The sequence below is a fragment of the Stegodyphus dumicola genome, chromosome 2 (assembly GCF_044657685.1).
Source record: "Stegodyphus dumicola isolate Sdum_Otavi_A_Nest chromosome 2, ASM4465768v1".
NCBI classification, from domain to species: domain Eukaryota; kingdom Metazoa; phylum Arthropoda; class Arachnida; order Araneae; family Eresidae; genus Stegodyphus; species Stegodyphus dumicola.
In genome coordinates, this window is record NC_140769.1 from 150471710 (window position 1) to 151625142 (window position 1153433).

The 1153433-nt window shown below is 34.0% G+C and overlaps 4 protein-coding genes across 15 annotated transcripts; 2 read left to right on the plus strand and 2 right to left on the minus strand.

Moving 5' to 3' along the window:
- The first annotated feature begins 102914 nt into the window (after positions 1 to 102914).
- On the plus strand, positions 102915 to 205488 carry LOC118198912 (DDB1- and CUL4-associated factor 8-like). 2 transcript variants are annotated; one of them, XM_035370701.2, is made up of 12 exons: positions 102915 to 103170; positions 122555 to 123525; positions 141363 to 141503; positions 146439 to 146533; positions 163333 to 163440; positions 166949 to 167012; positions 178241 to 178298; positions 178375 to 178482; positions 187064 to 187194; positions 193584 to 193703; positions 198073 to 198195; positions 204942 to 205488. In XM_035370701.2, the coding sequence occupies exons 2-12, from the start codon at positions 122608 to 122610 to the stop codon at positions 205059 to 205061; spliced, it is 1986 nt and encodes a 661-aa protein (XP_035226592.2). In that variant the 5' UTR covers positions 102915 to 103170; positions 122555 to 122607; the 3' UTR covers positions 205062 to 205488. The 2 variants fall into 2 exon arrangements, with proteins under 2 accessions (XP_035226592.2, XP_035226591.2); XM_035370700.2 differs by lacking the exon at positions 102915 to 103170 and adding an exon at positions 103451 to 103575.
- A 66350-nt stretch (positions 205489 to 271838) lies between these two features.
- LOC146998608 (uncharacterized) lies at positions 271839 to 272894 on the plus strand. Its single transcript, XM_085810320.1, has one exon. It carries the CDS (start codon positions 271886 to 271888, stop codon positions 272807 to 272809), a length of 924 nt encoding a protein of 307 aa, XP_085666446.1. The 5' UTR covers positions 271839 to 271885; the 3' UTR covers positions 272810 to 272894.
- A 31227-nt stretch (positions 272895 to 304121) lies between these two features.
- Positions 304122 to 893630, minus strand: LOC118205930 (uncharacterized). Of its 10 annotated transcripts, none has more exons than XR_015039606.1 (11): positions 893499 to 893630; positions 463569 to 463802; positions 357437 to 357656; positions 351364 to 351592; positions 349924 to 350039; positions 347776 to 348802; positions 346061 to 346363; positions 344002 to 344100; positions 331596 to 334447; positions 308487 to 308629; positions 305388 to 305526 (listed from the first exon to the last, which is right to left on the minus strand). XR_015039606.1 is itself a non-coding variant. In XM_085811268.1 (10 exons), exons 1-10 carry the CDS (start codon positions 841093 to 841095, stop codon positions 305461 to 305463), a joined length of 5226 nt encoding a protein of 1741 aa, XP_085667394.1. In that variant the 5' UTR covers positions 841096 to 841144; the 3' UTR covers positions 304122 to 305460. The 10 variants fall into 10 exon arrangements, 2 of the variants coding, with proteins under 2 accessions (XP_085667394.1, XP_085667393.1); XR_015039604.1 differs by lacking the exon at positions 893499 to 893630 and adding an exon at positions 841016 to 841146 and having other exon boundaries at positions 351364 to 351589; XR_015039603.1 differs by lacking the exon at positions 893499 to 893630 and adding an exon at positions 841016 to 841146.
- Positions 893631 to 1097942: 204312 nt separating this feature from the next.
- LOC118204607 (zinc finger CCCH domain-containing protein 10-like) lies at positions 1097943 to 1141076 on the minus strand. Of its 2 annotated transcripts, none has more exons than XM_085811270.1 (3): positions 1139863 to 1141076; positions 1119946 to 1120755; positions 1097943 to 1109353 (listed from the first exon to the last, which is right to left on the minus strand). In XM_085811270.1, the coding sequence occupies exons 2-3, from the start codon at positions 1120686 to 1120688 to the stop codon at positions 1109344 to 1109346; spliced, it is 753 nt and encodes a 250-aa protein (XP_085667396.1). In that variant the 5' UTR covers positions 1120689 to 1120755; positions 1139863 to 1141076; the 3' UTR covers positions 1097943 to 1109343. The 2 variants fall into 2 exon arrangements, with proteins under 2 accessions (XP_085667396.1, XP_085667395.1); XM_085811269.1 differs by having other exon boundaries at positions 1119905 to 1120755; positions 1139863 to 1141075.
- Between the last annotated feature and the right edge of the window lie 12357 nt (positions 1141077 to 1153433).

The following is a 1153433-nucleotide window of genomic DNA, read 5'->3' on the forward strand; positions in this document are numbered from 1 at the left end:
GGCTGATAGTCCTTGACCACTCGTCGTTTGTAAATTGACGGCTCGAATACCATGACTATAGCCTCCAAAGACCTTCGAGATCATTTGAAAGAATTTACTTTTTCCATTGCGCGTGTTGCCTTTCAAAATAAAAAATTTGCGACCGTAATTGGTCGCAATGAGAAGACTGGCCAGGACATCTAAAAGGTACATGAACAGATCGTATTCGAAACACGTATATTTACACATGTGCACATAAAAATGAAGCATGCTTTGAATGAGCGGGTTGGTTTCTAGTTTGTCATGAAACTCGCGCACTTTTTCCCGCAGCGTATCCAGTAAATCGTCCGTGAGGTCGAGAAAACAGCTTTTCAGGTATTGTCGAAAAAATTTCCGGTCGGTTAATAAACGATAGATGGCTATCAAATCCGGATCGTGACGAAATTGCATCAACTCGTGTCGACTAAAATTGATGCCCAGACGTCGATCCGATAGGTAAAATTCCGGAACCGTCCCTCCTACATGACCCGTCAAGAGATTCAGAACCCCATCGTGGGTTCGAATATGCCATTTATGTCGATCCATTTGAATGATTTTACGATCAATGTTGGTTCGACTCAGAATGGACGAGACCACATAATTAATGTTGACCTGTTTCATAATGTCTGTGAAAGGACACATGTTTTTAGTTTTATCGGCAAACTGATTCCGAGCATAGGCCTGAATGGAGGACCAGATGGCATTCATCAGGTTTAGAATTTCTATCTGGTGGGGCACTTCTTGCCAGTACTCGTGGATATTATTCCACATATAGCGTTGAGGTTTCTTACAGGAATTGTGCATGGTAATGACGAGAATCGGAAAATATCGCTCTTGAATTCGATGAATTTGTTCCACGAGCTGATCTCCAGACACAGAATATAAAATAACGCCTTTCATGGTTTTGATAATAGCTTCCAGTTTATCTTTAAATTTGTAAATTTTAGGATTGAGATTAGAACCACAAAAGAGGATCGTGTCGAGAGTAAAATCTTGGGAAATGATATCTATAATTTTACTGTTGATTTTTCCCACAGAATCTATGAGTTCGTGAGATTCTAATATCGTACGCAAATGGGATGCGAGTGTATGGGAGGACATTCGTAAATGTTGACACAAGGCACAAAAGACAGGTAAGAAATAGTAACCTTGATTGTACTGCATAATCGTACGAAGGGGATTGGGATCGGAATGCAAACTAGGATTGTCTAACTTGAGAGCTTGATTCACCGCCTGGAATACATCGTTTTCGATGACGATAGAATTTTGACTTTCCCGGTACCATCGTTTTAGAGCCCGGTTATTCGATTCAAAGTCTGAAATCACAAACCCGTTAAACTTGATAAAGTAAAACGTTTTTAACCAATGATGACCTTCGGTTCCAAAATCCTTCCCTTTGTAAATATACATCGGGGTTTTTAGTTTATACACAAATGTAGCCACTTTTTCATCGTCGGGTCCAGCTTCCTCATCTTTGCTAATAAGCGTGGGATACGATACTCGATACAAAGGATCGTACAGTGTCACCACAGGCATCATATATTTATAAAGTTGTTTTTGAATATCCATTGGCTGGAGGTGGAGCAGTTTACGAAAAAAGGAATTGGTATTATCCTTGCGACGTTTAAATTTTGATTGAATGCCTAACAATCGCATGCTGAAAGCATTGGGATTGGTCAAATCTAAACGCCAGGTGGTTTGTTCGTCTACATAAATAATCAGCATGGGTTCGTATTTATTCGTATAGGGCTTGGAGGAATTCACAAGCGTCGCATTCGCTAAAACGTCCAACTGGAAAATAAATTCAGATGTTTCGTGATAGAACCGGGGTTGAAGTTGGCTGCAGAATTGAATATAATCATCATGAGCGATCGAGATTTCCGGCAAATGGACATGAATACCACCTCCTGGACGAACAGCCACAATAAAAGTAAAATGCTTAAGGGATAAAAAGTAAAATTTTAAGGTTGAGAGAATAACAGAATCTACATAATCGTAGAGCATAGATGAAGGAAGGGATGCATCGCATTCGGTTTTAATATCAATATCTAGGATAAGGGAATGATGGGTGGTCGAGCAAAGATCCATCGTTAAAAAAAGATTTTCGGCAGACGTTCGAGTATAAAATCGAGAAAATTGTGCGTAGTCTTTTCGGTTACAGTAAAAAATTCCTCCCGACATCTGGTAGAAAATGTAAGCATCGTTGGGCGCATCTCCAACCGAATTAATCCTTGTTAAATAATGGAGGCTCTGCAACATGATTATATATCTTTAACTTGATTAATATTTCTTAAAAAAAATACAAGCAATGCTTTGTAAGTAAATATCCTATAAAATCTCCACGTGCTCCTCTAAAGAATAAATAAACTGAGCACTTTTACCTTCATAAAGTCTGTTCCTATATACTGTTGAATTCACGGCACAGAATGATTTAAAGTGAAATTCGTTTCGCACGTCTTAAATAGATAAACCAGAGTTCTTTCTAGCCAGAGCTCAGAAAAAATTCTAAAGTAGATATTAAAAAAAAAAAAAAAAAAAAAAAAAAAAAAAAAAAAAAACTTTTTGTTAATTTTTATCATGTCTTTAGACATGATAAAAATTAACTACCTTCCCCTTTTGTCTGGGAATGTTGTCTCACACTTTCGGAAAATAGAACATGACTCATCCTTTCTAAAAATAGAACTCCAATAAAAGAATGGGTCAAGACCTATTTTTTTTTGAGAGTGAGACATCCTTCCCTGACAAAAAGAGGGGACAGTTAATTTTTATCATGTCTAGAAGACATGATAAAAATTAACAAAAAGGTTTTTTTTTTTTTTTTTTTTTTTTTTTTTTTATTTATACATTTCAGATTATCTGAGAAATTTTTCCCAGCCAGCTTTTACTTTTCTAGACATAAACGTTCTTGTTTATGTCCTTGAATGACGTCATCTCTCCTGTATATATAAAGCGTGTAAGTTGGCTCTGTAGACTTATTCCTTTCGAGGAAGAAGGCGAGATAAAGTAAGCTCTGTCATGGATAATGAAAAGTATTACAATGTTTCGGATTATGTGGAAGCGTATGGAAATGTTTATAGACAATATATTTTATGGCTGTTCGTTTCAAACTACCCATCTTCCATGTCGATACTTTGAAGCATTTTAGCCCGGGTCTCGTTCGAGCACCTTGTATTCTCGTGGTCAGTGAAAATCGACTCATTTTCCAAGGAGAAAATTTAGACAAAGACTATCCGTTTCCTCGTGGGTCTTTAGTCTTTTGCGTGCATGGAACAAAAGAGGATCCTCGTTGGATTAACGTCTCCAGAGATACGACCGATCAGTTTTTACAAAGTTTATTTCCCTCTCGAGATTTTATCAAGGTCTACTATGAAAATAATACCTTATTTATTTGTTCGACCATCAATCCGTTTTCCTTGTTCTGGAAAGTACTTCCTCGCAATATGGCTTTTCGCGCCTTAAGCGATCTGACGATGACCTACATAAAAAGAGAACCTTTCCAGTTAGAGCATTGCATGCGCCTCCGATTTTTCAAACGAAATACGCACGTCTGGGAATCGTGGTCCAACTGGTATCACTATTTACATCCCATGCTCATCCTCCCCTTCATACATTTAACGGGACAAGCTGCGAGTGCTCAATTGGCTGCCAAACTTCATAAATTGTGGAAACGCTCCCTTCCACCTTACCTGCATACGGATTCTATTCCATCGGACTTTTATACTTGTGAAATTACTTTTGATGACACGAAATTAACCGGTGTTTGGTTTGTCGTTTTGAATATGTCTTTAGTGATGTATGTTTCGCCCATGATTGCGTCATTCCATCATGAAACGTTCCTCGACGTGAATCGTGAACAATGTAATTATTGGCTACCGTTTTACCGAAATAATGAATTATGGACCCGAGAAGGATTTAAAATATACGTTTCCCACTTTAGAAAGAATCGTCTCTACTTGAAAGAAGTCATGATTTGGTTATCGTCCCGCTCCGAAGAAAAATATCAATATATGTTGCTCGATTTGAACAAAGTAGCCTACCTTTTAATGATTTAAAAAAAGCAAAAAGAAAAGAATGTTACGAGAACTGGTTCGATGTCTTATTCAATACCAGTCCGACCCCACTTTTATATCTTTAAATGTTGTCGATGGTCTCAAACAAAATCTTCGAGACGACGTGATCGATGCTTTTCTCCTGAGTCGACCTTTACTCCATCTCTATCCTCAACTGTATAAAAAGAGTTCGAGCATCATCGATTTCTTGTTTCGCATTTCGGGCTTGCATTTGGAAGAGATTGTTCCGATGGAATCGCAGGACCTGGAAAACAAAATCGCTTCTTTGGAAACTCAATTGGAGGCAGATCGGAAAGCTTTCGAGAAACAAATCGAGACGCTCCAACAAGAGCACCGGAACGAAATGCGTTATTTTCTAGCGGAAAAAGAACAATATGTGAATACCGCTAGATTCGGAAAAGAGCATTCAGTCGTGGATTTGCAACGACAATTGGAACGCATTACATGGGAGAAAGAAACCCTGCAGACTGAGTTGGAGCAGCTGAAACGGAATCACGAAACCTTACAAACTCAGTGGGAGCAATTGAAACGAGATCACGAAACCTTACAGACACAAATTCGAACGCACGAGTCTGAAAAAATACAATGGCAGAGGCAAATAGTAGAACAACAACAACAACAACAATTGAATAATAATAATATCGAGTTTCCAAACCGTTTGATGAACGAATGGCAAATGCTCCACCAACGCTACGAAACGGGACATGAAGAATGGATGCAACGAACGGAAAGTTTAATCCGCCCTTTGCAAATGGCTTTACAAGAAACGATCGAGCAACTGAAACTTCCTCCTTCTTCTACGACTACGGTCATTGAAACTTTACCGCTCGAATCGCCTCCTTCTCAGCAGCTCATGATCGAGTCGTCGCGATCTAAATTAGAGCAATTACAAGAAACCCTCGACCAGTTTTTAACATCGTATCAATCGGAACAAAAACAGCACGTCCAGCAATTGAACGAGGAACTGAAAGGACAATTGACCCTTTTTCAAAACGAAAAACGGATATTGGAAAAGCAATTGGAGCAGGGTCAGAAAGAACGAACCGACCTCCTGCAAAAATGGAAAATCGAGTCCGAAACACATTTCCAGGAAGGTATTCAACGCGTCCTTGACACGCTGCAAAAGAAAAATCCTCATATCGAGACGATTCTTCGAGACGAAATGGCTAAACAAATGAAGGAGTTCCACGAAACGCAGTTTATGATGTTTTTACAGACGATCCTTCCCCCCTCATTTTGGAAACCTTTAGGTGCGAACCAAGATTGGAAAACGTTTTTCTTCCACCAAATTCAAACGTATATCCAGTATTTACAAAATTGGCAAACCCAGCTTTTGAACCAATTAACACTTCTCGGGAATGCTTTAAATCAATCGCTAACGCCCGACAATTTAGCTCATACCATTCTTCACTCTCTTGCAACGATTGCACGATCTTCAACAATCGATTGAGAACCAGAACGAAGCGAAGGAGGTCCTACAACAAATCCAAGCTCAACTCCATCGGGATCGTAGCCAAGAACATAAAAAATTACAGCAGAGTCTAGAACATGAAAAACGGCAACGCGTCGCTTTGGAAAAGAAACTGGAGGTCCTGAAAACGAATTTGGTAACTCCGATACGGACTAAATGGAATGCGTATTTTGGGGCCACGGATTACGATCAGATTCTCTCGGAACTCGAAAAAGTATTCCATTTCAAAGAAAATCTAGAGAGGACCCTCGAAACGCAATTGGCGCAACTGAAAGGTCACTTTCCCGAAATACCGGTCGTTCAATTCGATAATTTGGCGTCGAGCATGATCGAATGGGCTCGACAGGTCGAGAATCACAACGATTGTGAAGTCGAGCTCCGTAAAACCAAAGAACAACTTTTCGAATTGAAACAGAAACTCGATCAAGTCGAAAGTAATTATACGAATGTAATGAGTACCTCCTCTACGCCAAAACGAAATTGACCACGTTCCCAAAAACGATCCTTCAGAATGACCCTAGTGATCAGAGGGAAGATTGGCCGCAAGCCGTTGTCCATCAACTCCAAAACGTGATTCACGAGCATCGACAATTTCAAGATCTCGTTTATAAACAAATTGTCACGCTTCGAGCCCAGTTTCTGAACATACCGGATCCCATTGAAGAAGTGGCGAATTCGGTGATTTTATATTTCGAGCAGGAACGAGACCTATACCGACGGCAGTTGGAGGAACGTCCTCACATTACCGAAGTGAAAGAACCCACTACTGTACCGGTCATTACGTATCCTACGGATCAAGTGGAGGAATTACAGCGGGAAGTGAAAGATTTACAAAACCAACTGGAAGTGTCTCGGTCTCGAAACCAAACTTTAGAAAACCAACTGGCTAAAGCTCTCGTAGCTCCGCAGGATGTAGAAATGTCCGATACTTCGAAATATAAACGAAAGCACGTATCGACGGTCGACGAAGACTATGTAAGAGGTCTGTCATTGGATTTACAAGAGGCCAAACACGCTTTAGATCGATGTCTGGACGAAAAAGCCCACTTGCAAAAGGAATTGGAACACATTAAAACCGAACCAACCCCTTCTCCCTCCGTATCGTCCGATTTCAAAATGCTCAGCGACCTGTTTTATCAATTATACGTGTCCTATTTTCGATTACGATTTGATGTCGTGTACGGAAAAACCGTTTTTTCGTCGGAGGAATATATTAGATCCGTGCTGAATAAATTGGATTTCGTGAATCGAAGCATTCGATCCAATATGACTGTGAAAGAATGGACCGATGTTTTATTGCAATACATCAAGTGGGACGTACAAACTCTGACAGGAGGGTTAGATTGGCAGGGGTCGCATACAGCCTACATTAAAGATGAATTCTTAACCTATTGCATGAATCAAACGATTGAAATCATTGACCGGTACGCGAAAGAATTGAGGAAACAGACCGAGATGTTTAGAAGTCCATAAAATAATAATAAAGGGGAACTATGGAATATTCAGAGTTAATCGATCGTATTCTTGCGCACCCGATTTTAAAAGCGGGGATTGACGAAATCGTTGAAAATAACCCGAGAACGTTAAACCTCGTGAGCCGGGAATGGAAAAATATATTAGCCAACAATCCTCAGTTTCAAGATTTTCAAGCTAAAGCGATCCCGTTCCAGCATCCCGTAGAAAAAGGTTATATTCAGATTGAAAATATTAAAGATTTCAATCATCATTATAATATTCTCGTAGCGGGGTATTGGGTTCTCTGCGCTACTAATTATAAGAGGAATCTGAATGCCCATTCTTTCATATGTAAACTCTGTTCTCCTCTGGTGGACATTACCAAAGCCGTGGCCGCCGATCATTCCCAAATGCTGATTTCAGAACAATGTCGGTTCTTCATTGAAAAATGTAGACCTTCTCTCTGTAAAGCGTGTCGGCAAATGAGTCAACGAAATGATCTGAATTCTCAGATGTCTCAAAATCAATGGTGTTTATGCAAAACCAAAGTGTTTGGTGGAACGACCCTTTTAAACGTGTTTCAAGAAACCCTGGACCAAGAATTTGTGAATAACGATATGTTTATTGGTATTTTAAATATTAAAATTAATTCGCGGTACTTTTACGAAACGGACGCTTTGTATTGTAGAGTAGGAGGCATTTGTAGAGATATGATTCTCTTTCAAGAAGATGCTCTGAATATGATTGAAAAACCCGTGTTTCAGTTAAATATTTTAGAACCTTCTTCGAGAAATATTATTAACGAAACCATTTCCACTACCTTCGATAAAGAGAAAATCAAAACTGAAAAGGTGGATCCAGACCAGGTTCCCATCAAAAGCAAGATCAATCCAGATCTGTGCAAACCATTCAAGAAAGAGAATTCTAAGAAGGAGGCTGAGGATGTAAAAGGCAATGAGGATCCAGTCTATTTAGGTGAGGTTTCTGCCAGTTCTATGAAGAACAAGTTTAGTAAATTTGCGTATAAACCGTACGCTCTCAGGTCTCGTCGTAATATAGATTTAAAAAAAAAAAAAAAAAAAAAAAACTTTTTGTTAATTTTTATCATGTCTTTAGACATGATAAAAATTAACTACCCTCCCCTTTTTGTCTGGGAATGTTGTCTCACTCTTTCGAAAAACAAACCGTGACTCATTCTTGGAATGATTGCCATTAGAAAGGATGAGTTATAGTCTATTTTTAGAAAGTGTGAGACAACATTCCCAAACAAAAAGGGAAGGGGGTTGTTAATTTTTATCATGTCTTTAGACATGACACGTTTTACAAAAAACGGCTCTCTGTAAAGCGTGTCGGCAAATGAGTCAACGAAATGATCTGAATTCTCAGATGTCTCAAAATCAATGGTGTTTATGCAAAACCAAAGTGTTTGATGGAACGACCCTTTTAAACGTGTTTCAAGAAACCCTGGACCAAGAATTTGTGAATAACGATATGTTTATTGGTATTTTAAATATTAAAATTAATTCGCGGTACTTTTACGAAACGGACGCTTTGTATTGTAGAGTAGGAGGCATTTGTAGAGATATGATTCTCTTTCAAGAAGATGCTCTGAATATGATTGAAAAACCCGTGTTTCAGTTAAATATTTTAGAACCTTCTTCGAGAAATATTATTAACGAAACCATTTCCACTACCTTCGATAAAGAGAAAATCAAAACTGAAAAACGTTGCCGACACGTTTTACAAAAAAAACTTTTTGTTAATTTTTATCATGTCTTTAGACATGATAAAAATTAACAAAAAGTTTTTTTTTTTATTATTTTTTTTTATTTTTTTTTAAAAGATTTAAAAAATTTTTTCCAGCCGACTCGATCAACAAGACCATCATTTTTTTTCAAGAATGTGTTCTCACTTATCTATTTAAGCCATTCGAGTTTCATTTCAGATCGTTTGATGCTATGGCCTGTGTACAAGCTTCTACATGATGAAAACAGATTCTGTGTCAAGGTATATTACCATTTTGTTTTTTTTTCCTTTTTACATAATAGAAATTTTTCTGTACTGACTTTTTAACCCCCAACCAAATCAATTTTTTTCTCCAAACCTTTTCGCATTTAGCAAGTTAGGAACCGCGTATCAGAAAACTGCATGGCATTTTTCATAATGAGATTATCGGGCAAATCCTTTCTCGTCAATTGTTTATTTAAAGCCGTTTCTTTGGGATACGTGATGCATTTGGATTGATAGAGATACGAAGATCCTGTTTCTTCTCCCATCACAACAATCGGTTCAGGGTAACAAATATCTTCTAACGTATAAAACCCAACCCCTTTCTTGTACGCGACATTCGAAATGACGGTTTCGGGAACGAGGTCTAAATTGGGTAGTTTATGAAAATCGAATAAACAATGCGCCAGCAGGAAATTGTAAAAAGGAGAGAATTCCGTTTTAGGGTCGACAAAGAGACCTCCATTCGCCATGTCGCATACCTTTATCTTGTCGAAGAGCGTCGCTACATTTGAATTATTAATATAGTGATATAAACCGCAAAGACGTTGCTGAAGCGTGCTCTTGAAATGCACCATCATTTCTTCTTGCATCTTCGTGGTATTGTTCACGCCTAAACCAATTTCGATCGTGTTGCCAACACTTAAATTCCGTAGCAGTTCGTAATGGAAACGCCGATCAAACACATCCATGGCGTTATTGCGTTTCAAGTCGGTCGGGTCTTGAGAATACAGGTGGTTGATATAGTGCTCGATGCACGGGTTGAGTTTAAACGTGAGATCGTCCAACTGGACGTCGTGTAAATCGGGTCGGAAATGTTTATCCAGGAACTCGCGTGTCGGTAAAATGACAGTATTTTTCGGAAACGAGAAATTTTCCTTCACAATCAGGAAAGGTCCAACGACCTTGGTATGCGATTCCGATTCCATTCGATGATAATAAATTTGCAATCCATAAGGATTTCGAAGATGGTTCAGGCAGAGAATATTCCGAAACGCCGAAATATTGTCCGACCCACAAGGAATTTTTCGATTACTAAAAATACAATTGGATTCGTTCATTGTCTTGGTTTCTGAAAATCCGGCAAGGGTCAAGAGACATGCGATTTTTTAACAAGTCTGGAGGCAAAGTCGCTAAACAATTTAAACGATTCGACATTCCTGTCAAACGAGCAGGGGAGGTCGCTAAAGTCGTCGCAAAGAATAAACCCCTTCAAAAAGCTTTTGATAAAGTGTTTAGTAAGAAAGCTCTTCTGACCGCAGGAGGGGTGACGGCCGTTGCGCTCGGTTCTGAATATGTCAACCAATACATTCGGGACAATTCGGGCTGTTTTCTCTACAACGGAGGGGACATGGTTTGTAAACTTAAAGAATTGAGTTGTTGTCAACCCGAACCTGTTCACGGGATCGAATCGTGCACGGGATTTCCTATTCAGCAATGGAATGCGTGTGAAGGGTACGACAACGAGAAAGAGGATGCGTGTTGTCGATTATGTGATTGTCAATATCACGATTGTACACCGACGCAAGAATTGAAATGCCGTCGACCCACGATCGGAGAAGCTTTAACGCATTTCAGTCAAGACGTGACGGGTTCCATCACGAGTGGTATTTTGGATGTTTTGGGTAATATACCGTACCTAAAACCAATCTTGTTGGGAATCGTTCTTGTCATCATCGGCCTTATTATTTGGAAATTCGTATAAGAAAAGATGGATATCGTTACACTTCAATCCTTAAAGACTCCTATCGATCACCTTCTTCATCATAAATATCGTCCTCGACTGAATACCGTGGTACCTCAATATATCAAATTTCATAAATTTCCGCCCTTCACGAGCCTCGTCACGCTCGAACTGGTGCGCGATCCAGAAGTACGGGAAGCGGTGCGAGACTATATTCAAACGCTGTTTCGAGAAAAAGAGAAATACGGCTATTTGTATTTTTTGAGTGAACAAAACCTCGTACTTCCATTTACAATTCAATGGAATACAGAATTGGTCGTGGATCCATTGAACTTTTTTACTATCATTACGGAAATAGATCAGATAGCCGACCAGTTCGCTCAACGGGGAGATATGACGTACGAAATAACTCGCGTTGAAATACTCTATTTTTTAGTGTTGATTGTGAATATTCAACTCAATTGGATCACGGTCGATTATTTGCTACGATGTAATCAGATGTATGATTACTTGATTGCTGCTCCTAATCGAATCTTGACCAATTCCGAAATGGAAAAGAATACAATATGATCTCCAAGTTACGAAATGCTTCTTCTTCAACCCTCCTGAGCGATCTGAAATAAAACTTGAAATGTTTAAATAGATAAGCGAGAGTCCATTCTAGAAAGAATTTTGAGATGTCTTGCCAATCGAGTCGGCTAGGAAAAATTTCTGAGAGCCCAGAAAAATTTCTGTAGATGAAAAAAAAAAAAAAAAAAAAACTTTTTGTTAATTTTTATCATGTCTTAAGACATGATAAAAATTAACTCTCTCTTTTTGTCTGGGAAGGATGTCTCACCGTTTGAAAAAAACAAATCATAACTCATCCTTTCTCATGGCAATCATTGCAAGAATGAGTCACGGTTTGTTTTTCGAAACGGTGAGACATCCTTCCCAGCCAAAAAGAAGAGAGAGTTAATTTTTATCATGCCTTAAAGACATGATAAAAATTAACAAAAAGTGTGTGGTTTTTTTTTTTTTTTTTTTTTTTTTTTTTTTTAATAGCTCTCAGAAATTTTTTCCAGCCGACTCGATTCACAAGACATTTCAAGATGACGTCATCGTTTCAAGAATTGTGTATATCAGTGGATAACTTTCGCACTTCTTGTGAGTTGAGTTCCTAGCTGAGCTAAGGGAATCACCATTTCTCAATCTACAGATATTTGTTTCGTTTTTTTTTCTCTTTACAACAGAACACATGGAGAGGAAACTGGTCGTTCCATAAATTCAATTCTTAACCGGACAATATCGAGAAATTTTCGAGCTTCCCGACTTAGGCGAATGACGATCGGGGACGATGAATTTCTTGGTGCAATGATACCTTCTTCTTCTTCGGTTTCCACCGTTTCGGCCGAAAAGCATATTTTATGTCGAGCCAAAGTTAGAGCCAATTGAAAGAGTTTCAGATTGCCGTACCTGATTTCTGGATCCGTGGAACGATTCTGATGATAAAACTCCAGCCATGATTGAACCAGGTAAGGTAGATGAGCATATGGTTTAGCAAGTGGAACTGGTTTTTCTTCTTCGATTTTGGTCAGACACCATAAATCATGAGGAATGGAAGCATATCGAACTCGGTGAAGCGCATGCTGACAATCGTATTCGTAACTCTCGAGAAACGTCAATTCGCTCACATCTGTGACGGGATGGAACAGACACGCCGTGTTTCTATTAGCAGGTTGTTTCGGATGAGATTCGAGCTTGACATAACTTAAACATAAGAAAGCCTTTTTGTATTCAAACCCGATGACCGTCGAACAGAGTACGACCGGTTGGAGTGGATACGTGGTTTCTGGTTCGTAAAGAATAGGAATCCAGTGCACGGTCGTGGGGATGGCTTGATATTCCATGTACCGCTGATACGGTGATCGAACATATAAAATCGTTTCCGGTTCAGAACCGTTGACGACGAGTCCAATGCATTTCCCGTTAGGATTCGATCGAGTAGCATTTTCGAACCCGATTTGAAACGGGTATTCGATCAAGAGTCCGACCTTCTCAAGCGAATTTCTCTGATCGTACGTATTCAAAATATCTTGGACAATATATTGAGGATGGTGCTGATACGTCCATTGTTTTTGAATAAGCGCCGTACTCTTATTGTACTCAATGGGAAACGGGATGGGTTTCTCAGGATTCACGGACGGTAAAAATTCAATAAAGGAAGACGGAAAAGCCGTTCGCGTTTTCAGAGGATCGTAATAAACGTCCGGTCGATCTTTCCATTCGTTGATGAAATTATGGACGAGGTCATTCTCGTGATGGACCTGGTTGGACAAAAAACAAAGACGATACCTTTTCCCTCCGTCATCTTCTGGTAAATGTAATCTGGGCCCGTTATCATCATCAAAGTAATGTCCTCCTGGATACGGTATATCCCATTCGTCTAAATATAGAATTGTATGATTATTTTGGGAGCGGTACACGTTTTCGAACACGGGATTTTGTAAATACCGTTCGATCGTTTTAGGATCTTTCACAAAAAATGGTGTGGCGAAAAGTTTGAAAAGATTGTGGGAGGATTCCGATGAATTCGGGATCGTGGGGAAAATGACCCGTTCGTTTTCTAAAAGAAGGATCCATGACGCATTGCGTTGAAGAAAAACGGTACACGATAAGTCCGACATTTTACAATAGGCGGCTAGGACGAGAACGAGTGGTTTCTGACTCGGGACGACTTTATCGAAATGAACGAGTTTTCGAATCACAGAAGGTTGAAGCCGCATATGGGCTAAGGGAAAAAAAATCGTATCTTGAATCACATTGAATCCTCCTAAATGCAAGCCATGAAATTGGCTGTAAAGTGTAGCGTATTTATGAATATTCATTATCCTTTGTTTTTGAGAGGGTCGGATTAAAAAAAGAAGAAAATAGACATCTGAGAAAGTATCCGCAAGTGGAAAAGCTTACGATGAGCCGATTTTATAGTTGGCGTAGTATCCGAACTGACATTCGCTAAGGGGTCTAATAAAATCTAAAATCCATGGCTAGAGAATAGATGGGAAAGTCTTTTATGCTTCTGATAAAAACCGCTCGTTGTAAATCCAGAATCCATTGGTTAGAACAGATGCGGGAAATGTATTTGGAATTCTAATAAACAGACCAAACTGCCTCGAGTATCTGCAAGTAAAAAATCTTACGATGAGTCAATTTTATAGTTGAAGTAGAATCTTGGATCCATTAAGGATATTGATAGAACTTGTATGTAAATAGAGAGAAAGGAATGAACAAGATAAAATGAGTTATGAATCATTTCTCCGATCCGTTTTGGGATCTAATTATAAGACATTTATGCCTTTTATTCATACTATTCAGCTTTACTGTTTATTTGTCATTACATTAGTGATTTGTCTGACCATCTACATGATTTATAAAACACAGCAAGATAAACATTAGGAAAACTATGTTCCCCCTTCATGGTATTTGTTTTTCAGACATATATATTATGGATTAAGTTATTTCTTTATCAATAGCGTCAGATCCTGGCACCCATTCAAAAAATCATTAATAATAATTTAATATCAATAATAAAATTTTGAAACCTTCTAGTATAAAACTTTTCCTTAAATTTTTGTAAAATAACAAAAATAACTAAAGTTCTAACCCTTCTATCATAACCCCATTACTTGATCAAGGTGCCTTGTTCGAGAAATGGGGTAATAATAGAGGGGTTAGAACTTTATTATGCTTTGTATTTTACGGTTAAAGGATATTTAAAAGGTTTATAGAACCCCTATATTTTTTTAATCAATTTAATTTTTAGATACCAAAAAAGGATTAGATTAAAAAAATATAAGACGGAATCAAAAATAACATATATAATAATTAATATGAAGGGATTGAATCAAGATGAATAATGAGGAATCTACAATTTTATCTGAAAGGAAAAGGAAGAAAAAGGCCTATATGAAACATTATTGGTCATTGGAAAGAGTAAAAGAAGCAAATCGATGGAGATTACGAGAGAGGAGAAGAGATCCAAACGTTCGATTCAAAGAGAGGGAATACCAACGAATGAGACGATGGAAATGTTGGGAAAACTCTCTTCCTAAACATAGACACAAGCATGACAATACAGTATTCATACCATGTCCGTCAATGGAGGAATGTCAAAATATTATTAAACGGATGAATATTTCGGAAGCAACACGAACTAATTATGAATTTTATTTTAATGAATTCTATGACTGGTATCGAAAACATGGTGATGGTATAAAATATCATTATAAGAGAGCACTACAGAAATATGAAGAGTATCTGACTGAGGAAAAAAAGAAATCGCGTAATCAAGTGAAGAATAAACTATGGTTTTTATATCGTTTATTAAGTGTTAAATGGGAGCGTCCGAAGCAAACTAATATTAAAAGGTGTCGAGGCCCTCTTCTTACATTAGATGACCTAAACAAACTGAAAGAAATAGTTATAAAGTGCTATGAATATGAAAAAATGGCATTATTTATTCTCATCATTCTTGAAACTGATTTAAAAGCAAAAGAAATTTTAAAAATTCTGAACGAAACAGATCTTCGACGGCATTATGCACAAAAAAAAAATTGGTATCGTCCAATATATGGGATCAACGTAATCGGTTTTTGTATGAATTTCTGGCTTGGGTTATTGCCGGCCCACTTTTCCCTCGAAGATTAGATAGTTGTTCAAGAAAGTTAAAACGATTCTTTCGAAAATATTTTCCGTATCGACCTTTTAATCCTTCCTATACTATCATTAAACGTTCCATGAAAATTGTAGGTTATCGTAAACATATGCTAGAAGAAGCAAAAAAAGAGATGGAATCAAAAACGTAACAGCTTATTTTTTAAAAAATATAGTAACTGTTAACGTTTATAGATTGAGTCGAAATGCTTAGATAGAGTTAAAAAAATGGGAGTGAAGAAATATGTCAGAGAATCAGAGTTATGAAAGAATATTCCATGAAAGGAGTTGGTCAGAGAAAATTTCTTTCAAACAAAATGAAAAATAGGTAAAAAGCAAAAGATTTCCTACCTTTACTGAAGTCTTTGTCATAATGCATATGTAAGCCAATTTGGAAGATGTTACCTCCTTCAACAGCACAGGCGATTTTGAAGCGAAAGTCAGATTACTTAAATAGATAAGAGAGAGTTTATTCTAGAAAGAATTTTGAAATGTTTTGTTGAATGAATAAACTAAAAAAATTGTCTGGGAATAATGTCTCACCTTTTCTAAAAATAGATTTGTGAGAAAAGATTGATTATACCTTTCTTGGAAATCTGTTCTTGAAACATGTTGAGACCTGATCCAAACAAAAAAGGGGAGGTAGAGTTAATTTTTATCATGTCTAAAGACATGATAAAAATTAACCAAAAGTTTTTTTTTTTCTCACCCAACTTAATTGACTTGATCCTAACAGTTCATTATGGTTCCCTATAAAACCGAGCTATATTCCTATGTACACATTGAGGTTTTCCTTGAATTATAGCCTTTACTTGTGGAAATTGACACATGCATTCGTGCTGATTGAACCCCCTATAGATAAATGTACCATTTTGACAAACATCTTTCGCCAATTCTCCACAATCTGGTCCATTGTAAAAAGCTGGATCCGTGCAGTAACACGACCACTGATAAAATCCATTTTTTTCCGTAAGAATAATCATTCCCCCCTTTTCAGTTTGACACGGGTAAGGGTTCAGTTTGGGCATACAGAGTCCTCGAACACATTGCATTTCTTCCCCGTTTGTGCAAAGAAAATCACATGTATCCACACACCAGACTTTTTCTCGTCGGCAATCTTTAAGCGGTATCGATTCGTTCATGGGGATGGAATCCGATTCCATAACAGAAGTAGGAAAGAAAAATAGAAAGAGACCAAACATCATCAAGAATATATATATTTCAGCCATCTTTTTTCTTTGGACAAAAAACAAAGGATAAGGATATGGAAAGACGAGTTGATCAACACGAAGAACGTCGATCTTGTCGTCGAACGGCTCTTCAGTCTAAAATTAATACTTGGCGAGATGCTTTTACGGCATGCTTTAAAATCATGGATGATTGGGCCACGATCTATTTTAAAAAATTCCATTTCATATTTGAACGATGGGTCTCGATTCTAAATCGTATCTTGGAAAATCCAATTCGTCGATTGGACCGTTACGAAATGTTCATGTATTATTGTGAAGAGCCAGGAGGACCCAAAGAGATTATTCAGTTATATATTAATGAAACCGAAACCGAGGAAGGAAAAATTCCCGTCTACGTTATTTTTAATCTTTTCGAGTTTATTAAAATTCATCGCAATTACTGCTTAAACTATTCCACTTCGAACAAGATGCTGGTAGATCAAAACAGGGGTACGATCAATATGAACACCTATTATGCTAATCAGGTCAATGTAGATCAAACTCGATTTTATCGTAATGAAACGACATGGCAATTATTATTCATTTTTACTTTACATGCCTTGGCTCATTTAGATGTGTTTGATTTATACGATCACGCTTACTATGATACACACCAGCACGTTCGAGATTCAGTTTTCTTCCGATTATATTTCTATGGACAAGTCATTTGGGGAATATAAAGCAAAAAAAAAATGTCTTATCCTTCCAAAGTTCCTATTGAGTATGTTCAAAAAGTGTTAGAAGAGGAATTAAATCGAAACGTGCGTCGTTCGGAATTAACAGGGACATGTTCGTTGGGGCACGTTTTATTCGACTTGTCTCATTTACAAAAATTTTTTCCCCGCTATAGTCCAGAAGAGTTTATAAAGTTTCGAGACGATAAATTTATAATCATTCCGGGAAATTACTGGTATGACGCTATGAGTGAAGAACCTCGTGTCCAAGACTAAGTAAAACGTTTCTTAAACCGTAATAAAGTAGAAATAAATCCAAGTATGCGGCGTCGATCTCAACGTCAACGTTCTAGAAGTCGATCGAGAAGTCGATCGAGAAGTCCAACGAGAGTCCGAACACGATCTCAAAGTCCAACAAGAGTCCGAAATCGATCCCGAAGTCGCTCTTCGAGTATAGATATACCCATTCGGCATTACTTGGCTCCTCTACCCAAAAAAAGAGGGAGAAAGAGAAAGTCCAAACTCAAAGCTCGTGTTGGCTACGATCAAAAGTTTATAAAAGCCCTTGAGACAAACGAATCAGGTCTGATTCTAAAACCGACTCGAGGAATGGATCGAGATTTAAATTTGCCGGGATCTATTTGTCGGGGTATTCGCCAAGTCTGTCGCTACAAGGATCCTCAAACGAAACGTTACATCAATTTTGTTCGTGACGGGAGTGAAGACGATGAGTATGTGCTGCAACTGGAATATTAATGAATGATGGGATTTTCTAACGGGTTAAAGGCCAGCGGGACAAGAGCTTTCCAGTGATCCGAATAATGTAAATTATAAGGATCGTAATCGTATATATAAGACGGTAAAATGGCTTTATTGGTATGATTCTTCCAAGCATAATCATCTCGAAGAGACAATAATACTGATTTAGAAGTGCATGGTGATAATAAACCTTGAATCATGCGTGTTTCCAGTAAAAGAGATGAACGCGGTCCAAAATATTCGGGATCCATAGCTTGATGAGTGATCTTGGCCGTTTCATAGTTATACACCCACAGTCGTATGGACTGAGGTAAATATCGAGTACTTTCGTCGTGAGTTAAGTTCAAAAATTCTCGAATGGCAGGAATATTACTATTCAGGTACATTATGAAATTATAAATTTGTTCTTCGAACATCTTGTATTTAAACATATCAAATTCAGCAAGATGGTGGCTGGACAGTTTAACACGAAAACATTTTTCCGGATATTGATTTATAATAAAATGTTTAGGATCGATTTGTCGTCGAATAACCAATTTACTACTATCATCCGAAGTGATAAATTCCAGTTTATACGGATTGGGTTCTTCTAAATATCTTTGATTCAGCTCGAAACATGGAGAGTCGAACCGTTTTACTTTCCCGTCTGATTTATAAACCATTTTATAATAAATATCCATAACTACATAATCCACTAAAATGGGATATTTTTTCTGTTTCAATAAATCGAGGACGAGTTGTTTATAATCCATCTTCTTGTTTATCTCACAGAAAGCCACGTTCGAATGAGTTGACGAATAGGCTCATGGGGCATGAGTTCTTGAAAAGTATCTAAAACCTCGGCCAGACTGCGTTGTCGACTTTTACAAATCAGTTGATGCGTAATATCGTTGAAGACGACTTTCTCGGAGAGAATGCATTGACCACGACATTTCTTCTTAAAATAATCCGGATGCATGAGTTTCACGTACCGAATAATGTCTCGAGTCGTTCGTCGTTTCAAGAACCGATGCCATTTCTTCTCGTTTAAAAATTCTCGATGACCGATGCGTTCACTCTTTTCCACATTCAGAGCTCCAATATCCACGAGCACGGGATGATGGTCCGTGTACACAAAAGAACATAATTTTAAAACGGGAGCCGTTCCTCCGAGTCGATAACAAATACTACACAAGAAAACAATGAACGTGTAAAACGTTTCTGCTAAATATTCCGGTTGAAGAATGCGAGCACTATAAAGTCCAGGATTCATTTCAAAGAGACCTATTGTATATCCCGAACGTTCTCGGAAATGCGTCGCAAAAGGCAACACATACTCCGAACTCAATTGTCGATGAAGAAGGATCAAATCGAAAAAATGTTCGGGCAAGTCACAAGAGCTGCTGGCACTGTAAGATCTCCATTGCATCGAGTGGGAAGTAAACAGGCAGTGGAATCGTCTTTGATTGAAATTATTTAAAATGAGGAAACAGGTATAATCAAAATGCCAAGGACATTTGGAAGGAGCATAATAAACAATTTCTTTCACGTGTTCAATAATAGTATGAGTGGTGGATCGACTCATCTTCTTCTTTCTTTAAAAAAGAAAGATGGTGGTGGTCTGTGTCTTAGATATGGATGAGACGCTTGGATACTTTGAAGGAGAAACATTTCAAATTCGACCCAAAACCAATTTCCTGATCCAGTTTTTACGTCTTTGCAATATCGATATCATTTTGTGGAGTAAAGGTTCGGATGATTATGTCGAGCGAGTGATCAACAGTTCATTGCACGATATTGCACGATATGCGTATCGGATATTTGGCCGCACGCAATGTGAAAAGTCGTGCCGAAAATATAATATTTCAAAATGTTCGGAACATATCAGAGTCTTGTACGATTACGACATTCTTTTAATTGGGGTCGATGATAACGTCAATGAAAATATGGATGAGCGCTATGATTTAAGAATTCACGTGAAGCCGTACAAGCAGATAGATCCCCGTGATCAAGAACTGTATAAAGTCGTGGAAAAAATTACCCAATTTTGTATAGATCATCAACGAGAGTTGTAGATGAAGCGAGATAGGGTTTCTGCTATGTCAGCTGGGAACCCCATTCCGTATAGAGAAGTGAGTACGAGAAAGTTATGTGTATATAGTTCTTGAAGGAATGACGTCATTTTTAAACAAACCAATAGCGAGCCAGTTTTAAAAAATGATGATTGGGAAAAGGTCGGTTCAAAATCTGGCTGGAAAAAAATCTGTCAGGAAAATTTACAACTATTGAAAAAAAAAAAAAAAAAAAAAACTTTTTGTTAATTTTTATTATGTCTTCTAGACATGATAAAAATTAATGACCCCCTTTTTTGTTTTCAATGATGTCTCAACACCATGTTTCTAAAATACACCATGACTCACCATTTCTAAAAATAAAATTCCAAGAAAAGAATGAGTCATAGTTTATTTTTAGAAATGGTAAGACATCATTCAGAGACAAAAGGGTGGTAGTGTTAATTTTTATCATGTCTTAAGACATGATAAAAATTAACAAAAAGGTGGTTTTTTTTTTTTTTTTTTTTTTTTTTTTTTTTTTTTTTTTTTTACCCTCCAGATATTTTTCTTCCAGCTCTCACAAAATTTTTTCCACTCGACTTCATCAACCAAACAAGACTCCAAAATTCTTTCTAGAATGAATTCTCGCTTATCTATTTAAGTCATCCCATTTTCGCTTCAAATCAGTTTTTGCTGCTGAAGAGGTAACATCTCCTAAGGCCAGTAGTCTAATAACCAAGATACTACATTCTACTTTGTTCGAAAAAAAGAAATCTATTGAGTAAGAATGGATTATTCGTTGATTATCAAGAATATTCTTTCTTCTCGCATCCTTGAGAAAGCTATCGACGAATTAAAAGAACGTCAAGGTGCTCTCAACTTAATATGTCCCGACTGGGAAGATGTTTTAAATCACGATCCGCTGTACGAGACACATTGTCAACAAAAAGTTCAATTTTCCAAAGGAACTCGAAAAGATACTGTTCACATCCGAAACAATATTGGTTTACAAAATTGCTATAATGTTCTCGTGGCTGGTTATTGGTATTTGAAACCGGGGGAGAACAATAAAACAGGAACTTCGTTCATGACTCGACTGTGTGCTCCTTTAACTAAAATTGGCGAAATGAAAGAGAATCCGCAACACAAATTTGCGGAGAATTGTCGTTTTTTCATGGACCGGTGCGATCCCGCGTTTTGCTCTGCTTGTAAAGGAGCCCAAGATAAATTTCAAATTCATAGAAATATGTGGTGTATACGAAAGAGTCGGATCTTTAATGGAGAGGGTTTAAAAAATACTTTTCAGTGTTCGATTGAAAATATGTTTGGTACGACGACTTCTTTTCTAGGTATTCTAAACCTTCAAATTTCTAACCGGTACACGTTCGGAGAAAATTCGTACAAGATAGGAGGTTTAGTTCGCGAATTTATCTTATTTAAAGAATCTGTTCTGTTCTCGACCGATCTGGATATCGAAACTCCTCTTTCCCTCCCTGTAGTCGAAGAGATGGAAGAAGGGGAAGAGAAGTGTCCCGAAATTATCGGCATTCCCAATTACTTCAAACCCGTTACTCATTTTTAAATAAGAAGAAAGCATTTAGAAATGGATTTATGGAAAATCCATCGTCGACATTTATTATCCAAACGACGTTACCGATTTTTTGCCAAGATGGCTCAAAAAGAAATGGATCAACTTCCCTATCTCACCCCTCATAATATGTTTATTCATCGAGGTTTATCGGAATCGCTGTTGAGTAACAGTTTTGTGATTACCGATCATATGCTTTCCAGCATTATACACCGAAAAGATAATATTGATCCTCAGTACAGTCAATATTTGAACAAAATCGTTCCTTGCCGCAATTTTAATCAACCTCTCCTCCTTCAGTTAATAGCCACCTCGATCGCGGAAAAGGTGAAAATGGAACAGAAAGAATTACCGATGGACACAAGAGGACTTCCTAAAGACGCATTAGAGGATCCAAATGCTAGAAAAGTAAGTGTTATTAAGGGGGGTCCAGGAACCTCCACGGAGGATGCACTGAATCAAATGTTTGGCGTAAACAAGTAATTTAAAAAATAATGGACGACCCTGTCAAAATGGTGAAGGTGCAACGAAACGATATGGTCTACAGTGTTCGAAAATATTTATTATCGATCCAGAATCTACAAACCAAATATAAACTTTTGCAATATTTTGAACAAATAGGGGCCCAACGAGATAATGCCGGTCTGGTGCATGAAGATCGAGGCGATAAAATAAAAGTTGTGAACCTCTATTGAAAAAAAGAAGATGACGCTTTGGATATTTCTTCTCGTCTTTTATCTTTACCTGATCATGATCTACCTGTTTCGAAACGAGTCCCAAACGACTACAACCCCTCCTTGGCAATCCATTTCCTACCACCCTCCTCAGCGGACGACGCTTTATTCGACTTGCATTCACGCAACCGATTGTGACGACGATCAAATATGTTTTCGGGGTGAATGTCTTCCCAAACTCCTTCCCCATGCCACTTGTTCTTCAGCTACGGGAGAGTGGGTTCTGGTGAATCAAAAAGGATTGAAATTCGCGACCTGTTTTTGTAAATACCCTCATCTCGTCACGCAAAAAGAACGCGGGGGGAATTGTGACGTAGACATTGCTTGCGGACCTCACGGCCGATTAGAAAGTTTAGACAAAGATCCTTTGAAAGAAGGTAAATGTGTTTGCGATTTTGGATACAAGCCGCTTTTGCAAGGTTTCGGGTGTGAAGAAATGACCGCTCACGAACGATTAGCGTTTTCGAAGGAAGAAGAAAAAAACAACGTATGGGATCCAACCGTATTTTCCGAAAAGTATCTCGCGTCTTTCCAAAAACCCGGTTACTTCCAGCAGCCCTGTTCCTTCGATGCTTTTACAGGTCAGCCTTTAAAACATACTTTTTATCATGCAGAATTTGGAAGTTGTGTGTGTGATCCGAGGTATGGGAATATCGGGGTGCGACTCGATCATCCCTATTATTTGAAAAATAACGATAAGGGCTATAATGCTTGCGCGAATATTTTTAAAAGCGAACCCGATTCCCCGATCCATCATGTGAAACTGTTTGCCTATTTCTACATGTGTGATTATTCGCTGGTCGCGTTCGTCGAATTTGAGAATTTAGACCCGACTCAATTATCCTATCCTTTCAATTATTACGTGGTCCAATCCAAGAAACACCATCTACAAATCGAAGAAACGTGGCCTTTTGACTACATGCAATATGTTTTTAAGTACCTTCCCTTTACGGTGCACACGCGTCACTGCCACGAAGATCCTATTTTTCATGTCAAAACGTGCTACGAAACCATTATTCGACAAAACCAGCTCACGCGTTGCCAGTTGATCGAGCAAGAACTGGATGGAAAATTAAGTCAACACGTGAACGCCTACACGCTCCTGTATCGGTATCCCGTATGTCTTTTTTCAGAGGAGGATCGACGCGTTCCCGAAATTTATCAAGGCCATGTCGTTCTCAATCATTTCCATTTACTGTTGAAAGCCCTCCCAAACCTTCTTCGATCGAACGGTATTCAGATGAAACCGAATGAGGAAGGCATGTGGCATGTCACGTTTGCTCGAGCTCCTTATGTAGAAACATATGCGGCGACGTTAGATCCAGCCGTCTTTCCGGATATTAAAGGAGAACCCACGAAAGCGTTGGAAAAAAATCATATCTTTTAAAGAGAAAGAGAGAGAAAATCAAAAAAAAAAAGAAAGGGAGACATATAATCAAAATAAAAATGAAACGCGCTCATGAAGAATCCGAAAAGGAAATGGACCATGGAGAGGGGGAGAAGGAGGAAGAAGAACCTACCCATAAACGAATTAAAGAGTCGGACGTGTCTCTATTATTAGAGCTTCAAAATAAACACACGGATCCCGGTCAGCAAATGAATCGAGAATTGGAAACGGCTCGCGAAAAATATCTCGTTTCTTATCTACGGAAAGTCATTGAAAAACTGCCCATGAGTAAACACGTTCTAGATTCAACGACCGAAATTGCAGAAGGCTACGAAGGATTTTTAAAAATGTACAGTATCGCTAAAACATGCGTCCATTCGGAAATTCAGTTAAAAAAATTGATGGCGTTTAATTCCATCTTTGACATGTTGAATGGCGTGATCGGGAAAGTCATTCACGATAAATATATCGCTCCATATTTAACGAAACTCGTCACCGATCATGATTTGAATCGGGCTTTTGCCGTATTCCAAGAAACTCTGCAAGCAGACGATACGAACGTATCCACGGAACTCCATTGCGTTTCGTTTTTGATTCAAGACGAATTGTCAAAGAAGGAACCTCTCAAAGTCCCCAATCCTTTGTATAATCGTTTCACGCAGCAAATGTATGCCGTCAGTAAATACGTGACAAGTATATTAATGGCGATCGCAGCGAATCATGCAACTGCATCTACGCCTGACTTTGAAATGATCGGAACACCTAGAAAAGGAGAAAAATAACCAATGAAAAAAAAGCTTAGGAATACGAAAGTCCATTAGTAACAAAACATGACAATGTCAGTTGAAAAAAAAAAAAAAAAAAAAAAAAAACTTTTTGTTAATTTTTATTATGTCTTTAGACATAATAAAAATTAACTCTACCCCCCCTTTTTTCTTTTTGTTGTGAATGATGTCTCACCCTTTCTAAAACTAGATTTCTAAACAAAAGAATGAGTCATATCGTTCTTGGAAATTTATTTTAGAAACATGTTGACACCTGATTCAAACCAAAATAGGGGTGAGGGGTGGTAAAGATATTTTTTTTTTTTAGTTGGTTCGATGTGGACAAGAAGTTACCCTTTTTTAACCAGAATAAACTTTCACTTAACTATTTAAATCGTCAGTCAGTGCTGTGGCCTGTATCCAAGCTTATACTCCATCATAGGAAAAACCTTATTTGGGTCCATATTCTTAAAAGAATTTCTTTTTTTGAATGTCTATTCTCCATTCGATAAACCACGCAACCAACACCAGAAACACGATCCATCGAAACTGAAATATATAGAAGAGTTTAGGAAAGAAATGAAATCCATGGAATATAGTTTCGGCCGCTTCATGGTACCGTAAACGCCGATCAAGGTTGACGAGCTGTTTAACCGGTTCAGGAGCGATTAATAATTGTCTGTCTTGATTCACCAGAATCACGGAATGAGCCCAATCCACCTCATTTAAAGAATCCACGTTGAATTTTTCTGCCGAGGGGTAATTGGGATAAACATGTTCCGTTACATATCGTAAATGCGCGTCTAAGAGTTGAGCTGTAAAAATAATATTTTTGGGATACGTCAATAACAATTGACTTCTTAGAAATTCTTCCTGATAAGGAATCCAAGCTGATGAACGATCAAGAATCGTTTCCATCATGATATTATTTCATCTACTCTGTTTTTTTCTTCTTTACCTATTCCAATGTTTCATGTACCGAAATTTACTCGTCTATTATTCGGGACAATCGATCCCTTTACATTTCAATCTTCTTCAATGGTATCGACAAGTCCATCAAGAAATCACATAATAAAGGAATCATTAGTGGATAAAATAATGTTTGGTTTTAATCTTCGTTCGACTCTCGCCATAACCATTTTAATATGTCTGGTGACAACACTGGTCATCATGGCCCTCATCATATATCGTCTCTCCTACGGCAGTGTGGCTTTCGTTTACGATGCTGCCGATCCGAATAAAGTCACGACCAAAGGAACGACAGCGAGCGATTTCTGGGCCAACAATAAAATGTTGCTCATTGCTCCAACGGGTGTCAATGTGATCAATATACTAATGGTCGGTTTATTACTTTACGTGTAACCGAAAAGAGAATAAAGACTAGATTCAAAAATACATCACGATGGATACAAAGGCTATCATGGTAATTATCTTATTAGGAATTGTATTTGTCTCGTTACTCAATTTCGGCTACCTGGCAACAGCTATTTACAGTGATGCGACACCCAAAACAGGAGCCGAACATTTTAATCAACGCAACTGGATGTTTTACGGAAATATAATGCTACATATTATTGCTCTGATGCTAAGTGGAGGCATTTTTATGAAAAGTAATGATTTAATTAAAAAAAATATGACAAGACCTACCCAAGATGAATCCAAAATCTTTCAGAGAAATACTTTCATAGATAACGATGAGTCACTCGTATTCATAAACACATTCAAGGTAATGGACGGGCGTAACTTCAATCCAAGAAGAAATATACCAACAACTGCTTTTATTGACATCTTGCCCACTCAAGAAGGAAGAACAAGAATGATCAGAGTCAGCTAGAAAAATTTCCCAAGAGCTGAAAAAAAAAAAAACTTTTTATTAATTTTTATCATGTCTTCTAGACATGATAAAAATTCACTCTACCCTCCTTTTCATTTTGAATGATGTCAACATGTTTCTAAAAATAGATCTCTAAGAATGAATCATGTTGACATCATTCAAAACGAAAAGGAGGGTAGAGTTAATTTTTATCATGTCTAAAGACATGATAAAAATTAACAAAAAGTTTTTTTTTTTTTTTTTTTTTTTTTTTTTACTACTAGAGAATATTTTTCTCAGCTCTCAGAAATTTTCCCAGCCAACTCGATTGACCAGACATCACCATTTTCTTACAATAATGAACTTTCACTTATTTATTTAAACCATCCCAGTTTCACTTCAAAAAATCAGTCTATGCTATGACCTGAATACAAGCTTCTGTTCAGGTATGTTAATAATATATTTTTTGTTTCTTTGGCTTTTCGCGTTTAGTTTATGTGATTCGTCTTTCGCTATAGAGATCCAATATTTTATAATGGCAATTTTGATTTAAGATGGTCACCATTTTCGCCATTTTCCGTAGCGCTTGATCTGCTCGAGTGTCCATGTTGCGTCTATCTTCATAAGACATATCTAAATACAGCTCATTGGCGTTCGGTTCAATATTTAGGTGATACACTTCATGATTGCGTTCTTTGTCCATGAGAAACTTGAACACATCAAATTCATTTGGCCGGCGATCTGATTTGAACGGTTTCAGGACTCTCGGACTGTAAAGTCGTTTCCCCTTCGGATCAAAGACGAAACCCGGACAAGGTCCACCTTTTTGAGAACGAACTTCCACCTCGTCCGGTTCGACATCTTCTTCGACCTGTCGGCCATTGTCGGAACGATACTGTAATTTAAACCGTCGCCAATTGTCAATAAACGCGTCGAGAGTATCCTCCGATTCTGGAAAATATTGTCGGTAAAGCGTTTCGGCTTGAGTTTGTTCTTCGGGTAATAAATTGGCATACTCCACATATTCAGTGAACAATTTCCGGAAAATAGGATCTTTCTCACTTAAATAAGTGGCCATTTCATCCAACGTCATTTCGTATAACTGTTCGACAAAATTCATGATGGAAGTGCTTTTTTCTTCTTATTATTATTATTGAATTTTCAAAGCGGACATTATATCTTCCATTCTCTCACATTGATAGCGGTATTTTAAATATTTGAAAGATGTGATGGCCATGAGCGCTAGAAAAATGACGAGCGTTAAGACCGTGAAATGAAATTTAAAGTGAGTTTCTTCCTCATGCACAATCAACACGCAAATGGAATAGAGTAATCCGCCCGCTAAAGCAAAGATACCGAACGGTTCTAGCTTCGAAATATTCATGGGGATCCTAAAAGCGACTGGGCAACTCTCAAGTTAGTAAATACTTTATTCCAAAATTCTTCGTGAATAGCGAGCGAATTTTCTAAAGAGGCCTGGAACGTTTCGTACTGAGGCAGAGTTTGAGCAAACGATAAAATACAGTCTTTGGGATTCTGCATCGGCGTATGAACTAACCATTCGCGTAACCGGTTCCACGTCTCGGGCCAACATTGAATTTCTTGGTTGAACCGATCGGCAATCGAGGGACCGAACGTTTCATTCAAAAACCAAGAAATGCAAGCTACAGTTTGTTTCATAATCGTTTCTGAATTCATGGTTCCTTATTTTTAAATATTTTTTTTCATTTATTTCAGAAAAAGAAAAAGAAGAGCAAAGAATGAATCATTTAGACGAATTGTTTCAGTACCTTCTCCAACACAAGAAAACATTTGTGTTTGGGAACCTGAGTCGATTACCCTATGTGATCAACGATTACATTTCCAAACATTTATTCCACCTCACCATTTTTGTCATTTGTCCCTTTTATACGTACCCGTCTTCCCCTCATGTGCGTGTGATTAAAACGGAAGAATTGAGCACGAACACGTGCGATTTATTATTCTACATTGAACCTTTTCCGCATGCCGTTTTACACCACGACATTAAAACGGCTCAACACCTCGTCATTTTAACGAGCCACATGATTTTTATCGATCGATACCATACGTGTTCCTATTTATCCTATTTTCATTTCCCGGGAAGTTTAGAAAGGTATATGGAAAAAACCAAACAGCTGATAGATTTGGAACAGACGTTCCTTTACAAAACGGATCTACCCGAAGTTAAAGAGTCCAAGAAAGCTCTTTCGATCGGTCCTAGTCCTACCCTGGATCGATGGATCAGTCCCGAGAATCCCGATCCGACTCCCTTAGAAAACACGTCATGGATTTTAATCGATCTCACGTCCTTCCGGAATACGTCGTCACTGTTATTTCATTTTTGGACAGCTTTTGATTACATGCTGAATCATATCGATCGCATTGAAGGCTGGCAATTGTATTTTAAAACGTCCGCGGAAGCTCGTGCTTATAAGAAACTCGTTCAGAAATGGATCGATTATCTCTGTTGTAGGGAATTCCAGCACGGGAACGTGTTACAATTGAATGAAATTCTCTCCCTCACGCCTTTTTATCGAGCAGGGACGGTCGATCTTCCCATTATTTTAGAAAAGAAACGATTCGGACCTTTGGAATATATTCTTTGCACATCGGTTCAAGATGCGTATCGAGCTTCTATGCGATATAGCTTAGATCCTGTCGTCGGATCCGTGTTTCGATTGAAATAAAGTCAGAATGAATGATCCTAACGAGGATGATGTTTCGAAGGAAATTCCACCTCTTGGAACACCCGAAGTTATTTATTATGACGATATTCTACCTTCACAAATTCAAAACCAAGTCGACCTTCCCGACGATTTCGAACTTCAATTTCCTCTCCACACGTATGCCAAATCCGAAGTAACCACTAGCCCTTACATTATTCGACCGTCCGTTTCTCCTTCTTCTCGAAGTTCGAGTCCAAGGAGAAGTCCAAGAAAACGCAGTCCAAGTCCAAGAAGGAGCAGGAGTCCAAGTCTAAGCAGGAGCAGGAGTCCAAGTCCAAGAAGAAGAAAAAGTCGAAGAAATCGTAGTCGTAGTTTAGAAATACGTCATACTAGAAGAAGAAGTCCTGTAAGAAGAAGTCGTTCGGCTTCCTTTTCATCGTCTGCATCTTCTTCTTCCTCTCCTTCCAATATGAATCGTAGAGGAACACAAAGACCCATTCGTAGAAGACCTATGAGAAAACGTCGAGGATACGTTCTTGGATCTCGAACCGTTCGTGTGGGTCCTAATCGATTGCTTCATAAATATGGTAACCATTCCATTACGTTTGTGACCGAAGGTGGGGCCCACATACGAAATAAGAAAATTCCCAATAAAGCTTGTCGATATCTATTAAGTCATTGCTCACGACGGCATCCAACAGCTCGAGATCGATTGCCACGACAAGCTCGTATTGTTTTGAGAAAGAAAAGAGCTTAAATACAACGAGTTGAAAAAGAAACAATATCCAAGCAATTCAACAAAATAATAAAGTTCACTTACCAAAATGTGTATATAATAGACTTTAACTGAAGCTCTTTCGAGGCTGGTATCCAAAGCACAGACTGATCTGAAACCAAAACTCGAGTAATTTAAATAGTTAAGTGGAAATCCTTTTTCTGGTTTTATCGATCGAACCAACTGGGAAAAATTTGCAGAGCTGTATTAAAAAAAAAAAAAAAAAAAAAAAAAAAAACCTTTTTGTTAATTTTAATCATGTCTTCAGACATGATTAAAATTAACTATCCCCCCTTTTGTTCAAATGATGTTAATCTGTTGTCTCGATATGTTTCTAAAAATAGAACATGACTCATTTCTATCTTGGAAATTTATTTTTAGAAATACGTTCGAAAGGATGAGACATCATTCCCAGACAAAAAGAAGAGAGAGTTAATTTTTATCATGTCTAAATACATGATAAAAATTAACAAAAAGTTTTTTTTTTTTTTACTACCCAACTTTTGCTTCTCCTTTCTACCTCCCTCCCTTTCATTTCACAGTATATAAACAGCTGGAGCTGAGACGATTTTCTCATTTCATACTGAGGACAAGATGGATCAGGAAAACACTGTAACCCTGGAGCCTTTGACATTACCCTTGAAGGATCGTCTCAAGTACGTGTTGGATGAAGTCGTGCTGGAAGAATTTAGTCAATCTAATTTGTTTACGACTAAAACCACCGTTCAGTTGAGAGTTTTAAAAAGAATAGCTAATATGATGATGTTTCCGTGGACCTTGATTCAAGATTTGAAACCTCTTGTACCCGTCCATCGATACTGTTTAAATACCATTTGGCGTTTATGGATGGATGTGCAACAGCAGTTGGTACAAAATAAAACCATCTCCACGCCAGATGAATGGAATATGATCGAGAAAGTTTTATCTAAAGACTATTCTAGATCGACCGATCTAATAAGACTTTCCAACATCTTATTGAAACGACAGAAAATACCTAAGATAGAAGTGTATAAATTATTTGCCGTAGACGGATTGCTGGGCGAGGATCTGCAAAAGTATGTTTTTAATCTACAGTACGGAGGAGATGAAAAAACACCTTTAAACGAACAAGAAGCTCTAGATTTTAAAGCAGTTCATGCTCTAATCGTCCGTTGTTTATATCACGAAGTTTCCAAACGATCGGAATCTCTTCTCTACGTGGATGTAATTCGACGTACTATAGAAGAAATAATAAACACTACACCTTCTACCAGTGATGAAGTAAGCGAATGGGGTGCATTATATTTAAAGTATCTTGGAGAGGATCTATTTTTAAATATATTTTACGAAATTAAAGTCTGGAAGACGAAAGAATTGGAACAATACCAGGCGAAAAAGAATCAACAAGAAAATAATTCTCAAAAGAGAAAGAATTTGAGAGAGGATCCTAGAATCAAGAAGAAAAACAGAAATAATATGTCGGACCCTACTTTAGCTTCGAGTGATTATTTCGACCCTTCGATTGTCGATTTGCAACCTGTTCGTTATCCTTCTCCCAAGAGTCCACCTCCATCGGAAAAGGGGGAAGAAGATCCTATTTCTCCCGAGAGTCCACCTCCATCGGAAAGGGGAGGAGAAGATCCTGTAGAAGCTTCCTTCGAAAGACTAGAGTGTGAAGACGAAAATGTAGAAACTACAAGTAGTGAACAAGGCAAAATGAACCCCTAGAGACTCGGAACATTTTTTCCATGGCTCTTTAATGGAATATAAAGAGTGGAAACTCCAATAATACATTGAAGGTATGTGGGAGACTATATATATATATATATTTTGGAATAGATTTGAATACTTTAGATGCACAAATATTAGACGAAATGAACTTATTTTTGTCCTTTACAAGAAGAACTACTAACCATGATAAAATGTTTTTCGAATAGCATCCTTTCCAAAATATTTTTTCATCAGGTTCCATCTTCAACTGTAAAAACTGATTTTGACAAGATTTTATAGATAAGATAGTTCATCAAAAAAATTTTTTTGACAACTGGTTTTTATCGCTATTCCATACGCAACTGTAAAAACTAAAATTTATAGGATTTTATAGTTGAGACAATTTATTTTTTAATTAAAAAATTTTTTTTTTTTGGAACTGGTTTTTGTATATGTTCCATACGCAACTGTAAATACAGAATTGAATCTCATTTTATACTTGTTACTATATAAAAAATGAATCCTTTTATTTTTGTTGTTAAAAAAAAGCAACAACATCGAACATTTTTTCGATATATAGGAACAAAGCCCTCCTTCAAGATGAAATGGGATTCGTTTCAAAATAGAAATGAATATACTGTCACTTCTTACGATCTCGATCACGCTATTCGGTAAGCTCAAGAAGCGACTCAACTCTATATTTACGAACAAGCTCTTCAAAGTCGGTACGCTTTTATTTTTAAACATACCACCTTCCAAATAAGAAAAGCCGACTCCAAACGGGATTACTACATACCTAAAACCCTCGATCCGGAACAAAGTCACGTCGTCGAAAAATTTGTTTTTACGCAAACGGGATGTGAAATGATTGCCTGTTTCCCTTTTCAAGAAAATTTAGAATCGTGTTTCCCCGAAGATGAACCGCGATGGATTCGACTCGGAACGGGTTTCAGTTTAGCTTGCCAACCCGCCTGCGATCGTTTATATTCCAACACGCAGCAGAGTATGGACACGGAATATCGAAATGGAAAATGTGTAGCCGTAAATCTCGCCAAGAAATTATTAGCTCTCTTGCCCGAACAAGTTTTCTTTCAATCGAATCATCCTTCTCTTCCTCGTCATCATGCCGGCCTCAATCTCGTCGAGGGTCATTTACGACTTATTGTGAAGCCTTATTGTCCTTATTGTGAAGCCTTATTGTGAAGCGTACGGTCTTGTTTTCAACGGGTCTGATTGTGTGACGACGACGGGGCAAGATATTGGCGAATTTTTCTTGGGAAGCAGTATCTATCGATCTATTTCCACTCTGCAAAAAAATCATACATATCCTCCTCATCTTCCCGACTTTGTACAAAACTGGCCCAAGAAACATGTGAAACGGTCCTTGGTTCATGAATTGGCGATTGATGTAGGGATCGATATCGGATTAGAAGCCGCGCAAAAAATCCTTGAAAAACGGATGCCTAAACTCTTAACCAAATTGAGTATGCAGTCTCTTCCCATTCAATCGGCCATCCTTCAAGCCGTCGTTCGGACCCAATTAAGTACGCTCGCAACACTTTCCAGAATCGCCGCGACAGGATTCTCGGTTACTTCCAATGTGCTAACGGGTATAAGTATTCTGTCCGCCGTACTCGATATATTGGATCCGTTTCATTTCAATAAAGTGCTGACCTCTCGAACTCTTTACGATATCGACTGGCGATTAGACGTTCAGTTTTATCAATCGGAAACGGACCATGTTCTAGAAATCACACCCGATCTTCTATGGGACGTGTTAGAAGAAGATGCGAGCGATCGATACCTCTTCTTTGCCGAGAAAGTGCAAGAATATTTAGATGCTATCCATAAAGTGCCCATGACCGATCGACCCCAAACGCGAATGTCATTTCTCCAAAAATCACGAACAGACGAAAGAGAACCGAAAAATTGGATTTATTTCACGATAATTGTTTATTTGTTAACAGGATTCACCTTCCTATTTCAACCCTACATGCATTACTTATGCGTGACCATCTTTTTCCTATTTGTGTTTTATTTTTATCGTCATTCTAAATGAAAGCTGAAGATTTTTGGAGGGAAAAAAACGAATGACTTGGAGGGGGAGTAACTAACCAGTGAATAAACTAAAAATCAGTTAGCACTTACAAATTACAAGAAGATGTTTCTTCTTTCACAGCACAGAGTGATCTGAAGTGAAACTTGGAGTTTAAATAGATAAGCAAGAGTCTCTTCCAGAAACAATTTTAACATGTCTGGTTTTCTGGATCAAGTCGGCTGGGAAAAAAACTCTAAGAGCTGAGAAAAATTTTTAGATAAAAAAAAAAAAAAAAAAAAAAAAAAAAAAAAAAAAAGGTTAATTTTTATCATGTTTTTAGACATGATAAAAATTAACTACCTCCCCCTTTTGTCTGGGAATGTTGTCTCATACTTTCTAAAAATAGACCATCACTCATCCTTTCTAAAGAATAGAATTCCAAGAATGGGTTCTGGTCTATTTTTAGAAACAGTGAGACAACATTCCCAGACAAAAGGGGGAACTAGTTAATTTTTATCATGTCTAGAAGACATGATAAAAATTAACCAAAAGGTTTTTTTTTTTTTTTTTTTTTTTTTTTTTTTTTTTTTTTTTCCAGCTTTAAAAAATTTTGAGAAATTTTTTCCCAGCCGACTCGATGGACAAGATACCATTTTTTAAGAATGAACTCTCGTTTACCTATTTAAGCTTTCCAAGTTTCGTTTCAAATGAGTCCATGCTGCGGATACTGTTTTCCTGAAGATCTTTCAATAATACCACTTTCTCGGATAAAATTCATCACCATTCGCTTTTTTAGCATAACTTAGATAGATATAGAGAAATTCCTCGTTTTTATGATCTTTCGGGTAATACTCATTTCCATTTTCGTCTCGTGCATATCGGATGTAATTCGTCTCTGGCTTTTCCCGAATTCTATCCTGTATATAATATTCTTTTCCAATGCTGGATTTAGGATAAATCTCTCCTCCCCTCGCATTGACAGCATACGTTTTCACATTTACATCCAATGAATTTAACGGGTATTCTCCTCCATTGTTTAATTTAGGATAAAACTCGTCTCCGGAATTGGATTTGGCGTACCGACGAGGAAGCGCTATATATTCATGACCCCGATATTCCACAGCGTAATATTCATTTCCATGCTCGTCTTTGGCAAAAATAGGTCGATTGTCATTATCGAAATAATACAGCTCCTGTTTAGGTTTTTTAGGATCTTTTGGATATCGTTCTTTTCCAAATTCATCTATGGTGTAAACCGAAACCATGTTTTTTTCCTTTACCGATCTTGATATTTACATGAGTCACTTCCCTAAAAAACGATTATCCAGTTATCTTTTGATACATCTTTCGAATCCAGTCTTCAATCGATTGGCCCGTCGTTTTGAGATGTTCGGAATTATGAACGGTCAAATAAGCCATGTAAGCGGCTAGACCAAACGTGAGGACTAATAAAAATAAAAAGATGAGCCGGTTCGTTAAGAGGGTGACTGCGACTAGGATGATGCTGATATAAACCGTAGAGTAAAACAATATGCCTTGACCTAAATAACGATCCATTTTTTTTCTACTTTATTCCATTTGAATCAATGAGTCGGCCGAGACCGGATAGTCATCGGTCGTGACGGGCTTTTCGGTCATTTCGCCCGTGTACAACAACGTCATGTCAGGATCGGGAAGGGCTTTTAATTTTCGGTCTTCCCAGTAAGCTGAACGAGGATGCGTGACGAGAATTCTAAAAAACAATTTCATGTCGCGCTCGGTCCAAATTTCATAGACTGAGGTGAGGAGGGGGATACCTTCGGGATGCTGCGTCGCATCAAAAACAGTTTCTCGTCCATCTATTTTATATCGCGCTCCATGTTCCGGTATAATACGACTCAGCTCTTGAACTTCAAGTCGAAGGGTTAATCCAGCCGGTAAAATCCCTTCATAGGCTTCTTCTTTGGGTACGCATACGTGATACCCGTACGGAGTGGCTCGAATTCCTTCTGTGGAGGGCCCACCAGCGGCCGAGCGGTAAAGTCGCTGAACACTGGTAGTTCGGTCCGAGGTTCGAATCCCGCGAACGGGCTGGCTGCATGGGCGTTTTCGTGGTTTTCCCCATGTGTAACGTGTATACGAGCCAGTTTCCCTTAGAAAGTCCTCCACGAAAGGCATCCCTCCTCTTAGGTAGATAGCCCTAGTGTGCTTTGCCATAATTAAATACACCACCTTCTGTGGAGGAAGAAGGACAAAAGACAAAAGGTTGACGCCAATTACAAGTGGCGTATAATACGGAATCAGGAATAAATCGTCCCGATCGTATGCGATGGCCTTCACGACACGTTTCGGGAACGCTATAAGTCGAAGCCTGTTTCACGAATCGCTGCGACCAAAATTTCAAACCTTGCCGTCGAACGCGTTTCTTTCGAATTTTTCCCTTTTCGAAAAGACACATGTGAGGAGAAGTGGGTAAATAAATAGCCGTTTTCAATTGTTTGAGGAATGGGTACGACGTGCAGTCGGGATGAGAACAAATATTATAGCCGGGAATATAAACTTCTTCGTTGGTTTCGTCACAAGAGGCACGAGGTTCATGATCAAGAGTCGTCCAGGGCCGAATCCAATTCGCAACGATCGATAAATGATCGAATTTAAACACATCGAGATGCCGATACTGAAACGCCCCGGGGATGCGCGGTCGACATTCATTTCCGTCAAAAAATGTTTGAGGAGGACACGTTTGAATTTCCCTCCGAGCGCAATCAAAATATCGATCGCTGGTATCGCCTATCGCGAGTTTTGACGACGACGACGACTTATCCTCACAAGCCCATTCAACCGTATATTGATCCGACACTCGATAGCCTGGTTCTAGAACCGTACGTTTTCGGGCTGGATCACACGTGAAAGCTACAGCTCGATCCAAGGAAGTTGAAAATTGATAGGACGGAAGATGTTTCGTATACTCGTGAGCGGGAACGACAGTTTCTTTTGAGCTCGGTTGAACATTTTCACAGAAAAGAGGCGGTTGGCATGTTTGGGACGTTTCGTCGTACACCATCGGTAAATGGAATAAGGCATCGCCGGTCCATGTGTCCCAGGAAAGAGGACAGGATACAGTGTCGCGAACCATTCCATTTTCACAAATCGCGTAACCCGGAGAGTACAGAAAAGATCCTTTTTGGACGATGGGGAGAGGTCGTTGCGTATTATCCGGAAATCCGTCGCAGAGATCAGACACGCATCGCCGATAATGTGTCGAATATTTTTCTCCGGGCGGACATCGAATCATTTTCGGTCGATGGCCACGACACTCGATATACGTCACCTCGTCAATCGGAAAATGTTGACCGTCTTCACAGTAAGATACGAAATGTTTTCGCGAAGTGCAAGCGTCGTAGTAGAAAAATGTCTTGGGCGGACAGGTGATTCGAATCGGTTGTTCGTTCTGGCATTCGTAATAAAAACGTCGATTGGTTGGATCGGGTAAAACCGATCCGTCATGCTGATCGATGCAGGGATTGACAGGAATGCAGGTAGAAGGAGAATGGTCTTCTTGACACATGAGCACGTCTAGAACACGACCGTGCCGACATCGATAATAATAATACATCATGGACTTTTCGCGGGGTACAAAACTCTGCGATCGTAATAAAAACAGGTAGAGGTTTTTCCCCGTTGCGGGGAGCTGAGTATCATCGGGCTGTCCAAAACATTCATCCTTTTCCCAAATCCGTCCTTCCGCGAAATAATATTCGAGTGGGAGAGGAAACGTCCATGTTTTTCCCGTGGAGGTGTGAAACGAAACCTCGTTGTCGTTTGAGGTCTCGATCTGATATTGGAAACGCGTCGTTGTCGGAGGAGAAGAAGGAACTTTCGGGGACGGGACCGAAAAATTATAGAAATACAAGTAGCAGTAGTATAAACCCAAAACGAATAAAAGTATGGCGAGCATCCAGCCTTTATTCATGAACGAGATGGGCCAATTATGGAAAGAGCAAAGAATTCCGAAAAAGGACGCAGCAGCGTTTTGTTCCCAACCGAATTATCGACATTTTTTAAAACAAGATCGCGCGTTGGATGAAATGCCGGCTCTGTATCGTGAATGTTTATCCTGTCAACAAAAAAGAAAGATCTTGGCGCGATAAAAAAGTAAGTCAGAATGGATTCGTATCGTCTAACCCGACGTTATTTTCGTCAATTGCAACGGCTTCACTTCCTCTCGCAAATGCGGCAACGCGATTGGTATCATCATATCGTCATCCAATACGTGATGGATCCCCAAAAAGGATGCCATTTCACACTCTTTCATCCGGCTATGGATACCCATACAGAAGAGTCGCTGGTTTTCTTTGGAAAACGTCGCTTGTTTCTTACGTTTATGTTGAAACGGATCGTTCACCAAGGTTTGAATGCCGAACAACGGTTACAACCGAACGTGTTATTGCCTCTCAAATCGCTCGACGATCCCGTCTATGAAACACAACGCAAGGCTATTCAAAATATTTGGGAGGTCGATGCTCATTGGTATACTACGGAGAATAAAAACAATATTGCCGTGAAGAATACGGCTCCTTTCATCAAAACCGAACCTCAAGCTCTGTAATTTAAAATATCCATCGGATGGGTGAGATGATTCGGATACGACACGATTTCAATCGTATGAGGCCATTTTAGCATGTATTTATAATGTAAAAGATCGTGCTGCCTCAGCGTATCGAGCCGGATAGCTGAAATATAGGTTTTTTCTTCGTTGGTTTTCTCGTACAAATAACAAATACCTTGATCGACGAACACGTAAACGTCTTGAGGAAACAGTTGCAGAAGCGACTTGTCCTTGGAAAAGTGTCGAATCACAGTATAATGAGAACTCGTAGGGATCGGAACCGGTTCTAATTTATAAAGGAGGAAAGAAAGAAAAATGATACACCCGAGCGCGATCATTCTATGCATTGTATTTCTAGTGACTCTCTTGAATCTTTTTTATAAACCCGATCTCCGGATGCCTTCTATTCCTCCCTCATCATTAGCCTTACCAGAAATTTCAACCGAGACGTATTGCCCCTTCCAAATCTTTCAGTGTCCCGATAGCCATTGCGATTGTTCTCAGCTCTGTGAAACAAATCCCACGTTTTACGAAAAACTCACTCTTTCTGATAAAACATGGAATCATCTCGAACCGGGTACTTATTGTATTCCCCAAGGAATCCGGACCGCTTGTCTTTCTTCCTCGGAAATTCCCATTTTTTCGGCCTCGGGATGGCTCTGTGCTCCTCGTTCCTCTTTCACCCATCCCTGTCAACATCCAGAAGCCCGTGATCCTTCTCTCAATGTTTTAATAGATCGTCGAACCCAACAACCCGCTCAAGAAGTAGCCGATTATTACGAAACGTTAGAAGATGGATCGTTCCGATACCAGTGTCAATGCCATTCTTTAGATCGACGAGGTAATCGAATGATTCAAACATCTCCGTGGGTCTGTTCTGTCGATTACTGCGTTCGAGATTTGTGGAACGTGGCCGGACTAGGATGGGATGCCGAACGACACGTCTGTGAATGTGGACCCTACGTGCATCGAGTCCTGGGCGATCTATCTTCCCCCTGTGTTTTGGAATATACACACATAGACGAAAAGCATAGGTTAACGGGAAAACGAGAATGTATGACCGACCAATCTGTTGAATTCCGACCGATTTATTGTCCAGAGAATCAGTCGGTGTTACGGTTCACAAAACGGGTCTTGCGAGGCAACATAGCGTACGATTATGTCATTGTACATGGAACAAGTGTTCCTAAAATTTCGAGAGGTCAAGAATGACATCTCATTTCAAACGAATCGAGAAAAACTTTCAAACGGACCAAGAATTGAGTCGGTTTGAAAGAAGACGAAAGCCCCAAAGAGGAAGGATGGTCAAAGAGACAAACGTTCGCCATTCATTTACTACTGGTAACGGCAGGTCCTACGATTCTTTTCGCTTTACTGGGCAACGTATTGAAAATTCGTTATTATGTCGTCTGTTTAATTCTATTATTTTACTTTGGAGCTCTGGCCTACTTGATACGATACCGATTTCAGTGGCTATTGCAAGCTTTTAAAGAAAGCCAGAAATATATTCGTTGAATATGGGACTTGAAGAGTGGATTATATAAAAAAAACTTTGAAAAAATGAAGAGGGAGAAGAGTAATAAAAAAGGAAGAAGCAATAATTTAACCATGGCGATGGATCCTGTACTTATTCATCTATCTCCCAAAAATTCTGAAGGTAAAGAGTTAGATTTGGAAATATGGATAAACCCCGATGATACGGATGACAAGATTATAGAAATACATCGTCATGATCGCAAAGACAAAACGAAAGAATTTGAACCCTGTTGTCAAAATCCTTTTTTAACTCCCGTTATCCTCCAACGTAGAGAAAATGAAAAGAATAAGACGATAGATAAAACATTAGAATTGACCAAAGAAGCCATCCACATGTTGAAAGAAGTCTTTTCGGGAAATGGAGAATTCAGTACAATGGAATTTGATGCATCGTCCGCTGAGGTAAGAGCTGATTTTAGACAGCCGACCAAAGAACCTGAAGTTGAGAAAGCAACAAGTTGTCAAGGTCGTAAACATAAGAAAAGAGTTAATAAAAAGAAATAATACATTTAAAAAGACCTCCCCATCTTTCCATGAATTTCTTGAACAATGAACTGTTTTCACGAGACTCAATCCACATCTTTGCTGGATCTAAAGAGAATCTTGAGAGAAGACATGGCTTAAACTGTTTCCAGGAGAGTTGAAGTGCAGGCTTTTTCAACAGCACAGAGGGATCTGAAGCAACAGTTGAAATGCTGAAATATATAGAACAGAAATTCCATTCTTAAAAAAAACTGGGATGTCTTGTCAATCGAATCGGGTGGAAAAAATTCTTGGCTGAAAAAAAAAAAAAAAAAAAAAAGCCTTTTTGCTAATTTTTATCATGTCTTTAGACATGATAAAAATTAACTCTACCCTCCTTTTTGTTTTGAATGATGTCTCACCTTTCCTAAAAATAGATTTCTAAGAATGATCATGTTTTTCTTGGAAGTCTATTGTTTACAAACATGTCTAGACAACATGTTGACATCATTCAAAACGAAAAGGAGGGTAGAGTTAATTTTTATCATGTCTAAAAGACATAATAAAAATTAACAAAAAGTTTTTTTTTTTTTTTTTTTTTTTTTTTTTTTTTTTTTTTTACTGAAGAATTTTTTCTCCTAGTTCTTAAAAATATTTTTCAACGATATCTCGATACCTCTACCTATTTTATTCCCCCCTCTCTTAGTATATAAATGGTTGAAAAAGAAATCGGGGTTCATTCTGTTTCGTAAAAAGATAGCGAACACATGGCAACGGATAACTTAGTCATTTCATGTGAAGAAGATCCCTTTGAGGATATTCCAGATACGGAACCCACTTTTTATGGACCATTTTCACCCGTTTTTAGAGTACCGAAAAGTCTTCTCCTTCTCCAACTCATTCTTTGGAAATACTGTCTTCTCCTCCCCCGTTATCCACTCATCAGCGCTCTAGAAAGAAGAAGTCCTCACAGACCAAGCTTCACCAAAAAATTGTTGGTGTGTTGGCTGTCACCTCTGATGGATATACTCTTACGAACTGCGTCCGGTTTATAGCCAGAGACCTGAAAACACATACGAAGGAATTTATTCGGCAATTGAATGCGGATCTGGAACGACTTCATATTGAAAAACTCTACGTGGCGAATGAACCCACTCGAGAAAAAATTCATCAAAAGGTACCTCTCAAGTTTTTATGGACTGTTATTTACAAACCTCAACATCGTCAGCCACAGCAATGTCCATCTTGTCGATCGAAATCTTGTCATCGATTTATGGCCATGCTAGCGCTCCAACAATTAGTGAAATTTGCTGTTCATAAATGTATTCATTGAGTGGATAGGTAATCAAGGAATTTTTCTCTCTTTTTCCTTTTTTCAGATGATCCAGAGAAACAAATACTCTACTTCATATGGTTTAGTGGTAAAGACCTCATCAGGACAGGTGGTGATGATTCATCGAAAAATGCCATACTGTTTTCAAAATTATTTAATTCAGCTTTTAAAAAATAAACGTATCGAACCACCCTTCGATTTGGAAAAAATATCGGTGCTTCAAGATGAATTTGAAAACCATATTTATCCGACTCTCCATCCCAATTTACAAGACGATTATGATCGGTACAAGGCTAAATTAGCTTATGAAGATGAATGGAATTTCCCGCATGGACAAATGGATAAAAGACGCTTCAAGAAAGACGACGACCCTCGATTCAAATGGTTCAGAGTCGCGTATCAGGAATTTGAAGAAGAGTCCGGCTACCGATTCGCCTACCAACCCTCGGAGGTGGCTCAGTATCCCTTAATCAAACTAGAATTTAGGGGATTAGATCAATGCATTTATACACAATATTTTTTTATAGTCGAACATCCTAAACATTTACGCCGTAATACCTACTTTGATAATTATTCTCCTTTCCAATCTCAAGCAGCTCGAACGCAATATCGGGCTCTCGAACGCAATATCGGGAGTATTGATGATCGGATGGTCTATCGGGGTTACTTAATTAAAATCGAAGAGGCTCTAAAGTATCTAACACGTCAACAGGAAATGAAAAAGGACGGGAAGGAAAACGTGTTGCTATATTTTTTAGACGGAGATAAATGGAATCCACCCGATTCTATTTGTTATTTAGAAAAGTAAAAAAATGGAATAAGATCCCTTAACCACCCCGCATTTCCCACTTGAAGAATCCATCCTATCTATTCTCTTTTTAAATGTCTAGGGATGTCATCCGACGCATTCTCTCCGCCAAAAAAAAAGTTCCTCCCACCTACCCCAAAAAGAAGAAGAAGAAGAAGAAAAAGAAGAGGAAATTTCCCATGAGTCTTTTCGAGAACCCTCCCCCTCTCTCTTCCTATATATAAAAGAAACCGAGAGAAAAGTTGTCTTTTCTTTTTTTTCCATCTCGTCCTCGGGAGAGAGAGAGAGAGAAAACCAAATGCCATGGAGTGGTTACGGCGAGAGTCTTTTTCCCTCGCGATTCGTTTCCGGTTCGCCAAGACAATTCCCCTCACGTTTTACTTGGGGTCGGGTACGCTCTATTTTCGAGGATCGGAACTCGTGACTTGCCTTTCCCAGCAAGGGACTTGGATGAGTCCGAAAGGTCAACGGACCCTTCAGCAATGGATCTCTCGAGCCCCTTTTCGCCCTTACCGATCCTTAACGACGGATCTCTGGATCGATACGTCGGACCGCCCCGGCCGGATTCTCCGCCATACCCCTGCCATGCTTGTTTAATCCTTCGAACCGAAGAAGAAAAAAAAATTAAATTAAATTGAAAAAAAAAATGAATCATTCAACCTTTCTTCCATGGCGAATCACCGAACGGTTCAATCGACAAATAGGTCCCTCCTTTCGATATATTGTTCTTATTTCCCATACTGCCACGTTTGATTTGGAAAGAGATTTAAAATCGACCTTGGGTCTTCAATCTTGGTCCTTAATACAATTTCTACAAAAGTTTCGTCAACATCGAGTGGGTATAGAATATATAACTCTGTTCACTCGCAAGCATAAGATACGTCTAGGACCTATTGCAGTACAAGTATCAGAGCGGATTTGTTTCCAATTAAAGAAAAAATATGGAACTCAATCCATCCACTTAGTTGGAGCCACCTATCTAAAAGGCAAATTGAGAGATTTTCATGTGATAACCGTAGAGGATTTTAGATTCAATGTTCTCCTGAAACAAGATGACCGATAAAAATAAAACATGGAATCCTATATCGTTCTCAATTTCGAAGGTTTCGAATCGAATGGTGATCCTCTCGCCAAAGAACTCAATCTTTCTTATAATGATGACTTTTCCGACTATATTATTAAAGAAGTGGCTTATATCACCCATGATCGTTCCCAAGGCATTATCTACGTGGAACCACCCATACCGTGGTCTGAATTATCCTATTCCGCCAAACAAAGTGTATCGAGTGTTCATTTACCGTTAGCGGATATAACGCATGGCTTTTCATGGAATGAGGGTCATTTGCCGTACGATCAATTAAAACCGTTTCTCGTAGCTCTAACGGCAGGATATAAAAACATTTACTGCCCTCATTATTGGAAAATTAATGTTTTGTACCAGATACTGGCCCGTCCTATTTATTTCAATTTCGTCTCCAAGAACAAGGAGGCGTTTAATACCGCGCCCATACCAATGAACTATGAATATTCATCGTTTTGTCCGAAACATATAGGTCGGACCAAATATTGTGCTTTCCAAGAAGCTTTGTTTTATTTTCATCGCCTTCAAGAGTACAAGAAAGAAACCTTTCCGTTTGTCATTCATAAATCTTTAGAAAAAAATGAAAAAGAAAGAGATTTACCTCCAACATAATCCAACACGTTATAGAATACTTTTTTTTCCTTCCCCATGAATGAGTCAACTAGGATCTAGGTGGGTCCCTCTTCAACAGCACGTACACATTTGAAGCGAAACTCGAAATGCTTAAATAGATCAGAAAGAGTTCATTCCTAAAAAAAATGGTGATGACTTGTGAATCCAGTCGGCTGGAAAAAATTTCTCAGAGCTATTTAAAAAAAAAAAAAAAAAAAAAAAAAAAACTTTTTGTTAATTTTTATCATGTCTTCTAGACATGATAAAAATTAACTATCCCCTTTTGTTTTCAATGATGTCTCACCATGTTTCTAAAAATACACCATGACTCGTTTATTTCTTGGAATTTTATTTTTAGAAAGGGTGAGTCATGGTCTAATTTTCGAAAGGGTGAGACATCATTCCTAGACAAAAAGAGTAGATAGTTAATTTTTATCATGTCTAGAAGACATGATAAAAATTACCAAAAAGTTTTTTTTTTTTTTTTTTTTTTTTTTTTTTTTTCCAGCTCTGAAAATTTTTTTCCAACCGACTGGATTGACAAGACATCCCAATCTTTTAAAGAATGGATTGTTTCAGATATTTTTCTTTCTCTCACGACTTTAGTTTTTAAACAGTATATTAATGCAGATTAGGAACGCAAGTATGGCCAAGATACCTATCATAGAAAGAATGATTTTAGTCCAGTTGGTGGTGGATTGATGATTATTTTCGTCAGACTGTATCGGGTTGGCATATATTTTCTTCTATCTTTTCTTCTTTTTCTCTTCCTCTTCCACTGGATCTTCCTGTCCTGGAAGACCGCTTTCCACTTTCTCGACCACTTTACCCTCCGAGTTATTATATATAACTTTATAGGGTTGGTACCCGTGTCGAGAAGCGCGTTTAGATCTCAAATTGGTCAAATAATCCATCGGTTTCGAATGCGATCGGTACAAGTAGCCTATCAAATTTTCGGGTTCAATTCTAGGGTCTCGTATAAACGCAGGCGTCCAGGGCTTGTCATTTAAATTGGGAACAATGATGATTTGATCACACGTGATGGGGTATCCACTCGCAAAGATTTGTTCCTCACTCACTTTCTTGAACTGGACAATGTACTCGTTATTGTATCGATCGACCGGGTAGTAATATTCACCCAATTTATTTTGAGCGTACCGGTTTCCTAAAGGTTTTTGGGTAATGCGCTTATCGGCATGAATAATTTCCGGATAGATTTCATTATTGTCTGCATCTTTGGCGTATCGTTTCACGGCCGGATCTTTCATCAATTGATCGTACGATCCTTTGTCCGTCACTAAATATCGTTCGTTGCCGTGTTGATCGACCGGGTAAATAATGACCCCGTTCTTATCATGAGCATAAAAGAATTCTTTCAGCCTCGTCATGGCGAATTGACCGCTGTCCGGGTAAATTTCGCCTCCATCCGCTTTCCGCGCATACACTTGGTTCTGATCGGTATCTCTTCCAAAGATGACTTGCTGAGTGAAAGGGTGAAGGATTTGATAAAATTCATCGCCTGTAGCATTTTTAGGATAGATGGGTTTACCCTGAGAATTGATAGGATAGAACGGAATACCGTTTTTATCGAGGGCGTAAGACACTGTATTCGGGCTTGTGTTCCGTATCGTCGGCGAACAAGGGATATTTTTCATTTCCTGTCTCATCTTTAGCATAATAATACCGCCCGTCGGCATCTCGAGCAATCATGTCGTTCCCAAACAAATCTTTGGGATACATCTCGGCCCCGGAATGCTCTTTGGCATAAATTTCTCGACCCTGGTACTTTAGAAAGACGGGCAAGTTATTGATTTTTCCATAATACTCCTCAAATTTTTTTTCTCCACCGATATACACGGGTTTTTTAGCATAATGGGGAACTTTATATTTTTCTAGGGCATACAGTAGACTGGGATCGTCAGTGGTAATATATGTTTCAAATTCCCTTCGATCCTTTCTATATCGTTGATTTCCAAGATTGTCGACTGCATAATACTCATCTTTTGCCATCGAAGATCCTTTAGTAATCGTTTTGCTTTATTCGTCATTGTCGTCATGGTAAATTCTCGGATAATATTCGTCCAAGTTTTCATCTTTCGCATAAATGCCTCCTCCTAAAGCATGTAAGGCAGGTTCGTCCCTATTTCCAATTCGAATATACGTTTCGAGACCGTTGAGTTGCTTGGGATAGTATTCGTCCCCACTAGCTCTCTTAGCGTAATAAGGGGTTCCATCGATGTTCCTAGCCGGCATTTCATTGTGCAAACGATCTCGAGCGTAAATTTCATCATTGAATTCGTTGACGGGATAATATTCGCCTAGCGTATTGTTTCGGAAATACATTTCGTCCTGATCCGGAGAGAGTTCAAACAGCGGTCGTTTTGTGACGACATTAAACGGGTATTGGAATTTATTGTTCTCTAAGGGAATATAGATCCGTTGACCGTTGGAATCGAGAGGGGCATATTCGATAGGGAATTGATTGACATCGAGTTTTCGAGCATAGTAAGGCTTTTGATGCTCGTCTTTGGCAAAATAGGGTCGATGGTGCTCGTCTAAAGCATAGATTTGTTCTTTGGTCTGAGGATTTTCCGGATACCATTCTTTTCCTCCGTAGAACAGATACACCATTTTTCCGTTTTCTATGGGAAACATGGGTTCCCCATCACTATCAAATCCATACACGGGACGGTTTTGGGCGTCGACGGGTAAAATAGAACGGTTCAGATGATCGACGGCATAGACAGGGGTTATTTTACCGGTGACGGGAGAGATTTGTTTTGCAAACACAATATTTCCATCGGGATCCAGCATATAAAATTCATCTCCTTGTCGATTCTTAGCATAAATCTCATTTCCGTCAGCCAATTTGGCATAGCGCTTATCTGATTTCATTCGATCGGGGTAGTATTCTTCGTAATTCAGGAGATCTCGCCTATGCCGACGAATTATTTCCTCATCCACGTCCATGGGAATATTGCCTACATTATCATTATTAGGAGGATTGTCATGGATTGGAGGAGGATGGTTAGATGGATTGCTTGGAGGTTGATTGTTAAGGGGGTTGTCAACGACTGGGTCTCCTACATGATTAGGAGGAGCTGCTTCCATTCGAAGCAATTTTCGTTCCGCTTTATCAGATTTGGATTTATCCCTTCGAACCATTTTTTTAATTAATATGAGTTACTTTATTATTATCTCTTCTCTTCTGACTCAGAACAAAGAAAACAAAAATATGGTATCGATCCTCTTATGGATTTTATTATTTCTCTTTATCCACCATCCCGTTTATAATGCTTACCAGAATATTACGTATCGGACCCTTTATTACGAGACATTAGGTCAAGAATAGAGAAGAAGAAAAAAAAACAAATGGATTCCTTAACATTAGGAACGCTTTTAGTCGCTGGAGCGTATACGTCCTTCGTGATCCTGTTTTGTCTCATTTTAACACAAAGCTGGTTCTTTCTCCTTTTCCTCCTCATCAACGGACTCATTTTTCTCTTTCTGGCTTTTGGATACATTCGCAAGCTGACGATTTTTACAACCTTCGGCGAATTGCTCGGCAGTTTGGTGCAAAATAAAGACGTGGGAGATTGGTATTGCCGTTTTCGTCAATGGTGGTTTAAGTAAAGAGAATGGATGCTCAAACCTTTAAACGTTTAAAACGAACTTATTTAGAAGATGAACCGATCGTTTCGAACGAACTCCAAGAAAGCCAGGCTCGTGTTTCACCGTTCGTGGCTCATAAAATTCATGAACTTTTACACTTCAAAACCCCTTCTTCTCCACCTCCTCCTCCGGGTATCGATGTCACCCACTTTACGACCGCTTTCCGAGAAGAAGAGCCCCAACAACGATTAGATGAAGTCGTCGTCACCTATTTATTATTCATGGCCAATTTAATGAACCAAGATAAATGGGGACGGACGTTTCTACGACCTGGAGCTTGGGTAGGCGAATACAGTTGGATTCAACTCTTTAAATTGACCACGTACTGCGTCTTAACGCTCCTGTACCGTATTCGATGGAAGAGCGAATACTTTTTCTTTTTAGACGAAGCGGTGATTGAATTACTCCAGGGGAAAAGTCAGGCGATTCGAGACTTGATGACCCGGATCGGCCTTTCCGTATCCCCACAACCTTTTTCAGCCGAAGATTATTTTCATCACATCAATTACCACAACACGTTGGTCTTTGGTCCTTATTACTGGCGGCTTTTACATTGGATGGCCGAAGCGTTTTCAGTTCAGGACGAGCAGGACGAGGATATTCGTCTCGCGAAAACTCTTTGGAGAGACTTTGTGACAGAATCTTTATATCGAACTCTCCGATGCGGGATTTGTGTGTATCATTACTTATCCAAACTCAAAACGTATAAAGAACGGTTTTTAGGCGAACACTTTGCCCACGTCTGGTTTCAATTTCATAATGAAGTGAATGCCAGTCTTCAAAAGCCACCTTATCCTGAATCGGAATTCCAGAAAGATCAAGAATATATGCGAGCTGCGTTAAAAAAATAAAGAATAAGAAGCATGGGATCTTTTCTGACTCGTCTCGGGAATCAAGTATGCGGAACAACCACCATGGGTTCCATTCAAGATCTTTTCAAGAAATGTCAAGACGCACCCGTGACCGTTGTATTAGGTAATTTAGGAAGGCATCCTTCCCTCTTATCCTATCATTTGGAAACCCTTTTTGTTCGACATCATAAAATGGTTCATATTCTTCTCGACGATTCCAACGATTGGTTCGTCAGCGGGTTAGATCCGTCTTACGAATGCGACGGCACGCATTGCGATCTTCTCATCTGGATCGAACCGAATTTTGGAGACTCGGTGGTCAAACCAGCCTATGCCGATCGTCTCATTGTTTTCAAGAGCCATCTTCATCTCAATTTATCTAATTGTCAGTTACTGAATTATCATTTAGGCGATCCCTACGACCTTCCTTCCAGTACCATGAAACCGTGGATCGAAGATGAGGCTGAAATATATCCACACAATGAAGTGCTGTACCCAAGGAAATATCAAACTGGGAGATGGTGGAAGCAAGTCGAGAATGAAATGGATGTTGTCTTTCATTTGAAACTGTGTCGTACAGCTCAAGAATGCTATCTCAGCATGTTAAACGCTCTCGAGATTATTGGAAAGTATCGTCCCAAAGCCTGGCGATTCCTTCTTTCCGAATATATGAAAAAGTCATTGGCTTTAAATCTTTGGATGGGATTAAAGAAATGGGATGAATATCAGTCCCAATCCATTCCATCGGTTCGAGTCCGATCCCTACATCCGTCATCGGCTAATTTACTTAAACCCATCTATGGTCTCGATTCCTTTTTTCCAGTCTGCCCACCAGCGGCCGAGCGGTAAAGACGCTGAACACTGGTAGTTCGGTCTGAGGTTCGAATCCCGCGAACGGGCTGGCTGCATGGGCGTTTTCGTGGTTTTCCCCATGTGTAACGTGTATACGAACCAGTTTCCCTTAGAAAGTCCTCCACGAAAGGCATCCCTCCCTTTAGGCAGATAGCCCTCGTGTGCTTTGCCATAATTAAATACACACACCTTTTTCCAGTCTCAATTAGTTTCCTCACTCTGGTTTTCTTCCTCAGGTTCGGTTGATTCTGTTTCCTCCTCCTCTTCCTCCTCAGAAGTTTCCCAAGGTCCCAATAATTCATACATGAGTAAATCATCTAAATCAGCCTCATCCTCATCGTCTGAAAACCTGATGCGGTTTTCATAATCGTAAATTACATCATATAAAAAAGAACGTCGAAAAGGGAGAAACATAGAAATTAATTTCTGCAGGGCATCTTCAAACGGTTCTCGGCAGACAGGACACGTCAATGCTTTTTCTCTCCAAATGTCAATACATTTCGTGTGGAACTGATGTTGACACGTTAAAGTAGAAATGGTTTCTACATCTTCGGCAATGAGTTCGTCTAAGCAAATTGGACAACATTCGGCCATTTTGATTTTACTGTTTCTTCTTCTTATTATAAATATTTTTTTTGATTCAAAAACCTATTAAAAAAATTATAAATAAGTAAGAGTTCTTCATTATACCAAAAATAAAAGAAGCATCATGTCTCCCTCAAAAACTAGTAAATTAGTCTACTCTATTTATGAAAATCAATATGAAACTTGGTGTTTACAAATGCATAAAGATCTAAATCATACCGAAACACTTCAAGAATATCACCAATATCTTATCGATCAAAAACAACGTTCCGCGAAATATATTTCAAACGCTTTAAATGCTATTCGACGAAAATGGTTCTTACCTTCTGCAGATGAGGTGGTAGTCAAGAAACCTCGTCGTCGAAAACACCAACGTTTTACAGCAGAGCAGATGAATCAAATCCGTAATCACTGTCTCTCCAATTATGAAACAGATGAACTGTCGCTGATAGTCTTATTACTTTTAGAAACGGAATTGAGGATGATTCACATCTTGGGCTATCTAAACGATGATCCAGAGAAACGAAAAGCGTTTGCGTCTAAATCTTTAGAAGTCTATAAGGATCCAAATCAGATAAAGTTATTCCAGTTTCTATTCAATGCTCCTCCATCCAAACTATTTGGAAAAAATCATTACCAGTATTTATTTAATCTAAAGCGACGATTGAAGAAACAGTATAACATCAAAGGGGCTTCCTTCGAAATGCTGAAGCGGTCTCGATATCTCGTGAAAGCAAAGGCGAAAACGAATGAATCAAAACCCAGTGAGTGAAACTTATATATCGACTTATATATCGTTATCAACATCTCCAAAAAAAGAAAGTAAAACCGACCGACTGGTGGAAAATATTTCTCAAAAAAATCTAACGTGATATTAAAAAAAAAAAAAAAAAAAAAAAAAAAAAAAAAAAAAACCTTTTTGTTAATTTTTATTATGTCTTAGACATGATAAAAATTAACTCTATCCTCCTTTTTGTTTGGAATGATGTCAACATGTTGTCTAGACATGTTTCTAAGTATAAATTTCCAAGAAAAGCATGATTCATTCTTAGAAATCTATTTTTAGAAAAGGTGACATCATTCAAAATAAAAAAGAAGGTACAGTTAATTTTTATCATGTCTAAAAGACATGATAAAAATTAACAAAAAAAATTTTTTTTTTTTTTTTACTATCAAATTTTTTTGAGAAATATTTTTCAACAGTCGGTCGGTTTTACTTTTTCATTTGGAAATAGATCTGTTGATATAACGATGTATAGGAGATGGATCTGTTGATAACGAAAAAGACGAAAAAGACGAAAAAAACGAAAAGACCAGTCGTGAGTCTTACTTTTCCATTTTTGCGTACTGTATTTATTTTTATTTTAAGAATCATCTAATTCCTTCTACTTCGTCTTTGTCGTCTCATTTCTCTCCAAAATGCATTCGGTCGACCAAAATAAGGATTGACTTCCCGTTCTTCATCATCTGAGGTAGGTGAACTTTGTCTAGGTGTATCCATATAAACATAATCTCCCACTAAATCTTCTCTTCTCTGTCTTCTGGGTCTCGTCTGACTGGTACTAGGCCCTGAAAAAATGAGACCATGGCCTCCCAGATCGACTAATTCTTCTTCGGGTCTTCGTCTTCGTCGTTGCCTTGGCGGTTCTTCCACCTCTGGTTCCTCCTCCTCCTCCTCTTCATCCGAATCTATTCTTAAATGTTCCATTTGCAATGTTCCGCTGGTGAAATAGAGCATATCATCCTGGCTGATACGAGTCCGACAGGTTGGGCATTTCTTTTTACCATACTCTCGAATCCATTTCTTTATACATTTAATATGAAAGGAATGCTCACAATCGAGATTGTAGACTTTATAGCGTTTCGTTTCTTTGAAGGCCTTCAGGCAAATTCCACAGATTTCTTCCTCTGCGTCTGCCATTTTTCCCAATGATTTACTTGATTATGACATATCCATCTCTTCGCCGTCTTCGTTTCTTCTTCCTCCTCCTCCTTGACATATTTCTTGACGAGAGGGAACTTGAGATTCCTTCGTCGCTACATTGAGTAACATTCTCAATTCTTTTTCCATATACCCGTCGGAACATAAGAACAGTTTCACCATTTCCATCGTCCAGAAAATTTCTTCGTCGGATTTTTCAAATTCGCGTATTTTCAAGGCCACTTTCTGTACAAGACGGTAAAATTTCTTACCCGTCGCGATCGAACCTTTCACTAATCCTTTACCTTTGAGCTTGGAAATAATAAACCCGGTCCCGAAAAGATATCCGAGGTACTCATCAATTTGGGTGGCTTTTTTCGTCGTCTCTTCGTCTTCTTTCGGAACAAACAAAACGTAGGGGAAATTTTGTTTGAACGCAAACTGCTTTATTCGATCATCCGCTTTTCCTAGGAACACTTTCGCTAAAAAGGTTTCGATTCGACTCATTTTTTCAATAAATTCTAGTGATAAGGCATCGCACGTGCCGCCTTGTTGAATCTCTCGAAGGAGGTAGTAGAATTCTGTATTCCGATGGTACGTAATTTGAGAAGTGACCAGTTTTCGCAATTGCTGGGTCAAGAACGATTCTTTGAAGAAGAAGGGGCGACGACAAATGCGAACTCCAAACTCAAACACGAAATTCGCCACCACGTTGAGTTCGTTCCGGCATAAATTGCAATAAATCATGACGTGCACAAGATCAAATAGGGTCGTGTAAGGAGAATAACGAGCCCGAATTTGATTCGAGGCTTTCATTTCCAAACATAATTGATAAGCGGGATCCTTTTCAACATCCTTGGAAGTAGGAGGTAGAAGGAACGAAGCATCGTCGCCGTCACATATTTTTACGTAGGGAGCTAGGACTTTGTGATAATAACTTAAGAAATTGAAAGGTTGGTCCTCGTCTTGATGGACATTTTCCATGAGCGATTTCATGTTGGTGAAAAGAGCGTGCAGAGCCGCTTTATCGACTTGGGAGTGATTCTCTTCGTTGGCGATTTTTTCAATATGCTGGGCGTATTCGTCCATGTATTCGATCATGAACCGTTCGAGCGATTCATACGATTCAAAAGGTTCGGCCTGGGATCGAAAAGGAGCATTCACGCATTGTAATAATCGAATCCCGTTTAATAAAATACGTAACGTGACGGAAACATTACGGATCGGTAAAATACCAGGAATCCCTATGAGAGGAAATGTGCAGGGTACGTTCAAATCTCCCGTCCAATTCGCATATTCTCGAGCTAGACGAGCTGATAAGAACGGATCACTGTCATCAGGAAAGGACGCTCGTAAAATAAAAGCATACGCATCTTGAATTTGATCACATTCCGTGCACTGCAATTGACCATTGACACCTGCTACGATTTTATCGGGACCGTGACACGTTGAAATGAAATCAAGGAACATGGTAACCAAGATCCTACTTGTATTATTCTTATTCTTATCATGCCGTATACACCTATTGAAATAAGACGGGAAATTCGTCGTTCGTATTATGAACGAGGGCAAACGGTTCGTCAAATTGCTCGACACTTGAATGTCGCTCCTTCCACAGTTCAATATTGGATCTCCCGCTCCTCGGAAAATGAGAAGAACTATCAAACCAAACACAAATCCGGCCGACCTCGAGCCACGACCCAAGAAATGGATCAACGTATTTTTGAAATGTCGACGGGTGATCCCTTTTTACCCGCGACGGATATTGGTCGTCGATTACAAGTGCCTTGCACCGCTCAAACGGTTCGTCGACGATTAAAAGAAAAAGGATTAGTGTCGCGCATCCCCGTCCGAAAAGATTATTTGCGGGAGATTCATCGTCAACGACGCTACGAATTTGCTTCTCAGCGTGCGGAATGGACGGTCGACGATTGGACCCGGATTATATTTTCCGACGAGAAAGTATTCAGTTCGATCGGGTACGGTCCTATTCGCGTATGGCGGCCTCGACAGGTCCTGCGTTATCAAGACGAACGTTATTTTTCTTCTGCGTTAGAAGGCCGTCAACGTTCCGGTCGTTTTAATCTCAGTGTCTGGATGTGCATGAGCGGAAAATTTCCCAACCAAATCCGTCGAATCGGGATCCAGCATTTAAATGCCGACTATTACCTCTCTAATATTTTAGAGCCGGTGCTTCTCGATCATAGTCAACCTCCCGATGTTTCTTTAAACCCTTTGATCACCGAACACCATCTCTTGTTCATGCACGATCTCTCTCCGATCCATACGAGTTTACGCGTCACACAATGGATTCGAGAACATGAAATTCCTATGGTCGAAGACTGGCCTCCTAAAGGAGCTGATTTGAATCCCGTCGAAAATGTTTGGGCGGAATTAGAACGTCGATTAGCGAATCGGGTAGCTCGAAACCGATTGGAATTATGGGACTTGGTCCGCGATGCTTTTTATAGTTTGGAAGAAACTTATTTTGAAACATTAATCGCGTCCATGCCTCGACGAATTGCATCTGTCATAGAACACAGAGGAGGTTGGACAAAATACTAATCATCATCTATAAAAAAAGACACTTCATTTGGTTCTTCAATGAATATATTTATTGACACCATATTTCACTATTTGTTGCAGCCATAAATCATAGCCATAAATCGATCATAGCCATAAATCGATGACAATATTTCGTTCCACAATACTCACATTGCTGTGGACGACGAGAAGGTTTATAGCTTACTGTCCATACAGATTCAACACGGAGCAATTGATAAATTTTTTTTCGACAATGTTCATTCGCGACATACAGTCTTTGAATATGAAGTTTTCGCAGATCCTCATTCAATTGCTGAATCCATTTGGTATGCGGTCGATACGTTTTCATGTCTCTAGAGGCAAACCGGACACTGTTTGTCAGAGTGTATCCATCAGACGTGATGGCCAGCACACCTATGACATTCGGATGAATTTCAGTTCGATATTTCTTTTTTTTAGTAGAAGAAGTAGAATGAGATGGGGAGGGAAGATCTTCTTCGATTGTAGAACGCATGCGTGGTGGAGAGGATTGGTCCATTATTTCTGAATAATGAGAGGAAGAAGACGAAATGGGCGATAACGGCGGATTGAAATTCAGAGAAGGAGTATCACGAATTGGATTAGGTTTCTTCTTTTTGATCCTACGGCGGACACGTGGAGGAGAAGGAGTTGGCGATATATCAGACCACGACGTCATATACTCATTCTCCGAAGAAACACATTCATATAAAGGCGAAGAAGGTTGCAAGTCCAAACAGGGTTCATCATCATCTTCACACGTCATGATTAAGTCTCCCGTAGCCATCTGTTCTCGACCTATCTGCTCAAGAAAATGAGCCGCGATTCCTTCTGCAATCGTTTATATAGAGAAAAAGTGAGAGGGGGGAACGAAAGTAGGTAGGAGTAAAAAAGATAAGTCGTTGGGGAAAATATTTCTCTCAGAAAAATTTTCAAACTTTAAAAAAAAAAAAAAAAAAAAACTTTTTGTTAATTTTTATCATGTCTTTAGACATGATAAAAATTAAATTAACTATACCCTCTTTTTCAAATGATGTTAACCTGTTGTCTCGATATGCTTCTAAAAATAGAACATGACTCATTTCTTTCTTGGAAATTTATTTTTAGAAACATATTCGAAAGGATGAGACATCATTCTCAGACAAAAAGGGAGTAATTAATTTTTATCATGTCTAGAAGACATGATAAAAATTAACCAAAAGTTTTTTTTATTTTATTTTATTTTTTTTTTCCAAGGTTTAGAAATTTTTTTCTTGGCTTTCAGAAATTTTTCCCAGCCAACTCGATGGACAAAACCATCCAATTTTTTAAGAACGGACTATCGCTCATCTATTTAAGCATTCCGAGTTTCGCTTTAGTTCAATCCGTGTTTCCTTTTAGAATGAGTGTGTGCTCTCCAACATGGTTCTACCCTCTCTTCTCAAGAACCCCGTCCAGTGAAGAATTTAAGGATATCTCCTACCTATCTATCAAAGAAGCTACGCGTAAATTTAATAGAGTTGAATTCAATATGAGTTTTTCTAACAGTTTTCATCAATGGATATTCACAAAATTAATAATAAACGCGAAACCACCCGTTTTTTATGAACACAGAGGCACGAAAAGAAATGCTTTACATTTCGCTATTTTGTTCCCCATGGATGATATCGTTCGGCAACTGATTCTTCTTGGATGCGACATGAACAAACATGATATTTTTGATTTTACCCCTTTACACTATGCCTGTCAATTACGATGCAAACTCATCGTGGATATGTTGTTGCTTGCTGGTGCAAATGTCCGGTGTTGCGATCCCAAAACAGTTTTAGAACACTGGCGAAAAAATGGAAAATTGGAAGAGGAAAATATGCGGTTACTCAATTATGCTGTTGAACCACGTATTTTTAGCCTGGAAAATTTATGTTACATAACTATTAGAAAACATATGAGGCATGTCAAAAGGAATGCTCATCATCTCGGATTACCTGACGTAATGGTAAGACGTCTCACCCTCGAAGAATGGTAATAATATTCTTTAAAATAAGATCCTTTAGCCACCCCGCATTTTCCACTTGAAGAACCCATCCTATCTATTCTTTTTTTAAATGTCTCGGGATATCATCCGACGCATTCTCTCCGCCCAAAAAAAAAAACCAGTTCCTCCCACCTACCCCAAAAAGAAGAAGAAGAAGAAGAAATTTCCCATGAGTCTTTTGGAGAACCCTCCCCCCTCTCTCTTCCTATATATAAAAGAAGCCAAGAGAAAAGTTGTCTTTTCTTTTTTTCCATCTCGTCCTCAAGAGAGAGAGAGAGAGAAAACCAAACGCCATGGAGTGGTTACGGCGAGAGTCTTTTTCCCTCGCGATTCGTTTCCGGTTCGCCAAGACAATTCCCCTCACGTTTTACTTGGGGTCGGGTACGCTCTATTTTCGAGGATCGGAACTCGTGACTTGCCTTTCCCAGCAAGGGACTTGGATGAGTCCGAAAGGTCAACGGACCCTTCAGCAATGGATCTCTCGAGCCCCTTTTCGCCCTTACCGATCCTTAACGACGGATCTCTGGATCGATACGTCGGACCGCCCCGGCCGGATTCTCCGCCATACCCCTTTTATCACCTTCGATTCCCTGGAAAGACTGCTCAACGATTTGGGTCCAGACGCTCTCCTCTTTTCGACCTGGCTTCAGAGTGTGATGGGAGAACCTCTTCAAATCCAAGAAGATTCTCAGACGGGGAAACTTATTTTAGTCCCGTGGAGAACAAGGTGATGGACTTTCAGTTTCAAAATTTATCGGAACTGTTTCAATGTGCTTTATGTTTTTATTCTTCTTAAAGAGTGGGGGGAAAGAAAAACTAAAAATTGTAGAATAATCATAAAAAATAATTTTGTTTTTCTTTACAAAAAATATTGAGATAGTCCAATCTTGGGGAGGAGGTGGAAAATTCAAAACTATTATCTAAAACAGATGTGGCGGTCAGTCCATTTCGATCCACGGAGGAGGATATGTGTGAGATTCTCTGATCCATAGAGAGTTTCAGAAAAAATACTGCGAAAGTTTCCCCCCTATCTCCAAAAAATGGGTATCCAGGTTGAATGCACAGTACAGACTGATGGGAAGCCGAAACTCGAGTTCCTTAAATAGAAAAAAATAAGAGCTCCTTCTAGAAACAATTTTAGATGTCTTGTCTCGATGAGTGAGTCGACTGGGAAAATTTCTCAGCGCTCTGGAAAAAAAATTTTGAGTTAAAAAAAAAAAAAACTTTTGGTTAATTTTTTATCATGTCTTATAGACATGATAAAAATTAACTCTCTCTTCTTTTTGTCTGGGAATGATGTCTCACCGTTTCGAAAAATAGAACATATCCCATTCTTGAAATTCTATTATTTTAGAAAGGATGATGAGTGATGGTCTATTTTTCGAAACGGTGAGACATCATTCCCAGACAAAAAGAAGAGAGAGTTAATTTTTATCATGTCTATAAGACATGATAAAAATTAACAAAAAGTTTTTTTTTTTTTTCAATTCAGAAATTTTTCTTCGAGCTTTGCCAATTTTTTTCCCAGCCAGCTCCATCCATAAAACAACACCTCTCAAAATCTTTTCTCACTTATCTATTTAAACCACTCGAATTTTGCTTCCAATGAGTCCACGCATCTTGGCCTTTCTTCCACTCTGCTCTGAGAAAGATAGGATAGATTGTTTTGGGTGGACCGTCCTGTTGACGCTTCCGATTTATATAGAGAGCTATATATAGATAGGGTCCCTCCTAACTCCCTCTATTATGACTATTAGTCTTTTCTTTTTTTTCCAAGAAATATACAAAGAATGATCCACTGTTTTTTTCCGTTAATGAAAAAAAAATGCTTCTACCTTCCGACTTCTTTTTAGTACCTCTTTAAGTGTCTCCTCCTTCTGGATCTTTTCCTTCTCCTCTCTTCCTCGCGAGCAGGGAATTGGAAATGCTGTTCAGGATGCAACGCTCGTAAAGGCTCCATTTTCTTCCTGGAGAGGGCGTCTACGGCAAACACCGTCTTGTCATGAAATTGGAGTTGGTAGTAAAGAGGTCCGTGAATAATGTACACGGAGCGAGCTCGCAGTCGATAGGGAATCATACGATACCCGTCGGCTTCTGATTCCATTTCCCATCCATAAAGACGGATAGAAGCTTCTCCGGTTTGAAGAATATGAACCCACTCGGGTGAAACGTAAAACAGTTTTAAAAAGGTTCCAGCATCGACGGCGATCACATTTTCCCATCGCAGATAAGCGTGTAAGCGAAAGGTTCCTGCCTCCATCATCGATTGGAAAGCAAAGTGCTTGAAAGCTTCGATGGACGAAAAATAATGCAGGATTTTTCCATCGTAACAGGATAAATAGCACATGGTTTCTTGGACGATTTGTTCCATACGCTCCGGGTCCCGAAACCATTCTTCGAAACGGGAGAGAGGTTCCCATTGATGAGCTCGTTCGAGATGACAGACGGGCGTGATTTCCACCAGGGTAGGTAGAACTGCAACGGCATCGGTCGACATTTTAGTTTTGCTTGGTTGGGAAGGAAGAACGAGAATGAACCCTGTAGGCAGAAAAACTCGGATCTATATAAATACTAGTGGAAAAAAGGCGGGGGGAAGGGAAGTTCTTCCTTCCTCCCAAAGAAAGAAAAGTAGGTGGAAAGAAAAAAATCATTTCACTCTCAGAAAAAAAAAATTTTTTTCTTGTCAACATGTTGTCTAGACATGTTTCTAAAAATAGATTTCCAACAAAGGTTCATTCTTTTCTTAGAAATCTATTTTTAGAAAAAACTGACATATCCTTCACAACTAATTTCTTTTTTTTTCCTCCCTCCAGTCAACCGGATGGGCAAGCGTTTCGGGTCAGATCAGTCTGTGCTGACATTATTTTTTTTAAATACAATGGAATTAGTATAGGAATGTACTAGAAACTGAACCAAGGTTGAAAAAAATTATCAAAATCAATACTCACTTCTTGACGATTTCTTTTTCCAAAAACCTGTCGAAGAATTCTTGACGGGTTATCCAATCTCTAGACCTGTCTGAAGGGAATCCAATCTAAGGAGAGCGCTCATTTACCTGACGCGAAACTCGGAATATCTGCATAAATAACAAAACGTCCATTCTTAAAAACTCATCGTCTAGTCCATTGAGTTGGTTGGGGAAGAAAAAAATTCTCAGAGCTCTGAAAAAATTTCTGAGTAAAAAAAAAAAAAAAAAAAAAAAAAAAAAAAAAAAAAAAAACTTTTTGTTAATTTTTATCATGTCTTATAGACATGATAAAAAATTAACTGTCCCCTCTTTTTGTCAAGGAAGGATGTCTCACCGTTTCGAAAACGAAACCATAACTCATCCTTCTCATGGCAATTATTCCAAGAATGAGTCACGGTTTGTTTTTCGAAACGGTGAGACATCCTTCCCAGACAAAAAGAAGAGAGAGTTAATTTTTATCATGTCTAGAAGACATGATAAAAATTAACAGAAAGTTTTTTTTTTTTTTTCATCACTCAGAAATTTTTTCCTCCCAGCCGACTCGATGATCCAAACAAGACAGATCCAAATTGTTTCTAGAAGGAACTCTCCCTTCTCTATTTAAACCACTCGTGTTTCCAACTTCAGTTCAGTCTGTGCTGTGAATTCGACCTGGATACACACTTCTTCCTCCTGGAAAGAGTTTCTATGAAGGTATGCGAACATTTTTCTCAGCTCTTAGAAAATTTTACCAGCTGACTTGATCGACGAGAGACATCGAACATTCTGTTATCTGCGGAAGCCGTTTCATTTTCGTGCAGTCCATGCTGTGGACTCACCTGAATATCCATTGCTCCCTCCCCTTCTGGAAAGGGTCGTAGCTTTTTTAGATCCTCGTCGCTCTTTTTACGTTTCGTTGGATATCTAGGACGAACTTTTTTACCTTATTCCTTTCAAACTCTAATATTGCGGTTGGAGAGCCGTCATGGAAAATCAGCCATGATCCTGACGAATCTAAACCGACTCCTTGAAAGCAGAGCTATGTCATGTTTTTTTGATGACAGATTTCCAAGCTCCGAGTGATGAGAAATTTAGAAATTTTGCAGTGTTAACGGAAAGGAGGAGACAGAAACCTGGAGAATGGAAATGAAGCTGAGAAAAAATGCTAAGAGCTCAGAAAAAAAAAGGCTCTTTCCAGGAGGGAGGAGAAGCGCGTATCTAGGTTGAGTGCACAGCACACACGGATTTGAAGTTGGAAACGCGAGGGGTTTAAATAGAGAAGCGAGAGTTTCTTCTAGAAACAATTTTGGATGTCTTGTTGTTTGGATCATCGAGTCAACTGGGAAAAAAATTCTCAGAGCTCTGGAAAAAATTTTCTGAGTGATGAAAAAAAAAAAAAAAAAAAACTTTTGGTTAATTTTTATCATGTCTTCTAGACATGATAAAAATTAACTGTCCCTCCTTTTTGTCTAGGAAGGTTGTCTCACCATTTCTAAAAATAGATCATGACTCATTCTTGGAATAATTGCCTTGAGAAAGGGTGAGTGATGGTCTATTTTTAGAAAGGGTGAGACATCCTTCCCAGACAAAAAGAAGAGAGAGTTAATTTTTATCATGTCTGTAAGACATGATAAAAATTAACCAAAAGTTTTTTTTTTTCAGTCTAATTTAGAGAATTTTTTCTAGCCGACTCGATCGATAAGACATGACATGACCATTGTTTTTTTTTTAATAATGGACTTTCACCTATCCCTTTCAACCCTCCGAATTTGGCTTTGGATCCGTGTCCTTGCTTCCACATTCAGAGCTCTTTTCTTCAACATTTCGATGCAGGGGAAGAATCAATTCTTTCACGACATTTAGATATTCTTTCAGAATGCTAGAAAACTCATTCAAAGAAGAAGTATCTAAGGGTGGAGTTGCCGGTTGAGGAAAATTCACGAGTCTTGGAACCGGATTATGCGAATCCGTCTGTATGCCAAACTGTAAAGGTGAACCACCCGCTTTAGGACAGCAGATAATAGTAATATCCATCTTTTTTCAATTTTTGATTTGAATATACTTGTTTCTTCTTACTCGGAACATTTTCCTTTTTCTTCCTCCTCATCCAGGAACTGAATTCCAGGTGGAACGGAAGCATTTGTAATAAACTGTTGTTTCTTGGTTCCACACGCCTGACATTTTCCCGTGACCATCGGTCGTCGATTTTTCGACATGCGATAGTGGACGGTCGACCGTATCGGTCTTGGCTCGGCATTTCACACACCAAATGGAATAAGAAATAGGTTCCGCGTCAGAATGCTCCATTGCAGTAACACACTCTTTATTATTTTCTTCTCTTTCGATAGAGAGAGAGATCTTAACCAGAAGTGTAGATATAAAATTTAGGATACGTTTCGGATCCGTCGGCTCTTTTCGCATACCCCACTTCTTCACAGAGGTATTCCGTTTGCTGATCCGCTCTTCGAGGATAAAACTCGTTTCCCCAAGCATCGCGAGCATAACGAATTCGATCGCCGGCCGTTAAACAATATTCGACTCCATCCGCCTTTTTAGGATACATTTCATGCCCCGATTCGTCTTTGGCATAAGGGAATAAAACAGACGTATAAAGCGAATACTCGTCCCCATTTTGAAATTTCGGGTAGTATTCTCGTCCAAAAGACGTTCGGGCATACCGTCGAGGAGCTAAAATGTATTGGTTTCCGTTTAAATCTACCGCGTAATACTCATGACCGTTTTCGTCTCGAGCCAAGATAGGATTTCCTTCAGGATCCGTAACGTATAATTCGTAATGAGGATGTTGGGGGTCGGTCGGGTATCGTTCTTTCCCCGATGCGTCTACTCGATAAGCAGACATGCTTAGTTCTCGTCGCCTGCTCCTTCCTCCTCCCACTCGAGACCCGTTGAGATGAGGGTATGAGGTTGATATCTATAAAATGGGTTGACCCTTTCAAACCATTGTTTAAAGACGGGTGGGTTAGGAAAAAAAATATTAATAAAAGCAAATATCTGAACGGTTCAACACAACGGGTGAATGGAAAAAGGAATAGTTCTCTCTATCCAGTCACAGGATGGTTTCTTCTTCTTGAACGGCTCACACTCAACTGAAGCGAAACTCGGAACTCGAAATGTTTAAATAGATCATAGAGTCCATTCCAGAAAGAATCCGGAGATGTCTTGTCCAGCCAAGTCGACTAGAAAAAAAATTCTCAGAGCTCTGAAAAAAATTTCTGAGTTAAAAAAAAAAAAAACTTTTGGTTAATTTTTATCATGTCTTATAGACATGATAAAAATTAACTGTCCCCTCTTTTTGTCTGGGAAGGATGTCTCACCCATTCGAAAAAAACAAACCATGACTCATTCTTGGAATTGTTGCTATTAGAAAGGGTGAGTGATGGTCTATTTTTAGAAAGAGTGAGACATCCTTCCCAGACAAAAAGGGGGTTCATTAATTTTTATCATGTCTAGAAGACATAATAAAAATTAACCAAAAGTTTTTTTTTTCAGAGTAACAGAAATTTTTTCCAGCCGACTCGATCGACAAGACGTCCCCATTTTTTATTTAAGAATGGATTCTTGTTTATTTGTGTAAGCATTCCGAGTTTCGTTTTAGATGAGTCTATGTTGTTGAAGAGGAAACATGGGCACCCTCATTTTTTTTCCTATCTGATTTCTAAGATGAATTCAGTGAGTTCACCTTGACCTTTTCAAATTTCGTTTGTTTACTTTTACCCCAGAGGTCGCCGCATAAATCATTCTGATTTTTTATATATTTTTTGTGTCCCTCTCTCTCTAAGAAACCTATCTCTTTCCAAGTCTTCTCGAAGTGCTATTGGTTCGTTTCGAGACGAGGTCATTTCACACACACCCCCCTCCTCCTCCTCAAAAAGTATATATATAAATTAAAGGAAGTGATTTTCATACACACACTTCACCTTTTTGAGTGGTGTCACGATGAGCCTATCCAGTAGAGAACGTCTTAGGGAAAGAATGCGTGAACAGAAACGACGCTGGCGAAGCAATTTAGCTAATCGAGAGCGAGAACGAATACTTCAAAGGGAACGTTATGCTGTTCTTAAAAAGAACTCCCGACCGCGAAAGAAACATCTTCCTCCCAAGCAGTGGGAAAGCTATACGAATTTGCAGTATAAGGATATGTGGTCCGAAGAAGCCTATCAAAAATGTATTCGACAATGTAATAAAAAGCAATACAATTTCCTGATCTACGTTCTCGTCCATTTGTACACCTATTACGCGTTACCTGAATCGAAACGTCCCCCTCCTCTGGATATTATTGTGCAAGGATCTGCCGGAACGGGTAAATCTTTCCTGATCCAAGCTTTATACCAAACTCTGATTCGAACGCCTCTTTTTAGCGAGGCGTGCTCGGTTCTCAAACTCGCACTCAGTGCTCAAGGAGCGGTCTACATTACGGGAGATACTTTGCATCATGCCCTGCGTCTTCAAATGAACGGGACTTTTGTTCGACCTCTGACCCAAGAGACTTTAGACTATTACAGACCCCTGTATGCTCCTTTACGGATGGTGATTTTGGATGACGTTTCCACGATCGGATCCAATTTATTTTCGCGCCTCGACCAGCAACTTCGACAATTGTGTCATGTGCCGGATAAGCCGTTTGGGAATGTGCATATGATTAAATTCGGAGATTTGCAGCAGCTCCAACCGATTCGCGACACGCCCATTTTTTATTCTGAAGGGTGGTGGACGCCTCAATCCACGCTCTACTATGAACTAGTCGAATGTATGCGATTCTCTCTGGATTACGAGGAGAGACTCGATCGTTTAACGAGAAATCACTTTTTAGAACCGGACGATGTAGCATTTTTCCAGTCCCGCGTTCGCAGTTTCTACGAAATTCCTCGCGAAGCTATTATTCTCTGTTTTTCGAGCAAGGATGCAGAGAAATATAATATGAAACGTCTCCAATCCCGAGGGACGTACTGTTCGTGTCTGGCTCGAGACGTGATTTATTCCGAGAGCGAAAAATTGCGGAAGAGGATGATGAAACGGAGTCGACATTTACATCGATCTCAGATGGCGAATCTCGAATCCGTCCTCCATTTACAAAGAGGAGCGCGATATCAATTGACTAAAACGCTCGACAGATCCAAAGGATGGATGAATGGAGCGATTGGAACACTACACCAAATAGACCAGGACGAAGACGGAGTTGTGACGCGTGTCTGGCTGCAATTTTCCAATAGTCTAGCTCCTATCGATCGCGTCTCCATTCGTATTGACACCTGTTCGACGAAAAGACTCGCATTTTATCGCGAACAGTTTCCTTTGATGTTAGCCGAAGCGATTACGGCTCATAAAGCCCAAGGAGCCACCTTTCCGTCGATCGCAATTTACATGCACCGACCTTTTAAGGTATCTGCCTACGTTAAAAAAACGATTTCGGCGAAAAAATTCGATTTTTTTTATTGCCCAATTTGAAAGGTCAATTTTGTAGGATTCCGAAAATGGTTCATTTTTACGTTTGTGATAATTAGAAGAGAAGGTATAGCCAATTAACTGCACTGGAAATGAAAGCAGAAAGACCGGAAGTGCTATTTAAAAGGCTCAACTTAAAGGTAAACTATGTTGTTATCCGTGTATTTTTTTTTAACTGTTTGTGTGTAAAATTGTGCTAAAACATTTCATTTTAATTCTGGGTACTTTTTTTTTGTTTCTGGCAATAATTATTTGCCTTAATTCTTTGAACCGGGACTGGCAACATTGCGGTTTTTTAACTGGGTTTGACAACATTGCGATTAGGTATAAAGACTATGTTGCTGGGTGCATATATAGCTGTTTTAATTTTTAATTCAGGGTATCTTGGATTACTTCCTGTGTTTGAACATTTAGGCATATCAATTGAACAAGAAATGATTAAAAATTACTTTGGAATTGATAACGAAAGAATAAAGAACTCGAAAATTCATTCGTCGCTCATTTCGAAAATAGCCAGAAAAAAATTAAAATCAAATAGGAAATCAAAATTACTTAAGTATAAAGATATGGAGGGTGCGATGTACAAATGGGGAGAATTTTAAGTGTGTAAATACAACAGAACAGTTTTTCTGTTAATGTGAAATCTTTAAATGCGTTTTCTGAAAAACTAATTTTTCTAGTGTTTTTACATACAAGAAATGAAATTACTCAAAATGTTCTAAAGATATCTCTATTAAATTTCACTAAAATGTTTTCTATATTATTTATTAGGTTTTAAGCTACAATCTAAGTAATATTTATTAATTTGATTGTTTTATAAGTATTGTTATATAAAACGATAAGAAATATTTTACAAAAAACTGTGTTTTTTCATGTAATTACACATATTTTAGTAAATTTTAGAAATATCATATACATTTTAGTTCATAACACAGATAAGTGTTGTAGTAGTATACAGTATAAAAAAAATTGAAATATATGCTGTGAGAAAAAATATACGGCATTTAACGTAAGTGTTAAATTCTCCTAAAAATTTGCATAAAATTGCATATATTTCAAAAATTTATAAAAATATTCCTAAAAATTTACCTATTTTCATAATTTGATATCATATTTTGACTAAATAAATATATATTTCATCAGAATTCTATGTTTTTAAAAAAAAGTGCTCCGAACGTAGGCAGATACCTTAATCGATTTCAGCAATATGTCGCTTTTTCTCGAGTGACTCAACCCCAGGGATTGTATATTCTGGACCAGTTTCGTCCCCGCATGAAATTGGCGAGCAAGCAAAAATACGAGGAGGAACTGGAGCGATTGCAAAACATGTCCCGGATTCCGTATGATATATCGGCTCGAAAAGAGAACCAAGATCCGTACGAGTTTCTCATGAACCTTCTTCAATGTGGGAATCGTCTTTCCTTCCATCTTTCCAATAGAAACATCTCCCAAGAAAGAGAAGTCATCAAACTAGAAGAAAAACCTTCTTTCCATGTAAAACCTGTTATAAAATGTCACTCTTAAATCTTTTTTTAAAAATTCAATAAAAAGAAATATTCTCCATCAAAACCCCTCCATTCTTTCAAAGCTTCACAAAACGCTCAACAATGTCCACACAATGGGAAGAGAAAAATCTATCTCAACGGTCCACACAACATGTTGACTCCTCAAAATATGTCTCTCCCAAGTGACAGGATGCTTCTTCTTCAACGGCTGACACTCATCTAAAGCCAAACTGGGAATGCTTAAATAGATAAGCGAGAGTTTATTCTTAAAAAAAATGGCGCTGTCTTGTCAATGGAGAATCGAGTCGGCTGGGAAAAAATTTTGAGAGCCGGGAAAAAAAAATTCTCTAACTCTAAAAAAAAAAAAAAAAAAAAAAAAAAAAAAAAAAAAAAACTTTTGGTTAATTTTTATCATGTCTTCTAGACATGATAAAAATTAACTCTACCCTCCTTTTGTCTGGGAATGTTGTCTCTCCGTTTCTAAAAATAGACCAGAACCCATTCTTGGAATTTTATTCTTTTTAGAAAGGATGAGTGATGGTCTATTTTTAGAAACGGTGAGACAACATTCCCAGACAAAAGGGGAAGGTAGTTAATTTTTATCATGTCTAAAGACATGATAAAAATTAACAAAAAGTTTTTTTTTTTTTTTTTTTTTTTTTTTTTTTTTTTTTTTTTAAATTAGAAAATTTTTTTCCTGGCTCTCAAAATATTTTCCCAGCCGACTCGATTCTCCAATTGACGACACAGCGTCATTTTTTTAAGAATGGACTCTCGTTTATCTATTTAAACATTTCGAGTGTCACTTCAGATGAATGTTAGCCGTTTAGGAAGAAAAACGCAGATTCCCATTTTCTCATTTCCTTCAGAGAGAGAGGCCTAGATTTTCGAGACTCGATGACTTTTCAAGCATTTTTTGTTTAAGCTATTCGACTTCATATTTGTCTGACGTTCAAGAGTATGATCTCTCGTGGATGGATCTCTTCCACCTCATTCTCTTTCCAGTCGATTTAAAAGGGGAAAGGGAGATTTTTTTCCCTCATGGAGGATGTCTCCTGAATACCGTTCAAAGAGTCTATGGAGAAATTATATGGTCAGAGTCACGGATTTCCAGGGTAATCTGCTTCTCAGCTAAAAAAAAGGATCTCTCTTTCCCAATCTGTCTTCGATTGCCTCGTTAACTGTGAAACCCATCGCTTTTCCGATTTTATGGTTCTCCCAGTATAATCAGACAGTCGGTCACAAAAGTATTCGAACACCGGTACCCTATCAGAAAATGACAAGGCGTTTTTTTTTTCTCTTTCTCTCTGTGTGTCGTGTTACTCCATCCTAGGTTTTCTTCTCCCCCCCCCATCTTGGAAAAAACTGGAAAAAATTGGTTACGATCTCTTTTAGAATGGGGAGATGCCATTTTGAGAAAAAGCTGACGACCCTATCTTGGAGAATGAACATGACAGCTCTACACATCCTTTCACTCTCTCTCTCTCTCTCTCTCTTTGAATTGGGAAGCCATTTTGGAAAAAAGCAGACGACCCTATCTTGGAGAATGGAAATTAAGGCCTCTCCCTCTATCTTTGAAATGGAAAGCCATTTTGGGACCCTCTATTCTTTGGGAGGGAGAAAACTGAAGTCTGCACTTCGCTGTCTCTGAATGCGGAAAGCCCTTTTGGGAAAAGCGGACCCTCTTCTTCTGATCTTGGAGAACTGGAAATGAACGCTCTACACGATCTCTCTTTGAATTCAGAAGGTATTTTGGAACCTTCTAATGTTGGAAAACTGAAATGAACGCTCTACGCATTTTCTCTCTCTCTCTCTCTTTGACATGAGTAGCCATTTTGGAGGATTCTCCACCACCATCCTAACCTTGGAAAACTGAAATGAACGCTCTACACCTTCTCTCTCTCTCTCTCTTTCTCTGAAATGGGTAGTCATTTGAAAACTCCCTAACTTTGGAAAAAACAGAAATAAACGCTCTACACCATCTCTCTTTGAAAATGGGGGGTGTCATTTTGAGACTCCCTCCCCTAAACTTGAAAAAAAAAACTGAAATGAACGCTCTACACTTTCTCTCTTTGGACATGGGTAGCCCTTTGGGGACCCTCTCCTCTTGGTAGAAAAAAAAGAACTGAAGTGAAGGCTCTACACATTCTCTCTTGGAATGGGATCCATATTTCGGGAAACGTTGATCACCTCATGCTGGAAAACTGAAGTGAACCACCAAGATTGGACTCTATATAATATTTTTTTTAATTGACATCATGACCCTCCTCCAATTTGTTATTAAAATAAATTGTTTTTTTTTGTTTTGGTTTTTATCCCATTTCCGATGTGATTTCAGAAATGCAATTCCATAACAGTTCAATTTCATTCGAGGTTAAATGATCTAAACAGTCTTTGACCCACCCATCCGTATGATTATTTTCTTCTTCCTGTTGCATCAAATTTTGTAAGTCCATATAATCATTCCATACGGGAAGGGCTGGATCCTCACAAGGCTGTCTTGAAACACTTGGAGTCTCTTTGGGATGAGTGGAGGGATCTAGGATGTCTGGACCCGGCTGTGATTCTACCTCCATGATTTCTGGACCCGTTGGAACTTGTGAACCCGGCTGTGATTCTGCCTCCATGATTTCTGGACCCGTTAGAACTTGTGGACCCGACTGACATTCTACCTCTACGATGTCGGGACTTTTTGAAGCTTGTGGACCCGTCTGACATTCTACCTCTACGATGTCGGGACAGGTTGGAGGAGAAGAAGAAGAAGAAGAAGAAGAGGATACTGGAAGAGGTTCTGTCTGTGAGGAGTCCGAAAGAGGCTGCCTGTTTGAACAAGTCGGGGAAGAAGAAGAAGAAGCTTCTGGATTCTGAAGCGGATCTTGCACGCCAGGTAGGTTCCGGTAAGTCGACCGTTTTTTAAGAGGTAATTTTTTTTCTTCCTCCTCATCTTCAATCGTGATGACTTCAATTTCATTCCGTTGCCGGGTCGATTTTGTTTCGGGCCATGACGGTTTGGTCCAGCTCCTCTTATCATCTAAGGAAGGGATGGGTAAAGGTGGCGGGGGGTTCTCTTCTTCTTGAAACACCATCGGCGATTGGAAAGAAATCTCCTTTTGAATTGTTTCCAAAGCGAGTACGAGCACCGATCGACGAGAAAGAGACTCTTCTGGGTCGTGACGATGAGATATTGCGTTTTCGGGGGAACGACATAGTTTTGAAAAGGTCTTAGAATATATTTCTTATATTTCATCCTGTCGCTGACTTTAAAACTTCTTTCCTTCAGATTGGGGGACGATGATTCGTAATAGGCGAGAGGAGCGGCTGTGGTCTGAACAATATGAACTTCGTCCTCAGCCGTCGTTCTCACTCCAAACGTAAAATATCGTTTCGTGAGAAAAATGTTCTTCCACCGAAAACTCGTGCGCGGATCCGTATATCGCCGGTCTGTTTGAATGGGCCGTCTCAAAGCTCGATCCATCCGATTCCAAGAGAAGGGAGATTCCTCTTTCGTTTGTTGCGATTCGAATAAATTTCTGTATATATTCTGAACGAGCAGGTTGGAGGATTCGACATCTTGGTTGAAAGAAACGATCGCTTGATGAGGTGGTAAATGCGGAATAAATGTCGCACAATGACACGCCAAAAAGATTTTCAAGTTGGAGATTTGCTTTAGCGTCTTCAAATCCTCCCCGTTCGAAATCCGTTGAGTTGGAAAAACGTCTAATAGCGACATGGCTCCCAATGGAAAAGAAATGATCTCGCCCAGTACTCACGTCTTTTTATATACACACAGACACACATAGAGGCTCTATGAAGGCCGTTTTATTTGTTTTTTTTTTTGTTTCTCTCTCTCTCTCTCTCTTCTTTCCAAGAAATCTTATCTCCATGACCTCTTTTTCTTTTCTTAAAAGATGAATGTGTGTGGGAATGAGGAAGTGAAAGTAATAATTTAATAAACAAAAAATTATCCAACCATGACCTTCTTTTTTTTTCAAAGTCAACCTTTCCAATCCAAGGACGTCCAGAGATAGAGGAAGCAGGGAGAGGAGGAGAGAAGGGAAGGTCACACTCTCTTTCTCTCTATAAATAAAAGGGGAGAGCCCCAAAGTCGTATTTTTGTCCAAGTGGATCATGAGGAGGCATCCCCAGCTCACAACGTGTATTCCTTTCAAATATAAATATGTTGATCTTTCCTTTTATATCATCCAAGGAGTCGTTTACCTGAAAGCCTCCGATTTTTCAAAATGTGCGGGTTATCATACCGTGGGGAGTTGTCAAAAGATGCGGGACGAATTTTTGTCCGACGAAAACGTGTTGATGGCTCGTGACATTCCACCTTTGGATGCACAAATTTTGTTAATGAAACGAGCCAAATATTTTTACACGTCCCACTTTCTAACCGTCTCGCAAATGAATAGGATTATGGATCGTCTTGAGAAGACAAAAGGGATTCTCGTTCATTTTAGTGAATGGTTGCACAAATGTCTGCACGAACCTCTCTCGATCGAGAAAACTGGGAAGAATACCTATTATATTCTTCTCGAGGACTCTCCTTCTTCGTCTCATCTTAAGGAGGCCACGACTTTTGAAAAAATCCTCGAGCAAGAAAAATAGAATGGTGGAACAACTACCCCATCCCTCTCCCCGAGCATCAAGAGGAGCCTGTTCAGAAGAAAAAGAAAAAACCTTTCCAAAAGCCTATCCTCATCCTCCTCGATAATGATGGGGATGAGGAGAAGCCTGTTCAGATTCCTCTCCGTTTGTCAAAACCCGTCGAGGATGAAAAACCTCTCCCTTTCTCAAGACCCCTTGAGGAAGAGAGACCCCTCGAGAAGGAGAGATCTCTTCCATTGTCAAACCTCCTCGAAGATGAAAAACCTCTCCCTTTCTCAAGACCCCTCGAGAAGGAGGGACCTCTTCCTTTATCAAACCTCCTCGAAGATGAAAAACCTCTCCATTTATCAAGACCCCTCAAAAATGAGGGACCTCTCGATTTGTCAAAACCCCTCGAGGATAAGGGAACCAAAACTTCTCTCTCTTTCTCAAGACTCCTCGAAGAGCAGAGATCTCTCCCTTTCGAAGAGGAGGGACCTCTCAATTTGTCAAGACCTCGCGAGAATAAGGGAACCGAAACTCCTCTCCCTTTCTCAAGACTTCTCGAGGAGGAGGAGGAGGAGAGACCGCTCCATGTCTCAAGACAGGACCCTCCTCTATCTCTTGAGGATCCGAGGGAAATGATTCCTATTGAAAAACCATCTATCGACGATCCTCAGAAAAGGTCTTCGGAGGAGACTAGACTTCCATGTAGAAAACGAATCTGCCACAATCATCATAATAATAATAATAATATACCCCCCTCTCAACAACAGAATCCTACAACATTTGCAGATAAATGCATTCAAACCAATCCCTTTATAGTAACCCTTTTGATTGGAGAACCCGTGCATTAGCCTCGAAAAAAAATGAGATTCTAGACTGTTTCTATGACCAGAATGTTAAGCCAATAGATAGGTCTAGCTCAGAATTTTTCTTTTTAAAAGAAAATAAATAAATAAATAACCCAAGGACTATTCGTAAATATAAATGGTAAAGTCTTGAGTCGGCTGGAAAAAAATTTTCAGAGCTGAGAAAAATTCTCCAACTCAGGGAAAAAAAAAAAAATTTTGTTAATTTTTATCATGTCTTAGACATGATAAGAATTAACGACCCCCTTCCCTTTTCGTCTGGGAATGTTGTCTCACTCTTTTGAAAAACAAATCGTGATTCATTCATGGAATGATTGCCATTAGCGAAAAGATGAGTCATGGTCTATTTTTAGAAAGGGTGAGACATCCTTCCCAGACAAAAAGGGAGGGTCATTAATTTTTATCATGTCTTAGACATGATAAAAATTAAACAAAAGTTTTTTTTTTTCATTAGAGAATTTTATCTCAGCTCTGAGAAATTTTTTTCTCCCAGCCAATTCGAGACTTTACCATTTTTTTTTAAGAATGATTTCTCTCTGATCTATTATTTCAAAATTCCAAGTTTCGCTTCAGAACCATCTTTGCTGTTGAAGAAGTAACGTGATATATGTATTTTTTTAATGAGTTCTGTCAAGATTGAATTGTGCAGGATCGACCTTGCGAATTTCTTCTCTGTGTCTTTAAATAATAATGATACCGAACCGCTTTTTGTAGAGCGCAATGGAAAAAACCTTTTGTATGGTTAGGACAATTCATGTGTTCGATCCCATTGTATTTGAGAATCTCTTGCGTCGATCCCGAAATGCAATAAATGTATATTTGCAACCATTTCTCTAAAAACTGCCGTTTCATTTCTCCTCGCACCCAAATCATGGAAAAGGGTTCCGTCAACATCGTTAACACCCATGGAAAATAACTGTATGGAATTTCTCCTTCGTACCACGACAAGCCGTGATAATAATCACTCGCCCACACAGCGGTTCGTTTTTCTTTTTCGGTGAGCATTTTCCATGGAAACGGGGGTTTAAAAACAAATACCCCTCGAGAAGTACCGTCCAATGTGACGTAAGCCAATTCTTTCACAATAAAGGCTCCTTGAGAATCGTAGAAACCTTCAAAGTCGAGCACGAGTTCCATGTTTTTTATTTCTTTTTCTTTCCAAGGTGACCTTTATTATTATTATGATGGATGTGTATTGAGATACGCACGATATTATTCAAAAAACAAATATATATACGAATGTGACCTTTCCCAGAATTCATACGACCTGTCACGTGCAACCTTCTCTCTCTCTCTCTATAAAAGAGGAGACGGCGAGAGAACGCTATCCATTTTTTCCTTCAGGACACACAGCGAGAGAGAGAGAGAGAATTTTGTTTTCTTTTTTTCTCAATTGAAGAAGATGGACATTTTGAGTGCCAAACCTCTCAAAGATTCCTACATTGTTCTGGACATGGAATACTTTCACTGTTATGATCCAAAGACGGGAGATATATGTTTCATATTGAAAGAACTGGGCTACATCACTTGCGATTTAACCTTATGCGGATCCATGATTTTTCTCCCTCCTGTCAATTACGATGACTTATCGTCCCGCAATCAAGCTGTGGTCAACCAGACTACAAATAACCGACACGGCCTGCAATGGACCGAGGGTCGTCTTTCCTACGAGCATCTTCCTACGATCCTGAAAATGCTGACCGAAAATGTGGAGGCGATCTACGTCAATGGATACGATAAAGCCGAATTTTTCAGCAAGCTCTGCCAGCGATCCGTTTACGAGTTTTACATCCCAGGGAAAACCGAGTGGCGGAACAAGTCGAAATGCACGCGACACCAATATTTCCAAAAGATGATTCATTGTGCCGAGAACAAGGTGAGAAATTTTCGATACCATTTGATGGAGGGTAGTTACGTTTTCCGGAAATTACATTGTTACCCCTCCGAGAGCAAAGCTGTCGAAGACGAAGAGGAGGCGGAAGAATCTCCCCAGGAGAACTCGTGCGACGATGAGGAGGAGGAGGATGAACTTTCTAATAATAATAAATGTCTAAGTTGGGATGCTTTAGAGACCCAAGAATATTGGTCTCAACCCTTATCTCACCTAGACCTGAAAGAGGATCCTCAAGTGTACTCTTTGTGGTCCTCTTCTAAAATTTGGTCTTGGAGAGAACCCTTGAATGTTCATGAATGAAATGGTATGTAAATCCCTAGAGAAAAAAATAAAAAAAAGTTCCTTTTTTTTGTAATATGTTGATTTCTTTCCAATCCCATTTCTTTTCCATAACTCCACCCCAATCGACGAGAAGAAGAAGAATTTTCCACGTTACACAAGACGCATCTTCCAAGTTACACAAGACGTAGAAAGATTTCACAAGGATTTATAAATCACACGCTTCCACATGATATATGTATAGAGAGAAAAAGACCCTCTGTTCTCTAGCCAATACGTCAAGACTTCCCTAAACTAAGAGAGATCATGAGTACCGAGGAAACCTTAGCAGAGCAAGTGGAAAGACTTTCAAAGAGATTAGAAGAGTTAAGACGGGATAGATTTACAGTTCCGCCGACTAAAGAGGAAATTATCATCGATTTCAACAAACCGCTGTACTTTCATCCCCTACCCCAAAGAATGAGACGAGTGGACTCGCCGTTGAACAGTTCCAATGAGAAACAAAATGTCACTTATTTGAATAGCCAATTTCAACACATGAATATTTCATAAGTAATTTTTTGTTTTTTTTTCCCTAAAGCGTAGGGAGATCGGATCAGTAGTTTTTCCCTTTCCATCGTCGAAAAAGATTGGGACGAAAAATCTTTCTGATCTCTTTCAGAAAAATATTTCAGCCTTAAAAAAAAAACATATCATTTTATCATGTCTTAGACATGATAAAAATTAACTCTACCCCCCTTTTGTCTGGGAATGTTGTCTCACACTTTCTAAAAATAGACCATCACTCCTCCTTTCCTAAAGAATAGAATTCCAAGAATGGGATCTGGTCTATTTTTAGAAACGGTGAGACCCTATTCCCAGACAAAAGGCGGGTAGAGTTAATTTTTATCATGTCTAAAGTTCAGGGTCCATCCATCTTCTTATGTGAAACGGTGACCCTGACGAGATCGAGATAAACAAGTCCTGTGAGTTGTTTTGTAATCTTGACGCGATCCAAGAAAGACTTTTTATTCTTTTTTTTTTTGAAATAGGCGGGGGGTGGGGAGAGAAAATGTTCTCACGACCCTCAGATATCTTTTCATAAATATATTTTTTATCAAAGTGTTTCTTTCATCCCGATCCTTTTAAGAGGTTGGAATGACCCTGACATTTAGATGGGGTCGCAATCCCGACAGATGTCGCGCGAGTATAAAAGTGTGTGTCCTCCGCGAGATTTCTTCAAAGAACAGAAGAAGACGTGAACTGAGCTGGTAAGTCCCTTTGGTCCTATGAATATGGTTATCTATAAAATCGATTCGATTCTTTGTTTTTTTAATAATCATAATAATCATAACTTCATTTAAAAAGACCTTTGAAACTTTGAAACTTCTTAACCCTTTGAAAAGAAAAATGTCTCTTTCAAGACGACGACTCTAAAACGTTTTATTTTTTTTTCCCTTTCTAGATCTTCCCTGTTATACATATATACCTTTTCGACTCTTTTTTTGCTCCTGTTTGTGGAAGACATCACCGTATTCATCGCCATGGCGTGTTCAGAAAACTTTATCGTGCTCGATCTAGAGGGTTTCCAGTCCTACAACCACAAGAAGGGTGAATTTACCTACGTTTTAAAAGAATTGGGCTATGCGACAAAAGATTTTTTGACCGTGGGATCGTTGACGTTTGCTCCTCCTCAACCCTTCCACCAACTGAGTGACAAACACCAAAAGACGAATGCCTGGCTGACGAGAAACGGGCACGGACTTTGTTGGAACGAGGGTCATATTCCCTACAACCATTTAGAACGCATTCTCCAATCGCTCACTCACAGCTTCTCCACGATTTATGTGGTGGGATGCCAGAAAGCTAAATTCTTTGCTAAAGCCTTGGATTATCAAAAACCCGTGACGGAAATTTATGTGCCAGATGGAATCATTTGGAAGTATCGGGAAAAATGTGCCCGACATCATCAAAGGAGGAAATATTTCCATTGTGCCGAAAACAAAGTGCGCAACTATCGATGGCATATTACGGAAGGAGATTTTCATATCAATCACGTCTATCCAGACGGAACGGAGAAAGAGGAGAGGATTCAGGAGGAAGCAGACAATCCTCTGCAAGCTTTTGATAAGGCCTACGATCAGTTAGAGAAGGATCCGTCCCCGAAAGCGTACGATGACCTCATCCAGAAATGGGATAATCTGTCCTGTTTCCAAGTGATGGAACATCCGGATGAGCATACGCCTTTCCACTTGATGGGCTCTTCTTCTTTGTCGTCAACTTCCTCCAATAACTCGAGGAAGACGGAGGGTTGGGGAGACATACCTGAAAATGTTCCCCATTACGATCCAGCAGCCTGTTGGGACGAACCTTCCAAAGAATCTCATGAGACCCCCAAAATATCTTCAGAGGATCCAAAGTCAAAATCCACTGAGTGTTGGGACAATGAACGGACGACTCATGCTCCAAAATCTACTGAGACTATGTCCACTGAATGTTGGGACAATGAACTGACGACCCATGCTCCAAAATCTACTGAGACTATGTCCACTGAGTGTTGGGACGATGAAACCGAAAAGACGACAGAGAATTGGGATGACCGTTCTCAAAAGTATTTGAATTGATATATACATAAACTCAGGAGAAAGAAAAAGAAAAGATTTTTAGAAATAAGTAGGGAAAGGTTCTCCGCTTTCCCTATATTTATGGAAATGGACTGAGATGAGAGAGAGACGAATCAGGAGACCAAAAAAATGGGTCTTGGAAGGAATGAGTGCAAATGCATTCTATTCGTTCCGAGACCCATTTTTTTGGGTCCCTCTCTCATCCAATCTTGGAAAAGAACTTTGTCCTATTTTTCTAGGTCCATTCAAAAAGAAATGAATCTATCCATAAATTTTCTTAAAAGAAAAAAACAAAAAGATCCTTTACCTCTTGACGGTCCAAAGTCGAGAATCTTGGAAAAAGTCATCCACTCTCCATCCAGTCAAGCTTCTCTGTAGAAAATCTAGTAGGTGCATCTTCATTCTTGAACACCCGGCAGTTATTATTGGACGCAAAACGTCGAATGCTGAAATAGTTAACAGTGAGCCCATTCTTAAAGAAACGGGGATGTTTTATTCATCCAGTCGAGTGCGGGCAAATTTCTCAGAGCCGGAGAAGAATTTCTCTGGTTGAAAAAAAAAAAAAAAAAAAAAAAAAAAAAAAAAAACCCTTTTAGTCTGAAAATTGATGTCTTGAATTTTTCAAAAATTGAAGACATCAATTTTCAAATATTCAGACTAAAAAGGGGGGTAATTTATTTTTCTAATTGCATCCAATGTAAGATCCAAGTCACGGTTTGTGTTTTCAAAAAATTGAAGACATCAATTTTTAGACTAAAAGGTTGGGGGGTATTTTTTTTTTCTTTTCTCATATCTAACTCTGAGCCACAGAAATTTTTTCCGGCTCTCAGAAACTTTTCCCAGCCGACTCGATGTGAATAAAACTTTACTGTTTTTTAAGAATGTTATTTAATGGATCGATTTCAACCTATCGAGTTTCGCTTGAGTTCCGGCAGTGCTGTGGGCCCACCTGGATACAAGTTTTCCCCTTTTGGAATAGAATAAAACTTTACTCTTTTTTAAGAATGTTATTTAATGGATCGATTTCAACCTATCGAGTTTCGCTTGAGTTTTAGATGTGAATAAAACTTTACTGTTTTTTAAGAATGTTATTTAATGGATCGATTTCAACCTATCGAGTTTCGCTTGAGTTCCGGCCGTGCTGTGGGCCCACCTGGATACAAGTTTTCCCCTTTTGGAATAGAATTTCCGTCAAGGTCTCTTTTTGCATTTTTCATGTCATTTCATTTGTATTACAATATACTGAATACGGGCGTTCGAACTGATTTCTAGGCTATTTCTATACAAATTGAGCTCGATCCAAGAAAGAAATTATGTCTTTTTCTTTATTTTGTGGACTGCCAATTTGTATTGGAATATACTGAAAACGGGTGTTTGAGTCGGTTTTCGCTATATTTCAATACAAATAGAGCTCGATCCAAGAAAGAAATGATGTCTTTTTTTATTTTGTGGACTGCCAGTTTGTATTGGAATATACTGAAAACGGGTGTTTGAGTCGGTTTTCAGTATATTTCAATACAAATAGAGCTCGATCCAAGAAAGAAATGATGTCTTTTTTTTATTTTGTGGACTGCCAATTTGTATTGGAATATACTGAAAACGGGTGTTTGAGTCGGTTTTCAGTATATTCCAATACAAGTGGAGCTCGATCCAAGAAAAAAATGATGTCTTTTTTTTATTTTGTGGACTGCCAATTTGTATTGGAATATACTGAAAACGGGTGTTTGAGTCGGTTTTCAGTATATTCCAATACAAGTGGAGCTCGATCCAAGAAAAAAATGATGTCTTTTTTTTATTTTGTGGATTGCCAATTTTGTATTGGAATATACTGAAAACGGGTGTTCACGTCGGTTTTCAGAATATTCCAATACAAGTGGAGCTCGATCCAAGAAAAAAATGATGTCTTTTTTTTTATTTTGTGGATTGCCAATTTTGTATTGGAATATACTGAAAACGGGTGTTCACGTCGGTTTTCAGTATATTCCAATACAAGTGGAGCTCGATCCAAGAAAAAAAATGATGTCTTTTTTTTTATTTTGTGGACAGCCAATTTTGTATTGGAATATACTGAAAACGGGCGTTCACGTCGGTTTTCAGTATATTCCAATACAAGTGGAGCTCGATCCATGAAAAAAATGATATCTTTTTTTTATTTTGTGGACAGCCAATTTTGTATTGGAATATACTGAAAACGGGCGTTCACGTTGGTTTTCAGTATATTCTAATACAAATGGAGCTCCATCCAAGAAAAAAATGATGTCTTTTTTTTATGTTGTGGACTGCCCTATTTTTATGGGAATATACTGAAAACGGGCGTTCGAGTCGGTTTTCAGTATATTCAAATACAAATGGAGCTCCATCCAAGAAAAAAATTATATCTTTTTTTATGTTGTGGACAATCAATTTTGTATTGGAATCCCCGGACAATTTTATACCGAATTTGTATAGAAATATACTTAAAATGGGCTTGGAGGGGGGGGGCGCTTTCTAGTATATTCCTATATACATTCGGTTGCATTCAGAAACAAAAAGAATGTCTTTTTGAATGGACAGGATGACTATGGAAACCGTATCTCTCTCTCTCTCCCAAGATTGGATGAGAGAGTGATTGAAGGCATCAATTTCAGACGAAAAGGGTTTTTTATTAATTAGTAACACTGAAACATCAATTTTTAAACAACTCTTTTACTATTCTGTATCTTTTTCGTTTGTCTGCCCATCCTTATCTTTATCTATTATTACAAACTCGGGAATTTCTGATTTATATTCTTGTACACGATGAAAATAAACCAAAGCTTCCTGAAAAGCACAATATTTTGTTCGGCCTAAATGTTTAGAACAAAACGATGTGTATGTATCTGTACAAGATACACTCGTTAAATCGCATAAATTTTCCTTTGAATCAGATAAATTTTCCCATTCTGATCGAAAATTCACTATAACTGGACGAGCGAGAATCTCAGATAAAAGATTAATCTTCCAATAATCGGGACAATAAATGGTTTTATATCCTTTAGTTAATGAAATATGGAATGCTTGTATTTCATCATATGGTAAATGTCCTTCGTTCCACGAAAAGCCATGCGTGCTGTCAGCTAAAAGTAAGTAAATGGAAGTGAAACATTTTTGAGTAGAAGAAGATAATTGTGTCCATGGTATAGGTGGTTCTACATAAATGATTCCTTTCGACTGGTCACTTGTTATATAAGCCAGTTCTTTTATTATGTATTTGGGAAGCTCATTGCTGCAAGACATGTGCAACTCTTTGAGAGTTTTTTCATTTTCAATTTCAAAACCTTCGTAATTAAGAATAATATACGATTTCATATTTTTGTTATATATATCTTGATTAATAAAGTCATTGCCCCTCAGTTCGCTTTTTATGGGGGTTGGGGATATATTCAAAAGTTTTTGTGTAGGAAATTTGAATTCTTAAAGATTTAGCTATCTATATATAACATCATGTTTTCTTTTCAAAAACAAAATCCAGTCTTGATCGAAATGGACTTTACGCACAATTTATTGTGTCCCCCCCCTTTCCAAGATTGGCTTGAAGAAGTGATCAAAAAAAATGGGTCTGGAAGGAAAAGAGTGCATTTCGAGAAAAAAACAAGAGGACCCTCTTTTTCTCGCAATGCACCCGTTTCCTTCCAGACCCATTTCTTTTGCCTCCTCAGAACTCTCTTTCTTTTCTCCTCCCTCTCTCTCTTAAGAGGGATTGAAAGAAAGAGGCTAGATGGAAAAGTTTTTTTTTTTTCTTTCGAGAAGATAAAAAAAAATTTGGAGGAGGAGCAAATTTTTTTTTGGGTGGTGGTGGTTGTTTTTTTTTAGAAGGTGATGACTTTAGTGACATTTTAAGAGACCACCAGAGGATCCGTTTGAGTCTCGACGACCTTTTCTTGACGGGGGTCTGTCTGGCAATAAGCGCTGGCATATTGTTTAGGGTAAGTAGAAGAGTCCGTCATGCCTGGATGAGGCGGTATGTAGCGCACTCCCAGATTAAAGAGGGTGATGAAGGGAAATCTCTCCCCCGGATAGAGCAGTCGGTAAACGGGTTGATTGGGTACAACTCGAACCAGCGGCTGAGTTAAAATGCTATACACCCAGGCCAGAAGCTGATTATTTTTAGGATTCGTTTCGGCCAGATGTAACATTTCTTCGCTGGAGAGGACATATCCCTCTTGAGAACTGCCGAGACTCTCGAGATCTTTTATTTTCCTGAAGACGTGGTGTTCGTCGAAAAACACGGAGAGAATGTCCCAGGTTCTTTTGCTGGAAGTATGAATCAGAGGCAAAATGTCCGTAGCGTTCCAAAACAATCTTCCGTCATCCACATAACAGCGAATGCTCACAAACTCATTATATAAGACGCGGATCATCATCTTGAGTAGAAATACAGCTACGCACAGCAGTCTCTCTCTCAGGGAAATAGAGTCTGTCTTCCACTCGCCTCTCTATATATATACGAGAAGACCACGTGATGGGCGACGTGACGGTTGACTTCTAGAAAAAAAAATCAACTTTGTCTACCTCTCTCTCTCTCTATGACCTTCTATTTTTTTTCCTAAAGGACACCCCGTCACCCTTTCAAAAGTCATGGGATTGAGAGGAACGAAAGAAAAAAACAACCATCCTTTGTATACTACCTATGACCTTCTCCTAGAGACCCCTGTCATTTTCTTCTCGAGAGCTACGTGATGACAGCTTTTTTTTTTTTTTTTTTATTCTAGAGTTTATCAACTTTGTAGACACATGACCCCGTCACCTTCTCAAAGGCTATGTCGTATGGAATGGGACCCTTTTGGTTTTTTCTTTTGAGGAAATAAAAAATAAAACAACTTTATAATCATCTCTCTATGACCTTCACAAACACTCATGTTTTATCATTTTTTTTATTTTAGAATTCATCAACCTTGTTCCTCCCCCCCTCTCCCTCTCTCTCTCTGAGGAGTATATATAAACGGATCGCCAGCGAGCTCTTGTTCATATCAGACGAGTGTTTCGCCTTGAGAACGGAAAAAAAACAAAAGCCATGCTGCTCAAACTGGAATATAACGATGACTATTACGTGCACGCGTATATCGATCTAGAATTCCTGTACTGGAATGCCAAAGATATCTTGACTCTCTTGCCTACGAACGTCTCGCATACGACGAGTGTTCTCCAAGTCTTTTTTCCTAATCGACACCATTTTCTTCGACTAGGCGATTTGGACAACTACTCCAAAGAATGGGGTAATCCGAACCAGATTGTCCTCACTTCGAATGAAGCGGCCTTCGTCGCTTCGAAATCCCTGCATAACAAGTCGCTCTTCCCTTGGATTTGTAAAATATTCATGAGACCTCTGACGAAAATTGAGGAGGACGGGGAAACGTATATCACCCTCCGAGAGACTGTGCAAGACGAACAAGAAAGGAAAAAGAGTCCTCTCTTTTTCATCACTCAATTCGGGATCCATCATCTCCCCAAAATCATCCAGAGACATCAAGCCTTCGTTGAAAAGTATGAGAAAGAGGATGATGGTGATGATGATGATGCGCTATGGTCTCCAGTCGCTTAAGGAAGGGGAAACGTTCTCCGCTTTCCCTATACCATAGACTGGAGAGTTGAATCAGGAGACCAAAAAAATGGGTCTTGGAAGGAATGAGTGCATTTCAAGATGCATTCGATTCCTTCCGAGACCCATTTTTTGGGCCACTCTCTCCTCCAATATTGGGAGAAAGAGAAAAGAAATTTATCATCTCCTGTCCACCCAAAAAGAAATTATGTATTTTTGTTTTTCTGGATGCGGCCGAATTTGTAGATGAATCGTCCAGAAACCGGCCCTCAAGCCCATTTTCAGACTATTTCTATACATATTCGGTCATCAAGATGGTCCGGGGACGACTTTGTTTGGACATCATTTCTATATAGATGGTGAAATTTGTATAGGAAAAGTCTAGAAACCGACTCGAACGCCTGTTTTCAGTATATTGCAATACAAATAGGGCTGTCACCACAATAAAAAAGACATCATTTTTTTCGTAAATAGAGCTCCATTTTTATAGAAATAGTCTAGAAACTGACTCGAAAGCCCGTTTTCAGTATATTGCAATACAAATAGGGGCCGCTCTCTCATCCAATCTTGGGAGAGAGAGAGAGATCCGGTTTCTGTAGTCATCCTGTCCATTCAAAAAGACATTCTTTTTGTTTCTGAATGCACCGAATATATATAGGAATATACTAGAAAGCGCCCCCCCTCCAAGCCCATTTTAAGTATATTTCTATACAAATTCGGTATAAAATTGTCCGGGGACAACTTTGTCCGGAGACGACTCTGTCCGGGGACGACTCTGTTTGGACTCAACGATGACGTCATTTTAATATAGTGGAATGTGTATAGAAATAGTCGGAAAAAGGACTCGAACGCCCGTTTTCAGTATATTCCAATACAAAATTGATTGTCCACAACATAAAAAAAGACATCATTTTTTCTTGGATGGAGCTCCATTTGTATTTGAATATACTGAAAACCGACTCGAACGCCCGTTTTCAGTATACTCCAATACAAAATTGGCTGTCCACAACATAAAAAAAAGACATCATTTTTTTCTTGGATGGAGCTCCATTTGTATTGAAATATACTGAAAACCAACGTGAACGCCCGTTTTCAGTATATTCCAATACAAAATTGGCTGTCCACAAAATAAAAAAAAAGACATCATTTTTTTCTTGGATCGAGCTCCACTTGTATTGGAATATACTGAAAACCGACGTGAACGCCCGTTTTCAGTATATTCCAATACAAAATTGGCTGTCCACAAAATAAAAAAAAGACATCATTTTTTTCTTGGATCGAGCTCCACTTGTATTGGAATATACTGAAAACCGACTCAAACACCCGTTTTCAGTATATTCCAATACAAATTGGCAGTCCACAAAATAAAAAAAAGACATCATTTCTTTCTTGGATCGAGCTCTATTTGTATTGAAATATACTGAAAACCGACTCAAACACCCGTTTTCAGTATATTCCAATACAAATTGGCAGTCCACAAAATAAAAAAAAGACATCATTTCTTTCTTGGATCGAGCTCTATTTGTATTGAAATATACTGAAAACCGACTCAAACACCCGTTTTCAGTATATTCCAATACAAATTGGCAGTCCACAAAATAAAAAAAGACATCATTTCTTTCTTGGATCGAGCTCTATTTGTATTGAAATATAGCGAAAACCGACTCAAACACCCGTTTTCAGTATATTCCAATACAAATTGGCAGTCCACAAAATAAAAAAAAGACATAATTTCTTTCTTGGATCGAGCTCAATTTGTATAGAAATAGCCTAGAAATCAGTTCGAACGCCCGTATTCAGTATATTGTAATACCAATGAAATGACATGAAAAATGCAAAAAGAGGAAAAGTAGCTTACCTTGACGGAAATTCTATTCCAAAAGGGGAAACCTTGTATCCAGGTGGGCCCACAGCACGGCCGGAACTCAAGCGAAACTCGATAGGTTGAAATCGATCCATTAAATAACATTCTTAAAAAACAGTAAAGTTTTATTCACATCTAAATCTCAAGCGAAACTCGATAGGTTGAAATCGATCCATTAAATAACATTCTTTAAAAACAGTAAAGTTTTATTCTATTCCAAAAGGGGAAAACTTGTATCCAGGTGGGCCCACAGCACGGACGGAACTCAAGCGAAACTAGATATGTTGAAATCGATCCATTAAATTATGAGAAATTAAAATTATTCTTAAAGAATAAAAATTAAAATCCATTCTTAAAGAAACGGGGATGTTTTATTCATCCAGTCGAGTGCGGAAAAATTTCTGAGAGCCGGAGAAAAATTTTTTTTTCAACCAGAGAAATTTTTCTCCGGCTCTCAGAAATTTTTCCGCACTCGACTGGATGAATAAAACATCCCCGTTTCTTTAAGAATGGGCTCACTGTTAACTATTTCAGCATTCGACGTTTCGCGTCCAATAATAACTGCCGGGTGTTCAAGAATGAAGATGCACCTACTAGATTTTCTACAGAGAAGCTTGACTGGATGGAGAGTGGATGACGTTTTCCAAGATTCTCGACTTTGGACCGTCAAGAGGTAAAGGATCTTTTTGTTTTTTTCTTTTAAGAAAATTTATGGATAGATTCATTTCTTTTTGAATGGACCTAGAAAAATAGGACAAAGTTCTTTTCCAAGATTGGATGAGAGAGGGACCCAAAAAAATGGGTCTCGGGAGAAATCGAATGCATTTGCTCTCATTGCTTCCAAGACCCATTTTTTTGGTCTCCTGATTCGTCTCTCTCTCTTCTCAGTCCATTTCCATAAATATAGGGAAAGCGGAGAACCTTTCCCTACTTATTTCTAAAAATCTTTTCTTTTTTTTTTCTCCTAAGTTTATGTATATATCAATTCAAATACTTTTGAGAACGGTCATCCCAATTCTCTGTCGTCTTTTCGGTTTCATCGTCCCAACACTCAGTGGACATAGTCTCAGTAGATTTTGGAGCATGGGTCGTCAGTTCATTGTCCCAACATTCAGTGGACATAGTCTCAGTAGATTTTGGAGCATGAGTCGTCCGTTCATTGTCCCAACACTCAGTGGACATAGTCTTAGTGGATTTTGGAGCATGAGTCGTCCGTTCATCATCCCAACACTCAGTGGATTTTGTCTTTGGATCCTCTGAAGATATATTGGGGGTCTCATGAGATTCTTTGGAAGGTTCGTCCCAACAGGCTGCTGGATCGTAATGGGGAGTATTTTCAGGTATGTCTCCCCAACCCTCCGTCTTCCTCGAGTTATTGGAGGAAGTTGACGACAAAGAAGAAGAGCCCATCAAGTGGAAAGGCGTATGCTCATCCGGATGTTCCATCACTTGGAAACAGGACAGATTATCCCATTTCTGGATGAGGTCATCGTACGCTTTCGGGGACGGATCCTTCTCTAACTGATCGTAGGCCTTATCAAAAGCTTGCAGAGGATTGTCTGCTTCCTCCTGAATCCTCTCCTCTTTCTCCGTTCCGTCTGGATAGACGTGATTGATATGAAAATCTCCTTTCGTAATATGCCATCGATAGTTGCGCACTTTGTTTTCGGCACAATGGAAATATTTCCTCCTTTGATGATGTCGGGCACATTTTTCACGATACTTCCAAATGATTCCATCTGGCACATAAATTTCCGTCACGGGTTTTTGATAATCCAAGGCTTTAGCAAAGAATTTAGCTTTCTGGCATCCCACCACATAAATCGTGGAGAAGCTGTGAGTGAGCGATTGGAGAATGCGTCCTAAATGGTTGTAGGGAATATGACCCTCGTTCCAACGAAGTCCGTGCCGGTTTCTCGTCAGCCAGGCAATCGTCTTTTGGTTTTTGTCACTCAGTTGGTGGAAGGGTTGAGGAGAAGCAAACGTCAACGATCCCACGGTCAAAAAATCTTTTGTCGCATAGCCCAATTCTTTTAAAACGTAGGTAAATTCACCCTTCTTGTGGTTGTAGGACTGGAAACCCTCTAGATCGAGCACGATAAAGTTTTCTGAACACGCCATGGCGATGAATACGGTGATGTCTTCCACAAACAGGAGCAAAAAAAGAGTCGAAAAGGTATATATGTATAACAGGGAAGATCTAGAAAGGGAAAAAAAACAATAAAACGTTTTAGAGTCGTCGCCTTGAAAGAGACATTTTTCTTTTCAAAGGGTTAAGAAGTTTCAAAGTTTCAAAGGTCTTTTTAAATGAAGTTATGATTATTATGATTATTAAAAAAAACAAAGAATCAAATCGATTTTAAAGATAACCATATTCATAGGACCAAAGGGACTTACCAGCTCAGTTCACGTCTTCTTCTGTTCTCTGAAGAAATCTCGCGGAGGACACACACTTTTATACTCGCGCGACATCTGTCGGGATCGCGACCCCATCTAAATGTCAGGGTCATTGCAACCTCTTAAAATGGATCGGGATGAAAAAACATTTTGATAAAAAATATATTTATGAAAAGATATCTGAGGGTCGTGAGAACATTTTCTCTCCCCAACCCCCGCCTATTTCAAAAAAAAATAAAAAGTGTTTCTTGGATCGCGTCAAGATTACAAAACAAGTCACAGGACTTATTTATCTCGATCTCGTCAGGGTCACCGTTTCACATAAGAAGATGGATGGACCCTGAACTTTAGACATGATAAAAATTAACTCTACCCGCCTTTTGTCTGGGAATAGGGTCTCACCGTTTCTAAAAATAGACCAGATCCCATTCTTGGAATTCTATTCTTTAGGAAAGGAGGAGTGATGGTCTATTTTTAGAAAGTGTGAGACAACATTCCCAGACAAAAGGGGAGTAGAGTTAATTTTTATCATGTCTAAGACATGATAAAATGATATGATTTTTTTTTAAGGCTGAAATATTTTTCTGAAAGAGATCAGAAAGATTTTTCGTCCCAATCTTTTTCGACGATGGAAAGGGAAAAACTACTGATCCGATCTCCCTACGCTTTAGGGAAGAAAAACAAAAAAATACTTATGAAATATTCATGTGTTGAAATTGGCTATTCAAATAAGTGACATTTTGTTTCTCATTGGAACTGTTCAACGGCGAGTCCACTCGTCTCATTCTTTGGGGTAGGGGATGAAAGTACAGCGGTTTGTTGAAATCGAAGATAATTTCCTCTTTAGGTGGCGGAACTGTAAATCTATCCCGTCTTAACTCTTCTAATCTCATTGAAAGTCTTTCCACTTGCTCTGCTAAGGTTTCCTCGGTACTCATGATCTCTCTTAGTTTAGGGAAGTCTTGACGTATTGGCTAGAAAACAGAGGGTCTTTTTCTCTCTATACATATATCATGTGGGAGCGTGTGATTTATAAATCCTTGTGAAATCTTTCTACGTCTTGTGTAACTTGGAAGATTCGTCTTGTGTAACTTGGAAAATTCTTCTTCTTCTCGTCGATTGGGGTGGAGTTATGGAAAAGAAATGGGATTGGAAAGAAATCAACATATTACAAAAAAAGGAACTTTTTTTTTATTTTTTTCTCTAGGGATTTACATACCATTTCATTCATGAACATTCAAGGGTTCTCTCCAAGACCAAATTTTAGAAGAGGACCACAAAGAGTACACTTGAGGATCCTCTTTCAGGTCTAGGTGAGATAAGGGTTGAGACCAATATTCTTGGGTCTCTAAAGCATCCCAACTTAGACATTTATTATTATTAGAAAGTTCATCCTCCTCCTCCTCATCGTCGCATGAGTTCTCCTGGGGAGATTCTTCCGCCTCCTCTTCGTCTTCGACAGCTTTGCTCTCGGAGGGGTAACAAGGTAATTTCCGGAAAACGTAACTACCCTCCATCAAATGGTATCGAAAATTTCTCACCTTGTTCTCGGCACAATGAATCATCTTTTGGAAATATTGGTGTCGCGTGCATTTCGACTTGTTCCGCCACTCGGTTTTCCCTGGGATGTAAAACTCGTAAACGGATCGCTGGCAGAGCTTGCTGAAAAATTCGGCTTTATCGTATCCATTGACGTAGATCGCCTCCACATTTTCGGTCAGCATTTTCAGGATCGTAGGAAGATGCTCGTAGGAAAGACGACCCTCGGTCCATTGCAGGCCGTGTCGGTTATTTGTAGTCTGGTTGACCACAGCTTGATTGCGGGACGATAAGTCATCGTAATTGACAGGAGGGAGAAAAATCATGGATCCGCATAAGGTCAAATCGCAAGTGATGTAGCCCAGTTCTTTCAAGATGAAACATATATCTCCCGTCTTTGGATCATAACAGTGAAAGTATTCCATGTCCAGAACAATGTAGGAATCTTTCAGAGGTTTGGCACTCAAAATGTCCATCTTCTTCAATTGAGAAAAAAAGAAAACAAAATTCTCTCTCTCTCTCTCTCTCTCGCTGTGTGTCCTCAAGGAAAAATGGGTAGCGTTCCCTCGCCGTCTCCTCTTTTATAGAGAGAGAGAGAAGGTTGCACGTGACAGGTCGTATGAATTCTGGGAAATTCGTATATATATTTGTTTTTTGAATAATATCGTGCGTATCTCAATACACATCCATCATAATAATAATAAAGGTCACCTTGGAAAGAAAAAGAAATAAAAAACATGGAACTCGTGCTCGAATTTGAAGGTTTCTACGATTCTCAAGGAGCCTTTATTGTGAAAGAATTGGCTTACGTCACATTGGACGGTACTTCTCGAGGGGTATTTGTTTTTAAACCCCCGTTTCCATGGAAAATGCTCACCGAAAAAGAAAAACGAACCGCTGTGTGGGCGAGTGATTATTATCACGGCTTGTCGTGGTATGAAGGAGAAATTCCATACAGTTATTTTCCATGGGTGTTAACGATGTTGACGGAACCCTTTTCCATGATTTGGGTGCGAGGAGAAATGAAACGGCAGTTTTTAGAGAAATGGTTGCAAATATCCATTTATTGCATTTCGGGATCGACGCAAGAGATTCTCAAATACAATGGGATCGAACACATGAATTGTCCTAACCATACAAAAGGTTTTTTCCATTGCGCTCTACAAAAAGCGGTTCGGTATCATTATTATTTAAAGACACAGAGAAGAAATTCGCAAGGTCGATCCTGCACAATTCAATCTTGACAGAACTCATTAAAAAAAATACATATATCACGTTACTTCTTCAACAGCACAGATGGTTCTGAAGCGAAACTTGGAATTTTGAAATAATAGATCAGAGAGAAATCATTCTTAAAAAAAATGGTAAAGTCTCGAATTGGCTGGGAGAAAAAAATTTCTCAGAGCTGAGATAAAATTATCTAATGAAAAAAAAAAAACTTTTGGTTAATTTTTATCATGTCTTAGACATGATAAAAATTAATGACCCTCCCTTTTTGTCTGGGAAGGATGTCTCACCCTTTCTAAAAATAGACCATGACTCATCCTTTCGCTAATGGCAATCATTCCATGAATGAATCACGATTTGTTTTTCAAAAGAGTGAGACAACATTCCCAGACGAAAAGGGAAGGGGGTCGTTAATTCTTATCATGTCTAAGACATGATAAAAATTAACAAATTTTTTTTTTTTCCCTGAGTTGGAGAATTTTTCTCAGCTCTGAAAATTTTTTTCCAGCCGACTCAAGACTTTACCATTTATATTTACGAATAGTCCTTGGGTTATTTATTTATTTATTTTCTTTTAAAAAGAAAAATTCTGAGCTAGACCTATCTATTGGCTTAACATTCTGGTCATAGAAACAGTCTAGTTTTTCGAGGCTAATGCACGGGTTCTCCAATCAAAAGGGTTACTATAAAGGGATTGGTTTGAATGCATTTATCTGCAAATGTTGTAGGATTCTGTTGTTGAGAGGGGGGTATATTATTATTATTATTATTATTATTGTGGCAGATTCGTTTTCTACATGGAAGTCTAGTCTCCTCCGAAGACCTTTTCTGAGGATCGTCGATAGATGGTTTTTCAATAGGAATCATTTCCCTCGGATCCTCAAGAGATAGAGGAGGGTCCTGTCTTGAGACATGGAGCGGTCTCTCCTCCTCCTCCTCCTCGAGAAGTCTTGAGAAAGGGAGAGGAGTTTCGGTTCCCTTATTCTCGCGAGGTCTTGACAAATTGAGAGGTCCCTCCTCTTCGAAAGGGAGAGATCTCTGCTCTTCGAGGAGTCTTGAGAAAGAGAGAGAAGTTTTGGTTCCCTTATCCTCGAGAGGTTTTGACAAATCGAGAGGTCCCTCATTTTCGAGGCGTCTTGATAAATGGAGAGGTTTTTCATCTTCGAGGAGGTTTGATAAAGGAAGAGGTCCCTCCTTCTCGAGGGGTCTTGAGAAAGGGAGAGGTTTTTCATCTTCGAGGAGGTTTGACAATGGAAGAGATCTCTCCTTCTCGAGGGGTCTCTCTTCCTCAAGGGGTCTTGAGAAAGGGAGAGGTTTTTCATCCTCGACGGGTTTTGACAAACGGAGAGGAATCTGAACAGGCTTCTCCTCATCCCCATCATTATCGAGGAGGATGAGGATAGGCTTTTGGAAAGGTTTTTTCTTTTTCTTCTGAACAGGCTCCTCTTGATGCTCGGGGAGAGGGATGGGGTAGTTGTTCCACCATTCTATTTTTTCTTGCTCGAGGATTTTTTCAAAAGTCGTGGCCTCCTTAAGATGAGACGAAGGAGGAGAGTCCTCGAGAAGAATATAATAGGTATTCTTCCCAGTCTTCTCGATCGAGAGAGGTTCGTGCAGACATTTGTGCAACCATTCACTAAAATGAACGAGAATCCCTTTTGTCTTCTCAAGACGATCCATAATCCTATTCATTTGCGAGACGGTTAGAAAGTGGGACGTGTAAAAATATTTGGCTCGTTTCATTAACAAAATTTGTGCATCCAAAGGTGGAATGTCACAAGCCATCAACACGTTTTCGTCGGACAAAAATTCGTCCCACATCTTTTGACAACTCCCCACGGTATGATAACCCGCACATTTTCAAAAATCGGAGGCTTTCAGGTAAACGACTCCTTGGATGATATAAAAGGAAAGATCAACATATTTATATTTGAAAGGAATACACGTAGTGAGCTGGGGATGCCTCCTCATGATCCACTTGGACAAAAATACGACTTTGGGGCTCTCCCCTTTTATTTATAGAGAGAAAGAGAGTGTGACCTTCCCTTCTCTCCTCCTCTCCCTGCTTCCTCTATCTCTGGACGTCCTTGGATTGGAAAGGATGACTTTGAAAAAAAAAGAAAGTCATGGTTGGATAATTTTTTGTTTATTAAATTATTACTTTCACTTCCTCATTCCCACACACATTCATCTTTTAAGAAAAGAAAAAGAGGTCATGGAGATAAGATTTCTTAAAAAGAAGAGAGAGAGAGAGAAACAAAAAAAAACATATAAAACGGCCGTCATAGAGCCTCTATGTGTGTCTGTGTGTGTCTATATATATAAAAAGACGAGAGTACTGGGCGAGATCATTTCTTTTCCATTGGGAGCCATGTCGCTATTAGACGTTTTTCCAACTCAACGGATTTCGAACGGGGAGGATTTGAAGACGCTAAAGCAAATCTCCAACTTGAAAATCTTTTTGGCGTGTCATTGTGCGACATTTATTCCGCATTTACCACCTCATCAAGCGATCGTTTCTTTCAACCAAGATGTCGAATCCTCCAACCTGCTCGTTCAGAATATATACAGAAATTTATTCGAATCGCAACAAACGAAAGAGGAATCTCCCTTCTCTTGGAATCGGATGGATCGAGCTTTGAGACGGCCCATTCAAACAGACCGGCGATATACGGATCCGCGCACGAGTTTTCGGTGGAAGAATATTTTTCTCACGAAACGATATTTTACGTTTGGAGTGAGAACGACGGCTGAGGACGAAGTTCATATTGTTCAGACCACAGCCGCCCCTCTCGCCTATTACGAATCATCGTCCCCCAATCTGAAGGAAAGAAGTTTTAAAGTCAGCGACAGGATGAAATATAAGAAATATATTCTAAGACCTTTTCAAAACTATGTCGTTCCCCCGAAAACGCAATATCTCATCGTCACGACACAGACGAGTCTCTTTCTCGTCGATCGGTGCTCGTACTCGCTTTGGAAACAATTGAAAAAGGAGATTTCTTTCCAATCGCCGATGGTGTTTCAAGAAGAAGAGAACCCCCCCGCCATCTTTACCCATCCCTTCCTTAGATGATAAGAGGAGCTGGACCAAACCGTCATGGCCCGAAACAAAATCGACCCGGCAACGGAATGAAATTGAAGTCATCACGATTGAAGATGAGGAGGAAGAAAAAAAATTACCTCTTAAAAAACGGTCGACTTACCGGAACCTACCTGGCGTGCAAGATCCGCTTCAGAATCCAGAAGCTTCTTCTTCTTCTTCCCCGACTTGTTCAAACAGGCAGCCTCTTTCGGACTCCTCACAGACAGAACCTCTTCCAGTATCCTCTTCTTCTTCTTCTCCTCCAACCTGTCCCGACATCGTAGAGGTAGAATGTGAGACGGGTCCACAAGCTTCAAAAAGTCCCGACATCGTAGAGGTAGAATGTCAGCCGGGTCCACAAGTTCCAACGGGTCCAAAAATCATGGAGGCAGAATCACAGCCGGGTCCAGACATCCTAGATCCGTCCACTCATCCCAAAGAGACTCCAAGTGTTTCAAGACAGCCTTGTGAGGATCCAGCCCTTCCCGTATGGAATGATTATATGGACTTACAAAATTTGATGCAACAGGAAGAAGAAAATAATCATACGGATGGGTGGGTCAAAGACTGTTTAGATCATTTAACCTCGAATGAAATTGAACTGTTATGGAATTGCATTTCTGAAATCACATCGGAAATGGGATAAAAACCAAAACAAAAAAAAACAATTTTTTTTAATAACAAATTGGAGGAGGGTCATGATGTCAATTAAAAAAAATATTATATAGAGTCCAATCTTGGTGGTTCACTTCAGTTTCCCAGCATGAGGTGATCCACGTTTCCCGAAATATGGATCCCGTTCCAAGAGAGATTGTGTAGAGCCTTCACTTCAGTTCTTTTTTTTCTACCAAGAGGAGAGGGTCTCCAAAGGGCTACCCATGTCCAAAGAGAGAAAGTGTAGAGCGTTCATTTCAGTTTTTTTTTTCAAGTTTAGGGGAGGGAGTCTCAAAATGACACCCCCCATTTTCAAAGAGAGATTGTGTAGAGCGTTCATTTCTGTTTTTTCCAAAGTAAGGGAGTTTTCAAATGACTACCCATTTCAGAGAAAGAGAGAGAAAGAGAGAAGGTGTAGAGCGTTCATTTCAGTTTTCCAAGGTTAGGATGGTGGTGGAGAATCCTCCAAAATGGCTACTCATGTCAAAGAGAGAGAGAGAGAGAAAATGCGTAGAGCGTTCTTTTCAGTTTTCCAACATTAGAAGGTTCCAAAATACCTTCTGAATTCAAAGAGAGATCGTGTAGAGCGTTCATTTCCAGTTCTCCAAGATCAGAAGAAGAGGGTCCGCTTTTCCCAAAAGGGCTTTCCGCATTCAGAGACAGCGAAGTGCAGACTTCAGTTTTCTCCCTCCCCAAGAATAGAGGGTCCCAAATCGGCTTTCCATTTCAAAGAGAGAGGGAGAGGCGTTCATTTCTATTCTCCAAGATAGGGTCGTCTGCTTTTTCCCAAAATGGCTTCCCAATTCAAAGAGAGAGAGAGAGAGTGAAAGGGTGTGTAGAGCGGTCATGTTCATTCTCCAAGATAGGGTCGTTAGCTTTTTCTCAAAATGGCATCTCCCCATTCTAAAAGAGATCGTAACCAATTTTTTCCAGTTTTTTCTAAGATGGGGGGGGGAGAAGAAAACCTAGGATGGAATAACACGACACACAGAGAGAAAGAGAAAAAAAACGCCATCTTGTCATTTTCTGATAGGGTTCCGGTGTTCGAATACTTTTGTGACCGACTGTACTCCCAAAACTGATTTGCTAATATTAATTCGGAGACCATATTTATCTAAACGCTGGAAAATTGTTTTAAGATGTAAACGATGTTCTTCCTCGCAAGAAGAGGCAATCAACACATCATCCAAATATGGAAACACAAAGTCTAGGCCATAAAAAACTTCATTGATGAACCTCTGAAAGGTCGCGGGGGCATTTTTGAGACCAAAACTCATGACATTGAATTGGTAAAGACCAAAAGGTGTGTTAATAGCAGTTTTTTCTTTATCTTCGTCCGCTACTGGAATGTGAAAATACGCTTTAAAGAGATCAGTTTTAGAAAATATAGTTTTATGAGTTAAAATATGTTGAAAATCTTGAATTCGAGGAATGGGATAACGATCAGGTACAGTTAAATCATTCAGTCTTCTGTAATCTCCACATGGGCGGAAAGAACCGTCTTTCTTTGTCACTATGTGTAAGGGACTTGCCCATTCTGAACTGGACGGACTAATGATGTTATTGTCCAGCATATATTTGAATTCTCTTTTAGCTATTTCCAACCGTTTAGAGTCTAATGGTCTTGCTTTACAACTTACAGGTTGTCCTATAGTTATAATATGATGTTTCACATTATGCTTTACAGTAGAAATAAGAAAATTTGGTTTTGTTATACTAGGATACATAGCAAATAAATCAGAATATTTACATAAGCTGCCCGTTGTATTTACAGTTTCATGAATAGAGATAGGTGCGATGTCACCATAAACTGCAAGGTTCGTCACACCATCAATTAGCCTTTTATGCTTTATATCAATCAATAAATTGAAATTATTTAAAAAATCTGCACCTAATGTGGGTTTACTAATTTTTGCTACAATAAATGGGAATTGAAATTCTCGGCGTAAACCAAGATCAAGAATTAAAACTTCTGTACCAAAAGTATCAATTTCTGTATTATTTGCAGCATATAATTTATAGTCACTAATAAGTTTGTGTTTAGAAGTACGAGGAATAAGACTTACCTCTGCTCCACTGTCAACCAGAAAATGTAAACCTGTTTTTTTGTCCGCGATAAATAAGCGGAATTTACGGCAATATTCTTTATTTACAGCAGCAGAGTCTGCTGCTAATTCTACTGCTTATTTTCGTTTTCCGGGGAGCTGTTTTTCCATGCACAGGGGGGTTTGCATCTATCAGGAAAACACTTTTCTCGAAAACGAAAGTGGAAATAACAGTACTTGCCATTAGGGTTATAACGGCTCCGAGATTTACTTCGATTATTAGATGATCGACTGCTATTTCTTGAGCGAGAACGAGAATTTCTTGTGACGGTTAGTTTTTCGAATTTATTATCCAAAGCTGCAATTTGTTGTCGTAATTCAGCAATAGCATCTGTTCCTGGAGAAACAATACTGCTGGCACAGTATAGTTCTTGTTTTGGTTGCATTTCGATGATACGATCCGCCATCAGAGCTAGTTTTTCGATATCTTCATCACTAACGATTAAAATATTGCGCACAGTATCTGGCATTTTCTGCAGAAATAGTGTTTTAAGAACTTTATCCGAAATGCCATCGGTAGCAAGATTTCGCATTTTTTGTAAAAGTTGACTAGGTTTACTGTTTCCCAAGTCTATGCCTGTTAGCAGTCTCTGTAAACGTTTATTTTCACTTTCTTTAAAAGTGTTCAAGAGACGTTCTTTAGCAGCAGTATATTTGGTTTTGCTATTGTCACTTATATCCCATAAACTTTCAACAAATTTTGCTTCCAATTGCGATACTAAGTAGTTGAATTTAGTTTCCTCGGCAGTTATTCCACAAATAGAAAACTGTGCTTCTACTTGATAAAACCATATCTCTGACTTTTCAGCTCAAAAGGGAGGTATTTTAACACTTACCCCTGCTATTTCTTCTTTAATCGCCGATTCTTCACTTTCTCACATCTTTATCAATAATTCCGAGGTCACCAAGTATGTGGTTGCTTGCTAAGTTCTTTTTATAATAATTTAAATATCAAAAATCAAAAAGCAAGAATCAATATTTTCCATATATAACATCTTTATTATTCTTTTTAGCCCTCACTAACTCCTTACTGATTTTATGGCATGACAACCTTCTGAAACTAAACTGAAACTAAAGGTGAAGTGAAAGTAGTAGTCATTATCTAGTAGAAGTAGTTGTAGTTATTATGACCAATAATAATTGTTGCCCACACCCTGTGCCTGCAAGACAAAAAGTTGCCATTGCCACGTCTGCTCTAAGAGGACAGGCCTCACTATGGTGGAAGAATATAGGTAAATTTTTATTAGGCGAATTCGGAGGCCAAACATATACCTTTGAAAATTTCAAAAGATCATTGTTAAAGGCCTTCTCCATAGTAAAAGACCGAGCAAAGCTAGAAGCCGAGCTATATAGTTTTTATCAACGAAATATAGAAGAGTTGACGGACTTTATTCTGCGAAAAATTAATCTGACGGATATGCTGTATGGGAAGAAACCCGACGCGGAGATTATTGAAATAATCTTACCAAGATTGCTACCTGCTGTCCAAGATTACTTCGAAATTCGAAACCCAAGCACCTTGCAGGAACTCTTCGAGTTGGCGGTCAAGTTCCACAATCGCAGAATAGCGGAAAAAGCTAGAGGGGCATCGTATTCTCAAGGTCTCCGAAGGCAATTCTCAAATGAACAGACCAGAAACACAAATCGCTCTTATGGGGGAAAGAGCTATCAAGCTAACTCATCGAAGCTCGAAGGTCAAGGCCCAAAAAGGAAATTTAAAAACAACCGTCCGCGTACTCAGAAGGCAGAAGTTGAAAGGAAAGCTTTAAATGAGTAGAGGGGCCTGTAAAAGCGAGGGTCCAGACCCCGGAAGTTTCGAAAAAACCCTCAAGAAGATACCTAAATACGGTAGTGGTAAAGAACTCACAATTACCGATTATACAAGTCCTGGTTGGCGATGTACCAGTAGAAGCCCTCATCGATACAGGGGCAGAAGGTAATTTTATGAGTGATACATTTTTTAAGAAGAATTTTAATAGGTTACGATTATTTAAAAATAAAAACACAGAAATCATAGCAGCGCAAGGAAAAACTTGTCAATGTATTGGGAAATTATCATTACAAATGCAGGTAAAAGATGAAAGCCTTAAAGTATTAATTTTTGTGGTAAAAAATTTGCAAAGTCCAGTTATTTTAGGCATGGAGTTTTTAAAGGCCGCAAAGGCCAAACTGAATTTTCAGGAAAATTCTATTATGCTGGAAATGGATCGGAGGGTGGTGGAGCCAGTGGAACAACCGCAAGTCGACCTTAGCCATTTGAATGACCATGAAAGCCAAGCCCTCCAGCAAGTGGTGAGTACTTTTTCGAACTTGTTTTCAGAACGGCCTGGTAATTGTCAAATTGTTACGCATGATATACAATTAACTGCCGACAAACCCTGTAGGACTAAACCTTACCGGTATGATAAACAGAAAGAACAAATTATCAAAGAACACATTCAGGAAATGTTGAAGAACCAGATAATAACGCCCATAAATAGTGAGTACGCGAGTCCAGTCCTACTATGTAGGAAAAAGAATGAGTTCCCTCCCTCGGACAAAAGGGCTTCGAGGTTTGCTATCGATTACAGAAAGCTTAACAGTGTTGCTAAATTCCCAGTTTACCCTTTGCCGGTTATAGAGGAAATTATTAGAAAGATTAAGTCTACGAGATACATGACTACGTTGGACTTGACGTCTGGCTACTATCAAGTAGCTATGAGACCCGAAGACATACATAAAACCGGGTTTATCACAAAATCGGGCACTTATGCATTTTTACGCATGCCCTTTGGGTTGTGTGCGGCCCCCGTCAACATTCCAGAGAGCTATGGACATTATTCTAAAGCCTGTCCTAGGAAAATCGACTTTAATCTATCTAGATGATAAAATTATAACGAGTAGTACGTTGGAACAACATATTAAAGATTTAGAAGACGTTTTTAAATTATTAAAAGAGGCCGGTCTTACAATTAACGCATCAAAATGCAAGTTCGCGACTAAAGAACTTAAATATCTGGGGTATAAAATTTCGCAAAAGGGTATAGAAACTCAGGATTCAAAAATAAAAGCCATCAAGAATTTCCCACCTCCCAACACCGCTAAGAAACTTTCTTCTTTCCTTGGCTTATGTTCTTATTATCGGTCGTTCATAAAAGATTTTGCGAACATTGTTGAACCGTTGTTAGTAATTAAAAGAAAGAAAAGTAAATTTACGTGGACAGCAGAGGCAAATACTGCATTTGAAAGGTTAAAAGAAGCACTCATCAATGCTCCTGTTTTGAAATTCCCCGAAGGGGAACCATGTGCAAGGGGCTTGCCCAAGGACTTTTTAAAGGCTGAATGATGCCTTTTGATAGGAGGAAATCAAACTCTTGACGTGCAGCTTGAAGTAATTCTGGAGATAATCTTCTAGGTTTGGAGAAAATAGGAGGTCCTTTAGTTTCAATGTCATGGAAAATCGTTGACATTGGTGGCCTCTCAAAAGTTTGCGAAGGATTCGTCAAGCTAGGGTAATCGGCAAGAATTTTGTCAAATTTTGAGTTACCCATCCAAATATGAATGCTAGTACTGAGCGGGTTCACATTAGGAAGTCTATCGCAAGAATAGATTTTTGTTTGTCCATCAATTAAACGGTTGTTTTTAACGTCTGAGTAAGTTGAACTTTGTGAGAAAGTCAACACCTATGATGGGTTGATTGACGTCTGCCAGGATAAAAGGCCAAGTAAATGAGCGACGTAAGTTTAAATTGATGGTCAAAAGTTTGGTGCCATACGTTGCAATTTTAGTGCCGTTAGGGGCAAAGAGTTCCAATGCAGCTGGTATTTTGGCATGCTGACTGTAACTCTTGGAAATGACAGATAAATCGGCTCCGGTGTCAATTAAAAAAAGTCAGCTTTGAGGATGAATCGGCCAAAAGAATTCGATTGATGTGGCGGTCGCAACGTTGGCCGGCAAGCGATCGCCGATCTAATTTTCCGACTGCTGGAAATTGCACGCAGAAACACATTTTCGTGCCTTGGAACCAAAATTAGTATGGTAGAAACAGATGTTGTTGCACGGTTCTTTATACTGTCGATAGCGTCCACTAGATCTATTACGTCTACTGTTGCGTTTGGAATAGTCTCCTCGTTCACAGGAACGCTCATGGCTGTTTTTGAGGGCTAGCGAAAGTTCATTTACCTGCTTTGTCAGCCCTGCAACTTGCTGTTCAGTAGGAGAGGTAGATGCCGTAGCAGCACTATTTATGTGCGGGAGAGTTGTGAGATCTGTAATTTTATCAGCTACAACTGCTAGTTTTGGAAGATCATCACTTAATGCAGCAAGAATACTTTATGTATTTTGCGGGAGACGAGATATCCATAGGGATTTCAACAAAGGTTCTCCAACGGTCTCCCCAGCGAGGTTTCGCATACGGCAAAGTAATTGTGATGGGCGTCGATCGCCAAGCTCTAGCCCTTGAAGAAGTGTACGTATCTTTGACTCCTCACTTTCAGAATGTAATTCAATTAAGCGTGTTTTTAGTGTATCATATTTGGCAGTCACGGGTGGGTGTAAAACGATATCACAAACGCTATTGAGAATATCAGATTCGATTGCAGATATCACATGATTCAATTTCGTGGAGTCAACAGTGATTCCGGCGATATCAAACTGGACCTCTGGTTGTGCAAACCACAAAGTAGGGTTGACCTTCCAAAATGGGGGAGGTTTGACGGAAACACGTGAAATATTAAGATCGTCTCCGATGGGTTGTGGTGGAGCCATGATTCACAAAAACAAATATATATTGCCAATATGACACAAATAAATACACAATAATCAGTCACTAATAAGTTCACATACGACACTAGTGCAAAATAAATAATGTAAACATTAACTTGAGAGAAACACTTTTGCAGGTAAGCTATCCGAATATAAGCATAAGTAATACTAAGAATTTGCGTGGTTTACCTCCGAATTATACGAGAAATATTTGCTCAGTCAGCAGCAGATTCAGCACAACACAATTCACTTATAGAAAAAATATTCCGAAAAAAACTTATCCTATGTTATGTAACCACGTTGTACGATTTATATGGAGATCACTTCAAAGCACTTTGACGATTTGCATGAGACACATGATAATTCACAAGCACGTTGTTAAGCAGGCACAACTGTTTTTCACACTATATTGCTGATGACAAGTAAATAATGATGGATTACGCTAGTAGTTTGCATGAACAGAAATAATTTTCACTTCATAGCACATTATAATCACAGAACTTGAGGATGAAAGCAGGTTACAAGAGGCACGTGTTCACTAACTTGACGAGTCACCATTTATGGCTGTTCTTGATGGATGCCATTTTTGATTGCACGTTGAATGTTAACAAAATCTGACTCGGTAATATTAACATTTATATTTAATTCTAGGATTATATATATTTTAACATATATTCACTTATACACAATCACATTGCATGTAGTTACAAGATGAGCATTTTTCAGTTCGCAAGTCCGCATGAGTAAAAATCAAGAAAGTCATATCACAGCTACGATAACATCACGGAGGGAAAGAGAGGTGAGTGCGTGCTTCACCGACGGCAGCCAGGAACCAGTTCGAATTTTTCTCCAGAGAGGAAGAGGGAGAAAGCTGCTATCGCCCTCTCTCGGGGCAGCGGACAAATAATAATGAAGAGTTCTCCACAATATATATAATACTATAAAGATGTCGAAATGTTTAATGCAAATTACTCTTTCCATTACATAATGCATGTAACTAAATATGTGTTTAAATACTACAAAATATGTATCCTTCTAGCCAGTTTAATGAAATTTTTATATTTATACTGCAGTTAAAAAATGAAATACAATACCATTGCATTTTGTCGAATTTTGAACAATTAAGACTTGAGAGCATTACCATGTCTAACAGCACACAAATTTATCGCATACATATTTCTAAAAAGTTATTATTTTTAATTCGTACAATAAATACTAAAAATATTAAATGTGCTATAAACTAAATATCAGACTGAGGCTACAAATATCCCAGAACAAATATACTGCAAACATGTTTAGTCTGAGAACTTAGGTCTGTTTAAGCCAGATATTTCTAACAACTGTGAAGTAAAACTGCCACTCTATAGGCAAATTTAAAGTTCCTCTGAATTAAGATTACTGTACATAACTATGAATATGATATCAAAGCACACATTGACTTATTTTATTGCACTACGATATGAAAGCACACATTACAAGAAAGAAAGTACAAGAAAATGTTTATAGATTACTTGCAATCAATGCACATAAAATAAATACTAAAAAGCTATATAATGAACCATGTTTGAGCATCGATGAGTACAGGGAAGCATAACAAAGCAAATGAAAATAGAAAATTTAAATTAAATAAACATTTACAGGTGCAAGACACTTATTTTTACATATATTATCAATATTTTATATTTTATTCAATTATGTGTTATTTCTAATTTAATACTCTTTGCTCAAGCAAACAGCAAACATTATAATATTTTCCGAATACATATCCCGATCTGCTGCTACGGATAATCCCTTAGCAGGGAAAAAGTATCACGCTGTCCTCCTAGAAGTACGTCATCGGATAACAACCATAAGGTGGACTAGAAGAGAAACACGCTAATGTGACAATCAAAATCGTAACAAACAACCTTATATTTAGCGTAGGTATAATGAAACACTCAATCGATTTCGAGGGCAGCTAAAGGTCCCTCCTCATCAGGAGAAAGAAATACATAGAAAGAAGAAAATAGGAATCACAGAAACACGTGGTGCTTATCAGCACTGCACGTGGTTATAACTAGATTTTTAATCAGAGTTGCACTGGCCGCCTACTTTTACTGAGCCAGGCTGTCTGATCAAGCATAAAGAAATATTAGCGAAGTTAAAATAGGGAGCGAGGGGCAAATGCACATCAAATAAAAAAAAAAAAAATTATTTTATTTGAAGTTCAGATTTTGAGCGTAATGTGCATTTGCCCCTCGCTCCCTATTTTAACTTCGCTAATATTTCTTTATGCTTGATCAGACAGCCTGGCTCAGTAAAAGTAGGCGGCCAGTGCAACTCTGATTAAAAATCTAGTTATAACCACGTGCAGTGCTGATAAGCACCACGTGTTTCTGTGATTCCTATTTTCTTCTTTCTATGTATTTCTTTCTCCTGATGAGGAGGGACCTTTAGCTGCCCTCGAAATCGATTGAGTGTTTCATTATACCTACGCTAAATATAAGGTTGTTTGTTACGATTTTGATTAACCATAAGGTGGTCTACCATAATAAGCTGTTTCTCCCCGTTTTGGCGTTAAGGCTGTTCTCCGAACCTTATCCCATAAAATGCCCTAGATAGGCGGCAATAAAAATCACAAAGATCCTCTATTCTTAACTCTTTACGAATTTGGCTATTCCGAATGTACCAGGGGGCATTACATATCATACGCAATATCCCGTTTTGGGCAGCTTGTAACTGCCTTCTCAAACTTTTGCACGAGTATGCCCAAACGAGGCATGCATAACTAAGAATTGGACGCAACATCGTTTTGTAAATGAGCAACTTATTATCAATAGATAGAACACTGTTTCCAGCAATTAAGGGGAAGAGTGAAGCTTTACTAGCTCGAAACTTCCTGAAAATATGTGTAAAGTGTGGGTTCCATGTAAGAGATTTACTGAGGATCTCCCCAAGATAAGAGACCTGCTGTTAAGTAGATCCTATCGCATTTGTATCCCTACATTTTCATAAGTTGAGAGGAGCAAGAAAAGATCACGTGGCCATTCAACTGGAATACTAATCCATTGAATCTCGACTGGAGAGCTGGTATGCCTAGCTTTTTTGTAATCAAAAAGTTAAAAGGTTGCTACTGGCATTGTATTACTAACCAGTTTGCCGAACGATTCACACTGTTTTCTACTCAAGCTCAAATATCAGCTCATTTAACATAATTTTTAATTTTTGACAATTAAGTACTATTTTCGTTACCGTAAGAAAATAAGCCAGTTGGCAACAGAGTGAAAATATTTAGTAAGAAAACATAACATTGTATCGAAAATCTTGTTTAGGGTTCTATTAGGTAGGAAATTATATTTAGGTAGGAAATGAAGATTGGAATTAGTGTCTATATTACGCGTTTGGCCTTTTTCAGCTGATCTGGTATGCAATTTAAATAAATTACGTCATTGTTTTATGTAAAGATTCATCTATTATATATGAACAATAGGGTGTTTATATTTCTTGAATTTAAGTACTTGTATTTCAGTCATTTTAGTTTTGCGCATGAAAAATTATGCGATTTGAATTGTGAATAGCTGGAAACGTATTGAATAATTTTCGTCATTTGAAGTATGAATTGATATCTTTAAATCACTCGCAGATGTTTATATTTCAGGAGCGTATTAAAATGTGCGTGTTAAAAGATCATCTGTTCTCTGACGCAATCCCATTGTGCTGAAGATAGCCTTGTATTTAAGCAGCTTTCGTGCCTAGTATTTAATCAGCAATCGTTATTAATGCGTATTATATTTATATTAGTACTGAAGTATCATTTTCTTGTTTGGGGTACGAATGCAACAGAATTAAACATTTCGAATGATTGTATATAAAATTTAAAGATTTTTATTTGCTAATTTATATTAGTTATTTTATTTGCATTAAGTGTTTTGTAACAAAACTGGAAACCTTTCTTGTTTTGACGTTGAGTTTTTTTTTTAACCAGACAAGCATGATTTTGATTTGTTAAAATATAATTTATTTATGAAGAAAATATAGCTTAGTTTTGTTATAAAGTTTTTATTCGAGATTTATAAATTGGTTCATTTTTCTGAGCTTAGCTGTTGATATGGCTCAGTAGGGAGAGATTTTCTTTTTAAGTAAAATTTTTCTGGGGGCATAACTTTCAGTATTTAGTTGGCAGTTTTGTAATCACTGTCATAATAAGTAATTAAATGTGTAAAAATCGTGTGATTTCAAATTGCATGTATACTATGATTGGCTAATATTTACAATATGGTAACAGGTAGTTTGGCGACATTTTGGTAAGGCGATAAAGGTTACTAGCTAGGACTTTAGCAGTGTACATGGATAAAGTCAAGAGTGTGCGCAATGCCATTTTTGTGCAATTCTGGGATGTTTTTTAAGTGAAAATAGGTCGACATGTACATGGATACTATGTATGTGCAATTCTTAAAAACACGGCAGGCAGTGGGCGATTCTGCACTTTCTTCCAATTTCGCACCTAATCTTTATCATGATTAAGCACTTTTGTTCCATAAAAGTTTTAGCATAAGCGTAATTCGGCTAGCAGATTGTTGGAAAAAAATGTTGAGTAAAAAAAAAAAAAAAATGCCTTTACTTCGTAAAAACAAAATGGCGTCCAAAACAAAACTAGCAGGTTGCTGTAGCAGGGTTGGTCGCCAAGTTACCATAATCCAAAGATTAACACTACGATTTTATTTTAAAAACGAGTTCTGGAAAAACAACGGGAAATATAACTCATTCCAAACATTTTTCAGTGAATATGCAAAACATAGATTGTAATTTAAAATGGTATATTTTTGATATTTCAGTTGAAGTAAATTAATTAAATTTCAAAATTAGATTGAAAATTCAGTTTTCTTCCTATTGCCTAATCATTAAAGCAGACTGAAATATAACCAATATTTTTATTTTGCTCCTAATATCAGGCATGTATTAGGCTATGCATAAGATTTTTTATGATTTTAGTTTAATTTCACAATGAAACTTTAGCATTAATTTTTCATTTTTAAAATGCTAAAGCACAGTTCACTTCTATCAGAATTAAAAAAAAGTAACACCTAAATTGTATGTTTCTCCCTCCTCCCAGTAGAACAAAAGATGTGTAATGATTTCTTCTGGTGACATTAATTACTTAGTATGTTTGGAGGATCTTGTCCAGATCTTAATTGTAAAAGAATGTGAATGTTATTGCAGAATCACTGAAAATGTATTAATAAGCTCTGTATCATATTATTGCAGTATTTTGTTTTGATTGCTGCTTTTGATATTGCAGAGTTGGAACATTTGGTAGGTTCTTGTCTCTGATCTTATCTCTGCATTAGTGTGCCAATTTTCCGTACATTGTCAATGCAGTGGGGCACCAGTACACCCCAATACATAAATAAGCATAAAATGTAAGAAATTAAATGATTTTTTTCCTCCCTCTCTTTTGTACTTGGACAGTGAATCTATGTCAGTTAGTATGAAATACTAAGCTTTACTTTCCCAATCCCCCCCCCCAAGAGAAGGATTTGACATCCTTTCTGTGGTTTCTCTCTATTTCTAATGCCAATCCTCTCAGAAAGTGATATCAGCTTTGTATTTTCAAAAATTTTTTATCTGTAATTATAGAAACATTTAATTACAGTTATTTTCAGCTCTGCAAAAATATCATAACTGGCCATCTATTTCTAAATACATCATATAAGGAGCACATCTGATCAACTGTTGAAATTTGTACTATTATAAAAATTATAATTTCTATCTTTAGAGAATTGTTGTCACTTACCATATCATAAGGCTTGGTTTTAAACAGTATGACAATTTTATCTCAAAGAACAGTTTAAATATAGAAGGAATCTAGTAAAATAAATCACATTTATTCTAAATTACTCAGTTAGTGTAGTGAAGTTCCGCAGCACCTCAGAACAATAAAATTTCTCTTGTAAGTCAAGAACTCTATAGAACAATGACTAGGTATTGGAATTTTGTTAACCATTATATTGCTAGAAAATACATAAGCATTTCCTCAAGAATGTGGTGTTTTCAAGTGAATACAATACAAAAAGTTACGTTGGGGGTACTAAAATATCCTGCCTTACTAATGCAGCATTAATTTCAATACAAATGTAAATTTGTAAATCTTGCAGAATCACATAAAAATATTTTAGTTAGATGCAGTATTATATTGTTATGAAATTCGTATAGTACACTGTTCCTTAAAAGTACACTGCCCTCCAAAAGTTAAGGAATAGCATGCTTTTTGTGTCTAACAAGAAATTTACAACACATGTTCCTCAAACAGTTCTTTAATGACTGTGACATTGAATGTTTCTGAAGTTTAACACAAACATGAATGACAACAAAAAATTGCCCTCTTGGCAGAGAAATTCAGTCTTGGAGAAACAGTATATTGCACTTTTTTTAGGAAAAATAGGGTGGTAACATTACAAAAAGAGGTTCTAAAAAGGAATGTGTCCACTCCTAGCTGCAATACATTGGTGGCAGCATTGTTCCATGCTGTCAATTAAGTTGTCCATCAGTGAAATGGGAAGCAACGACCAGACGCAGAATAATCTGTTCAAGTTCATCTAATAACCTTGGAGGAGGACTTGAAGCAGCAACCTGTGTCTCAAAGTAGTCCTAAAGATGCTCTATCGGATTCAGGTATGGGGATTGAGCTGGCCATTCCATCCGCTCCGTACCGTGACCCTCGAGATATTTTGCTGCAACCGGAGCTCAGTGTGGTCACACATTGTCATCCATCAGAAGAAATCCAGGACCAATAGCAGTGGCATATGGACGGACATATTGATCAACGATCTCGTCTTGATGTCCCACACTGGTCAAAGTTCCTGGATGGAACACATGCAGGTCAGTGAACTCTGTAACTGTGTCCCTCCCTAATGTGGGATTGGTTGTATATGGTGCGTTGTTCCCTTCAGATCAGCTAAAGAACTGAAACACTCTCCAGTGTGAACCTGGACTCGTCTGCGAAGAGAACAGATGCCCATTGTTGACTGGTTCAGGAGACATGTTCTCTTGCTCAACATAAACATAAAGAGCTAAATAAATAATGGTTTCTCGGTAAAAGTATAGTTTAGAGTACCCCTTGGCGAAACTTGGTGATTTTTGGTGGTACATGGATACCGATTTTGGTTTAATCCTAGTATCCGGTGCACATGGGATTTGGCAACTTTATGATGAGCAATAAAAACGGGACATATACGATGAGTAGTAAACGGGTCATTCAAAGAATATATATAATTAAATATATATTATGTATATACACACATATATTATATATTATGTATATACACACAGAGTATATAGTATATAGACGTTCTTTGGATCATTTTTGGTGTTGGCGATAATTTTCAAAATCGCCCCAAGGCTGCACCGTATACTAGGATTTTACCCCGATTTTGTGCAGTTCTTTGACTCGTTATTTGGCTTGCGAAGTGGTGATTTTTGTGCCAAAAATCGCCGCTACACAAAGCCAAAATAACAAGACAAACCATTGCACAAACTCGGTATCCGTATACACATCGACTTATTTTCACTTAAAAAAAAAACCCTGAATTGCACAAAAATGGCATTGCGCACTCTTTTAACTTTATCCATGTACACGTCGACCTATCTTCACTTAAAAAAAAAAATCCCACAATTGCACAAACTTGCATTGCCCTTTACTTTGTCCATGTACACATCTATATATTTTCATTTTAAAAGTCAAAGGAGCACCAAATTCCACAATATAGGTAAACAAAAAATACATAGTCTCAATAAAATAACATAAAAAAGGGAAAACATGTTATGCATTTAAGCACTACCAAAAGCAAATATTCACTTAACATGATTTTCAAGTTAGCTTCGTACACCCAGAGCCACGTAAAAATCAAAATATCAATCATACTCAAATGACTTTTCAAACCAGGTACTCTTTCTGACTGAACGCTTCACATAGTGACCATCTGAACCTTTCTTCCTACAAACCCATTCAAATCCATATAAACGGTTTTTATGTTCGACTAGACACATATCCTTCCTACATACAGGACACATAATGGCTACTAAGTAAACCTTCACTTACATACCAGTCAGTTAAAGCTCTTTTGCCCTTTCGCTCCAAATTGCACAGAAACTTCAAATTAATCTTACTACATTTGGCCATCCTACCGTCTAAAGAATAAAACCAACACACACCACAAAAATGCTTACAAAACATCCCATGATTCAAAATTTCCTGTAATCATGTACCTGATTACGTCACAATATGGTTTCCATAACATTCAACTTCTCAGGCTACCACAAATGAAACAACAACTTGGCAATAAATCAAATAACAACACCATAATACAAGGGGTACCTTAAATACTACTCTACCCGGTTTCTCGTAGGTGTTGTAACTCTAGATCTGCCTGATCATGTCTTCTAGACACAGAATCTTCAGATTTAAACTGATTCCATAGTCGATGGACAACACTACAAGAGACACTGAGACGTCTAGTAGCATCAGCTTGCGACATCTCCACTTCCATCCATCCGATCACCCATCACTTTAAAGAATCTGACAAACAACTTCTGGACATTAATAGAATCTCCTGGATATTGTTCACAAAACTGTTATAACAACTGAAGATCAGTACTCGTGAGCAGATATTACAATTTTTTCATTTTTTTCTCCAATTCCTATATAAGTATCCATTTCTATAAAATAAAATCGGTAGCTATTGTTTTTGCATATATTTTCTTAACCTTCGTTACTATCATGCATATGAACTGTGAATTTAAACGTTACTGATATTTTTGTAATAGTGAGCTTTGAAAAATGTGCTGTTCCTTAACTTTTAGAGGACAGTGTACTGTAGATTCATTCTTACTTCTAATATAAAGGTTTTATACCCGAGTTTCTGAGCACAAGCCCTACCTCAGTCAAAACATAAACATTTCAAAGTTGTTTTTTTTTTTTTTTTTTTTTTTTTTTTTTTTTGTAGTCCAAAGGGTGTTAGCCGAGAAGGGCTATTAATTTCATTTTAGCATTTTGCATTGAAAACTTTAAACAAATTGTTGCTTCCAAATAATATAAACTAAACTCAGTATAGCAACAGCCCTAGTGGGCCATGGCCTGCAGTGCCCTTCTGCTTTCTTGACCTTTGGGCCCTGGAGTGCATTAGCATATGCCCTGGGCAAGTGGTCAGCCTGTCGCAGGACGCCCCCCTTCCCTCCGGTGTTTAGTCCCCAGCGAACTTGATATTCCTTTAATCGACTCATTTAAGGGATGAAAGGCTGAGTTAGCCTTGCCCAACCCGGGGATCGAAACCCGGACCTTCGGTGCAGCTGCACGAAGCGTTAGCCACTTCACCACCAGGCGGTTACCAAATATTTTAGCCCTGCATTATATTTAAAGAAATTAAATAATGAAGAATCTGCGTAAGTGAATGTATGTTTCTCGCATTGTGATAAAACAATAGTACCTAGGGCCATCAAATTTTGAATAATGTAATCTTCACCGAATATGTTCATCTGGAAGCCTGAATTTGGAAATTGTTTTATTATATAGTTCATATTTTGTAAAACTTTAATGACTTTTTGATTATGAAACTCAATGATTTCAAAGCAAGCAATGACAACACTGTACGAAAAACAAAACATTTTTTATCTCCAGTGTGTGTGACTGTATATCAGAAATTCTAAAGATACGCTTATTTTAAAATTATTTTGCGATATTGCTGTTGAGCTGAATGTTATGATTTAAGTTTGAAGAACATGATATTTAATAAATAAAGGTAACACACAAAACATTAAGAAAAAGTCCTTTTGAGCGTAATCTAAAGTATGAAAGCTTTCAGTTTTTTTTCCCCCTCCAAATGGAAAGTTTATAAAATATTACATTAGAAAGCACCTCTTCCTTTTTTGCATTTGAATTCTTGTGTCTTAGGACTAAATTTGGCGACTTACCAAGATTTGGACGATTTTTAAGATCAATTTGTATTTAAATTTTTGAATTGGAAATATGCTATTTTTTCCCGTGTTTTTTTTTTTTTTTTTTTTTAAACATGATAATAGTGATAAATACTGTTAAGAAATATATGTTAAAATTATATTTAAAAAATAACATTAAAATAATACACTTTATTTTTCCCTGGTCATATTTTTAGGTGAGATTAATTTCTATTTTGGCAAGTTAACAATATTTTGATTTTGAAAAATAAACAAAGCGAAGTTAAATTTAAAAAAAAAAAAAAAGCACAATTTCTCAAATGCTTCTGGACAACAACACTAAAGAGCTGCAGGAATTATTTTAAAATTTTCTTTTATCTTTAATATATTTTTGTGATAAGAGCTTTTCCGCTTGTAATTGTTTCAGAATATAAATTGTAATTCAAATGTGTGTCAGTTTCTCCATAAAATTCATTTTGCACTTTTTTTTTCCCCCCGTCATCTGGCTTTCTGCTCAGAGTAGGTAGGAATAATTTTCCTTTCAGATTTAAAATCTTGTACTTTAGAAGGATTTAAAGATAAGATTTACGAGCCTACCATTCCATAAAAATATGACAAAATGAAAAGTGTCTTCATGGTATTAGTGCATAATATATGTGTTTTATTGGAAATTTTTGATAATTTCTTATTTTTTGGAGGAACAGGGAAACAAACTTTTCTTTCTACTTTCAATCCTTGAGGTCTTTCTTTTCCTTTTATTTTCTCTTCTTCACACTGGACACAAGCATAGGAAATTGCAGAATAGTTTTGATTTTGTCACATGGAGTGGCAACTGTAAAAAAGAATTTTCCTATTTATAAAGAAATTAAAAATTGGCAATTTAAGAGAATTATCTAATGTTTCAGTGCACAATATACAAAGCCAATTCAAGGCATTTTGCTACCTAATACAGTCTCTCTATGTTCTAAAGTCTGCTGCTCAGTGTGTTCCTAAATTCTGAAATTTTTGCTGTCCCTAAATTCTGCTTAAATCTGAAAATTCTAAAATGAAGAGGTCTCTTAATGAGAAGAAAATTATTCTTCAAAGATATATTGTTGAAACATTAACAAATTAGGAGATGAAGCAGAAATTACAATTGAACATTGATTTGTGTATGGAGACAAATTTAGAAAAGATGAGGAAAGAAGGAAATTGCTAATAAATTAGCTAAAATATTTGAAAAATTTCCAAATTTAAAAAGTGCATATATGTGTTGTGTGTTATTGCCGTGTTTTGTGACTTTTAATGTATAACTATCCTAATACCATTTTAGAATCTATTCCGTAAATTAAATGTGTTTATTTAAAATAAATATTCTTAGAATGTGATTGTAATAGTGCTTTTTAACAACAATTTTCTTAAAAATAAAAACATTTTTTAATAATGACCATGTAAATCGATAAGGAATAAGGTTATCTAGCTACCTAATTTAATTATTTGTGACTAACGACTCACCCTTAGAAGCTGTTCCTGTATGTTAAGGCGAGTTATCGACTTGCCTTAATCTTTACTCTGCATGCAAGATACAACACAAAAATGTAAAAATTAACTTAAAACTTTATTACTTACAACTATTGAGACTTAATACAAAAGTATTTATCATCTTCAATGCATGATTTACGTATAAACTACACAAGCTATAGTTTAGGGCCCCCACCCTAATAAAGGTCTTTAATGTTTTTCATAGATGATTCCTAAAGACCTTTGAAAGTCTTTAATTTCCATATGCAGGTTTGTATATAAATCCTGTATAAGGTGTGTAGATGTGAAATAGTTGATGCTGTTTGGTTAAACCTACATTTCTTCTATTCTTCTTATTTTTATACATGTGCTACATTTTTATACATACTTATGTTATATATTTATTCTGTTCATATTCGAACATGTTTTGTCAAAATACTGTGTATTTGGTATTGAAATTGAGTAAAATAACCTAATAAAAGAATTAAATCAAGTGGGCTTTGGGGTTCATATATTTTTCTCTTTCAGAATATATAAACATTCTGTTAAACAGAAATGTTTAATATTTCACTGATCCATCCAGAGCCACATTTACTTAAGGGAAAATTGGACATGTGGCCTCTGCCTCGACTTTCAGAAAGTCTTTTGATCTTTTTTTAATGTTAAAGAATTTAAATATTTATTTATTCTTTGTATTTTAGATTTTAAAAATGTAAATTTAGAAGAAGGCACAAAATAAAAAAATTTTGTATTTTAGTTTTTTGATGCCTTTCTTTAAAAGTCAGATCGTTTGCGATTGATATTGTTTAGAGAAACCTAAATACTAATTTGTATATCTAATCTCTATCTTTATGTGACTGGTGCTTTTGAAATTCGTAATGTCATGATTATAAGCATCTTTTGATTATCATAGACATGGTCGTATAATTGACCATTAAACTTCTAAATAATTTAGTTGTATTAGTCTGGTTTTATCTTTGTACTTTAATTAAATAAGATCTGTAATAAAATCACTAAGGATTCTTTAGGTTCTTTTCTAATTAGACCTAATACAAACTTATCTTTTCGCATATAAATTGAAATCATAATAAAACATATAAGAAGGTGAAATGTACATTTTAAGTAACTTTAAATGAGAAAATAGTAACAAAATACTTAATGTAGTTCGCATCACTGATATGTATTACTATATTGAAAAGAATTAGATGAGAAGCTTCTATGAGATGTAATTTTATAAATTGGTCCAGTAGCATTTAAAAATGCTTTTTAGAATTGAGAATAGTATGATTTTTAAGGCTTCAATTTCATTATTCAGTGTTCTGTGAGTTAGGTCAAATGTATGTGTATTAATATACATGTTAATAGATTTCTGTATAATTAGAGATTAGTTTCAAAATAATTCTTCATATTAAAAATACGAAAATTTATTCCTAATAATAATCATATAAAAAGCTGAAAAACTGTTTTATCAAAATTGATATACTTAAATAGTCTTTGTGTTCTAATTTTAATAGGTTTTTCATCAGTTAATACTTAATGTATGTACAGCAAGATGGGGAAAAACCTGCTGATACATTAAGACTATGTCTGAACTAATATGTAACTTTAAAATAAATCATCTTGCAATCTTACAATTAGTTTAATTGATTTTTATTATCATTATTATTTTTTTAAATTTTTAATTTAATTCTTCCCCCTCCTCCGAAGTCATTTTAAGATTAGGTTCAGTCATTTTGATGAATTTAATATTATGAACACGTGAGAGAAAAATCTTGAGTCATTATTCTAATTCCTATAAAGTTATATTTTAAATAGTATAACCATTTCATTTGCATATTGCATTTTCACTGCAGGATATGAAACCTATACTATTCTCAGGGATGAACATAATCAGATTTTTTGCATAATATTCTGATATTGAATTTAACCATACAAAGATTAGGTTTTGGTGTAAATTAATTGAAAGATGTATTATATTTTTGTTGCTGAAAAAAATTGACCCTCTGTTAGTGTAAAGTAAAAGATCAGCTGAGTGATGAATCTTTAGTGCAAAAGGCATTAGTTGTAATTGATGTGTAGTGTAAAAATGGATGTCTTCCCTAATGATCAGTTTTTGTATTATTTTAATTATTTATAATTCAGCCTTAGACTAATGTCGATTTTATGGATAATCTCTGTTAATTTTAATTAAGTCCAACAACAAGGTCCTCCTCTTTCAAAGAGCAAAAGTATTCTTTCAGTACTTCACAAAATACTTTTGCCTTATGAAAAAGAGTTTGTTCCTTGTATCCCTCAAAATTGATAGGTTTAAATGTAACCAGAACTAACTTAAGGTCGGGTTTTGTTTAATTTCATATTTGATATTAGCATGTGTCTGTTCTCTATGTCATAATTTCTTTTGTCTATAATTTCTTAATTTAATCATAGGATTCACATATCTTCTGCAAATCATTTTAAAAATTGATTTAATGTTTTAAAGTTAAGATTAAGCTTTAGATAAAGGTAAGAATTACACAAAATCAAAATGCAAATAAGCTTAAATATTTCTATATATTACAAAAAATATGATACAGTTTTGGATCAGAGAAAATTACAGATGCAGATGAGATTACTTTTCAGTACTTCAAAACCACAAATGTTGTAGGTTTTCATATGAAATGAACTGAACTGTTGACTGACTGAACCATTGTTTAGTTAAGGGTGCCTGGGCTAGACCCTGACCCAGAGTAATATCAGGAAGATTTTCAAACAGTTGACAGCAACCAACACTGAATGATAAATACAATTAATTCACAACCACAAAGTTTACTGTGCAGATCTGGACATAACAGTGACATAGTCATATCTCATTTATGTAACCGCTGATATAACAATTTGTCCATATAAAATGATTCATAAGAAAATCTTCCATTATTGTAGTGTGATTTTTTTTGTAGTATAATGATCCACTGATTGATTAAAATTATGTTGAATACCTGAATGAGTAATCTGCGTTAGATAAATGAGGCAAAGTGTGAGCCTCTTCTATAATTAGTTCTTTTTTTATGTTAATAGTTCTGTAGCATCTTTTCTTTGTAGAAGATTATAAACAATCGCTTTAAATATTGTAGCACTCGTTCACCTTCCAGCATGTTTATATTTAGTTACAAATTCCCCCTTATCAGGCAATGAAATATAATTCTTTACATTCATTAATAAAAATGTGTAGGATATAGGTCATAAATATAATTTAAATATAATTCTTTATAAGATATAGTTTTTCAGGTGCAAAAGTGTTTTGTTTATAATATGATAATCAAATTCAAGTGATTTTTGAACTGTACTGAACTTTAATCTTCTTTTAACCCTCTGAATATTACGGTTTTGCCTTAAAATTTCAAAGTTCCTCGAAATGTCATGAATAAATGGTATTTCCTTGATTATAATTAAAAAATGGGAACTACTCTTATAATCGCCTTTTGGCGAGAAACTCCACAGTGCCATATTACTATCTAAATTTTTTGTCTACATTTCGAACTTTAAGCCTAAAATGTCTCCAAAAACGCGAACCACGTTTTGAACACACAATTTAAGCTAAAACTCCGAAACATAAACAAAAAATTTAATTAAACATAAAGTTTCTTACCAAAAATATTTGACAAGAATCCATGTACACAGTGATATATTTTAACTTTAAAAAAATCTATCATCGAATTGCACAATCCAGGCAGCGAAAGAATCTACGAACTACGCACACCTCGCTTTAATAAATTAACATAAGAATAAATTTCAAAGAATACCATGTACACAGCTTTCTGTTTCAACTTTAAAAACATCTACGAATTGCACAATCTAGGCACTACGCACTAATCAACAAAATAAACTAAAAAAACTAAATTTCAAACAATTCAAAAAAAAAAAAAAAAAAGCAATAATGACAGAAATTCATACTAAAAAACAATGAACATAACATTCTACAAAATAAGAAACAAGAATAAAATAAAATGCACTTACCATGAATGAATGATTTTTCGAACAGCAGAAATACCAATTTCATGCAGCCTTTAAAATGCCGCCACGTAATCACTAATATTTATATGACAGCCAGACACACTATCAAACAAAAATTCATACTATGGTTCACAAATAAATGTTCAAAACCTTCTTTTCCTAAATCCTTGTAAGATTTCCAACCATCCGAAAAAATAGTTGTACAAGACTCAATCCACTCTTTAATACAGCGTTTCCTTACTTCTATCATGCACAGCCACTAAAAATAATCTTCCAGACCCTCTTGCAACCATGTCTCTCATTGCAACATAGTCCATTTCAAAACATGCACAACACAAACCAACGAGGAATTAAAACACTCCAGCAAAAGTGTATCCAACGTCAAAAGGATTACCATACAACACGCAATCGCGCCAAAAACAGCGCAGAACACATAGCGGCACATTTGGTGATCTTAGGGCACATATAAGAGTAGAGCCAAAAAATGACTCTTTCACTTTATACTTTGATTCCTTTTCTTCCAATATATGTCCAACCTGAAATTGGATACATTAAAAGCTGGCAGAAATTTTTATGTGTAATGATTTTGGAATCCACCCTTCAATACAGAATTTTTCCGGTCGTAACACTGAGAGGGTTAAGATAAATATAAGCAGAAATGTTTTAGTAAAGCTTTTTTTTTTGGGGGGGGGCTGCTTTCCTGATTAGAATATTGAATTACCAGCCAATTTCTAATCATTTTATGGTTTATTTATTAAAACTACTACTAGGGAAATAAATTTTACTGATTGTTTAATTCTTTGGTCATTTAAAGTTCAGTGGAATAACACACTGATAAACTTTTTTTAATCGACTTTTATGCAGCTTTTCATAAATGACAATTTAACCTTTTCGCAGCGGCGCACCTTTGTTTAAGACACTCTTGCAGGATGAAAGGGAATTGAAGGTAGTAGCCTAATTTTATAAAAAAATCGGGCAGAGGGAGTTTCACCTCTAGCATCATAATTTTTGGTATCAATTTAGATTATTACTTGAGCTCTTATGTATGTTAAAATTAGCACTTAATAACTTATTATTATTTTTTTTTCTTATTTTACATGAAAATATACTTAAAAATTTCCATATCTTGAAAATAATTTTCAGAAGCGCTATTCAAATTATTCCAAAGTTTTAATTGATAAAATCTATCAATAAAGTTTAAAATTAATAAAACAACACAAAACTATTTACAGTAAGAAGTAACAAAATTAAAAATGAAGACAGTGTGTGGTAAATGTTGAAGCACGGAGAAGTATCCCTTTCTAACTAGTAGAAAAAGTATAAGATTTTAACTCTTTAGAAAAAGAATCATCACTCTCATCTGTGTTAGTAAATGGTTCATTAACCATATGAGGGTATTCTTTAAAAGATCCTATATAGTAGAGAAAAAATAAAATTAAAAAAAAAAGGAATTGGATATAAATCAGACGCGCGAGTTTAAAGAGCTCACCTCTGTTTATGCTTTCCCTTCCCCCCTTGCAACAGTTGATGGAGTAAAATACCAAAGCCAGACAGAGTATATCAAACTCAAGGTCAGGAACTTAAAACTGCGTTCATTTCAAAAGTAATGGACATAGGATGCCATCTAGTGGCCTTTAGAAAAATGTTCCAGCTTAAAATGCGTATACGCATCGCCCATCCTCTGAATGCAATCTCTAGTGATGCGTGGATGGGACACCCGGCTGAAAGATACGTTCTTAGGAAAGTCGTATGTGGGACGCCCATCCTAAAAGGGTTAATATAGCTTTTTTTTTATCCATCCCTAGAGCAGCGTTTCTCTCTATTGTCCTCATAGATTTTTAAAGTTGGCAAAACATAAAATTCAAGTTTATGCCCTACAATACAATATATGCCATACAATAGCTGAAAATCTCAGAGTTTGGAAACTTCACATGGCAAATCATCTGTCACTTTTTCTCCTGAAACTGACATATTATAACATTTATTAACCTACAGACTTCTCATTCTAATCTTAGCAATAAAAGAAGAACTTAAGCACTATTACTGGTAGTAGCATATTCTAAAAAAAACTGCTTTCAAAGGAAACATGAGTAAGGTGTTTTGCAAAATATTCTAATTTATAAAAATGGTACCCATTTGAAAAGATTTTGAGAAACATTGTCCTATGTCAGGCATCAGCAGCCTTTTTGCACTGTAGGTCAAAAGTTCTCCAAAATGGGTGTATGAGGAAGATGTTTTGAGTGATTGGTAATTTCATCTTTAAACTTTAAAAAATTAAAATTGTAATAATTATAGTATTATTAGTATTATAAAAACAAGCGTAACTGAATGAATTTTTTGTCTCTTTGATATCAATGGCTTCTCTGATTGAGAACTTGTGACATCAGTTTAATCAAGTCTGGCATATTGTTCAAGTCAGTTGACTTTGGACGAATAAAAGCATCTGAATTTTTGGTAGTTGAGCTGCTCCTGTTCTTATTTAAAGTAAATTTTATGCATGAAAATATTTGCCACTCAATTACCCACTGGTCATAGGTTGCTGAAGCCTGCCCTAGAGGGTAATAATGTTGATCAGAAAATGCTTGGAGGGAAAAAAAAAAAAAAAAATATTTGAAAGAGAAAAATGTTATTCATAATGTTTTTTCCCAAGATATATTTCTTTTAATGTTAAATATGGATTTTCTGTTTAAAAATTCCATGTATAAAGATATAAATTTGAATTTATGTGATAAAATTATAAACTTCATTTCTATATTTAATCTCTACTCTTCCAATGTAAGGTTACTGAGATTTCTTAAAATTGAAAAAGAACTTGTTATGATGCTTCATTCATCATCAGACTATCATGCAGTAATCACACATTAATGAAAATATGGTTTTATATATCTATCGTTCTTTTAGGTCATAAATTTTCTAATTGGCATAGTTGAAATATGCATGCTTAGCACAGTATCTCCTATTTTTTTAGTATTAATGTCATTTTTGTCTTCTGTTACCATATTTCATTGTGTATCCTCCCCTAGCTTTTTAGTGCCAGATTCTGAAAATTAAAAAAATCTTTGTTTAATTTTCCCCTTCCTCAGTGCCTTCAGAGAACAAACTCCTTTAAATTTTAAAATGCATTCATTCATCCACATAGTGATTGCCAACAAAGACAAATCCTCCCAAACTACCTGCAAAGTTCACTCTGAATCATTCTTTTCTAACGTTTGAACTTTATGCTAGCCTAATGCAAGAACCGACCAATCAACAAAACAAATTATGAACTAACCCTTCAGTGTATGATTTCATACAATCAGCTGCACTATTTACCTTCCCTAGTTATTTAGAGATGATTTAAGTCTCAAGGTATACCAAAGGCAATAGTAATAACAGGTGAGATTCAAGTTACATGGACATAGAAATTAAGATACCTAATTAGATATTATAAAGTTAATATTGCTATGTATTCTCATTAGAATATAGGTATTTTTTAAAGAAATAATATTTTGATAATTAGCTAATTTATTCAAGACTACTTTTCATTTGTTATGTTTTTAAACCACATCCTTTGGAAATTAAATTAGTTGCAGTTTTCAATTTTTGAATGATGAAATAACCAAAAAGGGGGGATATGGTATATCATCTCATTATCCAAAACTGCCGTGGCTGTTTCATAGTAATATGTTACTTTCACACTTGTATTGTCTTTTGTATAAAAAAATCTTAACCTACTGGGCACAGCAATTTGTATTAAATTTGATCATGAAATCTTCCTGGTTTAAATCTGTAATATTATTATATATGTATATTAATAATTTTCTGCAAATATTTTTTAAGAAATTTAAAACAATAAAAATTGAAATTAAAAACATTGAGACTAAACTGTGCTATATGCTGCAAGATTAAAAAATAAATAAATAAATAAAAATCGGAACGAAAAAGAAGTTTTTCATTACAATTTTTTTAAATTTTATTTTAATATTTTTTTAAGATAATAGCTATAAAAATCTAAAAAATTTTTCTCTTTAGAAGGACGTCATGGCTGATTCTTATAGGCACATTGTATTTCAACATAATTATGCATAGACACCTCTATAAAACTGAAAATGTGTTTTTTAATTTTTATGTAGCACTGGTTTTCAGCAGAACCTTAATTTCTTTTCTCATTGGCATTATATGTCATTTCTCTCCCCTCTACCTCTCTCTCTCTCTCTCTTTCTTTTTTTAAACTATAGTTTTAGCATTCTCTATTCACATAACAAGGCCAATATAGACCTATTCGGCACACAGTCAAGTTTCAGTGTGTATGTACTTAATTCTTGGTTGTTTTCCCATATTTGTTCTTTTCCTTTTAGCATTCCCTTCAAGGTAAGAAGACATTTTCTGTCTTCTTACCGTGTATTATTTCAGTATTTCATGATCATAATTATGATTTCCTTATGTAATCTTTTACTTTGCTAAATAATTAATGTTTGAGTATTGTTTTTCATTTCATAGATTCTAGATTATGTCAAGGTATTAAAATGCTATATTTCTCAGATGCAAGTACTTTGACTCTTTATTAAATAGCTTAGTTTTTTGTTTTTGGTTAGTCTTTTGTTTCCTTGGTTTCAGTTTTGTATAAATTTATTAAAAAATGCATATTTACCATTTATATGTTTATTTGAAAATTTATTGATGGTTATGTATTGTATTACAAATTGGGAGGGGGAAGCTGAAATGTTGGCAATCATAGAAAAGTATAACCTTATTAATTTTTTTGTCATTTCCTAAAAATAATAAAAAAGACATTTTAATTTCATTAATTTGATATGCTCTAGCAAATATATGAGATTCAGACATGAGAATCTGTGGTTTTCATGGTGTTAAGGTAAAATACTCCTGAAATGTCCATTAATTTCAATTATAATTTTAGAATCATTCATAATTTTGCAACCAAGTGAACAACTACAACCAAGTGAAATCAATGCAAAAATTTCATGCAAGATGTGCTATTTAAGCTCTTGTATCAAGCTCAGCATACACTTCGAGAGGCCAACAGATGAAACTATGCAACCTAAATGTTATAATTCTGGTTTAAATGTTTTATTGGTTAAAATTTACTCTACAGTACCCCTTAGCAAATCATCTCGTTTTTGATGCCAAGAAGGATTGGCACCAATTTCAAGATGATGTTGATCCTTCCGCCCGTTACACAAAACTAAAACAAGAAGTCAAAGACTTACACAAATTCGGTGTTCATGTACACATCGACCTGTTTTAACTTTAAAAAAAATCAGAGAATTGCACAAACTAGGCATTGTGCATGCCCTAACTTTGTCCATGTACACATCGACCTATTTTAACTTAAGGAGAAAAAAAAAAGAAAAAAAAAACAGAATTGTGAAAACTAAGCATTGAGCACTGTCTTAACTATGTCTATGTACCCATCGATCTATTTTCACTTAAACAAAATCAGGAGGCTAAAACAAAGTTGAAACTATCATGTTAACCAGAAAGAATTCTCCGCTGTCCTAACACACAGAGACTAACCAATAACCAAAAATACACAGAGAGTAATAAATAACCAAAAATACATATTTCCTAACATAAAAACATAAAACAACGAATCTGTTAACAAAAATTAACACATAGAGATCAATAAATAAATGAAAACGTCAATCTTTTAACATACTTTTTTTTATGCGCATGTTCACACTTCCCACCACCATCTCCTCCATCCTCCTACGTAAGCAGTTCATTAAATTTTTGGTCGCTTCGACTCATCCATTGTTAATCAACATTTTTTTTGCTTACCCACCTCAGACATACTCAAATGATGGTAACAACAGCAAAATAATAGCAAGTTCAAAATCCAAGATGCACATGCAAGCAAACAGCGACAGGAACTGAAAACCAAACCTGGATCCACACAAAGGGGTTACTATTACAAAAAATAGCCAAAATCTGAATTTATTACAACATGTTTGGTGATATTCGCTGAAATAACACCTTTTTACTGACAAAAATTAAAAAAGAAACACAATTTTTCCTAAGGCTAGTTTTGCCAACATTATCAACATTTACAGTTACCAAAAAACCTATTTCACGCAGCAGGTTTCCAGATTTCACGAACAACCACTACTGCATGGCTATTTTTTCAGACAGAAACCAAGGGGTAACGTACAGTAAAGATCAGCCATTTTGTTTGCTAAATTTCAACCCATTTTGTCTGTGATTCTAAAAAACCATTTTTAACTTTATAGAATTGTCATCAAGAATTTTATATGTATAATGATATTATCAAAATATGAATAAATGTCAGGGAAAAACTCAAAAAACTGTCTGTTGGCTGTTTAACACACTTCACCTTGCATAGCTGAGGCCAAAAAGCATTGCCAAGGAAGTAATATCTTTGAAAAGAAGTCATAAATGTACCCAAATCAGCACCTTCACCATCTAGTTGAATGTGGTAGAATGTATTTTTTGCATCAGTTAAGGAGATATATTTAGACCCCCTTAAGCTTTGACAACAGCTGATTGGGGAGGGAGTTAACATATGCTTTGAATATGATGTACCCCTATAGGGATCTGTGGTCATTAGACTGTTGATTGCCCCATATTATGAAATCAAGCAAACAAGGATGCCCTTTAAAAACATTCTGTTTATTTTTACAATGCTTGATGTAACACTATCCTGCTGAAATCAAAGATTGGCATCATCTGTGGAATATCATTGAAAGAAATTGTCAAACACTGCATCAGTAACAAAGTGGATTGTTCAAAAATAGAACTAATCTAACCAACAGTAGACCGTGCTGTTACTCTCACTTGCGAATGAAATTTTGTGCAGCTGCAGTAGTTTTTGTGTCAGTCCAATAATAGAAGTTTTATTTATTGGTGAATCATAAGATGTGAAAATGTGACTTTTTGGATATGGTGAAATTTCCCACTATTTTTCAAAACTTCATAGAATTATCTGCAAAAATTAATGTATTATGCTTAACATTCTGTAAGTTCAAAACTAACTTGCATTATATATTATTATTCCCTTTTGAAATGTTTTTATGGAAAGGAATCCTACTGTATTAAAATACAGCAAGCTTATGTAAAAAATCTGTATAGTTGATTTCATTTAAAAATAAATCCTTGTTGTAGATATGTGAATACGAATAATTTTCATACCTCACATTATACATTGACCTCTGCTGATTTTGCTTTGAGGCAAAGTGTTGTTTAATAGCTAAAAAATGTTAAATAGATAATTTATCATTCAGTTGATTATAGAATATTCTAGCACCCATTGTTTTGTATGCACATATTTACATGCTATATTAACATGCATTTTTAATAACTTTTAAATGGATATGATTAACATCTAAATTGGCAATTTTTTTTTCATTTTAAGGTTTGATTGTAGCCTTCCTTCTGGTTGCAAAATTCTTGAGGAATATTAAGAAAATGGAACCTAGTTCAAGTTCTTCCAATAAATCTAAAAGACCTACAAAGCTAGAAGCATCTACTGAATGCTGTGATGGTGCTAACAGTGCTGAAGGTGGATTTTCTACAAAAGGTCCTTCAAGAGGAAAGCGTATGAAAAAAGAAGACAGTGGAATAAATGTGATACCGGAAAGTGATAGTTCAGATGATAGTACTGACTGTGATCCCAAAACTAGTCATATGAATGGTGAATGTGATGCTTTAAAGACAGACTGTAATCAGTCTGAACTGAGCAGTCCTGATTCTGGTAATTTAGAAACCTGTAGCCTTCCTGAGCTAGAGCATAAAACTGAAAGCAAAGAAGAAGTACTTAACAAAATGCAAAAATGTTCCCAAAAAACGGGAAATGCATCAAAAAGTGCAGACCGTGTAGAGGATATGGAAAGTGAAACAACAGATACTAATGTAAATATTCAATTAAACAATTTAAAAATGAGATATAAAAAGCGACAATCAACACCAGGGTCAGATGATGATCATGATTTTGAAGAGATAGATTTAGAGGATGATGGTGAAAAAGATTCATCTAAGAATGATGAGGAAGATAAATTGAAATATGATCCTACACCCAATACTCCTCGACCCAAATATTGTTGGTCAGCTCCTAAATGTGTTGTATCTCGGCAATATGGATATTCTTCAAAGTATTATCCTGATCTTTTTAGATACAATTGTTATGGTAGTCTTCATATGGTAGAAAGATTGGAACTAATGTATAAAATGAAACAGCATGATGGTTGTGTAAATGCATTAAACTTTAATACAACTGGTACAAAACTTGCTTCAGGGTCAGATGATTTAGGTATAATTATTTGGGATTGGACAATTTCTAAACCGTTGTTAGAATACAGTAGTGGTCATCGAAGCAATGTTTTTCAGGTGAGTGTAAATTTAATTTTCTGAATTAATATAAAATAAGTTAAATTATTTCTTTCTAGCACTTTTCTAGGAATAGAAAGTAATAAAATATAAAGAGTGTGTTAATAATTATAACTAATGATTTTATGTTCTTTTTACTTGATTTGTTATTAAAATTTTTTTTTTCCTTTGTTAATATTGATCTCTTTCTCTTTTTTGGCTGTTATGTGTATATACATTTACCTACATAGCAGTATTTGAAAAGATACCTTCTAACTAAAACAAAAAAATGTTTTAAATAATATGTTGCAGAAACAGAAGTGTAGTTGCCAGGAAAATATTATTCTCTAACAAAGGTTTGTCTTTATCTCATAGCAGAATGTGATGCTTTTCCGTTTCGCTGAAGCAAATCTTGCCAAGCAGACTTTATTGGCAACAACACACAGTATACACATAAAAAAATGTTAACAAATGTTAGTTCTAAGAAATTTTTTATTTTGAAGGCATAAACATTTTAATATCGTTTAAAATTTTGTAAAAAGACAATAAAGTGCAAGGAACTTACATAGACATTGGGTCATCTGGAAAGTTCTGCTGTTAAATTTAAAACAATAAATTCCTAAAAATAAATAAATAAATTCCTGACAATAAATTCCTAAGAAGACGTTAATTTAAGAATTTACTATGCTTTCATGGTACAACTTCTTGATTCGCCGTTTCATATCGCATGACCCCAAGTGATCACATCTCACATAAATTATGCTACAAAAATCTATTTCTCTCAGTAATTACCTACATTAATTTCAAGTTAAATCTTAATTTGGAATACAAGTTTAAATGCAAGAATTATTTCAGTTTGTACGAATAGCTTACTCAGAAATTATGTAAAACCACAGTGCTGTATTTCGCTAGTGCATTCTCATTAGAATTGAGGAATTTAACCCTTGACTTTGCTTTTTCTATATTTTTGCCTTCGGGTGAGTGGTGTGATTGCATTTTAATTGACTTAATTACCACAACAATTGACTTAGACCATAAAATTTAACATCCTAATTGACTTAAGGCCATCCCAGGGTAACATCCTAATTGACTTAGGGCATAAAACTGAACTATTTGGTAAAAAATTCTATGTAATTGTGTGCCAGTATTGAAAAAAACAATCAATCTGATAAGAAATGGCAGTGACTTGTTTTGAAAATGAGGCATAAAAGGTTACCAGCAAGAATATTCCGTTTGGCATTGGTTGTACCATTTTTGGTGACTTTTATTGCTTGCGCCTGCAAAATGGAAAAGTATCCAGAATTTTTAAATTAATATCTATCATCATAGTATAGAATTATTTTTATAAATAATGAAAAAAAAAAACTTGTATAAAATATGCTTAACAAATCAAGTTGATCACAAATTAAAAAACTGTAATTTGTTGTGCAGGGTGAAAGTAAAAATTATTATGTTGCATTGTAAAATTCTAAAATTCTGTCAAAATAGTAAGGATGTTTTTAATTCAAAATGAATCAGCCAGTCGTGCAGTTACCAACTTAAAATATATATTATAAAAATTAATGAATTCAGCTAATTTCACAGGTATAACTAATGATGAATAATAATATTAGAGATAAAGAACTGTGTGAATATATGCTGTCCAGAGAGTTTGCTAATCAGTAGTGAACATTAAATGTGAAAGAAAAATATATTATGTTAAACCAAAAGTCAACACACTAATAAAAAAATATTTTATTTCTAGCGGTGCAATAAACTAAGCGATTAAAAAGAAATGTCTTTTGTTCATTAAGTTTGAAAGACAAATATCTTATGCTTTGCTGAGTGGCAACATATTTCCTTTAAATTGTTGAGTTTTCTGATGAAATTCAAAAGGCTTTGTTGAATGGCAACACATTGCTTTTAAATCGCTGAGTTTGTTAATCAGAATTTTATTAAATGTGCATAAAATGTAAATAATGAAGAAATTATTGAAAATTTGAATTTCAAAGTGTACATGTTCAGGGAAAAGGATATGTGTTTTCAAAATTATTCGCTGTAGGTATTGCTGTTTTTCGGCAGTGCAAGGAACTTACATAGACATTGGGTCATCTGGAAAGTTCTGCTGTTAAATTTCTTCTGCTGTTAAGTGTGTTTTATTCTAATTATTTTGTTTCTGTTAATAAGAAGTGAACTACAAGGAGCAAATATTTAAACACAATGTTGGATATCAGTTTAAATAGAGTCACAGTGTATAATTTTGCATGTATTGTGGCTTAATTTGTATTTCAGTGTAGTGCTAAGAATGGGGAATCCAAAAGTTTGTTTTTGACCTCGAAAATTTAATGCAGCTATTTTAGAAAAGAAAGAGGTAGTTTAAAACTTTATTGCTGTGTTCAGATTGTCAGATTTTTATAGTACAGTCAAAAGTCGTTAATCCGGACTCGTCGGGACTTCGGCGATTCCGGATTATAGATCATCAGTTTAAATCTCGTAAGATGGCATTCAGAAATTACAAAATTAAAAATATGAAACCGTAATTTATTAAATAAAGAACAATTATGATCTAAAGGGTATCAAAATTTACAAAAAGAAAAAGCTTAATATTTATTTGTTTACCTTATTAAACATTTCCTTCAACGTAAGTTGCTTCGTTTCATGTGATAATACTTTCTCTTTAATTCTATTAAACAGACATAATTTCTTGTTTAGTTACAAAGTTCCGCTGTTCAAGTCCTATAATTGCTGTTGTTGAGAATACCGACTAATTTGTCAATCGAAATGTTTTCGTTTTCAATAACCTCTGGGTCACTTTCTTCACTATCGGAAGCGAATTATAATGACGAGGAACTTGATTTAAATCATATCAAAGACGGAGTATATCGAGATGAAATACTACACTTAGTACGGAATTATAAACCAAATAAAATAAACATCTGCCCTGAAGATAAGGATAGTGCTGACAGATCAACTTCCAATCCGCGGCGCGAAATTGATAAACAGATTTCGGATTTCAAAACATACTTTCGCTTTGTAGATACAAATTACATATTAGTAAATATATATCGGAAATTCTATTTGACATAATCTTTCTAATCTATCATAATCTAATAATGACGTTTCTGCCCCCTCCTCTGCTGCAAAGCAGCGTGAAATTGATAAACAGATTTCGGATTTTCAAAACATACTTTCGCTTTGTAGTAAATATATATCGGAAATTCTATTTGACATAATCGAAAGTTCAAGCTTACTTTTATAAAATTGCTCTAACAGTCTGCAAAAAATAATAAGCCGGATCCAATTCGAAGATTAAAGAACAACGCAATCAGCAACATTAACTGAATTAGATAACTTTAGCTTAGCGTATAACTCCGTTACACATTAAATGCGCATGCGCACAAACATATTCGCAGCCGTAAGGGTCTTACGCACTCTCGTAAACGCCTGTGCGCATGCGTGAACGCGACGCATGCGCAGAAAGTTTGCAGCTTTGAGGTCCGAATTATAGATCATTCCGGATTATGGGTGTCCGAATTAACGACTTTTGACTGTATTAGCTCAAAATAAAATCTGACTACTGTTGTGACAGTATCTTTTAAAACTTCAAAACTTATCAGGTAGTATTTCAAGTTTTCTGAAGCTGATTTGTCATTATCTTTTGATTTTTGAGAACTAGGAACTGTGGCAAGTCATTCTGAGCTGAATTCTTTGTTGAGAGTTCAATTTTTGTGTTCACCAAGAATGCTGTATTTAATACAAAAGGACATCGATTCCTATCTGAACTAATTTTTAATTAAAAATAATCACTTATCGATGGGGGGGGCAGCTTATTCTTCATCAGTGTTTTATTTGACACATGTACTCATGTCTGCCTTATATTATTATTTTTAGAACAAGAAAGCATGAAAAAAAACTGCTTTCTAGCTAGGTCTCAAATAGGAAAGTTCCATGTGTAAGCTGGGTGTGCTAATCACATACTTCTGCCACAAGCGCTTGCATGAGAGAATGTTTTAATTTTATGTAGCCTATCTCGTATTGGGAATTCTTTGTATTAGTATATTGTATTCAAGTGTTTGAGTATAAGATGTTCCAATTAATTAAGAATACTCATCGAGTATTTTAAAAGGAGAACATTCACAATTAGGTGTATAAATTCCTTTCAGGTGTTAAGTGATTCAGTAGTGATTTTCATAAAGTGGGCAGGTCAGTAAGAAGATCCTCTGCAACTTAACGTTATATTATTTTGGAAAAAGCAGTTCTACAGAAAGACATTCGAGTGCCTTTTAGCAACAGACATATTACATTTTTATTGAAGTTTTATATAGAAAAATACAAGTACTTTGATTATAATAATAGCCACGCTTTGTATCATTATGATGTATAATTGATCATATAACTGGAAACAGGATATTGGAGCAGAATGTTGTCTTATCATTTTAACTGTATATTTTCTATTTCTTCTGGTGTTTCAATGTGCTTTGTGAATTGAGTGTTTTCATTGAACCGTTTTGGGTTCACAGTCTTTTCTTCTCATGATCAGCAGATGCAATTATATTTAATGCTGTATTAACACTGGAACATAACTTTATGTTATGGTTATTTGAATGAAGCTCTTCACTGTGGATAATTCTTTTTTCTTGAAAGAATTTAATTGCAGACTCTCATTTAGATTTTTTTATTTAAAATCTTGATACAAACATTTTGAATCCAGATATTTGGTACAGTTTTGCAGTTTAAAGTAGTTATTTTTAGTGTGCTTGTACACATTTTGGCTGTTGCCACATTGCTGGAAGTGTATTAAGATTTTAGCTCTCACAGTTCTTGTCCATTTAGAAGACTATATTGATATTGAGTTAATGAGTACAAGTTTAGCAACTTTGATTAGTGACAGTTTTAAAAGTTAATGTCCAACAGACTATAGCAGTATGCTTCAGTAATGATGAATAAACAAGTTGCCAGTAATGTCCAAAAATCACTAACCTCAGAAAGTCCTCCACGAAGGCATCTCTCCTCTCAGGCAGATAGCCCTCGAGGCTTTGCCATAATTGAATAACCTAACCTAACCTAAATATAAACTGCTGGGTTTCACTGCTGATACCTGAGATTCTGCATTCAGGGATTGGTGAATTTTAGGTTTCAACTGTATTACCTTGAATATATATGCAAAATATTAGAATTCTCTGTTGGAGAATATTATTTAATTTCCTAGTAAGATATATCTTGTTTATAAATAAATTAAATGGTTAGTTGTTCATATGCTGCAAAATGTATGCTAAATCGTAATATTTGAGCTCTGTTATGAGCCTTATATTGTAAACTTCCCAGTTTTTGTGACGTGCTGCTGTTTTGTATGCACCTATTTAATATGTTTCGTAGGTACACTGTGAAAAAAATGAGACAGTTCTATATCTCCCGTTCTACTGGGCTGATTGATGAAATTCAAACTGCATTTTTCATGTCTCGAAAGTGCAATGTAGGATATGTATTAGATTTATATATAGGATTGTTCTAATATAGGTATTTTGACACTAAATCGGACTTTTCCTGAAATATGCCAATTTTTTCCGTATTTGAAATCCGTCAATCGTCCCAGTAGAGCAAAAGATAGAACTGCCCCCCCCCTTTTTTTTTTTTTTTTTTGTTTGTTTGTTTTGCCGCAGTGTACCTATAATTTTTCTGTAATATACTGGAATACAAAATTGTAGACTGATTTTTAGCCATATATAAACAAATTATATGAATTCCAGTTCTGTTTCATCCAGTAATTTTCAGTATCATTTAAACTTAGGGATCATTATATCATGTAATTTGTACATCTTTTTTTGAAAAAAACTATCTCTTATATTTAGTTTCTACTGTTTTGTCTCTTTATTTATTTCTTATTCAGCTGTTGGCCTAAATAGCTATTGATGACAAAGTAATTTAAGCTACAGAATACGTATAATTTGTTTAACAGTTTGATTCCTGATACAGTAGATTGGTAGATACATTTATGGATTTTATGTATGTAATATAAAGAGTAGCCTTAAAAGACGGCTGTTCAAGACATGGTCCCCCAGACTGTATTCTGCAGCCTAAAGGCCTATCATTATGATTGGATTTGATTTTGTTTTTGAACATTTAAAAAGTTTTAAGGCAACACCAATAGCTGATAAGCTAAAACTCTTTCGTGCAACTTTTTATGGAAACAGATTCCATGCTGCAATTGTTTGACATTGGAGTCTTGAAGAAAAAAGAGTGGATTTCTAAATATTCTGTATATATGTTTAGAATATCATGGAGAAACTCAATTCAAGATTGATAGTCCTGAATAAATTGATAGTATTTGATAAAATAAATGGAAAATTAGCTGTTTAATAATCTACTTAGAACTTACGCTGAAGAGTAACCAATGAATGTACAGCTGGAATCCCATGACTTTCAGAATCATGTGTTTCTGTCAAGCATAAATCACAAAAGGACCGGACTACTCCATTTTTCTATTTAATAAACATTATCATAACCTATCTGCTTTTTGGTTAGAAAATATCAGTTTTTAAAAACCTTTATTTGTTTTAAAATGCATTCTTCCAATATCCATTTTTTTTTTAAGAATCGATGAAGAAGTTGCCTCTTGGATAATTCAGTGTACATCTTCTGCAACTCACAGACACAGAATTTAATATGGACATCTTGACCTTTGTAAATAATACTGATTGTGCTCATCTGTCACATTAAATAAATATGTTATTTGTAAAATACATAATTATTGATTTCCTGTAATAATAAAATGATTTTTAAGAATAATTATTTATGATATCCATTTGGGGATGGCCTTCATTTTCAAGTATTGACTCTTAGTTTCATCATAATTGGATATCTCAGCCTTAGCAAGTTTTTCATGAAGGCATTCATCCGTAAGTAAATAGCTTTGTAGTAGTTTATCATAAGTAATGTAACAGGGGTGTTTAAAGTAATGGAAACAGTAATGCTTAAAATGGTTAAATTTGTTTCTTATGATAACATTGTAATACATAAAAGTAATCATCATTTTTTTTTTTTTTGTGAGTGTGATTATTTTAATCATCTTCTCAAAGTTGAATGAAAGCTGCAAATTTGCCTATGGTTTGTTTAATTTATTTTACCATGAAGATAAATGAGTGATTTAACTAAGTTTCAAAGAGGTTGTATTGTTAGTTTGGCTTGTTGGAGCAATTGTAGCGTTATAAAATAATTGGAGATATCGAGATATATTGTGCATGAAATCCTGACAACATGCAACATTCTTAGGAAAACATCATTTGAAAGACACACTTGTTGGAAAACAGAGTGTGTACTCAACAGATTCAGAAGAATGTTAAAGAATATTGCTGCATCAATAGAAAAATTTCTGTAAAAAAGGCAACTGCTGAGCTTAATACGTATCAACGGAACCCAATTTAGACATATACGATGCGAAGGGAATGGCGTAATTTTTGCTGGAGCTACAGCTACTACTTTAGAAACTCTTGTTTGACAAATAAATGCAAAACAGACTGCATTGGTGCCAGGTATATAAAACATGAAATATTTATCAGTGGAAATGGTCAGCTTCAAAGGTTTCCTCACCTTATGGCAAGTTTATGTGTAAAACATCACAGTCGAGTTTATGTGTACAGTCGAGATTGTCTGCTTCCTACATGGTGAATACATGTTCTTGTTGGATAGTAATAGTATCATGGTTTGCAGAAGATCCATTTATCACCATTTAAGAAAGAACGAAGATTGTTAAACAATTAACCATTTTAAGTGTATACATTGTCTGTAGCAGGTAACTGCCATCATTCATGCCCCTGTTTACTGAAGTCAGATTGTTCAGTTGTAGTTTGAAGAGCATGAAGTTACACATCTTTCTTGGTTTGCATAATCTCTATATTTAAATATTATTGAATCACTGTGGTCTGTGCTGAATGAGATCCTGTATTTATCTCCTAGCATCCCTAAAAAAATTAAAGCTGTTTCTGTTATAAAAATGGCATAATATTTCAAACTGCCCTGTTCTATTCGGGGGGGGGGACCATTCAGAACATACATGCCTCCATTCTAAAAAGATTCTGAGCAGATGCCAAAGCTGCTGCATACCATATTAGATATACAATCCTTCACATTTTTAGATGTTTTTGTTACATAGATCTACCTTCTTATTATAATGTGTATTTATTCAGATAAGGAGAAGAGTAATATGCACAGACTAAGAAACAGGTAAAACATAAAAGGGCTATTAGCTTCAAGAGGAGATTCATTTCGTGAGTGAATTTTCTAATGTAGTCATTTATTATCCTAATTAGCATATGCAGACAGGTAGAGGTGATTGCAATACCAGAATTTCACCATTAATTGTACAGGTATAATTTCACCTCTCTAATTGGGCAGTTCTACTCAATTTTGATGGAGAGTACCCTGGGAGTCCAAGATTCAAAAAGTGAAAAATGAAAAACATCATCAACAGCTGTCTTTTAGTATTGCGAAAGGTTGATCTAATTCTAAATGAAGGCAAATACTAAATCTACAAAAATCATCATTTTATTTACAAAGCAACCGGAATTGCATCGATGGTTCACTTCACAAACTGAAAAACTAACATTCTTTTTCAGAAGAGAAGCGTCCTCTAATGGCAATACATAAATCATTTTGGGGGGTTTTCCACACTCCCCACCTGATAATTTTTATTATCGCTACAAAAATTATCACTATTTCAGCATACAAATAATAAAAATGTAAGAAAGCAACTTACATATCAAGTACATTCAACTGATGTAAATATAAACTGCAAAAGGAAATTCTATAAAATAAACAACTATAGTTAACTGCATCAATTCAAATGTTATTCAATACGTGAATATTAATTCGAATTACAAACAGTAAATTATTAATAATAACTAAACTAATTATCTAAAATTAATGTTAGTGAACATGAAATATAAGAAATAAAATTAGAAGGTTACAAAATTAGTTCATTTTCAGTCTGATAGTTCAAGGGGGTATATCAATTGCACAGGTCTTTTAAAGTCCCCTTTTTTAGTTTTTACCACACATGATCATGCAAATCCATCACGTCCTTTAAAGACTTGAATTACTCCACCTAAACCCCAGAGGAACTTAAATTTAGTTGTTCCTTCAAGTTAAACTATATCACCAATTTTAAGATTTTTCTTAGCTTCTGGTGTACCGAAGAAGTGGTCATTTCTTAACTCAAGAAGATACTGATTTTTCCGTTTTTTCCAAAACTGTTTTATAAGTGTTGTCTGATATTCTTTTCATTTTATTAGACTCTTTCTTGTTGGAGATTTATTCAGGATCTCAGCAAAGTTGTATGGATATTCATCCTTATGTCCGACAGGTTTCTTAGCGGTCCTTATAAGTGCTTATAAGTCCTTATATTTGAAAATAAAATATAAAGGCCCTTATAAGTGCTTACTTTTTCTTTAAAGCCCTTATTTTTTTGTTTTTAGTGCTTATTTTTTGCTTTTAGTGCTTTTTTTTTTTTAATGAACGCGCTATTTTTCGCCGTACCAAAGCCGAAACTAAATAAACAACTTTTCTTCCTAATATGGAATGTCAGATGGTGAATCATACTCCCGGAAATAGCTTTCCCCCCTTTCTCTGATTAACATAACCTTTGGTCTGCCAAAGAGTACAGACAGGTGCCCGTCGTTCTATTGGTCAAAGAATTGCGAAAGCAGTAGAAAATTTCGGTACATTCGGCATTCTTTTCCTCCCACCCAAATACTACACTCGTTTGAATTTCTCTCCAGATCTTAATAATTTGCATTCTCGTTCCGCTTGGTCAGTTCATATTTGTGTTTATTATGATCATTATGCTTATATTATGAGTACAGTCAAAAGTCGTTAATTCGGACACCCATAATCCGGAATGATTTATAATTCGGACCTCAAAGCTGCAAACTTTCTGCGCATGCGTCGCGTTCACGCATGCGCACAGGCGTTTACGAAAGCGCGTAAGACCCTTACGGCTGCGAATATGTTTGTGCGCATGTGCGTTTAATATGTAACAGAGTTATACGCTAAGCTAAAGTTATCTAATTCAGTTAATGTTGCTGATTGCGTTGTTCCTTAATCTTCGAATTGGATCCGGCTTATTATTTTTTGCAGACTGTTAGAGCAATTTTATAAAAGTAAGCTTGAACTTTCGATTATGTCAAATAGAATTTCTGATATATATTTACTACAAAGCGAAAGTATGTTTCGAAGTCCATTAAACAAAAAGTGGAATTGCTGCAAAAAATGGATAAAGGCATATTCTTTGTTTATCTAAACTTTAACGTTTGTTTATGTAAACTTTGTTTATCTTTAACGCCACGGCGGCGCGCAATGAATTGGAAGTTGATCTGTCAGCACTATCCTTATCTTCAGGGGAGATGTTTTTATTTTATTTGGCTTATAATTCCTTACTAAATGTAGCATTTCATCTTGATGTACTCTGTCTTTGATATGATTTAAATCAAATTCCTCGTCATTATAATTCGCTTCTGATAGCGAAGAAAGTGACAGAGGTTATTGAAAACGAAAAAATTTCGATTGACAAATTAGTCGGTATTCTCGACACAGCAATTATAGGACTTGAACAGTGGAACTTTGTAACTGAACAAGAAATTATGTCTGTTTATAGAAAGAATTAAAAAGAATGTATTATCACATGAAAAACGAAGCAACTTAAACAACTTACATTTGAAAGAAATGTTTAATAAAGTAAACAAATAAATATTAAGCTTTTTTTTTTGTAAATTTTGATACCCTTTAGATCATAATTGTTCTTTATTTCATAAATTATGGTTTCATATTTTTAATTTTATAATTTCTGCATTCCATCTTACCAGATTTAAACTGATGATCTATAATCCGGAATCGCAGAAGTCCCGACGAGTCCAGATTAACGACTTTTAACTGTATTAAGATTAGGATCGCTAAAATTTTCTAGTTTTGCTCTAACAACATTAAAGGTTTTTTCTAACGCAATTTTATCTCCAAAAGAATAAACAGAAAGTGATTTTTTTTCTAACAATCGGAAGCTCCATTTTATTAGATACATCTTTAGTTATGAAAGATCTCATTGAGCCATTATCAAAAAGAATTCTGACATTTTCAGATTTATCATTATTTCGGATCAATGCAGAAGCCATTTGTAATAATATTTTATTAGATCTATTTTCATCGGATTTATATGACGAAACAGCGGAAATAACGCTCGAATCCGACGTTTTCTTTTCAGGTTTTTCATTATTTTTTTTCTGATGGAATGAATAACAAATGGCTTTCGAGTGTTTATTAAAGCAGAAGGCACAGTTTTTTTTTTGTTTACAGTTTTAGATCTGATGAAATCGACCCAGGCATTAAAAACACCACGCTTCCCGTTTCAAAATCTCTTTTTTCTTTTCTACACTTAAAATTTTGCAATCCGCAGATTTATGATTTATGTTCCCGCAGAACAGACACTGCGATTCGGCTGACACAGTGTAGACGGCTTGCTTGTTATGGCTGGAGAATGTTTAGGTTTGAAGGGCAGATGCTTTTCCAATCGCTGATATTTCTCTCTAGAGTTATAATTAACAGAAGCCACGCATTCTCTACTGAATACTTCGTTCCTCAAAAAGGCTAACAGATCTTTTAAATCCCAATTTTCGGCTATAATCAAGAACAAATTCATTAGGAAGTAATTTCAAAATTAAAGGTGTTAACAGATTTCCGTAGGTATCCGAGTTTATTTTTAATGCTTCAAGATTTCTTATCTGTACTTCGGCATGATCAAGAAGTTTTCTTAATCCGTTTGTATCATTAGGATTTTTAACATGTGAAGTACTTAAGAGTTGTCCTAAATGTGAATTGATTAAGATGTTCATTTGACCAAATCTGGAATGTAACAGTTCAAGAGCAGCTTTGTAATTATTTTCGATGAGAGCGAAACCAGAAATAGCTTTGGCGGCTGAGCCACCAAGAAAGCTTTTCAAGTAAATTAATTTTTCTGTTTTTGATAATTTCGGATTTTTATCAATTGCATTTTCGAACTGACCTATAAATTCTAACCAATCCAAAGGATCACCATAAAATTACGGTATATCAAAATAGAAAATACAGGCTTACCTTGGCTGTCTTTGCATAAAATGATATCCAAAGTAATAAATTAAATATAGTTGGTAATTGTTTTTTTCCATCATAGTAAAACAATTACAGTCAAAAGTCGTTAATCCGGACTCGGGGACTTCGGCGATTCCGGATTATCGATTTTTCCGGATTATAGATCATCAGTTTAAATATGGTAAAATGGCATGCAGAAATTATAAAATTAAAAATATAAAACCGTAATTTATGAAATAAAGAACAATTATGATCTAAAGGGTATCAAAATTTACAAAAAAAAGCTTAATATTTATTTGTTTACTTTATTAAACATTTCTTTCAATGTAAGTTGTTTAAGTTGATTCGTTTTTTATGTGATAATACATTCTCTTTAATTCTATAAACAGACATAATTTCTTGTTCAGTTACAAAGTTCCGCTGTTCACGTCCTATAATTGCTGTGTCGAGAATACCGACTAATTTGTCAATCGAAAATTTTTCGTTTTCAATAACCTCTGTCACTTTCTTCGCTATCAGAAGCGAATTATAATGACGAGGAATTTGATTTAAATCATATCAAAGACAGAGTACATCAAGATGAAATGCTACATTTAGTAAGGAATTATAAGCCAAATAAAATAAAAACATCTGCCCTTAAGATAAGGATAGTGAATTCATTGCCCACCGCTGCGTTAAAGATAAACAAAGTTTAGATAAACAAAATATATGCCTTTATCCATTTTTTGCAGCAATTCCACTTTTTGTGTAATGGGCTCCGAAAGATACTTTCGCTTTGTATATCCTTTACATATTAGTAAATATATATCGAAAATTCTATTTGACATAATCGAAAGTTCAAGCTTACTTTTATAAAATTGCTCTAACAGTCTGCAAAAAATAATAATCCGGATCCAATTCGAAGATTAAGGAACAACGCAATCTGCAACATTAACTGAAATAGATAATTAGATAATTTTAGCTTAGCTTATCCCGTCCGTTATACATTAAATGCGCATTCATAAACGTATTTTGTGCACGCGCACACGCAAATTAGCAGCGGTAAAGGTCTTACGCGCATGCGTCAACGCGACGCATGCGCAGAAAGGTTGTAGCTTTGAGGTCCGGATTATAGATCATTCCGGATTATGGGTGTCCGAATTAACGACTTTTGACTGTATATAATTACTTAAGTGTATGTACTATTATTGTAATTGTTATCATCGTCATCAAATGTTTTTGACCAATGTTTTTGAAAAAAATTTTCTTCCAGATTTCTACAAAAGGAGGTTTTGCCTGCAAATTATAAAATGCATAATGAAGCAATAAAGACTGATTAAATATTAACTCAACACACTGTATGTGCCTAAATTGTCCCAAAAGTAGCTGATATGTGGCGACCAAGAGGTCACTGGTGAGTTATGGCTCTCAGCTGTTCAGTGTTTTCGGTGTTATATTGGTGTCTTGCACATGGCAACATGTATGTGTCAAATCAGAAATGCAGTGTGAGAGGCCATGTTGGCTTCAGGAACAGAACTTGAGTCCTTGACATGGGAGGGCATCCTCTACCACTAGGACAGATGGATTTTTGTACACTAGATTCAAGAATTCCGACTCTCAAATTCATGTGTGTTGAGTGGCTCCATGGATGCCATAGACCCCCTATCAGTATCCATATGCTAACAGCTGCTCCATTTTGGTCTGTAGCTACATAGATAAAATGAGTTAACGAGTTAGTTAACGAGTACTTCACATGTTAACTACATAGTTAACGAGCTCTGCTTTCATGTAGCAATGTGTACCACTAGAAATTCACATAAAGATTCAGCTCACGAATATTGCATTAAAACCTCTTCTTTGTTTCATCTTTTATATATTTGCCAGATATTTTTTTAATGTTCTTCTTTGTATCATTGGCTGTTAGCACTCGAATTTTTCAACCTTTGGTGTGATATAAATATTTCCTATGACTAATACAGCAATATCTTTCATAATCCGCATAATCATTTCTACCGGTATCCTGAACTGTTTGAAACTGATTAATCGAGCAACTATGTATATACAAAAAATTATTATTGGTTCCTAAAGACATTTGTCCATTTTTCAATAAATAAAGCATGATTAATAAATTTAAATGCCTTTATTAGAACGTTTTACGAAAAGTGCATATTTTTCGCAACTAACTTCTTTTACTCTAAAAATTGCAGTATCAATGTCGGAACATTTTTCTCTTCAGACATTTCTTTATAGCAACAAATTGCATTTTTATCATTTGATTAATTGTAAGACTACATTAAATATTGAGATCAGTGTGCAAAATATCATTTAACAAGACTTCATCCCATTAATTTTTGTTAGTTTCTGAGCTGCAAGTGCTTTAAATCTAGTGGTTGTCTGAGTTGTCCCCCCATGCTTTAAAAGCCCGTTGTTCTTCTATATTAATAAGGTTTCATTATCTGATTCATTAAAGGTTAATATGATGATGCACTCACGTTAATGGAAACTAATTCATTGAAACAAAGTTAGTGCCCAGTTTCCACATTTATTGGTAACTTCAGCAAAATGAGTTTCAAAAACCCATGAAATTATTTGCTTGATGTGGTGTGATATGTTTCCAATCTGGTTTCATATTGCTTGCTGTTAATTCATGCCATGCTTTGCTTATATATAACATAAATATTGGTCATGTTGTAGTTCCAGTAAATTCCATATGAAGAAGTGCAGCAAAAAACTGAAATAGGTACCTGTCTCATAACTTTAAAACTGTCTAAAATTAAAATGCAGAAAAAGAGAGATATTTTTTGTGCTATCGAGATATATTTATGTATTAAAAATAATTTCATGTGTAGTATTTATGTATTAAAAATAATTTCACGTATAATATTTATGCATTAAAAAATAATTTCATATATGAAGTGAAAAGTTTTTAAATTTTTTCCCACAATTAATTCCCACACTTTTGAAATTTTCAAACCAAACTATAATGAATCTGGACTGATTGAAGTGAGATTATGTGAAAAATATTCTAAGCTTTATAATCAAGAAATATGAAAGGCTACAATATGTGGACAACAATTTTAATGCTCATGAAAGAGTTCCATAAAGCAGCAAATGTGTTTTGCCAGGATATTCTGCTATTCTCCAGTACTGTAGCTCAAAATATTAGCATTGAATCTCAAATACCAAGGACTGTATTGAGTGCAACATCCTTCAAATGCTTCAGCGTCTATGATTGACGAATTGTAGAAAAGACCTGTAATAATTTCTTACCTGGATTCTTTAATAATACCAGTGGGGAGAAAGATAGTCCAGCTACAATTTATCGGCAGTTCCTTTTCTGAATCTATGATTATATTAAAGATGCCGGGTGAACAATTTAGAAAAAAGTGCATTTTCTTCTTGATTTTTATGGTTTGAAAATTTTGATAGTGAGAACTCTGTCACAGTTTTTGATGAGAGAAAAGAAAGCAAAGATCATCAACATGAATGGGTTTTGGAAGGTTTGGTAAAAGAACGGACAGTCCCTCCCCCACACACAAACAGAACATGTTCTTCTTATTTCTTTATGTCAAGCATGTACTACAAATACTATTAAGTTTTCATTTAATGCTTTATAAAGAGAAAATTTGGTTTGAGCTCAACAGTGACAGAGGATTGCTTGAATTGTGCATATGTGTTAGATATACATAGAAAGTTGGTTCAGGGAAAAAGAATTGAGATAGGTATCATGTTCTAAAAAAGTGCAGACAGAACAAAACTTATCAAGTCAGTTTAAAGAATTAGGAGTTCTTACTTCCCAAATTTCAATAATCTGCCTTAATATATTTAAGTGTATGGTTTATTTCTTTATTCAGTTATGGTAAAGCTTGTAAGATCTATCTGCCTAAAGGAGCACGTGGCTTCATGAAGGATTTTCTTAGGGAAATCATCTCATATTCACATTACATATGGGAGACACCAGTATGCTTATGTAGCTGGTCAGTTCACTTGGATTCAGTCTTAAACCAAACTACTAGTGCTGAGCTGTCTTTTTTCTCTCCAGTAGTTGGCATCTCGAAATCCAATCCTAATTTAATTTTCTCTTTCTAAAATAGTTTGCATCTTGGCTCAGACCCTGGCTATACCCACGAGTGACAAAGAAGTTGCTGAGAACAAAAAAAAAAAAAAAAAAAAAAATGTCAATAGACAATTCAGTGGAAATTCTTAATGCAGTAATTACAAAATTTGAACTTTGTTAACTGGACAAGGTCTATCTATGAAATTAATAATAAAGTGTTAACACAAAAAAATTACAGATTGTACTTTCAATTAGATACAGATATAAGCTGTATTTATTAATAATGTAAATTTCATTTTAAAAACAGTGCAAATAACAGAATTATTAAGAAAAATTACATGATAGTCAGTTTTATTTTTGATCTATTAAAATATTTATCAAACTTGTTCAAGAAATTTTTTTGTGAGATTTTTTGGGTTTGGAACTCAGCCTAATAAAAAGCCTGAAAATAGATTTTGCAGTCTTGAAAGGTTTTCACTGTCTCAAACTTTTAGTCAACGTCTGTCTCTACACCTGGTCTCCCAATGGTAGATTATAGAATCTTAGATTTTTAATTTAGCAACAATTAATAAAACCAAAATTGTTTAAATTCCATTCCTGCACCCCTATTTTTCTGATTTTCTATATTCCCTCTATTGATGTTCACCATATTTTTCTGATTAAATTTTATTTGATTTTAGTTATCTCAAATTACTGTAAATATTTGTAGAACTTTTTATGAATATTCAATCAGTATTTAATAAGTTAATATCTATATTTAATTTTGTTTTCCTTTAATGTACGACATAGTACTTTGTTTGTCCATACAACAGTCTGTACGTTAATTGTTAGTTTTTTTCTCATCACATTTAAAAGTACTTTGATAACTAAAGGCTTCTCAACTCAATGTTTTCTCAGTATAAAAAAAAAAAAAAAAAAAGTGTAATAAAATAAAATTAGCCAAACAACACAAAATTTACAATATCTAATTAATCATTAATATAATTTATATCAGAAACATAATGTAGATAGTTCAGTAACCCTAATCATGCATTATTATAGGTGAATTTTAGCCAACTTGAAGTTTTCTTAAATGTCTTTGCTATGCAGCATGAATACTTTGCAGAAACTGCTGGTTTTTCATATTTCAAGAATGGCAGCCATGCATTTTTTACCGACATGTAAATCCTTCTCTTCATTCTTCACTTCAAATTTCCTTTCACAATATTTCTTCATACATGTGGACTCATCAGATTGTAATGAAATAGCCACCAGGACTCATTATACCAATGAAAAAATAGTTATACACAGAAAATAAGAATAAATCTGTAAGTCTGTTTTTCTTTTCTTAAGGACATATGAAAAGTAGAAAATTTGGAATAAATTTGAAACACTGGGATATTTTATCAAAAAACAGAACTGTGCTAGGAAGAATGAAAATCCTATACTAACTTTGTGTTCAATTCAATTGATTTATGCTTTTGTGATATTTTTAATATTCAAAAATCAGACTGTTCAGATTTGTTGAATTGCCATGTTTAACAAGTGATGACAAAAGTGCTTTAATGAGGTAACACCTTCCAATGCATTTACTATTAGCGGTAAAAGATAAAAGTATGCATCAAGCAGTTTTAGTTAATTAAGGGTTTATAACATAAAAATACAGCTTAAAAGCATTTTTTTTTAATATTATAGACACAAAAATTTTAAGTTTGTGTTTTTTGTAATATTTATCTTATGTTATATTCTACAGGCAAAGTTTATGCCATTGAGTAGTGACTGCTATATTGTTAGTTGTGCCAGGGATGGTCAAGTACGTATTGGTGAATTGTCTTCTGAAGGAGTTTGTAAAGGTACACGAAAAATTGCCCAGCATAAAGGAGCAGCTCATAAGGTATGCAACAGTAATACGCATAATACATAAAAATGAAATTTATTTTATGTAAATAAAATTATTCTGTAATATTGTACAATTATATCTCTTTATTTCCACTGTAAAGTGAGTATATAGTATATAAATGAGCAACACATATGAAATTTTATACCCCTTTGTACATTGTAGATGCATTATATGTCCAACTATGACTGATAATGAGGTGAATAATGTAGTTTATGAAAATTAATATTAATTTTACCATTAATTCTTATACAATTTATAAAATAGTAAATTATTTGTAGTGAGTTATCTAGTCTATGACAAATGCTGAAAAAAATAACCATAATTTAATAATAATAAGAATTTTAAGCCTTGTAAATTTATGTAAAATGTTAACCTTAATTTTTGTGGATGTTTGACTTTTTGTCTCCTTGCTGTTCTGTAGATGTGAAAATATAATAATGATATACAAGGTGCACCCATAATGTAACCGGACACTTTCTTATAAATAAGAAAAAGATTACTGACCTTCAAATAAATTTATTGCCTTCAAAATAATCACTAGAGTAATTTATGCAATTTTTCCATTGTTTCTTCAGATCATCGAAACACTGTTTATAGGCATTGGAACTAATTGTTCATGAAATTATTTTGTAATCAAAAATTCAATCATCAGCATCATCATCTTAGTCTTTGATTTGCTTCATCTTAAATGCTTTCATATCCACATTTAAAGGAGTTGTACCACTTATACACTTGTGGTGTTCTGATAATGATGCATAACTATGTACTGTTTAAATCATCTCAAATGTTTGAGGAGCAGATTTACTTAATTTGTAACCAAATGTAACATTATAACATTATTCCATCTCAAAGGAAATTTTTTTTTGTACATTATCTTCACAATAAATAAAAATAACTTTACAATTTTGTTAAGCAAACAACAAAATAACCGGTTTAAACTATTTTTAACAAGAGGTGAGATGTCACTCTTTCTAAATATGCATTTATTCTAATTCAGAAGTCAAACAACAAAAATCAGCGTTATATTTTAAAATTTTCACAGGACTAGTTTCGATGGTGGTTCGGTAAAACCATCAAAACTAGTCTTGTGAAAATTTTAAAATATAACGCTGATTTTTGTTGTTTGACTTCTGAATTAGTATTTGTTCGGCTTGTTATTGTGTTTTTATCATGCATTTATTCTTTCACTTTTTTATTTTATGGTTTGATTTGTTAGCTTGCTCAGTTATTTTGTGGTTGCACCTTATGTATGTGTATATATATAAATCATCCTACTTGTTACCAAACGTACCATTTTATTGGTAATGGTGATATTGCAATAAAGTTTGAAAAGAGCATGTTTGTTTTGTGATGTTTATTAGGCATAAAAATGTTGTAATGTGAAGTAGGCAGTTTTTCTCTTGCCTGACTCCTTTTGCTAGTCATTTTGTTTGTTATTGGCTGAGACTACCTGTACAGTATAGTTGCTGTGAGCACTTGTCTTTGCAGAATAGTTGAAAGCATATTTGTATTCTCTGGAGCAGGAAATGTATATTTTTCATGTTTTTCGAGAACAGAATCGGTAAAGTCATTCGAACTGCTCCTGGGGAAGTTTGGTAACAAATGTCCACGGAGTAAGCTCTAGCAGCAAATCAGAAGAGGTTATAAGAAATGGTCATAAAGGTATTGGGGAGGGAATGGTACGACGTTGTGAAGAATGAATTGCTAGCATCTCCCAAGAAATCACTCCTACAGCTTTCATGGGAACTGAGCTTGTCTAGAACATGAAGGAAGGAATAGAAAGAGGTGCCTTCCTTTGAGCATGGCTAACACTGTGCTACCACACTTTGGCTAATACTGTGCTACCACACTTTGATAGTCTAAGGGGGTGTTTGACTTTTGTTTACATTCAGCACATGTTACCTTGGCAGGAGCAGGAGCATTTATTGCTGAATGGGTAATAGCATTTTGCATAGTTAAGTAGCACTTTTGTTCAAAATCACTTCCTGGTTATCTTTTTATAAGTTGGACAGTAATTTTGATTATCAGTTAAAAACATGTATTTTCTTCTAATGAAATATTAATCTTCTAATGAAATTATACTAATTCAGTTATTTAGAAATGTCAAGATCATAATGAAATTTTAAATGAAGGAGTTATTCATTTCTCCTGTGAACGTGATGAAATCTTGTTATATCATATAATGACCTTAATTGTAAACTTAAATAACCATAAATTTAAATTTAACTAGTTGTAAACATAAATTAAAATTCTTTTGACAGATATAAATTATTTAAGTAACAAGTATCTGCATTAGAAAACAGTCTATTAAAAGATGCTGGAAAGCACATTATATGAGATGTATATTTAAAGAAGTAGTAAAGCAGGATTTTTAGAATATGTATTGTTGAATACAAGGGTCAGAAATCATCCGTAATATTTAACACATTTAACTATTAAAATAAAAGGTGCTGTAATCTGAAATAAACTAAATAGAGTGTTAATTATAGAGTGACTGTGATTTTTTATTTAACCGCTTGCCTGATTATCCTGAGTTATCTCGGGTTCGTATATATTGCAGTTAATTATTATCCCGAGAAAACTTGGGCGAAGCAGAATTTGTTAGTACGATTTCTTTTATCACGGTTTTACTCGGTCTGGAGGAAATGAAAGGAAATATTTAGCTTTGATTGGCAGTTTGCCAAATTTTGTTGGTTGCGTGGTTCTTTTGGAGGGACTGGTCGTGTGTTTCCCTATTGTATAGTATACGTTGGCTTGTGGATTAGTAATGTATAAAGAAAGATGCATGCGTTGGAAAAAAATAAAATAATGGAGATGATGGAAGATAGCGAAAGCGATGATTTTTCAAATAGTGATTATGAAAAGGTTGGGGAAAAAATCAAATCCAACGAGACAGTGCACTTTGTGCTCCCGTGAAAGAGATTCCAGCAATAAGCCGGTAAGAAAAGAGACCAGATACAAGTGTAGAACGTCAGGTACCACTCTGTGCTGTCCCTTGTTTCAAAAACTATCATACAAAGATTAATATTTAACTTTTTTTCGTTTGCCCGAGATAACTTGGGATAGTAAACTAATATTAAAAATAAATGCTTTTACACCTTCAAAAAATTAAAAATTCAACTTAAAACCTACATATTTTGATTTGTTTCGTTTTGTTGTATTTAATAATAAAATAAAAAAAATAAGATGATTTTTTGCAATTTTTTTCAAAAAAATTTGTAAGGAAAGCGGTTAAAAGTTACTCCAGAAAGCTGAAAATCACATCATACGAGGCGTATTCGGAAACTAAGTACCGTTTTGGAAAAGAAAAAAAAAATAGTAAAACAATTTTTTCAAATCCAATTTTATTTTTACATGAAAATACATGTCTTAAATTATTTTTCAACATAGTTTCCGCCAATGATCAAACACTTGTCATAGCAGGTGACCAGTTTTTGTACACCATCGTCAAAGAAACTTCCCGCCAGTTTCGATAACCACGACTCCACAGCATTTTTCGTGTCATTGTCAGATCCAAAGCGCTTGCCACCAAGCTTGCGCTTCATGTGCAGGAACAAGTGATAGTCGGACGGCGCCAAGTCTGGGCTGTACGGTGGGTGATCGAACTGCTCCCAATGAAACTGTCGAATTAACATTGAGTGACACCAGCAGTAAGGGGCCAAGCATTGTCATGGAGCAACACAATTCCTTTACTGAGCATTCCTCTTCGTTTATTTTGAATGGCACGCCTTAGTTTTGTTAAAGTCTCACAATATTGTGCCGCATTAATGGTTTCACCTCTGGGAAGAAATTCAGTAAGCAAAACGCTTTTCCTATCCCAGAAGACAGTACACATGATTTTTTTGTGATGACATTGTCACTTTGAACTTTTGTTTTTTCAGAGACTGAGTGTGTCTCCACTCCATCGATTGTTGTCTCGATTCTGGTGTGAAATGACACACCCAAGTTTCATCACCTGTCATAATTTGGTTTAAAAAGTTTTCTCCCTCATCACTGTACCACGTGAGAAATGTCAGGGCACTACCAAGTCGCTTTGTTTTGTGAACATCAGTGAGCATTTTTGGAACCCATCGGGAATACAGTTTGCGATAATTCAAGCAGTCAGACACAATTTCGAACAAAACAGTACGTGAAATTTGTGGAAATGCCTCTGAAAGAGTTGTCATTGTGAAGCGTCTGTTCTCATGAATTGCTTCAACTTTCCTTACCAAATCATCGGTGACAACAGAAGGCCGACCACTCTGAGCCTCGGCATAGACATTTGTTTGACCTGCATTAAACATTCTTACCCACTTTCTCACCATTCCATTACTTATCGCGCATTCACTGTAAACTTGTGTAACTTGACGATAAATTTTGGCCGGTTTAACATTCCTCGCGTTCAGAAATTTAATCATGGCACGAATCTCGCAGTCAGCGGGAGAATTAATTGTCTTAAACATTTTGAATGTGCACAGCAAACTGAAAACACAACATAGAGCAACCAAAATGGCGACAATTGAAAGTCAGTGAACAAGAAAGACTAGTGCGCATGCGCGGGACCCCTACCACAGCGCTGCGACGGCGCTAGAATGAAACGGTACTGAGTTTCCGAATACGCTACGTGTTTAAGAAAGTATTTCAAAAAGAGACTGTAAAAAATGCATTGTTTTAATATCATAATACAATAAACTTTGATTTTAGTTTTTGTAATTACCTTATAAATTTGCTAATTACTTTATTAATTTTCGCTAATTACCTTATAAAGAACATTTCATTCAAATTAATTCAAGAACAATGCATTTCATTAAAAATGTTGATATTCTTCATGTGTTTTAAATAATTTTATATACTTTGTATGCTATCTCAGTAATAAAGACAAGAAACAGTGTTTTTGGTTTGTGCAAAGTTTTCTGAAGTTTTTGTAACTGTTCTGTATTCTCATTACAGCTTGCTGTAACAATGGATTCTCCTCATACATTTTATAGTTGTGGTGAAGATGCGGTAGTATTTGGAATTGACATACGTAAAGAAAAACCAGATAAGTGAGTAAATTTGTTTTAATTGTTATAGCCACAGCACTGAAATTACAAATTGACATTTTAGTATTTTTGTAATTATAAATTGAATTATCCATAAAAAATTTTCAAATGTTATCCATCAACATAGTACAGAGTGTGATGATAGGTGAATTCTTTTGTCAACTATATACACTGGTGAAATAAATTAAGAGAATTTACATATTTTATCGAATCGCATGGAAAGAATTGAACTGAAGGGAAAACCACTGCTTCCAGATAAAAATGCAAATCCAGTATGACAAATACGTAAGCGTGCACATGTTTGTAGGCAGAGCCAGCAGAAAAACAGGCTTTATAAACGTATTGAGGGTAAGACGAATTGCGTTCACTAGCGCACCTCGGCGAATTTCTAGGTGTTATCTTGCAGCAATCGGTTAAATTCACATCGGAACAGTAAAAATGAGTAACCACCAATGTTTAGATGATGGAATGAGGTGGCAAATTGTGGGGAGGCTAGAGGCAGGCCAATCGCAAATCCAGATATGTAGAGAGTTTAATTTTTAACGTCCAGCGCCGTGTGTAACCTATGGAAACTGTTCCAGAATACTGGATCCATCGAGAGAAAGCCTAGGTGAAGTTGTCCAAGAGCCACGGCGGCCAGAGAAAATTGCTATTTGTCCATTTTAGCAAGGCGTAACAGAGGAACTACAGCTTCTCAGCTCTCTCGGGACCTGTATGCAGCCACAGGAACTCATGTAACAAGGGTGACTATTTCCAAAAGACTGAATGAGAGAGGGTTGTTTGACAGAAAACCGGCTGTTTATGTCCCACTCACGTCTATGGACAGGAGAGTCCAATTAGCATGGTGCAGACACATAGTGATTGGAGTACAGAGCCATGGGCGACCGTTCTATTCACTGATGAGTCCTGTTTTAGCCTAAACACTGATTCTCGCCGTACTTTCATATGGAGAGAGAGCCAGGGACCCCCTACCTATCCTCCAGTGTCCACGAAATCAACAATTACGGTGGTGGCGGTGTAATAGTCTGGGCGGTCATCATGTTGGATGGCCGCTTACCTCTCCATGTCTTTGACAGAGGCTCTGTGACTGGTGTGAGGTATAGGAATGAGGTCTTGGAGCCCTATGTTCACCTTTTCCGGGCTGCAGTGGGCTCCGAGTTCATGTTACAGGACGAAAACGCAAGGCCATATAGTCGACGAATTTCTTGAGGGTGAGGATATTATTCGCCGGATGGATTGGCCAGCCAGGACTCCAGACCTCAACCCTATAGAGCATGTTTGGGATGCTCTGGGGAGGGCAATTGCAACTCACAACCCCCTCCAAGAACCATCCAGGAACTGAAAACAGCATTGCTGAATGAGTGGGACCAATTGCCACAGGCACTGATAAACTGCCTTATTTCCAGTATAACATCACGCTGCGAGGCCTGTATGGCTGTAAGAGGGGACCATACCCCCTATTAACCCATTTCTTTTATGTCTTCTGCAACCGCTGTTTCAGAACTTCAGACTCCCATGTTACACACACGTGTGTCTATTATAATTGCTGAATGTATATTTTGTTTGTATTATATTGACCTATGTTCGCACCAAATTTTATTAAAATCTGTCCATTAGTTCTGGAGATCGTTGATCAAATATGAAAATTCTCTTAATTTATTTCACCAGTGTAGAATAAAAAAATATTGGACAGTCATTAATGATTCGTACAAGGAAATGTTCTAAATGTAGCAAGGAACTACCCTCTCCAATGTGCCCTTATGAGGTAGTACAGTTAGTATTGAATATTGTCTATGGTTCGATGCCTATTGAATGTGCAGATGATTTTTCTCATTTCTTGCTCTGAAAAGCAAAACAGTATCTGGAATGAAACTTGAACTAAAATGTGTTCGATGGTAATTTGTCATATTTAAAATTTGGTCAACTAATCTTGTTCTCTTGCTAGTCACGTCTTAAGTAGGGATGGGAATGTAAGAAATTAAGGTGCTCCTTAAGTGTGCACTATAGTGCAGTAATTAGCACAGTCATCTAGCAACTGGAGAATCTGTGATTCAATTTCCAATGAGGATGCAATTGATTTTTAATGTTTTCAGCAATCAAAAAACCAAAACGTCTGTATAATGTATAATGTATAATATGCTTTCATTAGGATAAGATATCTGTAACATTTTATTAAAATAGGTAACATTTCCATTTATTTAAACAAGTAAACTTATTTCTGTTCATTTCATATTGAGATGAAATTTCATCTTCCTGCACTTTATTTCATTGAAGTGGAAATTTAGTTCTTGTCAGTAAAAAGGCCATATTTGATAATATTAATAAATTTTATTTAGACTTTTGAAACACAAACATATAATTTCTCCAGCTGAATAAGAACTACAAATGCAAATTTTATATCAGATCTTTAGAACATCTGATGTTGCTATTCCAGCAAAGCATAACTCTGTTTCTTTTATTTATAATTCACGATCTTTATAAAACTCAAGGCTTTTTTTTTTTTCAAGGGACATGTCAATTAAAAAAGTTAAAATTAACCCTGTTTACTATATTGCACTTCAGATAAGATATTATTTCATATAACTGTACATTAACTAACATACATTCTATTTTTTTTAAAAAATTGAAGAGCCCAACTCCACACTTTTAAATTTTTGGAAAATTTAAGAAAATGTTTCAAAAATTCATTTTTTAATTGATATTCTAAACATTTGTTCTCATTAAAAGTATTAGAAAAAATGATTTTTTGCGGCTACTCCAATGGCTTTTTACTCCAATGCAAAAAAAAAAAAAAAAAAAAGCTTTTTATTTTTTTTATTTTTTTTTTTTTTTTACACAAAAGACCCATGAACCCAAAGTCTACCAAAGTGGAGCTGGGCCCTTCTTGCTGCAAGCCCTTCAATTATTAATCAAAAATTGATCACATAAACTGAACATTAGAAATTCTGTATTTTTCAAATATTTGGTGTTTGGGTATGTAACTCAGCATTATTAAAATACACTCTTTTGTAAAAAAAATCGAAGCACCTTGAAGAAAGTGGTTGTTTTTGATGAAATTGAATATATGTACAGCTCATACACAGGTAATAAAAGGATTAAAAAGTCATGGTCGTAGTATCTGTTCATGGCTCATAATCGCCCATTGAGTGTTCAAATTAGTAGTTGGTCGAACCGCCCTTGGCAGTAATGCATGCTTGAATTCGTCGATGCAAGGAGTGCTAGAGGTTTCTGATGTCATCCTGCGACACATTTGCCAGGAATTCATCAGTTGTTGCTCCAGATCTGCGATATTTTGTGGTGCCTGAATCTGGCAGCCTACTATGTCCCAGACATGCTCGATTGGTGAAAGGTCTGGTGACCTTGCTGGCCAAGTAAGATTATCAACTGCATGGAGACAGTCCAGAGATATGCGAGCAGTATGTGGCCTGGCATTATCTTGTTAGAAAATGGCTCCAGGATGACGTGTCATGAAGGGTAATGCAACCAGCTGCAGCATGTTATCAACATATCATTGAGCTGCTAAAGATGTACGAAGGATGACTAAAGATGACCTGCTGTCATAACAAATAGCACCCTACATCATCAAGCCAAGGTTATGGCTGTATGCCTTTGTAACACAAAGGCTGATTGAGACTGCTGGCCCCGTCCTCTCCAGACACGTACACGTTGGTCATCTGCTTTAAGAGTGAAGCGGGATTTATCGCTGAAAACTGTACGATGCCAGTCTGATGGCAACCATGATGATCGGCTGCGACGCTACTCCAGATGACTCCGTCGATGTTGTGGGGTCAAAGGCAAATGTCTTAAAGGCCTTTGTGAGCATAACCCCACCTCAGACAAGTGCCATGAGATGCTGGACAGTACCACGGGAGGTAAAGACGTGGCTCTAATGTGTTGAGTTATCGACAATGATACCGTTGGGTGGTTCGGGCCTGGTGAACAATCATCTCATCTTGCCTCGAATTTGTACTCCTTGGCCTTCCAGAGCCTTCATTTTTTCTTCAATTTCCTTGTAGCAACCATTGCTGCCAACATCTTTGCACAGCAGTGTCTGTGCGCTGCAGGTGGTGGCCTATTGCTCGGTATGACCACCCAGCTTCACGCAACCCTACAATGCAACCACATTTAAAGTCGTTTAGTTGTCTGTCTTCGATATTGCAACAATGGCATCTTTAGTTGCTTCTTTACAGAATTACAATGGCAGCAACAGAAAAAGATAAAATTTCCATCTCTGTTACTGGTTTTATACTTTGTGAATTGCGCACTAGAAGTGTGCGCTATGATCACAATTCCTATTCATTTGCCTTGAAACTTTGATCATATTCATGTTCGATCAAGATGTTTTTGCATACCAAATTTAGTCACAATCGCAAAAGTCTTTCTTGGTTTTTCGATTTTTTTTGCAAAAGAGTGTAGAATTTTGTGGTGATATAGCTTTCAGTATTTGAATTTTAAACCTTTTCTTGTGGTGAGGGGGTCATTTATTAATGAAAGAACTTCTATAGCTGCATTTATCTTGGCAGTATAAACAAAAAACTAGCAAAGCATTTCAAATTGTCAACATGTATGTTATCCAGCTGTATAGAACAAGTGAATATTTGTTCCATTTTAATAGAATGTGTAACTTTCTTAATACACTTTTCCTAGTGATAGGACTCTTTTTCTTTTCAAATTAATCTAATCATTAGATTGATAACTTTAGGAAAGACATTCATCGCTAAAACCTCTGCATTGCTTTCGATAACTTAGGTATAGCTTAAATATTGCAAAAACTGGAAGTATATGCTATAGATGTTGCTGATTTGATTTTTCACGTTAGCTTCAGTTTTGTAGAAATATGAGTGGCGCATGGACATCTCTAAGTTTTATCGAAATTCATAATAGGAAGGAATAGGTTAATAAATCAAAACAAATTCCTTTTGGAGTAAATTTAAATGATTTATACGATTAAAGTTGGGGCATTGGCAGAGCTAAGATGCATAAAAGAGGTAACACAGGAGAAAAACATTTATTTAATTTAAATTAATTTGCATTTTATGGTCCTTGCTTAATTTTCTTTGAATTTAGTAGCATAGGATGCTGGTTCATGTAATATATTGTAAAATTCTTTATTGGTACGAATGTTTTATTTTTAGGGGGCGATCAACAGATAGGTATGACATTTTGATAAAATTTTTGCTATCTTTAACAAAGTACTAACTGAGCAACCCTTAGATGAACAATAAATTCTATAAATATATATGGCAACACAATAACAGAACAAAAAAAGGTAGAGATATTTAACTAAAAGGTTTGCCGCTTGTTGATGGCTCCTAGAGATCTTCCAAACTGTCCTTTTCGGGGCAAACAGCGTTTAGTGATTGTCCAGTGGAATGCGGGTGGTTTTTCCCAAGGAAAGAAAACACAGCTTATGACTGAATTAAATGATCAACAAATAAATTATTTCTTATTTTTGAGGCAAATTTATCTAGGGACGATATGAAATACTATTCTTTTGATAACTACTATCTGCAGCTGTTGCCTAAATCAAGAAGAATCGCTAGTAGAATCTTGGTTGGTATTAAAAAGAACTTGACGTTCAAATTCAATATTATCAGTGACTAATCCTCTCATATTATTGCTGAGGTGGTCCAAATCGACGTTTTGAAACAAAAAACACATTTCACTATTTATGCTTGTTATAGCCCACCGAACGATAATTAATTAAGTTTCCAGGGTCTTTCCTTCCATAATAAAACTATCCTTTGTGGAGATTTTAATGCTCATATCTCCCGCTGGAATTATAACGATTCTAACCATTCCGGCAGGATAATGGAGGACCTAATTAACTCAACCAGACTTGAACTAATCAACCAGAACATAGATATTCCTTCTTATATTCATTATAATGGAAATGTTACAAATTCCGATCTGATTTTAGCTACTGCTGATTTAACTGGGGATGCAAGAAGGGAAGTCGTTTGTGATCCTGGTTCTGGACATCATATGATCACGGCCAGTTTTGGATTACAAACCTCTTACCCTTTAGGAAATAGTGAGAAACAGGTGGAATTTTAAGAAGGCGAAGTGGGAAAACTTTTGCTGGGAACTTGAGACTCCTTTTCCAGCCACTTAAGTTTTTAAATCCTGAGATGAGCATCGACAAGGCATTCTCTTATTTTTCTGAATTAGTTTTGACAACCGCAAAGAAGTGGCTACTAAGAGGTAAACAACTAAGGGTCAAGGCTTTCTGGACTTATAGATTGACTGAATCAAAGGGTATATCCATTGAATCCCAAAATATTGCTGAACAAACAAAAAAAATCCTAAGGATGTCCAAAGATGGAGAAGAAGTGTAGCCATCCTTATAAAAGAAATTATTGCGGCAAAGAAAAATGCTTTAATGATTTCATTACTAATATAGATTATAGAAAGGACGGAAAAAAGGTTTATAATTTTGTGAATGGAGTGAAAAAGGAAGAGAGTGTTCAGGGAAGAGAACCCATGAAAGTAGGTTAAAAAGTACTGATGGATGATCTGGTCATTACGGATGCTTTTAACTCATTTTATTTGCAAAAGACAGCATTTAAAAAACAATCTAAGGGAAAGCCAAAAGATCCTTAGAAAAACAATTATCGAGAAATTTTCTTCTAGCTCTCACGGACCTTCGGTTTTTAATAGAGATTTTACTATTTCTGAATTGCGGGGAGCTATTGGGCAAATGAAATGTAAAAAACGTCAGGCCCAGACAATATCCATATTGAATTTTTAAGGAATTTTGGCAAAAACACCCTGAATGTCCTCCTGAAGCTCTATAATAAGAGTTGGAACTCGACTGTTCCTGCCATCTTGATCCCAATACTTAAAAAAGAACAAACGACAGCAGGATTTGGACAGCTATAAACCAATTGCTTTAACTAGTGTGTTATCAAAGATAATGGAGAGAATGATTGTTTCCCGTCTTAAGTGGTACTTGGAAACCAATGGTTTAATATCTTCCAAACAAGCGGGATTTAGAAATTACCATTCAACAAGTTGTATTCTTAAGCCAGTCAATTAAAGATGCACTTGATGAACGAAATTCGGTACTGGCTGTTTACGTAGATTTCCAAGCAGCTTATGAAAATGTTTGGAGGTTAAAGGCTGTTCAAAAACTTCAGACATTCGATGTTGGCGGAAAAATGCTCCTTTGGTTAAAACATTTCTTGACCAAACGTTTTTGTGCTAGTCGTTATGGCACCAGCACTTCAAAATATGAACAAGTTAAAACAGGTTTGCCTCAGGGCACAGTTATTAGGCCTATTTTCTTTAACATTTTTATTAATGACCTACCAGACATCTTAGGATCAGATGGAATCGTGAACACTGCTCTTTTTTGCCGATGATCTTGTCGTATGGGCCAGAGCTAAAAAAAAAAAGAGATCAAGATGGTTTAAACCGAATCTTAAACTCTGCGCTCCAGAGACTTGAGGAGTGGTGTTCTGCTAATAATATGAGAGTTAATCAGGGAAAGACTACTTGTCAGTTTTTCTAGCTCAACAGACAACACTTTACTCCTAGTCTAATGTATGAGAAGTCGATTTTGCAGGAGACGGATGGTGCCACCTATCTTGGCTGTATTTTTGACAAGCGCCTAACCTGGACAAAGCATGCAGAGCATGTAGTTGCTAAGGCGGAGTGTAGATTACCTATCCTTAAACACTTAGCTGGTGTTAAATGGGGTTGTGGTAGAGAGACTGTCAACTCGACGTATAAAATGTATATTCGACCAATACTGCATACTGTGCGATATTGATCTCGGCTACGCGAGATGCGATACAACGTGTGGGGGTCTTCCAAAATCAGGCACTGCGCATTATAACCACTGCTGTTAAAACGACTTCCATTCTGGCAATGCAGTTGATATCGGCAAACCAACTAGTGACAAACCTGATTCAGAAAAATGCTTTCATCCTTTTCCAGAGACTTATTCATCTACCAAGTAACCCACATTGGAGGGATTATGATTATAATAAAAAACGAAATCTGAAGACACAAAATGGCTTTCTGCAGTGTGTGTCTCGCCTAGAACAATACAATCATTTCAGAACACTGTAACCGGCACTGCTGTTTTTGCTAAATCCGTTGGATTATAGCTTCCTTGATGTGCGGTTGGACCTAGAAATGAAAGTTATGGCATTATGAAGCCAGTTTTCAAAATTTTACAATCTATAAGGATAGTTACATGAAGGTAAAATAAATCAGCTCCAAAGAAGTCTCAGCCTTCAAGAATTCATACATAGAATTTTTTTTCAGATGGCGGATCGCTGCTGGTACACAACTACACAGAGTTTTTAGCAGCATCTTTGGTTTATACCCTAGAGACAATTATGGTGGTATGAAGTAAGGTGCATTGCACCATCTCCCAAAGGCGAAAAGTCCATCTGAAAATGTCATGAAATGAAATGCTTGATGCAAATTATATTGTCAGTTAGATTTTGGTAAAAAGAATAAAATAATTCTGTCCTGAAGAAATGGTAAACGAGTGTTTATGCTTAGTGGCAGATGTTGCTTTTATGGGTAGAAAAGATGTAATCACAAAAATAAAAAGAACTGATGATCTTTCGAACAAAATGAAAATAGGCTAAGTCTGCAGTGTGTCTCTCGCCTAGAACAATACAATCATTTCAGAACACTGTAACCTGCGCTGCTGTTTTTGCTAAATCCGTTGGATTATAGCTTCCTTGATGTGCGGTTGGAGCTGGAAATGAAAGTTGATCATGATGCTAAAGCAAAGTTTAAAGTTTAAAGAAATTAAACATTTAGCAGTAGTAGCAATAAAAGCTCCCTGAGATATGTTGTGCAGACATTGAAGACAATAAAAGATTTTGAACTTAACCAATTTATTAACAATATAATAAAGAATAAAAACACAGAAAATAAATGTCAACAATATCAGAGTCTTAGGAAAAATATAATATAATCATCATTCATCAAACAATATTTTTACCTAGTCTCCAAAACACTGGCATTCTATACAAACAAAAAGTCCTAAACAGTAATTATGCGGCCTAAAATTGAAGCTGGCTACACATTCAATAAGTCCATAATCAATGGTCAAGAAAAACACCTGAAATTTTAAATCAAGTTCTTGAAAACACTTAAAACCGGCCTAACTCCGTTTGCACAAGGAATCGCCGCTCACGTATTTTTAATTGCCGCCTTTATTGAAGAACATGGATGCCGCCCACGGCAGTCACTCACATGGTAGCCTCTGGAACCAAGGAACTTTATTCTGAAACAGCTATCCCGCAAACCGGAACCAACCAAGGAACTTTATTCTGGAACAGCCATCCCGCAAACCGGAACCAACCAAAGAACTTTATTCTGGAACAGCCATCCCGCAAACCGGAACCAAGGCACTTTATTCACTGGACTGCATGCATCCTTCTGAAGGGGCTGGAAACCGCTCACTCAAGTGCCAGGAAAGCAGGAACTAGAAGGGTTGAGCCAGAGCGACGCGAGATACTTATAGCAGAAGTAGGAATGACGTCATCTCACGGCAACCAATCAGCTATCAGCACGAATCGGCTTTTCAGATGACGTAACATCATGTTTCGTTTTTGCATCTCAATTAGGTTGAAACAGTCCGTTCTCAATGCAAACAGTGGCAGCAAGAAAAAGAAGTAGAAGTAACTATCTACTATATTACATTAAAATAAGGACTAAACTAAATAAACATTTCAAGGAGGAGAGATGATGCAGTAAAAGGTTTAAAAATAAGCTATGTTTTCCAACAAATGCCCCCCACATCATCATCTCCGACCTGAAATAAAAACCGAATGCCAGTATCTTTACAAAATTCAAAACAAGAATAAATAAATATCACAATTTCATTCAGAAATTTTTAAGAAAATTTTTCTTTGGGAAAATCTTATCCCATTATTCAAAAAATTTTACCGTAGCAAGAAAGTCCAACATGTTACAGAACAATACAAAGACATATATATGATCACACACTCAATACTTTTACACAGGGCCCTGGTCACTCATACAACATTCTACACTATACAGTTTTTCATTTACCTAATATCCATCACATATGACATATAGCATATTTTCAAATTAACAAAACTCTTAATTTAAATACACACAAAAACAAATTTCATAGGAAAATTGTTCCACAAAATCTTATCAGGTTATGCTTAGTCAGCGGTTTTGTCATGGGATCAGCCAGATTATCTTTACTTGGAACATATTTTAAATCAAAAATTTCCCTGTTCAATAGATCACGAATGAAAAATAGTTTCACATCTATATGTTTTGTCCTTGAGTTTTCAATGGGTGATTTTGTAAAACATATAGCAGCCATGTTATCAGCAAACAATATTGGCCTCGAAACATAGTTACTTGCAATTTTAAACTGAATGCATTCATCCAAATTGTTTTTAAACCAAACTAATTTTTTTGCTGATTCAGTCATGGAAATAAATTCAGCCTCCATAGTAGACAAACTCACTCCCCTTTCTTTAAATATACGCCAAGATACAGGTGATTCTCCCAACAAAGCTATTTGTCCACCAATAGACACCATATCATCCCTGCTTGAAGCAAAATCCGAATCTGAATATATATTGAGCTTCAGTTCCTTGCATACCAGTTTAAGTTTGTGCTGTCTGGTATTGGAAACGTACCCTAAAAGTTTAAGTAATCCTTCCCAGTGAAACTTACCAGGATTGCTTTGGAACTGAGAAAATATATTAACAGCATAAGCTATATCCGGACGAGTATGATTGCAAAGAAACGAGAGACATCCCAAAACATTTCTATAAGGATAATTCATCATTTCAGTCGTTTCTTTTTGTGTACTGGGACTTTGAGACTTTGAGTATTTCACACCTTTAACTATTGGAAGGGAAGTAATTTGTATTTTAAAAGACTTAAATCGATCAACTATGTCTTCTATATATAATTGCTGATGAATTAAAACACTATTTTTCTCATATTCAAACTCCACACCCAGAAGCTTTCTTGTTTTACCTAAAATTTTCAAATCAAAATGTGAACTCAGGACTTTTAATATCCTTTTGGCCTGAACTTCACTTTTCCCAAACACAACTGTATCATCAACATAAACCAACAGAATGACAAAATCTTTAAACGATAGACACAATTACACCACTCAAACTTGATAAACCCTAGGTTACATAGTGTTCCATCCAACTCGTAGTACCATAATCGCCCACTCTGATGCAAACCATACAAGGCTCTATCTCTAAGCGACACACAAAAGTTCCTTTATCTCGCTCCACAAAACCCTGAGGTTGGGACATGTAAATTTCCTCTGATAAAGGAGCGTAGAGATAGGTACTTTTCACGTCACATTGTATATTTGCCCATCCAAGGTGTGCAACTAAAAGGGAGTAAAAGAGCCTTATTACTGAAAAGTTGACTACTGAAGAGTAGGTTTCATCATAGGTATCGTATTTAATTTGCCGATAACCCTGAGCCACTAAACAAGCTTTAAAATGAACAATGTTTCCAAATTCGTCACGTTTAATGTTGAAAATCCACCTGCAACCTAGTGGAGTTTTGTCTTTAGGAAGTGGAACAAGATGCCATACCTTATGCTTTCGCATGTTGGCCATTTCCTCTTCCATTGCCTCTATCCATTTAAGCTTTTCTGCAGATTTCATTGCCTGGTTATAAGTGTTTGGAATTGAAACCTCTAGTCAGCTATCTCGGGTATACGACGTTGAAGGAGTACCAGTTGGGTCGATTTCACCACTATAAGTATTGCTTCCCTTGAAATCAAACAAGGTAGGATCATACTGAATATTATGTTCAGTGCGATACCTTTCTACATCATTTGGTGATCGTAGTCTTTGATTAGACCCCCTCTCAAAATAATACACATCCGTACGAGTGCCGTCTGGCCTTGGAACAGGTTTACGAAGCCAAGTTACTTGTCTCAATGTAGATTGAGTATCAGTGCCAATAATAGAAGAAGGTACATTGGTATCGGTTCTTTCCTCTATTTCAGGAAAATAGCCAACTGATGTATCATTAGATTGGAACTCTACCCTTTCTTCAGATTCCAAATCAGGAAGGGTGCCCAGGGCAGCTCCACTGCCACTTTTCTGCATTCCAATTGACTCTTTAAAAGTAGCATTTAGGGTTTCTACTACCTTTTGCTCATTTTCCAACCAAATCTTGTACCCTTTTGTTCGTACACTGTACCCAATCAATCGGCCCTTCGTTGCCTTTGGATCAAGTTTAGAATTTCTTTTAGCCTTTGGAATTCCCACATAGGCAATTGTTCCAAATGCCTTAAGATGACGTACTGATGGTTTCCGCTTAGTGTATAATTCAAATGGGGTTCTATCTTGGCCCTTATGACAAATTCTATTAAATGAATATGCAAAATACATTACTGCATCTGACCAAAATTCGGAACTCATTCCACTATCGTGTAAGATTGCACATACATTATTGAGAGCTGTCTGATTAAATCTCTCACAAACTCCATTCTGTTCTGGAGTGTAGACATCTGTAAATTCGTGCTTTACACCATTTTTATTACAATATGACCTGAATTGATCATTATCATATTCTCGCCCATTGTCAGTTCTAAAGTATTTCAATCTAAGGTTCAAAGATCTTTCCGCACGGGCTATATGCCTTTCAAATACTTCAAACACCTGACTTTTCTCCACAATGGGGTACACTACCACGTAACGAGAATATTCGTCAATAAAGGAAACGAAATAACATTCACCATTCCTACCTGGAATGTTAATAGGTCCCCATACATCAGAGAAAACCCTTTCAAGCGGTCTCTTTACTTGAATACCTCCTAAGGGTCTATAGGAGATTCGTCTTTGCTTATTGATTTGGCAATGTTCACAAAACAAATTAGGTGACTGCTTTAACACAGGAAGACCTTGAACTGAATGTCTCTTACTAGTCCTGACAATAGTATCATAATTTATATGACCAAACCGACCATGCCATAATTCACTATTATTATGCTGAATTGTGGATGCCTCAAATTTTACAGATTTGCCCCCCTTTTTGATTATTTTCGGGAACACGTGATAGTTACTTCCTATCAACTTAGCCTGGTACAAAGTTGAATTTTCATCATGAGTAACTTTAATTTGCCCATTTTTACCATAAAATCTCGCTCCATTGATATCCACCCTAGGTCCAGATATTAAATTTCGTCTCAGTTCAGGTGAATATAACACATCTTTAAGCAAAATAACCGTATCTCCAAATTTCATTTTAACAGTACCCTTCCCATGAATTGGAAAAGTTACCCCATCAATAGCTGCTAGCATATTCTCATTTTTCACAGGAGAAAAGGTATCAAACAATTCACGATTTTTACAAAAATGATGAGATGCAGCTGTATCAAAAATCCAACTATCATCATTTTCTTCCAAATTGTTAACATTAGCTTGAGCTATAAAATGGGACTGGGCATGGGAATTATTTTTACTTTTACTCAACTTGGGTTTATTCTTACACTTAGGAGATGCTTTATTACTACTAGATACAGCTGAGGAAACAGAAGAAGCAGGTGAGGGTGATCTGGAAAAGTTACCTCTCATTCTACAGTATTTTTGAATATGACCTGGACGGCCACATTTATAACACTTGAGCCCTTTAATCTGCTTAAATTTGGGTTCACAGTGAGTACTTTGAACTTCTATAGTCTTATTGGAGTTTTCCCTATCTATCTCTCTTAAATTAAGACGCGTTTCCTCTGCTAGAATTTCAAGTTCAACATTTTTAAAAATGAACTTTTCATCTGGCCACCTCAAAATATTCTGAACTACTTAATCAAATTTATCTGGAAGGAACCTAAGAAACTGGAAACATATATATACGTCTCTTACAGCCTGATTAATATCAGCTAACTGTTCAGTTACGTGTTTTAATCTAGAAGAAAAGAAACTAATACTTTCATTTGGCTTAATTTTGCAATTTAAGAATTCTGAAAACATTGACATATGTCTTGACTGATAATCTGGCTGGAAGTATTTGGCAAGCGTATTCCATGCCACTACCGGGTCATCAATTTCACATATCAAATTTCTATATTCAGGGCTTACATTCATATAAATTAACGATAATGCCAATCGACTTCTATTTTGATAGTCGGCAATAATTTCTTTTGCAATACCCTTAACATCATTTAAATCAGGACATTTTTCAATACCCTTAACCAAAAGCCATGCATTTTTTTCATTCAAGACAAACTTCATATCTTTGGACCATGTAAAATAATTACATGCATCAAGTTTAGCAATATTATGCATGACACTAACAGTAGCCATATTTGAATTTTAACCAAAACCGCCCCCCCCAATCTCTTAAGTCCTAAATTAACTTTAAACTTCAAAAGTCTGCACTAAAAATAACTCAGAAGCTGGTGGCCCATAACCAAAATGATGCTAAAGCAAAGTTTAAAGTTTAAAGAAATTAAACATTTAGCAGTAGTAGCAACAAAAGCTCCCTGAGATATGTTGTGCAGACATTGAAGACAATAAAAGATTTTGAACTTAACCAATTTATTAACAATATAATAAAGAATAAAAACACAGAAAATAAATGTCAACAATATCAGAGTCTTAGGAAAAATATAATATAATCATCATTCATCAAACAATATTTTTACCTGGTCTCCAAAATACTGGCATTCTATACAAACAAAAAGTCCTAAACAGTAATTTATGCGGCCTAAAATTGAAGCTGGCTACACATTCAATAAGTCCATAATCAATGGTCAAGAAAAACACCTGAAATTTTAAATCAAGTTCTTGAAAACACTTAAAACCGGCCTAACTCCGTTTGCACAAGGAATCGCCGCTCACGTATTTTTAATTGCCGCCTTTATTGAAGAACATGGATGCCGCCCATGGTAGCCTCTGAAACCAAGGAACTTTATTCTGGAACAGCCATCCCGCAAACCGGAACCAACCAAGGAACTTTATTCTGGAACAGCCATCCCACAAACAGGAACCGAGGCACTTTATTCACTGGACTGCATGCATCCTTCTGAAGGGGCTGGAAACCGCTCACTCAAGTGCCAGGTAAGCAGGAACTAGAAGGGTTGAGCCAGAGCGACGCGAGATACTTATAGCAGAAGTAGGAATGACGTCATCTCACGGCAACCAATCAGCTATCGGCACGAATCAGCTTTTCAGATGACATAACATCATGTTTCGTTTTTGCATCTCAATTAGGTTGAAACAGTCCGTTCTCAATGCAAACAGTGGCAGCAAGAAAAAGAAGTAGAAGTAACTACTATATTACATTAAAATAAGGACTAAACTAAATAAACATTTCAAGGAGAAGAGATGATGCAGTAAAAGGTTTAAAAATAAGCTATGTTTTCCAACAGATCATAATGCTAAATGGCATTATGAAGCCAGTTTTCAAGAGTGGATTTTGTGAAAATAGTGGTTTTAACAATGCAACACAACTTACTATCATCTTTTAATATTATTAAAAAGTTAACATCCTTAGCACTGTTAATGAAGTCAGGACTGAAAAGTGGTCAATTAAATATTACTTATCTATATTACTCATAATCAAAATAGCAACATATGGAACACGAATATCGATTGGTCTGCCGAGACTACGGGCTGCATGGAAGTTTTCATAGCTTTCCCCAAGTACTTTGTAATGTTTATCCCACGTTTTTAATAGTTAAAGCTACTTTCTTGTCCCTCCTAATTTCAGCTTGCAGTTTCCTACCAGAATGTGTTTTTAGAATCGTGTTTAATGCAAATGAGTAAAAGCGGTATTTAAGTTCCACTGATTTTGTTAGAGAGCCTGAGTTTCTGACTAGTGCGCATTCCCCTTTTGGCTACACTCTCTCTCTCTGAGCTATTTCTATGCTCGGCCGTATTTCAGGCCCTTGATAGCTTTGCCAGCTTACTTCATATTTACCCGCTAACTACTTAGAAATCTCAATAGCTTCTGGTATATCTTTTTTAGTTAAGCATTAGTTAAGTTTAATTTCTAATTACTTTGAGTTCAAGACCAAGTGGAGCCTTTATTGTACACTCTGAGAAAGGAGCCGACTGTGAAGCTCTTATTTTGAGAAATAAAGGGTAATTAACCCTTCTTGAGTTTTATGTTTCTGTTTCTGTATGATTATTCGTTCTGTAAGATTATTCGCTTACTTATTCACAAGGCTCCTACACACTTAGTTGTTAGATAAAAGGTTGGAACCCCACACTTAGTTGTTAAATGGGTTGTCCTACACACTTAGTTGTTAAATGGGGTTGTGGTAGAGAGACTGTCAACTCGACGTATAAAATGTATATTCGACCAATACTACATACTGTGCGATATTGATCTCGGCTACGCGAGCAATACATACTTCTATAAAAATCCTTCACTAAAGGCATGAATTTTGATTAGTCTGCCGAGACTACTGGCTGCATGAGAGTTTTCATAGCTTTCCCCAAGTGTAACATAAATACATACGTTTAGAAAAATCCTTCCCTAAGGCGTGCTGGATTTATTCTGAATAGTGTGAGTTGCCTTTTGGAAGAATGTCAGAGGGCAAACTTAAGTATAGACTTTTCCAGCCTCCAAAAGTATGATATATTTGTATTTGAGCACTAGAGTTACTATTAATGTATGCCTATTGTGAGGAGGAATCCTATTATTCATCATTTGACAGAATATTATTTCTAATATTAATGCTCCTAACTGTCAATGATAAATGAAAAACCAATTATTCAGGACTCAGTATTGATCTATAACTTTTTTTGAAGAAGAAGTACTGGTATCTTAAACATAATATTTTTTTTTTCCCTTAGGTTTTTAACATGTAAAGAAAATGATAAAAAGATTCCTTTATATTCTTTGCATATTAATCCTCAGAAACCACATGAATGTGTTTTAGGAGGAAGAAGTCAGTATGTCAAGTAAGTATATAATATAAATGTCTAAAATTTATTCTAACTTTTAAATCATACATATATATTTATAGTTGATTTGGAAGTATATAAAGCTTATGTGTGTGTGTGTATATATACACACATAAGCTTTCAGAGTTCTAGGAGTTCAATTCCTAGCACTTATGTCAACCAGAGACAAGTCTCGACATCCATGCAGTAGTGTGGGGGATGTCATAACCGTAACTGTTTTTTTTTTTTTTTTTTTTTTTTTTTTTTTTTTTTTGAAGTATTATTAACTTTCTACTTTTAATAATGTGCAGTTAAATAAATAGTTTTGCTTAACTGTCTATTTAACTGCATTATTTATAAACCTAAAATTGTAGTTTTTACTATTAAAAAACTGTTATTATATGACTGTATCTGTATCTCAGTGAGTAATATAGTCTTACAAGTGCTAGCATTCAGAGTATGCTTTTTGTAACTTGTTTTTGTTAAGCATAAAAGTTGTTCGTTGTGAAAATAACTAGTGATGTAATTAGTTAATGAATTAGTTTCTTCCAGTATAACAATGTGTGTAATGACCTAGTACACATAGTGGTGTACCTGATATACTACTGTGATGACTCATAAGAGAAAAATCAAACATCCATGAACATTTACATGCATCTAGAGGCTGTGTCATCTATTTGTTAATTACAAATGTAAAATCGACAATAGCAATATAGAAAAGATAAAAGCCATAGATATTTTCAAATATTTTTATGATTTCTATGGCTGAAACCATATGTGTGTGTATGGGGCCGAGTGTGTGACATATTATTTTAAATGCACTTGTAGTCTATGAGTGCTTTAAATGGGCATTTAATTTGCATGTATTCCTAAACATTGTGTGCCTGAGCTGTCTGAGTTTCTACAGTCAAAAGTCGTTAATTCGGACACCCATAATCCGGAATGATCTATAATCCGGACCTCAAAGCTAAAAACTTTCTGGGCATGCGCATAGGCGTTTACGCGTGCACGTAAGACCTTTATGGCTGTGAATATATGTGTGCGCATGCGTATAATACGTTTACGCATGTGCGTTTAATGTATAACGGACAGTCTAAGCTAAGCTAAAATTATCTAATTCAGCTAGTGTTGCAGATTGCGTTGTTCCTTAATCTTCGAATTAGATCCGACTTATTATTTTTTGCAGACTGTTACTGCAATTTTATAAAAGTAAGCTTGAACTTTCGATTATGTCAAATAGAATTTTCGATATATATTTACTAATGTGTAAAGGATCTACAAAGTGAAAGTATGTTTCGAAGTCCATTAAACAAAAATTGGAATTGCTGCAAAAAATGGATAAAGGGATATCCTTTGTTTATCTAACCATTCCGAAATCTGGTTATCAATTTCACGCTGCTTTGCGGCGAGGGGAGGGAGGCCGCGACGTGCAATGAATTGGAAGTTGATCTGTCAGCACTATCTTTATCTTCAGGGCAGATGTTTTTATTTTATTTGGCTTATAATTCCTTACTAAATGTAGTATTTCATCTCGATGCACTCCGTCTTTGATATGATTTAAATCAAATTCCTCATCATTATAATTCGCTTCCGATAGCGAAGAAAGTGACTCAGAGGTTATTGAAAACGAAAAAATCATTTCATTTCATCATGGTCCATATAACATGTACACCAAGTTTCAACAAACTAAATCTGCCAGAATGGGCTCTGTGTAAGGTTTAAATGGAGTAACTTTGATTATAACCACACTGCATATAATAAAATTCAAATTATTTGATTATTTTTCATTTAGAGTGGTTTTTTACAATATTTGTGTTATTTCTTTTTTCAGACCAAATTGAGTGTGATTGAATTTGCTTTGAATTTAGTTATATACACTGAAGTGACAAAAGTCATGGGATAGCAATATGCAAATATACAGATGGCAGTAGTATCGCGTAGAAAATGTATAAATGTGAAGTGCTTTGGCAGGGCTTTCATTTGTGTTCAAGTTATTCATGTGAAGAGGCTTTGACGTGATTATGGCCGCTCGACGAGAATTAACAGACTTTGAACGCAGAATGGTAGTTGGAGCTAGACGCATGGGTCATTCCATTTTGGATATCGTTAGGAAATTCAACATTCCGAGATCCACAGTGTCAAGAGTGTGCCGAGAGTATCTAATTTCAGGCATAACATCCCACCATGGACAGCGAAGTGGCCAACCACCTGCACTTAACGACTGAGACCAGCGACGTCTGCGTAGAGTTGTCAGTGTTCACAAACAAGCAACACTGCGTCAAATAACCGCAGAAATCAATGTGGGACGTATGAGGGACGTGTCTGATAGGACAGTGCGGCGAAATTTCTCTTCCTTGGGCTATGCCAGCAGAAGACCGACTCAAGTGCCTTTACTGACAGCACAACATCGCCTGCAGTGACTCTCGTGGGCTCGTGAGCATATCATTTGGTCCCTAAACGAATGAGAAACTGTGGCTTGGTCAGATGAGTCACGATTTCAGTTGGTAAGAGCTGATGGTAGGGTTCGAGTGTGGCGCAGACCCCATGAAGCCATGAACCCAAGTTGTCAACAAGGCACTGTTCAAGCTGGTGGTGGTTCCATAGTGGTCTGGGCTGTTTTTAAATGGCATGGACTCGGTCCTCTGGTGCAACTGAACCAATCATTGACTGGAAATGGATACCTTCAGCTACTTGGAGATCACTTACAGCCATTCATGGACTTCACGTACTCAAACAACAATGGGATTTTTATGGATGACAATGCGCCATGTCACCGGGCCACAATTGTTCGCAATTGGTTAGAAGAACATTCTGGACAATTCCAGCGAATGATCTGGCCACCTAGATCGCCCGACATGAATCCCATCGAACATTTATGGGACATCATCGAGAGGTCAGTTCGTGCCCAAAACCTGCAATGTCAACACTTTCACAATTATGGACGTCTATAGAGGCAGCATGGCTCAATATTCCTGCAGGGGACTTCCAACGACTTGTTGAGTCCATGCCACGTTGAGTTGCTGCACTTCGCCGGGCAAAAGGAGGACCGACAAAATATTAGGAGGTATCCCATGACTTTTGTCACTTCAGTGTATATGTATTCACAGACACGTAAGCTTACTTTTCTTAAGAAAATAGAATTTGTAAAAAGTGTTTTATTTTCAAATCTATATTATTGTATTGGAATATTTAACTACTGAATAACTATGATTTTGTAGAAATTATTTTCTCATGTACCGAAGCCATTTATTTTATTTTAATATTTATCATCAAATGTATGGACTTTTGTAATTTTTTTAATTTATTATATTTAAGTATAGATTATGTATTTCTATTCTTTAATTTTTTATTATGTTCTCAAATTTTTTATTGTATAGAAGTACACAATGTCTTAGAATATATTTTGTAACAGATATTCTTATCTAATCCATTACACAGTAAAATAGTTATAACAAGCATGTTGTGAAAAAATTTTTCACTCGACTCTAACACCACAAAAATCAAAACAGACTTTAAAATTTTTCAGAGTTTATGATACTCGTTATTGGAGTCAGAATGGGTTTGTGAAAAACTACTGTCCTGAACATCTGGTAAGTTATATGATTATTAATATTTTAAGTGTTGAACATTTTTCTGTTTAAATGTCGTAAAATGTTAGCAAATAGTACACCTGAAAAATTATACGTATTTTAGCTGTGGGTCATGAAATGAGAAAAAAGCAACATCTTGACACATTTGTGTGAGGATATTAATTATATGGAAAGATAAGAAATTTACCCTATAAGAGTTGTTGAAGCTGTAACAAGAAATTTTTCTTAATAAATTGAATGCTTAAAAAAATGAAGTCTGTATGACGCATTATTTTCTGATTTTAATAAGGAAATTGGATAAAAACAACCAAATGTTAAAATATTTTAATTTTCAGACTGAAAATTTTCTTGTTATTGTTGTTATATGCATTATGTGCTAAAAAGTAAAAAACATTTTAACCTAAATGTAATAAGTGTTATTATTCATGAAAATTAGTGAGGATGGCAGTAGTATCGCGTTTAATTTTTTTTTATCATCTATTTATTAAGCAAGTTCAGTTAGAAGAAGAATTGAAGCTGATACGATGGCTGTAAATTTTATAACAAAACGTGTGATACATGTTATCAGAATAATTTTTTATCATCATCCTCTGCCCTTGGTAGAAAGGCAATTCCTTATCAAGATAGTCTCTCTTATCCCAAAATGTCTTTACTGTCAGTTTTGCAGAATAAATTATATATATATATATATATATATATATATATATACAAAATAAAGTAATATATATATATATTCAAAATAAAGTAATTTATAAGAAAACTTTCCATATACCACCTCCAAGAAACACAAATTCAATTTAAAACCATGAATGAAAAAAAAAAAAAAAAAAATCTTAGTTAAAATTTAAATTAGTATTTAATTAGTAATTTCAACTTTTAAAAATCTGCTAAGAAAAGAATAAGTTTAAAAATTTGCCAAGAAAAATTTTAAAAAATCTGCTAAGAAAAATTTTAAATCACAAAAATACCAAAACCAAAAGTAAATTTTAAATATTGAAAAAGTAGTTATTGTCATTGATCCCAGATTAATCGACTTATCAACTGGATAAACCAATCTACCATCAATTAACAACTAAATTAAGAGAGTGTTTCATCCTACACTTTCAAGTAAGCATCAAATTATTTGCTAGATTCAAACCATAAGTCAAAATTAATACTCAATTCAAATAAAGACATTAGTCCAAATGTTAGCATTTAATTAGTTTATTAAAAACACGTTCCGTCAAACATTAATTGTTAAATACTTGCTTTATTCAGAAACATTACCGTCAGCATAACTGCTCAAAAAACATTATCGTTCAAATTATTATGGTTCTGAAAAAAACTGTTGTTGCCAATCGGGAAAATACATTTTAAATAAAATTAATACATTGCGTTTACATTCGGGCATCCTGACTTAGTTACTACCTCGGAACATTAAGAACTTATATTTAAAAAAATTAAATCTGTAATATTAATGTTTATAGTTCGAAAGTCTTTAGCTGTCATATAGATTCAGCATCGTTTTCTATTCTTTTTCCGTGTACTAGTTTTAGTAATATGCGGCATGTTGTTATCGTTATCCCCAGTAACACTAATGCCATCACCATCATCATCGTCTTCTTCTGATTCAGCTTGACACTGCCATGACTTTAATTGGCTCACATGAGCTGTCGTACTAAAGAAATGTCCTTTCACCTTCTCTTCTAATTGAGTCACTCTATAGGTATCACTTGGTAAAACTTCTGTAACTACCAAAGGTCCTTGATACTTTTGTTGTGTTTTGGTTGATTCTCCAGTTGATTTAGGTACTCTTCTCATAACTACTATTTCTCCTCGTTCGAATGTTAAAGAATTGCTTTTCTTCTTGTCATAATTTGCTTTCATTTTCATCTACATATCTTCAGTTCTCTTTCTAGCTTCATTCTGTAAGATTACTGGATTCTCCCATTCATCTGCGTCTTCATCTGTAATCATCCTCATCAATCCGTCGTTAAATTTTGGTGAATAACCGTGAAGCATTTCGAAAGGAGTTTTATTTGTAGTCTTATTTATCATATTGTTTAGATTTCTTTCGCATTCCTTAATCTTTTTGTCCCAGTCTCTCTGATTCGGATTTTCCATACTCGTTTTAATCGTAGCCAAAATTGTTCGATTTGCTCTTTCCACAATTACCACTTGGATGCTGAGTTCAATTGAGTGTATGACTGATTCCATTATTTTGACAGTACTCTCGAAATTCCTTCGCTGTGAAATATGTTCCTCTATCGCTGATAATTTTTTCTGGTAACCCAAAATCATCTACAAAACTCTTCAATGCAACTAACACATACTTGGTTGCAGTACTTTTCATAGGATATAAGCGTGTAAATCTCATAAAATTATCAATTATTACAAATAATTCTGTATTTCCTCTTGAACGTTTTACGAATGGTCCTAAATGATCTATATGTATAATTGCAAAAGGTCTTCTACCAGGTCTAATTGGATGCAGTACTCCGTGTTTCTTAACACTTGGCATTTTATTTACTAGGCATTCGAAACACATCGAAATGTGACGTATAACATATCGTTTCATTCCTTTAAACCAGTATGATTCCTTGATTTTGGCAACAGTTCTGTCTGCTAAAAAATGTCCCAAAAGATCGTGAAATTTTACTACAATACCTTTTCTCATCGATTTAGGTATGACATATAACAATTTCTCCTTTTCCTGATCTTTCACTTTACGAAACAATCGATTATTCTTCAAGACGTAATTTTCAGTTACATATTTCTGTGCATTCGTTCTATCATTTATCTTTTTCTTTAAAATGTCTATTAATTTGCGTAATTCTGGATCTGAATGCTGAATCATAAGAATTTGTTCATCTATCGTTAGCGTTAAACAAACTTCCAAGTTGTTTTCAATTATAGAGTCTAAAGTTTCTTCTGGCTGATCAACTGGCGATCGGCTCAATGCATCTATGTGACTCATTCTTTTGCCTTGCCTGTGCTTTATTTCAAGATTGTATTCCTGGATCAGATTACTCCACCTTGCTATCTGAGGATTTGAAGTTTTCTTCGTGTTTAAATAAACTAAAGCTTGGCAGTCTGTAATTACCGTAAATCAGATTCCAATTAAAAATTGTCGAAGTCGTGCCAAAGTCCAAACTATAGCCATTAATTCTAATTTGCTTGAATGATAATTCTTTTCTGTTTTTGTTGTTCCTTTACTTACACAATAAACTAAATGCCACTTTCTATCTTCACCTTTTTGCAACAGCATTCCTGTCAATCCTTTGTTGCTCGCGTCTGTGTGCACTTCAGTCTCTGCTTCGGGATTATATAATGCTAGTATTGGTTCATTAGTTAAATGATCCTTTAAAGTACTGAATGCTTCTTGCTGATCTTCGTTCCAACGAAATGTTTCATCCTTCCTCGTCAGTCTCGTTAGCGGCTTAGCTTTCTCTGCATATTTCGGTACAAACCTTCTAAAGAAACTTGTAAGACCTAAAAATTGTTTAACTTCATGTTCATTGGTTGGTTTAGGAAAGTTTAATATGGCTCGTACTTTTCTTGGTCCAGGTTGCATACTATTTGATTTTATTAGAAATCCCAAATACTCAACTTCATCTTTTCCAAATTCGCATTTTGTCAGTTTCAATGTCAGCATTGCTTCTCTCAATCTATCAAACACTTTCCTAAGTTTTTCCATCATTTCTTCCCAAGATTTAGCCGGAATTAATATGTCGTCCAAATAGCACAATACTTCTTTATTAAGCAACGGACCTAAAACTTGATTCATAAGTCTCTGAAATTCTGCAGGTGCATTAGCTAACCCAAAGATCATACGTTCAAATTGACCAGTATCATCTGGAGTGATGAAAGCTGTTTTCAGTTTCGCTTCTTCAGTTAAAGGAATCTGCAAATATCCATGAGCTAAGTCCAATGTAGTGAAAACTTTACACTCACTAAGACATTCAAGAAGATCATCTATCCTAGGGAGTGGAAATTTATCTTTAACAGTTTGCGAATTCAACTTTCTATAATCTATCACTAATCGTAATTCACCTGTTTTTTTCTTTACGAGTAAAACTGGACTAGCATACGGAGATCTTGTTTCAGTAACAATTCCATATTTCTTCCATTCATTTATTATCTTCTTTATAGAAGCACGCTCTTCGGTATTGGTTTTATACGACTTCATGCAAATAGGCTTACTCCCTTCAATTTCTTTAATATCCATTTTTGTTAAGTTTGTACACCCTAATTCCTCCATATTTAATGCAAAACAATCTCGATAGTCATTTATCAAATGTAAAACTTCCTGTTTTCTCTCTGGCGTAATATTGTTATTAACTTTAATTTCTTCTAAAGTAATCGGTCTCCTAAACTTCTTAATTTCATTTATTATCAGTATTTCCTTTTGACTTGAATTTTCAGTTTTCTGATCTGAACTTGGTTCAACTAATTCTGCTACTTCCGCTCTACCGATACATTGATTCTCTTTCAAAATTAATTTTCGATCGCTGTAGTTAGTGACTGGTATCACTGTTTCTCCCTGTATTACTTTCAATAATGAGCCTAACTCATCTTCCGATCCACTTATTAAAACATAACTGTTATTTATTTCATCAGTTTTAACTTTCACGAAATTAACCGTATTACTTTCGATTTGAGTTTCTTGGGAAGCCTTCAGTTTAATTCGCGGAGTGTTGCTATCATTTTGCAACTGTGAAAATGGGCAGTCATTAGCATAGCGTATGTGCAAGGTATTACCTATCTTGGTGTATGCAATATGCGGTAAATCAATCCATGTTCGACCAACTAATAAGTCGCATGGTTGCGTTTCATCTCCTACAATTAGAACTGTAATGTCCTTTCCTTCCACATTATCAATCTCTAAGTTAACAGTTACTTTTCTCAATGTTCTAGCGGCTGGTTTATTCTGGTTCCCAAAGCCAAACAATTCTTCCACATCAGGTTTTACAATAAGATTCAGTCTCTTAGCCGCAGACTGTTTCAATAAACACGAACTAGAACCTGTATCTATGATTGCAATAATTTCTTCTCCATTATTGATGCGAGCATACTTTAAATATACAGCTGGTGAAACACCTGAATTCTGGTCCACGGATAAATTATTTTTAACATTTGTCAAGTCTGGATTCTTAGACGTACACCTTTTAAAAGTATGACCCTTTTCATTACATTTCCTGCAAATAATTTCTTTTTTAGGCTGAGGACAATCCGTCGCTATATGTCCATAATCATTACAATTGAAGCATTTCGGCTCACCCTTTTCATTGCGGATACCAGAATTATATTCCCTTTTCCTTTCGTCTGCTTTATAAAATTTATCTCTCAGATTGTATTTATTATCAAAACTCTTTTTAAAACCCACTTTGAAATTACCATCTGTCTGCATGGAATCTTTAACATTTCTTTGTCTTGAATACTGATTATAGGATCCTTCATAAAATTTAGAACCAGATTTGGGCTTTGAATTATGCCTAAAAGTTTTATTTTCTACTTGAAGTACTTTTATCCCTGCCCGAATATTTTCATATTCATCTAGTTTTTCAGCCAACTCTTCAGGATTAATGAATTTAGACCAATCATCAATGAAATGGTCTCAGATAGCAGTGGGGACCCTTTTCTTTAATTGATCAGTAATAATAAGTTGTTTTAAAGATTCAAAATCTGTTACATTTAATCCAGCAAGCCACTCTTCAAAATAATTTTTTTAATTCTTGAAGTCCTTCCACGTATTACGCAATGTTTTAATATGATCAACGAACTTTTGCCGAAACTGTTCAGGGCTTAACTTAAATTTTCTCAGTAGCAGTTGCTTAACGTGTTTATAGTCGTTAGCTTTTTCTTCTGATTCACGGGCAATTAATTGAGTTATTTCATAAGGCAATAGACCCAACAGCTGAGAAACCCAGTTTTGTTCTTCTAACCCAATACGTTGTGCCTGTCTCTCAAATAAAACTAGATAAAACTTATATCACCTTCATTCAAATCATACTTATGCATTAATTTACTCATATCACAAATATTACTTCTACCAACATTAGAAGGAACAGAATCATTCACATTACTACTTCTCATTTCCGCTTCTATTTTCAATTTTTCAAGTTCAAATGCTCTTTGCTTATCTTTTTCTTTTTCTAAAATTTCTAACTTTTCCCTGTCTAAACGATCATTTATAATTCTATCTAGCATTTGTTTAGTAAAGTCTTCGTTATAATTCTTACTATTCAAAATCATATCTCTTAAGCCTACAATTTTAATATCAGAAGGGACATCTACATCAAGTTCCAAAGCAAGTTCTTTTAAATCACATTTTTTGCCTCTTGCCAAATAAGCCATCTTAGATTTCAATTTTCAAATACTAATAAAATAATTATACTTAAGTTCTTTCCATTTAATACTTAGACATAACATAAACAGTTTATAAATTCACGTACCTTTCTACTTTCAGTTTTGGCGAGCTTCCGCATTCAGTTTAGGCTTAGCGTACGTTAAGGCAATACGTTGTTAAATCTAGATAATAATTCGAGTTTATCCCACTTCTGAAATGTTAGCATTTAATTAGTTTATTAAAAACACATTCCGTCAAACATTAATTGTTAAATACTTGCTTTATTCAGAAACATTACCGTCAGCATAACTGCTCAAAAAACATTATCGTTCAAATTATTATGGTTCTGAAAAAAACTGTTGTTGCCAATCGAGAAAATACATTTTAAATAAAATTAATACATTGCGTTTACACATTTAAGCCAAGAATCTTGTTAAACAAAATAGCTAATAATCTTTAAATTAAAGTTTCTGTTAAAAACATTATTAATCTAAATGAGATGCTTACTTTAGAAGACATATCCCCTACACTCTCATTTCAATTTCAAAAACAAAAGTAAACATATTAAAAGTTAATTCAGAATCAAAAATGACACAACCTCAAAATTAAAAGTTTAAAACATGAAGTTAATTAGAAATTTTAAAGATCAAACTAGTAAGTTAAAAATTAACAAACTTGCCTTCAAAATTTTAAGACCACATGGCTGGAAATTCAAGTATTAAGTGATGGAAGTAAAAGGTTTGTTGTAAAGTGCATTTTTCTGTTTAAGAAAGTTTAGCCTAAATTGGCTAGAAAATTGGAATTCATCTTGGAGATAATACATAGAGAGTAGGCTGTTATTAAAAGAGCACTAAAAGCTGCTATTAGTAAGAATATAAATTCAAAATAAAGTAATCAAAAGTAAATTAAAAAGTGTATGACTTGTGCTAAAGCTGCAAAGTAATAAACTAATAATTCATAATAATTTATAATAAGAAAATTTTTCATATATCTCCTCCAAGGAACACAAATCAATTTAAAACCATGAATGAAAAACAAATACCATATATATACAAAATATTTTTTGCTATTTTTTAATATTGGTGAAATGTTGAAGTATTTAACATAGGCATAAAATTCTGAACATTATTTTGAATTTTTAATGTTAGTGGCATTCTTAAATGATATGCAGTTAAAAATTGATAACTTCATAATTAAGGTAGTAAGAATAAAATGGATGATAAAAACATTCAACTAAGTTGAAACAGGATATGTTGGGAATGGTACAAATTTCCGTCTTGAATCGCTTTCTCCTGAAAAATTTCCAAAATCTTGTGGTTATTATATTATTTGAATTATTTGAATTCATGTATTTCAAGTACAGTTTCAGAAAGAGTATGGATCACTGAATGTTGAAAGTAAAAGAAACACTGTGAAGAAAATTTTAATTAGAAGTTCTTAAAAAATGTTAATGTCATCTTTTAATAAAACTTAAAATCATGTGAATTCCATTTTTTTCTTGAATGATGTTTAGCATATTGTTTTATTAATTTTTATTTGATCTGATTTGTTTAAATCTGTTATAGGATTTTATAAAGTACTTAATGAAGATTTAACTAAATTTTAATAGCTAAATATTAATATTGTTATGTTATTTTGTTCCTCTACGTTCATTACGTATGGGTTTGTGTGGATATCAACAGCATTCATTGAAGTATTGAAACACACTTTATTTAGCCAATATTAATCAGGACAGCTCCAAAGTTACGTTTTACAGTCGTTGAAGATCTACTATACACTTGCTGGAACAATCAGTGATATAGCCTTCAGGTTATCAGGCTATAATGGTGGAGACAGCTTCACTGCAAAGCACCTGAGTACAGCTCCTGACTCTGCTTGGGTCGTTCTCAGAACTCTCCACGCTATAACTCGCAATGCACTCGACGACACACAGAGCACAGCTTCTGACTCTTCGGTTCAGTTGTTCCCGAAGCTCAACACACTCTTTCGACGATGCACCAACCGCGATACACTAAGAGACTCTTTTGATGCACTCAGCACGCGTTGCTCGGCTGTCAACTCAATCAACTCCGTACGGACTGACTAACTCGAGACACTAACCCGATGCTGACTATTAGCTCGCTAGACGAGGCACACACACAAGGACTGACTGCGAACCAGCAGGCCTTATATAGCTTTCGGCTTGTGTTCCAGAACATTCTGGGCTAAACCGGTAAGAATTTGTTCCAGAAGGTTTTCCATCCGTCCATGGCATATCGCCAAATGGACAATTTTTCGTCAAATGTGCCAATTCTGCCTTCCTTTGCCATTTTATGGCAACCTTAAACCTGCTTTGCAAAGATGCTATCTCACCGTAGCTCTACATTTCGTAACAATATTTATTTTTTCTTTAAATGGTATACAGTACAAAGTCTGAAATCTGGACTCGTTGGTTTTTGAGCGATTCCGCATTTGGGATTTTTCCAGATATTAGATCATCAATTTAAATCTAGTAAAATGGCATGTAGAAATTATAAAATTTAACATATGAAATCGTGATTTATGAAATAATGAAGTATTTATGATCTAAAAAGTATCAAAATTTACAAAAAAAGCTTAATATTTATTTCTTTACCTTATTAAACATTTCGTTTAATGTAAGTTGTTTAAGTTGCTCCATTTTTTGTGCTAATACTTTCTCGTTAATTCTGTAGACTGACATAATATCTTGTTTAGTTACATTGTTGAAGTCCTGTAACTGCAGTTTTGAGAATTCCGACTAACTTGTCAATCGAAATTTTCTCGTTTTCAGTAACTTCTCTGTCACTTTCTGCACTGTCGGTATGCACTATGTATTTTCTGAATCTATAACCATACTACAGATTTCGCCATTCATTAATCGATTGATGATTGAGAAGCATTGTCATCACAACGAAAAACTTCTTTTATATCATCTTCATTTATTACCGCTTCTCCACATTTCTTTAGAAAATTTGTTAATTGGAAAATTTCACCTTTGTTTTGCAATATCCAAAAACCTTTAAAATTAGTGGCTAATTGAATTTAGCTATCCTTCACTATACATATTTGACTATGCATCATGAGCTTGGTGACTAATGACAAGTTGTTCCATTAAATTTTATCTTGCTTCTATTGTGTACTGAGACAAATTGTATTAGTTTAGTTATTTATTATATTTATGTCTATTTCTTGCACATGCTTAAGGCTTGAGTTCTGAATAAATAAATTCCCACAAGCTTTATTGAGAGCTAGCGCTAGATATCTTACCGCCTAATGCTGTCTTTGTGGGTCCTAAATTCTGCGACTCGGCGCAGCCATATGAGCTCTAGCGCTTATGTGAATCTGTTATTCTTAATTCAAATAGCCCTAAATGTAATCTTTGGGTCTATTATTAACAAAATCTATTTTTGGCATATGGAAAGAAATTTTTGGTAAACTTTTCCTTGTCAGCATTTTTTAGCACATTTGACTTAAATCTGTAACCATCACCAAGCATAATGTCAACATTAAAGGTTACCATACTCCTTTATTATTCAATTACTAACATAAAAAAATTGTTTGGGCATTGTTACATGAGTCATTACTCAAGTTGTCATGTTTTGGTAAACATGTGGGGATGAAATGAAAATGGCGTCAGATCAATGATGTATCTATGTTTCGTTTTGAGATGTGTGCAGAAACTCAGCAACGGAGCCAAATTACTGATCGTACAAATTTATGCTAAAATGTGTCTTCAAAAACAAGGTATTTTATTAAGTGTTACATCTGTTAGACGCGTCAGCCGTTCAACTAACTACTTTTAGTCTCTTTCGCCAGAGGGCGTTCGTGGAAGTAAAGTTCTAGTAAGCAAACGCGACAATTAAGTGTCGAAGTGAAATTAAGAATTGGGAGTCTCCAGATGTTTGATTATGCGCGGAGGGGGGCAATCAAATGCGCATGCATAAAGCCTAGGAGAAAAACGTTGTTGGTGGTTTTGAGGTCCAGATTTTAGAACATTCCGGATAATAAACATCCAGATTTCGGACTTTGTATTAGTAAGTTTACGGATATCAAACTTAATTATGGATGTTGGTAAGTTTATTTATTTAATGCACATAATCATAATTGGTGTTCTTCATCAGTACCTTGCCATTCGTGATACTGCTTTTAATGTTTCCGTTGAAAAAGAATTGCATTCACTTATCAGGTTTTTATATTTCATAGGTATAACAGATGTTGTGGTCTGTCAAAGAATAGCACCACAGTACAGAAATAATATTTGTGATATTTGCTGTAGCTGCAAAAAGATAGAAAATTTTAAAAAATGGGTACACAAATGTTACATATTGAAGATGGATTGAAACTTGACTATACATGTATGATATGATTCTGATGGAAAGACAAGTTACTGAGTTTCATATATTCTGCACAAGATGGGCCTCAAAACAACTCGAACCTTTTGCTTAAATGAAGGAATTCACTTAAACATCTACCAAGAATATTTTGATTGATATGAACAATGAATTGGACACCAAGTAATAATAATCACAGATGACAAAACTTGGACCCTACATTTTTCCTTGATCTATGTTTAAGCACTGTCCACTAAATGATTATATGATGTCTGAATCCACTTTGAAAACAGAATGGAAAATGTTAAACAAGCACATTGCTTGTTTGTGATATGCTCAATCATTTCAGAAAAATTTACTTCAAGTGTTGGGATATCATTTTAGTCTAGTATTAAGTTATTTTAAATTAAGATACCAATGTTTATTTTTTAATTTGTGTAACTTTTAATATAATCTGGATATCCATAATTTTCTTAAGAGAAAAGCATAAGACTAATATTTCATGATATTACTTAATAAGTAGCTCTTTGTTTTAGTTAAATTATCTATTGACATTTTTGCCTCCGTAGGTAGACAATGAAATAAGACCTAATGTGACTTGTGTAGTTTACAACTACAATGGGCAAGGTTAGTAATCAAATTTTTTTCTAAAAAAAGTTCATACCTCTTAACAATTTTATGAATTTTTAATTTATTTTTTCAGAAATTCTGGCATCATACAATGATGAAGATATATATACATTTGATTCAAAAGAAACAGATCCTAATAAATATTTGCATCGGTATAGAGGACATAGAAATAGTCAAACTAGTAAGTAATGTTTTTAATATATTTTGGAAATGCAAGGAATTTTATTTTGTATGAGAGTTTAAGTACATATGTGGATATACAAGTATACATAGCTACCAACTGTTCTGGTTTTAATTGAAGAATTCAGGTTTTTTGTCGAATTTGTTGGTCTCCCAATAGATCTGTGAATCTCCCACTAATAAATGAAATTTGTTGAACTTAATCATGCTATTTTTTCCCCCACATCCTTTAGTGATTTTCAATATATTTTTTCCTTATTACATTTAATTTATCAGAATTGTCTTAATTTACATAAACATTAGTAGAATTTTATGAGAAGATTCAAACAATGTTTAATTTTTTTTACATCAGTACAGTGCTAGTTTTATCCATGCAACATATTCTGAAAGTAGCATGTGCTCAATGTTTCATGCTTTCATGGTAGACATTTTTTCATAATAAAGTATGTGGAGGGTTCTGCTTTTTAAATTCACTTTGGCACTAATTAGAGCACCTCCATGTTGAAGAAACATAATCTTCTGTCATTATAAATCTGTATGATCAAACATTTGGCTCCATAATCACACTATTTGCTTGCTATACATTTCAAACCAAAGAGTAATTCATTTGTTGTTTTGAGAAGCCTTGTTGGCTATTGGCCATCACCTGCCATAAGATGGGCTTCTGTTTGTCATCTACAAACTATTCTTATTAGAAATTGTTTATGATTAAAAATGTATGGCAGGTGCATAATATACCTTAAGTATATGTGTGAATATATTTTATCAGGACTTGGACAAGCCTTAAACTAATGTGTAAAATAATTGTATGTACAATAAATAACAAAATTAACATAATTTGGGTTTATTTTACTCTAGGAGGAAGGTAAGTTTTAGGCAAACAACATATCTTCAGTAGCCAGTCTCGTGATACATCACCAGTAGTGTATAGTGGACTAAGCTTTATGATGATAGCTGCAAATTCGAAGGTGTTTGAATATTGCAAACAAAAAGTGAATGTTTTTAATTAATGGAATATGTAGAGAAGTGGTTTTAAATGAAGATAATATAGCAGAAATAGTGTATTGAGATGGCAACACTCCAATATTCTATCTACTAGCAGACAGCAAAATCTGTAGTATGGTTACAAATCCTTAAAATTTTACTACCAATATTAACACTAGAAGCACGAGACTTACGATATACCTATAACTGCAGGGCGAGTCAATTTGACCCTAGATAGAAAGCATCTAGAAATATGCACAAGTGATTACTTTAGTTAACTAAACCATTTTATTATGTAACAATTAATATTTCTCAATTTACGTTAAATATTTCATATAAATCAATGAAAATTATCTAAAATTTTAGAAAATTGTATTATTTAAAATTTTATTTCAATAACATGTCTTTTAAACAAAATAAAACATAAATTTTCTAATTTTGGTAGAAAAACAGAATACAGTCAAAAGTCATTAATTCGGACACCCATAATCCAGAATGATCTATAATTCGGACCTCAAAGCTACAAACTTTCTGCGCATGCGTCGTGTTGACGCATGCGCATAGGCATTTACGCCCAGAATGATCTATAATCCGGACCTCAAAGCTACAAACTTTCTGCGCATGCGTCGTGTTGATGCATGCGCATAGGCATTTACGCATGCGCATAAGACCTTTACGGCTGCGAATATGCGTGTGTGCATAATACGTTTACGCATGCACGTTTAATGTATAACGGACGGTATAAGCTAAGCTAAAATTATCTAATTCAGTTAATGTTGCAGATTGTGTTCCTTAATCTTCGAATTGGATCCGGCTTATTATTTTTTGCAGACTGTTACAGCAATTTTATAAAAGTAAGCTTAAACTTTCGATTACGTCAAATAGGATTTCCGATATATATTTTCTAATATGTAAAGGATCTAAAAGTGGAAGTATGTTTCGAAGTCCATTAAACGAAAAGTGGAACTGCTGCAAAAAAGGGGTAAAGGCATATCTTTTGTTTCTCTAACCATTCCGAAATCTGTTTATCAATTTAGCGCTGCTCTGCGGCGGCCAAGGCGGGGGGGGGGGAAACGTCGCAGTGCGCAATGAATTGGAAATTGATCTGTCAGCACTATCCTTATCTTCAGGGCAGATGTTTTTATTTTATTTGGCTTACAATTTCTTATTAAATGTAGTATTTCATCTCGATGTACTCCGTCTTTGATATGATTTAAATCAAATTCCTCATCATTATAATTCGCTTCCGATAGTGAAGAAAGTGACACAGAGGTTATTGAAAACGAAAAAATTTCGATTGACAAATTAGTCGGTATTCTCGACACAGCAATTATAGGAATTTGAACAGCGGAACTTTGTAACTGAACAAGAAATTATGTCTGTTTATAGAATTAAAGAGAAAGTATTATCGCATAAAACGAAGCAAGTTAAACAATTTACATTGAGAGAAATGTTTAATAAAGTAAACAAATAAATATTAAGCTTTTTTTTTGTAAATTTTGATACCCTTTAGATCATAATTGTTCTTTATTTCATAAATTACGGTTTCATTTTTTAAATTTTATAATTTCTGCATGCCATCTTACCAGATTTAAACTGATGATCTATAATCCGGAATCACCGAAGTCCTGACGAGTCCGGATTAATGACTCTTGACTGTATATCATTACATAAGTTTAGACATAATTTTAGAGAAAAATAAAACTTGTACCATTTACTTACTAATTTTACAGATTTTCAAAAATCTTATATATTGTATGCATTGTGTACAAAAATTTAGTAATACGTTTTGTACATTTACCACAAATTGGTGCTTTGCCCATTTTGAACAAATATCTTGGGTTTTGGAATTTGGCACTGTACTTGTTTATGCTTAGCTTGTGGTTGTCCGCCATTGTCAGTGGTTGCTATATAGCCATATGTCACCTTTTTTTGCCGGGAGAGAACGAACTTTTCTCTCAGTTCTTCAACTAAATCTTAAATGAATTGCTGTCTACTAATAGATTTTTCAGCTACGGTTTTGTATAAAACCCAGGCATTGATAGCAGTAAGGTCCAAAACCTGCACTAGCCACCTACGTGAAGCAGAATTGACAGTATTCTTACTTGCCACCACCCACTCCGAATTTAGCTGTGTTGTAGTAAGCAGTTGTATCAAGTAATTTTGAGGGTCTGTCTATAATTTCGACAGTTGGATCAAGGCCAACTTATACTCAAAGCTTGCCAGACTGAACGAAATTCTGGTTCCCAGTTTTCAGTGGCTTTCGCAAAATTCATCAGTAGGTGACGCTCGCATTCTTCTACACTTTTGCTATACGTTCTCTATTTGTAATGTGGCTCCTTATTGACAAAAAGGTACTTTAATAAAACGTGCCGCTGTAACTAATAGTAATGTAGGATGGTATATTGTTACGTGCTATACTGCAAAGTTTTCTTCCTTTAAAAAAAAATGTTTACGGTTATATTTAAATAATTATTCGCAACATATAAGTGTAGGACGGATAGCATTTCCATCAGTTTCATGTAACACAGATTTAATACAAATACATAATACACAATTTCTTAAACAAAGACCATCGTCAAGTGAAATTTGAAAGCTTTAAAATTCTTTTGATATGTTTCTTTCGCTCAGCTTTTTTATGTAAACAAGCTTCTTAATATGTGTTTTCAGCTTTATGTTATGTGTTCGTCTTCCTCAAATAAAAATATCAAATTTTTTTTTATCATTCTGGAGATAATCTCTGTTTTCTGCATAAATGATATTTTAACCTTTCATATATATATATATATGAAAGGTAATACATATATATATATATATATATATTAATTTAATGCAATTAAAATTTAAGAATGCATCCACGTATATACCTTATTTTGTTATCTTTGATCCAGAAACATTTGAATGCTGTCTGTACTAGCTTCAAAATTTTAAAGCGCATATCCCATTTTAATTAGTGTGATGCTGTGCATGAATTTCTGTCTACCTGGTTGAGTGTTTTGTGGTTGCACTTGAAGTAATAGAGATTCATGTCGAATCCATAGATATATGTAATTAATAGAGGTAATATTTTTTGTTTTAGGGAATATGGTTTTATTTTTTAAAATATGCTGTCAATGATATTGAAATTAGCAGTCTCAAAATTGTTTTTCTCCCTTCGTCCCAAACTAGTTGCTACACTTCGATCGAAAGTTTTGTCTCAAATTAGGTGCTACATTTCAAGTAGTCGAAGTCATAAAAAAATTTTGATGCAGTTTAGTAGATGGACATTAGTAAAACTATAAGGTGTACTACAAGGAATGTAACGCTTGCATACTAGGTTTTCATTCTCAATTTTTACTGAGAATGTAACACTTATTTTGGGACAATTTTATCCATGCAAATTTAGAAGATTCGCTTGCTCTTAAGCCACGCCACATTTTATAAGGACTATACTGCCCATATTTCAGAAAGATTGTGTTTATGTGATTAAGGGAAAGCCTTGAGAGCTGTCTGCCTGAGGTGAGGGATGCCATCGTGGAAGAAATTCTAAGGCGAACTGGCTCGTATAGACAAGACAGATAATTGAATTTACAGTTAATTAGCCTGAAGATTTTAAGCAATTACCGATGGAAGAGTCCTTTCAAAATCAGGCGGAATTTAAGGGTGTGCCAAAGCTGTATTTTTGAAACTAATTTGGTACTGATTTAAGGAGGGAATGCTTGGTAAGTAAAAGTTGTTGTTGATTGATAACATAGCACCTTGAAATTTCTGGAAAATGTGCAAACAAAATCATAAAATCTTCTGTATCAATAATCAGTACTCAAATGTAGCAATTAATTTGGGACAGAGGGAGTATATGATTCATTGTGATTAATGTCCTACATGTTATTATTATATGCTGTAGGTGATACTGAAATACTTTTTATTCATCACTAACAGGCTTAAATTTTTATATAAGATTCATTGTGATTAATGTCATGTATGTCATTTTTATATACTGACGGTGATATTGAAATGCTTGGTATTATTTCGAATATCTGTAGTGTTGCGTTTACTCTTCAGAGCTCTGAATCTGTTTTATTTAAAATTTTATTTCTTAATATTTCCTAAAAAGTACTTTATATTAATTAAAAAAGAGAAAAAATTTTCAATACCTAAAACCAAATTTCTTTTAGAAATACTTTTTCTCTTATGTATTAACAAATTTACTTTCATTTCTTAATTACATATTTAATAGTGGCTCCATATTATTTTGTTGCACAGCACAGCTAATATTAATACCATGAAAAATTTGTGCTGAAATAGTTTATGTTCTGAAGCTACCTGCTAACTTCATACTCTATAAATAATTTGCTCTAAACTTAACTAATAACTAAAAAATGTGCTCTAAATTACCCTTAAATTAGAATAGGTAACTGTAATAAGTACAATTAAAAATAGCGTATATCTAGATGCAAGCAGGAATTAAAATCAGAATCAAGTATCCGACAGTATATGAAAAAAGAAAAATGGGATAACTGGAAATTGCATGCTTTCTTTCTAAATAAAAATATTTTTAATAAAAAGAAATGTATAATTTCTGACTACTACAGATTAATTGTTTTTAAATTTTGCATATAACAAGACAATTATTTGTCTCGGTTACCATTCTGCTCATTGTTAACGTCGCAAAGCGTAGTGGAATAGTAGCGCCATCTTGCGGTCAGTAGAATTTTCACGGAGGCCACCTAAAACACAAAAGAATATTTTCACACTGGCAGGCCTTGAGTATAAGATGGGCTTGGTTGGATGAAGATTACCTAGCAACAAAATGTTTTCATCCTATTCCCCTTGATAAACAGACTGATGTCTTTATGTGTTAGTACCGAAGATGCATAAAATGCGGATTTTGATATTTTTACAGACTAATATTTCTCTTCTTGAGTTCCTACAAGTACATCTTTGGATTTCAGTGCCCTTGCAAGCTGCAGTGTTGTGAAAAAGTTATCTGTAGTGACATTTTTACCTTTGTTTTCACATAGACTTAATAGTTGCAGTACCACATGTTCAGAAGCAGAAATGCTGGATGAATTTTGGTTATCTTTTCCAAGACATGGAATCCATTTATTATATATTTTGAGTTGACATCTGCAGCTAACCAGAACTTTATTCCAAATTTATCTGGCTTCTTTGGCATGTATTAAGCAAACCTATACCTAACTTTTGTAGGAAATCACTGTTCATCTACAGTTCCGTCAGGACCTGGTGTATAGTTAATGTAGACAATTTGATCTCGTTGATTTTATATTGAAGAGTAAAAATCTCATTATTTCGTGAAATTTGTCTCTTGACTGTATTTTGGAAAAACAATGGTCCTCAGTTCATTAACCACAAGCTATGCATTTCAAGTCCTTTTGCACAATGTATACCACGTGCATATAAAATTGCTATAAAAACATCCATTTGATCTACTTTTATATTCCATTCATTTTCATGAATCTGTCGATAAGCTTCATCTTCAGTGCATTTCTTTATATGCTTCAATAACCATTCATCTATGAAAAGTCTCCAGGCACTTGATGGACTGTTGTCTATAACATTGCATTTAGCATGTGGTGTTGAGCTCCCGACTTCCTTTAAAACATTTTGCTTTAATTTTCTTTTTTGTAATTTTTCCGTAATTGTAGGACATTCCAAACTGTCCCAACTTTGCCAACTTCATTATTTCCAACTTTGAGTATTATTGCTGATTTCTTTTTCAGATTTTCTTGAGTGCATGCGTCTTTTCTTAGAATTTTTTATTTTTCTTTTTTATCTGGTAAATTATCATTATTGCGATGATAAGGTATAGTGATTGTTACGGCACTGCCAGAGTCATCATCACTTTCATTTTCTTCATCTGAATTCAAATTTTTTTCATTAGCAGGCAGGTATTCATCCTTGCTACTCAAAATCGAAAGATTGTCATCATTATCATCATCTTCTGAATCATTTTCAGATAATTGTTGTAAATATTCTAAAGCTATCTGAACAGTGTTGAACAGTCCTGAACGACATTGTGACATTTTATCTATCCTTATACTAAATATAGAATAAAAGCAACTTCAAAAAGTCTTTCAAAATATTAGTTGTAATTTTCCACCGCATAAGAAACAAACATGACCTTGACTGAAAACCTACACTATTCCCTATCCTAGTGCAGTCCATTTGAGGAATTTTAATGTGAGGTAGATATACTTTACAGTTACTTCCGAGAAAATGCATCTGTTTTTCGTCATTTAGGCATAAACATTTCTTAAGGGTCAAACTGACCCGCTTCTCAGTTATAGTTATAAGTGTTTAAAATCAGAAATTTATTTATGTTACACATTTTCAAATTTGATAAGTTGTTTATCTTAAATTATTAAAAGTCATAAAGGAATTTCTTTTCCAATCAATACTTTTCGCGTGGTGACAAATTAAACATCTGTTTGGGTCAAATTGACTCGCTCCGCAGTTCTAGTGTTAAAGAAAGTGACAGAGAGGTTGTTGAGAAGAACAAAAAAAAAAAATCAATTGCCAGTTTATTCGAATTCTCGACACAGTAAGTACAGGACTTGAACTTTGTAACTGACCAAGAAATTATGTCTGTATATAAAATTAAAAAGAAAGTATTAGCACAAAAATTAAAACAAATGAATGTTCATTAAATGAAATTTTTAATAAATAAATAAATATTGAGATTTGGGGGGGATTTAGATTTCCTTAAGGTCATAAATGCTTCATTATTTCGTAAACAGCTATTTCAGATTTTTAATAATTTTTATATGACATTTTACTAGATTTAAACTAATGATCTAAGATTCAGAAAATTCCCAAATTGCTGAAGTCCCAAGGATTCAAATTCTGAGCAGATGAGAAAGGCCTTGCTATGTATAGGCTATGCTTTTAACCATAGCTCATTAATTTTTTATCATTACACTATTAACCCTCTAAGCGATGTGACCAGCTTTATCTGATCTTGAGATTTTTTGTTACTGAAATAAATTTAGCTGATAAATTCTGCATAAATACAGGTCTTTGTGACAGCTCCAAAAACCTGTGATGCTCAGAGGGTTAATTAGTTATAAAGTTCTTCTCTTAAAGTTAATACTTTTCATAGCTTAAGAAGTAATTATAGGATTTGTCTTTGATTAAAAGAGATTAAAAGAATTTTTAAAGCATTTATGGAATTTAAGGGAAGAGAAAGGAAGTACGTTTTTTGCTAATGTATCTTAGAAGTGTGTCTAAATACATTTTTAAGTCATATTAATAAACTGCATTGTTTAAGTTAAAATAGTGGGTTATATTTATATTTTAGGGAATGTATTTTAATTTTCTTTGCTAATTCAGAAGGATTTAGCATTAAAGTGCAGTCTATTAAGAATTTTGATTTATTCTTCATAAATATAAGAAATTATTTGGAGAAGGACAGTATTTACTTTTACATCTCTTTAATATACTTTAAATACCACAACTGAATACAGCAAAAAAGCTTTTGAGAACTGGTAAGTTGTGGTAAGTTTTAGGCTCAAGTCATCAGAATTAATTCATAAAATGGAATTTATAATGTTTTAAAATTTCATTCATTTTAATGGTGATAATTCAATCTCTTATTTCAGTAAAGGGAGTTAGTTACTTTGGTGCTAAGAGTGAATTTATAGTGAGTGGTAGTGACTGTGGATTCATCTTCTTTTGGGAGAAAGAATCTGAACATATTGTAAGATATATGTATGGTGATGAAGGAGGAGTGGTAAGAATTTCTGATAAGTTTAATCTACTTAAAAATTTAGTGTGCAGTTATCTGATTAAGCATGGATAATTAATCAAACATTATTACTGTACAAAGTATTATTTTGAGTTCTGTCTTCCTTTACTTCATGTATATTAATCTTTTTATTTGTTAACATTATTTAATTTCCATTTGTTTTCTATCATAATATCATATCTTGATGTTGTAATAGAAGCGTTGTAAAATTTTGCATAATTTTACTTCATTATTTGACTATTATCAAAGAATTAGGATGTGGAGAACGTCATTGGTAAATCTGATTTAGGCTAAAGACACCCTGAGTTAATACTTTTATTAGTATAAAAATATTCTTAAATTGATTGCAGAAATAACTTCCACTGCTTTCTACAAAAAAGAGAAATATTCAGGATTCTTTTACATTTATTTGTATTGGGTCATCTGAGAATTCCCCCCCCCCCAGATCACAACATATTTTTGTTTGTTTATCTTGTTGCTGCTGGTAAGGGATAGAAGCTGGATGAAAACAGATGTTTAACTGTAGTCTCTGCTCATGTTGCATAATTCTAATGTGTAAGTTTTTTTTTTTTTTTTCGGTGCAGTGCTAAGAATGGGGAACTCAAAAGTTCATTTTATCCAAACTATGCTTTGTTTTAAGAAGGAAAAAAAGGCTAATTAGATTGCCAATAAATTTTGTGTTCTATATGGACATTATGATGAGGTAGTTTGAAGATGGTTTGAGACATTTAAGTATGGAAGTTTAAGTCTCAAGAATGATTCCTGCTTTGGACAAACATCCTCTGTAAACAGAAATCTGTTAAAAGAAGCAGTCTCTGAAATTCCATATTGTACATTTCAGGAAGTATCAGAGAAACTGAGTATTCCAAAAAATACAGTATATGATAATTTTAAGAAGCTTGGACATGTAGGTTTTCGTGATGTATGAGTAACCCATACTTTAACAGAGCAGAATTGTTTTAAGTTTCAGCATGTGATTCATGGGGTAAGCCAAAAGAATCTTGTTTAGTAGCATCGAGAGGGTGGCTGCATCCAGGAAAGAGTGGGATTACAAAGGAATTATGAAATATAAATTGTTGCCTTGAAATTGGGTAAAGAATTCAAAAAACCCAAATTGCAGCTTTAAAAGCAGAAATTGAAATGAAGCACCCAGAATTGTTGCCATACATCATGACAACAGTGCTTTGCTGCACATTTTGATGAATCTCAGACAAAGACTATTTGAGTGTGGGTGGGATGTTTTGCATCCCTTCCCATATTCACCAAATCTTGCCTTCTTGGATTTTCATCTTCTCAGATCACTTCAGAATTCTCTTAGCAGCCTGGAATGCACTTATTTGGAGACTGTCAAGCAGTAGTTCTGAACCTTTTTTTATGAATAAACCTAATGATTTTTTTAAAAAAGGAATTTTTCAGTTCCCAGAATTATGGCTAAAAGTCATGTACCAAAAGGGTGCTTATGTGATTCAATGAAATTAATTTTTTTTATATTGCTATTGTTTATCATCGAAAACCTGCAAAACTTTTTGGATGGTCCAAAGAAGAAAGTAGTTTTATAGTTGGTCTCGTTATTAAAATATTTGTCTAAATGAGCTTTTTTGAAGTAGTTTAAAAGTATCTTGCACGTTTATATAAAGGAGCAAGACATTTGTATTTAATTATGGAAAATAAAAAGATTTTTTTTCATTAAATAAAAGTTATCTGTTAAAATTTCAAAAGAATGAAAATGTAATTTTGTAATTGTTTCCCACTTAAATGCAAAATCCATTTTAATACACATATTAAATTAATATTTACTGCAATAAATACATTTCAACCTGTTAATAATAAAGACAATTTTTAAATACATTTAAAAAACTCTTGAATAGTAATTTGTATTTTTTTCGAAGATAAACTATCTCCAATATTATATAAAATGCTTCAAAACTATTTCTTTGCCATCTGAAATTTTTAAAAATTAAAAGTACAATGTGCAAAGTTTTTTTTTTTTTTTTTTGTCTGTGTGTGTCTGTGTGAATCAGAATGTATAAAGTTTGTTCTGAACTTTCTTCCTTAGAGGATTTAAACATTGTATAGTCTGGATTTTGCTTCTGCATTCATTTTCTAAATTAATACTATTAGCCATTTTATCTTCTTAAAAAAGTGCAGGATAAAGATCTTGTTGAGAGGGAAATGAATTTATATTGACCTAAGCAAGTATCTGTTTTACTGTGTTAGGTTAGATGGGTTTCTCTCTTTGTCAAAATACTTTAGACCAAACATATTTTTAAGAGCCATCCTGTTCAACAAGGGTAGGAGAGTTGGCTGCCACAGTGATGATGGGTTTGAATTTCAGCAGGAGGTATAAATATATATAGTTGTATAGCCTCTCTTCTTCCAGCTATAGAATTGATCATCTTATAAAGTACATTTCGGACAATGTTTCTGGTAATGAGATGGCTAAATGGCTGATGGACTTCACTTTTACCAATGAATACTTTAATAGCAAATGTCTGACCATTAGCTTAGTTAATAATCGAAGACATGCTGTCTTATTTTTGAGACAGTACAATGATAGAAATAAACAGAGTTATAACTATGCAAAAGGGACCAGACATCATGTGTGAGGTAGTTCCCCCATTTCAGTGCAGTTTCATGCTTCAAAGTATGTCGATTGAACTATCTTACATTCTGTGAATATTCCCAGATTTTATACTGGTGTAAATTTTTAGTGCTGCCTTGTGCAATCATGAAAATACTTTTGTGGAATCAGATATGTAATCATTAATTAAATAATCATTCTTTATATTTTAGAAAATTTAACAGTTTCAGAAAAACTGATCTCTGGAAGAATTTCTGGATTTCTTTTTCAGCCACATTTCATATTTGAAAAATTAACACTGAAATTAAACTGTCTAAAGAATTTTAAATTGATCACCTTTTAAAAGAGCCATAAAATGTACAAAAACGTAATTTCCAAAAGAAAATATTTTGATGAAGGATAATTATCTGATAGTAGGTTATTCAGTGTAAAATTATGTTTAAAATTATATGAAATACCTGTAATATTCAAATAAAATGTAAAACTGACATTGAGCAAAAAAGAGCAAGATTTTTCCCATAATCAGAACAATCATATATATTTCAAATGTGTAGCATAATAAATCTGCTTATTGGGAAACAATACAGCAAAAGTATGTGATTTGATAATAAAATCTGTGGACCCAATCATAATGACCTCCTTTAAATGAACAGGGAACTACTGGTTTCATTATTTCAAGCATCTCTGAGAACATAAATAAACATTGGTATTGAATGTTGCAATAATCATATTCACTAAGAAAACCACCTTCTCAGAATTAATTTTATCTCAGAATTGATTTTCGATTTTGATCTTCTGAGTTTCGAACTGTGTATCTGTCTGGATGACTTTAGTTTAATGTGAGCAGTTAGAAAAATATAACTAAGCATGTAATTGTATGAAATAATAAGATTTTATTTCAAGCATCCTCCAACCCCACTGATTGGATTGTTTTACCGTGCATCGGCTTTGGAAAAGCGTGGTCATTATAAGCAATGCTAATATGTCATTTTGGCTTACGTTGGCAGTAGTTTTCTGGACAGTTGTTGTTCTAATGAGATATTTGCTGTATGCAGAATTATTAATATCAGGAAATGTACTTTTTATATCCTTTAAGAGAATGTTTTCAGTATTTATTTATGTTTGTTTAAGAAACTTCAGACTTGAACGATTCAAAATTACTGTAGAAATTTTATAGTTGAGGTCATTTGGAAAGAAAATGTTTTCCTTATATCATCAACCTCTTGAGGACCTTGATAAATTAAAGATGCAAAATACTAAAATTGTAACTATTAGCATGAAACGAAATACTATAATGAAAACAAAATTACAAATACAAAATGTAAAAGAAAATTTAGCAATTATTATCTGTATGTAATTAAATTCCAATTTAATAATTCTGCTTCTAAAATGAGACTCGACATACAAGACAATGATTACTTTTTTCACCGAGCAAGTAAGATGCATCACACATTGAAAAAGCTGGTATCTTTCTACTTCTGGAATAATACTATTAAAGTTACTTTTTAATTAACCAAGAAAGTCTATGTTAAGGTTTAAAATAAATGTAAAAAAAGGACAACTGGTCTGAGTTTTTCCATCACTGGAGTCAGGCAACATTACACCTGCTATAGTCAGCACTAGATGTGTTTTCCCAGATTATCCTTAAAAAAAAAAAAGAAAAGAAAAGAAAAGAAAAAAAAAGAAAAAGAAAAAGAAAAAAACATTGAGCTGGATTCATTTCCCTAAATTCTAATAACGAAAAACCCAAAGAATAAAAATGAAAACAACAACAAAAAAAAAAAAAAAAAAAAAAAATTCTAATGAAATAAACCAACACGTCAGTGTCTCTTTAATTTAAAGAGCTATGATTCCCAGTTTGTGTACACCAATAAATATATCAAAACCAGAAGCACAGAACAGAAACTGATGCTCATACATGAAGGTCAAAAACCACATGACTTAACTGATGTAAATGATGTGAAAAAGTTATCGTTTAACACCATCTACTGGTATTTAAAAATTCAAAAAAAAAAAAAAATTCTATTTTTTAAGCTACATGTACATGATGCAGGACTAAAGAGATGGATTGGAGCTCATTGTATATGCGACATTGGGCTGGTAAGAGTGGAATCATTGCATTGCACATATGTGACGCTGGTCTTGAACTGGTTAAGCCAGCAAATTCCACGATTTCTGTAGGTTGTCAGATTTGTTCTGTGCTGTGGGACATGTTAAAATTAATTTGCTTTAGAGTCCAATTCATGACACATATGTTGAAAAGCAGTCACTAAATTTAATGAATTGAGTAAACAGACTTATGATTAAATTGGTATTTTAATCACTGACTCTAAGCATATCTTATAGTTACTCTTTGTTTGATAGATAATAAATCCATAAAATAAATATAAAATCATAGCAAATTTTATTTCTACCACTCGTTTTTGCCATTTTGTACATTTTTGGAGCATTTGAGTTGAACAGCTCAATTTAAATATAAGTTTTTTATGTTCATTAATTTCTGTGGGATGTAATTCTTTAAACTAGTGGATGTGACCGTTTACCCTAAAATTGTTTGAGGTATGAAACTGAAATCTGCATGCTGAAAATCAGATGGCAGTAAACCCAATAATTTTTTTATTTTTATCTATTTACTAGCGACCCGCTCCGGCTTTGAACGGGTATAAAATATTAATGGATATTTTAACAATGAATCGCAGTTCATAACCTTTTTCTGAACTTACATACCTCACCTTAAATTACGATTTTTGAAAATAATTTCCCTAATATTAAATTGATTTAACTCTAAATTTTAAGCAAGATCTTAATAGAAAATTCCAATCCATAAATTATGGTTTTATTTAATCTAATCTTATCTAACCGTATGTACTTATAATTACTATAAGTGCGATTTAAAAATTAACCTTAGAATAGAATATCATTTATATTTTAAAACTACTATCATACAATTATTTATCGTAACTTACTTATAATTACTGATACGTTGTCGCGCTGAAAGCTAGAGAGCTCCAATAATAAACGCGTCTGATCGCTGCTAAATTCAAAGTGCTATAAGGAGAACCGCGGCCTCCGATGCGCTATTTATAGGCACGCTCCCGCCGCCCTGGCTGGCCAGTACCACCGCAAATGCTATGTCAGGCAATTTTTAAATCTGTAGATCTTTTCAATGTGTACAATACTTAGTACATTATTTTGATAAATCTCGTAGGGTTCAGCCTGCGTTTGTAATGTAAGCGGAAAAAATGTAATTATTTACGACATCACATTAGAAATCTCAAAAATAACAGTATTTCTCCACTATTTAATGGATGTTATTATACATATAAACCTTCCTCTTCAATCACTCTATCTATTAAAAAAAAAACTGCATCAAAATCCGTTGCGTAGTTTTAAAGATTTAAGCATACATAGGGATGAATATAGGGACAGAGAAAGCGACTTTGTTTTATACTATGTAGTGATTTAACATTTTGAAATTAGCTGTAAATTTCTTTAGATGTTCTATTATAATCTGAAACTTTCAGGCTGCTTAAAAGAGAGAGAGAAGGAAAGGGGAAGTTGCAAAATTTATATACAAAACCCAGGAGCATAGAAAAGCATGATTGATATGATTTGCTGACTCTTGTTTTGTATAAAAATATTTAATATCAAAATTATTCAAGTTACAAGGATTCCTTTTTTATAGCATTGGTATTATTATGCAATCTCCTTTCACATTATTGCTGTTTTTGTTAATGTGGATGCATTTTCCCTATTGGAATTATATACTATGTGTTGTGTTTTATGTTTTTAGGTGAATTGCTTAGAACCAAATCCCAATATGCCAGTACTGGCTTCAAGTGGTTTAGATGATGATATAAAAATATGGGTTCCTTCCTGTGAAGAAATGCCAGATATGAAAGGTTTAAGGAATGTAAGATTTTTAAAATCATTGAAAATTTAAATTTCTGATACTAATATTTATCTTTTATTAAAAATATTAAATAAATATTCAGTTTAAAAAAATTGTTTATTTATTGTATTACATTTCACTTTCTGTAGCATATTTTTGCACTAAGATTTTATTTCATGAGGTGCAAATTAAATGCCTATGAAAGAGGACCTAATTGGTTTAAATTCAGTGAATGGAAAAGAGTTCACTTAGTCATTAAATTCCTGTTGAATTAAAGCATCTTTATTTAAATATGTAGTATGTAATTAAAACAGTATATGGTAAATTTTAAAAAGGAAGATTTAAGTGATATGTGATATGTTAAAAATTATGTGTTTTGTTATTTTTGGGAATAAAATTTCTGAAGAATTACATTATAGCTAGTGTTAAACTTAAGCTTTGTTAATTAGAATACTTAAGGATGCATTCATATATAACACTTATTGATAGTTCTTAATGTATTTCATTATCTTAAATCTCACTACAGGATTTCTGTGTTTTGATTATTTATGTGAAATGTAGTTGTTAATAAGGAATTGTTTTTTGCTTGTACTGCTTATGTTTATTTATCTCCTTTCTTGGTATTAATGAACTGCATTATAAAACATATTTTGTGAAATATGTATTATTTTACTTATCTATTGAGTATATGATAGCTTAGCGAGATTTTTTTTAAATTTAAAAATAAATGTATGGGATTTCGATGCCATAATATTTTATTAGTTATGATATGGTTTATGTTTTATCTTTGGAAAAACTTGTGTGAATAATGCTTTATAAAGGAACCTAATATATTTAGTTGTTCAGCTTAAAATTCTGAGATTTTTTCACTATGTTTAAAATATTCGAAATAAAATAAAATTTTCATAACCTAATAATTATATAATTGAAATCAGGTGTATTTTAATCTGATATTTTACTAGTATAAAATAGAATAACAAAAAGCTATTCTAACAATCAAACGAGCAACAGAAGTCAGACAATTTTTGTTGTTTGACATCTGAATTAGTATTTATTTGGCATGTTATTGTGTCTTAACTATAGAAGCCCCAAACAGGCTTATTTTTTGCTTTCTTTTTTCCACGTGGTTTTCATCGTATTGCGTTTGTATGTATTTCGGAGCCGAAAACGGCTTATTTTTTGCTTCCTTTTTGCACGTGATGTGCCCACCATTTTGTGATTGTAAGGGTTTCGGTAAGTACATATTTGTATTTTTGAAGTTCTGTTTATGTTATGTTTTGTATATTTGGATATTGTGCTTTGCTTGTCTGATTTCATCCATTTTGGTATGCAAACGTTTTGATTTTTATTCATTTCAGTGAGGGATTTTTCTGCTGTTTTGTGTGTGCTTATATTATTGCTTAGTTAATTTAGTTGGATTTTCTGCATTGTTTATCATGCCTTTATCCGTTAATCGTTTCACTAAATTACGTCTGAAACGACAAAAATTCCTGAATCATCTTGACTTTTTACTTAAATATAAATGTAAAAAATTTATCCCCAATTTTATTCAAATCAAATCTAATCAAAAACCTTCCAGTCGCGTTTCAAGAATTCTGTTAAATTGCAAGTTTGCCTTACTTCAGTCCATCATAAGGAATACACGTCAACATATTCCTTATGATGTCCAAAATTGAACATGATTGAACATTGTCCAAAATTGAACATGAACTCTATAAGCTTCATCTGGAACTCGCTAATTCATATCCAAAATTCGCTGCCCTTGAACAAAAGTCTTGGTCTAGAACGGAGAATGCAGTTAATCGTCATAAAAACACTCTTGCAGTTTAATTCAAAAAACTTCATTTAAAGTCTTTCAGTTCAAGTAGTTCAAAAAATCTTCCCATTGTAAACATCAAGCCTATAGTTAATGTTTCTAATGTTAGTCTTTCAGAAGAACAAGAGAGAATTCTAAAGTATAATTTTAACTTCTCACAAACCTGTAAACTCTCAATTCCAAAGATTTTGGCTTGTATCGAAAAAGCTTTCAAGTGCAGTAAAGTTTCAGATTCACAGAAGGAAATGATTAGGCATCTTGTCGCTCATAATGTGAAATTGAATAATAAACCTTTGAAACCAAATCTAACTGCGAGAGAAAGAAAGAGCTACAATGTGTGAAATTCATTCTAACCCGGATATTATCATTTCAAAGGCCGACAAAGGTGGCCAGATAGTCATCATGGATAAAAACACTTAACATTGATGGTGTCGCTAAACTCTTAAACGAAGGACCATACAATCCGATCCCTAAAGATCCTTCACCTTCGGACTTGTCAAAAATAAAAAAACTGTGATCAAATCTTTGCAAATTATTTCAAGCAACTTAAAACATTCACTTATCCCATCTGTTGCGAATTGTGCCAGATTATATGCTCTTCCCAAAATTCATAAAAATGGTATTCCTTTACGCCCTATTGTATCAAATTTAGGTACAGCCTCGTATCCATTAGCTAAATATTTAGTTTCTAGATTTTCAACTCTATTAGACAATAACATTTACACCATAAAAAATTCAATAGAGTTTGTAAAAAAGGTTAAAAACATTTCTCCTAGAAATTTATTCATGGTTTCTTTTGATGTAAAATCATTATTAACCATTGTTCCAGTTGAGGGTGCATTAAGATGTCTAGAAACCAGACTTCGCGAATTTCATTCCTCTTGCATCGAAATTGATGAGCTAATTTCTCTCACTCAACTCTGTTTGAAACAAACACATTTTGTTTTCCAAAATAAATATTACGAGCTAACTGAGGGATTAGCCATGGGAAGCCCCCTCACTCCCATCTTGGCTGATATCTACATGCATTATTATGAATCAAAATTGTTTAAAACTTTAAACTTCCTGACATGGTTCCGCTACGTAGACGATACTTTTACCCTGTTTGAAGGTAATAAAGATGATTTAAATAAAGTTCTTTCAACAATGAATTCTATTGATCCTGCTATTCAGTTCACTTTTGAACTTGAGACTTGCTATTCTCTTCCGTTTCTCGACATTCTGGTCACACGTAACACATCCAACTTCAGTACTTCGGTTTACCGTAAACCTTCATGGGTTTGCCTTCCACCACACTTTAAATCATGTCATCCGAATAAACAAAAGTTAGCTTCATTTTATTTCTATTGTTACAAATTTGGTATTTAAAAAGCTAATGTTAGTTCAATTATAAATTAAATGGTTTTATTTCTCGCGCAGTGCAGCGCGTGACAAATATTAAAAGAAAGCTAAGTCGGAAAATTGAAAATACAAGAGCGCGTGCATTAAATAAATAAATATCTCTTTTTGATTTCGAGAAAGTACTGGAAAATTCTAGCGCGTGATTTTAAAATCTTATAAAAGGAGGAAAACATCTCAGTTTGGAGGAGTTGCTTAGTTTGTTGTTGTTAAGAAAACTGCTGTTGTTGATTATAGCGAATTCGCAGATTAGCGTTCTTTAGCTGTTTTGAATTACGTTCTATTGTACATTTGAGTAGTTAAAAGATAACTACTGTGAGATATTGTAATACTGCATGATAATTTGAGAAAGTTTAAGCATTTTTGTTGTGATAATAATAAATTTTTGTTCATTTTTCATCGGACTTGTGCATTCATTTCATAACGAACCCGTACACACGCAACACTATGTTTTCCGTGCTCTTCAAATTTGCTCCTCCAAACTAGCCCTTGATGAAGAACTAAATTATTTAAAAGCAATAGCTATTGACAGGGGCTTTTCACTGAACATTATTAATTAAGCAGTTAATGAGGCATATGTTAGAAAAAAGGAAACACTGAAGTCTTCTCTCTTGCTCAACATTGTTGGTCCAAAAATCAGACTTTCAATTTTTCTGCTGCCAAAATTATTCAAAAAACATCTTCCATTGGAGAATTGGATTCTCTAGAGGCATTTCACATTCAAAAAAATCTTTCTGTTTTAGTTAACGATCCTAATTCCAATCCGTCTTTGCCTTCGGCCTCTAAAGAAATTATGTTTTAGTTCTGGTTTCATTAACAAATGGCGCCACTTGCTTATTCCTGTCCAGGCTTTCTTATCTTATCTAGTCATTATTTCCTATCTTGTTCATTTGTGGTTATGCAGCTGAGGATGGTGGTTTGGTAAAACCATCAAAACTAGTCCTGCAGAAATTTTGAAAATATAACGCTGATTTTTGTTGTTAGGCTTCTGAATTAATAAGTTAAATATTTAAAAAGTGGGGAGAAAATAGATTATTGTTTTCTCTTTCTTACAATATTTTCTGTGCGAAATTTACTAAGATGAAGTTCTTTATATGTATTAAAAAATATGCTTATTTCAAAGATCTTAAATGTTGATTTATTGAATTAATTTTTTTTTCTTCTAAAAAATACTAGCACATCATTTCAAATATGAAAGAGCGAGATGAAGATCGGAAAAGGGAATGCCCAGATGCATTTGTGGATCAGACTATTTGGTTTTTAATGCAGCACCTTGCTCGAGCTCGTTCTCGTAGAAGGGTAATATTCTCTTACTTATTCATCTATTTTTAAGAAATGTATTACTTAGATTATACTTACAGCCCTTCTAGGCATATTTGATTGGAAGACAATTTAATGTATCACTAACCAGGATAATTATGTTGCTCTTCCCCTAACGTCAAGAATTTGAAATAAGTGTTTTAATTTAAGATATTTAGAATTTAATGCTTATTTCAAATGTCTTATGTAACTATAATTATTAAGATATAAAGAAGGAATTAAATGAATTGATATTTAAACCTTTAGTTACTTAATCTAATTTTCATTAAATCTCCATAGAACAAAAACAGTACTTTCCCATTATGGCTATTCAAAGCCATAATGGGAAAGTATTTCAAAATATGTGATAGGTGAAAAATCTTGATAGTTAAGGATATATGTGAATACTGTAAGTAAAAAAGGTATATATGCTGTTTTAGATTATTTCTAGGAGAGTCAAAGGCTTTGTTTAATATATTGGCCATTATATTTGACCAAAACCCAGCAATGCTTTCTGCTACAGAATAGACAATAGCTGGTGTTTTTCTCATACATTCAGTATGATTCTGATGCTTTCTACTGCAGACTATAATTGATGTGTTGATATTTCATACATGCTACATGATTTTATCCTTCCAAGTTAATTAAACTGCTAGGAATATTTTCACACATTATGCTCTTTTATCGTCATGCAACATAAAATATTACCTTAGTAATTGCTGAACTCCACCTCCAATGCAGAGAGGAGCTCCGTCTTTCATGAAAAGTAACTTGTTAAGACAAATATTTTTCAAAATTATGGAGCAATGAAATTTTGAAATATTTATGTAACATTCAAGCTTTGAAGACCATAAAGTAATTTTATGAAATGAACTGAAATTCTGTCTTTTTATAATTGGATAGCGTTTTTTCACATCCCCCATTAGTAAAGTGTTGATTTTTTTGTGGAAGGTGGGGAGATTTTTTCTCTATTTATTGAAATATATGTGCACAAAAGTTAACATCATTTGACTCAGTTTTATTTGATTGCCTGAACTTTAGTTAAACAAACACTTGAACATTTAGTTAATATAGTTGTGCATCTTTATGAGAACTATGTCAATCAGGGCCGGGTTTCTTCTGAAAGATATGAACAGAGATGCATCCATGGCCCTGCTAAAAGAGTAAATTTATTAATAATGGCTTAAGTTATTTTAAACTAAATGATTTATCATTTTTGCAGTAAAATACAAATTATTTTTTCTCCAAAAATCCAGTGTGGTAAAATTTTCATTCATTTATTGATTTAACAATTTCATTGAATTTTTGCCTCCTCAATCATGTTTGATCCAATTAAAAAAAATGTCATTACAATTCGTGGGTTTATAAATATTTTTAAAATTTAATATTTAAATATTAGTTTTTAGGAATAATACATTGTTTTAAGATTTGTATAGTACTTTAATTATTTTCTTGTCCATATGTGCAATGCAAATACTTAAGTTGGTTAGTATTATAGTAATGTTATATATGAATAAAATACAAGTATATAATATGAAGTAAAAAATCAGTTTATTCCATCTGACTTTCTCCTCTGTGAAGACTGAAGTTCAGTTGCATTAAAACAATTTTTCTCTTCTTTGAAATTCATCCATTCAAGACAAAAAATTGGTCATTGTGTGCAGTAGCAAAAAATGCTGTTTTTACTTTTATTTATTTTTATTATGCAACCAATTTTTTCAGTTTTGTACAGAGAATGTTTACACATTTTTAGAATGATTTCAGGGCCATTTATTTGATGTTTAAAATGTAAAGAGTGTTTTTTTATGTGTTCGACCTGATAGCCTGTTTTCTGGACTGTCAGTCTGCATCGTGATTTCCATGCTAGAAGGGCTTTTCATAAAATTTCCATTCCTCTTCCATTGCTTTTCAGAGTCCAACAATTGTGATTCGTTTATACTTAGAAAGAACTCTTTTTCAATAGACAACAAATTAAACACATCAAGGGACTTCGCAGAAATCAATGAAAAGGTATATGTGCAAAACCTGTATCTGTCTTCATTTTTTCAAGGAATGTAGAGGTTTTTTTCAAAGTGTCTCTCTCTCTCTCTCTTTTTTTTTTTTTTTTTAAATGAAGTTTCGCTCTTTGAAACTAATTGGGATAAAAAAATGGAATTTTTTCTGTAAATATCAGAAGAGAAAATTTTACTTCCAACATAAGTAAAACTTTCTCTTGGTAGTTACGTTGAGTTGATTTTAATGTTTTTTTCCACTCTTCTTATTTTTAATTTCCTATTGTAAGAGGATTTTGTGACTATCATAAACTAGAACTTTCTTTGCATTGATGCAACCGCTTTTGTACGTTTTTTTCCTCTTCGTTTTCCACAAAATAAATAGACTTTTCTTTGATTTAGATAAACCCATGTTTCATCAAGGATCACAGTGTATTTTCATTTATCTTCTGCTAAATAGTTTTCATTCAGGGTTCCACAAATTGTTCTGCATTGAGCTGCCTGATAAAATATGGTGAACATTATATTTTTTAACCCTCTTAAAGTTGTAAATTTTGGCTTATTATTTTATTTATTTATTGCTAAAAATGTATTAAAAACCTTGCAGTTGATTTTTGGTTAAATTATGGAACGGGAATGTTCCTCTTTGGAAAGTGCAAAAACATATCCTTCTGTCCACAGCTTCATTGCATTTGCTTTTTTAAAATTATTTATCAGAATTGCTTAAAAAATGTGTATATTTACATTTTTAAACATCTGCAGGTTCTCTCCCCAATTCTGTTTCGGTATCTTTCCTTTGCAGATAATTATTTTGCAGTTCCTGTTATTGACATAAAATGAAATTCAGTTTCAGAATCTTATCTAAACCAAAGTGAAAGCAGATCTCATAGTATGCAGGCATATATATAACTATATATGTATGCAAATATAATCAAGAAAAGGTTATTATCTAAGCAAACTACTGAGACTAATTAAATTGTATAAACAATGAAAATGTTTAAATTGGTAATATAACAGTGTTACATATGAATAAAATAAGCTCAAAAATTTATTTCTTCTGGTCAGTATTTTCCCAGTGTGGAAGAAACTTGCCAACTCTGATTGATATCAGTCAACTCTTTGTGCATGTTAATACAAGCTGTGTGTATTTAAGATTCATATTTTATTACAAATACATATACAAAGTATAGATTACAAACATTTGCTCTAAAAATTGTATATCTGCATATTACCAATATCCCGTACATGGAAGGAGCACAGTGTTTCAGTTTACACAGATTTCTACTAGCTGAATGTACATAGTTCAGTGCATAGTATGTGTTCAATGTTCATTCATAAAGAAATCTTTAATTATAAACATGTAAGAAATCATCAACTGTATGTTTCTGAATTTTGTGAGAAGTTTAAATGAACAGTTCAGGGTAATAAATAGATATTTCGAAATTTCAGTGTGTATTTAGATGAGTTTCTACCAAACTTACCGAGTTTAAAAATTTTTTTAAGGAATGCTAGAGTAAATCTGGGTTTTTAGTTTTAATAATATTAGGAATATTAGATAAATGAAATGAACACTTATTCCAATTTTATATCATACCTGTGAAAGAAATATTTTTTTAATTTTATGAATAATAACACATAAAACTTGTGATGTCTACTTTTTTAGTTTTAGGTATGATAACTGAAGTATATGCAGGAACCAGATAGGAAAAGGGTGAAGAGAACCCTGTATTAAAACTCTTTTAAATTTACAATGCGTTGACTTGACGCTAACACTCTGCATCTCACTCAGGCGGTAACTCAACAAACAAGAACTGAAAAAATTTAGTGATATTAACAAGCAGTAGAATTATTCTACAGGGCTCGGATAATCCTGTTACCTAAAACCGCGCCGAGTCAAGTGGCAGCAAAGTAATAGCTGTTATGCCACTATAACCAGCAATAAATGCAGAACCAGTAGCTCATGCTACAAAGGTACAGTGCTTGCCCACACTCTCTCTAACTTCCCTTCTCAGTATTTAAACGTTTTCTCCAAAAAGTAGAATTTGCATTACTTCATGCGCGCTACCAAATTTAAATATTTTGGTGTTGACAATTTGGGGAATCAAGGTTTATAGGAAAGCTTAACTTGTTAGTGAAAATAAATATAAATCCCTACAAACTAATGAAAGGAAATAAATAATGTAAAAACTAAAATACTTAGTTTTCATTGGTTTTGTTGTACAATCGATTACAAATTCTTTTAATGTCGGGCACAGTGTTAGAAACCTGAATTCATTTATCATATGCAACATGAAGTCAGTGTGTATATTTTGTTATAATGTAAAAAATCTGACTTTTGCAAATATGTTGTCAGAAAAGGAAGTAAAATACAAGCAGCTTGCTTTAGTAAGTTCAGGTATTCTTCTGACAAACTTATCCAAATTTCATTTAATGTTAGCCCTTAGCACTCCACACATTTTTGTACCACTGCCTACCAGTAAGTCCGGCACATTTTTGCAGCAGAATGAGTGAAAAGAAGTCTTATTTTAAGTGAGAAGAATTACACGTGCTTCTGAATGTATTTAATTTTTATTTATTTTATACATATGCACTTTCTTCTTGCAAATGAAAGATGAATTTTAAATTTGTAATTCACCATAGTGTGATGATATCTTTGAAAACAATTTCCCATGCGCATCCTGTCTTTACTTGAGGGCAAGTGTCACATTGAGTCTTCCTGCGAGTCTTCATCTTCACTTTCAATAATTCTCATGCGTTGTCTCTTTGGTAGTATGATTTCAGAGCCACTACTTGAAGTGTCAGAATTGTAATCAACATTGTCTTTCACAATAGCCATAAACACTTGAAAATCAAACACGTCTTCACTACCACTCAGTTGTAAATTCTCATCATAAAAATTATTTTTCTCCATGTTCCTAACCATAAAAAAGGTCAGAAAATGGTTTAATCATAACAGTACAGAGACTTAGCATGTTTTAACTACAGATAGCAATCGCCAACGCCGATGATACTGCAGCATCTTAAGTGTAATCATGCTAAAAACATTTGGCTCTGCAGCACAACCTAAGGAGCTGTGGAACAAATGGAGCCAGCCGAGCGCTAAGGGTTAGTTCATTAAACTTTCATTTTATTCAAAAACCATCTGTTGAATTGATTAATGTCAGTTTCATAACTTATCTTGGAACACTCAGTGTCACACTCTGTATCTTCTCGTTCACTTTACTATGGAGTATAAATACGACAGTTACTCCCACTGCTTTCCAGTCCTTCAGATTTCTTTACTTCTGACTATGAGGGACCTGTATCTGTTTGCCCTCAAAATCAATTGAGATCTTGACATAAATCTACACCAAACTGCAAACTCAAGATTGTTTTGTTACTAATTTTATATAATGGCATGTTTCTCTTCTGTTTTAAATAGTATAGATCTTAAAGGAATAATTAACAAAAATTAGATGTGACTATGATTTATAAGAATTAAAGTGTATTCAAATATGCTGTAGCATTAGCTTTTTGAAATTATATCTACCATTTCCTTGTCTGCCTTTTCTAAGACAAACATAATTGTATATAAAGAAGTGGTTAAATAAGACTTCAAATGTTTATTTGCTGTTGGCAAATTACTTAAAATGTTCTGGGGGGGAACATTTTACTCTTTTTTTTTTTTTTTTTTTAATTATAAATGTATCTGCAAACTTAATTTATATTTTAAAGAAACTTTTGGTACTTTCTGATTATCTGCCCAACCCTGAAAAGAATTCACCAGGCAATGTGCTATGTTGCCAAAATATCATTTTTATGTGCCAACCAAGGTATGCATGCATGCACAAAAAACAATGTCCAGGACAATGGTGTTTGTGTTCATAGCATTGGGTCTCTCTCTCGTATAAGGATTTGTAATGGAGGTATAGAGTTGTTGGCTGATGAAAGAGAAAGCATTGCATTTCTTCAGAAATATGGCGTTATGCCTAATAGCAAAAATTTGGATTCCATTTAGTTGTATTTTGTAAAAACTGAATTTTGTGGAACAAAATTTGTGCACCAATGCCAAATTTCTGTAGGTCTGATTCTTTTTAAGCAAACACAGAAGATTGCTCTATTCTTGGAAAAACAACAGCATATGTAATGCCAAATTTGTGCAGTCCTTTGATGTTTTTTAAAGTGTGCAATTATCTGATATTTTTTGAAGCTAAAACAAGTTGTTGTGTATGTGGGGAGATCAGCACCAACAAAAAAGGGGGTTATTATGGATGTTTCTTGTGTTTTTCAATTTTGTTAATTTGTTGCTGTTTTATGTAATTCTTAATGCAGTGTCATATTTGAAAATGGCTGTTATATTTCACTTCTTAGGTAAAAAATTAGTCGCCAATAAATGATGACTTTTCAGGAGGATTGGACAAATAATCAGAAGATGCTTTTATATATATATGTATAATACGTATTCTATGAGAGGCATTCATTTGCAAGTTAATTTAATTCACGAATACTTAACATTATGGTGAGCCGAGTCTTGTATTTGTGCCATTGTCATAGTGAAACCTTGAAGGAATTAGGCATTGAATAATCCCAAACACAACTTGTATATCATGGCTAAAAATTTATCTGTTATGTGAAGTTTATTCTACAATATATTTCATTTAGCAGTCATTTAGCCTTTTTAAAGTTTTTCAATAAAAAATTCTTGATGTTCCCACCCTTTCCTAAATTAAGTGATTCTTAATAAATAGAAAATAAATATATGTATTGCTTTTATAGCCCGTCCTGTGGAGTGAAATGAATGGTGATGCTGCTAGCAGCAACTCAAGTTCCTCTGATTCTGATAATCAGGATGAAGAATCAGAATTTTCACAAGCCATTCAGTGCAACCAGTCTTAAATGAGGCCTTTTCTTCAAATATGGGGGGGAAAGGCAGTTTCTTGGATCCTTTTTTTCTTTTTGCTCAGTTTTTTAAGAGAGAGAACTATTGGAATGTTATACTTTAAATATATCATGATAAATACTTTTGTTTATCCCTTACTCAAATGCAGTTTGTACATGTAGTATTTATATTTCAAACATTATATTTCAGTTATAAAATAGTTAGATTATGCTGCTAATGTGTATATATTTCAAATATGAAAGCATTATTGTTTTCATGAACAGATGTTGGAGCATTGTGATATTCGAATTCGTCAATGTTTGAGATTAAAGTGTTTGCATTATTGTAAAAGTGAACTGATGATGAAATATCTCATTCATATATATGTACAATATTTATTTAAAAATTATTGTAAACCTTGAAATAAAATTAATTTTATACGAAGTTTTTGTGGTGTAATTTATTCCTTTAAAGTTTCACAGTATTAAGTGTACCATACTATGTTAGCTGCTTATTTTACATTTATTTAAACATGCTTTAACTCTACGAGTGGCATAGCTTTTTGGATCTGCCCATGAAAACCTATTTTTTAAATTTTTGATTATGTAAAGTTTCAAAACAACTTATTTTAGTTTCTGTTTTTATAAACTTCCATTCATTAAGACGCTATTTACATCATTAAAGTTAGAAAGCAAAATATTTAAATTATAATCCAATATATACCAAATCATAAAAAATCTCGTGACCAGATAAAAGCAGTCTTGCCACTCAGTGGATAAGGTAAAATTTTTAAGGCTGTATACATTTTCATTTATTATTATGTATGTTAAAGAAATGTTTTTAATTTTCATAATGCACGTCATCATTGATTGTTTGAGGTTTTTTAAAGTTGGTAATAATTTTAGAAAGTTAATGCATGGCATCATGTATTTATTCTCTTTTTTACTGAAAAGTTCCAAATGAATGTTAAAATGTGTGATTTGTTAGCATAAAACTGAAAATTATTTCAGATGATTGCGTAAGCAGTGGCTGTGAATGTTCGTACTTAAAATTGCAAAGGTAACTAATATTTAATGTATTTTATAGATGGATTGGAAGGAAATCTAACTTTGCTTGGAGAAACAATTCTGAAAGATTTAATAAATATTTATTATTAATTATTATTAATAAAATTATAATTATTTATTATTATTATTATTTATTGTTTGTTAATTTATTTTTAATAAAAATAGTGCAAGAAAGTCTGAAATTGCTTTAAACCCCTTTTTTTCATGGCATATTTTTAAAATTCTTGATCATTTCGGGAGTATATGCTAAAGGAAATGAAGTCTGTTTAAGAATGCAAATCATTTTATCTGAATAGTAAACTTTTGAGGCTAAGTTTTTAATGTAGAAAATTCTGATGAATCATGATATTTATTCTTTGAAATTTTCTACTTTTTTTCTCCTCCTCTTCTGTGTGTATGGATTAGAAAACACATATCACAAAAATGCAATATATACATATATAATTTATGACATATATCAAGCAAGGTAGTTAGTACAATACTGTATGACCAATTTGGTCTAGAAAACATTTTGCGCAATATGCTGCAAAATAAGCATATTGCGCATTTATGACATTATTTATGACATATATATATATATATGTAATAAAAACAGTCAGAAGTAACTGAAGAGCAGGAGGAGAAATTTTCATGGTGTAAAAGTGGTGATCCATAATGACTAAAAAATTGGAGGCGAAGGCAGATTAAATCTTCAGTTTTATTTTCAGTAACATGTTGCGGCTACACACAAGTTGGCACATTCAATGTGCCTGTTCCAAAAGGCTTACATTTTTGACAGATTTGCAGCAAAAAAGAAGGAGCAGACAAACTACAGTCCAGTTTAAGACAAAGCATAGAAAGTGCATAATGTTCAGGATGAAATCTTAAGTCAAACGAGTTAGTTTTGGTTCTGAAAGCATTTTGATTGGATGGTTAATATTGCTCTAAAATTACTATTGGCTGTATTAGTTTCATTTACATCATCAGACTTATGTAAGAGTCATATGACATAGATTTTTCTCAAAATGACGCAGTTCAATTAGAGGTTACTATTTTTAGAATACAAAAGGGAATTAATTTACGCTGCTAATATAGTATTTTACATATACTTTATTTTTCTGACATATTACCCCCTCCCTTCAAGAAGGAAAAGGCGTAGCCTTTTTAAAGAGAAAGCATTAAAGCACTAGCAAATGAAAAAATAATAATAATAAATCATAAAATTTGGAAGCCTGTAAAGTATAATTTATAAATATCAATTTTTTTTAATAAATTTTTAATTTTTGGAGTCCTATTGAATTTTTCAGCATTTCAGTCCAAAAGTCTTTTTGTTTCAGAGTTCACATAATCATAATTCTTCGGGTAAGGTTCTTGTTATCACAGAATGTCACAAAATAAAACTTTTAAATAATCATTACTTATAATTCTATGCAACGCACATAAATATTTATGATACTAATTTCCTTACTGAAAAATTATATTTTAACACCATAAATATAATAGGAGTAACAGTTTCAGAAATTATGGTTTCACCGTTATTATCTTTCATTTACAATTCCTGATTTTACCAAACTGAAAGGCCTTGCAATACTTCTAAACAAACATATCCATCAATAGGGTTGTCCTCTTGAGCTAACCAGTGTGTTTGTTCTCTGCCCTTCTGTGCTAAACTATGGTCAGAGGATCATGGCTGGTATAGAAAATATGCGAAAACCCAAGCCAGTTTCTTGACCATAGTTGACTCTCCTAGCAAAAATAAAATTTTGAGGGTGTGTTAGGAGTATTACCTAGGGGCCATCGGGTGTGTGCTGTTACTTCCTACTTGCATCTAAAGAGAGGACGCAAGAAGTAATACACATAGTGTGATATGTCGTGTCGAAAACAGTATAGCAGACATTCGTTTTTATTGAGAATCGGGGGTGGCTCAGGGTGCCTAGGCAGTCACTTGAAAAGGCCTCCCATTTCTAGCATAAGGTAACTGGCCTTTGAGAACTGCACTAATATATTCCACGATAAAAAAAGGTATAATTTAATTTAAGGTATAATATTTAAAAAATTTAAACACATAAAAATGAGAGCCTCCAACATTATCTTATATGAAGAGGGTAAAAGGAACAACTGTACAGAGGTAATTATAGGCCTCTGTTTAGAAACCAGTACACCCTCATGATACTCTATACTTAACACACAACCACCCATACATTTTAACATGCATTTACCATAATTTCATATTACTTATCTATACTGATTTCACTTATTTTTTGCATCTACTTCATTTTTAGAATAATTATAAAATTTGTATTCAAAATTTTAAAAATATAAAAACTTATATCAATAGCTGTCTCTAAAAATAATTAAAAATCTAAGAATTCTTTACTTACTTTACTAAATTATTATAATTCGAATTTCTAATATCATTAAATTATATTTTTTCATATCATAGTATTAATTTTTAATGTCCAATTTATTAAGGGGAAAAAATATCAGTTCCCAATGTAGATTCAGTTACGCAGAAGCGAAAGTAATTTTATGGCACTTTTTTTAAATGCAAATTGAATCCTATAACTGCGAAAGAAGCACTAGATTTCATTTTTAAGCACTTAAAGCAAATCTCTGATTCGATATATTGAAGATACAGAAGATACATATATTGAAGATACAGGCATTAACTAACTAATTCGCTTTCACAATCGTAGCCACAATTTCAGTGATACCACTTTTGTGAAGCACAGGTACACTTTGATGATTTAAAACACTTTTTTTTTTTAAATATGTAAGTGATAGTCGTACACTTCATTTTCACTGACGTTAGCACTTTTGGACTTGCAGATACTCGATATCCATTATGAATTTCCATTACACATGGAAGTTTGAAGAGATGATTGGTTATCGAAGACACTGCGATGACATTTCTACTGGAATTCCAATGCACAGGACATGTGTCCTGTCGACTATATGTTTATTATTTATAAATCATTGTAAAATTATATAATTCAAATTTTTTATAATTATACGAGAAAGATCATGATTTATGATAGGGCATAGTTAAAGCCTGTAAGCTATGTTCTGGATGTCTTTTTCTCATGCTTCTTGCTTCACTAATCTACTGATGCTTTGCTCACCCAATCTCTTGTTTTGAGGGGGGAGATGTAAAATATAAAAAATAAGATGGCTTTGTTCTGTGTGAATAAGCAACCTCTAATTAACTTTCCGCAATTTCAGGATCTTCCCCCTAGACCAGTACTTTCAAGAACATCAATTGTAATAAAAGCAAAGTCGGAAGTAACTGAAGTGCAGGAGGAGGAATTTTGATGGCATAGAAGTGTTGATCCTTAATGACTAGAAAATTAGAGGCAAAAGGCAGATTAAACCTTCAGTTTTATTTTCAGGAACATGTTGCGACCCTACCCCCTCAAAAAAAAAAAGAACATGCAAAAATAATATTATTATACGTAAAAACAAAATCATATATAAATTTTTTACACTAATATTTGAAAAGCAAAACTAATGCAAATTTTGAAAACATACAATGCTAGTTAAAAAAAATATAGCATAAATCATAAACAAGCAGTAAAGCTTAAAAATCTAATATTAATTTACAGTTTGAGTGGGATTATGTTTTAAACTGCTTTTTGCTTTGTATTACTTTGCATTTATTCATATATATGTACATATATGTATATTATTGCCTTTTTTGCACTTTTGATTTCATTCAGCCCCGAGTGTGATATGTTACTAATTTGTATCTTGTTTATATTGTCTTATTTTTATTTAATATTTTACATTTAAGAAATTTAAATATGCAACAATATGTGAACTACATAAACAGATTTTAAGCGATCATTTTTAGAAAGATCCTACAGCAACAAATGCTTTAACAAGTATATTCTGTCATCCATACTGTAGCTTAAAAATGTGTCTCTGAATTGCAAATATCGAAATGGAAGAGTGCACTAATAAATATCATTCAAATTGTTCAAAATCTAGAATTCGGGAATTTTACAAAGGATATTTAATATTTTTTCTGCATTCTTTCGTATTATCAATGTAGGGGAAAATTTTCCAACGATAATTTATTTCGTTTATTGTTTGTTATTGAAACTTGTGGCTGTGATAGAGATGCCAGAGGAAGAGTTTAGCAGAAAAGTGTAAAACTCGGTAAAAGGAGCGAAGACCTACCCCCCCCCCTCTCCACAAACGAAATGTCCGTTTCTTATTTTCGTTTAAACCATGCAATGTGAGTACTCTTTCTTGAGCATTCATTTAGTACCTTGTGCAGAGTAAACAGTTGGTTGTATTCAAAAGTGACGTCACTTGAACAGGTTATATACACTGAATATGCACTAAAAGTTAGTTCAGGAAAGAAAGTCGAAATACATTAGGAAGCTGTAGAAAAATCTACCATGGGTAGAAGAAAATTTATTGTCATATGAGATAGCGATTAAATTTTAAAGAAAATTCAGGAATCTTGATTCCTATTCATCAAACTTCAGACTGCTTTTTACTCATGTGTTTGAGTGTACACTTACTTCGCTTGTCTGACAGTAATCTCTACATAATAAAACAAAGAGTCTGTCTGTGTGTGTGTGTCTTTCGTTTGCGCTGCACGTAAGCTAATAGACCCACGGCTACGAAATTTGGTACATAGGTGCATCTAGACAAGAGCAAGTGCACCTCGAAGCGATTTTTTTCGAATTTTTTTTATTTTATGTTTTGTGATGAAATCACGTCATTTTGAGACATAATGGGCTATAGGAAAGCGAGATTTTACTCTACACACATCATTTTCACATCGTCATGAAACATAGGCACTTAGCTATTTTACAAACTTAAAATAAATTTCGTGTTTCAATAAATCGATTAAATACGAATTTATTTAACAAAGGGAGCTTAATACCTTTTCAACAGGATTTTTTCTAAAAAAGTTTATTTTTAAAAATGTACAGTTTATTTTTCTTTGATTTTTGGACACGTTAAACTTTTATCCTTGCAATTGCTTTTACAAAACGAATTTTGGAAAAATAATAATATTTTGTATTTTTAAAAATTTTTTTAAATGAAGCTTCCGAGTACGCTTCTCACATCTCATGTCTTTAAAAATGTGATTTTGGCAAAATTTTCCTTTCTTATTGTTGTTGATAGAGTTTTGATGAAATCGCATCATTTTGAATAGTTTCATTCTTTTAGAAATATCTGTTTGGCAATAATTTTTCATCGTATTTCTTATGCCACTGTTTTTAAGAGATTGGCATATTTCATTGTCATTTTTGTATATACATATTATAATGCATTTTTATTGGATTTTTTTTTTTTTTTTTTTTTTTTTTTTTTTTTTTTTTTGATGAAGTTAGAGTAAAATGTGCGCGGAATTTTTTGTTTTTTTTAGTTTCATGTTATTTTTTGCTTATTTCACTGTTTGTAACATAGTGAAAAGTTTTGCATTATTTTTTTTTTCAACGGAAAGTTGGTTAATTTTTTTTATTAGGATAATTAATTTTTGTATTAAGGGATATAGCTTATTTCATTGTAATTTTTTTCTCTTGAAAATAAAAGATAAAATATCATTAATTATACTTTGCTTTTCAGAACTTTTTGTTTTTTGTATTCTTTTATGTTATTTATTGCTCATTTCACTGTTTTTAAGATATTGAAAAGTTTTGACTGATGTTTTTAGGAAACAAAGTTCTTAACCTCCTTTATACCATTTGAGTTCTTAAGATTTTGCAAAGGGAAGTTGGTTAATTTATTTATTAGGATAATTAATATTTGTATTAAGGGATATTGCTTATTTCATTGTAATTTTTTTATACGTTATAACTTTTTTTATGAAGTTTTTCTGCAGAGTAAAATTCTACGCAGTTTTTAAATTTAACGTTTGGTGTTCCCTTCAGCCATTTTTTCGGTACATTTAAAAGCCAGACGAAGGCTGGCAGCGAAGCTGCTAGTGTCTGAATAAGTCTACAGATTTTATTGCAGCTAGGAGCGAAGGATTGCGTTTATCGTTGACATAGGCGTTAGACACCTTATGATTTTGCCTTGCTGCGTCCCAGTTTCAAAGGATAATCCCCTGGGTTACTAGTCGAAGGGTCTTCCCCAACTCCAAACTTCTCAAGACTTTTGATTCCTGTGTATTTGCTTCGATACCACAAAGACACTATACGCTTGCAAATTCCACAAACATCCATGCCTTCTAAGGGATTTCCAGTCCGGGCACAATCATACGGCAGCCATCAAGGGTAACTAATATATTGATCGGGGCAGGATGAGATAATTCTCTGTTTAGTTATAATTACGTCATGTTTTTCCGAAAATACGGCCTTGTCTTGCATTAATTTTTGTTGTAGAAGACGCTTTAGGGTTTACTTTTCTGGGGATATCTTAATTTTCATGCATAACAATTAACATGTCATGCATTCGATAATCCACATTTATTCAGATACAAAAATTTACACTTATTTCAATACAGTCATAGGATCTTCTAGAACATCGCCATAAAAATCCATACCTCGAATTCCAACTGAATTTTTCCACATTCCACTTCTCTTCGCAGAGTATAATAAGATTTTGCTCCCGGAATTCCTCCATCATTCCTTTCTTTGACGGAATGGCCTTTTTAAAATTTTATTCACCTTGGATCGGCGCTAGGCGTTTTGCTGCTGGTTGCAATCTCTGCGGATCCTATACTTTGCTGTGAAGTATGTCCTGAATTCTAAAAATTTTCCGCCCCTAAATTTTGCTGCCTAGTGCTTGTCTTAAATTTTTAAAATTTTGTTAGTTTATGCTTCAATAAATTCTTAAAATTCTGATGCCCAGTCCTCTGGAACCAGCCCTGTACTCATCCTGTTTAGAGATCGCAGTTTTATTCCTTTTAAATCTATTATTAAATCAAGTGTTAACTGAAGACTTGCGATATATAATGGGCAAAAAAAAAAATTTGAAAAATACACTTCATAAAAGCAACAACAAATTGCAAGACGCAGAATATACATTTCAGAAAATATAAAAACGTATATTCAGAATATACGTTTTTATTTCACACGAATATATTGGAGCTAGACCATTCGTTAATGTACGCGCGTGTGTTGAATTTGCACACTGATTTTTCTTAATCAGTATTTTCCATTTTTGGATCCAGGCCTCCAGTGCATGTATGTGTATTTGTACTGCGAGTGTGACTTGGTCTAAAGATGTGTTTTTTGCTAGAATCGCTGTATCCTCGGCGTACATGACAAGTGTAGTGTAGGGTGTCTGAGGTATGTCGTTCGTATTAACGTTGAGAAATCTGAAGCCATACTCTTCCCTAGGAAGAGGACAGTTACCCAAAAAGTTACTATGTATGGCACTGATATCCCGTGGGCCAGGACTGTTAAATACCTTGGTATAACATTAGATAAAAGATTAGCATGGAACCCTCACATTACACAATTTCCAAATTCTGAGCTGATAAATCAAAACTCTTCCTCTTAATTTCTCGGGATTCAATTTTGTCTATAGATAATAAGTTACTCATGTATCAAGTCATGTTACGTTCCATAATAACTTACGCCTGTCCGTTAAGAGGCTTTGCCAGCCAAACGCATATATTTAAAAAAAATTGTAAGTTCTACAAAATGTAACTTTACGGCAAATTACTAGATGCCGCTGGTTTATCAGAAACAGTGCAATCCATGAGGAGTTCAAAATCTCTCAACTTAAATGGTATATGGCTAAAATTGCTAAGAAATTCTTCAAGAAAATTAGTAGTGTGGAAAGAAAACCCAAGTATTCCACTAATTAATTATGATTTTAACGACAGAAATAACACCAGGAGACCTGGTGCACTACTTCGTGCCTTGAGTTAAATCTTAATCTCAACTATCCTGTAATTAGTTTAATTTTTCACTTCTGACCTGAATTATTTTTAACTTTAATACTGTTATTAAATAAATCCCTTGGATGTTGTGCCTTTACTTTAGAAATAAATGCTTAGATAAATTTCTAATACTTTAGCTCCTCCCTGCTTTTTCGGCTCATCCTATTCCAAATTATGTATGGCTCAGAAAATCCTCCATTAGCTCCTCCCTCCACCATTGCCTGCCCATAGTTATTACTGGATCAGGATCAAGGAAGTTCGTGTTACCGAGTTCTTAGGCATAAACGCCTTTACCTCCACATCATCTGAAGAATAAAATGTCATCATCAAAAGAGTGAATTTTCTAATATGGTAAAAAATTTGTTAAGCCGAAAAAAGCTTTTAAGAATAAGTGCCTTCACACTGAGAACAAATATAAAAAACTCAGAAGGTCTAATTTTGCGCCAAAATAAGAGCCAGAATAAATTAGATAGGGGCAGTCATCTTAGACAAAAATTTTTGCTAAAGACTAGAAAATAAAAGCAGGTGTTTCCTTGATACTTGATCTTTCTTTGCGAACATCAACTTCGCGGAGGAGAAGGGAGGGGGGGACGCACTTACGCGTCGAAAAAGTTGCTGTGTCAGTTGGTCAGCTGACGGAGGGAGCAGTTTCGTTTCCTCCCGCTATTCAATGCGGTCTTTAAGGCCAAATGATTGACACCTCTTGAGGGGATGCTAAAAGCAAGTAAAAGGCCCTTTTAGAAGGGTTGAAAGAGCTATTTTAAAGTAGAGAAATAGTCAATTGACTTTAGATTTAAAAGTTAAGTTCAGTAGCCTGCGACTGTAAAGAAGCTTCTTAAAGAAGCAGGAGGTGTTCCTCCTGTGAGAGGCGCTGCGATCACCGAGGCAAGCGGCTGCACGTTCGCAGCGCTCCGTAAAAAAGTGAAAAAAATTCCTTTCCCCTTGGTGATTATCAATTAAATTACTTTGAAATAGTGTTTTTTCTACAAAACCTATATCTTGAGAAAAGAATTTCCGCTCCGATGTTGACAAGAATAAAACAGCGGACAATGTGAGGTCTGGACTACGAAAGCCTGGAATTTTAAGATAAGTACTTTTCTTTCATCTAAACTAAATCAAATTTCTATAAATAAGTGCCTTTAAATCAATAAATTTTAATTTTTATCAGTTTTTAGCATTAAAAAATACTTGAAATTGCTCATTGCTTGTGGCTCCCTTTGTGAATCAATTCCAAAGAGACGCCCACGTTATCAGTTCACGTCTGTCACCACCTACAAAGGCCCCGAGGAACCTCGTGAGAGGGAAAATTTGGGGACTCGGGGCATCGCGCTACTTCCCTCTCGGATATTCTGATTTCTCTTTTTTTTTTAGATTGCTTTAATATATTTTCGCCTTTAAAAAATATTATACCTCACCGATTTTTTTCTCACACTGTTCCTTGCTATCTGTTAAATGTCCACATGTAAGGGATGGATTATTCTTCATTGCCTTAAATAAATTCTTAGAATTATGAGCTTATATAAATTACAATGTGCCTCATTGTGTTATACTAGCATTAATTAACTAGTAATAAATTATGATAGTAAAATAATTAATCTTGTAATAAATTATGATAGTTAAATTAATAAATACTATGTTTAATTTGTGTTTTAAAATACATATACTCTGTAATTTACATACACACACACATATATTATTATTATTATTATTATTATTATTTGTTTTTGTGTGTGTGTGCGGTTGTGGTCTTGTATTGTATGTGGTTCTATGTTGTTTATCTGCTGTTGTTTTTTGAAAAATGTTGGGAACGAAAATAGCATAAGTGACTTTAGTTAAATTAATATATATACCTTTTGTTATGTCGTGGAGCAAAAACAATTTTACTTTACACCTGACTGCCACTGGCTCCGACATAGCAATGTGAATACTCTACATCTAAAATTTTAAAACACCATTCCAGAATTTTAAATGCTTATTTAATAGAATTCTATTTATATATTTGCATGTTATACACTATAAACACAATAACAAAATTTGAACTTATCTGCACCAGCGTGAATAAGCCTGGCATAATATTCTGAACTCGACGCAACTTTGGGAGGAAAATTACCGCAAATTCAAACACAAGGTTTCATCCTTTCTAACGCAGCTAATTTTCTAAATATATTTTACTAATATCTGCAGCGGGACAGCGGATTCATTTCATTCACCCAAAACTCAAATGTTTTAACGCAATAGTATCGCAAAAGAAACATCGACTCAAAAATCAAAATATTAAAATCTATAGAATATCATCCGCTGTTGCCATTCCAGCACTGCGAAGTTTTTCTTCTTGCAGCTGTTGCCAGACTTATCCTCGCTGTATGATGAGAGGTACAACACCTTTGTTTGATGACTTTTGTTGATATCTTAGGATGCAAGCATACATATTACTTTATATTCCATGCTAAATACCTTGATACGAAGCATTTTAACACCGTCAATATTTTTTTTCCAGTAACACATCTATTCACCATTACCAAACACGCTCACTACACACACACACCTGTGAGACACTATTTATCGTAAATGAAGACAGATTATTCTCCCTTTAACTACACTCATGGACACAATCGTATTTTAGGATATTTTTTTACTTCTTTTTCTTTTCTTTCTATAGGCCCCTTTTTTTCCCCTCTATAATTTTTGAGCCATTTATTTTAAATTTTATTTTGTCCCATCTTTTCTTCCTGGCCTTTTGAACTCGTACAAAATGTACGAAGTTCCTTTTTACTCTCCTCAAATACGAAATTGCCCCCCTTTCTATATACCTTTCCTTCGCACCTATGCTTGATTTTTCGCCCATCTGTGCAGAAAGACTTAGCGGGTGCAAATCAAGACATCCGTCTACTTTGTCTGTCTGTGTCTGTCTGTCGGTCAATAACTTAGTCATTCAAGACTCGAGAGGCGGGAAGGGAAAGGAACGAGAAGTAATTATTCACATGCATGTCAGTGTGAGCATAGCTTGCCCGTTTAACCTTTTAACTGTCATGCCCGAGATAATCTCGGGTACAGCACTGGTGTTCGAAAATGTCACGCCCGAGTATTACTCGGGTAAATTTTTTTTTTTTTTTTTTTTTTTTTTTGAGTGCATCGTATTGTTATACCCGAATATATATCGGGAGACGTTTATTTCGGCTTCATCTCTTTGTCAAAGCTGTCTGTATCTCGGGAAAAGTTAATGTGCGCTCAGTTCAATAGATGACAGCACTTTACTGAAGATTTCAAAGGTTAGAGGTTATTTGGTTTAAAGTGCATGGGGTCTTTTTGTTGTAAAATAGCCTCCAGTTCTTTGAAACGTTATATAGATGATTTAGATTCTTCAACCGAAGGTGAAGGATGCGTGTTTGATGAGCAGTATTCATGATACTTCCATGGTCAGCCTCAAAAATAAAAAATGGAGATATACTCAAGCCGAAGATTGTTTCTAATTACGGTCTAACTATGGGTGGTGTAGATCGCTGTGATCAGGAAATATCCTTTCATCCAACAATCCGAAAACGTCAGAAAAAATATTATAAAAAGATATTTTTACATTTACTAGACAAGGTACTCTGGAACTCATATTTACTCTATAAAAATGTAGTTGGGAAACGTATTACATTTTTAGAATTTCGAATCCAAGTTGTAGAAGAGCTTTTACATAAATATGATGATGCAGCTTCTGAACAAAAGAATGTTGGCAGACCACCTACAATAGATAACCCTGCCCGTCTTACTGAACGACATTTTATATCCCATTTTCCTCTTACTCCTGCGAAACGTGAGCCTACAAGACAGTGCAAAGTGTGTTGTTCGAAAAAGGATAAAAATGGGGAAAAGATAAGGAAGGAATCACGATTCTGGTGTAGTGATTGTGGAGTTGGTTTGTGCTTGGAAAAGTGTTTCCAGTTGTACCACACAAGACTGAATTACTGAACTACTAATAGGTATTCACTTATATTTATTTATGTTTTAGAAAATAATTAATTTTTTTTCATTTTTAGAAAATAATGCTCCACTAGAAGCGAACTTTGCAACTGCCATGTTGAGTGGCAGCTGCCTCAAAGCAAATATGCAGTGGCTACAAAACTTTAAAAATTTTACCCATGTACGTCAAAATATCAATTTTTAACTACTTAAGTATATTTTATTTTGTACTAAACATTTGGTTTTTGCAATAAAAAAATTTGACAATTTGTGTACCCAAATCATCAAAATAACTTGACAGTTAAAGGGTTAAATGGGTTTGCAGCATAATCCGGTTTGAGAACCGGTCTCGGTCTCTTCCTAGATGAGGCGACTGCAGGATCATATACAGGTAGCATATGCAGCACAGGATTTGCAACATGTTGAATATTTTTGAAAAAGTTTTCCGAAAGTCGCTGTATAAAGCGATTAATGGGTGTCACATTCCCGCCACGTGGCGGGCATCTCTTCCTTGACTTTTGCTGTAATTAAGTTCCGAGAACCAGTCGAGATTGGAATCGCTCTGAGGAGCGTAAAGACTCAGAATTAAAAATATACTGTCTTAAAATAATTATCACCTACCTTGTAAATAGTGTATATTAGCTTTTTATTTCAATAAATAATTAAAAGACAAGATGGCTTGTTAGCAGTAATAGAAACTCTTACTGAAAACATGATTATTAGAAGCCTGGCGTCGTGAACACTGAAGATGCAGCAGGTAAGGAATTTTACATTAATTTTATTGTAAATAGAAGAACCTGATGCAACAATGGGTATAATTTTAAGATCATTATGAATCTCTTCGTTCCTTATATACCACGGAGCTTTGTGTATTTGCCGAAGAAATTTAGATTGAAAAGTTTGGACATGTTTTCTGTTAGTCAGTGCTGATGGGCCCCAAATGGGGCATCATCATCCATATTGCCAGGATGTTGCTGTTTTGACGCAACGTTTCCGGCTCTTGACACTTTGGCCCGGAGGGCACATGACGGTGGGTGGCGATGACAAGTGAAAGGAGGCTTGGTAGTGGGAAGAGGGGGTGACTGCAAGACGTCACAAGTGTAGAGAATCAAACAGACGCAGCCGAAGACCAGGAGAGGCGGAGGCAGGGTGAAAATCTGACATGTTCAGTTGTTCGTGATAAGTGGGTGATATAATAAAGAGTTACACATAATACATTCCAATTTATTAGATTAGAACAAATACATGAGATTATACATCGAATATGAATACAAAAAATTACATATAAATAAATAAAGTCTATGTACATATATACAGCGACGTTGCACTCGTGATATAGTTACGTTGGAAAATTTGAATCTCCGGTCAGGAAGGCCGCGAGTGGTCTGATGCGCGAGTAATCTGCGAAAATGTGACAGTCAAACTCTTTAAAATGCTGCATATGAGAACATTTTCTTGCCTTTTCAAAAAACTTTTTATTAGCCTTGTGAAGGAATTCTTCAACTCTCGATACGTAAGTCTCTGTGAAGGGTCTCATTTGATACAAAGAAGTGCGCATTTGTAATAATTCTAAGTAGCTTGTTCTGCGTGACTTGTAATTTTTTCATGTCGCTCTGAGTGTAGGTAGCCCAGGCGGGAGAAGCGTAACGAAAAAGTGGTCTGATTATTGCCGTATAAATATGTCTCTTTCTTCTTAGATTTAATCTGGAAGTTTTACCAATTAGTGGAAGGAGATTTTTGATGGTATATGAGGTTTTGCATTTAATAGTGTGGATACGATCTTTCCAGGTGAATCTGTGCTTTAAACCACCCCAAGGTAAGTAGCTTTCTTAACTAAATTTCCTCGTCAAAGATTTTAATTTTCTTGTCAATGGGGATTCTTGAGTGTTTTTTGCCAATGATAATCAGCTGTGATTTTTTAACGTTAATTGCGATTCTCCATTTTATACACCATTCCTCAATGGCTGGAATTTTTTCTTGAAGTTTCACTAATGCATGCTCCTGGCTATGAGACTTCACGGCAAGGGCCGTGTCGTCTGCATAACATCCGAGGTAAGTATTGAGATCTGTACCAGTGTTGGGACAGTCTGAAACGTAAAACAGATATAAGATTGGGCCAAGAATAAAACCTTGTGCTACTCCTGCTTTAAGGTATTTTGTCTCGGAGTGTTCATTGCCAAAATTTACAAAGAACTTGCGGTTTCGTATGAAGGAGTTGATCAATAAAATTAAATCTCTACTGAAGTCAAGCGTAATGAGCTTGAGAATAAGCCCCTCATGCCAGACGCGGTCGAAGGCTTTCGCCACGTCTAGCATGAGTAAGGCAACACTTTGATGCCTGAACAGAGCAGATCCAATGAAAAATGGGGCATGCATAAGTCAGAACAGACCTTATGATAGTTATTACTGCACCATGCCTTTCTCTCCTCCAATAGCTTTAGCTCCTGCAGTCACCTGACAGTCCTACCTTCGCTACGCCGTGAGCTGCAGTCAAAGCTGTATGTAAGTTTATAAAGTTTTCAAGATTAAAACATGGTCGATTTTGTTATGAATCCAATGATTCTGACATGTTTTAAATATACTTCTGCCACACGGATAAAGGCGGAATTATCATTGTCCTGCTTACAACAGATACATCATGTCAATGTAGAATCTGAAGGAAAGTTTAGGTTATAAGGCAAAGAATACCGGCTATCGACCTGAAGAAAGATGCCTTTCTGAACAACTTTCTAAGGGAAACTGGCTTGTATTTGCATTACATATGAGGAAAACTAGAAAAATCAACCATGCAGCCAGCCCTTTAACCATGATATGAAACCAGATCAAACTACCAGTATTCAATGGTCTTAATCAGTTGTAGGAAAAGTCTAAATAAAATGCTTACAACATCATTTAATCAGAAATTAACTTTGTGTTGCATAGCAGGATTACTTTTTCAAGTGTCGAGGTCGAGAATACTTTTTTTTTTGTGTGTGTGTGTGTTCGCCTAGGATGTAAATCGAGGACGGAAATATGTATACACACCTTCTGACCGAGGACTTTCGAAGAACCGAGGACATCCTCGGTTGACAAGAATGCCAGAATCGCAATCAGGGACCTCGGATCCATGTAGAAACAAATTATGAGCCAAATCCGAGCTATGTCCTCGGTATGAATATAAGTAGTTTATTTCTGTGTAAAACTGTGTAAGGGCTGTGCATCTTTGTGCAAAATTTGGGGCCACGCTTCCATGCCAGAAACAGCTAGTTCCCCTTACTGCTATTCGAAGTGAACATGTGCATTCCAAATATGGTCAGAATACTATCTAGTCCTCGTTAATGCGGTGTCGGATTAAGGACGAGTGTGTTTTTGATTAACCTTATTTGGTCATGTCACTATAGTCCTCGGTTCTGCGGTATCGAGGCAAGGTTTGTGTGTTTCCATTTCCTCCATATATGGTTATAATACAATGTATTACACACGCGCTTTCTGGGAGTTTTATTTACGATAACACCGAGGACTGCTAAAAGAAATTTAAATGATAATTATTATAACTTTCATGGTTACGGAAAAGGAATAAAGACTTGGTGGATCTTCATTTCTTAGGAAATTTACAACACACTGTATCCAAAACGTGTGAAGAATCGTTTTCGTAGATTTGATTTTCAGTTTGTAGGAATGGAAATTGTGATAACTTACCTTTAAACTTCTATTTTTACTTAAATGAGGATAAAAATAACGTTAAAGTACTAATAATGTTTCCTTTTCTCTCAGATATATATCAAATAATGTGAATTTACATCAAAGATAAGAATACTGTGAAAATGTTTCGAAGTATTGAAGAAATAGCAATAATTCCATTTGAGAGTCACCAATATTTTTAAAAGTACATTATAATTGCTGGATGATTGATTGATAATAATGAATCAATATTAATAATCAAACATCATTTCTTTAAGAAAACTAATTCTGCAGAATTTAAAAATCATCTGGAACCATGGGTGGTTTTTCTAAACGAAGTTAATCGCATTCTCTAAACTGGAGAGTTTTTCCTCTCTAAAATACAGATCTAGACAAACTGGAAGATAAAAATACCAATGTAATAAAGATAAGGGTGGAAGATAAAATACCAATGTGAAATTTAAAATTCGGTAAAACAGCAGCATTAGTCTGGCGTGTGTTTTCAATAAAACCCTATCGATTTGGAGAAGGATCAGAAACAGGGCTGTCTTCTTCAGGAAACGCATTTTTTTTCTCCTCACAAAAAGGGACTTGAGACCGATAGAGTTCTGTTGGAAATCTATTCCAAACTATGGTTGTTGCTTTGCCTAATTTCAAATCGAGTAAAATTTCAATTGTTATCCGAACATGCTGTCGTAACACTAACATATTTCGAGTAGAAGTGGTACAAAAACGACGTTGTTTATATAACTTCAATAATGGAAAAAATAATATGGTGCAATTATAAGATGAATTTGGTACCAGCTGAGAACGTCCAAGCCTCTAGCAATAAAAGGGTCAATAAGCGGGATGCAGATCGCCGTTTAGATAATTTTATAAAGAACTACCGTATTTTGCTCAGTAAATTTACCCTTCTTCTTTAATAATTACTTTATACTAAATGCGATAGAATGTTTCATCATCAAATTATTCTATGAATCTCAGTTTTCTAGCAGCGAGATTCAAAATTAAACTCTCGACCATCACTTTACTGAATGACAGTTATGTTATTAAATTCTGCACAAAAAGGTAATCTAAAATTTTTATTTCCCTAACAGGACAAAATTCTAGCCATGCTTCGTGTTACAGTTATAAACTAACTTCTACTGTGTCACTAATTGCTATTGTAATCTAATTTACAAGTATTATTTAATTTGCTATTTTTTAACTCATTAAGCTGAATATGCCTCATAGTGTAGAGACATTAGGATATTTGGAAGCAGGAGGCGGGAAGCATAAGTAATGCCCTCACCGGGACTCGAACCTAGGACCTCTCGAATACGCACCGAATGTGCTGACCATTACACCACGAAGGCATGGTAAGAAGGCGAAAGAAATACCTTAGATATCCCCCCTTTAAAAGGAAAGCAAGGAAATTGAAGAAATGAGCAATGCTTTCGCTGGGACTCGAAACTCTGCCTTCTTCAATACGCGCCGAGCGTGATGACCATTACAGCACGAAGGCATGTTGGAAGGCGGGAGAAATACATTATACAGAAACAGGTTATTTTCTTTACTTAACTTCCTTATTTCTAATCCATATTGAGACAACTTACTTTCATCACATAGTAGAGACATTAGGTATTTTTGAAGCAAGGAGAGATGAAAAATGGTCAACGCATTCGCCGGGACTCTAACCACGGGCCTCTGGAATACGCGCCGAGCGTGCTGACCACTAAACTAGGAAGGCATGCTAAGAAGGCGTGAGAAATGCCTTATAACATTTTAACGTCTGTTAAATTTTTTCAATGTTAATTTTAACCATTACGGTAAAGGGATGGTGCACACGTCCCCCGTCAACTATCAATTATCAACTATCAATGTTAATTTTATAATTTGATATAAAAAAGCGAAGCATTTTTTACTTTCTTTGGTATTTTTTAATAATGCATACTATTATTATATAAACAGAGTCTTTCTTCATGCCGTGCTTTGTTTCCCTGGAATACAAAAGGCTAAATATTAATATTTACATTATTAGTAGGTACATTTTGTTTATAACGTTCTATTCAGTACATTTTTTTCATTTCTTATATTTGTGGGCGAAAGCTACATTTCAATAAAATTTTAATAGGTGAAAAGATAACATACACTAGTATTTGCGTAAATCAATATTAAATTTTGATCGGGGATGTATTTTCATTTGAATTGTTCCCGGCAGAAAAAATATTTTCTTAAATTTTTAAATATGTATGTCTTTTGAAATTTTTATAATATTTATTAGCTATTTATTAAATCTGCTGCTCAAGTATTTTTCAAGCTATGCTTCTCTAACAGTATTTCTGCTGTCTCCGAGTTATCGCCGTGGTTACAATAAGCATGCGGACCAAAGTCATAAATTAAAAGTTCACTCCTGCTTGGTTGCAAATAAAGCTTTTGTCTCCACAATAATATTAGCATATAAGTGTCCTGTCTTATACTATTACATTTCTCTTAAACAAAACACTTTGTTGTGTTCTTCAAATAGTCGTGATGAAGTCCCTTATCGTCATTGAAAAGCAAATGGCCTAGGAGTTGCTGTGGCCTATGACAGAAACAAGCAGCAATAGTGAGCATCTTTTACTACAATAGAAGTTATAAACTTAATCTAGCAATCGGATCGAGAAACGTGAAAATCTAGCTACAGGATTTGAAACACAAGCTTACTTATATGTTAGCTGAACGTACTATCTGTTATACAAGGTCACAAAGTGAGGAAGTCGATAATAAATTGCAAGTTCATCTTTTAATACCCTACGTTATTTTTATCCCTTAGGTCATTGTACCGAAAGCTTTAGTTCCAAAATATTCCCCCATTATCAATTTTTATTTTTCATTATTAATCTAGAGCTTTATATTATATCGAAAATGTGCTTGATTAAACTAGTGCAAATTATATGACTATTTTTTAACCATCAGTATTGAATTTTTTCGAAAATTAATATTCCTAATTTCAGTTTAAGCAATACAGCAAAATACTTGACCCGTTTTTATAGAATTTAGAATTTATATTGAATAACGAATTGAAAGCGCCTTCGCGAATGATCTTGGAGAACTTTAGCACCCACGTTCCCTTTCCCGCTGTTTGAGTTCAAATTTCTGACTGCGTTTCGAGCGGTGCAATGTCTCTTATTTTATTTATCTCTAGAATATGAACTGAGCTTCCATATTAAGAATCAGACGATATTTTCATTCGCATATATGTGAATGCTGCAACTTTTGAACTTTGAATGAAAGCATTTCGTGTCGAACTGTTTATATTAAAAGCGAAGTATTAATTACACATACACTACATGCTACTGCTTTAAAAACTGCTTATTTAAGCGACTTTTTTTATCGAAATAACTGGTAGTGTTTGCGTTATCCATTTGTCGGGATCTGAGAGAAACTAATATGGATTGTGAAATTGTGAAGCTCCAGAAAACGATGCGAGACAAGAAAATTGTCTCTCGTTTTGAGTTCGAGATGAGTTTCAAGTTTAGCTTATAAGGTTATAAGGTATTTCTCCCACTTTCGTGGTGTAGTGGTTCTGCACGCTGGGCCGGTATTTCAGAGGTCCTTGGTTCGAATCCCGGCGAGGCGTTGCTAATTTTTCATCTTGCCTACTTAAAAAATAATAATAATAATAATAATAATAATAATAATAATAAAACTAATGACTCTACAGTGACGTCCGAACTAGGTTTCTCCACACCCAAGATTTGGCGAATGGGTCCCCTGAAAAAAAACCAGTCGCCCTTTAAAAAGGGGAGTATATAAGGTATTTCTCCCACTTTCCTAGCGTCCCTTCGTAGTGTAGTGGTTCTGCACGCTGGGCCGGTATTCCAGAGGTCCGTGGTTCGATTCCCGGCGAAGGCGTTGCTAAGTTTTGATCTTGCCTACTTCCAAAAATACCTAATGTCTCTACAAGGTTATTTCTTAAGGAGAAAAATATTTTCCTCTTTGGCATACGATATTACGATATGCGTTTAATATCACACAGTATGTTTTATCTACTCAAAAGTAGGGATTAATTCATATTAGTTTCCTTTATTTCAAATTTTATTTCTGAATAAGTGTGCAGATAGAATATGGTTGTTGATAGAGCTGGATATTTAACGTTAAAAGCGATCAAAATCACTTTTCTGATCCTTTTCAACAATTATATTCTGTAAGGACTAATTCAATTCTATTTTATTTGTCTTAAATATAGATATTTCATGAAATAATTTTAATTGGTAATTTCTAAGAAACAGATTTTATTAAAATATTCATTAGTTACAATTCTGGTTTCCTAAGCAAATTCCTTCTTTAATTTTCCTCTGTTGAAAGGCAAAACTCTCAAAATGTCCAAACTCAGATTTGATTCAAAGCGACTAAAAACGCAAGATATAAATCGCTAACTGCATGCATATTTAACATGAATAATTTTATTATTTTGATTGTCTCATTGGAATAATGAAGGTGTTATTTACTGATCTATATCGTTAGGACTTCTGACAAACTTTGAAGGCGTCAATAAAAGTGCTTGCTCATTTACTTCGTAAAATGGTTTCGGTTAAGCTGATTATGAAAACGTCCACTAGAGCTATATACCAAACAAAAGAGATGATTTCGTGGAGGACTTTCGAACGGAAATGACTCGTATACACGTTACATGTGGGGAAAACCATAAAAACACCCACGCAGCCATTTAAAAAAAGGTGGTGTCTAATCGAAAATTTCAAATTAAATCTGAGGTATTAATTTATTCAATAGCTATCTTTTTTTTTTAATTGTGCTCTTATTTAAATGTTCTAAGTTAGAGGGCAAAATGATCTCTCAGAGGTATACATGAAGCAATATTCCAGCAAAATGATTTCGAAATTTATTTTTTTTTAAAATAATATTTATCAGTTATATCTCTATGGGATAATGCTTACAGAAAATTGTCTAAATTGACTATTTAAGAAAATAAAATACCGTTTTATAGCAATTACTTCAGCAGAAGATTGTTAACAAATATATTATAAAATCACAATAACCAGTAAACAATTTGTAATAAGTCTTGAAATAATTTGTGAAAAAATTACTTTGTTTCTAGAAAGGGAACAATAATTCATTTCACTAATAGTCGCAATGCAATTCCGACTACTGAGATTCAAAAGAGTCGAATGACGAAAAAAAGTGAGAAATTTCGAGTTAACGAATCTCGAATATTTTTCAAGCCTGGCAGGATTAGATTGTTTTACCTTCTAAGGTATTTCTCCCGTTTTCTTGGCATGCCTTCCTGGTGTGGTGGTCTTCACGTTCAGCGCCTAATTAAGAGGTACGTGGTTCGATTCCCGGTGAAGGCGTTGCATATTTTTCAGCTTAATCTGCTTCCAAAAAATACCTAATATCTCTACAGTGGCACCAGAATTAAAAAGGGTGGTAGATGATGAACCTCCCCACCCAGGATTCGGCGATTGGGTCCCCTAAAAACCCCAGTCGCCCTTTAAAAGGGGGAGTATATAAGGTATTTCTCCCGCCTTCTTGGCATGTTTTAGTGGTGTGGTGGTCTGCATGTTTTGCGCGTAATTGAGAGGTCCATGGTTCGATTCCCGATGAAGGTGTTATGTCTTGCTTGCTTCAAAAAAAAAAAAAAAAAAAAAAAAAAATACCTAATGTCTCTACAAACTTATAAACAATTTTAGCAAAATATATTGTAGGATTGTCAGTGGTTAGTAATTATAAAATTACGAATAATGATTGAGCTATTTTTAAGCGTAATTTCGCTTGTATAGGAAACGTTATTTTCTATACATCAAGAGAGAAGTACGAATAATGTATTATGTCCAGATCTATGTGAATCACTTATTTCTCTTCTTACTACTTTTCTCTACATCATAATGTACAAGCCTTTCTGATATCATATGTTAGATGTAAAATGTGTTTCTCTCAAAACACTGTGCAATATTTACTTATAGGGCCATAAACAGATGATAGCTCCAACTATTTTGCATAAAAACTAGTTAAGTGCATTGCTAGTGTAAAAAATTATATACAAGAAATAATTATATTTTGAGTTCAATTGTATGCCCTAATGCTTCGATAAATAATTCTAGATATCACTGCAATTTTTTATTCATGCTATACTTTAAGGCTAGGTAGTTAGCCTTTATAAACATTAAATTTCATATTAATTAATATCTAAAGTAGTTAGGTCTATTTCGAAAAATAAAGCTGATACGGAAAAAATCGATGTCACTTTTGAAATGCAGTGTATATTCAAAAATAAATTTCATTTCTAAAACACTAAAAAAAAAAAAAGTTTCTTTTTCGACCAGCAAGAAACAAGAATTACCATAAATAAAATTTATTTCAAATCATAACGAATTAAGTTCTTTCTGGGTCAACATTTAACGTTTGCACGACTCCTTTACACTTCGAACATAACAATTACGGAAATATCTAACAAAAGCTTTGGATTATTTTTCAAGGTGCTCGGTTTTAAAGCAATGATTATAGTAATATTTGTTTCCATATAATTTTAAAGGCCTTTTTGGCTACTATATTATTTCACGTTAAAAAATCGATGAAAATAAGTTTATTTAACATTTTAGAGAAAACTTAAAATAATTCAATAAATTTATTCATTCTTAGTGAAGTGAACAAAATAAATCCAATTCCGAACAATAGAAGAAAAATGTATTTTATTATTACTTACTAATTTCTAGTCTCGATTATTTACTAATTCCTAGTCAATTAAATAATGCTAATTTCAAAACGATTAACTTATTATAAGAAATGATGAATTTGAAAATTCCTATTTAAAAGAGGAACCGAAGGATACTGTAATTTGTGCTAATTCACCATTAATTCCACTTTCAATATGAAGGAGATACTGTCATTTTTGCAATTTCTTTTGAGAATAAAAAGTGAGCAAAATCGAATTTGATATGATGACAAACTTTAACAACGTTTCTTGCAATACATAAATGTAATGTCGCGATGAAATGGGATTTGTTTTTCAAAATCAATTTCTTTATCGGGGATACATAAAAAATAATTCTGATATCGTTGAAATTTCATATCTCAGTCCTTTTGCATTAGTCTCCTTTGCACTAGAACAGGGGTCGGCACCGTGCGGCTCGCGAGCCACATGCGGCTCTTTGGATGTGAAGCTGCGGCTCTTTAGTTCCATACGCAACTATTATTTATTTTATCCCCCCCCAAAAAAAAAAGAAAAACTGAAGAAGAGCATCGAGAATTCAATCGGGATTGGACGCAGCCGTTCGCTTTCATATGCAACTCAGATAGCCTTCCGACTTGTCTCATTTGCCACGAAAAACTCGCACATAATAAGAAATCAAATTTAGAGAGACACTTCACTAAAAAACATACTCAATTTGCTAGTAAATATCCAGCCGAAAAAAAAAAAAAAAAAGAAAAAAAAAAAAAGCTGACGACGAGCTCCAAAAGCAAAACCATCAATCAAGTTCCACGTTAAGTAACTGGATGCAATCCACGAGTAATGTTAATCTGGCAAGCTTCGCGGTATCATTAGAAATTGCAAAAAAAGGCAAACCATTCACAGATGGTGAGTACGTCAAAGATTGCTTCATACGTGCATCTGAAGAACTGTTTTGTGATTTCAAAAACAAACCAGAAATCTTGAAAAAAATCAAAGATTTGCCACTATCCGCTAAAACAGTGCAAGATATAATAGCTAAAATGTATTCAAACGTAACATATTTGCAGGTGGAAGACATTCAACTTTCTTCTGCCTTATCACTTGCTATAGATGAGTCTTGCGACATCGCACAAGTTGCCCTTTTTGTCAGGTATATGTCTTCCCAAGACCCAAAAGAAGAACTTATAGGATTGCTACTGCTCTCGAGACAAAATAGAGGAGAAGATATAGCGAATGCCGTTGAAAATGCCTTGAAGATAATAAGATCGATTTAAATAAAATCGTTTCAATAGCAACTGATGGAGCCAGAAGTATGACAGGAAAAAATAAAAGGGGAACAACGATGCTTCAGAGCAAAATAAACCACGAAATTCTTACGTTTCACAGCATAATACACCAAGAAGCGCTTTGTGCCAATACATTTCCGGCCGAAATAGTTGAGAAGTCATGAATTTGGTAATCAAGATTGTTAACAGCATCTTGTCAAAAGCACTCTACCATTGTGAGTTTAAAGAATTCTTAAACGAAATGGAGACTCAGTATTCCGACCTCCTTCTTCACAATAAAGTGCGATGACTTTCCAAAGGAAAGGTGTTGAAACGTTCTGCTTTGTGCTTGAATGAAATAAATACATTCCTAAAAGAAAAAGGCATTAATCACCCTGAATTAGAGAACGACAAATGATTGCAAAAATTTTACTTTATGGTGGATGTCACAGCGAAATTAAATGAGCTGAATCTAAAACTGCAAGGAAACGGAAACCCAGCCTATGTTTTGGTAGAAGAATTGGTTTGTTTTGAAGGAAAATTAATTCTTTTTGCAGAAGATATTCAGAGCGGTAAATTACTTCATTTTCAGTTTCTAAAGCAATATCGCGATAAAACCAGTGCAACTGTTGACACGAATGACATCAGCCCAGTTATAAAAAAAAAAAATTAAAGATGAATTTGCTGACAGTTTTGAGCAATTCAAAACCAACATAATCACTCTAGCATTCATAGTAAATCGTCTCAACACAAATAGTAACGAAATCCACATTGAGCCATTTGGAATTGATACTGGATCTCTAGAAATGCAACTGATCGATTTAAAAATAAAGCTTTGCGGAGTGGAAAACTTACAGAGATGAAAAGCGAGCTGGAAGAGTTATAGGTCCAGAAATATATGTACGTAACGCAACAAAAGTGGACAGCTTTAAAAGAAATGCCTCGAATTGAGGCACTTACATTCGACGCATGGAATAGTCTTCCAGATTGCTACAGTGAGGTGATGAAGTTGGCATTTGGAGTGCTGACTATATTCGGATCGACATATTCCTGCGAGCAAGCATTTTCTTGCATGAATATAATTAAAAGTACAGTAAGAAGACAACTAACAAATAAAACTTTAGAGCCGTGTTTGAAACTTAAAACGAGTTATGAGCCAAATTTATCCAAACTTTCTGAAACCATGCGAAGTTAACGCTCCCATTAAATTTGTTTGCTCAAATGTATGTTATTGTTTTTTTTTTTTTTTTTTTTTTTTTTTTTTTAAGTATAAGTTACATTGTTTAGTAAAGTTTAAATTTTCTACTTAAATAACCATGCAAAGCCATCGCTGCCATTGAATTTGTTTGCTCAATTGTTTGTTATTGAAATGCAAGTTTGTGTTGTAAATAAATGTTTGTTTTAATTTTTTACTTAAATAACAATTATCTAATAATGCCCTATATATATTATGTAATTTGTTGTGAAAAGCACTATTTATACATTACCTTAAACCTTAACTGGAGGGTAATGAAGGATATAAAAGAGAAGAGAAATTATTGTAAATTTTTATTGTAAATATTTTGTAAATATGTATATTTAATCAATACTGGATTCTTTCCTTTTACTAATAAAGGGCCAACTCTTTTCAAAAGTCTCAATTATAGCCCAAATTGAGTGAAGATTTTAATCTTCTTCTTCTAATTTTCCATACTTTAGCCAGTATTTAGTTAAGTTTTGATATACCAATTAAATCAAGTTCATTAAACTTTTAATATTTTCTTTCATCAAATTTAAGTTTTATTTAACTTCCTAAAGGAATTTTTGAGAAATTTCTGGGAATTTTTAGAGGTTTTTTTAAGGACTTCATTTCAAAAAATTTTGGGAAATTTTACTTTAAGACTTTAATATTAAAACATTTCAGTTTTTCTTAATTACTTTAATTTTTTGCAATTTTCACACAAAATATCTTTCACTTTATTTTTTTAACAATTTTCACAATTTTTCAACAGAACATACATTTCAAATAACAAACAGTTTACATTTTTTTCACATACCACTTCACTTTAATTTCCTTCAAGCAAACATACATCTCTTGATTGGCTCAGTTATTTAACTCCTTAAATAATTGATATTACTACCTTTAGGATTTTTAATTTAATTTAATTAATATTAATCTTTACAAAAAAATTTTTTACTATAACAAAGATAGCAGCTTGACACTCAACTTTACCTACATAAGCGCCATCTATGTAATTTGAAGAACACACTTACTTCTCTTTCACAACACTTTTGCAGACCCCAACACTCATATAGTAGGTAAGTTAGAATTAAAACTTACTATTTACTTGCTTTAAGTATTTTTTTAAAAAAATTTTTATGTAGTATCTAAGTATTTTCTAAATATGAAATTATATTTTTAAATATATATTTATTTTAAAAATTGTGAATTAGTTCTTTTTGTTTCTTTTTGTTTCTTATTGGTTTATATGGATTATGTATAGTTCTTTTATAGTTTCTTTTTATTGACATCAATATTCGTGTAGGGGAAGTTTCTGTAGACAAGGATTTCTAAAATACATTGGTTTCTACATTTTTTTTTATTATTTTATAAAAAATTAATTTTTAAAAAAATTTAATTTTTTAAGAAAAAGTTTAATTCTTGACTTTACTTGCGTGTTTCTCAAAAGACTTAATTACTATTTTCCTTTTTGAACTTTAATTCTTAAATGTTAATACTTAAATGTTAATTTCTAAGGGTACCACTTTATTGGAATTACTTTTGGTTTTGACTTTTACCCTTGCCTGCATGAATGACGAAACACGAATTGAATGATTGGAGAGTTAGGTTTGGAGACAACTTCCCCTTGATAAGTCTGTCTCCTGCCTACTCTACGATCATTCACATATGCATTTTTTAAAAAAATTGTTTAATTTAATTTTAATTTATTAAATTAGTAGATTTATTTTCATGGATAGATTTTGCACTTGATTTGCTTATGCTTCTGAATTTAAATGATATTGTAGATTAGTTCGAGAATTAAATCTTTTACATGTTTGCATATTTTAAAATTATTTAAAATTATTTGAGCTTTTTTCCTTTTTTTAGAATTTAAATTTGCTTTTTTACTTTTATACGTATTTGTTAAGAATTTAAATTTGTTTAAATTTAAATTTCATTCCTTACAGCAATGGCGCAAAGAATATTTAATTAAATATGTATTTAAATTTAATTTTTTATTAAACTCAATTTATTCTTATAAAACAATATATGAATAAATAGATATTTTTATGAATAAATATATATTTTGTTCTTATGAATAAATAGATTAGGTTTTTTTATCAAAAAAATTTATTTTTGGCAATAAAAAATTTTGTGGCTCTTTAAAAACGTTTTAATTTTGTAAATTGTAATTTTTGACTCTTCCGACTCAAAAGGTTGCCGACCCCTGCACTAGAACAATATTAACAGCTTTCCTTAAAATCGTATTTAGCCTAATCGAAACCACAAACAATTCAAAATTTTATTTCAGTGCTGGATAGCCATAATTCTTATATTGTCATAGTTCATAGGTAAATTATTATTCTGTATATTTGATAAAAGAGTAGAAAGCAAAGCTCATGAATAAATATGCAGAAACGTTTACAGCCTAGCAATTAATTTCAGGCTGCTCTTTTCAAACGCTGTACATTCACTTCGACTACTCGAAAGGTTAGCTTTTCTGTCGCATTATTTAAAACTTGCGAAGAATACAGTGATTTAATAAAAATAAATTTATTTGTATCTATGAATTACCAACCAATTAGTTTTTCATTAATTATTTCAGAATAACTTTTAATACATAATTTAATATTGCAATATTGGTTACATTATTTTACGATATAGTGTTTATACCTCCCTCCTAATTTACGAAAGGATTTCTGCCGCAAAAGTGGAAGACAATGAAGCTATCTTAATTTATATGAAAATTTATTTCATGTTTCCCAGCTTTTCAAATTATCCATGAAATGTTTCCAATTAATACATTATTATAAAGTATTAACAAAATAAATAGTGCTATGATAAATGCGTAGACCATATGGATAACATCGTTTGGAAATCGAATTTCCGGGGTTGGAATCTCAGAGTAACAAATACCGAAATACAAGAAAGCATAGCTGGTTTTTGTTTTTCCTGATAAAAATAAATATCTAATAGCTCTACAAACTTCGCCTTCTGTGTCCAGAATCATAAGACATATGTCTCCCATTAACGGACATCAGAATTCTCAACAATTATCCAACAATTTTACATGTACGACTTAATTTCGCCTTCTAAATTTGCTAGCAGAAAGAGCGCACTGTAAAGCATAATTATGATGGTGCGTTGAGAATTCTGATGTCCGTTAATGGGAGACATATGTCTTATGATTCTGGACACAGAAGGCGAAGTTTGTAGAGCTATTAGATATTTATTTTGACCAGGAAAAACAAAAACCAACTATGGTTTCTTGTATTTCGGTATTTGTTATTCTGAGATTCCAACCCCGGAAATTCGATTTCCAAACGATGAGGCTACTAGCTACACCACGAGATCATGCAGTGGGGAAGACGGAAATTCTTATACACTTCTCCACTTAAATAGCGACTGGGAGAATGGAAAAGTCCCGATCTTCGAAATCCATGTGGTGAAAAATTATTACCATTAACACATTTTGTCTGGTGTCACTGCAGAGATATTATGTTTTTCAGAGCAAGAAGCGTGGATAATCAGCTATAACCTCGTCGGGATTCGAAACGAATTATCCAACTCAGCTGAACATGCTTATCAATTTCACAGTACACAATACAATACGGAGGGGGGGGGGGAAATTCGTTATGCGTTCATTTTTAATATCTAATCATCATTTTACGTTTCTCTGTTTTAAAATGCGTAAAAAATTATTTGAAGCTTCTTAATGCTTGCTTTTTGCCTTTCGGAATACTTGTTACAGAATACGATATTCTTCAAGGGCTAGATTACGAAGATATTATTGAACAAAATTTTTGACAGGAAGGGGGATTGCTAAGCTCGGCAAGAGGTTTCACGCCGTAAGCAATGCGATTTGATTTACTATGTTTTTTCATATCATACTAATGAGGGAATTATCTGAAGGAGAGTTCTGTAATATTATGAATTAGTAATCTTAATTAATTATTCTTAAGCATTTATCATCTAAAAAGCTTGAAAGGTATAATCTTTATGATTTTTCATAACAGTTATTAAAAAATAATAACATACAAATACAGTTTTTACTTCCTTGTACGAAGTAAAAAGGAAGTATTGTAATCGCGAAAAGTTTCAGGCAGCATATTTCAACGAAAATATCCATTTTGACCGCTATCGAATGCAATTTAACGATGTTTTTGCGTGATATCTCTACGTAAGGACAGAATAAAATACTCTTTTCCTTCAAAAAAATTATAAAACCGTATTAAAATTAATTCTGAAGACAATTTTTCGTGGCTTCTGTACGAACGTATGTACGTACGTGCGTATCTCGCATAACTCAAAAACGAGTAGCCTCAGAACGTTGAAATTTTGTATATAGGACTTCTATAACATGTAGATGTGCACCTCGTATTTTGGTTGCAATCGGCCGCACCAAATGTATATAAATATATTTATATATATATCCACTCTGTTACCCGGCTCAGTAATCTCAGTTTCTTTACTCTTATATGTTGGTAAATTGTACATTTTTTGCTTTAAAAATGATTGAATTATGTTGTTTTTATCTTCCGGTTAAGGATTTTATGCCTTTAGTAAATTTGTGTGCAATATTTTTAGAATTATCAGCAATTTCAAAGTTGTTTAATTGCGGCTAAGCCTTTTTTAATGGCGGCCATTGATGTTTACATTTGAAACAGGAGACTAGTTGCCAATCTAGAGAAACTTAGCTTCGCAACAACAAAGATAACGCCTTCATTTATTATTTAAATCATGCTTAATCCTTTCTGGAATTTTTTCGAGGAAATAAGCGTTTAAGATTTACTTCGTAATTTTTAATATAGATATTTTGAGTTTTTATGTATTTTTGCTTTCTCGCGAAGAGAGAACTGAATTAATTCAATGAGAAATACTCAATCGTCTGTGAAAATCTGTTTCTTTTTTGTTTTGTTTGCTTAATTTCTCTTATGCATCATTCTAGCTTTATTATAGTACTTGAATAGAACATGTGGCAACGATTAGATAATTCTATTCTTTATTATAATATATATAATTTTATACATGAAATCATTTTGATTAATTTTTCATTCAATTTAATAATTTTGCATCCAGTACAACTTGATCAATCTATTCCTAGAGTCTGAATAAAATTACGACGCAGTCAAATGGAATGACAGCTGCTTTGAGTAAAGCTTAAAAATTCAGAGTTTAAGCTCAGTGTTCATTGAGTCAAAGCCATTTTGAATGGCAAATTAAACTCCGGTTTAGAAGACGGTTTGGAACTGAGAGGCGTTGGCCGTTGAAACGCATACCATGTTACCTCTCGCACTTCCCCCACTTTTATTAAATTTTTCGTCCTGAAATCGAGAGCGGAAAATAATGTGAATATTTTAATTTCTGAAGGGCACGGTTACAGAAAAAACATAATAAATAAAAGTATTTATTGGATAAACAACAGGTAACAATCACAATATTATATTTTAAAAGAAATCTACATTTCATCAAGAATGCATAGTAATATTAACATTAGATTGTTTAATAGGATATCTTCATTTCTATTTTTTTTGTAACATGAATCTCGTCCATTCTTATTGTTGTCTCTGCTACTCGTTGTGCCTCAGAACGTTCATAAAGGATTAGAGAAGGTGAATATGCAGCTGATTGAGCGAAGTAGTAGATTGAATGTCTGTTAGTGTTTGCTTCGCTCTAACTGGACGGTTCTTGTATTAGCCTAGCATAAGTTTAAACAGTTAGAAAGGAAATTTTGGGCATGACCTTCGCAGTTATTTTGCGAGGATTTGTTAGTAAGACGAAGACTGTCAATAAATGGATGAACTCATTTTAAAATTTAGGGAAGCTTGAGTAAGGCAAAAATGATGCGAATATTTTTTTAATTTTCTGAACCTGGCACTTAAGAAGTTGGAGAAAAATACGCGAGGAGGGAGTGGAATTACGCGGGGAAATACGGTAAATGCATGGAAGACGTAAGAAAAAATAGTGTTATAAGTTGAATGTATTTTATACAGGTAATCTTATCACACTGAAAATAATTTAAAACGAATTAAAAAAAAATTTAAATGTTTATAATCTTTGTCCTGTGGATGCAGTTTAAAATAAGAATGTCAAACCTTTAGAAGTTTCTACATGTCAAGCTGCCTCGGTCCCGCTAAAACTGTGTGCTAAAGGCCTATTACATCGACAAATATAGTATACCAAGGAGCTGCATATTGTAGTTAATATTCTACTAGCCATTAAAATTGCTGTACACCGACGGAAGCTCACAATAAATTTGTTAACCTGGAATTGCAACCGGTTGGGACTGCTGATTATCGTACTGCGCACTTGCTGGTCCAGAATAAATGACTGTTATTAGTATTAGCAGTTAATAGATTCATAAGGGCCACATAGTATACCTACGTATGAAATCAGAACGCTTCCTACTTTCCTAGGCCGGAAACGTTAGATGTCTTGTCCGTATAACTTATTAGAAACTGCACAACGAAAGTGCTGAGGCTTAGAAAACTGTTTGTGCTGCACAGCATCAAATATCCCCGTGTGTGGTACTACAGCATCTCAAACGTCGCGGATTCTTTGCTTCAGCTTTTCTTAACATTTTAGCACATGAATCAGAGTCTACAGTGGCTCTTTGATCAACAACGCACATAGACGCATCAATAGCCGAGCCGGATGAATCTTCCTTATGCTTACAGGTGCATGTAAAAAGTAAAGGCTTAATTAATTAATGCGGTTTCAATTCTGATCGAACTGAAGCCGCATTAATTGGATTCATCTCCATGCCCAGCAATATATAAAAACTGCTATTATTGCCAGAGAAGATTATTGGGACTTCTACATGTTTTTTAACCTCAAAATTACCGTAAATCGTTGTCGTTCCAACTTTCTTTAACATTGAATTTATAAAATAAACATGATTTTACTAGCTGCTTACCTTCATGGCGCAGTACGCTTTACGGCCAGCGGGATATTATAAGACGATGTAACAAGCTAGAATGATTCATCCCATATTTGGTCTTGTTAGAGCTTAGAGAAACTCGTTGCGTCTAATTAGTGTTAATCTATATAGCAATAATCAGTTCGTATATTAAATTTAAAAATATCTCTTGTTTAAAATGTTTCAAGCAATGTGCAGTTAAAAGACATACATAAACTTTCATATTCTCAGTATTAAAGCGAACATTTCATTCGGAAGCAAAGCTAAAATAATGTCATTTTTAATAATGTCTAGATAGATGTAGTTTACACCTATAATTATATTGATTGGTTATTATTCAGTATTCAGCAATGCGTTTTCGTTTTGATACTTATTTGAACAATTTTTTTCCACGCTGGGAAAGCTTTTCATATGATCATTGAGAAGATTGCATTCTTATTCCATTAGAAAAGCCGTAAACTTGCATCTCATAACCATCTTTTTATGAAATTTTCATACCCATTTAGACGATGAATCATTTCTGGCAAACTACAAAGCAAATTTCTTCTAATCATTCAGCATATGTGAGATAAATTTTGCAATATTTCAATTCATTTTTAATTTCGCAGTTACAATGTTATACTATCCAGCTAAAATATTTCAATTATCGAAACCTTCCAGTACAACCAGTCGCCGACTTCGAGGTCTGATTTCGGGAACGAAATGCGTTTCATCAGATGAGATCGACGGGCGCTTGGAACGGAAATGATCATTTTTTGATTCTCGGCATTTTTTGTACCACTAAAGTCATTCGTAGCATTGCAAACGACTTATTGAGTGATTAAAATAAATTATTAGATTAAGTGTAACTGTAATTCGACTAAAAACTATGTTTGTTAGAAGCATATTTATATGGAAATTTGATACAATTTTTAACTCATTGATGATGAGTTCAAAACTACGCAAATCTTATGGCATGGTCTCATCGCTGCATTTAAATATCCCGTATTTATCTCCGTTTCAGTGTTTCCTCACAAGCTATTAACAGTACACCTTCTTCAGATATATGTCATACTTGAGGAATAAGTTTATCACATAATCTTAAAAAAAGCATTAACATTGACTTTCAAATTTAAAGGGATGTTCGTGCCCCCGAATTTTAAATTTAAGTTTAAATTCCAAATTACATCCGATAACGACAACTTATATCAATTAGGAATTTTGCGAATATATGCAAAAAATTATTTAGAAAGCGTTTATAGTTATTTAATGATATAACAGCTATGTAAAGCAACGTCTTTTACATTTTTTAAAGCAAGAACCAAAGTGAATATGGTGTTTTTCAGTTGAATTAGTTCTAAAACTTATGGGCATTTCCTTCAAAGTTCACACATCGATGCATAAAAAGGGAGCAGTTACTCATGGTTATAATGTGGATAATTAATTGGTTAGATAGGACTTGTTACATTGGACAGTAAAAATATAAAATAAATGTGTATAGATTTAAATCTTTAGATTATTAGGCCATTACATAATTTTATTGATAGTCGGTTGAGATATTAAGTATTTTTTCGGAAGAAGGAGAGATAAAAAATAATAATGCCTTCACCGGGAATCGAACCACGGACCGCTCAATTACGCGTTGAGCGTGCAGACCACCAAACCACGAAGGCATGCCAAGAAGGAGGGCTTATATTTTTTATTTCCTAGGCCTAAATTGAGGATTTACATTTAAACCTTTAAAAGAGCCATTATTTTATTTTAATATTTCTGATAATTGGTTCTCGTTATAATAGATTTTACTGTGTTTTTTAACATTAAGAAATAGCCTTTCTGAAAAAACTAAAAATATTGCGAACTGTCAGTAAATGAGATTCGTTGTATGGTTGAGAAAACACTTTTGACGAAGTATCTTAAGAAGATTATACGATAAATGGTTTCATTATTAGAATTCTTTCTTTAGAGTTTAAACAAATACGCATAAAATGTGAATGATTTTTCAGAGTTCCATAGCTTAGCATTAATATCTAAATATCGCAGATAACATAGCAAATAATACATATTGTATACATTATTATGTAATTACTATTGATATTTTGTACACACTTAATAGATATTAAAAATGTACAGATAATGAAAATGCGCAGTACGCATACTTATTGATAATAATAACTTAATAATATGTTTTCTACGTAATTATGATGTACGTACATTTTTATGATGTACGTATGATTTTTATGATGTACGTACATTTTAATTATGATGTACGTATTTTACGTAATTATGAAGTAAAGATTATTAATAATAATAACGTGTAATATGTTTTACTATGTAAACGTTAAGGAAATCTTTGACAGAAGCGGCTTTCTGTGAATCTTTCAGTAAGCTGAGTTACATTGTAAGGATCTTAAGTTTTACTAACGTTTATTTTATTTTAAATCTTTACTATCACTTCTTATTTTCTTCTTCCGGCCAGAATTATAAGCGTTAAAGTATTTATGCAAAGTTTGTCTGGCGAACGCCAAGTATTTAAGTTGTGGCTTTTTGCCAAGCGAGAGAGAGGAAGCAGTGAGTCGAAGCAGGCCGCTTACCTTAGAAGTTTTACTCAGTTGCTGGTTGCCGTCCAGGCCAGAGGTTTTAATCCTCTTGATAAATTTTAAACGTATTGTAGTGTTCACAGTTCTCTGTACTACATACGCTTCCTGTTAATATAAGGCCAATCTTCCACGTTTATTATTTTAAAGTTAACTTAGAGTTTAGTTCTATTTTTATATTTTTACGTTAGACCCCAAGTAGCGGGTCTGTGTATTCCGAAGTACGGAAGTTATTGTAAATAGAGAAAAATAAAGGGTTTTGTATACCCTTCTTGTGTATCCTGTTTACTTCCCACAGTTTTGAACATAGCTTTAGTAAGCTCTCTGTTCCGAGTCAGGTCCTTGCATGTTCCCGAAGAAGGTAAGAAGGAACATTGAACCTGATAGTGGCGCCCAGCGAAGAAGAATAACCATGGCCGAGTTTCAAGAAGAACCTGTGCTGCCTGCAGAAGCGGCTCAGAATCCAGAAATGCCAGCTGCCGCCATGGAAGGATTTGGTTACATCGTCCAGACCATGCGCGCTTCGATGAAACCAGAAGCAACATTTAATGGAAACTCACCGGTAACCAGTTTTTTGGAAAAATTGGATGACCACTTCATGCTCTACCCCGTGCACGAATTTCAAAAAGTTACCTTAGCTACCAGCGCTTTGAGGGGCCAAGCGCTTAACTGGTTCAAATTTATAGGCAGAAGTCTCTTGGGTCAAGCAGGAAGTCCCACCTATACTTACGAGAATTTCAAAAAGTTACCTTAGCTACCAGCGCTTTGAGGGGCCAAGCGCTTAACTGGTTCAAATGTATAGGCAGAAGTCTCTTGGGTCAAGCAGGAAGTCCCACCTATACTTACGAGAATTTCAAGACTGTCCTACTAAAAGCCTTCCCTGTTGTAAGGGATCGTGCGAAATTAGAAACGGAACTTTTTAGTATATATCAACAAAGAATCGAAAACCTCTCAAGCTTTATTTTAGGAAAAATTCACGTCTTCAAACTCTTGTATGGAAACCTTCCGGATCCTGAGATAATTCAAGTGATTTTGCCGAGGTTACTGCCCCAAGTGCAAGACTTTATTGAATTAAGAAATCCGACTACACTGGAAAAGTTATTTGAGCTAGCAATCCAGTTTGAAAGTAGAAGAACGGCGGGCGTTGAAAGAAAACGCCAATATCAACAGCGAAACCAATTTGGTGCGCCAAGACTACAGCAAACTCAAGCACACGGCTACGGAAGCAAAGCGAATCAGTGGGCAAGGAAACCCGAGCATTCAAAAACAGCCGGCGAACGTCGACAGTTCAATAGCAATCCAGGAAAAAAGTCTCAAGGCCAGTGGAAAAAGAAGGAAAACACGGAAATGAAAAATAATTTAAACTAAAACGGATTTCTGCTGACGAGAGGGTGCGGAAATCCGAAGGCCACGAAAACCCCTCTTCCTTCAAGTTAAATACAGTAATGGTGAAAAATTTGACTCTTCCGAAGATTGAAGTGTTGTTGAATAATATCCCAGACACCGCACTCCTGGATACAGGCGCGCAGTGTTCCTGTGTGGCAGAAGATTTTTTTAGGAAGTATTTTCGGAAATACCGCATATATAATTCGGATAATACGACAGTGTTAGCGGTGCAAGGAGAACTATGTAAGTGTATAGGTAAAGTACCGCTATATGTCCGTATCAAGGACGAACAAGTAAAGGTGATGTTTTTTATAGTAAAGAATCTGCAAGCACATATAATCTTAGGAATAGATTTTCTTTCAGACGCACAAGCAACGCTGGATTTTAATGAAGCGTCCCTTAAGCTGACAATGAAACCAGTTCGTGCAGAAAAGGCTGAACCGCCGATGTTAAATCTTGACCACCTGCCTAATGACGAGCAAGGAAGAATCCGACAAGTGGTAAGTGAATTTGCTTCGTTATTTAGTGATATTCCAGGATTTACTCAGGTTACTAACCATAGTATTGACACCGGAGATTCAATGCCAGTTCGCCAAAAAGCATACCGGTATGATAAGAATAAGGAAAAAATTATAGAATGGCATATCACCGATATGCTACGTAAAAAGATCATAACGCCCATCTCAAGTAGTTATGCTAGCCCGGTGGTTTTATGTAAGAAAAATAATGACTATCCTTTGACACATCCAAAAAGGTGGAGATTCGCGATTGATTACCGTAAATTAAACTCCATAGCTAAATATCCGGTATATCCGTTACCTATTATTGAGGAGATTCTAAGGAACATAACATCCATCAAATATATGACGACTTTAGACTTGACGACTGGTTATTTTCAAATAGGGGTTAGGCCTGAGGACGTGCCTAAGACTGCTTTTATAACCAAGTCTGGCACTTACGCATTTTTGCGTATGCCGTTTGGGCTTTCAGGGGCCCCGGCAACATTTCAGCGATGCATGGACATTGTGTTAAGACCTGTTCTTGGAAAGTCCACATTTATCTATTTAGACGATATCATTATTACTAGTGATAATCTCAACCAACATGTACAGGATTTAAGACAGGTGTTTTCTTTATTAAATGAGGCCGGTCTAAAAGTTAATGTCGAAAAGTGCAAATTTGCAGCCCCTGAATTAAAATATTTAGGTTACAAAATATCTCAGAAAGGAATAGAGACAGACGAATCAAAAATAATTGCTGTACAAAAGTATCCGACTCCAAACACGGCGAAGAAGCTCTCTTCTTTTCTAGGACTTTGTTCATATTATAGGTCCTTTATAAAAGATTTTGCAGCTATCGCTGAGCCATTGTTAAAATTAAAAAGGAAAAAGGCAAGATTCTCGTGGACGGCCGAAGCCAATAGTGCTTTCGAAAAATTAAAACAAGCATTAACGCAAGCCCCTGTGTTGAAATTTCCTGAAAAGGATGAGAATTTAGAAATTTCAGCGGATGCTTCGGATTATGCGGTAGAAGCGGTACTTTCGCAAAATCAGCAGCCCATGGCATTTTTTAGCCGAACTTTAAATCAAACACAAAGAAACTATTCCGCGACCGAGAGAGAGGCACTTGCAGTTCTGTTAGCAGTGCAAAAGTTCCGAGTCTATTTTGGAAAGGCGCCAATAACAGTGTACTCTGATCATGCGGCGGTAACTAGATTGTACTCAGGGAAAAACTTATCCCCAAGGTTAATAAGATGGGCACTCAAGCTACAAGAATATAATCTGGTAATCAAGCATACCCCCGGAAAGGAAAATATCGTAGCAGATGCCCTATCAAGAATTAAAATAGATGAACAAGGTAATACTGTAAAGGTGGCAATGCTCACAGCATGTACAATAAATTCCCGAGAAACTGTAATAACCGAACTGGGTAAAGATCCTGAGTTTGGAAGCATTTATGAGTATTTAAAGGATCCTGAAAATTTTAGCCACCAAGATATTGTGGCGATAAGAAATAGGGCGGCCCATTACGAACTAATAGATGGTCTATTATTCTATACAAAAACTACGAATTCCAACAACGAATTTCGACCTGTTATCCCAGCTAGTCTTAGATTAAATATCCTGCAGGAGCTGCATGACAGCCCTTTAGCTTCTCATGCTGGTATTCGAAAAACTATCCAACGCGTACGTAGTAGTCTATTTTCCTGAACTGCAAAAGTTAACTAGGGCGTATGTCCAGTCCTGCCCAACATGTCAAGGAGTTAATTATATTAATTTCCGCCCGGCCGGGTTTCTAAATAGTATTAAATCCGAATTTCCAAATGAAATAATTGGCATCGATTTATTGAGCCCTTTCCCAAAAAGTCAGTTAAATAAAAGTCGCTATCTCCTTGTTATGGTTGATCATTTTAGTAAATGGACCGAAATTGTTCCCTTAAAACGAGCCTCCGCGAAATTAGTTACTGATTCTATTTTAAATAAATATATTTTAAAATACGGGGCGCCCCTAAAAGTTATATCGGATAATGGTCCTCAATTTGTAAGTAATATATTTGAAGACATGTGCCAAAAACTGGGCATACGTCATTTAAAAATGGTCCCGTATCGGCCGCAATCAAATATAGCGGAACGGGTCAATAGAAATATAGTGAAAATTATCCGTAGTTATGTTAAAAATTTGCATAAAAGCTGGGATAACTATGTCAATGAATTTGCTTTCGCCCTTAGGACCGCAAAACATGATACAACGGGCAAAACTCCTGCTGAGTTATTTCTAGGCAGAAAAATTATAACGCCGTTAGATAAATTATTTTATGTGCAACAAAGAGCGCCAGAATTTAAAATGGGTGATATAGAAAAACTAATTAAGGAAGCAAAGAAGAATACTGAAGTAGCACAGAGAAAACAAAAATTATATTATGACTTGAAACGACGGGGAGTAACTTATAAAGTAGGGGATGAAGTTTTAAAAATTAAGCATTCACTTTCTTCAGCATCAGAAGATAAAACTGCCAAATTTTGTCCACGATTTGAAGGACCATATGTTATAGAAAAAATAACTCACGCTGTAGTAGTGTTAAAAGCCAGAAATGGTGAAACCTGCTCCGCAAACATTGATCAAATCAAACCCTACTATGATCGTAATAAAATGCAAATATTTTCAGATCTTTTGCAGGATCCGGCACGGCAGACACCGCAGGCACAAGCTCCAGAGGTGGAAAAACGACAAGTACAAGGGCAAGCCATTAAGAGGCAGGAGCAGGTGAAAAGAAAGTTTCCCCGCGGAAAAATTGAAGGTGGCAAGAAAAAGAAGCCGTTCCACCGTCCAGAAAAGAGAGCTCGCGAACACCCCCAGAATGAAGAAGGGAGAAGGACGACGTATGCAAAGAGAACCAGAAGAAATGACGGCAACTATAACCCGGCTCTAAAACGGAAGATCTACTCATCCGACAGGACTCTCCGCAGCAAATGTCGCCGAACTGCAGAAGGGCCATCAGCGGCGGAGGAAAAGTTACAAGGAAAATTTGAACGGCCAGCAACGAGGTCCAAGCAGGAACACGAAAGAAGTTTCCCGGTTCCGCCAAGACCAGCTGCCATCAAACGGCCAAGACCACAAGCAGAGGAGAAAAAGAAGGTATTCAAGGGTGGCCGAACTGGTGAAAAAAGGAAGCTTCCAGAGGAAAGCACTGAAGGGCGAGCCCGTACAAGAAGGAGGATAAATCAAACAACTATCTGCACTACCTTTACGGACTGGGCCCAGAAAAGAATGTCCGAATATCACAAAGATAAGTAAAATTTTATGTTACTTTGCAAACTTAAGTTAATCTTTCATTCTTACTGCAAGTGGCAGATTTCAAGAAGTTTTACCTCATGCGAGGTCTACCTTTATCGCCAAAAGGGCGAGAAATGAGTTGTTACCGATTTTGGTATTATGTTTTTCAATTTCTCGCGCGTAAAACTAAAGTTGATGTATAATAGCGTTGTGTAAAGACTTAAATATTGTAAAAAGTTATTGTATAAATATTATTTAAAACATTCTGGCAAGAAAGAAGTTTTAGTCTGAAAGACTTTTTGAAATGTATTATTTCAATGTAGAAAGAATTGGCACTTGCTTTGAAAAGAATAGAAGTTAACAATGTACTACTAATGTATGTTTTCAAATGTGTAAAATTAACGGCATGTTAATATGTTCTTATATACCAATGTGAACTGTTATTTTAAATGTTAAGAAATACCGTGATATGGTAAAAGTGAAAGTAATGTTAAAAATTTTTTTTATTCGTGTGACTGTAAAAAGACTAAATCATGGTGAATATGTGTTAAAGGTTGAATGATGTAGTTAGGCTCTCTGACGCTACACTTCAGAGTTAGCCACTTTCAGAATAGTACCTCAGGGTTTAGAGTTGAAATTAGGGTGTGTTACGAGGTCTTGGTATGTTGAATTTTAACACGTTAGTGTTTTGATTGTAGGAGGAAGTGTTGAACACATAGACATAAACACATTCGTGTTTGGTGTTCTTTTACAACACATGTCAGAGAGCACGGGGAGAGATAATTAAAATAGTCATGAATGAAATAAGAATGTTAAGAGAAATATAATTATACATGTTACTTGCCATTTCATTGTGTAACATTTCATTAAACTAGTTTTCCTTCCAGATCTCTGGAAGGAACCAGATTTGAATAAAAGCTCCTGTTTAGATGCAGTACAGATGAAAAAAATTGTGTCCTGGGAGCTGCTATTGTAAAAACAAATTTCTTTCTTTTAAATTTCTAGTTTCTAGCGAAAAATGTTTATAAAAGATTGGCCTCGCGTTAGATTCTAGAGCTAAAAGTTTTCAACAAGGTCGTTTTAGACCTCAGTTTCAAACTAATTAACTCTGGCGGGAAGTATGTAAGGATCTTAAGTTTTACTAACGTTTATTTTATTTTAAATCTTTACTATCACTTCTTATTTTCTACTTCCGGCCAGAATTATAAGCATTAAAGTATTTATGCAAAGTTTGTCTGGCGAACGCCAAGTATTATTTAAGTTGTGGCTTTTTGCCAAGCGAGAGAGAGGAAGCAGTGAGTCGAAGCAGGCCGCTTACCTTAGAAGTTTTACTCAGTTGCTGGTTGCCGTCCAGGCCAGAGGTTTTAATCCTCTTGATAAATTTTAAACGTATTGTAGTGTTCACAGTTCTCTGTACTACATACGCTTCCTGTTAATATAAGGCCAATCTTCCACGTTTATTATTTTAAAGTTAACTTAGAGTTTAGTTCTATTTTTACATTTTTACGTTAGACCCCAAGTAGCGGGTCTGTGTATTCCGAAGTACGGAAGTTATTGTAAATAGAGAAAAATAAAGGGTTTTGTATACCCTTCTTGTGTATCCTGTTTACTTCCCACAGTTTTGAACATAGCTTTAGTAAGCTCTCTGTTCCGAGTCAGGTCCTTGCATGTTCCCGAAGAAGGTAAGAAGGAACATTGAACCTGATAACATCCATGTCATGGCAAAACCTTTTCCTCTCATTTCCCGCTAAATGGATCGGCGAAAATAAGCGAGCTATTTTAACAGACACTTTGTTTTAAATAATCTTTACTTCAAAACAAATGTAATGGACATTCCACTGCTTACTAAAAACAGGTCGAAAAGGTAAATGCATGTAGTTGTAATCAATGTTCCGCAAGATTATGGATATGGAGGTGGGTGCGTATTTCATTTCTACATCCTAATATTAATTTTAAGCATTATTTACTAACCATAACCAGTGCTGTTTACCCAATATTGAACCCAAAAACTTCAGTACGAGAGCAATCTCCAATTTCTCCCTAAATCTGAAATGAAATGCATTCAGAATTATAGACTCTGAAACAACTTCTTCATGCCCGAATTTCTTCATGAAGAAGATTGGAAAAAAAAAGAGTTTAACTCAGGAAAATGAACTTTCCACCAACGAGAAATTTTGTTTACGGAGACACAAAGTTGAATTTTAAATAAAATATTTTGTAAATATAATATATTATTGTTTTACGACTAAAGCTGAAATTTTCTTTCAGAAAATTTTATGCCTTACGTTTAAAAAAATTAATTTGAAGTTTATGTTCCACAGTTAAATTTTTAAAAACCTGTATCAATTTTTATCCGAATTTATGTTCTGAAAAATACGGATGCAGAATATTGTGTATGTGTACATACCGTTGCAGTGCTCATTCATAACATAAAATATATATTTAAACTTCATTATATTAAATAATTAATTAAGAATTGTCAGAAACCTAATACTGCTATACATTCTTCCCCAAAGTACTCAGATATATCAACGAAAAAATATTAGCCTTATGCTAAGAGCTGGAAGACTTAGTGCAATGAAACAGTATCAAAAATAGAAAACTGTTTTAAAAATCTTAATTCCCATTGATCATTTTAGACATTCTTATGTAAAGTTATATCCGAAGTTATATTACTTCAGTCGAACTTCTAGACCAAGCAGATTTATTACATGATTTGATGCATTTCTGGTATTTTTTCCGAAAATAGAAGTGGTATTTTTTCCGAAAATAGATGGTAAGCTTCAAATATGGAACTTGAAGTAGTTTTGTGCAGTAAAACATGGTAAGTAATATGGTTTTAAATTGTCATTAATTCGTTGTAATAGTTTGCGTATGAAAATTATAAACTTCTATTTTCGGAAAAAATACCAGAAATGTATCAAATCATGTAATAAATCTGCTTGGTCTAGAAGTTCGACCGAAGTAATATAACTTCGGATATAACTTTACATAAGAATGTCTAAAATGATCAATGAGAATTAAGATTTTTAAAACAGTTTTCTATTTTTGATACTGTTTCATTGCACTGTCTTCCAGCTCTTATGAGATATAATTGTTATTCACAAATTTTTATGAAAGATGAAAAATGCTTGATTTTTTCCATGAAATGTTTAGTGTCATCCAGTAAGCAACTGCAATTAAATTCTTATGGCACTCTCTAATTAATGTGAAACGATATATATTCTTTGAAAAACATTGGGCTATGCTCTTAGAATCTACGAAGTAGTGAAATGTTTGGTATGAAACTATAAAAATCTTGCATGAAGTTCGGTATATGGTCACTCTCATTATTGAAGATCTCTTCCTAAATTCTGAAATAGTAATGTTTTTACTCTTATTATTTTGAAAATTTGGTACTTCATGAATTAAATAACTGTACAGATGTACTAAACTTTATTGAAAATTCAAATATTTTATTAATTGTTTGGTTTTATTTAAATGGTTTAGAAGTAAATGAGCGGTATGTTAGGTAGTTTCTTTCAAAAATATATCCGTGTTTGAAAACTCTGTAGATAATTTGCCTTACTGAAATTGTACTAAATTTTTTAAAATATATGGGTGATATGATGCTATGTTATCATCTAGAGTGTATTTTCTCTTTGCAAATAGTGTATAGAGTTACAATAGGAATTGAATCTTCTTTCTACAGCAGAATTTATTAGTATTTCTAGAAGAGGAATTAGAAAAAAATTTCCTGTTTTCGTAAAAAATATTGAAGTATCTGGTTGTCATTATGGTGGAAAGTGTTATTCAAAAGTTTCAGAGTGGTAAAATATGATTCTGAAATGGCGTTTTCGGAAAATAATCAGTGTATTTGTCAATATTATAAATTAAAATAGTCAAAACTAGAAGTCTATGTGAACACTACACAATGTGAGTATGAAAGTCATTGAAAAATCTGTTGCAGTCGTATAAAATTTAACTCGAAGCTGAAAATTGTTGCTTCCAGGATTAAACAATATCAAAATTTGGTTTGAAACTAAATCACTGAGTGCTACATATAGATGTGATCGCGATTTTTTCAAGGTCTTTTAGTAGAAGATAACCTGTTTTTTAAGTAAAATTATTTTCCTTTACCTATGAAAGTAAGTCTAAAGCTAAATCTTTGGAAAAGTGAGATAATCTGGATTTTCATCTGTTAGGAGAAATGCGCATGCTACATAAAAATAAAATAGGGGTATCACTGAATTTTCTTCTTACTACAAAAGGGTAGATTTGGAAAATAAAAGAGCATTTCTAAAAAGTTGGTTCATTACCTTACTCTTACTTCTTAAAAGTTGATAAGTTATAAGAAAATTCCTTTTAACCGTATACTGCTTATAAGAAATGATTTGTTACTCAGGTTTTATATTAATGCATTACACGATTTTACATTTCGTTTAAGTATTGGTAAGGTTTTACTGTTCCTAACGAGTGGAATTTTCTTAATGTGTACGTGAATATTTAATTGCATTTTCCTTAACAACGCATGGGAGTAATTTAATAATGCATCGCATAAATATTCTTTTCTTTTAAAAATCCTAGTTGAAAGTTAATTAAAATTATTTACATTAATATTAAATGTATGTAAAGGGATAATTGTACTACAGAAAGGTTCATGACTTTTCTGTGTATACTGACGAGGGTATATAAAGTGAACTTCAGCTTTTTCCCACTGATAGTAAATCTGGAACCAATAAAAATGTATTAAGACTCCTTTTTAGGTAAATATATTGCTTTCTATCGCACACTTTCTAAGCATTTGTTGGGAATTCTGGGTAAATAACTTAAATTCAGTAAAGATTATATCCTGATTTGGGTAAAACCTTAAATATTCTACAGTGAAAAATGTTTATTTCATATTTAGTTCTTAATATTAAGAAAATAGTTCTAAGATAGTTATTGTGTACTGTGGGAATACTGCAGGAAAAGATGAATGATTTAGATGGTCTTTGGAGTTTTTTACTCAGGAAAAGGTAATATTTAGCAAATTACAGTTCTCGAAAATTCATAGAAAGTTCCTGTAACGCAAACATATATGTACAATTATAAGAAAACGTAATACTTATTTGGGTGTAATTTGTTTTATTGAAAATGAGTTATTCCTTATTAAATGTGTATTAGTAAGGAATATTTAACTGCTATGATGAGTATTCTACGAAGAAATTTCTGTATTTGTGTGAAGAAGGTTAAAATATTCGAAATTGTAGTGGAGATTTGGGTAAAACGTCTCTTACTCTTTGGTTCCTTCTGTAAATATAGGTATATTGGTAATGATATATGTTGTGTAAAGTACTTCAAAAGATTTCGTTCATAAGAAAATAAATTGGTAAATAAATTAATGCAAACTGACATTTGCGAAAAGAACATTTTAGTCTAAGAAATTGAAAAATATTCTATATATGAAATTGTCTAGTGAATTAAGTTGAACTGGGCTAAGTTAAAAAAATGTATTAACACTATGCGTTAGAAATAAATTCATATCAATAAAACAAACTTTCAAGAGATGAAATGGTAACCAATGGGTAAAATCGATGGTCATTCATCTCTTATTCAATACTGGAAATGTTTATCTTAGAAATTTCTTTTATACATGTAACGTCAAATTTCGTCCATTTCACATGAAAGTCGTTCATGAAGGCAGAAATATCCGTACTTAGTGTAGAGAAAGGTAATGAAGTGAAAATTTACATAGTCGAGACATTTAAAGTGATGTAGAATGCATTCAATTAGTACAAATTACTGAATTAAAAGGTACTGAGCGTTCAAAATAATAAGAAAGAATTTTGTATGAGTACATGAAAGAATGAATATGGGTCTAAAATTATGGATGAAAGTTGAGATTTCATTCTAAAAATTCGGAATCTATCAAACTAGCTTAATGAGAATCAAGATTCAAAACTGAACATTGGTAACACTGAAGAGCTTAAAAACATATATTCAGATACAAAGGGTATTAAGAATTAAAAGGAAATGCCAGAATATGCAGGAAATGTTAAAGTTTGAAAATGCGAATGAAGTTAATAATGAAGTAAAGTAGTAGGATAAGTCATGGTAAGAGTACTACAGAATGATAAATTGTAGAATTGGCAAATTAAAATAGTACTATAAAATATGGACTAAGTATGGACTATTCAACGAATTGGGTATGAATAACAGTTAAAGGTTGTAAAATAAAATGCTTAATTGAAATCGATCTCTATTTTTAAGAAATTTAAGCGTGTTAATTTAGCTGAAATAGTAAAATCACAAGCGCAATTACAATCAAAAATTATAAAACAGAGTTAAACTTTGTATGTATGTATGAGTATGTTGGAAACTAGAAAGAAACCCAGTGCCAGAAAAGTATGAAAATTACATCTAAAATTAACTAAAGTTCATGCGTATGGTAGGAAAATGTAATAAACATGTTCAAAATTAGAGTACTTTAAAAATTACGAAGGTATAAAATGTACGAAACATGTTAAAAATAATATCTAAAATTGAATAAAGCTCATATACATGGCAAGAAAATAGAGTAATTAAGCTAAAATTAAGAGCCTGTTTGAAATTAGAAGTGTTAAAACGTATGAAAGTCCTTACAAATTAAATGAAAGTCATGTGAAAATATAAGAAATTAGTTAAAATTCTTAGTATGTTGGAAACTAAAAACAATAAAAAAACAGAAAAGGAGTTAAAATTTACATCTAGAATTAAATAAGTTAGGTATATGGTAGAAAAATGTAATAAGCAAGTTCAAAATTAGAGTACTTTAAAAATTACGAAGGTTTAAAATGTACGAAACAAGTTAAAAATTACATCTAAAATTAAACAAAATCCATATATATGGTCAGAAATATAGGAATTAAACTAAAATGTAAAGTATATTTGAAATTACAAAGTTTAAAACATATGAAAGTAGCTATAAATTAAATGAAAATCATGAACATAGTGTAAAAATATAGCAAATTAGTTAAAATTCAGAGTATGTTGGAAACTGAAAACGTTAAAATATAGAAAAGAAGTTAAAATTTACACCGAAAATTAAATAAAAGTCAGGTATATGATGTGAAAATATAGCAATTATGTTAAAATTAGGACTATATTGGAAATTATGAAGGTTAAAATGTATGAGAGAAATGAAGTAAAAGTCATGTACGTAGTGTGAAAATATAGCAAATTAGTTAAAACTCAGAGTATGTTGGAAACTAAAAACGCTAAAAAATAGAAAATAAGTTAAAATTTACACATAAAATTAAATAAACGTCAGGTATATGATATGAAAATGCAGGAATTATGTTAAAATTAGGACTCCATGAAAATCATGGAGGTTAAAATGTATGAGAGAAATCAAGTAAAAGTCATGTATATAGTGCGAAAATATAAAGTGGTTAAAAATTTGAGTATATTAAATAGTGTGGAGGTTAAAATGTACAAAACAAGCTAGAAATGTTACATCTAAAATTAAATACAAGTCATCTATATGATTAGAAAATGTATGAAATAAGTTAAAATACAGAATATGTTGAAGATCGCTAACGTTGAAAAGAACGAAAAAAGTTAAAAATTACATCTAACATTGAATAATATAATACACGAAAATGCGTGTTTTAGTAATTACACTCATAAAATATAACGAATAAGTTAAAAGTATTGCCTAACAAGTCTGAAAAATCTCTGGGTAAAATGAATTTAAGAATAAAAATGAGTAATGTAATGAAGATTACGGAAAGTATATGTGGTATTATGAACAGAAGATTTAAGAAATAAGGTAAAATTCTGAGTGTATAGGATCACTCAATCATTAAATTCGAAAAGAATCCTCGTTCAGGGTAACTAGGAGATAATCATCATATACGTAGTAAAACAGTTGGAATACGAAGAAAAAACACAAAGGCTAAAAATTTATTAACGAAGGGAAATCACCTCCGATAAATCAGTAAAATATAATCTTTTATTAAATTGTGATGACATGTAGCAGTTTTGCAGATATTCAGTCATAGGATAAATAAAAGGAAGAAAATAATTATCTTCGGAAGAGGTTATACTGTGAAGGAAACATTTTATTATATGCTAATATCTGTTTCAAGATAATAACTGTATCAGTCACTTAAAACACCTACTTGATGTACGTTTTTAAGAACTCAATATAAATAAGCAAGTTTACACATTATCATATAACTACTAAATGCCTAAATCACCAAATTAAAAAAAAACCAAAGCACACGTCCTTTTTCTGTGACGTAGCAACTACCCTACTCGATAAGGCTTCCATTTTCAGATAAGCCTCCCTTCCACGGCTCAGTCTTCCTTCTCGGGATCTCCCTCTCAGCTCCAGATCCCTAAGATCCCGGTCCAGAACTGTCATTGTCCTCTACTTACGTCGCCCACTACAAACGCCTGTATCACTTTGCATATTGTTGCCACGAAATGTTATGGCCCTGTCGTATTTTTAAAGAAATTAAAAATCCTCAAATAAATCTTCGGAAACAATGGCGCCCAAAAAAGCATTAGTCTAAACTGCTTTGTCCTTTTTTAAGTTAGTACAACTTTAAAATGTAGCACAAAATTCAGTAACGTATTCAAAAGCAGCACTTGTTCCCTAAATTCAGTGCCATACTTTTTAAATTAAGTAGAGTTTAACAGATAAATCTTTGTTTGAGTCCTGAGAATAACCATGCATTTTGAAATGGTACGGATTAATTTAATAATTACGAAAAATAATTTTATTCATGACACAACTCGAATTCTTTTCTGAAAAAGCCGTTCGGAAAATATGTGTATCACTTCAAAAAAAAAAAAAAAAAAAAAAAAAAAAAAAGTACTTAGAAATGTCAGTCACTTCGAACTTTATTTCGTAAGACAGTCCTTCGCATTAAAAACCTAAAGTAAAGCATACCGAAGGCAACTGCATTTAGTTCACGATTAACATTTTCAAGGTCATCAGAAAGTGCATTATATCTGTAATAAAGTAGAAATTAATCAATAGAAAATCCTTATAACTACATAAAATTACTACTTGAAGACAGTAAGTTACATGTTACAATAAGACGCAATCTTGCGTATGAAGTTAGACCTCCATTTACACTCTCTGGAACCAGTACTGCCTATAGTCTGACAATCAATAATGCACTGCCCTCCAAACGTTAAGGAATAGCATGTTTTTCAAAGCTCACCACTACAGAGATGTCAGTAATTTTAAAATTCACAATTCATATGCATGACAGTAACGAAGTTTAAGAAAATATATGCAAAACCAATATAGCTACAACTTTTATTTTATAGAAATGAATTTATATAGGAGTTGGAGAAAAATGCGAAGATTGTAATTTTTGTTCACGAGTGTTGATCTTCAGTTGTTATTACAGTTTCGTGGACAATATCCAGGAGAGTCTATGATGTGGTGGTCGATCGGACGGATGCAAATGGGGATGTCACAAGCTCATGCTGCTAGACGTCTCAATGTCTCTCGTAGTATAGTCCACCAACTATGGAATCAGTTTGAATCCGAGGAGTGTCTCTAGAAGACATGTTCCAGGCAGACCTAGAGTTATAGCTCCTGCGGGAGACCGTTATTTAATTCATTTGTCCCAAACGAAGAGCAACGTTAGTGTGCCTGAGCTAATGGTAGATCATTTGGTAGCAACAGGAACAAGAATCGCAGCTACTACAGCGCGCAGACGCTTGCATAATACAGGTCTGTATGCAAGACGACCAGTTGCTTGTTTTCCCTCCTTGACCCGAGGACACAGAGGTGCCCTTTTATGTTGGTCAAGAGAACACGTCTCCAGTCAACAATGGGCGACTCTTCACAGACGAGTCCAGGTTCACATAGAACATTTATTCAGGTCGTCAGCTGATCTGGAGCAAACAACGCACCAGATACAACTAATCACACATTGTAGAAAGACCTAGTTACAGAGATGATGAAATAATGGTTTGGGCTGGGATCTCTCTCGGTGGTCACACTGACTTGCATGTGTTCCATGGAGAAACGTTGACCCGTGTGAGATATCGAGACGAGATCTTTGATCAATATGGCCTACCATATGCCGCTGCTATTGGTCCTGGATTTCTTTTGATGAATGACAGTGTGCGACCGCACCAAGCTCGGGTTGCTGAACATTATCTTGAGGGTGGTATGGAGCGGATGGAATGGCCATCTCAGTCCGATAGAGCATCTTTGGGACTACCTTGGGAGACAAGTTGCTGCTTTAAGTCCTCCTCCAAGATCGTTAGATGAGCTTGAACATGGATTACTCAGCGTCTGATCGTTGCTTACCATTTCACTGTCCGACAGCTTAATTGACAGCATGGAACGTCGCTGCCGCCAATGTTTTGCAGTTAGGGGTGGATACATTCCTTATTAGAACCCATTTTTGCAATGTTGCCACCCCATTTTTCCTCAAAACTCTGTGATGTACTGTTTCTCCAAGACTTTATTTCTCTGCAAAGAGTGCAATTGTTTGTTGTAATTCATGTTTGTGTTGAATTTTAACACATTGTAGAGTCATTAGGATTTTTGGAAGCCGTAGAGATGAAAAATTAACAACCGCCTTCGCCGGGAATCGAACCACGGACCTCTGGAATACCGGCCCAGCGTGCTACCGTTACACCACGAAGGCACGTTAGGGAAGTGGGAGAAATACCTTATAACATTTTATGTCGCATTCATTGAAGAACTGTTTAGTGATCCTGTCCTGTAAATTGCTTAATTCTCAAATTAGACTTAAAAACATGCTGTTCCTTAACTTTTGAAGGGCAGTGTAATTTGGAGCATTCATTATTACTATTTTTGTTTAAATGGAACTAAAATTTTAAGAATAAAAATTAAAACATACTGGTACTTTTGTATTTGAAGCTTCGAACTTTGAATATATATATATTATTTTAAAAACAGTAATTTTTACTGCAGTCAAACGGACGTTCCAAATTTTTATATTTGTCACATAGATTTTTTTTTTTTTTATTTTGACTGATATTTTCAGCATACTCTATTTTTAGAACAAATATTAATCACATAGAAATTAATCTTCGTATATACATATTTCATGAATTATATTGATTATCATTTGTGTTAAATAATTGGTTAATCAAGTTTGATCTAAAATGAATTATTAATTTGGAAAAATGCTTAAAACTACTTTGTATACTTTCATACAAAAACGAAAAAAGAGATCTGAATATTTAAACATTAAATACATTATGGACATATTATCACTCTCCATAATTACCTTAAGTATTAAAGATAAAGTGTTTCATAAAAATAATTGTTATTATTTAGTAAACAATTCAAAGACTAACGCTCTAAACGCAGTATTTTTTTTTTTTTTTTTTTAATTTCGTTGCACAGATAATGAATAGTAGAGAACTGTACTCCAAAAATAATGTATATAATGGTAAAAAGAATAGTCCATATGATATCAGAACCCAATGCAGATTCTATAAATTCAAGAAATATTTTGTAAACGCTAATAATTACACAGATTCTTGATGACTGCCGTATAACATTTACAGTGTTAGCATTTTTCGAATTTTTTATATTTTCTTCCATCTCACACGTTCCAGTTTACCAAATGCACTTAGACTAATAGTTTCTCCTAACTCGAATAATGTACTGTATATAATGTATAAGACTACTACTAACCAAAAATGTACAAACTAGTTTATAATCAATATTTAAACAAAAATACGAAAAAATTTTACAAACTAGACATAACGCAAGAAGACGAGAATTATTTGATTTTCGATGCAAAAAAAGGATATAAGAAATACGTAATTTAAGAATTTTTTCTTTTGAGTTTGTGGAAAGAAATTCATCATCTTCCTTAACTTCTTGCAAGTATCATGTTCTCTACAGAGATAATTGAATAGTCATAGAAACTGCAATCTTTCTTCAAAAAAAAAAACTTTTACTTCTCTTAACTAGGTTAGTTTTAGAGACATTAGGTTTTTTTCGAAGCAGAATAGATGAAAAATGAGCAATGCCCTCGCCGGGAATCGAACCACGGATCTCTCGAATAGCGTCGAGCGTGCTACGAAGACATGCAAAGAAGGCGGGAGCAATACCTTACATACTCCCCCTTTTAACGGAAGACTGGAGTTTTAGGGGACCCAATCGCCAAATCCTGGGTGTGGAAAATCATCATCCCTTTAATTCGGCCGCCACTGTAGAGACATTTGGACTTTTTTGGAAGCATTAGACCGTAAAAAATGAGCAAAGCCTTCGCCGGGAATCGAACCATGGACCTCTTGAATCGTGCTCCCGAGCGTGCAGACCACTATCCTACGAAGGCCCGTAAGAAGGCGGGAGAAATACCTTATATAGCCTGAAAATGAGCATTCATTACGTATTATTGAAATAAAAGTGTCAACGACATTGTTAAATGTATACAAGTGCTCTAGAAATACGTACTTTTTGCATGTGTCACAATGCTTTTAATGGTTATTAGCTGTCACTATCTGATGTAATTTAGAATTTGTACTCCAGTTGTTTTAATTTAATATCAAGAGAATCTTAATATCAAGAGATGCATTAAAATATCAGTTCTCACAACTTTTTAATTTGAGGACTCATTTCACGTAATGGGCATTGAGCTTGATCACAAGTAATTCATTTACAAGATATTTTAGAGCATTATTCATTTACAAGATATTACTCGTAACAAATTTAACTACATAATATTAGTTTGAGAAATCTCTTGTGGAAACCGGCTATTAACTTTCGGAGTTTGGTTTCCTTTAGTTGGTCACACATGATAGTGGAACCACAGAGACTTCATAGCTTCAAATTATTTCTGCCTTCTGTGTAGGTCATCACCTTAGACAATATGTCAGTTGAAGATGTTAAAAGACGAGAAATAATGATGATATTTGTCGTTAGAGATTTCGGTGTGTTTCACTACAATACTCATTAATGAAATACACGCTATGCTTTTGCAAATTTTTTGTATCAGCGGAGTTCGGTTACAAATTTGAAGAGTGTTTTGACTATAAGAAAACTTTCTCTTTTTTTATTTCTGAGGAATTCTTTAACATTTTGAATGTTTTGAAAAAAAAAGGAATGTGTCATTAGATGAATACGTTTCGTCGAATATTTAACTTCCGAAAGTTATTAGAACTCCAGACTCTTCCAAGTTTTTATATTTTCCAGTATTTAAAGTAAGTATTCAACTGAAACTACTTCAATTATTTAATTTAATTGTTCATTTTCGAAGTATAAAACGCAGTTTAAATAGAAAATCACAATTTGTTTTCATAAAAAATTCATTTATTTTTTTTAACATCGAGTTTTCTAACATCGAAAATGTACAATTATTTGATCATTGACTATATTTCTTATCCTACAAAAGCATCGAATATATACAGCAGCAACAGCAAAATCGTATCAACTCTATTTACAAAATCTGGTAATGTTTACACACTATGGATATTTACTAGGACATATCTCGAAATGAGATATTGCATTGAAATGCACGGCAGTCTTATGCAATCCGAAGATGTCTGATCATTTTATCCATAACTAAAATCACCTGAAATGAGCCCGTTCAGAGAGAACCGAATGTAGGGCTAGCTACCAGCATTCGACAGTGTTACTCACTTGGCTACATAAGAATATGAATACAATAATAGAGAAAGGCTTTGTTTAGTTGTTAAAAAAGTGTTCAAAATTGAAATATCTCCAGAAAGTTTATTTTAATGTTTAAAAGTATATAAGTACTATCTATTTGAGAAGAATGATTTCGTGAAGAACTTTCTAAGGAAGTTCTCATAAGGAGCCTTTTATATAGGACATCCTAAACAAAATTCCCTTTTTCATAAAGACATCTACGAAAACACCCATACACAAGCCCTTTCGCAGATAAGTATTTTTAAAATCTGGTTTGTGTTGAAGTAACAGTATTCGGCAATCTCATTCATTTGGTTGCTGGCAAGCAGGATAAGTAATTACTTAATTATCCTAGGAGAAAAGAATAATTTGTTGACTTACGTTAAAGGAGAGCATTGCGATATTAGGAATCCATTTATTCATTTATATAATTCGACGTAACGACGGAAATATACTTGGATAATTATGTAGAGCCAAAGAGTTTCAGCCTTAAATCATATTCACTTGCATCAGGTTTATGAGTTACGTAGTGTAATGCATGGTGTAAATTAAAGAAAAGTTAAAGACCGCCATAAAGTAAACAGACAGTCACAGAAAAGTAAAAGATTCTGAGATTAATTGTGGCGGCAGATTATTGCAAACATATGCAGTGAAACCGGAGCTACAGTTTATATGAGCGAGAAAAACAAATGTATCCTTTAAACTTATCTAAATAATTCTCAAAAGAAACTCTTATGTATAGTCAGATTGGAATATGATCTGGTGGCACGATATTCTGTAAAATGCTTTTGGTACAAACAAAATAAACATATCCGAAGAAGAGAAGCAAGCTTTGCTTGACCTAAGCCCTTATAATCCAAATGATTAAATGTACTGATTTCAATCTATTGACTGTATTCAATATTCTATAGACCGCATTTTAATCTATAGACACCGTATTCTAATTTGAAACGTATATGAAATTATTTGAAAAGGTGCTAAGATGCCCAGATTAGAAATCTACAATGCTTCGAATCTATGAATTGCTGTGAGGCACGTAATTTTCTGTAATTATCGTGAACATCACTTTTCTGTACGATTATAATTTAAGTCTCTGTTCTAGAATATTGGATTCTAGACAGATAAATTACGTGAGCTAAACAATTCTACCCATTTTTGAAAATGCAGATTACAAGTGGATTTAAAGACGTGCATGACATTATGATGAGTGGAATGGCTGGTTAATAAACGTGTGTGTAACCAAAAAATAAAAATAAGACAAGTCTCTCTGATATTTAGCAATTACATAATAAATATTAGACAGACTGTGCTGGTTTGATGGAAGCAGTTCTACAGCCCTAGCAAACCAAAATTTTCATCAAGTAAAACGCCGGTAGTTTACGATAACAGATGCCGTCGCTAATTTTGAAAATATAGGGACAGAGATAGAAGCTATAAAATCAAAATCCAGCCACATTTCGGATGCCAGCCACAAACTGTCTGTCGATAGTTTCTCAGTAGATTCAGGAAAAATCCAGATCAAATGCCTAACGTCCAGCTGTTGAGGAATCAGTAGAAAAGCTATTTATATAAAGTGCTATCAAGCTGGTTGGGACTGCATGTCATGTCGCAGAATTTGCTCCATCTTTCTCCCCAAAAAGATTGCATCCCAGAAAGATTTTTTTTAAACTGGGTAGATTAATGCTGGTTGACATGCTGGATAGAATATGGTACTCGTGTTACGTAAGTGGCCAACACTTTCCAATCACAAAGCCTTCATTTTTCAACATCACGCCAGATCTCATGCTGATTTACCATAGTGAAATGTAAATGGTATCAGTTGGTAAATGCTGCTTTACCATACTGAAGTGTCAGCAGTATGGAAATGCTTTACCATACTGCTGACACTGATTTGGACGTTTTACCACACACAGTGTGCTCATCGGACCTTGCTCATACGGACTATCATTTTTTCGATTATTACAGAGTTACTTGGTTCTTTATGTGAAAACTTCATTACAAATTTTTTAACTATAAATCAGAAGAGTTTCATCAGCGAGGGATTGATTTACTGCAAAGCAAATGCCAAGAGCTACTAAACTACGGAAATTACATTAATGCATAGTATTCTAATTTTTCTATTTAAAAACGGGTAAAACTTTTGTTCTCATCTAATATGTATGCAATTTTCTAGTAAATCTGCTTCATAATATAATATCAGTTTCTTTACTAAATCTCATTTGATTATTAATTGTATTCTCTACTAAAATTAGAACAAAAGCGATTCATTTAGTGTTTTTACGGAACAAAATTATGAAAAGCAACGATTTTACTTTCCTTCCGTGTAACACATTTTACGAAGCATCACTTGAAATATTCTTGAAATCGAGTGGTAAAATCGCTGAACACTGATAGTTCGGTCCCAGTTTCGAATTCCGACGAACGGGCTGCACGGGCATTTTCATGATTTTGCCAGCATATAACATGTATACGAGACTGTTTCCCTTAGATACGCTCCACGAAGGCGTCATTTCCTCACGCAGATAGTCCTAGTCTGCTTTGCCATAATAAAGTAAAACCGAAGCCCTTATGCTGTCTGCTAGAGCATTTTCGATGATGAAAGTAGTTTTCGTAAGTGTTTTTATATAATTAGAAGTATCTTTCCTGAAACAATTGAGAAATATCTGAATTATCAAATAAACGAAGAAAGAAATAAACTGACAATATTCTATTTCCAAAACATCGAAATGCGATTACAAGATCAATGTTTTCCAGAATTTTGTAGAGACAGAGCAAATCTGAATCAATTGTAAACTTAGTAACATTAACATCTAAATGTTTAAAACATCATTACAAATTAGTAAGATCTGCAAATATTAGCGTATTATTATTATATTGTATTTAATTTAATTTAGACTAACAGACATTATAATGAATATTAATAAACAACATACGCTTCATAACCAATAATAACGGAATTACATTTTAGGGTAAAAGATGTAAATTTTGTTACATTAGCTTTAAATGCTCTTTCTCTTGAGATTCGGATGGCAAAGATACTAATGCAGCGACTCTCTCAGCGTGAAAACGTTTGTTATCTCGACTTTACTACATGAATCATCGAAGCAAAATTTATTCCAGAAAAAAACGTGAGCTATTTTAATTGAAAATGTGCTTAGGAAAGCAGTTTAATGGCTTAGGCAGCGGGATTTGTTACATTTATGCTCTTTACGAGTGTTAGACATAACAGTCTGAAAGCGATGTTATATGTGGTTGACTCTTCATTCTAGAAGTGGGGATTTGGATAATGAATGATTTCGTGTTCTGTTCCAAATCATCAAATGCTAGAAAACTAGAAATCATAAATATAACTTCTCAGATTTCTTTGATAGTTGATTATTACTATATGTATCATTTTTAAGTAGATTGATATTTTTATTATCTAGTGGAAAATTAATTTTAAAAATAAAAATCTCATGTGGACACCACATAACTTCCTTGTACGGCCTATTAAATTATGGACATTTTTTGCTGCTCTTTATTTAAACTTATTATTTCCTAGAATTTCATTAGAGATAATATTTCGCATTCAATCGATAAAGTTCTCACTTCGCGGCAAAGCAAAAATAAATAAATTCAAAACATCGTAATTAAAAACAGTAAAATACAGAAAAACCAAAAATACAAAATACAGTTAAAAACCGTTTTAAAAATAATTTTTGCAATTAAAATTAAAGTTTTTCACAAAATTAATCAATTCATCTAGCGTGCAGAAGGACAACATTTTCGATGCACAAAAATTTAAAGTAAACTTTTGGTCCCAAAAGCCATTGAAGTTGTAGCACCAGCTGGCTGAAATCACTATACTACTAAGAGTTTCAAATGTAAACAAATAGGCGACACATTAGACCTACCCGCCACTCTTACTCTTTTAGTTTTTTAATAATTCTACAACTATCGCATGCGGATTAACTAAAAGCATATAAAAACCTTAACCGGAATATTAGAACAACCTAATTCAATCTCTTTCAAACAAAAAATGCGCAAATTTACCAACATATGGAATAAAAAATTGAGCTCATCCGAGCCGCGTAACACGCTTGGTGCGGCCGATTACAACAAAAAATGAGGTGCATAACTGGATGTTACAGCAGTCCCGTATACAAAATTTCAACGTTCTACGGCTAATCGTTTTTGAGTTGGGCAAGAGAGATACCTACATATATACGTAGTGACGTTACGAAAAAATTCCTTCTGGATTCATTTAGAATCTATTTAAAATCCATATCGGAAAACAAAATAGTGCTTTATTCTGTCGATATGTACCTATGTCATACAAAAAAATTCATTCATATGAGTTCAAAAGAGGTCAAAATTGATATTTCCGTCGAAATAAGATACCCAAAATTATTCTCCATTGCAATACTCCCTTTACTTCGTACACGAAAAAAATTATAACATAAAGAATAACCTTGAAACTCTTAATACAATGTTTCCATTTAGGATTGCATCCGAAAGTTGCTGCATATTTTTCTGGATTTGGGAAAATGTAGACATGAATTCGCTTTCGTATAATTACGTAACTGTTTTCTGAAATCACAATAGAAATAAATTCAATAATCAAATAATTTTTCGTTCTGTGCATACGCGTAAATGAATGTCTATGAAGGGAAATGTTTATAAAAGTATGATGAGGTTACATTTCTCTTTATGCGTGGTAGCTGTCTCCATTGAAGTTAAGTAACGAGAAGTACGACTATGGCATAGAATTCAATCAAATTACTTAAGTTCTGAACACGTTATGTCTAGAAACCACGATTGCTTGATTTTTAGTAGATATTTCAAAATCTCACAAAAACATCAGTATGACCATTTGGTGACCATACGAAATTTGTGTCAATTACATTTGAAAATTCAAAATATTCGCAAAATGCCTGAATATTTTATAAATACATTTTCTGAGGCATCCGAAATCGGAGCTCTGCAATGCAGGAATTGTTCCTAAAACTCAAGAAAGTCTTGTCACTTGGCTCTGTTCGTGTTATGCTTTTCTCTTTGTAACTCCGAAAGATTGGAAAACTATTCTACCGGTAGGGATTTATTCAATAGGAGAGATTAGTATGGGAAAAAAGTTTGTCCTCAAATTACTTTCTAAAAGTGCAAAATATGTTCTAATTATTGTGAAATCTTCTCTAAAATCTTGTTACTTCTTTGCGGTTTAATATGATTTTTAACGTCATATGAAACTATAATTGGAACTAATGATTAAGCCTTTTAATATATTTTAGTATTACTCACATTTATCACTAAGGACTAGTCTTTATTTATTAACTGATGAATTTCGAAGAATTAAATGACCGATGATTCTCACAATCGCTATTATAAATTACTCCTTTCATTACATTAATCAGTAAATCATGCATCTCAAAATAATTTAAAAGAATGCGATATAAAGATTTTAAAAATGTTATATTTTGTATTTATTCTTCCAATAAAAAAGAACTGTTAATGATAGTTATGTTTATATATACAGTCAAAAGAGGACATAAGAATACACACATTCGTTTTTATTCATACAATCAAAAGAGGACAATCACACAGCTGTGTTTATTTATGCAACCAAAAGAGGATGTGTGCATATAGCGTCCTCACCTTCCTTGCAAATTGTGGACTTTTTAAATAAAAGAAATTTTAAAATTTTACGAGTTGTATCATCATTCTGTGAAGCTAATTGAAGAATTTTGGTGCAAAAAGATTTTCAAAATTCCAATTCCTTCATAGGGTTCTCGGTTTGGTGGTGTGGCAACATATGTCTCGTTTTCCACCATAGCCCAACCATGGTGTGTGTGTGTGTTTCTTTTTCTTTATATAGGTATTTGGCCATGGTATTCATTACATATATTCTCTGTCATTCATACAGAATACTAATTATTTTAGTAAAAAGTGTCTTTTTCATTAAGTGCTTTGCTTGTCGATATTCTCAAAATTATGTTTAATAATTAGTGCTACTGTACATATAATATATTAATGGATTCATTACCAAATAATACATTCAAAACATTCATTTTACACAAGCAATTTAAGTTGTTTTTTGAATTTACTTACTGATAGCTTAAAATATTTTATTTTGAAACAACTGTCTTTTTCATAATAAATTTGACAATGCCAAGAATCTTCAATGATATTCAAATCCTTTTAAGAAGCATTGTAAATAAAACTAGAATAAACATTATACATCTTGTTATGTATAAGTTGCTCATTTTATTTGTATATAACTGAAAAATAATCACTTGGGGTTTATACATTTTACTTATTTGGGACGATTAAAAAACAAAGTAACCACCAAAGATACAATCATCATCAAAATTAATAAATGTACACAACAGATATACCAATAAGTTAACTTTTCCTTCATTCGTAACCACACATTAGTGTAAAATTATGTACAGTTTTACAAAAATGCGTGGAACAGAAGATGGATACATTTGCGAATTCCGCGGGAATACCATGTGCAGTCAATATGATGTGAACGTGCCACATCATCAAGACAGCTTATTAAGAATTTGAAAATGGGGTAATTAACAGAGGTGAAAATATTTGTGTATCCTTGCCAAAGGAGGTAGGATTATGAATGGCCCTCTTATTGATTCCAGATTGTTAATTTTTTCCCAAGCAAGTCTTCTTTTCTCGGAAATTCGAAGTTCATGCTTGCTTTTTAATGTACGTAAGTCTCATTTCATAGACAAAGAATGGCTAACGGGAGCATAATTACAATATTTGCTCTCAGTATCGTAACTAAAAAGTGGCAAAACTTTCGATTCTCAATTAACTCTCTCCTGGATTAAACATTTCTCTGAGAAATTGAGAAACAGTAACAGCAAAGGTATTGAGTGCTCTGCCAAAATATATTTTCTAGAATATTTGAGTTTGATGATAAATGTATTCTAAAACGTGTTTCAAGTCAAAAGTGTGAAACTTGATGGCTAACCGTAAATATAAAATTATGTATGTTAAAATATTTGTAATTAGGCACATAAGGTTAAGTTTTTATTAAATAGAGTAAGGCAGGCAAGGGTTATCTGCCTAAAGGGAGAGATGCCATCGCGAAGGAATTTCGAAGAAAAACTTACCTTTGAGTGGGTATTAAAAATAATGCATGTAATTTTCATTCAAATTATATTTATACATATTTCTTATGTAAAAATGTTGGGTGTATGCTAAATTATTATAAATTACTTTACTCAAAAAGGATTGTAAATGCACAGAAATTAAAGATTTGCACATGCCGAAAATGTGAAATATGTATGGGTATTTATGTTTGTATTTGCAAAAAGTATGTATCTGCCTTTAACAAAATACGTAAATATCTATTAAATTATTTATAAATGTATTTGAAATAGAAAAAAACTCCCGTGAAAATTACTGTGAAGAAATCTAATTATTAAATGTATCTAAATGTATAATAATTATAAATATTATCTAAATATATAATAACCTTAACATTAAATTGTAAACATAAATTGTAATTCTGCTAACAAATACATTATAAAACTATTTAAGCATGAATTGTTTGTACTGCTGCAAAGCAAATTCTATGAGATGCGTACTTAAGGAAGTAATAAAGAAGAGTTTTAGGATATGTATTGTTGAAATTAAGGATAAAAAAATCTGATAAATATAATTAAAATAATTATTCCCTTACATTTTGTAATAACGCAGGTACAAGTTTTATATAATATTTAAAAATATCCTTTTTTATTCCCTTTTTAACGTAGTATTTCACTATTAAAATAAAAGGAGAGCTAATTTGAAATGGACCGAATAGAGCATTAATTAGAAATTGACTTGGATTTTTTTTCATTTAAAAGATGTATCAGAAGCTAAAAAAAATTATGTCATATTTGAGAAAGTATTTTAGGCAGAAGCTCTATAAGTAGAGAAGAAATAATGCATAATTTTAATGTTAATAACACAATAAACTTTGTTTAAAATGTATTCTTTTCGTATTCTTAGGACTCTGAAATATTGTAAAAATATAAAATATATAAATGTATAATTACGACGCAATTACAAAATATTTACATCCGATCGTGTCCAAACCCATTGATCTTAAATCCCCCAGTGTTTTGGTCAACGCGAAGGGATCGCAGTGCTTCAAAACCGGTTAGAGCCCCTCTATCTTACTTCCTACCTCCTTGCGTCTCTGCCATGCATGGAGGTAGGAAAGGAAGGAGAGGGGCCAACCGGCACTAGAAGTGAAGCACTGCTTTGAAGCTTGGGTCACCAGATGGGGTGTTCTTTGTTTACATTCAGAAGCTCGCTAGACAGGGTTCTGATAGTATTTCGACACACGACAGTTCCATGCAAATCGAAAGAGGGACACTTTCGCATAAAAGAAACATTCATAGTGTGACGGATAATAGCAATTTGTATAGTTTAGTGACATTTACGCAAAAATCACATCTTGGTTATTTTTCGATAACTAACAACAGCGATTTTGATTATGAATTTGTTTTATAAAATTCTAAGCTGTTGAACTACAAAAATATAGATTTTAAGAAAAATGTTATGCTTAAAGAATGAAAAATACCTTTCGGTACATTTAAAATTGTATACGTCTTTCGATACCCTTGATAGAGTATTCGCTACTTTTATTTTATTTTCCAAACGCCAAAATGTTTTAAATAAAACAAATTTTTTTCACATCCATGTATTATTGTAACATTTACCTTTTAAAATTTTTTAGAGGAGAGGCTTTACTGCTGCTCATTTTAAACTCATCGTTTCAATTTTATATATCCGAAAAATAATCACTTTGGGCTTATACCTTTTACTTATTTGGGTTAATTAAAAGTAAAATTACCATCAAATGCTGCAATCCTCGTCAAAATTAATATATATACACACAGATATGCCAATAAGTTAGCTTTCCCTTGATTTGGAACCACACATTTGTGTAAAATTATGTACAGTTTTACACAAATGTGTGGAACAGAAGAGGGATACATTTGCGAATTTGGCGGAAGTACCATGTGCGGTCAAGATGATGTGACCATGTGAACGTGCTACATCATCAAGACAGTTTATTAAGAATTTGAAAATAGGGTAATCGACGGAGGTGAAAAGATTTGTATATCCTGCCAAAGGAGGTCCGATCATGAATGGTCCTCTTATTGATTCCAGATTATCAAGTCTTTTTTTCTCGGAAATTCGAGTTTTATGCTGGCTTCTTAACGTACGCAGGTCATTAAATTATTTATAAATGTATTTGAAATGAAGAATTTATTCACTTATAAACAACTGTGAAGAAATCTAATTATTAAATGTATCTAATTTATAATGATTATAAATGTAATCTAAATATATAATAACCTTAATATTGGATTGTAAACATAAATTGAAATCCTGTTGACAAATACGTTATAAAACTATTTAAGCAAGAATTGTTCGTATTAGAAAGCAATCTGTTAAAAGGTACTGTAAAGCAAATGCTATGAGATGCGCACTTAAGAACGTAATAAAGAGTTTTGGAATGTGTATTGTTGAAATGAAGGGTAAAAAAAAATATGATAAGTATAATTAAAAGAATTATTCCCCTTACATTTTATAATAACTCAGTTACAAGTTTTAAATAATACTTAAAAAAAAAATTTAAAAAAATAAATAAACTTATTTTATTCCCTTTCAGAAATGTTCAGAGAAAGTCAAGTACTATTTAAAGTATTTCGCTAATTCCTAATAATTCTCTAATTTAAAATGAACCGAATAGAGCATTAATTATAAATTGATTTACATTTTTCGATCTAAAAGATGCCTCAGAAGCTAAAAAATCATGTCATATTTAAGAAAGTATTTTAGGAAGAAGCTCTATAAATAGAAAAGAAATAATGCATAATTTTAATAGTAATAATACAATAAACTTTGATCTTAATTTTTGTACGTTAACTGAATAAAATCCAATTACCTTAATTTTTCTTCCTAATGTAATTAACGAAAACTTGTGAAAATATTTCATTCAAATTAAACCATTCTGAGAAAACTGTCCTGTGAAAAGTATAGCCTTTAATTCCGTTCAGAATGAAATGTTGTTTAAAAATATGTTGTTTTCATATACTTAGGACTCTGAAATGTTGTAGAAAAAGAAAATATATACATTTATATGTATATTTACGACGTAATTACAAAATATTTACATCCAAACGCATCAAATCCCATTGAACTCAATGGTAAATGACCCAATGTTTTGGTCACCACGTATGGATCGCCGGTGCTTCAGAGCAGGGTTACGGGAGAAACTTGTTTAGGGCTACTCCATTTACCATTGAGTTCAATGGGATTTGAGGGATCATGGACCTCCATGGTCTCTGCAGGGGAGAGGAGGAGGGGAAGAGATTTAGTTTACATCGCCACCACTGCAATGAATTGGCGCTGCAATTTGGCGTCAGGTTATAGTATGGGAGTGCCGACGCTTTACTTACATACAGCTTTGGCTGCAGTTACTTCAGTCAAAGAATATTTAAGGAGATTCTTTGACTTCAGTCGAGCATCGAACAAGGCAAGAGGAATTAGACTACGAGACGCGAAATGAAGTCATCACTTTACGCGGATACCTGCATGCTACACCTATAACAAGTTATGCCTTTCATACTTATGCCTAATAGACACAATTGCCTCCACCAAGAACTTAACTTAGAGCACCCGTCATGTTCATGCATCCAAATCCTCCATTCTCATGTTAGCAAAGAAAATGTCATGTTTAATTTCATGTGTTATACACAGGGTAAGGCTGCTGCCTAGGAACCTGGTCTGCGACTGCGTCGCCTAACTAACTGATTTTTCTTTCAACATTGCGTCAATTGACGAATTTAACTAGAACTTATTTTGGGGGTAAGAACTATTTTCAGACGAAGTCTCATTTTAAGGGAAATATGGTACATATAAGGCGTTGTTTCTTGTGCGGTTGACATATTACAAATAAATGCCACTTTCCTTGCATAAAGAACATTATCCTTATGACGTTTTTGATCAGCTTGATTTTTCTGTTTAATAGCCAAATCTTAAAATTAATTTTCGTCCCTTTCTACCTAGCCGAGTTTCTAGAATGTTTAGCACATACACGCTACAATCAAAGTGCAATATTTCAAAGTTTCGCATGAACTCTCCTTAACAAGCAAATTAATCATCGAAGAATTTCGATAAATGCATCATCGATGTAAAGGAAAATAAATTTGTGAAGAAATATTTAGAATTTTTAATCCGATGTGCCACTTTATTAATAATCTATACATTAGATATATTTGTCAAACATCTTTTGGTAATACTTTAGTTATACCGCGGTTGATAATAGTGATGGATATGTAAATCGAAATTTAATTCCTGAGTGATATCTAACATAAATGAATGATGAAGTCAGATTTCTGTATCAAACGGAAATTTTAATATATTGAATGATCTGTTACTTCATCGGACAGACAGAAAGACTCAAAAGTGATAACACCCCATAATTTACTGCTATGATGATAAAAAAATTACTTTGTTCTAAACACAGTAATCTCACTAAAAGTTTACGTAACGTCAACTAGTCTCTTAGACTTTTGGTGCATTCTTTGCGCAGCGGATTAACTGAGCTGTCCCAGAAGTCTTCTCTGAGTTTTTGGACTCACCAGCAGTGGCGTAAATAAGGGTATGCAAGGAATGCCGTCGCATAGGGGCCAGAAGGCTTAGGGGGCCCTTAAATGTCCTGCTGAACTGTATTTACATGTTTAAACTTAAAAGACGGATTCTATTACATATATATAGAAGCTTTAATTCATTTTCCTCTGATAAGTTCGGAATTGGAGTTTCAGTAAAAGGAGATTAATTATTATTTTGATGTTTTTTATCTTGTATTTTTTCCCCTTTCGCTTTTCATTTCTATTTTTAGAGATTGTACTACTATGAATTCTTATTTTAATTTTGATATGTTTGGATTTTGTGTTAAACCTCCTTTGGACGATTACTAATATTAATGTTGAAACTCCATGCGCAACCGACAACCACGTGATTTGCGCATGCGCGCAGCAAAAACTAAATCAGAACTTTTTAGTTGAACTTTGAGAACTCGTGATTTACGTTTGAGTGAAATATGTACTAATCCTTCTCATCTGCGTTATATATATATATTTTAGTTTAGTGATGTTATTGTGATTAAATATCTTATTATCTTAGAAGCCTCTCTCTTTCTGTGAGTAGTAGTGTATCGTGTAATTAAGAAAAATATTCCCGGATATGCCTTTGGATTAGAAAGAAGATCGATTAAAAGGTATGTCTTTTTACCTTTTATTTTATAAGAAATTATTAGAATTATACAATTAATATAGCTGAGGAATAACCTTGCTTTAAAGCCAATTTACTATTAACTTTAAAATCCTTAAGTATATATATAAAAGAATTCGTCTTCTTTTAAATTTTTAAGGGCCCTCTTTCTATATGGTGCAGTGACGCAGTTCCGTATATGACGGAGAAAAGGGGCCCTTGGAAGCCCATGAGACTAAATCGCAGAATAGGCTGCATCAGTCGATGCTGTGTTTACTTCTCTTATGCTTGGACACGCCTTTTTATGACGTAATATTGGTTACGCCTCTTCTTCAAAACAAGTTATAAGTATGCTATAGCTTCGTATTTAAAGAAAACTTATATTATATTTTAACTGAGTTGAAATAGTAGGTTTATAATGTTCTGTGCGAGATTTTTTAAATTGTAAATCTACTTTTGTGTGTTGTGTGGTATTGTTAGCATTTAACGCAACGAATTATCTCTCACAAATGTATTATTAAGATACCAAACGATTGAAAATGATCATTAGCAAACGATTGAAAATATTGAATGCATGAATTAAAAATTATAACCGTAACTTCTGAAAATACAGAAAAGAATTCTTTTGCTTAAAGAATGTTTTGATTATTCATGAGTGTGTTTAATTCGGTGCTTACTGCAGAATGGATGAGTATTTGAATCTGGATTTCTTTTATCAGTTGGAGCGAAGAGATAAAAAATGTGTTATTGAGTGGTGTATGGAGAAAGGTTTGATTGCAATATCGTATAAGTGCCCGAGTTGTGGAACAAATATGAAACTAGTAGAGCGAAAAAACCGTATAGACGGTTTTGAGTGGATGTGCAGAGTTACTGGAGGCGAATGTAGGCATCGAATTTCAAGATCAATTCGAAAGAACTCCTGGTTTGCGAAGGGTAAATTGAGCATGTGTGATGTTTTGCGAGTTACCTATATGTGGTTGGGTAAGTGCGGGAATGATTTTATACGAACGGAATTACGTATTGCTAAAAATACGGTGACAGATTGGAAAAGTTTTTGTAGAGAAGTATGCATGGAGTTATGTTTGAAGGAGAATGTTAAGTTGGGTGGGGAAGGTGTCATTGTCGAAATCGACGAAAGCAAGTTTGGCAAGCAAAAGTATCATAGAGGGAAAAGAGTCGAAGGAAAATGGGTTTTTGGTTTGGTTGAGAGAGGAACAGATAAATGCGTCTTTAGAGTTGTTGAAAACAGAGGTGCCGAAACATTGCTAGAAATCATTAAAGAGAATGTTTTACCAGGATCGATTATTATATCCGATTGCTGGAAAGCGTACGACTGTCTCGAGTTCGAAGGGTATGCGCACCTGAAAGTCAATCATAGCTTGAGTTTTAAAGATCCAGAAACAGGTGCGCATACCAATAGTATTGAAGGAACTTGGGCGGCAATCAAAAGAAGTTTCCGTGGCTCTAGTAAGGCAAAAGGACAGTTTGATTCCTATCTTGCGGAATATATTTGGAGAAGGAAGCACAAGAAATCCGACGCCAGCCAACTGATGCGTATACTTCTCAGTGAGATCACAGCCATATATTCTGCAAAAGGAGAGGACTGAAGGTAAGTTTCATTTATTATTATTGACTTAAGTAAAATATTGGGTGCTTTTCTTAATATGGCAGTTTGGATGTTTGGTAGTTGCTTTATTCTGGCAGCTTTATTTTTCTTTTGTATCATTTTTCTGGACACATTTTTTGCAAACTTCTCTGATTTCTTTAAGTGAAAGCAAATTTCTGAGTATATGAGCAATGGAGAATTTATTTGATGTCTGATTTTTTTAAGTAAAATAGATCGATGTTCACATGGGCAAAGCCAATGTGGTGCGCAATGCCGAGTTTGTGCAATTCTGGGATGTTTTTTAAGTGAAAATAGGTTGATGTGCACATGGGCAAAGCCAATGTGGTGCGCAATGCCGAGTTTGTGCAATTCTGGGATGTTTTTTTAAGTGAAAATAGGTTGATGTGCACATGGGCAAAGCCAATGTGGTGCGCAATGCCGAGTTTGTGCAATTCTGGGATGTTTTTTTAAGTGAAAATAGATCGATGTGCACATGGGCAAAGCCAATGTGGTGCGCAATGCAGAGTTTGTGCAACTCTGGGATGTTTTTTTAAGTGAAAATAGATCGATGTGCACATGGGCAAAGCCAATGTGGTGCGCAATGCCGAGTTTGTGCAATTCTGGGATGTTTTTTAAGTGAAAATAGGTCGATGTGCACATGGGCAAATCCAATGTGGTGCGCAATGCCGAATTTGTGCTACTCTGGGATGTTTTTTTAAGTGAAAATAGATCGATGTGCACATGGGAAAAGCCAATGTGGTGCGCAATGCCGAGTTTGTGCAATTCTGGGATGTTTTTTTAAGTGAAAATAGATCGATGTGCACATGGGCAAAGCCAATGTGGTGCGCGATGCCGAGTTTGTGCAATTCTGGGATGTTTTTTTAAGTGAAAATAGGTCGATGTGCACATGGGCAAATCCAATGTGGTGAGCAATGCCGAGTTTGTGCAAATCTGGGATGTTTTTTAAGTGAAAATAGATCGATGTGCACATGGGAAAAGCCAATGTGGTGCGCAATGCCGAGTTTGTGCAATTCTGGGATGTTTTTTTAAGTGAAAATAGATCGATGTGCACATGGGCAAAGCCAATGTGGTGCGCAATGCCGAGTTTGAGCAATTCTCTGATTTTTCTTTAAGTGAAAATAGATAAATGAGCACAAGGACACCGAGTTTGTGGAATTCTTTAATGTTTTTCGAGCGAATACTGATCGTTGTGTAAAAGGGAAAACGAGGTTGTGCGTGATGTCGAGGAGTAATGTAACTTTATTTATGTGCAATGTTTAACATATCGTTTGTGTATTTTAAATTTGTATTGTTGTTTTATATTGTGAATTATATTTAAGACATAATTTTTCATTTAAATTGTATTTTTAATTTTTTGTTTTTGATATGTTTATAACGCTTTCCGATTTACGATATATATGGATAGTCCGCGAATCGACTCAACAGTAGCAAAACTGTAAACTTTAACCCTTGAAGTAACGTTTACCTCATATTTTAATACGTAATGTTTGGTATCGTAATTGCAAATAATATGTGTGTGTGTGCGTATGTGAAGCATTGCTTAGTGTTCCAAGTTTGTAGTATTTATTTTATTATATTATTTTCTTTCATTCTGAGAAATTATATTTTTTTATTTATTAATGCGTAGAATTCTAGCATGCCTGCACAGAATATAGCGTGATTTAGGAATTTTAGAAACTGATATGAAAGCTGTGTAATGATGTTCATATGGAATAAAAAATATTCTTTTTTTATTAACGTAAAGTTTAAAATTTTTAGAAATAATGAAAATTGTCTAATTATTGGTATGTAAGGAATTATGTCGTTACGTAGCAAGAAGGTAATTTGTAAAAATGATAAAATTGAAATGTTCCACAATATGAATTTAAATTTAAAAAAAATAGTTTATTTGTATAAATAAAAAAAAATTAATAAAAAAAATAATAATTTAATATTGAAGCTCTACAACTATTAGAGACTGCGACGTTGTTTATCGTTTTAATAATTGGTAGAATTCGCTCACTGTATCATGGTAATTTTAAATATAAACGATTTATTATACTTATTATCAGTAACGCCTAAACTTAAATGTTATAAATGTAAATTAAAAGTAAAGAATTTGATATTAATTTACAATAATAAACAATTTATTATTGTTATTTTTAAGAGAAAATAGAAAGTACACGTAGTGTAAATGCGAGACTACATTGTGACGTTATAAGCTTAGTCCCACCCATTTAATGACGTCATGCAGCTCCTCATACTGAACTTTGTTGATGCAGCCTATTCTGCGCTTTTACCGCACATGAAACAGTTAAATTCAGTATTTGCAAAAGTTAACATTCCATTATTCGACTATGAATAGTAACTTCGTGACCTACCCCAGTTCAGGCATAGGAGTCAGCAGAAAATAGGAAACGTTCCTTTGTATTTCTTAGTCTCTTACCTGAAAATTATTAGAGGCGACCCCCTGAAGGAAAGGTTTTCTCCCTTTGCAATCCCAACTCAAAAGGGAGTGGAAGTTCAAATTAATTGTAACTATTTATTATAATGTAATTATTTTGTATATTAATTTATTTCTATACAATTCGTTATTATGATCGAATAATTAATAGACACATTTTCTAAGTATAAATAAAGAAGTAACTAGTCAGGATTATGGTATTTAATTTCAAATGACCATTTCAAGTTAAGAGGAAACGTGGTATATCATTTACAGTTCGAAATTTTATAAGTCATTCTGAAGCGTTTAATTTTGTTCATATATTGAATCTGTTACTAGCACTTCCATTAAACTCAAATCCAAAAATCGAGACTGATATTTAGCTTGAAATTGAATTTATTAATGTGAATGATTTTTACAGTTTAATATAACATGTATTGCTTTGGTTCACTATAAACGGCATATCACTTTTCAAATTGTTGCCACCAAACAATTTCACACTGTATTAGTTTTGAAGAAATTAAATAAGGAAGAATCTGCATTAATGTATGTATGTATGTTTCTCGCACTGTGACGAAACAACGTTACCTAGAATGTATGCATGTATGGTTCTCACAATGTAAAAAACGACGATACAGTCGCACCAGGATGCAGGGTATAGGAACGGAAAATTTAAGTATGGAACATTCCAAAATGGTAAAGTTAAAAGCCGATCGATTTTTTTTTTCTCTTTTTACTTCCTTGGTACGTAGTAAAAAAGAAGAATTGTAATCGCGAAAAGTTTCAGGCAGCATATTTCAACGAAAATATCCATTTTGACCGCTATCGAATGCAATTTAACGATGTTTTTGCGTGTTATCTGTACGTAGGGACAGGAAAAAAAAAAAAAAAAAAAGACTCTTTTCCTCCAAAAAAATTATAAAACTGCTTTAAAATGAATTCTGAAGAGAACTTTTCGTACGTATGTACGTACGTGCGTATCTCGCATAACTCAAAAACGAGTAGCCTCAGAACGTTGGAATTTTGTATAGAAGACTGCTATATCATGTAGATGTGCACTTCGTATTTTGGTTGCAATCGGCCGCACCGAACGTATATAAATATATTTATATATATATATCCACTCTGTTACCCGGCTCAGTGATCTCAGTTTCTTTACTCTTATGTTTTTAAATTGTGCATTTTTTACTTTAAAAATGATTGAATTATGTTGTTCTTATCTTCCAATTAAGGTTTTTATGCCTTTAGTAAATCTGTATTTAATATTTTTAGAATTATCAACAATTTTAAAGTTAAGTGCCGCTAAGCTTAATAATTTTTTTGATGGCGGCCATTGCTTGTTTACATTTGAAACAGCAGAATAGTAGATTTGTTGCCAATCTAGAGAAACTTATCTTCGCAACAACAAAGATAATGCCTTCATTTTATTATTGCGAATTTAATTATGCTTAATTTTTTCTGGAATGTTTTCGAGGAAATAAGTGTTTAAGATTTACTTCGTAATTTTTAATACAGATATTTTAAGTTTATGTATTTTTGCCTTGTCGCGAAGTGGGAACTGAATTAATTGAAAGAGGAATACTCAATCGTCTGTGAAAAACTATTTCCTTTTTGCTTTGTTTGCTTAATTTCTTTCATACATCGCTCTAGCTTTATTAAAGTATTTAAATAGAACATGTGGCAACGATTAGATAATTCTTTAACTGATATAAATTTTGTGCATTCTGAGTTATAATATGAACGAAATATAATACTGTTAAGTGAAACTAGCGCCAGAGTGTCGCTATGGTAAACAAATAGTGTGAATTTTAAAGAATGCATTTATTCTATTGTGGTTTATGCGTTGTCGGCGAAGTAGATTTAATTCAATCCAATAAGTTTAAATGAAATGCAAGAAAAAATGCGTATAATTTAATATTCCGTATAAGGAAGTCATGTGGTGTACACATCAGATTTTTTTAGAATAATAATCTGGAGGGGGAAATCATTAGTAAGTATCAATTGCTAACTCAAGAATTTATGCTTTCCTTTCTTAAGGACACAAAATGATTGACGTAAGTTGGGCAGTCGTGGCATGAAAGGACTTTGCCCCACCCACATGTCTAAATCATGGGTCTAAATGGTGTCCTCGTCCAGGAAACGCAAAGAATTTATGACACCACATTTAGAAAAGAGAGATTTCCCGTTTCTTAGGGATCTTTGAATGAATTCAAGGTCAGAGAAAAAAAGAGGCAAGTTTTATACGACAGGCTAAGAACACAAAGTTTTTCATTCTGGTTGCTTAAACAATAAGCGGCAATTATTCCAGTTAATTTTGTTTTTCATTAAAATTTATCGAAATTCATGACTTCTTCACTCATGGGGAGAGGAAATGGAATGAATGAATATTTTTAGTTGAAATAATGAGCAAATCAATATTTATCCAATTTTTCATATAAAAATTTTTGAGATATTCTTACATTGCAGATAAAGTGCAAACTAAGAATTCTTTAAAATTCCTAAAAGAGAATTAAATCTGAAGGCATAGAACTCCTAAAATATATCTTATTTACTAAGCATATTTTAATGCTTGAGGATTTACATCAAAGACAATAGCTGTGGTGTTTCTTAGCCTGTAAATGACCCATCTACCAAAAATTCACACTAATCTGTAAAAGATAATTCTGAAGATATTAAATTTGCTATGAAAGAAATATTTTAATTTCCCTTCGTTTGAAAAAATACAATAAATTACAATTCGTTTTAACAACGTGAAACATTTAATCGTAGAATTAAGCAATGCGCAATAATTTGTATGTTATTTAAACGGAATTGAATTGAATTACTATATAATAATAAAGCACTCGAGGAATATTTGCCTAAGGGGAAGAACGCCTTCTTGGAGTACTTTCTAATCGTTATTTGAAATGAAACTTTAAAATTTACACTTTTGCTTTTAATTTATTTTAATTTTTATTCTACTTTTACTTTCCACAGCATTCAGTACTTGAAATCATCAATAATAATATAATGATAACAAAAATGACATCATACATCTAAAAGTGTATACTACTTCGTAAATTTCGATAAATTAATTACTGAAAATATTAAGCATATCAATGGCAGCGTCGACCTAATAGTTTTAAATTGCATTTCAACATCTGAAAGAACACGAATTACATTGCAATTTTCACTACACAGACGAATGGACTATTTCAGAAAAGAATTATCCCCTTTATTGCAATATTTCAATAATTTTCACAATTAAAAAATTTAGTTAAAGCGTTTTATTAGTAAATGATGCGATTTTCACTCATAAAATTTCTTTTATCATTATTCTCTTTCATTTTGGCACCACTGCGTAGCTTTTCTAATAAATAAATAGGTTCTGTAAATAAATGTTCCCATACATTATATCTATTTTTCATATTTTTGTCATTAATAAATTAATGTTTAAGATAAAAAAAAAATGTACGGCTTAATTTATAAGCAATGTAAAAACTGGAAATCTGAGGTCATTAATTTCTGAAACAGAAATAGTTGTTTTAAGACGTAAATAAAAAAAGATAATAATAAAAAATATTAACGCTCCTAAAATATATCGTGATTTTTGCTTTTTGATCCACCTGGGGTAAAAAAAAACCTATTTTCATTAAATGATGTTTTTCGCATTTCTCTAAGAAGTGCGCAAAACTTGTTTCATACAACTTTATTTTTACTAATTATGAAAAAGCTTTACACTTGTTTCCTAAACAAGTATTTATGTATACTAATTTTAGAATCTATGCGACAGAGTGTAAGTACTCATCTTCAAATATACGTTAGTGTCAATAAGCTTAACTACAAATTATTAAACATTTCTGGGAACTTGAAACTTGGAAGGGAATTGCCATATTCTGCCTACAGTGGATTATTTAAATTTAGATAAATCCTTATACCATAAGTATTTTGTGTTTAATTTTACAATTTCCATTTCGTATTACAGTCATCTTCAAAGCTCTTTGGATACAGGTCAATAAAATTTGTTTCTACCTGTTTATTATTTCATCCTAAAGTTGTGGAAAAATTTCCTAAAATTATTCGAATATCCATAATTTTTAAATATTTAATAATTATACATTAACTGAAATACATGTATAGTACAGAGGAAACGCTAAAAGATATTGTAGGTCACGTATTATGTGTCATTGGAATATGACAATAAATATAGTAGTAGAATTTAACTGGAACACACACACACACACACACACACACACACACACACAAAAAAAAAAAAAAAAAAAAAAAAAAAACCAGATGTTTCAGTGTTTTAAAAAGGAAAGTGGACATCTTTACAGTAAAACAGTAAAATCTTAGATGAAAGTCTTACTGTGACTCAACTTGGGAAGACACTGAAATTTATGGTGGAGGCGGGGTCCCTTTCTTTGCTAAACAGCTGCATTGAAGTGTGAAATGCTATCTTCAGTATACTTGTAATCAGCTGATGACTCAGAACAATAAACTGAACTTGCTCTTATTCTAATGGCATTTCTCTATAAAAAGCATATCAAAGGCATATCTAGTCTAGTTTTTCTCTAGGAGGCGCAAATTTTAATAAAAAAAGATTTTTGTCTTTATGATGAATTTTGGCCACCAATGTTATAATTACAATTATTGAAGGGAGGGGGGACATTACAGAAAAGCAGTGCGGACTGAGGAAAATTAAAAGGAAACAGAAAAAAAAAAAACAAAACTTTAGCATTTATATTTTTTATAAAAATCATGTATTCAAGTAGTCTAGTGTACCAAAAAGGTTTTTTAAAAAGACAAGGGAAATAACTTTACCGTATATATTTTCTCCAAAAATTGTATGTTGAAATAGTTTTTTATGAAGTTATGGTAAATATGTTTTATATTTAACAAATGTATCATTTACATTATAAAATGTTCTTATTTATTACTTGTATATTATTGCCTAAATCTTGTTTGTAAGCCGAGTAAATCACAAAGTACTATATATTAGTGTAATATCTTTTCTGTACGTTTACCTATTATCTTGTCTGTCAGTTTATAATATAACCAATTATTTAAGTTTGCTAAATTAAGCTAAAAAACCTTAGATTGGTGCAAATTTTATATAAAAATTCAACACATATTTGTATGTGTTGGTGTATTGAGAATACGGCAAAGCACACTAGGGCTATCTGCCTGAGGGGAGGGATGCCTTTCGTGGAGGACTTTCTAGGGAAACTGGCTCGTATACACGTTACACATGGGGAAAACCACGAAAACGCCCATGCAGCCAGCCCGTTCGCGGGATTCGAACCTCGGACCGAACTACCAGTGTTCAGCGATTTTACCGCTCGGCCGCTGGTGGGCCATATTTGTATGTAAAACCGCTTGGATTTTATATAAAAATCTCCGCAAATCTAAGCTTTCTTACTTTTCTTAATGCAAACTGGTTCCCTAAGGATGTGCTTTTATGTTTTAACAAATAAACCAGATGTGATAAAAATCATCATGAAAACACTGGCTCGTGGAATCCTTGATATTTTTTTTTAACTTTTCATTTTTTTTTTTTTTTTTTTTTTTTTAAATTTTTATTTTTAAGCACATTAAATTTACTGGGGAAAGGGCCCAAGAAAATTTTTTGCATAGGAGTCCAAGAGTTCTAGTTACGCTACTGCTCACCAGAACAAGCAAAGTTCAAGAACCTGAGTCGATAGACCAATTTTGTAACATTATGACTAAACTTGGAAACGTGGACTTTTCATCCACTTTAGTAGTGCGCAAAAAGGCAAGAAGAGAAAATCTGCAGAAGTAGCTAAATGCTCATTGAATTGCTAAATGCTTCTTGGCTAACTAGTTTTTCACTCTTGAACTCAGGAATGATGGTAAGACAGGCAAGGTTTATATTTATAAACTTACTGAGGATTTATTTTTTTTTCCCTTTATTTTTCAAGGTGCTGTCACATAAGATGGCAGTTATTCTTCCATTCATAGTATTTAAATAATAATTTGAATGGAAAAGAATGAAATTTAAAACATTACATTTTAAAACGGAATTGTAGGAAAAAATGTCACCCGGAAAAAAGGGAAACGGAAAGAATGTCCCCGGAAAATAAGGAACGGAAAAAATGTCACCATTCGTTTGCAATGGGAAATATAAGGCATGTTGAGAAAGATCGCCAAGCTGGGTGATAAGTTTTATCTCAACAACCGTAACTTCGGATTACCGGAAACATGTGCGAGTAGAAGCAAGAAGATGTGTTAGCTGCTGGTAAAAATAGAGGGGTGTTTAGCGGGGAAAGCTTTCGCGATGGAAGCCAGCGGGGAAGGCGGGTTGGGTTGTCCAGCGTCATTCATTGTCAGGTCTTTAGTAATTGCTCTCCTCGCACCGCATGCAGTTATAGCCTTAAGCTGCGGTTTAGTGAAACATTTAATGACGCACAACAGAAAACTAATTCATCACGATCTTTGGTATAAGAAACAGTTGTAGATGCAATTTCAAGTTACGGTTTGCGATAATAATAGTACTAAATTTTTTTGCTAATTAATTTTCGCATAATTTTTTTTTTCTCATTTGATTTTAATTAAAAGTAACGTATCTGCACAGGAAACAATTGTACTCCATATAACACGTATTCTTTTAAAAACAGTCATCTCAAAAATGGTAAATTACGGAGCCGGAATTTGGACAAAACCAATGACAGTGAGAAACTCGGGCGTATCGCACAACTTCAGATCTAGCACTTGATACTTTAGCTGGTACTCTTCCATTATCAATCAGTGCAGAAATGGAAAGCGCCTATATGAAAGTCCTTCAACTTAACCAATCCGCAGAACTCAACAACCAAATTTTTTGGCCTCCAACTATGAAAAGATAATTAACCTCAATCGGTCAGCGCTAAATCCCGAACACGCAGGGAGGTCACGTGATGCATGTTCCGTACTCGCTGTACCTCCTGCTGTGAGAGCTGCTTCGCTGCTATTGGTTAGAAGAATTTAGACGTAACATAGAGCTTTCGACGTCATTTTTTTTGTCACGTGGTAAAGCTTCTCGTACTCCAGCCATACTTGTTCGGATTAGAGCGGTTATGTTTTAATCCTTTAAAAAAATCAGTTAAGTCAGAGTGATTTAATGTACAACTGAATTAATTCATATGTTAATATATATTTTCACTTTATGCAATACACACTTGAGAAATACCGGATCATTACAAAGGAAGGAAAATGGGTTATTTGCTTGAGAGGGTTATATCCATATAGCATTTTGCTAATGAAATGTTGGAAAAACAATATTTAACATAGTTTATTAATCTTTTATCGTGATACAACCACATTTTTAAGAACAAGATTAGAAAGTTTACAATTATACACCTAAATTTATCTCAGTTTTCACTCCGAGATGGAATCCCAGGAAAAATATTGTTAATGATGGACTAGATCAAAGTAGTTATATAGAGAAAGCACACGTGGGATCTTTGCCTTTACTGAATAACATTTGCCAGTCAATTTACAGCAAAATATATATGCCTACATTGCCTACTGTCCATTAAATTAAATATAACCTTTGAATCGCTCTTAATATTCTTGTTTTAAAAGTAACTTGTCAGTTAATTTTATCAGTAACTTTTAGTATGCATTAGGTAGTAAGGAATATACTTTTTAGACACATAAACATTGCTTGGATTATCCTAAATTTTATTTATATTTTAAAATACACAGTGTCATTTCCATTATCTATTTCTACTTCATTACTTTTTTTTTGGAAGATGGGGATGATCTAGTGTGACAAATTGCATTTTGAATGTATTTTAAATTTACCATTAATATTTTAAACTACATTTATGTTTTACCAATATTTATGTTTGCTTTCCCATTAAGGGAAACAAATATAATAATATAAGTTATTAAATTAAAATTCCTATATTTAAATTAAAATTCCTGTGTTTAATTCCATCTTTAACAACAGCCTTAAAATATATGGAATTTACATTCTTACCACAGATGTGGTAAGTCATGAACTCATTGGCAACTTTGAAGAGCATTTGCAAACTTGTTGGTGAGTTAGGAGAGGGATGTTTGTTTGCATATCTTTAAATTTATTTCAACGATGCATCCACCACCACCTATTGTTTTACATATTTCTTCTTCAATACAAGACACGCACAATTCTAGGCTTTTTTTCACCGTTGTTTTCCCTATAAATCTTTTTAATAAAAAAAAAAACAGAAAATTGCAAAATTTTGGCACCAGAATCCTAAAATGAGAAAGGAAAGAGAGGCATGTGATGCCTTTTATGTTGTATGCATGCAGAAAGCAACATCGCCAAAGATTTTACCAGAGACAACAGAAACTGCGGTATGTGGTCCACCCGAATGCTGAAGTACTGAAATTCCCATAGGAGGGATCATAATCTGCAACCACACTGGTGAAAATATCTGGAGAAGTGCTGTATGGGAGAATGCTATGTGTATACTTGGGTTGCGATATAAATGATTTTTAGTGACATGCGTAGCCACATAAATTTTTCTTCGCATCATGGTTTAGACCATCAATACTTTTTCACAGCATTCTGGTGAGGTTCAGAAAATTAGAAAGTACCAAAATTCATCATTTTAGAATTATTTTAAGTAAGTTATACACTTTGTGAACTGTGATGAACAAAAATTAATAAGCTGTGCTTCCCTCAAACCAATTTTCTTTCTTCCACATAATGATTTATTTGCATATATCAGAACTTTACTATTGCAATATGCTTTTGGAATGATTATTATTTCAATCTATGAGATTTTTATTTTACCACCAAAGAAAACGCACAGACATCATTGCTGGGAAATAACTACCTCTAAAAATCTGACATGTATTAATAATAAATAGATAACTTTGTCACAATTTGAATTATCATTTTTATAAAGTATAAAGCATATGTGTTTTATTTAATTATGTTAAAAAAAAAAAAAAAAAAAAGCACTATCCTACTTGATCTGGTTTTCCTACCTGAGCTGGTGAATGAACTCACTAGTTTGACTCATTGATTAAGATAACATAATCTGTATGTATGGCTTTTACAGTTATATTATTCTTCAGTTCAGAACTAAGTAAGTGCTACATAGCAAAAAGTTACAGTAGTTTTTTTTTAAAGTGACCATTATTTCAGCTAACTTTGGTAGAAAAAATTAGCAGCCCTTAGATGCTTTGCCATGTTCAAGTAACCTAACCAAACCCTCGTTAGAACATTATAAGTGACTACAGCTATAGTTGTGCATAGAACTTTGCAAATAGAAGGATAAATAATATAAATTCATTTTTTCCAGATGAATCTTAATACATCAACACCATCAAGGATCACATCCATGGTCTGCATCAAAAAAATGCCACGTTATGTCATGCATTATGCATCCCCATACAGGTCTGAAACCAAGTGTAATCGTATGGTCCATTACATTCCACTTGCCTTCACGTTTAATGCTAATTTCACATTAAATGCATTATGTCATGCATTATGCATCCCCATACAGGTCTGAAACCAAGTGTAATCGTATGGTCCATAACATTCCAGTTGCCTTCACGTTTAATGCTCATCGGTGGCCAGGGCAACCTGTATGAGTGCAATGGGCAGCAAGACATAGGAGCATCAAAATTTTTAGAATTTTGGCAGGAACTGGAAGGCATGATTTGCAAGCAGCAGTTATTCTATTTAGGTGATAAAATATCTAGCTCTGGCTTCGCTAGCAGCCAAGCAGTAAAGTAGTTGAATACTGATAATTCGACCTGGGTTTACATTCTAGTGAACAGGTTGGCTGCACGTGTGTTTTCATAGTTTTCTGCATATATGAAATATGTATAAGCTAACTTCTCTTTGAAAGTACCTCTACCCTTAGCCAAGTTACTATACTGTAATCAAATAAATTAAACACCCCCCCTCCCCCCAAAAAAAACAGCCTCCATGTTTAATGTGGAGTAGAACAGGCGCCATTGTTTAGGGCTACTGTAAATGATTTATCAGATTTAAAAATTCTAATATCGAAAATATTATGCATATTATAATGATTGAATCCAAGTAAAGAATGAGAAATTATCCAAATTTTCTTTACGTACAACAAATGTTTTGCTGTGTATGTTATGTGAGCACCAGCTACATTATGTACAAAAATACCATGTGAGCACCAGGTGCATTTTGTACATAACATATTAACAGTACATTATGTACAAAAATGCACTCCTTAATGTTTGCCCAATCGAAGACTTCAAATGTGATAGATGATGCAATATGGAAACTCGTACAAAAAACGTGAAATCAATAGCCATTTGGAAGTGTGCTATGTGATCAATGTTCATAAAATGTATGTAGCATGCGAGGTAATTTTTTAGTTTCTAGTTCATTTCCAAAAATTGATTATTGTATGTATACCATTTATGAAAAGGCAGTGTTTTTAAAATCTGATGAATCATTTATTATTACTCTGAGGTTTTCGAAGCTCACTGCTGTCTATCTTTAGAGGTTGTCTAGAACTAGTGATCAACAAGGAATGTATGGCACATAACAGAGAACAAATCCTAAATTCCCACCATTTTTTTTATTGATCTATTAATCCCTTGATCTATGATTTCATCAGATCTGTTATCCACTGAATATATCAGGCCTATGATTATAAAAAAACTAACGTACCACAGTCTACCCATGGCTACATCAGCTGAAAACTGGTAATAACTGAAATCTACTTTTCTCACATATTCTAGGTGCACATCCAGTATCTGTTTATCTTCCTGCAATGGCTGTACGAGGTGGTATACTCCAAGTTTAACTGTTTTTTAAACCATGTACTTTAAGTCTAACTGATTTGCTTACACATGTACAGTTAAACCATGTATTAAAATTTATTTGTATAATAAATATGGCTTTATCTCCCGTCTTCAATAATGTTATGCTTTTAAGGGCCATCAGTGTTTTAAGATTACAACAGTTATTTATATTAATGTTAACCCCCCAAAATATTAAATCATTGTGGAAATCTACAAATTAGACAAACTGCAACTATCATTTTCTTCTAATATTTAATCTAAAGCAATGGTTCTCAACCTTTTGACTAACACGTACCATCTAAACAAAAATTGAAAACCTTTAATATCACCACCACTCCTGAACAAAGCTCAAATCACATAAATTTACAAGTGTTAGAAAAAAAACTCAATCAAGATGTTGGGTTTTAATTTTTTAATTTAATAGTTAAAAATACTTTGCTTCTTTGTATACCATGGTTGAAAACCCCTGATCTAAAGAAATGTTCCTATGTTGTTTAGATTCATCCACAATCATTCTGCAAATAAATTGAGGAAATTTTTATATTTTTGTCTATTAACAGTCAAATGGTAACTGCGTTAAGTGATAATATCAGTAGAACATATTCGCTGTACTGATGATTTTCATACTCTTTCTCAAATATACACATAACTACTAATAATTTATTCATAGTCAATCATTAATAGAAGATTTTACTCTTTGACTAGATTTTACACATTTTACTTATCTTTCATGCACTTTTGTAACATACATGTTAAACGTCAGTTTACATATTTTCTAATTAATATTTCTTTCACTTAAATCATCATTTCCTAGAAACCGGTATTGCTGTTTGTTATTAATTTTTCATTAAAATGCTTTCATAAGTTTTTTTTTCCTTCTCAGAATTTTACTTCATGTGATGAATAAGCATTATTTCCATTAAGTTGGAAAATTTAGATCTAGGAAAATATAAAGTTTGTCCAGTTTTGTCTGACATCATTCTAAATCTCAAAACAAATCTATAGCACATTACTTTAGAGACAATTTTGATTAAAAAATCTGTGCAAAATAACATTAAGAAGAGAAATTATTCTAGCTGTATCTAAGCAAATGTTCTGTGATACATATTTATGTAGGTATAATATATTTATGATATATTTTATTATAAAGATTAAGAGTTTTACTAAACATACATCACTTAACCTAGCTTGATATTTAAAGACACAAAACATTTGTACACTGATCTCAGGCAGGTCATGGCTGGCTTGATCTTTCATGTATTTTCTATTCAGAAAAGCAGGTACGAGACAAATATCATTTAGTAGCTTCCATGAGAGCATCTCTCAAGCAAAATACTTGTCAAAATTAATTAATTAGCTTTTAAAGGTACATTAAAAGCATGATGTTATGAAGAAGAGAAAAGTTTCACAAAGCAGAAAAAAAATCTAAATTACAAATTAGCAGGAAATCCAGCCTTAGTCCTACGAAGCTTTATTATAGCACTATTATATTTATTGTTTTAAACTCTAATTCATTTACTCAGAAAAACCATTCTATTAAGAAATTTTATATAACCATGATTAAGAAAAATATATTGTTTTTATATGACTACTTCATTTTAGACAACATATTACTTTATGAAGCCAAATAATAGATATACAAGACTTGGTTGAATATCAATTGTGTAGATCTTTTGAAATTTTAATATATAATTAGGTGCTTTATTAGTGTTGGAAACATGATTTTGTAAGTAATTATTTTCTTCTCAGAAGACATGCTGTATTTTTGTCTTAAATCTGGCTGTTATTTTCTAGGGAAGATAATCTTTTAGAAGACTTTTGCTTACATTTTTGTTTGATTTATCCCTTAGAAAATTTCATGAATATCACGATGTTGACTGAGCAATGCTACTAAGGCATTAGTTTTATATCATTATGCCACAATGGCAAATGGTATGAGAGCGACTAAATGGCTAGTCAATAAGACAGTGATTATTTCTGGTGTTTTTTATTAAACACGACCTGTAGCTTTCATAAGTAGAATAAAATCTGAGATAGAGTTAGTAATTCATCATGAATCAACTTGACTGCTTTATGTAATCTTAAACAATGCCTAAGACCTATGGAAAAGCCACTTTAATAAGGGAGTGTACCAAGTGTCTTTCTAAATTTACAGCTGATATCACTCAAAACAGTTTTATGTATCTTATCATGCACATAAATTATGTCATGATGCAAAATATTTTCCCAACATGATGATAATATAAGTCGAGCCTCCAGCAATGCACACTTCACATTATCAGATATACCCCATTAAATAGAGAGTTCCTGATTTCGAAGCAGAGAACCACTGTACACATATATAGCAATCCTGTAACTGTCTAATAGTGGGTGGTTTTACTATACTTTACCTTGTTGTAATGATGCTATTAATTATATCTTCAAAGATATCCCTAATTAATATATATTCAAATATTAATTTGATCCAAGACACTCTGATATTTATTAGTAACAAAGTGTCATGCACATATTATGCGAATATAATTATTTTGGCTTTGTATATATTGTTAATGTTTACTTCAGGACAGTTTGGCTATGTTGTAATTGTAAGTCACTTTGTTTTTTATTTGCAATCTACTGGTGGTTGGGAAAAGTATAAAAGAAAATCATCTAATATGAATGTGTTGTCAACTCCATTGATGGCTGCATAAAGTCTTTAGGTGCTATCTATCCTGCATCAATAATTTTTTTATACAGAAATATGCAATAGTTTTATAAACTATGTAAAGTACTTACTCTTGAAGTCTCTTAGATAACTGTTAATCAATAATACACTAATAGCCATTAAAATTGCTATAGCATGAAGGAAAGCAAATAAAAAAAATATTTGTTGTGCATAAATAGTATGGCATGAAGATAAAATGATTAAATTTGTAAGCAGCTTGGGGGTTTACAAGGGTGCGAAATCAGTCGAAACAACTGCTCCACCTGGCAGCTAAAAACGGCCCTTATCCAGTTAGACACTGAGTAGAATTTCACTTGAATGACAGAAATCGGCATCTCATTCCATTCTGATTCAAGTCCATGCCACACTTCATCAATTGTATTAGATGGAGAGGGTTGCTAGGCCAGTCCTCAGCAAACCACGAGCAGGTATTTTCAATGGGTGACAGATCTGGAGACCGTACAGGCCAGGGCAGCAATCAAATGCACTGCATACCGAGGAAGGTCAGAACACAATGTGCAACATGTGGTCTTGAATTATCCTGTTGGAAGATTGCATTTGGCAGGCCTCAAAGATAGGATACAACCCCTGGATGTAAGATGTCACAAATGTACTGATCTGGCATTCAAATTACCATCGATTCGAACTAAAGATGTGTGTGCCATGTGCTCAGTGGCTGCCTATACCATCACATTAGGGTTCTTATGCTGATACTGAATGCAACCAGGCGATGTGCGGTCTCCTTGGAGCCTCTAGACACTTATACGATCATCAGAATAATGCACACAGAAACGGGACTCGTCTGAAAAGACAACATGGTACGCCTCCTATATCCAGCTTTGTTGTTGGACACACCACAGTAGCCATCTTTCTCTGTGCTGCATTGCTAAGGAAAGCTAAAGTAATGGACACTGTGCTGATAGTCCTTGCTGATGCAAACGTTGACATACCGTACGAGCAGATACTGGGCATGCTGCAAATATGCCCATTTTCTGACTAATGGTCTGTGATGTGGTTGTAAATTTGGAGGGCTAACCTCACAATATGCCTGTCCTTTCGGATATTAATCATGGGACGGCAATGAGATCCTGCATGCCGTTCAGTATAATCCTCAGCATTCCATACATGCCATATTCGCCTAACAGTGGTTGGATGTCGACTAGTGCAACGGGCGATATCACAGAACGATAATCCACACACTCTATAGGCAACAATCCTGGCTCTATTGAATTCTGACCCTTGCTGGTAAGCATTTCTTCTTATTATTCAAGGCATACCATGATATTCTGAGCACATTCCAACCTTGCAAAGTGCTTTCCAAATGACAAATCCACTACACAAGTTTTTGAAATTATTAATTCACCATGCCAAACTTTGCCTAGAAATACCATAATGACCGTATCCAAATTTTTGAATGCTTATTTTTTTTCCTGCGATTCACATAAATTAGTATGCAACTGAATACCCACATCCAAAACTGAAACAATGTTTTTTGATACATTACTTGTGACAATGACAAAGTAGTGTTCTAGTTTGCCTTTTTGTACCTTTTTAAAAGACAGACATCATCAGAAGTTGCTCTATATTTTTAAATAATCGAAAACAATATTCTTTTTCAGAATATCGGTTATTACTGCAAATATTAACAGTCCTCCATTTTTTAATTTTAGTTCCAGAAAATATTAACATACTAATGAAATATTAAAAGATTAAACTGTTCTTCTGTCAAAAATTTTCAAAAATACAAAATCAATCTTGTTTTATTAAAAAATCCCTTCATGCCAAGCTCCAACTCCCTCAAAATTGAATCTCTAATGTTAAATCAAAATTCTCTTACATTATATCACAACCTCTGATATTTGAAAATCTAAAGTACAATAATAAATACTTTTATGCTCCGGTAACGAAATTTTTTTTGCATAATTATATATTTTGTTTGCCGAAATTTGTCTTCCTAGTAAACATATCTTATGCCGTCCAAATAAAATACTTCAAGCGTTATGTCTGAAAAGGTTTGTGTTCTATATTCTTTACCAGCTGTACCTTTTAGCGGTTTATTATTAATTCAGAATTGTATATGCATACAAAATTTATTACGTCTTATACAGCAAACTACAAATTACACTTTCACAACAGTTCAGAATCCATGCAATCGGCTTGTCACGTGACGAAACAAGTGACGTATTTTACGTAGCAAGTCGGTCAGCCAATAGTGATTCAGCATTGTCACAGCAGGGGGTACGGCGAGTACGTTTTAGGAACATGCTCACGTGATCGACGCTTCATGCGCAAGCCGACGTCACAACGAAGCTCCGCCCAGCATCAACAATTTCCTTCGATGTAAACATGGTTCGCAACTTTGATTCGGAAATCTGAAATAAGTCTTTGTGGATATCTGTGAATATGTATGTTTGAACGATTTCGAGCATTATACAACTGAATGGCTTGGTTATGCTTCTCCGTATAAGAAAGCGAAAGGATAAATAGTGATCATTTTTTAGATTGTAGAAAATGTAGTACACGTAAAAAAAAAATCTTCAGTAAGATATTCTAGTATCAGATATTTTTAAATCTTATTTTTACATGATACGATTGCTTTGTCAAGTTCACTGATTAAGCTAAACTTAGCAAAACTAGGCATTTCTCTTCAAAGAATATTCAGAGTAAAACTGGGATTATGGTAACCTCACAGCAAGATTAATAATTTAATTCACAATGGAACTATGTTTGAATAAAAATATATATATATAAACAGTTATCTGTTATTTTGTAAACAGACCTTAAAAATAGATTATAAGTTTTTGAAAATGCCAATCAACTTGCATATCCATATATTTGCTATTTTTTTCTCATGTCACATCATTCATTATCATGGGCAAACTTGTGAATAAAATTTATATAATTGCTACTAAAACATCTGTGTGTTTTATTGGATTTATGATGCTTGCATAATTTGTCATGCCACCATTCATACTTGTGGATAAATATCCAACTCTCATATAACAGTTTATAATGATATCAACACAACTAGAAACTGAATTTCTTTGCTCCAGGCAAACTGGGATTTGTGTTTCCTCGCTTTCAAATCAATTTAGTTTTATCCAAAATCTAGGCTCCTTTTTTTTTTTTTTTTTTTTTTAAATACCTAATTTTAAATAATTTCCTTGCCAATTCAATACAGTTAAAAAAAAAAAAAAAAGTAGACAGTTTCTGTTCTCTGACTTCGCAAATCCAACAGATACATAAATCAGAAATAAAAAAAAAAAAAAAAAGAGTTTTTTATTGCAAGCTGAAATTAGGTGCATTTGAGTAAAAATGTTATATGATGCAATTAAAATATAAAATCAGCAAAATTTCAGACACATATCTTGTAATACTATTTCTATCATTATCATATTTTTCAAACAAGGAGCTCACATGTGTTAAAAAAAAATTCTGCTTAATTTTCCTATTAAAAAGTTTATGCTCATTTTTTCTCTAATAAGTATGTTTTTATAATGCTTGCGTATTTTTATCATGCATTACAAGTGAAACTGAAAAAAATTAATAAATATCAGATTTTATACGTGGCACTCAACACACTTTTGTTCTGCAGTGTTGCCTCTGCTGTAATTTTATGAAACACTGCATTTCTGAATATTCAAAAAAAAAATGAATATCAATTGTATAAGCTGCTTCTTTATGAAGAGAAACTAAATGCAGATTCTGCCAAATTGGGAAATAATAGGTAGCAGTGCTAGGAATGCTTTTTTTTTCTACATAAATCAACCATTCAACTTACTTTCTTTGTTTTCAGCATTAATCTTTACTACCTACATTTCTGTCACTGAACTTGATTTAGTATTAAACTATTATTTTAATTCACAGGTATGCGTACATGGAATTAGTTTCATTAGTTAAAAAGATTATTAGTAAGATACTTGCAATGGTATATTGCTAAAAATATATAAGCATGCAGGAAAAGAATTGTTTTAAAGGACATAAATTATATCTTAATAGACAAATCAACATAATCAACAAACCAATCAATAATATAATTTGCTATTTCAGAATTTTCAGCAACAATACATTTTCTTATCTTTCTTTTTAATTTTTCAAAGCTAGAAAACAGAAAATAAATCCATGACTGTTTCAAAACTTAAATACTCAATAAATAAAAGTGTGGAGAACAAAATATGATTTTAATAATGAATATTTATAAGGAATAATGCTTAACATTTATAAGAACTGTTCAAATAAACTCACTAACAGCAACACATGCATCGCAACCACAATGAGGTAACTGGAATATATTTTGAAAGATGGTCGGCATGTACTTCTACAGCAATGGTGCTAATTTGGTGCCAAGGTTGGACTAGAGTTTCAAAAATTTATAGTTAACTATCACAAATTCTGCAAAAACATGCCTTGTGGTATATAAAAAATTCTTCAAATTTTGTACATGCCAAACAGATCTCCTTTTGTGATCTAATTTTGGCTAGCCTGCATCAAATAATATAACAAAACAGTTTGCATCATACAGGCAATCAGTCTCTTCAAAATTTGTTGCACTATACATGAACTATCTTCTCTGTAAATACTTCTGTTTGATAGTTCATAACGTAAACTTGGAAAGATTTGTTATGTACTGCTAAGTAACTTTTGCTGTATTTGATATTGCTATTACATTAGTGTTTATAGAGTATAAACTCTGAAGGGAAATATGATACCTTATGTTTTAAAGAAATTATTCTGTACTTTGCTATTAATGCAGTTGGTACAGTCTATAAACAAGCTATTCTTTTTTCTAAAATTACAATTTTAAGTTTTTAAAATATTGTATATAGTTCTGTTTAGATTATAATTATACTTACAAATTAACACTGCATTATTTAGATTATAACAAAGGACTGAACAGCTTTTTGCCTAAGAGGAAGAATGCCTTTGTGGAATACTTTTCATAAGATAAGTTCATTGCTTCCATGTTACACATGGAAAAAACCACAAAACTCTCATACAATCAATCCATTTACTGGGATTTGAAACTGGGTTGTAGTTAATTGCCTATTGTGAACCATTTCCATTGCAGGAAAATATTGTTAATACATATTAAATATGGGTCCCACCAGTCACTGAGAAGTTATGACCACTGAACACTGGTAGTTCAACCCAGGTTTGAACACACTCAAATAATCTAGCTGCATGGTTGTTTTTCTCAATGTGTAACATGAATATGAGCTAGTTTCCCTTAGAAAGTTCTCCACAAAGGTATCCCTGTCCTTATGCATGTAGCCCTTGCGTACTTGCGCTATATTAAAATAACCTAACCTTAAATTTGAATGCAGTTTTCACAGTTCTGGTAAATCACACATTTTAAGGTATTTTTAAAAAATTTCTTGAACTATAGAGAAAATTGCTCATTATCTGTAATATGTGTTATTGATCGTTTTGTATTCCTAGACATCCATACCCTGTAAGGTCATTAGGCCTTTAACTGTAATAATTCATTTGCATCATTGGAAAGAAACATATCTATTGCAACGATTCATCCACTAACACTTGTTTTTCTATATTCTCCTTTTTCTATATAACACACATATACGTCTAAGTTTTTGTGCTTTTGTTCTCACCATATACACAGTCATCTGTTTTCAGGTAAGGAAACATCTTAGAATATTATAAACTTGCTATTAAAATTCTAAAAACGAAACGAAGAAAGAGGTGCATGATGTCTTTAAAGCAAGCCACATTACAGTCTATGCATGCAGAAGGCTAAATATGAGATTTTGCTGAAAACAATCAAAACTGCACTATGCTGTCCACCACTAGGCTAAAACATTAAAATTCCCATTGCAGGGATCATAATCCACAGTCATGCTACTGAAAAACCATCTGGGAGAATGCTATACATATGCATGGGTTGAACAATAAATATTTTTTGGTGACATCATGGGTTGCCACGTAAATGCTTCTTCGCGACATGGTGCGTTGCTTCATCAATATATTCTCATGGCTTATGGGTGGAGGTGTACAGAAAAAAATCGACTGGCAAAATATTAGGTACTGTTCTATTATCGGGATCGGATTAACAAATGTATGCATGTACACATATATGGGTAAGAGTGTATACACATACATTCGTACTTACATATATGAACACATACATCCATATGTACATGCATACATATCTACATTTCTGAATTAGGTCCTGATAAAGGAAAAGTGCCAAATATTATACAGAAATAGATAAATTATGTTTTAATAGACAATGTTTAATACAGTGGCTGTTAAAATAACGCCCTTATCAACCAGTTAAATATCCTTTACCTACTTCAACACAGCCTCTTTCTGCTCAAACATTTATAGATTTAGAAATTTCCTGTGAGGAGACATCAGTAAATTTTCAAGTCCAAGTGTAAAGTAGATTTTTATGAAATTAACTAAAACATACGCAATACAGAGTAATGACACATTTCTATAGTTTAAAAAAAAATTAAAAGACATTCATAATTGGAGGACATCAAAATCAAAACATACTGATATGGCAACGAAATGATATGAAATATAAACAGAACCTTAGTTTTAAAAATGTTACAATACTTCTTTAGTATTGCAGCTTCCATTTTTTTTAAACATCAAGCTGGCATCAGAATTGTTGCCAACTTCATGTCTCGTGTACACTTTGTTACTGCCCTGCTTCCTCAATTGCTTTAATATGGCATAAGAAGCATTCCAAGGTCTCAAAGATTTTTGCTATATTAATTCTGCAAAGTAAGATTCATGATGATAGTGAAACGTGCCTCTTCGATTTTTATTCCACCATTTAGCGAAGCTCCACAGTCTTTCTATATTTTATATATGAGCAGCTGTTGTTAGATCAAGAAAATGAAATTTATTGTCCACAGAAAAATATCTGTAAGCTGGTATTTACCAGTTCTTGTCTTTTATATTCTCACCAGAAGTTTGAATAAATTGTCACTCTTTCTTGTAGATGGTCGACAACTTTTGCATGAGTGTGGATGGCTCTCTATTTAGAAACTGAGCGAGAAAGAATTTTTCAGTTTTTTGGCATAACTTGTCATTTATACAGCATTATGGAAGAATCATGCCAGTTTTGGTTTTTTGCTGTATGAACAGATTTTCTGCTATGTTCAAAATTTTTTCAGGGCCACCTATTCACATATTTGGTTGGCAGATCATATGCAAAGAATACATCCCTCTCGTAAAAATGTTTCAGTGAATAGTCACATTTTTGTAGTATTTCTTTCATTTTATGCTGTTACAAACAGTATTCTGAAACCACTAAATCAGCTGTTAAAACATATACTTTTCTTTTATTAGCAAATTTTCAAGCTGCACCTCTAAATGCTTTCACATGTGAAATTTTATTGAATGTCCATTTTTGCATATTCGAATGTGATGTAAAATATGTGCATTTCTTGAAAGAAAGATATAGCAAGCATCATCCTCACTTCTCAGTAAATTAAGAATTTTAAGATTAAAATATAAATAAAATTCATTAACATATAGAATACTGAGAGCTCTTCTTGTGATGAGAGAATTTCGAGTGATTATGAATTATTAACATTTGCATGGGAAGAAATATGATCACATGGTCTCCTCGAAGCTCTTCTCATTATAAGCAAACTGTAAATCATTGTTGGGGCTGCCAGATGTTTCAGAATAGTTTACATTGGCGATTCATCAAAAATCTTGACATCTTTAAAAAACAGGATCCATAATAATAAGGAAGAAAGAATATCACATCCTTACGAAAGCTTGGTTTAATTTATTTGACTTCAGCATATAAGGGCTATCAACCTAAAACGATGGATATCTTTGTGAAGGACTTTTTGGGGGAAACTGGCTCGTATCTACAGTAGAAAAACCTGGAATCCATCTTTGAAGGCATTTTTAAGCCTTAAATTGATATTAGCTTTCTATGAAATTACCTTGGCAGCTTCACAAGGGCTCATTCATATTAAAATTTGACTGTATTTCACAGGATAAAAATTTGTTATCTAAATTTAGTGTGGGTGCAATATATTTTTCAAAACTATTCAGAACAAACTTATATACACATTAAAAATTCTAAACATGCAAAAACTAAAAAACAATCTTCCAGTAGATCTTTTGTTTAAATATAATACATGATAGTTTTCCATCCAAAGATTATGTAAATAATTTCTATTTAATGGATAAAAATTTGTTATCTAAATTTAGTGTGGGTGCAATAGCAAAAACTAAAAAAAAAATCTTCCAGTAGATCTTTTGTTTAAATATAATACATGATAGTTTTTCCATCCAAAGATTATGTAAATAATTTCTATTTAAACCAGATTCCTTTAAGATATACAATAAAATAATACAAGTTGTCACATTTATTACAAAATGTTCGTAATTTTAAATTAATTAATTATTCATTTGAATAATATATAGAGAAACAAATATTAATTTTTTTTCTAATACAATGATGAAATTAAAGCACAAAACACTAATTATTAGATGAAATGTATTGGAAATATTAACAGAATGAATTTAAAACTGAAATCTCATATGTTTCTCAGTGATTTAAAATAAACACAAGAGTATATTGGAAAGCTATACATGTTAAAATGTTAATATTTGATATGTATTTAGTTAGCATAAGTAGTATTTTCAGAAAAATTATCTCTGTTTCTGAAATTCATATTGCACACGCATGTTTCAATTTATGCGCAGAAATTTACTGAGCATAAGGGGCGTATCTTTGATGTGACATCATCTTACACATAGTTTGGATGCCACGTGACCTCCCTGCGCATTTCGGGATTTAGTGCTGACCACCCCAATCTTATCCATCCAGCACTTCACTTCAGCAAAATAATAGTCCCTCGTCTGAAGAAAATTCAAGTTCATCTCCAATTGCTTAAACTGATGGATCAAAAATTGAAGGAAAAGTTGGTTCCGCAGTCTTTTTTCAAATTATCCCCTCAAATATCATCAAACGAAAATGCCATCTCCATAATAATAATAGTGTTTTCCAAGCGAATTTGTCAGCTATAAAAGCAGCGATTGAAATAGCCATTCTCAAAAATCTCAACGAATTTAGCATAAAATCCGACTCCCAAGCAGCTATTTTAGCTATTAAGAATCCCTTACCTTCCTCTCAATTGATATCCAACATAAATTCTCTTCTTGGCAAAATTCCAAACTACAAAATTCAAATTTCATGGATCAAAGGACATAGTGGTGATTTTGGTAATGGTCAGGCAGATGAACTAGCCAACGAAGCAGCTATTAATCAAGATGATACTGAAATCATCATTTTGTGGCCTAGCTCAAATTTCAAGTACCAACTAAAACAACTTGCTTCAAAATCTTGGCAAGATTTGTGGAACAATACTCCACAGGGAAGACATACATAACTTAATCCCCAATGTAAGCTTCAAATCTCTGTACTCGAATCCTTCACCAAATTACTTTATAACAGGACATGGAACTCTCCCCACATATTTCTACGCAAGAAATTTGGGAAATTCTGATATCTGTATATGTGGGGAACAGGGAACTCCTAATCATTACACTTTCTCATGCCCCTTAACTGAGGATATTCACATAAAATTCCCAAGAACTGACCTTCAGGCATTCCAAAGGTTTTTAATTAAAGATAAACATAAGCATCCAAAGTTTCAGAAAATTATGCAAAGACTCTCTTCCTATGGCCTAGATCTCTGTCAAGTGTAAGTCCACATACTGTTTAAACTTAGTGAACATTTACATGCTGTGATTTTGGACAAAATGACTCTGCTCGTGAACTTTATAATAACTACAATTAACCAATATATCTGAAATAACCCAGAAACACCCAGTTTATCCAGTTGCAGTTCATTCGCCTTTTTCCACAGATTTAGTATGGGTAGGCATTACCAGTTGACCTATGGTACATCACTGGTGACCCCATACTTTTGCCTTTACCTCTGTTAGTCCTGGCTAACCCATGTACAGAGCATAATATGGCTTGCTTGAAAAGCATCATGCAACCCCTTTTTTCCTTTTTAGGATTCCCCCCCCCCATTTCTCAATTTCATTCTCCTTTCGTATTCAGCACCAGTGTTTTTTTTTTTTTTTTTTTTTTTTTTTTACATATGCAAACTGTGAAAAATTCGTTCCTTGCGTGATTTTTATTATGAAATTATTTGAACTTTACTTTTCGTCATAACAAAGCTAAAACATTATTGTTGAATGAAATTTATATAATGTTCAAACTGAAAACACATGTACAGTCAAAAGTCGTTAATTCGGACACCCATAATCCGGACTTCAAAGCTACAAACCCGCATGCGGCGCGTTGACGCATGCGCATAAGACCTTTACGGCTGCGAATATGTGTGTGCGCGTGCTCAAAATACATTTACAAATGCGCCTTTAATGTATAACGGATGGTGTAAGCTAAGCTAAAATTATATAATTCAGTTAATGTTGCAGATTGCGTTGTTCCTTAATCTTCGAATTGGATCCGGCTTATTATTTTTTGCAGACTGTTAGAGCAATTTTATAAAAGTAAGCTTGAACTTTCGATTATGTCATATAGAATTTCTGATATATATTTACTAATATGTAAAGGATCTACAAAGCGAAAGTATGTTTCGAAGTCCATTAAACAAAAAGTGGAATTGCTGCAAAAAATGGATAAAGGCATATCCTTTGTTTATCTAACCATTCCGAAATCTGTTTATCAATTTCACGCTGCTCTGCGTATGTGTGTGTGTGTGTGGGGGGGGTGAAACGCTGCGGTGCGCAATGAACTGAAAGTTGATCTGTCAGCACTATCCTTATCTTCAGGGCAGATGTTTTTATTTTATTTGGCTTACAATTCCTTACTAAATGTAGTATTTCATCTCGATGTACTCGTCTTTGATATGATTTAAATCAAATTCCTCGTCATTATAATTCGCTTCTGATAGCGAAGAATGTGAGGTTATTGAAAATGAAAAAGTTTCGATTGACAAATTGGTCGGTATTCTCGACACAGCAATTATAGGACTTGAACAGCGGAACTTTGTAACTGAACAAGAAATTATGTCTGTTTATAGAATTAAAGAGAAAGTATTATCACATGAAACGAAGCAACTTAAACAACTTACATTGAAAGAAAGTTTAATAAAGTAAACAAATAAATATTAAGCTTTTTTTGATGAATTTTGATACCCTTTAGATCATAATTGTTCTTTATTTCATAAATTACGGTTTCACATTTTTAATTTTATAATTTCTGCATGCCATCTTACCAGATTTAAACTGATGATCGATAATCCGGAATCGCCGAAGTCCCAACGAGTCCGGATTAACGACTTTTGACTGTATTGGAAAATATCATGTCTATGTATAGAGCAATGGTGCCATAAACTCCTTTTGACTTGGCACTTAACTACGAATAGTGTTTTCTTTTGAAATGCATTAACAATGCTTTAATTAACTACTCATATCATTCCATTTTCCTCACAAATTTTGGACCTTTTCCATTATGGGACCAACATACATCAAACAATTTTCTCTAGAAAGATATATTTGCCAATTTGATATTTTCAGTACTTTCATAACCAGTTCATTTTGACCACGGTAAAATTTTTTAGAAAAGAAATTTGTCTTTTAGTCAGTTTCCGATCAGAAAAAGAATAAAACAGATTACCATACTTTAAAAAAAAAAATCATAATACTTAGTTCGAAAACAAGAATATGGTCATAAGAGATAATAACATGTTTAATAGGCAACACTGGAACATGCATCTTTCTGTATAAAATCTTATAAAATATCACATACTTTAATATGAGCTATTGTTTTGTACATAAAGTTTGCAAAAATTTTCTGCCACAATTAAGTAATTAATGTCCCAGAATCCACAACAATTCTTAAATTAATTATCCTACGTACACATTGTAATAGTACTAACAAACATTATTCTCATAGTGAAAACATAGGTTTTTCTAAAATTATCTGAACATGTTTCCATTGTTGACCAAAATTCTCGTATGTACAATGAATTTCACAGTTTCTTCACTTTTATTTCCTGTTTCTTCACTTTAATACAGTTCAACAAATAATTTGTGTTTCATATGTTAAATAAAAAACTCCATTTTAACATTAATAAAACTTCCATTTTAAGCATTTAGAGAGAGATTTTGGATCATAAAAATTCTTCTCAGCAACTATTCAATAATAAAATCTATGCTCCTGGTCTTTCCATTAATGTTCATTAAGTGGCTGAGGGCAGCTTGTTCTGGAAGATTTCATAATGAAGGGATTGTCTGCCTATAGATGGGTATAGCTTGAATAAGAGAGAACATCCTCCACAGAAGCATCCCTCCTAATGTATATAGGCCCACCAGCAGCTGAATGACTGGTATTTTGGTCTGGGGTTCAAACCCTGGAAAACAGGCTGCCTGCATGGGCATTTTTGTGGTCTATTCCATGTATAACAAGACAGTTTTCTTAGAAAGACAAAGGCATCCTTCCCCTTAGTCTTTGGGTGCTTTGCCATAGTTAAAACGAACCAAACCTAATGCATGTAGCATCACTAGCTTAATTATAATCGATTAATCAATGAAATCAGTCTAATATTCACAATTTTTTTAATCAAATGGTGTTTTTCCTGAAAAAAAGCTTATTTATGCTTGAGAAGAAATTTTTCAGCTAATTCCAATATAAATATTATTGGCTGCGAGAACTTATTTTTTTAATGTCATCTGCTCGCTTGACAATATAAGAATAATTAAAACATTAACCCCTTGGCCTACACGATATCTGCCAATTGCATGAGCTATAGTAAACAAGAAAGTCGGTCCCGCGCCGTTCCATTCAACTGTTCAGCCGTGTACCCGAACTGGTGCAAAATGTATACTTTTCATGACATATATATTTTAGTATAACAAAAGGAATTGTGAAATAATAAACAATGCTTAGGTACAAATAGTAATTTTAAGACGTCTAGGGTGTAATCATAATCAATTGACCAGTTGACAAAATAATTGCATGATGGGTATAAGAGTTTTTTTTTTTTTTTTTAATTCTTTATACGAAATTATATTTGAAACGTGTGAACGTAACGAAGCTTTACAGCGGAACTAAAGTAACAGATCATCCAGTTTCGTCAGAAACCACTGAAAAAAATCAAAATACTGATGTTACAATCAAAGGAAAAATAGACGTATAATACCAATTGCTTGTTCTAATAATAATACGTGGCATTTTATGAACAAATTCCTCACGAGTCAGACTTGTGGCTTTAAGACACAAATTGTTTACCACAAGTCAGAGTCGTGGCTTTTGTTTATGGCACATATTCTTTACCACGAGTCAGACATGTGGTTATAGCCAAAGAGTTAACTAGATTTAATGATAGTTCATATTTACTTTTACTTTGCCTCATCAGTCTGCTTAAGGTACCTCAATGTCCTTTCGTAATGTGACAAATGATTTCCACTAATTTTTATTCACAGTAATGAACAAGTTTTCCACTCCTGGTCGTATTAATTTTGACATTTTAATTTAACATATGTGCATTCATGGATCAATAACATAAACGATGTGTTCGTTATCGTTTATGTTTCAATCTTTCCGACACTATTTCCTAAAATTTTAGCAAGAAATATATTTTGATATCGATAACCTTAGAATCAATGCGAGAAAACAAACTTTTTCAAATTCTTCTACTTCAAAATCATTTATATTAGAATCAGAATAGTTTGTTTTAAATCTCCGACAAAAACACTCAAAATTTTAAACTTTCTTTTTTATTTCCTTAAATTAAATTACGTCTAAAGGGACTCTTTTTAACATTTTGTGCATTACCTTTAATTTATTAAATATCGTTCTTTGCACTTAAACCATAAAATTCGGTTCAATAGCAATGTCGCAAAATAACTTTAAAATGAGCATATATATAGAATTTCTGATACACAGTTCCGTGCGCTGGAGATAAAAAGGTTTCCCCCCCCTCCCGTACAGTGTTGCCATTGCTCGCTTTTAAATCGTTGAGTTTGTTACTAAAAAATTCATTGAAGTTTTATAAAATATGAAATCGATCATAAAACAGCATCCATGATATAATGGAGGACTCTAACATTTGGTGGCAACATTTTGAAAAGTGATGAAATGCAAAATCACAAAACGAAAACAGCCCTTCAGGGACAAAGCTCCTTTGGACTAACAAGAAATTTTTTTTTTTTTACTCTTTCAGTATGCACAACAGAATAATTAAAAAAAATATCTCACCTTGTTTATTAACATTCCAGTTGACAAAGAACGAGACAAACTAATGGGCCAGTTTGATTAATCCTTTAGAATTATCTTGTTTGTTGGAAAATTTTATTTTAAGAAAAGGAGCAATGTCTAATAATGAAGGGCATTTCATTTTCATTCATACTTACTTATTCTTTGAATTCTTCTAAAGGGCCTTCATGTGTTACATCCGCTGCAAAATTCTCAGCAGTTGCCTCGCTGCCTGTGCTCAGTTAGTGGACTTTGGCAAACTTGAAGTAGAAGCAGTATTAAGTCAAATTAATGAGAAATAACAGAATTACTAATGTCAGCAGTATGATATTTTCTTATGGGTCTCGTTACACAAAGTGTAAACTAGCTTCATAATGTTACTTTCCATAATAAATTTTAATGTTAGAGAATAATATAATATACAATTCTTCTGATATTCTTTGATGTATTCTGAAATTAAAAGTTAAAAATCTTAATTTGTTTTTTTAAATAAATTTCTGAATTTTCATAGCTAATTTGCCACCTCTTCCATTTGTTCACCTAAGGCAAGTTGCCTCACCTTTCTCCAAACTCTGATCATGATTTAAAACTTTTGATGAACTTAAGTTATATTAAACATTGAGTGCTAGTTGTAAAAGCTTCTTGTGGAATAATTATTAAGTAGTATTTTTTGCTGTTGACTAAGTGTATGTAGTTTATGTAATACATGTTCGTTGTATTACCATTTATATTTATTTATAGAAGTGAATTTTGAAGGCCCATAATTACATATATTCCAATATAAAAACAAACACCTAATCCTTTCTTTCTAAAAATTTTATTGTTTACTTTTAACAGCAATTTTTTTTTTTTTAAATTTCCTTTTATAGTGAAAAATATTGCTATGGGGGTTTTGACCATCAATTTTTTTCTATTATTTGTTAAAATGGCACTTTTTAATTTTAAACCAAAGGCATTACTTTCTAATCAGGTTGATTTTATTATTTTTATACCATACTTAAGGGACTGCACTATAATTACTACCATGGCTCACAGATTCTTTCTATGACCCTCTAGTTTTTATACTAAATGTAAAACATAATTTCATTCCTTTTGAATTAATTCTCCAAATTGAAATACATTTTATATATGTAACAGAAAACACAATTCATAAACAACACAATAATGAATTATAATTTGAAATAACATAAATCTTTATTTATGATTCAAAACACAATTTCAACATAAAGGCATTGCTTTGCTATAACATTTTAGTGAAATTATATTTATGTATATATATACTAAACAGAAATTCTCACAAACTGTTTATAAAATTATGCCTTTTTAAAATGAGAAGAGTGACTAATTAAAATATGATTACCACATCCCATATGGCATATACGTTAAAAAAATTCTAAAAGTACAGCTCATGCGTGGTAGTATTTCGATTTCCTGGAATCATCACAACATGCCAACTAATATAAACTGAACACGGAACAGAAACACTAAATCAGAAATTAAAAGTGAACTTCACTTTTAGAAATACATTATTTGAACATGAACAAACACAGAATTTACATATTTTGTACACTGCTTATATACACATTATATATCAACTGTTCCCATAATAAAGAGGCACTGTAGTGGCTAAAATTATGCTTCAGGAAAAAATGATTTTTATGATCTAACGAGGATAAAAATTTCAGTAATGAATAGCAGATATGTATTAATTCTTTTGTTTGGCTGAACTCCCACTATGGTTCTGTTTGCCAAATTTGGTGACGAGTTAAAAACATTTTCTCGTTGACCCAATTTGAAACCTATAGGTGTAACTAACTGTTTTAAAGACTACTTACTTACGTAGGAGCTACACTGAGTTTTAACATAAGATTTTTACAAATTAAAAAGAATAATTAATAGATTCTACATATGCAACAAACTGCATTTTCTATACTTTAACATTTAAATTAAATTATTTTAAACATCCCCACCACATTTGGCAAGAGAGAAAATTCATTACTCACCATATTTGATGAACATGATCATTGTGGAAGTAAAGATCTTATTTAATCTGCTAAACATATATTCATCACGTTAAAAATTAAATTCTTGAAATTTGAGACAATTAAGTAGGGCTTGTCCCATGAGAAAAATAAAGCTTTTATATATGTATATATATATGTGTATTTATATATATAGATATTTTGTCACACCAATTTCATTTTCTCTCAAATATCCTCTGCAAAGTGTCTTTGGTGTTTGATATTGAGCTTAGCTTGTGGCACTTAGTCAGGCACTAACAGAAATGTATAGATACATTCTGTAGAAAATACATTTCAGTTTTTCAACAATTGTTTTAATTCTCTGTACTGGCACAATAAAAGCTCTATCACCGAAAAGGATGATAAAACTCTGTATATTTTTATAATATGTACAAAATCACTCGAGTTCTGTTACAACCAATGACTATCAGTTGATCATAGGCACATGACCAGAAATCCCATTGCAGAGAAGCCCTAGAATGAAAGCTTAAGTATTCGCAGTAGACGCTGTACCGAAAACCTTCAGATTCCAACCAGTCTGTGCTACTGGAACCTAAAAGAAATAGCATATGCATAATTTTAAGATAACTTAGTCCTAAAACAAGCTACACAAATCTAGAAAGAGCAAAAATGCTTGAGCATCATGCTGTTTAAAGCTCTTCATGCAAAAAAGTGAAATACCAGATTCTACAAATTGAATAACACATTTCAAAATCATTACGTATAATGGAAATTTTAAACTAAAAATACATTCTGATAGGATAATATTTTATCATTTCCAAGTTAAAAAAATCGAAATCTGTAATACTTTAATCATAACCTGAAAAATAGAAGTCAAATGTATAGCTCTCATTACACGTTACAATGCAACACTAAAATTACACAAATATACCGAAATATTGAGGTACAGCATCTAACATGCAATTTTGTAATGATTCAATTCATTTCTCAATATACCATTTATTTTAAATGTTTAGATCCAGGGACATTGAAATTATTTCCTTGGAACAGCCAAAGGTTATAGTAACACTTTTTTCAATTTATGTTGAAAAAACACCAAAGCAGCATGATGGTCCTTCTCTTATTTACACTGAGAAATGCCAAACCATTTTTATAAGATCAATGGATGCATTAACACGGGGTGGGTGAGGTACTTCAATACTAGTTTATATCTACCGATTCAGTTTCATTCTCTATGTATTATATTCTGAAAAGTTATAAGAGCTCTAAAATCAATTTTACACAGTTCAATATTTCAAGTTATCTATATGATAAAGATGACAATGGCATATTTTTGATATTTCAGATAATAACAATGATTTTATGAAAATTAAATGTACAACAAAAGCTTTCTTGTCGTGGATCTTTTCAACATGAAATTTGAGCAGTGTTGTCACACTGTATTATGACTTAAACAGTTACTCACTTTTACTTTTTAATAACATTTTTTTAATTCCCCTTATAAGCTACCTTTTTATGATTTTTAATTATTCTGCTTATTTAACTGCATGAGTGAAGGCAATTTTTCTTCAAAACTTTGGACAAATAATTTAGGGTGTCAATGCCTAAAGTAGTTAAATTTAATAATATTGGATAAGTATTAATAAAAAGTATTGTAAATGCTAATAAACTGTAAATTGCCAGAATTAATATGTACTTACACAGGAAATATTCAAGTCATACACATTCTCAATTTAAGTAATATATTGAATAAAATGATTTAAATTATTCATTCATTAGCTTTATTTAAGAGTGTTGGCTTTAGTTTTCCACATGCAAATTTTGATCGGAGGTCGATCGGCGGTAAGCTAACGTGGTTGCCGCTGATTGGCCGATGACGTCAAGATCGGCGGGTTGGCCGAGTATAATATATATGTAGGCCGGTATCGGCGAATCTTGTTCTCCTTGTTCTCTTGTGTGATTATCAGTTAGCATTATGCTAGTTTTTCTTTCACTAAATGATTTTAAATGTAAAGGCTACAGTGTTAGCTCTTTTATTTTATTTACGGAATAAAGCAAGAATTTTATTTAGTTTAGTCTTAGCTTTATTTAAGGAAAGCAAAACATGCTTTGCGTTTATCGCCACTGCCAACAAAGAGAAGGAAATAAGAATAAATAAAGTTAATGAATGAATGTCTTAAGAATTTCTTTGCTGATAAGGTGCACCCGTTCACATGTGCCACAATCCTAGTTATATTTTTTACTTTTAAATTATTTCTGTTTTATTACTGAAACATTACTTTTAGCAGTAAATAAATTCACACAAGTACAACTCATCAATGGTATATGAAATAATATTTTTTCCTTCCTGTGACATCTATGAAATAACTTTGAACTAGATAAATGATACTTACTGCACATCTGGCAAAACTCCTGCATGTGCAATACATTATTTTCTATTCTTTTTACAAAAGTCACTGAACAAGAATTTGAGTAGTCAGTTTAAAACATTTCCCAAATGAATAAAAAAAAAAAAAAAAAAAAAAAAAAAAAAAAAAAAAAAAAGATTTTGCATTCTTAATATTTAGTTACTGTATCAATGTCCTGAAAAATGATCCACTTCAGCACATCAACTGTATTATTTTCTCACTTCCTGTATGCCAAACACCTAAAAATTGGTAATTTCAACTAAATGATCAATAATAAGTTATCTTGTGGCTCGCAAGTAAACTCAGTTTGCCAACTGCAAGCCCTCTCATAGATGGTAGAGAATGTGTTAAATTCCAAAAGATGTAAATGGATGGAACTTAAGCCCAAGATTTTATAAGAATGGGTATTTTATAACTTAGTTATTGAAACTGACAACTAGCTTAGGATAAGTTTTATTTGAAATGATGGTTCATTATCCGGAAAACTTTTAGAAGCATTTTAACTGGCCAGATTCACCCTTCACATTCCTCCAAAATCATATCTGAGGTCGTACATATGAATCTAAGGTAAGGGGTAATCAACAGCTATCTGGAGACAGTGCTTTTCTTCCATGTATAATTACTCAAATGTCTTATAAGATTCATTATCAATAAATATGATATGACTTCAGCATACCCTTCACAAGGCGATTATGTGAAATATACAACAAGTAATATTTCACAAAGCAACGGAAATCTACTACCAATAAATACAAAAGAAACAAATTACATTCATTCTGTTATTCTTTCAAAGCTGAGATTTAAAATGCAAAAACATCAGTGATCCAAAAAAGCATTCCTGAAGCTTTTCAATACATTTTGGAATTTTTAAGCATATCTAAAAAAGAAAGCACACAAAATCTACAAAATTTCATGCTAAGCATACGAAGAAATGCAGGGAACTAGCATAATTTTACAAAACTTATATAGCTACCATGCAACTGTATGACAATAAAACAGCCTTTCCTTTGACAATGAAGCAAAATGCTATCAAAGCAAGATGTGGATTATATGCACAGGAAGATATACCAGACTTAAATTTTACAAAGAGAGCATGCATTTCTCTGCAGCTACTGAACATGCTGGACAGATATTTTATACTTGCATGTATCAGTCTAAATTTCCACTGCTTCTTAGATAAAACAAACTTTCACATTAATGATGAGATGGACTGCTTGAATCTTCAGACATCTTTTTCTTCTTGGGTGATTTTTTAAGAAGTGATGTCAAGCATGTTTTTTCACATAGCTAATTTCAGAAAAATGCCAGCAATTCAGACAATATAAATTTTTTCTTCCATTACATTGTTTTCAATGCAAGAAAATTAGGTTAAAAATTTTATAAAAATAAATGCAACTGCGTAAAATATCTACTATTTATTCCCTACATTTTATTCTAGTTGCAAGATATAAAATATTTTTTAGTAGGAAAATTATGCATAGTTATAAAAAATCATTAGGAAAAATTTTATTAAAAAGATCAGTCAGTACATTTTATCACTTTATTTCAAACTTTGATTTGCACTCAGCATTCAGAGACTGACCACGTACCTAATACTTCCTCAGTCTACTCTTACATAAAAGATGTCTTGGAAACAACAACCCATAGATCCACCTTGTGCTGATATGTGGATCTGACCCTAAATAATCATGGCAACAACCCATTATGAGCTTATAGATGCTTGTGCATGATTCATAACTTAAGAAGTCAGTTCTACAACATACCATAGATGATGTAGGAGATAAATTTGGACAAAATTAGAAAGCCGTACGGTGCATCTTCTCAAATGTTCCTCAATCAAGAAGATTTCCTTCTTCAGAGGTATCATGCACTCTTATCCTGAAATCTGCCAGAAGTACGGCATCATGAAATATATTCCATGACACAGCATGACCCAAAGGAAGCCTTCACCATACCTCTGCCCACTTGCTCAACTTTTATCATGCCATAGCTTTAAGTTTAGCTGAAATATCCATAGCTTTAAGTTAATGGTGCCAAATGCACACACATGTCCATATGGGGTAGCCAAACTTTTGGTTTATTGGACCAATGTGACCTTTCCTGTCTTTAGTAGTTCATATCAGCATGACTATAAAATAAACTAAAAGTGAGCAACAAAAGGTAAACCTATCAAAGCTTATGTGTACTATTCTGTAAGACAGTTATGAGGATACGTGCTGCACATCCATAATAGTACCTGTCACTACTTTTATCTGTTATTGAAACAAATTTGATAACCTTGTACTTCGAAAACAAATGGTGGCAGCTTGGTTTGGAGGATCCCTGTTGGTAGGATCGAGATTGACATATTGGACATATGTGCATATGCATATTAACTATTACAGCTTAATAAAAGAACATTACCAGAACTGGTTGCTTAACATGTTGAGCGCCATGTCAGCCACATCTGTGGCTGATGCTAGACTTTCCGTTTAGACCGCGTCAGCCATCTGTGGCTGACACTCAGTAGCGTAGCGAGCATAACTGGCGGCGGGGGCAAAATACATTTTTAGCGCCCCCCAAAAAACACAGTAATATTATGTATAGAATATATTCATAATAATGCAAATAATAAAATGCTGAATCTGCCATAAAATACTCTAAAATATATTGTTTTGTTATTTTCTTCCTTCGCGTTCGTACGAGGCTCGCGTCGATTTGGAGTGAATAACGACGACAGTACTTGATGGAATATTGAAACATACTTTATTTACCAATATTAATCAGGACAGCTCCAAAACATTTTTACAGTCGTCGAATATCTACTATAAACACGCTGGAACAATCAGCGGCACAGCCTTCACACTGTCAGGCAATAACGGCGGAGACAGCTTCACAGCAAAGCTCCCGAGTCTGCTCGGTTGTTCTCGACTCTCCACGCTACAACTCACAATGCACTCGACAACACACAGAGCACAGCTCCCGACTTTTTGGTTCAGTCGTTCCCGGAGCACAACACACTCTCTCGATGATGCACTAACTGTGATACACTAAAAGATTCTTTCGGTGCACTCGACAACCCACTCTGCACTCGCTGACCGACTGTCAACTCAATCGACTCCGCACGGACTAACTGACAAGACACGCTAACTGACTGACTGCGGACCAGCACTGTTTATATAGCTTTCAGCTTACATTCTGGGCTAAACTGGTAAGAATTCGTTCCAGAGGGTTCTCCATCCGTCCATGGCATATCACCAATTTTGTCACCAAATGAGCGATTTATCACCAAATGTGGCAGCCCTGCCTTCCCTGCTACTTTATGGCAACCCTAAACTGCTTTTCGGGGAAGTCATCTTACCGCGCCTGTATATTTCGTAACAATATTGTTAAGAATAGTCACTACACCTAACTACACTAACATTGGATTCGGAAATATATGTGTCGGCGGAAAAATCACACATACCGTCTTTTTCCGAAAATAAGACACTGTCTTACTTTTTTTTGGTCCAAAATACGCGCTAGGGCATATTTTCGGGAAAGGGCAAAAATAAAAGTATATTTATAAATTTTTATTTAATATTTATTTTACACAGAATACAGAAATTTAAATTTATTCAATTACAGTCATGTCATCTTCTGGAACATCGTCATAAATAAAATTCTGAATTACAATCTGATTTTCTTCCAAATCCATTTCCTGTTGAATCATTAGTCCGAATCTCTCATGTCTTGCGATATAGCTATCGTCGCTGTGTCGTATGCGTCTTGGAGGTTATGGTTCAGCCCAAATTTCACCCCGACGAGAGTCTGCTGATGCTAACGGATGACGATGCCTTTCCTGTGAATGTATCTCTCTCGGCGCAAACAGTGAACTGGTTAAGATAAATTCCAAGAATTAATTTGAAACGAACTGTAGAGATAAAGAATTAATTTCTCGGAATATTTTGTTTCAAACATTTCTCTGAAATAAGAGTATTAGGAAAGCTAAACCTATTATTACTTAATAAATCAATAGCATTTTTTAACGAATTCTTTTTGTCACATTATTTTAACTAGGAATTTTTTTCAGGGGATGTCTTATGTTACAAAAAGTTCCGAAAATCACAATAGGGCTTATTTTCAGAGGATGTCTTATTTTAAAAGAAAAAACTTAAAAAGTTCCGAAAACACGATAGGGCTTATTTTTGGAGGATGTCTTATTTCAGAAAAAGACGGTACGATGATTTAGAATTAGTTAAAAAGGTATTATCTATTTCACATATTTGTATAATTGTTTTTAAAAAAGTACAATTTTTAAATAATTAAAAGTTTAATATATATTATAGATACGTAGATATATTTATTAATAATAATATAATACATTAATACAATTAATTACTATGCATGCATTTTTCTTGCCATTGGATGAAGCAAATTTATCAATTACTTCATCATAGTCGATCATTTCAAATTTTTCTCTTTCCACATTTAAAAATGCTAGATGACTTAGGGGATCTTGTCCCATTGTTGATTATAAATATATCAAAATTCATTTTAATTTTTTGAACAAACGTTCATAGCTAGAATTTGATAATGAAATAGTAAGGAATATTTGAAATGCATCTTTTAGGTTTGGAAAACCATTTTCTCTGTAGATCTGTAATAGAGTTTTAGATTTAGTGTCTTTTCTACTGCGGAGTAACATTTTACAGTCACATTCCCTGCTCAAAACAATTAGAGGATATTATTATGGTATAAAAGAACCATATAATCGACAACCTTTTTAACAGAATGAAATAGAAGAGATCATAAAGGAAAATTATAACGTTTACGAAGTTGGGAGTGTGCAAATTTAGTCTGTGACGGTGAAAACTGTGCGTTTTAGATAAGGAGTAAAGAGCGACATGCAGTATTCCTTTTGTAGAAGGAGATTAAAACAAGTGACACGCTTTGAATGCTTTGGAGTAGTGAATATACGATGTCTCAGCAAGATTACTAATCGGTAGAATCAGTAGCCAGGAAGGCCATCAGTCGTTTACAGGAGAGTCAAACACAATCCATTCTAGTGGAAGCTTTAGGAGTTTCCCAAAACGTCATTTCCAGATTATGGAATCGGTTTTTCGAAACTGTGTATATTTGAGAAATTCGGAACAATGTCGTGTTATCGTTTAAAAACAAAAAGCGGAAGCTATACGTGCATTACGGTAAAAAAGAAAAAATAAATAAATAAAAATAAAAATAGAGAAATACCCTCTTGACTCCACAGGTCCACATATGTGGACCTTCAATTTTGCAATGCTGGAAATATTCCAGTACACTTTTACTCTATTGTAACTCGATTACCACGTACTGGGATGTTTCAGCTTTTCATTTTTACCAATGGATGGCAGAGCAGGTGCATACTTTTGAAGAAATCAGAGCTACAAGCGGATTGTTTTGCAAAAATGGCGCCGTCGAAAAGTCTTCGAAAACGTAAGTAATAATTAATTAATTAATAATTTAATTAATGTTTAAAGTGAATATTTAAAGCTATTTAGGTTCGAGCTTTTGTTTAACGTTGTTGTTTGTGTCAAACTCATTTTTTGTGGCAATGCATTGAAATGTGTATAGGTCCATATACAAGACGTCAGTCCATTAGGGAAATTAGGCTCAGTTGGATACTGTCATACGTTTTTTTAATATTACATAATTTCAGTTACTGTTTCTGAAGTTTATGTTTTATAAACAGCTCACTGATGGCATAACTGATTATATACATATAGTATGTAACTGTAATCTTAAATTATTTGTATTTTACAGGGTTTTTTTACCCTTTTCTCGTTTTATTTTTGAATTAAAATATAATATTCATAATATTGGACTTCTACTCTTCATATTCTGTGACCCATTAAAATAAAGACAATGCATAGCTATTACTGACCTGATTTTATATTTTTAATGTAATTTATTGTTTGTAATTTCTTTGTTATTTCATGTTATTAGTTGTAACTGATAGTAACTCAAGTTAACATGCTTGCAGGATGACTTTTAGAATGCTCCAGAGCTTTTTTTCACCCTTGGCCTTCGTGTTTTGAATACCTGAGCGTGGAATGTTTTGAAGAAGTAGCTGCCCAAACTAATTTGTAGTCTGTTCATCAGAAATATAAATCTGTAAACACGAACGCAAATGAAATAATGCCACTTGTTGATCTCAATACTTGGATGGAAACACTGAAATTCCCTCAAGCAGAATTATATTAGTCACGAAACCTATCACTAAGATGTTTTCATGAAACAATGGCAAGAGACAGACAGACTATTCACTCAGCCCCAAAAATTTTCATTTTGCAGCTAATTTAGCATTCCATGAAAATGATGATAAACTTTGGAAAGTACAAACCTTTTTAAATCCCATCAAGGAAAAATGCCTTATTTTGCCTTGACCGCAAAACATTACTTTGGAAGAGCAAAACCTTTTACGTACTATTGGTGTACTGAGAAGACAAAAAAAAGAAAGAAAAAGGCCAGTTCGAATCTTCTCCCATTTTGTGGATTTGGTGATATCAAAGTGTTGGGCGATGCATGTCCGCTATTACAAGCGAAATAATCTTACGGGTACTAAATTCCTCATGGAACTTGAATGCTAGATGTATCAGCATTGCGCAGATATGAAGGAAATTTAATAACTAATAGAGAGGGGCTAAGACTCCCTTCAAGTTCAGGTGAGGAAGAATACCCTAAGAAAGCAGAGTAATTTCTCAACCAGTAAAGAACACGAGTCCGGATGGTGTAAATCACCAAGACTCATGGATAACAAAAATGCATCTAAATGTAAAATGCCAGAGTGCACATAAAGAACAAGAATATTCTGTATCAAATGCAAAATGTATTTATATGTATTAAAAACAATTATTTTGAAAAGTTTCATACAAAATAATGTGTTGATAAAGATAAAATATTAGTTAAAGTAACTTAAAATTATTAAAACAATCATACATTAGGATGTTATTGTGAAATTATATTGTGTTCATGTTTTATTTCACATTTTAAACTAATGACAGATTTAAATATTAAAATTTATAAGTTAAAATATGAGATTTACTTATTTGAATCCCAAGGTACACATATGTGTACCTAAATATACATGTAGTAAAAAAAATCTCTTTTTTCCCATCTAAAGACAGAAAGCAAGCATATAAACTTCAAGAATTATTTTTAAATTACATATTTTAACTTCGGGTGTGAAGAGGATAAAGTGGTTAGAAAGAACATTTTGTATGCGAAGATACTTGGTTGATGTACTGCAAACATTTTATTACACATTTTATCAGACAAATCGAGAAAATAAATAATTAGATTACAATAATTATTAATTTTAAATACATTTTCCAGAAATCGATCAAAATAAAAACTGAAATTATCCGGATAATATTGTTTGAAGACCATTTGGGCACCCTTCTGAGAGTGGTGCCCGGGGCATCATACACTCCCTTGACCCCCTCTCACTATGGCACTGCTGACACTAGACTTTCCGTTTAGGCCGCGTCGACCGCTGCTGGCTGACAGCGTGTAACATGATATATAAATCTACAATTTACCCTGTTTTATGGAATTACAGAAAAATTATTTAAAATTTACTTAATTTTGATTCATTACAGGACTAATGGATTTCATTGAAACACAGTAAGTATAAAAACGGTTCTCCATTACAGCTATTACAAATTGTGACAACTTGTCTTAGTCTTTTTTCTCGCCATTACTCTGCCAGCTTCAGTTGCATTTTTATCATAACATAATTTACAATATTTCCGTACTTCAGAGGCTTTTCCCGGTTTTCTTTGGAGTTTATGCTGTCGTTTTTTAGATATTCTTGCATTTCTGTTCGATGGAATATCTTCTTTTTCACAACTTGTAAGGGATAACGCTAATTCTTTCCGGATTTCAGTAATGCTAATTTTCTGCTTCGTAATATCTTTCTATAGAATGTAACTATTTACAAAACAGACTTTGCGCGTAATGTGTTGAATGAATGCCTATAGGAATTATGTTTCAAACGTAAACGATCTTCTATTGCGATAAGTATCACTGGCCCTACAATGCCAGCGCTTTTAAGCGGCGTGCATGGCCTGAACGGGATTGCCTAAGAAATACACTTGGCGCTCAATGTGTTAAATATTCAATATGTCAGTGTAATAAAGTAGCAGTTTCAGTTGGTTAAATAAAAGAGACAGATTATATATAATTATCCAGTAAACTAATCTCTCCACTCTAAGTAGCAAATTTATAACTAAGGAATAAAAAAGCACACTATATTAAAAAAAATCATAAATTAATTAAGTTTAAATTACTTTTTTAAAAAAAATTTTTTGCTCATCAGTGATCATTAGTGTTAGGCAGTGACGGCCGATCATATGAATTACATATGTTGACGTTTTCAACAGAAAAAAAAAAAAAAAAAAAAACTTATATTTGAAAAGTAAAGCTTATAGTAAATTTTATTTTTTGACATTGAATGAAAGCACTGATATGGCTGAATTTGCCATTTTTTTTTTAAATGAGGTATTATGATGAATGCATTGCAAATGAAGAAGTAGTTTCTTTAGTACCATTAAAAGACATGACAACATCAAGAGATTTATATAAAGTAATGGGAAAAATAAAAAGCATTACAGCAATTTTCTTTGCCTCTTGACCACTTATCTGATCTAGTTACAGATGGTGCACTAGCTATGGTAGGCAAAAAAAGAGGAACTTGTAAATGCTTTGAAAACAGATCGTATTATACAAATTGTTATCAAGACTCTTAATTTTATGAGGGCCCAAGAAATGAATTATTGCTAATTCCAGAAATTTCTCAAACGTGTGGATGCCAAATAAAACTGAAAAGTGGATGAGAGAATTGTCCAGCCGAAGGAGCACTTTTTAGGGAGTGGTGTTTTCATGTGAAACATGATTTTATAGGGGCTAGTCATATGGATAGTTAAGACAAAGATTGGGATTCACTGGATTATAGCAAAGCTAATTATGATATGTCTAAAGGAAGGGATATCTTCATGAAGTTCTCCTCAAAGGCCTTAGAAACACGAAATTAGCTCATATGAATATTACAAAAGGAACACTTACTTATACTCACATCAAACACGAGTGAATACAATGTTACACATCCTAAATTATGCAATTAGCAAACCACATGGTAATCAGCTCATACAATAAGATCTGACTCCAGGTCAAACTACATCTATTCAGCCATTTTATTCATCTCGTCACTGCCGAGGTAAAAAATCATGACTTGCTGAATCGTCGTATGAAACTGAATTGAAAGAACAGTTCCTACACTAGAAGAATACTCGCAGAAATGATGACATAATTTCAACAACTTAATGTCCTTCCTATGCTATCAACAAAAATATGATACCAATGACATAAATAAAGAAGAAATCTTCCCCATTTTGACAGAAATACTTCATCATTAAGTTTTATTTTTGTTACTGCTTGGGAAGATGTAAAAGCAAGGTAGAAAGACAGTCACATTGAATTTTGTAATTTCTTCAAAACATGATCTCAAAAATGCAGTCGTAAATATTATACTACTGTTAGCTGAATTTTAACCACTAAATGTTGAAATAGTATTTCAAGGTGGGCGGCATGTTCGCGCCTTATGTAAATTTTGATTTGTTCCCTGCAAGAGGGCGCCTGCGAGCGCCTAACTACTTGTATATCTATTGTACGAACTTGTTCTTCACACAGTCTAATAGACACAAACGTTCGTTACTGCGTTTATTAGACTGTGTGAAGAACAAGTTCGTACAATAGATATACAAGTAGTTAGGCGCTCGCAGGCGCCCTCTTGCAGGGAACAAATCAAAATTTACATAAGGCGCGAACATGCCGCCCACCTTGAAATACTATTTCAACATTTAGTGGTTAAAATTCAGTAAATTTAAAACACAATACAATATTAAAATTATGATATAATACTTAATTTATAATATATAAATTAAACTCAAATTGGTAATAGACACAATTTTGTAATATTTCTTTTAACCATGCCATCTGAAGTCTTAATAGTCAAAACCCTAACAATATTATCAAGATCAGGATGTAACTGAGTAATTCTACCCATTTTCCATTTAGTTGGAGGTAAGTTATCCTCCTTTATGAGACACAGATCATTAACTTGAAGATTTTTAGTTGGCAAAAGCCATTTTGGTCTTTGTTGTAATCGACACAGATATTCTTTGTGCCAACGTTTCCAAAATTGTTGAACCATTTTTTGAATATGTTGCCATCTGGTGAGATGGGAAACTTCAATGTAATTTGGTTCAGGAATGCTTGTTAATGATCTACCAATAAGAAAATGACCAGGCGTTAATGCTGACAAGTCATTTGGATCATTAGACAAACTTGTTAAAGGTCGCGAATTAAGACAAGCTTCTATTTGTGTGAGAAATGTTTCAAATTCTTCATATGTCAATCTCGCCTCACCAACTACTCGTTTTAAATGGTATTTTGTTGATTTTATGCCAGCTTCCCAGAGTCCACCCATATGTGGCGCACCTGGAACGTTTAGATGCCATTTAATGCCATTATCAACCAAATATCTGCTAACATTTTGGTTATAAGTTGCAGACCTAGCAAGCCTTTCAAATTCCATCAGTTTGCATTTTGCTCCAACAAAATTGGAACCACAATCGCTATATATATCACTGCTTTTGCCTCTGTGGGAAATGAACCTCTTAAGAGCTGCAATAAAAGCATCTGCTGAAAGATCAGTCACTAATTCTAGGTGAATAGCTCTTGTCGTAAAACAAACAAATAGAGCTATATATGCCTTGAATGACTTAGAGCCTCGACCCTTATTTGCTTTAATTTGAAAAGGACCTGCGTAATCCACTCCACAGCGCAAAAACGCAGGAGCAGGCGAAACGCGACTAGACGGCAAATCGCTCATCAATTGATTAGTGACAGATGCTCTAATTTTGCAACACTTTATACATTTCCTAACTAAATCTCTGATAACAGCTCTACCATTTATGATCCAATATTGTTCTTGAATGCAAGATTGCATAAGTTGTGGACCTGCATGCAAAAGTCTTTCATGGTAATGTCTAACAATGAGATGAGTTAAAATGTGCTTCTTTGGAAGCAAAATTGGATGCCTAAAACCATATACAAGGTTTGCATGTCGCAAGCAACCACCCACCCTGAGAATACCTAAATTATCTAAAAATGGATTCAAAGATAAAATTTTGCTTGTACCAGATAATGATTGATTTCTGCCTAAAGTGTTAATTTCATTCTTAAATTCAACATATTGCATTAATTTAATTAACACATGCATAGCTTTAGTTAATTCACTTGTTTTTAGAAATCCACTTACCTGATCTTCTGAATATTTTTACAGTTATTTACAAACCTCAGACATAATGCTACAACACGTTTAAGTTTAGTGAGAGAGGAATATTTATAAAATAAATCATGAGCGTTTGTCAAGTGACTGGCAGCAGTTGTAGACTGTAAAGCACATCTTTGCTCTGGCACAGAATCATTCAGTAGTGGTGCAGATAATGCTTGCTGAAAAGGAAATAAATTATACAATAAATCTGGACCATGTAACCACAATGAAGTAACCAGTGCAGATGATGACACACCACGCGTTGCAAGATCAGCAGGATTAGCATTTCCACTCACATGATGCCACTGGACAGGAGAGGATAAAGTCTGGATTTTTGCTACTCTGTTGGCGACGAAGGTCTTCCATCGGCTTGCATGAGATCTTATCCAGGCTAATACAATAGTGGAATCAGTATGAAAATAAACTTGCGATATAGGAGTATTTAAAGCCCTACAGGTGAAATCCATTAATTTAGTCAACAGTAATGCTTCACAAAGTTCCATTCGGGAAAGTGATATGGTTTTTAGTGGTGCAACTCTTGTTTTGGCTATCACTAACTGAACATTAATTTGTCCAGTATCTAACACAGAATGATAATAAACTGCAGTGGCGTAGGCCTTCTCTGAGGCGTCACAAAACCCGTGCAGTTGAAACTGGTTATCTGCTTCAACCAACAAGAATCGTGAAATTTTGATACTTTTAATAAATAACAAATCTTCTGTAAGTCATTTCCACTCACATTCAATATCTGGAGGAACCTTTTCATCCCACTGAAACTGATGTTTCCACAATCTTTGCATAATCAATTTATACCGAACCGCGATCGGTGCCAACCATCCAAGAGGGTCAAAGGTCTTTGCGATTATTGAAAGTAATGTTCGTTTGGTTAAGACTTCAGGATATGATGAATTGACTTTGAATAAAAACATATCTGAAGCTGGATGCCACAGGATACCTAACGTTTTTACAGTATCATCATTGTCTATGTTCAAAGAAACATTTGATAAGCACAAATCTGGATTAATTGAATTCAAGACTTCTTTGCTGTTAGAAGCCCATTTTCTTAGAATAAATCCTGCACGTGACAACATCTGATTCAATTGCATTTGTAATTCTATAGCTTCAGTAACTGAATTGGCTCCGGACATCAAATCATCAACGTAGAAGTCCCTAAGACATGTCTTGGAAGCCAAAGGAAAATTAGTTGCTTCATCTATGGCTAACTGCTGTAAACATCTTACTGCAAGGTACGAAGCTGATACAGTACCATAAGCAATCCTAGTTAATCGAAAATCCTGAATTGGTTTATAAAATGAATCACGCCAGACTATTCTCTGAAAGTCTGCATCTTTTAGTATAATTTGTCTGTAAATTTTCTCTATATCTGCAGTTATAGCTATTCTGTGAATTCTGAAACGAATAATTAATGTTGTCAGATCAGTCTGCAACTGTGGACCAACCATCAATTTCTCATTAAGAGAAATACCGCTAGAAGATTTTGCAGAACCATCAAATACGACTCAAAATTTATCACCATTTTTATCCGGAACTGAATGGTGCGGAAGGTAAAAACTAGAATTAGCTGGAACATCAATTTCATTTTCTGGAATCAATTCCATATGACCAAGTTGTTGATAGTCCTCCATAAATTTGTGATATTGACTGGAAAGAGATTTATTCTTAATAAATTGACGTTCAATGCTTTGTAAACGATGTACAGCAACATCCCTTGATGACCCAAGTTCATTTCCCGATCTACGAAATGGAAACTTAACAACAAATCTACCTGTTGAATCACGAGAAAAATTCCGCTTGAAATGATTTTCACATTCAATTTCCTCTTCTGTGTAATGCTTTATCTCCGAAATTTCTTCCAATTTCCAAAATTTTTCAAGCTGGAGCTGAACATTGGTACAACTAGCATGATTCAATACAATTGTCTGCGATAGACTTTTAGTCTTTCCGATAATGACCCAGCCGAATATTGATTCCAAGGCTGTTAACGAATGACCCGGAACAGTTAAATGTCCATGAAGCATTATCTCGACAAATAAATCTGCGCCTAAAAGAATATCTATTGGGCCAGGCTGGAAACAATTTGTATCTGCCAACCACAAATGTTTGAAAGATGTCAAAACAGATCTATCAACTTGATATTGAGGGAGGTCACACGTGATCTTGGGTATAATTAATGCATTAACTGAAATGCTTGCGTTTTTATAAAATGGAGATGTTACTTGTAATTGAACTGAACCTGAAACCTTTCCAATTTTTTGCGAGCTCAGGCCATTTACACTTATGTTTGCACTAGTGCGCTTTAACTGCAGTAAATTTACACAGTGCTCCCGAATAAATGAGCCCTGGCTACCTGAATCAATTAGCATCCTGCATTTTTGTAAATCGCCATTAATATCTTTAACATAAACAATCGCAGTAGGCAATAAAACTGCTTGCGCAACAGGCACAGTGGCGTTATTGCTACTAATAGCAGAAGTTCCGTGTTCCATGGGTATATGACATTTTTCATCATTTGAATTTTTCGAACATAACACTGTATTATGTGGCTTTGAACAATATTTACACATTCCTGCACGACATTTAAAAATGGGATGCATTTTACTATCTTTCAAACAATTAGCACATAACTTATTCCTTTTAATAATATCCCATTTTTCTTTGATAGGGAGTTCTAAAAAACTATCACATTTAAATAACTGAGAATGAGAATTACTCTTACAATGAACGCACACATTAGTCACAAGTTGGGACGAAAAAGCATATCTGCTACCTGAATCGCGAGTTTTAATTTCAGAAGGCAAAACTGCCTTCTCCCTCTGGCACTTCGCCAAAGAGGCAATAGCACTCGCTCTGTTTAAAATAAAACGCTTGAATTCAGCGAAAGAAGAAATTTTCTTGTTCGAATGCTCCATCGTCCACTCTTTTAGTGTTTCATGATCAAGTTTTCCTTTTAACAGAAAAATAATCATAGTATCCCAATTCTCTACCGGCTGTTTAAGGATTTTTAATGTATCAATACACTGTTGTGTTGTATCAATTAATCTCCGCAAACCTGAAGCAGATTCATGTTTTAGAACAGGTTGTGAAGTTAATTTATTTAATGCTGCGTTTATTATTTCCATTTCGTTTTCATAACGTTCAGTAAGCGCTTCCCATGCCTTTTCATAATTCGCGTTTGAAATTTGAACTGATTGTAGTAAAACAGCAGCTTCACCTTTCACAGAAAGCTTAAGATATTGCAATTTTTGACTGTCACTTAATGTACTATTATTTCCAACACTGGCAAGAAATAAATCCCTAAATGATATCCAGTCAACATAATTAGAAGTAAACACTGGCAATTCCACGCGAGGAAGTTTCAAGCCGTTTGCATTAGGATTTATTATATCTTTGCCTGAATTACTAAGTTTTCTTGATTCTTCCTTTAAAGTAATTTTTAATGCATCCAGCTTGGAAAATAGTTCATTCATTTCTATTTCATATTTACCAAACTCTGCGTCAGAACAAGTACCAAGAATGTTATTGTTTAAACAGTTCACTTCAACACCTAATACACCAACATCATTTTCGTATACTTCAATGGCAGAAAAAGAATTTTCTAGATTTTGTAAACAATTTACTTGGGAAATTAAACGAGTCAACTTACCCTTAATAATTCGCCTTTGCCTTAAAATCGACTCCATATTCCTGCCGCTGTTTTCACAATCCAGACAAAATATAAATCCGTTTTCCTTGCACGAAATGTCCTCCTATACCAGAACATTAAAATTGTCTTGACACATCATCCAAAGAAATGCGCTGGCTCACGACGGACCATGTTAGCGGATGGAAAGTAGACACAAACGTTCGTTACTGCGTTTATTAGACTGTGTGAAGAACAAGTTCGTACAATAGATATACAAGTAGTTAGGCGCTCGCAGGCGCCCTCTTGCAGGGAACAAATCAAAATTTACATAAGGCGCGAACAACTACTAATTGTGAATTTTCTTCAGAATTGCTGTAACTTACTTTTTGTGAGAATAATTTTTTTTTAAATATTAATACGTAGGGCAATCAAATATGAACAAGCCTTTATTGGCTGAGTGTCAGGATGGGTATTTGTATATGTTTGAGCAGTTGAAAATGTTAGGTGGAGTTGCCTAATGATGATAAAAAAGCTGCAAGAGTAAAGGTACCACAAAAGCCGGCTTGTTCCGTGCTTTATTTAGTAGTCCTTACGAGGAATGTGCCCGTCCCTATTGAGCAACACATAATTATAAAGGTTCCTCATCCGTCAAAATGTGCTGAAGCTTAAGAGTGCCACAGACTGCATGCTCAGTTTGGGAAAGCTGGTACAGGTCAGTTTGACGCCAACGGTTTGATGCCAGCGTTTCGACGCGTACTCAATTCGACACAAGGTCGTTTTGACGTGGGGTCAGTTCGATGCCATACTTTTCTGCTTTTGTTAGATGCCATACTTTTCGTATTTTTATTTATTTTTAGAATAAGTTTGAATCATCATTCAAATAAATTTGATGTTATCATAATTTGGTGTTTTACACCACACATTATGGGAATTCATAGATGGTCTCGAGCGTGCTCAAAAATCAATTGATCAATGTTATGAACTATTTGTACGTGGAGATGAATCGCCGCACAAGCAGAATAGGTATCTGTGAGCTGATATGAAAATTAAAGTAATAGTTGAAGATTTTGAAAATCAAGAAATAAGGGAATACCTGAAAGGTGTGGCACATAATTTTGCAATGGATTAATATAATAACAGTTCTGTGATGTAATCTTATTTCTCTCTAATCTTATTTATGTGTAATCTTATTTATCTGTAATTATATTTGTCTGCAATATAACTACTTTGTAACCATATGTTTATTTACCATTTGTGTATTTTGCCTTTTTGATGCTGTTTTGTGAAAAAATTAATAATAATAAAAAAAAAAAACCCTGCCTCATGTCCCGGGGCCTTGACATTGGTGAGGGGGCTTCTCACTAATCTGGGATACAAACAAAAATCTAGAACACTTTCACACATATACACACATATATTTCAAATATGTATGCAAACAATCGCTAATTCAATAAATAAAAATCAGTCATATTACTTATTTATATTACTTCATATTTATTCTAAAAATAAATAAAAATACGAAACAAAATATGACGTCGAACTGCCCTGGCGTCCAAATGTTGCCGTTGAACCGTCGGCGTCAAAACTACTTGCTTCGTGGGGAAGCTACCCTTTCACGGAGAAGAGTGAAGGTTTGGTGCAATGAGTTCAAGCAAGGCTATGAATGTGCTACAAATAAAGGTCTTCCCTGTCGTCCCCACACCAGTATGACTAATGAAAACGCTACACGTGTTTATGAGCTTACTGAATGGGATCTACGCTGCACAGCGCTTCAAATTTCAGAAGAACTTGGTGTCAGCTATGGAAGTGTTCAATCAATCATCAGAAAGCAGTTTGGCTTCAGAAAAATATCAGCTCATTGGTTTCTGAAGTTTTTGAATGTTGATAAAAAAAGCTGCACGAGTTCGCGTTTCTCAATTGCTTGAAACCCGTTTTGACGAAGGGGAAGCTTTTTTGCATAAAATCGCCACCTGTGACGAGACATAGGTGCGTCATTACAGCCCTCAATCAAAGCATGCAAGCATGGATTGGAGAACGAAGGGTGAGAAACCCTGTGAAAGCCAAAACTCGACTGTCTGCAGGAAAAGTGTTGGCCACCACTTTTTTGGACTGAAAGGAGGTCCTAATGGTGGATTTCTTACACAGATGTCTGACCATCAATGCATCCTAATACTGTGGTCTCTTGGATCAAGTTAGCCTTCAGTCTTGATGCAAAAGACTGAGATTGTCCCATCTGTGAAGTGTTGATCCTCCACGACAATGCCACGCCCCACACAGAAATTGCAACACAGCAGAAACTCATGAAAATGCTTGATCATTCACCTTACAGCCTACATTTATCGCCATGCGATTTTCACATGGACACCTCAAAGAAGCACTTGCAGACAAGCCATTCGAGTCCAAAAATCAAGTAGAAACATTCATGCGCAACTGGTTAGATACCCATCCAACTTAATTCTATGAGAACGGAAATTTGGAAAAATAATGTTTCCTATAAAATAAATTTTGTTTAAACAAAAGGCTCATTTATATTTGATTCACCCTCATAATTAAAAAGAATTAAAAGTGTTAAAAGTCTAAAAATGAGCTCTTTGAATTTAAGAAATTTTATAATACAGTTTATATAATAGCAACCAAAGAAATGAAAAACACTTCTAGATTGTCATTAACAATTTTGCTAACAGAAAGAATATTGGAATTAAAAATGTAATTAAAAAATAAAAAAAAGAGTTTTCATTTATTTCCCTCTACATTATTTCAACATTTTATAAAACTTTTTGATATGCATTAAGAGGGTAGCAAGGTTCTAGCTATGTGCCCAACTCTCACCAAATCATCTGTTAAGAATGATGTAACATTATTATCAAACTGCAATTTTTAATTACAACCAGGTGGTGAAGTATTATTGAATTGTAGTGTTAATGATTTTAGTAACATTCCATGTCCAAGACTAAATTTGGTATGGAAAACCGAGTAGATACATTCAATTAGTAAAGATAATATTGTTATTTCATATGGTGAAACTATTAGGGTTTAGGTAAGCTTTTCTGGTCATCCATATCACACTGAGTTGAATCCTGAAACTTAGCCTGTAGTTAATCCTCCATGATAAATTGAACAATCTTAACATAACATTGGATAATTTGGAACCCATGGAATTTGTTTGGAAAATTTAGTATGCCAACAAATTTGGTCAACAGTTTGGTAATGCTTGGGAAACCGAACGGAGAAATTCACATTAGGTTGATGATGCAGAGATGATAGAGAAATATTTTGGTGATTTAATTGTCATAAAGAATAGCATAATCTCTGAAAAGGAAGAGACTTATATTAATTTTAAATATGTAGGATAGATAATACCCACAAAATGGATTTAGGCAGATCCACAGCATGCGAGGACAATCATTGATATGAAAACTCCTACTGATAAAGAAGGTATAAAAAGATTTTTATGTATAGTGAATTATGTATAGCAAATTCATGCCTCACATGTTCACTATTGCTTTTTCCAAAAGGAATCTTTTAAAAGACAACGTGTAATTTAATTGATCTGAAGAACATGAAAATGCTTTTAAACTACACATTTAATTCATTAACCACTGTAAAAATATTTAGCAGTTCTAAACAAACTTCCAACTTATAATGTGAAAGTTCAAAAGATGGACTAGGGAACTTCTGTCATTCAAGAAGCTCAATCTACGTCGTATGCATCTCAAATGAATCTCTGCGTCGTATCAATCTTTCACAGAGACTGAAAAAAATTATGCTCAGATAGAGAAAGAAATGCTTTTTTTTGGGAAGGGATGCTTACCAGAAATACAACTTCATGTATGTTAAATTATATACATATCCAAGTGTAAGCAAGCAACTAGGATTGTGAATAAATTATTATGTAATATTTAATTAAGATTACAAAGAATGCTATTGAAATTACTGAAGAAATAATTTGACATATAAGGAAATAAGATGTACCTTGTAACATAAATATTCAAAAGCCTATCTCAAAGACAAAGTAACTGATGATACACTTATGTTAAAATGTACTGTTAATACATCAAGCGCTACCACATTAACAAAAGTTGTTTATGGCCGCTTTTATTTTTTTAATTAACAAGTAAATGTTCCCTAACATCATGCAATACATATTTGTAAACCAAATTATATTTATATCTGTTTTTTAGACAACAGTTTATTTTCGATACATAAGGTCCACATTTGTCCACCTGTTTTATGTGCCACTGGGACATTTAAAACTAATTCCTTTAGAATATGTGCAGCTGAATTTGAATACATGTAACAGTTAGGTAGCCTGATGGCTAACCTTTCAGCATGAGCGTCATGAACAAATTTTATCACAAATTCGGTTTTTAATGCACATTTTTTGCATATCGCAGCTGAGACTTTTGAAGGTCATTTCTATTCCTTCTTTCAACCCTTCCCCACATCATGGAAGGTGCCAACAGGAAGTTGTATGACACTTTACTAGGCTTTTGTGCTATGTGGCACCTTTTATTTAAGTTACAACATGGGCATGGTCATGGGTCAAAATTTGGAAAATATATTTTTTCTCAAATATTTGTAATTTTGTGTTATTAATTGGCATGTATTATTTTAATTTGTATAAATTTGATTCTATAATTTTACATAGGTTTTCATGGCAAAAAGATATGTGCAATCAGCTGATTTTGCTCACATTCTTCAAATATTATCTGACGAAAAAGAAGATATGGAAACCTTTGGATGTGAGAACAGTAGCGATTTGAATGAGGAAATTATAGAAATAAATAATATCAGTAGTGAATGATTGATGATAATAATGATATAGGAAAAAGAAATGATAGTGATATATTGGTAAGGATAAATCTTCCAAGTGGCAAAACAGAAGTATACAAACTGCTCAAAGACGAAAACTGTGAATATTGTGAAAGTGTTACCTGCCAAGGATATAGAGAATGAAATAGGATCATTTTTGAAAATAATTGGTATAAATATGCTTGAAACAATCGATATAAATTGAAAATAATTGGCATAAATATGATGAAATTTTGGAATGTACAAATAAATATATACGTTTGCTAAAAGGCAAATAATGAGATTGCACTGTTACCTCAAGAGTAGAAATGATGGCATACTTTAAATTGCTATATATGATAGGAATAAAAAAAAGACACTTTATAAATGTAAAAGAATTGTTCTCAAGTGATGGCACTGGAATTGACATAACAAGAGTTGTGATAAGCTACAAAAGAATTTTATTTTTGACAAGTTGTCTTTGATTTGATGATAAATCAACAAGACAGGACAGATGTAAAACGGACAAATTGGCAGCTATCCGGAATATCCTTGAATCATTTCTAGAAAAGCGTAATGATTGCTACACTTTGGGTGAATTTATCACTTTTGATGAGATGCTGCATCCCTTTCAAGGCCAATGTCAATACATTTAGTACATACCTAGTAAACCATTGAAGTATGGAAAAAGAATACATGCTTTGTGCAATTCAAAACCATTTTATAGATCTGACCTTGAAATTTATTGTGCAGCACAATCTGTTTTCAAACCTGTTATACTGTTTCAAGCAGTCCTATGTTGTTAAAAGGTTAATCTCTTTGCTTAAAAACTCATGCAGATTATTTACTGTAAAAGAAACTGACTCTTGTTGGAACACTGGAAAAAAAAATAAGAGGGAAATGCCACAGGAATTTTCACCAAATAAGAGACGGATGGTACAAAAGTAGTATTTGGTTTCTAGCTGGGCAAAGTCCATGTTTCTTACATTCCTCGTAGAAATAAAGCTGAAATTCTCCTTTCTACTATGCATGATGATTGATACTACCACAATTTCATTTATATATAGGTTTATTGAAACCTGAAATAATCATGAATTATAATGCTACAAAAGGAGGAATAGACACCGTCAATAAATTGTGTGCAACCTATTCAGTTTTCAGAATCACAAGGAGGTGGCCTTGTGCTATATTTTTCAGTCTCCTGAATATTGCTGGGATAAATGCCCACGTTTCGCACATGCTTGAAAAGACAACTAATACAGCATCATGCCGAAGGATCTTTCTGGAGAATTTATCTATTAGTCTTAAGAAAGAGCATCTTCATTCACACGCCAAAATCCAAACATTACCTTCCGACATTTCACAACCTTTTTAAGCAGTAATTATGCTGCCCCTAATGATGAAATGAAAAAGCGATCCTCATCGAAACGAGGAACATGTGGTTTGAGAAATATTGTGGAACATTGAGAAATATCTTTAGAATTCTGTTTTTATATTATTACTCATATCTATTCTATAATTACCATTCTTTATTTTCTTTTATTTCTATTTTTTAGAAATAAATAAAAATATTACAATTGAAGTTAAATTAAAATTAGTTTTTGTAATCAGTAAGAAGTAAATTTCCTTGCAGAAGTAAGTAATGCTAAACTAAACGTTTTTTTCCTACAAAGGTGAGTGTATTCTCTTTTTTCATTTGTCTGTATTTGCCTTTGAATATATATGAATTTTTAAAAATATAGTTAGTAAGTAATAAATTAAAAATTTTCTATAATGAAGTACACCATTGCCTTTCCACCTGATTAATATAAGCATTTAAAAATAATTTACTATCATTTGAATGTGATATCATTTATATTTTGCAATAATAAGGTTAATTTTTATTTCTTAACAAATTTATTATTAATATTCACTCATTTTTGTCATTTTTCATGCCCAAAACGATAAAATAAGAGATGTCGTAAAAAATACTATGTGCACATGCTGGAAGGCTAATACATGTTGTGTGCATTCGGATACACTTTTAAACTTCCAATAACTAACAAAGAAGTTTCAGACGATTACTCATTCATCTGGATTCTGTGCTAAAATTAAAGTTATGAATATTGTGAGAAAGTTTAATCTAATAATACGAAAAAAATTACCCCTAACATAAAACAATACTTTAAAATTAAAGACTTGCATACAGAATCTGGACTTCTTATAAAAGGTTCCACTTATTAAAGATTCCAAAATTGCAGTACCACCATCTTTAAGAAATGTTATTTAATTCACAAATGACATTTTGGCGCTAAAAAATTAGAAACGGAGCAAGAGACATAATGTACTGGCCACATACATCTAAAAGTATGAGTATATAATAATGAAATGTGAAATTCATTAGAAATTTCAAAGAGCTAATAATAACAGATACTTCTGTCACATGCAATTCCACAAAGGCCATAAACATAGGCACATACGTCACGAAATATAGATATGTCAAATATTTAGTTTAATTTGTTTATTTTAACAGGATTGAAATTCAAGAACAAAATAACAATGAAAATTTATAGCCCATTAAAGAATTGCATTTATGGTACCTTTTGTAATTGTTAGTGATTATGTTACATTTTGCAGCTTTGAATACAAGTTTTTCAGAGAATTGGAATTTGGAGAGTCTTTGTAAGCCCACGATATCCTAAGAGTAAAAGGATGGCAACAGGAATTACAAAAGCCATATTTAAGAAAGCTCCTGAAGAACACAAAAAGTGGATGGATAGTAGGGTTAATGGAATATAGGAACACTCCTATTTCTAGATTAAATTTATCACCAACACAACTAATGTTTTGTTATGGGCTGAGAACCAAATTCCCAAATATAATAATTATTACACACAGAAGTCTTTAAAAATTTAGAAGAAAGATTTGCGAGTATGCAAGAAAGGCAAAAACACTATTTAAAATCTTTTTTGCCTGGTGATAATGTAATTATGTATTTAATTCATCAGATTTAAGAGTTATGCTCATGGTAATTTATAAATGTCAAAATCCTAGATGTTTTATGCTACTAGACACAGCTTAGGTAAGAGAAAAAATACCTCTCTAAGGCCTCCTTTGAACTTAAAAGCAGATTTGGATAGACTTGAGGAACAGGAACCAGAGTTTGCCAATAAAAATGCTAAAAATTCTTCTTCTATTTTTTACTACTCATGCAAGTAACTCAACATGTTCATTCAAATGTTCAGAAATCAAACAAGACCTGGGTATCATATAAGCCCAACTCCAGTGCTTTTGGCATCCTAGACATCAGTACTGTTAGTGCCAACATGATAATCAATAACCAGACCTTTATTCAATAGTTAAGCTGAAGGATTTAATTATTTATTTAGTAGATTATAGGTGGAAGCCTGTGCTTGATCCAGACTTGCTGGATTACAATTGCTCCCACTATTTGGATAATTATGTTTGTAACTAAAGTATCTTCAAGAATAGGCCTTCACATGCATTAAAATATACTAAAATATATTGTAACTGTATCTATATAACTTTTTCTATTGTATACTGCCTATTGGTTTTAGATACCAAAAGAGAGCTGATGATTGATTACCTTCAGCATAGTAAAAAATCACAGAGGTATATTAGGCACATTATTAAGATTATTAATTAAGATTAAAATTAAGATATAACTGCATGAATAATTAAGGGTAAATGATGGGAAAAACCTGTCAATAATTAATTCTTTACTGCTCTGACAACACAGTCATACATATCAGCCAAAGTAACAGATGCAGCATCTGTTGAAGGTTTTTCAAGTATTTCTTCACATTCACTAGATCTTGATTTAAGACTTTTTCTGTTTGAAAATCAGACGAAAAATCCATCACAGGATGTGTTTTTTATGTGACAATGTTATGAAAGCTGTTGATGAATGGCTTTTAGAGTATAAAGATTTTTTTTATGGAGTTAAATATGCAATAAAAATGCTGAGAAAAAAATGTATTGCCACAGAAGATTACACTCAAAATAATAATAAAAAAAAATAAAGTTAGCAGCTAGCATTTTTTTTATACCCTATTTTATGAATATTTTAATTGCCCCTCACTATTTTCAAACTGCTATGGCTTTTAGGAACATTCTCAAAATACAATGTGCTAATTTATGAACAGAATAATTACATGTGAAGCAAGCTGTTCCTATGAATACCAGTGTTGTCAGTAGCTGTACAAAGCAGATGTTCCCAAACTTACATTCAGACCTATAGAAGACATAGACAAACTCATTCAGACCCATTATTAAAACCCATAGGTTTTTAATAAATACTTGCTGACCTCATTTTAAAAAATGACAAAATATTTGGCCACAGAAAATTAGTCTTTAAGAGTAAAAAAATTAAGATTTTTCAACACCATAATACAATGTAAACATGATAAATACAGTATGCCTTATTTTGGAATGCATTACACATTTCTGCAAAATTAAACTACTCAATGAAAAACATATATTACCTTACGCAGGGCTTGCTTTCCACCAAAACCTCGTATCTCCAGCATAAGCTCTTCCCTAGGATCAGAAGATTGTGAAGGTTTTGATGGACTTTTCTTAGATTCTTTTTTTGTTACAGGCAAAGTCTTTGTACCTCTTGCCATTAAAAGTTGACTGGAAACAGGAATTTGTTCAGCTGGGGGTATGACAGGCATTGTAAAAAGAGACGGCTGAGGTGGGGGAGGGGGTGCAGGTGAAGAACCATTAACGGTCACAGTTTCTGATGCAGTACTTGCATGCTTTGGTGCAATATTTTGTTTATTAATTTCACTATATAAATTTTTGGAAGCTTTTTTAGAAAAAACTGACATTAATTCTGAATTTAGTGACTGTGATTTTGGAATAGTGTTGCTCCAATGTCTGCTGGTTGTAGCGGTTACAGATGTGACTGCATTAGATGCAGTACTTTTCTGCACTGGAAGATTCACAGGAGTGACTGTATTAGTGGTACTGCTCACATTTTTAACAACAGTATTTGAGTTCACACCACTATTTGTATTATTAACATTAACTTTAGTGATATGAAGTTTAGAAGGTTCAACATCCGAATCTTTCGAATTTCGAATGGTAACAGATTCAGTCTTTGACGATTTTGGCTTCCGAAGATCAACTTCGGCTCTTCGAATTTTATCCTGAACATATCCTCCTGGTCTTTTAGAATTTGCTCTTAAATCCTCTAAAATTGTCTGCCGCCCATCAGTAATACTGTTACCCTCTGAGAGAGGCCATTTTTTCAGTCCTATTATAGAAGTTGTATGGGTTTCATCTTTCATACTAGATAACTTTACAAAAGGTTTTGATGACTTAAACATAGCAGAAGGATCTTTAGAAGCAAACTTAATTTCATTCTTTTGCTTTTGAGTCTCAGTTTCGCTTTGTTTTGGAACCAATTTTGGAGGCCTAGGAGCATTACTTATTTTAGATTTTTCCTGTGATATAACAGTACTTTTGTGTTCTTCTTGAACTTTGTCTTTTGTTTTGCTTGGAACATTAGCATGTTCTTTTATGGATTTAGAAATTACTGCATTATCAGACACTGGTTCCACAGGTTTATGTACAAGTGGAACTGATTCATTGTCAATATTTACACTTTCAGTGGGCACTGGTGGTAGTTTTCTTTTTTCTATTGTATTAGGAATCAGCTTATTAGAATTCTGTGGAATGCTTTCTAAACTCTGGAATTTTGACCTCGATGAAGCTACACTATAAGGTTCAATATCTGGTTTTTCTGAGTTACGTTGCTGCCAAGAACCAATAGTGACGGACACAACCTGAGACTTGGGTTGCGTGCTTCTGTTCAGAGTCATAGTCTGTGAAGGTTGAAAGGCACTAATAGGCTTAGGTTTTGGTCGAGGAAGTGTCTGCGACTTGCTACTCTCATTATCTGGCGAAGGCGTTGAAGGTGAGTAACTACTGATTTCTGGTGAGGACTCTTGGCCCTTTATACTTGTCTGTGCAGAGACATCTTCTTTTCCATCCACATTTTCTGGAGATGGTACTTGGGTAGAGGAAGTAACTTTGTCCTGAGGAGAAGGTACCTGGACAACTTTATCCTGAGGAGGTGGTACCTGAACAACTTTATCCTTCAGATCAACATTTACCTGCGTGTTCACAGAATGTGAATGTAAAGATTCAGGCCTCTTGGCAGTCTCTGATACACTAATATCAATATCAACAACTGCAGTTTCAGTAGGAGATTGAGGGATTGGAGGTGTTTTGGGTCTTGCAGCTTCTTTTAAAGATAAAGGCTTAGTTTTAGGTCTTGGTAAAGACCTTGTTTTCAATTCATCAAACCTATTTTTTTCTACTTCACTTTGATAAACTTGCTTTTCACTGTTGGCCTTTATTGAGCTCATTTCCAAATTACCTAAGCTTTCAAATGCTGGGAAATCCATCTGAGGGACAATTTTTTCAGTTTGTAGCACATTTTGATTATAAAGGAGTTGTTTTTGCCATGACATGAACTGCTCTTGTAACCGTTTATATTCATCTTGAAGACGTTTCTGCTCTTGAAGTAAATTAGTCTTAATATCAGCAACTTCCAAGTCAGTAGCAAAATTTTGATCAGATTGAGCTCTTTTCATGCCTTCATTCATCACTTCTTCATTAAGTGTTTGTTCTTTCACTGAAGCCTCAATTTTTTTCTGTGGAGTAAGATTAAACAATGAGGCAGATCTTCCAGTCAAAGGCAGAGTACTTATGCTGCTTAGTTGAGCACATTTTTCCAGTACTCTACCACTGCTGCTTTGCTGCAAATATTCTTCATTTTGTTCTTTCTGTTCTTTAAAAGAAACTATCTTCACATCGGGTTGATTTTTGACTCTCCTTACTGGAATTTCAAGTTCCTTTTTCAAATCAACTGGATTTATTTGTGACTGACTTTTTTCTTGTGGCTTGTTTTCTGATTCAGGAGAGGGTAAACTGTATATGTCAACATTATCTTCTTTTTTGTAGCAGCCTAGTGCAAAATTTTCTAGCTTTTTCCGATTACGTGGTGTGGAGGAAATGCTACCAAGAGGACTCTCGCTGGCAACAGAACTTGACCTACTTTCTTTGCTTTCACTAGTGAGAGAACTTGACTTGCTGTCACTTGCAAAAGAACTTTTTCTACTCTCCTTGCATTTGGATTCAGGGCTTTCTTCATCTACTTTGGAAGTTATGATTGGATCAGCTTTTGAAATTGTTTTTAAGCTCTGGGAATCTTCTTTATTAGTAATTGTTGATTCATCAACTCTTATTTCTTGTTTACTGTTGTTGGAACTTTCCCCAGATGAAGGCTGCTCATGATCTGTTTGGACACCAACAGGCTTCAGATCTGAAAAAAGAAGGAGGAATATTATTACAGCAATTAGATATGCAAATAATTTTACAAATGAGAATGAGAATGATATGCAATCAGCACAGTGTATATGCACGTCTGCTCCCAGCATGCTTTTAGATTAGCATTTAGATGCCATTTCATCTGTCTGTGTGCTGACCTGTAGACGTTTATAATGTTTAAGAAAATTGAGACGCTCACCAATTACGAGATACAACTGCTATTAAATTCTTGAGTGCAAAAGACTTGACAGTAATTCACTGTCACATTTGTGAAGTTAACGGTGGTAATGCTATGAGTGACAGTAAAATCTGAAAAGTGGCTACAAATGTTCAATGATGGGTGGGTTAATGTGCATGCTACGTCATGCTCTGGTCGATTTCTGAAGGTTTAGTTCGTGTATGGACAATAAAATTCGAGAGGACTAACAGTTCATGATTTCAAAGTTATCAATTCATTTTCCACAGGTTTCAAGGTCATTTCTGTGCACTATTATTGTTTGGGAAATTGAATTATTTAAAACTGTATTGGCGGTGGGTTCCAAAACTGCTTTCTTACGATCAGAAAACAAAAAGATTAGGTTGTGCTTTATTGTTTTGACTCAACAAAGGAGATAAATATTTGGACTACATTCTTAGAGAAGATGAGACTTGGGTGTCTCATGACTCTTGATAAAGAACGTCTATGTAAAGAAGGAAAGGCTCCATAGATGTAATGTAAGCCAGTTTGTTTTCTATGCTGCTAGAAAGAAGCGGGAAAATTCTCCAAAATATTTGGCGACGGAACCTGTTGGCGAGAATTTCCCCCTCTGTGATGTACCGGACCTGGCCAACATTTTCCTCCTCTGTGACGTGTACAGGAAATTGAAGAACACGGGTTAAGATGAATAAGAAAATTAGGTCAAGTTTCACTTTCACTTTGAACTTGCATTATCCATATCGCAGTTTGATGTCTGATTTTATATCTGGGGAGAAAAAAAAAAAATCACACAACTTTAAACTCTTGATAAACATGACCGTCAAATGTGTTCAAACTTCAACATCAGCTTCGAGCTTTGGTGCTTTTTGGTGACAGATACTTCACGCATGCGCAGTTGTTTCTCTTTTCGTTCGAAGGGAGCCACTCCTGCTGCTGCGAAGTTTTCTTTCTTAACAAACCATAGTCTTTGCTCTTGAGTACAAGCACCAGTTAATGGAATGGTGCCATACATTGTCACCAACCAAAGTGAAAATCAAACACTTAATTTCAGCATAAAAGATCATGGCAACTATTCTTTTGGGGCAGGAATGGGATTTTGTTATTGGATTTTGTTATTGGATTTTAAGCCGAGAGGCACAACAGTCAATTCTGAGGTGTAATGTATGACCCTTGAGAAAACTCTGGGGTGGATTACTTTCTTATGATGTGATTTTGTTCCATGATGGCTGGGAACAACTAAACCATCCAGTTTCCCAGTGATTTTCACTTGTTTCAATACATAAAGAAGTTCCTTAATGGTCAAGAGTTCAATGAGATGACAAAATGAAAACTGCAGTCATAAATTGGGCTTTTTCACAGGTGGCAGATTTCTTTCACGTCGGAATTCAAAAACTTGTTGGAACAATATGACAAATGTTTGTTAAAAAATGAAAATTATACAGAAAAGTAAATAAAAGCATGTAGAATATGGAAAAAATATTTTAATGATATTTACAGTAGTATTTTTCTTATGGGGAAAAAAAAAACCTTATTTAAACAATAACCCTAGTACGAACATTAAAATGTACAACTTTTAAAAAGAAGATAGCTGCAAACGGAAAGAGGACCTTCCCTAAATCACAGACACGGAAAAAACACAAAGATTGGTTAGCTATTATCCGATTGGGTAACACAGAAGTAGTTTCATCTACTAAAGTTATGAATGGTTCGGAATACCAAAACAAATTTGAATAATTCATATTTTTTTTTTAATTTGTGAACTCATTAAGTGACCTAAAATTAGTGACAGATTTAATATGCCTAGTACCCAATTAAAAGAAATTACAACTAGCCAAGAATAATTCAAACATAAACAGATTTTTAAGACATGATGTTCAAATATAAGACTAAAATGTGAAGACAAATTTTATTCTGATGCATACTTTATCCTCCAGTAAGAATATTTACTACTTTATTCTAAATATGATAGAAGTCAATAAACAAGTTACAAACTGTTGTGTGATTGCAGTCATGAGAAATTTCAATAGATGACACCAAATAATAATATTATTATCTACTTTGTACCGAGATAGTTATAAATGACTGCCTATAAAGATAGTCTGAAAACGACTATCAAGCTTTGACGTATATATATTAAAGAAGTAGCATGTTAAATATTATTTATGCTTCTATCTAATTTTAATAGACACCAGACCTACTAAACTATAGCATGTTGTTCCAGCAGGATATTGCCAGACTTCATGTGGCATAGTTAATGCAAGACTAATTAGATGGAAATTTCTTTAGCACCAAGATCTGATTGATTTGCAGTTGTTTGGTTTCTTCACAGTTTACTTTGGAGATGCACAGGCTTCTTGGATAATGCAAACATGAAATAAGAAGTCGAGTGTTTGCAGTAGAAATTAAAATACTCGAACACAGCTGAGACCAGAACCCTCACATATCAATCACTTTACAGTGACAGACATGTGGGGTAGTAAAACTTATTTCTGTAGCCATTGTATTCACGTTAAGGAGTATCAGAAACCCCTATACCGACAATGTTAAATTGGCCATTTTGGATGTACCTTTTCTCAAAATCTGCTGTAGATAAAAATCTGCTGTAGAAGCTTGAAATTTTTTCTGTGATTAAAGTGTACCTATCTGATTATACTGAAATGAGGTTTTGAAATATTTTGAATTTTAGAGTAAATTACAGAATATTTTGTTAGGCATAGTAAAATTTAGCACTTTTCTCACACACACACAAAAAAATTAAAAAAAATTTTTTTTCTAAGTTTATTACAAAAAGCTCATTTCAGTAAATATTAGGAACCTAATAAATAAGACATAAAAAGTTTAGATACCTGTGAGCAGTAGTTCCTGAGAAAAGGTACACCAAGTATAAAAAAATCATGTTTGGAGAAAAACGCGTTTGTATGTAAAAATCCTCATTGATCAAAGCAGTAGATGACAAATTAAAACTAGATTTTTGTACAGTCTGGAGAAAAACGCGTTTGTATGTAAAATTCCTTATTGATCAAAGCAGTAGATGATAAATTAAAACTAGATTTTTGTACAGTCCTAATTCTCATAAAAATTGGTATTTTTAGAAAGATAAAAGTGTAGAGAATTTGAAAATGCAAAAATCCGAAATTACAATTTTTTGAAGATCGTTTGGGGTTCCAACACCCATTAAAGAAAAGGAAAAGAACTTTCATTTACATAGCCTTGAATTTCTCTTTAACATGGTTGAGCCAGAAAAATGTAAAAAGTTATTATTATCATCATTTATTTATTAATTTTGCAATATAGTAACTACCAAATCAGAATTAAAAGAACATACACTTTTCAAAACAAGCTTTAGTAAAAAAAAAAAAAAAAAAACTGATATGGAGAGCCCATGACCTCCCAAATCCATGCTTTATCATGAAACAGGCAAAATTGCAACAAGTTTTAAGTAAACTATCACTTTCGGTTAATTGTTTGCAAGTAAAATTTAATTTGTTTATAAATTTTATAGCTCAATTATAAAAATAACTAATAACAACTATAAAAATAACATTTTATTATTCTCTCATGCAATGGACAGTAACTATACCTGCGTGCTCATGTACGCATACATTCTCGTGCTTTGATTTGAAAATTTTGCATTAATCGTAGTATATCCTTTATATTATACAGTATTTTGGATTCAAAAATCAATGACTTAACAATCACGAAATTAAAAAAACAACATATCTTTAGAATTCTCGTTGCAGCGTTAAGTACTGCCAGAAATTTCCTTTTCAGTGTTTTATCAGTTCATTATGTCAGTGTTCTTTTTTTACAAGATTATTATAATTTGTCATTTTAGCTTTACTTCTTAAACCTCAGTTTCTGCACAGTTAAGACACATATAATTCAACAACAAAAACATAAAAATCTTTAAAATCAGCATACCTTTAGAATTCCCAATAGAGTGGTTGTGTTGCCATTTTTTTATATTTACTATATTATTTACATTTGCCATATTATTTCTTTAAGAATAATACATAGCAATAATATTTGGTGACAGCATCCTTTTACTTGAAAAATGATTCTACACAAAAGTGAAACTGATGCAAAATTGAGGCAATTACATTTAACTGCTTCATTAATGAACTTTGATTATTAATGACTCATTAATGAACTTCTTTGTTGCATTTTGCATAATTTCAAGAATACATATAATGCTTATAAATTTAATAAGTTGTTTTCAATCACACACCTATTTTAAAGACCAAATTAGAAGTTTTGGATTATCTCCTAATATATTTTTTTGGGAAAGTCCATTCAGAGGTTCAAGTAAAGTATTTTCTGGTTCATTCATTTTAACCAAACTCTAATATGTTATTTTCATTGAAATAAAAGTCTCAAATACTAAAATTAAAAAATTTTGAATTATATTTGAATACAGTTTTTCATTAAAAACTATTATAGGTTTTACCGTATTTGACGGCATATAAGATGCACTTTTTTCTCTAAATTTGGTCTCAAAAAAGTTACCTGCGTCTTATACGTGAAGGACACAGGTTAACTTTCAATACTAAATGCTATTTTTAGCCCGGATAATGGTCTAGACACACGTAACTTTTTCTACATCTGCCATAATTATTTTGCGCATGTGTGAAATATCTGTCGCCAAAAAGCGCCAAAGCTCGAGCTGATGTTGAAGTTTGAACAGGTTCGACGTTCACATTATGTCTATGGAGCCTTTCCTTCTTTAACTCAGCCGACACACATGTCGGTATTGGTGCTACTCTGTATAAACGTCTTGGTATCGGTGCTTAAAACTATTTGTTTAAAACAAATACCCTGGAAAATATGACTACAGGAAACAAAAGATTAAGTTATATAATTCAGTATAAACTAGGAATGTTAAACTATGCCAAAGTGCATGGAAACAGAGCAGCAGCAAGGCATTTCGGTCCACCACCTACCGAAAAAATGATACGTACTTGGCGACTGCAGGAAGATCAACTGAAGACTGCTAAAAAACAAAAACATAACCTTCGATGCCCAGCTCCATCTTGGCCTGAACTTGAAAATGCTGTAAAAATGTGGGTGATAGATAAGAGGAAATCTGGGATAAGTGTTTCAACCAAAATGATAATCAATGAGGCCAAAGGATTTGCAGAAAAACATGGGAATCAGAACTTTTCAGGGTCTGAGGGCTGGTGCTACAGGTTCATGAAAAGGCACGGCTTATCAATGCGTACAAAATAAACTATTGCAAAGACAATGCCAGCAGATTATGAAGAAAAAATACTAGCATTTCATAGGTTTGTTATAAATGCACGCAAGAAAACTTCTTTTGAGCTCGGTCAAATAGGAAATATGGATGAAATTCCACTCATATTTGATGTACCATCCAACAAGACTGAGTATTAAAGGGTCTAAATCAATAAACATAAAGCAACAGGTCATGAAAAAAAAACCAGATACACGGTAGTTCTAACATGTTGTGCTGATGGCACAAAACTACCACATTTTTCATGTTCAAAAGAAAAACTCATCCGAAACAACGGGTGTAATTGTTCATGTTCATCCGAAAGGCTGGAATGAAACTGTGGTTGCAGAATGTATGGGCGAGGCAATCTGATGGACTCTTAAGAAAATCCTCTCTTTTGTTTTGGATCAGTTTAGCACCCATAGAACTGAAACCATAAAGAATAAAGAATTCAAAACCCAGATAGCTGTCATTCGTGGTGGACTGACTAGCCAACTGCAGCCTTTAGATGTATTGGTGAGTAAGCCATTTAAGGAAAAAGTGCGAGAACGATGGAACATGTGGATAGGAGAGCCACATCACGCCCTCTACCCTCAGGTAGAATGAAGCGGCCCTTTATTTCACAAGTGTGCGAGTGAGTAAAAAGATCTTGGGGGGACATAAAGGCTTAAGTAATTGTTAATTCCTTTAAGAAGTGCGGAATCAGTAATGCTCTTGACGGAACAGAAGACGACACATTATTCAAAGAAGGTGATACTAGCGATGACGGAAACAGTAGTGATGACGATATTCTCGTTTTCAATGATGATGATAGTAAAAAAGGATTTTTATGGTTTTGAAAGTGATTAAAGTCTAATTTCATGATAGGCAACATTTTCCCTCGAATCTGTGTTTTTTGTTGTTTCTGCTTTATTTTGTATTATGTTTGATTGCTTGCCATTAATTCATTTATTCATTATTGAAATTTACATATCATGTTCAAAATAACTTGTCATTTGTTAATTTTCCTTAATAAAAATATGTTTGGTAATTGCATTCAATGACTGTTTATTTGGCTTTTACGAAACGTGAGAACTAAAAGAAACCAAATTTTAAGTTATTGTGGTACCACGTTTTCGGGCGGACTATTCAAACTTTTTCCCCCTTGTGTGTGGCCTTCTAAATAAGGGTGCATCTTATATGCCGTCAAATACGGTACGTAAAATACCACTTCTGGCTGTTGAATTTTACCGAAATCTAATCAACTTTTTACATAAAAATAGAAAGCTTAAGTAAAGAAAATAGAAACATTAAGAAATTTCATGTTAGAGTTATCATGGACAAAAAAAATGTCACACTTATACAGATACACAGATAGACAGACATTATAAAAATAGTAAAAACATGTTGTGGAGACCATAATTCTTACTTATTTACTGAAAACTAACTATTAAATTAGTGGATTGAAAACATTACTTGCCTTACATATGTATGCAGGTTGGCATGAGGCAAAAAGAAGCTAAGGGGGGAAGGAAGAAAGAAGGTGTATCCACATGGTTTACATCACAGTTAAACATGAAAGTGCAAGAAAATTTACAGTTCTCCAAAATCGAAAATTTGGCTTTGTTTCCATCCTAATCAAACTTAGGCTGCATGCAGGGCCGGATTTAGACTTGATAAGGCCCTAAGCTATTTGACATATGAGGTCCTTTATAGGTCCAGATATGATTTTTGGATATTGGGAGGCTTCCAAGAAAGTGGGGGCCCTAAGCTATGGCTTGTGCAGCTTCTACGTAAATCCTACACTGGCTGCATGCACACCTAAACTGCAAGCATAGAACACACCATCAAAATATGTTATATACAGCTTATATATATATGATGATGTCACTCATTCATACATAAGGGTGTATTTTAATGCCATACACTATACTCACTACTTCGGTATGTATGCAACACCAGTAAGCTTCCAGATTTAAGAGTAGCTTTGCAAAATTCTTGTGTAAATTACATAAACATAAAACTATTCTCTACTTCTATCCTCATATTGCGTAATTACAATTAGATGTTTGCATCATTCTAGTCTTTATAATAGCCCCTAGGAAACAAAGCTTGAAAAGAAAGATAATTACTTTGGAAACAAGGAATAAAATATTAGACAAGATTAAAGACTGCAGAATGTTCAACTATGGCAAAACATGCTCAGTTAGAACTATTAAAAAAGATGAAGAAAAAATTAGAGCTAATGTAGCTAAATGGAATTTCTGTAAGTTTAAATCGTCAGAGATACAAATATAGAGTTGCATTATTTATTTGGACAGAAGATAATACTCAAAAGAAAATGCCTACAGACATTAATGTCTCAATGAATAAGGCAATTAAAATACTTAATAGCATCAAGGCCAAACAACCACCAACTTTAAATCAAACATCACAGTTTTCAGGAAGCAAAGGATAGTTTAAGAAATTTAAAGAGATTTTTCCTTACATATTGATAAAATAACAGGAAAAACAGTCTCCTGTTATTTAAAGGCATTACTTAGCTGATGAAAGGGTAGCTAAAAATACTCTAAAGAGCAATGCAAAATAATTGAAGAAGGATCTTATACCCCTGATAAAGTGTTTAATGATGATGAGATGGGTCTGTCATGAAATTCCATGTAGGATAGATATATCTGTCTCAAAATAACAGATTAGCTGCAAAATACAAGTTTTAAAAGCAACTAATTTCTGTAGCAAGGCTTCATGCGATTGTCAGATGAAGCCTATGGTTATTAATTATTTTGTAAACCTAAGAACAATGACAGGCTTGAATGAAAGACAATTTTCTTGTGTACTGGAATGCTTATTAAAATTTTGGATGAACTGGACTCTGATAATAAACTCACCATTACCCAGGTTAGTAAAAAATATTCTATTCTAGACTGTGTGAAAATAACCAGGTTAACTGTTGAAGAAATCAAGAAATTTATACTAAATGCCAGCTGGAAATCTAATATGGACAGATGTGATGGTTAATTTCAAGTGAATATGACATGTCAACATTACAAAATGAATATTCTGATATTACAAGATTGGTATATCAAGTAGTAGGAGAATGATTCGATGATATGGCTTCAAATGAACTAAAAGTGGATGCCCAACTTAATGATGATGAACTGATAGAACTTGCCATTGATTCCCCATCCAGTGAACCCTGAACAGATGATGAATGAGTTCCAACACTTACTGTAATTACTATAGCTAAGGATGTTCAAAGGCTAAAGAACTGGACACTTTCTTTGCTGAGCATGATCAGAACATTTAAAAAAAAAAATTAAGGTGATTAGAGCAAAGCCATGAGGGCTATCTGCCTAAAGTATAGGATGCCTTTGTGGAGGACGTTCTAAGGGAAATTAGCTCATTTACATGTCACACATGGGGAAAACCACAAAAACCGCAATGCAGCCAGCGCGCTCATGAGATTCGAACCAAACTACCAGTGTTCAGCGACTTTACTGCTCAGCCGCTGGCGAGCCCTAAAATCTGGAAGGGAACTGCACAATTGCTTGGCTCCATATTAGGAAATTTATAAAGAATTTATAAGATTTGAAACAATCTTTGATTACGGTTTTTATTACAACAGGTTCTGCCATACCTCAGGAAAATGAATTAGAAAAAAAAAACTAAACTGAGCAAATTAGCAGCAGTAATAGTCTAGACATACAACCAAGAAACAAACAGCTACCATAATATTAATAAATAAAGATGTAACAGAATAAAAATATAATTTTTTTTTTCAATTATGCTATGCAAAGAATCTTGTTAATGCACTTTTACTTAAAAAACACTTTTTTATTTTACAAAACATAAATAATACTATTTGTTATAAATTTATTAAATTTATCAGGTATTATTTCTTTTCAGTATGAAATGAGGACTCAAATAGAATGATTTCAAATTACACAACATTTCTGGAGAACCAATCTATCACGGTAATCAAGGGTTATCTGTATATTCATGCAAATATATTTATTTCTATATTCTCTTAATTATATATGCATTTTAAATTATAATGAATTTATATACTTAATTATATGTTACATTTTGCTCAAAAATTCTGATTTATTATATGGATAAAATATTAAATAATAAAATTAAATACCGCTGATATTGCTGCCAAGAACGCCATTCTCGTAGCTGTCCAACCCTTCCTTGTTGTGACTTTGGACATCCGAATTAGAAGGCACTGATTTTGAGGAGTCTAAAAAATAAAATGATAACATGAAAAAATACATTTAAACACTACTAATCATATATGAACATGAAATTAATGGTAAATAAACAACAGGCATGGAATTTCCTCTCTTAGTGTGTTTAAAAAGGGAATATAAATTTTATATAAGAATAAAAAAGAAATAAATTTAAAAAATAAAACTAAGCAAAATTTATTTGCAATCTAACATATAAATTAATGAAGAATTTTTTCATATGTACTTAAATAATCAAAATATATAAACTCTAAATACAAAAAAAGTTCATGCTCACTAGAAAATTAATTATGATACGAGTTAACACTATTATTTTAAATTCATGTTTTACATGATAGCACAACTTTATTTGAAAAAAGTGGAGTAGGCAAATGCTACTGATAACTAAAATCTGATCTCCAATTTAATCACAGAAGAATTATGCATGATAAAATTTTAAATGTTAGAGAAGGTACTAACCTATTTTAAAAATAATAGATAAGCAGTAATTGTAGAAATAATAGCTTTAGTATTTCAGTTTAAATTTATTAGCATTAATTTTATATGGAATGTAATAGTTAATATATTTATAGATATATTAGTTAAAATGACATCCTGATAATTTTTGAGATGTTGTAAAAAAAATTACTCAGTGTTATATTTACAGTCTTGTAATCATTTTAGTTACCATTGATATCTGCTTGGAAATTCTACGTTATTTGCGTTAAGGAATTATTTAAATTTTCCACAACCTCTATAATCTTTAATAAAATGAAAAGAAACTGTCAAATGCAGCACTATTCTTCTTCAAAAATATAAATTTTACTTACATATTAATAAACCTTTACAATAACAGGCAGGTCTTTAAATTATAAGTTGCCAATGTTTTAATGCAATTTCACATATCTTCATGGCAATTAACTGCAATAGTCAAGAGGTACAAGTACACAAACGTGCTTATGACAAAAGAACAAAATCATATTGAATAAAGTGCTAAGAAGATAACTGTCTCCCAATGAAAATGTGAATCTTTTACGGAATGGCAGCTTAGAAGAGGTGAAATATGTTCTTAGGTACAACCTATATGCATAACAAGAAAGTTGTGGCATGTAACTTCTTACAACTAGTCATGAAACCTACAATTTTATATGAATTTAAATTATAATTCCATTATGGTTCAGGCATTTACTCTGAATATTTACAGAAACTGTTCTATCCATAACTTCTCACTACATCACCAAAAGAACAAAATCATATTGAATAAAGAACTGCTCACTATTTTTTCGTTTATCGTTCTGCATCAGAAAAACTACACAAAATTTCTCTCATCGAATTGATCCGGGAATATTTTTACAAACACATGCAATTCCTTTTTGCAAGAGAATGTGATGCTAGGATAAGGCAAGGCCAATTCTGCAGTGTTTTCAATTAGATAAGTCAATCTGGCTGAAGCTGAAATAAGTTAATAAATTCCCTTTCTCAAAGATGAGTGATAAGATTTGGGGGATATGTGCCTACTTATTTGAAAATTTATTCTAGTTCCATGCTGATATTTAGTGTTAAATTGTTCATGAATCATTATTTAACAAATTGTTCATGAATCGTTATTTAACTCTTTCAAAATATTCCACAGTAAATATATACACCAAAAAAGCAATTTTTTCGATTATGAGCACGCAATTTCTGGCATACAAGGAAATATTAAAACATTAAGCATCAAAATTTGTAATTCCTATATGAAAATACTTTAACACATTCATAAACTAAAAAACAGAAACAAAAACTTACCATAATCGAATTTCAAATGCACTTACAACATCAAGATACACAAAAATTAAGAGATGCAGAGAAACAATCACTAAAGAGGTCATGCTTTTTTATTAGTTATGCAAGCATGCTGCAGTACAAACAGATCAGAAGAGAAAAAATTTCACAGCATGCATTTAAGAAGGAAGAAACAAAGAACTAACGAACCACAAGACGGATAAGTGCTGGAATTTAAAGACTCCACAGAGGTGACACCTTTCCTTTTAAGAGACATTCTTGGCAAAGGGATTGGTGCAGTTACAGTTTCAATTCCAGGAGTAGGTCTCCTTGAGTATATCACAGGAGAAGAAAAAGAAGAAATTACCCCACCTGCTACATTACAGTAAATTTCCTCTTGGCAACCCGAGTCTGACATGGTCTTGAAATCTGACTCTATTGAGGGCACAGAAGAATCAGCATCACTAAAGAGAGATTGGGAAATGCCGCTGTCTTCAGCAGAGATATCTACAACTAAGAAGATAATTTTCTTATCTACGGAATGGGATGCAGTTAAACAAATGTACTTAGGATATAACGTTTAAAGGAAGGGGAATGAAGAAAAATAAAGTGAGAAGAATACACAGATGACACAACACAGGAACAAAACAGCAATGAAGCACATTTGATAAATTAAATTCTCGGTTTTTTTAAAAAAAAGTCAGCAGTAAGGAAAATTCATATAGTTTTAAGTAATCTTTAAATTAGAAATATTGAACATCTCTTACTTCCTCTACCTTCCTATTCTAAAACATTTAAAAGAAGTTTCATAATACTATGCCTTGACATAATTAAAAATAAGGAGGCAAATTTTTTTAGCAGGGAGGAGAAAATGTACAACTGCCGATTTTTATTTTTGAAACTTTTAATTCAGATGAATGTTTATGAAAGTTTTAATTTTTTTACCCATTTGTTCTTCACTGCTAATGGCAAAAAATATGCAAGCAACATGCATAAGGTTTAGTAAAAATTTAATTATAGATTACTTAATGGCAACAGCTAATACAGTGATGAAAAAATACGAACTCTAGTGCTAGTTAGACAATACAAATGAAATGAAAAATCTAGATGTTCTGAATGATTAGGATTGTACACGAGCAATAACGTACTTCATAATATTTTGTACTTTCCTTCTCTACACATGTGGACATTCATTTTCACATTCTTGAGAAGAGGGGGAGAATGCAATCTGAAGACTTCAAATTAGAGTTTATAATTACAGATTTCAAGAATATTTTACGCAGAGAATCTCGAACTTTTTTTATGAATTCTCAAGAATATGCATCCATAGCAATCCCAAAATAACATAAGGGGTACAAAAACAGGTATTTTAGACATATTTAGATGGGTTCTAGAACTTGAGATTTTGGAGAATGCTCACAGAAAACACAAATTTGTTTTTTGTACACTTTTAATTAATAAATATTACTAAATTGATTATTTTTCTTTATAGTATTTAAAAAAAACGTGATATGAATTGCTGAATGATATGAATACATTAAAAAATTAAATATTTATTAAAAAGTAGCACTGGTAAATTTGATTTTTATATCTATATAATAATGAGGCAGAGGAAGTAACTCCATTCTTTATTAGTATTCAATCTCTTGCATAATTATAAAGAATCTGAAACCATTACTATTAAAGAATTAAAAGTTTAATATCATATTCAGCAAAACCAAAACACAGTTTTAAAGTTTTAGCAAATAAAATGCGAAGAATAGCAATAAATAACACTTAATATTTAAAATAAAAACTAAAAAATTTCCACATTGTTAAATGGAACTGCAAAGGGAAGAAAAAATATGTCATTTAAACTGGAACTGATATTCGTGACTGCAAAAGTGCATCTAATTTGGCCATGAACTGCTGGCGTGTAAGCTCACCTTCGCATCCTGCAGGCTGGGAATTAGGGAGTGACAGTGGAGCAGTGCTAGATTTTGGAGATGGTAAATCAGGAGAAACTACAGCATGAGGCTCAACTACACTATCAGGGGAGTCCTGATCATTATTATTTGCATGGATTTCAGCAAGGCATACTGATATCATTTCACCCTCATCTCTTTGAGAGTCAGTATCACTATCATCTAAAGCTTTATGTGGTAGAAAGTCTTTTGCAGAACTTTCAGATTCATGCAATACATCCTCTAAATACTGAAGAGCTTCAGATTCCTGTTGCACAGCATCATCACTTCTGCTGCCTTTACTTTCAACAGTATCATTATCCCTTGGATTTGGAAGAGCATCTTCATTATTCTGGGGATGTATTTCTCCCACTTCATGCTCAGTGTTTTTAGAAGACACATTGGAAGGCATATTTTCTATTGTTTCCAAAGGAGGAGCATCAGGTGATGATGGAGATTCTATTGCAGGTAAGGTTGAGACTGGAGGCTGAGGAGCTTTTCGTTTACGAGATGTACTAATGATGGAGACATTAGAACAGGATGGCACATTTTTTAAATTTGTGTCTTTGGCCGTCATTGAAGACCTTTTCATTAGAACACAGCTATCAGGATAGTCTTTATGAAAGGGGCTTTCTTGTCGGTTTGCATCATTCACAGAGACATGGTCTCCATGAACAATAGATGCTTCCGGTGACTTGTTTTCTGAACAGTCACTAAAAACAGAAGGTTCGTGATAGCCACTAGAATCAGAACTATGCCTGGAATGGGAAACTGAGCTTTCTACTTCATCAGCAGTCTTTATTGAAATCTCGGATTCGGGACGTGAATTAATAGAATTTGAACTCTGTGTAATGAAAGGAGGTGATGAATTTCGGTTTTGTGGAGGAGCTGGAGCAGGTTTCCTTTTCAGGCTCTGCTTTGGTTGATAGCTATGTCGATTCAATCCTGTACTCTCACTCTGAGAATGAGTAAGGGTACTTGTTCCATTTGCGGGCTTTTCGATGGCAATCTGAAATAAATAAAATAAAAATTTAAATACTAATAATCTTAAAAAAATAAAGATAAATATTATACCTTTTTCAAATTAAGATTTTAGTGCCCAGGATGCAAACAAACAAACAAAAAACAAAAAAAAAAACCCCACACATTTGTAACAAGAGACATACTTTTGGTTAATAAATGTACTGAGATATCAGCTGATATAGAGTTACAGGTAATAATATCAATAAATTTAAAGTTGAAAAATCTGAATTCAGTACATCACATCATTTGTTCAGGACATTTAACACATCAGCAATTACAAGAGGAAAATTTTGAACAGCATTAAACGCCTATATATAACTCCTGAAGCAGATGTACAAATCAACTGCCCAAAATATATTTTCAAAATTCTCTACCATGCACTTAAGAAGAATTCATATCATTTTTAGTGCCCAGAAGCCAAATACATACACAAATATAGACAGTATTACAAATAATGGGAAATTTTGGAATTTAGTGAGAAATTAGTTCTCAATGGCATACAATGTCTTAAAAATGCAGAATTTGAATGAAGAAGTCACAAATAAAATTAAGCTATTAAGTAAAAGCTATTTGAATCTGATAAAAATATTGTTCATTACTTCTTCAGACATCATGTTTCAAACAATTATATTGCATTAAAAAAAAAAAAAAAAAAAAAAAAAAAAAGTGAAATATAGAAGTAAAGGCAGCAAGGTCGTAGATTCCTTATATAGCGATGATCCACTTTTGTGATAACGTGCCTTTGTAGAGGTTGGAAAATGACAATAAACACTATTTGACAATACAGAAGTTATGGCAGAAATTAATGAGAGAAGTTTAATAAATATAATATAGAAAAAAGGATAGAGGGAAGTGTAATGTAAAAGGAAGGCAAACAGGTCTATTTCCCCCCCCCCCTTCTTTTTCAAGGGAGAGAGATTTAGATTTAAACTATTGTAAGAAGGATGCATGATGTGTTTTTACATTTTGCTTGAGCCAACAATAAAACTGCAATTCTCCGTTATATTTAAATACATTAAACATGCACATAATAATATTCTTTTTCATATTGAAATCTGACATGTTTTTCTAATATTTAAAGCTCTTCTATTTCAAAACTCAACATACATTCACATCTCCCCTCCTCCTCCTTGAAAATAAACGAAGAATTCCTTTTTTTTTCTTTTCTTCTTCAGCTCTTGTGTAAGGAAAAATGTTAGTGCTTCGAATGCTGTCTTGAAGACCTGAAATATATGAAATAATTATACAAATGAAACAGAAGTAATATTTTTTTTCAAAATAAAATCAATGGAATATTAATTTTTTTTTTAAATACGGTCAATCCTGGATATATTTTAGGTAAAATTATAATATTTTTATGACACAGAGAATGCCAAGAAAACTTCCACATTACTCCTAGTATTTGCAGTCTCAAACTACCTTAATTCACAAATGCAACTGACTTTAGACCTATTTTAGACTAAATAACTGAACCATATAATTTCAGGCTCTTTCCTGTCTCTATTATATTAATAAACTCAGCTCTTGCTAAGCTCTTTATGATACAAATTCATTTCTCGAGACTTTGTGCTAATACCTGAAGTAAGTTATACAAAACTATTTACAAAAAGTGAAAATGTTCTCTAAATCTAATTTCAAAAATAAAATGCAGAAAGCTATGCAAAGCTCTATCATCAATACTGAATTTAGTTTAAATACAAATATAAGACCTAAATTTCCCTGTATTTTGATGATAGGATGAAAAACAGACCTACATCACATAGGATCAAAGAGATTTATTTGTCAGAACATATTCCAATTAATTTATGATTTGACCTTCCATTATTGACTCAAGTTTAATAAAAAAATATTTTTAATAACAGACCAATGCATAACACACTTAAGCTAACAATTATTTATGTAAAGAATAGATTTACAGTGTGTATTTATATAATAATGAAAAAAACCTTTAGCAGTTCAGAAAATTGACCTATAGAAGTGAAATAAGACACATTTGAAGAGACCAGTTGCATTAGGGAAAATATGTGCAGATCGTAATATATATGCTAATTAATCACTCAACATTAACTATGTCAACAATCAACACAGAATTAAAAAAAAAATAACATCATATATATTTCTAATAGTAACAAACTTTTTTTTCAGAGGGAAAAGAAATGAAACCTCGCAGAATGGTTTACAAATGCATTAAACACATTGGAAAATTAAAATAATAATAGTAAAGAATTTAAATCCTGCTTAAGAATAAACAAATCTTCATAACATTTTGAGCCAGTGCCACACAACTGCAAAATAATCCATATCTGTATGACATACATAACAATTTTATACTTTCTGCTTATTTCATTAGTTTCACTACTTTATTAAGAATTAAATGTTTATGAGCTCTAATAATGACAATAAAGATCTCATAGAGTCATATTAAGCGAAAATGGCATTCAAGTATAATGTTTTCCAGATCATATGTTATTCATGTACTGAAATTAAAAATATACGAAAATATATTTATAAAAGCAGAAAAATATAAAAAATATTTAAAGTACATACCTGCACTAGACATCAAACTAATTTCAGCACAACCATAAACTTCAAGAGTAGCATTTAAATCTAAAACAGTATCAGGTTGTGCAGGCCGTACAAGATGATGACTACTTTGGTCAAGTTCTTTTTCAGAGCAAATCTGACTTTTCAACTCAGCTAGTGTAGTGCGAGGACTAACCCGGAGAACCATTCGCTGATTATGAGGTAAGTTCACCTGCAACCTGAATGTTTGCTGCTGGAAACAATCACACATCTTAGAAATTAACAATGTTAAAACCAAAATGCATATAAAGCTAAACATCAGATTAACACAGCAGAATATAAATTTTCTTTTAAAAACAGAAAAATATAACATTTTACGCTCGATATTGCAAGAAGCTTACAGTATACCTTTTAAAGGCTGCAGACTTTTTGTTACAGTATTTTATTACTTAAATGAATCATCCTGCAGCACTAAAATCATAAAACTATTCTGCACTTACATAATAAAAATGACAAGTTTAAAAATAATTTTCAATTCACTTGCATCAAGAACTCCAAAATAAAATTCTGCTCCTTATATTATCTAGAATTTTAAATATTAATTTTAGCCAAGTAACATTATTAACTGCAAATTAAGCATTAAATCTGCACCCATTTTTTTTACTGTTTACAATTACACAACCTTTCATATTTAAAATTTTTCTATTGATTCCAATATTTCAAAAGATGCTTACACATATAAATTTTCCACTTTCATATTTTTTTAATGTTAGAATTACCAGTCTAATTTTCTGATGTTTTCATTCATAAAGCTAAGAATATCAATAAACATCAATTACAGTTAAGGTTGGGCTATGCTAGGCTTTTTGACAACCAGTACGATCTTTAAAGCTCCTATGTTCTGCTGCTCAATGTCTCCTCAAATTCTAAAAATTTTTAAACTGGACATGCTCTGATCTGTACCATAATGGCAACTAAGTTTAAAAGAATACAGGTTTTCTGTTGAGAGTTCCGTACAAGCCTCAGAAATATAAAATATGTTTTAAATAGTTCTAAAAAATATTAATAATGAATTACATACAACATCAGAGTTTCTTAAACTGTGGATCACGACCCCCCATCGCGGGACTCGTAGCAGGGTGTTGCCAAAAATTTTAGCAGTTTTGATATTTCTTTAACTTATTATAATTTTACAATTACCAAATATTTTTACACAATGTATCTGAAAATACATGACGCCATCATTTCGTCAGTTACTTATTTAATATTCTCACTTTGTTCTGTGTCTTAAAATTAGAAATTAAAGTTAAGGACCTAAAAGTGAAAAAAATGACAGTTTCACTCACGCGTGTGTCAGATTTGCGCAATGTTTATGGGGTTCCACAAAATTTTCGTAAATATTTTGGGGTCCGGTGGTCGCGAAAAAAGTCTCAAGTGATAAAGGGGTCACAACTGGGAGGATCTGCGATAAAGGGGATCACAATTGAAAAAGTTTAAGAAGCCTTGTAGTACATCATATAAGTTTAATACGCACAATTATTCACTTAGGAGCTGATAATTTGAAATCTAATAACTTGCTTATATCATATCCACAAAACTCCTTATGTAGCCTTTTTTTTTTGTTTCAACCAATGGTCTTACACTCCAATTAAAAAAGTAAAAATAAAATTAACATAAATATTATTAACATATTTTTAACATTGAAAATTTAGAACTAGCCTGTGAAATCCTTTTTGGCATACTAAATGTAAAAGTTAATGAATTACAGAACATTACACATTAATAAATCTCAAAGGTACAGGCCGAATTAAGCCTTTAAAGGTCCTAAGCATTTATAAAGATTTTAGTGTCCCCATGTATGTTTACACCAGTTTTTTCTTCATTCCTTCTCTCTCTCTCCCCACCATATAATTCATAGTAGAACAAGCAATGGGATTTTTGGTGCCCCTCTCCTGAATACCTATGGATGGTGCTCCCTTTCCTTGATGCACTTACTCATATTGTTTAGAGGTTAATCCAGACTTGGAAAGGTATATATCCCAAAGTGATAATAAACAGAGAGGGGAAAAAATTAAGCTTAAATTGTTCTAATTTATTTTTAAAATTACCTCTGACGGTAAATCTTCCTGAAAGGATGGTAAAAATCCCAAACTTTGAAATTAAATAAATATCAATTTCAATTTTTCCGCAAAGAAGCCAAATTTCTATATTTTATTTTATGCAATAAATATAAAATTCTGACAAAACATAGCAGGAGGTACCAGAAGACAACATAAAAATGATTTCATAATTTTCAAAATTGTTTTACCTTAAAAATGCATCAGCATCATTTAAGACAATTTTGTAACTGAAAATATGACTGACCAATGGCTGTGGAATAAAGGCCAGACAAGGAATTCAATGCATACTGTGTATATATCACATCTGAAATTAATTCTATTTGAAACTAGGTTTCTAATGAAATCTCCGTTTTAAACACAAGGGCTTTGATTAATCACATACATTAAAAATCTGACTGTTTTAAAAATTTTGACTATTCAGTCTCAATATTGCAGTCTTGGTAAAAATATATTCTATAGCACAAGATTTCAACCATTATTAATTAATCTCTTGGATGTACTTTTGTGGGATTTACATACAATAAATAAATAAAATTGAGTAATCATCAGTTACAGGTATAGGCTTAACAACAATTATAATGGACATAGTTGGCGTCTCTAAAAAGTAAAAAAAAAAAAAAAAAAAAACCAGGATTCATGCCACTTGGCTACAAAACTTAGTTCTCTTTTGTAATTAAAAAAATTTATACTGATGAAATCCAGGACAGAGAAGAAAAGCTTATTATCACAGTATTTTTAAACATAGTACAAATAAATTAGCAATCAGTGAACAGATAATCATGCTTATAAATTTATTAATGCCATTTTCAGATATAAAGCAATATTAAACACAGTATTAGACATTTAAGTCTTCATAAAACTCAAAAAAACCTATTTCATGGGTGAAAAAAAGTTTAGATCAAAGAAACATTAATCAGAAAGTTATGCTGAAAATCACTAGAAGTGATAGAACTTGCACAATTTATGGTTCATTAAGCAATCGTTGTTGCTGCCTGTTTTTTTTTTTTTTTTTTTTTTTTTAAGATTTCATTGTCAGATTCTCCCCAGAAGCAGCATTTCTTTTAATATATAGTGATCAAAAATTCTTCTAGAGCTACATTTGAAAAAAGAGCCCTAAATTCAAATAAATAAAAATTGGGATGTCTAGTGATTTGCCAGGAGACTAGGATATGCTATGAAAAACTTGGAATCTCTGTTGCTGTATATGGGTGATAATCAGCGAAATGCAGTAGCTTGTTTCAGTGCTGATTAAGGAAAATTGTCACCAATAATGTGAAAATATCACTGTCTAAAACCAAGAAGAGTTTGACACCGAAATTTCAAAATGTTAAATATTAATCCCCCCTTTTTTATGCACAGGAGGGCTCCTGCATATTCATCATTGGCCACTTCTAAGGCCAGGCATAATTCATGGCCATTTTATTGTCGAGGCACCTAATAGGCAGCCACCACTGCCTCTTATGAAGGTACAGACAATTACAACCATGCCTTCTCTGGGCTTTGAACCCCAGCCCTTCGATACCACAGTAGGCTCCCCTAACCACTATCCCGTCTGTGCGGCATTTAAAAAATGGAAAATATAAAAATAAAAAATTAAATACTGGAAAGAAATTGGAATTTGCTCTTCTTATGAAGATTTCAGTTTGATTTACCTGATTGCAATTTTAAAACAATCAGTTCTGATAGTCCTATTAGTATAAGAATAAATCTCCAAGAAATTCGAGATGCAGAACTTAAAAATCATACATTTAGAATAATGTTTTGAAAACATGCCAAGCAATAGAGGGGTTAATTATGACATTATTTCATCATAAATTAACCTTTTTTTAAGATTTGTGCACTTATTTCGTTAAAAGAGGATAGAATTATTCAAGATGGAGCTGGACCTTCAAGATGGAGTTTGTACATAAGGCTTGTACACAAATATTTCCAAGAGACAATACTTTTATTTATCCAGAGACTCAAATCTGCTCATTGAAAATAAGAAAAAACCTCTTCAAGGTATTTAGATAACCAAATACAAAGAGCTTACAATTAATTCTAATTGGAAGTTAAATACACTTATGTTCTAAAACTATGCTCCACAGAGCACTGCATATCCAAGAATTAATAGTCAGGAGTTCACTGGGGATTTTGCAAACTTACATTTTATTTGTTACTTGATTTCATTTTGAAAAATATTATAAAAATAGCAATGGTGGTTAATGTCAGAGTTCTGAAAAAATGCTCAGCACACAAAACAGACTCAAAAGTTTAAGAATGCATTTATGTATTACAGTTATACAGTAATTATTCATGTATGTAGCATATTCTACATATCTTGGACTTACTTAGCACAACCACTTTAGTAGAAGTCGCCAAATTTTTAAAATACAAATTTTAAAACTCTAGCAAATACACACTTCTTCAGTTTTAACAAGCAGCATCACCCTTTTGTGTGTGTTCTTTTTATTGTATTCCAAGTTCCAATGTTGTTAGACAAATTGTGATTTTTTAACCTTAAACTGTATTTTAAAATGTGCACATGTGCAATCTGCCTGCACTGAAAGTAATTGTGGAAAGATTGCAGCAGAAATACAGTATTTTGTGGTAAAATGGCTAAAGGGAATTGGTTTTTTCTCTAATTGCTGACATGCATAATGGGAGGGGGGAAGCAGGTTACAACAGGTTTAGTGGTCTAAAGCATTCTAAAAAATTCAAAAAAGTTCATCCAAAAAAGTCATTTGTGGTAAAATGGCTGTTTCTGGCCTTTTGTTAAAATGCTAACTGCTGACATACATAAGGGGGAAGAATAAGCGGGCTACAGTAGTTTTATTGGTGTAAAGTATTCTAAAAAATTCAAAAAGTCATTTGTGGTAAAATGGCTAACTGTTTTTGGTCTTTTGTTAAAATGCTAACTGCTCACATGCATTAGGGGAAAGAAGAAGAGGGCTACAGCAGTATTATTGGTCTAAAGTATTCTAAGAAATTCAAAAAAGTTCAGCCAAAAAAAGTCAATGTTTATTGTGCAACAAATGCAGGGTTTGTCCGGAAAGCAGTAGGATTGAATTTTTAAAAAATTATTTATAAATTTGACACATCGACTTAATAATTTTTAAAATATGCCCCTTCTGCATCAACATAGGATTTACAGCAACTCTGCCAATATCTGAAGGCTCCATGGAATGCAGAAACTGGAATGCTTTTCAGCTCTCTCATTATGGCCTCTTGAATGGCCTGGGCAAAACCATGGTGCAGTCCTTTTTTCAGTCGGGGGAAGAGGAAGTCTGAAAGAGTAACATCTGGACTGTAAGGTGGCTGGGGAAGCTTTATGATGCCATGTTTAGCCAGTAATTCCATGACAACAAAGGCGGTGTGGCTTGGCACATTGTCATTTTGGAGCTTCTATGATCCAACAACTGCTGGATGGATGTGGGCGACTCATTTTCTGAATCTTTCAAGTACAAGTACATAATCTTCATAAGTTTTTTAAAGCCATCATTAAAAGTGTCTTTAACAATAATCAAATTATAAAACTGCTATACACTGTGAAGTCATTGTGAGTTAATGTAATAATGCCCAAGAATGTTAGAATCATTTTCTAGCATTAATCTATCTTTTTCTAGCATTAATCTTGCCTGATCACTCAAAATAAAAGAAATAGGTATATGCTATTTAAAATAAGTAGATTATAGATCTGAAAGAAAATGGATAAATGGCATTCCCAGGGCCAGTGCTGTCCTTTTTGACAGCCAGTGCAATTTCTGAGGATCCTAAATTCTGTTGCCTGGTGCTTTCCTAAATTTTAAAAAAATTTCCATCCACTATGGTTGCACTGGCTATGAATATCTTAAAGGTCTGAATAATGGCTATATATACTGCTCTTAATTTTACAAAGATTTATTAGACCAGATTTCTTTTATGCCCAAAGAAGAAAAAATTTTAAAATTGCAAGAAACTGTTATACATACATGCTGAACTCGTACTACAATACTAACCTCAAAAGGCTGATTAGCAAGTTTTGGCATTCTTTTAATGGGTAAATCTAAAGTGGCCTTGGGTACTATGTACACTGTGTTAGCATCAAGGGAACCAATAGGTGTGCTGGGCTTGTAACTAACACTGCGTTCATCTTTGGAAATGACATTAATGATATGACCACCCGGAGCTATTTTGTTGGATGTGGTGGCTTGAACCAGTAAGTCCATCATTGGAGTCCTAAAATAAACAAAACACATATTATAAACAATAAATATTTAAGAAAAAAATTCCAAACAAATAACAATCACTCCATAATTTTACAAATAAACAGAATTTCACACTGGAAATCCTCAATACAAAATTTTTACACTCTTAATTATATGAGTTGTATATACAGTAAGAAATAGTTAGGTTATACAGATTAGACTTACCATATGTCCAGGATTAGCCCAGACAGTTCTGGTATTTTTAAATCCTTGATTGGAAAAATGTCTGGAGTTTGAGAATTTTAAGACTAGCAATGATTTTTTTTTCTAAACATTCAGTTATGGCTCTCTTATCTACTCTTATTAGGTATTACAAAAGCTTTCAAATGAAATTACAGAAAAGGTGTTGTTGAAAAAAGATAAACAAAATTGAATCTTGTAAAAATGTACAGTTAGAAATTGCTTTAGACAATCTGGTTTTTACTTAGGAGAAAGCACAGAGGAGCTGGGAACTATTTCTAATATTTCAGACATCAGTGAGGGAAGTTATGAAGATTTGTTTTTTGAATACATTACAATTGATGATAATATTGAGACAGCATGTGAAAGAACCAACTAAAATATTACAGAAAGCATTAAAAGAGCTCCAGAAACTGGAACTGACAGAGAAAGTGATGCAGAAGGAAATAAGCCAACCTCAGCTGAGTTGAGAAAAAGCTCTGTAAACTCTAAGATAAACACTTGAATGAAAGGTGGAGGTCAGGAAAACTTCCAACAGTTTTATGAACTTGAAAATACAATTGAAAGACTGTTAATGAACAATGTCAAATAAATATGGATAGAACAGTTCTTTGTAAAAGTTTAAAATTTCATTAGGTAAGTAATTATTAAATTTCTTTAAAAAAAATTTCCAAGTTTTGCAAAGCTTAATTTTAGCATTAATTTTTAATTAATAATTTAGGTATTAATTATTATATTAATTTTTAATCAATAATTTAGGCATTAAATGTTGGATATTATAACTTCAAAGTTGATACCATCATTTGCACCATTGAAAGTCTTTATTAAATTCAGCCATTAAATAAACTCAAATATGTTTGGAATGGAATAGATTTTAATAAGCAGCAGGTACTGCACTCCTTAAAGAAGTTGCCTATAAATCGCATGATCTCTCTAGTGAATTCTGCACTTTTTTAACAAGTTAAAAAAAGGGAAAAGAACAAAAGTATATTCTCATCCTTTTTAATGAAAATTTAAATAATGGAGTAATTTATGGAATTACATATAGAACAACTTCTTGGGAAGAGACCTACATAAGCTTCAGCAGGGATCCAGAGCATCTCTTCATCTTATGTAATCCCCATTACTGTCTAACGAATCATGAGAAGAACAATCTTTTCTTAAAATTCTTAAAATTTTGGTACTTACGAATTATCCTGTCAACCTCGAAATTATCGCCAAGCAGCGCGATTTAAAGATAATTACGGATAAGTGTGAAGTGACAACCCACTCTGAATATCTGCACCTTCGCTTGATGTAACCCAAGTAGATTCTCAATAAAGCATTTAGAATCACATTTGTGACAGCAATCCGGTTCATTTACAGTTAGTCGGGAGAACAAACATATGTTAAATGGGGAAAAGAACAGCTGGATATAGGCCAAGAAGACAGTAATAGATTGGAATAATTAGCTGCTGGAAGTTTGTATTCATAGTGTCCTAAATAGAACTTCCAAAAGTTATATGCTATATCCATGAGTTATACACTAAAGAGGAAATATGTCTTTTCGGAGGACTTTCCGAGGAAATCCGACTCCTATTCATATTACGCACAGGGAAAACCACGAACGCCAACCATACAGCCAGCCCATTTACCTTCAGAGTAATAGCTAGGGTTTTCAGCGCCCAGGGACAAATGAAGATTTCGTGCCCCCTACTGCTTGCCAAGGATGAAAAATATTTAATTCTAAAATGTCATAACATCAGTTTGGCGCGCCTTGGATTCCGCGCCCGGGGACAGATGCCCCCCTTTAGCTACGCCCCTGTTTACCTTCCTCCCCGTGGTTCTTCAACATTGAAACTGACATCCCGTCCTGGTTTCTCTCCCTCTAGCACATGTGCGCTAGGAATCTCCACTCTGCGGGACTAATAAAAATAACTCTTCCCTTCTGTTTTTATAAGTTCTTGTGTGTACACGCTCTGTTCATCATTCAGATTAATGGCATTCTAATACTATGACCCCATTTCGATTTATTAAAATAATTTATTTTTTACAAACTGGCATATAATAATCATCTTCGAAAAAGGCTGTTTTTATTACAGTATTAATTATCATCAATAGACTACGACTCCAAGAAAAGCAAGAGCATCATTTTAAGATACCATCTCGCTGTCATCACACAAAGAAAAATTTAAATGTTCCTGACGGGTCATTCCAATCAGGGCCATTGGCTGCCCGCGTAATTTCCTACGATTGCCGCCCCTAAAATTTTATATATATATATATATATATATATATATATATATATATATATATAAAAAAAAGTTCATTGCTATATAAAATTTTTATTTCATATTTACTAAGTACTTGCATATGAAAAATTGTATAAAAAGTCCTTACATGTGGCAAGTACTTACAATGAATTTAAGGAATTTAAAATACTTAGTCATGGTATCGCTTGAGTCCAGTTGCCCCAGATTTTCGCCGTCCGCGTAATTTTACAAGCTGCACCCCCCCCACTAGGAACGGCCCTGATTCCAATACTAATTATTACACATCACTCTTGCTATCTGCAATGGAGTAGACAAAGTTACTTTCCGGAATTTAATAATTAAAAAAATTGTATATTCTTATTAATCAAAAATTCATTAAATTCGTGCGAAATAAAATAAACAGACAAAATAAATTCTAAGTGCAGAAGTTTGGATGTAGAACTGCATATTCAACATTTGGACTACTACGCAACCGTTTTTCCCCAATGAAAAAAACTAACACAACCATTTTTCCACAACGCGAAAAACTAACGCAACCATTTTTCCACAATGTGAAAAACATCTGAAGTCTTCTTCATGGCAATGACCGCCGCAGACGATGCAGTGAAGGGCCGCCTACTGCGATACCAAAGAGCCCGCGTTCAAATTCTGGAAATGGTATGGAAATTTGCAAATGTATATGCATGCTACATATGGGCACTCTAAATATATGGCGAGGGTTGCTCTCCCTAAAAAAAAATGAAAGTACAAGTCCAACTTCCTTCAGGCTCTGGCAACCATTCCTGCATGAAATACATGGCCAAGACAACGGCAATAAACCACATGCTTCACTGCACCGCATTCTATATGGGACAGCTTGGTTTGCTCAGCACTTTAAAAATTTTCCATCAAAAGATAACAGCTAATCATTAGTATTTAGAATATCCCTCCCAATGGCTGTTTATGTTCTGAACTAACAGTATCTGCTGCGCATTTCTATTCTTTTGACAATGAAGATGGCAATTTAAAAAGGTCTAAATAAGTCCGAATAGGTTAGGTTCAAAACCTATAATTTTAACAAGTGCTTACAATATACAAGATTTCAACTCTTAAAAGAACTTGCACTCTAACAGAGATAATATTTTATATAAGAATTCGGTTAAAATGAGAGTTTTTAATTGTTAGTACCGTTATTAAATACTTATAAATGTATACCTGAACTATAAAAAAAAATCGCCTGCAAAGAGACCATGAAATAGTGTCATTGTCCCAGCCCATCTGATTTTTGAAACATATAAACAATATTAATAACCTATAAAGCAATAAGTCTAATTCATACCTTATTTCTATTACAATAAATTCAAGACAATCATATTTTGCAACATTTAAATGTACTTAAACTGAATTTGAATCCCAAGCAAAAATATTCTTTAATATAAATTATATCAAATAAAAATTTAATATCTGTTTGAAATTTTAAAAATGTTAAGAGTAAAAGCTAGTAAAGTAAGCTTGGCAGGATAATTTAGCTTAATAACTATAAAAAATCATTACCATTTTGCAGTAATGCTTTAAATCCGATCGAAAAGCGAGCGTGGAAGACAGTCAAGCAATTGAAAACACACCTACTTTGAGGGGAATATCACGTCAACACCCTCTTTATAGATAACGAACGGCTCTATCAATATCACATGTATTTCGAAGATAAAAAGACGGTGAGAAAGACTCTGCAACAGATTGAATGCCCAAAGCAAAATGACCTAGATATACTCATGTTATCTTTTTGAGAAAAATAATATTGATTCCCAACTTGTAAAATTTACTGAGCTAGAGAAGCTAAGTAATATTTCAAATAAAAGAATAATTATTCATCACATTATTCATCTAGCTCTTTATTTATTTTTTGATCGCACAAAAACTGTGAAACCTAATTCTTCCGAAAAGGGAACTGATGACCTAGAACTTAAATCACATTCTGAGGAGTGATTCACAACACGAGAAGTTCTTGATCAAGAAATTCGTTCAGAAAAGACTTTCCGTTTAAGGTATTTTTTGAAATTTATTTAGTTAAAACTATAGATAGAACAAAACTTATTTTTTTTGCAACCATCACAGCTATTTGGATTAAAGTTCTTTTTCCAAGTATAAAGCATGAAAGCATATAACACAGTTTTATTTGTATTCGCAATTCAACATTTTGTTATACAAAAAAGTTTCATATGACATATAAAATACCTAAACGGGGGAAAAAAACCCTAATATGACGAAGTATTAAGAGTATAACTAATATTTTAATATTTACACAAAACATATTTAAGTTATGATGGGAAATCTTTCCAAGCCTAGCTGTCTTGGTGGAGAAGCCTTTCATGAAAGGTTTTCTGAGGGAAAGGGATTCAGAGTCAACCCCCCCTCCACCCTCCCGAAAAAAAATGCACTCAGTTTTTTTTTTTTTAGCTGCAGTAAGTTTCTGAACGTGATTCTGACTTTCTTAATTTCAGATATTAACACTACAAAATTAAAAAATTTTAAATAAAAAAAAATTAAATTAAAAAAAATTGAAAAGTTTCAGACTTTAAAGTTTTTTTTTTTTTTTGGGGGGGGGGTGTATGTGTGTGTTCATGTGTTCTTGCTAAGCTGAGCTCGCAGTCTACCCAGTCTGCTGTTACACTCGCTCCTACTAAGCCATTTTTCACCCTCCTTTCTCAGCTTTATTATTTGACACAGTTCTTTTCGCGCTTACGCCATATAGAATTCAACAGCAAAATTACAATAAATAAAAATAAAAGCAATATAAGTTTAGAATTCCCGATGCAGCGTTAAATGTTGGCATACATTTCCCCCCTTCCCAGTCTTTTCTCAATTCATTATGTTTAGTTTTCTTACTAAAGATGGCTGTACAAAACTTTTTTTTTTTTTTTTCCTTATTATTATTATTAACGTTTTGGGTGTTTATTAAACATCACGTTTTTGGCGCTTACGCCACATAAAATTCGATTCAATAGCAAAATCACAAAATATTTAAAAACAGCGTATCTTTAGAATTTCTGCTAGAAAGTCTCGCGCTCTGAAGATAAAAATCTGTTTTCCGTACAGTGTTGCCACTGCTCGCTTTGAAATTGCTGAGTTCTTTTATCAAAAATTTGTTAAGGTTTTACAAAATATGAAATAGTCAATAAAATAAATTCGAAATTGAAAATTCGGGCTTCCAGTTGCCCACGTTTGGGAGGAGGACTATGTTATTAAGAATTTGATGGCTGTACGTACCACTGTTTTCCACAATGAAAGAAACAAGCAAGAATTTTCATTATTTTATTTCTTTAAATATAATACAGGGCGATATATTTGGCGGCAACAATTTGAAAAGTGATTCGCCGTTTACAATCACTCAACGCAAAATGCAGTTTCGAGACTAATATCCCATTCGGGACTAATGTTCCTTTTGGGCTAATAACTGCATACCTAATTTTAATTATTTGAATTAAGAAATTAGAAACAAATATTATTCAAAGCTAATTTTTAATCTTTGGTACGAAACTGTGAAGGTGATAAGCATCTAAACAGACATTTTCTACGGTACAGCTGATAATAATATTCTAATACACCCTCTAGCTATATTCTTAAATAGAACTAGGGCGGAATTTCGGCAGACAGCCGTCTACTCGTTGTAGCTGGACACTTCCAGCTGTCTACTCGTTGTTGTATCAACGAGTAGTAGTAATTGAAAATTGCTGTAATTAAAATGTTATGCTCTTTAATTAATTCCATTCTTTGCAAACCACGCGTTCAAATACGATATTCAATAATAATAAAAATACAATAACAATTAATTTTAATAAAGCATATTTCCGATTAATATTTTTATTCGCACAAATTTTTCACATGCTTCTCGTTTTCTTCTCACATAAAAATTGTAAATACGCAAACAATGAAAGTGGATGTTAAAGGGGAATGTACAAAGGGGGAAAACTGGTCGCAAAACAAGTCTACAGAAAATGTTGCGGCACCCAAAAACAAAAATCATTTTTTGCAGCTTTTCTGAGATTTAGATATCGCCAGAAGAAATTCTGCAAATCTACTTGAATTTAAACGAAAATAATGGTGAAAAGGAAAATAATGCGGAAAACTTAAAACAGCTATGCGATCATTAATAATTTCTCGTTGAAACAATAAATTGAAACACTAACAACAAAATCAGTCTTGCTTTCGAACGATAAATGGAAATAACGCGCGCGCACACACACACACACACACACACACACACACACACACCAAAAAAAAAAAAAAAAGCGAAAAATCGCCAAATCGTCGCCAAAGGAATGATTCGAAAAAAAAAAAAAATTGCCTTCAGGCTTGCAATATAACAGATGAGATCATGAATTCAAGAACGACATTACAAACGCAAGTTGGCTTCTTGCCCGCCAAAAATGGATCAAGGGGGAGGAGGTTAAAGAAACGGGGAGCAAAGTTTAGTTTCACTCAAAAAGATCGGTAGGGACGCTTTTTTATCCATACATACCTCGTTATCATCCAGATGAAAGCGCAAAAGAAAACGGAGAGCGTAAAAAAAGCAAGAAAAATGGAAAATCGATGCAGCGAAACTGGAAGATAAAATTCAAATGCATTTTTAGAACACTGTAGTCGATATCAGACGATAGTCATTTGTTCTAGAAAAGTTAATCGAATACAGCACAGCCGCTACCAAAGAGTCAATAGCAGGAATTTCAAATTCATGCTCAAGATGGCAAAAGACATTTATTGAATTGAACGACCACAGATTATGACAATAAAAAGTCAGATTATGTATATATACAAAAAATGCAGATGATAAATAATTATGATCGGCGCGTAATTTATTTGTATAATTGTTTGAAAGCATTCAGAACACCAAGAAGAGCATAAATAAAATAGAGATCGAAAAATAATTGCTTTATTCCAATAACGATACAATTTCTTTTCTATCCGATACACTGAATTGTTACATTTCCGGTACAATGTTTAAAATATTACAAAATACATTATAAATATTCGCTGGCGTAAATTTCACATCGTGGTCTGAATACCTACATCACGATTTGCTGTTGCTTTAAGAGGCTTGCAAGAATTGTTAAAATTTCAGGGTTGTTTTTGAAATTTATTGTATCGACATTGAACGTTTCTCATATAGCAGCATGAAAAATTGAATAGTAAACTGGGAGTGGAGGAGGGGGAAGGAGTAAAAAAAAAAGGAAAGTAGCAAACGCTTATGCAAATTGAAAGCACGATCAATTGTTAGTTCAAAGGGGCTTTGTCCCTAAAGGACTTTTGTTTTCGTTTTGTGATTTTGCGTTGGTTCAATGTAAATGTCCGTTTCACTTTTCAAACTGTTGCCACCAAATGTTAGAGTCCTGCTTTATATTTGAAGAAATTAAATAATGAAAAATCTGATTAAATGCTTGTATTGTGAAAAAAAAATGTGATGTCTCGCATTGTGATAAAACAACGCTACATTGAGCCATCGTATTTTGAATGACGTAATCCTCCTACGAATATGGGCATGTGGAAGCCCAAATTTGGAATTTGTTTTATTATCGATTTCATATTTTGTAAAACTTGAACGAATTTTTGATTAACAGACTCAAGGATTTCAAAGCGAGCCATGACAACGTTGCACAAAAAAACCTTTTTTATCTTCAGCGCGAGAGTCTCTGTATCGGAAATTCTAAAGATATGCTCATTTTAAAACTATTTTGCGATATTGCTCTTGAACCGAATTTTATGGTTTAAGTGGGAAGAACGTGATATTTAATAAACAAATGTAGCACACAAAATTTTAAAAAACGCCCCTTTGGATGTAATTTAAAATCTGAAACCTTTCAGATTCCCCCCCCCCCCTTGTTTTTAATTGTTCTCTGATAACTGGAAATTATTTTTTTTAAGTCAGATTTTCAGTCGCTATTTCACACCGTAAAGCAGTTTTTTCGTCTTTGATAAAACTAGACGGAAACTGACACGGAGAAAGTTAACAGTTTGATATTTTACAATAAGCACTACCTGGGTGGGCCCTTTCTTTCCCCTTTTCTCCAAACCATGGCAACAGCTGCCGAGGGGGAAAAAAGGACAAATCTGATCTAATTTGCTAAAATATATGCTAAATTTATAATAAACCTTTACACACTTCTTGCGACTTAACAAAAAATTGTCTCGTGACAAACAAGTTCAGCAGAGTCGTAGGGGTTTTCAGCGCCCAGGGACAAATGAAGATTTCGTGCCCCCTACTGCTTGTCAAGGATGGTGTGTGTGTGTGTGTGTGTGTGTGTGTGTGATTATGGCAAAGCCTCGGGGGCTATCTGCCTAAGGGGAGGGATGCCTTCGTGGAGGACTTTCTAAGGGAAACTGGCTCGTATACACGTTACACATGGGGAAAACCACGAAAACGCCCATGCAGCCAGCCCGTTCGCGGGATTCGAACCTCGGACCGAACTACCAGTGTTCAGCGACTTTACCGCTCGGCCGCTGGTGGGCCAATACAAAGGAATACACTTTTAATACAATTTGTCAAGGATGGAAAACATTTAATTCTAAAATGTCGTAACATCAGTTTGGCGCCCCTTGGATTTTACGCCCGGGGACAGATGCCCCCTCTTCCCCCCCCTCTAGCTACGCCCCTGATGTTCAGTATCATGCGTTAGAATAGGGTACATACATCACAAATGGCACATTATATTATTTTTGGTGACAATTTTACACAAATGATTTAAATGACTGAAAATGAAAGAAAAATTGCACCTGTTTTGGAACACATATTGATACATAAGAGTACATAATTTTTTTTCATTTATTTATTTTTTTTAATTTACGTATAAAATTAAAAAAAGTTGAGGACCCCTGTACTAGAACATGTACGTCATCAGTTTGATGTCACAGTGCTGAAGTTATTTGTGTAAATACAAAAATAGTAACTTAGAATATCTGCAAGTCACACTTGGGCAATTTTCCTTTCACTTTTAAGTACTGCTTTATGCTTCGTATTTTTAAATTAAATATATATTAATAAATAAAATTAGATCGAACCTCGCTGTAAATAATTCTGTACTTACTATTAAATGAAAATATCTAATGTGGACACCACATAACTTACTTGCACGGCCTATTAAGCTACACACATTTTTTTGCTGCACTTCATTTACACTTATTTCCATTCAACAATTCAGTTTTCACTTCGCGGCAAAGCAAAAATACATAAAAACTCAAAAAACATCTTCATTAAAAACTGTAAAATACAGAAAAATCTAAAACACCAAATATAGTTTAAGATAGTTAAAAAAATAACTTTAACACTTAAAAATTAAGAGTTTCTACGCCAAAACAAGCAATTCGACCAACGGGCTGAGAAACAAAATTTTCGGTGCCCTAAACTGAAACTTGACGTTTGGTCACATTGGCTAAAAAGACTGAAGCTGGTGCACCAACAAACTTAATTCACTATTCTGCTAAGAGTTTCAAATATAAACAAAAGCTGGTCTCGTTAGGCTTAGCAGTACTTAAACAACTCTTAAATTTTTAATAAGTCTACAACTACTGCATGCAGATAAATTAACGGCACAAAAACCTTAAGCGAAACATAAGAACAACAAAATTCAATCGTATTCGTTCAAGCAAAAAACGAACAATTTACCAACATATAAGAATAAAAAAACCGAGCTCAATGAGCCGGGTAACAGAGTGTCAATACATACATACATTTTTCGTGCGGCTGATTGCAACGAAAAAGGGTGGTACACAACTACATGTCACATCAGTCAGATATACAAAAGTTCAACGTTCTACGACTACTCGTTATTGAGTTATATGAGCTGTGTATTTTACGTACGTACAGACGTCGTGAAAAAAAAATCTTTTCTGAATCCATTGTACAATCCATTTTGAAAAAAGGCCTTTATTCTGTCCATACGAACATACGTCAAGTAAAAACTTAATTCAAATAGGTATTTTCGTTGAAATATGATACCCCAATTTTTCACGATTACAATACGTTCTACAGAAAAAAAGAAAAAAGAACGTTCTGTTCCAATTAAAACTGTCTAGGCCCGAATCACAATATCTAAGGTCATATTTTATTAACAAAATCGTTTTTTACCAGATTAGTTTTATTAGATAAAACACAGAAAACATTTTTACCAGATTATAATTACCTTATAAAAATAATAAGATAAAAATGTTTTTTTTTTTAATCGCGATGGATTTTAAGGTGGATAATTGCATTTTCCTCCTCAAATATATTATTCTGCGAGAACACCGAAAACCTAGAACCGCAACGATTGAAAGTAATGGTGAAATTGAACTTGAAAAGTCATGAACCGTTACTTCAAGTACTAAAATAACGAATGAGGCTTCGGTTGATTTATATCTGGGGAAAAAAGACGAGAAAAAATTTATTTACACCATTAATACGACAAATATTTATACAACAATACACTATTTATTGACCAAAGAAAGATAACACGCGAAAACAATGATAACTCGGACGACGTATCTTTATAATGTTTTTTCATAAGCATTGTGAGACATTCTAGTCATAAGATATACAATATTTGACCTAGAAATGTAGCAGATGCTGTGTCAATGTGTTTCTTAATGCTCTGAAAATCAAAGCAATGATCTCCGGTTCGCGTAACCTCTGCTTAAATTACAAACTGCTTCAGGAATTGGGGAATATACTCAAAACCAATTACCGTATTTTACATTTTAAAATAGAGGCTTTCAAATAATTGCTATGTCATTCCATTTTCAAGGAAGGAAAGACTTCAACATTTTCTTTAATCCCTGATTAAGAAAATATTTCCAAAACTAGAATACCGAAAATGCTATGTTTCTTCGTAATCTTTAGGTCTAAAACTATAACACTACTAGCCTCAAACGCAAAAGTTTTAAGTTAATGCTTAAGTAGATAAATCGTTAAAATAAAGATAAATCCTATTTTGATATATGCTTTAATGTATCATAAACTTATCATCGCACAAAAAAAAGAAAAAAAAAATCGTGATAAGGTTAAAAATTTCTTTTTATTCTCCAAATTCTTGGTTTTCAAAAATGCCGCAGCTCAGGTCAACCACAGTCAGGTTGTGGCTAAAGAATGGGCCGATTTTCTCTAGAATTTCTGTTTCAGAACTGGCTTTATTGGAGTGAAGTTCTCTCAGAATAATGCCAAACCGCATGTACTGAATATTACTCACAACTTTAGCATCTAAGCTGATATCCTGTTCACCTTATTTACCCGATTTTTTGTCAAGTGACAATTTTTTCTTCCTCTGAATAATTAAGTGCAAAACAGATGGTTTAGTAATGGGAATAAAATAATACTAGAGATGAGCAAAGTTTCTTTGCTACCAGATCTAAAGACAAAACATTGCATAAAAAGCATATTAAAAAAGTCATGGCATCGAAATATAAATTAATCAAAATGATTTTTGAAATTATTCCGCAATTTATAATTTCCATATGAAAAGGGAATAAGTGTTTTTGGTTACCGGATTATAATTCAACAGCAGAGTTGAGTTACCTAAGCCCAAAATAGTCTTCAACCACTTGTGAATTTTGATACTGCTATTCTATAATTATTTCAAAGATGCCTATACACAGATTAAAAAGAGAGAAAATTATAGATTTTTATAAAATTTTGTACCCCAACTATCAAGAATAGAGCAGGTATTTGAGAAACGTACTAAAATATTTCAGAATTAATTTCAAACATGAAACTGTGAGAACACATCTCAGCCTGCATTTATAGATAATTCAAAACTAATGGAGATATAAAGTGTCCCCTACACTCCACCTCACGTATCTTTTCATAATGGTTCAGCCACATGGATCCGAAATTTGGCAGTAAAAAACCTTTCTTCAAACTAAACGAATCCCACCATAATTATGCTCGTGGCATAAATTTGATATCCTAACCTGCATCAGCAATCATATTAAGATGAGTTTCAGCGATTAGACACTGCAATTGAGGAGCGATGCACGATAAATCACCATTTTGCATGGCTTTGTGCAATTCCTTATCTATCAACATCTAAGCAAACTACTGCATTCATTTTACCTTCTACACTCCAAGACTCTAGCATGCGCGAGTATTAACTTCAAGCAATTTTCCAATGAATTTTAGCGTTGATGCCAGTCAACACTACAGCACTTTTTCTGAAAATTATTTTTCTATAATTGTTAGCCCAAAGGGATATTAAGCCCAGAAGGGCCATTAATCTCGAAACGGCATTCTGCGTTGAATCACTTAAATGCGATGTATAATTTTTCAAATTGTTGTCACCCAATATTATCGCCCCGTATTACATTTAAAGAAACTAAATAATGAAGAATCGGGATAAATGTATGCATGTCTCTCGCACTGTGAAAAATCAACGGTACCTAGAGTCATCCAATTTTGAATAACAGTCTTTCACCCGAACATCGAAACCTAGAAGCCGAATTTGGAATTTCACATTCTGTAAAACTTTCACGTATGTTTAATTAAAAAACTCAACAATTTCAAAGCGGACAGTTGCAACACTGTAGGGAAAAAAATATTTTTATCTCAAGCGCGGAAGATTGCCTATTGGAAATTCCATGACTTTCAATATTTTTAGTCCAAAGTGCCGCGTAGCGGAAATGCTCTCGAAACGTGCGCATGCCTGTAAACGAAAAAACGCCCGTTTACGCGTATTATTTTATTTTTTGTATATTTGTTTTGACTTCGGTAAAGCTTGGAAGGACAATCTGTTTAAAGGAAAAAATATTTTCATGACAACTTTCACAGGGATATTGGGCCATATGAACGTTACGTATGAGGAAAATTACCAAAACGCTCATGAAGTCAGCTCATGTGCACGGATTCGAAGTCGGGTCGAACTACCAGTGTTCAGGATCTTATCTACTCGGCCACTAATGGATTTTTTTAAAATATTGCAGTCATTCATCTTTAGAGTATTTAAAACTCTGAACAACAGGTTCTTCAGGTTCGATTCTAGAAACGGACTGAGTGATTTCAATTGTTGCCACAGCGACACACTAATGTACGGAATCATCACACATCAGCATTTGAATAGCGATATTTAAAAAACAAATCATCCATACGAATTTCAAGAATGTTAAACGTATCCTTTCTTTATTTGCAACTAAGCAAATGCATTTCCTTCACTCCAAAGACATTATTAGCGAAGTCTGACAATTTTAATCATAATGGTAAACGGTTTTCCTTAATGACAGAGCCTTTCTACCAATTAGTTTTTTTTTTTTTTTTTTTTTTATATATATATATATATATATATATATATATATATATATATATATAATTTGATTTATACTTTCGGTTTAAACAGGTTAAATTATAGTCTGGGGGGGGGGTGAGTTATTTCCTTTTTCCGCTGCGCAGTCGCAATTACGCTTAACTTATTTGGAAAGGGGAAGACAAATGACGTCGTTAAATTTGTCATAAATTTCAGCACCAGTTTTTCCTTCAAAATGCATAGTAATAATATTCATTAGTATTATTAGATATTTTTATGTTCATTATTATGACAAAACAGGAATCGGTTATTAACCACTTGCGCTACGACTAAACTTCACGGTTGCGATGCTGGGGGCTACAATATAACAAGCGGTAAAGTGTCTCATTTACGCCGCTCCGCGTCTACTAGTGCAATAAAGAGCTGAACTCGAGAAATAAACAATCTTGTTGTTAGGTGACGTGTGCACCACGTTATTTTCATTTTTGCGATAAATGCCTATCGACATGGTGTTCACGTCGCTCGCGGTTTGAGACAAAAGGATCTCGACGTGCGTAGCACGTCTTTTTAGAGCAAGTGGTTAAGTTAGCTTAAGTCTATTTATTAATGGTAATCAGCTCGTACTGTAATAGTTATATTTTTTTTTTCATCAGCTGAATAAAAAGTTTTTTTTTTTTTTTTTTTTGAAAAATAAATCACCTACAAAATTAAGCACCATTCATAAACTAATACCATCGCCGAATAAACAAGTAAAGCCAATGAAATACAGCACACCGCCTATTAACGAATAAGACCGCTCAGCAATATTAGTTCGAACTATATTCGAAAGCCGGTGAATGGAAAAGTTGCTTTCATTCTCCTTCTTACTTGTAATTTGAATACGAACCAATTTCTCGAGAAAGCTCATCCACGAAGGCATTCCTCCCATTACCTCCAGTATGCTTCGCCATAATCAACTAATCCAATTTAGGCCGCTGAAATACGAACAGTTCGCATTGAATTCGGTTTAGTTTGGTTCGTGGCATAGTGTACGAGTGTGATTTGGTTTCATGAAGGAATTTCTATGGAAAACTGGCTCTTGTTTATGTTACACAAGGATAAAATCCTCCAAAAATTCCACATAGTCAACCCGTTCACCTAGACTTCAGCCCGGTCAAACTACAAATATTTAGCAGTTTACCACCGGATGCTGGTAGGCACTAAGTGCTGCTAAGTTCGGTTCCTGAGTTGAATGGGTTATTTGCTGAGTTTCTTCGTACGTGTTATAGGAATATGAGTTAGTTTGGGGAAGTTGTACTCATGTCATATTTTGTGGGAGATTCTTTACGAATTCTCAGTGTCTAAATTATCTCAGAAATCACTACTATTCCACAGAATGGAAACTATTAAATAAGCAACCATTCATGAGACCTAATTTGATATTTATTCTGCTGACTGCCCGCATGAAGAAAAATTGGAAAATAACGGAATACTGGAAATTTTATAAGCTTGTAAAAAATGAAACTACTCTGATATGCGCCCTCAAGTCGCCAAATTTCTACGCTGCCATATTGCTATCTAAATTTTTTGTCTACATTTCGAACTTTAAGCCTAAAACATGTCTCCAAAAACACGGTTGAACACACAATTTAAGCTAAAAATCCGATACAAAAACAAAAAATTTAGATAGCAAAAATGTAAAGTTTCTAACCAAAATTATTTGACAAGAGTCCATGTACACAGCGATACATTTTAACTTGAAAAAAAATCTTCGAATGGCACAATCTAGGCAACGAACGAATCTACGAAGTACGCACACCTCGCTTTAATAAATTAACATAACAATAAATTTCAAAGAATACCGTGTACACAACATCCTGTTTAAACTTAAAAAAACATCTACGAATTGCACAATTTAGGCAACAAACCAACCTACGAACTACGCACACCTCACTTTAATAAATTAACATAACAATAAATTTCAAAGAATACCATGTATACAGCGTTCTGTTTCAACTTTAAAAAACATCTACGAATTGCACAATTTAGGCGATACGCATTAATCAACAAAATAACTAAAATACATTTCAAACAATTCAAAAAAAAAAAAAAAAAAAAAAAAAAAAACAATAACGACAGAAATTCATACTAAAAAATAATGAACATAACATTCTACAAAATAAGAACAAGAATAAAATAAAATGCACTTACCATGAATAATGCTTTTTCGAACAGCAGAAATACCAATTTCATACCGCCTTTAACATGCCGCCACGTAATCACTATCGTATTTATATGACAGCCAGACACACTATCCAGAAAATTCATACTATGGTTCACAAATAAATAAAATAACAAATAATCACAAATCCCTACTTCTATCATGCACAGCCACTAAAAATAATCTCCCAGACCCTCTTTCCACATCTCCAAATACCCACTGCCCCTCAACAGTACACGACGATATTTCCTTTTGCCGAACTTCAATGACTTCCATTTTATCTTCCCCCCCCCCCTCTAGCTTCTCAGACACAGAGTTGAGTTGAGTTGAGTTGAGAGCAGAATCTGGACACCCGTGCGGCTTACTAAGACTATTCGGGTCTAGTCCAGGTTCCGCAACTACTTCCGGGGCAACACCTCATGGGGCCTATAAGGGCATACATTGGTCCTGTATACATGCTTACATAGTTACATAGTTCATAATATATGTTTACATAGTTACATAGTTCATAATATATGTTTACATAGTTACATAGTTCATAGTACATGTCTCAGACACAGAGCATGACGCGAACCAACGAACTCCAGCGAAAGATTTTTCAACGTCAACAGGGTTGCCATACAACACGCAATCGCGCAAAAAACCAGCGCAGAACACATATCGCCACATTTGGTGAAATTAGGGCGTATATCAGAGTTGTACCTAAAAATTCATATAAACTCGAGTCCTTTGCAAACCAGCGAAAAAAGTATCCTAAACAACGCAAACGGTAACTTACGATTAGAAATGGTGTACTGAGCGCTATAATTCAGACTTTATGAATGAAACAAGTAATGAGAAAAAGCTATGGAAATAGTAATATAAATGAAAGAAAAATCAAATTTAGAAAAGTGGTGAAATATTCAGCAATGGGTTCTTCAATCAAAATGTCCGTACTTCGGCTCTTCAGACGTTCATGGATAGCTCATCAGAAAGACTTCTTTTGATAGCGATTACAGCCATTCGAGTAAAGCGGGTTCCACTTCTTCGTCCCTTCGAAAATGCTAGTAGCAATCCATCACCTCATTCTGCTATCAGAACACATGAAATTCATTGAACGCGATGTGTGAGAGGCTCAGATTTCATATCTTGGATGGCTGAAATCGTTAAACAGGCAGTATACCGTCCAGTAGCGTCATGCAGTAATTATTACACCTGAAGCCAGAAGTCTGCCGTTGCCAGGTGACGATGACTTTGAAGCAGATCTGCGTAAGTAACTGACCCTTTTCCATGTAATCCAAAATTACTCTACTTGCATCCCAGAAGAGGAACATAACTTTTCCTCCTAATGGAATTAGCTTCTTCACACAGATGACACATCTTTTAAACTTACTACACCGCTCATGCACTTGCTGCATGGACAGATACAAATCACCGTAATGCGCTTTCACCGTGCCGCGAATTTCAATTGATTTAACACCTTCATTACTCACAACACGTACCACAGATTCCGCTGTAACAGGATGTCGACAATGGCGAGGCCGTCTTTGCACCATCGCTGTTTCCTTCTACAGAATCGTATTGTCACTTATTGGTTATTTCTTTGAGCCACAAGAATAATTCTATCGACCACAAAATTAATTGTATAACTTTTGGGAATTTTATTGCACTTTTAAGGTTTTATCGTGAATCATTTTTTTATGTAAAGTTTTTAGAGAAGAATTTCTGCCTTTAATTTAGAACGTTCAATTCCAATGCATTAGCGCGAGAAAAGAAACGAATCAGACAGAACAAGCAGAAATTAAAACTGTATTACTCGGATGTGCTACGTTTACGCTTTTCCTAAAGCAATAACGAATGAGACAGAATAAGGAAATACTAATTACAAGCGTATTACTCGGATATGCACAGTCGCGCTTACGTTTTTCCTAAAGCAATACGGTGAGAATTCTATGTTCTAGTTATACATTGCATGTCACAATGCATTTAGAATATTACATTCTTACTGTATCTAGTCAACAAAATCTCATCTTTTTTACCAACCGCTGCTAAAATTATTAAGAATTTATAGCGATATCAATTATGAAGAATGTCATCACATTTTAATGCAGCATAATCATCATTCAACAATGATATTATATATATATGTGTTATTCACACATGCAATAATTCTAAAATGGACAGAAACGAGTTTAATAAAATTCAAACGCTCATTTAAGGCGACAATGATTTTGTTCCAGAATTGTTTTTAACACTTTCGAATAAACTTAGCATTAGAATTATGCAAGATACTCAAAGAATTTTTACAATTAAAGTTTAGAACAGATTACAGATTTCAATAACCAATTAATTTAATTAAACAAAAGATTTAAATTCCGCTAATGGAAATGTTTTATTAGTATAATGTGATCTGACGATCAATATACAACTATATTTACATAACAATAATACGATTAGTAATTGCTGATGAAAATGAAAGAACAACATATTGGAAAAGTAAAAAACATCACGTGATTAACCCACTTTTACTGTAAATTTACTTCAAGAGCACTTCTCGACAAATTATGTTAATTAAAACACAACTTTTCCAATAGTTTTCTTAAATAATTATAAAGCATACTTATTATATTTTTATTTGCACAAAAAATATCTGACGTGGAGACCACATGACTTCCTTGCAAGGCCTATTAAAGTACACACATTTTTTCAGCACTTCATTTTATTTCCTCGAATTTCATTAGAGATATATTTCTGATTTAATGAATTCAGTTCTCACTTCGAGGCAAGGCAAAAATACACAAAAACTCAATCCATCTTCATTAAAAAATTTTAAAATAAAGAAAAATCTAAAACAACAAACACGGTAAAAATCAGATATATATATATATATATATATTTATTTTTACACAAGTAAAATTAGAGTTTCTACGCAAAAACAAACAATTCGGCCGGAAGGCAGGAAGACAAACACTTTTGGTGCACAAAATTTAAGATTAATTTTTGGACCCACTAGGCAAAAAGACACTTAAGATGCACCAACAGACTTAATTCACTATTCTATTAAGAGTTTCAAATGTAAATAAATGGCTGCCTCGTTCGGGTTAGCATCACTTAAACATGTAAATTGTTGATAATTCTAGAACTACTGCACGCAGATAACCTGAAGGTATAATAACAGAGTTCAATCACTTTTAAAGCAAAAAGATGCACAATTTACCAACACACAAAGAATAAAAAAACTGAATCGATCCGGGTAATAGGGTGGGACTATACAAGTTTGGTGCGGCCGATTGCAACGAAATAGGGAATTACACAACTGCATGTTACAGCAGTCCTACGAGTATACAAAAATTCAACGTTCTACGGCTACTCGTTTTTCAATTTTGCGGGATACATACGTACGTACATATATCATGGGGCGAAAAAAAAAACCCACCGCTTCTAAATCCATTTTACAAACCGATTTCGAACAAAGAAGTCTTTTATTCTGTTCGTACGCGCAGAGGCGGCGTAAAAACATCGTTCAAATGGTTTCGAGAGTGGCCAAATGGATACTTACGTTGAAATATGATACATGAAATGCAATTTAACATTGAAAAAACATGTGCATTGTTTTTTCCCAGAGGAGATAAAAAGACTAGACTACCAAATTTGAAATATCAAAGCAAAAGAATCAAATTTGTAGATAATATGAAATATCTTGGCGTTATGATTGATAACAAATTAAATTTTATAGAGCATTTTAAGTTGGTACAAAGACGAACTGATCTGATTTTATTAAATTATAGAGGAACCTTTTCAGCTGAGATTAAAATTTCAGCTGAAATCCTTGAAATCCTCCATTCTGAAGAAGATTTACTTAAATGTAGTGCTTCCAATCATCATGTATGCAATTGGAGCCTGGGGATCAAGGGCAGGGAAACTGGTTAGATTATGGATAAAGGTAGACAGTATTCAGAGAGCTTGGGGTTTAGCTTTAACCCGATGTTTTAGAATGGTGCCTACAGAGGCCGTCTTTGTGTTGGCTGGGCTGCCTCCTCTCTCAATTTTATACGAATTTTATTGAGAAATTTTTATTTAGAACTAGACGAATGGAATTGAAAGTGTATGAGATTATTTAATTACAAAGAATGTTTTTGAAAAATTTAATATTCATTTAATACATCCTTCCAATAGAATAGGTTTTGTTTTTGATAGATGTAATCCAACTGTTGATGTGTTTGATATTTATACAGATGGTTCTGGGGTCGGAGGGAGCGTAGGAGCTGCCTTTGTTGTTTTTGACTATGGAACTGAGGTGGATAATAGAATGTTTAAGTTGAACATATATAATTCAGTTTTCCAGGCAGAAAGTGAAGCGTTCAAACAAGCCTTATTATGGATTAAAAATACCTTGTTTATACCCACGTCGGTAAATATTTACACTGACTGCCTGTCACTTCTCCATGCGCTCTCCCGCCCTGACAATTTCAATCCATTAATTGTCGAAATTAAGAGTCATTTAGAAACTTTGAGTTCATATTTAAATATTAAGCTACATTGGGTTAAAGCCCATATAGGCTTTATTGGTAATGAGAGGGCCGACAGCCTGGCCAAGCAGGCGGTCTCAAATGTCAGTGCAATGGATATTGAAGTAACAGGTTCGATGAGAATTGAAATTCGAAGAATGAAAAAATTTTATGTTAACAAATGGAAAATACAGCAGTTCTCTTCACCTAAAAACAAAGGATTTATGGAACTAATTAAAATCACAAATAAAATGAAATGTATGAACAATATTGATGTTAATCAGGTTTTAACTGGACATGGTAGGTTTCCGTTCTATTTCAACCGATTTAATCTGCAGGAAAATAAATTATGTAATAGTTGTCAGGTTGATGGTGATGCTAGGCATTTCGTGGTTGATTGTAGTTTAATAGCCCCTATTAGACAGATTTTTAACATTACTGATTTTAATGTAAGTGTCATTAATTTTACAGTTTTTAAATCATATTCTATTGCTCTAATGAAGTTTATGAATGAAAATAGGGCGCTAGTAGGAATCTTCTGTTAAAATTGAATTTTGTGTTTATATGGGTTTTAGATATCTGTGGTGCTCTATGTTGTGAATTTGTGTTTATGGATTTTTTGTTTGTTTGTTTGTTTGTTTGTTAGTCTGTAATTTTGTGTTAGATGTGCTTATTTAGTTTTGATTTAGTATTTTTGTCTGCTGTCTGGGGGTGGCTGGGTTACTGGCTGCCCTCGTTTGGGGAAATACGGGGCCCCTTCTTTTGAGCTATGGGGACACTCGTGTCCAGGTGGGCTGAAGGAAGCCTCCTATTCTTAGAATTCTTACTTTCTTTATTTCGTACAAGGAAGTAATTAAAAAAAATCAATTTATTAATACTTACATATATGTCACCACAATTTTAGAAAGAGAGAAAATAAAGTTTATAATAAATAATAAAATATCATAAAGTTTCTTAAATTGGTCCAGACTATCGAAATTCGAACGCATGCCACTAATGCGAGTTTTTGGTTCAATGCCATATGAATACATGCTGGGTCAATGAATTAAATGTTCCAAAGAACAAATAGGAAGTTACCTAATGGAGCATTTAAAAGAAATGACTGAAAACCGGTTCTTTACCGATTCTACATTATACATTCATTAGTTCTGTTTTCTTTTTAAAGGTCTCGTGAAAATTAAACAAATCACATTCGCTTTGATTACGCTTATCAAGATTACAGAAATTTTAAAATACTTATTTAAATAATTTGCCACAGAATACCTATGAAGAAACTTTCATTAAAAAATATCTTTTAAAAACACATACGGTGCGTACAGGGCTTAATTTTTAAAAATATTTATTATATTAACTGCAAAATATTACTCACGAAGTATATACTACTTTTAAATGTTTGTACCTTAGTTACGCTGAAAAAAAATGCAATTTTATGAAATGACAGTTAATTCAGATATCATGTTTAATCGACTGGAAAACTCCTTTTCTTATGTAAGAACAGGAATTTTCCTACTTTGCAAAGTAAAACAGTGAAACGGATTTCATCTGAAGAATAATGGTTCTTTCAAGCCAACTAACCACATTTAACAAAAATATACCAATTTTAGTTATGATTTTATTACATATCTTACAGTATTTCTTTTCTCCTTTGTTCCCTCCATATTTATTATTATATTATACTTCTCCATATTAATATTGGTTCAATTTTCTTTTATAAAATTTAAATTACTGAAATTTTCAGATGAATATATCTTTTTCTCCTCATCTTCTTTCAACCAGCATTTTAATTGCATTGAAAGCTTAAAGCTTTAAACTAATTATCTTCAGAGAATTAAAACAAAACGCTTTTAATTGTTTCCAAGCCCAAATTAATCTAATTTTTAAAAGCGAATGTTAAATAATGGATTTTTTTTTCAAATGGAATTTACTAATTGTAAATCCTTCAAAACAAAATTCAGTTGGACGAAATCCTTCTGAATGGTAATGAATGTGTTTCAAGAAATCAAAACAGATGCTTCTAATGAAACTCCAGTGATCTGGAAAAAGTGAAAATTCCATTTAAGGCATTTGTCATCCAGAGATAGATCATCACAGGCCTCTAGAGACGGCGTTCGACACACCCTCACCCCTGAATGACCAGTGCTTCCCTAAGCTCCCACCTAAAAAAAAAAGTGCTGATAGGCAAACCGTCAATATACTTGGCTCTAAACTTGCGACTTGTCTTGAGGGTATCCCATTCACAAATTACAGAGTAGAAGAATTAAAGAGCATCTTTAACGCGGTCCTCGATAAAAAGAACAATTTCCGTGAACGTTCAAGGTCAAGGCTGCCTCTCCCCCTTTGATCGAAATGCATACATATTAAATAGCCCCCGAAGCAAAAGGGATGAGATCAACATCTCTCGTTCGTTCGGAAGTCGAGATCCGGGTTGCCAATGAACGTCCCGCGCGGGCTTCATTGGAACTAGCCGGTCACGTGGTTGAAAATATGCAGCCTGCCTCTGGTCCAAAGAACTCAACAAATAAGAAGTAATGGAATGAGCAAAACGGGTGTCGCCAAGATTCCCTTTCAGTAAATACCCGGCTCTGACAATGTCATCCGAAGATAGAAGAACAGTGGATACGTAATAAGAAATGTTTCATCTAGTTATCCGAAGATTTTTCAATTGGATTCGCTTGTGAATGGTGGGAAAATACCGTCGCAGTTCCTATTGGATACAGTTTCATCAAGTTCTGTATATTTTAGGAGCATCTATAGTTTTTCTGCATCACCAAATAATTCTCCAAAATCCATCAAATCATTAAACAGTAACAAACAGATTTCCATTGGAGTAAAACTGATAAATTTTAAAAACTAATGGCAGAAGCTAATGTCATTAAAGAAAAGCTTCATTAAAGCAAAAAACAGTAGAATTACAGATATTCAATTATATTTATTCAATTTAAATACAAATTACCAAGATATCCATTTATTCAATGTTAAATGCACGTGCCCCTGTATTTTTACTTTTCCGGCATAGCTTGCTTTCTCTTAAAATTTGTCACGCGCTGCATTGCACGGGGAAATACAACAATTTTAATTTTACTAAAATTAGCTGTCTAAATACAAAATTCGTTACCCCACAATTAGATCGATAGAAATGTCTTCAACTATGAACATGCAGTGCGAATTGTACGAGGTTATCGTTGAAACTAAACCCAAAGACGCAATTCAGCTATTAATAGAGCATGCTCGGACTTGCGCGTGTTATTTTTACATGCTAAGTTGCGTGCGTGAGCACTGTCACGCACGAATAATACGAAAACTCAAAAATAAGAATACACTGTATTTGAATTCCACCGAATTAAAATAGGGTGCCGTACATTCAAATACATTCTTGCACAGAACTGCTTGACAGATAAATTACGGTAAAACCATGCGTGAACATCAATCAAATGGAGATGGATGCCTCCGTGAAGCACTTTTCAAGAAAAGTTACGTTGTATTTGCATTACACATCTATTTTTACATTTACGCTGCATTCCCATGTGCAGTAAGAAAACCTATTAAGGTTGCTTGTTCAAGAAACCAAATCTAGTATTAATTATAAATGTTTCGAGGTGTACGTAATCCGCAACTTTGACCAAGAACAATGTACACAAACTAAATTATGAGAGTATGACTATTTTTTAACATAAACATACAAAAGAAAGTTTGGGGAAATGAAAATCAATCTTATTTTGGACACTGACTTGAAAATAGTTTCTAAAGCAAGAAGAGGGTGGAAATGCCAGTTCTTATTTCCGATGAGTGGTGTCACCGAAGCTTCTAAAGGAGTTAAGAGAGATGTTGATACTTATTTTTGTTTTTACTGAAACCTCCTTCTCTTTCAAAAGAAACTTTCAACCTCTAATTTTTAAAAGTTAAATGCACGCATATAAAACAATCACAGCAAACCATTTAACTGGTTATTCAAAACTTTTTTACAGACTGAGGAGAGAGAGTTCCGTTCTAAAATTTTGTATTTCCTATAGTTTTTAGCGATTACTAAAAGTATAAATATTAATTACTAATTATTACTAAAAAAAGGAAATACGAGGATGAGAGACAGAAAAGTACAACCGTTAAATTTCTTCTCGAAAACTAACGCAGCCGTCTGTAAATAGGTAGGGTTTCCCCAATTCGCCATTTCCCATTTCCTCCTGTAATCAAAATCGTGTCGTTTCATCCGCCGCTTTCTGCCATCCAAGAATGCGTGACAAGTTGAGATTTTTTTTTTTTATTGCATTAACCTATGATGGAAACCAGGGTTAAATTCAATGATATCTTCGGAACACAGTGTTCCATTTTAATACATTGCATATAGTTTATAGTCGAGTTGAGTTTTCCGTTGCTTAAATCAATTAGTTATAAGCATTTCTTTTTAAAATATACAATTCGTGACTTCATTAACCTGAGTTCCCGTTGTTTATACATCATAAAACAACAACAATGAATACATTCTTCTGACTTTGAGTCTATACTTTAACCCGTGGTTTTCAAAATTCATTAAAACAATTTAAGAACCACAATGTTCTGTAACAGAATGTCATTCATATAGTTGTGTAAAATGGAATAACGTAAGACCAATTTGATGTTTGCTAGTCAGCAAACATTGCGTTCTATGCAACTTTATTCCCCCCCGAACATGAATAATTTCTAAGAATGTTATTTTAACTTAACCAGATATATAATTGTCTCCGGTTAAAATTACGAGAAACGTCGCATCAACACTTAAAATAAAACACCTCTGGTTTCCTAACACAGTCACACAGGTCGTTATTCCGTAACATTGCGATTTCGTTATTTGGAACGTAATTCAATAATTTGGGCAACTGATAATAGATTTTTAAATACAGATTTGAAGCATACAGAGTTAGCCAATAAAATAACCCATCTCCCGTTTCTACAAGCATTATGCGTCAGCAATGGCGGCAAGGAATACCCATCGATAGGCAGGGGCTTGCGTGACATATATGAAATACCTCTCTATCATGAATGCAGCACGTGACTTAAACTTCACACCGTTCTGTAACATTTGTCGACCATACTTTCGCAACAATGCTATCAAAGGTACCGCCGCTGATCAGAGGCGTCGTTGTGAAAACCTCATGAGCAAAAGATATCTCTGACAGTTCCCTTACTCACAGAATTTTATGGATTCCTAGAAGAACCGATATGAAATCACATTCTTTCTCGCCTACATTTTTTGTTTCAGAATAACAGCTCGCTATAAAAGAGAAAACATCTTGGAAAAACCACTGAATTTTTCAATTAATATCCCGTTGTCGTATTAAAACTATGTTAAATAAGGCTCGAATTGTATCGGTATTTATTAGGATGGATGGGGCATTCAAATCCTCGAATCTTGCAAAATTAGAGAACTTCAATCACTGCGCTATTTTTGTCATTCGCTCAACCTGTAAGGTTTTAACTCAAAACTTCGGAAAAGAATAGTTAACTGACGTTCAACGGAAACGCTCATTCAACAAAGCACGTGACGCAGAACTAGATCACCAATATTATCTCATGACAGCAATGAGTACCACACTCCTTAATTTTCTCGAGAGAATTTAGCGTTTCCTGCCTACTGTTTATCTATATATTTATTTTATAAGCAACCGTTTCTTCTCTACACTTGCTTTGACTTAAAAAGATTCTGGAAAAACTTAAAAAAATTGAACTATTTCTTCAATACTTTTTATCGAATTCAGAAACAGAACTTCATGAATTTTAATTATTCATTCATTCATTAAATTACATTCGCATCTTCTTAATCAAATAATATATTTTTAAAACTGCATTCTTAAATCTTTACTTTTTTAACAGAATTGTGGAAATTTAATTAAATCCTTTTAATATTTAAGAGGCATTTTCTCCCTTTTTATTTTTACAATAATAATAATACTAGAGGGCTGCGGTCAAAGCAAAATTTATAAGAGAGAATTTTATTTTTATTTACTTTATTTTATTTAATTATAAATTTATAACTTTATATTATATATTTATACTTATTTTTTAGTTATATATTTACACCTGAAGAGGAGTGTGTGTGTGATTATGGCAAAGCCTCCAGGGATATCTGCCTAAGGGGATGAATGCCTTCGTGGAGGACTTTCTTAGGGAAACTGGCTCGTATATACGTTACACATGAGAAAAACCCCTAAAACGCCCATGCAGCCAGCCCATTCGTGGAATTCAAACCTCGGACCGAACTACCAGAGTTCAGCGACTTTACCGCTCGGCCGCTTGTGGGCCCCACACCTGAAGAGGAAATTCATTAAATCATTTCAGTATGAATGAAATCAGCTCATTCTTCCCAAACAACCAATTCGTGAATAATTTTTTGTTGCCAAACCACGAAACAAAACTTTTGACACATCAGGTTGATACGTATACATATGACATCATAACTAAATTAAAATCATAATTTAAATTTAATGTAATATAACAACTTCTCAATACCAAAAAACGTAGCAATAACAAACCGTGTCAATTATAATCGGAAACAAAAAAGTTGCCTACAGCAGCAACCAAACCAGAAAACGGGAACTTTGGACACTTCATGTTAATACGTATGCCTATGACGTCATGATTTAAATTTAATGTACTATAACAAGTTTTACTGAATATCAATAAAAGAATTAACGTGGCAATAACATATGGTGTCAGTTATTTTAATATGAAACAAAAAAGTTACCAACAGCAGCTATTTATTTAAAATCGAAAACTTTTTGACATAGAATGTCATCAAATGCAATCGCGTGCTTTCTTCGACGTCTGAGTATGACCTCATATAATAATAATATATTTAACGTTTCGGAATGCTATTTTTATTTCATATTTTGTACAACTTCCACATTTTTCATTAACCCTTTGCGGCACAGTGTGTCCGATCTGGACACAACTAAAAATTTCCTTCTATACGCATAGAAAAATTGAATGAAAAAGGATTCAAAGGTTACTCTGAAGCTTTATTTATAGTAGATAGCAGCTCAACACAAACCAGTCCATATATTTTAGCCACGTTTAGTTTTTTAAGACCCTCATTTTTCAAAGAAATCTTCCAGATTTTATTTAAGGTATAAAAGGAATTGTTTGAAAAGAAATTTCTATGTTATTTTTTGGCTGTATGCTAATCTCCTTATTCTATATTAGTTTCAAATTTTTACCTTGAAATCTTACCTAAAATCAAATGGCCAACCTTAGGTGTGCCCAGACGGGGCTTACCGATCATCTAGGACAACTAAGAGTCTGCATTCTTTGTTTCTCCGCGTCTCATCGGTCAGTTCATTGACAAAAATGCTCGTTTTAGCACTCTTTTTGAAGCTCTATTCAATCAGTGTGCCCACTTTGGGCACACCCATAGAATTAAAAGATAAGTGCTATCTTCATAAAATTTTACTTATGTACTCCTCTACGACTAATTAGACTGCCTACCTTTATTATTATTATTATTATTATTATTATTATTATTATTATCAAAACTCCAACATTAAAAGGTAGCGTGCCGGAAAGGGTTAACAAACTCTCCGATTTGAAAAGGAGCAGTGGCAACACTTTTCGAAATAAAGCAGATTTTCATCTCCAGGGCGCGAGATTGTTGCCACTCGGAAAAACGAGGGCGAAAATTAACGTTTTAAGAGCTTTAAATTAATATCTCGGCTGATTAAAGCCGTACGAAGATGAGAATGGTCCAAACACCTTCCTATGTACTTTTGTAATCCGGGGGAGGGTACCTCTCTCGAAACTAAACTTCCAGCCGTTCCGGAGGAGATGATGTCACGAACAAACAGATAGACAGAGTTTAATAGTATAGATTAATATAATAGATTTTCCGCTTCTTATTATTAGTGAATATCAAAGTCCTTTTAATTCGCATTCGAAAAACATTTAGGGTTCGTTACACAATTTGCATTACTAGACGTATCTAAAAATACTAACATATACAAATTTGTATTTTTTTTTAGTTAGTTAAATTGCTTTTAATGCTAAATCTAGTTTTTTAAAAATTTGCGCTAGGATCAAAGATACACCAATAAATCATTGTATTTATTCCAACGTTAAAATTAGGAGGACAATTTCAATAATTTATTATACAAAGATAATATTTAAATATCTCTGTCATGTTCATATAGCCTGAAAGTAAAAGTATGTTTATTTCACATGATATCGCGAAGCACAATATATTCATTATGGAATTGAATTATGCACGACTCGGTATATATCTACAATTAATTGTATCTGATTTGTCCATTATGCCCTACATTACAGCACCTATGCGATGTAAGAAAATATATTAATTTTTATATAAATTTTTTCTATGAATACGATTTTGATGTTTGTTTTCTTCCTGTAAGATCAATTATTGGAAAACGTTTTTGCCATTTATATAAAACACTTACATAATTTAATACTGAATTTTGAATCGCTTTTGAATTTTTAACCCAAACGGGTGTCAGCCCGAAAGGGGATTTGCGTCGTGCACTATTAGCGGCGAATCATTTTTCAAATTGTTGCCACCAAAACATTATCAACCTGCATTATTTATTTTTAAAGAAATTAAATAATGAAGAATCTACATGAATGTATGCATGTTTCTCGTACTATGAAAAAACTACAGTACTTAAGGGCGTCAAATTTCGAATAACGTAGTCCTCCCCCCCCCCGAGCATGTGGCACCTGGTAGCCCAAATTTCGATTATCAAATTTTACGGAATTTCTGATTAACAAACTCAACTATCTGAAAGCGATCAGTGGCAACACTGAATAAAACATTTTTATCTCCAGAGTGTCTATCAGAAATTCTAAAGGTATGCTGTTTTTAAATATTTTGTGACTTTGTTGTTGAATCGAATTTTATGTGGTTTTATGTCGTAAGTGAAAACATATTTAATAAATAAAGTTAGCACACAAAACGTTAATAATTAAAAGAAGTTTTGCAAACCATGTTACAAAAAACTGAATATTGCTCTGATGAACTGAGAAAAGGATGAAAAAAAAAGAATGTATGGCAACAATTAATACGTCAATGGGAATTCTAAACACACGTTGCTTTTAAAATTTTTGTTAATTTGGCTGCCAAATTGCATAAGGGGTAAGTGGGGAGAAAATGATGCCTAATAAGAAAGCTAAAATGACAAAAAGAAAATGATTAGCAAGAGTGAGCTTGACAGCAGAGTGGTAGAGAGCAAGCTCAGCAAGGGCGTTAAGAAACTTCAACAAATCCTTCTGGGGACCATTAAAATCTGAACCCTTACAAACTTTTATTTTTATTCCATTTTTTAGTCATTTACTTTGCTCCCATATAGCGAATCTTTATGGAAGAAGTCTAGACACATGCAAATTAACTTCTTTCGTTTACCACATTCCAGCACGTAAAATCGCTCGGAAATAAAAACAAGTTCATCGTAGACGATAAGCGGCAAAGAAAAAAAAAAAAAAAGAGAGAGAGAGAGAGAGAGAGAGAGAAAGAAGACAGAGTTAGTTGCAGAGGCAGAAATTGATATTCATGGCAGGCTCCTTTTTCCAGCAAGCACGGACGTAATACATGCATTTAATACTGAAAACAGTTTTTGGAGATTACGTCTGCAATGCCGAGATACATACAAAGGAGAGATATTTTTACGCTAGCAGAGCAGTGGTGTGACACAAAATATGCTGCAAATGACGACGGTCGAACAATGAACTTGGTAGAGCGAAACCAGCAATAAAAAATTCGCACTTATTGTTTAACAATGCAAGGCCGAAGGAAGAACAAACGCACCCGACGTTAAAAGTAACGTAATCTAAGACTCTGAAAAGACTTAAAAGGAGCATTTATTTCTCAAGAAACTGCTGCAGCGATTGTTTACATTCAGTCACCAAGCTTGCATTCAAACTCAAGTTTTCAAGCAATAAATAAAACTACATGTATTTCTTTCCCAGCAATATGGAAGACATTCCAAGTGAAACATAGGCTACCTCGGTATAAAATGATTATTAGATTCCTAAAAAATATCACGTTACATAAATGCATTTGACACGAAACAAAGACACGAAGAACGTCAGGTTCAAAAAATTGACACTTACCCTACCTTTCTCTTATACAAAAATCCGTTCGCACACTTTTTACACCATTTTCGTTGCACTTACAAAAATATTTTACCAAAAAGTTTTGTATTTTAAATGTTTCACTTGATACCTCTTCTTCTTTATTATCTTTCTGTGGCGTAATTTCCAAGACTTTCCTTTTGTAGTAACGGAAGAGGCATTTTATCCCATTCCTTTTAAACAGATTTCCAAAGTCCAAGGAAGGTTGTTTTGTAACGTTTGGACAATCTGCTTTTTACAAGGTCCATGGCACAGGTTTCTTGTTCCATTACTTCCAGGAAATTAACAGTGGATTTTGTCGTTTGGCTGCCTGCTTTGTCTTGATGCAGTTCTAACGATGATGACACCGTAGATAAAGAGAAAGTATTTCATATTTGAAAATTGGGTATCAAATATGTTCCTGATAATACGTAGAGATGATCTTAACATTTTTCTCCACTCTATTTTTAATTTGTCGTTATATGAAAAACCAACAACAATCGTAAATTCCTTAGGAAAACATTCTTTAAATTCTTTGAATCATGCTTTAAGATTTGTTTTTTTCTTGTCTGATGATAATAAATGGATCTCTTTTTATCGCAGTCATTGAAATAAACTCAAGATTCATCTATTGTGACAAAAGTTTTCCATTTTTGTCCGGATAAATGTTTCTCACAAAGAATTCTGCAGCACGCAGCGAAGAAAGTCGATGCACATTGTTTTTCCGCCTTTTTAATATTCAAATCAATACGTTTACAGTTGACACTGAATATTTTAATGATTTTGCGACTGCCCTTCGACTGGGCAAATTTTACCTTTACAACTTTAGAAACACTCCGTTTTCCCCTTGGATATTCATTTGGAACAACTTTTCCATTTTAAGCCAAACTCGGACGCTTGTTTCCTTTATTGTTGGCAATATTACCTGTCGTAACTTTAGATATCGAAAACTCGCGTCTTTCACAGTGTTTATTAATAACTCGATACGAATAAGTTTCTTCGGAAAGAGCGCAAATATAGCCTTCCACCCACTGCTTCTTTAAAAGAGCCATTCTGCACGAAAAAAAAAAAAAAAAACTCAAGTACCAGACGATATCCTTTTTCAAAAAATTTAAAGAGCGAAGCTCGCACGGAGATCTTTCACTACACCTAACAAAAATTTGAAGTAAAAAGTGGAGATCTGATGCTCTCTCCGATCTTATACAGTTTTCTCCTACACGAAGAAAAATTTCCAGCACCTTCTATTTCTCGAAATTCTTAAGAGGCATATACAATTCCGTATAGGGTTCAGACCCATTACAGGAATTACTCAATTATTAACATATTTTTATATAATCTTATTACTCATTTCAAAAGACTGAACTGCTTTGATTTGGATTGTTGCCAACAATAATTAGGTAATTTAGGCTCTCGTTTAAAAACGAGGCGTATGCCAACTCCACTTTGCCTATTTTCCTAGCTTTAAAATTAAACTGCATCGTGTTGGAATCGCTTTCTATGTAACAAATGGTGGACTTCCGCTCTTTACACTGCCGTAGTTCAAGGACCACATAAAAGTATTCATTACAAAGACACCACACCATTATCCATTGTCTTAATTTGGATGCTGTCAGGGTTATTGCCGTTCATTAGGCAAATCTTAACGTTTATATACTACACCTATAAATTTCTCCCTTAACGTGTTCTGTAAATTTTCTTTAATATTTCTTCTTTTCTATTTACTGACATTCAAATTTCTTGCAGTTTATTCAAACCACTTCTAAAAGAAAGACGACGAAATTCTAATTTAACACACAATTCATTTTGTTCAACTAAATTAACTATTTGAAATCTATTAATGTGCATACCATACTTCCATTTTTGAAACTTTCTGTAATACTGCAGACAGTAATAAATTTGAATTTACTTACCTAAATTTAGCTGAATTTTTGTTATTGTGCAATCGTTTAGTTGAACTTATCGAAAAAACTGGTTATCAGGTTTACAAAAGGATGAGCGAGTTATTAAAACTGGGCAGACTACATAAATACTGCTACGAATTTTTGTTACAGACGTAGATAATTTTAGCGAAATTGTATATTTTCTATAATGTACTATGAAATGCTTGAAAGAGACGAAGCTCTGCCAGAAAAATAATATTACAGGGGCAACATTGAGGTAAAGCAGGGAAGTTCTTGTTTTAATCTCGAGCAGCGATTGGGCTGAAGATTTCGCAGCGCGGAGACATTAAATTCGAAGAGTGCTGCAGAACGACGAAAAATGGCGCAAAGCGTATCTTTGAAGCGGAGATATGTTTAATTCAAATTTATGAATTTAAAGGGCTATTGCCAGTTGGTTCCAATTAGGTTTAATAATGTTTCGTATTTTTTATTTTACATACATGTCTTCTTTTCATTTCTTTGGTTCTGCACCAGTTTAGTAAATCTGTGGCACAGTCATTTTGTGGCCAACAGCAACCGAGCGATTAAGATCAATGAGCGTTGGTAGTTCGATGCGGATTCAAACCCCAACGAAATGGTTCGTTTTAGTAGTTTTCTCTAAGCGTAACGTAGATACGACATTGTTACTTATAGAAAGTCTTTCTGAGGAGCATCCCTCCCCTCAGTGAGACCGGCCTCGCCTGCTCTGCCATATTCAAATAACTTAACCTAAATTTTGTACTATCAATTTCAGAATTGCTTGAGAACATTTGTATCAGAGTATAATATATCATATAGAGTTAGGGATATAGAGTTAATATATAGCATTAAATTAAAATTTAAGCATTCCATGTCCCTGTTTAATTTTTGATGTATATACTATTTACCTAATACAGTGTCAATTATATATTATCAGTAATATGTGTTATATTATTATTAGTAATAAATATTCGTGATTCAAATTTTTAAGTTCATCTGGCAGAAGCGACATCTTTCTGTTGACGACATCTGGCAAATTCTAATTTTTTCTTTTGGAGTGGCAGTTTAAATTTGGACTGGCTGTTGGTTTTGGTTGATTTATTTAACTATGGCAAAGCACTCGAGAGCTATCTGCCTAAGTGGGAGGGATGTCTTCGTGGGGGACTTTCTAAGGGAAACTGGCTCGCATACACGTCACACATGGAGAAAACCACGAAAACGCTCATGCAGCCAGCCCGTTTGTCGGGATTCGAACCCCGGACGAAACTACGACTAGTGTTTGGCGACTTTACCGCTCGGCCGCTGGTGGGCTTGGATCGGCAGAGTCTCGATGCACGCGGTAATGCGAAATTACAAATACTGAGCTTCGACATTAAATCTTTTAAAAGCATTATTACATGTTATATTTGTTACTCGAAACTGCTGGCTTAATTAAAATGTTAAAATTTGAAAAAAAAATCATTTAGAATGTTTGCCATAATTAGGTAATTTTTATGCAAGATTAAGGAGTTGGATAATTAATGATACAGATCTAAAAAATTACCGTGTATTCGCGAAGTTGACCAACACCTACTTTTCCTAAGTTCACTGACAGAGGTGAAACACTGGGAATTCTAGGAAGATTCTGTTTCTGACGGTGACTGAGCTGGCTGCATTGATGATGGAATAAAAACAGCTCAGTTTTCATTAAAAAATATTCTGTACGCACGCCCCGCCTTAATAAGTCCAATGTAACGTGCTTTGCCATAATCAAACAATCCAATACATTTCATTAGACGATAAAAATAGACAGTATATAATTTAGAAACCATTCATTGACTAGAAAACTGAAATACAAGTATGTTTGTCTCAGGAATTCTGAAATTCCTAATGTGGGAGGAAAATCATAATTTAATAAACTTCTACTGTAAACAATATAAAGTAAGTTGCAAATTGCATCTACATAAAAAATGAATAAATCGAAAAATGGAAAGCTAAAATAATTACATAGCACATTTAAGGTAGAGATTATATTACTATCAATTAAAGATATGAATAAGCGTCGTTTGCACTGCGCCTATACAAGCAATTATTATCAGGAGAAAGATGCGGACAGGCTATTTCAGGAAAGAGAATCTCCAGAGTGCTATGTATGGTTTGAAGCGCACCAACAACACATTTATTACTTCAATAAGCCTTACGCTAATTAAAGATAAATCAATAAACCCTTACAGAGGTTATAAGAGTCATACTTTTACACTACAGTATGGTTTCGTTTTACGAATCAAAAAAGTCTTGACATGCAAACTTAACCTCAAGACATTCGTGAAGGACAACACTACTAGTGAAGAATTTCCGAAAATACTACTTAATTTATTAGTGTTAGGTACTACAAATTATAACCGATATCAATGAGAATGAAACCTGTCTCTAGGAAAAAGTTTAAAGGGACGAGGCGGGGGGGGGGTAAATCTGGTCTCGAATTCTTTATAAATATTTTCACTAGTAGGTAATACAACTGGCATCCAACAAGAAAAACTGCCAAAGTTTACGAACTAGTTATAGGTCTGAATTAGGTTCCTATACATGATTTTCATTAACAGAAGTAATTGACATAACTCATCCCAAAAGAAAAACTTTACAAAAAAAAAAAAAAAAAAAAAAAAAGGCTATTAGTCTCGAAAAGGCATTTTCCATCGAATCACTATAAACGGCTGTATCACTTTTCAAACTGTTGCCACCGAATATTACTGCCCAGTAATAAAGAAACTAAATAATGAAGAACCTGCACGAATGCATGTATGTTTCTCGCACTGTGAAAAAACAACAATACCTACAGCCATCCAGTTTTGAATAACGTAGTCCTCCACCCGAATACGGGCACCTGGAAGACCAAATCTTTAATATCGAATGTGTTTTATTATCTATTTCATATTTTTTAAACTTTAATGAATTTCTATTTAAAAAATCTCAACGATTTCAAAGCAAGCATTGGCAATATACTGTGCGGAATATTTTTATCTACAGCGCGTGAGACTGCTTATCGGAAATTCTAAAGATATGCTGTTTTTAAATATTTTTAGCGCAAATGTTCTCGAAACTTGTGTATATGTAAACAACTTCCGTTAGTTTTTGGAATGAGAGCAGAACAGTGAATGTGCGTTCTGGGATCAGTGAAAGGAATCAGTTCTGGGATCAGCAACACGCGTTTCGGAATTCGGTATTTGTTCTTGCGCCTCGTTAACATAAACTGTGCAAGAGATAACAAGAGGCTTTTTTGTTTTTTGCTTTTTTGTAACATGCCTGCACTACAAGTTTTGAAATTCCGCAAATGAAACGCTGTCATTAAAAAAATCATTCTCTTCTACGGATTGATACAAACAATTTTAATGTCTGAATATAATAGAAATAGCCTTAATATGTGCTGCATTATTTATTTTAAACTCTTATTATACAGATTCCATATTTCTTTACAAAAATTTATCAAGAATTCCAAGTAAAGTACCACTTCCGGTTTTTAATATACGCTCAAAATCTAATATGTTTTTCCTAGTCATGATCGCATACGCATGTCATAATAAAAGCAAAGGAAAAGACGGAACACTGTAGATGCGTAATTAGACCCATATTGAAGAAGATTTTGATTGCGTAGTATGCTAATAATGCTAACTTGGTAATATCTAAAGAACTTGGCAGTCGAGGCAGTTTTAATTCCATTTTTATTTGCAACTGATATTTGTGGCCACAATCACTTGGCACTATAGTCGTGCCTGTCCACTGGAGATTTACATCTTTGATAGTGTTGAGACAGAAAGCAAGCCAGCGAAATTACATCTTACCACCGTAGAGAGCAAAGCTGAAGTGCGTTGCTATGAAAGATGGAAGCACGGCGAGGAGATAAGTTTTGGTTTACAAGGGCAGTTTCAGTTCCCAATTATTACGTCATCAGAGCTGCGCGGGCCATAGAGTGATCTAGAAATGACGCAATGCAGAGAAGTTATTACGATTTTAGAGTAAAGAGGAAAAATTAATGTTTTACCGTTAGTTTAAACTATAATTTTGATTCATATATTTTTTATCTTACATGCATGTACAAGTTTTAAATACCAAATATCAGAAATTTTGGTTTATGTCATAATCCATTTTTTCAAGAAAAAAATTCAGAGCTTCATGTAAAGTATCACTCGCGGTTATCGAATTTTCGCCAAAATTTAACGATATAAAAGTTTCAAATACTAAAATTAAGTTTTGGATTATATTTTAATATAGCTTTTCATCAAAAACTTACGGACTTCAAGTATACCACTTTCGGTTGTCCACTAAAAATGACTAAAAATGGTTAAGGGCTTCAAGTATCACTTCCGTTTGCCCAATTTTACCATAAATCTAATCAATTTTTTATATGAATGCAGAATGTTTTTTTATAGTTCATGAGCCCTGCCAATGAAAACAAAAAAAATTATTCATACAAAGCAGAATTTTCGCTATGTAGTCAGTCAGCTGGTCATGCAATTTGAGCTACAGTCAGACTGTTAAACTCGCGTTTAATCTGCGTAACAATAAACATCATAGCTCAAAATGTGTAACCATCGTGCGAAATGCATGACAAGTCTGATCGAAAGCGTATGTATCGAAAAGTACGAGCGAAATGTGGGATTGTATGATTTATTAAAAGAGGTAAAAGAAATTATTTGGGGTTATGATCGTCAGAACTCAGTTTATTACAATAAGAAGGAAGACAATACGCAGACTATTGATGGAGAAGTGGAAACTGTGAACACACATTTCCAGATATTGGAAGAAAAAAAAAGCTCAATACTATAGTTTCTCCCTCTCATTAATAACGCCTGAATACTAATTACTGTTTTTACTAATCTTCATTAGTTCTATACGAATGACTACTGAAGCTCCTGAACACATCATTGTTTCTTCCTACTCTCATTATCTGTAGCTTGGATAATGAAAGTTACCCAAGCAACAATGTAAAAACCTGATCCCCGTGGATAGCAATGGATTATTATCATATTGGTTGAATATATAAGAAAAGTAAAATCAAACAAATCTGCACAGAAATATACTTTTTATAAATTACAATACTGCTAAAAATAAATTTCAACCGGATGCATATATTACAAAACATATCTATTGTTTGTTGTCGAGTCCATGTTTCATGGAAAACGGTTGCCAGAGCCTCCAGAAAGTTGATAAAATAATGAAATGCATTATTAAAGAGCACGTTTACAGTTTCTAAATCATTGGCTTTGTTCGGTAATCTACAGTTACTCGTGGAACACAAAATGGAAACAGAAAACGGACGACCAACGTGAGGCAAGGCGAGAAATGTATTAAACATTTCATGTCTCCTCCTGTAACGGCAGTATTAATCCGGTCGCAAGGAGAATAAATTTCTGGTAGCGTAATATTACGGTGCAACAATTAAAAATAACTCCACTACAGACGTTATGACGTCAAAAGCATCTTCCTTTACGTTTAAAAGCGCAAGCAAATCTTTTTTGCGTTCTTCCTTCATTCAACACTCTCTTTGGACTTTCAACAACCTATCGCGTGTTTCTAACCTCTGCGGAACTTATTTGGCAATTTGGAAATCAGAGTACAGAAAGGGTGCTGTTAACGTGAGCTAAATCGAGATCGATTTTCATCACGAATTAAAACAAGTTTATCTTTGAACTCTGCAGAATTTTAATTTATATAAATGTCCCACGACTTTAAGAGATAACAGCACGATCTACCTCAGCACCAGTTCTTCCAACTCCCGGTCTATCAAACAGTCAAGAAAATTGCACAAAATGACGTCAGGTATAATACAAAAAATAAAAAATACTTGACAGTAAACTTGATAATTAATTTAATTCATCACTTACTTAACAAGGTCAAATTGTAATAATAAAATAAACGTGACTTCGGATTTTAAAAATATTTATCTAGTTAATTCTTTCTGCACCTCGTCTGTTCCAGGACTTCGTCGCAAAATTTTTGACGTTCCTACAAAAACCTTCTGGTAATCCAAGTTTGTCGAAAGTGTGGTGGTTCAGCAAAACATAATATCAAATCTTATATCAATAAATCAAAACCAATAATCACCAATCAATAAAATATAAATTGATTTAATTAAATATAATAATATCTCAATATCAGAAATCGCACATCATCCATCGAGTAACTTCCATCGAGTCTCAGAACACACTCAATGGCGCTCTCAGCGCCCTCTAGCGTTAGGCGGGTCTTACCACCTTCATTCATTATTCACTTTTGAAAAAATGATAGAAGCACTGATTACAGGATATATATATATATACCCAGCCGCAGTAAGCTAGCTTCCCCGCAAAGCGGGTTTAGAGTTGTATCCCAAAATTGGCGATATGCCTTAGACGGATGGAGAACCTTATCGGTTTGGCCCCAAATGTTCTTAGTGTGGAGTCTGGAGAGTATGCTGAGCTCCGAGAACGACCGAACCGAGTAGGGAGCAGTACTCTGGTGCTTTGCCATGAAGTTGTCTTCGCCGTTACAGCCTGATAGCCAGAAAGCTGTGTCGCTAATTGTTTCAGCGTGTTTGTCGCAGTTTTTCGACGACTGTAAACGTGGTTTTGGAGCTATCTTGAGTCATACTGTCTAATAAATGGTGTTTTGATGCTTCACCAAGTGTCGTCGTTAATCACTTCAAATCCACGAACCCGTAAGAAGAACGCAACAAGCAGTGTCAGAAGTGGGATTCGAACCCACGTCCACAACAATCAGCAACACTATGATGATATCTGTGATTTTATGGAAATTTAGGGAAAGCTGAAACCCCAAATCACACTTGAGTTATGGCTGAGAAGTTTGCTGCTTAGGAAAGGTGCAAAAAATTACAGCTGGCTTGCTGGTTAAAACATCATTTTTTTTTCTATAGGAACAATTATATATAGAAATATACTTCAGGTTAAAATTGATGCAACACTAGGAGTGCTAAAATGCTCCACAATTTCGATAGTATGTAGTTTACATTTTAGAAAATGAAGAAGGGGAAGCGAGAGACGTGGTTTATTCCGGCAACATCAAGCCTCACTTCAGTCCTATTTATTGCAAGAAAATCATTCTGTTATTCCTGAGAAACTACTGGTTTACAGATGTCGCAGAGAGATATCTGGCATGATATTAGAGCAAAAACAAGATCATTGGTTTGTCAGCCCTCCCGAGAACGAGAGGATTTGACTACACACACGGTGCAGAACTCTCTCGACACTAGTCGTGAAGTGTGTCTCTTGCACTGTCAACTGGAACGAATTATTGCGTTTGCGATGTAAGACTATGTCGTCTGGCACGTCATAAAAGGTCACTAACTTGCGGGGCTGCACACACGATTTTCTCATATCGGTGTGGACCGCCGCAAAGTCTTAGGAATCCTCAATATGTAACAGTTCAGAATGCCATTCCTCTTTTTTATTACAATATACAAAAATCAATTCTTAGATGGACAATGAAAGTTGAATATTTACGCATAAACAGGATTTTGCGGTGTCCTATTACCAAACCAGTTAATGTAATCTGAACTTTTATCACAGAAAACAATGCTTTCCATCAGAAAACTTATCAATGACAAAAGTGAACAAACAACTACCAGTAAGAATGCAACGTCTGCAGTAAGCGGCGATAACCTATAGGGAATGAAATTAATAATAAGAATAAATAGAAAGTTCTAACTTCTTAATATTCTAAACTTTCCTTAAAAGTTGACAGCTCTCCACACCTACTCAGAGCGCTGAAAGTTATTCGGTATACAACATCTTTGACTCTGCACAAATGGAGGGAAGTAATAAATGCGCAACTAAAAGAAATGAATTCGTTTCGCAGATATCTGTTAACGCCTACGATCACAGGAGGTATTAAAAAGAGTGTAAATTGGCGAAGAAATCAATCACGGAACTTCAAAAAAATTAATCACGCACTAATAATGCTTACGCCAACCGGAAACCAGGAATCATCCGCGCTTGCACATGCACAATTACTTCCATAGGTGGATTTGAAGTAAATGCGGCGATGAATCATGACACGCCATTATCACTGCGAGAAGGGATCGTGATAAAATTGAACGAAATATGAAGGAAAAGAAATTGCCATGTCCAGTTGCCCAAGATAACAAAATAATGAAAGCACTAAAAGAAAATGCAAAAATTTTGAGTAATTACTCAGTTTTTTTATACATATATATCAGAAATTAGATGCTGGTGAGGTAGCTGCAAACATGGTTGACGTAGTAACGAAGCTTCGTGCAAAACGATGGCTCAACAATCATCAGTCTTGAAACGCGATTTTGCATCGTCCACTATAAAGGGAGAGTCACTTTTTAAATCGTTGCCATCAAATAATATCGCACTGTATTATTTTTGAAGAAATTAAATTATGAAGAATTTGAATGAATGCATTTGCACGTTTCTCGAATTGTGGAAAAAAAAAAAGACGGTGTCTAGAACATTTAAATTTTCAATAACACTGTCCTCCACCCGAACAAGTGCACCTGGAACTCAAATTTTCAATTTCGAAATTTTATATTTCAGATTTTGTAAAACTTAAACGAATTTTTTATTAATACACTGAACGATTTGAAAAGGAGCGGTGGCAACACTGCACACAATAAAATATTTTTATCTCCAGGTCGCGAGAGTGACGGAAATTCTAAAGATACGCTGTTTTTAAGTAGTTTGTGATTTTGCTCTTGAATCGAATTTTATGAATGTGTGGTAAGTGCGAAAAACGCGATATTTAATAAAGTAAACAACGAACACGTTAATTATAAAAAGGCAAAAAGTTTTCTAAGCCATCTTACTAAGAAAACTGAACACTGATATGATGAACTGAGAAAAGACTGGGGAAAAAAGAAAAGTGTATGCCAACACTTATCACTGCATCGGGAATTTTAAACATGTGCTGCTTTTAATTTTTTTGTAATATTGCTGTTGAATCGTATATGACGTAAGTGCGAAGAAAATGGTGCTTAATAACAAAGGTAGCAGGAGTGAGTACAACAGCAGACTGGTAGATTGCGAGCTCAGCAAGAGCGTGAAAAACCTTAACAAATCCTTTTGGGAGATCGTTAAACCTTTTTTTTTTAAATTTGATATTTCTGAAGTATTCAAGAATTTTTGAAGCAAGCAAAGGAAGCAGGCGAAACACCCGGCCGCTGCAGAAAGAAACAAGGAAAGCGACAAGGCAGAAAAGGAATACATAGTTTTCAAAATGAAGGTTTGGTAAAGTAACAGCTCTACTTTTTTCTTATTGGCTAATTTTAGATTTCAATTTGGAAATTTCAATATTGCTATTGACCGAAGCATAGCGTAAGATGAAGAACAGATAAAATAAAATTCAAACTTTAATTTGTAATAACCTTTTAAGAAACATATTTTTAAAATTTGGTTGTCCCCCCCTTGCTAGCCTATAAATAATAGCATCCTTATAATGAATCTCTCTGAACAGTGTCATTTCAAAATTAATCCGTTATACAATTCTTATAAAGCATTCATGACGCATGTATTTATTATAAAGTAAAAAAGTCTTTTAATCAAAAAAATATATTTAATTTGCAAACCAAAATCTTAATTAACCAAGAGATATAATTCAGAATTACACTAACAACTATACTGCTGGCTACACATTTCTTCTCAACTTTCCTATCCTGTTAGCATGTTGTACTCAACTTTCCTTTCTTGCTTCAAGTATAAGAGTCAAGTCAAAACAAACAATACGGCCAGCGAACAGGAAGACAAAAATTTTGGTGCGTAAAACTGAAAGTTAACTTCTGGTCACACTCAGAAAAAAAGACACTGCAATTGGTCTTCCAACTAACTTCATTTACTGTTCTACGAATTTCATATCTAAACAAATGACGGCCTCGTTAGGCTTAGCACCATATAAACTCTGATACTTCTATAAATATTGCGCACAGATTAACTAAAGGCATAAAAACCTTAACCGGAGCGTAAGGAACAACAGAATGCAATCACTTTGTAGAGTGATTAGGTTAATTGGAAGCACAAAAGATGAAAAATAGCAAACGCCTTCGCCGGGAATCGAACCACGGACCTCTGGAATACCGGCCTAGCGTGCAGAAACACAACACCCCGAAGGACGCTAGGGAAGTGGGAGAAATACCTTATATACTCCCCTTTTTAAAGGGCGACTAGGGTTTTAGGAGAACTAGTCGCCAAATCCTGGGTGCGGAGAATCATCATTTACAACCCTTTTAGTTCGGGCGCCACTTGTAGAGTCATTAGGTTAATTGGAAGCAGAAAAGATGAAAAATAGCAAACGCATTCGCCGGGAATCGAACCACGGACCTCTGGAATACCGCCCCAGCATGCAGAAACACTACACCATGAAGGACGCTAGGGAAGTGGGAGAAATACCTTATAACTTTTAAAGCAAAAAATGCACAGTTTACCAACATACCAGAATAAAATACTAAGGTCACCAAGCCGGGTAACAGAGTGGGAATATATCATATAAAACTCTTCTGATAAATAAGATCTTGTCTTATTATATTTAGCAGCATCGGCGCAAATATTTGACCTTTTTAAAATTGCTCATAATTACTTTGTTTACTTAAAGAGTTTTATACATATATAAATACATGTTTGGTATAGCCGATTGCAACGAAAAAAAAAAAAAAAAAAAGAGGCGTACAACTAGATGTTACAGCAGTCTCCTATACAAAATTTCAACGTCCTACCGCTACTCGTTTTTGAGTTATGCGAGATATATACGTACAGACATTACGAAAAAATTTCTTCTGAATCCCTTTTTAAATCCATTTTAAGATCCGTTTTGGGGGAAAAAATCCTTTATTCTTTCTCATAAAGATGTCACATAAAAACATCGTTGAAATAGATTCGAGAGCGGTCAAAATGGATATTTCCGTTGAAATATGATACCCGAAATGTTTCGCGATTACAATACTTCCTTTACTTCGTACAGGGGAGTAAAAACCACTATGGATATTCAAAATACTAAATTATTCATGCAACAACTAAACATAAGTGACAGGTACCCTTATTTATCATTCCATTCACATAATTTAGTTATTTTGCCCTACCATATCTTTGCGAAAGCATGTATCACTTTCATGAATAAGGGAAAGAGTCTTAAGTGGATTAATATCAAACACATGACTTGGTTATTTTTTCAAAAGTGAAAGGCTTTAAATTCAAAATACTTCACCAGAAGAGGGGAACATGCCGAAATTTAATTTTTGTTTAGGAAAGAGAATTCAAATTTTCATCGACAAAGCAAAAATTAAACAAATTTTGCTGCTTTTCATTTAACAGAAAATAAAAGAGTATAGGGAAATGAAATTATGTTCTTTTATCACAGTAATTTAGAATATAAATTACAGGTTTTATTAGAAGTGGGATGAATAATAAATCTTCTTGATTTCAAATCCGAATAATAAAAGAGTTTCCAATCTTAAACCTGACGAATCCTTCATATAAAAATAATAATAAAAAAATTTTACTTATTTAATGAAACACGAACTTAAGAATACGGTTCTTAAAAATGCACCTATGTTGAACAAACGAAATACATAATTAAACTTCCTCATCTTAATGCTCATTTTCTTGACATAATTTGAAAAATATGATTAACAGTTAAAATTTTTTATATTTTTCGAGAATACTTTAAAATCAAAACAAATTAAAGGAGGCATGATTACTTCAAGAGTTAGCATAAATAAATATTAAATTTTCTCTAGGTAATTGAGAAGAAGGAAAATATTGTTATTTTTAGAATTCATAAAAACACAAAACAAAGAATAATTTCAATATTTGCAGCAATCATTATATTTTTTAATCACTGCTTTTATTGTATGACAAAACAAATTTTTCCAAAATTTTGTGGTAGAACATTAAATTGTTATTTTAGATTAGCTTTCGAAATATTCGAATCAAAAGTAATGTTCACGCAATTCTGCAGAATTGGAATTATTTACTGTAAAACAATCTTTTCAGCAGAGCTCAAGATACCGCAGTGAATGCCTTTACATAGGTAGCATATAGATAACTGGAATCTTCTGGAAGATTCCTTTTTGGAGTTTTAGGATCTTTTCTTGTAAACTTTACTACTATCAAGATAAATAAATAAATAAACAATAAAATAATAATAAATAAATCTGAAATATTACGCGCGAAAATTCAGATTTTATATTACGCCCGAAAGGGCTTCTTTTAACGTTCCGTGTGTTACCTTTATTTATTAAATATCATGTTCTTCGCACTTAAACCATAAAATTCAATTCAACAGCAATATCGCAAAATATTTAAAAGAGCATATCTTTAGAATTTTCGATACACAGTCTTGCGCGCTGGAGATTAAAAAAAAATCTCCTTCCCCCTTCCGTACATAGTTGCCAATGCTCACTTTGAAATCGTTGAGTTTCTTAATCAAAGACTCATAAATGCTTTACAAAATACGAAATAGATAATTCCAAATTCGGGCTTCCACATTCCCATATTCGGGTCAACACGTACGTTATTCAAAATTGGATGGCTCTAGGTACCGTTGTTTAATTACAGTGCGAGAAACACACACATTTACGCAGATTCTTCATTATTTAATTTCTTTAAATATAATATAGGGCTCTAATATTTGGTCGCAACAATTTAAAAAGCGATTCGCCTTTTATAGTGTATCGAGACAAAAAGCCTAAACGAAATTAATAGCCCCTCTGGGCAAATCGTCCCCCAAAAAAAATACTTTTTTCAATTTATAGGTCATGATCAAAATTATTAAAATTCTGGGCTGTTATAACAATGGAGACTATTAAAAATGAAATTTTACATCTGAAAAAAAATTCTGAGTGTCACAAGCTTAAGAGCTCACCATCGTTGAACACTAGTAGTTCGGCCCAGGGATCGAATCCAGGAGAATGGGCTGGCTGCATGGGCATTTTCGTGGTATTCCCCATGCGTAAGTTTTATACAAGGGAGTTTCCCTTCAAAAGCCCTCCAGGACAGGCATCCCTTCCCTTAGTCTTGAAGTTTTTGCCATAATCAAATAAACCAAACCACAAGTTTTAAGAAAGAGAATATTTAAAATTTCTGCATGAAAATTTCTATACCAGCTAAAATTACGGTAAATTCATAAGCATTGTTTAGAACAAAATTTAATTTTTTATGACTATTACAATATATTTGTCAAATGTTGTTTCTGTATATGGAAATAAGAGGAGAAAATTAATTCATTTATTTCGTTGAAATTAAATAACTTCAGGCAGTAACGCTTACAAGCGCGCAAAAGTAAGCAAAACGTTGGGGAAATTCCTCATCACAGAAATTTTGACAATTACCACGTTTTCACCAAAACTCAACGTTTGTATTCAAGTTCATGAAAGAGAAAAACAATGATAAACGCTATGCTGGCGATGTTGCCATAAAATAAATACAGTTTTTTTTAAAGAAAATAAAAGCTTCATATTTTGCCATCTGCAAAGAAACGAAAATCCCGAATTCTACAATTCATCTTCCGATATCTGTTGTTGCAAAGATAAATGATGCAACTATGCAACTCTACAATTTATACGGCAGATTCGAAATAGGAAATTTTAGAGAGTGATGGCAATGTAATATTTTTACACTTTTCTCATTTATTCGTTTTGCAGAATGGAACTATACTGCCTCCTAAATATCTATGCCTGAACATTTTCGGCACAGCATGTTGGCAGATGCTCTAAACACAGTATTAAAAACAGATTAGCACAGAACAGAATTAGTACAAATGCTAAAGACGTCTTTAGTGTCAGTTTGTTTTAATGGATTTTGGCAAAGCACGAGACAAAGATGAGTTTTTACAAGAAAGTGATTCACATCGAGTGAGGGGAACGCAAATACATAAGCCAGTCCATTTGTTAGGTTCAACATCCTTAACGGAATTTATAAATTAAAAATTTGATACCGAATTTGGTTGGCAGTACCTCTGCTAAAAACCTTAACGTGTTATGCGTTTTAGAAAGACTTGAAATTAACCTCCCTGGAGACATTTTAAAGAATACAACGCAGTTCGTTTTATTGTTTTAAATCGCATCCTTGTTTTATATTTAAACATATATATCAAGGATGCGATTTAAAATGATTAACGCATTAAATGATATCGGAAATAAAATCTAACAATAAAACAAGCCCTTTACATTATATGAATATTACATGAATTGTCACGAAATTTTACCACTGGAGAAAAGATAAGAAACTAATACTCAGACACGAAATAAGCAATGGAACAGAACATGAAGTTCAATGATTAGAATCATAAATTGAAATTATTACGTTTTTAGTTCCTGACACGAAGTAAAGGAAATATTATAAGTGCGAAAAATTTCGGATATCATATTTCAATGGAAATACACATTCCGACCTTTCTCGAATCCATTTGGACGATTTTCTGTGTGAAGTCTGTACTTACGGACAGAATAAAGGACTCCTGCTCCCAAAACGGATTGTAAAGTGGGTTCATTAGGGAGTTTTTTCGTGACGCCTTACGTAGGTTAAGTATCGCGCATAATTTGAAAACGATTAATCGTAAAATGTAGTAATTTTGTATATGAGACTGCTATAATATCTAGTTGTGCAACTTCCTTTTTTAATGCAATCGCCACAATCGACAATACCAAACGTGTGTATGTGTGTGTGTGTCTATATATGTTCTTATATAAGAATCAAATAAGAATATAAGAATTTATTTAATAGAACAGCTTTTGGATTATCTCCTAAAAAGAGTGGAAATTAATAAAAAGTGAACTTGAATGCTAGTGTAGTAAAGACTTTTATTAGTATTGTCTAAAGCCAACTTAATTAAAAAACTTTTAATTATAAGTAAATTTATGGAAATGATATAAAACGAAAATGTTAAGAAAAACGAATCATTTATTGGTATTAAACGGAAATATATATATAACTCCAAAAAGAATTTTTGATTTAAGTTTTAAAAAGCAGAGAGACGAATCTGCGCGAATATTGCTAGATCGAAAACAATAAAATCAAAAGGAAAAGTCGGAACTAAAATGAAAAATAATAATTTCTTCGTTATGAAGGCCTTAACCAATTCTTTCTCTATGAAAGACATAACCAAAAGGAGTACCTGTAAAACTAAAAGAAAATTCAAATACGTATTCGAAACTGAAAATAATTGAAATTCAACAAACAAAAAAATATGTATTAATCTTCTTAGTTTAACACTTCAAACAAAAATTGTCAAGGGAAAAGTGTTTTTGAAGCCTTAAACCAAGTTGATTAACGAGTTCCGAAAACATATTTCGTTCCACTCAAAACCGCTTTATTAGGATCAAATCTTCTCTTTAAAACAAATTTTAGTGCCTCTCAAAATGCTCAGATCTTTTCTCTATAGGTATTCGCAACCACAGAACTCCAGAAATAAATGTACAACAGTTAAAACTTATAACACAAAAAGCAAAAAATCTGAAAAAACAAATGTTAAAAAACCTAGAACGGCCTAATATATATATGCCCTTCCCTCTTACCGGGCTTTTGGTTTCGCAATCGTTTGTATAGTCCTGTATTTCCAATTACAGTTAAAATTACAAAAATATTTATGTTTTGGCACAGTCAATTTTTTAAAAAAATTATATAAATCTAATTTTTAATGCGGTTTTCCGGTTACTATACTAATAATTTAATTAAATTAACCACTTTCCTAGCAAAACACCCCGACAACCATTTTTCTTGCAAAAAAAAATTTGATTTTCATTACTTTATAGAATACTGATCAGGAAATATGTAATATCAGGAAATAGTCCTTAAAACGCTTAAAGTATATAGATAAATTGCTCTTTAAGACAAGGATATTTAATGATCTGCCATGATGCTGTCAATGTTTATTTACAGAAGACTATTACATTCCAACGTATAATTACAAAATTGAAAGAATAAATGTAATTTCGATCGCAGTTTTTAAACTATAACATGCTAAATGAAACTTTCGAAATATTCATTAATAAGCATTGAAATTAAATTTAATAACAAAACATAAAACATGGTTTCAAACTTTATCGTTAAACTTAAAAACATTAAATTATAAGCCAGTTTTACTCACAGCGTTATACTCCCTCTCAACAGTTTAAGACAATTTATACATAATTATTTTATCTTATATACTACTTCAGTAAAATAGTTGCTTATGTAAGAGCTGTACTAATATATGCTCAAAATTTACTTTGTTGTAAATTACAATACAGCATTCCAAGTGCATTTCCATTTACAACAGAGTAAATTTTTAGTCAGCATTTAACTTTATAATTACGAAGACAAATTACAGCCTCGCCCTGGCAACTACCTGACCCCCCGAAAAAAAATGAAAGCTTTCAGATTTTATATTACGCCCAAATACTTAAAACAGTATAGTATACTGTTTATAAATATTTTTAGCCCAATGCTCAAACAGTATATTTCTGATAAACACTCTCGCGGCGCTGGACGTATATATATTTTTCTCCCCGTACAGTGTTGCCATTGCTCGCGTTGAAACCGTTGAGTTTGTAAATCAAAAATTCATTATAGAAAATACTAAACAAACAATAAAACAAATTCCGAATTCGGGCTTTCAGGTGCTCATATTCGGGTGCAGGACTACGTTATTCAAAATTGGATGGCTCTAGGTACCGCTGTTTTTTCACAATGCGAGAAACATAATGCATTCACGAAAATTTTTCACTATTTAATTTCTTAAGGTATAATACAGGGCGATAATATTTTGCAGCAACAGTTGGAAAAGTGTTGACACAAATTATTATCGCTCTAACGTGGAAAAGTGAAACGGACATTTATAGTGAAACAACTCAAAATGCCATTTTGAGTCTAACAGCTCTTTTAGACTAAAAGAACTTAATAGAATACGTTATTATCTGACGAAATACTAATTTTTTGTGTCATTGCAAAGAAAATTTGCTTTCAGAACTCTTTACTGTCAAAAAGTATATATCGCTTCCCACCTACTTATTCACTACAGCATACATAAAACAGATAAGTGGGAAAAATCTTGTTACCATTATACCACGAAGGCATGCAGAAAGGGCGGAGAAAACATCTGAAAATGTAACAACAAATGACAGGAATATTCCATCGATATCATTAGAACAAACCTCTTATATAAACAAGAAACCTTTATCGCAATACTCGTTGTATTATTTTTAGAAATGGCATTTACTAGAACACTGTTACTTTTCGAAGCTTTCTCCAGCCTGACAACCTCTGTAACAATGACTGCAATAAATAGATATCATATTAATACAATGCTACGTAATTTGATGACACAGCTATGAAAGAATTCCTAGCTGATGAATACATACTCAGCTGTTAGCAGGAAATTAGAGAGAAAATCAGCACACAATGATGAAATGATGCGAGTTTACACCTGTCGCAGTCTTACTCAGATGGGAGGTATTTTATCAGTTTATTATTCTCAACAAGTATATTTAAAAAATTACAAACAAATCTTGTTTTATTAACAGCTAAAGTATGTTATTTTAACGTAAAAACTGATAGTATTCTACATCAATTTCCAAACAATTATTCGGAAAGGCGATAAAATAGCTAGATTCTCGATGCTTTTAAAACTTTCTGCGAAGAACAGGATGCTAATATTCTTCAATAAAAATGGAAAATAATAATAATTTTTAGCCCAAAAGGGGTTAGCTCAAAACGCTATTAATTTCGTTTCGGCATTCTGCGTTGGTTCACTATAAAAGTCTGAATCACTTTTCAAATTGTTGCCACCAAATATTAGAACCTTGCATTATATTTAAATATTGAAGAATCTGCATGAATGAATGTATGTTTCTCGCACTGTGAAAAAACGACGGTACCTAGCGACACCGAATTCTGAATAACGTAGTCCTCCACTCAGATATGGGCATCTAGAAGCTCAAATTTGGAATCTGTTTTATTATCTTTTCATATTTTGTAAAATTTTAACAAATTTTTGATTAACAAACTCAACGATTTCACAGCATTCCCATTAACATCGCGTGCATGGATATTTTATGCACGAGGTTTCGTTTTTGGTCATATTGCTGTTGAATTTAATTTTATGGTTTCAGTACATGATATTTAATAAATAAAAGTAACAAACACACAAAGCGCTAAAAAAGGCCCTTTGGGGGTAATGAGAAATCTGAAAACTTTCAGATTTAATTTTATTATTGTTATTTTACAAGCATTTTTTCTCCAAATTCTGGCAACCATGCACATAACCCATTCTTCCGGCAACCGGGCTCATAACAATCCTTCAGTCAAGTAAAGTCGACATTTTCGAACGTTCTTTTTAGTTTACACCAAATTACAACGGTTTTAATAAACAAATCGTGACATTTTTGCTTGAAACTTAGTTTTAAACTATCAGCTTGTAAAATATACCAGCAAGGGAAGAAACTGCGATGAAATTTCTACAGGAATACAGAATTCTGTTGAAAATTTTCTAAACGGAACAACGAGGAAATGCCTTCACCTAAATACCCGCTGTTGCCGAATCCACGAAGCCCAGACTCCAAAATTCTCTTATGTTTTTTTTAAAGCGAAAACAGATCGTTGTGTCCTTCGGGAGAACAGCGAAAATAAAGATTTGAAGAAGAATGCGTTTTATTCTTTTTATGTATCATGTAATCCTTATTTAATAATTAAAATTCGTATATTAAATTGCGAAGATATACTATATTTTCCCATGTTGATAATGTTTACCGAATTACGATACACAACGAATCTTTCAACGATACACAACGTTTAGGAATCTTTCTTACAAAAAAAAAAAAAAGGGGGGGGGGGAGCGAAAACTACCAACATGCACTCGAAGTAACTTTCACCATTTCAACTGCAATAAAGTGCCCAACTGCGCCAAAGTGGTTGCGTTAATATGTAAATACCGATATATACAGTTTATGGACAACAAAAGAGTCCAATGAGAGCAGAAGCAGTGGTCTTCAAGCGGCTGAGTGTCTTTTCGTATTTTCCCCAGCTCGAAATAATACCGTTTCGCTCGCTGCGTTTTCACACAGATTCTCTTTTTCCCGTTTAATCCACTGTTCGAAAAGCCACTATACGATAAAGCGAGCATCGGTTTCTGTTAATTAAAACGGTTCAGACGAGGTGACCTTCATTATTTTGAACTGACTTAGATTTTTATTTCTAACATTTATTAAATATCTCCTTTAGACAAATTATTCTGAATACAACAATGAATTTCAGCGATGCTCACAAGATACGTATCTGAATCTAGTCATGTTTGTTATATGGAGCCCCCCTTTTTTATTTCACGTATTTCTAAAGCAAAAGAACCGAGATTCCACTAGTCTGAAAGAAAATAAAAATGCAGAAATGTATAATAGTTTAATGCAGATGCTTTATTAAAAGTACAGCGAGCCCGCTTTAAACGAAATCATCCACAATTTTAGAGGATTTTAAAACTCGAGGGATGTGCTGCTCTTGAAAGGTATGTTCACGTTTTCAAAAACACAGGTTTCTTTCAGAACGCAACCTCTTAAGAAGGTGTAGCGAACCGAGGATTCATTATAATTATTTTCTAATACATAATGGAATTAATTTAATCTAACGTCAATAAAAAAAACGACTCTTTAATACTAAGACAGATTTAAGAGCAATATATTTGATGTATAAAATTTCATAAGATCAAGCGTTCAACATATATATAACAAAAGCAGCAAGTCACATGATTAAAAAATTAAAATTTGAAACATTTAATAATAATTTTTCTATTACTATACATAATACTATTAATGAATAATGAATTTATATAATATTACATATATATTTAGAACCTAAAAATGACGAACTTGGAATTTTTGACTCATTTAGTTATAAATATATATTCATACAGTTACAAAATTTTATTAGAAGTCTCTTAAATGGACAGTTTATTATTTTTAATCTTTAAAAACTGTAATAAAATGATGTATATTTATCACTATATTCCATCACGAACTCAAAGTATCTTTTATGTTCTTACAAATATATATGATAGATTCTTACAAATACATATGATAGATTTTAATGTTTCTTATTTGCATATGCTTACGTTTCCCGATGACAAGAATGCAATTTAAGCAGATTTCGTCTCACTAAGAGAGGAGTTATAGAAGCAGCTTTTTTTGTCACTCACTCCTTCTGTTTGGAAAGCGGTAAGAATCGGAATATTTCAATAACTATTTCCTGTAAGACTAAAGGGAAAAAAAGGGATTCTTTGTTTCCTATCGGATGAATTGACCTGAAGTCATAAATTCCTATCTGTTAGTTGTTGTCACGTAATTTGCTGTTGCTGAAGCATTTCAGAACATTTGTTTAGCAAAATGGTAGAAATATACAGCAAAATAATAGAAAAAGTTGACGTAATTAATTCTCTTCAAGATAGAATCTACCTCTTCAATTGTTACAACTAATATACTAAAATTAGTTTATACACACGTGCAATAATAATGCAGTCATAATAATAACCTCTATACACAAAATAAATACAAAAAATATTCTTCAGTGCATTCTTTTCATTTACATTTTATATGTATAATTACAATATAATGTCCATAACAGTGACATATTGTAATTATTATACATCTAAAAATCATAATTAATAATTACGAAATTTTCTTTGTGCTTTTCTAGAAAAATTACACTATCTCATGGTTGAGTTTGGGTTATTTGATTATGGGAAAGTATTGGAGGGCTATCTGCCTAAAGGGTGGGATGCCTTCATGAAGGCCTTTGGAAAGGATATGGCTTGTATACATGTTACACACAGGAAAAACTACGAAAACACCCATGCAGTCAGCCCGTACCGGACCAAACTACCAATGTTCAGCGATTTTACTGCTCGGCCGCTAATGGGTACGTTCCAGCATAGAAGATAAGCCTAATTCATTATGTCCAAAATATAGCCCTGGTGGCAATATCGTTATAAATTTGCTGAAACGGACTTAACCTCGTCATGAACTCCCCCCTTGTATTTTGTGATATATTTCTCCATCTTGATTTTTGTTATGCTTTGCTTCTTGCAATACATCGTTTGCAGAATTTTTCAGTGAAGTTCCACTGCAGTGACAAATTCCATTGTCTTTTTTCAAATTTCTTCTTAGTGTGTATAATGTATATGATGTACCTTCGAATATTACAGTTGGATGACCCCATCTGATTCCAATAAATCCAGGTTTCGATAAACTAATGATCAAGTTTTAAACCGAGCTAGATGAAAATATCAAGCGCCAAATTCAAAAGAATCACATATGATTGAAAACAGAATTGCATTTCACGACTGTGCACCATTCTGAAATTACTTCACAGCAATTGGTGTATTGATCAGATTGCTAAGTGTAACAAGCCAGTTTGCATTTATCATGCAATGTTCCTTCTAAACGCATGACCCTCTCAGCAGCGTCATTTCGGAAAAGAGGTGAATCGGGAAAAATTCAGCCATCCGTCTATAGGGGTACTGATGAGGTAGATAGAGGACAGCAAAAGATGAAACGGGAAAGGATAAAACAGGAAACCTCTCTTTTAAGCCAAGGGTTGCCCAAAAACGTCTGGGCGTCGGAAGGTAGCTGAAAAACAGGGGTTCAAACATGCTAGAGTAGCAATACCAGACCACCTAAAATGGGGTCGTGATACTAAAAAGTTTGGAAACCACTCTTTAAACACATTTCTGCATGATGACTGACTGCATCTGCTATTATTCAAAAATATGCACTGTTATGGGCATTATGTTGCAATCTTTTTATAATACAATAGATTTCGTAGCAGAAGATTAAAATATGAAATGCTATTTATAGACTACTTTTCTTCCATAAAAATTACTGAATTTATGTGAATTTAGTGACTATACGACAGGTTTTCCCTGGCCTGAAAAAAGCTATTAGTTCAAAACCCCTAACAGACGTGAAGCAAATTATCGCTATGTCTGAAAGTAACAACAAAGTCACGGAAACTACAGAATTACAGTCATTCAGAATTATATTTTACTCTAAGCTGGCTCAGTAACTTTAGCGGGGTATCATATTCAAATGTCGGCAGCGTCATAACGCAAAGACTAATACTTATCAGAGCTGGCAGGAACTCAACGTAGCGTGCACGTTTAGTTCGCATGCCAGAAACACGTCCTGTCCACACAGAAACACAAAATCCAATCACCTCCGTTTAAATACTACCTAATTGATTTATATTCTGGGGAGAAAACTGGAGGTTATAGTAAAGGCTGAAATTATAAATAACTGGTTAATTTAAACAATAAGCTTGCAATTGAAATTTTACAAACATCATTCCGCACTTTTTGAGCTTGCGCTCTGCAGTAGTACATTATTACACGATAACAATAGGCATTTGAAGAAAGAAATATTTATCCGATTAAATTTAATCATTTTCGTGTTTTTTTCTGTGTGTAAAGTGGATACGAGCCAATCTCCCTTTGAAAGTCCATCACGAAGGCCTCCCTACCTTGAGGCAAAAAATTCTCACGTGCTTTGGCATAGTTAAACTAATAAATCGCCTAAATAGAATCCTTTAAAACATCGTATGGGATCTCCCCATTCAGAAACTGCTTAGTTGGTAATTACATCGTTCAATTCTGCAAAATACAATTGGCAAACAATATTTCATTCAATATCGTCTCACACTTTCTTTGGAAGTTACAAGGTTACTAAACTCTTGCAGTTTTATTTGGTCAGTCATAAGTTCCTAGTTTTTGTAAAAGTATCGCAACTTTTTCCTGCATAAAAAACAATGGAAAAAAAGCTCGAGCAATTTTGTTCCTGGGATCAATATTTTTATTTTTAATCTTTCCCTTCACAAGCACCCATAAATTTGTTTTTACAATTTTGGATGTTTAAAAAACGCAATTTTTTCAAATATACGTATTTGACGCATTATGTACTGCAATACAATTTTACTGGTAAAGGTGAAAAATGGATAAAATTTGCAAATTGTTTAATATAAAAGAATTATTAATCACTTTGGTCTCACAAATTCTAGAGGCATTAGGTATTTTTGGAAGCAGGAGAGATGAAAAATGAGCAATGCCCATGCCGAGAATCGAACGACGGACCTCTGGAATAAGCGCCCAGTGTACAGATTACCACACTATAGGCAGGAGAATATAAGAAGGAGGGAGAAATATCTTATAAAATAACTTCAGAACCATATTTTGCTGTCTGGAAAGTAATGTTCATTTTTGAATTTAGTTTTCCAAAGTTTCAACACAATCTATTTCCTTTTACTGATCGTTATTTTCAATTTCTCTACACTGCACTGCAGACATTAATTGCATTTCAAAGCGAAATTAAAATTGCATGTTCCGCAAGAAAAACGGAAACCAAAGTTAAAATTTTCTAGTGGAAAAGATCTAGTCCGAAAATCTTTGCATCCCATTTCTAAGTGTACAATACAACAACCGTTGGTTAGGTAAGAATTCTTCCTGGCTTTCAATGAATCTGATCTCGATGCACTTGACACGCTCTCAAAAAACAAAAGTTATTTGAAATACATTGGTCGGAAGCATCATTTCGCGCAATGATTCAATAAAACTTAGAATTAGATAACCATTCTCAATTTTAAAACCAAAAATTTAATAAACAACGGTTTATTCGTTCACTGAAAATGAGATATCGGCACAGTGTTCATAATATGGTAAAGAAGACATTCTTAGGAAGTTCAAGGAGTTCAGATTTGAATGTTTATAGAGGTTGTCAGAATGGTCAAGAAGTGGAACTCAAGGTCAATGAGTATTGCGCTTATATACTAACTTCCTTTCCCAAAATTTCGTCAACATCGCTAAAAGCACAATGTGAAAATTGCAACCAGGACATAACGCAAAAATGCAGCCTGACTTTAATGGAAGACGTTAATACACGACAGACAGATTAATGGAAGACCATGGTTTATTGGATCTAAAAGGTTAAAGACAAGCACCAAAATGGAAAAAAAATTCCACACACTCTTAGAAATACACAGTAATAACAACAATGAAATGATATGTGTACGCGCTCAGCTATGATTTTATAATCCTTGAGGATTAATGGTTTTGTTCATTATCAAAAGTAAAACGCATTCGAGATTTGTACAAGTTTTAGCCATATTGCTGTGGCGGTTGCCAAAAATATCACACGTAATGTCCAAAGTGAAACCTGCCACTACTAAACCAAGCGTGGTGGAGTGTGGAGGTTATAGGTTATCTAGTTCGATACTCTTTTTCCACTTTTTTCGCGTTCTCGGATCAGCTTTCCCATCGATTTTCAAAGAAAGAACATAAATTTTGCAGGAACAAGTTAAGAACTGCATAAAAAATTCACACTGCGTTCACAATTATGACAATTTCTTATAAAAATTTATTATATTTCTCTCTCCTCAACGCGTCTTTGCGGTGTAACTGGAAAGTATGTTCGGCTAGCAATCGGAAAGTCCGAGTTCGATTCCCGGCGAGCTATTGACAACTTTTCACTACAGTCTTGTGACGTGAATGACTTGTGTTTCCAAAGAAATTTTCAGATGTATTTTTCAACATTTTTCACGCGTCATTTATAATGAAATGAATTATTTGCAACTCAAACTCCATTTTCATTTTATTCTTTAACTACTGGTAAAGAATTTATTTTTGGTTTGGTTTATTTAATTACGGCAAAGAACCAGAGGCTTATCTGACTAAGAGGAGGGATGTATTCGTGGAGGACTTTCTAAAACAAACTGGCTCGTAACATACACATGGAGAAAACCACGAAAACGCCCATGCAGCCAGCCTCTTCTATAGGATTCGAACTACCAGTGCTAGCGACTTACCGCTCGGCCGCTGGTGAACAATTAAGGATTTATGAGCAACTGATTTAAATAACCTTCACGATATCTGTTATGATATTTTCATATTTAGCTCTTGGAAATGAACCTGAAAACGTTACAATGATAATAAAGTGGAGAATTAAGATAAAGAAAATTGCACAAATATAAAATTAGAGTTCAGAATCCCACCTACTTAAAAAAATAATTTTATTTTGCAAAACACGGATTTAAATTCTGCACCTATATCGGCTCCTATATATATAGCTGCTCGAAATTTACATAGAAACATACCAGCTGCCCAAAGAATATAAATTCTTCAACTATTATCTCAAAGATCAGGAGACAGAATTCGACGTATAATTTCACAATTTACATTCCATATTAAATATTCATGCCCCGCGTAACATGGGCACAAACGCTGTTTTCTCAAAGAAAATAACTGCTCTAACAAGACGTGCTCTTAAAGAAACATCTTTATAGCACAAGATTATTAAATATAAAAGAGAAGTGATCAGACAAAAGACAAAACTCACGAAATTACATGTATTACCTACGATACCAAATATTTGTTTCTTAAAAGTTATTATTGACATAAGAACGGCAGAAATAATAATCAGGAAAGAAAGTTAAAATGATAATCTTTTTTTCGCATTGTAATATAAGAATAAGGAAGTAATTAAGGAGATTACCTATGTTACCTTACAAAATATAATGGCTACAAGAATTATCAAGATGTTATAAACGACAGCACGTAATACATTTCTAATGTCATGAAACGCATACACTGATAGTCAAATATAACATTCCACCCCCAAAGTAAGAACGGCAGTAGTTAAAAAGAGCATTTTTTCAGCGGTTAAGAGGTGGTTTTTCAGGTGGATAAGAGGGAAATGTAGAGAAACGAAAGGATTTTTTTTTTAGGGAAAGATTTATAATTACGTTCTTTTTTGCATTTACACACACACACACACACACACAAAAAAAAAAAAAAATTTAAATTTAAATTAAAATTATGCTTCACGAAATAAACTGCTATTGATATTGATCAAGAATATGGACAACCAGTCACTTAAAAGGTATCTACAACACTGAGCGGAAAAAAATTAAAAACTTCTTGAAAACTAATAACACAACTACATAAAAAGTATGACAACTTTAAATCTCAGATACCCTATAAGCATAAACAACAATAAAAAGAGAATTGTAAACTGTTAGAGGATTAATCTGTCAATTCAAATCCCGGCTGATGAATGCAAATAGGCTAAATACAGTTCAAACTGAAAAGGGCGCAGCTGTCTTCTTACAACATACATATGAATGAATTTTAATGAAATTCCAACAGAAAATTTTAATACGCTCTATATGCTGTTTTGGAAAATTCATCTTCAAGTTAATTCCTTCGTATGAGAAGAATTTAATCTTTTAAACCGGAATTTTCTGAGAACTCTCCAAAATTAATTTTATTTCTTTGTAAACTGACAGGCATCTTCAAAATTTCTACGAGCATTTCTGATAACTCAATTACATTTTAAATCTACTTAGCAGTGCGATATGTCTTAATCAAGTACTTTACGTATCTTTGACTAATTTACCTCTAAAATATAATGTTTAAATGGGCTTGCTTTCTTGCAAGATAATTATACTATATATGCAGGAAATCACCAATAAAAATATTCCTACTTCAAAATGCAGATAAAAGAAACAGAGAGCTGCTTCAGATACCAAAATTTTAATTCTTACTTCACAACTGGTAAGAAAATACCGTAAATTTCACACAAACAGTCACAATTCATCATTATTCACGTTGACTTGTGTTATCACCCAAAACAGAATGATAGAAACACTCATAATGAATGATAAATTCACTCTCTTAGCAAACTTCCAAAAATCCATTTATTATGAAAGCTAAAATGACTGTTGATAAAGTTTGTCATCTAACTCTTTCGAAACTGTACAAAGCAAAACATAATATGGTTCATTAAATATGCATCATTGTAAAATTTCATACTCTTACCGTAGCTGCTGAGTTGGGACAAAATTTAAGAACAAGCAAGATGATTAAAAATCAGTGCAGTGGGCAAAGTTCATCTTTCTGTTATCACTGCAGTGGGTACAGTACAAAATATACTGTACAAAGCAAAACATAATATGGTTCATTAAAGATACATCAGTGTACAATTTCCATAGTCTTATATCAACTGTTCAGTTGAGTTAAAATTTAGGAACAAGCAAGATGATCAAAAACCACTGCACTGGCCAAAGTTCATCTTGTGTTATCACTGAACTTGGTGAGGTACAAAAATGTATGGTTAAAGATAATATACTACAAATTATTTTAAATTCCTGTCTTAAATTAAAACAAACTTCCTATATTTCAGATACTTAAAAAATATGATTTAAGGGGCTAAAATATATTTTTTAAAATTTTAACGCAATTCCTCATTCCAAAATTTCGTAGTGGTCATTATTAAATCATGCACACGGTGGCAAAAGTTAATAATATACGTAATATTACCGCTTTGTAAACAATTACCAAGCAGCTTCTCAGTACTAACCAATACTATACCATGTGCAATCATCGTACAGTTTGGGAAAAGTCCTGAAACGGCACTAGCAGAATCCGAGCAATGTCCAAAATATCATTCTCTCTAAATCAGTAGTACCCGTACACTATACGAAGATTCTCACAACGTGTGATGTTCCATCATCGATTGGTTAAACTACATAAATACTGAATTAAGAAGACTGTTTAAACCCTGACAATGAGAAGGGTGATAGGAAATGACAGTTCCTTACCTGAGGACCAAAGTGGCCACAGGACTCCGTAAACGTCGTGGTAGGGACAAGGACAATAACACACAAACGCGCCCATGGTAACAGACCACGGCGCAAGGTAAGGAGAACACTGAATGGGAACGAACACAGAGAGGAGAGACTTGCGACCGCAGCGCCACCAGACGTTGGAAAGAAAATTTATCCCTATTTTTATCCCTAATCACAAGGAATTTCTTCCCCATGACTTGGAAAGCGTTTACGTGGAAGAAAATTTTATGGAGTCGTTCAGGGGTATGCAGGCACGGCATTAAGCCGGGGAGGGCAGGATTTTCTCAGTTTTATGTTTATATAGTTGACGGTTTTCCCTCCATTTGCAGAGACTTTAATTGAATTTTCGCACCGAAAGGATTTCGATTATAAGAGAATAAAAACGTTATTTATTAGCTTGGTTGGGATTTGGCTGAAAACCTTTCCTCGACTTTTATATTCAGCAGTTTACAGTTTAATGTTTGGCAAATGTTCAAGAAAATAAAATGAATGCGAATAAAAAAGGAGAAAAATATGCAGCAGATTATAATTCCTTTGTAAAAAAAAGTAATCACTGGCCGAATAATAAATGTTTCATAGATTCCTATTATTAATAAAAAGACGAATAAAAGTTAAGAAATGGTTAGGAGAAAACGCTGCAGGCAAAGATGTTTTATTCGCTAATTCACGAAATAATGTTTTTAAGCAACTCAACTTACACACATGGGGGGGGGGGGAAGAAGGTGGAATTAAAGCCTCTATGGCATATATTTTAAAACAATAACAAAACTATGCCAGCCTTAATTTTCTTTAGATTAAAATTGATTTGGTCATATTATTTAACGGCTATCCTAGTTGTTCCAACATTAATATGGATTTATGGACGCTAAAAGTGCATATACCAAACGTGACTATACAAAACCCCTTTTGCAACCACACACGACAGTGATCTCAAACTCAAAATCTTAATGCAGTTTTAATGCATGATCTTAAAAAAAAAAAAAAAAAAGAGCTGACGGGCCAGAGAAGTTTGTTTTCTTCAACAGAATAAAAAAAACATTTTAAATAATTTTTTAATTTCGCTTACTAAATATATATAAAAAATACGTAAACGATAATAATAACGCAAAGGAAAAAATTATAATTTATACATTTTTTTTATTTGAGATCTAGAGTACTCGTAAAACATTTTTTGTTGATTATACTTAGTAATTCAAATTCTTAGACCGAGATATCGTTCAAATAATTCCGACATGTTTAATGAATGATTAAATAACTTACTTTAATTTAAACTAAAAACAAGCACCTCTCTTATATTTATTTTCTTCGATGTATATGTAAAAATACACATGTTTGTATGCAAATTAATACTATTAAAATCTATGCACGTCTATCTGTAACATCATCTCTTCCGGAACGGAGGGGAGTTGAGTTTCCACGGTTTTTAAAAATTCGTGGGAAGCCGTTTCAACCATTATCACACTTCGTACAACTTTAATCAGCGGAGATGTTAACTAAAAACTCTGAATGCACCTTGCAAGTAGTTTTTTCGCTGAACTTCATTGCTGTTCGGCGTGCGGTGTATTGTTGTTCGGCGTCATTTTTTAAATTGATACGATGAACGTAACGTTTAGCATAAAATTGCATAGGTGTTAAACTGGAATTAGCAGATCAGAATTAGATTGAAATTATTTAAAATTGTATGGTTTTTATTTTTTAAAATTTTATTACATTTAATTTTAAAAAAATAATGTTAAATACTTCGAAGTATTATATTGCAACCTTAAATTTTAAAACTGAAATTTTATTATTTTTATCATTAATTAATTAATTTATTTTACTTATTTACTTTGCTAAATAAATTTAAACAAAACACACACTCTTCTGAGAAAATCCTGCTCATCGATGGAATAAAATTAAATAGTTTCCATAGAAATACTAACCTGAAAATAAACTGTAAGCTTAAAAAAAATAAATAAACTGTAAGAGATTTTTTTTTTTTTTTTAAATTAGAAACAAATCGAAGTTATGTTACTGGAAACATCACGAGAAGAAAAAGTATTACAATTTTACCTCTTCAGATATAAAAATTAAATAGTTAAAAACACTATTAATACTTAAGAACACTACTGAAACTATCGCCCGACATCCATTACAGTAAACGCATTAAATTTCCATTCTATCACCATTTAATTTCTATCACCATTTAATCATTAGCAAAACATCCACACGTTTTTCGAGTTTAACTCTCATCAAATGTAATCGTTAGGCACGGTAAACAGAACGCAAGACAGCATTCATTTACCTTAAATCGCCCGGCCATGGTAGCATCCGAATGACGTCACAAGGTAAGCGACCACTTCGAAGACTTACATCCACTCTTGCAACCCCCCCCTATAAAATACGCGAACGCCTTTCTTGTCTTCGGGACGTATCACCTTCCATTAGGTCAGAGGCAAGAATCCTTATATCCATTGCCTGGGGCAAGGCATTCCTTTCGAACGAGAAGCCCTACCGAAAGGGAAAAGGTGGATAGGTGGTCAAGAAATAAATAAAAAAAAAAAAGGAGCATGCATTCTTAAGCTTATTAAGAAATAGATAGAATAAATGAGCTGGGATTCCATAAAACAGCACAGCAACTGCAATTATTGCAGATGAGGTTCCCCAAATTGGATTAGGACTTCAGCAACTTCTATCCATGGTTTATCGTAGAGAGAGGAAAGTTGTACGTGAAGGATTATTTTCAAAAGTTTGGAATAACTGAATAAATTTGGAAAGGTATGTCTGTATGAAATGCTTGTGGTATGTACAGTTTTGAAAATGTTTGTGAAAATTCATACTACTATAGATACACATCATGGTTTACTACTGGTTTTATACAGAAACGTCAGATGCTGCGCGTGAGCAACTTTCAAGCAAAAGCTTTTATGGGAAAAATGGACATTTTGCTGCCAATTCTAAAAATCGAAATTTTATTGTCTTATTGAAAACTAAAATAGGCAAATTAACTAATGCAATCTATGTTAACAGGTAATGTATTTTGGTGCCTATTAAATACTTCTCAGTTTTACCATTGTTGATCGTAACAATCTGATTGGCAACTTTGATGCAGTTACTGAGCAAAAATGGTCATGAAAATTGCCATGTCGCTATCCAGTACATACAAATGTAATTTACTTAACTAAAACTCAGTTATAATTAATCAAATTTAAGCAAATATTCTAAAGTAAATGGATACAATGCAATTAAATTTTAATATTTCCGTTAACAGCAAGAACTACAAGTATATTAAAATAAAAGACTCAGCACTCGGTCAAAAGTACACATAATGTCTAATTTGAATCTTATAAATTTTCTTGAAAATATTACGCCGAAAACAGAAAATATGTGGCAAAATTCAACTCATTACCCCTGATACTGAAAATGAGAAACTCAGAAATATATAGGGAAGTTTTAGGGCTCTGTATCCTTCTGAAAAGAGGGGGGGGGGAACTGGAAATGACATAAAATCGAGTTCAATGCAATTGTGCTGCAGAAGCGTCGCATAGTGCTTGTGCATGACGATCAGAGGCGGATTTACGGAATCGCGGAATTCCAAAAGTTCCCCAATCACTTTCCAAAAAAGCAACAAAAATGCTAGGCATACCCTGCGTTTTGAGGGGCTCTCAAAATTTCAGGTGAAGCGAGTCACCCAATTTATAAATCCGCCCATGGAGACAAGACCATCTCTGAAAATAGGTCTTAATTAAATTTAACCACAAAATCCTTGTATTTCATGAGAATTTGTTGCATAAGCTTATTGCTGAACAGCGCCCAGGTTAATTATTTTACAATCAAGGTACACATATATATACATGACCTTAGAAACGTCTTATTAATTACAGGAATAATACAAATTATTATAAAAATTCAATGAAATATCTTATAGTTAACAACAAATATGTGTTTCATAAATTTTATTCGACTGCAGATGTTATGAACAATCAAAGATAATTATTAAGTACATGTTGTTTTTAATTTGTCAGTCTGTTACAGCGATAGGCAATTTGCCGAGCACTTACAAAAGCGATTTAGTAAAAAACAGTGCGCAATAAAGACAATTTGACCCATACACTGTCTCACCCAAAATATACCTAGAACATTTTCACCCTAACATTAAAATGGTCTTTTATTTTTATCGCTTCATCTATAACAATGGCCTTGCCCATGAAAAAAACACTGCATGTGCTCGGCTGATATTGCAGTATATAAAACGGCTATGCATCTATGAAATTTTCTCTACTTTTATGGATTTCTGCTTAAACTTTAGAACATTTAATTTTGTATTTATGTTGATATAGTCGAAATAACTTATTTTTCGATGGAGGTAAGGTCATGCACCTAGGTACTCCCATGATGCACCATTTTACTTGAAAGCTTTCAAACATAGCGCGATTAGCGACATAATAGGAAAAACGGCTAATTTATCAGATTTCGATAAAGGTCAAATCGTTATGGCTCGACGACTGGGAACATCAATATCAGAAACGGCGCATTTAGTGACCTGTTCACATACAGTTGTTGTGAGCACATACTGAAAGTTCTGTATGGATGGTGAAACGACGTGTCACCGGCCAGCAGTGTATCGTCGACGGCGCATTGATTCCAGAAGAGAGCTGAGATTGATACGCATTGTTCGCCGTGACCGAAGAGCTACAACAGCCGAAATCTCCACTAGCTACAACAATGGCGACCCAAACAACGTCTCTCAACACACTGTGCAGCGTATAGGCCTACGCAGCCGGAGGCCGAAGCATGTTCCTGCATTGACGGCACGTCATCGCCAGCTGTGTCTTCAGTAGGCCAAGAAACATCAGAATTGGACATTAGAAAAATAGAAGAAAGTTCCATGGACCGACGAATCACGTTTTCTGGTCCATCACATCGACGCCGATTTCTAAACGAAACTCTGGCTTCCGGATGCACAGTTGGAAGGAGACAAACTGGTGGCGAGGGGTACTAATGGTATGGACCAGGACTTAAAAGAGATATTTATCCCTGCAATCGTCCTGCATGTTCTTCAAATTAACCAAACTTTCCAAAAACTAAAGTTGCCTCTCAAAGGAAATTTGTCCCTGGGTATGGACAATGTTTTCATGGAGCACATTAGGACTCATAATCCCCATAGAAAAATCCCTGACGTCTGTGTGCTACGTGAACGTCGTTTCAGACCAGGTTCACCCATTCATGACAACAGTATTTCTGGCGGAGGATGATGTTTACGAATAGGTTAACGCACCATGTCATAAGGGTCGGATAGTCAGAGAGTGGTTCGAGGAACATTCCAGTGACTTTCAAGTCATGTTTTGGCCTCCAAATTCACCTGCTATTAATCCAATAGAGCATTTGTGGTCCCACTTGGAAAACGAAATTCGTGCTGCCATGCTACTTAACTTCGTTTAAAATAATTAAAATTGTAACATTTGTTATTGCAATTAATTTTTGATAAAACGAACGATTTACCAGATATAATTATTTTTACGGACATATATAATAGTAATTTATGAGTTATCTTGGTTCAAAATTTATCAATAATTAAATATAATTATAGAAATAAAAATAATTTTCAATCACATCTTACGCACCTGAATTTTTTAAATTGATGTATTCAAACTTCAACCATGGAATAATAATGTCCCTTATTGTATTCTAAAGTACATCCACTGTAATTAAATTTCTCGTAATTGTTTAGCTTCTGTCTAATTAAATCAACTGTTACTTCAGAAAATAACAATAATAAGAGGATAAAGAAAGAGAATATACTTAAAGAAAGTTATATTTATAGCATTAACCCTACTTAAAGCTACATTTTAGTTGTCTGGTTCTATATACGGTCTTATAAAACAACAGATCTGTTGCCATTGGAGAATATTAAAACTATCTAAGAATTAACTTTTTAAAGAAAATACGTATAATAGTGTAACAAAAAATAATTATTTGAAGATGCTACGTTCTGATATCCTAAAAGAAACATACTGTATGCTTTAAAATATAGAAATAAAATTCAAATATCAAAGAACTTAGTATGACTTATTTGGTAACAGAAATACATATTGCACAAATTTTTATGAAAGTGATGGCGTATTTGTTTTTGTGCAGATTAATAAATGATATAAAAAAACCACAGGAATGCAAATAACTTCACTCTCACGGATTCCGGAAAGGATATTTGGGGCATACCCTTCGCTATTTGAGAATAATATCTGATTTCGAGTTATCGAGACAGGAAGCGATTTCAGTGTCATTCGAAAACAAATCCGATTAATCGATATTTTTCTTTGAATTAAAGTAATTCTACTTATCTAGAAAAGTTAAACATTTTGAGAGCTTGAAAACATAACATCCAGCACTACTTACAGAAAATTTCGAATTAATCGAAGAACGAGGAATCGAAATATTACTGTTATTTTCCCGAAGTCTAGTTCTCGATCAATTCAAAGAACAGCACATAAGCAAGAAAAGAGGAGGAAAAGCTAAGTACGTTTCTTCATTATAGGTACAGAAAAAATTATCAATCAGCAAGAAAGGTCGCATTAATTCCTCACACGAGCCCACGGTGTGTGTGCACGAGCATACGCAAGTTATAGCAATAATCGCCGCTATAATGCTAAAAGACAATGAGCATATTTAGAAACGTAACCGGTATTGTACTTTCCTTTGCTTTGTTTTCCGGATATTTCCACCCCAAGGTCACTAAATTACTCATGCCATAATGAGATAAATAAAATGAATTATTATTTCTTGTATTCATTCATTTAATTATTTATTCAGTTTTCCCACTTAGTGAAACTGCGCGAACCAAAACTTTTGATATTGGAAATATTATAGATTTTATTTCACGTTTTGAATCATACTATCTGGTATGCTGAGCCAATCAATGTACCATTCATCTTCCTCGCAATGTCGCAAATTACCAATTTCAAGAGACAATGTAGATTAACTGGTATAAAATTTTTTAATTACTTTTCGGATAACTGAAGAGTGAATTGTCTACCAAAAGTTCAAAGTGAACAATTTATAAAATAATTTTATTGAAAATAACAATACGGAAGCTTAGGAACAATTTTATAAATAATACGGTCTTTATTTATAATTATTAGCTCAAATGGGCATTAGAACAGAAGGTCTATTAGTCTCGAAACTGCATTTTGGGGTCGAATCACTTTAAATGTCCGAATCCCTTTTCAAATTGTTGCCACCAAATATTATCGTCCTGTATTATATTTAAAGAAACTAAATTTTGAAAAAGCTACATGGATGTATGTATTTTTCTCGCACTGTGAAAGAACCACGGAGCCTAAACGCATCAAATTTTCAAAAACATAGCCCTCCAACCGAACATGGGCACTTGGTAGCTCAAATTTCGAATATGGAATTTGTTTTATTGCCTATTTGATATTTTGTAAAACTTTAAAGAATTTTTCATTTAAAACTCAACGATTTCGAAGCATTAAAGAACCTTTCCGCATTAAGAACACTTTTGCAACAGCTATAAAAAATGTAATTTCTCTGTATATTATTTTTCTGGGTGTACTACAACTGCGCTAATGAAAATCCCCCCCCCCTCGTCCTGATATAGTCCAACTGCGCCAATCAAAATTTCTTCCCCCCTTTGCCTACAGGGTTACAATTTTACTTTTCGAAGGCAATTGTAGCCAAGAGAAAAATAAAGAAATACAATTACACGTCACAATCACAAGAACAAGTAAAGAATATCTAACAAGCACGCTAATTACTTGAATAAACAGTAATAAATGCGAGAGCTAACAAAGAAAATAAAAGGTATTGGTAAACATACATATTAGCATTACAAACATCTTTCATTAATTACAATATTAGAAGAAAGAGTATTACAGTAATATCATAAATCAAATAATTGTAAAGCTATACTTTTTATAAATTACATCAATTATAGTCAAGACGTCTGAATTAGACTGGAAAATTTAGTATAGCTCAGTGGCGTGCAAAAGATTTTTCCGTATCAAAGTGTGCTAGAAATATTTTTTGTTAATTAAAGTAATCATGTAAATATTTGCAGAAATTAATAGTTAAATTTAAAAAAAGCTTAGCATGAAATCTATTATAACAAATTATATTATTATTATAAATCTATTATAACAACATTACTATGCGTTTGAACACTGACGTATAAATTGTAAATAAATTTAAATTATTATGCTAAGAAGTTTTATCTCAAATTTATCTAGAAGAAAAGAATTAAGTAAACAGTACTGCAAATTAATATAATCAATCAGGCCCCTCAATAAATAAAAGCTTATTTTTTAAACCAAAAATTAAAAATTGGGATGCAAAAGTTTGTGTAATATACTTGGAAATATCTGAACATATAATTAATTAGAAACGTATAATTAAATTAATAACAAGCTAATTAACAGCAAAATTAAGCTTAATTTCATTCAATCTAAAACAAGCAATCGATCAGGAACTAAGAATAAGTGAAGTTTTATTGCTATTTTACGTAGATTTGCGTATAAAATGAATTTTTGCATTTGTGAAACAAGTGAGTAATGTACTGATAGTCAAGAGAAATTAAAATAACAGTGGTTAAAAATATGACTACTTGTCAGAAGATATGCAAAGTTGCCATAGCTAGAGAAATTGAATGATTATAGAAAACTCTAAGTGCTACAGTGTGAAAAGAAAATTCCGGAATAAACATGTTAAGAAAATTAGATGGAGAAATTATCGTTAATTTATTGATATCCAATATAAACTCTATGCTTTTGGAAAAGGTTACATATAATTTGCACCGAGGTATCAATCACCGAAACGGAGTTAATTTCTTTAATTATTTTTTTCTTATTAGAGGGATTTGTAAAATGATATGCTAAGGTAAAGGTGAAACTTTTTGCAATATTTTTAAAGAATAAATTTAAAAAGTATTTTTGCTTCATGAACTGAAATTTTTACGCTACATTATTACACAGTAAATAAGTAAAAAAAAAAAAAAAGAGCTGGGGATCACTGGGACTAGAAACTCGGGTCGAACTACCAATGTTTAGTGACTTTTCCGCTTGATCATAAGACCTTTTGAAATTAGGCTGAACAATATATTAAAGAAAATAGAAGATACAGCACACGTAATAACAAAAGTGGGCTGAATTAAAGATTTACATGTTTAATGAATGAGTTAAACTTACCTGTATGCCATTATGAAATTTTAGGAATGTAGTATAAAAGAATGAGTGAAGAAGGCAATGGCAATCTAAATCATTGTAATCTAAATCTACAACATTATCAGTATCTGCTATTAATTGCAATACTGCTGAAAAAATTATAAATGCATTATATTATAAATCAAATCAACTCGTTGCATTATAAATTACAACAGTTAGAAATATTATTAGCGTGATTTAGCGACCATCTTTGTTAAGAAATAATTTCAAGTAATTAATTTTACAAATAATTCAGCCTGAAACTAGGTTAGAATATAAGCTACATGCTGAAGATTAAGCTTTGCCAAGGTGTTAGAAACATCTTCTATTAACTAGAGTTGTGATGCAAGAATTTGTAAAAATTATCATTTAAATATAAATTGGCATAAATACAATACAAAGTATATAAATTCTACATACAATGAAAACTTGAGTACAGTGCAACAATATGTGAAAAAGGAATGGATTAAAAGGGAGCTGAAAATCTCAGGATATAAATATAAGAGAGTTCGATTTTTTTTGTTAATTATGAAAATTCTGCTGATGCTCATAAATATCAATTTATTAATTAAATGTGTATTAGAAATTAAATGTATGCCAAAGTACATCAGGTGGAAAACAGAATAAATATTTAAACGTTTCTAGTATTAAAATATGAAATTTGTGACAAAGTTAAATAACCTTAAAATAACTTCAATGACTAAAAAATAGAAAGCTTAATACGGGAATATATTGCAATAATATTAGTGTGAATTTAGAACGACTTAAGAAGTCCAATTTTTAGATTTAAGAAAGAGAATTTTTTTAATTAAATTAGAACTGTTTACCTAAAATGGTAAATTTAAAAGCTGAAACCATTCTGCTATCTAAGATTTGTTAATATTTATCTAGACAAGAAACTTATTTAAGGTGAGCTACAAATTCGATATTTGATAAGTTGATTATGTATCAGTTTTGTGTATGTCATTAATCTATCAATTTTACTATTCAAAACTGATCAGCGACTAAAATCTACAATTTGGAAAGTTTTTAATTCTTACAGAGAATAAAAAAGATCTGGCTCATCATTCCTTTAAGCATCCTAAAACTGTAAAGTGAGTGTAAAAGATATTTACAGGGGTTGGACAAAAATATGGAAACACCTTTAAAAAAAACATGTTTCTTTGCTTAATATGGTGTAGGAAACCCGTTGGCATCCAAAACAGCTTGCAGTCTTCTCGGAATGGATAAATACAGTTCCTGTATGTTTGCCAAGGGAATATTATACCATTCTTCCTGCAAAACGGTGGCAAGTTCAGATAACGATGTTGGCGGTGGATAACGAGAACGCACTTTCCGTTCCAATGTAGACCACAAAGGTTCGATAATATTCAGGTCTGGTGACTGTGATGGCCAAGGGAGATGGGAGAACTCATCCTCGTGCTCAGAAAACCAGTTCTGGACAATGTGAGCTGTGTAAACAGGGGCTTTGTCGTCTTGGAAGACACCATCACCATCGGGGAACAAAGTTTGTACCATGGGATGAACTTGATCGGCCAAAATGTTCACATAAGTCTCGGCAGTCATGTGCCCTGACACAGTTATCATGGGGCTAGCAGAGAACCACGATATGGCTGCCCAAACCATAACAGAACCCCCGCTATGTTTCACTCTTGGCAACAAGCAGTCTGTATTATAGGCTCGAGATGGCGTTCTCCAGACGTAAACTCGGCCAGAAGTGGGAAACAATGTGAAAGAAGACTCGTCAGACCATATTACTCGCTTCCACTGCTCTATAGTCCAGGCTTTATGACTTAAACACCACCTTTTCCTGTTACGGGCATTAGCATCACTGATGAGTAGCTTCTCAATTGCAGCACGGCCAGCAATTCCCTGTTTAAGAAGCTCCCTTCTAATTGTTTTGGTACTCACAGGGTTCCGTAACACAACATTCATTTCAACAGTAACTTTTGCAGCTGTGGTCTTCTTATTTTTCGTCACAATTGCCCTTAATGATCGTCTGTCACGATCACTCAGGACATACTTTCGTCCGCGTTGTGATTTAGCAGATGATGTTTTTCCGCTTTTCAAATATGCGGAATAAATTTTCGATACAGTACCTCTTGAAACACTAAATACCTCGGCTACCTTGCGTACGGAAGCAGCTACCATACGTGATCCAACAATTTGCCCACGTTCGAAGTCTGTTAACTCTGACATAATGCAATGACAACCTCACATAACAATACTCCGACAACATCTGAACTGTTTAGCACATTTACGAAGTTGTATAGGTGGCGTCAGTAGTCAAAAACGCTAGCGCCACCTACATATTTCATTAAAATCAATCTTTCTTTTCAAACATGCATTTCACAAGGTGTTTCCATATTTTTGTCCATCCACTGTATTTTTACTTTAGCACACGCCAGACTTTAAATTAATATTTGTTTTGCATGCACAATTTTTACAATATTGATAAACGAAAATAAAGGCTTGCAGTCTCAAAAGAGTGTAACATTAATGGCGATAACTGACTTTTTGTAGCACCCAATATTCTTGGGAAAGAAATAGGAGACAGGAAACATCGCGCAGTTCGTGGGTTAGATGAGAGGGGGACGGTATCTTCGATCAAATTTGGCGCAGTTCGTACCCTACCATTTTTCTAGCAATATAAAAGCAATGGTTGGGGGATTTTATTTTATTTAAATTATACTTAAAAATGCTTATTGCATATGTTTCTTATTGCATATTGCATATGTTTATGAAATATTTCTATTATAGAATAAAAGTATTTTTGTTTGGAAAAAAATGTAAAAACAACATAGATTTTGGAACGAAACTTGTTTATAACAGGCGTTTTTAGAGATGAACTATTATTTAATCACATCAGATGGCAATCAAAATTCAAATTGACAGAATTTAACTGCCTACAATTCTTCCAAAACTTTATATTTCTACTATATTTTGATCAGCAAAATCGTATAAGAAACAGCTAATTAATAAGAGATATTTATAACGGCGTATGTTATGATCTTGGCTATGGACTAAGCATTTGCTAATATAAATAGTGCCCAGGTCACCAGCGGCCAAGCGATAAAGTTGCTGAACACTGGTAGTTCGGTCTGGGGTTGGAATCTTGGCTCACGCTGTCAAGGCAATAAAACTTGGCGCACAAGGCTTGGCAAATTTACAATTCTGAGAAGTGTTGCCGTTCGATGAGAATAATATTTCTAATTCCTTTTGCAAAATAAATCCGCACATTCATACGCAAAGAATTTTTTAAAATAATATAAACATCTTTCAATAGAGTCATTACGTTATTTCGAAACAGGAGATGTGAAAAATAAGCAATGCTCTCGCCGGAACTCGAACCACGGACCCCTCGAATTCGCGTCTAGCGTGCTGACCACTACACCACGAAGGCATACTACGAAGGCGGGAGAAATACCTTATAAATTTGTATGTTTATTTCCTTTTTAACAATATAACTAATTGGGAATCTAACTGATGAACATATTCTTGATAATTTCGCGAACATTTATTCTATTAGTTAATTATCAAAAGAAGTTCATAATGTTCATTTACAAACATTGGTAGATTAGTTTGGGTTATTTAATTACGGTAATGCACGTCAGGGATACCAGCCTAAGAGGAGATGGCTTTGTGGGCGATTTTCTAAACGAAACTGGCTCATATCCACATTACATTAAAAAAAAAAGTAAAAACGCCCATGCAGTCATCCCGTTTGCCTGGGATCGAACCCAGATCGAACTAGAAGTGTTCACGCTCGGCCGCTGGTGGGCTAAACATCGGTACAGAATAATCGTTTGTGCGCCGTCTGATAAACAGTTTATCTTAAATAAACTTTTGAAATTTCATTTATTTTCACTGATGTAATTTTAACTTTTATATTAAAATGACTACATTAAATACGTCATGGAAATGTAATTTAGAAGAGTAAATCATAACAGGTATATGAGCGAGGAAAAAACAATCTTGGAAGAAACAAAATTTTCTCAAATATAGGAATTCACAAAAAGAATTCTACACAAAGAAATTCCATATGCTTAAGTGAAATCACAACATTATTAAAAAAAAAAAAAAAAAAAAAAAGCCGGGGGGGATTTGCAGGCAAAAAGAACTAGAGTTCTCATATTGCAACCATAAAATGAGTTTGTCGCCATTTTCTGAAGCGCAAAAAAAGAACCTCAAAAATAAAACAACGCGTATTTCTTCCACATATTCGTTTTCCAGCAAGTTCTAGCGTGGGTATTAATCTCAGAAATTTTACACAGCATTCGCCGCTCTCCTTTTGCATTTCAGGCTGTTAGTTCTTGAAGCTTAATTCTGCCAACAGCAAGGAAAGTGAACATAAATAAAAATTATCTGTGCTATAACGAGAAAGGGCGCGTAAATAACAATTTAAGTAACAAATGCTCGTTTCATGCGGGTCTTTTAATTTTGGAAAAAGCTTCTCGGAGAGAACATACAGTTAGTGCATCGTCATCCAAACAATCTGTTCCTGTAAATGCTTCGGCGATATCGACTTGTACAGTTATTAGGTTATTTTAAAGCAGAAGACAATAAAAATCAGCAATGCCCTCACCGGGACTCGAATCTGGACCTCTCGAATACGAGCCGAATGTGCTACCATTATATCACGAAATCATGCTAGAAGTAGGGGAAAAAATACCTTATAAACTCTGTACACCAAAAAATTAAAATAAATAAGCTAACAAACAGATTATCAAAAGTTAATTATTGAATCAATGAAGAGCGATTTTAGACACAGAACTTGATTTCAGTTATTTATTTCAGACACAAAACTATGCCATTTCCTACTTTTTTATTTCCAGTATCACATTACAAGACAACTGAACATCAAATAAAATATAAAACAAAGAAGAGAAAACTGACATCAGTATACCTATAAAATCAGTGCGTTTCTCGCCACCCAGTGGCGCTCCCAAATCGAAATACGAGAAAGGACAGGGCATTTGCGGAGATGGGGCAAGTCCATATCGTCCTTAAGATCACATAAGGGGCAAAGAGATGTCAGGAGAGACAATGATGAGTTGTAGGTGCTTAAGAAGGCAGTCATGACCAGATAAGACAGAACAATGCGACAGATTTCTTTCTAGGCCATTCGGGTACTTCCAAACTCTGTCTAAACCATGATTTATTTCTATTTGCACCTGCGATTTCTTGGAAAAAGGAGTGCCCGAGAGCTTTCCGAACTTAATGCAGTTGCAGGAGAGACTAGGTTCTGATGTTTCAAGGATAGAAGGTCCCTTTTTAGCCAAGATATCGGTGCCTCATTATCCTGAACTCCGCAATGGGCAGGAATCCACTGAAACATAACTTCTCTGTTGGATTGGAGGACGACCCGGTCCTCCTTGTCAATGAAGACCATATGACCAACCATCAAATAAAATAAAATACAAAACAAAGACGAGAAAAATAACATCAGTATATCTATAAAATAAGTGCGTTCCTCGCCACCCAGTAGTGCTCCCGAATCGAAATACGAGAAAGGGCAGGGGATTTGTGGAGATTCGGCAAGTCCATATCGTCCTTAAGATTACATAAGGGGCACAGAGATGTCAGGAGCGACAATGATGAGTTAAAGGGCCTTAAGTAATGAAAACTTCTTTGTCATTACTTAAGGCCAGTAAGATCGAAACAGCAATCGACAGCTGAAGGGCAAAAACCACTCTAAGTCAACAGCTTGAAGAGCGGTTCGGGAATTTGACAAGACCACCTTTGAAAAATGTTTCAGACGAGTCTGTAGTTGTAGAAGTGCTAGGTGGATGGATGCAATTTCACCGTCAAAAGCAGCTGCATATGGGCAAATGGGTGCACCTAAAGAAAATAATGATTTTCCAATACAAAATGGGTCTATTTATTGGAAAGTAAAAATTTGAAACTACATGCTTTATTCTCAAAAGGAAAGAAAAATAGGACGTATATTTTCGGTAAGACTTATAAAAATTAATCTTAATTTAAATTGTCTTTTGTCTTCGATATTTGATTGATGATAATCAATCAGGGCCCCTCAACCCAAAACAAATACTTTACAAGCCCTAAAACTTCTCCCTCGTTTAAGATCTTGGTAAGCCTCATCATCTTGAAGGTACTTTACAATTACTGGAAAGGCTAGCTTATGATAAAATGCACTCATGCCTTGATTTCAAGGTTAAGTTGGCATTAAGAGAAGGGAAAGAAGGGGCTCGTTTAAGTTGACATTATGCTGGAGAAGGGAAGACCGCCAGCATCATCAGCAAACAATGTGGTAAACCAACTCAAGAATTTCATCCGGATACCATTCACTATTTTCATTATCACGACTGAACAGGGAGATGAGCATGGCCATCCAAACAGACCCTTGCCCGAAATCAGGAAACTGTTCACCATTTTTTTTTTCTGCTGGATTTCATGCTGGATTTATGGTTGGCTTCTTGTTCTCACCTCATGAGATAGACTGATAACATGAGATAGATTCAATATGACATGACAGATGTTCAGGATAGTCTCAATATGACATGAGATAGATTAAAAAATAAATGTAATTTCATTTATGAACAGTTAAGTTCAACAAACAAGAGCACTATATTAAGTCATCGGGGAAGAAACTGTCTTTAAAGTGCTTGTAATATGTGAAAAAACGGCATTTGGTTCTTAGAGGAGTGAAACTTTGATTTGGAAGCATTCAATAGTCTATGATGATACTACTAATATACTTTAGATGTCCAGCAGTCATTTACGGACGATACTAATAGAGAGCTCGTTTAACCATTATACAACATAAGCACGTGCTTAGGACATCAAAGAAAAGAGTGAGTGAGTGAGTGAGTGATTATGGCGCAAAAACCAGAGATGATTATGACGCGCCAAACAAAAGATGAGATGATTACAATTGATGACATGAAAATTCAATAAATAAAAACAAGTAGATAAATGTACCAAATCCAGAGGATGAAGTCATATAAAAACAAGTTAAAAGCACATATTAACATTCAAGACACAGTCTTCAAAACAAATTACATTTGGTAATAAAAGCCAATCTCTTTTAAATAATAAAATAAATTAGAATTGACCTCTCTTCCGATTAAACGGTCGAGAGGTAAGTCACAGCTATTAAAATATTTCTGGCGAAGACTATTAAAACATTGACACTCAATTAAAATATGACGAACAGATAAACAAACATTACAATTAAAACAAACAGGCTCATTTTCAGCTTTAAGAAGATAGCTATGTGTGACTCTGGTATGACCAATTCTGAGTCGAGTCAAAAGAACGTCCTCTTTACGATTTCCAGCAAAATCCCAATGCTCAATTCTAGGTTTGATGTTTCTCAACTTGTTGTGATGCTGAACATCCCAAATTTGCTGCCATTTTTTTCGTATCTTTCCCTTGATGACACAGCAGATGTCTCTAAAAGGGATAAGGCGACTGGACAGTTCGACAGCAGATTTTGCCGCGATGTCTGCAAGCTCGTTTCCCTTTATTCCCGTATGCCCGGGAACCCAGCAGTACAGGATTTCATATCCTCGTATCATTAAATTTCTATGAATTTTGAGAACATCCACTACCACAGGATTCTGAGCGTTGGGAAAAGCTTCCAAGGATTTAAGAGCACTATACGAGTCTGTGTAAACTATGAACTTTTTGTGGCAGAGCTTTGGGATGTACAAAAGAGGACATCAAAGAAAAAGGGGTACTACATAAAAGGTGCTTAAGAAATCAAGACATGGGCACAACAAATTTACCATTGTCGATTTTACCACGGTTGCATGGTGCTGCTAAACAAACATCAAGATTGAAAGAACAGGTAAAAATTAAGATGAACATACCTGAGGATTCCATTACCTTTTTAAGCCCTTAGAGCTTAAAATTCTTAATCAGGTCCTGTATTAAAATTTATATATCTTGCAATATGTCTCCATTTGATAATCCTTACACAATAGATGATACAAAAACTCATGTATCTAATAAGATAGGATCGTGTATCGATTATGTATCTAATAATACTGTTGTATAAATCATGTATCTTATTAGATACATGAGTTTTCTGCGATCATGTTAACAATATCATTCATATAGTCGAAAGAATCGTCCGTTTGTCAAGAAATAAAACAAATACGATGGTTAAACGTATGGAGCTATTTTCATGTTACAATACCATATTTTTATTAGCTCAAAAGGGACGTCAGCAAAAATGGGCTATTAGTCTCAAAACGGGATTTTACGTTGAATCGCTATAAGAGGCCGTATCACTTTTCAAATTGTAGCCACTAAATGTTATCGCCATGTATTATATTTTAAGAAATTCAGTAATAGAGAATCTGTATGAATATGAGGATGTTTTTCGCAGCGTGAAAAACAACGGTACGTATAGATATCAAATTTTGAATTATGCACCCTTCTACCTGAACATGCGCATCTGAAAATCCGAATTTTGAATTTCGAAATTGTTTTCATTATCTATTTCATATTTTGTAAAACTTTAACAAATTTTTTATTAAAACTCAACGATTTCAAAGCGAGCAACGGTAACACGGTACGGAATAAAAATTTTTTATCTCCAGCGCGACAGAGATCGCCTGTTGGAAATTCTAAAGATATTTTGTTTTTAAACATTTTGTGACTTTGCTGTTGAATCGAACTTTATGTGGCGTAAACGCCAAGAACACGATATCTAATAAATAAAATAAACTCACACACACACACAAAATAATAACAATAATAATAATAAAAAGACAAAAGGTTTGTAAGTTTAGTAAGAAAACTGAACATTGATATTATAAACAGAGAAAAGACTGAAAAAACAGAAAATGTATGCCAACACTTAACACTGCATCAGAAATTCTAAACATATGCTGCTTTTAAAATTTTTGTGATTCTGCTGCTTAATTCCGTATGTGTGGAGAAAATTATGCTTATAAATAAAGCTATAAAAAAAAGGTTCGCAGAAGTGAGTGCAACGGCAGATTGGTAGACTGAGACCTCAACGAGAGCATAAAAATCCTTACCAAACCGTTTTGGGCAATCGTTAAAATCTGAAAACTTTTGGACTTAATTATTTATTTACAAGCGGAAGTACCCATGCCAGTTAAGTTAGATTGAGAGTAATGAATCTAACAGAGAGAACGATACCGCTGTAATCCTTCTCTAATAACGATGCAAAATATACCATTCATAGTCATACATTTTTCACTCTGATGCGATATGGAACCTACATAAAAAATTTTCACAGAAAAATAAACTAATTCTCATTATATCAGCAAAAAATGGCACTCAGTTTTGAATGAGTTCCGTCTAATCAAATGGTCGTAAAAGCTCTAGTTTCATCCAATATTTCATCTATATTCAATTTTCGTCGATTAAATGTGCCAAAAAATGGATCTTAATGGATCAGAAATCAATAACGCGAACAAACACACAAACAGGCATTCTTCTTTAGATATAATATGGATTTTGTGAAATTTAGAAATTTTTGATTAACAAACTCTACGATTTGAAGGCGAGTTGTAGTAACACGTTTGAAAATAAAGTATTTTTATCTCCAACGCGCGAGACTGTTGCCACTCGAAAAAATGAGTGCTGCGAAAATGAGCGTTTTCAGAGTTTTTAAGTAATATTTCGGCTGATTAAAGTCGTAAGAAGATGGGAATAGTTGAAATGGCTATCCACGAATTTTTGGAATCGGGAATAATGAATTTAATGTTTGGCAATGCTATTTTTATTTTATGGTAAAACTTAGAAATATAAACTTTTTTATTAACAAACTGTAGGATTGAAAGCGAGCAGTGGCAACAACTTTCGAAATGAAGCATATTTTCATTTCCAGCTTGCGAGACTGCTGCCCCTCGGAAAAATAAGGGCAAGAATTATCGCTTTTCCTAGTTTGTAATTAATGTCTCCGATTTTAGCTACCTTTTTTGGGGGTTGTGGTCGTGGATTTTTTCCAGGATCCAGAAAAGAACTGTAGAAAGTTTGGTGACGATAGCTGTAGTAGTGACTGAGTTATTAGAGGACAAACACACACACATACTTTCTTCTTTATATATATAGATTAAACAGATTTCGGAACTTTACCTCCGAAACTGTTTAACGTATGTTATTTTTTTCCCCTTTAAATTTAATTTGACATTTCTAGTTTATTTATACTAAATAAAGGGGGGTGAGAAACTATTTCAGACTAAAGTTCTCAAGCCAGAATTTCTATGAAGGTATTACATAAATATACACACAGACATATGCATACTCATCGCTTTTGGAAAAAAAAAAAAAAAAAAAAAAAAAAGCATCTATATTACAAAAACTACCCGAAAATTTCGTTCCCGTATAATTAAAAAAATCCCAGAGAATAATTATTTAAAAAATTATTCTCGAGGATAATAATTATTTAAAAAATCCTCGGGGAAAATTACAAGTGATAAAATATAAACTTTTTTCCTACAATCTCTCGGGAGCTAAGTTACTTTTAGTCGTAAAATAGCAGCTTTTAAATATCGCATTGGTCTTTTAATTTTAAACTAAAAAAAGGGGGTAAGAACAAGCACTGCTAAATTCCTCAATCGCAGTCAGTAACGAGAAGAGAAGGAAAGATGATGTAAAGCATTTTTGAAGTTCAAACATTTCGATACACAAAAGCGTAGGTATAAATTTCCCCCACTTGCATCACGTTTATCTACACTTTTCCCTATTTTGAATGTAAAGTAAACGAAATAAATTCCCTCCCTGCCGTCCGGTAACATTCAAGAAGTTTCCAAGCCGAGACGGTAAAGAAGCCATAAAATTTCGCCGAAAGATTTTATCGCCAAAGAAGACCAATTTCGGGTTTACAGCTTTTCTGGGGGTCAATCGATGATGGAAATCACCGATATTTTTATCGACATCGGATCGATTTCCCTAACAGCTTCCAGATATTTGGCCTCTGGACGCACTAAAAATAGCGGGAATTGTGCAAGCTATTCTGCTTCTAAGGCAAAAGGAGAAACCCGATACCAGTACTAAAGTACAATTCTGTAGGGAAACATACAACAGAAATTGCAAAAGGAAACAGTATATAGGAAGTTGTTACGCAAAGCTGTTTTATTTATTGACAGAAACAGTAAAGCTGAGAACTGCAGTTTTTATATCACGTAGATTCCACAATGTTTGATCCCAATCCAAAGGATCGTATTCAAATTAATAAACGCCACGTGGAATTTTATGAAATATTTTAATGCGTATACCAATCCATTAACTAATTTACCATTAATGTAAGTACATAGAGAAACCTTACACTTCTAATTAAACTTACAATTCGAATCTTTAGGTTTCAGCAAAAAATCCTGAACATGTATTCGATCAATTCCAAATGGACGGTACCGGACTGAAGGAACGTTTATTTCCTTGTACGAAGTAAAGAAAGTTTTGTAATCGCGAAAAATTTCGGGTATCATATTTAAACGCTGATCTTCATTTTGACCATTCCTGAATTTGATGATTTTTTTTGAGTGACGTCTGTACCTTACGAGACAGAATAAACGATTCGTTTTTCCAAAACGGATTATTCTATACCTACAATTCTATAGCCAGTATTTTCTCTTCTCATAAACATCTTTAATTGTTTGGACATATTTTAAGATGCACGTACACGCTACCATTTAGAAGTATCACTAGAAGTATTCTTGGACGACAAACCGAGAACATTCTTGCAGGGTTTTAAAGTTTGAAATGAGAATTTTCTTAAGAGAAGACAAAATGATTTGCACTTATGGGCAATTTTGCGAATCGTAGCAAAGCAGATGACAATAAGATTATTATGGTTGCTTTTAACCTTAATAAAGATGCATGACCTGCAACGTTAAATTTCATGGAATAATTAGTTTATAAGGTTTATCTTAAGTTTTTAACAGTTATCTTTAGCTAAAGCTTCTTTCCTGTCACTTCTAATTTCAGTTTACAAGTTTCCTGCCAGACTGCGTTTTTAGAATCTCGGTAAATGCAAATGAAGGAAGAGCAGTACTTAAGTCGAAGTTCTACTGACTTCGTTAGAGAGCCAGAGATTCTGACCAGCGCGCGTTTGCCTTTTCGTTACACTCTCTCTAAGTTATTATACTACGCTTGGCCGTATTTCAGGCCCTTGATAGCTTCGCCGTTTAGTTAACATTTAGGGGCCAAATCCAGTAGAATTTTGTTAGCTTCGGCTATATCTTTTGAGTTAAGCGTTAGCAGGGGCGTAGCTAGAGGGGGGCAAGAGGGGGCATCTGTCCCCGGGCGCAGAATCAAAGGGGCGCCAAACTTATGTTACGGCATTTTAGAATTAAATGTTTTCCATCCTTGGCAAGCAGTAGGGGGCGCGAAATGTTCAGTTGTCCCTGGGTGCTGAAAACCCTAGCTACGACTCTGAGCGTTAGTTAAGTTTTATTTTCTTAGTACTCTTGAGTTCAAGTCCAAGTGGAGGCTTTCTGTTCGTCCTGAGAAAAGGGCCGTCTATTAATCCTTATTTTGAGTAATAAAGGATAATTAACCCTTCTTGAGTTTACGTTTCTGTTTCCTGAGCTAAAGCGATTATTCGCTTACCAGTTCTCAAGGTTCCACACCCACACAGCTGTAAATCCAAGGTTCGAACCCTATAAGTTGAACAATTAATGTTGTTGCGTGCGTTGATAGGTTAATAAAACTAATTTTTATCAAATGAAACACTTCAAAATTCTGGAATTTACCACAGGAATACTCGCTCGTACAGGTGGTCAGAGTATTACAGAGTACAATCAGTAGTTACGCTTCATACTACTAAGAACGTTAAGTACAACGCAATGCAAAGCGCATCTAAAAAGAAAGGCTGACCCGGAGATATGATTTCACGCTAAACTAACAACTCGCAACAGCAGTAACTGAGAGCAGATGCTCTCTCCGGCTTTATATAGTTTTCAACCGGCTGCCGAGATATTTCTAGTAATTTCTGATTCTCGAAATTATTGGAAGGTATATGAGGGCCAGCGTGACTTGAAATATGTGCTACGATGATTCTTAATGAATTACATCGCTCCAGTGCTCATTCTAACGGTTACAGCTAATATAGTGACCAATTACATTTATTTAATTACAATACCTATTACGGAGCTACAGAGACCGGAGCAAAATGTCGTCTAACAGTCGCCAAGTTTGACGACTTTTGGCGGTTTTTCGCCAAAGCCGTTGCGAACTTGGCGATATGTCGCCAATTTAGCGAGATAGTCATTTACTCAATGTAAAATAGACTTGCCCCTGTATTCTTATTTTTCCGAAAGAGCATCCTGCCTCAAGATTTTCATGTTGCATTATGCAGAAAATTTCACCAATATTATCCTTATATGTAAAAAATTCGTAACACTATACAAAGCATATGGGCGAAACAAAATGCAAAAATTCTTTATTTATGGAAGGAATATTTTGACCATCATGCACTTAAACAAGTGTTGCCACTATCTTGGCACTTAAAAAAGTGTTGCCACTATGCGAAACAATATGGTGCTTATCCTATTTTCAGCACATATCCTCTCGCACATAAACACTTCTTAAGAGTTTTGCCAATATGGTGCTTATCCTAAACTAAAATGTGGTGGATAATGATTCTTCTCCACCAGGATTTGGCGATTGGGTCCTCTAATCTCCAGTCGCCCTTTTCCTTTCTACATGCTTTCGTGATGTAATGGTTAGCACACTCGGCGCGTACTCGAGAGGACCAGGTTCGAGTCCCAGCGAGGGCATTGCTCATTTTTAATAATAAAAAAAACTCTACAAGGGGAGTTTGACTGTACAAGGGTAGGCCACTTCTTGCAACTCTTGAAATGCACTTTCATTTCTCTAACATAAAGGCATGTGATATAAAATTTGGTTTCATTTTTTCTTGTTATAAGATTTTTATCGCCCTTTTCCCGGGGTCCCTTTTGAATGGGTCATCCTGTAGAAATAATTAGGATAACGCGTATATGCGAAATCGCGTTCCGTAAATCTGCGCTCTGCAGAGGTTTACTATATTTTTCCAGCATCATCAGAATTATTTTGACAATGGCATTCAAATAGAAAAACCTACAGTAAAAAGGAAAGATATGAAAGTTCATAAACTGCTACAGAATTAATCACCGGGAAGTTAATTTTTTTTACATATACTGCACAGAGGCAATAAATTAGAGAGACCAGTTCAGTAGTGCACGTCCATTTCTTAAAAATACTTCTTATACAACATTTATAAGGAGACTAGACTATTTTAGTGATTCACTGTTTTACACTGATAAACAATACACTTATACAATAAACATAAATAATTGACTTTGTTCCACGTGAATTCACACTAAAATTCTTTTCTTTTCGGCTTGGAGCTCGGATTTTCGGACTCGAACGTAATCTGAACGGGCATGGAAACGATAACACCTGAAAATTCCATTCCGATATAAATGCAGTGAGGGAAAAAGAAGGCACATTCGTGCCTCCCGTTTTAGATGCACGATCAATGGTATCAAACTGGATTTTGATGTTTCAAAGGGATGATTTACAATGAAATAATTCTATACAGAAAGTAAAACTACGTTTTCTGACATAAAATCGATTTCTGCCGCGTCTGAAATTGCCCAGACATATTTGTTCACGTATCGATTCTGTATTTGAAGCTATATCGAAATATATTTTTTAAAAAAGAAAAACTAAAAATTGCATTAGCTATTACTTTCATGAGAAGAAGTACCAATAATCAATTAAAATCATTTAAAATTTACTTTTACTTTATTTATATAATTTTATCTATTATTTTTTTAACTACCAAAGTTGTTTTATTCAATGTAATTTCTCACAGTTCGTAAAACAAAAATTTTAAGTCGATTGATTTAAATAATATCCACACAATCAATTTTAGAGTTAAATAAATTTCGCTTAAATACACGCTTTTCTCTCCAACTTCTTACTTCTTTGTACGAAATAAAGGAAGTACTGTAATCGCGAAAAAATTCGGGTACTTTATTTCAACGGAAATATCTGTTTTGACAGTTCTCGAATCAATTCGGACGATTTTTTTGCGTGACGTCTGTATAGGTCAGGGCCTGATATAACGTATTGCATAATGTATTCTCCAGAGTAAAGTTTCATCTGTAATTACTATATCATCTAATAACAAAATTTAATATTCTACAGTGTGCCTGCATGCTTTATGTATGTTTATTTGCGCATTTTACATGTGATATGTGATCTAAATGTGTCTTTAGTGTAAGTGTATACTATATATTAGCTTAAATATGTTTCATTATAAGTATGTGTTTTACTTGTATAAGTGTGTGCAAACTAGTATCTAATTTCTATTTTTATATAATGTGCTTACATGTTTTATATGTGTTATATATGTGCTTTTATATGCGTTTTACAAGTGTTTTGTATGTATCTTTATATGTGCAATTGTATGTACTTGTATGTGTATGTATATGCTGTAATTAGTGTCTAACAGTGTCTAAAAACCAAGATGTAACAAATCATCCGCCTATCGATCAAAACTAATGTATTCCTAAGACGCCTCTGTATGGCCATGTACAATTACGTAAAATTCTTCAATAAACTCCCAAGGTGGCCTCATGAGGCTCCTGGGAGTTGCTGCCACTAGATAGGGGAGGGCGCGGGACATATGCCTGTTTACCTCTGTTAAACATCAGGCGTCCCCGTCCTCCGTCACCTGTCACCTGTATAGGTCAGGGTCCACTCCTTCCTCAACAGCACTGTACGTACAAACAGAATAAAGGTCTGTCTTTTATAAAGCGGAATGCAAAATGGATACAAAAGGGATTTTTTGCGACATCTGTACGTACGTATATATGTATCTATCTCATATAACTGAAAAACGATTCGCCGTACAACGTTGAAATTTCGTATGTGGGACTACTATAACATCTAGTTGTGCACTTCCCTCTTTTATTACGATTAGAACCAAACTCTCTCCCCCTCTCTCTCTCTTTCTATATATATATATATATATATACACATACCGAGTTACCCTTACCCGAATTAACAGTGTAACCTTTATTTTCGCAACTGTTTGTTGTAGTCATATACGTCCAGTTACAGAAGTGTTTTAAATCACGAAATAATACTCACGTTTTGTCAACGTCAAATTAAAAAAAAAAATTAGACAAATAACGAAATCTAACTTTTAATGCGGTCTCGCAGTTTCTATACACATATTTAGAAAAACAGTTATGTGGTGTCCACATTAGATATTTGCAATTTTAATGTTAGTAATATATGTGTAACATTTGTTTGCACTTTCGCTGCTCTGTTCACGCATACTCCACTCGCACGTTTCGTTAGAATTATTACTATTCTTTCTGAAACAACGTCTGTCTTTCTGTGAAAATTATTATAAGCTGAGAAACAAATTCATTGACTTTTTTTTTTGTGTGAATTTTCACATACAGATAATTTGAAATTTTTAAGAGGAGCATGAGAACTAATTATCTTAATATTGAATTACTCATAACACTAGAAACATGACGAAAATTACAATTTCGCCACTTAGAAATTTATAAACGTCCGAATCGGTGTCTAGATGCTTTGGAAGTCAAATAAATAACTTCCACGTCTGCAAGGAATGTTGCCGCCATAACGAGCTAAAAATATTTTTACTTTTTTCCGGTCCGCAGGTCGTTAACGGGGAAATAACGCAATAAATAATACCTCATTAGCATTGTTAAAAACGCTTTTCTGCGGTCAGGGAATAATTGCTAAACCTTTTGGCTGCCGAACCACAATTCTTCGTACAATTTTTAAGCACTCTTCGTTAAAATTTTCACATAATTCCGGAAAAAAGAATGCTTTATTTGTAGCCGATGTTTTTTTCATTAACATTTTTTTATCTGCATATTAAAATAAATATTGATTATCTCGAATAATAATACGTAAGTACCTCGATATTTAGCCACTCTCACGTAAAAATATCTTCAATAATAAAAATATATCTACACTTATTCTTTCTTTCTCTTACAAGCACAACAGTCTGTTCCAGACCTAAGGCTTTACACGTATTCTTTCTTTTTACAAGCGCAACAGCCTCTTCCACGTCTAAAGCCATCTCAACCATGCGCTTCTTCCAGCGTGTTCCATCTGCAACGACTAGTCAGCAATTTTTAATTTTCAAAGTTTTTAAGTCTTTTCCAATGTCATCTAACCATCCAGTAGGATCCATGAGGTTTCTTTAACGGCAAGATCTTAGTGGGATTATCTTCCGGGCTTCTCCAAACATGGTCCAACCATCTTAATCTATAACATATCTTATTTGCGGTTGCCCATAAAGCCTGGACAATTCAAAGTTATATCTTGCTCTCTAAGTTCCTCTTCCTGTACTGGGCCAAAAATTGCTCTGAAGAATTTTCTCTCGTACATGGTACAGTGAGCGTTGTAAGTCTTTATTTAAAGTCTATGTTTCACTTGCATAAAGTAAAACAGGTAGCATTAGTGTCTTATATATTAATAGTTTTGTTGCGAGACTTTATAAGATTAGATCTCAAGTGTCTTCTACTGGATCGTAACATATCGATTTGACTTTACACTGAAGCCACTTTTTTTTTTTTTTCCTTTTTGCTTTTTACAGTTCGAAATTTAAACTCGTTATGTTTTATCGATCATTCACTTACTAGACACTAGACTAATCAAAATTAAAATTTTCTAACGGTTTTCCTTCCCATTTTTCGAGATTTCCTTTTTTAAGTTGTTTACAGGACTACCTCTTTTAATTCTTTAACAGAGTCTACAGTTTGAATTTTTCTTTTTTACTTTTCAAATGGTAAAATTTTTACAACTTGTTTTTGAAAAATGTATCATATTTCTCTTTTCAATTTTATTGTGTTAGAAAGCTAAGACAAACAGGGAAAAGAGATAATTCAAAGAGACTTTTATTTCTACTAATTCATTGATTAAGTAATACGCTTTCGAGTCTCAGTGAATTAATTGTAACGAAATTTACCTTGGCTCTCTTATTAATCGACCAATTATGGAGCTTCTAAACTCTTTTCCCTTGACAAGTTCTGTTATGAAGCTCCAAACAGGGGAGATTAATTATTGCAACATGCCTTTCTTCCTTGTTTATGTCTTAGTATCTTAGATTTTTACTTTTGTGTAGTTAAATGTTTTAATTTCCTGGGTAAAATTCATGTCTTCTTACTGATGAGTTGGATCTAACATTATTGAAGTAACTAGCGGGCAAGCCCGCCAGCTGAGCGGGCTGAAGCCCGCTGTTATTGGCCTTTATTCGCAAGTTGGACAGCCCGTTCGCCGGGATCGAAAGTTGGAGCGAACTACCAGTGTTCAGCGGTTTTGCGCTTGCTGCTCCCGCTTTATTCACATACGCATCCTGAAGACACTGCATACACGATACACATGCCGAAAATCACGAAAACACTCATGCAGCCAGCCCGCTCGCCGGAATTCGAAAGTTGGACCGAACTACCAGTGTTCGGCGGTTTTTCGTGGGCTGCGCCCGCTTTGGTCACATATGCATTCAGAAGATACTGCTTACTAGATACGCATGCGGAAAATCACGAAAAAACGCATGGAGCCAGCCCATACGATTGGATTCGAAATTTGGTCCGAACTACCAGTGTTCTCCACCCACTTTATTCACGTATGCATCCACAAGATACTTCATAAACGTTACACATCCGGAAAATCACGAAAACATTCATACAGGCAGCCCATTACCTGGTATTCGAAAGTTTGACCAAACTACCAGTGTTCAACGGTTTTGTGCGGGCTGCGTCTGCCTTATTCATAAATGAATCCATAAGGTACTGCATATACATTACACATGAGTAAAATCACGTGAACACCCATGGTGCCGGCCTGTTCGTCTGGATTCGAAAATTGGACTGAACTGCCAGCGTACAGCGGTTTTGGGCGGGCTGCGCCCGCTTTATTCGCTTATGCATACAGGACATACCGCATACACAATACACATGACTAAAATCACGAAAAAATCTATGGAGGCATTCCGTTCAGCGGGATTCCAAAGTTGGACCGAACTACCAGTGTACATCGATTTTACCTGGGCTGCTCCCGCCTTATTAACATATGCATGCATAAGATACTGCATACACGTTACACATGCAGAAAATCACGAAAATACTCATGCAGCCAGCCCGTGTTCGCCGGTATTCGAAAGTTGGACCAAACTACCAGTGTTCACATGTTTTGATCGGGCTGCGCCCGCTTTATCCACGTATGCATCCAGAAGATACTGCATACACTATACACAACCGGAAAATCACGAAAACACCCATGCAGCCAGCCCGTTCGCCGGGATTCGAAACTTGATCTAACTACCAGTGTTTAGTGACTTTACCGCTCACCCGCTAAATGGGCCGTTGTAGAAAGTGTAATCGCGTAAATTTTCGCATTTATTATTCAAACAGTAGATTCGTTATTAAAATTCTTTTTACTTTATAAACTTCAATATGATCACACGCAAAACTGTATCAATATATACATTAATGAAATTAATAATTCATAATTAATTATAATAAGAAAGGTTTTCCTATACCATCTCCAAGAAAAAACATATTCAATTTAAATCCCTGAACGAAAAGAATTTTTTTTTTTTTTAGTGAAAATTTAAATTAGTAGTTTACATAGTAATTTCAACTTCTTCTTTAAATGTCTGCATAGAAAATTTTTTGAAATAACATGGGAATTATCCTAACCTGAAATAAAAAAAAAATTGCATAAAGCAGCTGTTTATTTAAAATACTGTAGAACTTCAAGAACGTCAGCATTTAAATTTAATGTAATATAACAACTTTTACACAATATCGATAAAAGAAATAACGTGGCAATAACATATCGTGGTAATTATCCTAACCTGAAATAAAAAAAATTGCAAAAAGCAGCTATTTTATTTAAAATACCTATATTAACAAAATATTTTCAAACTACAGTGAGATAACATGCAATCGCGTGCTTTGTTTAACCTCAGAATATAACCTTGGTTTTTATCTGCGGCGATTCAAGAAACTCTTGCAATCGGAAAAATGAGCGCGAAAATTAGCGTATTCAGTTTTTAATTAATATCTCAGCTGATTAAAGTCGTACGAAGATGAAAATGGTATCAATGGATTAAGAGAATTTTTTTGCAATCCGGCAATACCTGTCTCGAATTCCAACTCAGCGCCGTTCCAAAGTTATTTGGAAAAAAAAGAATTTGACACGTGACCTTTTAACCAACACAAATCTCGAGCGGAAGCAATTGTCCCCCCCGGCGCTTTTGAAAAAGCAATTTTATCTCAGCTAATTCCGAGACTGTTGCCACTCCGAAAAATGAAATAGCGTTTTCGCAGTTTTTAATTAATAACTCCGCCGATTATTGTCGCACGAAGATGAAACCGGTATTGATGGATTCGTTGATTTTTTTCGAATACGGGGATATGCGTTTCGAATCGCAACTCGGAGCCGTTCCGGAGATATTCGAGAAAAACGATTTTGGCACGCGGCCAAATCCCTAAAACAGGGAACATCCCTGAAAAAAGTGCAAAACGTAGGGAAATGTAGGGGAAAAATCAGTTTTTAATTAATATCTCGGCTAATTAAAGTCGCACGAAGATGCCGATGGTCAATCCGGCGAGCCACGGGCATTCCGCATCCAACGGTACCTTCCGCTAAGCTCTACACCCAGCCGTTCCGGAGGAGATGATGTTACAAACACACAAACAAACAGACAGAGGCACACAGATTTTAATAGTCTCGTACATGGTACAGTGAGCGTTGTAAGTCTTTATTTAAAGTCTATGTTTCACTTGCATAAAGTAAAACAGGTAGCATTAGTGTCTTATATATTAATAGTTTTGTTGCGAGACTTTATAAGATTAGATCTCAAGTGTCTTCTACTGGATCGTAACATATCGATTTGACTTTACACTGAAGCCACTTTTTTTTTTTTTTCCCTTTTTGCTTTTTACAGTTCGAAATTTAAACTCGTTATGTTTTATCGATCATTCACTTACTAGACACTAGACTAATCAAAATTAAAATTTTCTAACGGTTTTCCTTCTCATTTTTCGAGATTTCCTTTTTTAAGTTGTTTACAGGACTACCTCTTTTAATTCTTTAACAGAGTCTACAGTTTGAATTTTTCTTTTTTACTTTTCAAATGGTAAAATTTTTACAACTTGTTTTTGAAAAATGTATCATATTTCTCTTTTCAATTTTATTGTGTTAGAAAGCTAAGACAAACAGGGAAAAGAGATAATTCAATGAGACTCTTATTTCTACTAATTCATTGATTAAGTAATACGCTTTCGAGTCTCAGTGAATTAATTGTAACGAAATTTACCTTGGCTCTCTTATTAATCGACCAATTATGGAGCTTCTAAACTCTTTTCCCTTGACAAGTTCTGTTATGAAGCTCCAAACAGGGGAGATTAATTATTGCAACATGCCTTTCTTCCTTGTTTATGTCTTAGTATCTTAGATTTTTACTTTTGTGTAGTTAAATGTTTTAATTTCCTGGGTAAAATTCATGTCTTCTTACTGATGAGTTGGATCTAACATTATTGAAGTAATTAAATTTAGTAGCACTTTGCGCTAATTTCTTACTTTAAGTACATACGTACTTCCTTTTTACCTCGTTGATTGCTTATATTTTCTTAGCCCAAAGAAGCATTCATAAGCAATTTTCATTTTATTATCTATTTATGCTGTTAAATTAACTTTGTCATTAAATATAGTGCCAAGGTATTTAAATTCCTCAACCTTTTGAAAAATAACGCCGTTAATGCACATTGGGTTGGATAATTTACCAACCCAATGTGCAATCAATTATTCTTTACAATGTAAATATAATGTCCTTTGGGAAATCTGGAGGTTCCAATACAGACCAAATTGATTACTTTTCTTGTGCCAAATGAAATTTACTTAAAACATAAGTTTAGTTAGTCAAACTTGTAGAGTACCTCACTTTGGAATTCTAATTAAGTTAATGTTGGAAGTGAGGAATCTAAGAACTGATAAGCGAATAATCTCTTGCGTTCGGTGACAAGAAACAACAAGGGTAACTAACCCTTTATTATTCCAATAAGATTTAACAAAACTCCGCCTGGGAGTGTACAAGCAAAGCCCGCACTTGGACTTGAGCTAAAAAGACTAAGAATTAAACTAAAACTAAGATTAACTAAAAGAAGTATAGCCGAAGCTATAAAGGTTCAATTTGAGTTGGCCCCTTAACTTATTTTACTACGAAGCTTAGCAAGGGCCTGAGTACGGCCGAGCGTAATAACAGCTTTGAGAGAGAGAGTGACCAAAAAGGCAGACGCGTGTAAATCAGAAACTCTGATTCTCTCTGCCTCAGTAAGTAACTTCGTGGTTTAAATACCGCTCCTCCTCATTAAATATTCAGCAAATTCCAAAACTACGCTCTGGCCGGAAGTAGTAGGTTGAAGTTAAGAATTTGACAGGAAAGGAACTTTAACTTAAAATTTAACTGTTAATAAAATTAATATAATCCTTACAAACTAATTTAAGCAATTTGAATCTTAAATTTTTCTCTCCATAATATTCTTTAAAACTTCATAAAATTTCGTTTCATTCACGGTAAAATTTATTTATGCATCTTCAGATAAATAAATAAACTTGGCCTGTACTAATAATGTTTAGACGAAAGTAACGGCTTCCACCAAATCTTGCGATATTTTCTATGAACTGGATTTACATATTTAACTATGGCAACGTGAAATTAATTTTGAGCGATTACAACGTCTATCTTTGTTTAACGAAACATTAACGATGACCGATGCTTATACATTTAAAAATTGCAATTACGTTACAATAAGAATTAGCATGCTACAGAAAATTCTGTCGGCAAAAATTTTAATACGGCTTACCAGTATTTTTCAGACATTATATGACAAATTTTGTCACATTTCAGTTCAATAAAAATGATTGTTTTAACAAACGAATGATTTTTAGTAGCATAAAAATGATTGTTTTAACAAACGAATGATTTTTAGTAGCATAAAAATGATTGTTTTAACAAACGAATGATTTTTAGTAGCATAAAAATGATTGTTTTAACAAACGAATGATTTTTAGTAGCATAAAAATGATTGTTTTAACAAACGAATGATTTTTAGTAGCATAAAAATGATTGTTTTAACAAACGAATGATTTTTAGTAGCATAAAAATGATTGTTTTAACAAACGAATGATTTTTAGTAGCATAAAAATGATTGTTTTAACAAACGAACGATTTTTAGTAGCATAAAAATGATTGTTTTAACAAACGAACGATTTTTAGTAGCATAAAAATGATTGTTTTAACAAACGAATGATTTTTAGTAGCATAAAAATGATTGTTTTAACAAACGAATGATTTTTAGTAGCATAAAAATGATTGTTTTAACAAACGAATGATTTTTAGTAGCATAAAAATGATTGTTTTAACAAACGAATGATTTTTAGTAGCATAAAAATGATTGTTTTAACAAACGAATGATTTTTAGTAGCATAAAAATGATTGTTTTAACAAACGAATGATTTTTAGTAGCATAAAAATGATTGTTTTAACAAACGAATGATTTTTAGTAGCATAAAAATGATTGTTTTAACAAACGAATGATTTTTAGTAGCATAAAAATGATTGTTTTAACAAACTTTGGTAAAAGCAATGCACTGAATGTTCGAAAAAAGTAGCTCCTTATTCCCCCTCCCCCACACACTTTTTACCCTATACGTGCATTTTTAATCGCAGATTTTCTCAAAGGACGATAATTTTATGGGAATATTCAGCTCTGAAATTTTGTATAACCTAATTTTTTGAATGCTCCGTAAAACAAACATTTGAGTGACGATACGTCCATTACGCTTTTAATAATTAAAACATAAATAGTTTCATACTTCTGTACGTTAAATTTGTGAGAATATCAGTACTCAATAGTTTCATGGGGTCAGGTGTAAAATTAATTACAAGCGCTGTTTTACCGAAATAATCATTAATAGGGGGGAATGCTTTGGAATTTTACCTCAAATCCATTAGAAATTGCTTAGCAATGCGTTCTGAAACGTGATCTAAATCGGTAAATTTTAAATCTTTCCAAATTTTCCACGTAAAGGTAAGGGGGAATGTGCATCAATAAATTCAATAATTTATTAAGGTGAACAGCCACTAGGTTATTTTGTAGCAGGAGACGTGAAAAATGTGCAGAGCCCTCGTGAATCTAGAATCTCTCGAATACGCGTCAAGTGTGCATCCAATTACACCACGAAGGCATGCGATAGGAGAAATACCTTATAAAGGCCTAATGAACGTTTCGTTAACTAAGCTTTTTAATCTGTGGGGAAACCACATAAAATTAAAATTTTATATTTATACAGTCCCATTTCTGTACATTTACATAGAATACTCTCCTCATTCCGTGTTTAGTTTTAGATACTTTTCAAATGGACGTACATATCTCGAAACAATTATTGAAAAAGCTTTTAAATGCCTTTTTGGGAGCTCCAGTTGTCCCAGGCCCGAAAAATTATCAATCTTTCTTATTCTACATGGCGGAAAAAAGAAATATTCAATGCACAGCACAAGAAATTTTAAGCAAATTACAAGAAATACATAGTGTACAGAAAATCTCCAGAAAGAAATATCTAAGTAAATTTAATCAGAACTTAAGCATCTGCCGTTATAAGCCTTAGAATACGGGATCACAATGCTGTCTTAAAAATGGAGACTGTTACAGAAAGTACGGAACGAAGTAAATTCTGTTAAAATGAGCTTCTCAGTGCTTCAAGAAACCGGCTGCACGTTGTTCGTCTTGTGGAAATACTATATTAAAAATTAATCGGATGTCAAATTTCTGTGATCTTCTCAATCTTAACTGTCGAAGCTGTTACACTTAACTTGTAACTACAAGAAAAACACTACACTAAAACAAAGTGCTCCTAAGACCATTCAATATGCATCTGAACACAAGTTTTATCCTTAACCTTATTCAAAGAAAGAAAGAAACGTTGTGTGTTTCATTTTTGTCACGATTCCATTTCGTGCACAATTTTTCTGCACGAAATGCAACTGAAAATAATCTTATATTTTGCCAAAATTTTTGGACTAGGCAAAAACATCTTTTCATTTTGTCTTCCCTTTCCAACTAATACCTCTATTCTTCAACAATCGCTTCGATTTCATCTCAGTTACAAATAACTTCGCCTCAGAGATATTCATCTTAAGAAGACCGACTTAGTAGAGGAAAAAAATTGGTGGTGGTGGGGGGTAGGTCTGGATGAGACATGCAAATCGATTGGAGATTCAGATATTTTCCTTTCTGAAGCAAAATAGTAAGCAATCGGAGAAAAAGCATCATATTTAAATCATGACGGGAAAATAATATTTTAAGTATAAAACTGAATAAAATAAGGACATTAATTCTGCTGTCGGGAAAGCTTTCAAATTAGTTCGCCTTTCTATTTTGAATGCACACGGTAAATTTCTCTTTTATCTCTAGATATTCGAAATAATCTGTCATATAAGTGGGTTAAAAAAGTGAGAAAAGCATTTCGAAAGTTACTGATCACCTCCAAGCTGCCTACAAGAAATAGAGGAAATGGAATATAGCAATTTATAGAGACTAGTTTCGAAAATGCTGTCCCTGTAGTGGAAGTAGAAAAGTGGTACGGTTGCTATCATATTAGCACTTTTAAAATGACGCCAAATAATTCCTGAAATTACTCACGGAAAATCCGATTTTGTTTAGTAGCGAAAAGCTGCCGGATGGTAGGATCAACAAATTAGTTCCAGACAGCTATATGTTTTAGAAATCTATCTCCGCTTTTAAACTTTGGAGGAAATCTTGAAAGAACTTGCTGTTTTCTAAATGTAGCCCGTCAAAAGTTTTATGTTTATTATAAATGCAATCACAGTGCAGTTTATGATACGTAAGCATTATCAGTAACTTCCGGATGTAATAATCCAAGTCTATTTTGAATTAATTATTTTGAAGACACTTCTATGTCCATCAACATACAAGATGTGATAATTTAATAAGCGAAATGATCGTGAATAATTCAAAGAACTGTATCCAAATCACGTGAATATTCGTGTTTGAATATATTTTATTTCATATGCGCATAAATTTCCAGCTAATAGAGAAGCGTTAATAACCGGAAAGGAAAGAGATTTCGCGCGTGCCGACTGCCGTAAAAATTGACGATCGCAGCTTGTAGAATAACACCACCAAATGCCTTATGAAAATCGGAAAACGCGCTATTGGAACGGAACAAAAAAACTGTTGAAAGACGCATATGCCGAAGATATGACAATACTGTCCGTGTTAGAGTAGCGAAAGAGAAGATGGACAAGAAGAGCTGCCGGATAAACGGATATATATATAAAAAAAAAAGGTTTTAGTTTAGTTGATTATAGCAAAGCACACTGCACACTACTAAGGGAAGGAATGACTTTGTGGATGGCCTTTTTAAGGTGAACTGGCCCATATACATGTTACATATTAAGAAAACCATGAAGACATGCCATCCAAAAGGATTTCTTACTTGAGAGATTACGAATACATAATTACGGTATTAATTTTTAAATACATTAATTATTTAAACGATAAATATACAAAAATAAGGAAATTACATTTCATCGGTACTACTACATGAAGGAAGTTAATATTTATCTCTAGTTTTTTTGCAGCATTAATATTACAGTTTTTAATGTCTCGGTGTGTATAATGGTGATTCGTATTTGTATCTGTTTCGATCTATTAGTGTTGTGTTATTTATTAGTATTAGATATTCATTAAATGTTTACCTCGTAGTAAATATGCTTGAAATGTCTTATGCGTAGAGATTGTATTCTCAGAGCGTATAACAGTGTCATTCATTTGTGTACGTTTGGTGTCATACTATATGTTAGCATTTCCGTTGTATTATACGGTCACCTCACAGTGCCAATGTTTGAAATCCCTTATGCATAGAATTTGTATGTTACGTTAATATTGTTACGCAGTTGTGTTCAGTTTGGTTTGGCTTATTAATTACATGCCTAAGGGTTCGAAGGTAACATGCCTACAGGAAGGAATGGTTTCGTGGAGGACTTTTCAAGGGAAATTGGCTGTCACACAAGTTACAAAAGGGAGAAACCATGAAAACGCGCATGCGGCAACCTGTTCGCCTGAAATCGAATCCAGGTCGGAACTTCCAGTGCTCAGCGATTCTACTGCTTAGCTGCTGGTGGGCTCTCCGAAACAACGATAGATAGATTAATATCAACAAAGTGCGAGATACGATACAATCCAACAAATGATTAAACATGAGACAGACGAATGAAGAATTCCATATCAACAGAGAAAAAGTTAAGAGGATAATTTTAGCTAAAGAGCTGAATTCGGTTATTTACACGAAGGATTTGCCTCAAGGAAGGGCTGACTTAATGGAAGACTTTTTTAAGGAAAGTTGGATCGTATTCATGCATCACATGGGGAAAACTACAAAAACTGCTCCCGTTCAGCCAGTCAGCTCATTCGGATTTGAACCACGGTCGAACCACCAGTGGTCAGCGTTCTCACTGCTTGGCCATTAGTGAACTGATAAACTCGTAATCAGAAAGGTTTCTGTGAGATCACAACAAGCACGCACACGTATACACATAGTACGTTCCTTGTAAGGTACGTTTTAGTCAAAAAATGCATTATCGAATTAGATCATCTTCCCTACACAGTCAAAAGTCGTTAATCCGGACTCGTCGGGACTTCGGCGACTCCGGATTATAGATCATCAGTTTAAATCCGGTAAGATGGCATGCAGAAATTATAAAATTAAAAATATGAAACCGTAATTTAGGAAATAAAAAACAATTAGGATCTAAAGGGTATCAAAATTTACATAAAAAAGCTTAATATTTATTTGTTTATTTTATTAAACATTTCTTTCAATGTAAGTTGTTTAAGTTGCTTCGTTTTTTACGTGATAATACATTCTCTTTAATTCTATAAACAGACATAATTTCTTGTTCAGTTACAAAGTTCCGCTGTTCAAGTCCTATAACTGCTGTGTCTACCGACTAATTTGTCAATCGAAATATTTTCGTTTTCAATAACCTCTGTCACTTTTTTCGCTATCGGAAGCGAATTATAATGACGAGGAATTTGATTTAAATCATATCAAAGACGGAGTACATCGAGATGAAATACTACATTTAGTAAGGAATTATAAGCCAAATAAAATAAAAACATCTGCCCTGAAGATAAGGATAGTGCTGACAGATCAACTTCCAATTCATTGTGCGCCCGCCGCGGCGTTAAAGATAAACAAAGTTTAGATAAACAAACGTTAAAGTTTAGATAAACAAAGGATATGTCTTTATCCATTTTTTGCAGCAATTCCACTTTTTGTTTAATGAACTTCGAAATATACTTTCGCTTTGTAAATCATTTACATATTAGTAAATGTATATCAGAAATTCTATTTGACATAATCGAAAGTTCAAGTTTACTTTTATAAAATTGCTCTAACAGTTTGCAAAAAATAATAAGACGGATCAATTCGAAGATTAAGGAACAACGCAATCTGCAACATTAACTGAAATAGATAATTAGATAATTTTAGCTTACCTTATACCGTCGTAAACGCGCACAAGCTTATTCGCAGCCGTAAAGGTCTTACGCGCATGCGTCAACGCGACGCATGCGCAGAAAGTTTGTAGCTTTGAGGTCCGGATTATAGATCATTCCGGATTATGGGTGTCCGAATTAACGACTTTTGACTGTATAAGCCTAATTTCAGGGTTTACTATATTAAACCAAAGAGACCACACGTTAAGCCGGTAAACATCAAGCAACAATTTCAGGTTTTATCACCTTTTCGCAAAGGTATCGCTTTAAGAAACATCTATAATATCTAAAAGAAAATAAAGTGCATAAACCCCAGTGCTTTGACACTACCTCCGATACTGAGTTTAAACAACTCCTTAAGGGCAAGACAATATGAGGCAACAGAAAACGTGATAAATCTTTAGTACTACATTATAGAGCACGTGCAATCCATCATTTTTAGTGGAAAAGAAAGTGAAGGGAGAATCACACTCTTATGTACTAGAAAAGATTTGAGCGAACGAAAAGCACCCTTTCGTTCTTTTCACTAACAAGAATCCCATAATTCTTCTCGTGGACACCAGATACTTGAAATTCTTTTCAAAGAAATTCCAATGGATATTGCATCCGGGCATTCACTACACATTCTCGAATAACAGGAGAACATCAGTTTGCGCAAGTTAAAAAATACATTCCATTCAACATCATGAATATAAACTACAAAATAATTTATTTTAGAGTTCATTCAAAATTAGGAATTTAAAAACACCTAGTCGATAACAATTTTGATAAATAATTTATTCTAAGACTGGCCATCAGCTATACAAAAACGCTCCTTTTTCTATAAAATTACAGATGTATACCCCAATAATTTGAACCATTCAATCTGAAGATTCCTAAACTTGTTTAAAATCCTCGGCTCACTTATAAAAACTTTAGGTTCTCCATCAAAAGAAAAACAAGTAAAAATGAACAAAACAAATTGTAACGAATTATTCCTCCTAATAAAATCGGACATTTATATCTAACCCTAAAAAATAAGGCAAAAACAGGGGTTTAATAACAGCCACCCAAAATGTGACACTCTGGGGAATGAGAACAGAAACGATTATAAATTTTCCAGCGAGCCTTCTCAAAGTTCCCTTTCTTTTTCCCTTTTCCGACCGTTAATTCCTCGCTCCGGCGAACAAGCTACAGAGTATGGGATTCAACCGTTATTTTATTACCTTGATTTACTTAACAAATTTTTATTTTTATTTTAGTCTAGTTTAAATTCGTAAAAAGAAAATTAAGTGGTACATTATGAAGTCTTACAATCAAGAAAAAGAATATGAAGACCTTTTAGCATTTGGTTTTTAGTCAAGTTCCAATATTTCACGTAGTGGGAGAAGAAAAACTCTAAAAAATTCGAATATTTTAATAATGGAAGAGATTAATGAAAGATTCATTTTATGCCTGTTGTTTTTCTAAAAAAAATGAATGTACACACACGAATATTTGGAGCTGTCAACACAATTCAGAAAACCGGTTTTTGTTTCGAATTTTGAAGAGTCTATGCCTAAATATTTCATATATTTAAGGAGATAAGCAAAACTTTTAATTAAAATGATAATTGATCTATTGAAATACTTGGTCATTGTAAACTTTTCGTTTATAATATTTCTGGAGTTTCCGCTCTGTTAAAACTATTAGATCGTTCCTCTGGATTACGACAAGTAACGTAACATACTTTAATTTTCGGAATACATGCATGAATATAACAGACGATTTCCTGTTCTTGAATGATAGCAAAAATATCATTTTCTAGGAGTACTGCAATCCATTCACGAAAAGCCTCTTGCAGTTCCTCGTTGTTGGCGAGCAGTCAACTAAGCAGGTTTCCCATCTAATAGAAAAATGCTCAGTCCGATGCAACAATTCCTGGCATCCTACTGTTTCTGAAAGTCAGTAAATCCTCTGGTGCACCTACTGAGCGTAGAATTACTCTGCTAACCCCTGTTTCCCGTCGTACCACATCGAATCTAATGCTTCCATTTTTCAGCGTTAAGCTGCACACCTGCTGCACGCCTCACTAGTGATCCACCACTGCTCGTTATTTCACTACACTTTCATGTTAGAGTTTCTAACAGAGTTAAATACTTCACGTATTCAGCATTATTAAGCTAGAAGCAGTATTAAGTTGGACACCTGCTGTACCACACAAGTGATCTACCACTGATTATTATTTCACTGTATTTTCATGTTGGTGTTCCTAACAGAGTTAAATATAGAGCATCGAGCAGAAGCTTGCTCACCATATACAGCCACCAGTTGCTTATAAATTTCAGTCCTTTTTTCCAAAGAAATCATACAGTTCACTTTTGACGATATGTAGTGGCAAATGATGATGATACTCCACATATACATTTGTCTACTATCTTTAGCAGCAAAGATTACGTTAGGCTCCGTTCAGAGGGTGGTATAAATGTCATAGAGGCAAAATGTGGGAATTCTGTTCACACCTGCAAGACAGGGTCTAAGCCGTAGCTAATTAGAGAAGCTAAATTTGCGCATGCGTGGATGCGTCTACAGCTTCCTCGCTGTGTTTTCCCACTCAATAGGTTTCGCGCATTCCCTCTGATTGTTCGACTCTTATACTAAGTCGGCAAAAAGTTGAAAATTCCGAACTTTAGGCCGAAACCCCTAAACTTGCTTTTGTAATGTAGCAAGGTTCAACTAGCAACGAAGTTCGGCTTAAACCAGTTATGACATTTTTACCACAGTCTGAAGAGCCTTATGACTCACTACTGCTCTTAAGGTGGAGCTACACGAGCCATCTCAAAGCAAAATATTGAAGTCATAAACACCATCTAAAACAAATACTGCCATGATGTTTGATGTTCCACTGTTTGCTGCACCGGAACAGCAACACGAGTCCAAAGCATTATCGAATGTCCTTGCATTAAAAAAAATATTAACCGTTTCCCTTTGTAAAATGATTGGAGACTTTTTCTAAAACGTTTCTGAGAACCAAATACTAATAGATCAGGTTTGGATGATGCAACGGGCCTCTTTAAAATTCCAAACATTGGATAAAAGTGAAATTCATTTACAGTTAAAGTAATTTGGTGCTATAAAAAGTTTTATAAAAATTTTCCAAATACAAAAAAGGCGAAATTTTTTACATGGAACTAATAGCCATTTTGTGACTCACTGTATGTGAAAAGGTTTAGGACAAAGGAAGGAAAAATTTATTCAGTTAAAATCACTTTAAGTAATTCAGCAATCATTTTAAGAATTGTCATAGTTTGTAAAAGAAATTACATAAAAATTAGAAGCCGATGCATATCAACTTAAAAAATAAAAGTACATAATGCCAGTTGTATTGGCCATAAACAAATCGATTCTTTTATCTAAGCGATTTCGCTGAATGTAACATATATTTGAATATTTAAGCATCTAAAACACTTCACTGAAATTTATAGGAGGGAAAAAACATTGTTAGGATTTACGAATTCTATAACAAAATCCAATTTAGCCTTTAAAAACGACGGTAAGTTATAACCATATATTTTAAGAGGAATCTTCGACTAAACATTTTAAGGAATTTTGGAACGTTACAAATAAATTCAGTTTTTCAGAGAACATGTTTTATTCATTACATTTGTTATAAAAGGCTATACTAAAAATTATAAGGCAGGATTATAAAATAAAGTGAATGAGTTTGAATCATTTGTTGATTCTCAGGGGGGGGAAGGCTTGCTATTATGTATATTGATGGCCTTTTGGATACAAAGCACTTTTTATTTAAGTAAGTGTGTCGTTGGATTTTCTGTTTCAGACAACTTTCTCTCAAAAAACCTTGAATGTATCAAAAACAAAAGTTTTCTGCAAAACGTCACGGACTACCGAATCAAATATAAACTACTTTTCATCGATTTTAATACATTAATTATGTGAGCAGTTCACTTTAACCGTTAGTCAGTTATGTTAGTTTTAATTAGTTATGTGGGCTTTGCACGCAGCTACATTCTTTCCGGATGTAAGTTCCAAAAACACTTTCATACAGAAGTGACATTTCTCACACAGCGTATTATTTTTTTTTTCTGTTAGTGCTTCAGGCTATCAAATATAGCTGCCATAAATATGCGACCTATATTTATCCAACTCCAACCGCCATCTTGGATTTCTTTGGACAAAACAAAATGGCTAAAGTACATATACAGTCTAGGTTATTTTGATATCTCTTTCTCACCTATGGTTCTAGAATTTTCAAAGTTGGGAAAAAGAGTTGGTTATTCGTTTCTCTCGTTCGCAGGTCCTTCGTTTCTCATGGGAAAACGCCCTAATGCCAAACTGGGATGCAAAAATTCGATTATACCATCTTAAAAGCTAACATAAATAGACAACCAAACTTTTATTTTTATCGTTTATTTTTTTATATTCTCGGGACTCAGGTGCGGCTTAGAAAGTTTTAAAAACATAAAATACCTATATAGAATAAAATATAATTTCCATTTATTCCATCTCTATTTTACAGAGCACAATTTTCTACGTACCGTAAACCTCTCATTGAACCCAACTCTTATAAAGTGAGCACTTTGAAAGCGAACGTATTCTACGAACATAGATTAAATAACTATACTGAACATCAACTTTATTTCTCTAAGACGACCACTTCACAGCAAGACAAAATTGTCTGAAAACGTGGATGGTCATGTCATAAACATACTTGACCGCTTCCAACTCTTTTGATTACACCGTAACATTTTGAAGAACATTAATTCTTTCTGAACTACTACCACTTAAGAATTCAGTTACTCAATGTTTACAGAAAGTGCAATACAATATAACATTAATTCATCTAATACTGATTACAAATGCATAAATTCTGGTATGTTTTGCAATCCTCTAATGTCCAAAATTTTGATAGACGTTAAGCGAATCATCGCGAAGTATAAAATAACAACTGAGCTTTGTTTATGGTATAGAAAACCCTTTATTTTAAACTAATTTAGAACAGAAGGCAAACCTGGTGCCTAGAAGCTTAGCCAAGACTATACAGATGAATTTTAAGTGAAATTGGCTCACAAGTCTAACCGGCGTGAAGATTCAATATCGACAATTATAATGCAAGGCAGAAGACTACAAATCTTATCTGAGCTAGCAACGTGGCCTCGAGAACACGCTCTGTCTTACAATCTAAAAACCTCATCTTAAATACAAGCGAACTAATTTGCATTCTGGCTTGGAAACGGAAGGAAGAAGTGACAGTAATGGTCTAAATCTTAAAATAACTGGTTAATTAGCATAAGATACATTTGGAGATATTACATTTTGACTTTTCAAATCCATCAAATGCCACAAAAAATTCAGGGCTTTTTTTTAATGTGAATTTAGTTTTTAACAAAACACTAACTATTGACATACCGTATACGATAAGCATTCGTTACAAGGCCTAAAATGATCCTATAAAGAATTTTATGTTTTTGTCTCTTTGCTTCTAAATACGTAGTTACATATAAGATTTTCGCGAATAAAAATAATTTAGATTTATTTAAAATATGGAACTTTATGCTAACACAAATGTTTCTGTAACGATATGCAAAAAAATACTTTTTAATTTGCAATTATTCAGGCAAATATTGTTAAAATTGGAACCATAAGTAATGCAGTTAGCAATATAAAAGCATAAGATTCAGAATATAGATGAAATTCCTTAATAATTCTCTGAGGATTTACTTTCATTACACCTTTTTCGCCTTTTCTACATGCTTGGTAATATTAAATTGCAATATAACTGCTGTACGTAGTCTCTCCAATAAATACGCAAACTGAGCTAGTAGGCTGACCCTTGAATTGTAATTCAACTATGTGGACTTGCTGCTCTGTTGGCAAGGGACCCACTGGAGCAGCAGTAACAGCTAGATCGTCGAGGCGAACGTACAGCTAACACCTGGGATTTCTTTTGTGGTGCTTTTTTTTTTTCCCTTGTCGACGACGGATATTAATGAACAAATGGAATAAATCAGTTTTTGGTGAGACTTGGAAAAAGCTCCCAGGAAATTAATGAAATGTTGAGAACTCTTTATGGAAATAAAGAACTGAAGAAAATAGCTCTTTTCAAGTGGATCAAGTGTTTCAGTGACAACCGTGAAGACTTCAAAGATGAGGCAAGGCCGGGACAACCGTCGACCTCCTGTGTTGGAAGACAATATTGAACGTGCGCGGTCCCCTGTGCTTCCGATCGTCAGTTAATTGCTAGGATGATTGCCGATCAACTGAATTAACTCTTTGAGGGGCAGGAAAAGGCAATTAACTTTTTCAGCAAAACTCTTGTTTTATTTACTATATCACGTGTTACAATAAAATTATTTGTGACAATTACTCATAAATTGTCGATTCGGCTGCGCTCCCGGAGTAGGATGGAGCAGAGAGTAGATGATTTCTGCCAGGAAGATAACACACTGTGAGGCTAAGGCCAGGTCAGTGGTCTTCCTTGGTGGTGATCACTCACTCACTCACATATTTTGTCCAAGACGCGTGAAAAAATGACCACTTCTGGTGGTTAGTGTCAGTGACCACCGCCCACAGAACAACACATCCCTACAAATCAGTCTCTATAGTACTCACGGAAACAGTTTTTCTTTTCCAAGCAGAGTGCAACTTTACATCTGCTGCATTCCCACACTGTTCTTACAGGCTTTTTCTTGGTGCTGCCGAGTGCATATCGACGTGATGTTGCCTTCGATGGCTGATGCTTATTTTCTTGAAGACGAATTGCTGCATCCACTACTGGCTTATGTTTCTTGATTGCCATTTAGTGAGCTACAAGGGAGCTGAGAAGGACCTAATGCTGCCCGAGTGGAAAAACTCAGGTCAAATTTCCGGTTTCCTTGAAAGGATCATCACGCGTGATGAATTATTAAAATGGTCATGCGGGAGTGGCACTGGGTACACGTAAAAAGGATAAAACGTGAAACGACAAGGTACCTGAAGAGCCTGATGTATGATGACTTCCAGCGATAATAACAATGGACATGGAGGTGGGATAAGTGTACTGCTGGAGTGTTTTGAAGGGGATAAGTTTGATGTACCCAAATTTTGAAAAGTAAAGTAAGTAGTGCTTATGACATCAGTTCCTGTATTTACTGGACAGACTATGTATCAAAATCGCTCAAGTATGACTGATAATCATAATGAATATTTAGACGGCACGTATTTTCTTGATAAAATTAGCAGTTTTAATCGATTTTACAGACATGTAGTTTCATTTCTTTATCAGTAGCTTTCTTAAGATTTTATGCGTTTTGTATTTACCAGCTTTCGCCATCGTATATGTAACAGAAAATCGGTTCCATGATGTGATAATAATATTGGCTACATTTATCTGCAAACAAATTTGTTAAGTTGCAAATTTCAGTATGAAGTTATTAACATTTTAATATTATTTTAAATAATACAATGCAGTATCAGATGCAATCTGCACAATGGCAGAGCATATCTGTCTATTCGAGACAAAAATACGCTCTAGATAAGTCTTTGTCAAACTGCTTCATGCACGGCTGAATGAATGGTCGGAAAATATGTGATAGTATTTTAACCTTCAGATAAAGTCACTGAAGTTTTTATCTTGTTTAAATACCGTGTTTTGAGAGACACTCAAAGTTAATACCTCATAAATTTTAAATTGAGCTGTTACGGCAAAAACTGCAAATGACCAGAAATTAAAATATGCATACAAGACTATGAGAAGATTTTTATTAATGACAATAACAACGTACAAAAATAGTTTTTAAATATTCCAGTGAAGTCAAATGGAATTTATAGAAAAACTTTTTATGTTCTTAAATCACCGCTATAAATCCATTTAAAATTTGCAGACGTATGAATGTGACTGCTTCCCTCACCCCCGCATTCACCTTACGTTTATAGAGTTACATTCATTTTGAGAACAGAAATTTCGAGATAAAAGAAAAAAAAATTAGCTTTGGCTCCTCATTCAATGGTCACATAAGATTTCCCCAAGCAGTGAAGACTACAATTTTATTTTTGTTCCCTAATTCTTATATTAAAAGTAGGGGAATACGTGTATGTATTAAAAAACTATTTAAAATGAAACAATTGCTTAAGTATTTCAAGCCAAGAAAAATTCGATATAGATATTTCAGCCGAGATTTCATTTTATCTCAACACTAACCTCCGATCTACTGTCATCCTAACTACTTTGAGGTCCGGCAGCACGACTTCCAGTTCCATGCGCCCCTCCAACAGTTCGTCGATGGCGCAATCCTCTCCTGGGGTGGTTGAGGGGGGCGGCCGGGGCGTCTCTCCATTGCCGCTGTTCTTCCGGTGCACGCTACCATTAGACAGGGAAGCCGGCTTAGGCACCACGGGGGGAGGAGGGGGCGGAGCCACTTTCTTCATTCGAGTACTGGAATAAAAGCAGATGTAATGAAGAACATAAAAAAAAATTGTTCAATTTTATATTTATTTTTGAAAAATTGCGATGCAATAAGATAAATAAAATTGATTTAATAAAATGGAAAAACATAACTATTATCAGAATATAAATTTAGCAGCTGTAAACAAGGGACCATTCCTTCATTTGATTTGTTCATTAAGTTTTTTTCAAGTATTTGAAGAAATTAACAGAAGAAAAAATAAACCAACTAAAGAGATACTTAAAAAAATTACTTTGGTCTTCTTGAAAAATAGCGTATTAATTTCTTGACTACTACAGTAATAAACATTTTGGCTGCACCAACGGAAATAATGCTGCACATGCACTTCAGTGAAATTGCACTTCTATTTCTTGCACATGATATAAAACATTCAATGAGATTAACCCTTTACATTCAAGAGGTGATTCTCGGTCACCACTCGGTTTGACGGGATAATTTGAGCAGCAGCAATGTTGCTTTGGGTAATATCGCCTTATGAAAGCATTCAACAATACATGCGTATAAAACGAAATCACCCTATATGCGGTCAGGTCGTAAATTTAGAACCCCTTTTATTCACGGGGGTGCTGAAAAGGAGGGGATAACCTTGCTCGTGGTCTTGAGAAAATGTGAGGATCGTTTAAACATCTAACTTCTCTACATTCAGTTTTTATACAGAGGAAAATGCAAATTGAATTCTTCGCATGAATGCAATTTTGTACAATGAAAATGCATTATTGAACTATAAATTGTAAGGCAAATAACATCTTTTTTTAAAGCCATAGGAGTAGAAAGACAGATATTTGTTACATCAAATATTGAGTTTTTCATTTCAAATGCTATGTTACATACATGTATGCGAAGTAGCTGAGTATCTGAGAAAATAGTCTTAGCCCAAATGGCCTTCAACCTTTTCACGTCTAAGGACTGTTTTTCAATAACATTGTGGTCGCTGCTTTTTGGTTAATTTTCTAATGACATATAAACATTAAATTTTTTTTTAAATTTGAGACTTATGAATAAAATAACGCATACTAGACAGCAGAAAATTCTTCAGAATGAAGTTAATACTGAAAAATACATTTATCCTATTATCCAATTTTATCCTACAACAAATCTTTTAAAAAGTGTGGAATTAGCAGTGCACTAGTTGGAAATAAGGATGGCATTGTGTTTTAGGAAAGTGGCAAATCTAGTTACAGTGACAACCTAAGTGAAAATAACTATGATTTTTAGCAACAAGCGATGACGAATTTCTGAGATTCTAAGAAACGCTGATGTATTTGCTGATTTTTTAAATGCAACAGTTCCGTTTTCGTTGTATGAAGTGTTATCATTAAAATAGGTACATAATCCTTTTTCTAAGTATTTTTTCCAAGTTTTAACCTGATAAATCACTGCGCGTCTTACAGGCCAGGAAATTGAGGTATAGTATAAATCGCCCTTCATTTCATATCAGTCCCGACGATTTCGATGAAAAAGGGTACCTTTTTAAAAACGAACTCCTTAACGAAGAAAAGCCGTTTTATGTAGAGCATAATGACTAAAAATACCGTCAAATTAAACAGTAATCTTGACTTAAATGCTTTTGTATGCATTTCTTGAATTGAATAATAAATGTAAATTTGTAATTTAAAAAAATGTATAATATTATATTTTATTTAGTTACATGCTAGTTATCTGTGTTATTACTTCGTTTCTCGTATAGACCACCCCCCTTCCCAGAAAAAAGCGTTTTGCTCCTCGATCGCAAAAATTTCTCGATTTTCCATTACTTACCAGTGGAATTTCCTAGTTTTCCCCCCAATAAAATTACAGCTCTGCGACAACAACTGAGTGAAATATTTGCAGCTATCTATACATAAATTGAATGTTTATTTAAAAATAAAATATTTCCTAATTTTTATATCCCTTTTCTAGTTTATATGAAATTTCAAAATTTAACGATATCAGTTAATGAAATACTTGCAAGTAATATAATGGTTCTGCGAAATATATTCTTGATTCCAAACCCTTACTGCTAGGCATCAGCCCATCACTACACGAATTAGATGTATATATATATTTGTAAAGAGCTTAGAAGCGCTACCTGCCGCCAGTTACCCACAGACTACTTGACGATAGAGAGAAGGAAAGCAGTGATGGAGATAGCAATAAGAGGTGTAAGCAGGCGGAAAATGGGAAAGCGACAATGATTCCGCAAAAAATAGAAAATTCAGAATGGATAACGTGCACAGAATTCGACGAAATACCGCAAAGAATACCATTTGTATTCAGCTAAAGAGCCGCAGGACAAAAAGTATCTTCAGACATAAAAGAATCATTAGACTTCTTTAAATTGGGTGTAAAATCATTTTAAGCTATAGCTGTAAGAAATTCACAAAATATGCAGAAAATCGTCTCGAGTTGCTAGTTTAACCCGGCTAAAAAGGCCTTGAGTTCAAAGGGTTAACATTATGCCCACGCAGCTCTAACAAGTCCCCCACACCTCTAGGAAATTTTAGAGGAAACCTGCTTTAAAATATCTGACATCGCATTTAATGAAACCACTTTTAGCAAAAGATTTCTAAATGCGTATGTTTACGACTAGCAAAAAGTAGCTGATGATTCTATAGTCGGTTTACATTCAGCCGAATGCTAATCACCCCTAAAAAAACCTGAATCATATGAAGACACTCCGTGAGTGTGTAAACTGCTATGAAAATTTAAATTTGAAAAACGTATGGCTTTTCGGTGCGAACCGTTCTTTTGACATTTTCTGCCGCTTAATTTTTGTTTATTTGAGCTACTTGAAAATTCCTCTTCGACAGCAGTTTACTGAGAAATACTACAAATACAGTCATATTCAGTCAGTCTCAAATGTGCAGAGAATTTGAACTTCAACCTTTATTTGTGTTTCGGAAAGTATTCGAATATTCTGTTAAAAAGACATGAGAATAATCTATCGTTAGGAATTTAAAGCTTTAATCGAAAATAAGTAATACTAGTATTTCAGAAAAATGCAAAGTATGAATCGTTGTAGGAATGTCATTAACAAGATTTGAAAACAATAGTCTGTCAACAACAGTATCTTTACAATGGAAATTTAATCTAGAAAAGCACATTAATTATATTCCTTTGGAGATTTTTTATATTAGAATGACAGATTATCGTCTGCCATGTTTTAAAAGACAATTTAATGCTTTGAAAGGAAAATTGCAATCAAAGAACTTCGTTCCCGCCCATGGCAACAAAGCTTTTGAGAATGGTGGTGTGGTGTATTTAATTATGGCAAAGCACACTAGGGCTATCTGCCTAAGAGGAGGGATGTCTTTCGTGGAGGACTTTCTAAGGGAAACTGGCTCGTATACACGTTACACATGGGGAAAACCACGAAAACACCCATGCAGCCAGCCCGTTCGCGGGATTCGAACCTCCGACCGAACTACCAGTGTTCAGCGACTTTACCGCTCGGCCGCTGGTGGGCGCTTTTGAGAATGTGAAAGTTTTTAATTACAATTTAATTAACATTTGTATTTCTACAAAACAAGTGAAATGAAGCAGAGAAGGCCAGTTCACCATTAAATGTTACGAATGAAATTATTCTGATAAAACATGTTTAATGTATTACTTTCGGTTGAAAATGAAAAATTTAGAATTAATGAACTAAAATTTCTCGTATACTGAGCATAAGTTTTCATTTAAGTATCATCCAATGACCAGGAGAAGTAAAAATACTTATTATAAGTAAATGTTACTTTAACTCAACTAAAATAATCAATGACATCGATAGGTTTCAAGGACATCGATAGGTTTAAAGTCCGAATAATTCGATTTTTCCTGAAAATTTCGCAGCAATCTTCAAAAATAAACAAAATCTAAAGCATCGGTAAACACTGAATATCTGTCTCTGGGAATAAAATAATTTGAAATTAATAAATAAAAATTAACTCATTGAAATATATACGCAATGAAAATTTTAGTACTTTCCGATTATCTGCAACCCTCATCGGCGACCCTCATCGAAAAAAATTGACGAAAAACGTTTGTTTCACTACCTTTATCGAGGATAGATTACTTTCGTATTCCTAAATAATAATGAAAAAGAGATATTTTATACAAAAAATAATAAATTTTACACAGAACCTAAAACTTTATAGTCTATATTTTTCATTTTTTACAGCTGATGCTGTTCAGTGAGATAACTCGTATAGATACAGCGGTACTATACGCGTGTACTCAAACACGTACATTTTATACGCATGCGTAGATTATCTTGTTACACGTCTGCTCGACAATAAGCAAAAAGCACTTCTACAGAATTTTAAACGGAGGCTGCGGATAACCAGAAAGTCCCCAAATTTCAGTTCTTGTTTTTTCTTCAATGATAAGGCACTGCTCAGGCATATTTACAGAATGCTGTTATATATTTACACTTTTTATACGTTACATCATTCTGTAACATTGTATGATATTAAGATATAAATACAGAAATTACTTTCATTCATGATTTGTAAATATTATATAGTTTACAATGGATTATATGAACGCATAATAGAAGTTAACAAGTGCTCCATACAACAAATGGTTTGGTTTATTTAATTACAGTAAAGCACTCGAGGGGTATCTGCCTGAGGGGAGGGATGTCTTCGTGGAGGACGTAACTGGCTAGGCATACACGTTAAAAATGAGGAAAACCACAAAAAAGGCCATGCAGCCAGCCCATTCGCCGGGATTCGTACCCTGAACGAACTACCAGTGTTCAGCGATTTGACCGCTCTACAGCTGGTGGACCCCATTAAACAAATGAAAAAAGTAACATTATATGAATATTTACACAAGATTACTAAATTAATAAAACTGACCTTAAACAAATCAGTGGTCGAAAAAAACTAATTAGGTAGCAGTTAAAAAAACAAATCTCGATCGAGGTAACAACCAGGCCACCCAACGATAAATGCTCTAGAAAATCAACGTAACTGCGAAGGAGAAACGGAAACTCAGCTTATAGCCGTTTCTGACGTCAACATATTAAATGTTACCCACAAAAGCTCTATACCTATAAGAAGCGATGGTTTCATGGAGGACTTCATAAAGAAAAGAGCTCATATTCACATTACATATGATAGCAACTCCAAAATGTCTGCACAATCCGGGTAAAAACTCTCAGTGCTCAGCGGTCATATATATTCGGCCACTGGTGGGTCGTCTATCGATCGAGGCGGCCGAATTATTTTAACAAATGATTTCTCAACTTCTTAGATAATGAAATAGGTTGATTTAGAAACATCCCTGGAATTCTGTCCCCATTTTTATTCCATTACCGGCTCTTCCCTGAAATATTAATGTTCGTTGACACCTGGCAATCAATCGAGCTGATGACAGCCTAAGAGTCAAAACTTTCATTCATATTAAATTCGAAGGAGCCACAGCAACATAATACCTAATAGACACAGCAACATAATACCTTCAGATAAATTGAATGCGTCCAATCCAAACACCCCAGAATGATTCCAGAAAGACATTCAATTTCATCGTCATTATTGCTGCCAATACCTATCTTGCACTTGAAGATAGTTATGTCAACCTTTAGAAATTGACAAAAGTTGGGTCGGCTAGGTAGATAACAACTTCAGTACGGAAACTATTACGTTGAAGGACTTTTCTGGGAAGAAAAGTTTTCTCATTTTGCTTTTTTTTTTCCCTTAATAGATATCGCTTTTCTCATCGTCTGTTTCGCCAGAGAAAGAAAAAGAAAACTACTTCACTAAAATTTCCGCCTTGACCACAGCTCGCAGAAGACAAATTAACCTGAAGAACTGAAGCACAAATCCGCAAACTGACAATGACTGAGTAATCCAAATTTCCGGATGCTAAAAATAAAATATGGAGCGCCAACAAACATTGCCTAACAACAATATCTAACGAAAAGACGAGATACCATCCAATCGGGAGCGATACTTCTGAAATTTTAGAAAATAAAAATAAAATGTGCGTTAAAAAAGCATATTTCGCTGAATTTATTAACACAACATGCCATTTGTATCATTGAATTTCATTGGCAGATTTAGATACAACAAAAAAACATAAGCGTTGTTTTGGGATGATGCCTTCGTCGAGGGTTTGCTACAGTCGCATCTGCTTTATACTTTAAAACAACAACCCTCCTTCACCACTAAAAAAAAAAAACAGAAATCGAAAATCTTGAAATTACAGTCTAATACCTCGTAGAGCTCATGCTACAAGTTTCGAAACATTTTTAACGAATTATAAGATTAAAAAGAATTTTCAATCTGATTTTAGCATGCATATTTCAGTTTACAACCCGAAACAATTTTACGCTAAGCTGTTACGGTAAGCCTATTAAACAAATGCGTTATTTATTCTATTGTAAACTGCGGCCATGCGGAGAATTATCCGCTTATTTACAAAAGATAGTTGTTCAAGGTATGCGATGCATTTTTTGGATCGGATTACCTGCACGCAAATATATCCTTCAAGAAGAAACGCATTTTTCTTCTTCTAGGACATGAAATCCGACGAAATGAAAATAAAAACTTGGAAGTTTACATATTGTGTTCTACGGGTTCGCGAATTTGGAGTAATTGATGATAACACTTCATGAAAAATCAAAACACAATTTATTCGCCATTATACACTATTACACAGGAAAGATACAAAGACACGTTTACACTCGTCGAAAAACTACGATAAACACCCTGAACAATTAGCAACGTAGCCTTCAGATTACAATGGCGAAGACATCTTCACTGCAAAGCACTAAGTACAGCTTCCGTCTTGGTCGATTGCTCTCAACCTAATCTCTGAACTCATACTGCTTTCTCCGAGAACAGGCAGGGTATATACAGCTTAACCAACCTTTCGAGTATATTCTCGAGGAAAACTGCTAAGAACGCGTTCTAGAATCTTCTCGTTCCGTCTACGGCAAATCGCCATTTTCTTGCTAAAACTAGAAACCCTGCCTTTTCTTGTCATTTTTCGACAACCATAACCCCGCACATTTCGCAACACTACAAGGTTGTTCAATAAGTTCGCGAAGCGACGCCATTTTCATATTTGTTCTTTCTTAGGAACACGTCAAAAGTTTCATTTCGATCTGTTAATTTATTCATTGTTTAACCGCCCTCTATACCTAATATGTGCCTTTTTTCAGGTATGGATAAAATTGAGCAACGTGCAGTTATCCAATTCTTTGTAAAGAAAAGTTTAAAGGCAATGGAAATTCATACCAAAATAGAAAATGTGTTGGGTGAATCTGCTCCTTCAAAAACAATGGTTTGTAAATGGGCTAGTTTATTAAAAAGTGGTCGTACCAGCTTTGAAGACGATCCGCGAGAGGGACGTCCAAAAACTGCATCAACATCGGAAATCATCGGAAAAGTACAAGATATGGTATTGGAAAACCGTCTATTGACTGAAACAGATTTAACAAAGGCTTTAGGCATTTCATTGGGCACAGTGAGTAATATTTTGAGTGTTAATTTGGGTTTCAAAAAACTCTGTGCAAAATGGGTGCCGCATTCTCTAACGATGGAACAAAAACACATTCGGATGTGACTTTGCCAGCAACATTTGGAGCGTTTTAAGAAAAATAAAAGCGACTTTTTCTATCGATTTATCACAATGGTTGAAACTTGGGTCTACCATCATGATCCTGAATCAAAACAGGAGGCTAAGGAGTGGTGTGAACCCAGCTCTTCGGCGCCGAAGCGAGTTCGTGTGCAAAAATCAGCCAAGAATGTGTTAGCATCAGTTTTTTGGGATGCGAAAGGAGTTTTGTTTATAGATTACCTTTAAACTGGCAAAACAATTAATTCGGATTATTATTGTAACTTTTTGAATCAATTAGACGAAAAAATTCGTGAAAGAAGACCCGGATTACAGAAGAAGAAAATCATTTTCCACCAAGATAACGCACCTGGCAGACAGCTCAAAAAACCATTGCTAAAATAATGAATTGAAGTACGAATTGTTGCAACATCCAGCCTATTCGCCAGATTAACTCCCTCCAACTTCTGGCTCTTCCCACACCTCAAACAATATCTCCGTAGAAACGATTTTCTTCAAAAGAAGAGGTAACAGCTGCCGTGGAGGGATATTTTGCAGAGATGCCGAAAAACCACTACAGTTAAAGGATCCATAAATTAGAAGACCGTTGGAATAAGTGTACCGAGGTTGAGGAAAACTACGTTGAAAAATAATGTCTTTTTTACAAATAAAAATTGGTTTCTTCATTTCCTTTCCGCGAACTTATTGAACAACCTGGTATTTATACGCGTTAATAATTTATTTCCTTGCAAATAAATTGATATTAAATGAGTGTTTGACTAAAGGAAACACCAATTATTTTTCATGCGTGGCCAAGGAGGAGAAAAGACGAGATGTAGCTGAGGACAGAAGGTTTCCTAGTAGAAGATGACACGAACATTTGAAGAATTACAAAATCATTTCATAATACGAATATAAGTTTATTAATTTTTGATTACTCTATTGAGGTACATCTTATGGCATGGCAAAACACGGACAATCTGCACCCCACAATTTTAAACTATGCAGTTACAATTTTTAACAGTGAAGAAATACTGCCAAACGAGAGACGGGGGTTTTTCAGGCGTAAGCAAGCAAGGTTTTTCAGGCAAGCAGAAAAAAGGACAGTGCGGTATATCGTGGCCGGAATACTACAGTCTTAGAGCGTTTGGTTTTAAACCTGCACAGCGGCCAAAAGATTTCGCAATGCGGTTACTGCAAGGAAAATGCAGATACTTTCAAGGGGGTTTGTACTTGAATTGAAAATTTAAAGGTTTATTGGTGATTAAGTGTCTAATTACGCTTGCTGTTATCTCGTCAATTTAGTTTTCCGCAGAAAATCACCTCTTTAAGACATTTCATGTTACATTATACAAAAAAAGTACTTTAACTAAAATTAATTACATATATACAAAATTCATAACATTATTGTCCCTATTTCTGAACAGTATTCACCGCGTTTTCTGCGATAACCGAGCAATTTTTGTACTGCTGCTTATTGATTATCCTTATATAAATTGTGACGATGACCAATACAGTACGTTTTGCTCTCTGTGCTCACGGCTTTAGCATAGAAACTGCAAAAATAGACCAAGAAATATCGAGTACAATCAATAAAAGATTTCCAATGGTCCATAACTCAGAAACTTTTCTATAAAAACAAGACGACAATTTGCCAGATGTAATAATTGAATTGCAGCAAGCCCACATAGCAGTGCTACTGGGATGCTTTGAATGACAATCAACTTCCGCTGTGTTAAATTGAATTTGCCAAAACGCCTCGTGGAAGTCGTAAGCCAACAAGGTTAACGTTATTTATTCTCGACTTCTTCAGAGCCGAAGAACATGCGCAGACTAGAAAATATTTCTTCCGAAACTCATATAACACGACATTTTTATTTTTGAACACGTCATTTGTCAGCAGTGCAGAGCAGCGGGGAATATGAAGACGCTTTTTAAGACTGCTAAGAAAATGTCAAAGTCACATCTCTATAAAAATTTCCTCTACACAGCATCTTTTTTTTTTATTATTAAAAATAGAATTAAGCTGACTACAAAAATATATTTATTACTGACCATTTTATTCACTAAACATTTTCGTAATATTTATTTCACGGTAAAATTGCATCTAAGAAGTGAGTTAGAATATAATAGTTTTTGCAAGATTCCTGTTAATAATTTTTAATAAAAATAACAGATTTTACATAAATGTTACTTGGTCCCTGTAAGTCCCTCAGCTCATATTGGATATTTAGATCGCTGAAAACAAATGCTTGTGCTCTGGATGCAAGTTAACATATTCCATAAATTATAAACGAAAAGCTTTTCATTATTTCACGAAGGCAAAGCACACGAGGGTTGTCTGCCTAAAGTAATGCCTTCGTGGAGGACTATCTAAAGAAAGCTGGCTGTATACACGTTACACATAGGCAAAACTAGGAATCGCCCGTGCAGACAGCCCGGACCGAACTACCAGTGTTCAACGACTTACGCATCGGCAGCTGGTGAGCCTATAAAAAAAAACGATGAACTACTCAAACTATTCAGCCACCCCGGACCGAACTTCTAGTGTTCAACGACTTACCGCTCGGCCGCTGGTAAGCCTTTAAATAAAACGATGAACTACTCAAAAATAAACTATCTTGAAAATTTTCCTTTAAATTATTCATCATCCTACTTAATAATATTTCATGAAATTTCTCTAGCATACATTAATTTTTGGGAAAATCATTTCGAATAATAATTTCGAAAAACTAAGCTACTTTCTCATTCGTAAAAGAAAAAATGAGATCTAAAGAGCAGTGGCTTGTAAATGAGGGTTGAGAAGATAATTTTTAATGGATCGTGAATAATTCTGAATATTTAATTATCTTGTTACGCAAAAATATACACAGAGAACCCTCCATAAGGTGATCACTTATCGTTCCAGTCAATTTTGCTCTTCTTCGAAGAATAGTTGTTATAGGTATTATAACATTATACATCAATGTTTATTTTTGTTTTAAGACATATTGCAGAGTTTTAGAAATGATGTTTTAAAGAAGCGGGCGCAACGACACGTTCACTGCATTTATTTATAAATATTAACGTACTGTTAGTAATTATATTTTATTACGGAGAAGCTCTACGACGTCGATCCCAAATTCCAAATGAAATGGTGTTCTGCATAGATGGCTGCCTTAGAAAGATGATAAAACTGATGAAATCACCAAAACTGAAGTTTGAGAGAGAGGGCGAAAAGTGTGTGTATGTGATTACGGCAAAGCCTCGAGGGCTATCTGCCTAAGGGGAGGGATGCCATCGTGGAGGACTTTCTAAGAGAAACTGGCTCGTATACACGTTACACACGGGGAAAACCACGAAAACGCCCATGCAGCCAGCCCATTCGCGGAATTCGAACCTCAGACCGAACTACCAGTGTTCAGCGACTTTACCGCTCGGCCGCTGGTGGGCTCGAGAAGGCGTAAAGAGTTAACCATTTAGAACATTTCGTTAACCACAGTTTAATATGATGCAGTCAACTTTTCCTTACCAAGCTTTTAGCTAGACTTCAATCTCAAAGATTGAGAGATGAAAGATTTAGAGAACTTCATTGTTATTTAAGAACAAGTTTCCTTATGCTGAAACTCGTATGTCAGCGGATATGATTTCGTGTGCTCTGCAAATTTAAGACAGTTGTGTTTTGTCCATCACCAAATGGAGGAAATAAACAATGCTAATAATTTCCCTTCCTACCCTTCTTTAATTTATAGAGAAGGAGTATTCACAATAATTGAGATTAAAAGCACGTTTGTAATCCAAGATTTCATGACAAAGTACCCGTCATTCAATAATTATTTTCCTTGATTTGAAGTTCTGAATATTTTTAAGAACTTAGACATATAATGCGGTAACTTAAGAATAAGAAGACATTGCGCTGAATTTGTTTTTCACATCACGTGCAAGAACATAGCCTTGGAGAGATTGGATCAGCCGCACCGTGGGCAATAAATACGACAGAAAACAAAGTTTTTCAACTCGAGATGAGCAAGACACGTGTACGAAAAAAAGACGAGATTATACGGCTGTTGTGAACAAAATAAGCATAAAAATGCTTAAAATTTCTGAACTTCTCTCTCCGCTTTTTAGAAATTCATTTACCACCGTCTTCTGTATCAAATCATCCATACCAGCGGTTCTCAACCTTTTCACTAACGTGTACCATCTAAAAAATATTGAAAAACTTTTGCACCACCACTATATTTTACAATCATTATTTTTTAATTTCTCAATAAAAATATTAATATATTGCCATTTGCACATCCTGTTAAATGCGTACACATAAAAAATATTAGATTAAAAAGTCGGTTACCATGTTAATTATCAGAATTTAAGTCAGGGGTTCCCAGCTCTATGCCCGCGGGCACCATGGCGCCTGCCGATGGTTTAACGCGTAGCCACTGCTGTGCGATCACAATAAAAATGTTTTAGTTTTCAATAAAATTCTATGTGAAAGTTTTCTCATTTTTAATGAAATAGAAATTGCGTTCAACAGAAAGGGAAATGCTACCGATGTTTTAAATTTTTTTTTATGTGCATGTATCCAACTACAAATTCAGCTTGAAACTATCCAACTATAAATTCAGCTTGAAAACGTAAATGGTTCCCGCTGTCTAACAGATATTCTAGAACGTGCTCTTAGGGACAAAAAGTTTGGAGACCCAATACTTTAATTATAAATTTAGTGTGAAATTGGGTATGTTTAAGTGATATAAATTTCTTTATGGCTGGTCTCATTTTATTTAGTTTTAACCGTAAGTTAGGATCCACTTTTAATTTTGTTCCGTATTTATTTTTCAGATATAACATGGAAGAAAATCTTCGTTCACACAAATAGGTTGTGCAAAATAACAAAGTGAGAAAAAAGCAGTAAAAAATTAACAGTTTTATTTGAAATGACTTTAAATTCTTTTTTTCGGTTCAGCCAAAAGTTAACGAATGGGGTATTTTTGAAATCTTCAGTTAGAGTTCGATCACAGGAAATTTCTATCAATTGTTCTTTTTCTTCACCAGATTTTTGAATTTAATAGTTAAAAATACTTTGTTTCTTTGCGTACCACCGGTTGAGAGTCGCTAATCTATACTATTAAAATCGGTGCGCGTCTGTTTATTTGTTTATAGTATATCTCCTTCGAAAAGGTCGGGAATACAGGTTCGAAAGAGGTATCCTCGAATTCCAAAATTTCGTGAGAAGCCATTTCGATCACTGTCATCTTCGTACGACTTTAATCAGCCGAGGTACTAATTAAAAACTCGGAAAACACTTATTTTCGCACTCATTTTTCCGAGTGGCAACAGTCTCGGGCGCTGGAAATAAAAATCTTTGCTTCGAAAAGTGTTGCCACTGATAGCTTTCAAATTGTGTAGTTTGTTAATGAACATTTTTATATATTTAACATCTTTGAGCTAAAAATCGTGTCAAAGAAATGTCACAAAATTAATCAACGTCCTTTCTGAAAAGTATCTTGGTTAACGTAAAAGAGTTTCTCTTGCAGAGCCGCCCAAGAGAGGACCTTACTAAAATCATAGCGTTTACTCTTTTTCTATCGTGATTACATATATCAGGGTAACTGATGACAGAAAATGTAATTATTACCCAAAGTGCATCTCAAGGTCCAGTTATACAGGCATTATAAAATCACATCCATGCACTGGAGTGCTAGCTAAACTCCTGGAAGATTCAAATTAATGTTTCCAAATCTAATGCCATATTATTCACAAAAAAGAGGAAACTTGATCCGAACATGCATGTTTTAATGTAGGGCACCCCAATCCACTGGGTAAAGCAAGTCCACTACCTAGGCGTTACACTTAATTACTTGCTCACATGGTTCCCACACGTTACAAATATTATAAACAAGTTCCGAGGACGTAAACTTACGCTCGCCCCTTAATTGCTCGGAACAGCGTTCTTTCGACTGACAACAAGTTACTCATTTACCAAACCATGATGCGACCAATTCTCACCTACGCCTGCCCCGTGTGTGACTATGTTTGTAATAACACCATGCAAAAGCTGCAAACTGTACAGAATGTGATCTTGAGAGAAATGGTGAACTGGCGTTGGTTCGTAAGAAACACGGCCATTCACCGCGAGTTAAACATCCCAGAAATTCATGTATATATTGCCAAAATGGCAGAAAAATTCTTCCGGAAAATCCCGGATGTCAACAACAGTGCTATTCCTGGTTCTCAACTATGATGTTTCTGCTAATCTAAATAGAAAAAGGTCAAGGGCTGGGTCTTAATTTTTGCTTACTTACTTGACTTTGCCCTTACTTACTTAATTTTTACTTTGTATTGTATTGTATAATTTTTGTACTGTACATTTAGTTAATCTATGTTCCTAATGTCAATTAGGCCCACTCTTACCTTGTTGTAACTCTTATGTTCTTTTCCAATTGCTTTCTCTTCTTTACTGCTATTATTATGACAGACTATAACTGGCATATTTTTGTAAACCTGCTTATCTGTTGATTCGCACATTACTCAACGCCTCACAGTGCCTTCTGCCTAATTTAAACTTGCTACAGCAGTTGTCGATTTGCGCTGAGCATTTTTCGTGTTCACAAATATCGCTTGATGGACTATGACTTGGACTCAATTTTCTACCTTAACATGATTTTACTCCTTTTCTCTATATTTCCTATGGACTGCACCGAGCCACAAGAGAATTATGAACTCGCATGTGTTCGAAAATCTTTAAATGTCATGTTACACTGGGATAGCGAAATCATCGCGGGTGCCCAAGAGAGCGTTGGCATCGCATGGCGCCTGAACCGAAAATGTATGGTAAATTTCAGATTGTACTAATATAAGGGTGTTCGTGGTAAAGTCTATAGATTCAATCTCGATAAGCAATTAAGAAAATAACAAATCCTTCCTTTCAATGACTGATTCAATTTCAATGACTGATTCAAAGACTGCCTCACTTCAATGAGTTTCCTTTTTACGCATATACTCCGACTAATTTTTTAAAATACTTTAATATATATATATGGAATAATAAAAGCAAGGAAAAGTCGAAACATTGTGTTGATGCGTACTTAGATCCATATTGAAGAGGAAGAATTCTGATTGCGTAGTATGTTAATATGTTGACTTCGTAATACATAAAAAACTTAGCAGTTTTAATTCCATTTTTATATCAAATTGACATATGTGGCCATACTTCGCTTGGAACTCTGTGCCCATTCAAAACCATTTACATTTTTGATATTATTGAGATAGCAAGCAAGACAGCGAAATTACATCCTAGCAGGGCAGATTGCGAAGCTGAAGTGCGTAGTTATTCAAGATGGAAGCACACGAAGAGAAAGATTTTGGTTCCCAATTATTACGTCATCAGAGCTAGATCATGGACCTTATAAGAAATAGACTAACCCAAACGGGTTTTCTCCCTTGTCTGACGCGTTGCCGGCTGTCACCTTGATCACATCCGGAGGAGTAGGGACGACTTGCAGAAATTTAACATTGGTTGCCTATTGCAGCGCGTATAATTATCAAGAAAAAGCTGAATGTAGCGCCTCATTTCACAAATTAGAATTTCTATATATTTTTATTTTTGAAATTGAGATTGATTTTTAAAACTTTAGCATATTTATCAAGCATAATTAACGTTTCAAATAATTATAAAGCTATTGCATGCTTTCAGGGCTGGATATTTTTTAGCTTTTCCTATGCTGTAAGGAAATTTGTAACTACTTCTTTTAGAAAATAATATTTTAAATCTGAACTAATAGAAAATTTCAAACAAGCAATTTTCTCTTGCAATTTTTATGCTTTTTATTGGTGTAAATAAGTAAAAAGTACTAAAATATTTAAAAACGAATTTTTGAAAGTTTTGTTTAAAATTTTAAATTGTGCTGCTTTTTTAAAATTATAGATGAGTATTATTCAATTATCTTTCATAATACATAGTGATAAACACTTCTGACCCCTTAAAAATTTTATACATTTAATTCCAATATTAAAATTGTATTTAACCGTTATAATTAATTTTGCTTGTACTTTATAGTGACTATTTTTTTTTAATTTATTTTTAGTTCTGCATAAGATTTTTTTTATTTACTGTTAATTTAATTTATTAACGCAAAGCGGCGGTCGCCTAGAAAGGCTGTTAGTTTCAAAGCTGCATTTTGCGCTGTTTTACTATAAGTGTCCGTGTCTCCTTGCAAATTGTTGTTACCAAATATTATCGCCTTGTATTATATGTAAAGAAATTAAATAATGAAGAAATCAGCATGAATACATGTATGTTTCTTGCACTGTGACAAAAACGACAGCCATCAAATTTTGAATAATGTAATTCTCCAACCGAACATGGGCATCTGGACGGCCAAATTTCGAATTTATTTTAATCTATTTCATATTCTGTAAAACTTTAATGAATTTTTGATTAACAAACTCAACGAGTTCAGAGCGAACACTATACTGAAAACAGTTTTATCTCCAGTGCGAAAATTCTAAAGATGTGCTGTTTTCAAATGTATTTGATTTACGGGCGAAAAACATGATATTCAATAAATATAGTAGGTAACACACAAAACTTTAAAGAAAAGGTTCCTTTTGGGCGTAATATAAAATTTGAGTGCTTCTAGATTTTATTTTATCTTTTTTTCCCCTTCATTACGCTTAGAAAATTTTATGCTCCGAATTTTATGAATTATTAAAATAACTAATCCACTTTAATGTTAATAATTTAATGATCCTATAATCAAATAAATATGATCGTTTTGTAATGTTATTATTGTTTGGAGAATCACCGCCTGAAAATTATAAAGATATTATAAAGATGTTTGTTATGTATAAATTAGTAAAGATGTTTGTACAAGAATTACGCGTGAAAAAAATGCGCGAAATGCAGTAAAAAGTGCTTTAATGAGATATATTAAATCCTATTTGGAAAAAACTGTGGCTTTCATAATCTCTTCACTATACAACGTATCACATTTAATAATTAAAAAGAGTTATGTGATACAAACGCCATGGGTTTCAATGTTAAAGTAAACCAGATCGTCCCTACTCTTTCTTGCCGAAATGTCGGTGACGCACGCCCCGCCCACTGGGTTAGTCTATTTCTTATAAGGTCCATGAGCTGGATGATTTAGAAATGACGCAATCCAGAGAAGTTATTACGATTTTTAGAACAGATAGGGAGAATTAAAAGTTTTACCGTTAGTTTAAATTATAGTTTTGATTAACATATTTTTATCTTACATGTTTCTTCATGTCTTCCCTCATACTTTAAAATTTTTCTTGCTTTAGTAATGTACTAATGCTTTGCTCCCCCGGCCTCTCGTTTTGGGGGGCGAGATGTAAAATATAAATAATACGATGGCTTTGCTCTACGCAAACAAGCAACCTTTGCGCAATTTCAGGATCTTGCTCTAGAGCAGTGCTTTCGAGAACATTCTGGCATGCTACATAATCGCTGCTATAAATGAAGAAGAGTTCGCGCCATTTTTCGTCAGATTGCTTTTCTCCGCCTGCCGCTGTAAAAACCCTCTTGCTGCCGCTCTTCCCATCTGTCTTCTTTGTTAGAATAGTTATGACGTCAAAAGCTTAAATTTAACCTTATCTTAATTTAAATCATTATTGGATATGTAATTTTTGGAGAATATATGAAAGAATAATGACCTGCCAGTTTTAAGTGAATAAAGCTATGGAATTTTAAAATTTAAATTCACGTGCGATATAGTCTCATGCTATATCCACCCCCACCTTACGCAACTGTCATGCTCTAGCTCAGGGGTTCCCAACCCTATGTCTGCGGGCACTATAGTATCCGCTGCTGTGCGATCACAATAAATATGTTTTAGTTTGCAATAAAATTTTACGTGAAAGTTTTCTCATTTTTAATGAAACAGAAATTGCGTCCAACACAGATACCAGTACAAAGCGAAATTCAAACGATCTCTTTTTTTTTTTTTTTTTTTTTTTTTTATGTGCTAACTATAAATTCACCTTGAAAAAGTAAATGGTGCCCGCCGTCCAACAGATATCCTAGAACGTGTTCTTAGGGACAAAAAGGCTGGGGATCCTTGCTCTAGCTGGTTAGTGTACTCGAGAAATACCTGCTCGATTTTGTGGTGAAGTCTCTGGTGGCCTTTTACTTTTACTTGTTACACTTTTACTTGTTACTTCTACTTAGTGAAATAAAACAGAATTGTATTTCAATGAAGTCTTTTTCACATACAGAATATTAACGTACTTTAATATATACTATAATTCCAAGACAAACTAAAGGAATTATCGATTCTTAATATAATAGTAACAGTCAAAATTTATTGGTGATTAGGAATTAATATGCGCGAAACTGATGAATGCTCGTAAGTTCTTCACTTCCTCATCATATAATCCCAACACACAAATTAACAAAACTTTCCGCTGGCAACTGTCCCCCGTTACACAAAAGAAATTTTCTGTATGATCTTACATACAATCGAATGTTTAACCAAAATCTGTGGTGCAAATACATATTTTCATAACTATATGTAGAAAAAAAAAACGTTAGGCAAATACACAAATTTATCATTTTTAACGGGGCTTACCAAATACCTCTAAAATTCTTGCAAAATATCCAGTTAATGCCCAAGGGAGATTTCACAAAAATAACTCTCAGATGTATAACGAATAGTACCAGAATAAGTTATAAGTTTCTGGATCAACATTCACTTATGTTAAAGCAACTCCTCGTCAGAAAAACCAATGATTACCACGAGCGATTCCCAAATCGCACTGAAACCGATAAAGCACAACATAAAAATATAATGAATTATCTCAACTTCAAACCACTTCACAGAGATCATCAATACCAACGTAGTACGCAATGAAAGCGATTACGCAACGCCACATACCGACCCGGACCTCGCATGGGTTGTGTGACGTCACACACGACGCGATGAGCGAACAACTATTTACTTAACGAGATAAAGGTAAAAAGCTACCTGAAGAGCAACAGATGCGTTTGGAGCTCATACAACGTAAACACCGCTAATGAACTTTAAAATGTTCATTCTGTACGTTAAACCAAGGTTAACATCTTGATCATCAGAAAACCTTGCAAAGACGTGACGCGTGTTCCAACAAATCAATAAATTTTCTAATCACATACTAGACATAAATAAGGAAGCTTTTTTTATACCTTTTGATAAAGTGATTTAATGTATTGTCACTCTCTTGCTATGAAAACACATTAGTGCATGAAGATGTTTAAAATGTTGAGCGCATACCTGACGAAATTTTCCAATTCCAGCACTCAGGAAGGCGGAAAGTTAGATTGTCACTTCAGGCATGAATTCACTTTAGGGGTGTTATAGAAGGTAGGTTGGCAATTAAATATCCGATTAATTGCGATGATTCTACTGACGAAATAATACCTTCGCTTTTATCAAGCTTACGAAAAAAGTCCGAAGATAATTTTCGCTTTTATGAGAACACAAAAAAAGCGAACATCATTCAGTGTTCGCTAAAGCAGGGGTTCCCAAAGGGGTCATTACCAACACCTTAGGGGTCGATGAAATTTTAAAGATATCAATGACAGCCGAATATGCACGGGCAATTGATGATCACAATGAGGATCCCATTAACAAAAAATTAACACTGTAAAATTGGTAATTGTTTGTTGAAATAAAGCTGTATCGTAATAACGAAGAAATAGTAAAAGCATAAATACAAGGGAAAAATACTCAAACATTATTTAATATATATTAAAGAGCAATAATATTTTCTTTAAAATATATAAACTTTTTATACAAAAATGTAATATAAAAAGGTAAAAGGAAGGAACACACACACAACAACAAAAGCCCCACAAAACTGCCTCAAAAGATATACTATATTATTATTTATGAGCCGCCTGAAAAACTGAAACAAAATTTTAATGTTCGCTTCCAAAACATTGAAAATCTGAATGTGCCATCTAGTCCATAGAATAGCTGGTCTGCATTTTATTTCATCTTGATACTAATGCAAGAAGGTTTGGTTTGGTTTATTTGATAATGATAAAGCACGCAAGGGTTACCTGCCTAAGGGAAGGGATGATTTCGTGGAAGACTTTCCAAATACGATTCAATAAAAGTTGATTGCACAAAAAACTCTTAGGAGAGTGTGAGAGCCAATGCATCGTACTAAAGCACACATGCCATGTTTCTCGTTTTTCAAATCAGAACAGCAGACAAAATCTAAATTTTATCATAGGCTTAGGCAACTACAGAAACTACAGCTCAATTGGTCTAAAATAAGGCAATCCTTTCTTTTCGCTTCCTAGCTCTTCTGCTTTTACTATCAAATATATTCTTGCGTGCGTACGAGTTCGTAACACATTGAACGGCCATAGAACTAATAATAGCTTGATAAATTTTATTTTACCGAAAGAAACACTTCATAGCTCTGGAACATTCCACAAAAATACTTGTACGGCTTTTCTCAGTATCAGGCCTCGAAATTATAGGAAAGTATAAACAGTTAAAGTTACACATAAGGGCCGGATACGGTTATAGTTACATACAGGGATGAATTACAGTACCAATTACAGTTATAAAGGGGCCGGAACAAAATGTCGTCATATGGCCGCCAAGTTTGGCGACACAAACTAGGTCTTCAAAACCATCACCAGCTTGGCGATATCTCGCCAATTTAGCCAACTAGCCTGTTCGCTAGACAAATAAATAGATACGTTGGTGTGTGTGTTGAGTTATAGCAAAGCACACGAGGGCTATCTGCCTAAGGGGAAGGATGCCTTCGTGGAAGACTTTCTTAGGGAAACTGGCTCGTATACACGTTACACATGGGGAAAACCACGAAAACGCCCATGCAGCCATCCCGTTCGCGGGATTCGAACCTCGGACCGAACTACCAGTGTTCAGCGACTTTACCGCTCGGCCGCTGGTGGGCAAAGACAACAAATAGATACAATGTTGTGCGTATTTCCCGAAGTTCTACAATAATTCTATTTAAGACAAGCAGCATCTAAAATTCAATAAGTAGCGGTTCAGTGATAATTCTATACTCAAAATACCCATTCTAGTTTTAAAAACGACTTTAATTGAATATCATAAATTCTGTAATCTAACATATTATCGCCAGCATAGAGACTGTGTCAAAAAAAAACAAAAATTAAGTTCTCGAGTACAAACTGTTGCCATTCAGAGGCAGAGAAAAGTTTCTATTCAAACCGGAACACAGCCATTACTTCAATTTTAAATAGAGTTCCGCCTGTAAGCTTATTTTTCGAACAGTGCTTTGTCTCTCAAGAATTTCATGTTGCATTATACAAAAAAATAACTACAGTTTCACATATAATTACCCTAAAACTATTCACATATGTACAAAATTCGCAACCATATCACAGTTAATACTAAATTTTGACATTTAAATACCAAATTTTTACACTGAAAAGTAATTCAGGTAATTCCAGTCAGTTAAATCAACTATTAAATAACTGATTTTTAACCTAAACCGGAAGCACCAGATACTGAAGCGCTTAACTTGCCAGGTGGCAAACTAAATTTACGGACTGTAATCAAGGTGGAAAATTCTCCCACTTTACTTTAGTACTTGGCCTGTCGTCCAGATATACAGAGACAAAGCCCCAGGTTCTTTTACTTTTTTTCTTTCAACAGAAGTCGTGCAGATAAGCTCAGTCCATATCTTAATCTCTAAATCTATAAACACCGTATTTTGTATAATTACATACAAAAATGTATCCTTGGCCCGCATAAAATGGCTTCGGGAACCGCGGGTTTGAGACTACTGGTTTAAATCACGACGGATCATTTGGATTGGTAACATTACCAATCAATAACACGTATAAATGAATGAAGATTTACATAAATGCAACTTGATTGCATAAGGAAAATAACCTTGCTTTCCACAATATAGTATATAATAAACTATTCCATGTAAAACCCTGGTTTAGATCCACGAAATGGCACAATTATACTACCTAATTCACGCAAATAGTTACATCAGAACACCCAATAGAAATGCATTTCTAATGCATAATGGGAGCTTCATAGATGACACACCATACCAAGATCAAATTGATTTTGGCCAGGACCGAAGACGTATTATGTGTATGAAACACATTTGGCGAACAAACGCGGATTTGTTGTCTATAGCAGATCTCATTCGTTCAAAATAGATCTCATATTATACGACTGCCCCAAAACAGGGAAATTATAAACTCTCTTCGAAATTTAAGGGACCGTTTGTTACTGCTCGTCCAGTCGGGGTCGTATGCTACGAGATCAAGCCTACGACACGGAAGAACAAGGTTTTGAAAATTGGCCACGTGCAATATCTTCGTCCTTACTCCAAGAGAGATAAGGTAATCAACGAAGATGATGACAGCTCGGAGGAAGACACTCCAAACTAAAATTTATGTTGGCAAATGCGGCTGTCTAAATTTCACTTTGAGCGTACCCGAATTTAAGGCTCATGTTAGGATTTTGTAACACGACAAACCCTCAAAAAAAAGAAATATTTACTTGGGTATGTGTGGCAATAGTAGTTTGTAGTTCGTTTTGTTATCAGAATAAAAGCATGCTGTCGATTCGTATATAGTCTTCATTTGCGTTTTAATAAACGAATTCTAATCAACTTCATATCTCAATTCCATTATTATTTCAAACTTAACCCATCCCTTACACAGGGCCGGAGCTAAACATTTTGCCGCCCGGTACAAACTCTGCAATTCCTAAATATTCTAAATCTTGCCGCCAGATTCCTTCCTAAATTCTAAAAGTTCTGCCGTCCCTAAATTCTGCTCTCCCCCAGTCCCATTGCACAGCTTACACCAGCTCTGGCGCCAGCCCTGCACTTATACGACAATATGCGGCAAATTAAAGATATCTGCGATCGCAACCAATATTCGTTTTCGGATAAAGACGGATGTCTAATCTAATTAGTGCTGGTATTACGTGCAGTTGGTCTCTGGGGTACAACAAAGAAAGGACCTTCATTTCCAAGCAATAGCAACCGTCGGCAGCAATGTCTGAGCTGTGCGAATGATAGCCTTAATGACATAATATGTAAACACCCGGGTAGATTTCCTTTGGCCAACAAGAGTTATTAACGGTAGCTAGAAAGAGTGAAAAGATCATTTCCCGTAAATGTACTGAACCGTTAATTGAAATCAGCTGCAAACAAAAGCGAATTTGAGCAATTGATGAAGTATAGGTTGCTGCTTGAGCCTCTTATTTTACCAATTGATAAAATACAGATTATTGTTTATCGAGCAATAATAATATTTCTCGACTTTTGTGTTTCTTACCACTCTAGATGATATGGTGTTTAGCGGAGGAGATGTTGGTCTAGCCTCGAAATCACAGATTGAAATTTAATTGGATTATTGGAATGCGCAATACATATTAAAGCTGTTACCAGATAGAGGCTGGATGCTTTCGTAGAGAAATTTCGAAGTAAAACTGTCTCACATTAAATATCAGAAAAGCGGTGATAATGTTATGCAACCAGGCCGCTCATCCGCTGGAAATGAAATGCAAGATGATCTATATCAATGTTTCCAGGCTTCACGGCTAACCTATTAGGGTTCAACCCGGAAAGCGCTATTTGTGATTACAGTATCGCTACGGCTTGACAGCAAATAAAACCTGTCGATCAGGAAGTTCTTTCAAGAGGTTGCTTGTAGCGTTAAAAAGAAGTACCAGACATTTTAATACTGTTGCGCTCTACAGGTTCGTGGATTTGGAGTGAATGATGACACTTGATGAAGAATCAAAACACACTTTATTCGTCAGTATTACACAGGACACGTAAGCGCGTTGCAGTCGTAAAAAAACTACGGCAAACACGCTGAAACAATCAGCAACACAGCAACCAGGCTATATAACGGTGAAGATAGCTTCACGGCAAAGCAGTAAAGTGAAGCTCTCGACTCGGTCGATCGTTTTCGAGCTGATATCTCAACTCAAAACACTACTACTGAACTACATACTCTCCAAGGCAACCTCGCTCCGCGTGCAGGAAGGGTATATATAGCTTTTGATCTGCTTTGGAGAGCATACTTGGGAAAATCGGTAAGAATCCCTTCTAGAATGTCCTCGCTCCATCTCTAGCATATCGCCAATTTTGTGGCCAAATGTCACCAAATGGGTGATTTCACGCCAAATCCTGGCAACCGTGCCTTTACTCGCCACTTCCTGGCAACCATAACGGAGAAGCTATTTTACCGCAGCTGGGCATTTCGTAACAATACTTTTCTCTCCAGTTACTCTCGATCAACCCGAGTTGTTGTTCTGGCATATAGCCCTCGTGGGCTTTGCTTAAATTAAGTAATCCAATCAAGTCCGTATCTGGCAATCCAGTATAATCATATGATGGATTAATGAATCATCGTAAAGCGCAGAATGTTTACATGGGAGAAGGGGGAGATTTATTTTTAGAGCTCTTATTTATAATATACTATACCAGGGATACCCAAACGTTTACTTGCATCGACGCCTTTTACAGTAATGGGTTTCTTCATCTATCCCCTTACATTTTTCTCGATAATATATAGCATATAACATAAAAATATTAAAAATTCCAGAAACATAGCTTAAAGATAGCAATTAGATTAAGGACATGAGGAATAGTTTTCAAAAAATGATTTATTAGATTTTTGTTTAATTATTTGTTGTATTATTTTTAATTTTATGAATATAAACAAGTTTTCAGAAACAAAACTGCAGATTCTAACTGCAACAAAGTTCGATTTTAATTAATGTGATGGCTGCGTTTGATGTACTGATGCAATTTTTTAATATTTCGCAGAAAACTGCTTAATTTAATTTTTAAATCACCTGGTTCAAAAATATTTAATATGTTTCTTGTTTTCCAGTTTAGTTTTGTGTTCTTCGTATCACTTTTTCTTGGGTGTGTGAGTGTGTTTTATTTTTTATCTTGCACTTATTGCTTTAAAAATTTATATATTTAAAAAATACTGATTTTTAAAATATATTAAATAATTTTACTTTTTCCCTAAAATTTATTTGATATGATTTCTTCCTTATTATATGACACAGCAATTTATAAAACATTCAATGATCAATTTTTATTATTATTTTTTATTAATGGGATTTTGATCATTCCGATCAACCGGTTCATATTTGGCTATCGCCCACTTGATCACCATTTACCTTTTCTGAAAATTTTTTGACCCCCCAAGAAGTCAATCCCAATCTGTTGGGAACTCCTGCTGTACAGGAAGAACTCCCACCATCCTCCATATTAGTTTATAGACCCAATAGGTATTTTTGAAAGCAGGCGAGATGAAAAATTAGCAACACCTTTGCCGGGAATCGAACCACGGACCTCTGTAATGCCGGCCAGCGTGCAGATCACCACACCATGAAGGCACGTTAGTAAGGCGGGAAAAATACCTTATACACTCCCCATTTTAAAGGGCGACTGTGGTTTTGAAAGAACTCAATCGCCAAATCTGGGTGCAGAGATTCATCATCCAACACCCTTTTAGTTCGGGCGCCACTGTAGAGACATTAGGTATTTTGGGAAGCAGGCAAAATGAAAAATTAGCAACGCCTTCGACGGGAATCGAACCACGGTTCTCTGGAGCACCGGCCCAGCGTGTACACCACCAAACCACGAAGGTACGCTAGGAAGGCCGAGAAATACCTTATAAGTTAACCGTTTTAATCCAGAACGAGCTACTAGTATTTGGCCACTTTAACTATTCGATCTTTAGTAGGGAAGCATAATATTCCGATTTAACTGCCTTTCTGAAGTTGTGATACAGGTATTAGGGTTTCCGCCCCCCCTCCCAGCATGACAGCATTTACTACACAAACTTCGCAAACAACGAATAAAATTACGTACAGTTGCATCTTAAAATTAGTCTATCAAATTTAGAGGGTGTCCGCCGATAACATCGTGGCAAAAACATCGCGGACGAAAACGTCGCAGAGAAAACAACGCAAGGCGAAAGCGTCGTGCTACAAAACATCGTGAAGAGAAAACATCGCAGTTCTAAAGGATCGTGGTACGAAACATCGTCGTCGAAATGAAAGCGGTTCAAAAACATCGCAGTTTAAAAACATCGCAATTTAAAAACATCGTCGTCGAAAATATCGTGGTAAAAAATAAAGTATCTACAAATCATCGCATGACGATAACATCGCAGACATGCTTTTTTCAGGTTTTAATAATTGTAAATAGATATTCCCATAATGATTTGTGAGCGCAAGGTGTAAAGAAGGATAATTTTTACTTTCACATTTTTTTATTAAATAATAAATTTTTGCTGAAAAAGTAAGAAGGCAACTTAAGCATAGAAAATTAAATGCAACTTACAGATTATACTTTTCATGAAAAATTACCAGTAAAAACTTTATAAAAATGATTTATTAATGGTTTTGTTAGTTAACTACATCGGTTTAAAATTTTATTAAGTGAATCGAAATTAACGCATTAATTTTCTATGCACTGAATGCTATGAATTACTAAAGGAGCATAAAAGTGCAATTAGCTGCATCAACGGCCCAAATCCATAAGCAGTATTTTACTTTCTCATTGGGGTTTGAATTTAGTTGCGATAATTTATTCATAAGTTTCTCCAGTTTTTTTACTCTCAGCGTTAGAATTATCTTGTGAGTGCTTATCGCTATAAACATGAACTGCCTATTCTGCATGTGAAGTTGCATTAATTTTCTGTGCTTAAATTTCCTTCTTATTTTCTCAGCAACAAATTTTTAGTTAATAAAAAATATGAAAGTAAAAATTATCCTTCTTTCCATTTTGCGCTCACAAATCATTATAGGAATATCCATTTGCAGTTATTAAAGCATATCTGCGATGTTATCGTCAAGCGATGATTTGTAGATACTTTATTTTTTACCATGATATTTTCAACGACGATGTTTTTACACTGCGAAGTTTTTGAACCGCTTTATTTTCGACGACGATGTTTTTGTAGCACGACGTTTTCTCCTTGCGTTGTTTTCTCCGCGACGTTTTCGTCCGCGATATTTTCAGCTGTAACCAATTTAGAGAATGTGTTAAAAAAATTTCCTCATGTAACGGAACTGAAGAATTTATTCATTGAACTTCTCTTTAAAAAAATAAATTTTTAAATACTGTAAAACTGAAAAGAGGTGGTAATTCATCAAGTAATTTTTGCTTGATCTTCCGTAATTAAACTGGAATAATTAAGTTTCAGTGTTACTTAATTATTGGTTGTTGTAAGAAAAAGATTGAAGCATTTTGTTCAATCACATAATCCCCAATTATCGTTTAGAAGTCTCGGGGATTAACATCGTTCCTCAAAAACAAATTTTAGTGTCAGTCGTTACAGTTTATGTTAATGACTTACATTATTGCAAAATACACGTGCCCTTTTCAGCTATACTAGAACTTTTTATACACATAAACAACTGCGAATGGAAACGCTCAAAATTTTAGTATGTAGTAGTATTTTTTAGATATGTGAGGTTTTTTTCAAAACTCCATAATCAAAATTCATTGTTAATATACTCCTAATAAATGACAGTTTATCGACTCGATGATTCTTAACAACGACCTATTAAACATAAGAAAATTTTCCGAGGACAGTACATTTTTGCTTCTATTCAATGAACTGATGTTTTTTATAACAATCTGACGCTGTAACGTTTACACTAAGTTTTAAGCTCAAATTCACTATAAACGGCTAACCACTTTTTAAATTTTCGCCACCAAATATTATCGACCCGAGTTATATATAAAGAAATTAAATAATGAAAAATCTGCATAAATGCATGTATGTTTCTCGCATTGTGATAAAACAACGCTGCCTAGAGCCATACATTTTGAATAGCATCGTCCTCCACCCGAATATGGGCACATGGAATCCCGAATTTTGAATTTGTTTCATTACCTATTTCATATTTTGTAACACTTTAAAGAATTTTCGATTAATAAACTCGGCGATTTCAAAGTCAGCAATGGCAACACTGTATGGAAAAAACATATCTATCCAGCGCGCGACACTATCTATCGAAAATTTTAAAGATATGCTGTTTTAAATATTTTGTGATATGGCTGTAAAAATTGAATTTTATGAGGTTTAAATGCGAAGAACAGGATATTTAATAAATAAAGGTAACACACAAAGAGTTAAAAAAAGTCCCTTTGTACGTAGTATTGTAGAGACTTTAGGTTATTTTAAGCAGGAGACGTGAAAAATGAGCAATGCCCTCTCCGGGATTCCAACCTAGGACCTCTCGATAGCGTGCGCCAAGTGTGCTGAACATTACACCACGAATGCATGCTAAGAAGGCGGGAGAAATACCTTATAATATAAAATCTGAAAGCTTTCGTCAACAAGCTGAAAATCGAATTTACGGTGTAACACTTCAAAATGTTTACCACTTAAATTTCTGAGAATAAATTTTCCTTAAAAAATAAAAAAGTATAAAAATCGTAATATTAAAAAAATCATAATTTGATCTTAATATCTATATTTCCGTTTAACAAGGGAAATAAATTTTAATTAAGCAGTTACGTCAGATCTACTAGACCCCAAGAAACGACAGATATAGAACATCAAATTTTATATTTAAAATAAACTGCTCATAACGGCCAAACCAAATGGTACACAAAATATGCTATGATGTTATTTAATTTCTAAGTGGAGACATGTGCAATCATTTAAAAAAGATAAGACTCAATTATTCAAGACATAATTGCACATAGGAGGCTTATAATAAATATGCTACCCAGGTGGCAATACATTTTAAGAGCACAAGAAAATAATGAAAAAATAATAATTTAGAAAAACTGAAAGGTGTCAGGTTTTAATTACGTTCAAAGGGGCGTTCATTTAACATGTTGTGTGTTACCTTTATTTATTAAATATCATGTTCTTCGCACTTAAACGACAAAATTCAGTTCAACAGCAATATCGCAAAATAATTTTTAAATGCGCCTACCTTTAGAATTTCCGATACACAGTCTCGCGCGCCGGAGATAAAAATGTTTTTTCTGTACAACGTTGCCATTTCTCGCTTTGAAATCCTCGAGTTTGTTAATCAAAAATTCGTTAAAGTTTTACAAACTATGAAATCGATAATGAAACAAATTCCAAATTTGGGCATCCAGGTGCTCATATTCGAAGTGGGATTACGTCATTCAAAACTGGATGGTTCTACGTACCTTTGTTTTATCACAATGCAAGAAAGAGACATACATCTATGCAGATCTTTCATTATTTAATTTCCTTAAATATAATACAGGGCGATAATATTTGGTGGCAACAATTTGAAAAAAGTTACAACGCATTTAAATTTTCGATGCAAAATCCCTTTTCGAGGCTGATATTTCATTCGGGACTAATGTCCCTTTTGAGTTAAAAAAAGAAAATTTAAAAACACCAATGTCTTGGTCAAGAGCATTTTTACCCCCTGTTCATGATTAAGAACCTCCTCCTCGGGAGAAGAAAAAAAAATTTTGATGAAGAGGGTTTTTTTTTTTTTTTTTTTTTTTTTTTAACGTTTTTTGAGAGTCATGCTTTGAGTGATTAGAAATTTCCCGCACCAAGCGCTGCATGAAGCTATCTTTCTCAGTACCCTTTATCGGAAAACCAGTAAGTGTGACAAGTAGCATATTAAATCAGTTCCCTTTGCTAAATCCGGTAGAAGGAAGTGGTCTAAGATATTATGTTACCATTTACCGGCTTAAGAGCTTTTGACTTGCACAGCTCAAGCGTGTCCCTTTAGAATTTGAAGCATGGGGAACTAACGTGCAAACATCACAATAATATGTTTACCATTTTATATTGCACTATGACCATTTCATATAGGAGACTTAATTTCAAAAATGAGTATGGGAGCTTATAAATGATAATTAAGAGTGCAGATTAAACATAATAGAATTAAATACATAAAATAATTACAATAAAATGACCAAACTTTTACTCGCCTATCTTAAAGGTAATTCTTTTTCGTATTCGTTAAATTTTCAGTCTGAGTATTTGCATAAACTATAAAATTGGGTAACAAGAGCATTTATAGGCTGATTCACGTTGCGCAAAACGTTGGCCTATAAATTGGCCGTCCAACAGGAATAGTAATTAATGACTACAGTAATAAATGAACAGTAGTTAATGACTCTGACTATCGTACAGAAAGAACTACTGGATTTGAATACCGGAAAGAGCATGGATGTTTGTAAATGTATAGTGTCTGTATGGCATTGGGGCATTCAAAATATGCGGCGAACCGTAAGTCCTTTGGAAAGGTTGATGGTAGGAAAAAAAGAGTTGGGAGATTTTCGGACTTGTCCCAGCGAGATGCTCTCCGTCAAAATAAGAGGCGGATCTGAGCAAAGTCGTATTATCACCTGTATGGTGCTCGAGGCTGTTGCCAACGGCATTCGCAATTTTGACTTCTTGGGCTTGCTCCGATTTCAGACAAGCGAGAATAGTCACAACAACGTGAAGTAATATACTGTGCAGGCCTGTATACTGCAGAGCTAGCTAATGGTTTCACTCCACGGAATTTCTTCAGAACGAAGGCTCGTTGTAAAGCAGCCGACTTTGTTTACGCAATTCGGCTGCTCTTCACCATCGCAAAGGTACCAGCGTCCTCGTGAAAAGCAGTTTTCGACTAGTAAAAGTACCAGCACTTTACGCTAAAGCATTCCTAAACAAAGTCGTAGTTTGCAACTCAGCAAAGAAAATTCTATTTGCAAAATGGGTACTTCGACATAAAAATGCCAGTACCTTTGGCGAGAGTATATCTTGGAGAATAATGGTCGGTCTGCGTAAAGTACCAATTAAGCGGCATATGCATATGTTCATACATCCCTGTGAGTAGGTATATTATCGTCTCAATTCGGATACTGAGATTTTTTTTTCCCTCCCAATTTATCGTAAACTTTTAAAAATTGCTTCAAGAGATGGCAGGTATGTTGCGTAAACTTCAATTAAATAAAATCAATTTTAAATAAAAGATCTTATCTTAATATTCTAATTCATATATGTGAAAAATAAAAAAATAAGAAAAACTGAGTATTGGTTTGGCGCCGATTTGAATGAAAATGCTCATTGTATTTCGAAATATATTGTCTAACATTATTCCTCTTTAGTTGGAGAAAGTATTCTGATAGGGCGAAGGGGGGAAAAAAACCTTTAATGCATGGAGAATATATGACATCATGTTTCAAAATTAACTCAGCTTTTTCATTCGAAATCACTGTTAGAATTAAAGCTGAATGGGATTTCTTTTAAAATGTCAATAAACTTGTAAGGTTATTATTATCCATTTTAAATAACCAGCCATTTTATGTTCCGAATCTATACTGTCACTTCTACCTTTCCGTTTTCCTGCCAGAATGCAAATTGTAACTCCAGCTTATTTAAAAGTGACGGTCTGAGATTGCTTTAGTTAGAGTGTGTTTCACCCGTTGAAGGCCACACTATTAGTTGAAATTCTATGATAGCATTTCGGTCTACGCGTTGCTTTAATCTCGCAATTAGTGCTGACACGCCACTGCGTACCCCTTGGCTAATTAACAATTAGATTTATCTTAAAATCTGAATTCCTTACTTTTGAGTCTACGCCATAAATTCTGATTTTGTAAGCATCAGGAGTACCTTATGCTCAGCTATTTGGAGTTCTTAATAAAAGGGTCATTTACACCCTTTTTACGTTTGTGTTTGCATTCTAGACATAGCGATAAGTCGCGTATTTTTATTTAAAGTTTGGACTTAGTCTATGTTACCAAAAAGAGTGAGCGACTACAGACTTTTGTATCTTATCGAACTAATTCAGTATGAAATAGTCTGCATTGTTCAGCAGTTATGTATACTAGATTTTAGACTTTCTTCTTAATAAATTCTTAAGATTCAGGCACGCAGAATCTCCTTTCAGTGAAAATGTCAAAGCGCAAGGATCGATTTAATCACAAAAGATTTCTTTTGGTTAATAAATAAACAAATAAAATCCGAAAGGCTTCAGATTTTAAATTACGTCTAAAGGGGCGATTTAACATTTCATGTGTTACCTTTATTTATTAACTATCCTGTTCTTCGCACTTAAACCATAAAATTCAGTTCAAGAGCAATGTCGCAAAATAATTTTAAATTAAGCCTATCTTCAGAATTTCCGATACACAGTCTCACGCGCTGGAGATAAAAATGCTTTTTCTGTACAACGTTGTCATGGCTCGCTTCGAAGTCGTTGAATTTGTTTATCAAAAATTCGTTAAAGTTTTACAAAATAGGAAATCGATAATAAAGCAAATTCCAAATTTGGTCTTCCAGATGCCCATATTCACAGTAAAATTACGTCATTCAGAATTGGATGTCTCTAGGTACCGTTGTTTTATCACAATGCGAGAAATATATACACATTTATGCAAATTCTTTATTATTTCATTTCTTAAAATATAATACAGGGCGATAATATTGGGTGGCACCAGTTTGAAAAGTGAAACGGATATTCAGAGTGATTCGACGCAAAATCGCAAAACGAAAACAATAGTCCCTCAGGGCTAAAAAAATTTATACAGCCTAATTTTTTTATGTTTCACGTCAGTTTTCGGAATACAGCAAGATCACCGTGCGCTTTCCTTTCTACCTTTAACCGTTTACTCCCTCTATTGTCGGTCTGCCATTGGTAACCAAGTTTTTAAAACTGTTAAAGTTATCCAGAACGAAGGATTTTTTTTAACTCTCAGATTTCGTCACTAGCTATCGTAGAAATCGTAAAAACAAAATTTTACAAAAAAATGAACCGGAAAAATAATCACAATTAAAAAGCACCAGCAGTATTAGGTTTAAGCACGATTGGATTATTATTACAGTGTAATCATATCAGTTCTACATCATTCAAAAATATAAATTCTGACTCAATTTTGAACAAATATTTATGGAAATACCAAGCGTTTATAAAAGCAAAAATCATATGTTAATGAAATAACAAGATTGAAAATAACTAACGAGAGATACCAAAAATATATATATATATATATATATAAATTTAACATCGTGAAAATAAAAACATCTCCAAAATGAACATCGCAAGGGCATCCTTTTCAAAGAATAGAATAAAAACACGTTCGGAAGAAGAGGAAAAGTTAAAAAGTTTACTGAAAGCAAAAGCGCGACCTTCACCTTGTGACGTCATGCATTCTGGAGAAGGGAAGGGGGATAAACTTAAAAAATAAATAAATAAAATGAGGTATAAACCGGCTTCTTTCAAGCATCCTTGCAGGTGCAGAGCAGGTATTTCCTCCGTAGGTGGTTGGTGGCTGTCTCTTGCAATTCCTGTGATGTCAAATGGAATCCTTGCATTAAATACGATATTTTTACTCGCTTACTGCACACCGCACAAGTCATTAGAGACGTTTTATCATTAAAAAATCGTTATGAAAAATAAACATATAAAGTTTTGCAATGGATTGCAATTAAAAATTAATTGGGCTGTCGATTTATTTTTTAACAGCACAAATCCCCCCCCCCGGGTATAATCAGGACTTGTATGTTTCCAAATTTATTTTTTACTCATTTCAGAAATGTCATAATTTGGTACCTTTCATCGTACTCTGCACACACACCATAAAGGGACAAAAGGACAGCTCGGTATCTCCCCTTCTACTAGACCAATTAACAAAGTTTAACTTGTATTTTTCACGTCTCGAAGACGCGACTTATATCTATTAGATTTATATATAGCACTGTTCTAATATAGGTACTATGACACAAATTCAGACCTTTTCTGAAATGGCATGCCTATTTTTTTCAATATGTCGATTCTTCGTTTCTAATTATACCCAAATATTAAATTTTGTAAAATTTGGTAGGAAACCGTGAAATTTAAAAATTTATCTTAAAGCGATTTTGTTCGGCTTGCGCCAAGAGCACTTATTTCTTGATTTATAGTAACTTATTTTTCTTTTCCTTTATTCATTGCGTACGAGTGGAAAAAAAATGTATCGTTCATTCTTTCAAATAATTTTAACGAAGTGCATAACCACATTTGGCGTTATTATTCCTTAACAAATATGCCAAATTTTAAAATGCGCCAGTGTGTAAATTCACGTATATCTTGGGAAATTTGAATGAAAAACATTAATTTTTTGCAGGTACGCCTAATACATCTACTTTAAGGTGATGAAAAATTTTACAGGCTATCATTCAAAATTTTTTCGAAAAATTTATAAAAATTACTAAAAAAATAGAAATTTTAAAAACAAATCAGAAAACAGCCGCAAATTTTATTTGGATTGAACTTAAATTTCGAATGTAAGGGAAGGAATACAGTAAAAATTAGATGAACATTGAGGAGCTAAAATTTGGCGAACTAATTTTTTAAACACTACTCGCGCGATTTTACAAAAGTTGACACTTTGACATAGTTTGAGTCCTAGAATGGAAATAGAATAGGTATCTCATTTCAGAAAAAGTGAGATTTTGTGTCAATTGAGACTATTAAAATTTCCAAGACACTTTGTCAAAAATTTTTTTGCGAAAAAGTTTCAATTGTCTGTTTCGGCGAAACGCGTAATGGGGTTAGCTTGATTCGACGTTCAAATAATTGAAATTTCCCTTGAAAAGCCTGTTTGGATGTCGAATTGGGCTAATTTACCATTTTCCGCTTACTTTTAAACTTTTTCTGTTATTTAATTTTATTGTATTTATGTTTTACATGTCTAATGATTTGCTTTTCATGTGTATTAATTTTTAAAAACGTCTTTAACCTTTTGGAGCAGCAGCTCTTGGTAACTTTTAGGCGAGCTTTCTACAATTTTTATTTTTTACTTATTTTGCAGCATATTGCGCAAAATGTTTTCTTGACCAAAATTGTTATTACTGCTTTGCTTGATAAATTATGTTAGGACAATGTTATATTATCTTTATTATTATAAATTATAAATAAATATATTTATTATTATAAATAAATGCTATATTATTTATTATTATAACTAAATACCTATGTTAGAACAATGCTATATCTAATATATATTCCAAGTCGGCTTTCGAAGGGGGGAGCATGAAAAATGCAATTTCGGTCAATCGACCTAGTTGAAAGAAAGATACAGAACTCTCCCCCTTTTGTTGTTGTTACTGTTGCAAGGTGCACGTACTGTCGTATCATATCCACGGGTACGTAAATTTGGCAGTAATATCGCAATCTACATAAACGCATTTTCACGTACCATACATAAATCAGGTTAGGTTAGGTCATTTAATTACGGCAAAGCCTCGAAGGCTCTGCCTAAGGGGAGGGGTGCCTTCGTGGGGGACTTTCTAAGGGAAACTGGCTCGTATACACGTTACACATACGGAAAACCACGAAAACCCCCGTTCGCGGGATTCGAACCTCGGACCGAACTACCAGTGTTCAGCGATTTTACCGCTCGGCCGCTGGTGGGATACATAAATCAGGAGACGTCCAACTGGCAAAGCATAGGAAAACACTGTCTACGTAGAAGAATTATAGAACGGATTGCATGTTGCAATGTGCATTTTCTCTCTCCCTGACACGTAACTTAATTCTCAAGAGACCGCGAAAACTGTGTGGGGTTCCAACCTGTTAGCTAACAGCTAAATGTGTAGGAACCTCGTGAACAGGTAAACGAATATTCGCTTTAGTTCAAAAATCTACGTAAAACTCAAGAAGGGTTAATTACCTTTTATTTCGGAAAATAAGAATTGAACAATAGGTTCCTTTCTCAGAGCGTACAGCAAAGCCACCCCTTGGGCTTGAACTCAAATAATAAGAAATCAAACTTAACTAATGTTTAACTAAAAAGATATAGCCGAACTATCAAAATTTTAAAGGAGGTGGCCCCGAAATATCAACTAGACTGCCGAAGCTCTCAAGGGTCTGAAATATGGCCGAGCGTAGTAATAGCTTGCTTAGAGAGAGTAAGGTCAAAAGGCAAACACGCGCTAGTCAGAATCTTTGGCTCTCTCACGAAATCAGTGGAACTTCGACTTAAATACCGCTCTTCCTGATTTGCATTAACCGCGATTCTAAAAACACATTCTGGTAGGAAATTGTAAGCTGAAATTAGGAGGGATAGGAAAGTAGCTTTAACTAAAGAGACAACTGTTAAAACCGTAGGATAACCCTTACAACTGAAAAATGCAGTATTTCTCATAAAATTAAGATTAGTGGCATAATTTATACCTAAAATTTTAATATTAACAAATGTACGTTGCAATCATCAGGGTCGGATTTACGTATAAGCTACACAAGCTATAGTTTGAGGCCCCCACTGCCCCGCAAGATTAAAATATAGTATAAATAGTATTAAATTATAACAGACTTATAAAGGGCCTCATATCTCAGATAGCTTAGGGCCTTATCGAGTCTAAATCTGGCTCTGGCTGTCATCATTCAAAATTATATACGTTTTAACTACAAATGATCGAGGCTCTCGTTAATGTTTCTCCTACTTTGAACGGCGGTGGTTACCTATAGTAACCACCTTTTCTACTGAACGTCTCACTCATTCGTGCGAGTGGTTTTCAAGACTGACCGTGAAGTACCCTTGTAGCTCACTAGATGGCAATCAAGAAACATAAGCCAGTAGTTGATGCAGCAATTCGTTTTCAAGAAAATAAGCATCAGCCATCGAAGGCAACATCACGACGATGTGCACTCTGCAGCACCGAGAAAAAGCCTGTAAGAACAGTGTGGGAATGCAGCACATGCAAAGTTGCGCTTTGCTTGGAAAAGAAAAACTGTTTCCATGAGTACGATAGAGAATGATTTGTAGGTATGTGTTCTGTGGGCGGTGGTCACTGACACAAATACAATGACAACGGTCATTGTCGCAAATAATTTCATTGTAGCACCTGACATAGCAAATGAAACAAGAGCTTTGCTGAAAATGTTAACTTTTTCTAACTAAACTAAACTTTTCGTGCCCCTCAAAGCGTTAAACTGGAAGAGAGCTTCGTGCACTATGCTTAATAATTTAGAAAATAAAAACAGATTTCGGCAAGATTAATCAGTTACAACATATTTGAGACCGTTTTATCGGTCTGATGGATCGTTATCAAGTTTTACAGACGAGCAAGACGGATGTCATGACTAAAAAACCGGTTCCTCGTTTTTCTTGGGGTCCCAAACGTGACAAAACCATCAAAAACAGAGGTCAAGTATTTTCATACAAACGTTGTTTCAGTATGACACGGCTAACATTAAACAGAATAATCTGAAACAATGTAACCAATCCCAGATTTTGTAACAGAATAATATAATATTAAAGTATTGGACGGAGCAAGTACTGTTGCAGATAATCGAGAAATGAAATAAATTGTGTAGCTTATAACTATCTTCTATAACTATCATCTTATAACTATCTTATAGTGCAATTACTTGAATTGCTTTCAACGGCAGGAAGATGGGAACTGCTTTGGTTTCATAAAAGATGTAGAGAAGCGAAACTGTTCAGTATTTTAGCCCCCCCCGAAAGCGGTATAAAATTTATACAACTAGAGAATTTGATTCAAATGTTACCAAATTAAATCATAAATGGAATCAAACTGACGGAGAAATAGCTGTTGTGTATATATAATTATAATTAAAGGGGAATACTCCTATTAAAATTCTATTATTTAAAATTAAATTAAGAGAACAATTTGAAGTTTAAATTCCAATTTACAAATTCATTATTACTTCCTTGTACGAAGTAAAGGAAGAATTGTAATGACGAATATTTCCGGGTACCATATTTCAACGAAAATATCCATTTTGACCACTATCGAATGCAATTTAACAATGTTTTTGCGTTCTGTACGTAAAGACAGAACAAAGGACTCTCCCAAACGAATTACAAAATTGATTTAAAATGGTTTCAGAAGAGACTTTTTCATGGTGTCTGTACGTATGTATCTCGCTAACTCAAAAACGAGTAACCTCAGAACGTTGAAATTTTGTATGTAGGACTGTTATAACTTGTAGATTGCACCTCCCTTTTAGGTTGCAATCAGCCGCACCAAAAGTATATCTGTATACATACACATATGTTGAATAAGCTACACCCACTCCGTTACTCTGCTCATTGAGCTCAGCCTTTTTTTATTCTTTATTTTGGTATATTGCACTTTTTTTGATTTAAAAATGGTTGAATTATCTTCTGTTTAATGTTTTTATGACTTAAATCTGCACTTATTTAACTGACTTATTTAAGTAAATCTGCACGCAATATTTGTAGAATTATCTATTTAAGAGTTGTTTAAGTGCGGCTAAGCCTAATTAATTTTACCAAGGCAGCCATGTCTGTTTACATTTGAAACTTAGTAGAATAGTGGATTTGTTGCCAGTATAGAAAAATTAAGCTTCGTAATAACAAAGATAACGCCTTCTTTTAGAAGGCGTTATCTTTGTTATTACGAATGCTAAAAGTATTGCGAATTAAATACCAATACTAAAATACTAAAAGTATTGCGAATTAAATCATGCTTAATCCATTCTAGAGTCGACTCGAGGGAATAAGTGTTTAAGATTTACTTCGTAATTTTTAATATAGATATTTTGAGTTTTTACGCATTTTTGCCTTGTCGCGAAGTGAGAACTTAATTAATTGAATGAGAAATACTGAATCACCTGTGAAAATTTGTTTATTTTTTACTTGCTTCATTTCTTTTATACATCGTTTTTGATTTATTATAGTATTTGAATAGAACATGTGGCAACGATTAGATAATTTTTCAGATGATATAATTTTCGTGCATTCTGAGTTATAAAATAAATTTTTAAACTGCTAAGCCGAAGCTTGCCTTATGGCTTTTCTAAACCAGCCAAGGAGTATATAAGGTTTTCTCTCCCTCTTTCCAGATACCTTCGTAGTGTAACTCGGCGCTTATTCGAGAGGTCCAGGTTCGAGTGCCGGCGTGGGCATTGCTTATTTTTCATGTCTCCTGCTTCAGAAATAACCTAATGACTCCACAACCCACGCAGAATTTTCTAAAAATTCTGTCAATTTAATATGTACCTGTGACTTGCCACCGAAATACCTGTCGCGTGCTCCTAGTGGTAGGCGTGCCACAGATTTGCTATCCATGTCCTAGAGATTCTTGAAGCACGGCCACCCGGTGGTTTTATACCACAAATTACCAAATACACCTTTTGATCGACGGATTCAAGTGATCGCTTTCGACACATACATACAGTCACAAATGTCCCCGCTTTATTCGAAATTCGAATCTGATCGTACTGGAAGAAAGCTAGTTTCCTTTAATCAACCAAATCGATTGGACCAGCAGATAACATAACGAAATCACTTTCTTTGAATATTCATCATTAGATGTCTCTTACAGCGGAATCGCGAGAAAAGTTTTACATTTTGGAATTCCATTTATCAAGTATAACAAGACAGAAAGCTCATCAACTAATAGAACTTTAATAAAATGAAAGCTTTACTAGGGAGTCGATAAATATTTCGCTTAACTGGCAAATAAAATCTGATGGTTTTAATGGCCAGCATTCATCTAAAGCATGTAATAAATGCAGCAACTGGAACGAAAGAGATTTATTCTCTGCTCCTAACGCGGATTCTAGACATTAATGGGATTTCTGTTTGGCATTATACGATTGCATGATTTAAAAGCAGAAACGGGCAAATTCAGGAAATAATCTAATGGCAAAAATTTCGGGTCTGTGCACAGTGTTGTCATTCACAGTCATAAAAAATAATCTCGAATTTTCTTTAACTTGTAAAAATAGTTTAAAAGAATTTAAAATTGACTTTAAATATATATGTTGTTGTTCGAGATGGTGGTTGTTTCCTTAAATATTAAACCTAAGCGAAATGTTTTCACAGCTTTCCAAACAAAATGCTGAATTTTATTTTTCACACATTTCTCCAAGACCGTGAGAAAATGGAATCACAGTTAATTACAATTAAAAAGCGTTATTTGCAGCTAAAGCACTTTTCTTTAGAGATAGCCTAAATTTTGCAGACACAGAATGACTCAGATAGAATTCCCCCGCTTCACTTCCCATTATGTGGGCTACGGACTAAGCCCTAAGGCACATCAGCTGTTTGCTTTAGAAAAGATATTTTCATGGTATAGCACTTTAAAGGAAATTGACTTTTACGCAATCCAAAACGGGGGGGGGGAAACAACCACAACAGTCGCAATATTCAGTCACATGGAAACCGAACTCGTAACGAATGACCGTTGTTCTGCGATTTTATCCACTCGGCCTTTGGTGAACTTTAATACCATTATGCCGCTCAACCGGTATAGTGGTTAGCGTCGCTGACTGCCGTGTCGAAAGGCCCGGATTCGAATCCTTGAGAAGGCATGGATGTTTGTAAATGTACGACGTCGGTGCGGCATGGCGGCACACTAAATATGCGGCGAGCCGAAAGTCCTCTCGTGTGGTTTGGTGGAAGAAGGGTGGGAGATCCTCGGACCCGACTCCTCCCGGGGATGCTCTCTATCGAAATTGGGGGGCGGAACTGAGCCAAATCGCACTGTCACCTGTTAGGTGCTCAAGGCTGTTGCCAACGGCAGGCGTAATCTTCCGCTCCTTACCACGATGAATTTCGTAGGTTTGGCCTGATTACGTCAGACAGCTGAGAGTAAGCAACAACTATACTAACAGTTTTCAATGCACTGCTATTGTTATGAAGTATGAGATATTATAGGTGGCGCTGACGCGTCAAAAGAATTAGTTAATTCTTGTAGTTCAAAGTTTTAAGACTGTATCTTGAAGTGTCGATAGGGCTAAAATCTTGTACTCCCACTCTTGAATATGTACCGATAAAGTATTGTGTTAGAGTTACCGTAATAAATGTTGCGTGTGAACTTGGCTCAATCCTTGGAATAACGTACCGAACACATATAGTCAGCACCCTGTAACCACACCTCTGAATTCCTGGAGCTAATATCATGACCTCTCAGTTACAAAGGTAAAAATAAAAGTACAGCAGAAATTTCTTTCTTTATCCCGAACTTGAATGTGCACTGTAAGCATTACAGTCAAACAACATTACAAGAAAAGTACTTAAACTACTCAGTCATTGGAGTAAAAAGTAAATAAATTTGCTGACCTCACACAGCCAGCATTGTGCATACGTTAGCCAAAAATAACCTCCCCGGGATATTAAGTCAGAAACCCGCTAAGAAAATAATGGAAAAACGTCATGTGAAAGGCAATTGTTTCATAAAAAGAGGAAAAGTGGGTGCAAGTTTCAACGATAAGTAGACGCTCGCGAAACTACTTTCCATATGCATGAAGCCGAAAGAAAGGCAATCTCGAACTAAATGGATATTTATTAGATATATTCATTCCGAGGAATTTTTATTAAGCTTAGGAATTTAAATACTGTATTAGTTATAGTGAAAGATTTTATTATTTTGGAGAGTGAAAAGCATTCTTATGGGTAACATAATTCAATGCACCGGTTTAGAGATATGCATATATTAGCGGGCCTGAATCTCTTTTCGTCTTCTCTTTTTCGCGCATACTTTACACAGAGGCTGTTCGAACAATTTTTAGACAATTTTCACTTTCATTCCAGAAATATTTTACCAAAAATTTTTATGTCTCCAATGTTCTATTTGATAACTCTTATTCTTCACTACCTTTATACACCGTCATTTCCAAGACAATAGCCTTTTCTAGCATCGGAAGAGGTATTTTATCCCATTGCTCTCGAGCAACTTTCCAAAGTCCAAGGAGGTTGTGGGTCGACGTATGGGCAACCCGCCTTTTAAAAGTCCAGAAGAGAAAAAATACATTGGTGATAGATCAGGAGATTTAGTAAGGACATAAGTGAAGGGTTATGGCCTTGATACCTGTTTCTTATTCCATTTTTTGCAAGAAATTAACAGTGGATTTTGACGTGTCGCTCCTTATGCAGTTCCACCGATTGATCACACTGCTGTAAACAACAGGTATTTACTTATTTGAAAACTGCGTATAAAATACATTCCTGATAGTATGTGGAGTTCATCTTAACATTTTTCACCCATCTCTTTACTTTTAATTTTCCGTTGTATGAAAAACCAGCAGCAATCATAAATCCCTTATAAAATCTTTCTTGGAGCATTGAAGATTCCTTGAAGCATGTTTTAAGATATTTTCCTCCTCTTTGACAAAAATAAATGGATCTTTTTTATTGCAGTCATTTAAGCACACCCAGGAATCGTCAAATGTGACCCCATTTTTCCATTTTTGTGCGGATAAATGTTTCTCATAAAGAATTTTGCAGCGCGTTCTGCGTTCGCAGAAATGTCGTGGAGAAAGACGATTCACATTATGTTTTTTTCGCCTTCTCGTTGAATTTTAATTCAGCATTCAACACTTTGTTTGCAGCTGACACAGCAGTTTAATAGTTTTGCAACTGTTCTTTGACCTGGCGGATTTTATTTTAACATTAAAGACCTTACTTTTGCAACGTTCTAAACATTCCGCTTTTTTTCTTGCATACGTATTTGGAACAATTTTTCACTTGAAGCTAAAGTTTGAAGTTTTTTCCCATTGCTGTTGACAACACCTATCGTAGCTTTAATAACTAGGTAGGAATAATTTTCTTCGAAAAGCACTCAAACAGAGCCTTCCATTTTTACAAGCGATATTTTCCATGAAAACAAAACCGTCAAGTGGCCAAAAATAATTTATACCTTCAAAAACATAGCTGCAGTTGAAAAAAATTCCAAGCAGAAGAATTTGTTTACAGCAAAGCAAAAATCGTCTAACAAATGTGCGAAATGCTTCTATACATTTTACCGTGCAGCATGTTATTCCTATCTTTGCGATAAATAAATTTTAAGTATATGATTTCAATATTTATCACATGAAGATTTAAATCTGCATGGCTGATTTTATTACATTTCACAATCAGTACCAAGATCGTGAAGAAAATGAACGGTAAAATTATAAGAGATTAATAAACATCGTCATTAAAAATATTATTATCTAAGAATTCGAAGTCCGCATTTCATGTCTGTCGAACCCACAGAGTTAAAATTTTAATAACCTATTCACCTGTTGACCAGAACCCTTATTAAACTAAAATCAACTCCCGATATACCGAAGAAACTGTCAACTCGAAATTCCGCTTAATTTGAGGCAGTTAATGTATTTTTCCGGATACATTATCAGCCCAAAGGGGGGATTTGCTCAAAGGGGCTTTTAATTTCGTTTTGGCATTTTGCGTATACTACCTATAAACGGCGTTTCACTTTTCAAATCGTTGTCACCAAATATTAGAGCCCTGCATTATATTTAAAGGAATTAAATAATGAAGAACCTGAATGAATCTATGTTTCTCGCACTGTGAAAAAACAACCGTACAGACATCCCATTTTGAATAACGTAGTCTTCCACTCGAATATGGGCATCTGGAAGCGCAAATTTGAAATTTGTTTTATTATCTTGTAGAGACTATAGGTATTTTGGAAGCAGGAGACATGACATGAAAAATGTGCAATGCCTTCGCCGGGACTCGAACCGCGGATCTCTCGAATACGCGTCGAGCGTACTGACCACTACACCACGAACGCATGCTAAGAAGGAAGGAGAAATACCTTATAATCTATTTCATATTTTCTAATGCATTTGAGAGTTTTTGATTAACAAACTAAACGATTTCGAAGCGAGAAATGGTAACACTGTACTTTTAATAATAATAAAAAAAATTAATAAATAAATAAAAATAAAAAAACCCTCTAGCGCACGAGACTGTGTAGCGGAAATTTTTATGTTGTGCTCTTTTTAAATTATTTTGTGATATTGCTGTTGAATGGAATTTTATGGATTAAGTGCGAAGAACATGATATTTAATAAATAAAGGTAACACCCAAAACGTTAAAAAAAGAAAGCTTTCAGACTTTATTTATTGCTAGTCCTTAACACCCCTTGCTCTAAAAATAAGATTTTTTAGTCCAGAAGGCAAAGTGTCTCAACAACCTACACAGATTTGCTGGTACAAATGAATTTCAAATTCGGCCTTCGAATCTATAGTTTCAAACGTAACCTTCACTGCTCATTCCTCTCTCTCTTTAGGACGCACGCCAGACGACCTTGATCTGTCAATCAGCAACCTAGATTTTCACTCTTTGTTGCACATGCACTCATTGTTGGGATTCAAGATCATCTCTTATCAGTCACTCCCCCGACATCAAACGTACGCTGCATAATTAATCGTCTGCGAATTTTCGGAACACCCTCTTAATCCACGAAAGGATGCGGCAACAAATCTTCGTGGCTGACCTGGTCCCAATTTGAATTCAGAATCGATCAAAAGTCGGCTTAGCCACAGGGAAAAATTGCTTCTATCTCTCGCCCCCGATTTTTCCTCGTCTTCTACTAACCCAGTTTGCTGTATCTTCCCCCATAAACAAACTCGAAAGATTTTTTTATCAATTAATTTTCGTGAAGTTTTTATTTAATGCACAGTTAAATCTTCTCTGACAAGCTTTGATTCATAACTGAATTCTTTCTGGGTCGAATTCGATAAAGCCATCAAGAAGAAATCGAAATGAAGACGAAAAGATTGCGACTGAGACAAGAAACGGATTGTTTTTCCACTGGGATTAAGAAGTGATATACTGCGTCTCTCAAAAGTGTTCGCACACTTTTAAGAATTTGCAGAAAAAGCGCTGTAACCCGGAATTATATTCGAATATACAGCCCCATATTTTTTCATATCATCTCCGTGTGATTTTGAATAAAAACAAATTTTTAATTTTCAATAATGACTTAATTTTTTTCTCTAAATTTGAAAATGTAAAGAGGCATAGATAAAACACGCCACAAAAGTGATCGTACACCGAAACATTTTTGTAGAATTTCATAAGTAAAATTATCGTCTACGGCTTTTTTTTAATCTGTCCATTTTGGGTGATGTTTAAAAAAGTGTTTGATTTTATTTTTTCTTGCTCACTTCGTTAAATTTGACTTAATATTTCAAAATGGCTCGTAGTCGCAAGGGAACAACGAACAGAATTCGAAAATTGATAATGTTTTACCATAAGAATGGAAATTCGATTCGGGATATTGCTAATTTAGTAAATTTACCCCATTCTACGGTGCAGTATGTAATAAAATGCTTTAAGAAGAAAATCGGATCCAAAATAAAGTAAGAACAGGTTGTCCGGCAAGGGGATTCGAGGTGATTTATATTTAGAAAATCTACGTTTGATTGTTGTAAAGATATCTACAGTATTTACCGAAAAATTTTCTACTTCAGTTTCACTTAGAACTGCTCTACGAGTACTCATATCAGCTGCATTACACGGGCGCTGTGCGCAAAGGAAATTTTTTGGAAATGCAGAAAATAGAAAGCTTAGACTTTTCTTCTCAAAATGAAGCGTACTGGAATCATGTCTTATTTGCAGACGAAAGCATACTTAACATTGGGGATTCCGAATGGCGTATAACTGTAAGAAGAAGAAAAAAATGAGGAGCTTAATCCCACACGCGATTCATTTAAATATTTTAAAAAATAATTTAAAATTACCCTCGTACGAAGACACAACATTAAAAAACGAAAACCGAACTACAGAGGCTGCTCACACATTTTTTAGATGATGTACATTGTATTCACAAAATTAAATTACATAAAATTCTTGTGTTTTAAATGTTCTGTTTGACATCCCTTATTCTGAACTATCTTTTGACACAGCAATTTCCAGGATAATAATGCCTTTTGAAGTGGCAGAAGAGATATTCTATTCCATTCCTCCCGAACAGCTTTCCAGAGTCCTGTTAGGGTTTTGGGACAACGTCTGGATAATGCAGTTTTTAAAAGACCGAAAGCACAAAAATCCATAGGTGACACATCGAGAGATTTAGGATTTAGTAGGGATATCAGTGAAGAGTATGGCCTTGATAACAGTTTTTTGTTCCATTTCTTTTAGGAATTTTACAGTGGATTTTGATGTGTGACTGCTAGCTTTGTCCTGATGGAGTCTCACAGATTGATGGCACTGTGGGTAAATCGATGGTATTTGATTGAGAAAAATTGGCGATAAAATATGTTCCTGATAGTATTTGGAGTTAATCTTGACATTTTTGCACTCTCTTTACTTTTAACTTGCCATTATAAGAAAAACCAGCAACAATCATGAATCCCTTAGAAAAACTTTCTTTCGATTATTTGAACCATGCACTTAAATTTTTTTCTTCTTTTTATGATAATAAATGGCTCTTTTTTTGTTACAATCATTTAAATACACCCATGCTTCATCTATTGTGACAATTGTTTTCCATTTTTCTTTAAATAAGTGTTTCTCATATAGAACTCTGCAGCGTGTCCTACGTTGAGCGATATGCTTTGGAGGAAGACGATGCACATTGCGTTTTTTCGCTTTCTTAAGATTTAAATCAACGTTTATCAGTTTGTTTACAGTGGACACCGAGCATTTTAATGATTTTGCAACTGTCCTTTGACTAGGGGAATTTTCTTTTAACATTAAACAACGTACCTTTACAATAGTCGAAGATGTCCGTTTTTACCTTGGATACCTGTTTGGAATTTTTGTACCACTTGAGGCTCCAATTTGACGTTTTTTTGCTTTCTTGTTGATGATATTACCTATCGACGCTTTAGATATCACAAAACCATGACTCTCACATCGTTTTTGGATAACGGAGTATGCATATTTCTCTTCGGATAGAGCGTAAATGTAGCCTTCGAACCACTGCTTTGTTAAATTCGCCATTTTGAATAAAATCAAAACTTTCAAGCCACAGACGATAATTTTGACTTTTAAAAACATAGTACAATTGCAATTACTTCTTTTGCAGCAAACGATTTTTTATTACCGCTTACCAAAATCTTCTAAAATATGTGTGAACAGCCTCTGTAAAACATTAAAACGAAAACCGAACTAAAAACAATAATGATGTTAGAATGAAAGAACATTGATGTAAATATTACAAAAAAAAAATGGCGAACTCTATGCCGAGACGTTTGAAAGCTGTCATAAATACTGCAGGATATACTACTACAAAATACTAACTGACAGAAGTACTACAATATTTAATAATATTTTCAGATTTCGATAAAGCGTACGAAGACTTTTGTGAGGTACCTTTTCTGTAACTTTTTGATATTTGACTTTCCAAAAAATGTTTTAGTATGTGCATAAAATAAGGAATGTAGTTTTGCCAAGAGAAATTTATAGATATAATTAAAAAATGTTCATTCTAAAATATTAATTGTTATTAATGAATAAAGCAATTATTTCACTGAAACTCGTAAGACTTTTAGGAGCCACTGTTTGTGAGGAGGCTGTCAGTTAGTACAGACTTCATGAGTTTTTAAATTTGATTGATAATAAAGCGTAATTTATTACTGCGAAATGTGCACTTTCAGCTCATTTGTGGGAAGAAAAATTTCTACAAAAGAACGATTTCTAAGGAATGAAAAATAGAAAGAAAAATTGGAGATCTAGAATTACAGAGTTACTGACTTCCACCGTCTTAAGTGGGATTCCGGTTTACGCTAAGCTATGTAGTGGGATTGACTGTGCTAAGTTTAACAGCCTTCTCATTATTATATATGTATTTCTTTCATTTTCCGGCTAGTCGATGGCGTTGCAGATGCTACTTCTTTTTTAGGAATTACATTTATTTCATTTGTTGAACTTTTTAACTGCCACAGAGACATGCGCCCCATGGACACGCAAAATTAAGAGTGAAAACTTATTTGTTTCTAAGACGATGAAGTAGAATCTTTTTCTTCATTGCAGAAGAGGATTCTCTGCCGAATTTAATTGAAATTCGCAGAGTTTCGTTGCAAAAGTAATGCCAATTTAAAAATGAATTTTGCCTAATTTTCAAATTACGGTTGCAGTCCTCTAAAAAAGGCAAAATTCTTGGAATTTCTAGAAAAAATGGCTAAACTGCTGATCGGAAAAGTTGTTTAGTATGATACGATTGAATGCAATTAATGATTTTATATCATTCAAGGTTTCAGTGAATGTATCGCTATATTTTTACGCTTCGAAATTGCTGGAAAATTTGCTTTGGGAAACAACTTGCGTCTGTCCTGTAATGAAGAGGTGGAAAGTCCAACGCTACTTAATTTCACGTGGTAGAAACCACGACTGTCTGACGTCCTGGTATCGTCCTGATGTGGCTATGCTTGAGTTTATCGCCGTGGCTCTCTTCAGCGTGGTCCGACGATTTGATATTTGGAATGGATGGATATTTGATATGGAATGTAGTTGTCGAAGACAAGAAAGGAAGCAGTTCAGTTGAAAACAGATCCAATACAACGCATCGACTTAAAAGTCAAGTTTTTATGTCTTATCCATCTTATGCTTTTACCACATGCCATAGACTGACAGGCCCTGTTCACCTATTGTGCTAAGTTCAAAAAAGGTACACTGCAAAAAAAAAAAAAAAAAAAAAAAAAAAAATTCTTTTTGTTGAAATAGAAAAAAAATTGTTTGACTTCTAAATTAATATTTGTTCAGCAAGTTATTTTTACCTAAATAATATATAACATACTTCAGACTACGATAAATTGAAATAAAAAATCTGATGTGGACATCACATAACTAACTTTCACGGCCTATTAAATTATACAATTTTTTTTTTTTCCCCCCCCGTACTTCATTTAATGTTATTTCCTCGATTTTCATTACAGATGTATTTCTCATGGAATCTATTCAGTTCTCATTCCGCGACAAGGGGAAAAAAATAAATAAAACTCAAAATATTTTCATTAAAAATTGTAAATTACGAAAGCCGAAAACACCAAATGCAGTTATAAAGAGTTAAAAAACCAATTTTCGTGATTTAAATTGGAGTTTCTACGGTAAAGGAGGCCCTTTCGCTGACGGGAATGAAGATAAATATTTTGGTGCATAAAAATTTACAGTTAAATTTTGGTCCTACTGTGCAAAAAGGCACTGAAGTTGGTCTCCACTGTGCAAAACGACACGGAATTTGGTGCACTAATTGACTTAATTTACCGTACTACTAAGAGTTTCAAGTCAAAAAACAAACAACCGCCATGTTAGGCCTAGCCGCCACTTTTAAATTATTGACCATTGATCATTCTACAACTGTTGCAAACATATTGACTAAAGAAGAAAAAAAACCTTAACCAGAACATAACAACAACATAATTCAATCACTTTTAAAGCAAAATATGCACAATTTACCAGACACAAAAATAATAAAAGAATAAAAACAGAGCTTACCGAGGCGGGTAATAGGGTGGTTGTAGATCTATACGCATATAGTATATATATATACGCATATAGTATACATATATATATATATAATTCAATCTTGTAGCACATGCGCAGACTAGTATTCTCATTTTTTTAACTTTAATTTTCATTGTTTTTAACTTCATTAAAATATTCATTAAAATATGTTACCGTGAAAGACTGAAATTGAAGAATGTCGACTTTCACCGGAGAATGTCAACATTCACCTAGGTGAAAGATCGAATATTGCATTACATTCTTGTACATTCGGACCCTCACCGGTGTATGTCGACAGTCACAGATATGCTCTAGTGTAGGTCGAAAAGAGCGCAATCGACAAAGAGACGACTGGCTGTTTCCCGCCAAATCCTTTGTTCTGGTTTGAGTCAATAAATAAGATTTGAACCACATAATTTAGTAAGTTTTTTATCACTATTATTTTACTTTCTCATTTAGAATGCACTGTATAATTAAGCAAGGTTTTAACTTCGATTATTTTCCTTTTTTCATTTTGAATGTACTTTGTGTCTTATGTTCTAAAGTTCCAATTTTAAGTCTCAAGTGCGTTTTTTCGCGACTGAATTACGGAGAAGAAAATATAATATTCTTACATGTTCAGCATTCACCATCAACCATTAGTACATGGTGAATGTCGATATTTACCGGTGTACGTCAGAAATAAGAGTATTTGGAAAATATTTCGGGCATACACCAAGCGACTACGCGAATGTTGACATTCATCGGTGAAAGTCGCCATTATCCAGATTTCGGTGTTTCACCATAACATATACACAAACACACACAAGTTCGGTGCGACCAGTTGCAACAAAAAAAGAGAAATGCACAACTACATTTTTATAGCAGCCCCATTACATAAAGTTTTAACACACAGACGTCACGAAGAAAGTCCCTTTGGAATTCATTTTATAATCCGTTTTGGAAAAAAAAAACAGCCCTGTCTGTACGTACAAATATCATGAGAAAAAAGTCCAAATGGAAGCGGACGAAGGGTCAAAATGGATATTTTCATTGAAATATGACACCCAAAATTTTTTGAGCTTACAATACTTCCTTTACCTTCTAAAAGGAGCGAGTTCTTTTTTACACATAGTTTGTTTTTATTAGCGATCATGTGGAAATATAGTAATAAATAAACTATCTTTAATGAACTTTAGATTAGTTAAATCATCATGTTAAATGCTTAAACATAGACTCATAAAAACACGCACACAACTTTTTTCAGCACATTTTTTTTTCCTATTTCCTATTCCAGTAGAGAAAATATCCTTTCGGAGCAGCTAAATATAGCAATATGTGAGACAAAAATGATGACAAGAAAGGAGAAAAATCTCTTTTGAAGCAGCCAATAGGCGTTTAAATGTTTGGATTCTGATACATATGGGCGCACTGCTGCTTTTAATTACGCTCTGGGTCCCGAGCTTTATCATGATTTTCTCTTTTATTTATTACCAAGAATTTCGTTTTTCTTTCATTATCTCCGTACAGCAGAAACAGCCATTCTAAAGCGAGGAACTTTATTATTAAGATTCGATGATATTTTCATTTTTACTTCTGACATTTGCTCGTATCAGAAAAAAAAAAAATTAATGGAGGGAGAATTTAATTTAAACTCAAAGCTAAAGTTTCATTTGATAAAAGTTAAGAATGACGAAATATTTTTAAAGATTTATTACATTTAAAAAATTAATGACAGAGGGTTTTTTTTAACTTTTTGTATTCTATTTATTCAAGTTTATTATTTTTTATTCAAGTTTATTCTATTATGGCAAAGCATTCGAGAGCTATGTGCTTGAAGGGAGGATGTGTTTGTGGAGAGTTCTCTAAGGTAAAGTGGCTCGTATACACGTGATGTATAAGTAAGTACACTTAAAAAGAAGCAGAATATGTAAAGCGAATACTTCATGCATTAATATTGCTTCGTGGGTTCGTAATATATTGAATGCACACAGAAAAGATGATACCTTGATAAAATTTATTTTCCCAAAAGAAACACTATACAGTTCTGGAGCTTTCCACAAAAATGCTCGTACCATCTTCTCATTATCACAGAGCACAACACTTCAAAACACTAAGAAAGCTAAATACTAGAAAACGAAAGGAGCATCTAAAAGGTGAAGCTTACACGGATATCTCAATACTCCATATTTAGCTCTGAACTAAACAACCGAGAAACGAATGCCCTTTACGGTGTTATATAGTTTTCCCCCGGCTGCCGAGAAATCTCTAGCCCCTTCCACTTCTCGTAATTGTTGGAAGGCACATAAGCGCCGGATACGGTTACAGTTACATATAGGAATCAATTACATTTATTCTATCACAGTACCAATTATACAGGTAACGGACCCTGATGTCGTCAAGGCTGGTAAATTTTTGAGATTTCTCATCAAATTTGGCGAAAAACACTAATTGCCAAAATCCTCGCCAATTTACCGAGATAGCCACTTACAACAGTGTTAAATAGACTTGTCCCTGTATTATTTTTCCGACAGAACTTCGTCTGTTTTAAGCCTATCATGTTAGATTTTACTATACCCCCTTAAAAAAAACTACAGTATCACATATAATGTCGCTAAAATTATTTACATCTGTACAAATTTTGTAACAACGTTATTTACAAAAGTGATACATATGAAATTGCGAATTTAAATACATTTCGCGCTATATAAACAGTATTTATAATATTTATGTGTTTGTCGTCATCGTGCTGTAGATCTTTAAATTTTATTTATAGTAACACCCCAAAGTAGTCCAAAGAAAAGCACATAGTCGGGGTCTGACTTTACATATAAATACACACGAATTTTAGTTAAATATAATCAAGATCTTTGAAGAATAATGTGCAATAAAGAATGTAGTTTTAGAGTTGTTTATTAACATAAGATAGTAATAAAAAAATTACAACATGAAACTAAATTATTCCGATGCAAATCACTTCATAAAATTCAACAAACTACTGATAACTCAGTTCATAATTATAAAGCATGGAATAAAGAAACCGAAGAATAAAACACTTACTGCATTGTGTCGTGAATAACTTAAGTGCAGCTTTTGAAGGTGTTTACGGAGTTTTAGAACATATATATTTCGTTACACATATAAGGAAGACTTACGAACATATATATTTTAATACAAGTTATTATGCTTAGACAGACATAATATTTTTTTAAACTAGCTTTGAAACATACGCACAGTAATTCTTTGTTTGCGAGTATTTTCTGAATTAAAGACAATTTCAAATGAAAATTAATTACGAGCATGAATATGTACAATAAAACAAAGCTGCGTAGTTTCGAATTCGCGTAAGTGGGGGTACTACTGTATTTAAAAACTGGAAGCTTATTAAATGGCTCTAGGAACACGAAAAACATTGCTTGTTAAAAAACTATAGAGTTTGCAATTCCTTTGCAAATTTTGGCATCATTTTGTAAAATGCTAAAATCAAAAAGCATTCCTTTTTTAATTTTTTGTACGAATTATTGTAACCGCTAAAACATTCGGGTATCTTAGTTCAATTGAAATACACATTTTGATCGTTTCCGAATCCATTCTGACTATTTTTTGGATTACGTCTGTACGTACGGACAGAATAAAGGAATCTTTTCCAAAACGAACTGTAAACTAGATTTAAAATGTATTTTTATGTCACGTCTGTACGTACGAGCATATGTATCTTGCACAATTAAAAAACGATTAGCCATAAAACGTTGAAAGTTTGCATGGGGGAACTGCTATATAATTTCTAGTTGTCTAGTTGTGCACTTCCCTTTTTTATTGGTATCGGCAATACCAAACGCATATTATAGATGCATATTATAAAAAAGAAACTATTTTTTAGTAGATTATCCTATCTGAGGAAAAATGTGCAGGGTAAAAATAAACTGTGTCTGTTAAATGGAAGTGAAAAACATTTTTAAGCCCGAGATGTAAGCCATCTTTTAAAATATTATTAAAGCTGGAAAAATACAAGAATTGGTGTGACCAATTAGGTTAAAGAATGATAAAAATTAAAAAAGGAAGTGATGCTGATAAACTATTAAGCAGCCTTTGTTTAAGATTTCGACAAAACTTTTCGAGGGGTTAGTATTTAAAAATTAAACAGAAACGATTAATGAGTGCCGAACAACATGTTTCGTTCTTCTCTACAGTATGCGACTCAAACCGTTGTAAATTAATTTTTCTTGCCTCTAAAATTATATTTCTTATTGTCTTATAATGGCAAGAATTACCTGCACATGTTCCCCTTGCCCGGCCTTTATTTTCGCCATCGTTGGTCGTAGTCATCTTACAACTACAGAAATCTTTTAAATAATGAAAATTTTCGTGTTTTGGCAACATCAAATTTTTTAAGAAAATTGATTTTTCGACATTAACGAAACCTAACTTTTAATGCGCTCTCCCGGTTAATATGGGAAAGTTTTACACTCATTTTGAAAAAAAAAAAAATGAAATTATAAGAAGTTTGACTCATGTAACGTCAGGAATAACCGGGACTTTCAATTTCAAAATTCGCAGTTTTTAATGTCATTTTCAATTTACGCGAGGGATCGATAAATTGAGTTAGAATAATTCAAGAAAATAAATTCAAGTGAAGTACAGCACAGCCAAAAATGTTTATAATTTAAAAGGCGTACAAGGAAGTCATATGTCGTCCACATCAGACTTTTTTCAAACAAAGAAAGTATAAATGGTCGGTCGGCTAGCCAGAGTGACGAGCAGACAGTTCAGTTCAGTATTCAGCCTGAAAATACTGGTATCGGTGTAATTTCTCGAAAGCGGTTCCATTCTTAATGCAGTAAACAAAACTGTAGTTTTACGGCTTTTCAAGTCCGCACTGTATATTCTCAAATTTATTTTCAAACACTTAAGCTGTCTATATTCTTAAATTTTGAAGCAAACCTTTATAATTTTGTTTGCTACCATTATTCTATGATTTGGAACCAATATCTTTTGAATTATTGAATTATAATCCTTTCTTTTTCTCAATTACGTCAATTATTATCACTTTGAAGCTGTAATAAAAGGTCAAGTTTACTTTTCATTCCACCACCATTCAGGAATTCAAACAAGAACCATTAACACCCAACAACATTAAAAGAAAACCGTCTTTATAACACTAAAACACGCAAGAGAGTAATCGAAGTCATGGATAAATATCTAATACAAAGATCTGAGACCCAGCAATAACAATCGTATTCTTTATAAGCTTATCTAAGAGAAAGGGAAGTGAAGATACACACTATAAGAGAGTATCTAATAGTTACACTAAACTTCAGTTAATGTAAAACGAACATGATAGCTAATTTTGAAATTACGCAAACCATGTGAAGCAATGATTGTTTTACGAAATAACTCTGAGCGGGGCTAAGAATCAGAAGTCTCTCTTCTTTAATAATAAAGATTGTTCTGCGCCTTTTAGGAGAAATTTTACTGCTTAAATGAATGGATTCAATATACACTCTTTTGGGGGAAAAAAATCTAAGCACCAAGAAGGACTTTTGCGATCGTGATGAAATTTGGTATGCAAAAAAATCTTGATCGAACAATGCAAATGATCAAAGCTTCAAGGCAAATGAACATGCGTACAGACGTCACGAAAAAAAAAATTTTGAACTCATTTTAAATCCACTTTTCAATCAATTCTGGGAAAAAAATAGTTTTTTATTCTAACCGTACGTATATAGATGTAAAGCAAAAAAGCGTTTAAATGGATTAGAGAACGGTCGAAATTGATATTTTCGCTGAAATATAATACCCGAAATTCTTCGCGAGCCGAGTAAATGAGTGGGTATTAATATAGCCACTCAGTTACCCGGCTCGGTGAGCTGAGTTGAGTTTTTTAAGATGTTGGTAAATTGTGCATTTTTTGCTTTAAAAGCGGCTGAATTATGTTTTTCTTATGTTCCGGTTAAAGTTTTTATTCCTTTAGTCAGTTTGGATGCAATACTTGTAGAATTATCAGCCATTTAAAAATTGTTCACGTGAAACTAAGCCTAACGAAGCCGTCATTTGTTTACGTTTGAAACTCTTATTAGAATAAGGAATTACGTCAGTTTCTGAACCAACTTCAGTGTCTTGCTGCGGAGTGGGATCAAGAGTAAACTGCCTTCTTGCCCGCTGGCCGAACTGCTTGCTTTTACTCAGAAACTAATTTTAACTGAAAAAATTGTTTTTTTTTAAATGTTTTAAATGTATTTAGTGTTTTATGTTTTCTGTATTTTACAATCTTTAATGAAGATATTTTGAGTTTTTATATATTTTTGCCTTGCCGCGAAGTGAGAGCTGAATTAATTGAATGAAAAATATATCTCTAATGAAATTCGAGGAAATAAGTTTGAATGAAATGCAGCAAAAAATGTGTATAATTTAACAGTTCGTTAAGGAAATCATGTGGTGTCCAAATCGGATTTTTTTAAATGAAGTTAACTGAGGAAAATGATTTAAACTGTATAAAAATTATATCTAAGTACTCTTTTGGTCTTTTTAACGAAATAAAATTCAAATACTGAGTAATTTAAATTGATACTGATGCAGTCTCAGTATTATTCTGCTTCTAAAATGCTGCTTGTTATCAGAGACAGAAAAAAACTGTGAATGATAAGTAATATTTCAGGTATTCTATACCCTGATGTCTTTATTTTCCTGTCTCCGGGAATGCCAAATATTTTTCGCATGGAAGCATTCCTGAACTATTTTGTATTTCGAATTCATTAAGCTGAAAGACATAGTGAATCAACCCAAGACTGCTGTTCGTATTATCGTTGTAACTGAAATACAAGTACACTCATGTCCATAAATTAAGGATAATGCAAAATCAGGCAAAGGAAGAAGCAAAACAAATTTGACTTATTTGTAAAGCTTATTTATTAAACAAAAGGTAAAGAGCAAAAAAAGATGCTATATGTTTGATATTATTAAAGAAATTAGCGATTTTTTCTCCCTGGAGCAAATTACAAAAAAAAAAAAAAAAAAAAAAAAAAAAAAAAAAAAAAAAAAAAAAAACCTATTTACAAAAAACCAATATTACATGGTTGGTATCATTCTTAATACATCATATGTCTCCCAGACGATGCAATACAGTCCGTACAACGCCTAGTATCAAATTATCGATCTTATCTTGGGGGATATTACACCACTTAAAAGGCAATGCTCTCCAAAGTTCCGGTAGACATGTAGGAGGAGGTTGACGGGCTGCAACTCGTCGGCCAAGCATGTCCCACACGTTTTCTACTGGATTCAAGTTCGGTGAGAATGCTGGCCAGTCTATAAGGTATTTCTCCCACTTCCCCTGCGAGCCTTCGTGGTGTAGTGGTTCTGCACACTGAGCCGGTATTTCAGAGGTCCGTAGTTCGATTCCCGGCGAGTTGCATATATTTCACCTTTTTTGTCTCCAAATTAGCCTAATGACTCTACAAGTCCATACGGGTGATAGCCTCCGATTTAAGGCATTTGCTTACGATGTTTGCACGGTGAGGACGGACGTTGTTATCCACAAACACAAATTGTGCGCCCGTGCCGCCCCGAAAGAAACGTACATGTTGTTCCAGAACGACGTCCCGATAGATTTGGCTTGTCATGGTTCCAATTTGAAAATGCAGGTCAGTTCTGGAACCCAGAATAATTCCACCCCCAAACGAGCACTCTTGCAACACCGTAACGGTGTGGTGTCGTTAAATGATGTTTTCTTGGTGGTAACGGGTACCTGGAGCTCTCCATATGAAAGTCCGGCGAGAATCAGACTGCAAGCTAAACCTGAACTCGTCGGAAAACATCACACAAGCCCACTGTGTCGGTGTCCACAATGCATGCTCTCTACTCCAGGCTAACCGCAGGCGACAGTGAGTTGCAGTAAGTGGAACGCATCTGACAGGTCTACGAGCATATAGACAAATCTGCCCTAAGCGTCTGTACACGGTCTGCCTTGAAATTGTCGTACCAGTGGCTGGAGAGAGCTGACGAGACAGGTCTGAGGCTATGCTCCGCCTGTTTCTTTTGGCAGTAACTACCAAATACCGGTCCTCATTCGGCGTTGTAACTCTGGGGCGACCTGTGCTGTAACGTCTACTCACATTACCATCATCTTGGAATCGTTGCCAAAGCCTGGAGATGACACTCTGGGCAATTCCAAGTTCGTCTGATACTTCCAGTTGGGTACGCCCACATTCCAGACGGCCGATAATTCTACCACGTAAAAAATCATCCAAATGCGTCCTTTGAGTCATAACTATTCGGTTATTGCGCTGAAACGCTTATAAAGCGCCTGCGAACAATTTTACTTCTTTGCCTGTATTCCTTATATATCACTCTCTTACACTCTCGTCATTGTGACGTACCATCGGTGTCATCTGGTTACTTCCTGAAATTTGCATATGATTCTTGAAGATGTGTGTAGTGATTTTACAGGTGATATATTTTAGAGTTCGATTTCCGCGTGACTCCGAATTATCCTTAATTTATGGACATGAGTGTAAATCGCATGCACATTTTGTATGTGTGTGTGCGAGAGGGCGTAAGAAGAGGATCAATTGCATCTGAAAACTTCAAATATTTTCAAAAGAACTGACATTAAACTTCGTTTTAAATTGAAAATTACAAAAATTAAAAAGTATGAAAATTTTGCAACTATTTTCCCCTAAAGTAAAAATATCTAATGTTGCCAACTGAAGAGTTATATGTGTAAGCTTTCAGTATCTATGTCCTTACAAATTTTCATCACAACTATGAGATTGTATTTTAGATGAAGATTATAGTAGACATAAATAATAAGGTGTCAGAAATTTATTTTCCTGAAAATAAACCCTTACTGCAATATGTTCTTAGAATCCCCCTGTGAAATGACTTTGTAATTGATTAACTTAGGTTATACTGAGCAAAGTAGACTTATAATTTTGAGGGACAAAAAAAAAAAAAAAAGGATTTTTATCTAGTGGACGAATGAAAACCACCTCTTTTATCGCAGATCTAATTTGTTCGAAACTGAAAACAATAACACTTAAAACAAAATTTTATTCTTCTTCATACAAGCTAAAAATAAATAAATGAAAAGTTTGTTTATCAGGGTTTTCGCCATTGTGAAATTTGGAACGTTAAAAAACTGGTTTGGCGTTTGAATAAACGATAAAACTGGCTATCAAGTAGCTGAAAACTACCAAAACAAATCTTTTAGAACAGTTTTAACAATAGGTTAGCTACATTAAAAAAAATTTTAGGCATTGGTTCAGTCACACGAGAGATACATTTTGATAGAGACACTCCACTTTTTTATCTGGGAAAGAGTTTTGCAGAAGACTACATATCATTACTTTCTACGAATTTTTTTTCCGTGGGGGCGTACAGTCAATGTACAATAGAAATAACAACACCACGTAACTGGGTGGGAAAATCTGCAACAGATATTTTATTTTCCGCGGGAAAAAAACGGATTCATTGCTGAAGTAAAAGTAATTTCCAAAACTTCATCTGTAAAGTTATAATTCAAGAGAAAGCAATAATCTAATATGTCTTAATGAAAGAAGAATTGGTCTTCCTTAACAGGGAAAAAAGTCAAGGCCTTTCTTCATTTGGAAATATATGTTCTCGAAGAATTTAATAATAGGTGAAAGATGCAATCTCAAAATTCATCGAATTTTCTGCTATAATTTGTTCAGCCTCAGGCTCCACAAAGGCTTTAAATTAAGAAACATTACATACCAAAGATTACAAAACAAAAGCGTTTTTTAATAAATATAATTCTACTAGGAAAGTTGAGAGAATACCGCATTTCAAAACATAACGCTTTAAAAGAATATTTCTTAAAAATAATAAAATTAAATTTTAAAAAATGTGATGTGTACCGCACATGACTTCCTTGAACGGAATATTAAATTATACGCGCTTATTACTGCATTTCATTTAAAATTATTTCCTCGAATTTCATTAAAGATATATTTTTCATTCAATCAATTCTGTTCTCAGTTTACGGCAAGGCAAAAACGATTTTTACAATCAAGATTAGAGTTTCTACGCAAAAACAAGCAATTCAACCAGCAGGCAACAAGGCAGATTTTTCGGTGCACAAAAATGTTGTTTGCTGATAATTCTACAAATATTTCATGCAGATTAACTAAAGGCATAAAACCGTAACCGGAAGATAAGATAATTCAATCAATTTTAAAGCAAAAATGCGCAATTTACAAACATATAAGAATTCAAAAAACTGAATAAGCAGAGAAACACAGTGGGTATATATATACACTTTTTGGTGAGGCCGACTGCAACCAAAAAAGCAGATGCACAACTACATACTATAGTAAATAATACACGTTATATGTAAAAATCCACGTTTGAGTAAAAATTCCACGTTTGAGTGTTGTAAAGATATCTACAGAATTTACTAAAAAATTTTCTATTCCCCTAAAAACTGTTTTACGAGTACTCATATCAGCTGTATTACATGAGCGCTCTGCTCGAAGAAAATTTCGTTTCTTTTACTTTATTTTCATCTTCGAACGAACAGTTGTTTTGGTATCGCAGTTGAATTAGATACCGTTTAAAAAAAAGTTCTTACTATAAATAGATTTCATTAGTTATATACCGTTTTTAGTTGTTAACGCCGTACGTCTCTAGAAATTTATGTGTGTTTTCAATTTAAAAGCCACATTCCACAACAGCCACGGTGATGATTAAACATTTCTTTGGCGACTTAGCACCAAGGAATATTTCAGTTCATATAGGTCAGGACACAGGACTTGTCGAAAGAGGAAAGGGTAAGGATGGAAAAGTAAAAAAGGAAAGGGTTTAAAAAAAAAAAAAATAGTCCTTTTGACCTCTTCCGATGTTTGATCCATTCCTTCGTCTTCAAACACAACTTTACCACCTTGTCCTAATGGCAAATTTATAGAGGTTTCGTGACGGGACTCTACGTGATAACGACTTTCTTTGTGTACGAGAAAACTTTTCTCTCATATCACCAATCTGCAGATAATACTGATTTAGATTCCTCTTTGGAGCCAATTCAGGAAAGTGGAATTTTGGGAGAAGTTGGCAATTTCTAGAATGGGGCATCCCAGATGGAACCTAATGATGTCATTTATGTGAGGCAAGCAAAATGAGGTTTAGTCAATATCTGGAATACTAGTGGGAGAGCTAATAAACACTTACCGGTAACTAACTTTTCAATCAGGTTTTATAGATGCAACAAAACGTCTTCAATCTCGTTTAAAAAGAAAAAAGGGATATGTTAAATTTAAGATATAGATGATAGAATATACAAAATTAAAATTTAATGTAGCCTGTATGCATATATATATATATATATATATATATATATACAAGCTACATTAAAAATGAATATATATATATATATATTCAATTTATTTTTACTTCCTTGTACGAAGTAAAGGTACTATAGCGATTGCAAAAATATTTCGGGTATCGCATTTCAACAGAAATACCCATTTGAACCACTTTTTTGCATGACATCGGTTAGTACGAACTGTAAGTAAGTTATGAAAAATTTCAATTATACGAAGTTTGACACCCGTACGACAAAAAAAAAAAAAAAAAAAAAATTACCGAGATATTTAATTTCCAACTCTGTAATTTTTAGTGTCATTTTAAACTTACCCTATGAGTTCGTTTAATTAAGTTAGAATAATTCGAGGAAATAAATTTAAATGAGGCGCAGCAAAAAATATGTATAATTTTAATAGGCCGTAGAAAGTAGTCATGTGATTTCCACATCAAATTTTTTAACACATGGAAATGATCTTAAATTTGAAAGAGTTTTCACTTCGGTAAAAAAACTTCAATTCCGTAACTTCATTACATAATTTCTTTAATGCAGGACGATAATATTTGGTGGCAAGAATTTGAAAAGTGAAACGGTCAATTATAATGAACCGACGCGAAATGCCGTTTCGAGATAAAGATCCGTTATGGGCTAACATTCCTTTGGGCTAAAATCTGAAAGGTTTCAGATTTTAATGGTCACCCAAAAGGGCTTCTTAAGGTTTTACTCTCTCGCTGAACTCTCACACTACTGTTGCTTTCAATCCCGCTAGCCCATTTCTTTCTTTCTTTTTAGGTCTGTTATTAAGCATTTTCTTCGCACTCATGCCAATATATAATTAACAGCAAAATTACAAAAAGTTAAAAAGCAACATGTGCTTAGATTTCCGGATGAAGTGTTAAGTGAGCTAACACTTTTTCTATTTTTTTCAGACTGTTTCTAGTTCATCATATCAAGTTTCAGTTTTCTTACTAAGATGACTTCACAAAAACTTAATTTGTCTTCTTGTTTTTAAAGTTTTGTGTATTAAGTTTAACTATCTTTTTAAGTCCGTTAACTAGGCACCTTTGAATCAAAATTAAATTCTATTCACTAGCATACTGCACTGAAGGAGGTATATGTCTTTGTACCCTTCAGATACATCTTAATTTTTGTAAGAGGTCTACTTACACTGTGATGATAAAAACACTGCAAAGGGCGGCCCCTGAGGATAGGAAGCAATGGCAGCACTGTATGGGAGGGGAAACATTTTTAATCTCCAGCGCGCGAGACCGCCTATCGAAAATTCTAAAGATAAGCTGTTTTTAAATCTTTTAAGCCCAAAGGTACATTAGCTCAAACGCTCTCGAAATATGTATGTGTGTGTAAATGAAAAAAATGCCCATTTGGGCGTAATATTATTTTATTTATTTATTAGTCCAAAGGGGCAATTTGCTCAAAATTATTATTAATTATGTTTTGTCATTTTGCGTCGATTCACTATAAATGTTGATTCCTTTTTGAAATTGTTGCCACCAAATATTAGAGCCCTATATTATATTTAAAGAAATTAAATAATGAAGAATCCGCTAAATGTATTATGTTTTTCGCATTGTGATAAAAGAACGGTATCTAGAGCCATCCAATTTTGCATAACGTAATCCTCTTGGGAATATGGGCATGTGGAAGCCGGAATTCGGAATTTGTTTTATTACCTATTTCAAATTTTGCAAAACTTTAACAAATTTTTGATTAAGAAAGTCAACGATTTCAAAGCGAGCCATGGTAAGCTATACGGGGAAAAAAAAACTATCTGGAGCCCACGAGACTGTATCGGATGTTCTAAACATATGCTCTTTTAAAATTATTTGCGATATTGCCGTTGAATTGAATTTTATGGTTTAAGTGTGAAGATATATTTAATAAATAAAGGTAACACACAAAACGTTCAAAAAACGCCCTTTCTGGGCGTAACGTAAAATCTGAAAGCTTTCGAATTTCCTTCTTTCTTCTTCTCTTCCTTTTTTTATTGTATACTTTTTCGGTTTTCTAATTTATTTCTATGCTTTATTTCCTTAAAATATACATTGTAGGGAGGCACTCTAAGACTTACAGGCAAAAGTATAGCTTTCACCATAAACTTTCCAAAAAAAATTGTTGCCATTTAAAAAAAAAAAAAAAGTATAATGCTTATTACGTTAAAATAGCGATAAAATAAAATTCAGCGTTAATCACCCATTTCGAAATTTTCTTGTTTAATGAATTAATAAAAGCTACTTGTCCTAAAGCATATATTTTAATGGAATAATGTTTTAATCTATGATTTAAAATAATATATGTGGAGAAAATAGAGAAGATTCAGTCTCTTGCTTATAGCATATAAATTCGATTTACTTACGCTCTATTAGAAGATAGAAATATCTTTATGGTTGATTAGATAAATAATTTTTTTATCAATAAAAATATTAAGATGCGCAAATTGTTTTAGTCTTCGATAGAAGAACTACGAAGCTATACTTTATTTGCTTATTTGGCAATCAACCGAAACCTTCAAATAAAAAAGAATATGACTACAAAAATTTTAAAAAAAGAGAGACATATCTGTTGTGGACACACAACTTCCTTTAATAGCCCATTAAATTAGACATTTCATTTAAACGCATTTCCTAGAACTTCATTTTAGACATATTTCTCATTCAATCCATTCAGTTCTCATTTCGCGGCAAGGCAAAAATACATTAAAACTCAAAACATCTTCTTTAAAAATTGCAAAATACATAAAACACCAAATACAGTTACAAAAAAGAATTTTTACAATTAAAATTAGAGTTTCTACTCCAAAACAAGCAATTCGGCCAGCGGGCATAAAGACAGGTTTTTCGGTGCACAAAACCGAAAGTTCACTTTTGGTCTCACTCGGCAAAAAGACACTGGTTGGTGCTGAAGCTCACTTAATTCAGTATTATACCAAAACTTTCAGAGATAAGAGTACACCTAGAGGATGGGAAATCACATAGGAATGCATGGTCGGAAACGCTTTCCTGGTGAGGCAGCGACATACAAACGTCAAGAAAGAAAGAACACGAACAGGGTGGGAAAAGATGTTTAATATTCGGAGTAAAAAAAAAAAAAAAAAAGGACAACGATCATCATCAAAGAAGGTTTTCGAAATTAGGACGTGGACCGTGACGCACCGTGCGTCATGCATTTTTTTCCATTCGTGATGCAGATCTTCTATGCGCCAGAGAAGTGAGGTCTGCATCAGGGTTTTGGGTAAGGAGTCCTTTATTATGGCCGTAAGTATACATGCCACGCGAAAAAAATCATTCAATGGATTCGAGAGCGGTTAAAATGGTCATTGTCGTTCAAATATGGCACCCAAATTTTTTTTCGCTACTTCCTTTACTTCGTGCAAGAAAGTAAAAAGTATTATAGCCGCGAAATATTTTCGAAATTACTGCTGGTTATACTGGTGTGCACATTCAAAGCACTCAAAGATTGAGATTCGGAAAAATGGCGCAGTTTAAAAAAAAAGAGGTACACTTCTGGCTACTGGTATCGGATTCAGAAATGTTAGTGGGTATGCACGTATGTATGGATGGATACATTCATGTATGTGTGTAAGCATACACGAACATACATACGTACACACATATATCCATATATCCATGAACACATATATCCATACATTCATATATACTTCTGAATCCAGTTCCGGTAGCAGAAGAATGCCAAAAATACATCGCGCAACTGTGCGACACCATTTAGTTTCGCGTATAAGAAACTTTATTTTGCTCATAATTCATAAAGACGATATTTTGCTGCTATTTCAAATGCCGTTAGGGAATACACCTCTAGTTAACAAGCTTACGAATGACGTCATGATTTAAATTTAATGTAACATAACTTTTTCTCAACACAAATAAAAGAATTAACATGGCAATAACATACCATGTTAATTATCTTAAGCTGAAACAAAATAGTTGCCGGCAGCAACTATTTATTTAAAATGCTAACATTAACGAAAGATTTTCCACATACAATGACGTCGCGTACAATCGCACGCTTTCTTCCACGTCAGAATATGACCGAATGTAATAATAACATATTTAGCGTTTGGCAATGCTGCTTTTATTTCATATTTTGTAAAACATGCAAATTTTTGGTTGAGAAACTCTACAATTTGAAAGCGAGCAGTGGCAGCCCTTTTCGAAATAAAGTTAATTTTTATCTCCAGCGCTAGAGACTGTTGCCACTGGGAAAAATGAATGCGAAAATGAGCGTTTTCAGAGTTTTTAATTAGTATCTAGGCTGATTCAATTCGTACGAAGATGAGAATGATCGAAATGATTTCCCACGAATTTTTGGAATCCGGGCGTACACTCTCGAAACTCAACTCCCCACTGTTCTGGAGATGATGCCACAAACAAATTGAAAGGCACAGATTTTAATAGTATAGATTTTATATACTACATGCGTAACTTGAATATTTGCATTATCTACCTAAATAAAGAATGATCTGTTCCTTAAAACTTCCGCGGGAATGATTACCATAAGTCTGGATGAGTATCCGGAAGAAGTATCAAGAAAATTATTCAAGAAAAGGCACACTTTCCGCTCCAAGTTATCTGAATTTACACCCTGTATCTCTAAAAATGTTTGTCTCTAGTAAACGACACAATTCCGCCTAGTTCTTTCCAAATAAAATTTTATCATGTACGTCACCATCAGAACTGATTCAATTACAACTGTCTATTTCTCCCTCTCTCTATATATAACGTGAAGCGCCAGATTTCATCACAAAATTTATAACAAACAAAAAGCAAGAGTTATGTTATAACAAACAAAAAGCAAGAGTAAAATATCAACAGATTACACGTTTTCTTAATTTTTCATTCCTGCGACAGAATTATCAAGGTAAATGCAGCAGAAATCCTGACCATTTTTTAAATTCTTCAGTTTATATTTATTGAAAATTGTTTAACATGTAACGTATTCCAAACATAACTTCCTGAGACAATCGATATTGTGCAAGTTACTCGGAAGTGGTTCCTAATATATTTTTGCTTCCCTGGAAATTTTTAACTAATAATCATTTGAAAACAACTTACATTATTGTATACATTTTTTCCAATGTATTAAATACGCGTCATTACATACACAATGATCTTTCTATTTATTTAAAATACGTTTTTGCGGTGTTTTAACGAGTTTTACATCTAAACCAAATTATGAAATAAAATAACACATTTTGAGAAATGTAATCTACAGTGGGTAAAAAAATATTGGCAATTGCCTATAATTGATCATATTACCTAACAAAGGAAATGCTTGACAATTTGAGCTGGACATAACGAACACAGGAGGTAATAAACACACAAATTCTAATGAAACTTTTAACTTAATATGCCTTTTACACAAAATGCACAACAAAAATTTGCATGTCAAAAAAGTATTGGCAAAGTTCTAACTGCTATGCAAATTTTGTTATGTTGAGGTCACGTGTATGTTAAAGACTGATAAGAAACCTTGTTAATATAAAGTGTGCAGTGGTATTTCAAAACTTTAAAACGTTATTTTGCTAAACTGTGATAAACTGGCTTTGAAGTGGAAGGAGTTGGATGCTAACGTTAAAAACATGACCATTCAGCTCAGAAATGAGGATTTAACTTATTGTGCTATAGGAATACAGTTGAACGTAGTTTATTAACGTTTTTATTTACTGTTAGAAGTGTAAAAAAGTTCAAAGAGACAGGATCGACGGAAAATAAGATTAGAAGTGGACGGTCTCAAAAATTTTCTGGAAGATAAAACGTGGCATTCAAACGCGGCATAAACGTGACATTATGTGATAAACTTGGTATTTCTAGGAAGAATAATAAAATGCACAAAAATAGGAAATGAAAATTTTAAAACAGGAAGGGGGAAAATTATTTAGATTTCAACGTTGCGCCAAAGATTTGTTCCTGCTCTTGGACTCACTCCTGATACATTTTGACCAAGGAAAGATTCAGAATTTTAAAGGTTATGTTGGGTTAATTAAATATGGACAAGGATTGAGCGCCGCCTGAGATAACAACTGACCTGACTTTGTTGTAAAAGTCTTACAGTGTTAACACGTTGAGCACCATGTCAGCCATCTGTGGCTGACACCAGACTTTCCGTTTAGGGCGCGTCAGCCATCTGTAGCTGACGCTAGACTTTCCGTTTAGACCGCGTCAGCCATCTGTGGCTGACATTAGACTTTCCGTTTAAGCCGCGTCGACCGCTGCTGGCTGACAGCGTGTAACATGATATATAAATCTACAATTTACCCTGTTTTATGGAATTACAGAAAAATTATTTAAAATTTACTTAATTTTGATTCATTACAGGACTAATGGATTTCATTGAAACACAGTAAGTATAAAAACGGTTCTCCATCACAGCTATTACAAATTGTGACAACTGTCTTAGTCTTTTTTCTGGCCATTACTCTGCCAGCTTCAGTTGCATTTTTATCATAATTTACAATATTTCCGTACTTCAGAGGCTTTTCCCGGTTTTCTTTGGAGTTTATGCTGTCGTTTTTTAGATATTCTTGCATTTCTGTTCGATGGAATATCTTCTTTTTCACAACTTGTAAGGGATAACGCTAATTCTTTCCGGACTTCAGTAATGCTAATTTTCTGCTTCGTAATATCTTTCTATAGAATGTAACTATTTACAAAACAGACTTTGCGCGTAACGTGTTGAATGAATGCCTATAGGAATCACGTTCCAAACGTAAACTATTTTCTACTGCGATAAGAATCGCTGGCCCTACAATACCAGCGCTTTTAAGCGGCGCGCGTGGCCTGAACGAGATTGCCTAAGAGCCTATGAACGAGCACTTGGCTCTCAACGTGTTAATAGTCATCCTGGCAGAAGGGAATATTTCCTCCGTATAAAAATATAAATATTACATAGGCACACAAGGCCTGTGTACAAGCATAGATATGTTGATTACAAACATTGTCTTGTACAAGTTACATAAAATCATGACAGCTAAGTGTACATTTAAACATTATCTGAATTCATATTTACAATACTTTTACTGAGATAATCAAAGTAAACTTGTAATTCATTTACACATTGACTGGATTTTCAATATCATTTAAACTGCTTTACAATATTATTTTTATCAAGTACATACAAACTAGATAGTAATATGCTTACATTACAATAGTTTTGCTCTTACAGTCCTGTTACTATTCTACGGGGTGAGCTACTTTTCTAGTATTGATTTTCAGTTACTGTAGTATTTTGAATTGCTATTAAAATTATGCTGCGAGGATACAATTCTCAAGGTAGGGGGAGAATTTCTTAGTACCTTGCTGAGCATACCCTGATTACCTCCTCTATTTTAGTTTTCGTCTGCTTGCTGCCGCCGGTATTCTCCACTCATTGCGGCCAGTATTCACTGCTTGGCATTTTTAAATGCAGTTTATCGGTTTGTGGGCAGTTGCAGAAGGAAGTGATCTGCATCACCTACCGCACCACATTCACACAATTCTGATGCTCGTTTCCCGAATCTCTTAAGATAATGTGGGAAGGGACCATGGCCAGTGTAGAATTGAGTTTGTGCTCCGCTGTATGTATTAACTGAGCATGTAACTTTCGGAAAGAACTTGTAGGTTCTCCTTCCTGTGCTTTCCCTTTCTCATCTTTTCTGCCATTGTTGTAAAAGGCTATTGAGCGCGATTTTTTTTTAAATAGGACTGCGGAACACTTACTGCGTTTTCCAATCTACTGGAGTCATTGGCTGCAGATTTCGCAAGCATGTCAGCCGCTTCATTGCCAGTAATACCCAGATGAGCTGGAACCCAGATCAGGATACGTCTGTCATCCGATGGGATACTTAGAAGAATTTTCTGAATATCTTGCACCAAAGGACTCCTTGTCTTGCGCCCTCGGATGGAGTCCAAACTTGAGGCAGAGTCTCTATATATGTTTACGTTTATTCCTAATTGATATTTTGCCAAATTGATGGCTGTTTTTAATGCAAGAAGCTGCCTGAAAAACGGTATTTTTGTCTGCCATTCGTCTTTCCCAAGTTTTAACCACTCCTCCTTCTTGGAGTACGCAGTAGGCGCAGCCTGTGCCTTTCTCCGTCTTTGAGCCATCTGTATAAATAGCTAACGGCTTCTCATTTGGCGAGGTGTATTGCAGGTATATTGTGTGCGATAAATTTGTATCTGCAGGATGTCCATGCATGATCGGCTTGCGCTTCTCATAGTCTTTCATAGTCTGTGTGGTAGAATGTCTTTTGCCACGGAGAGACGTTATTTTTAGGCGCAATGTCTTTACTAATAGTCATTCTCTCTCCACTAGAAGGTCCAGTGGAGGTATACCCGCTAGCACTTGCAGTGCTGCAGCTAGGGACGTTCTATAACCTTTGCATATGATCAAAAGTTGCATTCTTCGTATGGTGAGAAGCTGCCTCTTGATATGGGCAGTAAGCTTCCTTTCCCATATGGCAGCCCCATATAATATGATCTTTTCTGAGATTGTTCTGTACCAGCTTTTGATGGACAAGGACTATCTGCCTATAGGAAGGGATGCCTTCGTGGAGGGCTTGCCAAAAAATTAGCTCGTATTTGCGTTATACATGGGGACACCCACGAAAAACAACCATGCTGAAGTTCTGTTTGCTTGGTTCGAGCCCAGGACGAACTACCAGTGTTCAAAAGTCTTTAGCCGTTCGAACGCAGGTAAGGCAAAGAATTTTTAATATGACTGACCAATATCCAATTAAAAAGCTACCGCCGTACTAGCTTGAGGATGTTTACAGAGGTAATACATATTGTTTGTTTAAAAGGGAAAAAAAGACTTAAAGAAGACAGTGTAAAGCGGCTTATGTACTTTACAACTGAGGACAAGTTTGGTAATAATCTCTTCTGCAGGTCAGCTTATTTTACCACACAGAATACAATCCCAGACAAAATTAGCGGTATTCCATCGTTTTAATCCTCCTTCTCCAGTTTGTTTTTACAAATCAATAAAAGTGGCAGGTATAATTTTATATTCTTTCTTCTGTTTTAACGATTCATGCTGTCAGTATCTATGACAAAATTATAAATGATTACTTTTACATTTTATAGTGTACATAATAAAAACGATTTTCATTCTAAAATATAGGTAAATAGCGTAATTTATTTTGGTATTTATGTATTATAGCAACCACCTTAGCAGAAATCGCCAAAACTTCAGAATGCCCCCCAAACTCTTGTAACAACGCGTATAACAATTATTCGGACAACCAACCATGCGTATGACAAATATTCAGCCTCCACAACATAGCCATTTTCGTAAGCGTTCTTCTTGTAGTAATTTAAGTTGTTGGTAGAGGAGTGGTGCCCACGTCCTCTGTCGCATTTAAGTTCCAACGGCTTTTATAGAAAAATTATAATTATTTTTGTCTTAGAACTGAAATTAAAAATTTTTACTTGTGTTATTTTCCTATAAGAGAAGAAAGGTATACATTTTTTTGCCCCAAAATCGCTAAAGGAACAATGCTTCGAATTCTTTCTGAAAATGATCGTCTCAAAATTTTCTTCACAACAAAATCAAAAATCCGGTGTCACTTGATTGTCTTTAGGAATAAATATATAGCTGAAACGTAGAATATGCATGTATGTAATATATAATTTTTTACGAAAAAAAGTAATTGTTCTTTTTCTTACGTAAAATTCACCAAACAGCGAAAAGGTGGTTGCGACAATACGTAAGTACCTTTATTTTTTCATGTTTTGCTGAACAGCTTTCATAAGTGAAATAAATGTATTATCACATAAAGACGAGTTAACATCCTTTAAATTTGCCAGCACTTTCCTGGCAAAGCAGACAAATGGTATATTTTCCAAAATATCAGGAACAAAAAATGGTGCCCCCCCCCCAAAAAAAAAATGTTTTCATCAAGCTATTATAACTTCACTGAATTATTTAATTAACGAATACCACTACAGCTATGTATTCAAGGGTCGAATGCCTTCGTGAAGAGCTTTTTAAAAGAAATGGCCCCCATCTACATAAGCAGAAATCATGCTAAGGTACATGTTGCCATTATAAACAATGCATCCAGAAACGTCTCATAAACCTTTCCAGTTTAAGGCAATGTAAATAAACTCTAATTAATCCGAGAAAGTACCTGCTCACTCGTTTTGACACCGAAGTTTATTAAAGTCTTCATAGATAAATAGCATGCAAGATATTCATAATTTGAAATGTTTGCTAATATTCTGTGATATATCAATAATTTAAGAACGATGCTTTTATAATTATAACACATTTTCAGATACAGAGTTCTTTTTACAGAGGAGAGGAGGACACATGGTTAAAAAAAAAAAAGATGAAGGAATGTTTAAGTACAAACTTTTCATAACTATCTGTAGCTCGCCAAATGAAAATGGTTGGCAAACTACAGATAAGGGACAGTTATATGGAAGAGCCTGTATACCACCAAACCGAAACAATATATTTCAAAACACGTCCGACAAACTAAAACAAATACACAAAACTGCAACATATATCAGCATAAAATTTCTCTTAAAAGCTGTCTAAAACAGCGTATCTCTCGCCTAATTGGATGTCACGGGTCTATCCTTGGACACAGATAAATCCTACCATCCCCGGGATAGCCAATCAGAAGCCGCTCTGAGTGCCCGCTATGGGATTTATTCAGATCCGACCCATCGCTCATGTCTAATGCCCTTCCATGACAAGGAGATTTCGGTTTAAGTCTTTCCGGCGTTACTGCCCTTGGAACGATTCCCGGACATCCAGACCGCGGGAAAGAATTTGCTCGGAGACAATGTTTTTTGCTGAATCTTACTGCTTTCAATCTGCAAATATTAGAGGATAACGATTCTTTACTGTTCAACAATATATATATATATATATTTTAAATCAATGGAGAACTTTTATCGGGGACTGTTGCTTTACGCGAATTCGAGATCACAAGCATATCAATCAAATCCAGTGTCGTCTGGCAGAGGACTTGTACTACTCTTTGCCAGATCAAACAGCAGATTCATTCAAGCCAGTATTTTTAATAATCGTCTGAGGTGATGAGTAGTTTGGTTTTGTTGATTATAGCAAAGCACACTAGGGTTATTTGCCCCAAAGGGAGGGATGTCTTCGTGGATAACTTTCTCAGGAGAACGTTACACATAGGGAAAACGTCCATACAGCCAGCCCATTCGTATGGAACCGAAGGCAGGTTGGAACTACCAGCGTTCAACGATTTTATTGCTCGGCCCGACAAACCGTACGTTATAAATAACAGGACACACAGAAAGAAAAAGCATTAAATGATAAGAAGAACTATTCGATTTCAGTTCCAGCTTTCGTAATGTATACTATTCCTTCAAATGTTGGTTAGTTAGTAAACAGTAAATTATTCAAAACCCACTGCTTCAGGTAACAGAATTATTTTCGTGAATGAATTTCTAAAGGAAACTGGCTGCAGTCTGTTACTTTAAAATATGAGCTTCAAGGTTACTTCAAGGACCATGGTGTTGGTGTATCTTACTGGACTCGGTGAACTCTTTTTTATTCTTATACGTTGGTAAATTGTGCATTTTTTGCTTTAAAAGTGATTGAATTCTGTTAATCTTACGCTTCAGTTAAGGTTTTTATGCATTTAGTAAATCTGCATGGAACAGTAGTAGAATTATTAACAGTTTAAAATTTTAAGGAACACTAGGCCTAACGTGCCGGTTATTTGTTTACGTTTGGAACTTAGAAGTACAGTGAATTAAGTCAGCTGGTGCACCAACTTCAATGTCCATTTGCCCAGCGGAGCCAAAAGTTAGCTTTAAATTTTGATGCACTGACAATTTTGTCTTCTTGTCCGTTAGCCATAGTATCGAGTTCCTTTAGGCCAATCTGCCTTCTGTCCGCGATGGGGAAGATCTACGAGAAGCTCATCGTCAACAGGCTAAAATTTCATCTACATCAATACCAAAGCATTAGCCCAAGACAATTTGGCTTCAAATCAAGCAGTTCTACCACTCATGCCCAGAAGCGAATCCATGAAGTCATAATTCAGAACAAATCGCAGGGCTACCAGACGGCTTTTATATCGATATTAAAGTGCGTTCGATACTCTCTGGTGGCCTGCCAGATGCCCAAGAAATATCTATCAAGTCCTGGACAACCATCTGGCAAACCGGCAACTGATGATCTCTAACAACAGTAGTACTGTTTCAATAACACAAGTGAGAGGATGTCCACAGGGGTCCTGTGCAGGGCCTCTGCTACGGAACCTTACCTTTAATAAAGTCTTAGAGGCAAAGTGGCCACAACATACTGTGATAGTTGCATACGCCGACGACGCGGCATTACTGGTCAGAGGCCGCACACGCGCTGAGCTTGAAGCCCATGGCAGTGAGTCATGCACTATCTTTGCCAACCTCTGCGAAGAGCTAAAACTCCAAATATCCACCACAAAGTGCACTGCTATCATCTTTCCAAGAAAGGGTACAAATCCAACACGTAGCCCATGTATCAAATTACAAGGCCGGAATATTAAGGTCGTAAAAACTTTAAGATACCTTGGGGTAATATGGGACCCAGGTCTGACTTGGCTTCCGCATATCCAGGCACAAAAGATTAACACATCTGCAATTGCCAGAAGATCACGACAATTCCAAGGCCGGAACTGGGGACGGAATCCCCACATTCAAAAGGTACTTTACAAAACTGTAGCTGAGAAGGTGGCACTCTATGCGGCAGCTATATGGGCACAACACATGACCACACGCAAGGTTAAGCAACTCCTATCACTACAGCGCCCATTCGCCCTAGGTTTATGCAGAGCCTACTGCACCACTGCAACTTATGCAGCACTCACCTTGGCAGTCATCATGCCACTTCATATCCAAGCGGAACTAGAGGCCACATATACTAAAATAATACATCTACAGAAAGACGCAATCTTTGCAGGCACCTTACATAGCCCTGCAAATTACGAACATCCATGTACTCCTCTCCACACCCACCCAGCCAGCACACAAGGGACTTGGCATTCACACTATCCTCAAACCGCACGACGTCAACCAGAAGGAAACCCTAATATGCACACGTTCTACACAGATGGCTCGAAAACTGCTGAGGGTGTAGGTAGTGCCTTTATATACTACAGGCAAGGCCATGCTGCACACCATTGGAAAGGGCACCTCAATCCAAATAATAGCATTTTTCAAGCAGAAGTAGTTGCCATAACAGCTGCCATTGAATACGTGGCGCTCAACAACATCACACATGTGCAGCTTTATACAGACAGTATGTCGACACTGCTTGCTCTTGACAAACATAGTCACGCCTCCCCGCTGATCATACGACTGCAGCATATCCTAAAAGATAATCGGCACGCACATGTTGACCTAGTATGGATTAAAGCCCATGCAGGTAACATGGGTAATGAGACAGCGGATGAACTCGCTAAGGAGGCTGCTTCGAACCAAAATGCCAGACCGATATCAGTATCAGCACCATCATCTTTCCTCAAAAGTCAACTGCGAAATGCCGCTATCCAGTGGTGGCAAAGAGAATGGGATCAGGGCGACACGGGAAGGAGAGCGCATAGCTTCTTGCCAAAAGTAACCACGGAGCGCCTTATGGCAATTGCTCCCCTTACCAACCTCATTACTGGTCATGGTCCCTTCCCGGATTACTTCTACCGCCGCACCATCTCAACCACTGATCGCTGTGTTTGCGGACCATTATATCTTTCAGTGCCCACTCACGGAACAGTTCCACTTCCCGATACCAGCCAATATCTCAGCATTTCACAAGTTCCTAGACAAAAACAGAGCGGCCATAAATAAAATCTGCAAAGTAATAACCACCATTGCAGCATATGTCCAGGACCTCTGTCAACCAGAGTAATAGGGCTTATATGCATTACTTGCACTGACATTATGCACTCTAATGCTCTACCATCTAATCTCTGACTGCATAGGGAGCAGAAGAAAATTGAACACCATTTTTAGGTGTTTAATTTTCTTCTTTTGTTATAACCTATTAAGTGATTTTTTTCCCCCGTGCCTGTATGTTAATTCAAATGTACTTCAAATGCCAGATGTTGAACAGTTGCCCCTGTATGGCCATGTATCCACACTTATAATTATTAAATAAACTCCAGGGGAGGACGCGGGACATATGCCTGTTAACCTCTGTTAAACTTCAGGCGTCCCCGTCCTCCGTCACCTGTCAGTTAGCCAAATTGATTCGCTTTTGCTTAGAAATTCTAATGAAGGGGGAGAATTAACAGCTTTTAACTGCAATTTGGTGTTTTAGGTTTTCCTGTATTTCACTATTCTTATTGAAGATGTCTGGAGATTTTATGTGTTTTTGCTTGCCACTAAGTGAAGGTTGAATTGATAGAATGAGAAATATATCTCTAATGAAATTTGTGGAAGTAAGTTTAAATGAAGTGCAGCAAAAAATGCGCATAATTTAAGCCTATAATAGTAGTAGTAATTTAGTAGGCGCATAACTTAGTAGTGTGGTGTCCACATCAGAATTTTTTTTAAAACGGGTGCTTTCCCCCCCCCAAGCTATCTGCAGTATTTAAAAATATTCAGATGGCAGTCCTACGCAGGATGAATTACAAGCTTTCGCAGCTTTAACTATTTGATCATCAGTCAGTATGTACGAGTATTATGTTTTATACGAATGAACTCGATGCAATTCCTTATGGTTTGAATATCTCAACTTAATACAGTGCGTTATGGCTTGAGAAAAACCTTCCCGAGAAGAAGTCTTTCAACCCTTTTTTAAGCTTGAAACTATGATCTGCGCTGAAATTTGTAACTGATCCATATTCTGCGTAACTTCCCGCTCGTAATTAAGATTTATCAGCCATTAATTTTTCTTTAAAAGACTTTGCTGTTGGAATTACTTTCTATCTCAAAGAATTTTATAAAAATTTATAATCGTAAGAAACAATCCACAAATCACTGTAAGCGTTAGATCTTTCCTAAAATATTAAATGCACACCCTATAAAAGAGTCCTGGACCACTGCCATGCTTGTTTTTAAAATAAGTGAAATGATTGATGCCAAAACATTTCTACAAAAAACTACAGTAATCAATTTCATTTTCAAAATGATACCATTTCTTGACACAGAACAATGGAATAAACTGTTATTTAAACTAAATAAAATGGAACTGATGTCTTTCCAACTCCTTTTGACTTGAAGTGCACCGCGCCATTTTTAAGCCTAGCATCAGAATGTTTATTGAAACATTTTGGTATAAAATCAAAAAATATGGAATATCATTTCCAGTCCTGATTAAAAATATTTCAGTTACAATGCTGAGACAACCAAAAGTGTCAATTTATTTTGATGTTGAGTAAGCGAGATTAAGACTTCTACTGAAAATGCTATTTCAGAGTAACTTAATATTCTAACGCACAAATGCAAAGCATTTTTTCGCTCACCTTAGAAATTCCACCACCGCAACTCACGATAGTTATCGATATTCGATTCTTCGGTATTCTAGATTGTTTTTATCTTCAAAATGACAGCAAAGTTATCTTCAAGGGGGTACAGAGATATTGGTGGCGTCGGTTTCATATCCATTGTCTCACATAGTTATGTCAAATGCATTTTCACCCACATCCATATCGGCTTCTATTTTCAGAGTGGCATTTCAAAGAAATTTCACCAAAGATAAAGGCAATTGTGTCAGAAACGATAAGGAAACATTACATTCTTATATATGGCTACCGCGTTTTTTTAATGAAAAATTGATTGCAAAACCTTAAAAAAATAAACCTGTATGTAATTAATTTTAGTGAAATTGCAGTATCGTTTCCATGATGTAACATGAAGAGTCCTATCCATCCTGTTACGAATACGTTAGTTTTTTATCCATACTATTACGAATTTTTATAAATGTGTAATTAATTTCAGTGAAATTTTTGTGGAATTGTAGTATCGTTTGCATAACGCTCGGTCGTTCTCGGAACTCTACGTACTCTCCACTCTACAACTGGCGATGCACTCGACGATACACTAGAGTACAGCTCCTGACTCGTTTCAGTCGTTCTCGGAGCTCAACACCTTCTAAGATAAAACTCGACGATGCACTAACTCGCGATACACTAAGATACTCTGTCGATGCACTCGACGACCAACTCGGCACTAGACTACGAGACACTAGCTCACTGACTCTTAACTGACTCGACTAGACACTGAGCACTGTCTATCAACTCGATGGACTCCGAACTCCGCGTACCAGCAAGGTTTATATAGCTTTTCGCTGGCGTTCGAGAACATTCTGGGCTAAACATGTAAGAATTCATTCCACGTGGTTCTCCATCTGTCCATGACACATCGCCAATAGTGTCGCCAAATGGACGATTTCTCGCCAAATGTGACAACCCTATCTTCTTGTTCCATTTTCTGGCAATTCTAAACCTGCTTTCCGAGGAAGCTATCCTACCGCGCCTGGATATTTCGTAACAATACATTTTTTAAAATTTTTATTATTAGTAATTTCAAATTTTAAACTGCTTTGAACTAGTTTTTCACGCCCATTTGATCATTGCTCTGAAAGAATAGAATTTAATTAACCTGTACTTCACAGCGATCAATAGTTACTTGGTGGATTCGAAGTTTTGCGATAGCCGACTCTGCAAACTTCGGATGGCTATCAAAGCCAAATGTAAGACTTAAAAAAAAAAAAAAAAAAAAAAAAAAAAAAAAAAAAAAAATTCTGATGCAATTGAACACGAATATTACAAGAACGCAATTTTTTATTAGTGTTATAATTAATAAAACATGAGCCATGGAAAGGAACGACTGATGAAAGAAATTCTGATGCAAATTAAGAGAGTAAAATGTTGGCCTTAATAAAGAATGGTGTTTTGATAACGAAGCAGTGCTAAAGCAAAATTCATCCGATTAAGAAGCTCATTAGAATTCAGAATTTTATTTCCACGTTGATAGAAATAATGCAGTATAAAAGAAAATGAAAGTGATCACGCTGCTTACAAAATTCTAATTCACTCATTTTATAGGTTCGTAGTGCTTTCCTGTCGATTAAAAACCCTCCGACTTCCTCTGTCGTCACTATAAAAGAACAAATTTCCAAAACTATCACGAGAAAGAATCGTTTCCTTGATTTTAATGTCAAAATGCCCCTGGTACATTATACCTGAAATTTATGTGTATTTTTAATACAGGATGTCTGTAATTAAAGAACCTTACTTTAAAATTGCCTACAAGCGAAACCAGTGAACAGAAAATTGTGAAATTTTGTGGCGGATTTAATGAATAGATGAAAATGTCTTTCAGCGAAAACAAAAAATTAGTTACAAATAGCTTCTCCAGAGGGCGATTTACTTTCAAATCCTCTTTGTCGACGTTATGCAGCAGCTGTTATAAAACATAGAAAAATACGCGGGGACTTTGTTTTCACCCTGTATATTGCCTTAACTTCTTGAGCATGTCTTAAGATGCGCGTTAATATACGTTCTTATAGATACCACAAAAAATACTTTAAGCCATATATATATATATATATACGGCCTTCTCGGTCACAAGGTTAAAGTGGATATCTGTCACGTAATTACACGCTAATATTGCTATTTTTCAGCTAAATTTTTTAAGGGACACAAATTCTTCAAAATTCACTCTGTACTTCCTTGCCCAGAATGTTAAATAGGACCTTCAGATAACCGGTTCGATGTACCAAATGTCGCACAAAACCGCATGGGAGTAATACGTAATTTACTTACAAATTGTTTTAATTACAATAGCAGCCAGATTCAAATTTTGTTCGTAGCCAAAACCAAATTTTTCAGAATAAATTAAGGTCTAGAGAGAAGAGCAACACGCCAAAGCAAAACATAAAATTTTTCAGAATAAATTAAGGTCTAGAGAGAAGAGCAACACGCCAAAGCAAAACATAAAATTTTTCAGAATAAATTAAGGTCTAGAGAGAAGAGCAACACGCCAAAGCAAAACATAAAATTTTTCAGAATAAATTAAGGTCTAGAGAGAAGAGCAACACGCCAAAGCAAAACATAAAATTTTTCAGAATAAATTAAGGTCTAGAGAGAAGAGCAACACGCCAAAGCAAAACATAAAATTTTTCAGAATAAATTAAGGTCTAGAGAGAAGAGCAACACGCCAAAGCAAAACATAAAATTTTTCAGAATAAATTAAGGTCTAGAGAGAAGAGCAACACGCCAAAGCAAAACATAAAATTTTTCAGAATAAATTAAGGTCTAGAGAGAAGAGCAACACGCCAAAGCAAAACATAAAATTTTTCAGAATAAATTAAGGTCTAGAGAGAAGAGCAACACGCCAAAGCAAAACATAAAATTTTTCAGAATAAATTAAGGTCTAGAGAGAAGAGCAACACGCCAAAGCAAAACATAAAATTTTTCAGAATAAATTAAGGTCTAGAGAGAAGAGCAACACGCCAAAGCAAAACATAAAATTTTTCAGAATAAATTAAGGTCTAGAGAGAAGAGCAACACGCCAAAGCAAAACATAAAATTTTTCAGAATAAATTAAGGTCTAGAGAAAGGAGCAACACGCCAAAGCAAAACATAAAATTTTTCAGAATAAATTAAGGTCTAGAGAAAGGAGCAACACGCCAAAGCAAAACATAAAATTTTTCAGAATAAATTAAGGTCTAGAGAAAGGAGCAACACGCCAAAGCAAAACATAAAATTAGGCAAAGCAACAACCTTCTGTTCGGTGCATATTTTAAACCAAGATTACCGATTTGGAAGGAAAAAAGGGCAGGCCCCTCATCATCAAGGAGTAAAGATGACGGAAGTCTTTTCTACTGATGATGAATGACCTGCACCTGCTCGCCGTCGAAATCGATAAAATCTTGGTTAAATATGCGTCAAACAGAAAAATTAGCGCACCAGTGGCCGAACGGTAAAATCCGCTGAACCCTAGAAGTTCGGTCCCGGGTTCGAGTCCCGGTGAACGGGCTGGCTGCAAGGACGTTTTCGTGGTTTTCCTCAAGTGTAACATGGATACGAGCCAGTTTCCCTTAAAAAGATTTCCACGGGGCATCTCTTCCTTTCCGCGTAGTGCCTAAAGTTGGAAGAGGTAATAAGTAATTAAAAAAAAAAAAAAAAAAAAAAAAAGAAGAGAGAGAGAGAGAAGAGGAGGAAAAAGAAAAAAAAGGGGGGATTTTGCTTTGCCAAATTTTATTAGAATCGCTTGAAAAAGCTGGCGGAAACAATGCAATCATTCTCCCGAAATAGTAATTGTTATTGTATACTTGTTCCATGTGTTCTAACAGGACCGTACTATAAGGCGAACCCAACAGATTCACTCCTTGTCAGGCATAAGTTCCGCGCAAAGCCACTGCCCTACAGGACAATATAGACTTTACCTTCAGGCACCAGGAACCGGGTGCGAGTATTTTATAATCCCAGGGCCTAAGCTGCCTAAGTACAGATCCCAGCCAGCACACTAGCCGATCCCCTGGGAGGCTCCCGAAATAGTAATAAACTAAATGCTATCCATTAATGAACTCGATATAAAAGTCAGCATTTGCAAGAAACAAAATTTTCTGCACATACATACATCTACATTATAAAACACACTCGCACACCGGGGGAGGGAGGGTTGCAAAGACAGATATAAGAAATTTAGAATCCAAGAAAAATACTGGCATATATATATATATCAAGGTATTTTCCTTTCAGAAATATACGTGCAAATCAACAAAGACAAAAACCTTTCCCCGAAAAATGTGAGTTCGATGTTAACACCACTTCAAAATTATAGCGATCTCTACCACATATTCTCAATAACTGTAGCCGTAACGGTTATGAACTATGCCAATAAATAACAAGAAAAAATAATCCCCATATATTCAAAACTTGCGTCTATATTGCGAACCTAAAATATATTTCAACAACGTAAGGGGAAAATATATTCCGAATATAATACTTTTCTTTCAATATCTTTCTAGAAACCCTTAAAACCGCAAAAATAGTGGCTTGCCTCCGCTACACACCTCTCATAGGTTTGGTGGAATGAGAAACATTAAGTATATAAGTCGCCGTATATTTTTTCGAGAAAAGGAACTGAAGCAGGTGGAAATAAATTCTCCTAGTTTGTTGAATTTAGAGATATATTTTTGCCTCTTTGCTTTTCATTGCGGGCAGTTTCCTTTCGTAAATGTATGTATATTCCCGATACCCCGCTTTTAAATTTTGTGACCCCCCCAGGTGCTTTCGGTTTCAATTCCCCGTTCAGCGTTTGCATGGCTGTGCTCCATAAAATTGAACTAGGCATCTTCCTTATATCAAACACAATAAAAGAGGAACTAAAAAAGATATTTGAAATTCAGAGAAGTTATTTTCTTCGCTTTCTATGGTGGTTTGTTTTTTTATAAGCCCTAGTGTTTCCCTTAAAAAGTATTTCAAAGGATAGAATCGAATTTTATCCGGAGCGACGGGAGCACGGTTAGCGTCTTGGAGGTGATTTCAAACAGTTTCAAGCGAAACCAACCAACGGACGATGTCCTGTGTTACAGAACTCCATGTAAAAGGCATAAACAATCATGCAATAATATGAGCTTTTAACGTAACCCTTAAATGCAATAATGTAAAATACGTTTATTTCTGTGTTTTATTATTCCCCACCAAAAACAGTATGAATTTCTTACCGATACCCGAGTCAAACAACTATTTAGCGGTGTTATATATCTGGCCTCTGCAAGTCGTTTATTTTACAAAATCAGCCTCACATGCGCAAAAATTACGCCCATAGACTCTAGACACATTACTAAAAAGAAATATAATATATTAATACTTTTTTTAAGAATCCTGGAGGGGGGTTGGCCCAGAAGTATTATTCTCGAAACGGCATTCTGCGTTGAATACTATAAACGGTTGTATAATTTTTCAAATTGTTGCCCCCAAATATTATCGCCCTGTGTTATATTTATAGAAATTAAATAATGAAGAATCTACGTAAATGTATGCATGTTTCTTGCACGATGAAAAAACAACAATACCTAGTGCCATCGAATTGTGAATAACGTAGTCCTCCACCCGAATACGGGTACTTAGAAGCCCAAATCTTGAATTTGTTTTACTATCGATTTCATATTTTTTAAACTTTAACGAATTTTTGATTATGGAATTCAACAATTTCAAAGCCACCAGTGGCAACACACTGACGGAATAAAATATTTTTTATCTCCAACGCGCGAGACTTGTCTATCGAAAATTCTAAAGATATGCTGATTTAAATTTAAACAAATTAAAACTTAATTTTTAACAAACACGTATAAAAGTAAAAAAGAAAATTTAAATTTAAATTTTTAAATTTTGGGAGAGCATATAGATTTGCTAATCTATTGTAGCTAGATGGTTGTGAAATTTGCAGTTTCTTATGAAATATGCCGATTTAAAATATTTTTAGCCAAATGCTCTCAAAACGTGTTTGTATGTGTAAATTACAAAAACCACCCCTTTGGACGTAATATAAAATCTGAAAGCTTTCAGATTTCTATTATTTTTCGCTTTTTTGAATTAGTAGTACTTAAAACCAAACAAGGAGAGAGCAAAAAAAAGCACTTAGTAGAAAATTCAGAATATTTCTGGAAGAATTTAAAAATATCTTATGAATTTCAAGACTCTGATACTATTTTTTAATAAATAAGAGACAAAACACTTTTCTATTTTTGCTCTATTATTAGTTAGGTACAGATTCACGCATTTTTGAATAACACTAAAGTAATTTAATATCAAGCAACACGAGAAACGTAATTATTGGAAAACAATAAAAAAGAGATACCTATTAATGAATAATTGATGTTCTAAATTTCTGTTATACTAATTTTTGAAAATGATGTACATTACCATCAAAACAGTAGATTACATGTATTGCATGTCTTCAACATCAAAAATAAAAATTTCTTACCTAGAAAAAGAAAAAGACTTATTAAAATCTTTCAAGAGTTTAAAAATAAATTATAAATACCAAAGTACTATTTTAAAAGAAGCAAACGATTTCCTAACCAAGATAAATAACCTATGGAATAACAATCATTTTTGTTAAATTACAATAATGCTTCAGATGTTCATAAAAATTATCAAATTACTACAATTGCACGAATTTACTGAAAAATATTAAAGATTAAAATTATTAAATGCATATATCACTTTGAAATCACTGAGTCTTAAGTGTCCAGTGTCAGTTTTGATCTGAAAGGCAAATTGTATGTCAAACTGAATGGTAAATCTTTGACATTTGGTTGATAAAAGATATATATGATAGATGACATTTGTTCAGATAGAAGATAAGAATTTATATCTTGTGCAATGGTAACATTTACTAGATTTTGTGAAAGATGAATTTCGTGGGCTTGCTCTTATGTCGCTGTCAAGGAAGTGAGATAAGTTACAACACAACAATGTGTACTTTCCATAATAGAGGATCTTGTGTTTAAGGGAATGAATCTGCTAAATGTCCTATATCAGGCAGGATTTCGGCTGTACTAGGATTCTGTCGGAATTATACTATGGTCTTTCATTATTTTATGTTAATTTCTTATTTTGCTATCACTCTGAAAGGGCCATTTGAGAGCTCTCCCTCGGGTGAGGAATGAATACCGTGAAACACTTCGATTTGATCAGGTTAATGAAAACCAACGCAAAAGGAAAGGCTACCTGCCTATCCGGAAGGATGTCCGCGTGAAGAACGTTTTAAGCGAAACTAACTTATCATTGTAAATTGCCTCACATTTCCTATTACAGGTGAGGCGGAGAGCCTTTAGGAAGCAGCTCATCCGAATACAAGATGCAATTGCCAGAGTTCGAGATTTTAGCTTCGGTTCTCAGCATGGCAAAGAAACATCTAAAGAAGAGAACGCTTGAACACAGCCTTGAAGACATTCTTGGTGTAGTAAAGATTAACTCATAAACTTATAGTAAAATCGAAAGTACTTCTACTTCAGGGAAATACATCCGACGTCTCGTGCGCAAACGAACCAGTGAAATAAATGAGCAGCTGTGCCTAGAATATTTTGTTTATATTGAATATAGACTAAGTCTCCACATAGAATTAATTTAGGATGGTGTAGAGTCGTTTTGCACTTTGACAGCTGAGGAGGGTGGTTCGGTAGTCAAACCATCGAAACTAGTCCTGGAAAATCTGCAAATATAACCCCCGATTTCTGTTGTTTGACTTCTAAAATAACTCGATTTCTTATTAAATATATCTTTTAATGGCTGAGCGCTTTATTTAACAGTCATTAGCCTTTCGGCACTACAAGGGCTGGAAACGGTGTGGTGACCATTTCATTATGGAAGGACCCAACAGGTGGCCATCGTTACCTCCTATGAAGTGACGAACCGTTACAACTACACTTTCTCCAGGATCCGGGCCCATTGCTACGGCACTGAGATTGTGTACATATTACTGTGAACTTCCCTACTGCGATTTCTCGATTGCTTTGTGGATAACTGCAACATAGTGTACAAACTGCTATGGACACGAAGTTGTGATATATCGAAGTAAACAAGCGTTTACGTGAACAATGAACTTATCAAAAGTGCACTTCAAATTTATCAAAAGTTAACTTAGAAAACTTAGAATTCAGTTTATATGAACATAGAATAGTCTACAAAACATCATAAACTTTGCGCTATGGAATTATTAAATGCCGGAACTGATGTGACTGGCCTACTCCGTGGATAATTGCAACAATAATTGCTTAGGACACACATCATTAGGTGTGTAACGGAGTTATGACATATTGAAGTAGACATAGGTTTAAAAACTGGTTAATATAATAAGTTCCACTCTCCAATGTACAGATCCTATCCATGAGAATGTAATGATTAATTGATTGTATATATTTTTTTCATAAGGATTATTATGTAACAATTGTTGTAAAGATGGCATTGTCAATTTAGCATTGTAATATTACTAGCATTGATTCAATGAATGCCGCTGGTCTGTTGGACTCGCCTTGACGGTGGCGGCAGTGGATGGTACATTCTGTTTCCGTCGCATGGACATAAGTCTGCTTTGGTGTAGAACCTTAGGTTGGAGGTCCATGCGACGGTGTTTCGGTCACTAACCACTATACTGGCTGGGGGCTTAAAAATAAGATCTAGAAATTTCTGCATTTTCAATACCTCTGTCACGAATATTGTGTAGGTCAGCATATTACGTTCAAGAAACCTGTCAAAGCAGGAGGTTTCCAGTGAAATATTCAAACTGAAAGTACTCAAAAAAAGGGGGGGGAGGGAAGAGATCTGCCACTAGGTCAAATATTCTCCAGTCATTTTCGAAAGAACCTTACAAACAGACACACTACACCTTTCATTACAGGAAGCAATTTTACAAGTTTGTTCTTTCCTGCTATTCAGAGTTAATCAAACATTAAAAAAAAGCAAGCTTCACCACGTGAAACGAATGACAGATGGCGATTCTTCCTTCACGGAGGCAACGTTATTAAAAGCAGGTATGCTGCACAATTTACACGGAAGTGACAACATTGCCTTCAACTTGAAAGCTTTGTTTCAAGATGCTGCATTCAGAGACTTGATTTTTTGCAACTATTGTTACAGACATGTCAAACTATGAAAGGTCGATGTTGTAAGAGATACACTACAAGGTCGAAAAGTTACGATGCAGTATTACGGAGATTAGAGAATATTTTTAATGGGCGTTTTTGCTTATAACACTAGGGTGTTTAAAATTCCTAAGCAATGCTGCAGATATGTTTCCAACGACATACTCGGACAGCTGTGGCACGAAGGAGCAACGTACAATACCTATTAAAATTCACACAAACTTATTTGCTGTCTAGTTTTTACATTCTCAACGATACAACCGTTTTAATTATTTAGTCAATATTGGACTATCTTTTACAGTGAAGTAAAAATTAAACAACTAGCCAATTTATATTACAAATCAGCTTAATAAAAAAAGTTATAGTTTCATCAATTTTCTCGCTATACGAAGGTTGCTATTTACATTTCTGGCCTTTTCAACAGTAAGTGTTGCTAGGTGACCGCAGACGAATGCAATCGAAAGTTTGATATTTTGAACCATAACTTCTTCAGAACGTTTTGCCGTTTTAGCGTGATTTGCGTTGTTTATAGCAAATTAAAAAATTCATCTCCGGAAAAATTGGAATTCACAAATGAATATTTTCGTGCGATTATTATTCATAACTTTCGACATGGATTATCAAGACAAGAGTGCCTCGAGGAACTTAATTCTTCATAGAGCGATAAAGCGCCATCCTACAGCACACTAAAAAACTAAGGAATTCAATCGTGGTCGATGTTCGCTCCAGGACGAATTCCGTCAAGGTGGTCCAAAATCGGTTGTTATGTCAGAACATATCGATGCCGTACATAAACTGATACAGTAAGGCATTAGTATGACAAGCATCAACAAGATATTATATGAGCATTTGGGGGGCAGTAAAAAATATTTGTTCGCGTTAGATCTCGCATAATCTGACAAACACTCGAAAAAAGGCTGGTGTCGATTGATGCGAAGAATTGATGGAGAATAGGTTCAAGGCGAATCAAATGCTGTGTATGACATCTACACAGGTGACGAACAATGGATCTATGATTATAAGCCCGAAACAAAACAGCAGTCGACTGTATGGATCTTCCAAAACGAGCCAAATCCAATAAGAGTTGTTCGCGGAAGAAGCACATCGAAGCAAATGGTTGTTTCTTCGGCATTACCGGTCACGCGGCGACAGTGGCGTTAGAGCAATGCAGGACGGTCAATTCCGAACGGTTTACCAGAAGTCATCGGAAAAATTCTGAGGAAAAAAAAAAAACCCCACAGAAGTGCCGTATCATTCTTCATCATGACATTGTGAGCCCTCACACATCGGTTCCAGGAATTTTTGACAGGCCAAAACGTCAAATTGATGGGTCATCCGCTGTACAGCCTTGATTCGGCACCCAATGACTTTTTTATTCCCGCACATAATTAGAAAGTCCTCCACGAAGTCATCCCTCCCCTTAGGCAGATAACCCTCGAGGCTTTGCCGTAATTAAATAACCTAACCTATTCCCCCGCACATAAAAAAACAAATTACGAGGTTAGAGATTTGCGACACCCAAAGAAGTGGTTGATGCATTCAAAACGGATGTTTTAGAGTTACCTCAATCGGAGTGGAAAAGGTTCTTTGAAAATTGGTTCAGACGCATGCAAAAGTGTATTGATCTTCATGGAGAATATTTTGAAAAACAATAAAAACAATTTCGATCATAAACATTCGCTTTTTCTTTATTACGCCAGAAATATAAATAGCATCCCTCGAATTTTAGATTTGATGGCGAGATGTCTTTTCTTTAACATTTTATTAAACTTTATAAAATAACGGTTCTCAAAATATATCTGTAGGGTCTTCAAAATACATAATTGCATTTTTGACAGTATGAACAGTTCTGTGTAAATTTTTTTAAGAGTACAAAAATATCAGCTATTTCATCTGAACAGTCAACTGATTACATTCCAAGTAAGAGCCTTTCGAACACCATTTTGGTGTTGTTATTCTGGCAAACCACAATTCTTTTTCCTCACTTATGACCTCGAGATTTTTATTTTTCAATCATTTTCAAAAACTTTTCTCGGTTTGACAACAGATTCTTACTGGTTAAAATAGCACTCGTTATTAATTTTGGAACTGACCTCAAAGTTAATAACAATTAACTTCATTTAAGTTCTAAAAAGGTAATGGACGTTTTAATAACTGAATGGGGAGTACTGCATGAACAACATAAGAAATTAGACTTTATATTTACAGAACCTATGTATCCCCAGTGCTGAAATTGTTCCAATAAAATTATAAATTTTATTTTCAAAAGCTAGACAGGATGATTCAGAAACACTTGGCAAAAATGTAAAAGCAAGTACAGGACACCGAAATAGGGTGATTTTGTAACGTAATGCATGCTGACGCGTTGAGATGATACAAGGCGCTGTTGAGACATAGATAAAACCGCTCCATTGGCGTAAATTAACATTTCCCGTACCGCTTTCGAGCAGTATGCATCAATATACAAACATAGAACAACTCAATGTCCATTTAATTGTAGAACTGCGGAAGCAAATGCAGCAGCTGCTTAAAGAAAGTACGGGGGAATCGCCATACATATTTTTTCCCTCTCAAAGGAGCGTTAGCCCAAAAGGGCTACTAGCCTTCAGTCTCGAAAGAGCATTTGGCGTCGTTTCACTACAAATGTCCGTTTCATTTTTCAAATTGTTGCCACTGAATACTACGGCCTGTATTATATTTAAAGAAATTAAATAATGAAGAATCTGCACGAATGTGTATTGTATGTAATGTAAATGTGATTGTATGTATTGTAAATGTGAATGTATGTTTCTAGCATTGTGAAGAAACAAATGTACCTAGAGCCATCAAATTTTGAATAACGTGGTCCTTCACCCGAAAATGGGCACCTGAAAGTCCGAATTTGGAGATTGTTTTACAGTCTATTTCATATTTTGTAAAGCTTTAACGAATTTTGGATTAACAAACTTAACTATTTCGAAGCCAGCAATGGCAACATTGTACGGAAAGAGCATTTTTACCTCCAGCGCGCGAGAGTGTCTTTCAGAAATTCTAAAGATACGCTAATTTTAAATATTTGTAGCCCAAAGAGACATTAGCTGAAATGTTCTCGAAACGTGCAAGTTTGTGTAATTGCAAAACAAAACAACTATTGCGAATATGGGCATCTGGAAGCCCAAATTAAAAATTTGTTTTATGATCCGATTTCATATTTTGTAAAACTCTGAAGAGATATTAGATCAATTGGAAAAGCTGGAGAAATGAAAAATAAGCAATGGCCTTCGCCGGGAATCGAATCACGGACCACTGGTATACCCGCCCAGCGTGCAGAACCACTACACCAGGAAGGCGGGAGAAATACCTTATATACTCCCCCTTTTAAAAGGCGACTGGGGTTTTTAGAAGACCCAATCACCAAATCCTAGGTGAGGAGAATCATCATCCAAACCCCCCCTTTTTTTAGTTCGGGTGCCACTGTAAAGACATTAGTTTTTTTTTTTTTTTTTTTTTTTTTTTTTTTTTTTTTTTTTTTTTTTTTTGGGGGGGGGGGGAAGAAGCAGGAAAGATGAAAAATTAACAACGCTTTCGCTGGGAATCGAACCACGGACCTCTGGAATACCGGCCCAGCGTGCAGAACCACTACACCACGAAGGCATGCTAGGAAGGCGGGAGAAATACCTTATAACTTTAACGAATTTTACACTTTTATCTGCAACGCGCGAGACTGTATATCGGAAATTCTAAAGATGTGCTCATTTAAAAATTATTTTGCGATATTGCTGTTGAATCGAATTTTATAGTTTAAGTGCGAAAAACATGATGTTTAATAAATAAAGATAACACACAAAATATTAAAAATCGCCTGTTTGTGAGTAATGGAAAATCTGAAAGCTTTTATATTTATTTTTAATGGTGGGCACTAGCCCTTTTAAGTTTTTGCCATTACTAAGGTTAGAAGCGGTGGTCATTTTATGACCGAAACACCTAACAGGCGGCTATCGTTATCTCCTATGAAGGGACAGACAATTTACATCCATTATTCCAGACATTACGTTACATTATTTGGGATTCGAACACGCGCCCTTCGATACGGCTGTCAGGTGTCACTAACGACTTTACCGCCTGTGCGGCCAGCGCCATGGATAACTGCTTTCGTGTAGTTGATGGTCCCTTCTACTACCCTTTACATGTCTGCCAAATACTTAGCTTGTGTAATTAGAAATATATGTCTAATGACAAAATTTAAGGTAATAAAATCTTGAGTAATCTTTCATCAGCGAATTTTGTTACAGTGACTCGATTCCTACTTGTTTGACAGCACCGTTTGCGTATAAATGCTGTTGACGTAACTTCTGACCGTGAATTTCCTTGTTAAAGCCACCTGTTCAATCATCGAAACACCAACGCATCTGCACCAGAAAGGAAATTCACTAAGAAATATTATTAGCAGTACAGCTGAACAGACGATGAAAATTTCGAACACTGCGTAATATCCTCCTAACAAAAGGTTACTCATAAAATTCCATACTTAACGTTATTATTATTTTTTAACTACTAGTAAAATCTGTTTCTTAAATTTTGAATATGAACATTTTTTGGTATAATGTTTAACTCTTGGAAAAAGAGATTGTTGTTAAAGATTTAAAATAATTTTAAAATGCAGAAATATTTAAAAGTAAAAAAAAAATTGTTTCTCTTTTTAAATAAAAATAATTAAAAACACACGGATACGCTAATTTTTTTTTTAATTCAGTCATCCGAGAGAGAAATATCTCAAAATAAAATTTAGTTTAACCGAACCAACACGACTGACTTTTCTCATTTGAACTAGTCATCAGAAGTAGACTTCAGTCAACTGAACAATTTACTACAGAAATCAAGAAACAGGACGAATATTTCTGAATGAAGTGACTCAATTGAGCAGTTTTATGCCAGATATTAAAAACACAGTATCAATATATCACATTAATTAAAATCGAACTTTTGTGCAGTTAGAATCTGTGATTTTGTTTCAACAAACTTGTTTACATTCGTAAAATTACAAAAATAATACAAAAAATAATAAAGCTTAAACCTAATAAGCTATTTGTTTTTTCAATACTCCTGTTCATATACTTCATTACTTACACTTCATCATATACTTTGTTCATAACAACGCCATTAAAATTTGAGTCGTTGTCCTCCATCCGAAGATGAGCACTTAAAGGCTGAATTTCGGGTTTGTTTTATTATCTCTTTCAAATTTCGTTTTGGGTTTTTACTGTTCAATCGATTTTTATGTGGTTTAAGTGCGAAGAGCATGATATTTAATAAATAAAGACAACGCAAAAAACATTAAATAAACACGCCTTTGGGCGTAATATAAAATTTATTTATTTATTTATTAGCCCAGCAGGGCTATTAATTTCGTTTTGGCATTTTGCGTTGGTTCACTATAAAAGTCTGAATCATTTTTCAAATTGTTGCCACGAAATATTAATCTGTGCTTTATATTTAAAGAAATTAAATAGTGACGAATCTACATGAATGTATGCATGTTTCTCGCATTGTGAAACAACAACGGTACCTAGAGACATCCAATTTTGAATAACATACTCCTCCACTCGAATATGGGCAGCTGGCAGACCAAATTTAAAATCTGTGCTCCTAGTATTTCATATTTTCTAAAACTTTAACAAATTTTATATTACCAAACTCAACGATTTGAAAGCCAGCAGAGGCAATAGTACCGGCGAAATAAAATATTTTTATCTCCATCTCGCGAGAATATCGGTCGGAAACCGTGTTTAAATAGTTTGTGGCTTTGCTGTTGAATGGAATTTTATGTGTTTAATTAATGCTGTATTGAGAAATGAACTTTAGTAATATGAAAGGCAAATAATGAAGAATTGTATCACTATTGCCAGCAATGTCAATTTATCGCTAAGCCAATTGTACAGCACAGTACAACTCATTTCATCGCGAAGTTTAGCACAATAAAACTTCTTCACACCGTTCAAAATTAAAGCAATTCCATACAACAAATTATTGTTACTAGATAGTAGGTATTTTAATTAGTTTTAAAATTTTAGTAAGCGTTAAGCTTCGATGTATAAAAATCGCTGTAAAATCCACGGTACGGCATTGGCGCGATTTTGAAAATTGTCGCCAACACCAAGTTGACTCGCTTACTGCTAATCATAATGTCGCCAAATTTCGTGTACCATATAATTAGGATTAAGCCAAAAATCGGTATTAAAAATTTAAAACAATTTATGCTAATGTTGGCAAATAAAACACTTAAAAAGTACACTAGATGTCCCCACACCCCGATTAAAGCAAACAGTACCAGAGACTTCTTTTATTTACTAGCATAAAAGTACTTTATTAAAAAAGGAATGAAAAATTTTAGCTAAAAACCTTCCGCTAAATAATCTGCTAACGAACTATGCAAGTTATAAACCCTTGTTCTACGGTACACTTCGTGCACTAAGCTTTCTTCGATGGATCTGCAAGAGACTGGAAAAGAGGATTTGGGATTCGTCAACGGGGCCTTTTAAAATAAATTAACGATGCCTCTAGATGCAGATGGCATGACAGCTGAAAATGAATCATTATAAATAATTACCGAGAGTGAAAGGAAAAAAAAAACTGAAAAACACTTCACACTAAAAGAGAAAGCGATACCGCATTTGCATACGAGACGCTCCCTAAATGAAAAACGAACGTTTTACATTAAAAAAGAAATCATAAAATAGATACACCCTCTATCTTAAGACCGACAGCCATTAGGCAGGAGAAGGAAGAGATAAAACGGAAGCATGAAGGATTGCTCCAAATGAGGCTCAATTGATGACACCACTTATGTAGCGAGCTCGGGTGCCACTTCTCCAAGTCTGTCGCTTCCCACTTCCCTACAGTTCGGGGCCAATCTTTTGAAATGTATTATCCTTCTGCGCCCATTGTCAATGACAAGAGCCACGTGGCAGGGGTCCAAGAGGATGTTGAATTTATTAGAGATATTTCATGGTGTGAATGAGACATGCGAAGGTGGCGTGGGGGGAGCAAAGATCGGGAAGAAAGTGGCGCTTTCGTATGAAACAGAATTTACGATTTAAAGATATTTTCGTCTGGTAAGCTGTTAAAAAAAAATCTTGGAGGTTTATCGCAGAACCAACCATCTTCAATAGAAATGAAAGTTATATAAAATGAAATTTTCCTGACAAGAGAAACTTTTTCCTCCTTTAAAAAACAAATTCTTTCAAAATTTTCGACACAGTTTTAAATATTGCCAGTTGGTTAAATCGGTTTCCGAAACCAATTCTAAACACTTCTTTAAAATTTTATAACAGATTTAATGTTTTTAAGACTATAAATCCGAAAATGGTCTCACTTCTTTTTTCCAATCATGCATATTGCTGCCATTTTCTTGACTAATGTTAATGGCATTGAATCACATCGCCTCAGGCATCGCACACATGCCCGGTTCTACGCAACGGCGGAGGTTCGAATCCCGCGAACGGGCTAGCTGCATGTGCGTTTCCGTGGTTTTTCCCCCCATGTGTAACGTGTATACGAGACAGTTTCCCTTAGAAAGTCATCGACGAAGGCATCCCTCCCCTTACCTAGATAGCCCTCGTGTGCTTTGCCATAATTAAATACACACTCTATGCAACGGCGGAAACATATATCTAGAATACCCAAGTATTTTGTACAACGTCGGATTTTTCGCTCAACCGAAATTATATGCGCTTATACTGTCTTTTGAACTCAATAATAAAAAAACATGACTTCAATAAGGACTGATAATAATAATTATATTAGCGGCCAAAACAAAATTTATAAGTTCTATGTACATCAGAAAAGCAAATACATAAAAACATTTCAATATGAATGAAATCACTTCATTCTTTCCAAGCATCAACCAGTTCGTAAATAATTTTTTGTTGCCAAACCAGAAAACAAAAACGTTGGACACTTCAGAACACATGACACACCTATGACATCATGATTTAAATTGAATGTAAAATAACTTTTTTTCAATATCAATAAAAGAATGAACGTAGCAATGACATCGTATCAATCATCCAAACCTGAAACAGGAAAAGCTGCCAACAGCAGCTATTGATTTAAAATGTTGACATTAACAAAACATTTTCCACATACAGTGACGTCACATGCAATCACCTACTTTATTCGACATCAGAATATGACCGTATATCATAATTTGACAACGCTCATATAATTTCACATTTTGTAAAACTTTGGAGGACGGGTTTGAGGGTTTCCCTATCACTACAAAACCACACTACTTAGTGCACGAAGTGTACTACAAAAAATAGAGTGTGTCACTAACCACTATTCGTCTGGGCCGGATATGTATGTATATGTATATAGAAGGTGATTCAAAACTAGAAGGAAAAAAACTTCTAGGAGGGGTACAGTACACATAAACAACTTAAAATCCCATAGCAATGCAGGGTCGAAAATGAAATCCTAACGAGATACAGGGGGTTGTTCAAGGTTGTCGCAGGAAAACTGCGGACAGTTATATGCAAACGTATTAAGATAAAAAAAAAAATATGAATACATCTTGATCGCAGATTGATATTTAAAGACCATAAGCGTAAAATAAGTTATGACTTTCCTGATAATGAAGTTGCCCGAAGTGCGCACCATAGGGAATCTCAGACGTTTTGAAATACACTGCTCATCCTTCGGAGGTTCGTGGTAGCCACGAAGATGCACTATTTCAAAACACAGAGATTCCATGTTTTACGCCACATTACGAAATGAGTGGGGGCCTTCATTATCAAGAAAATCTCGAGTCATTTTTATAGTCTTTAAATTCAGTTTCCGAACACGATGTAATCACATTTTTCATCCTAACTTCTCTGCGAGTGGCTGTCCACGATTTCCGTTAATTTCCTCCCTATATACATCCTTTGGATTGCATTTCTGACCCTGCACTACTATGGCATTCCGAGTTGTCTAGGTGCACCTTAAAGCTTCGTTCATACGGTGGTTTTAAAATCATAAGTTATATAAGGCGAGCTTCGTTGCTAGGTAACCAGACCTAGCTACGACAGTAAAACTGGTTTAAGGATTTTGCCCAATTGTTTTTACTTTTCGATTTTATGCCACTTGGTATAAGAGCTGACCAATCACAACGAAGCAAACACCGGTCGACGGTTAGGCTGAGTCAGCTGCATATTTACGCAAGCGCAACTTTCCTTTCTCTCATTGGCTATATGGCGTAAAACCTGTTAAACAGGCGTGAATGGACTTGATGAATTATGCCTTAAACCACGAACGTCGTCTGAACGAAGCTTAAACCTCCTACAAGCTTTTTCCTCTAGTTTTGAATCCTGTATATAAAGCAGAAAAAGGGAAAAATTAAAAATAATAAATTTCATTAATTATGTGCCAAATGCTAGTGTAATAAATTTGAAATAGTAAGCAAATTTATCTGCTATTTTACATATTCATTTTTTATTCCATCAATCCAATAGGTTTTCCCCCTTTTGTTTTCTCATTTCCTCAAGCCTTACCAAGCATAAGAAACTCTTACAAATTTTCTTGCTTTATGTACACATTTTTTTTATTATTATTATCATTATTCTAAATAAGTTTCGTTAACATGAGGGCCTTCAAATTTCCTATCTGTCAAGACAGGTCTAAAGGGACAAAACGTCGTTGTAATTATACTCTCAAAAAACTGCTTAAGAACAGTAATTTATATGCTCTTGGATGCTTTCAATAAAATGCAATGCCCTAATGGCACTTCTAGTTTTTGAAGGAAAACTTGCAAAAACATACCGCGAAAGAGCAAAAACAAGATATTTAACTAAGCTTTCACCAAATAAAATACTGAATAAAGTTTAGTAAAAACAATTTCATAGTTCAAAATGCTAAAAAAATTCTCTCTACCTGGGAACATTTTCATAAACATTTATTGTTTAAATTTATACGTAAAAACAAAGAAAAATTGTAATTAAGCTAACTTGTATAATACGAAAACATTGCTCTTAAAGACAGTTAATACCTCATATAATTAAGCGCTATTTAACGTTTCCGCCAAATTTTGTTTATAATGAGCAGCCATTAGAAAGCAGGAAAACCTATTAGCGTCCAAATTATCTCCATTCGAGGACTGTCTAAAATACTTTTAAAAGCTCGTTTTTGTTACTTAACGCACACGAAGAGAAAAGCATTATACGAATAGTTAGTTTAATTTATAATTTAAAACAGTTACGCGCAAAGAACATTCATCTGAAAACTGTACTTCTTTGTTCTCTAAGAAAGCTTTTTATGCAGACTGTTTGCAGGAGTACAAAATCGACTTGAACCGCTAACGGCAGTAAGCATAAGTAATTATTATATTGTTGCGTGCGTTCGGGTTCGTAACAGATTGAATGCACATAGAATGGATGACTGCTTGATAAAATTTATTTTTCCGAAAGGAACGCTTCACAGTTCTGGAACTTTGCACAAAAATAGTCGTACAACTCTTCACAGTGTCACAGAGTAAAATCAGTAATTACACTTCAAACTACTAAAACGTTAACCACAACGCAATGCAAAGCGCATCTAAAGACAGAAGCTCCCACGGAGATATCGCAACACTCCTAACATACTCTCAACTGAGAAACTGACAGCAGATGCTCTCTCCGATCTTAGATAATTTTCACCCGGGCGCCAAGAAATCTTCCATTTCTCGAAATTACTTGGAAGATATGTACAGTTAAAACTGCATATAAGCCCGGATACAATTAGACTTAAATATAGAGATATAGGCCAGTTATAAGGGGGCCGAACCAAAATGTCGCTGAATGGTCGCCAACATTGGCGACTTTTGGCAATTCAAAAAGCTTGACTTTGGGCGATATCTTGCCAATTTAGCGAGATAACTATTTACTCAATGTTAAATAAACTTGCCCCTATAATCTTATTTTTTCAGCAGATCTTAGACTCTTTCAAGCACTCCATGTTACATAATAATAATAAAAAAAAATCGATGTGGATACCACATGACTTCCTGGTACGGACTATTAAATTACGTACGCTTTTTGCCGCATTTCATTTCATCTTATTTCCCTGAATTTCATTAGAGATATATTTCGCGTTCAATTAATTCAGTTCTCACTTCGCGGCAAGGTAGTACATAAAAACTCGAAACATAGTCATTAAAAATTGAAAAAATATAGCAAAACGTAAAACACCAAATACAATTAAAACTGTTAAAAAAGAATTTTTCTTTTTACAATTAAAATTAGAGTTTTTGCGCAAAAACAAGCAATTCGGACAGCGGACAAAAAGGCAGATTTTTCAATGCACAAAACTGGAAGTTTACTTCCACTCGGGTTCCACTCGGGGAAAAGATACTGGAAGTGCAGAAACTGACTTAATTTACTACTCTGCTAAGTTTCAAATGTAAACAAATATGGCTGCTCCATTAGGCTTAGTTGCTCTTAACAAATTTTAAACTGTTGATAATTCTAAAACTATTGCATGCAGATTAAATAAAGGCATAAAAACCTTAACCGGAAGGTAAGAACAACAGAATTCAATCCCTTTTAAAGCAAAAAATGCACGATTTACCAACATATAAGAATTAAAAAAAAAAGAACTCACCGAGCCGAATAACAGAGTGGGTGTACCTATATACGCTTTTAATGCAGCCAATTTGAACGAAAAAGGGAGGTGCACAACTATATGTTAAACAGTCCTATATACAAAATTTCAACGTTCAGGCTATTCGTTTTTGAGTTATGCGAGATGCATACATACCTACGTACAGACGTCACGAAAAGATATCTTCTGAATCTATTTTAAAATAAGTTTTGGAAAAGAGAGTCCTTGATTCTGTCCTTACGTACAGATGTCACAAAAAAAAACATCGTTAAATTGCATTCGATAGCGTTCAAAATTTATATTTTCGTTTCGTTAAAATATGATACACGCAATTTTTCGTAATTACAATACTTCTTTTACTTCGTACAAAGAAGTAAAAATACTAGAATTTCACATATAATTTCACTAAAGTTATTTACATATATATATATAATTCGTAACAATAACTAAATGCTTCTACTATAAGGAAATTGTGTTACTTGCAATGAGCGGATATCGCCAAATCATTAAATTTCGAAATACCACTGGATGGCTATGTGCCCACAGCTTAATTACGCTACGGAATCATTAAATATCCTCAATTATTCAATTGTGGCCGCATCTTGTCAATAAATAATTGCAATAATAAACTGACGCCTAATTCGCGGTTTAGAATGCATCTTCATTCGAAAGCAATACAGAGTAATACTGGTTATTAGACTCCTGTAGTATTAGTTAAATAACAATCCGACAGCTTTTAAAAGTATACGTTTCTTTCGTTTGAGTTGCACTGGTGATTGAGTAAGTATTAAATCATTGAGTCACGACCAACTGTAGGGGGAGTCAACAAGTGTTTAGAAACATTTGCACACAAACTGTACGAATGAAAGTTTACGTAAAGCTCGCTGATGAAATTATCAAAAATATATGATGAATAGCTTATGAATAATTTTAAATATTCTGCAGCTATAAAAAAAATATGGCTCTTAACAGTCGTCGAAAACGGTTTTGTAAAGTTTTTTTATACTTTCGTTGAGCTCTCAATTTACCAGTCTGCTTTTGCGCTCACTCCTGCTGACCTTCTCCCTCTTTTTTTGCCTTTTTAGCTTTATTATTAAGCATCTTTTCCTTCGCATTTGCGCCACATATGTACACTGCTCAAAAAAAAAAAAAAAAAAAAAAAAATGGGACAGTGCTATATCTCCCGTTCTACTGGGGCGATTGACAAAATTCAAACTACGTTTTTCATGTCTCGAAAGCGCGACTTAGGATATATATTAGATTTATATATAGTACTATTCTAACATAGGTATTTTGACACAAAATCGGACTTTTTCTGAACACATATTTCGATTCTACGACTCAAATTATGCCAGAATACCAAGTTTTGTAAAAATCGTACGATTAGTTTTTAAAATATTAGCTCTCAAAATTTTAGCTCCTCAATGTTAATTGAATTTGGCAAATATTTATTAATATCTCTTTTTTTATTAAACTTTTTTGATTTTTTCTCTCACATTTCGAAATTTTGGTTCATTCCAAATAAAATTTACCCATTTTTTGCGTTTTATTTTTTAAATTTTTATTTTTAAATAATTTCTATAGATTTTTCGAAAAACATTTTGAATTATAACCTATAAAATTTTTACCATCATCTTAAAGTAGGTGTATTTTTAAGCATATCTGCAAAAAATTAGACTTTTTTACTCAAGATTTTCTAAGATATACACGAATTTACATAATTTCGCGTTTTGAAATTTGGCACCTTTTTTTTGAGCGATAATAACGCCAAATGTGGTCTATGGATTTTTGTTACACTGAATTGCCACAGCTATTTTTAACCTTAAACTTCAAGTAAAATTTTACGGAGAATTAATTACATGACATTTTTTCCCTCAATGATGCGTAATAAATATTTATTAATACTATATGAAAGGCTATTTTTTGAAATTATAGATGATATTATTCAAATTTTTAACTATTTTTTTTTTTTAATTTCTCTCGTATTTTTCCTTTTTTAAAAAAAATTAAGAGTAAGTTTTTGTAAGAGTAAATTTTTACCTTCGGCGTTTTATCGTCTGCTACTTTACTTCGTTTAAATCGAATTGTCTAAAACTGAGAATTTTCGTTTGATATTTATTTGAATTTTATGACATTAACTGCATAATTTATTTCTAAACAAACTGTTGCTTTTGAAGTGGCTGAAAGAGCGGCTGATACTATTATCCATATTTTTAAAGCACAATATATTTTTATAGAAACATAATATTTAGAATAATCATTTTTTATAAAAGTCAAATTATGATATAAACATACAACCCTCTAGAGACTGAATTAATGGAAGTTCAATGGTTATGTAGAAATGATCTGCAGCTACTTAATGGCTGGATAAGTCAGCAGATTCTGTGGACAAGTAAGAATAATTATATAAACGACACCAACATTCTGGATTCAATAAACAACGAGGATACGATGTTTACTAAATGAATTAAGAAGTTTTAAAACATAAAAAATCAACTCATTTTTTTCCTAAAATGTATTTTTGTGCGTACCGTATTTTCATTATATCCTTAAAATTCTAATTTAGAATGTAATTGTCAAGAACTGAATCCTAATCATCAGTAATATAATAAGTAATTATTACGGTTATTAATAAATCCTTCTTATAAAGTAATTGCAAATATTTCAAAAAACTTTCTGTCTGAATGCAAACATTTTTCTATGCAAATATTTTTAATTTTTTATTAATCAAGATTGCACACCATATTACTTATTTCCACTTCAATTCTTACCGTCAGTTCTAGTAGAATTTACAAATCAATTATATTTAATTAAGGATTGAATTGGATTATTTAATTATGGCAAAGCACACGAGGGCTATCTGCCTAAAGGGAGGGATGCCTTCGTGGAGGACTTTCTAAGGGAAACTGGCTCGTATACACGTTACACATGGGGAAAACCACGAAACCGCCCATGCAGCCAGCCCGTTCGCGGGATTCGAAATTCGAACCGAACTACCAGTGTTCAGCGTCTTTACCGCTCGGCTGTTGGTGGGCTATTTAATTAAGGAATGACCATCTAAGTTAAGAAACAGCGTACCGTAACAACATTTCAATTATTGGTTCCGTATCTTTCATGTTACTCCCGATTGGCTAGCTACAGGATTTTTAATGAGTATTCGGATTTTACTAGTAACTTCACTTGGAAATCGCGCTTAAACTAGGTTAGTTGGTTATTTGAACATAGAAAGAACATGGGAGCTATTTGATTAAGATGCTTTCATAGAGAATCTTTGTAAAGAGAACCTAAAAAACTACGAAAACCAACCATGCAGCCTGGGTTAGACTGAGCAACAAACAATTAGTATTTAACAATATTTTCTTTTTCAAATGCTAGGCAACCGATGAGGCTCCAATTAAATCTCCAATTTAATATTTTATTTGTAAATATTTAAAATATTGTTGTATTCTTTGACACAAAAAGCAGAATTTAAGTTTTGTTAACTCGTTAGTAAACTACCAAGCCGTAGTGCAAATGAATATTCAATTTCTTTGGCAATAATTGTATTCACTTAATATTCTTGGAATATGAGCTAAAGAAGGAACGTTCTCGGAAGATTAAAGAAGTGTTTAAATAGTGATATTAGGTTTGTCTTACAAGCTCAGGATCAAAACGATTCTGCAATTGCTCGAGTAGTTGACTTGTAAATGGATGTGAATTAAGCAGATGACTTTTAATCTTACGTTATTCAGCCAGAAAACGTATTCCAAATGTTTTGTATTGCATGACAATGCATCTTTTCATTATTCAATAACCAGTCGGAGAACCGCTTGTGTTCGGAAAATAAGTATGTATATTCAATCGTCCTGCATGTTCTTCAAATTTGTCTTCTTGTGATTTTTTTTCTTTCCCAAAAACTAAAGTTGCCTCTCAAAGGAAAGTTTTTTGACATTGAAGAGACAAAATTAATATGACATCTACTTTTAGAGGCATGTCAAAAACGGATCTCTACAAACCTTGTCTTCCATTACATGTTGTGCAGTCAGACAAAAAGTTACATCAGCGTAAATTCTATAATCTATTTTTATTACACTCTGATTACTTTATTAACATACAGTGAATATATACTAAATCTTTAACTTTAGCTTAAGTAATTCGGAATTTTTGACGGAATTGTTGTCGGAACTAGGACTTAGAAGATAAGTCAAATTAAATATTTCGATAACCCAATAAATTCAAGTTCGAAATTTCAATATTTTATTTTCGGAGGGAGGGGAAGTGTTTTCAGGGTTGGTCCATTATACTAAGTATATTTGCTTCGATTTTTTATTTTTCCATAAAAGCGAAAATTTTACGCATGGTATACATATAACGCATAGCTTCAAATTAAAATTTAATAATATACAGAGTGGTTATAATTAAAGTTCCACATTGAAACGGTCATAAAAGGAAAACTACTGGATCAAATGTTATCAAACTTGGAAATCGTGTAAAGGAGGTCATGGGAATTTATTTTCCGCGAAAAAAAGGAAGTTCGAAACCTCACCACCAGGGAGGGAAATGACGCTGTATGCAATATTGTTAAACGAAATATGGGTCGGAATCTAACTTAACCTTTTGTTAAACGGGTTTAATATGTTGTATACCCTTAAGAAACTTTGAAGTAGGCAAATTATTATTTAAAGACGTTAAATTCGATAAATGTCGAGTGCGCCATCCCTGTAAGTGAGAATTTCGTTTGTGAAAACCACGAATTAGCGATTAGAAAATGTGAGATCGCAAATCACTCTCACAAGTGCGTACATTCTGGAAATCGTTTTCTTACAAATCGCTAATTTGTAATTTTTTAAGCCTGAATTCGGCACTAAAACATGAAGATACTGATTCAAAACGCTTTTAATCGATTTGGGCCAAAGAAATCTCTCATGTTATCTATCTAGTTCCATTGCATTCTCCTACTGCATTCGATTGCATAACAGTCATTTCACACCGTTTACTGTTGAATGACAGCTAGTTTTATAACTGAACCATTTTTTTCTGAAGAGCAGTCGACAGCTGGACCACTGCGATTGCAGTTCCTTAGAGCCAATATTAAAATGTTTCGTGATACATGAACTGCAGTAACGTGGCATTTTAGATACTACGATTTTTATGCAGGGCTGGGCACCACCTCAAGAGTGTCGCATAGTTACTTAGGCAACATTTCACAAATGAACGTCTTATAGGCCAACACTTCCCCTCTTCCCACCAGACCTCAACCTCTGTGACTGTTGTCTATGAGGTTATCTCAAAAGCACTGTTTATGGTGATAATCTAAACAATTTGGCAGAATAGAAAAGTGTGATACACTGATAACATTCCTCCTGATATGCTATGTGTAACGTGTATACGAGCCAGTTTCCCTTAAAAAGTCCTCCACGAAGTCATCCCTTCCTTAAGGCAGATAGCCCTCGAGTGCTTTGCCGTAATCTAATAAACCAAACCAAAACCAAACCTGATATGCTAAGAGCTGCTGTTGAGAATGCAGTATCATGATTTAACTTGCTTTCGGAAAATGCTGGAAGCTACATTGAACATGCTTTGTAACACGTTTCGGAAAATATTAAACACATTTTAAACAGATGTTTTCGTGTCTTATTTCATTTAACAATATTGTATACAGCGCCATTTTTCCCCTGATGGTGAGTTTTTGAACTCTTTTTTTTTTTTTTTTCGCCGAAAATAAATTCTCATAACCTCCTTTACACGATTCCCAAGTTTGATAACATTTGGTCCGGTAGTTTTCCTTTTATGACCATTTCAAAGTGGAACTTTAATAATAACCACCATGTAAAATAAGCTTTAAAAGTCTGACAGTTTGGTTCAAGTCCCAACTTTTAAAAAATATATATATAAATATAAATTTTTATATTAATTCTCTTAGAAAGCATGTTTTAAGAAGCTATTTTTTTCTCTCGCGTTACAGATTGTATAAAAAACATGATCTTTAATATGATTTAGATTGTTTCAGCCGATATAAGAATCGGGTTACTCAGTGGTACAGAATAAACCCTGCTGGACTGTTTTATTTCTTTGTCATTTAGCAAAAATCTTTTAATTAAATTATTTATCTTTTGGACTTCGCTTTAAACTTTATTTATAGCTAAAATGACTAGAAAAGCTGTCTTTAGCTGAAACGCAATTCATATAATTGATATTTTTAAAAATTGACAAGAATGCAAAATGTATGGAAGTCTAGCAGTGGAAAAATCTTAATTTTCTTGTGTGAGCATTGAAAATAACTGTAGAAGGAAAGAAGAAAATTAGGGAGAAAAGTAAGCAAAAATTTGCAGGGAAATTTGGCTGTCAGAAGTACCAAGATGTTCCAAAAAGTTGGACGCTTTCGAATATACTTTCAGGATACTTCAAAGGATTTAGGTGTTCAAAGAGAAAATACTTGGACGAGTACACCAGCAAATACCATCAATTGAGCTTGTGTTAACAGAAAAGACAAAACGATATCATTGCAGATTAAAGTGAAGAGCGACTGGTTTTAAACTATATGGTTGTGTAAATTACGCGATAGAACATCATATCGTATCATAAATGGTGAATCCCATGATTTCCTCAGTCGAATTATTTGAAGATTCAGGAGTTTATCCAGTGATGTAAATGGATGTCACTTAAAGATGTTTTTTTCCCTTCCTGATGAACTAGCGGCCGAGCGGTAAAGTCGCTGAACACTGGTAGTTCGGTCCGAGGTTCGAATCCCGCGAACGGGCTGGCTGCATGGGCGTTTTCGTGGTTTTCCCCATGTGTAACGTGTATGCGAGCCAGTTTCCCTTAGAAAGTCCTCCAGGAAGGCATCCCTCCCCTTAGGCAAATAGCCGTAGTGTGCTTTGCCATAATAAAATAAACCAAAACCTTTTGATGAAACCAGTCTTTCCTTTCATCTCATAGCTTCAAAATGTTTAGCCTCTAAAGACTGATAAAGGCTCTGACGAAATACTTGGTGAAGAACTTTCTAAGGGAAACCAGCTGTCATACTCGGTACACATGAGAAAATCCACGAAAACGCCCATGCAACCAGCCCGTTTACCGGGGTTCGAACCCCGGAGTGAACTACCAGTGTTCAGCAACTTTACCGCTCGGCCGTTTGTGGGCCTTTATGAAATGGAAGGCGATAACTTTATTTAAAATGATTGTCAGAAATACCAAAATGTTTCGAAAAGTTGGATACTTTTCAATATACTTTCAGAATGCTTAAAGAAACAGAGAAGAAAAATTAATTTTTTCGTAAAATTTAGTATTCATATTTTTTTAAATTTAAAACTTTTCAATCTTATGATATTTGATTCTTGCGATTTCAAAAATGAAATATTTGACTAAAATATGAATAACATTTTAAGAAACCAAATGATAAAATTGTGTAAAGCAATGGGCACAATGATAAAACTGTTTAAAGCAGTGTATGCAAGTCATCCTAAGTTAAAATATCGGTTATACATCTCTCTTATTTATATATATTTTTTCTGAACGGAACATTGAAAGGCGTGTAAAACTGTGCTTTACTGTATTTTCTCTTTTAATATAGTATGCAGTTTTCAAACGCATCGTAGTCTGGGTTACAAAGTCTTCTTCGGAAAAAAACGCAGTTCAAATAAATAAAATCAAATTCTGGAAAATTGATATTAATAAATATATTTAAAATGCTCAGTTCGAAGGAATAAATAGAAAATTTTAAAACAATTATCTGAAGAGCCAATGCAACACAAACAATTAAAATAAAAGTATAAAAATTTAAAAATGACCTAAAATAATAGCTATGACGAAAAATATATATAAAGAAAACTATTTAAAAAAATAAATAAATAAACGCTGCACCTTTATTTACGCAGTTCGAATAGGTAAATAGAAATTTTTAAAACAGTTAGTCGGGAAAAAAAAAAAAAAAAAAAAAAAAAAAACGTGCAACTTAAACAATTAAAATGAAATTCGAAAAGAAAAAATTACTTAAAATAATAAGTTATAATTAAAAATATAATATAAAGAATATTATTTGGAAAAAAGGAACGATGGTGACTTTTTTTCCTAAGGAAACTAGGTTGCCATATATTAAGAAGTTCGCCAAGTAAAGTATTCTTGGCGCAAACTGACAAAAAAGTGCCAACATAAATTTATGAATTTCTCCGTAAATTTCGCTCCAAATTTTACAAAATTTCATATTTAGGCGTAATTTGAGTCGTAGAATCGAAATATGTAAAAAAAGTGGTATGTTATTTCAGAAAAAGTCCGATTTTGTGTCAAAATACCTATGTTAGAATAGTGCTATATATAAATCTAATATATATCCTAAGTCGCGCTTTCGAGACATGAAGAACGCAATTTGAATTTTGTCAATCGGCCCAGTAGATCGGAAGATATAGGACTGTCCTTTTTCTTTTTTTTTTTTTTTTTTTTTTTTTTTTTTTTTTGAGCAGTGTACAACAAAATCGCAAATTTTTCAAAGCTGCATAGCAGAATATGTTTATAATTCTCGAGGCAATGTTGAGTGTTGCCATCCACTTTTATATTTTTTGCAGTCTTTTCTCAGTTCATCCTATCAATATTTAGTTTTCTTATTAAGTCGGCTAACAAAATTTCTTTTGTTTTTTTATTAACAACTTTTTACGTGTTAACTTTATTAAATATCGCGTTCTTCGCACTTTTATTAACATAATGTGCACTTACTCCACAAAAAACTGAATTCAACAGCAAAATCACAAAATGCGTAAAAACAGCATAGCTTCAGAACTCTCGACAGAAGTTGCCAAAGGTATTTTTATATTCGCTGTATTTATTTTTATAAAACCTAGCCAGCCGCCTAAAACAGTTATCATACAGTAGATAATGATTTTAATGAGTCCAACTAGTGTTACTTCAGACATCTCACGATTTTAATACATCTTTAATTAAATCAATCGCATTAAAATATCGAAAAGAATATTCTTAACCGTGTTTATTGCTTTCAGGTTACTTACTGTATTAATCAGTGACCTTAAAAAGAACCTTAGGCTTTACTGAATGGCAACACTCTGTTCGCATGGATGATAAAAGTATTTTATTTCCGATCGTGGCAACACGTTGCTTTCGCAGAGCCGAATTGGTCAATTAAAGTGGAAAGATAAATATCTTACATTTTTTCGAATGGTAACAGTCTCGGCGCTGGAGATATTTATATTTTATTTTGAACGGCGTCGACACTATTCGCTTTCAAATTGTTGAGCTTGTTAATAAATTCATCAAGTTTTCTCAAAATATGAGGCGGAGGACGACGTTATTCAAAATTGAATGGCTCTAGTTACTGTCGTTTTTTCATAATGCGAGAAACACACATTTATGCAGATTCTTCACTATTTAATTTCTTTAAAAATAATACAGGGCGATAAAAATATTGGGTGGCCCAACGATGTGAAAGGCGATACGCCGTTTATAGTGAACTAATTCAAAATCCCATTTCGAGATTAATATCCCTTTTGGGCAAATGGAACAGAAAATGTACAAAGTTCCAAATTGTCAATTAAATAAATGTACAGTTTCCCACTGCTAGTTTTACAGCCTGTTTATAGACGTTTTGGGTCGTAACGGCAGTTAACTCTACAAAAATGAAGTGAACGATTTTTTCTCATAATAAGATATTACATAATGAGATTTTTAAGTAAACTTAGCTGAAATATCATACTTTGTGATGCTTTTTATTAATCTACAATGGAACTTGCTGCAGATTCGTAGTATCTAGCTTCAAAGCAATTCTGTTCCGTAACGGGAAAAAAAGTTGTCTCATTTTCATTTTCGATGTGCAGTTGACTTAAAGAATAGTGTAGGTTCATTTAACTTTGAGGTAAATATGGCTAGACTCCAAGCTAGCGATGGTTTTAGCGATTAAGTTTTGTCTCCAAATTTGGCGAAAGATCGCAAAACTTGGCAACCATTCGGCGACATTTTAGTTTGGTCCCTACATAACTTAGTTGGTACTGTAACTGAATATCAAATTAATCCTTATATGTAAACTTCAACCGTATATGACTTCCAGTAACTTAGAAATGGGAGGTACTATAAAATTTTCGGCAGCCGAGAAGTTTGCAGACAGCATCAGTTCTCAGTTCAGAGTCGACTGAGAGATCACTGTGCGAGCTTCGCTCTTTGGAGTGTGATTGCATTTGCATTATGATAGTGTTTAACGTTTTGAGTAGTTGACTATTGATTGTTGCCTATCATACTGAGAAGAGCTGTACGAGTACTTTTGTGGAATTTTCCAGAACAGTATAGTGTTCTTTTGGAACAATAAATGTTATCAAACTATCATTGGTTCTGCGTGCGTTCAATCCATTGCGAACCCCTGCGCACGCAACAGTGCTAATAGCAATGAAACATTTTCCCTTCCAAGTAAACTGTATCCCTCTCTCTTTTAAATTTAATTATTAAAAACTGTTTGATGAAAAAATGCACAACCTGTAAAGACATTAGGTTATTTCGAAGCAGAAGAGATGAAAAATGAGCAATGCCCTCGCCGAGACACGAACCTCCGTCGTCTCGAATACGAGCCGAGAATTCTGACCATCACACCACGAAGGCAAGCTAAGAAGGCGGGAGAAATACCTTATGAACATAACTTAAAATCGGTATATAACAGCAAATTCTGCTTGTCGGATTCCTGATCAGGATACCTTCCACACTCAAATAATTTCATCAAGTCACGATAACGGTTTTCATTTGTTTGCTAGCGAAACGAAAATCATTCATTTACGAAGAAATATTATTTAACAGCTTGTTTTGACAAGAAATATTATTTAACAGCTTGTTTTGACAAGAAATATTATTTAACAGCTTGTTTTGACAAGAAATATTATTTAACAGCTTGTTTTGACAAGAAATATTATTTAACAGCTTGTTTTGACAAGAAATATTATTTAACAGCTTGTTTTGACAAGAAATATTATTTAACAGCTTGTTTTGACAAGAAATATTATTTAACAGCTTGTTTTGACAAGAAATATTTTTTAACAGCTTGTTTTGACAAGAAATATTATTTAACAGCTTGTTTTGACAAGAAATATTTTTTAACAGCTTGTTTTGACAAGAAATATTTTTTAACAGCTTGTTTTGACAAGAAATATTTTTTAACAGCTTGTTTTGACAAGAAATATTTTTTAACAGCTTGTTTTGACAAGAAATATTTTTTAACAGCTTGTTTTGACAAGAAATATTTTTTAACAGCTTGTTTTGACAAGAAATATTTTTTAACAGCTTGTTTTGACAAGAAATATTTTTTAACAGCTTGTTTTGACAAGAAATATTTTTTAACAGCTTGTTTTGACAAGAAATATTATTTAACAGCTTGTTTTGACAAGAAATATTATTTAACAGCTTGTTTTGACAAGAAATATTATTTAACAGCTTGTTTTGACAAGAAATATTATTTAACAGCTTGTTTTGACAAGAAATATTATTTAACAGCTTGTTTTGACAAGAAATATTATTTAACAGCTTGTTTTGACAAGAAATATTATTTAACAGCTTGTTTTGACAAGAAATATTATTTAACAGCTTGTTTTGACAAGAAATATTATTTAACAGCTTGTTTTGACAAGAAATATTATTTAACAGCTTGTTTTGACAAGAAATATTATTTAACAGCTTGTTTTGACAAGAAATATTATTTAACAGCTTGTTTTGACAAGAAATATTATTTAACAGCTTGTTTTGACAAGAAATATTATTTAACAGCTTGTTTTGACAAGAAATATTATTTAACAGCTTGTTTTGACAAGAAATATTATTTAACAGCTTGTTTTGACAAGAAATATTATTTAACAGCTTGTTTTGACAAGAAATATTATTTAACAGCTTGTTTTGACAAGAAATATTATTTAACAGCTTGTTTTGACAAGAAATATTATTTAACAGCTTGTTTTGACAAGAAATATTATTTAACAGCTTGTTTTGACAAGAAATATTATTTAACAGCTTGTTTTGACAAGAAATATTATTTAACAGCTTGTTTTGACAAGAAATATTATTTAACAGCTTGTTTTGACAAGAAATATTATTTAACAGCTTGTTTTGACAAGAAATATTATTTAACAGCTTGTTTTGACAAGAAATATTATTTAACAGCTTGTTTTGACAAGAAATATTATTTAACAGCTTGTTTTGACAAGAAATATTATTTAACAGCTTGTTTTGACAAGAAATATTATTTAACAGCTTGTTTTGACAAGAAATATTTTTTAACAGCTTGTTTTGACAAGAAATATTTTTTAACAGCTTGTTTTGACAAGAAATATTTTTTAACAGCTTGTTTTGACAAGAAATATTTTTTAACAGCTTGTTTTGACAAGAAATATTTTTTAACAGCTTGTTTTGACAAGAAATATTTTTTAACAGCTTGTTTTGACAAGAAATATTTTTTAACAGCTTGTTTTGACAAGAAATATTTTTTAACAGCTTGTTTTGACAAGAAATATTTTTTAACAGCTTGTTTTGACAAGAAATATTTTTTAACAGCTTGTTTTGACAAGAAATATTTTTTAACAGCTTGTTTTGACAAGAAATATTATTTAACAGCTTGTTTTGACAAGAAATATTATTTAACAGCTTGTTTTGACAAGAAATATTATTTAACAGCTTGTTTTGACAAGAAATATTATTTAACAGCTTGTTTTGACAAGAAATATTATTTAACAGCTTGTTTTGACAAGAAATATTATTTAACAGCTTGTTTTGACAAGAAATATTATTTAACAGCTTGTTTTGACAAGAAATATTATTTAACAGCTTGTTTTGACAAGAAATATTATTTAACAGCTTGTTTTGACAAGAAATATTATTTAACAGCTTGTTTTGACAAGAAATATTTTTTAACAGCTTGTTTTGACAAGAAATATTTTTTAACAGCTTGTTTTGACAAGAAATATTTTTTAACAGCTTGTTTTGACAAGAAATATTTTTTAACAGCTTGTTTTGACAAGAAATATTTTTTAACAGCTTGTTTTGACAAGAAATATTATTTAACAGCTTGTTTTGACAAGAAATATTATTTAACAGCTTGTTTTGACAAGAAATATTATTTAACAGCTTGTTTTGACAAGAAATATTATTTAACAGCTTGTTTTGACAAGAAATATTATTTAACAGCTTGTTTTGACAAGAAATATTATTTAACAGCTTGTTTTGACAAGAAATATTATTTAACAGCTTGTTTTGACAAGAAATATTATTTAACAGCTTGTTTTGACAAGAAATATTATTTAACAGCTTGTTTTGACAAGAAATATTATTTAACAGCTTGTTTTGACAAGAAATATTATTTAACAGCTTGTTTTGACAAGAAATATTATTTAACAGCTTGTTTTGACAAGAAATATTATTTAACAGCTTGTTTTGACAAGAAATATTATTTAACAGCTTGTTTTGACAAGAAATATTATTTAACAGCTTGTTTTGACAAGAAATATTATTTAACAGCTTGTTTTGACAAGAAATATTATTTAACAGCTTGTTTTGACAAGAAATATTATTTAACAGCTTGTTTTGACAAGAAATATTATTTAACAGCTTGTTTTGACAAGAAATATTATTTAACAGCTTGTTTTGACAAGAAATATTATTTAACAGCTTGTTTTGACAAGAAATATTATTTAACAGCTTGTTTTGACAAGAAATATTATTTAACAGCTTGTTTTGACAAGAAATATTATTTAACAGCTTGTTTTGACAAGAAATATTATTTAACAGCTTGTTTTGACAAGAAATATTATTTAACAGCTTGTTTTGACAAGAAATATTATTTAACAGCTTGTTTTGACAAGAAATATTATTTAACAGCTTGTTTTGACAAGAAATATTATTTAACAGCTTGTTTTGACAAGAAATATTATTTAACAGCTTGTTTTTCTAGTATGCGTCTTTCCCCGTTTGCACAAAAAATAAATTTCAATCTTTCAACTCGTCACAACAGTGAAAAATCTGTTAAAAAAGAAAAATATTTTATCAACAGTAAGCACGTACATTTCAGAGATGTATGATAATGTTCTTTCTTGATAAATAAGTATGCATAAAACCACCGATTCACCATGACGGATTTTTCTGCTTGGTGGTCTCATATGCATACGTCAACGGACCGTACTTTAAGTGTTAGCAAAAATACATTCATTTAAAAAGATATACGATAATATTATTCCACGGAGCGCATTTTAATAAAAGCACATTCATTTCAAAAGTACGATGTTTCTTTATGATACTTTACAAAACACATTCATTTTAAGAGATATAATATGATAGATACCGTTTCTTTTCTCTGCAAATCATTCATAATTACCTTTATTTGAAAGATGTATGATGTCATTTTTATTGCAGACATTAACACAGAAAGAACAGACCTGAATTCCATTAGAACCAAAGAAAATTAACGGAGTAATTGTAAACGAAGAATTGGAGATAATGATAAATTTCCCCCTATCGGAACTGGCTTTTCATGAAACTGATTCAGACATTTCTATGCTTTATAAAAGATTATTTGCTTTATCGAGTCTTTCAGAGAGATCCTTTTTGTTACGATTGGCAACTTTATCTTTTGCGAACAAAAGAGCACGTTGCGAAAACTGTTTGTTAATTTAAGATTAGGTCTTTAACACAAACAGTTAGCACCAACAGAAGGCGTTTTGCGAAGAGTGCACCTGCCAAGTACCCTTCACCTCCTCCCGGCCGTCAGACGCAGGTATCTTCAATTCTTATTTTTCTTCAATGTATACACAATGTGTCATATTTGCGATAGAATGACTTAATTTTAGGAAACTTATCGTGAAATGATAATGAGTTTATTTCGACATAGGCAGACATATCTGCAACAATATTAAGAAATATTTCATAAATACATATACATCTATATGAGTGGATGATGAAAAGAGGCTTAGTAATGTTGATAATGTGGAACGTAGGATCCATACTGAAAAGGAAACTTGGCAACCGAGTAAGATTGAATATTCAACTCTAATAATTTCAATTGACAAATGCGGCCACAGTTTACTTAACACTCTAATCGGACCTATTCGAGAACATTTACATTTTTGATACTGTTTTGCGATTGGAAAAGAGCAAAGAGAAACAGCGTCCAAACGGCAACAGAGGTAGATACTAGAGTGCGCACTTCTCCAACATGGAGGCTCAACCAAGACAAGGTCTTGTTTGAGGTTGCTTATTAAGAGAAAGGTTTCAGTTCTCCAAAATTTGACTTCATTTGATTTAATTCAGCAATTTGATCTAATTCAGCAACGCTGACGACTTTGCTGCAGCAAAGTCGTCAGCGTTACGCAAATCATTAAAAGAAATCGATCATTGAGCATTCGATCTAGAAATGACGCAGTCCAGAAAGTAATTAAGCTTTTTAGAATACCGAGAGGCAATATACAAATTTAAAATGAGGTATTAAGAGGTTATTGCAAAATACAATTATAAAACTGATTTTGTGTTTTACATATATATACGTAATGATTTATTTTGTTGTAGATAATTTGACAGTTTGGTTAGGAAAGGCACCCGTTCACTTTATAGTCATGGCCGAGAAAACTGCTGCGTAGATTACTGAAAATTTCGGTGTAGTGGATGACCGGATGGAATTTTAGAGGAAGCACTACCAGTTCGGTAGTTAACCATAATTTATTTTTGGATGACGAATTTCTTAGCACATACCTTCTTAACTGGTGGAACAATACGGGTGCTAAAAGCGCCCCACAATTTTAGGTACGCAATTACATCTTAACCAGTGAAGAATAACTATTAGAGGCTAAGCGACACGTTGCCATCGGGAAGGCGAAGTGATGAAAGAAGATACGCAGATAGTTGCGGTACTACTTATAAGCTTAGAAACATTTTGTTTTAATCCTGAGCAGCGACTGGGCCAAAGGTTTCGCAATGCATATGTGTATATATATATATATATAGAGAGAGAGAGAGAGAAAGAGAACCCTTCACACATTCCAATACAACGAACAGTGTTTAACGATACCTGTCAAGACCTCTTACTCCAATTTCAGCTGACTGCAACAACTTTGAAACTTTGACCCCAGGTCACTTTTTGGTTGGTAGAACTATAGCAACTCTCGCTGAGCGGAGCGGATTTTGTTTTTTGACTCGTTCCAGCAAATATATAAATTTAATTTAATTCATTTCTAGTCTTTTTAATGTACATTATCTTTTGAATTTTATCTATTACAATTTTACATAGTGATTTTTGTATTGTTAGCATATTTTAAATTTTTCTCTCTCATTCTTGGAGATAATTTTATTATTTTTCTCATTAATATATATATATATATATATATATATATATATATATATATGGAAGAAGCTGGCAATTTATTTTAGTACAGCACTGGTAATTTAACACTGCAGAGTATTCATTTATTTTTATTAATCAGTTTAGTTAGGCTTCCTGTTTTTCTCGCTTTCCATTTTCCTGCCAAAATGCTAATTTCTAGCTCCCGCGTATTCAAATCATGTAGAAAAGAATAGTTATTAATGGAAGGTAGAACAGAGGTAGTATCATTCATGGCAGAATCAGAGCATGTTCCGCCTGCTGAAGGCCACGTTAACTAGTTGATTCTCTTGAGAGCAGTTTATCTGCGGCGTTGCGTTCTTCTCGCCACTAGGCTGGCACGCCGATAATAGGTCCGAGCCAACTTGCGCGTTCTCCACCTGCGTAGCCTTTTTTGCTACCTAAAATTTACGTAGTTAAGTTCAATTCGTTATTTTTGGTTTATGTCATAAATGATGGCTGATCCTGTAACCGTTACATGCGTCTTCTGTTAATCTTTTTCCCAGTTAAATAAAAGGGTCCTTTAAAAACCCTACCGCGTTTCTAAACGAAAATTTTATACTTAACGACTAAATTAAAGGCTGACCAAATCCCCCCCCGAAACAATGTAATTCCCCCTTGTCTAGAGCAACGGCTCCCAAACCTTTTGAGATGCGGAACCCTTTCTAGAATCAGCTCCTTTGTCTCACAACTTAATGATTCTTAAGAATTGTATTATATGGTTAGAAAAAAATTATAGATAGTAAGGGATGTAAAATTTAGAGGTATAACAGTTGTGTACGCTCCATGAAATGAGAGTATGCTTTAAAATTATTATTTTTATAATAATTTAAAAATATTATAAATATTTATAATCCATTAAATATAATCTGCAAATAAATTAAAAATATAATAAAATTGTTTATGTAAAAATTTTAAACTTTATTACATTAACAATCTCGTATTACTATTCATTTTCAAGTCTGATTAACTTGTACAGTCATTAGGTTATTTTGAAGCAGAAGACATGAAAAAGGAGCAATGCCCTCGCCGAGTCTCGAACCTGAACCAAATATACTCCCCCTTTCAAAAGACGGCTGGGGATTAGGGGACCTAATCGCCAAATTTTGGTGGTGAAGAATCACAATCCACCACCTTTTAATTCGGGCGCCACTGTAAAACCGATAGGTTATTTCGATACTGGAGAGGTGAAAAATGATCAATGCCCACCCCGGGACTCGAATCTGGACCTCTCGAATACGCGCCGAGTGTGCTACCGTTACACCCCTAACGTACGCAGAAAGGAGGGAGGAAAATACCTCATAAACTTTTAACGACAGCATTTATCTGATGCAAGTTTGGTTTTGACTTAGTTGATTAGGGCAAAGCGCACAAGGGCTATCTGCCAAAGAGGAGGGATGCCTTCGTGAATGACTTTCTAATGGAAACTGGATCGTGTGCACATGCAGGGAACCATAAAAACGCCCATGTACCCAGGCCGTTTCCCTAGAATCGAACCCAAGTCAGAGCTACTAGTGTTCAGTGATTTTACCGCTCGGTGGTGCAAGCAAATAAGTAAAGTAATATGATTTAAACGAACGAAAATTTATATTCATGATATAATATACCTTTCTCAATTCTTCTGCTTCTATCTTTCACGATTTCCGTGGACAATTTTGATTCAATTAAATCTGAATTCATCTATTTAGACACTAGCAACATAATACACCTAGGTCAAAGATTCCTTTTCATCTCCCAGTGCCGCAGAAATGTGCAGGTCTATTAAAAATGGCTAAAAACGAGTAAGCAAAAAACGAGAAAACATCCGCCTCAGATATATTCCAAGCACGTAATGTCAATAGTGAGCAAGCATATCACACCAACCGGGAAAGTATGCAAAAGGATTTTTCGCCGCTACTGCATTCGCTTCTGCGGCGTCTTTCCAGACAAAGGCAGCATCAGACAACAGCTCACGTAGACACCCACGTGATAAACGAGGAAATAACGCAAAAACAGTAAAGGAGAATGTTGTTTTCCAGTACCTAAAATGAAAAATGACTCGGCTTTTCCGTCTCTAACCCTAACCGACAGACTGATTGTAAAGTAAATGCAATACGCTGGAGAGCTCGTAAATGAGCCTGGTTAGGACCTTCAGAAAGGGATACAAAACGGAACACTTGATACCTTAAGGTTTCCCGAATTACGACGTTCTGTACATAAATATACAACAGATGAAAGGCTGATATGGGACGAAGGGCAGTAGATGATCACTCCCCAAACGATTCTTTTTGGCAAACTGCCTTGTACTCTTATTTTAGTTTTTGGTAAATTGCCATGACCACATAAAAATACCACGCCTCTTAAAATTTAATAGTATTTCTGAAATGAATAGCATAAAACTATCGTTTATGCTTCGCAGTATAAAAATTAAAAGCCATAACTAGTTTTAAAATGAGGGAAAAAAACCCTGAAAGCTTTCAGATTTTATATTACGCCCCAAAAGGCCTTTTTTTTTAACGTTTTGCGTGTTACTTTTATTTATTAAATATCGTGTTCTTCGCACTTAAACCACATAAAATTCAATTCAATAGGAAAATCCAAAAGTATTTAAAAACAGAAAAACAGTATATCTTTAGAATTCCCAATACACAGTCTCTAACGTCCCTTTGGGCTAATAACTGGCAGATGGAATTGGTAAAACTGAAAGAAAAAAACTAGATTTTCGTCTCAGAGAAAACTTTTTCTTTAGCGTCTTGTTACGTTTTCCAGCGTAATGCACTCAAAGAAACGAAATACTAAAACAAATGAATGACTTTTCAGCATCTTAAAACACTTTATTCAGCATATTTTGAAAAAACAGAAACAACTTTATATGAAGTAAAATTTTTGAAGCAAGAAAATGATACGAGTCTACAAAACGCACACATCGATGAACTTATGAGACTTTTTAAGGGTCTTGAAATTTTTTGGTTACAATTTTTCATTCATTTATAACTAACATAAGAACCATTAAAAATCATTTTTACTCTTTTCAATACGCAAATGCTTAACTTGTCCATACGAATATGAGGAAATTGGTTTCATCGGCTGTGCTCGGAAACTACACTAGACACTTTTCATACGTTACCACCACTCCTTAGTAAGCTGCTAATTAGTGGCACTAAGCCAAACAGAAAATACATTCTCATACCTAAAACAGTTCAACGAAAACTACAGCATGTCAAAGCGTTTAGCTTTTCAGTTGGTTCCACGAACTTCAATTCCTTTACTATTTAAAAATTTATAAGACACGTGCTATTACCGTAATAAATCTTTTTAGTTCAAAGACGCAATTTGTTCAGGAGAACTATTCATTTCGTTTCGGCATTTTGCGTCGATTCACGATAACCGTTGTTTCACTTTTCGAATTATATATGATCCCAACCCAATATGATCGCCCTATATTATATTTAAAGAAATGAAATAATGAAGAATCTGCATAAATGTATGTATGTTTCTCTCAATGAGATAAAACAACGGTATCTAGAGCCAACAAAACTTGAATAACGTAATCTTCCATAGAAGATAGGCATGTGAAAGCCCTAATTTGAAATTTGCTTTATTATCGATTTCATACTTTGTAACACTTCAACGAATTTTGGATTAACAAATTCAAAGATTTCGAAGCGAACCATGGAAACACAGTACGAAAAAAAAGACCTTTTTCTCCCCAGCTCGCGAGACTGTGCATCGGAAATTCTAAAGACAAGCTCATTTAAAAATTATTTTGCGATGTTCTTCTTGAACTGAATTTTATGGTTTAAGTGCGAAGAACATGATATTTAATGAAAAAAAGGTAAAACACAAAATGTTTAAAAAAAAAAAGCCCATTTGGACGTAATTTAAAATCTGAATTTGAAACCTTTCGGATTTTTTTTCTGTTTATTTTGTTTACGCGTTGTTCTTGATTTAACTAGTTACATATATTTAGATTTCTAAAATATTAAATTTTAGATTGAATTTCGACAAATTCAATAGTTTCGAACAACATTCTCGATCACAAGTGTCCAGTCTTTTATCTTTCCTGGGGTCACAAGAAGCAGATAAGACACCGTGTTTACTCAATAGTCCCACTTTTTTGGCATATTTTTTATTGTGAAAGTCTATGTGCGACTATTACGCGGGGAAATCTACAGCACACTTTTGACGACTTTCTTCTTCAAAACGGCAGTGCAAAAATTATACGAGTAAACACGGTAATTAGAGTCATACAAATTATTTTTAATACCAGTGCACAAACATCGTTCAAATGGATTTCCAGAGTGGTCAAAATGGATATTTGCTTTGTAGAATGTTGCCCAAAATTTCTCGAGATTACAATACTTCCTTTACTTAGTACACGGAAATAAAAAATATCGATGACTAAAATCTCGTGTGTTACGCAAATACAGCATAAATTTACGATAATATTAGAGTTATTTTAACCTTGCGAATCACCCGAAATAGCAGCAGATATCTACACCTCCTGCCTTTCAATACGCATTTCTCTTGCCTTTCTCTTTTTTTGAAATATTATAGGCCAGCCCTACAGGCGATTTTCGCATATTTGCGACATCCTACACTTCCCGTCCTTGTGTACTCAAAGCGAAACGCCACTCGAAGCACTCTGGTAAAAAGAATAAATACAGCCTTTAGTGATACTTCTGAAATTAAAAAATAAATAAATACAGCCTTTAGGCATACTTTCGAAATATATATAGAATGTTTCGCTAAAAACTGCTTTCCAATAGAGATATATTTTACACTTAGGACCGAAAGGATAATAAACATTTTGACTGGGAGACAATAAGTATCAAGTTGCCCATAAAAGTCCGCCAAAAGTACCACAATCTTAGCCATTCTATACTAAAAATTGCATGAAAAGGTTATGAGAATTATACAGACATCGGTCTAAAAGTGACCAGTTTATTTTGCGAATTAGTTTCTGCCTAAATATTACAACGCACCTCAAACTATTACCAAAAAATCTATAGTAACATTAATTTATGCAATACGTAACTACAATTAATCACATATTAAATTTAAAACATAATTTCTTTTGTAAATTATACACCTAAATCAAGGAAGAAAACGACGCGGTAGAAATATCGCAATTTAATAATGGTAAGTATTTAAAAATGTTTCAAGTCATCTATTTTGGATTTATGTCGAATCACTTGAAATGGCCGAAACACTTTTCAAATTGTTGCCACCAAATATGATCGCCCTGTGTTACATTTAAAGAAATTAAATAACGAAGAATCTACATGAATGTATGTACGTTTCTCGCATCGTGAAAAAGCAACAGTACCTATAGTCAAATTTTGAATAACATAGTCCTCCACCCGAACGTGGGCACCTGGAAGCCCACATTTAGAATTTGTCTTATCTTCTATTTCATATTTTGTAAAATTTAAACAAATTTTTGATTAAAAAACTCAACGATTTCGAGGCGAGCAGTGGCAACATTGTAGGAAATAAAAAAAAAATTTCTCCCCAGCGCCCCTGCGAGACTGCCTACCCGAAATTCTAAAGATATACTGTTTTTAAATATTTTTAGCCGAGTGTGGCACATATGTTATATAATATTAAAATTATTTATAGCAAAGTGCGTTTTTTTTTTTTCATTTACAGACACATACAGTCTCGAGTGCATGTGTCTGTAAATGAAAAAGCGCTCGCTTCGGAGTAATATAAAACCTGAAAGCTTTCAGATTTTTTAAAACTAATTTTAAGATGCTATATAAATTTATTTCAATTACTGCTTGAGCAAAGCTGCTCTTTAAAATGCCTCGTTTCAGAGAAAAATCAATGTGTTATTTTTCACTTCATACAGACATTTGCCGCTTCAGTATTAAAATTTTTTTATGCGAAAACATAGACATAATTAAAAATAGATTATGAACTCGAAGTAATATTACACCATTTACATAATGGTACTAGAACTAATAAACTTGTGAATGTGCAGTAAAAATAAATTCATTTATAAAGGTATATACTCTATGTGTATATCAAATTAAATTTCATTATTTCATATTCATAACAAAATGTCATGAGAAGATGTATAAAATTTTTCTTTTCAACAAAACAACTTATTTTTTTTTATTCCCTCTCTGCGACTGATAACAAAATGAAAAAATTTTAAATGCTTCTGAATTTGCTAAAGAAAAGTTTAGCTTACTAATTAAATTTTTAAAAGCAATTAAATTTTAAAACATTTTACACCGATATGGAAAGAAAAAAACTATTATCTGAAAATTTGCCCTTTATTAAAGATGAATATTTAAAAATTGGCGTAATACTTTTAAAATCTTCATTTCTGGGTTTAATAAATGTAGATTTTAATTAATTACTTCATACACTGTGGTTAAGAACAAAAAAAGTTAAATTAATGAGCATTTAAAAAATATATAGCAGATAATCTGGAATAGCAGGACGCATAATACAGCATTCCCGTAGAAGAAAGGTTTAAAACTTTACAAATACAATCGTCTTTCGTCCTGAATTTATTTTTGTTCAAATACAAATTTCGAAGGACAAAAAGAATTTTTACCAGTATTAAAAACCTAACTCATTAAAAGCGCGTAGCAAAAATTTTTATGTTTGTACTAGCGGCTACGACTAAAGCAATATTTACGTATAAGTTCTGTGTAGTGAAAAACTGAAAATAAAATGAACCATTAATTTAATGTATTGCATACAAAGTTGCTAGCTTTGACCAAAGAAACATCTGAAAAGAAAAGTGCATGAAAATATTTCAGTATGAATGAAGTAGGTTCATTCTTCCTAAGCAACAACCAATTCGTAAATAATTTTTGGATGCCAAACCAGGAAATAAAAACTTTTGAACACTTCAGGTTAATGCCGTCATGATTTAAATTTAATGTAATATTACAATTTTTCTCAATCTCAATAAACGAATCAACGTGGTAATAACACATCCTGTCAGTTATCTTAATCTGAAATAAAAAGTTGCCAACAGCAGCTACTTATTCAAAATGCTGATATTAAGGAAACATTTTCGACATACGATGATGTCTAACGCTTGGCGTTGCTTTGTTCAATCTCTGAACATGATCTTATATAATAATATATTTAATGTTTGACAATGCTATTTTTATTTCATATTTTGTAAAATTTGCAAATTTTTTATTAACATTTCTACGATTTAAAAGCAAGAGGTGGCAACACTTTTCGAAATAAAGCAGATTTTTATCTCCCGTTTGCTAGACTGTTGCCACTCGGAAAAATGAGTGCGAAAATGACAGTTTTCAGAGTTTTTAATTAATATCTCGGCTGATTAAAGCCGTACGAAGATGAGAATGGTCGGAATGGATTCCCACGAATTTTCGGAATCCGCAAATACTTCTCTCGAAACTCAACTCCTCCGCCATTCCGGAGGAGATAACGCCACAAACAAACAGACAAACCCGCGTAGATTTTAATAGTATAGATTCTACGTAACAGGAAAGTAAATAAAAGCGTTTCAGTTTTAATCTTGCTCAATCAATCGAATAATCTCGATACATAATTCCTACACAGTTTAATGGCGCAGTTCGTAACAACAGGCGTCTCAGAGAGGAAAATGCTGAATTCTTATTAGTCCAAGAAGCAGAAAAATAATTCCCAAATCATACTTACCTGTGTTTCAATACGATCTTTACTAGCAAGTAAACAGGCACTATTTGTGGACGAAAATCCGAGTGACGTCAAAAAAACACCTGCGGTCCGAGATTCGCGACGATGCTCAGCAATATACTTTGCAGCTGACTGTCAAAACTTTGAATGCCACGCCGATACGCATGCAGTTACGCTTTCGATTACGATTATATCGATAACTGATGTGATGCCAACATGGATTTTATTGCACTGAAATTTAAGTAGATAGATAAAACGTTTCAACTTCGGAGTGATCTTATCTATTACTTCACCTGAAATGAGGATGTTTGAATGAAGGATCGAATTCCTTCTATGAAGTAACAATCAGAGCTATTATCATTAAATATTCCTTCTGATATCGAATTTTTTAGCGAAAATGCAAATTTTGGTCTTATCAGTTCAGTTCACCTGAACACGTAATTCTGTTGTATGGCGCAAGCCAGTGCTTGACGTGTATCACAGACGAAATGCCAATACAATTAGAAGGGGGGGGGGAACTGATTTCCTGACTTTACCATTCATTTAGAACTAAACCATTAAAAAAGTAATAAAATCAAAGGTTTCAGATTTTAACGATCATCCAAAAAAGTTTGTTAAGGTATGTTACGCTCTCGACGAGCTCCCAGTCTACCAATCTGCTGTTACACTTCTTCCTAACAACATATTGTTGCGTGCGTACGGGTTCGTTACGAAATGAATGCACAAGTCCGATGAAAAATGAACAAAAATTTATTATTATCACAACAAATATGCTTCAATTTCCTCAAATTATCGTGCAGTATTACAATATCTCACAGTAGTTATCTTTTAACTACTCAAACGTTCAATAGAACTTAATTCAAAACAGCTAAAGAAAGCTAAACCGCGAATTCGCTACAGTCAACAAGAGCAGTTTTCTAACAACAAACTAAGTAACTACTATGAACTGAGAGGTTTTCCTCCTTTTATAAGATTTTAAAATCGCGCGCGAGAATTTTCTAGTACTTTCTGGAAGTCAAAAAGAGATATTTATTTATTAAATGCACGCGCTCTTGTATTTTCAATTTTCCGGCTTAGCTATCCTTTAATATTCATCACGCGCTGCACTGCGCGGGAAATAAAACCATTTAATTTACAATTGAACTAACATTAGCTTTTTAAATACCAAATTCGTAACACTGCCCCCATCCCAAGGACTGCACGTCCCGGGCAGTACAATCCCTGGACAGGAAGCCAAACTTACAACTAAGGCATTACATTACAATAATAAACAACATGAACACTAAATGCAATAAATAAAACAAATCATACGCTATCAAATACAAATCAAATACAAAATACAAATCAAATACAAAATACAAATCAAATACAAAATACAAATCAAATACAAAATACAAATCAAATACTAAATACAAATCAAATACTAAATACAAATCAAATACTAAATACAAATCAAATGAACTAACATTAGCTTTTTAAATACCAAATTTGTAACAATACGTTTAGCCCACAAGGGCTAGTAGTCTCGAAATGGCGATACAATGCCTTTAGTGAGTTTAATCACTTAAAGCATTGTATCGCTTTTCAAATTGTTGCCACCCAATATTATCACCTTGTATTATATTTAAAGAAATTAAATAATGGGGAATCTGCATGAATGTAGATATGTTTCTCGCATTGTGAAAACACAACGGTACCTAGAGTCATCAAATTTTAATTAACGTAATAATCCATACGTACATGAGCCTCTGAAAGCCCTAATTTGGAATTTATTTTATTGTCTATTTCATATTTTGTAAACCATTAACGAATTTTTGATTAATAAACTCAAAGATTTCAAAGCGAGCAACGGCAACACTGTACAAATGCCCCCCCCGAAAAAAAAAGCTTTCTCCGTTTATCATATCAATGGTCAGTTTTCTTATTAAAATAGCTTAAAATAACATTTTTTAGTATTATTAGCGTTTTATGTGTATACTTTATTTATTAAGTATCACGTTTATACATTGCATTTGCACCGCATAAAATTCGATCGAACGGCAAAATCACAAAATATTTCAGAAAACAGCATATCTTTACAATTTCCGACAGACAGTCTGCAGATAAAAAATGTTTTATTCCGTACAGTGTTGCCACTGCTCGCTTTGAAATCGTTGAGTTTCTTAATCAAAAATTCGTTAAAATTTTGCAAAATATGAAATGCATAACAAAACAAACTCGTTTGCCCATGTACTTCCATCTACCCAAGTTCAGGTGGAGGACTATGTTATTCAAAATTGGATGTCTCTAGGTACGGTTGTTCTTTCACAGGGCGAGAAACTTACATACATCCATGCAGATTCTTCATTATATAATTTCTTTAAATATAACACAAAGCGATAATATTTACTGGCTACAATTTGAAAAGCGATGCAATACCCAAAATGACTAATATCCCATTCGAAACCAATGTCCGTTTTGGGCTAAAAAAGTTTATAATACGGGCCTTTTACACGTTTGTGTCAACAACCACTCAAAATAACCAGATAGTAGATTGGTGATTAACGTTGTGTTTTCGTTATAAAGTTTGTAGCAGTACTTTCTAAATGGTCTAGGCCAGGGATGGGCCATTTACGGCCCGCCGGAAGGTTCTATCCGGCCCACGGAGAGAATTAAAATTTTTCCGTCCGAGGCAAATTAAAAGAGATATGTATTATATATCCATCTCCTTTTCTATTTTGTTTAAATATTATTTATTTCTTCCTTTTTTCAAAGGACTGATGATCTTTTTTTCTCTCTCTATTTTTGTTCTACAAAACATAAAATGACAGAAATAGCAAGCACAGACAGCTTTTAATCCGTAAAGTGTGAGCAGGGGAAGTTCTTTGTTAGTTATAGCTATAAATTGACGTCAACAAGCGTTATCTCTTTCTCGGGGAGCAGACATAATAGGAATCCAATTATAGGTGAATTAGACCTCTTAGAAAGAACTTAATCTTAACTTAGTAAATCTTAATATGTTTGTTGGGCAGCTAGCTAGTCTCGTTTGAGGTTAAATTCAATACCCTCAGTAATTGCAGAGAAGCTTAAGAATTATGAAGATGGCTTGAAAAAAACTGCATTTTGAGTTCGAACGAAGATGTCAAGATTTCAATGCCATTCAAACAGAATTGGATTTTTTACCATGCCTTTCAACGTAAACTGGGAAGCAGTGAGGTCAGATTTGCAGTTTGAATCGAGTTGCAATCTGACAATCATCTCAAGCAGCTGTTTCTAAATATGCCAAAGTTAGAGTTTTACAAATCATTATCGAAAGTAAGTTTCCCGAATTTAATATTTCACGCCCAGAAAATCAGTGCTATGTTTGCTTCATCTTAGATATGTGAACAAGTGTTTTCAACCATAAACCTTAGAAAGAAGTATTTCAGAAGTAGATTGACACATGCGCATTTAGCTTCGTTCCTTAGAATCAGTTCATCACGCCTCGAACCTCAATATAAGTAACTTTTAAAAATGAAATCGCAATTTCAGTTATCTCATTAACATAATTAAATTGTAATACTTGTATATTGTTCTTAAAATTTTAGAAAAATATCTTGGCCCGCCAAACGTTTTGTTTTCGATTTTTGGCCCGCGACCGAAAATGTTTGCCCATCCCTGGTCTAGGCGCACTAGTACAGTAGGCGTGATTAATAAAAAAAAATCGTAAAATTTCATTCAATGAGCCTATTCACTTGGCAGAATACAGCGTGTAATGGATTGGCTTTAATCGCTCGATCCAGAGATGGGTGGAAAATTGTTCGATAATTTATTTACAAAGCAATTTAGGCTTTTGTAGTGATCTAAGATGCATTACTTATAAACCTAGAAATCTTCTAGTTTATACTTATAATTCTGCGTTGAAACAGCTAAGAAGGCATAAACAATTGAAATCAACCTTCTGCATTCGAAGGATTCTGCTCTCGGCACATACGTGTTTCACTAAATTGGTTAAACACCCAATCTGATAAACATTTGTGAATGCCTAATAATACGCTATGCATGTGGTATTCTAACTACACTTTTATAAATGATACCGTGTAATACAGTACCATTGTAAAATTATTTCATATATATTAATTTAGCTTGCGGTTATCATGCGATTTTCCATGTACCGTCCCAAAAAAAATTAAAATATTTAAAATATAATTTCAATATATTTCAAAATATAATTTCAATATATTTTAAACTTGGAAAAATATTTTTTGAATTTTTTTTTTATATTTGAAAAATTAGATATAAATTTTGAAAATACTTATTTTATATATTATATATTTGAAATAAAATTTGAAATATTTGAAAAAATATTTAATTACCACTTTTTGTTTTAGAGCAATATATATTTTAGAACTCAATTTTATATCAAAGTTCGCGTATAATCTCACTTGGAGCAACCATATTAAGAATGTTAAAATTAAAGCAATTGGAATTATGTGCAGATTTCTTCCCGTAATTATAAAATTTTCTAACCTTAGCCTAAGAACCAAGAGACATATTTATACTACTTGTATCCGACCTATTCTTTGTTATGCACCTCCAGCTTAGAATACTGCCTCTCCTAATCAATTACACAACTTCAAATAGTACAGAATAAATTTCTTCGTATTATCACTGATGCTGATTTTTTCATCCGAAATGAACTTCTTCATAGAGATCTTAAGCTTAAAACCATCACAGAATTTATTAAAAGAACAAATGAGAAATTCTCCTCTAAAGCTGTCCAATGCGACTATGTGAACTATTCCCAAGTCTTCAACTACGAAATACTCAATGAAGACCGCAACATAAGACCACTTGCTGCTCACACCTTCATGAGATGAGCTTCTTCTCTTGCTCCTCAATAGGAGGCGGTAATTTCTTTCATTTTATCTGATAAAGACAGTGCTGTACTCTAAGTTGTTTGGATTGCTAGTGTGATGTTGTAACAGCCGTTGTGTATTGATTTTCTGTTGTATGGGTTGAATTTGTGTAGCACTGAACTTTTGTTGCTGTTGTATAGCATTTTGAGCCATGTTTTGCATTTGTCGTTTCTCTGAATTGTGAAGGATCCGTTCGGATTTTCTTCATCTTGTCAAGTTCGGTTCACCTGCTAGATGCCTTTGGCCTTTTTCCTTTTGGTACCCCTCTCACTTTTCTTTTTTCCGTTTTCTCATCCGAGATGTTTTCCATTTCCTGAATTCATTATGTCATGTGCCCTTGGGCTTAATTTAAGGAACCGGTAACGTTGCACCTGCAATAGCTCGGTAATATAGAAGTGTCTAAGTCTATAATATGAACGAAATATAATACTGTTAAGTGAACCTAGCGCCAGAGTGTCGCTATGGTAAACAAATAGTGAATTTTAAAGAATGCATTTATTCTATTGTGGTTTTTGCGCTGCCGGCGAAGTAGACTTAATTCAATCCAATAAGTTTAAATGAAATGCAAGAAAAATGCGCATAATTTAATTTTCCGTACAAGGAAGTCATATGGTGCACACATCAGATTTTTCTCTGTACAACCTTGCCATGGGCTCGCTTTGAAATCCTTGACTTTGTTAATAAAAAATTCGTTAAAGTTTTATGAAATATTAAACTGATAATAAAACAAATTCCAGATTTTAAATTTGAGCTTCTACGTGCCCATATTCGTAGGAGAATTACCTCATTCAAAATTCGATGGCAAACCTGGTTTAATAGAACCTTATTTGAACCATGTGCGTATGCCAAGACAAAAAGAGAAAAATCTGACGTGGCACCACATGACGTCCTTGTACTCCTATTAAATTATACACATTTTTGCTACATTTCATTTAAACTTATTTCCTCGAATTTCATTAGATATATATTTCTCATTGAATCAATTCGGTTCTCATTTTGTGGCAAGGCAAAATCACATAAAACTTAAAACATCTTCATTAAAAATTGTATCAAATACAGTTAAAACACTTAAAACAACTTTTAAAATTAAAATTAGAACAAGCGAATTGCGAAACAAGCAATTCGACCAGCACATATGTATGGCTTGAATTTGTGCAGTTTTATAGTAGTATTGAACTTTTGTTGTTGTTGTATAGATAGCATTTTGAACCATGTTTTGCATTCGTCGTTTCTTTGAATTGTGAAGGATCTGTTCGGATTTTCTTCATCTTGTCAAGTTCCGTTCACCTGATAGATGCCTTTGGTCTTTTTCCTTTTGGTACCCCTCTCACTTTTCCTTTCTCAGTTTTCTCATCCGAGATGTTTTCCATTTCCTGAATTCATTATGTCAGGTGCCCTTGGGCTTAATTTAAGGAACCGGTAACGTTGCACCTGCAATAGCTCGGTAATATAGAACTGTCTAAGTCAGAGTTCACAGTTGAAATTTGCAAAATGGTATTGTAAAATGAGCTGTAGAATGAATTTAACTAGCGAGGTCCCTTATCTAAGTTACTTATCTAAATTTCGAAAACGTGATTCTTTACGGAAAACTGCACTAATTATGCGTAATTGTGTCAATAATATCCAACCAAATGCTTAAGAGAACTGGGCTGATGGCCAACAGACAAAGCAACGGATATACAGCAGTGAGGAAATAAGTTTTTATTATTTATTTTTTAAGAGATTTCTATGAACGGCAACGATGTTTAGTTCTTAACTTTCCTCGCCGATTCATGCGAATTCACAGTTCCGATAGTTCTGCGTATTATTTTGAGTTTCTGATCCTCATATTTTAGTTCCAAAAATATTTTTCTTTTCTTAGCCAAACTTATCTTTTGCGGATAGTCTTTATCTACCACTATTTTTGTTATGGATATTCTTCAAAGAAAAAGAAATAAGATTTTTACATGAAGTAAACAAATAGACTTCTGTAACTCAAAGGAAAATTACATCAAAATGAAATAATAGCGCTACCTATTTGAAGCAAGTGCTAGGATTGTTAACAAACATTCTTCAAGGCACCAAATAGCATATTATATCGTTGACCCAAACAGGAATGCAATAAGTGATAGGAAGCGTAAAAATAACAGCCGAGATCATGGCTTGATAAGGAAATGAAGAGGAAAAACCCATTTGCAAGTTGAGAGCGCCTTACAGAAGTCTCTAACACGTGTCTTTGAATGGTTAAAAAACTCAACTGACCTCAACCAATCTAGAATCTTTGGTGAGTCTTGAAAAGAAAGCTGAAAATAATAATAGTGTATTCAAAAAACATATACCACAAATGATACACTTGCATTCAATGTTAGCTTCTACATAGTCTCCTCCAAATTGAACAGAATCGCTTGGAACAAAAGTACAGTTTCGCAAACGCCTCCTGGAATGCCTCCAGCACTATTGACAATTCCGATGTCACAGTCACTTCAGTCTCCTCTGTCGACTCGTACCATTACCCCTTTGCCTTCAGTTTCAACTTGGGAATGGAAAACAGTCTGAAGAAACAAATCTATTGAGTACAGGAATGGTTAATGCCCACAATCTGTGTTCTCGTCAAAACTTGCTGCACAAAGATGGATTTGTGAGATGCATTGTCGAACAAAAGGCACTAATTTGCCTTACCCAACAAACAAGCCGCATTCATTTCAAAAGTCGATCCAGAACATTTTTGTAGAGTGCCCCAGTCAAACTTTGACGACGAAATTCTCGATGAATGATAACCCAACTATAAAATAGGTGACCAGCACCGTTTTCGTGTTTGATTTCGAAGAGCGAACTTTCACCGACCTAATGCTTTTTGGACTTGTCTACTCAGCACTTCGGAATTTTGTCTCCAGACTGTACTCGAAAAGACGCCAAATCTCATTTCTGATGGCAATGTTTTTCAAAAAGTTCGATTTCTGATCAGCCACAACAATCAAACTCTTGCAGGACGAAATTCGGTGCCGACCATATGGTACAGTGGTTTAGGGAAGCCTACTGCGGTACCGAAGGGCCCGGGTTCAAATCACGGAGAAGACATGAATGTTCGTAAATGTGTAGCGTCCATGCGCCATCACGGCACTCTAATATGAGGGGAACCGAAAGTCCTCTCGTATGGTTTCGTGGTCGGGATGCTCTCCCTCAAAATTAGAATGGAAAATAGAAGCCCAACCTCTCTTTGGAGTTGGCTCTGGCAACCATTCTTCCATGTAATAGGGACACGACAAAAACAGCAGCAGAAAATTCTGTACGATTTGAACGTTATACCACGGAAGAAATTTTGAAGAGAGAGAAACAAGTACAAATCTGAGGCCACAAGATCAAGCGAGTACGATACATTTAGGAACACTTTTCAACCAACCTCCAATAATTTTTGTCAGGTTAACAAATTTATTTGTGGGCTCGCGTAATCGGGATGGAATGCAGTTTCTATAGGATTTATGAGCTCTGGAAGTTTCTGGAAGATGGATTCGTTGAAACTGTCCAATTGGCGAGAGCACACGTTCGAACTGATTCGTTGGCTTGTTGGTAGGAGCTTGGGAACAAGGTCACACACAAGTTCGATCACTGACAAATATTACTATTACTTGCTACGTGTATCATACTCGCTTGATCTTGTGCCCTCAGATTTTCACTTATTTCTCTGCCTTCAAAATTTCTTTCGTGGCTAACATTCAGTTCTGATAAGGCCGTAAATCTGCACCTTGTTCAACTTTTCGCCGGTAAAGCTAGTTCTTCTGTGAAAGAGATCAGAAAGCTCATTAAAAGAAAGTTATAGCGTTTCGTATTCTTCGGAAGTATCAACTAACAAGACACTAGAAGACCGTGTGAGGAATTATCACAAAGTCCAGAGAACAGTGTAAAGAACTCTTTAACTCAATATAATCACAGATGGAACCGACTCATGCTTGCGGAAGCCAATACTTTTGGCTTCACTCAAAAGGGGAATGATGAACTTCAAAATTAAATATAGTAAGTTTAACCTAACGGCTCATAGGATAATTTAACGCGCAGGATGCCTCCAACTCGTAAAAGTCGGCGTAAACAAGCCTAATATATATAAAAACTCAACGCCACATCTATTAAATCAAGATCGCAGCGCGGCCTTCAAGCAGGCATAACACGCTGTTAAGTCACCTTCCAAAACCTTCTCTTAAATACTACTTCTTTCTACCTCATTTGAACACACGCGCGCTAGCTTATTAGCATTCTGGCAAGAAAGCGTGGGTTTAAAACGAAAAACAAAGGAAAGTTGCTTTAAAATAAAAATTAGTTGTTAGATAAATTAAATGAACTCCCAACAAAGTTATCCAACAAAAAAGGCAATATTCTATTGTTCTTTATATAAAGAAAGGACATTTGAAGAACATAAAAAAAATGCATCATTACTTTTTCAGGCAATCTAATATCTCGGGTTTAAAAATCACACACCCTGAAGACTCTCAGACTGCCCCCAAGTGGTTAAATTCTTTTCCCGTCCAAATTTATCTTGAGCCATTTTCAGCATTTTATAGAGAAGCCTGTTAGACATAACATGTCGAAGTTTTGTTTCATGGTATCAGAACTTTTTAAATATGAATATAAAAGCTTTTAAGCACCTTTTATTATACCGATATATTCTAATGCAGTATTAAACTTTTCAAAACTCTCCGCTTTAACCTTAAATTTATTGCACAAAGAATATAAGATAATTTTACGATGACAGTTTACTAAAATTGTCGAATAAAATCGTAGTGATTCGAGATATAAAAAAATTCGGCTCCACCGAATCTCAGTTTCATGATGACCAAGGTAAACGACATTATTGCACTGTTCCACTTTCAACATAGCATTTTTAAATTATATGAAATATATCGATGAATATGAAATTATATATTATACCGATTATGTGAAATTTATCTGAATCGTATATTTATGCATACTAATTGACAATCTTTTATAAAATTCTAGAATGACGAAAAAAATTTCCAGGGAAAAGAAAAAGTCGCTTTGCATAAAATGCTTTTACAGCATATTCCGGCGTATAACGCGCATTAAAAAAAATAATAATAAGATCTAAATTTACGGGTGCGTGTTATAATCCGGATATAAAAATGGTAGACTTAAAAATAAGCAAAAGATGTGCATGCAAAAATTACATTTCTACATGTACCTAGATGTTGTTTCTGGCGATTTGGGCGATTTTCTAGGACCGAGTTCGCACTACTTTCTTCTAGGATAGGCCATTTCGTTACTTCTGTACGCAAAGCATACTTATACTTTGGCGTATTAATTATTATGATTTCATTTTTCTTTCACACACGTATGGAGCTTTCACCAACACCAAACAACCTTGCTGCAGCACGATTTCCATTTTCTGTCGCAAACTGAATGACTTTGCAGTTCAAACCAGCACCATGTTTGTTTCGTTTGGCAGGAGCCATATTTACAACTAAAAGAAACACAACAACAATTGTATTTTAATTCAAAAAAATACCATTTATTAAAGCCTTCGATGTTCACTTCAAAATCACGGCTTCAAATGACTACAGAAAGAGAAAACATTTGATTTCTAATTCCGCAAATTCATTGGGGTTGGAAGGGCATTCTTAACCCAAAGTCTGTCCCCCTTTTCTCGAAACCCTAGAATAATATCCTCGTGCAGACCTGCACCGAATATAACCCAGCCTCTTTACAGAATGATTTCATCCCTCAAGCATTTCCCCCACATATAGACATACATACTGTTCCTCTTATCACTCGTCATTTCAGTATATCATCGTTCGAAAGCCTGTCAAAAATCTTCGAATGAATGACTTTAAACGAAAATAGCACTGCACGTATTAGATTAAGATACTTCTGACACCAGTAATAATTTGATTGATAAAAATTAAACTGAAATTTCACAGATAAAAGAAAGTATGGAAAGGCTACATGGCAGTCTGCGTTTACGTTATTTAAATTTGTTAATTATTATGCTGCGAGTTTTATTCTAATCATTTACAAATAGGTACATATACGCGCTAATGAATTAAATTATGTCTGCAAACAGTGGATTTTTTTACTCTATCTAAGCCTTTATTTCCGAATTATTATTAAAAAACGTGTTCAAAATAATTCAATCTAACGCACACTGCGGGGAAAAAAAAAAAAATCTATGTCTCCCAGGCCAATTGACGAAATTCAAACTGCGTTTTTCATGTCTCGAAAGCGCGACTTAGGATATATATTAGATTTATATCTGGCATTGCTCTAACAGGTATTTTGACACAAAATGGGTCTTTTCCTGAATAGTCATTCATACATTTTTACATTGTGCATGAGCGGAAAAAAGTCATATCGTTCCTAAATGACGTACATCTTCGGAAATTTTGAATAAAATGGTCAAATTTTTTGCAGGTATACTTAGAAATAAATCTACTTTATGATGATGGTAAAAAATTTTTTGGATTATAGTTCAAACTTTTTTCCAAAAATTTATAAGAATTATTTAAAAATACAAATTTTAAAAATGAATCATAAAAATGGTGTGGTGTATTTAATTATGGGAAAGCACAATCGGGCTATCTGCCTAAGGGGAGGGATGCCTTCGTGGAGGACTTTCTAAGGGAAACTGGCTCGTATACACGTTACACATGAGGAAAACAACGAAAACACCCGTGCAGCCAGCCCGTTCACGAGATTCGAACCTCGGACCGAACTACCAGTGTTCAGCGACTTTACCGCTCGGCCGCTGGTGGGCCATAAAAAATGGGCGAATTTTATTTGGAATTAACCTAAATTTCGAACTGTGAAAGAAGGAATCGAGTGTAATAAAAAAAAGAGATATTGATAAATATAAACCAAATTCAATTAACATCGAGGAGATAAAATTTTCAGAGCTAATTTTTTAAAAACTACTCGCGAGATTTTTACAAAACTTGGCAGTTTGGCACAATTTGAGTCGTAGAATCGAAATATGGAAACAAATTGTCATGTCATTTCAGAAAACGTGTGTCAAAAACTTGTATTAGAACAAAGCTATATATAAATCTAATACATATCCTAAGTCGCGCTTTGGAGACATGGAAAACGCAATTTGAATTTGGTCAATCGGCCTAGTAGAACGGGAGATATAGAACTGTCCCTCCCCCCGCAGTGTACATTATAGGCATTTCCCTGGAAGCTAATGCTACCACTCTACAAGTAAACCGAATTGACATTCAGTATCAATATTTGGATCTTGTTCGTTTATTTTAAATTTAAAAATTCCATATTAAATAAAAGCAGCATGATAATTCACCTTTGTAAACAGCCTATCTCAAAAATATATGGAAAAAAAAATTATATAAAAAATATGTTTTCTGTTAACGATAACAATTACTAACAAAATTTCTTTAAACTTAACGCTATCCACAAACTTGAGTGTTTTCGCAATCAAAATTTCATTTTGTTTCTATGTGACCTTTTTTCATTGTCAAATACTGATATAAAATTCAGATAAACCCAAAAGATATTTTAGATTAAAAAGGTTCTGTTTTTAATAATTACTCATGAACAGGGAATTCCTTTTTTATATTTAATAAAATAAAAGATAAAAAAGAGAAAAGATTATTACAATCACAACCATTAAAACTATAAAAAACTACTCCTTAATATCTGAGTGTATTTTGACCACTTATACAGTGACGAAAATGCATTCAGCAATAATTACCAGGAAAAATCGATTTATCGCTGTTTTATCAGATAATGTAAACATTATCTTGCGCCCTGATACTTAAACTTTTAGACAAGGAAAAGTTAATATTCTCGTTAAAATTCAAAAGTTATTCATTTCATCTCGGTTTTGATCTATCTGAAATTAATCAAGTATTTGGGGGATTTACACAATGCTAAAGACAGAAAAACTAATCTTCTCTTCCTACAGGTATACTTTATGATGCATAAGAGATATTGCAAAAAAGGAAAACATTTCTGCCGTAGCCTGTTTATTATACACAGGGGAACATGGGCGAAACAGCTGAAGCTTATGCGTTTAAATAATACCTGAATCATTTCTTTTAAATCGGTATACTGCCTTTGCTATATTACCTACTTCCCGTCTTAGACCCAGACTTTTTATTAGCCCAAAAGATCACTTTTCAAATTGTTGCCACCAAATATTATCGCCCTGTATTATTTTTAAAGAAATTAAATGAAGAACAATCTGCATCTATGTATGTTTCTCGCATTGTTAAAAAACGACGGTATCTGAGGCCATCAAATTTTGAATAACGTGGTCTTCCACTCAAACATAATAAAGTCCGGATTTTGAATTTCGAATTTTATATTTCCTATTTTGTAAAACTTGAATGAATTTTTAACAGATTCAGCGATTTAAGAGCGTGCAGTGGGAACACTGTACCGATTAAAAAAACTATTATCTCCAGCGCGCGAGACTGTGTATCAGATATTCTAAAAATACGCTGTTTTTTTAATATTTTGTGATTTATCTATTCAGCTGAATTTTATGTAGCGTAAGTGAGAAGAACGTGATATTTAATTAATAAATTTAAGACAAAATCGTTAATAATAAAAAGACAAAAAATAGTTTTGCAAGCTACGTCACTACAAAATCTGTGCATTGGTATGACTGGGGAAAAAAAAAAAAAAAAAAAATGAATGAAAACACTTGATCGAGAATTACACGTACGCTGCTTTTAAAATTTTTGTAATCTTGCTGTTGAATTGTGTATGGCAGAAGTGCGAAGAAAGGGATGCTTAATAATAAAGCTTTAAACAAAAGACTTCTTTTTAGACGAAAAAGAAATGGGTTAGCAAGAGTGAGTGCAACAACACACTGGTAGACTGCGAGCTGCGCAGTATACGCCGAAAACATCGCAGATGACATCATCCATAAGAACAGAACGCAAAGGGAAAACGTCGTCGTACAAAAAATCGTGGGAAATAAAGCAGGGAGAAAACATCGCAATTCTGAAACATTGGTCATCGAAAATAAATCAATCCAAAAACTACGCAGTTAAAAACATCGCTGGGGAAAATACCGTGGTACACGAAAACATTGTGATTTCACGCGTTCACACGACATTAAATAAGGCTCAAAGAAATGCAGCCTATTATTGTGATTTCAAATTAGCTACTTATTGCGGAGCAGAAAATGGCAAGCTCTTTCATTTGCTTTTCTGTGCCTTGCAGGGTCAATATTTCATGTCTCTAGGTGCCGCGGTTTTTTCCTAGTGCGAGAAACATGCATATATTCATAAAGATTCTTACTTAATTTCTTTAAATATAGCACAGGGGGATAATATTTGGTGGCAAGAATTTGAAAAGTGAAACGGACATTTAAAATTTTCGACCCAAAATGCCAAAATGAAATTAATAGCCCTTTGGGCTAAGTGTTTGCAGTCCACAGAAAAAAGTGAATTTATTTTTTCCCACACATCTTCAATTTTTGAATCAAATTTTAGCAGAAGCCAAAATCCTTTTTTTCTGGATATGCCCAGTGCATATTAATTTGGAGACATCGTTATCATCAGAAAAAAATGAGTGCTCATATTTAACAATATTGCAATATAAATAAGCATTACAGGGTGATAATAAGCATTGCTATTAATACAACAGTACTTCCGATGTAAAAAATTATCAGATAAAAATTTTAAAAAAAACTGTACTCATGTTCTTAAAGAGAAACAAAATTAATGCAGATTTCGGATGATAAAAATTCAGGCTATAATAATAGAATAAAAATGGGAGAATGATATTTCGATTAAAAATTCGGTTTTAAAGACATACGAATATTTTAACATTTAAGTTCTTTTTAAAACTGACTTCAGATATTATTCAACAGTAAAGATTTAATTTCATGACTGGGCAAATGAAAATACCCTTATTTAAAAAGAAGGAACAGTGAAATATTTGTATTTTTAGTTTTAAATATTTAAAATAACGTAATGGGAGGGTACTTAAAATATATAAACGAAAAAATAAAATCTTCCTACCCGTTAACATACAATGGTCCCCAAAAATGTTCGGACACTAAGAATTTGTAGAAAAGCGCTGCAGCCCGGATTTAAGTTCGAATATAAAGCCCAGTATTTTTTCATTATCTCCATGCGATTTTGAATAAAAGCAACCCATTTTATTTCTTAAACTGACACATTTTCTTTTTCTAAAATTGAAAATGTAAGAGTCGCAGATAAAACACGCCACAAAAGTGATAGTACACCGAAACATTTTCCTAAAATTTCATAAATAAAATTATAGTAAGACACATTTTTTTTTTCAATTTCATAACGTTTAAAGAAATCGTTTGGCTTTATTCTTTGCTCGCTTACTTTGTTATATTTTATACTATAAGGTATTTCTCCCACTTTCCTAGCGTCCTTCATGGTGTAGTGGTTCTGCACGCTGGGCCGGTATTCCAGAGGTCCGTGGTTCAATTCCCGGCGAAGGCATTTGCTATTTTTCATCTTATCTGCTTCCAATTAACCTAATGACTCTACAAGTGGCGCCCGAACTAAAAGGGTTGTGGATGATGATTCTCCGCACCCAGGATTTGGCAACTAGGTCCCCTAAAATCCTAGTCGCCCTTTAAAAAGGGAGTATATAAGGTATTTTTCCCACTTTCCTAGCGTCCTTCGTGGTGTAGTGATTCTGCACGCTGGGCCGGTATTCCAGAGGTCCATGGTTCGATTCCAGGCGAAGGCGTTTGCTATTTTTCATCTTTTCTGCTTCCAATTAACCTAATGACTCTACAATACTAGCAGCTACGCGGACAGCCTTCGTCAGGCCGGAAAATGTACCGGGAAAATGCCTAAAGGGAACACCAAACGTTATATTTAAAAACTGAGCAGAATTTTACTCTGAAGAACAACTTCATAAAAAAACCCCACAAATTTAAAAAAAAAAAAATTATTACATATAACAAAATTACAATGAAATAAGCAATTTTCCTTAATATAAATATTAATTATCCTAATAAATAAACAAACTTCTAGTTGCAAAATCTTAAGAATTCAAATGGTATAAAGGAAGTTAAGAAGTTTGTTTCCTAAAAACAAATCATACAAAACTTTTTATGTAATTAAAATTAGATATAATTAAAACACAATATAAGAAAATTACATGAAATAAGCAATAAATCTCCTATTTTCAAGAGAAAACAGTCAGCAGTCCCGTATCCAAAGCAATGAATGAAAAATTGTTGCCAAAACCACATTTCTAAAAGAATGAGACTATTCAAAATGATGCATAAAAGATAAAATTAAAAAAATTTGATTCGAATTTTGAAAAAATCGCTTCGAGGTGCACTGGCTCTTGTCTAGATGCACCTATATACCAAATTTCGTAGCCCTGGGTCTATTAGCTTACGGGCAGCAAGAACGAAAAGACACATGGACTCTTTCTTTTATTATATGTAGAAGTAATGTTTAAAAATGGCTCGCAATCGTAAGTCAACAACGAACGGCATTCGAAAATTGGTCATTTTTATCCTAAGGATGGAAATTCGATTCGAGATATCGCTATAGCGATATCTCGAATCGAATTTACTAATATATTAGTTATATATAATTTACTAATATATTAGTAAATTTATCCCATTCTACGCAGCAGAATCTGATAAAACGCTTTAAAGAAGAAAATCGGATCGAAAATGAAGTAAGAAGACATCGTCCGGCAATAGAAACTTTGTGAAAAATCCACGTTTGATTGCTGTAAAGATTTCTACAGAATTTACTGCTAAATTTCTTCTTCAGTTTCACCTGAAACTGTTCGACGAGTAACTCAGATCAGCTGTATTACATGGGCGCTCTGCTCGAAGACAATTTTTTGTAAGTGCAAAAAATAGGAAGCTTATCCTTTCCTTCTCATAAACAATGGTAAATAAGTTCGAAGCGTATTGGAGCCATGTCTTCAGATGAAAACAAATTAAAAAATTTTCCTTTCGATAGGCATATAATTTTATGGAGAAGAGAAAATGAGGAACTTAATCCTAAGACCTTGGGTAGTAACAGTAAAGCATGGCAGTAGAGGTGTCCCTGTGCGAGGGTGCATGTTTGCATCTGACTAGGTAATTTAGTATTTATTAACGCCATAATGAACCATGCTGTTTATTTAAATATTTTAAAAGACAATCTAAAATTATCCTCCCAAAATTTGGGTATTGGAATTTTTTTTTTTTTTAATCAGAATAACGATCCTAAGCATTCGTTCCTAAGCCTCAACGTTCGTCTTTGGTGTGTCTATAATTATCCACAAGTTCTAAAAACACCACCTCATCCACTAGATTAAAACCAAACAGAACGCATTTGGAGAGAATTGCAGGTTAGAGTACGAAGGCACAACATAAAAACGAAAAACGAACTGAAAACAGGAATGATGGATAAACGCTGATGCAGATATTACATAAAAAAACTGGTAAATTCTATGCCCAGCTGTTATAAATGCTTCAAGGTTATCCTACAAATTACTGACAGAAATACAATAATATCGACTAATATGTGCAGACTTTTTTAAAGTGTGCGAAGACTTTTGTGAGGTAACTTTTCAGTTAATCTTTGATTATTGATTTTCCATAATAATAATAATCTCAAGCTCTTAAAAATCTGAAAGCTTTCAGATTTTATATTACGCCCAAAGGGACTTTTTAAGGTTTTCTATATTACCTTTATTTATTAAATATCATGTTCTTTGCACTTAAACTACATAGAATTCGATTCAACAGCAATATCAAAAAATATTTAAAAACAGCAAAAAGGGATATCTTTAGAATTTCCTGTACACAGTCTCGCGCGCTGGAGATTAAAAAATGAAAGCCCAAAGGGCTTTAATTTTTCAGAAGGTCTATTATTTTCGTTTTGCAATTTTTCGTCGGAACCCTATAAACGGCGTATCACTTTTCAATCGTTGCCACCAAATACTATCGCCCTGTATTATATTTGAAGAAATTAAAGAATCTGCATAAATGTTTCTCGCATTGTAATAAAACAACGGTACTTAGATCTATCCAATTTTGAATGACGTAATCCTACTGCGAATGTGGGCATCTGAAAGCCGAAATTTGTTTTATTATCGATTTCATATTTTGTAAAACTTTAACGAATTTTTGAGTAACAAACTCAACGATTTAAAAGCGAGCAATAGCAACACTCTACGGGCAAAACAAAATTCTTTATCTCCAGCGCGGGGAACTGTGTATCGGAAATTCTAAAGATATGCTCATTTTAAAATTATTTTGCGACATTGCTGTTGAACTGAATTTTATGGTTACGTGTAAAGAACATGATATTTAATAAATAAAGGTAACACACAAAACGTTAAAAAAAAAACGCCCCTTTGGACGTAATTTAAAATCGTTGGCTTTGTTAATCAAAAATTCGTTACATTTTTACAAATTTTTACTGGTTAGATAGAGTACGAAGACACAACCTAAAAACGTAAACTTCACTAAAAACAGGAAGAATGGAGGAACGTTGATGCAGATATTCCCCCCCCCAAAAATAAATAAATAACAAATAAAAAATAAAAACTGTTGAACTCTATGCCTAGACGTTTGAAAGTTGTTATAAGCGCTGCAGGATATTCTACAATAGACTAACAGAAATACTACAATATTTACTAATGTGTGCAGATTTCTTTAAAGTGTACGAAGACTTTTGTGGAGTAACTTTTTGATTTTTCCAAAAAAAAAGGTGTTACTCAGTTCATAAAATAACTAATGTATTTTTGCTAAGAGAAATTTATAGATATTATCAAAAAATTCTGATTCTCAAATATTCATTTTTATTAATGAATAAAGCAATATTTCACTGAAACTCTTAAGTGTACGAACACTTTTGCAAGCCACTGTATACTTGGCCTACAGAAAAAAAGTATTTCAATTCTTTCCGTTATGAGAAGGAGAAATGCAGTTCTAGTTAGTCAAGATATTTGATGTTCTTTCATTGTACTGTTGTACTTCTGCTCTATAGAAATTTAGAATTCTAAGCCTTACGCATGGAATTAAATCTAATAAATATTAATAGTATATAAAAATTATAAATTATTCAATAGATTAAGTAAAATATAAATCTGGTCCAAAAAAATAATGAAAGACGTTGATATGCACGCTAATGTGAAATTCTTATTTTTCATTTGAAAATTTCGCGTTATTTGGTATGTTATAGAAATGAATTAAATTCGAAATATCTAGAAATATATTTTTTTAATTATCTCCGAAAACCCACTCGCAGGAGGAGGCAAAGATATGAGAAATCTCGCGGAATTAGTTTCGTGCCGTTGCCACAGTAACGCAGACGATAAATCTTTTTACTTTTTAAATTTTAAATCAAAGACTGGAAAGGCGATACTAAGAATAAATGAGCCACGCAAAGTCTTACGGAAATATCATTTTAATCAAAGATACCGACATTTCGTCGACCCTGATATAATCAAAAGTCGTTAAGGTTTTTTTAAATGAAGTTGAAATAATTCTAGTTGCATTACCGTCTGCAGACTATCGTAGGAAATTAGCCAAAAGTGATAACGTAATCGGTTCGTTCATCGCTTTTAGAGTTAATTCCAAAATGTTCCTTCTTCGTTTCGCTGCATATTTTCTATTTTTATTTCTCTTTTGTGTCACCATTTCTATTTAAAAAAAAATAATAACGCAAACTGATAATTTAACACATAAAACCTAAGCAATAATAGTTAATTTCAAAGCCACTTATGTTATTTACGCCATTTAGAATCTGATTGGGAAATGCGAAATTAATGTTATTCTTCGGGATAAAGAGTATATAATTCTTATCAATGTATTCTAATGAAAATTATAGCACTGAATTAAAGAAAACAGTTACAGAAATAACAGAGGTCTTTATATTAAAATAAAGAGGCCATAAGTATAATCTTAAGGTACTTTCAATATTTTTCAAAATTCCTTTAACTGTTGATTTACAATTCGTTAAAGATTTGCATATCAAATTCTGTTACTTTTTTTAAGGTTATTTTCTTTTCCACTTATGATTAACTTGATATGCACTATATTTTGGGAAATATAATTTCATGAGCAAAATTACAATTGAATTTCGTTAAATCAAAATCGAAGTGAGCAGAAAAAAATCCAAGTTAACAAGACTTTGAGCAAAACTAGGAAAAAGCCAAGCGGACTAAGATTCTGACTAAGCAGACTTGCTAATAAAAATATATTTAATAAATAAAAATTGAATATTTACGTATTAACGGAACCACCTTAGTAAAAGTCGCCAAACTCTCAGAATGGGACAAACTCTGGCAACCATGCCTATAGACACTGCTCCAGAAACCAAGCTCATAACAGCACTTCAGTCAAATAGCGCCGCCATTTTCGTATGCGGGCTTTTTTTTTGGGGGGGGAGGGGGGCTTTGTTTGTTTGTTTTGCTGTTGTATTCCAAGTTTCAACGGTTTATATAAACAAACCGTAATTTTTTTTTTTTTTTTTTTTTTTTTTTCTTCCTCCTTAACCCATACTGGACTGCTGTACTAAATATAGCAAACATAACAAAATTTAACATTTAACTTCCAAAAATTTAATTCCTGCTACATAAATCCAAACAATTTCATTTAATTAAAAAAAAACTTAAAACACAATTCATTTAAATTAATTAGCACATTATTAAAATTTTGAAACATCACAATAATAATTAAAAGTAATGTGAAAGGTTTCAGATTTCAACGGTCACCCAAAAGCTTTTGTAGTTAGTCTTTTTACGGCCTCGCTGAGTTGAGTCTACCAGTCTGCTGTAAAATTCATTCCTGCTCTCGCATTGTGATAAAACAACGGTACCTAGAGCCATCAAAATTTGAATAACTTAATCTTCCAGAGAATATGGGCATGTGAAAACCCTAATTTGAATTTGAAATTTGTTTTATTATCAATTTAAGATTTTGTAACACTTCAAAAAAATTTTGATTAAAAAAAAAACTAAACGATTTCAAAGCGAGTGATGGCAACACTCTACAGGAAAAAAAGAAAAAAAAAAAAAAATTTACCTCCAGCGTGCGAGACTATGTATCGGGAAGTTATGCTCATTTTAAAATTAATTTGCGATATTGCTGTTGAACTTATTTTATAGTTTGAGTCCGTAGAACATGATATTTAATAAATAAAGGTAACACACAAAACATTAAGAAAACGCCTCTTTGGACGTAATTTAAAATCTGAAACCTTTCAGATTCTTTCGTCTTTTATTATTATTATTATTATTATTATTATTATTATTATTATTATTATTATTATTTTATTTATTTATTTTCTGTCATTTTTAGCTTTATTATTAAGCATTTTCTTTGCACATACACCATATACAATTCAACAGTAAAATTACAAAAATTTTTAAAGCAGTATACGTTTAAAATTCCGGAAGTGTTGGCATATCTTTTTCTATTTCCTTCAGTGTTTTCTCAGTGTATCATATCAATGTTCAGTTTTCTCACCAAGATGTCTTTACAAATATTTTGTCTTCTTATTAACGTTTTGTGTATTCACTTTATTTATTAAATATGACGTTCTTGGCGCTTACGCCACATTCCATTCCATTAAAAAGCAAAATCAGAAAATATTTAAAAACAGCGTATTTTTCGAATTTCTAATACATAATCTCGCGCTTTGGAGATAAAAATGTGTTATTCCGTACTGTGCTGCCACTGCTCGTTTTCAAATCATTCAGTTTGTTAATCAAAAATTCATTAACGTTTTATAAAATACGAAATATTAAATTCGAAATTCAAACTTTGGGTTTCCAGGCGCACATGCTCGGGTGCAGTATTACGTTATTCAAAATTTGGCGGCTCTAGGTACCGCCGTTTTGTCACAATGCGAAAAACATACATACATACATGCAAATTCTTCATTACTTGATTTCTTTAAAAATAACGTTGATAATATTTGGTGGCAACATTTGAAAAGTTATTCGCTGTTTATAGTGGACGACGCAAAATTCCGTTTCAAGACTAATAACCTTTCGGGTTAACGCCCTTTGGGGCTAATAAATAAACAATTTAAAAGAATGAAAAAAATAATTTGCTTACTTTGGAGAACAGCTGATTTTTTTTTCACTTCTTAATTTAAATATCCAAAAAATTTCAAATATTAGTAGTGAAATCCGTTTAATGGGAACTATCATGGATTTTACACCTGTTCATCTGCATGTGTAAAAGTCCGAGTACGTAACATTATTTCTGTAACTTAATTAAACATGATTTATAAGTATAATAACAGAAAATAAGCATTTCATTTAAAATGTAAACTCGTAAATTTTCCGATACCTCTGAAATTTTCTGTATCCGAAATATTATACATCCAGAGGAGTCAGTCACCGAAATATTTATTATACATGCAGAGGAGTTGACTCTTCTGGATGTATAATATTTCGGAATGCTTAAAGGAAACAAGGTTTTTTTTTAATGGGCGTGGAATGTGGGCGTGGCCCTTTTCTATTAAAAATAAACAAACTTGACGTCAAAATGGCGCAGAATTCTTCTAGATGCGATATTTCTAAATCTGCATGTTACCACTGGCTGCGACATTCAATAGCAGTTCAAAATTTAACCGCAGGTTTTGCTTTTTAAGTTTTTACTAATACCTATGTATTAAAATTTAACAGCAAAAAGCACTTACATTTAACTTACATTGCGAATTACATTTCTATAAAACATGGAATAACCACGAAAAGGTTCTGTAAAACTTCTTTGTACGGTGCAAGATCAATATTGGAGATTCCAAGCAATACAGCATGACGCAATAAGAACTAAACAAGGGTATTCCAGTGAGACTTCGATTTCGATGAAGAGGGCAAACGAAGAGGAGAGAAAAAATAGAGGGAGAAAAGTTTTCGCCCGAAAGAAAATCTTAGCCAGTTACTATGGAAACCGTTAAGCCAATGGCTTTGGGTGAGATACATCGTCTGACGTAAATTGACGTTATTTAGCCAATACCTCAATGGTACCGACATTTCTGAAAAAATAGACATATTCCGGAATAAAGGGGGAGTTCAGAGAAGAAAACAGAAGATTTCGACAAGAGGGAATTCTTTTTACCCAATTCCCTTTCTCGGTCATGTGATAGGTTTAAAAAAAATGCGTTGCCAATAGCCGTTGGGAATTCGGAATTTATATCTGATATTTATTAGATTTTGATCCTGGTTTTAAAATTACTTTGACAAACCGCACTTAAAAAAATGAAAATAAATGTCTGGGGAAATATCACGGCCAAGATAGACTACAAAACAGCATATTTTCTGTGAAAATAATAAAACTCCGAGATAATGCATGCTATAAAATTTTCAGGAAAAATGGCCGCTATATTTTTTAATCTTTTATAACAACATAATTCAGGTTATAAAATGGAAGTATTATATTAAATAATCTGACCAAATTTAATTAGCACTTTTAATGCAAAGTTAGAGCGCTTCAAATTCGAAATGAGATAAGCAAGGTTAAGTAAATAAAAATGTGCAAGTGGGTACATTTGCCCGTTCATGAAAGTATAAAGTTTAAATAAATTAAAAACACAGTTATCCGAAATAATGTACAAGGGACAACTGAAAACTACGGATGATAAAAGTTTTATTACTTTTCATAGCATATTTGCTTTAAACCTCCACTCGCACATCTTAGTCAATATAATATCCTACAAAAGTAAATATGAATATTCATTTACACTTTTGGGTACTATTATACTTTTTTATTATTATAATTTAGATGAAAAAGGCTAAACATGACTGAATGGAAGCATAAGAGTAAATAACTATTTCAGACCATTATTATAATTTATATAAAAATTGCTAAACATAACTGAATGGATGCCTGCATCGCTATTTCGCTACCGACTTATCGCTAAAGCATAATTTCATCTCGTTGGTCCTTCAAACGTAATTTTCTATAATGAATGATGCAATTTCTTTGAAAATATTCTCGGTAAAGTGCAGAATCGCTCACTTATTTGTTTGCCGCTTTTTACAAGGGTAAAAACAATTGGATTTTTATCAATTTTCTTTTACTTTTTAAGTGAAAATAGGTCGATGTGTACATAGATAAAGTCAAGGGTATGCGCAGTGCCATTTTTGTGCAATTCTAGGATTTTTTTTAAAGTGAAAATAGGTCGATGTGCACATGGATACCGAGTACGTGCAATTCTTAAAAACGCGACAAGCAGTGGGTAATTCTGCACTTTACCCAAAATTCTATTGCCGAGTTTTCGTCATGGGCAATTCCCAAATTGTTAAATCCATAGGATATCAAAAAAGGATTTAGAATCAAAAAAGGATTTAAAAATTACACTAGTATTTCAATGGCGTCTTAAGAAATATAGAACTATATAAACTTACGCAATCTGAAATCAGCGCGTACGCTAGATTTGGCGCGCTGTTAAATGGACGCGTTTGCTAGATTTGGCGCTTTTGCGCGTACATTTTCGCTGCAATTATTTTACGGCCCTCGAAACCGAATAGTAATCACTTTTGTTTTAAATATGCCATTAATTTATGCAGCTGATACAGATAACTTCGAGGGGGGGGGAAGTAGATTTATAAGGTATTTTCTCCCTTCCCTTCGTCGTGTAACCGGTAGCACGCTCAGCGCGTATTCGAGAGGTCCAGTTTCGAGTCCCGGCGAGGGCATTGCTCATTCTTCGTGTTTCCTACTTCAAAAATCCTAATGACTCTACAGTGGCGTCCAAACTAAAAGGTGGTAGATGCTGATTCTTCATCAGGATTTGGGGATTGGGTCCTCTAATCGCCCTAGGTATTTTCTCCCTCCTTTCTGTATCCTTTGTGGTTAACAGTAGCACACTCGGCGCGAATTCGAGAGGTCCAGATTAGAGTTCCGGGGAGGGAAATGCTCATTTTTCATATCTCTTGTTTCGAGATAACCTAATGTTACTACAGATTTACTTATTTTTTGTTGTAGTAACATTTTAATTCGCATAATAGTGAATTTGCTTCCCATAAAAGACATTAGATTGCGGAACAAATTTTTATCGTTTCAAACTTAACGAAAAATCCCTTCATGTAACATTCTCACGAACTCTGCTATAAGGGATAAATAAGGGAAGGGTGTGAAGCAACTCCAGCAATGCATTCAAATTAAAAGCATGCTTTGAAGAATGAGGTCTGGCGTCACTTTGAATCAGGATTTTATTCGCGAATATCTGCTGTATGGCTCCAGATGTAGGCTTAGTACTTTAGAAAAGAGTCGCTGCAATTATTGCAGATTCTCTGAGGGTACGGCTAGAAAATGCAGCGCAAGCTATTGGTTCATGTGATGGCGGGAAAATAATATCGACGAAGAACGGTCCAGTATGTCGAGATAGCTCTCGACTACTGATCATAGCGGACTCAAATATAATTCTGCACGAATTTGTACCGATCTTAGGAGTATATTGTACCATTATTATCGAGAAGCACGAACAGAGATTGGAGGGAGATGGGAATGGATTGTGTTATTCGAATTAGCAGATTACACGAGAACTATGTGACTAAGAAGAGGAAGCCTTTTGGGGGGTTCGTATTCATGTTACACACTAGAAAACAAAGGAAGAAACAAACAACAACCCCCCCCCCGAAAAAAAAATGTAGTCAGCCCTTTCACCACTAAAGCTTAAACTTGACTCGAACCACTAGTGTTCGGTGTCAGTTATTCACCCATAACTTTCTTTTTTGCTTTAATAATCCATCATCGAGAGTTGGTTCGATTCTTTCGTCACATGATGAAGCTCATGTGAATTTGAATGAAATACTGTCGGATAACCTCAGACGGAACAAGCCTCTATTTGCCCGACATGGCGTTTTGTGCTGTAATACGATTCACGAAGCATAGTTCTGCAACTTCTCCCAGTAAGCACTGGCAGTACTGTCAGACAGTACTGTAGGTTTGTGCGTTTTGTATTGCACATAAAACAAAGCAGCTGTGACTTGTAAGTGCCATTATATGTACAGTCTCGCTTCAGATAACGTAGAACTTGGTCAATCGAGATTTGCAAAGCTTCGAATTTGAAGATTCAATTAAGCCGCAAAAGGAATTTTTGATGTTTTATTGCAAATAAAATACTCTTATTACAAAATCTTGTAAATTTCGTTTAATTTACATACACATAAACGTAAAAGGACCCCATTATGATGCTCACAACAGCATAAGTTTTATGAATAATTATTCCATGTTTTCTATTAGAAGAATTAAAAGAAATTACAGAAAATTTTTAAAATACGAGTATATGCTGGAGTAAAAAAAAAAAAATGTTATGTTTTTGTTTGGGAAAAATCTTTGTGTATCCATTTAAAATTAATTAGATTCATGCGAATCCGAATAAAGCCAGGTAAACATGGTCACAAGATGCCAGGTAAACAAGTCAGGTTACAAGATGATACAGAAAATTAAAGTAGAAAAATAAATAAAACTTAAATAAATTAATTTACATTACTATCGGGAGCAGATTTTTCAGCTTTCTTAGACGAGAAATATAACAAACTTCTTACCTAGAAAAGAAATGAAATATATTTTATTAAAATCCTTTAATACTGAAAAATAAAACTGCACAATACAAACAAATACTTTTATATTTTATTCGAAAGAAACTTGAATAAAAGTCTAACAGTGCAGAAATTTAGATATTAATATACATATAAAACTTATGATAAAGGTATACAACTTTGAAATAAAAGTATAATGATATAATAAAGGTATACATCATTGTCATCATACTAAAAGGTATACATCTTTCTAAATCTTCGAGTAGGTTTTTACCTCTATAAACCTTATAATAGGTTTAACTTCATAAATCTTTGTTCAACTGCAATTAAACTAATAATTAGTATTAAAAGAATGAATTTGAAAGGGTTCAAATTTTATCGATAGCCCAGACGGATCTGATAAGGTTTTTAAGCCCTCGCAGTCCACCATTCTACTGCTGCAAACTCCAGCTAATCCGTTTCTTTTTAGCTTCATTAAAGTATCATTTTCTTCGCACTTAAGCAATATAGTGGGTTGAAACAGAAGTAATAGCCGTTTATGTTGTGTTTAAAATTACGCGGTAAAAATAAAATGCATTGGCATAACGTTTTGCGTTATTCGAAAAAGAGTCTTTCCCTCTACAAGATGGATTTTTTTTTTTTTTTTTTTTTTTTACTTGATCATTGAATCATTGAAATGGAGTGTTCAGTCGACAAAAATAAGCCTTTTCGACACCTTCTTTTTGCGTTTAATCGAGGCGACAATGCTGCAGAAGCTACCCGAGAGATTTGTGAAGTGTATGGAGAAGGTGCAGAGCCCGAACGAACGGCAAGAAATTTGTTTGCCAAATTCAAAAATGGAACCTCGAAGACGCTGCTCGTTTAGGACGACCCAATGAGTTTGATGGAGAACGTTTGAATCAACTTCTGCACGAAGACGCGCGTCAAACCATTCGAGAATGAGCCGAACGAATGGATTGTAGCCAAATGACTATAGTTCGACAACTTGAGTCTATGAGAAAAGTCCAAAAACACGGATATTATTGTCTAATTTTTTTTTTTTTTTTTTTTTTTTTTTTTTTTTTTTTTTGTTAAAATAAAAATTTTTAAATTTAAAAAAAAACCGCCATTACTCATGTTTCAACCCAATAAAATTCCAAAGAAAAATTACAAAAAAATTTAAAAGCTACATAGTAGCATATGTTTAGAATTAACGATGTAGTGTTAACAGTTAGCATAAACAATTTTTAGCCCAAAGGGCCGTTAAGACCCTAAGGGATATTAGTCTCAAAACGGCATTTTGCGTCGTTTCACTTGCGCTGGTTCACTTTTGAAACTGTTGCCACCAATATTATCGCCAAGTATTAGATTTAAAGAAACTAAAGAATAAAGAATCTGCATGAATGTTTCTCGCATTGGGGATAAAACAACGGTACCTAGAGCCATCAAATTTTGAATAACAATGTATCTAAGCGAACATGGGCATTTGGAAGCTGGAATTTATTATCTATTTCAAATTTTGTAAAACTTCAACGAGTTTTTGATTAACAAACGTAACGATTTCAAATCGAACAACGACAACACTGTAGGGAAAAAATATTTCTATCTCCAGCGCGCGAGACTATACCAGAAATTCTAAAGATATACCTCTTTCGCTGTTTTTAAAGATTTTGTGATATTGCTGTTGAATTGAATTTTATGTGGTTTGAGTGGAAAGAACATGATATTTAATAAATGAAGGCAACACACATAATGCTTTTTTGGACTAATAAAATCTGAAAGCTTTCTTTTCTATTATTTTCCTTTTTTTCTCAGTCCATCATATCCATGTTCAGTTTTCTTACTAAGATACAAACTTTTTATCTTCGATACTTACAAAACATTCTTGTCTTTTTATTATTAACGTTTTGTGTGTCTACTTTATTTATTAAATATCAGGTTCTTGATTCAATTCAACAGCAGATTACAAAATATTTAAAAAAAGGGATATCTTTAGGATTTCCGATAGACAAGTCCTGCACGTTGCAGATAAAAATGTTTTATTCCGTACAGTTTTCCCACTGTTCTCTTTCAAACCGTTGAGTTTGAAAATCAAAAATTCATTAAAATTTTACAAACTATGAAACAGATAATAAAACAAATTCGGGCTTCCAGGTGCCCATGTTCATGTTCAGGTGCCCATTATGTTATTCAAAATTCCATGGCTCTGGTGCCGTTATTTTTTCATAGTGAGAGAAACAAGCATATATTCATGCATATTCATATTTAATTTCTTTAAATATAATACAGGGGGATAATATTTAGTGACAACAATCTGAAAAGTGATACGCCGTTTAGATTCAATACGAAATGCCTATTCGGGACTTGCGATTATTTTGACCTAATAAAAACACAAAATCCCATGTCATGCAATCGACTGTCATGCAGGACGTCTTCATTCAACCTTTATGGGTTTTAAAAGATTGATTTATTCACTCAACTGGTACTGAATATGTCAGGCTGGATCGCGCAGGTTGGTGTTCACCGCCGTGAATATCGCGAGCCTTGCTCAGTTTGGTCACCGATGCATATAAGTTTTCCTACGCTGCAACGGTAGTCAAAGTGCCGTTGGAAATTTACATACTTTCTTCCAGTAATTCCACATCCATAGAACTATGAATGACTATGAATCATAACATGAGAATGATGGCGCTGAATATCTTGAGGAATCCCTCCCGTGCAAGGTCACCCACGTACTGGTAATAACACGAAAACATCAGAAAATACTTGCCGCCAGACATTAATGAAAATAAATGTTCGAGAATACTGCCAGCAACACGTTCACATAAAAAGCTGCATGCGTTTAAGAGTGATATACGGTCCGCTACCCAATAGCGCGGAGCTGCGAACAGAAAATAAGCCATAAAATTACGACTTACGATCACGACGAACGCTGCAGATTTATTGCGATCATTTTTTATTGCGGTCCTGACAGGAAAAGAACGAGAGGAAGTAAAAAAAAAAAAAAAAAGATAATTCTTAGTAGCTATGTTGCGGCAGACGCAATGTTTGAAGTACAGAAACAGTTTCGAATTGGTTTATTTTTTTTAACGACTGTATTAAAACGAGCTGCTGGAGACGTTTGGTACCTAAAAAACAATTTTTTGTGTCTTACACTGGTTACCGAAACTACCGAGAGATCTTAATACAGTAGAACTCTTACTTATCCGAATCAATTGGGACCGGACCCTATTCGGATAATTGGATTTTTTCTACGTACACTTTAATTACAGCATGTATTGTATGTTGAAAATAAGAGAAAAAAAAACTATCTTTTAAACAAAAAGCGGTTTTAATTAATTCAAATGAAAAGGCAACACTTTTACGTACATGTTATTACGTACTGTACAGTACTTACAAGTGCTGAAAGTCGCTGCTTGCTGAACAATTCGGTCAAAGTCAACTGTTTGACGGACGCATTTATAAGTTCTTAGCCAGCTGTTACTTACTTTAAAGCAGGACATCTTAAACTGTCCGTCGCCAAAAATGTTAGCAGTTTTGATATTTCTTTAACTTATTATAATAATTGTACAATTACCAAATATTTTTGCACAATGTATCTGAAAATAGATAAAGACAATACAGACAAAGGAAAAAAACGAAACCGTTTCGACGCATTCTTTTTAACATAAACGTCCATTTTCCTCAGTTTGCACGTGACGCTGCCATTTCGTCTGTTACTTATTTAAATTCTTCACATTCTTCTATGTTTTAAAATTAGAAATTAAAATAAATAACCCAAAACGGTAATAATATATTACAGTACAAGTGAAAAAATTGGCAGTTTCAGTCACGCGTGTGTCGGATTTACGCAATACTTATGAGGGCCCACAAAATTTTTGTAAATATTATGGGGTCCTGTGGGTGGCGAAAAAATCTCAGTGATAAAAAGGGGTCGCGACTGAAAAAAGTTTAAGAATCCCTGCTTAAAGGATGAACAACCAAGCTTTTGAGCACAGCAGGATTTACACTTAATAAGGCCCTAAGCTATTTGATATGTGGGGTCCTTTATAACTCTGTTATACTATATTTTAATACTATGTTCACACTATATTTTAACTTTTTTTTGGGGGGGGACAAGATAGTGGAGGCCCTAAGCTATAGCCTGTGTAGCTTATACGTAAATCCGGCACTGCTTCTGAGTTAAGATCACACGCTTGTGAGAGCTTTTTCACAAGGAATCGGACCCGAGATTGGGTTTCCGATAGAACATTGCTCCAAAAAACACTCGAAAACATCTTCTAAATTTTTGTTGGTTTCTGCCTTCGTTGATTTTTCTGAAGAACTTTCATCTTCGTTTTCAAGCAGTGACGCAAAGTTTAAGTACGTGGGTTTTCTCCTTTTAATGTCTGAAATCGCTGGTTGTCCAACAGTACGTTTCCGTCTTAATTGTTTTCTTAAATTCTGAAAGCGATTCGGATTGTCGAATTTCGGATAATTGGAATTGTACTGCATTTAACATTATGTTCGGCGACATGAAGCAGTCCTTTAGTGTTGTTACGGATTTTGTGTTTAGATAGCTAATTTTAGTAAAACTATAATTGAAATTGCTGTATTTCTCCGTGCAATGCAGCATGAGACAAATTTTAAGAAAAAGCTATGCCGGAAAAAATAAAAATACACGAGCAGTGCATTTAACAGAGTAAATGTTATTTCGTTAATTTGTATTAGCGAGATAAATAAATATAATTGTCAATAAATGTAATTGACTGCTATGTTAGCTGTAACCGTAGTTCGACTCTCGTATTGCTTTCCAATCATTTCGAGAAGCAGAAATTGCTAGTAATAGCTCGCGCGGCCGGTTGAAAGCTATTTAAAGAGAAGAGAGAGCATCTGCTGTTGTTGCGAGTGTTATTTCCGCGTGAATTGAGAAGTACGAGTTAGCTCTCTCTTTAGATGTGCGCGTTGCATTTAACGTTTTTAGTAGTGTGAAGTCTAACTACTTACTGATTATATTGCGCGATACTGTAAACACTTATACGAATATCTCTGAGGAAAATTCCACAGTTCTGCTATATTTCTGTTGATAAGAATGAATTTTATTAACGTATTATCGGACTTATGCATTCAATCTATTACGAACCTGTACGCATGCAACAGTATTAGTAAACGAGCTCAGCCTTCCAAGGGGCAAATAAACGAATTATTTTCTTCGAGAGCATTGAAGGGGCCGGATTTACTCGTAAATTAACTATAACTTCAAAGTTATAGAGGTTCAGTGGTTCAATGTTTCTCTTTTTAAGGAATTGGTGATTACATAAAATACTCAAGAATTTGTCATTTCTTATAAATATATCTCATATGAAATGGAAAATTATTTAGGTACACATTATCAGAAACATTAATGATAAATCTGTTCGAAATTTGCATAATCTAATATGAAAACTCGAAACTTTGCCGGAAAAATAAGAATACAGGGCAAGTCAATTCAACATTGAAGTAAATGGTTATCTTGCTAAATTGACGATGTATCGCCAAACTGACGTCGGCTTTGGCGACTAATTTTTGCCACCAAACTTGACGACCATTTTGCGACATTTTGGTCTGGTCCCTGCATTGTAATTGATACTGTGATTTATCCCTTCTATGTTGTTGTAACCGTATCCCGCCCTTATATGTAATTTTAACCGTATATGCTTTCCAGTAATTTCGAGAAATGGAAGTTGCTGGAAAATTCTCAGCGGCTGGGGTAAAACTTTCATCAATGTTGTTGTTGTAACTTATGGTCACTTGTCTAAGAGTAACACCAGAACAAGCCCACGGAATTTATCGTGGCAAAGAGCGTTAAGATTCGCCTGCAGTTAGCAACAGCGGTCTCCTACCCCTCTTGCTTCTATTACTGGAAAAGCCTTCAAGCACAAAATTTAAAATCGAATTTAAGATAAAAAATAATCAATTTTTTTTTTAAAAAAGCTGTTAGAATTTGGAATAGAACAAAAAGAATGCATAACAAAATGGCTACGTTCAGAACTAAATATTTGTCCTGCGCATGGTTACCAGAGTTAAGTGTATTCTGAAGCTTTGACGATTTCTACTAAAGTGGTTGCGATAATACGTTAAGTATCGAAAAAAAGGGGGGAGGATAATGCAAGTTGAGCAGTTTGTAGTTATTAAAACATTTCCTTCAACCGGCATCATCTTCACGTATTAAGGTGTATTTTGTTTACTAAAAAGATTCCCCCTTGATTTTAAAATTTTACAGTTGGTAGGTACCCTCAAAGTGGCACCGTTGGATTAAAAGCATTGCCATCGTCGTTTTCAGCATGTTGACTGAAATGGAGATACCACATTTAATTATTTGGGCAACATTTTACAAAAGCTGACTGGTTGTTTTTAACCACAGTGTGTTGTCTGCAATCAATAAAAGACAAGTTTCCGCTGTTATTAAGTCAACATATTACGGCTTCAGAGTGTCCTAAACCTCAAACGCACCCATTACATACACAATTCATTACACCAAAAGCTTCAAATGTTCTTGTTGTTTCTTATGGCTTTATTCGGAAATCAATCCATTTATATCAGGCCCTCTCGCAAAAAAAAAAAAAAAAAAAAGAGTAAATTGAAAATTACATTACCAAAGTATTAATAACACTCGAGAATTACAGTACTAAAATTCAAATCTTTACAGTACCAAAAAATCTGATGTGTGCACCACATGACTTCCTTGTACGTAATATTAAATTATACGCTCCTTTTCCTGCATTTCATTTAAATTTATTACCTCGAATTGCATTAAAGATACATTGCTCATTCAATTAATTCAGTTTCCACTTCGCGACAAGGCAAAAATGCATAAAATCTCAAAATATTTTTATTTAAATTGAAAAATATAAAACATAAGGACAGTTAAAACAATTTAAAGAACAACTTATCCAATTAAGATTAGAGTTTCTGCGCAAAAACAAGCCTTCCGGCCAGCGAACAACAACGCAGATTTTTCGCCGTACAAAATTGAAAATTTACTTTTGGTGCCACTCGGAAAGACACCGAAGGCGTAGAAACTGAATTAATCTGTTATGGACGCTATGCTGACTTAATATAGGCTGCAATTTAATACATAACTTAAATGTTAATTTCAGAATAGATTAAGAATGATTTAATTTGCAATAATAAAAGAAGATGTTAACTTTGTTGTTACGAAGCTTAGTTTCTCTAGATCGGTAACAAATCCACTATTCTGCCAAGTTTCAAATATGAACAAATATGGCTGCTCTGGTAAACAAACATTAGGCTTAGCCGCACTTATAGAACTTTTAAATTGTTGATAATTCTAGAAATAATGCATGCAGATTTACTAAAGGCATAAAAAGATTAACCGAAAGATAAAAACAACATAATTCAATCATTTTTAAAGCAAAAAATGCGCAATTTACCAACATGTACGAATAAAAAAAACTGGGCTCACTGAGCCGAGTGACAGAGTGGTTGCCGGTTTGGCTTTAACTTATAACTCGAGTAAAGACGAAACACTTTCGTATTTACGTATGTTTATCAATTATTGTTCATTGAACGGGAGTTGGTTTGTTCCCCTTGAAAAGTCAACTAATTTCCGATCAATGACAATGATTACATGTTTTAATTTTTGCTTTTACAATTGAAATTTTATTCTTCATGATGATTTAACTCCAGTCCCCGTTAAAACATTATTAACATTTTGCTTTCAAATTACTTCAAAACGTCTTCCAAAATATAACTTACCAGTATGGATTCACACTTTTAAAATAATTCTACTTTAATTAAACTTAGGAGATAATATAATCAATTAATCAATACTGTTTAGGAAATAAATTATCATTAACTAACTTTGCAGCAATTGCGCAAGTAGTAATAACTTGTATTCGCACTAAATGGATTTAACAAATTGATAAATTGGAACTCCAATATATCCAAAAAAGTAATTAACAATACTATAATTAATCAAATACAACGAATTAAAACTATATGCACAGATACAATAGATTTACAACGCGAAATTTTGATCCTTATTAAAATTCTCAAAAATAATCTAATTCCCATTCAATTTATCAACCATTGCCTTAAAAGAGCAGGCGTTAAATACTCACTCTAAATCATTTAACTGATAGGGATATGATAATTTGTTCCTAAACCTGAGAAGGCGGTATAAGTTGGATGACTGTCAGTTGAAAGATTTGTATATAGTGTAATTACTCAATTGTGTACTCGTATATTGTAAAAAGCTAATTGTCTTCAGACATATACTGTTACTATACTGTTACTAAAAAAATGAGCCTATTTCATGCCTTTAGTCTGTCTATTAGCTCTTGGTCAGTGAAAATTCCTTTTTCCTTTCTTATATTCTTAATCATTGCGACACGACAATTAGCCAGAAATTAATTTCCATTCACTAGTATTTTCAAAAACATTTTAACAGACAGTCTCACTCAGATAAGAACTCCACAAAATACATCCCTCAAGAATTCCAAGTCCCACCCACTACCATAAATTACTTCACCCAAGTCTTACCGACTGATATTATTCAAAGCCCCTACTGCCGCTAAGAATTTTCGGACACCCTACACTTATGAGTCAGACACGAAGAGAACACTTTGCCAACTCCCCCACTAGAAAGAATGTAAGTTACTTAATACCTTTTCTGGCCTTTATATCTTCATGTGCATTCACTGATCTTATTTATATTATTTTCTATATTATTTTTATATTGTCTTTGATTTGTTTTTACAAAGTTTGCATTATTTATCTTATTTTGTAATCTTCTATGTTTATTTCAACTTTACTTTGAATTCGATTTCATAATGACAATTTCCAATGTTTAATTTCTACAAATAATATAGTACTCAAATGCATAAACATGAAAGTGTCGGGGACGGTTACTCAAATTATTTAGGATTTCTCTACAGTAATTGATTTTTACTCCAAATTGAATTGACTAAAATGCTTCATAAGAATAAGTTCTTTGAGTATCAGCATTGGTTCATAATTCCTTCTATTCGCGGAAATATTTGGCCTGACTAGAATTGCCGGTTTGGCTTTAACTTATAACTCGAGTAAAGACGAAACACTTTCGTATTTACGTATTTTTATCAATTATTGTTCATTGAACGGGAGTTAGTTTGTTCCCCTTGAAAAGTCAACTAATTTCCGATCAATGACAATGATTACATGTTTTAATTTTTCCTTTTACAATTGAAATTTTATTCTTCATGATGATTTAACTCCATTCCCCGTTAAAACATTATTAACATTTTGCTTTCAAATTACTTCAAAACATCTTTCAAAATATAACTTACCAGTATGGATTCATATTTTTAAAATAATTCTACTTTAATTAAATTTAGGAGATAATATAATCAATTAATCAATACTGTTTAGGAAATAAATTATTATTAACTAACTTTGCAGCAATTGCGCAAGTAGTAATAACTTGTATTCGCACTAAATGGATTTAAGATCATACAACATTTGATATGTATATATATATATACTTTTGGTGCGGCCGATTACAACCAAAAAATTGAGGTGAACATCTAGATGTTATAGCAGTCATGTATACAAAATTTCAACGTTCTGAGGCTATTTGTTTTTGAGTTATGCGAGATACATACGTACGTACAGACACCAAGAAAAAATCTCTTCTGAATAAATTTTAAATCCGTTTTGTAATTCGTTTGGGAGAATCCTTTATTCTGTCGTTACATACAGATGTTACTCAAAAACATCGTTAAATTGTATTCGATAGCGGTCAAAATGGGTCTTTTCCTTGAAATATGGTACCCGGAATTTTTCGTTGTTACAATACTTCCTTCACTTCGTACAATGAAGTAAAAATTACGAAATAGAAAATTCACAATTAAAATCTCAAAAATCTTCAGTTATTAGAGGCGAATTAACCGTGTGCTCAGGACATAAGATCTCTGGCCGTCCAATACAGCAGGAGAACATCACCATTATGTTGTAGAGTCAAGGTCCGAACCAGACGAGCAAGTGGGCTGCTTATTCAAAGTGTCTGTTTTACAAATAGAGCATTGGCTATTAGTCAATATACCTATTCTGCTCAGATGTTCCGCTAAGCTGTCGTGCCTTGTACCCAATCTGAAATTAGCCACAACGTGGCCTGCAACAGAACTCATTCCAATCACTTCTGATATTCTCCCAGAGTTTACCCAGATTAAAATGTTATCTCTGTAGAACTGGATTACGATTTCGAGAAATCATATTCGGGTTAGGTAGCTAAGAGATTGCCTTGGTGGAGATTTCACGAATACAAGCCAGTTCAATTTCTAAATGAACTGGCTTGTATTCGTTTTCGCACCATAAAAATCATAAACCACCCACCGCCATGGAACTAACCCAGGATTTAAAGATTTAAACCCATGTCCAGCAACTAGTTTTCAAAAGTCTTATGGATTCGGCCACTGAAGGACAGTTACCTTTCTACAGATGCCTTAACAAAGGGTTATTTAAATGAAACACTTCACTCGTAAGAATCATAACAGGCCCAAATGCGATTGGCCCATGGAAATGGAACCACGACTAAATTAGCAATATAAGATGGCCATATCCTCTCTGTGAATGGGTTTATACCAACCTACATCTACATAATATTGAAGATTAGCCGAAAATAGTGTTGGATTTACGTACAAGTAGCACAAGCTATATAATTTAGGGCCCCCACTTGGGGGCCCACCATCAAACTGTACCATTTACTGTATCTCGTAAATTTTTCATCCCCCTCATAAAAGGCCCCGTATCTCCAATAGCTTAGGATCTCATCAAAACTAAATCCGCTCTTGGCGGAATCACTCGCCTCATTTTTGATGCAGGGGGAGGGGAAAGAGACTCCAGACGCAGAAAGATTGGTCCTCAAGACCTATCATTTCTGTTTGCATGAGAAGGAGAACGAGACTCCTCGCCGCTAAACAAAAACTAAATGGAGACTCGTGTACCCGGAGTCTTGGATGAGCGACTTAAAGCGAATATAGCGCCATCTCAGCCGAGTGGTCGAGATCACAAAGGAGCCGTCCGTCACAATTGGTCACAAAAACCAATAACGTAAAAGCTCCCGCGAAGTGTGCCAATTTTGAAACTGCGCAGTCAAATTTTGAGATCAAAATCTATCGTTCGTTGCAAGAATTCCAAGGCTGCGCGCGAACCGGAAAGAGAGAAAAATAAAAACAGTCGCCAATTTAACCAAAAAACCATTTAATACACCAGCTACGCGTTTGGCGCTCTTCTCTCGCCACATCTGCGGCTTCCTTCTTAACATGCATGGACGACCGTGCGCCGGAATAATAAATGATGAACGACTGGGAAGGGGAAATTTTTTCCAAGGCCGGCGAACTGGCGGGAAGAAAAGAGTGGGAGGCATTCGAAATAACAATGACAGTGAAAGTGGGGATGCGACGGGCTTGGAGGAAAGGGAGAGCGTGGCAAGGTCGCGTTACGTCATTTTCTTACTAGTTTTGGGTTGAAAAGACACGTTCCTGATCGATGCATTTCGATAGATGTTGCGTAAAATTCGAAGGCCGAGAAAAGCACGAGCAAAACATATTTGGTATTAGCTTAAAATGTGTGTGTGTGTGTGTGTGTGTGTGTGTGTGTGTGTGTGTGTGTGTGTGATTATGGCAAAGCCTCGAGGGCTATCTGCCTAAGGGGAGGGATGCCTTCGTGGAGGACTTTCTAAGGGAAACTGGCTCGTATACACGTTACACATGGGGAAAACCACGAAAACGCCCATGCAGCCAGCCCGTTCGCGGGATATTAGCTTAAAATGAGTGTTCAGTAAAAGACAGTTTTCCTAAGCTACTGAAAACGCTAGTTTTTCTTTTATATCAGTGATAACTAATAAATTTAACAATTGAATTTTAAAAAAGTAAAACAAAATCTGAAAGTTTTTAGATTTTATATTACGTTCAAAGGGGGCTTTTTTTTTTTTTTTTTTTTTTTTTTTTTTTTTTTTTTTTTTAACTTTTTGTGTGTTGCCTTCATTTATTAAATATGTTCTTCGCACTTAAATCCTAAAATTAAATTCAACAGTAAATATCGCAAAATAATTTATAAAAAGCATATCTTTAGAATTTCCGATACACAGCCCCCCCTCCTCGGTACAGTATTGCTCGCTTTGAAATCGTCGAGTTCGTTAATCAAAAATTCTTTAATGTTTGACAAATTATGAAATAGATAATAAAACAAATTCGGGTTTCTAGATGTCCATACTCGGGTGGAGACGTACGTAATTCAAAATTGGATGGCTCTAGATACCGTTGTTTTATCACAATGCGAGAAACATATATACATTTATGCAGATTCTTCATTATTTAATTTCTTTAAATATAATACAGTCAAATTATTGTGTATGTAATGCTAAGTGCTGGCACGCATTTTTCTGTTTTTTCCAGTCTTTTCTCGGTTTATCATATCAATGTTGTGTCTTCACTTTATTTATTAAATACCACGTTCTTGGCGCTCACGCCACATAAAATTCGATTCAACAGCAAAACTACAGAATATTTCAAAACAGCATATCTTTACAATTTAAGATAAACAGTCTTGCGTTGTGGAAATAAAAATGGTTTAGTCCGTACAGTGTTACCACTGCTCGCTTTCAAGTCGTTGAGTTTATTAATTAAAAATTCGTTAAAGTTTTACAAAATGTAAAATAGATAAACAGATCGAAATACACGCTTCCAGGTGCCCATGTTCGGGTGCAAGACTACGTTATTCAAAATTTGATGGCTGTAGGTATACCTTTTTTTTTTTTTAATTATTATGCGAAAAACATGCATACATCCATGCAGATTCTTCATTATTTAATTTCTTTAAATATAATACACGGCGATAACATTTGGTGGCAACAGTTTGATAAGTATTGCGCCGTTTATAGTAATTTAATGCAAAATACTGTTTCTTTTGGTATAAATAAAATAAAATGCAAGTTATTTAATTTAAGGATAATTTTTTTAATGTTAACAAGCAGATTTTTTTAAACATTATATATTCATATTTAGAAGTTGTCTGTGTTTTAATACGTTTGAGTTATAGAATTAATCCCATGGAAAATTAAACTTCAATTAAAATGATTAGATGTTACCATTTGCAGATTTCCTGAAAAATAACGAAATGGGATGCAATTAGAGACTTAGTTATTTGGGAAAAAAAAATTCACGAAACAAACAAAAAAAAAAAAAAAAAAAAAAAAGCATAAAAGAATGCGAGAAGCGCTGTTTATACCTGAAAATACATTTATATTATCTATACCTGAAAACGGATTTATTTCATAGTACAAATACATATATGGATATACATGAAGAGATTAGGCTGACTGAAAGGAGACACGATTACTTCCTTTACTAGAACCATTATAGAAACATTTCGTGTTTCCTACTTCAGAATTCTAATGGCTCTACAATGGCGCCCGAATTAAAAAGGTGGTGTTCACCACCAGGATTTGGCGATTGGGTCTCTAATCCTCAGCCGTCCTTTTAAACGGAGAAGTACACTCATTATATAAACATATCCACCGCTAAGTAAAGAACGAACCAATATGAGAATCCTTCAGTGCGTAAAACACTATAAATTTGTGGACATATTATTTTTAGCTTAGCAGCGTAAACTACAATTCTTATAAAAATGGAGCTCCGAATATATACTTTTTTTTTAACTTATTACGTGCTTCATCCATAGGCACTACACGGAAAGGGAGGAATGCCCTGTGGAGGTCTTTATAAGGGAAACTGGCTCGTATCCACGTTAAACATGAGGAAAAACACGAAAACGCTCATGCAGCCACCCCGTTCGTCGGGACTCCAACTCCGGAACGAATTACCAGTGTTCAACGGCTTTTACCGCTCGGCCTCTGGTGGGCCTTCTCCGAATATATTCAAAAAATGAAAATATCAGGAACAGGTCCTTTTTCTGCATCAATTATCCCATATGCCGAAATTAATATGTATCCTACACATACTATTTATTATTATTTATATAACTATATTGCATGTAGCTGCAGTTAAAATGTAAGCAAAATGCTTAAAGCGGTCGCGGTCAAACTAGAAAAAAAGCACGCCTAGAAAATAAACAGAATACTTTATAAAACGAAAAAGATTCATTTCTTAGAATTAATTCCTTATTTTCGTCTTAAAACCGCAGGAATAAACATGTCTCCAGTCTTCTAAAATCAAAAACCTCGCCCACTGTTGTAAAACATTTGCGGGGGAAACGGGAATGAAGCATGTGAAATTCAAGAATAACTTCCTTCCCCGCATTAGACACCAAACAATAAAGGATGAAATAAAAACTGAAAGCCTTTTACAGCCGGAATTCTCTGCGATTATCCAACTGCAACATTAGAAACACACGCTCTTCCAAACACGCAGTCAGCCAGTGTATATAACAATGGAAGACAACAAACGTTAAGCGAAGAACCAGAGTAAGTCCGTAGACTAACACAGAAACTGCAACCCAAGTGTTTTCAAAGGACATAACGTAATTTGTCTGATTGTTTTGTAACTATAAAATATCATCAATAATTTGTAATGACTGTAAATATCATGTATAATTTGTAAATTTGTTTTTAATTTGTAATGACTGGGACTGTTGGCACACACATTCATTGTATTTACAGAAATATTTTACCTAAATATTTTGCGTTTTAAATGTTATATTTGATAACGCTGATTCTTCATTTTTCTACGCCATAATTTTTAAGACAATAAAGCCTTTTGTAGTATAGGTAGTTCGGTTCGGGGTTCGAGTTCCGGCGAACAGGCTGACTGCATGGGCGTTTTCGTGGTTTTTCCAAGTGTAACGTGGATACGAGCCAGTTTCCCTTAAAAGCACCACCACAGAGCATCCCGCCCTTTCCGTGTAGTGCCAAAGTCCAAAGAGTATTGTAGGTCGAAATTTGGACAATCTGCTTTTTAAAAGTGGAAAAGCGCAAAAATCTGTGAAGTAATTACCAGATGATTTAATAGGAATATGATTTAAGGGTATGACCTCTTCCTCCATTTTTTCCAGGAAATTAACAGTGGATTTGGACGTGTCGCTGCTTGATTTGTGTTGATGCAGCTCTGCTGATGGATGGCACTGTGGATAAACTGGAGGTATTTTATATTTGAGAACTGGCGACTAAAGAGAAGTCCTCGAAATGACGTAATACACGGTCATACATTCGCAAGTGATTTTCGTGTGCCTAATTCTTTAGTGTACCCTCAAGCACTACTTCGCGTACCTCTGGAACATGCGTACCCCACTTTGGAGACTACCGCTTTAGCCCATCAGAAATACAGAAAGCCAAAGGGAAGGACTATCACCCGGCAGCACTTTTAAGCCCCTCTATATATGTAGTTTTATCGTCCAGCCTTCGGAGGCTGTCCGGCCTCCGAAGGCGAATCAAATCACAGGGAATTTTTAGATGTCGCCATCATCTATCGCCGAGCCTTGACCGAAGCCAATGCCCCTCCGGACAGCCTCTATATCTACATGTAATGTCCCCACAACCAAGGTCACGGACACGACAATACCAATACGATCCCTGCCAAACCTGAACCTACCACCGTATATACCAGGGATTCTCAACCGGTGGTACACAAAGAAGCAAAGTATTTTTAACTATTATATTCAAAAATTGAAACCTCAGCATACTGTTTGAGTTTTTCTCTAATACTCGTAAATTTATACGATCTGAACTTTGTTCAAAAATGGTAGTAGTACTTTGTAGTGGTGGTACTAAAGGTTTTCAATTTTTGTTTAGATGGTACGCGTTAATGAAAAGGTCGAGAACCGCTGGTATATACGATGGATCTAGTCCTGTGAAGACTGATTATTTACTCCGCAGGCAGAAGCTGTATAGACACAAGTCTAGCCAGTTGTATGGAAGAACCTCGGGTCTCCTCCCATAAATAGTCGGTTCCGGAAATTGCGCCCAGTCGCACCACAGCGATATTTGTCCAGCACAGCGGGGGCCACGAGAAGGTCGATGCTGAACAGAGAAAGACGAGGCTAAGCCTCCATCCCTCGGCAATTAGCGTAAAAATTTTAAATATATGAAATAATTCACTTCTACCCATTTCTGATTTGAACAAATTACTTCTTCCCTGGAAAGTTTTTCCCGCATTTCGACTTAATACCTCGCTTAATGCTAGTCGAACTTTCTACATGAAAATGATTGATACCACTTCTCCAAGGAGTAGAATACAAATTGTTGCCAACAAAAATAAAATAATCACAAAGACATGTGGGTGTACTAACACGTCGCTGGGTCACGAACGCTTCTTCTCCCGCCAAATGTCCCCTCGCATTACAGTCCTCTTCGACGTCCGGGGCTTCAGCCATTTCTGGAGAAATGCCAGACGACGGCTTTTTCCGACGAACTGCCACTGTCCGCAGCCGAAAATCCTTCGAGGTTATTTTGTCACCTGCTATTCTGTGAAGCGCTCACTTTCTTTTACTGCATATTTTTTGAGCAATTTCCCTCTCCACCATCCCCCTTCACCAAGGCATCGTTGTTTCAATACAGCACGATGTTCTATAATCCCCACTCCATTAGGACGCCAACATAAAAATATGAAAAACACTTCTCACTGCAAAACACACTCCTCCTCCTCCCACAGACCAGAACAGCGAGCATTTAAGCCGGAAGGCGAAGACAGGAGATAGAGGTATGAAGGCGATGGAGGCTTTTTAAATCTCATAAGAGCAAATTTTATGCATGAGAATTTGGAAAGGCTTTTGCATTTGAATATATTAAAGCGGGAAGCAGCGAAAGAGAAGTCCCGAGAGCTGAGAGATTAAATGAGCAATTTTGTTGCATACAAAGCAAAAATATTGCAAAGAATGGTTTGAGGAGTTAATGTGCATCGACTATTTGACAAGAATCGGTTTCATGATAGCTTTACCGAGCAGATGGATTGATTCTGCGCATATTTTAAATGCGTCAATTTATTTCAAATAACTTTTTATGACAAGGATTTCTTTTTAATTATTAATGTATTTATTTTTTTGCGACTATTGCCATTAATTATTGGTAATTATTAATATGATTTAATATCAATACTCGTCTGCAAGAACCTGTTGGGGCCGCCAACCCGTATAAGAGTTAGCGTAGCTGTCTGCTCGGCTTCGAATCCTGGAGAAGGCATGAATGTTTGTAAATATGTAGTGTCCGTGCGGCATGGGGACACTCTAAATATGCGGCGAACCGAAAGTCCTCTTGAGAGGTTGATGGCAGGAGAACCCTCGGATCTTTCCCCTCCCTGTAGTGCTCTTCAGCAAAATTGGTTACGGAACTGAGCTAAATCGCATTGTCATCTGTAAGGCCCCTGAAGGCTGTTGCCAACGACGGGCGTAAACTTGTCTCCCTTGCCACGAGGAATTTCAAAAGCTTGGGCTAACTATAGATCAGACAAGTGAGCATTAGCACCACCACCAACAGTACCTGTTGTGAACATCAGCAACATTATCTGGCTGTCTGATATGTCATGACGCACTTTTCCTATGTACTCCAAGGGCCCTTTACTTAAGTAAAGAACAATAATCAGTCAATAGCATATTGCCCGTTTTGTTCGATAACTATTTGTTTTCTTTTAATACGCTTGTAGAGTCATTAGGTTATTTTGAAGCAGCAGACGTGAAAAATGTGCACTGACCTCGCCGTGACTCGAACCCTGGACCACTCGACTACGCATCTAGTTTTGCTTCTAGTTGTAACACGAAGGCATGCGGAAAGGAAGGAGAAAATACCTAATTCCTCATTCACAAATGAATCTAGGCTTATCGGAGAAAAGCTAAGATGCTGATTTACGGCCTTTTCTGAATTGAATGTCATTACTACGAAAGAAATTTTAAACAGAGTAAAAGTGAAAAATCTGAGGTCACAATATCGGACGAGTATGATAAGTGCGGCAATCGGAACTCGATAAGTTTTGTCCGGTGATCAAAATTGTATATGGTCTCGCGTTATGTTAACTTTGTTTTGGCTGCAACCCGCTATAATTTTAAAATCTGTGTGCGTCTGTCTCTGTTTATTTGTTTGTGACATCATATCCTTCAGAATGGCGGAGAGTTGAGTTTCAAGAGAGATACCCTCGTATTCCAAAATTCGTGGAGTCATTTCGACCCTTCTGATCTTCGTACGACTTTAATTAGCCGAGATATTAATTAAAAACTTTGAAATCGCTAATTTTCGCGCTCATTTTTCCGAGTGGAGATAAAAACCTGCTTTATTTCGAAAAGTATCGCCCCTGCTCACTGTCAAATCTTAGAGTTTGTTAACCACAAATTTGTAAGTTTTACAAAATATGAAATAAAAATATCATTGCCAAATACCGAACACAGTATTATTATGTAGGGTCATATTCTGGTGTCGAAGAGAGCACGCGATTGCACGTGACGTCATTGCATGTGGAAAATGTTTCGTTAATGTCAGCAGTTTAAATAAATATATAGTTGCTTTTGACAACTTTTTTCTTTCAGGTTAGGACAGCTGACACGATATGTTAATACCACTTTAATTATTTTACTGATATTGAAAAGATGTTATTACATCAAATTTAAACCATGACGTCATACATATTAACCTAAAGTGTCAAAAGTTTTTGTTTTCTGGTTTGGCAACACAAAATTATTTACAAATTGGTTGTTGCTTGGAAAGAAGGAACTGATTTGATTCATATTCAAATGTTTTTATGCACTTTCTTTTCAAGTATACATAGAAATTTTAATTTTTGTAGTGCCGCAACCCGCTAGTGTTATTTTTATATTTTATCAAGGAAAGAAAATCTGAGAGAAATTCAAAGCAAATATTTATCGGGAGGGATTGCTTATTTGAGAAATCGTAGATTTTATTCAATCGGGTTAGGCATTGGCACAGAAAATTCATTAAGGAGAGATTTGCTACTTCCTGCCAGAAAGTTACAAAACTATGAAATACGTCATAATCGCTGCATAACCAGCCGTTTGTGAGATGAACGATGTGCTCTGGAATGTCAACAGAAGTACTTTTTGTAACATTTTCATTCACTTCTTTTCGTGATAATGAAATATCGACCGATTTCCCAGGACGAATTTCATTCACGAGAAAGTTGGGCCACTTTCTGTCACAATACATGTCTAGTTTGCATTGCAAAATCTTCACTTAACGCTTCTTTGACTTCACGAAATATTCGCGTTAATAGTTGCTTTCGCTAAACGAAAGAAATCTGGAGGACATATCCACAGATCGTTCTTTATTTAGGTAAATAATATAAAGATTCAAGTTACGCATGTAGATATAAAATTTATACAATTAAAATCTGTGCCTTTCAGTTTTTTTGTTTGCGGCGTCATCTCCGGAACAGCGGGGAGTTGAGTTTATAGTGATCAACGTTTATACTCTACGCCCGGAATGTTTAACGCTTGGATTACAAAAATTAGTGGGAAACCATTTCGACCATTCTCATTTTCGTACGAATTGAATCAGCCGAGATAATAATTAAAAACTCTGAAAACGCTCATTTTCGCATTCGTTTTTCCCAGTCTTTAGCGGTGGAGATAAAAATTAACTTTATTTCGAAAAGTGTTGCCACTGCTCGCTTTTAAATCGTAAATTTTGTTAATCAAAAATTTAAGTTTTACAAAATATGAAATTAAAATAGTATTCTCAGACATTAAACACATTATTATAAAAGGTCATATTCCGACGTGGAAGAAAGCACGCGACTGCATGTGACGTTATTGTACGCCGAAAATATTCCTTTATATCAGCATTTTAAATAAATAGCCGCTGTTGGCCACTTTTTTGCTGCAGGTTATGATATGATAATTGACACCCTATGTTATTGGCACCCTAATTCTTTCACTGATACTGAGAAAATATTGTTATGTTACATTAAATTTAAATCATCACGACATACCTATATGTATTAACCTGAAGCGTCAAAAGTTTCTGTTTCCTGGTTTAGCAGCAAACAAATTATTTACGAATTTGTCATTGCTTGGAAAGACTGAACTGATTTCATTCATATTGAAGTGTTTTTATACATTTTGCTTTGGCAGTTATTCTGGCGGACTTGCCCGTTAGTTGTTTAATAAAATATGTAATGATTTCGTTTGTCTTTCATAAAGTACCTGTCATATTGATCTACTTTATATATTTTAAGATTTATTTTTCGAAGGGTGGAATGGGGTTTCCCGTAGAAACCTTATAGTTCTATTTGATGAATCGATAACGTTTGAAAACCACTGGTTTACTTTATCAAAGTGAACCAACAAGCAGATTAGTACCTCACCAAGTGGACCAGCTATTTTGCCAATAGCGAAAGGTCAAGAAACTCGGCAGCAGTTTAATTTACTACATTGTAGAATATTCGCCGTACTGTCTTAAAGAATACTAGCATGGCTTATTATAAAGGAATATATAGCAGGCTTTTACCAAGGAAAGCAGAAAGCTCTCCAAGTTTCATTAACATTTTAATCGACCCTTATTTTCAACAGCACATTTTATACCGTTCCTTTACAACTTTAAAGAGACAATTTTAAAGATACAAGGTGCCGTTTCAGATCATCAGTGTCTTCCGGGTATCCCTGGAAACTTAAAGAGTTGCCTTATCTGGAATGTATCAAACATCAATTCAACGACATAGCCGTCACAGCTTCAGCTAATCATTTGAAGCGGCAAGTAAAATATACGATACAGAAAGATAAAAACGTCTCTGCAAGTTCAAAAGTCACTGGATTATGTGACCATTGCAATTGCATGCACGTGGGAGTCGCTTACTCAAGCTTGAAAGATCCGTCGAAAAAGAGGTCGCATTCGTGTCATAACCGCGCTGAAAATCTTTATTTTCAGAAACAATCTTCAGAAGTAGTGGTAAATGTTGCAACGGTTTTGAGAAATTGATTTCAATAATCATTGCAACCATACGAAATGTACAGCAGAATTTCGTGTTTTCTTCCTCGCCATTTAGAATAACGATGGAAAATTAATTTTATAGCTACAGCAAAATACGTTTGTCGTAAGATAAAATTCTGGCAACAGTAATTTTAAAACACAAACACTAGAAAACTATCAGTGACCGGTTAGAGTTCTTTTATTCCTGTTTTTCTTTGAGCAATTGTTTTTTAGAAACCGATATTTTAGAATCACAAATTTATTTGATGTTGACTGCTGTTTTATTCACTTCCGCATTAAACTTTAGGTACCTTTTGCTTACTTGCTTACAGCTTTAAAATCCCCTGCCCTACCCATTCCTAGGCAAACGTAAATAATCTACATGTCATCATTTTTACTTACTCAGGTTTTATATTTTCCTTCAGTTTAAAAACCTGACTAGACAATTATTGATGAACTGATGACTACGATAAAGCTCGCGAGGGTTGCCTGCCTCAAGGAAGGATTGCATGCAAAGAAACTTACTGAGGGAAACTGGCTCGTATTAAGGCTCCACATGGTTGGATATTAAGACTCCCATATAGCCAGTGCGTTAAGGTAAAACAAACTAAGTGAAAAAATAAAATAATTTTTGAAGGAATGCAGTAAATATATTTCATTATTATTTTATATTTTTATAGATAACGCAATGTTTTTATTTATAATGCAACAATAAAATAAAACCTAACGGGAAATATAATCGTTCTAAGACGACCACTGCTGAAAGTAACATTCCTGAGAAAACACTTAAAAATAATCGTCTTACAATCTGAAATTTTCAAGTTGCGTTCTAACGCCCAATTACGTTCTACGAAGAAAATCAGGCTTAATAAAGCTAAAAAGACAAAATGGGTTAGCACGAGTAGTTTAACAGCAAACTGGTAGGCTGTGAGCTTAACGAGAGAGCATAAAAAACCTTAACATACCGTTTTGGGCTACCGTTAGAATCTAAACCTTTTATTATATACAAATAAAAAAGTAAAAGTCTGAATGTTTTGAGTCTTTAAAACCAAGTTGATTAATGAATTCCGAATACCTGTTCCTTTCCTCTGACCCATTTGAGACTTAAAACCACTTTTTATTACTAAACCATAATTTTAAAACGAAACTTTTTATTAGTCTCAAATGCTCAAATCTTTCCCCTGCATGTATTCGTACTCAAAATTTTAAAAAAATCCACAAATTAAATATAAATGCTAAAAATAGTACAAAAATTTTAAAATACGCAAAACAAACTTATTACATAAAATGAAATTAAATCAAATAGAATAAAATTTTAAAACAAGAATTAAAAAATCAATTTTCGTTTCATACTCGAAAAGGAATAAATTGCTCACAGTCGAAGTATATAAAACCAGAGACAAGGTGCTGACTCAATCACCTAATAATTTCATCTTATAACAGTGACAAATTTTTATTTTAAAACAAAATTCTCATTATTATTTTCGCGCATTATGCTGCTGAAAACTAATCAATTATAGACAAAAAGTAAGAAATTTAAAACCAAATCCACAAAGACACGAAAGAAATGAAATTCAAAACCAGCAAAATCCAAAATTCCCTATTAATATGTAAAAAAAATCAACCAATAATCATCGAACCAGAAGAATTATAGAAATGAGTTTGGTGATTATTGGTTGATTTTTTACTGGTTCTGAATTTCATTTCTTTCGTGTCTTTGGGGATTTGGTTCTAAATTTCTTACTTTCTCTCTCTCTCTCTCTCTCTATATATATATATATACACTTAATGATTTCAAATGCGTAGATAAAAGCAGTGGAAGCAATGTAGCACAACATACCTTGAAAAATCATAATCTTTTATTTTTTCCACGCATATCAAATCCTCCTTTTTCAGACAAGATGTTTCCTAATTATATTTGAATACATAAATTGCAGTTTGAATTAGAACGTCATCTTAAGTAAGTAAGCAGCAGCATGGTTTAAAACAGTCTTGCCAGCAGGATAGCTAAGCGAAAAAGGGGAAGGTTATAGTACTTTCATAGGAAGAAGGCTGGGAGTGGGAAAGTTTCAGTTCATAGTTTCAGTTTAGAATTAATTTGATTGGACAAGAGGTATCTGCATTAAAACGTTACGTAAGATAGAAAACTCTGGAACCTGTGAGAAGAGATGAATTTAGGGGTAGATCATCAAATTTAGAATGTTAATTTTGAGATCATCAATTATATTTTGAAACAGCTATCATATTTTGTTATATCTTACATATCCCCCCTTCAAAAGAAAGGTTGTGAGAGCAGAAGGAAGAAAAAGCATTAGAGCAGCCAAATGTTAAAAGTTATAATTGTGAAAATACAAAACATATTTACTTTTTTTTTAAACAAAAAATTGCCATAAAACTTCGACCGATATTTTGACTTTTCATTGAAAGTCATAAAATTTTGAATTGAATTATGAATCTTAGCACTGCATTATTTTTAAACAATAGCATATTTTAGAGTTCTGAGGTAAGAATGTCAATGAAATTTTGTAAAGTTCTTGAAATTTCCACACAGTAAAAGTTCAAATGCTTACACAAAGTAAATGCTCAAATAAAAGTGTTTCCAATTTTTGTTGATGAAAATATTTCTATTATAATACAATTTAAGATGCCAACTTGGAACATGTTATTTAATTATGTTTTTTAGGGAAGGTATTTTAAAATATAAAAATTTTGTAACACATCATTCATAAACGCAACAAATTTTAATCTTTTCACTATTATTAAGACATTTTAAAATTTACTTATTCTTTACAAAACTTGAAGACTCCACAACTTTATCTAAATACTAGCATTTCCATCATATTGGTTTATCAGTTGAGCAAACTGGTGTTTAATATTCTTCACCAGTGGCCCAAAGATTTGCCAAATTAGCAGTTACTGTAGAAAAGGCCTCCGTTCCTTCTGTAGAGGTAACTGGCCTTTTTCGAACTGCTGTCATTCCATACGAATATTAAAAACACACTCCATTTTATGAAAAAATAAAAATACTTAGATTAAAAAATGTATTTTTTCATAAGGTGAGAGCCTTCAACGTTTATCATAAAAATATTTAGCAACCCCTTATTTAATACTATTTAACAGGCTTCCTAAGAGCAACCCCCTTAATTTTGACTCGCAGCTTTTAATTGTAGACTAGGATATGAACATAGGATCTACCTTTAAACAATGGGATTTTTTTAAACACTGTGCAATAACAATGCCTAGTAATAATAGTTTTAGAGTCACTAAGAATCATTTTCTGGATTCCCATACTGATCTTTTTTTCAAGAGATATTAAAAGTTGCAATTGACGAGTATGAGCAATGCATAATACATACATATATAACGTAAGCATAGCATAAAGAAAAATGAACCCCAACTAAAGCTGATCGACTGTTATTGAACTCTAAAGAGGGGTTTATCAGAGGGAAAAGGCAATTAAAATTCCATTTAATTGATTTTAATTATTTATTCACTGTATCGATTTATTACTAATTGTAATGGATTGGAGTATTTGAATATGAATTAGCTGAATATTTAAGAAAAATATTATGACTGCGAGAATAGAAAACATTTTTTGAATATCTGCTTTCTTATAGAATGCAGATGAATTCATTTTTACTCAATGAAAATCAAAATTTAGTAGCTGATTAATCTGTCCTGTATCGAGTACCTTAGTTCAGTGATCCGTATTAATGTGCCCTTTTAAAAAAAATTAAATGCTTCAAGAATAATTAGAAAAGGACATAATTCTCTTCTTACCCTTAAATTCTTCAATAAAAAAAACTGCATTTTCAGCTATAACCAGGTGAAATAATTCTCTAAATATAATTCAAAGCATAAAAAATAAGGTACATAAACGGCTTGGAAATGGAACTAGCACTGAGATTCTCTTTAAGAAATATGGTGAAGCTTACAAAAAGTCTACGAAGTGAAATAATTCCGTAGAATATTTTCTAACTCTTTATGATTAAATTGCATTCAATTATACTTAATAAACGACATGTAAATATAATTTAATGTATATGTGTGGATGTATGTGTGTGGCTTACTAGCCGGCTGAGCGGTAAAGTCGTTGAACTCTGGCAGGTCGATCCGGGGTTCGAATCCCGGTGAACGGGATGGCTGTATTGGCGTTTTCGTGGTTTTCCCCACGTGTAACGTGCGTAAGAGTCAGTTTTGCTTAGAAAGTTCTCCGCGAGGCACCCTTACCCTTAGGCAAATAGCCGTCGAATGCTTTGCTATAATCAAACAAACCAGACCAAACAATAGATATATATATAAATAAGTAGCTTAAAAAACTGCTATATTTTATGTATACTTATAAAGTAGTATTTAAATATATATAATGATTAAAAGAAAGGAAAAGTCGGATCTTAACTGATTGCATATAATGTAATCCCTAAAAATGCCCTAACAATTCTTTCTCACTTAAAGTCGTAACCCAAAAGAAGAACAAGTAAAATTAAACTTCAGATATGTATAATACAAAAAATACAAAATATAAAAATAAATTATATGTTTACGATACCTAACTAACCATTTATATTGATATTACGTAAACATACGTATGGTAATGAACATTGTATAATACAGATATTTTATACCTTGTTCTATATTTTGTTCCGTTTATATATACCTATACATAGATATATATAATTTAAGGATTCCATATTAACTACTACATATAAAACCCAAAAGTGCACCAATAATGTATTTTTAGGTATTATTTAACTTCATATTTTGTTTCGTTTATATATACCTATACACCTTCTTTCTACTCTCTACACAATAAGAAACGACTCTTTGATCTAATCAAAAAACTGCAAGATAATTTTATCATTACTAAAATTGACAAAGCTAGCAACAATTTTAGTGTTCTTTGAAAAAAGTTTTACTTCGACCTTCTGCACAAAGAACTAAATAGTAATGGCACTTACCAAAAAATTACCACTAACACCAAGATTCTTATCAATAAATTTAACGCACTACATAAAAGACTTAAGATACATCCACAGAACTATCATAACAGATTTTCTAATCTCTATGCCCTTCCAAAATTTCATAAGTCACCTATAAAATTCAGGTTCACTGCCGATAGTACCAAAAGTTATCTTAAAGAAATATCTTTTTGCAAAAAAACTTCGTTTGATACGTGACTTGATCAATAACTATGATTTTCAAGATCTGCATTGCAGCTGGATGATTTCAAGTAACGAACTCGTAATTAAGACAATTAATTCGATTCAAATAGACCATATACAATGCTACGATTTCGAAAACCTTTATACTACCTTACCACTTGAAGAAATTTATACCAGCTTACTTGCTCTACCAGATATAATTCCACAGATTTCGACAATTATTGATAACGAAAAATGGCAACTTTATCTTACGAGCGTGCTTTTCAATAATTTTATTCTCTTTAACAATAGCATCTTCAAACAAATTCAAGGAATCCCAACGGGCGGAAATTTTTCGAGCGCTGTCTGCGAATTATTCCTTTTCACAAGAGAATTGACCTTTGTCCGTTCACTAAACAACGAAAAACATAAATTTTACCAACACGTATATCGTTACATTGATGATATCATTGCCTTTAACAACCATAACAAAATAGAAGCAGCTAATATCTACCCAACTAGCTTAAAACTAAATAAAACAAATACGGTGCAAAATAATGTAGTATACCTTGACCTAAATATTATTGATTACAATTTTATTAAAGTCTACGACAAGAGGAGAGAATTCACTTTTTCTACACTAAAGTTAACCAACTGGAATTCTAATATTTTCAAAAGAATCATCATTAACACAATTTTTTCACAGCTACTTAGAATAAAAAGAATATGTAATACTACAGAACACTTACAAGAAGAAATACTTTACTTCGTCACAATTTTGAAAAAACCAAATTCCTCATAAAATAATTAAAAATACCTTAAAAAAGCTGGCATTAGCCTTACCAATTTTTAGATAATTTGTTTTGGATAATGAAATTTTATGCTTAAAGCCCACGGGACAGCACAAGGTGGATGGCTGATTCAGATTATCTAATGTAAAAATTGTATAAATGTACAGTTTATTCTTCTACATACATTTTCTTTCCTCCAAAGATTTTGGCACTATACTTTAATACTATAATGTAATAGTTTTAATTTACTTAGAAGGCCAAACTCTACTTTTATTAACAAATCGGGCCTTTTCATTTTTCATAGTAGCTTGACCGCCCTCTAGCTTGAAGAATGACGACTTTTATTAACAAATGACTTTTTTCCAATTTACTCTTTCTATTGTGGCCTAAAATAAGTAATTTTAGCTGAATTAGCCATTTTCACTATTTTTAACAGTTTTGTTCTTCTAACAACTTGACTGACGCCATTTTGAGTTCTTTCCGTGTCTTTTCACGTCTGTCACCCCCTTCTGTAAAAAAGGGGAGGGGACAAGAATTCCCGCCAACCTACAATCTCAGCCCATTGGCCTCTACAGTTTTTATTGTTTCGCCCAACGACGTCACGAGACGATAAGGAAAGTTGGTTTGAGCACGGAGGGGTTTTGCACCCCTTTTTCCAAAATCATTTTTTCGGATGCAGAGGACGGAACCACTCAGGTCAGTTTATTCGTTTCTATTGTCTATGTTTTTGTACGTTTTTGGTCCTAATAAGACCCTGCGACGTTTGTTTTCTTACAAATTTAATTACTTTTTTATTTGTTTACAGCACCATTCTCTTTATAAAAGTTACATCTTCTTCAAGGTCTAAAGGTTCAGCTCGTACGTTGTTGTAATATTTGACTAATAGCAAACCGCTATTTATTTTATTCTTTTATTCTATTTTGATTTTGATTTTAATTTTACATTGCTCGGAGTTGCAATAGCTTTTGACACCTTAATGTGTATTTCAGCGGACGCGTCGGGAAAAAAGAACAGAGCAGTGAAGCCAAAAAGCAGCGACCACAATGTTATTGAAAAACAGTCCCCTTAGACGTGAAAAGGTTGAAGGTTATTTAGGCTAAGACTATTTTCTCAGATACTCAGCTACTTCGCATACATGTAACATAGCATTTGAAATGAAAAACTCAATATTTGATGTAATAAATATCTGTCTTTCTACTCCTATGGCTTTAAAAAAAGATGTTATTTGCCTTACAGTTTATCGTTCAATAATAAATTTTCATTGTACAAAATCCCATTCATTAGAAAAATTCAATTTGTATTTTCCTCTGTATAAAACTGAATGTAGAGAAGTAACATGTTTAAATGGCCCCCCACATTTTCTCAAGACCCCGAGCAAGATTATCCCCTCCTCGTCAGCTCTCCCCCTGAAAAAAGGGATGGTAAATTTAAGACCTGACGGCATATATTGCGAAAGGTGGTTCGAATTCTAAATGAAGTGAAATACTTCAACAATCTACAAAAATAATCATTTTATTTTCAAAGCAACTTTGATTGCATCGAAGGTTCACTGCTAACTAACTACGTCGCAAACTAAAAACTAACATTCTTTTTCAGAAGCGAAGCGCCCTCTAACGGCGATACATAAATCATTTGGGGGATTTTTCCACACTCCCCACCTGATAATTTTTGCAAAAATTATCACTATTTCAGCATACAAATAATAAAATATAAGAAAGCAACTTACATATCAAATACATTCAACTGATGTAAATATAAACTGCAAAAGGAAATTCTATAAAATAAACAAATATAGTTAACTGCATCAACTCAAATGTTACTCAATACGTAAATATTAATTCAAATTACAAACAGTAAATTATTAGTAATAACTAAACTAATTATCTAAAATTAATGTTAGTGAATATGAAATACAAGAAGTAAAATTAAAAGGTTACAAATTAGTTCATTTTCAGTCTGATAGTTCAAGGGGGTATATCAATTGTACAGGTCTCTTAAGGTCCCCTTTTTTAGTTTTTACCACACATGATCGTACAAGACCATCACGTCCTTTGAAGACTTGAATTACTCGACCTAAATCCCAGAGGAACTTAGATTTCGTTGTTCCTTCAAGTAAAACTATATCACCAATTTTAAGATTTTTCTTGGCTTCTGGTGTACCAAAGAAGTGAGCATTTCTCAACTCAAGAAGATACTGATTTTTCCATTTTTTCCAGAACTGTTTTATAAGCGTTGTCTGATATTCTTTTCGTTTTATTAGACTCTTTCTTGTTGGAGAGTTATTCAGGATCTCAGCAAAGTTGTATGGATATTCACCCTTATGTCCGATCAATAGAAAATCAGCCGGTGCAAGCGGTTCAGGTTCATGTAAATCGTTGTAAACGTAGGTCAAAGGACGTCTATTCACAATATTTTCGACCTCTGTCAACACAGTCATAAATTCTTCAAAATTCAATTGAGCTCTGCCTAATATCTTTTTCAATTGTTCCTTTATGGTTTTCATAAGGCGTTCATAAAAAGCTCCCCACCATGGAGCAAGCTCGACGATAAATTTCCAAGTCAAGCCTTCATTTGCTAGAAAATTTTGAAACTCTGTACCTTTAATTATGCTGTAAAAATACTGTAAATCTTTGGCAGCATATTTGAAAGTTTTCGCGTTATCTGAATAAAAGGTGCGACAGTTTCCTCTTCTCGAAATGAAACGTCTGAGAGCCAAAATGAATTTGTTTGCAGACATGTTGGAAATGAGTTCTAGATGTAACGCTCGTGTAACAGCGCACGTAAACAATACGATGTATGATTTCTGAATGTCGTTTCCAGACCTGATGTAAACTGGACCTGTGAAATCCACGCCTGTAACATAGAAAGGTGGAGTTTCAACAATTCGATCTTTAGGTAACTGAGCTGTCATTTGTTTCGCTGGTTTTACTGCGTATTTCCGACAAATTAAACAGTTCCCTAAGACTTTCTTTACCAACTGACGGCCTTTAGGAATCCAAAATTTCTGTCTTAGTTTGGCTAAAGTTGCTGCAACTCCCGCATGCAGAACCTTATTATGTTCCCTTTTTACAATTAATTCAGTAAATTTGGAATCTTTAGGAAGAAGAACTGGATGCTTCTCGTCAACTGTATATTCGGTTTCTTCTAATCTTCCCTTAATTCGGAGAATTTTATTTTCATCAAGAAACGGTGCCAAGCTGAATATATCAGAGCTTGGAGAAATTGACTTGTTAGATTGAAGAGCCTTAATTTCAGGTGTGAAGAAATCCATCTGGGATTTACGAACACAAAAAATTTCAGTGTCCTGAATTTCAGAGGCACTTAGTGTTCCACTATTAGCAGGCAGTTTTCTTGTCTTAGCAACGAAACGTCTAACCCATGCCATAATTCTGAGATATTTCAGCACATTACTGAATTTTGTTATATCCAATAGTTGATCATCTCTTTTCACAACAACGTCATAAACAGATATCTTACTACGGAGTTTTAGTTGCTTATCGTTTCCTACGTCAAACTTCGGTTGAACTGGCCAGTCTATACGTTTGTTTTGCAACCATTTTGGGTCCAAACCACCAAAGTGAACAATTTCTTAAATTAGCAACAGTAGTTCCTCGTGATATGATGTCGGAGGGGTTATCTTTCCCACGGCAATAATGCCAATTATTGCTTTCAGTTAGTTTCTGAATTTCATAAACTCTGTTTTTGATGAAAGATTTAAATCTTTCGGGAGATCCCTGAATCCAAAAATACGTTATTTGAGAATCAGTCCAGTGGAAGGGGATTACTTCGTATTTTAAAGATTTTGCTATTTTATCACTCAATCTAGCGGATAAAAGCGCACCCAAAAGCTCCAATCTAGGAAGTGTAAGGGATTTCAGAGGTGCAACTCTATTCTTGGAAGCAACAAAAACTGTTTGAAAAGTTCCATTGTTCAAAACTATTCTCAGATATACCACGCATCCATAAGCTTTCAAACTAGCATCAGAAAAGCTATGGAGTTCTATTTGTTTCACATCTGCATCTAATATTCCTTCTAAACAGTAGCAGGGAATTCTGAGGTGGTTCAGTTCTTCAATTTCTTCGTACCAGGCTTTCCATTTACAACTAAGATCAGGTGGCAGTTCATCGTCCCAATCAATTTTGGCAGACCAGATTTCCTGAATCAGACACTTTATTCTTATAGTGAAAGGGCCATAAAATCCGACAGGATCAAAAATACGGCCTGCGGTTTGCAATAGAAAACGTTTTGAGTTGATTGACGAGGAAATGAAATTTGTCAAGTGCTGAGTGTCAAAATAAAAATTATCATTATCCGTATCCCAGTTAATTCCTAACACTTTAATTGGGACAACTTCAGGAGATTCTTGCATCGAAAATTCTTTGCGATGCCAAATATCTTTGAGTTCTTTGGAATTAGTATGCCACTTATGTAGTGACATGCTAGCTTCATTAAAAATGTTCACAATTTCTAAACTTGTTTTCAGGGCTTGTTCTAAATTTTGGTGACCACCAATAATGTCATCAACATACAGGTAGTTGTTTAAGAGTTCTACTGTTTCAGGATATATTTCTGAATATTTTTTAAGGTGATGCTTAATAGTAGCAGCGAGAAGAAAGGGACTAGATTTTACTCCAAACAAAACTCTTGTAAATCTAAAGATTTTCAAACTCTCATTGTTATGATTAGGATCATCTTTCCAAAAGAATCGTGTAACGTCCCTGTCTTCTTCATTTAACTCTATCTGTAAGAATGCTTGTGTAATGTCCGCTGTAAAGGCTATCGAATTTTGTCTAAATTTTATCAATAAATCAAAAATATCAGGATATAGGTTCGGACCAGTGTATAAACAGTCATTTAGAGAGAGTGTTTTTGGTTTATGGGCTGAAGCATCATAAACTATTCTTAGTTTGCTTGTTGCTCTATCCTTTCTGATGACTGCTCCATGAGGTAAATAAAATAGGGTTTTATCATTTTGATTGTCTTCTTGAACTGGTTCAATAATATGTTTTAACTCGTAATCCTTTAAAACCTCTGTGTATTGAACAAACAAAGAGTTATCAATTTTAAATTTGTTACTCAATTTCTTAAATCTTTCAAGTGCTATATCCCTATTATCTTCCATTAAATGTTTTGAATTCGATTTCGAAGGTAATTTTACTTGGTATCTGCAGTTCTTATACCTGATATCAGATTCGAAAGATTTTCATAATTTCTAAATCAACAGTTTTGTCGTTTTGAGTATCACTTTCCAAACCCAAGTTTTCTAGCTTCCAAAACTGTTGTAACTGATCTGATATCAAGTTTTCATTTACAATTACTTTCATAGTTAATAATTCACTATGATCATTATTAACTTTACCCTGCAAACACCACCCAAATAAAGATTCTGTGGCTACTACATTTCTTGAAATTCTTTTAATTTTACCAGTAATTACAGAATAGTAGAAATCTACCCCTATGAGAATATCAGTTTTGTCACTTTTTCTACAACAATCTGCTAATTGTAAATTTTGTAAAATTTTATTTTTCTTAGCAAAGTTCAAATCTGGAGGAGAGATAACAGTATTGGATATATTTTCGGTTTCAAGAAGCTCAATATATATATTAAGATTAGGATCGTTTACATTTTCTAGTTTTGCTCTAACAACATTAAAGGTTTTTTCTAACGCACTTTTATCACCAAAGGAATAAACAGAAAGTGATTCTTTTCAAACAATCGGAAGTTCCATTTTAGTAGATACATCTTTGGTTATGAAAGATCTCATTGAGCCATTATCAAAAAGAATTCTGACATTTTCAGATATATCATTATTTCGGATCAATGCAGAAGCCGTTTGTAATAATATTTTATTAGATCTATTTTCATCGGAATTATATGACGAAACAGCGGAAATAACGCTCGAATCCGACGTTTTCTTTTTAGGTTTTTCATTATCTTTTTTCTGATGGAATGAATAACAAATGGCTTTCGAGTGTTTATTAAAGCAGAAGGCACAGTTTATTTTTTGTTTACAATTTTGGATCCGGTGAAATCGACCCAAACATAAAAAACACCGCGATTCACTTTTTAAGATCTCCTTTTTCTTTTCTACACTTAAAATTTCGCAATCCGCAGATTTATGATTTGTGTTCCCGCAGAACAGACACTGCGATTCGGATGACGCCGCTAATAATTCAACTGTAGACGGCTTGCTCGTTATGGCTGGAGAATGTTTATGTTTGAAGGGCAAATGCTTTTCCAATCGCAAATATTTTTCTCTAGAATTATAATTAACAGAAGCCGCGCGTTCTCTACTGAATATTTCGTTCCTCAAAAAGGCTAACAAACCTTTTAAATCCCAATTTTCGTCTTTAATTTTTCGGCTATAATCAAGAACGAATTCATTAGGAAGTAATTTCAAAATTAAAGGCGTTAAGAGATTTCCGTAGGTATCAGAGTCTATTTTTAATGCTTCAAGATTTCTTATCTGTACTTCGGCGTGATCTAAAAGTTTTCTTAATCCGTTTATATCATTAGGATTTCTAACAGGTGAAGGAAGTACTTAAGAGTTGTCCTAAATGCGAATTAATTAAGATGTTCTTTTGACCAAATCTGGAACGTAACAGTTCAAGAGCAGCTTCGTAATTATTTTCGATGAGAGCGAAACCAGAAATAGCTTTGGCGGCTGAGCCACCAAGAAAGCTTTTAAGTAAATTAATTTTTCTATTTTTGATAAATTCGGATTTTTATCAATCGCATTTTCGAACTGACCTATGAATTCTAACCAATCCGAAAAATCACCATAAAATTTAGAGATCGTTAATTTTGGAAGACGAGTGAATTTGTTACTTTCGTTTTGGGATTCTGTAACGGTTTCATTAGAAATGTATCTATTTGCATTGTCCGAATTTTCCAACTTATTCAACTCTTTCAACTTTTTCTTTCCTCTAAACTGCCACACTTGTATTTTCTCTTCATATTCCAAAGCGGATGAGATTTCAAGTTCAAATTCGTCTTCTCCGACTTTTAATTCTCGTTCTATTTCAGCGTCTAAATTACTCAAGGATTTTGATTTTTCGTTTAACTGGTCTAAAATTTCTTCTAATACATTTACATTTATACTACTATCATCTTTATTCAGTTCGGTTTCAATTTTCTTTAATATCTTGGACACTCCGGTCCTCAATACCTTTCGTTTCGATTTCAGTTTAGCAATAAGATCTTCCATATTATATAAAAATAGAAAATACAGGCTTACCTTGGCTGTCTTAGCATAAAATGATATCCAAAATTAAAAAACACAAACTTCTAAATTGGCCAAAGGTTCTCGGCACCGATGCGCCATATTGCGAAAGCTGGTTCTAATTCTAAATGAAGTGAAATACTTTAACAATCTACAAAAATAATCATTTTATTTACAAAGCAACTTTGATTGCATCGAAGGTTCACTGCTAACTAACTACGTCGCAAACTAAAAACTAACATTCTTTTTCAGAAGCGAAGCGCCCTCTAACGGCGATACATAAATCATTTGGAGGATTTTTCCACAGCATATGAGGTGATTTCGGAGGCACTGACCTTGATTCGAAATACTTTTCACTTTTGAACTCACAGATACTCGATGATTTCAAAGCACTTTTAAAATATGTCGTTAAATCACACACCGGGAACGAATTTGATGATTCACTGGTAGTTTGAGGCAGCAGAGTTCGAAATCCATTCGGGAAAACTTGCACCAGGTTAATCCTACCGGCTTTTTATAAATATGTAATGATTTTAAAAGCGTAGATGAAAGCAGTGGTACTCTCAACAGCGTACGATACTGCGTAGATGACCGAGAAGACCGAGATAGTGGCTTGAACGTAGCAGAGTGGAAGCATGATGACGCAATGTAGCACAACATACCTTGAAAAATCATAATCTTTTATTTTTTCCACGCATATCAAATCATCCTTTTTCAGACAAGATGTTTCCTAATTATATTTGAATACATAAATTGCAGTTTGAATTAGAACGTCATCTTAAGTAAGTAAGCAGCAGCATGGTTTAAAACAGTCTTGCCAGCAGGATAGCTAAGCGAAAAAGGGGAAGGTTATAGTACTTTCATAGGAAGAAGGCTGGGAGTGGGAAAGTTTCAGTTCATAGTTTCAGTTTAGAATTAATTTGATTGGACAAGAGGTATCTGCATTAAAACGTTACGTAAGATAGAAAACTCTGGAACCTGTGAGAAGAGATGAATTTAGGGAGTAGATCATCAAATTTAGAATGTTAATTTTGAGATCATCGATTATATTTTAAAACAGCTATCATATTTTGTTATATCTTACATATATACATACCGGGGATAGTAATCATCTATTTCCTTTTCAGGACTTTTAATGGAAATATTAATTACATTTTACTGATTTTATCTTAAAAATAAAAGTTAAGATTTTCAGTGAATTACGAAACAATTTTTATATGACATTCGGAAACTACCAAATGAAATAATACGTCAGATTTGAGAAAATAAAAAATGAAAAGTATAACAAGTGAATTACTTCTCAAGTTTATAAATCAAAATAACTGAAATTATTAAAACATACAATTTTAGCAAGCATATCATTTCACGCGGAAAAGTATGAATTTTGTGCAAACCAATAAATTGCCTTTTTATTACTTTAATTTTTCTGGACATAATCTTGAAATACATCAATCCACTCAAGTTCAAACAAAGCTTTCTCCCTCTACAGATATATATTAAACTTGCTGAATTTACCTGGAAATATTTAAAGCAGCTGATGATAAAGGTAGACCTGTATTATCGATGTGAAGAAAAATTCCTTTTAAATGCAATAAATTATCAGCATCCTTAAAAACAACATTCTTAATTTTTTTCAATATATTTCTAATTTTACGAAAATTCTCAGTTTAACCCCTTTTTTAAAATATAAATTTCTGCTATACTTGCCGAAGCCATGTGCATTGTTTATAAAGAAATTCTTCAGCCTTCGTAATGCAGTCTAATTAGCATTATTCTGTTAAGGTCCTTTTATAGTAATATTTAATTAACATGGTAAAAGAAATTAAGATGAATATTATTTGTGATGTCCCTCGTGTCACAGAATAAAAAATAAATAAAACAAACTATTCTATACAAACGGTAAAATGAAAATGGACGGAATCGAGTTTTGAACCATCACAAGTACTGCCAATACAACGACATAAAACTATGTAACCAAAATAAAACTATGTATCTAAAAATACATAAAAGAAACTATCGAAGAAGGAAAAAATAACTTGGTCGATATTTAATTTTCTCCTTATGGTTATAAAAACAATAAGATGTTTTTATACAGTGAAAAAAAATAACGCACCACAAAATATGCAAATTATCAAAATGGAAAGTATAGAAGTAAAATAATATATCGTAAAACAATAAATAAATGTTGCATATACAGAAAATTCCATGCAATCAGACTAGTACATTCGCCGGGACTCAGATACGACCGCTCGACTTCTAGTCAGCTGGCTTTGTTCTTCCCCATGTGTAAACAAGAATAAAATTCCGCTTCACTTAGAACTCGTTCTATTTAGGCAGACAGCTGCGATTTTCCTTATTCAAATAACTGGTGGGTCGTCGATACGTTTAATCACTCACGTTAAGTTATTTATAAAGGGCAAAGCAAGCAAGGGCTATCTGCTACGGGAAGGGATGCCTTTTTGCAGAATTTTCCAATGGAAACTGACTTTTATTCGATAGTAGTGACCTATATGGTGCTCAAGGTCCAAGCCAACGACAGGGGCAAGCATGCGCTCCTAGCCACTATAAAATTCATGGACTTGTTCCGATTTGGTCAGACAAGTGACATTAGTCACAACATTATTGTAATACGAGCGGAAGTACCCAATTCCACTTAGATTCAGAGTCATGCATCTAAAAAGAGAGGGAACGATACCGTTGTAATCCTTCTCTAACAACGATGCAAAAAATACGATTCATAGTCATACATTTTTCAGTCTGATGCGATATGGAAGCCACATCAAAAATTTCCATAGAAAAATAAGCTAATTCTCTCTCATTATATCAGCAACAATGGCACGCAGTTTTTAATGATTTTCGTCTTTCTAATTAAATGGTCGTAAAAGCTCCAGTTCCATCCAATATTTTACCTATATTTAATTTTAATCGATTAAATGTGGCAAAAAAAATGGATCAGAATTGATCAGAAATCGATAACGCGAACAAACAAACACAAAACAGACATTCTTCTTTACATATGTAGATTTTGAAAAAAACTTACAAATTTTTGATTAATAAACTCTACGAATTGAAAGCCAGCCGTAGCAACACTTTTCGAAATAAAGCATTTTTATCTCCAACGCGCGAGACTGTTGCCATTCGGAAAAATGAGCGCTTTCGGAGTTTTTAATTCGTATCTCGGCTGATTAGTGTCGTACGAAGATGGGAATAGGCCAAATGGCTTCCCGCGAATTTTTGGAATCGGGAATAATGTATTTAATGTTTGACAATGCTATTTTTATTTCATTGTAAATCTTCGTAAATTCTTATTAACAAAGTCTAGGATTTGAAAGCAAGCAGTGGCAACAACTTTCGAAATCAAACAGATTCTCATCTCCCGCTTGCGAGACTATTGCCACTCGGAAAAAATGAGGGCGAAAATTAACGTTTGAGTTTTTAATTGATATCTCTGATTTTAGCTATTTGGGGGGGGGAAGAAAGTGGACGCCGATCTTTTCCAGAACCTAGAAAAGAATTGTAGAAAGTTTGGTGACGATAGTAGTGACTGAGTTATTAGAGGACAAACACACAGACTTTATGTATATAAAGTAGGAAGTCGTAAAAGTCGTAAAAATATATGCATATATATAGATTAAATGCAACTTTACTACATAACGGAAAAAGTGTTGTTTGTTTAAAATTGTGTTGTTTCCTATGTAATGCGGAATATCATAAAAGGTTACGTCCGACTTTTAACTACACTAATTTCAAATTAAAGGAAATATTAAATCTAAAATAAATCACATAATCGTGGTAAAACCCTACAAATGTTAAAACAAAATTTAATCAAATTACTTACCTTTCTACAAGAACATTTTTTTCATCATACGAGTATAAACATACTATCACCATTGGTATCATAATTTAGTGCGTGAAAACACGCATTACTTTTGAAACCAGACATATCATATTACCATAATTACTCATGCAAAAGCATGAACAGCGTTCAGGAAGGAAAAAAAATTTCGCAACCCAGCCAGCAGCATTGAATGAAGAATGGATTTCTTGGGTCAAACGATCCTCATTCTAAAGTACCCCCTGACACACATTTTCAACCGGAACGTAAAAAAATAAATCGGTCGATAGGGGGTGACAAAACACTCGCAAATCACTCCCGGATGAGACGTCGTCCTAAAATTTTTCTTTTCTAGGATAAGAGGAACAAAAGTTCTATGGACTCTTACAAATGTGTACGTGCACTTCCCTTGTTTTATATCCCTTCTGACAGATTTTCTTTTGTTGCCGAACGGAGACAAATAAAAGCATTTAACATTATGATCTGCTTTTGTTTCACGACATCCTCGAATTTTTTTTTATATAAAACTTTCTCCCCTTTCGTAATTTACTTGTGGAAACAAGTAAAAAGGATCTGCAGTAGGCTAAGTCGCAAGTGAGAGTTGTTGCCACAAGACAGGACATAAATTCTGAACACAAAAAGAGGATGTCACTCGAGTTTTTCGAAATAGAGGGATATCATTCAATTTCGCGGATCGATGCGCTTGTGATTGAATTTCGTAACAGTTTCTCGGAATAGGATAGGAATGTGAACGTTACGTAAGCATTCTCAGTCCTGCGCAGGCAATTTTTCCTAAACCGCTGATCACAGCAAACATAAACTAAAAATCTGATATGGACACTACACGACTTCTGCCTATTAAATTATACATGTTTTTTGCTGCACTTCATTTAAACTAATTTCCTCGAATTAGTCCAACTTAATGAACCGATCACTCGAGGAAAGTTGAAAATGACATCAAAAATTGCAAATTTTGAAATTAAATATCCCGGTCAATTTTCCTCGTACGGTAGTCAAACTTCCAGTATTTTTATTCCTTCATTACGAATATAAAACTTTCCTAGGTAGAAATATAGGACCAAGGACACCGCATTAAAAGTTTTGTTATTTGACTAATTTTTTTCTTTTTAATTTGACATAGCCAAAAGATGGAAATTTTTGTCATTTAAAACTCTTCTGTAGTTGGAAGTTTAGCATTTTATATATCATCTCCTAGGAAAATAAAGCAGTTTAGGAAAAAAGCTAATTAAAATATAGACACGGTTGGCATTGCTGATAGCAACAAAAAAAGGAACTGCACAACTAGATGTTATAGCAGTTCCATATACAAAATTTCAATGTTCTACGGCTAATCGTTTTGAGATTATATGAGATACATGCGTACAAACAGACGTGAAGAAAAAAAAATCCTGTTTGAATCTACTTAACCCCTTCGCGCCGACTGTCACGTATACGTGCCAGCAACGAACACACTTATCTACCGGCCGACACGCAGGCGTGCCAGAGCATTGTTGCGTTTACTACCGACTGTCACGTATTTGTGCCAGTACCTTGGAACGTTTTTCAAACTATAATTTCTGCCACAAGATGGCACTGTATGTCCATATGGTTTCAGATACATGTACATTAGACCTTCTACTCGAAATGAGAGAAGCATGACTCACATACACGTGTTTTTGATTATATAAACAAACGGGGAACTAAATGTTTCCGAATGGCGTGATTTATGACGTCTCTTTAAATCGCACTTTATTCGCACGTGGTAGTTGTTTATTGTAAGGAGAAGTTTTATATGCGCTAAAGCGTTGAGTATTTCGGTTTACAGTTAAGTTTTTAGAAAATAATTAGATCTTGTTAGACGTGAATTTTTTCTGTTTTTACCGTTTCAATGTCGAAGCGTCGAAAATGTTTAACAGAGCATGAAATAGCAGAAATGATGCAAAATATGCAGATATTGATTCTGAAATTCTGATATTTTGATATTGATTCTGAAAGATTAACTGAAAGACATTTTCCAAAACGATTCTGAAAGATTAACTGAAAGACATTTTCCAAAACGATTCTGAAAGATTAACTGAAAGACATTTTCCAAAACTTTGTTCAGAAGAGACTGATAAGAAAATGAGACGACGATGCTTCGTTTGTTCACATTCCCGGAAAAATTTTCCTAAACGGCAAATGAGTTATTACGAGTTCAAGGAATGTAACGTAGGACTGTGTGTAGATCCCTGTTTTAAAATTTTTCATACGAAAAGAGAATTTTAAGTAATATACTTAGTTTTCAGATGTATAATGTTAAAAGTCATAAAATGGTGAGTAATTAAAATAAAATGTGTAAAATATGCGTTTAAACAAGAAATAAGGTAATTAAAGTATATATATAAAAATATTTATAAAGCATAAGCCGTTTAAATACTCTATAGAGCATTATCAAACAATGCGTTGATACTTCGGAAATTTCATGGACTTAGGCTTAGTAGCAAAAAAACCCCGGCCCTGGAGAGACGCTCGCGGAAGACACTGCCGGCCTCCGCGATAAGCGCGCGTTTTCGCTACCCGGCTCGAAGAGGTTCCATTTTCGAAAAAGGAATCCTTTATTTTGTCCGTATGTGGAGTCTTCACGTAAAATAATAATAGATTTTTATAAAAAGAAAAGAAAATCTGAAAGCTTTCAAATTTTATATTTCGCCCAAAGGAGGCGTATTTCTTTTTCATTTACACACACATACACATTTTGGTAGCATTGGTGCTAATAACGCCCCTTTAGGCTAAAAATAGGCATTTTAAATCAATAGCTGCTGTTGACAACTTTCTTGTTTCGGGTTAATTCTTTTACTGATATTCAAAACGTTGTCATATTACATTTACTTTATACTTTGACGTCATACGTATTAACCTGAAGTGTCAAAAGTTTTTGTCTCACGGTTTGGCAACAAAAAAATTATTTAGGAATTGGATCTTTCTTTTATACATTTTTTTTTTCAGGTGTACATAGAACACATAAATTTTCCATCGGCCCACAGCCCGCTAATACGTATACTAATTAATGAAAGTACGACAAACTGCCATTTAGACAATCTCCTGAACATTGCATTTAGCGACTTTTTTAGGTTTAGTTTTCAAGAACGTAATAATAATTATACAAAATGAAGCAAAATTATTTTCTTCGAGAGAAGTTTTCTGAAAAGAGAAGTCATTCATTTTCATAAGCGGACTCGAACTGCAAACCTAGTGTTAAGACAAATTCCAAAAACTTTTAGAAGCTAAAAAGCAAAAACTCTCGAACTCCTAACTGCGACGGATATTGAATAGTAACGAATAAATAATATATCAGATCGGTTTTAAGTTCTGAAACACCAATGCGTCCTCAAGATACGAGGAAATGACAAGACGTTTTTTCGCTTTGAAAGGAAGATGTGAACGGGAGCATATGGGAGGGAAGCGTGGAATTAAGCCGTACCGACGAAGTCAGAAAACTTGAACTTCGGGCTCTGTCTAAACCAGATTAATAGCGGTGAGGTTGGGGGGAAACGCTGCAACTTGAAACGAACTTCGAATGTTAAGCAAAGCGGGAGGGAGGAAATGCGTGGGTATGTATCTTGTTAAAAAAGAAATATAGCAAATAAAGAAGAAATATATGCAACAGACCATCGTGAAAGTTCAGTTACTATCATAAATTTAATTGCCCTTACTTCTTAAAAAGTACACATGCCAGAGGACGAGTTACGGGATCTATCAACGAGTTTATCAACTTAAAATTACTGCTTTTCTCGTTGTTTTTGCCAAAGTGGTGAACTTATTCTTGAGATCCGTGTTTTATAACACAGGTCCCTCTCTTTCGAAAGCGGAATGTTCCAGTATCGAAAGGTAACATTTAAATTAAATTTATATATAAAAAAAAATAATAATAAGCATTTTGGGCCTGAACAAGTACCAAATCCTACCGCATAAAACCTAAATCATTATTGCATACAGTAAACGCAGCATGATCTAATTTACGTATGTGCCTGGGAAAAAAAAAAAAGGACAGTTCTATTACTGGGCGATTGACGAAATTCAAATTGCGTTTTTCATGCCTCGAAAGCCCGACATAGGATATATATTAGATTTGGTATTTTGACACAAAATCGCCCTTTCCTAAAAAGACATGACAATTTTTTTTCCATATTTCGACTCTACGACTCAAATTATGCCAAACTGCCAAGTTTTGTAAAAATTGCAAGAGAAGTTTTTAAAAAATTAGCTCTCAAAATTTTAGCTTCTCCATGTTAATTGAATTTAGTATATATTTATTAATATCTCTTACTTGATTCTTTCTTCCAGAACTCGAAATTTAGGCTTAATCCAAATATATTCGCATATTTTTTGTGATTTAATTTCAAAATTTGTATTTTTAAATGTTTTTTATAAATTTTTCGAAAAACATTTTGTATTATAACTTATAAAAGTTTTACCATTATCTTAAAAAGTAGACGTATTTCTAAGCATACCTGCAAAAAATTAGAGATTTTTATTCAAAATTTCCTATAAAATACACGAATTTACATTCTCGCGCGTTTTGAAGTTTGGCCTATTCGTTATAAGCGATAATAACCCCAAGTATGATTTACGCACTTTGTTAAAATTATTTGAAAGTATGAGGTATGACCATTTTTCCTTTCGTGTACAATGCAAAAAAGAAAAATTGGTTGTAATAAAAATTAAGAAGTTTGCCAAGTGAGTTATTCTTGGCGCAAACTGAAAAAAATACGCCAAGATAAATTTTTGAATTTCTACGTAAATTTCGCACCAAATTTTACAGAATTAATATTTAGGCATAACGAGTTGTAGAATCGAAATATGGAAAAAAATTACCATGTCATTTCAGAAAAATTTTGATTTTGTGTCAAAATATCCATATTAGAGAGAAGAGAAGGGAAAAGAAGGATAATAATCATCTGTTTACATATTTCCGTCTACATATAGCAAATCGATAGCTTTTGGACCATTTAACTAGCTCTCATATTTGATGTACCCAATTTAAACACAGAAAATATATTCAGTATTAATAAATAGTTAAAGTTATGAAGATATTAAAAGTAATACGTGTTATAATATAATCATAATACGTGCTATAATTTAGAATTATCCGAAAGCACTTAAATATTATCAACCTAAAAGAAGGATGCTTTCGTTGGGTAACTTTTAAGGGAAACTGGCTTTCATTAACTTTAGTCACAATGAAAAGTAACAAAACACCCATGCAGCCAAAAGTTCGCATCTTCTAAAATGATGAACATTTTAATAAATTGAAATACAATTTCGGAAACATTGCTCTTGCAAAATATGAAGAAATGTTATTCAAACTTATACCTTGGAAACATTTTTTATACTTATTTAAACTTTACTACACAATCTTTTGAGTAGCTTTCTCTTCTGTTAGAATTCTTTGCAAAATTTAATTAAAAGACTTTTTTTTAGTACATTTACATTTTACATATTCCTCCCCTGTACCGTGAAAAATAAGTTCGAATCAACCTTCCAAATTACCTCACTTTATAATTCAATCTGAAAAATCTTTTTATTGAATTGTTTTCAATGTCTTCAAAAGCTTTAAGTATTCGTTAACGCTGCCTGCAATTTCCGTATTGAAAGTGAAAACATCAAAATACGAGATTAAATCAAAAGACCAAAATGCAGCTAGCGCCATGTACGTATGCTACGCTACTTATTTCATGTTTAAATAATATTTAGAGGTCATAACACATATCCGTGAATATGCTATGAAATTTAATTTAAGCCGTAAATTAATATAAAAGTACCGTCTTCCAGGAATATATTATGAAAGCTTTAAGATCGTCTTCTCGTTTGTTTAAATAGTATGTGGAAGAGAATAATGTTAAACTAGCTGAATAAACTAATTACTTTTAATACTTATTAAGGAAGGGAATTATTCATAAAACCACGTAAGAATTGTAAGAATTGGAGGCTCCCTTCAACCCACCTGGACGCCTATTCTATGATCACTGGATCTGTCTACAACTTGAGAGAACAATATCGACTAAAAAAACCGGTATAGACAGCCATCACAACTTATCGGTGAAAGCCATTCTGTGGTCCTCAGTTGGTGGGCAGGTGAGTCCATTTAACTTTACTGAAAGGGAACAAGGCTTCAAGGAGCTTTAGACCAATCGCAGTACAGACGAGTGACGAAATTTATAGCGCGCGCTGGCTGAAGTTCTAGGAATATTCTCCTATTATTTCACTAACTCACACGCCGCATTTGTAGTTCGAAAAAAATTGTACAAAACACTATTATGACCAACACGCAGCAGAATATGCTGCTGTGTTATGTGAAGGAAAATCCCGTTAAGGGGAAAATTAACGCAGGAATATTTAGAGCAAAGAAATAAAGAGTGATATGGGATACCACGAAAGCAATGGTAAATAGATAAGAGTAAATGAATTAAGCTTACTTCAGATCATTTTAGAAATAAACAATTTTAATCATTTAAATCTATAATATGATTAATTTGCAATACAATCTAATAGCAAACTAAGTTTTTTTTTTTTTTTTTTTTTTTTTTTTTTTTTTTTTTTTTTTTTTTTATGCTTACCTTTAAATAAGAAATTAGAAAGAAAATATTTCTTTCTTATTATTTCTTACCCTTTTTTACTTTCTTTTTTTCTATGAAAATTATTTCTTTCAGGAAAAGAAATAAAATTCATTCGTTATTACAGTATGGCTGATTGCTGCTGCATTCATCTATCACACACGCATCAAAATGCTTTATTTTAAACAATTTATTCTATAATTAACATGAAAGAAAATATTTTTTCAATATAAAATATATAACCAAAACTGAACTAATCTATCCTGTATGTGTGATTAATTCGTTTTGCAATTTTTGTCACACAATTACTAATACCTTTCTTTTTAATATTACATTGCTGTTATTTGAATTTTTTATATATATAAGAACTGCTCAGTTTAAATACTCTTCCTTCTCAAAAGATTTTATTCTGTGAAAACAATTAAAAGATAGTAATATTTTCACAACGCAAGTACTAAAGTAAAAATAATCAGTGTAGGTCTCCTGCAGTTGAAGTCCTTGTCAAACCAGCGTTTCGACACATTTTAAATAGAAAACTAATAATAAATCAATATCTCTTTTACAATATAAAAATGAGAATGCTATGCACTTTTTTTTTTTTTTTAATTTGCAAAGAAACAATTATTTTTTAATACTATATTAAGTTACAAAAGTTCCATGAACAAACCCTCAGTCTTATAGCGTTGTTACTTTATAGCATAATACAATAATAATGCAGTGTAATTTTGCTAACAAGCCCACCAGCCGCCGAGCGGTAGAGTCGCTGAACGCAGGTAGTTTGGTCCGAGGTTCGAATCCCGCGAACGAGGTGGCCGGCGTTTTCGTGGCTTTCCCTGTGTGTAACTTGTATACGAGCCAGTTTCGCTTAGAAAGTCCTCACTTAGAAACCAGTTTTAAAACGTAATAAAATTACACACACACAAATCTGAAAGCCTTCAGAATTTATATTACTCCCAAAGCGACATTTTTTTAACGTTTTGCTTGTTACCTTTATTTATTAAATATCATGTTTTTCGCACTTAAACCATAAAATTCAATTCAACAGCAATATCATATAATTTAAAAAAAGCATATCTTTAGAATTTCCGATACACAGTCTCGCGCGCTAGAGATGAAAAAAAATTTTTTTTTCTTTCAATGTTGCCATTGCTCGCTTTGAAATCGTTGGGTTTCTTAATCAAAAACTCACAAATGCTTTACAAAATATGAAATAGATAATAAAACAAATTCCCAGTTCCAAATTTGGGCCTCCAGATGCCTATATTAGGATAGAGGATTACGTTATTCAGAATTTCATGGTTCAAGGTACCATTGTTTTATCACAGTGCGAGAAACATTCATACATTCTGAATATTCCTCATTATTTAATTTCTTTAAATATAATAGAGTGCGATAATACTTGGTGGCAACGATTTGAAAAGTGAAACGCCACAAAATGGCAAAACGAAATTAATAGCCCCTCTGAGCTAACACTTATTTCTAAAAATATCACACTAGTAGTAGTACAGCTACTGAAAAAAATATTATAAAGCTATTTTAAAGTTTTATATATATATATATATATATATATTTTTTTTTTTTTTTTTTTCTTTTTTTGTTTTTGTTATTTTACAGTAGTGTGAATTTCATGTAATAATGAACGACATTCCTTTTTGTGTTCACAGTATTATTCGTAAGGTATTCAACTGTTAGACTTTAAAGTAAACGTAATTCTTGCTGTACATAAATCGAGTAGAAGCTTATCGGATGTCTACATTTGTATTAAATCAAGAAGGTTAATGTGCTTGATAAACTTATTATCGTCTGCATTTTTAAAGCATACAATTACAATTTATATTTATAATTTCAGGAATAGTATAACCTTTCTTTCAGTAGAAATTGCGTTCTTGTTTTCTGAATGTGGCTCCAAATACTCTCTCAGTTCATCGCAAATTAAAATAACTATAAATTTTGGCAATCTGAAATACGCAATGAAAACATCTTTTGGCAGAGCAAAAGCATCAACATATTTCCTATAAATTCGCCATCGATTCAGAGATCTACAACAGTATTCTTCGCTTAAATATGAAAAAATCAGCGGCGAAAACGCATACAAAGTCATTGTCTACTTAGTACGTCAACTGCACAACCCTGATTGACGACGCGGCAACACTTTTTCACGCGCTTTCGACAACTTCCGTACTCAGAGAATATAGGATGTCGAGCAGACCTGTTTTTTACTAGCAGCGACATCTGGCGGCCCACAACTTGCTGTCGACTCTCGTAGCGTAGAATAACCGTCCTGGACACGAGTGTCCCCATAGCTTAAAAGAAGGGGCCCCGTATCTCCACAAACGAGGGCAGCCAGTAACCCAGCCACCCCCAAACAACAAACAAAAATACTAAATCAAAACTAAATAAGCACATCTAACACAAAATTACAGACTAACAAAAAAAAAAAAAAAAAACACATAAACACAAATTCACAACATAGAACACCCACACAAATACAAAACTCAATTTTAACAGAAATTATGGTGTGTGTGTGTGTGTGATTATGGCAAAGCCTCGAGGGCTATCTGCCTAAGAGGAGGGATGCCTTCGTGGAGGACTTTCTAAGGGAAACTGGCTCGTATACACGTTACACATGGGGAAAACCACGAAAACGCCCATGCAGCCAGCCCGTTCGCGGGATTCGAACCTCGGACCGAACTACCAGTGTTCAGCGACTTTACCGCTCGGCCGCTGGTGGGCCAATTTTAACAGAAGATTCCTACTAGCGCCCCATTTGCATTCATAAACTTCATTACAGCAATAGAATATGATTTAAAAACTTTAAAATTAATGACACATTAAAATCAGTAATGTTAAAAATCTGTCTAATAGGGGCTATTAAACTACAATCAACCACGAAACGCCTAGCATCACCAACCTGACAACTAATTACATAATTTATTTTCCTGCAGATTAAATCGGTTGAAATAGAACGGAAACCTACCATGTCCAGTTAAAACCTAATTAACATCAATATTGTTCATACATTTCATTTTATTTGTGATTATAATTAGTTCCATAAATCCTTAGTTTTTAAGTGAAGAGAACCACTGTATTTTTCATTTGTTAACGTAAAATTTTTTCATTCTTCGAATTGCAATTCTCTTCGAACATGTACTTCAATATCCATTCCACTGACATTTGAGATTGCCTGCTTGGCCAGGCTGTCGGTCCTCTCATTACATAAAGCCTATATGGGCTTTAACCCAATGTAGCTTAATATTTAAATATGAACTCAAAGTTTCTAAATGACTCTTAATTTCGACAATTAATGGATTGAAATTGTCTGGGCGGGAGACAGCATGGAGAAGTGACAGGCAGTCAGTGTAAATATTTACCGACGTGGGTATAAACAAGGTATTTTTAATCCATAATAAGGCTTGTTTGAACACTTCCCTTTCTGCCTGGAAAACTGAATTATATATGTTCAACTTAAACATTCTATAATCCACCTCAGTTCCACAGTCAAAAACAACAAAGGCAGCTCCTACGCTCCCTCCGACCCCAGAACCATCTGTATAAACATCAAACACATCAACATTTGGATTACATTTATCAAAAACAAAACCAATTCTATTGGAAGGATGTATTAAATGAATATTAAAATTTTTCAAAAACATTATTTGTAATTAAATAATCTTCATACATTTTCAATTCCATTCGTCCAGTTCTAAATAAAAATTTCTCATAATAAAATTCGTATAAAATTGAGAGAGGAGGCAGCCCAGCCAACACAAAGACGGCCTCGGTAGGCACCGTTCTAAAACATCGGGTTAAAGCTAAACCCCAAGCTCTCTGAATACTGTTTAACTTCATCCGTTATCTAACCAGTTCCCCTGCCCTGGATCCCCAGGCTCCAATTCCATACATGATGATTGGAAGCACTACATTTAAGTAAATCTTCTTCAGAATGGAGGATTTCAAGGCTAAAATCTCAGCTGAAAAGGTTCTTCTATAATTTAATAAAATCAGATCAGTTCGTCTTTGTACCAACTTAAAATGTTCTATAAAATTTAATTTGTTATCAATCATAATGCTAAGATATTTTATATTATCTACAAATTTGATTCTTTTGCCTTGATATTTCAAATTTGGTGGTCTAGTCTTTTTACCTCCTCTGGGAAAAACAATGCACATGTTTTTTTCAATATTAAATTGCAATTTTTCTTTCTTTTGGCAATCACTTAGTATTAAAGCAGTTTCATCAAATAATTTTTCCATTTTTTCAAGAGAATCGTGTTTCATAAGAATCATCAGCATATGCAATTAATTCCACATTTTGAGGAAACTTTTGCTTCAGCAAGTTATCCACAATAATGTTCCAAAGCAGGGGAGCACTGCAGGAGCCCTGAGGGCATCCTTTATAAATATTCATTACTAAGTCTTTACTCTTATCCTTAAAACAATTCAAAACAATTTTCCTATTACTCAAATAACTTTTAAATAAAAAAGCAAGTTTCTAGGTATTTTTAAATCAATTAAACCATGCAACAAGGAAGACCAATCAACAGAATCAAATGCAGCCGAAATGTCTAAAGAAATCAAAGCTACGTGTTGTTCACCCCTAAAACGTCCGACATATCCAACAACCCGGTAAAGTGCATCCTCCGTACTTCTTCCAAAGGTAAATCCATATTGAAACTCGCTAATTGGACATTTATTAACCATGAAGTGTAAAATTCTATTAGTTACCAATTTGTCTAGCACCTCACCCAAAATATTCAAAAGTGTAATGGGTCTTTGCTTTTCATTAGGCTTAGGGATCAAAATAATTCGACCAATTTTCCAACAATCTGGAAAAAGAGTAAGCTTAAGACAGGCATTATATAGGCCAACAAAAAATATGGGTAATAGAAAAATAATCTTTTAATCAACACAGAATGTATGCGATCCGGACCAGCAGCAGCCATATTCCTCAAACCCAATATAATACTCTTAACTTCATCATATGCGAATGGTAAGTCATTTTCACTACATTTCAAAACATCATCTTCTAAAATATGTATATCTTCTGGTTCACCCAAATCAAGCACCTCTTTAACATATACAGTATTTAATATCTTGCTCATCGCCCATACTATCAGGTCTCTTCACATTCAGCTTTAAATTTCGCTTTCCAAATGCCGTCTTATAAAAACTGTCATAATAAACAACGCTTCTTAAAAAATAATTCTCTTTACATACTCTCTTGGTCTTCCTAATCAAACGCTTATAAATAGCCAATTCTCTTTTGTACTTTATCTTACGTAAAATTCTAGTATTATCATCTAATCCAATCACTGTGAGCTTCTCCTATATGGACGGATACGTCTTTTAAACTTTTCCAATTCGGGCGTCCACCATGAGATTACATTTGGAGTCTTCCTCTGTATCAGCAGATCGCAATCTATTTTCGCCTGAAGCAACATTTCAAAATCGTTTACTACACCAATCAATTGTTCACTGTCATTTACAACACTAATTCTCTCACCAGGCCTCATCATATCGACTTTAATTTTCTTACACAGCCTGTTGACTCTTAGAATATTTCTCGATACCAAAGCCCCTCTTCCATACTGAAGACAAGAATCTGTCATTTCGAAGCGATATAGCGATGATCGCTCAGTGAATCATCAGTATTGATTTCAAGTTTGCATTTGTTACTATCCAGATTGCTGGATCCTGTAGCTAAATCTGTCCAACCTTTTCCGACAGGAGAATTAAAGGTTGCAATAGAATTAAAATCATTAAACAAAATTAAATTATTAGATATAATAAAACCAAACACCAACGTTCCTCTTGCATCGATCAATTTGGCCCCCCAACTAAAATGCTTTGAATTAAAATCCCCCATAATTAAAAACCTCTTATATATAGATAAAACCTCTTCCAATTTATGAAGATTCACAGCAATGTCCTCTGCAGGAGAAAAGTATGCTGATATGAAACTCAATTCTTGGTCTCCCATTAATACAGTAATAGCTGTTACTTCATCCATTTCATAATCCACTATAAAATCAATTTCCTCCTTTAAAACAAGAATTGCAGTTCGCCCTCCAACTTCAGCTGCAACTCTCCAACCATTTTCAATAAATGCCAATTTTCCATTAACCCAATAGAGCTCCTGCAGTAAGATCAGATCAGGACTAACACCAATAACATTTTGGAGAACAGAGAGCTGGGCAGCAGCTAAGGCGCAGTGGTTTAGGTTGATACTTAAAATAATCATATAAATAAATTTATACAGTAAAATCATGTGAAAATAGAACAAATACACATAAATGAAAACACGGCTGCTAAAATCTAATTATATAAAATACTAGAACCAATGAGCACATACATGCTAAAATTCATAAAAATTGAATCATACTGGTCATGCTTTAAAATTAAAGTCCATGTAACCTCTAATAAATTCAATTTCTCTCTTTAAAGAGGGACAGTTCTTATCAAATGCACTGTGATCATGTTTCAGTTCTATACCATACTTCCGATTAGAAACCACACAGTTTACACATTTTCTACCTTTGTCTTTATTTTTACAAACAGTCGCAAGATGATTTCCAACACATTCAGCACAATGGACTTTATCTTTACAAAATCCCTTAGAGTGACCGTATGCCAAGCATTGTGTACACTGTCTTGGTCTCAAAAATAATCTCGCAGAGAAAGCACGCCATCCAATTGCCAGACGTTGCTCTTCCAGTATTTCCCTTTGACAAACAGAATCAACAGAAAAAACACGATGGAGTGTCCTATCCAGTCCTTTCGTAGGAATATCAAACAAATGTCTAGCACATTCGGCATTACATACACAGTTACATTTCAAGACATCTACAAGGTCTTCATTCTTAAAGGTCTCCCCCACACCATAAACAATAATTTTCGGTTTAATAAATCTACGCCTCCTTGGTTTAATATACTTCCTCAAATTTTCTTTTTCTTTAATGGCACTTTCAAGCCTAACTACTTCATCTTTACAACCTAATTTCAACAAAAAGTCTGCATTTTCTCTTCTAATGGACCTTTTATTCCTAACCTTGATATCATCTGGCTTGATCATGCTGCTAAATTCTTCGAATACATCAACTCCATCAGAGGTAGGCTTTATAAGGATATGACCTTTTTCAAGAACCGAAGAAGCCATTCTTTTCGAGTTCGACATCTTATTTTCACTTAGGAAATCCATTCGTTCCAATAGGGAGACCTTAAGATCAGAAATTTCGTGTTTAATGCCATTGATATCATTTCGTATAATATCAGCTTCTACTATAAGGACACTCTGTTTTAGAGCAAGCTGAAGAATTTTATCTAATCCCTCGATTAACTTATCCGGCAATGTACTGGCAATTTTCTTTTGGCTTTTAATCTTTTCCACAATCTTAAGTGATTCTCTAGCCAAAGTAACAATATCATTGGCCTGATTCAGAGCTAAATCAAAACCATTATCTTCACCAGTGACTGTGCTCTCAGGTGTAGACATCCTTCCAATATACCCCTACAATCCAAAGTATTACTACATATATATATATATATATGAATGTACTCAAGATCACCCTCAAAACTTCAATATACTAATTAAAAATCTAAAATTTCATATTTACAATTAAAATTCATGAAACCAATTTAAAATTCTCTATATACAATAACATATTTTGCATTTAAAATCATATCAATTTAAAACATCTATTATAGCAGCCGGTTTTCATACAAACACACAAAATTACATCACCACATTTAACAAAAACACACAATAATGCCAATAATTATATTTTGATAATAAAATCTTATTAAAAACACTTCAAAATAATTTTCAAAGTTTAAATTCAAAGTTCCAGCAAAAAATTTGAATAACCTGTCCAACGGGCAGGAAACCACCGCTGTTAGGCACTCACTGGTTCAAATGTAAACATTAATCCCTCTGGTTAGGCTTAAATGCCTGCAGTAATAAAAATGGTCCTAATACATTAGATATAGCGTGAAGATGCACAATAAGGATTAAATTCAAAACCGGATAAAGAATTAACACAAAAAATTATATTTTAGCGCATAAATACAGTGCATAAATTATAAATCACAAGCACGCCGGTGTCGGAACGTCAACAAATCGCGTCCATGTAGGCTTCTCTCACTTGAAGCTTTAAGATGATCACCAATCCTTAAATTTGGCGTGTAAAATCAAACCAATCACTGAAATAAGTATAAGAAAGAAGAAAAAACACAAAGAAAAAAAAAAAAAAACCCACTTTAGTCTTTCTAATTCAAGTTTATCTCAATATTTATTTTTTAGACCATTCAAATCTACACAAATTGCATTGTATGCCAAGTAATTCATTTAAAATATAAACAAATGGAGAAAATGCAAGTAGCTTGCTCTGTAGAAGTTAATGCTGTTGATTAATACGCTAAATTTGACAAAAGGTCGCCAAATGTAAGCAAACTGAAAACAACAGACATAGGAAAAAATAAATTATTAAAGTTCGGAAAGTTGCGAAATCTTGGTTAAATGGGAAGCGTTTATTTACTTGCAATCTCCCTTTCTGTGTGTGGGGAGTACTTTTGGCTCAAAGTACACTATTTTTCCTTTCGGCTAATCTTCCACCGACTGAAAGTGCACCAAACCGAGAAGATATCTTCCGACTTGGCTTTAGGCCATTTACATTTCGTCAAAGTTTGTTGGATTTGGTTTGGTTTATTTGATTATGACAAAGCACTCGAGGGCTATCTGCTTAAGAAAACGGATGCCTTCTTGGAGGACTTTCTAAGGGAAACTGGCTCGTGTGCATGTTACACCTCGCAAAAGCACGAAAATGGCCATACAGCTAGCCAATTCGCTTGCAATCGAACCCAGGTCGTACCAGTGTTCAGCGACTTTACCGCTCCGCCGATGGTGAGCCGAAGTTGGTTGGTAAACCACTCTAATTCATCAAAAGGCAGACAGATTAGCGATTTTTACATCTTCTACCTTCTTATCTGTCTACTTTTATGTTAGCCAGGTATGAGATGACTGTGTGGCTCCCATCTAACAAAGGTGGACGTGGTGCTAAACCGATTAGCCGTTACGCTAGGAGAATGGTGCCCACGTCCTCCGTTATCTGTTAGCTTGATGTTATGAGCTGTGGCCTGTTATCTACTATAATTGAAGTAGACAAGCTTCAAATACAATATACATGACTGCTCAGATCTGTGCTTAGTCCATCATGCAGTTCTCTCTTTAGGCACTCGGAAGATCTAGTAGACGTGTCTTAAACTTAGGAGCTTTTCAAAATTACACAATTTTCTCCACTCATTGCAGAAACAAACCGTGAATGGTATTTTTATCTTTCGTCTTTCTTCATAACAGTGGATATGTCCTCTAGATTTCTTTCGTTTAGCGAACACAACTACTAACGCAAATATTTCGTGAAGTCAAAGAAGCGTTAAGTGAACATTTTGCAATGCAAACTAGTTGCCCAACTTTCTCGTGAATGAAATTCCTCATGGGAAATCGCTCGATATTTCATTATCGCGAAAAGAAGTGAATGAAAATGTTACAAAAAGTACTTTTGTCGACATTCCAGAGCACATCGCTCATCTCACAAACGGCTGGTTATGCGGCGATTATGACGTGTTTCATAGTTTTGTAACTTTTTGGCAGGAAGTAGTAAATCTCGCCTTCATGAATTTTCTGTGTCATTGCCTAACCTGATAGAATAAAATCTACGATTTCTCAAATAAGCAATCCCTCCCGATAAATATTTGCTTTGAATTTCTCTCAGATTTTCTTTCCTTGATAAAATATAAAAGTAACACTAGCGGGTTGCGGCCACTACCAAAATTAAAATTTCTATGTATACTAAAAGAAAGTGCATAAAAACATGTTTTCCTTCTTTCCAAGCAACAACCAATTTGTAAATAATTTTGTGTTGCCAAACCAGAAAACAAAAACTTTTGACACTTTAGGTTAATACGTATGACGTCATGGTTTAAATTTGATGTAATAAAAACTTTTCGATATCAATAAAATAATTAAAGTGGTATTAACATATCGTGTCAGCTGTCCTAACCTGAAAGAAAAAAGTTGTCAAAAGCAACTATGTATTTATTTAAACTGTTTGACATTAACGAAAAATTTTCGACATTCAATGACGTCACGTGCAATCCCGTGCTTTCTTCGACACGAGAATATGACTCTACATAATAATACTGTGTTCGGTATTTTGCAATGCTAATTTTATTTCATATTTTGTAAAACTTACAAATTTGTGATTAACAAACTCTAAGATTTGTCAGTGAGCAGCGGCGATACTTTTCGAAATTAAGCATATTTTTATCTCCGGCGCGCGAGACTGTTGCCACTCGGAAAAATGGGTGCGAAAATTAGACTTTTCAAAGTTTTTAATTAATACCTCGTCTGATTAAAGTCTTACGAAGACGAGAATGGTCGAAAAGTCTTCTCACGAATTTTTGGTATTCAGGGGTACCGCTCTTCAAACAACTCCTCGCCATCCCGAAGAAGATGATGTCGCAAACGAACATACGAACAGACAGGACGCGGCCATATTTAATAGTACAAATGTTCTGCATTTTTCTCAAATTCAACGCTATTAATAGTTTTCCTCCTCATTCGACCTAATACACGTCACTTTTAGTGTTCGAACGTGCGAACACAATTCGTTTTATAACGTACCGTGCTTCAAATTGTAGTTCAGTAGTTAAGTGCAAATTTATCCCATTCTTTTTTTCTTGGAGGTGAGAGGGATTATTACATTTCTATTAGAAAAAATTAAACCGAGTCAATAAAAATTAACGAACATTGTCGAAGAAATAATTTGAGATATTGAAAAATCATAAAAAGAAATCGCGGTTTTTCTGGAAAAGGAATTTAGGTGTAGATTGTGAGGAAATAGTTCCGAAGATTATATATAACTATAGTAGAAATCATAATTTAAATGTCATTGTTTTATAGAATTACGAGAGGTAGCTGATAAGTCTGCACTGCTTTGATTTATTTAATTATGGCAAAACATACGAGGGCTATCTGCCTAAGGACAGGATGCCTTCGTGGAGAGCTTTCTGAGGGAAATTGGATCGCATACAAGTTACACATGGGGAAAACTGCGAAAACGCCCATACAGCCAGCCCGTTCGCCTGGAATCGAACACAGGTCGGAACTATCAGCGTTTGCCCTCCAGCGGCCGAGCGGTAAAATCGCTGAACACTGGTAGTTCCGTCCGAGGCTCGAATCCCAGCAAAAAGGCTGTCTGCATGGACGTTTTCGTGATTTTTTTTCCCATGATTAACGTGGATACGAGCCAGAAAGTCCTCGCAAAGGCGTCCATCCCCTTAAGCAGATAGCCCCCCTGTGCTTTGCTGTAATTAACTAAAACAAACTTCCAGTGTTTGAGCGGCTTTACCGCTCAGTCGCTGATAAAGTCTCCGCTGAGCGACGGCCTTCTTCGTTTCGTTTCTTATGTAAATTTTTAAGCTATTTCCGCTCAGCAAGCTTAACTTCAATACTATAAGAAATATCCAACAAATAAATAACAACATAACTTTCTAATATATCTTTCAATTCTAAGTATAACCAAAAAATGGACCGTGCCATATATGGGGTGTAAGGATGTTGTGGAATCCATTCTTCTTTGATTTACTCAAGTCACTGAAATAGACCCCACCTGCCCAATCTTTACTTACCTCAAACACACCCAATTTCACTTTCACTCATCAAACCCACAGACAAACTTTCCACACCTGCGCAAATGATCATCATACATAAATTGCTGTCGTATGTCTGAACTTCGATTAGTACACAGCCTTCCAGTGTCAAAAGTACTTATTAATCACTATGTTATTCATAATTCAGAAACAGCATTGATAAGCGAATGCTTTCTCAGAGGAATATTAAACAATAAAATGAAACTAAGTTCATCTGCCGCGCACAGTTACAGACGTTCCAAAGTATTAGCTGTACAAGCGATTTTCTGCACCAAACTTATTAACATAAATTATCATTATCTAAGCTTAGGTTTTCTGAACATGGCAAAGCACACGATGTCTTCGCGGAGGACTTCAAGGGAAACTGGCTCTATTCACGTCACATATGGGAAAATCCACAAAAACTAATTATGCAGCCAGTCCGTTCGGTCGAACAACCGGTATTCAGCAGTTTTAACCACTCGGCCACTGGTGAGACATTATCCGAGGTAACTAATCGTAATCACATCCAATAATCGAAAACTGTGACTAAATTTTAAATCATGCCAGTTTCCTTTTGATAATGTTTTCTGAGAAAGTCTACTTGCAGTTCTAAGAACAAGTGCACAACTAAAAAATATTTTAATAAACTCTTTTACTATAAAGTTTGTTTCCTTTAATTAATAAATAACCCACATATGATTTTATTTCGTGCAAAAAGTACTCATGAATAAAAAGTACTCATAATAATAAAGTACTCAATAAATAAACTTCATCAAAATTTATGCAAATTATAAAATTCTGTCAAAATTCTTACATGCATTTTTATGGAATTAAAGAAAAAATATATAAGTCCTTTTCTAGTATGATAGCTCTATAACTATCACTTACCGCCCAATCGTGCTACTTTATGGTTTGGTGTGGGAAAGCACTCGAGGGCTATCTGTCTAAGAGGAGGGTTGCCTAAATGGGGGATTTTCTAAAGGAAACTGGCCCGTATATACACGGGGAAAACCACGGAAACGCTCACGCAGCAAACCCGTTCGCCGAGTTTGTAACTCCGGATCGAACTACCAGTGTTCAGGGACTTAACCGCCCGGCCGCTAGTGGGCCTCGTGCCAGCTTTTGATCAATAGAAGACCCACAGGAGAAACACTAGGAAGTAGCTTTATGCAGTTTTGGGGTTTCCTTGTGCATGTACATGAATATGAGTCAGTTTCCATTTAAAGGTTTTTCTACGAAAACATTCCTCAAGCCGACAACCCTCATATGCTTCGCCATTAACAAAATAAACCTAAACCAAGATTTCAAGCCTTCGTGTCTAAGACAGAATGCCTAATTTTCATTATAATCTTCACAGCACCATTGCCATTTTTATTGTTTTTAAGATATACGACGCGAACGATTTCTTCGTCATTCCAAATTTGTTTCGTTCACTGCGAAAGGTCATGCCTCTGAATTAATTAGCATCGTTAAGACTAATAAAAGCACACTTTTTCCGTAATGCAAAATAGAACGACTGTTACGTCACCCATTTCTAGTAAGAAAAGCCTAAAAATCTATTGCCGATAAAATTCGCGAATATTATCGATTTTCGCTGCGTCTTTTTTTTTTTAAGGTTACTACATTTTCGCAATGATTTTGTTTAATTAATTATTAATTGTCGGCTTGGTTAACAGAGGCCTCAGATGATAGGGATTCCAACAATTCACCTGTATTTTCAAGCAGTTTAGTCGGAGAAAAGTTCATTTGGTTACGTATATTAATATTAAATCAGTAGTTAAAAGCAAAACAAACGCATTCTAGATAACGAAAGAATAAAATAATCTGAAGTAAAGGAATTAAGTTAAATGGCACTAAAGAACATGCTTGTTCTTTTTGAAATGGAGTGTTTATTGCAGAAGGAATCATTTCTTCAATGAAGAAAAGAGAAACTAGTTTGCTAGACAATGAGATCTTGTTGGGTTTAATATATGTAGATCCGAAATACCGAATTTTTTTGGATGACGAACAAATTAAAAAGGCAAAGAAAGCCATCTATGAACTTTCATTAAGAATGAAATTATTCTGAGAACAATTGGAGAATTCGAATCAGTACAGTCAAACTGCAGACACTGCAATTGAGTCTCTATCATTCTCTTCCAGTCATGAATTAGATTTTGAGAAATATTTTTGGATAATATTGAAAAGGCTAGAGCAAAACGAATGAAAATAAAGAACCAAGTGCCTTTAGATATAAAAATGAAAAAATACAAACAAGATTTCTACATGGCTTTTGAAGAAATAGAGAAATACGATTGCGCTTGCAAGACACTTCTTTTAGATCGTATAAAAATCTATCCTGAAATCTTAAAAGAAGTAGCCCTAACAGTAACAGCTCTTCCTCCTACTCAAGTCAGCGTCGAAAGACTCTTCTCAGTTCTGAAGTTTATCAAATCGGATCTACGGCCCTCCAACAAAGAAGATCTTGCCGAAGCTATACTGTTTCTTAGAAATAACTAATGACAGTTTTTTCCATTTCATAATAAATGCTAATTAATATAAATCATTTGATATGCCATCAATTTTTTGGTAGCATCTATTACTTCTTTAATATTAAAAAAATACGCTGTAACCCATGTGTATACTATATATATATATGTATGTGGGAGTCAGAGTCGGAATCTAAAAATTCCAGGAGTCGGTCATTATGCCTACCTACTCCACAGCCCTGCTCAAAACTAACTTATTCAATATTTTCGTGAAAAACGTCTTTTTTGCTAATTTAAAATGGTTACTGAAATCGAAATCGGGCTATTTGGCGACTTAAATCTTACTTGGCGACATTTGTCACTTGGCAATTTTATTTCCTATTTTGAGCATCTGGCTATTTCACTTCATTTTAACCCTTTGACTACAAAAGAAACATTATGTCCCACTAAAAGTTTTCAAAGCGGGAGGAGAGAATAAAAATTCATTCAAGAGAAAAATTCATTCAGATGAAGGAGAGAAAGGGGAATTTCTTGAATGTTTGGGATCATCTTCCAATAGTTGGAAAATCAAGACGCTGCGGTATTCGTTGTACATAAAGGAGTATAGGGTAAGGAACAAATATGAGTTGAGCCAAATCGCACTGTCACCTGTCGGGTGCTCAAGACTGTTGCTATCAACAGACGTAATCTAGCGCTCCTTGTCGCAAGGAGTCAGACACGTGAGCATAAGCAACAACAAATATGAGTTGCCCTATGTCCAATGTTGGTTATGCAAAGAACCATACGATGTACATCTATTTCATATAATAAAGTTTTCCAGAATAATGGATGTGCTTATTGTAAGTCGATTGCCACGTGTGCGACATACGTATCCCACCACCAACTACGGACATATGTGTCCCAGTCTTTGGATTGAAAATCGTTTGTCAAAAAACTGCCAAATGCTGAATTTACCTTATTTATGATGTATTTTGTTCACCTAGATAGAAAACAGGTTTTTTTTTTTTTTAATTCGTAGTCAAAGGGTTAAAAGTTGCATTCTATAATATTTTGATCACATTAACCGAAATGTTAATCACAATGAACGATATATTTTCCATATTTTTGTATACAAACGGGCGGGATTTCGGCTTTTCGATAAAAATATCCGAAATGATAACATTAACCGCAATAACATATTATGCGGCATCACACCAGATGTCGACATTCACCACGCACTGAAGGTGAATGTTGAGTAAACATATTTTTGTTACGTTCTTAAATCATAGTTCATTATCAAAACATATTAAGATATCTGTCAAAGAAAGAGAAAGCTTAAGTTACAGCGTATGTAAACAAACCGTTGAAAAAAAAAACACATTATGAATGGGGTGTAAGACACCAATAATAAACTTACTTAATTGTGTGATTCACGTTATACAAGTCTTGTTTATTGCATTCATTTAAACTGTTATGGCACTATAATTCCACTGGTTTTTCTCGTCAAATTTCGAGAGAAACCTCCAAAAGTCGCCAAAATTTTGGTCCGGTCCTTCTATAGCTGTAATAGGTATTGTTATTGAATAACTGTGATTGATAGTTATGTAATTGCAACCGTATCCGACCCTCGTGTGACTTCCAGTAATTTCGAGAAATGGAATTTATTACAGATTTCTTGGCGGTCGGCTGAAGACTATAATAAGACATGAGAAATCATCTGCTCAGTTGTTAGTTCAGCGCTGAATTCAAAGTAATGAGATACCCGTGAGAGCTTCTCCTTTTACATGCGCTTTGCACTGCGTGGTGTTTGATGTTCTTAGTAGTTTGGAGTGCAATTACTAATTATATATATTGTACTGTGTGATACTGTGAAGAGCTGTACGAGTATTTTTGCGGGAAGTTTCAGAATCGTAAAGTGTTTCTTCTGGTAAACTACCACACAAGAGTCCCTTGCTTTCACTACGCCTCTCTGTCTTCTCGGCTCTTCATTTCGACTTTTACCGCGCACATCTTTTTCTTTCTTTAATCATCTAATGGCGGGTATTTACCTATTCAACGCTGGCCATTCTTATTAAGGCCAAATGTGGTGGCCATTTTATTGTGGAAGCCCCTAACAGGCGGCCACTGTTGCCTTCTATGAAGGGACGGATAGTTACAACCCTGCCTTCTCCGGGATTCGAACCTGGGCCCTTCGGTACCACAGTAGGGTTTCCCTAAACACTATACCGTCTGGGCGGCAAAAGTTGTTAAAGGTTAAAATAAACTGAAGTTGTTCGTTTCAAAAGCTCGTGGATGGATCTCAGTTCCAGACGGCTTTCATAGCAATAGTAGTAATTCTACAACAATAGTTTAGCATTCCCGAAGAAGTGATTCAGTTGGCATAGAGTGAAAAATATGGGTTATAATACATTAAGGATTTCTTTATTTCTTCTGAAAGTCCTCCACGAAGGCATCCCTCCCCTTAGGCAGATAGGCCTAGTGTGCTTTGCCATAATTAAATACACACACACTTTATTTCTTCTAATGAAGCGATTCCGGGACATGCAATGTAAGGCATTTTGGATTTACATAGTTATGAAAGAACGTGCCATTTGCATTCTCTCTTCTGCAGCCGCAGAATCTACGTTTAGCATTAAAGACGCTAGCGACCATAGTAAAAAAACATAAATAGCGAAATTGAAATCCGATAAATCAATATCAGCAGCCATTTATTTTGCTGTTACTGTCGTAGGTAGCGAAATAAAAACGTGACGAAGACACCAATGCTTTATTTCTTGGGACGATCTTACATATAGCCTTGACATACAACGTTGAAGATCATGCGGCATCAAATCACAGATTCATAACCCGAAACTTTACGAAAATTCCTTACGATTCAAAAACAGATATAAATCTCCGTTCTTTGATTAACATTCGAATGGAAAATCATTCCGTGATCTGGAGGAGAGAACCCATCTGGAATTTCGAAGGGTTGTTCTTCCCCATTTACCAGGTCGCAGATGCGTCCAGCTGCGGGGGAAAAAAAAGGGAAAAAGAAACTTAACTCTCTCCCCTAACATCGAATACCAATTTCGAAAGTTTTCCGAAAGCTTCGGGCTGATCTCGGATAAGAGCAGAGAGAAAAGAAAAGAAATCGAATCCAAAAAGAAGGGAATAAGTTTTCATTTTTCTTCTATCGAATGAAAATACGAGCACTAAAAGCAAGAACAGTAATAAACATTGAGCCCCGTTCTTTTCTTTCTGTTTCCTTTATCTTTAGAAACGCCAAACAATCGAAGACAAACACAATTAATAAATCGCCCTACGATGAAATGCGCTTAAGACAATTTTATTTCTTTATAACTGATGCCAATAAAAATTTACGAAATGAAATTTTTTTAAAGAAATTACTTTTAAAACTGGATGTTGTTGTAATATTATCATAATTTGCTTTTATCGTAATACACGTAAAAATAATAGAATATATTTAATCTTGTATTCATGGTTCAATTTGTTAGGAATAAAAAAAATCGTTTACGATTTAAGCATGCAGAGTGTTGAAGACAATTTTATGACAAAGCAGCGTCTTCTTTTCCGTGGTAAATGACAAACCATTTAACTTTACTTTGTGATACGTAAATAATACATATTTGCTTTAAATTTTAAATACCGTATTTTTACAGTTCTAAGATGCAACCTTTTAAATTTAATGCCATCGATAAAAGAAAACAAGAATCTAGATGGATAACTACATTCAATAAAATACTAAACTATATCTCAGCAAATATTTTTTATAAAGTACATCAGTCTTAAAAATAATGCAATCGGGGGAAACCCGAGATCGAATTTCAGTCATTAAATCCTATTAATGAACGATATTTTACCTTAACAGCCAATAAAAACTGGTGTAGCAATAATAAGCGTCATAGATGCAAGCTTAGTTTATTGACGATGGACTCTTTTTAATAAATTACAACAAAAATCAGAATTTTTTTCTTAAAAGGATTAAAGACAACTATGCTAACAATTTTCTAGCGTGGAAACTCAGTGTTGAAATTACGAGTTCAACAAATTCGTTGGCCTTTCATCGTAGCCAAACAAAGAATCATTTACTAAGATGACACCGATTAGAAATTTCTCACGGACGACATACCTTAGTTTAGCCTTAATAGTCTATGCACTGAAGGAAAAATTGTGCAAGTATGCTTGCCATAAAACATTGAGAAATGTAAAGAAGCGGAGATTCAGTTTAAGATACGTTCAATCTTTAAATTTGCTTAGCTATCACAAGTCAGTAACTTCGAAATGGCAACTTAAAAATGATTTTTCACTTCTTCGTACGAAGTAAAGGAAGTATTGTAATCGCGAAAATTTTCGGCTGCCATATTTCAACCAAAATATCCATTTTGACCGCTATCGAATACTATTTAACTATGTTTTTGCCTGACATCTATACGTAAGCACAGAATAAAGAACTCTTTTTCCGAAAACGGATTGCAAAAAGAATTTAAAATGGATTTCAGAAGAGATAATTTCGTGACGTCTGCACGTGCGTACGTATGCATGCATGTATATAGCCTAACTCAAAACCGAGTAGCCTCAAAACGTTGAAATTTTATATAATGAACTGCTATAACAAGTCGTTGTGCACCTCCCTTTCAGGTTGCAATCAGCTGTACCAAAAGTGTGCATATATGTTAAATTGCGCTTTTTTTTTTTTAAATGATTTAATTATGTTTTTCTTACCTTCCATTTAAGGTTTTTATGCCTTTAGTTAATTTGCATGTTATAGTTGTAGAAATAAACAATTTAAAAGTTGTTTAAGTGCGGGTAAGCCTAATTGTTTTTACCATAGCTGCCATATTTGTTTACATTTGAAACTGAGTAGAACAGTGAATTAAATCAGCATCTGCACCTTGTGTCTTTTTGCCGAGTGGGACCAAAAGTAAACTTTCAGTTTTGTGCACCGAAAAATCTGCCTTCTTGTGCGCTGGCCGAATTGCTTGTTCTTGCGTAGAAATTCTGATTTTAATGCCGAAACTTGTTTTTTAATTGTTTTATAACTGCATTTGGTGTTTTATATTTTTCAATTTTTGATAACGATATTTTGAGGTTTTATGTATTTTTGCCTTGCCGCAAAGTCAGAACTGAATTCATCGAATGAGAACTATACCTCTAAGGCTGCTATCACACGGCGGTTTGTTTCGGAAGAACAACTGCTTGGAACAATTTTTCTGCTTTGTCACAACATCCAGTCACCATAGATCGCTTTAGGTTAACACAGGAGAAACTGGTTCCCCATTACAAACAAGCTGATAGCTGATTGGTTGAAAACGAACAACTTGCAATTTTTTTGGAAAGAAAGGAAAAAGTCGCACGTCTTTCTATCAATAGTAAACTAGTGAAAAAAAATGTCCGAAACAGTTGTTCGAGTGAAACAAGCGTCGTGTGATATGGGCCTAAAGAAATGCGAGGAAATAAGTTTAAATAAAATGCGTATAGTTTAACGTTCCGTGCAAGGAAACCATGTGGTGTACACATCCGATTTTTTAAACTGAAAAGATGCATTACGTATCTAGAAACTTTGCTGCATCTGATAAACATTCCACACCCAATCATTATATAAGCCTAAACGTTCTTGAGCAGGACTTGACTGATCATCATCGACCGTATAAAAGGAATTTTTTTTTTCTACAGTCGTCTTTTAGCTTATCCCTCCTAAATCTGACATTCTCAATGGGAAGTCTTGAAGTGTTATTTTTTATTATTTCTCTTTTATCTCCCTTCTGATACGAGTCTTAAAGAGTAATACTACAGCTACTTCCTGTTCTTTTGAAAATGCTCTCACCAACTTCCGCGTTTCATTCAAATAGCGCTGTGTTAGGCTTTCCATTCATGTCATGCGCACACTGTGCTTATTTATATCAGGGCTATTTCCACCTCGTGGTTACTGAGAAAAACAAATTGAGCTTTTATGAGACCTTGCTTCTATGCCAATCCTGTATACAGCGAAAATAACACAGAATACTAAGACAAAATATTTAAAACAAATTTCCACGAACAAAACAGAAGATTTTTAATTAAAACTAGTCTAAACCAGCGATTCTAAACCGGTGGTACGCAAGAGAAAAATAGCTGGTAAGTAAAGAAACAAAGTGGTACGCAAGAGAAAAATAGCTGGTAAGTAAAGAAACAAAGTATTTTTAACTATTAAATTCAAAAAGTTTGTAAAAAAGAACGATTGATAAAAATTTACTGTAATCGAACTCTAACTGAAGATTTCAAAAATAGTAGACTTGTTAACTTTTAGCTATCCTAATTTATGGTTAAAACTAAGCGAAATAAGACCAGACATAAAGAAACTGATCTCTCTTAAACAGGCCCAAATTTCGCACTAAATTTTAGATTTAAATTATTATAATTTAAATTCTGATAATTAAAATGGTAACCAATTTTTAATCGAATATTTTTTATGTCTGCGTATTTAATATAAATAGCCAACAGGTTGCGCAAATAGCAAAATATACTTTTTTTTTTTTTTTTCCATATTTGAGAAATCGAAAAATAAACATTGTAAAATGTAGTGGTGATACTGAAGTTTTTCCATTTTTGTTTAGGTGGTACGCGTTAGTCAAAAGGTTGAGAACCGCTGGTCTAAACCATGATAAAACAGAAAAGAGAAAAATTATACTATAAGAAAATATTAAGGCTTAGAATGACATCTTAAAATTCAAGACTACAAAAGTGTTCAGGGGTTATCCATGTGTAAATAAAATGTGGGAAACCCTTTTTTCTTAAAAACTCCTCCTCGATGGAATCTCTACCCTTAGGCCCAGAGATTAATGTTGAATAATTTTTCCCATAGTTAACCTGATCATAATGTTTCGAAATGCAAAGCTGAGATAACATAGCTTCTCCGCAAAGTGATGTTAGGTTTGCCATCTTTGGTGCGAAATCGCCCCATTGGCGACATTTTGCGATAAAATTGACAATATGCCATAGACGGAGCGAAAAAATTCTAGAATGCACTCCTAGCGAGATTTCTCGGGAATTTTCTCGAAGGTCGGTTAAAGCAATATATACCTGGCTGTGCGCGTAGTAGTATGTATGGTGAGTTCAGTAGTAGTGTCTTGAGTTCGGGGATCGAGAGCAATCGACAGAGTCGGGAGCTGTACTTTAGTGTTTTGCCGTGAAACTGTCTTCATAGCCTGTTAGCCTGACGGCTGTGTTGCTGATTGTTTCGGCGTGTTTGCCGTAGATTTTCGGCGACTGTTACGCGTTTCTGGAACTGTCTTGTGTAGTACTGACGAATAAATTGCGTTTTGATTCTTCATCAAGTGTTGTCATCAAGCACTCCAAATTCACGAACCAATAATAAGGATTCATAATAATAAGCTCGTAGAGGAGATATCAGCTACTGCTGAATCTGGAAGGAGGTACGCAAGGAACTTGAATGGAACCGATAAGAATTAAAAGAAATTCTATTCCCGATTTGGACTCTGAAGCAGAAAGGTGGGGCTCATTAAAGCTTAGCCCCGGCCACTTTTCGGCTCTCGACGACCTTTATGAGGGTAGCCTTGCAGAAAAGCTGCAAATTGATCTGTTCTCTAGTTTATCTTAGCATTAATTGAAAAGTTTTTGTGTTCCTTTCGACTCACGATTCACATTATGTATTGATAATTTTAAGCAAGGATGATACATTGAACAGCAGCTAGATAATTTCAAATATGAAATTAAGACATAACTTAAACTTACACTAGAGCTGATTTCATAAACAAAAAAAAATCTGTTATGGACACCACATGACTTCCTTGAACTGCCTATTAAATCATACACATTTTTTGCTGCATTTCATTTAAACTTATTTCCTCGAATTTCATTAGAGATAGCTTTTTCATTCAATTAATTCAGTTCTCACTTCGCGGCAAGGCAAAAATACATAAAAACTCAAAGTATCTTCTTTAAAAATTGTAAAATACAAAAACCTAAAACACTAAATACAGTTAAAAAAAAGCATTTTTTACAGCTAAAATTAGAATTTCTACGCAAAAATAAGCAATTCGGCCAGCGGGCAAGAATTTTTAAACAGTATATTTTTCGGTGCACGAAACTGAAAGTTTACTTTTGATCCCACTCGGCTAAAAGACATTGAAGGTGCAGAAACTGAATTCGTCACTATTCTGCTTACGGAATTTCAAATGTAAACAAATAGTGGTTCGTTAGGCTTAACTAGCCACTTAAAACTTTTTATCCAATTTAGAATCCTTTTTATCAAAACCAGTCCTTTATTCTTTTCGTGTACAGATGTCACGCAAAAAAATAGTTCAGATGGTTTCACGAGAGGTTGAAATGGATGTTTTCGTTGGAATATGATACCCGAAATTTTTCGTGATTACAATATTCGCACTAAGAAGTAAAAATGATGAATATTGTTCTGTAAGCGAATGAATTGTAAGAAGCTGTAGATAAAATTTTTTGTGTGATAAAATGGCAAAGAGTTCCAAGTGTCCTCTGGATTTCTTGATGAAAAGGCAAGGAAAAAAAAATTTTATCAAACACTGTTAGATGCTGAAAGTAAAGTTAAGCAAATACAACTTAGAAACATAAAATGGCGCCGAATCCCGGGAATAATCAGTGATCACAATTTTGTTTCCGTTTCTAACTTGAAGTAAGTATTCTCTTTTCTATCTTGTCCCAAAAACCTAATAATTTTAGCCGATATTTATATCGCCTCGTTAAATTTTCTTCAGTTGAGTCTGGTTTAAGAAATTTCCCAGTTGGCACATATGTCAGTCTTCGTCCATAGTTAGAAAAGTGATCTGGTGTCAGCGGTTCTGGTTCTCCGACTTCGTTATAAACATAAGTCAGTGAATTTAATAATGCCTCAATTTCACAATTAAAACTGATTCCAGTTCTTCAGAATTAACTCACGCCTTCATGAGTGTTTTCTTCAAACACGATTTGATAGATTTAACTAGCCTTTCCCAGAAACCGCCGACACCAGGTTATTTTCTAGTTGGACGAAGACTGAGGCAACGGGCCCCCGTTGCCTCCTACTAAGGGACGGACAAATTACATCCATGCTTTCTTCTGGATTCGAACCCGGTTCGGCAGTCAGATTCATTAACTACTTTCTCGTTTGGACAGCGCAATTTTGAATATAAAGCAGTAAATAATCCTACATGATACGTCTTTAATAATTTTTGGACACTTATTTTACCAAGATTTATTTAATAATTATTTTATATTTTTAATAATCATATAATAACTAATAATATTGTTAATTGATAATTATTTAATAATTAGTATATTTTATAATTTTAATTAATAAAGCCTCTGCTTTAATTTTTAAAAAGTACACAGATATATAGCGATCAAGGATATCCTAAGGGTTCAAAGTCTACCTTCAGCAATAAATTTTGGTTTAATTTTCTGAGCTTAATGTCGGTTCTTTTAGAGAGGTGCATATTACTACCATAACTCTGATCCCATATTCTTGTTACAAAATGCGATTTTCTAGATTAATCTGTCTCCTCCTTAAGAACGGCTAACGTATTAACGTCATTGTGAACTTCTTAACGACAATTTTTGATAAAGAAATGCACGGCAATCTAAATTTTAATTGCTGGAAAAATTCAGCTTTTATTTGCCATTGATTTTGGAAAGGTCGTTTGAAATCTATGCCAAGGGTTGAGTTTTCTCATTAAAGCAGAAGACTGTTGTTGAGGAAACTGGTTTTTCTCTTGCGTAAAAATCTCTTTAACTAGGAAATAAAACCCTTTCAAGCAAAATGTATTTGCTGCTAATCGATTTTTTTTAAATTCATACTCTGCCACGAGATTTCTTATCTTGCATTTCAAGCAATTGTTTATATACATCACAGAGTTCACAGAAATTAAGTTAAAAAACAAATACCATACCTTCAGGAGTGTAACGCGCATCTATAATTTCAAGATACAATTTTTTAAAAATTTTTAGGTGTATTCGCCGTATAACGCGGACCCAATTCTTCCCGAAGAAACACAAAAGGTTTTTTGAGGTCACTTATTCGAATATCTGTCCTAGCTTTTCGAACAATGGTAAACCGCCCTAACAAGCGATAAGAGGAAACAACCTGTGTGTGGGGGGGGGAGGGGTTAAATTATGGAAGGAGTCAATATTCCGGCAAAGAGAGTGAATTATATTCAATGCAGATGTCCAAAAGCTATTGTAGAGAACTTCCAACTTGAATTAATTCGTGGAATTAGGAGTTAGATGTTTTCTCTTTTTGTAGTCTGTGTATGTGTGTGTGTGTATTTAATTATGGCAAAGCACACGAGGGCTATCTGCCTAAGGGGAGGGATGCCTTTCGTGGAGGACTTTCTAAGGGAAACTGGCTCGTATACACGTTACACATGGGGAAAACCACGAAAACGCCCATGCAGCCAGCCCGTTCGCGGGATTCGAACCTCGGACCGAACTACCAGTGTTCAGCGACTTTACCGCTCGGCCGCTGGTGGGCCCCCTCTTTTTGTAGTCATTTGGAGTGAAAATCGAAGAAATTATTTTGAAGTGAAAATCGAAGGCTCTAGTAAATCGCTTTTGCTTTAGTTGGAATACAGTTGACTTAGTGCTACTTTTAGTAGTAAACACAGTGCAAAAAGAAACACAGTGCGAAAAGGAACACAATGCTGGTTTCAAATGCAAAGACATTCATTTTGCCAAAGAAAGTGGAAATCGTGCTGCAGCAAGGACGTTTGGTATTGGCGAAAAATTAAAATGTTTATTTATATATGGATCAAACTAATGGTGATGAAGATGAAACCAAATTCGATGATACGCCTGAAGATATAACGGAAGATGAACTTTACGAACTCTTCATGTAATGAAGAGATGAGAATTTTTAATGTCATTTCTTTTAAAACGGCAGGGGATGTAAAAATATAATGTTTCCCTTATTTTTAAGCTGTCATTTTTATAATCCGGCGTATAACACGCACCCGTAAATTTCAATCATATTTTTTTTGCATTAAAAGTGCGCGTTATACGCCGGAATATACGGTACATTATTCCTTTTAAATAAGTTTACTTTTGCGTTAACGTAGCACTTTCACTTAACCCTTTGGGTACACATATATTTGAAAATTATATTGCACTCAGACCCTACCTAACCCTTTGGCTACATTTGACTTATCAGTATGTCATGCATTTGTTTCGGCAAAGACGCACATGACGTTCTGAGACGTCATTGAAATGGAGACGAGATTTAGCCAGTTCCTTCTGGTTTGTTTTCAAAGTAATGTGTATCTGTTGCAACAGAACAAATAATTTCAATAGTTTGGTGAACCTCGGTGAATACACAATCCCATAATGACAGAAATAGAGAATATATTTTATCAAAGTGATAACGACAGTTTTAATGAATGTAATCTTGAATCTGATGAATTTTATAATGATCCTTTAAGCGATAAAGGGGAATTTTAAAATGAAAATGATGAATATATCGAACTAGAAAGTAATAATGATAGTGAAATTATTTGAAGACGTACAAGACGCTTATCGAGTAGTGATAGCAAATCTTTTCGTGAAAAATTAGGTGAATGGATTTGGGAAGAAAAAGAAAATGTGCCTGATGTAAAACGGATTTCTGAAGTACCTGGATATTTTGTGACTGCGAAGGCTAGGTGATAATCCTAAAGCTTTAGGCGTTTTAAAGGAAGGCTTTTATAATACCCTAGAAGAAGAGACAATCAGGTATGCCAGATAAATAATACAAAAAGAAGGTTTGGGGAAAAATAGAAATGAAAGGTGGTTTTTCTTGTAAATCGACACTCTGATAAAATATACCGTCTATTTCTGTTATTATGGAGTCGTGTATGTTATTATGGAGTGTGTTCTGTTATTATGGAGTCGTGGTACAAAGTTCACCAAACTACTGAAATTATTTGTTTTGTTGGAACAGATGCACATTACTTTGAAATAAACCAGAATGGACTAGCTAAATCTCGTCTCAGTTTCAATGACGTATCAGAACGTCATGTGCGTCTTTGCGCAAACAAATGCGTGACGTACTGATACGTCAAATGTAGCCAAAAGGTTAAGCAATGTCTACCGATTCTAACAAATACGTAGAAGTTTTAAATTCAATTTAAATAAAAACTAAGCTTCTAGATAAATTAAGCATGAAATTGGTAGATATTAACAAAATAAAATTACTTTCATCTGACTTCAGAAATGGATTAAATCCAAAATCTGCTGCCACTTTCGACATTTAAAAGACCATCTTCCGTAACATTTTTCTATGCGTAACGACACCAATCAATGTTCATGAATAGCAGTTACGCGGAGAAGCAGTCAACAGTGTCTTCAACGGAAAATTCAAATCCATCAACTCTTCTGTCTCACCGCATCCTAACGAAGTCACTTTACATAACCATCAATAAAAAAATAAATAAATAAATAAATAAATAAATAAAATAACCTGGAAATGTTGTTTACTATGTTTTTTTTTCCATTGTCACTGAAAAAAACTGGGGGGGGGGGAGGAAGGGAAGCATGAAAATAGCAAAAATTATTTGTCGTTACGAACCACTAGTTCTCCTGCTGATCGAGGAAGGACGAAGTTAAAGCGGAGTTCTGGAGAACTTCTGAGAGAAAGAATGTCAACTGGCAGGTTTCGACTGACTTCTTTCGGTTCAAGAACATCGGACCAGTTTCAAAGAAGCTTTTCAGGGATTTTTTTTTCCTTCTTGTTTCGTTATTACTTAAACAACCACAAATAGTTCTCGATTTTTGTGGCCGCAAGGATGGTTAGGGACGTTGGTCTGAAACAACTTTCGTCTCCGACGCCGGATGACCAGTTAGAAAAACGCGTAGGTGCCCGCTTTGGATTTTGAAGTATTCAGAAAAGAACCAAATCCTTTACTCGTAGAAGCTTCTGTAAAACAGACCGGCGTTTCCCAATTTTTTTGTGGTATTGCCCCACCTAATCCTTTTTAGAATTCGTATGCCTTTCCTAACATGCAATAAGAATTTTTTTAAATATGTAAAAGATAAATTATAATTTAAATTAACAACGTAAATTAATATCCCTTCTGTATTCTAAAAATAGTAATCTCTATTTGCACTGCGTACTTTCGAGATTAATCGATGTCATATGACTTCACCATAATTCTGATGATGTAAATGAAACTAAAACAGCTTGTAATAATTTTACAGCAGTACTAATTATCCAATCAAAATGCATTCACAACCAAAACTAAATCAGTCTGAATAAAGATTGCACCCTGAACATAACACACTTGCTTGCTGGTCTTCGGCCTGGTTGAACTGCTGTCTCCCGTTTCCTTCTTGCTGCGAAGTTATCAAAAATGTAAACCTCTTGAGTTAAAGGTTATTTAATTACGGCAAAGCCTCGAGGGCTATCTCGCCTAAGGGGAGGGATGCCTTCGTGGAGGACTTTCTAAAGTAAACTGGCTCGTATACACGTTACACATAAGCAAAACCACGAAAACACCCATGCAGCCAGCCCGTTCGCGGGATTCGAACCTCGGACCGAACTACCAGTGTTCAGCGACTTTACCGCTCGGCCGCTGGTGGGCTCGTAAACCTCTCGAATTAGGCACAAATAATGTACCAAGTTGTTTGTGGCCGCAATATGTTTACTGAAAATAAAATGAAGATTTCATGCGACTCCGCGTCCAGTCTCCTATATTCATTATGCATCAACATTTCTACGCCGTCAAGCTTCCTGCTGTTTATTACTTCTAAGCTTGTTTCTATTACATGTCTGTCTACGACTGTCATCTTTCTAACTATGAAGTAAACCTCTTCAAGATATAATGAAGAGAATCATCGTTAATCCGTTGCAACTTTCTTTCACCAAGTCAACTTATTACATATATTTACATACAAGGGACATTTGTTCAAGGTACTAGACCGGATATAGAAATGTATGCATGTATGTGTGTGTTCATGTATGCATGTATATATATATGTATGCATGAACATATGTGTGTATAGATATCCACATTATGCATATACATACACACGTGCATACATTCATACATTTCTGAATCCGGTCCCGATGACAGGGCAGTGCCATTTTCAAAAATCGCAAACGCGTGAAAATTGAATATGAAGAATTTCTTTTTGTTACATACTTGAAATTTTAATAACCAAACTTTCAAAAGTTATAAGCCTATGAATTGAATGTTCAGCTATGAAACCTGAACATAAGGAATTTTTTTTTTTTTTTTTTTTTAAATACTTGAAAAATAACTTAAAAATGCTTGTTCTGTAATAGGTCTTTACATCAATCACTAGCTCTTTCTCAATTATATTTTTGTTCAATTAGTTTCAATAGAATCAATTTTATATGCTATGTCATAGTCTGTAAACAAACGTAGTGCACGAAACGTCACTTACCATTACATTTCATATGTTACTAAACTACCTTATGCACACGTTTTAATTTCTAACCAAGATCATAAGCATAAAGCAAACGAACTTCGTCACACCGCTAAAGGTAAATAAAACTGAAAGCAGCTTACTGTTGCCATTCAAGGGAAGAATATTTATGTTGCCATTCCTACAGTAAAACATTACATGAATTTGTTGGCTGACATGTGGGAAAAACATCTGGAAATCATCATGTGTCAGCATTTTAAATGCTCTTTAAAAAGCATTTAAATGTTTGTCTGCAGAGAAAATTCCTTATAAAATGCTTAAAACGTTTTGTAATTTTAAAAAAGAAATTGTATACATCACTTACATTAGTCTAGATTTATGGAAATAAAAGATAAAATTTCGAATTTTTGAAGAAAATTTGGAAATTTGAACGTCTTTTGAGCCCTTAAAACTCTGGACGAATCCATTTTCTAATTGCCCCTTCCCCGTGGGGCGTGCGTTCCTCGGTGGGAAGCGCTGAGATAGACAGTTATGCGTAAATTATTTATTCTTCAGTTTTGTAGTCGCATATTTCGATGAACTAGTATGATATAATTTTTTTTTTTTTTTTTTTTTTTTTTTTTTTTTTTTTTTTACACTGGGACAACTAACTGCGAAATGCGTAGGAGTTCGTTCAAATACCACATAATTTAATTATGAACTAGCGGACTGCGGCCAAAGCCAAATTTATAAGTTTATACACCTAGAAAGAAAAAAGTATAAAGACATTTCAGTATGAATGAAATCAGTTCATTCTTTGCAAGCAACAACGAATTCGTAAATAATTTTTTAATTTTTTGTTGCGAAACATGGACAAAAACTGGACACTTCAGATGTGCGTCCCAAAGTTCATGATTTAAAATTTAGCGTAATATAAAAACTTTTTTTAATATCAATAAAAGAATTAACGTGGCAATAACATCGTGTCAGTTCTCCGCACCTGAAACAAAAAGGCTGCTGATAGCAGCTATTTATTTAAAATGTTGACATTAACGAAAAATTTGTGACTTACAATGACGACACATACAATCGCGGACGTTCTTCAGCGCAGAATATTCCTCAATGCAAGGAAAATACATAAATAATGAAGAACTTATACGTACGTAATTATTTTTAATAATACATAGCTATAACATTTAGCGGCAACAATTTGAAAAGTCATTCGGACACAGAAGTGGTGAGGGTGAAAAGTGAGTTTAGACACTAATAGCACCGCCGAGGTTAAAAAAAAATCTTCAAATTTCTTTCAGAAATAACACTTAAAAAATTCACGTGTTGGAGAATTTATTGGCATTCTATCGATTTTTTTCGCAAACAGGATTATCCATCATCGATAAGACCATCAAATCAAAACATAATAACACTTAGTACGGTTCCGAGAAAAAAAAAAAGATGGTGAAAAAAAATTCTATCCAAGAACAGAGAACTTGTACTCGCTAACAGGAACTTCTTAAAGCTGCATGTTAAATTTTAAAAATTTTCGAAACTATGAAAAAGTTTTTAAATTTGGATAAAAATAAGCTAAGATATATGCTGTCCTCCCCCCCAATACAAATAAAAAGCTATTTTTGCTTTTAAACAGGCAAAATATTTTCTTGAATGTTTCACACTATATTGAATATATAGCAAAAATTTGTGTCGAACGAAAAAAAAATGTTGCATAGATTTTTGATAAAAATATATTCGAAGGGTCATAATTAGGGTTGCCCTCTGACTTGGTTTACTTGATTATGGCAAAGCACATTAGGGCTATTTGCCTCGGGGATGGATGCCTTCGTTGAATGTTGGGAAAACGCCAATGCAGCCAACCCGTTGGACTGTAATCAAACCCGTGCCGAACTACCAGCGTTCAGCGACTTTCGCTCGGCCGATAAACTAATCCTCTAAAAACACAGTTGCAAATAAAGAGGCCGTTGTGTTTGTTGTCTTGTCCATATTACATGGAACAATGGTTGCCAGAGCCTACTCCAAGACTTCTATTTTCCACCCCCAATTTTAAGGGACGGCACCCTCCCGAGGGGGGGATCCGTGGGTCTCCCACCAATCCACACCAGAGGAATTTCGTCTCGCCGTATATTTAGAGTGCCGTCATGCCGCACCGACACTATACATTTACAATCATCTATGTCTTCTCCGGGATTCGAACCTGGACCCTTCGGTACCGTAGTAGGCCTCCCTAACCACTATACCGTCTGGGCGACGAAATACACAGAAGCATGCAAATTAAGCAAGCAGAGATAAAAATAAAAGCCAAAATCCTAAATCAAATATTCACGGTAAACTCACCTTTAAACAATATCCAGATTTTCACGGAAACCATGCTTCTCCACAGCAAGCAGCTTCACGCATGTCTGCATAAATTAAGTTACCGCAAGGACGCATTTGTCGAAGGAAAAAATCCAATTTCACGAAACTAACGATTCAATTAACAACAGTACGTACTACGTGGATTTTCGATGAGGAAAAAATGTTACAGTTTCTGCGAACGTTAATTCATAAAAACAAACAACTCTGAAAGTAAAACAAGATTTTTAAATATGTCATTGAGAACAATTTGATAAATGTGGCATTCCGCAAAGCTCACTCCGAAATGCACCAAACCGAAATGCGGAGTTATTCCGAGTCAAGGACAACCGAAGGGTCAAAGCCGCTAACCTGATTAATGATAGAAATCCACATTTCTCCTCCCACTCCTGAAAAGTATAGGGTTTTGAAAATCGGGGATGCCGCGACACGATGTCAGCGTGGCATCCCGCCAAAAAATCTGCCACCACACCCCTACGCACCCTTCTAACAAAGGGAACAAGGTCAAGTTCTTAAAGGGGTTCGGGAACAGTTACGGAAGATTTGGAACTGTCCGGATGGAAACGAAGTTTTCAGATTTGTAGATTCCCAAACGCCCGGAGGCGTCCAGATGAAAACTTGCTATGAAAAGGATCCATTCTGAAGAAAGTTGACGTCTGTATTTTGCGTCATAAGAATTGATGATGTTATTTAATTCAAAACAGACATTTGACTATTGTTTAAAGTTTAACACAGTCCCCTATGATTATGAGTAGCAACCAACACGCATTTAAAAAAATTCTCCTTCCCTTTGGAACAGAAAAATTTAAAATCTAGAACATCATAAAAAAGTATAAATGGTTTCCGATTTTAACGGTCGCCCACAAGGGGGTTTGTTAAGATTTTTTTACGCTTTTGCTGAGCTCGCAATCTTACCAGTCTACTGTTACACTCAACTCTTACACACCCAACTTCTTTTTGTCTTTTTAGCTTTATTATTAAGCACCCTTTTCTTCGCACTTGCGCCATGCAAAATTACAAAAATTTTAAAAGGAGCGTAGCAGTATATATTATAAATTCCAGATGCATCCTTCAGTTTTAACCTACATTCTTCTTCTTCCGCCCCCCCCCCCCGTCGTTTCTCAGATCATCATATTAATGTTTTCTTACTAAGATGGCTTTACAAGACTTATTATTATTATTATTATTATTATTATTATTATTATTATTATTAACGTTTTGTGTGTTTATTTATTAAATATCACTTCTTGGCGCTTAAGCCACAAAAAATTCGATTTGACAGCAAAATTACAAAATATTTAAAAACAGTGTATCTTTAGAATTTTCGACAGACAGTCTCGCGCGCTTGAGAGAAAAATATTTTATTCCGTACAGTTTTGCCACTGCTCTTTTTCATATCGTCAAGTTTGTTAATCAAAAATACATTAAAGTTTTACGAAGTATGAAATAGAGTTTAATCTTTGGATTATGGTAACTTGGCAATTTTTTGGCGAACAACCCTGCTACAGCAACCTGCTAGTCTGTTCCATTTTTTTTCCAACAATCTATTAATTCTAGCATACGCGAATTACGCTTATGCTAGAACTTTTATGGAACAAAAGTGCTTAATCATGACGAAGATTAGGTGCGAAATTGGGAGAAAGTGCAGAATCGCCCACTGCTTTCCGCGTTTTTAAGAATTGCACATACACGGTATCATCCATGTACACGTCGATGTATTTTCACTTAAAAAACATCCCAGAATTGCACAAAAATGTCATTGCGCTCACTCTTGACTTTATCCATGTACAGTGCTAAAGTCCTAGCTAGTAACCTTTATCGCCTTACCAAAATGTCGCCAAACTACCTGTTACCATATTCCAAAGATTAGCTGAAATGGATAATAAAAACAAATTCGAAATTTAAAATTCGGGTTTGCAGGTGCCCATGTTCGGGTGGAGGACTACGTTATTTAAAATTCGATAGCTTTAGGTACCGTCGTTTTTTCATAGCGTGAGGTGCATTATAGATTCTTCTTCTTTAAAAGTAATACAGAGCGATCATATTTGGTGGCAACAATATGAAAACTGATACAGCCATTAATAGCAAACAGAGGCAAAATCCCATTTCGATTAAAAAAGTTGTAAATTTTTACAGTAAATAAGAATAATGCAAATTTTGCAGCAGTATAATAATAATTTATATATTTCTCATATTTTAAAACAGATGTTGTCAAATTTGACTATTTAATTACAGCAAAGCATACTGGAGCTGTGTATTTATGAAAAAAGTATATGGCTTTCCATATGAATTTAGGCTCACGAGCGGCCCAGCGGTAAAGTCGCTGAACACTAGTAGTTCGCTCCGGGGTTCGGAATAACGGCGAACGGACTAGCTGCATGGGCGTTTCCGTGATTTTTTTCCATGTGTAACGTTATACGAACCAGTTTCTCTTAGAAAGTCCTCCACGAAGGCATACCTCCGCTTAAAGAGATAACCCTCGCCTGTTTTGCTATTATAAACTAAACCAAATCAATCCATAGGAATCGGGCCCATGTTTACATTTCGCGTAAGAAAACCATGAAATCATGAAACTTCGGCACGGAGAACTCGACAGGGAGGCCCCAGTGTTTCATGGCTACTGATCGGCGTAGTACACCAAAAATTTGCATTATTAGACTTATTACGTCATATTAGTTTGGAATAATATAATTAAATTTAAAATTAACGCCAATGATAAAACCAGTTTTTAAATGACATGCATCTTTTGAAGGTTTCAAGAATTTCATTACAGATTATCACTTAATTATCCATTCAAGAATTATATTAAATCAAAAATAGTCTTAAAAATGAATATACTTTTTAATTTCAGAAAGGCTGTAAACATACAATTATGAATGATGTCGCAACAAAAATGGCGCACATTTTTAACTCAGTTTTATGAATTTAAAAAAAAAAAAATGTGTTACAAAATATTATTATTAATGTTCTTATCTTCACATAAAACGACCGCAAAAAAAGTGTTAAATGTTGAGATGGACTTTATACTCAGTACTGCAACATAATACTCCTATCTCATGAATAACAAAAAATGAAGTCTTAAAAACGCCAGTAATTTTTAACAAAAAGAATAAGAAAACGCAAATAGCTTAAATATGCTTCAAATCATGAGATATAAAAATTCTACGATAATCGCTTGGATCAACATTAAAAATCCGTAAAACATTAAGAATTAGTTTTAGAAAATTTCTAAAAACCCTATAAAAGTATTTTAGATACGTGTTAAGAGTTTAAAAAAGGTGTGGAGGGGCAAGTTTGCATCATAATAATAATGATGCGACAACTTAAAAGGGCTTTTTGAAATAAAGTCGTTAAAATATCGCCAAACGATAGCAGCTGCCGCCATCTGTGAGAGAAAAAGGAAGTGGTCTGGACGGTTGTCCTTCATTAGCAATGTTTTTCTGGAAGACCGTTATGAACCAGATTTGGTTAACACGAATTTAATACAAACGAAGAACGCCGAAATGTGTTTTGGCTATATTGTTTTATAAAAAGAGCTCGCATTGCTTAGTCTAGTATGAAATACAAAATAATATTTAATAAACATTCGGATGATAAACTACTTTTATTCCGCAACATTGGGATATAAAGGTATATTTAATTAGTGGCAACAGTGCAGGCTTAAACTTCAAAACTAATGCATTAACCTGAAAAGTAAAAATGTGACTTCATTATATGCGGTGATTTTATTGTTGGTTCAGCTGAATTTTTCGAGAATGAGCTAGATGTATTTAAGGTATGTTAGTGAAAACGCCAAGTTTTCTGCGAATAAAATGCAGCGTCACTTTACATAAATATATTAATTAAATTAAATTATTAATCATATCCTATGATTAAATTATTATATCCTATGATTGATTGCTAATGTTTTTTCATTGTACATACTAATTCGAGAACTTTTAGAAGATAAAATTCGGTTCACATTATAAACAAAAACTGCTTGGTAGTTAGTTCGCAATAAATTATTTCTTGGAAATATGATACTAAATTCAAAATAATTAAAGATAAATACACCTTTTCGAAATTCAATAACATGTAAACAAATGCATCAGGGTTAAAACTTTCATTAGTTTTAAAAACATTTTTTTAAATGCGAATCTGATTTAAGATCTGTTGTTAAAATTTTCATACTTACGTAATTAGTAATTTTTTCGTGTTTTAAACAGTTAGCTACTTTATGTGCAGCTTTAATTGATGTATCGTAAATTACCGATTCTAAACAAATTTTTTCTCTTTTGTATATAAATAATCTTATGCATTTTTAATGCACACATATGATGCGTGCTTGATAAAACTAGCATTCTAAAACTTTTATAGCTACAGTATAATTATTAGTATAGTAGTAAGAAATTATTACGACGGTTGCAAAACTTCAGCATCTAAAAAAAAAAAAAAAAAAAAAAAAAAAAAAAAAAAAAAAAATCTGAACCGTCTTAACAGCATCTGGGGCCCCTGTGCAAACCAGTGTGCTGGGGCCTCTTAACACAGTAGCCACTCACAAAGATGAAATGTAAATTGATTAGCATGCGGCCCCAATACTCGTGAGGTCATCGGTTAAGTGCTTAGTGGAATTATGCGTTAACACAGCCCCTGGTAATTCAAAGCAAATTATTTCTATATAGCAAAGGAAATGTGTTAAAAATTCTTTATAAAATATTTATTACGCGAAATTTTGCAGCGTTATTATTTATAAAAGGTTTATTTTTCTAATAAGATAAAAATAAACAGAACTGGTAATATTTACAGTTATAAATATTTTTCTTAAATGATTATAAATAAAGTATATATAGGATTCATTTATTTTTTAGTAAACAAGAATGGCATTTAACTCATGTTAAAAATGCTTTCTTACTATTTTCAACTTTAAAGTTTAAAAACCCTGCTTTGATTTTTATTTTGTCAGTTCGCTTATTTTGTTGTTTATGCCTATGATTACTGATATTACAACCACACGTTTTTATATTTCAGAGAATGAAAACATATGTTTCAGGATAAGGGACTTCTTAATAAATGTCGCATTATGGTCATTCAAATTTGTATGAAATCTTTGAACTTAACACAAGTTCTTGCTTTAAATTCAAAAGGTACTCTTATGTTATCGAGACCGAGTTCAGAAATGATTTCATGTTTTAAACATAATAATTCTTTCATGTTTTAAGCATTTAGCTACGTTTTTCACATGCAATTTTAATATCTACTCTCGAAAATTACCCATTTTAAAATGTATGCATGTATATATGGATGTATGTGCTCATGTAAACGTGTATATATGTACGCACGTATGCATGTGCGTGTAAACACACATACGTATATGCACATAGACACATACACACGTGCATACATACATACATTCTTGAATGCAGTACCGATAACAGAAAAGTACAATTCAAAATTTATCTTCTATGCCTAAATAGAACAAATTATCACCTACTCTTAATTAGAATAATAATTCAAAATTAACCATTCATGCTTAATTGTTTCATTATTAGTTAATTTACTGTAGCACTGTGTGTTCATAAAACTGAAAATTCAGTAAACTTTCAAATTAAAATTCACAGTGCCTTACCGATATTTTGTTGATTCGCATACTTTCGTCTCGTTCACTGGTATATCTCCATTTTCCAGCTTCATTTTTGCAGCACGTGTGGAAATTTAACTTGTATCCGACTCTCAGAGCATAATGTTAAGTTCCAACCAAGTAAAATTCCTTCAATTCTTTTCAAACACAAACTACACGAACTTTCAAAACAATGCAATAACTTATCGTTATGGTAAACTATCGAACGTGAATAAGTTCATCTATTGTAATAGTTAAATAATGTCCACGAGTATCCAGTAAAACACAAAGAGAACTTGCATAGCTTTTACTGTTGATAGAACATCACCAATTCAACAATAAAGCACTTTTAAAAGTTTCCTGAGACGCATGCACTACGCAGAGTAAGAACACACAACGTCTTTCATTTTTTTGCACCTTTCCAAACTCGACCGAACATTCAACAGACTGCGCTAAGAACTCTGAACCAATGAGCGACTTTCACATTTTGACCAATGGGAAAGAAGGTTCAGGTAGCGACGCGAGACGGATGAAATACAATCAATCCATTTTTCAAATTTCGCGGAGCAGCTGGGTTTCCAAAACGCTGCGAAAATTCTTTTTTAACAGCTAAGCGAGAAGTCGATTAAAAGTTTCGGCTTTGTTTGTTTTTTGATTGTAATTTTGACAAAGTTTGTAAATATCACGTACAAGGCTTTTTTTTTTTTTTTTTTTTTCGAATGTGGAAACAACGTAAGCATTCTACTATTTGAAGTACTTTTTAAAAGGAGCAGCATGTAGATAAATTCGCGATTTGGACTATAAAGAAACATAATTTTTAGCTTTTAATATCTTATTCATATATTTGTTAGTTTTAGATCCAAATCACAACCGAAATTTAATATTGAGTTGTCATGAAAATTTTTATTTGGATATCTTACAGAAAACTGCAGATTTTAAATCTCACATTTGGGGGGGGGGAATTTGAAGTCATCAGCGGAAGCTAATAACAGTTATTCATAATAAAAAAGGACTTTCTTTTAATTTAATTTAAAAAGATATTGTAAATTTTGCTACCTTTTATTAATTTCAAATACACTGTTTAGTGAAAATTAACATTAGTAATTAATGATTATTTAATTAAGAAGCGATGAATTAAATAAAAGGCATATCTTTTAAGAATAAATAGACAAGTAAAAAATATAATCTGAAATCTTTCAGATTTTGTATTACACTTTAAAGGGGCGTTTTTTTAACTGTTTTATGGGTTCCCTTTATTTATTAAATATCATGTTCTCATATCTCATATCGAGGGGAGAACTACGTTATTCAAAATTCGATGTCTCTAGGTACCGTTGTTTTTTGCCAGTGCGAGAAACATACATATATTCATGCAGATTCTTCATCATTTAATTACTTTGAAAATAATGCAGGGCGATAATACAGTGGCAATAATTTGAAACGTGATATGCCGTTTTATAGTGGACGACGCAAAATGCCGAAATGAAATTAATAGCCAGTCTGGGCAAATTGGCTAATAAAATTGGCAAATTGGCCAGTTTGGGCTAATAAAAGATGTGAAGATGTTAACCAAAATACGACAAAAAGGTAAGTGTTAATTCCAAGGTAAAGAGAGCATCATTGGTTAATTAAGAAAAAAGCAAAATTCTTTTTTTAACACTCTGTATGTTTAACTCCTCGAAGCGGTGCATTGTTTTCACTTGTACATAAAATTTTCTTCTGGCAAAACTGATGAATGAGGAAAAAACCGAAAAGATTCTAGGAACAACCCTTCAATTTATCTGGCCACTCGCCATCGGGCATAGCGGATTCTCAGAACGTTGCTATTTGGCAAAGCGTTATTTTTTATTTATCTTTCAAATTTAATCAATCTGTAATTAATTAACAAAATACATTATTGATGAATTTTAATCCGTTTAAAAGCAATTTCTAATAATAATTTCCTTATTTTTTTCCCTTTAACATCTGTACTTAATTGATAAAACTGAAAACCGTTTAGTTTATAATATACCCAACTGGTAATATTCGTGAATATTGTCAGCTAAGTACTAAGAGAAATTTCTAGTGCCATATAATACATAACTGGAACAAAATATTTTTTTATTTCCTTGTACGAAGTAAAGGAAATATTGCAATAGCAAAAAATTTCGAACATCATATTTGAACGAAAATATCCATTTTGACAGTTAGTTTTCTAATCCATTTGGACGATTTTTTTGCGTGATGTCTGTACGTACAAACGGAATAAAGGACTCTTTTTTCCAAAACGGTTTGTAAAATGGATATAAAAGGGATTTTTTTCCCCGTGACATCTGTACGTACGTTTGAATGTATGTATGTATCTTGCTGAACACAAAAACTATTAGCCGTAGATCGTTGCAATTTTGTGCTGTTGTTGTTGTGTTGTGATTTATCTCACTTGTCTGAACAGCAACATCAGAACAAACCCACGAAATTCATCGTGACAAGGAGTGCAAGATTACGCCTGTCGTTGGCAAAAGCCTTGAGCACCATACAATTAAATAGGTGACAAGACTATTTCACTGAGTTCCGTGCCCCAGTGTCCTACCAACCACCTCTCGAGAGGGCTTTCGGTTGGCGGCATATTAGAGTGCCCCCATGCCATAAACACACTATACATTAAAAAATATCCATGCCTTCTCCGGGATTCGAGCCCGGCCTTTCGGTACGGTAGTCAGAGTCACTAACCGTTGCCCCAGTAGGCGGCAGTCTGTTCTTTTGAAAGCAGATTGGTTCTATCAACCATTGCGAAATCACAGATTTACCCTGTTGGCAATCTCAGTCCATGCTCGATCCAAAAACATAGCGGTATCATCTACTGCGACATTTTCTCCATCTTCTCTTCCCAGTTTTTCGCTTGAACCTGCCGCTCCAATTATTTGACTCTTTTGTTTAGAATGTTATTCTAAGTTAAACAGGTTCTTCTGGAAAATATCACAAACGAACTTGATCGGCCGACCCAACCCTGCAAACTGTATCCCTTTGCAAAAACGAACTCCGCTCTGAATAGATCTTTTCATCGCAGTTGCAAAGGATACAGTCCACAGAAACCCAACAACGTTTCCGTCATCTATGCATGAGTGTATTCCAGGAACCGAACAGTACCCATTTTAAACTTCTTTTTAGAAACCAGGTGGTGGGAGAGATATTTTCCTTGTCTACATTCAGTGGTTCATCTTTTGCAACGAAGCTCAGGTCACATTAACCGACTCGCTGCTCTTTCAGAACACCGTCTCGTCAGGTTATAAGAGAGATATAACAAAGATTACTGTGAGAATAAATTGAGTAGATTCTTTAATTTAACGATTAATCATCAAAAGCGTTAAAGAACTCGCTTTTCCGGAAATAGTGCAGTGGGAATAACGAAAAGAAATAGAACCTTAAACACTGAGAAGCACTTAAAAGATTCTGTAGCATATACAATTTCCCGGACTTTACAAAACCCTGAAAATTGCATAAGCTAACTGCATTACATGTAATGCAACTAGTGAATTTTTAAGGCCTACTTTGAACTTAAAAAAAAAATTTAATAGTATGACAAACTGATTCCTGGAGCATTAGAATTCTTTTAAGAAACAACAAACTCATCTTTTATTTACTTATTTAAATTCATTTCACTGCATTTTTACTACTTCGAGAAAAGTGTTTCCTTCGTTTAAATCTTAGTTGATATTTCAGAGTGATCTACATTTCTACCTATGAGTAGTTACACAGGGTTTTTCATACTGAATGGCACAAAAAGACAACATGCCTGTGAAAACTGTAATTACTTTATTTTGATAAATCAAATTTAGAGTGACACTAGGGTCGTCTAAGTTTTTACAGATGTTCTAGGTGTGCTCCTTCGGTGACAGAGCAAGCATCTATGCGATATTCCCCTTCCTGCTACACTCGTGAAACAATATCCTTTGTTAAGATTCGAGCACTTCCGTTATCCGCTGCTTCAGTTGCTGTAAGTCCCGGGAAAATGGAGGCACGAACAGTTTGTCTTTAACAAAACTCCACTGGAAAAGATTACAAGGGGTTAGATCTGGGGATCTCGGTGGCCAAAAAAGCAATGGCATATCGTTTCCTAGCACGGCCAGTCCAGCATTAGAGTTCAGGCATTACGTTTTTATGCCAATGTGGTGCAGCACCGTCTTGCTGCAGAATGAAGCCAAGAACCACGTCCTCCAACTGAGGAAACAACCACTCTATTAGCATAGCCTACTACGGTATCGAAGGGCCCGGAATCGAATCCCGGGGAAGACATGGACGTTTGTAAATGTATAATGCCGGTACGACATGGCAGCACTCTAAATATGCGGCAAGACGAAAGTCAAGTGAATTGGTGGGAGAGGAGAGAGACGGAAGACCCCTGGATCCCCTCCGGGGTGCTCTTCCTCAAAACTGGGGGTGGAAAATAGAAGTCCAACCTCTCTTTGGAGTAGGCTCTGGCAACTATTGTTCTATGTAATACGGACACGACAACAAGAACAATCGATTTTCTCACCAAGAAAAAAGGATCAAGAACAGAAACAGGCGCAAAAATCTTTCATTTTTGAAGAATCACGCTGTTCCATTACTCTATGTGGATTTTCCGTGTCCCAAAATCCTAAATTATGGCCATTAACTTTTCCAGAAACAAGAAAAGTGACTTCATCTGTAAACACAAGTCTGTTGGTGAAACCATCTACCTCCAGCTTATTTTGCAAATTCTCACAGAAAACTCTACACAACTTGTCGGAAGGATTGAATGTCCGCACCATTTGAAAGCTGTGTGGCCGGAATTATAGGTGTTTTCGTAATATAAGCCACACCGTTACATGAAGCAAATTTAGTTCAGAACTCGCACGACGCGGTAATTTTCGGTAGGACTTCGAAAAAACTCTTCACGAATTTTTTCAACCACTTCGGTTTTGGCTGCTGTTCGTCCTAGGCTGGCTGTCTCACTAAAGCAGATCATGTCCTGAAACTGCTTCGTCCACCATTCGATGTTGTGATGATGCAGTGGTTCTTTACCAAATTTGTGCCAAAATGTCTTTAAACGACGATGAATGATTACATTTTGGCGTATTCCAAAACACAGTTCGCCTTCTGCATGGATGGCGCCATTTTGATTAACACTGCCTCAGCAGTGATTTGATAATCGGGAGATTTTTCGCTGTTACCAGATAAAAATTGAAGAATTGTAATTTCATAATTAGTTTGTTTCAGCTTGATAAATCAGTTACAAAATTTGTACTATGTCATTTTTTCTGTCTCCTCCAATATAAAACATCTTTTTTTTTAATTATGCATCAGAATCCCTGCCCAGAAATGTGTACTTTGATAAGTGCATTGTCATATTCCATTTAGATTAGAGCTTTTGAATTAGAAGTTGGGTTTCGATGGGTAATCGATCCCTGAGTTTCCTAATTCGCAAATAACAGTGTTGCCACTGGAGTAGCGAATCTGGTGGCAATTTTCTTATAATTTCTACTCCATGGCTAAGACTTAACTATTTCTATTTATATTGTAACAACTGTTTATATCGTAGCGATCTAAATGAATTCATCCTTCAACAATGCAGTTGCTTCTTTACATTTTCCCCTATCTAATTTTTTTCTTTTAAATGTCAGCTCACTTTGAGGTAAATCAGCCTTTACGTTTAATTTCAGGTTAATCTTTCCTAATTTATGATTTATCCGTATTAATTTCATTACTTATTTGGCTTTGGCTCTTATTTTATCTAATAATTATCTAATAATTAACTGGGCAGAAGTAATTTGCTCCTGAAGAAGAAAGATCCTTCTTCTTCTTATTGAAATCCAATTTCAGCTTTGTATTATTTGTAAATCATTTCAAAGACACTTTTCCAGTACTTGGAGTTAGGCTTTGATGTTTTGCAGTTTATAACTGTATACTTTGTCAAAGCACTTTTTCATGTAACATGCTAAGAATAATGCTATGCTTCAGTATTACACAAAATATTCAACATTTTTCCGTAGCTCGTAAAATATTTGTTCTAAACAAAGAATAATTAAAAATCTTTCTGCAGAAAAAAAAAAAAAAACTATTTAAGAGCAGTTACGATTATAAAGTACTGATGATTATGAAAAGCTGAATCGGAAAATACCTAAATATGTATTGTCACAGAACAAAATGTTGCGTTTCGCGTTCAGTAATGAACTAATGTAAATCAGAGGAATCTTCCCCTGCCCCTAGATATATTCATGGTTTCAGTCTTAAAAACTTGAAAAGAATAAATATCATCTACTATATTTACATACAAAACTGATATTCACGAAAATAAAATTAACAAAATTAACGACATTATGAGTAAAATCACAGATAATAATTATTAGCCCAAAGGAGCGTTAGCTCACAAAGGCTATTAATTTCGTTTTGCCATTTTGGCATTCATTTTCTGTGTTGATTGATTTTTCAAACTGTTGCCACCAAATACTCGATTTCCTTTCATTTCAAGCAATAGGTACTGACTGACACGCTATATTTTGTCTCTTAATGTTTTTAGCCCGAAGGGCATTAGCCCAGAAGCGCTATAATTTCAGTTTGGCATTTTGCGTTGAATCATTAGAAACGGCATATCACTTTTCAAACTGTTGCCACAAAATACTAGAGCCCTGTGTTATATTTAAAGAAATTAATTAATGAAGAATCTGCATAAATGTACGTATGTTTCTCGCATTGTGATAAAACAATGGTACCTAGAGCCAACCAATTTTGAATAACGCAATCCTCCTCCGAATATGGACATCTGGAAGCCCAAATTTGGAATTTGTTTTATTATCTATTTCATATTTTGTAAAGCATTTATGAGTTTTTGATTAAGAAACTCAGCGGTTTCAAAGCGAGCTATGACAACACTGTACGGGAAAAAAATTATCTCCAGCGCGCGAGACTGTGTATCGGAAATTCTAAAGATATGCTCATTTTAAAATTATTTTGCGACATTGTTATTGAACTAAATTTTATGGTTTAAGTGAGAAGAACATGGCATTTAATAAATTAAGGTAGCACAGAAAAAGTTTAAAAAAAAACACCCCTTTGGGCGTAATGTAAAATTTGAAAGCTTTCACATTTTTTTATTATATTTTTATTTTATTAATAATTTAAAAGGTATTAATAATTTTTTCTTCGAAATATCTTACAACCCCAATTATATCTTATATTAGGAAAGGCGAAAAGAAAAAGTATGTCAGCCTTGGACGCAGTCAGCTGATCAATGTTCACGTTTACAGAGTATTCAGTGTTGCCATACTTTTATTTTACATTCGCTATATTATTTATGTTTGGGATGTAAATTGATGAAAATATCCGAATGATGGAGATATATAGATTTGCTTCGGACATCTTCACATGTAAACATTGTTACTGCTTGATTAAAAAAATATTTATAAAGTCATTATAATTTTTTGAACAGGAAATGTGAAATGTGTGCAGTGCTCTTGCCGGGACATGAACCCTGGATCTCTCGAATACGTATCAAATATGCTTCCAATTATACCAGGAAAATAATGCGGAAAGCAGAGAGAAAATACCTTATATACTGTCCCTTTTAAAGGGCGACTGGGGGTTAGGGAACCCAGCTATCAAATCTTGGTGGTGACTAATTATCGTCCACAACCTCTTAGTTCGGGAGCCACTTGTAGAGTGATTAGGTTTTTTAAGCGGGAGACATGAAAAATGTCCAGTGCCCTCGGCGAGACTCGAACTCTGGACTCGTTGAATATGCTTCCAGTTACACAACGAAGGCATACGAAAAGGAAGCAGAAAATACCTTATATATTCAGAAAGTTTATGCAGACTATTCACACACAAAAATATTATCTCATTATTTGAAAACACTGGAAAAAGCAACAACCGTTGTTTGATTTTTAAATTAGTAATTGTTTTGCTGTTTGACTTGTAAATTAGTATTTGTTCGGCATGTTATTTTACCTTAAATATCAAAATGTTTAATTTAATTATGTTTTGAAGCTGTGGATGGCAACGATTTGTAAAGCATTTTTAAAAGGGACTCCTAAGTTTCAAAAGTTTTATTTTGGAAAACAAGGTAAGATTTTGTTTTTATATATTTAAAATTGTGAATTTTAAGATTCGAATAATATAATCAATAGGATTTTATGAGCTTTATTTTGATGATCTAATTTTATAATTTGCCTTCTGAGAATTGCTTTGATGCTAATTTCAAGATAGTATTATGAGATGGATGAGCTTCAATGCAGGGTTTCTTAAACTTGTGGGTCGCGACCCCCAAGTGGGTAGCGGGACCTGCAGCATGGGGTCGCCAAAACTTTTAGCAGTTTTGATATTTCTTTAACCTGATTACAATAATTTTACAATTACCAAATATTTTTACACAATGTATCTAAATAGACAAAGATAAGACAATACAGACAATGGGGAAAAAAAAAAAAAAAAAAAAAAAAAAAAACCGAAAACCGAAAACGTTTTGACGGATTCTTTTTATAATATAAACGTTCATTTTCCTTGCTTCGCACGTGACGCTGCTTTCGTCTGTTATTTATTTAAAATATTTAAAATTTTCACATTGTTCTACGTCTTAAAATTAGAAATTAATGACCTAAAACTGCAACAGTATATTACAGTATAAGTGAAAAAAATGACAGTTTCACTCATGCGTGGGTCGGATTTACGCAATGCTTATAAGGTCCCACAAAATTTTTGTAAATATTATGGGGTCCTGAGGGTTTCGAAAAAATCTCAGTGATAAAACGGGCTCGCGACGGAAAAACGTTTATGAAGTCCTGCTTTAAGTTATGAGTTACCTTCTTTAGTTATTGTTCACTTTAGTTATTACTTGCAGCGTTAGCAGTGATTCAGCATGTTGGTTAATATGATTTAGGAATGTGAAGAGGAAAAATGGCGGAGAAAAAAGAAAAAAAAAAAAATATGTATGGCGTGGACGAATTCAGCTGATGAATGTTTACGTTTACAAGCAATGATTTTGAAAATGACAGAATTCGAAAAAAATCTAAAAGAGATCATTGAGCAAGCAAAAAAAAAAAAAAAAAATAATTCTTTCCGTGCTGTCGACGAGCTAACATATCAGCATTAACACATCAAAACAATTATTCGAGACAGATTAGGATTGGGTATTGAGAACAAGGGCTGAATGGTGGATAGGTCATAAATACATTAGTTTATCATTTAATTTAAAGCATTATTTTATTCGTTAGATAATCGGGGTCTTAATTAACGTTACATAAATGTTTTCAGAACAGAAAAAGGAAAGTTGTCCTATTGCCACTGTATAAAAGCTAACTGTATTCAAAATTAAAGATAATTGAAATAAATTAATAATTAGTGAAACGAAAGTTTAATACCTTGTTACGGGTCTTTACGTTACCTTGTAGTAAGTTTCTCGTAAGGCTCTTATAAAGTTTCAAAAATTCAAATCCAGTTAAAAATTTTGAATTAGTAATTAATTACTTTGGATAGCAATTAAAAATACAGATGAGGTCATTAAGAATGTAGCTCGGAAGGCATTGAGATAGCTATATACCTCTCAAAAATACTTTTTAAATTATTTTTGTAGCAACATGTCTTTTTTACTTCCTTGTACGAAGTGTACGGAAGGATTGTAATAATAAAAAATTCCGGTTAATCATATTTTAACGAAAATATCCTTTTTGACCGCTATCGAATGCAATTTAACGATGTTTTTATATGACATCTGTATGTAAAGACAGAATAAAGGTCTCTTTTTTCCCAAACGAATTATAAAACTGATTTAAAATGGATTCAGAAGAGATTTTTTCATGGCGTCTGTACGTACATACTTTCGTATTTATGTATCTCGAAAACCGAAAAACGAGTAGACTCATAACGTTGAAATTTTGTATATAGGATTGCTAGAATATGCAGCTGTGCACCTCCCATTTTGGTTGCCATCGGCTGCACAACGGCTCAGTGAGCTCAGTTTTTTTTATTCTTATATGTTGGTAAATTGCACTTTTTTTGCTTTAAAAACGATTGAAGTATGTTAAGGTTTTTATACCTTTACTTAAACTGTGTGCAATAGTTGTAGAATTATCAACAATTTAAAAGTTGTTTCAGTGCTGCTAAGCCTAATTTTTATTTACCATAGCAGCCATATTTGTTTACATTTAAAACTTAGCAGAATAGTGAATTCTGCAACTTTAGTGTCTTTTTGCAGAGTGGGACCAAAAGTAACTTTAATTTTTGTGCACCGAAAAATCTGCCTTGTTGCCTGTTGGGCGAATTGCTTGTTTTTGCGTAGATTCTCTAATTTTAATTGTAATTTTTTTTATTGTTTTAATTGTATTTGTTTTATTTTTTCTATATTTTTAAGGTTTTAATGAAGATATTTTGAGGTTTCATGTATTTTTGCCTTGCCGCGAACCGAGAACAGAATTGATTGAATGAGAAATATATCTCTAATGAAATTCGAGGAAATAAGTTTAAATGAAATGAAGCAAAAATTGCGTATAATTTAATATTCCGTACAAGGAAGTCATGTGGTGTACACATCAGATTTAGTTTTTTAGTTCTTTTAACATTCCAGTATTAAAAGAGGAATCTGCAGAGAAAACCATCGCGATTTCGCATTTTATTTAAATAAAAAATGATGAATTATATTTAAATTCCATTATTTTTTTAGTCCGTGTATTTCTGAAAACGTTTCTCATCTCGAAACCAGTCTCCCGAAGTATTAATACAGCTGCGAGACTCAGGAATTTGCTGACGTCAGAATGTTGTTTCAGCAGCTGCCAACAATTTGCAAGACACTCTTCTGTCAAAAGAAGATATAATTCGCATGACTAAATCTTTGCCGTTTGAACTGCGCCAGACCTTTCTTCTTTCTCGGTAGGTGCGTATATGGAAAAGAAGAGATAAGGGAGAAGGTTGAAGAATGAGAAAAGTTATAAAATAAATCAATAAATAAAATTTTACAAACCAATTCGGGTACTTAAAAAAACTCTTAAATATATGCACTAATATTCATTAATTAATAATATTACAAGAATATTTGCAATGATTCTATAAGGTATTTCTCCCGCCTGCTTAGCATACCTTCGTGGTGTAATGATCAGCAAGCTCGGCGCTTATTCGAGAGGTCCGAGGTTCGAGTCCCGGCGAGGGCACTGATGATTTTTCATGTCTCTTGCTTCGAAATAACCTAATATATCTACAGTGACGCCCGAACTAAAAAAAGAATTGGATGATGATTCTCCAATACCAGGATTCAGCGATTAGCTCCCGTACTCCCCAGCCGCCCTTTAAAAGGGCCAGTATATAAGGTATTTCTCCCGCCTTCTTAGCATGCCTTCTTAGTGTAATGGCCAGCACGCTCGGCGAGTATTCGAGAGGTCCAATGTTCGAGTTCCTGCGAGCGCAATGTACATTTTTCATGTCACTTGCTTCGAAATAACCTAATGTCTCCACAACTCTCTTAAAATAGTGCCATCTTCACCAAATTTTGTCATGTACCTAGTACGTAAATGGTGTCGTTAAGTATGTATCGTGAAAATTAATTTAGATTGCATCAGATTTTATAACCAGATATTACCATAAAAACGTGTATTTTAGACTAAATCATTATTTCAATAACTATTTACAATGTTCTAAATATAAATAAATAAAAAATAATATAATATAAAAATATTGTTATAAATATGTTCTATATATATATATATATATATATATATATAAATTTGAAAGTTTTCAGATTTTATATTACTTCCAAAGGGGCTTTTTTTTAACATCTTGTGTATTACCTTTATTTATTGTTCTTCGCACTTAAACCATAAAATTCAGCTGAAGAGCAATATCGCAAAATAATTTTTAAAATGAACGCATCTTTATAATTTCCGATACACAGTCTGGCGCGCTGGAGATGAAAATGTTTTTCTGTACAATGTTGCCCTCGCTCGCTTTTAAAATTAATAGAATTTATATTAGAGAACGCTATTTTATTTTAGAGAATTTATAATAGAGCTTGTTTAAACGAGAATATACTCATTTAAAAAAGCCTAAAATAAAACTGTTTGATCCTTCCTTGTCTAAAGCTGTTTCTCTCGTTATGCATCTATTTTCATTCAGACTTCCTTACTCTTCCACCATGCTCCATCCATTATAAATTCTGTTCCCATTTCTTTTTCTTTTTTTCCCTTTAACCTTGCAAAACTAACACGGATCTTTCGTTCTGAAGTTAAGCATTAAAGCAGTTAACTGAAGATAAAAAACTGAAGATAAAAAACTGAAGATAACTGAAGATAAAAAAGTTTGTTAATCAAAAATTCGTTAAAAATTTACAAAATAGGAAATCGATAATAAAATAAATTCCAAATTTCAAATTTGGGCTTCCACATGCCCATATTCGCAGGACGATAACGTTATTCGAAATTCGATGGCTCTGGGTACCGTTACTTTATCACAAGGCGAGAAACATACCTACATTTATGTAGAATCTTCATTATTTAATTTCTTTAAATCCAATACAGAATGATAATATTTGGTGGCAACAATTTGAAAAGTGAAACAACGCTTGTAGTGAATGAACGCAAAATGCCAAAAGGAAATTAATTGCCCCTTTGGACTAAAAATGTGACACTTATTATTAGAGCCCCCATTTTGTAAATTTTCACATCCAATTTTTCCAATACCAAGATTATCAATAAATCACGACCAAACACTATCTTCAATTGGCCGTCCTAACGACAATCATTAATAGTCTGCTCGTAACAAGGAGAGCTCCGAATAAACCGTATGTTATCGTACTTTTTTCCCATATAAATGTTAATAATTCACAATGGCTCATAATCCTCTTATCATAAGAAGTGCTGTGAATGTTCCACATGTTGAAATATTGTCTTTTGTCAAAAAATGTTTTAAATATTTGATTTATCGAAACGTGAAGGCGATGATATATCTTTCTTCCAAGAAAAATGCATTTTAACTTCCATCTGAATATGAGAAGACTTCCATTAAATATAACAGCATATCAATCAAAACATTTGAAGATGCAACGTGAAAAATTGGATGTGAAGGAAAAGTACACGTTTTAGCAACTGGTTCATCGGTTTCAAAGTACTATTCGTAACAGCCCAGCCATTTTTAACGTAAAAGGGATATTAGACCCGAATGGGATATTAGTCATGAAACGGCATTTTGCGTCTGCCACCAAATATTATCACCGTGTATTGTTTGTAAAGAAACTAAATACTGAAAATTCTGTATGAATGTATGCAAGTTTATCATATTGTGAAAAAACAATGGTACCTAGAACCATCGCATCTTAAATAGCGTAGTCCTCCACCTGAATATGGGCATCTGCAAGCCTAAATTCGGAATCTCGAATTTATTTTATTACCTATTTAAAATTTTGTAAATTTTTAATGACTTTTTTTATTTAAATTTCAAATATTTTATGATTACTATTGAATCGAATTTTATGTGGCGTAAGCCCCAAGAACGTGATATTTAATTGAATAACGTAAACACACAAAATATTATTAATAAAAAGACAAAAAAATTGTTTTAAGTCACCTTAGTAAGAAACCTGACCACTGATATGATAAACTAAGAAAAGATTTAGAAAAATGTATACCCACACTTAACGCTACATTGCAAACGTATACTGTTATACTGTTTTTAAAATTTTTGTAATTTTCCTGTCGAATTGTATATTGCTTCAGTGCAAAGAAAGTGCTGTTTAAAAATAAAGCTAAAGAGGAAAAAAAAAAAAAAAAACTGAAAGTTTTCAGATTTTAAATTACGTCCAAAGGGGCGTTTTTTTTTAACATTTTGTCCGTTACCTTTATTTATGAAATATCACGTTCTTCGCACTTAAATCATAAAATCCATAAAATTCAGTTCAAGAGCAATATCGCAAAATAGTTTTAAATTCAGCTTATCTTTAGAATTTCCGAAACGTAGTCTCCCGCGCTGGAGATAAAAGTGTTTTTTCTGTACAACGTTGCCATTGCTTGCTTTGAAATCCTTGAGTTTTTTAATCAAAAATTCGTTAAAGATTTACAAAATATGAAATCGATCATAAAACAAAGTCCAAATTTCAAATTTGGGCTTCTGCATGCCCATATTCGCAGCAGGATCACGTCATTAAAAATTCGATAACTTTATGTACCGTTGTTTTATCACAATGCGAGAAATATATATACATTCATGCAGATTTTTCATTATTTAATTTCTTCAAATATAATGCAGGACTCATTTGGTGGCAACAGTTTGAAAAGTGAAACGGACATTTATAGTGAACCAACGCAAAATGCCAAAACGAAAACAATAGTCCTTCAGGAACAAAGCCCCTTTGGACTAAAAAGGGTTAGACACTGGCAGACTACGAACTCAGAGCAAAAGTTTTGTGCGACTGTTAAAATCTGAAAATTTTCGGAAATTTTTTTCGAGGATACTTTTGTTTATTATCAGAAACAGAATGTTCTAGAACAAGATTCCCATTTTGATCGGTTTATTTATGATGCAATTATAATTATAAAAGCATCGTCAAAGTTAGGTTTAAGAACTATTAAAGTATTATTAAAATAGCCTTAAAATTACAATGCTTATGGGCCTCATAGTTAGTTATTACACTAAAACTTATACAAGTTTTTAACGAATCTAATTTTTTTATTAAAGTTTTCGTTGTATACAGTTAAGGGAAAAAAGAGAGAGAGAGAGAAGAAAATCAGCACCTACTTGTTTGATATTTATGTTACAAACTAGGTAAAATCCCTCAAACAAACGCTTAAAAAATTCTATCGTTACATACTTCGTGCTTCGCCAGGTTGCAAACGCAGTTAAACGCGACCATGCAAAAAAAAAAAAAAAAAAAAAAAAGTGGGAGATAAAAAAAAAATCATGGAAAGAAATGGATGTTTCGGCTTCAAGTGGATAACTGAAAAATAAATATAGCATTTTTTATTTTACACAACCACCGTTTAATGATGTACTCTTTTATTTTTTCGGCTATCAGAAACTGAATAAAGAAGCAAATAAAACAAAACAAACAATAAAAAAAATTCAGCTGTTCAACATAAAGAATGGGAAAAATTCACTCGCGAAAAATTCTCAGCTGCACGTCTTCGTTACATTGAGCATAAAACAATCGTCACAGTCTGGTTATAAGGCTCAAAATGGAAGGAGGCGGGAAGAAAATGTGTAACGATGTTACTGATCAGACGATATTAGATTAAGGTATTCTTCCAAAGCTGGGTATAACTGGGGCGCTATTGTTAAAAGTCGATTAGAAATGAGTACGAAAGGAGCTGGATCATTAATTTTTTCTTCAGTCCTTTTTCTCACTTCTTTGTGAGAAGCGTGTGTCTCATTAAGCTTCATTGTTTTTGAGAATGCTTTCAACGATTTATTCATAACTGTGGATTGCCTATGCATGCCGTAGGACCCAACTGAGTTCTCGAAAGGACTAAATATGCTCCATTCGTGCTTCTTTTCTCTTTCATTTATGCTTATAGTTAGTAGAATTATAGAAAATCTCAGGATAAATTTAATATTTATGATACTACTCTGAATTTCTGGACGTAACAAGAATTTTAAAAAATATATCTGAAAGGTTTCAAATTTTAATGGTGCGCCCAGGGCGTAATTTCTAAAATTAGAAGTGCGGAGCCCTACGGAAGGCCATCAGCAGAGAGGAACAAATGTAAATAAATAAATAAAATAACTTATCAAAATCATTAATAATTTAAAGATTGAATAGTCATTATTTAATTAAATAAAATTAATTAATTATTATTAAAATAGTTAAATTATTTAATATTAAAGTAATGAAAATTAAAATTAATGTAACGAGATAGATTAAAATTTAATAAGCGATTTGTAATACAATTTTATTTCAAAAAATAAAATTTTCGAGATCAAATTTCTATTGAAATTGTTGTTCAGTTACATAAAAGAAGCGCCGAAGCCTTCATATTTAGGACTTCGGTGAGCTCCGACTATAATTATGATTTATCCCAAAAACTAAGAAGTACCGGAGCTGGCCTCCGGTCGGCTCCGGCGCAATTTAAGCTCTGGATGCGCCAGAAAGGTTTATTAAGGTTTTTTTACACTCTTGCTGAACTCACAGTCACAGTCTACCAGTCCACATAAAATTCGATTCAACAGCAAAATCACGCATTGCAAAATATGAAAGAGATAATAAAACAATTTCGAAATACAAAATTCGGGCTTCCAGGTGCCATTGTTTGAGTGGAGGATTACGTTGTTCAAAATTTGATGGTCTAGGTACCGTTCTTTTTCCACAGTGCGAGAAACATGCATACATTCATGCAGATTCATCATTATTTAATTTCTTAAAAAATAATCCTGGACGATAATATTTCTTGGGAACAATTTGAAAAGTGATATTCCAATTATAGTTATTTAACGCAAAATGCCGCTTCGAGACTAACATCCCATTCGGGTCTAATGTCCCTTTTGGGCTAATAAGGTTAGAAAGGTTTCCTTGTGAACTAACTACAGAAACAAGGTATCCCAATTATTCAGATAACTCTGTTGATCCCCATGTTTATGTATCAATTATCCGGTAGTTTGACTATTATACAAGTATTCTTATGGTTTTCCTAAATTATCAGCTGGTTTGTTTTCGTGACATTTTTCATGCTATTTACCTCATTCATCATTTCATTTTATTGAATACGACTTGCTAATTTTAAGTATTGAGATGATATAGAGATCTCTCATGGTCCATGATTAATTTTTAACTTTTTGTAGCTCATTTAGACGCTTCTATCAGGGATATTTATATTTAAAAAATCTGATGTGTACACCACACGACTTCTTTCTACGGAATATTAAATTATGCGCATTTTTTGCTACATTTCATTTAAACTTGTTTCCTTATATTTCTTTAGAGATATATTTCTCACTCAATTAATTCAGTTCTCACTTCGCGGCAAGGCCAAAATATATAAATCCTCAAAATATCTTTATCAAAAATCTGATGTGTACACCACATGACTTCCTTGTACGAAATATTAAATTATACGCATTTTTTCTTGCATTTCATTTAAACGTATTGGATTGAATCAAATCGACAGCGCATAAATCACAATAGAATAAGTGCACTCTTTAAAATTCACTATATTTGTTTAGCATAGCGACACTCTGGCGCTAGGTTCACTTAATATTTCGTTCATATTATAACTCAGAATGCACAAGATTTATATCATTTGAAGAATTATCTAATTGTTGCCACATGTTCTGTTCAAATACTATAATAAAGCTAGAACGATGTATAAAAGAAATTAAGCAAATAAAACAAAAAAGAAACAGTTTTTCACAGACGATTGAATATTTCTCATGCAATTAATTCAGTTCTCACTTCGGGACAAGGCAAAAATACATAAAAACTCAAAATATCTGTATTAAAAATTACGAAGTAAATCTTAAATACTTATTTCCTCGAAAAAATTCCAGAAAGGATTAAGCATGATTTAATTCGCAATAATAAATGAAGGCGTTATTTTTGTGTTGCGAGGCTTAGTCTCTCTAGATTGGCAACAAATCTACAGTTCTGCTGTTTCAAATGTAAACAAATATGTCCGCCATGTTATTTAAAACTTTGCCACACTTAAACAGCTTTTAAATTGCTGATAATTGTACAAATATTGCTTCCAGATTTACGAAAGGCATAAAAACCTTAACCGGAAGATAAGAACAACATAATTCAATCATTTTTTTAAAGCAAAAAATGTACAATTTACAAATATATAAGACTAAAGAAACTGAGATTGCTGAGCCGCGTAACAGAGTGGATATATATATAAATATATTTATACAAGTTTGGTGCGGTCGATTGCAACCAAAATACGAGGTGCACATCTACATGTTATATACAAAATTTCAACGTTCTGAGGCTACTCGTTTTTGAGTTATGCGAGATACGGACGTACGTACATACGTTCGTACAGACGCCACGAAAAATTCTCTTCAAAATTAATTTTAAAGAGTTTTATAATTTTTTTGGAGGAAAAGAGTCTTTGATTCTGTCCTTACGTACAGATGACTCGCAAAAGCATCGTTAAATTGCAATCGATAGCGGTTAAATTGGATATTTTCTTTGAAATATGCTGCCTGAAACTTTTCGCGATTAGGGCATTAAAATCAGAACTTCTACGGGAAAAAAAAAAAAAAAAAATCTGCCAGCGGGCAGGGAGACAGAGTTTTCGGTGCACAAAACTAAAATATTACTTCTGCTTCTATTCGGCAAAAAGACACTGAAGATGCAGAAACTAACTTAATTCACTATTCTGCTAAGTTGCAAATATAAAGAAATATGGCTGCTATGGTTAAAAAAAAAAAAAAAAAAAAATCAGGCTTAGCCGCACTTAGGCATCCTTTAAATTGTTGATATTTCTACAACTATAGCATGCCAATTAACTACAGGCATTAAAACAATCACTTTTTAAAGCAAAAAATGCATAATTTACCAACATGTAAGAATAAAATAAACTGAGCTCACTGAGCCGAGTAACAGTGTGGGTATACCTTTGGTGCAGCCGATTAAAAAGGGAAGTACACAACTACATGTTATAGCAGTCCTATATTAAAAATTTCAATGTTCTGCTACTGATTTTTTAGTTATGCGAGATGCATACATACATACATACGCACGTACAGACATCACAAAAAGAAATCCCTCCTGAATCCATTAAAGAGTCTTTTTTTCTGTCCTCGCGTACAAATGTCACGCAAAAACATCGTTCAAATGGATTCGATAGCGGTCAAAATGAATATTTTCGTTGCAATAGGATACCCGAATCTTTCCCGATTACAATACTTCCTTTACGTAGTACAAGGAAGTAAAAAGGACGCAAACACATCAGTCAGTTTGTTTGCTTTGATAATGGTGACGAAAATTTTCCGGAAATTATTAAAATTTGTCCCACATCTCGAAAATGATAAATTATTTATTCTTAAAAAATATAAAACTTAGTTTTAATCAGTTAGTTCGTTTTTCGAAATGAATAAATAAATATCTACAGTCTTCTGAATATTTAATTAATGCAGCGGAAACAGATCTGAGATTTAATTGGACTATATACTGTAGCATCTATAATATCTTGCAGAAGCTTTTATTAGAAGTGGAAACTGTATCCGTAACCTGTCCTGCGATGCGTAACGGTTCTGAACCACGACTGGCAAAAACATGTCCAGACAATAAGACCACATCGATAAATGTCGAAAGACGATACGTACTTTCCAAGAACACCTACTGATAGATTCTTTTTTGTTTTTCGAATTTCTAGGAATTAAGTTTCTGTCATCTCCTGTGACAGCTGTGTAAATTTCATTTGTCAGCGGTAAATAGCATAAGGTGTGAATCGTAGTTATGGTAAAATTCGAAGCCTATTTTCTTTTCGTTCGCCGGCTAGAAAGCCTTTTTGTCTTTTATCTTGAGTATTTTTCCAAGATTTATGAGCCTTATGATAATGCACGATGTAACGTCGTACCAGGCAAACAGTAGGCGAATCTTGTAAAGATATGAGATAATGGGGCGAAGAGTCACATACGTGTGCAATAGAAAGAATGCAAAGTTTTGGAGATTTAAAAACTTATACTGAGATTTCGCAGCTAAGTTTTTGTGACAATCCGAAAGAAATTTGAATTGGAAGAATATTTCAATCGAAAAGTATATTTCTCAGAAATTTTTCTCCGAGGGAAAAACGAAAGAACATAATTAAAAGAATTTTTTTTTAATTAAAAAGATCTGAATGCTTTCAGATTTTGTAATGCTCCCAAAGGCGCACTTTTTTACCGTTTTATGTGTTACCTTTATTTATTAAATATCATGTTCTTCGCATTTAAACCATAAACTTCAATTCAACAGCAATATCGCAAAATATTTAAAAGAGTATATGTTTAGAATTTCCGATACGCAGTCTCGCGTGCTTGAGATAATTTTTTCTCCCGTACGGTGTTGCCATTGCTCTCTTTGAAATCGTTGAGTCTGTCAATCAAAAATTCGTTAAAGTGTTTCAAAATATGAAATGGATGATAAAACAATTCCGAATTCCAAATTCTGGCTTCTAGATGGCCATATTCGTGTGGAGGACTACGTTATTCAAAATTGGATGTCTCTAGGTACCGTTGTTTTTTCACAGTGCGAGAAACATATATACATGCATGCAGCTTCTTCATTATTTAATTTCTTTAAATATAATGTAGGGCTCTAATATTTGGTGGCAACAATCTGAAAAGTGATACATCGCATTTTATGTGATTGAATGCAAAATGCCGTTTTGAGACTGTAACCGTTCTTGACGACGTCCTTTCTGGGCTAATAAGAAAAAAAAAAGAAGCGTATGAAAGGGAGGTAAAAGACAATAAAATTATGATCGTCAAAAAATGATTTTAAATTATTTTACATTTTTCTGCAAAGTAGTGGGAAAGGTTTAAAATCACACAAAATTCAACTTTGACGCTGATTTCTAAGAACTCAAGTATATATTTCGACTAAGCTTAACAGAGATTCTAGAGATTCTAACGGCTTTCTCGAAACAGATGAAGATTTCCTATAAAGCATTATGTTAAATTTCGCTCGATTTTGTATTTCAAACTCGCGTGTTTCTCATCAGTATATCAAACTGTGAGACTGAATCTGTAACTTAATTACATACATATAGACGTGAAAACACTATATTGAAATCTTTAAACTCTAGTAAAAATTGATCTTTATTCTAATTTGTGCTTTGCACAAATGCTATCAGTTTACCATTGTTTCAGTTTTCAATAAATAAACTATATAAAAAAATATTACATAAACTTTTATTTCTCCAAGTATAAACAGCAGTAGTCCTCCTCACATGTTTTTGTGCTGCCACCGAGTTAGAAAGCAATGTGAGCCAAGTCTCCTTCTTCTACTAATATATACCTATTCATATTTAAATTAAATACACTGATCCATTTTTTAAATACTCGATTTTGTTTATACGTCTTTCTATAACCAAGTGTTTTGGTTGCACAATTATTCTTAGTGATATACCTAAATATTACATAAATAGGAAAGGAATTTGAAACCTAAAAATAGCCGTTAAGATATTTGAAGAAACCTATCTTATTTTCCGAAACACTTGTAAAATGAAAGGTTTCTTCAAATATCTTAACGGCTTTTTTTAGGTTTTAAATTCCTTTCCTATTTATGTTCATTACGTAAGATTCAGCAACTCAAAGCGCTAATTTTGACAAGATTGTTCTTTCGTTTTTTTTTTTTTTTTTTTTTTTTTTTTTTTTTTTTTTAATGCATTTTTACTCCTTGTTGTGTCTGTGTGCACGATAAAAAATATGCGTACGAAAATTCTGACTTTAATTTGCAATAGTTCCTTGCCTTTCCTTTCCGATTTGGGTATTTTTCTTTCTAGACTAAAAACAGTAACTGCTTATAATAAATCTCTCTAAACTGCGTCATTTCAAAATTAATCTTTGTAATATGATTCTTACATAACGCTCATGATGCGAATATTCACATACGGCATTAGCCTATAAAAATTTCGAAAGTTAGTATTGACCAATCAAAATAAAGTTAACTCAAAACCAAATTATTCTGAACCAAGATTTCATCTCTCTCTCTTTTCCGTCCTGTAAGCCTGCTTACATCTGTTGACGCCGTTCTTTCTGTCTTCGAGCATCTTTTAAAAAATCTATAAGGTCCGATGCAGCTCTTTAAGAACAAGCGCACTTACTGCATTAAGTTATTTGTGGTTGCATATGTAAAGAATAAAAGAAATATTCAACTATTCTCGGTAACTATTGTTATCATTATGCAGCAGCATCTAAATTATTACACACATATCCGTATTTGTATATATACGATATATAAATAGTATCAAATATAGTACATATATTCATAAAGACTGGGAACGGCTGCTGTTAATAGCATATCATGGCAATACTATATTTTGAAAACATAGTTGTTTTAACGGTTTCAATTACTAAATGAATTAGGTCAAAATTGGGTTTGTATTGCAAATGGCACTCTTGGTGTGTCTTGCTCTTATCCTCTCCTCTGTCAGATTTTTGACCATTCAAATAAAATATTATCACGAATTTTCCACACATGTAAATAATTTTAGTGAAATTATGTGTGAAACTATAGCATTTTTTTATGAGGGGCTTGTAAGAAAAGATGCTCTGCCGGAAAATTAAGAATACAGGCTCAAGTAATTGGCTATCTCGCAAAATTGACGAGATATCGCCAAGCTGGCGACGGTTTGGCAACTACTTTTTATCGCCAAATCTGCCGAGAAATCTCTCAAAGTCGCAGAACTTGGCGACCATTTCAGACATTTCGTTTGGTATCTGTATAACTTATTAATACTGTAATTGATTTCTATGTGTAACTATAACCGTATCCGGCCCCTATGTGTAACTTTAACCGTATATGCCTGCTAGTAATTTCGAGATGTGGAAGGTACTAGAGATTTCTGTGTGGCCGGGAAAAAACTATATAAGACTGGTAACAGGCGTCACTTTTTCAGTTGTTTAGTTCAGCCAGAGTTCGGCGTATTGAGAGATCTCCGTAGAAGTTTTGCCTTTTTACATGCGCTTTGCGTTGCACTGTGTATAACGTTCTTAGTAATTTGAAGTGTAACTACTGATTGTGCTTTGTGGTATTTGAGAAGACCTGTACCAGTGCTTCTATGGAAAGTTCCAGAATGTAAAATGCTCCTTTTGATAAAAATAACTTTGAGTACGCTATGATTGGTTCTGTATGCATGCAATGCATTGGGACATACTGTCCAAACATATTGTTATATTCTTATGAAGTTTTGTACAAATGTAAATAATTTTAGTGGTGTATAAAACTGCAGTTTCTTTTGTATAATGCAACATGAAAATCTGAAGCATCTAAGCTCTGTCGGAAAAATAAGATTACAGGCGAAATGCTATTTAACATTGAAGCACATGGCTATCTCGCTAAATTGGTGAGATATCGCCAAGCTGGCAACTAATTTTCTCGCCAAATTTGCGAAAATCGCCAAAAGTGGACAAACTTGGCAACTATTTGGTGACATTTGGGTCTGGTTTCTGTATAACTGTATTGGGTATAGTAATTGAGTAACTATAATTGATCCTATATGTAACCGTAACCGTATCCGGTGCTCATATACCTTCGAGTAATTTCGTGAAGTGGAAGGTACTAAAGATTTCTCGGAAGCCGGGGAAAACTATATAAGACCGGGCAGAGAGTCAGTTTCTCAGTAGTTTGGTTCAGAGCTGAATTCCGAGTATTAAGATATCCCTGTGAGCTTTGCCTTTTAGATGCGCTTTGCACTGCGTTGTGTTTAACGTCCTCAGTAGTTTGAAGTGCAACTAGTGATTGTGCTCCGTGATATTGGGAACTAACTGTACGAGTGTTTTTGTGGGAAGTTCCAGAACTGTAAAGTTTTTCTTTTGGTTAAAAATAAATTTTATTAAGCTATCATCTGTGCTGTTTGCATTCAGTCTATAATAAATATAACGCAATAATATTTATCCCCTTGAAGACATCCATATTTATCAGCAAACTATTTGTGCCGCATTTTCGAGCTGGGTTAGGTGAAATGATTAAGAATATCTGCCCGTAAGTGCATGAAATCTACTCCATATCATATTTTATAGACATCAAAGTGACATTTTATAAACATCATCCATTTACAGACAACAAAGTGAGGATATTGTAAAAGTTGCTGTAATAGAACGCATCCCAATTTCTTATGAATTTATTTCCGTGTTTCGGCGTTGTTTACCCACACAGCGAAACGGAATTCCGTGAGTAAAGAAGGAAAATTCAGCGAGGAAACAGCTAATTATTAATAATTTCCTGCAATGAAAATATCCTCATTGTTTCAAAAAATAACGACGAACTCTTTTCCGAATGGCCGACGTTATAAATTCGCTCTAAAAGCGAAAATCCGAAACACGGTATAGGTGTGATTTATCACGGAAAGAAGACTCAATCGGTGACGTCACGCAAGAAAAGCACTTAAAATTGACTTGCAGAACAAGGAATGATAATCGAAGTAAAGGGAGATGCGCTGTCATTTGATCTGTCAAGGTCAATTTTCGGGAAATGCGACACAAAAGGAAAATTTCGAACTCACGAATGTAATAAACTTCGACCAATCTTTCTCTACTAGGTAAACAACTTAAGGTGTCATGTTGATTTTTGAGAACATTTCTTTCTCATGAAGTTGGCTTGAAGTCAACATGTTTCTGATGCTAGAAATATGTTCAGACCGTCTTTTGTACTGCGTTTACAATATGTTGGGCTAGTGTCGTTTCAGTGTGTCGCTTTGTAGGAAATGACACGCTAGTGATTACAATACGTGAACTAGTGTCGTTTTTCATTAAAGCGATCAGGCAAGTCTCGCCATTGCTCGTGACATAACGCCTTTAATGTATCTTTCAAATTACAACAATATTGCTTAACAAACTTTAAATGCACTTCTTACTAATTTAAATCCTTGTTTTATCTTAATGACATGCCTAACTGATATAATTTAAAATGCATAAAACTTTTAATACACTTGTAGTCATTAGGATTTTTAGAAGTAGGAAAGATGAAAAATGAGCAATGGCCTCGCCGGGACTCGAACCACGGACCTCTCGAATTCGCGTCGAACGTGCTGACTACTACACTAGGAAGGCATGCTAAGAAGGCGGGAAGAATATCTTTTACATTAAATTGCTAAATTTAGGAAATTTGTTCAATACTTAATTTAAATTTTAGGGAAAAAGTGTTCAAATTTCAATTGTGTAATTTCAATTAAGTGTTCAAATTTAGGAATTTGAACACTTAATTGAAAATTTAGGGAAAAAAATTTCTAATACTGTAAATTACCTGCATCGCTGTAGAATAATTCGAGCCTTTTACTTACATCAGGCAGTAGATGAAAGGTATATGCTCGCTTCATGTCTATATGTTTTTAAACAATGATAGATATAACGAAACGAAGGATATTTCCTTTTTTTATTATGAAGAGAAATAGTGATACTTCGTACAAATAACTGAATTTAAACTAGCTTTCATGTTCTGTTGTACGTTGTGCAGCATTATTTATTTTGTTAACCAGTTTTAATATAATAAATTTGTCCAATAGAGACATACATTTCTACACATAGTCCACATTCTTTCAAAATATGTTGCATAAGATAAACCGTATAATAACAGGAAGTTAGTATTCGTAAACTTAGTTTCCTTTAGGAAGTGCTCATTGCGGGCGCCCTTTGGAACCCGAACCCAAAAGGCATAATCCGTTGCATAGCTATCACAGTCTTAAGGCATTTGCTTCGCTCATATTTATAGAAGAGGGTTTAAGCCATAGCTAATCACGAAAGCAAAACATCGCATGCGGGAATACGCATTTGACTCAGTGAAATGGTCGACCGGATGTCAGTTCGTGTTTGCTTCTCTGTGATTGGTATAAAGTTGAACAGCAATTGCAAGTTGCCCAGAAACGGAGCTTCGGCTTATACTAGTTGGGAACCATAAAGCTCTCGACGTAATGCTCCCTTAATAGGCTACTTTGTCCATTCAAATGGACAAAGCAGTAGTACTTTATTAGAACCAGGACTGCATAATTTCAGTGCTTTGACTGCGATTTAACTAACGTATTTTTCATAGAGTTGGCAAGTGAAAATGTTGAAGCTTGTGCACAAATTTATGGATGCTTTAACTAGCTAGAGCAGCTTTCATTGGAAGTGTAAAACGTTTAACTTAATCTTCTGATTGCAGTATGTGACAAAGAAAAAACTCAATTAAAAGTGACAGTGACAGATTTCGCCCACTTTGTGAAAGTAGAACCTAAAGTGGTTAAAGTAGAACTAAAGAAACTTTCTTAAGCTAAAAGAGCACAAAGCGAGACTTTTCAATGATTCATGTGAGAATTTTTTTTTAACATTCCGAGATCTTTAAAAAATTCTCATGTGTGCACCACATGACTTCCTTGTACGGCCTATTAAATTATACACATTTTTACTGCACTTCATTTAAACTTACTTCCTCGAATTTCATTAAAGATACATTTCTCATTCAATCAATTCCCTTTGCGATAAGGCCAATAAATAAATAAATAAATAAAAACTCAAAACATCTTCATTAAAAATGTAAAATAATATTTTTTTAAAATTAAATACCGAATACAGTTAAAGACAGTAACAAAAGTTTGCAATCAAAATTAGAGTTTCTAAGTAAACACAAGGAATTCGGCCAGCAGGCAGAAAGACAAAATTTTTGGTCCACAAAATTGAAAGTTAAGTTTTGATCACTTTGGGCAAAAAATATACTGAAGTTGATGCATCAACTGACTTAATTCACTGTTCTACTAAGAGTTTCGAATGTAAACAAATGGCGGCCTCATTAGGCTTAGCGTCACTTAAATTTTTAAATTGTCTGTAATTCTAGAACTATTACATGTAGATTAGCTAAGGGCATAAAAAAACCGGAACATAAGAACAGCATAATTGAACTACTTTTAAAGTAAAAAATGCACAATTTACTTAACATATAAGGACAAAAAACCTGAGCTCACCGATTTGGGTAAAAGAGTGTCAATGTACACACACACACACATGTATGTATGTTTGGTGCAGCCGATTGCAGCAAAAAAGAGAAATGCGCAACTAGATGTTATAGCAGTCCCATATACAAAATTTCAATGTTCTACGGCTGATCAGTTTTGAGTTATGCAAGATACATACATAGGTACTTGTACATACGGACAGGTGTCACGAAAGAATTCTTTTTGGACTTATTTTACAATCCGTTGTGGGAAAAGAAATTGTCCTTTATTCGTCCTTACGAACAGATGTCACGCAAGAGCGTCAAAATAGATATTTCCTTTGAAATATGTTACTCGAAAGTTTTAGCGATCATGTGCAAGAAATTAAAAATAAAAAAAAAATATTAAAACGTCCCAAATAATACATAAGATCTGAAATAATATTAAAAGTAAGAACAATATGATAGTTACTAAGTCTCCAAAAGTAGAAATAACTTACACTGCTGGCCATTAAAATAGCAGCACCATGAAAGAAAGCAAATACAAAAAAGATATTTGTTGTGCGTAAACAGTTTGGCAAGAAGACAAAATGATTAAATTTGTAAGCAATTAGGGATTTTAGTGGGGCGAATTTAGTAGAAACATTTGCCACTCCTGGCAGCTAAAACGGCGCTTACCCAGTTAGGCATGGAGTCCAACTGGGCTTGGATGACAGAAACGGGCAACTCATTTCATGCTACTTCAAACCTATGCCACACTTCATCAACCGTATGAGCTGCAGAGGGGTGGCGGATCAGTCTCTCAGCGACCCATGACCAGATGTTTGCAGTGGGTTACAGATCTGGAGACCGTGCAGGCCAGGGCAGCAATCGAATAATCTGTGTATCGAGGAATGTCAGAACACGACGTGCAATATGTGATGACATTATCTTTTTGGAAGATGGTGTTTGGCAGGCCTCGAAGATAGGGCACAACTACAGGACGTAAGACATCATAAATGTACCGATCTGCGTTCAAATTACCGTCGATCTGAATCAGAGTTGTGAGTGTCGTGTACCCAATGGCTGCCCAAACCATCACACCAGGTGCAGGGCCCCTAGGCCGATATCGAATGAAAACAGGCGACGTGCGGTCTCCTCAGAGCCTCCAGACGCGTATACGGCCATCAGAATATTGCACGCAGAACCGGGACTCGGCTGAAAAGAGGACATTATGCTACTCCTGCATCCAGCTTTCTCGTTTGGATCAGGAGAGTTACCGTCTCTCTCTCTCTATGCTGCATTGTCAAGGAAAGCCGAAGTAACGGTCGCCCGTGCTGATAGTCCATGCTTCTGCAAACGTCGATGTACCGTACGGGCGGATACTGGGCGTGCTGCAAACATGCTCATTTCCTGACTAATGGTCCATTATGTGTGGTACGGTTTTGCAGGGCTCACCTCACAATATGTCTGTCCTCTCGGGCGTTAGTCATGGGAGAGCGTTGAGATTCTGCATGTCATTCTGTATGACCCTCAGCAACCCACTCATTCCATATTCGCATGACAGTGGTTGGATGTCGATCAGTGCGACGGGCGACATCACAGAACGATAATCCACGCTCTCGATAGGCAACGATCCTGCCTCTATGGAATACCGACAGTTGTTGGTAAGCATTTCTTCTTATTATTCGGGGCATAGCACGATATTCTGAGCAAACTCCGACCTTACCTTCCCGAATGAGAAATCCACTACACAACTTTTCTTTTATGCAGTGCTTCAGATGTTGTTTCTCCCTCCTGCTTTGTCTAAATACGCTGGAACACTAATCATTTGCATATCCCAAACTCTTCTTCCTTTCATGTGGTTTTGACCGTTCGTCAGATTATTCTTTCCTGGTGTTGCAATTTTAATGGCCAGCAGTGTATATTCAGTTAGTTTCATGTTCCACAACTGGGAAGCCAAACAGTGATGGCAATGATGAAGAATTGTCGGAAATTCGTTGATGATAGTTACAAGGGAAGTAATATACATAGATAATCAGCCTTTTCATTCACCAGATCGTTACATTTAGTGCTTCTATGTCTATATTTTGATTTGAAGCCTCCTCTGGCTGATGAGAAAAGCTTGAAATCTCGTGTATTCCAAACCTTAGATTTGCATTCTATATAAACGGACAAATAAATCCTGAAAAATTGCCATAAACATGAATGTTCTTTCACGTTTAAAGTCATACCTTTCTTCCCACATTATATAAAGCAAAAGCTGAATTATATTTTTGTATTTCAGATTTCTTCATAAACGCAAAAATTTTCTTTAAATTCCTTTAAGTAATTCGAAAAGTAAGACCATAATGCGAATTTTTTGTAAAGCTGGGCAATCATTTAATACTTATATTTTCGTATAAGTAAACATAAAAATTTTCTTTGTTGGTGGTAGTGGGAAGGGGACTATAAATACTCACACCCTTAAAGCTCAGTAAAATTTTCGTACATACCATAATTCATAGCAGTTGAAAAAATAAAAAAAACAAATAAATTCTTTCTCTGTTTACAATCGAATAAATGAAGCGATGACACTACAGTAGCAAAGTTGATGACATTAATATTGAATATTTTTATCCAAATTCCAAACTCCTATGTCATAAGCAGATATCTGGCAACCCTGCAGGCAGATGTTTGTACATCTGGCATTTTCAAATTGCGTTTTTAAAATTCTTTGGAATCTTCCAAAGTATTAAAGTAACTTGAAAACTGAAGATGGCATTTTTTTTAATCCCGATGATTACCCATATTTATGTCCAGACCAATAAATTTCTTTATTTAGTGCGTTTCAGTCAATTAAATGCGCGGCATTTAGATTTCAATTTTAGGATTCGACGACTCTCCGGTTTATTGGTTTTATGTTTTCCTATGGTCTGTGTGGAAGAATTCTTCACAAGTGAAACTGAAAATTTAATTTATCTCAGTAAAATCTTTTAATCTTAAAATTAGTTTAATCTTCGCAAAGTACCATAGAAAGTTCAAAAGCCATATCATCCGCTTTTATAGTTAGGGCCTGAAATTCCGATTTGGCACTATTATCTTCGCTACCACTACCAAATATAAAAGTACTTAAGGAGTTCATTTATCCATTGCAGAGTATCGTTTTCCACTCGGCAACAGGAAACCCTATTCTTCCGCGATATCAAGTAGGAATTTCGTAAATTAAAGACATTCTGTATTACGAAAGTCAACAAAAATTTATTATACTTCCTTTATATGCTTTTAATATTTATGATTAACAAGCAAATCCAATTTAAAAAAGTTAAGCTTAATTACGATTTTTAACCCAAAATGGGCTATTGGTCTTGAAATGGGATTTTCTGTCGGTTCACTATAAACGGCCGCCTGTAACTTTTCAAGTTGTTGCCACTAAGTATTATCATCCTGTATTATTTTATTTTTATGGAAAATAAATAAATTAGAATCTGTAAGCATGTATGTAATATTTCCTCGCAAAGTGCAAAAAATGACGGTTCCTAAGAGCCATCTAATTTTGAATAACGTAGTCCTCATCCTGAACATACACAGCTAGAAGCCCGAATTTTGAATTTACAATTTCTATCATTATTATGTCGAATTGTGTAAAATTTTAATGAATTTTTAATTAACAAACTCAACGATTTTAAAACGTTCGGTGGCAACACTGTTCGAAGTAAAACATTTTTATCTCTAGCGCTCCAGACTGTTGCCATTCGGAAAAATATAATATATTTATCTTCCTGTTTTAATTCACACACTCGGCTGTACGAAAGCAATGTGTTGCTGTGACGGGAAATAAAATAGTTTTATCTTTCACGCATCAGCGTGTTGTTATTCTTTAGAGCCTAAGATACTTTCAAATTTAATCTGAAAATTATTGAGCAATAAACTGAGGGATTTAATAGCCATAAACATAGTTCTTAAGAATATTTTCTACTTTTTTATGCAATTGATTTAAATGAACATGTTTCAAAGTCATGACATATTTAATTAGAAATATTCAATAATTTATGAAATTACGAGAGCTATATTTATTAAAACCGTTATACACTTTTCGTTTTTTAAGATAACTATTTTAGGCGGATGGCCATGCGAACGGCTAGTGTCTAAAGAAATAATATAGCGTATATAAAAATATGCATGGCAACCTCCAAAACTCTATCGGGAATTCTAAAGATATACTGTTTTTAAATATTTCGTGATTTTGCTGTTGAATTGTATTTTATATGGCGTAAGTGCGAAGAAAACTATGCTTAATAATAAAATTTAAAATGCAACACAAACGGGAGTTGGCAGACTGATGTTGACTGCCAGCTCATCGTGAGCGTGAAAAACCTTAACAAGTTCTTTTGTGGAGACCGTGAAAATCTGAAACCTTTCAGAATTTTTTCCCTCCGAAAGACAATATTAATTAAAGAATTACTTTCAATTAAGAAAATTATTTGCTACATGTTACACCTCCATCAATTTTAACAGTAACTGCAATCTATGATCGGATCCTGTTTGCATCTGACAAAGTAACTGAGTGATGGAAAGGGAAAAAGAATTATAATTCCCTTGGGATCCAACTCTCACTCTGAAAGTGCTTTATTATTATTATATTATTATTACCTTTAAAGCACTCTGAATTCTTTACTTCCTTCTTTCTTTCCCCACATTCCACTCATAGAAAAGCTTACAGTATTGCATAGACTTTCGTAAGTGCCATAGCTTATATTATCTCTTTCTCATTTCGCATTGGTATCTAACGGTATCTAATTTTGAATAATGTAGTCCTCCACCCGAACATGTGCATATGGAAGCACGAATTTTGAATTTCGAATTTCATATTTTATGTTTTGTAAAGCTTTAATCAATTATTGACTAAAAACTCAAAGATTTGAAAATGACCAGTGGCAACACTGTACGTAATAAAACATTTTTATCTCCATCGCGTGAGACTGTTTGTCAGGAATTCTAAAGATATGCTGTTTTTAAATATTTTGTGATTTTGCTGTTGAAGGACATGATATTCAGTTAAAAAAATTAACACAAAAGCTTTGATGATTAAAAAAAAATATTGCAAGCTATCTTAGTAAGTAAACTGAATAGTGGTATGTTGAACTGAGAAAAGACTGAAAATAGTATAAAAATGCATTCCAATGTTTAACACTGCATCACAGCTATCTTGAGCAGTAATTTCTACAAAAGTATATTACAATCTGACACGATAAGCAAACTTCTACGCCAGAAGATAGAACCGACTGCGCACGCTTATTGGAACAAATTAGAAATGTTATCACAAGCATTTATGGGCGAAAAACACGAGAAAAAGTTTCCGAGGCATCAAACCTAAAAGCTTCTAACACGATAAGCATCACCTGAACGACACTAATAAAAAGAATACAAAACGGTTTGGGAAGAAGGAAAAACTAAAAATCATTTTCAGAGAAAAGAGTGGGGGGGGGGAAGAGTGAGATTATCTAAAGCTCTTTTACGCTTTATCGCTAGACAAGAACTAGAAATTCCATTTTAAAAGGATTATAGCAGAAATTAGTGTACCGTGAATGATGCTTAGAAATCTGGATGACTGGATTCTCTGTAATGATACAATGCACGAAAATGAAGTCACACACGTTTAACGGTAATGCCCAAAATGCGTAACTGGAAAAAAAAAAGTGTAGCAGTTTCTAGTCTTGTTCTTTCGTTCGCCGGCTGAGATGAACAGCTTTGAATAAGAGGTTTTAATGAGAAAACAATTCTGTTGATGAATCTAGAAATCACTCGAACTATATATGACTGTAAGCGTGTTAGCGTGCATAGATTTATTTGTAATAAGATACAGAGAAGATCTATGATATTTCCTGGAAAAAACTGTAGGCAATAAATCCGGTTAACCACTACATTTTGAAGTTTATTTATTGAAAATTTATCGGAGTTTTATAGTACTGATCTTCCCCACCTCCAACTTACGATAGTTCGATTTATTTACTTATTCATTAGCCCAAAACGAACATTAGTTCCGAATGATATATTAGTCTCAAAACAGCATTTTGTGTTGAATCACTATAAATGTCCGAATCACTTTTCAAATTGTTGCCACCAAGTGTTATCGCCCCGTATTATATTATGCTTCTTCTAAAATTTTTGTAATTTTACTGCTGAATTACATATGGCGCATGAGAAATGATGCTTAATAATAAAGCTAAAAAGTAAAAAAAAGTATATATACATATATATGTAAAATATAAAATCTAGCTTTCAAAAAATAAATTAATAGCCCTTTAAATCCTGTTTTCATTCTAAAAGCAACAGCAATAAATTTGTATCTCTGCAGTTCTGATGCGCACTTATCGATGAAATCTGAACCCCAAATCCTGTACATTAAACTGTCATGTGATCTGAAATGGAATTTGGTATAAAAAGGATAATTACGTCGCAACTACCTCTTCTTCTCTTCGCTCGTCTCTTCTGCTGCTTTCCGCTGTCTCGCTAGCCACGCAAAGTTCACGTTTCTAAATTCGTCCATTGTTTAAAACGTGAGCTGTACAAAATCGGGAGGTGCATTCACAGTGGTAATGTGCATTATCGAAAAATAAAATCATGTGTAGAATTTACCGTTACTTGTGTTCTTCGAGTGTCATCTTGCTAACTACGCAGCAAAGTCTTCACTTTATGATGCAGTCCTCTCCAACGCTAATGCGTTGCAACTCTTACAAGTCATCTTATTACAATAATAACGCAGTCTTATAACAATAATGGAACAGTTTTATTACATACATATATGTGGGATTACCATTCAGTAAGAACATAGTAGAGCACGACTTAAGCATAACTAACTATTTTATTTTACTAATATGAAATAAAAGGAATAAAAGATAAGTAAAAGTGAATGTTGAATATTCAGATGGCAATCTCACAATTTACGTGATTCCAAATAGTTCTACAGGATTCATGTAACGATGACTAATATTTGTCACACACTATCAGTTTCTAACAGTTCTACGGGCACGTCTGCCCTAATATGCAATTTTGGAGGATCTACAGGCCGTCTGCCTGCTTCCATTCCTTTCCGCATCTCGAAGCTATCCGGCTCTGCGCGTCGAACACGTATAGTCCTCAGCACTTCCAACGGTCGTCTGCCGCTCTGCAAGCTGCGTTAAGCTGTGATGACGTCATACCTTGCAGGGTAGAAGTAGAAGTAGTCGAAGAATTTACCACCATAGATATATATATATATATATATTATTATTATTATTATTATTATTATTATTATTATTGTTAAAAGTAAGGTTGTAAGAACAAACGAAAAAAGACCAATTTAGGTCAAAATTTTGCGCATTGTGCTGCTGCAAAATTAAGGAAATTAGAAGATAAATTTTAGTAAGCACGTCAAAAAGTTACCAAAAACTGTGGCTCCGAGAAAGCTCCATTATAAGCATATTTAGTTGCTATGAAACGTGTGAAAGAGGAGAAAAAATATTTGAATATTTACAAATGAATAAAAAAGCTATATATATGTATAGGTTAATAGAAGTGAGTGTAACAGCAGACTGGAAGACTGCGAGCTCAAAGAAACCTTAGTAGCTCCTTTTGCGCGACCATTAAAATCTGAAACCTTTCAGAATTTTTTTTTTCCATTATCTGCACAGAACATGAAAGCTTTAGCCTACTTTGAATGCTCTCAGAAGATTAATTTAACACAAAGATTATTTTTAACTACGCGTTGAATTTTTTATGCGTTTTACTTAATCTTATTATTAATATATATATGTATATAGAAAAGAATATAATAGTACGATAATATATAAATATTTATATATACAAAAAATTAAAAATGAATTATTTCATTTCTTTGAATATAATACAGGACAATAATATTTGGTGGCAACAATGTGAAAAGTGATAGACACATTTAAGTGTTTCCACGCAAAATGCCGTTTCGAGACAAATATCCCATTAAAGGAAATGAAAAACATTCAGTTTTCGAATTGATTTAGTAGAGTTCGTATTCTACAGACATCTAATAAAGGAAATCTTCCTTGAGAGATTGTCTGGCAATGATTGAAGCTCAACAGTAGGAATTAATTCTACGTAAATTTCCTGTCTGAAAACAGATGAATTCACGTTTATTTTTTTAGGTAAAGTCGTTATTTCAAACCGTACTCTAAAATATTCCCCGAATAAATATTCAAGGAACTTTAATTTGGTTGGTAGAATGGTCATGGGAAACTGGCTCCATCTTCCAAATACTCGAGCCAATCATTAGCGGGACCACAGTTTCTGAATGAATGGGAGCATTACCCGTCGAAATGCGGCTGATGGTGTAGAAGAAAAGTGAGTTAAAGTAAGAAGGAAATATACTATATATGAAAAATAATTGGCAACACTTATTACTCCTCTCAGTACAGCAAGTCGAACTAAAATAAGGCCTTTAAATATAACTAGACCCGCACAACCGCTGAAGATTTCACAGTTGGAAATAAACACTTTGGCTGGCAAATTTTGTATGGTTGATTCCACATACATATTCGCCCGTTTCAGAAAGGAGAGGGGGAAAAAAAAAAAAAAAAAAAAAAAAGAGATGAGGATTCATTGAACCACGTGACATCCCACTACCTCTGATTTTTGCGCCACTGGACGCTACGATCCATTGACGGAAGTGATTAAATGCGTGTGTAAGAGTAATCCAGCTGTGTAGCCTTCTGAATACGGTTTTGGTTTAAATGAATTTCTCCCGAGGGAAGCTGAAAATTTCACGCAGCTGCTCAGCTGTGGTCCCGCCTATGATCTTGGTACAGCGCACTTATTCTCCAACTTCTCCTTATTGCATGAAACGCTTTTATCCACTTTTGCACCTCTTTAATGTAAATTTTCTTGTCGGTTGCTAATACTGATATACTTTTAAAGACTGCACTTCTACTAGTATATGCACTAAGTTACTCTGCACATAGATACATCTGGCGTCCGCCGAAAACATCGCGGAGAAAACAACGCAAGCCGAAAACGTCGTGAAATAAAATCTTCGGAGAAAATAAAGCAAAGAGAAAATATCGCAGATCTGAAACTCGTGGTACAAAATATCGTCGTCGAAAATAAAGAGGTTAAAAAACTTCGCATTTTAAAAATATCGAAAATATCGTGGTAAAAAATAAAAGTACCTACAAATCATCGCATGACGATAACATATGGCATACATGCGTTTTACAGGCTTTAATGATTGTAAAAGGATACTCGCATAATAATTTGTGAGCGCAAGATGGATAATTTTTCTGTATTAACCTCGCATCACTATTGACTCCCTCTGTTGATTTGACCCTACATAGAATAACAACCTCCATTTACTTAGCTTGTGAGGTTTAATTAATTAATTAGCTATTTTAGCTTCGAATCTTTACTGTCACTTCTCTCCTTCCGCTTTCCAGCCAGAATGCAAATTAGCTCGAGCGTATTTAAGTGAGGATTTGAGATTGCTCAGTCACAGAGTGTTGTGCTTGCTGAAGGCAACGTTATTAGCTGTTATTCTAAGATAAGCGTTCCTCTCCGCGGCGCTGCTTATTCTTACCAACAGTGGTGTCACGTCGGTGCAGGCTTAAGAGCCAGTTTCTGCGTTTGAATATCTCTGCGTAGCGTCTGGCTAATAACTACTTAGATTTAATTTTAATTTGAAATTCTACTTTTGAGTTTACGTCACAAATGCCGGCTGATTTGTAAGCACCTAGTGTGCCCTCTGTTCAGCTTATTTGCTTTTAAATAAAAGGGTCTTTTACATCCTTCTTAAGTTCTCTTTCATATTAAACGTAGCGACAAGTGCTTGCACGTCAATTGTAGGATTTGTCACAAGTTACATTTAATTACAAGCACAGTCTTTACACGCTTTAAGCACTCACCGCCAGAAATTCCTGGATTACATTTGCATATCTAGTGTATTTGAGATTCCCTAGAGAAGCTACACTACAGCGTCCGAAGAAGTCAGCCGACAGCTCAGAATTTTATCAATTACACACAATTTAGGTGTATTAAATGTACTTTTCGTCGCCGATATTTTTAGTTTAAGAACGATTTATCAATACAAAATATCCTTTTAAAATTATTTTAAGAAAAAAGTTAAATCTTAAATCAAACAACGACGAGAGCAATGATTTTGTTAAACTGTTGTTTTAAAGTGAAAAAAGAAGAAAGCCAGTTCAGTGAAAATTCTTATTTGGTGAAGTAGGAATTTATTTAAAAAATATTAGAAATGAAAGTATATACTTTAACTTAATTAATGAAGTAAATTAATTCTCTCAATTAAAATGAATACAGGTATAAAGTATAGCATTTCAGGACAGCTTAAAACAATTAAGATGTGTTTGATTTAAACTATATTTGATATCAGAGATATAAAATGAGCAATTTCTATTCAGCAAACTTAATTAGAACTCATTATGCTCAGCATATAACAACAATTTATTTTTCAAACGCAACTGATGCGTTTAATACAGTTAAAATTTAAAAGAATGAATTTTAAGGAACACTGCTCCATTTAGAATTTTTCTTAACAAAAAAGCTTTATTTCTGTACAAATAACAGAAAGATTTACTAGTTTTAGAGATTTTGCGCTTTATTCAATTTGACATGAAGTCTCAAGAGAATTAAAACTGTGTTTCATTTAATAATTTAGGGATGCAATAGTTGCACATAATTTTAAATACTAAACTTGAATAAATGAAAGTTTAAATGTCGAATGTCATACATTGAAAATGAATTTTAGTCTAAAGGCGCAATTTACCCAGAAGGACAATTAATTTCGTTTTGGCATTTTGAATTGATTCACTACAAGCGTTGTTTCACTTTTCAAAGTGTTGTCAAAAAATATTATTGCCCTGTATTATATTTAAAGAAATTAAATAACGTAGAATCTGCATAAATGTATGTATGTTTCTCGCGATATTGCTCTTGAACTGAATTTTAAGTACAAAGAACATGATATTTAATAAATAAAGGTAAAACACAGAATGTTAAAAAAACGCCCCTTTGGACGTAATTGAAAACCTGAAACTATTCAGATTGTTTTTATATAAAGTTTTGTTTATTGTTATTTATTTATTCTTCAATATGCAAAATAAAGAAGTGCCAGCAATAAAATCCTTATACGAATGTGCATATTTAGCTAACATACCTATTTTCTTAGCCTTTCGGAATCGGATTCCGAGGTTTGTGGTATTTTAGGGTATAAATCCTCAAGATCGGAATTTTTCTGAAATGACGTGCCAATTTTTTCCATATTTCAATTCTACGACTCAAATTATGCCAAACTGCCAAGTTTTGTAAAAATCGCAAGAGCAGTTTTTAAAAAATCAGCTCTCAAAGTTTTAGCTCCTCAATGTTAATTGAATCTGTTATATATTTATTAATATCTCTTTTTTTATTAAACTTACTTGATTCCTTCTTCCAGAATTTGAAATTCAGATTTAATCCAAATATAATTCGCCCATTTTTTACAACTTATTTTTAAATGTTTTTTATAAATTTTTCGAAAAGTTTTGTATTTTTAACATCTCTAAATGTAGATGTATTTCTAGGCACACCTGCAAAAAGTTAGAGTTTTTTACTCAAAATTCCGAGGATATTCATGAATTTATATATTGGCGCGTTTGAAAATTTGGCATATTTGTTGAAAGCGATAATTACATCAAATGTGGCTTAAGGCACTTTGTTAAAGTTATTTGAAAGTAGGAGCGATGTTACTTTCTTTCCGCTCAAGCACAATGTAAAAAGGGAACCGAAAATAGGTTGCCATATACTAAGAAGTTCTCCAAGTGAATTATTCTTGGCGCAAACTGAAAAAAAGGCTCCAAAATAAATTTTTAAATTTCTCCGCAAATTCCGCATCAAATTTTACAAAATTTAATATTTAGAGTATATTAAATATTAATAATTAGTAAATTTAATATTAATAATTTTAATATTTGAGTGGTAGAATCGAAATATGGAAAAAACATATATATGTTATTTCAGAAAAAGTCTTTTTGTGTCAAAATTAGAATAAGATGTTAGAATAATGCAATATATAAATCTAATATATATTCTAAGTCGCGCTTTCGAGACATGGAAAACGTAATTTGTCTTTCTTTCTTTCTTTTTTTTCGCAGCGTACATTTACTGATATTCTCAAAAGAATTTGTTTCAAGGATTAATAATAGGACTTAACGTAGGTCCCAATGAACTTTCTAGTTAAAGAGTGTCCCATAAAGAACACATTTCTGTTCTAGAAAGTTGGCAGCACTGAATGTTATATGATTTTCATCTGTTATCTTTGTGTTTTATTAAGTGAAGTGAACATCGGTTTCATCAAGAGCAGTGATGAGGCGAACTTTCTGTCGAACGCTTTCGTGAACAAACAGAATTGAAGGATTTGGGGCTCAGAAAACCATCGAGTAATCTTGGAGAAGTCATTACATCCACAATAAGTGACTGTGTTGTGGAATTTGGGCTGAGGGCGTCACCAGGACGTAATTCTTCGAAAATAACCCGGCAAATCCAACAATTCTGTTTGTTCATGAAGCCGTTCAACAGAAAATGCGCCTAATCACTGAACATTACATTCTTGATGAAATTATTGTCCACGCTATCACTAACCACAAAGACAAGAGATGAAAATCGTGTAAAACGTAAGAGATATAAACGCGTTTTTTACCTTATTTACATAATGGTAAATAAAATGAAAAAGTAGATGCTTTCTTACGAAGAAACGATACCGCTCTTAAGAAGTTTCACAACACTTATTTAACTGATTCATTTTTAACGTAAAATTACGAAATTATATTATCTGCTATAGTAATTACTTCGTTTTTACGCACAGTCCCAAAAGAATAGAAGTATTTCAGATGCTGAAACAGAAGGGAGACAAAACAGACACAATCTTAGATCTATTATAAAAATCATGCAGTGTTTAAATAAGATGTGCAAAGAGCTACCATAAAAAAACTAAAACTTGCGATTTTAAAGTCATTAATTACACTCATGTCCATAAATTAAGGATAATGCAAAATCAGGCAAAGGAAGAGTTAGAAGCAAAACAAATTTGACTTATTTGTAAAGCTTATTTTTTAAACAAAAGGTAAAGAGCAAAAAAAGATGCTATATGTTTGATATTATTAAAAAATTAGCGATTTTTTCTCCCTGGAGCAAATTGAAAAAAAAAAAAAAAAAACTATTTACAAAAAAACAATATTACATGATTAGTATGATTGTTAATACATTGTATGTCTCCCAGACGATGCAATACAGTCCGTACAACGCCTAGGCATGCTGAGTATCAAATTATCGATCTGATCTCGGGGGATATTACACCACTCAAAACGCAATGCTCTCCGAAGTTCCGGTAGACATGTAGGAGGAGGTTGACGGGCTGCAACTCGTCGGCCAAGCATGTCCCACACGTGCTCTATTGGATTCAAGTCCGGTGAGAATGCTGGCCAGTCCATACGGGTGATATCCTCCGATTGAAGGCATTCGCTTACGATGTCTGCACGGTGAGGACGGGCGTTGTCATCCATAAACACAAATTGTGCGCCCATGGCGCCCCGAAACAAATTTACATGTTGTTCCAGAATGATGTCCCGATAGATTTGGCTTGTCATGGTTCCAATTTGAACATGCAGGTCAGTTCTGGAACCCAGAATAATTACACCCCAAACGAGCACTCCTACGCCACCGTAACGGTGTCGTTCAATGATGTTGTTCAATGCTTATAAAGCGCCTGCGAACAATTTTACTTCTTTGCCTGTATTCCTTATATATCACTCTCTTACACTCTCGTCATTGTGACGTACTGTCGGTGTCATCTGGTTACTTCCTGAAATTTGCATATGATTCTTGAAGATGTGTGTAGTGATTTTAAAGGTGATATATTTATTTTAGAGTTCGATTTCCGCGTGACTTCGAATTATCCTTAATTTATGGACATGAGAGTATTTGGATATGTTACGCATACTTTCCCTTTCATTTACATTGATTTATCATTGATGTAATTGCCGAAGTTGCCGTGAACGCATCACGGATCAGCTACGATCACGGCAACTTCGGCGATTAAATATGTTTGTTCTTTTTTTGTTTTACTGAATCTGAAAGCATACTACTAAATGGGTGTGGTTATTTATTATTTATAATTATTCATTATTTACTTCTACAACGGTGTATTAATTCATTATTAGTCCAAAGGGGCAATTTGCTCAGGACTATTAATTTCGTTTTGGTATTTTGCGTCGATTCACGATAAGCGTTTTTTCATTTTTCAAATTGTAGCCACCAAATATTATCGCCCTGTATTATATGTAAATAAATTAAATAATGAAGAATGTGCACGAATGTATGTAGGTTTCGCACACTGTGATAAAACAACAGTACCTAGAGCCATCAAAATTTGAACTACGTAATCTTCCATAGAATATGGGCATGTAGAAGCTCTAATTTGAATTTGAAATTTGTTTTATTATTGATTTCAGATACTGTAACACTTCGACGAATTTTTGATTTACAAACTAAACGATTTCAAAGCGAGCAGTGGCAACACTGCACGAATTTTTTTTTTTTTTTTTTATATCCAGCGCACTAGACTCTGTATCGGAAATTCTAAAGATATGCTCATTTAAAAATTATTTTGAGATATTGCTGTTGAACTGAATTTTATGGTTTAAGTGAGAAGAACATTATATTTATTAAATAAAGGTAACACACAAAATGTTAAGAAAAACGCTCCTTTAGACGTAATTTAAAATCTGAAGCCTTCCAAATTTTCTTTTTTTCTTTTTTTTTAATGTATTTATAATTGATTTAAAATAACTACTGTTGGGAAATAAATCATTTAATCAACTGAGAACATAAAAAAATTTAATTTTAAAACGCAGACGAAAGCGGAATCTTTGTATATGCGTTTAAATGATGCAATTATTTTTCACACGCACTGCGAAAATTTCAACAGTAGTTTAAAATTGTAAAGGTATGTGATATAGAAATTTGTAAAGTTATGTATATGATAGATAAAATATAGTACAATTTTAATGTTATTTATAAGCATAATTAGCTGATTTTTTTCCCCTTCAAGCTGTGAAAAAAGGTTTTTTTCCCTGGTCGTTAAATTTTTTTTTTTTTTTTTTGCTCAACCTGCATTCGAATTCGACTTTTTTGTACGCTGAAGTATATATTCGCTTAGGTGTCAAAATAAACTATTACGCAACCAGCGTATCACGGACTCTAAAGACTAGGCCTCTAGAGACTAATAAATATGCTTGTTCTTAAAGTAGTCATTATTGCTGATAATAAGTTTCAATCTTAATTAAATCCAGCACTCATGTAAATAACAAAGCATTCTTTTAATAATCCTACTTACGCATATCTTTTTCATAATTATATTAAGTTGTTTTGTTGCCACTTCCAAGAAACAAAACTAATAATAATTATTAGTGGCCGAACGACATTAAGTAAATAAAATTAAATGAAAGTAAGTATAAAATGCAACTAAATGTCATATGAAATCCAACAGTATATAAGTCGTCATTTTCCAAAGCTCCAATATAAAACCGCCACACAAATTTTCAGAAAACATATTCATTTACTGAGGTCATTGCACCAGTCTATGAATGAAGATTGATAGAGTAAGCTTGACCTTTTGGTTAAGATCAAAGTGTAGAATAAGCGTGATTTACCTGTATCCACACTTGCTTTGCAAATTCAGAACTGAGAGCTAATATTAATCTGGTACTAATATTTTAAATAATACATTTCTAGATAACTGTTAGAGTAAGAATCAAGAACCCTGCATGCAATTTTAATAATAGATTCCTTCTACGTCTTTAATAAAAACAGCACAATTCTCTTTAAGTTTCAACTCTAAGACTCTTACATAATATTTCTTTCAGCACAGAAATAAAATTGTGCTAGTAACCTAAAATTAAAATGTAACTTATAAATTAAGCCCTTCTATTAGTTTTACAAAATCTGCATCTTTATTATAAAGTTATTGTTAGAAAATTATTTCATTCCTTTATTATAATTATTTTTTATTCCTTTATTATTTATTTTTAGCCCAAAAGGCCTATTAGTTTCTAAATGGCATTTTGCGTCGAATCACTTAAATGCTATGTATCACTTTTCAAATTGTTGCCACCACATGTTATCGCCTTGTATTATATTTAAAGAAATTAAATAATGTAGAATCTGCAAGAATGTAAGTGTGTTCTTCGCGTTGTGAAAAAAATGACGGTATCTAGAGTCATCAAATTTTGAATAACATTGTTGTCTACCTAAATATGGGCACCTTGGAAGCACAAATTTGGAATTTGCTTTATTGCCTATTTCATATTTTGCAAAACTTTAACGAATTTTTGGTTAACTCAACAATTTCAAAGCGAGAAGCGGCAACACTGTATAGAATAAAAACGTTCTTATCTCCAGCGCGCGAGACTGTCTATTGGAAATTCTAAAGATATATTGCTTTTAAATATTTTTAGCCCAAGCCCAAATGCTCTCGAAACGTGTACGTGTCTGTAAATGGAAAAAACGCCCGTTTGGGCGTAATATAAAACCAGAAAGCTTTCAAATGTTTTTATTGTTATTATTTCTTTATTCGAAAATTATTTTATTTCTTTTCATACAGCCCTGCAATTTAGTTCATAATTAGAAGATTTAACTAAAGATCTTACAATACTTAAACCTGCTATATTCTTGGATGTAAATAGCTATTTATTTGCGAAATTATGTGCACGGATTTTATTCTATGCATGCGTGTAAGTGATTAGTATTTCTAAGGATTACTGTTTACAAAATGATTCTGGCACACGCATGTGCTATGTGAACTGATTTATTTGCGAAAGAAAGTGAATGTGTGGGATCCACGTAATAGGAGGATTATTTTTTATGCTTTTATTTTCTCCAAAGCTTGTTCAAATCAATGGAAAGTCAAAGAATGATTGTTTAATTTTCGTTAATTAATTTAATTTAATGTTTCGTTTGTCTAATTTTCAAGAACCGAGAAGAAAACTACGAAGTTTTTGTATGGTTCTCATTTGTCTAGCCGCCCCATTACATGGTAGAAAAACGGATTTTCGGTCTATTGTTTTCCTAATGATTAAGTATATTCTATTCCTTTTTTATAACTTTTATTCAGTTTATGCACGATGTTTGTCGTTATAGACAAAAGTCTGTCAACACTTTTTAATCTTATTTTATAAGCTACTGAGTTTACATTTTGTATTCATACTTTTTGTGTTGTGGAGAATGCGGAGAACCGATTTTTTTTTTCAAAATTAATTTTTTTTAACTTCCTTGTACAAAGTAAAGGATGTACTGTAATCGCGAAAAATTTAGAGTGTCATATTTTGCCAATGGATGAATGCGCGTCTTCATCGAGCATATATGTTGTCAGAATACTTGCAAACTGAAGATATCACTCGAATGGATTGGCCACCTTACTCACGCGACTTGAACCCGATAGAGCACGTGTGGGATCCCTTAGGAAGCCGAATTTCAGCGCATGAAATCATGTGGTATCTACATCAGAGTTTTTTTATTTGAAGATTATATCAGATAACACTGAAAATAATTGAGCTACAGAAACTAAAAAATCTTGATGATTCTACTATATATAAAGCAGTTTTGCAATGGAAGGATTCGCAGTTTTTCTTCTAATTTGAATCATTATTCATTATTTCAAAGTGTTTTTTTTTAAACCAAGAATGCTTGAAACTCAAGCTAATAGTGCAATACCCATCAAAAATGATTGTTGGTATGAATATAGATTAAAGTTTTTTTTGTTTGTTTCATAAACATAACTGGTTGTTGAAGATAAATATGCTACTTATTCTGTCATCCAAACAGACAGACATATATCGCATGTTAACCGTATAAATAGAATCATTATAATTGTTTTGCCTTGGAAACGCTTGAAATGATTTCACCGTTCCTTGTTATCGCATTTCAAAAAGCGCTAATCCTTATTTACGGTAACAGTAATAAATGACAATGTGATTGATGCAAGAAAAATACCTATTATACTATATCTTTGAGCTATACTATATCTTTGAGCAATATTTTATAGCTTACTAGCGGGCTGGGCCCAAAGCAAAATTTATTAAGTTCTACGTACCTCTGGAAAGAAAATGTATAAAAGCATTTAAGTATGAATGAAATCAGTTCATTCTTTCCAAGTAACAACCAATTCGTAAATAATATTTTTGTTGTCAAACCAGGAAACAAAAACTTTGGACACTTCAGCTTAACACATGTACGTATGTCATGATTTAAATGTAATGTAATATATATAACTTTTCTCAGTATCAATACAAAAATTAGCGGGGCAATAACATATCGTGTCAATTATCATAACCTGAAACAAAAAAGTTGCTACCAGCAGCAACTTATTTAAAATACTGACATTAACGAAATATTTTCGCCGTACAATGACGTCACATGCAATCGTGCTTTCTGCAACGTCAGAATATCATCTCATATAATAATAATATGTTTAATGATTGGCAAAGCTATTTTTATTTGTAAAACTTACAAATTTTTTATTCCCTCTCTCGAAACTCCCAGAGGTTTCGGAGGAGATGTTATCACAAACAGACAGACACGCACAAGATTTTAACAGTATAGATTTATGAAACAAATAATTCTAAAGATTTAGAATATTTTTACAACTGTCATACTTTTGATATTAGAAAGTTTTGAGGTCGAAGACTTTCCAAAATTTGTGTACCGTCATGTTGTGTTACGCTACTCTACCTTCAGTATATATATTTCCACGTTATATTTTGTTCAGTGTTTCTATTGCACGATATGTAAGTTATTTAGTTTATTTTCCACAGATTCCAGCTCTTAATCATTTCACAGAATGTTGCCTTCGGAAAACGTAAGATGTTTAATTTATAGATCGAATTTAATCAATTTGTAATCGCTTAACAAACTCAGAAATTTCAAATCAATAAACATATATCTTATTGATTTTGATTTTATTCTTGATTTTATTTTTTAAAATATATTTAACTGATATAAATTAAAATACATTAATCAGCATTCCTGTAATTTATTTACAAAATATATTTAAAGCGGCATATATTACGCACATAGTACATAATCATTTGTTCTTTATTTTATGCTTACTTGTTTTATTTCGGAAGTAAATTAACAAGTTTTGGTACTATGAGTGACATAGGCTCATACTTGTCCAAATAACAGCGATCAAAACTGTTAAGAATACAAATGACAAAAAGGGCATATTTAAGAGGAAGATAAAATACAAATCTAAAATTTAAAAATAGGAAAAAAACAATCTTAAGGATCAAATTAGATCAAACAAAAGTAAAAATGATGAAACAATTTTTTCTCCTGAAGAACCCTTAAAACAGATTGAGATATATTCAGAATCTGTTCAATTTAAGATTGTTATTTTGCCTAATTTTAAATAAAAGGGCATATATCTAAAAATTAAGTACAGTGTCAATTTCCAGTCAGTTCCAATGCTAATTTGTTTAATTTTATTTTAATAAACTTAACCAATTTTATGTTCAGAAGTACTCTGAATCAAACAGCATTTTCAGATATGTAAGTTCTTTCAAATAATTAATAAAAGATTTAATAAAAATTTAAATAAAGATTTTAATTTTAAAGCAATTTTTACAGTTTCCCAGAATTTAATCTAATTAGTTTTCTAAGAACTGAATTTCTGTACTATTTATAATAATACTACTGTATTTAAGCTTGACGATAAATATCTTGTCTTAAATAATGTATGAGATTACAAACAGCTCCAGAAAAGCATTCATAAATAAACATAAATGACTTTTGAACCTCATTTTGCTCGATGATCTGTAAAACGAAATCCTCCATGATCAATTATTGTGCACTAACATTAATCAGACAATAATCTGCTTAAAACTATCGTATTTTTAATGAAATATATAGGTTTCGAAAGCCACACCCTAATCGCATTAAAATCGTACTTCACTTAATAAAACTCCTGTACGTATTTTGATCCCAGATTCCCATGCAAACTGGAATTTTGATTTATTGGTATTTATTCTTAAAGGAAATTAGCCAAATCTTATGAATGATATTGATATATGATACGTGCGATGTAAAACAGCCTTTTGTTTAAACAAATTGTATTTTATTGGAAACATCTATATTTCTTCAAATTAATTTTCCCCAACGTTTTGGTAATTTTCTATTCCGTTCTTTTAAAATGAAGCTGGATGGGTATCTAACCAGTTGCGCACAGATGTTTCCACTTGATCTTTGGACTCAAATCGTTTGTCTTCAAGTGCTTCTTTAAGGTGTCCAAACATATGAAAATCGCATGGAGATAAGTCTAGGCTGTAAGGTGGATGATCAAGCATTTTCAAGGGCATTTCCATCAGCTTCTGCTACGTCACACTTGTCTGTGTGTGGCCTGGCGTTGCTGTGGAGGATTTACATTCCGTGGATGGGACAATCTCGTCTTTTGCGTCGATAATAAAGTCTGACTTGATCTAAGAGAACGCATTGCGTTGATGTCTTTAATCCAAATGAAAATAATGCTGAAATGTTGAATGTGCATGATAAGCAGTGGCGTAGCTAGGGTGAGGCAAGGGGGTACATCTGTCCCCGGGCGCAGCATCCAAGGGGCGCCAAATTCATGCTACGAAATTTTTTAATGAAACGTTTTATATTCTTGGCACACAGAAAGGGGCGCAAATTCTTCAATTGTTCCCGGGCGCTGGAAACTCTAGCTACGCCCCTGATGATAAGGTTACTAATGTTATTAATAGTGATGATATGGTAAATTGTACTGTTACTAATGTTACGGATATTAATGTAATTAATGGTAATCAGGCAGGTCAGCAGCAGGCTCAGCCTAAAGCTCCACCAATAATGGTGAGACCACCAGAAAACATGACCTATTATTCATTTTTAACTGAACTATCTAGGGAATTACCTAATACCAAATTCTATGGTCGTCTCAGTGGCGAATTTCTGAAAGTTAAACCGGTGATCACAGAGTACTAAATAGTTATTTCTTGGAAAAATCAATTGAGCATTACATAGTTAATCCCAGGTATAAAAAGCCTGTTAATGTTTTATTAAGGTGTCTCCCCTCAGACTCGAATGTCGATACTATAAAAGACTCACTTGTCAAATTAGGCTATAATGTGCACAAAGTAGTATAGCTTACGAAATACAAGACTAAGGCTCCTATGCCATTATTTCAAGCCCAGATTATACCTGAAGAGAATTTTGAGAGTATTTATCATGTTAAATATCTTATGTTATTTCATATAAAAATTGAAAAATATGTTGCCAAGAACCAGGTTTCCCAGTGTCACAATTGCCAGAAGTAGCACCACTCTTCAGAGAATTGTTATGTTGCACTAAGGTGTGTTAAGTGTGCTGGTTTCCACAGAACTGGCAATTATGATCCCCAGGGGCCTATGGATATTCCTAAATGTGCGAAGTGCTCTGGACCTCATACGGCATTCTATAGAGGATGTCCTACGTTTCCTACCTACAGAAAGAAAAATGATGATATTAAAAGCTCCATGGTAAAACATGGGGTCAGTTATGCACAAACTTTAAAGCCAGCTCCTACTGAAGTTAATACTATGCAAAATGAAAACCTTGTGCTAGATGTCATGATACCTTCTGCTGCTGTTGACCCACAAATTAAAAAACAAAATGTTATGCCTAGTTATGCACTTAGAATCCCTAGTTAGGGTGACCAAACAGGATTCTTTGAATTATTTAAAGTTATGAATCAATTTCAGAAAGAATAGGGCTTAAATGTCCCTCGAAGAATTAATGCTTTTAAAAGTAAGATGAATGCTTTAAAAGATTATAATGACATGCTTGACAAAATGTTTGTGTTATATCAAATTCTAGAAGAAATACAAGGGTTGTCAAAGCAGCCTTAACTATGGACTCGGAATTTATAGACCAACTGCCCTAAGATATATAATTTAAATACTGTCCCACATCATGTTACCATATTTTTAACTCTCATATTATACCTGTACCATCACTTATACCACACTTGACCCTGTTTGTTTGTTGCCTTTTCTGTAAAGTTCCCCCACTTAACTGCTTTAGACTCTTGTTTATATCAGACTGATTGTGTATTGGCATTTTGGCAGTACTGGCATTTCTCTTTAATATGTATAATATTGCACTGACTAAGCACCTACGAGACTCGCCAATTTTCGTCACCGGATTTGGTTTATCGGCAGTTAGGAATAGCGAAAAGACTCTGTTGGTTCATTTTTTCATTATGATTTGCGTTACGGAACTCTTGTGTTTCACTTACGTCACGCTTCGGCAATTCAACTGTTGAATATTGGACTTCTCCAACTTCCAATTTTATGAACTCACACGTATTCGAAAATCGTGAGGTTTATTATACTGGGATAGCGAAAGTTTCGCAGGAACCCAAGCTATGTAAGAAATTTCCCATTAGGAGTCTCCCCTCCAGTCTCAAAAAGCCGTAGCCTGCACTCTCCCCGCAGACAATCGAGTTTTGGCTTTTACAGGGTTTTATTCGCCTTATCTTCTCCAATCCATGCCTGCATGCTTTGTTTGAGGGGTGTAATGATGCTCCCATGTCTCGTCACAGGGGACAATTTTGTGCAATAAAGCTTCCCTTCTTCATCAAAACGAGTTTCAAGCAAGTGAGGAATGCGAACTCGTGCAGCTTTTTTGATCATTATTCAGCAGCTTTGGAAACCAACGAGTTGAGATTTTTCTGAAGCCTAGCTGCTTTCTGATGACTAAATGAACACTTCCGTAGCTGACACCAGGCTTTTTCGAAATGTGAAGCACTGTGCAATGTAGATCCCGTTCGATAAGCTCACAAAAACGTGCAGTATTTTCATTAGTCGCACTGGTGCAAAGACGACGGGGATGACCTCGATTCGTAACACGTTCAGGGCCTTGCCTGAATTCATTGATTCATTGAACCTTCACACTCTTGATCATAAAAAGGTAGCTTTTCCCAACTAGGCATGCAGTCTTTGAAAAACTTCGGCTGGTTTCACGTTTTCACGGACGAGTAACCTTTATAATTACGCGTTGCTCACAAGGGACTTCTCTCACTCATCGTAAGGACTACTAAATAAAGCACGGGACAAGCCGGCTGGTTTGGTTCCTTACTCTGGGCAACCCCACCTAACGTCTTTATCTGCTCAAAAACATACAAATATATATCGCTCAGCCAATAAAGGCTCGTTCATATTTGATCGCCTTAAGTATTTTAAAATATTTATACATCAATGATGTTATTAATTCATCAGTAAGTATAATCAAGTTAACGAGGTTTGTTTAAGCGCTTCCATGAGTTCTCTTTATAAACATGTCAAGGGTAGTTGAATACACCCTTTTCTTTTCTTTTCTTGAAAAAGAGTTCTATAACATGCTGTGTCTTTCTTAAACGTCCTACGTACTTAAGATACACGTTTTACATTGGGATCACATTCTTCCATTATAATCAGAAACTTGATAAAGGTATTGAGTCAGATTCAAGCAACTCGTTAACATCTTCCTTGCTGAGTCAAAGTTTAGTTCATTCACTCGGCTAACTATTTCATCTGTTATAGTATTCGAAGTTTCTTCAGAACTCATAAAAATCATTCATCATTTGTACACATAATGGTTTCCAGGAACCTTTCATTGCTGACTCTTTTATTCCCACGAGTCTCCAGTGTTATTTCACAACATTATATATATAAGAAAAGTATAAAAGATTAAATTAACAACGTAAATTTCCCTTTTCTATTCTAAAAATAGTAACCACTCTGTACTGCGTCATTTCGAGAAAAATCTATGTCATTTGACTCTTACGTAATTATGATGATGTAAACGGAACTAAAACTCTTTAACAGCCAATAACAATTTTAGAGCAATATTAACCATCCAATCAGAATGCTTTGAGAACCAAAACTAACTCAGTCTGACTTGAGATTTCATCCTGAACACTTGCTTCCCACGCTTTGTCGTATCTAGACTGCAGTCTGTCTGCTTCTTCTTTTTGCTACAAAGTTATCAAAAATGTAAGCCTTTTGGAACAGGCACATTTAACGTGCCGATTTGTGTGTAACCGCAACATGTTGCTGAAATTAAAACTGAAGATTTAATCTGCGTTCGCCTCCAGTTTCCTAGTCATTATGGATCAACACTTCTACGCAATCAAAATTCCTCTTCTGCTCTTCAGTTACTTCTGACGTTGTTTTTATTACATATATATTCCAAAAACTTCATAATTTAGGCCCATATTCCCTGCCTATTGCCTTGATGGCGATTTAATATTGTACTTATATAATCCCCCTCCCAAGGGAGCAATCCCAGCGTTCTGGCTAGGTCAGTATCTAGACAGACTCGACTTTTGGGGAAAAATTAACACCCTAATCATCTTCACACTGACTAGAACCATCGTTTATTTAGTGGTAGATTCAGACTCGGCAAGGACCATATGGTGTCTTGTATGCCTATGGAGGCAACGTTATATGGTTTGCTATCGAAGGTTATTCTTGGAGGACTGGTTCCCATTGGTCAACACTGCAGGATGGTCGATGTCTAATTTTGGCTTTGTTCTCTTTGTGGTGGATGCGTTGCCGTCCGCCTTATTCTTTGTGCTCTAAACCTAAACTTTGCGAAGCAAAATTTATTCTTCTGGGCTGACAGGGCGGGTATGCCTCCCTCCTGGTGTAATGTTCTTATATGATATCATTTAAACATAGCTATCACTGCTTGATCCATGGACTGCATGAGTGAGGTTGTATTGGGAGGAGGAAACAGATCACTTATTTTCAGGTGTAAACTCTGAAGAGATGCTGGGTGTCCTGGAGCACTGCCTAAGATTAATAATGTTTTAAATTGTAAATTTTTGTTTTCACAACATTGCAACTACCAGCACGAAAGGAAAAGTGAACCAAACTTTACATATTAACGCAGTGTGCACCCAGGCCTTGATTTCTAAATAACTGGAAGCCATTCTTTATCTTTCCCTTTTAATGCTGTGACATTTTTTGCTTGATAAACTAACATTGGATTCAATATTAAATCACTAGCTAAGTTTTTACCAAGAAGCAATGTCAATCGGTTTTTAGAAGGCTTATGTCCTGGGGCAAATGATGATTCTTTCGATAAGAATGTAGGATTACTCACTTTTTCCCCCCTTCAAAATAAACCCTTCCCGTTTACACTGAATATTCGGTTAAGAGAATATCCAGTCGAAGTACCTTAAGGAAATGTAACCTTCTCCTAGCACTTCTTCAGTAATATCATTCGTCTAAAATAGAACCACATAACAAAAAGAAAAGAAAAAGTCTGAAAGCTTTCAGATTTTGCATTACGTCCAAAGGGGCGTTTTTTTTAAACATTTATGTGCTACTTTTATTTATTAAATATCATGTTCTTCGCACTTAAGTCATAAAATTCAGTTCAACAGCAATATCGCAAAATAATTTTAAAATGAGCATATCTTTAGAATTTCCGATACACAGTCTCGCAAGCTGGAAATAAAAATGTTCTTTTCTTTTTCTTTCTGTACGATGTTGCCATGGCCCACTTTGAACTCGTCGAGTTTGTTAATCAAAAATTCGTTAAAGTTTTACAAAATATGAAGCAGATAATCAAATAAATTCCACATTCCGAATTTAGGCTTCCAGATGCTCATATTCGAGTGGAAGACTATGTTATTCAAAATTTGATGTCTACCGTTGATTTTTCCCTTTATGTATTACTGGTTTTTAAATCTCTGAGTTTGTTACTCAAAAATTCGTTAAAGTTTTACAAAATATGAAATCGATAACAAAACAAATTCCAAATTTCAAATAACAGCTTCCAGACGCCCATAGTCGATGGAGGATTACGTTATTGAAAATTGGATGTCTCTAGGTACCGTTGTTTTTTCACAGTGCGAGAAATATTCATGCATTCATGTAGATTCTTCATTATTTAATTTCTTTAAATATAACACAGGGCAATAATAATTGATGGCAACAATTTGAAAAGGGAAACGGACTTTTAAAGTTTTCGACGCAAAATGCCAAAACGAAATTAATAGCTTTTCTGTGCTAATGCCCTTTGGGCTAAAAATTCAATAGTATATGAAATAACATTACACGTTTAATGTAAATGTGTGCACAAATGTCTCTTTCCTCGGTAGAAGACGGTGCTAAGCGATCTTTCAACATCGTTTTCCAATCACATTTGTACGAGAAAAACGGTGACCTCATTAATGGAAAACTACAGTATTAATAAGTTGTCGTTTGCGAAACGTATGTTGATGAATAAAAACATAATCCGCATAAAACTTAAACAATTTATTCGTTAAATGTCTATTTCGTAGCGCATAATTTGTAAATAACGTTTTTTGCTACGACTGAATCACCTTGACTTTTTTTAATAACATGTTTTAGTTTAATAATAACTGTGCTTGATCAGCGAGTCTTTATAAATTATTCTTTCAAAAAATATCTCTACTAGGTAATAATTTTCTCACAACATCTGTATGCTTAATTATTTAGGATTTCCGTAAATGTGTATCATTTATGTGACTGCATAAATTTGATCTCTAACTGCCACATTTTCAATACCAAATCGCGCAAGGGAAGAAAAATTAAATGGCAATCCGAGATTCGAGTGTAAGAAACCAGTTCCGCCGTTCAATAGTTATTCGAATTGGCGCTGCAGTTGGAGAGACCGTGAACGTAATTCCGAAAGTCGTTCAAGGTCGTGCGTAAACTAGATATTGGTTCAGAGAAAGAATGAAAAAAGAACAAGAGAACAAAAAGGAGACAATGAAAAGTTATTGGAACAGAATTTGCATGACATCATGAGGACATTACAGCATTCAGAGCTTTATTATTTTATCCTATTAATTTACTGCTAACTTTATTTGACAACTTAGTGAATTCTGAATGTTTTTATCTGTTTCTAGCTTGTTATCTTGTCAATCAGGTTGTTCGAATTACATCTGATGTGACAGATAATAATATTTAAAAAAATAACTGAATCGTTGGAAATTATTGAATCATTTCAGCTTCTATTACCCGAAAAGAAAATGGAATGTATAATATCTTTGCAAAAATTATACTGCGTATAAGTAAAGAAGTAGTAGTAACTAGCAATTGAAGAAGGAAAAATTATAAAATGAATGCATCACTTTTCGGATACTTGTGTTTTCAGTTTCCTTTTTCTTTGTAAACATCAGTTACAAAACCTTAGCGAAATAACTTCATTTTTCTCTCGTATACAGTGGCATCCAAAAGCGTTCGCACACTTACGAGTTTCAGGGAAATATTGCTTTATTCATTAAAACAAATTAATATTTGAGAATGAGAAGTTTTAATAATATTGTTGCGTGCGTACGGGTTCGTTATGAAATGAATGCACAAGTCCGATGAAAAATGAACAAAAAATTTATTATTATCACAACAAAAATGCTTAAATTTTCTCAAATTATCATGCAGTATTACAATATCTCACAGTAGTTATCTTATAACTATTCAAATATCCAATAGAACGTAATTCAAAACAGCTAAAGAACGCTAATCCGCGAATTCGCTACAATCAACAAGAGCAGTTTTCTAAACAACAACAAACTAAGCAGCTACTACAAACTGAGATGTTTTCCTCCTTTTATAAGATTTTAAAATCACGCGCTAGAATTTTCCAGTACTTTCTCGAAATCAAAAAGAGATATTTATTTATTTAATGCACGCGCTCTTGTGTTTTCAATTTTCCGGCTTAGCTTTCTTTTAATATTCGTCACGCGCTGCACTGCGAGAGAAATAAAACCATTTAATTTCTAATTGAACTAACATTAGCTTTTTAAATACCAAATTCGTAACACTGCCCCCTTCCCAAGGACTGCACGTCCCGGGCAGTACAATTCCTGGACAGGAAGCTAAACTTACAACTGTGGCATAAATGCAACTGAGGCATAAACATTACATCACAATATCAAACAACATGAACAATAAATGCAATAACTAACTTAAACAAATCAAATGCTATCAAATACTAATTACAAAACAAATACTAAATACAAATCAAATCAAATACACATTTAAAAACATAAAGGACCATGGTCTGATACTATTTACAATTATTTACATTATGTACTATGGCCATAGTAATGAGCTAACCTGTCGTAATGAACGACTTTAGGTTTAGAGTTCGAAGACTTACGAATCCGAACCACGACGTCATTCAGCCTGTTTAGAACTGTGTACGGGCCATCCCAAGGTGACTGTAATTTCGGACAAAGTCCTGTCCGTCGAGTCGGATTCCACAACCACACTTTGTCTCCTTCGTGGAATTGATGTTCAGTAGCTCTTGTGTCGTATCGGGTCTTCATCTTCTCCGTCGCTAAGTTGACTCGCTCTCGTGCAAAGTTGTGCATCACTTCAAACCGGGCCTGGAGATCTTGAATATATTCCTCAGACGATGAAGGAGCATCTGGAGGGCGGCCAAACAATAGATCACAAGGCAGACGAAGGTCACGACCGAAGAGCATCTGTGATGGAGAATAGCCGGTAGTCTCGTGGACAGCACTGCGGTAAGCCAGTAAAAAGAGTGGTAATTTCTTGTCCCAGTCCTGTTGGTTTCTGGAAACCACTAATGAGAGGTTATTAAAGATGGTTCGATTGAACCTCTCTACCATGCCGTCCGACTGGGGATGCAATGGCGTCGTTTGAGTTTTGTCAATGCCGAGTAGTTTGCATAGTTCTTTGATTACTGCCGAGGCAAAATTCCTTCCCTGATCGGAATGTAACTGAAGAGGCACTCCGAACCTGGAAATCCAGTGCTGTATCATTACCTCAGCTACTGTGACAGCCTCTTGATCAGGAATAGGATAAGCTTCAGGCCACTTGGTGAAGTAATCAATGACAACGAGTATGTATTTGTTGCCATCAGCAGTTCGTGGCAGAGGTCCCAGGATGTCAAAGGCGATACGTTCAAAAGGCGCCCCTACGTTGTAACGTTGCAGCTTGCCTCGGCTGCGTCTCTTCGGTCCTTTCCGACCTGCACAGGCATCGCAAGATCGGCACCACTTTTGCACGTCATCCTTTGCATTAATCCAGTAAAAGCGCTCACGAACTCTCTGTAAGGTCTTCATTATTCCAAAGTGACCTCCCGTAGGGCTGTTATGTAGTTCTTTAAGGACATCAGGAATGTGGGAACTTGGAAGTATCAGCTTCCATCGGAACGTCTTCCCATCATTCGATTCGAATTTCCGGTATAAGACGCCGTTTCGAATGTGAAGTGAATCCCAGAGTGCCCAATATTGTTTGGTTGTAGGACTACAGATAGAAATGTACTGCCAGGTAGGTTTTCTGTTTGACGACTCCATTAAATCAATTATGGGTTTAATGTCGCGGTCTTCCAGCTGGTCTTTCCGGACTTCATCATCACTCCACGGTTCTCGATCAGCCGATGTTGATGTTGTAATTTGTCTTGCGACCGGAGTCAGCAGCTCGTATTTCGCTTCCACCCTGGAACAATATCGGCAGTTTTCTTGGCAAGGTCTTCTAGACAGGGCGTCGGCGTTTCCGTGTGATGATCCCTTACGATGACGGATAGTGATGTCATATTCTTGGAGTCTCTGTATCCACCTGGCTACTTGACCCTCAGGATTCTTGAAATTTAAAAGCCAGGTCAATGATGCATGATCGGTGCGGAGCAGGAATTTTCTGCCGTATAGATAGTGATGGAACTGTTCTACAGCTTTAACTATGGCGAGCAACTCTTTCCTGGTGACACAATAATACCTCTCCGGTTTAGACAGGCACTTGCTCCAGTAAGCTACTACACGTTCTTGGCCGTCTATTTCTTGGGACAAAACAGCACCAACACTTTCATTGCTCGCGTCGGTGTCGAGAATAAATGGTCTGTCGAGCTGAGGATACGTCAGGATTGGAGCAGATGTTAAAGCTTCCTTTAAGTTGTTAAATGCATCTTCGCATTCTTTTGTCCACAAGAATCTTTGCTTGCTCTCTGTCAGCTTGTGAAGGGGTCTTGCGATGGAAGAAAAGTCCTTCACGAATCTTCTATAGTAGGTGCAAAGACCTAGGAAGCTTCTCAGCTGATGGACATTTTCGGGACGTTCCCAGGATTTAACCGCTGATACCTTTTCAGGATCCGTGCGCACACCTTCTGCAGAGATGACATGTCCCAGGTAAGTCACTTCCTTTCGGAACAATTTGCATTTAGCGGGACTCAGCTTCAGATTGGCTTCTTTCAGTTTCTGAAGCACCTTCCTAAGATTTTCTAAATGTTCTTCAAAACTCTTTCCGACGATCATGATGTCGTCCAGGTATATGTGGGAAATCATACCGTCCAATGCTGAATGAGAATTGCCCGTTATGACGTCATCAGTATAGTATCACCCAGCGCAGTAAGAATCATCCCAGACAGCGCTGAGACCTGGTCGAGAGTGGAGGGCAGACGTGAGCAGACGGCTCACACGTCTTCAAGAGTTTATAAAAGGACTGTTGGTGCATCATTATGTTAATCCTGCATACCGTTAACTTCATCTTTATATACTTTTTTTATTTACTTTTATTTCTTTATATTAAATAAACCATTTAAATATTACTTCGTGATCTCATGCTGTGAATCAAGTCAAATTCTACAAAAAAATATGGCGACCAACCGTGCGGCCTCGAATTCCAAAATGTGCGAGTACTAGAACTGTGCTTTGAACTGTGAACTGAGTGAACTGTTGTCACAAGTTATTCGATTTATTGGATTACTCGTATAAAGTGTGGATTACCCAATTGACGACGATCATCTGTCGGGTGAGTACAAAACTTTCTTTCCAATATGAAGTTAGTAGAAATTCCAGAATTGGAAGCAGCTTTAAAGAAGAGTAAAAGTTCTGAAATCAAAAGTTTGCATAAGCTTATTTTTAATACTGATGGAGATCGAAATAACCGGAAACGATTACGTGAATTTTCTGGCTTTATATTTAAACCAGATTCTGAAGAATTTAATAAGAAAATAGATGCAGTGCAGAATAGTTTTACTTTGAATGAGTTAATTAAAATTTGCAATGTACTGTGCATAAATTCAGAAGGTTCAAAAACGGAAGTCGTAACCCGAATTGTCTCTTTCCTATGTGATTTATCTGTATTATTTGAAAATATTTTGCATGAAGAAAATAGTGATATTGAAGATGAAACTATTAATAAAATTTCTGAAGTAATGCTTGATGATAATCAAAGAGACAATCCTGGTTTTAACGAGTCTCAAGTAAATAACAGTATGCAGCTTCCAATTCAAGATCATTTTAAACCTCATCTTAGTTTTTCGGATAATGAAAGTATTGTTAATCCTTTTTCTGGTAATGCATATGAAAATGTTGATAAATGGATTGATGAATTTGAAGATGTTATAAATTCTTTAAAATTGAGTGACTTGCATAAATTAGTTTTTGCTAAAAGATCATTAAAAGGTAAAGCGAAACTATTTATTCAGAGTGAACCTAAAGTTAATGACTGGTGTAAGTTAAAAAAGCTTTTGAATATGGTAAATTAATCTGAATATGGTAAAGCTTTTAATTCTGCTGAGTTGCATGAAATGTTATGTAAACGTAAATTAATGCCTAATGAATCTTTAGATGAGTATTTTTTGAAAATGAAAGAAATGTGTTCGCGAGGTAACATTGAAGATGCTTCATTAATTAAATATGTTATTGATGGTATTCCCGATTCTGTGGTTAGGAAAACTATACTGTATGGTTGCGAAACAATATCTGAATTTAAACAAAGGCTTAAAATTTATGATAAAATGAGATCGGACAATGATAAGTTTAAAAATCCGAAACCGAAAGTAGACACTCAAGTTAAAGATAGAAGTAAGCTTTCGTCATCAAACCGAAATCAATCTAACGTTAATAAGGTCAAATGTTTTAATTGCCAGGAATTAGGGCATTATTCTAAGCATTGTGTAAACAAATCAAAGGGTGTAAAATGTATAAAATGTAAGAAGTTCGGGCATTATTCAACGAACTGTCCAGAGCAGACCCCCGAGACACATCAAGCAGCTTTATTACAACGAATTTGTGACAAGGATAGAATTATGAAGACTGTAGAGATAAATAATCATTTAGTTGATAGTTTAGTTGACACTGGTTCAGATGTAACGATATGCAGCGTAGAGTTATACAAGCAGATTGGTTCTCCTAATTTAAATTGTAGTGATATCACATTAAACGGAATTGAATCAAAACAAACGTACCCTATCGGCTTTTTTATTTCTGATATTTCAATTGATAGTTTTTCACTGCGTACGAAAATTTATGTTGTTAAGTCATTATGTAATCAAATTGTATTAGGTTTGGATGTATTGAGTCAGTTTAACTTCTCTTATACCGAGAATGGCCTTCAAATAATTTCTCATCGGAATAAAAGTAATGTAAACTTGATAACTGCTGAGTCATCTCGAAATTCTAACGTTCGTTGCGTTATGGGAAATTTGAATATTGCTGTCTCATTGAAGAATGCTTATGATCCTTCGCGATCGTCTGGCGTCTCTGTTAATGTAAACAAAAGTCCCGAAAGCGAAAGTAGCGTGACGTTTAATTACCTTTCACATCTGGTGAATGCTATTTCTGTCAACGAGATTGATTTATCGCATATTTCGAATGTAGAACATAAAGAAAGACTGTGTAATTTAATTAATTCGTACCAGCCTCGGAAAAATAGACAATCTGACTTCAAGATGCAAATAAATTTATGCGATGATATTCCTGTCTGTCAAAATAGAAGATACATGTCTTTCGCGGAACAAAAAATTGTTGACGATCAAATTAAGGAATGGTTGAAAGAGGGCATAATAAAGCCTAGCAATTCTAATTATTCGGCGCCTATTGTGTTATGTAACAAGCGTTATAACTCGAAACGTTTATGTATAGATTATCGGAAATTAAATAAGAAGATTATTAAAGACAAATTTCCACTGCCTTTAATTCCGGAAGTACTTGATCGCTTAGAACAGTCAAAAGTCTTCACGACACTAGATTTGAAAAATGGCTTTTTCCATGTAGACATAGATGAAAATTGCACCAAATATACCGCATTTGTAACACATAATGGTATCTACGAATTTCTTAAAGCTCCTTTTGGTTTATGTATTAGTCCAAATGTTTTTCAAAGGTATATTTATTCAGTATTTCGTGACTTGCTAAATGAAGGTGTACTAATTATTTATATGGATGATATAGTCATACCGGCTAATGATGAAGCTGAATGTTTAGACAAATTAGAAAGAGTATTCAAAACTGCTTCGGAGTATGGATTACAAATAAATTTCAAAAAGTGCCAATTCTTAAAACGTAAAATTGAATTTTTGGGACATGTAATTGAAAACGGAACTATTCGACCATCACCTTCCAAAACTGTTGCTGTTCGAAACTTTCCACAACCACGTAACTGTAAACAACTACAAAGCTTTTTAGGACTAACGGGTTATTTTCGTAAATTCATTCCTCAGTATGCTAAAATAGCTAAACCTCTTAGTGACTTACTTAGAAAAGGTATTGGTTTTAAGTTCGATTCCGAACAACAGGAAGCTTTTTGCAGATTAAAAGAAATTCTCTCTCAGGCACCTGTTCTACACATATTTAGGCAAGGATATCCATTAGAACTTCATACTGATGCTAGTAGTCAAGGCTTTGGTGCGGTATTACTCCAATTGTCTGATGATGGTAATTATCACCCAATCCAGTATATGAGTAAGAAAACTTCACCGCAGCAAGAGAAACTCTGTAGTTACGAATTAGAAGCCCTTGCAGTAATAGAAGCTCTGAAGAAATTTCGAAACTATTTGTTAGGGACTAAATTCAAAATTGTAACTGATTGTAGTGCTTTTCAGAAAACTTTAGATAAGAAAGATTTAACTCCTAAAATTGCAAGATGGGCAATGTTCATTGAAGAATTCGATTACGAAATTGTACATCGTTCAGGAAGCCAAATGAAACATGCTGATGCTTTAAGTAGAAATGCTTTAATTTTAACATCATACACATCCGATGTAACTGAGAAGATTCGGTTAGTACAACAACAGAACGAAGATGAACATGTGAAATTGATAAAGAATTTAGTTGAGAAGGGAGAAGAAAATGGATTCTTCGTGAGAAATGATATTTTGTACAAATTTGAAAATGGTAAAGATCTTCTAGTAGTGCCAGAATCCCTACAGAACGAAATCATACAGAAGGTACATAAAAAAGGTCACTTTGCTGTAGATAAAACTGTGAATGCTGTAGAGCAAGAATTCTATATTCCCAGACTGAAATGCAAAGTTGAAAAAGTAATTGCTAACTGTATAGAATGTATACTGTACAACAAGAAGCAAGGAAAATCAGAAGGATTTCTTCATCCTGTACCGAAAGAAAACGTTCCCTTGAGTACGTATCATATCGACTTTATTGGACCTCTTCCATCGACGAACAAGAGATACCAACACATTCTAACTGTTGTCGACGCTTTTACGAAATTTACTTGGTTCTATCCAGTGAAATCACCAACTACACAAGAAGTTATTTCAAAATTGAAGCAACAACAGACTGTATTTGGAAATCCAGCCAGAATCATTTCAGATCGAGGTAGTGCCTTTACATCGAAAGAATTTTCAGCGTATTGTACTGAAGAAGGAATAGAACATGTCAAAATTACTACCGGTATTCCAAGAGGTAACGGACAAATTGAGCGAATTCATAGAATTTTGATTCCTGTTTTGTCAAAATTATCACATGAAGATTCAATGAAATGGTTTAAATATGTTTCAGATGTTCAGAGAATAATCAACAGTACAACTACGAGAAGTACGAAATATTCACCGTTTGAGCTTCTCATAGGCACGAAAATGAAGAATAAAGAAGATTTGAGAATTAGTGAAATATTGAATGAAGAATATTTAAAGCAATTGATGCAAGAACGCGATGAGATGACAGAAGATGCTAAAAACAACATTTTGAAGATACAAGAAGAGAATCGAAAACAATTCAACAAGAAACGTAAGAAACCGAAACTATACAAGATTGGCGACTTGGTAGCCATTCAGAGAACTCAATATGGGACTGGTTTGAAACTACGACCTAAGTTTCATGGACCGTATAAAATCATAGCTGTTCGATTAAATGATAGATATGAAGTCGAGAAAGTAGGATGCCATGAAGGACCAAATTTGACATCTACTGCGGCTGACCATATGAAGCCATGGTCAAATTGATTTGATGTTTGTATCAGCTCAAAACCTAAGGACCTGATACTCTTTTTTCTTTTTTTTTTTTTTGTTTTTTTTTATTCTCTTTGCAGGTACATGATAGTGATGTCCATTCAACAGACATCGAGGACGATGCCTCTTCAGGCTGGCCGAAGCTGTGGGAAATCATACCGTCCAATGCTGAATGAGAATTGCCCGTTATGACGTCATCAGTATAGCATCACCCAGCGCAGTAAGAATCATCCCAGACAGCGCTGAGACCTGGTCGAGAGTGGAGGGCAGACGTGAGCAGACGGCTCACACGTCTTCAAGAGTTTATAAAAGGACTGTTGGTGCATCATTATGTTAATCCTGCATACCGTTAACTTCATCTTTATATACTTTTTTTATTTACTTTTATTTCTTTCTATTAAATAAACCATTTAAATATTACTTCGTGATCTCATGCTGTGAATCAAGTCAAATTCTACATATATCAGGCAGGCTTCGTAGGAAAGGCCTTTCAAAACAGTCTCCAACATCTTACAGCCACTTTGTTCTCACTGCTACTCCGTATCAAAGCATCGACTTGTCTGGATAAATCATCTAAACGAGCCATCAATTGGTCCCCTGGGTTGTGGACTCGCACAGCTCTGACTGGGTAGCGATCTCTAAGAGTTGCTTGCTGGGCTGCCTCCAATTTCACGGCGTACAACAGAGCGCTTTTTACATCCTTTACATCTGCCATTCGTAGAGCTTTCTGTATTTCGGGATCCCGGATTCCATCGATGAAATATTGCAGGGACAGGATTTCCCTTGTTTCTGTCGGGCACTCCGAAAAGGCGTGATGTGACAGCCTTTCAACATCCGTGGCGAGCTCCTGAAGCGTTTCGGTGAGCTTCTGTTGACGAGATTTTAATTGGAGCCTGCTGTAGTCTTTTAAACATTTCTCGCCGAAGCGCAGCTCCAAAGCGCCGGATAGAGCTTCGAAATCTAGCCTTTGATTTTCGGGAAGCGTCTGCAGGATATCCGCTGCGTCTGCTCTCAGAGAAGCGGCGAGATGACAGGCCTTAGCTTGGGAATCCCATCCATTCGCATCCGCAACGATAGAAAATTGTGTCCTATACACCTGCCAGGAGGTCTTCCCATCATATGTAGATAGTTTCAGAACGGAACGAGCAGGCATCGATAAAAATTTGAAACCTTCAGAATTGTTTCCTACCGTCACTATGCACTTCTTTAGGCTGTCAACTTCTTTGGCGACGGCAGCAGAAACCCTATCATCAATTTGTTGTTCGACGGCAGAAACTCTCTCTTCTATATGTTCTTTTACAGAAGAAATTCTTTCTTCTACTTGTTCTTTTACCGAAGAAACTCTTTCTTCTATTTGTCCAACTTTAGTTTCAACCGCGTCTATTCTGCCTTCCATAGCCTCAAATTTATTTTCTATTACGCAGGTAATTTCTCTTTTCATTTCGTCCTGACCTGCTTTCATCTCATTTTTAAGAGATTTCATCTCTTCCTTAACGGATTCCTGGCCCAATTTCATTTCTCCTTTAACGGATTCCTGGCCCAACTTCATTTCTTCTTTAACGGACCTAATTTCTTCTTTAACAGAGTCTTTCATTTCTTCTTTAAATGTAGCAAAGGCTACCATGAATTGTTTTAACTGTTCTTCCATCACTCTTGTGATTGGCATTCAAAATCCCACTTCTGACACCAAAAATTGTTGCGTGCGTACGGGTCCGTTATGAAATGAATGCACAAGTCCGATGAAAAATGAACAAAAAATTTATTATTATCACAACAAAAATGCTTAAATTTTCTCAAATTATCATGCAGTATTACAATATCTCACAGTAGTTATCTTTTAACTACTCAAATATCCAATAGAACGTAATTCAAAACAGCTAAAGAACGCTAATCCGCGAATTCGCTACAATCAACAAGAGCAGTTTTCTAAACAACAACAAACTAAGCAACTACTACAAACTGAGATGTTTTCCTCCTTTTATAAGATTTTAAAATCACGCGCTAGAATTTTCCAGTACTTTCTCGAAATCAAAAAGAGATATTTATTTATTTAATGCACGCGCTCTTGTGTTTTCAATTTTCCGGCTTAGCTTTCTTTTAATATTCGTCACGCGCTGCACTGAGCGAGAAATAAAACCATTTAATTTGTAATTGAACTAACATTAGCTTTTTAAATACCAAATTCGTAACAATATCTATAAATTTTTCTTAGCAAAAACACATTAGTTATTTCATGAACATAGTAAAAGTTTTTTTAGCTCGAAGGGGCGTTAGATGCAAAGGGCTATTAGTCTGAAAACGGCATTTTGCGTCGTTTCACTTTCTCCGTTGGTTCGCTTTTCAAACGGTTGCCGTTGCCACCAAATATTATTGCCATGTATTATATTTAAACTTCTCATATTAATACCTATGTTTGGAACTGTGCAGAACTTCTGAATGTCGCTTTTAAAAGAATTCAAAATGTAGCCAACAGAAATTTCTTACAGTTTCAGCCTTTAGGTTTCGGATAGAAAATTAACATAAATTTGAATTTTTCCTTTGTGTTATTATAATTAGAACTGTTTATGTATCTTCTGTTAAATATTGAGAAAGTGATGTTTTAAAATTTAGTTAACTTTTAGACCGAAAGGGACAGCTAGTCTCGGAAATAGGATTTTGCGTCGGTTTGTAACGGCGTACCACTTTTCAAATGGTTGCCACCTAATACCGTCGCCCTGTATTACTTTTAAAGAAATTAAATAATGAAGCATCTGCATGTATGTATGTAGGTTCATCGCAGTGTGAAAAAATGATGGTACTAGATCCATCCAATTTTGAATAACGTAATCCTTTACTCGAACATGTAACACCTGGAAGACCGAATTTTGAATTTCGAATTTGTTTTGTTATTTATTTCATATTTTGTAAAACTTTAATGAATTTTTTATTAAGAAACTCATCTATTTCAAAGCAAGAAGTGGCAACATGCAGTGCTTAAGATGAGTGGTCATCAGGATTTTCTCCATAGTCTCAACGGTCCCCACCATGCACTATTCTTTCCATGTTCTGATCCTTTTCTCAGTATTCCTGACTTTACGTAGTCAATTCACGGAGGCTCTCGAGGGTTATCTGCCTAAGGGGAGGAAAGCCTTGGTAGAAAACGTTTTAATGGAAACTGGCTCGTATACACGCTACACATCGGCAAGACCACGAAAACGCCCATGCAGCTAAGCCGTTTCGAACCTCCGGCTGAACTACCAGTGTTCAGCGACTTTACTGCTCGGCGCTCATGGGCCCCAACTTCCGGATGACATAGTGCGAAGATTTAGTTCCCCCCCTATTTCATCGACAGAATCCGTCAAGCTGAACAGCCCAAATCCAGAGGGCCAGCTGTTCTGTCGATGGTGAAAAAAACGAACCATCTAACTAAAACTAAACAGAGGTATGATGAACTGAGAAAAGACCGAAAACAATATAAAAATGTATGTCAACAGTTAACATTTCATCGGAAATTTTAAACCTATTGCTTCTATGCAGGTTTTGAAAGCTTTGTGATTTTGTTGTTGAAATGTATGCTGTATTAGTACAAAGAAACGATGCTTAATAATAAAGCTAAAAAGACATTAAAATAAGTCGTTAGCGGGAGCAAGTACAAGAATAGATCGGTAGACTGCGATCTCAGCGAGAGGTGAAACCTTTCAGATTTTCTTTTCTTAGCCCAAACGGGCGTTAGACCCAAAGGGCTACTAGTCTCAAAACGGCATTTTTCGTCGTCTCACTTTCTGCATTGATTCACTTTTCAAATTGCTGTCACCAAATATTATCGTCATGTATTAAAGAAGCTAAATAATGAAGAATTTTCATGAATGAATGAATGTTTCTCCCATTGTGAAAAAACAATGGTACCTAGAGCCATCCAATTTTGAATAACGTAGTCCTCCAACCGAACATGGGCACTTTGCAGTCCGCATTTTAAATTTCGAATTAATTTTATTATCTATTTAAAATTTTGTAAAACTTTAATGAATTTTTGATGAACACACAACGATTTCCAAGCGAGCAATAACAATACTGCACGGCAAAAAAACATTTTTATCTGCAGCGCGCCGAGACTTAATCGAAAATTCTACAGATATGCCGTTTCTAAATATTTTGTGATATTGCTGTTAAATTGAATTTTCGGGTTTAAGTGCTAAGAACATGATATTCAATAAATATAAAGGCAACACGCAAAACGTTAAAAAAATGGCCTTTTGGGTGCAATGTAAAATTCGAAAGCTTTCAGATTTAATTTTTTATTTTTATTTATTTATTTATTTATATATATTTTTATTTTTTTTATTTATTTATTTATTGCTATTTCACTTAATTTTATAAGTTTTTTTTTTTTTTTTTCCTCATTCGGCCCACATGCAATTTAACTTTGAGACCGCTGGCATAGGTCATCTGAATCAAAGAACAAGAAGGAAACAATTGGACATAAGATCCGGATCTCTCATCATTAAAAAACAAAGGATTGTTTTTTGAATTTGCTAAATCAATATTATGCTGATTAGATCATTTACTGAACAGAACTTCTATTTAGACTTAATCAATAAATATAGACAAGATGGAATTGTGTAACCTTGGGAGCCCTGTGACATTGAGAATCGAAGCAAAATTTAATATACAAATCTTGTGCAATCGTCATCTTTTGCTCAAGATCACGAACAGCAATTAGTTTTAGTTTTCGAAACCAGAACTAAAATTATTCGTGACATGGAAGCATAGAATCTACGGCATTACATATTTAGTGTTGCCATTTTTTCCTCAGCTTTTCCATTCCTTTCTGTTACAGCAAGACAGCATTTTTGCAGGCGATTTCTTTGCTAGAAAGTTGGGCGCGCCTCAGTAATAGTAAAAAATACTTAGATAGTAAAGTATACTTGCTTTTAGGGAATAAATTTATCATTTCGTTACATTTCAAGGAAGAAATTTATTTTAATTTTAAAAACTCAGATGTGGACACCACATCAGTTCCTTGTACGGTCTATCAAATCATACACACTTTTTGGTACACTTCATTTAAATTTACTTTTTTGAATTATTCTAACTTTATTAACCGATTCCTCAAGGCAAGTTGAAAATGACATCAAATACTGCAAATTTTGAAAATTAAATATCCGGGTCAATTTTTGTTATACCTGAATCTAACTTCTTATAATTTTATTTTCCATAACGAGTGTAAAACTTCCCTAAATATAAGTATAAGAGCCGGGAGACCACATTAAAGGTTAGATTTCGTTATTTTTAGGAAATAATGTTTTTAAATTTGACATTTTCGAACTAGGAATGTTTTCGTCATTTAAAACACTTCTGTAGTTGAAACTAACGAATATCTGTAGTTCTGTAGTTGAATGTAATGAAAGTAATAAAGCGAAAGTAAACTTTCAGTTAAAAAAAACTAATGTGTATACCACATGACTTCTTTGTACGGAATGTTAAATTATATGCATTTTTTCCGGCATTTCATTTAAACTAATTTCCTCGAATTTCATTAGAGGTAGATTTCTCATTCAATTAATTCAGTTTTCATTACGCGACAAGGCCAAAAATACATAAAACCTCAAAATAGCTTCGTTAAAAATTGAAAACTATAGAAAAACATAAAACACTAAATATAGTTAAAACCATTAAAAAACAATTTTTACAATTAAAATTACAGTTTCTTCCAAAAAAAGCAATTCGACCAGCGGGGAAGAAGGCAGATTTTTCGGTGCACAAAGCTAAAAGTTTCTTTTTGGACACACTCGGCAAAAAGACACTAATGGTGCAGAAAGACTTAATTTACTATTATGCTAAGTTTCAAATGTAAACAAATATGGCTGCTATGATAAGAAAAATTAGGCTTAGCCTCACTTAAACGACTTTTAAACTGTTGATAAATCTACAACGATGGCATGCGGCTTAAGTAAAGGCATGAAAATCTTAACAGGAAGATAAGAACAACATAATTCAATAATTTTTAAAGCAAAAAATGAGAAATTTACCAACATACAAGAATAAAAAAAATGAGCTCACTGAGCCGATTAAAAGAGTGGGTCCTTTACTTCATATAAACAAGTAAAAAAGATTCTTTTGAGAACTCTTTAGATGATTTAATTTTATTGTCCATTGTCCGAAGTGCAGTTTGAATGAAAAGCCGAAACATCTGTTACAAATAATTCCCTTTTTTTTCTATCTCAAAATTTATATTTGGGATCAAGATTATTGGGCCATTGATCGTATTTTTGAACCCATAAAAATATTGGCACGATCACATTGAGTAAATGATATTAACAAAATTCCTGTCGACTATTTACAAAATTTTGGAGTATTTATCCGATCTAAGACATTTCATGGGATGTATCTTGAAGAGGGACAGTGCATTAAAATCTGAGATATGTATCATTTTGCTTATGGCGCAAGAAATATATTCATCAAAACTGGATGAAAAGTCAGTTATTAATTAGTTGATAATTTCTTTTAAACTTTAATTATTTTATATAAAAATATGGTAAATGTATTTATTAATCCTGAACAAACCTTCACAAACTAAACTCAAATATTGGGATTTTTTAACCTTCAGTCTCAGATTGTTCCTTGAATAATACGAAATAGATATCCCGAAGTACGAATTACAGCAAAAATTGCAAGTTTACTGTAGTTTATGTTTTATTTGTATAGGATTTTTTCTCAAAATACCTTTCAGTTTAAATCATAATCTTCGTTTTCCCTTGAAATGTAATGTTTTTTATTACTTTTTTCCCCTCTCCATTTTTTCTTAGTGGAATGGGTTTCATTGTGGAAATCAAAGCATTTCGTTACCTGAAATCTAAATTATAGATTTTGCTGATTAGTGCGCGGTTTCACAAGTAAAAAAGATTCTTTTGAGAACTCTGTAGATGATTTAATTTTATTGTCCATTGTCCGAAGTGCAGTTTGAATGAAAAGCCGAAACATCTGTTACAAATAATTCCCTTTTTTTTCTATCTCAAAATTTATATTTGGGATCAAGATTATTGGGCCATTGATCGTATTTTTGAACCCATAAAAATATTGGCACGATCACATTGAGTAAATGATATTAACAAAATTCCTGTCGACTATTTACAAAATTTTGGAGTATTTATCCGATCTAAGACATTTCATGGGATGTATCTTGATGATCTACAAGCCGTAGTGCAAATAAACTTCCACTCTTTTTTATATTCACTAAAATTCTAGACTTAAAAAAGTACCGAAAGCTTTCAGATTTTGTTACTTCCAACAGGCGCTTTTTCTCATTTACACACACATACACATTTCGAGAGCATTTGGTCCAACGCCAGTTTGGGTTAAAAATATTGTTGCGTGCGTACGGGTTCGTTATGAAATGAATGCACAAGTCCGATGAAAAATGAACAAAAATTTATTATTATCACAACAAAAATGCTTAAATTTTCTCAAATTATCATGCAGAATTACAATATCTCACAGAAGTTATCTTTTAACTACTCAAATATCCAATAGATCGTAATTCAAAACAGCTAAAGAACGCTAATCCGCGAATTCGCTACAATCAACAAGAGCAGTTTTCTAAGCAACAACAAACTAAGCAACTGCTACAAACTGAGATGTTTTCCTCCTTTTATAAGATTTTAAAATCACGCGCTAGAATTTTCCAGTACTTTCTCGAAATTAAAAAGAGATATTTATTTATTTAATGCACGCGCTCTTGTTATCTAGTAAAAATAAAATATATGTAGTCACATTTTCTCTAAACAATATATTACGCTTCATTTAAAAGCTCGTTTCTTGATAGTGAACATATAATTTTATAACTCCTGCATATTATATTCCTTACCAATTTTGCAAACATCATTTTTGTTCATCAAAGATTTTCCCTTTTTGGATTTGCTATTAATTTTAAGTATACCATCCTTGTTTTCTGCTTCAATCTTTTAGCCGTCTTTTCAGCTCCTAACGAAATATTTGCTTTGAACTTCACTTTAAAAGGATAATAAATTTTCGTTCGTAGCTATCTACACTTTCGTAATTAAAATATTTCGCGCACATATAAGGATCGTTAAGTTATTTAATACCATACATGTTCCTGTTAATAAGTACCATAATTCACTCTCAAAAATCAATAAATTTCCCACTATAAAAAATAGTCATAGCTATAAATTTTTATTACATTTCCGAGAGAGGTTCTTACTTTTGACGGAAAATGAGATAAAACAAGTATTTTTTAGCGAATCTTGTTATTAGGTTTAGGCACTAAAATGAGCCGTTGTGCAAATTTGTATTAAAAAAAAAATTATTCCAGAACGAGGGCCGAAAAGTTTGTTTCTCTTCTTTTGTATCTACAAGCCGTAGTGCAAATAAACTTCCACTCTTTTTTATATTCACTAAAATTCTAGACTTAAAAAAGTACCGAAAGCTTTCAGATTTTGTTACTTCCAACAGGCGCTTTTTCTCATTTACACACACATACACATTTCGAGAGCATTTGGTCCAACGCCAGTTTGGGTTAAAAATATTGTTGCGTGCGTACGGGTTCGTTATGAAATGAATGCACAAGTCCGATGAAAAATGAACAAAAATTTATTATTATCACAACAAAAATGCTTAAATTTTCTCAAATTATCATGCAGAATTACAATATCTCACAGTAGTTATCTTTTAACTACTCAAATATCCAATAGATCGTAATTCAAAACAGCTAAAGAACGCTAATCCGCGAATTCGCTACAATCAACAAGAGCAGTTTTCTAAGCAACAACAAACTAAGCAACTGCTACAAACTGAGATGTTTTCCTCCTTTTATAAGATTTTAAAATCACGCGCTAGAATTTTCCAGTACTTTCTCGAAATTAAAAAGAGATATTTATTTATTTAATGCACGCGCTCTTGTATTTTCAATTTTCCGGCTTAGCTTTCTTTTAATATTAGTCACGCGCTGCACTGCGCGAGAAATAAAAGCATTTAATTTATAATTGAACTAACATTAGCTTTTTAAATACTTAATTCGTAACACTGCCCCCTTCCCAAGGACTGCACGTCCCGGGCAGTACAATCCCTGGACAGGAAGCTAAACTTACGACTGTGGCATAAATGCAACTGAGGCATAAACATTACATTACAATATCAAACAACATGAACAATAAATGCAATAACTAACTTAAACAAATCAAATGCTATCAAATACTAAATACAAAACAAATCAAATACACATTTAAAAACAAAAAAGGACCATGGTCTGATACTATTTACAATTATTTACATTATGTACTATGGCCATAGTAATGAGCTAACCTGTCGTAATGAACGACTTTAGGTTTAGAGTTCGAAGACTTACAAATCCGAACCACGACGTCATTCAGCCTGTTCAGGACTGTGTACGGCCCATCCCAAGGTGACTGTAATTTCGGACAAAGTCCTTTCCGTCGAGTCGGATTCCACAACCACACCTTGTCTCCTTCGTGGAACTGATGTTCAGTAGCTCTTGTGTCGTAGCGGGTCTTCATCTTCTCCGTCGCCAAGTTGAGTCGCTCTCGTGCAAAATTGTGCATCACTTCAAACCGGGCCTGGAGATCTTGAATATATTCCTCAGACGATGAAGGAGCATCCGGAGGGCGGCCAAACAATAGATCACAAGGCAGACGAAGGTCACGACCGAAGAGCATCTGTGATGGAGAATAGCCGGTAGTCTCGTGGACAGCACTGCGGTAAGCCAGTAAAAAGAGTGGTAATTTCTTGTCCCAGTCCTGTTGGTTTCTGGAAACCACTAATGAGAGGTTATTAAAGATGGTTCGATTGAACCTCTCTACCATGCCGTCCGACTGGGGATGCAATGGCGTCGTTTGAGTTTTGTCAATGCCGAGTAGTTTGCATAGTTCTTTGATTACTGCCGAGGCAAAATTCCTTCCCTGATCGGAATGTAACTGAAGAGGCACTCCGAACCTGGAAATCCAGTGCTGTATCATTACCTCAGCTACTGTGACAGCCTCTTGATCAGGAATAGGATAAGCTTCAGGCCACTTGGTGAAGTAATCAATGACAACGAGTATGTATTTGTTGCCATCAGCAGTTCGTGGCAGAGGTCCCAGGATGTCAAAGGCGATACGTTCAAAAGGCGCACCTACGTTGTAACGTTGCAGTCTGCCTCGGCTGCGTTTCCTCGGTCCTTTCCGACCTGCACAGGCATCGCAAGATCGGCACCACTTTTGCACGTCATTCTTTGCATTATTCCAGTAAAAGCGCTCACGAACTCTCTGTAAGGTCTTTATAATTCCAAAGTGACCTTCTGTAGGGCTGTTATGTAGTTCTTTGAGGACATCAGGAATCCGGGATCTTGGAAGTATCAGTTGCCATCGGAACGTCTTCCCATCATCCGACTCGAATTTCCGGTATAAGACGCCGTTTCGAATGTGAAGTGAATCCCAGAGTGCCCAGTATTGTTTTGTTGTAGGACTACAGATAGAAATGTCCTGCCATGTAGGTTTTCTGTTTGGTTTTCTGTTCCAGTCTGCCTCGGCTGCGTTTCCTCGGTCCTTTCCGACCTGCACAGGCATCGCAAGATCGGCACCACTTTTGCACGTCATTCTTTGCATTATTCCAGTAAAAGCGCTCACGAACTCTCTGTAAGGTCTTCATAATTCCAAAGTGACCTCCTGTAGGGCTGTTATGTAGTTCTTTGAGGACATCAGGAATCCGGGATCTTGGAAGTATCAGTTGCCATCGGAACGTCTTCCCATCATCCGACTCGAATTTCCGGTATAAGACGCCGTTTCGAATGTGAAGTGAATCCCAGAGTGCCCAGTATTGTTTTGTTGTAGGACTACAGATAGAAATGTCCTGCCATGTAGGTTTTCTGTTTGATGACTCTATTAAATCAAGTATGGGTTTAATGTCGCGGTCTTCCAGCTGGTCTTTCCTGACTTCATCATCACTCCACGGGTCTCGATCAGCCGATGTTGATAATGTAATTTGTCTTGCGACCGGAGTCAGCAGCTCGTATTTCGCTTCCACCCTGGAACAATATCGGCAGCTTTCTTGGCAAGGTCTTCTAGACAGGGCGTCGGCGTTTCCGTGTGATGATCCCTTACGATGACGGATAGTGATGTCATATTCTTGGAGTCTCTGTATCCACCTGGCTATTTGACCCTCAGGATTTTTGAAATTTAAAAGCCAGGCCAATGAGGCATGGTCCGTGCGGAGGAGGAATTTTCTCCCGTATAGATAATGATGGAAATGATCTACAGCTTTGACTATGGCGAGCAACTCTTTCCTTGTGACACAGTAATTCCTCTCCGGTTTAGACAGGCACTTGCTCCAGTAAGCTACTACACGTTCTTGGCCGTCTATTTCTTGGGACAAAACAGCACCAACACTTTCATTGCTCGCGTCGGTGTCGAGAATAAATGGTCTGTCGAGCTGAGGATACGTCAGGATTGGAGCAGATGTTAAAGCTTCCTTTAAGTTGTTAAATGCATCCTCGCATTCCTTTGTCCACAAGAATCTTTGCTTGCTCTCTGTCAGCTTGTGAAGTGGTCTTGCGATGGAAGAAAAGTTCTTCACGAATCTCCTATAGTAGGTGCAAAGCCCTAGGAAGCTTCTCAGCTGATGGACATTTTCGGGACGCGTCCAGGATTTAACCGCTGATACCTTTTCAGGATCCGTGCGCACACCTTCTGCAGAGATGACATGTCCCAGGTAAGTCACTTCCTTTCGAAACAATTTGCATTTAGCAGGAGTCAGCTTCAGATTGGTCTCTTTCAGTTTCTGAAGCACCTTTCTAAGATTTTCTAGATGCTCTTCAAAACTCTTTCCGACGATGATGATATCGTCCAGGTATATCAGACAGGCTTCGTAGGAAAGGCCTTTCAAAACAGTCTCCATAAGATGTTCGAATACACATTACACAGTCCAAACATTCGCATTACACAGTCCAAACGGCATCACTTTGAACTGCCAAAGTCCTTGTCCCGTAGTAAATGCCGTCTTTTCTCGGTCATCAGGATGGATTTCTACCTGCCAATACCCACTCTTTAAATCAAGTGTTGAGAACCACTTGCTTCCAGAAAGTGTCTAGAATGTCATCAATTCTAGGAAGAGGGTAACTGTCTTTCTTCGTAACCTCATTCAACCGGCGATAGTCAACGCAAAATCTTGTTGAGCCGTCTTTCTTTCTGACGAGAACGATGGGAGATGCCCATGGACTCGCTGAAGGCTCGATGACATCGCCTTCTTCCATATCTTTCAACAGTGTTCGCACTTCTTCCTGTTTAGCAAACGGTAGACGTCTTGGATGTTGCTTGATCGGGGGATGATCGCCAGTATCTATTCTATGTTGTGTCAAACTAGTTCGACCCACGTCAGAAGACGAGCGGGAGAAAACAACTTGAAGATCTTTAATGACGCGATCGGCAGCATTTTTCTCTTTATCATTTATTTGTGCATTCTGCAATAACTCCGATGTAATGCTCTCTGAGGACACGGATTCTGGGATGTTACTCTTTCTTTCAACGCTGGTTACTGGAGTACATGTTGCAACCACTTCACCTTTCTTAATAACTCTCGACTTTTCAGTTACATTGGCGACTCTCACCGGGATAACCGTTCTGGATAGGTCGACAAGTGTTGAGGCTACTAGTACTCCTTTCGGGATATTACAGTTATTGGGATATTCTATGATGCCGTAGCAGAAATTTCTGTTTTCGGCTATGGATCCAGGAAGTTAAATTTCTGTTCTTGCCGGTATTGCGATATAGTCTTGTGCTATGATTTTATGGACAGATTTAACTTCTTCATCATTAACGAGAAATAACGCTATGTCCTCAGATGTAGAATGCAATTCGTTATTTTTAAAATCCAAGGAAAAATTGTATTTCCTTAGAAAGTCCAATCCGAGTATACAAGAATCAGTGATCTCTGCTACATATGCCGTGTGATGGTAAGCGGCACTTCCAAACGTGATGTTAACATTTACTTTTCCGACGATGTCGATCTTCTCACCGGACACAGTCTGGAGGGTAACGCAGGGCGGCGTCCAGATAAGTTTGTTTCCTAGTTGTTGAGCCAAATCTTTTCGGATGATGGTGACGTTGGCTCCTGTATCTAAAGTCATATTGCACGGAACTCCATTAATATGTCCTATTATGAAAAGTCCATTACTGCCGCCTCTCACTGCAGAAATCTGAAGCGCTTTAAACGGGGGCTTTTCATTATCTGGCAACCTCCGCCCCGCGAGATGGCCACTAATTAGTTTCCCTGCTGTTTGTTAGGAGCGGTCTTAGCATCCGTGCCCTGGGGTGTTCTGCAGTTTCGTCGGATGTGTCCTTCAGCACCGCAGTTTCAGCACTTTACGGTCGGTTTCTTGTCACCAATATTCCATCTCAAGGCGTTCAGTTGTCTAGTTAAATCGTCAAGTCGAGCGGTGACTTGATCCCCTGGCTCCTGGACTTGTGCAGCTCTGACTGGGTGGCGGTCTCGACGAGTGGCTTGCTGGGCTGCCTCAAATTTCATGGCGTACACTAGAGCACTTTTTAAATCTTTTACATCCGCCATTCGTAGAGCTTTCTGTATTTCAGTATCTCGGATGCCGTCGATAAAGTATTGCAAGGACAGGATCTCCCTTGTTTCTGTCGGGCATTCCGAAAAGGCGAGATGGGACAGCCTTTCAACATCCGCGGCGAGCTCCTGAAGTGTTTCGGTAGGCTTCTGTTGACGAGATTTTAATTGGAGCCTGCTGTAGTCTTTTAAACACTTCTCCCCAAAGCGCAACTCCAAGGCGCCGGACAGAGCTTCGAAATCTAACCTTTTGTTTTCGGGAAGAGTCTGAAGGATATCCGCTGCGTCGGCTCTTAGAGAAGCGGCGAGATGACAGGCCTTAGCTTGGGAATCCCATCCATTCGCATCCGCCACGATAGAAAATTGTGTCTTATACACCTGCCAGGAGGTCTTCCCATCATATGTGGATAGCTTCAGAGGTGGACGAGCAGGCATTGGTAAGAATTTAAAATCATCACTCCTGCTCCCTGCCGACGATACGAATTTTTTAAAGTATCCATTTCTTTGGCAACTGCAGAAACTCTCTCATCAATTTGTTGTTCGATTTGGTGTTGGACGGCACAAACTCTTCCTTCAATTCGTTCCTCCACAGCAGAAACTCTCCCTTCTATATGTTCTTTTACAGAAGAAACTCTTTCTTCTATTTCTTCTTTCACCGAAGAAACTCTTTCTTCAATATGATCTTTTACGGAAGAAACTTTTTCTTCAATATGTTCAACTTTATTTTCAACTGCGTCAATTCTGCCTTCCATAGCTTCAAATTTATTTTCTATTATGCAAGTAATTTCTCTTTTCATTTCTTCTTGACCAGCTTGAACGGCTTTCATTTCGTCCTTAACGGATTCTTGGCCCAATTTCATTTCTTCCTTAACGGATTCCTGGCCCAATTTCATTTCTTCCTTAACGGATTCCTGTCCCAATTTCATTTCCTCTTTAATTTCTTCTTTAAAAGATGTTTGGCCAGCTTCCATCTTTTCTTGTACAGCTTTTATATCTTCCTTACCTGAGTTGACGGCTCCTTCCATCTTTTCTTGGAAAGCAGCAAATGCAGTCATCATTTGCCTGAATTGTTCTTCCATCGCTCTTGTTATTGGCATTCAAATCCCACTTCTGACACCAAAAATTGTTGCGTGCGTACGGGTTCGTTATGAAATGAATGCACAAGTCCGATGAAAAATGAACAAAAATTTATTATTATCACAACAAAAATGCTTAAATTTTCTCAAATTATCATGCAGAATTACAATATCTCACAGTAGTTATCTTTTAACTACTCAAATATCCAATAGAACGTAATTCAAAACAGCTAAAGAACGCTAATCCGCGAATTCGCTACAATCAACAAGAGCAGTTTTCTAAGCAACAACAAACTAAGCAACTGCTACAAACTGAGATGTTTTCCTCCTTTTATAAGATTTTAAAATCACGCGCTAGAATTTTCCAGTACTTTCTCGAAATTAAAAAGAGATATTTATTTATTTTATGCACGCGCTCTTGTATTTTCAATTTTCCGGCTTAGCTTTCTTTTAATATTCGTCACGCGCTGCACTGCGAGAGAAATAAAACCATTTAATTTCTAATTGAACTAACATTAGCTTTTTAAATACCAAATTCGTAACACTGCCCCCTTCCCAAGGACTGCACGTCCCGGGCAGATTGGTTGAGATTTTTAATCAAAAATTAGTTTAAGTTTTACAAAATATGAAATAGATAATAAAACATATTCTAAATTTGGGCTTCCAGGTGCCCATATTTGAGTGGAGGATTACGTTATTCAATATCTGATGTCTCTAAATATCTTTATTTTTTAACAGTGCAAGAAGCATACCTACATTCATGCAAATTCTTCATTATTTAATTGCTTTAAGTATAATGTTGGGCTCTAATATTTGGTGGAACAGTTTCAAAAATAGAACGATGTTTATGGCGAACCAAAATGCCAAAACGAAATTAATAGCCCTTCTGGGCAAATTATCTCTTTGAACTGAAAAAAGAGGGGACAGTTCTATATCCCTTTCTACTGTGCCGATTGACGAAATTTAACTTGCGTTTTTCATGTCTCGAAAGCGCGACTTAGGATAGATATTAGATTTATATGTATAGTAGTGTTCTAACGTAGGTACTTGAACAAAAAGTCGGACTTTTTCTGAAACGGCATAACAATTTTTTCCCACATTTTGATTCTACGCCTAAAATTATGAGAAAATGTAAAATTTTGTAAAATTTGATAAGAAACTTACCGAGAAATTTTTAAATATGTCTTGGCGCACCTTTTTTACAGTTTGCGCCTAAAATAATTTTCTAGGCGAAATTCTTAATTTTTGGTAACCGATTTTTCTTTCTCTTTCACTGTGCACTGAGCGGAATAAAAGGTGCACCGTTCATTCTTTCAAATAATTTTTAAGAAAGTACACAAACCATATTTGACGTAATTGTCGCTTATAACTAACATGCCAAATTTCAAAATAGCCAGTATATAAATTCACGTATATCTTCAGAAATTGTGAATAAAACAAACCAGGAAATAGCTTCGAATTTTATTTGGATTGAACTTAAATTTCGAATTGTGAAAGAAGGAAGCTTAATAAAAAAAGAGATATTAATAAATATATAGCACATTCAATTAGCATTAAGGAGTTAAAATTTTGAGAGCTAATGTTTAAAAAATATTCGTGCATTTTTACAAAACGTGGCACGTTGGCATAATTTGAGTCGTGGAATGAAAATATTGAAAAAAAATAGGTATATCATTTCAGAAAAGTCAGATTTTGTGTCAAAATACTTTGTTAGAAAAATGCTATATATAAATCTAATATGTATATTAAGTAGCGCTTTCGAGACATGAAAAATGCAAGTTAAATACCGTCAATCGACCCAGTAGAACAGGAGATATAGAGCTGTCCCACTTTTTATTGTGTGTGTGCGAGGTGTAGCTCCTGTAAACTTAATTTACAGTCGTTCTCTCTGTGGCTGATAGCTGTGCTTTCTGTAAGAGATGTATGCATTTGATACTTGGGAGGTCATTATAATTATGTAACTGGATATGTATACAAACATACGGATACATGGATATGTATGAAATGATTAACATGTTTTTGAATCAGCTAAAGATTCAGAAGAATAGATTTACTCGGTGACCGAAAGTACAATATCTAACATTTTAACAGCATAACAAAAACTTTAACAATAGATAAATGTACAGAGTAACAGATTAAGTACTTAAAAACTTAATGCGAATCGTGTTATAATTACTATGATCAAGATCCATTAAAAAATCTGAAGAAAAGCTAAAAAAGTGGTCTCGTATTAAAATGAATGAACTCGCTCTAATTCAACAGTTTAAAACCTTCCTTTAACCCTTTGACTCCGAATTAAAAAATACCTGTTTTATATCCAAGTGAACAAAATATGTCATAAATAAGGTAAATTGAGCATTTGGGGTTTTTTTGACAAACGGGTTTCAAGCCAAAAGCTGTCCCAGCCGTAGTTAATGGTGGGATACATAGGTCCCACACATAAGAATCGACTTAACTATAAGCACACCTACTATTCTCAAAAACTTTGTAGTATGAAATAGATTTACATCGTATGGTACAGAACAAAAAGCATTCTTTGCATAACCTAACATTATATATTGGGCAACTCATATTTGTTCTTTTCTTTATGCTTATTTGTGTATAAAGAGCACAGCGGATAACGCAGCAGTCAATTTAAACTTTTAGTGAGACATATATGTCCCGTTAGCAGTCAGAGGGTTAAATACTATATCTTTCTACTTCTTTGAATACACGCGAACTAAAATTTGCATTCTGGCTGCAAAACGGAAAGAGAGAATGATATGAAAGTCTTTAACATAAGCTACGCGGAAAAATTAAAATATACGAGCACGTGTATTTAACATTTTAATAAATAGATATCTCGTAATTGTAATCTATTGCTATTCAAAAAATCGAGAAAATACCAGAATGTTCTCGTGCAGGATTAAAAAGCTTATAAAAGCCGGATTAAAACATCTCAATTCGGTTGTTTACTTAGTGCTGTTATTGACTGTAGCGAATTTGCGGTGAGATCGGATTAGCTTGGATCTCAATGTTTTGAATTGAGTTCTAGTCAACGTTTTAGTAGTTTAAAATATAACTGCTGCGAGATATTTCGATATTGAACGAATATCTCCGAGGAAATTTCAGCATTTTGTTTTATTTGTTGTGATAAGAATAAATTTTATTCACTTTTCATCGGACTTGTGCCTTCAATTTATTATGAACACGTACGCATGCAACAGTATTTAAAACAATGCAAATTGTCATTGAATGTTACAAACCTCGCTGCAGCTTGTTTCTTAAAAATATTAAATGAGAAATTATTTTGATTTTCAAGATGCAGCAGCGAAAATAATGCAGCAGCTCTACGTTTAAATAATTTCATTCAACACATTCCTATGTTATATATTGTCACATGTAAAATATGTGATATGCAAATGACCATAAAAAGAACTGTGCGAATTAAAAAAAATTTGTGTCCTTTGCTTCAACAAGTAACACATAATTTGCAACAATCGCACAACAGGTATCCAAAGAAAGTTTCTTCAATTAAACTTTACTTGTTCAAACGTTGCAAGGCATCATCTAGTTTGCATAATTTTTTCTTTGTTGCCAATAATAACAAAAGTATTACCGTTCTTAGTTTCTAACAGCTATTATCTTATTTTGAAGATAATGTAATGTCTCGTCATCATTACATGGAGAACATCGTAATCGCCACTCTACCAGACGCCAGGTCCTACTTAACCATCCCCATGGCCCACTCCCAACATATCTGGATATTCAAGAGGGGTCGAAAACAATCAAATAAATAAAACTGCCTCATCATGAAAAGGAAACATCCCAAACATTACCATTTCTCTGGCCTACTTGCCATTAAAAAAAGAAAACAAAATCTGGAGCAAGCGTTTAAGGCGCAATGTGCAGTGGAGTGTGTCGTCACCCCACGGGGCATCATGACATTCCATTGTGCGGGGTGGGCGGTTCCGCGGGATGGTGTGTTGTGACTGGATCTTGGAGGGCCAGGATATGCCTGGCGGGAATGTCTATATTAGGGGGAGTGGAAGTAGGGAACAATCGAAATCGTGCCAAATGAAACAGATATCCGCTCATAATGAGAAGATTCGGTAGGGAGATGGACCCATTTTTGATCGATGAATGGCGAGATGTTCTTAAAAATTTTTGCTTTGTAATTTGCTGTTTCTTTTTGTAGACGGAAAAGTGTCATAAAAAGGAATTTTTTGTAATATTTCAATAAATTGAAAAAAGTTTATTTATACAATTTTTTTTTTATCAATTAATCAGTTTCACTTACAGAAACCTATTTGGGGAGACCTGAAAAGCGTTTAAAGCACACTGAGAATTGTATTGGTAAGAGCTGAATGTAAAATTAAATAAAAATAAGGTTAAAAAAGTTTTTATGAAATAAGGTTTTATTTTAAACTTAAAATCATGAATGAACTAAAAGAAGGAAAATAATTTATCATACATATTCCTGAGAACGAGAGATTAAATACTTGTTTTGCGCAATTCAGCTGCAATTTCATATCACGAATAATAAAACAGTAGAGCATCTGTGCCACGAATAACAAAACAGTGTAAATAATAAAACAGTCACGAATAATGAAACAGTAGAGCACCTGTGTATTCGTGATATAAAATTGTAGACGAATTTTGTGAAACGAACGATTTAATTTCCTGTTCCCATGAATCTATATGCTAAATTAGAAGTCCAAAGGAGCAGTTTGTCCAGAAGAGCTATTAATTTCGTTTTGGCATTTTGAGTTGGTTCACTATAAATGGCGTTTCACTTTTCAAATTGTTGCCACCAATTATTAGAGATCTCCATTATATTTAAACCAACTAAATAAGGTAGAATCTGCATGAATGTAGGCATGTTTCTCGCAATGTAAGAGACATCCAATTCTGAATAACGTAGGCCTCCACTCAAAAATGGGCACCTGGAAACCCAAATTTGGAACTTGTTTTATTAATTGTTTCATATTTTGTAAAATTTTAACGAATTTTTGATTAACAAACTCAGCGATTTCAAAGAGAGAAATGGCAACGCTGTATGAAAAAGAAAAAAAAAAAAATATTGCCAGCACGAGAGACTGTGTATTGGAAATTTTAAAGATATGCTTATTTTAAAATTATTTTGCAATATTGCTGTTGAACTGAAATTTATGGTTTAAGTGCGAAGAACATGCGATATTTAATAAATAAAGGTAACACACAAAAACGTTAAAAAAAAGGCCTCTTTGATCGTAATATAAAGTTTCAAAGCTTTCAGTTTTTTGTTTTGTTTTGTTTTAGTTTCTTAATAATTTTATGAGTATTAAATAAGAACACTTTTTTATAAAAACTTCCTTTTTTAACTTTATTTCTGTTTTCATCTTTTTTAGACTCAACGATACGTTGTCAATTAAATTACTCAGCTGAAAAATCGTTTTCAGCAATGAAAAATCACTCTTTTACTTCCAAGAATTCTATTACTTAGAATGGCTGAAAAATGTCGAGAGATTTCCAGAAATTCACCAGAAAATCAGAAATTATGTTAAAAATTTCATATGGACTTTATTTAAAAGAATTTTTTTCCGCTCTATCCGATGGTGAAAATAGTAAATTTTTAAGATTTTTAGTTTGTTCGGTAAACTAAGATATGGGTGAGAAACAGTTTCAGTTAGGATATGGGTGAGAACCAATTATAAAAAATTTAAGGTGAATATTTAATGGATCGCTTCACCACATTGTATTGTCATCAGCAAACATTGCGTGTACGAAATTTGAACTCGATAATTTATCAGCGGGTAGTTTATAAATCGATAATTAACTTTCGACCATAGCGACAAACACTATGAGTGAACTAAATAAACGCTTACAGGAAAATACATTTTTTATTTTTCAAGGATAGATGCTGTAAAGGTTTAATGCAATCATATCATTAAATCATACTGATTTCAAAAGCTCAATCATTACCAAATGGAACTGCACTTTCTAAATATTAGTCTGGGTAGCCAGATTTTGGCGTTGCTAGAATCTGTTATTATCATAAAGGTTGCTAGGCGGGTATGATTCACAAATTCTGAGAGCTAATTGGTTGAGAAACAGACTATTCTTGCAACTCTTTGCGAAACAGTGTAAAATAACTTTTTCTTAATCAGATCCTAAGGGCTGCATTAAATTATTTTTAGTGTTTTAAAGTTGTTATTTTTAAGTTTTGTTTAAATTATTTTATTGCTTTATTTAAAAGTAGACATAAATTACTTTTAGTATTTTAAGTATTTATTTTTTGTGTTTTTTTAGTGTTGTTTTTAGTACCTCTTTCGGGGGCAGCAGCAAATTGAATGTCGTAACAACCTGTAACTTAAATTTATGTTAATCGTAGAACTATGCATAGTTAAAGTAAAAAATAAATAAATAAAAAAGGAAAAATAAGTTGTCAACTTATTTCTGCTAATAAGAACTTCAACTAGTTGAAGAATTTTAACTATTTTCTTCTATAGCACAGAACGTCTTTTATAAGTTTCTTCCTGGCTTAAATTTAGTAGGAGCTTGGCTCCGGTACATCTCAGATAATTAATTCAAAACGACCCTTAAGTTGAAATTAACCTTAGTTCCTTTATTTTAAATTATTGTTTTATTATTTGCCATTAATATAACTTCATTTAATTACTTTTTATTTACCTCTTCAGATTTTATTTAATTTCAGTTATTCATTCTTTCTTTTTTTCATATATATATATATATCATAATTATTTACTATTTCAAATTAAAACAAAGTATGACGATAAAAAACTGAAAAAATTGAAATTAAGAGTTAGTAGAAACTATTACGTTAATTTGGACTGAGGTGGTAAAGTAATTTGGAAATAAATAAATAAATAAAAATAAAAGTACACAAAAATATATATATATATTTTTTTGCCATAAATACTTCTTTCTTTTTCCATAATCTACGAAACTGTATTTATTATTTTTCAGTAATAAGAACTATTTTACTTTTGTTTTGGCAAATTAGTTATATAGGGAAGGCGTTTCTGATGGTTTCTATGACCATGACCACAGAACCCATGGGATGGTAGTCTTTTAGATTGAAACATTTATATGTAATGATTAATCTGTAGATAATTTGATGTTAGAAGACAGCTTGAAATTGTTGCGTAGATAGAATGATGGACTTCCAGACAAACGCGCCGAGTTCAACACATAATTTATTATGGATATTCTTGATAGATATCTTCATGACAGATATCTTGATCTTCACGATGCTATGGGAAGAGCACCACAATTTTATATAAGTGTATCACATCTTTAAACAATAGATGAAAACTGCAAAGCATATTCATCAGCTGGGGTATTTATAAACTCGGCTATTTTGTTTCAGTATTAAATGATGATTGGACAAGAGATCTACAGCATTGCGATTCATTGCATAAAAAATAATGACATAAGTGACGCAGTACGCATCCTTTAAAGGAGACATAGCCAAATTAAAACCCGGAATTAAAAGGGCTATTGTCAAACTAAGTTAGTAATTGTCGGTAATTTTTTTCATACTTTATATCTTGCATATTTGGCTGTTGAATTGTATATGGCTTGAGTGCAAAGAAAATGCTTAATAATAAAGCTAAAAAGACACACACACACACACACACAAAAAAAAAATTGTTGAGTAAGAATGAGTGTAACAGCAGACAGGTAGACAGTGAGCTCAGCAAGAGCGTAGAAAACATTAAAAAATCCTTTTGGGCGACCGTCAAAATCTGAAACCTTTCAGATTACCCCCCCTTTTTTGGGATATTGGCGTTTTTTTTTTTACTACATTTTTCATAATAATTAGACTCGTGTAAATCAGTGATCTCAGATCATTAAACCACATTTGTAACAAGCATATCCCATGTATAAGTTTCGGGCACAAAATTGCTTTTCTTTTTAGAACAGAATAAGTTAAATACTTGCAACATATAAAAAATTATTATAGTTCGATTCAATACGATAAAATGAAACAAAAGTAAATTTTTAAATAAAAATTTAAAAAAATAATAATAAATTTAAAAAAATATTTTTAAAATAAGTGATTTTTTAAATCTTGTTGTTCTTTCTCTATTTAAAAAAAAAACACAATGATGAAATTGTTATGCGGAATCTATTGGAGCTTTTAATCTACTGTAGCTTTCAAAAACTTTATGATATGATATGATATTTCAGAATGTTTTGAAAGATTTCGATGACATTTAAAAGATATGGAATTTTTTTTTCTCAGAGTACAGAAATGTCTTACATTTCATTTTCAAACAAGCGTGCCGAGTTCGTCCGTTCTGAGTATAATCGTACGAAAATGGTTCAATATCCCAAAAAAGTCACGCAGACGAATTTTTTAGACATATAATCGATATATTTGCTCCTTGATGATGGGTAAAAATCCCAGTGACCCTCAATGACCGGTTTTATCCGTGACATTGCATTAAAGATTATAGAACTCAAACCATGAGCACAAAGCTCTTCGCGTGCTGTTGACGATAAATTTGTCTTTCAAACATTTCAAACGACAAAAACATGAACTTAAAACCCCCCAAAAAGATTCGACCTTGCGTCAGAATGAATTACCTCAGGCGGCGAGCGTTTTATCTGTGACTGCATTCGCAGAAAAGTAGAATTAACTACTTTACCTTCCGTGGAAAAGAAATTACAGGTTATCTGAAAACCTCGATCGTCCTTCACCTCTATACCTCTCGCAGAGGAATGTAGTGTTTTATAAACGCGCTGGAATTTTCGAAAAAGTAAATGAAAGAAAAATATTAATTAAAAAGCTCCTTTTCCGTTTCATTTCTCGTTTTTGCTTAATTTAAATGCCGTAAGACTGCCACGTGCCTCGTTCGTCTGAAGAAAAAATTAAAATCGCAGGATGCAAATTAACCCATTTTCTAGCAAGGGAGGAATGCGATGGAAGTTTTATTGCATAATTTATGTAAATAATTTCCGACAACTACACCTGAAAGCTCATTTAAGCATTTCAGAAATCTGTTCTTGTTTTTCTGTCTTCTACGATTTTACAAAAAGGCATTTTAAAACTGTAATTTGGAATACTGCATGAATACAGGGTGTCATAAAAAAACTTCCCCTACATCTGAACCCCTAGCTACCTATCCGGTCTCAGATATTGTTATTTTCCCCCTCCTTTCTTGATGTAACAGTAGCCGCGCAAATTCGAGAGGTCCAGGCGAGCGCAATTTTCATTTCTCGAGATTGTGATGATTTAAGACAAAGGAACTATCACGGTGAAAAAATTTCGAAATTTTCGAACGTCAACTCCCACTTTTTGTTCGTTGTTAAACTTTGCTTTTAAAAATAATTAAAATATGCGCTAAGGATACAAATAGTTAAAGTGGATGGAAACGATGGATTAAATGGGTATACATATATATATATATACATATATATGGTATATATATAGTATATTTGGTCTATCATTAAAATTATTAAATATTTTTATGAATTTACATCAGCTGATGGTCTCCTTAAAATCAGTATATGTCATTTCTTAAACAATAATTTTCTAGAATGGCTGAACAACGGCTGTTAATTAAAACTTTCACTTCCCAAAGTTGGCCCTCAGAACTCATTCAACTCGTGGTATCGAGTTTGTTGCTATGAAATTCTTCACATTATTATATGAAATTTTACAAGTGGAAACAATGTTTCTCAAACATTTTAGCTTTGCGATCCCACCAACATGAATACAGTTGCGATTTATCGGCACCCTTACACATATAATTGCTATTTCTTTTTTTAAAAAAAGAGGCAGGTAGAGGGGGGAGGGAACAGATTACTTAAACAATATAATATAACAGTAAAATATAAAGTAATAATAAGTAAGGATATATAATTATTAATAATTAAATGATAATCAATTACAAAATATATGTGTGTACATGTTGTGTATTAACAAAGGGAAAGGAAACTTCAAAATATTTTGCAACCCGCCAATTTTTTAGAGCATGGAGATAGGAAGTAAGTTTACTTCTCATGCTTTATTACCATGATCTCGACCTACGCTTAAGAGCTACTCAGGGGAAGTCAAGTTTAATTTTAAATAGCTGTGTTCTCAAACACCTTGCATATGTTACCAATGAAATTTAACACAGTTTAAATCAATAATCTTCTTCCGTAAAATTCAATACCGTTGCCTGCGTACGCGTTCGTAATAGATTGAAGGCACACAGAACCGATGATAGCTTGATAAAATTTATTTTTTACCAAAGGAACACTCTGCTGTTCTGGGACTTTACACAAAAGTACTTGCACAGCTCAGTATCACAAAGCACAATTAGTAGTCACACTTCAAAACTAAGAACGGTAAATACAATGCAATTAAAAGTGCATCTACAAAGACAAAGCTTCTACGGAGATGTTTCTATACTCCGAAGTCACGCTGAACTAAACTGAGAAGCGATGCTCTCTCCGGTCTTATATACTTTTCCACCCGGCCGCCAAGAAATCTCGAGTACCTTCCATTTCTCGAAATTACTAAAAGGCATATAGTTACGCATGAGGTCCTTATACCGTTACAATTACACATATAGGTATCAATTACAGTTGTTCAATTACAATATCAAAATGTTATACAGGAACCAGACCGAAAGTCGAAAAATGGTCGCCAGGTTCGGCAATTTTTGCCTATTTTTCGCCAAATTTGGCGATATAAATTAGTTGCTTCGCCAGCTTGGCGATAACTCACCACTTTAGCGAGATAGTCAGTTATGGCAAATATTACTTCATCACGGTAAATATTACTTAATTTGAGCATATAAATGAAATAAAGAACCTTAAACAAAAACATGAAGCAAAAATAAAATATAATAAATTAAAAAAAAAGATATTACAGATAATATACGAAAAGGTATTCGCATAAACCATACAGCAATATTCTAAATAACACATTTAAAAACAATTAATAAAATTACAATCACAGGTGAGATAAAAAATCAGAAATAATTAAATGAATTATACAGCACGACTGTTTAATTTGTTCTGCTGCTATTGTCAGATAAGTTGATTGATCTATAAAACAAAATCACATACTTACGGATTAAGACATTAATAAAAAATAATTAAAAAATACTCTGAATTTTTTACGCAAAGCATATCGTAAATGACTCGTAAAAACGAAGATTAAACAGTAAACCTATGCAATAAAAAAATAAAATAAATAATAATAACAATAATAATGTTCAATTAAAAGGAATTTTAAACAATAATAGAAAAAAAAAGAAAACTTAAAGCCTTTTTATATTAAAAAAGTTTTATATTAAAAAGTGTGTTATTAGTGTTTTATATTAAAAAAAGCGTTTTTTTAACGTTTTATGTGCTACTTTTTTTTATTAAATATCATGTTCTGCGCACTTAAGCTTAAAATTCAGTTCAACAGCAATATCGCAAAATAATTTTAAAATGAGCATATCTTTAGAATTTTCGATACACAGTCTCGCGAGCTGGAAATAATTTTTTTTTTTTTTTTTTTCTTCTTCCTGTTTAGTGTTGCCATGGCTCGCTTTGAAATCGTCGAGTTTGTTAATAAAAAATTGGTTAAAGTTTTACAAAATTTGAAATTGATAATAAAACAAATTCGAAATTCAAAATTCGGGCTTCCAAGTGCCCATGTTCGGTTGGAATACTACGTAATTCAAAATTTTGTAGCTCTAGATACTTCCCCCCCCCACACTATGCGAAATTAAAAGGATAATTTCAACTATGTAAGAAGTGAAATAAATAAAATATTTGTGATGAAAAGGAAATATTCGAAAACTAAAACTTTAACGACACATGCAACTATCGTTATAGGATTCTACGGATATAAGTAAAAATATAAAAAATAACATAAATATTTTGGAAAATTCTGTAAAAAAGTGTAGTAAATTCTTCAAAAAAGTGTAGTATTATACAGAAATAAAGCTTATTATTGTATTTATGGATTTCATAACGGTCATCTAACTTAAGCCACATTTAACTCTGAATAATCTTTCTATTTTTATTCTCTGAAACAATCCGATTGATAAAGCAACACGTTCTCTACTTAACACTTCTATTGTCATCCGACGATGTTCACCACCCCGTTAAACAACGTGATAACGATCTCATACCTTCGCCCAGTGGCCAACTTCACTCGGAATTCTAGTGACACAATGCTACAGCTTCATGAAGTCGACGTTCTAATCAGGTGCGATTAAAATAACGTGTTATTTATTGTCCATCTTCTTTTTCTTTCATATGCGTAAGTTATTTAGAGTGGATGGAAATACTTGTCAGCTGCTGCGGTGTTTTGTCCATAAACAATGGATTCCGTGACGAGTTGAACCAATTTTGAGCTCCTCAACGCCCGGTAACTTTAATAAAAAAAATTAAGCAAGTAAATAAATAAGCGCCAACATTGGAGGCCAAAGAACTTAAAAAGGATGGATAATTCTGATTTGAATCGTCTCAAAGAAGGATTCTTTAAGAGATATGATGACAATTATTCATATTCCTTGAAAGTAATAGGTCCATCATACAGTTATTCAGATATCTTAAATAAAGGACTCGCACAACGTATACAAAGAGGGTGTTCGCACATTTCTTAGACGATTTTAATTGTAATTACAGAAATATTTTACTTGAAATTTTTATGTTTTAAATGTTCTGTTTGAGAACCCTTATTCTTCCCTATTTTTATACATCGTAATTTGAAAGATAATAAAGTCTTTCATAGTAGCGGAAGAGGTATTTTATCCTATTCCTCTTGAACAGCTTTCCAAAGTCTAAGAAGGTCGTAGGTCGACGTTTGGTCAACTCGCTTTTTAAAAGTCCACAAAATAAAATACATTGATAGATCAGGAGATTTAGTAGGGATATGAGTAAAGGGTATCGCCTTAATATCCTGTTAGCATAAATTTAGGTATTTTGCATAATGAAACTCGAAAGGCATACGAAACGAACGTGCGCCAAGATATATATTGGCGAGAGAAAGTAAAGTTCGTGAGCAATGCAGTATATTTGACTTTCACCTTAGCTACGTGGAGTGTATTCGTTTAGTACTTTCTCTTTTCAGGTACTATGTCGAAGTATGTTCCTGTTTCTTTTTTTCTTACTGCCTAAAATAGATAAGCCTGATATTTAGGACTGATGATGATTCTATGTAAGTTATTCTTTTCAATACTTCAAGTTTTAATGTCTGTGACTATTATTACTTTTTGTTATGCTTAAGTTAAGCAAAAATCTCCTATTTTATTAAATAAAGATTTCGTAGTTAACTTTTTGACTTATGATTCTTTAATGAAAACTGTGCTTGAGGAAACGTACTCATTACGCCTTCAGTGCTATTGCACAAACCAACAAAAGATTATGAGACTGATTAGGGTAATCGCATTGTAGAAATTCTAAAAAAAAAAAAAAAAAAAAAAAACTGAAATGTTGTAAGATTCCAGGGGCATAAAGTATTAAAACTCGTTGTTGAAAATACTGGTTACAAAGTTTAAAAGAATAATTGTAACGAATAATTATGTCTATTCTAAAAGAATCAATTTGTATAGAAAAGTTAACAGATGAAAATTATTCAGTGTGGAAATTTAAAATAGAAAAACTTCTAATAAAAGAAGGTTTAGATGATGTTGTATTCGAAGAAAAACCGGAAAATGTTACTGATATTTGGTTAAAGAATGATCGTAAAGCTAAAGTTTTAATATGCTTAAACATTTCGGATTCGCAAATTATCCACGTTTTGCATAGTAAATCTGCAAAAGAAGTTTGGAAGAAGTTAAAATGTGTCCATGAACGTGTAAATTTAACAAATAAGTTATTTCTTCTTAGAAAACTATATTCCATTAGATATAATGAAAGTTCTAAGATGCAGGAACATATCAAAGGAGTACTAGAGTTGGCTGAAAAGCTGCGTAGTATAGGTGAAGAAATTAAAGAAAATAACTTAATAGCAATACTACTATGTTCTTTACCAAATTCATACAACTCCTTAATAACTGCAATAGAAAGTAAATCGGAAGCTGAATTGTCGCTAGAATATGTTAAAAACAAACTAATAGATGGGTATTGTAGACGTGTGGTAACTAAGAAAGTTCAAAAATACGATTCAATTGCTTTAAAAAGTAAAAGCGAAAATAAATCAAAATATGTTACACAATATTGTACTTATTGTAAGAGAAATAACCATACGATAAATGACTGTTTTCATTTAAAACGCAACGCTAGAACTTCTCCGAAAACAGATACAAGTAACAGTAAAGTAAGAAATTATTCTCAAAATTATAAAAGTAATGCATGCCAAATAGCAAATACGCAAAGCGTAGAAAACATAACAAAACTTAAAGAAAATAAGTATCTTAAAAGTATTGAAACTGAAAATTCGCAGATTCAGTTTAATCAAGTTCTAAAAGTGGAAAATAAACATAAAAACACGTAAACGCAAGAATGGGTTATCGACTCAGGAGCCTCAACTCATATGACGAGTGATAAGAATTTTTCTCTCAGTTAAATGATGACTCTAATAAACAAATAGTAACTGTAGCCAATGGTGCTAAATTAAATTCTTATGGTATTGGTGAAGGCTATTTTAAAGTTCAAAACTTAAAGGGTCAGGTTACACAAATAAAATTTAGAAAATGTATTGTATGTACCAGGTCTAGATAGTAATTTACTTTCTGTTCAATCTGTTACGAATAAAGGTTGCATTGTTACATTTAATAGTAATAAGTGTTACATAAAGCGTAACAATATATTCGTAGCCGACGGCAACGCTCAACAAGGTTTATATAAATTGACCGTAAACTCAATTGACGAGAAAGCATACCTAGCTAATGATGCTTCATGTTCTAATACGAACTGTATACTAAAATGGCATCAAAGATTAGGCCACAGAAATATAGATGCCATAAAAACACTTGAAAAAAATGATTTGGCAGACGGCATTAAACTTGGCAAATGCACTCATAGTGTGGAATGTTCTACTTGTGTAAAAGCGAAACTAACTGAAAAACCTTATCCCAAAACTGGTTTTAGATTTAAAAATCCACTGGATTTAGTGCACACAGATGTGTGTGGGCCAATTGAAGTCAACAGCTTAGGAGGGAAAAGATATTTCGTAACTTTCATTGATTCGTAACTTTCATATTCGCGTTATACTCAAATTTATTTTATTACTTCAAAAGATGAAGTATTCGACAAACTTAAACAGTATGTTGCATCGACAACAAATAAATTTAGAAAGAAAATAAAGGTTCTCAGATCCGACAACGGTACAGACTACTGTAACGAAACTACTGAAAATTATTTAAATAAACTCGTCATTTTTCATCAAACTTCGATTCCTTATTGCCCGGCACAGATTGGCGTCGCAGAAAGGAAAAATCGCTCTTTAATAGAAATGACAAAAGTTATGCTAATAAACTCTAAATTTCCGAAAGGATTTTGGGTCGAAGCAGCAGCTACAGCCGCATATCTTCAAAATAGGTTACCAACTAAAGCCACAAGATAGAACACCATATGAATTGTGGAATGGTAGAAAACCATACTTAAGTCACTTACGAGTATTTGGCTGTAAAGCATTTTATTATGTTAACAAACAAAAACGGCGTAAATTCGACAACAGAGCTGAAGAAGGAATATTCGTAGGATACGATTTACGAAGTAAGGGATACAGGATTTATGTAGAAGGAAAATAATAGTAAGTAGAACTGTTAAATTTTCAGAAAAGTCGTCTTTACCTGACAAGCATGCAGAACATAATGCTGAAGATTTAGAATTAATTCACTTCAATAACTCGCAAGAAGATGAAGAAAATAATGAAGAAACATCTCTTGGCGATGATTTTACAGAAGATTCAAAAAGTTCCGAAGAGTTAATTAAATGTGAAGAAAATGTAGAAAGAAGGGTTTCTAGCAGATCAACCAAAGGAGTCCCACCGGAAAGATTCTCTTATAAAGCAGAAGACGAAGAATTAATCTTACCTAAAATTAAAGATTCAGAAAGCTTTGAAAAAATTCTAAACTTACCAAAACGTGAACAAGAAGCTTGGATCAAGGCTATGCAAGAAGAAATACATTCTCTAAAAGGAAAGGAAACCTATACACTTACAGAATTACCACCAGGAAAACATGCAGTAGGCAGCAAATGGGTGTTTAAGACAAAATATGATGAAACTGGTAAAAATATAAAATACAAAGCACGCTTAGTAGCCAAAGGATTTACTCAAAAATACGGCAGTGATTGTGATGAAACATTTTTACCAGTAGTGAAACACACTACGATAAGAGTTTTCTTAGCATGGGCAGCGTATAATAATGCCAAGGTACATCAACTAGATGTTAAAACAGCTTTTTTGTATGGCAACTTAAATGAAGAAATATATATGGAACAACCAGAAGGATTCGTGGTTCCAGAAGAAAGACATAAAATTTGTAAATTACAGAAGTCGATTTATGGTCTCAAACAAGCAGCTAGGTGCTGGAATGCAGAAATTGAAAATACATTGAAGAATCTTGGGTTCAGTCAAAGCAAAGCAGATCCGTGTCTTTTCACAAAAGTGGTTCGTGATAAAAGAATTAATTTAATAGTGTATGTTGATGACATCCTAATAAGTTCTACAGAAGAAGGACTAATTCTTCAAACAATTAATGATTTAAAGAAACGTTACCAAATAACGCATCTTGGTGAAGCTAAATATTTCTTAGGCATGGAAATAAATCGCAAGGAAGATGGAAGTTATCTTTTATAACAGAAAAATAAAATAAATCAACTTGTCAAGCAATTTCAACTTGGAGAAGCGAAACCCGCTAGCACACCAATGGAAACGAACTATTATAACCTAAACAAGGAAGAAAATCTCCTAACTTCAAATGATAAATTTCGCTAAGGCTATTGGAAGTCTTTTGTATATATCGTCTATCACAAGACCAGATATCACAGCTTCAACTCACATACTCAGCAGAAGGTGTAATAATCCACGTCAAAAGGACTGGAATGCTGTTAAAAGAATCATTAGATACTTAAACACGACAAAGAATCTATCCTTACAAATTTCGTGGAGTGAAGAACCTAATATTACAGTTTATTCAGATGCTGATTGGGTACAGGATATTGAAGATAGAAAATATACATCAGGAAGTGTTATTTTATTAGGAAAAAACTGTATTTCGTGGTTTTCAAGAAAACAAACTTGTGTTTCTTTATCCTCAGCAGGAGCTGAATATGTTGCACTATCGCAAGCTACTCAAGAACTATTATGGCTATTAAAATTAACAGAAGATTTCAATCTGCCCCAAACTCTACCGATAAAGGTATTTGAAGATAATCAGTCTACTATAAGACTTGTAGAATCTGAAAAATTCAGTTCGCGCACAAAACATATTGATACAAAAGTTCATCATATACGCGACTTGAATAACAAAGGAATAGTAAAACTTGCTTATCTTTCGACAGAGCAAATAGTTGCTGATATTATGACTAAACCAATTCCTAAAGCTAAATTTCAGTTTTGCAGGAATGAATTGCAATTGATATGAGTTTCATTAGCAAAACAGGGGCAATGTTAGCATAAATTTAGGTATTTTGCATAATGAAACTCGAAAGGCATACGAAACGAACGTGCGCCAAGATATATATTGGCAAGAGAAAGTAAAGTTCGTGAGCAATGCAGTATATTTGACTTTCACCTTAGCTACGTGGAGTGTATTCGTTTAGTACTTTCTCTTTTCAGGTACTATGTCGAAGTATGTTCCTGTTTCTTTTTTTCTTACTGCCTAAAATAGATAAGCCTGATATTTAGGACTGATGATGATTCTATGTAAGTTATTCTTTTCAATACTTCAAGTTTTAATGTCTGTGACTATTATTACTTTTTGTTATGCTTAAGTTAAGCAAAAATCTCCTATTTTATTAAATAAAGATTTCGTAGTTAACTTTTTGACTTATGATTCTTTAATGAAAACTGTGCTTGAGGAAACGTACTCATTAAGCCTTCAGTGCTATTGCACAAACCAACACTTGTTCCACTTTTTCCAGAAAATTAACAGTAGATTATTGACGTGCCGCTGCTTCCTTTGTCTTGACGCAGTTCTACTGATGATGACACCGTAGATAAAGAGAAGGTATTTCATATTTGAAAATCGGGCATAAATATGTTTTTGATAATATATGGAATTGATCTTAACATTTTTTCCACTCTATCTTTAATTTGCCGTTATATAAAAAACCAGCAACAATCACAAATGCCTAAGGAGAACTTTCTTTAGATTCCTTGAATCATGTTTTAAGACATTTTTTCCTCTTTGACAGTGGCGTAGCTAAGGTGGGGCAAGGGGGGACATCTGTCCCCGGGCCCAGCATCCAAGGGGCACCAAACTGATGCTACGAAATTTTTTAATGAAATGTTTTCCATTCTTGGCACATAGAAAGGGGCGCAAATTCTTCAGTTGTTCCCGGGCGCTGGAAACTCTAGCTACGCCCCTGCTCTTTGACGATAATAAATGGATCTCTTTTTATTGCAGTCATTTAAGTACATCCAGCAATTCGTATATTGTGACAACATTTTTCCATTTTTGTCCGCTTAAATGTTTCTCATAAAGCGAATTCTGTGATACGTCGTAGGGATCTAAGATGCACATTACGTTTTTACGCCTTTTTAAGATTCAAATCAGCATTAATCACTTTGCTTACAGTTTACACTGAGCATTTTAATGATTTCGAAACTGTGATTTGACTTGGCGGATTTTCTTTACAGTAAGATAACAGTAAAGATCTTACCTTTGCAATATTCGAAACATTCGGTTTTTTTCATTGGTTTTGTATTGGAACAACATTTCTACTTGAAGATAAAAATTTTGACATAATTTTCCTTTGTTGCTGACAACATTGGTAATTCCTACTAAATGATAGCTTTTGCTACCTTGATGATATAGTGCTTTATGCTTCTTTTTTCCCATTTCTCACTGTATTATACATGTAAAAATATTTATTGTGTTATTTATATAAAAATACATGATTTCATATTTCTCACTATATTATTCATTTAAAAAAAGTTTTTAGCCCAAAAGGGCGGTAGCCCAGAATGGCGATTAGTCTCAAAACGTCATTTTGTGGCTTTTCACTATAAACGGCGAATCACGTTTTTAAATTCTTGCCACAAAATATTATTGCCCTGTCTTTAAAGAAATTAATATTTTATGGTTGTGCATAAATGTAGGAATTCGCATTATGAAAAAAGAACGACACCTAGAGCCATCCAATTCTGAATAACGTAATCCTCCACCCGAACATGGGCACCTGGACGCCGAATTTTGAATTTCAAAAAATTTTTTTTATTATCTATTTCGCATTTTGCAAAACTTTAACGAATTTTTGATTAACAAACTTCACGATTTCAAAGCAAGTCATGGCAACACTGTGCCGAAAAGACACATTTATCTTCAGCTCGCGAGATTGTCCTTCAGAAATTCTAAAAATATGCCTTTTTAAAATATTTTTTGATATTGCTGTTGAATTGAGTTTTATGTGTTTTAGGTGCGAAGAACCCGATATTTAATAAAGAAAGTTAACACACTAAACGTTGAAAGAGCCACTTTGAGCGTAATATAAAATCTCAAAAATTTCACATTTTTTATTTTTTATTCATTTATTTTTAGGAGAAGACTATCTATTCTCTCACCATGACATCTCCCATTTTGATGCTCTTATATGATATTTACACACTTAATAAGAGTCTGATTTATTAATAGCGGTAAAATACATTATGGCTAAAACTCCATACAGTCAGAAACTAAATCGAGGCGAATTACGAACATTTGTCAGTAATTTAATTACAATTAATTGATATTATGCTTGTTCTGGCAAATCTGATGAATTTTTAGAAAAAGAGTCAGTTTCTACCAATTTGTTTGCAAATATAAATATTTCCATTTTATATTAGGATATTTCCCTGTAAATTTTAGTATTATGAGCAATAAATTTGTATAATTTATCTTGCGCATATACGCTGTTTTATTAATTGGCCTAAAAATTTTCATTTCAGTTTTATAGAAATAATACAACATTTTCCATAATTACACGATTGTCCTTTACAACATTCGGACAAATTTAAAAAAAAAAAAGAAAAAAAAAAAATATAACCTATTACAAGAAAATCAAATTAATGAGCATGTTAAGAAAAGTGCAACCAGTGGGAAAACGCGAATAAAATACGAAAATAAGCTATGAAAATAAAACAAAACCAAATAAAACTAGACACACTTCACTGAGTTCACAACAAATACCTCTTAAAATAGAAGATCTCAAATAACAATTTTTCATCTGGAACTACACTACTATTACGCATCTGGAATTTTTAGGTTCAATTAATGAAGCTGTTTATAATGACGAATATAGAGTTGCTTCCTGTTTATGAAAAAATACTTTGTTGCAGTCAAATTTTTTTTAGATTCATAAACGGATGAAAAAATATGGTTAATTGTATGTCAAGATATTCCTCTTTTGAAATGTTCCTTGCTTCCTTAAATTAGTGAGCTGCTAATTTATTACACTTGTTTTTGACCCATGAAAATTTAACTCTTGTATCGCCTATTTATTATAAAAAAGAGATAACATTTTTAGAAATATTTGCTTGTCATATTACATCGATACATTAAAAATTCTAGACAGCATCATTGTTTACAACCAAATACTAGCGTTTCAAATAAGGTTAATAATATTAGCAAAACGATATTCCTTGAATTAGTCTTAAACTCGATAATTCAATTACGATTGGTGTTAAATCACTATTTGTTAATGTTATAGTTGAAAGAATAATAACCCTCTTAGCGTTCCGGTTTGCCCCTAAAAAAGTTCCTGTCATGGATAAATGGTATTTTCTTGATTATAATTAAAAACGAACTCTCTCACTTTGTACCCTGATTTCTTTTCTTCTAATATGCATCCAACCCGAAATCGGATACATTGAAAGCTGGCAGAAATTTTCATGTGTAATTGAATAAGAAAGCCACTCTTGAAAGGCCTTGAAGAATGACTTGAAACCCCATTTCAAGAATTTCATTTATGATAAGCTAAATTAAGGAAATTGTCTTCTCTACAGAAGTTTTTTAAGGCAGACAGACTTATTTTTATGTTCCAAATCACGAATCAACTCGAATCACGGACCTCTCGAAATAAGTGCCGAGTGTGCTAGCCATTACACAACGAAGGCATGCTAAGAAGGCGGGAGAAGTACCTTATGTACTCCCCCTTTTAAAGGGCGACTGGAGATTAGGGGACCCAACCGCCAAATCCTGATTCTCCACCTTTTTTAGTTCGGGCGCCACTTTAGAGACATTATGTAATTTGGAAGCGGGAGATGTTAAAAATGAGCAATGCCCTTGCCGGGACTCGAATCACGGACCTCTAGAAATACGCACCGAGTGTGCTAGCCGTTACAACACGAAGACATGCTAAGAAGGAGGAAGAAATACTTAATAAGTGTATCGTGTTTTCTTTCATCTAGTGCACTGGACTTTTCTAGTTCTTCTCTAGTGCACTGGACCCCAAGGGGTCCTTGTAACCGCTGGGGGATCTGCGACAATTTAAGATTTGTAGAGCCATTATTTTATTTTATTTATTTATTTATTTTTTAAGCAGGAGACATGAAAAATCAGCAATACCTCACAGGGACTCGAGCCTGGACCTCTCAAATTAGTGCCGACCGTTACACCACGAAAGCATGCTGAAAGAAGGGAGAAAATACCTTATAAACGATAAAATTTTAAGCAAAAAGGAAGTCGAATAATTTGCTTATTGAAGAATATGAAACTTGTTTGAGATTATCTTACACTGGGAAAATTTCTCGAAAACAAAAGCCAATCTAAGATTAATTTTTCGGGCTCATTTTATAGGAATGGATTCCTCAATAAAGACAAAGCACTTTGGGATTATTTGTCTAAAGCAGAAGGATGACTCCATAGAAGATTGTATTATATGCGTAGGAAGTGAAGTAATTCAACGGTGTCCTGAAAGATGATTTGTTGAAAAAGAACAACTTGCAATTTTTTTCAAGAGAAAAGAATATTTGGAACAAGAATGTAGTAAAAGATTTTTCTACTAAAAACGTTTTCTACTACTGAACATATTTCTACTAAAAGGCCTTAAGAATAATAATTATGATCTTAAAATACAGAAAGTTATAACTATAAATAAATTTAAAATTTTGTCTAATTACTCTGAAAATTTTTTGAATGCTTACCTTCCGGTACAATTTATGATCACTCATAGATAGTATGTGCATTGCAGTGGTTTGTTTTAGTTTATTTAATTAGGGTAAAGCACTATAGGGTTACTGCTTAAGGGGAGGAATGCCTCAGTGGAGGATTTTCTAAGAGAAACTGGTTCATATACACGTTACACGTGGGGAAGACCACGAAAACGCTAATGCAGCTAGCCCGTTCGCCGGACATTGCAATGGATTGTTTTGAAGAATTTCGTAGTCGAGCACAAACTACATAGAAGTCTCCAAAGACAGAAATAAGTTTCTGAAAATTTGTTTTTCTAGTTTTGACTTTTATTATTATTTAATAAAAATGAGATTTTAAATATTTATATCAGTGGCATTTATTTTAACTTGCAGCGCAGTTAAAATTTTTCATTTAACGTAATAGTTAAGTAATTTAGTTGCGAAATGTAAAAGAGTATTGCTCAACATCAAAGGATCTTTGCTGCGTATATACTTTGGAAATATCGCACCCCTGTGAAGGTCATATTCTATTAAGAGTTTTAAACAAATAGCATCCTGTTCACTTTTATGCAGAATTACTGCAAGGAATACACTAATGACGGCAATGTAAAAAATGTTAAAGCAAATCGGACGGTTTTAAATACAAACACAGTGATGTTTCCCTAGTGGAACAAAAAGCCTCCTGTATTTCTGTGCAATTTAATTTCTGCAACACCTTTTATTACGTAATAAGTCTCCTGTATAATCTTCCCATAACATGAAGGTCTAAGAATTGAAAATGAAACAATGGCGCAAGGCGTAACTCAATGAGATGACCTTTTTTCCTAAACATCAACCATTAAATAGAAACAAGAAACAAAACAGGGAAGACACTCGTGTGTTTGGAAATGATAGTGATGTCACAATAAAATGTAAGTATCCCGAACACGTTTTGCCTGTGTCCTTGAAAGTGCTAATCGCCAATTATAACCAAAGTACCATAAGGAACCATCCGCCTTTTCGAAACGATTAGATTGTTATGTAGGTGCTTCGCTGCAAATGCTTCACATCGTCTACCCTCTGCAAACTCTATTAAGCGCTTTAAAAATAATAATTTATCTATAGATTTATGAATTTGAAATAAAAGATGCTGTCGTCAATGCAAGTGTATCAGCTCTGAATGTAAAATGCACAGAGGTATATCAAGTGTATCTTTTTAAATACATGCGTTAATAATATTTGACACCAGAACCGTATCAGGGATAGGCAGCTGCTCCGGGTAGAAAATGTGAGAGAGAGTTTTATCGAAATAAAATAAATCAAATATTAATAAAAAACGCTAAGTAGTATTCAGATACTTAAAATGCAAGGTCTACATAGATTTTGAAGGTTGTATAAAAAATAAAATTTGTGTACTTGAATCAAACTAATTTCATCCTTAGGAGAAAATAAACAGCTTGTAACTGTTTCTCACAACGAAAAAAAAAAAAAAAAACTCGCGCAACTTGTGGAAAAAAAAGATTAGTTTAGTTCAATTTAAGAAACTACCCAGAACTTTTTCCTTTATACGTAAGTAAAACAATGTTTCATTTAAAAACAAAGTTTGATTTTGAACAATGTTTGCAAGTTTTTCAATGTTTGATGCCGTACTTACATAATGAATGTCACAATCGAATAAGGTGACCCCTACATGAAATTCTATTAATAGATCATCTGAACCAGTTATTGGTGTATGATAATTCAAATTTTGGAAATTATTCTACGGAGAAAACTTCTGGCTTCCCTTTAGATTTTCTTCACGAAAAAGCCCATAGTTTCAATTAATTTAAATTTATTTAAAGAAATTAAATTAATTAGATTTGTTCCGAAGGTTACAGCACGAAAACATCGCGGACAAAACCACGCAAGGAGAAAACGTCGTGGTACAAAACATGGCGAGAGAAAAGAAAGCAAAGAGAAACCATCGCACTTCTAAAACATCGTTGTACAAAATATCGTAGTCGAAAATAAAGCTGTTCAAAAATTTCGCAATTTAAAAACATCGCCGTCGAAAATATCGTGGTAAAAAATAAAGTACCTACAAATCATGATGTCATCGCGCACATGCGTTTTTTAGGTTTTAAAAGCTGTAAATGCATATTCGCATAATAATTTGTGAGCATAAGAAGGAAAAAGGGGTATTTTTTTACTTTTTTATTCATATTTTTGAATGAACTAACAAATTTTTGTTGAAAATGTAACAAGGAATCTTAAGTATTTAAAAATTGAGAATGAGGGCTCGAGCTAAACTCTGGTATTTCGATCAGGCGAACGAGCTAATTGCATGAGATTTTCATGATTTTCCTAATGTATAACGTGAATATGTGCCAGTTCCTGAGAAAGTACTCTACAAAGGCATCCCTCCTCTTCAGCAGATAGCCCTAATGCGCTTTGGCATAATCCAATAAATCCAAATCCAATACCGATATATTATATAACCGACTTTCCTCAAAAGAAGTCGACAACCAAATAATTGATAACGCGCTATAAATGAAAATGTTTAAGAATAAACAGAAACAAAACAAGATATAATTTTCACTAAATCAATATCAGATTAACAAACGTGAATGAAAATAATTTGATCATTAACTAAGCAATTTTTAAAGAGGTAAACTCATACAGTTACTTATCTTCCTTTTTGTAAACATTTTTAGACTGTATTTTCATGAAAAACTATCAGTAAAACTTTATAAAAAAATTAATTTATTAATGACCTTTGTTAATTAACTATGTAAATTTAAAATTCTATTAAGTGCTATAAGTTGCATTAATTTTCTGCTCATTTTCAATTTTAATATTACTTCATCAAAGAAGATAAAAGCAGACGCCGAGAGTCGTACATTTCAACATATTATTTGTTTATTTGTTTGTAACGCAGATGGTAAAACCTCTATGGACATGTTTGAAAACTATCTCGGTTTTGAAGATTACAAATATTGCCATAAAAGCACATGACATAATTGCAATTACAAGTAGGGCCCAAAGGAACCAGCAGTCAGTGAAGGCAAGGGGGGGCAAAAGGATTACAAAATGAACCGACATTGCGTGGAGGGCTGGAATGTGTGTGAAGTAGGAAAATCAATCCTAGTTAAAAATTTAACTGACAGTGGTTTAAAGTGAGAACATTTACGTTCAGTGTAAAAGACTACATTGCATAACAAGTACAATGAAAAGCAAAACAAGTGCAGTAATAAAAGAATATGTGAAAAAATGCTAGATCAAACATTCTTTTTGTGGTATGCAGCGAATGGCCTGAGATCATAGTCCTCTTCGAGTTGTAGAGACATTAGGTATTAATTTAAAGCAGGAGAGATAAGCAAGGCCTCCGCCGGGAATCGAACCGCAGATCTCTGGAATACGCACCCAACGTGCAGACCACCACACCATGAAGGTATGCGAAGAAGGCGGGAGAAATACTTTATAAAGTATTTCATAATTGAAGAGATTAAAAGAATTTAAATATTCACAGCCAAATGCTTTGTCAAAAATCTTTGTATTTGTCTTGTTGAGGTAATTTTCAATAGTGTCAAGTCTGAGATCTTCATAAAATGTGACATTTCTAACGTAATAATGGAACGTTTTTTGTAGCAGAAGTCCATACGGGTGAAATCGAATCATCATACAAATTATATGTACTCGAAAAATCAAACGCCTGAAATTATCTAAGTATAAAACTTAACCAATATTTCTTTTATAAGATACTTTAAGAGATTCAAACGCGTGTAAAGGTCAGCAAATTTTAGCTCAAAAAGCTAAAAATGGAAGAAAAATAGTAAGGAAATCTTACGGAAAATAATAAATTCGAAAATTAATGATCCGAAGTTGCAAATGTGTTGTAGCCTCAAGCCTTATTCAAAATTTGAATTCCCGAAAACTGACAAATGATATACGACCGGCTATACTTGACCAGTTCAAATGCACAGCTTTACTATATATTACGCGAAATTCATGACTCCGATACAAGAAAATAGATGGCATTTCTGTCATCAGCTCATTTATCATTCTTGCAAAGAAAACTCAAACACTAGTCTCATAAAAACCTTTTCCTTATTTTAACACTACAATCTTCCGATGAGAATGGTCAATAATCTAGCTCATTGTATATATTATAAAGATGACCCTACAGGATTTACTTTTCTTGGCAATCGTAAAACGTATAAGTAGATTTACTTAAGTGTTGTATCTTGCGACTTCTCGCACAGGCGTGAAGATGAAGGTGTAAAAGACCCTTTTATTTATCACAAATTATTTAACAGAAGACATGGATTTGCGTGCTTACAAACAACACCGAACCCTTTCGGTGAGAACTTAAAAGATAATATAACACTAAATTTAAAGGTAAAGTATAGTAATTCAATTTAAACTAACATGATGATTCAGGAAACATACACTGGCAGGATGCTAATTCGATGGCAAGAATGCGTAGCCGCTGTTAAGTTAAACAGCTGGTAGAAACTAACAAATATGCGCGAGCTCATAATAGCGAAATCACGCTCTGTCTAACCTTTTCTCTCCAAATGTTTAAATACTCTTGTTCATTCTACTTAATTTACATCCCGGTGACGGAACGCGAAGGGAAATTAGAGAACTCAGGAAAGGTTCACAAAATAAAATAACTATTAATAAAAATAAGCAGAACCCTACAACCCTTGAAACGGGAATTAAGGGTTCGAAAATCTCCTTTAAACCTCCTCAAAAATTTAACTGAAGTCTAATAGCCAAACACTGATCGAAAGCCTTATCCAAAATATAAAAATTGGATTGACTCATATTTATGTCACATGTGTATACAGGATGTACCATAAATCCAGACACATTTTAGTTCTATATTTTTGTAAAGCATATTAATTGAGTAAATATTTATGTTATTTTTTATAATTTTAAAAATTATGTTAAATCAGCAAAATAGGGTACAGCTTGTGGTTAAGGACCTATCATACAAGGTTGTTTATTTTTGAGCATGTGTTTTAGTTTAGATTTTCATCGACAGGTGCACCTGCACTATTAATATCGCGAAAATACTGTTACGAATTTTGCATATACATAAATAATTTTAGTGAAATTATAAGTAAATTGTAGTATCTCTTGCATAATGTAACGCAGAGGTTCCCAACATCGACTTCACTCTTCGTCGACCCAATGCATTTTTCTGCATAATATATAACATATAATATAATTTACAGGAAATTAATAATTTCTCACGGAACATATAAAGATAACTATTTGACTAAGAATATGAACAAAAAATTAGAAAAAATGGTTCATTAGGCTTATCTTTTATTATTTTTGTACTATTTGAATTTTTAATGTCACAAATATAAACAAGATTTCACGGAAGCAAAGCTTGTAATTGCACAAAACGTTCGATTTCAATTAACGTGGTGGTTGTGCTTGATGAATTGATACAATTTTTTTAATATTTGGCCTGAAATTGTTTATCATCATACAGTCACAATAACATAATGCATATAAAACGTACATTTTACTACACAATTTTGCTGACTTATGTGTAATTATAATATAATTTTTAAATATTTGATGTGATGGTTGTGGTTGGTACTTTTCCATAACACTTTTCATGTTAGGCGTGGAATTAGTTAACAATAATTGTAAATTACTGCATTCTGCAATATTTAATCGATTTCTAATTTTTCGTAAGAAATTGTTAATTTGACGTATTTTTTGCGAATATCTTTACAGTTCCAAAACTTGGCATAAACACTTGTTTAAAAATTAATTTTATGTACCAAATTCTCCTTCATTTCAATCAGTTATGCTTGTAACGAAAAATAATTATTGATTGTGTTGCTTTCAAATGGGTTTATCATCCAAGACATGATATCTAAACTTTCCAAATCTTTGTAACGGGCATTGCTATCTCCTCTTAATTGTTTCAACCGATAAGTGTAGATTTGAATATTCATCATCATTAATCTTACCTTTTTCAACGACAGAAAGCTGCATGACATGTTCAAAGTATCGAAAACCATTTCAATTTTAAGTGGAAATTAATAAATCCATTTTGGAACGAAACCCAAATACAGAGTCTGTTCGCACACTTTTTAGATGATTTTTATTGTAATTACAGAAATATTTTACCTAAAATGTTTTAGTTTTATTTCTTTTTGATTTTAAATGTCAATGAAATGTGACTTATTATAATTGGCCGTTAGTTATATATCAATGAAAATATCCATTTTGACCGCTCTCGAATCAATTTGACCAAATTTTTTGCGTGACATCTGTACGCACGGAAATAAAATTTTTCCCACAAAACGAATTGCAAAATGGATTTAAATGAATTCAAAATAATTTTTTTTTCAGGACGCCTGTACATACGCATGTATGTATCTCGCATAATTCAAAAACGGTTAGCCATAGAACATTAAAATTTTATATATGGTGTAAGGATCTTAAGTTTTTACTAACGTTTATTTTATTTTAAATCTTTACTATCACTTCTTATTTTCTACTTCCGGCCAGAATTATAAGCGTGAAGGTTTTTGTGTAAAGTTTGTCTGGCGAACGCCAAGTATTTAAGTGTGGCCTTTTTGCCAAGCGAATGAGAGGAAGCAGTGAGTTCGAAGCAGGCCGCTTACCTTAGAAGTTACGCAGTTGCTGTTCGCCTTCCAGGCCAGAGGTTTTAATCCTCTTGATAAATTAAACGTATTGTAGTGTTCACAGTCTCTGTGCTACATACGCTTCCTGTTATTATAAGGCCAATCTTCCACGTGTATTATTCTAAAGTTAAATTAGAGTTTAGTTTTATTTTTATACTTTTTTACGTTAGACCCCGAGTGGAGGGTCAGTGTATTCCGAAGTACGGAAGTTATTGTATATAGAGAAAAATAAAGGGTTTTGTATACCCTTCGTCTGTATCCTGTCTACTTACCACAATTAGTGAACATAGCTTTAGTAAGCTCTCTGTTCCGAGTCAGGTCCTTGTGTGTTCCCGAAGAAGGTTAGAAGGAACATTGAACCTGATAGTGGCGACCAACGAAGAAGAATAACCATGGCCGAGTTTCAAGAAGAACCTGTGCTGCCTACAGAAACGGCTCAGAATCCAGAAATGCCAGCTGCCGCCCTGGAAGGATTCGGTTACATCGTCCAGACCATGCGCGCTTCGATGAAACCAGAAGCAACGTTTAATGGAAACTCACCGGTAACCAGTTTTTTGGAAAAATTGGATGACCACTTCATGCTCTACCCCGTGCACGAGTTTCAAAAAGTTACCTTAGCTACCAGCGCTTTAAGGGGCTTAACTGGTTCAAATGTATCGGCAGAAGTCTCTTGGGTCAAGCAGGAAGTCCCACCTATACTTACGAAAATTTCAAGACTGCCCTACTAAAAGCCTTCCCTGTTGTAAGGGATCGTGCGAAATTAGAAACGGAACTTTTTAGTATATATCAACAAAGAATCGAAAACTTCTCGAGCTTTATTTTAAGAAAAATTCACGTTTTCAAGCTCTTGTATGGAAACCGTCCGGATCCTGAAATAATTCAAGTAATTTTGCCGAGGTTACTGCCCCAAGTGCAAGACTTTATTGAATTAAGAAATCCGACTACACTGGAAAAGTTATTTGAGCTAGCAATCCAGTTTGAAAGTAGAAGAACGGCGGACGTCGAAAGAAGACGCCAATATCAACAGCGAAACCAATTTGGTACGCCAAGACTACAGCAAACTCAAGCATACGGCTACGGAGAAAAAGCGAATCAGTGGGCAAGGAAACCCGAGCATTCAAAAACAGCCGGCGAACGTCGACAGTTCAATAGTAACCCAGGAAAAAAGTCTCAAGGCCAGGGGAAAAGGAAGGAAAGCACGGAAAGGAAAAATAATTTAAACTAAAACGGATTTCTGCGGACGAGAGGGTGCGGAAATCCGAAGGCCACGAAAACCCCTCTTCCTACAAGTTAAATACAGTAATGGTTAAAAATTTTACTCTTCCGAAGATTGAAGTCTTGGTGAATAATATCCCGGCCACCGCACTCCTGGATACCGGCGCGCAGTGTTCCTGTGTGGCAGAAGTCTTTTTTAGAAAGTATTTTCGCAAATACCGCATATATAATGTGGATAATACGACAGTATTAGCGGCGCAAGGAGAAAAATGTAAGTGCGTAGGTAAAGTACCTTTGTATATCCGTATCAAGGACGAACAAGTAAAGGTGATGTTTTTTATAGTAAAGAATCTGCAAGCACATTTGATCTTAGGAATAGACTTTCTTTCAGGCGCACAAGCTACACTGGATTTTAATGAAGCGTCCCTTAAGCTGACAATGAAACCAGTGCGTGTAGAAAAGGTTGAACCGCCAAGGTTAAATCTTGACCACCTGCCTAATGACGAGCAAGATAGAATCCGACAAGTGGTAAGTGAATTTGCTTCGTTATTTAGTGATATTCCAGGATTTACTCAGGTTACTAACCATAGTATTGACACCGGAGATGCATTGCCAGTTCGTCAAAAACCATACCGGTATGATAAGAATAAGGAAAAAATTATAGAATGGCATATTACCGATATGCTACGTAAAAAGATCATAACGCCCATCTCAAATAGTTATGCTAGCCCGGTGGTTTTATGTAAGAAAAATAATGATTATCCTTTGGAGCATCCAAAAAGGTGGAGATTCGCTATTGATTACCGTAAATTAAATTCCATAACGAAATATCCGGTATATCCGTTGCCGATCATAGAAGAAATTTTAAGGAACATAAAATCAACCAAATTTATGACGACTTTAGACTTAACGACTGGTTATTTTCAAATAGGGGTGAGGCCTGAGGACGTGCCTAAGACTGCTTTTATAACCAAGTCTGACACTTATGCATTTTTGCGTATGCCGTTTGGCCTTTCAGGCGCCCCGGCAACATTTCAGCGATGCATGGACATTGTGTTAAGACCTGTTCTTGGAAAGTCCAATTTATCTATTTAGACGATATCATTATTACTAGTGATAATCTAGACCAACATGTACAGGATTTAAGACAGGTGTTTTCTTTATTAAATGAGGCCGGTCTAAAAGTTAATGTCGAAAAGTGCAAATTTGCAGCCCCTGAATTAAAATATTTAGGTTACAAAATATCTCAAAAAGGGATTGAGACAGATGAATCAAAAATAATCGCTGTACAAAAGTATCCGACTCCAAACACGGCAAAGAAGCTCTCTTCTTTTCTAGGACTTTGTTCATATTATAGGTCCTTTATAAAAGATTTTGCGGCTATCGCTAAGCCATTGTTAAAATTAAAAAGGAAAAAGGCAAGATTCTCGTGGACGGCCGAAGCCAATAGTGCTTTCGAAAAATTAAAACAAGCATTAACGCAAGCCCCTGTGTTAAAATTTCCTGAAAAGGATGAAAATTTAGAAATTTCAGCGGATGCTTCGGATTATGCGGTAGGAGCGGTACTTTCGTAAAATCAGTAGCCCGTGGCATTTTTTAGCCGAACTTTAAATCAAACACAAAGAAACTATTCCGGGACCGAGAGAGAGGCACTTGCAGTTCTGTTAGCAGTGCAAAAGTTCCGAGTCTATTTTGGAAAGGCGCCGATAACAGTATACTCTGATCATGCGGCGGTAACTAGATTGTACTCAGGGAAACATTTATCCCCAAGGTTAATAAGATGGGCACTCAAGCTGCAAGAATATAATCTGGTAATCAAGCATACCCCCGGAAAGGAAAATATCGTAGCAGATGCCCTATCACGAATTAAATTAGACGAACAGGGTAATACCGTAAAAGTTGCAATGCTTACAGCGTGTACAATAAATTCCCGAGAAACTGTAATAACAGAACTGGGTAAGGATCCTGAGTTTGGAAGTATTAATGAGTATTTGAAGGATCCTGAAAATTTTAGCCACCAAGATATTGTGGCGATAAGAAATAGGGCGGCCCATTACGAACTAATAGATGGTCTATTATTCTACACAAAAACTACGAATTCCAACAACGAATTTCGACCTGTTATCCGAGCTAGTCTTAGATTAAATATCCTGCATGAGCTCCATGACAGCCCTTTAGCTTCTCATGCTGGTATTCGAAAAACTATCCAACGCGTACGCGAGGGAGTCTACTTTCCTGAACTGCAAAAGTTAACAAGGGCGTATGTCCAGTCCTGCCCAACATGTCAAGCAGTTAATTATATTAATTTCCGCCCAGCCGGGTTTCTAAATAGTATTAAATCCGAATTTCCAAATGAAATAATTGGCATCGATTTATTGGGCCCTTTCCCAAAAAGTCAGTTAAATAAAAGTCGCTATCTCCTTGTTATGGTTGATCATTTTAGTAAATGGACCGAAATTGTTCCCTTAAAACGAGCCTCCGCGAAATTGGTTACCGATTCTATTTTAAATAAATATATTTTAAAATACGGGGCGCCCCTAAAAGTTATATCGGATAATGGTCCTCAATTTGTAAGTAATATATTTGAAGACATGTGCCAAAAACTGGGCATACGTCATTTAAAAATGGTCCCGTATCGGCCGCAATCAAATATAGCGGAACGGGTCAACAGAAATATAGTGAAAATTATCCGTAGTTATGTTAAAAATTTTCATAAAAGCTGGGATAACTATGTCAATGAATTTGCTTTCGCCCTTAGGACCGCAAAACATGATACAACGGGCAAAACTCCTGCTGAGTTATTTCTAGGCAGAAAGATTATAACACCGTTAGATAAACTATTTTATGTGCAACAAAGAGCCCCAGAATTTAAAATGGGTGATATAGAAAAACTAATAAAAGAAGCAAAAAAGAATACGGAAGTAGCACAAAGAAAACAGAAATTATATTATGATTTGAAACGACGGGGGTAACTTATAAAGTAGGGGATGAAGTTTTAAAAATTAAGCATTCACTTTCTTCAGCACCAGAAGATAAAACTGCCAATTTTTTTCCACGATTTGAAGGACCATATGTTATAGAAAAAATAACTCACGCTGTTGTAGGGTTAAAAGCCAGAAATGGTGAAACCTGTTCCGCAAACATTGATCAAATCAAGCCCTACTTCGATCGTAATAAAATGCAAATCTTTTCAGATCTTTTGCAGGATCCGGCACGGCAGACACCGCAGGTACAAGTTCCAGAGGTGGGAAAACGGCAAGTACAAGGGCAAGCCAATGAGAGACAGAAGCAAGTGAAAAGAAAATTGCCCCGCGGAAAAATTGAATGTAACAAGAAAAAGAAGCCGTTCCACCGTCCAGAAAACAGAGTTCACGAACACCCCCAGAATGAAGAAGGGAGAAGGACGACGTATGTGAAGAGGACCAGGAGAAATGACGGCAACTATAACCCGGCTTTAAAACGGAAGATCTACTCATCCGACAGAACTCTCCGCAGCAAAAGTCGCCGAACTGCGGAAGGGCCATCAGCGGCGGAGGAAAAAGTACAAGAAAAATTTGAACGGCCAACAACGAGGTCCAAGCAGGATCACGACAGAAGTTTCCCGGTTCCGCCAAGACCAGCTGCCATCAAACGGCAAAGACCACAAGCAGAGGAGAAAAGGAAAGTATTCAAGGGTGGCCGTACTGGTGAAAAAAGGAAGCTTCCAGAGGAAAGCACTGAAGGGCGAGCCCGTACAAGAAGGAGGATAAACCAAGCTACTATCTGCAGTACCTTTAAAGACTGGGCCCAGAAAAGGATGTCCGAATATTACAAAGATAAGTAAAATTTTATGTTACTTTGCAAACTTAAGTTAATCTTTCATTCTTACTGCAAGTGGCAGATTTCAAGAAGTTTTACCTCATGCGAGGTCTACCTTTATCGCCAAAAGGGCGAGAAATGAGTTGTGACCGATTTTCTTATTATGTTTTTCAATTACTCGCGCGTAAAACTAAAGTTCATGTATAATAGCGTTGTGTAAAAACGTAAATATTGTAAAAAGTTATTGTATAAATTTTATTTAAAACATTCTAGCAAGAGAGAAGTTTTGGTCTGAAAGACTTTTTGAAATGTAGTATTATTTCAATGTAGAAAGAATTGGCACTTGCTTTGAAAAGAATAGAAGTTAACAATGTACTACTAATGTATGTTTTCAAATGTGTAAAATTAACGGCATGTTGATATGTTCTTATATACATGTGAACTGTTATTTTAAATGTTAAGAAATACCGTGATATGGTAAAAGTGAAAGTAATGTTAAAAATTTGTTATTCGTGTGACTGTAAAGATTAAATCATGGCGAATATGTGGTAAAGGTTGAATGATGTAGTTAGGCTCTCTGACGCTACACTTTAGAGTTAGCCACTTTTAGAATAGTACCTCAGGGTTTAGAGTTGAAAGTAGGGTGTGTTAAGAGGTCTCGTTATGTTGAATTTTAACACGTTAGTGTTTTGATTGTAGGAGGAAGTGTGGCACACGTAGACAGAAACACATTCGTGTTTGGTGTTCTTTTACAACACATGTCAGAGAGCACGGGAAGAGATAATTAAAATAGTCATGAATGAAATAAGAATGTTAAGAGCAGTATAATTCTATATGTTACTTGCCATGTCATTGTGTAACATTTCATTAAACTAGTTTTCCTTCCAGATCTCTGGAAGGAACCAGAATTGAATAAAAGCTCCTGGTTAGATGCAGTACAGATGAAAAAAAGATTGTTGTATATCCTGGGAGCTGCTATTGTAACAAATTTCTTTCTTTTAAATTTTCTAGTTTCTAGCTAAGTTATGTTTGTAAAAGGTTGGCCTCGCGTTAGATTCTAGAGCTAAAAGTTTTCAACAAGGTCGTTTTAGACCTCAGTTTCAAACTAATTAACTCTGGCGGGAAGTATGTAAGGATCTTAAGTTTTACTAACGTTTATTTTATTTTAAATCTTTACTATCACTTCTTATTTTCTACTTCCGGCCAGAATTATAAGCGTGAAGGTTTTTATGCAAAGTTTGTCTGGCGAACGCCAAGTATTTAAGTGTGGCCTTTTTGCCAAGCGAATGAGAGGAAGCAGTGAGTTCGAAGCAGGCCGCTTATCTTAGAAGTTACGCAGTTGCTGTTCGCCTTCCAGGCCAGAGGTTTTAATCCTCTTGATAAATTAAACGTATTGTAGTGTTGTTCACAGTCTCTGTGCTACATACGCTTCCTGTTATTATAAGGCCAATCTTCCACGTGTATTATTCTAAAGTTAAATTAGAGTTTAGTTTTATTTTTATACTTTTTTTACGTTAGACCCCGAGTGGAGGGTCAGTGTATTCCGAAGTACGGAAGTTATTGTATATAGAGAAAAATAAAGGGTTTTGTATACCCTTCGTCTGTATCCTGTCTACTTACCACAATTAGTGAACATAGCTTTAGTAAGCTCTCTGTTCCGAGTCAGGTCCTTGTATGTTCCCGAAGAAGGTTAGAAGGAACATTGAACCTGATAATGGTACTGCTCTAACATCTAGTTGCACATCTCGCTGTTTTATTGCAATCGGGAGTTCCAAAAGTATATACAAGTATATATATATATATCTACCCACCCCTCCTACCCGGCATAAAAGTCCTTACTCGGCCTTTTATTTTCACAATCGTTGGTCGTAGTCGTATACTTCCAATGGTTGTTGATTACAAGTGTTTTAAATGACGAAAATATTCACCTTTTGGCAGTGTCAGCTTAAAAAAGATTAAATTTGAACAAACTGCAAAATCGAATTTTAAATGTGATCTTCCGGTTCCTTTATTGATATCTGGAAAAGTTTTATACCGATATGAAAAAATAAAATCGGAAGAAATTTGACTCCTGTACGACAGGAATTGATCGGGATTTAATTTCAGAATTTGCAATTTTTGATGTCATTTTCAGCTTGCCGCGAAGGATCGACTAATTAAATTAATAATTGGAGAAAATAAGTTTAAATGAAGTGAAGCAAAAAATGTGTATAATTTAAATTTTTAATAATATAATAATGTACTCATGTGGGTATCATATTAAAATTTTATTTAAAATCTAAGTTTTCTTTCGCTTGCCTTTGCTTCGTGAATATGTTGCCTGTAGCTCCTCTTTCGCTTCAGCAGCTAAATGCTTAAAAATATGAAGCATCTGCTTGAAGTTATCCAACAGCGGATGTTATAGTGCTTCCGTATATGCATTATCCTCGAATAAGGATAATTATCTGCAAATCCGTGATTTGTGTATTGTTTAGAGCAAAAAAGCATTCAGCTTCATTTTTCCAGTCAGTTCTGTTATGATGTTATCCGTCTCGGTGAAGCCATTATCCAAATTTTTTTTACCGTGCATGTTAATGGTCAAAACATAATCATATTCAAATAAATATGAGAACTTAATTATTTTGAGACAATATTTATTGGCTTATGATAATTAGCTCACAGATATTCAATGCATATAAGATTATTGACATACCTTTTCCTACAGAAATTAGTCCTTTTTCTCGAAATAGTTCTCGCTGTATATTCCTGACCTATGTGTGATGTCTATGGTTCCCAGACAAAAGCCCACTGGACGAATGCCCACTTGAAAACAGCACACATTTTCAGGAAATCCAAAATATCTATGACTTCCTGAAAATTTTTACGAGTAATAAAAATTATGATTAAAAATAAAATTTCAAGTGGGAATGAAATTAATTTATGTAAATTCCAAGTTATCAAAATTTAACTAGATTATTTGAAACCGCGCTTTTAATTCACCATTAAAACAGTGTTTGTGATAGCGCGCACATTCTTAATCATAATAGAATATGGTACTTTTATTTTTTCGTTGAAATGAAAGTTCGGCTTTAATTCTCCATATTAAATTCATTATATGTAAAATTTTCTGCAGTGTTAAATTATTCATAAATTATTCTCTGTATATGATGAAAATTTACATACATTTTATACTCCTTATAATTTTGTAGAATTAAAAGAAGCAGTGTGGCCAGTATTCCCTTTCACCTCCCTTTGGGCACTTCCATTTAACGCGTAAATATAAAACAAAGTTACACATACATGTATATGTTTTAAATTATATTATTTAGATTGACTATCTGTTCTGTATACATACAGGATTTTAATTCAGCCGGAGCCCAAAATGAAATGTATTCCGCTACTGAAATTTATTGTTCAATTATTTGTTATTAATTTAATTAATTCATGAATCTGCTTTGTGAAGCTCAAGAAAAAAGGAAAAAATATTAATTTTAACGTAGCATACAGATCGGTGTGGGTTTATCAGTGTGTGCTTTTATCAGCGTGCGCTTATATCAATGTGGGCTTTTATCCGTGTGGGCTTTTATCAATGTGGGCTTTTATCTGTGTGGGCTTTTATCAACGTGCGCTTTCATTGGTGTGGGTATTAGTCGTGTGGGCAATTATCCCAGTGAAGTCTTTTATGTGGGCTTTTGTCGCGTGCGCTTTCGTCCAGTGGGCTTTTGTCTGGTCACCGATGTCTATACGTATATTACCTGCAACTTTCAAATATTAATCAACAAAACTTCGTTTGTGCTACTTACTGTAACGAGACTTCAAAATGTTCATGAGTTCTGAGAATAAAAAAAAAAAAAAAAAAAAAAAAAAAAAAAAAAAAAAAATCTGGATTGAAAATGATTATTGTTAATTCAAGCTTATATGACTTTATTAACACAGAAAGAAAAGCATTTTAAATAATAATGGCTCTAAAAATTCTTCCTAACTATGACTTTAACCTTGACTGCTTAACCGTAAAAAATGATTGGAAGGAAGAAATTGTCAGAATAATGATTATGCCTATGATTCATTCATGTGAAACTACTGTTTAACTAACAGTGTTATTTATTCTGGACGTCTAGACTTCCGCGTACAGTTCCCAAAGAAACAATCACCGTAGAAAGAAAGATAATTGAGTCTCAATACAAGAAAGCTGAAAGAATGTTAAAATTGATTTCTAATAATCGAAATTAGTTAAAAAATGCTTAAAACTTCAGAAAGATTTTAATGAGCGAATTGTAATGAAACATGCAACACAGTGTAACTACGTGTATTCATTACTAACGGCTTTATTTTTTACCCAGTTGGTCAAAATTTTATAAAATGATAATCTGTATTTTTAAATAATGAAGAATCTCTATATACACGTATGTGTGTTCACTGGGGAAAACAGGGGGTACCCAAAGCCATTCAATTTTAAATGCACATAGTTCACCACCCGAACATGTACACCCTGAAGCCTGGATACGGAATTTCGAATTTGTTTTCTATTTATTTCATATTTTGCATGAATGTAATGAATTTTTGATTAATAAATTTAGCGATTTAAGAAGCAAATACTGCTCCAAATAAAAGATATTTATCTTCAGCGCAATTACGTGTATTTTTCTTTTGAATACACATAGTCATCTTACACGAACATGTACACCCCGAAGGCTGAATATAGTATTTCGAATTTGTTTTCTATTTATTTCATATTTTGCATGAATTTAATTAATTTTTTATTAATAAACTTAGCGATTTAGAAGCAAATACTGCTCGAAAAAAAAACATTTTTATCTTCAGCGCAATTACGTGCATTGGATTGGATTGGATTATTCAATTATGGGAAAGCACACGAGAGCTATCTCGCCTGAAGGGAGCGACACCTTCGTGGAGGACTTTCTAAGGGAAACTGGCTCGTATACACGTTACACATGGGAAAAACCACGAAAACGCCCATGCAGACAGCCCGTTCGCGGGATTTGAACCTCGGACTGAACTACCAGTGTTCAGCGTCTTTACCGCTCGGCCGCTGGCAGGCCGCAGTTACGTGCATTCTTCTTTTGAATACGCATAGTCATCTACACGAACATGTATATCTCAGAGCCTGAATACGGAATTTCGATATTGTTTTCTAATTATTTCATATTTTGAATTAATTTAATGAATTTTTGAGTAATAAACTCAGCGATTTAGAAGCGAATACTGCTCGTAATAAAATTAATTTTACCTCCAGCGCAACTATGAGTATCCTTCTTTTGAATACAATAGTAATTTTCTATTTATTTGATATTCGGCAAGAATCTACTGTTTTTCGATTAACAAACTCGACGATTTAAAAGCGAATATTGCTCGATATAAAACATCGCTATCTCTAGCGTGCCAGACTTTTGCTATTCGGCGAAGCATCAGATATTTAACTTTCAAACTTGATCTCCTTTTGCTATTACAAACCAAGTGATTTAAAAGGAAAAAATGCAATTCTTGAGAATATTTTTCCAACTTTTTAATCTGACTGATTTAAATAAAAATGCATTTAAATCACGAGATGTCTAATTAGATATATTAAATAAATTTATGAAATTAAACTAACTGGATTCATTAAAATCATTATATATGTATATATTTTCCTTTTTTGTAATTATTGCACGGGTACAATGAAAATAACAGATCACGTGAAGATGAAAGTTAATTAGTGAAAATAATTTAGCGAAATGAACTTTTCTTCTCAATCATTTTAGCTTCCTGCTCCCCTTTAGCTATTGCTAGAAGATCACACACCCCTTTTCAAAACTCGAAAAATAAATATATATATATTTATCTAGATTTAGATGATTTTTCAACGTGCTTTGTAAATTAAACAACAAAAAATGTAGAAAATGTTTAAATACGAAAACTTGAATAAAAGTAGTGTTTTATAGTCATCAATTAAAACTAAATACTTAACAGATTATTCAAACGCTGACCGCATTCCCTCTATGAAATTATGCAATTTATTCCTCCCCCCATCCCAACATGGGCGTAGCCAGCTCAAATTACGGAAAGATGCCCGTTGCGACTCCTATGGCTATCCTCTTCTACCTATTATAGCATCTTCAAGTATATAGGTAATTATTATGTGATGAATGCATATTATGTTAGTGGCAGTTATCTTAATATAAATAATAATTATATTATAAATTTTATTAATAATAAAATTATGTAACATAATTATTGATATATTGCATTTAATTATCGTATTTATAATTATTACCTTACAAGCCTATTAAATGCGTAACTCTGTTTTTGCTTTTCACCTTAACCGCTTTAACCTTTATTTAAGCAATTTTAAAAGCATAATAAATAACAAAAATAGAATAATGCTAGTAAAAGTACTTCTAGTATTTTACTTTAATTTCTGCCGTACACACTCGCATATATAGAAAGAAATATTAAAATAATTTTGAAATTGATCTTACTTTGGTTTCATAATATAACTATAAAGATAAATAAATATATAAAATCCATATTTCTGTTCTATATAATTGTATAATTAAGAAGTTGAATTAAATTCGTAAAAGTTGTAAATGCATCATTTATTTTGGACATAAAATTGAATTGCAAACAAAAAGAAGGCAAACATTTTTTCAGGCCTTTCGTTTTCATTCGGCAATTAAAATATTTCCGAATTCCATTTTTCGTGGCTGCAAACTGGCAAATATATCAATAACTTTGTCAACTAATATTTCTTTGGTATAATGAATATGCATTAATACCAAAGAACTTCTGCGCTTTTCTGTCTTAGTAGCTCTATTATAATTTAACCTTTTCAAAGCACTTGCGTAACGTTCACATTCGCAAGATGTCATCGGCAGTGTAGCTGATATGTGCCAAAGCACTTCAATATTTGGAAAAAAGATTTTATTCGAAGCTTTCAAAGCCAAAACTGGTGTGTCTGGGAGCTTTGCTTTGGGAATAGACATAAAATGCCGTCACCAATGTTTCATCTCTTAGTTTAGAAGTTCCGGAGAGGGTAAATCATCTTTATATGCCCCCTTCAACTCATTTACAGAAATTTCATTTACATGATCAGTGCAAACTGATCGTAAACAGGTATAATGAACTCTTTTTCTAAATTTGAAAATCGAAATTTGAAATGGAAAATGAGATAGTCAAGTAAAGGGATTGCTAAAATAGCTTTCTAATAATTAAACACAAAATCACAATGAGCATTATTTCGCTAGGTTTGCTTTTGAATAATGCATGGCATTTTAAGCTCTGCATCTAATTTTTTCACACATTTGCCCAGAATGATCAAATATACTCTCAAAACTCTAATTTCTACATTTTTCTGCTTAGAAATGTAAAACTCTGTTATTTCCTGGACTATGTTATAAGCTTCCAATCAACAACTCGTCCCAACTAATATCAACAGCGCGTCCCTGAAATTTAACTACAATTCCTTCTAAATGGGATAGATAATGATATGCTGTTATGAATGTTCAAATGAAAGCAAATGAAAAACCTGAATTCAGCACAACCATAGCGTCTCGCTTACATTGCGCACTCCATTGATTATGCACATAAGCATCTGGTTTGGTTGAGCAACACAGCATGCTTTAGGCGTGCTTCAAATATATCGAAAAAGCTTTGTAAAAATGATTGTACGCCTTTATGCTGCATGGCCCTTCTTGTCCGGCAAAGGTCTAGTATTATTTCGTTGTCCTAAATGGAGACTGGATCATAAGGGTTTAATGTAATGAAAAATAAAAATTTATTAGCCACCAAAATAAGGCACTATAAGGTACAAATAGACTTATAATTAAACTTAAGCATTTAATAATATTTACACAGAAGAGTAAATATATTCATAACAGCCAAAGAAAATACTGAAAACACTGTTTAAAACTTATCGTATGATAGATTCATTTCAGAGTTTTTATCTCAATATAAGTAATAATATTTTAAATTTATAACAATAATTTCCATTCAAACAAAATTGGATTTCAGGCAATGCTTTATCAGCAAGAGAAGAGTTATTAACGACTGCTAAGCTACAGAACGCGATTTTGCGCGTTTTATATTCTAGTCAATATACTGAGGGATTTACGATTTTTCTCTTAGAAATCTTCTTTAAACGATTTATTGGAATTTGTTATTTGAATACAAAATTTAATTTATTTATCTGTATTATTCTTTGTGAAATTTGAATGCATTAAACACTGTGAGTCGTTTTTAAAACGACAGTCATTATTGCAGATAGTTTTGATCTGCTAAGTAAATAGTCGCCGTTCTCAGAAATATCAATCACTTTTATAGATGGACTTCTAAGGAAGATGGTCACCATAAGAAGATTCCTTGTATTTAATTTGTATTTAAAACAGAAAATGGAACGTGTATTTTCCCCTTGATAAATAGTATTCGTATAGTGGATATATAGTTGGAAACAATAATGATGTATTATAGAAAGAAATTATTGCATTCTATTATTTTGTATTAATTTAATCATTGAGATTATCATTTAAGTATAAAATTATTCTTAAACTTTTATTTTAATTCTGAGTTTATTAGTTTATGGATTAGAATTTTATGAAAGCTTATATAACAGTTTAGATATACTCCATCACATGTAAACTTTTTCATAAGCAATAAGTCAAATTACATATCGACTCGGTCTTTTAAATTGACAGAAGCAGCACTAGTTAACTCATTTACAGTTGATTCATCAATGTAAAAAAGTTAAAAAGAGGGCTTTGCACTTTTTCTTCCGCCACTAAATCAATGATTCTAACATTTCTTAGAATTTTTAATAGAGCAGAAAAAATTAAACAATTCGATTCTTGGATAAAGGAGCAAGGAATATGTCACAGCATACGGATAAGTTGTAAAAGACATTTTCCTTTTACAGCTCTGTAAAATCGGTGAAGTTGAAACATTATTAGCAAATTTTAATCTAGTCATTCCTTTGTGATTAATGTTGCTTTTCGAAGAAAAACTTCAAATAAGAATTAATATAACTGCCCCCTCGTTAATACCATACATTCAAGAAATAATTTTGTTATAAAATTATTTCCTTTAACTGCGCAACTTGGAAGCATTAACTATCCATAGGATATATCCATCTCTAAATAGTACAGTTAAATAAAATTAAGATTATTGCAAATGAAACTAATGTTTCGAATACAATTTATAACTGCAGATTAAATGCAGTTTTAAGAATTTTTTAAAAATCGATGATCTACTTTATAGAATTTAAAATTGAATAACTATCATTTTAAAATTTTAGTCCATAAATCTAAACTATTACACGAAAAAAAAAAGTTCGCTCTTTACAGGCAAAAGTTTTGTAAAGTTACAGAAATCAAAAAGTTACACAAGAATTTCCTGTAATGGTAACAGGTTGAAAGCAAACTGTGGCTGGTACAGCTAATTTGCCTGTAGCATTACAGATAATATTTCAGAAGCCGCGCGGAAGAATCACGTGACTGACTGGAAATTAGCCAATCAGGAGAAAAGTGTTTGAAAGCTAGTTGCAGAAAAAAACATGGCTGAATGCATGTTGGTTGTATAGCGCAGGTAAGTAAGAAAATGTTTACAATTAATGTTTGAAATATTTTTTGTTCATTTTATGCAGATTATTCTCATGCACTTTGCACTGTTATATGTAGTGAGTAAGTATTTAAACGTTTAAGCTTTGCGATTAATTAATATCAGTGTTCGTAGTGTCTAATGAGTTGAAAGAGTGCAGAATATTTATTCCAAATACAGATCTAATAGTAGTATTTTGTCATTGTGCATCCGATAAATTACGCCTTAAATTGCCTGTATTATTATTTATAACTATTTATTCCAAAATTTAATCACTGTTGTGGTATTAAATTGAAACGGTAATGTGGTTGTTGAAAACAAAATTAATCATGTTAGCGTTCGTTTGCAATCGTCTGACCAAAGAACGTTTGACATCTTTTTCCCGGCAGGCCTTGCGAGAAAAGTTTATGTAAACATTTAGATTTCTGAATGTAATGTACAGTGTCTCACAAAAGTGATGGGACACTTGTGTTTTACAAAAGGAAACTGTAATAAAATAAATTAGAAAAACAAGTAAAAATATTTTGTGGGTATGTTTCATACTTAAATTTAGTAACAATTATTACATAACATACATTTTCTCAAAATATTAAAATATCAATTTAATAAAAATACAATTGTTTAGAACGGAACAAAAAATGGCTCACATAAGTGATGAGACACCATTAGATACTACTACGTACTACAATAAAAAATATTTTTTGTGGTTTTTATTTTAACTCAAAAGGTATTGGCAATAATTTATAAAATCGTCTGCAATATTTCTCTCCAGTTTGTTTTGGAATTTTTGTGTTTTTTAGCTCTGTGCAGCCATGAATGTTAAACGAAAAGAAACTTTGCCTGAAATTCGAAAATTAGTTATTAATTTGCATATTGAACGTGGAAAATCCATTAGAGAAACTGCTGAAACAGTTAACTTGAGTCATTCAACAGTTTTCAATATCATTAAACGATATAAAAATAATCATATGATTCAGGATAAAAGAAGACCTGGCCGACCATCAAAGCTATCCAATGGAATAAAGTGAATTATCGTTCGAAATATTAAAACAAAATCCAAGAATGAGTGCTCCTAAAGTTGCTGCTGATTTACAAGCATTATATGGAGTAATTGTTGATCCTGAGACTATTAGAAGAGTAATTCGATCTGCTGTATATCACGGTAGAGCAGCCAGGAAAAAATTCTTCGTAAGTGAAAAGAATAGAAAACTCAAAATTTACAAAAAAAAAAAAAAAAAAAAGCTTAATAGTATTTATTTGTTTACTTTATTAAACTTTCTTTCAATGTAAGTTGTTTAAGTTGCTTCGTTTTATGTGATAATACTTTCTCTTTAATTCTATAAACAGACATAATTTCTTCTTCAGTTACAAAGTTCCGCTGTTGAAGTCCTATAATTGCTGTGTCGAGAATACCGACTAATTTGTCAATCGAAATTTTTTCGTTTTCAATAACCTCTGTGTCACTTTCTTCACTATCGGAAGCGAATTATAATGACGAGGAATTTGATTTAAATCATATCAAAGACGGAGTACATCGAGATGAAATACTACATTTAGTAAGGAATTATAAGCCAAATAAAATAAAAACATCTGCTCTGAAGATAAGGATAGTGCTGACAGATCAACCTCCAATACATTGCGCACCGCGGCGTCCCCCCCCCTCGGCCGCAGAGCAGCGTGAAATTGGTAAACAGCAGATTTCGGAATGGTTAGATAAACAAAGTATTATGCCTTTATCCATTTTTTTGCAGCAATTCCACTTTTTGTTTAATGGACTTCGAAACATACTTTCGCTTTGTAGATCCTTTACATATTAGTAAATATATATCGGAAATTCTATTTGACATAATTGAAAGTTCAAGCTTACTTTTATAAAATTGCTCTAACAGTCTGCAAAAAAATAATAAGCCGGATCCAATTCGAAGATTAAGGAACAACGCAATCTGCAACATTAACTGAAACATTAACTAAACGTATTGTGCGCATGCGCACAGGCATATTCGCAGCCGTAAAGGTCTTACGCGCATGATCTTCAGAATCAATGATCTTCAGAATTACTGTATTGTGTTGCATATTTCATCCCACCCAGCTTTAGAACCAAATTCTGAAAATTAAAAAAAATATTTAATTTTCCCCCTTTTAATGCATTTAGAAAATGAATATCCCAAGATTTTAAAATGGATTTATCGACATACTGATTGTTTTCGTCATACTCACAAAGGCAAACTTTTGTACACTAAAGACCCCGTTGAATCTTTCTCTTCTAACTGTTGAATATTATGTCAGCCTAATACAAAAAATTATCTATGATAGTGAAAGCAAATACCAACTGCCATTCACTGTGCAATTTTGCCATATCAGCTGCATATTCATCTTCTCTAATTATTTATGTATGATCTGAGGCCTAAGGAATTGCAAGAACAACAATGAGAATGAGAGAAATTCAAATTATAAAGAAATGAGATAACTTATTAGATGTTGCAATTATGTGTATTCTTATCGAAATAGAGGTTTCTTTTAAAGAAATAATATTGAGATAGTAGTAGTTTATACATGATTACTTTTCATTTGTTATATTCCTACTGTGACTGTGTCCTTTGGAAATTAAATTATTCGTTTAATTTTTCCCTCTCAATTTTCGGAAGATAAAATTAGTAAAAATAAGTGGGAATATAGCATCAAGAGCATTAGATATCCCCATTTGCTTGAAGATGTTCACTATTATTGTTTCATAAATAATAGGCCATGCACCCAAAATCCACTAGCAAATCAGTTAGTAAGATGAAAACAACCATTATGCAGACGAAAAATTTAGGGTAACTTGTTTTGTGAGCCCCTTAAGGAAGACAAACATTACCTAAATCATTAAAACAATTTCAATATCTTGTTGCTAAAAGAAAGCTAGGGGGGGGAAATGTTGTCCGAGTCCCAGTGATTCATTTGGACCGATATGTAATATTGTTTTAGAAATTTAAGGTAATAAATATAATATTTTTCGAATGCTAAAACAGTTCGAGAAATTTATTCAAGTTCTGAATTCTGAATATAAGTATACTGTATATTATATTTAATAACTATGATGGCTTCATTTATGAAAAGATTTGCATATTGGCTGTTTTTGTACAATGAACCTTCTCTAGCTAGCTATGCGTGATTCTTGAAGATTTTGATCTTTAATGATATTGGGCATCTTAGAGAAGTTATGTTTACTAATTAGTTATTTTATGAGGAATGCTGGTTAAATTTAAAAAGTGATTGACTGAGGTAGCTTGTCGTAATGAGACGGTTCACTGTAATCCAATTTTTTAAAGTATTTAAGCTGTTCCTGATTACTTAAGATATTATAAAGAAATATGATTAAAAGTGTTATATAAGCACATGTTTAAAACATCTATTAAAATAATTTTTATACGCTTTTTAAGAGCATGATTATGATTCTAAAAGAAATGTTTTTTCTTCATTTAGGAGACATGGTTTACAAAGAGGGGAAAAACCATTCATTTTTTCCAAGCAGTCGAAGCGAATTTTTATGAAATGTTATACAGTCAAAAGTCGTTAATTCGGACACCCATAATCCGGAATGATCTATAATCCGGACGTCAAAGCTCAAAGTAAAAACTTTCTGCGCATGCGCCGCTTTGACGCATGCGCATAGGTGTTTAAGCGTGCGCGTAAGACCTATACGACTGCACATTTGCGTGTGCACAAGCGTAGAATACGTTTTCGCTGCGCGTTTAATGTATAACGGACGGTATAAATTAAAATTATCTAATTGTCTATTTCAGTTAATGTTGATGATTGCGTTGTTCCTTAATCTTCGAACTGGATCCGGCTTATTATTTTTGGTAGACTGTAAGAGCAATTTTATAAAAGTAAGCTTGAACTTTCGATTATGTCAAATAGAAATTCCGATGCTGGAGCTCCCAAAGGATCTACGAAAACGAAAGTATGTTTCGATGTCCATCAAACAAAAAGTGGAATTGCTCCAAAAAATGGATAAAGGCATATCCTTTGTTTATCTAACCGTTCCGAAATCTGTTTATCAATTTCACGCTGCTCTGCGCGGGGGGGAGGGGGAACGTGGCGGCGCGCAATGAACTGGAAGTTGATCTGTCAACACTATCGTTATCTTCAGGGCAGATGTTTTTATTTTATTCGGCTTATAATTCCTTATTAAATGTAGTATTTCATCTCGATGTACTTCGTCTTTGATATGATTTAAATCAAATTCCTCGTCATTATAAATATCACGAATACAAATCAAATAGTTTTCTGGTTGCAATTTTCTAATTTCGGCTATGCATAATGTATGCTTTACGCATGCGCGCGTTGAAAGAAATGTTTAATAAAGTAAACAAATAAATAATAAGCTTTTTTTTTTTGTAAATTTTGATACTCTTTAGATCATAATTGCTCATTATTTTATAAATTACGGTTTCATATTTTTAATTTTATAATTTCTGCATGCCATCTTACCAGATTTAAACTGATGATCTATAATCCGGAATCACCGAAGTCCCGACGAGTCCGGATTAAAGACTTTTGACTGTATTGTGTTATTTTTTAATTAATTCTTTTATTAAGGTTTTATGTAAAGTTTATGAATTAAGTAATAAATTATTTTTACTTCTGTATTTTAATTAGCATATTATTTGCTTCATAATGTTTCACAATAAAATTATAAATTCAATAAACTTCTTAATTAACATGCTGTAATATAGAGAGAGCATAAAGTTTGTTTTCTGTTGTCACATGTATATTTCACAATTTTGTATGAAAATCTCGAAATTTATAATAACTAGGAATACTTTTTAGTATCACTTTCTAAATGGTAAATATTAAGCTTAGAGTTTTATTACATATCATGTTTGTAAAAAATTATAGGTAAAATTAAAATGCATTAAATTTTAAGCTAAACTGAAGTATTAATTTTTGAAACAAATTTGTTAAAGGCATAATTGTATTAAGCATCAAGAATTTTAATGGAAGCAAGGCTTTAAAAATCAAGGTCAGTTGGTGAAGTTTTATGCTTATTCAAAAAGCATGATATTAGGTTTTTAATGAAAGACTTCTATCTGTTAATTCAAAGGAAATTATTTGAAGGTAAGGTAAAAACGTTATGCAGTTGCCATCTATTACTTCAAACAATAGCAGACTGTTGACAAACACTGAGTGCAGATAAGAATAAAAAGGTTAGTTGGACTTTGTAATTCAAGCTCATGAACAAAATTTTGAATTCCTTGTAGTAACAAAATGAAGTTCATTGCTATGTTGAATTCTTTAATTTACTGAAAATGTCATTTTTTAGAAGGAGAGAATATAATATTTTTGAAACATGAAGAACAGCTGTTCTGAGTTCTTCATAGAAATATTTCACAAAATGTATTTTATTGTAATAAATATGATCATATCAACATGCAACACGTTTACGCATATAAGTTAAATCTAAAGCAACATGTGTCTATTTTAGCTAAAATTACTAAAAAGAAAGTTCTAGAACATATCTTAATAATTGACACTAAAACATGCAAATAAAGCATACTGTTTTTTTCAGCTAATTTACAGGCCAAATATAAATTCCAGATGACTTTATATTATTTTATGTAAAGGATATACATGTAATTTAATGTAAGGAGTAGCATATCAATTTGAACTTAATTATCAAATTAAGCTCAAATCGATTATTAATCAAAATGATATATATACCTACAGATATCATTGTTTTACTCAAAACATTTCAATGTATTTTATTATAATAAGCATTATTTTAGACCAAAAATCTATTACTTTTATAGACATATCCTTTAGTATTTCATCTATGAAAAATACATTCTACACACATATAATTACTTAATGAGATATTAGAAGGAAATAATCTGAAACCTTTACAGATACAACCATTGGAATTTTACGTAAGAAAAGTATCTTCTACTCACATAATAACTTGCTATAATAATACAAGCAAATAACCTGTAACGGTTACAGATATATCTGTTGAGATCTTACATGAGAAAAACATGTTCTTTTTACATAATTATTTGATGTACGAGGGCCATCCAGGAAGTAGATTACGTTTCCGTCTGTGTCCGCTAGGGGCGGGGCTAGCGCGGCCATCTTGGGGTCAGAGCGTTGCGCAGCTCAGTCTGCATCTAGCCGTGCTAGTGAGAGGTTCGTGCTGTGCTCCGTTCAGATACTGTGACGGTTTGAAATGTCTGCGTTAATTGAAAATCCCGCGAGCTGCGAGGTGCGCTCAGTAATAAGGTTTCTGACTGCAAAAAACTGTAAACCGATAGAAATCTATCGGCAGCTTCGTGAAGTGTACGGGGACAACATTATCACTGAAGGTGGAGTGCGTCAGTGGGTCATAAGATTTCAAAATGGCCGAACCAATGTTCACGACGAAGATCGAAGTGGGAGACCCAGCATAGTGACCGCCGAACTTCTCGAAAAAGTCGATGCTAAAGTCCGTGAAAATCGAAATTTCACAATAACGGAACTTTCTTTGAGTTTTCCACAAATTTCGGGAAGTTTGTTGCACGAAATCATCAGCGAAAAGCTTGGTTACCACAAGTTTTGTGCAAGATGGATTCCAAAAATCTTGACAGAGGACCACAAAAATCAGCGAATGGCTGCAGCGTTGAACTTTTTGGACGCTTACCATAAGGATGGTGACTCTTTACTCGATCGCATCGTTACTGGTGACGAAACATGGGTGAAACATGTGAACTGTGAAACGAAATTGCAATCAATGCAGTGGGGGCACACAAGTTCTCCCCAAAAACCCAAGAAATGCATGCAAACAATGTCGGCAAGGAAGATGATGGCGACTGTTTTTTGGGACAGAAAAGGTGTAATTTTGGTGGACTTCCTGGAAAGAGGCACTACAATAAACTCTCAAAGGTATTGCCAAACTCTCCAAAAACTCAGAAGAGCAATTCAAAACAAGCGCAGAGGAATGTTGAGCTCTAAGATCTTGTTGATTCACGACAACGCCCGGCCCCACACGGCAAATGTCACTCGTAAAGTTCTTGAATCTTTTAAGTGGGAGTTGTTTCCTCATCCGCCGTACAGTCCCGACCTGGCACCGAGCGACTTCCACATATTCCCAGCAATGAAGAAGTGGCTGGCTATGCAGCGTTTTGATGACGACGCACAGCTGCAAGAAGAGGTAACGAAGTGGTTGAAGGCGCAGGCGGCCGAATTTTTCGACGAAGGAATTTCCAAGCTCGTACATCGCTACGATAAATGCCTTAATTTGTATGGTGACTATGTAGAAAAGTAGTATTTGAGTGTGGCTTTCATCTGTATATAATAAAATTTGTTTCCTATACTTTGTTTATTTTTTTATTCCAAAACGTAATCTACTTTCTGGATAGCCCTCGTAATATTACACGCAAATAATCTGTAACCATTATAGATATATCGTTTGGGATTTTACATGAGAAAAACATGTTCTTTTTACATAATTATTTGATGTAATATTACACGCAAATAATCTGTAACCATTACAGATATATCGTTTGGGATTTTACATGAGAAAAATATGTTCTACTTACATAACTATATGCTGTGATATTACAAGAAAAAGATCTGTAACCATTACAGGAAAAACTCTTGTAAAAGTTACAAAGAAAACACCTGTTGCTGTTACTCGAATAACCCATGGCATCCCAGTATCCATGAGTTTTCTTAGTAACCTTACAGATTTTTTTTTTTTTTTTTTTTTTTTTTTTTTTACAGTGTATATGATGTAAATGAACCAGGAAGAAATTAACAGTATTTTCACATTCTCGTTCGAGGACAAAGGTGATAACCCTTTAATACCAATATTAAATTTATTTTGTTATTTTTCTATTTTGCATTATGATCAAAACATAAAATGCATTTGCTTTTGATAAATATTTTAGAACTATAGTGTAGACCATCGCTTTTTGTAAAATAAAGCCCATGCCAGTAAAATTCTTTCCATTGGAAAGGGACGTTATAGATTCATGATTTCGGCTTGATGTCGACGATGTACATGATCTTACAATTACATCAAATTTTTATCATTGTAATCAGTATTTCATATATGCTTGCTACTGTTTGTTTAAATCAGCACAGAAAAGCATACAAAGGTTATCTGTCACCATAGACATGCCTAGGGAAGGGATGCCATCCCATTTGTGGAGGACTTTCTAAAGGAAATTGGTTTATATTTAGCTTATACATAAGGAAAATCATAAAAGCTCGTTCAGCTTATTCTCTGATATTCTAACCCATGTCGAACTATCATTATTCAGCAGCTTTATAAATTTTGCCCACTAATGGGCAATGTACTTTTTTCGTTCTATTAAATTCTCTTGTTTTATACTCCTTTTATTCAATAATTATCTGATTATTTGTCCCAAACACAGACGCGCACAAAATAAATAAATAAATAAATCTGAAAGCCTTCATATTTTAGATTACGTCCAAAGAGAACTTTTTTAACGTTTTCTTTGTTAGCTTTATTTATTAAATATCATGTTCTTCGCACTTAAACAGTAAAATTCAACTCAACAGCAGTATCATAAAATAAATTAAAAAGAGCGTATCTTTAGAATTTCCGATACTCAGTGTCGCGCGCTGGAGATATTTGTTTTTTACAGTGTTGACATTACTCGGTTTGAAATCGTTGAGTTTGCTAATCAAAAATTCGTTCAAGTTTTACAAAATAAGAAATAGATAATAAAGCAAATTTCAAATTCAAATTTGGGCTTCCAAATGCCCATATTCGAGTGGAGGACTACGTCATTCAAAATTTGATGCCTCTAGCTACCGCTGTCCTTTCACAGTTCGAGAAACATACATAGCATTCAAGCAGATTCTTCATTATTTAATTTCTTTAAACATAATGCAGGACTTTAATATTTGGTGGCAACAATTTGAAAAGAGAAACCCCGTTTATAGTGAACCAACGCAAAATGCCAAAACGAAATTAATAGGCCTTCTGGGCAAATTGCCCGTTTGGGCTAATAATAAAATAAAATAAAATACTTGGCAGTTGAATGAACTATCTACGTATTTAACAACTATCCTATTAAATTATTTTAAATAACAAGAATTTAAATTTCTAGATGGGTAAGAAAATTAAATTCATTGCATTGAAAGCATCGAAGTTGACATGCTCTCTATATTATTGAAAAAAAAAGTTTAATATTTTTTCTATATTTAATGACTTAACTGAAATTCGAAATTAATGTAAAAAACAGTCACTCAAAATTATTTTACCGTCTTTCTCTTATATATTATTTGCAATTTTTAGATAATATGTATAGTAAATCTTAAAATTAAATATCCCAAGTTAATTTTTTCTCCTCTTTTCTTCCTTCTTTTTCTTAAAACTTATTTTCTTTTAAACATTATGCTTTCAGATGCTTGGTCCGAAATGAAAGGGCATTTTCTTCTTTAGTGACATTAAGCTTGATAGCTAGAGGGAAAGTGGGACTGGATACGGAGGACTATTCAAAGCTGTAAAATAACAAAAGCTTTACGACTTGAAAGTGTCACATAATCTTCGAAATATTTTCCCGCCGCTTCTTTGCTGAGGAAGGATTTGGGGAAGCTGGAAAGCAATATTTCAAAAACTAAGTCTAACAAAAACTATTGAAAATTACTTAAGTACTTTTTAAGCATAGGTAGTAGTGAAGCGGGAGGGTGCCCGGGCGCCCAGGGCATCCCCCCTGGCTACGCGCCTGCACAAGGAGGTAATTCATTCCTGGTTGAGAAACCGTGATATAGACCGATCCAAATATATGTATATGAGAGACGTTTCTTAAATAATTTCACTTTGGAAGGAGTTGAAGTAATACGCACTCTCTCACAGTCACGGAGTCTTACGGCAAGAGACACGGTTACCGTCTCTCCAATTTCTATACGGAAACTCCGCTTCTAACGCAGATCTCCGGCTCCGGTTTTATGAATTGAATTTCAGATTTCACTAATAAGTTTTTCGTATATGAATTATGTTATGATAAGATAGCTTTACTTTTTTTGGGAGGGGAAGGGAACTTCTCTCCCTAAAAAATTCTCGATTCGGAATTACTCGGAAATCAATTCTTTTGATTCGCTTATCCTCTATATTAGTTGCAGTTGAAGTGCTTCTCAGTGCCGTTTCGCAAATTTGATCATTAACGTGAATAATTTTAAGTGTAGCCACGACGTAGCTTCCTTAAGTCAAGAGTAACATTATCATACTCAACCATTGTATATTATTATTAGCCCAAAGAAGACTTACCTCAGAAGGGCTAATAGTTTCCAAACAGGATTTTGCGTTGAATCACTGTAAAAGCCTGAATCACTTTTCAAATTGTTACCACCAAATAGTATCGCCTTGTATTATTTTAAAAGAAATTAAATAAAGGAGAATGTGCATGAATGTAGGTATGATTTTCGCATTCTGAAAAAGCAACGGTACCTAGATCTATCAAATTTTGAATAACGTAATTCTCCACCGAACATGGGAACTTGGAAGCCCGAATTCAAAATTTGGAATTTGTTTTACTGTCTATTTCATATTTTGTAAAACTTTAACGAATTTTTGAGTAACAAACTCAACAACTGCAAAGCGAGCAATGACAACACTGTACGTAAATAAATAAATAAATAAATAAAAATTTAAGAAAAAATTATCTCCAGCGTGCGAGACTGTCTAGCGGAGGAAATACTAAAGATATGCTGTTTATTAAATATTTTGCGATATTCTGTTGAATTGAAATTTATGCGGTTTAAGTACAAAGAACATGTTATTTAATAAATAAAGGTAGCACACGAAACGTTAAAAAAAGTCTCTTTGGGAGTAATATAAAATCTGAAAACTTTCAGAATTTATTTTCTTTATCATAATTTTATTATGATAAAGAATAATTATTATTATACTCACATATGCATATCGTCAAGTATAATCAAAGTTAAATTAATTTTCACTTATATGAAATTATTTGGATATGAATATTGGAATCATGTCGTTTCATAAAGCAGTAGTTGCAGTAAAAGAAGTTGCAACCATGGTCCAGTCTAGTATTGTAACAAGTCGCATGCGCTTTCACTTTTTTGTGATTCAGAGACAACAGTAAAATGATGATTTGCTCTTAAGATTTTAACTCAAATAGCCAGTTTGGGATTTCGATATTGGATTGTGATGGAATATTGTATGACACTGCTTAAATAAACTGCACGGCATAGATGAAGAATGTAGCTTTAAATCTATTAAGAGTTCTTTAATCATATTTAAATTTTTCATATATTTTTTAAGCTTAGTATATAAGCACATAATTTATTGAGCTGTGCATTTGAATATTAGATGTTAGGAGATGAGCTTTCGTTAAAGAGGGTCTAAAGCTGGAGTTTTATTAATGCAGAACAATGTAAAATTTACGAACACAAAAGTGTCAGCGTAAAACAAAACTGTGTATGGAAAATACAAAAAAGCAAAGTAAAATTCTGTGATGATAGGACTGTTATCAGTCTTCCAGATGAACTCAGTCAAAAAGCAAAACGTTTTGACTAGAGTGGGCAAAATCGGTTCTCCGTGGGATCAAATCAGAACCCTTCGCTCAATGAATTGAAATACGACTTATAGCTCACTAATAATAATCTTGGTGAATAACTTCCGGAGCGGGAAAGGATCAAGAACGGTGTCGGAGGATCGAGAGATTAGCGGAAAGAATCGAACGAGCAGTGAGATAGGGAGAATCGACTTAATCGAACTGCTAGCGCCCTGGACTGAATTCTTTCGAATGCAGTTTCGAGATTCCCTTAAACTTCCTTCAAAAAACCTATAATAAAATTCTAGAATAATAATAATAATAAAAAAAATGTTTAAAAATTTGGATCAAGATAAAAATTAAGCTCACACTATTTAGTTTTTAACGTGAGGGGGGGGGGTACATACATTTCTCCCTCAAAATGGAAATCGAACTTTCACGGAACGCTTCTAACCACAGCTTTCGTTGGGTGACACTCCGTTTTGGCGAATCACCGTTCGTTTGCTCAGTAAATTGAAATCCTCATGTGCATACCAGCCAGTTCCCCTTAGGAAAGTCCTCCACGAAGGCACCTCTAATGTGCTTTGCCTTAATCAACTAAACCAAACCAAACCAGTAAAATTAATTGGTTGTATGAACCAGTTCAGGAAAGAATAACCCATTTCTACTTCCAACTGACGATTTAACGCGAGTTTGAAATCAATGATATTATTGAAGTTTTCTAGTAAAAATTGTATAATGCCATTTGTAGATCAGTTATTTCCTTTCGAATGATGTGTATTCTTCCGTTAACTACAATATATTATTTTTATTTATTTCGTATACTGATTTAAACTGATAACCAAATAAACTTACTCTCAAGGTTGAAAATGCTGGTAAATTTTAATAGCACTTTTTTATTAATCATAATATGGATAATTCCTGTTTTTAAGCTGCCCTCGGATTAACCGTGGATATCGTCCCACGATTATTAACTACGTTAATCCGTTACTCGTTAAGTCCGTCCAGCGACACGGTAACAAAACTGTGGACGAACTACCAGCATTTGGTGCTCTTTTTTGAGCGATGCAAAAGGTACTTCTAATTCAAAAGAAATTTTCCAGAAAGACAGTATTTGAGAAGGGAGCTTAGAATGGCGATTCTGTAAGCAAACGGAACTTATGTTTTAAAGACAGTTAGGAACTACATTGAACTAGGCATGTTAGAAAACTATAGAATAAGGGACTGAAAAGCTGCTTAGGCTAACTTTTCCAGTTAAACTTTTATAAGTTGCCTCATTTTAAAAACGAGGTTTTCGTTAATCTCACGGCGCACGCACCGATAGGATATAGGTCATGCGTCATCAACAATACCGGGGTTCAAATTCGGGAATAAACGTAATCAGAAAGGTGATGAAGCAAATGATGGAATTGTTAAAACACGAACGTCGAGCAGAGGTCAAATGAAGGTCGTTCAAGGACACGCTCTCTTTGAGTAGCTTTTCTTTTTTTGTTTTTACTCTTCAAATTTCCTTCTATACTGTCAATAGAGAAGGGCCTTTGAACTAATGACAGAATACTCAGGCAGCAGCGAGTTTTCTAGATTTATCAAATTAGTAATTTCTGTATATGTCGAAATCGAAATTCTTTTAAAAAATAGGCGGTATGTGATAGACACTTAAACTTCAATAGTTTCTACAAGCGTTATTAAAGTTCCCTGGATTGATTTCGTCAGAAATAGTTTATGTTTTTGAAAATGGCTTAGACTAATCTAATAAAGTTACGAAGAGCTTTTAATTTTTTTTTTCTGGAGACGCTTCATACAAGTCAGAATTAGTTCCTTATTCAATAAAATAACATTAATTTTTTATCCATAAAAGAGTATGGCCGGATTCTTTTTCATAGAATTTCAGTAACAGTATTTTCACAACGTGAAATCTATTTATTTTAAACTTTACTGTCTCCATTTTCGCAAATATTGCAATAAACTTTAAGCAAACTGACTAACTGCATGTTAATTAAATACAGAAATAATTTTGTACATAGACAGATGATTTTAGGGCAATTACATGTGAAAGTATTGTATTTTTCTGTGTAATGAAAGCAACGTGAAAAATCTAAAGAGAAAAGCTATGCCGGAAAAGTAAGAATACAAAGGGAAGTGTGTTTAACATTGAATAAACGGTTATCTCGGTAATTTGACGAGATATTGCCAAGCTGACAACGGTTTTAACGATTTATATTATCGCCAAATTTGGCGAGAAATCGCCAAAGTGGCGACCTTTGGCGACATTTTGGTTCGGGCCTTGTATTACTGTAATAGTTATTGTAACTGAATAAATGTAAATTGATCCCTCTATTACCTGCAACCGTAGTTCGACTCTCATACTTCTTTCCAGTAGTTACGAGAAGCAGACGATACTAGAAATATCTCGTCGGACAGTTGAAAACTATATAAGGCCGGAGAGAGCAATCTGCTCTCTGTTAGTTGTTGTTGTTTTTGTTACTAGTTGTTAGTTCAGCGTGAGATTGGATATATTTCCGGGCTAACGTTATCTTTCGATGCGCTGTGCGTTGCATTGTGTTTAACGTTCTTAGTATTCAAAGCGTAACTACTGATTGTACTTTGCGATCCTGTACACACATGTATGAGTATTTGAGGAAAAATTCCTTAACTTCGAAGTGCTTCTGTTGATAAAATAAATTTTATTAACCTATCATCGGAGCTGCGTGCATTCAGTCTACTAAGAACCCATACGCACGTAACAATATTATAACTAAATACATTTATACGATACTAAGTAAACCGCATATAAAAATTTGTGTCCGCTTCAATTATAAAGACGTAGCGTAATCTGTGCTTATTATCGAAAGAAAATATCGGTTAAAAAACAATTCATGCGTAGTAAAATTCACAATACTTAAGGTATTTTATTATCTTTAAATAAATTTATGTGACTCTCTTCCTTTAAATCATATATTTTTCACTTTTACACAATAAAAAAGCATAGAAGGAACAGGTGTTGGAAAAAATAGTGCTTTCTGAAATAAATTTTTTATTTCCTTGTACGAAGCAGCTTAATGTGCGAAAATACTAGGCATGATTATATAATGTCTTTTTAATTGTTTTGTATTTATATATATATATGTATATATACCGACACTGTTACTTGGCTCGGTGAGAATTTTTATTCTTTTGCGTTGGCAAATTGTGCATCTTTTGCTTTAAAAGTGTTGAATTATGTTGTTCTTATGCTCCTGTTAAGTTTCTTATGCATTTAGTAAATCTACATGCAATAGTTGGATGTAGCAATTATCAACAATTTAAAATTAAAAAAAAAAAAAAAATAAAAGCCGGCATCTGTTTACATTTGAAACTCTTAGTGAAATAGTGAGTTAAGTCAGTTTGTGCACCAACTTCAGTGTCTTGTTGCAGAGTTAGGACTTTGTCTAAACGTTAAGTTTCAGTATTGTGCACCGAGAAATCTGTCTTCCTGCCCGGTGGTCGAATTGCTTGTTTTTGCGTAGAAACACTAATTTGAATTGTAAAAATTGTTTTTTTTTTAAAACTATTTTTAACTGTATGTGGTGTTTTATGTTTTTCTGTGTTTTACAATATTTAATGAAGATATTTGGAGTTTTTTTGTATTTTTGCCTTGCCGCGAAGTAAGAACTCAATTGATTGAATGAGAAATGTATCTCTAATGAAATTCGAGGAAATAAGTTTAAATGAAATGCAGGGGAAAAAATGCGTATAATTTAATAGAACGTATAAGAATGTCATGTGGTGTTCACATCATTTTTAGTCCAAAGGGGCTTTCTCCCTGAAGGATTATTGTTTTCGTTTTGCGATTTTACGTTGGTTTACTATAAATGTCCGTTTCACTTTTCAGACTGTTGTCGCCAAATGTTAGAGTCCTGCATTATATTTGAAGAAATTAAATAATAAAAAATCTGCATAAATGTATGTATATTTCTCGCACTGATAAAAAAAGGTACACAGAGCCATCGAATTTTGAATGACGTAATCCTGCTGCGAATATGGGCATGTGGAAGCCCAAATTTGAAATTTGGAATTCGTTTTATGATCGATTTCATATTTTGTAAATCTTTAACGAATTTTTGATTAACAAACTCAAGGATTTCAAAGCGAGCAATGGCAACGTTGTACAGAAAAAATACTTTTATCTCCAGCGCGTGAGACTACGTTTCGGAAATTCTAAAGATAGGCTCAATTTAAAACTATTTTGCGATATTGCTCTTGAACTGAATTTTATAGATTTTATGATTTAAGTGCGAAGAACTTTATATTTAATAAATAAAGGTAACGGACAAAATGTTAAAAGAACGCCCCTTTGGACATAATTTAAAATCTTAAACATTTCAGATTTTATTATTATTAATTAATTAATTTTTTTAAAAAGTTGCTACACTAATGACAGAATAAGAGAAATTGCTTTTGTACCTGATGATGAATAAAAGACCAAAAGAATCTAGGCCCAACGTTACGGTACTAATCGATACGGTACTGAGCGCTATACCAGGAACTATACTAAACAGTATACCAGAACAGCATTTTAGAAATTAAATTGCACTGTCATATACCTCATTTAAAGTTCTTTCATAGAATTAAGAGAAGTTCATTAAGCAAGGAAATGTAGTTTATTACGTTTGTTAAACATACTTTCGGCATACATTAGTGAAATCTTTACTTCCAAAATTTACATCGAATTTTCTGTATCTCTTCCTCACGCTTTTTTTTTTTTTTCATTAACTTTCCAGGAATATTGGAAGGAAAACTCATCTCTACAGAGACTGGAAACTTTTGTTAATTCTCTACAGAGATTGGATGTTCATTGGAAACTCATCTCTACAGGTATACGCAAAACGAAAACTGCATTTTGAATGAAGATAACTTGGCCGTAAAAATATATTAAGTTTACTTTTACGATAAACACTTTGGATACTTTTGACAGGAATAAATGCAATCTTTTCCAACGCCTCACGGCGGAGAATTGGACGCTAAGGCAGAAAAGGCCTCTGTGTGACGTCATTCGAGGGGATTGACCAATAAGAGAATGGCTGTCCTCATCAATTCTCATTCACGCGTCTGCCCCTTCTTGACCAAGGTGACACTGCAACATACAGAAGCTGGTGTCATTTTTATTTATTTTTATTTGTTTATTATGCTTGGAATAGGGTCTGCAAAAGGAACATTATTACATTCGATGTCATGGCACTTAGAGATGCTAATAGGGATGCATGTCCTTTTGAGGAGAAGATATTGTCAGGTGATAATTTTGAACGGTTCAACTTTTTTACGTGCTGTGATATGACCGGAAGAAGTGAAATAATTTTAAACAGATATACGTATATAAATAGAATAATTTGTTAAAAAATACTTCATCGTCAGCATAATAATAATTAATTATAATTTATTAAAACTAGTAAGTAAAAATTGATGAACTACTGATATAAAAAGGGTAAGAAAATAATAAAAGAATAAATATGTATTAACAAATATTCCTGGTTTTTCATACAACTTCAGAAATTCGATGATCAATGATTATAATAATCTTTCAGTAATAAACATATATTTCACGCACGCAATACATATGCACATAAAATAATTTATTAAAAAATAATTCTTTGTCATCATCATAATAATAATTATAATTCATCAAAACAAATTAACGAATAAGTAAAAATTGATAAATAAAATAAGTACTGATATAAAAAACGCTGATGTGTACACCATGACTTCCTTGTACGGAATATTAAATTATGCGCATTTTTTTCCTGAATTTCATTTAAACTTATTGACTTGAATTAAATCTACTACTTCGTCGATAGCGCATAAACCACAATAGAATAAGTGCACTCTTTAAAATTCACTATATTTATTTATCATAGCGACACTCTGGCGCTAGGTTCACTTAACAGCGTTACATCTCATTTATTTTATAACTCAGAATACACAAAAATTATATCATCTGAAGAATTATCTAATCCTTGCCACATGTTCTATTCAAATATTACAATTAATCTAAAACGATGTATAAACGAAATTAAACAAATAAAAAAAGAAACAGTTTTTTTTTAGTCCAAAGGGATTTGAATCCCGAAGGACTATTAGTTTCGTTTTGGCATTTTGCGTCGGACTCATAAATGTCGGTTCACTTTTCAAACTGTTGCCACAAAATGTTAGAGTCCTGCATTATATTTGAAGAAATTAAAATAATGAAAAATCTGCATAAATGTATGTATATTTCTCGTATTGTGATAAAACAACGGTACATAGAGTCATCGAATTTTGAATAACGTAATCCTCCAACGAATATGAGCATGTGGAAGACCAAATTTGAAATTTGAAATTTGTTATATGATCGATTTCCTATTTTTTAAAACTTTGACGAATTTTTGATTAACAAACTCAAGGATTTCAAAGCGAGCAATGGCAACATTGTGCAGAAAAAACATTTTTATCTCCAGCGCGTGAGTCTCTGTATCGGAAATTCTAAAGATATGCTCGTTTTAAAACTATTTTGCGATATTGTTGTTGCACTGGATCTTATGGTTTAAGTGCGAGGAACATGATATTTAATAAAGAAAGGTAACACACAAAATGTTAAAAAACGCCCCTTTGGACGTAATTTAAAATCTGAAACATTTCAGATTTTTTTTTTTTTTTTTTATTTTTATTTTTTATTTTTTTTTTTTTACAGACGATTCAGCGCCATTTACCTAATGCACATGCGCTACTCGTAAACAATCTCCTCTGTCCGAGACAGATTCTTGTTGCTAATACAAAACACTTATTTCCTCGAATTTCATTACAGATATATTTCTCATTCAATTAATTCAGTTCTCACTTCTGGACAAGGTAAAAATACATAAAATCTCAAAATATCTATATTAAAAATTGAAAGACATAGAAAAACATAAAACACTAAATACAGTTAAAACAATTATTATTATTATTGTTTTACAATTAAAATTACAGTTTCTACTCAACAACAAACAATTCAGTCAGTGGGCTAAGAAGGCAGATTTTTCGGTGCGCAAAACTGAAAGTTTACTTTCGGTCTCACTCTGCAAAAAGACACCTAAGGCGCTGGCTTAATTTGTTGTGGACGCTATGGTTAGTCAATATATGGGATAATTTAATAACTTTGATGATAATTCCAGAATGGATTAAGCATAATTTAATTCGGAATAATAAACTTTGTTGTTGCGAAACTTAGTTTCTCTAGATAGGTAACAAATTCACTATTCTGCTAAGTTTCAAATACAAACAAATATGCTGCTATGGTAAAAAAAAAATTAGCTTATCCGCACTTAAGCAACTTTTATATTGTTGATAATTCTAAACTGTAACATGAATGAATATGAATATTATGAAAAATTAACCTTCGGAAGTTATAAACAGTTTGTATCGGGATTTAACTAAACCATCCCAAATCCTTCAGAAAGCTGGTGTCTTCAACGACTGCCCAATTAGCATATTAGCAATGAAATTGCATATGTCACCTAATTAGCAATGAAACTGTGTGCGTACGGGTTCGCAATAGAATCAATGCACAAAGGACCGATGATAGCTTGATAAAATTTATTTTACCCTCCTCTCCCCCCCAAAAAAAACTTTATAGCTCTGGAAGATTCTATAAAAATATTCGTACAGTTATTCTCAGTATCACAGAGCACAGTCAGCAGCTACACTTTCCTAAGAACACACAAACTCCTAAGAACGCTAAACACAACGCAATGCAAAGTGCATCTAAAGAGCTGACAGAGCTCCTTAGTCGACTTCGAAATGAGAAACAGAGAACTGATGCTCTCTCCCGGCTTATATAGTTTTCCCCTCACTGCCGAGAAATCTCTAGTATTTTCCATTTCTTGGAATTACTGGAATTCATAAACGGTTAAATTTACCTATAAGGGCTGGATGAGGTTATAGTTACATGTAGGTGTCAATTACAGTATCAATTAGTTATACAGGAACCGGACCCAAATGTCGCCAGATGGTCGCCAAGATTAACGGCTTTTAGCGATATCTCGCCAAATTTGGGGAAAAAACATTAGTCGTCAAAACCGTCGCCAGCTTGACAATATCTCGGCAATTTAGCAAGATAGTCATTTGTTTTAATCTTAAATATATTTGTCCCTGTAATCTTATTTTTCTGGCAGAGCTTCAATTCTACAGATTTTCATGTAGCATTTACAAAAGATACTACAATTTTAAACATGCCTTCTCTAATATTATATACATACACACAAAAATTCGTAAAAATACCTTTCGACAGCCAATCGTGATTGGCTGTAACATGCAATATTTGAATAACTGCCATGTGCCTCCACAGCTATTTTTCAGTCACTCTAATTCAACTACACTGTCAAAAACTGCTAAACTGCATTGCGTAAACTTTGAAAGCCAGTATATTGCTTACTGAATATCATTTCGCAGATTCGGAATACAAATTTACCAATAATAAAATCGTGATCTCTAGAAATGTCTATCAGGAAATGAATCAGATTCATAAACAGATTTTACGAAAGAGTATATGGTTGTTCTGTGTAATAAGCAGTGGAAATCTTAATTTTCAAATATATTTTGACGAATGATAACAAAGTGTTCAAAGAGTATTCAGAAAGATAGGAAACAACAGACAAATTAATTCACTGTCCAACTATAAAACTGCTATTGAGCGAAACGGAGCGAGATAACCGCGATACACTAACAGACTCCTTCAGTGGACTCGACGACCCACTCGGCACTCGCTGCCCGGCTGTCAATTCGATCGACTCCGCAGGGATTGACTCGCTAGACGAGACACACTCACTCAATGAGAGATGCACACTCACCCTGACGGCGGACCAGCAGGGTTTATATAGCTTTCGGCTTGTGTTCGAGAACATTCTGGGCTAAACTGGTAAGAATTCGTTCCAGAAGGTTCTCAATCCGTCCATGGGTTACTGCCAATTTTGTCTCCAAATCTCGCCAAATGGATGATTTCTCGCCAAATGTGGCAACCCTGCCTTCCTTTGCCATTTATGGCAACCCTAAAACTGCTTTGCGGGGAAGCCATCTCACCGCGCCTGTACATTTCGTAACACTAAAACCACTGCTTAAATACTAATTCCGAACTCACTTAGATTTGCATACAAGTCATTAAAATTTACATTCTGGCAGGAAACTGAAATCAGAAGGGAAAGGGAAGTTTCTAAAATTAAAAATAATTGGTTAGAATAAAATAAAGTCTTTATAATATATTATGTCGACTACTTCTGAACGTTGGCAATATTTATAAATACAGTATCTTGACAGTTTTTAATAAATAATAGTATTGATTGTCAACGACAGATCACTGGGAGTCAAATAGCATTCTATAAGGCGACCACCTTTATGGAAGACCGAAATCCCTTGGAACACCAGGAGGTATGTCTGAACGGTTTCACTGCAATATGAAAGCAACTGGAGAAAACCTAACTAAACATATTAAATGTTTGAAATAAGAAAATTATACTTCGTGTGTTATACAGATTGCAGTAAAATTAATAATCGAGTTGGATTAGCTTATGTCGTTTTCCATAATGGTTCTGAACTGGAATACAAACTCTTTAGAATTCCCAATGAATGCAGTGTTTTCCAAGCCGAATTACTGTGCATTAGTGAGTCAATTAAGTGGATATCTAACAACTGTTCGCTAAGTGCTAAATTTCTTATTCGCACTGATTATCTTTCATCCTTATTTTCTCTTAGGAATATCTTCTCATATAATAAATTAATTGTGATTTCCCATGCTCTTCTTAAAGACCTTAATAATAAAAGTGTTGATGTTATCTTTTCTCATGTACGTGGCCACACTGGCAATATAGAAAATGAAAGGGCTGATTGGTTGGAAAAACAAGCTACTCATCTTCAAGTAATTACTCCAATGATACTTCCTAAGTCATTGTACAAGAACAAAAGTAGGGATGATACAATACTCGAGTGGAATGAACTATACAGGAATTCTACTACTGCCCCTTTGACTAAACTATATTTTCCTTCCATTCCTCACAGACTGAATAATAAACACTTTTTCTGCAATTTTGAAGTTACTCAATTTTTAATTGGACATGGTAAATTCAATTCATATCTGAAGAGATTTAGATTATCTAGTACAGACTTGTGTTCATGCAGTTTCGGGGGAGTACAAAATGTCGAACATTTGTTGTTCTATTGTTCAAAGCTTAAGGAAGGACGAAAGGAACTCATTTCTAGGTTAAACTCTGTGAATATTACATTTCCTCCCCCTCTTCATGTATTTGTCCAACATAAAATGGCTTTCTCTTTCTTCTGTAAATTTATCTCTTACGTATCATCTGTGAATTTGTAAGTTTATTTTATTTTGTGTTGTGTTGTTGTATTTTTTTTTTTTTTTTTTACTTACCTCTGTAAGCCTATGTGGTGCACAAGGATTTAAAATTTTCAATAAAAAAAAATAATAAATAAATAAATAAAAAAAGTGCCACCGATATTTTATTGTCTTGTGTTGCTTTGGTTTCGGAAAAAATTTCAACACTTATGTTAAACTTAGGAAGAAAAAAATTCACATTTACTTCCATTAGCTTACGTGTAGTCCTTTTTATCATTTAACTCTCCTTATTAAATGTAACTCCTGCCTATAGACTGTTACTTTAGAGTAGTCACTTCAAAGGCCATTTGCCGCCCCAAACCATGCCTCATAACCATGGCAACGATTTCCGTGGGAAAAAAGTTCGAATCCTTTAATTGGCTAAAATCCTGCATTTCCCTCTGTGTGGTGATGATGACACATGTTACATTCATAAATGAATGAGGGCCATTATGACATTGAAGGCCTATTTTAAACAAACAAACAATAATTACATAGTTCAGCAATATTACATTAAATCATAAATGTAATAATTAAATGTTACATTTAGGATTATTACAGCTTTCAAAGAAAAAGTTTTAGATGATATCTTCCACCACCATTCACCACTGACAGAGTGATAAAGACCGTTGAATACTGGAAGCTTGATCGAGGTTCGATAGCAAGCGAACGGGCTGGCTTCATAATCGGGTTTCATGATTTCCCCAGGTGAAACGTGAATTTGAGCCAGTTTCACTGAGAAAGTATTCCACGAAAGCATGCCCTCCTTTAAGCAGATAAGATTATTCAAATAAACCTAGTCTGCTATTCGTTATAGACGTAATTGTTTACCGTAAGAATAAGATTAATTCAGATATTAGCTTCATTAAAAATAAATAAATAAAATGAAAAGCTTGCAACAAAAGCTGGGAAGGTCAGTCGATAAACTATTGGGTTGGCAAGAGTGGGTAATTTCGGTTTGCATCAATAGATAGCGTTATGTTCGTTTTATTGTTCTTCTGTCAATCTTATAATTTTTTTTTCTTTTGAGGTTTAGCAGTTAACATTTTAGGTTGCTATAGAACAAATTCAGTGTATTTTTGTTTACAACTGTTAGTTTAAAGTTTTAACATGGAGTCAAAAAAACAGAATTGTCAAACTGTTTAAAAATTTTCGTTCTGGTGTTTTTTCATTTGAAGATGGTCAACGTTCTGAAGTTGATAATGACAAAAATTAAAATCATAATAGAATCGAATCCTCATATTACTGTGTGAGAGATAGCAGTTCTTTACCAGCGATAAAACAGTATGTTTAGTCGTTGTAAGCTGTAGCGCATATCTTTCTAGAGCGGTGATTCTCAACCTTTTCGAAGCTGCCGCCCCCTAGGGAGTGAAAAATTTTTCAACGCTTCCCTTTGTGAAAATCCTGTAATTTAGGTATGGGAAGGGGTGTTTCTCAATTATAAAAGGCAAGCATTCTAAGTAATTTGTTTTTCAGTAGACTTACACACCATTTTTTTTTTTATTTAACTCGACAGTTTTGCCTGTAAGGTAATTAAATTCCTTTTTTCAAAATTCAAATGAGTAATCCAGAAAAAAATGTTTAAGAGATGTTTCATGTTTAAAAATTCTTTATTCTTAATTAAATAATTAAAAAAGAACAGCAAAAAATACACTAAAAGAGTAATGTCAATGAAACAATTAAGTATGATCAGTGAGATGTCTGCGCTTAATGGTTCAGAGACAGTTTCTGAACGTTCGGTTCGATATTTTTAGAGAGATGGCGCAAGTCCCCTCTTTCCAGGATTTGGAGTCGACTTCTCTTTTTTCATTGCATCAACTCTTTGCCCATGGTATGAGCTTTCCTCTATTTAACAAATAATTTATATATATTATAAGAGGCTATCAAACCATCGTCGCATATTTTGACGAGGTTGCTAGTAACCCCGAGACAGGTTCCTTCAGAAATTTAGCTCTGATGTTCGTGAAAAACGACAAATCTTTTTTTTTTATTTGTCAGGATGAATTTTTTGCAGATTCGTCTCACCATTCTTAGAATTACATGAGGACAGTCTTCACATAAGTTCGTTTTATTGCTGGTAAAAATGGTGTAAATCGGATAATTCATTTAATAAATTCTTTGGGGAGTTTTTAAATTAAGTTCCAATGCCAAAACAGGATCATTCCCCCCAACCTCCCAAAACATGCTCGCCGCCCTCTGCCGCCCAAAACAATTTCATCTCCCTTCAGCATTCCTCCCTGGGGGCCGCCTCCGTTGAGAACCAATGTTCTAGGGAATATTGTTTGTCGCATGTTATTCTAGAAAGAAAAATATCCCTGATGAATTTTCAATGCTTTTAGGACAAAAATATAATTTAGTTAGGATATTGTAATTAAAGTTTATTATAATTCCCGCCGTCAAAAGCTGCTTGAAATAAAAATCGAATATTGTAGCGCCATCTATTGCCAAAATATAACACGACATGCTTCACGGCTTGATCTGTTAATACAAATTTTGTTATGAAAGCGTGACCCGTTTTTTAACGTTTTTATGAAACAACTTCTAAAGTGATATTCATTCTTTAAATTAAAAATGAATTCATTAATCATGTACTTCCGAAAAAAATATTATGTTTATAAAAACTACTGGATATCATTTTTAAGAAGTTGTAATGTATTTATATACGAGTAATCAATCAACTCTTAGTCGTAATTTCTCCGTCCGGCGTCGATACTTTGAAGCTCTTTCAAAGTGTCTATCCACTTTATGAACTTCATAAATATTTTTATAGGAAATACATGAGAGTGAATAATAATTTGACCTTCACTGCGAGATATTTTTGCAATTTAGTATATTCCATTGAAAATTGGTAGTCAAGTCTCAGTAGTTTTCCTACAGAAATTCTTTTTAAAACTGAGTTACAGGAAAATAACTGCAATGACAAGCACACAAACAACGTGACTTGAAATTGAGTCGGTTGAAATATTCTCTTTTTCCTTATTCCTTCACTTTCACTTCTATGATACCTTTATTACAACTACATTCAAGAGAATTACATCTTTTGAAGGTCGCTAATGTATTTTTCAGAAATTTTGACTTTCTACTAGGATTGTTTATTTTAAGGTATGAAACAGTAATAAGCATTAATATTAAGCAAATCTATAGAACCAAATTAACTGTGTTCCTATAGGAAAACTAAATAAAATGCCGCACCACAATTTAGCATTCTTTGAGATGTAAAATAAGTTTCTTTTAATCTGTAATATTTAGTATTTGAAAATTTGAGTTTCAGGAGCTTGAGATAAAGTAAATCAACAAATCTGAATGAATGCAAAATTATTTTTAGCACAAAAGTGCGTTATCCCAGATGGGCTATTAGTCTCGAAACAACATTTTGCGTTGAATCATTTAAATGGTATGTTTCAATTTTCAAATTGTTGGCACCAAATATTATCGACCTCTGTTGTAATTAAAGAAACGAATTAATGAAGAATCTGCATTAATGTATTATATTTCATGCACTGTGAAAAAACAACGGTACCTAGAGTCATCAAATTTTGATTAACGTAGTCCTCCACCCGAATATGCGTACCTTGAAGCCTTAATTTAGAATTTGGAATTTGTTTCATTGTCTATTTCATATTTTGTTAAACTTTAATTAATTTTTGATTAAAAAACTGAACCATTTCAAAGCGAGCTGTGGCAACACAGTAGGAAATAAAAAAAAATTATCTCCTGCGCGCGATATGGCTATCAGAAATTCTAAAGGCATATGTTATAAATGTTTTTAGCCCAAAGTGGAGTTAGACAAAATGCTCTCGAAACCTGTATGTGTCTGTAAATGAAAAATGACCGTTTGGGCGCAAAAATCGAAAGCTTTCAAATTATATTTTACTTTTTTTAATTATTTATTTTTTTGCTATGTTTTTAACACGTTTTTATTGTCAGTTTTACTACCTATGATATAATGAGTATATTTTTAAAAGTCTATGTGCTTTCTACATATTTTTGTTACATACTATTATGTATTGGTTGAAACACTTTTGCGCTTATTGTTTTCATCACGCATAGAAATATAAAAGATTTTATAAAGTCTTATTAGTTTTTGAATTGGCTTGTAGCAGAATCTCAAAAGCGTACATTAAAGTAATTAATTAGTTTATTTTGATTAAAAATATTAACTAATTAATTACGTGTTAAAATTTGCAACGGAAGTTAGTCTTGAAGAATTTTTTCCTGTTTGTTCTTCCGTTTCCATTTTTATAATCGTTTTAGAAACTAATATTACTTCTCGCTTTTGCGATCTCAGTTTTTAATAAGGTTGAAGTTTCTTCCTCTAATCCTACGTCGCATCTAATTTTTTTAGCCTCAAACCCAAACGCGACTTTGCATCGAATCACTACAAATGCATCGTTTCACTTTTCATTCGAATCTGTTGCCCTTTGGCAAAATGTAAAATATTTCTCTTTCAAACTGAATCTGCCTATTGTGGATTAACAAACTAAGCTATTTGAAAGCAATTGATGCAGTTTTTAAGACTATTCGTTTCTTACTTTTGAATCGGGTAGATTTAAATAATAAAAATACATTTAATTCGTGATCTGTCTAAGTAAAATTTTACAATATTTTCATGAAATGAAGTTATATATTTATTTCATAGTTTGTAAAATGAATTTTTCATTAACAAACTCAATGATTCGAAAGCGAGCACTGGCAACACGGTACGGAATAAAATATTTTTCTCCAGCGCGCGAAACTGTCTGTCGGAAATTCTAAAGGTATGCTGTTTTTAAACATTTCGGGATTTTGCCATCGCATTGAATTTAATGTGGTGTTATGTGCGGAGAACGTGATATTTAATAAATGCAGTTAACGCACAAAACGTTAATAATAAAAAGATAAAAAAAAAATGTTTTGTAAGCCATCTTACTAAGAAAACTGAATGTGGATGTGATGAACTGAGAAAAGACTGGAAAAAATAAATAGAACAAATGTATGCCAACATTTACCACTGCATCTGGAATTCTACATATGCTGCTCTACTGCTTGTAAAATTTTTGTGATTTTGCTGTGGAACTGCGTAGGGAGTAAGTGCGAAGAAAACGATGCTTAATAATAAAGCTAAAAAGACAAAAAAGAAAGAAAAAACGGTTAGCAGGAGTGATTGTAACAGCAGATTTGTAGACTGAAACAGCAGATTTGTAGCGTGAAAATGCTTAACAAACCTTCTTGGACAACCTTTAAAATCTAAAGCATTTCAATTTTTTTTAAAATATTTTAATTGTGATCATTTAAATGCTGTTGTCTGGAAGAGAAGCGTCAGTAACTTGAGGTACGTTGTACGCTATAATCACACACGTTACGAGTTAGGAGAACAATTTTGAGAACATCACACAATTTTTCGTTTCTTCTTAATTGTCCGCAGTATTCATTTTCCAGTAGATTATATAAAGAGTAGAAAATTGCGCATATTCGGATATATTTCAGCTTGTACTCTAAATAGGTACTACATAAAAGATTTTTGCCTAATGAAAGGTAATTTAATCTCTTCCTAGAAGTCTCTTTGTAATCTTTCGGAAGCAATTTGGATTTCGCATAAAAATTGTAAAATCCGCTTCCTTAACGCAGTCAAGCTTATATATACCATCAACAAGTTATAAGATGACTCCCCCTTTCAAAATTTGAATTTACCAAATATGCGGGAAGCATTAAGAATTATAATACGTATTTATAAGCGTATACGATAATAAGGAGTTGAAAAGAATACCTTTTTAAATAAACGATGAAGTTCAATTTGCAATTTTGAATATTTAGGTTATATTTTAATATAATTAAATTTTACGTTAACTCAAACTATTTGAAGACAATATTCACAGTTTCACTAGCAGGAAAATTGACTAGAAAGTGGTCAAACATTTAATAGAAACGCTTTAGGCTTGTAAACTGGAATGACTCAATAAATTACGGTGATGTTACCGATCTGATAATATATGCAATGAACTTACACGTTAGAATTATACATATCCGGCCATATTTTTAATAATGAGTCATCCTGAATAAAGCGACTCTACAGAGATTATTCGCACACTTTTTAGACGATTTTGTTTTGTTATAAAAAATCGCCAGTTTGGGGGAAAAATTAATTGCAACCATATTTTTGAAAGTATAAATTATGGTCTGCTACTTGACAGTTTTATTTCCATGCAAAATGACACTTTTAAAGAAGCAATGGATGGAAGGCTATGTTTGTGCTCTTTCCGAAGAAAATTATTCGTTTCTAGTTAATAAAAAGCGCTGTGAAAGCCACGGTTTTTCGATATCTAAAGCTATGATAGGTAATATTGTCAATAAGAAAGGAAAACAACGTTCGAGTTTCGATTCAAGTGGAACTGTTTCCAATACATATACAAGGAAAAAACGGAATGTTTCGAATGCTGCAAAGGTAAGATCTCTACTTTGAGAAGAAAATCCGACAAGTCAAAGGACAGTCACAAAATGATTAACCCTTTCCGGCACGCTATCTTTTAAAGTCGGAGTTTTGATAAAAAAAAAAAAAAAAAAAAAGGCAGGCAGTCTAATTTTGGCCTAGAGGAGTACACAAGTAAAATTTTGTGAAGTTACCACTTATCTTTTTAATTCTGTGGGTGTGCCCAAAGTGGCACACTGATTGAATAGAGCTTCGAAAAGAGTGCTGAAACGAGCATTGTTGTCAATGAACTGACCGATGAGATGCGGAGAAACAAAGAATACAGACTCTCAGTTGTCCTAGATTATTGGTGAGCTCGGTCTGGGCACACCTAGGGTTCGCCGTTTGATTTTAGGCAAGATTTCAAGGTAAAAATTTAAAACTAATATAGGATAAGGAGATTAGCACACAGCCAAAAAATAACATAGAAATTTATTTTCAAATAATTTCTTTTATACCCCCAAAAAATCTGGAAGATTTCTTTGAAAAATGAGGGTCTTAAAAAAATAAGCATGGCTAAAATATATGGACTGGTTTGTGTTCTGCTGCCATCTTCTATAAATAAAGAAGGTTCATAGTAACCTTTAGTAAACTATAAAGCCTTTTTCATTCAATTTTTTTGTGCGTACAGAAGGAAATTTTTAGGTGTGTCCAGATCGGACACAATGTGCCGCAAAGGGTTAAAATGCTCAGTGTCAACTGTAAACAAAGAGAATTAATGCAGATTTGATTCTTAAAAAGGTGAAAAAGCATAATGTGCATCGTCTTTCTCCACGACACATCCCCGAATACAGAAGGCACTGGAGAATTCTTTATGGGAAACAGTTAACAGACAAAAATGGAAAAATGTCGTCACAATAGATGGATATTTAAAAAATTTATATATTTAAATGGCAGAAATAAAAACAGATCCATTTATTAGCATCCTAACGGCAAATTGAAAATAAAGAGAGTAGAGAAAAATGTTAAGATCAACTTCACATATTATCAAAAACATATTTCATACCCAGTTTTCAAATATGAAGTACCTTCTCTTTACACACAGTGCCATCCATCAGTAGAACTGCATCAAGACAAAGCAAGTAGCCACACGTCAAAAATACTGTCAATTTCCTGGAAAAAATGGAATAAGAAACGGTTGTCAAGACCCTACTCCTTCATTTCTATTTCTACTAAATCTCCTGATGCACCCATCGAATTTTGCGCTTTTGGACTTTTGAAAAACGGATTGTCCATACGTCGACGAACATCCGTTCTTGGACTTTGGAAAGCTGTTCGGGATGAATGGGATAAAATACCTCTCCCGATACTACAAATGGTTTTACTTTCTTGGAATTTATTGTGTAGAAAGTTAGTGAAGAATAGGGGTTGTCAAACAGAACATTCAGAACACAAAAATTTTAGGTGAACTACTCGTATTTCTGTAAATACAATTAAAATCGTATAAAAATGTGCGAACATCCTCTTTGAATCCAGCTGATCTTATAATCAGTTTTATTCGTCAAAACGTTAACGGGATTTAACTTTTAGAAAAAGCAAAATGTATTCAGCATTCAGCCCGAATGACTTTTTGACATCAGTCTTAAACATTGGGAGTTTAAACAAATAGCGAGATAATAGTCTTAATCCCCCCCCCCAAGAAGAAAAAAAACTTAACAGAAAATAAAATGGATAAAATAAAATAAAATAAGAATTAGCGTTAGATCAGCTGATGTTCTTAGAAGACACATAAACACAATTTTTACCTCATTCTCATCGACTGCCGACTTCCCGATCGGGTGAGGGGGATAGATGACGGTTCGCAATAGCTTCGCCTCTTCTCCATATTTTCGGGAGGGTTTACCGTTAGTTCCTGTTGCTATCGGTCGTCCGCTGCGCAGACGATCGGCCGTCTGATGACATTCGTCATTCAGACAGTCTCGAGCACCCTCAATTACTTAATAGGACCGAAGAAGGCGAGCAGGGAGACGGGAAAAATTGCATCAAGGGAAGAGCGAATCTCATTTCGAACGAAAAATGAATGCGCACTACGACTCGTGGGACAGTATGGAGTCTATAGGGCCCATTTCCTGAATTTTAATAGAGATTCAAAAGGGTTACACCCACCTTTATATTACTGCATACTTAGATAAGAATTAAAATCAAGCATTTTGAAAATTGGATGAGATTACTTTCTTGGATTGACTGACATTAGGTATTTTGCAAATACATTTAGAAGCAACTATTTATTGAGAACATGGAAAGGTATACGAGAAGACGGCTACAGTAATACCACAACTAAATAATGGTGATTTTGGAATAAATGCTGTATTGGGATTAGTAAGATAAGAATCCATGCAGTGTATCGTGCAAATTTCTGCAGCTGGAAAAACCGCAACCGGAAAGCAAAAGCGAACATCAGCCTTCGAATCCAATCTACCATAAACTATGTTATTTCACATAGGTTCCCCTTATTACAGTCAAATGACAGAGCTCGAAAATTAACAAATTCGAGTTCAGTATTGTTAGGTGGGTCCCTGCTCATTGCAGTTATTTCTCTGTTCTTGACAGACTTCTCTGTTCTGATTCTTCTGTCGAGAATAGAAGGGATACAATTAAAAATACGAATAAAATAAGAATCATAAATAAAAATTGCATAATGTACTATTAATTGAGAAGAGTGCCTAAATTCAAAATGGCTCTTATTTCCTGCCACAGTGGCAAGATACTCAGTTTTTAGTATAAGCTCGTTCTCACTAAAAATTATTTTATTCTAGAGACCTCAAGCTGCAATAAAAATGAAACAAGAAGTTAAAAAATTTAATTAATTCTACATTTTTAAAATAGTGCTGATTTTCCTTTCTCCGATACTGGTTGCATATAACAATTAACACTATAGAAAATTTCCTCTAATTCAAAATTTATGTAGAATGCGCTTAAATAACCTGTGTTAGTAGAAAATTCTGATAAAATTTTTATAAACTCTCATGATTCCCAAAGAGCGTTTTGAGGGTTCAAAAATTACTACACTTCCGTTACGGTCTACCTTGGAAAGCCAAATAATTAAGTTTTTCACTTTTCAGCCCAAACGGCCAATTTTTTTGCGTTGATTCACTATAATCGCGGCGTTTCACTTTTCAAACTGTTGCCACCAAATATTAGAGCTTTGAATTGTATCTAAAGAAATTAAATAATGAAGAATCTGCATGAACGTATGTATGTTTCTCGTATTGTGAAAAAATAATGGTACCTAGAGACGTCAAATTCTGAATAACGTAATATGAACAATAATTCTGAATAACTCCACCGAATATGGGCATCTGGAAACCCAAATTGGGAATTCGTTTTATTATCTACTTCATATTTTATTAAACTTTAACGAATTTTTGATTAACAAACTCTACGATTTCAAAGCGAGCAATGGCAACACTGTACCGGGGGAAGGGAAACACTTTTATCTCTAGCGCGCGAGACTGTGTATCGGAAATTCTAATGTTATGTTCTTTTTAAATTATTTTGGGATATAGCTTTTGAATTTAATTTTATGGTTTAAGTGCGAATATTTGCATAATTCATAGAAAAAGAAGCTGCCAGAGCCTCGAAGAGTTGGACTTCTCCAAAGAGCCTTACAATATTCTATGCCCTCTCCCTCAAACAAAAATTTATTTAAATCTCGTACAGTCTTGTACCAAGAAAGATCCCACTGCAATAATAAAAGAAAAGGGTGACCATACCATTGAAGAACTCACGGCCATAACTCAAGATTTGACGATCGCCTACACAGACGGCTCTTCCGACTCCAATCTGAACAGAGGAGGAGCGGGAATCTTTTTCATCGGACCAGACGGAGTGCAGAAATGCCACAGTATTCCTGTTGGGGAAATCGCCTCCAACTATGCATGCGAGCTCTCGCCATCAAAAGTGCTCTGGAGATTTATCTCTCTAAAGAAGACCAGAAGTTCCAAGGGCATCATCATCTTCTCTGACTGCAGATCAGCATTGCAAGCGATCCAAAAGGGCAAATGTCAACTCAGTTATCAGATCATTGAGCTCACAAACAAAATCATTGCTGCCCGAAGATCCTGCATCTTACAATGGATACCGGCTCATGTAAATATTTTTGGTAATGAGAAGGCCGATGAGCTTGCAAAGACATCCCGTGATTCTCCTCAGCCATCCAACTGCCTAACCCTCGTTGATGACAATGCAGATGTTCCAACTAAAATTCCCTAAAGGGATAAATTGATGTTTGCTTTTCCCGCGGCGGGGGGGGATACAGTTAGAACACACAGGAACGAGGATGTGCTAACTTATAGATTCGGCACTGTGCCGCGTATGATATTTCATATTTGTTTCAATCATGTTGTTATTGTTTTCAATAAATTATCAAAAGACAACTACTGTGAATTAAATGACTCAACACTTCAGAACGAAGATATCACAAAAATTGTTGGTGAACGCCGGACGTGATTTGGAATTACTGCGAACCTTCTGATGGAATGTGAACCTTTCTTTGTTTTGGAAGTTTCTGATTTGCGACCATGGAATTGAGGTAGGTCCTTCTAGATTCAGTTCTTGAAGTGTTATGATTTTGTATGTGATAGGAAGTTTTGAATTTATAGTGGTGATTTGATTATTTAGTTGATGTAAATTGACTTGAAATTTAGTTTTGAAAACAGAAGTAGTTTATGCAAACATAGTGAAATGAGTTGAAAGGTTAAGGCAGAAACGAAACTGCATTAGACAGCTTTTTTGTAATCTTTCGGCAAAATTGAAGACGCAATAAACAAACCTTTAAGTGAAATTTAAAGAACAAAAACTTGATGATCTTTATGATCAAAGAAACCAGTTGATTGAAAAGATAAAGAATCTTAAGGGTTTAGATAGTGAAATAGAAGCGATAATTGGTATAGATGAGTTAGAAAACGACACTGCTGAGAGTGAAGAATATCAGAAACGCAGTATCCAATGGAAAGCGAAACTAGATAGGCATATAAGAAAGTACTTTTAACGGGGCTTCGCAAAATGAAATTCGAGTTAATGAAAATGTTAGGTTGGAACAACGCATAGTAAGAAACGAAAGTAGTGTAGTTAAGCTTTCGAAATTAAGTATTGAGAAGTTCTACGGTGATTGTAGCTCTTGGTTGGATTTCTGGAATTCCTACGAATTAACTATTCATAATAACAATTCCTTAAGTAAGGTTGAGAAGTTTTCGTATCTGAAAACATTTTTGGGAGGTACTGCCTTTTCAGCAGTTTCGGGATTTTCGTTAACAAGCGAAAATTATGATTCCTCAATTAAGTTGTTAAAAGAAAGATTCGGAAGGCTAGATTTGATTATAAGCTTGCACATGAATAAACTGTTGCTGATTGATTCCGTTAAGACATGCGCGAACGTTACAGCATTGCGAAGAATGTATGATACGATTGAGATTCAAATTCGATCATTAACCTTCGGAAAGGCGCGTGGGGTGTATCATACCCCACCCTTACATAAAAGTGGAATGTTTCTAACTTGAGAAACTGAAATTCTGTGCTGCATTCAGTAGCTGAGTTTCTAGTTGTGGTTGACTTTCTTTGTCTGTGTGTTTCAGAAAAAGATTTATCGGTATTTTGTTGGAACTGGGGTATGACACACACCACGCGCCTGTCCGCGTAAGTGCTTTTCTGACCGAATATTTAGTTCAGAAATTTAATTCTAGAGTGTAACATTAAATATTTCTACTCGCAACTGATTTTAAAGTACTTGACATTAAATTCTTGAAAATTTCTAACCGCGTTATGGTAAAGGTAAAAAGAATGACTCCCTATGAATTGGAGATGCAACGCCTGTGAGATTTATTAGAAATATTTGAAAGCGAGGAAGATTGAATTTCGGAAACTGAAGATGAAACTAGGAATATTTTCTACACTGTTTTGGTTTCGAAAAAGATAAAACATTAATTCCTAATGTCCCTAAGAAAGGAAAAACTGTTCTTATGCTTTCAACATTATATAACGATCATACTATAGATGATACTATTGGAGAAAATAAAACGTCAGGAATTACATGTTTTTATAATATGACTAAAGGAGCAGTGGATATATGGGATGAAATGTCAGCCAATTATTCAATTGCCAGAATAACAAGGAGGTGGCCAATGGTAATTTTCTTTCCTGCACTGAATGTTGTTGTAATAAATGCTTGAATTATATTACATTCTCTGCTAATCCACCAACCAGAAACAGAAGTCTGTTTTTGAAGGACTTAGCATTACAATTAATGAAAGAAACTATTGAACAAAGAACAGAGATTAATACTTTTCCAAGAAATTGACTTACTGCATGCAAAACAAAAGCAGAAATTTCGACTAAGAATTAAAACGAATACATGAAATTCGAAAAAGCTAAGTATGAAAGATGTGATAAATTTTTTGCCCTCGCGCCAAGGACAGAAGAACGTGAATGCAATGTTTAAAATGTGAAAACATTCTGTGCCAAGAGCACATAAATGTATTTCGTTCAAAGTGTGAAGAAATAAAATAAGCATGGTGTATTAGAGATGCAATGAATCTTAGAGGCATGATGTTTATTTTTTTATATTTTCATTTATCTTAATTTTAACTCTAAGATTATTTTGGAAATGAATTTTTTTCAAACCCAATTATTATTCACGTATTTATAATACACGAGAACAAGGAAAACAGCTTTAAAACTAAATAAAACTATTTTTATCGTATTTTTAATATTGGGGTATGTGATACCCCACGCGCCCACTCTAGTAACTTTTCTTGGTGCGACTTCCGCCGGGTTAAAGTCTTTAGGTGTTGCAGCAAGCACTTATAGTAGTTTATTTTGCCCGGTAATACTGTAAGGATCTTAAGTTTTACTAACGTTTATTTTATTTTAAATCTTTACTATCACTTCTTATTTTCTACTTCCGGCCAGAATTATAAGCGTGAAGGTTTTTATGCAAAGTTTGTCTGGCGAACGCCAAGTATTTAAGTGTGGCCTTTTTGCCAAGCGTAAAAGAGGAAGCAGTGAGTTCGAAGCAGGCCGCTTACCTTAGAAGTTACGCAGTTGCTATTTGCCTTCCAGGCCAGAGGTTTTAATCCTCTTGATAAATTAAACGTATTGTAGTGTTCACAGTCTCTGTGCTACATACGCTTCCTGTTATTATAAGGCCAATCTTCCACGTGTATTATTCTAAAGTTAAATTAGAGTTTAGTTTTATTTTTATACTTTTTTTACGTTAGACCCCGAGTGGAGGGTCAGTGTATTCCGAAGTACGGAAGTTATTGTATATAGAGAAAAATAAAGACTTTTGTATACCCTTCGTCTGTATCCTGTCTACTTACCACAATTAGTGAACATAGCTTTAGTAAGCTCTCTGTTCCGAGTCAGGTCCTTGTATGTTCCCGAAGAAGGTTAGAAGGAGCATTGAACCTGATAGTGGCGCCCAACGAAGAAGAATAACCATGGCCGAGTTTCAAGAAGAACCTGTGCTGCCTGCAGAAACGGCTCAGAATCGAGAAATGCCAGCTGCCGCCCTGGAAGGATTCGGTTACATCGTCCAGACCATGCGCGCTTCGATGAAACCAGAAGCAACATTTAACGGAAACTCACCGGTAACCAGTTTTTTGGAAAAATTGGATGACCACTTCATGCTCTACCCCGTGTACGAGTTTCAAAAAGTTACCTTAGCTACCAGCGCTTTGAGGGGCTTAACTGGTTCAAATGTATCGGCAGAAGTCTCTTGGGTCAAGCAGGAAGTCCCACCTATACTTACGAAAATTTCAAGACTGCCCTACTAAAAGCCTTCCCTGTTGTAAGGGATCGTGCGAAATTAGAAACGGAACTTTTTAGTATATATCAACAAAGAATCGAAAACTTCTCGAGCTTTATTTTAAGAAAAATTCACGTTTTCAAGCTCTTGTATGGAAACCGTCCGGATCCTGAAATAATTCAAGTAATTTTGCCGAGGTTACTGCCCCAAGTGCAAGACTTTATTGAATTAAGAAATCCGACTACACTGGAAAAGTTATTTGAGCTAGCAATCCAGTTTGAAAGTAGAAGAACGGCGGACGTCGAAAGAAGACGCCAATATCAACAGCGAAACCAATTTGGTACGCCAAGACTACAGGAAACTCAAGCATACGGCTACGGAGAAAAAGCGAATCAGTGGGCAAGGAAACCCGAGCATTCAAAAACAGCCGGCGAACGTCGACAGTTCAATAGCAACCCAGGAAAAAAGTCTCAAGGCCAGGGGAAAAAGAAGGAAAGCACGGAAAGGAAAAATAATTTTAACTAAAACGGATTTCTGCGGACGAGAGGGTGCGGAAATCCGAAGGCCACGAATAACCCTCTTCCTACAAGTTAAATACAGTAATGGTTAAAAATTTTACTCTTCCGAAGATTGAAGTCTTGGTGAATAATATCCCGGCCACCGCACTCCTGGATACCGGCGCGCAGTGTTCCTGTGTGGCAGAAGTCTTTTTTAGAAAGTATTTTCGCAAATACCGCATATATAATGCGGATAATACGACAGTATTAGCAAATGTAAGTGCGTAGGTAAAGTACCTTTGTATATCCGTATCAAGGACGAACAAGTAAAGGTGATGTTTTTTATAGTAAAGAATCTGCAAGCACATTTGATCTTAGGAATAGACTTTCTTTCAGGCGCACAAGCTACACTGGATTTTAATGAAGCGTCCCTTAAGCTGACAATGAAACCAGTGCGTGTAGAAAAGGTTGAACCGCCAAGGTTAAATCTTGACCACCTGCCTAATGACGAGCAAGATAGAATCCGACAAGTGGTAAGTGAATTTGCTTCGTTATTTAGTGATATTCCAGGATTTACTCAGGTTACTAACCATAGTATTGACACCGGAGATGCATTGCCAGTTCGTCAAAAACCATACCGGTATGATAAGAATAAGGAAAAAATTATAGAATGGCATATTACCGATATGCTACGTAAAAAGATCATAACGCCCATCTCAAATAGTTATGCTAGCCCGGTGGTTTTATGTAAGAAAAATAATGATTATCCTTTGGAGCATCCAAAAAGGTGGAGATTCGCTATTGATTACCGTAAATTAAATTCCATAACGAAATATCCGGTATATCCGTTGCCGATCATAGAAGAAATTTTAAGGAACATAAAATCAACCAAATTTATGACGACTTTAGACTTAACGACTGGTTATTTTCAAATAGGGGTGAGGCCTGAGGACGTGCCTAAGACTGCTTTTATAACCAAGTCTGACACTTATGCATTTTTGCGTATGCCGTTTGGCCTTTCAGGCGCCCCGGCAACATTTCAGCGATGCATGGACATTAAGTTAAGACCTGTTCTTGGAAAGTCCACATTTATCTATTTAGACGATATCATTATTACTAGTGATAATCTAGACCAACATGTACAGGATTTAAGACAGGTGTTTTCTTTATTAAATGAGGCCGGTCTAAAAGTTAATGTCGAAAAGTGCAAATTTGCAGCCCCTGAATTAAAATATTTAGGTTACAAAATATCTCAAAAAGGGATTGAGACAGATGAATCAAAAATAATCGCTGTACAAAAGTATCCGACTCCAAACACGGCAAAGAAGCTCTCTTCTTTTCTAGGACTTTGTTCATATTATAGGTCCTTTATAAAAGATTTTGCGGCTATCGCTGAGCCATTGTTAAAATTAAAAAGGAAAAAGGCAAGATTCTCGTGGACGGCCGAAGCCAATAGTGCTTTCGAAAAATTAAAACAAGCATTAACGCAAGCCCCTGTGTTAAAATTTCCTGAAAAGGATGAAAATTTAGAAATTTCAGCGGATGCTTCGGATTATGCGGTAGGAGCGGTACTTTCGCAAAATCAGCAGCCCGTGGCATTTTTTAGCCGAACTTTAAATGAAACACAAAGAAACTATTCCGCGACCGAGAGAGAGGCACTTGCAGTTCTGTTAGCAGTGCAAGAGTTCCGAGTCTATTTTGGAAAGGCGCCGATAACAGTATACTCTGATCATGCGGCGGTAACTAGATTGTACTCAGGGAAAAATTTATCCCCAAGGTTAATAAGATGGGCATTCAAGCTGCAAGAATATAATCTGGTAATCAAGCATACCCCCAGAAAGGAAAATATCGTAGCAGATGCCCTATCACGAATTAAATTAGACGAACAGGGTAATACCGTAAAAGTTGCAATGCTTACAGCGTGTACAATAAATTCCCGAGAAACTGTAATAACAGAACTGGGTAAGGATCCTGAGTTTGGAAGTATTTATGAGTATTTGAAGGATCCTGAAAATTTTAGCCACCAAGATATTGTGGCGATAAGAAATAGGGCGGCCCATTACGAACTAATAGATGGTCTATTATTCTACACAAAAACTACAAATTCCAACAACGAATTTCGACCTGTTATCCCAGCTAGTCTTAGATTAAATATCCTGCATGAGCTCCATGACAGCCCTTTAGTTTCTCAGGCTGGTATTCGAAAAACTATCCAACGCGTACGCGAGGCAGTCTACTTTCCTGAACTGCAAAAGTTAACAAGGGCGTATGTCCAGTCCTGCCCAACATGTCAAGCCGTTAATTATATTAATTTCCGCCCGGCCGGGTTTCTAAATAGTATTAAATCCGAATTTCCAAATGAAATAATTGGCATCGATTTATTGGGCCCTTTCCCAAAAAGTCAGTTAAATAAAAGTCGCTATCTCCTTGTTATGGTTGATCATTTTAGTAAATGGACCGAAATTGTTCCCTTAAAACGAGCCTCCGCGAAATTGGTTACGGATTCTATTTTAAATAAATATATTTTAAAATACGGGGCGCCCCTAAAAGTTATATCGGATAATGGTCCTCAATTTGTAAGTAATATATTTGAAGACATGTGCCAAAAACTGGGCATACGTCATTTAAAAATGGTCCCGTATCGGCCGCAATCAAATATAGCGGAACGGGTCAACAGAAATATAGTGAAAATTATCCGTAGTTATGTTAAAAATTTTCATAAAAGCTGGGATAACTATGCCAATGAATTTGCCTTCGCCCTTAGGACCGCAAAACATGATACAACGGGCAAAACTCCTGCTGAGTTATTTCTAGGCAGAAAGATTATAACACCGTTAGATAAACTATTTTATGTGCAACAAAGAGCCCCAGAATTTAAAATGGGTGATATAGAAAAACTAATAAAAGAAGCAAAAAAGAATACGGAAGTAGCACAAAGAAAACAGAAATTATATTATGATTTGAAACGACGGGGAGTAACTTATAAAGTAGTGGATGAAGTTTTAAAAATTAAGCATTCACTTTCTTCAGCACCAGAAGATAAAACTGCCAAATTTTTCCACGATTTGAAGGACCATATGTTATAGAAAAAATAACTCACGCTGTTGTAGTGTTAAAAGCCAGAAATGGTGAAACCTGTTCCGCAAACATTGATCAAATCAAGCCCTACTTCGATCGTAATAAAATGCAAATCTTTTCAGATCTTTTGCAGGATCCGGCACGGCAGACACCGCAGGTACAAGTTCCAGAGGTGAAAAAACGACAAGTACAAGGGCAAGCCAATGAGAGACAGAAGCAAGTGAAAAGAAAATTGCCCCGCGGAAAAATGGAAGGTAACAAGAAAAAGAAGCCGTTCCACCGTCCAGAAAACAGAGTTCACGAACACCCCCAGAATGAAGAAGGGAGAAGGACGACGTATGTGAAGAGGACCAGGAGAAATGACGGCAACTATAACCCGGCTTTAAAACGGAAGATCTACTCATCCGACAGAACTCTCCGCAGCAAAAGTCGCCGAACTGCGGAAGGGCCATCAGCGGCGGAGGAAAAAGTACAAGAAAAATTTGAACGGCCAACAACGAGGTCCAAGCAGGATCACGACAGAAGTTTCCCGGTTCCGCCAAGACCAGCTGCCATCAAACGGCAAAGACCACAAGCAGAGGAGAAAAGGAAAGTATTCAAGGGTGGCCGTACTGGTGAAAAAAGGAAGCTTCCAGAGGAAAGCACTGAAGGGCGAGCCCGTACAAGAAGGAGGATAAACCAAGCTACTATTTGCAGTACCTTTAAAGACTGGGCCCAGAAAAGGATGTCCGAATATTACAAAGATAAGTAAAATTTTATGTTACTTTGCAAACTTAAGTTAATCTTTCATTCTTACTGCAAGTGGCAGATTTCAAGAAGTTTTACCTCATGCGAGGTCTACCTTTATCGCCAAAAGGGCGAGAAATGAGTTGTGACCGATTTTCTTATTATGTTTTTCAATTACTCGTGCGTAAAACTAAAGTTGATGTATAATAGCGTTGTGTAAAGACTTAAATATTGTAAAAAGTTATTGTATAAATTTTATTTAAAACATTCTAGCAAGAAAGAAGTTTTAGTCTGAAAGACTTTTTGAAATGTAGTATTATTTCAATGTAGAAAGAATTGGCACTTGCTTTGAAAAGAATAGAAGTTAACAATGTACTACTAATGTATGTTTTCAAATGTGTAAAATTAACGGCATGGTGATATGTTCTTATATACATGTGAACTGTTATTTTAAATGTTAAGAAATACCGTGATATGGTAAAAGTGAAAGTAATGTTAAAAATTTGTTATTCGTGTGACTGTAAAGATTAAATCATGGCGAATATGTGGTAAAGGTTGAATGATGTAGTTAGGCTCTCTGACGCTACACTTTAGAGTTAGCCACTTTTAGAATAGTACCTCAGGGTTTAGAGTTGAAAGTAGGGTGTGTTAAGAGGTCTCGTTATGTTGAATTTTAACACGTTAGTGTTTTGATTGTAGGAGGAAGTGTAGCACACGTAGACAGAAACACATTCGTGTTTGGTGTTCTTTTACAACACATGTCAGAGAGCACGGGGAGAAATAATTAAAATAGTCATGAATGAAATAAGAATGTTAAGAGAAGTATATTCTATATGTTGTTTGCAATGTCATTGTGTAACATTTCATTAAACTAGTTTTCCTTCCAGATCTCTGGAAAGAACCAGAATTGAATAAAGCTCCTGTTTAGATGCAGTACAGATGAAAAAACGATTGTTGTATATCCTGGGAGCTGCTATTGTAACAAATTTCTTTCTTTTAAATTTTCTAGTTTCTAGTTAAGTTATGGTTGTAAAAGGTTGGCCTCGCGTTAGATTCTAGAGCTAAAAGTTTTCAACAAGGTCGTTTTAGACCTCAGTTTCAAACTAATTAACTCTGGCGGGAAGTATGTAAGGATCTTAAGTTTTACTAACGTTTATTTTATTTTAAATCTTTACTATCACTTCTTATTTTCTACTTCCGGCCAGAATTATAAGCGTGAAGGTTTTTATGCAAAGTTTGTCTGGCGAACGCCAAGTATTTAAGTGTGGCCTTTTTGCCAAGCGTAAAAGAGGAAGCAGTGAGTTCGAAGCAGTCCGCTTACCTTAGAAGTTACGCAGTTGCTATTTGCCTTCCAGGCCAGAGGTTTTAATCCTCTTGATAAATTAAACGTATTGTAGTGTTCACAGTCTCTGTGCTACATACGCTTCCTGTTATTATAAGGCCAATCTTCCACGTGTATTATTCTAAAGTTAAATTAGAGTTTAGTTTTATTTTTATACTTTTTTTACGTTAGACCCCGAGTGGAGGGTCAGTGTATTCCGAAGTACGGAAGTTATTGTATATAGAGAAAAATAAAGGGTTTTGTATACCCTTCGTCTGTATCCTGTCTACTTACCACAATTAGTGAACATAGCTTTAGTAAGCTCTCTGTTCCGAGTCAGGTCCTTGTATGTTCCCGAAGAAGGTTAGAAGGAGCATTGAACCTGATAATACTACAGAAAATTCCAGAAGAGCTAAATTTGTATTACAATAGACAACGCAAATCGCGTGAATCATTTGATACAGAGCATTTAGTTGAGTTTTTGAGAAAAGAGGTAGAAATAAGAGAAACATCTTCTTTATTATCAGATTCAAAAAACTTTAAGCGAAATGAAATTCCCTTTAGAGGAACGAGTCAAAATTATCAGAAAAATTATGTAGACTGAAAACGAAACATTTCAAAAGCGTGCATTCCAACAGCAGCTGCTTTAACAGCCGTAGCGAATGATATGTGTAGTTTTCGTTCGGATAAATCTCACGAAACACATAAATGTCCCTTACCATTAACAGAAAAAAGAAATTCTTTAAAATCACAAGGGCGATGCTACATTTGTCTGAAACGTAGACATACCTCAAAATTTTGCTGGAAAAAGGACCAGCTTTTCAAAATATGTAAAAAACCTCACAATTATTTAATATGCGATAAGGCTGAACCGACAGATATTGCAGCCGAATCAAATGGTAAAGAAACGGACAATAATTTATCTGCGGTACAGTCATTGCATTGCTTCGGGGGAAGTAAAAGGGAATCTGTAAACAAAACCGACAGCGCAGAAGCGTCCTCCCCGGTTTTACTACAAACATTCAGTGCTATAGTAAAAACAAATAAAAAGAGCGAAATCTTGAGGGTGTTAATAGACGGCGGGAGTTATAGAACGTTTATCAGAAGGAAAACTGCGAACTCATTAGGATTGAAGGCTACCAGATGTGAAACGTTTGAAACATATAGGTTTGGTAGCGAGCGTAAACCTAAACAGCAGTATAATATAGTTCAGCTTGATTTGCGGAATAGAACCAACCCAAGTAAAAAACTCCATAGAAGAAGTGGTAATTGATGCGATTACGCATGACCGCATAGAAGTTCCTTCAAAGTGGGTCAGAAACATGGCTCTAAGTAAGGGAATAGAATTGGCCGACATTGGAAATACGAAGGAGATACACATGTTGATCGGCTCAAATTACATTTGGGAAATTTTATATGAAAGAAACATAACATTAGGGAAACGATTAGTTATTACGGACAGTTTGTTTGGGTTTGTAATCCAAGGTAAGGAAATGGGATCGGATAATCATGGAAATTATGATGAGACTTGTGTAAACCATATCTCTGTGAAGGAACAAACAGATTTTGAAAGAGTTCTGAATTGATGGGATTTGGAGGCTATAGAAATAAATCAGGAAAAGGAAATTTCGCGATCAGATGTAGATGTCATAGATAGTTTTGAAAGAAATACCAAGTTTAAAAATGGGAGGTATGAAACTAAATTATTATGGAAGGAGGGTTGTAACACATTGAAAGTAATTATGAAGTTGCAGAAAGACGTTTGATAAGCTTAAATAATAAATTTAGGCATGATCCACATTTGTATTTTTGTTATAAAGAAATAATTAATGAGCAGTTAAGGGATGTTATTATTGAGCAAGTTGCATTTCATGGAGATTGTGATAGGAAAATTGGTTATTTTATGCCTCATCATGCTGTAGTACGAGAATCAAAGCGAAATATGAAAGTTAGGATTGTGTATGATGCGTCGTCGAAAGTTAGGGATGGACAGTCGCTGAATGATTGTTTAGATACTGGTCCCAACCTTAATCCAGATTTGCTCAGGATTATTTTAAGATTTCGTTATCACCCAATTTCGTTGTGTGCTGATATTCAGAGAGCATTTTTAGGGATTGGCATAGCAGAAGAGGATCGAAAGTTTTTCCAGTTTTTATGGAGAAATGAGGGGGGAACCGAACTTGATTTCAATGGTCGTGATATCAGAATTTTACGAATGACACGTGTTCTTTTTGGTGTGAAATGCAGTCCTTTTATTTTGACAGCAACTATACGACTTCATTTAAAGAAATATAAAATTTCACACAGTGAAGCATGTTCTATTTTGAAAGAACTTTATGTTGATGACTTAATAACTGTTGAAGAAGCGGCATCTCTATCAAGAAACTCTAAATTTATACTGAGTGCAGCAATTATGAATTTACGGCAATGGTCTTCGAATTCAGCTATCCTTAATCAAAGATGGAACGAAAACCAAATGGAATGTCGGACGCCATCGAATCAAACAGATATACCGTTAAAGGTATTAGGATTAATTTGGGACAATGATAAGGACACCTTGAAGGTAGATCTGAATCAATTTACAAAATTTAAATATGTGACACCAACAAAACGTACAGTTCTAAGTGCATGTGGCATGTTGTTTGATCTATTAGGTTTAATTACACCATTCAGTGTTAGAATTAAATTGATAATGCAAAATCTTTGGGAAAAGGCTTTAAATGGGATGAAAATATTCCAGCAGAATTGGAATCTATGTTCCAGGAATGGTGGAATGAAGTAACCGAGCTTGACAGGCTTGTCATACCTCGACCATATTTTGACAAGCTGGAGATTCAGCAGCTGGAAGTACATATATTCTCTGATGCAAGCCCAAAGGCATATGGTTCGGTCGCATATTTCAAGATTAAATACCATGACAAATGTGCGACAAGTTTTATAATTTCAAAATGCCGTCTAGCTCCACTGAAGAAAATGACTTTGCCGCGATTAGAACTACTAGGAAACTTGATTTCCGCACGATTGTCTGATTATATACGATTCACGTTTTCTTCTCACGTTTGGAATCTGTCCACATGAAAATGTCACTTTGAAAGTCTTTCCACAATATGTCTACATTGGATTAGAGGTGTTGCAAATTATTGGAAGCAATTTGTTCGCAATAGAGTGTTGGAAATCAAAGAAAAGACAAATCCATCGAATTGGAATTTTTGCAACGGAAGGCTGAATCCTGCAGATAAACTTACTAGCTACATTGGATTAGAGGTGTTGCAAATTATTGGAAGCAATTTGTTCGCAATAGAGTGTTGGAAATCAAAGAAAAGACAAATCCATCGAATTGGAATTTTTGCAACGGAAGGCTGAATCCTGCAGATAAACTTACTAGGGGAGTAAGTGCACGATCTTTAATTAATGATGAAACATGGTGGAGAGGCCCCTTGTGGCTAATAGAAAGTGATGTTCTAAACAGTAAAGAAATACCGAATGCTTATATTGATACATTTGAAGCGGAAAAGGAGAGAAAAAAGAACTGTATTGCTTTACCAACATACGTTGAACGTACCGATAGCTTGTTGAATTTGCACAGATACAGTGACTTATCTAAGGTTCTTCGAATCACTGCATACGTCATACGGTTTATTAATAACTTTAAAAGAAATTCTGAAAGGTGTAAAGAAGCGCTAACTGCTGAAGAACTCGCAAGTGGTGAACACTATTGGATTCGATTTATACAGCGAAGTGAGTTTGAAAAGGATTTTATTAAATTGACACGAAAGGAAACAGTTCCGATTCCAAATTATAGGGTCTAAACCCGATCCTGACGGTAGAAGGACTCATATGTCTTGGCGGTAGATTGCAACATTCTGATTTTTAGTTTCAAGAAAAGCATCCATGGATTATACCAAAAAATTCGAGATTTACTGAATTGCTAAAGAGAACATGAGAACTTGCTTCATGCTGGTGTTTCAGATACACTTACTCAAACTCGAGAAAAGTATTGGATCATCCGAGGCAGACAAGCTGTAAAATCATGCTTGAATAACTGTTTCGTTTGCAGGAAATTTAAGGCTAAAAGGGGCACTCGTGACTGCTTCATTATCAGCGGATAGAATTCATGAAGCGAATCCCTTTGAAATCACAGGTGTTAATTTTGCTGGACCTTTGTTTACGAAAAATGGAGACAAGGTTTATATTTGTTTGTTTACTTGTGCAGTCACACGTGCAGTTCATCTTGAAATTGTTTCTAGCCTAAGCACCGAACATTTCCTTCTAGCATTTCGTCGCTTTGTGTCAAAAAGAGGTGTTTGCCGAACTATAAACTCTGACAATGCCAAAACTTTTAAAGGTGCAGATGTAGAACTGAAGAAGTTATATGCAAATATTGTTGATCCATCTGCACAAAATTACTTTGGTACAAAAGGAATAAGATGGCATTTTATTGTCAAAAGAGCAGCTTGGTGGGATGGATACTGGGAGAGAATGGTGAAGATGACAAAAGCTATTTTGAGAAAAGTGCTAGGAAAGGCTTCAGTTTCCTTTGAAGAATTGCAAACCATTTTGACAGAAATAGAATCTATTCTAAATTCTAGACCACTTACTTACGTTTACAATGATCCATCAGAGCCATTCCCTCTCACTCCTGCTCATTTCCTAACTGGAAAACGCTTAACATCCTTACCGCACCAGGCTGGTCATGTTAAAGAACGTATTGCAAGTAACAAAAAAATTTTAATTAAAAGATATTTGTGTCGGAAGAAAATTTTAAATGATTTTTGGAGACGATGGAAAAGAGATTATCTTCTCCAATTAACGGGTGCAAATTGTTTCAAACCTGTTAATGTAACCACTGATTTTAATATAAATGATGTAGTTTTGATAAGGGATGACAAACTACCTCGGCAGCTGTGGAAGCTGGGAAAGGTGATGGAGTTGCACAGAGGCCAGGATAACAAGGTAAGAAGTATCACAGTGAAAACTTCTTCAGGTGTAATAAAAAGGCCTATCCAAATGCTATATCATTTGGAACTTGGAACGAGATATGAATGATTGTTTTCAGAATTTTCAGGTATCTATTTAGTATTTCTTTAGTAACTGAAATTTGTTACTTGCGTTAGTTATTGTTTGACCATAATTGTTTTCTTTTCTATTTGCATTTAGCTTGTGGTAGTTAGTAAGATAAAATGTATAGTAGTAGCTAGTATGATGACAATGTCCTTTATATACAAAGTATTCATGCTATGTTGTAATATTACAAGTTTTGTAAAAGTATAAGATGTACTATTTTATTGTAAGATTTTGAATTTATGATAAATACCTTCGTCGCGGGCCGGAGGATGTTCCAACTAAAATTCCCTAAAGGGATAAACTGATGTTTGCTTTTCCCGCGGCGGGGGAGGGGGATACAGTTAGAACACACAGGAACGAGGATGTGCTAACATGCATAGATCCAGCACTGTGCCGCGTATGATATTTCATATTTGTTTCAATCATGTTGTTATTGTTTTCAATAAATAATCAAAAGACAACTACTGTGAATTAAATGACTCAACACTTCGGAACGAAGATATCACAGCAGTTGCCAGCCAAAGACTAATCGGTCAAGTTAAAGGAAACTCCATCCCGGAATTGAACTGTGACAGAGCCATATCGACTATCATAATCAGACTTAGGACAAATCACTTAAAAGGGATGAGGATTTCTGCAGACGGAGAGCGTAGTTACACCAACATTTGTCCTCATTGCCCAGATGACAACCCACTGTCTCGCCATCACATCTTCAGCTGCCCAGTAATCCAGGTCAGACTGTTTAACATCGGCATTGAAGACCCAGTGGACCTACTTTATACTGATAGAGCTGCCGAGGTTGCAAAAGCGGTCTTGACAGATTCGAAGCTATATAATTGCACTTTGTCATAGACACGACATCATCAAGTGCGAATAATATGATATTTAATAAATAAACGTAACACACAAAAGTTAAAAAAAAACGCTCCTTTGAGGGTAATATAAAATCTGAAAGTTTTCCGATTTTTTTTTTAACTCAAGTTGCAAATCAAGGTTTGAGCTTTTATCAGCAGGTTTTTAGTACATCCAATAAAAATGGAATAAAAATAAATTAAAATCTAAATGAACTTGATAGAACATTATAAATATAAATCTCCACTGTTAACCTTCCAACTTATATCTAACAAAATTGTCATTGTCTGCGTTATTTAATATGTTCAATACAAGTGTTTCAAATTAAGGCTTTTCGTGTCGGGTACTTTGAATAATCTGTATAATACTCTGTAAGGTATTTCTCCCACCTTCTTAGCATGCTTTCGTGGTGTAATGGTCAGTACGCTTGGAGCGTAATCGAGAGGTCCGTGGTTCGAGTCCCGGCGTGGGTATTACTCATTTTCCCTTCTTCTGCTTCGAAATAACCTAATAAATATACAGTTGTGCCCGAACTAAAAAAGATGGGAGATGATGATTCTCCACCACAAGGATATGCCGATTGGGTCCCCTAATCTCCAGTCGCCCTTTTAAAAGGGGAAGTATATAAGATATTTCTCCCGCCTTCTTAGCATGCCTTTGTGGTATAATGGTCAGCACGCTCGGCGCATATTCGAGAAGTCTGAAGTTCGAGCACGGCGAGGGCATTGCTCATTGTTCATGTCTCTTGTTTCGAAATAACCTAATGTCTAAGAGTTGTAAAACAACAATACCTTAAAACCACAATACCTTATTACCTGTAACAATACGTTAAAAGCAAATCATAGTTATTTTTAAAAATGAAACAATATTTAGTCTTAGATTAGCATAATTTTAAGAAAGTGTAGTGTGCATTTCGCAAGAATCTGACATAAGTTTTCATACTACAAGAAAAAGAAAATATGAATATGAAGATTTTACTTATTTTTATTGCTTCTTCCATTTTACTTATTTCCAAATCAGCGAATTTTCTTTTAACAGTTTTCGTTCCTAAGATAACCGACCTCTTTCTAAGAGCTTTTTTCAAAATGTTTATGTTACTTTATGAGATCTCACACTTTAATGTAATCAGTACAAAAAGAAGGAAAAATTCATTATTTTTTTTTAAAATTTACGCAGAAAACTGAAAATTTTATATTGAAATAAACAAAAATATGAACCATCACTGACAATAATGTTAATAAAAACATATTTTTTACTTTATGTATATTAACCATAAGCATACAGCGAAATAGAATAATTGGAAAATATTGATTGACTAGTAATGTATGGCTAAATAAATATGTTAGTCAACACTAAATTCATACATTATTGAAAGAAAATGATACAATTTAAATTCTGTAAGGATTATTTTTTAACTACTACTACATGTAGACTAACTATATCATGCATAATAATAATGTAAACTCTGTATGCAAAATTTTCAGTGATTCTATAAGGAACTTTTAGAGTTATCATGCCTGTTGCGAAAATAAATCATTAAAAAAATTATCAAAAATCATATTTAAAGTTTTCAAATAAACATTACATGGTACATATACACAACTGTTCACGTTGCCAAACGGAAATGAAAAAATACATAATGAAAACAATTTGCCAGATTCTCCAGACTAATTGAAATACTTAAAACTATTCAGTTAACAAATAGCATAAAAAATCTGATGTATACACCAGATGACTTCCTTGCACGGAATATTAAATTATACGTACTTTTTGCTGCATTTCATTTAAACTTATTTCCTCGAATTTCATTACAGATATATTTCTCATTCGATTAATTCAGTTACTTCGTAGCAAGGGAAAAATACATAAAACCTCAAAATATCTTTATTGAAAAACTGAAAAAAAAAAAAAAAAAAAAAAAAAAAAAAAGAACAATATAAAACACCAAATAAGTTAAAACAATTAAAAAAAATCTTTACAGTTAAAATTAGAGTTTCTACGCAAAAACAAGCAATTCGGCGACCGGACAAGAAGGCAGATTTTTCGGTGCACAAAAGTGAAAGTTTACTTTTGGTCCCGTTCGACGAAAAGACACTGAAGGTGCAGAAAGTGACTTAATTCACTATTCTTCATAGTTACAAATGTAAACATATATGGCTGCTATGATAAAAAAAAAATTAAGCTTAGCCGAACTTAAACAACTTTTAAATTATTGCAAGCAGATTAACTAAGCGCATTAAAAAAAACCTTAACCGGCGGATAAGAATAACATAATTCAATCATTTTGAAAGCAAAAAGTGCATAATTTAACAATATCGAAGAATAAATAAACTGAGCTCACGGAGCCGAGTAACTAACCAAAAGTACGTTTTCATTCTTCTGGTGCAGCCGATCACAAACAAAAAGGGAGGGGCACAACTGCATGTTATAGCAGTGCTGTATACAAAATTTCAACTTTCGGACGCTACTTGTTTTTGAGTTATGCGAGATACATACATAAATACGTACGTACAGACGTCACGGAGAAATATCTTTTGAACCCATTTTAAAGCTATTTTGAAATCCAGTTTGGAAAAAAGAGCCCTTTATTCTGTTCTAACATACAGATGTCACGCAAAAACATCCTTAAATTGCGTTCGATAGCGGTCAAAATGGACATTTTCGTTGAAACGATATCCGAAATTCTTTGCTATTACAATATTGCCTTTACTTCATACAAGGAAGTAAAAAGAGAAAAATTATATTTTTAATTTGCCCTTTAAACTTTTACTTCCGCTATTGCAAACAACTTCCGATTTATCGTCTCTCAGAAAAACTGGTATATCTCCACGTCTAATAAATATACCAAGTTGTTTTTGATAGCTAAGAGTGTGGCCTTTAGAAATATGAAATGAAAAGCATTCAGATTTTTAGTCTTTTGAACGAGGTCGAGGATAGTCCATTTCGTCCCCTAAAACACATCGAATTCTTTGTATTGAAACTGAAATGATACAACTTTAGAGTCTAACACACTAAATACGCAAAATTCCCAATTGCCTTCCCAATTCCCAATTACAATTCTTGATTTCTATTAAAAAATTCTGCAAATTATGGAAACCTGTTTTATTTAACTTAGCATGAGTTTTTTTTAATACCTTGCGTTTTCATTGAGTAATTCAAGAGCAAACAACTTTGAAATTAAATTAAAATATTATTTGACTACACTAAACATTGAAAATAAAATGTGCAATGCTATGTTTATCTCTTTTGAGCAGAGTAAATTCTTATTGCAGTCAAGCGTCGCTGAAGAGATGTAGTGCTATCTAGAACAAGATCTTGGTTCTTTGCAACTAAGTCATAAATCCAAAAACAACAAAATAGGATGGAGGTCCAAGATGTCGCCATCTATTTGTTTTGTGGTCGAGTCTTCGTTTGGACGCTTACTGCGTGTGCTAATCGCATTATCTTTAATAATAAGTTCGAGATTTGGACTTTTGCCAAGAAGTATTAATCAAACTGTACATCATACGATGAGTCAGTTTTTAAGAATAAGAAGCGAAGAATATCCATCCAGAGCATTGACTGCAATAATGATAATCCAGCGGACGTATATATTCCGAGAAAATTACTCTACAATAATTCTTTGACTTATCTAATACTTTAACGAGGGTCAAGTTCGGGAGAATAGCATTTGCGAATCAAATTATATTAAATACACAATTAGTGCCATTAAAATTAAAAGCTTAATTATTTTTCCTTCTATGAAATTTAATAGTACAACTAAATTTAATTTTAATATATTATTTGAATATAATAAATAAATATTATATTAAATAATTAAATTATATTAAATACACAATTCGTGCCATTAAAATTAAAAGCTTAATTATTTTGCCTTCTATTAAATTTAACGGTACAACTAAATTTAATTTGAATATACTATTATTATTGTATTACTTGAATATAATACCAATAGCATTGTATACTTCGTTTCAGCAACGTATACTTGAATATAACAGCGCATACTTCGATATAATTACTTTGATTCAAAAGAGAAAATGACTGTGATTCTAAGAAAACAAAACAAAGTATTCAAATCTATCTTGCAAATATTTTTATGAATCGATTTTTTAATACCAATGATATTCTAATTATAACTATAATTATAATTAGTTAACTGGGAAAATTTATTCCCGGGATTAATTAGAAAATTTCAAAAATCTGAGAAAGACGCTTTCGCAGCTAAGATTCACTTCATTTTTACAACCATGTACGAAGTTAAGGAAGCATTGTAATAGCGAAAAAATTTCGGTTATCAGATTTCAACGGAAATATCCATTTTTGCCGACCTCGAATCCACTTTGGCTATTTTTTCGAGTGATGTCTGTACTTATAAGCAAAATAAAAGATTCTTTATTCCAAAACGGATTGGAAAATGGATTCAAAATGATTTTTTATGACGCCTGTATCTAGATATGTACGTATTTAGCATAACTAAAAAGCAATTAGTCACTATCATTAGTCATAGACAAATACTTTCAATTCCAGAAGTGTTTTAAATGACAAAAATATTCATGTTTGGGCGAGTTCAATTAAAAAAAAAATTACTAATTTTGGATATATGACGAAATTTGATTTGTGATATCCTGGGTCCTGTACTTATATTTGGGAAAGTTTTCTGCTCGTTTATGGAGAAATAAAAATTCAAAAAGTTTGAATACCGTACGACAAAAATGAACCCCTATATTTAATTTCAAAATTTGCAGTTTCCGGTGTTATTTTGAATTGCCTGCAGAGATTGGTTAATTAATTCCTTGAAATAAGCTTAAATGACGTGCAGCAAAAAATCTTTGTAATTTTACACGCTGCACATGTAAGTCATGTAGTATTCACATCAGATTTTTAGTGATGCTGATAAGTATATGAGAGAAACGTTTATGACAGAATAAAAGAAATGTGTTGCGTTTTTATAGTTTTAATCTATAGATGTGTAAAGACCATTTGCATTTTATTTTGGAGCAGGAGACGTGAAAAATGCGCTGTGTTCTCACCAGGACTACTCAAACTCTGCGCCTTCCAATTGCTAGCAGCACGTGCTTTCCAGTTATACTAAGAAGGCACGTAGTAAGAAGGGGAAAAAACTTTGAAAGTAAGTGTTTTAGATCTTATATTTTTATAAATGTTAATTCTTCTGGCAACTTTTATTCACACGGGAATCCTATTAGTCTTGAAGAGATTTTAAATGCAACATTCAACCTTCTAATGAAGCTAATATCGTAGAAAATATCTCTAATTCACGATCGCTCCAGGAAAGGGGCGAAATGTCCCATTAGATTTGACATTTTTCATAGAAAAACTACAGGATGAGTCTGAGCAAAAGGGCAAAACGTTAGTTGTTGAAGAAGAAGCTTAGAGGTTGTGCTCAAAAGACCTTCCAGCTGTAATGCAGGATTCACACCTGCGAGACAGGGATTCAAGCACATTTGCTACTACACCAAGCATTTCCCGAATATCGCCGGCAATAACGGCGATCCTGGCGACTAGATCCATATTGGTTTCAACGGCGCACTCGTAAATTGGGCTTTTTATATGTCCCCAAGGGTAAAAGTCCAAAAACGGGAGATCCGGTGATCTTAGTGACCAAGCCTCGACCTGTCCATCGCTGTGGAAATTTCCTAGTTCGTATAACCAGCAATCCTCTCGGCAAGCCAACAGTCGTACTGTTATCAACAAATTAAAAGTTTAAGTGGCGCCAACCTAACGAGGCCGCTATTCATTTACATTTGAAACTCTTAGTAGGACAGTGAATTAAGTCAGTTACGGCACCAACTTCAAAGTCTTCTTGCCGAGTGGGACCAAAGGTAAACTTTCAGTTTTGTGCACCGAAAACTCTGTCTTTTTGCACGCTGACTGGATGGCTGGTTTTTGAGTAGAAACTCTAATTTTAATTCTAAAAATTATTTTTTTAAAAACTTTTTAACTGGATTAGGTGTTTTATGCTTTCCCGTATTTTACAATCTTTAATGAAAATGCTTTCAGTTTTTACGCAGTTTTGCCGAGATGAAAAATGAGCAATCGCCTTCACCGGGAATCGAACCACGGACCTCTGTAACACCGTCCCAACGTTCAGAACCACCACACCACGAAGGCACGCTAGGAAGGCGGGAGAAATACCTTATAAACTGATTGAATAAGAAACATATCTATAATGAAATTCAAGGAAATAAGTTTAAATGAAGTGCAGCAAAAAATGTATATAATTTAATAGGCCCTATGAGAAGGTCATGTGGTGTCCGCATCAGATTTTTTTCAAGACAATATCAAATCTTTCTCCGATGTTATAAACGATTTTAATGTACACTTTGGTTACTAAATTCCAATAACAGAATAAAAGCAACACAAATATTATTTCACGAATTCTATTCTTCGGATCTAGATATTTCAATAGCAGATTATTAATCAGCCAAATATTCTTGTATATCATAGTTCGAGAATAAAACACAAATTTATTTATATACACATTTAAGGGCAATGAAAAGAGTTATCTATCTACTTTTCATAAGTAAGTGAATTTATTACAGTGATTATACACAACTTTGAAGCGGGATATTAAGCGAAAGAATTGAAATTTTCGTCAGTATTTCTAAAAGCAACTTAGAAGCTACTAGTTTCGATAATTGGAAGAAATGTACCTCTAAATCTATTGGCTGTCCCATACCTCTCAAAGAAATTTCATCCGAATTAGAAAGCGGTTCCCAGAAAAAGAAAGCTTAATGATTATCACAAGCGGTTTAATGTATAGGTCTAGCAAGAAAGGTAAACTGGATAATTTAAATACGCAAAGCATGTTAGGCTAAGATAAGAAAGAAAATGCACTTTCTTCTTGCAAAAAATATTGTGCGGAAGAAACTACTCTAAAAACTGGAGACAGGACTCACAAAACTGTAGCAGACATAGACAGATATGTACGTGATTTCTTCATGAAATTAGACCTTCACTAAACTGTAGAATTATAATTATCCTTGCAATGTACTACTTATCTATTAGAACTAATATTCGAAGAAGGTATTTTTATTGCTTCAGTTACTATATAAGGTATTTCTCCCGCCTTCTTAGCGTGCCTTCGTGGTGTAGTGGTTCTGTATGATGGGCTGGTGTTCCAGAGGTCCGTAGTTCGATTCCCGGCGAAGGCGATTGCTAATTTTTCGTCTTGCCTGCTTCCAAAAAATACCTAATGTCTCTACAACTGAAAGGTTAAAAAGTTGATTATTGCCTACAGTAATTGAAGAAAAGGAAAACTTTCGGTTTCGTTCAAAAGTGGGATCGCGGAGCTTGTTTGGAAAACTAAGTAGCCTGAATGCGCAATCATCATTGAACACGATAAAAACTTCCAAATGTTCACTGAATGTCAAAGTCTGTTTTTGGAATTCTCGGCTGGACATTACCCGAGAAATGTTTCAGGCAATGAATGAAAAGCACGAATAACGTTTCCATCGATAAGTAAATGGGAAAGAAACGCCAATACTGGTAAAATGTTATTTTAATAGAGAATTCCAACTAGTTGCTCCAATGATCCAGAACCGAAGCGCCGAAAGCAAAATTAAAACCCCTTTATCAAAAGGGGGCCTTTTAGGGCGCTCTTTGATAAAAGAGTAAATATAACCTTTACCCCTTTATAAAGAATTGGTAAAGGGGATGATACCCTTTGATTAAGGGATTGAAAATAAAATCATATATACTTTAAAATACTGAAACTTAAACAATAAGTTTACGAACATGTTAAGGAAATCGGAGTTTATGTTCTACAAATTGTTCCGCCTTCAAACAAAAAACTAGTGAGGCTACTTTTACTCATATTAAAATTTTGGAAGTTGAAACTTAACTCGGTGTATTCCCTAATTCATTTGTACAAATGAAAATTTTGAGCTGAACGGCCTGACATTATAGTAATAGAACGTTATTATTCCTAGATATTCAAATTCAGATCCATAGAAGTAATAAAAGAACACACCGTTATGTACAAAACACGCAATCCAACGAATATTTCATTTTTAACTAATTAGCCTCTATCCAACACATCAGAGAAACTGGATCAGATAATTTATTTTTATGCAGTGGCAACGTGACAATAAGTTATCTATCGCTCGCAGAACCTGAAGAACAATAGTGATGAATTTGAAGATCTCTTTGGAATACTTAATATACAGAAAAATAAAGAATAAGCAGTTTCATAACGATTTGTTAAAGAATTTGATAAAAAAAAGTATCAAAGACAGACGATAGTAACTGAAGAGAGCGTGACTGTGAAACTATGACAATTAATCCCATATGCCGTAAAGATTTTTAATTCTCTTTAGGATCTAAATTGTTCGTAAATTAGTAAAAAGAACAAATAATATATTGTCATATCCGAACGTTTGTCACGTACAGCATAATAACTCATGGAAACGGATCACGGAAGAATCAAGTAACTGTTGAAAATAGTAAGTGCAAATCATTATTACGATAATAAATTGTTTTAATTGTCTCTTATACTTTTGTTAAAGAAAGAAATTGTAATATTTGATTTTAAATAAAAGGACTGTTTTGAAGTCTTATAAACACTCACGTTATAAATAAATATTTCACATGAAGAGCGAGAGAAGAAAAAATTTTATTCCCTTATAAGGTATTTTCTCCCTCCTTTTCGCCTACCATCGTAGTGTAACTGGACGCACTCTCGGCGAGTATTCGGGAGGTCCGGTCATCGAATCCCGGCGGCATATAAGCATTCTGTACCGGGCCACGCACATAGGGAAAAATCCCTCCTTGTGATTGGATTATAGCTTCGGATAACATCATTTCCTCAACGCTTGGGTACGCCTTAACTTTGCTTGGGCTCGATGTTACACCTCTATACCGTTTGTTTACATTTTGATAGCAGTACCTAGAAGATTATTATGTGAGTTGTATTTTTGTTGCTATGAGATTAAACTTCTTATAACAGTTCTGTAGTGTGGTAAATTTAATGTTAAAAAAATGTAGTTCCACCCCCCTAAAGAGATTAAGTATTATTTCTTTGATGTTAGACTAATATAGATTTGGAACAGAAAAACAGAGATGCGTATTTTAAATTGAATAATATTACTCTATGATTATTGCCCCTTTTTTAAAGGTTAACGCCTTTTGTACCTCAGCATAAAATAGTGTTTGTCAGAGAAGGAAGTTTCTTTTCTTATACACATGTATTAAATTCAGAGACAATACTGAATGTCCTTTTTTCTTTCATTTAAGGTAACAGAATATTTGAAATGACATGGACATTAACATGGAAATAACATAAGATTTGCAAAGGAAATATTTTCTGCAATGTGAAAGGAACAGAATACAACAAAACTGCAATAATAATAATATACTTACTAGCACACAATGCCTTTATAGTTTGCTAGAGATCGTCGTGCTTTGGTTTTTGGACTAAATTCAGGAAATGAGCTATTTATATAGTCTAAGCGCTTAAGATTGCTTTTGATTAACAGCATCTTTGCAATATTTTATAATTCCATAAAACAGTAAGCTATCTGCAGAACGTTGCAGATAAATGTTTTCGTTTCATAGAAAACAAACGATAATTTTCAATCTTTGCATTCCTCTTATTTGCGTCATTCATTGAAAACAAAACCATAAGAATCCCATCTAAACGTCAACACGGCCACGAGAAAAATGATGTCACAGGAATGTATATCCAATCACAAGGACGGATTTTTCCCTATGCGCGTGGCGCGGTACAGAGTGCTTATATGCATCTCGGCGAAGTCACTGCACATTTTTCACGTTTCCTGCAATAATCTAACCTAATGGCTTTACAACTGGCACCCAAACTAAAAGTTGGTGAATGATCATTCGTCACCACCAGGATTTGGCGATTGGGTCCCCTGATCCCCAGTTGCCCTTTAAAAGGGGGAGTATATAAGGTACAGAAAGAGGCGCAGCCCCCCATACACCTAATCGATTTGATTTTATGACTTTTCCAGGGGGGCGCCAAGTTAAAAACCACATAATAAAATACGCCCATTAGGATATAACCTTAATGGACCTTAACGGCACAATAATAATTAAAATAAATACAATAGTTAGAAACTAACCAAACAAAAGGACAAAACACAAGACACAGACCATGCTCTATCATAAAATCACTAAACACATGTTAAATCAAAATTCCGACATTAAGACGATTATTATTAATAAAATTCATATAAGTATATAAGGTATCTGCATGCCTTTGTGGTGTACCTGGAATTACGCTCGACCCCAATTTGCGAGGTCTGAAGTTCGAATCCCGGTGAGGGCATTGACTGACCAAGTGCAATAGGAATGGAATTCCATCCCTTAAAATGACATACGGCAACTGTACATCAGGTTTTTCAGCTTGCGTTCAATATCGTGGCGACTACAGCGGTTATTTAATGTGCCACTATTTTACGTTTGAAATGGATCTTCTAACGCATTCTTCTTTAAAAGTGTTCTTTAAGTTCTTCTTTAAACTGTGGCCTTGAAACATTAATCAAATAAATATGTTACCTGGACAGATAAATGCTTTGCCTGCGCTTCACTCGTCTAAACTGACGTTTTCTTGGCTTTGGGATTTCATTTTCTATCTGTGTGTATCCAGCAGATAATTTTTATGATAACGTACATGATATTAATAAATGAAAGAGACACTTGGTTTGATGTATTATTTACATCGGCATAGAAAAATCGTGTAAGAATTATGTTAATTTTATTAACAGTTAAATTTTAAGTTCCTTTCCTGTCAAATTCTTAACTTCAACTTACTACTTCCGGCTAGAACGTAGTTTTGGAATCTTGCTGAATGTTTAATGAGGAGGAGCGGTATTTAAACCACGAAGTTACTTACTGAGTCAGAGAGAATCAGAGTTTCTGATTTACGCGCGTCTGTTTTTTTGGCCACTCTCTCTCTCTCAAAGCTGTTATTACGCTCGGCCGTACTCATGCCCTTGCTAAGCTTCGTAGTCAAATAAATTAAGGGGCCAGCTCGATTTAAACCTTGATAGCTTCGGCTATACTTCTTTAGTTAATATTAGTTTTAGTTTAATTCTTAGTCTTTTAAGTTCAAGTCCAAGTGCGAGCTTTGCTTGTACACTCCCAGGCGGAGTTTTGTTAAATCTTATTGGAATAATAAAGGGTTAGTTACACTTCTATCTTGTTGTGTCGTGCCACCGAACTCAATCGATTATTAGCTTATCAGTTCTTAGATTCTTCAATTCCAACATTAACTTAGAATTCCAAAGTGAGGAACTCTACATTTGGCGCCCGAAACGTTTTTTTAACGGACCATGTCGTTAGAATCCGGGAAGTTTTTGTTGACCCCTCCGACTTTCAGGTCCCACTAACATCCACGAATCCAGTAGAAGGGTTTGGATTCCTCGTGGAAACGTTGCATGCATCTATGAAACCTACAGCAACATTTGACGGCAAGGGCTCAGTCCTGACATTTTTGAAGCAATTGGACCTACATTTCACCTTACACCCTGTGAATCATCTACAAAACTTGATCATAGCTACTACAGCCTTAAAAGGTCAAGCCCTTAGCTGGCAGAAGAGTATAGGAAAGTTATTGTTGGGGGACCCAGGATCTGAATCATATAACTGGGAAAATTTCAAGTCTGCATTACTAAAAGCATTTCCAGTCGTTAAAGATCGTGCGAAGCTTGAATCAGAATTGCATAGTAAATACCAAGGCGGTTTCGAGGATTTGGCGGAGTTCATTTTAAGAAAAGTTCATATTTTTAATCTATTATACGGGAAAAGGCCCAATAAATAAATTATCGAAGTGATTCTACTGCGTCTTCTACCGTCAGCGCAAGATTTCCTCGAAGTGCGTAATCCGCAAATATTAGAAGTACTATTTCAGATTGCAGTGAAATTCCAAAGTAGAAGAAACTCGGAGAAAGCGCGTGGAAGTCAGTTTGGCCAGTTCTCAAGATTTACTACCCAAAAGAAACCACAAGTTCAGTACAAGGCGTATCGGCAGACGGGAAAAAGTGAAAAGTTCAATAACAAGAGCGCAAATAAATCTAAGGGCGGTGGATATAAAAATCAGCGAAAAGAGGCGGCAGGTAACCAGAATTTAAACGCAAACCGGTGATCGAGAAGGGGCAACGGTCACCGAATGCGAAAGAAGACCCCTCAGAAATTTGTTTAAATACAGTGGTGGTACAAAATCTAGCTATGCCGGAGGTACAGATTCTGGTAAATAATGTACCAACCACTTTCTTTTTTCTTTCCACCGACAGCGAGGCAGCCGGTCCACTGGGTAGTTAGCATATCGGCCAGGTAGCCCCGCTGACGGAAATAACTTGATCAAAATAACACACTTATAAATACATATTGTGCTCAAGACGACTGCTGGGGGCAGTGCAAACAAATGCTGGACGAAGACGCTAGTGCAGTGATGGAAGAAGGGTGCACTACGGGTGAGAAGAACAATTTCAGTTACATATTTACAGAGTTATGGATAGGTGGTTACAAATACTAAAAGTAATAAGAAGTAAAATACTAAATAGTGAAATAATACATAAAATAAAAAAGGCAAAACAGGGAAAACAATACATAAAATAAGGCAAAATACATAATTCAAGGTTTACAGTTCAAGGAGATAAATATATACAGGGAATAAGAAAAGCCGAATAAGCTAACTTAAGATAAAATTAGTTCACTACAGGTACAGAGCATAAATTAGTTCACTACAGGTACAGAGGTGGCTGTGCTGGTGACGAGGATGGTAGCTGAGAATTACTCCAACCTGTCTGAGATTTTGCTTGCAATATTTATGCAATCGCATATGCGTTTCAATGCATTGCGATTTTTCGAAGTAGCCCATGCATGGATGTGGTTTGCTGCTGGTTGCCTAAGATGATATTTGGCAGTCTCTCTGCAAGCGAACAGATAGTGGTCCGGATCTCCTACCATCCCGCATGAGCAATGCTCGTTTTCGCGTCGTCTGAAGCGATACAGGTAAGTCATGAAGGGACCATGTCCTGTTAGATACTGAGTGAAGTGAGACGAGCCACTTTTTAGAAGCCGGTAGACTTTTGGAAAAAATCTGTAAACTCTTCTGCCGGTGGTCTCTGTCTCCCACAGATGTTGCCAACGTTTGAGTAATTCTCTCTCGAGCTCAGCTTTTAAGAACGAACAACCCGGAAGTGGTGTCCAGGTGTGTACCAACCACTGCACTCCTGGACACAGGGGCACAATGTTCATTCCTATCGGAGAATTTTTTTAAAAAGCATTTCCGTCGTTATAGACGGTTTAAAGCCACGGGACAGAAAGTAATTGCCGCCCAAGGCAAACAGTGCATATATTTGGGGAAAACCGCACTGCATGTTCAGATTAAAAACGAGGTCCTAAAAGTTAATTTTTTAGTCGTGAAAAATTTACTCACGTCAGTTATATTGGGGGTCGATTTTTTACGCGCATCCGGCGCAAATCTTAATTTTCAGAATTCTACGTTTCAGGTGCACATGGACCCGGTAGAAGAAGATGAAGTTTCCATGCCGGAATTGCCTCTGGAACATTTGAATCTTGAAGAGAAAAAGAAGATTGAAGGATTGGTAAGGAAATTTAGTTCTTTGTTTAATGACAAACCTGGTTTTTGTCAGGTAGTTAACCATTCTATTGATACTGGAAACGCCCCTCCAGTCCGATCGAAGCCCTACAGATATGATAAAACAAAAGAAAAAATTATCGAGAAGCATATCGAAAAAATGCTAGAAAACAAAATAATCGTGCCTAGCACGAGTTCGTACGCAAGTCCGGTGGTCCTTTGTAGAAAAAAGAACGGACTACCGCCTATAAAATGCCTTACTAATGACATTTCGTTTCCAGATATGGAAGGATCAAAACCTGACATAGTTATAGCAGAATAAAGAGTCCATTCATGAAGATGTATGTCAAGATATAATGTCCAGAAAGGATGAATTGTAAATTTTATTTTTCATAGCTTTAGTCTAGCTTTTAGAATTGTTGTAAAGTTGGCCCTAAAAACGAAACTTTAAAGTCATTTAGTTAATTTAAAAGTTTGAAGAGTGTAGTTAACGTAAGTTTTTCAGACTTTAAAGTCTTAAACAAGGTCGTTTTGAGACCTTATATTTCGAGTATTTAAAGTCTGGTCGGAAGCTATATAAGGATTGTGTTAATTTTATTTACAGTTAAATTTTAAGTTAAAGTTCCTTTCCTGTCAAATTCTTAACTTCAACTTACTACTTCCGGCCAGAACGTAGTTTTGGAATCTTGCTGAATATTTATGAGGAGGAGCGGTATTTAAACCACGAAGTTACTTACTAAGTCAGAGAGAATCAGAGTTTCTGATTTACGCGCGTCTTTTTTTTAGCCACTCTCTCTCTCAAAGCTGTTATTACGCTCGGCCGTACTCATGCCCTTGCTAAGCTTCGTAGTCAAATAAGTTAAGGGGCCAGCTCGATTTAAACCTTGATAGCTTCGGCTATACTTCTTTTAGTTAATATTAGTTTTAGTTTAATTCTTAGTCTTTTAAGTTCAAGTCCAAGTGCGAGCTTTGCTTGTACACTCCCAGGCGGAGTTTTGTTAAATCTTATTGAAATAATAAAGGGTTAGTTACCCTTCTATCTTGTTGTTTCGTGCCACGGAACTCAAGCGATTATTCGCTTATCAGTTCTTAGATTCTTCACTTCCAACATTAACTTAGAATTCCAAAGTGAGGAAGCTTAGTAAAAAATAATTTTGAAACATTTGTTCTTAAAATTAGCGTTGTTCGAAAAAAAAAAGCACAACAAAGTGTTTAGAGGTAATTCGGATGTACGAATATTATAATATTCATAAAAATAAAAATTCTTCTATTTGTTCGTGGTTTTGCATATATGTTAATTGCATTAAAAATTTCTTTTTAGCTGAATGTTTTTAAAAAATATACCAATTAATACCTCAAAAAATATTCTATTGCACGTATTATTTCATGTTCACATTTATTCCCAAATAAATTTACCTAATTAATTATACAGTTGAAAAAAGAGGCCATTGATGGCTTTGTCAGATTCTGTTTCATAAAATATTTGAATTTAACAAGATTTCGTTATGATCTGCAGATTTTATAAATCTCTTAAGATATAAATCAATAGCCATTTTCACTTATTCCATGTCATTCCACGTTAGATCGAAGAAACGTAATCGATATTCCTATTCAGTTGCTTGCAACCCTGTTAGACAACATATGTTCAACATTCCCATTTGCGCACGACAAGTGTGTTCGACAAAGTGGTGTTTGCCAGAAAGTGTGACTTTTAGCGGAAGGTTAATATGGGCGGGCGACGAACAGACATTCATTACGTAACGATAATGTGGCCTCGTATATCTTCAAGCACCTGTGATGTGAGTCAGCTGTTCTGTTTTCAAAGCTAAAATTGGAGAGCAGACGATTCGCAAATTTTATAGGTCACGTATCTGAAATGTCCCCTCATAACCTCAACCTAATACTATTTCATAGTTGTTTTAGCTGAAGGATAGAAACATTTGTTGAGTTCCAATTAAAATGACGCTGCAAAGCGTATTGAAAAGTTCATGTTTCGTTAGTTTGTTACAGAACGAACAGTTAACTGAATAATAACAGAATTTGAAGTTCCTTGTCGAGAATCATTAAAAAATCTATTTGTTTCTTATAACATTATTTGAAAAAGCGTCATTATATATTAAGGAGTTTGAATAATAAAGTGGTATAATTTAAGGTGGTATAATTTATAACAATGAAGTAAAATGTACGAAATCACTTCTGTAGTGCGTGTTTTCAATGTAAAAAGGAAGAAAATCTTTAGCTCTAATATTATTCTTAGTCATATGTGCTATAAAATAAAATCACGTAGTTATGATTTTAAATAAAAAAAATCTGAAAGCTTTCAGATTTTATATTACTCCCAGGGGGCATTTTTTCCCATTTACATACACATTACGCGTTTTGAGAGCATTTGGGATAAAAATATTTAAAAACAGCCTATCTTTAAAATTTCCGATAGGCAGTTCCGCGCGCTGGGGATAAAAATGTTTTTTTCCCGTTCAGGGCTCCAGTTGCTCGCTTAGAAATCGTTGAGTTTGTTAATCAAAAATTCATTAAAATTTTACAAAATTTGAAATACGCAATAAAACACATTCGAAACTCGGACTTCCAGGTGTCCATATTCGGGTGGAGGACTACTTGATTCAAAATTAGATGGCTCTAGGTACCGTTGTTTTTTCATAATGCAAAAAACATGCATACGTTCAGACAAATTTTTCATTATTTAGTTTCTTTAAATATAATACACAGCGATAACACTTGTAAAATGATTCAGACTTTTGTAGTGATTCGGTGCAAAATCTCGTTTTGAGATTAATAGCCCTTCTGTGCTAACGGTCCTTTGGACTAGAGAAATTTAAGCAAACTGTATGCAATCATTCTTACGTATGCCATTTCTATACTAATACTTATGTAGTTATTTGAAGTTTTGTTAATATCTTATTTCAATTCTGTATGGGTGCCGTATGATTTTACTTTTAATCCCATATGACTGAGAATATTACGGAAGAGACCGAGAAAAAAATTTCTACATTTTACTACCTTTAACTGAAAATACGTTTTGATTTACAATATGAAGAAAAAAGCAAAAAAGAAAAGAAAATTGGCACTTTGAATGTGGAAAAATTATTCTTTCTGTTCAACTTAGTTATGATGTGTGAATGATGTCTCCTCCCCTCCCCAAGTTTTTCGATCTCTCGTAACGGAGTAAGCTTACTTTCATCTAAATTTCTGTTAGGTTTACACATCTGATTTTATAAATTCTTAAATCATGGAGCATTTAAATATGATAGGTTAAATTTTTCGATTTAACAATTGCACGATGGCTAAAGCGAGCGATTTTCCTTAAGCTGCCAATATTGCGCATGTAGTATATATAGGTATGCATGTATATATTTTATTATTTTATTTATGTTGTTGAGAATGAAATCGCATTGGCATAATAGTAGCTTGACTCTTTGAGAGTGGGTGTAATGTATAGAAATTGTTTTTTATTCATTTTTCTTTTAATTTTATATTAATTTTGCTCAAAAAGTCAATTGAAACAAAATCTGAATTCAGCACTCCTTAACTGTTCACAGTTTTGATGTTTTAAATTATTACGCTTTGAAAAGTCGATTTAAAGCACTAAAATATGTATAATTAATTTGCATAGTCACTTTAAATTAAAAAAAAAATCTTCAAAAAATTTATTAAAACCTTTTTTTTAAAAAAATTATTCAAAAAATGTTTCGTTTCAACACATTTTACTTTGTTATAAAATTAAATATATATATATATATATATATATATGTTAAATATAAAAAAAGTATAGAAAATGAAAAATTATATATGCATGTATATATAATATGAAAATATGCATAATTTAAATTAATTTTAAATTTGCTTTTTACGAATAGAGAATGTTTGTATGCATATATCTATATAGATACTTGTATAATTATTAATTTCCTAATTAAGATTATTTTCTAGGCAAGGAAATGAAACTATTACAAACTGAAATTATGAATTGTTAGAACTTAAAAGAACTGTGTTAAAACTGTTTAAAACTTGTAATAAACTTATACTAAGTTTAAAGTTTGTAATGGTACGCATCAAAACCGTACATTTTAATAAAAAATTGCACATACTTAAAAATAACGTATGTACTGCCAGTGTGAATGAGTGAGAAATTTTACGGAAACCATGTCAATAGAAGGTGATTAAAAATTCAAAATTTGAGCCAAAGTAACTAGAAACATAATTTTGTAAAATGTTTTGTCAAGGAAGACACGAAAAATTTTTAGAGGACTCATATCAATATTTATTATAAATATGATGGGAAAATTAAAAGAAATGAAAAGTTTAAAATATTTTAAAATCACATTTAAACAAACTGTTTGGTAATTACCTTTTTTTCCAAATTAATTTTGTAATAACTTGTTAAAATGCAATAAAATCACAGTTTTCCCTGTAACTTTTTTTAAAAAAAGGGTATCGGGAAATTTAAAGGTACCTTCTCTTTGATTATAAGCAACCAAAACGTCGATGTAGCTGGTAATAACTCATTTGTTTCTAATAATTGTTTTATTATTAAAAATAAAGAGATATACAAAATAATGAAAACAGTTTGTTTAAAATAATTAATTTTATTGCAATCAATTGCACAGTAAACCGAAAAAGTAGCCACCGCTTTTCTGTCGAAGTATTCTATTTATACTCTCTAGTTACGTACAATTGAAAATTTTAGTTTTGAATTATGAAATTTAATTCGCAGCAAAGCAAAATGATTGATTTGACTGAGTTCTAAAGAGGCCAGATTTTTCGCATTCTGCTCATTTGTGCATTTGTAATCTCATTTGCAAAACTGTTGGGAGTATCCACTGGTACTCGGTTCAAAGATGTAACAACGTACAATAATTATCGCAAAACTTCATCTGCGAGTCACATTTGCGTGAAAAAAGAATATTACTAGAAAAGACAGAAAACTATTAAAGAAGATTGTTGCGTTAAAGAAAATAACTAGTGCAGTAAAGGTGACTGCTGAGTTTAATATTGTTACGAATTTTGTACATAGATGATAGAGAATTTTAGTACAATCATTTGTGAAATTGTTGTATTTTGCTGCGTAATATAACATGAAAATCTGAAGAGACGATCCAAGCCGGGAAGTAAGAATACAGGGGTAAGTGCATTTAACATTGAGTAAATGGGTGTCTCGGTAATTTGGCGAGATATCGCCAAGCTGAGAATTGTTTTGTCGACTTATTTTATCGCCAAAAGTTTCCAAACTTGGCAACTATTTGACGACACTTGGGTCCAAGCCTGTATCACCGTAACAAGCATTGTAATTGAATAAATGTAATTGATCACTATGTTAGCTGTAACCGTAATTCTATCCTCATATTACTTTCCAGTAATTTTGAGAAGTACTAGAAATATCTCGGCGGCTTATTGAAAACTATACAAGGCTGGCAAGAGTTCATCTGCCCTCAGTTGTAGTTGTTGCTGCTGCGGGTTGTTATTTCAGCGTGAACCGAGATATCTCCGGCATAGCTTTGTCTTTAGATGCCCCCTGCATTGCGTTGCGTTTAACGCACTTAGTAGTTTGAAGCTGAACTACTGATTGTACTGCGTGATACTGTGAACACCTCCACAAGCATTTCTGTGGAAAATTGCAGGACTTTGCGATGTTTCATTTGATAAAAATAAATTTTATTAACCTATCATCGGAGCTGTGTGCATTTAATCTATTACGAACCGATACGCACGCAACGATACGCATTTAGAGAACCGAGGTTCGACACATTCAGTATGAAAAGAGCTGAATAAGCAGATCTGCTATCTCAAAACATCTTATATTACAAACAAAGGCAAAATGGAGGCTAGGGGATCTAGGAGCATAAAGCGTGGAATGATGATTAATGGACTGACGAGTCAGTCTTTAGCTATTTCCAATATCAGGACACGTTTAGGTAGAGAACACCAGCAGAAAATTACAATCCAGGCTATTTAGTTTCAACAATAAAAACATAGTGTGCATTCAATTACGCTTTGGCAGTCATATCATGTTTTGTAACAAGGCCAACCATCAACCCTAGAAAGAAGGAGGAATAGCAGCAACTTTGTAACATTTTTAAACGACCGTGTCCATTCATTGGCTTAGAACTGTTTAATAATGTTCCCTTTTAACCAAAATCAAATTGTTCAGCCATGGTTTAAAATGCATGAAAATGAAGTTGCACATCTTCTCTGGTTTCGCAACTTAAAATTACTGAAACCACTATGGTCTATTCCCAAAAATAGAGAAAGATTCCATTTCCTTTATTAGTTACTTTATTTTCTTCTACCAAAATACGCTAATAAAGTGAAATGATGATTGAAGTGAAGTAAAATTTACAAATGTTTTCTGTTTATTGTTCATTTTTACTATCAAAAACTACACTTATTTTGGTTAATGCTAATTTTTTTTAATAAACATTACATTCATGTTTTAAAAATGCAAAGGCTTTCTTTTACAATTAAGGTAGAGATTTCAATAGTTTTCACATTGTTATTAGCTGTTTGATAAACCTATGCATGGAATTAATATTAAAATTTCAAGTTGAACTTTTAAAAAGTATTTAAGCAAAAAACTAGTTAAAATTTCTTATTATTTTTGCTAGGCATTAACGAAAATTTGTTTATTAAATCTGATAACAGAAGCATCTGAAATTCCATGCATAATTTTGTGAGGAGGAATTTCAAGGAATACACAAAAAACTTTTGCAAGAAACGTACCGATATTTAAAAAATAGGAAAATTTAAAGAAATGAAACTTTTAATATAATTTAAACAAACTGTTTAGTAATTATTTTTTTAAATCAAGTTCATAATTATTTGGTAAACATAATGCAATCACAATTTTCACTGTAATTTGAAAATGTTAATAAATAAATAAATAAATAAATGACGTATCGGAAAGCTTTCACATTTTAAAGGTCGCCCAAAGGGTTTGTTACGGTTTTTTAAGCTTTCGTTAAGCTCGCAGTCTGCCAAACTGCTATTATACTCACTCCTACTAACCTACTTTTTTTTTTTTACTCTTTAGCTTTATTATTAAGCATCCCTTTCTTCGTACTTACGCCATATACAATTCAACAGCAAAAGTTTAAAAGCAGTGTTGTTGGCCTACATATTTCTATTTTCAGTCTTTCAGTTCATCATATGAATGTTTAGTTTTTTTTTTTTTTTTTTTTTTTTCTAAGATGGCTTTACAAAACTTTTCTTTGCATTTGTATTATTAACGTTTTGTGTGTTTACTTTATTTATTAAATATCACGTTCTTGGCGTCTAGGCCACATAACCGCAAAATCACAAAATATTTGAAAACAGCATATCTTTAGAATTTCCGACAGACAGTCTCGCGCGTTGGAGATAAAAATGTTTTCGGTCTTCCAGGTGTACATGTTCGAGTGAAGAACTACGTGACTCAAAATTCGATAACTCTAGGTACCGTCTTTTTTTCACAGTAACAGAAACATTCATATAGTTTTGCAGATTCTTCATTATTTGAATATCAGAAATAATATTTCAATATATATTGAAATATTATTTCTTTAAAAATAATGAGGGGCGATAATATTTGGTTGCAACAGTTTGAAAAGTGATACGTCGTTTACAGTGATTCAACGCAAAATGCCGTTTCGAGACGCAAAATGCCGTCTCTTTTGGGCTTAAAACAAAAGGTATGGGTAAGTTGAAAAGTACTGTACCTGCTTATATTATAAGTAACAACATGTCATTGTAGGTAGTATTCGTTATATAATTTCTAATAACCATTTGATTTTATTTCATTTTTCTTCTGAGAAGAAAAATGTCTGGTTTAACAATTTAAATATTTTTATATAGACGAAGCAGATATGTGGTACCTCGTGAAAATTAGAGATTCCCTATTGTTTATTTATTTTATGAACGTTGTTTATTTATTTTGTGAAAATTCTTATAAAGATGCCACGCGTTCATTATATATGCATATTATATATGCCATTTAAAGAAAGATAGATTAGAATTTATATGGTGTTAAATTCACCAATATCTCGAAATTTCTTGATTTCTAAACATATTTAGTTACAAATACTAGTAAAGTAAATAGATTCTGAAAATAGCAGACGATAATATAAGGCAGTTGTTATAATACCCCTAGGGGGACTGTAAATTTCATTGGCTTGATTTCGAATCAAAAGATTGGAGTCGTATATTTTTCGACTGAACCTTAAGGAAAAAAGAAAGAGAATTCAAAAGTGAGGGTGGGAGGAATTTTTGAAAATGCAGTTTACATTTCAGGCATCTAGCCACGGACCAAGAATTCCGAACATCCAATGCTAGCCTCGCACATAAATAACTGATTCGGGAGTCACGTAGAGAGTAAATAATGATGACACGTGCGAAATCAGATAACAGTTGTCATTCCAGCAAAGAGAAATTGTGCTATTCCGAGAAAAACTGCGGGTCCACGTGTTTTTTACCTTTGTGCTATTGTTATACCGCTGTTTCAATCTAATATTGTCTATATTTTAGTGCATTCTTTTGTAAAGCCAGTATGATGGAATATGTCAAGAGAGGCGACTGCCTTCTATTTTTATTTATTGAAATGTATTTGTTTGTTGATTTTTCGATCACATAGCTCATAACCAATATGAACGTTTGAAAATATATCAAAATAAAATCATTTGATGCGATAACAAAATGTAAGACATAACTTAAACAGAATTTTCAATACCACTTAGCTGGCTTTACCAGCAGTTCGATTACTTACAACAGAGGAATCAGTTATCAGGAGATTTGCTACTTACAGTAAAAGAATAAAGAATTATAATGACAGAAAAATGCTTCGTTTTGACATTCTGACGAAGGTTCCTCTTAATGCTTAAATGTATGCGTCTTACTACTTTATTATGGTTCTATGTTACAAGTGCAGTCTCTCCAGTCAATTGGGCTGACTTAATTTTCTTTATCAAATGAAAGTTGATTGGAAGGAGATGAGGGAACATAATGAGTTACAAGTAATTAGTTAATTTAAAGGCTAAAAAAAGAATTTTTTAAAAAATACCTTGCATAGAAAAAACTACAAAGTATGAAATAGATAATGCATTTTCCAGTATACTATTTGTTGTTAGGCATGACCAAACTATGCCTCGTAAGACACTATGGGTATTAAATGCTACTCACGTTGTAAATAACAATGTTATAAGGTATTTTCTCCCCCCTTCCAGCATGCCTTCGAGGTGTAACGGTAGCACAATCGGAGCGTATTCGAGAGGTTTACGTTTGAGTCCCGGCGCAAGCATTGCATATTTTTCACCTTTCTAGCTTTTTTTTTTTTTTTTTTCAAAAAAAAAAAAAAATGTCTCTACAGTGGTGCCGGAACTAAAAGATGGTGTAACGATAATTCGTCACCACCAGAATTTGGCGAATGAGTCTCCTCATCCCCAATTATCTTTAATAGAGTGAGTATATAAGGTATTTTCTTCCTTCTTTCTGCAGGTCTCCGTGGTGTAATTGGAAGCATACTCCATGCGTATTCTAGAGGTTTAGGGCTCGAGTCTCGGAGACGGCATTCATATTTTTCACGTCTACTGCTTGAAAATAACCTAATGACTCTACAATAGCTTTGTTGTATATAGTCTATCATTTGTCAATGTTTATGATTTTAATGATTCGTGAATTTTTTTTTGAAAACACACACACACACACATATATATATATATATATATATATATATATAGGATACCGGATTATATGTAAGTAAAGGGGCTTTAACTGCATATAGCAAATAAAAATAATATTAACAAATTATCATCAGGCCTATTGATCTAGGTTTCTAAGACTCATATCCATTTACAACAAGCTTCAGTTCCTGATTTCTGTCGAAAGACAGAAATAGTCTTCCTATGAAATAATCTGTTCGTCTTAATAGTTTTCCTATGAAATAATCTGTTCTCGTAGGCCAGTAACCCCGAACATGAATAACAAAACTGCTTTGACTTAAAGAAACATCCAAGTCTCTAAATTTTATTCCAATAGAAATACCTTATTAAAAAGTTAACGGCCATTTCGAGATATCTTGATAAAAAAACAAAATAGAGAAACAAAAACAACAACAAAGAAAAAAACATTAAATTTAAGATTATGCATTTGTCTGAAGCTATAACGTTACTCAATACACCACCACAGCTTCAGATATTAGGGGGGTGTTGTCTGTAGCTACATGTAAGTAGCGTAATCACAAAGAAACATATTGAGTGAGCCGAAATTCATAGATTCACTTAAAACCGTCCAAATATCATCGATCAAAAGTCTGACTTTTTGAAACATATCAGAACCGAACAATAGTTGAAAACTCCAGATTTTTTTTTTATTTTTTTTTTTTTATAAAGCATTACAATTATGCCAAGGCTGAGGTTTGTGAGGCACTTGATAGGGAAAAAGAGAAAGGAAGCGAAAAATTAAAAATAAAATAAAATAAACCCTATTATTATAGTAGAAGTGATAAAAATGTGTTTTAGATTTAAGACCTATCTCCTTTAAAGTGGGGAAACCTCAGATATATGCTGCTTCAAATGTAAGGCTCTGAAAATCATTGCGTTTATAAGAATACTAAATAAATACGTATGTGTACAAATTAAGGTACAAGATTGTGGTTCTGATTTATATAAACCCAGGCAATCGTATACATCTTTACTTTATGTACTAAATTCTGTAATTTTCTATTTTGTTTGTTGCTTTTTCCGTTAGAAATGCCTTTAACGAAGTCTCTACAAAATTTTTAGACATTTTTTTAAGAGACGTTATGCTACCAAGAAATTACTCCTTACTGCTTTAGCATGTGTCATACTGGTCTCAGAAGAGAGAATAAACACCAAAACTCCACCCATGATTAATGACCTTGTGGTAGCCGGTGACAATGCTTTTGATGAACCTTCAGTTTCATTTAATTTTAACAATTTGCCTAAATCTATTGCACTGATCCACGCCAATAGTCTTGTGAGCTGACCGTTGTAACAATAACTCAATAATAAATACCGCTAAGATGCCACTCTTTCCACAGGCATTATACTACTTCTGTTAACTAAATTTATCTGAATTCACTGTAGTACCCCATGTTGAAAAATGTATGGATTACCGTTCAATGATTATCAACCTATGTTTCACGCATTAACAGTCACTGATAAACATTATTTTCATTTTAATTTAAAATTCTACTCGATTTGCTGCACATATCCAAACTGGTGACCAATTACGTCTGGTATAGGGCGATCATCAGCTGTATTGGCACGAGCACTGGCGTTTACGTTTTTCTATCGAACCAATTTTTTTTCAGCGACGCCGGGGAGCAGCCGATTTACTGGGGTAGTTAGTTTTTCATCGAACTACTTTTTTTCCACCGACGCCGGAGCAGCCGATTTACTCGGATAGTTAGCATATCGGCCAAGTGAAACTGACGGAACTAAGTTTGCTTTCCCTGTATTGCAGGCACCCTAAGCTTGTGCTTGATGAAGGGGCAAGTCTGTGCTTGAGTCCTTTTCAAAAGTCCGGGGGCAGCACGAAGAGTGCTGGATAAGTGAATAGTTTAGGGATGGAAGAAAGAATAGAAGAGTATTTATATATATATCTATATATCTATATATATATATATACGTAGTGCCAATGTTGAGTACCAGATGGCGTATAGATTGCTCATCGTATAATTCTTTTACTGTTTTATTTTTCGTTTTGTGAGTTAGTTTTATTATTAAAATCATGTTTCGTTTTCGCTCTATCGAAAGCACCTTTACTTTTTGCAAAATCGCCTTTCATTGCTTCGTACACTTTGAGTTTTTCTTTAAATTCGATTAAGTTTTTACATCCGTACAGTATAATTTTGTTTTCCAGCCTATCATTTATTCTATTTACAAGATAATGTACTCATGTAAATAAGCAGAATTTATTTCAAAAGAAAATTCGTCAATTAAGGCTTTTCTTAATTTTGACCATGAATCGAGTTCCGGTTCTGTTCGAACAAATAATGCTGCATTCCCCCCCAAGCGATTGTTTGGCGAAGCTACATTTTTGTAAACCCGATAAATTAAACAATGTAGAAGTATTCTCAAAATGTTCTACTCAAGGAACAACATTTTCATGTGATTCTGCATTAAACTTTGTAATAGCATTTTTGATATTAGAATAATTAATGTTAACACTCTGAATTATAGGATTTCCAGTAGTACATTTTTACAAGTATAATTCTGTACACACTGTATAGAAAAATCAAGGTTAATTTTCTTATCAAAATATCGCACTGCATTGAAAAATCGCTCTCACTTCTTTTATTTATTAATGCTTCTGTTTCCGATTCATCGGAGCTAGATGTTTCAGCGCCATTTACATTTTCAGCTAAATTTTCAATATCACATAATAAAGGTAAAATTCTTTTCGCTATTTTTGATTTATTGCCGTAAAATGAAATACTTAGAATATTAGAAATTGTAACTAGCTCATTAAATGAAAAGTTTTCTTCGACATCTTTTAATTTCTTTTGAAATTCGTCACTATCTGAAGCAAAATAAAAACCAGAAAAGTTTCTAATTCTTTTTATGTTAGATCTGTCACCGTCTGTATTGAAAATAAATTAGTGTAAAGTTCTAATTTTATCTGCTTTACAGTTCTTCAGTGCAAAGTTGATTTGTTTTATTTCACTTAGAATCATTGTCAAATATGAAAACAAAATCTACATACCTTCGAAGTTTTTTCAACATGTAATCTTACGTAGAATTTTACTAATTGCTTGAAGCGTTCTATATTAATCCCAACTTCTGATATAATATGTGGTAATACCTTCTTGAAAAAGACATCTAAGAATCTACTTGAAAGGACAGCCCGTTTAATTACATTTAAAGTATTTATATTTTTAACAAATATGTTAGTCATAAACTGAATTAACTTATTCAATACATTTTTATTTACGTCTTTATCGTCGTCACTCTTTTACTGCATGTCAACTCACAAATTCCCCTAATGCAAGATTTGAAACAAAAGTTCGTAATAACCAAAATTAACAAAGCCAATAATAATTTTAGCATAATATGAAAATTTTTTATGTCTCATTAATTAATACTGAACTGAATAATGCCATTACTTACAAACTCACCAATATACAAGAAAATGTTATTGCAAAAAAGCTAAAAGCATTTCATAAGAAACTGCAAATTTCACAACCATGTAACTACAATAGATTAGCTAATCTATATACTCTCCCAAAATTTCATAAATCACCACTCAAATTTAAATTTATTGCTAATGGTACAAATAATTATAAAAAGAATATAGATTACATATTTGCAATTAAACTTAAAAAAACTGTAATTTAATCCAACAACTCGTTAACAAACAACACAACTATAGTTGGATTATTTATAATAATGCACCAGTTCTCAGCAGATTTAAAAGTTTGGAAATCAAGAACATTAACTGCTATGACTTTGAAAACCTTTATACTTCTCTACCATTAGAAGAAATTTTTACTAGTTTAATGCAACTCCCACAACTTTTTCTTGACATACTTGACATCCTTTGTATTGAAAAATGGAAATCTTATCTGAATTGTGCATTATTTAATAACTACGTTAAATTCAATAATAAGATCTTTCAGCAAGTGAGAGGAACTCCTATGGGCGCAAACAGTTCTACACAAATATGTAACCTATTTCTTTTTACTTATGAATATAAATTCCAACTAAGTTTAAATAAGAATGAATTAAAGCTATTTGCACTTACATTTAGATACATAGATGATATTATAACTTTCAATAATAATTCTGCTTTTGAGCAATTCAAAATTTACCCAAATAGTTTAACACTTAATAAAACGAATACGAATCAAGATACTATTGAATACCTAGACCTGCTAACTTTTAAACACAGCAAAATTAAATTATATGATAAAAGAAGGAATTTCCATTTTGATACTATTATGCTAATTAATTGGAACTCTAATATCTCTAGAAAAGTAAAAGAAAACACGTTTCATAGCCAAATAATCAGAATAAAAAATATATGTACTGAAATAGAAGATTTAAAGGAAGAAATAATAAAGCTAATTAATGTTCAAGTTGATAACCAAGTACCACCAAAATTATTAATTTATATATTAAAAAGGCAGACCTTAACTTTATAATTTTTTGGCTCTCTTGGATATGATAACATTACCTTAAACCTTAGCTGGAGGGTAATGAAGGATATAAAAGAGTAGAGAAATTATCTTGTAAATTTTTATTGTAAATAAATTTGTAAATATGTATATTTAATCAATACTGGATTCTTTCCTTTTACTAATAAAGGGCCAACTCTTTTCAAAAGTCTCAATTATAGCCCGAATTGAGTGAAGATTTAAATCTTCTTCTAATTTTCCATACTTTAGCCAGTATTTAGTAAAGTTTTGATATACGAGTTGGAATCAAGATTATTAAAACTTTCAATATTTTTTTTTAATTTAGCTTTTAATAAACATTTTTTAAGGAATTTTTGGAACATTTCTGGGAAATTTCTGAGAATTTTCTTTTTTTTGCTTACTTTTTCTTTCTTTAAATTAAAAAAAAAATTTTTTTAAGGATTTCTTTTCTAAATTAAAATTTTTACTTGAAAAAATTTGGGGATTTTTTAAGACATTTTAAGACTTTTTTAATTTAAATTAAAATTTAAAATTTTATTTAATTTTTTTATAAATTTTAATTAGTTTTTTAAATTAATTTTTTTAAATTTTAAAACATTTCAGTTTTACTTAATTACTTTATAATTATTACTTATTAATTTGCAATTTTCACATAAAAATAATTTTTTCATTTAACGTTATTATTTGCAGTATTTACACAATTTTGCAACAGAACACACATTTAGCATTACAAAGAAGTTTACATTAATTCACAATAACCACTTGATTGGCTCAGCTACTAAACTCCCTACTATAAATAGTTGGTCAGTTAAAACTTAAAGTTGAATTACTTACTTTTAGGATATTCTTTGATTTTTTCTAGATTTATATTAAAGATAGTAGCTCGGCACTCAATTTTACTTACATTAGCGCCATGTATATAATTTGCAGAACACACTTACATGACTTAGAAAATACTTTTGCAGACCCCAAAGCTTATATGGTAGGTAAGTTAGAATTAAAACTTACTATTTACTTGCTTTTAAGTATTTTTTTAAATATTTTTAAGTAGTATTTAAGTATTTTCTAAATGTGTAATTATTTTTAGTATATATTTGTTTTTTTATAAATTATGAATTAGTTCTTTTTAGTTTCTTATTGGTTTATATTAATTTGTCTAGTTCCTTTTTAGTTTCTTTTTAATTAATATGCATATTCGTGTCGGGGAGGTTTACTGTAGACAAGGGTTTCTAAAATGCATTGGTTTCTAAATTAATTTTTCTGGAAAATTTAATTTAAAAAGTTTAATTTAATACTAAACTTTATTTATTTCACAAAATACTTTATTATTGGTATTTTCCTTTAGACCTTTAATTTTTAATTGCTAATTACTCAAGGTACCACTTCGTTGGTATTTATTTTTGGACATTCTTCACTACTTTTGGTTTTGACTTTTACCCTTGCTTGCATGAATGACGAAACACGAATTGAATGATTGAAGAGTTAGGTTTGGAGGCAACTTCCCTTTGATAAGTCTGTCTCCTGCCTGCTCAACAGTCATTTACTTATGCATTAAAAAAAAAAAAAAAAAAAAAAAAAAAAAAAAATTAGATGAATTTTAATTTGCTAAATTAATTTATTTTCATGTTTTGATTTTGCACTTGATTTACTTATGCTATCTGAATTTAAATGATATTGTAAATTAGTTTGAAAATTAATTCTTTTATATGTTTGCACATTATTTTAACTTTAAATTTGCTTTTTTACGTATATACATTTGTTTTAATTTTAATTTATATATAATATATATATATCAAATGTTGTATGATCTTAAATTCATTTAGTGCGAAATCGAGTTATTCTACTACTTGCGCAATTGCTGCAAAGTAAGTTAATAATAATTTATTTACTAAAGAAATATTGATTATATTATCTCCTAAGATTAATTTTAGTAGAATTGTCTTAAAAGAGTGAATCCATAGTTAGTAAGTTTTAATTCAAGTCCCCGTTAAACATTTTTAACAATTTACATTCAAGTTACTTTAAAACAATTTTAGAAATTGAACTTACTAACTATGGGTTCACTCTTTTAAGTAATATAATAATAATTTATTTACTAAAGAAATCTTTAAAAGAATAAAGTAAAGTTAATTTTAAATAATTCTCTTGCACCATTGCTTCAAGAAATGAAATTTGAATTTAACAAACATTCTCTATTCGTAAAAAGCAAATTTAAATTTAAATGAAATTTAATGCAAACAAATAAATAATTAATTATTGTTGCGAACTAATCTACAATATCATTTAAATTCTGAGAGCATATGTAAATCAGGTGCAAGTATCAATTTTTTAGGATTAAATAATTTTTGGAATTTTATATTTATTCATGGATTTTGATACTTGCACTTGATTTACATATGCTCTCAGAATTTAAATATTTTAGATTAGTTTGCAACAATAATTAATCATTTATTTGTTTGCTTTAAATTTCATTTCAATTAACTTTAAATTTGCTTTTAATTTGCTTTTTAGGAATAGAGAATGTTTGTTAAATATATATATATATATATATAGTCACACCACACCCATATTAAATAAAAAGAATTCAAATAATAACAAAGAAGAAGAAAGGAAACGTTAACTGAAATACATTTAACGCAAGTACTAAACATACAGGGGCTGTGTTAGCGATACTTCTTGCAAATGAAAGTTCCCGGGTTCGTATCCCAGAGAAAGTATGGATGTCTGTAAGGTACAGTGTCTGAACGGCATGGGGGCAATCTAAATATGCAGCGATACGAAAGTCCTCTCGAGAAGTTGGTGGTAGAGGAAGAGGGAAGCCCTCGGGGCCGTCTTCTCACTGTGCTCTTCTTCAAAACTGGGGGCGGAACTAATCAAAGTCGTAGTGTCACCTATATGGTGCCCAAGGCTCTTGCCAGCGACAGATGCAATTTTGCCTCCTTGCCAGAATGAATATCGTGGGCATGCTCATAGCAGACAAGCGAGATTAGTCACAAAAACAACAGCTATACTTTGATCATTAAGAGATCATTAACCCATAGGTCACCGGTGACCAGCAGCTGTAATGGATACCAACATTTTTCGGTCTAATTTTAATTTATAAATTTTTCAAAATTTATGGCACTATAGCACATCGATGGCCTAAAAGGTGTGTCATAAATGCTCCTAAAACGGTAAGGTATTGGTCCTTCTTGACGCAAAACGATATGCTTCATTTTAATTTTAATTTTAAAATGCTATCTGGACTTAAAGCACTGTCGCACGTTGGTTATTATATATCGAGAAAAGTGACTGTCAACCTGTAAGGTAATCAAGGACAAGTAGCTTTAATGGGGAGAGGTGAAATCAGTGTCATTTGATTTTAATTATCTGTCTAAAGTATAGAGATTTATTAAATCATGTAATTTATAATATAATCAGTTGAAAATTTTATTAATATCTGCAGTATTATTTTATGAATAACGGTTTTGTTTCTAACGACATTTATTACGCACCTTCTACAGGATATTTTTTCTTTCTTAATTTTATTTATATAATTTGTTTAAAAAATGCGTAAAGATGTCACTGTCAAACACATATAGTATACGTAATTTTTTGGATAAACTCTCACTTTTAATATAATGTAGGTAGTCTTCTAACGCCATAATAATTTAGAGCCCAAATATTTGTCTTGTAATAGCGCAGCATTGAATGAGGAAATAATCTTTACGAAAAGTATTTAAACAATTGAATGCGGTAGCAAAGAACCATTGATATTAACAGCTGATGACAGGTAGATGCTGTGTATTATTATCTAAGTTAATTGCAGCTATAAGCCTACCAGGAAAGCAAAAATCTGTCGTAAATTACTGGATGATACAGCACTTTGAAATATCAATCAAGATTTTACATTTTCCCTATGATACTGTTATTGTATTGCCAATAACAGCACCACGTAAACATACTGCGAAGGAAATTAGGCTCTTGAATTTGACTAAACCCTTTCTTATGTATTTCCTTTTTCATTATTTAGCTAAGAAAATCATTTCCTTATTTGCCTTTTTTATAAGTTTCCTTATAGCACCTATTATTATTCCTTCATTTAGAAACGACAGAAGTACTGAAAGCTGAACTTAAAACTAAATTTCGTTGAAAATTATATTCTCAAAAGTTTAATTTCTGAACCGAACCTCTTAACATTTATGATCCAGATGTCTCAGAGCTGTGCACGATTGTATGGCACCTTGAACCAATTAATCGTGTATTTTGCTTAGAAACATAAAATTTCCTCATATGTGAAGCTACTAAGCCTTCACATTATCCCTAAATTTTAGAACTGACGAAAACCGGTAAATTTTTAGTTCAAAAATTTGAAATGAAAATTATTTGCCAAAATAATGCAATTATAGGTAAAAAAACCATCACCCAATCCTCAAAAACTCGATTATAAAATAAGGTACATATAAAAACTAATAACAGTATTAGAAGAAGAATTATCTCCTTAAGAAGACAAAGGATATTAAGATCTTAAGAAAATATTGTCACTCAAAGACAAATGTAAGCTGAGCATTGATAAAACATCACCTAGAATAACAGAATAGTGTTAATAAGGTTGTTTAAAACATGCTAGGAAATATGCTGTAGAACCCTCGTTTCGTTAATTTTAATATGTTTTGGGTTGCGTAGTATTCGTAATGGATTGAATGAATACAGAACGGATGATAGTTTGATAAAATTTACTTTACCGAAAGGAACACTTTACAGTTCTGGAACTTTACACAAAGATACACGTACTTTTCTGTATGACAGAGCACAATCAATAGTTACCACTTTAGACTATTAAAAATGATAAACACAACACAATGGAAGAGGCATCCAAAGAGCGAAGCTCGCACAATGTCTCAAAACTCTGAATTCAAGTATGAACTAAAAACTGATAGCTGATACTCTCCCTGGTATAATATAGTTTTTTCCCGGCTGCGGAGAAATCTTTAGTACCTTGTATTTCTCGAAATTACTGAAAGGCATATATGATTAAAGTTACATATAACGGCCCTAAACCGTTACAGTTACACATAGGGATCAATTACAGTTATACAGAGACCAGACCCAAGTGTCGCCACATTTGGCTACTTTGGGTGATTTATGGCCAAATTTGGCGACAAAAATTAGTTGCCAAAACCATCGCCAGGTTGGCGATATCTCGCCAATTTAGCGAGATAGCTATTTACCTCAGTGTTAAATAGACTTGTCCCTCTAACCTTATTTTTCTGGCAGAACTTCCTTTTTCAAGTATTTCATGTTACATTTATATAAAAGGTGCAAACTAATTAGTCACTAAAACTATTTACAGTATACAAAATTTGCAAAAATATAGTACAAGGTAATTTTTCAATAAATCACTCATTTATTATGGAACACTTGGCCTAAGACAAAATGAATGTTTTCAGCCTTCCCCCCAAAATCGAGTCAATTATCGTCTTTAATTATCGTCTTTAATTTCCATTAGTGTTATATTCATCTATCGGTGATTTGTTTATATTTAAGACAGAATATCTTGAAGAGTAAGCATCTGATATTCGGAATCAAAAGAACATTCAGAATTCAACAAAGTTTCTGTTTTTAGAAAAATCAGAAGCGTGGAAGTCTCATAGAAGATTATTAGAAGCAGTGAACAAAAATAAATGAGTAAAAGAATAATAAATAAAATAGTCAAAGGTGAATAAAATATAAGGAGACAAATAAAAATATTGCTTCAGAGTCAAGAGAAATAAAAATAATAAGTCAGATTAATGGTAGGGTACGAACTGCGCCAAATTTGATCGAAGATCCTCGTCCCCCTCTTTTCTAATCTACGAATTGCACGATGTTTCCTGTCCTCTATTTCTTTCCCAAGAAGTTTTGGTGCTACAAAAAGTCATTTATCGCCATTAATGGGACATTCTATTGACACTTTTTTTCCACTTTTTTCCACTAATTTATAGCAGCAAAAAAGTGAAAGATAAAACAAGCGGAAATCATAGTTTAAATTTATGTTCGAATATTGCAAAGAAACGTTTATTGTTTTTTTATTTTATTTTATTTTTAAAAGATCGTTTTGAGGGAACAGTATACAATGCATCAATAAAACAGTTTGAATACAATGCATCAATAAAACAGTTTGAATACAATGCATCAATAAAAACTGTGTGGTATGGAAGAATCTAGTATTTTTCAAAAATTATTCTTCATGAAATGTCGTGTTATTTATTTATTTACAACCTTATTATTGCAATTAAAATTCGACATTTTCAGTAAATTTTTAAACAAATCTCACTCTTTCAAAATATGACAAATGATGAAGGAATTATGCTAAGTAATTTCCTAAAGCATGTCTTTCAGAAAAAATGAGATGATAAATTTTCGCCGCTCCTAAACATACAATGGGTTAAAATTTTGAAATAAATGCAACAGAAATGTAAATGAATTCATATTATATAATATATCACAAAATTATATATAATATATCACAAAATGATGAGAAAATATGTTATTATCTTCGTATAAAATATCCTACGCAAACGTGCTTTTTATAAAATATTTAAATGTTTTGGTATAGTGCTAAAAACGTTTTCTTTAAAATTTTTTTTTCTCTTTAGTAAAAGTCTTTTACTAAGATAATTTCGACTTTTGTAAATGTGCTTTTCATGAAACTTACATCTTTGACTAAACAATCAATTAAATGTTTAGAAAAGTATGCTTATAAATTATCAATTCGACAATTTACTCCTTTTAACGAGGTCTGTAATAAAAACAGTTTGATATTTTTACATAAAAAGGCACTTTAAATCTTATTTAAAAAAAAAAAAAAAAAAAAAAAAAAAAAAAAAAAAAAAACGAAATTAATTTATAGAATTTTTTTTAAATGTATAAAAAAGTTCACAAGAAAATATGTCGTAAAATTTTCATATAATAAAAATAAAGAAATAATGTAGTACTATATTCTTACAGCTTTGCTTGCGTTAGGATCATTTATCATTATCACGTGACTTAAGACTGCTTGCATCACAGTTAAAATTACACTTAGAAGGTCCTATGAATACATCAAACTTACAAACAACATTTAAAGAACTTAAATTAATAATTTTAATTAAAAATAACAGCTGTTATTAACTTATTTCCAGAAGTTCTGAATCGTAATCGCTCTTGAAAACTTTTCTCAGAAATATGAATCATTTTTTTAAAAACATGCGAATTTCTCACCTGTGAAATTTGTAAACAAAGAATTCTGGAGACTTAACATTTTCCTTGAAGCAAGCACAACCCATGTTATACCAAGCCGTAATTTCAATTCAGTTCATATTACTAACAGAAATTCTCAATGGTTATCAGCAAACTCGCAGACGATAATAAAAACATAACCGCATGTCACGTTACTAGAAGTTAAGGTAAAACCAAGTGGGAAATTTTTTAAAAAAATCGTGGCCGTTACTGCAACAGGTGCTACTTTTGCATGACTTGTGCAATGTCCGTTACTATGGAAACCACGCATGCGTAATTATATCCTCCGCTAATTTTCGTGTTCTTTTCCGCTCTGTCGAACGCCTGATCGTTCGTCGGAAGAGACTGACCAAACAGATCTATATCAGAAGCACTCTAACACGAGCTTCATTGCTTCTTGTGGAGGGAAATGACATCAGGACAAATGCTAAAAATACGCTTCAAACGATTATTTGATGTTACAGATAATTAGGGAATTGAAAATCAAAATAACTTTTCCCAGCCGTCTTGTTTCACTATTATTTCTGTCTTTCATTCAACTTCCTCAAGTCAGTAGCTGTGCTCGTTGGACCCTATCTTTCAATGCTAAACTTCTAAAAATTATTTTTGACATTAATTCATGGTAAAAGCTTGATTGTTTGCATAAATGCGTTAAGTTTCACAATGTAAAGAATACGCAAAATTTTGATAGCTCCCCTTATATATGTAAGTCTTTCTTTTTAATTAAATAAAATATTATATCACAGTGCGTTTTGGATTTTCATTAACTATATTATTTTCTTTTTTTCCCCAAAATAATAAACAAACATATAAACAGCAGTGTTGCCACTGCTCGCTTTGAAATCTTTTAATTTTTTAATCCAAAATTCTTTGAAGTGTTACAAAGTATGAAATCGATAATAAAACAAATTTCAAATTCAAATTAGGGCTTCCACATGCCCATATTCTATGAAAGATTACGTTATTCAAAATTGGATGGCTCTAGGTATCGTTGTTTTATCACATTGAGAGAAACATACATACATTTACGGAGATTCTTCATTATTTAATTTCTTCAAATACAAGACAGGGCGATGATATATGGTGGCAACAATTCGAAAAGTGATACAGCCTTTTAAAATTTTCAACGCAAAATGCCGAAACGAAATAAATAGTCCTTCGGGGCAAATCGTCCTTTTGGACTAAAAAAACTATACACAGAATTTTTAAAAGCTATCTGCTAGCCTCCTTCATAGAGGATTAACCAATGGAAAAGAGAGGGTCTTTTCATTACATATGGGATATATTTGAAAAGTTTGCCAGTTTCTGTAGGGTAAAAAACGGAGATAAGTGAAGGCAGTGTTTTCGAAGTGATAGAGCTTTGAGAGCTCGACTTGGAAATAAAATTAGTGATTCATTTATTGCCAAACAAATGCCAATTATTTTTCAATCAATCTACAGTGTAGGGAAGGCTGCAAAGAAAACAACAATTATCTCACAACGTGAAAAGTGTAAAATAAATACTAGCTGATAAATAGCCTAAACTTAGCCATGCCATTTTCATTTTAATTTTCCTTGAATTTGCTATTTCTTTTATCTTTTAGTAAATTGCTAAATTTAGAAAGCACATGTGCATTATTGTGGTAATAAATAATTGGAATTTGTAAATAAATACACTCGAATTGTTACTTAAAATGTAAATGAAAAGAATAAAACGAAAGCATTATCGCTGATTCCATTGAAAGATTCCTATTTTATCGAAGGGAACTGGAACCCTTTTACACAACCATCATACATACATTCATGAAATATGCGCATCGGGAAATTAATTCATATATCTGATTTGATTCGGATATTCTGAAACTGAATAGAGATGTAAAATTAAAAAAGGATTTGTTCTGATGTGCAAGATGACGAAACGCACTTTTCTTGAATTGTCGATGGTTGTAGAGAGAGGTTCCAATTCCACATCATAAGTCGGAATATTTCTATGAAATAAGCAATAATTCTCTTGTTTTATACTTTTACATTTTAGTTGACAATTCCAGTGCATTTATTTACAAATTCCAAATAATTATTACCACTGTAGAGTATTTTATGCTTTTTTTTTTTTTTTTTTTAATCGAAGCGGGAGACATGAAAAATGAGCAACGCCGTCCCTCCGACTCGAACCTGGACTTCTTGAATACGCGCCGAGTGTGTTATCGTTACACCACGAAGGCATGCTGGAAGAAGGGAGGAAATCTCCCTTTTAAAAAGGGACTGGGAATTAGGGGACCCAGTCACCAAATTCTGGTGGTGAGAATCATCATCTACCACCTTTTAGTTCTGGCGCCACTGTAGTATGTAGACACTGTAGACACATTAGGTAATTTTGATGCTGAAAAAGTAAAAAATGAGCAATGCCCTTGCCGAGATTTGATCCTGGACCTTTCGAATACACGCCGAGTGTGCTACCGTTACACCACGAAGGAAGAAAATACCTTATAAAATCACTGCTGAAGGAACTAGATTCAATTATTTGATATCCCAGTTTGAACCGAAATATGTTGAAATCATATGGAACATTATTAGACACCAAGCCCAATAAATATTCTATGAAGGAAAACAGATTTTAAAATACTTTCAAAGGATTAAAGGAAATAAGAAAAAGGAATCAAAGGAAAAAGGAAAAGGAAATAAGCGACTTCAGTATGTGGTGACTAGATTAGAACTCGGAGATTATAAGCAGAGTCAATTTTTGTAGAAAATGAAAAGTATAGCCACAGACGATTTTCCTGAAATGTATTGAAATCTTATCGTTGGATAAAATGTCTGATTTTATACAACAACAACCAAAAAAATTTCTTCTCTCAAGAAATTTAGATAAATTGGCCACGATGCCTCACAAAATTTATGAGATAAAATCTGAAAAAGAAATTTCTGATGTTTCGCCAAACATTAATGTTAATGATGTTCTATATACAAGAATAGCTGCCTTAGAAATAAAAATTGATTCAGGGCAAATACATTATCGCTCTAGATCAAAATTTTGAATCATCGAAATACATCTGAAGCTCGCAACCGTTCGAATAAGCGATTTAATACTAAATGTAAATATTTTTTTTTTCTTTCATTTTAAATTTGGCGGTCGACTTGAGAAATATTATTCTTCATGTGCTTCGCGAGAAAAGTCGGGAAAACTCCATATCGTAATAGATTAGAGGCCACCGCTGTCGCTGATATCAACGACAGCCGCCAAGTTTCGTTTATTCGTGAAGGACGAAAATATAGGATTGCAGTTCTTAGTAGATTCAGGTGCTGATGTTAGTCTCATTCCTGCGACGCATCATACAGGAGATGATTTTGAACTATACGCAGAGACTTAGCTAAAGATGGTAAAGCTATTATTAGAGCTTATTTATAAATACATTTAAACTTTTAAGTTGGCATTCATAATAATCAATTAATTGAAGGAATAACTGTCTGTTCGAAGTAATATATCGACAGTGATTTTTTTTATAATTCTATTAATACTTTAGATAGAAATTTTAAATATGCTAATACGTTACAACAATACCCACATTTAAGAAAACCAAATTTATCAGTATCAACATTTAAGCATGATGTTGAGCATTACATTACAAGAGGACAACTTGTTTATACCATATCTAGACAGCTGGATTCCAGGCGACTATGAATAGCAGGAATTTCAACATATGTTAGAAAAATGATATTATTCCCTCTAAATTACAGTGGGCAAATAATCCTCACATGGTTCCTAAGAAAGATGGTTCTTTCCGACCATGTGGGGATTATCTCTGTTTTGAGATAGTTATCCCATACCTCGATTAGAGGATTTCAACCACAATTTAAAAAATACTTGAACATTTTCTAAAATTGATTGAAATATGCATAAAGCATACATCCAAATTCCTATTAACCTTTAACTGCTGTGAGCAGTCTGAGAGACCGCTGAGGATTTTCATTCCTAAAAACGGAGAATGGTCCCTGTCCTTTCTTCTACCTTCCCAAGCACATCCCACAAGGTCACATATCCAGTTTCACATTTCTAGCTTTATTTAGGGTTTCAGTTATCACGTTTTTTACTCTTTAAGGTGTCTGGGAGACCGCTCACAGCAGATGCGTGCCAGTTTCAGTGACGATAGACATTATTTATCGGATGCTTGTTTTTCGGAAAAGAGAGAAATATGGCTTCAAATTTTACAAGAAAACGTTCCGTATATATCACTCAAAAAGAAATTGAATATCTTGTCAATAATTTTGACGTAGAATACTCTGATTCTGAAGAATCATGTAGTATTCGCAGCGAAAGCAAACGTTTCTGCAGATGAATATCATAATTTTTCTAATGACTGTGAAGAAGAAAATGATAATTTTTATGGAAAAAAGGCATTTCAAATGGATAAAAAAAAACCAAGTCGGGCCATACGAACACCAAAACATAACATAATAGTTCAGCTCCCTGGTTTGAAACATCCTGCAAAAATAGGCTCTAGAGCAGAGCCCTATGTTCATACATATTGTTCCAGTCATGTCCTGATGCTACAAAACTGAAAAAATATTATCCTTTTATTAGCTAATCAATTTATTAAACCGCATCTGAAAGTTGGGCTAATTTCCGCTTTTTTGCCAAGGGAACTGAAGATAACAATTAGAATAATCTTTAGAGAGAAGGAAATTAAGAGAATGGATTTTATCAAATAAAGAAGAAAAATTAGAAGAAAGAAAAACATGTAGTCTGTGCCCACCTTTGTAAGGAGAGAAAAACAGCATACGAAGGCTTGGAATGCAAGGACCCAGTATATCTTCCGTGCTTTCAAAAAATGTGTTTTGACTGTATATCGTCTTATGGTTCATCCTTGTAAACAAAGATATACTAATCTATTATTTATTAGTAATTAAATTCACTGTTGTAGAATTATGATTTAATTGACAGTAATAAAGTCACATATTTTCATGCATGTTTAATAAAATCTTTGTTCTGTAAAAACTTTGTTCCTTAAAACGAAGAAAATTGTCATATTTTTATATGAATTTAACTGCGTAAAATCAAACGATTTATGTTTAAAATATATTGATTTAAATGACTTAGAATTCCATAAATATGCATAAAGTATCTATAACATTCCTTAAAAAGGCATAAAAGTATGTATTTTTACGCGTTTCTTTAAAGCGGTCTGTGAGACCGCTCACAGTAATTACGCCGAAAAAATTGTCACAGCAGTTAAAGGTTAATGAAAATAATAAGCCCAAAACTACCATTATAACCCCTTTCGGTCTGTGTGGATTTAACGTCATGAGTTTCGAGTTTAGGTAACGCAACTTCTACTTTTCAAAGATTTATTAAAGTTATCGTGTTGTTTAGAGGACTAAATTTTTCCCATATTAGGATGATGTTTTGATTGCGTTGAATTCTGAAGATGAATACTGAAAATTAGTTTTTGATAGGTTGCAAAATTATAGATTAAGACTTCATATTTCTAAATCTGTTTTTGGAGTTAATGAATTGGAATTTTTAAGTTTTCTAATTACACTTGAAGGATCAAAACCTCTTCTTGAAAGGATTAAAGTTGTTCTTATTGTTAAATTGCCTGATACTGTTCACCAACTACGAACCTTTCTCAGAATGATTAATTTCTTGCTTCGTTTATTAAAAAACGCTGCTAGTACTCAAGCTATTTTACACAACTACTTAAAAGGTGCAAATAAAAGAGATAATCGGAAAATAACTCGGATGGATGAGACCACTGAGTAGTTTGAAAAAAAAAAAAAATGAAAAGAAGATTTAACAGTAGGTTCGGTTTTACAGCAATGGAAAGTTGGAAACCAATTGGATTGTATTTCAAGAAGCTTAACCTTACACAGCAAATTACAGTATATACGATCGAGAATTTCTCGCAATTTATCTTTCCATTAAATATTTCAAATATTTGTTAGAATGGCAAAAATTGATGCGTATACTGTCTACAAGCCTCTAATCTATGTATTTTACTAAAGGCCCGATAGAGCATTTCCAAGGCAAATTCGTCAATTTTAATATATTTTAGAATTTACAACATATATTAAGTATATTGCAGGAAAGAATAAAGTAAATACGTTGTCCAGAATCGAAGAAATCGCCTTAATTAATTTCGATCAAATTGCTGAAGTACAAGAGCAAGATGATGAATTTCAGACATTGCATAAATCTACAGTTTTGACTTTTTAACAGTTTTTCCTCTCATCTGGAAAAAAAATATGGTAAAAAAACTTTAATACAGATATTAGACCTTATATACCTAAGAGTTATCGTATGCAAATACTTCATCAGTTTCACGGATTATCCCAACTTGGAATTACATCAACAATAAAATTAATCTCTTCAAAATGTAGTTGGTCAAATATCAAGAAAGATATTCAGCATTGGGTGAAATCTTGAACTCCATCTCAAAAATCTATAATATCCCGGCATACGAAATCACTGTTTGGCGAATATCAGAAGCCAACACAAAGATGTCAAGGATTATACATATTGATCTTGCTTGTCCATTACCAATACCAAATGGTAACGCCTACTGTCTGATATGAATAAATAGATACAAAAATTGGGTGGAAGCGATACCGCTCAGAAACATCTTGGCAGAAACTTTATCGAGAGCTTTCTGCAGCAACTAAATAGAAAGGTTTGGGATACCGTTGCGTCTACTTATATTCTCGATTGTATGTATTGCGAGATCTCGATCATATGTTAGCCTTATTCCTGTGACGCATCATACAGGAGATAATTTTAAAATATACGCAGAGACTGGAACAGAAATTCCTTCTTCTGGAATTAAATTTTAAATTTAAATTTAGGACTTAGAAGAGAATTCTAATTTCTGTTTATATTAGCTAAAGAAGATAAAGCTATTATTGGAGCTTATTTCTAAATAAATTTAAACTTTTAGTTGACATTCATTTTTTTATTTATTTTTTTATTTGTCAAATGCCAGTTACATTGGCCGCTAGGCCATTAAACTCCTTACTTGCCAATAGCGCTGAAATCTACAAGAAAAATTTGTCAGTGCTTCACACTCTTCCAAATGTTCCGCCGTCATTGGTCGTCCACTATTACATAAAACACACAACGGCGAATCAGCTAGTCCAATGCGAAATAAATGATGACTCAATAAATAAATGATAATGAAACTACATATGCAAATGCTTTTCGACCTAACGTGTATGTTCCATGTTATGCAAATTGTATTTCTTTCTTTGTACCGAGGAGCGGCGCAGACGCAAATTTGTTAGGTTTTTAAAGCTCGCGTTTAGAGCTTTGAGGTTGCTGTGAATTACTGGAGTTTCAACTAAGCAGAGGTTCTTCTGAGTTTGTGTTGGTAAGCCACCACTGAAGTCTGAGTTTGTGTGGTCTTCGCCGTTCCTCAACTAACTTACTGTTTGAAAGTCAATAAAGAAGTTTCGGTCAACGTTATGACTCTGAGGTTTTTTGGGTTCTATACTGAAGTAATATCAAGTCAATTTACAGTCCACTATTTTTAACAACGGATCGTACAGTGCAAATGATAAAAAATTTAGTGCTCATTAAAAGAATAACCAGAACTCGAGCGCATCAGAACATCCTAAAGAGGTATATTAATGAATGATACTCGATTTCAAGGGCAAAACTTTGGCTAGATTTTCATGACGGCAACCTACCTCGATTATAATAATGCCATATGACGGGTACTCTCTCATTACGAACATATATCACAAACTGAAAGAGGCTCTGCCATCGGACTCAAAGAGGCTGGAAGGGCAAATCGAAGAATCACTCGACATTTGAGTAAAGCGATGGTAGCAAGAATATGTTATTTAGAAGGGAAGGGGCCCCCTAATATATATCCTAAGCAAGTAGTTATTAGTCCCACACATTTAACTAGAACACTAACAACATTCCGGCATCATTCCTCGTGACGTGATGGAAATTGTGACTCCAGCCAGCACTAAAAGTTCTGCCACTGCCGGCAGCATCAACTACTCCTACCTTTCAGCGTTAAATAAGCTTAAGTGAAATGGATTACATTATATGATATACATTGTGATATACATAGTTATGCAAGTGCATGTTTCAAGATGTTATCTATTGTAGTGGGTACAGGCATCACATTTCAGGACATTATACATTGCAGTAGAAACAGGCGTGATGTCAAAATCATTTTTGTAAACATAATCTGTTTACATCAGTGTTTATTATCAGAATTAAGTTAGAGCAGTACATTTTTATTCACATGTAAGGATTGATCATGACATTATAAATTGTGGTGGCTAGAAACAACTTACTTCTAGTTTATAGATCATAGTGGTTCAAATATTATCCTGGGGCAACAATAGAACGGAAGACATACGATTGTTAGAAACTTGCACCAGTCCATTGATCTAGTTCAATGATCCGACGTATGATCCGTATGATCATATGTCGGCAGATGTAATGTGCATGTACAGAAATATACAAATATACGGATCATGCATCCGTATGATACGTATAAAAGTAAGCACACAGACTACCTGATAGGTGAAAGCAGAATCTACACCCTCGCCGCTATTAGCGATTTACCTCTCAACCAGTGCACATCGTCAGTTGCAGCAGCGCCGGTGAGACTGGAATCCCCCTGACTGGAGAAGACTTGCCTTCAATGGCAATCCGCATTTGGATCTCAGTCCCGACGACCAACGTAGATATGGAATCCGTTTTAATCCTCTCTTTCATGTCGCACGCCACAAAAGCCGACAGTCGGGAATGCCATTTTTTTTAATATCCGGATACGTCTGTCAGTCGTTTCATAGCACCAGTACGTTGATGGCATTCTATGGCCCTTTGTGTTGACGTTCCCTTTCACATGACTGCGAGCTTAATTTTCAACAAGATAATGGCCGGCCTCACAAGGTGTGCATTTCTAATGGTTATCTTCTTTTGCTTGCCAAATACTTCCTCAGCCAGATTTATGCTGCCAGATCTTTGTTCCTCAGACCACATTTTGCGGCTTAAGAAAAGGCTCTTCCTACGACGCTAATATATCCGCAACTTAATCCGACGTCTGGAGATAATTTAGTTAGAAATCCTGCAGGACAGCATCCGCCAACTTTATGAGTTAATACCATGGCGGGTAACATTCGTATCAAGATAAAAGCTGAATCAATGTCTTATGATCTGCTCATTTTGTCTAATATATCCTCTATTTTTTTCCTGAAATTTAAATTATTTTCTTTTTAGTACATGCGCATTATATCTTCCAATTTTTGTCTCAGCTGGATAACTCTTTTTAGGTGCTTCTTCATTTTATGTCTTCAGAGTTCTATATTGTAAAACTTTAATGAACTCAAAAACTTTTTATCTTTCTGGATGATATATATTATTATTTTAATAGAATTCTTGATATTTTTAGGGGTAATTTGCTTAAAAATCTGCTTAACTTCTAATTACTCAACATTTACTTTCTATTTTCTTCAGTCTCGATTTATTAATATTCATCTATACTTAAAATGATTTTCACGTACTGTAAGCAAATATATATCTAGAAATAACTACCGTATTTGAAACTTAAGATAATATGACAAATTCAAATCAAGCATTTCAGAGCAGAAGATTGTTTCTATTGAAAGAAAAGATTTATCGTAGTAACTGAAGCCTTGTCTGGAATTCTAAGAATTCGAAAAAAATTCTTTTTTTTCCCCTCTCTTCTCCCTCATTCAATTTTGGAGAAAGTAAGAGGAATAAAAAATAGATTCCGCTTCACTTCAAATCGGACAGCAAAGCTGCTGCCAGTATTTTCCTTTTATTCAGTAAAACAATTGAATAAGGGTATTTTTATTCGATGGGGTTCAGGTGTTTCACTGGCTTTTTTGGACGCGAAAACCGCGTTTAATTTTGTTACTATGAGATTATTTGTTTATTGTTTATTTACTATTCCAATTTAATGCGAACGGTAGAAGTAAAACAAAATAAAAAGCTGTTATTAAAGAGGTTAATAAAAGTACGCATTCAGAATTTTTAGGTTTTCTGATTGTTTTGATTATTGTCATAAATATCTCCGAAATACAATAATAAAAATACCGTTTTCAGTATTTTCACGAATTATGAAGTTTTAATCTTCAATGAAATAAGTTTCTTCGCTTTCATAGCATTTAACTTTTTTTGTAAGCAATTACTCTTAAGTTGAAGTATTAATTTTTTCAAAATGAAACCCTTTTTTCATTTCAGAAGAAATAAGACTGAAATTAAATAAATGAACAGGCTATGAATAGCTTCTTAATTTATAAAATATTGCACTACTGATTGCTATTCTAATAGATGATGCGCCAGCAATATGGAAAGAAACAATGAAATGGTGCTCGTTAGTGAACGGGATCCTCTCCAACTGCGATGAATATTTGTGCAACATTTATCCATGCGGCGGACAAAGTTGCAAGGACAAGGCCAAGAACTATTGAGTATTTGTTCCCACTTTCTCTGTTAACAGCATTTTGAGTTGCTATTGTTGCTGTTGTTGTTACTGATTCTAACTGATTAGCCATTAGACTAGATCAGATCCATGAGTCGAAGATCCGTCAATATTTCGAATACGAAGGCAATTGGGGCAGATTTTATTTCCCTGGTCAAATCTAAGGCATATCAAGGGCCCACTTAGGAGCCTTGTTAAATTAGTCTGCTGAACAAGATTACCCCCAAAAGCAGTAGCAGCTCCCGGCTGCCTGCCAAAGTACCAATTATGAGCCAGAGGAGAATGCCAGGAAGAGGCAACAATAGATTTAACTCTCGAGTAGATCCCCAAGAAGGTCAGGGTGCCAGTAGTCAGCGTCATTGAAGTATCTTCCTTAGCTAGAGAATCTGCCATTTCATTACCACTGAGGCCAATATTTGATGGTATCCATTGCAGATGTACATCATGACGGGAAGAGAGTTTTTAAAGTAAAGCTACAATAGCTTTAGTCAGAATAGTCTTATGACCAAATAATCAAAATAGTCTTATCACCAACGAGGCCAATTTTGCAGATGCTGAATAAACTGCGACTGTCAGTCAAAATAATCTTTGTAAGCAGTGCAACTGCAGTTTTTATTTATTTATTTTGAGTTGCTAATTATTTCTAGTGCATTTAGACATGCTATAAGATGTTTTTAGAGATTCCCAGATAGACATCTCCAATCACATTTAAGTGATGAGCTCCTGCGGTCATTCTGTATACCAAATATTTTCATGTTATAACTTCTCTAGCATGTCTAGCATGTTATAGCATGTCTAATATGTGCCATAACACGAGTCTGAATTGATCGTCCTTGAAAACAAAGAACCAACTTCACCTCTAAAAGATGTACATAGGATAAAGGTATATTTTTACAATACTGCTGATTAGTGACTTTATCTCCTTTCAGTATCTGGAACTCCTTCCGCTGATATAGCATGATGCTCGCATAGACAACCGCTTCAAAGCTATTATGTTTTCAGAAGCTATTGTGTTTTCTCGAAGCTATTTTTAACAACCCTCAAAGTTATCGTGTTTTAGGATATGTGTGGAGTGATTGCATGTATGTAGCTCTTACAGATGAGTTGACATCTAGAACTGCTAATCAGATTAAATCCCCTCTTAGCTGTAAAGAGCACCATGCTCCATTCTTCTTCTGTCCAATCCTGATGTTTGTGGCGAATGTTAAAATAAATACAACATGGTCGTCGGGAGATTAGATATCAGTCTTGTGTAGTTGCAGCACCATAGTGAGCCATGTTATATTGTGCATGGTGTTCACTACTTCACATTCGCTGTTGGGTGCCAGGCGCTTTTGGTTTGTAGGACAAGGCATCGATCCTCCGCGGTGTGATTATCCTTTGACGATTATCACTCACTTTCCAACAGTAGTACCTGCATTTCTGAACCCCCCGGAGGTTAACTCAGGAGAATTCCTGGGAAGTACTGGTTAGGATCTGAACCTAGGCAGTCTCAACCACGGGGACATATAAATTGTCTTCACAGGACTAGAACCCGAGTATTGTACTTAGGTTGGTTCAGGCTTGGCAGGGACCGTACTGGTACTGTCGTGTCTGTTCCTCTGCATGCGTTGGAGCTAAATAGTAGATTATCACGACCTTCTCGATGGGGGTTTCCCTCATAGTTCCAGTGAAGGGGACTAACGGAGTAAGGTAAGGCACCGAGACGAACTTATCAGCTGCCGAGGTAGTGATGCCCCGAGGCAAAGATGGCACAGCGATTTTTTCAGAATTTTGTAACAACGTTTTCGCCTTTGCTGAGGCTACGTATAAAGCCGGGCAGGGACTGTGGGGTCTGCGCCGACACTGAGGGGTCATTCATGGCCCGGATATCCTAACTTCGAAAGGTTTATTCCAGGACGAGGGTCGTGGCTGTGGCGACCTGTATTTCTGAAAGCCGTTTAAGCATGTGAAACGATGCCGTGAACTGTTCAAAATTTTTCGATTACAAGTGACATACTTTATACTTTCTAGCGCTTCTCAATGGTTTTACTGCAAATGAAATCATCCAAACGTTGTATACGAACAATGCTATTGGCGGTAACATGAACCAAAGCTATTTGAATGGCTATAGGGATGATACACACATTCCGTATCTTACGTTCAAAGGCTATGACTGAATGACATTCGCCTATTTTTCTAGAAAGGCTATGCCCCTTTACATTAGTTGCTTGCTGGCGCTTGTGCAATTGCACCTAAACCCTGACAACGTCTTCACCTGCCACCAATATCCGGGATGACTTGTGACTTTCGTTCTCTCGGCCTTTAGTTTTGCATACCTTAAGCTCTGTACTTTGAATTTCAGAAGATTAATTTTGAACTGATGCTTTAGTTTTAAAGAAACTTAATTTAATTTTCAAATGTAATTAAAATTGATAAGATGTTAGAAGAATGTAAAGCCAGTGTATATGACATAACAGCGGAGGGAAAAGCTTATTAATTCACAAATGTTTGTGTAGTTTTAGAAATAATATGACTCTAATAATAATTTTTGCCAAATTCAGTGCGACGATTGAGATATATGACTATATGATTAGCTTATTTTTCCAGGAGCAAAAATTTCACGTCTGCTGACGCACCGTTTTCTTTTCTAACGTACCTCTGCAAAGGAAGCATATGAACCGGACACTTTTGCATATTCCATCGAAATCTGTAGAACAACTATCGAACAGTGTTGCTAATGTCTCGTTTCAGGTTGCCTTGGATCATATCACTGGACGACCTAAGCAATGGTGCCGATAAGTGTTAATGGTACATCCGCTCTTTAATATATCCATCAAATTCACACTATTGAAATATCCGAAGCTTGCAACAATTGGACTTTTAAATCAATAAAATTACTTTAAGGTTCTTCTTTCTTTTCTCGGTAGCAACGCAAAATGTTTCATTACATGAACGAATTCTCTTGCTAGTGAGAAGTGGTGAAACCGTGCTTCTTTCCTAGTAAAAAAAACTCTGAAACTCAAACGTTTTCAGTTTTTGATTATGATATTCTAAGGTGTGACGTACGGCATTTTCTTCAGACTTACCTATTACATATTTCCCTTGCGTTTATAATAGTAAAATAGGTTTATGGAAAATTATAGGAAGATTTTTGAGTCTAAAGATCTAGGTATTTGTTTTTGCTGAAAGTTATGTCTTATTGACTAATTTTTTTCCAAAAGTTTAGAATTTATTTTGGGAGCCATATGGAGAGCTGCTCTACCCTGCGTGAGTGTCACAAAATCCAATTCTTGACTTTCTTCTAGGTTAGGTAAAATACTGCTTTCTAATGAATGCATTTGAAGCTGATATTTAACGGCAATAATTTAGGATTCAAAGGTATAACGTCATCTAGTAAAAAATCTACAGAAAATAATTGTAGCTGAAAACTTACTCAAAAAAATTCTTTTATAAATAATCCGTAAATTTATGCATTATGTATTTGTGAACTAATTGTATTGCGATATATTGCAGCTGCCTAAATACAAATTTTACCACGTTTACCGATTTCTGCATCACCTTATATATGTACATATATGTGTATATATAATATTAATTTTTGAAAAATTCAAGTTTTAAGTAAAAAATAAATAAATAAATCCCATTTGCTTCTTTTGCTTTTTTTTTAAACTTAAGACAGTTCTGTTTTTTTTTTATATATTCTTAAAATTGTTTTTTTATTCGGCTTCTGTTTTTTCAATTAAATTTACCAGAGAATAATTTAATTTTTCAAGTTTTTTACTTATGTCAATTTTGTGCAGTGACTGTTTGCACTATTTTACTATTACTAATTTCTCATATCTCCTTTTAATTCTACTTCGCCACCATAACTCAATATAATTTTTGAATCTGCTTTAAATTTTAATTAAATTATATATATAATTATATATATATAATTTAAAATTATAAAACTTTTCTTGTACCATCTCCAAGGAAAAGAAATTCAACTAAAACCATGAATATTAAAAAACTTTTTAATCAGTACTTTAATTAGATTTTTAAGTTAGTATTTTTCAAACCTTTATTGCTTTAAAAACATAAAAATCTGTAAAGAAAAATCCTTAATCGCAAAACTACCAAAATCAAAAGTAAAAGTTTTCAAGCATTGAAAAAATTGCTATTGTCATTGATCGCAGATAAATCGACTTATCAAAGGGAATAATCCAATCTACCATCAATTGACAACAACCAAATTAAGAGAGAGTGTTTCGTCTTTCTTCCAAGCAAGCATCAAATTATACTTCTACTAGAGCCCAAATCGGAAGTCAGGAATAATACTCAACCAAAATAAAGACATTAGTCAATTTAAGTCAAAACAATTTAAAAACAAAATAAATTAGTAAATAATCTTTTAAATTTAAATTGCTCACTAAGAACACAACTAAACTAAACTGAAAGCCGCCCACCAGCGGCCGAGCGGTAAAGTCGCTGAACACTAGTAGTTCGGTCCGAGGTTCGAATCCCGCGAACGGGCTGGCTGCATGGGCGTTTTTCGTGGTTTTCCCCATGTGTAACGTGTATACGAGCTAGTTTCCCTTAGAAAGTCCTCCACGAAGGCATCCCTCCCCTTAGGCAGATAGCCCTCGAGGCTTTGCCATAATAACACACACACACTAAACTGAAAGCCACTAAAAGGGATGCTTACTTTAGCAGATATATCCCCGACACTCTCATTTTCAAACTCAAATATAAAGATAATACAAAAGTTATATATTTTTTAACATTAAAAAAGTAATTAAAAATCAAAATAAAATCAAAATCCTTACAATTAGTTATTTAAAAATTTTTTTTTCAAGATCAAACACATGAAGGAAGTTAAATTAACTTACATGTCTGCTAAAATTTAGATACAATTTATTTACTAAAGAAATATTGATTATATTATATCCTAATATAATTTTAGTAGAATGTATCTAAATAAAGTAACCCATAAATATGAAGTTTAATTCAGAAATTTTTAAAGGTACTTCAATTTATATAATGAAAAATAGGAAAGCAAACTTAAAAAAAGAAAATTAATAAAACAAGTAATTATCGTCATTGATCGGAAATTAGTTGACTTTTCAAGGGGAACAAACCAACTCCCGTTCAATGAACAATAACTAATAAATGCGAAGGTGTTTCGTCTTTTACTCAAGTAAGAAGGACTATGCCAAACTGGCAAATTTAGGTCAAAATTGTAATTCCGTTAAGTTATTGTATTTTTCGAAAACTTGAGGTATAGCCAAATTAAGTAGAGTAGTAGTAAATAAGGAATTCATTTTGAATGTTCATTTTGAATTTTCATTTCAACTTACATTTCATTAATTTTGCAAAGATAGCATAGTTTATTATGTTTCTCATGTTTACTACGATTATTTTGAGTTTTATTTCATAAGTAAAGTAAAGATCAAATACTGCTTATTATAATTATACAAATAGTTTTGAATTAGCATACATGAAAACGAAAATGTCGGGGGGGGGCACTTTACTCAAGTATAATAACATTTTTACCACTTAATTTGGCTATATTGACTCGAGATTTCTTAAAAACATCCATTAACTTAACGGAAATGCTACATTCAAAATGAATTCTTTATAGTACTGTAATACTTCTTTGGCGAAATGAAGCAACTCCAATGATGGAACACAGCAGTAACTTTTATTTAACACTAAAAAAAATGGCGACATACAAACAAGAAGAGAAAACATATTCTAACATTTAAAAATAAATTACATTCTTCGTGCGAGAGTCGCACGAGGCACTCGAGTCTGGTTTCAAATATTGCCATTCACAAATACCTTAAGGTTCATCTATTTAAATTATTTAAACTACAAGATTTTAATATTATTTAAAGCTGTTACAACCTCTCCCCCAACGGAGAGACTTTTGCCGAAGGGAAAAGTTCTGTAAAATTCGAAAGTTTATAAGCTCGGCTTGCTAAATTGCTTAAAGAGAAAAGATAACTGCTCTCATAAATTTCCAAATTTTCAGGCCGAAAATTTTAAGTTTTAAACAAGTATTTTTACACCACATTTAAATAAGAAGAAAATGGACAGTGTTCAAATTAGTCTTCCTTTTTTGTCTTCACGGCGCCTAGATATCTTCCATGGTGGACCAGTTCCTCGGCTATAATTCACAGCAAAGCCTTTCCTCAGTTTATCTGTGCCTTTCGGATAATATTCATTTGTCATTTCCTTTCGACAATTGTTTTCTTCGTCTATTAGTAGCGGCTTTGATATTAAATCAAAAGCCGAAAGATGATGATAACGCTGCATTGCAAAATGATTCTCAATATTAATTTCTTTATCGTTTTTCAAATTTTCGTGAACATCTTCCACGTTTAATTCTGGTGATTTAACTTTTTCTTCAAATACATCTCTGTATGCTTTATTTTCTTCCTGCATCGGTTCAAAGATCTGCTCTTCAGCTATTTTTCTTTTCCTTTGAGCTCTAGTAGAGACAGCATTAACCTGATAAGGATGACTATCAGGTTCCTTTCTTTGTTTATTCAATAGTGCAAAAGTTCGATTGCCTAATAAATACCTCCCTCTGTCGAGTTCATTTCTAATAATGGCAGCCTTAGTTATTACTCGCCCAAGATCGCAATTTAGTTCGATCTCAGCCAATGGTAAACAGGTTGGATTCAAATCTAATGGCTGTTGCACCCACACATTTTCACCTGTCAGCATTTCCGGCGTGATGTATTTGCGACAAACTATATCAATACTAGCACCTGAATCCCTTAATATAGGAATTTTATGACCATTTACGTAACCCATACTAATATAAGGTAATAGAAATTTATCCTCTGGTTTTGCACTAATTCTGTTAAGATTAGCAGGAGATTCAGTACTATTCTTAAGTTTTGGACATTGGGGTCTTAAATGTTGATAGGACCCACACTGATAGCATTGTGGCGTTTTTCGTTTTTCATATTTATCATCTGGACGTGGACTTCTAGGTCTATGAAACCAGCTTTGCGAATTAAATCCTGATGACGATTTTTTTTCAGTTTTAATTTTATTATCTGAACTCAATTTACCTTGAGTTAGTGCATTGTATCTTTCTTTCTGCCGATCCACTACATGTCTTTTTTGAAAGTTTCCGCAAACGTTTTCATAGGCATCAAGTGTTTCAGCTAATTTTTTAGATGAAATCATCTCTACCCACTCATCAAGAAAATGATCTCGAATTTCAGGAGGAACTCGACGTTTAAGTTGGTCAATCACCATCAAATCTAGCAACTGATCAAAAGTCTTAACTCCTAGACCAGTCACCCATTCTTTGCAATAATTTTCTATTTCATAATTGAAATCCACCCATGTGGAATCGGTACTCTTTTGATGTTTCATAAATTTCTGCCTAAACTTTTCCGGGCTTAGTTTAAACCGTCTTAACAATAAATTTTTCACGTGTTCATAGTCTTTAGCTTTATCGGAGGGTTCTCTAGCTATTAAATGGGTTACTTCGTAAGGAAGTAGTCCTAGTAAATGAGATACAAATTCTTCTTTATCAATTTTAGCCCATTCTGCTTGCCTTTCAAACAATAGCAAATATAGACTGATATCTCCTTTCTTGTCATCGAATTTCTGCATAAGGTGACGCAGCTCCGTTTTCGGCCGGATCTGTCCGGTATTTTGAGACTTTGTCTCTGCTTCAAGTCTTAATCTCTCTAATTCATACTGTTCGTTCCTTCTCCGCTCTTCTGCTTCTTCCTGTCTCCTACGTTCTTCTCTTTCCCTTTCCTCCCTCTCTTTCCGTTCTTCTATTATTGTGTCTAAGACTCCTTTGACGAAGACTTCATCATAAGTTCTACTTTCAACAATTTTCTGTTTTAAATCGACTATTTTCAAATCTGCAGTCACATGAACTCCCAGTTCAGCCGCGAGATTTTGCAAATCTTCCTTACGAGCTCTTCCTAAGTAAGACATTATTTCTATGTTTAAAATTAACGAACACTGTGTTCCTTATATTTCCTCAAAATAGCTCAAAAATGAAATATTTAAATTATATGAAGTTCATTCTCTCTACCACATTAATTGTGATTAAAATAAGAATAATAACATGGAGCAATATATATATCTACCGTATGGACAACTAAAATGAATATTAAATATAATATCAAATATGGTAATAAAATAAGACAATTTATTATTAACAGGAAGTAATAATCTGGTATCACTAATATTGCGTTCAGTGATGAACTAATAACATAAAGCAATTCTATATAAACATTAAGTAATAATCTGGTATCACTAATATTATGTTCAGTGATGAACTAATAAAATAAAAATACGCACGATTATTCGATCTCGGTCAGTGCCTCCAAAATAATTAAGACTGTAATACTTCTTTGGCGAAATGAAGCAACTCCAATGATGGAACACAGCAGTAACTTTTATTCAACACTAAAAAAATGGCGACATACAAACAAGAAGAGAAAACATATTCTAACATTTAAAAATAAATTACATTCTTCGTGCGAGAGTCGCACGAGGCACTCGAGTCTGGTTTCAAATATTGCCATTCACAAATACCTTAATGTTCATCTATTTAAATTATTTAAACTACAAGATTTTAATATTATTTAAAGCTGTTACAGTACTCTACTTAATTTGACTATAATACTTCGAGTTTTTTAAAAATAAAATAACATAACGGAACTACAATTTTGACCTTAACTAAATTTGCCAGTTTGACATCTTCCTTCTTACTTGAGTAAAAGACGAAACACCTTCGCATTTATTAATTATTGTTCATTGAACGGGGTTTGGTGTGTTCCCCTTGTAAGTCAACTAATTTCCGATCAATGACGATAATTACTTGGTTTATCAATTTTCTTTTTCAAAGTTTAAATTTCTGTTTTTCATGATTTAAATTCAAGTACTTTAAAAATTTTTTCGGAATTCAATTTCATACTTCTGGGTTGCTTTATTTAGGTACATTCCACTAAAATTACATTAGGAGATAATATAATCAATATTTCTTTAGTAAATAAATTATTATTATTTTACTTTGCAGATACTGCGCAAGTATTACAAAATTTTCGTTTTCAATGAATTTCAGTTAAATCAATATTTGATATATATATATATATATATATATATATATATATATAATAATAAAAGCAAAGGAAATGACGGAACACTGTAGATGCGTGATTAGACCCATATTGAAGAAGATTTTGATTGCGTAGTATGCTAGTAATGCTAACTTGGTAACATCTAAAGAACTTGGCAGTCGAGGCAGTTTTAATTCCATTTTTATTTCCAATTGATATTTGTGGCCACAATCACTTGGCACTCTAGTCGTGCCTTTCCACAGAAGATTTACATTTTTGATATTGTTGAGATAGAAAGCAAGCCAGCGAAATTACATCTTAGCACAGTAAAGAGCAAAAGCTGAAGTGCGTAGTTATGAAAGATGGAGGCACGCGAAGAGAAAAGTTTTGGTTTACAAGGACAGTTTCTGTTCCCAATGATTACGTCATCAGAGCTGCGCCGATCATAGAGTGATCTAGAAATGACGCAATGCAAAGAAGTTATTACGATTTTAGAATAAGGAGGAAGAATTAATGTTTTTAGTTATATTATAATTCTGATTTATATAATTTTATCTTACATATTCCCCCCTTCAAAAAGAAAAAGGTGTAGCGACAGAGAAGCCTTTTTAAAGAGAAAGAGTTAAAGCACTAGCAAATTAAAAAAAAAAATATATAAATAAATAATAAAATTTTGATCCTGTAAAGTATTATTTATAAATATCAATTTTTTAAAATAAATTTTTAATTTTTAGAGTCCTATTGAATTTTTCAGCATTTCAGTCCAAAAGTCTTTTTGTTTGAGAGTTCACATAATCATAATTCTTCAGGGAAGGTTCTTGTTATCGCAGAATATCACAAAAATAAACTTTTACATAATCATTACTTATAATTAAATGTAATGCACATAAATATTTATGATACTTATTTCTATAGTGATATATGTAAGATAAAATTATATGAATCAGAATTATAATATAACTAAAAACATTAATTCTTAGATAAAATTATATGAATCAGAATTATAATATAACTAAAAACATTAATTCTTCCTCTCTATTCTAAAATTGTAATAACTTCTCTGCATTGCGTCATTTCTAGATCACTCTACGATCGGCGCAGCTCTGATGACGTAATCATTGGGAACAGAAACTGTCCTTGTAAACCAAAACTTTTCTCTTCGCATGCCTTCATCTTTCATAACTACGCACTTCAGCTTTTGCCCTCTACTCTGCTAAGATGTAATTTCGCTGGCTTGCTTTCTATCTCAACAATATCAAAAATGTAAATCTTCTGTGGAAAGGCACGACTAGAGTGCCAAGTGATTGTGGCCACAAATATCAATTGGAAATGAAAATGGAATTAAAACTGCCTCGACTGCCAAGTTCTTTAGATGTTACCAAGTTAGCATTACTAGCATACTACGCAATCAAAATCTTCTTCAATATGGGTCTAATCACGCATCGACACTGCTCCGTCTTTTCCTTGTGCATTTTATTATTACATATATATATATTAAAAAAAATCCAAACTTCGTCGAATCTATATTTTTGATATTTTACTGCATATTATCACAATAATATGTGTTAATGTGCTATAGTTTTACACAATATATAAAAAAACCTATATTAAAAATTTGCATATCAAATTTGGACTACATTTTACTTTGGCATCTCAATTCAAACAGAAAGCTGTCCATGTTGGGAATAAAAGGAAAAGAAGAGCCATATATTTCCCAGCTATTGTCTTGGAGAATTCGGAGACCATATAAATGACGGAAGATAATTCACGATGTTTAGTGCGAGGGAATAGGAATTTCCTTTTTCCCTTAATAAATGTTCCCTCCATTCCTCTTTTATAATTGATCTATCTATTCTGTCCCACTGTACTTGATAAATTTACTATAAAAATCTTAAGACCTGCAATATAATATTTCCTGGTGTGGTCTTCGCCACCGCACGTTTGAGGGAAATAATATCTCAGTGATTTACGCATGAAAAATTCAAGACTGCATGCATTTTACGAAGCCATCTAAACGGAGAACTGAAACAGATTCTTCAAGAAAGAGGGATGCATATAGCTGTGATTCCCGAAATTTAATCTCATTCTTAGAACTATTGACCTTTCAAAGATGAAATTCGAATGTTTGTATGCAGTGGGAAAGATTGACCACCACTTGAGGTTTAGAGGAAAAATACAATAGACAAATTCGAAAGTGATAAGTGATTATGTCACGGAAGTGTGAAAACTAATGTAAGGAATAATATTTGCAATGATTTTAAGAAAAACTAAGATCTCCTCTGTTAAAAAATTAAAATGTAAGAAATTAAAATTGAGAAAATACCTTTTTTTAAAAAATAGTTCTGATTATGATTTAATTTAGGAATATGTTGAATCTGACGAAATCTGAATTTTTGTCATTGTACAAAATAAAGCAATAAAAAATGCGAAATCCGTTAACACGGTTACGTTTAAAACGTTCTCAAAAAATGCTTGAAGGGCAGTTCTAGTTAAAATGTAAAAACTTATTTCAAGTCAACCTTCGAAATATCGAAATAACAACTTCTAGAACACAGACATCTGCTTAAGCACTTGTAACATTACTGGAAACATCGGGAGAACTCTTTTAAAGCCTCTAATATTGAATTCCGCTAGAGCTGGCCTCCATCCAGGCTGTTAATCACAAGGAATTCAGATACCAGCTCGCTGGAAGATGCTTATACTAGGACCAGACTTATAAAATAAAAATCGTGGATTTAACGCCAACCGGTATGGCAACATACAATCAAGAGCCAAAACATTATGACCATCTGTCAATAACAAGTTGGTCCACCTTTGGCACGCAACACAGCTTCAACCCGCCTTTGCATGGATGCCACAAGTCCTTGATAGATGGCCGGAGACAGATTCTACCAGATGTTGTAGCAATGGTCACGCAAATCCGAGATATTGCGAATTCGTGGTCTTTGACCTCTGAGCTGCCGTCCCATGACATCCCAAATGTGTTCTATCGGATTGAGATCCGGTGAGTTAGGCGGCCAGGACATTGACTGGAAATCAGCATCATGTTCCTGGAACCACTCCAACGCAATTGTAGCCTTGTGACACGGGGCGTTGTCCTGTTGGAACATTCCATTTCCAGCTGGAAAAACAGAGGCCATGTAAGGGTTTAACTGGTCCGCAGTGATGTTCAGATACCCTGTAGCATTCATGGTCTGCTCTACCACAAACACGGGTCCCCGAGACGAACGTCCCCCAGATCATAATACCGTCACCACCGCCCTGTGTATGACCTACTGTGCATTGCGGGAGCAACTGTTCGCCTGGAAGACGGCGTATCCTGACACGGCCATCGGCGTGATGAATGACAAACCGTGATTCATCTGTCCAGGCAACTCTCTCCCACTGATCCATGGACCAGTCGAGATGTTCCCGGGCCCAGAGCAGGCGCAGTTGGCGATGACGCTTGGTCAGCAAAGGTACACGAGTGGGACGTTTGCTGCATAGCCCCATATCCAACAGTGTCTGCTGAACAGTGTGCTTCGATAGTTTTCTTTCTGGCCCTGCATTGTATTCGGCTGTCAGCTGAGCCACTGTATGGCTCCGGTTTTGCTTCACCATGCGAGACAGTCTCCGAAGACCTTTTTCATTGATAGCGTGTGGACGTCCAACACCATGTCGTCTACTGCTGGTTTCACCGTCATTCATCCACTTTTCATACGTACTATCAACTGTAGATCGCGAATAACTCACGAGTCGTGCAGTTTCGGAAATACTTGTTTCGAGCCTTCGAGCCATTACAATTTGTCCTCTATCAAAGTCGCTTAAATCCGAAACCTTTCCCATCACATACAGAAGTAAATGAAAGAATGATTCTTCAGACTCTCCAGCAGCAGTTAAATACCACTTCCACCTGATCACGTGCCTTCCACGTCATCCAGGCGCGTTCATCGCAAAATGAAGGGCTGGTCATAATGTTTTGGCTCTTGAGTGTATTTATGATATGACGGAGAATACTATGAAAGGAAGAAGTCATAAGGACGCGCACAACCTTGAGTAATCAAGAAAAGATAATATTGTAAGAGCATGACATGAGTACAGTAAAACTGCAAATGTTCAAGTTAGTGAGTATGTTATGCAGCAAGACACAATGATCAAAACACATGAACAACTGATTAACAAATAAACAAAAGGGAACTATACATAATATTAGCACACTGATAACGATATTTTATACAACAGCCGTACGAAACGGAAGGAAAGAGAACAAGGATATAGAAATGTATGAGCATGGTACAAAAGAAAGAAAACATATGCGTAATTATGGACACAGAGTTGAATATGAGTAAAAAGCGCTGAATATACTGCTGTAGAAGAAAAGTGTGTCTCTGTACTCCCGTATGTACTCATGAATACATACTCCAAAAATGATGCGGGAGAGATGGTTCATAACACCGCGAGTCCCGTGATGTTCCTTTTTCCAAAGGTGGCAAACAGCTACAAAGCAGTTGCTGGCCAATAACTCAGTATTTAGTATATTGGTTCTGTTCGTTCCCTGTCTGCTAGCACCGCTTCCGGGGCAGCGACGCAGATCCTTTGATAGAACAGGGACAGGGAAAAGTGGACGGAGCACCAGAACTTCGTCAGTGACTTTTACAGGTATTGCTCCGCCGTACTACTGTATCAGCTGGGCGTTCGGTTGGTCCACATCAGAAGCCAACCTAACAAGACATTTACAGAGATACTTTACATTAATTCTAGACTTCCTATAGAATATATGATTACAATAACACGGTGTGCAATTATTACAATGAACTTAATCGATTATCAAAAGTTCGATTATGACAGCTTAATATAACATAATTATTTCGAACATACATTGGTATAAACAATACATTTACATTAGTATATCTAAGTACATTAAATTAAATTAAATTTTTTTTAAGGAACTAATTGTTGTAGAATCGTATTTGACTGCCCACAAGCATCAAGATACCACCGTTAAGAAATAATTTTCACAAAATGGTTAGCGTATGCTGCTGATACTCATAGTGACCGTATTGCACATGCTTTGATGCTATCACACTGGCTATCGCGTCATTTTGGATACCTTGAATTGTTCGAAAATGTTGACCCATAGAACTATCTCTATAAAAGAAGCCGGGCCAGAGGGGAAAAATTCTGGCAAATATGGTGGTTTAATTTTGGCTTGATTTGTTTAATTACAGCAATGTGCGTGGGGCTATCTGCTTAGGGTGAGGGATACATTTGTAAAGGTATGTTACGAAATGCCCAGCCGCGGTCAAATAGCATTCCCATAAGCAGGTTTAGGGTTGCCAGAATATAACAAGAGAAGGCATGGTTGCCAGATCTGGTACGAAATCGCCCATTTGGCAACAAAATTCGCGCTATGCCATAGACGGATGGAGAACATTCTAGAACGGATTCTTACCGGTTTGTCCCAGAATGTTCTCGAAAGGACCCTGCCTGTACGCGAAGTAGCAATATATCGTGGTGCGTCGTCGAGTGTGTTGAGCTCAAAGAGCGATCGACCAAGTCGATCGCTCTTGCTATGAGTGCTTTGCCGTGAAGCTGTCTTCACTGTTATAGCCTGATAACCTGAAAATTGTGTTGCTGATTGTTTCAGCGCGTTTGTGCTAGTTTTTCGGCGACTGTAAAAATGTTTTTGGAGCTGTCCTGAGTAATACTTCCTAATAAATTGTGTTTTCATTTTTTCATCAAGTGTTGTCATCAATCACTCCAAATCTACGAACCCGTAAAATACCCAAAACGTAGTTGTGGTATAACAAGGATTCAATTCTGATTAAAGAAACGCAAATGCCGTCTAAGGCATATGATTATGACTTGTCTGCGAAAATTTTTAACAAAGAAATATTTACACTAAATGGCGCTTAATGTAATCACGTTTGTCCGTGACTATTTTGATAACATAAAGCTAATTATAGTAATGTAGCATTTAAAATAATATTAGCGTTCATATAATATTTATACAGTTTATAGTATTATTAGCATTCAAAATATTAATGCAATTTAATTAATTGAATACAACTTGAAACACATAAAGTACTTATTTAAACGACATTTTAACTGGGAAAAAATCACTAATAATCGAATTTCTGGAATTTCTAATAGGATAATCCTCATCTTAGCATTTGAATAAAATCAACGATTTCATTATCTTCTGCTTCAGGAAGTTTATCACATGATGCACTCGGATTTGTTTCGAAAGAGACAGGCAGTTAACTCTTGTCATTGACACTGTAAGTTGAGTTTTCTCATCAATATCTACTCAAACCTTGAATTTCTCACAGTTCTTATAAGTTGGAAGTTTTTCAACTTCTTTTATTTCATCATTTATTAAAAATATGGCTTGCCTTTTATTCGTTTTCCAGAGCTGAGGTTCTAAGGCTTAAAATGTAGAGACATTAGGTTATTTCGGAACAAGAGAGATGAAAAACGAGCAATGCCTTCGACGAGACGCGAATTACGGGCCTTTTGAATACGTGCCGAGCGAGCTAACCACTACACTACGAAGACATGCTGAGAAGCCGGGAGAAATACTTCACAGATTTCCCCTTTTAAAGGGCGACTGGGTTTTAGGGGACCCAATCACCAAATCCTGGCGGTGAAGAATCATCATTCACCACCTTTTTTAGTTCGAGCGCCACTGTAGAGACATTATGCATTTTTTTAAAGCACGAGAGATGGAAAGTGAGCAACGCCTTCGCCGGGACTCGAACCCCGGGCCTCTCAAATACATGCCGAGCATACTGACCACTACACTACGAAGGCATGCTAAGAAGGAGGGAGAAATACCTTAAATATGTTACCTTAAATCAAAATCAAAATATTTGACGACTTGAAGACTTACGGCAACATGTCTCTTATCTTTCGGCAATTTCTATACTGCATTTCAACATTATTCGGTGATTTTATCTTTTATTTGGCCATGTTACTTCAGTTAAAGAAATTCATCTTGTAATATTTTGATAACTTTAACCGACTTGTTGATCACAATAAGCGATGCATTTTCCATGCTTTCATATACAAACGGACAGAACTTAGTAATTCGATAACAGTATCCGAATGATAACATTAATCACGATCATAATAAGCGTCCTATTGTCACAATAAGCCTCCTACTGTAATTTAATATCGTACTTATATATATGAATAAATGTTTTCGTTAAAAGAAGTCTTCTTTATTGTTAATGAATTTGCACATTTCGTAATCAAAGTTTTTCGACAGTTGCAGTTTAAGATACTTTTTAAGGTATCAAAAAGAATTTGAAAGTGACGATTGAAGATTTAGTTTTATGTTGTTTCGTTTTCGAGAGTCGCGAGTTTCTTTTATAATAATACGAGTATTAGCTGGAATATTTATTCTGTCAATCATTCACTTGTGACTGTAAAAAACTTTATTTAAAAGTATAATTTATCACAGCAAAATACTCGAAACTTACCTTACTTAGAAGGAGGTGCCTGTTTAACTGGGTGACTTCTAAATGAAAATTCATTCAAATTTAAACTTTCGGGAGAAACTAAATTCGTTAGACAGTTTCAGTCCAAAGTATTATCTTAAATTTCATGTTAAATACACGATGGATGATAAATAAATAATAAGATGATAAATAGAAACTTCACAGCTTTATCACCATTCGTCTGATATTTTAATATGTTTATGTGAATAATTATCTCAGTGAATAATCTCACATTGATTGAATAAAAGTATTAAATTAATTTTGTATGAAACCCAAACAGGAAATTTATTTCGTATTATACTTACAGACCATCATCTTTTAAGTTTCCTGCAGAAGAACCAAATTGAAGTAAAGGATAAACGAATAATTGTTTAGCGATTATTTATTAGAATCTATTATAGTATGATATCGTCCATGAAACTATTAAAAATTATGTTATCTATTCCTAGAAAAGCTTCATAAATTAAACTACAAGTATTAAGGTAATTACAAAATCTTCAATGATATTCAAAATAAATATCTATAACTTTCAGAAATGGTACTTTGGAGACATTTATCAAATGTTTATAATGAATATCCAAGTCCTTAATTCAAATTTTGATGCTATAGTAAACATTTATGTAAATTATACTCTTTAATTCTGACGGTAGAGAAAATATATTTTGTTTCCCCATTTTAGAGGACTTTAAACCTTACCACCCATTGGTTTTTCATCTCTACTATTTTTCTCTCAATAAAAGACATTCAGTTCATAACTGAAAAAGAAATATGGCGTCATTAAGGAATTCTCTACGTCACAAGAGTCAAATGTTCCTTCTGATAGCATAGAAGAGAAAAATATTCCCACCCTCTACTTAAGCCCAGTAGTACTTCGTCATTATTCTTAACTAGACTTCGTCTGAGACCAACAATGAATCGTCATCCTCATTATAGCTGACGGAGTTGGATAGTTGCCGAAAGTGTCGCAAGGAGGCGGGATCACCATTCATTTTGGTCGGTGCTAGGTGCCAATGATGCGTAGCTTAGAACTTATTGCAGTTCGCTACAACTGGCAATTTTTAATGAACTATTTATGACCTCCCTTCTGTGGTGGGTTTATATAAAGCGCTATTAATTACTGTCTACAATTACAGATAAATGTTAAGAATTAGATTATTTCATCCGCTCAGTACAGCACACATCAATGGCCGTATGGTAACGTGAGGAATACAGATTGATAAAGTGTTAGATGAGTTCCAATTGAACGGAAGAAAAGTTCTATCCTCCCAGCAAAAAGAACGGGAAGCAATAATCAAATGATGGATATTCTATAAATATTGGAAAAGAGAAACTCAGCGTCATTTGTTGCGAAAAGGTTGTTATGTTTAAAAATGCCGTATTAACTCTCCCTTTTCCCTACCCACTTTTCTACACCTTGCAGCTGAGTAAGAACAAAGCCCAGCAACCGAGTGGCAAAACCGATGGACACTGTGTGCTTCAAATTGGATTTAAATCCCGGCGAATTGACTAGATTTACTGTTATGCTTTTTCATGTATGAGGTGAATACGAGCTAGTAGCCCTCAGAAAGTCATTCGCGGAGGCAGATAGCCTGCATGTGCTGCATATGCATACTTCAAGTAATCCGATCCTTACTAAGAATACAACGGGTCTTTTCGCAATAATGTAAAACTGCCATCCCTCCCCCTTAATTTTAACTTTTTTCTTTGTTTCACTTCGTAATGTTTTTTCTAGTTCTTAGAGGATTTAGTTTGGTTTATTATGCCAAAGCATCTATTTAAAGGAAAGATGCCTTTGTGGAGGACTTTCTAAGGAAAACTGGGTCGTATAACAGGTTACGCATTCAAATGCAAAACCACGGAATGGGGAACGAAGCAAACGCTTATGCAGCAAGCCCTTCTGCGAAATTCGAACCTCCGCTGGTGGGCCCTAATTCTTAGAGGACTAAGCCCTTATCTATGGGTGACTCGTTAAAATCGTTGAATACTGAGAGTTCGACTCGGATTCGATCCCCCAGACGAACGGACCGACTGCATGATTGGTTTTCTTGGATTGTTCTTTAATGTGAATAAAAGTCAGTTTCCTTGGAAGTTTTTCGCGAAGGCAACTATCTTATGCTTTACCATATTTATATAACTTAACCTAACTTTAGAGGGATAGTAATCGAAATTAAGTGGGACAGAGTTTAAAAATTTATAAATTTAATTATTAAATATGTTAGCTTCAAATATATATTAAGCTTAAATTTCGGGAGTATAGTAAATGCATTTTTTCATTAATAACGTTCATAATTATAATAATATTTCATTAATATTTCATTTCATTAATCATTATTATATTCAATAATAATAATTTCATAATTTTTTCATTAATAAAAAATTTAGCAAACACGAAATTTAATGTTATGCATACATATCACTGGTGACTGATAAGAGATTTCGAATGTTTCCAGTTCCATCACTTGAAGGCACGAAAAAATGCCTAAAAAATAATAAATTAATCACGCGTGATTATGTTCTCCATGACGGCGTATTAAATTGGACTCTAGATGTAGAATATTCAATTTTTCTTAAATTTAGCCGCGGTTTTACGAGTAGTATGAATGCTCTGCGTATTAGCATTTGTAGTGAGCTATATGCACAGAAAGCAAAAGCCCCTGTGCAACGCTACATAAAAGAAATTGCGATATCGCCCAGAACAGTGTAAAAAACTTTGGTAAAAATCATGAAAAGATCTTTTAATTTTGTCCACCATTCCAATCTGTCCATTTTTAAAAAAGGAGCTAAGAACATTAACTGCCTCAAAAACTTAGACTGCAGAAGGAAGTAAACAATGGCACGCAAAACTGTATGCATAGAAGGAAAGTTTTGTTAATTTTGTTGCTTGAATTGCAAGGTCATCTTAAGAGAATCACACTTCTCTGGTTTTGGAGGACTTTATTCCTTAACTACAGTAACTCTGTGAGAATAATTATAAATTGACCAAAAATATGCCATTATAGTCCCGGAGCTACGGGCAGTGCCCATACTTAATATATGATGAAATATGATGAAGATGTAACCCCGAGCTATAATACTCAAGATAGGTCGTGATACTCATGCATTACTATTTAGTCGTAACTCTTTTCATATTTAAAACTTATGCTTTAAATTCAACATGTTTGAAAACTGATCTGCTGCAGTTTACCCTGGCACTCAAAATTAAGAGAATTTTGACATTTTAGTAGATTATCTTTACAACTGCTGGACATATTTTAATGAGATTTCGTATACCCGTAGGTCGATATAAAAGTAATAATAACTTGTTAACGGGTCATCTATTCAACTTCAATATTCGTGGTGAATCATGGCAATATTCACGCATAATCGAACGAAAGGCTTAGCAACGCAAGGTCTAAAACAGAGCTTGCAAGATAGAACCCAAAAAGAGGCCAACAAGGAGTATGATGCTTTCTATTAGTCATATAGGTCTCACAGCGTGACTTCGTATTCTAACTGAACTAAATTGTGAGCCACTGTGGCAATCAGTTTCACTCCTATAGCAGCGCTGCTTTCAGATCCTGAATCAGATCCTGAACGGTTTTTGAGAGAGTAAAGGCTAGTTGTATTTGCACTTCCAAGAGCGTTCTAGACATGCTTTACAGCGTTTAAGTCTGGAAATCTTACTGGACATTCCATCCGGTTAATATTTTCAGTTTTTCCACATAAATACAATCGCTGTAGTTAATAAAAATTAACTGAGGACCAATTGCACCACTGAAAAGGAAAACAGGGTTCCTAGATCTTTTCTCCAAATCTCACAATAGAGCCTCTGTAAAAGACATGGAGGTTTGTGTTCTCACCCAACATGATGCTAGCCTAGACTGTCAAACATCCACTACCATATTGGTCTTTTTCTTGTTGGTTGGAGGTCAGGTAATGAATCCCTGGTTCTCTCCAGATTAAAATACTTCGACAGTCAGTAGTTAGGCTGAATCAGAACTCATTTGTGAAGAGAACGTCTCTCAACTGATGTTTGGTACAAACTCGGTGTTCTGTCAACCGTGTTAAACAGCTCACTTCTGAGCACATGAAACGTGTGCTCAGAAGTGAGCGGGCCGCGAACAGCGTCTTCTTGCAAATAGACCTTTCACCAAATCACCTCAAGTCACAGTCATTCGTAGTGGACAAACTGTGAAACCTGTTCATAGACTGCAATATTGACATGTGCGACAGTAGGTTGAGTTCCTCCAGAACTGGAGGTGCGAGGATGTTGCTGCTGAGCATGAACTGAAGTGAACTGAGTGAAACTCATGAACTGATTTGAGAACCAAAATAAAAACCATAGAGACTTAGAGTCAGTAAGGAGAACGAAGGCGAAGCAGACGTGATTGCTGCTTACATGGTTGAAACGAAGAGAGCAGCCACGATTGCTGCTTACGTGTTTGTAATTTTATAAGTTTCTATCGTTTAAATTCTGTTGTGACTACTAATAAAGTGTGTTTGTGGAGGGAAATGAATCCTCCCATTTTGTGACTGGGTTAGTTCATTTTAAACTGGATTAATTCCCATTTTAGATCTCTTTTATCAAGCCGCCCACCACGAAGAAGACAAAAGGGTAAGTTTACCTTTCGACATATTTTATTGATCTTCTAAAACATACAACATTTTAGAAACATTTAACATTTAAAATTAGGTTTCCTGTGTTGCATAATGGTCACAAAAGAGCTGAAAAGCTGTTGATCTTCTTTTAAGCCTCGCTGAAGTGAACAGTTATCGATCTTCATTGGGCATCGTGGCTCTTGGAAGACCTTCCTCAAGCTTTCTTTTTCTCCGGGATCAGGTTATGAGTAAAGGATTTTCGTAAGTTGTGTACGACTCTGGGGATTACATTCAAGTCTATAGCAAACAGCATTTGAAATCCCCCTGTTTCCGGTTTCCCGTCGATCTTCTATCTCATTCCTTCACTCAGACACTGGTGGTCACTCCTTTTAACAAACGTATACCTGCCTGTTCCGCACTAAAGATTTGCATTTTTTGTTTGGAAGCGAGATTTATACTTTTCGTTCAGTGCGTTTCGAGAAAACCGCAAAATATACAAATTCTCTTAATTTTGAATACAGTAAAACGCTGTTTAATTGGTAAGGTTACATTTATTATATTCAACATTAATTAACTTCTGCCACTGAATAATTAGTTATTGCGAACTTTATAAGAGTAGGATCTTCTTTGCTGGAAATGCTACTCAGCATAAAATAATCTCCGTGTCAAAAGAAAAAAAATCTGATGTGTACACCACATGACTTTCTTGTACGGAATATTAAATTATACGCATTTTTTCTTGCATTTCATTTAAACTTATTGGAGTGAATTAAATCTACTTCGCAGACAGCGCATAAACCACAATAGAATAGATGCATTCTTTAAAATTCACTCTAGTATTTGTTTACCATAGCGACACTCTGGCGCTAGATTCACTTCACAGTATTTTATCTCGTTCATATTATAACTCATAATGCACAAAATTTATATCATTTAAAGAATAGAATTATCTAATAGTTGCCACATGTTCTATTCAAATACTATAATAAAGCTAGAACTATGTATAAAAGAAATTAGGCAAACAAAACAAAAAAGAAACAGTTTTTCACAGACGATTGAGTATTTCTCATTCAATTAATTCAGTTCTTACTTCGCGAGAAGGCAAAAATACATAAAAACTCAAAATATGTATATTAAAAATTACGAAGTAAATCTTAAACACTTATTTCCTCAAAAACATTCCAGAAAGGATTAAGCATGATTGGCAATAATTTAATTGGCAATAATAAATGAAGGCGTTATCTTTGTTGTTACGAAGCTAAGTTTCTCTAGATTGGCAACAAATCCACTAGTCTGCTGTTTCAAATGTAAACAATCAATGGCCGCCGTAAAAAAAAAAAAAAAAAAAAAAAGGTTTAGCGTCACTTAAACAACTTTAAAATTGTTGATAATTTTAAAAATATTGCACACAGATTTACTAAAGGTATAAAAAACTTAACCGGAAGATAAAAACAACATAATTCAATCATTTTTAAAGCAAAAAAATATACAATTTACAAACATATAAGAGTAAAGAAACTGAGATCACTGAGCCTGGTAACAGAGTGGATATATATATAAATATATTTATATACGTTTGGTGCGGCCGATTGCAACCAAAATACGAGGTGCACATCTACATGTTATAGCAGTCCTATATACAAAATTTCAACGTTCTAAGGCTACTCGTTTTTAAGTTATGCGAGATACGTACGTACGCACGTACGTACATACGTTGGTACAGACGCCACGAAAAATTCTCTTCAGAATTAATTTCAAAGAGCAGTTTTATCATTTTTTTGGAGGAAACGAGTATTTTATTCTGTCCTTACGTACAGATATCACGCAAAAACATCGTTAAATTGCATTCGATAGCGGTCAAAATGGATATTTTCGTTAAAATATGCTGCCTGAAACTTTTCGCGATTACAATACTTCCTTTTTATTTCGTACAAGGAAGTAAAAAAAGAAGGAACCTATCAGAAGTTCTTACTCATTCCAAACTGCTGAAAACTGAAATCGTATTTAAAAATGTATTAAAAAGGGCAGTATGGCAATTAACCAATAATTTATCTATACACAAAAACGATAAAACTGAATAAATTGAACGAAAACGAAGTACATGTATAAACATAACAATTTGGTACTCGAAAACTCATTTACACAAAACTGTGTTTGAATTCACTTAGCCTTTACATATTACTATTTCTGCTGCAGGAAATTAAACCTGCCAGAGAACTCTTCAGCAACTGTTAAGCATTTAACACGTACAGCAATCGATTTCAGATAGAGAGGCCATGCTCTCGAATGATAAGGAAATACCCCCGACCAAACTCGAAGCTCTGGGTCACCAATAAATTATTTTAAATGCTAAATCCTATCCTCACATCCGATGAAGCTCTCCCATTAACAGATGATATCAAGCGCTGTATCTATGGAAATGATCCTCGTTTGTAGGTAAATTGTGAGGATCTACCTCTTTAAAAGCTGCTGCTTATCTGGGTTAATGTTTCAATAGCCTGGGTTCGTCACTAGGATATTCTTCTGGAATACCCGCATGGAAGAATAAGGAAAACAGTGAAATTGGATTAGGGCTTGTGCATAATTTCTTAATTTAGTATTTATTGAAAAGAGAAGATGCATACTTATGTATTTCAATAAAAGCTGTCTCCAGCAATGGAATATCACGAATGGTAACGCAGAATTTTCAAAATCGTTTTCTAATTATTATTGCAGCCTATTAAAGCACAGAAGTGCGTTTTATTGTCTTCATTATGCACGGAATTCGCGTCTGTTTAAAAAAAGAAATTGTTGCCATTTCTTCTAGTGGAAGATTCTCCATTCACCTTATAATGAGACCCACAATGGCGCGGCGGTCGTTCCTATTTCGAATTCAGGCGAGCGGACTCGGAGTATGTTTAGTGTTCTCCGCATGAAACCTGAAAATAAGAGCCAGTTTCCATTAGAAAATCCTCTTCGAAGGTATCTCTAAGGCCTAATTCCTTAGGCATGTGACCGTAGTTTGTCTTACCATATTCCTAACCATCATCTTCCGACGACTGTGGGGCCCAACCAGTGGCTGAACACTGGCAGTTCTTACGGGAACTCGGAATCTCGAAGAACGGGTGTCTGCATGGGCGTTTTTGTGCTTTTTCCCATATATACGAGCTAATTTCCTTAGAAAGTCCACCAGGAAGGCATTCCTGCCCTCAAGCAGATAGCCCTAGTGTACTTTGCCGTTATCTTAATAAACCAGGCCTACCAACGAATGTGGCGCTCTTTCGATTGTTTATTTAGGTGTCTGACCTCGATATGGGAGTGTTCTCTGCAAAAGATAAGTGCTTAATCAAAGGTAGGTTATTAATCAACAAATAATTACAATCAAATATTTCTCATTGTAAGAATTTTTTTAATGTTAGAAGTGTTTACAGCTCAGTCGTTCTAATTTTAGAGATTATAACCTCACGTTACCTGGGTATCTGTCATACATGTCGCTTCCCAATTTTTACCACACCACGAAGCACAAAATATTTAATTTAATTTCCATCCGACTTGATAAATATCTGGTTCTCAGAAAGATGTGATTTTATGCAGCAAAAGATTTTTATCCATCTTTCAGTTTATAACAGCAGTTACTTAATAAGTTGAACAACTTAAAAGCAATAAAGTACTTCTAACAATTTATATCTTCATTTTATTTTTAACATCTGACTGATATAATTATAAAAAATGTCTTTGATATAATTTTCAATAAATCCAAATGGAAACCATTACAAATACTCTTAGCGGTATTTCTATTGAAAGAATCCACTACCCTAAAGAAACACTGAATCGTTGTTAAGATTTGTTAATATAGACGTTTCAACAAAATATTAAAATCAATATTGCTTCATTTTAACGAGAGATTAATTTTCAAATTTTAATACATTGTAATTTTTCCCTTCAGTTGTAGAGTCATTAGGTTAATTGGAAGCAGGAAAGATGAAAAATAAGCAACCACCTTCGCTGGGAATCGAACCACGGGCCTCTGGAATACCGGCACAGCGTTCTACCGTTACACCACGAAGGCACGCTGGGGAAGTGGGAGAAATACCTTATAGAGTTATTTCAACAAAATTGAGAACCAATTTGTTAAAGAAAACGGGTATGCAGAAAAAAATTCTCGCTTAGATTTTCTGATTTAATTTCAAATTGAGACTAATATCGGACGTTAAGAATCTAATTGGAAAAAGAAAAAAAAAAAAAAAAAAAACCTGATGCGGACACCACATGGCTTCCTTGTACTGCTTATTAAATTATACAGTTTTACCACATTTCATTTAAACTTATTGCCTCGAATAAGTCTAACTTATTAACCTACTCCTCAAGGAATGTTGAAAATAACATCCAAGGCTGCGAATTTTAAAATTAAATATCCCTGCCAATTTTTATCGTACGGCAGTCAAACTACTCATAATTTCATTTTTTTCCTAACAAGAATGAAGCTTTCCCAAATATAAATATAGGAACCGGGAGACTGCATTTAAACGTGAGTTTTGCTATTTGTTGAATAATATTTGACATTGCCCAAAATTGCATATTTTCGTCATTTAAACACTTCTGTAACTGGAAGTGTATGACTATGATCAAAGCCAGGTAAGGGTGCTCAGTTTATATATATATGTTTGGTACTGCCAATGTAATAAAAAGGGAAGGGCACAACTAGATGTTATAGCAGTCACATATATAAAGTTTCAACGTTCTACGGTTAACCGTTTTAGAGTTAAGCGAAAAACATACATACACACGTACAGATGTCACGAAAAAAATTTCTTTCGGATCCATTTTATAATCCTTTTTAGGAAAAAGAGCCCTTAATTCTGTCCCTACGTACAGACCTGAAGCGAAACATCGTTCAAATGGATTCAGAAATGGTCAAAATTAATATTTCCTTTGAAATATGATGCCCAAAATTCTTCGCGCTTACAATATTTCCTTCACTTCGTACAAGTAAGTACAAATATCTGATGTGGACACCACATGACTTCCTTGTACGACCTATTAAATTATACCCATTGTTTCTAGATTTCATATAAACTTAGTTTCTCGAATTTTGTTAGATATAAATTTCTCATTCTTTTAATTCAGTTCTCACTTCACCGCAAGGAAAAATACATAAAAACTGAAAGCATCTTCATTAAAAATTATAAAATACACAAAAACATAAACCACCAAATACAGTTAAAAATAGCTAAGTAGGCAATTTTTACAATTAAATTTACCATTTGGTCAGCGGGCAGAAAGACATATTTTTTAGATGTACAATACTGAAAGTTTACTTTCGGTCCCACTCGGCAAAATGACACTGAAGTTGATGCACAAACTGACTTGATTCACCATTCTAACTGTAGAGCTTCAAGTGTAAACAAATGACGGCCTCCTTAGGCTTAATACCACTTAAACTTTTACCTTTTTGATAATTCTATGACTATTGTAGGCAATTTGCATACAATAGTCATAGAATTATCAATTATGCAATAGAATTAATCAATTTGCATACAATAGTCATAGAGGCAAGGAAAAACTAAAGGCATAGAAACCTTAGCCGGAACATAAGAATTTCATAATTCCTAATTCAATCAATTTTACAGCAAAAAATGCACAATTTACAGTATATAAGAATAAAAAAACTGAGATCACCAAACCGGGTAACACAGTGGGTATATTGGAGATATATATACATTGAATTAATAAATTGAAATTCATTGTAATTGAAATAAATTCCTAATACCTGCGCAGTATATGTACCATTGGTGCGGCCAATTGCAACCGAAAAGGGAGGTGCAGAACCACTTGTCACAGCAGTCCCATATACAAAATTTCAGAGTTCTAGGGGTACTCATTTAATTTATATATTTATATTTATATATTAAAATAGTATTATTGATTTTAAAAATATATTAAACAATTTTAGAATATTTTTTCGGTATTTACCCGTCGACCACAAGAGACGGCCCCAATCGCGCCCCCCCCCAAAAAAAAATTTACTAAGTACGAAAAAAAAAGTTCTGTTCTAATTTTGCTTTCAAATTTATTATATTATCATTTATATATATGATATGAAAGAGGCAACCCGACCCTCCTGGCAGACTTTACGTCGCCCTATGGCCTTTTTGCTGTCTGCGCTAGAGCAATCATTTATATATATTTAAATTTTCATTAAAAATTTCCATTATTTTTTATTAAGGAGATAAACTGTAAAAGCAATTATTTTCGCTAGGTTTTAATTTTCGCGAAAAAATATAAGTCTCGCAAAATACTTTTTTTTTTCGCCTCAAATAATAATAAAAATTCAGAAATTTTTTACTTACCAAATTTTGCGAAATTTTCAGCTCGTAAAATCACTGATATCTTCATTTTCGTGAAAATTACGGCCTCAAGTTTACACCAAACCCAGCGTGTTTGAAGAAGACTTTTCCATTTTGGGAGAAAAATCGCGCAGTTTGGCGTCTTTTATTTAACAGGCAAAAATGGTCGACGGGATTTTCCGTAAATACCATTTTTTCGCTTATATTTATTCTGTATGATTTCCCTCTTATTACATAATGCAGCTTGATATAAACAATAAATTATCAGTTTTATTAATAAAAGTTTTGTAATCAATGAGATCTTGATTATGCCGATCAATTGGTGGATGTTCGGCTCTCTCGACTTCCAGTCGACCCTTTGATTTTCATTGATCCCATTTAAAATTTCATAGACCCTAGGAGATCAATATTGATTCCATTGGGAACCTTGACATAGATTGTTTAATAATTCCTAATTACATTTATATTATATTGAAACACAGGTACATACATAATACTGAAAAACATCACATTTCTGAAATTATGAAGATCCGTTAATTTTTTTTGATAAATAAATCTTTTTCAGATTTTAAATATTCAGACGCTAATGAAAAATAAAACTCCTTTCCTTTCTTGCCTCACTCACCAGAGCATTTAGTTCTTTACATAAGTTTAAGAAATTCGCAGCAACAATATAATTAAACTAGAGAGAGACAAAAATAAAAGAAATTATCGGTTGAGCCTAAATATATCTAAATAGCTCTCGTAACTTTATTCCAACATATGAAATTCTCGAAATCGATCCGCGCTTATAATAGTTAACTCAGTTTTAAATATGACAGTATACTATAAACTGTTTGAATATCCTTGCGCAAGAGGGATATAGAGTAAAGCATCTTTAGTTGGTAAATAAAGGATATAACGAGCTCCTTATCATCGTTACGATACGTAACTAGAGGGGCTGAAACGATAAAACCTCTCTCATGTTGATAATAGCAGTGAGTTTAGAATAAACCTTTATTAAAATGGTTAAAGCTGAACTGGTTTCAATGCACGCTGGTATTAATCTTTAAAAGCTATGATATAACGCCTTCTGGAGAAATGTAAGAGACTTTTTTCGGAATTCGCTGAAGTTTACGCCATCTTATTCCATGTATTAAAGTAAGAGCACGGAGACGATTTGGTACTGATTTGGTATTAATAACTTTCTTGTGATAAATGTTCCCAGTAATTTTCAAGTGCTTACGCCATATGTTGCTTGAAGCATGATAATACACTAAATGATTTGGAATGCTTTGTATGACGATGTCGTGCAGTGGATTTTGTGAGCAAGAAATAGATTAACTTCTGTAGGTTTACTTGTAGACCTCTAAATTGCACAAACTTCAGAAGGCATTGTGTCATGCTTTAGCGTGAGTAACAAACAATAAGGAAATGCAGGGTCCCTCAAGATATACCGGGTGTGGTTCTGTTCCATTCCTCTGCAAAAAGTAAATAACTGAATAAAAAGCGTTACATGATTTTTTGATTACATCTAATGTGGGCACATTCATTAAATCTGATTTTAAATTCATTAAATGTGGTGTGGACACCTTGTACGGCCTATTAAATTTTTCACACATTTTGCTGCACTTCATGTAAAGTAATTTCCTCGAATTATTCTAATTTAGTTAACCGATCCCTCAAGGCAAGTTGGCAATGACATCAAAAATTGCAGATTTTGAAATTAAATATCCCTGTCAAATTTTTGTCGTACGGGAGTCAAACTTCTTATAATTTTATTTTTTCATGATGAGTATAAATTTTTCCACATGTAAATATAGAAACCGAAAGACTGCAATAGATTTAATTATTTTTGAAAATTAATTTTTTTAAAGTTTGGCATTGACAAAACATGAATAGTTTCGTCATTTAAAAAGTTCTGTAACTGGAAGTATATGGCTATGATCAATGACTGCAAAAATACAGTCCGGATAAGGATTTTTCAACTGGGTAAGGAAGTGGGTATATATATATATCCACTTTACAATCAGTTTCGGAAAAGAGTCCTTTATTCCTCCATACGTACAGACGTCAAGCAAAAAAAAAGTCCTTTATTGTGTTCTAAAATCTCTGAAAAATTAAATTTTTAATTGCATACAGGGAAAGACTATCTGGCAAATATCGATATCTCCGGTGAATGTCAGCATTCACATAATCGCTTGGGGAATGTTCGAAATATTTGCTAAATATCATTTCTCACTTACAGGAGCAAATTGTAGACTTTCAGCATGCACTGATTGTGAAAGCTGAATTAAAATAATTTTATGTTAAGATAAAAATGCAGCTCTTTCAGTCATACTTTATTATTAAAAGATATGATATATGTCAAAATAGGAGAAAATTTAAGTAGCAGCGCATGTAAATCAACTGCTGAACCTAAAACGAACAGTACACATTCTAAAGCAGAAAGAAAATAATTCCAACATTAACTTACACATAAAGTTATGTGATTAAAGTTATACAATCTCGTTTTTTTGCAACAACTTAAACTGTCATGGCACTTTGAATTGCACTATAGTGCCTTACTTTTACAATTCTATTTAGTCGTGGAACAATTCTTTTTGCAATAACAGCATGAATATTCTTGTCCTCTACATCTCGATTTAGTTGCAGCTGCTTCTCCCAGTGACATTTTTTTAGAAGAAATCTCATCTATGGAAAGTAACATTTCTTTACACGTTACTAACGGGTATAAAGCTGCTTGAGGGTACCATTTTCGTTTGCTATGTTATAAAAGTCAGAATCTTTTGTTCCAATAATAACCGCCAACATATTTTGGGCATCTGTACGACTATAGTCGACATCAGGGACTTGTATTCGCACGATATCACCAATTTGAGTAGAAGGAAATTTTCTTTTTGAGGTTCGTAATATTTTCGTTGCATGCGGTAGAAGATTCTCTTCGGCAGTGGCTGTTTCTGTAGAAGTAAACTCTCATTGCAGGGTTTGTAATGAAGACGTGGGTAGTTTGCAGCTACTCTTTCGAATACTTTCCTTTGGACAGTGGCGTAGCTAGGGGGCAAAGAGGGACATCTGTTGTAACGAAAATCAAAACCAAAATCAGAACTACGTCAAGACTAGTCAAGACAAGTTGTTCTGCACAGACTCTTAATATACGTATATAAACCTTAATAATAATTAGACACAGTGAGTCTAATATTAGAGCATCTGTTTATACTTTCAATATTTATATTTATTAAAAAAAATTAAGTACTTGGATTCTACACATGCTTCTTGACGAATAACAATTTTATTAAACATTTGACAACAGCAGCTTCACAGTTTCCTTGAATTAAAGCAGGAATTATCTACTAGGATATTATTCAATAAACAGAAAAAAATACAATACATAATTCAATTAATACTAACATTCAATTCCTAGAACGCTTATATCACTAAGCAAACACGGATCAGAACATGCATGGCAACACCGAAAACTGATGCCATCCACAAAAATGGATTCATAAAGCAAAGTCTCATGGATATTTCCCGAAGTTTATTGACGGCATTACATAATATCTGTGCTGGGGCGAAGCATCTAGGGTAGTCAAATTGATGCTCCCTATTATATTTTCGCAAACAGGAGGGTGCGAGAAATCTTTAATTATCTTCGGTCGCTGAAAACCCTAGCTGCGCTTCTGCCTTTTGAAATATTCCTTTCAGTATGGTCACTGCCCATATTTTCTTCAAAAGTATTAACTACTTATTCGAATTGTTCTTCAGTTTCAATATATTTATGATTTGTTCCGCAAGCAAAAGATGACGTTGCTATGCTTCTCTTCGACTTAACGCCAAACAAGGTTTCATAAGGAACTTGGCGTGTTCTTCATGGTAACTTGCATTCCTGGCAAATTGGACAAAGAGCAAAACTCGATTAGTTAATTCACCTTATTTTAAATGCAATATAGCTGGGACGCCAAATATTAAAACTATTTGAAGAAGGCGATACGCTACCTTTTACTGTCTTAGTTTTTAAATGTCGTTACTCAACAAACTTCGTTAAATGGTCTTGACAGACAATTATCAACGTATATTCGCGATTCGTGTGTGACTGCAGATCTATCAGATCTACTTGACATCTTGAACTTAACTCAGCTGACCCTTGGTTTCACAATAATACCTTTTTTAGGTGCATTATGTTTCATTTGACAGTGTTTACATAAATTTAAATACGATATTAAAACTCCATATGTAATATTTTTGAATTTAAATTTTAATTCCTAAGCATATGTGTTCCTTCTCCAAGACCTAAACTGATATGAGTTTCAGACAGTATACTGAAAAGCTGACTATTAGTAACATAATATTGTAGAATCGTTTCTCCGGTTTTAATGGCGCAGTTGACTTCTACATGTTTTAAGCATCTATAATCCAAAGGCGTACTGTTCTTAGTTTTAGCACAAATCACTTAAGAAAATATTTTAGAGTATTTTTCTTGAGAAAAATGAAAAATAACTAAAACAATTTTCTTCCAGTTTGTACGCAATTAATACACATAACATTTCAAACAAAAAATCTGTTGTGCACACTACATGACTTTCTTGTATCGAATATTAAATTATAAGCATTTGTCCTGTAATTCATTTAAACTCATTTCCTCGACTTTCATTAGAGATAGGTTTCTCTTTCAAGTAATTCAGTTCTCACTTCTCGGCAAGGCAAGAATACATAAAAACTCAAAATATCTTTATTAAGAATTGAAAAATATAGAAAAATATAAAACACCAAACACAGTTAAAACAAGTAAAAAACAATTTTTACAATTAAAAATTAAACATTGGAGATGCAGAAACTGAGTTCACTATTCTAAATTTCAAATATAAACAAATATGTTCGCTATGGTAACGAAAATTAGGCTTAGTCTCACTTAAACAACTTTTAAACTGTTGATAATTCTACAACTATTGCATTTAGATTAATTAAAGGCATAAAACCTTAATCGGAAGATAAGAACAACATAATTCAATAATTTTTAAAGCAAAAAAATGCCCAATTTACCAACAAATAAGAAAGAAAAAAAAACTGAGCTCACGGAGCTCAGTAACAGATATATATATATACTTTTATACATACTCTATACAGTAACATATATATATATATATATATATATACTTTTGATGCTGCCGATTGGAACCGAAAAGGGAGAGGCACAAGTGCATGTTATAGCAGTCCTATGTACAAAAATTCAACATTTTGAGGCTACTCGTTTTTGAGTTATGCGAGATACATACATACGTACGTACGTATGTACGTATAGACGTCACGAAAAAATCGCTTCTGAAGCTATTTTAAATTCTTTTTGCAACCCGTTTTACTGACACGGGATAGCTCTAAAAGCACGTTTACACTCATCGAAAAACTACGAAAAACACTCTGAAACAATGAGCACACAACTTTCAGGCTGTCAGGATATAACGATGAGACAGCTTCACAGCAAAGCATTAGAGTATAGCTCCTGACTCGGTTCGGTCGTTCTCGGAACTCAGCGTACTCTCGAGACTCTCCACGCTACAACTTGCGATGCACTCGACGATACACTCGATGGCCTCAATGACGCACAATCTCGATGCACTCACGTTTAATTGACGATCATCTCGACACTATACTGCTACACGGTGTACAGGCAGTCTTTATATAGCTTTTGGCCTGCCTTCGAGAACATTCTGGGCCAAGCCGGTAAGAATTCGTTGTAGATTGTTCTCCATCCGTCAAGGATATATCTCCAGTTATTTCGCCAAAATGGGCTATTTTTCACCAAATATAGCTACTATGCCTTGCCTTGCGATTTTCTGGCAACCCTAAAGCCGTCTTGCGGGAAAGCTATCTTACCGCAGCTGGATATTTCGTAACAATAGATTATGTAAATTTCCCAGGTATTAATGCATATGTGTATATTAGTTAATACGGATAATTGTAAATTTATTGCATTCATACACTCAAGAGCACATCCACATACAAAACTTATCTGATGGGGAAACATTTACTGTACAGAGAAATCAATCTAAAATTTGTCCGTATATAATGATGAACAATATACAGACAAATTGAAATTTTGTCTATATCGCGTTTTGTTATTTTTAACAGATTTTATTTAATCCAAAAAATTAAATAACCATGATGAATGGCGATTAAATAACCATGATGTTTTGAATTTGTAATATTGTTTAATCACGTTGCTCCAGACATTTCGGAAACCTACAGACGAAAATAGAATGCCTCATTTGATATCTTTCATAAATTGGCCATCATGTCGTAAGAAAAATCAATTTCTGATCAAAGAATCACAAGCTTCGTATTCAGACATCTTTTTGTTCAAAATGAGAGATTGTGTAGATTGATGAAAAAAAGGTGCTTTAATTCTGTTTGCAATACAACATGAACACTCAGCCACCCAGACAGTATAGTGATTAGGGAAGCCTACTGCGATACCGAAGAGACCAGGTTCGAATACCGGAAAAGCCATTTATGTTTGTAAATGTATACTGTCTTTTCGGCAAGAGGGCACTCTAAATGCACGGCAAGTCGAATGTCCTCTCGAGAGGTTGGCGGTAGGGGAAGAGGGGTGGGAGACCCTCGGACCCATCCCCCCCGGACAACTATCCATTAAAATTGGGGCAGAACTGAATGAAGAAGTCGTAGCATCACCTATATGGTGTTCAAGCCAACGAGAGGCGCAGTTTTGCTCTCTTTGCCACAATGAATTTTGTGGGCACGTTATGACGCCACCGTCAGACAAGTGAGATAAGTCAACACACATGAACACGCTATACCGGATGTTGGCTTTTCCACTATACCAAGTGATGAACATTTTATATCTCATGATATATTTTTTCTTCAGTGATTACGCTATCAGATGTTATATGCGTTCAAGTGAATTTCGTTGGTATGTACCAAATATTCAATGTAGATAAACTTTAGAGGTAGGCAAGGTATCGTGTATGGGCTAAGTATACCTACTTAATTACTTAGTAGATTATATCTATTTCCAAGCTTGTATCTATCTATGTATAAAAAGAGTACGCTAACGGCTTTTAACAGCCAAATTCAAGTACTGAACGTGTCACACACATGGCATAACTTTTCCGTGAACTCATAAAATTAAAAAGAAAAGAAATCTGAAAATTTTTAGATTTTAATGGTTGCCCTTTGTTAATTTTTTTTTTACTCTCTCGCTGACCTCGGAGACTACAAGTTTGCTGTTACACTCACTTCTAAGCATTTTCTTTATTTTATTTATTTATTTATTTTTTGACTTTTTAGCTTTATTATTAAGCCTCACTTTCTTCGTACTTATGCCATATACAAATCAACATCAAAATTACAAAAAGCTTAAAAGCAGCATAACATTACACGTTTAGAATCCCTGATGCAGCGTTAAGTGTTTAGTACACGTTTTTCTTTCTTTTGTTCCTTTTTCTTTTTTTCCTTAAGGCTTTTCTCAGTTCATCATATGAATGTTCAGTTTTCTTACTGAGACGGCTTACAATATTTTTGTCTTTTTATTATTAACGCTTTGTGTGCTTTATCAGGTTCTTGGCGCTTACCCCAGATAAATTGCGACACGGTAAAATCACAAAATATTCAAACACCATAACTTTAGAATTTCTGATAGACAGTCCTGCGCGCTGGAGATAAAAATGTTTTATTCTGTAAAGTGTTGCCACTACTCTCTTTGAGATTTTTAAGTTGGTTGTTCAAAAATTCGTTAAAGTCTTACGAAATAGGAACTAGATAATAAAACAAATTCGAAATTCAAAATTTGGGCTTCCAAGTGCCCATGTTCGGATGGAGGACTACATTATTCAAAATTGGATGACTCTAGGTACCATTGTTGTTTCACAGTGCCAGAAACATTCCTACAGGTTCTTCATTAATTTCTTTAAATATAATACTGGCGATAATATTCGGTGGCAACAATTTGAAAAGTGATACGCCATTAAGTGATTCATTGCCAAATGACATTTCGAGACTAATTCGGGACCTTTTGGGCTATAAAAGAAAAAAAAAGGGCAAACTTAACAGAAGATCTATCTTTAGATTTTGCAAGACATGACGAAATGGACCTCAAAAGGTGGACTTGGTATCGTATATATACGTTTAGTTTTTAAATGAGAAAGCTGGAAGAAAAAATGTTGGAAAGTGTGCTAGAAATTAATCTCCTAACGATGTCAAATCGAGATCGAAAACTCCTCCGCACAATTTCTTGACAAAAGAAGACGCTACGATGAGTTTTGTGCAAGGTAATTCAGGCCAGTTCGCAACCTTAAACGTTTACCGTCTTTTATTCATCCTTGTGGCATTTTGAATAACCCATGACATCATTCCTCCTAATTAATATAGTTGCCCTATCTCATGTACTTTCTTCTGAACACATCAAAAGAGTGAAAGTGTTTACCCACCTATCATTTTACAGAAAGATTATTATCTTCTGTAGAAGAAAAAAAAGTGCTTAGGATAATTCATTTCTGAAAAATTTTTTAATTTTTCTCTCTATCTCTCTTTTTCTTTTTTGCTACCTGAAATGCCGTTTGCTGTGGAGCAAGAAATTACCTTTCTTCAAAGGAAGTAATAAGAACAATCGCAGTAACAGCAAATAGTTACTGCAAACTTGCCTTAAATTACGATAACAATCTTTAGCATTCTTTCTGTATATGAAGAACGAATAAGAAATTAGGTTTCATGTAAAATGAAGAAATTAAATGCCGTTATGCTCATTTAAAGCATTACTTGGCGTTTAATTTCAATATAAATAGAACTCGGCGTGAGTACTTTTTCTTCTTCAGAAGGAAACGTAATTTATGATTCGTTTATCGACGTCTTCATTGCGAAAAATTCCGTTGGATTTTCTTTAATGATCAGAACCTTTTTCATACAGATAAATCGCTAAAAGACATAGATTAAAAATAATAAATGTAAAAAAACAGGTATGCCCATTTTATTTCATTTCTAGCTTCTTGAACGTTTGCAAGACTTATCACTACGCATACAGTACTTATTTTAATGATGACCAATATTTGGTATCACTATCGTTATATTACCCATTTTAATGCTAACTAACGTATTTTGCAATACATTCTGTATCTATTTCATCATCAATCTCATTTTCCGCAAGCGCTGAGAATAATGACAATGTAAGGTACAACAATATCTCTGCCATCTAATGCTCGGAATTTATGACGCGATCATTCATCACAAAATAATTAATACGTTATTCATCACAAAATGATAAATGCCCTTAAAATAATCTTAAGGTCAATTATAATATCAAACAAGAAACATAAGCCTTACCGACTTTTAATCATAAGTAGCTTACGTTTCCTTGCAGATTCGTAAAATTATAAACATAAAAATTTCAGAGAGCTTAAAAAAATTATTATACTGTATTTTTGTTATGTTTTCATAAGAGTGAAAAGTTCTAAGGTTTGAAATACAAACGATATTCGATTTTTAGTTTATTTCGGAAGACAAAATACATATTTCCTCTCAGAATATTCTCACAAAACCGAAAAGATCGTTTCGCCTGTTCTCTTTTAAACTCATTTTTTAATTGGATTTACATAAAGATAATGTTTTAGCAAAAAAATGTTCAACACAGTAACCGCTTATTAAAGAGTTGAGTATCCTCGGTCGATACTTTTGAGGATCTTCTAGGAGGATTTTGTCATATGGCTTCCTCGGGGATAATATTACCTAAGAATTCTTTTACATTCTGTGCGGGAATTCTCTGCATAAAAACACTTGTGTTTTTAATGAGTGTACTAATGAACAGTACATGATTTCTCAGAGGTATAACATTAATTTAACTCAAAATCTTAGTTTTGAATTAAATCAAAATCTGATTATTAAAATATTTAATATAAAAATATACCACTGAACTCCAGTTACCTGAATTACTATGCCCTTAAAGCAGATTTGGTGATAAAATATGTGATGGAAAATGGCATGTTGATAGTACAGGACGCTGTTGAGCGGTAGATAAAAGCCTTTTGCTGGTGTAAATCATCATTCCCTCTGCCAAGTTCGAGCGGTTTTGAAGAGAATGTTAACTATTTGCTTACGATTTTCAATTTTTTTCAGTCTTTTCTCAGTTCATCATATTATTGTTCAGTTTTCTCGGTAAAATGGCTCACAAAACTTTTTTGTGTGTCCTTTTTATAATTAACATTTTATGTGTTAACTTTATTCATTTTGCTCTTACGTCACAGAAGCAAAATCACAAAATATTTTAAAACAGCATATGTTTAGAATTTCCGACCGACAATCTCGCGATAAAAATCTTTTATTGAGTCATTGCTCTCTTTGAAATCGTTGAATCTATTAATAAAAAATTCGTTCAAGTTTTATAAAATCTATACTTTTAAAATCCGTTCGCATCTGCCTGTTTGTTTATGACATCATCTCCTCCGGTATGGCGGAAGTTGAGCTTCGAGAGAGACACCCCCCCCCCCGGATTCCAAAAATCCGTGGGAAGCCATTTTGCTCATTCTCATCTTCGTGCGATTTTTCAGCCGAGATATTAATTAAAAACACTGAAAACGCTCATTTTCGCCCTCATTTTTTCGAATGACAACAGTCTCGGGAGTCGCTGAAGATAACAATGCTTTATTTCGAAAAGTGTTGCCACTGCTCCTTTTCAAATCGTAGAGTTTGTTAATAAAAATATTTAAAAATTTTACAAAATATGAAATAAAAATGGCATTGCCAAATTTTAAATATATTATTATTATATAATGTCATGTTCTATAATTGATAATGTGAAGTTGCAGAAAGCACGCGACTGCATGTGGCGTCATTATATGCCGAAAATGCTTCGTTAATGCCAGCATTTTAAATAAATAGCTGCTGTCGACAGCGTTTTTGTTTCAGGTTAGAATAACCCTAAAGTTTGGACCTCCATGATTATCTTTCCCTATTCTAATTTCCATGAGGATAACTGACACGGTACGTTATCGCCACGTTAATTCTTTTATTGATATTGAGAAAAAGTTGTTATATTACATTAAATTTAAATCATCACGTCATAAAAGTTTCTGTTTCCTGGTTTGGAAGCAAAATCATTATTTACGTATTGTTTGTTGCTTGGAAAGAAATGAACTGATTTATTCATACTGAAATATTTTTATGCATTTTCTTTTCAGGTGTACATAGAACTTATAATTTTTGCTTTGGCCTTAATCTCCTCACCTGGCGAGGCTGACCGCTCATCTGAAGGGTTTGTCCGTTAGTATGAAATATAAAAATTCTGGGTTTCAAGTGCCCATGTTCGGGTGGAAGACAATGTTATTCAAAATGTAATAGCTCTAGGTACCGTCGTTTTTTCACAGTGCAAGGAGCATGCATACGTACGTGTAGATTCTTCATTATTTAATTTCTTTAAAAATAATCCAGGGCGATAATATTTGGTGGCAACCATTTGAAAAGGGATCCGTCGTTTGTAATGGACGACACAAATACTGTTTTGAGACTAATAGCTCATTCGTGCTAACACCCGTTTGGTCTAAAACCTTCAAATAGGAGTCCTTCAATGTGTTCAATTAGAAAAGAATTTATATTATATTAAAGTTCTTTTAAGTTTGTTTCTGTCATTATAAAAGAAAATGAAGTTGGAAAATACCAATAAATCTTAATTAAATGTGTATTTATTCAGAATTAAGAATGGTGTAGGAATATTTAATAACATACTGCTTATGCTTATTCTGTTGAGTACAAATAAAAGAAAGGTGTTTTAGTTATTTAAAGGAACTGTTCAGTTCTTAGGCAGAGAAATTCCTTTCTTTATTTTGTTATTTCGTTTTTAATTCAAAATTATTTTAATGATAAAAAAGGTTCAACTTCTTTGAAACTATAGTTTAGCAGAACTGACCCGAAAGGAAAACTGAATTCATTTCGAAAAACGTTTTCTGAAAAATGAGAAATAATTTTAAAAAATAGATTATGCGGCCGTTTAACAAAGAATGTGCTACGCAGAACTGGATTTATACCCTATTATAACGTTTATCATTTTTACTCACTCTCGTAGAAATGATTACATTATTCAATGTTGAGTATATTCACTTGCATCCTTTAAAGCTATAATCAAATAGAAATTTTCAAACAAAAATTATTTACCCCATTTAAATGAAAATGACTTATTTCCTATTTCACTTTGTTAGACAAGTAAACGATATTCATTTTCTCCTTGCCTGAAAGAGGTATTAGAGGCTTTTAGGTTTTTCAGGGAAGGAAAATAAATAGAAAAGTGTTTCCAATATAAATTTAAAGTTCTGATAGTTAGTTAATTGATTAAGACAAAACGCATGAACGTTGTCTGCCTAATGCGATGAATGACATTAGCAAAACAGTTTTAAGAAAAATTGACTCGCATTTGTACGCTGGTCATGGAAAACACCATAAAATGTAATGCAGCTAGCTGAACGGAAAAAATACTCCAAAGAAATGTCCCTCAAAAACTGTCCCGAGGTAAAAAATCCTCAAATAAAATATCCTCGGGACAAAAATCCATCCCGAGATAAAAAAAAAAAAAACGATTTGGTATCTTTTCAGCCGGTGGAAGATTAACCGAAAAGAAAAAATAATATACTTTAAGCCAAAATTTCTTCCCCCACACTGAAGGGGAAACGCAACAGGGACAAGTAAATAAATGCTTCATAAATAAAACTTCGTAAAACAACGCAATTTTTTCCGCCTTACTCGTACGTTAACATATGAATTCAATTTCTTCACTGAGTTCGGTTCTCTACATTCTCCGATTTGAGTCCGGTTCCTCTACAACTGGCGACAGTTTGCCAGATTTAGCATATTAATTAACAGCATTATTTCATCCTCTTTCCAATGAAATCACTCAGCCTTCAATACTATTTATACATAATTGATCGTGTTTGAAAACTAAATACTCAAATAAATGCGAATTAGGAAAGCTGAAAATGTTATTTTTTGCAATCTTCTGAAAGAAACCTGAAATTACCATTAATTTAATTTAACGATTAATTTCAAGTTAATTACCATTAACCTGAAAGAACCATTAATTTACCTGAAAGAAACTTTCAGGAAAATTAATGAATACTCAAATACGTAGATTTACAAATAACACCTTTCCTTGATAATTATTAAAAATAATTAGTATATTTAGCTAGCTTGATATTTCTGTCTTCGATGTACTATTTAAAAAACAGTAAGACAACGATAAAGCTTTCCAATTTTATTCTTGGAACACAGTACTTTAATATTAATTTACGGTTACTTAATTAAATTAAACTTAACTAAATTAAACTTTAAATATATAATAAAAAATCATTTAGATGATACATGTTATGACTTCTAATTATTATTTAAAAATGAAACAAGAATAATATACGTATTTGGCCCAAATAGCTATATTCTAATCTTTTAATTCCGTCTATTTAAGAACTAAATGCAGAAATTATAGTCAGCATTAATGAACAGTGAAAGCTTTAAAGACATTGAAAAAAATTTTTAAAAAAGATTTCTCAAACTGAACTATAACATGTGAGGTAATTCTGAAGATTGATCTGAATTCATTTTTCACAGAAAAGGAAAAGAATGTATAACGTTTAATTATGCAAAGCATTCATTTTATTATGAGCCACTCAAAAGAGTGAGTAATAAAGTTCACAAAAACATGTTTCTAAAGAATCATACTGACTGACCTTTCTTCATACTTTGCAAGAACTATGTTTCCGAAATTGTATTTCATTTCATTAGAATGCTCATCATTTTAGAAAGTACGAGATACCGAGTTAGCAGGCTGCATGATCCTTTTCTTACTTTTCTCTCCATGTATAAAGTGAATGTGAGCCAGTTTCCCTAAAAATCCCCCCACTAGGCATCCTCCATTTAGGCTGTTAGTGTTTCGCTACATAAACTATTAAAACAAGAAACTGAAAATGCATGGTAGTGATAAGTTTTGATCATAATTTGTTGCGGTATGGTCGGAAATTTCGTAATTTATCAAAATTGTTCCAGTAAACTGGAGAGCCGCATTCAGATCGTTGCTCCTAATATGCGGCTCGTTTTGTAATAAACAGTAGTTTGATTTATGAAACATGGAATTAAAATGTAAAAGAAATATCTTCATGCTACGATGCTTGTTTATATGGATCACTAATGTCAAAATCATATTAATATAATCAAGAAAAAGAAACGTTTTTTATTCTTTTCAATAACTGTGAATTACAACAATTTTGCGTATTCACTTTCAGGAATTTCTTTGCTCCGTCACCGAAAGTGATGTTGAATACAAAATGAGTAAATTAGCAGGAGTTTCCTTGCCTGCTTTGAATCATCTCACACGATAAACATATTCGGTCGGAATCTTATAGCAGGAGACGTTTATTAGAAGGAAATATCTGCATCTTTTGCTGCAGGATCACCAAGTGTTACTCATCATCTGAAATTTTCCTTTTTTTTTTTTTTTTTTTTTTTTTTTTTTTTGTTTCAAAAGAAAATTGTACGATTTCCTCCTATACCAAAGACGATCTCTTTCTTTTTAATTTTTCAAGCTCTCTCTTCACCAGTCCATGATCTAATGTAACGTGTTTCTCTAGATAAGTAAGAACTGCCATTTTTCAATATCGCAAGTTAAAGACCTTTTTCTCAGTTTCATGGGGCTACGGGCATTACAGCTAACTTAATTTTTTAAGAATGTTATTACGCGTATAATAATTTCAAAATGCTTAGAGCACTTTAAGTCGTCGGAGTAATAAAAGAAAGACTAAAAAATTCTTTCTGTGATAACTTCATTGAAGAATTATGATTATGTGAACTCTCAAGCAAAAAGACTTTTGGACTGAAATGCTGCAAAATTCAATAGGACTCTAAAAATTAAGAATTTATTTAAAAAAATTGATATTGTTTTCTTACTTTTCTGATTATAAATTATATTTTCAGAATAAAAATGTTATTTATGTTTTTTTTTTTTCTTCCCATTTGCTAGTACTTTAACGCTTTCTCTTTAAAAAGGCTTTTCTCTCGCTACGCCTTTTCTTCTTGAAGGGAGGGAATATGTAAGAAAAAGAATATATTAAAGATTAAATTAGCAACATAAATTGACCTTCTCTATTCTAAAAACAGTAACCCTTCTCTGCACTGCGTCATTTCGAGACTATTCTATGTCATCATATGATTCTTACGTAATTATGATGATGTAAATGGAACTTAACCAGCCAATAGTATTTTAGAGCAATATTAACTATCCAATCAAAATGCTTTGAAAACCAAAACTAACTCAGTCTGATTTGGGATTTCATCCTGAACATTACGCACTTGCTTTCTACGCTTTGGCCAAGCTGCACTGCTGTCTGTCTGTCTGCTGCTTTCTTTCTAAAAAGTTATCAAAAATGTAAGCCTTTTGGTATGAATTAAATGTGCCTATTTGTGTGTAACCGCTACATGTTGTCGAAAATAAAACTGAAGATTTAATCTGCCTTCGCCTTTCCTGCTCTTGAAATTATTATATATATATATATATTAAATATTTCTATTGAGAAATTGAAAAATAGTCATTGTGAAATGTAGTGGTGGTACTAAAGTTTTTCAATTCTTGTTTAGATGGTACGCGTTAGTCAAAAGGTTGAGAACCGCTGTTCTAGAGAATCAGATTTCTTTCGTATTACTCCTAAATGAAATATTTTTAACTAATAATGATAGGGTTACGCATTATAATGGAGATAACGGAATTCACGAACATATTTGCCATCTACATCCATCTTCAACAATTATGCGCTTGGTTTTTACTCGATGTCCAGCCACATTCCAAGCAAATGCTATAAACAAAACAATCCATCCACAGGAAGTAAAGTAACATTAACTTATCTTTCCGGACGCGGAAAAGTTAGAGGACGCATCAAGGTCGAATTATTTTAGGTAGGCCGAACACCGTAATAGCATTTGCTTGATTGCCTGTTAAAGCATGATGAAGATTCATGATGAGATCCATGTCACAATTCTATTACGGTATAAATTTATGTTCCTGGACATAGATCATTTGCCTCATTACTCGCAAGAAGAAATGGGATTATTCTACGTGTTTTCGTCCCCAACAATGGAACATTAAGAGAAAATTCTCTTCCTTTTTATTGTACATATTAGAACATAATTTGGAAAAATGTTTGTTGATTCCGTTTTCTCCATCAGAAGAAGATGAGAATCGAAGGTTGCAACCTACTGTTATGATGTTAACCTACTGTTATGTTCACAAATGGCGAACAGTGTTTGAATGGATAGAAATTTTGTAGTCATTTAATTTAAACGTGACTGAAAAAATCAAAAGTGGAGTTGAGTTGTTATTAGCTTGGTGGAAACGTGAAACAAAGTTAATAGGTATTCTAAAAATGCTAACTAAAACCACGTCCTTAAAAAAACCTTTATTATTAAGTTTTTCTTTTCTTTCTTTCTTTTTCTTTTTTTTTCTAATACGGAGGGTACTAGGAAACGATTAGATTTAACTATTTAGTTATTATTAACTAGCAGCTGCCAGCCTTCGTCTGGCTTTTAAATGTACCGGAAAAATGTCTGAAGGGAACACCAAACGTTCAATTTAAAAACTGCGCAGAATTTTACTCTGCAGAATGACTTCATAATAATAATAACAATAATAAAAAGCCACACAATTTTTTTTTAAAATGTATATACATATAACAAAATTACAACAATGAAATAAGCAATATCGCTTAATATAAATATTAATTATCCTAATAAATAAATTAATCAACTTGCGTTGCCTTCTCTCAACTAACGTCCAGTATCCAAGAGAAACATTAAATTTAAAAACTGCACAGAATGATCGCCCTCATTTCTTAAAGTGGCAACAGTGCTGATTTTCAACAGTCGGGAGTCAAGTATACAATTGAATGAAAAACTGTTGCCAAAACAACATTTCTAAAAGAATGAAACTATTCAAAATGATGCTATAAAATCGAAAAGATAAAAATTAAAAAATCTGATTCGAATTTTGAAAAAAATCGCTTCGAGGTGCACTGGCTGTTGTCTAGACGCGCCTATATACCAAATTTCGTAGCCCTGGGTCTATTAGCTTACGCGCAACACGAACGAAAGACACACAGACTCTTTCTTTTATTATATGTAGAGATTACTCAGTCATGAATTCTGTAGGTAAGTCATGTAAATTGTAAGAGTTAATACATTTTTTATAAATTGTCATCCAATAGTTTTCAACTATCAAGTTAAAAAAAATTAAATAAATAAAAAGATGTTTCGATGCATGACCCATTGTTATGCCAACGTATAAATAGCTGATATTGTTTATACTTAATAATACTGTAAAAAATTATTTCAATATTCTCTTATGTTTGAATGCATCATGTTTAAGAATATTGCAGCATCGATGACAAAAGACTAAGTGAAATGACAAAGTTGGAATATTTTCAAAAGTTTACAAAGTAAGTTTATAATGTTCTCGTTGCTTATAGAAATCAATAAAAAAATTCTCATACTGGAATACTGGTGGTAGGTGAAGGGGGTGGGAGACCCTCGGATCTTACAGTCTCTCAAAATTGGGGGTGGAACTGAGCTAAAGTCGGGCTGTCATCTATATGGTTCTCAGGCTGTTGCCAACGGCAGGCGCAATTTGACTCCTTGCCATGAAGAATGTCGTGGGCTTGTGCTGACCATTGTCTGAAAAGTGAGAACGGTAACAATAACAACGTATGCAGATAAAAACTTGCGTAATTGATCACCACAGAGGGTGAAAGTGTCGAAATTGGGGATAAAACTAACGTGCTTATGGTTATCATCAACTAATGTGACAAGGCTATAAATATAAAGATCAGTAGAAGAAGATCATACATCTGGCTCTCCACGCAGAAAATTATTTTCGAAATCCAAGACGCTAATGTTTGTCACCGATTGGCATCGAAAGGCGTTATAATTACTACTTTTTGAGGGCTATAAAAAAGATTGCTTGAATGTCAACAGTCAGTTCAATGATATGTTTCTTTTCGATGATTCAATCAATTTCTCTGTATCTCGAATGACGATAGCATTCCTGATTTTTTTATGACCTGAACCATCCATTTTGAACGCAGTAAAAACTGTAAAGTTATAACCAATAGAAGCTATAACTTTAAGTTATAACTAATAGAAACTATAAAGCTAAACTGTAAAGTTATAACTAATAGAAACTATAAAGTTATAACTAATAGAAACTATAAAGTTATATTTGAACAATTACTCCCTAAATTCTTAATAAAAACAAAAAAATATTGAACTAGGTGGCTTCAGTACTTTTGGTGCCCTAGGCGATCCATACTGTTGATCACCCGTATAGATTAAAAGTATCAATAACGCAAAGCAAAAAATATATCTGTATTTTAATTCCTGCTTATGATAACAACTTAACTCGGCGGTTGCTTATGTCGCCTGCGCTTGGAGCTGGCTTTGACAGTGAGACAGTTAATATTAGATGAAATAATTAGACTGAGAATTACAGTGATTGCAAATCCCTACAACAGAAGATTTTTTGCAATCTTTAATGTTGGCAGATCAAAAGCGATAAAATTTGTACTTAAGATAATTTCCCTTTAAGTATCTATTTATCCCTTTTGACTAAGAGAAACAAAGAACTTTATATTTCCTTGTAATTTTATCGAAGAGATTTGGAGGCCACTTGCAATAATACGGAGGTGAACAAAACTAAGAAGGAACAAGGGCCCAAAACAAAATCAGATACTATAAATAATTCTTGGTTCAAAATGCCGACAAAATGGAGTAAATAAGATGAATATATACAATTAATGTACTTAATGACTGATCAGATAGGAGGCAGCTATCATTCGCCAAATTATATATATCATCAATTTTTAAAATTTTTGTGGTAGGTATTTTGAATTATTGCATAAAACGGGTTTGCTGCTTTAATTTCATACTGTGGTCTATATTTATTTTAAAAATATTCTGTATATATTTTTGACAGTTGTTTTTTATGACTCAGCAGTTGTTTCATTTATTAAATTTAATTTGGCCAGCCTTTTTATTTAAATATGCTCATAGCATTTATTTAAATTTTCGACACGTGCATATTTTTTGCTTCCGAAATGTTCTAATTAAATGACTGTTATGCGCGATAAATTGTTTAATATGTTCATTCAGATGTTATTTATTTATTCGAATTGCCCATTATTTCTTTATTTTTTCGATTTGTCGATTGTATTTTTTTATTTTTTTCGATTTGCTATCAAAAATCGAAGTCGTTCAAGCATAAAGTAAACATAAAATGCGAATAAAATTGTGTTGATTCTGCATTAAAATATTCTACATATTATGGGTGGACTGTGTTAAAATTTAAATCTGAAAAGAATTTAATTTGCTTCGAATTTGTTTAAACTTATTAGACTTCAATTGAAAAGGCTTGAATTAAAGTAACGGAGAAACTTACCTTCTAAAGATATAAATAACATCGAATCTAATAAATTCCAAGTTTACTTCAATTTGAATGTCTTATTCATACATATTAGCCTTCACAGCATTCAAAACCAACTAAATAAGAATAAAAATGCAAAGTAGTTTTTCAGGGTGTACTCCGACTGCGCTAATGAAAATCCCCCCCCGGACCGAGCTACAGTCCAACTGCGTCAATCAAAATTTCTTCCCCCTGCTGCCTACAGGGTTACAATTTAACTTTTCGAAGCCAATTGTAGCCAAGAGGAAAATAAAAATAAATAAATAGAATTACATATCACAAGAACAAGTAAAAAATATCTAACAAGCAGGCTAATTACTTGAATAACAGTAATAAATGGAAGAGCTAACAAAGAAAATAAAAGGTATTGGTGAACATACATATTAGCATTACAAACATTTTTCATTTATTATAATAATATCATAAATTAAATAATTATAAAGCATACAAATTATATTTTTAATAAATTACATCAATAACATGTCAAGATGTCTGAACTAGACTGGAAAATTTAATAGAGTTCACTAGCGTGCAAAACATTATTCCATATCAAAGTATATTAAAGTGTACTAAAAATATTTTTTGTTAATTAAAGTAATCATGCAAATGTTTGCAGAAATTAAAAAGCTTAGCATGAAATCTATTATAACAACATTACTATGCATTTGGAACACTGACGTATAAATTGTAAATAAATTTAAATTATTATGCTAAGAAGTTTTCTCTGAAATTTATCTAGAAGAAAGGAATTAGATAAACAATACTGCAAATTAATATAATCAATCAGACCTCTCAGTAAATAAAAGTTTACTTTTTTAACCAAAAATTAAAAATTGGGATGCAAAAGTTTGAGTAATATACTTGGAAATATCTGAACATATAATTAATTAGAAATGTATAATTAAATTTATAACAGGCTAATTAACAGTAACATTAAGCTTAATTTCATTCAATCTAAAACAAGCAATCGATCAGGAGCTCCGCATAACTGAAGTTTTAATGCTATTTTACGTAGATTTGCGTATAAAATAAAAGTTGCACTTGTGAAACAAGTGAATAATGTACTGATAGTCAACAGGAATTAAATTACAGTGGTTAAAAATATAACTACTTGTCAGAAGACATGGCTAGAGAAATTGAATGATTGTAGAAAACTCATAAAGTTAAGCACTACAGTGTGAAAAGAAAATTCTGGAATAAACATGTTAAGAAAATTAGATGGAGAAATAATCCTTAATTTATTGATATCCATATAAGTTATATGCTTGTGGAAAAATGTTACATATAATTTGCACCGAGGTATCAATCACCGAAACCGAGTTAATTTCTTTCCTTATTTTTTCTTATTAGAGAGATTTTTAAAAAGATATGCTAAGGTAAAGGTGAAAATTTTTGCAATATTTTTAAAGAATAAATTAAAACAGTATTTTTACTTCATGAACTGAAATTTTTACGCTACATTTTTACACAGTAAATAAGTACAAAAAAAGAAAGAGCTGGAGGATCACAGGGACTAGAAACTCGGGTCGAACTACCAATGTTTAGTGACTTTTCCGCTTGATCACAAGACCTTTTGAAATTAGTTTGAACAATTAAAGAAAATAGAAGATACAACACACGTAAGAACAAAAGTGGGCTGAATTAGAGATTTACATGTTTATGAATGAGTTAAACTTACCTGTACGCCATTATGAAATATTAGGAATGTAAAAGCATGAGTGAAGAAGGCAGTGGTAATCTAAATGTATAACATTATCAGTATCTACTATTAATTTCAATATTGCTGAAAAAATTATAAAAGAATTGCATTATAAATCACATGAGCTCGTTGCATTATAAATTACAACAGTTAGAAATATTATTAGCGTGATTTAGCGACCATCTTTGTTAAGAAATAATTTCAAGTAATTAATTTTACAAATAATTCAGCCTGAAACTAGGTTAGAAAATAAGCTACATGCTGAAGATTAAGCTTTGCCATGGTGTTAGAAACATCTTCTATTAACTAGAGTTATGAAGCAAGAATTTGTAAAAATTATCATTTAAATATAAATTGGCATAAATACAATACAAATTATATAAATTTTACATACATGAAAATTTGAGTACAGTGAAACAATATGTGAAAAAGGAATGGATTAAAAGGGAGACTGAAAATCCCAGGATATGAATATAAGAGAGTTTGAATTTTTTTTTTTTTTTTTTTTGTTAATTATAAAAATTCTGATGATACTCATAATTATCAATTCATTAATTAAATGTGTATTAGAAATTAAATGTATGTCAAAGTACATCAGGTGGAAAACAGAATATATATTTAAACGTTTCTAGTATTAAAATATGGAATTTGTAACAAAGTTAAGTAACCTTAAAATAACTTCAATGACAAAAAATGGAAAGCTTAATGCAGGACTATATTGCAATAATATTAGTGTGAATTTAGAACGACTTAAGAAGTTCAATTTTTAGATTTAAGAAAGAGAATTTTTTTTAATTAAATTAGAACTGTTTACCTAAAATGGTAAATTTGAAAGTTAAAACCATTCTGCTATCTAAGAATATTTGTTAATATTTATCTAGACAAGAAACTTATTTAAGGTGAGCTACAGATCCGATATTTGATAGGTTGATTATTATTAGTTTTGTGTATGTCATTAATCTGTCAATTTTACTATTCAAAATTGATATATATATATCAGCGACTAAAATCTACAACTTGAAAAGTTTTTAATTCTTACAGAGAATAAAAATGATCTAGCTCATCATTCCTTTAAGCATCATAAAACTTTAAAATAAGTGTAAAAAAAATTTTATTTTTACTTTAACACACACCAGACTTCAAATTAATATTTGTTTTGCATGCACAATTTTTACAATATTGATAAACGAAAATAAAGGCTTGCAGTTTCAATAAAATGTCTCATTAACGGCGATAAATGACTTTTTGTAGTACCCAATCTTCTTGGGAAAGAGATAGGGGACAGGAAACGTCGCGCAGTTCATGGATTAAATAAGAGGGGGGCGGGAATTTTCGATCAAATTTGGCGCAGTTCGTACCCTACCGTTTTTCAGATCGCTGTTGCCAATCACATGAATGCTAGTTAAAAACAAAAATTAATCAATATATATTATAAAAGTAAGTGGCTCTAAAACTCAGAAATGTGCGTGCCTCTAAACCTCAGAAACGAGTCCCGGTACGATGAAAAGAGTTAAATAATGTAGTAGCTGTCTATGCCCCACCCATGAAGAAGGTTCCCGTTTTTACCTGAAGGGGGTGTTCTTGAAGAAGAAGAAGCTGGAAGTTTCGGCCTCTAGAAATTTCTAGAACAGTCCAGAACATTCGAGAGCATTTCACAACATTCCAGAACATCCCGGAACATCCTGTAATGTTCGGAAATATTCTGGAGCATTCGGGAACATCCCAGAACATTGTGAAACATTTTACATAACACTCTCGAATAGTGTGGATTTTTATCGAACATTCTGGACCATTCGAAGCCTTTTTTTGTATAGGTGGGGCTACCCATTGGTAGGGGTATGTAACGCAAGAGCCGTCTTGGGTTCGAATGTCAGTTTCGTATCAGTGAGAGAGTGAATCAGTGTGAGTAATCGTTTGAGTGAAGTTTTCTATCAGTGAAGTGTGAGTAATCAAAATTAAGACACAATAACACGCCGAATAAATACTAATTCAGAAGTCAAACAACAAAAATCAGCGTTAATTTACAAAATTTTCACAGAACTAGTTTCGATGGTTTTACCGAACCATCATCTTCAGCTGCAAAACCGCAAATGAACAAAATAGGAAATAATGTTTAGATAAGATAAGAAAGCCTGGACAAGAATAAGCAAGTGGCGCCATCTGTTGGCGAAACCAGAACTAAAACATAATTTCTCTAAAAGCCGAAGGAAAATTTGGATTGGAATTAGGATCGTTAACTAGAACAGAAAGATTTTTATGAATGTGAAATGCCTCTAGAAAATCCAGTTCTCCAATGGAAGATGTTTTTTGAATAATTTTGGCAGCAGAAAAATTGAAAGTGTGATTTTCGGACCAACAATGTTGAGCAACAGAAGACTTCTGTGTTTCCTTTTTTCTAACATATGCCTCGTGTTCTTTGACGAGAAATTTTAAGGCTCTCTTAGTTTGGCCAATGTAAATTAAACCGCACTGGCAAGGAATCCTATAAATACCCCAGGAATTCATATCCGGAATGGGGTCCTTGAGTATAGAAGTTGGAATTTTATTGATGGGAGAGTAAACAACCCGAAAGTTAAATTTCTGCAAAATATGTGCAACTTTATAACTAATTGATGGAAAGAAGGGAATGACAACAGAATTTTTATAATCTCCTAAATAAGAGTGTGGTTTTTAGTGTGTTGAGATGAGAATTTTTTAACTGCTTGATTAATAATGTTGGGTGAAAAGCCCCTGTCTATAGCTATTGCTTTTAAATAATTTAGTTCTTCATCAAGGGCTAGTTTGGAGGAGCAAACTTGAACTTGAGACTTGCAATTCTCTTCCGTTTCTCGACATTCTGGTCACACGTAACACATCCAACTTCAGTACTACAGTTTACCGTAAACCTTCATCGGTTTGCCTTCCACCACACTTTAAATCATGTCATCCGACTAAACAAAAGTTAGCTTCATTTTATTCCTATGTTTTCCGTGCTCTTCAAGTTTGCTCCTCCAAACTAGCCCTTGATGAAGAGCTAAATTATTTAAAAGCAATAGCTATAGACAGGGGCTTTTCACCCAACATTATTAATCAAGCAGTTAAAAAATTCTCATCTCAACACACTAAAAACCACACTCTTATTTTAGGAGATTATAAAAATTCTGTTGTCATTCCCTTCTTTCCATCAATTAGTTATAAAGTTGCACATATTTTGCAGAAATTTAACTTTCGGGTTGTTTACTCTCCCATCAATAAAATTCCAACTTCTATACTCAAGGACCCCATTCCGGATATGAATTCCTGGGGTATTTATAGGATTCCTTGCCAGTGCCGTTTAATTTACATTGGCCAAACTAAGAGAGCCTTAAAATTTCTCGTCAAAGAACATGAGGCATATGTTAGAAAAAAGGAAACACAGAAGTCTTCTGTTGCTCAACATTGTTGGTCCGAAAATCACACTTTCAATTTTTCTGCTGCCAAAATTATTCAAAAAACATCTTCCATTGGAGAACTGGATTTTCTAGAGGCATTTCACATTCATAAAAATCTTTCTGTTCTAGTTAACGATCCTAATTCCAATCCAAATTTGCCTTCGGCTTTTAGAGAAATTATGTTTTAGTTCTGGTTTCGCCAACAGATGGCGCCACTTGCTTATTCTTGTCCAGGCTTTCTTATCTTATCTAAACATTATTTCCTATCTTGTTCATTTGCGGTTTTGCAGCTGAAGATGATGGTTCGGTAAAACCATCGAAACTAGTCCTGTGAAAATTTTGTATATTAACGCTGATTTTTGTTGTTTGACTTCTGAATTAGTGAGTAATCAAAGTTATACAGTGACTAAATATAAATCGAAAATAAAGTATGTTTAGTGTACTTCTCAAAAAAAAAGGGGGGGAAGTTGATTCGATTTATATTCTGTAGAATACCCAAACGTAAAAGAGGAGGAGATCTTTCCAGTTCTGAAGTAAAAAGTAAAACGGCGGGGAGAAAAAAAAAAAAAAAAAAAAAAAAAAAAAAAAAAAAAACGAAATAGTCGAAGAGCGCGAAGCACGTTTTCATTTCCAACGAAGGAAAATGAGCCCCGTGAGAAGCAGAGAAACCGAAGAACATCGAAATGAACGAATTGAAGAATCAAGAATTGGGACACAATCTTATAATAAAAGAGTCCGAATGCAAGCCACTAATGAAAATTTCACCCTACGAGAAGCGATGATGAGGACAAGTATACAGTACAACCTAATAAATAAAGCATTCCACTACGACTCCAACGAGAGGATATAACAAACACACCATTCCGGAGTGGCTATTTCAAAGGACAATTTTCGCAACTAAAAATAATATTGTCGACGATATCATCTTTAATATTCAAAAGAAAATTTCCGGTGAAGAGAGAATAATCAAATCGAATGACACGACGGTAAACGTTGAAGAAAGTGTTAACTTCCCTACAGAATTTTATTGGATTACCGAAGATACTACTTAGAAATCTCAACTCACCAAAACTATTGTAATGGAACAGGGATGGTCGTCAAACAGGTATCGAATAACATCATCGAAGCCGAAATTATGACTGGAAAGGACAAAGGACACACAGTATTTTATCCCCAAAATACCACTGATATCTACTGAACTGCCATTCCAATTTAAAAGACTGCAATTTCCAATCATATTAGCCTATAGTTTTACAATTAACAAAGCGCAAGGACAAGCTTTAAAAAATTGCAGCATTAACCTCAAAGACTCCTACTTTTCTCACGGTCAGCTCTACGTAGCTTGCTCTCGAGTAGGAAATTCGAGAAATTTGTTTATATATACCCCGAATAACAAAATAAAAAATGTTGTTTATAAATAAGTATTGTAAATAGTTAGAATATGTTTTCAATAAAAAAATTACCTCTTATATTTTAAAGTTTATCCTTTTATTCCAACTACCATACAGTTTCATACCAATTGTCTGAGCGAAGCCGGGTACCCCAGCTAGTAATTAACAAAGCAGAGTAATTTTAGAAATAAATAAAAAGCACTTTAAAAACAGACTATTGTCTGGAAATGCCACCTAGAAAATTGAATTCCAAATTAGAAACATTAAGTCTTAAAATCAGGCATTTTGTTAAAAATACAATAATAATCTGTAGTAACAGGAGCTACTAAAACACTTGGCAATGATCGGAAAGTTTCGGCACACTTTTCCGATCATTTTCAGTTAGTCCTTTGCTTACTTTTCATTTTCAGTGTCAATTAGTTCTTAGCATTATTTGCACTATTTTCAGTTAGTCCTTTGCTTAAAATTTAGCGTTTATATATAACTTGCTTTCTTTACCTTTATTTATTTAAAATATATTCGAAACTTGATAAAAATTTTGGTTAGGGAATAAAATGGAAACATGTGATTTAAGAATTACTTAAAAGCTGGATATTATTAATCGACTAGAAAAAGATGAGAATAAAAGCATTACACTAGATGATTATTCTGAAGTCTTCTACTCATCATGATATCAAAAAGAAGAAATGAAAACTACAACATTTACTAGCCATTTTGTTTTCAGATGTGAAACAAAAATAGCATTCCTAAAGGAGGTGAACATCCGAACTTACTTGAATAGATTTTATGCAACGGCAGTAATAATTATTTCAAAACCAAAACTAAATAAATATAACTTAGTTGAGAATAAATCTATTTATTAATAAGTTAGATTTATTTAATGTAAGGTTAGCAAAGCAAAACCTTTTATCTTAAGTTAAGATTTTGGTCAAGGAACTATTGATTTCAAGGGCAAACAGGTACAAGTTCCTCTTCATCAGGGTCAAAGAAATTTGCAACGAAGGAAAAACCACGGCTGCATTTATACCTGTTCGAGATTTGCAAGAACTAACCGTTCTCCTTTCTCGTAATAAACGTAAAATAAAATAACTTTACATATAAAATTCTACAGCGTCATATTTATTTTCAAAATCCATAGAACTGCAACAAACTACAACAAAGATCAGATGGTTGCCACTCTTACAGTGATAAACTATGAAACGAAAAATAACAACTGAGGCTGGGTTCTAACAATAATCCCACCTTTTGATTGATGACATATATTTAATCAATCAAAACAAAATATAATAAAAAAGTACTGTCCATACAAATATTAAGGCTAAATAGTAAACAAAAGAAAAAAATTAAGTTCTTAAATTTCTACTCTAAAATAACTCAAGTAGTGTTCAAGGTAGAAATCTAGATGGAATTTTAATTTGTCGTCCACTTCTAGTCACGACAGTCTTAATGTCGTTTGATAAATCTGCAGGTGAATTATTCTTTGGTAATTTTGAGACTAAACTGTCTTCACCCTGCGTCTCAGTTTCATTTGCCTCATCTGACTCCAAAGATGAAGGTATTTCGAGAGGGAATATTCTCTGGATTGGTCGAACTAATTCTCCAGACATGGTTTTGACACGAACTACTCGAATGTTGCCGCCCTTTCCGGGATATAGTTCAATTACTTTTGCTAGAGGCCACAACATCTTGCGTTTGTCATCACATTCGATAAGAACTATATCACAGATTTTTATCTGTTGAGAAATAGGCACTGTAGATGGACGTTGCACTAGCAGGCCGAGATATTCATTTCTAAATCTCTTTCTCAAGAGCTTTCGTAAATTCTGTAAATGTCTCAGTCTCTTGTTGAAATCAACTTTATCAAGATGATCCAAGTCAGGAACTCCAAAGACTGGAATTTCACCTAAAAACAAGGACGGTGTCAAAGGGATGAAGTAAAAATCCTTTCCTTATTTCAATATAATGAATATTGAATCTTGTAGGAAGAATAAAGCTAATTTTTCAGAATAAACAAAATACCTTTATTTAAATTTTAAAACAGAACCAAAAAAAATAAATACTGCAGCTCTAAACTATCAAAATTTTAAACTCTTAATTACTGCAGTTAAAACTCTTACAACTATTCAAAAATTAAAAACATTCAACTCTCTAAACAAAAATATATATATAAATCTTTCGAATCCTCTTCTTGTTGCCACACCGTAAAATGCAAGTTCTTGTCCTATTATTTATATTTCACGTTCTCTTTAAGTCACGATCTTCACAAGTCATGATCTTTACAAGTCACGATCTTTACAAGTCCCCCCACAAGAAGCACATTCGTCACCGTAGAGACAATGTTGCTCAGAGTTCATTGAGAGAGAAAGAGTTAACAGCTAACCTTGACAAAGCATCAGCATTCCCATGTGAACTCCCTTTGCGGTATGTCACAGTCATGCTATACCGTTGTAACGTTAAGGCCCAACGAGACAGTTTAGCACCATGAGGGGCGCTTTGGGTCAAGTAGGTGAGGGGATTGTGATCAGATACAATCTGCACTTTGGCACCGAAAATCCATGTGTCAAATTTTTCAAGGCTTCGATGACACATACTGCTTCTCGTTCGAAGGTTGACCATCGTTGTTGACAGGGCGTTAGTTTCTTGCTGAAAAATGCTATGGGCATTTCTTTTGTAAATGGTTTATCTTCATTATCATTCTCACCTATGGTAGACAATTCTAGTAGCTGTTGTTCCTTATCATCTTTCTTCTCTTCTATCTTTCCAATGGCTTTGTCGAGTAGCTCATACCATTCATCAATTGTTTCAGCTTTATCAATTTCTTCAAATATGGGATTTCTGTGCTTGGTGAAAGTCCTATAAACTAAAAAAAAATCTCAGCAATTTTTTTTTCTTCTTCTTTTTCTAATAATTCTTCATCAACATGATGTAGATTGTCTACCTCGGACTCGGGCTCTTCTATTAATTCAGCAATTCCTTCCGTTTCTTTCTCGTCTTCCAGTTCTTCGATGTCATCCGAATAACTTTCGGTTCAATCTTCCATGTTTTCACCCTTGAACTTGAAAGGTTTCTGTGGTTTTCAGTTTCATTGTGGATGACATTTTCCTTTTCAGTTATAATTTCTTCCTTCTGTGCTTCCTGTTCAACAATTTCATCTTCTATCATTTCTGTTTTCTCTATTTCTGTAAAGGGCAGTTCTTTACAACTTTCACAGAATTTTTTAACATCTTGCTTAATAGTAGGCCAAAAGAATGAGTACTTGATTCGTTGAATTGTCTTTTTCTCACCGAGGTGGCCGACAAGAGGGATTTCGTGTGCCATTCTTAGGACTTCCCTTCTTTTTTCTAAAGGTAACACAACTTGCTTAATGCTTTCACCACAGATATGTTCGGAAGGAAGTAATATGCCATCATCGAAAGTATATGAATTTTGATTTTTATTTGCCCATTCAAAGCATTTTTTTAGAGTTTCGTCTTGTTCTTGATGTGTCTTGAATTCTATTCTTACCCTGTTCGTTGTTTTCAGAGACTCTATGTTTTCTTGGGAAATCTGATGAACAACAGCCAAATTTGTAGTATTGTCTTCAACTGGTGAGGGTTTATCATCTGTCTCTTTGTACTCTAAGGGGGATGCATCCCAATGACGATCACAGTTCCACAGTTCGATATTTCCACAGAGTGTTTCATAAGCTGAAGAACTCAATAGCAAGTCGGTAACTAGCTTTTTTGAAACAGCACACGTAATGGACACTCTACCGTGAAAATCATCGTCAATTTTCATCTGGAAAATCTTTAGTGGAGTAATTTCGTTTTCACCAAAAGCAGAAGATATCTCTATTTTACTTTCTCCTTCGCAAGGTATGTTGTCAACCAATTTCTCACGGACTACTGAAATTTGTGCTCCCGTGTCTACGATTCCATTTAGAATAATATCTCCACATTTAACTTTGACCAGTTTTAATTCATCTATGTTTCTAGATACGTCCACTGATTTTGAGACAGGAATAGAGATCTTGGCAGTTAGCACTTCTGGTTTTTCTTTTTCTGCTAGGGGTGCTTGTGTTTGTATTAAGTTGTTTTGTGCTGTTGCAGAAGCACTTCTTGGTATCCGATTTTTGGTACATAACTTAGATGTATGACCTTCTTTTCCACAATTATAGCAAGTTAATTTGAAATTAGTCTTTTGTGGTTCGTCACTCTTACGGGATGGGTACACTCTTGGCGTGTTTTCAGCGTACAGCGATTTATTTCTGAAAGCTCTTTCTGGAAGTGGAGAACGAGGTTGCCATTTTTTATTAGTTCTGTCTGCTGATGGATTACCACCATTCTGTTTTGAGATATTGTGAACACTGTCATATTCGTCAAGTTTATCAGCTAATTTGGTTGGAGAAACGAATTTCGCCCAGTCGTCAAGAAGATGGTCTCTTACTTCATAGGGTACTCTTTTCTTAATTTGGTCAGTAATAATCAAGTCTTTTAACGCGGCAAAATTTGTGATTTCAAGACCATTGATCCATTCTTCAAAATAACTTGTAATTTCGTAGCAAAAATCTCTCCATGATTTTTCAGCGCTCTTTTGGTGCATCACAAATTTTTTTCTAAAGCTTTCAGGATTTAATTTAAATCTCTTCAATAAAATGGCCTTAATGTACTCATAATCTTCAAAATTTTCTTCAGATTCCCTACCAATTAATTGAATGATTTCAGATGGCATTAAAGTCAATAAACATGAAACCCAATCTTTAGGATCAATCTTTGTCCTTTTAGCTTGTCTTTCAAATAAGGATAAATAAATCACAATATCATCGTGTCTTAAATTGAATTTGGGAATAAGCTTAATTAAATCAAAATTATGATGTCCATTTTCATTTATTGGTGGAGTTTGTGTTAGTCGAACACGAGATTCAATTTCGAGTTTCCTCAATTCAAATTCCATTTGCTCTCTTTTCTGCTGTGCTTCTAATTCTTCTTTCCTTCGTCTTTCCTCAATCTCTTCTTTTTCCTTTCTTCGGTGTTCCTCAATCTCTTCTTTTCTTTTCCTCTCTTCAATAATCGTTAAAAACACTTCTTTAGCAAATGCTTCATCATATGTATCACTTTGAATTATTTCATTTTTTATCGCCACGATTTTCATACTTGGATCTACTTGAATTTCTAATTCAGCAGCTAAAGCCAGCAAATCCTCTTTTTTCCCACGTCCCATAAAAGCCCTGTCTCGATTTTATTCAGCCAATAGACTCTTAGTTTTATGAAAAGCTATTTTTTTCTTTTCTTTTTCTATTTAAATATAATTCACAATGAATTTAATTTTATTCGACACGAAAATCAATCAGTAGAATCAATACTTAATGTGTTGTTCACCTACTCTGGCGAGTCAAACGAAATTACATTTGAACACTGGCGTATTCATTACTTTGAAAATTACATTTGAACACTGGCGTATTCATTACTTTGAAAATTACATTTGAACACTGGCGTATTCATTACTTTGAAAATTACATTTGAACACTGGCGTATTCATTACTTTGATAAGTAAATAAACTAAGATTCCATGACGGAAACAATAATTAACTTTTCATAATCTTAATTAACTATTTTACGTTTCCAAGGTAAATTGATCTCTCACCTGAGTTATTTTGGTTCGTAATTATATGCGGGGAAACTCCGATCCTGTCGACTGCGCCAGTAAAAATCCTTTCCTTATTTCAATATAATGAATATTGAATCTTGTAGGAAGAATAAAGCTAATTTTTCAGAATAAACAAAATACCTTTATTTAAATTTTAAAACAGAACCAAAAAAAATAAATACTGCAGCTCTAAACTATCAAAATTTTAAACTCTTAATTACTGCAGTTAAAACTCTTACAACTATTCAAAAATTAAAAACATTCAACTCTCTAAACAAAAATATATATATAAATCTTTCGAATCCTCTTCTTGTTGCCACACCGTAAAATGCAAGTTCTTGTCCTATTATTTATATTTCACGTTCTCTTTAAGTCACGATCTTCACAAGTCATGATCTTTACAAGTCACGATCTTTACAGATGAGATCATCAGAGTCCTCTGACACATAAGTGAGTGGTCTGGCATTCACAGTTGCTTCGCAGTCGCACAGCACACTCATCAATTCTTCATAATTCAGACATGACTGGTGTAACAGCTTTAAATAGTATTAAAACCTTGTAGTTTAAATAATTGATGACATATATTTAACACTCATCAATTCTTCATAATTCAGACATGACTGGTGTAACAGCTTTAAATAGTATTAAAATCTTGTAGTTTAAATAATTTAAATAGATTAACATTAAGGTATTTGTGAATGGCAATATTTGAAACCAGACTCGAGTGCCACGTGCGACTCTCGCACGAAGAATGTAATTTATTTTTAAATGTTAGAATATGTTTTCTCTTCTTGTTTCTATGTCGCCATTTTTTTGAGTGTTAAATAAAAGTTATTGCTGTGTTCCATCATTGGAGTTGCTTCATATCGCCAAAGAAGTATTACAGTCTTAATTATTTTGGAGGCACCGACCGAGATCGAATAATCGTGCGTATTTTTATTTTATTAGTTTATCACTGAACATAATATTAGTGATACTAGATTATTACTTCCTGTTCATATAGAATTGGTTTATTTTATTAGTTCATCACTGAACGCAATATTAGTGATACCAGATTATTACTTCCTGTTAATAATAAATTGTCTTATTTTATTACCGTATTTGATATTATATTTAATATTCATTTTAGTTGTCCAGACGGTAGATATATATATATTGCTCTAAGTTATTATTCTTATTTTAATCACAATTAATGTGGTAGAGAGAATGAACTTCATATAATTTAAATATTTCATTTTTGAGGTATACGTACTTAACAAAGTGCATTTAATTTCGTGATTCCTGATTACATTAATTAATTAAAGTAATTGAATTGAGCTATGTTGAGGAAATACAAAGAACACAGTGTTCGTTAATTTTAAACATAGAAACAATGTCTTACTTAGGAAGAGCTCGTAAGGAATATTTGCAAAATCTCCCGGCTGAATGGGAGTTCATGTGACTGCAGATTTGAAAATAGTCGATTTAAAACAGAAAATTGTTGAAAGTAGAGATTATGATGAAGTCTTCGTCAAAGGAGTCTTAGACACAATAATAGAAGAACGGAAAGAGAGGGAGGAAAGGGAAAGAGAAGAACGTAAGAGACAGGAAGAAGCAGAAGAGCGGAGAAGGAACGAACAGTATGAATTAGAGAGATTAAGACTTGTAGCAGAGACAAAGTCTCAAAATACCGGACAGATCTGGCCGAAAATGGAGCTGCGTCACCTTATGCAGAAATTCGATGACAAGAAAGGAGATATCAGTCTATATTTGCTATTGTTTGAAAGGCAAGCAGAATGGGCTAAAATTGATAAAGAAGAATTTGTATCTCATTTACTAGGACTACTTCCATACGAAGTAACCCAGTTAATAGCTAGAGAACCCTCTCCTCCGATAAAGTTAAAGACTATGAGCACGTGAAGAATTTATTGTTAAGACGGTTTAAACTAAGCCCGGAAAAGTTTAGGCAGAAATTTATGAAACATCAAAAGAGTACAGAATCCACATAGAAAATTATTGCAAAGAATGGGTGACTGATCTAGGAGTTAAGACTTTTGATCAGTTGCTAGATTTGATGGTGATTGACCAACTTAAACGTCAAGTTCCTCCTGAAATTCGAGATCATTTTCTTGATGAGTGGGTAGAGATGATTTCATCTAAAAAATTAGCTGAAACACTTGATGCCTATGAAAACGTTTGCGGAAACTTTCAAAAAAGGCCTGTAGTGGATAGGCAGAAAGAAAGATACAATGCACTAACTCAAGGTAAATTGAGTTCAGATAATAAAAATAAAACTGAAAAAAAATTGTCATCAGGATTTAATTCGCAAAGCTGGTTTCATAGACCTAGAAGTCCCCGCCCAGATGATAAATATGAAAAACGAAAAACGCCACAATGCTATCAGTGTGGGTCCTTTCAACATTTAAGATCCCAATGTCCAAAACTTAAGAATAGTACTGAATCTCCTGCTAATCTTAACAGAATTAGTGCAAAACCAGAGGATAAATTTCTATTACCTTATACTAGTATGGGTTACGTAAATGGTCATAAAATTCCTATATTAAGGGATTCAGATGCTAGTATTGATGTAGTTTGTCGCAAATACATCACGCCGGAAATGCTGACAGGTGAAAATGTGTGGGTGCAACAGCCATTAGATTTGAATCCAACCTGTTTACCATTGGCTGAGATCAAACTAAATTGCGATCTTGGGCGAGTAATAACTAAGGCTGCCATTATTAGAAATGAACTCGACAAGGGAAGGTATTTATTAGGCAATAGAACTTTTGCACTATTGAATAAACAAAGAAAGGAACCTGATAGTCATCTTCACCAGGTTAACGTCGTCTCTACTAGAGCTCAAAGGAAAAGAAAAATAGCAGAAGAGAAGATCTTGGAACCGATGAAGGAAGAAAATAAAGCATCCAGAGATGTCTTTGAAGAAGAAGTTAAATCACCTGTTCACGAAAGATGGAAATGTTTGTGATGGAAGATGTTCACGAAAAATTGGAAAACAATAAATAAATTAATATTGAGAATCATTTTGCAATGCAGCGTTATCATCATCTTTCGGCTTTTGATTTAATATCAAAGCCGCTACTAATAGACGAAGAAAACAATTGTCAAAAGCAAATGACAAATGAATATTATCCGAAAGGCACAGATGAACTGAGGAAAGGCTTTGCTGTGAATTATAGCCGAGGAACTGGTCCACCATGGAAGAGATCTAGGCGCCATCTAGAAAAAAAAAGAAGACTAATTTGAACACTGGTCCATTTTCTTCCTATTTAAATGTGGTGTAAAAGTATTTGTTTAAAACTTTAAATTTTTGACCTGAAATTTGGAAACTTATGAGAGAAGTTACCTTTTCTCTTTAAGCAAATGAGCAAGCCGAGCTTATTAAACTGTCAAATTTTACAGAACTTTTCCTTCGGAAAAAGTCTTTCCGTTGGGGAAGAGGTTGTAACAGCTTTAAATAGTATTAAAATCTTGTAGTTTAAATAATTTAAATAGATGAACATTAAGGTATTTGTGAATGGCAATATTTGAAACCAGACTCGAGTGCCACGTGCGACTCTCGCACGAAGAATGTAATTTATTTTTAAATGTTAGAATATGTTTTCTCTTCTTGTTTGTATGTCGCCATTTTTTTAGTGTTAAATAAAAGTTATTGCTTTGTTCCATCATTGGAGTTGCTTCATATCGCCAAAGAGGTATTACACTGGCCTAGGACTCGACGCAAAAGCTTCTTAATCATTTGAACAAGTCGTTCCCAAAAGCCACCCCACCATGGTGCTGCGGGTGGACTGAACTTCCAGTCGATCTTGTTTGTGGCGGATTCTATCTCAATGGTATTCCAATTAATCGATCTCAAGAGGTTATTGGATCCGACAAAATTGCTTCCCTTATCGCTATAAATTATCGATGGCCTCCCTTTACGGACAATAAATCTTCTAAGACCAAGTAAAAATCCTTGAGTTGAAAGGGACAAAATCAGTTCCAAATGGACCGCCCTGAAAACAGCACATGTGAAAAGTAAAATCCAAGCTTTTCTTTTATCCTTCAAAATTAATGGGCCAGCTAAATCAACGCCGACAATCTCGAAAACACGAGCCTCTCTAACTGTTTTCTGGTAGAGTAGCAGGCACAGTCTGTAGTCGTTTACCTCCATGTCTCCTGCACCTGACACATGCATATAAAGATTTTCGAATCGTAGCTCTACTTTTCAGGATCCAAAACGTCTCTCTAAGTGTTGACATCAGTACGTGAATTCCTGCATGAGACATAGAGAGATGTTTATCAATTATCAATTTCTCCACAATCTTATGATTCTTCGGAAGTAACATCGGATAAATAAAATTTTCATGGTCTTTCCTTTCAGTCAACCTAGACCTGACATGTAAAATGCCTTCGTCATCTTTGAACACACTTATTGACTTCAGCTTCTTAATATCATCAGATGAAAAAGAATCATGTTGAATAATCTTCACGATAGATTTCTCAGCCCTTATCAATTCATAAACTTTTAACTCTCCTGATTCTCTTTCTTCTTTACTCTTTCGGGTATTTCCTATGAATCTGTGTATCCACCCAATCATTCTAAGTATTTTCTTTGAAAAATAGCCAAAGAATTGTGAAGACATATCGCTAACATTGCTTAACGAAACTATAACTGCTTTACGTTTTTCAGTATTAACCTCTTCTTTATTATCGATTGGGATAGAACGAGGCCATTCTTCTTCCGGCAGTGCCAACCAAGGTGGGCCCTCCCACCATCTTGATTCAACGAGTTTCTTCACAGAACATCCTCTTGATGGCATATCGGCTGGGTTTTCCGCGCCTGGTACATGATGTCAATTTTCACGATCCGATAGGATTCTAATTTCTGAAACTCTGTTATTCACAAAAGTGCTCCAAACTTCTACGTTCTTTATCCAGAACAGTGCTGTTGACGAATCGGTCCAGTAATATTCCTTTAAAATTTCGACCTTAAGGTTCTTCTTGACAAATGATGCTAATCGCACCCCAATAAGACAAGCAAGCAATTCAAGTCGTGGTATACTTATTTTTTTTCAAGGGAGCCACTCGTCTTTAGCTTGCACTAGGGTCACTTTGACTTCTTTATTTTGACTTCAAATATACTGCACTTGCATAAGATCCCTGTGAAGCATCGGCAAACGCATGCAAACTAAAAGATTGTCCTTCTGTCAATGAAAGTAGTCTGGGAATCTTCACAGGGGATAACAAGGGCAATTCTTTTACCCACTTCAAGAATTTTCTTTTCATATCTTCCGGTAGCTCTGCATCCCAGCTCAATTTAGTTTCAATTTATTTTCTTTTGCAAGTATAACTTTGGAAGGAGTGTAAAAGGGCATGTGAAACCTATTGGGTCAAAAACTCTCTGTACAATCGATAGAACGTTTCGTATTGTCACTGACAGATCAATCAAGTTGATATTAGGGATGTCACAAAACAAAGAATTTTCATATTTATCCCACAGAAGACCAAGATGGATTGTAGATTTTCCATTGTTCAGTTCTGTTTGCTCCCACCCTCTTAAGTCAAAGTTAGCACTTGCCATTAACTGAGTTGATTTTGCAATAAAGTATTCTGCTTCTTCATTCGAATTCACTGAATTGACACAGTTGTCAACATAGAAGGAATTTTTCAATTTTGTAGTCACTTCCTTCAAAGAAGGTTCACATTGGTCTAAATGAGAGTTGATCACTGCTCCTAAAAGAAACGGACTGCATTTTAGTCCGAAGACTACTCTGCAATGGCGAAATTTTCTTATTTCCTTTTGTTCCGAGTTTTTCCACTATAGGAATTTTAGGAAATCACGATCAGATCTTTGAACAGATATTTGAAGAAAAGCTCTTTTAATATCTGAGATAATCCCTATTTTTCCTTGCCTAAATTCAAGGAGCAATCTAGGTATTAATTCAATTAAATTTTGACCTTTTGCTAAACAGTTATTAAGTGACAGGAAATCTTTTTGCTTTCACGAAGCGTCAAATACAGGCCTTACTGCTGTTGTACAGTTATCTTTGAAGACCGGCCTGTGGGGAAGATAATGATTGTTAACTCGTTCCTCTTCTGTTACTTCTTCTATTACTCCAGATTCGAGGCATTCTTCGAACACTGCATTGTATGTTTCAAATTTATCTTTCAACATGAGCATCTTTGTCGTGGAAATCAATCGCTTTTCAGCAACTTCTCTGTTACTTGGTAAAGCTTCTTTATCGTTGATCCAAGGTAAACTGACTTCATAGCGATCATCCACCCTCTTCAGAGTCTTGTGAAAGTGATCCCACACTGCTTCTTCTAACTCTGAGTCAGTTTTACTTTCTTTGGCACCTGTAATTCCCAGTGCTTTTAGCTTCCACAAGTTTTCTATGTCACTGCTGTGAGTCAACATCGACGTTATGGTTGAAGACATGGACAAGAAGTTTCTTTCTGAAACGTTATCTTTTATCTTTCCCATGATTGTCCATCCAAGTAGTGATTCCACAGCAGTCAGCCCATTTTCTAATTTCTGAATTCTTCCGGTTAACAGAACACCTGCGACGTCAGCTCCAATAAGAACTTCTATTTTCAAATCCTTTTTTTCCTACATCAGATGCATGGATATTCTTCTGTCTTAGTTCTTCTATCCATGGTCCAGGCTGTAAACTGACAACTGGTCCACAAATCTTCGACTGTTCCAACAAGATTAATCGTCTAGAAAAATCACCTCTTAGGCTTCTAACGTTCACTTCATAGCGTTTGTGAATTTCTCTCTTTGTTGTTACTCCTCCAAAAAGTGCATAGATTAAAGATTCAGATCCAAATACGTGGCACCCTATGTCTACAGCAGTCTCCTTTAATATGTATGAACGTTGCGATCCTGTATCGATAAGTGCTCTTACTGTCTTCTGCTTTTTGTTTGCGTCTATATTAATTAATAGTGTTTGAAGAAACACTTCATCTAGGAAATTAGTGCTCGCAAGTGATACGTTTTGTGTTTCCTCTTCTTTATTCTTTTCAACATCATTGCTCCTTTGATTGGTGGACATATCCGGACACATGACACCTCAATGTCTTTTCTAGCATATCATACATCGTACATTTCTCTTACATTACTTGGCCCTGTGTCCAATTTTGAAGCAGAAGAAGCAATCCTTCTTTTTCTTAATTTCATCATTCTTTTGACACAGAGGCATCTTCTGAGCAACAAAGCAATCTCGACTTTCATGAAATTTTTCACAAAATATGCAAGAATTCTTCTCACTATAATTGGTTGCTTTATTTTGGCCTGAGAATAAATCATTTGCTGTAGGCACGAAATGTTCACTCTGGTACTTTTTATCTCTTCTACTTTCTCTCTTGGCACCCGAATCAATTAATTTAAATCCAGCTTTTGCCAAAGAAATTCTCTGCTCTCCTTCCACTTCATTCTTTAAAAACAATAATAATTGTTTCAATTTATCACAGTGAAAATTTTCTGCTGTAATTATTGATGCATAATTTCTAAGCCAAACTCGTAAAATTTCCTTGGGAATGCAAGATTCCACGAGCGGAAACAGCATTGCAGCGTATTTATCGCTTGTCATTCCTGTTGACTCCAACGAACGTAAATACATCTAACTTGTCATACAATTCTGATATACTGCATTTTCCCTTTTGATCAGTGACATTTTTAATAATCAAACCTAATAATTCCCGAATATAGAATTCTACCAACAATTCTTCCGTGCCGAACCTATTTTTTAAGCTTTCTATAACTTTTTCATAATTTTCGGCAGTTGCACGGAAGCTGTTTACAATATCCCGTGGTCTCGTACCAGGTACGGTCGCTTGAACGAGATAATACATCTTATCCTCGTTTTGAATTTCTTTATCTTCATGTATTCGCCGAAATTGCCTCCAAAACTTTAACCAATCTTTAATTTCGCCACCGAATTGTTTTAACTCAATTTTAGGTAATTTCAGTTTCCGTTTGTTCGAATTCGGTGGAACACTGCCTATGAATAGTGTCGTTTGGCGATTGAAGAATAATTCCGTTTCTATACTCGTATTAAATCTAATTTTTCTTTGTATTCTTCAATTTTCGCCCATTCACTTTCAAACTTATCATTTGAAGAAAATTCCGAATTTAATGTTTGAGTACCAAATGCATTAAGTTCAACAGATAAACGTTCTAAAGTAACAAGTTTTGTTTTTACAGATTTTGCATCAGGAATTTCCTTTTCTAATTCTTGCAAAATTGCATTAATTGTTCTCGTAAAAGACGCTCTGACAGGTTTTCGTTTCTCAATTAACGATTCCATCTCAATAAAAATAAATTCAATAAAGTCAAATAGAATTAAATTCGATAAAACTAGCAAAATTACCTTGACTTGTTTTACCGATCACTTCCGTCGTTTCCAACTGTTCGAGATTTGCAAGAACTAACCGTTCTCCTTTCTCGTAATAAACGTAAAATAAAATAACTTTACATATAAAATTCTACAGCGTCATATTTATTTTCAAAATCCATAGAACTGCAACAAACTACAACAAAGATCAGATGGTTGCCACTCTTACAGTGATAAACTATGAAAAGAAAAATAACAACTGAGGCTGGGTTCTAACAATATCCAACAGGAATGAAGGTAACCAGAAGGTAGCGCTATCTTCGACACAAATAGTAAAGAAAACTGCAAAATTACCAGTAAGTTAAGATAATTTTAAATTTGTCAGAAAGGACTAAATTAAGCAAAAACTAAACAAGATAAAATCTTTATGAAAAGGGGAAAAGCTTCGAGAAAATCCAAATCACCAATGGAACGAGCATTCTGGGTAATTTTTGCAGACCCAAAGTCAAGCTTATTGTTAAATTTCGACCTATGATTAGCTATCGAAGACTTGTTAATTTGGCCTTTCCGCACATAAGATTCGTGTTCCTTGGTTCGAAACTTTAATGCTGTTTTCGTCTGGTAAATATATCACTAACCACACCGATAAGATATGCCATAAATTCCCCAAGAATTAAAGTCAGACATGAAATCAATTGAATTTTTGCCGAGAGATGCCTCTACCTTGTTGTTAGCTTCACTTCCGTTGGGTATAAATACAACCGTAGCTTTCCTTCCTTTGCAGATTTCTTTGCTCCCGATGAAGAGGTACCTGTACCTGTTTGCCCTTGAATTCGATAGTCTTGATTAAAATCTACGGCAAAAAAAGTTTTTTTTTTTTAAATGTTTTACTTTGGCGTGTTTCTCTTCTGTCTTTATTAAATATGTATATAAAATTACTATACGCATCAGTTTTTTTTCCATTCTACAACAAATTGAACAATGTAAATTTACGGTTTTAGACCTGCAACAATCTTGTAACTGTCTGTACAATTTTAATCCAATATTCCGGCATATCTGATAAAACTGCATGGCTTAATTGCCCGATTATCAGAATTCTACGGCACCGTACACGGTTTCTGTTCATACCTCGATTTAAAAACTATGAATCTAGACCCAAATTAATGCAGGATATTATGGTTCTCTGGGTTTGAAAGGCGCTTTTCGATAAATTTCTATCTTTAAAGAAGTCGAAAAAATTTATAAGAATAATACTCATTGGTTTACTTGATTATGGCAAAGCACTCGTTTGAATCTGCCTAGAGTGAGGGATATCTTCAAGGAGCACTTTCTATGGGAAACTGGCTCGTATACACGCTACGTATGGGGAAAGCCACGAAAATGCCCATGCAGCCAGCCCGTTCGCAAGATTCGAACCTCGGACCGAATTACCAGTGTTCAGCGACTTTACCGCTAGACCGCTGAATGCATGCTTTGAGTACAAATATGTTATGTATTAAACGCATTAAAAATATTCATAACTTATTAATCAATATCATAATATTTTAAATAATGGAATCGTTTGTAAAGTATATAATGTGATCTGGTAACATTTTTAGCCTTTAGAACTGTTATTCAATCTGTAAAGCGTAAGGGTTTTATAGCAGTAAAAATGCAAAATGGAAGCACGCCCGGCTAGCAATCAGAAAGTGTGGAGTTCGCTAGGAGCATAGGGAATTGGCTTTACTTCCGCTAGGATGAATATATAATTTCCATGCACTTACAAGAATTACAACTGCGCAAAACATACGGTTTTTAATTTTTCTTCCACTGTTTTCAGAGTGTTGTCAATTAGCAGAACATTTAATTAATTCCATTTTTTAAAAAACTAAGGTATTTTAAAAAGAAAAAAAATGAATAAAATCTAAAAGATTTCAGATTTTAATAGTTGCTCAAAAGGGTTTGTTTACGCACGCCCTTACTTCGCTGTCTACCAGTCTGCTGTTGCATTCACTCCAGCTAGCACTTTTTTTTTTTTTTTTCCTTTTTAGCTTTCTTATTAAACATAGTTACATGTTTAGTATTCCTCATGCAGTGTTAAGTGTTGCCATATATTTTTATATTATTTTTTCAGTTTTTTCTCAGTTCATCCTATCAATATTCAGTTTTCTAAGTAAGATGGCTAACAAAAACTTGTCTCTTTATTATTTACTTTTTATACATTAACTGTATTTACTTTTTATACGTTAACTGTATTTTATTGTTCTCACTTACGCTTCATAAAATTCAATTCAACAGCAAAATCACGGAATATTTAAAAACAGCGTATCTTTAGAATTCCCGATAGAGTGTTAGAGGTTGTCATACATATTATTTCTTTTCTATATCATTCGTTTAAAATCTAGCCTCTTGCACGCCTAAAATGGTTATCTTAAGAAAAGTATATAATGAACTTTAGTGAGTCCAGGGAGTGTAATTTCATAAAAATACTGAATTTTTCTAATTAGACATCTCATGACTTTAATACACGTTTATTTATCTCATGATTTTAATACACGTTTATTTAAATCGATCACATTAAAATGTAGAAACAAGTATTCTTAAGAAGTGTGTTTATTGCTTTTAAATCGCTTAGTTTATTACTCAATAACCTTTCAGATAATATTTAAAAGTATCTTAAGCTTTACCAAATGGTAACACGCTATCTTAGGCTTTACTAAATGGAAGATAAAAATATTTTATTTTCGGCCACAGCAACCCATTGCTTTTATAGAGCCGAGTTTTTAATTAAAACTGAAATATACTGAATCTTATATTTTTCCGAATGGCAATAAAATCATGCGCTGGCGATAAAAATGTTTTATTTCGAACAGTGTTGCCACGGTTCGTTTCCAAATTGTTGAGTTTGTTAATAAAAAATTCATTTAAGTTTTACAAAATTGGAAATCTCTACATATAATAAAACAAAGAGTCTGACTGTTTGTGTGTGTGTATCTTTCGTTTGCGCTGCGATAAGCTAATAGACCCACGGCTACGAAATTTGGTACATAGGTGCATCTAGACAAGAGCCAGTGCACCTCGAAGCGATTTTTTCGAAATTCGAATTAGATATTTTTTTATTTTATGTTTTGTGACGAAATCGCGTCATTTTGAGACATAATGGGCTATAGGAAAGCGAGATTTTACTCTACGCACTCCATTTTTACATCGTCATGAAATGTAGGCACTTAGCTATTTTACGAACTTAAAATAAATTTCGTGTTTCAATAAATCGATTCAATACGAATTTATTTAACAAAGTGAGCTTAACACCTTTTCAACGGGATTTTTTCTAAAAAAGTTTATGTTTAAAAATGTACAGTTTATTTTTCTTTGATTTTTGGACACGTTAAACTTTCATCCTTGCGAATGCTTATACAAAAAGAATTTTGGAAAAATAATAATATTTTTTATTTAAAAAAAATTTTTAAATGAAGCTTCCGAGTACACTTCTCACATCTTACATCTTTACAAATGTGATTTTGGCAACTATTTCCCTTTCTTATTGTTGCTGATAGATTTTGGATGAAATCGCATAATTTTAAATAGTTTCATTCTTTTAGAAATATGGGTTTGGCAACAATTTTTCATCGTATTTCTTATGTCACTGTTTTTAAGAGATTAGCATATTTCATTGCCATTTTTACTTCCTTGTAGGAAGTAAAAAGGAAGTATTGTAATCGCGAAAAGTTTCAGGCAGCATATTTCAACGAAAATATCCATTTTGATCGCTATCGAATGCAATTTAACGATGTTTTTGCGCGATATCTGTACGTAAGAACAGAATAAAATACTCGTTTCCTCCAAAAAAAAATTATAAAACTGCTTTAAAATTAATTCTGAAGAGAATTTTTCGTGGCGTCTGTACGAACGTACAGATAACTCGAAAACAGCCACAGATAACTCGCATAACTCGAAAACGAGTAGCCTCAGAACGTTGAAATTTTGTATATAGGACTGCTATAACATGTAGATGTGCACCTCGTATTTTGGTTGCAATCGGCCGCACCAAACGTATATAAATACTATATTTATATATATATCCACTCTGTTACCCGGTTCAGTGATCTCAGTTTCTTTACTCTTATATGTTTGTAAATTGTACATTTTTTTGCTTTAAAAATGATTGAATTATGTTGTTTTTATCTTCCGGTTAAGGTTTTTATACCTTTAGTAAATCTGTGTGCAATATTTTTAAAATTATCAACAATTTTAAAGTTTAAGTGACGCTAAACCTTCTTCTTCTTCTTCTTTTTTTTTTTTTTTTTTTTTTTTTTTTTTGACGGCGGCCATTGATTGTTTACATTTGAAACAGCAGACTAGTGGATTTGTTGCCAATCTAGAGAAACGTAGCTTCGCAACAACAAAGATAACGCCTTCATTTATTATTGCGAATTAAATCATGCTTAATCCTTTCTGGAATTTTTTCGAAGAAATAAGTAATTAAGAAGAAAATACAGATATTTTGAGTTTTTATGTATTTTTTGCCTTGTCGCGAAGTGAGAACTGAATTAATTGAATGAGAAATACTCAATCGTCTGTGAAAAACTGTTTCTTTTTTGTTTTGTTTGCTTAATTGCTTTTACACATCGTTCTAGCTTTATTATAGTATTTGAATAGAACATGTGGCAACGATAAGATAATTCTTCAAATGATATAAATTTTGTGCATTCAGAGTGTCGTTATAGTCATACTACATTCTGAGTTGGAATTTGCTTTGAGCTGGTTGCCTTTTTACTCGCGTCCAGATCGGGTTTTTCAACGCATCGTCTGCGCATCCATTTGGATATTGTTTCTTTTCTTTGGAGTACGCCTTCCGGTATTTCACCGAAGCTGCTGCTCTGGATTTAGGTAAGCTATTTTTGCTTTTTGATTCCCTCGCTATGCTTTACGTCGGTGAAATATGAGTGAGTGTCAGCCATCCGCAAATTTGGATAATGAAATCTCAGCCGCCAAACAAGCCTTCGGTAGAATTAATATACACTTAGAGAGAGCTAATCTCCCACCCAATGTTAATTCTTACACAACCCTAAAAAAGCAAGCTATTGCTGATCTCCTTAAATTCAACTCAGTTGAAAACAAAACTAGCGATGATCTCAAACGTATAGCGGAACTTGAACGCATCATTCAGGATTACGACGCATTCTTAAATCTGGCCGTCATGCATAAAAATCAAACAAATAATTCCATTATGGAAAATAATAACGAAAGCGATGCTATGTTAAAGGCAAAAGCATCTAATAAAACACAAAAAAGCGATGCAAAAAATATAGAGCTTCCGACTATATCTAAGAATAAGAAAAAGAAAATTACTACTGACAGCGACGGGTTTAAAACCTCCCGTATCACGCATAAACGAACAAATTCATCGGAACGCATTCAAATTCATCGGAAGCTGAACTACCCGTACATAAAAATAAGTTCAATGACCTACAGGACGATGACCGCATGGAGCAGGAATCGAACTCAGAGTCCGCAGGATTTACTCTCGCCAAAAAAAGCACTGGACATATTCCCCCAATTGTTCTCTCAGATTTTGCAGCCAACTGGGATACGTTAAAAGAGGAAATCGAAAATTTAGGAGTAAAAAAAGTCAAAGGCAATCTCACAGGAGATACACTCAACATCAAAGTCTGGGATGAAGATGACTATCGCGCAATCACGGAGTTTCTGGCCAAACGAGGTGTGCAATTCCACACATACAAAATTAATTCCGAAAAACCAATCAAAGTAGTAATTAAGAAGCTGCCTAGAAACTCAAACGTGGAAATAATTCACAAAGAACTCAACACGGAATTCCTGTAGAAAAGATACGTCTGCTCGAAAGATTCCGAGAAGGAAAAATTGTTAAACTACCTATATTCTTAGTCGAGGTCAAAAGAAACGAAAAGGGTAAAGAAATCTAATAAATAAAGCAACTTCGTGGATTAGACGTCATAGTCCGTGCTTACAAATCCAGACCTGGCCCTGTGCAATGCCGCAGGTGCCAGAGATACGGACACACTTGAGATCTATGTCATTACAAACCTAGGTGTCTTAAATGCGCCGAACCGCACGAAACTTACACCTGTAAGAAGAACAAGAATGAACTACCAGCGCTCTGCGTTCTGTACGGCGATTGCCACCCGAGCAACTCGAAGGAATGTAAATACTATCCGGATAACCTACCCAAAAGAGTCTTCAATAAGAGCAATCAAAACGAGAAAAAGCATGAACAGAAACAATTTCAATTAAATAAAAAAGATTTTCCTACTCTCCCTGGAGCTACGGAAAACGAAAATACTAAAAATCAACCAAGCTGGACAACTCAAAAGGAAAACAAAAAAAAAAAAAAAAAAAAAAGAAAGAAAGAAAGAAAGCGAAACTAAAGAAGATTCATTTTTTGAGTGGATAAAAACCCAACTCCTAAAAGCGAAAGAATTCTTTACAGAATTTAAAAAAGCAAAAAACATCATGGGTAAACTCGAGGTCGGAATGGCCGCAATTGAATATTTCATTTCTTTAGACTATGACTTTTAGACCTCATAGCAATATAAACGCGATGATTTCAGCTACCAATAGCTTCTTAAAAATTTCCTATTTCAATGCGAACGGTGTCATAAAACAATATCAAGAAATTAAAGATTACTTGGATAAGTACAACATTGATGTCATGATGATAGGTGAAACTCACCTTAAAGCTTGCGATAAATTTAAAATTAACGGCTACAATATTATAAGGAAAGACAGAACCCGAAGTGGATGGGGTGGTACTGCAATTATCATTAAAAATCACTTAAAGCATACTGAATATGATCTTCCTCACAATAGTCTGCACGAATTTACTTCAGCTATCATTTATACTGCTTTAAATGAAGCCTACCTATTTATTTCTATTTACAATCCTCCTAATAATCTGATGACTAATAATGACCTGGATATCTTAACCTCCACCAACTTTCCGACTATCATCGCAGGGGACTTGAACGCAAAGCATAATGTCTGGAATTTTAGAGGATCTAACAGCAATGGAAACATTTTACATAACTATTTAATTAGCAACGACCTCAATTTTGCTGCTCCCACTTCTCCAACAAGATTTGGTGCTAACGGAAACGGCGAAGTTTTGGACATTGTACTTCTTAAAAATATTCTTCATACCCCTCTCTTAGAAGTAATAACGGACTTAAATTCTGATCATCTTCCAGTGAACTTCGACTTTTATGGCTTTTATCCCCCCGTTAATGAAGCACAGAACTAAGATAAATTAGACCCAATTCTCTGATACTATGAAAGACTATAATTACAGAAATAATTATAATCATTGCGGTGATATCGAAGATGAAATTTATAAATTCACCACTAAAATGAAAGATGCAATCAATAATGCGACTCATCCCTGCAAAAGAACTAATTTTCTCTCCCTTCCTAAATATATAAAAGATATTATTGCAGAGAAGAATAGAAAACATAAGAAATGGCAGCGGTCCGGAGACCCTCGTGCCAAAAGGCACATCAACTTTTTAAACAGAAAAATCAAGCATGAAATTATGGAATTCAGTAACAAAAAATGGGACTTTCTCCTATCAAACCTGGATCCTAACGATCAAGCAGTATGGAAAATTGCTAAATCTCTAAGAAATAGCAGACCAAATCAAACTCATGCAATTCATCACATGGGAATCTCCAATCAATCTGAGGACGAGATTGCTATTATAATGGCTAATGAATTAGAAAAAATCTTTCAACCTCACCCGCCTGAGAATAACTCCCAAGAAGAAGAAGTTAATTTTATCATTGACAGTATTAACAATTATCCTATAACAAATTTCATTCCCTTTACTTCACCAAGAGAAGTAAGAGAAATTATTCACAAACTCAAGCCAAGGAAAGCCAAAGGCTACGATCAAATTAGCAATGAAGCTCTTAAAGCCCTTCCTAGATGTTGCATATAACATAGTCAATATTTTTTATGCCTGCATCCGAAATAATTATTTCCCTCAGCAATGGAAACACTCAATAATAGTCAATATCTTAAAACCAAAGAAAGATCCCAAGCTCGTCACTTCTTACAGACCTATCAGTCTTTTACCTTCATTAGGAAAAGTATTTGAGAAAATCTCTGGTCAAGGCTCACTAACCATCTCGAAAGACTCAATTTAATAGATGATCTGCAATTCGGCTTCCGCAGTGGACAGTGCACGACTCATCAAATTCTCAATTTGGTGGAATTTGTTTTGCAAGCCTTTACTAAGAAAAACGAGGTGGCTGCATGCTATCTCGACTTCAAAAAGGCCTTTGATAGAGTGTGGCATGCAGGCCTCCTGCATAAATTGAATAATTTTATGCTTCCAAACAGTTTCGTAAAACTCATTACTTCCTATCTGAAAAACAGGACGAGTTCGCTGCGGTGACGCCTTATCTGTCAGAAAAAGAATTCATAGTGGGGTCCCGCAAGGATCCGTTCTTTCCTACCCGGCTCTATAATATTTATATCAATGATTTCCCGCACCCATTCAACACGAAAATACTCAAATACGCTGACGACACTGTAGTACTGACTGAATCCAGAAGTCCCCAGCTCACTCTAAGTAATTTACAAATGCATCTCAATATGATCAACCAATGGTGCAAGACTTGGAAAATTAAGCTCAACGCCTCTAAATGCTGTATTGTGCTCTATCGGAGATACAAAACAAGATTAAGAGTCAATACTGATATCTACTTAGATAGAACTCTAATCCCTGTAGCTAATTCCTATAAATATTTAGGTGTTTACATAGATAAGTCTCTCAACTTCAAAGATCATATTTCTTATATCTTAAACAAAGCAAATGTAGCCTACATGGCAATTTATCCTATTATCGGCAAAAAATCAAAGCTCAGTCTAAAAATAAAGAAAATGCTTTACATCTCTAATTCGACCGATCATGCTATATGCAGTGACGGCCTGGGCAATCGCCAATAAAACTGAACGCAAAAAATTAGATATACTCCAAAATAAAATTCTACGTAGCATTGTGAATGCACCTTGGTACGTGAGAAACTCTATAATTCATAACGACCTGGATATTCCATCTGTGCATAACTTTATACTCATGACATCTTTATACTCATGACAGCTCACAACTTCTTTGAGAAGATGAAGCATAGTCAGTATAACGCAATTAAACAAATGTTGGATTATGATCCAACCATTGAATACACTGTCAAACGCCCAAGGACAATTCATCACAATTCGTCATGGTGGTAACTCGTAAATTTTAATTTTAAAATTTACTTGAATTCCGAAATTGGACTCTATCCTATTAATTGTGTTGCATCTTATACTTATGTTAATCAAGAAAATTTTTTATTCAAGATTTTTATGTTACTATTTCATTTTTTAAATTATTTTGTATGAATGTTTACTTTATCATATGATTCTACGAATTTTTGAACTTTTTACGGCCTATCTAGCTACTGCATACTTCTGAAGGACTTTGAACTCTTATGCCATTCACAGCTTCAAACTGTCTTCGCGCCATTTTCATGATGTCTCACTATTGCTTATCCTGCACTCTTACTAGCTATATTGCACTCACCACCTGCATTTGCCATACAACTCACTAAACCTGCCTGCATGCTTCAATTTAATGCCATTGCTTACCACTGCACAATTTTTATGATGAACGCCTACTTTCGTAAGTATTAAGATATGCCTGCTCACGCAGCTGAATTTTCTTCGCCCACGGGTGTTGGTACTTCCCTAGTACCATTTTATTTCAAAATATCTTTGCTTAGTGCACTTTAATGCGATCTACTGGCGAAAACTCTTCAGTAGTTAATGAAAAAAGTAAGTCATAAGTCATAAGTGTCGTTATAGTAAACAAATATAGTGAATTTTAAAGAGTGCATTTGTTCTATTGTGGTTTATGTGCTGTCGACGAAGTAGATTTAATTAATTCCAATCAATTTAAATGAAATTCAAGAAAAAAATGCGTATAATTTAATATTCCGTACAAGGAAGTCATGTGGTGTCCACATCAGATTTTTTTATATATATAATACATTTTTATTGATGTTTTTTATAAAGTAGTTCTGCAGAGTAAAATTCTACGCGGAAATTTTTGTTTTTTGAGTTTCTTTCATGTTACTCGTATTTTTTGCTTATTTCACTGTTTGTAAGATATTGAAAAATTTTGCATGATTTTTTCCCTTCAACGGAAAGTTTTTTTTATTAGGATAATTAATATTTGTATTAAGGGATATAGCTTATTTCATTGTAATTTTTGGTGTTACTTTGGTAGACGGTTGCACGGATTTTGGTAATTTTTCTTTTCGCGAGTAATACGGCTTATGGTAAACCCATTGCTGGATAAGTTATTTATGGTAACCGATACTTTGTTGTCATTTTATTTTTAAAAAAAATTCGTTTTATTATGCATAAATTCCGTGTTTTAAATATTATTTATGGCTTCTAAATATTAAAAATCAATTTAATTTTGCATTTTTACTTGAAATAAAATTTTGTTGTTTATAATATTTTATATAATTTTATGTTGTGGATGATGTAAGCAATGACGTCACCTTACTTAAAACGTAATTAGTTTTATTAATATCTATAAATTTAATCTAATGTTTTAAACATTATTTAGGGCTGTTAAATATTAAAATACAATTTAATTTTGCATTTGTTTTAAAAATGATTTTATTATGAATGATTATTTAAATAATTTTTATTCTATGCGTAATGTAATCAGCTCCCTTATTGGTTACTGAATATTTGTGCATTACCGCGCTATTTTAAAATTTTATTATTCATCTCTTCGAATTCCTCAGATTTCAAATGGAATGGATACGTCCGTTTCAAAGATGAATGTTGTTATTGGTAATTATCAAGAATTATTGGTATCGGAATAAAAAAATTGCCCTTTGAGACCTTATTTTAGCCAACCTGCCTTTCTTAATCAAAGATTTATTTCTAAATTGTTAATAGCATCAGAGCAAATTTATTTTAAATTTTTGGAGAAAGCCTCGTTAATTGCTCCTTATATGAAGTGCGAGAGATGTGGACCACAGATGAAGATTTTTTTTTTTTTTTTTTTTTTCTTCTTTGGTACTTATCAATATACGACAGGTAAAATACTTTAAAAAATGTAAGTACATAATTTTCTTTTGCTTTATAATTGTATACTTCAACTTTTATTAAAAAATTAATACAATGTTTTCAAAAATTACTTATTGCCACATATGTTTTAATGTTAAATAATTAAATCCTATAAAACTTATTTTAAAGTATTTAAGCAATATTTTAATTCTTTTAAACTTTGGTATGATGTTTTTAATTCGATATTCAATTTAAGCAATATTTTAATCCAATTAAATGTTGGCGCAATGTTTTTATAGCGGTGTTTTTATTCTATTATATGAAAGTAATAATTTAACCTTACTTTAGCATTTTATACTCTTAGTAAATGTATTTATTTACATTTGCCAGCCATCTTAAAAAACAACGTTTTCAACAAAAAATTAATTCATTATTTTTAACGATATTTATTTTTTTAAAGTTTCTAATACTTTACTATATGCGTAAAATAGGTAAAAACAGCATTTTTCAAGATGGCTGATGACTATAAAAACCGCGCCAACAATTGTGCCAATGTAAATCGCCAAAAATCCGTGCAACCGTCTACCAAAGTAGCACCTAATTTTTTTTCTCTTGAAAATATAAGATAAAATATCATTAATTATGCTTTTCAGAATTAACTTTGCTTTTCAGAATTTTTTTTTTTTTTTTGTATTCTTTTATATTATTTATTGCTCATTTCACTGTTTTTAAGATATTGAAAAGTTTTGAGTGATTTTTTTAGGAAACAAAGTTCTTAGCCTCCTTTATACCATTTGAATTCTTAAGATTTTGCAAAGGGAAGTTGGTTAATTTATTTATTAGGATAATTAATATTTGCATTAAGGGATATTGTGCTTATTTCATTGTAATTTTGTTATATGTAATAACTTTTTTTTTATGAAGTTGTTCTGCAGAGTAAAATTCTATGCAGTTTTTTATTTTAACGTTTGGTGTTTCCTTCAGCCATTTTTCCGGTACATTTAAAAGCCAGACGAAGGCTGGCAGCGAAGCTGCTAGTAAATAATAAAACAAATTCAAAACTAGGGCTTTCACGTGCCCATGTTTGCATGGTGGACTACGTTATTCAAACTTTGGTGGCTCTTGGTATCTTTGTTTTTTCACAGTGCGAGAAACATACATATATTCGTGCAGATTTCTTTAATTTCTTTAAATATAATACAACTAATAGCGCTTTTCGGTAATGCCCCCTTTGAGCTTATTATTATACGAACCAAAATTTTGTGTCTTACTAACGTCAGTTAAATGCCATATTACAAACATTGGATTCTTCTGTCAACTTTGCCTTACTATAAATAAATTACTGCATTATTTTAATTAATACTAAAATTAATAGAAAAATTTCTTCATTTCGTTGAATGCGAATCTTAAATATCATTAATGCTGAAGTTGTTTCTTTTTTATTTCCTATGAAAAGGTTGTAGTTGCAACCATTCGTTTTTCATAAAATATGAGTGACAATGAAAGCAAAATGTCTGAAGACCATATATTTTCCTTTACCTCCTAAAACACAGTTTAAGTAATAGATCACATAAAAAAAAGTTTTTTGATTTAATTTCCCAATCAAATTATTAAATAAAAAGAATAAAATAAAGATAACACAATATTGCTTGAGCATTATTTTAAAACAGTCCATCGTCTCGAATTTAACTAATAAAATACAATGACGACGTAGTTAACGTTCGTAAATACCACCATTCTAGAATGTTAGAGAATTTAATGAATGAAATTGCACCATTGTCCTGTGTACATGTGCAAGTGACAGGAAGAAAAATTGCACAAAAGACCACTCAGACAAGAGGATATGTCTAATTTAATTCAGTTGAATTAAAATAAAATAAATTAGTTCCTTTAACGCTGCGTAGAATAACTGTCAGACTGTCACTGGAAGTTTCTTTTAAAATGGAGGCTGCTACTGAAATAAAATACTGAAAATAAATTAAGAGAACTCGACGAGCAGAGACTTGATACTCTCATTAAATGAGAAAGTATAATTATCTTAATTACTTAAATACGGGTTTCAAGTTCATAGTTCATTTCTAAAAAATGAAAACCAGCCAGAAGAAGAATTTATTAGAACACTCCTTTTGTTACTTAAATGCGTAACTATTAGACATGGACGAATACTAAATTTTCTCAAATTTAAATCCGAATCTGAATTCTTAAAGTTATCGCATCTCTAAAATATTCCATATAGAATAAGAATGAAGGAAAAAAACTTTTACTGATTAATAAAAGGTTTCGGTTAAATTTATTAAGGTATTTTCTCCCTTCTTTCCCCATGCCTTCCTGGTGTAATTGGAAACATACTCGACGCGTATTCGAGAGGTCTAGGATTCCAGTCCCGGCGAGGACACTGCATATTTCTCACATCTCCTGCTTTAAAATAACCTGATGACTCTACAAAGTTAAATTTGAAATCTGCGTTTAATGAAAAATAAAATATACAGTTTATTAAAAACACAATTTTAAAATTACTCTTGCACTAAGGGGGGAAAAAACTCATAAAAACAAAAAATAAAATCTGAAAAGTTTCAGATTTTAAATTACGTCCAAAGGGGCGTTTTTTAACGTTTTGTGTGTTACCTTTATTTATTAAATATCATGTTTTTTGCACTTAAACCATAAAATTCAGTTCAACAGCTATGTCGCAAAATAATTTTAAAATGAGCCTATCTTTAGAATTTCCGATACCCAGTCTCGCGCGATGGAGATAAAAAAGGTTTTTTCTGTGCAACGTTGCCATTGCTCGCTTTGAAATCCTTGAGTTTGTTAATCAAAAATTCGTTAAACTTTTACAAAATAGGAAATCGATAATAAAACAAATTCCAAATTGCAAATTAGGGCTTCCAGATGCCCATATTCGCAGTAGGATTACGTCTTTCAAAATTGGTTGGCTCCAGGTACCGCTGTTTTATCACAATGCAAGAAAGATACATACATTTATGCAGATTCTTCATTATTTAATTTTTTAAATATAATGCAGGGCGCTAACATTTGGTGGCAACAATTTCAAAAGTGATACGCCGTTTAAAGTGATTGGATGCAAAATGCCAAAACGAAAACAATAGTCCTTCAGGGACAAAACTCCTTTGGACTTTCTTTCTTTCCACCGACAGCGAGGCAGCCGGTCCACTGGGTAGTTAGCATATCGGCCAGGTAGCCCCGCTGACGGAAATAACTTGAACAAAAGACACACTTATAAATACATATTGTGCTCAAGACGACTGCTGGGGGCAGTGCAAACAAATGCTGGACGGAGACGATAGTGCATGATGGAAGAAGAGTGCATTGCGGGCGTGAAGAACAATTCCAGTTACATATTTACAGAGTAATGGATAGGTGGTTACAAATACTAAAAGTAATAAGAAGTAAAATACTAGAAAGTAAAACAATACATAAAATAAAAAAAAGGCAAACCAGTGTAAACAATACACAAAATAAGGAAAAATACATAGTTCAAGGTTCATAATTCAAGGTTTACAGTTCAAGGAGATAAATATATACAGGGAATAAGAAAAGCCGAATAAGCTAACTTAAGATAAAATTAGTTCACTACAGGTACAGAGCATACAGGGGCTGTGCTGGTGACGAGGATGGTGGCTGAGAATTACTCCAGCCTGTCTGAGATTTTGCGTGCAATGTTTATTCAATCGCATATGCGTTTCAATGCATTGCTATTTTTTGAAGTAGCTTCGGCCCATGCATGGATGTGCTTTGCTACTGGTTGCCTAAGATGATATTTAGCGGTCTCTCTGCAAGCGAATAGATAGTGGTCCGGATCTCCTACCATCCCGCATGAGCAATGCTCGTTTTCGCTTCGTCTGAAGCGATGCAGGTAAGTCATGAAGGGATCATGTCCTGTTAGATACTGAGTGAAGTGAGACGAGCCAGATTTTAGAAGCCGGCAGACTTTTGGAAAAAATCTGTAAACTCTTCTGCCGGTGGTTTCTGTCTCCCGCAGATGTTGCCAACGTTTGAATAATTTTCTCTCGAGCTCAGCTTTTAAGAACGAACCCGGGAGAGGCACGTCAAGTGTGCGAATGTGGGGGTCAGTTGCTGCTCTTTTGGCTATTGCATCTGCAATTTCATTACCCAGTATTCCAGTGTGGGCAGGTACCCACTGGAGTTCAGGCCTATAGTATTTAGGTGTTCTTAGTAAGAATTTTTGTATGGCCCTGATGAGTGGAATTTTACTACATGTGCCTTGGATTGCCTGGAGGCTAGAGACTGAGTCTGAATATATACTGGAATAGTTATTTTCCAGTGCGTAGACAAGTGCAGCTTTTAATGCAATCAGTTCAGCCTGAAAAACTGAGTTGTGGTGCTTAAGCTTTCTTTCCCAGGTCTTTAAGATCTGGTTCCCAAGTAGAACACAGTATCCGCTACCGGTGCCACATTCTCCTTTGGAACCATCGGTGTAGATTGCAGTGGCGTTGAACCACGTTGGTGACCTGCAGTTAATCGAGATATTGAATTCGGCCGGGTGGCAAGGTGACTCGGGAATGCTTTGCTCATAGTCAGTATAAACATAAGTCCTATCCCATAAACTTATTGTCTCTTTGAGTCGGAGCACTCGCACTATTGCACTCTCGCGCTGAGCTAAGAGATGCAGAGGCGAGGCGGTAGTCTTGAAATCACGTTTAGAGCATTAGTGGGTGAGGTTTTATATCCTCGGGTAATGCTCAGGAGGAATGGTCTTTGTGCTGAGCGTAGCAGATTCTCCATTTTAGTAGTGATCGTTATGCCCCACATGGAAGCCCCATATAGTGCAATACGTTCAGCAACTACAGAGTACCACGTCTTAAGCATCCTCGAAGAAACTCCCCATGTTGGTGCTGCTGTTCTGAGCATGGAATGAAATATCCTGTGAAGTCGTGCCTTGACCTCCTTTAAATGTGGCATCCAAGTCAATGTGTCGTCAATTATAACTTCAAGGTACCTCAAGTTTCTGACTATTTTAATATTTTTCCCATGAAGGTTGATGCACGGGGTTCTTCGATGGCGCTTACCTGGACAGATAAGCATACCTTGGGTTTTAGCGTTGGCAATAGTTAACTTATGGTCATTGGCCCATTTGGCCATCTTGTCCATTGCTTGTTGTGCCCTAGTCTCATATGCGTTGCGGCTGTGCCCTTTGGTTACCAGCAAAAAGTCATTGGCATAAGCCAGTATTTCCGTGTGAGGATCTGTGTTAAAGAGAGTCAGCGCTGTGTCCGCTACAAGATTCCAGAGCAGTGGACCCAGACAGGATCCTTGAGGACAGCCTCTATTGATGGAACGTGAGTGCACTCCTGAGTCCGTAGTGGCTTGTAAGCGGCGATCACTTAGGTAGCTGTAAATAAGGTCAAAGAGAATCTTAGGGCTACCCATGTCCTGTAATCTCTTCAGTACATCGGGCCACCACAACGAGCCGAAAGCGCCCTGTATGTCCACAGAGATAATGAGACTATGTTGGTTATTTATTCTGTTATTTGCTATTAATTTTCGTAGGTGCTGCAGCGCGTGATCCACCGATCTGCCAGGAATGAAGCCGTATTGTTTGTCATTTATGCTTTGTCCAGACAGGATATAGTGTTTAAGTCTTTGAAGGACGACTCTTTCTAGTACTTTACCCAAGGCAGGAAGAAGGCAAATAGGCCGGTAAGACGTTGGTACATTAAGGTCTTTTTTCGCTTTGAGGAAGAGCACCACCTCACCAAGTTTCGTGCCGGCTGGGAAATATCTGTTGCGCCAACACGCAGTAATGTAGGCATGCAGTAACTCCGGATGCGTACTGTTAATGGTTTGCAGAATGCCATTATCTATCCCATCAGGACCTGGTGCTTTATTGGTGTTTAACGCTTTAACAATGTCGTTCATTTCTTTGGCGTTTGGCAGTGGTTCAAAATCTGTTTTCTTGGTATTGTAATATTGCTCAACACTGGCTCTGATATTTCTTTGTGCGGGATTATCTGTGTCTGCGTTATCAGGTCTAAAGATATTGTCCAGAATGTGCGCAACTACTTCTGTGCTAGTTGATGCTCCGTGGCTTATTGTGGCAGTAAGATTACTAGGTGTAAACATCTTGTGATGTGCAATACGGAAGACAATTCCGAACTTATTCGCAGTGTTGGTACAGTACTCTTTCCAGGATGAAAACTTCGCTTTTGAAATCTGTTTTTTGTAAGCAGCTCTGTGCTTTCGAAAAATTAGCGAGTGTGTCTCTCTTTCTAAGGGATCCTTGCATGCTTGCATTTTGCGCCTTAGGGCACGGACTTTGCTGCGTTCAGCAGTCAGCGTGGTGCTCCACCAAGGAGTGCATTTCGGGGCTGCGTAATGTTTCCTTATCAAGACTTTTTCGCACACTGAGAGCAGTGTTTGCATAAGATCTTCATGCATGGCGTCGATGTCTTTACTACTGTTGCAATTGTTACATTGTGCCACGAGACTTTCAATATGGGTTGAGAGTGCATCTTTAAATTTGTTCAGGTTTATATACTTCGTTTTCCATCTGTTCTTTGTTATAAATTGGTGCTTCGAATCTATTCTGAACTCAATGTAGCGATGGTCACTGAACGAGGGAGTTTCGCTAACCTTCCAATTGTGAATATTATTAAGAATACCAGTGGTGGCTAAAATGATATCAGGCCACTCCTGAGCCCTAGTAATCCAGTATGTAGGAGGGCTGTCGGTGGGGTTGACGACTGCAAGGTTATGAGAAGTGATGAAGTCAAGGACAGGGCAAGCACGCCTATTTTCCTCTGGCGCACCCCATAGAGGGCTAGCAGCGTTAAAGTCCCCAGCGATTATCTTATTCCTAGTCGGAATCATCATGACTTATTCCAGCTCCTGGAGTGCAGTGACAATGTCGTGCGAAGGAGGAAAATACACGCTGGTGATGGCAATCTGACCATAAGGCCCTTCCAGTTGTACAGTAACTGTGTAATCTCCTTTATGCATTAGCAGGGGCGTGCGTGGACCATTGTAGGCGATGGCTGCTTGATTGACTGAATGGTAAGTTTTGAAGTTGCTGAATCCTGTGATCCTGTTGTTAATGGAATGAAACTCTTGTAGTGCGGCTAGATCTACATTGTTTTCTAGAATAACCTGGGCTGCATGGACAGTTGCGGCTTGGCTGCGTTGCAAGTTGCTTTGAAGAACTACAAAACCATGTACTGTTCTTGGATATGCAATAGCCTGCTGTTCATCTACCACTGCGCCGTTGATTTCATTCTGAAGAGTTCTGCTTTGTAGGCTTGACATTGTCTTGCACTAGACGGGTGTGTGGTGTCGAAGCTAGTGCCTTTGGATTTATTGTGAGTTGCGCAACTGACGCAGTGTGGAGTCTTTGCTTTGCAGTTATCCTGGCTATGAGCTTGTCCACAGTTTACACAGGCCAACGCTGCTTTACAAGAATGACTCAAGTGTCCCAGCCGCTGACAATTAAAACACCTTGCAACTTGAAAGTATTTTCTGAAAGCACAAGAGCTGAATCCTATAAGAATTCTACTAAGGTCCTTAATATCCTCGTACAGATTCTGCTGTAGGTGAGGCCGATAGTTGTGCGAATAGGATTTCTTGGATGTATTTGTTCTTCACTTGCTGAGGGCACCAGGCTCGCAAAAGCTTCACGTATATCGTCTGCTGTTGCGGATGTGGGGGTACCAAAGACTATTATTGTGGACTTCCTGAAAGAGGGCTCTCTGAGCGTGACTGCTGCTGAGAGTGAGGGCTTTTCCTCAATCGCTTTCCTGGGTGTTTCTATATTTTGTCTGTGGCTGCACCTAATTAAAAGTTCGTTAGAGCGTGTGGGCCGCACTTCTTCAACAGTAATGCCCAGTTCCCTGGCGCTAAGTTCAGTAGTCAGTTGTAATATGACTTGTTCTGGAGTTCTATCTGTTTCTTTTGCTTTTAATAGGAGGACGTGGTCTGATAACTGTTTGTTAAGTTGCGCAGTTCGTGCTTTTCTTTTTCTCTTTTTGACTTCGGTAAATGGGGTTTCTTCTGTTTCCGTCTGTTCTGGAAGGTCTTCTGGTGTGACCGGAACTGTTAAAGAACGATTATCATTCACGCTGAGTTGCTGTTGCAGCAGCTGAATTTTTCCTTGCAGACTTGCACAGTACACTTCTTGTTCTGCAAAAGTATTGCGGATAGAGGTAATTAATGAACCAAGCAGTTTTTTCTCGCTCACGCTGAATTTGCGGCTGTCTCTTGTTTGCATTAAAAATGAATGTAGCTGGTCGCTAAGATGATTGATGGTCTCGATTCTGGAAGCTGGGGAATTGATAGTAGTAGTACGCGTCTCAGCTGGAGGGGAAGCGTTCACATTAATCATAGCACCATCTGAGTTTGCTTGGAATTTTGGAGTTTGCGAGCTCATTCTAGTGACTAGATATTATCTTGCATAAACAATACAAGTAGGTTTAACTCAGCAAATAATATAATACAAGTAGGTATAACTCAGCACTAGGATGGTAATTGCGTAGAATTATATGCACCGTCGCACTGAGAGATCCTCTCAGTAGGGTACAGAGCCTCGACCGCCAGCCCCTTTGGACTCCTTTGGTACTCCTTTGGACTAAAAATTGTTATTGCAAAATTAAAACTCTTCAATCTTGATGTTAATATTCGTTTCCTTGTTCGAAATAAAGGAAGTATTGAAATTGCGAAAAATTTCGGGTATCATATTTGAACGAAAATATCCATTTGACCGCTATTGAATGAAATTTAACGATGTTTTCGAGTGACATCTGTACGTAAGGACATTTAAAGGACTATTTTTCTCCAAATGGGTTTATAATGGATTCAGAAGAGATTTTTAGTGATATCTGTACGTACGCACGTATCTCGCATAACTAAAAAACGAGTAGCCTCAAAACGTTAAAATTTTGTATATAAGACTGCTGTGCATCTCTCTTTTGGGTTCAAATAGGGCACACGAAGAGTGTATATATATATAATGATATTGTAAATTAGTTTGAAGCAATAATAATTATTTTTTGATTTTATTTCTTTGCAATTAAAATTTCTTAATTAAATTGTTAATTTTATATTTGCTTTATACGAATAGAGAATATTTGTTATATATATATATATATAAATATATTATATGCATATACCCACTCTGTTGCTCGGCTCGGTGCGCTTAGTTGTTTTTATTCTTGTATGCTGGTAAATTGTGCATTTTTTTTTTCTTTAAAAGTAATTGAATTATGCTGTTCTTATCTTTCGGTTAAGGTTTTTATGCCTTTAGTTAATCTGCATGCAATAATTGTAGAATTATCAACAATTTAAAAGTTGTTTAAGTACGGCTAAGCCTTAAGCCTAACGGAGCAGCCGTATTGGTTTACATTTGAAACTTAGCAGAACAGTGAATTAAGGTAGTTTTTGCTCTTTCAGTGTTTTTTTGCCCAGTGGGACCAAAAGTAAACTTTTAGTTTTATGCGCCGAAAAAATCTGTAACAACCAAAGTAAGAAAAAAGATTTTTTTAAAAAAATTAGTTAAAAGTTTAAATACTGTGGCTCACATTTGTTTTCGAACACTTGTATTTTCGAAATTGATTTGCATAGATAGTTTTGCTCTAAATATTGAAACACAGACTCTAAATGTTTTCTTGATATGCTATTTTCCCTCTGTTTAAAACTTTGCTTGTTAAAAATAAATAACATTAAAATACTTCTTGTAATAAAATAATTTATCCAAAAACGTTTAATTAGTAACGCACGTGATAACTCGGACACTCGAAAGTTCTGTTGAGATGTGTTGGAAAACGATTTTCCTTTTGATAATTTTTTTAATTTTAAATTAAAATTGCATCACGAGAATTATCATCTACAATTGGAAATTATCATTTGCTTAGACAATGGTAAAGAGTTTAGACAGAGAGTTTTTTTATGCAATGTGTCAATTATTTTTGATGCCATAAAGCGATGGAAATTGCGAGGAACTGTTGAAAATCACTGAAGTTTGAACCACATTCCAAGCTAACACGAAGAAATATGTGATTTATCCTGCGAAAAAAATCAAACGACACTGAAAAATCAGTATTATAAAACTTGCAGGAGATATAAAAGATCGGTTTGCAACAGAAGTTATCCGTGGAGCTGCTAGAAGACCACATTCATACAATGGACGGTCACCAAGAAGAAAATTCTTCGTCAAAAAAAGAAAATGAGAGAAATTCACTTGACTTTCGCAGAATCCATGATAAACAAAAGTTTATCGTATTGAAATTGTTATGTTATGTGTCAAAATTTAATATATTTTTGTGTGGCGAAAGCCGAATAAAAAACTGAATCCGCAAAACCTGTTGCCTGCTGTAAAGGAAGCGGATGGAGGCATAATAGTTTGAGGATATTTCGCCGCTTCTTGTATGAAAATTTATACTTTTAAGCCGAGTAAGAGATTTTGTATGTATATGCGTGTGTGTGAGTAATGAAAGCAGAATTTTGGAAGCACTGATGTAAGAACAATGAGATGGAGATGCGCAGAAATACTGATAGCGTAGATACTTGATGCTCACAGCGTCCATCCATTTTGAAGAAGAAGCAGTCGAGCCGGATTAAATTCCATATTTATTTAAATTCTCATTTTTGGCCACAATTCACTTGGCACTCCAATCGTGGCTATTTTGGATACTATTGCGATAGAAACGAACATAGATGATTGCAGCAGCGTCTTAACAGGATGAAAGCGTAAGCGGAAAAAGAGAGAGTGTGTCGCAGTAATAAGGCAGAGGAAGAAGGGAAGGAGTCAAAGGTTTCAGTTTTAAGTTTTGGTTTACAATTTGGTGATTGGTTAAGAGGCGTCTGCATTAAGCGTTACGGAAGATCGCATGATTAATTTGAATGACGCAGTATAAACTCGTAGCGCTATTTTTTTTTTTTTTTTTCGTTTTGTATGCTCTAAATAGGTTTTTCAACTACATCTTAGTTCTTGTTTAAAGATTCCCATTTAAATTTAAATAATTTTCACTGAAGTTTTGTTTTTTCACTTTTGTTTTTCACTTTCGTTTTCAATTCTTTTAAAGGAATAGAATTCTCTTTATTTAAGATTATTCTAATGTTTATAATTAGACATTTTTTTCCCTCGCTATGGGGAAGGGCCAGAATTTTCGGATGAATGATTATAATTATAATTTAAATACATTGAAATGGTTCATCGGCTAATTCTAGATACAGAAAAGCAAGGATTTTTGTAGAAGAGAGATTTCAATTAATTTAGAGGCTCCTCCCCCTGATGAAGTGACATTGATATTGATAGAATTCCTCTTCTGTTTTTGCTCATTTTTCTTTTAATTTCATAATTTTTGAAATAGGGGTTTTACTTGTTTGAAATGTTTTGGTTTTAAATTTTTTAAATTTATTATTGCATTTCTATGATTATTTGAAATTTATTAATTATGAATTTCAATTTCTGGTCTTTGTGAAATATTAGTTGTAAATTTCTTTCTTTATGTCTTTCATGATAATTTTTCTGCAGCATAATGCGCGAAAATAACTAGGCATGTTTGCGTTTCGTTTTCAAAAGAATTATTTTGTAATTACATATATATATACAGAGTGAATCTGAACAAGAGGGCAAAACAGAAAGCAGTTATACGAGCAATATTTGTCACAGAATGGATGGTCAAAACGCAAACTGAGAGCCGCTAGGTGGCATTGTAAGTAAATGGTATAAAAAGGGTCGGTTCTCGCATCCAACGGCATAAAAATTCAGAATCTTAGTCCGAATGATGGCACCATCTGCACGTTCATGCGTAACTTGAAAAGGCAGCTTACATGCAATAAGCCGATTTATACTGAAAACTCTGTTGCTCTCAATAATAAAGACAAATCGACGGTCCTTGCGGACCATTTAGAAGAGCAGTTCAGACCTAACATAATGACTCCATGGACATTAATTTTGTCACTGAGGCATGCTACTTTGTTAGGGATTGGCTTAATGCCCACACTGCTAAGAGGTACATGGCCACTGCTACCCCCAGTGAGATCAAAGAAATCACAAAGAAGCTTAAAGTCAAAAAGGCCCCTGGCATAGACGGTATTAATAATCACGCACTTAGAAATCTGCCCTGCAATGTTGTGACAAAATTCACGAGTATTATCAATGCGTGTCTTAGTCAATGCTATTTTCCCACAAAATGGAAAATCGCAAAAGTTATTTTATTGCCTAAGCCCGACAAGGATAACACTAAGCCAGATGGGTACAGGCCCATTAGCTTGCTTCTGGGACTAGGAAAGGTCTTTGGGAGATTAATCTACAGCAGATTGAAAAACTATATTGAATTACTGCCTCCGGAACAATTTGGTTTCCGGAGAAAGCTTTCAACAACGAAGCAGCTGGTTCGGCTCGTCGAGTTTTGTGGGGATGCGCTTCACAAGAAACAAAATGTCGCCTTACTCATGCTAGACGTGGCGAAGGTATTCGACCGCTTCTGGCATGAGAGGCTTATTTATAAACTTATAAATCTCCCTATGGATAGAGAGCTGATTCAGCTAATTATGTCTTTCATCACTAATAGGAAATTCACTGTGGCTATTGGAAAGGACATCTCCAGCTTACGCAACATGAATGCAGGCATACCACAGGGGTCCATTTTAGGGCCCGTCCTGTATTTATTTTATGTTCATGACTTCCCTAGGGCTCACATTGGCAGAAATTACTTTCTTGGGTGCTATGCGGACGATACGGCATTAGCCGTAAAGTCCGCAAACGCACACCATGCAATCAAGAAATTACAGGAGCTTCTACCAGTGGTAGAAAAGTGGTGTACGACTTGGAGAATTGCTATTAATGCCAGCAAGTCGCAATTATTATTGATAAGGAGGAAAAATACACGGTTGACTATTAATAGCAAGCTCTTCTTATTCTCTGAAGAGATTCCTAGAGTTAGTAAGGCGAAATATTTAGGAGTAATGCTAAATGAAAGATTAAAATGGGGAGATCATATAACAGAGGTCAGAAGAAAATTTTTCACTGTTGTAAATAGTCTCATCCCTATATTGGGTAATTATTCTAGCTTAAACCTCAGGAAAAAGAGGCTAGTTTATATCACGGCAATTAGGCCATTGATGACTTATGCGTCGCCGGCCTGGTGCACGGCTACCTAGGAGGATATAAAAAGACTTCAAATCATGCAAAGTAAAGTCTTAAGGCATATCACCCATGCTCACTTTTTTGTGAGCAATGCTACACTGCACTGTGACTTAAAACTGGACACTCTAGAAGAGCACCTGAATAAGATCAACAGGAAGTTCTTCACGAAAGCTCTGAACTGTGACCATATGAGAAATTTTGATATCTTTACCTACGAGATATTGAATGAGGACGCCAAACTGCGCCCACTTGCGGCCCACCTTATCAGGGACCCGAACTTTCCCACCTAGTGCCCACCTGTAAATAATGTGCCCAATGTGTTTATTAGCATTCTTAATTTTGTATCTTACTCATTTATTGTACTGTGTATTTCTTAAATTCACTAGTTTTATTCACATTCTACACTCATTTTCTGACTCCCACTTAGTCACGCCTTTACCGGGCCGGTTACTTGCTAGTGAGCTCTTGCGTTGCTGGTCTTCCTATTCTTTATCCGTCTTTCTCCTCCTTACTGCAGACATTATGTGAAGATAGTTCTATGTTATTGTGTCCATCCGGCATAAATTTGGTTGAGCCAGATAAACTACTGATCTCAGTGGTATTCTGGCTATAAGTTATCAGTCAGTCAGTCATCCAACGGCATTTTCTACTGTGAATTGCCGAGAGGATGGCTGGTTATACGAACTACGAAATTTTCAGCTCGATGATTGGTCGAGGTGGTCCTATAGCTTGGCCACCAAGATCACCAGATCTCTCGTGTTTGGACGTTTTTCCGTGGGGCCACATGAAAAACCTAATCTACGTGTGCCCCATTGAAACCAGCGTGGATCTACTCGCCCGGACCGCCATTGTTGCCGGCGATATTCGGTAGACGATTGGTGTCTTCGCAAATGTGCGTCATTCCCTATCCCGCAGGTGTGAAGCATACGTTACAGCTGACGGGAGGTCTTTTGAGTCATTTCTATGCTCATGTTCTGTTAATAAAATGTTTTCTGAAGTATCTCCACTCATTCTTGGGCTAATTCTTTAAATGTCACAGTGGGAAACTACCTTTTAACTTCTCACCAACTGTGTTCCGATCATACATTCTATGACGAATACTGCTTCTGTCACCCTCTAAAGTTTTATCCTCTTGTTCAGATGCCCCCTGTATGTACTTTTGGTATGACTGATTGCAATAAAAAAAGGAGGTTAGAGGTACACAACTGAGTATTATAGCAGTCGCATATACAATATTTCAACATTGTACGGCTAATCGTTTTTGAGTTATGCCAGAAACATACACATATACATACGTACGTACACACGTCACGAAAACGTTCTCTTTGAATCAATCCGTTTTATGGAAAAGAGTCCTTTATTCTGTCCGTACATACAGACGTCGCACAAAATATTCTTTCAGACAGATTCGGGAACGATTAAAATGAATATATCCGTTGAAATATGATACCCAAAATTTTCCGCCTTTACTTCGTAAAGAACGTAAAAAAGTGGTTATATATCATCAGCCATTAATGATTAATGAAACAAGAAAACCAGATTTCTTTTTTCAGATTTATTCTTAGAAAGCGAAACTTTTAAACCCAGATAGGAATTATTTGATGGGAGGATGCACTGAACATGGATGACATGAATAACTAATTACCTTTACATAGAATTTTTGGGAAAAAATGACGTCATAAAAGCATTATCTTTCCCCTTCAATTTCTTTTTCTTTTTAATCTGGCTCCTTTTTTCTCGCCCAAAAGGAGAGATAATGTTAATTGGAAAGCAGCCTCTTAATGCCAATCTTAGGTAACCCAATCTGAAACAACTGAGGAAAAATTAAAACTTCGGGTGCTGGTGTTTCAGAGTTAATTTTTGGAAAAAGATTCACCCTCAGAGTCTTTCTGCTTATCGTGCTATTTTCAAAGGTATTGCTTAAAGTGTATTAAGATACTCCAATTAATCAAAATCAAATTAATCTGCAGCCGATTACAAAAACCGACCAAAGTTTCCTTTGGGTTTTATTTCATTGGCTATATTAATAACAATTAAAAACTACAGAAATTACAGAACGATTTACTGAAAAAAATACCTTCGCTCCCCATAAAATGTATTAAATATCTCCACTTTGCGATAATTACATAATGTTCATTTTCAGAAAACCGCACCAGCGGCCGAATGGTAAAATCACTGAACACTGGTAATTCTGTCTGGGATTCGAGTCCCGGCGAATGGACTGTCTATGGACGTTTTCGTGTTTCTCCTCATGACGAGATTGTTTCTACTAGAAAGTCTTCCACGAAGGCATCCTGTCTTTTACGCAGATAGCCCTTAGGGAATTTAAGAGCATTTGGTCTGTGTAGCTTTTGAGCTTACGATTTACTTCGTTACGATTAGTTTGTAGAGATGTTAGGTTATTTCGAAACGAGAGAAATGAAAAATGAGCATTGTCCTCGCCGGGACTCGAACCACAGACCTCTCGAATATGCACAGAGCGTGACGACTACTACACCACGAAGACATGCTAAGAAGGCGGGAGAAATACCTTATATACTCCCCTTTTAAAGAGCGACTGGGGATTAGGGGACACAATTCTGGTGGCGGAGAATCATTATCTACCACCTTTTTTTTAGTTCGGGCGCCAATGTAAAGACATTAGAATTTTTTTTAACCTGGAGAACCTGAGCAATGCCCTTGCCGGGACTCGAATACGTGCCCAGAATGCTGACCACTACACCACGAAGGCGGGAGAAATATCTTATAAGTTACTTACGATTTACTTCAATTCGTTACTTTTTATTACGCCATAAATGCTGGCTGGTTCTGAAAGGACCACCATCTGTGCCTTCTGTTAATTTATCTGGGTTAATAAAAGGCTCTTTTACACCCTTTCCCAAGTCTCTGTTGTTAATTCCAAGACATAACGATAATTCGCTTAAGTCTTCCAGAATTATCACTTAATGTATGTTACCAAATTGATAATTGATACTGAGACTCTATAATTTTTATTTTTATTTATTAATGTTTTCCATTATTTCTTAAACTAACACGCGTTTCAATAACTTCAATCCTCTGACTTTTGTATCATGGCTCTTAAATAATTTCCAAAACTATAAACAAACTTAAATAATTTTGTATCGTAAATAATTCACAAACATTTAGAAGTTAATATTTTCATCCAAGTGTTCTTAAGAAAGTCATCTGGATGATTGTCATGTAATACAAATGCAGCGAAGATGATGTACGATAAGTAAATTAACCAATTTACGATCTGAACAAATTGCAGCTGACTTATCATGCGTGATAATGCGTGATATATCTTGTGATTAATAATGCACAGTTGATGGAATGGTATTGTTCAAAACAGTATCTGTCTAACCTCACATAGGGCGCAAACTAGTACTTGGTTATTTAAAAGCTGTATTCTAATTTTGACTGCCTGAAGACAGTTTATCAGAGGATACTAATGACAGTTTGAGATTTATTTCTGTAAGAACAATAGTGAAACCTCTTCATGGTTGAACACTCCTTATCAAACACGGATTGCAGGTTTATTGCCCATTCGTTGAGCATTCACTTAGATTAATACATTCCTGATGTTTCTATTGCGGGTCATCAAGATGTGTCAGATCGGTTGCTTAGATCGGAGAAGCCATGAAAACATTACTTGTTTAGCTGGAATGGGAATTTGAATTAAGACCGATCCGCCGACTTTTTACATTTGTAGTTATTTAACTTATGGTGATGTTATCAGATATTAGAACCGAAAATAATCAGAACATAAACTCGATCACATTTTTAGCTTGAAAATATACTTTCATCATGGGAAAAAAAACTGACAGCTTTCAGATTTTATATTACTTCCAAAGGGGCGTTTTTTTTTAACGTTTTGTGTGTTACCTTTATTTTTTAAATATCATGTTCTTAATTCAGTTCAACAGCAATATCACAAAATATTTAAAACAGCATATCTTTAGAATTCACGATACACAGTCTCGCGCACTGGAAATAAAAAGTTTTTCATTCCACACAGTTTTGCCATTCGCTTTGAAATCGCTGAGTTTCTTAATGAAAAACTCATAAATGTTTTAAAAAATATGAAATAGATAATAAAACAAATTCCAAATTTGGGGTTTCCAAACGGCCATATTCGGGTGGAGAAGTACATTATTAAAAATTGGATGGCTCTAGGTACCGTTGTCTTATTACAATGCGAGAAACATATATACATTAAGCAGATTCTTCATTATTTAATTTCTTTAAATGTAATACATGTCTCTAATATTGGGTAGAAACAATTTAAAAAGTGATCCGCCGTTTATAGTGAATCCACGCAAAGTGCCAAAACGAAATTAATAGCCCTTCTTGGCAAATTGTCTCTTTGGGCTAAAAAAAAAAAAAAAAAAAAAAAAAAAAAATAAGCACCGTTTTCGAATTTGTGCGAAAACGATCGTTTAAGTGTTATATACCGAAGCAATGATGATAAATTCACGTTTATGTAATCTCAAATCCGCAAGATGCGAAGAATTAAACTGCATAAAGTTTTATTTAAAATTGTTGTTTAAACTCTCCTTTGATTGAGTTTTTATTTCCATAGACGAGCAATAACTCGCCTCAGAGTCTCTGTAGGGTTCAAGAAATTAAGAAATGAAATCCTACAAATTCTATACAAAAATCTACGATTATTTTTTAATCGTTTAGAATTATGACACAATTTTCTATAAACCATGTCACAGATCTTTTATAGAAAACTATAACATTTTAGATACAACTTCCACAGAATTATGTGTAGAGATTCTATAGAGATTTGTGTAAATATTTTACAGAGATTTGTATAGAATTTCGAAAAAAAATTTACATAATTTCTAAACATCCTATGTGTATTATCTCATGAAATGTATGTAGAATAATAACTACTACAATTCCACCGAATATATCAGATTCGGTTTACTAAGAAGTGACTCATAATTCTAAAGAACTGGAAACAAACTTCCTTGCTTCGATTTTCTACAAACGATCTCAAAAGTTTTTCAATATTTAAAAGTGTTATATAATCAACAAAATTTTCTTTTGTGATTAAAAAGAATAAATTTAGTTCGAAGTTCCTAAGCAACTTTAGCCTGTTGTTTTCAAGACCCTGTAAAACGTAGTATTTTAACACGTACGTAAGTTTTCTTCCGACAATTTGTTTTGGTTTAATGTAACTTAATGTATGATGATTTGGGATCCGAAAGTCGTCATGTCACAAGGAAGGTGAAGCGGGACAGCCCAAATGGGAATGTTTGGTGTGGGATGTTGCATGACAAGATTTTAGCGCCTCTTTCCTTCAGTGATCAAACAGTATCGACCGGAGTTTTACCTCGACGCATCGATTAATTACATTCGTCTACAGTTGGAGGACTATCAACCTGAGGTAATTTTATTGCATGTCGAGATTGTGTTACAAGAGACAAAAATCTTTAATCTTGCTTGTGAAAGTATGACTAGGACCAAAAGTATCAGTTCTTCCATTCCTAAACAAGCTGTTAAAGTTGTTCAAGGACTTTGTGTCCAAATAGGACGTTAGTCTTTTAAAAGTAGACGGTGAGTTATTTTATAACCTGTGAAGATTTCAAAATTTTGAATTCATTGGCCTTCATTGGCAGAGTCTCTCAGGTTTGGTTTGGTTTAGATGATTTATGGCAACTACAGTTATCTGCCTAACGGAATGCGTTCCTAGAGGTCTTTCTAAGGGAAACTGGCTCGTATACATGTTATACGGGAGAAAACCTACGAAAACGCCAATACAGCTAGCCCATTCGCCTGGAATAGAACCCGGGTCGGACCAATTGTTGTCACCAATCTCATTTGTCTGATAACACGACATTCATTGTGGCAAGGAGTCATATGCGCCTGACGTTGGCAAGAGCCTCGAGAACCATAAAGGTGACGGTGCACCTTTAGCTCAGTTTTTGCCCTAATTTTGAAAGAAAGCACCCCGAGGGGACGAGTCCGAGATTTCCCCCCCCCCTCTTCCCGCACCACCAGCCTTTCGAGAGAACTTTCGGCTCGCCGCCTATTTAGAATACCCTACACCACACAGATACTTTACATTTTCAAACATATATGCCTTCTTAGGGATTTGAACCTGGGCCCTTGGATACGACAATCAGAGTCATTAACCACCATCCTCACTGAGCGGCTCAAGTCGGAATTACCATACTTCAGCGATTTTACCACTCGGTCGCTGATTGGCCGGAATCCTTTAGGTACAATTTAAGTACAAAATTCGTAATAATATATGATTTAGGAAAAGGCTATTCTGCTCTAGTCAAGTAATTTTCGAAGTCTACAGAGAAGTTAGTTGCCTTTCTCGCCAATTTATAAAATTAAACTTACCAACTTACAAATTTATTTAATAAAACTAAAAACTTAAAATAATTAGCCAATCACGTCATTCCCTTTAGTGATTTAGCTCATTAGCCAGAATTTTTCGTCATCGAGAATTATAATATTCAATGCAAATAATTATTAGCTGGGATGATTTCAGCACCTGATTCTAAAACCTCGTGCGAAGGATCACACTTTAAGAAACGCTATTGTATAAGCGACAATGCTTTATCCTGCAATCGACATAATTTAAGAATGTAAATTGTGATCTCTCGATAATGTTACATTTTAATGCGCATTTTAATTCGCAAACCAATCATCGGGTCGCCATTTGCATTTTAGGCAGGAAATTGTCATCATCTGTGTTCCGTGTCTGCATCAGATAAATATGAAGTCATTTTGCAATTAAAATCCCGGGAATATAAAAAAGAAATGGCGTTATGGGCCTAATTACATATTTCCGCTTCTCTGATTTCCGACGCAAGACGGCGCTATTGTACGGTACTTTGAAACGCGCCGAGCTGTGGAAGTATCTCGACGAAAGCGAGCTGGAAATATCAAGATACTTTTTAAAGGAATTTTGGAGTAAATTTACCTGTAAAATATGAGCTCATCTGAATGCAATTATTGGATACCATTTTATTTGCTCTTCAAAAAACGAAAAAATGTGAATTCGATGTTTGATTAAAATAACTTATCATTATCTACGAATCAAATAAATCACACACACACAAGGAAAAAACAACTTTTAGATCTTAATTAATAATTTTTAGCGAACAGAAATATTGAAATGAGTTCTATTAAATTCAAATAATGAAAAATGTTTTTTTCTGAGTAATAAATTGAGAGTTCTATTGCATTATAAGGATGAACATTTTGGATTGGTTTTTCAACAAAAGCATCAAACTTTCTAGTCTTTTTTTAGAAGCAAATTCAAAATAATTTATCTGCAAAATTTACATTTATAGTGTGATAATTTAGTTATACATTATTTAGTGTGATTTATCTGATAAATTTAGTTATACATTTATAGTGTGACAATTTAGTTATACAAAATTTACGTTTATAGTGTGACAATTTAGTGTCATTAGGTTATTTTGAAGCAGGAGACATGAAAAACAGGCAATGCCTTCGTCGGTGCTCAAACCTGGACCTCTCGAATACGCGCCGAGTGTGCTACCGTTACACCGCGAAAGTATGCTACGTACAAGGAGGGAGAAAATACCTTATGATTTTACTTACGAACTAAATTGCAGTTTTAATTGTAACACAGCTCAAAAAGGTTTTCTCTTATCAAAATTATTTTTCAAGTAAATGTATTTAGCAAACGGAAAAATTTGAGGTGCGTTCAATTTTAAAATACCCTAAAGACACACAGTACATGATAATCGATGAAAAACATATTGCAGATAGTTATTACTATCGCCTTTGTTAAATATTTTGAAGCAAAAACCGTAGTTGCTTATTAGAAACCCCAAACAAAAAATATCCGGAAACTCACGTTAAAAACGTTCAGCATAAAAAAATGAAAGAAATGAAATGAAGAATATGAAATTCTTGATAACTGCTCACTCAAAGTGAAAATTCAACTAGAACTGCCTCCGAAAACAAAGATCTATACTTCTTTAATTAGTGCAATGGAAAGAGGAAAAAAGCATCAAGTCCAGATATCAGTTTTTATTGCTGATATGCACTAAATATTATAGCAGCAAGAATTTAACAAAAAATCGCCGTTTTTCTTCATGTAACTCCGAATCTTCGAAGGCCGCATAAAATTGCTTCAAGGGCTATAAATTCGAAACCACTGCTCTAGGACATTCATATTTTGGCTAACCAAATATGTTCACAGTGACGTATGGCTCAGAGCATTATCTTAAAGCAAGTAAATTTATTTTGTATTTCGCAACTCTCTTTTTTCTTCGCTAGTGTATCGTACTTACTTTTTCATTACTTATAAGTAAAAGAGTTTTGTTAATAATTTGACTCGCAGACATGAATTCTTTATGACTAGCGACTTGCAGGAATTTAATCACGCGCGCATCCATTCGAGCTTCTTCGTTATCGGGGGGGGGGGCAAAGTCGTTCCCCATTCGGTATTCCAACTCTTTGTTTCAAAACTTTGTACTATAAAACCATTTCCCTGCTGTTATACAAAGTGACCCGCGAAAGAAGTAGCTTGCTTGCCTTCGCCGATAATATGACAAAAGGACATAATGTTTCTCACACAATGGGAACAGAAGGTTTGGTTTCGTTTATGCGATTACAGCGAAGCCTCAAAGACTTTCTGCCTAAAGGGAAGGAACCTTCGTGGAGGACTTTCTAAGGGAAACATGGGACCACGAAAACGCCCATGCAGCCAACCCGTTCGCGGGATTCGAACCTCTGACAGTGTTCGATAACTTTATCGCTCGGCCGCTGGTGAGCCTGTGCACATAAGGAATGAATAGAACATCAAATTCGAAGCAGTGCTTTATTTGACGATACCAAAGTAGCCGAACAGTTGGCAGACAAGAGAGCAGAGGGTTATGATCTTCTTCAGAAAGCGTGAACTGGAATTAAAGGCAAGTTAATTTTTGATAGCCCACCTTTTAAGATGGTAAAAAACAAAAAACAATACATATATAACTCTTAGTAGCTTTATTGTCCTTGAATCGCTCAGCTAGGTAATTATAGACTGTTTAAATTCGAAAGATAAATTTTAAATTGCACGTCTTTTCGAATGGCAATACTCTTGTGAATTGGTTACGTGCGACGCTACTGGAGGATAAACTAAACGTTTATGTTTCGAATAGCGGCAATACTTGCCAAGGCCAATGAATAGATCCTCAGAAGCATCACGTAACGGTCCAAAAATTTTCGATAAACTTCGTTAAGAGGATTTCTAATTACCTCAGGCATTTTTTTTTTCCTGGGTAAACTATAGGTTCATCTGCCTTTTCTCACTGAAAGTGAGTTTACTTCTTCCAGTTTTTTCTAACTTTGAATAACATTTGTTATATTTTTAAGATTACTTTCTGCAAAACTGATGTGAGGTCTTGTCCAGCAAATCGCCAAGCTTCCCCTTTTAAACTGATGTAACACAAATTGTGTAATTAAAACTTTGTTACCACGATTCCTGAGCTACAAAATTTATCACAAAGGGTCTTGGCAAGTAACTTGTAACTTAACAATTTAAATTTACGTATGGGCCTACCAGAGGCCGAGCGATTAAATCGCTGAACACTGGCAGCTCCGTCCGAGGTTCGAATCTCGCGAACGGACTGGCTGCACGGGCGTTTTCGTGGTTTTCCCCATATGTAACCAGCCAGTTTCCTTAGAAAATCCTCCACGAAGGCATTCCTCCCTTTTACGCAAATAGCCCTCGAGGCTTTGCCATAATCGCATAAACCAAACCATCAAATTTATGTATGTGTGCCCCTAACTGATCGGACTGCCTATGCTTACCTATTGGACTACCTGTAAATTCAGCGCTTAAAAGCTGCTGCCTAAATCCAAACTTGAAATAACGGATACTTAACGGACAGCACGAAATGGAATTATTCACAGCTAATATTTCACATCAATATAGTCAGTTCAATATATCTTTCAAACACGTATATCTGCTACAGCTACGTGAAGAATTGATATCCTCCCAACATTTTTAGTCAGTTTAGATTTTTTTGCTCCTGGAGAGATCATTTGAACAAATGAAATCAAAACAGAAATTGAAAACATTGTACATTAGGTTATTCTGAAGCAGGATATGTGAAAATTGTGGAATGCCATCGCCCGGACTCCAACCTGGACCTCTCGAATTAGCGCTGAGTGTGCTACTGTTACACCACGAAGGCATGCTGGAAGGACAAAGAAAATACCTTTTATGCTTCCCTTTTTAAAGAGCGACTACGGGACCCAGTTGTCAGATCCTGGTGTTGACGAAAAATCGTCCACCACCTTTTAGTTCGGGCGCCACTTGTAAAGGCATTAAAGTTTTTTTTTTTTTTTTTTGAATCAGGAGACGTGAAAAAATGTGCAGTGCCCTCTCCTGGATTCGAATCCTGGACCTCACGAAATACGTGTCGAGCATGCTTCCAATTATATCACGAAGACATGCGGAAAGGAGGAAGAAAATAACTTATACTATAATTAATTATAGTATAAGTTAAAGATTACAACATAAAATAAAAGATTCCTCAAAAATTCTGTAATTATGAGACTTAAAAATTTATTTATATTATTGCACAGATTTTTTACGTGAATCAAATTCTGTCATTAGTTTATCTATCGAGATAAAATTTTAAAAATGATATTTTCATATTAACAAACGAGAAATATTTTTTTTCAGATAAAAGTGTTCTCATTTAGACACACGGCAGTGTGTCAGCCAAATTCGGAACAGACGGAAAAGGAAACAGCGAGACACCATCCATGTGTATCTTACACGAACCATTTCAAGCTACTTTCAACCCCCGATTACTCAAAAACTATTAAATCTACAAACTTGCAATTTATATGTCCAATAGAACTCTCTTGAACACATAAAATCCCAAATTTCATTAATCTACCTCTTATAGTTATGGAATTATTAAGGTCTGAAAAGTTGAAAAGTGTTATTTTTTATCACTGACTGACTGATCAAAACCCAAGACCACTTCTAAAGGACTTAGATACTTGAAATTTGTCGTCAAGGTGGATCATTAGGCATATACAAAGGAAAAAATCTAAAACTTCGAAAAGCTACATTATTATCGAGGGTAAACCAAATAATGCTTATAACGAGCACTTGCCAATGTCACCAATACATGGATCGCATCGATCGGCGGTTTCCGCGCCACTCGGATGCTAATCAACTTTGCCGAAAGTGAGAAATAAAAACCATATTTATAACAGGATGAAATAATAGCGCAGAGGTTGATTGTAGGAGCGGTTTCTTCCCATTTTGGTAGTGGGTTCGGGCGCTAACTACAGCGATATCGCGAAAAGAATGTAAACAGCTTTCAAACGATAAAAGCGTTGCTATTCAGTAACTCAAATTTAAGTAACAAACAAATGCCAGAAGCAAATAAAACAACAGCAAATAAAAAAAAGGAAACCTGAATCAATACTTTAAAATAAGATTTAAATATTTATATTGTTTAATAATTAAAAATAGCTGTTTTATTTTTACATCTCTTTAAAAGTCTAAAAATTCAAAAACCTATGTTATGATCGTGGTACCCTTATGGAAAATACAGAAATCTCTACATATAATAAAAGAAAGAGTCTGTCTGTGTGTGTATGTGTGTGTGTGTGTGTGTGTGTGTGTGTGTGTGTGTGTGTGTGTGTGTGTGTCTTTCGTTCGCGCTGAGCGTAAGCTAATAGACCCACGGCTACGAAATTTGGTACATAGGTGCATCTAGACAAGAGCCAGTGCACCTCAAAGTGATTTTTCGAAATTCGAATTAGAATGTTTTTAATTTTGTTTTGTTACGAAATCGTGCTTTAATGTTAAATAATTAAATCCTATAAAACTTATTTTAAAGTATTTAAGTAATATTTTAATTCTTTTAAACGTTGGTATGATGTTTTTAATTCGATATTCAATTTAAGCAATATTTTAATCCAATTAAATGTTGGTGCAATGTTTTTATAGCGGTGTTTTTATTCTATTATATGAAAGTAATAATTTAACCTTACTTTAGCATTTTATACTCTTAGTAAATGTATTTATTTACATTCGCCAGCCATCTTAAAAAACAACGTTTTCAACAAAAAATTAATTCATTATTTTTAACGGTATTTATTTTTTTAAAGTTTCAAATACTTTACTATATGCGTAAAATAGGTAAAAACAGCATTTTTCAAGATGGCTGATGACTATAAAAACCGCGCCAACAATTGCGCCAATGTAAATCGCCAAAAATCCGTGCAACCGTCTACCAAAGTAGCACCTAATTTTTTTCTCTTGAAAATATAAGATAAAATATCATTAATTATACTTTGCTTTTCAGAATTTTTTTTTGTATTCTTTTCTGTTATTTATTGCTCATTTCACTTTTTTTAAGATATTGAAAAGTTTTGAGTGATTTTTTTAGGAAACAAAGTTCTTAGCCTCCTTATACCATTTGAGTTCTTAAGATTTTGCAAAGGGAAGTTGGTTAATTTATTTATTAGGATAATTAATATTTGTATTAAGGGATATTGTGCTTATGTCATTGTAATTTTGTTATACGTAATAACTTTTTTTTTAGAAGTTGTTCTGCAGAGTAAATATCTACGCAGTTTTTAAATTTAATGTTTGGTGATCCCTTCAGCCATTTTTCCGGTATATTTAAAAGCCAGACGAAGGCTGGCAGCGAAGTTGCTAGTTGCTAATAAAAAGAAACCAGTGCAGAGTAAACACAAGAAAAAAATTGAAGGTCATGTATTTTTTAGACGGTTTTTCACATTTTTGTTGTCGTTATGATTTTTATTTTTTTACATACTGAATGATAACTCAAATGCTGCCTTTTATTGAAGAGAATATCAATTATAATTTTTTCGTCTTATTAAGAACAATAGAAATCGAAACTGAATTCCTGCAAACAATCAGTTAATGAAATAATTAAGAAGCTTGTTATTTTAAAATTCTTGATTTTTTGTTGTTGTTTTCGTTTTATGCATTTGGAGAAGTAATCAGATATTGGTCTCTAGCTCTTTGAAGGAAAGAAATCGCTATGAGCTCATCGCTCACAGAGTCTCGGTGTTCATCAATTCACAGGTTTTTTTTTTTTTTTTTTTTTTTTTTTTTTTTAAGTCCAAAAGGGACATTAATCACGAATGGGTTACTAGTCTCGAAACGGCATTTTGCGTCGAAGCATTTAAATGCTTTGTATCACTTTTCAAATTGTTGCCCCTAAATATTATCAGCCTGTATATTTAAGGATTTAAATTATGAACAATATGCATGAATGCATGTATGTTTCTCACGCTGGGAAAAAATCCAAAGGTACCTAGAGCCATCCAATTTTAAATAACGTAGTTCTCCACCCGAACACAGACCCGAATTTAAATTTCGAATTTGCATTATTATCTATTTCAAATTTTGTAAAACTTTAACGAATTTTTGATTAATTTGAATTTTATTTCAAAGATAGCAGACGCAACGCTGTACGGAATAAAACATTTTCATCTCCGGCCTGCGAGACTGTCTCTGGAAAATTCTAAAGATATGCTGTTTTTAAGTAGTTTGTCATTTTGTCGTTGAATCGAATTTTATGTGGCGTAAGCTCCAAGAATATAATATTTAAAAAACAAAGCAAACACACGAAACGTTAATAACGAAAAGACACACACACAAAATAAATAAATAGATAAAAAATAACTAAATAAATAAAATTTAAAAAAAAATAAATTAAATTAAATTAAATAAATAAAAGGTGGTTTTGTAGGAGTTTGTGTAGAAGCAGACTGGTAGACTGCGAGCTTAGCGGAAGCCTAAAAAACCTTAGCAGACTCTTTTGGGCGACCGTTAAAATCGGACATCTTTCAGATTTGTATATATAATCTGAAAATTCACTTAGTTCGAAAACAAGTTATTCTAATACTTGCGCAATAGCTGCAAATATATATTGTTTGATTTCCTTAGTGCTAATGTGATAATTTCAAAATAGCACTGCAAAGGGTATCAGAAAGAAAACTCATAACTGCCTCTGTAACTGAATCAGAAACATCCGCCATCCCATATGGCGCATTTCATTGACCGTAAAATTATTTTTTTTAATATGAAAAAGAACACAATTGACATTTTCCACTGCTTTCACGCACGCGCAAACACGTTGGCCGAGTATGTATTTCAGCTCGAATAGCGTGCCAAGTGATAGAATGTGTCACAATATTAATTCGGTCATTTTGCGAAGCGAAGCGAAACGATTCTCGAGATGCACTCCCTCACTATCTCAGACGTTAATGCCACAAGGAAAAAATGCACTCCCTCACTATCTCAGACGTTAATGCCACAAGGAAATAGATGTGTTGATGAGGAGCATTGCAAAAGAACGCTAATTAATCCTGTCTCTATTCTTCGTTCTTTTCTCAAGCGTATATTTTCCTTTTATACTTACGGGAAATTCCAGAGTTGTCTGATTTATTAACTCAATAATCTGCCCATGAGTATGAAGAATAATCGAGCCAATTTACATAATTGCAGATTAAAGATTCTCGATATTTAAATGGGTTAGTGTAAACCAAATTAAAACACAAAGATGATGACTGATATTCACATACAGTATCATCAGCGAATATGTAATATATAAATCAATGGCTTAAAATGGATTCATTTCTGTTTTGGAAGATTTCAGGAGGAGAACAATAATAGGCGATCATTTCGCTTTTTTTTTTTTTTTTTTTTTTTCTTTTTTTTAATTTCATGCAGTGCTCGGTATTTTTAACGCAATTAGTATTTAGAGTTTCCGCGGCCTCACATAAGATTATTTTCGTGCTTGTTAAAAAGAGATTGAAAAAAAAAAGAGTTTGAGTGTTTAATGCATGAATAAATTTTACAAAGTATCCAAAAAGAAACTTAAAAACGCTTCCACTAATCTAAATCACTAATTTTGTATCTTATGTCACTAATTGCCTTAAATATAACTTTACTATCAACTAGTTAAAGGAGAACATCTTGATTTAAAAGTTTCGAAGGGTTTGAGTATATTCTTGACATCACCAGATTTAGAACATTCTTGAAATTATTAGTTTTAGCCTCATTAAAATGCTTTATTACAAGTCACTTACTCATAAAATCAAAAAACAGAAGAATGAACGGGAAACATAATGATCTAATATTTCGAGAAATGATTTGATAATACCAAAATTAATATCAGGTTTGTTTGGCTGAGAAAACCACATCTAAGCAAAATAGGAAGAATTAATCAACCTCATATAAGATATTTCGGCTTCCAGATTACAATATTATATTACCAATTGGTGTGACAGAGAAGCAATATACATATTTACTCGAAAATATGATCCCTTCTATGCGGCTTTATTTTTATTCTAAAATTTAGTACGGCATTATAAACAGGTAATTTAATAAATCAAATCGCATAATAAGAAAATAATTATCATACTATACAGAATAATCACATGATTTAAATATTAAATAAATAACAGGGGTATTTATTTTAAATGTAAACTGCGTATCTACCGGTAATTTTAATAACTACATCTAGTTGAGCAATTCTACTTTTAGGCCTGTATCCACTATATTGATTATACTGGTATACCTGAAAACAAATGGCTAATAATGTAGTGGTACCTCGACATACGAGTTTAATTCGTTCTGTAACTTTGCTCGTATGTCAAACTGTTCGTATCTCAAAGCAATTTTTCCCATTGAAATTAATTGAAATGCCATTAATTCGTTCCAGCTCCCAAAACACCACCTCAGTTGTTTATGCGAAGTGTTTTTGAATAAGAAAAATTTATTTACAAGAAGAAACATTTATTTATAAATAACAAATACATATTCTATAAAAGCATAATTAAAAGAAAAAGTGAAGTGCTTACGGAAGCGCTTAATTTTCGTCACTGGTCTTCGCTTTTTTCGTCACGCTTTGCTCATTTTCACCTGCAGATCGTTTGAAAAAACTGTCCAAGGAGCTTTGTTTCTTCCTCCCTTTCAGGATACTGCGGAAATGAGTTAGGCAAGTTTCGTTGAATAACTCCGATTCAAGACCAAATGCAACTTTTTTGGGGTGATTTTTATCAGAGCAACGAACTCTACAACTTTCTCCCACATTCCCAAGATCTCCTTTATATCTTGTAGGGATAACCTCCTCCATCTCTGGATCCTCTTCAAAACTAATTTTTCGTTGAACCACCGTATGCTGCTGTGAATGTAGATCGTGTAACTCCTCGGTTGTCAGCTCCTGAGACTGCTCCTCGACGAGTTCGTTCACATCTCTCTCATCCACCTCCAGATCCATGGAACAAGTTTTCCCAGAGAAACAAGTCTAGTCTGAGATGGGAGAAACTGTTATAGATGTTGCACACGACACCAACATGCGCGCGCATGTTGCGGTCGCGTGCACCGGTGTAGTGTGCGATTCCTCGTATCTCAAATCTTACCCTCATCTCAAAGCAATATCGCTCGCTCGGCGGCTCGTATCTCAAAACACTCGTATATTAGTGCACTCGTATATCGAGTTACCACTGTATATCATTAATTTTCCTAATTTTTACTTCATTGTACGATGAAGTAAAGAAAATATTGTAATCGCGAAAAATTTCAGGTATATTTCAAGGGAAAAGTCAAAGCCAAATCCATTTGGACGATTTTTTTGCGTCTGTACTTACAGACGTCTGTATTTAGGGACAGAATAAAGGACTCTTTTTTTTTTTTTTTTTCAGATGGATTGTAAAATGGATTTAAAAGGGATTTTTCTCTGATGTCTGAGCGTATGTATGTACGTCCATATGTATGTCTTTCTTATAACTTGAAAACAATTAGCGTAGAAATTTGGAATTTTGTATGTGGGACTACTCATAACATCTAGTTGCAATCGGCAGAACCAAACATGTTATATATATGTAACACTTTACCGGCTTTAAAGTCCTTACCCGACCTTTATTTTCACAATCCTTGGTCGTAGTCAAGTAGTTCAAGTTACAGAAGTGTTTTAAATGACGAAAAGTATTAACCTTTTGGTAAAGTCATATTAAGAAAAAAAAAAAAAAAAAAAAAAGTTCTGAAAGGTTGCAGATTTTAACGGTCGCCCAAAAGGATTTCTTAAGTTTTTTATACTTTCGCTGAGCTTCTCACAATGTGCCAGTGTGCTGTTACACTCATTCCTACTAATCCCCTCTTTTTTTGTTGTTTTACCTTTATTATTAAGCATAATTTTCTTAGCACTTAAGCCATCTACAATTTAACACGCAAAATTACAAAACTTTTAAAAGCAGTATAGCAGTATACATTTAGACGTATGCTGCTGGTGCAGCGTCTTTTTAGAATTCCTGGTCAGTCTTTCCCAGTTTATCATATCAATGTTCAGTGTTCCTACTAAGATGGCTTTAGAAAACATTTTTTGTCTTTTTATTATTTGCTTTTGTCTTTTCACGCTCTTAGAGCTAACTGAAATATTACAAAATATGTAATAAATAATAAAACAAATTCGAAATTTAAAATTTAAGCCTCCAGGTGCCCATCTTGAAGTGAAGGACTATGTTATTCAAAATTTGATGGCTCTAGGTACCTTTTCTTTTTTTTTTTTTTAGAATGCGGAAAAGCATGCATACATTCATGTGGATTCTTTATTATTTAATTTCTTTAAATATAATGTAGGGTGATAACATTGGGTGGCAACAATCTGAAAAGTGATATGCTGTTTATAGTGATTCAACGCAAAATGCCGTTTAGAATGATATCCCATTCGGGACTAACATCCTTTCTAGGCTAATAAGTTTAGACAAATAAAGAAATCTAATTTTTAATGCGATTTTCCGGTTTCTTCACTTAAATTTGGGAAAATTTAATAATTGTTGTGAAAAAATAAAATTATAAGATATTTTATTCCTGTACAACCAAAAATTGACCGGAATATTTAATATCAATATTTGCAATTTTTCACGTCATTTTCAACAAGCCTCGAGTGTTCAGTTAATTAAGTTAGGCTAACTCGAGGAACTAAATTTAGATGAAATGCAGCAAAAAATGTGTATAATTTATTAGGCCGTACAAGGAAGGCTCCACATCAGATTGCTTTTTATACCATAGTAAAACGTAGGATTTAATTAGATAGCTTTCTTTTAATATAAATCAGAAACTGAGAATTCTAAATCAGAAACAAACTCTCATCGAATATCCACTTATATTTTTATTTCTTAAAATTTACCCTAAAATATAAGACAGTCTTATTTTTGAGTAAATAACATACGGATTTCTTAATAGAGAAATTCAAAGCGAAATTGCTTTGGTAATTAGTACAAAGTAAAACCAATCGCAGAGAAATCACTATGAAGGCTATGAGAAGACTAATAGATTTATTGAAGTTAACTTATAAAACTGCAAGAAATTTCTGCATGTAAATAACCTGCGGTACGTGTTATGCTCAGACAGGAATCGTATTTCAAGCGGTTTGCAAGAAGTTTCAGCCAAAGGTTTCAATGTATGCCTGAAGATATTGTTGTATTGTATTAAAATTAAAGGTTAATGCCAGAAGTAAAGCATAATTAATAGTTAACTAATAGTCATAACAATTTTCAGAAAAGCATTAGTTAACGTAAATTACAATGTTTGAAGTTGATTATTCTCAAAATATTGAAATTAAAACCAAATTTATGGAAATTGCAAAAAGATGGAAAAATTAAGTTACTTCTTGTGTAAAAATAGTGGTCTTTAATATGGCGCATGGTCACCTCGGACAGAAATGCATATCTCACATCTTGTTTTCATAGACTGTGTTGATCAAGTCTTGTAGAATTGCACGCCATTCTTCTAAAAGAACGGTTTTCAGCTCCTAGAGTGTCCAAGGATGAGTTTGGCATTCCGAAATTCGGCGCCATAAGGATTCCCCCCCCCATGCTCCTTCGGGTTTAAGTCGGGTGAGTAAGGTGGCCAATCCATTCGGGTGATATCTTCTGTTTGTAAGTATTCTGACACCACATATGCTGGATGAGGCTGAGCATTGTCATCCATTAGCAAAAACTGTAAGCCAACAGCACCCCTAACCAGTCTAACTTGAAGCTCTAATACCACGTCCACATTTCTCCGAGAGGTTACAGAACCTCCTTGAAAGATATGCAGCTCGGCGAGGATATTTGTCATGATTCCTTCCAAAACCATTAAACCGCGGTTGCGGAGACAGAATATTTCACTTACAAGGGAAGGTGAGCTACGTATTCTCCCTTTAGATCAGAACACGTTCAGAATCACTGTTTAAAATGTATCTAGACTCGTCAGTAAACAATACTCGGGGCCAGGAGTCTTGGCTGCATTGACCATGACGACGACACCAGTTTAAACGAGCCCGTCGGGAAGCTGGGTGAGTGGGACACAAACTACTGGTTTTCTTGCATACAGTCCAACTTCGTTAAACCTTCGTCAAACAGCAAAACGGCTAATTCCAGTTCCTGTGACAGCCTGAAGGTCTAAAACCAAATCTCATGCCGTCTCTCCGCAATTTCTTCGAACCGAGGACGCCAGAAAACTGTCTTCTGATGCAGTTGTTGTGCTTGGTCGCCCTTGACCAGGCTGTCTATCAACTGATCCAGTGCGAATCTTCTGAGGCAAAAGGGGCTCCAAACTCTTGATATGACACTTATTATTCTTGGACGACCAAATATATATATATTATAAAAATAAAAATATATAGGGATATTCAAATCTTGGCGACCTCCATTTGTGTTTGACTTCCCTCGATTCCACCAATTATTCGCTTTTATCCTCCACTTAAATGATGCCCTTGAGCCATAGCTGCTGAATACTGATAACTGTCAGAAACCGCATTCACTTTAAACTACACTACAGACCGGAATTCTAACATGCGCCCATTGCTCACCACACTGTTAATCAACGAATTTGCATATTTCCGGCGCTAACGTATGCGCAGAAGCGCAGTTTTGTGTTCAATTGTATTTAATTAACATAAATAATTATAGAATTGGACACTGGTTGCAACATTTACGTAGTGGGCAGATTTTTTTCTCATTGTCTTTTAATTTTATGACCAGTGCATTATAATAAATGTGAAATTTAAGGTTCTTTGATTTTATCGTAAATATGGATCATCTTGTTTCTGGAGACAGCATCTAGCTGTAAGCGAAAATCGTTTCTGTTCCGAAGCTTTGGTATGTTTCAAGAATCACGCAAAATCTTTTATTTTTATTCCCACAGTAAAACTTCTGCGAATTTTGGAGATTTCTCCACTTATGCCGATACTAAGGATGTGGTATTAATTTGGCCAGCGGCAGATTGCGCAGAAAAATATCTGCGCAATCTGGCAGAATTGCTTGTTTTTGCGTAAAAACTGTAATTTTAATTGTAAAACTTATTTTTTTAAATCTGCTTTATTTGTATTTGATATTTTACAATTTTTAATTAAGATGTTTTGAGTTCATGTACGTTTTCTTTGCCGCGAAGTGAGAACTGAATTAATTGAATGAGAAATCTATCTCTAATGAAATTCGAGGAAATAAATTTAAATGAAATGCAGCAAAAAATGCGTATAATTTAATATTCCGTACAAGGAAGTCATGTGGTGTACACATCAGATTTTTTAAATATTGTACTACAATTAGTTTTGATTTTTAAACATAAATTGGATGTTATAATGTTTCAAACTAGAATTCCATTAGCAGTTTTTAAAACTGAAAGTGAAAAACCATTTTATAAATTTCAAACCATTTAGGTAATTTCTGAAAGATCAATGCATAAAATACATACACAATATACCAGCAAATAAAATGTCATATTTTCAAAAATATTAATTGCTTATTCAATTATTTTTTAGGTTTAAAGTTAAACTATAACATTTCGGATACAGTTGGAAACACACACACACAGACAAGAAAAAAAAGAGAGAGAGAGAAAGGAAAATACCCACGAAAAACACCAAATTTCCGTGCTAGCAAAAAATAACCTTTTCCTATGTGTTGCTGGGAATTTTTCTAATTTTTTTTCTTTTTTTTTTTTTTTTTTGTTTTACTGTCGCAGCAAGAGACTACACATTATCCACGATATCGCTTCTTATTCTACTATTCTGGTTTCGTTTTTCACGATTCAAAGAACCACTGCCACCCGCAGAATAGTAATAACGTTATTATCGATACGCCTATCGTAAAATAAATTCTTTCTTTAGTATATTTTCCCCAGACAGGTAATAAACTATTCTTTATTGTAGGGATTCTTAATGTTTGGTTTAGTTCAACATAAAGAACATTTAGTAAGTTGAACGACTTTATCGTCGTGTGTGTAAATAATAGCTCTAATTTTCTCTCCTTGTGAGTGGCATTATTATCCGAAGAGAGTACATGACCTGACACAAGTTAACATTAACAATATTTTTCATATATTTTATTATATTAAGTATTTGCTGAGAAGTTTTAAAAAGAGAGTAAATTTGCCCCAAGTCTTCCGCATTTCAATTCATCATTAACATATTTAAGATGCTTAATGATGAAGGAGAATTCATTTCAGAGGGCTATTTTTTTGAAAGAGCAGAATTCCTTTCAGAAGGCTATTTCTTTGAAAACTCTTTTCACTGACCATCTTCTGTTAAAAACGGAAGGTGAATCGTCCTATCTAATACATATGGCTTCTGTATTTTCCCATAGATCATACTTTTGATACTTTTCCTAAGTATTCATTTGTAAGTGTTATCTTTCTCGAATAATACTGAATCCAGAAAAAATGCTGGATTTTGATTTTAAGTCAAATAATGAAAATGCTTTCAGAAGTTCCTTCATTTGGTTTAAAAACAAAATTGTTTGAAAAATCGTTTGTTTACATCTGCAGTTGCAACATATTGTCGTGTGCGTACTGACTCATCATGGGTTGAATGACAAAGAACTGATTGATAGCTTGATAGAATTTATTTTACCAAAATAAGCTCTTTACAATTCTTGAACTTTCCGCAAGGAATACTCGTACAGCTCTTCTCAGTATCCCAGAGTACAATCAATAGTTACACTTCAAACTACTAAGAACGTTAAACATAGCGCTATGCAAAGCGTATCTAAAAGGCGAAGCTCTCAATACTCTCCATACTTCGAAGTCAAATCTGAACTAAAAACTGAGAAACTGAGAATCTCTCCAGTCTTATATAGTTTATTTCTCGAATCACTAGTACCCACTTCTGGAAATTACTGGAAGGCATATGAGCGTCGGATACGGTTACAGTCATATACAGGAATCAACTACAGTTATTCAATTACAATACCAGTTACAGTTATACAGGGACCGAACATGAATGCCATCAGATGGTCGCCAGGTCTTGAGACTTCTGGCGATTTCTTGCCAAATTTGGCGACAAAAATGAGTCGTTAAAACCTTCGCCAGGCTGGCAGTATCTCGGCAATTTAGCAAGACAGCCTTTTTCCGCAATGTTAAAAAGACTTGCCCCGGTAATCTCATTTTTCCGGCTGAACTTCGTCTCTCATGTTACATTATACAAAAAATACCACAACTTCATATATAATTTCTTTAAAATATTTATATATATATACACAAAATTCGCATCAATATTTTCTAAAAGTAGATGTGTTTAAAAATATCACCTTTGACGGCTGAGAATTCAACCGGGCGCGATCCCCGGCGAAAGGGCTGATTGTATCGTTGGTTTCCGTAGTTTTCCGTATGTATAATGTGAATAGGAGCCAGTTTGTTTTAAAAAGACCTCCATGACGGCATATCTCCCTTCAGGCAAATAGTCCTCGTGTTCTTTTCCTTATTCAAGTAACTAAACCAAACCAATCAACAGCTCAATTAATGATTGCTTATCATTGAACATCTGTTGGAATTCGGAAAATTATTTTAAAAATTCCGAAAAACTTTCAAAAACCGAGGATTATTTTTCGATCTATTCGATGGCACACAGATGGAATTTGGAGATGATTAATTTGAACCTAACGTAAGGAACTGTCAGAAAAATTTGACATTAAAATAAAAGCAAATCTATGTCGAATTTTATAGAAAAACCAACGGGCTGCTGCCAAAGCAAAATTTATAAGTTCTATGTACGCCTGAAAAAAAGTGCATTAAAAACATTTTAATATGAATGAAATCAGTTCATTCCTTCCAAGCAGCAGTCAATTCGTAAATATTTTTTTGCAAATATCTAATGAAGTAATGTATGTTCCTAATGTAGTCTATTTATTTAATGTACTGTACGTCTCTAATGTAACCATGAATCCTTCCAGAATTGTATAACTGTAATTGTCCAAGATCAAACTACATAATATTCGTACAATTAGTATATGCACCGTAATATATGTAAATAATGTAATGCAAGTCTCTAATGAAGTAATGTATGTTCCTAATGTAGTGTATTTATCCAAAATATTGTATGTCTTTAATGTAACCATGAATACTTCCAGAATTGTATAACTGTAATTATCCAAGATATTCGTACAATGTACCAAATGTAGAGTATGCACCGTAACATATGTAAATAATGCAAGTCTCTAATGAAGTAATGTATGTTCCTAATGTAGTGTAGTTATCCAATGTATTGCATGTCTCTAATGTAACCATGAATCCTTCCAGAATTGTATAACTGTAATTATCCCAGATCGAAATGCATAATATCCGTACAATGCACCAATGTAGAGTATGCAACGAAACATATGTAAATCATGTAACACGCACCTCTAATGAAAGTATGTACATTATGTATTATGGGTATTGAGCATATTTCCGCATAGCGCTTCTGCTATACGCGCACCTTACTATGTCTCATACGTTTCTTATATGTGCAATATTTGTATTTATGTGCTCTACGTGTTTCCGTATGCATTCTATGTGTAATGTTATGTATTCTCGTGTGTGTTTTTATGTCTTTATGTTATGTAATTATGAGTGTGTTTTTATGTTTTTATGTTTATTTTTGTGTATCTATGTGTCTCAGCTTATATGTGTGTATTAGTGTTTTTAATGCTATCCTTTATATTCTTTTTAAGTTACTTTGTTTTATAAACAACGTCCTATGTAACATCTACTTGACACCTAGCCCCTGTATAGTCATGTAAACTTCCGGTGTAGCCTCATGGGGCTCCAGGGAGTTGTTGCTTCGAAATAGTGGAGGACGTGGGACATATGCCTGTTTGCCTATGTTATACACCAGGCGTCCCCGTCCTCCTGTTAAACCCTTTCCCCTGTTTCCAAACCAGAAAACAAAATCTTTTGACACTTCAAGCTATACGTATGACGTTATGATTTAAATTAAATGCAATATGGGAATAGTGCCTCAACGAAGCACCAGATGTCGCTATCTATCTCTACTCTGTAGGAACTCTCCAGGTAAACACATCTTCACTTGGTTCGAGAAGTCCGACAGAAGCGGTCTACCAGAACGCTCGCGAAGAAGCTACAACTAGACGCTTACTGGTCGCGCGTAGGCGATCGGACTTAAAACTTATCTAAAGTGACCGCACGTAGGCGGTCAGCTGTGACTTTTACATCTCCATACTGGAACCAGTGTTGTGATTACTCTCCTAAACATATTTAATCCATTTGTACATACTCATTCCGTTTATCTTTTCTTCTATGAACCAGGAATAAAAACCTGATACTTTGAATCGTGAGTGTGATCTCTGTTTGATGATAAGACGTCACCCTCACAGTAATATAGCAACTTTTTTTCAATAACAATAAAAGAATTACATATTGTGTCAATTATCCTAACCTGAAACAAAAAAGTTGCCAACAGCAGCTATTTATTTAAAATACTGACATTAAAGAACAATTTTCGACATACAGTGACGTCACATGTAATTGCGTGCTTTCTTCCACGTCGGAATATGACCTTATATAATAATACATTTAGTGTTTGACTATTTTTATTTCATATTTTGTATGGCTATTTTTATTTCATATTTTGTAAAACTTACAATTTTTTTATTAACAGACTCTACGATTTGAAAGCGAGCAGTGGCAACACTTTTCGAAAATAAAGCAGATTTTTTATTTTCATCCCGAAAGACTGTTGCCACTCGGAAAAATGAGTGAGAAAATAAGCGTTTTCAGAGTTTTTAATTAATATCTCGGCTAGTCCTACGAAGATGAACAATTTTCAAAATATCCTCCCACGTATTTTTCAAATCCGGGCGTGCGGGGTACCTCTCTCGAAATTTAACTCACCGCCGTTTGAAAGGAAATGATGTTGCAAACAAACAGTAAACTCAAGAAGGGTTAAATACCCTTTATTTGCTCCAAATAAAGATATACAGTTGGCCCCTTTCTTAGGGCGGACACTCAAAATGCAAGAAATGAGAACTAATGACTAACTAAAGAGATTTAGCCGAAGCTAACACAATTCTAAGCTAGTTGGCCCTTAATATTAAATTAGCCACCGAAGCTATCAAAAGGCACGTAATACGCCGAGCATAGTAACAGTTAGAGAGACGTAGCCAGAAGGCGCACTACCCAGGAATCCTAACTCTCTTCTAACGAAGTCAGTTGAACTTGACTTAAATACTACTCTACTTCTCATTTGCATTTAACGCTATTCTAAAACCTCATTCTGGTAAGGAATTATAAGCTGAAGCCAGAAGATATAGGAAAGTGGTATAAACTTAAAATAACTGTTATAAAATTAAAATATCTCTTACATAGCTTTTATCAAAGTTTTCCAAGTGAAGTGTTTAAAACTAATTTGCAGTTTGTCATTTTAGATTTTTGTAATATTGCTCGCCTGCATTAGTCGATTAAATGACCGAAGATCTAGTGTTTATTTGTGCTGCTTGTACTTGTAATAAATAACGTTGTAATTTTGTTCAATAAATGGTATATTAATATCATAATAGTGTAAATTAAGTACTGTAAGTAAACTGTTGTACTGTAAGTAAAATTTTGAGTCTCATGAATTTTCTGCAATGTTGCTTTCCACAATACCTTAAGCTCAGAAACAAAATTCTAGTGATCAATATAGCTTAGTAGTAGTTTCATTATCATTTAAAAAACTTTTAGAGATTTCAAGTTTAATTTCAGAAGTCTTATCCGGATTTAATTAAAATTCTCCAGAGTGTAGTTTCCTGTACTCATGTTTTAAACTTCCATCTTTTTAATAGCTGCAGCTTGAATTAAATCTTCCAGACTAATTTAATTTTACAGAAAGATTCCCTTCCGACCTTTGTTAAAGAAGCATTTCAGATTTGTGATTAAAAAAATCCCACAAGAGAGAGATTAATTGTTAAATAAGTAGATTATTTAGTTTATTTCCTCTTGAATGAATCCTTTAAGAACGAAGAGACCTTTAAATATTTGGTCCGTTTTCAGAGAAAACTGTCACGAGATCTTTGTTGTAATTACTTTTATTCGAAATGTAAATGTTTTCTTGTGCAAATCAATCACTAATGGCAATTAAAAATGTCTTTTTGCTGAAAGGGGATAAAAGAAATAAAAGATATAAAAGTATAATAGTTTATCTCTCAGAAAATTTTAATCCAGTACAGCAGATGTAGTAACATCCTGTACTGGTATATTTACAGGATTTATGTATCAATTACGCAAGCTATAGCTTAGAGCCCCCGAAAAATTAAACTACAGTATAAGTATAGTATTAAAATATAACCAGACTTATAAAGGACCTCATATCTCAAATAGCTTAGGTCTAAATCAAGTCATCAAGTCTAAATCCGGCCCTGTATATGATAGACAAGTATCCCTAATACCCAGTAACTCGAAATCTTTCATGGGAATGATTATTTGTTGTATATTTATTTATATTTATTAAAGGATGATATTGTAGTTTGCTATTCGATACGTTCAAAATAATTTTTAGAATAGTCATTTAATCTCCGTTCCCTCATTTTATTCAGAATCCTAATAGTATAATAAGTCGTTATGGCAACATTTATGTAGGTAAAACATACCAGTATTCATAATTAATTCTAACGTTTTCATATGTGAAACATGAATAAAGAATTCTAAGGAATATCCAAAACTATTAAGTGATTTTAAATCTATGCACATTGTTAATGTGCTAAAATTATATAGTTATAAGAAAGTTAGCACGTTGTTAATGTGCTAACTTTATAAACTTATTTTAAAATATGATAAAAATATAGAACAATAATGTGTTTAAAACTGAACTGATGTAACTCCATAAAACGAAATTGTTTTCAGTGACCGAAATCAACGAACTAATAGATATCAGCCACATAAACTCGACAAATAACTTCGTAACCATAAAAATCCACTGGAAACATATAATAAACAGCCTTAGCCTAATTTCTTGGCGACAGAACTTGATATTTTTTCATAGTGGCCTTTAGTTTAAAAATGTCGCAATTCTAAATCTGATTACGAATACTTACGAGCTTTCTTTCTAAAATCTGTCTCAAAAATATTTCTTTCTGCTCAGAATATAGAATAAATTTGCAATAACTATTTACTCACACCGGCATACTAACTGAGTTCATTCGTAGAAAGTAATGTGTAAGAAAAGTTGTTGTTTATAGCAGCTATTAGGAGTGACAATAAAAAATTCTCCAGTGCTATATCTACCGATGAAAGTTACGCATGCGCATAAGGATCAGCGCAGGATCTAAAAATCCGACTGTTTATTGAATGGGAAACAATAAAACAAAGAAGAAAATAACCATTTGGCGGTTATGGCCTCCGAGTTTTCTTGTAAATGACGGCTGATTCTTAAATTTCGAAAAATGTGTTCGTGATCCGAATAATGACTGAGAAAATAAGAAATATTCTTTTTTACACCTGAAAATAAGCTTTGCTGTTTGCCATTAGTATTCGAAACATTTTTGTGTTCTCAAGGAAATATCGATTTACTTCTTTTGTGCAAAATTGCTTTCTATTACTTCGAATGGATACGGGTAATTAGAATTCTATGATAATCTTTGGAACAAAAGTCACCTTCTTAATTTTGAGCCGATAATTGCAATTGAAATAATAAAAGAGAACTTTTATATATAATGTATAATTTATAATCTAAAGATAATGAGAAACCTTTAAAGGGCGCACCTGCTCCAATTATGAAGTTAAACAGTGCTTATATTCATAGTTTAAAATTTACAGATAATGTTATATCTGAGAAATTGAGTTGGTGTTTTAATACCTTATTCATTTATAACTTTAACTTTGCTGACTGTTGTGCCGGACAAAATACTCAAAAATATATATAAAAAACATTCAAATCCCATATTAGAAATCAAATATAAAATAATACTCAAATAATATACACAAAAATTATTCTCTAGTGGTCTGCCAGTCGCGAGGTCACGGCACCATATTTATGTTATATAAAAACAATATAGAAATTCATACTTAATTATGAGGTAGGTAACAGTGTGTTATATGTAACATAATAGAACATTTCAACCAATATAAGTATGCGAGCAGTTATCATAGTGTAACATAAGAACAAAATATGTAAACAATTCAAAATGCGTTGTGAAATTTTTAAAACCCATTCTATGTTTAAGATTGTGTTGGCAAATCTTTCGCCTTTACAGATAGGTATTTATATTGATGACATAGTTATAGCTTCTAATACATTTGAGGAACACTTAAACAAATTAAAAATTGTATTTGATAGACTTGATGCACATAATCTCAAATTAAAACCTTCTAAATGCAATTTTCTGAGAAATGAGATCACTTATTTAGGCTTTAAAGTTTCTGAAGGTAAAGTTAAGCCTGATGATAAAAACCTTAAGGTTATTAATAGCATTCAAGTACCTAACAATAGAAAGGAAGTGAGAAGATTTTTAGGTCTTGTAGGATTTTATCGTAGATTTATTCAAAATTTTGCACACAAAGCATTACTGAAGTGTCTGGTGTGCAAATGCAGGAAAATAACACTTCTGTGACTCCAATGGAACCAATATTTTATTCCTTACGAAGTTATAGATTTTTATTCATAAGATTTATTTACATTTTACATGCACGTAGCATCGCGTGACAAAACCTCGAAGTTTGTTTACTTCGTTCTTCGCGAAGACTAGAAGGTGTTGCCATTCCGCTTTAACTAAATTTCATTAGAAACTTAACGGAACTGAAGCGACACTACACACCCCCTTCCTAGTGACAGAGATTATGGAAGATAGTCTTTAAAGTGACTGGGGAACTTCACATGTCTGCCGGTTCTAGTAGTCTTGGTTTTATGATGAGTTTCTGAATTTTCTTCAGTGTTCTTGAGTGCAGGTGTTTCCCCAAGTTCCGCTTTCTTGGAATGGGAGTTTTGAAAAGGAATATCAGAATCTTGCACTAGGAAACATGGCTTTAGTCTGTCTATTGAAACTCTTTTAACTTTTCCTTGGATTTCAATATCGAAGGGAATACGTGAGAACAGTTGGAAAGATGTTTAGAAACAAAGACTGTTCTATTTCCATGGGTGGTGGTAGAACTTGGCTTCATAGCTCTTATTATTTTCTGAAGGTTTTGAGAAAATTCAGACTGTTTCATATGAGGTACTGTTGAAAAGAATTCACCAGGTAATGCTAAAGAGGTTCCGTATACAAGTTCTGCGGGTGAGCAACCTAAGTCTTCCTTGATGGCAGATCTTATGCCTAAAAGAACGAAAGGCAATACTTCCAGCCATGATTTTGATTCGAGTAGATGACATTTGAGACTTGCTTTTAAAGTTCTGTGTTGTCTTTCGATCAGGCCATTTGCCTGTGGATGGTATGCAGTTGTAGTGTTTGTATGAAAACCAAGATACTTTCTTAAAGCTTGAAAAAGTTGTCTATCAAATTGCCGACCTTGGTCAGATGTTATGCGATTCGGAATTCCAAAGCGTGAAAACCAAGTATAAATCAAAGCTTTAGCAATAGATTCTGCTGATTGATCTTCTAACGGTACCGCTTCGATCCATCATGTATAACGATCGATGATGGTTAGAAGGTATTTGAATCCTTTGCAAGGAGGTAGCGGACCCACCAGATCTATGTTTAAATGCTGGAATCTGTGTGGAGGTACTTTGAATTCTACCAAAGATGAATGTGTATGTCTGTGAACTTTAGATCTTTGGCAAGATAAACATGCTCTAGTCCATAGTTGGCAGTCTTTATTCATATTGGGCCATATGAAACGTCGTGTTATCAATTTTATCGTGGATCTTATTTCAGGATGAGATAAATTATGGATTGAAGAAAATATTTTCTGCCGAAACTTTGCAGGGATGTATGGTCGATTATAATTTGTAGAAGTATCACAGTAAATTTTCTTGTTGCTGTCCGGTATAGGAATTTGTAGGATTTTTAAGTTTGGGTTGTTTTTTAGTGTCTCCAAGTCGTCATCTTCTTGACAGTCTACTATAGTTTGTAAGTCTATTGCAGATGGTACAGAAGTGTCTATGCGAGAGAGAGCGTCAGCGACGGTATTTTCATGCCCTTGTATGAATCGGATATCGGTTGAGAACTGGCCTATATATGATAGTTGTCTAGCTTTTCGTGGCGACGCTTTTTCCAAATTTTGTTGGAAGGCAAATGTTAGTGGTTTGTGATCCGTATATATTGCAAAAGTTCGCCCTTCTAAGATGTATTTGAAATGTTTTATTGCTGTATAGATGGCTAAGAGTTCTCTGTCGTAGGCACTATATTTTTGTTGTGCTGATGTCAAATTTCGGGAAAAGAAACTTAAGGGTTGTTTTTCATTATTCACAATCTGATGTAAAACGGCTCCAATGGTAGTATCGGAAGCATCAGTTGTTAGCGATATTTCAGCCTTTTCGGATGGGTGAGTTAAGTTTGTGGCATGAATAAGTGCATCTTTTAAGACCTGGAAGGCGTTTCTTGTTTCTGCCGTCCAGATTATTTCTTTTCTGCAGTTCTTTTTAATACCACTGAGCATTGTTGTTAAAGGTTGTTGCAGTTTTGCACAACTTGGTATGAATCTGTGATAAAAATTCACCATACCTAAAAATCGTCTTAAACTAGTAAATGACTTTGGTTCTGAGAAATGTTTGATGGCATCAACTTTTGTTGAGAGAGGTTTAAGTCCTTCAGCTGACACTTCGTATCCCAGGAATGCAAGTTTTTCTTGACCAAATTTACACTTTGCCGCATTAATACACAGGCCATATTCGTTTAGTCTCTCGAGGACTGCTCGTAGATGTTTTCGGTGAAATTCTTCATCTGGAGAGGCTATTAGAATGTCATCCAAATAGGAAAACACAAATTCTAATCCATTCAACACACTGTTCATGAAACGTTGGAACGTTTGGGCCGCATTTCGTAGGCCGAACGTCATGAATGGGAACTCGAATAAGCCAAAGGGAGTGAGAATGGCCGTTTTCGGTATATCTTCTTCGCGAACTGGAATTTGTTGGTACGCTCTAATGAGGTCTATGGATGAGAAAACTTTTTTTCCAGCTAAAATGGAACAGCAATCTGTTAAAAATGGGAGACGGTATCTATCCGGAATCGTGACGTTGTTTAACGCTCGATAGTCTCCACAAGGTCTCCAATCACCTGATTTCTTCATAGCGAGATGTAGTGAGCTCGACCAGTTACTTTTGGATGGCCTGCATAAACCCATTTGGAGCATAAATTCAAACTCATTTTTAGCCGCTTTAAGGTTCTCAGCTGACAGTCTCCTGGCTTTAGCGAAAGCTGGTGGACCTCTGGTTTCGATATAATGTTCGATGTTATGATTTTTAACTTTATTATTAACTACATTCAGTTTTAACAAATCCGGAAAATCGTTAATGATACGTTTATATGGATCATTTACGGCATTTAAAATCGGAATATTATTATTGTTATTTTGAAAACAAGGAGTTCCATTGGTTTTTAAGAATGTATTACCATCAATCAACTTGCGATTTTTAGAATCTACCAAAAGGTTAAAATTTGCAAGAAAATCCATGCCTATTATCGGTTTGTTTACGTCCGCAATTACAAAAGGCCATGTGAATGATCATCTGAGTCCAAGATCAAGCTTGAGTAATTTTTGGCCATATGTTTTAATTTTCGTACCATTTGCATCAGAGTTCTAATTTTGAGATGTCTTTTTTATCTGCAGGTAAGGGAGGAATGACAGAAATTTCTGCCCCGGTATCTATTAAAAATTGGGTAGCCGATTCTTTGTCGCTGATGAAAAGACGACTCAGCTGCACCCTTTGTCCCTCCGTCGTCAATGAGAGACGGGGAGCTGGTTTTCCGGACTATTTGTCTGTGATGTTGATGAGTAGTTGCAAGGTTGTTTACACTTAAATGACTCATCACCGAATTTTTTATGATAGTAACAAATATCACTAGATCTGTTACCACTGTAACTCCTATCTCGTGATTTGGATCGGTTACGACAATAGGGACGACTGTGGCGTTGCTTGTTTAAAGCAGAAACTTGTAAGCTAAGTTCACTAACCTGTTTTTGTAAACTTTCAATCACTTCCGTTTTTACCGTTATGGATGATGCAGCAGCTATTTGGGTAGTAACAGAGCTTAATTCCCAAATCTTATCGGCCATTGTAGCCACATTTGACAAATCTTCACTACTAACAGATATAATGCTACGCATATTAACGGGTAAACGTTGTAGCCACAATGTTTTTAGGAAAGTATCTGTTACTTTATCGCCAGCCAAATTACGCATCTCACACAGTAATTGAGATGGCTTTTTGTCACCCAGTTCTAACTCACTCAGTAATTTTTGGGTTTTTTGAGTCTCTGAATCAGCATATAATGAAATTAGTCTAATTTTAATTGCCTCATATTTATTATCTTGCGGTGGACTTAGCAAAATATCAGATACCTGTGACAAAATATCGGGTTCAATGGAACTTATAACATAATCATATTTTGTTTGATCTGCACTAATTTTTGCATTTCTAAATTGTGCTTCTAGTTGAATAAACCATAGTTTAGGATCTGGCTTCCAAAAAGGAGGAACTTTAACGCTTACCTTGGCGACAGATGGAGTTGTTGCTTTAATTTCGGTTTTGTCTTCGTCAGCCATTGTAGAATTCGATCACGCCGGGATACACCAGTGAAGTGTCTGGTGTGCAAATGCAGGAAAATAATACTTCTCTGACTCCAATGGAACCAATATTTTATTCCTTACGAAGTTATAGATTCTTATTCATAAGATTTATTTACATTTTACATGCACGTAGCATCGCGGGACAAAAACTCGAAGTTTGTTTACTTCGTTCTTCGCGGAGACTAGAAGGTGTTGCCATTACGCTTTAACTAAATTTCATTAGAAACTTAACGGAACTGAAGCGACACTACAATTACCACTAACTGAATTAACTAAAGATAAAGTAACTTTTAGTTGGACTGATGAAACTCAACAGGCTTTTGATACTTTAAAGACTGAACTTTTAACACAGCCTATTTTGGCTTTACCTGACTTCAAGAAACCTTTTGCTTTGTGTACAGATGCCTCGAATTTTGCTTTGGGAGCCATTTTAGGTCAAGAGGATGAGAATAAATTTTTACACTCTATTTGCTTTGCTAGCAGAAAGCTGAAGGGTACTGAAATTAATTATAGCACAGTTGAGAAAGAGGCATTAGCTGTAGTTTGGGCGACTGCCCATTTTAGACAATATTTCTTAGGTAAAAGTTTTACTGTTTATTGTGATCAGGCTTCACTTTCCCATGTGTTAAAACTAAAAGATCCAACATCTAGGATTGCCAGGTGGATAATGGGGTTGTCTCAGTATGATTATAAAATTATTCATAAACCAGGAAAATTGAATTCGACTGCTGATTACTTATCCAGATCTGTCAATGTAGCTGAACAAATACAAATTTCTACTACACCTGATCTTATACATACCATTAAAGAACAACAAGCTCTAGATCCTTATTGTAAACAAATAAAAGAAGAATTACTAAACAATAAAACTCCAAAACCTCTTTCATAATTTTTTTTAATTGAAAATGATATCTTGTATTGTAGATTTAAGAATCCTAAAGCTCGTTGGCAAAAATAAAATAGAATTGTTGTACCACAAACATTAGTTCCTAAAATTTTGTAACAGAATCATGATTCACCTGTAGCTGCTCATTCTGGTTTTCATAGAACACTTCATAGAACTCAGAAAGCTTTCTTTTGGAAGAACATGCATAAACAAATTCTAAATTACATAAAGTCGTGTCATTCATGTATACAGAAGCGTGGTTTTAAACCTTCACAGAAAGCTTCTTTAATGAGAGTTCCAATAGCTAATAGGCCAATTGAACGTATTGCCATGGATATTGTAGGCCCTTTGCCTTTGACAGTTTCTGGACATAAATATATTTTGGTCATTACTGATTATTTCACTAGATGGCCAAAGGCTTATGCTTTACAAAATTGCTCGTCTGAAACAATAATTGAAAAATTGGAAATGTTTATTGCTTCTCATGGAGTGCCACAGCATATAATTACAGACAGAGGTACAAATTTCATTTCACAAGCTATTACTGATGTTTATAAAAAACTTGGAATTTGTAAACACACCACTACAAGTTATCACCCACAAACAGATGGGGTTGTGGAAAGGATAAATGGTACACTCATCAATTCTTTAAGTCATTTGGTGTCTGAAACACAGGAAGATTGGAACAGGCATTTACCATTTGCTTTGTTAGCGCATAGAACTGGGAAGCATCAGGCTTTGGATGATTGTCCGGCTTTTCTTTTGTAGGGCCGAGATTTAACGTTACCTGTTGACATTTTGACACAGTCGAAATTTAAGACGTATGATGATACTAAGACGTATTTAAAGGATTTGCTCATAAGACTGCAAAAATCATTTCAAGTAGTAAAGACAAATTTAACTACTGCAGCTGAGAAACAAGAAAATACGAGAGAGTCTAAAGCTTATCACAAGAACGTAGAGTTAGGTGATACAGTGTATTTATATACTCCTGTGGTACAGCGAGGAACGGCTAAGAAGTTATGTAAATTTAACAAGGACCTTATCGAGTAGTAGAGAAGTTATCAAAGGTTAACTTCAGGATAGAGTTGGTTTCTAAACCACATACACGTCTGGTAGTACATGTTGGTCGTTTAACCAATGTGCCAGATAGAATTATATTTCCTACTTTAGAGATCTCTGATCAAGATCGTTGTTCTGCTGGTCAACTTAGTGACACTACTACACAAGTGCCGTACAGTTTAAGGTCTAGAGACACTCATGGTTTTGTAAAGAAGTAATTGAGCTTTACACTTTTGTACATATTGGTAGGGTTAGGAAGATATTTTCTTCTTCACCACAAGTTTTGTTTTTGTACGTTTACTGGATCCAGTGTTTTTGTTATTGTGTGTGCTGCGCGATTGGTTAGTTGTTTTAGGGTTGTTTTGGCCTTATCCAGCTCACGTTTTGTCAGAGTTGTCAACCTTCTTGTCTCAATATTGGCTTTTTTTTTTTTTTTTTGAAATCTTGGTGGCTGGACCACTTGGTTTCTACTTCAAGTTAAGGTTATCAATTTTTTTTTCTTTCTAAGTGGCAACTTAGGGCTTTTAGGCTTAGTATTGACTTGTTGGTTGTCGTTTCTTATTTTACGTGTTGCTAAGTTTTGGGTTATTTCTCTTTTGCCTACTTTTGTATCTATTTGGGTAGGTTAGTTGAACAACTTATGAGCAACTTGGTGTTTTACTTTGTAGTTTAGTGATTTTATTTTGGAAGACGACTATATTTCGTCTTTGGTATTGGATTCATTGATCTTTGTAGTTTCGTCGGGTTCACCGTTTTGGTTCGGTGAGGTTAGTTGTGTACTAAAGTATACAAGTTGAATTCCTGTTTTTTTTTTTTTTTTTTTTTTTTGCTCGGCTTGTTTTGCCGTTTGTTTGATTAATATTTTGAATGCTTACCTTGAGTGGTTTGTTTTGCTGTGAGTGTTGTGAGTGTTGGGTGATTCTGATTCTCATTAGAATTGGTAGGTTAGTTAATTGTGTTTTTTGTGTTTTCACTTAAGTGTTTTGCTAATGTTTGGTAATTTCTGCCCAGTTTAAGAGCTGGTTTAGGTTTCCATATAATTCTTAAATTTTGTCACTGTCACCACTACTTAGCTTGTTTCTTGCAATATGAGTGTTTGTAAAGTCAGAGACTATTGATTCTTTCGAAAAATTTTAGATCAGCACATTTGAATGTCTTGGCATTGTCCGAATATATCGTTGAGCACAATCCACGACGAGAAATAAACCTGCGAAACGCAAGCATGAAATTCTCCACGCTCATAGAAGGGACAAGTTCTAGATGTAAAGCTCGAGTTGTAGCACATGTAAACAAAAGCAGATAATGTTTATTCTTGCTGTCCTTTGTAAAGAAGGGACCAGCATAATCAAGCCCTGTTACAGAAAATGGAGATGATTGAAGAACACGATCAGGTGGTAAAGGAGCGGTTTCCTGTGTACCGGCACGCACCTTGTATCGTTTACACAAAAAGCACTTACTCAACGTGGACTTGACGAATTGGCGTCCTTTTATGATCCAAAACTTTTCTCTAATATCGGCTAAGGTAGCTTCGACTCCAGCATGAAACAATTTGTTATGAGACTGAAAAATTACTAGTTCACTGTATCTATCTTTATAGGGTAACAGCCATGGGTGTTTTTCTTCGAAAGCAAAGTCTGAGAATTGAAGTCTGCCCTTTAAACGCAGAAGATCATGGGTATCCAATTCTGGGTTAAGTGAATAAATCGACGATGTCTTTTCTAAGCATTTTCCACTTGATAGATCTAGAATCTCTTTCGCAAAGTATTTCCGCTGTGTAACTTTTACCCAATAGAGCTCAGCTCGCGAAATCTCAACAGAGCTTCAAAATTGTTCTTTTCGGAAGGGGGAAGGATTTGTTATGTATTAATCGTTTTATTTTTTTTAAGTTGTTTTGCTTACTTCAGTTTTGATTTGTATTGAAGTTGTAATTTTTTTTTTTTTTTTTTTCTGTTTAAGGTTGGTTGTAAGTTTAAATTGTAATTTTGGTAAACTTTAACTTTTGTTTAGGTTGTTTTGAAAGTTCTGAGTTAAAGTTGGTTAATTTTAATTTGAGTTTAGGGACTTAAGATTTTTGGTTTTTGTATTTAGTGTTTTGACCCTTAAGGTTGTTTAACTTTAATTTTATTTTAAAGCCTTGCTGTTGCACTTTTGGTGTGTTAATTTTTTTTTCTTAACCTTGAGTAATTTAATTTGTATCTCTCTTTCTTTTAACATTAAACGAATACATACTTTCTGACTGGCGGTAGAAGAAAAATAATTTGACTTTATTTGTATTTCTTTTTGGATAAATTGTGTTTAGTCTTAATTTGTGGCTGAGGAAACAATTATTACAGTGCTGACATTTTTAATATGAATTATAATGTTGTGTAATTAGTAGCTTCATTTTTGTGTAATTAGTACCTTCATTTTTTAAATTTAGTCATTTTGTATTAACTTGGTTCAGAGATTTTCACCCCTTGCCTTCGGCTTGGGTTCCTCTTACCAGCAGTTGTACTGCACTCCAAAATTCCTTTCTTCCAATAGCAAGGGGGCGAATAGCTGGATAGTTATACCATGTGTTTTCACGAAAAGAGGACCCTGTTTTGCTGGACCAGGCAAGCAGGGAAATGTTCTACAGCATACTTATGGTGGGGGGAAAATATACGTTGAGATAGAAGATCTGCATTATCGACTGGGACCTTGGAGCGAGGCTAGTTTCTTTCCCCCGGTTTCCGCCTGCAGTTTTGATGACACATTGGTGTGGCCTTGGAAGTTGAACGATGGAATGGCGAGAAACGGCTCCTTTTGGTAGTCGGGAAACCCCTTTCCGTGAAGATCTAGAGTGTGGGTTGCCTTTTTTTGGCTTCCTGCTAGTCAACATCTACGCCAAGTTTTCAAAAAACGCGCCAGCTACTAAAGCGGTTGCGCAGTGTTTTTCGAGGAGTCGGGGACGAGGGGCGGAGTGACGGAGAAGAGGAATGTATTGACGTTGACACTTTTCTGAGGCTTGACGCAGTTGCAGCGATAAGATGACACCTTCTTCTATCTTCTGCCTGGCAGACCCCTAGAGTTACGAGAAAATACATCATACTCCATATGCCAAGCCGAGAAGGGAAGATGAAGCGATCCGTGATCCCCTCTGAAATGGTCTATAGAGGATTTACCACATCGAACCTACCTGACGGAATGGCCGTTTCAGCGGCAGAACGGAGCCAGACCTCGACGTTGTTGTTATCATGGTTTGATCTTTTTTTTTTTTTTTTTTGTTACGCTAATTTCTATCTTTTCCTTCCCATAGATATGCCGAAATGCCTGTAAAGATGTCTAAGCCTTACTACTTGTTAAGTCTCAAGATTTATGTGTGATTTCCTTTATGGTTGTACCAACCCTGTTGTTGTAAAGGTATGTTTTTATTTAGTATTCTTCAGCTATGCTCAATTTCCAGCCACCACGTTTTAATTGTAAAGTAAATTGTGAGGTCATGACTCTCTTCTGTTATGTAATCATAATATTTTCCTACCATAAATAAACGTTAGTTTGATTCTATTATCCTGTTTGTAATTATTGTAATTAACTTTTACACTGGACCTTAAACATAGAATGGGTTTTAAAAATTTCACAACGCATTTTGAATTGTTTACATATTTTGTTCTTATGTTACACTATGATAACTGCTCGCATACTTTGTATGTATTTGATACAATATTGGTTGAAATGTTCTATTATGTTACATATAACACACTGTTACCTACCTCATAATTAAGTATGAATTTCTATATTGTTTTTATATAACAATAAAAAATTTCAGTTTAACATTAAAATGATAAATATCCCAGCTAGTTGCAGCCACCGGATGGCTCAATAGTGAGGATTTTCAGGACAGAGGGCGACATGCTTAACTAATATAATGTTCTTGGAAATTCTTCAATCTCGTCATCTGCTTGTGTTTCTAATAGAAAAAGACTCGGAGCAGTTCTAATCCGTTTAACGTAACTGCTTTATTTTTTAATTTGTTTTATTTTTTCAATTTCTTAAAATTTTCTCTTTATGTTATTCATTATTCCCCCTTCCGCATTCATTTCGGCCATTATTATTCGAAATCTGCATGGTTCTGAAGGCGTCCTGCCCGTTATCCACTGCCTGACTGCATGAAGTTGCACTTTACTTTTAAATACGCCATTGGCTCCAAGCTGATCCGGCCATGAAGCCTCGCCTCCCGCTTCACTATTCTAAGCCGCCATATTGATTTTTCCTCGCTTTGGACTGAGACCACACTAGTCGCTGTTCTGATGTAGCGCCACGATTTTCAATCGAATAATGCTTGTACTAACCATTAATTGCTTATCTCACTTCATCATTTTGCTGCTTATCGTTAATATTCCGTTGCTAGCTATTACAATAGTTTTTCACTGCGTCTATACCACCATAACCTAGCACTTAGGGTACTGCTCAGCGTATTCTCGGAGACCCTCCTAATCTCATAGCAATTTTTTCATACTAAAACAAGCCGTTTTTTTTTAAGACACGCCTCTTAGCCTTTTTCACCGCTATTTCCATCTTCCCCATGTCAACCACAGGGAAAGTTATGATTTCAAGAGATAGGGCTGTATGCCAGAAGGCCCGCCGTTTGCGCTTTGCTCACTGCATCACCCAAAACATCGCGTTTATCATGCAGACCACATGCCCCTTGGCTAAGACTTCAGAGCACCACCGCGCTTACAAAATTGATTATACTATATACAGTGTTACCTCGACATACGAGTTTAATTCGTTCCGTAACCTTGCTCGTATTTCAAAGCAATTTTCCCCATTGAAATTAATTGAAATGCTATTAATCCATTCCAGCTCCCAAAACAACACCTCAGTTGTTTTTGTTAAGTGTTTTTGAATAATAAAAATGTATTTACAAGAAGAAACGTTTATTTATAAACAACAAATACATATTCTATAAAAACATAATTAAAAGAAAAAGTGAAGTGCTTACGGAAGCGCTTTTTGCATCTAATGGTTCTGTGAGACTAATAAGATAATAAGAGATAATAAGAGGTTTGTAAACAATAACAACATTTATTTACAAGAAAATATATGAAAATTTCAATCAATTAGAGATATATTATTAGGCATCGCTGCCTTCCATGTCCTACACCTTTAGTATCCTGCCTGCCACTGACTATTGGGACGAACACAGCACCCTCTAGTCAGAATGACACTGGAAATACTCCCCACCTGAACTCACTTGAGTTCACTTACCATTGAATTTTAACTAAATTTACATTCAGGAACCATTTAAAATTGCAAGAATAAAAATATAAATAGCATATTATATCAAATACAAAGCTTCAAAATTATTCAGTCACTTGTCATACAAAAACAAATTACACTTTTAACTTCTAAAGAAAATTGTTCAAATATCAAGCCTTAAAATTCAAGCACAATTAAACTATTATTAATACACAGATAGAACATTAACAGTTTGCAACTCAATTAAACTAACACAATTAAGGATTAATTTCCAAACTATACACAAGTTGTACTGAGCTTTTTGTTTGTCCTTTAGGAGTCTGAATAAGAAGAGAACGAACTTTTCCATCTCTTCCTGGATATAGCTCTAAAATTTTCCCCATCATCCACATATTTCTGGGATAACTCTCATCATTAATCAAAACAATATCATTCACTTTAAATGAAACTATTTTACCTGGTTGTGGAGAAATATAAGCTGATCTTAGATTAAGTAAATATTCCTTTCTCCACCTGTTCCAGAAGTGATTCAAAAGTGTTTGCTGATATTTATATTTCTTTACCAAAGAATTCCTATTAACATTAAAATTTTCATTTTTATGTTTTATTACTGGTAAAGACACCAACCTTTTACCAATAAGAAAATGAGATAGGGTGAGTGGAGAGGGTTCTGAGGGTTCGTTATACAGATACGTGATAGGCCTAGAATTAACCAGAGCTTCAATTTCTGAAAAAACAGTTTCCAATTCCTTTAAAGAGAGAGAGGATCATCCAACAACTTTCTTTAAGCAGGTTTTAACCGTTCGTATCTGTCTCTCCCCAAAACCTCCCCACCATGGACTTTTTTCAACTATAAATTTCCAAACTATACCTTTAGAAGCAAACAAATTTTTAACTTGATCATTATCTATCTGATTCCACCATTTTTTCAATTCACAATTTGCTTTTTTAAAAGCTTTGGCGTTATCAGAATATATAGTGGAACATAATCCTCGACGAGAAACAAATCGTCGGAATCCTAATAAAAACGAATCAGCACTTATGTTAAGAACTACTTCTAAGTGGATAGCTCTTGTCACTGCACAGCTGAATATAAGTAAATATCACTTTGAATTAAAATCACGAACAAAAAATGGTCCGGCAAAATCCACACCGCATATATCAAATGGTGGATGCTCTTGAATTCTATCAGGCGGTAAAAGGGCAACCACCTGTATTCCAGATTTCACTTTGAATCGTCTACAAAACAGACAGTTATTTAACACTTTTTTCACAAATTGACGACCTTTAACAATCCACAGTTGTTCTCGTAAATGTGTTAAAGTTGCATCAACACCTAAATGGCACATTTTAGTATGAGAATCACAGATAAGTAGTTCAACAAATTTATCATTAGAAGGAAGAAGCCAAGGATGTTTGGCTCGCATATCGTTACTTGAAAACTGTAAACGTCCCTTTAAACAAAGTTATTATCATCAAGTTCAGGATTCAAATTAAATATGAGTGAACTCTTATCGATAGTTCCTTTAGAAAGAAGTTGGGTAACTTCTATACTATAATATTTAAATTGAGTAGCTTTGATCCAAAAACGCAAAGCTTGCTCGAGTTCTGGAGCACATTAGGTCCATTTAATTTTGTAGAATTAGGTTTAGAATTGTGCACAAACCTTTTAGTCCATGCAGTAACACGCAGTAATCTACTTAATTCGCTGAAGTCATTAACGTCCAGTAACGACGACATAGGTAAGTTTCCATTAGCTGAACTGGTTACCATGAAATTAACCAGTGCAGTCCGTCGCTCTTTCACTATAACGCGTTCATCACAGATGTCATTAAAATGACGTAGCGATTCTTGAAGAGGCCACGAGTAAAGCGGTTTAGACAACCAAACAGGGCCTGACCACCACAGAGAACTTGCAAGAAATCTCCTAGCCGATTCTCCTCTAGTAGTAAGGTTTGCGGGATTGTCGGAGCCACTGCAATGGTTCCAACACTCTGGTAGAGTCAGCGACTGCACTTGAGCTACTCTGTTGGCGACAAATGGTTTCCATTGTTTATAAGATCCTTTCAACCAATGTAGGACGATTTGAGAGTCGCTCCAAAAGAAAATTTGTTTCGCGAAATTAGGAAATAGACCTTGTAAATAATTTCCTAAACGTGCAGCGAGGAATGCTGCCATTAACTCTAATCTTGCAAGAGCCAAAGTTTTTAAAGGAGCAACCTTACTTTTTGACATTATAAAGCTCACTTTGATTTGGCCATTGTAATTCACGTAACTTAGGAACGCAACGGCCCCATATGCCTTGGGACTGGCGTCACAAAACACATGAAGAGAAACTTCACTTATTTCTACACTTTCAAAAAAACCTTCTTTCAATAGATACTGATTCAAGTTCACAAAGTTCAGAACACCAGATTCTCCATTTATTTTGTAGGTCACTTGGCAAATCTTCATCCCATTGTAGACCACGTTCCCACATCTCCTTCAGAAGAATTTTCACAGTGATTACAAAGGGACTAATCAGTCCACATGGATCAAATATCTTTGAAATAACTCTCAAAACGTGACGCTTGGTGATTCTAGCATCAATGGAATCCCTAACATCTCTTAAATCTAATTTAATTTTATCCTCAATCGGATCCCACTTCAATCCCAAGAAACCTGTTCCTTGCCCGAAGTCAGTATTTTCCTCATATCCGTTTTCATTTCAAAGTTTATACAATTCCGGACAATTAGTTTTTAATTTTCTCAAATGAAATCCCGCTGCTTTTAATATCTATATTGCCGTAGACGTCAAATGATAAGCATCTTGAACGGTATTGGCTCCATAGCAGAGATCATCAACATAAAGAAAAGAAATTAACATGTCATAACATTTTGGATGATGTTCCTTGAATTTCTTAATGTGAAATTTCAAAACGCAAGCCAAGAAAAATGGCGAAGTAGTTAAACCGAATGGGAGACGATTTAAATGGAGAGTTTCGGTTGAATCACCTACCTCTTCGCGAAACCACAAAAATTTAAGGTATTTTCTATCTTCCTCCGCAATCTCTATCATAAGAAAAGCTTTCTCTAAATCTCCGCAAAATGCAACTTGATATTCTCGAAATTTAAGAATTATGTCCAATAAATTTGCATAAAGATTTACTCCTGATTCTAGAGACTCATTAAGAGATTTATTATTTTCATTAGCCTTACTGCTACAGTCATAAACAATTCTAACTCGAGTTGTTTCCTTGTCATCCCTAATTACCGCTCTGTGGGGCATATAATATCCTGAATTTTTATCTTCATTAACACATTTTCCCACAATCTGACATTCTAACTGATCCGATATAATTTGTTTATACTGGTCATAAATTTCTTGATTTTTATTTAGTTTGTGCTTTAACGAATCAAAACGCTTTTTCGCAATCTCAAAATTAGAATTCAACCCGACTGCAGGTCCCAAGTTTTCCTTCCACATCAATCTACAAACGTGCCTTTCCCCATTAAATTCCAGAGAATTTTCAAATTTTTCAATCAATTGATTGTCTCATTCAGAAAAGTTTTGTTTGTCTGACTGAAATTCTTCTATTTCCCAAATTTTTTCAAATCGCACAAAATGGAAGAAGAGTCCATGACTAAACATACATTTTTCATAATTATTAGTCAATTTATTACTTCCTTCCACTCCCGCTAGTAACCAACCGAAACAAGAATTTATCGCAGTAATGTTTTCATTTAACTCTCTCGTCATAAACAACATCCCAAAATGAATCGCATCCGATAAGTATTTCCGTCTGACAGTCGCCAGAAAATGAATCAGCCAAAGGTAAACCTCTTTCCTTCAACGCATTGCGAGTAGATACATCAGGAATTTTCAAGGACAAATTAGATATATAATCCGTTATGACAGCTTCTAACTCGTACGATTTCGAACTTTGATCCCTATTGCGCAACGTCAATGAAACGATACCGTATTCCCTCTCACGTACCATTTTGTCTCCGAAAGCAAAAATAGCTATTCTTTCGTAGCGTATTGGCTTTAATTTTAATTCTTTAACTAATCGAGATGAAATAAAACTTCGATTACTACCATTGTCTAAAATAACATTAGTTAAGACTGAATTTTTATCCGAACAGGCTAAAACTGTACATGTTTCCAAAAAGGGCTTATGTTTGGTACATATATTACTATGAGACACAGAAATATTCTCGGCGTTTTTATTAGATTTAGATTGTGAGTCTTTCAAAACAGTTTCGCTTTCCAATTGTTTCTCACAACCTCTCGTCTTAACATTAACGGGTTTATTTTTTCTACACACTGACTCATGATGAAAATTGCTTAAACAATTTTTACACGATATTTTTGCCCTACATACACGAGACATGTGATATTTTTGAAAACAACACCAGCATCTAGCTTCAGTCCTAAGCTTATTTATTTTTTGTTCTACATCCAATTTTTTTTTCTACATCCAATTACTTACGGAATCGTGATGATCGTCACAGAATAACCAAACATTTTTTATTTGTGTATTTAACGCTGAAGCGGTTGATTTATTTTTAGGCTTTGAATAGTTTTTCTGATAAGTTTGACCACTTTGATAATTTTGGGAAAAGGATCGTTTCGTTTCGTAACCTTTTAGGGGGCTAATCACAGTTTCGGCAATTTCCCTAGATTCGACTTCATTCCTCAAAAACTTAATAATTTCCGAAACCTCACAATTCACTTCCCTGTTTCGTTTTCGGTGAAAATCTAACATCAAATCTTGTGGTAGTAACTTCAATAATACTGGATTCAATAAATGCCCATATGAACCCTCCGTTACATTTAATGAATGCAAATTTCTTATATTAACTTCTATTTCATCGTATAATTTACGCAAACCCTTAACATTAGACGAACTTCTCACGGGTTCTAAGCTTAATAATTTAGTCATGTAAGAATTTATAATATAATCAGTTCTACCATATCTTTGTTTTAAAAGCTCAAGACATGAGTCATAGTTTTTCTCATTTAATTCAAAACCCGCAACAACGTTATATGCAGGACCAGAAAGAAGAGATTTTAAATATTGGAATTTTTCAATTTTCGAAAGTGAATTGTTTGAACCGATTGCGCTATCAAAACAGTTTAAGAATTCCATAAATTTGCCAGAATCACCAGAGAATCGCGAAATTTCTAACTTTGGTAATTTTAAAACCGTAACGGTGTTTTCCGAAACACTAGCTGTGTTAAGAACTGAAGAAGTCCGCTGAACATTTTCTACTGCTAATTCTTTAATTTTACTCTTTAGTTTAATCTTAGCTAACAATATTTTGTCATCGTATTCTTCCGAAGCTTTTAAATCACTTTTAAATTTTTCCGGATCGTCTATGAGTGTTTCCACCTCTAAATCATGGCTTTTCAAGATTTGCTCCTTCGTTTCTAATAACTCCAGTAGTTCTGATTATGAACTTACGTCTTCGACAGCTTCATCGAGCTTCTGCACTCTTTTAACTAGTTTAGTAACACTAGCGCGAACGTTACTTCTTTTTTCAATTATTTTCGAAAGCTTATCCATATTAACTCCGAATTTGTGAGTTCAAAAGGTCTTACCTCCACAGTCCAGTATGCAATGTTACGTATCCAAAAGCGTACGTAAAGTATCCAAATTTCTCAGAAATATAATCCAGTAATGCTGACCAATTACTTCCGATATTCCATATTCGCGGACAAGATGCACCGATTTTGCATCTAATGGTTCTGTGAGACTAAAGGTGCATCCAAGAGATAATAAGAGGTTTGTAAACAATAACAACATTTTTTTTACAAGAAAATATATGAAAATTTCAATCAATTAGAGATATATTATTAGGCATCGCTGCCTTCCATGTCCTACACCTTTAGTATCCTGCCTGCCACTGACTATTGGGACGAACACAGCACCCTCTAGTCAGAATGACACTCGAAATATGTAATAGCGCTTAATTTTCGTCAATGGTCTTCGCTTTTTTCGTCACGCTTTGCTCATTTTCACCTGCAGATCGTTTAAAAAAAACTGTCAAATGAAGTTTGTTTCTTCCTCCCTTTCAGGATATTGCGGAAATGAGTTAGGCAAGTTTCGTTCAACAGCTCCCATGCAAGACCAAATCCAACTTTTTCGCGGTGAATTTTATCCACGAACTCTACAATTTTCTCTCACATTCCCAAGATCTCCTTTTATATATCTTGTAGGAATAACCTCCTCCATCTCTGGCTCCTCTTCAAAACTAATTTTTCGTTAAACCACCGTATGCTGCTGCGAATGTAGATCGTGTAACTCCTCGGTTGTCAACTCCTGAGACTGTTCCTCGACGAGCTCGTTCATATCTTTCTCATCCACCTCCAGACCCATGGATTTTCCCAGAGAAACAATCTCCTCTATCACTGACACTTCGGGTTCCAATCCTTCGAAGGCCCTTTCAGTTACAGCCTCAGGCCACAGCTTCTTTCATGCAGAGGTTAAGGTCCTCTTTGTAACACCCAGCCACGCCTGATCAATAATTCTTAGGCATATCCCGATGTTAAAGTGGTCCTTCCAGAACTTTCGAAGGGTAAGGTTTGTGTTCTCCGTCATTTCAAAGCAGCGCCAAGAATTGTGCTTGGTGATCCATGGGCTGCTGATCCATGGGCTGCAAGATAGGAGTGGTGTTGGGTGGTAGGTAGAGAGCCCTTATAAACTTGAACTCTTCGAGTAAATCATCTTCGAGATTTGGTGGATGAGCAGGGGCATTGTCGAGGACGAGAAGGGCTTGTATGGGTAGACTGTTTTCCTGTAGATATTTTTTAACAGAAGGGCCAAACACAAGGTTTATCCACTCCACAAAGAATTTCCTCGTGACCCACACGCCTTTGGATTTGCCCTTCACATAACTGGCAGTTTTTCTTTTAAAATCTTACGTGACTTAACTCTATACAGCATGTCTAGGAGGCTCTTGGGAAGGCTATTTGATCTCGAGAACCATCCCAGGCTGAAAACTGCCTTATTGCAGGAACGTGATCGGCTGTCGCAGGATGTCCTCAGTTACCTCCTGTTCAGTATGCCGTAAGGCTGCTTGACCTGTTTGTCTGTGAGAAGGGATGATACCCCGTATTGAAATCATTTTCAGTTCGATATCCGAACGTAGATTTTGGACATCCCTGCGCTATCAGGTTTACTGATAATCATGCATACATAAAATGATGTTTGAATGGTACATCTCTTCCTCCATTATAAATGTATATTCATGCAGAATTTCATTAATATCCATTAGTTTTTCAGAAATTCTTCATAATATGTAAATTTTCTTAATTTTACACCCGAGTGTATGCATAAAGTAACTTGAACAAAATGTAAAAATTTTAGTATAATTAATTAAGCATAAATTGCAATGTTTAGTAAGGTGAACCTTTGTGGGACTATTTTCTTGACTTACGACTATTGAAAGAAAAGAATTCTTTTAAAGCACGTAAAATCTTGAGAACACGTTTGCCTTGGGGAATGATTTCTTTTTCTTTCATCTATAGAAATCTGGCACTTTCTTTAAACTTAATAGCTCTCTTTTAGAGCGGTAGATTCAAGTGTACTTTCTTTTTTTCAAATCAAATAAAGTGTAACTAAGAAAAGATTTTGCTGAAAATTGAGGAAGTATTTTTGACAAAACATTGAAATTGTTGGAATCAATGCAATAAACAGAAAACTACAAATAACTTTGCTCATTTAGAAGCACCTTTTTTAAAATAAATTAAATGTTAAATCAATATAAATGGGAATATAAATATATAAAGTTTGGCAATGCAACGTCATTTTGGAGATTTTACAGAATTCTGAAATTGCGCTAAATTTATCCAAAGATTCCGTCTCTGGCGATAAAAAATTCCATACTCTTTTTTTTTAACATTAACTATAAAATATTCGAGTTAGTTGTTTTACTGTTATGTAGTTTATATAGTTATAAACAGATTTGTTCTTGTCGAAGATAGCTCGAACTTATCTAATGAAACTTAACTTCAGTAAGTGATTTGTAATATTAACAATAACAAATTTATTTTAACAAAAACAACATTATTGAATACTAGCACACGCATGTGCTTATAGTTACTTAGCTACTTACTTACGTAACTTAGCTAAAGACGAGCAACCATATGCTCTTACACCAAGTCAAAAATCATACATACTATACTAATAAGGCAAAAACGAAATAACTTTAGGGTTACACTAAAGCCAAACTCTGCTTGGCGTAAAACAATGCTGCCAAGCAATACTCTTTCAGACACCGAACATCCCGCCCGGCGTTGAAATATTAATTTCAATACAATAAGTAAAATTCAAAAAAGTAATAAATGTTCATACAATACAAAATGATACAATGTAAATTAATGCACAAATTATAATACATGTCATTACAATGTGAAAAGAACAAATATGATAGATTACAATTCAAACCTTCAAATAAACATAAAAAATTCGTACATTATTTCTCAATTGGCAATACAGCAATTTTAGTAACTCCTCGTTTATAAATACCATTTTTCGTTTTGACGGAAACAACTCGCACAAAGTTGTCCTTCCCATAAAACACATCTACAATTCTCCCTAACAACCATTTGCAGGTAGGAAGATTTTCTTCCTTGATCACTACCATATCCCTTATTTTAATATTTTGTTTAGCTACCATCCATTTATTTCTTTGAATCAAAGTGCTCAAGTAATTATTAGTCCAGTTCTTCCATATATTTTGTACCATTTTTTGTAGTTTTTTGCCATAAACTAAGTCTGTTATTATCTACTTCTGTTAAATTGGGTTCAATTGTTGAATTGATTGGTCGAGCTATAAGGAAATGACCAGGGGTCAAAACATTTAAATCATCAATATTAGAAGTTAATGGTGTAAGAGGGCGAGAATTTAAGATTCCCTCTACTTGAACTGTTACTGTCAAAAATTCTTCGTATGTTAATATTGAATTTCCTACTGTTCGTTTAAAATGAAATTTAAAGGATTTTACTCCTGCTTCAGATATACCATTAAAATTTGGTGCTCTTGGGGGTATAAACTTCCATTGTACACCTTCCTCGGCTAGAAAATTAGCTAAAGTTCCATTCTGCTTTAGAAAAATACTCAATTATTTTTAATTTCTGTATTTGCTCTAACAAAGATTTTTGCATTGTCAGTAAATATTTTTTCTGGTTTACCACGTCGGGCAAAGAACCTCTTCAGACAAGCAATGAATCCTTCTGCGGTTAAGTCATTGACAATCTCTAGATGGATTGCTTTTGTCACCATACAAACAAAAATACAAATATATATCTTATGATAGTTACCCTTGAGTTGCCCTTTGTACTTTATCAAAAATGGGCCGCAATAATCAATAGCACAACAATTAAATGTAAAGTTAATATTAATTCTCTCTTTAGGTAATTCTCCCATTAGTTGTTGAGAAATTATTGGTTTTGCCTTAAAGCAAATTATGCAGTTTTGGACTATCTTTCTAGCTATATTCCTGCCATTAATGGGCCAATAAATTTGTCTAATAGAATTTAATAATGATTGTGGACCATATGAAAATCCTTTTCATGAAAATAAATAAATATAAGTTCAGTTAACTTATTCTTGACAGGCAAAATAATGGGATGTCTTTGACTATAATATTAAATTTGAATTCTTTATACCACCTACCCTTATCAGACCTTTTTCATCTAAGAAGGGATCAAAATATTTTAACTTACTCCTTGATGTTATCTGTAGACCTTTCTGTAACAAAGAAATTTCTTCTGCAAAATACCTACCTTGGATATATTGAAGGAATGTATTGACAGCTCCATTTCATCTATACTAATACTACCTGTGTGTTTCTCACTTGTGTTCCTACAATTGTAAATAAATCTCTTTTAAGAGGCAACGAGGTACTTGTATATTTTCTATACTATGAAGAGTTTTAATAAACAAATTCCATTCATTGGCAAGAGGTGGTGGTAACTGTTCCGCCCAGTCTAGCTTAAGCAACCAAAGTGCTTGCATGAATATCTTTGCCTTGCTAATAATAGGACCTAGTAGGCCTAAAGGATCATACAATCTCGCTATTTGAGATAAAACATCTCTTACCATAACATCAGGCTTTTCATTAACAGTAACTTTATATTGCAATGTATCCTTCTTATTATTCCACAACAATGTATTTATAACTAACGTCTTCACAGTTGTATTACTATTACGATCAAACGAAAAATTCTGTAAATCAGAGTTCTGCGAATCAAAACTAGTACACCACTTGTGTAGCTTCATTCCTCCTCTTTGGAGCAATTCTGTCAAATCTTTCTGGGGTTTAATGCATTCCTTCAAATTCGAAGATCCAGTAAGACAGTCGTTTACATAGAAATCTTCCAAGACCACTTTCGATGCTACAGGAAAATCCTTTACTTCATCCTTCGCTAACTGTTGAAGAGTCCTTTGTGCCAAGTATGGAGCGCATGCTGTGCCATAAGTTAGCTTTTTGAGTATGTATATTTCTATAGGCTTATCTTCATCTTCCTTCCAAAGTATTTTTTTATATTTGTTCTGCGAGGGAAATATTTCAATTTGTCGAAACATCTTCTCAATATCGGCATTAAATGCATAAATGTGTTTTCTAAACCTTATCATAATGGAAAAAGAGTTCCTCTTGAATCATTCCACCTTTACATAATATGTCTTTCAATGAACAACCGTTAGTAGTTTTGGCACTCGCGTCGAACACGACGCGTAACTTTGTTGTTTTACTATCAGGTTTCAGCACGCCATGATGAAGAAGAAAATATCCTCCTTCAATTTCAGAATAGTCTTCCATCCTTTCCATACGATTTAATGATTCATATTCCCTTAAAAATGAAACATAAAGTTCTTTCATTACAGAATCACTTGACAAACGTTTCCACAATTGATTGTCTTTTTTCAGCGATTTCCTTTGAATACCCTAATTATATGTTTTCACCAATATCTGGCTTGAACGGCATTTTAACCACATATCTTCCATCCGCATGTCGGTAAAATGAGTTTTCAAAAAGTTTATTGCAGTAATTTAATTCAGAATTAACTGTAGATTTAGTTTCATTTACTTCTTCAACTTCCCAGAATGATTTTACTAAGTTATTTAACGAATTAATCTCTGTTGACAAAAAACAATAATTTAAGTCATAATTTTTTACATTTGGAGTTCTAATGCTTCCAGAAACTAAAAAGCCGAAGCAGCTGTTTTGAAGAAGTAACTCATTATCTTCTAAACGTATTTTATCTGTTTTTAAAAAATTCAAAAAACAATTCCGCTCCTTATATTAAATCTACCTTTTTTGCCTTGAAAAATTCATCACCAGCTAACTTTATTCCTTTCAGAATATTTAATTTCGAAATATCAATAGATTTCGATTGTGTCATGTCAGTTATTTTAGGAACAACTAATAACTCTATTTCCCATTCATTTTTCTTTTCTAAGTTCGATAAACGCGTCCTTATTTGCGATTTAACATTCAAAGTAGTGTTGCCTATTCCACTAACTGGAATAAATGCTCGTTCTTTTTTTATTCCCAATGAGTTCATAACACCTACAGTACAAAAATTAGAAGTCGAAGTTGAATCAAGTACGGCTCTAAAAGGAATTCGTTCATCGTAAACATCGCGAAGATAAACAATCGCTGTATTTATTAACACAAATTTAGATTTATTTGCAGCTGCCATCAAAGTTGTGTGGGCAGTCCTCTTTCCCATTCACTGACGAAAGGTTCAAGGTCAATTCTTTTTCTTTCGATGATTCATTTTGTTTTTCGTCACTTTTATGCAAAAGCGTATGATGTGTGTCTTTCTTACAGACATAACAACTGAATTTAGCTTTACACTGCGATAATACGTGTGATGGAGAAAAGCATTTAATGCATAATTTATGTTCCTTAACAAAATCATACCGCTCAGAAATAGAAATGCTCTTAAATTTCGAACAATGATAAATTGGGTGTGGTTCTTTAAACATAATACACTTTCGAAAAGGGTTTGTTTTAGTTACCAAGGGTTTTGAATTTCTAGAGCGACTTAAATGATTTGATACTTTAGTAGCAAAGCTCTGCTTAGGAAAACTAACTTTGGTTATTTCTTCAAGAATGCGAATTCTTTCTTCGAGAAATTCTAAAAATTCATCAAGTTTGGAAATTTCATTTGATTTTACGTTTAGTTTTCAAATGCTTTTCTAGATTCTCTATCTAATTTATGCAATAAAATATTTAATATCAAAACATCAGATAAATTATTTGTATCAAATACTAATACACTTAAAGATCTCAAACATCTTTTAACATTATTTACTAGTGATCTCAACTGAGAAGGTGAGTCATTTTTTTCGAAGTTCAATAAATTATTAATAAAGGCATCAACTACTGCTCTTTTGTTTTCATATCTGCTTTCAAGTGCAGAAAATAGCGACTCAAATGTATCCTGACATGATTCTAACAATTTTGCTTCACCTTTAAGTGATACTTTCAAATAAAACAGTTTCTCAGTATCGTTTAAATCATTATTATTACCAATCATAGACATAAATTGCACTTTAAAATTTTTTAAATCTTCATATTTACCATAAAATTGAGGAAGAGGTAAATCAGGCAGTTTAAAATTTGGTTTAGAAACAGTTTTGGTTTCAAATTTATCTTTATTATTTGTTTCACAATTAGAAAGAAAAATTCTAAATCTTACTTCGAACTTGTAGGCAACAATTATTATTGGTCATAATAACTACAACTTTGTCATGCCATAAAATAAGTAAGGAGTTAGCGAGGGCTACAAAGAATAGTAAAGATGTTATATATGGAAAATATTGATTCTTGCTTTTTGATTTTTGCTATTTAAATTATTATAAAAAGAACTTAGCAAGCAACCACATAATTGGTGACCTCGGAATTATTGATAAAGATGTCAGAAAGTGAAGAATCGGCGATTAAAGAAGAAATAGCACGGGTAAGTGTTAAAATACCTCCTTTTTGGGCTGAAAAGCCAGAGATATGGTTTTATCAAGTAGAAGCACATTTTTCTATTTGTGGAATAACTGCCGAGGAAACTAAATTCAACTACTTAGTATCGCAATTGGAAGCAAAATTTGTTGAAAGTTTATGGGATATTATAAGTGACAATAGCAAAACCAAATATACTGCTGCTAAAGAACATCTCTTGAACACTTTTAAAGAAAGTGAAAATAAATGTTTACAGAGACTGCTAACAGGCATAGACTTGGGAGACAGAAAACTTAGTCAACTTTTACAAAAAATGCGAAATCTTGCTACCGATGGCATTTCGGAAAAAGTTCTTAAAACACTATTTCTGCAGAAAATGCCAGATACTGTGCGCAATATTTTTATCGTTAGTGATGAAGATATCGAAAAACTAGCTCTGATGGCGGATCGTATCATCGAAATGCAACCAAAACAAGAACTATACTGTGCCAGCAGTATTGTTTCTCCAGGAACAGATGCTATTGCTGAATTACGACAACAAATTGCAGCTTTGGATAATAAATTCGAAAAACTAACTGTCACAAGAAATTCTCGTTCTCGCTCAAGAAATAGCAGTCGATCATCTAATAATCGAAGTAAATCTCGGAGCCGTTATAACCCTAATGGCAAGTACTGTTATTTCCATTTTCGTTTTCGAGAAAAGTGTTTTCCTGATAGATGCAAACCCCCCTGTGCATGGAAAAACAGCTCCCCGGAAAACGAAAATCAGCAGTGGAATTAGCGGCAGACTCTGCTGCTGTAAATAAAGAAAATTCCGCTTATTATCACGTAATTATTATTATCACGTAATAAAGAAAATTCCGCTTATTATCACGCTTATTATCACGTAATATTACGCTTATTATCCGTAAATTCCGCTTATTTATCACGGACAAAAAAACAGGTTTACATTTTCTGGTTGACAGTGAAGCAGAGGTAAGCCTTATTCCTCGTACTTCTAAACACAAACTTATTAGTGACTATAAATTATATGCTGCAAATAATACAGAAATTGATACTTTTGGTACAGAAGTTTTAATTCTTGATCTTGGTTTACGCCGAGAATTTCAATTCCCATTTATTGTAGCAAAAATTAGTAAACCCATATTAGGTGCAGATTTTTTAAATAAGTTCAATTTATTGATTGATATAAAGCATAAAAGGCTAATTGATGGTGTGACGAACCTTGCAGTTTATGGTGACATCGCACCCATCTCTATTCATGAAACTGTAAATACAACGGGCAGCTTATGTAAATATTCTGATTTATTTGCTATGTATCCTAGTATAACAAAACCAAATTTTCTTATTTCTACTGTAAAGCATAATGTGAAACATCATATTATAACTAAAGGACAACCTGTAAGTTGTAAAGCAAGACCATTAGACTCTAAACGGTTGGAAATAGCTAAAAGAGAATTCAAATATATGCTGGACAATAACATCATTAGTCCGTCCAGTTCAGAATGGGCAGATCCCTTACACATAGTGACAAAGAAAGACGGTTCTTTCCGCCCATGTGGGGATTACAGAAGATTGAATGATTTAACTGTACCTGATCGTTATCCCATTCCTCGAATTCAAGATTTTCAACATATTTTAACTCATAAAACTATATTTTCTAAAATTGATCTCTTTAAAGCGTATTTTCACATTCCAGTAGCAGATGAAGATAAAGAAAAAACTGCTATTATCACACCTTTTTTGTCTTTACCAATTCAATGTCATGAGTTTTGGTCTCAAAAATGCCCCCGCGACCTTTCAGAGGTTCATCAATGAAGTTTTTTATGGCCTAGACTTTGTGTTTCCATATTTGGATCATGTGTTGATTGCCTCTTCTTGCGAGGAAGAACATCGTTTACATCTTAAAACAATTTTCCAGCGTTTAGATAAATATGGTCTCCGAATTAATATTAGCAAATCAGTTTTGGGAGTACCTGTAATAGACTTTTTGGGCTATCAAATATCTGCTGAAGGTTCACAACCTCTACCTGAAAAAATTAAAGCTGTCACAGAATATCCGTTTCCAGAAACTATACACCAACTTCGTTCCTTCTTAGGACTGATCAATTTCTATCGTAATTACATTAAAAATGCCGCAGAAACTCAAGCTCTTCTTCATGAACTTTTGAAAGAATCTTAAAAAAAAAAAAAAAAAAAAAAAAAAAAAAAAAAAAAAGATCGACGTAAAATACTATGGACCAATGAAACCAGAAAAAGTTTTGAAAAATGTAAACAAGATATTGCTCAAGTAGCGTTGATGGCCTACCCCAATTCGGATTACCCTCTGGCACTTCTCACAGATGCATCCGATTTGGCTATTGGGTCAGTTATTCAACAAAAAGAACCAAATGGATGGAAACCTATTGCATTTTTTTCAAAAAAGCTTAATGATGCCCAGAAAAATTATAGCGCTTACGATCGCGAGCTTTTGGGTATATATTTATCCGTTAAACACTTTAAACATTTACTTGAAGGCCGCGATTTTACTATTTATACGGATCATAAGCCCTTAATGTTTGCTTTTAAGCAGAATCATAACAAAGCATCTCCCAGACAACTCAGACAGTTACAATATATCTCACAATTCTCTACTAACCTATGCCATATTAGTGGTCAAAACAATGTGGTTGCAGACAGCCTATCTAGGATTGAGGACATCGATTCACCTGTTGTTGATTTTGACCTGATAGCAGATGCACAAATTAATGATGATGAACTGCAACAGTTGAAATTACATTCCAAATCATTGCATATTAAACAGCACCAATTACCATCAGGAAAACTCTTATATTGCGATACCTCTACTTCTAATATCAGACCATTCATACCTCAAACTTTTCGGATGAAAATATTTAATGCAATTCATGGTTTAGCTCACCCTGGAATCCGAAGTACTGTAAAAGAGATTACTAAAAGATTCATTTGGCCGGATATAAAAAAAGATGTTAAACAGTGGGCTCAAACTTGTATCGATTGTCAGAAAAATAAAGTAACTAAACATACAAAATCAGAATATTCTCAATATCAAGCACCAGACGAAAGATTTAGTGTTGTGCACATTGATTTAATTGGGCCTTATTCACCTTCTAATGGATACACTTATTGTTTGACGTGTATTGATCGGTTTACCTCTTGGATGGAAGTGGTACCGTTATCAAATATCACAGCAGAAAATATAGTAAGAGCCTTTTATGAACATTGGATAACACGATTTGGTGTACCTTCTTGTGTTATTACTGACAGAGGAACTCCATTCATTTCGGAACTGTTTCGAAATTTGGCTTCGCTCTGTGGAGTAAAAGTAAACCGTACCACTTCTTACCATCCTCAGAGTAATGGGAAAATTGAACGTCTACACCGTACTTTAAAAGCAGCTATTAGATGTCATAATTCTCTTCATTGGACAGAAACATTACCAACAGTTCTTATGGGTTTGCGAGCTGCTCTACATGAGGACTGTAAGTATACAATAGCTGAAATGGTTTATGGCAAAACTATTAAATTACCTGGCGAATTCTTTGAAGAATCAAACATGCCAATATCTAATGATAATTTTGTAAGTAATCTTCGAAATCAGATGGCCCTTTTAAAGCCCTATCAATCCAAATCCAAATGTAAACAAAAGATTTTCATCCCAAAAGATTTGTACACATGCTCGCACGTGTTTCTGCGGGTTGACAGAGTAAAAAAAACCTTTGGAGCCCCCATATGAAGGACCCTTTTTGGTACTGCAAAGAACCCCGAAATATTTTTTTCTATCAATTAAAAATAAACAAGTTACTATCTCTGTGGATAGGTTAAAACCAGCTTATGTGTTACAACCTAATGAACTTTTGTCTCCAACTTCAAAAAGTTATCATACATCTGTGCCAAGTAAGCAAACATCAGTGCCAAGTCAGCAACTAGAACAACCTAAAAAATTAACACGATGTGGAAGACAAGTAAAACTTCCAGTTCGTTTCAATGACGTTACTGACTCTTCTTGAACTTATAACTCTTTCATATTAATTTAAAACTTAATTATTTTTTTTTTGTGTACATAATTTCAATTTATATATTTGTATCAGTGTTATTTGTATAGATATTTGTATCTTCTCTCCCACCATGTTTTCAGAGTAACGTAACTTTGTTACTGGTAGGGGAGTGATGTAGGCAACAATTATTATTGGTCATAATAACTACAACTACTTCTACTAGATAATGACTACTACTTTCACTTCACCTTTAGTTTCAGTTTAGTTTCAGAAGGTTGTCATGCCATAAAATCAGTAAGGAGTTAGCGAGGGCTACAAAGAATAATTATGATGTTATATATGGAAAATATTGATTCTTGCTTTTTGATTTTTGCTATTTAAATTATTATAAAAAGAACTTATCAAGCAACCACAAACTCTTCGATTCTTTCTTCCAGTTCTTGCGTAATGCTTAGATTATCTTTCAAGTCAATTTCCTCTGGTAAATTGGTGTATTCCACTATGAGCTGTTTAACCCGAGATTTTCATTCCAACAAAGAATCCAATTTAGTCTTTATAGTAACATCGTGGTTGAGTTTATTCTCCTCCATTTTATACTCATCAAGGAATTTTATCAAAGTTCCTAGTTTCGTTTTCACTACGCCGCGTTGGCGATTGAATGAAACAATATTAGTAGCCATATTCTTCTCCGGCCAACGTGAGACCAAACTGTTCTTGCCGAAGATAGCTCGAACTTATCTAATGAAACTTAACTTAAGTAAGTGGACTGTAATATTAACAATAACAAATTTATTTTAACAAAAACAACATTACTGAATACTAGCACACGCATGTGCTTATAGTTACCTACGTAACTTAGCTAAAGACGAGCAACCATATGCTCTTACACCAAGTCGCTATTTTCTGCACTTGAAAGCAGATATGAAAACAAAAGAGCAGTAGTTGATGCCTTTATTAATAATTTTTTGAACTTCGAAAAAAAAAAATGACTCACCTTCTCAGTTGAGATCACTAGTAAATAATGTTAAAAGATGTTTGAGATCTTTAAGTGTATTAGAATTTGATAGAAATAATTTATCTGATGTTTTGATATTAAATATTTTATTGCATAAATTAGATAGAGAATCTAGAAAAGCATTTGAACTAAACGTAAAATCAAATGAAATTCCCAAACTTGATGAATTTTTAGAATTTCTCGAAGAAAGAATTCGCATTCTTGAAGAAATAACCAAAGTTAGTTTTCCTAAGCAGAGCTTTGCTACTATAGTATCAAATCATTTAAAACTCATACATACTAATAAGGCAAAAACGAAATAACTTTAGGGTTACACTAAAGCCAAACACTGCTTGGCGTAAAACAATGCTGCCAAGCAATACTCTTTCAGACACCGAACAAGATTCATATGTAATTTTTTGAAAAAATTGAGAGTTCAAGATTGGAAGACTTTCCTTGTTTGTCCAATGAATTGATATTCAATTATAACTTAAAAGGTTAAGTGTAATGTATTGGATTTGTTTGGTTTCATTTGATTATGACAATTTAATTATTTTGATTATGATGAGAGTTTCCCGCCACTGCAAATATCGTTTGCGGAAAATAGTTCGCATTGACGTGTTTAATCATATTTTGTCAAACGATTTTTGGCATTTGAAAGAAAGAAACTTGCTTTAGATGAAAAGGGCTTTGTGAAAGCTTTTGTGATGAAAACGGGATTTACTACAACAACATAGGCCAAAAGGGAAGTTGGTCTGCGCTCAATAAACCCATCGGCAGCATCGCAAAGCGCTATTTGACTCACAAAAAGATCTTGCTTTATATCTGGTTTGATTGCCATGGTATTATCCGGTGCAAAGAATATCTTAATCCCCAAAGAAGATCTGGAAAAAGGTAAAACCCTCGACAGCAAGGTGTGCAACGAGATGCTAATCCGCGATGAAGCTGCTATCAAGGAAAAACGATCTGAGTTCCGGCGTAAAAAAAATAATGTTCCATCAAGATAATGCAAGACCACATATGTCTGCATTCGCCGGCTGGACTGTATACGGATTCGAATGGGATCTTTTGCCACACCCACCATATAGCCCCGACATCGCTCCTTCGGATTTCTACTTTTTTCACATCTGCAGCTGCATACTGCTGGTGCTATCTTCCATTCTGCACAGGACGTCCGAAATGAGGAGGTTGATCTGTTTTTGAACTCATAGCTGCCAAGTTTCTGGGCCGAAAGCTTTGAAAAACTACCAAAACGTTGGCCGAAAGTCAGCGATTTGGTTGGTGATTACTACTGCATTAAAGGTATTATTTTCATGTTTTCCCCCTAACTTAATAAAGAACGTTTTTTTGACGGGAAACTTCCGTTACAACCAAATATTTTACTTTGGCGTGTTTCGCTTCTGCCTTACTTTCTCAAAAATCGTGAATACTTAAATTATAAATAGAAATTGTTCTTAATTTGTAGTGTTTTCCTATATTCACTTCAGATATGAAACGCTTAATATATTTTGCTAAACAAGTAATGATTTTCAAATCCAAACGATAATTCCTGTGGTGGGTTTTTATTTAAAACTACACACAAAAAATAAAAACTACGAGATGACTGAAAAATTAAAAATGACGAATGTTGAACAAGTAATGACTTCTAAATATCTCAACAAAACGATAGCTAGAACCATCAAATATTGAATATTTTGAATAATGGGCTCCTCCACCCGAACATGAGCACCTGGAAGCCCGAATACTGAATTTCGAATTTGTTTTATCTGTTTTATGTTTTGTAAAACTTTCATGAATTTTAAATTAATAAACTCAGCGATTTCAAAGCCAACAGTGGCAACATTATACAGAATAAAATATTTTTATCTTCAGCATGCGAGACTGTTTGTCGGAAATTCTTAAGATATGCTGTTTTTATAAATTTTTTGATTTTGCTGTTGAATAGAATTTTATGTGGCATAAGCACCAAGAACATGATATTTGATAAATAAAGAAAACACACAAGACATTAATAATAAAAAGATAACAGGTTTGTAAAGCCATTTTAGTAAGAAAACTGAACTTTGATATGATGAACTGAGAAAAGATTGGAAAAAACAGAAAAATGTTATGCCAACACACAACGCTGCATCGAGAATTCTAAACGTATATTGCTATACTGCTTTTACAATTTTTGTAATTTTCCTGCTGAATTGTATATGACGTAAGTACGAAGAAAATGCTGCTTTAATAATAAAGCATAAAAAAAAGTTAGAGGAGTGAGTGTAACATGAGATCGGTAGACTGCTATCTCAGCGAGAGCGTAAAAAACCTTAACAAACTTTTTTGACGACCATTAAAATCTGAAACCTTTTTTTTTTTTTTTTTCCCGTGTAAAAAGGAGTAATATCTGGGCAAAGGGGGGAGAGAGTTGCGAAAAGGAAAAATGTGAGTGAATAGTAAAATGTTTTCATCTACTTCATGTATTATAGGATTACAATACAAATAACAGGCATGCAATGGGATTGGAATATTTTTATTTAATCACACTACCAACCTGCCACTCAACTCTATCTTCTAAAACAACATTCTCGGCAGTGCAGAGTTACAATGTGGCTGTAACACTTCATTCAGGTTTTATTTTCTTTTCAATTTTAATTTATTTCAAAATAATTTTAATTTATTCAAATTTATTTATTTGAATTGATTGGTTCAGTTTTATTTTAAAATTCCCAATTTTAGGCACATCACCCTTTTTAATTTATATATTTTATTATTCCCTTTTTTTTATCATAAGCTAAAGGCCTTCCTCCCCCCTTTTTTTTGCATGGGTTTTTTTTCCTCAATTTGGAACCTTTTCTGCATTAATTATTAATTTTTTACTTTTAGTAAATTTCCTTTTAATAAATTCCTTTCTTCGAAAAATTTTGATAAGAAATATTTTACGAAGATTTTAGCAATTCTGCTATTTCTTTGGTTCGAAATTTATTTAATATTCTCTTTTAGCATTTTGCTTTTAGTTATCCAATGGTTTTTCTGGTTTCTTACGCGAGAATTCTTCTTATAATGTTTAGTTGTACAGTTATTTATTTTAGGGTCATGTCGGAACAGATTATATCTTGATGATTAATTAAATTAAGATACTTTTTTTTTAAATTTTGTTGCACTTTACGAGCACTTTTATTGATTTCATTTTAATGAAATTGAATTTATTGCAACTTCCTTTTATCTTGTAAGGATCCTAAGTTTTACTAACGTTTATTTTATTTTAAAACTGTACTATCATTTCTTATTTTCTACTTCCGGCCAGAAATAAATGCTTTAACTTGTTTATGCAAATTGTCTTGCTAACGCCCAAGTACTTAAGTTGTGGTGTTTTGCCAAGCGGGAGAGAGAGGAGTTTTAGGAAGCAAGCCGCTTGCCACTGTAGTTTTACGGGTTTTCACTCGGTTGCTGGTTGCCTTTAAGGCCAGAGGTTTAGTCTTCTTGATATTTGCGAACGTATTGTAGTTTCAGCAGCTCGGCTTATTACATACGTACCTTTTTTAATTAAAGGCCTATCTTAGTGCTAGGCATTTGTATACTAATTCAAAGTTAGCTTTTAGTTAGAGTTTTAGTTAGTAGTTTTACATTCTTACGTTCAGACCACAAGTGGTTGGTCTCTGTATTCCGAAGTTCGGAAGTGCCTTTAAAGTATTGAAAATAAAGGGTTTCGTATACCCTTCCTGCTTGTGTCGTCTGTTATCCACAAATCTTAAACATAGCTTGAGTAAGCTCCCTGTTCTTATTCAGGGCATTCTATGTTTTCAAAGCAAATCAAAAGAAACACAAGTCCTGACAATCTATTTTGAATTATTTCACAATCATCTAAATGTAATTAAAAAATGCGGCTCTGCTGAAATCTCTTCGGCTGCTCCAAGGGGGGGGGGGATATCAACATTTTTTTATTAATTTTCTCATGTCATATTACATTAATTTTATTAAATCGTTTTTATTTCAGTTTTGATATATATATTTTCTGTTAATGTTGACCCCTTTCATTATCTAACTTTTCATTTATTTTATCATGTTCGCTTGATTATTTAATTAACTTCGCAGCGTACTGCGCGACTAAATTATAATCTTAATTTGAAATTTCTAAACTTATATATATATATAATATTAACAAGCAAGGTAGTTAGTACAATACTGTATGACCAATTTGGTCTGGAAAATTTTTTGCGCAATATGCTGCAAAATTAAGTATATTAGAAATTGTAGAAAGCTCGCCTAAAAGTTACCAGGAGCTGTGGCTCCAAGAAAGGTTCAACACATTTTAAAAAAAACAATGTCATTGAAGGGTGAGAAATTATGCTACACGAGAAAATAAACACAGTAAAATACTAAGCATTGGAAACTAGTAATGGCAAAAAATACAGTAAAATACCTATCGATGTGACACTTGAAAAGTTAAAACATATGAAAATCAAACCATGGAACAAGTAAAAACATAAAACATCTCTAGAGAAGTTATAACGTAACAACAAAACGAAACACAGATGCCAAAAAAGGGGGAGGAGCAGTTCTCACAATAATTCAGCTCCGCATCATTTTGTTCGATTGCTTCTACTAAACTAGCGATTTTCTACTAAACTAGCGATTTTGGTATGCAAGAAAAAAAAAAAAAAAAAAAAAAAAAAAAATAGGTGGTACAAATAAATAATAATAAAAAAAAAAAAAAAAAAAAAAAAAAGTATTTTTAATTACTAAATTCAAAAATGTCGTGAAGAAAAGAACAATTGATAGAAATTTCCTGCGATCAAACTCTAACTGAAGATTTTAAAAATAACGCACTGTTAACTTTTGGCTCAATCGGGAAAAAAAAAAAAAAAAAAAAAGAATTTAAAGGCATTTCAAATAAAGCTATTAAAGTTTTATTTCCTTTTTGCACAACCTATTTGTATAATTAATGATTTTTTTCCACGTTATATTTGAAAAATAAATACAGAACAAAATCAAAAGTGGATCTTAATTTATGCTTAAAACTAAGTGAAATAATTGTTAAACTAATATTTTTGTGTTTGCAAATTTAATATAAATAGCCAATAGGTTGCGCAAATGGCAAAATATTTTTTTTTAATATTTCTATCGAGAAACTGAAAAACAATCAGTGTAAAATGTAGTAGTGGTAATAAAGATTTTCAATTTTTGTTTAGATGGTATGCGTTAGTCAAAAGGTTGAGAATCGCCGAGAGCAAAATTTCACAAATAGACGTCGTGCTGCCATCTGTGAACAATCGTAAGTAAAAATAATCCTATAAGTTCGAAATAGAGAGAACCTGGAGAAAGGCGTTTTTACTGATAAGCCGATATCTTTTATGCTTATAAATAAATACTTTTATATCCTTATAAAATACTTTTATAACGATACGTTATTGTTTCCTTCTTATTACAGTAAATTAATTTTATAATTATTTTCGGTTATTAAATAGAAGTGGCAATACGTAAAAAAATTGTGTATAATATTTTCATAGTAAAGCACGTTTCATAAGTGAGCTAATATTTGTGAACACGTGATAAACATGTAAAATTTCTTTTTTATTGACAAAGAGCAAGACCGTATTATGACTTTTAAAATCAGTGAAAAGTACTTAAAAGAAATTTTGCTCCCCCACAATATGTTTATACCTTTTTCTTCATTCCTTCTCTCTCTCTTGTTTTTGGTTTAGTTGCATCATGCATTCCATGGTAAAGCCACAATGGAAAATTCCCTTTTCCTGAACACCAGAGAACCTTAATGTAGTGCCTCCCATTCCTTGATACTCTAGCCTTGTGCATTATGGCTTGATAGTTAATTTAGCCCTGACAAAGACAGTCTTTATGATAATATATTTTACTAAATATACATATGCCATTGAAATTAATAAATCATACTGTATGGTAAGTATCTCTCGGTATGACACCTAATTTTAGTTTCAAATAAAAAAAATATTTAATAGGATAATTAAATCTTTTCAAGTTCATTTAAAAAGGAATCTGTGTTTTTTTTTTTTTTTAACCAAATAAAGAAGAAATTATTTTCTTCAACACGTGCAAGGGCTATGTTTTTCTAAGAAAAAAACGTCCCAGTACACTTTAATTCCATGTATAACTATAATTTAGAGGAAAACAAAGAGATTGTAGACATAGGTTAGAATGTATCTGCATACTTTTAAAGAAAATTCATCTAAACTTTATTAATTGAGAAATAGTTTGGATTAACTTGGAATTTCTTCTGAACAATAGATGCATATTACGAGTTTAAGAATTTATTATCAACTCATAAAGTCCCGCAGGTTTCACAATCTACCTGAAAATCATCTTAAATCTTTGCATAAAATGATTTCAGTTTCAAAAATGAACAGACGCATAACTTTAACTGCACTTAAAATGCAGTGAAATTTCGGTTTATGAATTCCGTTCGTTCCTGAAGAACGTTCGTCAACCGAAACAATGTTTTGCATAGAAATTAACCCAACATGGATTAATTTGCTTTAGGACCGTAGATGATTACTTATTTAAAAATTACACTAGCACTTTCCGTACAAGATCATAATACAAAACCAATGGGAATCATTAAATCTAAGATGAACTCAGTATTAAGTAGATAAACAGACGAAAATTAAATGTAATTTTACTATACCTGTAAGGGGCCTCAACAGCATAAGTGATGAGGAACGTGTTACTGTTTGGATGCGAAATTTCTTTCCATAAAAACACCACGTGTCAGCTTTATGGGAACATCTTTTATTACTAGTCTAGAAGGGCTGTTAGTCTCGAAACGGTATTTTGCGGTGAATCACTTAAATGCGATGTATCGCTTTTCAAATTGTTGCCACTAAATATTATCGTCCTGTATTATATTTAAAGAAACTAAAAATTGCAGAATTTGCATGAATGTATGTATGTTTTTGACACTGTGAAAAAAACAGCGGGACCTAGAGAGAATAAATTTTGAATAACCTCCACATGAACATGGGCACCTGGAAGCCCGAATTTGTTTTATTGTCTACTTCATATTTTGTAAAACTTTAACGATTTTTTTTTTATTAAGAAACTGAATAATTTCTAAGCGAACAGTGAGAATACTGTAGTGAGTAAAACATTTTTATCTCCAGGGCGAGAGACTGTCCATCGGAAATTCTAAAATTATACTGTTTCTAAATACTTTTAGGCCAAAGTGGAGTTAGCCCAAATGCTCTCGAAACTTGTATGCATCTGTAAATTGGGGTTGGGGAGAATCGAAAAGCTTTCAGATTTTATATTACCCCTCCCCCTTTTTTTTAACGTTTTGTGTGTTAGCTTCATTTATTAAATATCACGTTTTTCGCATTTAAAAGACATAAAATTCAGTTCAACAGCAATATCACAAACTATTTAAAAATCGCATATCTTTAGAATTTTCAATATGTTTGGAACTACTCTGATATGCGACCTCAAGTCTCCAAATTTCTCGCCAAACATTTTTGGAGAGAAACTCCACGCTGCCATATTACTATCTAAATTGTTTGTCTATATTTCGAACTTTAAGCCTAAAATATCTCCACAAACGCGTTTTTCGCACATGCAAAAACCATGTTTTGAACACACAATTTAAGCTAAAAATCCGAAACAAAAACAAAAAATTTAGATAGCAAAAACGTAAAGTTTCTAACCAAAAATATTTGACAAGAATCCATGCACACAGCGATATGTTTTAACTTTAAAAAAAATCTACGAATGGCGCAATCTAGGCAACGAACGAATCTACAAACACCTCACTTTAATAAATTAACATAACAACAATAAATTTCAAAGAAAACCATGTACACAGCATCCTATTTAAACTTTAAAAAAATCTAAGAATTGCACAATCTAGGCAACAAACGAATCTACGAACTACGCACACCTCGCTTTAATAAATTAACAAAAGAACAATAAATTTCAAAGAATACCATGTAAATAGCGTTCTGTTTGAATTTTAAAAAACATCTACGAATTGCACAATCTAGACACTACGCACTAATCAACAAAATAAACTAAAATAACTTTCAAACAATTCAAAACAACAACAATAACGACAGAAATTCATACTAAAAAAACAATGAATGCAACATTCTACAAAATAAGAACAAGAATAAAATAAAATGCACTTACCATGAATGAATGCTTTTTCGAACGGCAGAAATACCAATTTCATACCGTCTTTAACATGCCGCCACGTAATCACTATCGTATTTATATGACAGCCAGACACACTATCCAGAAAATTCATACTATGGTTCACAAATAAATAAAATCACAAATAATCACAAATCCCTACTTCTCTCATGCACAGACACTAAAAATAATCTCCCAGACCCTTTTCCACACCTCCAAATACCCACTGCCCCTCAACAAGATGGCCACGATGATATTTCCTTTTGCCGAACTTCAATTCAACAACTATAATCTCAGACACAGATCATGACGCGCACCAACAAGCTTCAGCGAAAGATTTTTCAACGTCAACAGGGTTGCCATACAACACTCAATCGCGCCCAAAACCAGCGCAGAACACATATCTCCACGTTTGGTGAAATTAGGGCGTATATCAGAGTTGTGCCAAATATCTTTTTTTCGTTCAGTGTTGACATTGCTCTCTTTGAAATCGTTCAGTTAGCTAATCAAAAATTCGTTAAAGTTTTACAAAACATGAAACAGATCAGCGGTCGCCAACCGGTGTCCATGAAAACGTTTTGATGGTCCGCAGAAAAATTAGGACATTACTTATATTTTTATGAAGATTCAGTTTAAAAAATGACGAGTAACAAAACCTCTAATGAAATATGGATTATACTTTCTTTTTAATTTTAACTATTACTTTTAGCGAAATTCCTTCTGAATTTAGCGACCTTTTTAGCTACTTTTGCAGGTGTATATAGCGACATTTGAAAGTGAGAGTTGGCATCCATGGATATGCTGCTGTTATCAATAATAGCGCGAACTAATATCTATTTCCTTTAGAATTACAAACATATGTAGTCGTTAATAACACAGTTCTTCTCCGTCCAACTTGATGGATTTTTATGAGAACCATCTGCATTCTTGTTTAAAATTGCATCACTAGAAGTTTCCGTTTTTGTTTTGTCTAACTGTTGACCTTTGTCGCCATTGCTGAGTAAGCGATGTTTATAGTAATTAAAACATTGACGGCATAACACTTTCAGTTTAGCTTTGCGTTTTCCGGTTTGTTGTTTCTTTTCGTGAAGTTCCTTTTCAGTGATAAGTAAATGTGAAGCTTTCTGTACAAGAAGGTAAAATTTTTGTGCTTTTCATATAATTTTTGAAATATTTGAACGAAACATGAGTACCAGTCAGATGTTAATAGTGCGTCTAAAATAATTGCTACTCATAATCAAAAGCGTAGCCTGAATTTCCATAAAGGCATGCTGCTGAACACCAAATGTTTTAGTCAAAACTGGAAGTCTTTTACACAATATGAGTATAATAGCCACTGAAATATCTGTTGCACTCGTCTAAAATTTAATTCGAAGGTGAAAATTGTTATCTGATTAAAAAATATCAAAATTTGGTTTGAAACTGAAGCACTGAGTGACAAATATAGATCTGGTCGTGATTGTTTTAAGCTCTTTTAGTAGAAGATATCCTATTTTTTAAGTGAAATCCTTTTCTTTTTCCGATGAAAGTAAGGCTAAATCTATGGAAAAGTGAAATATTCCGGTTTTCGTCTGTTAGGAGAAATGGGCATGCCTTCATAGGAAAAAAATGGGAGTTTCATTGAATTTTCTCTTTCATGTAAAAGGGTAGATTTAGAAAATGAAGGAAAATTCCTAAAAACATTTCTTCGTAACCTTATTTCTTAAGGGTTGATAAGCTGTCATAAGAATGCTCTTTTTAACCGTATACTGCTTATAGGAAATAATTTATTACTCAGGTTTTATGTTAATGCAGTATAAATAATAATTTGTAGTATAAATCTGCTTATCTTTTAAAATTTCTAATTTAAATTTAATTAAAATTAGTTGAATTAGTATTAAATGTATAAAAGTGCTGATTGTACTATACAATGATTCGTGGTTTTTATGTGTATAGTGACAAGGCTAGATAAAGTGAACTTCAGGTTTTTCCTGCTGATAGTAAATCTGAAGCCGATAAGAATCTGTTAAGACTCATTTTTAGGTAAATAAGTTGCTTTCTATAGCACATTCTCTAAAACTTGTTGGAATTCTGGATAAAAAAAAACTTAAATTTGGTAAAGGTTCTATCCTCATTTTCGATAAAACAGTAAATATTCTATAGTGGAGCATGCTTATTTTGTATTTAGTTCTAAAAATTAAGAAAATATTTCTAAGATAGTAATTCTGCACTGACGAAATACTGCAAGAAAAGGTGGATGATTTGAATAGGTTTTAGAGTTTTTCTCTTGCAAAAAGGTAATATGTAGCAACATTAGTTAAATTACAGTTCTCGAAAATGCATAGAAGGTTCCTATAATGCAAACTTATATATACAATTATAAGAAAATGAAACAATAATTTGGGTGCAATTTTGTATTGAAAACGACTTATTTTTCATTAAATGATTATTAGTAAGGAATATTTAACTGATATAATGAGAATTTTATGAAGAAATTTCTGTATTCGAGATGGATGAACGTTAAAATATTCGAAAATATAGCGGAGACTTGGGTAAAGTGTCTCTTACTATTTCTTTCTTTGGTCTCTTTGCGTAACTATCTTTATATTGATATATGTTACGTAAAGGTATGGTAGCGTTTCACAAGATTTTGTGAATAAGAGAATAAATTGGTAAATAAATTAATGAAAACTGACATTCACGAAAGAAAATCCTAGAATAAGAAATTAAAAAACAGATTATATATGATATTGTCTAGGGAAATTAAGTTGGAACTGGACTAGGCTCGAAGAAATGTATTTGCATTTGGGCTAGAAACTAATATCAATTAAACAAAATTTCAAAATTATGCGGCCAGAGTTGCCAGAGATTTTTTTCATATTTGCTACTTTTTTGACAAACTTTGTGTACGCATTTTTGTTACTCTATCATTTCCTTGTGCTACTTTTTGCGAGTTTAAAAATTTTAAATTGATCGTTAAAACACCTATATGTTAAAATAATGTATTTGATAAAATAAGTTTATAATCAATAAATAAAGTTATTTAGCTTTATAATCAATAAATAAAGTTATAGCAGTTATCCTGAATCACAGAGCAGGTGCAAGCAGTTTTCAGGGCCAATGGTTGGTGTTTTCACGTGCTTTTAATCGATTAATTTTTTTTAACCATTAAAGTATGCCACTAAGCAATGCAGCTGATGATTTAATTCGCCAAGCTTTTTCGTTTTAATGAGATGTTTATTAATCTCTCCGCAGTTATTAATAATACAAGAAGAATACATTATTTTTGGAACTGATTAGAAAGGCCCAATAGTTTAATACGGTTTTAATAGTTTAAAAAAGATTTAAATTGATCCTTAAAACTCTCTCATTTAATTAAAAATTTAATCTACATACATGTTTTCATTTCACTGCATTCCAAACTTATTTTGGTGAAAATGTGCTTTAGCCCACTGCTTGGTGATTTTCAGTAGTGGCGATTTTTAGTAAAATCTCAGAATATGTTGCATAAAACAAAAGAATAAATGAATAAATATATATTTAATTAATTCTTTGCTCCATCGCTGCAAGGATTACTTATGCTTTCCGAATTTAAATGATATTGTAGATTAGTTCGAAAATTAATTCTTTTATATGTTTGCATATTATTTTAACTTTAAATTTTTCATGTTTGTTAAAATTTGCATAAAACAAAGTTGTGAAAGCGGAGCTAAGTGGCGTCCATAAATGAGAGGGACTAAGCATGTGACGTCAATATGTATTCTCTATAGATATAGAAATAAGTATAATAAATTCTTTATATTTTAAATTATAATAATACAGTAAGTGAATTGTACCAGTTATTAAAACGGTAAACACTGTGACGTGGTGGATGCTTCAGTGGTAACGGAATTAACACTGGTATTGGTGATGCATCACTTTTTATTCACAGCACATACCACAGATACAACATTTAATTAATACATTTTAGAAAAGTTTAGTAGATATCCGAGCTGGTGACACGATCAGAGACGTTAACGAAGATGGCACTGGTCATCACTGGAAGAATAGTCTCCACTCCTCAGCTCGCTGGCGGAGCTTCCCAACCTCTTTCCGAAAGGCGTCTGCCAAAAGTCTCATCTCTTTACACATGCGCATTACTCAGATACGTCGTTGCCATTCACAGTTCTTTAAAATAAGTATTAAAAATGAATTACAGTCCTCGTCGTGTGAGGAGTCTCTCTATTCGAGAGCATCATAGGTCTTTCTAGTAGAGAGTTCAGGAGCGTTCTTTACAGACTGACTCCTTCCGCCTCCAGATTTTGTTTTCCTCGGACACAGAGGAAACAAAACTTTTTAAGTTCATACAGGATACAATACAATACAAGTTCAGGCTGGGGTTCGCTACATACAAACACCTTCCGCCTCCAGTTTTTGTTTCTCCGGACACAGGAGAAGTAAACCTTCACAGTTCACAGTTTCTGGTTTCAATAGAGATTGTTCAACATTTTACCAGTTAATTTTAAAACACACTGTTACAAAGATTCTTCACTCTCATAACCAGGCCATCATAAAAAAATACATATAACAATACATATACTTATACAATATATGAAAAACCAAAACAAAAATTTTGTCTTTATGAATAAAGCTAACAATTTACTATATAGTATGAATTTAAAAAAATACAATATATATAATCAAATAACAAAAAAATTTGAAAGAAATTATAACTAGTCTATTTAACTGGCATGTACAAAGTTTCTACTTAAGCAGTCTACATTTAAGTTGTCACTTCCTTTTTTATGATGTATCTTAAAATTATAAGATTGCAAGGCTAAGGCCCAGCATAATAATCGACCATTTCTACCTGCATTATTTCTTAGCCATACTAGGGGATTATGGTCCGTTTGAATGGAAAATTTAGTCTGCCCATCTATATACCCTTTCAATTTTTTTATTCCATACAGAATTGCAGCATACTCTTTTCCAGTGGTGGAATACTTCCGCTGACTATCTGTAAATGTTTTACTGAGATACAATATGGGATGTTCTTTCCCTTTATCATCCTTCTGTGCTAAAACAACACCATATCCTTGATCTGATGCTAAAACAACACCATATCCTTGATCTGTAGTATAAATGGTTTAGAAAAATCGGGTGCATGTAGCACAGGCCTACTAGATAGCTTTTCTTTTAACAATTTGAATGATTCATTACATTCATCATTCCAAACAATTTTACCCCTTTTGTTATTCCCTTTTAACAAATCTGTCAAAGGTGCGGCTATAGCAGAAAACATAGGTATATATTGTCTGTAGTATCCAGCTAACCCTAAGAAAGCTCTAATCTCAGTTTTAGTTGTGGGAACAGGAAAGTTTTGAACCGCTTCTATTTTTAGTTCTGATGGAGAACGTTTTCCTCGACCTATTATGTGACCGAGATATTGCACTTCTTGTGCAAACTTGCACTTAGACGGTTTAATAGTTAAATTGGCTTTTCTTATCCTTTCTAAAATTTCATGTAAGTGTTCCTCCCACGTTTCAGAAAAAATAGCAATATCATCTAAATAAGGGGTAGCATATTTCTCACATCCGCACAATATTTCGCTCATCATTTTACTGAAGTAATAAGGAGCATTTTTAAGCCCAATGGCACGCGCAAAGGCCTATATACACCAAGATTTGTAGCAAATGCAGCAATTTTCTGCTCTCTAGGGGTCAGCGGAATTTGCCAATAACCTTTATTTAAGTCTATCAAGGTGATAAATTTGGCTGCTGCAACAGTTTCAACACGTTGATCTATATTGGGGATCGGATAGAACTCAGTACGCGTTATTTCGTTTAACTGTAATCGATACACGGCCTAGGATCCCTACCTGGTGGTTCAACAAGGATCATGGGTAAAGTATACTCAGAGGGTCCTGGTTCAATAATCTTGTATTTTAACATTTTTTCAATCTCGACTTTAAGAATTTCGTTCTGTCCATTTGTCATTCTATAAGGCTTATGCTGTACGCGTTTGTCACTGATTAGTTCGATATCATGTTCGACTAAATTGGTTTTCCCTGGAATATTCGAAAATATAGCAGAAAACTTTACCGACAGCTTTCCCAACTGCAGGATTTGTTCATCACTAAGTTTTCCTTTAAGATTATCTTTTGCTATTATTTCATAAAAATCAAACACATTGGGGTCGGTTAACATATAAGGAAAATCCTCTAATTCCGAGGGTTCAACTATCTCCTCGTTGTCAAGGAGCACCATATTCAAAAGTTCAGGTCTCTTATGATAAGGTTTTAACATATTGATGTGATACACTTTATTCCCTTCCTCATTCCCTTCAAAACTAACCACATAGTTATTTTCTGATAATCTTTTCTCTATTTTTCCCGGCCCTTTCCATTGAGGAGCGAGTTTATGGGTTTGGTTCACTGCTAATACTAATACAGAATCTCCTTGCTGGAATTCCCTTTTCACGGCATTTTTGTCATATCATTCCTTCCTTTTGTCTCTCACCTCTTCCATTTTCTCCGTAGCTAAATCTCTACTTTTCTTTAACCTATTGATTAATTCGAAAACATATTCTATTACGGTATCTTCTTTTTCCTGAGGATCTAACCATTTCTCATACAATAATGCGACAGGTGTTCTGACGTTGGTCCCGTACACTAATTCAGCTGGACTAAATCCTGCACTATCATGAGTTACTGTCCGCAGACCAAAGAGAGCGGCAGGTACTTGTATTTCCCAATTTGGGGCAGCTTCAATACACAATACCTTTAAGACCCTTTTTATTGACCTATGAAACCGGTTCACAGGATTGCTCTGGGGGTGGTAAACCTAACTTCTGGAAATTTTTATACCAAACCTCTTCAAAAAATCAACGGTTAAGCGACTCATAAATGATTTCCCTTGATCAGTTTGAACCTCCCTTGGAAAGGCCATCCGACTAAATACCTGCAAGAGTGCATTTACAACAGATTTCGACGTTAAATCCGGTACCGGGACGGTATCAGAATATTTAGAGGCTAAGCACATAACTGTAATAAGATACTTATTACCTTCAGTAGATGTAGGCATAGGCTCGGAAGCATCTACATTAATCTTACTAGACTTCAGATACCACAGGTACGATTACCAACAGTGCTTTCTTTCTGTCACTTGCTTTTCCTACACGTTGACAGGAGTCGCAAGTTTTAACGAATTCCTCAATGTCTTTATAACAATTTGGCCTGAAAAAATGTCTTAGTAACCTGTCTTTTGTTTTCAGAACGCCCAAGTGACCTGAAGCTCCTTCATTACAAATTGCTTTAATTTGGTCTCTGAGGTTTTCTAGAACAAAAATCAAATGTTCTTCTCCTCCTAACTTATTTACTTTCTTTTTTACTAAAACCCCATTTTTAATCTCATAATTTGTCTTACTTCTGCTTTTTACTAGTTCTAATAAAGGGGCAAGTTCTTTACTTTTTTGTTGTTCATCAATAAAAGTACTTGAGTCTATTTGAATCGCAGGACTTGTGGGGACACAAAGGTCGACAGGAGGCAATATCTCTGTTTTCAGACTTCTCATGAGCATCGTCCTCCTCTTCCAATTCTAACTCATTTTGCTCAGAATTTTGATTCGTCTCACTTAAATTTTCCGCTTGCTTAAATTGTCGTGCTTGAGATCGAGTAACAACTGTGTTCCGTCTTTTCGGTAGATAGGTGGCGCTCTTGATGCGCGCCGATAAAAAATATTTTCACTTGACGCTTGAACTTGAAGAATGACTCATGTCATACCTTTTTTTATGGTTGATTATATTTTCATGGCCACTATAGGCGAAAGTAATATACTATATCATTAAGTTTATCGTTAATAAATGTTATTTCTATGTTCTGTGAAATCTTGAAGTTTTGATTTGAAATGCTCTCCCAACCTGTTTCTTTGAAAACGAAATCAACTTGAGAAATTATGACTCATGAAGAGACACCATTCATTTTTTGGTGTCTGAAACCCGCGAAAAGGGGAATTACCTTTTGATAGGTAAGAATTTTGATTTATTTGTTCTTGGTATCGATCTTTGAAAACGAAACATAATGGATGATTTAGCAAAAGAGAAAAAGAAACGTGTTATTTATTGTACGTAGTAAAGTTACTACACTTCTAAATAAACTTGAGAAATTATTATCGGAAGAATTAAGTAAAGAACATCTAGAAGATCTAAATTCATCATATGAATTGATAATTGAATACCATGAGAAACTTAAAAGTCTTGACTCAAAGATCGATGCTCTCATAATTGATGAAAAAGAATATGATAACGAACTACTTGTATGTGAAGAGTATGATGAAAAAATTATAACGTTTAAAGCTAAGATTGTTAATAAAGTAAAGAAAATTAACAGTAATGAAGTTGTTGAAAGAAGTATAATTACAACTAGTAATGGTATTAGTAGTACTCTGAATGGTAATAATGTTGTTACAAGTAGTGCTTCAGTAAAGTAACAAGTAGTGCTTCAGAAATTTAAGTAGTTTAGATGTTACTAGCGGCTCATACGGACAGTTATTGAACCCAATAATTCTTAAATTGTTACCTGAAGATTTAGCTCTTGAATTCCATAGAAAAAGAACATCTAACCAAAATATAGAAGTAAGTGAATTAATAGAGTTCATTAAAATCGAAACTGAACGCTGAGAAGCAAGTATTTGGATTAATAGCTCAAAAGGTAATAAATACACAGGGATAACAAGGGTTAATCCTTGTTTAGGATTAACCCTTGTTAATCCTAAACAAGGGTTCAAAAATTATAAAGTCAAATCACAAGTTTCTGCTTTTAACACATCGGTAAAAATGTTTTGCATATTCTGCAAATCAAACGAACATACATCTGCCGGATGTTTGAAATTTTCCGACGAACAAAAACGAAACAAATTAAAACGGGAAGGTCGCTGTTACAAATGCTTTGTAAAACCACATTTGTCATCGAATTGTCGGCCAAAAATACAACCATGCGAAAATTACAACGAGAAAAATCATAATAAACTTTTCTGCCGTTTGAAATCGAAAGAATTGGAAGATGTTAAATCCGCAGATACGCAAAATAAAACTTTAGTATCTACTTCCCACTGTAACACTCTAAAACCTGAAAATAGTGTTGTGCAGGCCCCCCATTTGTGGAACACAACCTTCAACTCAGTCCTAAAATTCACACTGCCAACGCATTCCTCCATATTCGCATATGCAGACGATGTTGCTCTACTTGTCCGAGGACGTACTAGAGCAGAATTGGAGGCCAACTCAAACGAAGTTTGCAATCTATTCTACCAGCAATGCAACAGACAAAAACTCCAAGTAGCAGAGCACAAATGTCATCGCAAAGAAGGGAGGATCACTGACTAGAAGACCGACAATCCGCATCAACAATCGTCGAATTAAAATTGTCCGTGTCCTGAGATACCTCGGTCTAGACATAGATGAAAAACTGACATGGATGCCGCATATACTTAATTTAAGGAAGCGTACAGCAATCATAGCACAGCATTTCAGAATGCAACGCGGATTTCATTGGAGGATTAATTCTCACATACAAAAAGCGTTATATCTTACTGTCGTCGAGAAGATGGTGTCCTATGGAGCGGCCATTTGGGCTTTCCCTATGCAGGGAAGGAAAATCCGGCACCTGTTTGCACTACAAACTCCCTTCCTACTCTCAATTACAAGAGCCTTCAGGACAACATCTACTGATGCACTAAACATCTTGGCAGGAGTGCTACCACTTCATCTACGCATAGAAGAAGAAGCGGTGACACAACAGGTTCAGCAGTTAAGACTTTCACTTACTTATGATTACTTTACCTTCTCTCAAGAAAAGTTTGAGAATAAGACCTCACAACTTCATATACACCCAGCAATCAAGGGTATTGGAATTCACCTCACGAAGAACCCAGCATATGTGGCACCATCCGGCTACATCTCCATCTACACAGATGGTTCTCGTATTGACGAAAAGGTAGGCAGCGCCTTTGTCGTGCTCAGTGAACAACAACAACCCCTTCACCAATGGCAGATGCAGCTCAGCACTGAAAACAGCGTTTTCCAGAGTGAAGCACTCGCCATTCACGAGGCCATACGCTATCTAACGAATAATAAAATCTCCAAAGCCTTAATACATACAGATAGCCTGTCTTCTATGCAAGCAATTGCCAATTCAGAACATACCTCCCCGCAAATAGCAGGCATTCAAAAAAGTCTACGTGAAAATGCTCACAATCATTACGTCATAAAATGGATTAAAGCGCACACAGGTATTTATGGCAATGAACTTGCAGACGGCCTGGCAAAAGACGCCGCCACTGGGAACAACATTACTACAGTACAGATCCCATGGCCTACCTCATATCTAAAAAAGACCTTACGGCAAATTGTTTGCAATAAATGGCAGCAGGAGTGGACGAACAGCTTAACCGGCAGAAGAACTTTTTACTTCAAGCCAAAAGTAGATTTACAAAGACTTATCGCCAGTCCCCTCTTGGTACGTTACATATCCGGTCATGGCCCCTTCCCACTGTACTATCATCGACACGCTATCACCAGCACTGACGAATGCATCTGTGGCGAAGAGGGCACAGCAGACCATTACATCACTGCATGTCCCCTTACAGAGGACCACCATATTGCCATTCCTATAACGGATAGGCAGGCGTTCTGCAGGTTCCTCGTTAAGCATAAGCCAACAATACGCCAAATCACTGCCGTCATGTCAAAGCTAATGACACTTGGCACAGAATTGTGTCAAACTGCTTAATGTAACTTATGGTGTCAAGCAGCATAGTGACTACTACATAGGAATCACAAATTTATGCATGTACTATGCCTATTTTTCACATCAGACTATTTATATACAGACTGCAAACCAATCTGCAGATTACCTTTCCTTGTGCAATTAGTAATGTTACAATATTTCAACATAGTGATTTTTCTGCATGTATTTACATGAAAATTAATATAACCTGCATTATATAATGTGTGTAGTATGTGAAATGCAGGTTTGTAATATGCACTATGTAAAACTTGGCACAGAATTGTAAGAAACTGCTTAATGTATCTTTCAGTAATTGTAAACTGTACTATTTAATGTGTGTAATATGTACCATGCTAATATTGTAGTAATATGTACCATGCTAATATACTAAGTAATTGTAAACTGTAAATGCGTGTAATATGTACCATGCTAATATTCTAAGTAATTGTAATCTGTAAATGTGTGTAATATGTACCATGTCTCAGTAATTGTGTGTAATATGTACCATGTCTCAGTAATTGTGTGTAATATGTACCATGCTAACACTCTCAGTACTTAAACTTGAGCACTATTCAATCTCTCACTAAATGTTAAATGTACTATGAAATGTGTGTTATATGTACCATGCAAGTATTAATTAATATTATTAACTATTAATGAACTTCTTAGTAAATGTAATCAGTCTTATGTAATGTATGTACTATCTATCATGCAAGTCTGTAAATAATAATGAATGCATAATGTTAACCTAAGTACCTAATTAAGTATGATTACGTAAATATGAACTCAACGGATGCAACGTACCTTAAACATAAGTTATATTCAATTTCCAGGTAAACGCAATATGTAGTATGTAATGTGTAAAATATATACCATGCAATATGAATGTTTATGTATCATACTGTTAAGTTTAGGATTATATATCTTTAGATTGCCAATAGATGGCGGTAGTGTTTGTTTGTAAAAAGAAACTGCGATGTCAATTATGTATATGTATGAGTTCGTCTTTGGTGTTCGTGAATAAATGTTGTGTGGAAGAACGCTCCTCTGTTTATTACTTTAACTGCGATCCAGTCTGATTTATTAGAGATTTACACATATTTTGTTTATAGTGCCTGCAAACCGGGATTATTACGAACCAGAAAATCGACAGACTGAATATTTCGAAAATGGAGGGCTTTCTTGAAAATTTGAAAAAGAAACGATCGGTTGTAAGACAATTAACTACGAAACTGATAAGCAAAGTCGAATCGAATTTAGCAAATAATATTCCGCTAAATGAGAAAATTGAGATAATCGAGGATTTTTATGAACAGTTAATTGAGAAAATCAATGAACTGAAAAGTTTAGATTCAGAAATAGAAACGAAAGTAATTTCGGAGGAGATTGAAAGTGAAGTTACCTTAAGTCAAGAATACCAGGATAAAACTGTTATATGGAGAGGAAGAATGCAACGATTTTTGAATAAGAATTCGGAATCTTCTAGAACAGTTCATCAGAACGAAACGGCTAATGTTGCACTTCCAGTTGAAACGAAAACAGTGAAGTTACCAGGTCTGCAAATCGGAACTTATTACGGAGATTCGTGTAAATGGTTAGACTTTTGGAACCAATTCGAAAATACAATTCATAATCATAGTGGATTGAGAAAAACTGAAAAATTTGCGTACCTAAAATCCTTACTTGGAGGTAATGCTTTAGCTGCCATTTCCGGTTTCGCTTTAAGTGACCAGAATTATGATTCCGCAGTAGAAATATTGAAAGAACGTTTTGGAAGACAAGATGTTGTTATCACTTCGCATATGAATAAATTATTATCCCTTGAACCAGTGGGAAACATTTCAAATGTTAAAGCACTGCGTAAGCTGTACGATGAATGCGAAGTCAACATTCGAAGTTTAGAATCGTTAAACGTTACTTCTGGAAGTTATGGAAATATTCTCTGTCCTATCATTTTGCAGAAATTTCCAGAGGAATTAAATTTGGAATTTAATCGAAGTCGAAATATGGAAGCAGGATTTGATATAAAGGAACTTATAGAATTCTTAAAAAAGGAAGTTAACTGTCGAGAAGCTGCAAGTTTAATGAACTCTACGAAAACGAATCAGAAACCATACTTTCGTCAAAATGAACAACGCACGAAAGTTTATCCTAATTATAAACCGAAAGTTCCGACTGCTTCAGCTTTATCAACAATTGGATACAAATGTATATTTTGTGACAAAGAAGATCATACGAAATATAAATGTACTGAGGTGAACTCTGAAGAGAAACGAAACATTTTGAAACGTACAGGAAAATGTTTTCTGTGTTTTGGATGTAAACATTTAGCTACCAACTGTAAGAACACACAGTTTTCCTGCAAAACGTGCCGCGGTAAACATCATGAAAGTGTGTGTGTAAATCCCACATCAGCTGTCTCCAGTGTAAAAAATAAGGAAACCGAAACATCGGCAGAAATTGTTCAAAATTCTTCTGCCAAAACTGGATCTAATATTATGCTTCAAACGGTGTATGCTGTGGCTGAGGGCAGAAATAAGAATTGTATTGTGAGATGTCTTCTTGACGGCGGTAGCCAAATCTCTGCAATTCGAGAAGATTTATCAAGAAAATTACAGTTACCAGTGAAAGGAGAAACTGTTTTAAATCTGCATACCTTGGGTGAAAAGAACGGGAAATATTGGCGTCGAAAGAAAGTTGAACTTACGCTCCGAAATATTAATGACCCTGAAAAATCCATAAATCTCGAAGTCATTGAAGTACCAGTCATAACAAATGCCGATATACGAGTACCAGATGTAGAAATCAAATCCAACCTCCAAGCATTCGGCATCACTTTGACAGACTGTGGTGGCGCCGGTGGAATGAGTCATATTTCCGTTTTAATCGGCGCGGACATTATGTGGAAAATAGCAAGCGAAGAAATAAAAAGGATAAACAGAAATACCGTAGCGATGAAAACCTTGTTTGTGTGGTGTATACAATGCAGATTTTCTTCATCAGACTTTGAAATCCATGATGCGTGTTTAAACGTAAGTGTAGAAGAGAAACTTCTAAAAAGCGTCGAATCGTTTTGGGATATTGAATCTATAGGAATTAAAAATATTTCTGACGAAGAACAAAATGAAATGGCCATGCAAATATTTAACAACTCGATTACACAAAAGGGTAATAGATACGAAGTTAGACTTCCATGGAAAGATCAGAATGTGACTTTAAGAGACAATTTTAAGAATGCTGAAAGACGATTTTTAAAGCTGATCGAACAATTTAAATCAAACTTGAACTTTTATGCGCAATATAAAGAAGTGATTGACTATCAGCTTAAGGAAGAAATCATAGAGAAAGGTCGATCTTGGTACTCCATCTGGGAGACGAACTTACTACATACCTCACCGTACTGTCATCCGTGAAGATCATAATTCTACGAAACTTCGCATTGTTTATGATGCTTCTTCAAAGGAAAAAATCATGAATCTCTAAATGATAATTTACTACAAGGACTAAATCTTCTTCCTGAACTTTTGAAAGTTTTAATAAATTTTCGACTTCATCGAATTGCATTTCCGTCAGATATTGAGAAAGCGTTTTTGCAAATTTCTGTTGCACCTGAATATCGGGATTCAATGCGATTTTTCTGGATTGATGAGAATTCAAGTTTGAGCAATCCGAGAATTCAAGTTTATCGGATGTGTCGTGTAATTTTTGGAGCAAAATCAAGTCCATTTTTGCTAAGCGCTTGCATTAAGCATCATATAAAGAAATTTGAAGACATCCGTCCCAGAACTGTAGAAATGTTAGAAAACGTCATGTATGTTGACGATTTTATTTGTGGCTCAGATACGGAGGAGGAAGCTATACAGATATATCATGAAGCCAATGATGTAATGAAAAAGGCATCAATGACTTTGACCAAATGGAATTCTAATTCGGATACTATAAAAAACCAGTATAAATCAAGTGACAACTTCGTTAGTTTTAAATTGCCTGACTGTGATTCCCCCTCAAAGATTCTTGGACTTCAATGGGATACAATTAAGGATATTGTTGCGTGCGTACGGGTTCGTTATGAAATGAATGCACAAGTCCGATGAAAAATGAACAAAAATTTATTATTATCACAACAAAAATGCTTAAATTTTCTCAAATTATCATGCAGTATTACAATATCTCACAGTAGTTATCTTTTAACTACTCAAATGTCCAATAGAACGTCATTCAAAACAGCTAAAGAACGCTAATCCGCGAATTCGCTACAGTCAACAAGAGCAGTTTTCTAAACAACAACAAACTAAGCAACTACTACAAACTGAGATGTTTTCCTCCTTTTATAAGATTTTAAAATCACGCGCTAGAATTTTCCAGCACTTTCTCGAAATCAAAAAGAGATATTTATTTATTTAACGCACGCGCTCTTGTATTTTTAATTTTTCCGGCTTAGCTTTCTTTTAATATTCGTCACGCAATGCACTGCGCGAGAAATAAAACCATTTAATTTATAATTGAACTAACATTAGCTTTTTAAATACCAAATTCGTAACACTGCCCCCTTCCCAAGGACTGCACGTCCCGGGCAGTACAATCCCTGGACAGGAAGCTGAACTTACAACTGTGGCATAAATGCAACTGAGGCATAAACATTACATTACAATATCAAACAATATAAACAATAAATGCAATAACTAACTTAAACAAATCAAATGCTATCAAATACTAAATACAAAACAAATACTAAATACAAATCAAATACTAAATACAAATCAAATCAAATACACATTTATAAACAAAAAGGACCATGGTCTGATACTATTTACAATTATTTACATTACGTACTATGGCCATAGTAATGAGCTAACCTGTCGTAATGAACGACTTTAGGTTTAGAGTTCGAAGACTTACGAATCCGAACCACGACGTCATTCAGCCTTTTTAGGACTGTATACGGGCCATCCCAAGGTGACTGTAATTTCGGACAAAGTCCTTTCCGTCGAGTCGGATTCCACAACCACACCTTGTCTCCTTCGTGGAACTGATGTTCAGTAGCTCTTGTGTCGTAGCGGGTCTTCATCTTCTCCGTCGCCAAGTTGACTCGCTCTCGTGCAAAGTTGTGCATCACTTCAAACCGGGCCTGGAGATCTTGAATATATTCCTCAGACGATGAAGGAGCATCCGGAGGGCGGCCAAACAATAGATCACAAGGCAGACGAAGGTCACGACCGAAGAGCATCTGTGATGGAGAATAGCCGGTAGTCTCGTGGACAGCACTGCGGTAAGCCAGTAAAAAGAGTGGTAATTTCTTGTTCCAGTCCTGTTGTTTTCTGGAAACCACTAATGAGAGGTTATTAAGGATGGTTCGATTGAACCTCTCTACCATGCCGTCCGACTGGGGATGCAATGGCGTCGTTTGAGTTTTGTCAATGCCGAGTAGTTTGCATAGTTCTTTGATTACTGCCGAGGCAAAATTCCTTCCCTGATCGGAATGTAACTGAAGAGGCACTCCGAACCTGGAAATCCAGTGCTGTATCATTACCTCAGCTACTGTGACAGCCTCCTGATCAGGAATAGGATGAACTTCAGGCCACTTGGTGAAGTAATCAATGACAACGAGTATGTATTTGTTGCCATCAGCAGTTCGTGGCAGAGGTCCCAGGATGTCAAAGGCGATACGTTCAAAAGGCGCCCCTACGTTGTAACGTTGCAGCTTGCCTCGGCTGCGTCTCCTCGGTCCTTTCCGACCTGCACAGGCATCGCAAGATCGGCACCACTTTTGCACGTCATCCTTTGCATTATTCCAGTAAAAGCGCTCACGAACTCTCTGCAAGGTCTTCATTATTCCAAAGTGACCTCCAGTAGGGGTGCTATGTAACTCTTTAAGGACATCAGGAATGCGGGATCTTGGAAGTATAAGTTGCCATCGGAACGTCTTCCCATCATCCGATTCGAATTTCCGGTATAAGACGCCGTTTCGAATGTGAAGTGAATCCCAGAGTGCCCAATATTGTTTGGTTGTAGGACTACAGATAGAAATGTCCTGCCAGGTAGGTTTTCTGTTTGATGACTCCATTAAATCAATTATGGGTTTAATGTCGCGGTCTTCCAGCTGGTCTTTCCTAACTTCATCATCACTCCACGGTTCTCGATCAGCCGATGTTGATGTTGTAATTTGTCTTGCGACCGGAGTCAGCAGCTCGTATTTCGCTTCCACCCTGGAACAATATCGGCAGCTTTCTTGGCAAGGTCTTCTAGACAGGGCGTCGGCGTTTTCGTGTGATGATCCCTTACGATGACGGATAGTGATGTCATATTCTTGCAGTCTCTGTATCCACCTGGCTATTTGACCCTCAGGATTCTTGAAATTTAAAAGCCAGGTCAGTGATGCATGATCGGTGCGGAGCAGGAATTTTCTGCCGTATAGATAGTGATGGAACTGTTCTACAGCTTTGACTATGGCGAGCAACTCTTTCCTGGTGACACAATAATTCCTCTCCGGTTTAGACAGGCACTTGCTTCAGTATGCCACTGCACGTTCTTGGCCGTCTATTTCTTGGGACAAAACAGCACCAACACTTTCATTACTCGCGTCGGTGTCGAGAATAAATGGTCGGTCAAGCTGAGGATACGTCAGGATTGGAGCAGATGTTAAAGCCTCCTTTAAGTTGTTAAATGCATCCTCGCATTCTTTTGTCCACAAGAACTTTTGGTTGCTCTCTGTCAGCTTGTGTAGGGGTCTTGCGATGGAAGAAAAGTCCTTCACGAATCTCCTATAGTAGGTGCAAAGCCCTAGGAAGCTTCTCAGCTGATGGACATTTTCGGGACGTTTCCAGGATTTAACGGCTGATACCTTTTCAGGATCCGTGCGCACACCTTCTGCAGAGATGACATGTCCCAGGTAAGTCACTTCCTTTCGGAACAATTTGCATTTAGGGGGACTCAGCTTCAGATTGGCTTCTTTCAGTTTCTGAAGCACCTTCCTAAGATTTTCTAAATGTTCTTCAAAACTCTTTCCGACGATGATGATGTCGTCCAGGTATATGAGGCAGGCTTCGTAGGAAAGGCCTTTCAAAACAGTTTCCATAAGACGTTCGAATGTTGCCGGCGCATTACACAGTCCAAACGGCATCACCTTGAATTGCCAAAGCCCTTGTCCCGTAGTAAATGTCGTCTTTTCTCGGTCTTCAGGCTGTATTTCTACCTGCCAATGCCCACTCTTTAAATCAAGTGTTGAGAACCACTTGCTGCCAGAAAGAGTGTCTAGAATGTCGTCAATTCTAGGAAGAGGGTAACTGTCTTTCTTCGTAACCTCATTCAACCGGCGATAGTCGACGCAAAATCTTGTTGAGCCGTCTTTCTTTCTGATTAGGACGATGGGAGATGCCCATGGACTTACTGAAGGCTCGATGACATCGCTTTCTTCCATATCTTTTAACAGTGTTCGCACCTCTTCCTGTTTAGCAAACGGTAGACGTCTTGGATGTTGCTTGATCGGGGGATGATCGCCGGTATCTATTCTATGTTGTGTCAAACTAGTTCGACCCACGTCAGAAGACGAGCGGGAGAAAACAACTTGAAGATCTTTAATGACGCGATCGGCAGCATTCCTCTCTTTATCGTTTAATTGCGCATTCTGCAATAACTCCGATGTAATTCTCTCTGAGGACACGGATTCTTGGATGTTACTCTTTCTTTCAACGGTGGTTACTGGAGTACATGCTGCAACCACTTCACCTTTCTTAATAATTCTCCCCTTCTCAGTTACATTGGCGACTCTCACCGGGATAACCCTTCTGGATAGGTCGACGAGTGTTGAGGCTACTAGTACTCCTTTTGGGCTATTACAGTTATTGGGATATTCTATGATGCCGTAGCGGAAATTTCTGTTTTCGGCTATGGATCCAGGAAGTAAAATTTCTGTTCTTGCCGGTATTGTGATATTGTCTTGTGCTATGATTTTATGGACAGATTTAACTTCTTCATCATTAACTCCAAATAACGCTATGTCCTCAGATGTAGAATGCAATTCGTTATTTTTAAAGTCCAAGGAAAAATTGTATTTCCTTAGAAAGTCCAATCCGAGTATGCAAGAATCAGTGATCTCTGCTACATATGCCGTGTGATGGTAAGCGGCACTTCCAAACGTGATGTTAGCATTTACTTTTCCATCGATGTTGATCTTCTCACCGGACACAGTCTGTAGGGTAACGCAGGGCGGCGTCCAGATAAGTTTGCTTCCCAGTTGTTGAGCCAAATCTTTTCGGATGATGGTAACGTTGGCTCCTGTATCTATAGTCATATTGCAGGGAACTTCATTAATATGTCCTATTATGAAAAGTCCATTACTGCCGCCTCTCACTGCATAAATCTGAAGCGTTTTAAACTGGGGCTCTTCATGATCTGGCAACCTCCGCCCCGCGAGATAGCCACTAATTAGTTTCCCTGCTGTTTGTTAGGAGCGGTCTTAGCATCCGTGCCCTGGGGTGTTCTGCAGTTTCGTCGGATGTGTCCTTCAGCACCGCAGTTTCAGCACTTTACGGTCGGTTTCTTGTCACCAATATTCTGTCTCAAGGCGTTCAGTTGTCTAGTTAAATCGTCTAGATGAGCAGTGACTTGATCCCCTGGCTCCTGGACTTGAGCAGCTCTGACTGGATGGCGGTCTCGACGGGTGGCTTGCTGGGCTGCCTCAAATTTCATGGCATACACTAAAGCGCTTTTCAGATCTTTAACATCCGCCATTCGCAGTGCTTTCTGTATTTCAGGGTCCCGGATGCCATCGATGAAATATTGCAGGGACAGGACTTCCCTTGTTTCTGTCGGGCACTCCGAAAAGGCGTGATGTGACAACCTTTCAACATCCGTGGCGAGTTCCTGAAGTGTTTCGGTGAGCTTCTGTTGACGGGATTTTAATTGGAGCCTGCTGTAGTCTTTTAAACATTTCTCCCCGAAGCGCAGCTCCAAGGCGCCGGACAGAGCTTCGAAATCTAACCTTTTGTTTTCAGGAAGAGTCTGAAGGATATCCGCTGCGTCGGCTCTTAAAGAAGCGGCGAGATGACAGGCCTTAGCTTGGGAATCCCATCCATTCGCATCCGCCACGATAGAAAATTGTGTCTTATACACCTGCCAGGAGGTCTTCCCATCATATGTCGATAGCTTCAGAGAGGGACGAGCAGGGATGGGTAGAAATTTTAAACCATCCGAAGTGCTCCCTGCCGTCGCTACGAATTTCTTTAAAGTGTCAACTTCTTTGGCGACTACAGCAGAAATTCTATCTTCGATTTGTTGTTCAATATGTCCTTGGACGGCAGAAACTCTTTCTTCAATTTGTTGTTGGAAGGCCGAAACTCTTCCTTCGACTTGTCGCTCCACAGCCGACACTCTATCTTCTATTTCATCTTTGACAGAAGAAACCTTTTCTTCAATTTGCCCAACTTTATTTTCAACCACATCTATTCTACCTTCCATAGCATCGAATTTGGTTTCTATTATGCAGGCAATTTCTCTTTTCATTTCGTATTGACTTTCTTCAATCTTTACTTGTACGGCTTTTATTTCGTCTTTAAAAGTTAATTGACCAGCTTGAATGGCCTTCATCTCTTCCTTAACGGATTCTTGGCCCAATTTCATCTCGCCTTTAATTTCTTCTTTAACGGAGTTGACGGCTCCTTCCATCTTTTCTTGGAAAGCAGCAAATGCAGTCATCATTTGCCTGAATTGTTCTTCCATCGCTCTTGTTATTGGCATTGAAATCCCACTTCTGACACCAAAAATTGTTGCGTGCGTACGGGTTCGTTATGAAATGAATGCACAAATCCGATGAAAAATGAACAAAAATTTATTATTATCACAACAAAAATGCTTAAATTTTCTCAAATTATCATGCAGTATTACAATATCTCACAGTAGTTATCTTTTAACTACTCAAATGTCCAATAGAACGTCATTCAAAACAGCTAAAGAACGCTAATCCGCGAATTCGCTACAATCAACAAGAGCAGTTTTCTAAACAACAACAAACTAAGCAACTACTACAAACTGAGATGTTTTCCTCCTTTTATAAGATTTTAAAATCACGCGCTAGAATTTTCCAGCACTTTCTCGAAATTAAAAAGAGTTATTTATTTATTTAACGCACGCGCTCTTGTATTTTTAATTTTTCCGGCTTAGCTTTCTTTTAATATTCGTCACGCGCTGCACTGCGCGAGAAATAAAACCATTTAATTTATAATTGAACTAACATTAGCTTTTTAAATACCAAATTCGTAACAATATCTTCTGTTTTAATGCACAAGACGTTATTGATTTCATCCAGTCAAATGACCAAACAAAACGCTGTGTTTTAAAAGCTGCTTCAAAAATCTTCGATCCTGTTGGGTTTCTTGCTCCATATGTTATTTAAGCAAAAGTTCTGTTTCAGGATTTATGGCTGAAAGGTGTTGATTGGGATGAAATTATCCCACCAGAATTGCAAGACAAGTGGAACAAATGGTATAGGCAACTATGTGATCTACCTAATATCCAGATACCTAGGTGCTATTTTCGTGATGTTGATGAAACACGTGAAACACTAGAACTACATTGTTTTTGTGATTCATCTCAAAGTGCTTACGGAGCAGCAGTGTACGTGAAATTCCGCAGCTTAAAATATTGTGGAACAAGTTTAGTGATAGCCAAGAGCAGAGTGGCTCCCCTGAAAAATTATCTTTACCAAGACTCGAGCTCATGGCAGCAGTGTTAGGTGCAAGACTTGTAACTACAGTCCGTGTGTATTTTCCTCAAGCTAAGATTCATTTATGGACAGATTCTATTGTGCTTCATTGGATAAAAAACTCACCACGGCGATGGAAAACATTCGTACAAAATCGAGTGTCTGAAATTCAAGACAAAACATCCCCGAGCATGTGGCATCATTGTCCTGGCTCAGATAATCCGGCCGATAAAATTACACGCGGTGTTAAAGTGAGTGATCTTGTAGTAGATCAAGTGTGGTGGCATGGACCTCCATGGCTTCATCAAGATGAAATAAATTGGCCTAAAGTGAACAAGCATTGTAACACAGTAGATTGTGTTGAAGAAAGAGTTGTGACTCAAGTTACTAGCAGTGTTCAACCTTTACAACCTGTGTTAAAAATAGAAAACTTTAGTGACTTAGGTAAACTTTTAAGAGTCACGTCATATGTATTTAGATTCATTAATAATTTAAAGTCACAGAATAGAGTGATTGGTCCTGTGACCAAAAATGAAATATGTAATGCTATGTGTTATTGGATTATCTTATCACAAAGTGAGTATTTTTTTGAAGAGTTGAATGATGTTAAATGTAAAAAACCATTGTCTCATAATTCCAAATTGTTTGGGTTAAATCCAGTAATGGATGAAAAGGGTTGTTTAAGAGTTGGAAGTAGATTAGTGAAATCATCATTAGATGTCGATGAAATTCAGCCTATAATATTACCAAATAATTATTTTTCTCGTTTAATTGTTTTGAATTGTCATGAAAAGGTACTTCATAGTGGTGTAAATGAAACTTTAGTGCAAGTAAGAGAGAAATTTTGGATTTTAAAAGCTAGACGTTTTGTAAAATCTGTGTTACATGATTGTAGATTTTGTAAAAAATATAATGCTAAAGCTGGACACGAGATATCGGCTCCTCTTCCAGCTGACCGAGTGGAGAAAGCTCAACCATTTGAGGTAAGCGGCATAGATTTCGCTGGTCCTTTGTATTTAAAGGATGGTACAAAAGTGTATATTTCATTGTTTACCTGTGCAGTGACTCGAGGAGTCCATTTAGAATTGTTATCAAATTTAAGTGCAGAGTGTTTCATTCAAGCCTTACGTAGATTTTTTGCACGTAGGGGTATTTGTAGAGTTATATATTCTGATAATGCTAAAACCTTTAAGACTGCTGATCGTGAATTAAAATATTTGTATAAATTATGTAAAGATGAAAAGGTTCTAAATTTCCTTGGTAAAAATGGGTTTGAATGGAAATTTATTGTAGAAGGTGCTCCTTGGTGGGGCGGATTCTGGGAACGTTTGGTAAGATCTGTAAAAACTTGTTTAAAACGTATCTTAGGTACAGCTTCTTTATATTATGAAGAACTGTATACTGTTTTAGTTGAAGTTGAAGCTGTTATTAATTCTAGACCTATAACGTATGTATACAATGAACCAAATGAACCTGATCCTCTTTCACCATCTCATTTTATAACTGGATCTAGATTGACTGTTTTACCTTCACCTGAATCTAAACTAGAATCTACAAGATCTCAGTTGATTAAAAGATGGAAGCATAGGCAATTAATATTACAGCATTTTTGGAAAAGGTTTTATAAAGAATATTTGTTAGAATTAAGATCAGTCATGTTTTCAAAAACTCCAAAGAATTCTCCCGTGTTTAAAATTAATGATGTTGTACTTGTACGAGAAGATAATGTGAAACGCTGTAACTGGAAGATAGGTAGGATTAAGGAATTATTTCATGGAAGAGATGATCGAATTAGATCTTGTGAGATTCAGTTGGATAAGGGTGTTGTTAGAAGACCAATTGAAAGACTTTATAATCTTGAAGTTCAATAAAATTGATGCATCCGTTGCGGATGCATGGGGGGGAGTGTTAAGTTTAGGATTATATATCTTTAGATTGCCAATAGATGGCGGTAGTGTTTGTTTGTAAAAAGAAACTGCGATGTCAATTATGTATATGTATCAGTTCGTCTTTGGTGTTCGTGAATAAATGTTGTGTGGAAGAACGCTCCTCTGTTTATTACTTTAACTGCGATCCAGTCTGATTTATTAGAGATTTACACATATTTTGTTTACATAAAAGCCTGGATTTGCAAGTCTGAACATATTAAGTACTTTAAAGACAAGTATTCATCAATCACTCAATAAATGTAAACTGTACTATAATAAGCAAGTAATATGCACCATGCAAGTATTAATTAATATCATTAACTATTAATTAATTTCTTAGTAAATGTAATCAATATTATGTAATGTGTGTACTATGTACCATGCAAGTCTGTAAACAATAATGAATGCATAATTATGTTTAATTAATATTAAAATATTGAACCTTGCGGATGGAACGTACCTTAAACATAAGTAAAAACAATTTCTGAGTAAATGCAATATATAGTATGTAACGTGTGAGAATATGTACCATGCAATATGAATGTATATGCATCAAGCAAGTTTGAATAGGGTATAGAACATATAATAGTCATGCAAGTCGAATATGGTAATAGGTAAATGCAATTCTGCAAGTCTGAACATAACGAAATTAAGTACTATTAAATTTCTCAGTAATTGTAATCTATACTATTTAATGTGTGCAACATGTACCATGTTAATATTATGCTAATATTCTCAGCGTTTTTTTTTTTTTTTTTTTTTTTTTTACTGTAAATTGTAAATGTGTGTAATATGTACCATGCAAATATACCCCATGTCTCAGTAATTGTGTTTAATATGTACCATGTCAATATTCACAGTACTATTTAATGTGTATAATATGTACCATTCTAAATAATTAGCATGCACTATTTAATGTGTGTAATATGTACCAATGTGTGTAATATGTACTATGCAAACTGTAAATAATAATTAATGTGTAAAGCCAACCTATGTGCTAACCTAAGAACCCAACTATACATACTTATAGTAAGAATTGAATCAAACAGGTGTAAAGTACCTTAAACATAAATATTAAGTACCCTAAACAAAAGTATTAATCAATCTGTCAGTAAATGTAAACTGCACTATGAAATGTGTATGATATGTACCATGCAAGTATTAATTAATATTATTAATTAATAATTAAATTCTTAAAAATGTAATTTGTATTATGTAATGCGTGAACTATGTACAATGCAAGTCTTCTCAGTAAATATAAGCTGTACTATGTAATGTATATAATATGCACCATGCAAACCTGTAAACAATAATGAATGCGTAGTGTTAAACTATGTGTTAACCTAAATACCTAAGATGTAAAGTACCCTTAACATAAGTATTAATCAATCTCTCTGTGTGTAATATGTACCATGCAAGTCTGTAAATAATAATGAATGCATAGAGTTAACCTAAGTATCTAATCATGTATAATTAACGTAAATATTGAACCTTACGGATGCAAAGAACCTTAAACATAAGTCATATTCAATTTCCCAGTAAATGTAATGTGTAATATGAAATGTGTGAAATATGTACCGTGCAATATGAATGTAAATGCTCCATGCAAGTATGAATAAGCAAGTCCGAATATGGTACGGCATGTGTAATAGTCGTGCAAGTCAGAGTATGGCAATATGTACCATGCAAGTCTGAATGGGTAGCCATAACCTAAGTACCTAATTATGTCATTCTAGATAAGGGCGGGCGTGCTGCTCATACCAATTAACCGTAACGGTAGAGGGAAGGTGCCCACGTCCTCCGTCACTCACTCACTTAAAAAATTAACCTTGCCTCGTTTAGAACTTATGGGAGCCATTATTGCCGCAAGAATAGTTAAATATTTAAGGAAATTATTTAATATCCAAGAAGATAATGTATTTTGTTTTAGTGACTCTAAAATTGTTCTTCACTGGATCAGGGGTACCGCTGATAAATGGAAACCCTTTGTTGCTAACCGTGTACGTGAAATACAAGATGTTGTATCACCTTCGCAATGGAAATACTGTAAGGGAAATGACAATCCGGCTGACATAGTTTCACGTGGATTAAGAGCTTCTGATCTAGTGGGAAATAAACTTTGGTTCAATGGACCAGTGTGGTTAAAAGAGAAAAATTTACCTTCATCATCTTTTGATCCTTTGATCGAGCCTATGGTGGAAGAGGTATAGGTAGAACAGCGTCAAACTACTGTATGTTCTGTTGTTAGCCAAGAGGCTGAATTTGAATTGACATCCAGGTTTTCATCCTGGAAAAAATTTAAACGCGTAACTGCATGGTGTTTAAGATTCTGCCACAATATTAAACCTACATCTTTAAAACTCGAGGGTTTTTTAACAGTTCAAGAATTGGATAAGGCAAGCAATTTGACTTTTAAAATCATGCAAAATTACGAATTTAGAGAAGAAATTAGACTTTTGAAAGCAGGGAAGAAATTGAATCTCAGCAGTAAAATCCTGAAATTAAATCCTTTTCTTGATAGAGAAGAAATCCTTAGAGTCGGTGGTAGACTCTGTAACTCGAATCTTTCAGAAAACACAAAATATCCAATCATTCTTCCCAAAAGTCACCAAGTTACTGAATTGATAGTCAAACACTTTCACGAAGTGAACCTTCACGGAGGAGCCACATTAACATTATCTGCTCTGCGACAGAAATATTGGATCGTTAATGGCCGAGAAATTGTAAGAAAAATAATTTGGAAATGTATAAAATGTTTTAAAAATCGAACAAGCACATCCAGTCAGATAATGGGCGACCTACCTGCTTCTCGCGTATTGCCGAATAGAACATTCTCGAATACAGGACTAGATTTTGCACGCCCCTTTTTAATTAAAGCTAGGAAAGGAAGAGGGGGAACGAGATATAAATGTTATGTTTGCCTTTACATATGCTTGACCACAAAGGCCATTCACCTTGAAGTAGTCAGTGATCTAACAACTGAAGCATTTCTAGCATCTCTGAAAAGATTTGTTTCGCGCAGAGGAAAACCCAAAAAAATCTTCTCAGATAGAGGAACCAACTTTGTTGGGGCTGATCGAGAATTAAGAAGATACATAGCTACACTTTCCTCTGAGGAAGCATTTCAAAACTATCTGAGCGGTGAAAATATTCAATGGATCTTCAATCCTCCTGCTGCCCCTCACTTTGGAGGCCTTTGGGAGGCTGGAGTGAAACAAATGAAGATTCACTTAAAGCGGACTATTGGGAACCAGGTTCTGACATACGAAGAATTTCACACCTTAATTACACAAATCGAGGCATGTTTGAATTCCAGGCCAATAGTTTCCATCTCATCTGACCCTGAAGATTTTAATCCTTTAACACCTGGACATTTCCTAATTGGGACTACATTAACAGCAATTCCTGAACCTGATCTTACAAATAATAAGCTAACCCCTGCTGAAAGATGGAAATTGACACAGCAAATTTTCCAGAGCTTTTGGAAACGTTGGTCTAGAGATTATCTTTCAGAACTACAAGGGCATATCAAATGGTTGAGGGATAAACCAAATTTAGCCCTCAATGACTTAGTCTTGATAAAGGACGAAAATTTGCCTCCATTAAAGTGGCGACTCGGACGAGTAATTGAACTGGTGCTGATGGAAAAGTTTGTGTTGTGAAACTAAAAACTTTATTGGGCAAAATGAAGCGTCCTATACATAAACTTTCCCGCTTACCATTGAGTGAATAAGACTCTAAAAAAACATTAATTGCATATTCATAATTTGTGTCTTTACTGTTATTAATTCAATTATGTTTCAGATTCAGAGAATGGACCACAATTGTGGATTATGGTAATTTAGCAGTTTCATTATTTTGTTTTCCTTCTAGAGATTGTAAGTATGTTTTATTTGTAAAATTTTGTGCTAAATTTAATGTTGTTATTCAATTTAAATTTGTCATTATGCATTTTTATTTTATATGATATACTGTTGAATGTTTGGGAAACTTGTTTAAATCTAAAATTGAAGATCTTTATAACAATGTAATGAACCAATGTTCATCGGGGCGGAGTATGTTCCGTCTTTTCGGTAGATAGGTGGCGCTCTTGATGCGCGCCGATAAAAAATATTTTCACTTGACGCTTGAAGTTGAAGAATGACGCATGTCATACCTTTTTTTTATGCTTGATTATGTTTTCATGGCCGCTATAGGCGGAAGTAATATACTATATCATTAAGTTTATCGTTAATAAATGTTATTTCTATGTTCTGTGAAATCTTGAAGTTTTGATTTGAAATTCTAATGCTCTCCCAACCTGTTTCTTTGAAAACGAAATCAACTTGAGAAATTATGACTCATGAAGAGACACCATTCAAACTGCATTAACATTCCCGACATACGACGAATAATTTTTCTCAGTTCCTCTGAGAAGAGCCGCTGTCTGGTTGCCTAATGTATATCGTCCTTGGTCTAAGTGGTTTCCTATAACAGCTGCTTTGGTGGTTACTGTACTCAAATCGCATTCAATATCTACTTCAGCAACAGGTAAACAAGTCATATGATCATCCAGCAAATGTCGAACCCACACGTGTTCTCCCTTCATTCGATCTCTGTCTACATATTTCTGACAAATAATATCTACCGTTGCTTCTGTATCTCTTAGAATAGGTACTTCAAAACCATTTACTCTTCCATTTAATGTATAGGGATCTAGCAGATTCTTCTCTGATTTCCCACTTATCCGATACAAATCTGCCTTTTGGGTTTTTAAATTAGGGCACTGACCCAGTAAATGGTCAAAAGATCCACATTCATAGCACTGGAGTCTTTTTCTCCTATCAAAATTCGAGTCCGACTTTTTCCCAACATTGCGTGCGTCATCATCTTTTTTAAATTGTGTGCCTTGACGGGTTTTTCTATTGTTCTGATGTTTTCGTTTTCAGTTCACCCAATTTCGTTTTCCCAAACATCGTCTTTTTTGCATCTTCAAATTCCTCTATTTTACCCACCAACTGTTTTGGTGAAGTGATCGTGGCCCATTCATCTATAAAATGTTCCTTTTAATCTGATCTACCAACATTAAATCCTTGAGTTGCTCAAATGTTTCGATTTTTAATCCCTTAAGCCACCCATCTAAAAATGTCTTAATTTCGTGATCAAAATCGTACACGTAGCATCCGGATATTTTTGAGTCTTAACAAGAAGTCCCACTTAACTTAAATCTTTTAAGTAGTGATTCTTTAATACGTTGGTAATCTCTAGCCTGTTCTTCAGGCTCCCTAGCAATTGAATTATTTACCTCAACCGGAAGGACACAAATGAGATATGTCACCCATTGATCCGTGGGCAATTTTAAAACTTTAGCTTGCCTCTCAAAAAGTTCTAAGAATAAACTGATATCATCAGTTTTTAAATTAAACTTTGGCATAAGTTTCTGAAAATTCTGATTAAATACCGTTTCACCTCCAGGTTGAGAAGATTCAGTGTTCTGTTTTGCTTTAAGGCATTCTAGTTCTAACTGTCGCTTTTCAATTTCTTTATTTTGTTGTAGTATCTGAAATTCCCTCTCCCTAGCTTCCGGTTCTAACTGTAATTCTTTCGCTCTTGTTTGCTTCTCTAAGTTTTCCTTTTCTATCCTATCAGTCATAATACTTTCTAACAAATTTTTAACAAATTCTTCCTCATAATTTTTACTATTCGTTATTAACTGTTTTAAATCTATCACTTTCATATCTTCTAAAGCTATTTCCCCAAGTTTTGAAGCGACAAGGAATAGATCCCTTTTCTTAGCTTTCCCCAAAAATGCCATTTTTCACAAAACTAATTGTTCAAAACAATAAGAACTCAAATAGTTATTCACAAATAATACCCATAAAAATATATCAGAGATATAATAAACACTAACTTTTCTTCTTTCTTACAAAATTAGGCAAATGAAAATAAAAGATTAATAAAAGCATTAATCATTTTGAATTTATTTCCATTAAAACACAGAACGAATCAACATCCTTACTGAATATTTTGTATAAAAAATAATAACAAATTCTTTTCATTCAGTACAGCCAAACAGAGAAAAAACAAAGTGGCGCCAATAAATATAAACACCTCTAATTAACTTTCGTTTACATGACAGCTACTTCCGTTGGCAACCACACTATTAGAACATTTCTTTACTGCTTAAAGCTTTAATTTTTATGCAATGAAATGATAAAATTTAACATTCTACTTATCAGAAAATACACATCATATTAAAATACATACAGCACTGGTGTGCTTTCATGAGAAAACCAAAGTAACAAGTTTTTTTAATAGATTCAACAACTTATTTCTTTCACAAGCATTTAACATAAATTTTCTTCTAACTAATGACTTAGAAACGAAAATTGCAAAATTGCACTCATGTGCTTTCACATATACACAAAATAAACAATTCAGATTCTATCACACCAATTTATAGCGAAACGTTAAACATAAATACACTGATGTGCTGTTTATTTACGGGAATGGATTTTCCCCATTTTCATACAAAAGAAAAATATCTCGTTACATATATAATTTCATTGTTTTAAAAACTCTTACCAACTGACGAGCTATAAAATGCACTGATGTGCTACGTGTTAGTGGGAAAATGTTTTCCCGAATATACCACAAAAGGAAAATATCTTGTTAGATATATAAACCAAACACATTGCTTAAACTCGTATGCACTGACGTGCTACTTCTGCTTTGGGGATTGATTTCCCGAATAACTAATAAATAACTACATTATACTCTTCAGGCCTGGAAATGAATATTGTGGAGAACACATACCTGGTCTCTTGTCACACAGATCTCGGTGGAACCTCCATTTTTATTTTCTCGTCTGTGACGTCGTGGATATGCTTCAGTGGTAATGAAATTAACACTGGTATTGGTGATGCAACACTTTTTATTCACAGCACATACCACAAATACAACATTTAATTAATACATTTAGAAAAGTTTAGTAGATATCCGAGCTGGTGACACGATCAGAGACGTTAACGAAGATGGCACTTGTCATCACTGGAAGAATAGTCTCCACTCCTCAGCTCGCTGGCGGAGCTTCCCAACCTCTTTCCGACAAGCGTCTGCCAGAAGTCTCATCTCTTTACACATGCGCATTACTCAGTTTCGTCGTTGCCATTCACAGTTCTTTAAAATAAGTATTAAAAATGAATTATAGTCCTCGTCGTGTGAGGAGTCTCTCTATTCAAGAGCATCATAGGTCTTTCTAGTAGAGTTCAGGAGCGTTCTTTACTACACTGTCGCCGTCTCTCATACTTGCATTTCATACAACTTCAGTATTTTCAAAGATTTTTAAGCTTAAAAATTTGCAGAAATAAAAAACGATTTTTATTAAATTTACTCCGGCAATTATATCATAATGTTGCAAATTATTGCGTCTTTTAAATAAAATAGTATATACTCCAATTTGTGTTAAATCTATTAATACAGTCAAAAGTCGTTAATCCGGACTCGTCGGGACTTCGGCGATTCCGGATTATCGATTTTTCCGGATTATAGATCATCAGTTTAAATATCGTAAGATGGCATGCAGAAATTCTAAAATTAAAAATATGAAACCGTAATTTATGAAATAAAGAACAATTATGATCTAAAGGGTATCAAAATTTGCAAAAAGAAAAAGCTTAATATTTATTTGTTTACTTTATTAAACATTTCTTTCAATGTAAGTTGTTTAAGTTTTGCTTCGTTTCATATGATAATACTTTCTCTTTAATTCTATTAAACAGACATAATTCCTTGTTCAGTTACAAAGTTCCGCTGTTCAAGTCCTATAATTGCTGTGTCGAGAACACCGACTAATTTGTCAATCGAAATTTTTTCGTTTTCAATAACCTCTGTCACTTTTCTTCGCTATCGGAAGCGAATTATAATGACGAGGAACATGTTTTAAATCATATCAAAGACGGAGCATATCGAGATGAAATACTACATTTGGTAAGGAATTATAAGCCAAATAAAATAAAAACATCTGCGCTGAAGATAAGGTAGTGCTGACAGATCAACTTCCAGTTCATTACACGCCCGCCGCGGCGTTCCCCCCGCCGAGCAGCGTGAAATTGATAAACAGATTTCGGATTTCAAAACATACTTTCGCTTTAGATCCTTTACATATTAACAAATATATATTGGAAATTCTATTTGATAAAATCGAAAGTTTAAGCTTACTTTTATAAAATTGCTCTTACAGTCTGCAAAAAATAATAAGCCGGATCCAATTCGAAAATTAAGGAACAACTCAATCATCAACATTAACTGAAATAGATAATTAGATAATTTTAGCTTATACGTCCATTGTACATAAAACGCGCACGCGAAAACGTATTCTGCACTTGCGCACACTCATATGCGTAGTCGTAAAAGGTCTTACGCGCACGCGTAAACGCCTATGCGCATTTGTCAACGCGGCGCATGCGCAGAAAGTTTTTAGTTTTGAGGTCCGGATTATAGATCATTCCGAATTATGGGTGTCCGAATTAACGACTTTTGACTGTATAAGGGCTCAATAAATTTCAAGACTTACCGCTTTGATGATTTTCTTGATGCTGGACTATATTCCCGATAGCTGGTAGGAGTGAATCATTCATAACGTAAAATTAATCATACACATTAGTTTTATATTGACATAATATTATTTACATTTTTAGTTTAACAGGATAATCATTTAAACAACAATATCTGAATACAGCCGATTCAAAAACTACCAAAAATTGAGTTCAAGTTCTAAAAAAAAAAAAATGCTAGTTCTACGAATTTCGTCTGGTTTTTCTGTGTTGCCAAAATGCTCGAATCAATAACTATTTTCCTCTTTTTTTTTTTTCTTTTTCTTTTACGGAAGTAGTTGCCAAACAAATTTAAATTCATATTATCAAACATTTTAATTTTATCATTTTTACAAATTACCTTGTTGCTACGACACAATCCCTTAGGTACTAGTAAGTAGAAAATCTTTATTATTTTCTAAAAATTTTAAACTTTACATTAATAAAAAACGAAAAATATTTTTTATTGCGTAGCTACATCATACACAGCTTTCATATCACTGTTTCTTGAATCACGTCATCTGTAGACATATTAGAATTCTACACGCTCTACAAATAAAAAAAAATCTAATTTCTCACAATGAAAGAAAATAAACATTACAAATTTGGAACACTAAACAATGCTTCACACACACACATATTATCAAGTGCAATTGCGATAGCAAATACTACGTATTCAAATTAAGTTATTTATAGGGTCAAAGTTTACAGTATTGCTACTATTGAGGATAGCGTCGGATTATCGATATTTTTTGGAAAGCATCATCAACATATCAAAACCAAACAATTAAAAATACAATTTAAATTGAAAATAATAATAATAATAATAATAAAATAAAATCTGAAATTTTTTAGATTTTAAATTACGTCCAAAGGGGCGTTTTTTTAACGTTTTGAGTGTTACCTTTATTTATTAAATATCATGTTCTTTGCACTTAAACCATAAAATTCAGTTCAAGAGCAATATCGCAAAATAATGTTAAATTAAGCATATCTTTAGAATTTCCGATATACACAGTCTTGCAAGCTGGAGATAAAAGTATTTTTTCCTATATAACGTTGCCATTTCTCGCTTTTAAAGCATTGAGTTTGTAAATCAAAAATTCGTTAAAGTTTTACAAAATATAAAATCTATAATAAAACAAATTCCAAATTTGGGATTTCAGATGCCCATATTCGCAGTAGGATTTCGTCATTCAAAATTCGATGGCTCTATGTACCATTGTTTTAACACAATGCGAGAAATAGACAATCATTTATGCAGATTTTTCATTATTTAATTTCTTCAAATATAATGCAGGATTCTAACATTTTGTGGCAACAGTTTGAAAAGTGAACCGACGTTTATGAGTCCGACGCAAAATGCCAAAATGAAAGCAATAGTCCTTCGGGACTGAAATCCCTTTGGACTAAAAAAAAAAAAAAAAAAAAAAAAAAAAAAAAAAAGATGCCTAAAGTATAACTTGCAATTAAAACAACAATACAAATTTAAAATAAACAAACTATAAATTAAACATTGCATATAAAATACATTACATTACTGCTCGGCATAACATACAGCCTCGCTTTGCCCATGTGACAACAATTTGTATTCGCTCAAAAAACATCAAGGAATTGCAAAAAACTTGGTGTCCATATGCACATCGATTTATTTTCACTTAAAAAAAAAAAAAAAAAAAAAAAAAAAAAAAAAGAGAGAGAGAGAGAATTGCACAAACTTGGCGTTGCGCACTGCCTTGGCTTTGTCCATGTGCACGAAAACATTAGAGAATTGCACAAACTCGGCATCGCGCACAACCTCAGCATTGCGCGCTACAATGGCTTTTCCCATGTGCACATCGATCTATTTTCACTTGAAAAAAATTAAAGAATTGTAAAAACTCGGCATTGTTTTCACCTAAAAAAAAATCAGATAATTGCACAAACTCGGCATTGCGCGCTACGTTGTCTTTGACCATGTACACATCGATGTATTTTCACTTAAAAAACATCAGAGAATTACACAAACTTGGCATTGCGCACTGCATTGGCTTTGCCCATGTACACATCACTCTATTTAAAAAAAAATCAGAGAATTGCAAAAACTCTGCATTGGCTTTGCCCATGTACACATCGATCTACTTTAAAAAAAAAAAAATCAAAGAATCGCACAAACTCGGCATCCCCCACAAACTCGGGATTGCGCACTGCATTGGCTTTGCCCATGTACACATCAATCTATTTTCACTTAAAAAACATCAGAGGGTTACAGAACCTCAGATTTTCCCATCTTCTAGGATTGAGCCAAAAAGATAACAAAATATTAAAAATAAGCAACTTTAAAACGAAGCATACAAGAAAACTTTTTCACTTGTCACCCTTGTCAGGAAAAATGTAAAGTCTTTTTGAGGGGATTTATATATGTGTATACATATATTGAATTTATATCAGGGTAAACCCTTTTGGATCCCCCTCCCCATCTTTAAGAAACTTTACTAACGTTTAATCCGCCATTTCCGTAGTATATGCAGAAAAATGGCAAAAACCCACAGGGGGGGGGGAAACACTCGATTAAGAACTACATCATAAGAACATTCAAAACGCAACTGAATTAACTGCTCAAATTAACAAGTAAAAAAAAAAAATTTCAGATCTTACATTATGCCCAAAGGGGCGTTTTTTTAACGTTTTGTGTGTTACCTTTAGTTATCAAATATGTTCTTCGCTCTTAAACTATAAAATTCAGTTCAACAGCAATATCTCAAAATAATTTTAAAATGAGCATAGCTTTCGAATTTCCTACACACAGTTTCGCGCTCTGGAGATAAAAATGTCCCCCCCCCGTACTGTGTTGCCATTGCTAACTTTGAAATCTTTGAGTTTATTAATCAAAAATTCGTTAAAGTTTTACAAAATATGAAACAGATAAAAAACAAATTCCAAATTTGGGCTTCCGGATGCCCATATTCGGTTGGAAACGTACGTTATTCAAAATTTGATGGCTCTAGGTACCGTTGTTTTATCACAATGCGAGAAACATTTTGCAGATTTTTCAGTATTTAAATTCTTTAACTATAACACAGGGCGATAGCATTTAGTGGCAACAAAATAACAACACAACTTTAAAATATCGGATTAGCCACGTTGGCGCGTTTATTGCCCATAAAAAAAAAAATCGCCAAGCAGTGGGCTAAACCGCATTTCAGTCTTTAAAATAAGGGCTGAAATGCGGTTTAGCCCACTGCTTGGCGATTGAAATGCGGTTTAGCAAATTCGAAATTCAAAATTCCGGCTTCCATGTGCCCATGCTGAGTGGAGGACTATGTTATTCAAAATTAGATGCTCTAGGTACCGTAGTTTTTTCACAGTGTGAAAAACACATACATTCATGCAGATTCTTCATTATTTAATTTCTTTAAATTTAATACATGGCGATAATATTTGTTAGCAACAATTTGAAAAGTGATATGCCTTTTGTAGTGATTCAACTCAAAATAACGTTTCTAGGCTAATATAAAGAAAAATTTTGAATTTATTCATGTAGTGCTGCCAGTAGACGTTTCCAAGAGAAACTTATTTCCAACTTTTTTTTATATGTAAGGTCGGAAACATGGATCTTGTTCCATTAAGTCATGTTTTAAATCCCCCTAAAATTAAAATGGGCAGGGATCGAATAACAATTTTATTGACAGATGAGAAAATAACTTGAAAGCTCAACTTGCACAGATTTCAAGCAATTGTGCAACTTTAAAGAAGAAAGTACTGAGATAAGATTACTGTAGTTGTTTATAACAGAATATCTTCTTTGACAGTAAGTTAGTTTTTTAAAAGCCATATCTGTAATCATGGTGGAAATATCTCCCTCGATGGGCAAAGATTTCAAATAATTGGATTTTTGAGTAAATTGCAAGGAACAAATACGAGAAGTACATAAAATGTTTCCAAAAACAAAGTTAGGTAAAGGGCCTTAGGCTCTATTTAAATTCTTCACTACTCTTTAATTTTTTTTTTATCTAATTTTACATCCAAATGCTCTCAATTTATTTAATTCAGAGATACAAAAATCGATTTTCCTATTCTTAAGTTTAAAAACTAAAGCTGATTGTAAAGAGTACCGGTTAAAGCAAATATTCATATTAATATTACATATGTTTTTGTTTTCCATCCTATCAATTCTGGCCCTGATATTTTCTAAATTTGCTTAGGGATGGAAAGTGATAAAGCTAATGATAAATAAGCCAAATTAATAAATTCAAAATTAGTGAAAATATGCTTCATTCACTTACAAAAGACAATGCATATCAGTTCAGTTTATTTTACTGAAAACCATTCACAATAAAACAGTAATGCCCTCTTTTAAATAATCATAAAACAATGTATGATTTTTAAAGTACATTTCAATACATACAATAAATATCAATCTATTTTTACATGTGAACATTAAGGTTGTGGTAAATGTAACACATATAATGTCTTTCACAAGAAAAGCATCAGCAGTGTTTTATTGACACCATCTGCTCATTAAAATTCTAATAATTATAAAATTATTCTCTACTTGCCTTCAAATAATTAGCATACATACACCAAAATATTGAATATATAACATTAATAATTTATATATTCACACCAAGATAAAAAAAACTTTAAGTAAAACATTTTAATGCGTTCCATAATAATAACAACAATCAAATACAAAGCTTAAGAGTTTAAGAAAAATATACATACTTTGTACAACTTTTCTCTATAAAATTTAGTTTGCATATGTGCAATTATAATGCAGTAAACACGAAAATTATTTTCACACCTAATTGCATATCTAGTAATTTTTCTTTAATAATGGAAGATTTTAAATTTCTTTATAAAAATGGAAATTTTTGCATAGTACAATTTTTGTTTTTTACATTCGTAACTTTTTTTAAATTCCCATTTCATAAAAATTATAAACCAAGCATATTATATTAATTAATTACATACTTCTCTAGAGACTATTAACACTTAGATAACTCTATATACCATTTTTAACTCATTATATACACTTCTGAAATATTTCTTCCTCATTCATACATTGTCTTGCAATGTAGGATAACATAAAATTATAACTTTTCCATCCCATAATACACCTTAATACAATTTTATAAATATAATTTTCAATGTATTAATTTTATAATTTCAAATTTTACAATTAATGATTCTACGCATATTACATGACTCATAATAAAAACTGTTAAAGTTAATTTTGATATTATTTAATAATTTAAGAATAGGATGGAAATAACAGCATAGAAAATAAGAAAAATAGCTTAACAGCATGGAAAATAAGAAAATTAAAAAAATTATACAAATAACCATCTGCACATTTAGTAACAATAATAACACAAGAGACTGATAATATTCATTGTGTTTTGTATAATTGTTGTTAATTTACTATTTTCAGAGCAAATATACTATAAGTTCTTACAAATATGTTGGTTATTTTGCATGAAAAACATATTTCATCGTTCAATTCAAGCTACATTAAATAGCATAAAATGAATTTTGCAGATTTTACCCATTCAAATAAAAATATGATATACACAAATAACATTAAAATTATTTTCATGTGTGCTTTCTCCCCCCCCCCTTTAAAATAGACTGAATTTTTATGAGCTGAACTTTTTATTATCAAATCCAACATAAGAAAAGTTTCCCAATTAACTTTATCATTTAGATAATTATAATATTAGCAGATTACTTTTTTAACCAACATAAATAAATACAAAAATTACTATATTTTTTAAAAAAACAGTACTTTTTGCAAATTATGCATAAAAACAATGGAAATACCATGTTATTGATTAAATATTATTCTTTTGAGGATACTAACACATTATCCCAAAACAAATGAGACAATATTCTTTTAATCAAGATTAATTATAAGTAAAGTGGTCAAATATATTGGTAGAAAATTCAAGCCTAGAGAAGATTATTATGTTTGATTTTTACAACTTATTAATTACTTTAATTTGTTATGGCTTGAACTTTTACACTTCTATAGTGCAAAACAAAAAAATATAATAAATGTTTTCATTCTGCTTAATATTATACATAATCACACTGCTTTTAATGAAATAGGATACAGAACTTTTATTTTTTTGTAAAAAATAAATTTAATGTTTGATATAATATGTAATTTTAAAATGATAAATTGAATATTTTCCTGCACATCAAAATATGCGTATAGAAAAGATTCATAATTACAGTTGAATTACTTTATATGGGTGAATAATAATGAGCTGTTTATAATTTAAGAATATATCTCACAAAGAGGAAAAGCAACACATACAACAATTAATAATATTTGTGCCATACAGGTTCGTAGTATAAAACACATAAGTTCACAATTTCACAGACTGATAAACACCGAGAGAATGATTTCATGGACAAATAACTTAGTTGAATAGCTCAGTGATAGCTGCAAGTGAGTTTAAGAATAATTATCAATTATAGTAATACACATTTAAATACAAAGGCACACCATGCTCAATTAATTTTAAAAGTAATAAAGTTAGAGAGAGACACTTCCTAAAATAACATTTTAGGATACAGATTTTATCTTAAGTCAAAACAAAGGCCAAAGCTGTAACACATGATACTACATTATTAAATACTAAAATTTTAATAGATTCATTTAACATACTCATCACTTTGCTTTAATTATTACATACATTAGATATATGAGGTAAAACTCCCGCAGTTTTTTATGCAATGCACTGCATTACTTCGAGTTTAAGCTGCAATAGGATTTAAAAATAAGAAAATAATAAAAAATGATTCCATAATTAGAAATTGCAAAGTAAACCTTTTTTACTTAAACATGTAGTAATGCAAACATTTTATGCTGCTTAATTTACTGAGAATCTTCTTCAGATATAATACTGTTTTCAGAATTTGAATTCTCATTTTCTTTATTGCACCAAAGTACATCCTCTTTAGAGTCATTTTAACCATTAGCAATGCAATATTAAAAAAAAGGGCGTCTATAATTTAATGATTTTAAACAGCTAATTTAATAATAATTAAGTGTTAAAATAAGAAGTGAGGCTTGAATTCGACGTAATACAATAATTAGTTTGACTTTGTGTATAAAGATAGCAAATACACATATTTGCAATTAATTGCTAAAATTTATCATACGATAAAAACTGTCTTGTAGCATTTGTGCTAATTTCAGTTATTTTCAAGCATGCTAAAATATTATTAAAAACTCCAAACCCTTCATGTATTTTTTATAAATAACGTTTATAAAGAGAAACACCATGAGAATTTGAATTAATATATTATTATACTCAACATACTGCACTAAAATTAAACTGAACATTTATGTCTTATATTTTTAAATCATAAAATAATTGTGTATTGAATTTGAATATATAACTTTGAAACATGAAAGGAAAAATTAAGTATTAACTGTAGTTAATTTAATCGACAAACAGAATACTAGTATTAACCTTCACTCCATCATAAATAAGGTAATGCATAAAATGAATTACAGTATACCTATATTATATATCACGGCAGCATAATAATATTCCACTTAGAATGATCTCTATAAGAAACTGTTGAGTAAAAAGGTGAGAAGTCTGTACAAAATGGTCAGAAAAAGCTTTAACATTATTTGCACTACAACCTGAACTATAATATATGAGATCACTTCGTACATTTCTTGTATACAGAGTATGCTGCTAATACCTTCTAAAATTCGAATTCAGTCATTACACGTTTCAGGCACATGACAGGACTTTTCGATGAATTCTTTAGGGAATGTACTTCAAACAAATTTATAAATATATTTAACTCCTTTAAAACAGTACAAAATAAACAGACAAAGTTATGATTGTTTCATTTTTTGAAGCAAACTTATTATATTTTGTAATGTTACAGAATTTTATTGATATTCCTATTTATTTAATATTACATATAAAAAGTTCTTATAAATTACAGAATAATATACATTTAAATATGGAAATAAAGACTGCTACATTAACACAGTATGAATACAAATGAAATGCTTCTTTTTTATAATGAAACAAATTAAAAATAATAATTTCACATTAAAAAAGACACTAATATTTTAATTCTATGCAGTTTCCAATTGGAAAGAAATATGCAGTGCTATAAGTTAGTGTAGCAAAATAATTACCTTCATTCACACATCCTCAAATCTTTTTTTTTTTTTTTTTTTTCTGAAAATTTAATACATAACTAACATCACTCAACATTTTGACAAAAATCGCAGTTTTAAGAACAGATACCATCACTTTCCTGCATAATACAATAAAAACTCAACATTTTGAGGTGTGTCTTATTTAAAGCTCAAAGCACTAAATTTCAAAAATGGCCTTACATGACTTGTTATATTACCCACACAGAACGGGATGGATTTAGGCCAACTATTTTAAACATCAAAGACCTTTTAACAAGCATGTGCAGTAAGCAGCTGATAATGTAAAACTTGAACTTCATATCAAAATTTTAAAGAAAATTATCATTCATATAAAATGCTTGAAATATATTTATGTTAATACTATTATTGCAGAAACAGACCATAAATGCAATAAAAAGTAAATTAAATATATCCACGATAAAAATTATCAAATTATGCATTGCATACTAGACAACTGTATGTTTTTATACTACTACCTATCCATCACCTTTTGCTCACAGAAAAAAGGCATCTTTCCACTTTGTGGTGAGGACATTCACTGTTAGAAAAATGGAACAAATTAAATGACTTCCCTCAGTGGCACTCTATTAACCAAAATTATGATCTTGAATAAGAAGCTGAATTAAGCAAACATGAATGAAAAAGAAAATATGCAATCACATGCACAGCTGATAAAAATTGTAGTTAAATTTATAATTTGATATTGGCAAATAACAATTATTGAATTCAGAGATGAATTTAATTTCAGAAATCAAAGTATATCAAGGTGGAATAATAGAAATAATGAGAATTTCTAACAAAGGAACACGTTATGATACTAAAATATTTATACATATGATGGCAGCCCTTGCATAACACAGTATTCTTACAACATGGTTTTCACTCTATGATAGTTCAAGAATTTGGAAAAAAACCCATCCGCACAACACAGCATGCTACTATACTGTTTTGTTCTAACATGCTTCAATCAAAGTTAGAAACCACTATCAAGCACCCATGGCAGAATCATCTATGCTTCAATATCACAGCAAATTTAAATAGAACATAATTAAGAGAAACCATTATCAAGACAAAATAAAGTGACAAGAAACAGAAGGAGAATTGCATTTCATTTAACCGAACAACTGCAGTTTTATTTTATAAATGAAGAACTTCCCATAGAAAGAAACATAAAATTGAAGAAAGCACTTCAGATATCCTTAGCTCCATAAAATAAAATTTATAAAGATCTTTTAATTACAATTGAAATAATAGTCCCCTTCCAAAAAAAAGCATAGCAGAAACACCTTGATTCTACAAAGAATGTTCAGAAGAAAAGAATATTTTTCTAAAAGAAAATGCTTTCTTTTAATGAATGATAATAATGAAAACATTATATAACACACTGATATCCATTTCTTTTAATCAATTATTGTTTTAACATATTTATCTTAGTTTCATTACATACAGTATAACTTTTTTTAATAAAACTTCTGCGAACTTTTTTAAATGATGATATTATACAGGGATTACTTACATAGATTAACCCACTGACGTACTAATTTTATACATTAAATGTTCCTATGTATGCCATTTCTTTCTCAACTAAAAATATTATTTTTTGACTTTACTCATGAGAACTAAAAATATTATTTTTTGACTTTTCTCATGAGAACTAAAAATTCTGAATACTAATCTTATTTCTTATATATTATAATAATAAATAGAGTAAATGACTTAAAAATTGCTTTTAGTGCAAAACATTGAAAAACTGAGGCAGTACACCAAACAATTTCATATTCATCTCATGAAGTGTTTTTCTTGTTCTGTATTTTACACAAAATAATTACATGGTGTTATCTTTTTTGGATTAGAAAATATATATGCTACTTAAAAATATAAAAGTGAAATAACTAAATGATCAGAATATTTTGTTGAACAGTATTTAAAGTACTAGTATTTTTAGACACATAGCCATCATATGCTTTGCTTTACTCATACAACCTTTAAGGCATTAATTGCTCTCTATCAAAATGAGAAAAATCAATAATTTAATTCAAAACAATGCAACTGTTTATAACTTCACTATAGAATACAATGCTTCCCCCTTGAAATAATTCCATAGACTGCATGATATTCTAAAGTTTGTGTTTCTACGAGAAACAATAATATAAATACTGACTTATTTCACTTCATATCTTGTTCCACTTTTACATTTGCATATGCAGATAGATAAGCTTGGCCTATATGGTTATACTAAAAAAAATCTGATGTGTACACCACGACTTCCTTGTATGGAATATTAAATTATATGCATTTTTTCTTGAATTTCATTTAAATTGATTGGATTGAATTAAATCTACTTCGTCGACAATGAATAAACCACAATAGAATAAATGCACTCTTTAAAATTCACTGTATTTGTTTACTGTAACGACACTCTGAATGCACAAAATTTATATCATTTGAAGAATTATCGTTGCCACATGTTCTCTTCAAATACTATAATAAAGCTAAAACGATGTATGAAAGAAATTAAGCAAACAAAACAGAAAAGAAACAGTTTTTCACAGACGATTTAGTATTTCTCATTCAATTAATTCAACTCTCACTTCGCGACAAGGCAAAAATACATAAAAACTCAAAATATCAGTATTAAAAACTACGAAGTAAATCTTAAACATTTATTTCCTCAAAAAAATTCCAGAAAGGATTAAGCATGATTTAATTCATAATAATAAATGAAGGCATTATTTTTGTGTTGCGAAGCTTAGTCTCTCTAGATTGGCAACAAATCTACAATTCTGCTGTTTCAAATGTAAACAAATATGTCTGCCATGTTATGCAAAACTTAACCGCACTTAAACAGCTTTTAAATTGTTGATAATTGTACAAATATTGCTTCCAGAATTACGAAAGGCATAAAAACCTTATTCGGAAGATAAAAACAACATAATTCAATCATTTTTAAAGCAAACAATGTACAATTTACAAACATATAAGAGTAAAGATACTGAGATCACTGAGCCGGGTAACAGAGTGGATATATATATAAATATATTTATATACGTTTGGCGCGACGGATTGCAACCAAAATATGAGGTGCACATCTACATGTTATAGCAGTCCTATATACAAAATTTCAATGTTCTGAGGCTACTCGTTTTTGAGTTATGCGAGATATGTATGTGCGTACATACGTTCATACAGACGCCACGAAAAATTCTCTTCAGAATTAATTTTAAAGCAGTTTTATAATTTTTTTGGAGGAAAGGTGTCTTTTATTCTGTCCTTACGCACAAATATCACGCAAAAACATCGTTAAATGGCATTTGATAGCGGTCAAACTGGATATTTTCGTTGAAATATGTTGCCTGAATCTTTTCGCGATTACAATACTTCCTTTATACTTCGTACAAGAAAGTAAAAAGGCACCACTGATTTCACTACGCTCAGAAAACAGCAAAGTATCATTTCAAATACATATTTCAATTAAATATTTAATAGAATAGGCAACAAAACTTATTAATAAAAACTGATGCTTATAATTTTTATAACTAAGAACAGTTTTTATCATAAAAAGAGGTTTTCATGTTACAAAACTATTTTAAAACCATCAGAAAAAAGATACATGAATGACCACATTTACACTTTTTAAATTGTAATACTTTAAAAGGATTACTTCAGAAATATGAGATTTAATACACAATAAATAAAACAGGAAGACACCCAGTTTTTAGCAAAGTGGCATGAAATATATTTCTACATTTTCTTGGATGATACTTGAAATTTTTATATTAAGTACTTATTTCTATTTTGCCCCCCCCAAAACAAAATGTACATACATGAGTTATAAAAAGCAAGCACGCTTATAAATTTTAATGTTTATAGTATACTAAGAAAAGTGACAAATAATTTTTGGCTGAATGTTTGAAGAATGCTATGATAAAAATGATCACAGTTTAGAATTTTACATTCCACCATACTAATCTTTTAACATGCTTCTAAAAAGATGAAAAAGAGAAACAATGTTCTAGAATATTTCTTTCCAGAAATCTCTAAATGAAAATCTACAATGTAGATAATGGCTTCAAAAGTTTCTGCAATTTTTTAAATGAGCTAGAATGTTGCAGAATGATTTACCCCATAGTTACATTTTATTGCAGTTGGGGGAAAAAAATTAATTTCATATCATGAAAAATTATCATTTTATCTTTATCCAGCTCAAAAGGAAACCATGTTTTTGGTTCATGTGCTTAATTTTAGTTATTATTTTTTTTTTTACAAATTTATAAATTAAGACCCTTATCTGAACTATTTTAGAATCATTTTTAATGCTGATTTTCAATTTAATCTGAAGACCTTGAAGATCTACTTTGTGAAATTTTTTATATCAACATAATATGTTTTTGATAAAAAAATAAACATAGGTTTTGTTAATCAAATTTTTTATTTAAAAATATTATATTCTAGAAAATATTTATTGAGTCAATTCCTAATTTAGCAAAGTAATACCAGGGATGATGTGCACAGTTAAATCGTGGCCTTCGAGAACTAGGCCTTACAGCTCAGTGACGTAGAGCATGCGACGTCAGTACAGAGAGTACACCCTTCTTTGGGTTTGAGGGCAGTATTGGGTCAAAGGTTATTGTTAGTCGCCATTGCTACGAGAGAAGTGGTTGAACTGCAATTATTGACCTAAAATTTTGGAATATACCATGCTTTTTTCATAGTTGGACACTTTGAGTTTTTTTGCAATTTGTGGGTTGTTCCAGAAACAATATAATGTCCTGCATGTGTTTAGTGCTGCGATGTAACTGAAATTGCAATAAATATTTTCGTTTTTCCTGTTGATGCAGATGTGAAAATGGATACGTGCAATAAAACGGAAGGACTTCATTCCGACTAAAAACAGCAGGGTGAGGTTTCATTACTATGATTTTATTGATATTTAAAGAAAATTAGATTAAATATTCGATACGTTTAATACGTCTGTTTTTAAAGCCAAATTGATTTCCACTGAAAAACTAGTGTAAAATATTAAAAAAGTAAACAATAACTAGTGTAAAATATAAAAGTAAAATTAAACTAATTAAGTCCATAATACTACAGGATTATTTAATGTATAGTAAATTTTGTTTCATGTATTGCTGAAATGCTGTGCATTATGATTATATATTAATCATATAGCATTAAATGATTAGTAATATCTAATTTATTTCAGTTTTATTTTTAATATACTTGTCATTATAGATTTAAAGATTTAAAAGTAATAATGTTTTTCATTTAAAAATTCAAATTTGTGTTTTTCACATTACTCTTTTTAAACTTTTTGTCATATTTTCAAAATTATTGTGAAAATTGTAATTAATATTATATTTTTAAAATATATAAACAAAACTTGAAAACAATATTGTTACACCAGTTGCTTATAAAGTTTAGAATTTTTTGCCCCTAAAATTTTGCTGTTACGTTTTCTAAATTAAACTTCATACATTAGCAAAATGCTAAATTTTTTAAAAGCTATAGAGTATATGATGTTTTAAATGCATACAATAGAAAAAAAGATTAAATATACTGCAAGAATGAAGTGCTTTTGCAAGGGACGTCCGGTATCCTATATTATCATTACACTTTCCTGATATGATATAGACTCTACCACGTGCGCATCGGTAACGAGATGTGGGAACCTCGGCTAACTGCCTTGCATATTTTAAAATTTAAAACATAATTCTGCAGTGTGTTCCTTTCAAAATGTTCTCTATTAAATTTTCAGAAAATTATTATTTTTCCCCCTTTACAATTCCGTAAGGATACACATAAGTGATCCAAAAAATCATTCACACATAGTTACAGGCACAACTTTCGATCTAGTGAGCTACAAAATTAACTATTACGGTTATAAACTCTAAAGTGGACATATCAAGATTTTCCTTAAAAAGTAATATAGAATGGTAAGAATTCATATCGCAATTAAAAAGGTGTTTAATAAAGACAGTCGGCAAAATTAAAGTAAAATGATTTTCTGTGAAAATTTAAAAATAGATCTTTGGTTTTTATTCTGTAAGAATGTAGACCACTGAAAGTTTAATAATTATTTTAATAATAACACCATTTGACAGTTTAAAACAATGTTGACATTAAAAATTATCATTAAAAATAAATTTTCATGTATTTATAACGATAAATAAATGATGAAATATTCCTTTTTAATATTTAGTTTATTATAAAAGATCTACACTAAAATTTGTTTAAAAAATAAATGTAATAACCGAAAGGGCTAGTTCTTTCATTTTATCGCCATACTTAAGAAAATTAAATATTATTTAAAAAAGTCTAAGAAAAAGTTGGTTCTTGTAAAATGCTCTTTTTATTCATATTTTTCGTGTTTACATATGAATGAAAAATAATATGCAATGTTTCGTTTTCAGTTCGAAAGCTTAATATTTTTGCATTATGAAGTGTTGGAAAATTTATCCAATCTATGGAAAATAAAATGAGACTAATATAAATAATTATTGATCATCCAGGTGAAATTTTTTATCAAGTATTAAGAAAAATAAGCTCAGCTATCTGAAGTCTTAACCGCTTGCCTGATTATCCCGAGTTATCTCGGGTTCGTATATATTGCAGTTAATTATTATCCCGAGAAAACTCGGGCGAAGCAAAATTTGTTAGTATGATTTCTTTTATCACGGTTTTACTCAGTCTGGAGGAAATGAAAGAAAATATTCAGCTTTGATTGGCAGTTTGCCAAATTTTGTTGGTTGCACAGTTCTTTTGGAGGGACTGGTTGCGTGTTTCCCTATTGTATAGTATACGTTGGCTTGTGGATTAGTAATGTATAAAGAAGGATGCATGCATTGGGAAAAAAATAAAATAATGTCGATGATGCAAGACAGCGAAAGCGATGATTTTTCAGATAGTGATTATGAAGAGGTGGGGGGGGGGAATCAAATCCAACGAGACAGTGTACTCTGTGCTCCTGTGAAAGAGATTCCAGCAGTAAGCCAGTAAAGAAAAGAGACCAGATACCAGTGTAGAATGTCAGGTATCACTCTGTGTTGTCCCTTGTTTCAAAAACAATCATACAAAGATTAATATTTAACTATTTTCGTTTGCTCGAGACAACTCGGGATAGTAAACTAATATTACAAATAAATGCTTTTACACCTTCAAAAAATTAAAAATTCAACTTAAAACCTATATATTTTGATTTGTTTCGTTTTGTTGTATTTAATAATAAAATAAAAAATGTGATGATTTTTGCAATTTTTTCAAAAAAATTTGTAAGGGAAGCGGTTAAAGCGTGATATATAATAAATGTTAAGATAGTATCATTTATTTAATAATCTCCTATTTACATCAGACTAACATAAAATTAGCTTCTCTGATAAATTAGTGTGCTGTGGGTTTACTCGCTTCGAATGCAGGAGAGAGATTTCTCATCGTGACGTCACGAGAGAGCTGGACAGCCTTATTTCTAGAAGGTCACGGTTAAATCATGGTTAAGCTAAGGGCAGCTAAAAAATGCAAAAAACCAATATTACATTTAATGGAAACATTCTATTAACAATTTACTTATATTTTCAAATATTTTACTCTGGAGAATAAACCTCATTGGGTTACACAGATTAAATCAGTATTCAAAACAAAAAGAACACACTGTAAAGAATAGAAGAATAAGCATCCTTACATATGAAAAAACAAAGTTATAAAACACATCAAAGAATGATACTTCAATGTGATTGAGTTCAAACTTATATATAAAATGTCAGTCAGAACTTTTTGTTTATTGGCTGAGTTTATCTGGCACACATCTTTTACTACCATTGCTGTTATCGTATGAATATAACTTTTTCTTTTCATATATTCCATAGGCACTTTAGTTTGACACTGATGATTTGTGACTACAAGATTTAGACAACCCCAATTAATTTGCAGTCAACTAAATGGGAACTGACTATAATTCAGTTAAGCTTTCAGTACAACAAAATAGCACTAAATCTTTTGATGATTTGTGATAATACTTTTTTATACATTATGCAATAAAGTTTTACGTATTTTAGACAACCCCAATTAATTTGCAGCCAGCTAATTGGGAACTAACTATAGTTCAGTTAAGCTTTTAGTACAACAAAATACCACAGTGAATCTTTTAAATCCTACCTTTAGTAATTCATAAATTTATGATAAGTAGCAAAATTTAGTAAAGTAATGTAGAACTATTTCAAGAATAATACTTATATTCAACTGTTTCAAGAACAATGTTTATATTTATCTGATTATTGATTACTGATTTTTGACGAAGATATAGCAATTTTCAGCAGAACAAGAAATATTAACCTAATTCATTAGTAAAAACAAATACTATATAATTACAGAATGTTCATCCCTATATCTCTGATAATTATGTGAAAGTAAGGATATCATCAGAATTTTGACATTTATTCATCAATTCTTTTCTTTCAACAAATATTACCTTATAACAGCTAGCAGAAAAACAGCACAAATATCAATAAGGTATATTTAATATTAGAAATACATAGATAGCTACTTATAAACAATTAGAAAGAAAGACCAAATAGAAAATTCTAAAGTAAATGTTAATTACACATACCACACTCACTACTTTTTTAAAGTATTACTCTGGAATATTATTCATGAAACCTCTTTCCCTCTCCCTTCTCTTTAAAAACGCTCTGTTTTAGAGTGCATCCCAGTTTTCTAGGATAATATTATTAAATTCAAATATACATGCTGTTATTTTTTAACTTTTTCTATTATTGCAAAAGTTTAAATGGGAAATTTTGTCTTTCATACTGATAATCAGTTTAGATATATACAGTCAAAAGTCGTTAATGATCTACAAAGCGAAAGTATGTTTCGAAGTCCATTAAACAAAAAGTGGAATTGCTGCAAAAAATGGAAAAAGGCATATCCTTTGTTTATCTAAACTTTAACGTTTGTTTATCCAAACTTTGTTTATCTTTAACGCCGCTGCGCTGCGCGCAATGAATTGGAAGTTGATCTGTCAGCACTATCCTTATCTTCAGGGCAGATGTTTTCATTTTATTTGGCTTATAATTCCTTACTAAATGTAGCATTTCATCTCGATGTACTCCGTCTTTGATATGATTTAAATCAAAAATCCTCATCATTATAATTCGCTTCCGATAGCGAAGAGTGACAGAGGTTATTGAAAACAAAAAATTTCGATTGACAAATTAGTCAGTATTCTCGACGCAGCAATTATAGAACTTGAACAGCGGAACTTTGTAACTGAACAAGAAATGATGTCTGTTTATAGAATTAAGGAGAATGTATTATCACATAAAAAATGAAGCAACTTAAACAACTTACATTGAAAGAAATGTTTAATAAAGTAAACAAATAAATATTAAGCTTTTTTTTTTTTTTTGATACCCTTTAGATCATAATTGTTCTTTATTTCATAAATTACGGTTTCATATTTTTAATTTTATAATTTCTGCATGCCGTCTTACCAGATTTAAACTGATGATCTATAATCCGGAATCGCCGAAGTCCCGACGAGTCCGGATTAACGACTTTTGACTGTACTTGATTAATCTGAAAAAATTACGTTATTGAAAAGTGTGAAAAAAACTGGTGACACAGAATTTTATGAAAAATTTAAAACATGCTGCAGCAGAATTATAATTTTAAAAGTTCAATAAATGTGCAGACAAATAGATATAAATGAAAACTATTCTTGCTTGATAAAAGTAAAATAAAGGAAAATTGCAATCTTATTACAATTCTTTTTTATAATTTGCAATGACCAAAGGAACAACAAGTCACCTACGGAAAACAGTAATGAATGGATAATTCTAGCACTAAAACTCCACACAACTGAATTGCTGAAGTAAGTTCACTCACAAATAGTAATGTACAACAAATTTGAGAAATATATTGTCACCTTTAAAATATTACATTCACAATTCCTCACACAACAAATTACGTTATCAAAAAAGTTTATGACTGTTCAAGAAGGCGGGGAAACCCACCACCGTTTGATCTCTATGGTTTGCTTATTTTGCTTTTGCAAATTTACATTCACACAACATTTAACTTAATTTATTTTTGTATGTTCTAAAAGCCAATCGAGATTATTTAATTATTACTGTTTTACTAAATTCTTTTTTCTTTATAAACATATGGCATGCAGTATATGACTTATAAAGTAATTCAACACAGAGTTTTCTTAAGGTGGCAGCATAGGTTGGCCACTCAAATTACTTTTTTACTTATATGTAAAACATAATCTCCTTTCTTATACTGTAATAACTTGAGAATAATAAAATATCAGTAAATTGGTGGTTATAAACAAAGCATCTAAAACTGCATCAAATAAAGCATTTACGATTCAAGAAAACTTAATTTAAAAAAAAAGCTTAAAGAATCAAAAGTATATTATTCTGACCTCTACACCATGTATGTTAACAACAGTTATTTCACAGAAAACTTTTACAACATCTAGACAACAAAGATTAATCATTTATAAGCAAATGAATAATTAAAGACATGAATCATGACTCAGATTATGTCTTAAATTATATTTCTTACATACAGTCACGATTGAGAAACAATATCGAGTCTGAGCCTAGTTTAACAATAATGCAAAGAAATGATAAATTAATTTTATGATTAAGGCGATAAAAAATGCCACTTAACTGCATATGTGTTTAATTTATCAATAAGTAATTGCCAGATTAAATATAAAAATGAATACTTGAAAAATTTAACAAAAATTAGTTTATCATACTTGTTTTCATAACTCTAGCAGAATTCTTTACTAATGCATTTCTATCAAATTAAAAAAAAAAAAAAAAAGTAATAAATAAATACAGACAGACAGATCAGTTCATGTTTAAGATTTACATTTATGAAGTACGACAATAGACTGTGGTTCATAAGACAACATATTACATGTATAAGAAATATTCACTTTTAGTTTACAAGTGGGTGAAGCTTAAAACTATTTAAGAAGTGAATTTTTCTTTAAAAATAACAGATTACTTTCATATTACAAATATATATACTAAGAAGTTCTGAGAAGAATTTTATTTTCATGCTTACTCCTAGTTATACATCAACTGGTCTGCATAAAATATTTAGGGCAATTATGCAATTATTTTACACATCTTGATGCAAACAATTTATCCCTTTTACACATTACCAATTGCAGTATTCCTGAAGTCTGGTTTTGTTGTTATATGATTACATTTTGTACACAAAGGCATAACTGAACTAGGGCAAACTATTCAAAAATTAATTCTAAACCAGTATGAATAAGAAATACTACAAATAATAAAGCATGAAAAGAAGGTAGTTAAGTATTATCCTGTCGACTGTGAAAATGTTGCCAAACAGTGCGATTAGTGCTATGTAATGTAACAACCCACTCATAACATCTGTGCTTTCAGCTTATGTAACCTTGATTGATCCTCAATAAGGTACATTTTGTTTTCATGGATACAAGGATATAAATTATTTGTTACTGCTGTATTTTATTTTTTCATGCATTTTGGAGGGGAAAAATTTGGGACCTGCCCGCTATAGAACAGTAAGTAATGAATTATTTTCAAAGGGATCCCCCATCAGAAAACTATGTATTAATGGCCATGACATGGTCAGCTGAGTATGGCCAACAAAACAATAATAGATTGGAACAGTTACTTATGGAAAGTTTGTACTCATAGCATTCTAAAAAGTTTTTGGTAAAATCACAGGGCATAACAAAATAGCAGAAATTGACAAAAGCATATTTATAAAGTGAAAAAATGAAACAGGCCAACTAATGATTGTTTATTAAATAAGGCGGCATCAGTTCCTTGAAAATTCCCAGAAACGATTGGTGCAACTTTGACAGGATCTCATGACCTTGTATGATTCAATGATAGCCAATTTTCATGGTCGACGGCATAATATGTAAGCACTAAAAAGAACTCCCATTCATAATTTTATTCAGTAGACAACAATTAAGTCGAAATTATTCTACTACAAGAGCAAAATAAATTTCGTATTAAACAATTTATTTCTGAATGCAAATTAAAAACAATTTTTGCATGCAAGTATATAAATTATATTTTCTCCAAATATAATGTGAATATATATATATAGGTTTTCAATCATAACTTAAAAACTAATTAAATCCGCATATGGCACTATAAACTGCTTAAGATTATACACAAAAGTTTGTTGCATAGTATTATGCAAACATCGAATAAGAATAATTCCGCAGCCAAGACATATAATATATGCTGCTAAGAACATCTTTTAATTATTATGCTCAAGGTACAAATGCTTATAAAATAAGTAATATTCATAAAAACTACTTCTAGCTCAATTTTCTTAAAAACTAAGATAAACTTTACTCTTTTAGTAACTGAGAATGCACATTTCATTACTTAAGTAATCTGCGGCATTCCGGTTTAATCAACCCAGAAGATAAAAATGTTGTACCACAGAAATAGGTAATTACTTCAACAAAGACATTTTTAACAGGAAATGTACGAAACTGCACTTCACTTTAAGGCTATAAAATGAGATGATTAGGCCTGTAAATAAATACAAGAAAGTTTCAATTGCATAAATCATACTCTAAAAATTCATATAACCCTAAAGAGAAGGCAAACCAAACTTTTTTGGTCCAGCACTCACTATATTAGGCAACATACGAAAAAGATGCTTATGTAAAGGTGGTAAGATACATAACAGTTTCTGACAGATTTGTACATTTTACATAAAGCTGTTTATTTAACCCTAACATTAGCCTATGCCAGAAGCCTTAAAAGCATTAAAGGACACTTTGAAACAGATCACGCCTTAAAAATTAATTTGCCTGAATTTGTAATCTACATGAAATAAAATGCAAAATACAAAAAAAAATTAAATTATATATATATAAAGAGAGAGAGATAAAGAAAGAGAAGCCTTATTTGATCACGATATGATATTAAGAAAAAAATACACTTTATGTAATTTCTTATTAAATGCCTCTATTTGTTCATTAAAACAAGTGGTATTTTGTCCCTAAATTAAGTATCAAAGCCAGCCACTAAACATCAAGAATTTTATTCTAAAGTAAATAGGAAATCTTTATTCAGGATACAAAATGGTTTGTTAATAATACGTTAACCAGGGTTATAATTTTGAGCAATATGTTCCTACATAATAACTTTCACAATATGGCTATTTCAACTGCCAATCTGTACCATGGAAAAAAATGAAGCATTACTTAAATTTTTACGGTCAGAATATGTACAACCTTCTGAAATCAATAGAAGAATGAAGGTCCTGCAGATAGTTTTTTTAATTCGTGGTAAATGTAAAAAGGTTTAACCTTCCAAGGGTTATGGACATAAAATCCTGTATCAAAGAATGGTTTTCCTATTCATTACGCATGAAAATTTCTGCCAGATCCTGATCTATTCCACCTCAAGTTGGATGAATATTTAGGGTTCATAGCCACATTTTAGTTAAAAAAATAAGCACTTTTCAAGCACATTTTAAGAAAAAAAATAAGCACCTGTCTAATTACGTTATACACAACTGCATAACCTTAAAAGAAAAATAAGACTTGTAATTTAAAATATGAGAAATTCAGTATTTATTAAGAGAGAATGAGCATTACTCAGCCATGGAAAACAATTACATACTTTTTTTAAATTTTAAATAACAGTTCAATTTACAGAACTAGTTTACAACGAGAGAAAGAAAAACTATGCAGAACTAAACTATATTACAGGTTTTAATGATGAAATTTCAGTTCAAAATAGAGGAAATAAATAATAATAAGGCATATTTATTCTATTCGCTTGGAACTTAATAATAAATAAAAATTTATTTTCCACTCATATTGATATTTAACTAATTTAAATCTAAATTCTGAACACTTTCTAAATTTTCACAGTAAAACTCTTTTAAGTGTTCATAAACAAATCTCGGACCTAACATCAAAATTAATTATCTCTACAAAATATCGTTTGCGCAATAGCAATATGTGCGCCGTAATTCTTCCCTACATGATATTACGCAATCTGAATCAACAGCTGCCGGTATTGGGAGAATAAAGAACTAAATAAAGGAAAAGAAAGAGACTTACCAATCTAGGGTGTGTTTCATTTTAATTTTCAACAGACTGCGTTAAATTTCCGGAATAGAATCATTCTTCCCTTAGGTTGGTAGACCACAGAACGTTTAGTCCTATTCAGCCCAGATTGGAAAGTGACAAAAAGAAAAGAAAAAGAAAGAAAGAAAAGGGTCTGTTGCTTGTTTTGCAGCGAACTGTAACAGTTTCAATATTCGAGATTTTGTGAAGAAAGGGGAGAACTCCCAAACTTCGTACTGTATAATGTACTGGCCAAAAAAATGAAATTATTTTGACTATTTGATTACTTTCCCTTTATTTACGCCATTCCGAATATTATTCCTTAGAAAGCTAATCTGTGTTAACACACAACCATTTTTGGAAGTTTACTGCAGTTACAACAACTATGTTATTATTAACATTCATACATATAATATAAACATAACAATCATAATAAACACGAATATGAACTGACCAAGCGGAACGAGAATGCAAAGTATTAAGATCTTGATAGAAATTCAAACATGTGTAGTATTTGGGTGGGAGGAAAAGAATGCTGAATGTACCGGAATTTTCTACTGCTTTTGCAATTCTTTGACCAACAGAACGATGGGCACCTGTCTGTACTCTCCGTGCACACCAAAGGTTATGTTAATGCAAAGAAAGGGGGAAAAGCTATTTCCGGGAGTATGACTCACCATCTGACATTCCATATTAGGAAGAAAAGTTGTTTATTTAGTTTCGGCTTTGGTACGGGGAAAAATTGCGCGTTCATTTAAAAAAAAAAGCACTAAAAGCAAAAAATAAGCACTAAAAGCAAAAAAATAAGCACTAAAAACAAAAAAATAAGGGCTTTAAAGAAAAAGTAAGCACCTATAAGGGCCTTTATATTTTATTTTGAAATATAAGGACTTATAAACACTTATAAGGACCGCTACGAACCCTGATATTGCACGAAAAGGAGTCAAGGTACAAAATGAGAGGATCATTTTGGAATTATAATGAAAAAAATTCCACTCATTCATGATATTTTAGAGAACTTTGAATTTTCAGGGCCAAACATGTAATGCTCAGAGGGTTAAAAAGATAACAAAATAACCACTGCATACAAACAGAGAGAGCTATTCACATGGCAAGGGAGACAGTGAAACAGCAGATTGAACAGTAGGCAGGTCTGCAATGCTCATAAACATATATAGCTGTAGATTTATTAGAAGCATCATAAGATTAATTAAGATTTATTAGAAGTAAGACATTATACTCTTGAAGATGCTTTTCTGTACACAATAAAGGTTCTAGATGCATTATTACGAACCAAAGAACAAAAGATAACCGATGCAATGGAAATATTATTCCTACTCACGAAAGGATTCCAGATAGAGGCTACTCATAAATAAGAAATTTGTACTGAGAATTGTTTGGGCCCTATATTGATGCCCTTCTAAACAAGCTGAAGCTTGTAGTACAATTAAAATACATATGTCCATCAAAAAGGAATGTACTGTTGCCAACCTCTATTTAGGAACACATATAATAATTACACAATGTGCCCTGAAGTTTGAGAGGCTGAAATATCTATTATTTATTCTAATCTTGACATCAGCGATTTTTCACTTATTTGGACCTCAGAAAAAATACCTGTGAAATCAAAAGTTTGTAAATAACAATAGGGTAATAGAAGCAGCCTGAAATGATCCAAATGTTATGAAGCACACACATTCCGTCTTAAAATAAGATGAAATGATTTAAGTATTCTTGTAAAAAATGCTTTTATAAAAATTCCTGTTACTTAGTAACTGTATTATCAACATTCTCACAATAAATTTCAAGCATAAATTATTCAGTTCACGACCTGAAAACATAAATGGGATAAAATTAAAAAGACAGATTTGAAATTCTACAAATGAATAAATACAAATACTTTAATTTCAAAGGCCATATATCAATTAAATATCAAACTTAATAAACAAAGAAAAATACTTTAAGAAAAGACATGTTTGTGCAAATCTCAAAACAAAAAATTTGTTCTCAAAAACCCCTCTGTCACTTTTTTCAGTACTGGTAGCAATATTTTTAGATTTAGAACCATACCACAGATTTGCCACCCATCAGTTAATTGATGACTGAAGCAGTCATTGAGAAAGCTAGCATCTGCTACACACTACTGGCAATGCATTCAGAGATTTGAGATTAAAGACATGTTGCTCTGATATATTTTATCTTCCTTCTACAGCAAACTGAAAAATTTAAGCTTGAATTATATTAGTTTAGTTATGTACCTTTCCGCACATGCTTAAGGCTTACCCAAGTTCCAAATTAAATTCCCACATATATTTAGGCTTATCTAGTGCCAGCACAGTCTTTGTGGGTCCTAAATTCTGCTGCCAAGCACCTCCCTAAATTCTAAAAAAATTTGCTGCCCCTAAATTCTATGCATTTTGTCATCGCTTAATTTTGTTGCTCAGTGCTTTTCTGAATTCTGAAAATTTTGCCTTTCCTAAATTCTGCCACCCAGTGCTGCATCAGCTTGTGTGCTAATCCCGGGGTTGTCTGGAAAACAAATAGTTTTTCCCAAATCACACAACACTAAACATAATTTTTTGGCCTATCAATATCATTTACAAAATCTAATTTTTGCCTATGAGAAGAAATTTCTGTTAAATTTCTCCTCAACACTTTACAGCACAACAGCTGATGTCTGTAATCCTCACCAATTATAATGTTAATATTTTGTTTTTCTTAGTTAGTTAGCTACCCATCATTCTAATAAATAGAAAGTTACGAAAATAAAGATTAAAATAAGTACTTATATAAATCTAGTAAATAAACACTGTTTACATAGAGATCTTAAACAGATACAAAAAGCAGTGCAACTCAGAATGTAAATTAAAGCAAGACAATACCTAAAAGACTTGCAGATCTTTCTTTTGACTATATTTTTACTATCTGTCAAGTGAAAAGTTCCAAACTGTGCAAGTACACCAACAACAAGTATGAGCTTTATTTTTGGTAAGAATCGACAAGTATATTTTAATTAAAATAAAAAGCAGAGTAATAGAAAAGTATTTTCATGCTTCTTGCAACAAATGTATAAATTTTGCTTGTTACATAAGGATGCATGCGTGTGTATATGCACTAAAAGAGAGATAAGATATACAAAAACCTCTTGATATTTGTATTTCTTTTTCTTGGATGATCTTAATTGTTAAATAATCACTAAATATTTAAATTTTATTTAAATAAATTTATAATTATAGAATAAAAAAAATGCAAGTTTTCATACTAGTTACTTTTGTAGCATCATGCTATAAAAGTTCTGTTTCAGTAAATGTGCATTTTCAGTTAAAATAGATTATACAAGGATACTGAAAATAACAAACTTATATTTATATTGCTAGAATATTAAGTAATAACATTTTTTAGTTAAAAAAAAATAACTATTTAGTTTTTACTTTTGCATACCAAAGATAAATTATTGATAATTCTTTTCCAATTACATTTCTGACCATGAAGACATAATGCACAATTTTAATAACCAAAATTACATTTGCAGCATTACTTTCCAAATATGTCACAAGAATTAATTTAATAAAGTGAAATTTACTATAAATTTTAAAATACAAATAATTTATTTTGGGGAAATAAGCTTGGCTTTGAGCCTTGAAGCCAAACAATAAATTTTCATTAACTGCATTTGTAAATGTTTAGCACTTTTCGCTGACCCTTTGTTTTATTCAAAAATGAGAGATTTAAAAATTACCAGGTAAATACAGAAATATAAATTCACACATGTGTAAGAATGCACATGGAAAAGTTTTTCATCAACTAAAATATGTTGAACACTAAATTCAACCAGATTTCAGCAAATTTCTATACTTTTGTACTAACATCAAAGCATTAAAATTTATATAACAACATTAATGTGACATATGACAAAAATGTAAAAGCTACAGATCTATACCTCACGGCGCAAGGTATGAATTTTGGTAGGCAGACACATACCAGTCCTTACTTGTCAAACCTCGCATTTGTTCATTCTGTTCTCGTAAGAACTGATTGGTTGCTGTAAGATCAACAACTTGTTTTTTTAGTTCTTCAATTTTATGCAACAACCTGGCATTTTCTTCTTGTAATAAGCGGTAATGTTGTGGGAAAAGCTGATGTGGTTCAGGCATGGCATTTCCCCCACCAAAGGGAGAAAAGTTGTTTTCATATGCCTGTCGTTTCGGTTGTGGTTCACACATACCAAAACCATCAAATTGACGATCATAATTTTCAAACTGCCCTCTTCGGGTATTTATATTATTATTTTCCATGTGATACTGTCCTGCTGTGATATGTCTGAATTTGCAACGACCTCCTCGCTTACATTCTCCTTTTAGGAAATCTTTACAAACTGGAATGCTAGAGATCAACTGCCCTCCTCCTTTCTGTGATACACTCTCCATAATGTGTTCTGCAATATAGCCACTCGAACGATAGATTTCTTCTTCTTGTTTGGTGCAGTGGATAAATCTGCAATTGAGTCTTCGGCATTCTTTATTTTGGAAATCATGACAGAAAATCAGATCTTTCTTACCCAAAGCCTTGGCTTCATCGCCTTCAGGATGTCGAAATTTACAACTGTTGCCTCTGTTGCAAACATTACGCAAATAATCACGGCAAATGCTATCTTTCATATCCCCATTCATACTTGAGTAGCCAGAATAATTTGAATCTTCGTGCATCAGACTGTCTGTCGACATCAACAACTTTATTTCAACAAATTATGAGGCAATTCCTTTCAGAGAAAATACCGTTAGCAATTAATTCCTGTAAGAAAAATTCACAAATATTGAGTAAATTTATTTCTATACAGAAAACATTTGTAAAGCAATATTTTTTTAAATCATGTAATTGAGTAAATACATAACACGTAACATCAGATAAGTGTTTTAAACATAACATTCCAAACATTAACTCGTATCTGATGTCATATATGTTTATAAATTATGTCAAATAAATATATTTTTTTAAATAAAGGTAAAAAGGATTAATATGTTTGTATTTTTTTACATATAGCTTTCAGTTTCATTAATCTGTCATATGCAATGTAATGTTACTTTACTTCATCAACACAGCAACTTGGCGCTATTTTCCTGTTTAAGCCCTACCAGTGAATCTAAATTTACGCACAGGTCCAGAATTTGTCCCCAATGAGCTGTTTTTGTAATAAAGGACAACAGCAATGAAATCAACTTTGCCGCTAAAGCATTCTATTGAACATTTTCAGCTGCTAGGTTGAAAGAGGCATGGAAAAGGCAATGCACATGCTATTCGTTTGGTTAACGCAGAGCTGTCTTCTTCAGAATTCTCAAAAATTTCGTAACACTTCAATAAAGATCTATCGTTACAAAACTGTTACAAACACATTGATGTATATCTTTTGAAAATGACAAAAAACTATGATACATATCCAAATATAATAAACTAGTACAATACGATATAATTCACCAAATAAATGCAGAAAAATTCACAAATATTGAGTAAATTTATTTCTATACAGAAAACATTTGTAAAGCAATATTTTTTTAAATCATGTAATTGAGTAACTGACCGCTAACCATGTTTCCATCAAATAATGATGGGCCGTAAACAAATGATCGGGATATCGCACAAAACACGCTGATTTTGGACGAATCTCGTACATGTTCAATAGCTGCATGTGAGTTCTGTAGGCCCCAAATTCGAACACTATGCTTGTTTACATGACCACTAACATGAAAAGTCGCTTCATCACTGAACACAATTCGTTGTGCAAAAGTGTTATTATTGTCAATAGCATCAATAATCTCTTTATCAAATTCTACGTATTTGTCATCAGAACAAATGTAACTTGTACAGCTTCATAACCAACCGATATCTCAAAACACGCCAAATTGTTGTTGTATGAGGTTGTAACTCATAACTGGCAGGATAAGTCAATTTTGAAGGACTACGTTAGAAAGCAGTATGAATTCATGTAACATTTTCATCGGGAACACGAGGGCGGCCAAGACTCTTTCCTTTACATACACATCCTGGACTCTTTCCTACATTACAAACTGTCAATACCATCTGCGAATGTTCTACCCATTCAAAGGATCACTTTGGTACCTCAACTTGAAATGTCTTTTCACTGTAATCACATCATCTGTGTTCGCAAACTCACGAACACAAAATGATTTCTGCTGCGGAGTAGCCATTTTAAACATGTTACGGTTACCACGCAAAACAGAAGACAATTGGCATCTAGTGCCTATTAATATAAACTAGACTATGTATTCGTTTCATCAATAGCTGAGACGAGGCGTAGTGATCAATAGTTTGGACAAAATAACACTTTGTAATACATACATTCTTTTTGAAACATTCTGTATATAACAGTACAATGCTGTTACCTGAGCAAAGTTATGTTACAGTAATTTAAGTTGTTATGCAGAACTTATGTTAACAATTACAATGTTAACATAATTTAGAGTGAAGATACAACATAATTTATAGTGAAGAATAAAGTTTGCACAAATATACAGTAACCCAGTCCACAAATGTACAGTAATACAACAAAAACCAAAGAACCTATAATTTTAAGACTGACTGACTGACTGACTGACGTTTGTCAATTTTACAGATAAACATGTCTGCTTGCTGTGAGCCAGTAGCCATGTAGTGTCGAAAAACATAATGTTGAAAGTCACTTTCAGACTATTTTAATATTACCTATTAACTTAAGAAGCAAGTAAAGGAGAATATAAAAGCTAAAAATCAAACTTGTCTGCCCAACAGACAGTTTTCACTAAGCCTGTGGGAAAATATAAAAGTATCACTATTGCTCCTTTCAAAATTTCTTAGATGCTCACAAAGAAGAAAAGGCTTTTCTAGGATAGTGAACTGTTAGAAAGAAGCATTTTTAACAGTGCCAGTTAATTCTTTGAGAATTTTCTGATAAATACGACATTATTATTAGCAATTTAAGACTTGCTGCTGTCAGATAACAAACACCTTCACATGAATGCATGCCATTCCAAATAACATTCAAACTCAGCTAAGGAATGACTTATACATATGTGACAGGTTCTCACTACAATTTGACATGTCTACAGATATATCAGACAGTGTTCAGTTAGCAGTTATTATAAGAATGGTAATTAGATTTATATATAGCATTATTTTAATATAGGTATTTTGACACAAAATCGCACTTTTTCTGAAATAACATGGCAATTTTTTTATATATTTCGATTCTGCGGCTCAAATTATGCCAAATTGCCATGTTTTGTAAAAATCGCACGAATAGATTTTAAAGAAATTAGCTCTCAAAATTTTAGCTTCTCAATGTTAATTGAATTTGGTATATATTTATTAATATCTCTTTTTTATTAAACGTTTTTAGTTCTTCCTTTCACACTTCGGAATTTAGGTTCATTCCAAATAAAATTCACCCATTTTTTTACGATTTATTTTTAAATAATTTTTGTTATTTTTTGAAAAAAAATTTGAATTATATACAATTTGTACCATCATATTAAAGTAGATATATTTTTAAGCATACCTGCAAAAAATTACAGATTTTTTATTCAAAATTTTTTAAGATATACATGAATTTACATATTGGAACGTTTTGAAATTTGGCATCTTTTTTTTTTTTTTTAGCAATTATAGTGCCAAATGTGGTTATGGATTTTGTTAAAGTGAATTACTACAGCTATTTTTAATCTTAAATTTCAAATAAATTTTTACGGAAAATTACTTATATGGAATTTTTTCCCTCAATAATGCATAACAAATATTTATTAATACTATATGAAAAGCTATTTTTGTTAAAATTATACACGATATTGTTCAAATTTTTAACCTTTTTTTTTTTAATTTTTTCTTTCCACCTTTTTTTTTTTTAAGCATTTGTAAGAGTAAATTTTTACATTTGCCGTGTTATCGTCTGTTACTTTACTTTAACTTCATTTAAATCGAATTGTCTAAAAAAAAAAAAAAAAATGATGCACCTTTTATTTAAACTATGCAGTTCAAATTAGTAAATAGAAATTTTTAAAACCGTTACTTGAAAGAAACCATGCAACTTAAAAAATTAAAATGAAATTCAAAAAAGAAAAAAATATATATATTTAAAATAATAGCAATTATAATTAAACATATAATATAAAGAAAATTATTTCACAGTAGGAACGATGTGATTTTTTTTCCGCTCATGCACAATATAAAAAGGGAAAGGAAAATTTGGTTGCCATATATTAAGAAGTTCGCCAAGTTAATTATTCTTGGCGCAAACTGAAAAAAATCTGTCAAGATAAAATTTTACATTTTTCCATAAATTTCACACCAAATTTTACAAAATTTAATATTTAGGCATAATTTGAGTCATAGAATCAAAATATGTAAATAAATCGGTATGCTATTTCAGAAAAAGTCCGATTTTTTGTCAAAATGCCCATGTTAGGACAGTGCTATTTATAAATACAATATATATCCTATGTTGCACTTTCGAGACATGAAAAAATGCAATTTGAATTTCGTCAATCGGCCCAGTAGAACGGGAGATATAGAACTGTCCCATTTTTGTTTTTGCACAGTGTACAGTCATACATGTATTATGTGTTCATATATTCATATGTATGTGTGTGTGTATGCAGACATATATGCCCACACATACATACATATGTACATTTCTGAATCATGTCCCAATAACAGAAGAGTACCCAATATTTTATAAACATTCGAAAAAAAAAATATTTCAAATTGTATTCAATAGAGGAAAGGCCTTGTTGCCTTATTAAGAAGTAGGAACGAAATTCAAATAATAACCCATCAAATACATATTTGGCAATGAACAAAAAACTATTCCTCCAAAATGTTAATTCCCACTCAAGATGACAGCTGCAAAAAACTGACAGAAATATCAGACAAGTAAAATTAAAGACTTTTGCCAATTTGGGCCCAAATTAAGGACTTTTAAGGACCAAAAATCATTTCCAAAAAACCTACAGACTTTTAAGGACTGTACAAACCCAGATTATTGTTGACAGAAACAAATTTCTATTTTTGAAAATAGCATCATAAAGACAACATGGTTTTTTGGTTCAACATACGAGTACTTGTACGTACTTGTGCGAATCACTGTAGTCAACAATGAATGTCATAAAATCAAAGTATAAAAAATTACAGGTGAACATCTTGATGATTACTTATGAGCAGGCATTCATCGTACTCTCCTAATTATGAAGCAATGGGCAATAAATTACAATGCCAAATATCATATCAATTTAGATACTAAGAGTTATAAGAAGAATACCTGTCACAAACACTTTACAAAAGTTTTTGTGTTTTAACAGTACAAAAGATTTTTTTTGAAGTTCAAAAATGAAATTTGATTTTACTTAATATTAGATCACATATAATTTTACATACAGTTAGATTTTTATTACAAATGCCATATTACCATACTTAGAAAAGAAAATTCAGGTTATTTTATGAAAAATTTAATGTTAAAAAAGATGATTTTAAATTATACAGCACTGCATTACAAACTACAGTTAGTAAGAAAAGAATAAAAAGAAAATTAATCCTAATCAACATTATGTTCAAAATATACATTTAGAATATATAAAACCATATTGAATACAAAAACTGCAGCAGATCTATTGCAAAGATGCAGGTAAAGCAAAGGTGAATTAATATAATTACTCATTGTGATCCAAAAGTTACTTGATTTTGACCAGAAATAAGTGCATCCTAGAAAAACATAATTCAGGTTTTTATAGCCTTTTTTCCTAACTTTGTAGTTATTCATTTAAAATCTCAGGACTCTTTTTAATTCAAGATATAGTCGAACACATGAATTCACAAATGTAAGTCAGGTTCAATACTAGACATTGGTAACTTTATGAATGCTTCATTAAAAAAAGTTAAATATTTGAAGCAAAACTGTGCAGATGAATACATACATACACTTCTAATTCTAACCATTCAAAAATACAACACCCCAAGAAGAATCCAATGGGCTTGAAACTACACAGAATATAAACCTCATCAGGACACGCAAAATGTCACAGCATACGTATGCAAATTATGTAACCAGTAATGCCCCCTGAAAGCATTATAAAACAGGAGAAACAGCAGGCTGTTTTAAGTACTAGAATTGTCTGTTTCTTGATGCAAGAGGCTGAAGTATGCCTCATCGAAAAAATGGCAGTCATTTAAACAAGTTTCTTAGTCTCACAGAGGAATAATTACAGCTACACACCGACAATAATAAGCAAAATATCCTTTCAAATTATTTCATGAACTTCACTCATTAAACAAATGAAATCTCAGCAACAACTTCTTTAAAGCAATCACTAGTGACTTTTGATCAAAATTTGATGCCTTAAAATAAGTAAAATTTGATGGATGCTGAAATTTATCTAACATCCAATGTATGATGCATAAATCAAAAGCATTAAGTTATGCAAGTTTCATATTTGTCTCCTATTTGAAAATTTTTTCCCTATATGAATTTGCATAGATACTTTTATCATTAATAAAGAGTTCATCAGCAATGATTCATTATATAGACTAATACATTTTGTGTTACTCACGCACGTAACCTAATAATGCGTAAACCACATTTGGTGCTATTATCGCTTATAACAAATATGCCAAATTTCAAAATGTGCCAATATGTGAATACACATATATCTTATTTGAATAAAAACTAATTTTTTGCAGGTATGCTTAAGAATACATCTACTTCGTTAAAGTTGACTTTAACTCTTGTATTATCGCGAAGTTGTTGTTTCATTTATCGCCAAGTTGTTGTTTCGTTTATCGCCAAGTTGTTGAATCATTTATGGTAACCTGAGTAGTTGAATGTTATAGAAACCCTATTATGACATAATTGTTTGCATTATTCTGGGAAATTTTGAATCATGGGATGTTTTGCAAGGGCTTTTGTGGTGTGTGTTTCTTAGGAAGTACATTGCTTGTTTCATTGTTTAGACTGTACAATGGCTGAATGTAGTAGGATTAATTTGAAGTTTCTGTACGATTTGGAACGAAAAGGGAAAAGTACATTACTGGTGTTGAAATGAAGATTTATTTAGTAGCCATAGTCTGAAACTAAGTACAGTCAAAAGTCGTTAATTCGGACATCCATAATCCGGAATGATCTCTAATCCGAACCTCAAAGCTACAAACTTTCTGTGCATGCATCGCGTTGACGCATGCACGTAAGACCTTTACGGCTGCTAATATGCAAGTGCGCATGCACATAATAAGTTTACGCATGCGCATGTAATGTATAACGGACGGTAAAAGCTAAGCTAAAATTATCTAATTCAGTTAATGTTGCAGATTGCGTTGTTCCTTAATCTTCTAATTGGATCCGGCTTATTATTTTTTGCAGACTGTTAGAGCAATTTTATAAAACTAAGCTTGAACTTTCAATTATGTCAAAAAGAATTTCCGATTCTGCAGCTGCCAAAGGATCTACAAAGCGAAAGCATGTTTCGAAGTCCATCAAACAAAAAGTGGAATTCCTGCAAAAAATGGATAAAGGCATATCCTTTGTTTCTCTAACCATTCCGAAATCTGTTTATCAATTTCACGCTGCTCTGCCAGGGGGGGAGACGTCGTGGCACGCAATGAACTGGAAGTTGATCTTTCAGCACTATCCTTATCTTCAGGACAGATGTTTTTATTTTATTCAGCTTATAATTTCTTATTAAATGTAGTATTTCATCTCGATGTATTCCGTCTTTGATATGATTTGAATCAAATTCCTTGTCATTATAAATATCACGAATACACATCAAATAGTTTTCTGGTTGCAATTTTCTAATTTCGACTATGCGTAATGTATGCTTTACACAAGCGCGCACTGAAAGAAATGACGGTACTTACATATTATCGCAACCAGGTTGGCGCGATTTGTAAGTTTGAGTAAAAGAGTATGAAAGAAATTATGACTGTTTATAGAATTAAAGAGAAAGTATTATCACATAAAACGAAGCAACTTAAACAACTTACATTGAAAAAATTTTTTAATAAAGTAAACAAATAAATATTAAGCTTTTTTTTGTAAATTTTGATACTCTTTGGATCATAATTGTTCTTTATTTCATAAATTACGGTTTCATATTTTTAATTTTATAATTTCTGCATGCCATCTTACCAGATTTAAACTGATGATCTATAATCCAGAAAAATCGATAATCCGGAATCACCGAAGTCCCGACGAGTCCGGATTAACGACTTTTGACTGTAGTATATTTTTTACTCTTATTTTTGTAACTTTCTGTGACGATGCCAATATACGGATTGTAATTCAGACAATTTTAAGAAGTTTTTGGATGCTGTTAAGGAATTTTGTGTGCCTTAAACTGAAGATGAACGAATTTCTAAATAAGGTAAGGGAATATTTGCTCTGTGTAGTGCTAAAATACATAACAGGTTTTTCCTTTTTTGTGTTATTTTATTGTTTGGTTTAAAATGTAGTTTATTGAGTTTATGTATATTTTGTTTGCCTCTACTGTAGAATTAAGTGCTCCTTTGACTTTTTACGTGAAAATATATCGATGTGTACATGGACAAAGTCAAGGGAGTGGGTAAAGCATAGTTTGTGCAATTTTCTGATGTTTTTTTAAGTGAAAATAGGTCGATGTGTGCATGGATAAAGTCAAGGGATGCTCAATGCCATTTTTGTGCAATTCAGGGATTTTTTTTTTAAGTGAAAATATGTCGATGTGTACATGGATAAAGTCAAGGGATGCACAATGCCATTTTTGTGCAATTCGGAAATTTTTTTTAAGTGAAAATAGGTCGATGTGTACATGGATACCGAGTTTGCACAATTCTTTGACTTGTTATTTTGGCTTGCGTAGCGGCAATTTTTGCGCTAAAAATCGGCACTATGCAGGCCAAAATAACAAGTCAAAGAATTCCACAAATGCGCCATCCGTGTACCGCCAAAAATCACCAAGGGGTACCCTCAAACATACGTTTACCATCTACTGGTAAAAATTTTATAAGCTATTATGCAATTTTTTTTTCAAAAAATTTATAAAATTATTTAAAAGTACAAATTTTAAAAATAAATCACAAAAAAAGAGCGTATTTTATTTTGAATTTCGAATTAAATTTCGAAATGTAAAAAGAAGAATCAAATAAGATTTTTAAAAAAAGAAATATTAATAAATATATATCAAATTAAATTAACACTGAAGAGCTAAAATTTTTAGAACTAATTTTTTAAAATCTACGAGGGTTGGAACTTTAATAGTGGCAACACAGCTGAAAAAACGCTATGCAACAAAACTAAAGAATATTGCGTATACCACACATGAACTACCTTACCTCTCAGCAAAAAGACTCGTCCCGCCTACGTCACGCGCATGCGGAGTGACGCAATGAATGAATTTTTGTATTAGCTCGCGGTTTAAGTAAGTGTTGTCAGGATTTTTTCAAAACAAGAACAACGATGTTGGATAAAAATTTAATGTGCCAGAGGTCGTACAGCACGACAGTGTCATCAAGGGCTTTAAGAGGCTTGTGGGGAATCTGCATTGCCTTACAGAACCGTAGCAAGATGGGTGAAAGCATTCAATGAAGGACAACAAAATGTGGCAGACATGCTGCGGCCAGGTCGTCCAAGTGTCAGCTATGCAGACGTGCAAGCTGTTACCGCACTAATGGACAGTGATCGATTTGTTAGCTGATTCGTCAGCTGGGAAAAACAGGATTAGCGCATACGACTGTGCTGCACATTCTGAAGGAACGCCTGTCCATAAGAAAAATTGCTTCACAATGGGTTCCACATCAATTGACGGAAATGCAGAAATGGCTACGATACGATGCTGCTCGAACCCACCTGGAGTGCTATGAGCGCGAAGGAGATGCTTTTTTACACCGTATCATTACGCTGGATGAGACTTGGGCCTGATCGTACCAGCCAGAACTGAAACGCCAACCAAACAAATGGCGTCACCACAACGTTCGAAATTTCGTCAGAACCCCAGCAATGTGAAAGTTATGGTGATTCTCTTGTACGACTGTGATGGTGTCATCCTAACGCATACCGTTCCCCCACAGCAGACCGTTACTGCGCAGTATTACTGCTCATTTTTGGAGCACAATCACCGACCAGCTTTGAGAAAAAAACTGCGACACCTTCTACAGAACGCTCCTCTCATTTTGCATGAATGCTCGACTGCATGCAGCGCAAGCTGTGACTGATTTGTTCAAGCGATGGGGCTGGGAAGTGCTTTACCATCCACCATACTCCCCAGATCTAAGCCCTTGTGACTATGACTTAATTCCTAAGATGAAGGAACCACTTTGTGGCACTCGCTTCCAAACTGTTCCTGAGATTCTTGCGGCAGTAGACCGGTCCATTCAAATTATCAACAAAACAGGTGCTGCTACAGGTATTCTGCGACTTCCACATCGTTGGAAATGAGTTGTACACAATGCTGGCGACTATAATGAAGGACTGTAAAACATGGTGACATGAATCACTTTTGTATTCCTTGTAAATAAATAGTTGCCACTATTAAAGTTCCAACCCTCGTACTTGGGTGATTTTTACAAAACTTGCCAGTTTGGCATAATTAAGAGTCATAGAATGGAAATATGGGGGGAAATGGCATGTCATTTCAGGAAATTTTTTTGTGCCAAAATACCTATATTAGAACTATGTGATACATAAATCTAACGTATATTCTAAGTTGCGCTTTCGAGACATGAAAAATGCAAGTTCAATTTCATCAATCAGCCCAGTAGAACAGGAGATATAGATCTGCCCCCCCCTTTTATTTGCACAGTGTACATGTGAATAATATAAGCTCTATAACAGAATTACAATCCCTTATTAAACTTTTCAGCCCCCCCCCAAAAAAAAATCTAAAATTCTAAACTATTCCAGTTACTTTCAGCTGAATATTGGATATTCAGGCTTTTACTGTATCAAATATTTGCAAAAGTAGCTACTGAGCTTAATTTCAGTATTGGCAATCTTGATCACCCAAACTGTAACACGTAAATGTTAGATATCACGAGAGGCTGATGAAGTGGCCATTTTAATATGGAAATGGGAAGGACACTAAAAAGTTACTGAAAAGAAATATAAAATCTTATTTAAGTGAATTTTACTTAGCAAAAATGATAAGGTATACTAAGACTGAATCAGTAGACGTGAAAACTTTTAATTCTTCATTAGTTAAAAGTAAATATATATTTTATGATATAAAGAAATGACTGCAATATATTTACATGCAAAAATTGTAGAGACATTAGATATTTTGGAAGCAGGAGAGACGAAAAATGAGCATTTTCGGGCAGTTTTTCTGAATGCTTTTGCCAGGAATTGAACCATGGACTTCTGGAATACACACCCAGTGTGCTGACCACCACACTACATTAGCATGCTAAGAAGGCGGGAGAAATACCTTATACAGCTCCTTTTAAAGGGCAACTGGGGCAGTCACCAAATCCTGGTGGTGCAGATGAGGTCTATATGACGGCGGCCCAATTTTAAAAATAATTTTGTAGTGACATTAGGTTATTTTTAGAAGCAGGAAAAATGAGCAACGCGTTCGCCGTAAATCGAACCATGGACCTCTGGAATACGCACCCTGCGTGCAGACCACCACATCACCAGGGCATGCCAAGAAGGTGGGAGAAATACCTTATATACCCCCCCTTTTAAAGGGCAACTTGGGTTTTAGGGGATCCAATCGCCAAATCCTGGGTGTGGAGAATGATCACACATCACCCTTTTAGTTTGGGCATGCCACTGTAGAGACATTAGGTAATTTTGAAAGTAGGAGTGATGAAAAATGATTAGCGGCCTCGCCAAGAACCACAGACCTCTGGAAAACGTGCCCAGCATGCTGATTACTTCACTACGAAGGCATGCTAAGAAGGCAGGAGAAATACCTTATATACTCCCCCTTTTAAAGGGCAACTGGGGTTTCAGGGGATCCAGTCGGTTTCAGGAAATCCTGGTGGTAGAGAATCGTCATCTACAACGTTTTTAGCCACTGTAGAGAGATGAGGTATTTTGGAAGCAAAAGAGATGAAAAATTAGCAATGCCTTCGCCGGGAAGTAAACCACGGACCTCAGGAATATGCACCCAGCATGCTGAACAATACACTATGAAGGCATGCTAAGAAAGTGGGAGAAATACCTTAATAAAATAGCAGCCTATAAAATCTCTGTCTTGATAATGCTCATTACAGTACTATGTCAAAATTTGTGATGCAAGAAATTATTTCTCTGACGTTCATAAACTACCAACAAATAAAAACATCTAAAATTTCAATAAAGTACTTGAAACAAATTTCTATCCTACATGAATTTTCACCATTTTGTTTAGAAAAAGCATTTTTTTTATGGCGACCAGAAAAATGCTCACAGGTATAAATGCTCACAGGAAAAACGCCCACATAGAAAAAAAAACTCGCATGGAAAAATTATCATATAGAAATATGCTCACACGGAAAAAAGATCACATGGAAATAAGCCCACTGATATATAAAATAAGTAGAAATATTCTTACATTAATCAATCACTAATTAATCGATTTGAACATCGTACACCTACTTGAATTTTTCAAAGAAAAATTGTTTAAATTACCAAAACATCTATGGTATATATATCAAAAATTCTATAAATTATATGTAGATTTAGTTGCTATATAAGATTAACAAATGAGCCGTTTTGAAATAGGAAAAAGAGAGGAGAGAGGAAGAAAAATAAAACAGAATATACAGCAAAATATTATTACAATTTTAATTGTTAAAAAAATAAAATAATAGTAAGTATAAGCTGCACATTTTATAATATAAACATTTAGACGAATAAGCAAATAGAAATAATTATTTTATTTAAATTACGTAAAATACCTTGTTATATAAAAATCATGTATATTTCACATAAACGTATAAAGTATTTCTCCCGCCTTCTTAGCATGCCTTCATGGTGTGGTGGTCTGCACACTGGGCGCGTATTGCAGAGGTTCGTGGTTCGATTTCTGGCGAAGGCTTTGCTCATTTTTCACATCTCCTGCTTCCAAAATACCTAATGTCTCTACAAACTTAGCGAATATTAGCTAATATATGCAAACATATAATTTTATCATCGATTTCATCATAGTTTCTTACATGATTCGCGATTATCAAATGTAAGTTTTCATATTTTCTGTTTTTTTTACTTCAGTACATCCTCTATTTATAATAGCTAGTAATAAACTTTGACAGACTAAATCTTTTTTCAGCCCATCAAACAAAAACCACATACTAAGATGGCTACAATCAAATAATGAATTTAGTACCTTACGAAAGCTTTCGTAATAATTTGTCATTTTAGATTTTTCGAAGGTTGCTTCATAATGATTCCACACTTTGATTGGAAACTGTGGTCTTCTAGAACTTTTTTGGCTCCAAACTTAAATAACTACATTCAGACATCAATTTCTATAGATACACATCAAAAGCATGCAAAAATAGAGTAAATAAAAAACAAAAATAAACTATTTTCAGTTACAAGGAAATAAATGCCGTACAGGGGGCAGTGGTATAAAATATTGCAGTACATGCAAAATTTTACTAAAGTTTTCATTCTTTTATATACCGACCCTGAAAAGGTTAATACGAGCATTTGTCCAATAATTTTTTAAACCTATCAAATAATTTTTCTTTAAAAAATTCAAGTAGGTGTACTATGTTAAAATCGATTAACTATTGATTGATTAATGTAAGGATATTTCTACATATTTTACTTATCAGTGGGCTTGTTTCAATGTGAGCATATATCTATGCGAGCTTTTTTCCGTGTGAGCATATTTCTAAGTGAGCATTTTTCCATGCGAGTATTTTTCTATGTGGGCAAATTTCTGTGTGGCCTTTTTTTATGTGAGCATTTATACCTGTGAACATTATTCCTGTGGGTTTTTTCCCTAGAACCTTTTTTTTATATCATAAATGGAAGGGGCATTGTCAAGCATCAATTATTAAAATCTAACTATAGAAATGTAACTTTTTAAATTATGCTTGCATATTACTTCTTTTGTGTGACAAAAAAAAAATAAAAAAAAAAAATAAATAAATAAATAAAGGCAAAATGGAAACTTTTAACATTATTTAATCTAAACATATAGAAAATAACTCAAAATTGAGTACTGTTCTGTTATCAGAACCAGATCCAGAAATGGATGGATGTATTCATGTATACACACAGATACTGATGTATGTACATCACATATATATGTGCATACACTTCTGAATCCAGTCCTGAGAACAGAAGAGTACCCAAAAATTATGTGTAAAATGAATCAGTTCAATAACTTACAGAAACAGACCTGACCATGAATTATCCTCCTCCCCACCAAAAAAATCATACATCTCAGCCCTAATTATTTGAGTCTTATTGCACACAATGAAAATGTTCCCAACAAGTAGAAAACTAAATGGGATTAAGTGTATGTAGTTTTTGAATGGAGTATTGTAGTTTTTGTTTATAATACTGAATGAATGTATTTTGAAAAACAGAAAGCATATATCAAGTGAAGTGTCTTAAAGACTGATTTTTTACATGAAAAAATAAAGACTGTTGATCTTTACAATATGGTAACTGGTAGTTTGGCGACATTTTGGAGGCGATAAAGGTTACTACCTGGGACTTTGGTAATAATGTGAGGAGTACTCAGTTCCGATTACGCATTATTTTGCGTGAGGGAAATGAGAGATCATGGGATATGTCATGTGATATTAATGGACGAATTACGGTTCTTTAATCGGAAAAGGGGGGAAATCGGGAAAAAATGTGGAAATTTTGTATTTAGCTTTATTCTGTGTTGTGTAATTTTTGGATCTCATGGCCCTAAGTAAAGTGAATTCGAAATGGGTATTTAGGCATTGTGATAAAGAGAAGTTTGCTTTTTATTTAGCGGAGGAAGTATGGAGGAAAAATTCGCAGAAAAGATCTTTCAATAATTTTATTGAATGAATTAGAAAAGTGTATCTGCCACGTAATCAAGATTCTGAAGAAGATTAGGTAAGTTAGTATTTTTAATTATTTGAGGATATTATTTTTATGCATTGTTCTAAATGTAAGGTGGAAAGGAATTTGGTATTATTGGGAAAATTGTTATTAGCAATGATTTAGTTTAAAGTCATTAGGATTGTAAGGTAATTTTTATTAATTTAATGTATGTGCTCATTTATATTTTAAGTAGTGTTTTTGAATTTAATTATATTTTAATGAAATGATAGTTATTTTGTGAATTTTATGTTTGTAGGAATTTGGTATACATTTTAGTTGAAGTAAACGTGCATGGAAATAATTTAAATATTTGATACTAAGTATTTGTAATACTTGCGATATGAATTCGTTGGTGACGTGTATAACGTAATAGATGATTTACAGGTAAAAGTTTTTGGATATTTTATTTATTTTATATGTGAAAATGTTCATATTTGTAAAGGGTAAATACTTTTTCGCGATCAGGTAATTTCATATATGTTCTTTTTACCGGGTTTAAAGATTGAGAAAATTGTCATGTATTTTCGTGAAATTTTTCTAATTTATGAGAAAAAAGCAGTGTACATGGATATAGTGAAGAGTGTGCGCAAAGCCATTTTTGTGCAATTCTGGGATGTTTTTTTAAGTAAAAATAAGTCGACGTGTACATGATTTAGTGATATTTTAATTAAATGATAGTTATTTTGTGAATTTTATGTTTGTAGGAATTTGGTATACGTTTAAGTTGAAATAAACGTGCATGGAAATAATTTAAATATTTGATACTAAGTATTTGTAATACTTGCGATATGAATTCGTTGGTGACGTGTATAATGTAATAGATGATTTAGAGGTAAAAGTTTTTGGATATTTTATTTATTTTATATGTGGAAATGTTCATATTTGTCATATTTCACTTTTTCGCGATCAGGTAATTTCATATATGTTCTTTTTACCGGGTTTAAAGATTGAGAAAATTGTCATGTATTTTCGTGAAATTTTTCTAATTTATGAGAAAAAAGCAGTGTACATGGATATAGTGAAGAGTGTGCGCAAAGCCATTTTTGTGCAATTCTGGGATGTTTTTTTAAGTAAAAATAAGTCGACGTGTACATGATTTAGTGATATTTTAATTAAATGATAGTTATTTTGTGAATTTTATGTTTGTAGGAATTTGGTATACATTTAAGTTGAAATAAACGTGCATGGAAATAATTTAAATATTTGATACTAAGTATTTGTAATACTTGCGATATGAATTCGTTGGTGACGTGTATAATGTAATAGATGATTTAGAGGTAAAAGTTTTTGGATATTTTATTTATTTTATATGTGGAAATGTTCATATTTGTCATATTTCACTTTTTCGCGATCAGGTAATTTCATATATGTTCTTTTTACCGGGTTTAAAGATTGAGAAAATTGTCATGTATTTTCGTGAAATTTTTCTAATTTATGAGAAAAAAGCAGTGTACATGGATATAGTGAAGAGTGTGCGCAAAGCCATTTTTGTGCAATTCTGGGATGTTTTTTTAAGTAAAAATAAGTCGACGTATACATGATTTAGTGATATTTTAATTAAATGATAGTTATTTTGTGAATTTTATGTTTGTAGGAATTTGGTATACGTTTAAGTTGAAATAAACGTGCATGGAAATAATTTAAATATTTGATACTAAGTATTTGTAATGCTTGCGGTATGAATTCGTTGGTGACGTGTATAATGTAATAGATGATTTAGAGGTAAAAGTTTTTGGATATTTTATTTATTTTATATAAGGAAATGTTCATATTTGTAAAGGGTAAATACTTTTTCGCGATCAGGTAATTTCTTATATGTTCTTTTTACCGGGTTTAAAGATTGAGAAAATTGTCATGTATTTTCATGAAATTTTTCTAATTTATGAGAAAAAAACAGTGTACATGGATATAGTGAAGAGTGTGCGCAATGCCATTTTTGTGCAATTCTGGGATTTTTTTTAAGTAAAAATAAGTCGGCGTGTACATGGTTTATGTGTATGTGTTATTTTGAAAAACGCGTAAGGAGTATGGTATTCCCAATTTTGCAGTGAATATTTGTCATGATTAAGCAGTTTTGTTTGATAACATTTCTAGCATAAGTGTAATTCGGCAGTAGATTGGTGGAAGAAGTGTTCAGTATATAAGAAGAAAAGAAACCTGTCTTTACTTCGTGAAGACAAAATGGCGGCGGGGGAAAAAAAATAGAGGTTTGCTGTAGGAGAGTTGGTTGCCAAATTTTCGCCAAAAAATCGCCAAGTTACCATAATGTAAAGATCAACCATAGAGACAATTATCTTTATTTTATTTTTTCACTTGACACTTTACATTATCTTAACACATTATGAGCAGGAGCGGGTATTTGTACCCATTTTGCAGATTGCCACTTATAAGCGGGATGGGTACTAGTACCCGTTTCGCGGATTACCGTTTAAAAGTGGGGCAGGTATTAGTACCCATTTAAAATCGCCACTCTTACACATTGCATGCGGTATATTTTGCCGAGGACTGGTGGGCAGTTTTTCGTGAATTTCGCAGGAGTTTGTCATAAAATCGTAATAAATTGATACATATTTATAACATCCGTCATATTTATATGATACCCGGTCTCCAGCACAAATTTACTAAAAATGTACATTTACTTGACACGCGCTCTAACGATAGATTGCAAAAATCGAAAATCACATTTCCCACATGCAATTTGTTAATATTAAACTGAAATATTTAAAAAATACTGTTTCTTTACTTTACATTAAATGCAAGTTAATAACAATACAACAAATACAATTATAAAATATAATTCAATAGTTTGAAATCAAAGCAGGGATTTAAAATTGATCTTTAAAAAGAAATACAAGTGGCACACTGGACACCTGAAAATAATAAACCATTATTTAGCTGGCACGCGAATTGAAAAAGGCTAGCCGTCCCTAGGCTAGAGGTTTCTAATTTATAATTTTAATAATGTCCCTACCATTGCAGTCTAGCTATGAAAGCCTGCGTCTTTTTCTGGCTTGTTTTCCAGTCGCTTAATCATAAAAAATTTAAATGTTGAAGAATTCATCTGGCAAATGTACCCAACAGATTTCACGCTGTGAAAATAATATACATGCTACCAAAAAAATTCCATTCTGTTAATCATTCTATTCTAAGTTTAAATTAAATTACCTAAGAGAGATAAATATGCAGTAAATAAAAGATGAAACATTATTTTCTAATCACTTTGGGAAGTAAGAAACAGAAGTAGATAAATAAAAATTAAAATATGTACCTGTCACAAACAGATAATGATAATCAGTGACATCTTGAGTAAAAGTTTACAATTGGGTGCTTCTTGTTTATTTGGCGATTCTTTCTTGACGCCAAGATCGGCGCCAGGAAGTCACAATTTCAAGATGGCCACTACACAAAACCAAAATAAGAAGTCGAAGAATTGCATAAGATCTGTGTCAGTTAATCTTTGAATTATGGTAACTTGGCGATTTTTTGGTGAAAATTTGGCAACCAACCCTGCTACAGCAACCTGCTAGTTTTGTTTGGATGGCATTTTATTTTCACGAAGTAAAGGCATTTTTTTTTTTTTTTTTTTTTTACTCAACATTTCTTCCAACAATTTGCTAGCCGAATTACGCTTATACTAGAACTTTTATGGAACAAAAATGCTTAACATGACGAAGATCAGGTGCGAAATAGGGAGAAAGTGCAGAATCACAAACTGCTTGCCGCATTTTTAAGAATTGCACATACACGGTAACATCCATGTACACGTCGACCTATTTTCACTTAAAAAAAAATCCCAGAATTGCACAAAAATGGCATTGCGCACACTCTTGACTTTATCCATGTACACTACTAAAGTCCTAACTAGTAACTTTTATCGCCTTACCAAAATGTCGCCAAACTACCTGTTACCATATTCCAAAGATTAGCCTCTGTGACCATGTACACATCGATCTGTTTTTACTTAAAAAAACATCTTAGAATTGCACAAACTAGGCATTGCGCACTGCCTTAAATATGTCCATGTACACATCAATCTATTTACATTTAAATAAAATCGGGAAGCTAAAACAAAGTTAAAACTATCATGGTAACCAGAAGTGAGGTTTCATTGTGAAAATTTTTAAAAAAATTTCACCAATCGAAGGGGCACCCAATTCTACACTAAAGCCACATCATGAATCTCAGAACAATAATTTTTGTGAAAAAATAAATAAATAAAACTTCAAAATATTAAAAATTCAGAGGACATTTATTCAAAACAAACATAACAGAATTTACTGCCAATATTTTAATTTGATATGAAAAATCCAATTTCAAAAATTTAAGAATATATTTACATGCAAATTCATTGAATCATTACACACTATTTGAAATTTTGCAATGATATTTTTAGCATTTCAAGTACTTACTATTTATAAAACAGAAGTTAAGCAGTGGGATATTTACATATGCAATCAGTGTTGCTACTTGAAAAAAATGCAAAATTGTTAAAACAGTTATTAATACAGGCATTAATGTATACAATAACAAAAACATGGAATTTTACCGATGCAAAATGTAGATACAGAAGTATTTCCCAAATAAACACTACATATACTACGTTAGTTAAAATAATTTATGTAAAAAAACTATATTTCTTTTGCATATAAATATGTAAAAAAAAAACTATATTTGTTTTGCATATAAATAAAGAAGCTTATGCTTTTCATTGTTATATCAGTTTCAAGCAATTAATTCCATGTATATTTTAACAACATTAAAATTATTTCCAGATGTTAAATTATATGCAATTATAATCTGAAAATACAAGTACTTTCTTTTAACAAATATAATAATAAAAAAATATCTTGAATTCCAAATGCTCATACCTATACTAGCTTAATATTTGCTTCATAAGCAAATCAAATTTTGCAGGATATAAATATGTACAAGCTAATAAAAGAATGAATCAAATTTTTCCTATTGTCATACTCCAATAGTGTATTTTACATTTTGTATGGTACAAAACGTATGTTACAATATTAAAACAGAAAGACGTTTAAAAGGTAGCACAATTTATGTTGCCACATTTGAAATTGTAAGAAACGCAAATCTAGAACTGATCTAGAGAAATAATGGTGTTAGTAACCACTGACAGATGGTGCTTCAAGTCGACAGCGACATCGAACTAATCTGAGCCATCTTTGCCTGAGCTGAGAAACTTAGTTTATACTGCTAAGGCTTGAGCTGTATTTGAGCTCAATGTAGTTTTTTTTCCTTGATCTACACCATAATAGCAAAAGCCTTGATCAATAAAATAAGCTGAATAAGCTAAACTCAATAAGCTGAGAAAATATTGTTTAAAGTTTTACATCATTATACTCCGTGCATATTATTAATTACAGTTTCTAATTTTGTTACACAGTTCTCGAGTATGATATTTCATACAATATTATTTGACAGCACTAAAAATTTCCATATGTTTTACTGATGCATCTGAAGAATATAATTGTTTTTGGCGCCTTTATATTATTTTATCCCTTTGAATACTAACAGAACATATATGTCCCACTCAAAGTTTAAAATTTATTGCTCAGTTAAAAAGTACTTAGAATCTCCTGAATATTGGGGATCATCTTCCAATAGTTGGAAATACAAGACCACTATATGGTCGTTTTTACACAAATGAACATAAAGAAAAGAACAAATATGAGTTTCTAATGCAAAATGTTGGGTTTTGCAAAGAAAGCATTACCCTGTGTCCTATGATGTGAAATCCATTTCATATAAGTTCCACCAGTTTTCCAGAATAATAGGTGTACTTATAGTAAGTCGATCACTACATGTGGGACATATGTATCCCACCATTAACTACGGCTGAGACATATGTGCTCTCTTAGATGTTCTCCAGTTCCCAGAGAAAAGCACAAATATCCATCTCACATTCTCTATCCTTAACATTATTTACTCATACTAGATTCTTCAGTTCACTGATTTGGACCTTCAACGAGAACCTCACCTTTTTCATCGACTGATGGCGGCCACCTGACTTTTACTTTCGCCTTTTTGTTTTACCGATGTTTTTCACGTGAGACAGAGTAAAAGAAGGCGCTGCTTTCTGAAACACAAATTCTTAGTAGTAGACATATGTGTCCCAGGCGCGTATTTCCAAACCCTACCCAAGGCCAACTAGATATCTACAGGCTAGAGCTACTAGAGATACAGGCTGACTCGTCAGCCATTTTGAATCTAAGCTTTAGGGTTGCAATTTAGGTGTGGAGCGGCAACTTTGGCTCTTTAGCGCTGTCCGCTAAAATTTAACATTCTAGAGAATCCGAATTTCAGCTTTTTTCTGCAATCCTATAAAGATGTGTGGCTTTTTCCCCTTCTTTTGTCTGCAGTACAGATTCTTTCTCGTATTTTTTTTTTTTTAAATTGCCAAATTTCTCGTATGATTCAAGTTATTTTAAAAGTTTCTAAAACATTTTCACATATCATATTTCAAATTTGTATTTTTAGTTAAAAATACTTTCTTTTTGAATTCCTTTATTGAATTTTCAATTTTTTCTTTTAAATACACGCATAATGTTATTCATCTCAAAATGTATTTTTTGACAAGAGCTTTCCCTCAACCTCCATTAATTTAGGATAAGGTTTAATCTTTAATTCTTGTTTTTTATTTTTAATATGTTATTTGAATTTTGCTCACATGGAATCAAACGTCTATTACTGTAGCAAATTTGTTAAAAATGTTATTTTGTGTGTGTTTAAAGAAAAAGCTGCTAAACACTTTATGATTTTAAATACTGATTCAGGATATACACCTTTAAATTATAATGCTTTTAGAATGAAGTGCAGAATGCTATAAAAATTACTTCAATGCTCAGATGACTGTGGGATTCATAGATTTAATAGAGTAAAAAATTCCATTAATTTTTTTTTTTTTTTTTTGTTCTTTGTTTAGCTAAAAACAATATTAAAATAATACACACATAAATAAATAAAAATAAAAATAATACCTTTACATACAGAATTTACAGATACTATTTACTTATAAGTTTATTTGTTGTTGATGGTTACTTTTTATTATACTTGGAAAAATTATACTTACATACATATGCTCTTAATATTACACGTATCTGAATATTTAAATGATAATTCCATAACATAATAAGATTTAATCTGTATCACAGCAAAGACAATACTTAAATCACAGTTCTTTTTATTAATTAATTTGCATAAGTAAAAACATAAAAATATTATTTAGCTTCAAATCTATAAAATAAGTCCTCTAGTAACAAACATGACAAACACATATAGTGAAAATAAAGATAAATAAAAAAAATGTTTTGCTTTTTTGTCTAATGTAGTGCAATTCAGTCTATTATATTCAAATTTTATTAAAACATACTGCAGTAATTGAATTTTTTCCATTATACATCAAACTGCTTTATATAGAATGATATTATATTACTTTTACTTTTAAAACTAATATAATAGAATTAATTCTCATTTATATGCGGAGATGTTTGAATAAATGTAAAAAACCATCTGAATAAATCTTAGCCAACACTATTCAGATAGTATTCTTGTTTTCAAGGTATATCATTTTTATTTTGTTCTTTTTCCATTAAAGGAGCTAACCTAAGAGACTTATTTCATTTACATATATCTCATTGATATTATAAATATAGCTTAAACATGTTTTATGTGCATACTCAAAGGGGGGTGGGAAGTAAGCCTTGATTCAAAATCTGTTTTAAAGCAATAAGTAGATAAATAAAACACACTGGTTCTATTAGAATGTCAAAAAATACTGTTATGTATTCTATAAACAAATACAAATTATCACATCATACCACATAACCCTGGTACAAAAGAAGAAATGTCTGATTAGGAACGTACTCTATTTATTTGGTAAAAAAGAAGAGTAAAACATATGCAACATCTCATTATGAAAAATCCTGCAAGCCATTACAATACTATAAGACATCGATTAGTAAGGTAAACATCAGTTGATCATTCTTTCACAACAGCAATAAATGTTTCATTCAAAATTCCTAATAACATGCCAAAACAGATTCACAATTGATGCCTCATTTAAGGTCACACAAAAGTAAATCCGATTTAGCTGACTATGAGATCTTCTATTGTAGAGGACTTTCTAAGGAGAACTGGCTTGTATTCACATTACACATGGGGAAAAACCACAAAAAAACCAACCATGCAGCCAGCCTGTTCGGAAATAGAACAGAAGATGGAACTCCCAGCATTCAGTAACTTTAACCATTCAGCTGTTGGTGGGCCTAATTATTATTCGAAGAGACAAGCAGCAATTTTTTCAGTGACAACTACTCTACTTTTTTACAGACAGAACTGAACAGCAAAAACTTCTTAAACTCTTGATTAGATTCTAGTTTACTTTCTTCCTTTTAAAAGCAGGAGATGCAAAACTTTGCCGCTGCTGCCTTTTATTTTGAAGAAGCTTCTTGAGACCAATTCCACGGGCAGTCAAATAATATTTTATTATCTTTGTTTTGATATTGCAACAGGAGGGAATATTTACCTTGCCTGCTTTCTTACAAATCATATTAACAAATTCCACATCCATAGTTACATTTCCATGTATTATTTCGTCTCGAAAATTTTGAATTATTTTTTCACACAGAAGGCACAATTTAAAAATTTCTGGAGGACATTTAAGCCCACCTAAATTTGCAAAATTAATTATGTACTGCTTATTTTCATCAATGGAAGGAGTATTTTGCTCACAAACTAAGAGAAACTGTGAGCATGAATTACAAGCATTTTTCAAACAGAATTTATTGCAGCTCCTGCAATATAACAGACGTTATTTTCCTCACTAAGGGTGAGGTTCTGTAGAGATACATCAGAAACTTCTGGTATGGTTACAGGCTCTAAAGCTTTTTTCTCCTTCAGAAATTCAAATTCATCTTTTGCATAGTTTAATAAGTAAATATCTGAATCAGTAGCATAACTGGACTTTTTAATGTCAGATATAAACTGAGATAAACAGATAAGCTTTAATGCTTTCACAGCTTGCAAAGCACTTGGCCTCAAACCAGCTTTTTCTGCGTATCTGAGAAAATACATTTTCTAGAGCATCTTGTGTCAATCTGCTCGTCAAAATAAACTGAAAATCATTCAGAAAACATGCCTCTGCTAACTGTATGGCTGATAAAGTAGAAAGAATCAAACCAGTATGTAATGGTTTCCACCCTTTACCAATTTCTATAAGCTGTATAACATTAATAAATTCAAAAAGTAACTCAATTTTTTTGCTTTTATTTGTCACAGAAATTGAGTTCTTTCTACATCTAGACGATAGCATTTGAAACCACTGACATATAAATCTTATCCACCATGCTGTTGTAAGAGCATTAGGGCTTATCTCTTTTAAAGCTACTGCCTTCTGCAATCCCACAGCTGTTTTAATTGAAAAAAACCTCACAGCAGAAGCAACATTCATTTTATCAAAATGTGAGGGGAAGAGGTCTTCTTTGCTGAGATGATGCATAGTTCTCAAACCACAATTTTGGTTTGTTTCAGTAATCCAGATGTCTTTTATAAATCTTGCAGATACATGCAAAGTAACCAAATTTTCTTTATTGCAAACATAACTGGGCAGTTTTATATTATGATTAAGAGTTGCAGACCAGAGATTTTTTAAAAGATGTGGCACATCTGCAAATACATAAATAATTTTGCCCTTAATTTCAGTAGTGAAATTATTTCTTTGGTTTCGAGAAACAGATATTCCCAAAGAATTCCACAGGCTTCTATTTACTGCTGCCATATCGCTAACAATACCAACAACATTAAATCCAACAGAATTGACAGCTTCGATAACATTGACAACAAGTTGTTTGAGCTGGCATCCTGTTACCTGTCTAGTTATCTCATGGGCAACCACTTGCTTCCATTTCAGCTTCAGACCTCTTAGTAAAATAACTAAATAGTGATTTCTTGCACCCTTTTGATTTCCTAATGTACATTTACCAATAAATTTATGTTTTGAAATATCAAAATCAGGATTGCCAAAATCTCCATTTCATCCAATGATAAAATACAGTCTTTATCACTAGCATTCATTTTTTCTCCTTTAATTTTTGAAAGTTCAATCATGTCACTGATGACTCCAAAATTAATTTCAAGACCTTGAAGTCTTTTATTTAAAGTGCTGTATGAAGGCACAGGAAAACCTATTCTGTGCAAGTAATTATAACCATTCTTGCCCAAGGCAAATCTAACTTTGAGGCCTTTTACTATTCCCCCGTTAGACCATTTTGCAATGCTTCTACGAGGAATTTTCAACATTGCTATTTGTTCATCTGAAAGAAATGTTTTCACTCCTTTCAGCAATTCCTCATGCTGTACTTGAAGGTCATGAAGTTGAATTTCAGTGCTATGCCATTTTTTTAAAACATTAATTTCATTTTTTTTTTTTTTTTTTTTTTGGTTGCTCTAAGTTCTTTCAGTAATATTTTGTTCTGGCATTGCAGAAGCGAGATCAATTCAGTCTGCTGTTTTATAAAATTCCTTAAAAGAACATCCTGGAATAAAGAAAAAATCTATATGAATAATCATCAAAGAAGGGGGGGAACACAACAAACAAACAAAAAAGATCTGAAAGGTTACAGATTTTAAATTACACCCAAAGGGGCTTTTTTTGACATTTTGTGTTTTACCTTTATTTATTAAATATCAAGTTTTTCACACTTAAACTATAAAATTCACTTCAACAGCAATATTGCAAGATAATTTTAAAATGAACATATCTTCAGAATTCCCGATTCATTGTCTCACACGCCGGAGATAAAAGTGTCTTTTCTGTACAACATTGCCATTGCTCGCTTTGAAATCCTCAAGTTTGTTAATCAAAAATTCGTTAAAGTTTTACAACATATAAAATCTATATTAAAACAAATTCCAAATTCGGGCTTCCAGATGTCCATATTCACAGTAGAATTAAGTCATTCAAAATTTGATGGCTCTAGGTACCATTGTTTTATCAGAATGCAAAAAACATACATGCATTTATGCAGATTCTTCACTATATAATAGGGTGATAATATTTGGTGGCAACAATTTGAAAAGTGATGCAGCCGTTTATAATGTTTCAATAAAAAACGAAAACAATAGTCCTTCAGGGACAAAGCCCCTTTGGATTAAATGCCAAACTTAAACAGATAATAAATCCACAAAATAAAAATGCAACTTCCAGGTCTCTTTTCCTACACTGTGGTGGGTTTTTAAATCTGACTCTATTGTTTTCAGCATTTTCTAGATTATTTTTGTTTAATTTTCTAATATTTAAAATTTATTTCACTTAAAAATAGATTTTTAAAATTTATTTCCAGCTTTTCAAGGGATCGATTATCTCCATAATCATGAGCAATTTAATAACACAAATTATCAACTTATATCACAGCCTTCACAAATGCTGATGAAATTAATTAAAATTAATTACAATTTGGTTGCAAGATGAGTCTAAAGGTTTTTTTTGCAAACAAAACTGAAATTTACATAGAGAATTTGCAACTATTGATGAAATTAATTACATTCCTTTTACCAAAAAATTACTTTATAGAACATTTTAAATGTATATAAGGAAGCAATTTAATTATACATTAGTTATCAACTTACATCAGAGCCTTTACAAATAGATGGTATTTCATTGCAAAATGAGGCTAAAGGCTGTTCTTGCAAACAAACCTGACATGTACACAAAGAATTTGTAAATGCTGATGAAATTAATTACATTCCTTTTACCCCCCTCAAAAAAAAGTTAATAGAAACGTTTTGTATAAGCAAGCAATTTAATAATACACTAATTATCTTACATGAGATCCTTCACAAATAGATGGCATTTTATCACAAGATGAAGTTGAAGCTTGTTCTTGCAAACAAACCTGAAATATATATATAAGAAATTTAGAAATACAGATAATATAAACTACATTCATTTTAAGAAATAATTATTTTACATAACATTTTATAATTCATAAATAGATAATAAATTGTTATTTCATATTTCAGAAATCGTATAAAAATTCATTAATATATGTAAAACATATGACATTTAATAGCTGCTCAAATGAAAACATAGAATAGATTCTTTACTAGCAGCTGTTATTTAATCAGAAGGTAATGCTAAATGTTGTTGCAAACACACCTGAGATGTACTGTAATGTACACATTTGCAACCACTGGTGAAATGAAATAAAGTGCATGATTATGAATATGGAAACATTAAAAAAAAACATAGTACAGTTTACGAATAGATGTTAAAAAACTATTAACATTTTTTTAGAAGTGCAATATGGCAATTTACATCAGATACTTCGGCAGCAAAATTTATTTCTCCAAAATATGAAGCTGAAGGTTGTGGCAAATAAACATAAAAGAAATTATAATATATGCAATATGTGGAAGTGAAAGAAATTATAAACTCTGATCAGATAAAAATAAATACAAATAATCATTACCATTTTAAAAGTAACTTTCAACTTATAAAAAAGCATAAATACATTGGACTGTTCATAGCATTCATACTTCTTAAACATAAGTAAATATTACGTTAATATATTTTTTAATTTTAGAAACAGTGTTAATACTTTTTAGAAAAAGTTTATAATACTAAATATTTAATAACTGTTCAAATGAAGACTTACAACACATGGTTCAGCAACAGAAATCGCTTCAGTTGATAAAGGTAAACTGTGCAGCAAGCCATCCTGAAGATGCAAAAATTATGAAACACATATAAGTAAGGATACCTGAAAGTGCTGATAAATAAAATATACTTAATGTAATTTTAATAATAAATAATCCTAATAAGTTTTGTAAATCTTTAAACAAAAAATAACAACATTCAGACAAGACATATAAGACATTAAAATATACATTTAAATCAATGTATTATAACTATATTATTGTATTACTCAAGATTAAAGTTATTAATTTCAATATTATTTCTTTTACTTACTCCATACATATTTCTCTCTATTTATCTGGAATTTAAAATTAAGCAAAAAAGCAACTTTAGTTTAATACAAATTTTGATTTAAACTCTTTTGACTTTGAAGGCAATCAGATACCGGTTTCTTTCTTTTAGGAGCAAATTTGAAGAAACCAGACCCATGTATGACTGTCCTCGAAAAACTACAAAACGCTATCCAAAAACTACATCAAATTGAGGTTTTATGCCTAATTTTCAATATATGATTATAATAACAAAGTACATACTTAATTATATATATAACAACAGCAAAATTTTAATTTTTTAATCTAATCTTAGGGACTGTAATTACAGCTTTATAACATAATGCCTTAATTTCAATATTTTGATTCTTTTATAAAGCAATTTAGTCCATTTGTAATAAAAACATATTTTTTTTATGAAAAACCATAAAAATAAAAAACACATACATTACAAAAATTGGATGTAACTGAACGGTGCTTTGGTAAACCAATGCCTTTTAGATGCTGTGGGGTCAACAGTTGTGGGGGATTAGGCACATTGAAAAGAGTTGGCACAGCATTGAGTTTTTTACGCCCATCTTGCCTAGAGCATTCAAATTGATTTTCTTCAAAAGGTACCTGCATATTTAACAAAAGCATGCATGAAATTTAACATTAAAATCAGAAGCACTAGTATTTAATTACAGTTACATATATTATATTAATTTAAGAATGTAATTTTCTGATAAATTTAAATTTTTTTTTTTATGAAAATAGAACAAAATTTTTAAAAAGTAATCATGTTTGTAAAACTACTTAAAACATATTTCCTGCTCACACACTAAAAATAAATTTAAAGTACCTATAGTTAAAAATACAACATTAAGATTTACTACTACAATAAAGGATAATAATGGGATCAAAACGATTCATCGAATATTTAAATTAATATTTAACTTCTTAAAAATGTCTAAAAATACAGAATATATTTATCTTACTATAAAGAAAAAACAAAATCATTTATTATTTGGATCATACCATCCAGTTTTTAACATTGGCGCCAACTATCCGATTTGGCGACAATACATCAGAATCAAAACATAGAATGCTACTTTAAATCACCAATCGTACAATAAAATTAAAGAAAAAGGCACATCACATTTCTAACTGAGCACAAAGTTTACATGAAATGTATGATACAAATTTTACAAACGGTATAAACTTTTCACGATAACAAAAGAAACAACATGAAACAACAGTATTTTACTGCACAAACACATACACATTCCGCAGTTGATTTTGTACTTATAAAATCAGTTGATCGTCAATAAGTGACAGTTAAATGAAAATAAATATTTTAAAGTACCAAGAAGAGTAATTTTTCTAACATTCTATGGAAAAATACGAAGCTGAACTTACCTCACAAAGATACGCTCCTGGGCCCGGGATCCATTGATCTCGACGAGAATTAACTATCCATTTTCTTCGTCTTTCTTCATTTCTAGGGAAACCTTTCTAGGGATCCTAAAGTTATTTTTAGACTGATTCGCACAATTTGGTGCAGCACAACCACCCATTTTTCTGAAAATTAGGTCGAAATCGATCCACAAATATGTCAAGAAATCAGTGCTAATCCAATAGCGAATACCAACAAGTTAGCTTCAAAATGGATGATGATTCAGCTCCCCTTCATAGTAGCCTTAGATATATCTAGTGCTCCACCGATTTGTGACGTCACAATCGAAGGCGATCGTTCCCACGGTAGACGCAGCCGACTGTTTCATTTCAACGAGATAATATACTGGTAGAGTGCTTATTGCAACCTTCAACCGGTTCCAACCAACGAAGAAGTCGTTGGATAGCTTAGGCTGTTCATCGCCAGTTTGGCCCGCTTTTGATATGGCAGGTAGTACTTTTTATTTTCGTCTGCTAGCAGTCAGCAGACAACGGCCTCGAATTAGGTTGTTCGATTTTTTACAAGTATATTTAGATATAACTTAACCCCTTTTTTCCTGAATATTTTATCTATATTTTTAATAATTGCTTTAAATTATTTGCACCATTGTTTAAGATGTTTATGTTAAATAATTTTAGGAAGAAAATCTAAAATAAATAATAAAAAATTGAGATGGAAACTTTAATTTTGAATAACGTTAAAAAATTAATTGCACTACTGTTATAATATTTGAGAAGGTAAAAAAAAAAATCTCGTTTAATTTTAATGCATTGCATCCTAAAGAGAAAAAGAAAATCACATTGTATTATATGTATTTATGCCATTGATTGCCTTTCTTTTCTTGAGATTATATTACTGGAACAAAATAATGCAATCTTAATTACTGATTTCCACACTCATGTGTATGTCATGGGGGGGGATCAATACATCTTATTAACTATAAAAATTATTTTATATTGAATATGTATCAAACGGTAACAAACTTCAACTCAGTATTTATTATTAGGATCAAAACGATATTACAGTTAAAAATTCTATCTCTCCTTTTTTTTTTTTTTTTTTTTTTAATACTATTTAAAATATGGTAAGTTTTTCACATCGCATTTTTTCAATTACAATAAATTTCTAACAGCATCGTAGAGACAGAATTATAATCCAGATTATTTTTATTTTAATTGATTTTATAGAAAATAATGATAAAGCATTGAGCTTTATAAAAGTAATCTGATTTTTAAAATAATGCTGTTTAACTGTTTATGTTCAATGTTGCATGAATCAAGATGCTTTTTTTTTTTTTTAACAAAGTAAACATATCGCACAATCTTTTCTCAATAATTTAATGCTAATAATAGCGTTTTTCTTTTTTTTTTTTTTTTTTTATCGTAGGCAGTAATTGTTTATGAAATCAAAACGCGTACGACTTGGCGAAAAAAGGTTAACGCCAATTGGCGCAGCTTTCTATTTCAACGGAATACACGGAAAAAACATATAAAATTCAATTATTTGTAAAGGGTGATTCCAGTAAATAGTGTCACAGTATTTAATACATTTTGATGCTAATAATACATGCTGAAAATGTCATATACGGCGGCAACTTTCTTATACAGTATGGCTGAAACTTTCCAACCAATTCAACAGAGATAGTAAAATGACAAAAATACTGAAAATAAAATAATAAATCATGCAGTTTTAACTTACCTATGAAAGGTTACAAGTCCTCCTTTCACGAAACTTTCTTTACATCCGTAGGCGCTGCAGCGAATAACCATTTTTACTTAAATTTTATGTGACCAAGCAGAGCAGCAGTCTTTCGTCCCATAGAAAGCAATGTAAAGTATTTCCGCACTTTCGGAATTCGCGCAGCAGTCACGTGACACTAATGTTGGAACCGGTTGAAGGTTGCAATACGCTCTCTACCAGTATATTATCTCGTTGGTTCCATCATCACGAACAGCTTTATCTTCTCGAACGACAAATTTTTTCTTCAAAATGCTTAATGCATACACTACTGTGTTTGCCAGCTACAAAATCTTTGCAATTAATATTTTTTATCCATTTCTGAGAGAGTACAGGATACGAAGGAAATTTGAATGTCGACACATGTTCATTACTGCTATCGTAATTTGATCGGCATTTAGGTACACTACACTTTCTTGGCATTCTAAAACACACTTTTTCTTATAAATTCGAATTCACAATATAATATTTTACTTTCCGGTAAAATACAAAATTTTTCAGAAGATAAAACACATGTAAACAATTATCTCACTAGCACTAGTCCTACGGCGAAGCAATGTCAACTTACAAAATTGAAGGACTAAGATTATGACGTCTGATCATGTGATCATCAGATTGGAGCAGGCCTGTAGTAAGGCTACTATGAAGGGGAGCTGAATCATCATCCATTTTGAAGCTAACTTGTTGGTATTCGCTATTGGATTAGCACTGATTTCTTGACATATTTGTGGATCGATTTCGACCTAATTTTCAGAAAAATGGGTGGTTGTGCTGCACCAAATTGTGCGAATCAGTCTAAAAATAACTTTAGGATCCCTAGAAAGGTTTCCCTAGAAATGAAGAAAGACGAAGAAAATGGATAGTTAATTCTCGTCGAGATCAATGGATCCCGGGCCCAGGAGCGTATCTTTGTGAGGTAAGTTCAGCTTCGTATTTTTCCATAGAATGTTAGAAAAATTACTCTTCTTGGTACTTTAAAATATTTATTTTCATTTAACTGTCACTTATTGACGATCAACTGATTTTATAAGTACAAAATCAACTGCGGAATGTGTATGTGTTTGTGCAGTAAAATACTGTTGTTTCATGTTGTTTCTTTTGTTATCGTGAAAAGTTTATACCGTTTGTAAAATTTGTATCATACATTTCATGTAAACTTTGTGCTCAGTTAGAAATGTGATGTGCCTTTTTCTTTAATTTTATTGTACGATTGGTGATTTAAAGTAGCATTCTATGTTTTGATTCTGATGTATTGTCGCCAAATCGGATAGTTGGCGCCAATGTTAAAAACTGGATGGTATGATCCAAATAATAAATGATTTTGTTTTTTCTTTATAGTAAGATAAATATATTCTGTATTTTTAGACATTTTTAAGAAGTTAAATATTAATTTAAATATTCGATGAATCGTTTTGATCCCATTATTATCCTTTATTGTAGTAGTAAATCTTAATGTTGTATTTTTAACTATAGGTACTTTAAATTTATTTTTAGTGTGTGAGCAGGAAATATGTTTTAAGTAGTTTTACAAACATGATTACTTTTTAAAAATTTTGTTCTATTTTCATAAAAAAAAAAATTTAAATTTATCAGAAAATTACATTCTTAAATTAATATAATATATGTAACTGTAATTAAATACTAGTGCTTCTGATTTTAATGTTAAATTTCATGCATGCTTTTGTTAAATATGCAGGTACCTTTTGAAGAAAATCAATTTGAATGCTCTAGGCAAGATGGGCGTAAAAAACTCAATGCTGTGCCAACTCTTTTCAATGTGCCTAATCCCCCACAACTGTTGACCCCACAGCATCTAAAAGGCATTGGTTTACCAAAGCACCGTTCAGTTACATCCAATTTTTGTAATGTATGTGTTTTTTATTTTTATGGTTTTTCATAAAAAAAATATGTTTTTATTACAAATGGACTAAATTGCTTTATAAAAGAATCAAAATATTGAAATTAAGGCATTATGTTATAAAGCTGTAATTACAGTCCCTAAGATTAGATTAAAAAATTAAAATTTTGCTGTTGTTATATATATAATTAAGTATGTACTTTGTTATTATAATCATATATTGAAAATTAGGCATAAAACCTCAATTTGATGTAGTTTTTGGATAGCGTTTTGTAGTTTTTCGAGGACAGTCATACATGGGTCTGGTTTCTTCAAATTTGCTCCTAAAAGAAAGAAACCGGTATCTGATTGCCTTCAAAGTCAAAAGAGTTTAAATCAAAATTTGTATTAAACTAAAGTTGCTTTTTTGCTTAATTTTAAATTCC

Bases quoted from the DNA above. Each gene is read 5' to 3' on its own strand.
- LOC118198912 (XM_035370700.2), top strand. From the start codon at position 103,527: ATGCGTATTATATTTATATTAGTACTGAAGTATCATTTTCTTGTTTGG. The intron at 178,483-187,063 runs GTAAGTAATGTT...CTCTTATTTCAG, and splicing joins ACATAGAAATAGTCAAACTA to TAAAGGGAGTTAGTTACTTT. The intron at 193,704-198,072 runs GTAAGATTTTTA...AAAAAATACTAG, and splicing joins ATATGAAAGGTTTAAGGAAT to CACATCATTTCAAATATGAA.
- LOC146998608 (XM_085810320.1), top strand. From the start codon at position 271,886: ATGGATGAGTATTTGAATCTGGATTTCTTTTATCAGTTGGAGCGAAGA.
- LOC118205930 (XM_085811267.1), bottom strand. From the start codon at position 841,095: ATGGAGAAGAGGCGAAGCTATTGCGAACCGTCATCTATCCCCCTCACC. The intron at 463,803-841,015 runs GTAAAAATTGTG...CTTTTATTCCAG, and splicing joins CGGCAGTCGATGAGAATGAG to TACTCGAATGAAGAAAGTGG. The intron at 351,593-357,436 runs GTTAGTATTGTA...GATTGTTTCCAG, and splicing joins TTGCTAATCAGCCTTTTGAG to CAGCAAACATTCAGGTTGCA.
- LOC118204607 (XM_085811269.1), bottom strand. From the start codon at position 1,120,688: ATGTCGACAGACAGTCTGATGCACGAAGATTCAAATTATTCTGGCTAC.